Source organism: Cetorhinus maximus, chromosome 12 (genome assembly GCF_964194155.1).
Source record: "Cetorhinus maximus chromosome 12, sCetMax3.hap1.1, whole genome shotgun sequence".
In the NCBI taxonomy this organism is placed as follows: Eukaryota; Metazoa; Chordata; class Chondrichthyes; order Lamniformes; family Cetorhinidae; genus Cetorhinus; species Cetorhinus maximus.
The window spans coordinates 104123515-105232619 of NC_135890.1; the positions used below are offsets into that span (position 1 = coordinate 104123515).

At 43.0% G+C, this 1109105-nt stretch overlaps 6 protein-coding genes, 1 long non-coding RNA gene and 1 pseudogene across 13 annotated transcripts; 1 reads left to right on the plus strand and 7 right to left on the minus strand.

The window, feature by feature from the left end:
• Positions 1–125382: 125382 nt before the first annotated feature.
• On the minus strand, positions 125383–131077 carry LOC144687779 (uncharacterized). Its single transcript, XR_013578207.1, has 2 exons — positions 129592–131077; positions 125383–125570 (listed from the first exon to the last, which is right to left on the minus strand). It is a non-coding gene; the product is annotated as an uncharacterized LOC144687779 (long non-coding RNA).
• A 1856-nt stretch (positions 131078–132933) lies between these two features.
• Positions 132934–894906, minus strand: ttc28 (tetratricopeptide repeat domain 28). 3 transcript variants are annotated; one of them, XM_078554281.1, is made up of 22 exons: positions 894555–894906; positions 839984–840268; positions 461229–461376; positions 458963–459235; positions 433214–433344; positions 370813–371320; positions 313685–315026; positions 302781–303304; positions 301617–301726; positions 299688–299817; positions 298250–298468; positions 286713–286878; positions 256922–257062; positions 217775–217919; positions 190674–190853; positions 188944–189664; positions 184641–184765; positions 178566–178797; positions 169308–169384; positions 150417–150546; positions 141325–141432; positions 132934–134948 (listed from the first exon to the last, which is right to left on the minus strand). In XM_078554281.1, exons 1-22 carry the CDS (start codon positions 894579–894581, stop codon positions 133285–133287), a joined length of 7386 nt encoding a protein of 2461 aa, XP_078410407.1. In that variant the 5' UTR covers positions 894582–894906; the 3' UTR covers positions 132934–133284. The 3 variants fall into 3 exon arrangements, with proteins under 3 accessions (XP_078410407.1, XP_078410405.1, XP_078410408.1); XM_078554279.1 differs by having other exon boundaries at positions 256922–257065; XM_078554282.1 differs by lacking the exons at positions 839984–840268; positions 894555–894906 and adding an exon at positions 668823–669231 and having other exon boundaries at positions 256922–257065.
• Positions 362890–363270, minus strand: LOC144687137 (histone H2B 7-like). The gene has a single exon (XM_078552887.1). The coding sequence runs from the start codon at positions 363268–363270 to the stop codon at positions 362890–362892; it is 381 nt and encodes a 126-aa protein (XP_078409013.1).
• Positions 546273–546992, minus strand: LOC144687138 (large ribosomal subunit protein eL33 pseudogene; annotated as a pseudogene). Its single transcript, XR_013578079.1, has one exon. The product of XR_013578079.1 is annotated as a large ribosomal subunit protein eL33 pseudogene (transcript).
• Positions 894907–901059: 6153 nt separating the features above from the next.
• tfip11 (tuftelin interacting protein 11) lies at positions 901060–925446 on the minus strand. Of its 2 annotated transcripts, none has more exons than XM_078554278.1 (13): positions 925340–925446; positions 922496–922701; positions 919793–919952; positions 918634–918790; positions 918094–918221; positions 916290–916448; positions 913088–913591; positions 911988–912094; positions 910213–910381; positions 908021–908264; positions 904176–904318; positions 903699–903864; positions 901060–901727 (listed from the first exon to the last, which is right to left on the minus strand). In XM_078554278.1, exons 2-13 carry the CDS (start codon positions 922693–922695, stop codon positions 901372–901374), a joined length of 2493 nt encoding a protein of 830 aa, XP_078410404.1. In that variant the 5' UTR covers positions 922696–922701; positions 925340–925446; the 3' UTR covers positions 901060–901371. The 2 variants fall into 2 exon arrangements, with proteins under 2 accessions (XP_078410404.1, XP_078410403.1); XM_078554277.1 differs by lacking the exon at positions 925340–925446 and adding an exon at positions 924566–924709.
• A 135-nt stretch (positions 925447–925581) lies between these two features.
• Positions 925582–941516, plus strand: srrd (SRR1 domain containing). The gene is made up of 7 exons (XM_078554286.1): positions 925582–926063; positions 926964–927004; positions 927088–927314; positions 928267–928365; positions 928618–928769; positions 934795–934840; positions 940752–941516. Exons 1-7 carry the CDS (start codon positions 925906–925908, stop codon positions 940956–940958), a joined length of 930 nt encoding a protein of 309 aa, XP_078410412.1. The 5' UTR covers positions 925582–925905; the 3' UTR covers positions 940959–941516.
• On the minus strand, positions 941517–1039276 carry LOC144687782 (clustered mitochondria protein homolog). 3 transcript variants are annotated; one of them, XM_078554283.1, is made up of 26 exons: positions 1039112–1039276; positions 1007574–1007755; positions 1006587–1006758; positions 995559–995702; positions 994089–994234; positions 993482–993636; positions 987646–987771; positions 986517–986664; positions 980037–980129; positions 975653–976347; positions 973086–973183; positions 968603–968707; positions 962819–962919; positions 962021–962173; positions 960376–960438; positions 958144–958382; positions 955397–955481; positions 952437–952590; positions 951560–951699; positions 950134–950214; positions 948909–949034; positions 948334–948455; positions 946362–946455; positions 945182–945316; positions 944453–944526; positions 941517–943035 (listed from the first exon to the last, which is right to left on the minus strand). In XM_078554283.1, exons 1-26 carry the CDS (start codon positions 1039191–1039193, stop codon positions 942801–942803), a joined length of 3948 nt encoding a protein of 1315 aa, XP_078410409.1. In that variant the 5' UTR covers positions 1039194–1039276; the 3' UTR covers positions 941517–942800. The 3 variants fall into 3 exon arrangements, with proteins under 3 accessions (XP_078410409.1, XP_078410410.1, XP_078410411.1); XM_078554284.1 differs by lacking the exon at positions 1039112–1039276 and adding an exon at positions 1039008–1039021; XM_078554285.1 differs by lacking the exon at positions 1039112–1039276 and adding an exon at positions 1029932–1030047 and having other exon boundaries at positions 1007574–1007747.
• Positions 1039277–1066681: 27405 nt separating this feature from the next.
• On the minus strand, positions 1066682–1067452 carry tex26 (testis expressed 26). The gene has a single exon (XM_078554663.1). It carries the CDS (start codon positions 1067450–1067452, stop codon positions 1066682–1066684), a length of 771 nt encoding a protein of 256 aa, XP_078410789.1.
• Between the last annotated feature and the right edge of the window lie 41653 nt (positions 1067453–1109105).

A 1109105-nucleotide genomic window follows, 5' to 3' on the forward strand; every position in this document is an offset into this window, starting at 1 on the left:
GGGGAGTTGGGTGAAGGGTGGAGAGGAGGTGCTGAGTGGGGAGTTCGGTGAAGGGTGGAGAGGAGGTGCTGAGTGGGGAGTTTGGTGAAGGGTGGAGAGGAGGTGCTGAGTGGGGAGGAGGTGCTGAGTGGGGAGTTGGGTGAAGGGTGGGGAGGAGGTGCTGAGTGGGGAGTTTGGTGAAGGGTGGAGAGGAGGTGCTGAGTGGGGAGTTGGGTGGGGTGGAGAGGAGGTGCTGAGTGGGGAGTTTGGTGAAGGGTGGGGAGGAGGTGCTGAGTGGGGAGTTGGGTGAAGGGTGGGGAGGAGGTGCTGAGTGGGGAGTTGGGTGAAGGGTGGGGAGGAGGTGCTGAGTGGGGAGTTGGGTGAAGGGTGGGGAGGAGGTGCTGAGTGGGGAGGAGGTGCTGAGTGGGGGGGAGGTGCTGAGTGGGGAGTTGGGTGAAGGGTGGGGAGGAGGTGCTGAGTGGGGAGTTGGGTGAAGGGTGGGGAGGAGGTGCTGAGTGGGGAGGTGGTGAAGGGTGGAGAGGAGGTGCTGAGTGGGGAGTTGGGTGAAGGGTGGGGAGGAGGTGCTGAGTGGGGAGGAGGTGCTGAGTGGGGATTTGGGTGAAGGGTGGGGAGGAGGTGCTGAGTGGAGAGGAGGTGCTGAGTGGGGAATTGGGTGAAGGGTGGAGAGGAGGTGCTGAGTGGAGAGGAGGTGCTGAGTGGGGAGGAGGTGCTGAGTGGGGATTTGGGTGAAGGGTGGAGAGGAGGTGCTGAGTGGAGAGGAGGTGCTGAGTGGGGATTTGGGTGAAGGGTGGAGAGGAGGTGCTGAGTGGGGAGTTGGGTGAAGGGTGGGGAGGAGGTGCTGAGTGGAGAGGAGGTGCTGAGTGGGGAGGAGGTGCTGAGTGGGGATTTGGGTGAAGGGTGGAGAGGAGGTGCTGAGTGGAGAGGAGGTGCTGAGTGGGGATTTGGGTGAAGGGTGGAGAGGAGGTGCTGAGTGGGGAGGAGGTGCTGAGTGGGGATTTGGGTGAAGGGTGGAGAGGAGGTGCTTTTTTTCTTCTACTCCTTTTCAGCTTCCAGTAGTTGATTTCCACTTTGGTGCAGCAGAAGGAGCAGGTAAACCAGTAACTGGTATGATTAGTTTTATCAGTATTGTAAGCACTGTATTGTTTTATCAGTATTGTAAAGTTTACTAGCAGTGCCAAAATCTATTGGGAAGTGTGAGCTTTATTAATTATATGTAATTAATTGACACATATTGGAGATGGCAGGGCAGGTGATGTGCTGCGATTGCAGGATGTGGGAACATTGCAGGATGTGGGAGATTCTGGATACCGGTGTGATCCAAAGCAAACACATCTGCAGTAAGTGTTTCTGGTTGCTGGAACTTCGGCTCCAAGTTATTGAGCTGGAGGCCAAGCTGCAGACGCAACTGCATATCAGGGAGGGGGAAAGTTACCTGGACACTTTATTCCAGGAGGCGGTCATATCACCTAGGATGGAGTCTTCTGATTTGGTCAGTGGTCAGGGACAGGAGGGTGTGACTGCAAGTGGAGCGGGTAAGGGGACCCAGAGGGCAGGAGTGCAGGAGCCTCAGCCCTTGCAATTGTCCAACATGTTTGAGGTTTTATCAGCTTGTTTGGATGAGAGTGGGGGCTTCAGGGTGGACGAGCTAACTGGCCATGGCACTGTGGTACAGAAAGCCATTCAAGCTGCGGGAGTTACCAGAAACGTAGTGGTCGTAGGGGACAGTATAGTCAGGGGGATTGACACTGTTCTATGCAGCAAAGAGCGTGAGTCCTGATGGCTGTGTTGCCTGCCCGGCTCCAGGGTTTGGGACATCTGCACAGGTCATGAGAGAAACTTGCAGTGGGAAGGGGGGGACCCAGTTGTTGTAGTCCATGTTGGTACCAACGACATAGGCAGGACAAAGAAGGAGGTTCTGCATAGTCAGTATGAGGAGCTAGGCACCAAATTAAGAAGCAGAACCTCAAAGGTCATAATCCCTGGATTGTTACCTGAGCCACATGCTAATTAGCACAGGACAAATCAGATTAGGGAGATGAATGCATGGCACAAAGCCTGGTGTGGGAGAAGTGGGTTCTGGTTCATGGGGCACTGGAACCAATACTGGAGTAAGTGGGATCTGTACCGTTGGGGCGGTCTACACCTGAACTGTGCTGGGGCCGGTGTTCTTGCGAGCCGTATAAATAGGGAAGTAGAGAGGGTTTTAAACTAAATAGTGGGGGCAAGTCTACAAATTTGGGAAGATGTGGTCAAAGAGTAGGGACAAGGCAAAGGAGAAAGGTATTATGGGAAATGAAAGCAGATAGTGACAGGAAGGGATACAGAGTGCAAATCTAACAGTAAATCAACAGATGAGACTAGAGGTTATAAAAAGAATAAAAAGATAAAACTAAAGGCTCTGTATCTAAATGCACGAAGCTTTCAAAGCAAAACAGATGAACTGAGGGTGCACATAGAAATAAATAAGTATGATTTGATAGCCATTACAGAGACATGATTGCAGGAGGACATGGATTGGGATCTTAATATTAAAGGGTATAGGACATTTAGGAAGGACAAGAAGTGAGGAAAAGGTGGAGGGGTTGCTCAGTTAGTTAATGGTGGTATTAGCACAATAGAGTGAGATGACCAAAGTTCAGGAAACCAGGATGTGGAAACAGCTTGGGTAGAGATGAGAAATGGTAAAGGCAAGAAGTCACTTGTGGGAGTCGTGTCCAGGCCCCCGAATAGTAACCACATGTGAGAATGGAGCATAAAGGAAGCAATAACTGGAGCTTGTCAGAAAGGCACAGTGATAATCATGGGAGATTTTAATCTGCATATAGACTGGAAAAGTTAGATGAGCAAAGGGAACCTAGATGAGGAGTTCATGGAATGTTTCCAGGATAGTTTTTTAGAACAGCATGTTCAGGAGTCCACCAGAGAGCTGGTATTATGCAACAAGATGGGATGAATTAATGATCTCATAGTGAAGGCGACCATAATATGATTGAATTTTACATTCAGTTTGAGGGAGAAAGGAGTGGGTCCAATACTATGTTTTTAAACTCAAATAAGGGCAATTATGAGGGCATGAAAGCATAGCTGGCTGAAGTGAATTGTCAAATTGGGTTAAGGGATAGGTCAATAGAGGGGCAGCGACAAACATTTAAGGGGATATTTCAGAATACACAGAATAGACACAATGAGTCTATTCAATGAGTAAGGGAAAGTCCAAGGGACAGACACACCATCCGTGGTTAACGAGAAAGGTAAAAGATGGTATCAAACTTAAAGAAAAACGCATATAATTGTGCAAAGATAGATGGAAGGCCAGAAGATTGGACAGACTATAAGGAACAGCAAAGGGTGACTAATAGATTAATCATGAGGGAGAAATTAGGGTATGAGAGAAAGCTAGCCAGAAATATAAAAACAGATAGTAAGAGTTTCTATAAATACTTTAAAAAGAAATGAGTTAATAAAATGAGCATTGGTCCTATAGAAAGTGAGTCTGGAGAATTGATAATGGAAAACAAGGAAATGGTAGATGAATTGAACAGGTATTTTGTATCAGTCTTCACTATAGAGGATACAAGTAACATCCCAGAAGCAGCTATAAATCAGGAAATGGAAGGGAGGGAGGAACTCAGGGAAATTACAATCACTAAATAAATTATTGGAGCTGCGGGCTGACAAATGCCAGGGTCCCCTGATGGACTTCATCCTAGGGTCTTAAAAGACGTGGCTAGTGAGATAGTTGACACATTGTTTTTAATTTTCCAAAACTCCCTAAATTCAGGGAAGGTCCCATTAGATTGGAAGATAGCAAATGTAACTCCATTATTCAAAAAGGGAGAGAGACAGAAAGCAGGAAACTACAGGCCAGTTAGCTTAACCTCTGTCACAGGAAAAATGTTAGAAGCTATTATTAAAGAAGCAGGGCACTTGGATATGTTCAGGAAGAGTCAACATGGTTTTATGAAAGGGAAATCATGTTGAACCAACTTATTGGAGTTCTTTGAGGAGGTAACATGTGCTGTGGATAAAGGATAACCAGTGGATAAACTGTACTTAGAGTTCCAAAAGGCATTTGATAATGTGCCACATCAAAGGTTATTGCAGGAAATAAAAGCTCATGGTATAGGGGGTAACATATTGGCATGGAAAGAAGATTGGCTGGCTGACAGGAAGCAGAGAATTGACATAAATGGATCTTTTTCAGGTTGGCAAGATGTAACGAGTGACGTGCCACAGGGATCAGTGCTGGGACATCACCTGTTAACAATTTACATAAATGACTTGGATGAAGGGATGGGTGGGATGGTTGCCAAAGTTGCTGATGGTAGGCAAGTAAGTTATGAAGAGGACCTAAGGAGACTACAAAAAGATATAGATAGGTTAACTGAGTGGGCAGAGATCTGGCAGATGAGGTATAATGTTGGAAAATATGGAATTGTCTACATTGGTAGGAAGAATAAAAGAAACACATATTATCTAAACGGTGAGAGATTGCAGAGCTCTGAGATGCAGAGGGACCTGGGTGTCTTAGTGCATGAATCACAATAGGCTAGTATGCAGGTACAGTAATTAATTAGGAGAGCTAATAGAATGTTATCATTTATTGTGAGGGGAATTGAATACAAAAGTATGGAGGTTATGCTTCAGTTATACAGAGAACTAGTGAGACCACATCTGGAGTACTGTGTACAGTATTGGTCACCTTATTTAAGGAAGGATGTAAATGCATTGGAAGCAGTTCAGAGAAAGTTTACCAGACTAACACCTGGAATGGGTGGATTGTCTTATGAGGAAAGGTTGGACAGGCTAGGATGTATCCATGGAATTTAGAAGATTAAGAGGTGACTTGATTGAACCATATAAGAACCTGAGGGGTCTTGACAGGGTGGATGTGGAGAGAATGTTTCCTCTTATGGGAGAATCCAAAACTAGGGGTCACGGTTTAAAAATAAGGAGTCGCCCATTTAAAATGGAGATGAGGCGAAATTTTATCTCTCAGAGAGTCGTGAGTCTTTGGAACTCTCTTCCTGAAAAGGTGGTGGAAGCAGAGTCTTTGAATATTTTTAAGACAGAGGTGGATAGATTCTTGGTGAGCAAGGGGATGATGGATTATTGGGGGAAGCAGATTTGAGGTTACTATCGATCAGCCATGATCTTATTAAATGGCGGAGCAGGCTCAAGGGGCCAAATGACCTATACCTGCTCCTTGTTCATATGATCGTACGTTCGTATGCATTTACAAACATAAAAATTACCCATCAAATTCAGCACATTGAAAGTAAGCATGCTGATAACTTTAAGTACCTGGATAAGACCCAGAAATACTGTGGGGTAGACTTTGTAGGATGGGTGGCAGTGTATTACATCTCCAATTTTTATTTCTATTGAAGTCAGGATCTATTCACAGATTAGCAATTTTAACACCTGGATGTTAACCGCATTTTACGAATAACACCCTCTTAGATACATGGGTCTGGATTTTTAATCTGGAGTCAGGAACCTGACACCTGGATCATTTCTGGGTCCTGGCCCTGTGTTGTGTCAGTGTGAACGATGTGGCCTGGAGGCAGGCCCCAGTAACTCACCACCGTTTGAAAAGGTGAGTGGCAGCCATGACTGGGCTTGTTGTTAACTGAAGCTATAGGGAGTAGCAGGTCTCTCAGAGGCCCAGCACTGGCATGGACAGGCGTCCCTTCCCCACACTTACCAGATGCCTCCTCTGAGGCTTTAACGGAATCAGTCTCTGAGAGGAGAGATGTACTGGTCCCTCTGTCCAGAAGAAGAGTTCCACCAAGAGAGACCAAGAGGGTATGGATGAGGGTGGCTATGGAGGTCAGTTCCAGGGAGTGACTGGGGGAACATGAGTGCAGTGCAGAAAGCTGCAGAAAGCAATGAGCTGCTAAGGTCTGGGAAGGTGAACGGCAAGTGGCATCCTGGTGACAGGTCTCTAAGTCTATATACACCTGCACTATACGAGCTGAGCAGACTGACTGCCCATGGTTCTCCCATAACATTGTCAGATCAAGCGGCCAGTCTCATCACTGCAGCATCAGCAACCCTAACATATGATGTACAATTGAGCAGGAGGCATATCTGAGGAACGCAACATCTCATGTGGGTGTCGTGCTGGAATAGGTGAGGGAGGGCAACCTGCTCATAAATCTTTCTCTCTTCATCCTCTAGGAGAAGAGGATGCCATTGCATCAAGCCATGGGCAATGGTGAGATGGGAGGTTGTGAAGAATAGGATCATTTCATAGCTCAATCTACAGTGAAAGGCATGGAGGTCACTCCTGACCAATGCCTGCTGTGGCTATGCAATCATTACCATCTATTGGATTAGTCTCACCACCCTCCTGTGTTTCCCACAGGACCGGTTGCTGAGGGGTTGCAGAATGTACCAGCCCAGTTGTCACCAACCTCCTCAGTGGGAAGAGACATTTCTGAGCCAGTACTGTCACATCATTCCTCTGCACCCAGTGCAGATGCACTCACCTCAGTTGGATCAAGATTAGGATGGGGAACACTGGGTGAAGCACACCTCACAAGTGAGCAAGGGGAGGAGACTGAGGCAGAGTCAGCTGCGTTCACTCACCCTGAGAGGGTGGAGGACAGACACGGCCAGGCAAAGATGCTGGGTTTCGGGTGTCATGTACAAGGAGAATCTTTCCGGAGCATCAGAGGCAGCTGAGTTGCTGAAGCATTATGGAGCCATGGGCAGTCAGTGGAGGAGTCCATGCAGCACCTGTGCTCCGTGATGATTTTGGGTTTCAAGTGTAGGAACTCTTCCCTTGAGAGAGTGGCCAACCTATTGGAGAGCCATATGCAGCACTATTCTGAGTGGATGCAGGAGCAGTTCACTGATGTGCACAGAAAGAGTGAGCCTGTGTAGCATTAACCACTCAGTGTCACTGATGGAGCATTGCTGCTTGGGGTGTATGGCAACTACATCCCAGCCGGTGGCCTCACCCACCATGCAAAGGCAGCATGAAGAGGCTGAGGCAATCAAAGGAGCTGATGAGGGGCCACCCCTCAGGGGTCACCAGCATCATCCCTCATCTCCTCGGGCACCCCGACTGAGAAATCATCCATGCAGCAATGACCTGTGAAAGAGCCTGGCCCTGAAATGACACAGGTGCAGCAGCTTGTGGAGGAGACCCCTCCCCACACCACCCTCCCCCCACCACCAATCCTCCACACCACATGAGCATGTCCACGATGAAGAGTGAAGCCAGGGAAATGTCAGCCATGAGCAGAGACAAGGGAGTAGGCTACCACCACCTCATCCTCAGCTGCAGGGGGCGTACCCTGCAGAAGTGGACGGGAATGCAATGCGTCACATCATTAGATGCATTTTATGGGTCACTTGGATGCTGTTTTCTCAGGCTGTATCGCCATTAATTTATCCTTTATCAATGACTGATTGTGCCAGAAAGCAGACTTCTGTGTTATCATTGCTTGATATCAAAAAAGAAATTGAGTTAAGGACCGGGGGTGGTGGGGGTGGGGAAGGCGCTGGTTTGTTCCATGGTTTGTGTTGGGGGAGACTGCTGACCCTGTTTTCAATCTAATTAGGCGGAAATGGGATTATTCCGCTGCGTGTGCTTGCTGGAAAATTTCTTTCCCTGGTGAAAGATGAGTTAGAAAGTCATCAGTCATAAGGACTGAGAGCCGCTCAAGTGATATGTTGGTGAATTTGTGTTGTCCTTGAGGCCATGCCAGCCTGTCAATTGCTGTGAGCCCTGGGAAGGCAGATAAGTAGCTGATGTCCCTCGAGGTTCCAGCTCTTCTGCCATTGCCCCCAAGGATTCAGTGGTTCTGCTGTTGGCCCATGGCTTGTAAATGTGAGCATGGGAATCTTAACTGGAGCTGACGTGACTTGCAAATGGGAAGGAATAACCACTCCCTGAAGTCTCAAATGAGCCTGATACCCTATGAGGAGGGGTAGGGGGTTATAGAAATCTGGACTGTTCTCCTCCAAAAGGCTGTGGATGTGCAGACAATCAGAACTTTCAAGATGATAAAAGCAAAATACTGCGGATGCTGGAAATCTGAAACAAAAATAAAAATAGCTGGAAAAACTCAGCAGGTCTGACAGCATCTGCGGAGAGGAAGACAGTTAACGTTTCGAGTCCGCATGACTCTTCATCAGAAGGGTTTTTGTTTTTCTTTCAAGGCGATAGTTCTGTATGAAGGTATCAAGGAATGTGGAGGCTTGAGGGTTAAATGGCCAATCCCTGTTCCCATGATTCTAAATATGGTAACTCCTCAAATAGTACCAAGCACCCCATATTGTGTACAACAGCTTTACTCCTTTATTTTTTGGGAGGGAGGGGGAGAGAGATAGGAGGGAAAGTGAGAAAGGAAAGATGGTACTTAGTACTTAGATACCTAGTTGGACAATACTCAGTAGATCAGGGGCCAGAACCTCTGAGGAACAGCAATCACTGACGGATTGCCACTCCACTCCTTTTGACTTACCCAGATCTGGAGCTGCACAGTTCTCACCCAATCTTCTGTCCTGGGCCTGGTGAGACATGCACAGTGCAGCAGTTCTGGATTCCTGTCTGTGCAGGCCAGCACCATTGGTGGAAGTGCAGCCAAGCCCCGTTTTTACGGCTGTAGCTGCCACAAACCAGGTTCCAGTCATCCTGAGAAGACAAGGAGAAAGTAATTGTGAAGAGTAAGTAGGGGAGAGGTTAGGCTGGCCAGGGGTGGAGGCTCGGGTGGTCAGGAGGGTTCAGGAGGGTAGTTGATGGTTGGGAGGTAGTCAGGGATTGGTGGCTAGTCGGGGAGGGGGGGGGGGGGTCAGGATATAGTCAGGGGTCTGTGAGATAGTCAGGATGTCAGGGTGGTAGTCAGGTGGGGTGGTGGGTGTATAGTCAGGGGGTGGGGGGGGGGTGGGTAGCTGGTGGTGGGAGTGGTCAAGAGGGTTTGAGGGGGAGTCAATGGGTCAGGAGTAGTGAGGGTGGGGGGGCAGTCAGGGCATCGAGAGTGTAGTTGGGGGGGGTGACCTGGGGCGCCAAGGGTAATAGCAGGTGGGGAAGTCGGGGGGATGTGGGGTGGTCGGGAGTGGGGCAGTAGTCAGGGAACGGTGGCGATAATCGGGTGCTCAGGCAATCGGGGACGGTGTTGGGTGGTCAGAGGGTTGGAGAGAGCAGTCGGGGGTTGACAGGTGGTTGAGGGATGGGGGGAGTTTTCGGGGGTGTGGTCGTGGGTTCAGGGGTGGACGGGGTCAGGGGCATAGTTGGTGGGTTCAGGGGCATAGTCAGGGGGTCAGTGGGTAGTTGGGGGGCTAGTTGGTGGATCGGGGCATAGTTGGGGGGTTGTGGGCATAGTTAAGGGTCAGGTGGGGTTAGTTGGGGGTGTCAGAAAGGTAGTCGGGGGTGTGGTTGGCTGGGGTGATGTTGGGTGGTCGGGGATGGGAGATGTGGGGGGTGGTCAGGGGCAGTCAGAGTTACCCAGGAGTTAGAAGTGGTTTTAATTCTTCCAACTTCTCTTGGGTAACTATTCTGCTAAGAGAGTTGGAACCATCCAAAGTCTCCAATTTAAATTGGAGTATCGGATGGTTTCCAGTGCAGGGTAATTGCCCATCGGAAGTTTAAACTTCCTGGCAATTGTCGTGCAAGTTCTTGCGTGGGGGCTTCCAGGAGGCCCCCAGTGGATCTTCTGGGGTACCACCAGGGTATGACCACCCCTACCTCCTACCCAAGGAACGGAAGTTCATTTCAACCATCAGTATCATATCTGGAGAATTGACAAGTTATAGGAGCATATATTATTACAGCAAGACATCAAAACAGAGATACAAATCTTTATGAGTATCCTTCTCAGAGTCCTTCAGGTGAAATGGAACTTGAATTATTTTCAGGCAACACCAAGAATCTTTTCCATAATTATGAACTAAACGTGATGGAACCAATTCTAACATTATGTGGCTTCTCCTTAGAATAATTTACTCTTAGAAAACATGACTTTAATATGTTCTCCTCCAGTGCTCGAACATTTGCTAAGCATATTGGGTGGGCGAGTGCATGAAGTCTGCAAATGGTTTCTTAACAATTTGTAACATTGCGATTTTGTTTTTCTTTATTCTTTCATGGGGTGTGGACATCACTGGCAAAGTCAGCATTTGTTGCCCAACCCAATTGCCTTTGAACTGAGTGCCTTGTTAGACCATATCAGAGGGCAGTTAAGAGTTAACCACATTGCTGTGGCTCTGGAGTCATATGTAGGCCAGACCAGGTAAGGATGGCAGATTTCCTTCCCTAAAGAGAATTAGTGAACTAGATTGGTTTTTAAAACAACTGATGAGAGTTTCTTGGTCACCATTACTGAGACTAGCTCTATGTTCCAGATTTATTAAGCGAATTCAAATTCCACCAGCTGCCATGATTGAACCCCGTGTCCCCAGAGCATTAGCCTGGGTCTTTGGATTATTAGTCCAGCTACATTACCACTACACCACCTTCTCTTAACTGGAGACATAGCAAGTGCTTGAAAATTAACATCAGCTACAATTTTACTTTTTTGGGGGAGTGTAGTAATTATAGTTTTGGGAAATGTAGGACTGTGGCTTTAAGAATAATCCTGTGTTGTAAGGTCACATGACCTGTGTAAACTAATGTGTTAACAGTGCGGGGAACCTCCACAGGAGTGTTCTTTTTTTAGTTATGGAGTTTGATGCGCACGTGTAGTTGCTGCTGCTGTCTTGTAAATGAAGTTAAATGTTTCCACCAAGAAAAGTTGTCTGAAGATCAACTCTATAATAAACTGGCGATGAGGATGGGATCAGATTCAGTGCTGTACCTCACCCAGTGATTGTGAGTATCTACGTTCGTTAAAAATAAAAGAAGACATACACATCCAAAATGCCACAGTTTGACAGAATCAATCCTTTTCAGCCAGCCACAGATGACTGGTCTCAATATATAGAACGTCTTGCATTCTTCTTTCAAGCAAACAAAATCACATGGGAGGCAAAGAGGAGAGCGATTCTCCTGAGTATTTGAGGGTGGAAAACCTACAGTTTAATTCAAAGCTTGAAGACCCCCAGTGCCCAAATTCGAAGACTTTTAATGAATTAGTAGACCTCGTTAAAGGACATTTTCAACCCAAGCCCTCAGTCACAATGCAGAGGTTCAGATTCAATTCACAGAATCGAGCCCCAAGGGAGACAATAGTGACCTACGTGACGAAATTAAAACAACTAATGGAATATTGTGATTTCGGTGAAACCCTGAATGACATGCTCAGAGATTGTTTAGTATGTGGCGTGCAGGAAGACAGTATTAAGTGAAGATTGCTGGCTAAAGTGAATCTTGATTTTAAGAAAGTGTTAGAAATAGCGCTGGCGATGGAAAGTGATGTAAGGGATTCGCAAGCAATTCAAGGGGTGCAAAATGGCACCATTCTCCTAGTCAGGCGGGAACAGTCAGCCAAGAGTGGCACGAAAAGCCAGGACTCTGCCACGAAGCAGGAAACAACCTCCGCTAACTGAAAAATGAGAGGAAACAGCTTAGCGACTAAATGGAAAAATAACTTTCAACAATGTGGAAACAATCAGTCTTCTAGCGATTGGCAGTTTAAAAAAGTAGAATGTTATTTTTGTCACAGAAGTGGACACATAATGAGACACTGCAAAGCAAGATTTAAGCATGCTTCCAAACAACAAACAAAGTCCAATGAAGTCTATAGTGTAGAAGAGCCACAAACAACCAATTCTGACATTTATTCATTTTTCAAGTTGAAAGTTCAGAAGGCAGAGCCAACATTTGCTACAGTGCAAGTGAATGGTAAATCATTAAAAATGGATGTAGACACGGGTGCTTCTACCACTGTAATAGGAGAACACACTTTCAGATATTTAAATAAAGGTGATCAACAATTAAATTTGGAACAAACATCTGCCAAGTTGAAAACATACACAGGTGAAGAAATCCAAGTAAAACTGTTCATTATAGATACCAATCAGCACATCTACCAGTGATGGTATTAGAAGGCAGAAGACCAAGCCTTCTAGGTCAAAATTGGTTGAGGAAAATTAACCTTGATTGACCAGTGAGATTTCAAAGGAAGCTGGAAGAGTTCCTGTCTTGAAAAAGGGACAGTCCAAAGACCGCAACAGGATGAAAAAGGAGTGTGTAAGCATTCAGCAGCCTGAAGAAATGAAGACTGTCTTAAACAACAACATGGAAGAATAGCAGAAGAAACTCAAAGGGACTCTGCTAAATGACAGAGTTCAAGATGAAATGAGTGAACTTCGCAAAGATAAGCAAAACATGTTGAAAGACCTTCACACACTACAAGGACCCCTCAGGTCAAAGTTTGCACTTCTGGAAAATTACGACGAGAAACAGGAAGAATTTAACATGTCTCTGAACAAACTTAAGAATCAGTTGGCAGAAAAGACGCAGCAATGTTCAAGTTGCCAGGAGGAAGCCAGCAGATATAAGAAAGAGACAGATGAGCTGAAGAATCAGCTGAATGAAGTTAAAGAGGCTTTAGAAGCAAAAGCCGTAGAACTTTCCAAGATGCAAGTAGATAATGGAATCATGGGTAGCTCAACCGCTGAACTAAGACAAGTTGAGATTTCATCTGAGAGAAGCCTGGCCGACAGTGAAGTCAAAAAGAAGGCTGAGACTAATCCTGTGGTAAAAAGACAATGGCACATAGAAAGAGGATGCAGAATTACTGATGAGGCGCTATCTCTGGACAAGACGAAGCCTAACACTTCCAAATTTGGAGGGGAAGGTGGAGAAAAGTCAAGGGAACCAAAATGTGACTCATGATTTGCATAGTTGTGAGAGACAATTTACTGTTGGAGAAGCATAAGAAGCAGAAGTAAAGAATTTCAGTGGAAGACCGAAGTGGTTACCTGGTAAGGTAAGTTCTGTGACTGGATCGTTGTTGTACCACGTGGAAGTTGAGGGCTGGATCACCAGTAAGCATGTGGATCATTTAAGAAAAAGAGATGCCACAACAAAATGATGTTCCACCTGTAACCGTTACTGAACCAGTGGCTCCTGTTGAAGTTGCTCAACCAAAGACAGACATGCCCAATGTCTCTGTCAGAGCGGAAGACACTGAACTGCCTGTGCCTAATGAGGTATCTGATGTTAATAAGGTTCCAGAGAATATGTTTCCTACAAAAGAACCTGAAATCGTGGAGCTACCACATTCCACACGGATCAGGAAACCACCTGAAAGACTGAACTTGTAATTTCATGCCTTGTGTAAATATTGTAATGTAATGAGATAAATGTCCTTGTAAATACAAAATGTACAGAAAAGTTAAAGGGGGAGGAATGTAGTAATAATAGTTTTGGGAAATGTAGGACTATAGGTTTAAGAATAATCCTGTGTTGTAAGATCACATGATCTGTGTAAATCAATGTGTTAACAGCATGGGGAACCTCCTCAAAGTGTTGTTTTTTAGTTATGGAATTTGATGCACACGTGTAGTTGCTGCTGATGTCTTGAAAATAAAGTTAAATGTTTCCACTAAGAAAAGTTGTCTGAAGACCAACTCTATAACAGGGAGGCTGTCTGGTCCAGGCAGTCTTCAAATTGTCTGCATTCTTTGAACATCTCCTTTCTGGAAAAAAGATACACAAGCTGCAAATTTTGTATTGGAACCAATTTCCAGTATTGCATGTGTCTTCTCATCTCATCTTCCCTCCTCCTCCCACCCTCCACCACCACCCACTCCCCCTCCCCACAACTAAGCTCATAACTTGCTCTGGCTGAACAATTTGTAATTTGCAGGGTGGGCGAGAGAAGAGGTACAAAGGGTGAATTACTCATGTTCCTAAAAAAAAGGACACATTCTTCCAAAGGCTAAAAGCTGTGTAAATCAAAGGAGGTTATTAGGGAGCTGCTGGCTTTGTTCTCAGTATTTCAAACTAGCTTAGTGCGACTTCAGACTCTGTGTTAAAACCATAAGCTGAATTCTTGGGTCCCTGCAATGTCTGGACTCAGGCAGGGAGTCCTGAAAGTGCCAGCACCAGCTGGCTTGTCATTATCAAGGTGTCATTTCCAGCACTGGCTATTTTGGAGGGGGCACGGGGCAGGCGAGGAGTTGAGGCCAAGGAAGTTTACCTACAAGGTGGGCAGGCAATTAGGCAGGCTCATTAATAGTCTTGTTAAGGTAAAGGAGGCTGACAGGGACTTTCAACATGACGGAGGGCATTTCAACCATCTGGAGACAGGCACCAGCAGATTGGGTGCCAGATTAGTAGGCCTCCAGGCCCTCTCTGCCTACCGAGGTGAAAGTACAGCCAAAGAACACCGTGTAGGAGAGATTCACCGCCACCCCCTCCCCTCTCCCCTCAACAATGGTGGCCTGTTTCTTTTTGTTTCTTTTTTCAATTAATGTTTTTTTTTAAAGTGGATGAGAAGGCACCTTCTTGTTGAAGTGCCCTCCCAATCTCTTATTGCAGCTGGGTTCTTCTCTGAAGCTGGAAGTCTCTGATTAGCCCCCCAGCTTTGAGAGCCCACCTTCTGCCCTTGATTGGACAGGAAACCCACCTCCATGCCAATTAAGGGCTTCCTCCCGTGAAAATCTTAACATTAATCAGTTTGCCCTTGGGGGGGTTTTCTGACCCGAAAACAAGCTTGACTCCTGCTTCCCATCTCTGTGTGAAAATTCAGCCCAAACATGTCAAGTAGAATTCCACTGTGTTTTTATTTGGTAAATAGTTTTAAAATCTGACTTGTTTTTTTTGCTTCAGAAAAAATCAAGTAGACAAAAGCAGGGAACATCTGAAAATTCCTTACTGGATTCTGAAAAGTGTTCAGACACGTTTAAGACAAGACTCAAGGCAACCTTAACCAAGGGCCATGAGATGGTTGGACTGTTACTGTTGTAGGGTGGCCGAGTTGTGTTAATAATGATAGAGTTGATCAGCAGACACTTCTTGGGTGGAAGCATTAAGTTTATTTACAATATGCTCAGCAACAACTACACGTGTACTTTCAACTCCAACTCTATCTCTACACTGACTGCTAAGGTAGCCCATGCTACTCTCCTATTGGTTACGACAGATCATGTGATCTTCCTTAACAAGTATTATTCTTAAAGGAACATTAAATAAAACCATAGTTAGTACATTCCTCCCCCTTTAACTTGGCTATATATACTATAGTTATAAGTATATATTTTTCAAGACAACATAATATGGGTAGAGAATTCACACGTTCAGTCTTTCAGGTGGGTTCCTGGTACGTGTGGAACGTCGCAGCTCCACAACTTCAGATTCTTTGTCAGGAACCTCCTTCTCCAGAGTTGCCTGAACATCAGGTGCTTCAGTGGGCACTTGCAGTTCTGTATCCTCAACTTTTACAGGAACATCAGACATGTCAGTCCTGGGTTGAGTATTCTCAACAGGAAACACAGACCCGGTCATGATCACTGGCGGAACCAAATCTTGGTGATTTGTCTCTCTCTTCCTTAAATGGTCCACATGTTTACAGATGATCCAGCCTTCCACCTCCACGTGGTAAGTTAGAGGTCCAGTCACTGTGCTTATTTCACCCGGCAGCCACTTTGGTCCTTCCCTGAAATTTTTCATGTATACCGGCTCTCCCATGATAAATTTCCTATCGCAACAATGCCAGTTGTGTCTAGTTTTCTGGCTTCCCTGACTCCTTTCCACCTTCCCCTCTAAATTCAGCATTATTAAGCTCAATCTCATCCTGAGACAGCGTTTCAACAATAACTCCGCAGTTGTGATAACTTGTTGTATGAGGGGTAGTCCTGTAATGAGAAAAAAAAGTGTGCTATCTTGGTTGCTAAGGTATCGCCAGTTAGTTTTCTCATGCCTGTCTTGAATGTTTGAACCACCCTTTCGGCCAGTCCGTTTGAGGAAGGGTGATACGGTGCAGTTTTCACATGAGTGATACCGTTGAGGCTGATAAATCGTTGAAACACAGCACTCGTAAATGCTGTGCCATTATCGGAAACATCTAATTCTGGTAGTCTGTGAATGGCAAAACTCTGAAATAGCTTCTCAATTGTAGCAGCCAACGTTGATGACTTCACCTAATATACATCCAACCATTTTGAATGGGCATCGACTATAAACAAAATCATTGTCCCCAGTTAAGGTCCAACGTAGTCAATGTGTAACCGCACCCAGGGTCTACCTGGCCACTCCCATGGGTGTAACAGAGCTGTCACTGGCAACTTTTGCAGTTGCTGACATTACACACAGTGCATTACTAAACTCTCTATTTTGCCATCCATCCCAGGCCACCATAGTTAGCTGCATGCTATGGTCTTCATTTGGGAAATTCCTGGATGGGCACTGTGTAGTTCAATTAAAAGGGGCTCCCTTTCCTTTGGAGGAACTATCACTTGTGCTCCGCAGAATAAGATGCCATCCTGGCTGGTTATTTCATGTCTTATGTTCGAGTACGGTTTCATTTCATCAGATACAGGCTCCTCTGATCAACCATGTAGCTCTTGTTCTCATACCTGGGATAGGACTGGGTCCCGACTTGTCCATTCTCTGATCTGTCAAGCACATACCAGTGAGGAATCTAAGAAATTTAACAGTAAATCAAGTTCCTGTGGAACTGGATGTGCTTATCATTTTCTTGTAAAGGCAAATGACTAAAGGCATCGGCGTTTGCAATTTGATCGCCTGGCCTATGTATGAAAGTGTATCCGTATGCTGCCAGAATTAAGGCCCATCATTGTATTCTTGCTGAGGCTATGGGTGGTATAGCCTTGTCCTCTCTAAACAATCCTGGCAATGGTTTGTGGGTCTGAAATGATTTTGAAATGACAGCCGTGTACGGACTGGTGAAATTTCTTGACACCAAAGATGCTGAACAGGCCTTCTTTCTCTATCTGCGAGTATCCCTTTTCCGCAATGGTGGGTGTTCTTGATACATATCCTATTGGCCTTTCCGTGCCATCATCCATCCGATGAGAGAGCACTGCTCCCACTCCATAGGGAGATGAGTCACATGTCAGCACCAATTCTTTCGCCTGGTCGTAATGCCATAATAGATTGGACGAGAGCAACAGTTGTTTCACTTTTATGAAAGCTTCTATTTGGGATGCCTCCCATGACCAAGGTTGATTATTTTTGAGTAGAGAATGCAGGGGGGCCAGCACTGTAAACAAATTGGGTGAGAACCACCCATAACAGTTGATCATTCCTAGGAATGATGTGAGCTCTGAGGAGTTCTTTGGCGCAGGTGCCTCTCTTATGGCTCTCACTTTCTCCTCAACCGGGTGGAGGCCCTGTGAATCTACCCGGTGATCCAAATAGATTACCTCCCTCACTTGGAACACGCACCTTTCTTCTTTCTAGAGCAGACTTTAATCCCGGCCTTCTTTTTGACTTCACTGTTGGCCAGGCTTCTCTCAGATGCAAGCTCAACTTGTCTGAGCTCAGTGGCTGAGTCTCCCAAAATTTCATTATCTGTCTGCTTCTTGGCAAATTCTGTGACTTTTGCTTCCAAAGCTTCTTTGGCTTCATTTAGCTGATTCTTCAGCTCTTCCATCTTTTTTTATGTATTTGTTTGCTGCCTCTTGGAAAATTGAATATTTTTGTGTCTTCTCTGCCAACTCATTCTTCAGTTTGTTTAGAGAAGTGCTGAATTTTTTTCTGTTTCTCTTTGTACTTTTCCAGAGGTACAAACTTTGACCTGAGGGAATCTTGTAGTGTGTGAAGGTCTTTCAACAGGTTTTCTTTTTCCACTCGAAGGTTACTCACCTCGTCTCGAACTCTGTCATTAAGCAAGTTTTCTTCTGCTGTTCATCTAGGTTTTGGCTTAAGACAGCCTGCAATTCTTCAGGTTGTTGAGTCCTTACACACTCCTTTTTCAAAACAGGAACGCTTCCAGTTTCCTTTTGGAATCTCAGTGGCCACTCAACTCTGATTTCCCTTAGCCATAAGACCATATGACATAGGAGCAGAAATTAGGCCATTCGGCCCATCAAAATTTCGCCCTAGAAGCCTTGAACCTCTGCCTCTCAATAACACTGGCAGCTTTGCCGATTGGCTTCCATAATGGACAGTTGCTCTGCTTGTGTCTTTTCCTCAAATGTCTTCACCCGTATATGTTTTCAGCTTTGCTGCTGTTTCTTCTAAATTTAATTGATGTTTACCATTATTCAAATATCTGAAGTTGTGTTCCCCAGTTACTGTAGTGGAAGCTCCTGTGTCCATTTCCATTCTAACAGGTTTGTCACTTACTTTCACTGTGACAAATATTGGTTCTGTCTTTCCAACTTTCATATTAAACAACGAGTAAATGTTTGAATTTGTTGCTTCATGCTTTTTTACATTGTAGATTTCATTGGGCTTCTTATGTTTACAAGACTGCTTGAATCTTTCCTTGCATTGCCTCATCATATGTCCATTTCTGTGGTAATAGCAGCATTCAATTTTTTTAAACTGCCAATCACTAAAAGACTGATTGTTTCTACCTTTATTAAAATTATTCTTTGATTTCACCACTAAGTTATTTTTCCTTATTCTTCAGCTAGCGAGGGCTGTTTCCCACTTCTCAGCAGAGTTTCATTTTTTCACGCCTCTTTTGGCCGAGGTTTCCCATCTGATGTGGAAGACGGCACCATTTTGCACACCCTGTATTGCTTTTGAATCTCTTACTGCACTTTCCATGGCCAGCACTATCTCTAGCGCCTTCTTGAAATCCAGATTCACTTCAGACAATAATCTTTTCTGAATAATATCCTCTTTCACACCACACACTAAATGATCTCTGAACATGTCGTTCAGAGTCATACTGAACTCACAATGTTCAGTTAATTGCTTCAAATTTGCCACATAGCATGCAATTGTCTCACCCAGGGCTCTATTTCGCGAATCAAACCTGAACCTCTGCATCATGACTGAGGTCTTGTATTGAAAGTGACCCTTCACGAGGTCCACCAATTCATTAAAATTATTCAAATCTAAGGCACTGGGTGCAATCAAACTTCAAATCAAGCTGTAGGTTTTGCTCCCACAAGTACTCAAGAGGACCACTCACCTCTTTTCTTCCCCCGTAATCTTGTTTGCTTGAAAAAATAATGTGAGGCATTCTGTGTATTGAGACCAATCATCTGTGGCAGGTTCAAAAGGATAAATTCTCCCAAATTCTGGCATTTTGAGCGTGGATAACTTCTTGAATTCTAATGGAGCTTGCTACTTACAATCACTAGGCAAGATACAGTGCCGATTTCTTTTTAACTTGATTTCTTCTGTTCAATCCTGTTTTATTTTCATCGCCAGTTTGTTGTAGGGTGGCCAAGTTGTGCTATTAATGATAGAGTTGATTTGCAGACACTTCTTGGGTGGAAACATTAAGTTTACTTCCAATATACGCAGCAGCAACTACACATGTGCTTTCAACTCCAACTCTATCTCTATACTGACTGCTGAGGTAGCCCGCACTACTCTCCTGTTGGTTACTACAGATCATGTGATCTTCCTTAACAAGTATTATTCTTAAAGGTACCTTACACACTAAATAAAACTACAGTTACTAATCACTGTGCCAGCTCCCTGAACTATGTTTCAATTCCAAGAGACTATCCCAGCTATTGGATTAGGGTTGGTGAGAACTCCGATAAATTATAGATTATAAATCCTAATTGTTTTATAGGAATCTAGTCTACTGTATTTTATAACCCTTCACAATTTCATTAATGAATTCAAATTGTTGTTTTTTTTAGAAAATCACATTTCTGGTCTGTGGTTGATATTTGGCTGCTCATTGAGGGGCACAACCCCAGCAACAGGCTACTCAATCCAGTCACCATAACACAAGTTGAGATAACCACATTAAAGACAAGAGCCATGGGCTATGCAGATGTAAAAAGCAAGAGCAGAAAGCAAAGGGACAGATTTCAAATCGTAAGGAGTGAGAGTCTGTCAGTGGAGTCTGTCAGGCTGTTAAAGGAAAAACAGTGCTCAACCAAATCCATAACTCTCATTGCTAGGTGTTGAAAAATTTCACAAAAGTGACATCAACATAAGGAATCAGTGTGCGCAGCAAGAAATATAACCTTACTAGCTTTAACATAAGTGCATGATAGCGATAGTGACTAGCCATTGTTGCAGTACCATAATCCTCACGTAAGGATGCTAGTTACACCCATCACAATCATTTAGCAAACTATAGGTCAAGCAAGTGTCATCTCAGACAGCCAGCTAGCTGTCAGAGCAAGTCTGTGCTGGCAGAGAAGGCATGTCAGGGTGTGGTGCTCACTGCAACAGTTCCCAACCCTGAGGGTGATGGAAATAATACCCATATGTATGGAACTCCCAGTCTCATGAAACTCAATACTTGTCACTGTCAAAAATGTGCAAAATTAGGTTATTGGAAGCAATTTTTTAAAATTAAGTTGCATTAGGAAGTGTGATTCATCCAGTTTATCCGTGATCCTAGCAACTGACTCAACATCTCGAACTCGCATGCAATGAATAATTGCTTCCCCTGCTCCCAAGTTAAACACAAAGATTTTAAATTACTCACATGCAGACACAAACATAAATATGCATCTATAATATATATTAGAAAAGTTTGTGGCAACATACACTGCATTACCACTTTGTCACACCTCTATACCTGATTACTGACCACTGACATAACTACAAATACTAAACTATACATTCTAATTTAAAGTGAATATTGACACCACTGTGACAGACAATGATTTGAATGTGCTTTTAATTTAATGTAGCCATCGAGTGGTGTGTCTGAACTCATGGCCAGGATTTTTTAGTCGGTGTGTGGGGGTGGGTCTGACACGCCAGTTGCGTGTCCGCTGATAATTGATAGGCCTATTAAGGCCATTACAAAGTAATTAATGTCAAGGTTACCCTGCCCGTTCAACCTTACGGTTGGCGGGCAGGCGAAAAGGCCAAGTGGCCTATACTTTTTTTAGGAAAACTCATCCACGAGCGGGATGAGGTTTCCTAAAGCTTTTATTAACTTAAATAAAAAGTTTATATGAAAAATAAAAACACGTCCCATCTCATGTGACACAGTCATACGAGGGGACATGTTTCATTAAATTTTTAATGTCTGTAAAAATGTTTTTAAAAACCACTTCAATCTTCCTGAGGCAGCTCTGTGCCTCAGGGAGATTGAAGCGCTCTTGAGCGCTGGCACTGACTCTCCCTCCTCCCCCCGTCCACGCAGGTCAGCGCCACCGCTCGCGTATTACGCTGGGCAGGCCTTAATTGGCCGGCCCGTGCACAATGGCGGTGCGGAGGCGATCTCAAGCGGTGGTCTGCTCCGCAACCACTCCCGGTGAGCCCGCCTGACGCTGGAAAAATTCAGGCCCATGACTGAAGCTGCAGCAAAACAGGGTCTCCTGAGTTCTGCAAGGTTATTTCTCCAACCAAGGGGCAGTAAGTGGAGGATAGCCATAATGCAAATTATATTTGTAAAATCAATCTTACAGCAGCTTGGTTTCAAAGCCTGATTATCCAATCATTTCTACTCTGCCTGGAACTTGTGGTGTCACTTTATGCAGCCTTATCGTTACCTTTGTAACTATGGAAATGTCGTAGATTTGAACTAAGTGCGGTAGCGGGTGGGAAAAACGACGTTTTACCCGTCGACCGCAATGATAGCTTGTCACGCTGTATCCATCCGCTTCCTGCCTCATTACTTATGCAGCCACAGGAAACTCGCCATCTCACTGGTGGGTGGCCTCTGAATCACCTGCCACGCCATTACCTCACCGTTGCCTCACTCTGGGTGCCATATCTAAACTGCAGCCGCGCACATAGTCCTCAGTGTTTGCAGCCCAGGACTGCTCCAGTGAAGACATGGACCTGAAATTCAAGAAGAGTTCAGTGACCCATCACTGGAATGCCTTTTGGAGGCCCACCGTGATGTCCTTCACCCCTACTCTAGCCGCAGGAGGTCCAGCAATTCACCACTCTGGCTTGGTAGGCAGCGGCAGTCGTGGTCAGTGCCAACGCTGCACAGAAGAGGTTGACCATCCAGTGCAGAAAGAGGATGAATGATCTCACCCGTGCTGCCAGGGTAAGGCAGCCATCTCATCACTCTAAACTCACACACTCACAAGGCCGTCACACATTCACTATTATCGCACTCACTGCCAGCTCAAGGAACATCACTTCTCACTCTCTCACAACAAACCCCCACATCCCCATCTGGCCTCTTCTCCTCTGGAGACTGCCTCCTCAGCCCTCACCATCTTGAAGCCGCTTGCACAGATCAACATGTGTCCCCACACACAACCTGGGGTAACCACCTTCCCCAGTACAGCCCTTGACCTGCAGCCTCTTCCCTTGCCTGAGGCTTCTTCGCCCAGTTCCCTAAATAAGCGTTAGCCTTGCAGCCGTTGAAAAGCCAGCCCCACCTCATGGATGGACTGGTAGGTATAGACCTGCCTAAAGAGACCTCCTAAAAGTGACGTGGTGCTGCCTGCAAAGCCTGGCACTGATGACAGCGAGTGCTGCCCGAAGCAAGGTAGGTAAACAAGCCTCAAAGTCCCAAGCAAAGTGCAGCTCGCCAGGTGCATGTCACTTAATGCAATCACGCCAACATGCCTGGATGATCCAGAATGGGATTATGATTCTGGCGGGCAGGGATTATTTGTATGTATGTATTACATGCAGACGTCCAGTGGTGGGAAACGCAGCCCACCATTGGCGGGTGGAGCACACAATCACAAACTGGTTTCACCAATTTTTGGCCTTCCTGCCACATTGCCCGCTCACGCCCACCATGATGTCCAACACCAACCGGAATGGAAAATTGCAGCCTATACATTTTTTCTCTCAGAGGGGCGTGAGCCTTTGGAACTCCCTTCCTCAAAAGGCAGTGGAAGCAGAGTCTTTGAATATTTTTAAGGCAAAGCTAGATAGATGCTTGATAAGCACGGGGGATGGGGGGTGGTGAAAGATTATCGGGGACGGGTGGGAAAGTGGAGTTGAAGTTAAAATCAAATCAGCCATGATCTTATTGAATGGCGGAGCAGGCTTGAGGGGCCGAGTGGACTACTCCTGCTCTTAATTCATATGTTCCTAACTGTCAACTGTGGCTTAGTTGGGAGCACTCTTACATCTGAGTCAGAAGGTTGTGAGTTCAAGTACCACTCTTGTGACTTGAGTACAAAATCTAGACTGACACTCTAGAACATAACTGGAGGAGCACTGCATTGCCAGAGGTGCTGTCTTTCAGAAGAGACTTAGCTCTATCTGCTCTTGTAGGTAGATGTAAAAAATCACACAACAATATTTTAAAGAAGTGTAGGGGAGTTATCCTCACAATCTTGACCAATATTTATCCCTTAGACAATAGATTATCTGGTCATTATCACATTGCCATTTGTAGGAGCTTTCTGTATGCAAATTGACAGCCACATTTCCTACATTACAACAGTGACCTACATCTTAAAAGTACATCAGTAGCTGTAAAGTGCTTTGAGACATCCGGAGAGGGTAAAAGGCTCAATGTAAATACAAGTCTTTCTTTTCTTTTTTTCATTCTTTTCATCATTAGTTGGTACTATTATGCCTCAAACCACATCTCCCGGTTAGAACTGGAATCAGCTCTCTGGTCATTATGTGTAGGCGTTTTGGAATTTTTTAATATTAGATTAATAAAACATTAAGGGCACAATTTTCTGGCTGGCGTGCGAGTGGCGGAGCCCGCACATCAGCGCTTAAAAGCGTCCCAACGTCAGCGCGCGGCATCGCGATATTTACGTTGCGGGCGCGCTATGAAGTGCGACACGCGCCCGCCATTAATTAAAGGCCTTGTAAAGGCCCTTAACTCGGCAATTGAAGCTGATTTTGAGGAGCCCGTGCAATCTTTGCCTCAGTGCACGGGCCCAACGGGCAGGTGGGTAACTGATTTTTTTAACAAACCTCATCCACGGGCGGGAGCTCAGAAGGGTTGTTCCTGTTATTTCTGAAGTATTTAATGCAAAAAGTGTTTTAAACTTGCCTGTGTGATTGTTAGCAGTTCAGATCGATTTCCAATAGCTTTCTCTGTACTTTGAAGCTTCAGCTCAGCAGTCTGCAGGCAGGAATCTTTATCGGGCCTGCAGCTTTCCGGAGGCCTCCATTTAGCCTGGGCGTTTGGGTTCTGACATCTCCACTGGAGGCAGCTCCTCTGAGGAGGAAGGGAGGGATAGAATAAGGAGGAGGCCAGGACTGGACAGTCAGCCTCCAGGGGAGCCACCTTTGGGAGGCTAGGCGCAGGCACAAGGGGCGCAGGGCCAAGAGGTTGTCCAAGGTGCAAGGGGCCACAGAAGACACCACTATCCTGCTGCCAGGGCATACAGGCGGCGAAGCAGCTACCTCAATGTGACTGAGGTGCAGTGCCGAAAGAGGCTCCGTCTGTCAGGGGAACAGTCAACTATATCTGCCAGATGATTGGCCCTGAGATCTCCCCTAACTGTGTTAGCGGACACCCCATGCCAGCAGCTCTGAAGGTCACAATTGCCCTCCACTTCTATGCATCTGGCTCCTTCCAGGGCTCGGTGGGTGATCTTTGCGGTGTCTCCCAATCAGCTGTCCACACTTGTGTCAAGCAGGTTACAGACGCTCTGTTCAGACGGGCATTGACCTTCACCCACTTCCGCTGCGACCAGGCAAGTCAGGTACAGCGAGCCAGAGGCTTCACGGCCATTGCTGACTTCCCCCATGTCCAGGATGCTATAGACTGCTCACATGTGGCCATCAAGACGCCAGCAGATGAGCCCGGTGCCTTCGTCAACAGGAAGGGCTTCCACTCCATGAATGTGCAGATAGTGTGTGATCATAGGATGCAGATTCTACAAGTCTGTGCAAGGTACCCAGGCAGCTCCCACGACGCCTACATCCTCAGACACTCCCAGGTGCCGGGGCTCTTCAGTGCTCCGGCTCGGCTGGATGGTTGGCTGCTGGGTGACAAGGGCTATCCCCTCCGAAGGTGGCTCATAACGCCTCTCCACCATCCAAGAACAGATGAGCAGCACTACAATAGGATCCAGGGCACCACAAGGGCTGTGGTGGAGAGAGCCATCGGTCTTCTCAAGATGCACTTCCGATGCCTGGACCGCTCAGGGGGCGCACCCCAGTACCCCCTAGATCGCGTCTCTCTGATAGTGGTAGCATGCTGCGCTCTGCACAATCTTGCGCTGGAAAGGGGGGCACAGTTGATGATGAAGACCTTGACGCCCTGGATGAGGCTGCACATGATGAATCCAGCAGTGGCTCAGAGGATGAGGAAGCACAGGGCGATGATGAGGGGCAGTACACTGACCCGGAACTACACCAAGGAGACAGCCTGCTGACTCTGCTGTCCTGTTGGCCTTGATGACCTTGGCGGACGTCCTCTAGCCCGTGGAGCCTGTGATGGCCCCGCCTGGGAAGGAGTGGCCACTTCCAGAACTGGTACCTCCCCAGTTGTCGCAGCCTCAACAAATGCAATGGTCACTGGCAGAGGGGCAGAGGAGCTGCTGCCCTCATCCAGAGCGCTCTGAGAGGAGCTCGCAGAGACGACAGGCAGCTGCTGCGCCGATGTGAGGTCACATTGGACCTCCCTGCTCACCGCAGATGGATGGGCACCGAGCGGCGAAACTTGGTGCCCAGAACATCTCCCACATTGCGAATGACCACCTGTGGCCAATAGCGCTGTGAGGGCTTGCAGGTCAGAGCGTAACCCAATCAGATGATTATCAATCTGATTAAAGCCCCTCTCCATGAGAGTCTCCAATCTCTCAGTGGAGGAAGCCTGAAGCTCTGTCCTGAGGTTCGTGCCTTCACTGACACTCTGCCTGAATTCCTCCACCACAGAGACCAAGTGAAGCATACCCTCATGCAACCCTGCCAGATGCTCCCACGCACCCTGCCGCTTGTCCTGCAGCGGCTGCATGGCTGACATCTCCAGAGGCACATCATCACTGCCGGACTCAGCATGTGCCTGGTCCCCTGCAGTCCTCCAGCTGCTGGCGCCATCGGCACTCTCTGTCCATGCCATCTCCTCCAGCGATTGTGAAGTGCCCTCTCCACTGTGCCCCGGGACACTAGCCGACGTTACATTCCCCACTGAAGTGTTTGTCACTGCGCTGGTGCCTGGCTCACTGAAAGTATGTGACACAAGTTACAAGTCTTGGCCCTCAGGTGTGGAGGGGGGGCTCTGGACTTCGTGCTGGCGGCCATGCAGTGGCAATGCTGAAATTAACAACAAGGACAGTGGATCAGTTAGCGTTCAGTCAGTAACACCTTTCATCCCTTTCCCCCCAGGCTCATAATGCGCTCAACCTTCAAGAACCTAAGGAGACGAACATTGGTGGGGTGGTAAATAGTCAAGAGGAGGCCCAAACATTACACGCGCATACAGACAGGCTGGTCAGATGGCCTAAGGAATGCCACATGGAATGTTATGCAAATAATTGTTCGGTTAAGCACTTGGGCAAGACAAGCAAGGTACAGGAATACATGAGTAATGGTAGGACCGAGGGAAGTCACGACGATTACAGGGACCTTGCTGGGCAGACCCGTTAAGGTAGCAGAACAGGAACATAAGGCGTTTAACAAGGTTGAAGCCAGACTTGCCTTTATTAGCCGAGGAATAGAATGTAGGGAAAGGGAGGTCATGATGCAAGTACAGAAAACGCTGTCGAGGCCACATCTACACTTCTGCGTACAGTTGTGATCAGCGCTTCATGGGAGGGATGACGTTGGAGTGGGGAGAGTGCAGAGGTTCCTGACCTGGATGCATGCTGGCCTGGAGAGTTGGAGTGATGAGGGAACATCACAAACACTTGCGACATTTGCCATGGAGCACAGGAGATTGACAGGTCACATTATTGACCTTCACACCGTTATGAGGGGCAGAAGACAACATTTCCCCTTGGCGCAGGGATGAGTAACGTGGTGGCATTTATTTAAATTGAGTACCATGAGGTTGACAGGTGAGGTGCTGAGGACCTTTTGGACAGAGTAATGTGGGACGCACTGGCTGAAAGGGCGGTGGAGGTACAAACCCTCCTAAGATGATATAAGTGTTTGGATGTGCAGCAGCGATGCCATGGCCTGTTAGGCCATGGGGATAGTGGTCACAAATGGGATAAGGCGACTTTGGAAGGTGCTGGAGACTCACATCCTCAAGGGGCCAAGGGACCTTTGTGTATGACCCACACGTCAGTGTCTCAGTCTGTGAATGAGCAGTGTTGCAGCATTAACGATTGCAGCAACCATCAGTGCTTTGGATGGTGGGCAGACAGAGTGGATGGGACTGTGGCCCTCAAATGCCTGGCCGCTGCACCCCAGCCTCACCGACACCTGCCGACCTGGCCGCCTGCCTCCTCCCCAGCTCCATGGCCTGCTCCTTAAAGTTGGTGAGATGCTGCAGCACGGTGTGCCCACCACCGGTCTACTGCCGCTCCCACTTATTGCTCTCAGTTGTTGCCTGTAGAACACAGAAGAGCATTTATTTGGGCTGATCGCTCATGTACTCTGCACGTGCACGCCGCGCCCCGGCCACAGTGGCCCATCTGAGGCCTCCAGCGGCTCCTGTCCACACTACTGGTGATCAGTCCCCAGAAGATAGTACGGCTGCTCCCAACCCCCTCCCCCAACGGCCACCTTGGACACATTCGGTGTCCTTCACTTAGGCTGATGTAAGCATGGTCACTATCTGTTTACCCTCCCAGTGTGCACCAAATGCCCAATGCAGTAACAACACTAAGATGGCAGGGTGGGTGGGGGGGGCTCAAAGGCTAAGGCTACCTGCTGGGTCAAATGACCAAGGCCTACATGGTACTCACCCTTCCAGAGCACAGCAAATCCTTGAAGCACTTGTTGCACTGGGTCCATAGTCGCCGCACAGCATCTTGAGAGCTCACGACCTCCGCCACATCCTGCCAGGCCTGCTTGGTAACGTGGGGGGCCCTCCTCCTCCCATCCTCGGGAAACAAGACCTCCCGATGGTTGGACACCTCTTCGAGGAGGGCAGCAAGGCAGACATCTGAGAACCGAGGGGCACAGTGGCCCCCCTGTGCTGGTCTATCCTGCAGCCTGCCCCCCCACCTCCTCCTCCTCTACCCTCACCTCTTGTGCTGCCCGGTGACTGGCCACGGCGAACAGCCTAAAGGAGGCTGCCTGGCCGCTCTTTATACAGACTGCCAGGTCCCCATAGGAACCGGCGGTCTGAACACGCCCGCCGCCGATTTAATTTTCCCGATGAACACAAGAGTCTGAACCCCGCTGGGCGGGCCTTAATTGGCCCGCCCGTGCAAAATGGCTTCGCGGCCCGCTTCGGCGGCGGGGATCAGCTGCGCGCCCACCGGCGAGTCGGTCGGGCCCGCCTGCCCGTCAAACGCAAAAGTCTGCCCTATATTTCTGGACAAATGTGATCTTGAGATGCAACTGGGTTTCAGTGTCAGCAGACCAGCCAGTAATTCGGTAAATAAATATGATTCAAATAGATGTACTCAGGCTGCTGAGCAGGGTGTGAGGTGGGGGAGTGGGGGGTGGGGGGGTGGAATGAAGCCCAGTAATTAAATGAAGCTATCGAAATAAATTCACTTCAGGCTTCAGGGGAGTGTGTTTCAACCAAAATAATCAGTAGATAACAAAATCCTCCTTCATACACAGACTCAGGCTTTGAGGGAGCGAGGAAGAAGAAAGAGGCAGAGAGAAAAGACAAGAATCGGCCAGTCAATTAATTAAATATGCTGTGAATAAATGAAAATTGGCCTTCGGGAGTAGTGAGCCAGCCATAAATTAATTAAATGAATGGCCACTGAATGGAAGAAATTGGCTTCAGGGATAGCAGCGCAGCCAATTAATTAATTCTCTCACTCCCTATCACCACCACATCATCACTCCGCCACTTCCTGATGAAACGTTACTTCCTTAAATGTCCATCAGCAACCATGACATATGATCATCCAGCATCTATTATTCAACCAGAACCTCCCACATTTCCTGGATGTGCCACAGTTACTTCCTGGAACGTTACACTTTTGCCATCGCGCTGCTGATCGTCTGTTCATCTCCCAACGCTACCTATTTGGTTTGTTTTTCAAAGGCTACTTGAACTAAACTTCAAGGAGGAATTTGAAAAACTTCGTCTGCATTAATTTCCGACGTGCCTTTTAAAGAGACTAATGGAGAGAAATGGAGACCCATTTCAAAGAGGACAGACAATAATGATCACACGCCCGTGGCAGCTTTGGACTGATGCTTGAATCCCAAAAAAATATTCACTCTTCTCGGCAGAAAAGAGGAATTGTGTTTGCGCGCAACAGCATTTTCAGTTTGCGGGTTTAAGTGCCAAAGACTCCAACACGGGAAGCTTAAGCACCCATTGCAAGAGCTCAAGCTGAAGTATAGAGCAGGTGGCAGATTTGGAAAGGAAAGTTTTGCGGCAACCTGGCTAAAAGAGGGAGACAGGAAGTTGGAGAGTGAGACAACAGATCCAGAAAAGCAGAAAACAAACTGAAAATGTAACCTTCCTCCATTGCCACCTAAAAAATTGAAGTGAGAGGCAAATTTGTAAACAGTAGCAACATTGCCTCAAGTGTGAGCTCTGAAAGCCAAGTTAAGCAAAGATAGTTTAGCTTAAGCTGGCGTTCAGAAAGTGTGACAGATGTGCAAAAATCATGATGCCGGATGTAAGTGTGACAACAGGAAATGCATGAAGTCACAAGTCTTATTATTGATACATACACAGATGTACAATATATGTGCATGGGTGTACACAGACACCACATAATCTGAAAACACGTACTTTCTGGCTTCTGTGAAGAATAGGCACTTCCCAAAGTGCTTGGAAACTAACAGCAACTGTAGAACTGGACTTCAGCACGCAAATGTGTCTTCATCGATGTCTTCAAGCATTTTGATGTGTTACAAAATATATTTTAAAAGTTTGAGAATTAAAAATAGATTAAATCCTCTGACTAGCTCATGGTTTCAGAGATGAAGCCTGATTTAAAAACATCTTTAAGCTAAATAAAATCTTTCAGAATGCTTTTTTTAAACTGTCTGTTTCCCATAGAAATGACCAAAAAATGAAACATTTTCGCACTGGTTACAAAAACATCACCAGCCTGTGAAAGTCACCATTACATGGCACTGAATGAGGAAACTGATTTTTATAGATGCGCAAACCTCTGACAGACAGATTTTCAGAGCAAAGATATTTAGTCCAACACCTGCTTTTTGCAAGTTTACCAAAAAATGTTTCGCATTTAATCCCCTAAACCAGCCTAAAATATCTCTGTGTAATTCTGACATTAAATATACAACTTGCTCACCTCCCTCAACTGCGGAAGGCAAGATTAATTAAACATTAAAAATGTTCGGTTTGGATAACTGCCAGGCCTCAAACACTTCATTTCACAAGGACACTGTTTGAAGTTTCGATAAAAAAAAAATTCTGCACGGTGCAGTAAATTTATCTACAATAGAAAGTAAAAGAAATGGGCTTCAAAAAAAACCTCTGCTTCAAAACATTAACGTTCTGACATTTTCATTCAGTGAATGAATATTTCAGCAATTTGAAATATCTCTACCTATTTAAAAAAATGTCTCAGTGTCTTGTAAGATTTTGAAAGCCACATCAGAATCACAACTCGAAGACTATGGCAATGTCATTTTTTTTTTGGACTTGGAAGTGTTATCTGCTAACAGCCTCGTTCCAGTTGGCAGGAATGAGCAAAATTAGAGTTTAACATGCAAGGAAGTTTCTCTGTGACAGGTTTTCTTTTTTTCGTTTTGGTTCAGGTAGGAACACAAATATGACACCTATCAGATTTCAACTCTTTTGAGATGTCAGACAATAAGAATTCATTCCCAAATGTACTTGTTAAACATTGCAGCAGCAGTCGGTGACGATACGAAAATACTAGTGTGGGTATGGGGACAGAGCTGGGTAGGAGGGAGTCAAACAGAGTGCATGATGTTAATGCTACGTTAATTATATTGTAAGATACACAGGCAAAAGGCATTGTTTAATGCCGTACCTAGAGCCCTTATAAAGAGAGACTGCTGGGGCACTGGGTTAGTAGACAGGAGGCGGACATATGCAATGTTGCATTCGGTAAATAAACCAACTATCAAGGAAAGGATTTATGCCTCAACTCATACATCACCAACTGGTTTGGGATCCAATTAACACACGATTGTTCAAGACACCAGTGCACAGAAGAATAAGGCATGGGTCTGTCTTGTTTCCTCACAGCAGGGAACAAAGACTGGACACCTGGCATTCTTAATTTTTGAGATAGGAGGGGAAAAGAACAAGGGAAGAAAAGGGACGAAGGTGAAGATGGCAACTCTGCCCATCTGCTGTACATATATGTGGTGGCTGACCCCAAGTGATAAAGGGAAATATTATAAGTTGTGGCAAAGGGGAACAAAGAGAAAAATAATATTTTGCTCCAAAAAAAGATTCACTGGAGTTTAACTCCTATAAATATATGTAATACTCATTTTCTTCTACCATTTATTCTGAATATGAAGGATATGAATTCCAGCTATTCAAACCATTACAAACATCCATCTCCAAATGAAGCTTCAGATTCAGAGAAAACTCTGAACTTCCGTGCAAAAGAAAGTCAGCCTGATTTGTATTTATATAGCGACTTGCATAACCTCAGGAAATGCCCCAAAACACTTTACATTGTAAGGAAAATATCTTTTTATTATTGTCGTAAAGAACACATCTTTTTATTTTCCGTGGGACTGTGAATTAAAATTACAATGGCTGCAGGTTGAAAGACATGTCCACTGGAACATGATGAAAGATATAGACAATGTTGCAGTCCTGGAACAGACTCTGCCATGAAAGACAGGATGGTGCCAGAAAGGAGTCCTGGACTAGGTGACCAGGTTTTTGTGTGAGGGCAGTGCAGCTGAATCAGGCAGTCTTAGCCTGAAAGGAACAAGACTTACAACCTCTTTCCCCTGTGTGTGGAAGATTCCAGTAATTCCACAATAATAGATAGCTGACTTTTTCTTCTCATATCTCTATAACCTGCTTTCTCTCTAAAAACCCCTGTCAAGAGGGAAAGGGGAAAACCACTGTTAGAGGCATTGAAAGGCAAGTACTCAACCAGTGAATAAAATACTGAAAGTGCTGGAAAACTACCTCGTGTCAACAACAAGAACTGAAAGGAATTTGGAAGACATCAATCAAAATCAACCCATCGAATCCTGTACCCCAGAATTGGTGCTATTGAACTGTTATATCCCACCCTTAAAATCCATGTTTTTGTGTGTCTTATATGTCTTGCATGTGTGTGTATAGGGATTTAAGAAGGGGGTAGATTTTAAGTTATAGTACTAGAAATTAGTATTTCTTTCTTTTGCCACTGGTTAATGACAGTTTGTTCAATAAACAGTTATTTACTTATTAAGTTTACAAGCCTGGTGCTCATATTCTGTTAACCTAAATTAAACAGTTAGGCAGAATTGGGGAAACCTGGTGGTTTAGTCAAGCTTTTCACATTTGTCGCGGTTCAGGGAACAGTGGGGTTTGATATTACAGCGCACTATCCCCAGTGAGTCGTGCCAACAGCCAATTAGGTGCTTTTAAAGTGTAGTCGCTATTCTAATGTTGAAAACATGGCAATCAGTTTGCACACAGCAAGCGCTCACAAACAGCAATAAACTCATTGACCAGATAACTTGATTTTTAGGTGTTGATTGAGGGATAAGTATTGGTCAGGCCATCTCCTTGCTCTTTATTGAATAGTTCAGTAGGATCTTTAACATCCACCTGAGAGGACAGATCGGGCTTCCATTTAATGCCTCATGCAAGATGGCTCTTGGGACAGTGCAGCACCCCTTTAGTACTGCAGTGGGGTGGCAGCCTAGATTATGCACTCAAGTCCTAGAAATGGGGCTTGAGCCCACAACTTTCTGACTCCGCTGGGAGTGCTAATACTGAACACCTTGTTGACTCTTTGTAGCATTTCTTAAACTACTGAAGCCCCCCCAGGTTTCTGGGGACTCCTCTCAAATATACAGCACTGCCGTTTCTCCTCTATTTCCCCCTGCAATACTTACCAGTTTGCATATACATGCCTAGCCGCCGCAGATATCATATTAATTCACTGTTGTGGTCTCTAGAGGAGTGTCAGGTAAGAACAAAGTATAAAACAATGAAGCTCCTTTAGTACAGTTCGCTCTTCCCAATACAACACATATAAGTGTACCAGCAGATCCTCGTGAACATATCTGATCTTGACAGATGTGACTATCACAGGCAAAACCTGCAACAAAATTGAAATTTCTCTCCAACTTCAAAAAGGCAAAAGCTGCAGGATACCAAACATTATAATGCAGATTATTCAGCTCAGTTACATGCTGTTAATACACTCCAACGATCCCAATGAAACTGAAGCTGCACTTGATAAACATCTAGACTTACTTTGGTAGCATTTAATTCTCCTCAGAACCAGATATTTCACCACAAGACAAAGTATTAACTATTTTAAATGAGAGTGTAAGCACAAAGCCATTTGTGTGAAAAATGTTAACTTCTGGAACCTTGATGGTTTCAGTTCAAGACCATGCTTAGCCATTTAATGTGTCTCTCAGCCTTTTCCCCGCTGGGCTATTTTTCTAATACTGGTATACCATGAGGAAAGAAGTGTTCAAATGTCATACATTAGATGACATTAAAGAGTGTCGTTGGAAACAACTGTATCCAGGCTTGCAGTGCAACCTATGTTCAACATTGCAAATACGCAATAAGTTATCAGGAAAAGCATTGAAATGAATAGCATTTACAAGTTTCAGGGCATTCGGCTCTACTTCTGAAGCGAGAAAGGATTGAGGAATACGAGGGAGTAAGGTGTAGGTGAGACTGATGAAAAAAGGGATCAGCAACTTGGGATTCAATAATAATTTCCTAATTTTTTGGGAAAAAATCTTTAGCACTAATTTAAAATATTCTAGTTCAGTTTCATGCTAATTCAAGGCATTGTTTACTCATATTACTTAAGAATAAAATTATGCCTCTTGTGACCATAGAGGACTTGCATTCTTTTACCAGTATGTGATTTGTTTACCACTAACTCGGAGGGGAAAAAGCTTTCATGCAATACTACACAACTGCCACAAGATGCCCTCAGTTTGCTTTATAACTGCACCATTGCATCAAGATTAGCAATATCTTGTGCAGAAATCTAATACTGAGAAATCTAATCTAATTAACAGAGCTTTTTGACCTTAACAACAATATATTTGCCCGAAAAACCAATATGGTGCCAAGAAGTAGGTAACCTTTGTATTATAACTTCAACATCATTTGTACTGATGGAATCTTAGCAACTCGTGATGAATGCACTATAAGAGTTAATATGCATGCTTCCTAGCTCTAAATCTACAAGTGCCCTGTTTGTGTCACACCCAGGTATAATTTATAGAGGGAATGGTAAGCTTAGCTGGCGTTTTCGCACAGTCACATATCATTTTCATTTCTCAGTTTTCTATGACTTGCACTTAACAGTGCCTTACTGAGGTGCCTGGCAGATATAGGAGAAAGTTGTCCTGTGCACTGAAGAGGCCTCTGCCGAACCTTCTGTGGTAAAACCACAGCACAAAGTGAAGCACAGCAATGCAACAGGTCCCTTGGTTTCTAGACAATGCTCATCATTCAGCGGTCTATACGAGGGTTCTCTAGTAGCAGTTAACTGGGCACCCTGACATGGCCTCGCAGATGTCTTCAGAAAAGGCTGATTCTGGGAAACCCGCTCGTAAGTGAAAATAGCGCAGTGGATCAGATGACAAGCTATTCTTTTTGAGGCCAATTGTTATACAATCAACTACTTGCTCTGCAGCTCCACTCATCTGCGCTCATGGTCTGGGCTTCACTTATGAGGCCGTGGCCATTTCATGATGGCACTACACCTGGTGAGTTAGCAACAATCACATATAACATTTTTAAGGTTACTACCATGGGCCCTGTACATGGGATATAGTCTGGCCTTAGGCTGCAATTGCAATCCTAACCCTTTAGTTACTGCTGAAAGGGAGGGTGGCAAAAGTAAATCTGCAAGGGTCAAATAGGGCAAATTTATAAGATTCAGAACCAAAGGCTCCAAACGTGGACTTATGCATCCACTGCGACTATTATCCTTCTTCTTCTTAGGCAGTCCGTTGGGACCGAGGATGACATTCTCCCACTCTGGGCTTGTGGTTCCTGAGGTGACTAAAAAGTCCAATGCTGGATCTGCACACTCTGCCACAGGAGGGGCAGGTAGTGTTTGATGGGGTGGGTGGGATGCTTGGATTTTAGTACATTCCTCCCGCTGCTTGGCCTCCATCTGGGCCTGCTGGAGACATTCGAAGTGGTCATCACTTTTGCGGATGCTGCTTCTCCAGCTTGGGTGGCCTTGAGCAAGAGATTCCCACATATCGGTGGGGATGTTGCACTTTTTCAGGGAGGCTTCGAGGACATCCCTGAAATGTTTCCTCTGCCCTCCTGGTAACCGCTTGCTGTGACGAAGCTTGGAGTAAAGAGCTTGTTTTCGGAGTCTTGTGTCAGGCATGCGGACGGTGTGACCCGCCCAATGTAGCTGATTATCCCATAACCAGTGTCTCGACACTGGGAATGTTGGCCTGAGAGAGGACAATGATATTGGAGCACCTGTCCTGCCATTGAATTTGCAGGACTTTGTGGAGGCATCAATGGTGATATTTCTCCAGGGATTTAAGGTGTCTGCTGAACGTTGTCCATGTCTCTGATGCACACAGGAGGGCGGGTAGCACTGCAGCCCTGTAGACCATGAGCTTGGTGCCAGGTTTGAGGTCTTTCTCATCAAACACTCTTTTCCTCAGTCAGCTGAAGGCTGTGCTGGCACACTGGAGGTGATGTTGAGTTTCATCACCGAGGTCTGCCCTCTCTGAGAGGAGGTTCCCAAGGTGTGAGAAATGAACCACATTATCCTATGGTTCGCCTTGGGTCTTGATAGTCGGGGGGAAGTGTTGCACAGCAGGAGCAGGTTGGGAGAGGACCTTAGTCATCCAGATGTTTGGCCTAATGCTCATTCTTTCATACCGCTCCGTTAATGCGTCGATGATAGTTTGGAGCTCGGCCTCTGAGTGGGTGTAAACGCAAGCCTCACCAGCGTACTGCAGCTCGATGACAGGGGTTGGGGTGATCTTGGTTCTGGACAGGAGGCAGTGAAGGTTGAATAGTTTCCCGCTCCTCCTGCAGAGTAGCTCCACTCTGGTGGGGAGCTTCATGGAGACTGGGTGGAGTGTTGTGGCGAGGAAGATGGAAGAGGGTGTAGGTACGATGACACTGCCTTGCTTGACCTAAGTTTGCACTCGTATTGGGTCTGTGGAAGATCCATTGGTAAGGATCATGACGTGCTCCTTCAAACAAGCACTGACTGCATCTCTGTCCTTGAAAAGTGTCACTCTGTTCTTCGCTCACAGTGGGTAGGCCCTGGGGTACTTGGGCCCTAAGTGGTCTTGGCTGCACTGAAGAATCCACGCATGTCATGGCTGTCATTTAGTTGCTGTATTTCCTGCACTCTTTCTACCCACCATCTGTTCTTTAGGTTACGGGTTTTTTGTTGGACATCAGCCTTCATTCATCTGTAGGCCTGCTTTCTTCCCCTCGAATTTTGGTGGTGCTTCCTTGGAACACCTTGCGCTTGCAATTTAGTAGCTCCTGGATCTCCTGGTCATTCTCGTCAAACCAGTTTTGATATTTCCTGGTGGAGAAACCAGGAGTATCCTTGCAGGTGTCGATTACGGTAGATTTAACAGCAGACCAGGCACTGAGGACATTCTGTGGTTCCTGTTCGTTGAGCGTGGCCAGGCCGCTTGTGAGGTGCTGACAGAATTGGTCTTTCTTCACAAAGTCCTTGAGTCCATCGACATTGATTTTCCTGCGGCTGCACCTCTGCTGCCGCTGCCGTTTTTGGGACAGGCTGATGGAGATAGTAGCCCGGGTTAGGTGATAATCGGTCCAGCAGTTGCCAGCTCCTGCCATGGCACAGGTCATGCGAACATCCTTGCGGTCCCTCGCTTGGATAATGGCGTAGTCAAGCAGCTGCCAATGTCTGGAGCGAGGATGTTGCCATGAGGTCTTGTATTTGTCTCTGACGAAATAGGGCATTCATTATGATCTGACCATGGCTAGGCATTTCGTCAGGAGGAGGATTTCGCTGGTGTTAGCTGTCCCTATACGCTCCTTACCAATCACACCTTTCTAGGGGTTTGTGCCCCTCCCAACTCTGGCATTGAAATCACTGAGGAGAATCAGCTTGTCTCCCTTTGGGACAAGGGACAACAAGTGATCAAGGCTGGAGTAAAATTCCTCTTTGACTTCATCTGTTGCCTCTAGTGTTGAGGTGCATGCGCTGACAACTGTGGTGTCCTGTTTCCAGGCTAGGGTGAGCCAAAGGGTCATGAGAGGTTTGTTTGTCCCACAAGGGGGCTCACTGAGACGGCCAACCAGTTCATTTTTTATGACAAAGGCAACCCCCCGGATTCAGCGTTCTTCTGATTTACCTTTCAGAAGAGGGCGTATCCACCGCCTTGTTCCGTGAGCTGGCCTTCTCCTGCCCGTTGTGTCTCACTCAGGGCAGCGATATCCATGTCATTGAGCCAGAGTTCCCAGGCTACGATAGCAGTGTGATGTTCTGGTCTGTCACTGCTGGGGTTGTACATGAGTCCTCATGTTCCAGACCCTGAAATTCATTTTGAGGGGGGTGGAAGATGCCCGTGCAATGGATTCTTTTAACATATGGGGTGTCTGTTACCATTCAGAGCAAGGCCTTTGCCCAATGGCAGGGATAGCCGAGACGATTGGAGACCAGGTTCCACCACATGGACGAGGGCTAACACGTGCACATTATGTTGCCCCTACCCCCCACCCCCCTCATTCTGGGAGCCCGATAACATGGGGTTTTCAGCTCCATGAAGTGCATGATCATGCGCAGATATGTATGTAACCTGTGGCCAGGAACAGACTATATCCAAGCTTTGGTCCACACAACGAAGGGGTTGGATGTTCTTAAGGAAAGATTAAGCCCGGGCTCATCTAAAAACAGTCTTCCTCAGAGGTCATAGCAATTGAATCATCTCAGGAGCCAGAATGATTTCCAAGGCAGTCAATGCTTTGAGTCTGATATGCCCTTATAGCTTCAATGAATACCATTCTCTGCTGGTACTGGGAAATGGTGTCAGCCAAACACTTCGAAGTCAACAACAAGACAATACTGGGATAGTACTCCAATGGTCTTGGCACAAGAGCTAAGATGAGCAAAAGGATGATGTTCGCTGGTTTCCAGGTTCTCACTGCTGCTCAGTCCTTGTTGCAGATGGCCAGCTACCAAGCATAAGTTAGCACAACGCAACATGTGGATTGGAGCTTTACTCGAGAGCAGACACCTCAACTACAGCTTAATTCTACATTCACACAACATGACGTTTCTGCTTTTGAATCTCCATTACCTTCTCTGGAAAAAATTGCCACCATGTACTAGAATCAGTTTTACTTAGTGCTGGTTAACACCAAACCAGTTTGGCATTGAGTATTGATCAGGCAGCTGAGGCATCATAAATAACTGAAAATGCCAATGAACATTTCTGGTGCTCTGTTTTATGCCTGCAGACGCCATGTTAACCCTCAAAATTAAGGCCTGTTGAAGCAGCCAAAGCTACCAGTAACAAACATCTTGAAACCGTGTTTGTTTAAGAAGCTGGTTTCTACACCAAATACAAGAAAACAAACTGAAGGTGAATTGTGGTAATCTGAGGTGCAATACACCTTTGAGAGAATGTGAGCAGATCGACCATATGACCGTGTGACCCAATAGCTGTGTAGCATGAGCTAGAATGTTAATGTTAGCCTAGAGAAGGGCCTGGTTGGAGAAGCACACAACATGTTAATGCTCTGTTGTCTGTGTAAATAAATAGCATGTGCTTCACCTCATATTGGTCTCTGTGTCTGCAGTATATTGTTATCAACTCGCCCACCGACAGATAAGCGTGCAACCGGTTCGCAAGCAAAGCGACCCCACAGTAGAACATAAGAATAATGCAACTGAAGACCTTTGAGAGATTACTGGAGTACTGACAGTGTCTCGTTCATTTTGGGAGGGGACTGCTATTCAAGAGCAGGGATCACATGAACAAAACACCTTGCTGACATCAAAAATAACTTAAAGGTCTCCTATATCATCCAGTCCAAAGTTGAGCGTGTCTGGACCCTCCATGGAATATGGCACACCTGAAAAAGATACCCCAATTTCAGCTACATTGCCTTAGAGGCCAAAAAATATGCTGATCCATGGGTTACTCACATCTTCTGGATACTAGCTAACAGCAGCTTTGGAGAAGCCTGGGTGCAGATGGTCCTTCCTCTCACCTTGAGTTGCATGGGACCCAGAACAAACAAATCATTGGGCTGAAGGGCTGGGAGGCGGGAGGGCTGGTAATATGGCAGGGGCGGATCTGGGAGGGGAGTACGTCAACAACAGCGGGAAATTTAGTGAAGCGGCCACCCTCTAGGTGGCCAATTGAGCTACTTAAGCGTCCATTTAATAACTGCTTCCTGCCTCCGCTACTACCATTTTTCCCCCGTCAGGAGGAATCGCCACCATGAGTGGTGAGAGTGGTAAGTGGTTGCTATTTAAGAAGGGTTGTAGAGATAAGCCAGGAAATGACAGGGCAGTGAGTCTCATGTCAGTGGTAGGGAAACTATTGGAGAAAGTTCTGAAGGAGGGTATCTATCTCCACTTAGAGAGGCAAGGTTTGATCAGGGATAGTCAGCATGACTTTTTCAGAGAGAGGTCATGACTAACGAATTTGATTGAATTTTTTGAGGAGGTGACCACATGTGTAGATGAGGGTAGTGCAGTTGATGTAGTTTATATGGATTTCAGCAAAGCCTTTGACAAGGTCCCACATGGGAGACTTATTAAGAAGGCAAAGGCACAAGGGATACAGGGTAATTTGATAAGGTGGATTCAAAACTGGCTTAGTTGTAGGAGGCAGAGAGTGATGACAGAAGGCTGCTTTAGTAACTGGAAGCCAGTGTCCAGTGGCGGACCATAGGGATCTGTGCTCAGTCCCCTATTATTTATCATTTATATAAATGACATAGATGACTATGTGGGGGGTAGGATTAGTAAGTTTGCGATGACACAAAGATTGGCCGGGTGGCTAACAGTGAGGTTGAGTGTCTTGGGCTACAGGAAGATATAGACAGGATGGTCAACTGGGCAGATAAGTGGCATATGGAATTTAACCCTGAAAAGTGTGAGGTGATACACTTTGGAAGGAGTAATTTGACAAGGAAGTATTCAATGAACGGCATGGCACTAGGAAGTTCTGAGGAACAAAGGGACCTTGGCGTGTGTGTCCATAGATCTCTGAAGGCAGAGGGGCACGTTAGTGGGGTGGTGAAAAAGGCATACGGGACACTTGCCTTTATCAATCGATGCATAGATTACAAAAGTAGGGAGGTCATGTTGGAGTTGTATAGAACCTTAGTGAGGCCACAGCTGGAGTATTGTGTGCAGTTCTGGTCGCCACATTATTGGAAGGATGTGATTGCACTGGAGGGGGTGCAGAGGATATTCACCAGGGTGTTGCCTGGGATGAAACATTTAAGTTATGAAGAGAGGCTGGATAGACTTGGGTTGTTTTTGTTGGAGCAGAGAAGACTGAGGGGCGACCTGATCAAGGTGTACAAGATTATGAGGGTCATGGACAGGGTGGATAGGGAGCAGCTGTTCCCCTTAGTTGAAGGGTCAGTCACAAGGGGGCATAAGTTCAAGATGAGGGGCAGGAGGTTTAGGGGGGAATGTGAGGAAAAACTTTTTTACCCAGAGGGTGGTGACGGTCTGGAATGCACTGCCTGGGAGGGTGGTGGAGGCAGGTTGCCTCACACCCTTTAAAAAGTACCTGGAAGAGCACTTGGAATTCAAGGCTATGGGCCAAGTGCTGGTAAATGGGATTAGGAAGGTAGGTCAGGTGTTTCTCACGTGTCGGTGCAGACTCGATGGGCCGAAGGGCCTCTTCTGCACTGTGATTCTGTGATTCTGTGACTGCCATGTAAACACTGGCAGCCTCCCAGTGAGTTCAGGAGGGGCCTCCTGGTGGCAATAGCAACCCACAGCTACAGCACCACTACTTGCAGGAGACCACCATTAGCCCCCTTTCCACACACAGCACACCCTCCCAACGATTGCCTGACTGACCCCAGCTCTTTAAAACAAACTTACCAATTCTTTGAGGGTGCCTTGGCATTGAAGTGCCCTCTCCTTCCTGCTGCAGCCTCAGCAAAGCTACCACTAGCAGGGAGGCGAGCTCCTGTCCTCAATTAGACAGTGGCCCTGGTGGCAGCCTGTTAATTGGCCGCCACCAGAAAAATGCCACCCCAGTGTTTCAGTACAGGAATGGCACCCACTATTGGCCCTGGCAGCAGGACTTGATTCTCATCGGAAAACTCAGCCCACTGTTTTTTAATGAAATATACATTGAAGGGCAGTGTTGATGTTTTCAATTCTTATACCAGATCAAATTTCAGCCTGAAGGAAACCATTAATGTCCTAGAGCGCTGATACAAAACAGGAAAGCGCTTACTGCATGCTTGAATGACACAGCCCGTTGGCCACTTGTATTAAACACAGTCAACACTTGTCCACAAAATGAAATCTGCATCACCAACATACCAACTCCTTAAGCCATCGCCCCGTGTCCAGCCCCACCAGAGCTGTCTGAATTTGTTTACTCAAGTTGTATCACAATACCTTCCAGTCCAGCCCCAGGCTTCCTCTGCCCGTCTCCCCTGACTTAAATAATTCTGGGCCTTCGTCAGTTATATAAACCTCTACAATCAACGAGGGTGGGAAGAAATAGAAATGAAAAGCAAAGAAATGAGTGAAGTGAAGTCGCCTGCAATAGTCACTTGTCAGCGAATCTGCTTCACAAATAATTATTGACAAACATACACCTGGAAACAAGTGTCGTACATTCAGCCAAGGACATAATGCTTCTTGATGTTTGACAGTTGAGTAAACAGAGATACACCCAAACTTCCAATTATTCCTGTGAATGAGCATCAGCACAGAATAAAGCAGCCTGCTGGCTTCATTAACACTTATTCTCTGAGAGAACCCAGGGTTGTGGGTGCTGGATGCCTGCGGCTCATGGTTCATCATGCCTGCCACCAGCTGCAGACATCCCATCTCATTATCCCTCTCGGAGCTGTGGCAGAAGAGACAGCTGCAACATTTCCAACTCCTCAGCCAGCAAGCGCTCAGGGGCTAAGAAACTGTGCGCTCTCAGTAACCCAGAGCAGAAAAGCAGCTGAGCTCGGTTCCAGGACCACTACACACAGAGGCTAGAAAGCTATCTTACAAACTGTGTACATTAAGCACTGCAATCTGAAATCATCTATGAAATAGCCACATACTCTTCCTTTTCTGTCTCGTATTTCCACATTCTATAATCAGTTTCTGAATATGGCAAGTCACACATATTGATTCAATTTGCCCATGTGCATGTTTAAATTTACATAACTCATTTTCAGCAAATTTTGCCATCCATCTTGCTATCATTTGCTGATGCTTAAATATTTTCTATCAACCCTTAGCTAGATGGCCTCTGATTCTAATCTGCATTTGGCAAGAAGAAAGCTAGTTCATGGTCCAAGTTTCCCAACATTTGTCTTAACTCAGATGTTTGGGCCACTATTTGCAGTGAGGCATGGTTTTCAATTCTGGTTGCTGCCCCATTAGTACCATACACTTTTCCTTCAACCTGGAAAGCAGGCAGCACAGTCAATGCTAAAAAGCTCTGCAGCAGCCAGCGATGCGTGTACTATATCAAGTAAATTCAAAGAATGAATATATTACACTGCTCCCAGGCCTAGGCCATCAGATCCGTAACAAATGGGATTTTGTTACAAGTTGTGCTCCACAATAAACCAAGTAGCAGGGAATGCCCAACCCGAATTCAATACACTTCTGACTTTACAGCAAGATGAAAGATCACAAGCCCTATGATTTTGTTATCGTGATGTTAACTCCTTCCACAACTCACATACTGGGGAGAACAGTTGCTTCTCCTGAAAGTCTTTCTACATGAGCTAAGCTATTAAATTAATTTTATCCAATTAAATTTAAGTCAACCAAAACATTCCATTGTAGCCAGTCAGTGAGCACAGGAGCGATGGGTAAATCGGGCTTCAAGCGAGTTAGGATACAGAGGGCAGGGCAATTTGGAAGAGCTCAAGTTTATGGAGGGTGGGAGTTGCAAGTCCAGCCAGAGTGCCTTGGAATAATTGAGCCTGGAGATAACAAAAGCCAGGTTGGGTCAGCAGTGGATAGGCTCGGGCAGGGGCCGAGGCTGTTGATATCACGGAGTTGGTAGTGATCGAGAAGATGTGGGGTTGGCATCTCATCGTAGAGCCAAACAGGACGTCAAGGCTGCAAACAGCTTGTTTCAATCCAAGACAGAGAGGGAGATAGAATCAGTGACTAGGAGCAGGTTTTGTGGCAGGGACTGAAGATAAAGGCTTCAGTCTTTCCAAAGTTTGATTGAAGGAAGTATTCCATTCTCCGCCACATCCCTTTTTGTACATTTACCTCATGCCTCATTTGTTGCTTTTATGTGAAATGCATTTCCACATTTGTAGCTTTCTTGTTCTTTTTTTTTTGTTTTTGGATTCATGCGCCCACCTTTTGAGATAATCGCTGCTCTGATAAGCTAAAGTTTGAGCCAATTATGGGCTGTGATACCCCAAGTAACTGACAGGAAATACAGACCTGGGCCAGGATTTGACATTGAATGAGTGGGCATGCGCCCGATGCAAAATCGCGTGAAATAGCACGAGATGTTGGGAGCACATCCCGACGTCTTCGTGCTCGTGCGCTGACAGTTAAACGGGCAGTTAAGCCCATTAACAACCCACCTGATCCAAATTTTACGCTGCCTGCATTATTTAGCACTCACCACAGGGGCAACATGGGCAGACGGACAATCCGTTTTTTCTCATGTCTCATCCAAGGGCAGGAAAAATGGGGGCTGGAGCCTTGGCTGTGTGAGTTGTTAGGAGTTCAGGTGAGAGTTTGCCGCTGCTTTAGTGCTGAGATTTCAGACCTTTTCCTGTAGTTTCTGCTGAAGTATTTGCTTGTTAGCTTTGTTTTGAGGAGTCTTTTGGTTTGTAAATTCTCTTGGAGGATTTCTGTCGCGTGCACCCTTCAGTGCGCGAGACAGTGCCACCCGCATTTCAGCAGATGGGATGTACTCCGCTGGTGGGACCTCCTCTGAAGAGGAAGAGAGGGGCAGGAAGGAGAGAACCTGATGAGGAGCCTGGGCAGGCACAGGGTGAGGATGCAGAGGCAGACGTGAGGAACCTTCAGGGAGGCAGGGATACCAGGGGAGGCCTTCATTCAGCGCACCTTCAGCTAGGCTGCCAAGGCTTGTCTTCACTCTCATGGCAGGGGCGCTGCCTCCTTACCGCACATTTCTGAGGAGGCAATCCCAGGATCCCCAGTGTCACCCCACAACCTCTGTAATAAAGTTTTCTGTCTCTGCCGCCTGTCATAAGGCACTAATGAGCCCTGTACTTATGGAAAATATGAAGGACACTCAGGGCATTGAAACAAAATCTAGATTCAGATCTTTTCCAGAGTTGCAAAAAAGGAACATAACATAATTTTGCTATTGTCAAACAAAAATAATACATAACAATACAAAGCACTGATTAAATGAACACATGTCATCCGTGAAAGCCCCATCCTGTGCTCACAGTGCCTTATCCTTACGCTTGCAAGTGCTACGTCTTGGTGCCCCCACCATCCCCTCGCTGGCAGCAGTGTTGGCGGCAGATTGCTGACTCTGCTGTCCTGTCAGCCCTGATGACCTTGGTGGTTGTCCTCTGGTCGGTGGAACCTGAGCAGTCTCTGCCACAGAGAGTGCAACCAGGAACATGGCTGGGCACTCCTCAGTCGTCATGACCTCATCAGATGCCAAGGTCACTGGCAGATGGGCGGAGGAGCTGCCGCCCTCATCTGGAGTGCCATGAGAGGAGCCCACAGAGACGAAGGCAGCTCATCCGCCAGCGTGCGGTATGTCTGGGCCTCTCTGTTCACCATTGATGGATGGGCACCTAGAAGAGAGACTGGGTGCCTCATCCATCTGTCACACCGACAGTGACCTCCTGAGGTCACAGCCAGTGTGTGGGCTTGCAGGTCCGAGCATGACCCCTGATTCTGTTCCTGGAGGTGCCTCTCCATGAGAGTCGCCACTTTCTCAATAAAGGAGGCTGTGTACTCGGTGCTCAGGGTCAGCACAGTGCTCAAGCTCCTCCTCCATGACAGAGACCATGGCACACAGACCGTCAGGAATCTCCGACAGATCTTTCCATGCGTCCCGCCAGACATCCAGCATCTGCTGCCTGAAGGACAACTCCAGGAGGCTCATCATCTGCCTCAGACTCAGCATGGTCCTGGTCTCCAGCAGTCCTCCGACAGTTGGCACCCTGGGCACTCTCTGCCTACACCAGCTCCTCATGCGAGTGTGCCATGCCATCTCCAGAGTGGGCTGCCATCTGAGCCAATGAAATAATTCCCATCGACGTGCCTGTATTTGCACTGGTGTCTGGTAGCGAGAGAGGGTGTAATGCTGGTGGATCTGTCTGCGGCTCTTCCCCTGGTATCAAGGGAGGGTCCTTGAGGTCCCAGCAGCCTCTGGAGGATGGCTTATCTGAGGGAGGAAGACAATATGTCGGAATTATCAATCATCATATAGTCAAAGTGCGTGCTAAGGGATGGGTGAGACTATGGACAACTGCATCATGATGGCATCATGATTGCTGGATCACTTTGGACTCTTGCCTTGAAATCCTCATTTGAGATGAGATGGCCCTACATTGTTTGCACTCTCCACCAAGCTTGCGCCTGCCCATTGGACCCTTACCTTCCTCCGACACCCCTGCCTCTCTGTGACCTGAGGACCTTGCTTCTCATTGGCACTCCAGCTTGAGGGCGACTATTTCAAATTAGTTAAGTATGAGTAGATTGGCCACCCCACCACCTGTTTGTCTCTGCATCACAGCATTATGGCTTCTCTTCTTCTGTTCAGAACAAAGTGCATTCATTAGTCCACCCTCTACCTTTCAACCACCAGCCTCGCCACCCCCGCCTCAACCCACCACCTCCCCCCACCACCAAGGACCAGGTTGAGGCTCCCATCAAATTTGCACATCCCACTCCTTTATGCACCCATGTCCAGCAGCCACATCTCCAACCTTGGCCAGCACAGGTATATGTGCCTTTTGTCACTCTGATTCTTACACCCCTGAGCACCACGAAGGATGGCCACCCATCACAGCATCGCCTCACAGTACCAAGCCAACTCAGTACTCACCTTCGCCGAGCACAGGAGATGATTAAACCGTTTGCAGCACTGGATCCAGGAGCGTCGTGCTATGTCATGCCCGCTGACCTGGGCTGTCACCTCTGACCAGGTCTTCTTTGTCTAGTGTGGCGGCCTCCTCTTGCCATCCCGCGGCATCAGAATGCCCCGCCTGACACTCACTGCCTCCACTACAGGCACTTGTCCAAGAACCGGGGCTTGGCGGGGTGGTGCGGGGTGGGGGGGTGAGGGGGGCAGAGTGCCCACCAACATTGGCCTCCCTCCTTGCATGCCCAGCAGGTGCTGAGGCCATAACTCCTGCAAATTTCAAAAGCCTCTCCAATACAGCTCCCCGAGGCTCCTCAAAATCTCCTGGCAGCCTTCAGGGTGCTGACCCTGCTGTTATTAAATGCCCTGCCAGATCTCCATCGGACCCTGTGCTCGTCACGCTCCCGACCCTGCTTTCAGCGCAACACCAGTGTCCGGGAGTGTTTCACGCTGGCCGTCCCTTAATTGGCCAGCCAGAGAAATCACCCTCAGGGTCCAATCATGATTGGAAGAAGAAATCGCAGCCACTTCTGGGCCCACCAATAAGAAGCAGGAGTAGGACCCTTCAAGCCTGCTTCACCATTCAATAAGATCAGGGCTGATCTTCTAGCTCAACTCCATTCACACACTATTGCAGGTTCCCTTAGGATCTGAAAATCTACCGATCTCTGTCTCGAATATTCTCAACAACTCTCTGGGATAGAGAATTCTAAAGATTGACAACTCTTTGAGTGAAGAAATTTCTCCTTACTTCCGTCCTAATAAACTGATCCCCTTAATTTGAGACTGTGAGCCCCCAGCTCTAGACTCCCCAGCTGGTGCATGTCGTGTAAGCGTCTGGCACACATAGGGGTTAACGTGGAACTGAGTCCAGTACCACCCATAGAGTGATGCAAGAGTGCACAGGGCCCACACCCAGGAGCAGTGTGCTATTTGATGGAACCATGTACAGGCCCAAGAATGGGGACGACTTCTAGCTTGTACCCTTTACTATACTTTTGTAAAGAGTTCTAGTAGTTAAGACTTACAGTTAACTTATTTCAGACTATGAAAACTTCAATAAAACCTATTTTGATACAACCAACATCCAAAAACATGGTGGCACCTTGTGGAAAAAAAACAAAATCTCATTAATATGCAGAGACAAACTGAAATGCTGAAAGACTAAGGAAAATGAAACAAAGCATTCTGGCCTGAAAAGAAGCCCCAGAAGCATGGCCCCCAAAGGAAATACTGCAAGGAAAAAGCTCCAAAGAAAGGCTTGGAAGCTGAAGGCAGAGATTTAAAATTCCTTACTGCAGCAGAAGAAAAGGCCCCATTGAATCTCCTTAGGAAGTCCAGCTTCAGAGTACAGAGTCTGCAGGACTTGCAAGGGTCGGGTAAATCTTTTAAAATTCCAGGCTGCGGCAAGTCCTGAGAAATCTTTCAAGTAATTTGGTGTCAGAAGTGCAGTTTGAAAGAACCCTGTCGCTAAAACCCAATCCCCGAGTCAGAACCTGAGCTCATGTGAAAGAGGGAGAAAGAATTAGTTAAATATTTCAGAAACATCACAGCTGTTCAGCTCAGTAAAAAACAAGCAGAAGCTCGAATCAGATGAACTTGCATGTTAAAAAAGTCAAACGCTAAACAAGTGAAGTCTGCAGGCTGCCACTGTTAAAAAACCTTTTTCAAGCCAAGCACCATCATCATTGTTGTGGAACGTGCCAAAACCAGCTGGTGCGGGACATCCCTTTGTCTCCAAATGAATGGCGATGCCATCTTGAAATTCAGGCAGCTCTTAAAGCAGAACACACGTTTTTAAAATTTTGAACATGGGTCAGAATTCCACACTTCGAAATCAATTTGGATGAATCGAATGCCCGGATCGATCACAAAATTGGGGACTTTGGAGGAAAAGATTCTTAAGATGCAGCATTGCTTCAGGTTTAAATAAAAAGTCAGAGTAAGAGTAGGTGAACATGCTGCTTTATTCAGTAGGCCCAATTGCAGCCAATATTATTGCAAGACAGGGAATTAATGAATCATCTGCAAAATTTGGAGAGGTACTAAAGTCATTCATATTTATTTTAACCTATGAAGCAATAAAATACTGAAAAGAGCTAAATTCAATAAGAGAATCCAACAGCCAGGGGATCTAAGTGATTCATTCATCAATGAACCGCACAGGATGGCACAAGATTGTGAGTATGGAGATTTAAAATCAAAACTCAACAGAAGCAGAATAGTGTTAGGAGTGGCAGATGACATGTTCTCCTGCAAGCAAAGGAAGATCTAGCCCTGCAGAAGTCAATCCAGATAGTGAGATAGCCAGAACTTCATGAGCAGCACAAGGCCATTTTAAGGGGAGAGAATAAATCACAGTTTAGCTGGCTAAGCTACAAAGACACAGAAACACTCTTAAGTCAGGGAATGCAGTATCTGAACAGGCCAACAGAGTGAACATGTCAGCGCTGTGGAGTGAAGTGCCCCCACAGGCAAGACCAATGTCCTGCGAGTTCAGTGTTAGGAAACAGAGATCGTTTAAGTATGTTATATTTGTATTTGTGGGTGTTAGGAATGAGTTTTAGCTTTAAAGTTTAAGTTTTATTTGTATTTCTGTATCTGTGTGTTAAGAGAAGTCAAATGGAGTTTTAGTTTCACTTTAAAAGACTGCTTGCATTTCTAATGAGGAGTTTACAACTGCTATAAAGTTAAGGTAAACATGCGAGTAGAAAAACAGCACTGTTGCCTAGCAACAGGGGGCCAGATAGACAGGCTTCTCTCACAGACACGCACCCATAAGAAGAAAGACAGCAGTTTGATTTGGAAGCTGTTGGAGTTCAATTGGTTTAGGAATTGCTGCCAGGAGAGCCTGGAGCAAAGGGGACAGAGATAAAGAAGCTAAAGAAGTTAAAGAAAGACCCCAAAAATCCAGGAGTGGAAGAGGGGAAAGTCCAAAAAAGACCTTGTAGTCAAGGGAAGGACAGGAAGCTGGGAAAAGGACCTATTAAGTGAAGTTGAGAGTGAGGGGCAGAGAGAAAGGCTCCAAGTTTCAGATTTAAAGAGACAAAAGCCGCAGAAAGCAGATTTAAGATGAGAATAGCTTGCAAGAGACAAGAAGGTCCAAACAGATGGCTGAAGGCCTGTAACACTTTGCTATGGGCATGTGAAGCAGTGGTGTACTGTTGGCAGCTGAGACAGAGAGACAGAGTGCATGGAAAACAGCTTGAATGCATGTGGTTACCCAGGGAAGAGGAACATCAGAAAGAGAGTTCAAAACCTTGGAGGTGAACCCTTGCAGAAAGCATCCAAGGGAAAGCGCCAATTTAGGAGAAGATTTCAAAGTGAGGTCTTGGAGAGTGGAGATTGGAAACCCTCGTGTGAAGGGTGGAATTCAGTGAGACTGGTTGGCTCACAGTGTGACAAGCATCTAGGGGGAGTTGAGGAGAGATCCATAGCATCTGGTTGAGATGGTATCTGACACTGGAGGTCGAGTGTAGTGTGTCTGACCATAGGGTGCCATAGGTTTACAGTGTGTTTACTTTGTACATTAAAGTATAGGATAGCTTTTGTGACTTGTGTTATCCTTACAAATCAGTATATATCTGTAAAGGTATAGTCGTGGGTGAAGGAGTATTGTAATATAGTTCATCTTTTCTTGTTGAATTAACGTTTTATTCTTTTGTAAAAAGTTCATCAGCTGACTCCTGTGACTCTGTTCAGTAGCTACTTTCCATGCATTTAAACAAACAAATATAGGCTGGGTTCCACCCTGGGATCTGGCTTGTCCAGGGGTAATCTCAGTTGGGGATCATAACATCAGTCCAATGCTTCCAATGCAACAGGATTGGATACAATGGCAAACTGTACAAGGCAAAAAATCTGAAATACACAGAGCTAAAGATGATCCATGAGGTTGAGACAGCAAACCCAGAAGACTCACAGCCATGCTTCTTGGATGAGGCCAAAGATCTTGATTTCTCATTTTGGAATGCAGGCATTTCAGTCAATGGCCATCTAACAAATTTTAGGTTAGATATAGGAGCCAGCAGAACAGCCCTGTCAGACAAAGAGCCGTGTCTGTAAGACCTCTTGCTTCAAACAATGGACACGACACTTTATGGGCCCGGGGGAATCTGACTTCCAGTTGATGTTTGTCATCCATAACCAGCCTTTCGCTCTCCCGAGCAGGGATGCTTGCGTATCCTTGGAACGCCTCAAAACAGCAAATAATGTCAAGACAACCAAGGTAACCAAACAGAACTGCAAGTTCCCAAATACTCAAACAAAAAAAGATTATCCTGACTGGGACTTCAACTCTGAATTGTCTTCTCTCTTTACAGAGCAGGTTTGTCCATTCTCATTACAGGTGCTGGAAATCCTTCAATGGTCAGGCCAGCCAACCACCCAGGAGGTAACTACAACACCTCCAGTGGAGGATGTAAAAGAGAGTGACCAGCAGTTTGATGGACCTCACCCTGCGGCTCCGACAATGGTACAGCAGGTCAACACTGCAGCCATCAAACATACATTGCAACTCTCACTAGGCATGCCAAAGCCAGAAGAGATGCTGGAACCTGGTAGGAGCCATCCATGGCCAACAATGAAAAGCAGAGGTGAGTGTACCACTAAACCTTATTCTCGTCACAGGAACGCTCTTCCTCAGCCTCAGAGGACTTCGAGACAGCCCATACAATGATGGAAAAAGTGAAAGAAGCGACAAGGAGATGAGCACAATGGTTGCCCACCCCATAAGAAACAAGTTAGAGTAGCAGCAGCCACCGATCAACACAACAGCCGAACCGACCAAATATGGCTCAACACAAAGGAAAAGAAGAAAAGGATGAAAAGGTATCCAGATGCCAGCTCAACCTCCAAACCAACAGGAAGAACCAGAAAAGACCAGAGCCTACCACTCCTCTGACAGAAGTGTGAATGAGAGATGGAAGGCTTATAAGGCCTCCAGATCACCTGAACCGTTAAATTCAAGGAATTGAAGAGGGGAGATGAGGCAGTGATAATGTAACAATAATGATAATGTAGTAATAACAATGTAAGACATGAAGTAAACTCGTATAACTCCAAATACATTGGATAAAGACTTGGGAGTGGAGGTGTAGTATTATGGTCTGTTACATATAGGGTTAATGTAGGACTGAGTGCAGTACCACCCCAATAGTGATGTAAGAGAGCACATGACCCACACCCAGGATCAGTGTGGTGTTGGACAGGATGTGCAGACCCAAGTTTGGAGACAGCTCCTGGTTTGTACCCTTTATCATATCTTTGTAAATAGTTCTAGTAGTTAACCTACTTCAGACTATGAAGATTTCATTAAAACCTACTGAGATGTAACCAGTACCCCACAACCATACACAGGAACTCCTCCAGGAACTTAAGCTACTATGTCACAGGAGTTGGAATGCCCAATCCCAAAGGATCATAGCAAGCACAAGTTCAAAAGAAAAGTCAGGCGATGCATTCTGATAATCTTGACCTTCAACCTGAAATTTGCAAGAAGCTTCCAGTTTTCAAACTTTCTTCATCGAGAGCCCTCGAGTCCTTAGCAATTTAAAATTTGTTTTTAAGAATTAGGCTTCATGGCCTTAAAAGGACACATCTTTAATTTAGCAGAATACAGCATTCTAAAGTTCCTGCCCTTCTTACATCCAACATGTGCAAAACTATATACATCTCAACATTCAATTGTTCTTATTGTCCTTGTGTTCAACTGGTTACTTATGAACTAGCCCCCAGTTAACATCACTTTTCTCACTCCACTTTAACTGGCTTGCATAAACTCAAAGTCACAGGTATTGTAAATATTGTTACAATTCTTTGCTTCCTGTCATTAGTGCTCAATTTAGTGGAGGAACCAAGAGAACAGCAAAAGGGATTCAAAATCTCTTTGATTAGTTCAGCTTCTCAATTTGTTGCTTTTGCGTGTATAATTGGCAAAAATCATGCCACTGCATGCAGGTTTCCTGCACGCCAAGGAAGACCAAAGTATGATTGGTGAGAACATGACAGTGAGACTGTGACAAAACAGGAAATACTGTGCTAAGTGCAAGTCACATAAAGGTAGAAGTAACTGAGAAAATATGCCAACGACAGAAAATTAGAACTGCCTTTCATTGACAGGCCAGCCCTGCTTACAAAATCAACAGTAAATAGGCCATTTTATTAGCACAAGGCATGGAAAAGGCTTAAAAAGGAGAGAAAAGAAATGGAGGAACAAAACGGCTTAATATTGACTGAGTTGTTTTCTCTGTTTATTTTTAAATCCTGTATTCCTCCTTAGGTGTAGAATGACTGAGTCACAGGCTGCAGGCTTCAATACTGCGCACGACAGACTTCAACCCACAGGCAAAAATATACTCATTCTGAAAGACTCTTGTATCCCTCAGTCCAGAATCCACTTCAAACCTTGACAGCTAAAAGGTCCCTGAATGGTGCCCACGCACTCTGAGGTGGTTAAAAGTAACCATATATTATGCACATCCAGGACAGAGACGTGTATTAACACAATCATTACTATGCACAGCTGCTCCTATTTCTTCCAAAGCACCATTTTACTAGAAGACATTTTCCCTGTTTCATGTATCACCCCTCCCCCAGGCCATGCATCAGCCACAAACCGAGACGAATAGCAGGAAATCACCAGTCAGCCACTAGATGGCACACAAACAAACCAGGGAGCATGTTTGATTCCTTCACCTTCCGATTAACCTCTGCTCAACAGAATGACCATGAGCCTACATTATTTGAACTGGGTAACTTAAACTGCTCACTTAATACACAGGTATTGGATATTGTAAAGTCAGACGCAGCTTTCTGGTGAGTTCTGACAATACTTCTACTTTTGAATTAGTCAATAGCTCCGGCAAACTGAAAAAATTGTCTTGGTTAGATTTGGCCTGGATGCCATTCCCATTAGTTTTAATGCCTGTGGCTGCCCCACTGTCCATCTGAGAATTTTATAGAGTAGTGGAATTGCTGACAGGTTTGATTTTTTTTTCAAAATCGAACACATAACTAAATGTGCACCCCATGCAGAGAGAGAGAGACATAGAAATAGGAAGTAGGGCATTCAGCCCTTCGAGCATGTTCTACCATTCAGTCAGCTCAGCACTGATCTGCACCTCGACTCCATTTACCCATCTATGTTACACATCCTTTGATGCCTTTGCGTAGCAAAACTATGAAACTTAGCTTTGAATATTTCGATTGATCCAGTATCCACAGCCTTTTGGAGTAGAGATTTCAAGTATTCTACCAGCCCTTCCATGAAGTATTTCATTTCTAAATGACAAGGCTCCTATTTTAAGATTATACCCATCACCTCTCTCACTCCTCCTCCAGGACATGCATTTTTATAGCATGCTTTATGCTTTCAGGGTGTCCCGAAGTGCTTCACAACCAATTAAGTATTTTTGAAATGTAGCCGCTGTTGGAGCATAAGGAAATGCAGTAGCCAATTTTCACAGAGTAGGTTCCAAGGAACAATACAAGTTCATTGACTGTGAATCATTTTTGTGATGTTGGTTGAGAACTAAATGTTCGTCAGGACACATTAGAGGATAGACAGGGGGCAGAATTTTCTGGCTGGCGTGCGGGTGGTGGAGCCCGCACATCAGCACTTAAAATGTCGCACGAGCGTCCCGACGTCAGCACGCGGCATCGCGATATTTTGGTCGGCCGGTGCATACAGCAGCAGGACGCACGCCCGCCATTAATTAAAGGCCTCGTTAAGGCGTTTAACTTGCCAATTGTCGACGATTTTGAGGGGCCCCTGTGAACTTCAGGTCGGCGCATGGGCCCAACGGGCAGGCGAGTAGGAGATTTTTTATTAAAACTCATGCACTGGCGGGATATGTGGACTCAGAGGGGTTGTTCATGTTTTCCACAAAGTTTTAATTGCAGAAAGTGTTTTAAAATTGCCTGTTTGATTGTTAGCAGTTCACATCGATTTCCAATAGCTTTTTGTGTACTTTGAAACCAGTCTGCAGACAGTAATCTTTATCGGGCCTGGAGCTTTCCGGAGGCCTCCACTTAGCCTGGGGGTATGGGTTCTGACATCTCCACTGGAGGCAGCTCCTCTGAGGAGGAAGGGAGGGCTAGAATAAGGAGGAGGCCAGGACTGGACAATCAGCCTCCAGGGGAGCCACCTTTGGGAGTACAGGCACAGGCACAAGGGGTGCAGGGCCAAGAGGTTGTCCAAGGTGGAAGGGGCCGCAGAAGACGCCACTATCCTGCTGCCAGGGTATACAGGCGGCAAAGCAGCTACCTCAGTATGACTGAGGTGCAGTGCCAAAGGAGGCTCCGACTCTCAAGGGAGACAATCAACAATATCTGTCAGATGATTGGCCCTGAGATCTCCCCTAACTGAGTGGGTGGACACCCCATGCCAGCGGCTCTGAAGCTCATAGCTGCCCTCAACTTCTATGCCTCTGGCTCCTTCCAGGGCTCGGTGGGTGATCTTTGTGGTGTCTCCCAATCAGCTGTGCACACTTGTGTCAAGCAGGTTACAGACGCCCTGTTCAGATGTGCATTGACCTTCATCCACTTCCGTTGCAACCAGGCAAGTCAGGCACAGTGAGCCAGAGGCTTCGCGGCCATTGCTGGCTTCCCCCGCGTCCAGGGTGCTATAGACTGTACACATGTGGCCATCAAGGCACCAGCAGGTGAGCTCGGTGCCATTGTCAACAGGAAGGGCTTCCACTCCATGAACGTGCAGATAGTGTGTGATCACAGGATGCTGATTCTACAAGTCTGTACAAGGTACCCAGGCAGCTCCCACGACGCCTACATCCTCAGGAACTCCCAGGTGCCAGGGCTCTTCAGTGCTCCGGCTCGGCTGGATGGTTGGCTGCTGGGTGACCAGGGCTATCCCCTCAGAAGGTGGCTCATGACGCCTCTCCGCCATCCAAGAACAGAAGCTGAGCAGCGGTACAATAGGAGCCAGGGCACCACAAGGGATGTGGTGGAGAGAACCATCGGTCTTCTCAAGATGTGCTTCCGATGCCTGGACTGCTCAGGGGGCGCACTCCAGTACCCCCCTGATCACGTCTCTCTGATAGTGGTAGCGTGCTGCGCTCTGCACAATCTTGTGCTGGAAAGGGGGGATGCAGTTGACGATGAAGACCTTGACGCCCTGGATGAAGCTGCACACGATGAATCCAGCAGTGGCTCAGAGGGTGAGGAAGCACAGGGCGATGATGAGGGGCAGTACACTGACCCGCTATTACACCAAGGAGGCAGGGACACCCGGGACAATTTAATCCAAAGAACCTTCAGCTAGCTCCACACACATGGATCAGCAGGAGCAGCATTGCCTGGCGCTTCCATACGTGGCACTTAGGTGCTACATCTTCCACCTCATCAGCTGCAACTAAGGGCTTAGTACAGAAACATCAATGTCCACTCAAACACTCATGATATGTCTGTGAAAAAGACAAATGCAGCACAAAGGAAACACCCTCAGCCTTGGTCAGAAAACAGGACTTTATTCTGTCCAACATATAACAGAAACGTCTCTATTGCAAACATAAGGATATTTTTCCCTAATCTAAGGCCAACACAAAATCACCAGTGACATACCCATGGAGTGCCTAACGTGCCTTATGCTTTCGTTTGTGGGTGCTACGTCTAGATGCCGCCCCATCGCTCGGAGTGGCTTGTGAGACAGCCTGCTGACTCTGCTGTCCTGTTGGCCTCGATGACCTTGGCGGGCGTCCTCTGGCCCGTGGAGCCTATGATGGCTCCGCCTGGGAGGGAGTGGCCAGTTCCAGAACTGGCACCTCCCCCATTGTCGCAATCTCAACGGTCACTGGCAGAGGGGTGGAGGAGATGCTGCCCTCATCCGGAGCGCCCTGAGAGGAGCTCGCAGCGACGACAGGCAGCTGCTGCACCGACGTGAGGTCCCATTGGACCTCCCTGCTCACCGCAGATGCATGCGCACCGAGCGCTGATGCTAGGTGCCCACAACATCTCCCACATTGGGAATGACCACCCATGGCCAGTACCGCTGTGAGGGCTTGCAGGTCAGAGTGTAACCCAAACAGAAGATTCTCCATCCGATTGAACCCCCTCTCCAAGAGAGTCTCCAATCTCTCAGTGGAGGAAGCGTGAAGCTCTGCCCTGAGGTTCATGCCTTCACGTGCACTCTGCCTGGACTCCTCCATTGCAGAGACCAACTGAAGCATACCCTCATGCAACCCTGCCAGATGCAAACGCGATTCCTGCTGCTTGTCCTGCAGCTGCTGCATTGGTGACAACTCCAGAGGCACATCATCAGTGCCAGACTCAACATGTGCCTGGTCCCCTGCAGCCCTCTGGCTGCTTGCGCCATCGGCACTCTCTGTCCCTGCCATCTCCTCCAGCGATTGTCAAGTGCCCTCTCCACTGTAACCCGGGACACTAGCCGACGTTACATTCCCCACCGAAGTGTTTGTGTCTGCACTGGTGCCTGGCTGGCTGAAATGATGTGCCACAAGTTGCACATATTGGCCCTCAGGTGTGGAGGGGGGGCTCCGGTCTTGTTGGCTGCAGCCTTGTGGTGGTGATGCTGAAATTAACAACAAGGACAGTGCATCAGTTAGCATTCAGTCAGTAACACCTTTCATCCCTTTCCCCCCCAGCTTCATAAGTCGTTCAACCTTCAAGACCCAAAGGAGACGAAAATTGGTGGGGTGGAAACGAGTCAAGAGGAGGCCCAAACATTAGACGCGCATACAGACAGGCTGGTCAGATGGCCTCAGGAATGCCACATGAAATGTTATGTGCCATTGGAGTAGGGAGAGTGCAGAGGTACCTGACCTCGATGCATGCTGGCCTAGAGAGTTGGAGTGATGAGGAAACATCACAAACACTTGCGACATTTGCCGTGGATCACAGGAGATTGACAGGTCACATTATTGACCTTCATACCATTAGGAGGGGCATAGACCGGGTGGGCAGTAGGCTACATTTCCCCTTGGCGCAGGGATGAGTAATGTGGTGGCATTTATTTAAGTTGAGTGCCATGAGGTTGACAGGTGAGGTGCTGAGGACCTTTTGGACAGAGTAATGTGGGGCGCACTGGCTGAAAGGGTGGTGGAGGTTCCAACCCCCCTAAGATGCAATAAGTCTTTGGCTGTGCAGCAGCGATGCTATGGCATGTTAGGCCTTGGGGATAGTGGTCACAAATGGGATAAGGCGACTTTGGAAGGTGGTGGAGACGCGATTCCTCAAGGGGACGAGAGACCTTTGTGTATGACCCACACGTCTGACTGTATCAGTCTGTGAATGAGCAGTGTTGCAGCATTAACGATTGCAGCAGCCATCAGTGGTTTGGATGGTGGGCAGACAGAGTGGATGGGACTATGGACCTCAAATACCTGGCTGCTGGACCCCAGCCTCACCAACACCTGCCGCCCTGGCCGCCTGCCTCCTCCCCAGCTCCATGGCCTGCTCCTCGTAGGTGGTGAGGCGCTGGAGCAGGGCGTGCCCACCTCCAGTCCACTGGCGCTCCCGCTGATTGTGTTCAGTTTTTGCCTGCAGAACACAGAAGAGCAGTTGCTGGGGCTGATCACTCATGTACTCTGCACGTGCACGCCGCACCCCAACCACAGTGGCCCATCTGAGGCCTCCAGCGGCTCCTGCCCACACTACTGGTGATCAGTCCCCAGAAGATAGTACGGCTGGTCCCAACCCCCTCCCCCAACGGCCACCTTGGACACATTCGGCATCCATCACTTTGAATAACACATGGGTCTTAGTGCCCATGGCAAGGAGGCGCAACTAGATGTGGCGCCGAGGCCAGCAGATGGATCTTGGCCACGACACCTTGAGGCTCCCCTTCCACCATCTCATCACCATCAATATGACATGTGTTGGAGTTCTGAGTATGTGTCTAGCTGCCTCCCCTGCAGGTTCCCCCCAGGCTACTCAAATGTGACAAACACCAACATATGCTGCGGGGAGAACCCATCTTCTCCTCAACCACTAAGGCTGATGTAAGCATGGTCAGTACCCGTTTGCCCACCCAGCGTGCGCCAAATGCCCAATGCAGTAACGACAGCAAGACGTGGTGGGGGGGGGGCCTCAAAGGCTAAGACTGCCTTCTGGGTCAAATGGCCAAGGCTGACATGGTACTCACCCTTCCAGAGCACAGCAAATCATTGAAGCACTTGCGGCACTGCGTGCCTGTGCGCCGCACATCACCATGGGCGCTTATAGAGCCACCAACCTCCTCCCATGCCTGCCTGGTGATATAGGGGGCCCTCCTCCTCCCATCATCCGGATACAATATACCCCGTCAGCTGGACAACTCTTGGAGGAGAACAGCAAGGCATGCATTGGAGAAGCGAGGGCACACTGGCCTCTCCTGCAGCCTGCCCCCATCCTCCTGCTCATGCTCCTGTCCTGTGACAGCTGCCTCTCTCTTTCCCCGAGTGGCCATGGTGCACTGCCTTGAGCAGGCTGCCTGGCCACTCTTTATACAGGCTGCCGGTTCCCCATTGGAACCGGCGGTCTGAGCAGACCCGCCTCTGCGAGTATTTTCCTGTTCTCCACAGGAGTCGCTAACCCGCTGGGTGGGCCTTAATTGGCCCGTCCACGCAAAATAGCAGCACAGCCCGTTTTGGCAACGGCAATCGGCTGTCCGCCTGCCGGCGAGTCGGTCAGGCCCGCCTGCCCGTCAAGGGAAAAATTCTGGCCAGGGAGTTCTTTAAATGTCTCGGATGAAAGATGAACCTTTGGTAGTGTAGAATTCCCTTCATACCACACTGAGTTGTCAACCTAGATAATTTGGCCAAGTCTCCTGAGTGGAACTTGAATCCATTTTCTCCTGGCTCTGAGGCAAAAATGCTATCAAAGCCAAGGATGACCCAAGGTGGTCAGTAAGAGAATGAAAGAAAGAGAGAAACAGGGCAAGAATGAGAGTCAGACTGAGAGGCAGATAAATAATTTGGGTGCATGATGCCCTGTTAGTATTGAATGGAAAGGCCATTGATAAATTGCTTACGTAGATGTGCTTTGGTCCAAATAAGGCGCAGTGAGTCATTCAAAATGTTGCCATACACCCCTCTGGACGTGACTAATCTCATCAGTCTTGTCTCCTGTTTCATTTGCTCTTCTCAAACACTCTAATGAAGGTATGAGTCATATCAATGTCTGTTTGTAATACACTGAATTTAGGGTTGGGTTTGTGTCCTTAATGTAAAACTGGAGCATAATAAGATGTGTGTTGTCGTAATGTGTAGACGTAATGGTATTTTTGATGCTCATTTGTTGGATCAAAACCATGAATTTAATGCCAATAGCACAACTATTTTTGATGTAAATATTTCTAAAATGAACTGTTTTCTAACCACCCTTGCAATTATTAAAAACAAGGACTATTCAAATTGCCTCCAGACATTTTATGCAATAGAATGGAGAGGGTGCAGAGGAGATTTACCAGGATGCTGCCTGGGCTGGAGGGTCTGAGCTATGAGGAAAGATTAGATAGGCTGGGGTTGTTTTCCTTGGAGCAGCGAAGGTTCAGAGGGTACCTAATAGAGGTGTATAAGATTATGAGGGGCATAGATGTGGTAGATAGGAAGGCACTTTTTCCATTAGTAGATGGGTCAGTAACCAGGGGGCATAGATTTAAGGTAAGAGGTAGAAGGCTAAGAGGGGAGCTGGGAAATTTTTTCACCCAGAGGGTGTTGGGAGTCTGGAACTCACTGACTGAAAGGGTGGTTGAGTCAGAAACTCTCGTAACATTTAAGAAATATTTAGATATTCACTTGCGTTGCCATAGCCTCCAGTGCTATGGGCCAAATGCTGGAAAATGGGATTAGTGTAGTCAGATCTTCGTTGACCGGTGCGGACACGATGGGCCGAATGGCCTCCCTCTGTGCTGTAAATGTGGGTGAGTCTATGAGAATAATTAAAAAAAAGAGAAAAGAAATTGATTGGAGTTTCTTTTGTCAATCTCAATGGAAAACAATTATATGAATAACCTCTTCCAGTGCATCAGGGAATAATCTTAAAAATCAATTTAAATGGGACTGCTTCAGTGTAGTCAAAGGCTTGATTATTACACCAGCATCTGGGGAGCTTTCTCTAGCTTTCCTCATGCTCCTGAGCGAAAACTCGGTTTGGCAATCCTTTTCTCATTTTCCCACATCAGGATCTAACTTTTCCTTTCACAACCCTTTCTGTATTATAATAGTATGGCAAGCAGTTTTCTCTTTGATTCATTTTAGGAACTAAATAAATGATCCCACACACTTTTCCTCCTTCCTCCCTGTTGATATCAGCCTGTTATAATTCCTGGTTTCCAAGGTCATTGAAACTATAGGAACATAGAAAATAGGAGCAGGAGTAGGTCATTCAGTCCTTAGAGCCTGCTCCGCCATTCAATATGATCATTGTTGATAGTCTATTTCAATGTCGTATTCCTGCGCTCTCCCCATACCCCTTGATGTCTTTAGAGTCCAGAAATCTATTTCCTTCTTAAATATATTCAGTGACTTGACTTCCACAATCTGCTGTGGTAGAGAATTCCACAGGTTCACCACCCTCCGAGTGAAGAAGTTTCATCTTATCTCAGTCCTAAATGCTCTACCCCGTATCCTGAGACTGTGACTCCTTGTTCTAGATCTCCAGCCAGAGGAAATATCATCCCAGTCTTCCCAGCCCTGTCAGAATATTATATGTTTCAATGGGCACAATTATTTGCTCGGCATGTGATGACATAGGGTGAGCATCTCGACGTCATCGTGCGATATTTCGGTCAGTGGGCGCAAGTGGGTGCTGGAGCCACGCCCACCATTAATTAAGAAGCCAGCTAAGGCCATTAAAAAGCCAAATGACGTCGATTTTTCATTGCCTGTGCGATTTTGCAAAATGGGCAGGCAGCCAGCCAAAAATTTCAGAAACCCCATCCATGGGCGGGCTAAAAGGGGTGAACAGCATTGCCAGTGTCAGTAGTAGGGAGTTTGGTACATAGTTTGTTGCTGGTGACTTATTGGTACTTGGCAGCTTCATCTCTGTTCAGGGCTTCATTCTTAGCATTTCCAGATTTAATTTCAGGTCTGCTTGGTGTCTCCAAGGCCCCCGGAGGATTCAGAACGTGTGGACCTTACTAGGTATCAGACAGCCTTCCGTTACCCAGGTAATGCGGATTGTGGTGAAGGCACCTCCTCTGAGGAGGAAGAGAGGGAGAGAAGGGAGAGGAGGCCAGGTGTCCCAGTGCAGCTTCCAGGGGAGCGACCTGTGGGAGGAGAGGTGCAGGTACAAGGGGCGCAGGGCCAGCAGGTAGTCCAAGGTGGAAGGGGCTGCAGAAGATGCCACTATCCTGCTGCCAGGGTTTACAGGCAGCGATGCAGCTACCTCAACATGCCTGAGGTGCAATGCCGAAGGAGGCTCCACCTCTTAAGGGAGACTGTGACCTCCATTTATCAGATGATTGGGCCTGACTGTGTGGGTGGACACCCCATGCCAGTGGCTCTGAAGGTCACAGTGGCCCTCAACTTCTATGCCTCCAGCCCTTTCCAGGGGTCAGTAGGGGATCTGTGTCGAGTCTCCCAATCAGCTGTCCTCAGTTGTGTCAAGCTGGTGACAATCTCTGTCCAGGTGGGTAATGAACTTTATGCTTTACTGAAAACAAAAACAGAATTACCTGGAAAAACTCAGCAAGTCTGGCAGCATCGGCGGAGAAGAAATCAGTTAACGTTTCGAGCCTTCATGGCCCTTCGGCAGAACTCCGCCGATGCTGCCAGACTTGCTGAGTTTTTCCAGGTAATTCTGTTTTTGTTTTGGATTTCCAGCATCCGCAGTAGCTTTTAGCTTTTTGTTTTTATCTTTATGCTTTACTGTATGGACAAGGGTAGCCAGACTGAGCAAGCCAGAGGCTTTGCAGCAATTGCTGGGATCCCCCATGTCCAGGGTACAACCGACTGCTCACATGTGGCCAGCTGGTCAGCCAGGGTGTCCTTCGTCAACAGGAAGGGATTCCACTCCATGAACGTGCAGATAGTGTGTGACCACAGGATGCAGATTCTGCAAGTCTGTGCAAGGTACCCTGGCAGCTCCCATAACGCTTATATCCTGAGACACTCCCAGGTGCTGAGGCTCTGCAGTGTTTCAGCCTGACTGGATGGATGGCTGTTGGGTGACAAGGGCTATCTGTTGAAAAGATGGCTCATGACGCCTCTCCACCACCCAAGAACAGAGGCAGAGCAGCGTGACAATATGAGGTGTGCCTCCACAAGGGCGGTGATAGAGGGAACTATGGGTCTTCTCAAGATGTGCTTCTGATGCCTGAACCGTTCAGGGTGAGCACTACAATACCCTCTAGAGTGTGTGTCACTGATAGTGGTTGCATGCTGCACTCTCCACAATCTGGCTCTGGCAAGGGGGGACCCACTGGAGGAAGAGGATCTTGACACAGCTTCACAGGCCACAGATGATTGGTCAAGTAGTGAGTCAGAAGAGGAGCACGGTGAGGAGAATGTTCAGGGTGTGGAGCCAGACCTCAGTAAACTCCAGGGAGGCAGGGACACCAGGGATGCCTTGATCCAAGCAGCTAGGCTGCCAAGGATCAGTTTCCACCTCATGCCAGGGCTGCTGCCTCCATCCCGGATGCCTGAAATGACCCTTTCATTTGCACCCAAAGTCCACTCAATGTCTGTGCAATAAGGTATCGAGCTACTCACGTCCAGCATTACATATTGGCATACCCTGCACCAGAAAGAAAAAATGTGAAGCATACTCAGGCCATCAGAACCAAAGCAAATTTAAGGTTATCATCACATTTAATAGGGAGGTGATGGCATAGTGGTATTGTCACTGGACTAGTATTCCAGAGACCCAGGGGAATTCTCTTGTGTTTGAATCCTGCCACGAAGATGGTGGCATTTGAATTCAATGAAAATTCTGGAACTAAAAAGTCTAATGATGACCAAGAAACCGTTGTTAATTGTTGTAAAAACCTAACTGGTTCACTAATGCCCTTTAGGGAAGGAAATCTGTTGTCCTGACCTGGTCTGGCCAAATGTTACTCAAGACCCACAGCAATGTGGTTGACTCTTAAGATGCCCTCTGAAATGGCCCAGCAAGCCTCTCAGTTGTACCAAAAATGACAATGGTAATCTCAGCCCTGTTGACCCTGCAAAGTCCTCCTTACTGATATCTGGGGGCGAGTGCCAAAATTGGGAGAAATGTCTAATAGACTAGTCAAGTAACAGCCTGACATAGACATCCTCATGGAATCATATCTTACAATGTCCCAGACTCCACCATCACCATCCCCGGGTATGTCTGTCCCACCGGCAGGACAGACCCAGCAGAGGTGGCGGCACAGTGGTATACAGTCAGGAGGGAGTTGCCCTGGGAGTCCTCAACATTGACTCCAGACACCATGAAGCTTCATGGCATCAGGTCAAACATGGGCAGGGAAACCTACTACTTATTATCACGTACCGCCCTCCCTCAGCTGATGAATCAGTGCTCCTCCATGTTGAACACCACTTGGAGGAAGCACTGAGGGTGGCAAGGGCACAAAATGTACGCTGGGTGGGGGACTTCGATGTCCATCACCAAGAGTGGCTCGGTAGCACCACTACTGACCGAGCTGGCCGAGTCCTAAATGACATAGCTGCTAGACTGGGTCTGTGGCAGGTGGTGAGTGAACCAACAAAAGGGAAAAACATACTTACCTCATCCTCACCAACCTGCCTGCTGCAGATGCATCTGTACATGACAATATCCGTAGGAGTGGCCAACACACAGTTGTTGTGGAGGCAAAGTCCTGCCTTTATATTGAGGATACCCGCCATCGTACAACACAACGTGGGACTACCGCCATGCTAAATGGGATAGATTTTGAACAGATCTAGCGACTCAAGACTGGGCATCCATGAGGTGCTGTGATATCAGCAGCAGCAGAATTGTACTCGAACACAATCTGTAGCCTCATGGCCCGGCATATCCCCCGCTCTACCATTACCATCAAGCCAGGGGGTCAACCCTAGTTCAATGAAGAGTGCAGGAGGGCATGCCAGGAGCAGCACCAGGCATACCTAAAAATGTGGTGTCAATCTGGTGAAGCTACAACACAGGACTACTTGCATGCCAAACAGCATAAGCAGCAAGTGAAAGACAGAGCTAAATGATCCCACAACCAACAGATCAGATCTAAGCTCTGCAGTCCTGCCACATCCAGTCGTGAATGGTGGTGGACTATTAAACAACTCACTGGAGGTGGAGGCTCCACAAATATCCCCATCCTCAATAATGGAGGAGCCCAGCACATCAGCACAAAAGATAAGGCTGAAGCATTTGTTACAATCTTCAGCCAGAAGTGCCAAGTAAACGGTCCATCTTGACCTCCTCCGGAGGTCCCCAGCATCACAGATGCCAGTCTTCAGCCAATTCGATTCACTCCACATGATATCAAGAAATGGCTGAAGGCATTGGATGCTGCAAAGGCTATGGGCTCTGACAATATTCCAACAATAGTATTAAAGACTTGTGCTCCAGAACTTGCCGTGCCCCTAGCCAAGCTGTTCCAGTATAGCTACAACATTGGCATCTACCCAGCTATCTGTAAAATTGCTCAGGACAAATCCAACCCAGCCAATTACTGCTCCATCAGTCTACTCTTGATCATCAGTAAAGTAATGGATGGGGTCATCAATAGTGTAATCAAGCGGCACTTGCTTAGCAATAACCTGCTTACTGACACCCAGTTTGGGTTCCGGGATGGTCACTCAGCTCCTGACCTCATTACAGCCTTGGTTCAAACATGGATAAAAGAGCTGAACTCCTGAAGTGAGGTGAGAGTGACTGCCCCTGACATCAAGGCTGCATTTGACCGAGTGTGGTATCAAGGAGCCCTAGCAAACTGAAGTCAATGGGAATCAGGGGGAAAGCTGGTTGGAGTCATACATAGCACAAAGGAAGATGGTTGTGGTTGTTAGAGGCCAGTCATCTGAACTCCAGAACATCACTGCAGGAGTTCCTCAAAGTAGTGTCCTAGGCCCAACCATCTTCAGCTGTTTCATCAATGATCTTCCTTCCATCATAAGGTCAGAAATGGGGGTGTTCGCTGATGATTGCACAATGTTCAGCACCATTCACGACTCTTCAGATACTGAAGCAGTCCATGTCCAAATGCAGGAAGACCTGGACAATATCCAGGCTTGTGCTGACAAGTGGTAACTAACATTCGCGCCACACAAGTGTCAGGCAATGACCATCTCCAACGAGAGAGAATCCAACCATCGCCCCCTGATGTTCAACGGCATGACCATCACTGAATCCCCCACTATCAACATCCTGGGGGTTACCATTGGCCAGAAACTGAACTAGACTGGCCATATAAATACTGTGGCTACAAAAGCAGATCAGAGATGAGGAATCCTGCAAGAGTAACTCATCTTCTGACTCCCCAAAGCCCGTCCACCATCTACAGGGCACAGGTCAGGAGTGTGATGGAATACTCCCCACTTGCCTGGATGAGTGCAGCTTCCACAACACTCAAGAAGCTTGACAACATCCAGGACAAAGCAGCCCGCTTTATTGGCACCACATCCACAAACATTCACTCCCTTCACCACCAATGCACAGTGGCAGCAGCGTGTACCATCTACAGGATACACTGCAGGAATTCACCAAGGCTCCTCCAGCAACACCTTCCAAACCCACGCCCACTACCATCTAGAAGGACAATGGCATCAGATAGCTGGGAATACCACCAACTGGAATTTCCCCTCCAAGCCACTCACCATCCTGACTTGGAAGTATATCACTGTTCCTTCACTGTCGCTGGGTTAAAATCCTGGAAATCCCTCCCTGACAGCACTAAGGCTGTGCGTACACCACATGGACTGCAGCGGTTCAAGAAGGCACCCTCTCAAGGGCAACTGGGGATGGACAATAAATGCTGGCCCAGCCAGTGAAGCCCACATCCCGTTAATGAATTTTTAAAAAATTAAGTCAACTGTTGACTCCTGGGGAGCGAACTCAGGGTAGGTGTGGTCCGAGGGAATGGTCAGGGTTACAGAGGGCAAAGGGAGCCAGTAGGGTAGGAGGGTGAGGGTGTGACGGTGTTGCATGAAAGGGTGGCAAGGGTCATTTGTGGGAACACATGGGTAGACAGGGACTCAGGTGGGCAGAAGGAGGGCAGGCAAGTCAATGTTTGCAGGGGTGGGATTCTCGAGGAGGGAGGGAACATGTATGTTTACCTGGACATTACCAAAGAAAAAGGGTTTGGGTCGGATGGCAACAGTAGGGAGGTTGAAGGTATTTCCTGGGTTGGGATGGGGTCAATGGTAATGGGAGAAAGGGTGAGGGTGACTGGGAGAGGGGAAATGGTGTTGGAGCATGGGAAGAATGTCACAACCACCATGCTGGTCTGGTCGAAACTAAGCAGAGCCTCGTGTTGGATGAGCTGAGATGCTGTATGGGAGTTGGGTCAGTGGGTGGGTGGAGATGCAGGTCATCTTAGCTGGACAACGGTAAGGGAACCCCAGCAGGCAGTATCGACTATGCTGACACCAGAATATGAGACTTTGACAGGTGAAGTCTCAGCGAGCGTGGGAGAGCGCTTGCACATGGCTCGCTAAGGCCCTGCCACATACCCTTCTCCCTGTAGACTCACTCACTCTCCAAGCCTTAAGAACCTTTTTAAGAAAAAAGACAGTGGACATTATTGCAGTGAAAGTGATTATATTTTCAGAAGTTACAATTATGACAATCATTAGTTCACCCGTGCAACCAGTTGTGATCAAAATGTCATTATTTTCTGTGGCCAACTACTTCTTCTGAGTGTTCCCCTCACATCCACTGCAGGGGTGGAAGCAGCCTGCTGACTAGTTGGCCCTGTTGCCTTGGGTGACTTTGGCAGCCGTCCTCTGGAGATCCATTCCTGGAAACCATTCCTGGTTTCCTTTGGCTGTCCTCCTGTGGGCCAGCTGCTCCCTCTGCAACGACAGAGGGCGAGGCTGAAGGGGTCACTGGCAAAGGGGATTCAGAAGGTCCGGACAACCTCTGAGATGTCCGAGTGGATGACCCAGGGGTGTCCAGCTGCCGCTCCTCCCCCCTTCAGGTGCCCGAATGCCCAGGCCTGACTCCTTGAGGGGAAGAGGCCAACTGCAACAGCTCGCCCATGGCTTCAGGTCTGCATGCATCTTCGGCAGGATCTGTTGGACCAGCTCCATGGTGTCTGCCAACCTCTCCGACCTCTCGATGCATGCACAGGTTGGCACCACTGCATCAGAGAGCAGGCGGACAGACTCCTCTGACTCGCCTGCCATTCTGTTGAGGGCCTCCAACAGCCCTGTCCGATGTTCCCCTGCCTCTTGCTGACTCTCCACCATTCGTTGGAAGGCCGATTCCAGAGGTCCGTCACCAGACTGGCACCTTGCAGATGCCTCTTGCCCAGCCGCTGACTGCTGGTGAGCTCAGCTGACCCTGCCTCTTACCGCAGTGGACACGTGTCCGTGTGGTGGCCACCAGATTGTGAGACCCTCTCTAAGCTAGATCTAATATCCACCGAGGCGTGTGTCTCTGGGCTGGTGGAGGTTGCATGTGTCTGCTGTGACATCTGAATAGATCCACATCTCTCCTCTTATCCTCTCTCCTGGCTCGTCTCTGGGCTAGGCCTTCTGCTGAGGCCTGACAGGGAGTCATCATCCTCAGGCCTCGGCCTCTACTTGGTGGCACCTGTAAGTGAGAGAGGAGAGAGAAAGTGACAGCATGAGCTGTGTCCAAGATGGAGGCACATTTGGCCCTCAGGTTTTTATACCATGGATGGATCCTTACTGGGTGGACATGCAAGTCCAAGCTCCCCATCGCCAAATGCCCAGTCCCACTCCATGCCTGCCAACTGAGCTGCCCTCTCCTCGAACTCCGTGAGATGCCTCAGATGTGGACACAACCCCCTCCCACCTTCTCTTGTTCTCGACAGTTGTGCCTCATCTTCTCCCACTCAAAGACAACAGAATAGATGGGTTTGAGAGGAATTGTATGTTGCATCCATTTGTACATTGCAATTTGACATTCAGTTCTCATATTTCCACTCTTAAGATAGCCCACTGTTGTGTGGCATGCCATTACTGCACTGCAAATTGTCCAGAAGGATTGTGGAACAGCTCCCTCCAGAGCACTGAGCCCATCCACATGCAAGGAGAAGGCGGGCATCTGAGTTTTGGATGTTGCTGATGCCCTTGCGCCTAAGCCCATTCCCACCCCCAACTCTCCCCACCCCCTTCCAAACAGTGATCTCTGTATGTGGAAGGGTGGAGGAGGCACAGTGGTCACTCCACTGCAGGGTGGATGCACTGGAGTGGGGCTCTGAGGCACAACTATGCCAATGCCACTGATGCCAATGTACCCTAACATATTGGTCTCATTGTTGTTAGTGCAAGAAGGTGAAGTTTTACTTACTCTGGCAAGCAAATGAGGTCATTCATCCTCTTGCGGCATTGCATTGCTGACCTGCTCTGGACAGCCTGGGCATGGACGGCATCAGTCACCTGCACCCATGCAGGTTTCATTTCCCTGCTCAGCCTCCTCCTTCCATCAGCCGGGTACAATATATTCCTCCGGGCCTCAACATGCTCCAGGAGCATGCACAAGGAGGCGTCGCTGAACTTCAGCGCTGGACCTTCACCTCTCCTTCTAGACATCTCCGTAGTTTGGATTGACGGTGAGGATATCGGGCGCCTTTTAAATATGACACCCGGGTATGATGGCGGGGCACGTGCCATCCAGCCTGCCCCACTGCACAGGATGTCGGGAAACCCCCAACTGCATAATTAATGATGCCGGGACCAGAAGATACTGCAGGATTTCCTGTCAGCCTCCACTGCAGGAATTATTCCCGTCCCCGCCCCCACCACAGGACTTAGTCTCGGATGGGAGAATTCTACCCATAGTTTCATGTCATTGTTAAAAAGTACGTAGTGAACTTGGGGAGAAGTGTAAGGGTTAACAGATGGGTTATGCTAATGTATTATGTAAATGATGATGTACCACTGACATCTGTCAGTCATGTGTTAGACCCTCTCGAGAGAGAGAGAGGTTGGAATCATACCTAGGAGCTCTATGCCTATTCTGTAGCCTGTTTAGATGTAGCACTAATAAACAAGTGTTAAGCAGATACAAGGTATGTCTACAATCTGTCTAAGAACTAAGCACCATGCCCAGAGTCCAAGATAGAAGAATGCACCTGAGAACGCTGCCCTTCTATAAAAGTGTGGATTGAAATCTTTTATGTCTATCTGAGAAGGCAAACAGACCCTTTGGTTTAACATCTCATCTACAAGAGAGTGCAGCATTCCCTTAGAAAAACACTCAAATGTCAGTCTAGAAATTGTGCTCAAGTTTCTGGAGTGGGATTTGAACCCACAATCTTCTGACTGGGGAAGCGAGAGCACCAACTGAGTGATGGCTGACAAGAGCACTGAACCTCAAACCAGCATCTGTTACAATGTGAATCTTCCAATTTCCTATACTTTTCATTCTTCTGGTCTGAATTAGAAAGAAAGAATTTATGGGCAGTTTCATTCATATAGAGCTCACACCACCGAGAACCAGGCTGCCCTCACCAGAAACTTTCATTTATAAAAGGTGCAAAGGCATCACCTCTATTCCATCAATCTGACCTGAATTACAACTTGGTTGAAAAGATAGTACACTAACCCACTGCACCAATTAGTTTACCCCTAAAAGGTTCTTGCTAGAACAAGTAATACAATGGTTTCAGCAGGGAAGACCAACAAAATCCAAATTTGCTGCATTTACAACTATAGACCACAGGCAACGGACAAATCTAAGAATTCACACAGCCACCTATACTTAGTGGAAAAGAGAGTGAGTGCTTCTTGAAAATTCCAAATGAAAAATACATTCCCCCTAAATGCTGACGGTACCCAATTATTTTATGTATTGCATAATTTATTAGCGTGAGGCATATAATTACAATGCCTCAGGCTAAAACTTTACACGCACTACAAAGACTGCAAATGCATTTTAATAGAGCATACCCACAGTGAACAGCATAATCTTAGAAGTCACTGGAGATGGATGGCTTAGTAGCTTCTGGTGTGGGGTAGGCTGGTTATACATCACCGTGTCAAATAATTCTTTTATGCCTCGTTTAATTACAAGAGTGATACAATATTTATATAGAGACCAGCTTATAGTCACCAATATTACCTCAGCCAGCATCTCTGCTTTCACAATGACAGCCCCCATTTTCTCCCTCAATCCTTCCCCCACCTTTCATACCCCAAGTCTTGTTCCTACTATCAAACTCCTTTTCACCACCTGTATCAAGCATTGTGCAACAAGCCTCTACTGAAAATTAGCTGGTAGAAGTCTTATGGGTTTGATTGTTCTCCCCCACCTTGGCAAGATTAGTGCAAAGGTGCCCCAAGATTCAATCTTGCATTAACTATTGGTTTGCAATCTTTAAATATTGCTAGATCTTTATTTTGAGCTTGAAGGTACAATCTATACTAAAGAAAAATCAGATCAGCGTCATCATCATTGCCGGTTGCCCCTTCAGCTACCAAGGCCCTAAGCTCTGGAATTCTCTCCCTAAAACTCTCTGCCTCTCCAGCACTCTTTCCTCCTTATATACCCTTCTTAAAATCAATCTAATTGACCAAGCTATTGGTCACCTGTACTAATAGCTCATGTGACTCCGTGGCAAAATTTGTTTCATAACATTCCTGGGAAGCATCTTTGGAAATTTGACTATATTAAAAACACAATATAAATGCAAGTCATTATGAAAATAGGAACATGGGTCAGGAATCGGCCACTCGGCCCCTCAAGCCTGCTCCACCATTCGATAAGATCGTGGCTGATCTAATTGTAACCTCCCGCCTACCCCCGATAACCTTTCACCTCCTGGTTAATCAAGAATCTATCTAGCTCTGCCTTAAAAATATTCAAAGGCTCTGCTTCCACTGCCTTTTCAGGAAGAGAGTTCCAAAGACCCACGACACTCAGAGAAAAAATTTCTCCTCATCTCTGTCTTAAATGAGCGACCCCGTATTTTTAAACAGTGATCCCTAATTCTAGATTCTCCCACAGGAGGAAACATCCTTTCCACATCCACCCTGTCAATACCCCTCAGGATCTTATATGTTTCAATCAAGTTGCCCCTTACTCTTCTCACCTCTATTGGAAACAAGCCTAACCTGTCCAACCTTTCCTCATAAGGCAACCCGCCCCTTCCTGGTATTAGTCTAGTAAACCTTCTCTGAACTGCTTCTAACGCATTTACATCTTTCTTTAAATAAGGAGACCAGTACTGTACACAGTACTCCAGATGTGGTCTCACCAATGCCCTGTACAACTTGAAGCATAAGCTCCCTACTTTTGTAATCATTTCTCTTCACAATAAATGATAACATTCTATTAGCTTTCCTTATTACTTGCTGTACCTGCATACTAACCTTTCGTGATTCATGCACTAGGACACCCAGATCCCTCTGAATCTCAGAGCTCTGCAAACTCTCACCATTTAGATAATATGCTTTTTTTTCATTCTTTCTACCAAAATGGACAATCTCACACATGCCCACATTATATTCCATTTGCCAGATCTTTGCCCACTCATTTAACCTATCACTTTGTAGCCTCCTTATGTCCTCTTCACAACTTACTTTCCTATGTGTCATCAGCAAATCTACCAACCATACCAAGTCATTGTAAAGGACATTAGTACACATCAGAGAGACAGTTAAATGTGTCTGTGTAAACTGTATTTCTAGTCTGCAAGTAGGTCACTGGCTAAGAATTTACAGGAGATCAACAGGCAAGTTTTCCTGGATATCCAGATATTTTTAGTACAACTTCATTTAAAACTTTTCTGCTGAGCTAAATTTTAATTGAAGGTCATATTTCAGATACTTCTGCTGGTTAGGCTCTGGAGGGCTGAGGTCTAAAAATACCAAAGATCATTCAAAATAATGAGAAACTTTCACTAGGTCAACGAAAGAAGACACAACATATTTAAAGAATTAAATAGCTCAAAATTCACTTAGAATGCACTTTTTCCAAAATCTTAAATAACCTTCTTCATTCCTTAAACTACAGGTTTTTAATCTGCGATCCAGGAAAGGATTTACAGGTGTCCTCCAGGTCAAGCTTCTATCTCTTTATGTACTTTTAAAACTTATTAACATATTACTTATATTGCTGTTAACGCGATAAAAAATTATCCTGCAGGATCTTGGTGCCGATACGAGGGTGGGAACGGAGGAGTGCAGGCACCGAATTTCCTGATGCCAGTTGGCATGTCAGTTCCCTGCCGTGGTCCCAAGTCCTAGCCATTTTCCTGGAGGCCAGTTTGGGCAAGGAATGGCAGCCTGCCCACGCACAGTAGAAGGTGTAAATCAATTAAAAGGCCAGTTAAGGCTATTGATCAGAGGCTGACTGGAATTTTCCACTTGGCCTGTGGGTTGGAGCCCCACGCCATCAGGACCGTGGCAGATGACTGGAGACGGCCTATCAGTGACAGTCCATTGGGTCAGCACTCTAGGATCATTTTGAGTCATCTCCGCATCCCCCCCCAGAAACCCCACAGTAGCCATACTTGCCTGGCCACAGCTGCGGCAGGAAACTGCCCAATGGAGAGTTTTCTCCTCAACAGTGGAGGTCTGGCAGCCGCAGTCATTTTTGACTTCAGAAGTTTTAAAAGTGCTGAGAGGCTGCCTCAAGATGGAGGTGCCCTCTTCCCCTTAATTGCAATGGTGACCTGCAGCTCCTTTCATCTTGGAGGGCCTCCAATTGGCCCTCCAGCATTGAGAGTCCACCCTACCATCCTTATTTGGATGGTGAGAGTGCCCTCTGGCCTCTAACTGGACAATCCAGCAAAAATTGATGTTGGGTTACTGTTCCTGACATGGTGAGGGGGGGGGGTTGCGACCCACGTTTGATCCTGACATTGGTGTCCTGTAGCAATCTGATGTGTAATGTACCTTTAAGGCGAGTGTTGTAATGTAAGCTCACATGGTCTTAATACCCAATAGCAGAGTAGCACGGACTACCCTCTGTAGGAGAGTCTTGAGTTAGGCACTGAAGAGTGAAGACAGAGCTTTGAGTTGAAACATGAAAATAAAATCAAAATGCTGCAGATTCTGGGGATCTGAAATAAGAAAATGCTGTAAATTCTCAGCAAGTGTAGCTGCTGAGTTTAGTTTGTAAATAAACAGCATGTGTTGATTTAGCCCCCTTTAGCCCCAACAAACCAAAGGGCACTGGATCCAACAAACTGGCGATGAGAGTAAAAGCACGAAAAGCCACGGAAAAAAGCGAGGTAAAAAGCAGGGAAGAAGGAAGGAAATCAGAAGGACCGAAATTGGGCCATATTCACATGGTAGTTGTAGGTAAAAGAAAATTTCTTTCTTGATCGTCAAAGTAATCCCCTTAGAGCAATTTGGAAGAGTGGAGATTTTTGATCCAACCTCAGACGACTGGTCTCAATATGTTGAACGCCTCACGTTCTTCTTCCAGGTGAAAGACATTGCGGGGGAGGAGAAGAGCCGCACAATCCTTCTGTCCACGTGTGGGAGTAAGACATGTGGATTAATTCGAAATCTGTTGGCGCCCAGAGCCCCAGACTCCAAAAGTTTTGATGATTTAGTGAACCTGGTAAGGAATCATTACCAAATTAAGCTGTCGGTGATGATGTAACAGTTTAAACTTAACTCAAGAAATAGAGCTGTGGGGAGACAGTTGCTTGTTATGTGGCAAGTCTGAAGCAATTAACTGAATATTGCGAGTTTGGTACTTCTCTCAACGATATGCTTAGAAATCGGTTGGTGTGCAGTATAAACGAAAATGAGATTCAGAAGAGATTACTGGCTGAAACAAATTTAGATTTTTAGAAGGCATTGGAAATTGTTCTGGCAATGGAAGGTGCAGTGCGAGACTCAGAAGCCATACAAGGAGTGCAAAATGGCGCCATCCTCCATGCTGGGCGGTGAGCTTCAACCAAAAAGAATGCGGAAGTGCAGAGCTTTCCTCAGAAGCGGGAAGCAGTCACCGCTAGCAGACAAATTAAAAGGGATAACTTAGCAGCAAAAACACGGTATAATAGCAATAGAGATGGAGACAGACAACCTTGTAATGAGCCACAGTTTAAAAAGATTGAATGTTTCTTCTGCCATCGATATGGACACCTCATGAGGCATTGTAAAGATAGAATCAGGCAGAATTTCAGACAGAAGCAAAAACCCAATGAGATAAACAGCATTGAAAATCCTGAGGGAATAGATTCTGATATCTATTCGCTATATAATTTAAAGATAGGAAGAACAGAGCCCATCTATATAACCATGAGAGTGAATGAGAAGCCTATCAGAATGGAGGTGGATACTGGTGCAGCCACCATGGTGATCAGTGAGCATACTTTTAAAAACCTGAATCATAGAGAACGTAAGCTGGATTTAGAAGAAACTGATGACAAATTAAAAACTTACACAGGAGAAGACATACAAGTCTTATGTAGAATATAAGACATACAGGCTTATGTAAAGTCACAGTACATTACGGAGGTCAAACAGTGAGATAACCCTTGATGGTAGTAGAGGTCAAGGGACCTAGTCTCCTCAGACGAAACTGGCTGAAAGAAATTAAATTGGAATGGACTGAAATCTTCCAGCTGAGAACTAATGGGCTATCAGAGCTACTACAAAAATATGCCTCAGTTTTCAAGGAAGGACTTGGAAAAATTGATGGACTACAAGCAAAGATTTACATTGATCAAGAGGCAACACCAACATTCATGAAGGCAAGACCAGTACCTTATGCAATGAGGGAAATGGTAGATGCCGAACTGGACACATTAGAAAAACTGGGAGTGATACAACCAGTGCAGTTTTCAGAGTGGGCAGCACCAATTGTGCCTGTTCTCAAACCATTCGAATCTGTGGGGGCGATAAACTAACAGTCAATAAAGTGGCAAAATTGGATAGACACCCCATACGTAAAATTGAAGATTTATATGCTAAACTGGCAGGTGAAACGGCCTACACGGAGTTAGATTTGAGTCATACCTACTGACAGTTGGAATTAGAAAAGGCATCCCAAATGTTTGTCACCATAAATACACATAAGGGGTTGTACCGATACTCCCTTTTACCTTTTGGTGTATCTTCAATTTGCACCATATTCCAAAGAACCATGGAACGCTTACTACAGGGATTGCCCCATATTGTAGTTTATTTGGATGATGTTCTCGTGATTAGACTCACTAAAAAGGAACATTTGATGAACTTGGACCAAGTTCTGAAATGTTTTTCGAAGGTGGGAGTGAGATTGAAAAAGAAAAAGTGCACATTCCAGGCAAAAGAATTAGCTTACCTAGGTTATGATTCACAAGGCCTACATCCAGTTGAAGAAAAAGTGAAAGCCATTAAAGAAGCCCCAGAGCCAAAGAATACCATAAGACCATAAGACATAGGAGCAGAAATTAGGCCATTTGGCCCATCGAGTCTGCTCCGCCATTCAATCATGTCTGATAAGTTTCTCAACCCCATTCTCCCACCTTCTCCCCATATCCTTTGATCCCCTTACCAATCAAGACCTATCTATCTCGGTCTTAAATACACTCAATGACCTGGCCTCCACAGCCTTCTGTGGCAATGAATTCCATAGATTCACCACTCTCTGGCTAATGAAGTTTCTCCTCATCTCTGTTCTAAAAGGTCTTCCCTTTACTCTGAGGCTGTGCCCTCGGGTCCTAGTCTCTCCTACTAATGGAAACATCTTCCCCACGTCCACTCTATCCAGGCCTTTCAGTATTCTGTAAGTTTCAATCAGATCCCCCCTCATCCTTCTAAACTCCATCGAGTATAGACCCAGAGTCCTCAAACAATACATCCGAACTGAAATTACTCTTGGGGATGATCAATTACTATGGACGCTTCTTGCCTAATTTGTCGACAGAACTAGCACTCCTGTGTTAATTGTGCAAGAAAAAACAGCGATGGTCTTGGCAAGCACCACAGGAAGAAGCTTTCACAAAAGTGAAACAGTTGTTACAGTCATCTACACTCTGGTACATTTTGACCCAAAAAAGAATTGATATTAACGCGTGACACATCACCTTATGGAGTGGGAGCACTGCTTTCCCATCGAATGGATGATGGATCAGAATGGCCTATAGGATGTGTGTCGAGAACACTCAGTACTGCGGAGAAAAAGTACTCTCGAATTGAAAAAGGCCGGTCAATCATTTTCGGTGTTAAAAAGTTTCATCAATATGTACAGCATCGTCATTTTACTATCACAATGGACCACAAGCCATTATTAGGACTGCTCAGGGAATACAAGGCCATTCCCCCTATGGCCTCAGCAAGAGTACAAAGATGGGCGTTGATCTTGGCAGCGTATAAGTATATTGTTATTCATAGACCTGGAAGTCAAATTGAAAATGCTCAGTCGTTTACCCTTGCAAGTAAAAGATGACGATGTTCGAATTCCTCAGGAATTTGTTTTGTTATTGAACTTCCTGGACTCATCACCAATATGTCCTAGACAGATTAAAGATTGGACAGACCGAGACCCAGTCTTATCCAAAGTGAGAAATCAAGTTCTTCATGGTTGGTCACAAATACAAGAATCTGATGAAATGTAACCGTATTTCCAGAGAAGATACAAGATAACCAGCCAAGAAGGTATTTTATTGTGGGGAACTCGAGTCATTGTTCCTCCAAAAGGACGAAAGCCATTGTTATCTGAACTTCACAGTGCACATCCCGGAATTTCCAAAATGAAGGCAATAGCACGTTGTGGTGGCTGGGAATGGATGGAGAAATAGAAAACTTAGTGAGTTGTTGTATGCAGTGTCAACAAGTACATAAATTACCTGCTACAGCCCCGTTACACCCCTGGGAGTGGCTGGAAAGACCATGGGTACGAGTACACATCGACTATGTGGAACTTTTATGGGAACAATGCTTCTACTTATCATAAATGCTCATTCAAAATAGATGGACATGTACAAAGTGAGGTCACCCACGTCTTCTGCTACAATAGACAAGCTACAACAAAGTTTTACAATTAATGGACTACCTGAAGTGCTAGTATCAGACAATGGGACAGTATTCACAAGTGCTGAATTTAAGCGATTTACAAGTCCCAACAGTGTTGTTCATGTGAAAACATCTCCATTACACCCTTCTTCAAATGGACTCGCTGAAAGAGCAGATCAGAAGTTCAAACCTGGTATGAAGAAATTGTCTGGAGATTCAATAGTGACTAAATTAGCACATTTTCTTTTCCATTATAGAACCACTCCTCATACGACAACAGGTATCACACCTGCGGAATTGTTGATGAAGCGCCATCTCCAATCGAGACAGAGCCTAATTATGCCAAACCTGAAGGGGAAGGTAGAAAGAAGGCAGCAAAGTCAGAAACTAGAACATGATTGTCACACTTGGGACAGAACATTTAATGTAGAAGAGAAAAAATTTGTGAAAAATTTTAGAGATGAATCAGCATGGTTGTTCAGTGAAATAAGTGCAGTATCAGGACATCTTTCCTGCTACGTATGTGAAAGTCGAAGATCGAGTAATAAGGAGACATGTGGATCACATAAGAAGAGGCAAAACCAAATACCCAGAAATTATTCCACCATTGTTCAAGACTGAATTGACACCTCCTGTTGAAAGAACTCAACTGAGTACAAATGTGTTTGAAGGGCCGACTGTACCTGAAAGAGTCAAAGAAACAGATTTGCAGGTACCTACTGAAGAACCAGATGCTCAGACGACTCCAGTAAAAGGAGGTTGGTTCCAAATCAAACTTCAGAAGCTGGAGAGCTGAGACGTTCTACACGCATAAGGAAACCCCCAGAAAGACTGACTTCGTAAATATTTGATCTGTGTAAATAACTTGAATTATGAAAACATTGTAAAATGTATTTTTCAGTAAAGGGGGAGGGATGTAGTAATCTGATATGTAATATACCTTTAAGACAAGTGTTGTAATGTAAGATCACATGATCTTAACACCCAGCAGCAGAGTAGTGCAGGCTACCTGTGTGGGAGAATCCTGAGTTAGAGTGAAGACAGAGTTTTATGTTGTGAGCGCACAAGTGTAGCTGCTGAATTTAGTCTGTAAATAGACAGCATGTGTTTATTCTAACAACCATCTACCGATGTTCTCTGTATCTGTACCAAATCGGTCACCCCAAAACAAGCATACAAGCAAGATCCTATAGCCCCCCAACAAACCAAGGGCACTGGGTCCAACAGGTCCCAACCCAGAACAGAAAATCCTGCCTAATATTTCCAATCGATGTCCCAACAGGTGTCTTCTCATTTGAACAGTTGACAGTGTCTCAAAAGTTAGGGTCAGGTTCTGAGTGCATCAACACTGAGGAGGAGGAACCCCTCAGTTTAAAAGGCACTGACCTAAAAATAACCTCTGGGTGAAGGATAGTCTTCTACACCGTATGTTTTTCTTCCCTTCCTTCTCCACCTCCTTCCACCTCTACCCCAAAGCCTGCTACTGTATACATGGCTTCCGAGCACAAGCATTCTAGAAGACAAACCATATTTAGGGAAGGACAGAAATCTGCATTCATATTGAAGGCCTCTTTCAGTCTACTTAGAATTGAACAGCCTACTTCCAATTAGCATTGCCCTTATCACCCACCTTGAGGGGCAAGTTTAATGTTTTTGCTAATTTGTGCATATTCCTTCTTAACAAAGTGGCAGCTGGAATATCAACTTAAAACCTCAATGCTAATGTCAGCTGGTGCTTCCCTTCATGTTAAAACAGCCCGCTCTACCATTGGATTCTATCCAAAACCTATAGCGACTTCATAAAGAATGCACATTTCTCCAGAAAAAAATGGTTCTTTAAAAGAGTCTCCAAAAGTCTTAGAACTAATTGATGTGCCCCACATACACTTGAACATGATGTGCAGATATGAGGTGCTACATACCTAGAACAGTTAAGACATCACTAGCATTGAAACATTTGAACTCTGAACCTGGATTCTAACTGGTGCCATTAGCAAAGCACAATTTTGGGAAGTTGCCTCCCAAACGAAAGCATTTTGGAAAATTAAATAGGTAATTTGTGGTATTATCCTTAACCCTCATTCTGAACACTTGAACAATGCAATAAAATTTTTAACAATAAGATAAAAGCAAAATACTGCGGATGCTGGAAATCTGAAACAAAAACAAAAATAGCTGGAAAAACTCAGCAGGTCTGACAGCATCTATGGAGAGGAAGGCAGAGTTAACGTTTCGAATCCATATGACTCTTCTTCAGAACTAAAGAGAAATAGAAATAAGGTGAAATATAAGCTGTTTAAGGGGGGGAGGGGTGGCGGGAACAGGTGGAGCTGGATAGAGGGCCAGTGATAGGTGGAGGCATAGGAGAGATTGCCAAAGATGTCATAGACAAAAGGACAAAGGGGTGTTGACGGTGGTGATATTAGCTAAAGGATGTGGTAATGGTGACATTAAAGGTAGAAAGCAGGATGAGCAAGTGACAGATGGCCCTAGTGGGGGTGGGATGGGGGGAAGGGATCGAAATAGGCTAAAAGGTGGAGATAAAACAATGGATGGAAATAAATTTTAAAATAATAATAGAAATAAGTGGGAAAAATATATTAAAAAATGTAATAATTATTAGAAAAAAGGGGATCAGAAAGGGGGTGGGAATGGAGGAGAGAGTTCATGATCTAAAATTGTTGAACTCAATGTTAAGTCCGGAAGGCTGTAAAGTGCCTAATTGGAAGATGAGGTGCTGGCAATCTCTCCTTTGCCTCCACCTATCACTGGCCCTCTATCCAGCTCCACCTGTCCCACCCCCCCCTTAAACAGCTTATATTTCACCTCATTTCTATTTCTCTTTAGTTCTGATGAAGAGCCATACGAACTCGAAACGTTAACTCTGTCTTCCTCTCCACAGATGCTGTCAGACCTGCTGAAATTTTTAACAAGTTTTGCTCAATCAGCAACTGTAATACAAATTTCAAAAGCACAAAAGTTGGAACCGGGAGTGGTGGGCAGATTTGGTCATTGTACAAAGGTATGGAGTGGTGTCTGGTGCTCTTAAAAGCCTGTCAGAATTGAAGAAAATTCGCCAGTAGCGTACTTGAGATCTTGAATGAAAAATTTGCTGTGAACTTGCCCATCTTTGTGCAGATTTCCAATATATGAATCACATTCTAGCATCAACACTAAATTAGTCAAAGAAGAAACTTAACCCAGAAGTCTGATCACAAATCCCTAAAGGATTGCTCCAGTAAAAGCTTCACTAAGTGGTAGAATCAGGAAATGCAAATTAAGCTTCCAGGTGTGAAGTTAAATTAATCCCAAAGCCGCAGCACTAATCTATTCCTAACAGTGGATTACCAGAAATGACCAAAATTAGTTCAGGATGCTTTGGACTGATCAGGAAATGAGATAGGATGAGGCAGAATTTTATTTTACAAGGAGCACATTTTAGGAGCACAATGACAAGCACGCTCGCTCAAAATTGTGTTACCAGATCTAACCACAAGGTGAGGAGCAGAGTATGAAATCTTCCAAATCAGCTCGATTACCAGTCATTCCGCTGACCCAGGTGGAAGACTCTATAAATGATGTTTGACCAAAACAGCAAAGCTTAATTTAAAAAATACAGATTAATCAAGTTTGTTAATTCTGCTGTGCACAAAATGTGCACCTCCTCCAATTCTAAAGAGTCTTTTACTCTATTGCCATTAGCTTCAGTATCTGCTTGCATACAGACTCCATACCATCTAGTGGTTGTCTCGTTGATGGACAATAGGCTGGTTAAAATCTCACTGTATTGTGCCAGCTTTCTGAATTTGGGAAGAGAGAAGACCAGGAATTAAATCATTCATTCATCCAAATTCTCGGTTTGGATGATAATTTTCCAATGAATTAGCGCCTTTCTCAAGACAAGAGCGGCTCTCTGTTATGTGTGAAGCACAGGATTCAAGTCTACTTCATCCAGCTGACTGATGGTAAACCAGTTGAGGTTTAATGGCACAAAGCATAATTTGTTCAAAGGTAATTTGCAAGTGGATAAGATAGTTGCTTCCAAATTGGGCATGACCACAGCCAGGCCCACCTCTTGTGTCCACTGTGGCTCAGTGGGTAGCACCACTGATCTCAGTCAGAAGATTGTGGGTTCAAGTCCTATTCCAGGATTTGAGCACTAAATCAAGGCTGACGCTCCAGTGGGTTACTGAGGGAGTGTGGCATTGTTGCCAGTGCTGTCTTTTGAATGAGATATTAAACCAAGGCTCTGTCTACCCTCTCAGGTGGGCATGGAAGATCCTGGGGAGTTATGGTCAATATTTATCCCTCAAACAACATCAGAAAAGCAGATTATCTGGTCATTATCACATGGCTGTTTGTGGCTGTGCACAAATTAGCAGCTGCATTTCCTACCTTACAACAGTGACTTACACTTCAAAGTACTTCATTTGTTATAAAGCACTTTGAGATGTCCTGAGTTTGTGAAAGCTGCTGTATGAATGCATTTCTCCAGCGAGATAGGACTTCTGTTGAGCTCCTGTACGAAAAGAAATTAGAAATTGTGCTTTGATAGTTTAAGCACAGAGTCTAAAATCCTATTTTGAATAATTTCTTCCCCCAGAAACAAACATGAACAGACAGATTTAAAAGTAAAACCAACACGTATTAATACTCAAAAGCATAAATTTTATAAATCCAGTTGCTTCATATAATGGAACCTGACCAGTAGATGGCAACGCAGCAACACATTTTAAGCCAGAAAGAATTACCCTTGAACAGTACAGGTTGGACAAATTGTAGCCAAACAAGCAAAAACGATCACAAAAACAGAACGCAAGTCAAAAAAGGAGAAGTGGGGGAGGGGGTTTAATAAGAGTCAATTGATTTCAGCAAATGTCACTATAAAGGCTCCAACTGCAGGTCCAAGATCACAATCACATCAATACAGTACTTGAAAAAAAAATCTGCTTTGTTTCACTTCAGTTGCTCTCAATGGTTGAGCCTGCCAGCTAATCTCTGCCAATAGTGGTTGCTGAATTTTAACGTTAATATGCTGGCCAAAATGCACGCTGACGCCCAGCTATTCCTCAAAACTGTATGCAGCTGTTCTGCTAGATTGATTCCTGGGAAGAGAGGGCTGTGCGATGAGAATAGATTGAATAGAATGGGCCTATACGCTCTTGAGTTTAGAAGAATGAGTGGTGGTCTCATTGAAACAAAGAAAATTCTTAGGCTTCACAGGCTTGATGATGGGGACTGCCTATTTTAGTCCCTTCCGAAAAGCACTCCCAACCCACTTTGCCTAGGATTTTTGTCTTTTTACGTGGGAGTTGGGCTCATAGTGCATTTTATAAGCAGCGACAGAGCTCGTAAGGAATGTGGGTGCTGAGGTGGGCCGGTTAGAGAGCCCATCTCAGTTCTCCAACATAGCGGCATCCCGACTCCAATCATTGTTAAAAGTGCCCCTAAACCTCACCCCTGATCCACCACTCACCGCCACGTCCCCTCAGGTTGCCCATGTTACCCCGCGTCACCTCAGATCACCCATGCCACCCCCATGCACCCCCCCATATATCCTCCATAGTCGCACACCCAGTATGCACTAGGTACAGTCCTCAGGAGCCATGCAATAACAATGGGAATTATTTTAAAATCACTGGGAAAAGAATAAACCCCAAACATTTAAATAAAACTCTGAATTCAAACACAATGCGTGGAATCGTCTGTGCCCGCTGGCGTAGGGCGTATTCGTTGGCATGAGTGGACAATATGGTGAGAAGGCCAAAAATCGGTTTCACAACGTCGTGAAACCAGTTTGCGATCGTCCGCTCAGCCCGTCGATGGCGGGGCCGCGTTTCCACCATTGGACAGCAGGAGCCTCATTGTAATACCACATATCATTATAAGGCCAGATCATCCACCCGTATTGGCATGATAGCACGCCAGCGTGTTTAACAACAGCATAGAAAAGGCGGGCTGCACTTTGAGGAGAACTCAGCGTGAGTACACAGTGACGTTGCAGAGTACCTGCGAGGGGCATCTGTTGGACTTCAAGGTTGAAGTGCGTTGGGGAGTGGGGGGGCAAAGGCTCCCCTGTGGTTGAAGGTAGCACACAACCACGTGCGGGGTGGAAGAGTGGGGGGTTGGGGGTGATGGGCAAGGGAAGCGGCCACACATTAGGGAAACCTTGTATAAAGTGACCATTCCTCTGCAGTTGAGACAGTTCAGGCGCAGACACATTGATATGATTGGAGTCAGGCCTCTAGCTTATCTGCCCACTCAAGCAACGCAAAGGCATCAAAGTGCCACCAAGTACTCCAGAGCTTTTCACCCCTCAGGCACAGACTGCAAACTAATGAGCATTTTAGTGACTGCAGAGCAGTTGGGTGACTGGGCACGATATACAATCTCCTTGCTAAAGCTGGCTACGGTGCAGTCACTGGTGGAGGGTCTCACAGCCCCTTGCAATGTCATCATCCCGGTTTGGACCAGTCTCCCCAATGGTTCAAGCTAACAGTGCAGCCTTGCAGTGCGGGTTAGGAGAATGCCTGCGCCTGAGCTGAGAGCACAGCATACAGTCCAATGGGCAAAGCCGCAGCCGGTCGGTCAGGTGGAGTGGGGCGGAGGAGGGTGGGGTTTCAGGCAGCCATGCAGCGCACTAAACTCTGGCCATCCAAGTGGTGGCCAGCACTCTCCAGGATGCGTTAAGGGGCCTTCAGACTCAACCAAGGAAGGTTCTTAGTACACCCATGCTAACCACACATCTCTCTCTTTAATCCTGCAGAAGGAGTACATCAGGACCATGGAGCCTGGTGAACTAGCTCATGGCGTACAAGGAATGGAGATGACAGAGAACAGAGCGACTGAGGCGCCTGGCTGCACAGAGGGAGAAGCAGCACCCTCTGGAAGAAGGGGTGGCTGGGATTCCCGCACACGCTGCTGAATAGCCACAGTGAGCCATCGCTGGTCGGTGCCTAGTGACACCCACGGTCTTTGGACACTGCCTTTCATTCCAACAGATGATCGACAACCAGTGTCATCAAAGACTGCGCATGTCTAGGGAACTAGTCGTCACAGCTGCCAGCTACTGCAGGATTTGGTGTCACATGAACATGAGGGCATCCGCTGCCAGTGACCATGAAAGTGACCACAACGCTCAATTTTTACACCAGTGGCTCTTTTCAGGGCTCCACAGGTAATCCCTGTGGGGTATCACAAGCTCCCACCAACAAATTCATCCATGAAGTCACGGATATCACCTTTGCGAGGGAACACAACTTTGCATTGTGCCCGGGGCTGGGACAGCAAGGATGCAAGAGCAATTGGATTTGTCCAGGTCTTGAGTTTCCCACAGATGCAGGATGCCATCAACTGCACTCATGTGGCGCTCAGATCTCTATTGCAGCACGTGGTCAACTATGTCAACCACAAGGGATTCCAATCACTGAATGTGCGATCACCACAAACGCATCCTGCAGGTCTGCGCACGGTTTCCAGTGTGTGTGCCTGACTCGTACACTCTCAGTCGGTCACATATCCCTGACGTCTTCCAGGGTCCAGAGAGGCTGCAGGGATGGCTCCTCGGGGACAAGGGCTACCTGCAGAGGACGTTGCTGATGACACCATGCAGCGGCCTCAGACTGCCGCAGAGCGAAGGTATAATGAGGCTCAGGCTGCAACTCGCATCTTGGTGGAGCAGACCAGCGGGATGCTGAAAATGAGGTTCTATTGACTGCACCGATCTGATGGAGCCCAGCAATATAATCCACAAAGGGCATCACACTTCGTCATTGCCTGCTGCGCCCTTTACAACCTGGTGCTGCAACAGGGAGAGGAGCTGGCTGAGGAGGAGATGGAGGAGCTGGAAGTCTCCACCGATGAGGAGAATCCTCAAAGGTGACAATGACACCGATGAAGCCATCGCACTGGCCAGATGAGGCAGGCACACACTGCTTCAAAACTGCTAGATTTGTGAAGGGTGACGACTTGCAGTGAGGAGACACCATAAGATTCTCACACTGCAACTATCAGCATTTGACTCCAGTCTGGCTTATGGCAGTGCACATACACTCTGTGATAATGCTCCTGTCCATGGAGACGCAGTGGAGACCCTAATAGTCACTCGATTGCAGGAGGATTACGACAACATGCAGTGAGGACAGACCATAGATCTTCACATAGCTTCTGAGAATGTCTGACTCCTGTCTGGCCAAGGGCAGCTCTTTTGCGCCCTGTGATCAGGGTCATATCATAGAGACGCAGCCATGAAACTTTAAAAGGGGTCAGCACCTGACCTCTACAGGAGCACAGCATCACTGATCACAGATGCTGAAGAGATCGGGGAAGAGATGAGAGCACACAGAGAGAATGACGGAACTCTGTGACGCCTGCCACAACATCTGGCAGCAATGACAAGCACCATCGTGATGCAGGCATCTGTAATGTGCCCGAGTGTGAGGCTGGACCATCACTTTGGTCTGAAAGCTGCACAAAGCACAGGGAAGAGGCCCTGGACTGAGACACCTGCATTTACCTTGTGCAGAAAGATTTCACATCTGAGTGACATGAACACTGCTCATCAGAACAAGGATCTATAGGCAAGGAGACATTCTTGGGACTTGGGAGTTTATTGACAGTAGTGAACATTATGTACAAGTGATTAACACCCGTGCCCAGGCTGTGCAACTACATCTTCTTAACTCCTTGATTTTACAGCTGACCTGACTTAGGGGCTGTGCTTGATTTATCCCTTATTGTGTTAATTTAGTTTATTGTTTTAACTCTGAAAGAGTTACATCTTCTTAACCCCCTTTAATCACATTTTGGTTTAATGTTTATAAGTTTCCTTTAAAGTTTTTCCTTGATTTTACAGCTGACCTGACTTAGGGGCTGTGCCTGATTTATCCCTTATTGTGTTAATTTAGTTTATTGTTTTGACTCGAAAAGAGTTACATCTTCTTAACTCCTTGATTTTACAGCTGACCTGACTTAGGGGCTGTGCTTGATTTATCCCTTATTGTATTAATTTAGTTTATTGTTTTAACTCTGAAAGAGTTACATCTTCTTAACCCCCTTTAATCACATTTTGGTTTAATGTTTATAAGTTTCCTTTAAAGTTTTTCCTTGATTTTACAGCTGACCTGACTTAGGGGCTGTGCTTGATTTATCCCTTATTTTGTTAATTTAGTTAATTGTTTTAACTCTAAAAGAGTTACATCTTCTTAACCTTCATAACCGTGCCGCTATGTCTTGGTGCTCCCTGGACATTCACAGCGGAGGTGGAGGCAGCCTGCTGACTACTACACCCTGTCTGTGATGACCTTGCCGGAGTCCTCTGGAGGGCCGAGACATGGAGGGCTCTGGCCTCCTTTCGGGGACCTGCTGTGTGGCAGTGGCACCCTCCTACAGCTGTGAAGCTGGAGCTGCTGAGGTCACAGGAAGAGGGAATTCAGATGGGCCGGTCACTCCCAGAGTCACCTGGGTGGATGGCCCCGGGGTATGCACCTGCTGATCCTCTTCCCTATGGGTGTCGAAGGCCCCTGGCTGACTACTTGAGGAGAAGGGATATCTGGAGTGATATCGAGCACCCCTCTAGCATACACACTGTTGGAGGCCAACTATGGCGTCAGCAACGAGTTCTGCCCACGCAGCAGTGCAGAAGCGACGTCCTGGAGCAAGGTCTCCATTGAGGCTGCCATCCTACCAGTTTCGACCTCGGTCCGCTGCAATGCCGCCACTATCACCTCAGCCTGAAGGCGGACAGACTCCTCCATCGTGCCTCGCAATGTGAGGTGTGCAGCAGACATCCCTCCCTGATGTTCCCGAGCTTGCCTTTGCAGCTCCAGCAACTGGTACATGACTGAGTCCAGAGGCTCGTCACCTGACTCAGACTCAGCAAATTTCTGGCCTCCAACAGCCCAATTGCTCTATGTCAGCATTTATGTTCCACATGAGCCTTATGCTGTTAATCAGCACTTAGAGCAAAAATTGTGTGCTAAATCTGAATTTTCATAGTAGTCTTATTAATAATGCACCCATTCAGTGCCTGTTTTCACACTTTGGCCAAAATAGTCCCAAATTGTTTTACTGGATCATGTCCTCAGTTGGTTCCTGATGACTTTTGAAAATGCTTCTAATCACTATAATTCATCCTGCCATGTTGGAGGTTAGATAATCTGGGTTCTTGTTTGAGTTATTTGAAGAGGATAGATAAACATGATACATGGAAGTCAGCAATATGGCAGTGAAAGCCTCTGGTTCGCTCAAGCTGTGATCACGATGCAGTTTAACTGACTTGAGAAAAGGCTAACCGATTTCCAGTTCACTGTTCAGGATCTAAAAAAGGTGCTGGCAGCTTAGACAGTGAGCACTGCAATCAGTTTCACAATCACCACCATGTTAGAAGCATACAGCTGATCAGAGTTGAACGCTCAATGCTTTGAATGCCTCAAACAGCTAGTATTTAATAAAACCCAAGTGGCCTTAACCAAAATCAGACTAAATCCTAAACGAGGCACGCAGGTTTCTTCCTCGAAGTCTGTACATAATGGGCTGCATTGTATCTGACTTATAATATAAGTGTAGCAGATCACTGTTATTAGTCATAAAACTCATACCTAAAAGAACATTTCCTTTAAATAAGAACCAATAGAATCTGAACTACATATACTCAATGTAGCCTATTGGACTATTGTAAACTGTACATTTATCATATATGCAACAAACAGTTGCTGTACTCAGATTCTGGAAATCCTATTCACCAGTGACATATAATCACAGAGCTATAGTATTATACAAACAGGAATTTTTACCCGGTTCGCCACACGCTCTACTTTGTTCTTCTGAACATGACTGGGCCTTACTGTCCTGAGATCCAAGTGACAATGTTTAAAACTGTAACCACAAACCGTTCTCCTGTAACCACCATCGTACTTCAGAAGTAGGAGCGGGTCCCTCAAGCTGTACAATTCATGTTCTTCTACCTCAGCTGCACTTTCCCAACCTATCCCTATATCATTGTCAAAAGAATCTTCCATAATGTTTCCTCTCTGAACTCCTTGCGGACAGAAACCTTGGAAAGGGAAAGAAATCAAGGGCAGCCCAACCTATCTTCAATATCTCTGGCGTTTCTCCATTGGAACATTTCTTTGATACAGTTGAAGCAAGCAGTACTAATCCTAAGTGAAGAAAACTATACAATAGAAGACCTGCAGAATGTGAAGTGCAGGTTCAGTAGATCCTGATAGTTGCCAATCTTTAAGCAATCCTAACTTGCCGATATGAACAGTTACCTACTGTTTTTAAATGAGAAAACCAAATTGGTAGCCATTTGATCTGTTGCTAACAGTGACCAAAAATCTTTATAAAGTGAGATTACCTCCTTTGCATATAGGCAAATTCCTCTGAAGACAAAAAGCACCAAGGTGTGTTAGTCTTTCTGTAAAAGAAAAACTGCATTCTGTGAAAATATTGTGCAATATAAAGTGCGCTATCTCTATAGAACTCAGCAGCTGAAGAGTACTAACAGCAAGGGAGAATTTTCTAGATTTAAATAACCGTAGGCATTCACCTTTATTTGTACATTTTCAATTGTTCACCAATGTGAGTCATCCACAAGCCTCTTAGGTAATTAATAAGTTATTCAGAAAATTGCCAACTTCAAAATATTCCTCAGGGCCACCTGCCCGCCCCTCTGCAGCTTATATTGGGTACAGCAGAAGATCCAAGCATCAAAATCCAGCCTCTGTTAGCAAGAGTGTTCAAGTATGTCACACAAATCAGTTTTAATTAAACTCACCAAGAGATGTTACAACAATAAACACCAGCAACAAAAGCTAAGTTTCATCATGCAGAGGGCAGCTGGGGCGCCAATTAAGCTAAAAAACTAAACGTCATTAATTTATTTTCCCAAGCACGCTTTCCAAAAGTGGAACTTAATATACCCTGCGTCACAACCAGCAACCTTGCTCCATTTCTCCTGAACTGCTGAAAAAAAGAATCAAAAGCTGGTGTGATGATATCCAATTGTAAATGAACACCAGGTATTCATGTTGATTAGCGGTCAGATGAAACAGCTTGTGCAGATTTTTTTTTAAAAGATTGCAGTAAACTTTAGCTGAGTTTCCTGTACAATATCAGCTGGATATGTACACAAATACATGGGTACTGGATTTTAGCACAGCCCTTCTACCTGGCCTCTCTTCTTTCCTTCACCAATACTCCCTTTTCAGCACCTCATTTGTTGGGGCTAAAAGACATCAGTCTGCACACCACAATGATCAATCAACACCGTGAAGCATTCTCTATTTTTCCAGAGAACATTGTGTATTTTCTATATTCCCCCATTTTCCAAACTCTTCTTGCAATTCCGTTGACAAGAAAGCAATAGCTGACTTGTTCCCCCTCTTCTGTCAGTGCTGCTGAATGCCAAGCTCCAATTGTGAACAAGTTCATCACTGTGTCATCTGATATGTTTTGCCATTGTCACAGCCTCTGGTTCATGTTTGATAGAATTTACAGTACTGTCAGCAATTAGAATTACATACAGGTAAATGCAAAAGAGTTTGCTAGATGTCTTTCAGCTCACTCACACCACTCTCATCACTCACATCACTCTCATCACTCACACCACTCTCAGCTCACTCACACCACTCTCAGCTCACTCACACCACTCTCAGCTCACTCACACCACTCTCAGCTCACTCACACCACTCTCAGCTCACTCACACCACTCTCAGCTCACTCACACCACTCTCAGCTCACTCACACCACTCTCAGCTCACTCACACCACTCTCAGCTCACTCACATCACTCACAGTTCACTCACATCACTCTCAGCTCACTCACATCACTCTCAGCTCACTCACATCACTCTCAGCTCACTCACATCACTCTCAGCTCACTCACATCACTCTCAGCTCACTCACATCACTCTCAGCTCACTCACATCACTCTCAGCTCACTCACACCACTCAGCTCACTCACATCACTCTCAGCTCACTCACATCACTCTCATCACTCACATCACTCTCAGCTCACTCACATCACTCTCAGCTCACTCACACCACTCTCAGCTCACTCACATCACTCTCAGCTCACTCACATCACTCTCAGCTCACTCACATCACTCTCAGCTCACTCACATCACTCTCATCACTCACATCACTCTCAGCTCACTCACATCACTCACATCACTCTCAGCTCACTCACATCACTCACATCACTCTCAGCTCACTTGCATCACTCTCAGCACAGTCAGGCCTCTCCAATAGGAAAAACATGCTTGTGGCACAGCTTAAAGCCACTCCTCTAAATGGAGACCCATGGGTGAAAGCCTACATCCTCCACAGCATCACGCAGTCCATCATTAAGAATTTGATCTCATGGCAATTAACATCTCTTTTTACACCCATGAGCAGAGCCTCAGCACCTTTGAAATATTAGTACAATTTAAAAATGTTTTCCTTATGACTCAATTTATAAAGGAATCACCGTTAGTGTAAGCTTGGCAGCATTTTCACCTTCAAATCAAAAGTCTCAGTAAGACAAGCACAATCGAGACCGACTGGCAATACTGTTATTCGAGCTGTGGAGAATGTTTGGTTTCACCATGGCCTCTCTGTTTACAGGCATTGATTTTAGCTGTGCCATGGGTGTTTGCTTCTTATTAGGAGGAAGCAAGTGGCTGAGACAGGGCTCCCTCCAGTAGGTGATGCATTGAATCATTGTCAGAAGTGCCAGCCTTTGACTGAGATGTTAAACCAAGGCCTGGCTGCCCCTTTGCTGCTTCAGGTAGACACAAGAGCAGGAGTTCTCCCAGCTTCCAAGTAACATTATTCCCTCAACTACCAGCACAAAATTATCTAGTCATTCATCGCTGGTGTTTCTGCAGCCCTACTGTCTGCAAGGTCAGAATTATATTTACCTCAATCAAAACAGAAAATGCTCAAAATACTCAATGGGCCAGGCTAGCATTTGTGGAGAGACAAAAGCAGTGGTAAAGTTTTGTCAGAACTGGAAAACAGATGTAATAGGTTTTAAACAAGCAGAGACAGGGAAAGGAGGAGAGGGGAGGAAAGAACAAAATGGAAGAGCTGTGAGAGGTTGGAGAGATTAAATGAAAAAGGAATGGTGGTGCAAGGCAAAAGGGAGTTGTGACAGAACAAGGAAGAAAAGATGGGTTTAGAGGCGGTATAAACAGGAATAGCAGAGTCATCATTAACATCTGCTGTCTGAAAAAAATGGGGACAGTGATTATGATGTGATATTGTTGAACTCAGTGTTGGGCTGTAAATTGTTTCCTTGAGAGATGAAGTGTGGAATTGTCACAGCCTGGTGAAGGCAGGTTTGAAGACTGGGAGCAAATTCTAAGAGTCGCACGCCTTGTTGGCTCCGTGATGTGTTTCTACCTCAGGGCAATCTTGCCGGAGGCAGGTGCACAGCAGAAGCGGCAGGGAGTAAATTGGGGGGCATTTGAGTGGCCATAATGACTTGACTAATTGGGGGAAAGATGCCACCGCCACTGGGATTGTCCCGATGTCAGAAAGGCCACCCCATTGTGGCCAAAGCCTGGCAGGTACCTGGAGGCGTCCTCCCGGTGTCAGGATGGAGGCACGAATGCCTTCCTCTAACCCCTGCCATCCAGAGCCGTGAGGATCAGAGGGCCATAGCTTTGATCACAAACAATTTTGTGGCGTTGTTTCCCCTCTACAATGATATCCTGCCACCTGGGGCCATCCTTCATTTTGAAATTTCAGACAGCCCCTCCATTTTGAGATACCTTTGTTTCTCCTGCGTGCTTGGGCAGCACCTGCCTCGCTCGATGGGACTGTCAGCCATGCAAATCTTCCAGGCCTCTAACTGGGCCTCCCATCTTGGGAACCCACCCACCATCTTTAATTGGACCGGGAACATAAGGGAGACCTCTTAACTGAGGGACTAATTGGAGGCAAGGTTCCACCACCACCAGGATCTTCCTGAGACCCAGAAATTGTGGCTGATGCCTGAAAACCTTTTAAGGCCAGAAGATTCTGTGTGAAGTGTTCCTCAGGCTCCCCACCGTGAGCTTCATTAGGACAGTGTATGGGGTCAAGGAAAGAGAGGCCAGAACGGGAGTGGAGAATTAAAATGACAAACAACTGGAAGCTCAGGAACATGCTTGTGGACTGGATAGAGGTGTTCCGTAAAGTAACCCCCAATTTGCATTTGGCCACCCGAAGGTGGAGGGGATCGAATTATGAGCAGCAAATTCAACATACTAAGCTGAAGGAAGTACAAGTAAATCACTGTTTTACCACATTCACTTATCGCATTCATTGGATGTAAGGTGCTTGGAAACGTTTCCCTCGGGTTTTAAACTATACAGAAGACAATATACCAACAATGGAAGTTTAATATCAAGAACATATGAAGGTAAGCTAAACATAAGGGGCACACCTGCCTTTCTACTATAAAGGCAACAGCCGCAACCAAGGTCATTAGTTGTCAGGAGGAAAGGTTAGAGCAGAAGAGAATAAGTACCACTTTTTACTGGCTGTCAGTATACCAGTGGGATACAAGTTCCCAATTACAGTATAGCGCTGCTCATGGGTCTTGAACTCTGATGAAACTTTCCAGAGTCATAGCAGCAATGTAGCAACACCTCAAGTGTAAATTACTGACAAGGGAACCAATAGGAAGGCTCGAGACAGTTGGGCTTGTGTTAGCCATGGTTTTTGACAACCGCTTTTCCCTCGTCTGGCAGTAAAACTGCTCTGAAAATTCACAAAGCTACATTTAGGATCTGAAGCGCACTATCCAGCAGCGTGTCAAATGACATCAAATAGTTTCAGTCCAGCTCCTCATCTCTGCAGCTCCACAGCTAGAGATAGTTCAGAGAAGGTCAGCAGAAAAATGCCAGAGTCTACAGATCAACTAGAAGGAGAAAGAAAACTGGGGTAGTAGGGTGTGCCCCATTGGATTTGTCACCAAGGTATATTGCTACAGGGTAGGGCAGGGAGCATTCCCCCTCCATCTAACCTGACAAGTGGCAAATCTAAGCCCCCCCACAACAATGTTTTTAGCACCAAAATCCTCAACATGATCAAACAGACAGGAATTCATCCGTGGACTAAATAGATATATTCTCTCAGGATCTTTCAGTCCCACCAGTAGTCAGATTGTGCATAATTTATGCGTGAAACACAAACAGATGTCAACAGGAGCTGATGTGCTCATTATGAACATTTGAGGACTTACTGATACTTCACTAACATAATTGCCTGACTTCCTTTTATGTTGAATAGAATCCAAAACAGCTTCAATAGTTTTAGTTATAGTAGGATCTCATTTTAAACTGTAATCATTTCCTCATCGAATAAATCGTATGGGGAGCAGAGGACCAGAGTCCAACCTTAGAAGAAGATTCCTATGTTGGAGGCTCCTTCTTTCAATGTTTGTTAAACAAAAAGTTAAAGCTACAGGCAAAGTTGTCACAGGTGCTATCTCCAGGATGATACGTTGTCTCCCTGGTGCCAGGGTCAAGGATGTCATTGAGCAGCTGCAGAACATTCAGAATGAGGAGAGTGGACAACCAGAAGTCTTGGTTCATATTGGCTCCAATGACATAGGTAGAAAAAGGGTTGAGGCTCTGCAGACAGATTGTAGAGAGATCGAAAATAAATTAATAAGCCAGACTTCAGAACGTCTCCAGATTACTCCCAGAGCCAAGCACCAGTGAGTTTATCAAAAATCCATTCAAGGGATGTGGCCTTCGTTGGCTAGGCCACAAAAACAGGAGACTGGTGCAGGTGAATGCAAGACTAGAAGCATAGTGCAGAAGGGAGAACTTCAGATTCCTGGGGCATTCGGAGCCGTCCTGGGTATGTACAAGCCTCGGTTGCACCCCAACAGGCTTTGGACCAATAGGACCAAGGTGGGGGAGGAGGGTGGGTGGGTGGTTTCTAGTGCTGCTGGTGGAGTTTGAACTAACTTGGCAGAGGATGGGAACCTGTGAGTCAATTCAGGAGGATGAGAAGCAAAACTGGAAACGGACGCTGAAAATTTATACATGAGTATGGAAGCGGTCACTTGGTAGTACAGAACTTGAATATTGCTGAAAAGAGAGGAATGTTGCCAAAGCTTTTTGTCTTGCATTTATCAGGACAACTGCAAGAATACCAAATTTCAAACGATCACCACAATTTATACCATAGGGATAATGGGCACTGATTGGATGGCAAGTCAGCTCCAATAGGCTGAGACATTGCCATAGAGAAAGGAACCATAGGCTCCCTAAGCTCCTGGGTAATTAAAAAAAGATGCAAGGCTTGAACATATTCCTTTTGCTTGCAGAGAGCGGCCCGTCAGTGCCCTTTTGTCCTATAGAGGAAGACTTACCAGACTAATATCTGGAATGGGTGGGTTGCCTTATGAGGAAAGGTTGGACAGGCTAGGCTGCTATCAGTTGGAGTTTAGAAGAGTAAGAGGTGTCTTGATTGAAAGATCCTGAGGGGTCTTGACAGGATTGAAGTGGAAAGGATGTTTCTTCTTGTGGGAGAATCTAGAACTAGGAGTCACTTTAAAAATACAGGGTCTCCCATTGAAGACAGAGATGAGGGAGAATTTTTTTTTCTCTCAGAGGGTCTTTGGAACTCGCTTCCTCAAAAGGCAGTGGAAGCAGAGTCTTTGAATATTTTTAAGGCAGAGTTAGATAGATTCTTGATAAGCAAGGGGTGAAAGGTTATGGGGGCAGGTATGAATGTGGAGTTGACATTACAATCAGATGAGCCATGATCTTATTGAATGGCAGAGCAAGCTTGAAGGGCCGAGTGAAGTTCTGCTGAAGAGTCATGAGGACTCGAAACGTCAACTCTTTTCTTCTCCGCCGATGCTGCCAGACCTGCTGAGTTTTTCCAGGTAATTCTGTTTTTGTTTTGGATTTCCAGCATCCGCAATAGTTTTTTGTTTTTATCAACTTCAGGGTGTTCAGATGTGATACAAAGGGAGATATAAAGGAGGGAGGGGTTGTAATATAGGTTAAAGAACAATTACACCCATGAGGAGGGATGATACGTTAGAAGAATCATCAAATGTGGCCATATGGGTTTAACTGAAGATCAAATATGGGTTCTTACTCTTCTAACACTTCTGGCAATATACGATAGACATCCAAACAGTCAGGGAGAAATAGGAGAGCAAATAGGTATGCAAATTTCTGAGAAGTGCAAAGGCAGTAATGCACTAATAGGAGGGAATTTTAAATAGCATAATACTAAATGGGATAAAACCAGTGCAAAAGGTATAGAGGGTGCAAAATTCTTAAAATTAATTCAGGAGGACACTTATATCTATTATGTAGCAAGCCCAAAAAGAGAAAGGGCAAGTCTTATAATCATAGAATCAGAGATTGGCTGCACCACAGAAGGAGGCCATTTGGCCCATTATAGCCGTGCCGGCACTCTGCTAGAGCAAGTCAGATAGACCTACTCCCCAGCCCTTTCCACATAGTCATGTTTTTTTTTTCTCTTCGTTGCTTATTCAATTCATTTTTGAAATCCCCAATTGAGTCTCCCTCTACCACGCACTCAGGAGTACATTCCAGATCCTAACCACTCACTGCGTAAAAAAGATTTTCTTCATGTTGCCTTTGCTTCTGTTGTCAATCAGCTTAAATCAGCATCCTCTAGTCCTTGACCTTTCTGCCGATGAGAACACTTTGTCTCTATGTATTCTGTCTGGATACCTCATGATTTTATACACTTCCATCAAATCTCATCTGAACCTTCTCGAAAGATAAAAGCTTCAGCTTCTCTACTCTATCCACATAACTGAAGTCCCTCATCTCTGGAACCATTCTTGTGAATCTTTTCTGCACCCTCTCTAAAGCTTTCACATCCTTCCTAAAGAGCGGTGCCCATTGTAGTACTAGGGTGTTCAAGGTTGAAAGGGTTAATGTGTGGTACTGGAGAAACAGTACTGCCCACATGATGATGTAAGAGACATATGACCAAGAGTCAAGAGGGAGAACACTTATGGCTTAGACTGAGTAACACCTAGTCATGTATATCTTGTTATGAAAAACAAACTTACCTTGGTGTTGAGAACGGAACTTCAACTCCCACCAGACTTCAGAGCTTTTGTGCATGTGCGGACTGGGAATGGGCTGCAAATGTGCAGTTCTGCATTTTTATGTTTTTTTGGGCCTAGCGCGCCTGTGCCAGAAGAAAAACAGTGCAAAAACATCAGTCAGGTGACTGGGAGCAGAACATCATCGAGAAGAAGAGTCCCAGGCAGGGGACAGGGATAGGGAACAGGGAGAGGTCCCAAAAGAAGAATCACAGAGAGGGGACAGGGACAGGAAGATGTCCCGCCTCAGATAAAAAGAGAGAAGCAGAGAAAAAAGGCTCCAAATAGGGAAAGGGCTTAAGTTATCAGACTTTAATTCAAGAGGGCCCAGGAAAGCCCTGGTAATTGAAGAGGGCTCAGGAGGAGCCCTGAAGATCCAAAAAAGCAGCCAAAAGTTGGTGACTCCGTGTTGGGGCAAAGATACTGCTTTGAAGCAGTACAGATCAGCTCGGTCTGACTGAAGATCTGTGCTTGCGAGTTAGTGCTCAAGTGTGCACTTAAGAATCCAGGGGAATGGAACCTCAGGAAATGAGATTGAAACCCTGTGGGGTGGGTTGTCATTGATGCCATTCGAGTTGGAGCAACTTTTGGAGGGAATTCCCAGATTAGAAGGTGAAGACTGGAATCCTTCGTGAAAGAGACAGAGTTTCAGTGAGGTTGGTTGACTCAGTGTTACTGACGTCTGGATGGGTTGTTGAGAAATCCAGGGATTCTGTCTTGGTTGCATCTGCCATTTACTGTGTAGGGTGCTGTGTTTGATCACAGTTGGGTTGTTAATTGACATATACCACATACTTATCCTGAATGTTAGAGTATAAGATAGATATTGTAAATTGTTTTATCTTTCTGACCTTGTATGGTAAAGTTTATTTTTGTTGTTAAAAACCTGTAGATCATTTGTCTTTATTCACTCAACAAGTGTCTTGAATCTCAAACTTTGACTACTTTAACCAAAACATTATTGGTCCCTAAGTGGATCCTACCAACAACTTGGGGGTCTGGCTGAATATCATAACAAACTGTATACAGCTCTGTCATATCCAATAAACTAGTTATAGTCTCAGCAATTGTTCCTTAGCCAGTTGCAACCAACATACAACATCCATATTTGAAGCCAGTACTCCTGTTGAAGCTGAGCCAGAATTTTATAAAGTGTTACATTATTCATAAAGAGTTAGGAACTATATTGTTATGCACATGTATACATGCATATCCAGAATGCCACATCACTCACTACTGCACTACAGCCAGCGTACTGCACAGCAATGTATCATTCTGCATTACATGGAGAGCTGCAAGAAGTACATTTGATCTCAGCTCTAATATCTTGTCTAAGAGGGTGACTATTTCAAACTTCTCAGAACTACAAGACATAATATAAAGGTTCATCATAATTTCCTAGCTTTTGTACCCTATGCTTCTATTTATAAAGCCCGGGATCTCATATGGCTTTTTAACCACTTTCTCAACCTATTCTGCCACTGTCAACAATTTCTGTGCAACGCCCCGCGCCTATGTCCAGGCCCCTCTGTTCCTGCACCCCCTTTATTGTGTCTTTTGCTTTATAGTGCCTCTCCTCATTCTCCCTACCAAAGTGTACCATTTCACACTTCTCTGCTGTCAATTTCATCTGCCACGTGTCTGCCCATTCCACCAGCCTGTCCATGTCCTCTTGAAATCTACCCGCCTCACAGTTCACAATACTTCCAAGTTTTGTGTCAACTTCAGATTTTGAAACTGTGCCCTGTACACCCAAGGCTAGGTGATTAATATTTATCAGGAAACCTCACTCTAAACTTTCCCCCAATCCGAAAAAACAACTGTTCACCACTACTTTCTGTTTCCTGACACTCAGCCAACTTCAAATCCATGCTCCACTTTACCTTTTATTCCACAGGCTTCAACTTTGCTGACAAGCCAATTTTGTGGCACTTTATCAAATGCCTTTTGGAAATCTGGATTTAGTTTTAGGGAATGAAGCTGGGCAGGTGGAAGGGGAGAGTATTTCGGAAGTAGTGATCATAATTCAGTTAAATTTAACATGGTTATAGAAAATGACAGAGATAGATCAGGCGTATCCATTCTCAATTGGGAAAAGGAACATCTTATTAAGCTGAAATGTGGCTTAGCAAAAGTGGACTGGAAATAGCTGCTTGATGGTAAATCAGCGTCAGAGTAGTGGGAAGTATTCAAGGACAAGATAGTGAGGGCTCAGAACAAAGAAGTTCCCACAGAGATAAAGGGCAGAATTTTGCCCTTGATGGGCGGGCGGGCCCCACCGGCTTGGCGGTGGGCGGGCAACCAATTGCCGCCACCGAAACGAGCCCCACTGCCATTTTAAGTGGGCGGGTCAATTAAGGCCTGCCCAGTGGGCTGCCCGACGGGAAGCGCTTTGCGCTTCCTGTACGGGGGGGGAATTCCCCAACTGTCATAGTGCGCTCTTTCGCACGCACCTGAAACTAAGTGCTGCCTCAGGGAGAGCACTGACAGTTTTTGTAAGTTGAAAAATAAAAAAATCATTAACATGTCCCCCTTATGTGACAATGTCACACGAGATGGGACATGTTAATAAATATCACCTAAACTTTTTTAAAACAGACGTGAAACCTCATCCCGCCAGTGGATGAGGTTTCATGTCTTTTCAGAAGCCCGCTGGGGCTCCTGGCCTGCCCGCCAGCCTTGAGGTTGGACGGGCAGGGCCTTTAATTGGCTTAATTATCTTGTCAATGGCCTCAATTGGCCATTGACAGGTCGGCAGGTGGACAGCTGATTGCGCTGTCCACCCGCCTTCCTGAATATTTAAATGGGGCGGGATGACGTTGGGTGTTCCCCCCGACATCATCCCGCGTCATTTTCGTGTTGGCGAGTGGGCCCTGCCCCCTGCTCACCGACGGCAAAATTCTGCCCAAAGGGTGGAACTCCTAAATTTGATGCTAAGAAGTACACAGAATAGGAAATGGCAAAAAAGGGAAGCTTATGTCAAATACTGAGAGGTCAGTAATACAGGAAACCTAGAGGAGTATAGAAAGTGCAGGGGTGAAATTAAAAAGGAAACTAGAAAAACAGGGAGAGGGCATGAAAACAATATTGGCAAGCAAAATCAAAGAAAACCCAAAGATGTTTTATAAATACATAAGAAGCAAAAGGAAAGAGTAGGGTCTATTAGAGACCAAAAAACTTACCTGTGTGCGGAGGTGGAAGATGTGAGCATGGTTCTTAATGAATAATTTGCACAAAAAAGAGGTACAATGCAGACATTGTAGTTAACGAGAAGGAAATGAAATATTGGATTGGATAAACATAGTAAGATGGAGAGTAAAGGGTTACCATCAGAAGCTCATGATGCTGATGTAATGATGATGTAACATCACATGATTGAGTGACACAGATCTGTAGGCAAGAAAGTTCCAACCCTGTGCAGAGTTCCCAATATGTATGTAGTAGCTGTAAATAATGAGTAATGGTTCTAACAAACTACAGTCTCAAGCAGCTTACTTTGGGAGAATAGACAAGCCCCAGAGAACCCCATCTACACCCCAATGAAACACTCACCGTCATTTCCAATCCTGTCTGGCTACAGGCATGGTGCTGGGGGAATGCTAATGTTATACCTTTGTTTAACAGGCCAGTCAGATAACCTCAGTGGGGGATTATTGGGAAAAATTCCCAATAGTTGTGTATAAAATTATGAGGGAAATAGATAGAGTGGACAGGATAAAATTGTTTCCCTTGATGGAGAATTCTAGAACCAGGGGACATAGATTCAAGGTAAGTGGCAGAAGGTGTAGGGGAGACATGAGGAAGAACCTTTTTACGCAGAGGGTAGTGGGTGTCTGGAATTCGCTGCCCAATTTAGTGGTAGAGGCAGAAACTTTAAACTCTTTTAAAAAGTACCTGGATCTGCGCCTTAAGTGCTGTAAACTGTAGGGCTATGGGCCGGGTGCAGGAAGGTGGGATTAGAAAGGGCACCTGGGTGTCCTCGGGCTGGCATGGACAAGATGGGCCGAATGGCCTCCTTCTGTGCTGTAACTTTTCTATGGTTCTATGGATGGTATTAATTGGCAAATAGAAAGTCATTGGATTAATCAAGGACAGCCAGCATGGATTTGTTAAGGGAAGTTCGTGTTTAACTAACTTGACTGATTGTTTTGAGATGCTGACAAGGAGACTCAATGAGATAGTGAATTTGACGTAGACTGCATGGATTTTAGCAAGGCTTTTGACAAGGTCCCACATAGCAGACTGGTCAGAAAAGTAAAAGCACATGGGATCAAACAGAATGTAGCAAGTTGGATTCAAAATTGGCTCATTGGACAGGATTTTACACGTCGGCGAGTGGGGGCGGGGCCCGCTCGCCGACACGTAAAATGACGCGCGGTGACATCGGGGGGAACTCCCGACACCACCGCGTCCCATTTAAATTTTCAGGAAGGTGGGGGCACAGCAAAATCAGCTGCGTGCCCGCCGACCTGTCAATAACCAATTGAGGCTATTGACAGGGTCAATTAAGTAATTAAAGGACCTGCCTGTCCAATCTTAAGGTTGGCGGGCAGGTCAGGAGCCCTGGCGGGAATTAGAAAAAACATGAAACCTCATCCCTGGGTGGGATGAGGTTTCATGTAGGATTTTTAAAATTTTAATAAAGGTTTTGTAAAAATTATGGACATGTTCCAACTCATGTTACATTGTCACATGAGGAGACATGTTAGGGAAACTTTATTTTTCTAGTTTTAGGTTTTTAACATTTGGAGCCAATCTCCCTGAGGCTGCACTTAGCCTCAGGGAGATGAGTGCACTCTTTCATGCGCATGCGCTAAAGAGCACACTCTCGATTTTGGGATTTCCCCCCATCCCGCCCGCAGAGGGAGCGCATAGCTTAGAAGATTAAGAAATTTGCAAGTGATACAAAAATTGGCCGTATGGTTGATTGTAAGGAAGAAAGCTGTAAACTGCAGAAATGGACTAGCTAGGTGGGCAGAAAATTGACAAGTAGAATTCAACTGGACAAGTGCAAGAGAATGCAATTGGAAAGACCAAACAAGGCAAGGGAACGCACAATAAATGATAGGACACTGAAAAGCGTAAAGGAACAGAGGGGCCTTGGAATTCATGTCCTCAGATTCCTGAACGCAGCAGGACAGGTAGATAAGGTGGTCAAGAAGGCAAATGGGATATTTTCCTTTATTAGCTGAGGCATGGGATATAAAAGCTCTAGTTAGGCCACTGTTTGCTCACCACATTAAGGGAAGAATATGCTCTTCCTAGAGAGGATACAGCGGAGATTTACATGAATGTTGTAAGTAATGGGGAGTTTTAGCTATGAGGAAAAATTGGATAGACTGGGGTTGTTTTCTTTGGAACACAAAGGCTGAGTGGAGCTTTAATGGAGGTGTATTAAGTAATGAGAGGCCTAGATAGGAAAGATCTTTTTCCATTGGGACAGACACTCAATATCAAGGGGTATATATTTACAGTGATTAATCAAGGATTAGAGTGGAGTTGAGGAGAATGTTTTTCACCCAGAAAGGTGGTGGGGGCCTAGAATGTGCCACCTGCAAGTTAGAGACAGGAACTCTCATTGCGCTGAGAAAGTGCTTGGATATGTATTTGAAGTGCATTAACCTACAAGGTTACAGATTGAGAACTGGAAAGTGGGATTAGGCTAGATAGCTTTTTTTTGGCTGGCAGAGACATGATGGACTGAATGGCATGTTTCTGTGCTGTAAATTTCTGTTTTTCTGTGATTCTATACTGCTTTCATGTGAACAGGGGTGAACATACTGGCCTGGTAGGCTACCAACCAATAACAGAACAATGATTAGCACAATGGATTCACTGCATTTAACTTGGAGAATATGTAAAGAGATGGGATTGGTTATGTCAAGGCCAATTGTGGAGAGGGGGCAGAGAATGGGGTGACAGAGGGAAAAAGAGAATCAATTGCTCTTTTTAAATGTGTGTTTTGGGGGGGCGGGGATGTGGTCGGTGAGATCTTCCACAAGTTACAAATTAGGAATGTAGAGCAGCCAAGTTTAACCAATATTCATTTTGTTGTTTCGGTTGTAACAGTTAAGTTTAGCATCACTTAATCCATTGTCCCAAATGATCTTGCCTCCTCTTTTACACTTAGAGCAGGATTTTTCACTCAGCACGCACCCGAATGTAAAAAAGCGCGCGATGATGTCGGGCTTCGTCGTGCACTCGCGTGATATTTTTGTCGGCGGGAGTGCGGGGAAGTCAGCAACGCACCCGTTGACAATTAAGAGGCCTATTAAGTCCTTTAATGTATTATTTGAAAGCAATTTTTCACTGCCCGTCCAACCTTATGGTTGGTGGGTGGGCAAATTGGCCAGGCAGCCTTTTGTTGTTTTAGGAAACCTCATCCACGGGTGTCATGAGGTTTCCGAGATTAATTTAAAAAAATGTTTTGACAGAATTTTTATTATCTATATGTTCAAGTGAGAGAGGCCTATGTGGGAACATTTTTTTCAGAATTCCATAATCTTTATTTTTGTTTTTAAAATTCTTCAGCTCCCTGTTTTCAGGGAGCTTTCATTGTGTGCTCCCCCGTGCCCGTGCAGACGTCAGCACTCGCCTCCTCCGGTGCCCACCCCAGTAGCGCTGAGCTTTTCAGCCCACCTTTCATGCTGGCTGGGCGTTAATTGGCCTGCCAGTGTGAATTGTGGTCAGGGGCCGATCGCGGGCGGTGGCCCGTTTCCCGGCCGCTCCCAGGCATGCCTACCACGCCCACCTGAAGACCCAAAAATCCTGTCCTTAATGTTATGGCCATAGACAGCGCTGATTTGTATTTCAGATCTCAAATTTGGCAGTTTCTAGAACTCAGTCAAGTCAGAAGAGAATAAGTTTTGTCCAGTCCACAAGGTGTTTCATGAAAAGGGGTGTGAATTAAGACCATGTACATACCAATCACCATCACCATAGATCCAAGGACAAATCACAAGCTTACATTTTTGGAGGGGAAATGAAGTAGAGAAAGGGAAATGAAAAGAAACACCAGTAAGTCAATCAGTACAAAATGCTGATTGTTGTGGGGTGTTGTTTACATCTTCATTGGTTTAATGATGTCTTCGTAGTCATATGTAGGTTAACTGCAAGTGTTAATTCATTCGTAGAACTATTTACAAATATACAGTAAAGAGTACAATCTAGGAGCTTGCTGGTACACACGGCTCTGTCCAACACTCAACTGACCCTGGGTACGGGGCATATGTTCTCTTCTATCACTATGTACTCAGTCACTCAATAACCCCACATGTGCCAGACCCTTATACTACACTTATGATGGGAAGACTTCAAGTATTTCAGATCCTTTAAGCCGATGGAGAATAACTGCAGTAATGGTAGGATTCTGATTTACTTATTATGGCATCTCATTTCAGAACTGTAAATTCCCATTATTAACCACTTGTACTATAATCTGCGACCAGTGCCAACAGCCCCAACAACACTTAACTTCAGGAAAAATCATTTTAGTAAAAGGAGGAAACTGAGCTCTAGAAATTGGAACAAGTCAGGTCAGATTCTTGTTTGCAAGCTTTATACAGAAGCCTGCATATACATGAAATAGACCACAGATGGGGAGAACTGACATTTAATATTCACTTTTTAAAAAAGTAATAGTGGCATAATTAGTGTTCATAGCCACAAAGATTTTGAAATGGTTTCCCTCTCAAAGTATCCTTTCACTTATGGCTGTAGCAGTACAACTTTAAAATTCAACTTTGTTTCCTGCGGTGATATGATGCTTTGGGAATTATGAATACAAAATGGGGTCAATGGGAACCAAGCGTTAGTGTGACTAAGAGGAGTCAGAGGTGGGGAATTCCCCTTCTGACCCTTTCCCACAATGTATCAGCTTCTAAGCTTTGTCCCACCCAGCGTGCATGATACAAGATTTAAAAGGTTTGATTGAAACTACAAGTTCAATTACAAAAAGAGTGGATTTCGATAATTCAACCTTACATTGCCTGGGTTTATCCATCACACATTTTCCTCATTTAATATAGACCAAAATAAATTGCTCGCAATCCTAGATAGATTGGAGGACATAATAAAGAGTCATTCAAGGGCATTTGCCAATTAAGAAAAATATGATCATGTGGCAGGAATGCTCCTAAGGGACAGGTGTATGTACAACATCAAGAGCTTACATTGCCTGGTTTCCAAGGAAACTTCTCATTCACATAAACATGTTAAAAGAAACTAGCTTAGGTTGTTCGATCAGTACAACACAGGAAGGTTTATCGTCTAATCCTTACTGTTCCAGTAAACCTGAATATTTGGTAAATACGGTTCTTTTGGTAAATCAGCCTTTTTTAAATAAAGGTATAGGTGGGAGCTTAGCATTTTTTTAAAAAAGTATTTTCTTGCTTTAAACTGCGTCTTGTCCACCCTCTCAACCCATGCACTTGTCATACTGCCACTATAAATGGGAGAGGATAAACCTAACTTCTCCTCCAAATGCATGTTTCAGATTTTTCAATTGGCCCCATAGCACTTGTCTAGTCCACCTCTACTCCATTATCATTTTCCTCTCATTTTATTACCAAATACATTATGCATCTGACAGTCTGTTCACTTCAACAAAAGTTTTAATTAGTTAGATTGCTTAATCTGCGGCTGGCTTCACTGGAGAAACAGGTTTAAAGGTGGAACATTCCCAATGCTATTCAAACAGAATACATAGTACTGAGGACAGGAGTATGGCATGGGAGTTTGAATGGCTCAGTTGGTAGCTCTCCAGTCTCTTAGCCAAAAGGCCCTGGGTTCAAGCCCCACTCCTGGACTTGTTGGCTATGAAAGAACCAAACCAGTGTACATTGCTGCTGGTCCTCAGCCTGGATAAATGGAAAGGTTTAGGACCAGGAACTGACTGTAAAACCAAATCCAAAAATTAGTGCTTGAAGTAAGGGTGTGGTCAACCAGCATTGTTACCCTGCAGAACATGGGAAAAGAGGGAGGAAGGACATAAGTATGCCACCTGGACCAACCAAGTAAGCTCCATTTTTAAAAAAAATCTGAGCTTCTTGTTTTCTCTATATCCATCAATAATTTCCAAACTAACTCCCCATCACCCGTAAAACACCTTGATTGACTCTGCATCTCAGGCTTTCTGGGATAATGTGCCCATATTCTTCTTATGGGGTTGTCTAGCAATTTTGAGATCACATCTTGTGTCCACCTCTACTGATTCTTACAACTACAAGTACAACACACTTAACCATAAAATATCCCAAAGCGCTTCACAAGATGTGAAAAGTAACTGGAAAATTAGAAATGAAGGAAAAGGGATGACAAGTGACCGTCAAAAATTGAAGAAGTAGGTATAGGGGCATAAAAGCAAAGAGGGCAACATAGAATGTTCCAGAATAAGTTTGGTGAGACTGCAAATAAGGGAGGAAATCCAAATAAAATAAAACAGTGCATACAAAATCACTGGGCTAAGGTTACAGATGTAAGGAGGAGAGGGGTAGATTCATAAATGAGGATATTGAAACTGATACCAGTCCAGGTTAGCAAGCTGAGAGGGAGTAAGGAAATAAGACTTCATGCAGGATAGGATCTAGCTGATGGAATTTTATAGAAGTTGCAATGTGTAAACCCTTATGATATTGGCAAGGAAAACATTGGAATGGTCAAGTCTGAAGGTGACAATGGCATGGATAAATTTCAACAGCGGGCGAAAAAGGAAAAGGCGAATGATGTTGGAGTTAAACATAGACAAGGACATGAGATTTGAAGCTTAGCTCTGAGTTCAATAGGACAGAGAGGTTTAAACACAATCAGAGAGCTACCAGAAATGGGGAATATGTTACGTTCAAAGTTGCAGAATTTTACAGAAGACCCAAATTTAATGGTTTTTGGCTGTGCTAAGTGAGTTAAAAGGAAATATTTGCTCATCTAAGGACTAGATAATATCTAAGCAGTTGAAAAGCATAATGGTGGCTGAGGGGGTCAAGAATTGTGGCAGAATGGTAAATCTATAAAAACTGACCGCATGCCAAAGGGTGATTTCAGCAAAGGGGCAGCATAGGTGAGAAAAATGGTGAAGCACAAGATCTGACCGTACCAGAGCAAAACAAGAAAAATCCATAAGCTTCGATGTTACTGAGTACAATAACTTGGTACATTGAAACAGCAAATGACAGAACCATAGGAGGGAAGTGTCATGGAGGTGGAGCAGACCAGGCAAGGTAATGGAGAAGTGAGTGGTCAACTGTACTGAATACTGCAGAGGACAAGAGGCATGAGACATAATGATCAGAGGTACCAAGAGGGTTACAGGTCAGGCTTTCTACAGAAATCAGATTAAAGGAGCTAAGGAAAGTGATGAGAATTGAGTGGAAAAGGAATTTGGAGATAGGATGGCATCTGAAGAGCAATGATTCATATGGTAGTCTTAAATGGTAGGCAAATGGTGCCTGAATGGAATCACTGATTAGGTCTAAATACAATTGGATCTGTAGGTGTAGGCCTGTGCTAAAGAATTTTTTTATTCATTTATGGGTTGTGGGCATTGTTGGCGAGGCCAGCATTTATTGCCCATCCCTAATTGCCCTTGAGAAAGTGGTGGTGAGCTGTCTTGAACCGCTGCAGTCCATGTGGTGTAGCTACACCCACAATGCTGTTAGGTAGGGGGTTCAAGGATGTTGATCCAGTGACAGTGAAGGAACAGTGATATAGTTCCAAGACAGGATGGTGAGTGGCTTGGAGGGGAACTTCCAGGTGGTGGTGTTCCCATCTATCTGCTGCCCTTGTCCTTCTAGATGGTAACGGTTGTGTATTTAAAAGGAGCTGTCTAAGGAGCCTTGGTGAGTTCCTGCGTCTTGTAGATGGTACACATTGCTGCCACTGTGCATTGTTGGTGGAGGGGGTGAATGTTTGTGGGTGGGGTCCCAGTCAAGCAGGTTGCTTTGTCTTGAATGGTGTCAAACTTCTTGAGTATTTTTGGAGCTACACTCATCCAGGCAAGTGGAGAGTATTCCACCACACTCCTGATTTGTGCCTTGTAGACGGTGGACAGGCTTTGGGGAATCCGGAGGTGAGTTATTTGCTGCAGGATTCCTAGCCTCTGACCTGCTCCTGTAGCCACAGTATTTATATGGCTAGTCCAGTTCAGTTTCTGGTCAACGGTAACCCCCAGGATGTCTATAGTGGGGGATTCAGTGATGGTAATGCCATTGAACATCAAGGGGCGATGGTTAGATTCTCTCGTGTTGGAGATGGTCATTGCCTGGCACTTGTGTGGTGCGAATGTCACTTGCCACTTATCAGCTCAAGCCTGGATATTATCCATGTCTTGCTCCATTTAGCGATGAACTGCTTTGGTATGTAAGGAGTTGTGAATGGTGCTGAGTGTTGTATAATCATCAGCAAACATTCCCACTTCTGACCTTATGATGGAAAGAAGGTCATTGATGAAGCAGTTGAAGATGGTTGGGCCTAGGACACTCCCATGAGGAACTCCTGTAGTGATATCCTAGAATAGAGAAGATTGACCACCAGCAACCATAGCCATGTTCCTTTGTGTTAGGTATGACTTCAGCCAGTGGAGAGTTTTCCCCCGATTCCCATTGACTCCAGTTTTACTAGGGCTCCTTGGTGCCATACTCAGTCAAATGCAGCCTTGTTGTCAAGGGCAGTCACTCCCATCTCACCTCGGGAGTTCAGCTCTTTTGTCCATTTTTGAACCAAGGCTGTAATGAGGTCAGGAGCTCAGTGGCCCTGGCACAACCCAAACTGGGCATCAGTGAGCAGGTTATTGCTAAGCAAATGCCGCTTGATAACACTATTGATGACACCGTCCATCATTTTACTGATGATCGAGACAGGGGAGGGGGTAAAAGAGGAGGAGGCATTGCATTATTAGTTAAGGAGACAGTTACTGCAGTAGGGAGAGATGATATCTTGCAGGGGTCATCGAATAAAGTTTTATGGATAGAGCTTAGGAATAAAAAAGGGGCAGCCACATTGTTAGGTGTTTATTAAAGACCCCCAGATTGTCAGCGGGAAATTGAGGAGCAAATATGTGCACAATTTGCGGAGGTGTGTAAAAACAATAACAATAGGGTAATTACATTAGGTGATTTCAACTTTCCCAACATTAATTGGGATAGACATAGTGTCAAGGGCTTGGATGGAGTGGATTTCTTGAAATGTGTACAGGAGAACTTTTTAGGTCAATATGTAGAGAGTCCAACAAGGGATGGCGCAGTGCTGGACCTAATTCTGGGGAATGAAGCCATTCAGGTGGCTGAGGTGGTGGTGGGGGAGCATTTTAGTGACAGCGACCACAACATGGTACAGTTTAAGTTTGTTATGGACAAAGAAATAGACAAGTTGCAAAAAAATGTTTTGGATTGGGTAAGAGTGGATTTTAGTAAAATAAGGCAGGATCTGGCCAAGGTAGACTGAGAACAGCTACTTGTGGGGAAATCTACAGAGGAGCAGCTGGGGGGTGTTCAAAAAGGAAATGGGGAGGGTACAAGCTCAACATGTTCCCTCTAGGATGATAGGAAGGAGTAACAAACCCAGAGAACCATGGATGACCAGAGATATTCAGGTTATGATGAGAAGGAAAAGAGAGGCTTTTAGCAGGTACGAGGGAAGCAAATCAGCGGAGGCATTAGTGGAGTACAGAAAGGGCATGGTGGAGCTTAAGAAAGCAATGAGGAGAGCAAAGAGGGGATATGAGAAAGCTCTGGTTGGTAAAAGTAGGGAAAATCCCAAGATATTCTCTAAGTATATCAATAGGAAGAGGATAACCAGGGAAAGAGTAAGGCCCATTAGGGACCAAGGGGGCAATCTATGGGTGGAGCCAGATGACATCGCTAGAGTGTTGAATGAATACTTCACGTCCGTCTTCACCGAAGAGAATGAGGATGAAGGTATCGAACTCGGGGAGAGAGACTGCGAGGTTCTTAAGCAAGTTGATCTAGGGAGTGACAAGGTTTTGGAGGTATTGGCAAGCTTAAAAGTGGACAAATCTCCAAGTCCGGATGATTTGTGTCCCAGGCTGCTGAGGGAGGCAAGGGAGGAGATCGCAGGGGCTCTGACCCAAATTTTTAATTCCTCTCTGGTCATGGGGGAGGTGCCAGAGGACTGGAGAACAGCTAATGGGGTTCTGCTATTTAAGAAGGGTTGTAGAGATAAGCCAGGGAACTACAGGCCAGTGAGTCTCACGTCAGTGGAAGGGAAACTATTGGAGGAAATTCTGAAGGAGAGAATCTATCTCCACTTGGAGAGGCAAGGTTCCAACAGGGATAGTCAGCTTGGCTTTGTTAGAGGGAGGTCATGCCTAACAAATTTGATTGAATTTTCTGAGGAGGTGACCAGGTGTGTAGATGAGGGTAGTGTAGTTGATGTAGTTTATATGGATTTCAGCAAAGCTTTTGACAAGGTCCCACATGGGAGACTTATAAAGAAGGCAAAAGGATATGGGATACAGGGTAATTTGATAAGGTGGATTCAAAATTGGCTTACTTGTAGGAGGCAGAGGGTGATGACAGAAGGATGCTTTAGTGACTAGAAGCCAGTGTCCAGTGGCGTACCACTGGGATCTGTGCTGGGTCCCCTAATATTTGTCATTTATATAAACGACATAGATGACTATGTGGGGGGTAGGATTAGTAAGTTTGTGGATGACACAAAGATTGGCCGGGTGGTTAACAGTGAGGTTGAGTGTCTGGGCTACAGGAAGATATAGACGGGATGGTCAAATGGGCAGATAAGTGGCAGATGGAATTTAACTCTGAAAAGTGTGAGGTGATACACTTTGGAAGGAGTAATTTGACAAGGAAGTATTCAATGAATGGCATGACACTAGGAAGTTCTGAGGAACAAATGGACTTTAGCGTGTGTGTCCATAGATCTCTGAAGGCGGAGGGGCACGTTAGTGGGGTGGTGAAAAAGGCATATGGGACACTTGCCTTTATCAATCGAGGCATAGATTACAAAAGTAGGGAGGTCATGTTGGAGTTGTATAGAACCTTGGTGAGGCCACAGCTGGAGTACTGTGTGCAGTTCTGGTCGCCACATTATAGGAAGGATGTGATTGCACTAGAGGGGGTGCAGAGGAGATTCACCAGGATGTTGCCTGGGATGAAACATTTAAGTTATGAAGAGAGGTGGGATAGACTTGGGTTGTTTTTGTTGGAGCAGAGAAGACTGAGGGGCAACCTGATCTAGGTGTACAAGATTATGAGGGTCATGGACAGGGTGGATAGGGAGCAGCTGTTCCCCTTAGTTGAAGGGTCAGTCACAAGGGGACATAAGTTCAAGGTGAGGGGCAGGAGGTTTAGGGGGGATGTGAGGAAAAAACCTTTTACCCAGAGGGTGGTGATGTTCTGGAATGCACTGCCTGGGAGGATGGTGGAGGCGGGTTGCCTCACATCCTTTAAAAAGTACCTGGATGAGCACTTGACACGTCATAACATTCAAAGCTATGGGCCAAGTGCTGGTAAATGGGATTAGGTAGGTAAGTCAGGTGTTTCTCATGTGTCGGTGAAGACTCGATGGGCCAAAGGGCCTCTTCTGCTCTGTTTGATTCTGAGAGTAGACCGAAGGGGTGGTAATTGGCTGGGTTGGATTTGTCCTTTTTGTGTACAGGACAATTTGGGCAATTTTCCATATAGCTGGGTACATGCCAGTGTTGTAGCTGGACTGAAACAGCTTGGCTAGGAGCGTGGCAAGTTCTGGAGCACAAGCCTTCAGTACTATTGCCGGAATGTTGTCAGGGCCCATAGCCTTTGCCGTATCCAGTGCCTTCAGCCATTTCTTGATATCACGTGGAGCAAATCGAATTGGCTGACGATTGGCATCTGTGATTCTGAGGACCTATGGAGGAGGCTGAGATGGATCATCCACTTGGCACTTCTGGCTAAAGATTGTTGCGTATGCTTCAGCCTTACCTTTTGCACTGATATGCTGGGTTCCCCCATCATTAACGATGGGGATATGTGTGGAGCCTCCTGTCCAATGAGTTGTTTAATTGTCCACCACCATTCACGACTAAATGTGGCAGGGCTACAGAGCTTAGATCTGATCCCTTGGTGGTGGAATCACTTAGCTCTGTCTATCGCTTGCTGCTTATGATGTCTGGCAAGCAGGTAGTCCCGTGTTGTAGCTTCATCAGATTGACACCTCATTTTTAGAAATGCCTGGTGCTGCTCCTGGCATGCCCTCCTGCACGCTTTATTGAACCAGTTGATCCTCTGGCATGGTGGAAATGGTGGAGTCAGGTAATATGCCAGGCCATGAGGTTACGGTTTGTGGTTGACTTCAATTCTGCTGCTGCTGATGGCTCACAGTGCCTCATGGATGACCAGTCTTGAGTTACCAGATCTTTTTGAAATCTATCCCATTTAGCACGGTGGTAGTGCCACACAACACAATGGAAGGTATCCAGGACTTCGGGACTGGACTTCGTCTCCACAACAACTGTGCAGTTGCCACTCCTATTGATACTGTCATGGACAGACACATCTGCGGCAGGCAGGTTGGTGAGGATGAGGTCAAATATGTTTTCCCCTCTTGTTAGTTCCCTCACCACCTGCCGCAGACCAGGTCTAGCAGCTATGTCCTCGAGGGCTTGGCCAGATCAGTCAGTAGTGCTGCTACCGAGCCACTCTTGGTGATAGATGTTGAAGTCCCCCATCCAGAGTACATTCTGTGCCCTTGACACCCTCAGTGCTTCCTCCAAGTGATGTTCAACATGGAGGAGCACTGATTCATCAGCTGAGGGGGGACAGTATTTAATAACCAACAGGAGGTTTCCTTGCCCATGTTTGACCTGATGCCATGAGACTTCACAGTGTCCGGAGTCAATGTTAAGGACTCCCTTCAGACTGGATACCACTGTGCCACCACCTCTGCTGGATCTGTCCTGGCAGTGGGACAGGACATACCCAGGGAGGGTGATGGCAGAATCTGGGACATTGTCTGTAAGATATGATTCACTGACTATGACTATGTCAGGCTGTTGCTTGACTAGTCTGTGAGGCAGCTCTCCCAATTTTGGTACACGCCCCCAGACAAGGAGGATTTCTTCTTTTTAGACTTTTTAGTACAATTGAATGGTTTGCTACGCCATTTCAGAGGGCATTTAAGAGTCAACCACATTGCTGTGGGTCTGGAGTCACATGTAGGCCAGACCAGGTAAGGATAACAGATTTCCTTCCCTAAAGGACATTAGTGCACCAGATGGGTTTTTCATGACAATCGACAATGGTCATCATTAGACTTTAATTCCAGGTCCCCAGAGCATTACCCTGCGTCTCTGGATTACTGTCTGGTGACAATACCACTATGCCACTGCTTCCCCAAAGCTGAGAAAGGATTGAGGGAGCAGGAATTGGGTCTTGGTGGAAGTAAGGTCAGAGAGGGTCTGAAGATGCTGAGGAGAAACTGAGTGTAGGTATTATGTATTAAGATGAGACCACTCAAGACTCCGAGTTCTAGTAAGCAAGGTCTTTATTCAAGCATACGCTGGAGAGATCACCCTGGTTGCTTTTTTAAGCATCTCTGACAATACAAAGTCTGTGACACAATTTTACAGACCTTGGTTCTCACATAGCAAAACACTGCTTGTTACGACCCCCAATCGCTCATCACCGGCAATGCCTTACCCATACAGCACTTGATCAAAAGTAGGGGTTCGTCTTCTGCAGATGTTCGCTGTTATCTCAACAGCTTTGGCATTTAGCCTCAGCAGGGATGTGTTAGACACTGGGGCTTAGCTCCTTAACACCTTGGGCAGTAACGTCCAGCTAGTGTCGGAAAGTGCTGGCCTGCAGGAATTAGAAGAAAAAATACCTACTTAACTGGTCTTATTATGTTGACACTTCCATTCGCCGGAGCTGCTTGGGGCCTGCATCAAAAGACTGCTCGCAGACCCCAGTAAAGTCTAGCTCCAGCGGATTCGAAGAGGTCACACCCCCTTTTTAATGGCACTTGTTGCTGTACAGCAGTTAAATTTAAAGGGTCAGGGAAATTGACAGGCTGGGGGAAGCTAAGTGTCTAAGGTAAGCATAGGATTTGGAGGTTGGGGGTATCGGGGGGTGAGTCAGAGGTCTTGAGGGGCTGGGTTGGAGGTCCGTTGGGAGGTCGGGGAGATGGGGGATCGGAGCTTGTGGGGGGGGGGGGGGGTGGGCGAGCGGAGGTCGGGGGATCGGAGGTCGGGGGTGGTGAATTGGAGGTTGAAAGGCTGGGGATCAGGGCCGGTGAGTGTTGGAGGTCAGGGGGTGGGATGTCGGAGGTATGGGGGGTTCGGGTGTCAGGGGTCGAAGGGGTTGGGACTGTCGGAGGTTGGGGAGAGGGTTGGGGATGTCAGAGATCGGGGGAGTCAGGGGGTCCTGTGGGGGCAGTCTGGGTCTTTACAATAGTTACTCTGAAGTTAGAAGAAGATTTAATTCTTCTAGCTTTTTTCTATTAGCTATTGGTATATCCCTGGCGGAACCATTCAAAGTTTCCAATTTAAACCGCATTTTCAGATGGTTCCCAGCGTAGCGCAATTGTCCAGGAGGAAGTGTGCACTTCTGGGCAATTGCCGTGAAAACCCTTACCTGGGAACTTGGGATTCCCCAACGCATCATTGGGGTACCCCCCAAATCCGATGCTGGCGAGCTTGTACGTTACGGTCCCTTGCTTACCCAACTGCAAAGGCCTTTTGGTTCACAGCTTATGATTCTTAGCCAGTTCTCACAGTATTGGCTATATTTCCCATCATGTCTAGAAAGAGCTCACATGGCTGCACTGGTCTACTTTAAAGCTGTTAATGTTCATACTACATTTGCCTATTTTTTAAAGCTGTCAGTGCACTTCTTAATATCAGTTCTAATATCGAAGTATTTCATCACCACACTCCAGTAGGCAAGGATAAAGGGTAGGACTGTGAAGAATACATGGTAGGAGTGGAGCCAATCTAGCAAATTGTCTCAATCCTTGAGACATAGAAATCAATGACTCTCTACATTTATTTTTTGAAGTAACAATGGGCAAGTGAAGAGGGTAAAGGGATCAGAAGCTGCTTGGCAGCAGAACAGCCTATGGTTACAATCGGAGGAAGACTTGAAAGAAGAAAACCAAATCCAAATTGCTTTTCATAAAATCAAGCCAGATCTGGGCGTGAACAATGCATCAGATGCACACCAAACATTTATTGGTGCAGAGGCAAGCACAATTGTAACAGGGAATGTGGAAAATGGGAGATCACAAGGGTTTTGAGGGGATGATGGTTGTCTTCCTGAAAAATGCCATTTCAGTGGAATCACTGCTATCCAGGTAGCCCATTAAATAAGGTTGTTTGATAAGTTCATGTAGACAACAATCAATCATTTAACATTGCTTCGTGTTCTGTCCTGAATCGAGCTACCAGCCAAGGAGTTAAGAGGGGACCCTGTAATCAAGATGACAACCTTGACTTTTTCCTGGAATTCAATGGAAGGCAGGAGATAGATTTCTGAAGGGAAAAGAACTGTTAAGTATTTTGCTCTGTTCCAGATGCCAGGCAGATCGACAATGTACAATTAACCCACGCCCGTTCGTTACAACGCTGGCCGCCCAAATTTGTGCTGCCTGCTGATTTCCATGATTGCTCCCTATGCAGTTCATCAGCTGCACACATCAGCAGGGTCCCTGTACCATGAGTAGCTAGCAGTATTTAAAGCCAGCCTGCAGCTCCGTGAGGGGAGATGGGACCATTTTCAAAAGTATCCTGTGAAAAACTGAACAACGGTTGACCCACACGAGAGCACAGGCATCAAAAATGTTACTGTGTTGGAGGTCTTGGTGGAAGAGGTGGAACAGAGGAGAGATGGCTGCCTTGTGCAGGGTTCAGGGTGGCCCTTCAGCTCATAAGCGATACTGGCAAAGGTCAATATCAGGGGTATAGCTATAAGATAAAAACAAAAAACTACTGTGGAATCTGGAAATCCAAAACAAAAACAGAATTACCTGGAAAAACTCAGCAGGTCTGGCAGCATCGGCGGAGAAGAAAAGAGTTGAACTGTTGAAGGGTCATGAGGACTTGAAACGTCAACTCTTTTCTTCTCCGCCGATGCTGCCAGACCTGCTGAGTTTTTCCAGGTAATTCTGTTTTTGTTATAGCTATAAGAGCCTGGATGCAGTGTAAGATGGCGATTAATGATCTCACATGAGTGATCAAGGTCAATGAGTTCATCTTCAAGTGTCATCTCCTACCTGCTGCACTGCTTGCCTCATCCACTGCTGAATTCATTCACTCCAACATTCACCTACCACAATCTCCATCAATCAGGGCTCTCTCCTATGTCACATATGTGTTGCCTTACCCTCACAAACTTCAAACTATTGCAAGCCTCACACCCACAGCTTGTACACACTGGCAGCTATTCACCATGACAGCCACATCCTTTAGTTTGTTGTACATAAGAGCTGCAGTTGTAACAAGGTTGTCAGTTTACCAGTTGGGTAAAATGTAAGATCCATCATTTTTTAGCAATCCCACATTAATCTGATAATCCAAAGGGCTGAATTTTCTGACACTGGAGCATGGTCAAACAGCCTTTGACAGGGTCCACCTGACACTGAATGGCATCCTGGATGCCCGGCATAAAACTTCTCTTCATGTCTGGGAAGAGTGTTCTCTGCAGTCACCGTCACTGTGAAGCAGTCTGGGAAGAGTGTCTTCTGCAGTCACCGTCGCCGGGAAGCAGTCTGGGAACATTGTCCTCTGCAGTCACCATCACCAGGAAGCAGTCTGGGAATATTGTCCTCTGCAGTCACCGTCGCCGTGAAGTAGTCTGGGAAGAGTGTCCTCTGCAGTCACTGTCGCCGAGTGAAAGAAAACAAAGAGTGACATCACTGGAAAACCGTAAGTTCATTGGTTGGTAATAATCATGGGTGGTTTTAACATGCATATAGACTGGACTAATCAAATTGGCAAGGGTAGCCTTGAGGGAGAGTTCATGGAGTGTATTAGAGATTGTTTCTTGGAGCAATATATTGTGGAGCCAACCAGGGAGCAGGCTATTCTGGATTTGGTTTTGTGTAATGAGATGGGATTAATTAACAATCTCATAGTAAAGGATCCTGTAGGGAAGAGTGATCATAGCATGCTAGAATTTCAAGTTCAGTTTGAGGGCGAGAAACCCAAGTCCCATACTGGTGTTCTGGAGTTAAACAAAGGTAACTACATAGGCATGAGGGCAGATTTGGCCCTAATGGACTGGGCAGGAAGACTACAAGGTAGGACAGTTGATGAACAGTGGCAGATATTTAAGGAGATATTCAATTCCTCCCAAGTAAAATATATTCCAAAGAGGAAAAAGGATGGTAAAAGCAGGAAAAGCATCCATGGCTAAGCAAGGAAGTTAAAGGTAGCATAAAGGCAAAACCTAAGGCATACCAAATTGCAAAGGTCAGTGGCAGGCTGGAAGATTGGGAAACTTTTAAAGATCAACAAAGGGTTACTAAAAAAATAATAAAAAGAACAAATTATGAAAGAAAACTAGCACAAAATATAAAAACTGATAGCAAAAGCTTCTACAAGTATATAAAAGGAAAGAGAGTAGCTAAAGTGAATGTTGGTCCCTTGGAGGATGAGATGGGCGAGTTAATAGTGGGGAATGCAGAAATGGCAGAGACACTTAATCAATATTTTACCTCAGTTTTCACGGTGGAGGACACTAGTACCACCCCAATAGTAACAGGTGGTGCAGAGGGTATAGAGATGGAGGAACTTAGAACAATCACCATCACTAGAGAAAAAGTACTGAGCAAACTATTGGGATTAAAGGGTGACAAGTCCCCAGGACCTGATGGCCTACATCCCCGGGTCTTAAAGGAAGTGCCAGCGGAGATAGTGGATGCATTGGCTATAATATTTCAAAATTCCCTGGATTCTGGAAAGGTTCCAGTGGATTGGAAAAATGCTAATATAACACCCTTATTCAAAAAAAGGAGTGGGGGGGGTGGGGGAGGAAGGCAGAAAGTAGGAAATTATAGACCAGTTAGTTTAACGCCTGTTGTTGGGAAATTGTTGGAATCCATTATTAAGGAAGTAGTAATGGGGCATTTGGAAAGTCAAAATACAATCCATTAGAGTCAGCATGGCTTTATGAAGAGTAAATCATGTTTGACTAATTTGCTATAGTTCTTTTAAGATGTGACAAGCAAAGTGGATAATGGGGATCCTGTAGATGTAGTATATCTGGACTTCCAGAAGGGTTTTGATAAGGTGCCACACAAAAGATTGATACACAAGATAAGATCGCACAGAGTTAGGGGTAATATATTAGCTTGGATAGAGGATTGGGTAACCAACAGAAAGCTGAGAGTCAGGATGAATGGGTCTTTTTCTGGATGGCAAGCTGTAACTAGTGGGGTGCCACAGGGTTCAGTCCTTGTGCCCCAACTATTTACAATCTATATTAATGACTTGGATTCAGGGATAGAAGGTACTATAGCTAAATTTGCAGATGACACCAAAATAGGTGGGAAAGTAAGTTGCAATGAAGAAATAATAAATTTACAAATGGATATGGACAGGCTAGGTGAATGGGCCAAAATTTGGCAGATGGAGTTTAACGTGGATAAGTGTGAGGTTATCCATTTTGGTCGGAAGAATAAAAAGGCGACTTATTATTTAAATGGAGAGAAACTTCAGAATGCTTCAGTGCAGAGGGACCTGTTTTCGTGCATGAATCACTGAAAGCTAGTATACAGGTACAGCAGGTAATAAGGAAGGCAAATGGAATTTTGACATGTATTGCCAAAGGAATAGAGTATAAAAATAGGGAAGTGTTGTTGCAACTGTACAAGGCAATGGTGAGACTGCATCTGGAGTACTGTGCAGAGTTTTGGTCCCCTTACTTGAGGAAGGATGTAGTTGCATTGGAGGCGGTTCAGAGGAGGTTCACTAGATTGATTCCAGAGGTGCGGGGCTTGTTTTATGAGGAGAGATTGAGCAGTTTAGGCCTATACTCACTAGAATTTAGAAGGATGAGAGGAGATCTAATTGAGGTATATAAGATGCTAAAGGGGATAGACAAAGTAGACGTGGAGCGGATGTTTCCCCTTCTGGGGCATTCTAGAATGAGAGGCCATAGTTTTAGGCTAAGGGGTGGTAGATTTAAATCAGAGATGAGGAGGAATTACTTTTCTCAAAGGGTCGTGAATCTGTGGAATTCACTACCTCAGAGTGCAGTGGATGCCGGGACGCTGAATAAATTTGAGGAGATAGATAGATTTTTAATTAGTAATGGGTTGAAAGGTTATGGGGAGAGGGTGGGAAATTGGAGTTGAGGCCAAAATGAGATCAGCCATGATCGTAATGAATGGTGGGGCAGGCTCGAGGGGCTGAATTGCCTACTTCTGCTCCTAGTTCTTATGTCCTTAATGAACCCATAATGTAACTCCTCTTTGGAATGCACTCAACCCTGAACAGCAGAAAATTCACGGATCATATATTTAGAATGTAGACAGGGTGCTCATATAATAGATTTTGAAGCACATGATGTCTTGCAGAGCATTTCTATTATTCACCAAGGGATATCTTCCAGATGAGAGGGGACAGCTGTGTGCAGCCTTTAATAGTTTGGCTCTTGTCCAATAATGCCAGTGGTACCCAAGATGTGACATCATCGATTTTCTTGCATGAGCAATACTCAGGAACCATCTTAACCCAGGCAGACATACCTACATTAAATATAAAACAGCTGTTTTGCATATTCTATCCAAAAGACATTTTTTAATTGAACTGGAACCCATGCCAATTCATTACTATTCATTGTGTACTCATTTATTGGTACACACTATACAGGACATTATATTAGTAGTGAAAATGTAGCTTAATGGCACCACAAAAAGTAAAGGTTGATTAAGAAAGTATACTGCCAGTAATGTGAGCTAGTCTTACTCTGTCTTAAATAGAAAAGCATGCATCGAATAGGGATAGGTCAGATGAGAACTGAAGTATGTGTACAGTTCACGCTCCAAGACAGCAAAGGCGATATAGAAGCAATGAAGAATATGCAAAGAACTAGAACACCCACACAAAAAAAGGTTTTAAAACGTCTACAGCTTAGAGAGAAGCTAGTTGAAGGAGAAGCTCAAAGAGTAAACTCTGATTGATTTAAAATTAGGCAGAATAATGGGACCAGAGATCACAACCATTAATGAGTGAGAAACAAAGAACAGCTTTCAAAAGGAACTTCAGATAAGGGGTGATAAACATCTGGAATAATCTTCCAGACAGGGTAGCAAAGACACACTTGAGGTGCATTCAAATCTATTGAAATTTGCTTAACCCGAAGGACCTGTTTCAGTGCATAGATTTTTCTTGTCCTTGATTCTGCCCGTCTGATTTCTCCTAATGGATTTTACAAAATATAGATCAGAAACTGAAGAGTTCAGAGCTGGAAATATGCACACTATCTGTACCAAACTCACTGTGAGAAATAGCCACATCCATAGTTTAAACAGATCACACATCTCCCTGCCACTAGATTATCTAATACAGAGGTTTTGAGGGAGGTAGTCAATAAGTTAAGCAAAGCAGTGACCAACATTGATCAAAAAAAGGTACGGATAACACATTCACATTTAAATTCAACTTTATGCAAAGTGAATAATAATACCATGAGTAACCGCCAAACAACATTAAGCACACATCTGTGTAATACCAACCACTGAATGATTAGAGAGTTTGAGAATTATGGTTTACTAGATTGGTTTGATGCAATGGAAGCATTAGTATACTGTAGTTCATGCTCCAAAAGAACAAAGGGGAGATAGAAGCAATGGAGAAAATGCAAAGAACTAGAACAATCCGCAAAGAAATGTTTACAGCTTAAAGAGAAGCTGATTGAGGGAGAAGTTTAGTACCTCAAACAGAAGGTCATGGGTTCAAGTCCCATTACTGTACAGACAAGTATCTAATCTAGGCTGACATTTCAGTTCAGTATTGGAGGAGCACTGCATCGTTAAGTGCCATCTTCCAGAAGGAGATGACCAATTGAGACCTTACAATAAGTCAAATGGGCATAAATGCTGCACGGCACAATTCAAAGAGTTCCAAACAACATCTCTCAGCTAGATAAGTTAGCTCCTTAATCATTCCCCTGTCACATTTAGCAAAATAGAAGATAGCCCACCAGCAGTAGACACAGCAGAGCCACTTCGGTCAGGTACAGATAACCACCTCACCGCAAGTTACCAATAAAAGCAACACATTTGTTACTTTGCAACTGCAAGGGAGGCATTCTAATAAAGGTGATCTTTAGAATTAGCTCCACAATATAAAAAGAGCTACTTCAACAACAGTGATAGCACCGGGTGCCAGGACTGAGTGACTTCAACATAAAGAGCTGAAGTTTGCTGCTTATTTGGAAATCTCGCTGCCAGGGCTGAAAGCGGGAGGCGGGCCCGTTTCAGCAGACAGGGGGACCCAGGGCAGCATGTTGTCAGCTGTGGCCAATAACAAAGCAGCTGCCTGGGCTGACATCCAATTAAGGACAGTGGCCCACCCCCACCAAGAGCTGCCGGTCCAATCAGAGGGTGAGAAGCTCAGCAGCTCCACTAGGAGTGGTGGCTCTCCCTGAGGCTGCATCACCGGTGAGGAAATCTGTACAAGTTTAACATACATTCAGTGGCAGATTTAGTTAGTGGGGACCTGGGTGCAGCTTTGTTTTTGGGGCCCCCTCTCCCGGGACCCTCACACTCTCTCCCTCTCTCTCTGTCGCCTCACCTGGGGTCCATTACTCGCTGCTGCCTCGCCTGGGGTCCACTCCCACAGCCACAAACACTCCCACAGCCACAAACTTCACATCCACACTCACTCCCACACTCTCACTCCCACACACTACACACACACACACACACACACCCACATTCTCACTCCCACACACTACACACACACACACACTACACACTCACACACTACACACACACCCACATTCTCACTCCCACACACTACACACACACCCACATTCTCACTCCCACACACTACACACTCACACACACTACACACTCACTCACACACACTACACACTCACTCACACACACTACACACTCACTCACACATTCACATACTCTGTCTCACTACCACGCCTGCAGTAAATCACTCTCTCTCTCTCTCACAAAGCCCTGGGCAGCGAGTCTTTTCCTCCTCAACATGTACCCCCACCACACCATTCACATAATTGCATCCAGCCTCTTCCTGGCCTGGAGCGTGTCTCCCCACTTCCAGTCTCCCAGTCCCAGTCTGGCAGTCTACCTGCCCTGGGCCTGAAACAAGCCTCTCTCTCTCGCTTTCTCCCAATACCTGCTTTCCGAACCAACTCACTGCTGCCAGTGTTGCTGATCTTCCAGTCACAGGCAGCTTCTCTTCACCCATTTGTTGCTGATAGGCTCACCCATGAGCCTATCAGCAGCAAACGCGGGAGAGCAGCGGTCTGTGATTGGAGGTTTCTATAAGAATCTTCCACTGCACTTGCCTTGGGGGGATATATTCACCCATGGGCCAGGTTGGACAAGCTTGTTCTATATTATCTCATACTAATCTTAAATCTACATTCAAACTAAAAAAGCAGCAGTCATTAGGCTGTATTATCTTACAAAGCTCTAGGGTTTATAATGCAGCCTGCGTTTTGGGGTTCCCTGTCGTTTGGGGGCTCAGTGCTGTGCCATGGTGTGTTTCATTGTAAATTCAGACCTGCATACGTTCTCTGGTTTTCAGTTTTGATCCTCTAGGAATGAATCCCAAAGTTTTGCATGTACTTTTATGGCTTAGTTAACCAGTGTTGCTATTTTTTAATGATTTATGTAGCCTATCCCCCTTTGTGCCTCAACCCTATTCAGGCTTTTATTTCCAAGTAGATGACCTCCTTATTCCTACTGCTGTAAAGGCACCATCTCAAAAACTTGTATTTATTTAGCAGTTTTAACTTAGTAAAATGCTCTCAAGCAATTCACAGCAGCTTTATCGAATGAAATTTGACACTGAGCCACATAAAGCCACCTCACAATTAGCTATATTGAAATTAATGAAGCCATGAGTAGCTGGTGGGTACCCAGGAGAGTACATAACCGGACTTATTCCACCAACTTAATTCCAAATGTTCTAGTAATGGTGGTTTTTGGTTACCGTCAGTCCACACTCACCCCAGATCAAGCATAAACAGGAGTGTTGACAATTGTCCCTGACTGGGTCTCCTTGGATGGTCCTCAGTAACATTGGATAGAGTATCTGGGATTACTTATGGAAGAAGTAGTCAATCTTGTGCTCACATTGCTCACTCCTGGATGGGAGGCGTAGAGATATATCAGCCACTAGGAACTGGGATCCTTCAGATCAAGTTTCAGATAGCCCTGCAAGCTGATAACTGAATGGGGTAGGATTACTCTGTCTATACAAGCGTCAGAAACTATGGATAATTAAATTGTACAGCACAAGCTAGTTAAACTCCAACAGTACAACTACTTACACTTGAAGGTCCCTTAGCTTTGCCTCTTGCCAAGTTTCATCCAAATTCTTTGGCTTAAATAAATGATGTGTGGCCTCGTTGAGGTGAAAATAGTGCAGATGAAAAGCACTTTGAAATCGTGTGGCTTATTGACTGTTATAAATGGAAATGATCTTTTCCCCATTCTTTCTTCTCTTCCCTTCTTTCTGTAATTTTTATATTTAATAATTTTGTTGTTTTCCGCCCTTCTTAAAGATGCAGTTTTGATGTGTCAAAACAGAAGGGCAGAGCTGAACTTGGAAGTCAGGGGAAGGTACTGTTAACTTTCTAGTGTTTGCTGTGTCCAATAATTGCTGATACCTCAGCCACTAGAGCATTTGAAGAGTGAACACAAGGCAAAATTTCTTGTAAAGTATTTAAACATGCAAAAGGATTATTATTTATTTATTCTTTTCCACAATCAGCATTTGGTGAGAGCAGTGGAGATACTGAAGAGCCATACATGGTTAATGGACAGTCTGTCTGAAGAGATTGTGTTGATTGACTTAACAGTTCTTTGGGAGGAATCATTGGTTATCGTGCTTGTGGATAATTGCCTAAATAGGGGATAAGCAGTGTGTCAATGGCTGCGTACACAATTTTGGGCATGAATTATAAATTTTGCAACATCACCATTACTAATGCTTTCTCATCTACTGGAATCTCTGAACTTTCTACATTAGCTATTATGCTTTGGGAATTTTGAACCATTTTTCAAAACTTTTGTTCCTCACATGTGTGAGGAATAAAGCACTGTATCAAAATGTGGTTAAAATGCTTGTGGCCCATGTCTTCCAGTCTCTGGATCGTCAGTGACCGGACATACCCTGCAAGATGCACTCGGGACCCCACGGAAATCCTGACGCACTGACACCATGGGAATTTTCCAAGAAGTTGAACTTCCGATGGACAATTTCCCCTGCTCTCCAGGACCCTCCAAAAAAGTCTCTGACTCTGAGTTAGAGTCAGAGACTCTGGACAGTTCCGACTTATTTACCAGAATTGTAACCCAGGAAATGTTAGACAAATAAACTCCTAGTCTAACTCCTGTGTAACTATACAACTGACCCTCCCAGTCACTCATACAGACATGCCCCCCCAACTCCCTCCTCGACCTCCTACCTAAACCCCTGACCCACCTACCCACTCTGCCCAGCTACTACCCTACCCAACTGCCACCCTACCCACTTACCTCATCCATCTACCCACTTACACAATCACCCATTCACTCACCCATTCAGTCACACATTCAGTCATACATGAACACACTGAGAAGCTTGTGGAGCTCTAAACACTTTGCAGTATACAGCAACTAGTGCAGTAAAAAGGGGACATGGCTACTGCATAGATTCTCGCTGCTGCTCTTTCCATGGATTCCTGCACTGAGGGAGTTCTTCTGCATCATGGATCGGAAGTCGGAGCCTTTTTAACCTATGCAGGTGAGTGAGTAGGTTTCAGTCTGTTCTGTGTAAGACACAGGGGTTCTGACTTTGATCAGAAGTTTCGGGTCAATGACTTTGGCGTTAAATTTGTTTTCTCAAAGGCCAATATGTCAATCTGTCTCATTAGTCAATAAACATCATATGCCCGTGAAATTGGGAAATCTTTAGTCCTCGAGGCAGGGTTAGCTGACATGTGGTCTCTCCTGTGGTTGTGAACGCAGGGAGATAACAAAGGGACAGAGAGATATACTGAGTGCCAGAGCCAGGCATTCACACAGACTCAGGTCAGGATGAAGGTAGTTAGAAGTTCTTGTTCTAAAACTGAGCAAGCCAAACCCCAGTTTGCCTGAATACAATAACACTGGATTAGAAAGTTCCAAACAATGAAAGTTCTGCTTTCTGAGGTCACAGCAATAATAAATCATGTGTTTCTGTTATGAAGCACATACATCCTTGACTATTGGTGCCATGTATACTACCAATCTCCTCCCAAGCTTGAAAAAGGTACAGGGAGCAAAATTCCATACCTCATACCACTACCCTAGACCTCTGTAGGTCATGAAATTGGAAGAAATTCTGAGCCACACTAATTTGCATAAAAATACAGGAGCTATTACTAAAGGACATGTATTTAAAGCCTGTCCTGAAAACAGTCTTCAAAACTTGCTTTACATCGTCATGCATTTGCAGATCCAGACTTCAATGCATTTTCGGAGTTTGCAGATTCATATTCTGCACTAATCTCCAGGAGTAAAACCTTGAGGGTGCACTCTTGGACACCTCCAGAAACTGCAGACTTATGGACACAGACAGCATAGGAACTGTCTGCTTGCATCATTCTGAAAATGGAACTGATATCAATTGCACTAATAGGCAGACATGTTCCTCCCCCATAAATTATTTTTGTGGCATCAGTTATGTTCAAGATAACAATCATGAAATAGTCTCAAATAGCCAGTTTCAATGTGTTTATTTAGTAATAACTTTGTATTCCAAATTCTATTTCTGTAACATTTTTAATTGCATATTATAATTTATACTGTATACTGCATTACAAGAATGGGCGCTGTGTCAGCACGGTTCAGTCCGCCTTGCATAAAGTGTCTTGATCACCTTTCGTCTGATCTTTTTAAAATTCTTCCTAGGCAGTTTGTCAGGTGTGAAGCAAATCAAAAGGTTTCCATTAAAATGCATCTGCTGTAAAAAATACTGAGATATGTACATATAAATAAACCATAAAAAGGAAGATAATGGGTTTTAGACAACCAGCTCATTCAAATAAAATCAGATATATACAAGTTTACAGCTTTTTTTTATTATCTACAGTCTAGAGCTCCATGGCTAGCATTGCAGTTCTATTCAGCATTGCTTAGCAGGAAATGGCCTGGTTTTTCTGCTTGGAAATAATAATAATTAAGAAACTCAAGAAAAGGCAAAAAAAACCTGATCGCCTAAGTGTCAAATGCATACATTGTTTTGGGTTAGATGTTTCATTTGGTTGGGTTTCTATTATGAGTTGCATTGAGGGACAAACTTTTAAGCTGGATCGGGAGATGGCCCGCTCCCCTTGGGATTGCTGCAAATTGCTTTCTGCATTTAGTGGGAGGATTTTAAAGATTGGAATGGTTGAGCAGGTGTGTGCCAGTATTGGTTGATGAGGCACTGCTTTTAGGTCGATAATTATCCACTGACCCCACCAGCTCGGAAGCCTGAACCCTGAAACGCAAACTGCAACCTTGGACCCGCTGTGTGAACATTTGGACAAAGGTCTACAACTGAAACATCAACTTATCTTTTCTCGCAGAGATGCTGATGAGCTTGCTGCATATTTTTGGCATTTTGTTACTTTAGTTACTAGCATTTACAGTTTTGTTTTGCCAAGTGTGAGAAATGTTTTTTTTTTGGCAGTGGTGAATTACCATTGGACCTACACTTGAAATCCTGGCGAATAAACTGGATTTGGAAATAACACTTGCCTCTTGAACAAGTTACTGGTCTGATAGGGTCAGGGTGTGATTAGGGGAAGTTGACCATGGTGCATTCCCAATAAGATGGTGAGCGAGCAACTTCCCAGCTTTGAGTAAAGTTCTCAACTTCAGCCAACTTCAGGAACATGACAGAAGTTCGAATCTGCCCCTCACCCTTGTGTGAAATCAGTGTTTTAAATTGGGAATGGAGAAAAGAGTTCTATGCTAATTGTCGATAAATTGTTACTGTCACTAATATTGCAATGCTACATATGTGTGCACAGTTCCTCACTAAAGATGCACGACATCATCACTGACCATTAATGTGTTAAAAACAGGCCTCAAAACACCACTAGCTGGACTGCTTGTTTGGTTGATTTCATACTGCATCACATCTCAGCAGAGAATTAATTTTCAAATCACTCTATTAACTCTTAAAATTGTATTTTTCTCTCATTTCAATAATCTCTTTTGTTCATGACACTACCCTCCAATATCAAATATTTACAGAATTTCCTGGGCCCTGTAAAACTTGTCAAATCGATGTCTGAGTAGAAATGGAGCAAGACTGCAATCAGAGTGCAGTTACTGATTTGGAACCAATCAATGGAGTTATGCCGCAGACTGACCTCAGTCTGACTGAAACAAAGGTGCAGTCACAATAGAGCTCTCCATAAATGTTTCAATGCACCACTCACTGGGAAATCAATTTCCAAGGCTAGGAGAATTGGTGGGTACATCCATTTTATTCCAATGTTAGACGAAATTTTAAAAGTAAGGTAGTTTTACGCTGGATTGGAGGTAACTCAAAGCAGTATGAGTTGAGCTCCAGCTTGAGAGTGGTCCAGAGTTATTCTGTCATTCTTTGTGTTGATGCATACCTGAAACTGCTTTTCATTGATACTAAAAGGAAGTTTCAATGCACACTAACCAGAGTATGTTTGAAAAATAATCTAGAGGGGGAGTAACTAATACATTTGCGATTGTGATTTATCTGGCCTTTATACAAATTCCAAAACATTTTGCGAGGTCAGTTTAAATACATATTTCCAGGAACATTATCATCATTAGGTGCAAATTTAAGTCGCAGTTTTATCCAATTGTGCTGCATTCTGGGAAATGTGACAGTACATCTCTTGCAGAGCACTGACCCTCTGGAACACATTTGCAAATGCTTTCTGGTGGCATAGTGAGTGCACTATGGGGTGCACTGAACTAAACTGTGGGCTCAATTTACAAACCCCAATAGAGATATGTATTATGATTGGTTTTTCTCCAATTGTAAAGTGCAACAGCAGGTTTAAACTAGCTACATGAGGAAACTTCTCATTCCATGCACAAATAGTCCTACATAGTCTTTGCTCTCAACAACTCTCCTTAAAAAGATCAAAACAAAAACAAAGCACTCAATAATGCTGCCTTCAATCACTATCATAACTCCATAATATTAGTAATTCAAGTGCAGAATTGTAACAGAAAAGTGGTCTCTGATCAGAGACAAAAAAGATGGACTGTTTTCAAAATAAACTTAGGTCAGGAATCATTCAGCAGACTGAAATCATGCATCACCACTTAAACAAATTATCGCTGAGAGGTTTCAAAACCTGACCTCTGATGTTCTGGAGTACAACCAAAAACGTTGACAGGAAGAGAACAATCACCAGGATGGATCCAACTTTAACCTCCTCTACACTAATCCAAGTTGTTATTTGTAGAAGTCATTCTACTTCACGAAGGTGTTGTGTCTGAGAGCTATCTTAGCTCTGCGTTTTACATAGGGGTACAGTTTCCCTATACGATAAAGAAATAGATCATTGGTTTAAAATAATGCCCATTTGACAAAAGTTTGTTTACAGAGATGGCAGAAAATATACCTAAAATTTGGGTTTAATATTGATTGATTTTATAAATTTTGTGTACTCAATGAACATCCCATAAAAATGCTTTCTTAGAGATCAGCTTTAAGATATGGGAATGAAATTTAGGATTGGTTCATCAATGGATCACATAGGGTGAAAAGACCATTATGGTCTATCAGACAGGACCCAGAGTTCAGAAAATGTTAATACACCAATCTACCTCTCATGTTGCTAAAACCTTCACAAGAATGTCACAGCAGAATAATTTAAACAGGCTAACAGAACCTTGGATTAAGCCATCAAGTCTTTTATCAGGTACAATATTACACTCCATCAGTGAGACACACACCCTATCCTTAACACATGTATTATGATTCCAGGTGCCGCGTCAGGGTCCCCGTTTACATAGGTTCTGATCCAACTGGAATGCTAGGCTTCCTGAGCACATGGAACTCCAGGCGTGTTTGGAGTGCCGAGTACACAGGTTTCAGGTCTGTCTGCAAGGCCCTGTCCACAGTTCGGACCAGTACTCTAATTTCCCAGTTTTTGCTGGTGTTCCATTTTAAGGTATACAGGACCAGTTCAGACCTGTATACTTATTTCCCACTTTTCACTGTTTTTTCGCTCTGGGAGTACACAGGCTACTAGTCTTACTGCAGGGCCCAGTACACAGTCTGACCGTAAGGCCCAGTACATGTGTTCCAGGCCTGACTGCAGTGTAAGGCTCTACCAGTGCATGGAGAGCACACATCTTACTGTAGTGACAGGTTCCCTGAGTGCATTAGGATCTGGATTTCACCACAGTTCTAAACTGTCTGAGTAGAGGGGTTCTGGATCTGGCTGCAGTCTTGGCTACCCAATTACATATGGCTCCAGATCTGACTGCTGAGCCTGGCTCCAGCAAATGCAATCGAATTATGTGTTCAAGCTATGAATTGGAAAAGCAATAATTCTTGCATCAATTGATCCAAGTACATGATCTGCTGCTCACAGAGTGTATGTAGCACCATGCAGTTTCCATCTGATATTCTGGGACGTGGTACGTGCATAGAAGCTCTTATTCTGTAACAAACAGAATATAACAAGAACAACAGAGGCAGCCACACTCACGGTCAAGGCATTCCAACTGAACATGACCCTCTGAAGACATTGACAAAAGAGAAAGGGAAAGGACTGGCAAAACAGACTTAACATCAAGCAATTCAGGCCTGCACTAAAACACTTAGTCATGCAGTGTTTTGTTTAAAAACAGTAACTTAAGCACACAAAAAGCAAAAGGCTGAGGAGGAGTGATCAAGGATGGGAACAGCATTAGCTAACATAACTGATGAATTACCTTTTAGATCACTGTTGTCATGTAGGTAAGTGAGGCAGCCAATTTGCGCCCAGCAAGGTCCCACAAACAACTAAGGGTTAAATGCTGCTCCAAACACAGAAGGATTTTCCTTGGATCTTTTGCATCCCATGAACAAGATGATGAGGGTTCTGTCGAGGGTCATCAACCTGAAATGCTCTGCTTCTCTCTCCACAGATGCTGCCAGTCATGCTGCGTACTCCCAGCATTTCCTGTTTTACTTCAGGTTTCCAGCACCTGCGGTATTTTGCTTTTGAACAAGGGTTCAGTTTAGGTGGCATCTCCAGCAATACAGCAAACCCTCAGAGCCAACATATGTGCTTAAGTCCTGTAGTGGCCTTGAACACATAAACCTCTCACGTTGAGTCAAGAATGCTACCATTGAGCCAAGCTGGCGTATGTTAAGGTAAGTAGTGTGCATAGCAAGTGGGCAAAAGTAGCAACGTTTTCGGGGCAGTTGTTGGGAGCTGAAGAAGGTACAGTACATCAGCTATTTCCAGCATTCATCCTTCCAACTGAAAAGTGAAAATCTGCATTGCAACTTAAAAGCAGCTGAAAGTATGATCTATTTCTCATGTGTGACATGCTTTGAAATGTTAATATGCTTGCTGTAGTTTCTCCTACGCTGTAAACCCAATAATATACATTTACCACGCTGACACTGAGAATTGGTTTTCTGTCCACCCAATGTATTGCATCTGATCAATCAGCCTGGGAATAGCACATGTACTTAGACTCTAGGAGATGGACACAAGTGTTGGTATGAATGGCTAGAAGTGGGAAAACAGGAGCTGGCATTGCATATACAATGCTCTCATACTGGATACAATCTTCAAACAGAAAAGACAAAAGATGCATCTACATTCTGTTTCAGTGCAGTTTGGGTTCTGGCAGAGTAATGCCCAAATGATCTTCTGACTGCTGGTCTCCTGCAAACCAAGTGGACCCACAGAAGAAGTAGTCTCAATGGAAAATGTGGGAGCCCATGAGCAAGTGGTTTCCACTGTCACTGTAAAAACGAGCTCGGCTGGTTTATACTGGGAAATGTCATCAATACAATATATTACAATAATATAAAAACACTTCTAGAACCGCATCAGCAATCCTGTTCATTATGGTCACTTCTCTTTTTTTAAAAATCCAAGTAATAAAAGCAATTCACGTTAAGATAGCACCTTTAACGTAATGAAACGCTCCAAGGCACTTCAGAGAAGGCAGGAGGAAGGACAGAAATGGATAGCAGGAAGGAGTTAAGGGTCAGAGTTCAGGAGGTAACCAAAGTCATGGTCAAAGAGGTAGATTTTCAGGAGTCATTTAAAGGTGGAGAGATAAATGTAGAAAAGCAGAAATGGCTTAATAATAGTTTAAACTTTGCCAGCCATGGTGGAGGAGAAAAAGGAGGGTTGTACTTTCAGAAGGGCAGTGTGTAGTGTCCAAGGGCTAGACGTGGGGAATGGGGGTGTGTGTGTGTGTGGGAGGTAGGGGCAGTTGGGAGTGTTGTGCCATATTCTGCATTTGTAAACAAGGATTTTGGATTTAGGGAAAGCGAGAAGCCAATGGATATCACCAAGGATGGAGGCGGCAGTGCAATGCCGAGAGGGTGATAGGTGACTGTGATTTAGTATGGAAGAGGATGTAGGTTCCAGAATTTTAAATGAGTTTAATTTTTATTAGGGTAAAGCTCAGGAGGCTGATAATTTTGGAAAAATTGGGTCTAGGAGAATGGATGTAAGTTTCAGAGGAGATAAAAGTAAGGTTGAGGCAGAGCCACGCAGTATTGTGGAGGTGGAACTTTACACTCTTAACAATTTCTATGGTATCGTGTTTGAAACTCAGCTCAGGGTCAAAAGGACCTCCTTGAGGTTGTGCATATAAAACTTTCATAGAATATAAATGCGTGTGTCTCAAGGAAATTTTACAAAAATAACAAAGAGGAAAAAAAGAGAAAATATCATTAACATTGCAAGATGAAATAACCTACAGTAACTGATCTCGCTGATGTTAAATCCTTATCAGGAGAAGACCAGGTGATAATGGATTGGTACTGGAGTGATGGGACAAGCTGACAAAGGTACTGTAATGCTGCCCCCTGGTGTACACTACACAAGATCCATCTGCCTGGAGAGGCTCTGCTAATATTATTGAACACACAATGAAACGATACACAACCACAACATGGAATAAGCAGCGCAGTAACTCTACGGTTGCTGCACCCATCACTCTTTTTCTTTTGTTATTTACTTTGGAAATTGTATTATGACTTATTCTTTCCCTTGAGTTTGATGTAACAACCATAAAGAGTATATTTAACAGACACACTAATATTTTTAGGCTTGAAAGTTTTAGGTAGCTCTGCCATTTCTTCCCTCCCTGACATGGATGAATGTAATCTCTCTCACACACACATACACACGCACATTCATTTGATAAGTTTCCCATCAATCTGACAGATTTCTCCAAGCAGTCAAGTACTGAGCCAACCTGGAGTTACAAAAAGAGAGTTGTAAATTTGTTATTTTATGTCAAGACCAAAATAGGTGGAAGGACACAGGGTACAATTGGTCAGGGAAGGGAACAGGATCGTGGGTGGAATTCCAAGATTTGTTTTGTTGTTTATAATAATTCATTGAAGATCTTAATCACTGATGCCATCACATCATAAGACACAGAAGTGCATTTCTAGTTTTAAAAATGGACTGTTTGGTCCAAAACAGGATGGCTCATGACACGTTCATAGCTCAGCACACATCTACATCAAAAGTTCCATCTCCAAGCTACTGGGCTCCTGACCAACAGACTTGACTTGAATCTCAGTCTCAACTGGCAGTCATATTCATGCAGCACAAGTCACACAAATTCACTTGAGGCAGCAAACAACCACTAGGAACCCCCTCCCAAGCCAGCGAAGTGCATTAAAGGCCTGTTCAATGCACAGATATTGAACTACCAGAAATCTGCAGAGGTGGATGGAATCATTGAGGAGTAGCTGAAGTTGAGGTGCAGAGCAGAGGCTGGTAGAGTGCTGTTATAACCAATTGGAGGAGAAATGTTTACAAGTAACAGTATGAAGTTCATGGTGAGACAGTCCCCTATTTGGATTTCAGCTGTTCAGTTTTTTGAAAAGTCTCACCAATGCCTCCTGTTGTCTGAGCCACAGAGTGGTTGCTGATCGTGTTTAGATGCCTGTGGAGGAAGCTCTCTGATCTGAATGGGAATCACAGTTGCATACCATTGTTGCTGCAAGATGACAGCACACAGGACATCAAACAAATTGCTGAACATGGCACTATTGTTTTTTAAAAATCACGTCCAATAAAAATTGGGTGCAACCTAAAACTGACAAGCCTAGTTTATTTTGTTTTTCCAACAAATACTTTTGACTGCAGATTGACATTCCAACGTGATTTTTGACATTTATAAATTGTTATCAACCATTAAATGACTAAGAAACGAGGCAAAATGCCACTTTTTGATTCAATAAAAATATGACATTTTTACACGGTAGTTTTTTTTTGCTTTTTTTTTCCTTTAACAGTATAAAAAATTTTAGTACTGTTCACGCAACACACAGGTTCTGTTTACAAACGGTGCATGTCCAACACAATTGGCTTATACATGCTAGTCCCACAAGCTCATGTGGGCAAATGAAAAATCTTCTGACTGGTTGGGGTCATTTCAGCACTTTGAGGTGGGAAAGAATTTTCTAGGAGACAGGAACTTATAACCATTCCCAGATGGGAATCGCAATGGACGCGCCTCTCTCTGAATGCTACTTGGTGGCTGGATTGTTTCTGCTGGTTTATTGGTCTCCTGGCAACTACCACACCCGTTCTGGGCTTTCTTGTCTGTGCACGGAAGCTTGGAAAATTCCTTAAGCTCAAGTTTATCCTCCTTTCCTTCTTTTTTGCTGCGTCTGGCTGGTGAAAGATTCAAATAACTTAGAGCATCAGCTTTGGAACCCATGAGAGCAGGGTTGGATCGCAGGGCTCGGACAGGCCTGGACGAAGGCTGTGTAGCACTAGTCCAAAAGGTTTTGAGGTTGTGGACAGCCTTGACCTTCTCGTCAATGGCAGTCATTTTCAATCTGCTCAGGTCCGGGATGTCAGCCGGGCTAGAGCGTGCTGAGCCTGCCGATGAGTATGAGAGGGCTGGAGAAGGGTTACTCCCAGCTGGAGACTGGTGGCCTGAGCTTGGAGACCTGGAAATGTGAGCACTGTAAGGGGAGCTGGGATATTTGATCTTAATTGGTGACTGATCAGATGAGGAACCAGGAGATTGACGTAAATCCGCAACAGGTGAAGGTGGTGCTGTGGTTTGTCTGCTATCGCCCCCTTTAGAGTAGCAGTCTCCTGCTGATTGACCTACCTCAGTAATATCACTGGTAGGAGTGTTGTTTCCTGAGTTCACCTTCTGAAGCGATGAGCTCCGTGTTGGAGGCTTTGGTTTTGTAGTTATTGGAGAAGACTGCTTTTTCTGCCCAGTGCCATTCAGTGGTCTACTGAATGCACTTGTATCTGAAGATTTAAAAACTGAGGAGCCATGATGTCCTGTTATGCCGTGGTCAGCATCAGCAGAACCCGTTCTGCTTACTGGTGCACTACTTTGATACAGTTTTTCAACAGCGAGCAAGTGACTTTGAGTCTCCTCCAAAATCTTTTGTGCCAGCTCCTGAGGGTTAAGTTTAGTCACTTTCTCCTCTTGGGATTTAACCGTGCTATCCGTTTCCGTACTGGACTGATCCGATTCTCCAGTGTCTGAACTCGGAAGTTTGCTTCTGGATTCCACTTTCTGAAATGGTGAGTTTGGACTTGGAATGAGGGTTATTTTAGCCGGAGAACTGGAAGCACTAGCATTACCTTTGAAGGTGTGCCTGTCTCCAAGATTATGGCAGTGTTCTACCTGTGCTGTAGTCCTCTCTTTGTCTGGTGAGGCAGGCACACTGAGAGTGTCAGTGTAGACACTTAATGGCTCACTGCTAATAATGGAGAATCCATCATACTCTTCTTCATCTCTGCTTGTGTTATTTGTCTGTGGAGAAGACCTACTTCGTAACATAGCAGCCTTGTGCGGGTAGATGTTCTTAGGCCTCTCATAGTCCTGTCGCCCCCTATGGAGCATTCCTTCACCAGTGATGTCTGTCTTGGAAGCAAAGCTCATGGAGGAGGCAATGGAACTGAGGCTGTAGACAGAAATGGCATCTGAAGCCACTGAATCTCCGTAAGTGGGAGAAAATGGTGGGTTTAGCTGTCCCGTTGGATTAGAAACAGACTGGGAGGAGGATAGAGACTCCAGAGATGAAGAGCTGTCGAGACTGAGCCGCTTAGGCAGTTCCGTAGAATCTGAAATGGAGCGAAACATTATAAATTAGTCATAGGTTCGTGGTGTAAGTAATTGGGATCTTTAAGAAACGGTATTTTTTTAGGATTGTATACAACGCTAATGGAATTAGTTGCACAGCACCAATTCTCTCTGTTTCTCTCCCTGAAAATGAAACAAACAGTTGTAAGGGGTCAGGGACCAAGACAAAGTAGAGATAAAGGTCACAAAGTTTGTGCTCCCCGCATTGTGGTCACTAGATTCTTCAAAAGTGACCTCAAACCAAAGTGATGGATGGGGTTGGGGGGAGGGGTGGGTGGGTACGTGTCCTGTATCCATTGGTCAGAAGGATTTGAACAAGTGATTGACAGGTAGACTACCAGTCCTTAGAAATCGTGCTTAGAGACAAGGGGCAGTCCTCATCAGGCAGCCGCCTTCTTCAGACGGAAGATGGGCCAGGGAAGATGGAGGAAGGCCGAGGGAAGAGTTTCCTAACACTTCGGCTAGAGAGCAGACTGCTGCCATCACAACACACTCTGTGTCAGCCGTTCATTCACCCCCTGGGATCAGTGAACCGCTCTCAACTGTCACTGGCTGTATACACTTCCTGTTTATTGAGCTAAAGCATTATATCTAAGCTGTTGCTTCTTAATAAACTACCTTAAAATTACTTACGAATACTCAACTGCCTTTCTTAGATATCTGTGGCTCCGGAGCCCAAAATCTTACAATGGGAATACATATTTGCAAGTATTCTCTTTCCTCTGACTCTGTTCTCTTGTGCAACATCATCCCCCCACCCACCCTGAGCCCCAACATTGGCAGACATGTCGAGTGTCTATGCCCCATAACCTGGAATTCCCTTCTTGAAATCTCACAGCCTTTTCGGCTTTCCCTCCTCCTTTAAGAGCCTGTTGAAAACTCAGTCCTTTGACCAGATTTTTGGCTATCCCTACAAATATCTCCTTCTTAGGCCCAGCATCCATTTTTTTCCCCTCATTCCTCTGTGAAGCGCTTGGAACATTTTTCTACTTTAAAGGCACTACATAAACAAAATTGTTGCTGTTGTTGATTCAGCAGACAAACAACATTGTAGTATAAGGATATCTGGCATAGCAAGGGTTAATGTATGACTGGGAAACAGTACCGCCCACAGTGTAATGTAAAGAGACAGAGGACCTGAGACTAGGGTCAGTTGTGGACTGGACAGAGACCTGTGTAGAAGCAAGCATGGAGTTAGTTCATAGCTTGGGCTATATCCTGAACAAATGTATATAGTTACGTGTTCTCAATAAACACTAAGTGTTCAACCAAACAAGACTCAGAACGTGAGACCTAATGAAATTCAACATACAACAAACTTCACCTTGTGCCACTGACCAGCAGCAACAGATTGCGAGGACAAAATGATTGTAAAAATTACTAGGTGTCCCAGAAGCTGTTCTGGGAGCTTATGCTAATTATTCAAATGACCTGACCCTGTACAAGTGCATGCAGTGCTGTGGGCTCACTTTTTCCTGGCAGCCAGTCATTCCCAGCATAACACTGGAACTCAAGTGTGGTCTGTCTAGAGCATACTGCTAAATTGTAAAACTTTACCATAGCTTCTGTGGGGATCTATTCTATCCTGCTGCCTATATAAACTCACGTTCTGCACTGTTTAAAACATTCTGACGTGTTTTCACTGCAAGATAGGGAATTTCCCCAAAAGACAGTGTTTATTTGGTCCATCAAACTTGACCGTTAAAGTTGACTTCACATTGAATGCTCAATCTGATGAGGACCATTGGGTAGGCTGAAAAAACGACAAAACACTTCCACCAAAAAAATCAGGCAAAGAATCGGCAGAATGTCCTGGTTCTCTGAGTGAGAGGGAGCAAATGCCAAGAAATCAAAACAAAATAACTGAAAAAAAACAAATTTACATCAAAATAGTGCGGATGAAAAATCGATTGCAAGCATCAGGAGCAGCCACACACATTAATAAAAAACATGACAAAATAAATTATAATATTTCTGGTGTATATCCAAGAACACACTTCAAATATAATTCAAAATATTCAATGTCATCCCATCTAATTACGCAGACGCCTTCTTGTTTAATTTATTTAGGAGCTGGTTACTCATCTGTTATAGAACCGAATGAACTACACACAATACAAATCTGCAGTTCATATAAAACACTACGTAGCCCTCTCTTCACCCTATTTTTGTTGCTTACAGAAATCGGATTATAAATAATTATATAAAATAAATAAATAAGATCCTTCCATGTGTGCACAGTCTTCCGGAGATTACAATTATGAATCTATTTTGCTGAGTATAATTCCATTAAAACTAATATTGCTTCTGCAAGATAATCTCCGTTAAAAGGTCAAGTGACACTTAAACAGAAATTTTAAATTATGAATCATGATTTTTTTTTAGCTTTTTGATACCATTAAAGGCTTCTTTTGCAACCCAAACAGATAATCTTCCTAAATGCTATTCAATAAACCTCATCAGCGCAATCTCAGTTAATTGAATAGGAAGTGTTTAATTTGAGAGTGAGAGGTGGGGCAACAATAATTGAAGTTTTCAACCTGCTGCCCTCCTCTTCTAAAGCTGCTGAATCTTTTGTCAGGTTGCAGTAGTACATGTACCAGCCACCTGCCAAAATCTAGCTTTGGTGTAATTTCTTCAAACATAAGCCTGGACAGTGAAGCCTGAGTGGAACAATTCCCAGCTCTGCAAACCCGACTCAGGAAAAAGTGCTCCGGGACTTCCGATTTTCAATCCGGGGAGGTGTAATGGGAGTTGTGGTGGGCAACCCTGGAAACAGTGCGGAGGCAGCACAGGGGCTGCCGGGTGCAGGGGCAGGCTGGGCGGAAAGGCCTGCCTCGATGACCTGGCACTTTGTCCCAACCATGAAAAAAAAAGAGTGAAACAAAAAAGAGCCCTTCAGCGCTCACCCCTCACACTCCCTCACCACCCTCCCAAGACACTCCCCCTGCCCTAACCATGCCAACCCATGCCCCCTCATGCTCTTGACCCAACCCCCATGGCTCATCACACCCTCCATGCCAACTTATGGTCCTTCACCCATCCCCATGGCCCATCATACCCTCAATGCCATGCTATGTCCCTCCACCCACCCCGTTTTGGCTTTACAGCCTCCATATCAACTCACCCAGTATCCACCATGGGCAGACTTCAGGGCCCATACTGAGATTAAATAAGGCTCTTTAGTGTCTACTGAAGAATTCACTATTTGAAAGAAACACTCTCATTGATAAAAACCCATTCACTACATTTAACTTCCTTCAAATACTTAATCCCTTATAACAATTAGCATTATATTTATATTCATAGTCTCACTTCAAGAGATTTTATAAGCACTTCAAACTGTCAATCACACTGTGAACGGACAGGCACCCCAATGTGATAAAGACAGGTTGTGCAATCAGTCATGTAGCACTAATCCAATAATGCTAACCCTCAGGCTTTTGTCAACTGGCTGAGTGAAATAGCAAGCATGGATTTTTTAAAACACTGCATAAAGTTTTTCTTTCAAATATTTAACAAAGAGAAGATTTAAATTCCTTGACCGCTTTCTTTGACAGTTCCCATGAGCTTATTCACTTTTTACATACATTTATGTCTACTTAAAACAATCCCAAAGGGCACCTTACCTCTCCCAAAAGGCATATTACTTCTCTCAAAGGTACCTCCCTCTCTAAATAACTTTCATTAGACTTTCTCCTATCAGGTCTAAAGTGCACAAGTCATGTTTTGGAAATCCCACTAACCAAAATCAGATTAGCCTTGAAGGCAGCTGCACTTTAACATGTGTGAACCACGGATGTGTAAAGTATGACCCACCCCCCACAAAAATGGTGCAGGCAGGACTTCTGGATTCAGGCCTCTGCAGCTATTTTCACTAAGACAGTTGCCCACAAAAATTCAGACCTGAGTGTCAACAACTGACTGGACTATTGAAGGTATCGATGCGTCCCTAGCCCTAATTCAATCCTGTCCTCAACCAATGTCTACACATGGGCTTTCCAACAGAGATTACTGGATGGCTCCATGGCAATCAGGGATATTTCACAATATGGCCTTAGAGCCACACTACAAAAGTGTATTTACACGTTAAGCCATTGAGATATCCAGGTTATAGTTAATTTTTAAGGAAGGAACGTCTCAAAGCATTTCAGATACAATGAATTACTTTGGAATATAAGCAAACATGGCAGCCATTTTAAATGAGGGAAGGATGCCAAACCAACAAAGTAATCAACAACCAGATAATAAGTTTTTGATGGTGTCGATTGAGGGAGAAATGTTGGCCTGGGCACAAGATGAACTTGCTATTCTTTGAAAGATGCCATGAGGGTGGAAGAACTGTTCTGATTGCAATCTATAGCAACACTATAAATGTATTCAAAAGAACAGAATTACAATTTCACTGTATATGATGAACAAACTAATTTTTCTTGAGAATTTTTAATGTCCATCTGAACACAGGAATTGGTGCTGAGACCTTCAATAAATTTCATTCAAAAGGCAGTGCCTCTGACAGTGCAGCACTCCATCTGTATTGCACTTGATTGCCAGCAGAGTTGGCATCTTCCCATCCAGGATTCAGACTTGAACCCTCAACCTTCTGATTCAGGGTAAAGGATGTTGTCAACTGAGCCAAGCTGATACTTTAAAGCACCTATAATTATTCTGAAGATGCGAGAATTTGTTTTTTGTACAGGAGCCGGAAATTGTCAGAAGCTTTTGTGTGGTGCTATTTCGGAATATTGGAGAAGGAACAGACCATTTGGCCCACTGACCCAGTTCTTTCATGTCACTGATCATGGTTCTAATCTTCTTGAATCACAATTTCCTGCCCTTTCTCCCAATTTCCAAAAATATTTCCAAAATACTAACTGCTCAAGTAACTATTTTTCTTTGGACAGGTCAAATTATTTTGCATTTCTACAGGCTGAAATTCCTTTAGGCCTGTTTGGGATTACATAAGAACAAGGAACAGGAGTAGGTTATTTGGTCCTTCGATCCTGCTCCACCATTCAATAAGATCATGGCTGATCTTATGGCTGCAGGGGTACGGGGAAAAGGCAGGGCAAAGGCACTAGGTCACAATGCTCATTTGGACAGCCGGTGCAGACACGATGGGCCGAATGGCCTCCTGCTGTGCCATTAAAATTCTGTGATTCTGTGAACTGATTGTGGTCTCAACTCCACTTTCCCGACTTCCTTGTCCATCAAAAATCTATCCAAGTCAGCCTTGAATATATTCAATGACCCAGACCCCACTGCTTTTTGGACAAGAGAATTCCACAGACTTAACGGCCCTGAAGGAAAAAATTTCTCATCTTCATCATAAAAGGGAGACCTCTTATTCTTAAACTGTGTTCCCTAGTTCTAGTCTCTCCCACAAGAAGAAACATCCTCCCGGCATCCACCCTATCAAGTCCCCTCAGGATCTTATATGTTTCAGTAAGATCACCTCTCACTCTTCTAAACTCTATTGAATATAGGCCCAACCTGTTCAACCTTTCTTCATAAGACAAGCCCTTCATCCCAACAATGCTTTGAGTGAACCTTTTCTGAACTGCATCTCACACATTTATATGTTTTTTCAAATAAAAAGATCAAAATTGTACACATTATTCTAGGTGTGGTCTCACCAAGACCCTGTACAGGTGCAGTAAAACTTGCCTACTTTTAAATTCCATTCCCCTTGCAATAAATACTAACATTCTATTTGCCTTCCTAATCACTTGCTGTACCTGCAGACTAACTTTTTGTGAGTCATGTACCAAGACATCTAGATCCCTCTGTACCACTGAGTTCTACAATCCCTCTCCATTTAAATAGTATACTGTTTTTCTAATTTTCCTGCCAAAGTGGATAAGTTCACATTTTCCCACATTATACTTCATCTTCCAAATTTTTGATCACTCACTTAACCCTGTGTAGGCCCCAGCACTGATCGCTGTGATACCCCATTAGTTACAGCCTGCCAACCTGAAAAAGACCCTTTTATCCCTACTGAAAGAGGACATGTGCACACAGTTCATGCTACACATGAAGTTGGGGTTTTGGTCTTAATGTTATTTGGGCAGGCCTGTTGCACCTCCATACACAGTTCACCTTCTTTAAGAAGCTCAATGTCAGGTAAAACCTTGGTGAGGGTTGGAGTTAAAATAAGGGAAGGGAGCAATTGAGATACTACAGAATTGGGAGAGCACACCCTGTTGGCAGTTGGTGCTTAGACAGCAGTGAATGGAATTATCCATTCACCACGGTTGGCTTGTACAGTATTGATCTAAACAGATAATTAATGGTTCACGGCATCTGCTTTTCATGCACTGTAATTCAGTTCTAACAGCGTGCTTCAAAACTCACCAAATAAAGCAAGAAGAGACTGGAGAGCAAAGTGCATGGTTTTTCTGTTCGCCTGTTTCCCCGTCTTCAACACCACTTCCTCTTGCCCCACCTCACACAGATCAAAACCTGGACAACAGTTTGCAAAAAGAAATGTTAGCATGAGCCAGTCCAGCAGATTTTCTCTCTGTTATCTCTTTGGATTCCACTTGTTCCACATTATATGCTCTTTATCCGATAAGTGACCTGCTCCACATACTCTGTACATGCTGCTCTGTGATCAGGTGGTAACTGCAGTCACCGGGTGTGAACTCATTTATCTGTACCTCTGTTGGGAAGCACCTTTCCCTCACCATGTGGCTGAGATCAACTTGTGTTGTCACTTGTCACCCATGATGCAATATTGTTAGTGTACCAAATTAGCTGCAAGAAATTTTCAATTAATTTATTAGCATGCGTGTGGGAATGAGTCAAGACAAATTCGGTCCTAACTAGGACTTGAGGTCCTCAGTTCTCTGCATCTCCTTTCTCTGGGCCCTTTACTCAATGAGGGCTGAAGCCAGTGTACTCTTGTTTCCAGTTCATTTTCCACTAATAATGGTGATGCAGTGGAGTAAACCAATACCCTACAGGAAATCACAGGATTGCAATGTACAGATCAATGGATTTAAAAAGAGATAATTCAGAGTTACCCGCTCTCTTCCTCTATTAGTATACATCTAAAGTTTTTATTGAAATATGTCAACTTTTTACTTTGTTGGAAGGAGGGATGACAAATATAATGATGCTTACAACTTCAGTGTGGTACTCTTGCAAGTAGATGGCAACAACTTTTGAAACAGTGCCTCTTTAGGAAGGCTTACCATTCCTTACTATTGGAAGAAAAAGGGAAAGGGAACTTTGTTCAGCATCAAGATTCGTTTTGACGGAAATTTGTCTGTTTGATATTTGCAATACACTGGTTAATGTAGCTTCTCGTGTCAACAACTTAATTAAAATAAAGAACAGAAGAATATCACGAAAATGTAATAATCAATGCTTTATATGTACCTCTGTCGGGTTTCAAACTATCCTTGTTGAACTATATAGCAATTGAGTAAGGGAGCAGGAATAGGAAGTTGTGTGTACATACTGGTTAAAATGGAAAGCATTAAAAGAGGTATTTTCGAGTTTAAACAGACTGCTCAGTCCAGCCTAGACATTAAATTAATTCCTGAAAAGCACAAGGCATAGGGCCCTTGATGGGCAGGTGAGCCCGACCGACTCAGCGGCAGGCGGGCAGCTGATCCCTGCCGCCAAAACGGGCCCTGCCGCCATTTTACGTGGGCAGGCCAATTAAGGCCCGCCCAGCGTGACGCCCAACGGGAAGCACTATGCACTTCCTGTGTGGGCAGGGGGGGGGGGATTCACCAACTGCGAGAGTGCGCTCTTTCGCGCATGCATGCGAAAGAGCGCACATCTCCCTGAGGCTAAGTGAGATCGCTGAAAGGCTGTGAAACATTAAAAATAGAACAATAAAAAAATCATTAACATGTCCCCTCATGTGAAAATGTCACACGAGATGGGACATGTTAATGAAGTACACAAAAACTTAATTAAACTTTTTAAAATCCGATATCAAACCTCATCCCGCCACTGGATGAGGTTTATTAAAAAATCACCTGCCCATTGGGCCCGTGCGCCGAGCCGAAGTTCGCACGGGCTCCTCAAAATCCTCGTCAATTGGTGACTTAATGGCCTTAACAAGGCCTTTGATTAATGGCGGGTGCGCGTCGCACTGCATAGCGCGCCCGCCTTCTGAAACATTGCGATGCCGCGCGCTGACGTCGGGACGCTCGTGCAATGTCAGCACGCGACATTTTAAGCGCTGACGTGCGGGCCCCGCCACCCACACGTCAGCCAGAAAATTCAGCCCATAGTGAAAGAAGTTGAATCAAGGGTGGTGGGTTTAGAATACAGTTGGTACACAGGGGGACTCAGGCAGAAGAAAGTCAAGTAAAGTTATTAAGAGTTGGGTCACAACCCACACTGTTTCAGCCCACTTTAACTATTCACGCTGACAGAACTGTCACACCACAAAATTAACTGTCATAAAAATTATTATTGAGCATTACTCTATGTGATAGCTTGATCAACGTTTATCTTTCTCCATCATTGTACAGGAAGGATAGTTCAATTCATACACTCTGGGATACATCTCACAGCCTCTCAAGTTAATTTTGGCAAAAGAGCATTTTCAGCCTTTTTCTAACAGTTCCACCCATCTCTTGCAGAAGATATGGCAGGTGTTTGGGAGACCCTCAGCAGAATTTTAGGACCAAGGCATTTTTGAAACATGAAAAGGCTGGTAAGCCCAATAACGATCCCGTCCACTTTAAATAATACCTTTTGACAAGTTAAGCTGATAGATTTAAATGAGGAAAGGTGGGAGAAGGTTCAAGTGCAGCATTAAAGCCAGCATGGACTGGTTGGCTAACTAGCCCGTTTCAGTGCTGTGTATCCTGTGTAATTTCTCAACGTTTCTCTACATTGCAACAGTGACTACACTCCAAATATTTCAGTCCCTGTGTAAGGCTTTTGGACATCCTGACATTGTTAAAGACATTATATAAACGCAAGTTTTCTTCTTTCCTTAGAAAACCCAATCTCCAACCCCCCCACAACTCCCCCGCCGCCAGCCCCATCCCCACCCAGAATCAATCTAAATGATTTCTTGCATGCATTTATACTGTCTGCTTCAGCTACTTCCCCTAATTCATTCTGAAACCCTATTGTCCTTCAGATAAGCTTCTCTTCGTTCTTCTAATTGCTAATTCTTAACGTCTCCCTCCCAGTGTTTGCACCTTTTTACCATAGCGAATAACTCATTTCCATTCACTACCCTGGAAACGTCAAATAGTTAACCTTAACCAATATTTTCCTGAACCAAAAAAGGCAAAAAAAAAAAAGGAATTTTGATTAGAAACAAGAGGATCTCCATTGGTGCTGCTTACGGTAAACTGGATGTTTTACAATGAGAGCATTATTATGTCATGTAAACGCTCAATTCATTACCCACTTGGTAAGGCAGAGTTGTGCTTAAATTGCTCTGTCTTTTTAACACCAGAAAGTATAATTGCTGTAAGTAATGCCAATAATAAGTGGTTGATGTGAATATTTGCACCTGGAACCAAGCTCAGCAAAATTGCTAATTTACCAGTGGCCCACTCGGTTCTAGGTTGGTGCTGCCTGAACTCATTCTTGTAGGACAGTTACTGGACAGAGAACTCCATTTCATCTTTCTGGCTTGGATTTGAATTCAAGCCCCAGAAGTGAAAGATGACTGCGCAATCCATTACGTTACCCATCCCTCTCAGGACACAGTCTTCCATCTAACCTGTTCACTGCTGATATTGCCTAAAAAAAAAACCTTAACCAATCATTTTACGGAATAGAATTTTTAAAAGATTTGTTTGCCGAATACTTGCTCTCTTGGTGCATCTGCAGCAGCTGTTTAATATTCAAAGAGGCACAATCGAATATCTATTTACTTTTGCTGTCATTTATTCTAGATAGTTGAGAAGAAAAGCAGGAAGCTTTCTATTGGCTGTGATAGGCATTTAATGTAATCAGGGGAACAGGGCTGGCAGAAAATGATTCTACTGGGACCCACTGGGCAAATTCTTCAAAAAGGTTAACAATACATCTTGCTTATGTCTGACTCAGAACATTCAAATTTAATCATAATTGTTCCTTCTCAGACTATTTGTAAGCTGTTTAACTGATGGATTACTAAACAAAATTCAGAGCAAAGGGAAGAAAGCAGGTTCCCCTAGGCTCAATAGCCAATTGTAAGGCACATCAAAATCTAAGGGCACCTCAGCTTCTAAAATATAGTGACTTACACAGGTGTGTGTTAGAAAACACCCCTGTATACAGACGCACTGAATTCTGTGTCAGTAACACAGAGCTCACAGTACAGTGGGCTAGTGCCTGAGCTCTATACTTTGCGGTCCACAGTAGCACAAGGGTACTGTAATCTCTAACCACCTGTACAACAGGCCCTCTTCTGACCTGCTCCACAACATGGCCAATAGAGGACGGGCAACACAAGGGGAATTGTTTGAGTTGGATCAAAAACATGAAACAAAGTTTTTTTCCCCAAAGTTTTGCAGCTGGGACATCGCTTACTGGGGGGAAAAATCACAGTAGGAGATGAATGCACAGTGTGGGAAGGGATATTAAACTTTTAAGGAAAGAACTGGGAAACTCAATCACTACAGCTTGGTAAATATCATAGTTAAGGTGGCCAAATTTGAGGTAAATCACAAGGGGCAGGAATTTTTGGATGGTAGGTTTGCCTGCCCGTCACCCAAAGAGTCAGCGGGGAGCAGATCCCCTCCAATGCCGGTTGCACTGCTCCTCATTGGGGAGCACCTAAGGGAGTTGCCAGCCATCTGACTGACTGGCAGCTCTGTAGTGCGAGCAGCGCTACCGGGAGCAGTGGCCATTACTGGGACTACAAACAGTCCCACCAGTCTAATTGCAGGAGTCCACAGAACCAAGTAGGGGTCTCACTGCAGGGATGGGATGGGAGGGAAAGGCCAAGGGGTCAGGGGAAAGTGGGGTGGTGGTCGTGATGGCAAGGCCAAGCAGGCAGGGAGCACCTGGGGGGCAAACATTGGGGAGGAGGCGCCTGATCTGGAAATGGGGGCAGTGATGGAGACCACCCCCTTTCCCAGTCGAGATCCAAGCAGGGTGATCTGGTGGGCATCCCCCCCTTTCCTGAACTCCTCACACTGGCCAAAAAATTTCAGCTGGGAGGGAAGCAGTCCTTCAGTGACCAATAATTGGCTACTTAAGGGCTTCAATTGAGGTGAGGGCATGCAGGCCCCCCTAGGCTTAGTCCATCATCTGTAAAATTGAGGACAGGTTGGGGCCAGGTGGGTAGGCCACCTGGGGAATTTTATATGCACCCTCGCCTGCAAACCTGCTGATGGGCGACTGTAAAATTCTATCCATGATGTAGATAAGGGCCAGGATTTTGCCCTCGTCGGGCGGGCTCGGCAGGGGCATGTGGGAGCAGACGGGAAGCCGACCGCTGCCCGCGATCAGGGCTGGACCGCGATTTCACACTAGCGGGCCAATGAAGGCCTGTCCAGCGTGAAACCCGCGCTGCAGCACTCAGCGCTACCAGGGGGGAGGAGGAGGGCAAGCAAGGAACTTCGCACACACGCGCAAGTGTGCGCAGGAAAAGCTCCCTGATGCACAGAGCTGCCTCAGGGAAATGAAGATATAAAATATCAAAAATAAAGAATGTAAAAACATTTAAAAAAACATGTCCCTGCTCATGTGACTGTCACATGAGCAGGGACATATTATTAAGGAAAAATTAAAATTTTTATTTTATATTTAATTGCTGTTGGAAACCTCATCCCACCCATGGATGAGGTTTCCTAAAAAGTGCAAAGGCCACTTGGCCTTTTCACCTACCCGCCAACTGTAAGGTTGGACGGGCAGCGAAAAGTTACATTTCATTGGTACTTTAATGGTCTTATAAGGTGGTTAATTCTCGGCGGGTGTGCTTCCAACTCCCACGCGCACCCGTCAACTAAAACATCGTGAGAATGCGCGATGACGTCAGGAGGCTCACCCAATGTCACCGCGCGTCATTTCACGCTCATTTGGGTCGGGGGCCAACGAGGTAAAAATTCTGGTCATTGTAAGCACACATTATTTGAAGGATAACCAGGAAATTAGGACCAGGGGACAAAATGGAAAATAGTGGAGATTAAATTTAAAATACATATTATGAAGAACTTCCTTTTCAAGGAATGATAAATGTATAACGTGTCAGACATGATAGTAGAGTCGAAAACAATGTGGATGTTAAAAATGGTGGTGATTGCTATAAAGGGAGCGTCAGCATACGATGGGGACGAATGGGCTTTTCAATTTTCACTTTTCTTGTGTTTTTCTAAAATACAACATCACATAACATGGGCTGTGAGTCATCTTACAAACAAACTAGTAATGATTATTATGAAATTTAGTGATGAAAGAAAGAGTCTGCACGAACATATTGTTGGGGTATTTTCATTCGAGCATTTTCTCACATAATCTCTACATATTACCAAAAGGCCGTACTGTGCGACAGTGATGTTAGTCAGTGAAAATCAATTCTTGAATTAAACACGAGTAGTATCTACAGAGATCTAAATGTGTAACATGTAGCAACAGTAAGGCTGGGATTTTCCAGCCCCTCACAGCGGCAGGATCTTCCGGTCCTGCTGATATGAATGGACAATTCAATGGCTCGTTGGCACTGCCGCGGAGGGGGGCAGGCTGGAAAACTCCGACCCAAGTGCTTGTAGGGGGAAGAAAAGCAGACAGGAGGGGCAAAGAGGGGCGTGGAGAAAAAAGGAGAACACACAAGTCTCTGGCTGTCAGATTCTTTAGGCAGAGTTTGAGACCAGCAGCCCATTAATTGCAACAACACTAAGGGCTGGATTTTCACTACCAAGGTGGACTGCTTGAGTCAGGAAATTTCCTGACTCGACAGACTCACCAGTTATAAAAGGGTCCTGTTAATTCCAACTTTCACTCTGGGGAGGCAGGGGTGGGATCCATTCGGGCCGGCTGACCCTAGAAGCAGATCGTCGCTGACCACCAGGATGGGCAAGTGCCAAGGCAGACTTTGCTCCACTGGTTTTAGAAGCTGTTAGGCCCCCTGCCCTCATCCTTCACACCCCTTCACCACCCCACCCTTCCCCCATTCTTCCTCATATCCCCCATGGCTCCCCCCCACCGCCCCCCCCCCCCCCCCCCCCATGCCACTTCCATAGCCCCACAGCTCCTCATACCTCCATGCCACTTCCACAGCCACTCACCCAATATCCACCATGGACAGACCTCAGGAAATGAAAAAGAAAACTTCTAAGAATGTTTATACAGCTTTCATTCATGCACATTGATAGTGAAAAAACTGCCATTCATGAAATTTATTCAAAGCTTTAAAATCTCAAGTTTCAATCTCTAACAAGACAAACTTCTGTGCAGACTCCACATCAAAGAAAGCTAATCCTTTAATAGCTTCTTTAGACAGTCAATCAAACTATGAACTCAGAACCCCTGCTGAAATAATTATAGCTTTTGAAACTCAGCCAAGCATTTGACATAATAATAATTGCCCTTGGGAAAGGTAAAAAAAGAAGCCTATTGAAACTGCCTGGACATATGATAATTTTTTTTTCTAACTACATCAGATTCAATCAAAGCAGTCCAACAGATGGTGCTTTCTGTTAACTCTCATTGACAGCTTAAGACTTTTTTTGCAAGTTTAAAGAGCAGGGGGATTTTTAAAAATTCAGGCCATGACATTTAAACAGACCTTATCTGGCCTTCAAGAGCGCTTACATCTACTTCATAAATTTGTGACTCCCACACTGTGGGTTAACGCCCTTGGAACATGGGGTTGAAAATGGGGTCTTGTTTATACTCAGCACTAAGTTCAAATGGCCCTGCTGAGTTCAGGTTTCCTGCCCTCTCCCTCCTGCCAGCAAAAATTAGATTTGGCAGAAATGGGGGCAGGACTTCTACATCTGGGTCCTGCCTGCCATTTTTATAGGTCTGTGAAATCTTCCCGACTACACAGAAATCAGGCTCTAGGACTCTGAGAAATAAAACGTATAATTATCAATCAACTCGCGCTGATTTGTTTTCCTACTAAAAGCAAATGAAGCTAAGGTTGCCAACTAAGGACAATAACCTGCCGTCCCTATATCAAACTTGAAATGTGTATTTTTCTTATTAAAATATTAAGCTTTCATTCATTTATTGCTGTTATAATGTACATGGTGCTCAAACCAAAGGAAGCAAGACATAATTTGGTCCTAATTTAGATTCAGGAGCCCACCCTGGAAACCTGACGGTTAACTAGCCTTTGCTTGTGTCACTGATAAGAGGAAAATGTGCCAGTGAAGAAAAGTGAAGGATGACAAAAGCAATTTCCTGTCCTGTCAGGAGTGATTCGGGATCTGATAAGTTTATTTAGAAATGATCTATTCAAATAACTTCCTTGTGAATTTGGATTTTCTGCAGAACTGATATTTCAATACAATGCATTCTAAAGAACAGCAAATTAAACAGTATAAATGCGCTGCTCCCAGGAAGGTGACTGCATGGAAGATAATTTTTTCAAAGTCACTTTAACATAATGGTTCTAATAATTTAGAACAGAAGAGTAATCAACCAGGCCTGACTGCTAGTCACCCGCTCATTTAAAAGGCAATTTTGAAATGGTGAAAGTATTTTCAACTTTCCCATCTTTCTCTGAATTAAAGAGGCAGCGAGTGTCATTTTGATGTCTATTTAAAGCAATTAATTTCATTTTCTTTTTAAAAAGAAAAAGTTAAAAGTATTCCATTTTAAACCCCAGACTCATCTGACATGGCTCTATCGTTAGAACAAGTGCTGTTGTCATTTCAGGAATGAAAATGTTTTTAAAAGTTATTCGCTGTATGGCAAGATGGAATAAATTAATGTATCTTCCTTTCTCATTTTCTCCTTTGCTGTTCTGAAAATGTGGCAGAATGTGTTGGCAAGTCATTAAACTGTGGAAGCATCATTGCCAAGCCCATTATACTCCTTAGCCATGATGCTGGAAAGCTGATTTTTCTCCTTCCTAGTTCGAGGCAAAGGGGCCAAATGTAATACCGCAATTGTTCTGAAGAAAAGTCATACGGACTCAAAACGTTAACTCTGTTCCTCTCTCCACAGATGCTGAGTTTTTCCAGCATTTTCTGGTTTTGTTTCAGATCTCCAGCGTCTGCAGTATTTTGCTTTTAGCCAAGGGATCTGTACGGGCGGCATCACGTTAGACCGTAGGTTTAACAATTGAACAAGTGATGATTGAAACAAAAAAAGCAATAAACTCAACATTAGCCTAAAAAAAGATTAAACTTGAACAATACAACTTTGGGAGGGGAAAGAAGGGAGCTTCAAGGTCACAAAGGATTATGGCAGGAGGTCAGAGAACGAAGCTGACAGTGTTTGGAAACTGAGGGAATAAGTAATGCAAATCTTCATAAAACGGTTCACGACCAAAGGACTCTTTTGCATCAACCACATCATACCTAATGCTGCCAGGAACTCATGACACCCAGGCAGTCGCCAGAGCTGCACACTTATGGACACCTGAATAGGAGCTGAAGAAAAATCTTGTTCTTTCTCTCCGGTCTGAAGCTGAACAAGGACTTGATGGAGCTGTGAAAATAAAACAGAGAGAGAAAATTTTAAAAATAACATTCTAGGGAGAATTACACAAGACGGGGGAAAATTATAGTGTATTATGCGCTAAACGGAAATAAATTTGAGATATTGGAGCCAGAGAAAAGCTTAGTGTTTTAGTAGACAGTTCACCGAAATGTTTAGCACACTCTTCCCAGGTACTAATAAAACAAACAGAATGTTAGAAAGTATAGAAAGAGGCTTAACATATACATCTAGAGAGGTCACTTTAAAACACTATAAGGCCGTAATGAGGCCATTTCTGGAATACTGCATGCCGTTTTTCATTTCTATGCATGGAATTTTCACAGGGGTAAAGCCCCAATGTCGGGGAGTTTTTCAGGTGGCCAGCACCCTCGGGTGGCAGGCCAGACTTCCCCCATGATATTGCCAGGACGAGACGATCTAGAGCTGGTTAATTAGGGAAGGTGGGAGGGTGGGCCTTCCACGCAGCTGGCCCAATCAGAGGGCAGGCAGCTCTGCTGCGCCACTGAAAGAGGTGCTCACTACTGAGATAACAAGAGAAATGCAAGGGTACCTCCACTTTGAGGTGCCCTCACAGGCGTGACAGGTTTTTTTTTTCTGCTGGGGACAAGCGTCTCCTCCTCCTGGTCTTTTCTCTTTTGAAGAGAGAAAACTGAGAGAAGCATTTAGCAAAATGAAAGGTCTGGGCAAACTGAATTCAAGTAAGCTTTTCTGCTCTTTACAGAATGTAAGCACAAGGGATCACATTTATAAATTATGAACAACAAAAGAAAATAGGAAGCGAAGGAGGATCTTTTTAAAAATATTGTAAGGTTGGCAAGTCGGGGTAGGATGGCAAGGTTGGGGAAGAGTGTCCTGTAGTCAGCATTGCGGTGAAGCAGTTTGGGAAGAGTGTCCTGCAGTCAGTTCTTGTTGAAAATAACAAGAGTGACATCACAAGACAGCACGAGAGAGCGATGGAGAGATCAGAATCAGCGCGAGTGTGGGGAAACTTCAAAAACTCACGTTAGCACAAAGGTGAGAGCTGATTGGTGAGTAGTGGGTAAGTGTTTTTCTCCAGTTTTTCTCCATTTTAAAATAGATTAAGCTAAGGAAAGGTAAGTGTTCTAGTTTTTATTTAAAGTACATAAATAATTTAACCTTTTTTTGCTGTATTTAACTTAAAGTAAGGGGTTTTATTTCGACCAGAGGCATGGCAGGGCAGCTCAGTCTCGTGTTATGTACCACCTGCAAAATGTGGGAAGTCCTAGACGCTCCTCACACTCTGACCGGCCATGTGTGCAGGAAATGCCACCAGCTGCAGCTAACTGAGCTCCGAGTTTCAGAGCTTGAGAGGCAGCTGGAGGCACTGAGGTGCATCCGTGAGACTGAGAGTTTCATGGATAGCACGTTTTTAGACGTGGTCACCCTACAGCTTACAGAAGTGCAGACAGAGAGGGAATGGGTGACCAGCAGTCAGAAGAAAGGTGTCAGGCAGGTAGTCAGGAAATCCCCAGGGGGCATCTCGCTCGAAAACCATTTTTTTGTGTTGGAAAATGGTGAGAGTGACGGTTCCTCTGGGGAGTACAGCCACACTCATGGCACTGTGAGTGGCTCAGCTGCACGGGGGGGGAGGAAAAAGAGGGGAAGAGCAATAGTGGTAGGAGACTCGATTCTAAGGGGAACAGACAAGCGTTTCTGCGGCCGTAGACATGACTCCAGGATGGTATGTTGCCTCCCTGGCGCCAGGGTCAAGGATGTCACTGAACGGCTGCAGACCATTCTAAAGGAGGAGGGCAAACAGACAGAGATCGTGGTACATACTGGTACTAACGACATAGGTAGGAAGAGGAATGAGGTCCTGCAAGCAGAATTTAGGGAGCTAGGAAGCAGAGTTAAAAACAAGACCTCAAAGGTAGTAATCTCTGGATTACTTCCAGTGCCACGCGCTAGTGAGTATAAAAATAACAGGTTAGTCCAGATGACTGTGTGGCTGGAGAGATGGTGCAGGAGGGAGGCCTTTAGATTTCTGGGACATTGGGACCATTTCTGGGGGCGGTGGGACCTGCACAAGGTGAATGGGTTGCGCCTGCACCGGAATGGGACCAACATCCCTTGCAGGGAGGTTTGCAAGTGCTGTTGGGGAGGGTTTAAACTAACTTAGCAGGGGGATGGGATCCTGAGAGGAGGTTCAGCAGGGGGAGGTGCACAGCCAAAATTAGAAGAGAGAGCAAGTGAGTCCGGAAGGCATAGAAATTATAGGCCAGTTAAGGCACAAGGGAGTTTGGCAAGGTTGGATGTTATTTATTTTAATCCAAGGAGTCTGATGAATAAGGCAAATGAGTTGAGGGCACAAATTAACACATGGAAGTATGATGTCATTGCTGTCAGAGACATGGTTGAGAGAGGGGCAGGATTGGCAGCTCAATATTCCAGGATACAGGGTCTTCAGGCGAGACAGGGAAGGAGGTAAAAGAGGAGGGTGTATCGCAATTTTGATCAAAGAATCAGTTACAGCAGTAAGGAGGGATGACATCTTGGAAAGCTCCTCAAATGAAGCCATATGGGTAGAACATAAAAACAAAAAAGGAGCAATCACATTGCTGGGAGTGTACTATAGGCCTCCAAACAGTCAGGGAGAAATAGAAGAGCAAATGTGTAGGCAAATTTCAGAGAAGTGTAAAAATAATACGGTAGTAATAGTGGGGGATTTCAACTTCCCCAACATTAACTGGGTTAGTCATAGTGTGATAGGTTTAGAGGGAGCAGAATTCTTAAAATGCATCCAGGGGAGTTTTTTAAGCCAGTACGTAGAAGGCCCTACAAGAGACAGGGCGGTCCTGGGCTTAGTTTAGGGAATGAAGCCAGGCAAGTGGTAGAGGTATCAGTGGGGGAGCATTTTGCAGATAGTGATCATAACTCCGTTACATTCAAGGTTGTTATGGAAAAGGACAAGGATGGGCCAGAAATCAGAGTTGTAAATTAGGGGAAGGCCGATTTTAATAAGATCAGATATGATTTGGCCAGAGTAGACTGGGTGCAGCTACTTTTAGGTAAATCTGCGTCAGAGCAGTGAGACTCATTCAAGAAGGAAATAGGGAGAGTACAGGGCCAACATATTCCAATAAAGACAAAGGGTGAGACCAACAAATCCAGGGAACCCTGGATGTCGAGGGTTATGCAGGATTGGATAAAGAGAAAAAGGAAGGCTTATGGCAGATACCAAGGGCTCAAAACAACAGGAACCCTAGAGGAGTATAGAATGTGTAGGGGGGAACTTAAAAAGTAAATTAAGAGAGCAAAAAGGGTGCATGAAAAAACATTGGCAGGTAAAATAAAGGAAAATCCAAAATTATTTTACAAGTACATTAAGGGTAAGAGGATAACTAGGAAAGAATAGGGCCCATTAAGGACCATAGTGGTAATTTGTGTGTGGAGCCGGAAGACGTAGATAGGGTTCTAAATGAACACTTTGTGTCGGTGTTCACAAGTGAGAGGGACGACATGGGTATGGAAATCAGGCAGAAGGACTGTGATATAATTAAAGAAATTAGCATAGAAAAGGAGGAGATTCTAAGTGAAAGAAAACAAGACATTGTAATATTTTGCTTCTGGTAATAACCCTGGCATATTTTCTTATGTACTGGAATTTAGGCTGTTGGGGTTGTAGATATGGTAATTGGACACAGAGCTAGAGTGACTGCAAGAGTCTAAAGTCAACAGTGGTTTTGATATGTTAATGAATCAAAAGGAACCTCTATCAGGGTTTTACATAAAGCAACAACAAGAATAGTTTTGAATTGAGTTGTTTTAGTTCAAAGGGGGTATATGCAGTTTGTAAAAAGGTGCAAGGAAATAAGGTAAAGATAGGGTAAGTTTGGTTTTACAAGTCTAAGAGCTGAAGAACAATTTAATCAATTCTGGGAGGAAAGCAATTCTGATGAGACTGGTTGAGATAATAGAGAGATCAAAGGGAAGGAATGCATTTAAGGAAATACTGAAGCCTATGTGAGGGGGCAGCTGCTTAGATCTCCCAGAAGACAGCTGATCAGAACTCCCAGAAGATAGTGTGGACAAGGCCAGACTGAAAAAAGCAGTTGCTGCCAGCCTCAGAGGACACCCCAAGGCAAAAGCACCATGTGGTAAAAATTACTGGGCTTGTATAGATTCTAAAATCTATGAGGATAGTTGCTGAACAGAAAAGTGGAAGGTTAGCTCTGAGGGTAGTTAAGTTAAGATTTATGCAACTTTTTTGATGTACTATTTACTGTGTGAAGCCATTTGTGTGTTTAAGTGTAACTATGCTTTGTTTTTTTCTTTGTTCTTTTAGTAAATGTTTACTTTACTATAAAATCATCACAAGTAGTCAGGGGCATTATTTCCTGATTTCAAAACCGCTCCTCATATTGTACAAATTGCAATAGTTTGTTTCAAGTTTCTCTCTGGGATTTGTGCAGCTCGGCATTTACCATCCACCGAACCATAACAACAACAAATGGGATTTAGGGTTATTCAAAATGAACCGAGAAACACAGTGGATAGATGGACTAAAGGTTTTACTGACTGAGACTGTTACTATGGGGGAGAATTTGAAGCTTCCTGCCTGATGAAGAAAGATCAGTATTGCCTCAAAAATGGTAGGGTATGAATTATCACCTCACTTCTGTGTCTGGAGTGCCCACCTGAGTCAGGCTGTGGGCCCTTCGCATATGCAAATTGGAATTTTAGGAAGAAACTGGGGAGTTCCCTGCCACCATTTTAATTGTTGGATTTTTAGGTGAGCTGCTCATCATAATGAGGTGGGAGCTCGGGTATAGATTTAAATCAGGGTCCTGTGACACAATTAGGGCTGGATACTGCTTGACTAATAATTGGAGAAATGATGCCCAGTGCCTGGACTGCCAGTAAAACCTGACGGAACTGTTGCTTCAGAGCTATTGAAACTGTGTACGAAGGAGCACTCAGCTACGGGTCAGTAGATTATAGGATCTTTTTACTATCCAGTTGTCCAGGAGCATTTCTAGTTTCCAGTTTACTAGTTTGCTACTTTAGTTTGCTACCTTATCATCCCCAGTAAGCTTTCTGTGCCTGTCATGGGTGCAATTACAGCTAGTTTCTTCTGGATGGAAAAACAGGTGTAGGAGGAGGAGCAGTAGTAGCCACATCAGCAATCAGCACCAACACCAGTTGTGGGAGTCAGAAGACAGCAAGTAAGGAGGGTTGCTTATAGGAGGCCATTCCCAGCACACAGCACGTGCAAGCCAAGAGTCAGTTTCTTGTATAATGTCTCAAAAGACTGCATTCTCTAGGCAGGCCATTTCAGACCTCTGCAGCAGGACCTACTGCTTGCAGGACTGGGAGGTATTCTTTGTCAGTGGCTGCCAAAGTCACCCCAGCCTCTGGCTTCTTTGCAATTGGCTCCTTTCAGTCTGTCACAAAAGGCTTCAGCCACATCTCCCAGTTTACAGTATAACGCTGCATTAAGCAGGTAGCAGACAACGTGCTCATCAAGGCTCAGCAGTACACAATTTTACCATTGATTTATTCAAATACTGATGCTGGTAATAAACTCAGGTGCTGTTTTCAATAGAACTATATAAGCGTGATGGCCAAGAATGGTAACAGAAACACCTTTGTGGTTTTCATTTTCAGTCGAATTACACAGCAAAATGAGCGTTTTTCCCCCTTTATTGTGCTAAAAGAACCTAATTTAAACTTCAGTGAGTGTAATCCAAATATTAAATAATTTCTAGAGGAGGAAATATTTTTTAAAGATACTGGAGGTAAAATTGGACATGAGTGGGGATACAAAATAGGTGGACTCGCATTCTGCGACCATTATAGGACATGTCTAATGTTCAATGCTATTGAAGTCAATGGAGCTGAATATTGTGCAGGGTGTGCAATGGGTAACTAATGTCGTACCCCGTGTTTTGCATTTCCACCCATATTGAATTCCACTCCTGGGGCAAAACTTTTAGCTCGGCGGGCAAGCGGCGCCCGACCTGCCCGAGTGTGAAATGACATGCGTTAGTGTCGGCTGAGCGTGCCGATGTCAACGTGCAGTCGCACAATAGTTCGGCCAGCAGGAGCACACCGGAGTCGGTAGCGCGCCCGCTGACCATTAAAAGGCCTGTTAAGGCCATTAAAGAACCAATTAACTTAAATTTTTCGCTGCCCGTCCAACCTAACGTTTGGCGGAGAGGCGAAAAGGCCAAACAGCCTTTGCATCTTTTTGGAAACCTCATCCACGGGCGGGATGAGGTTTCCAGAAGCAAATAAAAATAAAAGTTTTAAAATTTAATTCATAACATGTCCCTGCTCATGTTACAAACACATGAGGGGAAATGTTTTATTACGTTCTTCAAATCTTTATTTTTTTTTGAAAAGTTTCATCTCCCTCAGGCAGCTCTGTGCCTTAGGGAGATTATGACGCGTGCACTCACGCGCATGTGTGAAATTCACGCTCGCCCCGCTCCCCCCACACAGGCAGCGCTGAGCGCTGCCACTTGCATTTCATGCTGGGCGGGCCTTAATTGGCCTGCTAGCGTGAAATCGCGGTCCGGCCCCGATTGCGGACGGCGGTCGTCTTCCCGACCGAGCCCGCCCGACATGGGCTAAATTGTGCCCTGGAGGGTAGATGATCAAATAAAATATTGAAAATTGCCTTTAGATCTAATTATGCTGTTACACCACCCAATTTGAGAGGGATTTGCATTTGTCATGGTATAAATCTAGCATTAAATTGCATTTCTTGCCAGGCCCTCAAAAAGCTGAGTACCTGCCTTCTGTATTTGCTCTGTGTCACATGACAGACCACAGTCCTGATGCCCTTCATTGCTTCACGAGTATGTCAAGAGTGTGTACAGGCTTCATTGACTGCAGATGAACTGCGGCAGTCAGACACTTGGCAGAAACCAGAGCATGAGATTGTAAAATACAGTAGATGTTCATGGCGTGACATTGTTTAACATCACCTTTCTCAGAAAGTATTAACTTTTTATATACCAGCACCAAAGGATTCTGAAACTGTTCAGCTCCCAGCTGTCTTTCCCATGTTTTGAATATATAGTTGCCGCTAACATCCAGTGGCAAACATGGATGCCAAACTAGACTTTGGCCTGAATTTTCCACTCGGCAGGCGGGCCCAGGAGCGGTCAGGAAACAGACCACCAACAGCGATCGGCCGCTGATTGCGATTTCACACTGGCTGACCGGTGCCAAACGTGCGCTGAAAAGCTCAGCACTGCCAGGGTGGGGGCGGGAGGAGGGCGGGCGATGACGTTTCCACAGGTGCTGGCGATCGCCGAGAGGAAGCTCCCCAAAGGCAGAGAGCTCCCTCAGGGAGCTGCAGACCGGAAAACCATGAAATAAAGCTTTGAAAATTAGGAAAAAAAATGTCCAAACATCACAATCAGACACCTGAACATATAAGTGGTAAAAATGCTGTCCACAGATTTTTATTTTATCCCGCCCTTGGATGAGGTTTGACGAAAAATGCAAAGTCCGCCTGGCCAAATTCGCCCGTCCGCCAGCCATAAGGTTGGACGGGCCAGGAAAAATCGGAGACAATTGCGTCATTAACGGGCTTAATTAATGGGCGCGAGCGCGGGATGACATTGGGGCGCTCGCCCAACGTCTTCTCGTGCGATTTTTCACCCGATCGTGTCGGGCACGTGCCTGCCCACAGGACATGAAATTCTGCCTTTTTTTTTCTATGACTCTGACGTGTGGTTTAGATGCTATTCACACTTTCACCTGTGTTTAGTCAGAATCTCAAATATCCAATGAATGCACCTGTTAACTATATCCAAAACTGAGTTTCCATGGAGGGTGGGGTAAGAGGTGGTGTGGAGATGAAGCTGTATATTTTGAGGTGCTGGGATGCTATTTACTCTTGACCATTAGTCCGATGGAATCTTTTCTGCCCATTGAAACATGTGGCCCAATTCTGGGAAGATGTCTTCTCCGAGAGACAAAGCCTCTGCCATTTTAATGTTACTATTGTAGAAAGGGCTGTTACTGTGAGCATGGTCTCTGAACTCAGCTTCAAGCAACTAGGGCTTAATTGCAGGTGACGGAGCCTTTGTCAATCAGCAGCACTATCTTAGATGGCCATCACAGTAAGGAACACAAGGTAATTTCCAAATTTAAAAAACTGCAAATAGCTCCACTGATTTTAGAGGGTAAAAGCTCTGATTGCAATTGATTCACACAGACCTAGCACACCAGTCCCTGACTTTCACTGAGTTCATTCTGGTAGCAGTCAAGGGCTCTATAATTAGCCTCTGTGCCTATGGGCAGGGAGGGAAAAAAATAATCAGGATTTCCGCTTCTAATCATTATCCAATGACTTGTGCTGGAAAGCCTATGTGCACGAATACTGTATGTCAGATTGGGGTCATCTGTGATTGCCCTAATAGTCTATCAACATTCACTATCTAGATTCAGAAAGAATTATCACTTGGGCAAGGTATCCAAGGAATTGTACACAAATAAAGGGGTTAGTGCCCTCCCTCAGCAGTGGAGGAGAGGCAATATCTGGGGAGACATCTGGGAGTAAATGGTAAAAGAAAATTGAGATTTCATTAATTTCAGCATTTTATAGAGAAAGATATAATTGTCCCTGTATTCCAGGGGCTATAGGGGGATTAATGTAAATGCTGAACAGTCCCAGTCAAGTTGATTGCAGATGCAGTGAGTTGTATAGAAGACAGATCTCCCTGCTTGAAAATATGTGCAGTTTAACAAACAGAACTACAAAATGGAGCACAAATAAAACAGAGCTGGGGAGCAAGGGAAATAAATAATTCCTTGGTGTCTATCAGAAAGGATCAGGTGAACAAAATCCACTTCTGTCAGACAGGGAAGGCGTCACTCAAGACAAGTAACACAAACAAATTTATGGGATGAGATTGTAATTTTTAAAGGTTTTGATGACAATAGGATTTGAGCTCCCGGCCTTACAAACTTCTGAAAAAATTAAATAGAAGCTTGATTCCTGAGGGCTCCACTGGTTATTGCTCTGCTCATTTATATTTGTGACTTGCCTGAAAGAGGCAGGTCGCTCATCAGGAAGAACAAGAAATCAATGTCAGCTTTATTATACCTGCGCTCCCTCTACTGGTAGTAATACGGACAGGCATTGCCAGCCTGCTATAAGGAATAAACTTGTAAAATAATTCAGGGAAGGGTGAGCACAAGGATAAGAAAAAAACAATGGTTGGTGACAACTGAGGGATGACAAGAGTATGATGCTATGTGAGAGTGGTAGGCGGTTGAATGAAACAGTGAAGAACAGAAAAAAAAGACAGCAAAACAGAGAGAAAGGAGGAGAAAATACGACTGAGAAAGGAGCAAGTAAAAGTGAGAAACAGGTGAAGATAACTGAAAGATTGACAGCGAGGGAAGGAAGAATGAGCTTCGTGTGCCTGTGTGAGAGAGAAAGGTGTCACTGAAAGTGAGCTCTACTGACTGCGTGTGCATGAGGATATGATTGAAGGACAGTTAGTTGATCGAAGCGACATCAAAACTCAAGTTCTTGAGACAGGTTCTTCAAACCAACTTGTGCAGAGAGGTTATGCAAGATCACATTTCAGAATTATTATTCAGGACTCTCTGTCAGGCACTAAAATTTATAGCAACTGGGAATTAATTTCTCAGTCATACACAAAAATATAGAAAGGACATCTTTTAAAAGGTAAGTTTTTATAGTACGATTCACTAAAGGATTGTATCGTTTTCTTAAATCCTCTGCAGTTTATTCCCTATTTCAGATGTACTCATTTAAATGATCTCATGACATTAATTAATAAATGAGTTTTAGTCCTGATGTTGAACCATATCCACACACACTAAGGGCAGAACTTAATGCCCTCCCCTGTGATGAGTTTGGTGGCAGTTGCGGCACTTAATCAGGTGGGGAGGGTGATGGGTGGGATGACGCATTCCTGCCTCTGCCCCAATTAGGTTTGGTAAGCTTGTGGGCGGCCATCCCGCCCTGCTGTCAATTGAGGCCCTTAAATAGGAAATTAATGCCCACTTAAGGGCTTAATTGCGCTGCCACTAGTATTCACCCAGTGGCAGCCATGGGACACACCATACAGGGAGCCCGAAAAGCAAACCCTATCAAGGTTACTTGCTGCTCCCTGCGAGGGTCCCTTGTTCAAAGACACTCACTGCCTGATCGAGGGACTAGGCACCGGGAAATGCGGGGTTCACTGAAAGCCATCCACCTGCCAACCTCGTGCCCACCCCCCACTATCACTCACCCGTGGCCTCGGTCCATCGATGATCCTGGGCCTCGGGTGGGTGCATTAATGGTGGAAGCCACAGTGGTGCTGCTCAGCAATGCACAGCTGCCGGCTTCCGATTGGTCAGCAGCTCTCGGTGGGGGCAGCATTTCCAACCCTTGGGTCCTTGATCCCGGGGAAGGTCCACCACTGCCCAGTTGATTGCCTGATTGGCACTTAATGCAACAGGCCTTCCTGAAAGTAGGTGACGCAGGGTTATAGCTGGTTCTCCAGACGGTAGGTGACACCTCCACCACCTATATTAAATGCCGCCCTATGTGTACCTATACAGTGCTGCAATTTATATATTGCCTGGTTGATGAGGACAATGCAGTCTACATGGATTTTATGACTGCTTTAAACAAGTTCCCAAATGGGAGGCTGGACAAAAAAGTAAAAGCCCTTGGGAGCAGAGGGAGAGTGGCAACTTCGATCCAAAACTGGCTTAGTTGCAGGAAGCAAAGGGAAATGGTTGATAGGTGTTGTTGTGACCAAAGGCTGCTACCAATGGGTTTCGCAGAGTTCAGTACCCAGTTCCCTACTTTTTGCTGTTTATATTAATGAGTTAGACACAAATGTCGGGGGCATGATAAAGAAGCTTGCAGATGTACTAAAATTAGCCATGTGATTAACAGTGAGGAGGAAAGCTTTAGACTGCAGGGAGATATAGATGGTTTGCTCAGCTGCACAAAAGAGTTGAAAATGGAATGTAATCCAGAGAAGTGTGAACTAATGCACTTCGGAAGATGCAAAAAGGGAATACGATAAATGGATGGATACCGAGCAGTGTGCAAGAACAGAGAAATCTTAGAGTGCACATCAATATATTGTTATAGGTAAAGGGACAGGGCAGTAAGGTGGTAAGAAGGCATATGTCATTCCTTCTTTTCTTAGCTGAAGCATAGAATATAACAGCAGGGAGGTTATGCTAGAACTGTAAATAACATTGGTTAGACCGGCTCAAGTATTGCATATATTTCTGGGGAAAACATTACAGGAAAGATATGATTGCACTGGAGAGGGCGAACAGGAGATTTTCCAGGTTGTTGCCAGGACTGGAAAATTTTAGCTATGAGGAAAGATTGGATAGGTTGGGGTTATTTTCCTTGGAACAGAAGAGGCTGAGAGGTAACTTTATTGCGGTGTATAAAATTATGAGGGGCCTAGATAGAGTAAATATGGACAATCTATTTACTCTAGCAGAGAGGTCAAAAGCCAGGGGACATAGATTTAAGTGTAATTGGTAGAAGGATTAGAGGGGAGACGAAGAAACATTTTTTCAGCCAGAGATTAATAGGAACCTGGAACTCACTGCCCGAAAGGATGGTAGAGGCAAAACTCTCACCACACTTAAAACATACTTGGATGTCTCCTTGAAGACCCGTGACCTGCACAGCTACTGACCAAGTGCAGAAAGATGGGATTAATTGGTTAGCTCCTTGGTGAACAGCAGAGACATCATGGGATGAATGGCCTCCTTCTGTGTTGTAAATTTTCTACGATTTTATCCATTAGTCAACATGTGATATGTATCACAGAGAGAGAAAGAGAGAGAGAGAGAGCGCAGAAAATATAACTCTCAGAAAGCACTTCCTCGCCTCATAAACTAGTTTAATCATGCACCCTGTTGTTGCATATGGCCATCAAGTTCTGATGTTAGGAACAAGAGGCAGAATTTAATCCAGGTGACAGGGTCTCACCCACCAGCTACAGAGCTGGCTAGGGCACCACCTCCTTAGGGGCAGGCCCCCACCATATTAGGCACTTAACCAGCCAACAGCGAGTCTTCCCGAGATTAAGGACCCCAGGGCTCAGGAATCTCACCCCCCAAGAGCTGTTGGCAGATTAGACACTGGCAGCTGTCCACTGCAGCCAGCACCAGCAGAGCCGATGGTACCTGCCAGCAGAGGCCCAGGGTCAACTAGGGACTACAGGCCACGGGTGAGTGAGGGATAGAGGTCACGGGGTGGGAGTCGCAGGTGAGGGTGGAAGGGGTTTGGAAACAATTGCAGAGAGGGTGCCTCACAGTGGGCTCCTCCTCACCCCCCCCAGGAGACCACAAGCAAACATGACAGGGTTTACTTTTCAGGCTTCTCGTATGGCAACTGGCATGCCCAATGATGAAATACCACTGATGGTAGGATGAGGCCGTTAAGTGGGCATTAATGTCCCACTTAATGGTCTGAATTGGTAGCAGGGTGGGAAAGCTGTCCATGAGCCTTTCCATCCCCAGCTTAATAGGGTCAGAAGTGGAAAGGTGGCAGGGTCCTCACCCGGCACCCCCCTGCCCAATTAAATGCCACCCCACCTCCAAACCCGTCTCAGGGGAGGGCATTAAGCTTTGAGGAACAGGTGCGCTAGGTTCATTAATCCTTTTATTTCCCCACCCGCCTTGCTCCTTATCACACTTCTAACGTTTCCCAGTTCTGACAAAAGGTCATCGACCTGACTCTGTTTCTCTCTCCATGGATGCTGCCAAGCCTGCTGGATACTTCCAACATTTTCTGTTTTTGTTTCAGATTTCCAGCAGTTCTCTACTTTGCATTAATCTTTATTGTGCTAAAAAGCTGGATGGGGAGCGCTAGTACCAAAGCAGTGCCTGTTAATTTAAGAGTTAAAAATTATTTAGGTTTAGGACTGCATCAAGTAGACATAACCTAAGTTAGAGCTAAAAAGAACATAGAAATTGCTGGAAATACAGACCAGGTCCACCAGTACCCATAAAAAGAAGAGAGAGGTTAATGTTTCAGATCCATCTTCAGAATTGGCAAAGAGTTTGTACTCGGAATATTAACTTATCTCCTTTGCTGACCATCACCTATGTGTTCCCAGCATTTTATTTTTCCCACTAACAGAGAAATGTATTCTGATGAAAAGTCACAGACCTGAAAATGGTAACTCTATTTCCACAGATGATGCCAGACATGGTAAGTATTTCCAGCATTTTCTCCTTTTGTTTCAGGTAAATGTGTTTCACTGAAGGAAGAGCTAGTAAAGTTGGTGCACAGAGCGGGGCTCAGCTAGGGGTCTGGTTCACTGGGATACCAGTACTGTGGACCACGGAATTGTCGAGTGTCAGCTTATGCTGATAGATAATACAAAGCTGCGCTGTCGATGGAGGGGAAGGAAGAAGGTATATAACGGGAAATAGAGTGGGGCTTCTCCAAAGAGGAAACTGAGTGGGGAGTGGGGGATGGAATGTGCTCTTAAATACCATGCAGTAACCGGTGAGGGAATGACTGTAAAGGACCAGAGAGATGCTGTTTGTCATCTCACTGGCAGACTGACAGGGAAAGGAGCCTGGGTTGATAATACTTAAAATAGGAATGACGGTAACTACAAACTGTAGCAGGAGGGAGGAGAGGGGAAATAATAGAAAACAAAGATTTGTTCCTGAATAGAGGTTTCTATAATACATTTGAGCAGCATAAAGAACGTGACTTTCAAAGGGTAAAATGCAAAAACAGGACAATCAGGAAGAAATCTCTACGGATCAAAGAGCTAACATAGTTCACTGCAACATCCAATGTTTTAACTAGATCAATCCGATTTGGTGCACTTACCATTCCAACCATATTTTTTACAGCCTTCAAAGAGAAGATTAGGAGAAAGAAAAACAACAAGCTTTAGATTCATGCATAGGTGATATACAAGTGCAGTAAATTGAATTAGCAGTCACCAAACAGTAAAGCTTAAATAAATATACACAGAAAGAGACACCAAGCAGGAAAAGTCTGGCACAACATTGTTAACTCACATCAAACACACATTTGTTTAATTAGGTTGATTGAGAGTAATGAAGCCAGCTGTATAAAGGAGATATTAAAGGGAAGCAGACGGTTGAGATTTTTAGGTGCGGGATTTGAAATAGTTATTTTTGCTAAGTAATTTTTTTTATTTTATCCCTAGCCATGAAACAGCTTGCAGACCTGCTCCAGCTCCGCCATATGCTGCACTAGTCAGCTGCCTAATGTGTGAAAGTGACACAGGGACGACTTGATATCTGATCTCCCCTCACTCCCTATGGTCTCCATTTGATGATTCATGGAGGAGACTTGTATTTGACCACACTCTTGTCATAGCAAGTTTGGAATATCTCAGCACTCCACTTAACCAAAAGGATGAGTGGAGAGGGCAGAAAGCTAGAAAGAAAAATCTAAATCTGCACTGTTGAAGGAATGTAGGAGCTTTTAACTATCACTACGTATCTCTATTAATTTAGTGCACCAATTACATCTGGTATCACCACTTCAACACTGTTGAAACCATCACTGATCATTAAAACACAGTGTGGAAATTACTTTATGATAGCTTAAATGTTTCAAACAATGTTACACAGCATAACTTCCAGGTTTAACTCTCACAACTACGTATTTGCCAGTAGTTAGCTCATCTTGTGAATCATAAATGGAGTCCCTCCACCAGTCTGTCGTCTCAACTTTGTTTCCCTTCAGAATCCTTTCTCGCAGTATGCATGGGTTTGCTATTTGGAGATGAAGGGGACAGGAATGCAGGTTGTTGCCACCTCCACATTACCAGCGCTCACAAGCAATCGTCTGCAGCTAGCTCACTGACATCACGAACTGATGTGGGACAGGACTTAGTTGCCTCGGTGCACTATTGCATTTCACCAGGACATCAGGAAATGATTGTAATACAGTCTTGTATTCCATTTAGTGCTTGTTTCAGTGTCCTTATAACCCCCTTAATTCCAGGAGCATTGTAGTCTTTCTACTTTCTACTCCTTACAAGAATCTATAAAGAGTTCACAGCTCACTGAAGCAATTCAGAATTGACAAAAATTACTCCCGTACTAATCATTATCCAATAATGTTAGAAATGTACGTGTGTGGATTTTGAGAACATGGAAGGGCTGGTTAATATGGCCTGCCAGCATTCGCCATCTAGATTCGTGCTTGAAGTACAGCTGTTAGGACAAAGTACCAAGAAGGAAGATATTCCAGAAGTGTAGCTGAAACTATTGCAAACAATTCTTTCACCGAACAAAGTTTTGAATAAAGAAAAAAAAAGGCATTGTGCTAGGGGTTAGGCATTGTCAAGTCTACTTGATGTGACACATAATAAAAACAAACATCCCAACTAAGTTGGCTATGCAATCTTGGTTATGAGTGACATAAAATTAGCTCACTCTATCAACAGCACTATGAACTATTTTTATACATTTGTTACTGCTTAGATTTTAGAAAGCTTTCACAGTTTTAAGATGAGATAATTTATTGAGTTATATTCCTAATTACTGGTGTTAGAAAATGTTCCTTTAAGGAGCTTTATGCTACAGCTGGCTTTTTACAAAGGCAGTTCAACTTCACTGGTGTTCTTTAATTGGCCCATAGATGTACACAACTTTGTTCAATTTTTTTTCTCCTCATCCTTTGGGACCCTTCCTAAAAGGTGCGAGTCTAGACAAGAGTGTGCAGGCTGGAAGCCAGCACTTGGTGGGAGTTGTTGAGGTTGAGTTTGATAATGCCTCGCCTGAAGTACCTATACTTTCCTTCAGGTCTCACTGGATAATGATCTGGGAGAGGGACCTTATCTAATTTTCATCTCCCTGGTGCCCTGCTGCTAACTAGCTGACTTGACAGAGACCTGATATTCATGGCTGGTTTTTCACTACCGAGGCAGGCAGCTCGAGTCAGGAAATTTCCCGCCTTAGCAGACCGCCTTGCTTGTAAGAGCTCTGCTGGACATAATTTTCACTCTGGGGAGGCGGCATGGAGTCAGGCCTGCCAACCCTGGTAGCAGATCCTAGGTGGCCACAGGGGCAGATGAGTGCCAAAGCGGAGTGGTTAGATGGCCTACCTCAGTTGCCTGGGACATCATCTCACATGTTTTAGAAGCTGTTAGGCAATTTAAACCTCACACTTCACACCCCCTCACCCAACTTCCATGACCTTTCATAATCCCAGTGTCCCCTCCATAGCCACTCACCCAGTATCCACCAGAGGCATACCTCAGGAGCATTGTGGAGCTGAAAAAAATTCTAACAGTCTAATACAGCTTTCACTCATATACACTTGATAGTGAAAAATTCTCTCATTTATGAAATCCATTCAAAGCTTTTAAATCTCAAGTGGTTAAACTCTTATAAAAACAAATTTCTATTCAGACCCCACATCAAGGACAGATAACATTTAATAGTTTCCTTAAACTGCCAATCATATTGTAAACTCAGAACACCCTGTTGAGATAATTATAGCTTTGAAACTCAGCCAAGCATTCATAAAGGCATAATGACAGCCCTTGGGAAATATGATCATAGACCTCTATTGAAACTGCATGAACAAATGGTAATTTTTTTCTAACCTACACCAGATGGCCTATAAATCAAAGCAGTCCGTATTTTTAACTCTAATTGACAGATTCAGCCTGTTTTTTTTCATGTTTAAAGAACAGAGGGATTTAAAAAAACTTCAAATCATGACACTTAAACAGGCCTTATCTGCACTTCTAGCATGTTTACGTCTACTTCATAAATTTGTGACTCTCACAGTGTGGGTTAAGGTCCTTGGACTAGCCAAAATGGGGTCTGTTTGAACCCAGCACTAAATTCAAATGGCCCTGCTGTGTTCAGGTTTCCCGCCTGTGTGAATCATGTCCTGTCTCCTCCCCTTGCTGGTAAAAATGGAATCTGTTGGGAATGGGGCAGGAGTTCCGCATCAGGAGCCTGCCCGCTAACTTTAAAGGTCTGCAAAATCTTCTCGACTCCATGAAAATCCAATCCTAAGATCCAAAAATGGAACATTTTAACTCACAGAAAGTAGGTACTAGATCCTTTGAGCTTCAATTTCATTAACCGTGTCATTGAATTTGGACTTAACTGCTGCAAGTGTTTAAGAGATTAAATCAGAATTCGAAAAATATTTGCTGTTGACAGTAGTTTAAATAAAAACTCAAACAAAGTCACTACTCATACCTTGGGATTCTGCAGCAAAGGTTTTTAAAAGGTTTTCTGCTTCAATAAGATTAGTGAACTTGATGAATTCAGAGTGCAACACGTTCAAGGATGCCTCTCACTGTTACAATCCTTTCATTACACACAGCGCTTTAAAGGAGCAGTCCTACCCATCTGGCTCTCTAGAGGGGTGAAGTCACTAATTCAGCTCTTTAAAAGTTCCATGTTGCTGCATTTGTGTGTTGTTCTAGTGGTCTCATCCTGAAAGTGTCAGGAAAAGCCCAATCCTAAAAGCTAACTAAAACAGATCACTTTGACTCCTGCACTGCATTCCTACTGTTTTCCATCCTTACAAAGTGTCTTGCAATTAACTGTTACAGACAATAATAGCTCTTTGGAGGGGAAGGAAAAATGAGGGATCAGATCCTGTGACTTTTAAATTGCTTACAATTTATCCAAATCATGCTACTCCGCAAATAAAAGGAAATGGTCAGGATTAATAAAAACAAAGACAAAAGGGTATTTTCATTTATATACATTGAAAAGTAACTTTTTGTAGTCAATTTTGGCAAACTTGAAGTCAATTTTCTTCTGTTTGCTGCTATTTTGCGTCGGCTGTGAAATCAAGCATAAGGTTTAAGTAAATTAAACACGTGATCTATAGGCTCATGGTAGAGGGTAGGGACCAACTCAGTCCGAGTGTCTGCAGATCATGGGTCACACATCATTAAACAGGATCGACTCATTACATGATGGATTCAAAAGTTTACCGGCTTAGTGATTTTTCTATAACAGACTAGCTGCTCATCTTGGAACACCACATTGTTTAAAGGTCAGGAGCTCCTGGCACTTTGCCAGGATGCCAAATGAACTCTCCACTCTGCCATCACTTCATTTGAAAAAGAACCTTTCCTTAGTTGTCCCTGTGTTATCCTTCTCCAGTACATTACATACTCTTCAGTCATGAGAGTGCAATGGATTTTTAACTGTTGTTGTTTCCTGGTTACCCCATATTGTTCTGGTTGTCCCATTACTATTTTAAGCGATTCCCATTGCCCTACAATGCCAGTAATAGATCAAGCTGTGGTTGGTGATACCGATTCACCTTTTCTTTTGGTGAAGCCCAAGCGTCAACAGCTATTGAGACTGGGAATGGTACTCACATCTCCCAGAGTCATTCAGTATTCTAATATCAAAGCTACCAGGCTACTCATCTGCTTTTGAGCCTTTTCACCATGTCCATTATATTCTAATTTTCACTTGTTTACAACAAATATCAAATTTATTTTATCAGTGGTCAATCTCTGGCAAAATACGTTTGTTCTGAGAATGAAAATAAATTGAATTAATAGCCATTTATTCTCAGTCATGTCAGCTCCTTCCCAAAAAGCATATCAATTATGTTATCTATTTAATTAGGAGGAAATAATTAGAATCTACAGCACAAGTCCAAATTCAAAGCACATCTCTTGTGTCCTGGAGAGCTGAAATAACATGACATGGGGCGCAGCATCACAACCTATTTCTGTGCTGAAGAGCAAAATCTAGAGGTCAAAGTTTGTCCTCACCCGATTAATAAGCTGTTCTCCCGTCTCTGAAGCTGTGATAAGTTTACAGAGAGCTTGCAATGCAGCATGGGGCAACCCTTTAACACAAGAAAAACAGTGTTACATGTAAATACATGTATATTCTATATAGTTACAACAACATACATTGCAAAAAGACAATGGCTTATGAAAACACAAGGACATACATAAACACCAAAATATATCCAGACACAGCTACACATACACGATTATATAACATTTAAACCTTGTGTGTGCAAGTACTTCATGTATCTCATACCTCATATGCCACAACATTTTACGTCACATCAATGCATTAATTTGCAAAGAGAAAAAAAACTCTCCAGGAACAAAAATACCAGAGCCACAGGTCTTCAGACTCTTAATTGACTTTCCTTCAAACAAAACCAGGGTTCCTTCAGTCTTGAGTAGCAATTAACCTTCAAATTAACTCTTCTGTGTTGAATTAATATTCATTTGATATTATAGTCTTAAAGGGGCATAGGCCTACACTTAACAGCAAAATAAAACATTGTGTTTTACATGGTATAGCGTTCCTGTCTTTCAAAGCACCTTTGCAGCCAACTTACCACAAGAGATTTGCTAATATATGTCTAGCTATCATGGTGTTTATAGAATGCAGACATATATAAATATAATCTATAAGCATAGTGACTCATACATTTGCACAAGTCATGAAAATATAGAGTCGTGCATGACATTATGGGTGGAGTTTTCCATTCCGGTGACTAAGCGCTGTGGCGAGTGGAAACATTGGCTTGATTCCCCCTGGGCGGCAGTGCGGGTGAACATGCACAATCTTCTGCTTTGCCGCTCCATTAATTATGCATCCACAAGGAACTCGGCAGATTTTGTGGCGGGGCAGGCAGAAAGTTGCCCACCCCACCGCCACCTCGTGGGACAGAATTTTATGGTCCCGCCAAAGTCAATGGACCTTTGAATGGCTCACTGCATTTTGTAGACCCGCCCCCACTGAAACAGGGCCATAAAATAATTCCTCCCATGGGGTGGAAGGTCCTGGCTCCATATTTAAAGGGCACCAGGAAACATATTCACTCATTACAGTCCAGGTGCTCCACACTACTCCTCCAGAATCCTTGCAGCTGCAGCTCATACTGGAGAAGCTGACAGATACATCCCGGGACACACCAACTTCCACCCATCTCCATAGACCATGATATATCACCATTCCTCTCCTTTCCGTCACCCTTGAACTTCCCCCCATTACTCTGGACCCTATAACAATCCACCTCCACATGCCTTCCCTCTCCTCAGATTTGACATCCGTTAGCACCCCCTAGCCCACTCTGACCCTGCCTCCACTTGTTGGTGTGCGAAGGGGAAGGTAGATGGTGGAGCGTGTCTGAAAATTACGCAAACCATTTTCTCAAGGCTGTCCTTGACAACTCAGTTGCTCCAGACGGGTGAATCCTCAAAGTAATAGGAGGGTCTTTTTGGGTGGGTGGAGTTCAAATTCAGCACAAGTGGTCAACTAAAGGGACACCCTAATAATTATGAAGCAACTGGATATCATAAATGCTGTTACCTGAGGCACCTGTCTTGTCCTCCTCCATGACCCACCTGATGAGGCATTCACCTGCCAGACTCTCACCCTGGATCTGCCACCCTACCACATCCCGCTTCTCCCTCTGACTATTGCCCCCCCTACCACCAGTATCGAGACCACCCTGAGGGTCCTACCATCGATACCACCAACACCGCTCTCTAAGGAACTCCCCCCTGCCTTGGAGACCCCACCTTACCCGGACACACTCCCCACCACTTCCCCTGTCCTGCGTTGGTGCAACTTGTGATACAAGCACATGAAATTTCACAGCACCTCTCTTAAAGGTAGGCGAAAGCAGTGTCTATGTACCTCCAGATGACATGAAGGTCACCAAGTGCACGCCACTTATATGCAGTCGGGAAGGAGACTGTCCTAATAATCCGCTGGCTGGAAACTTAACTTGGAGGGGGAGCATAATTCCGGCGAGTTGGCCTTTTAATGAGATTTAAATGTAGTTCCTCCCATGGATCAGCGGGAAACTCACGGCATCTTCAACCTGCTGTCAAAGTAGGGAGAACAAAATTCCAAACTAATTTCCCACCGGCAGGACGCAGAATTTTGCCATCACGCCAAATTTTGTGTCCCTGTCCGCCACAGTTCCTGACCCTAGTGGGAGCAGAAAATTCAGCCTTATATGTTAACATGGCATTATTTATTTATAAGCATGTTGACACATAACGGAAGTACGGCCACCCATATAAAAACGTATAAAATCTTGATAAGCATATGATAATATATGCTCAAAGTATGATATCTGTTTTAAAAAGTCAGGAATGTTATTACATGTACTGCAAATGTATTATTCTGCTAAAGTGCAGAATTCTGGTAAAATGCCACAAAGTCCATTTTTGGAACTAACCCGATCCTCAGCACACTCAGCATTTAGTTGTTGTTTGGTCAGGGAACATTGAACACTGAAGTGTGTTCATCAGTTTCAGACTCCAAACGAAAAGCCAACAGCTTTTGAAAACTATTTAGCATCTGAACTCTCAGCTTCTCCGTATTCAGATCTGTTGTTTGCAATCTTTCATGGCATTTCTGACAGGAACTTGGGATATATGCTGGTTGATAAGCAATGCAGAGCTTTGTGATGTGGAGTATTATGATGATATATTTCAAATGTTGTTTGAAATGGAAGGGTTGTTTGCTAAAGTTAAGAAGTAATTGTAAGAAACATCGCTTAGAAATTCAGAGAGTCAGTCTGTGTGGTAGTAAGGAAGGTTGTGCTCTTTACGCTGGTGAATATTGTACATCAATGTATGTGTGTGTATATATATTTATATGAATCATGGGGCAGATAAGCAGGTGAAAGTAGAAACAGAGCAATATGTGTATAAACACAGCAGCAAAGTTACAGCAACATATACACATGTGGCACCATACACAAATGCAACATTATATACAAATATGGTTTTAAAAACATGGCAATATAGAAACAGTGCTACACAGGCTAACAATGATAATCAATAATGTGGTGATGAATATGTATAAGACAAGCCGATATAAAAGCACTGCAATTTATATAAATATGGTAATGCCATTAAGAATGCTGATATATTAAACAAAGCAGCATGTATAAGAACAGCCCACTTGCTTTTCTCATCTATCTTTTTTGTTACACTAGTTTTCTTTCTTTCTTCCTTGGGGTGTGGATGAGATATTTCAGTCTTTCAGCACCATTCGGCTATAAGGGTGATAGATTGATCTCTAGATTGTTCAATAACTGTCAGTCCTGCTACACAGTAGGCGGGAGGCACACTTACAATCAGAAGTTTTGTGTGTATATATATATTTATATATATATATATATGAAACAATATATTAACAGCAATATAATTTTGAAGACATTTTCCAAAGGTACATATGTTGTGTTCTGCATTATTGACTGAAATCTCCACATTCACCTCATTATTACTTGCACTGTGACCTCTAAGGAATCCTCCACTGATGCAAACTCAAATATATTTTTTTCTTTTTAAATTAAAGCACCTTTTAAAAGCAAATGTAATGAAGGGAAGGAACTGTCAGGAATATCACCATACGCGACAGCTCAATGCATTTATAAATGTATAATACCACTGGGAGCTTAATGACTCACCAACAATCACAAAGGATGGGATTTATTTTAATATATTATAATTAAAATTAAGTAATTCTATCAAAGAGCACTTTGGGAAATGAAATATACTAGATCAGCCACAACTGCAAGCCATTCTCCACAATGAGACTCCAGGTCTCTTTACATTGCCTGCTGTTCCACAATTAAGGTCCGTCTGCAAACCCCCACTCTTCCCCATCCAGCCCTCTCCCTGCATGACCCCCAGAGCTTAACAATGTGGCTTTTTGATTTGATTCAGATGCAGTCGTAGAAACATCAATGCCACTTCTACATCTGTCAAGTTATATACAGAATTTAAGGTATACAAACTGGAAGCTTTTGATCATTGGTCCGTACTAAGTTAGCTTGAGTTCAACTAGATTTGTGGAGCATTCTAATTTATCCTAGCAGGCTAGCAAAAAATGAAGTTAGAGTCACAGTGGTCTACAGCACAGAAAAAGGCCCTTCGACCCATCAAGTCTGCGCCGGTCAAACAAGTACCTAAATATTCTAATCCCATTTTCCAGCCCATAGCCTTGTATGCCATGGCATTGCAAGTGCAAATCCAAATACTTCTTAAATGTTATGAGGTTGTCTGCCTCTACCACCCTTTCAGGCAGTGAGTTCCAGATTCCCACCACCCTCTGGTGAAAAAATTCTTCCTCACATCCCCTCTAAACCTCCTGCCCCTTACTTTAAATCTATACCCCCTGGTTATTGATCCCTCTACCAAGGGGGAAAGTTCCTTCCTGTCTACCCTATCTATGCCGCTCATAATTTTATACACCCCAATCATGTCCGCCCTCAATCTCCTCTGCTCCAGGGAAAATTACCCCAGTCCACCCAATCTTTCCTCATAACTAAAACTCTCCAGCCCAGGCAACACCCTGGTAAATCTCCTCTGCACTCTCTCTGGTGCAATCACATCCTTCTTATAATGTGTATTCCAGAACTGCACGCAATACTCTAGCTGTGGCCTAACCAGCGTTTTATACAGTTCTAGCATAACCTCCCTGCTCTTATATTCTATGCCATGGCTAATAAGGGCAAGCATCCCATATGCCTTCTTAACCACCTTATTTACCTGTCCTACTACCTTAAGGGAGCAGTGGACATGCACGCCAAGGTCCCTCTGATCCTCGGTACTTCCCAAGGTTCTACCGTTCATCGTTTATTCCCGTGCCTTGTTTGTCCTGCCCAAGTGCATCACCTCATAATTATCCGGATTAAATTCCATTTGCCACTGATCAGCCCATCTGACCAGCCAGTCTATATCCTCCTGTAACCTGAGGCAACCCTCCTCATTATTTACCACCCCACCAATTTTCGTGTCATCTGCGAACTTACTGATCAACCCTCCTACATTCAAGTCTAAATCGTTTATATATACCACAAAGAGCAAGGGACCCAATGCCGATCTCTGTGAAACCCCACTGGACACAGGCATTCAGTCACAAAAACACCCCTCTGCTTCCTGCCACTCAGCCAATTCTGGATCCAATTTGCCAAATTGCCTTGAATCCCATGGGCTCTTACCTTCATTATCAGCCTCCCATGCGGGACCTTATCAAAACCGTTGCTGAAGTCCAAGTAGACTACATCAAATGCATTGCCCTCATCTACACACCTGGTCACCTCTTGGAAAAATTCAATCAAATTGGTCAGACATGATCTCCCCTTAACAAAACCATGCTGACTGTCCTTGATTAATCCCTGTCTGTCTCTCCAAGTGTCAATTAACTCTGTCCCTCAGAACTGCTTCCAATAGGTTCCCCACCACTGAGGTTAGACTGACTGGCCTGTAGTTCCCTGGTTTATCCCTTCCTCCCTTCTTGAATAATGGTACCACAGTGGCTGTCCTCCAGTCCTCTGGCACCTCTCCTGTGGCCAGAGAGGTATTGAAAATTGTTGCCAGCGCCCCTGCTATTTCCTCCCTTGCCTCACTCAACAGCCTGGGATACATTTCATCTGGGCCTGGAGATTTATCTACTTTTAAGCTTGCCAGACCACTTAGAACCTCCTCCCTTTCTATGATTATTTCTTTTATTATATCGCAGTCCTTCTGCCTGATTTCCATACCCACGTCGTCCCTCTCACTTGTGAACACTGACACAATGTGTTCATTTAGAACCTTACCTACATTCCCCAGCTCCACACACAAATTACCACTGTGGTCCTTAATGGGCCATACTCTTTCCATAGTTATCCTCTTACTCTTAATGTACTTGTAAAATAACTTTGGATTTTCCTTTATTTTACCTGCCAATGTTTTCTCATGCTCCCTTTTTGCTCTCCTAATTTCCTTTTTAAGTTCCCCCCTTCACATTCTCTACTCCTCTACAGCTTCCACTGTTTTGAGCCCTAGGAATCTGCCATAAGCCTCCCTTTTTCTCTTCATCCAATCCTGTATAACCCTCAACATCCAGGGTTCCTGGATTTTTTGGTCCCACCCTTTGTCTTTACTGGAATATTTTGGCCCTGTACTCTCCCTATTTCCTTCTTGAATGAGTCCCACTGCTCTGACACAGATTTACCTAAAAGTTGCTACTCCCAGTCCACTCTGGCCAAATCATATCTGATCTTATTAAAATCGGCCTTCCCCCAATTTACAACTCTGATTTCTGGCCCATCCTTGTCCTTTTCCATAACAATCTTGAATCTGACTGCCCCCTCTGTTGTAGGACCTTCTACATACTGGCTTAAAAAGCTCTCCTGGATGCATTTTAAGAATTCCCCTCCCTCTAAACCTATCACAACATGACTAACACAGTTAATGTTGGGGAAGTTGAATTTCCCCACTATTACTACCGTATTATTTTTACACTTCTTTGAAATTTGCCTACATATCTGCTCTTCTATTTCTCTCTGACTGTTTGGGGGCCTATAATACACTCCCAGCAATGTGATTGCTCCTTTTTTGTTTTTGTGTTCTACCCATATGGCTTCATTTGAGGAGCCTTCTAAGATGTCACCCCTCTTTACTGCTGTAATTGATTCCTTGATCAATATTGCGATAACCTCCTCCTCTTTTACCTCCTTCCCTGTCTCACCTGAAGACCCTGTATCCTGGAATATTGAGCTGCCAATCTTGCCCTTCTCTCAATCATGTCTCTGTGACAGTAATGACATCATACTTCCATGTGTTAATTTGTGCCCTCAACTCATCTACCTTATTCATCAGACTCCTTGCATTAAAATAAATAACATCCAACCTTGCCAAACTCCCTTGTGCCTTAACTGGCCTATAATTTCTATGCCTTCCTGACTTACTTGCTCTCTTTTCTAACTTTGGCCATGCATCTCCCCCTGCTGAACCTCCTCGCAGGATCCCATCTCCCAGCCAAGTTAGTTTAAACCCTCCCCAACAGCACTAGCAAACCTCCCTGTAAGGATGTTGGTCCCATTCTGGCAACCCGTCCACCTTGTACAGGTCCCACCGCCCCCAGAAATGGTCCCAATGTCCCAGAAATCTAAAGCCCTCCCCTCCTGTACCATCTCTCCAGCCATGCATACATTTGGACTAACCTCTTATTTCTATACTTACTAGTGCATGGCATCAGAATAATCCAGAGATTATACCTTTCAGGTTCTGTTTTTTAATCTGCTTCCTAGCTGCCTCATCCCTCTTTCTACCTATGTCATTGGTACCAATATGTACCACGATCTCTGTCTGTTTGCCCTCCCCTTTTGGAATGCCCTGCAGCCGTTCAGTGACATCCTTGACCCTGGCACCAGGGAGGCAACATACCATCCTGGAGTCATGTCTACGGCCACAGAAACACCTCCCCTTACTATTGAGTCTCCTACCACTATTGCTCTTCCCCTCTTTTTCCCACCTCCCTGTGCAGCTGAGCCACTCACAGTGCCATGAGCATGGCTGCACTCCCAAAAAGTTAAAAAAAATCTGCCTGTTCCAGTTATCTATCAAAAAACACCTGCTAGAAAAAAATTTCTCCATTCTTTTATGGGGTGTGGGCATCGCTGGCAAGACTGGCATTTGATTGTCCATCCCTAATTGCCCTTGAATCGACCTTGCTTGGTCATTTCAGAGTCAACCACATTGTTGTGGGTCTGGAGTCACATGTGTATTTTCCCGATCCACCATAGCCAACTTGCCCCTCATACCTTCATAATTTCCTTGGTTCAGATTTAAGATCCTAGTTTCAAAATGAGTTATATCACTTTCAAACTTATTATAACATTCCGCCCTATTATGGTCATTTCCTAAAGGTGCCTTTACAGCAAGGTTATTAATTAGCCCTTTCAGGTAAGTAGGCCAGACCAGGTAAGGCTGGCAGATTTCCATCCCTAATGTCCAGCAACATTTCCATTACTCCAACCTCTCCCCCGGCACAGAACATTAATCCCCTCTAACGGCACCAGCATAAAAGTTGCATGGTGGGAGGTTGCTAACAGCGTCATTGTAGTTACTCACATCGCTCATTTCTGACCGCAACTGAGAAATAAATTTGCTGCTACCAAGAGCAAGGTGGAGGTAATGAAGTTCTTCAACTTTGCACACCTTTCGTGTGACAGCCGCCATGACACAGTTGGCAACTTTCACACCCACTGTGAGGTAATTCCTACTGCCTTTTGATCCATTGTATTGGGGCGCAAATTCAGTCCAATCTGACAGATGGAAATCTCCAAATTCTGACATGAAATGAATTTGGGGCAATTCCAACTCAGTTGTTAGTTGTGATACATAAGCAACACAAGACTATCCAAGATTGCCAAAATTAGTAGTAATCTGTATCACAAGGATAGTTGGTGCTGCAAATAAAATTGTTGCAAGGCGACTGGAGGAATTGTTCTTCTGGCATTAAGCATAATACATTGCTGCAACAGAGGGGATTTCATCAGCATCTTATCTGTGCTATATGCTACATATGACCTGACAGTGCCTGATGGGGAAATGTACTGGAAACTTTTCCCTGCACCTGACCTGTAACTAATTTCGGAGTGTTTAAAGGTAAGAGTGTGTAATGTTATGAATGCTCTGCAATTTAAGCTATTTAAACTGTTTTGGAAATATACTATGACATGTACATCAAGTCTTTTTTTTTTCTTTATTCTTTCATGGGATGTGAGCAACACTGGCAAGGCCAGTATTTGTCCTAATTGCCCTTGTACTGAGTACCTTGCTGTGCCATTTCAGAGGGCAGTCAAGAGTCAACCACATTGCTGTGGGTCTGGAGTCACATGTAGGCCAGGCCACGAAAGGGATGGCAGGTTTCCTTCCCTAAAGGACATTAGTGAACTAGATGGGTTTTACAATAATCAATGATAGTTTCATGGCCACCTTTACTGAGACTAGCTGTCGCAGTGGGATTTGAACCCATGTCCCCCGGGCATTGGCCTGTGCCTCTGGATTACAGTGACATTACCACTATGCCACCATCTCCCCTTGTAAAATTGCTGTTCTTCATCTTTCAAATTTAAAATATTCCACAAATGCTGGAAATCTGAAATGGAAAGAGAAAATTCTGGAAATGCACAGCAGGTACTGCCAGCTAAAAGAAAAAGGACAGGTTAATACATCAGGTGAAATCCCAATGCAGAGAGCCATCTTTACCTAGGAGCGACTGGAGTGTAGTGCTGCACTGCTGAAGCCGATCTCCAGGATCTGACACTGGAAAGAAGACAGCTGCCGGAAGTCCACTGGCTGGAGGATCAAGCCTGAATCCTACTGCGGTAAGAAGCGACTGCCAACCTGGCACACCACCCACTTTGTTCTCTACACTGTGCTGGGAGGTGTACATGGAATTCCGTTGGCCATTTTGTATTCGCTGGAGTGACTTCTCCACCTGAAGTAATAAAACCAGAATTCACTTTCCATTTCTCAGACAAGTCCAACCATATTACTTATTTCTAGAAACCCCAACCCTATGTGATACTAAAAAATAACGGTCTTGAAATTTGCTGAGCATACATAACGTTATATTAAATGGGTCAATTAAAGTACATTAAAATACCAAATAGAGGAAACTCGTATAATTGTCTCAAATGCTTATACTCTAATATTGCATGGCACAATTTCAAAACAGAACTTAAGGGGACGGTTTTTAAATTTAAAACATGGGAAACAACTCTCCCATTGCCTACCAACTAGACATAAATGGGTGGAGGTGGTATTGGAGTTCTAACCTGTGACATAGAAGAACAGAACACGGCTCTGCACAGACAAACAGGCACACTGGGGGATGATTTCCCTTTGGTTGATATAAGTCAAAATCCAGAAGGCAAATTTCCTCTTACTTTTATTTCTATTGAAACTATGAAAGCATTCTTTTAAGAATGGTTTAATGATCTTGCTATAAATAACCAAATGTGATCTTTCTGCACAAGTTCCTAATCACTGCTGTGCTGCCATTAGCAGATCAAACACCCCTCATACAAGATGGTGGGGTGTCATAACAGAACTGTCGTGATGCAAAGTATCCAGCAACAAACTATAGTGTGACACTCGCCAAGGCTTGGGAGCAACTTTATGACCTGTGGAGGATATGTGCTTAAGGAAACTGCACAAGAAGGGGAAAATAATTTTAAAAATGAAAAAAAGAAAATTGCTTTTGTATGTAATTGGGTCTGATCTTAGCACCTCTGCCTGCTGCCTGACCTCCTTTCCCAGGCGGGTGAGGGTGCATCAGCAGGCAGAACATGTTCCAAATCAGGTTTGTTGCTGCAATTTCAACAGGGTGATGGGCTTGTACCAGCAGTTAACAAAAAGTGACCAAAGGTATACACAGAGACATTTTCCAGAAGGATAACCACACATTCCACTTATTATACTCATCTGTAAAACAACATTTAAAAAAAAAAGGAATGCAGCTCCTTTGTTACAACCACAGCTGATGTTATTGCTGAGCAAGCCAGACCCCAGAGTAAAGTCTGTCTCGCTAAGTCTTTTTCTCATTGTGAAAACAAGGAGGAAGAGCTACTGACCTCAAAAGCATAGAACTCCAGTGACACCTCAAACCTCTTTGAAACCCTAATTCTCCAAATATAAAAATCTTTCATGTTTTCTATTTTGCCTCTACTTTCCGGTCAATAAAATTTAACATACCTTCCTCTGCTTACTCATGGAATCCCTGTAAGATGCAAATGTCCCTTTTCACCTCTGAACTCCCTTTTGAAATTCAACAGCTGAAAAACCAATTTCCCCACTTATCTCACAATGCAAATTTCAGATCTAACCAATTTACTCGTAACACAAACCCACCATAAATGCACAAACCTAACACCTTTAACCTTTCATCTCTTAGACCTCATAGACAACCTGTCTCTAGTAACCTTCCCCCTGTTTAGTTGACCTAGGCACACGCACATCTGCAGCATTCCAAATAGAAAACCTAATCACAAAAATATCCAAACATGCATCTCTCTTCACACCTTTTACAATGCCCAACTCATTCATGAAATATAATTTCATAAACATAAGCATTTATGACAGATCTAGGTCTAGAAATGTACGTACGACTATTACAGGACATGTATAAGGAGCACCAGACTTTAGAGTGAAAAGAAGTGTGGGGAAAAGTGAAAATTTTGATGTCAAAGTCAGATTGCACCAAGGATTGCACTGAGCCTCTTCCTCGTGCTGATTGCCATGGATGCTCTAACTCAGGTAATGAGATGGGAGGTGCCATGGTCAATGATGTTTGCAGATGACATTGACCAATGTGGTGGGGATGATGAGAACATGAATGAGTATTTGGGGAACTGGAGAAAAACACTGGAAGACGGATAAGAAGAATCAGTACACCAAACAGCCGGTTTATGGACTGTCAATTTTAATGGAGGAAAGAGAACCAGAGTGAAGGTGTAAAGATTACAGGTGATGACTTGGAGAAAGTGAGCAGCTTCAAGTGTTTGGGGTCAGTGGTAGCAAAATATGGAAGTATAGAAATGGAAATTAAGCAACGGATTAGCTCTGGTTGGAGTGATTGGAAGAAGAGCAGTGGGGTGTTATGTGATAGAAAAATATTGCTGAAACTGAAAGGAAGAATCTACAAGACTGTTGTGAGACCGGCCTTGTTAGATTGTGCAGAAACTTGGGCAATATCAAGAAGGGAGGAAGAATGACTGGATGCTAATGAGAAATGAACACTGAGATGGATATGTGGAGTAGCAAGAAAGGACAAAATCAGGAATCCACACATCAGGGGGTCAGTGAAGATTGTGGGAGCATCGAAGCTAGTAGCTGAGAAGAGATGGAAATGGTCTGGTCATCAATTGTTCTTTCCCTCCGTGCTGTCATCCTCACGATTGGCAGTAAAGCTGTGCATTCCAAATAACAGGAATAACCAGCCGAGCTCTGACAATACAGTCTATTTGAAAGCAAACTGTGTACACAAGAACCATTTCTCCTGAGTCACCAGCAGCAGCGTTCGGGAGTTGGGATCCATTCAGTGAGGTGCCATGGTAGAGGACAGCGTACATATTTTTATACTCAAACTACTACCTCTATTGATGACCCTGTATTGTGGCTGGCTTCATGCAGGTTTTTATGTTCCGCCATTGTCAAATGAGTTTCAGAGGATATTTGGGCATCAGTCCCCGCCGGAAAGGTAAGTGTAGTAACCGGTATAATTAACATAGAGGTAATTACAGGCCTTTTCTTAAAGCTGTCAGAATGTTATTTGAAAATCTCATATTCTCACGCCTCTAGCTGGCCACACTGGCCATTAGCTGGGAAAAGCAGTGTGATTTGGTTAAGATCAGTTGCTATTTTCTAATTTCCTGTGGTATTTAAATTTATAAAAGGTGGCATAGTGGTATTGTCACTGGACTGGTAATCCAGGGACCCAGGGTAATGCTCTGGGGGCCCAGGTTCGAATGGCAGATGGTGGAATTTGAATTCAATAAAAAACACCTGGAATTAAAAGTCTAACGATGACCATAAAAACTATTGTCGATTGCCAGAAAAACTCACCTGGTTCACTAATGTCCTTTAGGGAAGAATTAGGGAACTCTTAAATGCCCTCTGAAATGGCCTAGCAACAACTCAATTGTATCAAACTGCTAAAAAGTCTAAAAGGAATGAAACTGCACGGACCACCTGTCATCGACCTAGGCACCGGAAATGAAAACGGCAAACTGTTGACCCTGCAAAGTCCTCCTTACTCACATCTGGCGGCTAGTGCCAAAATTGGGGGAGCTGTCTCACAGACTAGTCAAACAACAGCCTGACATAGTCATACTCACGGAATCATACCTTACAGGTAATGACCCAGACACTACCATCACCATCCTGGGTACGTCCTGCCCCACCAGCATGACAGATCCAGCAGAGGTGGCGGCGCAGTAGTATACAGATGGGAGGGTGTTGCCCTGGGAGTCCTCAACATCGACTCCGGGCCACATGAAGTCTCATGGCAACAAACACCTCAAACATGGGCAAGGAAACCTCCTGCTAATTACCACATACTGCTCCTCCCCCCATCCCCTCAGCTAATGAATCAATGCTCCTCCATGTTGAACACCACTTGGAGGAAGCACTGAAAGGAAAAATCTACCAGATAGTTGTGAAACCGGGCTTGCTATAGTTTGCAGAAGTGTCAGTAATATCAAGAAGATAGGAACAATGACTGGATACTAATGAGATACGAATGGCTATGTGGAGTAGCGAGAAAGGGGAGGAAGCACTGAGGCTGGCAAGGGTGCAGAATGTACTCTGGGTGGGGCACTTCAATGTCCATCACCAACAGTGGCTCAGTAGCACCAGTATAGACTGAGCTGGCCGAGTCCTAAAGAACATAGCTGCTAGGCTGGGTCTGCGGCAGGTGGTGAGGAAATCAACAAGAGGGAAAAACAAACTTGACCTCATCCTCACCAACCTGCCTGTTGGAGAAGAATCTGTCCATGACAGTATCAATAGGAGTGACCGCCGCACAGTCCTTGTGGAGACAAAGTCCTGTCTTCACATTGAGGACACCCTCCATCGCGTTGTGTGACACTACCCCTGTGCTAAATGGGCCAGATTTCGAATGGATCTAGCAACTCAAGACTGGGCACCCATTAGGGGTGCTGTGGGCCATCAATAGCAACAGAATTGTGCTCAACCACAATCTGTAACCTCATGGCCTGGCATATCCCCCACTCTACCATTACCATCAAGCCAGGGGGTCAACCCTGGTTCAATGAAGAGTGCAGGAGGGCATGCCAGGAGCAGCACCAAGCAGACCTAAAAATGGGATGTCAACCTGGTGAAGTGACAACACAGGACTAATTGTGTGCCAAAAAGCATAAGCAACAAAAGATAGACAGAGCAACGGGATTCCACAACCAACAGATCAGATCTAAGCTCTGCAGTCCTACCATATCCAGTTATTAATGGTGATGGACAATTAAACAACTCACTGGAGGAGGAGGCTCCACAAATATCGCCATCCTCAATGATGGAGGAGCCCAGCACATCAGTGCAAAAGATAAGGCTGAAGCATTTGCAATAATCTGCAGCCAGAAGTGCTGAGTGGATGATCCATCTCGGCCTCCTCCGGAGTTCCCAGCATCACAGATTCCAGTCTTAAGCCAATTTGATACACTCCACGTGATATCAAGAAAAAGGCACTGGATACTGCAAAGCCTATGGGCCCTAAAAATATTCCGGCAATAGTACTGAAGACTTGTGTTCCAGAACTTGCCGCGATCTTAGCCAGGCTGTTCCAGTAGAGCTATAACACTGGCTATGTCTACCCGGCTATGTGGAAAATTGCCCAGGTATGTCGTGTAAATAAAAAGCATGACAACTCCAACCCGGCCAATTACCGGGCCATCAGTCTACTCTCGATCATCAGTAAAGTGATGGAAGGGGTCATCAACAGTGTTATCAAGAGGCACTTGATAGCAATAACCTGCTCACTGATGCTCAGTTTGGGTTCCACCAGGGTCACTCAGCTCCTGACCTTATTACAGCCTTGGTTAAAACATGGACAAAAGAGATTAACTCCAGAGGTGAGGTGAGAGTGACTGCCCTTGGCATCAAGGCAGCATTTGACTGAGTGTGGCATCAAGGAGCCCTAGCAAAACTGGAGTCAATTAGAATCAGGGGGGAAACTCTCTGCTGGTTGGAGTCATACTTAGCACAAAGGAAGATGGTTGTGGTTGTTGAAGGTCAATCATCTCAGTTCCAGGACATCAGTGCAGGTGTTCCTCAGGGTAGCGTCCTAGACCCAACTGTCTTCAACTGCTTCATCAATGACCTTCCTTCCATCATAAGGTCAGAAGTGGGGATGCTCGCTGATGATTGCACAATGTTCAGCACCATTTGCAACTCCTCAGATACTAAATCAGTCCATGTCCAAATGCAGCAAGACCTGGACAATATCCAGGCTTGGGCTGACAAGTTGTAAGTAACATTCATGCCACACAAGTGTCAGGCAATGACCACCTCAAACAAGAGAGAATCTAATTATCGCCCCCATGAACGAATTAAAAATTACACAACTTCTTTTACCTTTCTATTTTCAAACCACAACCATATTTTGTAACTTCTAAACATAGTCAATATTTTCACTTTGGTAATACTATTACTCTGAGGCTGAAATATTGGTAGCAGATTCCACAGAAAATGAGGCACTTCCTCCCTCCTTTCCCCTATCCCTCACATTTAGAGGTTGATTGAGTATTTCACAGATATACAACATACCAAGTGCAGCAGAACACGGAGAGCATCTCGGGCACGGTCAGGATGCTGGAGGATTTCAGACAGAGCCTGACCAATAAGAGATGAGGGACTGTTCAGTTTAACATCATTCCCAATGAGCGTGAATCCTGCAAAAGAAGAACAGGTTTTGGACAACAGAATGTTCAAAGATTTCAGTAAATACGAACTGACGTTTGTAACCAGACTATAATAAAAAAAAAAGTATCAGCTGTACAGTGATTGTATCATACAAAATAACTCTATAAGCCATGCATAATGCATAGTGACTGAAACCCTGAATAATGTATAGTAACTAATGCCTGTATAATGGTGACCTGTAATCTCTATAATAAACTGTGATTGTATAACAGTGACTATATGTCAACTGTAATCACTGTATAAAATAGTGATTGTAATCTCTGCAGTAATACTGTTAATGTGATAATTTCTACATAACACATGGATACATTCATATATATATATATATATACATATATATAATATATAAAATGCACCATGACCATGATCATTATACGAAAGTGACTAGAATCTCAACGTAATATTGACGGCTATATTTGACCAAACTGAGTATATGCTCTCCTTTATCAAGGTTGCCTGCTTCCAACTGTAACCTTGCCCATGTACCTACCCCTGCCTCAGCTGATCTGCTACTCAAACCATTATCCATGCCTCTATTATCTCTAGTCTCTACTATTCCAATGCTTTTTCACTGGTCACCTGCCTTGCACGCTGCATAAACTTGAACTCATTCAAAACTCTGCTGCTTGTTACCTGACTCACACCCTGTACTGTTCATCCATGATGCATGTTCGCTGACCTACGTCAGCGACGACGTCTTGATTTTAAAATTCTCATCCTTGTTTTCAAATTCCTCCATGGTTTCAACCCTCCCTATCTTTGTAACATCCTCCAGACTTACAACCCTCCAAGTCATCTGTGCTCCTCCAATTCTGGCATCCACAGTTTTAATTGCTCCATCATTACAGCCATGCTTTCAGCTGGCAACTTTGAAATTCCCTCCCTCGGCCTCTCTACCTTTCTGTCCTTTAAGGCACTCCTTAAAACCTACCTCTTTAACCAAGCTTTTGGTTAACTGTCCTAATATCAACTCATATATCGCAGGGTCAAATTTTGTTTAATAACACTCTAATGAAATGCCTTGGGGTGCTTTAGTGTGATAAAGGTGCTAAACACATGAACAAGTTGTGTTATTCTTTGTTCACTTTAGTTTCTGTATAATAGTGACTGTAATCTCTTTCTAATATATCACGGTTGCAAAGCCTGTATGGTGTTTAACGACTAATCACTGAATAATAGGCCTGGATTTTAGTTTAAACATGTGTGAGGACAGGGTGTTTTTTGAGGGAAGGAAATCCAGAAGTTTTTAACTGCAAGCCATCTTAATTATTTTCCCTGCAGGTTTTTTTGCTCACAGACAATCTGATTGACAGACTGGAGGTCTGTTCGGCAGGGACTCCTACAGTACAAGGCCAATCATGGTGGAGTCCAGTCATGAGGTTAAGTTCAGAGGATGGAGAAGGATGGGAGAGTTGACAGGTGTGTGGAGTAGCAGAAGTAGAGGAAAGAGCAAGATTTGCAGGGTAGCTGGTTGGGCTGGTAGAAAACACTGCTGCTCCTCCTGGCCCACAAGCTGTAAATGCAGTTACCTCATGGATTCAGCCCTTCTCGCTTCCTTTCACTTGCTGGGCTTCCCCAAGGTCTGGTGAGTTCCGATTTCCGATTTTTTGAATTTTTAACCCCTATCCCTACCCCAAACCATCTGTTCTTGAGAGTTAAAATTCAGCCCATATTAACACTGTCTGATGCTTAGTGACCAACCTCTATATTATACCATAGCTATAATTCCTGAATACAGTGACTGTGATCCCTGTATTTACTGCAGCCACTGTATTCCTGATATGATATATTTTTATAATCTAAGCTCATAATATGCTCCCACTGGATGTCACAGAAACAATATTGTTCTTATGTCACAAGCTTTTTCTACACAGTCATTGCGTGTCATAGTGTAACCAGATACTCTACATCAGCTTTATATACAGTAACAGGTAACTTGAAATAAATTATGAGATTCAAGGCACCCGTGGATTTAGTAGATGGCAGCATAATGCAATGGTTATGGTACTGGACTAGTGACCCAAAGTCGGAAGTTCAAATCTCATCATAGCAAGCTGTGAAATTAAAACTCAATAAACCTGGTAATTTATCACCAGATAGAAAAATGAGCAGGAAAATCTGGCAGACTGATATTAAAAATCCAACTGCTTCACTATTGTTCTTTAGGGAAAGGAACTTGCCTACCTGATCTGGCCTACACGTAACGCCAATCCCAAATTGTGTGGTTGATTTGTATGGTTCAATAATAACTTAGGAGCAACTAGGAATGAGCTATAAATGCTGTTTTGCCAGTGTCACCCACATCTCAAGAACACCTTTTTCAGTTCTTGCTCATAATTAGATTTTAGGAATAATTCTACCCCCATAATCGTCAAACAGTGCAGAAACCCAAATCAATCCAGCTGTTTCTCTGGGTGTTGTACACAAAGCAGCCAAATATTTCCATTTTAAACTGAATCTATCAGATGTTTAATACCATCCTAGCCAGAAATTACCACTAGTTAGGGTTGTTCTTTTATCACTGCAATTCGCCCAAAACCTACCAACCCTGAGCAAAAGGTCGAGGAACTTTAAGTGCAAATTGCAAACCAATCAGTGTAAATCAAGTTGCTGTGACATTTTGCTCTAGTTTAAAAAAACCTTGCGAGAGAAGCTGGCTCCACTCACAAAACTGGCTAAACCCCCCCAGATTGAATTAATCACCATTGTGAGTTTTTGTTATGTGCACCTGGTGTGTTTTAAAAACATTTAAATAGGTTTTAAAGTTCACTAAGATATGGCCCACTGTACACCAATGAATTTAGTAAATGGATCTGTATATATTTTATAAAGTCATTTTCAGTCATTTAAAATCGAGTTGTTAACAAATGATGGACTAGACACTCCGATTAAAGCAAATCTTCTCTTTTGGGATGAATCCATTTTCAGCTGTATTAATAAAGCTGGAGGGATGCCACTCTTAGCTATATTAAGGAATATTTCTCAATTCAATTTTTCTTTTCAAATTTCATCCTGAATTGCTGCTTGATTGTGCTGATTAATGGTAGATTTTACATTCAACGATATGCAAATGCATTGAGCAAGGAAATTGAAAAAAGACTTTAGTGCAAAACTAGTGCAATTTGCAACCAGATCACTGATTGCGCTCAAAGCAGAAGCTCATGGTTCATGTGGTTACCCTCATGCCAGTGTCACACAAATTGGTTTTCATGTGAGATTCCAGTGAGGTGCAATTGGCCTTCAGCAGATGCATGAAACCCACTCATGGCAAATCAGCATCCATTCTAAACTACTGAAATCAACTGAGAAAACAATTGAGTGCGGTGCAAAACTGGCTATCAATTCACTATGAGCCCATTTCACGCTATTAGCATAAATGAGTTTCACCGCTTTTCTTTTTAAGGTACTTTCTGTCTTCCTCTCATCTCCTTACAGTATGCACCATTAATGACAGTGATAGCCAAGTCAACTTGTTCATTTCATGTCCCTTCTAATTAATTAATTTAGTTAATTAATTTGATTTTCTTGCAACAAAATGCCCTGATGTGTATTACAGCCTTTTCCCCTGTTCTGTGAAATCTTGAGTACCTGTCATATTGGAGGGAACATTCACTCCCTCCTTCAGGCAGGTAATAGAAACTGACGGATAATCAAGGCTCCACTGGGACATGGAGCACACTAATCAGCTGTTCAGGAGTTGCTGTGCAGCCTCATTTACACCGCTCTCTTTACCTACCAGTTCTTTTCAATCTCAGTAAAAAAACTTTAAAAAAGGAATAGTGTGGAAGGAGAGCCATGCATAAGAGGTTCCCTCAGTCCATTAACAGCTCATCACTGTACTTGTTCCTCTCATTGCTTCCTACAACACAGTTTATTTGATCCTTGACTGCCTGCAAAAACAAGTGAGAATCTGGGCAATGGGAGCATGGCGATTGGGTTCAATGGTGGCAATTTATTTTTGCTGTTTACCTCATCTCTTGTTTTCATTCAGTCATCTTAACAACATCTTGCATTTATACAGCATCTTTAATGTAATCCTCCAAAATTTGGATGTCTTTTTGACTACCCTAGTCCCACAGCATATCAATATTCAAATGCCAATTGTTCTTCAATTTTAGGTTGTACAGGCTGATGGATTTGAACAAACCTGCCCAGTTTGAAGGGTGTGCAAACTGCTTGCTGCTCTGGACAATCTTCATAGCTTCTCCCAGCGCTGCACTGGATTTCATTCCATTGAGGAGAGAGGAGTAGAAAGTGTGCACAAACATCTTGGATGCAGCCACAGGCACCGGCCAAAGGGAAACCAAAACACAGTGTGCTCCAGCAGCTAGGAAAGCCCGCGTCAGGCCAATAATACCATCCGCTGTTACTTTGTTATTAGACTCTTGGTAGGAGCCAAGGACTACTAGCTTGACAGGGAGATGTAATTCCAGGATGTCAGCTGCTGTCAATAAGAATTCTTGCAGGGGAGGGCTGTCAGTTATGCTCTCCACGTCACTAGCATCATCTTGCATCCTCAGAGACTCTGGAATCGTGTAGCTGTTTCCAATACTACTCTTTCCACTAATGGTGCTTCCTTCATTATTTGGCGTGAGGACCAAAGCGGCAAGTTTCCAGGAGATGTGGGTTGCAAAATGGACACACTCTGCCTGACTGAGCATGCTCATCACTCTTTCCTTGGTGGCAGCAGTGTTTACTAGGGGCTGGCAGCCCAGAAGCTCTGAAACCATGTAGGCCTCCTCCTCAGCAGAAGGCATGGGTCCCCAGAGCCACCGGTCCATTACTGCTGATGGGAGTTTGGGGTTACCTATCACAGCTGCCATTGAGGTAGAGGAGCTGCACGCAGATGTACTCTTTCGAAGATGGGACTGTACAAAATAAGACACAAATGCATAAATTTAGTTTAAATGTTTCATGCATTAAGTAAGTAAATCTCCAACATTTAACACTATGTTCAGGAGTGACAATGGAGCCTCAGTTTTATGCTCTCTTTACGTACAGGTTATTTTAAATCTATGTTCTCGCCAGTCCACCTGAGTTTTGTATCTCTTACAGTCAAGATTGGCTGGGCCAACAATAGTGCGTTTTTAGTTTAGGCAATAGGAATTGTACAAGAGTCAGTGAGGGTGAATATCCTGAATATTTTCATTCCACAATATGGTCTATATAAAGATAGTAAGCAGGGTTGGATAGGAGTCACAAAGTTAAGCTGAGGTTAACTGAGAGGTAAACAAAGGAGAGAGAACATGGGATAGGAAAAAACCTCATGAAAGCAAAACTTGGGGGGTAGAGAAGAGGTTGACTCCCAATTCTATGGGATTGTACGAGAGTCCAGGGTAAAGGCAGTTCTGGAAGGTGAGGAATTGGCAGTCCCTGGAGCATAATATAGAAGTCCAGATGTGGTCAGTCCAGGGGATGATACAGCTGTACAAGGCTAGTGAATCCTGTAAGGTTGGCACATAACTCCAGGTAGTGACAGTCATTTGTGGGGATACAGAATGTGTCATCAGTTCTAGGATAAGGCAGTGTCAGTAGTGAGTATGAGTCATGGTACAGGGATTCAAGCAGGACCTGTTGAGGGGGCTGGAATGCAGCTAGGGGTTATTAGCAGAAGGAGGGGAAGAAACCAGGCTGTCAGAGTGTGAGTTTGAGGATTCACCGAGATGGGGAAGAAAATGGCAGACTCAGCAATGAAATCCTGTGTTATTATTAGGTGGCCTTCGAGAAATATATGAAAACCAGGACTTTTGGACAATGTAGTTGTCAAGCATGGAGGGGCAGGAAACTTACACATAAATAGTAGTTTTAAAACACATTTAATTATCCAGTGTTTACATGAAGGAGAAGAACAATGGAAGGATCTTGAAGAGTTCCTACCTTGGGACTTGCTTGAAGGGCCCGGATTGAGGGTACAGCAATGATACTGAAACGTTCATACAGATACTCGTTAGAGGAGCTTCCTTTCAACAGAGCAAATGGAATGAGATACAGTTCCCCTTCCAGGACCAACACAAGCTGACGGTGTCGACCAACGGGGCCACTGGAATGCATCAATCCCTAAAGAGTCAGTTAAAGCAAGATTGTTATTTATGTATATTAGAAAATGTCCATTTCTTTGGTGAAACAGCTACCATTACTGCCAGTGTTGAAATCATACACTTAGAATACCTCCTAATTGAACAGATTTTGGTTAGTAAAAGCTGTCTTTTCCTTCTTTCCATCTACCATCTGATCATGTAGAGCTCTCTGCCAACAGCATAGCCAAGAAATGGCATAACTCAACCCAAAGTAGGTTAAACTCCAAATGCTGAGAGCCAAGTCTAAAACCCATTGCCATTGTTGTTGTTCAGTTGCTTAGTCTCAATGGATAGAAGAATTGTAGCTTCATAAGGCGCAAATTTCCCTTCCAGGACTAAGCCCCGTGGCAGGGGCAGGGACAGGGATTGTTTGCCACCACAGAGGCCGCCAGGAATTCATGCAGTATCGCGCAACCCTGGCCTCATTAATTATGCAGTCAGGGGTTTCCCAACATTTGCATGGCGGGGCGGGCTGAATGGCGCATGCCCTGCTGTCAAATCCAGGCGCCATATTTAAAAGACGCCCAGACAGCAATTTACCCACCACGTTGATTGAGGAGTTGGCCCGAAGAGATCAGGAAGCTCCAGTGCCCATGTTCAGCAACACCCTGAGAGTCTTCCTGGACCAAATGGAGCCCAGAAGGGGCATCCTCTTTCCAACGGAGGAGGAACGGGCCATGCAGGGAGACGAGCCCTGCATGGGAAGAAGTCTCCAGGGCAGTCAGTGCCCAAGCTGTGCACTGGAGGACTGCCCTGAAATGCCACAAGAGGATGAATGACCTCATCTGCTCTGTCAGGATAAGCGAACCTTCACCTGCACACACTCACCTAAATGAATAGTACGCGGACATGGGCCTCATGGGGGTAAAGGGGCTCACGCATTGAGGGCACTGGCAAGCACAGCAAATGACATGCCTCTCTGAGCCTTATCTTTTTTTCTGCATAGGCTCACCGCTTTGGAGGCTGCTAGCCTAGAACCCTTCTGGACAACCTGCAGTCAGTGCATCGCTCACATGCCCCACAATCCGATGGGTTATTTGTAAGACTGGAAGCTTGAGAAAGCTACATAAAATTGCTATATACAATTAAATGCTAAATACAATTGCTCTCAACTCCATCTACTCATTTTCCACAGGAGATAGACTTCGAACAGATCTAGCAATTCAAGACTGGGCAACCATGAGGCGCTGTGGGCCATCAGCAGCAGCAGCAATGTACTCAGCCACAATCTGTAACCTCATGGCCCAGCATATCCCCCACTCTATCATTACCACCAAGTCAGCTAGGGCATCAACCCAGGTTCAGTGAAGAGTGCAGGAGGGCATGCCAGAAGCAGCACCAGCCAAACCTAAAAATGAGGTGTCAGCCTGGTGAAGCTACAACACAGAACTACATTTGTGCCAAGCAGCATAAACAGAAAGTAATAGAGCTAAGCGGTTCCGCAACCAATGGATCAGATCTAAGCTCTGCAGTCCTCCTGCGCCCAGTCATGGATGGTGGTGGACGATTAAACAACTCACTGGAGGAGGAGGCTCCACAAATATCCCCATCCTCAATGATGGGGGAGTACAGCACATCAGTGCAAAAGATAGCGCTGAAGCATTTGTGACAATCTTCAGACAGAAGTGCCGAGTGAATGATCCATTTCGGCCTCCTCCAGCAACACAGATGCCAGTCTTCAGCCAATTCAATTCACTCCATGTGAAATCAGGAAACGGCTGAAGGCACTGGATACTACAAAGCTAATGAGCCCTGACAATATTCCTCCAATAGCACTGAAGACATGTGCTCCAGAACTTGCCGTGCCCCTAGCCAAGCTGTTCCAGTACAGCTGCAATACTGGCATCTACCCAGCAATGTGGAAAATTGCCCAGGTATGTCCTGTACACAAAAAGCAGGGCAAATCCAATTACCGGCCCATCAGTCTACTCTCGATCATCAGTAAAGTAATGGAAGGGGTCATCAACAGTGCTATCGAGCAGCATTTGCTTAGTAATAACCTGCTCACTGACACTCAGTTTGGGTTCCACCAGGGTCACGCAGCTCCTGACCTTATTACAGTCTTGGTTCAAACATGGACAAAAGAGATGAACTCCAGAGGTGAGATGAGAGTGATTACGCTTGACATAAATGCAACATTTGACCGAGTGTGGCATCAAGGAGCCCTGGTAAAACTGGGGTCAATGGGAATCGGGGGAAAACTCCCCACTGGTTGGAGTCAGTGCAAAGGAAGGTGGTTGTAGTTGTTGGAGGTCAGTCATTTCAGCTCCAGGACATCACTGCATGAGTTCCTCAGGGTAGTGTCCTAGGCCCAACCATCTTCAGCTGCTTCATCAATGACCTTCCTTCTATCATAAGGTCAGAAGTGGGGATGTTCCCTGATAATTGCACAATGTTCAGCACCAATCGCGACTCCTCAGATACTGAAGCAATCCATGTCCAAATGCAGCAAGAACTGGACAATATCCAGACTTGGGCTGACAAGTGGCAAGCAACATTCATGCCACACAAGTGCCAAGCAATGACCATTTCCAATGAAAGTGAATCTAACCATCGCCCCTTGACATTCAATGGGCATTACTGTTGCTGAATTCCCTCATTATCAACATCCTGGGGGTTACTACTGACCAGAAACTGATCTGGATAAGCCATATAAATACTGTGGCTACAAGAGCAGGTCAGAGGCTAGGAATCCTGTGGGGAGTAACTCACCTCCTGACTCCCCAAAGCCAGTGCATCTACAAGGCACAAGTCAGGAGTGTGATGGAATACTCTCATCCATGAGTGTGGGAGTGAAGCTCCCACAACACTCAAGAAGCCAGACACCATCCAGGGCAAAACAATCCACTTGATTGGCACCCTATCCACAAACATTCACTCCCTCCACCACTGATGCACAATGGCAACAGTGTGTACTATCTACAAGGTGCATTGCAGTAACTCACCAAGGCTCCTTAGACAGCAGTTTCCAAACCTGCGACCACTACCATCTAGAAGAACAAGGGCAGCAGACACATGGGAACACCACCACCTGGAAGTTTCTCTCAAGCCAATCACCATTCTGACTTGGAAATATATTGCCGGGTCAAAATTGTGGAATTCCCTCCCTAACAGCACTATGGGTGTACCTACACCACATGGGCTGCAGCGGCTCAAGAAGGTAGCTCACCACCAATTCTCAAGGGTAATTAGGAACGGGCAATAAATGCTGGCCTGGCCAGCTATGCCCACATCTCATGAATGAATATAAAAAACAAGTTAAGCCATAATCGTAAAAAGAGGGAGAAGAAGGGAGGGTGTCAGCCACAGTTAAAAGAACTGACTGACTCCAAGGAGTGGGCAGCCCAGCTGGCAGGGGTGGTGCAGGGCAGATCCATTGGAGATGGAGAGATTGGCTTATGGCCTCCACTCAGTAAGGATTCATGCATGTCATAGAAACCTCAGGGTCATGGGTGCTTCCATGTTGGCTGCAGTTCATGCAGTCACTCACTCTCTCCTCTCACACTTACAGGTATCACCAGGAAGAGGTCAAGGCCTGAGATCCAAGAGCCCTGTCCAGCTCTAATACAAGCCCAGAGAGGAGCGAGGTAATCGCCGATGACAAAAGTGCACCTGTATAGGCATCACAGCAGACAGCTGCACCCTCCAACAGCCCAGAGAGACATATCTCGGTGGGCATTACATCTAGTTTAGGAAGGGTCTCACATTCTGGTGCTCACTGCATGGGCACATGTCCACCGCAGGGTTAGCCAAGCTCACTGGCACTTGGCCTACTCCAGCTTCTATTTCTTATGGTCACTTTCACAAAGTAGTTGGATTTATCTGACCTACTATAAATTGCCAGAATATGCCATCACATTTCAGATTTGCAGTGTCCACCTTCTCTATGCATCTTATTATTTTTCTGACTGGCTTGATGTAGAAGCACTCAAACAATCAAAGGGTGACAGGACAGATGAGCACTTGGACAATTCTGAACACAATCCACAAGAGAGGGATCTAAATTTTTCTAAGCTTAATTTGTCTGGGTTAACTGGTCACGGTACTGCCATAAATTGAGGCTAATTGTTACAGTTTGACATGTTTACAGCCACTGTTACCACACACAGCTATTATACTGTACTAACGCATTGTGAGAATGGAAGGATGTAAAAAAAAAAATCACACCAGATTTTTTTTTGCATTTGGCTTTCTTCATGATGCGCAAAAATGTGCATTTATTTTATCATTATCTATCATAATGACTAGAAAACAGAAGCACAATATTACTGCCACAATAAAAAGGCAAATAGTTGCCTTGTTTCCACCCCCCCCCTACCCCCCCACACCCAAGAATGATTCTGAATACTCCCGCACATCATATTGGTGTGCTTATTACAGGCTGTGACACAGGGTCAGCAGCACTGACAAATATGTGCCCTGGGAGCCCAGCCTCTTGGACGACTCTTCTCCGTTTTGACATATTGTTTACAAGTACCAACAACTATTCTGGAGGGCCTCTCTCTGCCAACCGCCCACAGATGCCAGGCTCGTATGTTGCGCTGCTAAATTTACCATCGCTGGGCAGTCTCACTTCCCTTTGCAGGCAAGGAGGTGACAAGCAGTAGCACCTCACCAGAGGGCATGCTGTCTTCCAGAAACCAGCTTGTATAATTTCAGTCTACTCTCTGCACCAGCAGCAACAGCCATCAGCAACATAATGGTGTTTAATCCCTAAAATACATTGACATGTGCCTGGTAGATTTTCACGCGCATTAGATGTCCCCAGAGTTCCACATTTTCAATGATACTTTAATGCGTATAGCCTATAAATAAAATGATATGGGAAATTTCCATTTGCTTTGAACTACGTGGTTTCATCACACCGAGTTAGATGCTCTGCTTCATTCAATAACTATTACAGAATTAAATAAACAAAATGATGGTCTTCCCACAGCTATTATACACTTAACGATCCTCAGTTATTGAGGAAGCAGCAACTGGTTTTGGCCCTTGAAACAATTTTTCTTCCCTCACAAAGCAATACAGAAACATTGACAATAGAGTTGATTACATGGGCATGCAGGGTTCTGAGTTGGATTATGCATTTGTAATATCTTCATGAGCACACATGAAACTCAGAAATAACCAGAGGCCTCCATTGCATCTGTAATCAATTCTAGTCATAAGTTAATTATTTATATTTCATAGAATTGTTTTAAAATATAGCTTATTTAATTCCTGCCCTCACAAGCACCACAGATACACACATTATGGAGAAGATGTTGAGGAAGAAGCATAGGGCGAGGTACTGGTGCCAAAAGGACAGCAGTGACGGATTTTTGATAAAGACCTATCTTCATGATTTGTTACCTCTAGATTCCAACACACTCCCACATTCTACCCTCCATATACTTGAGGCCATTCAAAACTCTGCTGGCCATGTCCTAACTGGCACCAAGTCCAATTCCTCTTGTTACGAAAGTATACTAATTTTCATAATATTTTTCTGGTTTATTGTGAAGTAGGTTTATGGGGGTTAAGTATAGTTTTTTCTGTCTGTGTGATTTAATTACATTTGGAGTCAAGTAGACTGTAAACTGGAAATCATCAAAAGGCGCTTGGAATGCTAATGAGTAGACATGGATGCTGGCTTAGGTTTGGACGTGAAGGGAATTTGCATTTTTAGTTAAGTGAAGGGAGTGTTTGAGTTTCAACGGGATGTTAGTCTATTTATGACTAGTCAGATCAGCAAGGCTAAGGAATGTGTGTATTATTTCCCCAAAGGTTACTGACAATACTGGCAACATGAAAGTTTTCATATTATGAGGAAGATATAGTTTCAAAGACATATGGAATAATAGAATGTACATATTAAAGAGAGAGAAACATATATAAAGGAGAATGAAAGGTTATGTGAGAGAGGGCCATGTAAGATCTAACAGGAGTATGTGAAACAGCCTCCATGAAGCCTCCAGCCATTTACGCATAAGTCTGCTATGTAAAGTAACTGAAGGTAAGGAAGCCATTTGGAATTCTACTGTTAAGTGGGTATTGTGTTAGCTAGCTGGTTTTGTTTTAAATCTAAAATCTATTTTGGACTGTTGCCTTAAAGAGGGTGTGTAACTGGAAGTCAGGTCAATTAGGAATTTTAGGATTTTTTATAATAGTAAGTAATTATAGTCTTATGTACATGCTTGAAATCTTTTATTTTGTTAATAAATATTCTGAGTTAATTTTTTAAATCTCTAAAGGTCTTGGTGGACTCATTAGTTCTGAATTCAGTGCACACATCTTCTTGTAATAAATACAAATTGCAAAACTGTTGTGACAGCGCAACCATGTTTCCCTTGTGGATTTGGTCTACCTGGCACACATCATCTGCCAAGTCATAACCCTCTATATACTCAGTGATCAGTGATCTATATACTCAGTATTGGCTCCCACTTAGGAAACATCTTGATTATTTTCATTCTTGCTTTCAAATACCTCTACGGCCTTGTCCTTCCCTATCACTGCAATCTCCTCCAGTCCTAAAACCCTCTAGATACCTGTGCTCATCTAATTCTGGCCTCTTAAATATTCCTGATTTTAATTCCTCCACCAGTTGCCTAGGCTCTAAGTTCTGGAATTCTCTCCCTAATCCTCTCTGCTTCTCTATCTCACTTTCTTCCTTTAAGACACTCTTTAAAACTGATCACTTTGACCAAGCTTTTGCTCGCCTAACACAACATTTGCTTATGTGGCTCAGTGCCATATTTTGTCTTATAATGCTCCTGTGAAGCGCTTTGGGATGTTTTATCACATTAAAGGTGCTATATCAATATACTGTAAACCACAGTGTATAAGTTAATCTTATAAGTCAATATACTGAGGTCAAGAAAGGCACTTTATAAATGCAAGTTCTTTCATTTCTTTTACTGTCAGAGGTGCTGTCTTTCAGATGAAACTTTAAAACAAGGACCCGTCTCTGTGTTCAGGGGAATGCAAAAGATGCAAAGGCCTATTCAGGAGCCTGTCCTCACCAAATTTCCTCCCATAACCAAATTTACCAAGAACAGATTAACCAATCATTCTTCTCACCATTTGTGGAACCTGCTATTTACAAATTGATGGATTCAATTGCCTATCATTGGCTGTGCAGCACTTTAAGATGTCCTGAGGCTGTGATATACAACATACACAACTGAAAGGTGGTACTGTTAAACTGGATCAATAATTATCTGCACTGAACTCTGTCATTCAGTACAGAGCAACACTGGTGGCATCTGCAACTGAGATCTCAAGTTATGCAGGCTATGGGCATCTGTTTTGAATGCCCTGATTTTGTGTTATGAAGGCTTTTGGGTCCAAATGTAAGATGTGGTCATGACTGGTAACCATGATGGAGGGAATTTCAAGACCTTATAATTGCTGACTGTTCTATGCTCATACAAATCAGTGAATACTCCTACATGTCAGCAGCAGGTCTGGAAAATAGGTGCCACTTTTGAAAGCAACCACGGTGACTTCAACAAAGGAGAGCCCAAGCACTAAAGTGAATAAGAGTTAGTCCCAAATATTGGCAGCGGACTTACTGTACCATTGCAGCTAATTACTTGACTGTGTAGCCCTGCATAAGTGCTATTCCTCTTTAAGAAGAGCACTTAGCAGTTTTTATAATCTTCAGCATATGCACCATCACCCAACAACACCTTACAGCCATTCCTAATAAGCATTCTTTACAGTTTTCATCTAGAATTTCAGAATGGGAGAAACTGCATGCAGGGTGACATGCCCCCAAATAATATTAATATTCAAAGGAAGGCATCCCCATTGAAGGTACACTATACACTATTCCTTGTCTTTTTTTTTTGTTCATGAGATGTGGGCATCCCTGGCTAGGCCACCATTTATTGCCCATTCCTAATTGCCCTTGAGAAGGTGGTAGTGAGCTGCCTTTTTGAACTACTGCAGTCCATGTGGTGTAGGTACACCCACAGTGCTGTTAGGGAGGGAGTTCCAGGATTTGGACCCAGTGTCTTGCCCTGTGGAAAATATGGCTTGACATTTTATGATATTGGCCATCCAAGTTTCCCTTGAAAATCAAATGACAAAAATCTGAGTTAACAAATTGAACAAATGTGAAGGTTTCTAGGTGTTTCAACAGAAGTGAAGAGCTTACAGGAGTGTTCTGCCTAAGGGAAAAGGTGTAGCAGTCATGGGTACATATAATATATTGGAGCAGGAGGAAAGAGTTCAAGAGAACATAGAGTGAGCACAACTTGCAAAAGCTCCTACCCCTGGCAATTGGGATTATGAGAACAGAATCAAATATCTGGGCATAATAGGAGCACAGACTTCCCAGAGAGGCTGTGACTGTCCCATCCGATCATGATAATTGACTGGATATAGTACAGTTTATGTAGCAAAACAGAAATTTCTGGTGAACATCATGGACTGAGTCATCCAGAAGTCAAGAAGTGATCCAAGTAAGGTGAATGGACACAACAGGCATGTGCCATTTATCTTAACCTTGCCATTTTCCTCATGTAATTTATAGCCCTCAACCACTTGAGCTAATGAACTGCCTGAAACATTTAAAATTATTTATAATTCTTGATTTACTTGACCCTGCTATTGGCTTCTGGTGTAATTTTTTAAAAAAATTCTGATGGTATCAGAGCCACAGAAACATTTAACTTTATCAAACATTTCAGCAATTAGGGGGAAAAATACCTTTTCACCATCCACCATACCCCTAAAGACAGACAGCTGGTGATCAATTGTCTTCATTTTTCTTCACTTTAATCAGTTCTTGATATGCCTGGTGTCCCTGTTCAGTATTTGTCCTCATTTGAATATTCCTGCAGATGTCTCAATCACCATTAAATTAGAAGGCAGGCAATGCACTTGCTTGTCCTCTTAATATCAGCGACAGGCATCTCCCTATTTTTAATACAACCAGCCTCATTTGCATTGGAAGTAAGCCATGTCCTATATTCAAACAACTCAATCTGTTTGTATTAATTATAAAGGCAAATTTAAAACCAATATGCTCGACTGACTCAAATTAGTGCATCATTTTGTTAATCGCTCTCATATAAGATGCAGCTTTCCTTGTCTCCTCAAGGAAGAGTAATTTAACTTGCAAATTTCTCACTTGAAACTAAAAGTTAATTCTATCATGGCCCCTCATGCATGATATTGCTCAAGCTTGGTTGCATCTCTTCAGGTGACGCCTGGGACTCATCTGTTTTCATTTACTAATAGCACAGCTGGAGATGACACTTCTGAGATTAAGGACCCACAAATCACAGAAATGTATTAGAGTGATTATATATATTTATTACTGAGATTTATAAAAAAAAAAGTTTATTATTTTCCAAAACTAAAACGTAGTTGGAAAACTGCAAGTTGAATTTTACTGACACCCTGAGGAAAACAACTTAATTTTTTTGTCTTCTTGTCTGACATTTTCAAGAATATATTACCCTGCTTAAGTGTATGTCACTTAAAAATATACATAACTTAAACATATGAACTAGCAAAGGCTTAATCGTTCCTTCATCATTTCCCTTCAAAGCCAATTCAGTTGAGTGTACAAGCATTTTAAAAATGGTATGTTTTTTAAAAAGAACACTTAAATACTTAAGCAACTAGAGCCACCCATTACTTTGAAATACTCCATCATCTGATGTCTCATAAGCCCTGGGGTTACTGAAGACTGGAACGCTACATCCACCTTTTAACAAGTCCAAGCTGTGAAGCTACATAACAACAAACTCACACGCTAGTTATTGTCAGGCTCATGAGTAGCAATGAGGAGGGAATAAAATATTGTTGGGTGTGTGTTACAAGGAAATATTACACTCTGGGGGTTTACTGAAGTGGAGCGCAAGTGGTTTATTATCATTATCTGAACTGAGCACGTCACGGCTGTGAAAACATTTCAAACCCTGTTCATCTGTATTGTTAATTATTTTATCTCTTTCTTTGTCTGTAATTGTCTCTGCTCCACACAACCTCATCCATAGACAGCACTCAACTCTCACTAATTTTGCATTATAAGTGTGGGAACATATTTGTAGTGACATTTTCTCCAAGCCAGCGAGAAAGGTGCTCATTGACTCTCCACTGTTCCTCATAACAGGGAATGGCTTACTGAAATTGACAGGAAAATGAAAGCTGAGAAGTCTCTATAAGGGGTGGCTGAATCTGCACAGTTTTACCCCTGGGCACGTTTGTCCTATGCTCTGATTAAAGGTTATTGATCCGGAACATTAATTCTGTTCCTTTGCCAGAGCTGCCCACTATATCCGCATTTGCTGTTTTTAATTTTAAATAAAATCTATAAGCTGCTTCCTTTCTCAGAGAATCATAGAGACATAGGAAAAGGAGGTAGCTTTGAAGCCCATCAAGCCTGTTCCACCATGGTTGATCTTTGTATACCTGCTTTTGTCCTATATCCCTTGCTACCTGTGGCTACCAAAAATCCATCAATCTCAGAGTTAAAATCAACAATCGATAAACACCAATTGTTGCCTGTGGAAAAGAGTTCCAAACTTCTACCACCCTTTGTGTGTAGACGTGTTCCTTAATTTTACCCTGAAGAGTCTGGCTCCGATTTTTAGACTCAACCATTCAGGAAGGAAGAGGCCATTCGGTCTGTGGCAGCTCTTTGAAAGAGCTATTCAATTAGCTCCACACTACTGCCCCTTCCCCATGGGGGAGAATTTTCTCCCCATTGGGTGGGCTGGGCGGGAGCGGGCAGCCAATCGCCGCCTGTGATCAGCTGCGCGCCGCCATTTTACGTGGGCGGGCCAATTAAGGCACGTGAAAGAGCGCAGAAATCTCCCTGAGGCAGCTCCGTGCCTCAGGGAGATTAATTTGATCATGAAAACATGAAAAAAAAATCTAAAAAATTATTCAGACATGTCCCCTCATGTGACATTGTCACATGAGCTGGGATATGTCAATGAATTTTAATAAAATTTTTTTTATCAAAGTCATAACCCCTTCGTGAAGCCTCATCCCGCCCGTGGATGAGGTTTCATGAGAAATGCGAAGGCCACCTGGGCTCTTCGCCTGCCCGCCAACCTTAAGGTTGGACGGGCAACCCTGACAACTACTTCAATTAGGTGATTAATGGTCTTAATAGGCCTTTGACAGTTCGGCGGGCGCGCAGCTGACTCAGGTGCGCGCCCGCCGAACTGAAGATCTGAATGACGCGCGGTGCTCGTTGGGGCGCACAGCTGAGGTCACCGCACGTCATTTTACGTGTTGGCAAGCGGGCCCCGCCCAAGATTCTGCCCATAGTCTTACAATGTTTCCTTGTTAAGTATATATCCAATTTCTCTTCTAAAAGTCATAATTGAAACTGCCTCCACACTCTTTCAGGCACTGCATCGTAGATCATCATAATTTGCTGCATTAAAAAAAAATTCTCCTCAAGAACAGGGGAGGTCACTTATTACTTGGAAGGTGCAAGTTCAGGTGGGGTGGAGGAAGAAATGGATCTAGGAGCACAAACCACTAAAACTTGTGCCACGGGTTAGCAAGGCCATGAGAAAAATACAAGCCAAGCACTAGGCTTTATTTCCAGCGAGACAGAATTGTAAAGCAAAGAAGTTACGCTGAACCTGTATCAAAACTTGGTTAAACCACACTTAAGAGTAATGCATGCAGTTCTGGTCAGTATATTATAAACTGTTAATAAAAGCATTGGACAGGGTGAGGAAAATATTCACAAGGATGATACCAAGAAGGTATAAAAGATTTGACAAGCTGGTTCTCCTTTGTCTTGTAAAAAGACTGAGGGGTGTCCTAATTGAGGCCTTTAAAATTACAAGAGGTTTTGACAGTGAATACAGGGAGAATGTTTCCTCTTGTGGGGAAGAGCATAACTATAGGCCATCAGTGTAAGATAGTCACCAAAAAATCAATAGGGATTCAATTCAATTTCAGAAGAAACCTCTTCACCCAAAGAGTGGTAAGAAGGTAGAACTCGCAACCACAGACAGTGATTGAAGTGAACAGTTTAGATGCATTTAAGGAGAAAGCTAGACAAGCATATGAAGGAGAAGGAAATTGAGGATTACAACGATAGAGTTAAGTGAGGAAAGGTGGGAGGAGACTCGCAACCCAATTCTGTGCCATACATCCTATGTAATTTCTCCCCTGGCTCTTTTGCCAATTATTTTAAATCAGTGTTCTCTTGTTACTGATCCTTCTGTCAATGGAAGCAGTTTCACCCCATTTACTCTATCAAAACACTTCATAATTTTGAACACAGCTATTAATTCACCCTTTCACCTTCTCTGCTCTTAGGAGAACAACACTAGCTTCTCTTGTCTCTCCACATAACTGAAGTCCCTTATCATTCCAGTAAATTTCCTCTGTACCCTTTGGAAAGCCTTGACATCCTTTCTTAAAATGTGGTGGCCACAATTGGAGACAATGCTCCAGCTAAGGCCTAACCAGTGATTTATAAAGAAAGGTTTATCACAATGTCTATACTTTTTGTACTCTGTAGCCTCAGTATATAACCAGGGGGAGAATTTTCTCCCCATTGGGGGGGTTTGGACGGGAGCGGGCGCATAGCCGAGCGCCACCCCTGATTGGCTGCGCGCCACCATTTTACGTGGGCAGGCCAATTAAGGCTCGCCCAACGTGATGGGCACCCGGAAGCGCTCAGCGCTACCTGTGCGGGCGGGGGGGTGATTAGGCTGAGTCAGGGCCTGCGCTCTTTCGGGCATGCACATCAGTTTGATATTTGAAAATTTTATTAAAGAAAAAAATTTTTTAAGACATGTCCCCTCATGCGACAGTGTCACATGAGCTGGGACATGCCAATGAATTTTATTAAAAATTTGTATTAAACTTTAAAAACCTTCATGAAGCCTCATCCCGCCCGTGGATGAGGTTTCATGATAAATGAGAAGGCCGCCTGGGCTCTTCGCCTGCCCCCCCGCCAACCTTAAGGTTGGACGGGCAGCTCAGTTAATTAGCTTAATTGGTGTTTAAATGGCCTTAATAGGCCTTTGACGGTTCAGTGGGTGTGCAGCCGCCTCTGGCGCGTGCCCGCCGAACTCAAGATCTGAATGACGAGCGGTGACGTCGGGACACACGCCCGACATCACCGCCTGTCATTTTACGTGCCCCGCCCCCACTCGCTGACCTGAAAATTCTGACCTAGGGCTGTGAAGAGAGTGGTGGGGGGTTGGGGGTGGGTGGTGGGAGCTGGAGGGGAGGATTTTCAGACGGCTGAAATTAGCTCAGGACCACTTTTAGTTTTTTTCTGCAGGTTTTCCACCTGACAGCCAGACTGATTGACAAGCTGACCAACAGCAGATGTAAGGTAAGTAGGAGATTGCGATGGGGGGTGGGGGTGGGGGTGGTGGGGGGAGCAGGGGAAGACAGATCATTGTGGGGGAGTCAGAGATGGGTGTGGGCACTCGGGGATTGCGAAGCATGGCGGGAGACGAAGATCATGGGGGAGAATCGCAGGTCTCCAAGGAGGTAAGCTTTTTTGGGCCTAGAGGAAATACTCCTGCTGCTCCTCTTGGCCTGCAGGCCGTGCTGTAAATGCACTTTCCCCATGTTTCCAGCCCTTCCTGCCCCCTCTCACCTGTCGGCGTTCCTGAGCTCTGGAAACCTGGCCTCCATAGGAATTGGACAGGTTGAGGTCAGGATTGAAACTGAAAAATCTTTTACTTCCCACATGCCCCAACCCATCCAGCTTACGGTTAAAATTCACCTCCTCTGCCCCCAGCACCTCGAGACTTTACTTATGAAGCCCAGAATTCTGTATGGTTTTCAAGCCTTCTCAAGTTATCCTGCCATCTTCAAAAATTTGTTTCTGTGTACCCTCCAGGTCTGTTTCCCCGCAACCCCTTTAAAATCAAACCATTCAGTTTATATTACGCAACCCCTCCCCATCCTTCCTTCCAAAATGTATCACTTTACACTTCTCCGCATTAAATTTAATTTTCCCTGTGTCTGTCCTATCCACCTGTCTATGTCTTGAAGTCTGCTGTTATGCTCCTCACTGTTTGCTACATTTTAGATTATTGTGTCATCTGCAAACTATTGAGTGAGAAAAAACAGAGACATTGCCCACTCCATGGTTTACATTTAAATTCCAAACCACAGTACTGTTTACATAAGATTTGTTGATTTAGCTGCAGTGTGAGAGTGGAACATTAATTGCTTCCTGTTGACTGAAAAAAACTCTGAAATGTGTGAGGTAATTTTCTTTGTATACCCAACCATAATATAAACCATTTTGCAATCAAGTTTTTAGTTCTTTAAAAACTTCATGGAACTCTAACCTCAGGTAAATAACGTCTCCTGAAGTGAACACTGGAACAAACTGGCTTACAGAATAGGTCCTCTTTAAAAGCCTCTTCTGCACATAACCCACTTTCCTAGTTACTCAAAAATGACTGAGAGATTTTTTTTTGCAGATTGAAAGTAAAGCAGCTGTTTGTTGATGTAATAATCCAGAGATAAAAAGAGAGTTTGGCATTTCCAGGCCGCTCTTGCCTGGAGTGGTGGTGCCAATTTTTCTCACCATAATTCACCCCAAATCGGCGCCTCTGACGCCAAAGACCACGGACTTTTAAGCACAATTCAAATTTGCATGATCATTTGCGCTAATTTTTAAAAAGGATTGTGCTAGAAGTGGGCTCTGCCCACAAGACTGGGCATGCCTCCAGGATGAATTAATCACCACTGAGAGTTTCCACTGACTGCACTCATTTACAGGCCTTAAGGAGACTCCAAAAATTAAGCTGGGTCTTTCTTCAGCACAAGGACACTAATAGGAACATATTAAAAACAGGTGATTATATACAGATCTTTTAATTTACTAAGAAACCTTACTACTGTATGCCCCATATAAAGAGGAAATGATCCTGTGTATTTTTAAAAGTCGTTTCCAGTAATTTTCTGTGACAAATCAATTTTCAACCGTTCAAAGTGCACCTGGTTACCACTTTTAAAAATGCTCAAGAAATATTTTTTCCAGCAATTTCTTCTAAAATTAAAATGTTAAAATGCTGTCCAATTACCCTGGCGTGCAGCGTATTTTACCTTTGGCAATGTCCAAATGAGTCAGAATGGAAATTTGAAAACATGCGACACTCCTAAAAAAACTAGTGCAATTTTGGGGGCAATCTGTGCTCTTCTTGCTGATTGCGTCCAAAGCAGAAACCCCATCTCATGGGTTTAAGTAGCATAGAGGTTATGTTATTGGGCTAATATTCCAGAGGCATAGATTCATGTTGCAGAGACGTGAGTTCAAATCCAATTAATTAAACATAAAATAAAATGCTGATATCAGTAATGAAACTACTAGGTCGTCGTAAAATTCCATTGAATTCACTAATGACTTTTAAGGTAGGAAATATGCTGTCCTTACCCAGTCTGGTCTATGTGTGGCTCCAGATCCACAGCACTGTAACTGACTCTCAACTGCAGTCCGGTAATGGCCTAGCAAGACACTTAATTGTAGTAAAGAAGGTGGTTCACCACCACCTTTTCAAGAGAAATTAGAATGGGCAATAAATGCTGGCTTTGTTAATAACGCCCACTTCCCATGAATAAATAACAATGATTTATGTGAGAGAAGTATTTATTATTTTCCAGAATACATCAAATATACATAATTTGATGCCTCTTCAGAGATTTCTCACAAACTAACTTGTGCTATCATATGTCCCCCTCCAATGGTATCAGGTTCACATCTGGATTCAGACCACCAGCCCAATGCTATTGAAACCCCAGGACATTTTGGGATGATCAAATCCCCAAACTGCTCACCACCTGCTGCTGAACACCCTGGTCTCCACCTTCCCAGTGCTGCTAAACACCAGGTCCCTGGGATTCCAAAGCCTGAGAGGGCAGTACCTGGGGGGCTTAGGCCAAGCACAGGGGCTGAAATTTTGGAGGGAGCCAGTTCCTTCAGGTCTCTGCCGCTTTCTACCCACGGCCAAGGCTTCTGGCGGGATGGGGGAAGAGGTGCCTTCCCTTTTTTGACCTTATATTATTGAAAGGAGATTGCTTCTCTAGTCGTAATGTTAGTCGATCCACCTTTCCTGTGGCAAGTGTAAAGTATATCAGTAAGATGCTGATGTACTTATACAGGTCAAGTATCCTTTATCTGTAAATCCGAACATATCCAAAAACCACACTTTTTTTGAATCTCATCGACCTTTAACGCCCTTAGGAAGCCTAGTGGCTTGTCTGCACTGTTTACCTTGCTATTTTTGTGGTGAACATGACAAAAAGAAACTTATTACAGGTATCCTGTATTTATTATTCAGTGATACATCTTGCTTTTCTGGCCATTTTATTTGCTTTAGGCTATAGCTAGCCTAGGTTTAACCTATTGTAATGTAAGTTTATATGTGATATCCAACAACCAAAATTGTCTGAAATCCGAAACACAGGGTTTCTGATAAAGGATACTCGATCTGCAACGAAACATGGAGGTGAGAACGAAATGCAGGTTTCCCAATGGCAATTGCCCCTGTGACAGTAGCAACAGGACAATCAAAGTGTTTTATTTATTCTGTCTTCGGCTGCATGTCACCTAACAGAATGGGAATTTACTGCTCTGACATTCCCGGTTTTCCTTTGGGAGGAGGGTCAGTGTGCAACATGAAAAAAGACCCAAACTAGTTCAGACGGGCAGATGGGAGTCTGAGCCTGCTTCACTTCCAGTGGCAGAATTTGGATTCAAATAATTTCAAGGTCAGGATTTGGGGAGACGATGGTGCAGTCATAATCTAGTAATCCAGAGGCCCAGACTAATGCTCTGGGGACATGGGTTCAAATCCCAACAAAGCAACTGGTGGAATTTAAATTCAATTAATAAATCTGGAATATAAATGGTGACCATGACAACTAACATCAATTGTTCTAAAAAAAACCACATTCCCTAATGTCCTTTAGGGCAGGAAATCTGCCATCCTTAACCGGTCTGGCCTACATGTGACTCCAGATCCACAGCAATGTGGTTGACTCTTAACTACCCTCTGAAATGGCCTAGCAAGCCACTCAGTTCAAGGGCAATTAGGGATGGGCAACAAATGCTGGCCTTGCCAGCGACACACAACCCATGAAAGATTAAAGACCTCCAACCTGGTACGTCTTGTGTACCATCTTGCCATGTATTGTAGCTTTAAAATGGTGATTAAAAATTAAATGTGGAGGTAAAGGAAGAACTATCTAGGCGATTCATTCACAATATTCAAAGAATAAGCGGCAGAATCAGGAAATTTGATTCCAAAACATCTGCTAAAATTTCCAGGATATGATATGATATAAACTGGAATTTGACATGCTCAGTTACTGTAAAGAATTGTATGTTATGTGTATCATTCTGTTATAAAATGGAGAGTCCTCTGACTCATCATGATGAACAATATGGGAGACATGTTTGTAATATTCTGCAGTCTTGACTGAAGCACACATTACCTGCAAATGTTACACTTACTTCCTGCATTTTCTGGGTTTTTTTGTCACATTTTGTTGATTGGCTCTAAGTGCAACAGCAGCAAATCAGAATGGAAGAGGTGGGCAATGCAGAAATAAAATGCGAGGACAATAGATACAAACTACCCATAACTTTCCCAGTCATTTTTTTGTCCACTTTTATTCAGTACCTGAAATTTTAATGTCGAAATTTAGGTTATAAAGAAATAAAAACATTAAAAATTAGACATTTCTTAGTAGCTTTATTAAGATGGCCTTTTGTATCTTGTAACACTTCTGTTGAATAGCCGTTTGGTAGTACAGAGCTTGAGCATTGCTGAATAAAGACATGGGGGAGAATTTTCTCCCCGTCGGGGGGCCAGTTGGGAACGGGCGTGGGCACGGAGCTGATCGCCACCCGCGATGGGCTGCGCGCCGCCATTTTACGTGGGCGAGCCAATTAAGGTCAGCCCAGCGTGATGCGTGCCTGGTAGTGCTCAGCGCTACCTGCGCAGGTGGGGGGAGGAAGAGGAGTCGGGGCCTGCACTCTTTCACACATACGCATGAAAGAGCGCCAAAATCTCCCTGAGGCAGCTCCGTGCCCTGTGCCTCAGGGAGATTACGTTGAATTTGACACTTCAAAATAAAAAAAGTTAAAAATCATTTACACATGTCCCCTCACGTGACAGCGTCACATGAGCTGGGACATATTTATCAAATGTTTAATAAATATTTATTAATTTAATAAACCCCCTCATGAAACCTCATCCCGCCCGTGGATGAGGATGCATGAAAAATGCGAAGGCCACCTGCGCTCTTCGCCCGCCCCCCCGCCAACCTTAAGGTTGGATGGGCAGCCCTGTCAATTAGTTCAACTGTTGCGTTAATGGCCTTAACAGGCCTTTGACAGTTCGGCGGGCACACAGCCGATTCCAGTGCACGCCCACTGAATGAAAGATCGGAATGACGCGCGGTGACGTCGGGACGCATGCCCGATGTCACCGGGTGTCATTTTACAAGTCGGAGTGCTAGGCCTGCGCCCGCACCTCGCCATACAGAAAATGCTAGCCATGTTGTTGAAGCTTTTCGTATTGCACTCATCAGGACAATTTGCAAGGATACCAAATGTAAAGGGGATAGAAATGCATACTGCACGAGAAGAGAGTGCTGATTGGTTGACAAGTGGATTGCCCTGATGGGTGCAAGGCCAAAAACCTCAATTCCATGTGTCTGTTTCAGCAGTACTTCTGTTTAAGCTGTTAGTTCAAGGTTTCAGCCTCTCTCGTAAACTTGAGTCTTCAATTCATATTTACCCTTGGCTTTTGAACTGCACCTCCAATTCTTGGGTGCTGCAGTCTGAAAACATACTTTCCCAACGTGCATCAAGATACTGCAATAGGGTGTCTGGAACTCTTCTCTTTTTCCAAATGATTTGAAAATTCACCAAAGGATTTACTCTAATGGTTATTTTCAGTAAAGCTTTGCGCCAAACCTTTATCAGGACTTCAGATTTATTTCAAAGAGATAGGAATCCTGTGCGTTTGCACTTGCTATTTATATACTCAGCTTCCGGACAACAGAATGCGAGCGTGAAGTAATTTAATTTTCTTCCCTATCAAAAAATAAGATAAGCCATTACATTTATGACTTTCACATTGATTGAATATTTTCAATCTTCATGATTAACAGCAAGACTGATCATTTAGAATGTGCCAGAAACAAGCTGAAAATGAATCCTCACCATTAAGGAGTGAGGAGTAAAAGTCCCAACAGTGTTTGTCTCTCATATTTAGAAAATTGTAAACAATTACAGTTTACAAAAATGTATTTATATTCCTCAGTACAAAAATATCGAATTGCGCCTTTACTCAGTATACAACTATTTAAATCTGTTTATCTCTCTTGGTCTTTCCACAGCATTTGGCATGATTGTCCATTCCATTGGCTCAACTCCTTGGCCCACCAACCTGATGGTACTGTGTCTTAATTCCTTTCCAACCTGGCCCAATACAGCCTGTTCCCTCCTACAATAGTTTCTACTTCAGATCCCACAACGTTCTCTTGGGTGCAGCAATGATTCCATCCTTGCCTTGTATTTTCCTCATCTAAAGTCGGCCCTTGGCGACATTGCTCAAAGCTTATATGTTTTCTGATGGCCTCTTACTGTCTGCCACCAACCTTGATTACATGATCAGTGTTATGCTCTTTGAAGCCTTATCCAAAATTAATTTGTCAATCAGCATGACATTTATTCAATTTAATTTCGGTACAACTAAAATAATCCTGTAGGGCTCCTCTACATCCTATATGAACATTCAAATCCCTTGTCTCATTGCTCAGTCACGATGAACCCAATGGTCCACAACTTCAGTTTTCTGTCTCATCCTGAATTTTTAAGTCCCCTTCTTAGCCACATCCAAGGTCCCTTATTTAAACCTGGATTGTGTACTTTCCCATACCTCATTTCATCCCGTTACTGCAGAAATCCTCATCAACACCTCAGCCAGCTTGGATTTCAACTACTTAAATTTGCCCTCACTGGTCTACTGAGTTTCACTCTGCATAAACTGTAATTTGCCCGAAGTATTACCATCCTCACCCTATCTAGCAACAGGCTGCACGCCCTTATTTACTGTATTTGAAATCCTTATCCATTACAAGTCCCATCATGGTCTAGAAATCCACCGCCCCGCCCACCACCCTGTCCCTACCCCAACCCCAACCCCAAACCCAACCCCAACCCCCATCTCTGTAGGATTGTGAGCCCATTCTTTGTTCACTATTGACCCAGGCTTCTTTTACAATTCCCTCGCATTTCACTACCACTTGGGTCAAAAGTCTTCAAGCTGCCTTGGTCCAAACTCGAAAACTCTCAAAGAACCTCCACTGCCTTATGACTTCTCTCCTTTCTTTCAAAAGCCTCTTCAAAATCTCCCCCCCACCCCTTTCCCTTCACTGTTTGGTGTTTGTGCTTATCTTTGTGAACTGCTTTGAGGGGATGTTTTATCACTTTAAGTGCACTATAAAAATATAAGCAGTTGTTACATTCGGGGTAGTTTTATATTGTAGATTTCCCACCCATCAGTGACTGGCTTGAGGTTGCTTGAATTTCCTTTCTCACAGGTCTGGCAGAGAGAAACTTTTAACCTATTAGATGAGAGTTGGATCTAATCCGGGTTATAAAGGTAAATGGACAGCGTGGTAACCCTCTGAATCTCGCCACCTCATTTTTAAAAGATGAACAATGTTTCGCAAAGGAATTTTAAAAAATCCCACCATATTGTTTATAATTAATCTGCAATCCAATCTGATGCAAGGATGCAGATTGCACTTGTGGAGTTGAAGAGGGTGGGTGGGGAGGATAGTTGGGGGTGGGGGGGCGGGGTGGTGAGCAGGGAGAGAGGGGGCAGGTGGGTAAGGGAGTAGAAAGCAGACTTTAAAAAAGACAATAGCCGGAATTTTCTGGCGTCGCTGTGGGGGATGCGGCGGGCCAGCCAAAAGTTCATTGACCTTCGGTGGGATTGGACAACCCTGGTGGTGGGCGGGGCCAGAAAATCCCGCCCAATGGGTGGAAGTTAATGTTGGCGCCAGAGGCCTGGCCTGTTGGCAGGAGAGCCAGTCAGAAACCTGCGTCGCTTCGGTCTGGGGAAGGCCTGCCAGAATCAACCGCCCATCAGGCACTTAACTGGCCGGTGTTGGGCGCGCCCCAGGATTTAGGACCCCAAAGGTGGAAATCCGGCCTCTCGAGAGCTGCCTGCCAATCAGAGGCTGGCAGCTCTCTAGTACCCGTCAGCGCCACCAGAAACGGTGGCTGCTCCCAGTAATGCACCCACGAGAGGCGAAGCGTTGCCAAGGGACCAAGGTGAACGAGGGCAGAATGGCAGTCATGGGGAGAGGGTTGCTGGCTGAGGGGGAGGAGGTTGCTGGTTGGGGGCAGCGGGTCAGAAGAAAGGTGAGGGGGGGATGGCTCTCAGCAAGCCCCACCCCTACTGCCACTTTCCTGATGCTGATTCCCTCTGTCAGGTACTGAGTTCCTTTGAAAGATGGACCCACCACCCCCCCTACCCTCCCCTTACCCATCCCCTGGAATAGGCAGTGGGAGGAGGCCCTTAAGTGGGCATTAATTGCTCATTTAAGGGCCTCAATTAGCATCCGGGCAGTAAGCCGTCCCCGGACATAAGGTGGACAGATATGGGAAGGTGGTGGGGTCTCCACCCCACACCCACCTGTGCAACTAAATGCCCCTTCACCTCCAATCCTGTCGCTGGGCCGGGGGCATTAAGTTCTACACAATATGAGTGTTTTTTTAACAATAGCTGGCAGCAGGCCAAACTGTCGAGCGGGCCTTTACTGGCCTGCTTCCCTCTGCTTGATTGTGCTATTGGATTTCTTAAGTGCCACACTTAACGCTTTAGTCTTCAGCTGGCACACTGTCCATTTTATCGAAGATCTGAATAGCAATCTCATCCTTTACTATGTCAGCTCAGTTCTGCAAGCATAACCTGTGTTTCGCAATCTCCAGTTGCAAAATACTGTCGGATCCACCAGACTCTGAATGGGGATAACGTTAGGCTGCAGTGTAACCCAGATGCTGGTGTAATAAAAACAGAAAATGCTGGAAAAACTCTGCAGATCTGACGGCATCTGTGGAGAGGGAAACAGAGTTAACGTTTTGGGTCTGTATGACTCTGAAGAAGGGTCATACGGACTCAAAATGTTAATTCTGTTTCCCTCCCCACAGATGCTGTCAGACCTGCTGAGTTTTTCCAGCATTTTCTGTTTTTATTTCAGATTTCCAGCATCTGCAGTATTTTGCTTTTATCTTAGTATAACACTGGTGTTCTGGTCTGTTACTTCAATGAACCGCTTGATTTAAACTGAAATAGCAAAGGCTGTGGGAAAAACTGACTCTAAAACACCCACTAAAGAACCTTTATCTAAAATCTATGACTTTCATATATAGCCTTATTAAAACACAGTGCCTCGTTTATAACGGGTAATACATTGAAGTACAGGTTTATGAACTATATTTCTGGAATATCGTAGAGTAGATTTTGTGAATAAGTTTTTTTTTTACAGGATGCTCTGTCATTGGGGTATTACGCCTTTGCATTATTTTCGCCTCAGAATTTGAGTTCCTAGTCCAATACATATTGTTGTGGTTTCAGTTCCTCCATGTACCAAACCAGACAGGGAAATAACTACAGACTGAAAGCCGTTTGAACACATTTTCTACTGACTAGTGATCAAGTGGGGCCAACAGGTTCACTCTCCCTTCAACAAGTTTTTCTCATGTGGTCCAGGGCACTCATACGCAGAATAAGAATACATTTATTGATCAGCACAATTCTACAAGAACGTGCTGCAGTTCTGTATGTCAATTCACCCAAACTGACCTCACAACATTCGCAGAACATGACAACACTGAGACACCGGGCTGAATTTTCACCCAGTTGGGATGACTCGGGAGCCCTTTACAAATGGCGGGTGGGTCCCAGTTCCTGAATTCCTGGTCCCGTTCCTGGCCTGACTGATTTTCGGTAGTGCCTTTAACGGGTGCGAGCTGGTTGCTGTCAGAAGCCCACACATGGCACTCCCGACCTGGCCAGCTCCATTGCGGAGATAGGCATGACCTACCCCTCGGCAATTTCCATGGAGTCGGTCCAGGTTTTTAAAGGGTCATGGACCCTTGTCTGCATGAGGGGATCTTTCAAAAGGTGAGTTCCAAACGTCCTCCTCGGGCCCCCTATGCCAAGCTATGCCCCATCACCCATGGACCCTCATATCCTCTATGTCAAACTATGGTCCTCCACCCACCCCCCCTGAGCCCCTCATACACCCTATGCCAAGCTATGGCACTTCCATGTCCATTGACCCATCCATACACTGTATAGGAAAAATGAACCCTCCAGTGACAGCAGGATGTGTAAAAAAAAAACTTTGAAAAAGCTATTCATTCATTCATTACTTTCAACTTTGTTTTAAAAACTTTCACTACAAGGTAATAAAAGTATTAATCATCCAGACTTTTTAGAGCATCAATAATAGAAACCACAAACCCCTGAATCCACTTAACCTTGTGTAAATAAACGTTGTGAAATTGACAGATTAGAGATCCAGAGCTATCAATCAAGCAATGTTATCTCTGGGGTGCAGCTGTTTCAACAAGAGTAATGGACAGCTAGACTCTCAGCCAAGCCTTGATTGACAGCTGTGGCTCTCTGATCTCTGCAGTCAATTTCACAATGTTTATTTACACAAGGTTAAATGGCTCAAAGGTTTGTAGTTTCTGTTATTGATACTTTAAAAGGTCTGGATGATTGACACTTTTATTGCCTTGTACTGGAGTGATTTTTTTAACATAGTGGAAAGCTATGAATGAATGAATAACATTTTTAAAGCTTTTTTTAAATATGAACTACTGTCATCACAAAGTTTATTGGTTCTAGAGTGTATGATGGGTCAATGGGCATCAAAGTACCAGACCTTGTCATAGGGAGCGTGGAGGCCATAGGGGGTGGGTGGGGGGGGGGGGGGGGGCGTATCTTGGCATGGGGGCATGGGGAGCCATGAGGCATTGGGTGGGGGGATAACCTGGCATGGGGGCATGAGGTGAATGGGTGGGCCATGGGGAGTGTGTGGGGGGCGTGAAGGGGTTCTGAGGGGCGAGGGCAGCAAGACCTTTGTGTTTTTAACTGGGACGAAGATTCCCCCAGCACCAAGGTGGGCCTTTTAAACAGCCCGCCTCTGCACCAAGCAGCCCCTGTGGCTGCCTCCTGGGCCGGCCGGCTGGCCTGACTCCAGCCCGTACCCGCCTCCTGACAATGAAGATCCCACCTTTGCGGGCACTTTCTCCTAAGTAGGGTGGGCTGAGCTGGGTATTTTCCTGACTCCTGCGACCCACTTCGAGGGTGAAAATTCAGGCTGAAAAGTGCTTTTGAAAATAGCAAACTACAAACCAGTACTGCAGTGCTATGCTGCCCCCTGGGGGTGATGTGGTTATATAGAAATTCTCAGTCTCACATCTCAAGATAAAAAGCGTCAGGTATCAGAAACTCAAAAGCAAACCTATAAATAATATACCGAGAGGTGCCTGCCTCCATTAACCCCCACCCCCAATAATGGAGAATCAAACACTCCTCCCACAACAACAGGGAAATTTCTGTCTGTGGACATTTTCACTCACCCTGCCCCCACCTCGGCCTTCAGGCCCTCTCCCTACTTCAGAGGGATACCAGGGAAACAATATAAAACATGCAAAAGGTAACAACGCCTCATCCCCAACCTCTAACAGAGTGAAAGGGGAAGTGTAGGAGGAAATGGACAGCCTGCAAATGAATGGGAGATGAGGGAAAAGGAAACTCTGAGTCACAAAACTGTTGATTTTTTTATATATATATAATGAACAGTTCTACAGAAAATCTAACACTGAAGAAGTGTTAATTCTCATTGCACTGGTGGAAAGGAATGGTTCATATGTGGACATCTAGCGCCCTCTGCAGCTTTAAATTGGAATGTACAGGAATTTAAATTTCCTCACTCAAGTCATTTGGCAACAGAACTGCCAGGTTGTTCTGAATCATTTTGAACTACAAGTTAATAATAAAAATAGGAATATAAAAGCATGTCATTCTTTAATAACATGAATCGGATTTAATTTTAACCACTAAATCACCACAAAATTCAGTTAAGTTGTTTTCATATCTTCACACTCTTCCCTTATAGTGCGAAATAATGCAAGGATTAACAGACCACAGGCCACAATATGAATGCTATTTCCATGGCCATAACCATCATATGCCAGCCATTAGAATGGTTAATCCTATATGGTAGGTAGGCTTTATAAGCTCCCGCAAACCCATCTGACGTTGGTGGGGGGAGCGGGAGGGAGTGCGCTCACATACACTGGACATGTGTATCCTGCTGGATGTCAATTAAGAATTCAGAGTGAAGCTCACTCACTGATACTGTCTGGAGAAGGGTCTGAACCCTTCACCCTCTGACTCTGAGAAAGGCAAAGGCTCGCTCCAGTGAATTACAGCCCTCAGTAAAATTTTAAATTCCCTCATTTCCACATTAAACCATAACTGAAGGCACTTTTTGGAGTGAAGTCAATGGCAAGCTTGCCGTACTCCCAATGTCAAAAACGTACTCTAACAGGAAGCAGGCACCTTCTTGTCCTTACGATGAGGCCCCCATTCTAATGGCTCCAGTGACACCACCTTGCCTATATATGTTTCTGTTCTCCAGTGCGTAACATCTATATAACCTGCTGTTTCAGAGTGTGCATACTCTATATAATCCAAATATACATTCACTGCATGTTCCATTATTCCCCAGCATTCAGGATAAACACAAGAGAACATTTATTGCGGAACAGGGGATGGATGTTGAGAAACAATGTGATACATAAAGGACGTGCAGTGAAAATAGTAGAATATATTTTCCGAAGTGGTTTGTACATTCTATGTATCCAGTTGTCCTCCAGTGTACATTTTCAATAGATTCAGGCGCTTTAGTGTTGTATCCTCTATATATCTTGCTGTTTCATGCTGTGCATTTTCTATACACTCTTCTACTCATCCTCTACATATCCCACCACATATCCCATATCCATACAAATGCATACATGAAAATGGAAATAATGTTAGACATGTTTCCCTTTTTAAGCACACAGAGGACTCTTGTTCATTGATTCACATTTCTTGGTGTTAAAGTTGTGCATACAAGAATAGCAGTTCAGAATTTCTGATTCTAAAAGTACGCATGAAAACCTGTCAACATTAATAACACTCTCTAATATAAAGCACCGTGTCTTCTCAATGTACTGGGTACATTTTCAAGGATCCTCCAAGCTGCAATCCAGTCTATATATCCCTTGGGTTTCCTTTGCATTTTCTATACATTTCCTACTGTTTCATAGTAGATTTCTACTATGTATTTTCTTACTTCCCTTTGTTTTTCCTTTTTCTATCACGCTGTCGCCTAGTATATTGGCTTCATTTCCTGCTGTTCCACAATGTCAATTATCTATATAGCACACTATTCCCCAATGTACATCTTTATTTATATGTAACTTTCTTATTCCTTGTCCTACATTAATATTATTTTTTTCCTAAAGTTTCCTTCAAGGTTTTTTTTTATTATAGTTTATCAGCGATGTTTCTTTCAGAAGGGGCACTTAGACCCTCATTATTGGCAACCTTCTGCTTGGATCTAAAGAGGTATATATACTCTACTGTTCCCTAATATGCATCTTCCACCTCCTAGAACTTTCTGGTGCATTTTCTCTACGCCTGTGTTGTAGCTCAACATAATTGAAGAAAATGGCTGACGTCATTTTATCATGGAGAGGTGTTCTTAATGGTAATTTTCTGACATCTTTTTACAGTCATTTATTGTGTGAATGTTCGTGAAATGAAAATTTAAAAATGCATTTAGCTCGATTCTATATTCACTTACCCCTTCCATTGGCGAGATGAGGAGGTCATAGAGGGCGCGAAGAGGTTGCTTATTGACTGAGCTCTGTTTGCGGGACAAAGAGGAAGTGGAATCTTGAAGGCTTGATGTGTTGCTGCTGAACAGGCTGTTCATACTTTGGCAGCTTCTGAAAGGACAAAATATAATAACGTGCTCAGAACCAAATTTCCATCTTCCATGTTATGGTTCTCATAAGAAAAGATTTCTGGAAGGCACTGACCAGATTTAACCGTTCGGTCAAAATTACCACAGCATCATTTTTTTCCCACTTGTATGGAAACACTATTTGCTGATCATATGGAACTACAAATGTATTATTTTGGCATTTCAAAAGTACAACTTTTTCTGACTTGCAATCGTACATTCAAATCTGATCAAGGATAGCTTATCACAACATCCTGTAATACACCAGAAAAATGCCAACACTTTTGCAAGCTTCTGTACCATGTCACACCCATGTAGTTATTCCCATTAATTTACAGAAAAATGGATACTACTTTTTTTTTAAATGGAGAATGGACAATCTATGTTGTGACAAGGTGGAGTTGAGGGTGTGAGGTGACCACTGTCCCAGCATCCATGAAACTGCCTAAGGTGAGAGGTCAGCCTGCTTATCTGGTCAGGGCATTAAAATTTAAACAACCTTTTTTGGGACACTCCATTGAGAAGACATTAAAATGCGACAGATCTTTCCTGTGGAATTAAACAGCTGATATTGTCCAAATACCCACAGAAACTAGTGCACAATAACCCCACAGAATACTGGTTGCAGAATGGAATGCCACAGAATGGGCGATTCTATCACAAGGAGATGCAAATGGATGAGACCCAAACTCCAATGTATATTAATGCTCAAGTTGTCATGGACCATTTGTGTGGAAAATGGGAAAGCAGATACAATGGTCACCTTACGGAAACCAGCTTCTGATAAGAAAAAGTTATTAACACACATCTTGACGGCAGCCCCATTTCAGTCAGTTTGGAAGACAAAGAGACTCAGAGGGAGGAGATCCCGCCCATCAGAGAAAGGATCCTGCCAAGACTCCATGGACAGGCACAGAAGTGGAGCTAGCCTTTTGCCTACCGATCCGAAGAACTAACTCAGACCTTTGCCACAGGGGTGCGACATCTTCGACTGGAGCGAACCTACCGCTGAAAATAGTAAACCACTGTAAACTCATCACCAGAAGCTTCCCACCTTCGTTTTCTCCAGTGAACTAAAAGGGAAATCATCAGAACGCCAACGTTTCAAGCTTCTACCTCAATAGACTCGAGTGGTGTAACCATGACCTTACGGACTTTTTAGAAACTTAAGTGCTTTCTAGCTCTTTTGTGATTACCTTTCCTTGTGTATGTGTGTGTGTGTGTGTGTATGTGTGTGTGCGTGTGTGTGTGTGCGTGTGTGTGTGCACGTGTGTATATCTCGTGTGCATGTGTTTCAGAAATAAACATTTATTCTTCCTTTTTTAAAACTGGCAAGGAAACCTGCCTTGTGTTTGTTTTTGAGTCACAGTATTCAAAGGCTTAAAAAAACTCTTTCCCTTTAAAACACATCTATCTGCAGTCAGTCATCTTACCATCTCTTCCCCGTCCACAACAACCATCTGAAGCACCCGTCTTCAGCTTCTTGCCGAGACGCAAAAATCTCACATGAAACTCCTGCTTCATATAAATAATCTCACAGCTCCCAACAAATGAACTTTTGTAAGTAGGTAAGGCAGTTCAAAGCCCATTCAGTCCCCTACACTGTAAGGAACATATCTTTTTATTTTCTGTTGGACTGTGGATTAGAATTACAATGGCTGCAGGTTGAAAGTCATGTCCACTGGAACAGGATGAGATATATATATACAATGTTGCAGTCCTAAAACAGAGTGGGCCATGAAAAACAGGATGGTGTGGAAAGGAGTTCTGGACCAAGGGAACTGCCTGGCAACAATATTTTAATTGGCTTCTGACCAGGTGACTAGGTTTTGTGTGAGAAGCAGTGCAGCAGAATAGCTCCTAGCCTGAAAGGAACATGAGCTAAAACCTCTTTCTCCTGTGTGTGGACAATTCCAGTAATTCCACAAAAATAGCTAGCTGGCTTTTTCTTCTCATATCTCTATGACCTGCTTTCTCTCTGAAAACCCCTGTCAAGAGGCAAAGGGGAAAATCACTGTTAGAGATATTGAAAGGCAAGTGCTCAACCAATGAACCAAATACTGAAAGTGCTGGAAGACCACCTCAGGTCATAAACAAGAACTGGAAGGAATTTGGAAAACATCGATCAAAATTAACCCATGGAATCCTGTACTCCAGAATTGGTGCTACTGAACTGTTCTATCCCACCCTTAAAATCCATGTTTTTGTGCGTCTTATGTATCTTGTATGTGTGTGTATAGGGATTTAAGAAGTGGGGGTAGAGTTTAAGTTATAGTGTTAGAAATTAGCAGTTCATATTCCTTTCTTTTGCCGTTGGTTAACAACAGTTTGTTCAATAAACAGTTTTTTTACTTATTAAGTTTACAAACCTGGTGCTTGTATTCTGTTAACCTAAATGAAACAATTAGGTAGAATTGGGGCAATCTGGTGGTTTGATCAAACTTTTTCACATTTATCATGTCTCGGGGAACAGTGCGGCTTGACATTATAGCGCACTATCCCCAGTGGGTCATGCCAAAGTTTGGGGGCTCGTCCATGATATTTCGTAACAAAAGATAACGTCAATTTGGGTGTAGATTTAGTAAGTGATAAAAGCTAAAAGGAAACACCAGTTTTGTACTGTCAAAAATAAGATGGCACTGGAAACTGCTAAAGCTTTCCTGCAAGTGGGAGAGATGTCCGTGACGATTTTACAAGGGGTCTCAAAAGCCAGGTTAATCGAATTGGCAAGTAAATTAAGAGTAGGATTGCCTGCCAATGCTAGGAAAGCAGAGATAGTCAAAGAGATGGCACAGCATTTGAAATTGGAAAGAATACCCAAGAGACCAAGTTCTCCAAAGGGTGGTTTATTTGAAGGGGCTCAAATTCAGTTGCAAATAAAAAAAAATTGGAACTAGAGGCAGCAGAAAAAGAGAGACCAGATGGAAAAAAAAAAGATAAGGCAAGAGAAAAGTCATTCCAAAGGGAACAGGCAGAAAGGGCAGAGTAAGAAAAAGAGAAGGAAAGAGAGAGCATTTGAAAAGGTGTTAGAAATGGTGATGTTAGGAAAGGAGGAAAGAGAACAAGAGAAAGAATTCCAGCTTAAAAAAGAGACATCAGTAGGTGAGGCAGGACTTATTCCCAGATCAAAACCCAGTGGAGAAATGTTTAAATTTGTAAAGCTCGTTCAAGGTTCGAGAAAAGGATTCTTTATTTCATTTGAGAAGATGGCTAAGCAGATGAACTGGCCAGGAAAACTGGACATGGCCCATGCAGAGCTAATTGACAGGAAATTTATGCTTCACTGTCAGGGGAGGTTTCTAAGGATTATGATGTGGTGAAAAAGGCCATTTTGAGTGCATATGAGTTAGTCCCTGAAACACACAAAGGTTTCGAAATTTAAGGAAACAGCCTGGGCAAACTTACATTGAATTTGAGAGGATTAAGCAAAGTAGTTTTGACAGGTGGATACGAGCATTAGGAGTTGAAACTACCCATGAGATTGTCAGAGAGACCACTCTCTTGGAAGAATTTAAAAACTCCCTATCTTCTGTAATCAGAACCCATGTTGAAGACCAAAGGGTTGCAACTGCTAGACAGGCAGCAGTAATAGCTGACGATTATGAGCTGATCCATAAAACTAAACCTTTTTTCCATCACTCCCATAAATTTGAAAAGGATAGAAAGTAGGAGAGTGAAAGGAAGGCAAGTAGCCAGAGTAAAGAATGGATTGCTGGGAATACCTTGAGATCTCCTCCCCAGATCAGGAAGGAAGGTACTGAGGGTGGAGGTGAAACTCAAAGGCCTAAGTTTTCCATTGTAATAAAGTGGGACACATTCATTCAGAATGCTGGAAGTTGTGAAGGAAGCACATGGGGCTTATTGGAGTTCATAAGAGTGAGTCCGAAAAGGGAACTCAAAAAGAAAATGCCACAAATCAAGTTGTAGCTTTAACTACAAATAAGGGTCTGGAGGTAAACACTGCTGTGAACGCTGGTGAAGTGAATAAGGTAAATGAGAGATATAAAGGGTTTTTGTTTAAAGGAAAGATAACCCCTTTTTCATCAAATGATGCAGCTAAACCCGTAACTATGTTAAGGGACACAGGAGCTACTCAAACTCTTCTGCTGGAGAAGGACTTAGTTTTCCCTCCAGAGAGTTCAATGAAAGCTAAAGTATTGGTAAACGGGGTAAGTGGAGAATATATCCCAGTTCCATTGTACAAAGTGCAATTGGAGTGTGATTTGTTGCCTGGATGAGTGGTTGTAGGAGTGGTTAAGAAATTACCTGTGGATGGAGCTGATTTACTCCTGGGGAATGATTTGGTAGGAGTGAAGGTTATAGCTTTGCGCATAATTACGTAAAGTCCGAGAGAGGCTAAAGAGACGGCGGAGTTACAAGAACAAGTTCCTAGTATTTTTCCATTGTGTGTGGTGACCAGAGCAATGGCTAAACAAAGTCCATCACCAGAGGTCAAAGTAATACCACAAGCAGATGTTAGATTAGCAGAAACTTTCTTTAAGGATGAGGATAATTCAAAGGAAGTGTTTGGCACATCTTCATTAATTGAGGCTCAGAAAGCAGATCCAGAGTTAAACAAGTTAGTACAGTCAGCTCACACTAAAGCTGAGGCTGAAGGAGTTCCGGAGTGTTATTACCTTAAAAACAGAGTTCTGATAAGGAAGTGGAGACACCCTCACGACTTGCGGATGAGGAATGAACGGGTTGCTCATCAGATAGTGGTATCGCCCAAATATCATAAGGAGATATTGCAAGTAGCACATGAAATCCCTATGGCAGGACATGTAGGAATACGGAAAATCCAAGCATTGATAAACAGGCATTTTACCTGGCCAAGACTTCATAAGGACGTAGTGCAATTTTGTAAAACATGTCATACATGTCAGGTAGTAGGTAAACCTCAACATGTAATTAAACCAGTACCTTTAATACCCATGCCAGTTTTTGAAGATCCATTCAGTCAGGTATTAGTAGGTTGTGTAGGACCATTACCCAAAACAAAAGCAGGACATCAGTATATCATTACAATCATGGATATGACAATCTGATTTCCAGAAGCTATTCCTTTAAGAACAATTATAGCTAAGCTGGTCGTGGAGAAGTTAACTCAGTTTTTCACTCGTTATGGCCTACCAATTGAAATACAATCTGACCAAGGTTCTAACTTCATATCTAAAATTTTCCAGGACATAATCAGCAATTTGGGTATCAAACAACTAAAGTCTACTGCTTATCACCCACAGACAGAGGGAGCTTTATAGAGATACCATCAGACTCTCAAAACTATGATTAAGAACTATTGCCCTGAATTTCCAAAGGATTGGGACAAAGGATTAGATTTCTTACTATTTGCTACCAGAGGTTCTCCAAATAAATCCACAGGATTCAGTCCATTTGAATTAATCTATGGTCATGAAATAAAGGGCCCATCAAAAGTGATTAAGGAAAAGTTCCTAAAGCAGAAAGATGAATCCTCCATGTTGGATTACGTGTCCAAGTTTCTTGAAAGATTCGCAGGAGAATGTAAGTAGCACGAGAGCACTTAAAAAATTTCCCACGCCAAAATGTAAGAATGGGCAGGCAAACATGCTACAACTAGAATGTTCCAAGCAGGAGATGAAGTACTGTTATTATTACCTTTGTAGGGTGAACCCCTGAAAGTGAAATTCAGTGGCCCCTATAAGATAGGAGAGTCAGTAAAGTGACTTACCTTATATACTCCTGAGCGTAGGAAGAAGAAACGGTTATGTCACATAAACATGTTGAAGCAATATCATCGCAAAGAAGATGGTAAGACGGAGCAAGTGTACCAGGTGGTAGGAATAGTGGAGGATGACAGAGACAGTAAGGGAAAGGTAGAAGGAGAAGTAGACAGTGCCCGAAGCGAACCTCCTACTATTCGACTAGCCAATACTGGGACAGTTAGGCATGTGTTCTCATATTTAGAGGAAGGACCACGAGAAGATCTAATAAGGTTATTTAGGAAGTACTCTACAGTAGAAAAAGAAACTCTAGCATTGTTGTTTATGTCCGACATGATAACAAAGAAACACTAATCTACACTGACCACAATCCGCTGGTGTCCAGTGAGAAGTTTAAAACTTGAAATGTGAGACTGTTTAGATGGAAACTATTGTTTCAACCATTCAATGTAAAGATTGTTCACATTGCCGGTAAAGACAATGTGAGCGCGGATGCATTGTTCCGGGTGTAAAATATTAAAATAAGTTAAAGAGCTAAGAAATGCTGAACATTGTATAAGATTGTATGGGGGGGGGGTTGTAGGATGGTTGAATGAAAGTAAGTCTTATGTTTTGTTGTCCATGTGTCACATACCTTGTGATGAAACTCATTTTTGAAATGGCGTTTCATCTCTTTTAAGGGTGGAGGCATGTAAGCAATATATATTTTTATTTCTGATGGACTGTTGTAAAAAACATATTTTATTTTCTGTTGGACTGTGGATTAGAATTACAATGGCTGCAGGCTGAAAGACATGTCCACTGGAACAGGATGAAAAAATGAAAGATATATACAATGTTGCAGTCCTGGAACAGAGTGGGCCATGAAAGACAGGATGGTGTCGGAAAGGAGTTCTGGACCAAGGGAACTGCCTGGCAACAACGTTTTAATTGGCTTCTGACCAGGTAACCAGCTTTTGTGTGAGAAGCAATGCAGCAAAATAGCTCCTAGCCTGAAAGGAACAAGACCAATAACTTCTTTCTCCTGTGTATGGAAGATTCCAGTAATTCCATAATAATAGCTAGCTGGCTATTTAACCTGCATATAACCTGCTTTCTCTCTGAAAACCCCCTGTCAAGAGGCAAAGGGGAACAATCACTCTTAGAGATATTGAAAGGCAAGTGCTCAACCAATGAACTAAATACTGAAAGTGCTGGAAGACCACCTCAGGTCATAAACAAGAACTGGAAGGAATTTGGAAGACATCGATCAAAATCAACCCATGGAATCCTATACTCCAGAATTGGTGCTATTGAACTGTTTTATCCCACCCTTAAAATCCATGTTTTTGTGTGTCTTATGTGTCTTTTATGTGTGTGTATATAGGGATTTAAGAAGGGGGTAGAGTTTAAGTTATAGTGTTAGAAATTAGCAGTTCATATTTCTTTCTTTTGCCACTGGTTAAAGACAATTTGTCCAATAAACAGATATTTGCTTATTAAGTTTACAAACCTGGTGCTTGTATTCTGTTAACCAAAATTAAACAATTTGATAGAATTGGGGCAATCTGGTGGTTTGATCAAACTTTTTCACATTTGTCGTGGTTCGGGGAACAGTGGGGCTTGATACCATGGTGCGCTATCCCCAGTGGGCTGTGACAACACCAAGAGTCCGTGCATGATTATTTTATAATGGATTTCCCTCACACAAACACCACGTTGTTTCTTTCCTTACCTAACTCCATAGGGACATGACCTTTATCCCATCCCACAAAAATAAAATGGTAATATCTGTATAACCTACTTTCCACCTTAGAAAATACCAATCCAAGTTCCAAATCAACTACCTTATCAGAAATCTGTTCCGTTTGTTCACTATTCCATGTGTGGGGAATTATTTCCTAAACTTTAATATTGTTCAATGTTCATGAGTCTTGTACTTGCATCCTATAGTCGTAAGCTAATTTAATAGCTTGCTTAAAGTCGCAGATAGAGCTGAAGTAATTAGTCTGAAGACATGCAGCCTTTCCACTCTCAGCCTTCTTTAGTCCACTTAAAACAACTTATGAATTTGCCCAAAAGTCTAGAGTCACTTTTCTCCAAGCCTTCCTAATTCATTTTTTAAGATGGAGGATAGGATTTCTGCTGAGTACGGAGGTGGGTGGGTGCAAAACATTGCAATGCTTCCAGCTTGTTGGGGCACCATCCCATTCCTGGGCCAATAGGGTAGGGAAAATGCTAGAGTCTATTGTAAAGGATGTGATAACAGGACACTTAGAAAATAGCAACAGGATTAGACAAAGTCAACATGGATTTATGAAAGGGAAATCATGTTTAACAAACCTACTGGAGTCTTTTGAGGACCTAACTAGCAGAATAGACAAGGGAGAACCAGTGGATGTGGTGTACTTGGATTTTCAGAAAGCTTTTGATAAAGTCCCACACAAGAGGTTGCGTGTAAAACTAAAGCACATGGGATTGTGGGTAATATATTGGCATAGATTGAGAATTGGTTAGCAGACAGGAAACAGAGAGTAGGAATAAATGAGTCTTTTTCGGAGTAGCAGGCACTGACTAGTGGGGTGCCGCAGGGATCAGTGCTTGGACCCCAGCTATTCACAATATTTTTCAATGATTTGGATGAGGGAACCAAATATAATATTTATAAGTTTGCTGATGACACAAACTTGGTGGGAACGTGAGTGGTGAGGAGGATGTTAAGAGGCTTCAAGGCGATTTAGACAAGTTGAATGAGTGGGCAAACACATGGCAGATACAGTACAAGCTATCCACTTTGGTAGGAAAATCAGAATGGCAGGGTATTATTTAAATGGTAATAGATTAGGAAATGTTGATGTACAAAGGAACCTGGGTGTCCTTGTACACCAATCACTGAAAACAAACATGCAGATGCAGCAAACAGCTAAGAAAGCAAATGGTATGTTGGCCTTCATTGCGAAGGGACCTGAGTTCAGGAGCAAGGATGTCTTACTGCAGCTGTACAGGGCCTTGGTGAGACCACACCTGGAGTATTATGTGCAGTTTTGCTCTCCTTACCTAAGAAAGGATATACTTGCCATAGAGGGAGTGCAGCGAAGGTTCACCAGACTGATCCCTGGGGTGGCAGGATTGTCGTATGAGGAGAGATTGGGCTGACTAGGCCTGTATTCACTGGAGTTTAGAAAAATGAGAGGGGATTTCATGGAAATGTATAAAATTCTGACAGGACTGGATAGACTGGATGCAGGGATGATGTTTTCTCTGGCTGGGGGGGTATAGAACAAGGGGTCACAATCTCAGGATATGGGGTTGGCCATTTAGGAATGAGATGAGGAGAAACTTCTTCACTCAGAGGGTAGTGAACCTGTGGAATTCTCTACCACAGAGGGTTGTGGAGGTCAAGTCACTGAATACATTTAAGAAGGAAATGGATAGATTTCTAGACTCTAAAGGCGTCAAGGGATTTGGGGAGAGAGTGTGAGTATGGCGTAGAGATAGAGGATCAGCCATGATCATAATGAATGGCGGAGCAGGCTCGAAGGGCTGAATTACCTACTCCTGCTTCTATTTTCTGTGTTTCTGTAGCACAGAGGCAGGATTAGCAAGTGTCCAATTAGGGATAGTTAATGCTTACTAAGGCTTATTGTCAGAGGCCAACTGGAAGTTTCCAGGGATCCAGCACTCTCAGTCAGGCTTTAAGGCCTTTCCCACCTGCCTGACCATAGATGTGACTGCACACCACCCTCTGGAGGGATTTCCCCTCCACAATGGTGGCCCCGCTGCTGAAGCCATTTTTTTAATTTAAAACTTTTAAAAGGTTCAGAGAGGGTGCCTCAAGATGGAGGTGCCCTCTCTCTCCCTCTTACCTGAACTGCAGGCTGCAGCTTCTTCCATGCTGGACGGCCTTTATAGGCCAATTCGGGGGAAGTCAGTGCTAGGTGACTGTTTCCAACACACTGCAGGGCTGTTGCTCTCAGTTAACCCAAGGTGCTAACCCAAAAGGCAAAAATCCTGCTCAGAGTATCTAAACCCCTAGCATACTCACAATGACCTCACCACTGATCCATACGAGGTCAATATAACTTTTTTTTAACATAACCCAATGCCCTCAGGTGCATCCCAGTGCATATTCTGCTTTGTTTAAATAATTGGTCCACATTGATCAGGTACATTTAACAATTTAGCACAGCAACTCAGACTTCTTGGTGGGCAGAAACAAAAACAGAATCAACAGAACTGATTGAAGGGTCATGAGGACTCGAAACGTCGGCTTTGTTCTTCTCCGCCGATGCTGCCAGACCTGCTGAGTTTTTCCAGGCAATTCTGTTTTTGTTTTGGATTTCCAGCATCCGCAGTTTTTTGTTTTTATTTCTTGGTGGGCTGGTTGGCTCAGATGACTGGATGGACAGTGTGGATTGGGTTGCTGCCAACAGCACGGGGCTCAATCCCTTTCCCGGCTATAAAATAAGCTGTGGAGCAGGAATGTTCCATTTTATTATGCTATTGGGAATGAAATTGCCAAAAACAAATGGAAGGATTCATGAAATAGCAGAGCCTGGAGCAGTTGCAGAGCCTTCCTTTGACTGCATTGTTTTCACCTGATACAGCTGATACATCGAGGACTGATAATGATCAGAATTGTATCACAGTTGTGAGGGGAAAAGCAACTTTTAAGAAAAATTACTGAACTTATTTAGCCAGTGAACCTTGCTAATTGAGTCAATTTCCAATTAATGGTAAAAGAGTACTTGCAATTTCCACTGCTCATGCCTTATTTAACTTGGATGCAAGGGAGGGATGACCATATTTCCAGTCAGATAATAATAAAAGGTTTCCACATATCCCCAACTGTTTTCATTGACACGGGCTGAGCTTGCACAGCATTGGAGAGTTGCCACCAGCCTATTTGACTTTCTGCAATTAACCAGTCCTTGCACTACGTGTACAATATGTAATGACATCACAAAACTATTGTGTGTAAAAGATGCAGTCAGAGGAAGTCTGTGATTGCTGTGGGGCCCATGCATTTCAAGAATACTCTGATTCAGTTTTTATAATTTCGGAACAGTGAATATTACATTTTAACTTGCTGAAGAGTGCTGGAACGAAGCTGAAATTTCTAAACATTAATTCTGTCCTTTGTGTTAATTAAAGGTGAATAGTTGTGTGGTTGATCTCATGGCTGGGAATGGCTATCAAAATGCTGTGAATCCATTGATACAGTCGCACTGAATATTGATTTTGGAAGTTGAAAGGAATACAGGGATATTAGTAGGCCCGACGGGTAATATGTCCAGTAATTCCAGAGCGCTTATTTTCACCTTCCTAACATTGCCCATCTCCATGCCTGCTCAGCTCATCTGCTGCTGAAACCCTCATCGATGGCTTTGTTACCTCTAGACTTGACTATACCAGTGCACTCCTGGCTGGTTTCCCACATTCTACCCTGCGTAAACTAGGGTTGTCCAAAACTCTGCTGCCCATGTCTTAGCTCACAGCAATTCCCATTCACCCATCATCTGTGCTCGCTGGCCTACACTGGCTCCTGGCTTAAAAAAAATTTTTTTTAATTCATTCATGAGATGTGGGCTTCGCTGGCTGGGCCAGCATTCACTGCCTGGTTAAACAATGCTCAATTTTAAAATTCTCATCCTTGTTTTCAAATCACTGCGTGGCCTCATCCCCCTCGATACTGTAATTTCCTTCAACCCTAAAATCCTCCGACATATCCGCACTCCTCTAATTCTGGCCTCCTAAGCATCCCCGATTTTAATTGCGCCGGCATTGATGCCCATCCCTCCAGCTGCCACAGCCCCAAACTCTGGGATTTCCTCCCTCAACCTCTCCACCTCTCTTCCTTGGCTTCCTCCTATCAGACAAGCCTTAAAATCTGCCTATTTGCAAAAGGTTTTGGTCATCTACCTTAATATCTCCCTCTGCGGTTCAGCATCAAATTATGTTTGACAACTCGTGTGAAGTGCCTTGGATGTTATACTATGTTAAAGATGCTACACAAATGCGGTACAGAGGGATCTGGTGTCCTTGTTCTTTTTTAATTCATTCACGGGATGTGGGTTTCACTGGCTGGGCTAGCATTTATTGCCCATCCCTTGTTGCCCTTGAGAAGGTGGTGGTGAGCTGCTTTCTTGAACCGCTGCAGTCCATGTGGTGTAGGTACACCCACAGTGCTGTTAGGGAGAGTGTTCCAGGATTATGACCCAGTTACAGTGAAGGAACGGCGATATATTCCCAAGTCAGGATGGTGAGTGGCTTGGAGGGAAATTTCCAAGTGGTGGTGTTCCCATGTGTCTGCTGCCCTTGTCCTTCTAGATGGTAGTGGTTGTGGATTTGGAAGGTGCAGTCTAAAGGGGCTTGTGAGTTCCTGCAGTGCGTCTTGTAGATGGTACACACTGCTGCCACTGTGTGTCGTGGTAGAGGGAGCGACTGTTTGTGGATGGGGTGCCAATCAAGCGGGCTGCTTTGTCCTGGAAGCTTCTTGAGTGTTGTTGGAGCTGCACTAATCCAGGCAAGGGAAGAGAATTCCATCACATGCCTGACTTGTGTCTTGTACATGGTGGACGGGCTTTAGGGTGTCAGCAGGTGAATTACTCGCAGCAGAATTCCCAGCCTTTGACTTGCTCTTGTAGCCACAGAATCTGTATAGCTGGTCCAGTTCAGTTTCTGGTCAATGGTAATGCCCAGGATGTTGATAGTGAGGAATTCTACAGATCCTGGAGCTACAGATAGTGATGGTAGAGGCTCCAATTTCTTTCCATCATATGGCTGACCGAGAATCACTCCCACTCTTATTGCCCGTCACTGGCATATGTTGGAAGGATTTACAAGTTAATACACAACCTGTTTGGCCACATAATAAATGCACCTTCCTTGGACTTGAAGTCCTGAAATGGGACTTGAACCCAGAGTTTCTGCTCAGAGACAGGGACGCTACCACTGTGCCACAAGACCTCCTTCTCCTCGATGTAACAGAGTAAAATCAGTTACACACTCACAGGACTGAGTTCTGTTCAATATTGTTCTATCTGCATTCTCACACTAGATGGCACTGGAGATTACGAAGTGAATCCCCCCTTTCCACCCCTTAAACCGTAACGAACAACAAAAATCAGGTTGTTAGATATCACTAACGTATCAAATGAAATACGGTTTCAAAGTGTGAGAGTTTCTGTCGTCAAACATAGATTTTTAATGGTAGCTACAGTAAAATTTTGTTCTATACAGTAAATCCTGACAGGTGAAGAATATGTTTAAATCTGGATCTGAGTATCTTTATTTGTGTAAGGCGCATAAACCAACCATTGGGTAACAGGCTGACTGTTGCAGAACAGGACTGACTGATCCGGTATTGTCTGCTAAAGGATACAGCCAAGTTGGGACGTGTGGCGGTTTTTGTGTAACAATTGTTACGACCAGGTGAGAAGGGGTGGACTGGCTCCCCTCTATTCAACCCCCTTGGTTGGTCACAACAAATGTTTAAATTTATTTTTCATGAGGATATTCCTTTTCCAAATCAGAATGTATTTAACTATTTAAGCTGTGAGCAATAAAGAGCCAATCAAACCAGGTTTTCTTGAGTCAAAGAAAGAGAAAATTTTTTAACCACTAAACCCGAGAAAAATAATAAAAACGTGACATCAGGCATTTGGCCCTCATGCAGTCATTCTGGACCAAGCCCCACCCCCAACAAACACACAGGCATCAGAAATAAGGGGAGTTAGAGTCCAATAAAAAAAAGGTAAAAGAAAATATGGTAAAGTGTCCTTTGGTCATCCTTGATGCGTAGATCTTAAACGCTGCAGCCAATTTAGGCTCGCTGGTTTCTTGGATGCAGTCAGAGGTAGAAGATGTTGCAATTATTACAAGACCTTGACTTGCTGGTAGGGTTCTGATAGAGTTAGCATCTCAGACCAAGCAACTAATTCCAAAATAAAGAGAGGGAGAGAAAGCAGCCTTCAGCCTATTTCCTCTGCTGAAGATTTTCTTTACACCGCCTGTATCACTTGCAATCTCTCTCAAGTGACTGGGCAACCTTGCCTTGAAATACTTCACCCATTGTGTATTTCCAAGAAGCTTTGGGTGTGTCTGTCTATGGCAGCCATTGTTTCAATATTCAGTACTTTGCACTTTTCATGTCTCTTCCTTAGGCATTTATGAGTTTTGATGGGTGTCTGGATTATAGGAAATGTCTCTCTCTTCACACTGTCCGGAGAGTGATTTGTTTGTTTCTCACCTTCGCCTTGGAATGTGACATTTCATTTTTAAGCAGCTTGCTCTGTCTCAGTTCAAACTGCAACATTCCCAGACAGTTGAAAGATCATATTTTCAAAAATAAAAGGGCACTTCTGCTTTTGAAGGGCTGGAATTTGGACTGCAGCAGAGATCACTAACCTGCACCGAGAAGGGTGGCAAAATGGGTAAAACAGAAAAGACAGTATGTCCTAGTAATCAGTGTCAGTACAGAAGACAGGCCCACTTGCACTGGGGGTGAGGAGAGTGTATGTAGCAGAGCATGCTGCCTGCGCTGTGCTGATGAGCAATGCAGGTAAAGTTTAGGTCCCAGCCTGCACTGGGTTATGATTCTTCTGCACACAGCAAAGACTGGGTGGCGAGGCTTTTAGTACTGCTGAGAGTACAGTCGTGCTGGCAATGAGCTGTGTGGTTACAGCAGAGGGTGCTGTGATATCAGGGACATTTATCTTTATCTTAAGCTGCTGTCAATCACTTCCTCCTCAACAGGATGCAATGTGTTATCCCCATGACTTATAGTCAGGTGTGCTATACTTAGCCTCCTAGTTAACATTATTTGTATATAGTCTTACCTCTAACTAAAGAACCCACATTATAGTCTCACCAATCCTTGTGTAAGTTTTGGTACATTTACCTCGAACAGAAAAGTATGCAACATGGCGGCCGTTGAGATTTTGAAGATTTGATTTAATAAATATACACGACTCAACCCATCCAGGCGCAGCAACAGAAAATAACTGGTGTGAAAGTGAAACAACTATCAAAATTCACCATGTGTAAGTAATTCTGAGCTCTGTAGGAATCCTACACTCTGTACCTTCATTCTGGGACATGTTGCAGCTAACTCCAGGCAGCAGGCATTGGGTCCTGATCAGATTGTTCAAATTTGGGAAAGCTTAAATAGTATAAGTTGCAGTGATTAAGCAAGAACAGAATTTAAATAGCTGACTCTGGAAAATCTAACTTTAAGCAGAACTCACAGTCAGGAGAGACTCCATTCCTGCTGCTTTCTGTCCCCGCACTCTGGGAAAGGTAAAATACTGCGGGCTGGGCTGGGAAGAAGTCGTCCATCCAGTAACAGCCAGGAGAAGCCTGTTAAAAAGCTCTTTTCCCCCACACTGTTTAATTTCACTTTTGAAGCCTGTAGTACAAATTCGCACCTAAATCACTATTTTGCGAGCGGCGCTTCAGTAAAAACCCAGGAAAAATCAGAAAGAACTCAACAGCACCACCATCACAGTCAAGCAATAGCCTATGACCAGTAAGACAGTGGCCACCAAAGATACTGAAACTCAGAGCTACATTAACTTTGGGCAGGACTTTCTGGTTGGTTGGGGGGGGGTGTGGAGCGGGAGCGGGCACGCGTGGGCGATCGGGTCCGCGCTGCCATTTTACGCGGGAGGGCCCATTAAGGCCCACCCAGCCTGCTTCACGACTCCCGTGCATAGCGGGAGTGGGCGGGTGGCAGCAGGCACGCTCAGCCCGCTGGTTCCAATGGTGACCCGGCGGCCTGGATAAAGGAAGGCCCGGCAGCCTTGGAAAGACTGCTCGCAGTGGCTGGGCGAAGGGCTCTGCAGAGGGCCAATGAAGGTTATTCAAATCCAGAGGGTAGGCCATCGGGGCAGGCCAGGCCGGAGGGTAGACCATCGGGGCAGGCCAGGCCGGAGGGTAGACCATCGGGGCAGGCCAGGCCGGAGAGTAGGCCATCGGGGCAGGCCAGGCCGGAGGGTAGACCATCGGGGCAGGCCAGGCCGGAGGGTAGACCATCGGGGCAGGCCAGGCCGGAGAGTAGGCCATCGGGGCAGGCCAGGCCGGAGGGTAGGGTGGAGGGTCAGTGTGCCCCTTGTTTTTCCGATGACTGCCTTGCTGACCTCCTCGATGAGGTGGCAGCACAGCGAGAGGTGCTGGTTCGCCAGGACGGGAGGGGGAGGCCCCCCCAATGACGAATCATGCCTGGGGGGGAGGTGGCGGAGGTGGTGAGCTCCCATGTCGTGGTGCAGTGCATCTGGATCCAGTGTCGCAATCGCTTCAATGACTTGTTGCGCCCTGGAAGGGTGAGGACAATGTTGGCATTGGTCACTTAACCCAGCAGGTCAGCTTTCCCCCCTGCTGCCCCCTCAAGTCTGTGTAGTGTCTGCATTGAATCATTAATGGCATGTGTCCTTTGCTGGGTGGGCCAGCAGATACTGCCCATTGCCGAGGTCAGCCTGAGAGGGTGATGAAGAGATGTGTATTGCCCTCACAGCATGTGTTACACTGAGACCCACATGACTGGTTTGGGGCAAACTGGAGGAGCTGCACCGAGGTGCTGTGTTTGAACTCCAGGACATGTCAAGGTCAGGGTGATGACATGCTGGGAGGGGAGTTTCAAGGTGGCGTGGCACCGATCGATCTGCTGCCCTCTGCACTCCATGTGCTTGCGCCTCCTTGCTATGGAAGGATATACCATGTGGTGCCTAATGTGATGTAGGCAGCATGTGTCCAAGGGGGTTGGTGGGGAACAGGCCTAGCATCTTTGTGTGAGTGTTCGGCAGCAGCGGGGTGAGAAGACACTGTAGCTCTGCAATGTCCCACTCTGGTTGGGGAGGGCCGTGTGCTAAGAGAGCCCATGTACAATTTGCACAAATCAATGCTCTTCTCTCATTTTCAGGAGAAGAATGCTCATAATGCAGCAGAGCGTGCGAGGACTGGTGGCGGCCAGGCACAGTCAGCCATTCTTAGCCGCTTCGAGCAGGAGGCCCTGGATCTGGAGGGGTGCCATGCGCCCAGGTCCACTGGTGTTGGTGACTCTGGGGTGCCACGGGCAGGTATGTTTGCCCAGCAGTGAGGTCAACATTGCTCTCCCAACAGCCATGGCAGTGCTGAATGTTCAGTGATTGAAGTTTGCAACATGGCTTGACCATTGCTTATGGAAGGATGAGCGCATAATGATCCGGGGGACAGGGATGCACATTGACATTGTCTCTACATTAACTGATCCAATGTCCTTGTTCTTCCTTTCAGCATCAGCGGAGCAGGGCCGGGAGGAGGAGCAGCAGAGGCCCCCTCTCACTCCTGAGGGCCCTGAAGTCTCACCAGTGTCACACCATCTCTGCCAGGCAGGCACCAGCGCAGATACCAGTGGGAGTTAGAACATCGGCTAGTGTCCTGGGGCACAGCGGTGAGGGCACATCACAGTCGCTGGAGGAGCTGGCAGAGACAGAGAGTGCCCATGGCACCAGCAGTCGGAGGACTGCAGGGGACCAGGCACATGCTCAGTCGGTGCCTGATGTTGTGCCTCTGGAGTCGTCCACAACGCAGCAGATGCGTGAAATGCGGCTGGGTGTGCGGGAGCATCTGGGGGAGATACATGAGGCTATGCTTGGCTTGGTGTCCATGGTGGAGGAGTCTACGCAGACTATCGCCGAAGCAATGAGCCTCATGTCCGAGCACCATGGGTCCTCCATGGAGAGAGTGGCGACTCTTGTGGAGAGGCTCCTCCAGGAGACCCATAAGGGCTTCCTGGGGATGTGCTCGGAGCAGCAAGCCCTCACAGCGGCATTGACCTCAGCTGCTCTGTGCCAATGTGGGAGATGGTCTGAACACCAAGGTTCCCAGCTCGGTGCCCATCCATCCATGGTGAGCATGGAGGTCCTTAGCGACCTCACGTTGGCACAGCAGCTGCCTGTCATCTCTGCGGGCACCTCTCAGGGCGCTCCGGATGAGGGCGGCAGCTCCTCCACCCCTCTACCAGTGACCGCTGTATCCGGTGAGGCTGCAATGACCAGGGACATGCCAGCTGTGGAACTGGCAGTTCCCGCCCAGGCAGGGCCAGCACAGGTTCCACGGGCCAGAGGACGGCCGTCAAGGTCATCGAGGCCAACAGGACAGCAGAGTCAGCAGGCTGTCTCAGATGCCAGTCCCAGTGAGGGGTCAGCCCCAAGATGTAGCACCCAGAAACATAAACATAAGGCACCTGAGGCACACCACGGGTTTATCACTGTGATTTTGTGTTGGCCCGCAAAGAGGTCTTTATGATTTGCTTTGAATTGAAACATCCTTGTCACTTTGTTTCATTAAGTTTCTTTGCCTGTGATATTAAATTCGGATATGTGACCATGGCTGAGGGTGCCTTGTTTCTTCTGCAGGTGTATGGTTTCCAAAAATGTTAGGAGTGCTTTGTGGGACTTTCAGCTTTATTAACAAGGCCCATAGTTACTGTTCCTAACCTGGAAAATTTGGCACTTAGGTATCAAGTATGGAGCCTACAGTCCAGGCTTGACCTGGAGGTCCGTCTGTGGTGCGTAGCTGAAGGTTCGTTGGATTAAAGCCTCCCAGGTGTCCCTGCCTCCCTGGAGTATGCCCGGGTCAGCGTCTACCCCTCAGCATTTCCCTGTGCGTGCTCATCCTCGGACTCACTGCTGGACTCATCGTGTGCATCCGCAGCCAAGGTGTCGACATCTTCATCGTCCACAGCGTCCCCCCTTTCCAGCGCAAGATTGTGGAGAGCGCAGCATTCTACCACTATCACCGACACACGATCTGGGGGATACTGGAGTGCGCCCCCTGAGCAGTCCAGGCAACAGAAGCGCACCTTGAGAAGACCAATGGTTCTCTCCACCACAGCCCTTGTGGTGCCGTGGCTCCTATTGTACCGCTGCTCAGCTTCTGTTCTTGGATGGCAGAGAGGCGTCATGAGCCACCTTCTGAGGGGATAGCCCTTGTCACCCAGCAGCCAACCATCCAGCAGGGCTGGAGCACTGAAGAGCCCAGGCACCTGCGAGTGTCTGAGGATGTAGGCGTCGTGGGAGCTGCCTGGGAACCTTGCACAGACTTGCAGAATCAGCATCCTGTGATCGCACACTATCTGCACGTTCATGGAGCGGAATCCCTTCCTGTTGATGAAGGCACCGGGCTCCCCTGCTGGCACCTTGATGGCCACATGTGTGCAGTCTATAGCACCCTGGACACGGGGGAAGCCAGCAATGGCTGCGAAGCCTCTGGCTCGTTGTGTCTGGTCCCAACAGAAGTGGATGAAGGTCAATGCACACCTAAACAGAGCATCTGTAACCTGCTTGACACAAGTGTGGACAGCTGATTGGGAGACACCGCAAAGATCACCCACCAACCCCTGGAAGGAGCAGAGGCATAGAAGTTGAGGGCAGCTGTAACCTTTAAAGCCACTGGTATGGGGTATCCACCCACACAGTTAGCGGAGATCTCAGGGCTAATCATCTGATAGATATAGTTGACTATCTCCCTTGAGACGCGGAGCCTCCTCCAGCACTGCACCTCAGTCATATTGAGGTAGCTGCTTCGCCGCCTGTATACCCCGGCAGCAGGATAGTGGCATCTTCTGTGGTCCCTTCCACCTTGGGCTACCTCTTGGCCCTGCACCCCATGTGCCTGCGCCTGACCTCCCAAAGGTGGCTCCCCTGTTGGCTGAATATGCACTCCTAGCCTCCTCGCCCGTCTAGCCCTCCCTTCCTCCTCAGAGGAGCTGCCTCCAGTGGAGAGTTCAGCTCCCATTCCCAGGCTAAGGGAAGGCTTCCAGAAACCTGCAGGCCCAAAAAAAGATTCCTCACTGCAGAGTGCTGATCTGAGGGTTAAGAGTCCAGACAGAGCAGCTGGTATGCGTTTTGATGTATTGCTGATCACACAGACAAGTTTCGAAAACTTTGAAAAATCAATACTTGAGAGAGCACACTCGGAACCCCAGTGAGCCCTCTTATCCCGCCCGTGGGTGAGGTTTTAACAAATGTGTCCTACCCGCCTGCTCGTTGTGCCCATGCGCCGACCTGAAGATTGCACGGGCACCAAAACATCGGCGTTGATTGTGAGTCAAGGGCCTTAAGTGCCCAGTTAATTAATGGCGGGCACGCAGCGGATATCATCGCGCGCCCGCCCAACGAAATATCATGATGGCGCACGGTGATGTCAGGATGTTCGCCCAACATCACCGCGCGACATTTTACATGTGGACATGCGGGGCCGGACCCCACATGCCAACAGGAAAATTCTGCCCTTTGGAATAGCTATCAAAACTGCCTGAATAGCTGTTAACAGTTCCAGCTAGCATTAACAACCTTGCAAAATGCCATTTTTCAAAATTTCCAACACTCAATTGGAAGGCAATGGACCTCCTGTTTCTGAATATATTTCAGATATATCTCTGAACCAGTTAAACAAGCCATAAAAATAAAAATTGCTAGAGGCAATGAAGGCCCCTACAGACTGAACATGTCAGGTCTGATGACGATGAACTTAAAAATCCAGATTAAATATGGTCAACACTCGAAGATCAATTATGAGTGAAGCTCAACTTCTGAACATAGCGCCTGGAATTCATGTCCTTTGGGTAACAGTCGACAGGGACCACTGATCAATTCATAAGTGGATGAAGAGAAAAGGGATATGATTGTGACCATGGCGACAGAGCCAGCCAGTAGAATAACCGATACTACTGGGTAGACAGAGGCTACAGGTTGTGCACAATTTATCCACCATTGACACAGTGGTCAATGCAGGCAAACCTAATGAGCAATGCGGGCGGTGTAGTTTCACACATGCACCCAAAATAATGCTCAGCTTTTAACATTGTATGCAAGGCATGTGGCACTGGGAGGCATTGGAAGCGCCAAAGCAGAAAGCAAAGGCAAAAACAAGTGGCTTGGCATCATGGGAAGCGACGGCCAAAAGCCAGACAGCGTCAAGACAATATCCATGAAATGTTTAGTCAAGCGACGCCATTAGATGAGGATGACCATTATATTGACCTGCAAAGTGAGCAGGCATTCAGCATGGCGAACATCAAAGAATGTTTTGGCACAGTGGTACCACTGAAGCCTTTGCCACCATCCAGATTATATGCCCACAGAGCAGGTCAGCATAACCTATATGCAAAACTGGTGCGGACGTTCTTCCACTTCATAGGCTGAAGCATATGTACAAACAGAAGTGGCAAAGTGACGATTCAACCAGCCACTGCCAAACTCACTGCATACAGTGGCTCAGAGATTCCATCCTTAGGATCCATGATGCTCAAGCGGCCCTACAAAAACTCACCCCAGATATTTTATGTTGTGGGCACCACAGGACCAGTGATTGCAGACCTCCTGGTGTACAAGGACCTGTGCTTGGTCACTATTCAAGGTACCATCAAGATAATGATGAAAAGCAAAGACCAGAAGGACCTTTGGAAACCCGGTGCTTACATTCAGAGAAGACCACCTAAATCGGCAGTGCAGATCATCAGCCAACAGGCTGCACGGCACAATCTGAACTGAATATGTGTAACAATTCCGAATGCACACACTTCCTTGTACTGCGGAACCAATGTGGAATTTCTATGCAGCAAACAATTGCAGGAAACACTCCCCAGTTATTATTCATTGATATTCCCTGGAATATAAGATGCATTACTTGAAAAACAGGGAAAGATGCCCACGACCAACAAGTGGGAAACAAGTTACCCCGCCTGAACATCGGTCAGAAAGTTCAAGTACAACACCCAACTGTTGGCACATGAAATCCAACAAAATCGTCAGCATTTGCCCAGGAACAAGATTGTATCAAGTACAAACACCAAATAGCATGACAGTGAATCAAAACAGATGCCAAATCAGAACAATACCAGAGCCAGAAGCACCAAATAGTCCTATTGTGAACCGAACGCGGTCTAAGATGCAACAAAAACAAAGCACCCCTAACCAGCATTCTGAAAACGTACAGCAGCCTCCAGCAAAGATCACCATAATTAACCCTGGATAGATAAGCAAACTGCTGATACGTTTCAGAGGCTTGTTAATTTATTTTAATGGTTTATTCAGACACAGCGTTATTTTCTTTTGCTATCATGTAAATAGTTTGAATCTTTAAAGGCAAACCTAAGTTAGAGAAAAGGCGGATGTTTTGCAATGAGGTACATATACCTTTAAGGGAGCATATCTTAAACTGATGTCAATCACTACCACCTCAATAGGATGCAGCAAGAAGCAGCAAGAGTAGGAGTCCGATGATCCACATTTAGCCTTCCAGTTAACATTATTTATATTTTGTCTTATCTTCAAATGAAGAACTCACATTAGTGTTTCACCAATCCTTGTCATGTGATTGATATATTTACATCAAATAGAGAAGAATGTAACAGAGGGTACAGTCTGTACTGGGTGGTGAAATTTTTGGATACAGCAGAGAGACCAGTCTGCACTAGATGGTGACATGTGACTGTACAGAAGCAGATAACAAGACTGCATTATTGGATCAAATACCATGTCGGTACAGAAAACTGTACATCCTATGCTGCACAGCAAGTAGTGGGGTTTAAGAGAATAAACAGTCAGCACTAGGCTCTTACTTACGTGAGTAAGGCAGCTACTGCAATCAGTATCAGTCAGCAAGCTGTTTGGGTATAACAGCAGTTACAGTCAGCAATGAACTTTGAACTGAGAGTGTATGTTAGAATGTTAAGAAAAACTCGAAATAAAGTATCTTATATCGTAAAGTGTTGAGAAGGAAAACAAAATTATTTTTAATTGGTGAAAGATATCTAAAGGAAAAATTGAGTCCTCGAGTAAACATGAAACAGTAATAAATAAAATGAAGACTGATTTAAAGACAAGATTGGAATGATGTGAGCAACAAATCTCCTTTTCCCAGGACAATAACCCTGTAAAATGAAGTAAATTGGAAACTCATTGAGTGTAATAAAGATGCTGTGGTTTTTAAATGCTCGCGTGTTAAAATGTAATTTTACTACTAATTGCGTAGCAGGCAGTGCCAATGCGATCGAGCAGCTGACTCATTAGATTAGATTAGACTTGTTGAGATAACTTCACCAGTTTTCTTTACAAAATTTTATATGGAGAAAATTATCAGGAGCTGTTTGAACCACTGCTCATCCAGATGTGATTTAAATGCTTTGATTGGCTATAAAGCTCATCGAGACATTCTGAGGCTGTGAAAGATGCGCCATAAAGCTAAGTCCCTTCATTAAATGACATGGAGCTGTGATGAACATGCAGATCTCTTGAGTTTCATCCAGATGCAGTGAGAGTCACCCACTTGGTTTGAGATATGTCTGCAGGTTTAACGCACCTCACTCTCAAAGGTAAGCACAGCTCCTTCCACCTATTCCAAATGATTTGAAATCAGTCTCACTTCTTCAAAAAATAAGTATCACTAGCTCAATGAAGTAGCTTTGCAAACAAGGCAACACAAGAAACAAAATTGACTGCACAATCCATACTTACAGTTTTCCAGGTAGCTGATAATTTATTTGACCCCTTTTAGTGGATTCAAAGCATACTATGCAACATTAATAACACATTCTTATCACATTCTTTTGTCCACTATTTGAACAAAGACTTTCTTTATTAAGTATCACCAGAGGTGCACATTGTCTTCTGCAAACCAACCACAGCACATCAGGGTATACACTGCTCTCTCCGCATGACTCTCAATACCTCAGGATGTACAATGCTCTCCTCACACAATCCACAACACCTCACAAAGTACATTGCTCTTCCTGCATCATTTTCTGTGCATACTACTCTTTCCACATGATAGGGTATACACAATATTCTTCAACTCACTCTTCTCAAGTATACATTGGCCTCTCAGCGTCACTCACAGCCTTCTCACCCAGTCGTGGTATCTCGAAGTGTACAATGATGTCCTAAGCCCACCTGCAATAGCTTGAAGATATGCCATCCTCCCCTCTCCCACTCATAGTATTTCAACATATAAACCAGGTTAACAAAATTTTTTTTGGAGAGAATTACCAGGAGCTGTTTGATCGACTGCTCATCCAGATGAGATTTAAATATTTGCTGGCTATAAAGCTCGTCGAGACGTTCTCGATTCACTGACGTATCCTGAAGGTATATGTTACCTTTCTTATCCCGCAATGTTGTATATTTACTGATGGTACTGCTTTTCATGTAAACTTAAGGAAGAAGAGACAAAAGAGAAGGAATTTTCAGGTCCTTCTTTGTGAGGTTCGACGGTTTCAATCTCTAAGATGAATGGCAAGGAGCATGTTAGGTTTCCAGAAGGAAAGCACTCTGCTTTAACTCATTAAAGAAGTAAGAAGTTCAATGATCGTAGTGAAATGCAAGCGTCCCCACAGTGCTGACACCACCAACTGTAAATCTTGGAGCAACCTCAGTCTGTCATTTTGTGGCTGAAATCTAATGTTGATGGGTTATATCCAATAAACTGCAGAGCCCATATGATTCACAATTGCGCAAAACATTCAAGGGATAAAGTATCACTTGACACAGAAAAGTTTGTCAGCATAATTTACCCAAACTCTGACAGCAGCCAAACACATCTCAGAACCTGAGAGATGCTGAGGAGTTTGCTGACAGAACGGCCAAAGATCCTTCATGTCAAGGCAATTCAACATCTAGCCTTTGTTATCTGACACCAGTCATTCCTTCCATTGAATGGTGAGCTGCAAAATCTTTCTTCTCTTAAAAACAAGCTGGAAATCATTTGGGAGGTGATTAAAAATGTAGTTTGCGAATGCAACACCATTGTTAACACAGCTCCATATGTACTCCTCTTTCTTGAGTCCTCAAAAGTGTTCTACAATATTGCGTTTATGCTTGAGGAATCTTTCTTGGAATCAGGTCAGCTAAACAAAAAGTAATGAAACAAATCCCACATGATAGCTTTAGGGGGTTTAAGGAAAAGAGTGCTTTATAAAACTTAGCCAAAATATTTAGAGAAATAAATTCGGAATGAATTTTTGAATTCCATCCAATTTGGCACTGATTATTTATTTATCAATTGAAACTATTTTACTGAGATGAACAGCTATGACTCTGGTTGGCAGACTAGGGTCAATACAAAGAGCACAGGCGACAGAGATGCAGATACATTTACAGCACAATTAACCTCTCGGGGTCATATCTCTCTGACTAAGTTAACAATTACATTAGATTAGTGCATATTGTTTTTTATTCGTTCATGGGGTGTGGGCGATGCCAGCATTTATTGCCCATCCCTAATTGCCCTTGAGAAGGTGGTGGTGAGCGGCCTTCTTGTGTAATTTACGTAAGTACATTAACCAGTACACTATTTAGTGTGTTTGTGTGAACATCAAATATACACATTGCTCCCGGGAGATCCAGACCGCTGTGCGCCTGCTGCTGCCTGGGGAACTGGCCAAGCACGCCATGTCGGAAGGGACAAAGGCGGTGACCAAGTACACCAGCTCCAAGTAAAACTCCAGAACTGACTCAAATATACACATTGTTATAGTTGGCCTCGATGTGTTCCAGAACCAATACTGTATCAATATTCTTACTCCAACTCACAGACGAAGAGCAACCAGGGTCATACCAGTATGAGTCACCTCCTGCAGGAGAGGAAAGACCTTGGAAAAATTGAAGGGGAAAAAAAATACCCTGCTTTATAAAGTTGTGATGCCTACAGAATTAGGAAGAAGTACGTTTATCAAACATTACTGGAGACAATGACGAAATGGGAAGATTATTCCAGCAGAGGGCAGTGAAATATCAAAAAGTTAGTTTACCAAAGTTATTGGGAGAATTGCAGAAGTTCATCTTCCAAAGTTGAGGCTGAACTAAATGGACTAGACGTAAAGTTGAAAGATGGAAATGAGAGAGAAGGGCAAAGAAGAGGAGCAAAGAGAAATGAAGAACTTCATTGGATGAAGGAATGTCAAATTCTGCATACTTTATAAAGCAGAAAAAGATGCCAGTAAAAGGCTGATTCAATGGCTAAACATGGAATTTTATATTTTCTCGCAGTACCAAGTTTGGGGACTAAGTAAATATTTGCCCATGGGGCACCACTTGTCTTACATTACAGCCCTGTAATTCTCATACAATTCAGTGTGGGTCAGGAGTGGTAGCCTACAAACTGAAATAGGGACAATGCCCTTTCGTCATCACCTCTGTCCTTTAAACTTACATAAAGCCTGTGCCTGATATTATTCGTCTGCCTGCAATACAAGCTTAAAAATACCATTTAAGAAGGTTAATGCCTGTCGAAAACAGGTTGGAGGTGTGGTCCCTCCCTCTTACATTTGCAGGAGTCCCCAAAGTTCTGTTCCTCAATTTGGCCATTTTTCAGCTGATCGCAGCTCAGGCCTCAGCTCTGTGCCCAAGCTTTTACGTGGTGTACATGGCAAAGCAGCCATTTGTCAGAGTGACAGCCAGAGAATGAAAGGAAATGAACAGCGTTGCTCTTCTAACAGGAAAAAAAAAAGCAAAATAACAACATGAGAAGTAGCTGAAATGGAGCATTTCACTCAAGCATGTCTCTCCTTTTTCTTTGCTTTATAATATAACTGGCACGTAGCTGACACAGAAAGGGCACGGTGCACTTTATTAACTGGAAGCAACAACAGCCTCATTTGTGCTCTATGTAATAGATTTTCCTGGAAACAAAACTGAGATGCAAACACTTAATTCATTACCATTTATCACCATGTTTGTAAAACTTTTCATGTGCATTTTGTGCAGATTTTCTATTTTCATTCCTGCTCCAATTTGCTCCTTTTCTGTACACTGGGGTGTAGTTCTACAAGTAACGGCATTCCTCTGGTACTTTGCCAATGCAGTCATTTTTCACATGTGAGCTTAGCCAGTATAGGACGGCAATTCAATCACAGAGGTCATTGCAACCGACCCAATCCTTTCCTCACCACATGTATACACTTTCCAGAAGGGGTTGCTAAGTAGCAATTAGGTGGGAGATCCCTGCGCTGATTTTCTGTTCCTTCACCTAAGATTGTTGTGGGCAACTGCAGTGCCCCATCACTGCTCTCACAGAGATCAACTAACTGAATACAGACCGTAGATAAAATCTCAGGTGGGTTCCACATATAAAGCAAATCTTACAACCAGCCACTGACACAGCAGGTCAACAACACACACCAGTTCCATTACCATGACTCAATAATTCCACAAGGTCACGCAAAAGAACTAACAATGGTTGACTCACTACATCAAATGTACATGGCATCATTAGCACCTTATAGTATATGATCATAATGAACGTCCACATGTTGTAAGCAAAGGGCAATCACAATCGGAAAAAAACTTGCTTCTGCCAGAAAGTGTCTCTAGGCCTGTTAAAAAATAGCAAACAATTTTTTTGTGTCACAAATAAAAATGAAAATCAGATCTATCTTATGCAAACATTAAAGGACCTAGAAGTGTGACAATGACAGTGGCTGCATTATGCAGTCACTTTAGATCAAGGCATTGAACTGTCTTGTTTTGACAAATGGTCAACAAATCAGCAAGTCACCTATCACTAATCTGTTTTCTAAATGCATTTTGTAAATGTGAAGGACACTAAACCAGACAGAGGTGAACCCTAATAAACACACAAGGAGATGTACAGGAAATGTTCCACTTCCATTAAGGGCTGTAGAACTGAAAACAGCCACTTTGTAAATCTCTGCACCGTAGTCTATTAGGTTATTCTCATCTTATTCAGGTCATTTTAAACAAAAATAAGTTTTTTTTTAAATAAAATCCTCTTCTATATGTAAAAAAAAATTGGTCAAATCAGCTGCAGTAGAATGGTCCTATTTAGTGCACTCAGCATTTAAAAACACAAAAACTTGCAAACATTTAAAAACTGCAAATTAGAATTATGCAATTAATTTCCTTGACATCTGAGGTTACATACACTGCCAACAAATAGGAAGGGGTTAGTTAGTTCAGTAGGGTTTTATGTAGGTGATTAACAGTGCTAGTGCAAGTGCATTAGTGTTGAAAATAATGCACACACCTTTTCCATGCAGCAATCCAGCTATGGGGTGTCATGTTATGACCTCCCATCAATAGTTCTCAGCATTACTGGTAAACAAACAGGTCGCTGAACACAACCTTTATTTACATAGTATAGTGTAGGGAATGGGAAGGATGTTGGTCTACTGGGATTCCAGCTAGGTGTGCCATCACAGTCCTGAAGCTGAGAAAGTTCCACAGAAAAGGGGAGATGCCAGAGTTTGCAGGGGCCGGAACTGCAACAAAGTGGGGTAAAGTGCAGCTGATTGTTGGTCCAGGGAAATGATCAGGAAGATCATGTCTGGCACCGGGAATACCAAGAAAGTCATAGCATGCTAGTTTTTGCTGCCAGCAGCATATAACAAATGACAGACTCACTGGATGGGATTTTAACCAGCTTAGTCCCTGCTGGAATACTAGGACCATTTGTGTGGCTGGAACCAAAATAGTGAAGGTACAGGCTTTGTTGAGGCACTTTGCTGAAACCATGGCCTGAGCTTCCTGCCTCTGGGTTGCCTGGCCAATTAAGGACGGTGGACGTGACGACACGACAATTCCATCTAAGGAAGGATTTCTAATTTCTTGCAGAAGAGCGTACACAACGTGAAAAGAGGCTGAGACCTGAAGAGGTGGCCCTACAAGACAGGCACATTACTGCCCGCTGTTCTTCTGCAGTCTGTGCAAAGGAAATGGTGCATGAAGTAAACACGGGTACCTCAAATTCAGCAACATGAATACCACATAGCATGAAGGAATATTAGTTGCTAAATAAGAGATGTAGGCCCTGGAACACACAGAGGCTAAGGTCATTATTAGTGATGCTAGTTTTTAAGAAGGACAGAAAAATACAGTTCTGTGTGATCTAAACTAAGTTATCTGTCAGAAGGTAATGCCTATCTATGCATCATATGGATGAAATCGTTAAGAAGCAAGGAGGCATCAAGTACCTGAAAACTTGAGACTTACAAAAAGCTGCTGATGGGTATAATTAAGCAGTGGGGCCCAGTTCTTCCCCATGTGCTAACCATCAGGGCTTTATAAGTTTATGGTCATGCTTTTCAAAATGAAGGATGAATCCTCCACATTCCAGCAGCTGATGGATTCTGTTCTGACAGGGCCCCAGATTACAACCTGCCATGCATTGATGAAATCACCAATTTCAATTGGACATGGTATAAACATCTCAGTATTATCACCATTATATTAACCTGGCTGAGCAAAGCAGATTCTAAGGCCAAGAAGTGCAAAATCAGTGCAAAAGCAAAATACTACAGCTGCTGGGAAATCTGATATAGAAACAAAAAAAATACTGGAAATACTCAGCAAGTCAGGCAGCATCTGTGGACAGAAACAGAGTTCTCATGTGAGGTCACCTCAACCTGAAATGTTAACTCTGTTTCTCTCCACATATATTATATACTATGGGGAGAATTTTCTCCCCTTCGGAGGGGCTGGGCGGGAGTGGACGCGGGGCAGACGCGCAGCTGATCGCCGCCCGTGATTGGCCGTGCGCCTCCATTTTACGTGGGCGGGCCAATTAAGACCCGCCCAGTGTGACGCGCACCCAGAAGTGCTGAGTGCTCCCTGTGTGGGCAGGGGGGTGGTGGGGGGGGGGAGTAGGCCGAGTCTTTTGCATGCGTGAAAGAGCGCAGGAATCTCCCTGAGGCATGGAGCTGCCTCAGGGAGATTCATTTGATTTTTAAAAATTTAAACAAAGAAAGAAAAATTTTTTAAGAAATGCCCCCTCATGTGACAGTGTCACATGAGCTGGGACACGTTTATGAATTTTATTGAAAATGTTTATTGAAGTTTAAAAACCTTCATGAAACCTCATCCCACCCGTGGATGAGGTTTCATGAAAAATGTGAAGGCCGCCTGGGCTCTTCGCCTGCCCGCCAACCTTAAGGTTGGATAGGCAGCGATGTTAAGTGTTTTAATTGATATTTAAATGGCCTTAACAGGACTTTGACAGTTTGACGGGTGCGCAGCTGACTCTGGTGTGCGCCCGCCGAACTGAAAATCGGAATGACACGCGGTGATGTCGGGACGCATGCCCGATGTCACTGCGCATCATTTTACACTTCGGCAAGCAGAGCCCACCCCTACTGCCAACCCAAAGATTCTGGCCTATATTAAATAAGTGCAACATCAGCATGATTAAGGTTCGTCATTTTGGCCACTATTTGTATGAGATGGAATGGGGAATTAATTAGACAAAGATGACCAGCATCTACACCAGGATCAGCCCAGGATCAAGGCCTGGGTTACCTGGTTATTATCACAACTGATTAAATATAACAGTTTTGTGAATTAATTTAATGCAGATGTGAAAGTCCAACCAAATCATCTGCTCTGTTAATGCAGAAAGTTCCTTTGTAAAGTGTGTGCAGGCCTCAAGCCAACTAGTCCAGGTCATTCCTGAGATTTTACACTCCACACTGATGGATCAAAGGTCCGCTGAGCCAGGACTACATGGGAAAGCGTCCAATCCCTTGAGTTGTAAGTTACTGTCACAGAAAATATCTTATTGTGCAATTGGGAAACATTGCTTAAATATTATAGGGGTGCTGCAGAAGCTACAAAGTATTTCTATGGAACTGCGCTTACTGTATTTTCTTTTGTTCTTTTATGGGATGTGGGCGACACTGGCAAGGCCAGCATCTGTTGCTCATCTCTAATTGCCTTATGAAGGCTGAGCCGCCTTCTTGAGCTGCTGCAGCCCATCTGATGCAAGTACCCACAGTGCTATTAGGAAGGAAATTACAGGATTTTGATCCTGCGACAGTGAAGGAATGGAGATATACTTCCAGGTCAGGATGGTGTGTGGTTTGGAGGGAAACTCCAAGGTATGTCCATGTGTTTGCTGCCCTTGTCCTTCCAGGTGGTAAAGGTCACAGGTTTGTAAGGTTGAAGCAGCCTTGCATCTTGTACATTGTACATACTGCTGCCACTGTGCATCGGTGGTGGAGAGAGTGGATGCTTAAGCTGGTGGATAGGCTGCTTTGTCCTGGATGGCATTGAGCTGCTTGAGTTGTTGCAGCCACAGTCATCCAGGCAAATGGAGAATGTTCCATCACACTCCAGACTTGTGCCTTGCAGATGATGGACAGGCAATAGGGAGTTAGAAGGTGAGTTAGTTGCTGCAGAATTCCTAGCCTCTGACCTGCTTTTGTAGCCACAGCATTTATATGGCTAGTCCAGTTCAATTTCAGGTCAATGGTAACCCCCCCAGGATGTTGGCGATGGGGGATTCAGTGATGGCAATGTCATTGAATGTCAAGGGGCGACGGTTAGATTCTTTTTTGTCAGAGGTCATTGCCTGGCATTTGCGTGGCAAGAATGTTACTTGTCATTTATGACACCAAGCCTGAATGTTGTCCATGTCTTGCTTCATATGGACATGGCCTGCTTCAGTATCTGAGGAGTTGTGAATGATGATGAACATTGTGCAATCATCAGCGAATATCCCTACTTTTGATGTTATGATGGAAGGGAGGTCATTGATGAAGCAACTGAAGATGGTTGGGCCTAGGACACTATCCTGACAATCCTGTATAATGTGATCATAATTGTTTGTTATAGTTCGCTCAACTGCTAAAGTAGAGTACTGGCCTGCAAAAGTAAAGGTGGCACAGAAGACTGACACAGGATGAAAGAGCAGTGACGAATGCTGGGATAGTGGGCACTGTGTTGTTTTTAATAATGATATAATGACACCAATCATTCATAAAGAATTATGCAAACACATTGTGGTTCATTTATTTAAACTAGGCACGCCAGAACAGCTGCTTAATGGTAGGAGGCTTGAGGACATCAGCAGCAGAGTTGTGTGCGCTGTTTTCTGCTCACAGGCCAAAGTGAAATTGAGACTGGATCACATGACACACTTCCCATCTAGTGATGGCATGCTGCTATCCCTTAAAGGCATATTACAAGGTACAAACCTGCATGATGGGCTGCTTGTGGTTGCAAACCAGCTGTATGTTGAGCGAGTGGAACCTCTTTCAATTAATAAAGATGTAGGCTGGTGATAAAGAGCATGAAAAACAATGCTCATGCTATTAATGACACCTAGCAGCATGAACAAGCATGCCATGTATGCAAAACCTCGTGCTTTCTTGTTTGGCTTCACTCTATTAATATGGAAGAAGTAGGTGTTTGTCCTGGTGTAGAGAGCTCAATGATCTACGTGATACAGAGATACTGGCATAAAAGTGGAGAGTGATGGTGACCTTGCCAGCCACAGGCAGTTGTGACTGCAAAAGGCGATGCAGCTCAGTAAAAGCCTCATACATTGCTCCTCGGTAAAACTGTGGTAGAAGAAGTGCTCCTTGAAGACCCTCTGTGGATAAAGCCTCCTGTTCAATACCTCCTTCTCCTCCACCATCTTCTGGCAACTTCCCCTGCTCTGTGATTTCTTTTTTGTTGCACTCCCTCATTCTCAAACCCCAAACTAACTTTCCACTCCACCCCTATCTGCGGTCAGACTATTTGTGAGGCAAAGAGCAATAACAGTGCAAAAGTGGCAAAACTCTGCAGACAAAATGGATTTTCCAGAGTGATGCGACACAGCAGATGTCACGAAATAGTAGTCAGAAATACTAAACCAGCAGTTAATCTGTAAGTTCTTCATGATTTTAAATTGCAGTGGAGAGGGGGTTTTTCTGGCCAGTTAGTGCCATGTTGTGCTGTGTGAGGTAAGCAAATGGTGAATGAAGTGCAAGGGCAGTCCAAAATGAAACAAAAAACAGGTCTTGTAAAAAGCACAGAACCCTGATATATTACTTTACATATAGAATGTTGCTGATCCTGCTATCAGTGTGACCTTCTCTGCCAGTGTAGCGGGCAGGGGACATTTGACTGGGAGTGTGTGCACACTTCTTGCCTGTCATACTGGGGACTTTGTTTTCTAGGTCAATGTGTTTTATCAAGATTCTGTGGTAAGAAAGGGTTAAGTGGACATTACTTAAACTTGCCAAATGTAATTAATCACGCACACAAAGCTATGATTTTCATGCAATACAGCATGTGCTGCAACAGAACACATCAAGACACCCAATGGAGAATGAGGTCAATTATCAAGGCCAGAACATCTAAGCAGCATTGATCAGCCAGTCAAACCCTGAAATAGTGCATGTGAACCCTGTGTAGTCGCTTAATTAGTAAATGTTCTACAAAAAGAAGGCTACAAGGCAAGGAAAGCCCAGATTCAGTGACCAGGTGCTGGAAAAGCTACCTGAGGGAGTTGGAGGAAGGAGAGACAGAATATATGTCAAGGGTGACCACACAGTCCCCACCTCCTGAAAGTGTATTGTGTAGCAGGCATGGAAGGAAGCTGCTGAAAGAGTCAATACCCTTTCGGAAACACACAAGATATCCCAAGCCGTGGGAAAAAATATGGCATACTAAAAAAACTTGCAAAGATAAGTCATCCTACAATCCTGCATGGCAAGCATATGAATGCTCCAGCGCGGAGCCAGCACACATGATGGATCAGTTGGTTTCCTGCTGTGCTGTAAACTTCTATGCCTTTAAGCACCTGCTATAAGAAAATCAGCCCTGCCAAACTTCCAATCCCATCCTGTTTAACATGCAAAATGCTGTTAACCAATGCAGTACTGGCGTGAGAGATGCAGAGCAAGGCATGAATGGGTTTAGGGAAGACATAGGAAGTGCACATGCTAACTTGTACACACAGTAACATTTAAAAAATGGTTCATAAAAGGGCTTACTTGCAAGCCAATCTAGCAAGGTGGTGTCTGTTCAATTTGAAGCACACAGTATGCACTGAAGCAGTATAGCTGTATTAAATGGTCAATGCTCTATGTATGTTCAATATGGTAATACACTATAACCTCTCCAGTCCGGAATGCTTGGGACCAAATCATTTCCGGATTTCAGAATTTTCTGGATTATAGAATGCTGTTAGAAGGCTAACTACAAGTGTGTGAACGGGGAAACACCGTAGATATAAGTATTTACTTGAAACATAAAACAGTGATAAAACATTATAAAGCAGTAATAAAATTGTCTTACTTATTTAAATACGATACATTCCATGATTTCCACCTTTTCCAATATTGTAATCGTAATTTGCTATGTTTTGCTGCACTTTTCTTAAATGCTATGCTAAGGGTTTAAAAAAATAGAAACTATACACTGGGAATGCCTGAGTCTGCTCAAAAGCACTGCTGCAAAAGAACAGGAGAGAAAAAGAGAGAGAGATAGAGAGACACAGAGAGAAAGACAGCAACAGAGAGAGAGAGAGAGAAAGAAAGAGAGAGGGCAAGAGAGAGACCAGAAGAGACAGAGAGGGAGAGATGGAGAAACAGGCTGACAAGAGAGAGAGAGAGAGAGACTGACAGAGAATGAGATCGAGAGAGAGGCCAAGAGATAGGGACAGAGAGAAACCGAGAAGTAGACCAACAGAGAGAGATAGTGTAGAGGTAAATCAAGTGGCTTTGTAACCTTTCATTGCATTTTCCTGTGCTGCAGTCAACATGTCCCCCCATCATCGCCATTTTCTTCCCTCAGTCTGAAGATCGTTAGAAGACAGAGCATCAAGATAGTATAGAATAATAAAGCCAGAGTGGCCAGCTGAACCCATGCCTAGTACCATAAGCTATCTGTCATGTAATATTCTGCTACCTAAACAGAAATACGCTGAACTTAAGTAATATCATAGAACGTTTGATACAATAGAATCAATATTGCAATGTGATTTATTGAAGGAGTATTTGGAAAATTTTCTTTTCATTAACACTTGAGAAGCCACACTAATGTCAGCTGGACCTCAAAACACCCTGTATCACAATCACAGACTCTCCCAAGCACCAGAAGAGCTACATTTAACCCACAGGGCACAGAGTGATTGATGAAGAAGCACACAGCGAGTTAAAGAGCATGGGTAAGGAAGAGTTAATGATGTCCACCACCCAAGAACAGTCACCTCCTGCCAGAGGTTTAACAGGCTCTGCTACAGCACCTGGGACTTCATTCTTCATGTTTATTTTGTTTATAAATGAATATCACTGTCTAAGCAGGATCTTCTACATGAGTCATTATGACCGTGAAAACACCATGCAAGGTCTTGAGCAATATGGATAAAATGGAGAAAGACCATTTATATAGTACCTTATCACATCCTCGGGACACCCGAAACATCTTCACAACCAATTAATTATTTTTGAAGTGCAGTAATTCATCGTGACAGCCAATTTCCATTAAATAATAAGATGAATTACTTGTTAATCTGAGTTAATCTGCTTTTGGTAATGTTGATTAAGAGAAAAATATTGAGAGGATTCACTGTTTTTCTTTCAATGGTGCCCTGGGATCTGCTACAACTACTGGACCAGGCAGTCAGGGCTGTGCTTCGAGACTTTACCTGAAAGATGGCAGCTCTGACCATGCAGCACATCTGCCTAGGTTGCACACTCAAATCCTGGATTTAATATAAAGCTACAACTTTCTGATTTAAAAATAAAAGTAATTTCAATTGATAGGATAATGTCCTTTGTTCTGGACCTGAGGCACTAGTTTCTCTGTGTACCTATTCCACCAAATCCCTTTATCATTTGAAACACCTCTATTGGATTACCCCTGACCTTCTAAATACAAAGCGATACAAGCCAAATTTATGCATCCTGGCCTCTTAATATAATCCTGGTGAATCTTCACTGTACCTCTTCCAAGACTAATACATATTTCCTGAGCTTCAGTGTCTAAAACAGGGCACTGTACTCCAGATGGGGTCTGACTAAGACACTGCACAATTGAGCATTACTTCCTCATTTTTGAATTCCATTCCCTTTGAGATAAAGGTTAGTATTCCATTTGACTTTTTGATTACTTTCTGTACATGTGCACTAGCTTTTAGTGATTTGTCTATATGTACATCTTGATCCCATTGCTCCTCTACAGCTCCTCATCTCTCACCTTTAAGGAAATGCTCGTATTGGTCTTTCTTAGATCCAGAGTGGACGACCACGCACTTCTTCCTATTGAATCCATCTGCTATAGGTTTTATCCACTCCCTTAAGTCTTTTAAGCCTCTTTGCAAGTTCCTGTTCCAATCTACACATTTTACCGTGCCTCCTTAGTGTAATCCGCAAATTTAGACAAACAACCCTCTATTATTTCATCCAAGTCATTAATAGATGTGGTGAGATGAGGCCCCAGTACAGACCCCTGGGGAAAACTGCTCATCTCCTCCAGCTAATCAGAGAAAAAAACCCTTTATCCCTACCCTTTTCTCCAACTACCACACTCCCAACCAGTTACCGACCCATATCATAAGGTTACCTCCAATTCCATGTGCTGTAGCACACTTGAAGTAATCGCAGATGATGCGGTTTTCTCTCAATACAAGGCCACATCCAAGCCAAACATCCCAACACAAGTGACAGTCAGTGTATAAGCTAACATGCAGGACTAAGCAATTATTAGACTTCATTCATTCAGATGCAGGACATCAAGTAAACATGGAAGTCCAGTGCAACTAGCATCTTGGCAGGCTGCCAATGGAAACCTGGATCTCATTTAATCCATTTGTTCCAGTTGGATGTAATATGTTGAAAACAAATAACAAACAGAAGGTGAATCAAGCTTACAATATTCACAGAATTTACAATGGACCTAATAAATGCAATTCACAATTCCTCTATTGTGCTGCATCAACTGGCTAGAGTAAAGTAGGACTCAGTCAAAAACTACACGGAAAAGTGCTTGTGAAAGTGAGTTGGTAAAGCTTAATTTAGATTTATGGATTGCAAGTTTAAGAAATGTGGCATCATATGCTGGTTTTGGAAATCGTCGGGTGAGCATCTGGTATCCCATTCTTCCTTGCTACACTGATATTTCAACAATTAATTCTTCATTGTTGCTTTTGTTTTCTAGCACTCGTCAAGTGTATGGCCACATCACACATGCCACAAACACACTATGCACAACCTGGTGCAATATTAGCAAAAGGGCATGGCAAGTATAGTAAGAAACATCCACATCTTTCACACTTGCACCCCTTATCCATTTTGTTACAGAGTAAACATTATTCTAACGTTGTCCTGATTTTTTGCATATTATGGTCACAATTAAACTGGCACTTGAAATTCCTTGCCTAGTGATTTGTCATGTGTCTATATAAGGTAGGAAATAGACTGGAAACTGCATGGGGTGGCACTCCGGTGTTCCAAATGATAGCAATATGTTCACTATTGCCTTAAATGTGAAGGATAACCTCAAGCTTAAGGAGACAAGGGCTGCTGGCTGTCCTCCCAAACCAAGACAATTCAATCAACATGAGGATGCAGCCCTGCAAATAGTTGGAAAGCACGAGCTATAGAGAGATTGTGCCAGTCCAGTAAAACTAGTGTCCTATTTTACTTCATTTTCACGCTTCCTTCCAAGCTCACTCATTCAGAGTCAGGCAGATTCTGCACCGCTAAAGCATGACACACAATTGCTGGGTGGAATTTAATGTGCTCTCCCATGGTGGGTTTGGTGTTGGAGGGGGCATTTAATCAGGCGGAAAGGTGGCGGGTGGGGCCTCTGCCACCTCCCCTCCTCCACCACAATGAATTCTGTGGCGGGAAAGCCCATGGGGAGCCTTCCTGCCCCAAAGCCAGTTGAGGCCCTTAAGTGACCAATTAACATCCGCTTAAGGGCCACTTCCTGCCACCGCTAATATAACCAAGCGGTGGTCGGTGGGGGGCTTGCCATGCGGGCAGCATGACAAACGAATCCATGTGGGGTTGCTTGTGGGTTACTGGTGAAGGGTCCCTTGTTCAAAGGCCATCAGTGCCTGGTCGAGAGACCAAACCTCTGATTGGCTGGCAGCTCTCAGTGGGTGTGACTTCCGCTCCCCAGGGTCCATGATCCCGAGGAAGGCTCACCACTATCCAGTGAAGTGCCTAAGTGGCACTTAATTTGGTGGACCTTCCCAAAAAGCGGCGACATTCTCCAGCAGGCAACTGAGACCACCATCACTTCCATTAAATCCAGCCCCTGCCCTTGCCTCTGACCCTCCCCCCTCTCCCATGACCCCTATTGCCCATCCCACCCTCAGTCACATTTGGTCTTGGATCCCTCATTGATCCTGGACCTCTGGGGAGGGGGGTGGGGGGGTGTATTGATGGCAGTTCCCACCACTCCCTGTGGTGCTGCTCGCAATGGACAGCAACTGGCCACTGATTGGCCAGCAGCTCTCGAGGGGTGGGATATCTGCCCCCAATGTCTTTAATCCTGGGGAAAGCTTGATGGTGGGCTTTCCCCAAAGGAAGTGACGTGGGGCAAGACTCCAGACCACCTCTCCAGCTGGTGGGAAAGACTCCCGTCGCCTTCATTAAATCTAGCCCAATGTCTTTGCTTGGAGTTCAGTTCAAAGCTCTTTCATGCCTCGTGCTAACACACACTCTACTTCTCTTAGTTTAGAGGTCTCAAAGATGATGGGCGGTGAGTTTGGAGTTGAGGGGATTTGAATCGGGCAAGTGGGTGCCAGGTGGGTACCCCACCGCATTCCCACCTCCGCCAGATTAAGTCTGGGGCAGGAAGGCTTGTTGGCAGCCTTCCCGTCCGGACGCTAATTGAGGCTCTTAAGTGGGTGATTAATGCCCACTTACTGGCCTCATCCCCCTGCTGCTTTATTCTACCAGTGGCAGTGGAGGAGTCTCCATGTGGGGAGCCCGAAAAGCAAACCCCACAGGGGTGCCCACGTTCGAAGACACTCAGTGCTTGATTGAGGATCTCAGCATCAGGAAGTAGGTGGCGTGCTGAAAGCCAGCACCCTTCCCTTGACCCCAACCCTCCTGCCCCAGCCCGTCCCGTGACCCCCCCACCCCCATCCCCCATCCCACCCTAGTCACATTTAGCCTTGGATCCCTCGTTGACCCTGGGCCTCTGGTGGGGACATTGCCAGTTGCCCATTATGGTAGTGCTTCCCAGGATTGGGGAGCTGCCGGTCGCTGATAGGTCAGCAGCCTTCAGGGGGCAAAATATACTGTCCCTGCTGTCCTTAATCCCAGGGCTTTTCCCAAAGGAGGCAATGCGGGACTTTCACTAGCTCTCCAGCTGGCGGGCGAGACCTCATCACTTGAATTAAATTCCCCCCGATGTAGCTCACACCGGAGAAGCTTACGAGTTTCTTTTATAAACTCTAGTATTGTGGCTAATGAGACCTAAGGATCCAATCTACCAGTGTTTCAGTTGGGATAACTACTCTTTCGTGAATTATGCAACACATTTTATTTGCAGTATAAGACTTTGCACCTGGAAAATGTCCCTACCTATTGACGAGGTTGTTCCTGCTGACCATCCTGAGGAATCCTGTGGGGTCAGTGATGGACGTCAGTTTATTGTTCATTTCTTCAAACTGTTGATCAACAAGGTCTCCAGCCTCACTCTCTGTCTCACTGTTCGAACACATCCTACTGAAACAAAGACACCCAAACCACATCAGCTGATAACACTGCAAATGCACACCCAGCTCCTAAACATTCTTTGCAAAACAGTTACATATAAATCTACCCATTACTGCGAACCTACTATTTGAATAGAAGAATTTCCTGAAGTTCATGACAATTCCATAACTGGGAGCTGCTCATTTAGCACTTTTAAAGAGCAGAACTACTGCCTTCTTAGCCACAAGATTTAAAAGTACTGTTGATAAGATACAAGGCTGACAAACAACGAAGAGGTCTTATGTTTAGACTACGGACTATATTCTGTGGTTGCGATATCTGTTTCCCTGATGGGTAAAAGCAACTTATCATTAGAGGAGCTGACTGGCAAACACTGGCTGCCACAAACACATGCTTAATCCATTTTATTCAATTAAAAGTCTTACATGAAAGTAATCTTGAGAAATCATGCACTTCCATTAAAAATGTACATGATCAAGCTCCCTCACTCTCCCTCAATTAGATGTTTTAGAGATTCCATTACTTTCAGTGTGAATTTGCAAGCTGTTTCTGTAAATGGGATAAGCCATAACAATCAGAATATATTCAATCACTTACCGGAAATTAATTGCTTCAGTAGCGTACAGCAAATTAGGATAGCAGCCTTTTCACTTTTTAAAAAGGCATTTACAACAAAAATGTTAGAAAGGGCATTTCCAGGTAAATGTAATGTTAAACATTTGCAACAAAGCAACAATTTTGGATTTTGAATGAGTCAAGGACTGTTTGTTCGTTTCGAAACTGCTTTTCCTCTCTTTTGCAAACTTTATTCCATTTATTGAAGTCAGTAAAGATTGAAGCACCATGCCAGGTCTGCCTGTGTTTACTTGTGTTTGCATCTTTTGTTATATGTGTGCAAACGTGTGTGTGTTTGTGTGTGCGTGCACGCTTACATATGTATATGTCAGCCAACAACGGCTGCAGATAACAGCTGCAAATTCTCCAGTGTATGGACAGAATTCAGCAAACTGTTAGACAAATACAAATAAAAGATCAAGTTCACATTCTGAAAGGCGATGATCCTGAGAACAGTGCACGATAAAAACGTTCAAAATGAAAAATTTCAAAACTTTCACCATTTGCTTACGCTGGCTTTTCTGCTTATTCAAACATCTTGTGGGTCGCAGCCTTGGAAGTTCAAAAGCGAAAGACTTATGACATCACTGGCTCAACAACAGTGACTCTATTAATCACTATCATCAGTTTAGCTTAAATATAAACCAAGTGATGCTCAGTTAGGTCACTACAACTTTCTTTCTTCCTTCTCTCCAAAAGCATGGATGATGGTTTCAACATCAGATAAGGTAAGGCACAGAGGCAAGCACAGTTTTAGAGGTGGAAGTAGGGAGCCTTTGTGATGAGAATATGGGGTTGCAAATTTGGCTCATGGTCTAATGGGAGCTTACCAACAGTCTGGTTGAGCCTGACACAGTCAATGAAGTGGAGGGAATCAGTGGTTAAGGTGTGTATAGCAAGGGCTGAAGATGACAACTTCAGTCTTAGGGCAGAAAATTGCAGTTCAATCAAGCTTAAATGTCAGACAAGCAGTCTGACAACAGAGATAACGAAAATAGAAAATGCTGTAAATAGTCAGCAAGTCTGGCAGCATCTGATAAAAGGTCACAGACCTGAAATGTAAACTCTGTTTCTCTCTCCTTAGATGTTGCCAGGCCTATTGAGTATTTCCAGCGTTTTCTGTTCTTCTTCCAGATTTCCAGCATCCACAGTAATTTGCTGACAACACAGGTTTTCAGTTAGGTATTGGAAAGGTAGAACTCAGCATCATGAGCATACCTGTCCAATTTGGCTCTATGGCCGTGGCTAACATCGCCTAGGTGCAGTGTTTAGAAGAGAAAGTGATAGGGCCAAAGAAAGATCCTTGGAGACTCCAAAAGTAACATTGCTGGAGTGGAAAGAGAAGCCATTGCTACAGAGAATATGGCTGTGATTAGATAATGAAGAGCGTAATCCCACTGAGCTAGACAACACAGAAGAGGCATTGGAGGAGGATGGCCTGCTTGACCATGTCAAACGCTGCAGAGGTCAAGAAGGGAAAATGCAATGTCATAGAGGATGTCATTTGCAGCTTTGCTTAGGGCTGTTCAGTGCTGTGTTGGGGTGGAAAACTCTTCGGGGAGACTGAAAAACAGAGTTGCAGAAAAGATGGTATGGCTTGGGGAGGTAACAGCGCATTCAATTCTTTGAAGCAGAAAAGGGGTTTTGAGGTGAGGCACCAGTTTGCAATGACAGAGGGGTCAAAGCTTGAAAGGGGGGCAGTTATGGCAGTTTTGAAGCCAAGGGAAGAAGATCTGAGGGAATCATTTACAACCTCAGAAAACATGGGGACCGGGAAATGAAGTTGGGCGTTCAGCAGTTTAGCCTAAAACAAATCTACCTTTTAGAAACAGCTGATGTGTTCTAGCTCCTGACATTTGCATGCAATAGCATTCCCATGAATATACAATTATGTATTGTTCCTAAATATAATATGGTACTCCAATTTACAAACTAGATTAACTGGATCAACTGCATCTCACCACAGCTGCAGCACATCACAGTCAATTTGATGCCTTACATTAGGCAATCCTTAAAAACAAAAAATAAAAAATAAATCTGTGAGACTATCTGCCCATTGTTTATTTATACATTTTACTTTATACAGTTCCACATCTGTTGGTCTCTATAAACTGACTCACAGATGAACTTGCAGTGGCCACATCAGCATGGTCATTAAGTGCTTGATGTGACCACTCAGCCCTAACAGCTGTACTAGTACACTTGAAAATCTCAAATTAATCAATTAGTGATTAGTTAAGGAGAGGTCAGCCTAAGTTTATTTTATTTAACCACATATACTTAGCCAGATATTAATGTTTATTTTGTAGAAATAAACAAATTGCTGTCATTCATCGAATAAAAAATTCCTTTTAATCTTTCATGGGATGTGGGCATCCCTGGCAATTAAGGTCAACATTTGCTAATGCCCCTTGTGAAAGTGGTGGTGAGCCGGCTTCTTGAACCGCTCCAGTCCATGTGGTGCAGGTACATTGACAGAGCTGTTAGGAAGGGAGCTCCAGGATTTTGATCCTGCAACAGTGAATGAATGGCGATATAGTTCCAAATCAGTATGGTGTGTGGCTTGGAGGGTAACTTGTAGGTGCTGGTGTTTCTATGCATCTGCTGCCCTTGTCTGTCCAGGGTTTGGAAGGTGCTGTCAAAGGAGCCTTGGTGAGTTGCTGCAATGCATCTTGTAGAGGGTACACATTGCTGCCACTGTGTGTCATTAATGGAGGAAGTAAATGTTTAAGTTGGTGGATGAGGTACAGATCAAGCGGGCTGCTTTGTCCTGGATGGTGTCAAGCTTCTTGAGTGTTGTTGAAGCTGCACTCATTCAGGCAAGTGGACAGTATTGCATCACACTTCTGACTGGTGCCTTATGGACAGTGGACAGGCTTTGTGGAGTCTGGAGGTGAGTTATTCTTTTCTTTATTCATTCATGGGATGTGGGTGTCACTGGCCAAGCCAGCATTTATTGCCCATCCCTAATTGAGAAGGTGATAGTGAGCTGCATTCTTGAACTGCTGCAGTTCATGTGGTGTAGGTACACCCACAGTGCTATTAGGAAGGAAGTTCCAGGACTTACAGGATTTGGTCCCAGCGACACCTCAGAATTCCCAGTCTCTGACCTGCTCTTGTAGGCACAGTATTTATATGGCTGTCCAGTTCAGTTTCTGGCTAATAGTAATCCCTAGGATATTGATAGCACAGGATTCAGCAGTGGTAATGCCACTGAATGTCAAAAGGAGATGGCTAGATTCTCTCTAGTTTGATATTATCATTGGCTGATACTTGTGTGGTGTGAATGATACTTGCGACTTATCTGCCTAAGACCTGGAATGTTGCCCAGGTAGGTCTTGCTGCATATTGACACATACTGCTTCGGTATCTGAAGAATTGTAAATGGCACTGAACATTGTACAATCATCAGCAAACATCCCCACATCTGACATTATGACGGAGAGAAGGTCATTGATGAAGCATCTGAAGATGGTCAGGCTCAGGGCACTATCCTGAGGAACTTCTGAAGCAATGCCCTGGGACTTAGATGATTGGCCTCCAACAACTACAACCATCCTCCTTTATACGAGGTATGACTCCAACCACTGGAGAATTGCACTTATGTTCTGGCTTTCATGTCTCTCAAAGCATCCAACATGCAATGAACTATCGCAAAATGCAATGACATCTTTTATTCTTTCATGGGATGTGGATATTGTTGGCAAGGCCAACACCTACTCCCCATCCCTAATCACCTGTGAGAAGGTGATGGTGATAATGTCCTGAGGACTATAATGAGATGAATGATCAGCTAATCTGCCTTTAATGACATTGATGCGTTGCAATTTTGTTTCCGGGAGGGTCCATGTACACAGGTCACGAAAAAGCCATGGACCGGCACAATAAAAATAATCAAAAGGGGCAATGGAATGCTGGCCTTTCTATCTAGAGGATTAGCATACCAGGGGTTAGAAATTATTCTACAGCTATACAAAGACCTGGTTAGGCCACATCTGGAATACTTTATTCAGCAAGGGTTAAACTATGGCTAGGATTGTATTCCCTGGAATTTAGAAGATTACGGGGTGATTTGATTGATTTTTCAAAATATTAAGAGGTTATTGATAGAATAGTTAGATAGAAACTATTACTGCTGGTTGAAGAGTCCAGCACTAGGGGGCATAATGTAGAAATTAGAGCCAGGCCTTTCAGGAGTGAAATTAGGAAGCACTTCTACACAAAAACAGCTGATACAAGTTTGGAATTCTCTTCTGCCAAACAGCAACTGATGCTGAATCAATTGTTAATTTTAATTCTGAGATTAATAGATTTATTAGCCATAGGTAATGGGGAATGGGGCACTGGTGAGAATATGGAGTTAGCTGCAGGTCCGCCATGTTCTCACCGAATGGAAGAACAGGCTTGAGGGGTTAAATGGACTGCTCTTTTTCTGTGCGCAGTATACTGAAAGTTGTACTCTTCTTTAAATACCTCTTCAATAAAAGTTTTGGCAGCTCCAATTCAATTTAAAATTTACTGATTCACTCTGTTCCTACAATTTAAAACATGATGGAAAGTAATTCATGGGAATGATGAAGAGAGGCTGGAAAGAGTTCAAGAGCAGAACAGAAATAAAAATCATGCATTGTTTCAAGGAATGCAAAATCCTTATTGCGCACTTTATTCCACAGTTCTGCTGAAGTCCAAGCCTAATTTTAAAGGCAGACATTTCATAAGACATGCGTGGACGCCATCCTTCCTTGATCCAGCTCCTTATCAGCCTGCGTTGGTTCAGACCAAACAATTAAACAGAGTAATCAGTGCAGATATAAAAAAAACTTATATTTCTATAACACCTTGCAGGCAGAGAAACATTATAAGTTGTTTTTAACAGAAGGAGTGGTGGCACTGAAAAGGGAGTGGAAGAAAGGTCAAGGGAAGTTACCGAAGACACACCTGAAGAGCCCATTTTGAGGAGGCTTTGAATGGGAATAGGAAAGTAGAGAAAATATTGCAGAGAGATTTAGAAGTGCAGAGACTAAAAACTTCAAGACAGATTGTGAAGCAGGGAGATCAGGGAACGCACAGTAGATAAGAGCTGGAAAAGCATATATTAGATATTGGAAGTTGATGAACATTACAGAGGGTCGGTGGAGTGAAGCTATGGAGAGATTTGAAAGCAATGTAAAATACTTTGAAGTTTATATACTGGGGCTGCATCCTGATTGGTGAGGGCAAAATTGGCAGGTGTGCAGAACTAGCATTTAATGTGGGAGAAGATTTATGCGGTAGAGTTTTGAATGAATTGGAGTTTAGGTAGGGTGGAGCTAAAAAGGCCAATAAGAGCATTACTGGAGAAATCCAGCCCAGAGATGACAAATGTTTGGATGAGAGTATCAGTGGCAGTGGAAATTAGATAGAGACATCAGCAATCAAAGTTTAGAGATGGAACTAAGCAGTCTTACTGACAGACGAGCTGTGGGGTTTGATTGGGAGCCTTTTAGCAAAAGGCCACACCAAAAGGTTGATAAAAAGGGTGGAAATAGAATATGAGAGGAAACTAGCCAAGAATATAAAAACAGATTGTAAGAGCTTTTATAAGTATATAAAAAAAGAGTGGCTAAAGTAAATGCTAGCCCCTTAGAAGCAGAGACAGGAGAAATCAAATGGGAATGAGGAATTGGCAGAGAGATTGAACAAATATTTTTTGTCTGTCTTCACAGTAGAAGACACAAGTTGCATACCAGAAATAGAAGGTAATCCAAGGACTAATAAAAGTGATGAAATTAAGGTAACTAAAATCAGCAGAGAGGTAGCACTGGAACAGCACTGGAACAACTCAAGGGACTAAAATCTGACAAATTCTCAGGTCCCGATGGCCTACATCCTAGGGTTCTAAAAGAGATAATTGCAAATAGATAGTGGATGTGCTGGCTATGATTTTCCAAAATTCCCTAGATTCTGGGACAGTCCCAGCAGATTGAAAGTTAGCAAATGTAACACCGCTATTCAAGAAAGGAGGGAAAAAGAAAACAGGAAACTGCAGGCCATTTAGCCTGACATCAATCATCAGGAATATGCTGGAATCTAATATTAAGGAAGTCTTAACAATGCACTTAGAATATGAATAGAGTAAGTCAACATGGTTTTACAGAAGGAAAATCCTGTTTGACCAATTTATTAGAGTTTTTTGAGGATGTAACTAATAGGGTAGATATAGGAGATGTAGTATACTTAGATTTAAAAAATACATTCAATGGCCCTGAATTTTCCCGTCGGCGATTTGGGGGCGGGGCCCGCTCGCTGACAGGAAAATGACACGGGATGACGTCGCGAGGAACCAATCCCGGTCCCTTTAAATTTTTAGGAAGGCGGGCGGACAGCGAAATCAGCTGTCCACCCGCCAACCTGTCAATGGCCAATTGAGGCCATTGACAGAATAAGTAGGATAATTAAAGACCCTGCCCGTCCAACCTTAAGATTGGCGGGCAGGCCAGGAGCCCCAGCGGGCTTCTGATAATACATGAAACCTCATCCACTGGTGGGATGAGGTTTCATGTCCGTTTTTAAAAACTTTAATACATTTTATGTGATATTTATTAACATGTCCCATCTCCTGTGACATTGTCACATGAGGGGGACATGTTAATAATTTTTTAATTTTTCTATTTTTAAAGTTTTTTGGACTGTCAGTAATCTCCCTGAGACAGCACTTAGTCTCAGGGAGCAGTGCACTCTTTCGCACGCATGCGCGAAAGAGCACACTTTGATAGTTGGGGAATCCCTCCCACCCCGCACAGGAAGCGCATAGCGCTTCCTGTCGGGCAGGCCTTAATTGGCCCGCCCACTCAAAATGGTGGCGGGCCCCGTTTTGGTGGTGGGGGACGGCTGTCTGCCCGCCACCGAGCTGGTGGGGCCCGCACGCCCACCAAGGGCAAAATTCTGCCCAATAAGTGCCACACAAAGGGTTAATACACTGGAAAAGAGCTCATGGGGTTGGAGATGATATATTCACATGGATAGAGGATCAGTTGACCAACAGGGAGCAGAGAGTAGGGATAAATGAGACATTTTCAAGTTGGCAGGCTGTGACTAGTGGAGTGTTGCAAAAATCAGTGTTGGAGCCTCAGCTATTTACAATCTATATTAATGAGTTAGACAAACAGACAGAGAATAATATATCTAAGGTCGGAATGGAAGCTGTGAGGAGGACACAAAGAGGCTGCAAAGAAATATACACAGGTGCTGAATGGTGGAGTAGGCTCAATGGCTGAATGGCCTAATCCTGCTCCTATTTCCTTTGTTCCTATGTTCCTATCTATACTCATGGTGCAAAAGTTTGTTTTGAAATGAGTTTGATCAGCTACTATAATGTAACTGTGTGCATGTCAGTAACACAAATCCCACCATACATGGAGCACTCTTCCACGTATATCAGTGATAAGTGTAACAATGGGGTCTAGTAGATGGGGCATGCAAAATAGAAGGCAAAATTAAGCATAGCCCAGAATCTGCAGCAGAATCATGCGGCTTGTGCAGTTTATTCAATACTTTTCCTCGCCCTTCAGCTTGAAATTGGCTGGAATTGTGAGTTGACAACGGCGTATCAGGGACCTCAGTGAGTGACAGGACCAATAGTCTATGTCTTTATCCGATAAGATTTAGGGATGAAGAAAAACAAACAGGAATGGCAGAGAAGGAAATAAGGTGAATTACAGTTAAATTAGATACAGATCAAAAAATAAAGGAAGGGAAAGAAATGTTAGATTAGGAGGGGATTGAAAAGAGTCAGAAAGGAAAAGTAAGAAAAATATTAAAATTAAAAATCTTAAATGCCTTTAGGGACAAGTTACTATCTTCAGGAATGAGACTCCACAGTTTCAATTGTTTCCTTTCTGAGCCAGAGAGGTTCAGTGGCATTGTAGCATCATAAATCTTTAAAAGCACCAAAACAAAAACAGAAACAGAAATACCTGGAAAAACTCAGCAGGTCTGGCAGCATCGGCGGAGGAGAGCACAGTTGACGTTTCGAGTCCTCATGACCCTTCCAGCATCCGCAGTTTTTTGCTTTTAAAAGCACCAACCCTGATTTTGCGCAGCAAATTTAATTCATTTTAACAGAGTCAATGCAGCAAGTCCCTGAAATGCACGCAGCGGAGGGGGGGGGGGGCGGTTTGATGGTGAGTTTCTGTTTTGCGAGGCTAACGGCAGGAATCATCCAATGATTTGTAATGATTCGCAACTCGTGCCATATCACTCCATCACCACAAATTGGGATGTCTGCATACTAATAACAACATGCACAGTAAACTCACCAATAGGTACCCAGCAAACTCATAGAAAACACAGAAGCTAGGAGCAGTAGGCCATTCGGCCCTTCGAGCCTGCTTCACCATTCATTATGATCATGGCTGATCATCCAACTCAATAGTCTGCTCCCGCTTTCTCCTCATACCCTTTCACCCCAAGAGCTATATCTAACTCCTTCTTGAAAACATACAATGTTTTGGTCTCAACTACTTTCTGTGGTAATGAATTCTACAGGCTCACCACTCTCTGGGTGAAGAAATTTCTCCTCATCTCAGTCCTAAATGGTCTACCCCATATCCTCAGACTGTGACCCCTGGTTCTGGACTCCCCCACCATCAGGAACATCCTCCTGCATCTACCCTGTCTAGTCCTGTTAGAATGTTATAGGTTTCTATGAGATCCCTCCTCATTCTTCTGAACTCCAGCTAATATAATCCTAATCGAATCAATCTCTCCTCATATGTCAATCCTGCCATGCCAAGAATCAGTTGGGTAAACCTTTGCTGCACTCCCTCTATAGCAAGTACATCCTTCCTCAGATAAGGAGACCAAAACTGCACACAATATTCCAGGTGTGGTCGCACCAAGGCCCTGAATAATTGCAGCAAGACATCCCTGTTCCTGTATTCGAATCCTCTGGCTATGAAGGCCAACATACCATTTGCCTTCTTTACCGCCTGCTGCATCTGCATGCTTCCCTTCAGTGACTGGTGTACAGGACACCCAGGTCTCGTTGCACATCCCCCTCTCTCAATTTATAGTCATTCAGATAATAATCTGCCTTCCTGTTTTTGCTACCAAAATGGATAACCTCACATTTATCCACATTATACTGCATCTGCCATGCATTTTCCCACTCACTCAGCTTGTCCAAATCACATTGAAGGATCTCTGCATCCTCCTCACAGCTTACTCTCCCACCCAGCTTTGTGTCATCTACAAATTTGGAGAAATTACATTTAATTCCTTCATCTAAATCATTAATATATATTGTGAATAACTGGGGTCCCAGCACCGATCCCTGAGGTACCTCACTAGTCACTGCCTGCCATTCGGAAAAAGACCCGTTTATTCCTACTCTTTGTTTCCTGTCTGCCAACCAGTTTTCTATCCATCTCAATACACTACCCCCAATCCCATGCGCTATAATTTTACACGCCAATCTCTTCTGTGGGACTTTGTTGAAAACCTTCTGAAAATCCAAATAAACCACATTCACTGGCTCTCCCTCATCAACTCTACTAGTTATATCCTCAAAATTCCAGTAGATTTGTCAAGCATGATTTCCCTTTCGTAAATCCACGTTGACTCTGTCCGATTCTGCCAATGTTTTCCAAGTGCTCAGCTATTAAATCTTTTATTATGGACTCTTGACCACTATATTCAAAATGTTACCTTTTCAAGGTCAGTCATTCATGGTTCAATTAATAATGCAACATCAATCAGCAATACTTTTAAAATATATAACTTTTTCCCAACAGAAACATGACTTAAGAAAATAACACGTCTGCTCCTTTGTTAGAGCCACCATTTAGGGTGACCACCATCTGTAATAGCCTCCTGGCCTGATTTCGCTGGCTTGATATTGTACCACACAGGTTACTGTGCTGGAGTAAATACTAGTTTCTGTCAAATGGAACATCAGCTTGGCTCAAGTGATGCCACCTTTATTTCTGAGCCACAAGGCCGTGGCCTCAAGCCCCATTCTCAGGCGTGCCCATAGGGCAGACTTATTCCCTCGTCAGGTGGGCGCGGCGGGTGAGCCTGGGAGTGGTCACGAAGCCGACCCCAGCCCACGATCGGGCCCCGAACGCAATTTCACGCTGGTTGGCCAATTAACAGCCAGCCAGTGTGAAACGCACGCTACGACGCTGAGCGCTGCTGGGGCGGGTGCGCACAGTAAAAGCTCCCTGAGGCACAGAGCTGCCTAAGGGAGCTGAATATTTTAAATATCTTTATTTTTATTGTTAAAAATCATGAAAATATGTCCCCTCATGAGCAGGAACATGTTAAAAAGGAGTGTTAAAAGTTTTTACTTTTTTTTAAAAATCACTGGTCAAAACCTCATCCCGCCCGTGGGTGAGGCTTCGCCAAAAATGTAAAGGCAGCTTGGTCTTTTCACCCGCCCACCAACCAAACAGTTGGACGGGCAGCGAAAAATTCCAATCAATGAATTGATTAAGGGCCTTAATAGGCCACTTAATTGTCGGCGGGCATGCTGAAATATTGCGTGAGTGTGCGATGACGTCAGGATGCCTGCGCGCCATTTTACGCTCGTTTGAGTCAGGCGCGCACCTGCCCGATGAGGGAAAAATTCAGCCCATAATCTAGATTGGCGCGCAAGTATGCTGCATTGTTGGAGGAGGATGTTCCTGTTCCAGTGATCCCATGGCACCACTTAACTAAAGTAGCTAAGTGGTTAACCAAAGAAGTTTTCTTAAAGAAGACAAACTTAAAGAAAAAATATATAATTGTGCAAAGATGGATGGCAAGTCAGAAGATTGAACAGAATAAAAAAACCAGCAAGAATGACTGAAAGATTGATAAGGAGGGAAAAATTAGAGTACGAGAGAAAGCTACCTAGAAATATAAAGACAGACAGCTTCTATAGGTATTTAAAAAACAAAAATGTTAACAAAGTGAAAATAAGCCTGGGGAGTTAATAATGGAAAATAAGGAGATGGCAGATGAATTTAACAGGTATTTTGCATCAGTCTTCACTATAAAGGATACAAATAACATCCCAGAGTTGGCTGTAAGTCAGGAATTGGAAGGGAGAGAGGAATTCAGGAAAATTACAATCACCAGGGAAGTCATACTTAGCAAATTGTTGGAACTGCAGATCGACAAGCCCCCAGGTCCTGATGGATTTCATCCTAAGATCTTAAAAGAACTGGCTAGTAATATAGTTGATGAATTGGTTTTAATTTTCCAAAATTCACTAGATTCAGGGAAGGTTCCATTAGATTGAAAATACCTAATTTAATTAATTTATTCAAAAAGGGAGGGAGACAGAAATGAGGATTGGCTATCTAACAGGAAACAGAGGCCAGAATTTTTGGATTGGCGAGCGGGGGCGGGGCCCACTCACTGATGCATAAAATCATGCGCGGTGACGTTGGGCATGTGTCCCAACATCAGCGCGCATCATTCAGATCTTCAGAGATCTTCAAAGATAGATAGGTAGGAAAGTAAGTGGTAAAGAGGACATAAGGAGGCTACAAAAGGATATAGATAGGTTCGGTGAGTGGGCAAAGACCTGGCAAATGGAGTATAATGTGGGAAAATGTGAAGTTGTCCATTTTTAGCAGGATGAATAAAAAAGCATATTATCCAAATTGAGAGAGCTTGCAGAGCTCTGAGATGCAAAGGATCTGGGTGTCCTAGTGCAAGAATCGCAAAAGGTTAGTATGCAAGTGCAGCAAGTAATTAGCAAAGCTACGAGAGTGTTATCAGTTATTGCAAGGGGAATTGAATACAAGAGTAGGGAGGTTATGTTTCAGTTGTACAGGGCATTGGTGAGACCACATCTGGAGCATTGTGTACAGTATTGGTCTCCTTATTTAAGGAAGGATGTAAATACATTGGCAGCAGTTAAGAGAAGGCTTACTAGATTAATACTTGGAATGGGCAGGTTGTCTTATGAGGAAAGGTTGGACAGGCTAGGCTTGTATCCACTGGAGTTTAGAAGGGTAAGAGGCGACTTGATTGAAACATATAAGATCCTGAGGGATTTGACAGGGTGGATGTGGAGAGGATGTTTCCTCTTGTGGGAAAATCTAGAACCTCCTCTGCTTTTACCTGGTTGACAATCCAGGAATTAATTGCTCTTTGAGTGAAGTGCTTCCTGATATTATCTCTGAAATTACCTTTTACCAGTTTGTACTTATATCCTCTTATTGTGGAGTCACAAATTAACCTGAAATACTGATCTGGATTATTTTTCCTATTGCACCAAATATCTTTCGAATCTTTGTGAGGTCAATTTATTCATCTCCATTTATGGTGAAGATTCTAGCCCAAGTTTATCAATGTTTTCCTCATAACATTTTCATGACCAAAATGATAAACTTTATAGCCCTTTCCTGCAATGCTTCAAGGACCGTGAGGGTCCCAGGTCCTGAAACTTGCTTTATTAATGATGAATGAGGGTCACTGACACGCTTCCTTACCAATAAATTAAAATAGCATAATCCCAATCTTTTAAACATACATTTGCTAAAACACAGAAATTTTTTTCCAGGTTATTAATCAATGTGGGAGGATTAATCACAACTAATTGATCATAGCGATTGTGCCACTTCACTTGTCATGTTAGATCAGCCAAATTAGAATAAAATGGCAAAATGTGGATAATGAGATCCCTGTTTTATCAATTCTGTGAGCCAATATCATAAAATTCAATTTAGAACAATGAAAATTAATGAAACAGAGATGAAAAAAATATATAATAATCCTAATAGAATGAATCCCTTGACTGCCATTTTTGGCTGAAGGCCCAAATTCAAGTGATCAGGGAAACCTCATTTCATATAACTATTGGTAATGGGGCAAGTGACCAAAAACATTTTGAAAAACAAATCTCAAGATCAAAACTACACAAACTAAACTGTATTCACGTTTGCCATTACTATTAAATGAAACACAGTTGGTTAAGACTTGGTAAATGCTAGGGACTAAGGCCTCATGCTGTTATGTTTTTATAAAATAAATATAGATATGCTCATTGCTATTTATAAAATTTTAAAACGGAACAAATGCCTTTAAAATGGCTGAACCTATGTCTGTCTGTGACCCCCCCCCCCCCCCCCAAACCAAAGAAGCTACTTGGCAGTTTCAGGAAAACTTGCACCTCATTATCGATGAGAAGCCACTAATGGCCACCTGTGGACTATGCAGCCCAACTTCAATGAGCTATACAAGGCCAACCTCATTTAATAACCCAGGCTGGCCAGAAGGAGATGGATTGTCTGCTAAAACAAAGGCCCCACAACCTTCCTTTCAATTCCTAATAGCTGAGACATTTAACAGTCTTTGGAATCCAGATGATGGATGCACATTCTTTGTCAAAGACCTGGTGGTGAGATGAGCCTCTGGCTTGTGGAACAAGTGATATTGCCTTACTAAACTGCATAGCTCAATCCGCTGTTTACCATCTAACTAGCAGTCTCTCAGGCAAGGAGCTCTGCCTAGGTGGAATGCCTGTCCCCCAACTACATTGCTTCTGCTGTAAATTTTGTTCCACCATCTCTGATTCATCTCTGCATGCCTCTCTCATCATGTGAAGTCAACACTACCAGAAAAGTGAATTATCCAGCATCGGTTTTCAGTCCAGCGACATCCGTGAAGGAATACCTCATTGGACACTGAACCAATATTTATTTTCTCTGTGGTCTCTGTACTATAAAACCTTCTTTTTTCTATCCTCTTTACTGTCTGAGTGTGGAGGCGACCCCCCTGCTTTCACGTTTTGTGTGTGTGCAAAGAAAGTAACCCTTTGAGTTTAATCCTATCTCGAGTTTGCTGTGAGGTTATTAATAGAAAATTGGATTGCACCAAAAGCAAGTGGCTGGGAAGTACACCGCTGCTTATAAAGAGGGAAACATATCAAAACACCTTTCTGTTTACAGATGGGCAGTGAGAGGAGAAATTAGTGCTGTTTAAATTAACCCCGCTTCTGTCCATAACACTAAACACCTCAACTCTCATGTACCATGTGCTAGACTCGGGTACATTCATTTCAATTTTTTATTAGATCCATGTTTAACTCAGCACAAAAGCAACTTTTGTCCTTCAAAATAGCTGCTGAACCACTGGAATTTTAGTGTGATCTGTTAAACAATGCTAGAATGCACTTAGTCCCCACAATTCCTTAATGGTTGAGTTGTTAATTTTGACTATTTTGCCAAAGGCGGTGAGTAGTGGCCTGTTGCTTTCACCCCACACTGTAGGAATGAAATTCAACAGTTTAGTGTGCTTTGTTTTTTTTCCCCTTACTAGCTGCCCCAGGGTACTGTCAGCAGAGTCTCGACAGTGGGTTCTGTGTCCAACCTGCTGGCCCAGCTGATGTATAGCACAGGGGGACAGGATAGAAAAATATTAAATTGGCTCATTTCCTGCTAGCCAAGCCTTTGCAATTCCATTGAATCTGATCCCATTCTGCAATCCTGATTACCTTTCCTTATATATGGGGGACCCTCAGAAGAGGAGTTGATAGCAGTGATCAACTGCTTACAACTAATTGTGGCATTGTTGGCACGACATCTCAACCAATGAACTGGACCTTCTCCAGACACCTACCATTCAATTAGCTCAATGATCAAAGCCCTGAACCAAAATACAGTACGATTTCTTCAACATAAAATGTTGTGTAAGTTAGTACAACTAGTCGACTAATACAATTGATGTCTCTACTTTTGTAGTTACAATATAATATGACTAAAGCATATATGTATGAAGCTGAAATAAAAAAAACACATAATTTTACACAGAAGTGCTTCATTTTGGTGTAAAGTGAAACTGCTTAGCAGATATGATTTTCTCCAAAAACACTCAAACAAAGAGTGACAGAAGAGCTTATTCAGATAGCTAACTGTATCCACCACTGAAAAATTAACCCAGTTTTTACTCTAATTACTGCAATACCAACAGCCAAAGTCGGTACAGAGCCAAAAATACAAGTGATTTGGTCCAATAATGTCTCCATAGGTACTTTCAGAGTCAATGCTGGGACCCAATGGGGTCTATTAATGATCTAGTTTGTCTGTTGTAGCAATATTCATTATGACATATAATGTATAAAATTATGAGGGGGTTTGAATGGGTAGATGCTGACAGGCAGTTTCTCTTGGCTATTTGTTTCCTTCTTTTTACTTTGTGCAAAACAAATCTTTTGTCATTCAGTCTGTACATCTTTTCCTTTGTGATCCAGTGCAAGCAATATAGCAGAAATCACCTATACTCTCCTCTCTGCCCCCTCTCCTGGACAAAAGTGGATGCACAAAACGAGAAAGGGATTAGAGCAGAAAGTAATTAATCCTCTCATTAATAAAGCAAAAATAGTCTCAATGATAAGAACTTTTAAATATTAGTCAAAAATAGAGGGAAGTCTAGAAATGGTTGCTTTTTTTTTTAGAAAAATGTATCTTTGGAAAAAATGTCAATTCTCTTACTAATACAGAAACCCTCCAAATGGGGTATCAAGCCATTCCAATTGTCTCAATGAGATGGAGGGTCTCCATAGTTAACAGCAGGGGCACAGTGTCTGAATGGCCCCAGGAAATCATGCTGCCAGCTGAGAAATTTGCATCTCCAGCCAATAGCGTGGTTTGCTGTGGTTGAGCAGCTCCGTGTGCAGCTATCAGCGCAGTCCAAATTCACAAACCTGCTGTTTACTATAGAACTGTTCTGCATTACAGGGGTGTTTCTTATTAGTGACATTATCAGTGCACAAAATTATCAAATAAAATAATGGTGAGCATACTACCTTTTCTACATAGAGTGTGCTTTGAGCAAAAAAAAAACTCATTCCTCAATGAGCACATTTTAGATAAACCTTCCTTGGGTGGGGTTTGGGGGTTTTACAAGTTAGAAAAAATGGAAATACAAGAAGGTAGATACAGATATTTATTGCAGTTGAAGTTGGGAAGAGTCTGCCACCTTGGCAGATTGCATGATAGCATTTTCCGGCTGAGTATTCATGAATATTTATTAAGTGTCTGAAGTCTACAGTATAACAGATTTTTTTTCTGAGTCATATCAATAAACATGACATAGCTGCCAGTTATCAGATTATCCAAAAGGCTCTGTGTATTCTGCGCTTTATAATTCATCAGCTTGACTTATATGAAAAAAGTATGATTTTCTACCTGCCAAGTGTCAAGCTTTGCAGCTCAAAGGAAGCTACACTTTCTGCATGTTAAGCTGTAGCTGAGACACCATTCAGGTTGCGAGACTACACTGCCATTGGCAGCAGGTTTCATGCCGACATAGCTGACAGAAAACTATTCACCTTGAACTTTTAAGCAGCCCAAAATCCCTTGTTCCTCGACTGAATGAGCTAGAAATTGAACCAAAGCCATTAATAAATTTACCCTCTGCGTTAATGCTGTCAAACTCAAGTAGATTGATACTCAATCAGAGACGAGTACTTATGACCTGTCAATCATTAATAGACAGGCTGGAAGTAGCTCTAAATAACAAACAATATCCATCGTTGCATTCAACTAATGTAGATCAGCAGGAAACAATAATATTGATGCAAAAGAGGTAGACAAACAAGTATACTAAAGTCTTGCATTTGCCGTGATCCAATATATTTCAGATGATCAAGAATCAAATTTGAAGCTGAAAATTTACAGACGCCTGCCAATCAGCAAACCTCTCACACCAACAATAATTTACTTCAGAATTTACGATTAACCCTGATGGATTTAAAAGGACCAGCCACATCTCCACCTCAGTAGCAGAATACATGCATTGTATGTTACTTGGTACAGTGCTCCTGTTATTGTAAAACAGTCCATCATTTGATTTATGAGCAATATCATGAGAGATCCACTAGTATTCTTAATAAAAAAGAAAGTACGAACACGAAAAAGCAATCTAGCCCACACAGTTTGCCCCATAATTTAGGTCCGTATTCAGGACTCAAAACTATTTTCACCCCCCCTCCTGCCCTGGGACCATGAATTATGAACCTGTCCATTCTTGTAATTTAAGTAAATTAAATCTGATACGCACTGACTATTTTGCACATACCTCAAGCATGAAGGCTTTCTACACCTATGAACTTGCTCATTTATCCCTGAACATGTCAAGCCCTAAGATATTGTGCAAGCAACATGCTTTGTCTTCTGTTTCAGTTTTGAGATTGTGAGCTTCATTAGCTTGCTGCATACTTTAATGAGTGCTCATCTTCCATCAGGTCCTCACTCAGGGAGTACTTAAGTTTTCACCAAAGACTCATTTAGGGAGTATTTGGTTTCCATCAGGCTCTCACGCAGAGTACTTTGCTTCCAACTGACCCTCTAGTTAATGAGTCCGTGGCTCTGATAAGACCCCACTCAATGAACACTCCGCTTCCATCAGAATTGGACAATGAGTTCTGAGCATTCACAAGCATTGTTAATGGCAAGGGACGAGGAACTGTAGAGGAACAAATAGATTTGTGTGTCCAGGTACACAAATCATTAAAAGCTCATGTACAGGTACAAAAAGTAATCAAAAAGGTTAATGGAATGTTGGCCTCTATCTCTTGGGAGCTAGAATACAAAGGGAAGGAAGCTATGCTTCAGTTGTAAAGAGCAATGCTCAGGTCCATCTGGAGTAATGCATTCAATTTTAGGCACTTAACCTCAGGAAGGATATATTGTCCCTGGAAGGAGTACAGCACAGATTCACCAGACTAGTATCAAAGCTTAAAAGGTTAAACTATGTTGACAGGTTGCAATAAATTTGGCTTGTATTCCATTGAGCTGAGAAGGGTGAGGGATGGTCTAATTGCATTGTTTAAAATGACAAAGTGATCTGTCAGGGGAGGGGTGGCATGGTGGTATTGCCACTTGAATAGTAAGCCAGAGACACTGGGTAAAGTTCTGGGGATTCATGAATCCCACCACGGCAGATGGTGAAATTTGAATTCAATCCATAAAAATCCAGAATTAAATGTCTAATGTTGACCATGAAACCACTGTCGATTGTTGTTAAAAAAACCTACCTGATTCACTAATGTCTTTTAGGGAAGGTTATCTGCTGTCCTTACCTGGTCTGGCCTACATGTGATTCCAGACCCACAGCAATGTGGTTGACTCTCAAATGCCCTCTGAAATTGCCCAGCAAGCCAATCAGTTGTATAAACCACTAGAAAGTCAATAAGGAATGAAACCGGATGGACCACCCGGCATCAACCTAGGCACTGGAAACAACAACGGCAAACTCAGCCCCGTCGACCCTGCAAAGTTCACCTTACTAACATCGAGGGGCTGGTGCCAAAATTGGATAGCTGTCTCACAGACTAGTCTAGCAACAGCCTGACATAGTCATACTCACTGAATCATATATTACAGATAATGTCCCAGACACCGCCATCACCATCCCCGGGTATGTCCCATCCCACTGGAAGGACAGACCCAGAAGAGGTGGGGGCACAGTGGTATACAGTCAGGAGGGAGTTGCCCTGGGAGTCCTCAACATTGACTCTGGAACCCATGAAGTCTCATGGCATCAGGTCAAACATGGGCATGGAAATCTCCATGTACCACCCTCTTTCAGCTGATAAATCAGTGATCCTCCATGTTCAACACCACCTGGAGGAAGCACTGAAGATGGCAAGGGTGCAGAATGTACTCTGGATGGGGGACTTCAATGTCCATCACCAAGAGTGGCACGGTAGCACCACTACAGACCAAGCTGGCCGAGTCCTAAATGACATAGCTGCTAGACTGGGTTTGCAACAGGTGGGGAGGGAACCAATAAGAGGGAAAAACATACTTGACTTCATCCTCACCAATTGCCTACCGCAGATGCATCTGTCTATGACAATATCAGTAGGAGGGACCATCACACAGTCCTTGTAGAGATGAAGTCCCGTCTTCACATTGAGGATACTCTCCATCGTGTTGTGTGACACTATCATCGAGCTAAATGGAATAGATTTCGAACAGATCCAGCAACTCAAGACTGGAAAACCATGAGGAGCTGTGGGCCATCAGTAGCAGCAGAATTGTACTCAACCACAATCTGTAATCTCATGGCCCAGCATATCCCCCACTCTACCATTATCACCTAGCCAGGGGATCAACCCTGGTTTAAAGAAGAGTGCAGGGGAACAAGACAGGAGCAGCACTAGGCACACCTAAAAATGAGGTGTCAACCTGGTGAAGCTACAACACAGGACTACTTGCGTGCCAAACAGCATGAGCAGCAAGTGATAGACGGAGCTAAGTGATTCCACAACCAACGGATCAGATCTAAGCTCTGCAGTCCTGTCACATCCAGTCATGAATGGTAGTGGACAATTACGCTCACTGGAGGAGGAGGCTCCACAAATATCCCCATCTTAAATGATGGGGAAGCCCAGCACATCAGTGCAAAAGCTAAGACTGAAGCATCTGCAACAATCTTCAGCCAGAAATGACGAGTTGATGATCCATCTCGGCCTCCTCCGGAGGTGTCCAGCATCACAGATGCCAGTCTTCAACCAATATGATTCACTCCATGTGATATCAAGAAATGGCTGAAGACACTGGATACTGCAAAGGCTATGGATCCTGACAATATTCCAGCAATAGTATTGAAATTTATGCTCCAAAACTTGTCATGCACCTAGTCAAGCTGCTCCGGTACAGCTACAACACTGGCATCTACCCGGCAATGTGGAAAATTGCCCAGGTATGACCTGTACACAAAAAGCAGGACAAATCCAACCCAAAGAGTCTACTCTCAATCATCAGTAAAATGATGGAAGGGGTCGTCAACAGTGCTATCCAGCGTCATTTGCTTAGTGATAACCTGCTTACTGACACTCAGTTTGGGTTCCGCCAGGGTCACTGAGCTCCTGACCTCATTGCAGCCTTGGTTCAAACATGCACAAAAGAGACATGAGGTGAGAATGGCTGCCCTTAACATCAAGGCAGCATTAGACCAAGTGTGGCATCAAGGGGCCCTTGAAAACAGGAATCAATGAAAATCGGGGGAAAACACTCCACTGGTTGGAGTCATACCTAGCACAAAGGAAGATGGTCGTGGTTGTTGGAGGTCAGTCATCTCAGCTTCAGAACATCACTGCAGCAATTCCTCAGGGTAGTGTCCTGGGCCCAACCATCCTCAGCTGCTTCATCAATGACCTTCCTTCCATCATAAGGTCAGAAGTGGGGATGTTCATTCATGATTGCACAATGTTCAGCACCATTTGCAACTCCTCAGATACTAAAGCAGTCCATATCCAAATGCAGCAAGACCTGGACAATAACCACGCTTGGGATGAAAGTGGCAAGTAACATTCGAGCCACACAGGTGCCAGACAATGACCATCTCCAACAAGAGAGAATCTAACCATCACCCCTTGACATTCAATGCCATTACCATCGGTGAATATCCCACTATCAACATCCTGGAGGGTTACCATTGACCAGAAACTGAACTGGACCAGCCATATAAATACTGTGGCTACAAGAGCAGGTTAAGAGGCTAGGAATCCTGTGGCGAGTAACTCATCTCCTGACTCCCCAAAGCCTGTCCACCATCTACAAGGCACAAGTCACGGGTGTGATGGAATACTCTCCACTTGCCTGGATGAGTGCAGCTCCAACAACACTCAAGAAGCTTGACACCATCCAGGACAAAGCAGCCTGCTTTATTGGCAACCCATCCACAAACATTTACCCTCTACACCGCCAACACACAGTGGCAGCAGTGTGCACCATCTACAAGATGTACTGCAGGAACTCACCAAGCCTCCTTAGGCAGCACCTTCCAAACCCATAACCCCAGCATCTGGAAGGGCAAGGGCAGCAAACACATGGAAACACTACCACCTCGCAGTTCCCCTTCAAGCCACTCACCATCCTGGCTTGGAAATATATCACGTTCCTACACAGTAGGTGGGTCGAAATCGTGGAGCTTCCTCCCTAACAGTATTGCAGGTACCTACATCACATGGACTGCAGCGGTTCAAGAAGGCAGCTCACCACCACCTTCTCAAGGGCAATTAGCATGGCCTAGCCAGCAATGTCAATATCCCATAAATGAATAAATAAAATAGAGAAACTAGTTCTCTGGTGGGGTAATGCAGAACAAAGAAGTGTAATCTTAAAAGTAGAAATCGGCCATTCAGGAACAAAATCTGGAAAAGCTTTCTCAAACAAAGGGATTGCAAATCTGAAACTCTTTGCCCACCAAAAGGCCGTGGATACTATGTTAATTGACTTTTTAATACTCAGGTTTTTGTAAGATAAATGTGTGTAAGGATATGGATCAAAGGTGGGTAAATTGAGTTGAGGTACAGATCAACCATGATATAAAAGACTGGAGGAACAGGTTCAAGGAGCTGAAAGATGTGTTTCTATTCCTGTAAGTCCTATACCCAATGGGTTCTTAGGTTACATCAATTGAACTCAATGATGGCACTCTTGAATTAGAAGGTTGTTGCATCAAGTCCCACTCCAAGAGCTAAATGCATAATCTGAACTTGAAGGAGTTCTACTTTTTCAAATATTTAACTTTCACCAAATTCCCATTAAATTCCCATTCAAAGAATACTCAGCACGTTGAATCGTCCCACTCAGTGTGCTTGCCCCCATAAGCCCCCACTCACTGAATACATCACTTTCACAAGACTTCCATTCAATGAGCACTAAGCTTCTAATAGGTTCCTATTCAGTGAGAAGGCTATTCACTTAGAGCCCAAATCAGTGAATACTTAGCTACCATCAGATCTCCATCCAACGAGCACTCAGTCTACCACAGCCTTCCAGTCCATAAATTTACAAGAGGTGACAAAGTTTATTGGAAGCTTGTTAATTATTTGCTGGATTTTAAGGAATGTGCTCTGCATATCCCGACATATCCAGACACTATAGCTGTGCGAGGCTTGTCCAATAGTGAATGTGACACAGTGACAGTGCAACAGAGTTTTAATCAGAGATCATCTCACGCATCTCACAAGTGCTGCAGTGTCCATTATTTGACTGTTCAGCTTTGTTGCACCCACATCAAGCATATTTGGGTACTTTTCACATCCAACTTATTGCGACTCTGGAGGCTAGACAATTAAGCTCAGCAGGAAATTAACTCATTACTTCCAATGTAATTCCTTAAAAAAGGATGTTGTCAAATGAAAAAGAACAGTAAAAGTGAAATTCAATATGATCAAGGCTGTCCTTTGTCCTTTAAAACCAAATTTTTGATCTCTCTTAGGCACTAGTATCCCATATCCAAAAATCCTTGTCAAATGCTCTAATTCTGATGAGCTTGTGGTCAGTTGCTAAAGTAGATTAAATGTAAGTACATAAATTGAACTGAAACATGGCAGAGCGGTGTAATTTTTTTTTTATTGTTCTCCTGACAATCACAGCTAACAAGATAGGAATACATGAGTAGGTTAAGATGCCTGGGAGGCAAGCCCCATGTGGATGTAAAATTTATTTCTTTGAATTTTGGGTGGAGGCTTTGGCGAAGGATTGATACTTGAAGAACAATGAAACTGCTGCATTCCACACACATTCTGCGCAATCTCTCCACTCCTTAACCACACCCCACTCCTTCAGCCGTCTATCATATGCCAGCATGTCTGTACTGGAAATGTTTTACTGCAGAAGGATTCCAGATCAAGGTATTAAAAGGGAATCTAATGGGGAGGCTACATTCTCGAAAATGCAGCTCCCCTTCAGTGACAGATTGTGTGTTCAATTGAGCAGTCAGAAACAATTAACTGGAGGTACCATTACAGGCTTCATATTCAGGTTTTGGGCCTTGGTGTTGATAGCAGGAAAGGCTTGTAACTTTGGCAGCGATGTGGGAAACTGATTTAATCCCCCTGTTTGCTTGAATTGTTGATTCACCCAGTCTGAGCTGGACCCCTTTCCTCTTATGAGTCATCACACTGTGATTTTTTTTTCACATAAATGAATTGGCATCAGTTTCCCTGGTCACCTAATGAATAAAAGCACTGTCTGGTGTAGCACTAAACTATAGAGAACAGAAATGCATGATTCAATTACTTATCTGTGCTGAGTTAGCTGAAATGAGACAGAGTAGCAGTTGGTGCACTACATCACTATCCCTGAGTTATGGAGGGAAAATTTAACAAAGATTCCTACCCCTGATTGCTACGCAATGAACACAAAGGCAAAGTTTATCGACCTGCAATGTTAACTCTGCATGGTATCCTGTGCCAAGTTGGAGCCAGGCTCCTTCATGCTCTTTGACAATGACAGGAAGCTAGCCAAGGCATTCAGCATTTCAATGTGCTGCCTCATCAGCGTTCTTGAATTCTTTGCAACAGAACTTGTCTCACCCTCTGATGAGCTGGTGCACGTGCTATCTTTTCAGCCTGACCTTACTGAAGCCTACTTGTGCCTGGTGATTCAGCATGTGCAGATCACTGCTCAATACTAGCCTCCATGAAATGTGCAGTGCCAATATCTGAACTGATGGTTGTACATGTCAGATTAAGCAAAGGGGTCTCTTCATCAGTGCGGTGGTGTCACTCTCTTCCTCAAAGGGGTGTTGTGGCTGGACAGGTGACAGTTCTTGGGTGCCTAAAAGCAGCTGGGGTGAGGGAAGTTGAATGGTGCTCTGGATGGGGAGGGAGGTGTGTGGCAAGGGGGGTTGGGGAGGGGTTGGAAAGCAAGAGGTCCGTGGTTACACCATCAGCAGCTTGCTCATCATACCAGATAGCAGGATGAGGGTGGGCTGGGTTGGAAAACATAACGTTATCCTCAACGTTCTCAGTGATTTCAGCGGCCATGGACTCTAACGCAGCTGGCCCCATGATGCGGAGAACCATCTCAGGAGATGCAGGAATCCTTGACCCCATTAGTTTTGCTCCGCTCCCAGCGGGTATGGACTAAAACCTCCTGTGAGACAGGCAAGAATATCGTTGATTGTGCTGCACTGTGTTTGGGCGATGTATCGCAGCTGAATAGTTGGTACTATGTGGAAGCAATGGGAGCAGGCTATGAGGTTGACATCATTTTAAAATGTGTAAAGGTGAGTTGGAGCATCTGGATATTAAGTCTGAGTCTTGAGTGCCATAAACTGTTGCTGGGTGAGTGATAAGGGTGTGGCACATTAAGCAGTGTGAGAGGCTGGTGGAGCAGTGGGTAGTAAATGTCCTTTAAAGGTGCATTCACTGACCTTGACCACCCATGTGAGGTCATTGAACCTTTTGCTGCACTGTTGTCAAACTCTGGGCATCGAACAACTGCTCCCATTCTCTTCTGAAGGTGATCTTTGAGGGCTTCCTGGAGCCCCCATGGAAACATGACCCCTCTCCTCCTGCCAATCTCCACCACAAACACCTCCTGCACCTCATTACTAAACAAAGGAGCCCTCTCTCTTCCCTGGTACTTCATTTATGCAGTATCAGTATCAGTACAGGCAGCCAATAGTCCTGAGTGCAGCTCCCCTTTAAGAGGGAGAGACTGCCTTTAAGAAGATCAGGCATTTTTTAAATTCATTCACAGGGTGTGGGCTTTGCTGGCTAGGTCAGCATTTATTGCCCATCCCTAGTTGCTGGTGCACCACATGATATCAGCACTCAGGGCTTTGGCTCACTGCTTAAGCAGTTAGCAGCAAGGGTCCTGCTCAGGCTAAAGTTACAATCATGTAAATGATGTGGCAGACGGGTAAGGTTTCTTAAAAATCACTGAGTGTGTGGTGGAGTCAGATTCAATTGAGGCATTCAACAGGAAACTGGATTATTTTCTGAAAAGGAAGAATGTGCAGGGCTATGGGGAGAGGGCAACAGAGTGGCACTAGTTGAATTTCTCCTTAAGAGCCAGTACAGACATGACAAGCCAAATGGCCTCTTTCTGTGTTGCAATCATTCTGTGAAAATATAAGATTCTTAAAGTCTACCCCGTTTAACCCATAAATGCCTGGGTTTTCCCCATGACAGAGAACCTCTCCGTCGTGGTGAAAATAGTGAAAGAGGCCTGAATCTGAAAGTCCCACTCCTGAGCACAGCACCAGGGTGGGAATGGGCCTGGGTCTGGATTTGCACATGCTTGTTTTGCGATGGCAGCTGCCTCCACTCGTGTGCGATTTTGGTGTGAGAAGTGCCTGAAACCCAACGTGTACAGACTAGACCTGGTAGGAGTAGGTCAGAACTTTGTGGATTCATTTTGATAGCCAGGTTACCCTTTTGGAGAGGTACCCCTTGGGCCACGGACCCAGGACAACTTTGGAAGAGATCTGGTGCTCTTTGGGGGAGGTAAGGTGCCCTTTTGGAGAAGTCAAGTGCCCTTTAGGACTCAAAAATTAGGCATGAATATATGTAAAAAGTGCATAAACTCATTAGAACAGGGAGCTGTGAAGGCACTTAATACTCCTGCCCTTTGACTTTTATAAAGAACTGCCAAAAGTGCTTTTTAAAAAAAAGGTTGCTTGCTATTTCACTGTGTCTCTTGACATAAGCCTTAGAGTTACCATTATTGGATAAGTGCTGCATGACTCGATTTCAAACTGTCCATTATCACGGTAGGGTTCCTGCCATTTCACAATTGATTGACATTGGGGCTCGTTGAAGTAGGACAATGAATTTCAATTCTTGTTGTTTTAAGGGATTATGCACTTGAATGAAATGTTTGTTGTTATAAGGGATAATGTAGTTGAAGGATTGTAAGTGTTGTAAATGGGTTTTTATGAATGAGGATTTTTAAAAGAGTCTATAATAGACACTTGGAATTTTATTTTATTTAATCTCAGCATGGGTCCTAAGGTCTGCCCATGGTGGATGCTGGGTGAGTTGGCATGGAGGGTGTAGGGCAAAGGGTGGGGGCCATGAGTTGGCACAGGGGGCTGTAAAAGGACATGGGGGTGGGTGGGGGGGGGCAAAGGTTTGTATGGAGGGTCTGAGAGGCCATAGGGAATAGGCAGAGGGGCAAGGGTTGGCATGGAGGATATATGGGGCCATGGGGAGTGGGCAGAGGGGTACAGGTTGGCATGGAGGGTATGAGAGGCCATGGGGAGTGGGCAGAGGGGCATAGGTTGACATGGAGGGTGAGGGGGGCCATGGGGTTGGGTGAGAGGCATGAGGTGGCGAGGATGGGGCATGGTGTGTGGGGGGTAGGTGAGGGGGTGTGAGGGTTGAGGCTGCAGGGCCGTGTTATGTTTCTGTGTTTTTTTTATAACTTCAATACAGCGCCAGTGCACCGAGGCAGGCCTTCTTCCCGGCCTGCCTCCACACTCATCATTCCAGGGTTGCCCGGCCCGACTCCCATGGAACCCCACAACCCAGAATGAAAATCCAACCTTCTGGGCCATTTTCTCCTGGGGTCAGGTTTGCGGAGTCAGGAAATGTCCCAATTCTATGCTCCCGTACCGGGAGTGAAAATCCAGGCCTAAGAGGTTGTTTCCCCTTGCTGGAGAATCCAGAACATGGGGGCATATCCTCAGGATAAGAGGTCGATCGTTTAGAACAGGGATGAGAAGGAATTTCTTCATTTAGAGGGTTGTGAATCTGTGGAATCATTTAGTATATTCAAGGCCGGGATAGATAAGATTGTTGATCTTTCAGGGATACAAGGGATATGGAGCATGGACAGGAAAATGAAGTTGAGGCAGAAGATCAGCCATGATTGGATGAATAGTAGAGTAGGATTGAGATGCCAAATGGCCTACTCCTACTCCTATTTCTTATGTAGTATTAATTTTGCATGCTGCTTCTCAACAGAAACAGGAGCAAACAGATCACCAATTGCAACTCCTGCATCCGCAAATGGGCCTTCACAAATTCTTAACCCGAAGGGTGTCCACTTGGATGGACTGGGAGAATTTGCAGCAAAACTCAGTGCCATCATGATAGGAAGGCAAGGTTCACAGAAAACTGGAAAAACAAATTTATCCAGAGTCACAGGAGCATAAGCATAGCATGAATTCAACACAGTGATTATAATATTTCAACATGTTCAGCGCTTGATTTGCACACAGTCGCTGTTACCAATGTGCAATTAAATTGGAGGATATTCCAAGCAAATATTCACTGTTCAGCTGATTGCATCAACAAACAATATTTTATTTTGACCCCTTTCCATAAATTTTGCCCTTTCTCTTCTCCTGCTAGGGTATTATTCCAAGGGTAGCAGGCATTCTCTGGTACCGTGCACATTTTTCCTGCGATCCTTAGGTTATTCAACTATGGAAGTATCACATTCAATTCCAACCCAACATCCATAGACATGTACTTCAACAGGTTTCAGAGGATAACAATTAGGACTGAGAGCCTTTGATTGGTTTTTCCCTCCCCGTCTTAGAGCCCTCATTCCAATTTAGAGAAGTTTTGGCTGGCTCTTCCCTTTATGGACACACTACTCCGAAGCACAAAAAAAGAAGCTGGAATCTCTGGGTTAATTTCTTCCTTACTCTTTTTTAAAGAAAAGTAAATTAATTGTAGGTTCCCTTTCTGTTTCATAAATACACTTAAGCCAATCGGGTACAGTGTAACATACATTTCTCATGTGTGACACCAAACAATGATGACCATGACAACTTGCATATATATAGCTCTTTAATGCAGAAAACTTTGATAAGGCGATTCACAGGCACATGAGAAAATGCTTGCCGAGCCAAGAACAGATTGGATAGATAGGAGCACCGAAAGCACAGGATCTTACAGAGGAGAGGAAGGCAGAAAAAAAGAAGAGCTTAGGAAGGAAATTTCAGGCATTGCAATTTAGACAGCTCAAGGCACTGCCATAAACAGGGCAAAGGGAAGAAGGTACGCACAAAGGTTGAAGTCAAAAGGATGGTGAGTATGGCAGGGGTAGGGGTGTTGTTTTAGGGCTGGAGGTTGTTACAGAGATCATGTCAATACTGAATTGAAGTGTCATCCTCAAGAGCTCCGATCCCTGGAGTGGGCTTTTGACTCAGATCTGGCATCTTGGTGAGCTGGGGGGGCAACTTGGTCACCGGAATAGGAAGACTGTGAAGTACTCAGGCTTGGCGGGTGAACAGACAGGTCATCTGGAAGGAGCTTGGAAAGGCAGGCATGGGTGAACCGGCAAGAGCGTGATACATTTAGGGACAGCAGATAAGATAGAAGCGTTGAGGATTCGTAGGCAAGTTCATGAACCACGAGTTACTCAGAGAAGATGGAATAAGAGCATCTCAGGCTAAGCAGAAAAGCAGAACAGGTATAAGGGTAAGGGTATATAAGTATAAGGGTATACTTGGTAAGTGGGCTGGCTGGCTGGATGCTCTCAGAGAAGGAAGATGGCAAACACATTCCAAACCATACACATACAAACCAAAAAGGTACCAACATCATTTTTGTTTATAATGGGCTAAACAGTGTTAATTAATTGATACTCTTAAATAATTTTGAAGACTTCCTTTATGTCATGATTGAACAGATCAAATTCTGTTTTCATTTTATGGAATTCCACTAATTTATGGCAGTTAAATAAATTATATTCTGTTTTTATTACATAAGAGTCAAGGATTTTCCATGATTTGTGTCAGCATTTTGGGGATTATATTCCAGAATTTCATTGTTTTCTGTAAAAAGTGCAAATCAGTGGCTTTACCTTAAATATATTCAATCAAAATATGACTTTTATTTATATGATTTAGTTAAAAGGGTCATATTTCAACTCAGCATAGTAAGGTTCCAGAAAGAATGCAGGAGGAGGAATGGGGAAGCTCAGCTATGTGGGCACTATTTATGGACTTACTGCAGAGTGAGGCAGATAAATGAGCAAATTTTCTTTTCACTCTCCAATCTTCTGCTTCTACTGCACTTTAATATTTAGTGCTTCATGAAGAAGAAGCTCAAACCATAACATATGACAGCTAAGTGTAAAGACTGAAACATGTGCCAGTGTTACAATGCATTACAGCAGTAACTGCAAAGGCATCACTCACTAATTTTAATGATCTCAAACACAATCTCAGTCCATAATAAAGCACTTTGAGTCTGTCTATAATCTTCAATCTGTCTCTGTAAGAAGCAAAGCAAGAATGACAGTTTAAACACAGGGAGGATATAAAAATAAATAATTACCCTTTAAAGAAATGGAAACTGTACCTGGTATAGTAGGAGTCAACGCCAAGTGCTTCTCGGACATTGGTCACATATTGCTCAAGAGTAGAGAAGCTGGATGCCTGCAGGTTGATGCTGCTTGTTTCATTAAAATCATTGCTGCTTTCTGCCAGACCATCGCCCAAATAGCACTCGTGAAACTTTAATATTCCTGCAAGAAGACAGAGAGACAGGAAGACATGTGCAGTATTACTGCGGGTATCAGAAAGCTGGAATCACTAATTACGCTGGCAATAGTATGCAGCCTCAGACTCCTCAAGCTCAAGTATTTGAGAACATGCACCAATATTCAGGAAAGCTTTAACATTTGACGGCTACAGTTACATTTTTATTTTGGGCAAAAGGCCATACTGTTGCCATTTGTTTAAAAGAAATCCATATGACATCTGATTTATTTATAGAGGCCTCGCCAACAAGGTATCTATAAAAGAGCCAAATCTCACTACAACGTTCCCTTCTAAAGAAAGCACCTCACCATCAAGATCATTTCCATAGAAGCAACTTTGGAATCAGAACCACAGCTGGAATTTTGTGTACAGTTCTGGTCACCACATGACAGGAAGGACATAATTGCTCTGGAGAGAGTGCAGAGGAGATTCACAAGAATGTTGCCAGGGCTTAAAAATTGCAGCTATGAGGAGATAAACTAGGGTTGTTTTCTTTGGAACAGAGGAGGCTAAGGGTGATCTAATTGAGGTGTACAAAATTATGAGGAATCTAGATAGGTTAGACAGGAACAACTTGTTTCCCCTAGCTGAGGGGTCAATTACCAGGGGGCATAGATTTAAGATAATTGGTAGAAAGATTAGAGAGGACATGAGGAAAAACCTTTTCACCCAGAGAAGCGGTGGGCGTCTGGAATTCACTGCCCAAATTGGCGGTTGAGGCTGAAACACTCAACTCATTTAAAAGGTGCCTGGACCTGCATCTGAAGTGCTGTAACCTGCAAGGCTACAGACCAGGTGCTGGAAAGTGGGATTAAAATGAGCGGCTAGTTTCTTTCTTCTCTTTCTGGCCAGCACAGACATGATGGGCTGAATGGTCTCTTTCTGCACCGTAACTTTTCTATGGTTCTATGGTTCTAACCTGCCCTCTGTATCAAGTTAAAGTATCGAAAGAAGGTATTTTTCACATTGTTCACATCCCCGGCTGAAATAGACAAAGCTATTCCATTTGGTTTCAAACTGGACAATCCAGTTTCAATTGCAATTGATAATTTTGATCATTGAAAACTGAACAGGAAAAGCAGCTGTTGATTCTTCTTCTACAGGTAGCATCCTCAATTGTTCGAGGGTTGCCAAATCTTGGCTTATGCTATGGTTTTGCGACAGGGCAGGGCAAGGAGGCTGGTCCCAAGTCTACCTCAGCCACAACAAGGATTGAACTCCATGCTGCTGAACCACACGTTAGCTGTCTAGTAAACTGAGCTAACCACCCCCCCACCCCAGTTGTTGATTAATGGCTAAACAAATCTAGTATGGTATGAGGATGGTAGTGTATGACAATGTCACTGGACCAGTAATTCAGAGGCCCAGGACAATGCTCTGGGGACATGGGTTCAAATCTCAGCACAGCAGCTGGTGGACTTTAAACTCAATTAATAAAAGTCTGGAATATAAAGCTAGTCTCAGTAATAGCCATGACAACTATCACCAATTGTTGTAAAAAAATACATCTGGTTCACTAATGCCCTTTAGGGAAGGAAATCTGCCGTGCTTACCTCGTCTGGCCTACATGTGACTCCAGACCCACAGCAACGTGGTTGACTCTTAACTGCCCTCTGATATGGCCTAGTAAGCCACTCAGTTCAAGGGCAATTAGGGATGGGCAACAAATGCTGGCCTTGCCAGCAACACCCACATCCCATGAAAGAATGAAGAGAAAAATATTGGTTGACACATTTTATTCAGTAGTACAGATTTGCACAAGCAGAGATTTTCACACAGACCTCCCAGTTTACTATAGTTATAATTACAGAGCAATATCATGGTGCTAGAGTAAAGAATCCTCTACCTTAAAAATGTCCCCCAGCTCCAACCTTGGAACAGCACACTTTCCCACTGCATCCTTTTTCCTTTGTTCATTCTTGGCAAGGCTGACATTTATTTCCCATCCTTTAGATAAGTGAGTAGCTTGCTAGGTCACTTCGGAGGTGTCAACCAAATATTTGAAGGAGACAAAATTGCGGGTATGTGGGGAAGGAGCAGGGGAGTGGGACTGACTGGACTGCTCTTCCAAAGAGCCGAAGTATATGTGGTGGACCAAATGGCCTTCTTCTCTGCTATACTATTCTATGAAGGGACAGGAGTCATATATGGGCCAGATGGGTAAGGGCATTAATGAACCAGTTAGCTTTTTACAACAATTCAATAGCTTTATTGTCACACTTACTGATACTAACTCCTTTACCTCCAAATTTTAAAATGGAATTCAAATTCTGAAACTATTGCAACCTGAGAGAACTTCTATGAAAATCTATGTTTATGCTACCTAATCAAATTTTCCAAACAAAACTTCGATTGCCTGGTGGGATTTTTGGAATAAGACACGACATAGCATATAGTACAGAAAGGAGCAGCTTCAGCACCAGCATCCTGTGGTCTCTTTGAATGAGAATGCCAATTTAGTGTTAATAGCCCCAAAATTCCACGTGGCATTTGTAATGGATTTGTGCCCATGTGATGGGATTTACACTGCCAAACTTATGTAGAGCTGAATCTGCCAAAGTTTGCTGGGTTGGTGCTCTAGAAAAAAATCAAGTAGTGTGGGGAGGTGCTTGAAAATTTAAGAATGCAGCCTTTGAAAAGTAAGGTCTGGCTAAAGATTGCTGGATGCAAATAAGGAAGTGTTTGGCTAACTGAGTTAACTCTCTGCACGGCATCACCTATGAGTGAGTTTGTCTCACTTTCCAAAAGTGATTTCCACTGGGTAATCTGGTACAGGGAGCTGGAGAAGGAACAAAGCAGCTTTCTTGAAAGCAGCTAGAGCCCTCTCCCCAGAAATTTCAATGACCAGGCCTTTTTGGACTTGGACCTTAGCAGGCAACAGTTATGTGGAACACGTGAGCTTTAACATATTTAACTCATTATGGCCTGTCAAGGTGGCAAAAATTCCCTTTTAAGACACTGATGATCATCTCAATACTGTTCTAGGAGAGCTGTGTTTCATTGTGGTGCTTATCTGTTGTTCATGAAACTCTTAAATGTAGTCATGGGAGCAGGGGTGTGTCTTGTCATCAGAAGATCATCTCTCGACACCATTTTATGCTCTGAAGAGCTTCAGGAGAGCTCAGATTCTGATGCATGAATATATAGGGGCAGCTTCCAACAAATTTCCCCTGGACGTGAAAGGTTCTTTGCATGTTGTCTTACACAATCTAGACATTCAGGAGTGGAAGCAATTTCTGCAGAGAAAGTTGAGGGGTTAAATGCAGAAGCTTTCAAAACAACATGGATGCCATATATTGCATTCTGGACCTTGTGAAAATGAGTAACCCCATAAAATTGAATGGTCCTGAAACACTTCTATTTCTCTAAACAGCTCTCCTGAAAAATGTCAGTCATCTAATCAATACATGTATGAATGGCACACTGGCTGATATGGCACAAATCCCTCATGACTGCCTGAACTGACCCCATTCCATAAAGCTGAATGTCACTGTCACCATTATTGTCACTGACACAGCACTTAGGTCAGATTACTCTGACTGCAGGTCCTGCTGTAGTTGACACACTACCACCATTGCCTTTTTGGCACATGCACTCTTCTGATGCACATCTCCTCCCCACAGTTTTCATGGGACTGCTATCAGTTGTATACTCTAGAGGGAAAACGTCTGCTAAGGTTTATTCTGTTCAAATTTGCCTCACCCTCCTTTTCTCCATGCTCTCTTGCACCTCCTCCTCCTCCAAGATAATTGCCTACAAAGATATGCCCAGAGAGAAAGCCATCCTTGCTCCTGAGAGACTTTCACCGTGTGTCTGAGTGGGGGGATAAAGGAGAGGGTATCAAAACCTCTCGGCAGACTCACACAGGCACTCTGAAACAAGTTCAAGACTGTCTAGGCTCAATGCCAAAAAATGAATTGCTCCGAAAGGCTGTTCCCAACTGCAGTAATTCAAACTTTCAGCAGTCATCAGACTCAAAAACTCCTTACTTCAGCTAGTCTCAGCTGATCCTGAAAACAGCTGTGCCTTATATTTCTCATTCTAACCAACCCCTTGTGCATTGCCAGCATAAATATAGGAAATTCGGGGCTCTAGCAGCAGTGACCCTCATTTTAATATGCATTAATTAAATGCATGAGGGCTCAAGAGGTGGAAATTTATGTGTACTTTACTTTTCATATAGTGAACCAGCAGAAACAGTTTCGGCCCCAATTGAGTTTTCTGATTTAAAAACAAAAAACATGGAATTTTGGGACAATTTGCGCTAAACTCTGGGGGAGTTTCATGCTATGGGCCACTAGGCACTGGGTTGAGTCTATACGAATTAATTTCATATTGAATCCTTACAACCAATGAATGAGGTAGCATTTCATCTCATCAATCAATTTTAATGCAGATTGCTGAGAGGAGGGAAGTAATCGAGATGGTAGGGATTGGGTCATGGGGACACCTTTCCTGCCTTAGGAGATATATTTCCATTAAAAAATTTGAATCAGGTGCTGAAGTGCATTGCAGTTTATCACAGCGGTAAAGCTGCCATCTCAGTTTTTCAAACAGAGGGAACCACCAAGCAGTGATGCCAGCCTAACCAAGGGAAAGAGGAAAAATTGGAGGTAGTATTAATCCTACTCCAGGTTTGTCTTCATACACCAGTGCTAACAAAGGCCCTGATGAATGGTACAGGAAGAAAATATGTAATATACTGTAAAGGACATACCTTATGACAGTTTGTTCAATAAACAGTTATTTACTTGTTAAGTTTACAAACCTGGTGCCCAGATTCTGTTAATCTACATTAAACAATTAGATGGTCTGATCAAACTTTTTCACATTTGTCACGGCTCAGGGAGCAGTGGGACTTATTACTGCAGTGCACTATACCCAGTGGTGGTGTATTCATGAGAATACACACCAGGGACGATTTGTTTCCATTACATTCTGCAGAACTATAACTAGATATTAGAGAACAGAATCACTAACAGCAAACATGTTTCAGTGCAAAGGGAATTTTAAGGAATTGCTCTGATTTTGGTTGAGTTTTGCAAACACAAAATGAATCAGATTATAAGAGGCTATAATTAGCGCAATTTAAATTTTGAAACTCTATGCAATTTTTTGCATAAGTCAGTTCATTGTCTGATGCAAAACAGTTTCGAGTGTGAAGTTTTAGAGCAGAACTGATTCCCACATCTTAGGTAGAATGTTGCCTAACTTATTTTTTCATTAGAACAGGAATGAAGTGCTTAGACCTCGACAGTCTCCAGTGGGTAGGAGCAGCAACCACATTTATACTGATTCAGCGTCTGCACTGCTACACTGTGATCCACATCATTCACTGCTGCTCCCACCCACCCCTCTGTATCCCAGTGCAATAGTTACGGCACAGTGTGTAGCATATGCTGGGTAATACACAGCAATTTGCCCGTTTGGCAATGTTTGACTCATCCAGGAAAAATATATGTATAATAGGTAACAAAAAAGGGGGGAAAGTCATATCCATCTGCACTCACTGCATACTCTTGTGTATAGAAATATAAAAGTATATTTTAGTCTGCTAGAGATTGCAAGAGATTTACTGACCCTACCTTCTTGCTAAGGGGTTGAATTTCCACAGGGATCCTGTCATATTTTACCTTATTCAAAATCCATTCACTTACACAGAGTTAAAATCGGACCCAAGATTATGTCATCTGATTACAGAGTCATAAAAAGACATAGGGCTAAATTTTGCAACCCGCACCCCAGCCTGCTGGCATATTTGAAGGTGAGAAGCTTGTAAAATAAAGTGGGTGGCCAGCCTGTCACCTTCCTGCCCATAGTGGAAAGAGAACTAGTTGGAAAATCCATTTCCAAAGAGATTCCACCCATCAGTTATTATGATAATGATCCCTAGATACCCCATGCACATTCTACCCCCATGTGTCTTAATCCCTTCTCTTTCTAGAAATCCATTTAATTGTCTCTTAAACTTATTTATATGTCATCCTCAGTGGTCTTCTCTGGTAACTTATTTCACTTTGGATCACAAATATTCTGTCAGACTCCCTTTTAACTATGCCATCTGGATACTTATCACAAAATAGAAGTCAAGTCATTGAGAAATTTGGAGCACAAAGTTAAATTTGTTATTCAACACTATAGTGTTATAAAGTATTAGTTACTAATGCTGGTGAGTTAATTATTAATATATATCACTTTTACAAAGAGTTTAATTCTACTTCAAAAGCAACGTGAGAAGGCATTAAACATGTTATTGATTTTTGTCAAAGAAAATCAACAGAGATATTTTTCCTGTTGTTGCTTGCCTATGGACTGTGGTGAAGTTTTTTTTTAATTATTTCCAGCAGTTGTGCCTGATTTCCTATTCTGAGACACAAATATTCCAACACATGCCCCACTCTGGTTAAGTACAATAATGTAGCACCTAACACCATGTCACACATCCACATCTGGGGCTCATTGCTTGCTGGCAATCATTACATAGTGCACTGAAGCTGCATAGTAATGCATTCTGAAAGTTCTCTCTCTCGACATGGCAAAAAACCCATTTTACAAATAAATGTTTAAAAGAGATCTTGATGGCAACGCACTTCAAACACGTTTTAATAAATCGTTAACTCTTTCTTGAAATGAGTCTGCATGGGGTCACACTTTAAAATCAAGTCAGTATCTGTTGCAGAATGTCCACTGAGCTAATCACCACATAGGAAATGAATCACAGAATTAGTTGACCTCATTTCCTGAATTTGACTATGTAGTGTTGCATCGTCTATTAAAATGTTATAGTCTAACAGTGAATGGAAAATCCTGATGTATCTAATTGCCTTTCTAGCTTAAATTGCATCACCTTTGGCCCATTTGTTGTTACACTCCATTTGCACGTTTTTCCTCATTCAAACAAAGTAATCTCTCATTGAATCACCTTAACTGTACTAAGGTTAATTGGACACATAAATGTGAATTGAAATTTAAGTGCTTAAAAATCTCGGTTACCTTTACACATATCATAAATAATAAAAAGCAAATTACTACTAGGTTTACAGTAAGGTTGTGTTCATGAATTTTTTTCACTATTTGGAGAGAGAAAAGAGCCAGAATAATAATTTTTGTTGTAATACTATCATAGTTGCAAGGAAATGTTTTGACATATGAAGAAATATTTTAACTTACTCAAAACCCATTCACTTATACAGAGTTAAAATCATACCCAAGGTTATGTCATCTGATTATAGAGTCATAGAGCTGAATTTTACCCTCACCCTCACCCTGCTGGCATATTTGAAGGTGGGGGAGCTTGTAAAGTAAAGCGGGTGGCCAACCTGTCACCTTCCTGCCCAGACCCGACCAGTCCCTCAACCCCAAAGGGCTGTGGAAGCTCAGTCATTGAGTATGTTGAAAACAAAGAGTGACATTTCTAAATGCCAAGGAATGAAACTGGACGAACCACCCGGCATCAACCTAGGCACTGGAAACGGCAACAGCAACTGCAGCACTGTCAACCCTGCAAAGTCCTCCTCACTAAAATCTAGGGCTAGTGCCAAAATTGGGAGAGCTGTCTCCCAGACGAGTCAAGCAGCAGCCTGACATAGTCATCCTCATGGAATCATACCTTACAGATATTGTCCCAGACACCACCATCACCATCCCTAGTTATGTCTGTCCCTCCAGCAGGACAGACCCAGCAGAGGTGGCGGCACAGTGGTATATAGTCGGGAGGAAGTTGCCCTGGGAGTCCTCAACATCGACTCTGGACCCCATGAAGTCTCATGGCATCAGGTCAAATATGGGCAAGGAAACCTCCTGCTGATTACCACATACCACCCCCCCTCAGCTGATGAATCAGTGCTCCTCCATGTTGAACATCACTTGGAGGAAGCATTGAGGGTGGCAAGAGCGGAGAATGTTGAATGTCCATGACCAAGAGTGTCTCGGTAGCACCACTACTGACCGTGCTGGCCGAGTCCTAAATGACATAGCTGCTAGACTGGGTCTGCGGCAGGTGGTGGGTGAACCAACAAGAGGGAAAAACATACTTGACCTCACCAAGCTGCCTGCAGCGGTGCATCTGCCCATGACAGTATCAGCAGGAGTGACCACCGCACAGTCATTGTGGAGAGGAAGTCCTGCCTTCATATTGAGGATACCCTCTGTGTGTTGTGTGGCACTACCACCGCGCTAAATGGGATAGATGTCGAACAGATCTAGCAACTCAAGACTGGGCATCCCTGAAGTGCTGTGGGCCATCAGCAGCAGCAGAATTGTACTCGAACACAATCTGTAACCTCATGGCCCAGCATATCCCCCAATCTACCATTACCATCAAGCCAGGAGATCAACCCTGGTTCAATGAAAAGTGCAGGCGGGTATGCCAGGAGCAGCACCAGGCATACCTAAAAATGAGGTGTCAACCTGGTGAAGCTATAAAACAGGACTACCTGGGTGCCAAACAGCATAAGCAGCAAGTGATAGACAGAGCTAAGCGATCCCACAACCAACGGATCAGATCTACGCTCTGCAGTCCTGCCACATCCAGCCATGAATGGTGGTGGAAAATTCATCAATGCTTCATCAATGACTTTCCTTCCATCATAAGGTCAGAAGTGGGGATGTTCACTGATGATTGCACAATGTTCAGCACCATTTGTGACTCCTCAGATACTGGAGTAGTCCCTGTCCAAATGCAGCAAGACCTGGACAATATCCAGGCTTGGGCTGACAAGTGGCAAGCCACATTCACGCCACACAAGTGTCAGGCAATGACCATCTCCAATAAGAGAGAATCCAACCATCACCCCACGATGTTCAATGGCATTACCATCACTGAATCCCCCACTATCAACATCCTGGGGGGTTACCATTGGCCAGAAACGGAACTGGACTAGCCATATAAATGCTGTGGCTACATCAGATCAGAGGCTAGGAATCGTGCAACGAATAACTCGCTTCCTGACTCCCCCAAAGCCTGTCCACCATCTACAAGGCATAAGTCAGGAGTGTGATGGAATACTCCCCACTGAAATACTACAACACTGAAGAAGCTGGACACCGTCCAGGGTAAAGCAGTCAGCTGGATTGGCACCACATCCACAAACATTCACTCCCTCCACCACCGACGCACAGTAGCAGCAGTGTGTACCATCTACAAGATGCACTGCTGGAATTCACTGAGGCTTCTTAGACAGCACCTTCCAAACCCATGACCACTGCCATCTAGAAGGACAAGGGCAGCAGATAAATGGGAACACCACTGCCTGGAAGTTCCCCTCCAAGTCACTCACCATCCTGACTTGGAAATATATCGCCATTCCTTCACTGTTGCTGGGTCAAAATCCTGGCACTCCTTTCCTAACAGCACCACATGTACCTACACCACCTGGACTGCAGCGATTCAAGAAGGCAGTTCACCACCACCTTCTCAAGGGGAATTAGGATAGGCAATAAATGCTGGCCCAGCCAGCAAAGCCCACATCCCGTGAATAAAAAAAAACATAAAAGATATGGGGATAGTGTGGGAAAAAGGCATTGAAGTGAATGATCAGCCATGATCATACTGAATGCTGGAGCATGCTCGACGGGCCGAATGGCCTACTCCTATTTCTGTGTTCCCATATTACAGGAGGCAGCAAGGCATCAGGCAGCCAGCCTGCCCTTAGGTCTATTGAGGCCCTCAAGTGGCCAATTAACAGCCACTTAAGGGTCTCAATCCACCTCTGCTGCAATTTTTCAGTCTGCAGGGAAAGGCGGGCGCAAGGCTTTGATTGCCAGGCTGCTGTCAGGCAGGAATTGCAGGAGGGCGGGTAGGGTGCTTTTTTTGTGGGGGTCCACTGTGCCCATGAGGGGCCACTCACAAACCCCCTTTCCCAAGTTCATACCCCCTCTAACTATCATTTGGCCTTAGCCTCTCTAACCTGACCTCCCCCCCGCTCCCAACCTCCATCACTGGGGTCTCCCAGCTGGGCCCACACAAAACCCCTCGACTTATCTCAAGTGCAAGTGACATCTTCTCTTATTCTTTGGGACTGCTTGTAGTCCCAGCAGTGGCCACTACTGCCTTTTCTGCTGGGACTACAGAACTGCCAACCAATCAGATTGGCCACCAGCTCTCCAAGACAGGACTTCCTTCCCAATGAGGGTGAAAGTCCAATTCTGACCCAATGAAGGTCACCCCCAGCACAATTTCACTGAAGGTTGCCAAATTTCAGGGGGTGCAGGTAATCAGTTCCACAGTAAAATTCACTCCATAGAGTCACTATGGCACCAAGGGAGGACATTTGGCCCATTGAGTCCATACCAGCTTTCTGCAGAGCATTCCAGTTGGTCCCATTGCCCTGTTCTATCCCCATAGCCTTGCATGTTTATTTCCCTCAAGTGACCATACAATTTCCCTTTGAAATCACTAATGTCTTTGCTTCCACTGCTCTCATAGGCAGCGAGCTCTAGGTCATTACCACTCGCTGTGTAAGTTCTTGCTCACATGCTCTGTGCATCACTTGCCCAAATCCTTAATTCTGTGTCCCCGGTCCTTGTACCATTTCAGAATAGGAACAACTTTTCTTTGTCTACCTCATCCAAATCTGTCATAATTTCATATGCCTCAATCAAATCCCCCCTCAGTCTCCTTTGCTCCAAGGAGAACAACCCCAGCTTCTCTAAACTAACCTTGTAGCTAAAATTCCTCATCCCTGGAACCATTCTGATAAATCTCCTTTGCACCGTATCAACAATTCTCACATCCTTCCTAAAGAGTGGTGACCAAACTGGACGCAACACTCTAGTTGTGGCCTAACCAGAGCTTTACAAAGGTTCAACATGACCTCCTTGCTTGAGCACTCAATGCCTCTTTTTATGAAGCCCTATATTATGTCTTGCAAAAGAAAGGAAAAAACTTACTTTTCTATAGTGCCCTTCATAACCTCACAACATCCCAAAGAGCTTTACAACCAATAAAGTGCTTTATGAACTGCCATCTCTGTTGTAACATGGAAAATGTGGCAGCCAATTTGAGCCTGGTACAGTCAAAACAGCAATGGCACTTACTGTGTTTTAGTGTTTTTTTTTTATGGACTATGAATTTTTCAGGACAGTGAGAGAACTCCCCTGCCCTTCTTCAAATAGTGTAATTGGATACTTTAATAGTCAGCAGTGACAGATTTAAAATTAAAATAACCACTCTTGTACATACATACAGGCATTGATATGCCAAACTCTGTTTCAGATAGTGCCAAGAATCAGTGTTACAATACACAAGATAGCGCAATCAATGCTACAACACAGACATCAGTAAATTCACCAGCTACTCCAGGTGCAAAAATCAGGATTACATTTCACTCTCAAGACATCAACATGCACCCATACCTGCTCCTGGTGCTAGTAACCAGCTGTAGAGGTATCCAGCTGCTTGTGAATAGTACAGCACCAGGCTACGTTGATTATTGATGGCCTCCAGTATCTGGTCAATGGTGACTGGAGTCAATGGATCAGATTCTTCCTGTCCTGTTTGCCTTTCTACCAAGAGATCAGCAAATGCCCTTGTTCTTCCCCTCTCTGCTACTGCCAATGCCTCATCATGACGACCTAACAAAGAGTATTAAAAAAAAAACAAAATGTGTGAGGAAGGATGGGATGCTTGACTTATAATTTGTTTTTGAAAAATATATATGCCATCTAAGAATACATTGGACTTAATTTTCAGATGGCAGAGGCCATTATCCCTGTGTTGTGTAAGAACTTATGTTAAAAAGAAGCTTCAACATTCTCAATTCCCTTAATTCTATACACGTGATTATCTATATAAATACATCCTACAAAATTTATAAAAATTGTAAACGCAAAGTACATTTGCTATTAAATTTACTATTAACTGAGTATCTTTAGTGTGAGATTCCCAGATTATACATTCCCTTGTTAACATTTAAACTGCTGTCACCTTGTGTTGATTCACAACTTGTGTTTATTTGTCTCAAAGTTGCAACAGGATAAACTATGAACTGCAAATACTTAGAAAAACAGATACATGGAATTTTGCAAAAAAAACTTTTGATTTGCTGAATTCAAATGCTATATGTGGCCATCAAGCTGACAATGACTTGGGGATGGATTGAAAGCCATTCAATTTCAAACTCAAATATTCTCAGGTGAGATATAGAATTTTAGATACATAGTTAAGCTCCTTGCACTCACTTAAACTCCCAGAGAATCCTGTATTATATAAAAAAATACTATTTTCCATGTACGCACAGCAGCTGTATCAGAGTAAGATTGCCAATTAATGAAAATGCAAGATCTTTTTTCTAAGTGGCTTTCACAAACCTCAGGGCCTCCAAAGGTGCTTTACTGGCTATTTGAAGTGTAATCATTGTCGCACAAAGGCAGTAATGAGAGCCAATTTGCACAAATGAAGGTCCCACAAACAGTATTGAAATGAACAACCAGATTAATTTGTTTTAGTGGTGCTCATTCCTCCAGTGGCGCGCTCAGTGAAATTATCAAATCATGGCGACGCAGAGTGATATGTGGATTTATCTCCTGATCTGATCTCAGCTGCACTGTCCTGTGCAGATCAATGCTTCCTCATTGGGTGAAAGAGAAAATATCTTAGGGAGCACTGCACTGAACCAACAAGGGCAAAAACCCACAGGTCAGCTACCCTCCCTCTTGCCGGTTGTTAGCTACTCCCTGAGAAGAAAAGAAAAACAGGAAAGAAAAGTTGCCTGGGAAAAAAAAATGGCTTCTGTTTGTGTGTCAGGGATTGACTATACTCAAGACGATTGCCCCGCTCTGGAACTCTGCTTACCCAGGCTGACCAAAACACGCTGTAAAGCTTGGTAGGAGGATGTTTGAAGATCAAACAGTGAAAGTTTATAATCAGTGCTATGCTGTGCTTCATGGCGGATATTTTCAAATAAGGCAGATGCTCTGTAAAGCTGAAATAGAAAAACAATGCTTTAATGAATATTATAAATAATCCATCAAATGCGATGTTTTGTGCATCAGAACAGCCTTCAGGGGAGAAAGAAAGCAAGCTTGTTTCACTAAATAATTATGAACCCAACTTGTTCAGCACTGTACAGAATGACTCTTGGGAGTCCCAAAGCCAAGATATCTAATGTCTGATGTCAGTATCACCATGTCTGTTACTGCATACGCATCATAAAATAGAGGCAATATTTGCTCACAAGTTACATATTTCACTATTTTGACACAAAAAACTCAATTACATTCCAATGTTTTATGTAATTACTTTTTTCCCCTATTTTGGGCCTCCGCAATGCTAGCATAAATTCTTCAGTTATGTATAATTTCCCAAGGCCACTTTCACTGTTTTGTAACAGACTGTTTGGAAGTGCAAAAGTGTCATCTGAAATGGGCTACTACCATGTTTTAATTTTCTGTACAAAAGCGGTAAGTCTCTGCTCAACGGCTTAGTGAGTGTGGAATAGCAGCATTCCATTAATAGTGTATTGCAATTGACTCCGCAGAATACTGCACACCCTGCGAGCTGTACTTTACTCCACGCAGAGTACTACACAACCTGTGAACTGTATGCTCAATCTGTGCAGTGTACTACTGCACATTGCAACACCCAGTGTACTGCAGTACCAATGCATCAAATCACATTAGTACTTGCAACATTATTGTAACCCATTCAATTAAATGAATCTGACTCCACCTCTCTCTGAATATACAGTAATCACTTTGTAGCTGTATACAGTTGCTGCTTGAAGTGCTTGCAAATGATTTCCAGTGGCCAAGTTGTTACTCGCGCAGGCTGATTGCTTCACACAACCATAAGCACCAGGGAGTATCATGAATTATTCTTGAAACTGTTCCTCCTTTCTTCAACTGAAGGTTGCACTGTGCCAAAGGAACAATTCCCTAAAATTCAAAAAGACATTGCCGAAATACGAATACGGTTCTTAGTTTTTGTTAGGATTATTCCACTCGAGTTTCTACTCATTTTCACCTGATTTGTTAATCAGTACTATTTGCTGGTCTTGTGGTGCAGTGGATAGTGTCCCTGCCTCTGAACCAGAAGCTCTGGACTGGAGTCCCACCCCAGAGTTCGATGGCCAAGGAACATGTGTTCATAACACGGCCAAACAGGTTGATTGTCACCTGCAAATGCTTCCAACGCATGCCAATGGCAGGCGGTAAGAGCGAGAGGGGTTCCTGGTCAGCCATGTGATGCAAAGAAAGTTGAAGCCTCTGTCATCACATTCCTTAGCTCCAGGCTACAACCTGCACGTTCAAGTGCACGTCGCCGCAGTAACTCAGACTCTGAGTGATCTGCAACACACCATCACCACAATTACCTGAGGTCTTAAAGGCTGTTGTGAGCTATATGAGATTTGCACAGCACTTTCCGCTGCAAATGCAGATTGAACCTGATGTTGTCTGTCGTGCTTTTAACCTGTGTCATTCAACAAGCAGAAGACAATTTTTATGTACTTATAAAACCTGTTGAGCATGAGATGCAATAATAAAATTGGCATAAATATTTGCAGAGTTTTTGCAGCATTGAATTTTCCCCTTCTGATTTTTCACATGACGCAAGACTTTAAATTTCCAATTTAATTTTATCCGGATTTTTTTTTATAAAGTAAGAAAAGATAGAAATGAAACGTAAACAGGGACTTCTGAAAATATAACATTCAGCCTGACAGACCTCCCACCTAAATGTTATCAACCATTCGTTTTACTTGATTGACTAGGTGTCCAGTACCTGGTGCTGTGCCTCCTCGAGGTTTCTACTGACCCACAGCGAAAGTCCCAGTCGATGTCTGATTTTAGCCTCATCTTCTCTGCGGCCGAGCTGCTCTGCCAGCCTCAGTCCTGAGCAACAAGCATAAAGTCCATATGAGACGCCACCAAGGCATTCACGCAAGTATTGGTGGAAAAACTTCAATTGCGTTAGGAGTTACAAAAGAAATTGGATTTTAAAAGATGCCGCCATTGCACCAGAGTAAATTCAACTCAGACAGAAGAAAATAAAAAGGCTAACATTTCTACAACAATATTCATGCACTTGAATTTTAGAGCATTATGCTACAAAGAGAACAAAAAGAGCCTAAATCGGCTCCTGTTGAAGAAAATAACACAACTGAATTTTTAAAAATAGTTCAGATATTTTGGGTAAAGTTTTCATTTTCTACTGGCTGTTAAATTAGACTCAGGCTGCCTCACACTAGCAATAACTTCACTGATTCGATGTATTTCCAATGTCTCAGAAGTATTTCTTTTTTCACGGAGGGATAAAGGAAAGAAGCAGGTCTGGCAAAAGGTGGTTCTGCAACTTTGCCAAAGGTCACCTGCAGACTGTCCTAAAGGCAACAGATACCAGATGGAACCAGGTCGTGGGTACAAGAAGCCCAAGCCAACCGAGGGGTGAGTTGACAAGCTTGAATTATGCATTAGTAGTGACAACGAAGGAAACTCATGTGACTGTTTTGTGTGGGAATGTGCAGCTATGTAAATGAAATGCAGGGGGTTTTCATGGATGTATCTCAGAAATAGCACAGGCCATCAAGGGAAGTTGTGCATTCTGCTGTCTCAGCATAAAACTGGTGTAGATCAGTTACATGTAAATATCCTCAAACAAAATCGGCACTGTAGCACTCTCCATAATTATGTCAAGAGGTTCCAGGAAATTCAAGGCCAGTGTGGAGAGAACTGTGCTCTGAATTGCACCTAATCTGTGCTACATTTGATGAGTCACCACTTGTTTACAGAAGAAAGAGTTTTGCATAGTTTCTTCAATGGCAGCAATGCTAAAATCAATGGATGTTGCATCAGATGTTATAGTTTCATATTGTCTTGGGAGAAGGAGGAGGGATGTTAGATAGAAAACATCAGAGAGCACAGTATATTAATGCAGAGGAGCACATACCTTCCTGTAAGTACATGACTGCCTGCGAGTAGTTCTGTAAGGCATGGTGTGTTCTCCCTAAGCTGCTGTATGCGATAGTTTTAGCCACCAAGTCATTCATCTGGGCAGCAATACTCAGATGCTGCTCCTGATACATTACAGCCCGTTCATAATTTCCCAAAGATTCATAAGTCAATCCCAGGTTACCATAGGCACGACCCTGACATGTCGGGTTATTGGTTTCCTCTGCAATCTCTAAATCAAGCTGATGGTACTGTAGTGAAGTTTCATATTCTGCCATCTGTTGGTAAACTCCACCAAGACCACAGGCTGCATCACTCTCCAGTATCCGATTCTTCATCTCTCTGGCAATGTTTAGTTGACGCTCAAGGCAAGAAATTGCCTGTTCGTAGTTCCCTAGCTGGCTATGTAAGCTGCCAAGCTCCCCATATGCCTGGGCTTTGTTGGACGACTCTCCAAGTTCATGGGCTACCACCAGTCTCTTTTCAAAGCACACGAGTGCTTGCTGCAAGTTCCCCATTGCCCTGAACAAACAAACAAATACAGTTTATTTCAAGCATAGAAAAGCTAAACACTTTGTAAACAACATCTGGGATTACAAAAGAGTTCATACGAGGATTTTGAAATTCATTTCTTTGTAATTTAGAGTGTTCTTTTCATTTCTGTAGACTCACTCTACATCACATGCCTTTAGCAAACAGGAGAAGAGGCAACGAGGATTTGGCAATGAAGAGTGGGCATAAAGGAGGCACAAAAATATATAAGGTCCATGAGAGGTGTAAAAAATAACACACAGGAGGCACACGATAGATGTTCATAGGACATGTAACATCAAACATACAGAAAATATCAGAAAATCTTCTGTTTGCTTGTGTGAAATGTATATGTGCTTATAGCAAATAAGCCAATGACTATTCTACAGCTAGCTCTGATAATGTACCTTTTGCATTCCTAACTCATAAAACATGAAGCTGTAAAATATATCAGGCACCAAATTTTCTACTGACCCACTGAAAAGTTATTTCTTGAATTTCTCCAGAAGTAACATCAGCACCATCTTTAAACTCCTGCTGTCATATTCACTGTATCCTAAACAATGCATAGATTTAATAATCAGGCACTCGGTGCCCGAAACAAATAGCATTCAAAAAACACTCCAATTTTTCTCTTATGGTGTATGACATCATCATATGAAACTTAATGTGAAATGAAAGGCTTGCTATTGGGCAATCATTTTCTATATATCACAGGGTTATGTACAAATGCATCTAAGAAATCATAAAATGTTTACAGCATATTACTTCAGGGCCCTGTGAGATTCTTGCTTTCCTTCTCCTTGGTCTTTTAAAATGCCCTTGGCACAAATTAACTCCACCACATTGCAAAAAATGTATTACCCAATAAGCCATTGCATAACAATGAAACAGTCAAGAGCAGCATACAAGACTGCTGACCCTTGTTCTGCTATTAACACATTCTGCTCTTCCCTTTACGCAAATATAGCACCTTCTTTAGTCTATATCATTATTGTTAACACTCCTTTCGTCTTCTGTCCACGACATCTTTGTCAATCTCCCCTTAGCTCCCACCTATCCCTGACCTTCTACCATGCTCCACCTGCTCCCACCCCTCTTAAACAGTATAAAATCCATCACATTTCTATTTCTCTTTCGCTCTGAAGGAGAGCCATACGGACTCGAAACATTAACTCTTGTTTCTCTTTCCACAGATGCTGACAGACCTGCTAAGTTTTTTCAGCATTTTTTTGTTTTTATTTCAGATTTTCAGCATCCACAGCTTTATTTTATTTGTTGATAGGATGTGGGTGTCGCTGGTTAGGCCAGCATTTATTGCCCATCCCTAATTGCCCTTGTTCAGAGGGCATTTAAGAGTCAACCACATTGTTGTGGGTCTGGAGTCACATGTAAGTCACACCAGGCGAGGATAGCAGATTTCCTTCTCCTAAAGGATATCAGTAAATCAGATGGGCTTTTACGACACAAAAACAAAAATACCTGGAAAAACTCAGCAGGTCTGGCAGCATCTGCGGAGAGGAGCACAGTTAACGTTTCGAGTCCATATGACTCTTCAACAGAAGTAAGTAAAAATAGAAAAGAGGTGTAATATAAGTTGGTTTAAGGTGGAGGGGGTGGGACAAGTAGAGCTGGATAGAGGGCCAGTGATAGGTGGAGATAACCAAAAGATGTCATAGACAAAAGGACAAAGAGGTGTTGGAGGTGGTGATATTATCTAAGGAATGTGCTAATTAAGGGTAGAAAGCCGGACGAGCAAGGTACAGATAGCCCTAGTGGGGGTGGGGAGAAGGGAAGGGATTGAAATAGGCTAAAAGGTAGAGATAAAACAATGGATGGAAATACATTTAAAAATAATGGAAATAGGAGGGAAAAGAAAAATCTATACAAATTATTGGAAAAAAAAGGGGGGATCGGAAAAGGGGTGGGGATGGAGGAGAGAGTTCATGATCTAAAATTGTTGAACTCAATATTCAGTCCGGAAGGCTATAAAGTGCCTAGTCGAAAGATGAGGTGCTGTTCCTCCAGTTTGCGTTGAGCTTCACTGGAACAATGCAGCGGGCCAAGGACGGACATGATGGCATGAGAGCAGGGTGGAGTGTTGAAATGGCAAGCGGCAGGAAGGTCTGGGTCATGCTTGCGGACAGACCGAAGGTGTTCTGCAAAGCGGTCACCCAGTCTGCGTTTGGTCTCTCCAATGTAGAGGAAACCGCATTGGGAGCAACGAATGCAGTAGACTAAATTGAGGGAAGTGCAAGTGAAATGCCTGTAAAAGACTCCATTCCATTCTCTCAGTTCCTTCGCCTCTGTCGCATCTGTTCTGATGATGCCACTTTCAAAAACAGTTCCTCTGACATGTCTTCCTTCTTCATTAACCGAGGCTTTCCACCCACGGTGGTTGACAGAGCCCTCAACCGTGTCCGGCCCATCTCCCGCGCATCCACCCTCACACCTTCCTCTCCCTCCCAGAACTGTGATAGGGTCCCCCTTGTCCTCACTTATCACCCCACCAGCCTCCACATTCAAAGGATCATCCTCCGCCATTTCCGCCAACTCCAGCATGGTGCCGCCACCAAATACATCTTCCCTTCACCCCCCCGGCGGCATTCCGCAGGGATCGTTCCCTCCGGGACACCCTGGTCCACTCCTCCATCACCCCCTACACCTCAACCCCCTCCCACGGCACCTTCCCATGCAACCATAGAAGCTGCAACACCTGCCCCTTTACTTCCCCTCTCCTCACCATCCAAGGGCCCAAACACGCCTTTCAAGTGAAGCAGCATTTCACCTCCATTTCCTTCAATTTAGTCTACTGCATTCGTTGCTCCCAATGCAGTTCCCTCTACATTGGACCAACCAAACGCAGACTGGGTGACCGCTTTGTGGAACACCTTTGGTCTGTCCGCAAGCATGACCCAGACCTCCCTGTCGCTTGCCATTTCAACACTCCACCCTGCTCTCATGCCATCATGTCCGTCCTTGGCCTGCTGCATTGTTCCAGTGAAGCTCAACACAAACTGGAGGAACAGCACCTCATCTTCCGACTAGGCACTTTACAGCCTTCTGGACTGAATATTGAGTTCAACAATTTTAGATCATGAACTCTCTCCTCCATCCCCACCCCCTTTCCAATCCCGCACCTTTTTTTCCCCAATAATTTATATAGATTTTCTTTTCCCATCTATTTCCATTATTTTAAAAATGTATTTCCATCCATTGTTTTATGTCTACCTTTTAGCCTATTTCGATCCCTTCCCTTCACCCCACCCCACCCCCACTAGGGCTATCTGTACCTTGCTTGTCCTGCTTTCTACCCTTAATTAGCACATTCCTTAGATAATATCACCACCTTCAACACCTCTTTGTCCTTTTGTCTATGACATCTTTTGGTTATCTCCACCTATCACTGGCCCTCTATCCAGCTCTACCCCTACCCCCCCCCCACCCAAACCAGCTTATATTTCACCTCTTTTCTATTTTTACTTAGTTCTGTTGAAGAGTCATACGGACTCAAAACGTCAACTGTGTTCCTCTCCACAGATGCTGCCAGACCTGCTGAGTTTTTCCAGGTATTTTTATTTTTGTTTTGGATTTCCAGCATCCGCAGTTTTGTGCTTTTATCTTTGGGCTTTTACAACAATCAGCAATGGTTTCATGGTCATCATGAGACTTTTAATTCCAGATTTTTTAAAATTCAATTCAAATTTCACCGTCTGCTGTGGTGGGATTGGAACCCAAGTCCCCAGAGCATTAAGCTGGGTATTTTGCTTTCATCAAGAGCAGCATACAGGTGATCATTCTGTCCATCATTATAACTGCATTGGAAAGAATGGTCAGTTCTCTGTTTGTTCTATATTAAGATCCATTGTTTTTCAGAATTTCTCAATAGCTTTTTATACTCTTTTTGTAAAACAAAAAAACAACAAATTAAACAAAAATCAATAAATGAAAGGGGATAACAAAAGCAAAAATGCTGGAAAAACTCAGCAGGTCTGACAACATCTGTGGAGAGAAAGACAGAGTTAACGTTTCGAGTCTGTATGACTCTTCTTCAGAGTCTGAAGCTTTGAAGAAGAGTCTGAAGAAGAGCCATACAGACTTGAAACGTTAACTCTGTCTTTCTCCCCCACAGGTGCCGTCTGACCTGAGTTTTTCCAGCATTTTTGTTTTCGTTTCAGATTTCCGGCATCCACAGGATTTTGCCTTTATCTTAAATGAGAGGGGATGATAGCCCCTGGTAGGGCAAAAAACACGGCATCAATTGCTTACGCTGCTGCGTTTCACGACAGTTGAAATTATTGAGCAGAAAGCATCACCCGAACAAGGATTTGAAACCTGGACCCCTCAGATTAAAAATCTGACACTCGACACAGACTGAGCTATCAGGGTTCCCCAATAATTTTTTATGTTCGACAGAATTGTTAGATCTGATTGGTGATTATTCTGATAAAAATCTAACAAGAATAGAAGTTAATGAAAGGCCATGGGGGCATTTGTGTACGTAAATAACTCACAGGCAGACAGCTACTTCTTTTGAGAGTTGGACACCCTCACTGAATTATGTTTCCACTTCCTGTTTGCTGGATCACACCATATCACTTCATTGTTATTTGGGGGTGGTTAGTTGATCTTATGGCTACAGAAATCTGCTGGTGACAGTTGCCATTTAGATCTACAGGCACAAGGGTTTTTATGGTCTCAATCACCATTTTCATCATGCATGCATTGGGACACTGGCAGACTGAGAGATACAAATGGTGCTGTAAACAGTGCTTCCTTTCTGCTAACCAAGTGAGCTTCTATTCAGTGTCTCCCTCAGATGCCCAATTTATATCTTACCACTTTGTGGCATGCCTTCAGTGGTTTACTAGTACCTTGCGTCACCCTGATGCGAATCATTAAGCGTACACCTAAAAGCAAACATCAGCCCAAAAAAAGCCCCATCAGGTAGACACTAATGACAACACTTATAGCACAGTTCAGTGTGGATAGGTCATTGTATTTGCTGGTCAGTGGAGAGATTTCTGTGCAGCTCATGCCTGAGCTTAATGTGCCAAATTTGGAAAGAGAGTGAACGGAGTCTGGGGTATTACTGGAAGCTGCTCAGCCTCAACATGTTTTGTACATCTGGAGGTTATCAGAAGGTTGGGACAAATGAAAGGGAACTTAGTCCGGATTTCAGTTTGGTAAATTTAGTCTAAGAAGATCACTGCTCTTTGAACTTAATTGAGGATTAGCTCACGGCAAACCCTTTGATATAAAATTCAATCATTCTACACCAGCAAGCACGGTCATGAATCATTTTGACCTTTTCTTTTAATAACAATTATTCAGTTACAGTTGGATACTCGATATTTTCCTCAAGCACTGCTTCACTCAGCACTCTATCTTAATAATCATTTATAAATGCCAGTCAGCAAAGATTAATTCCTAAGCAGTGACTCAAGTAACTCACGGCACATTAACTGACGTCATGTATGGCAGCTATGTCATTCTTTGATAAAACTGTATAAATTATTTCTTCAATATTAAATGATCACTGTAATAGAACTGTTAAACTGTAGAAAATGAGATAACCAATTGTGCCTGAAAGCTTTTGAATTTCTTACTTAAATTACAGAACTGCATCAATGCCACCAATACAAATAAATAGGCAGGTTTACAATAATAGAATGTGCAAGAATGATTCATATCAGAGTGTCTGCTATCAGAGCACTAGTCAGGCACACTATGACAGAGCTGTACTATCATAAGATCAGTCAATTGATCACACAGCAATAGAATGCTGTTGTGGTGTCAGTCAGTCATAGGATTGCACTATCAATAGGTCAGTCAGCAAGTCACGCAGTGGTGGAACTGTACTATTGTGGGCTAATCAGTCACAGTGACAAGGCTGCACTATCATAGAGTCAGTCAGTAAGATATGTCTGTTAACTTATGACAGAGCTTTGTTGTTGAGGTATATCCGTGAGTCACACAGCAACAGTCTGTATTACTGTGACGTCAGTCAGTCACAGAATAATAAGACTGCGTGGTACAAAATCTCAAAACAACGGGCCGAATCTTCTGTGGAGTGGCAATCGCATCCGTCGGATTGCCGCCATGCCCCTATTTGCCTACGCTACACAGAGGCTCCACATTTCTCACCTGGACTTACAACCCGAGCCTCCTGAGAAATATGAGAGTACCTGTTCCAGAGTCCTTCCTCCAGAGTGTAGGAGGTCTGGGGAAGCCAAGCCACTCACCCTTTTTACAGCATTTAGCTGCCGTATTCCAGTAGGTTTAAATGTCCCAGCCACTTTGACAAGCTACTAAGAGTAGGTAAATGTGTAAGGTAAGTGGGTGAGGGAGTAGGATGGCTCAGAGGTTTGGGGGGGGGTGGTGGCGGTTGGGGATAGATGGCAGGGATTAGTTGGGCGGGTGTGGGGGAAGGTAATTAGTGGGCGGGGGAGTTGTCGGGAGGGTGGGAGGTTAGTTGTGGGATCAGGAGGGTATTAAGTGGGCGAGGGGGTAGTCGGGGGTGTGGGGTAGTCAGGGGTGGGTAGGGGGTGTAATTGGGGAATAGGAGTGTAGTTGAGTCATTGGGGATGTAGTCGAGGGGTCGGGAAGCTGTAGTCAAGAAGTCCGGTGGGGTGGTGAGGATGGTATTCGGGGGCTGGGGAGATGGTTGGGGGCTTGGGCATGTGTAGTCATTGGTGGGGGAGTAGTCGGGGGGGTAGTCAGACGGTCCCAGTGGGAGGTCAGCTGTATAGTTACTCAGGAGTTAGAGCTGGTTTTAATCCTTCTAACCTTTCTTGGGTAACTATTCTGCTAAGTAAGTCGTAACCACCCGAAGTGTCCAACTTTAAATCAGAGCTTTGGAGGGTTCCTGACGCAGGGTAATTGCCCAATTGAAGTTGAAACTTTCTGGGAATTACCCAACGCAAGTTGAAACTTTCTGGGAAATTCCCAAGTGGTCAGTGCATGGGGGTTTCCGAGGGTCCCCTAGCGCATCCTCCGGGGTACAACCATCCGGAGACTGAAAGATCTGGGCCAGTAAATTTCAACAGTTAGTTCTCAAAGTCAGTGCATTTGGTGGATCACATGTTACTACTATCCGATTGGCAGCACTTTGCCCCAAGCTCCAAGCTACGTACAGCTGGACCGTGCAGCAATACAACTCCAATTGTTTTACTCCTTCCTGCTGGCTTCACTGTTCAGAGACTTCCCAGTAAAAATGGTCCCAGGTGGGAAATATTACTCAGAAGAATTACAGAATACCAGTGCAATCAAATACTTCGAATAATGCATCGCAGCTGGGACCATCTTTACCCAGTAAATGCTCCCATTAGGAGTAGTGCTGTGCATGCAGTACTTCCACTCAGTTCTTTTTCCTCTCAATTAAGTTACATGTCCCAACTTCACACTCACATGTGAAGTTTATGGATAGTTAAGTTGCAAATGCATTGGATCTGCAACTACAAGGAGTCTACCTTCTGATCCCTAGAAATGTTGTAAAACACTCCTGTTAGAAATATTTACATTAACTTGAATGGGTGGAAATGCACTGACTATGGTTTATTATTGCTAGGCTTTCAAGGATTGACTATTGCTGTACTATCCCAGTCAGGCCTTTAACAGGACTGGTAATCCCAGGAATGGCCCAGTCCGAAACATGTGTATACAACAGCTAAGCTTTCCTTCTCATTTCTGTTCTGGCAACGAGACGGTTTCTATGTCTCTAGTCCACAGCAGCCAGCATCCTAAGCCACATTCTGAAGGGTGGAAGGCAGGATGCCAGACAGGATAGCATTGGAATAGTCACAAAAGCATTGATGATGGTTTCAAAAGCAGATAAACAGAAGCATGGGCAAAGACAGGCAATGCTATGGAGGTAGAAGTGGACAGCCTTTGTGGTGAAGAGGATTATGGGTTCAGAATTTCAGATCAGAGTCAAATAGGACTCCAAAGTTGCCAACTGTCTGGTACAGTCTGAGCAGTGGCCAGTGAAGGGGATGGAAGTGGCGCATGGAATGGCCCTGAAAGAAGAGATTGAAAATGACTGCATGAAGTAAAATAGATCTTTGTCCAGTTATTTTTTTCTCCTTTGCCAAGCTCACTTTCTTACAACCACCTTTTCCTTAACAATGGAGCATTCAGTTAAAGTTGTGGATATTTCCATGGACAGCATGAATGCCACTTTGTTTGTAGGCTCTTTCCTCCATTAATAACTTCTCTAGCAATTTACATCCTCTCGTATCCATTTTACAGGCCATGTAACTGAGTGAAAAACCTAATCCTTAATAATGTTACTTGAGATCTGAAATCTTATTTCTAATTATGAAGCAAATATTCCAGTGTTTTACAGGCATCCTTTGAACCACTCCTCTCAATTTTCTTTGTTCTACTTTGAAGGGGCCAACTCTTTTAAGGGCTGTGTTTTAACAGTTACTAATTACTCTCCAGGAATTAATTTGTCATTCGTGAACACAGATATGACGTGTTGGCAGTCTATTCCATCATGACAGATATTACAGCCTAGTTCAATCTTGTTCTCAACCAACATTCACTTGTGAAATCTCCACTGTGGGCCAGTCAGGAGTAGGAAACCTGAGTGATTTTTACCTGCCTGGTCCAGAGTAGGTGAATCTAGGGGCGGAACTTTGTGCCCACCCCCTTGGGGAATTGGGTGGCGGGGGTGCATTTAATTGGGTGGGAGGGTGGTAGGTGGGAACCCTATAACCTTCCCGCTTCCACCCCATCCCTCAAGGCCCTTCAACGGGCTTTCATGCCACACTGCCAAATGAGGTCCTTAAGTGGGCAGTTAATGCCACCCATGGCATTAATCCATTGATGGGCGGATGCTCGCCATGCAGGGAGCATGACAAGGAAACCCTAGTGTGTTTTCTTGCAAGCTCTGGGTGGGGGTGTGGTGGGGGGTGCAGGGGAGTTGCCCATGAACCCCACCATGGAACTCCCCTCCCACCATCACTCACCTGTGCTTTGGTCCCTCCTCGATCTGAGGCCTCGGGTGGGTGTTGCACCAGCAGCAGCCGGCACCACCAGGGTGGCACTGCTGAGTGCAGAAGAATTGCTGGCCTCTGATTGGCTGGCAGCTCTGGACAGGCGGGACTGCCACACCGGGATCCCGGTGGAAGGAATGCCGCTGGCCTGTTAAGTGCCTGAGTGGCACAAGATGTGGCGGGCATTCCCGAAAAGTGCCGATGGAGGTGTTTTGCCGGCTCTCCAGTTGGAGGCCGAGGCAAGGGTTGCCAGCCATCCAGGGCCGGCCTAGAGTCTCAGGAATTGAAGGCAAATCTCCAGAGATAAAAACAAAAAACTACTGCGGATGTTGTAAATCTCCAGGATGTGTGCATTCCTGGAGAAAAATCCTTTGGACATTAAAAGTGATTTTATTTTTTGTCACTTTCTTTGAGCTTTTCTCTTTACCAGATATAAAATATTGGCTGTGATTTTCCAGCCCTGTTGCAGGTGGGACCCGCCACTGGCGAGGCGGCGCCCCAGCCAGAAGTCCAGTCAATCCAGCGGCTGGGCTGGAAGATTGCGGAAGAGGGCGGGTGCGGAAAATCCCGCCCATTGAAAATGGAGGATTAAAAAAGACTGTTTGGCCTACAGTCAAGCATCATCCAATTAGGTAATGAGTCGTTTTGCTTCCCAAATGGCATAGGAAGGCATGCGTCACAAGGATGGAGGTGTTGGTTGACTAATGGCTGGAGAGTAAGGAAAGTTCATGTGATGTAACCTCCAGGAATACATTTAATCACAGTTGGTAACCCTAGCTAAGGCCCCCACCGCCTCCACAAGATTCCACCCCTTGGTGCAGAGCTCTGAGAGACATCCTGCACCCACCTGTTTGTGTTGAATGGCCTTCATGCTCTAGATGGCAGAAGCATTTAAAGTACTGGTGTTTTCACTTACCCACACCCATTCCTTCCCCAACAGCATAAAAATATTCTGTAATGGCAGGCATATGCTGTATATGGGATTAAATTAAAGCCTGAAGAATAGCAGTACTACAAGCATATCAATGCGATAGACTAACTACAGTATAATAGGATATAAAGCTCTATTAGCTTTTCTTTGATTTCACTCCACATTTACTTTATTTAGATGATTAGCACTGACGCTTATTCACGGATTTTATTTTTAACTAAATTAATTTGTTTCTACAGATGGTCTGAAACAAACTGGATTTAGAACCATTATGTGCAATTTAAGAAACCTTCTAAGCCTTAAGATTTTTTTACCCCCAATGGTTGAACAGTTATGGCTGTTGTACATGCACAGAGAAGGGAGGAAGAGATACATATACACAAACACACATAGTGAAATGGCTGTACAGTCACAGTTTTTTTTTAGCTTAGTACTTACCGATGCCCATTCCCAAGTCCCCGATAGGCTCTGGCTTGCTCCTGCATCCGATTTAAACTCTGAGCCACTGATAAATACTGTTCATGATATTTTACAGCTTCCTCATAATCTCCTAATGCCTCATAGCAGTCTCCCAGGTTTCCGTATGCATGCCCTCTATCCAGAACTGCATCATTGCCGCTCAACTGCTGCAGTGTAGCTAGCTGCTGTTCAAAGTAGCCAATAGCATCTTCCATTACATTCATGTTCATTTTGGTGATTCCCATGTTGCCATAAACCTGTGCCTCAATATTGGGATTTTTTAGCTTCTGTCCCAAATCCAACTGTTCTTCGTAACATTTGAAAGCCATGGAGTATTTGCCAAGGGCCATGTAGACTGCTGCAAGGTGGCCATGTGCTTTACATTCTCCCAGCAAATCACTCAGTTCTTGATAAACCTCAAGCTCTTGTGTGTGGTATCCTAATGCTTTGTCGTATTTCTGTATTAGTCTGTATGCAGTACCCAGAGCTGCATAAGCACTGGCTTCAAGCTTCCGGTCTTTAACCTGATGAGCCAAAGTCAGCTGCTGTTCGTAGAACTTAACAGCACCATTCACATCTTTCTTGCACACAAAGATATCACCAAGGTTGCCTAAAGCTCTAAATTTGGCTTGTGCGTTGTTTAGGGACTGGGCTAATGATAAAACATATTTCTGACATTCTTCTGCTTTAGTATAGTTACCAAGGGCTTTAAATGCTAGGCCCAAGTTGCAGTAGGCTTTTGCCTGACTAAGTTTATCGTGCAAGTCCTTGGCTAGAGCTAAATCTTGTTCATAGTATTTCACAGCCTCCTGGTAGTTTCCCAGACAGTAATGGGCATAGCCAAGGTTATGGCATACTTTTCCTTCACCTTCCATATCTTGTAGGTCAGGAGACAAGCGTAGATACTGTTCATAATATGGAACAGCCTGAACGAACTCCCCTCTTGAACAGTGGAAGTTACCTAGGTTGCTAAGTGCTCGGGCCTCACTTTGTATATCCCGTAGCTCTCGTGCTATGTTTAGATGGTTTTGGTAGTGCTGTAAAGCCCTATCATGAGCACCCAAAGCCTGGTAGGCGACAGCAAGGTTACCATGGGTTGATGCTTGTGATGCCCGGTCATTAACTTCCATGGAGATCTGTAGCTCCTGACGGTGGTATTTTACTGCTTGGTCATACATACCCAGGGCATTATAGGCATTGCCCATATTCCCATAGGCTCTTCCCTGTGCAGCATAGTCACTGAGCTCCTGAGCAATGGAGAGGTGAGTCTTGTGGAGTTTCAGTGCAGTTTCATAATCTCCTTTCATCTGCTGAATTATGCCTAATTAACAAAAGCACAAAGAGAACTGGTTAGTTGATAATGACGTTTAAACAATTCAGATATTTAATTGTCCTTTCTAAATACAGCACATAGTGCATCATCTAATCTAAGAATGAACTTTGAACCTCCCTGTCGCTTGCCATTTCAACACTCCACCCTGCTCTCAAGCCCACATGTCCGTCCTTGGCCTGCTGCATTGTTCCAGCGAAGCTCAACGCAAACTGGAGGAACAGCACCTCATCTTCCGACTAGGCACTTTACAGCCTTCCGGACTGAATATTGAGTTCAAAAATTTTAGATCATGACTCTCTCCTCCATCCCCACCCCCTTTCCGATCCCCCTTTTTTCCAATAATTTATATAGATTTTTTTCTTTTCCCACCTATTTCCATTATTTTTAAATGTATTTCCATCCATTGTTTTATCTCTACCTTTTAGCCTATTTCGATCCCTTTCCCCCACCCCACCCCCACTAGGGCTATCAGTACCTTGCTTGTCCTGCTTTCCACCCTTAATGTCACTTATTAGCACATTCCTTAGATAATATCACCACCTTCAACACCTCTTTGTCCCTTTGTCTATGACATCTTTTGGTTATCTCCACCTATCACTGGCCCTCTATCCAGCTCTACTTGTCCCACCCCCTCTTAAACCAGCTTATATTTCACCTCTTTTCTATTTTTCCTTAGTTCTATTGAAGAGTCATTCAGACTCGAAACGTTAACTGTGTTCCTCTCCGCAGATGCTGTCAGACCTGCTGAGTTTTTCCAGGTATTTTTGTTTTTGTTTTTGCTTTTATGAACTTTGAACTACTGCTTTGCAATCTACCTGCTTCATAATTTATGATCATCAGTTGGGCTTCCTCACATGTGGACTCTATTGTCTTTTACAATCCCCACTGCCAATATTATCTATCTACCCTCCTTTTTATACAGTTGTAACCATAACATTTACAAGTTAGGAGGAAGCTATTTTGGGCTCAATATTGTTCCATGCCATTGGCTGTTTATATGTACTGTAGGTAACTGTGATGTTATAGCTATGATTACGTATCATTGCTACATGTAAAAAAAAGAGCTTCTGACCCCATGTCCAATCCATTGCAAGACCGCCTACTTGCACTTCTCTAACATCTGTCTCTGGTTCAGCTCATCTGCTGCTACAACCCTCATCCATGCTTCTGTTACTCCCAGGTTTGACAACTCAAATCTCTCTTCTAGCCAGCCTCCTATCTTCCACCTTCCATCAAAGCTCATGCAAACTCTGTTGCCGTTTGCTAACCCGCACCAAGTCCCATTCACCATCACCCCATGATTGTTGGCCAAAAATGATTCCCAGTGCACTAATGCCTCAAATTTAAAATGCACATAATCCTGTTAAAATTCCTTGCCCCTCCATATCTCTGTAGCTTCCTCTAGCCCTACAACCACCCCCCCACCCACCCCACCCCACCCCACCCACTGTGGATTTATTTTGCAACCCCACTCCCAGAGGCCTTGCCTTCAGTCATCCAGTTCCTATGCTTTGGAATTTCCTTTCCAAACCACTCTGCCTCTTCTCCTTAAAACCTAAAATCTAATGTTTTATCAAAGTTTTTAAATCACCCCCCCCTTCTTTGGCTTAGTATCAATTTTGCCCAGTTACATTCCTGCGAAACACTTCTGGCCACCTTCCCATGATAAAGGCACTGTATGAATTTAAGTTTTTGTCGTTGAATGCAAAAACAAGTAAAATTAATCAGCGCACATCATTTTTGATGTTAAAACATTCAAAGGGTGGAATTTTACGACCCCGAGGTGGTGGTGGTGGGACTGTAAAATGCAGCGAGCCGTTCAAAATCCCATTGACTTCACCGGGGCCATAAAATCCCATCGGCGTAAAATTCCGCCCTAAGCTTCTCCAGGGGAACATCCCCCAGGACCCTCCACATAGAATTTCACTACCAATTTTCATCATTCAACATCTGGACTTCCCCTTTAAGTCTTCATGTACTTATGTTTTTCATTTCTCCGCCACAAATTTTGGTTATAAAGCTCATGCCACTACTTGCTTTCACGTCAGGACTGCTCTCGAGTTCTGAGCCTTTTTTTAAAAAAAAAAACTTGTCGGTCTGCTTTTATTAGTTTCCTAAATTGATATGCAGACATGCAATACATTTCTAGAAGTTGACGGAGCAACGCAGGTGGGTCGTACCATTCCTACATCCTAGTGTAATGACAATAGCAATACGGTGCAGTTCTTAGACTTTTAAGGGAAAGTCAGGCTTAATTAAAATCGTGATGCAGCTGAATCTCTGGCTGTACAGTCAGCGTCTCTTTCTGGACAGTAGCCCTAACCTCCTGTAATGATAACCTCCACCATGAATTCAAGAAATCCCCAGTCCAGGATGTGCATGGGACAGGAAATTCCTGTCCACAATGGTCTCACCACAGAGGCTCGATTCTCTCTGGCACACATTCACTTTTTTGTTACTGAAACAAAACTTTCCCAAGTTAACAAAAAAAAAGGAAATCTGGGTGTCAAAACTGAACATCAGTTTCGGATAAAATAGCACACACTGTAGACAAGAAGTAAAACTGAAGCAGTCCAAAATAAAATTCTCAGCAGGTCAATGAGCATTTTGAAGAAAACATACAGGTTAATGTTTCAAATGGGGGCTTATGCAAGAAACATCAACCTGTCTTTCTTTCAGATGTTGAGTAGCCTGCTATACATTTCATTTTCCATTACTATACGCCAGCCTTTCCCATGTAGTCAGACTGTTGTTGTAAATAATATGAATAGTGCTTGCCAAATGAAGGATTTTTTTTCTCCAAAGGGGCTCAGTTAGACCCAAATGACTCAGGTCCAGCTGCTTTAAAAGGGCAGTGTCACAATATCTGAGATTTTTTTTAAAAAGAGTTCCCTTCTCAAAGGTGCTGTTTCAGGTGCTTTCCAGTAACTTGCCCGAGTGCCTAATGTCCCTGTTAGAGACAAGACAATGAATGCCAGCAGATCATTCAACTGTGGAGGTCAACAAAGTTAGGAACATAGGAGTAGGAGGAGGCCATTCAGCCCTTCGAGTTTGCTCTGCCATTCGATAAGATCATGGCTGATCTGGTTGTGGTCTCAATTCTATTTTCCTCTCTGCACGCACCCCCCCCCCCCCCCCCCCCCCCCCTTATCTTACTCAGCCTTGAATAAATTCAATAACCCAGTTTTCAGGGGAAGAGAATTCCACAGACTAATGACCATCTGAGAGAAAAAAATTCTCCTCATCTCTGTCTTAAAAGTGAGACCTTTTATTCTGAAACTGTGTCCCCGAATTCTAGTCTCTCTTACAAGGGGAAAAATCCTCTCAGCATCCACCCTGTCAAGTCCCCTCAGGTTCTTATGTTTCAATAAGATCACTTCTCATTGTATGGATACAGGCGCAACCTGTTCAACCTTTCTTTGTAAAATAAAGCCCTTCATCCCAGGAATGAATCCAGTGAATCTTCTATGAACTGCTTCTATCACAATTATATCTTTTTTTTTCAAATTAGGAGAGCAAAACTGTTGAATCAAATCATGCCCTGACCCAACTACCAGACACACTCTCCCAGCAGGACTCTCTGGATAATAGTCAAGATTGGGAATCCTGCTTAATTTCTCCTGCCTATAATCTAGCTGTACTGAAGCCGGATGCAGAGACTCTTGTGTGGCTCAGCTGATTATTGCAAACATGGTAAAGACAGTTAGTCAAACCTCTGATCTTCTGTTACATTTGGATTAATATAACATTGAGCAACGAATGTACCATCCAGGCTTTCAGAAGAGCTAAAGTTGGGGGTCTGCAGGTACATTCTTTTTCTGGTACAGGGTACTGTAGAAGCTCTGATACATGTTAGATGTCAAATTCATCCAGAAAGAGTTTCAGGTGCAGCTGGTTTCTGGAGGAGAAGGGAATTTTGTTGAAAGGAGTTATGGCTTCCTGGCTGTTTTCAGCCATTCCATGAGGGCATGAGGATTTCAAACTGAATTCCCAGTAAAGTGTTGTAAGTCTTCTGAATTCATAATTCACCAAAGAGACTGCCAGTCACACACTCCATCTGTATTCATTACTGTGGGGCAAATGTGCGCACTAGTATAGATTGACACATTTACAAGACAGTGCCATAATATGAACAAAGAACATAAAGATAACATCAATGTACGACAGTGGAAGTTTCCTTTAAATAACCAAGTATCATTATGGAGCACCGCATAAATAACTGCATACTCCATCAGGGAGCTCTATAGAAGATTGCGTCAAGAACTGGAGAATAAATCAGCAAATGACCCTGACTGCTGCTGATGAATGCTGCAGGCAAAAGTGAATGGCATTCATTCAGGTATCTGGCATAGGACTGTCACTATCTGTTCAATCCGAAACTATATAAAAGCAATGCATTTTTCTAAAATAAAGCATACTGTATATTTGCATAACAGGTGCTCTGGCAAGAGGGCATAGCATTTTATTTAGTGTTTGGTTTTTGATTATTTAAATTATCCAAATGCTAAACCCTGAAACCAGACTTCTGTTCAAAACTAGCTGAGTGGGCATCCTATCCTGAGCTTCAAAACTTAGAAACTCTCGGAATAAGAATATGATGTTTGAACATCATTTATCACTAAAAATGAAATCACAGGCAACATGAAGTGGGAGGGGAGTCAGAGCAAAGCCACCTTCTATATGGATTGTACAGTAGGTATGTGATGGCACATGCTTATGGGGCCTCCGTAATACTGACAGTATTAGACAGCCTCTAAAGTACCCTGTACCTTTAAACATGTACAGCTCACTCATTGACTTGCATGGATTCTGTATATTTATTCAGGCTGAGGCCTAGCTGGATTAATCTAATCAGCAATGTAGCTTTAAACCAAAGGAGGCAAATTACAGCATTTAAAAAAAAACAGAATTTTGGCATGTCTTTTCAAATTTGACCCCAGTCAGATGATTTATAACTGCAATCTCTACTGCCTGTTATCTGAATTTTGCCTTAGTGGGAGGGGAGTCAGAGCAAAACCATCTTTTATATGGATTGTACAGTAGGTATGTGATGGCACATGCTTATGGGGCCTCCGTAATACAGTCAGCATTAGACAGCTGCTATTAATTTAGCAGCCATTCGACCACATTACAGTCCCATTTTCAAGCGGCTGGAAATCTGAGCCACTCAGGTCCGCTTTATCCACTGGCCATGCTGATTTTACTGTTTGGTCTTTAATTTTCCGAAAAAGCAGAAAGAAATCTGAGCTTTTCCAAAAACAGAGAAAAAAAGCATAGGACCTCTCACCAGGCTCAAGCTGAATGATGCAGCGTCACGAGCTTAAGAAACCCGAGGAAATCTTGGTGAAAAATGGATATTTCCTATTGCACAGTGTACTGTACTTTAACAGAAACAACACAAAACAGAAAAATAAACCTGAAATCCTTGACTGGCATACCCTGTAGGAAGCTTCTCACCTGCAATTATTTGGATATACCACAGATCCGCACTTTGCATTATAATTGTACAGCTGTTATGAGGATCGCTTTATTAAAAGTTTTAGTTTTAACAATGATCATTGTGTGTGCAAGGAACCCACAGGCACTCCCTATTACACTACAAGTCTAGATTGTTCAGAAGCAATTGGCCACCACTGAAATTATTAAAACCCAAAGGGGCCATTTTTGCCAAGAACACAATCTCTTTCACAATGCGTCATGGTACTACTGTGAATATCAAGTTCCATGATTCAACAAATAGAAAGGAAAAATCTTTGTCAGTCAATGCAGAAAATAATCTTGCTACTTCAATTCTGTGTTACCTATCAGAAGCTGGAAGAACTGAGGAATAACTGATTTACAACAGCAGCCAAAGGGGGAGGGTGTAATTCAGGCGGAATATTATCACACTGTGGGATTAATTTCACATAACACTGGGGTGTGAATACATTTATTCTATTTAACATGATTGGTCACTGCTTGTTAGCAAGGTCTTAGATCTCAGCTACGTTAGATAGTTTGTTACAATACTTAACTTCTCTATTGCCCAATGTCATTATCTTTTTTGTTCAGTATAAAAGCTCTATAGTGTCACACCTCAAAGCTGCCACAATCTTAGGACAACATTGAAATTGTGCTGATCCACTCCAATGTCACATTGATCAACTGGTGACCAGTCAAAACTAAATTTAGTTCATTGGGTATACAGGAAATGCCACCAATCAACAACCACCAACCATCAGAAAATCAACCAATCAAAACTGCTCAAGTTGATTTTAAAGCTGATATTCTGTCAGCAAAACAAATTGTTCAACTTTCTTCACATTCTTTAGGCAGCAAAATGACTTTCCTCACATACCTGATTACTTAAGTGAAAACTATGATAAAAACATTAGTCATGACACCATTCTGAAAAACAAGGGCAAATAATCACTGGTTCAAGGGCTAGGAGTTTTGGAGGGGAAAAAAGGATAAAAATGTTCCTTTTAAGGCTTACAAATTTCAGATCACAAAGAGTATTTTCTTACTCCATTCTGTCCTATTAATAATTCACTACTACTATTTGCTTAATAGGTTAGTGAGCTATATCATAAGTGTGGGTAAAATCCTCAGCTCATAGCCAACCCCACTTACTGTTTTGGCAGGTATATGATGCATGGCATGCTTAGAGACACCTATGGGAGACACTTGATGGGGAAAAATAGTCCAAGGGGATCATGCCACACTCGGGCGATGAGCAAAGTGAGTAATTGTGGTAAGCATGCTTGCTGAGCTGGGTACATATAGCCTCTTATGTACACTCCAACTCAATGCTTCAAATGGCTTAGTCCTCAGGCTATAGAGCAACTTTTGTATAACATTTGCATCAGGGGAACGTTTCTTAAGAGAGATGTGCTGTGCTGAAAGGAGCATTGTCCTTGGACCCAGCGGCTGGAATTTTCCAGCCCAATTGGCGTCATGGCAGGCGGTGGGGGGACAATATGGCAGGAAGGCCAAAAATTGGTTTCACGGCCGTCGTGAAACCAGTTTGCGATCATCCGCTCCACCTGTCGATGGCGGGCCATGTTTCATGCCACCGCACATCAGGAACATAATTTCAATACTTTAACATCTTATTATAAGTGTTGCTCACCGGAATCACCCCCCACGTTGGATCATCTGGGCACTTTGGCGTATTTCACGATTGTATGTAAGCAACATGCAGCTGGCGACTTGCACTTCGCTCAGGACTTTGAGGTTTGTTTGCCTCCCTTGCTTCAGGTAGCACTCACGGTCATCAGTACCAGGCTTCGCAGGTAGCACCCCCCCTCATTTTTAGGGGGGCTTATGGGCAGGTCTCTATCTACCAGACCAGCCATTAGGTTAGGCTGGCTTTTCAACAACTGCAGGGCAAGGGCTGTACTGGGGAAGGGGAGTATCCCAGGGTGTGTGGGGGGGCACATGTTGTTCTGTGCAAGTGGCCTCAAGTTGGTGAGAGCTGAGGAGCCAATCTCCAGAGGAGAAAAGGCCAGGTGGTGATGTGAGGGTGTGTGTGTGAGAGAGTGAGTGGGGATGTCTCTTGAGCTGGCAGTGAGTGAGATGCCAGTGAATGTGTGATGGCCTTGTGAGTGTGTGATTTTAGAGTGTTAAGATGGTTACCTTACCCTGGCTCACTCAGCCGTTTTCTGCACTGGATGGCCAACATCTTGTATGCAGCATTGGCAATGACCACCTCTGCCCCTGCCTCCTAAGCCAGAGTTATGAGATTGATGGGCCTCCGGTGGCCAGAGCGAGGGTGGAGGACATTGCGGTGAGCCTCCATGGTATCCAGAAGGCATCCCAGGGATGCGTCACTGAATCGAGGGGCTGCACTCTTCTTGGCTTTTGGGGTCACGCCTTCACCGGCACCCTCCCAGGCTGCAAGCATCAAGGAGTGTGCGTGCGGCTACAGTTTAAATATGACACCCTGCGCGAGGAAGTGGTGAGGTAACAGCATGGCAACGGCATGGCGGGCAAACTGGAGGCTGCCTGCCAGCGAGACCACGTGTTTCCTGAGGCTGCATAATTAATGAAGCGAAATGGGACAACACGGCATGAAAACCCGCCATTGCAGCAGCTGGCGGGTAAAATGACTTTTTTCCCGCCTGCTACTGCACTTTATACAAATCTGGGACAATTCCGCCCAATAGTGCAAGTCTCAGGAAAGGGGAATAAATAAAGTGATTTCATATTCTGTCAAAAATAAGTAAATAAAATCCTTCAGAAGTGGAAACATTAAGTAGTTCAAAAGTCCTCTCTCCCCAACCCCCATCCCTAGGCTTCTCTGAAAATTCATGATGATATAAACTTTGTAATTTAAGTTGTGGCTACATCTCACACTGTCTGAAGCTTTATCATCTTTTGTGTTAGATAAATCGGATATAGTTTGTGTGTGAGCTGTTTGTTTCAGCTTGGCTCTCATTGCTAAATGAGAAATTTGTCAGTTCAAATCCAACCCCAGAGCTTTAGCACAAAATCTAGACTGAGGGAGGGTGGCTGAGAATGTTGCATAGATGGAGCTACTGTTCTTCAGGTTGATTTAATTACCCATCCACAGGTGCATATTAAAAATCTAGTCACACTGCTCGAAAAGAGCATCAAGTTCCTCCAGTATCCTGGCCAATATTTTTTCCTCAACTTACATCAAAAATGTAAAACATTGAAGTTTGCAGCAGCTTGCTGTATCTGTCACATTCACCTACATGGAAACAACAGAAACGATACTTCAATTGTATATTGAGCACCTTGGGATGTCCTTGGAGATGTAACATTGTTGTTATATAAATGCAAGTCTTTCTCTTGTGTTAGTTCAATCTGGGCATTAGTGGCACTCCTGTGATAGGAAGAGAAAATTCAGCCAGGGTGCCTGCCCTTGGACAGCAGCCAATGATCCTGGTGAAAAATGCATGTATGGATGTCAGGAGAGGTAGGATAAGATTCAGTTTCAACATCCTCCACAGTTAAGTAGCCCAGTGACACTCATTTAGGCAATATACAAGAGAGTTGCTAATACTCATCCAACCATATCCCAGCAAAGAACATCACTATCACGGGACTTGTTTTTGGTCAATCACATATGTGTGGGAGCCTATCATCATGAATAAGAGTTTCCAAACTAAGCAATGGCAAAATCCTTGCTAGCAGTGTTTCTGTTTTCCCAACATGGAGTGCACACCCTCTTCTCCTTACCTAATTCTTCATAGCTTTTGCAATGAACTTCTCATTGGGAACAGGCTTAGGAATGGTTTTTGTTCTAGATGGGTGAAAAGGCTTACAATAGTTTTTATGTACTGTGTTTCTTATATTATTATGTGTATTTGGAATAGCCAGTTGGGGAAATTTTTACTTACACATTATAAAAAGATAGGCAATTATTGCCTGCTAGGTGGCCAAAAACTATAAATGTAACATTCATAGGACTTTATCAGGACAGAATCAAATGAAATAAGAGGCAATATAAAAAGGATTTCTTCCCATATCAACTTTCACGGAAACTCTGGGAGCCACATGGGAACAAAACCTCAGGAAAGATACCTTGGCCTTGAAAAGTAGATAGGGCGGATTTCCCATCGTGATACCGTGACTTAAAAAGTGTGAAATTATGAAATGTGTACTCCCTTGACTTTAGAAGTTTCAGAGGTGATCTAATCGATGGGTTTAAAATTATAAAATGATTCTGCAGGGTAGACAGAGACATTATCTCCTTTGCCAGGAAAATCCAGAACAAGAAAACATAATATTAAAATGAGAATTAGACTATTTAGGAGTGAAATCAGGAAGTATTTTTTCAGGCAAAAAGTAGTGGAAATCTGAAATTTTCTCCCACAAAACGCTGGGTCAATTCAAGCTTTTGAGACTGAAATCAATAGATTTTCATTCATCCATTATCAAGGAATATGGAACAAAGGTAAAGATAGATGGTCGCATGCTCACATCCTGCCACAATGTTCCAGTGAAGCCCAATGCAAACTGGAGGAACAACACTTCATCTTCCAATAAGGCACCTTGTAGCTTTCTGGACTTAACATTGGTTCAACAACTTCAGACCATGAACTCTGTCCTCCATTTTGTGCCAGTCTGTGCCTTGTCTTCATGTTTTGCTTTCAGATAGCTCTGACCCTTCTTCTGCTATTAACACATTCTTCTCTTGCTTTCAGACAGGGTTGACCTTTATGCCGCTATTAATATCTGCTTTACTCTTTAATACCATCATTAACACTCCCTTTGTCTTGTGTCTATGACATCTTTGTCATTTAATCTCTTCTGATCTCCAACCCATCTCTGACCTTTTATTTTGCTCCACCTGCTCCAACCCTCCCCTTTCAACAGCATCGAATCCATCACATTTCTACCTCACTTCAGCTCTGAAGAAGAGTCATACGGACTCAAGATGTTAACTCTGTTTCTCCCTCCACAGATGCTGCAAGACCTGCTTAGTTTTTTAAGCATTTTCGGTTTCAAATTCAGATTTCCAGCATCTGCAGTATTTTGCTTCTGGATTGTGTGGAGGTGTGGCTAGTCCAGTTTAGCTTCCGATCACTGGGGAACACCACACACCCCCATGTCCACTTCCACCCCAAGATTATGATGGTAATGGGCCCTATGATAGTGAGAGTTTCTGGCCCTGCACAGGCCTTTAGCCTTACAATTGGTAAGTTATCTGGGCTCATAGCCATTTCTGTGGCTACTGCACAGCCTCTTAGTGTCAATGGAGTTGACTGAATTAGATGGACACTAGAATCTATGATCCACAATATATTTAAGTTTGGGATTGTTTATATGCTCCTTCTGTTAGTTGCCTGGCTGTCCACCACCGTTCTTTACCAGATATGGTAAGACGTCAGGGGAGGTTATTTTGGTGAAAGGATGAAAACAGGTGCTAAATATTGATGTGCTAATAAGATATGCCAATTTAAAGTCTGATTTAGTCTGCAAATTTGATCCTAACTGCTGATTACGATAATTCAAACCTGCCTGGAGAAACTAAAACAGTGGCATTTACAGGTTTAGCACTCCAGTTGATTAGATGCAATTTTCGTGGGCGCCATACACCTACTCCCACTGTTACTGTTCAGTATGCTGGCTGACAAACAGTGACAGGTTTCAGGATGACTCAGGGATTGCACAGGTTCCCAAACATAGTGTTGGAGCACCTGCTGGGGAGAGGTTCAGAAGAGGAGGGATTACCTGTACCTGCAAGGAATCCACCTCGCCCTCCTGCCCCTCATTCCTGCAGCAGCTGGTGCTGCTCTGCCCCTCATTCCTGCAGCAGCTGGTGCTGCTCTGCCTAGCCTCATGTCCTCCTCCCATTCCTCATCCAGACCAAGGCGTTCCCAAGCAAGGTGTCAATGACCAAGCACTTCCTTTCTCCAGGTGACTCCTATAAGGTGTCCAGGAAGGGCGAGTGGCACAGCACTTCCTCTTTTAGGATGAAATTCCCAGTGAATTTACAGAATGAATGTCGATACAATGTTGGTGAAGTTTTGACAAATGTCCCAGAAAGTTTTCCACAAAGTGTTTCAATCCGCTTCAAATCTCCAGCAGCAGGTGAACAGTAAAAAGTAATTTACTGTTAATTAGCTCTCAAAATACTGAGCAACAACTTGTTCACTCTCAATTAGCTGGTCAGTATTAAGAGGAGGGGTTACGTCAAGTGTTGGCTACCAAAATGCCATGTTGCCTCTTTAATGAGTGTTAACATGCAATTTAATTGTCCTTTACCAAGATGAGATTTTGCACTAAAGGCAGACTAAATCATCGTTGCAACTTTAGATCCCTTCTTGGCCACGTTGGAGGCTGTTTTGACCTAAAGTGTCCAGGGAAAATTGGTCCCCAGGATCTTTGCTCTGATCTGTTTGTTGTGTGATCCCTTAGCGCTGTGTATAGCCTGCTGTTTTTGATGTTTAATATGCAGGTAGCCCTGTGTGATACAATTAAGTATGAATGTAATGAGGCTAGGGTATATAATGTGCTGCTCTTGGCATGCCATTCTACACTCCACACTGATCTCTTGCTTCCATTAAAGCTTCCTCCAAGTGATGTTCATCATGGAGAAGTATTGATTCATAAGTTAAGGGGAGGAGCAGAAGGTGATCACCAGGAGGTTTACTTGATCTTACTTTTCCTGAAACCACAAGACTTCATGAGGTCATGAGTCAATATTGAAGACTTCCAGGGCTAATTTCACCTGATTGCATACAATGTCACATGTACACTGATGACATCCAGCTCTAATGCCTGTCCTGTCCCCTGCACTGCCTCTGCATTATCAGGCTGTTTCTGGACTTGGACAAGCCACAATTTTGTCCAGCTAAACATTGGGAAGACCAACGCCATTTTCTTCAACTCCCAGTTCAAACTCCATACTCCTGCAGTTCCTATAAATGGTGATTCACCCAGCTTCTCCGCTTAACCATGCACATTCTTCCTTTTCAAATGACTGTTTAATTCCCTTTTGAATGCCTCAATTGAACCCGTCTCCACCACACTAACAGGCAGTGCATTCCAGACCTTTGCTGTGTGAAAATAAGGTTTTTCTCATATCACATTTGCTTCTTTTGCCAATTATTTTAGTCTGTGCCATTTCATTCTTGATGCTTTCACAAGTGGGAACAGCTTCTCCCCTCATGATTTTGAATACATCTATCAAATCTCCTCTCAGCCTTCTCCTCTCCAAGAAAAACAGTCCTAATTTCTTCAATCTATCTTAATAACTGAAGTCCCTCACCCCTGGAACCATTCTCGTGAATCTTTTCTGCACTCTCTCCAATGCCTCCACATCATTCCTAAAGTGTAGCGCCCAGAACTAGACTCAATACTCCAGCTGGAGGCCAACCTGGTGTCTTATACAACTTCAACATAACCTCCTTAAAGCCATTTACCTTTAAGTGGCTATGTCCCTGTAATGTCCCTAGCAGCCCTAAGAGAGCTGCTAGGTTCTGCTAGATATTCTGCTCACACATATCAAGTGTGCTCCCTGCACCTGGTCAATATGCAAAGGGACTTTATTCTAAATATGACAATGAACATATTTTAAGGGACATGATGTAAGCTCTTGACACTAATAGCATGCCATGCATGTACTACGCTGTAGTGAAACTGGTAATGCAGTGGAACTCTGTAATCACCTTCAGGCTCCAGGAAATTAAGCTATAAGCGGGTCTTTTTCAAGTATGTTATTAAGTAGGAAAAGTTTAATTCTTTTCCTCATTAATAACTTACTAGCCTGTGTTCTACACGTAGGGTCTCAAATCACTTGGTGTTTTTGCAGTTGCTCTTGGCAACCATATAATCTTCGAACAGGAACATGCCATTCCAGACATGGAGGTCATCCAGCCGTTCCTTAGCGTTTTAAAACTGTGCACTGTTCTGTTCCTCTGTAAAACCAGATAAATATTTAGTCTTGTTACTGCTCAGTATTAAGTAACCTTGTAAAAGCCATGTTCTCACTCAGTAAACATAAAAACAATTTTTTTGTTTTTAAATCTCCTCTCCCCCACTACCCCCAAGTTCTGACAAATGTAGACTGCGCTGCTAAAGCTGAATTGAACAGCACATATTTGGCAGTGGATTGGTTTTATAAATCACTGCTTTATTATTTTTTAATGAGCAGCCTGAGTGTTATTGAAATATCGGATTCAGGGTTGCCATAATGAAGGAGTATAGCAAGTAACACCATCCAATAATTTCCTCCGCCAGGATGTGTCAGTTTCCTTTGCTGTGTGTCCTTGTTACTTTTTCTCCTTCATCAGTTTTCACGACAGCCTGGAATCTTCGGCCAAAACTTCTAAGATGACAGCCACATTGTATGATTCAGTACAGATTAAAACCACCATGTCACTTTATACCCCTCCTTTCTCTTCTGAAGAGAAGCTTTTCATCAGTCCTTTTAATTTTGGCACTGTTTCAACAGTTACACATACTAATGCACTAAAATTAATGAATGGTTAAACTTGGACTTGCAACTTCAGCTTTAACAGGAAATACAAATCCCTGACCCCAGGTGATCATGCTTTTCTAAGAGAACGAGCAGCCCCGATACGTGTGTACAGGGGGATCTGCCAATTTTGTGATTGCTGCATAAAAAGGGTTAAGAGGTGAATTAATCATGGGAGGGATTAATCCATACTCTTGCAACATATAATTCTGTCCAAGGAGAGAGGTTGGATTTATGCAATTAGCTATATATTTTGTGAAAATCATATCAGGACACATGTCTAAAGATATGCGGACAACAGTTGTCGAAAAATATGGTCACCTGATTGAAGAAAGGTGCTTAAAATACTGTAATCCATTACAAAAGAAAACAATAAGTAATTTGTTGTACACCCCAAATCCATTGTATTGGGTATTTCTGAGCACTTGACGGAATATCTTCCATAGGCTTTCCTTTCTGGTTGTGAACAAAGGGAGATTAAATCATGACACTGAAAGGTTTTTAAACTGAGGGTGCAATTTTAAATACTACCCCAGCAAGATAGTGAACTTAAGAACAGAAAGAAGGTCATTCAGCCCCTCGTGCATGTTCCACCATTTAATTAGATCATGGCTGATTTTTACCTCATCTCCATTTACTTGCCTTTGAACCATTTCCTTGAACATAACAAAAATTTCGAGACATGTCTTGAAAATTTCAATTGATCCAGCAGTACTACCTTTTGGGGGAGAGAATTCCTTTTTCTGTTATCCTGTTCGTGAAAAGTTCCTCCTGATTTCACTCCTAAATGGACTAGCTCTAAAAGGTAGTCTGTTCCTCCTTGTTTTGGATTCTCCATCAGAGAAAATATCCTGTCTGTATCGATTTTATCGAATTCTGTCCTGACTATGAATACCGTAATTAGATGACCCTCAACCTTTAAACACAAAGGAATAGTGATGGTGACTGACAGTTAACTGCCAAGCATTGTCTGAAATTTTAAACAGGCAGCTTTGACCCTGATTGGTCAAGGCATTGCCCTGAGGAATGGGTCGGTGAATGGCTGTCACTTTTTTCTTAAATTAGTTGTCAGCTGAATTCTGATGATTATTTAGCAAATGTTGTCCAATCGCAGAATCGCACACTGTGTTTTGAGTTTTGCATGCATGGGGTGGTTGGGTGCAATCTGTACCTTGCCAGTTGTGAACAGCAGCTGGGACATGCTGCTTGATATGATCAGTGAGTCTATGGGACATACGGCCTACATTCCTAGCATCACACTGGCACTGAAATTCTTATACCACATTATTCAATTGTGTGATAGGCAGAACATCTTTTTGGCATGATGGCAGCATCCTGTGGGCGGTGAATACTACTCATGTTGCTACTGCATAGTAGCAGCGTGAAACAGCCAGCTTCACCTGTTGCTCAAATTTTTAAGATACCTTGCCCTTTCTGAGGTAGACTGGGCACCTTTCAGGGACAAAGGTGGCAGCCTTAGACTCGTTCATGAGTTTGCATGATATACAGTGCGAAATGATCAGATCAGGATGAGTCGAGTGCAGATTCCAATATAAAATTGCACTCTACTCCCATCATGACCAGTATATCCTTCTTAAGCTGCAGTGCCCAAAGCTGAACACAATAATCCAGATGGGGTCTGATCAACAGTCTCTATAGCTGAAATTCTAACCCCCTTGAGATAAAGGTCAACATTCCATTTGCCTTTTTAATTTTTTTTGTACCTATGCACTAGCTTTTAGTGATATGCATATCTCGATACCCAAATCCCTTCACTCAAGTATACTTTATAGTATAGCAGTTTATAATATGTTGCCCTTAAGAAAATATTCCAATTTGTCCTTCCCTATGTTGAACTCCATATGTCATAGTTTTGGCTACCTCCCTCATTCTGTCTATATCCCTTTGAAACTTCCTTATCCCATTTACACAACTTATCATATCTCCTAAGGTTTGGAACCTGCAAACCTGTTCGATCAGGTATATATGATATATATGATAAAGATATATATGGAGAAAAGCTGAGGCCTCAGTGCAGACTCACAGGGAACAGGGCTTGCTGCATCCTGCATTCTCTTTTTCATCATTTCTATTTTCAACTCCCAATTAATTACTAAAACAGAAACAGAAAGCACCAACATTATTTGGAAAGATATGCTTGTTTATTTTTCCCATTCCTGAAATGGTGGTATGCCACGTCAGGTGTCTGATAAATCTGGGGAGCCACTTGTGCAATGCCATACTGACAATGCCATGGATCAGTGTGAGGAATTGTTTCACAAACTGAGCAACGTTGTAAGGCTTCCAATGAAACTATTTGCCAGTAGGGCCTTCTCACCTACAGCAGAGCAGTTCCACATTTGAAATCAACAGTGAGACCAGGAAAAATAGCATTCCTAGCTAAAGATAAAACATGCTGCATACATCAACTGCTAATCCTTCACTGGCCAGAACAACCAAGATGGAAGGCTGCTTTCTTATAGGCAACATCGCCAAGGGAGAGCACCTCTACATAATCTTTTTCTTTATAGTATTTATTTAGATGGGTGGTGGTTTGGAAATGGCCGGCGGTGGGGGCCAGGGGGCAGTGGAGGTATTGCTCCAGCGTGTTTTTCTTTCTTTTAATCACACAGTGAGGCGTGCAGGGCACAATTTCCAACTGGTCACAAGTTTAAAAAAAAGTTATAAAAAAGAAATTGTACAGTTGCCAATATTTCAATGGTTTAGTAACCTTTTGTAATTTTAATCTTTAGGAGTTGTGCAGATGTGTAAAGATTGTACACAGAACAGATGATGATGTGGATCTGGCAAAATTCGTTTCTAAAGGAGCTGTTAGGCAGACCTGTCAACTGTTGAGGAACCTGAATGAACAGACTCCATGTTTCACTGATTATTGCAATATTTTCAGCTAAGCTGACAGTAATCTTTGAAAATGTATGTTCCACACAATGATTAGCTGCCAGAATGTGGACAGAACATAGAAATTTCAAGAAGTTATTGAACCGAATTTAGAGCGCATCATTACTTGCACTGCACCCACAAGTTGCATTTATACGTCTTTAATGTCGTAAAACATCCCAAGATACTTCACAGGAACATTATCAAACAAAATTTGACTTTGAGCAACAGAAGGGGATATTCGGATAGTGGTAGATATTAACATCCATCTTAAAAGAGGAAAGAGAGGTAGGGAGGGAATTCCGGAGCTCCAGGCCTCGACAGCAGCAATGGTGGAGCAATTAAAATCAAGGGCGCACAGAGGCCAGAATTCAAGGAATGCAGAGGCCTCGGAAGTCTTTTCAGGCTGAAAGAAAGACAAGGCCATGGAAGGATTTGAAAACAAGGATGAGAATTTCAAAACTGAAGTGCTGCTTAACTGGGAGCCAATGCAGGTTTGCAAGCACAGGGTGCTGGGCAAACAGGATTTATTGTGAGTTATGATAACAGCAGCAGAGTTTTTGATCAGATTAAATTTACAGAGAGTGGAATATGGAAGGCCGGTCAGGAGTGCATTGAAATAGTCAAGTCTTTAGCTAACAAAGGCACAGATGAGGGTTTTAGCAGGTCAGCTGAGGCAGGAGAGGGGGTCAGATGATTTTAGAGGTGGAAATGGGTGCTCTTAGCGATAGCACAGATTATATATCAGAAGATCATCCCAAACCCAAACATGACATCAAGGCTGTGAACAGTCTAGTTCAGCTTCATACAGCTGGGATGGAGCAGGTGATTAGGGAATGGATTTTGTGGTCATGACTAAAAATAAGGGCTTTGATCTTCACAATCAATGTCTAGTTGGAGGGAATTTCTGCTCCTCCAGTCCTGGGTGTTGGCCAAGTAGTCTGAAAATTTAGAGACAGTGGATGGTTCAGATGAGTAGTGGTGATGTAGAGCTGGGTGTTGTGTTGATGTTGTGTTTTAGGATACTGTCGCCAAGGCGCAGCATGTACGTGGGAAATATTTTATGTTGTACCAGAATGTTGGTGCAAAATAAAATAATTACTTCTTTCTGACATTACTACATGTACCTATAAAGACTAACACAAAAAACAGAACATATTGCTCCTAATCGTTTATTAGCAAATGCGCAACAGTGTGGTATTTGGACATGGACTACAAAGGTGGCACATTTAGCACCTTGTCTGTGCCAGGTTAGTTTGCTTTGGTGAGCTATGATCGCCCATAGTGTGCCTGGATCCAGGATGGAAACATCAGCCAATTGTCCTGTCTCTCTCTGTACAATGCAATAGGTTTAAGCAGTGTGCTCTGGTTTAGGTTAGTTTGGCTATGGTTGCCCATCATAGTTAAAAATGAGTGCTGATGTTCCCGCACCAGGCTGCTCACACAAAAAGAACAAAGAAGCAAAGACTTGCATTTATACGCCACTTAACATTTACATAAACTGGCTTCTTCCCAGTTGGAAGGAGAGCTCTCTGCCCACCTGGATACACTGATGGAGAAAACTCTATCCCAATAGTTGGCAAGTATAATGTTTATAAATAGCATGGAAGGAACATAGGAGCAGAAGGAGGCCATTCAACCCTTTCAGCCTGCTCCACCATTCAGCCAGGTCATGACTAATCTGGTTGTGGTCTCAACTCCACTTTCCTCCCTGCCCCCTCAATAACTCTGGGCTCCCTTCTCTATCAAAAATCTATCTAATTCAGCCTTTAATAAATTCAACGACTCAGCCTCCTCTGCTCTCTGGGGAAGAGAATTCCACATACTAACAACACTCAAATAAAAAAATTCTCCTCATTTCCATCTTAGTTCTAATCTTTCCCACAAGGGGAAACATCCTCTCAGCATCCACCCTATCAAGTCCCCTCAGGATCTTATATGTTTCAATGATATCACCTCTCATTCTACTGAACTCCAATAGGTATAGGCCCACCCTGTTCAACTTTTCTTCATAAGATAACACCTTCATCCCAGCAATGAGTCGAGTGATTGTTCTCCGAACTACTTCTAAAACAGTTCTTTTTCAAGTAAGGAGACCAAAACTGTACACAGTACTCCAGTTGTGGTCTCACCAAGACCCTGTACAGCTGCAGTAGAACTTCCCTACTTTATATTCTATTCTCCTTGCAATAAACGCAAATATTTCATTTGCCTTCCTAATCACTCGCTATACCTGCATACTAACATTTTGTGATTCATGTGCCAGGACACCCAAATCTCTCTGTATCATAATCTCTCTGCAATCTCTCTCCATTTAAATAGTATATTGCTTTTTTAATTTTCCTGCCAAAGTGGACAAGTTCACATTTCCCCACATTATACTCCATCTGCCAAATCTTTGTCCACTCACTTAACCTACCTGTAGCCCTTTGCAGATCTTGTTACCTCCTCTTGACAATTTACTTTCTGATCAATCTTGGTGTCATCAGCAAATTTAGCTACCATGCACTCAATCTCTAAATCCAAAGGGTGAGTCATTCTTCTCTAAACATTTTACTTTAAGTAAGCTTTTCCACCGCACTGTATTTACAATGCATGCAGCGTCATACAAAGCAGTGTGAGATTACCTCCTCTATTATGTTTCCTTCATTCCGGAGTAAATATTGATATTGCTTTGCACTGATGCAAACTTGTTGCGCACCAGAACTGGTGAACAGGGCCTCTGTTTAAACTCTCATCTTTAAGGTCAGCAACTTCAACAGTGCAGCACTCTCTCTGTAGCGTAGTATTAACCATAGCCTAGATTATGTATTTAAGTAAAATGGGCCTTGAACATAATCTTCCAAATCATATGCAAAAAGATCACTGACTGTACCAAGGTTAGAACATGAGAGACTGGGAGAGATTTTCAAGCCTCGTGTAAAGGTATCCTAGGATATTGTAGAAATTGTCGTTATTTTTTCATTCCAAAAATTGTTTCTCACGCACAAAGGGCTGGAGTCTTGCAGAATTGGGAAGACTCCACAGGCCTTTAAAAATGGCGGGTGGGACCCGGACACGAAAGTCAACCCCCCATTTCAGAAAAATCCAATTGTTGCCGGCGGGGATAAGTGAGAGGGGTGTGATTCACACAAACGGGAAACCCAAACTCAGTAGGGCCATGTGAATTTAGTTCTGAGTCCAAACAGATCTCATTCTGACTATCCAAAGGGCCTTAACCCACAGTGTGGCAGTCACGAATTTATATAGTCAATGTAAATGCTTTTGAAGGGTGGATAAGGTCTGTTTAAGTGTGATAATTTGAAGTGTTTTTAAAATCCCTTGCTTTTTAAGCTTGGGAAAAAAAGACTTAAGCTGTCAGTGAGAGGGAAAAAAAAATCTACTAGTCTACTTTTATTGACAGGCCATCTGGTGTAAGTTAGAAAAACTAACACGACAACCTGTCCCAGTTTTCAGTTGGGCTCTTTTTTGGCATTTACCCAAGGACTGTTATTATGCCATTCTGAATGCTTGCCTGCATTACAAAAGCTCCAATTATCTCAGCAGGGGACTCGGAGATCACAGTTTAATCGTCAGTTTACAGAGACTATTAAAGACTTAGCTGTCTTTGATGTGTCTAGTGAATATAAGTGCATTTACTTTTATAATAGATTAACCACTTGAGGAGATTTAGAAGCTTTGAATGGGTTTCATGAATGGGAGTTTTTTTCACTATCAAGTGTGTAAGTATGTCTGAGAGAGTTGTAGTAGATTGTTAGAAATTTTTTCTCCATCTCCATATGGCTCCTGAGATCTGCCCCATGGTGGATACTGAGTGAGTGGCTATGAAAATGGCATGGGGGCTATGAGGGGGCATGGGGAGAGAGTAGGGGTGAGGGGATGTGAGGGATGAGAGCTAGTGGGCCTAACACCTTCCAAAACAACTGGAACAAAGTCCTAGGGAACTGAGGCAGGTCTTCTAGTAAGCCCGCCTTGGCACTTAGCTACTTCCATGGCCACCTACGATCTGCTTCCAGGGCTGCCGGACCTGACTCTATCCTGCCCCTGCCTCTCTGGGGATTGTGCCCTCTAAACCGAGACGGGTCTGCCAAGTCGGGAAATTACCCGACTCAAAATACCTGCCTTGATAGCGAAAATATGACCCTAACTATGATAGCAAAACTACCCTGATTGCTGTAACACTCACACATTGAAATAACCTGCCAATGGGCAGCATAAGTAATACTGATTGTAGAATGAACAAGAATAACCAGTGGTACAACCAAAAAAAAACAGCATCAGGAATGGTTTCATTAGGAGCCTAAAATCAACCGTTTTCACGACTCAGAACAACACACAAGCACCATTAGATTTGTTAGCAATGTTGCCTTCCACTGATCCTACAAATCATTCTGGTTTTTCTAGCCAAAACAAGCTGGATTTTAATCAGTAGCTTGCATTCATCAATAGTGTATGACATTATTTTTCTCCCCATGTTAAAATGAAAGCTTCACCTCATGGCTATTGAGATTGAAAACTCTACTGTGTCCACGCTTTTACTATGAGAGCGTTTGTTTTATAGCTCAGCATTGCTCTGTGCTAGTATATTCAGTACTGTCGTAAAGCTCATCTTAAAACACACATCCTCCTGTTGATGGCCAAGCTTTCTTTTTGATTCTTCAAAACTTCTGTAACAGAAACTAATAGAATCTCTTTGCTTAATTTCCTTTACGTACTGAAGAGTGGACCTGTTTTGTTTTTGCTGTCTTTGCTTTCCACCGCTGTGGTCATTTGACAAAGTGACTACTTAGTTACTGATAAAGCGCCTGCTACAGTTTCCAGTTCTATCTTTGAAGGGTTGATCACAGGCTGCTTGATGTGACATTGGCCACAGTTTGCAGATGTTATTGCATTTACTTTATAAAGGTTGGGTTCCCAGTAGTCAAGTATTTTAGTCACGATTTTGCTCGGGCAGCTGTTGTGCAAGAGGTTCTGAGAGCTAAGAGGCCACTTGTGAGTAGATAAGGGAAGCACACAGACACAAAGCACAGATGCAAACTACATTGCAAAGAGCAAACTTGGCTTTTCTCCCAGGTTGCTTGAAGCAGTGTTCGGAAGATTCATCTTCCATTTTGGAAGACTTCTGGACAATATTAATAAGGGCTCCAGTGATGATTCCTGGTCACCCACTCAGATGACATCACTTGTTAAGACCAATGCTTTATTCTCTTTAGCCAATTTCTTATTCATCCCTTGCTTTCATCTTCACTGCCCATCGTTAACAATTGTCAAAGGGTTGTATAAGTGATTACGAGCAAAGAACTCGAAATATGAGTTAATTTGAATTTCTGGGATAAAGAGTGAATGAGCTGCCTGACCGAGCTCAGTAATATTACCACTTCTCAGCAGCACCAAAATCAGCAGCTGCTGCTCACAGTCTCTCCTCTCTGGTCTCCATGCTGAGTGACATGTGGCTGGAACCCTCCTTTGAAGGCAACATGATGGCAGCTAACTTCAACTGATCATCTGGTCCACCAAAGATATTTGCTCAAACCAATTTGCAAATTAAATCAGCATCTATGAAAAGTAATCAGGCAAGCTCCGGAACTTAATCAAGCAAGGAAGAGACTTTGGGGAGCTACAAAGCGACAGACAGAAGCGCAATGGAATTGTTCGAGACCACGGCCAACGTAATCGTCAGATCCACAACGGAGAAAGAAAGTCAGAGAGGGGATGGTAGTATATAAGTATAAACTAGGAATCCTGTTTAACTGGGGAGGGTTGGCAAACCTAGTGACCACACATGCAGTTCTGAGCCATACAATCCTGTTTCTAGAATGAATACAAACAATTCTAACAAAAAATCAAACATAAAGTGCTGTGTACACACCATATTTGCATTCACATATACAAAGGGAATTTGTTTCACGCAAGCAAAATTGGATCAATACACACATGCCAGCAGTGGATTCTAAAGGTGTACCCCCATCAAAACTTGGATTGGTGAAATGGTGGCAATATGATCATACATAGAGTAATCCTCCTGCATTTTTATGCTTCATTTAAAGTGCAGTTGTGTGCACTAAATATAATTGATTACATCTCATTAAGGATAAAATAAATAGAAAACAAGGACAAACAAAACAATCCTATCAGTATTCCATAAATGCGTGAAAAGCTCATACTGATTCGCAATTTAGATCATTCAGGGTTAACGTGAATCTGAAATTATGTCATGGAATTCTAAAATACCAGCTGTTATGTGAACAAGAATCCTTTGCTCTGCTGGCTTAATGCCAATCTATCTACTTATTTGGACTCTGATAACTGGCAATTTTATTTCAGGAGATGATGGGCAATTGCCAAGAATCAAGGCAAATCCTCTGCTTATAATACAGCAGGCAACTGTGCTGTGGCACTGTCTGGCATCACTTAATTCTACAAAGTGCATGGGTAACAGAGGTGAGTGAATCCCTTCAAGGAAAGAGAATCAGTTAACAAAATTTGTTAGGCTTTGTCAAGTCCTAAACGTTATTCAGAAATACACTTCTCTTTGATGATCTTTGCTCAGTTGCTGGAAATAAAACATAATTTTCAATTCACAAATACTCTGGCATCACCAGAAAAAGTGGATCATGGGGGGGGAGAAGGAATTTTCAACAGCCAACATGGTGTTTCTCACCTGATAAAAGGGCAACTGTCAGGGGAAAACCGCATGGGAAACCTTGGACCCTCATTTGTCCGCCTGAATAAATTTTCAGGCAGGCCTTTAAATTGGCTAATAAAAACAAAGTGCTATAAAAAAAAAACTCAGCAGGTCTGGCAGCATCCATGGAGAGAGAAAAAGAGTTAACGTTTCAAGTCTAACATGACTCTTCTTTGGAACCACCTTTAAATTGGGTGCCCAGAATTCCCAAGTAAAATGGTACATTTGAACATGTAAATTGGGGCCCTATGCCAGTTGTAGGAAGTAAGAAAGCATGAAGATAGCAGCTCATCACTGAGTGCAGCTAGTCACAGAGTATGAACTTGGGAATTTGGTGAGTGAAGGAACCTGGGCAGTGAGGGAGGAGGGAAACAGGTAAGTGATTGGTCGGTGAGTATTTTGCTCATTTATTTCTCAAAACCTATGTAATTTATTCATAACTGTAAAGTTTCATTAGTAGTGGTAAGGTTTACTAGTGGTAGTAAAGCTTATTGGGAATAGTAGGATTTATTAGTTAGAAATTAATTAAGAAAATAATAAATTAACCAAAACATAATAAAGAAGGCAGGGCAGGTGATGTGTTGCGACTGCAGACAGTAGGAGTTCCTGAACACCAGTGAGATCCAGGGCAAACAAAGATAGCCTGGAAAATGAGTTCATAGATTCTGTAGTAACTGTTAGTGGCTTGAGGTGCTTCAGCTCGGAGTAATTGAGCTGGAGGCCCAGCTGCAGACATGGCGATGCATCAAGGAGGGGGAGAATTACCTGGACACTTTATGCCAGGAGGCGGACACACCCCTTAGGTTAGGGTCTTCTGATTTGGTCAGTCATCAGGGACAGGGAGGTGTGGCTGCAGGTGAGGCAGGTAAAGGGGTCGCAAAGGTAGAGGTGGAGGTGCCTCAGCCCTTGCAATTGTCCAATAGGTTTAAGGTTCTCGCAGCTTGTGGGTACAAAAGTGGAGGCTACAGGGTGGATGTGCGAACTGACCATGGCACCATGGTAGAGGGAGCCATTCAAGTGGAGGGAGTTATTCAAGTGGAGGGAGTTAATAGGAATGTAGTGGTAGTAGGGAACAGTATAGATAGGGAGATTGACACAATTCTCTAAAGATGAGTGAGAGGGTCCTGATGGCTGTGCTGCCTGCTTGGTGCCAGGGTTCGGGACATCTGCTCGGGGTTGGAGAGGAGCTTGGAGTGGGAGGGGGGAGGATCCAGTTGCCGTGGTCCACATTGGTACAACCTACATAGATAGGACTAGGAAGAGGTTCTGCTTAGGGATTATGAACAGCTAGGGGCTAAATTAAAAAGCAGAGCCTCAAAAGGTAATAATCTCTGGATTATTAACTGAGCCACGAGCAAATGGGTATAGCGTAAATACGATCAGAGTGATGAATGCATGGCTCAAAGGCTGGCATGGGAGAAATGGGTTTCGATACATGGGGCATTGACACCATTACTGGGAAAATGGGAGCTGTACTGTTGGGACGGGCTCCCCCTGAACAATCCTGGGACTAGTGTTCTGGTGGGTCATATACCTAGGGTGGTAGAGAGGGCTTTAAACTAAATAGTGAGGGCAAGGGATCGTGTGAGAGGAGATGTAATAAAACAAAAGGTAACAACAAGGTACTACAGCAGGGTAGCTATTTGGGTAAAGATAACCAGAGTGTGGCAGGAAAAGACAGAGCATACAAACTTAGTGCACTAGCAGATAAGACCAGAGATAGCAAAAATTGTAAAGAATACAGGGTTAAAGATTCTGTATCTGAACACGTGCAGAATTCGTAACAAAATGGATAAATTGTTAGCACAATTGTTAGAAAATAAATATGTATGACCTGGTAGCCATCATGGAGAGATGGTTGCAGGGTGACCAAGACTGGGACCTGAGTATTGATGGGTATTTGACATTTTGAAGTGGTGGGGTAGCTCTGTTCATATAGGATATCATTGGTACAGTGGTGAGGGATGATCTTAGCTTGAAAGAGCAAGATGCAGAATCAGTTTAGGTAGAGATAAGAAATAGGATAGGTAAGAGGTCACTTGTGGGAGTAATTTATAGGCCTCCTAACAGTAGTTACACCGTAGGACAGAGTATACAGGAAGAAATAAATGGGGCAGGTAAGAAAAGCACTGCAATAATCATGGGTAACTTTAACCTACACATAGATTGGACAAATTGGATTGGCAAAGGTACTGAAAAACGAGTTCATAGAGTGTGCCAGGGACAATTTGTTAGAGCAGGCTATTCTAGACCTGGTAATAAACAAAGTGATGGCTAGAGTTAATCAATAACCTATTAGTAAAGGAGCCTTTAGGTTACAGCGATCATAACATGATAGAATTTTATGTGCAGTCTGAAGGGGCGTAGTGTAGGTCTAAGACCAATGCTTTAAACCTGAATAAAGGTAATTAAAAGGGTATGAAAGCAGAGCTAGCTAAAGTGAACTGGGAAACAAAGTTAAAAATTAGGACATTAGAGATGCGTGGCAGACTATAGGGAGAAATTTAATAACACCGCAAATATTTATCCCTGTAAGAAAGGCTCTTTGAGAAGGATGCATCATCCATGGCTGAATAAAGCGGTTAAGGATAGTATCAAATTGAAAGAAACACTGTACAAATCTGCAAAGATTAGTGATAAGTCAGGAAATTGGCCAGATTTTAAGAACCAGCAAAGAATGACGAGAAAAAAGAGGGGGAAAATTGAGTATGAGAGAAAACTAGCTAGTAATATAAAAATAGATAATAAGAGTTTCTATAAGTTTTTAAATAGGAAAAGAGCAACTAACGCTAGTGTTGGTCCTCTATAGAGTGAGTCTGGATACTTGATGATGGAAAACAAGGAAATGGCTAAAACGTTGAACAGTTAATTTGTGTCTGTCTTCACTGTAGAAGACTTAGAAGACTTCCCAAAAATATTTGAAAATCAAAGGGGGAACAAGAGGGAGGAACTTAAAATGATCACTATCAGAGGGAAAAGATGCTGGGAAAACTATTAGACCTATAGGTTGACTATTATGACACAGCAGTTGTTAAAGGCTGTTATTTAAAATCCCAGAGGAAAAGTTTAAACAACTGTCATAACCTATATTTTTAAGTGGTATGTTTGAGATGCAGCTCTAAATTCAGGAATAAAACCACCAGTTCTCGAGAGGTTTTTATATCAAACTAAATGAGACATTTATTAATTTACAACAAATTAAATATATACACATGGTTACAAATTACTACTATCATAACTTTTAACAAATTCCCAAATTAATCTCCACTAAAGCAACAACAACCCATAGGCCAGGATTTTACAGTTGGCATGTAGGGGCAGGCCTGACACGCCGTCGCGTAGATTGATGCGTGATGATGTCGGGCATGCATTCCGATGTCATTGCGCTGTCTCGTGATGTTTCATTCAGCGGGAGCACACCAGAGTCAGCTATGTACCCGTTGATAATTAAAAGGCTTATTAAGGAACTAATTCATTTCAAATTTACGTTGCCCGTCCAAACTAACGGTTGGCAGGCAGGTGAAAAGGCCAAGCGGCCTTTATGATTTTTAGGAAACCTCATCCACAAACGGGCTGAGGTTTCCTAAAGCTTTTACAAATTGAATAAAAACTTAATATGAAAAAAAAACATGTCCCATCTCATGTGATACAGTCACATGAGGGGACATGTTTCATTAAATTTTTATTGCATAAATTTTTTTCAAAAGCGCTTCAATCCCCCTGAGGCAGCTCCATGCCTCAGGGAGATTGAAACGCTCTTTCGCACATATGCACAAAAGAGCACTGTGCCCACACAGGTAGCGCTCAGCGCTAGCACTCGCGTATTACACTCAGCGGGCCTTAATTGGCCTGCCACGTAAAATGGCGGTGCGGATCTGATTGCAGGCGGCAGTTGGCTCCACAACCGCCCCCGCCCGCTCCCACCAAGCCCGCACAACGTGGGAAAAATTCAGGCCATAGGCTTTATGCAAAAGCCAGGCAAAGCATTTTCACCTTACAAATTCAAAATGAGGTTCCTTTCAATTTGGTTCCTTTGCAGGCGTTTGTAGGCTTACAGCTGATTTGATGTACATGCCTCTGCTCTACACACACAAAACTGCTTTCTGTTATACCCAGCACTTCTCTTTGAATGTAGTTTCTCATTACATCGATAGGCCCTTTGAACTCCTTTCATAGTACTAATTTTATTAGCAATATAAACATTGCTTGGTATCTCCTAGCTAGGTGCAAGATTTCACTCCCCTTCCTGAATGCTCTATTCAACAAAATGTAAATGTACCTCTACCTCAAAACTAGCTGGCTTTAATCCAATTAAGACACACACAGACACATTCACAGACTAACCCTCTATTTAAAAAACATTCCAGTAACATTATATACATTAATAGCTTCATTACACTGACAAGTTGCCAGGGCCAGATGCCTTGATTCCTAGGGTCTTAAAAGAAATGGCTGCAGAGAAACTACAGGCCAGTTAGCCTAACATCTGTCACAGGGAAATTGCGAGAATTCATCATTAAGGAGGTTGTAGCAGGTTATTTCGAAAATCATATAGTGAAAAGGCAGAGTTGACATGGCTTTGTGAAAGGCAAATCATGTTTAACTAATTTACTAGAGTCTTTGAGGAAATAACAAGCAAGGTGGATAAAGAGGAACCTGTAAATGTGGTGCGCTTGGATTTCCAAAAGGCATTTGATAAGGTGCGACAACAAATGTTACTACACAAGATAAGCGAACATAGTGTAGGGAGTAATATATTAGCGTGGATAAACATGGGAACATAGAAACTAGGAGCAGGAGTAGGCCATTCGACCCTTCGAGCCTGCTCCGCCATTCATTATGATCATGGCTGATCCTCCAACTCAAGGTTGCAATTTTCATGGAGAAATGGGTAGTGTGTGCAAAGTGCATGCCAGTCCTGGTTTCTTCTGGCATAAAGTGACTTAACGTGTACATATGCAGCAAGACCTGGACAACATTCAGGCTTGGGCTGGTAAGTGGCAAGAAACATGCACGCTATACAAATGCCAGGCAATGGGGGTCTCCAACAAGAGAGCATCTAACCATCTACCCTTGACATTCAATAGCATTACCATCGCTGAATTCCCCCACCATCAACATCCTCGGGGTTACCACTGACCAGAAACTTAACTGGACTAGCCATATAAATACAATGGCTACAAGAGCAGATCAGATGCTGAGAATTCTGTGGGAATTAATTCATCTTCTGACTCTCAATAGTCTATCTACCATCTACAAGGCACAAATCAAGAGTCTGGAATAATCTCTACTTGCCTGGATGGGTGTGGCTCCAACAATACTCAAGAAGCTCGACATCATCTACGACAAAGCAACCCAATTCATCGGCACCCCACTGGCCACCTTAAATATTCATTCCCTCCACCATCACTGCACAGTGGCAGCAGTGTGTGCTATAAACAAGATGCACTGCTCACCAAGGCTCCTCGACAATACCTTCAAAACCTGTGAACTCAACCACCTAAAAGGACAAGGGAACACTCCAAGCCCAGGAAAGGGGGATGCACATGGTGCTAATTACTGGGGCCCGTGCCTTTAGAAGGCCTGGGATTGGGCACCACCGCGCCCTTTCTCAAGTGGCTGTGTTGTGCCTCAATGTGCTCGCACACAAGCATGCAGTGGGCACTCCAACCTAGGGCAAAGTTCTGTAGTATAAGCGGTTATTGCAGCAAGAGCCCGAGTCCATGCGGCCATTTGTTTTGACAGCTAGGGTGCCATCTGGGTGATGTAGTCCAACCTTGGCCCACTCTCACTCTCCCGTGCAGGCGCCAACCCAATAATGGACTACAGGAGTCAAGATGGCGGAGAGGGCCAGCGAGGCCAGCAGAAACAGCAGTTGCAGCAACAGAGAGACCCGAGGCAGCTGGAGTGTTAAACAGGGTGGGGAGGAAGTCCATCATGTCATCTTCACAGCCGTCCCAAACTCTTCCTCAGCGAGAAAATCTCCACAGCTTCCATGCCTAGGGCCTGAATCTTTTGGTCGGCGTGCTGGGGCGGGCCCCCTCTCGCCGATGCATAAAATAACTCGGGGTGACATGGGGCGCGCGTCCTGGCGTCATTCAGATCTTCAGTTCGGTGGACGTGCACCGGAGTTGGCTACACGCCCGCAGAACTGTCAAAGGCTTTTAGATAGCAATTAAAATAGTTAACAGGGCTGCCCATCCAACCTTAAGGTTGGCGGGCAGGCAGCCTTCACATTTTTCATGGAACCTCATCCATAGGCGGGATGAGGTTTCATGAAGGGTTTTTAATTGTAATAAAAATTTTTATTAAAATTCATTGACATGTCCCAGCTCATGTGACGCTGAGGGGACATGCCTGAATAATTGTTTGTCTTTATTTCAATTTTTCATTACCAACTTAATCTCCCTGAGGCAACTCCGTGCCTTAATTGGCCCACCCACATAAAATGGTGGCGAGCAGCCAATCGCGGACAGCGATCAGGTGCGTGCCCGCCCACGCCACTCCCACCCAGCCCGCCCAACAGGGAGAAAATTCTCCCCCGGGGTGAGTGAGTGAATGTGGTTGTGAAAGACTGTGGCAAGACATGGACTGGGTAGTTTTAAGCATCCTCAAGTATAAAAAGAACAGAAAAGCTGCGTTGAGGATTCACCAGGATATTATGAAGGATGGGGAGGCAGAGGCAGAGTTAGGAAGAGAAATTTCAGAAGTTTGGGCTTGTTCATGAAAGCTGCAAAGTGTGTGTGTGTGTGTGTGCGTGTAAGAACAAACTCCGAGACATGGGGTGAGCCAGCCACATGCACGTGTGGGCTGCTCAGCATGGGGACGCATACACACATCGTCTCCTCATCGTCACTCCCCTAAAACTATCCTCACACTAGGTTGGGTGAGGAGGAAAACCCAGGCTGAAAGGCAACCCGCTTCCAAACCCCACTTTTGTATGAATTCCACTGAGACCAGCTCGGAGTTTGCGCCAGTAGTGGCAAGCGCAAGGTCGGTGTTAATTAAATTCCAGTTCCTTAGCTCAGCCCCGGTCCTCTCCCCCTTTCCCATTGGCCAGGACTTGGGGCCTCGTCTTTCTCTCTCTAGCTCCGCTTCTTAAGCGAAAAGGCTAGAAAGGTTTTATCAGTTAGCTCTCCAGCTTGGCACTTTATAATGGCCATTTTACTCATTTTAAAAAATTATTGATTTATTGATTTGACATTTCTCTTGTTTCTGTTTTCTTCATACCTTAACTTTTTTTTGAAATTCATGCTTAATGTGCCAAACCAGATCTCAAGCAATTGCTTCTGGGTTTCTAGTTGAAGGGGAATGAGAGGCTCACAGGAAGTCTGATTGATTTTTAGAGGGCTGGCAAAAGGGGTTATCTTTGCTTCGATAGAAATGGGAAGGGTTGGAAATGCTCAGCACATCTGGCAGCATCTGTGTCAGGGGTCAGAAACCTTGAACTTCCAATGGGCAATTCCCCTTTTCTCTGGGGCCCTCCGAAAAAGTCTCCGACTTTGAGTTAGAGTCATATTTTGGACAATTTTGACTTACTTAGCTGGATGGTTACCTAGGAAATGTTAGACAGAAAAATCCTAGTCTAACTCCTGGTAACTACAGAACTGACACCCCCAGTCTCTCACACTGACACCCCTGACTCCCCCTTGACCTCCCTCTGACCACCCTCCCTGACTCCCAAATTACCCTCCCTGACCTACCCACTCACCAACCTACCTATCTGCCACCCTACACCTTACCCACCTGCCACACTACCCACTTACCTCACCCACCTAACCACTTACACAATCACCCATTCACTCATACGCTCCTTTGCTAACACATTGAAAAGCTTTGGAACCTTTAAGCACATACCAGAATACAAATAGCCAGTAACATAAAAAAGGGGCATGGCTTCTACGCTGATTCTCTTCACTACTCTCTCTGTGGATTCCTGTGCTGAGGGAGCTCTTCTGCTTCATGGATCAGAAGTTTGGCCAGAAAATTCCTATCTAGGTAAGTGGTAGTTTTCTGTCTGATCCATGTCAGACCAAACGCTGATCGGAAGATTTGGGCCTCGGTATACAATATGTATTTTTTCTGTGCCATTACGAACTATGACCTCAAAAACACCTCTAAGCTGTACAGCCGACCAGGAACTGTTTCCAGATCAAAACCATCCTCATCAGCATCAAAACAGATCTAACCCTCATTCTCTTCGCCTGCACGTTATTTGAATCCAGTCACTCCACCTAAAGGACAGTTATAATCCACTGCAACACCTGATTCCCATTCCCTTCCCAACAGCACTCTTCTTTTTTAATTTTTTCTTCTTCCCTTTACCTCGTTCCTCGCCTAATATTAACTATTCTTGCATTTCTTGACAGCGTCAATGCTGGAGTACTTGTCCCTTCTCCTGTTACTCTCCATGCTGAGCAACTGACCTGAATCACAGCGGTTTCAAGAATTGCTTGCTAAGTAGAGGTAAGGAATTTCCTTTTCCTTTGCACTATAGAAATCCTTACTTCATGAGTGCAAAGCAAGAGAGAAAGAGACAAATTACATCAGGTCTTAATCCCTTTCACACTGCCCAGACATTTCCCGTGGATCCCTTGAAGGCGTGGGGTTAGGTAGAGAAGTCATGATCCAAGAAGGCACAATTATGTAAATGAGACAGGAAGGTCCTCAATCAAAAAAAGCCATATTATGTTATAAATAATATATATCACTCATGTTCAGAGGGTCAAAAAAAAACATGACAGCTAGGGAGACTTAGCAAAAATAAACAGAGTGATGAGGTAATCAAGTCCCAATTTCAGTGTTTGAATTGGTTGATTTCCTGGGAATCTTTCCTAATCTATATTTCTTAACAATAACATTATTAATCCACACTTGAGCCAGTGAGAAAAAAAATGGGAAAAAAGCTAAGGAGATTAAATAGAGGTCTTTAAAGCTCTGAAAAATTTGATGAGGAATAGTAACAATGGGTCATCATCTGAAATTGTCACTAAGAGAGTGAGAGAGAGAAGACTTTTCTTTATTTATTCATGGGATGTGGGCGTCGCTGGCTAGGCCAGCATTTATTGCCCATCCCTAACTGCCCTTGAGAAGATGGTGGTGAGCTGCCTTCTTGAACCGCAGCAGTCCATGTGGTGTAGGTACACTCACAGAGCTGTTAGGGAGGGAGTTCCAGGATTGTGACCCAATAACAGTGAAGGAACGGCAAAATATTTCCAAGTCAGGGTGCTCTGTAGCTTGGAGAGGAACTTCCAGGTGGTGGTGTTCTCATACATCTACTGCCCTTGTCCTTCTAGATGGTAGCGGTCGTGGGTTTGGAAGGTCCTGTCGAAGGAGCCTTGGTGAGTTCCTTCGGTGCATCTTGTGCATCACTGTGCGTCGGTGATGGAGGGAGTAAATGTTTGTGAATGGGGTGCCAATCAAAGGTGCGGCTTTGTCCTGGATGGTGTCAAGCTTTTTGTGTGTTGTTGGAGCTGCACTCATCCAGGCAAGTGGAGAGTATTCCATCACACTACTGACTTGTGCCTTGTTGATGGTGGACAGACTTTGGGGAGTCAGAAGGTGAGTCGCTAGCCACAAGATTTCTAGCCTCTGACCTGCTGTTGTAGTCACAGTATTTATATGGCTAGTCCAGTTCAGTTTCTAGTCAATGATAACCCCCAGGATGTTGATAGTGGGGGGATTCAGTGATGGTAATGCCATAGAATGTCAAGAGGTAATGGTTATATTCTCTCTTGTTAGAGATGGACATTGTCTGGCACTTGTGTGGCACGAATGTTGCTTGCCACTTGTCAACCCAAGCCTGGATATTGTCCCAGTTTTGCTGCATTTGACATGGACTGCTTCAGTATCTGAGGAGTAGAGAATGGTGCTGAACGTTGTGCAATCATCAGCGAACATCCCCACTTCTGACCTTATGATGGAAGCAAGGTCGGTGATGAAGCAGCTGAAGATGGTTGGGCCGGGGACACCCATTATGCAAATAGTAGTTGTAACATGGATTTTTTGCAACGGAAGTGGTTGAAGCAGATCCCATTGTATCGTTTAAGGGAAATATTTGAAGCAGAAGAAGATACAGGGATATGGATAGAGGGGAGGAGTCGAATACATTTTGGATTGCTTTAACAAAGAGCTTCAGAGCCAAATGGTCTTCTATGTTGTAAAATAACATGGTTCTAGCTCAACAAATTACATGCTTTTGTGGAAGAAACCAGAATTTCATTGCAATCATCTGGGGATAGAAGGAAAGCTATATTGGAGGTTAAATTACACTTAGCATACACTGTGTTCAATGAGAATGTTAGCACACTTGCAAGAATGCACAGGTTAATCATAGTTCATTCTTGAAAGTTAGAACACATTACAATTATTATGCAATTTAGCAGCAAATCAAAAATGAACTGCCATAATGTTGCTAAGCCACATATTAGCCCCGTTAATAGGCATACAAGTGCCAGAAATAAGGCTCAATTCATCAATTCAGTTATGGAACATTCAAAGTGGAGGGAATAAATTGCAGAAGGCCTGCTTTACTAATAAGACCCATCAGATTATTGCGAATTACAAAAGGGATAAAGAAATGTCTTCAAAGTGATGGCTGCTCTTCTGACCCAAGGAAGAGCCGAGAGGTTAGGGAGACAATCACGGAGACTTAGACTTACTCATGGATGTGGACTTAGTTCCTCTGGTCCCGTGCAGGAGGTCAACTAAATCTCTAAAACTGGCATGCTCAGAAATAATGAGGATAACGGCTAATTATCTAACACTGCTAAATACGGTTACAAGTACCAACTGTCTTGCATTCATAAAAATGCCTATGTAAGGCGGTTGTAGGTGTCGGCCAAGCTTTGCTTGAGCAGTTTCACAAAAGAGTACTGTTAACCAGAATGTAACTAGTATCTTGCCTGAAGTAAAACAGGAGACGTAATGAGAATATTTCAGAACTATTCAATGGACTAGAAAAGGCAGACCTGCTCATTAGCAGCTGAGGAAGATTATTCACTAATTATCCTTGTGAACATATTGAACTGACTATTCAAGTGGACCCACTGCTTTTTCACCTACAGCTAGCAATATATACTCTGTTGTACCTCTACGTATGAAATGCCATCAGAAACAATGGAGATGAAAATAGACTTCAACAAGCACTGCAATGACTGGAATTGCAGTGGCCCAAAACAGAGAATAGCCTTTACTCTCATTGATAAGGCCATTATAGACATAATAGGTTGAGTAGCTGCGCAATGTTTGGAGGACACTGAGGTTTGTGAAGACAACAATGCTTCTAGTTTATAGAATTATAATCAGAGAGCAGCTGTGGCAACAATTTTCATTTTCATCATATCATATTGAAAGCAATGTCTGTGCTCAATTGAAAAGCAACTGAGTACCATACATTGTAATAGCACAACAATATGCAGAACAATGTCCATGAACTCATCTTTGACCCTTTTTAAGCAAAAACAGCACCAACTCAAGGGGTGGCCGGTACTGTAAGATTTCACACATTCTTCACTATAATATGTCAACCAAACAACTGAAGCAGATATCAACCTAGTTTGTAATATTTTTGAGGGGATTAGTGGGCTTCAGAATGTTACACAGAATAATGTTTATAAATAAATAAAACTAAGGTGAAATAAATCAGAAAGGACAAAATGTTTCAAATGGCGTTTCCAATCTTACAGATTCACCATAAAATGGAGAATCCTTCCTGAGCATTAACTGAGTTCCAAGTCACTTGCATCCTTGCATGAAATGCACTGGATAAATGAAAATATTTACCTCCCCATTGGGCAGTGGCATGCATCAAGAGCCTTCCGCTCTATGGATAGCATGTGGCATCAGTGACATTTGCAAGGGACACCTCAGGCTTGCAGGTAGCAAGAAATTTGGAATGTCTCTCAGGCATACGCCTGCTGTTGATATTGAAGTATTTTAATATCATATCTATGCCTTAATGTGCATTTGAAACACATATTCACAGAAGTAAATTTAGCAGAGTGGACAAAGTTACCTCCAATTAATGTCCAATATAAATTACTGCCCCTTAACAGAAAATAAACCCCAATAAATTGTACAAAGGTTCCATTTCTCTACGGAAGATAAATGACACATCTTCCCCTTAACACAACTCTGGGATTTTAAAATCACCTTCAATCATCCCTGACACAAAACACACTTTAAGGTAAAAACAAAGCAAAAGTGATATCCAGGTCAATGTTTCTCTGAAGTGACAATCATTGCAGTGGTCCTCTTTATTGTAATCTAACACATCCTGAAAATAGTCCGCTAATATCACAGAAGCTGAACAAAAACAGCTCATTCCATAGCTGCCTGCTGGAGCCAGTCACATCTCTTTTGGTTCACTGCCACTGTTTGCCCATAAATTCTCAGTTCCAGCTGCATGCACACTTGTAAATTATACATTGCGTCCTCAGGGGTTTTTTGCGCAGCACTGTACAGTTACTTTATTACTTGCATTGTAATATTAAAAGAATTGACATCTGTGAGGTTTCATTTCTTCCTTCCATGCTGTTTTAATTTTATTTCTACACCTGGCTGTGTACATAGAGTGAATGTTAAAAATGGGACCGAAGTGTTGAATGGAATTCATTTGTATTCTGACCTTCAACAAACAACTAATCAAGAAAGGAACATTTTACTTAGACAGCCATTTTGGACATCTCATTCTGACAACCTGAGATATGTCAGGATCCATTAGCATTACACAACAATACAAGCTGGCACTATTATTTTTATTAAACATATACAGATCAGTTGTCCATAAAACAGAAGTAGTTGCGTTATAACTGTTAATAATGCAGTGTGCACTTAATCACAAATTTAGCTGGTGATAGTTGGCACCTTTTGGTGCAATGCAGTCACAGGTATCTTCGTAGAAAATGGCATACAGCAGCCCTGTTAAGGCAAATCCAGACAGGTAAGTGTTTCAGTGCCCAAAAAAAAGCGCTTGGTGGCATCTTAGTAGTTATGGGAAATTAGGGAACGTTGGCTCTTGATTATCCTGGAATGCATTCTTTCTTTTAGTACCACATAAAACATTACATGCTGTGCTGGGGTGCTTCTGAAAAACTATGCAGCAGGCATTCACAAATCTTAGTGATGCGATTGGGGTCTGCCATTGCTGCTTTGTGAGAGTTAATCTTCGCCTGCAGATGCACGGGTGCCGGCTGGACAGCAGAGAGCATTCAGTCCAAATCATCTAACAACCTTTCATGTTAGTTTTATGTCTTGAGTCTGAGAGTTCACTAGTCGAGTAAACTCGAAATGCACGCCTTCATATACATTTGTTAGTTGATGCTCGCTATCAATACTGGAGACAGACCGACATAAGAACAAACTGTGATTGTTTATTGCAACAGAGGGCAGAGCACTAAATCCTTGCATGATCCCACAACCATCTCCAGCTCTAGACTTACAGTTAGCTAGTAGCCCGCACCGTACATTGATTGGTCAGTACTGTCACATAGTTAGTCCATTTGCATTCTCTTAAAGGTACATGGTACTCTCCTTTACCACATTCGTCCCCCTTTACTTAAAAAATACAGTTGACAAACTTAATAGCATGTGAACTATTTACGCTAATAACTATTTACAAATTCAGTTTCTCCGGAGGCTTTCTCAGGCATGTTGAGCATCACTGTTCAACAACCTCGGCTGGTTTTTCCGAGACCTCCTTTTCAGGGAACAGTTGTCCACTAGGTTCCTTAATGGCTGATTTCACCATCTTCCGGATGTGGTCACATTCACTCCTGCTGCCCCTTCCCTCCAAGCTGAAACAGATAAAAGGGCAACAAGCACAAAGCAACACAAGGGAGAAAACATTTTTTTTTCTTTGAGGGTTGTCAATGATTCCTCTTTTTCTTCCTGTGTGTCCTTTTCTTGGTAGCACTGATCCATAGCTCAGTCTTCCTTTTAATTTTGCTATTGGCTGGACTACACTCGGGGGCGAGCTGAACGTGAGTGAGCTCAATAGTTGGGTTTTCCGACAGCTCTTCTGAGAACTCAGGGCCCTCAAGATTTAAAATTTCAGGGCTTTTACACAGCTGCTGCTTCATCTCTTTCTATTGTTTCCTATTCTCATTTATAGTTTCTGGAGAATTTCATATCGTTGCCCCTTCTCAGCTAATTCGTTCCTTATCTCAGCCAGAGACAGGTTTAATTCTTCCTTTTCTTCTTCACATCTTTTCAGTGACACAAATTGGGAGTCGAATGAATTTTGTAGCACACAAAAGTCTTTTGATAGGTTTTCCTTTTCTTTTTGAAGGATGCTGACTTCAGCTTGAACTCTGTCCTGATGCAACACTTCCACGGGCTTCTCCTGTCGAGTCTTCGCGCACTTATTTTTTTCTGCAGTACGCTTCTGGTTTCTAATTGGGAACTTAGCGGCCCGCCAGGTTTATCTCTCCCAGCCAGTTCCTGCCGAGGAAACCCAGTCCCCTGCCTGACATTACAAATAGGGGGTAATTTTGCAGACTGTTCCTCATACTGCACCTTTCAGTCTTATTTCTTCACCCGTGTCTTTTTTCAGTTTACTGTCTAACACTTCCAATCTTAAAGGATGGGTTCCTTTATTCATGTATCTGAATGTATGTTCTCCAATGATGGACATCAACGCTCCAGTATCACATTCCATCTTAATGGATTGTCCATTGACTATAATGACTACTTGGATTGGCTCCGTTCTACCCACTTTCAGGTTATATAATAAATGGATGTCTGATTCTATTTCTTCTGGTTATTCAATGAGACACATTTCATGATTTCTCCCTGTGTCTTTAAAATGCTGTCTCAGCCTATCTCTGCAGCGCCGCCTTGAAATGAATTGTTGATCGCCCGCTGGATGCCTGGATGCAGGTGAATATTGTACTTGCATTGCATGTTGAGGAGACCCCTTGACTTTGCAGGAGCCTTGGCCAATTTACCCATTTTGCTCATTCATTTTGTGGGTTTTCACTGTGGTACTGCTGTTTTTTTACTGATCTGTACATAGGAGGCGTTTCCCGCCTTTCTGTGGGGTCCGATGTTTTTGCGCCTTTTGTTGCTAGTCTGTCCCGCCCTACAGATGGACAGCACCATTTTGTGCATCTCGTATAGCTTCCGAATTTCTAGCAGCACTCTCCATGGCTGTGGCTAATTCTATTGCCTTATTGGAGTTTAGATTAGCTTCGGCTAGCAAATGCCTTTCAATAGTATCATCTCCAATCCTGCATGTTAGTCTGTCTCTCAGCATATCACTAACAGACATTCCAAATTCGCAATGTTCAGTTAATGCCTTTAAAACGGCAGTATAGTCAGCTATTATCTCCCCTGGAAGCCTATTCCTTGAATTGAACTTGAAGCACTGCATGGTAACTGTGGGCTTTGGTCTCAGGTGGTTTTGTACAAATTTTATTAACTCGTGGAAAGTCTTCGAGCTGGGAGCGTTTGGTGATGTAAGGCTGCGGATCAGCCCGTACATTTTGCTCCCACATGCGGACAAAAGAATTGCCCTCTTCTTTTCCTCACCCGTGACGTCGTTAGAGGTAAAAAAAAAGAATGCTAGGCGTTCGACATACTGAGACCAGTCATCTGAAATGGGGTCGAATGGGTCAACGCGCCTGAACTGTGACATTGTGAATGACTGCAAGGGGACTGCGCTTCCAATGGCTTCCCAGTTAATGAAGAATTCAGGTGTTTGGCTTACCGCAGCTTTCTTGACTGCCGTCGATCGATTTGTGTTTTGCCTTCCGCAGAGTTGCCCTTTCTCAGGGGGTCTCTTATCATTTTCTGTCCGTAGCCATTTTTCTCACATGTACCTCTTTAAACGCATTGCCGCTTTAAGAGCGGTTACCGTTTCTTTTTCAACTCTCTGCAGCTGTCAGCTTCTCTGTGCTGGGTTTTGTGCTCTTTTCGAGTTTCGGAGGGATCCCCGCGATCGCGATTCAGCAGGGTTGTTTTTCTTCTCAAATTTAAAACTGCAGCACTGCTTTCTGCCCCGATTGCCGCCTATTTGACAACCTAAGCATAGATTCTCTTTCTAATGTTTTGCTCAACCATCTTGCGGATTCTCACTCAGGGGTCTTTCAATTTTGCAATTTTAGTCCTCGTTGCCAGTTTTATGTCTTGAGTCTATGAGTTTACTGGTTGAGTAAACTCGAATTGCACGCCTTCATATACACTTGTTAGTTAATGTTCACTATCAATAATGGAGAGAGACCAACATAAGAACAAACTGTAATTGCCTATTGCAACATAAGGCAGAGCATTAAATCCTTGCGTGCTCCCTAAGCCACCTCTAGCTCTAGACTTACAGTCAACCAGCAGCCCCCACTGTACATTGATTGGTCAGTACTGACACATGTTTAGTCCACTTGCATTCTCTTAAAGGCACATGGTACTCCACTTTAACACAGTTAGTTTCCAGAAATTTGACTAAATTTAAATTAAAATTAAGTATTACCGAAATTGTCAGACACAAAATGTCATGCAACGCATAGATTATGTGTACTACACATTCTACTTCTGTTACATTAATTACTAGTAGGTATCCCATGGCATCGCCATGAATGTCAGAATAAATAATTTCATACACAACCTTTGAAAATTGTAATGCAGCTGTTAATTTCACTTTGTAGCTCAGAAACATGCAGCGCATCAAGCATCTGTAACACAATGTGACACTCAATGCACTTATGCTTAATATATAATTAAATCAATCTTGGTACTGCAGACAGTGAGAAAATATGGTCACCTGTCCCTGATAAGTTTATGTTGTTGTTTCTCTGCTGCACTTCTTCCACTTCAGTCTCTTTCTCCGTTGCTTCCTCCCCTCAAAACCTTTGACTTCTTTCTCCTGCTACCTTTTACTTTTCTTCTTTGCTTTGGGTGGGAGGTAATGGACAGCATGTAGTTACATGGGGGGGGAGCCACACATAATGCAGGCTGCTTTTAGGGTGGGAGGTACGCAGAAAATGTGATCCATTCTCTCCCCTAGTCACTACTTCCCCCTCTACCCCTCACTTGCATCGCATCCCCTACCTTCTCACCTTCCCAGAGCTCACTCCTTTTCCTACCAGCTCCTCATTCCCAACACCAGCCCAAGTCATTTTCTTTGAACTACCCATGTAGCCTCGTGTATTCTTCTCTGGCTTGATCAGCTGTCAGTCAACCTCACTGTTGACCCTTCATCTATTTCCCCCCCACTCTCACTCACTCAGTTCCCCCTCCACCCCAAGGGTGGGTGCCAAGAAACCAGTGATCTTCTCACCCGCAACTAATTTTCCTATACCTTAACTATCCTCCCTTCCTGTCCTCAGAGAAGCATTGCATGCTTTCAAAATCCAACTGACTTTTAAAGGAAAGAAATCAAATTAGAGTGCCTATTTGCCTTTCTCTCTATTTATGTTTTTGGTGTTTTTCCTTCCTCTGAAAACAAGCCATTACAAGCACCTAGACCTCCCTGTTTTCTCTCCCTTTAAGGGAACGGAGCAAAGAGCTTGTTAACAGGCAGAGATGTAGAATGGGGGCAGCCAGGGGAGGTGGGTCTCCAGTGACAGGCACCGTGTTTGGCTACTGACAAGAGAACGGTAGCACAGTTTTAATGTCACTGGACTAGTTCCCCAGAGGCCTGGACAAATGCTCTGGAGACATGAGTTCACAGCCACGGCAACTCAGCGAATTTAAATTCAATTAATTAATAAATCTGGAATAAAATGCTAATCTCGTTAATAATGATGATGAAACAGCTGGACTGTTGTGAAAACCTGTCTGGTTCACTAATGCCCTTTGAGGGAGCAAATCTGCCAATCTGGCTGACACATGACTCCAGACCCACAGCAATGTGGCTGACTCTTAACTGCCCTCTGAAATGACCTAGTACGTCACATATTTTCAAGGGCAATTAGGGACGACAAAAGTACTGACCTTGCCAGCAACATTCACGTCCCAAGGATGAACATAAAAAAATGTGTGCCCATCTGGTCCACTAGGAAAGAGGTCGTGTTCCTCAAGGATCCAGTTGTCAGCAGCAACCTGCCATGACAGCCTGAGATTACATGTCAGGAGGGCTGGTCCTTTGTCTCACACCCTTTAAGAAGTACCTGGATGAGCACTTGGCACGTCATAACATTCAAAGCTACGGGCCAAATGCTGGTAAATGGGATTAGGTAGGTAGGTCAGGTGTTTCTCACGTGTCGGTGCAGACTCGATGGGCCGAAGGGCCTCTTCTGCACTGTGTGATTCTATGTGCAGACTTGTGCTGGACATCTTGCCTCCTTCAAGCTGGATCTTGGTGGCCATATTCTCTGACCTGAGGAAGGGTATGTGGCTGAGGAGAAGACAGCTTGTGTTGCTTCTATTGCTGGAGTATGTTGCAGTGGTAAGCCCCTGACCTTGAACCACAGCAGAGATGGACGGTGGAGCTGCATAAGCCGTTCCCATGCCACTCTGAAGGCTGGCAGCAGGGAAGTACAGCTGAAAATGGTTGAAGTACTGAACAGTTGAAGTGCCTCCCAAGCATTTGGCAATCGCCCATCAAGCAGTGATAGCATTTCCTGATTGAAACTCTTTCGAGTTATCAACAGCCACAGATTGCAACTCATTTCGAGTACAATCACAGTACTTGGTTTCCGGGAGTGGGACATGAACCCACAACCCTCTGATTCAAAGGCGAGGGTGCTATGAACTGAGCCACAGCTGACACCTCTATTTCCTGATTGAAAGAGCACTTTGCACAATAGCTCCTCAACCTGGCCATGGCTGAAGCTCTTCAGTGTAACTGATGAAAGCCTTCCCAGCTTGTCAATTTCACTTAGGAAGTTCTTCACACTGCACATTCACGGCCTTAAATCTTCCCTCACCTTCTCGTGTCCAAGGGGAGCAACCCCAGCTCTTCCAACCTACCCATATAACAGATGTCACTCATCCCTGGAACCATTCTTGTAAATCATTAATCCTTCTCCAAAGATTTTCTAAAGTCACATCCTTCCTAAAGTGCAGACCCCAGAATTGGACACATATTCCAGCTGAGGCCAAACCAGTATTTTTAAATATTTATCTTAACTTCCTTGCTTTTGTACTCTCTGCCTCTTTTTATAAAGCCCGGGATCTCATATGCCTTTTAAACCACTTTCTCGACCTTCCCTGCCACCTTAAACAATATTTCCAAATATACCCTCCAAGTCTCTCTGCTCCTGCATCCACTTAATTTCCTCTCCTCATTCTTCCTAACAAAATGTATCATTTCCCACCTCACTGCATTAAATTTCATCTGCAGTGTGTCCTCCCATACCACCAGCTTCTCCATGTCCTCTTGAAGTCCATCACAATCCTCCTCACAGTTCACAGGTTCTGTGCTATCCACAAATTCTGTAATTGTGTGCTGTACACTAAAGTCTGGGTGACCAATACATATTATGAAAAGCAGTGGTCCTAAGCATTAAACCTTGGGGAACCCTGCTACAAACCTTCATCCAGTCCGAAAAATATCAGTTCACTACTACTTTTTGTTTACTGTCGCTCAGCCAACTTCGTATCCAAGCTGCCACTGTCCCTTTTATTCCATGGGCTTCAACTTTGCTGGCAAGCCGATTAATTGGCACTTTATCACATAAATTTCATTTGAAAGTCCATGTACACCACAACCACCATATTGCCCTCATCAACCCTCTCTGTTACCTCATCAAAAAACACAAGCAAGTTAGTTAAACACTATTTGCCTTCAACAAATGCATGCTGTCTTTCCTTAATCAGAAGGAAAAAACAATTTGGGCCTAGTTATTTCCTCTTATTTCCCAGCTTTTACTGGTGTTCCAGTTTAAGGTATACAAGACCAGTTCGGACCAGTATTCTTATTTCCCAGTTTTTACTGTTTTTTCCCTTTTGGGTAATGACTCCATACTCATAAAAATTATAGTCATTTACACATAATTGTTCCTAAAAGCTTGCCCACCGACAAGGTTAAACTGACAGGCCTGTAGTTGCTGGGTTTATCCTTGCACCGTTTTTTTTGAACAAAGGTATAACATTTGCAAATTCTCCAGTCCTCTGGCACCACCCTGGTATTCACTAAGTCTTGCAATTTATGAGCTGTCCCAAAACAAAAAGGCAATGGAAGGTGTTGAACCATCAACATCCCAAAGAAAGACTTAGCCTACGTGTGACTCCAGTCAGAGAATGCATGATTGACCGATATGCTGATTGCTTTGCAGTTAGCGCTGCTTTGAAGTGACCTAGCCAGCTATTTGATTATTTTTAAAAAACAAGTGCAACGCAAGGCTTATCACCCTCTGCTCAGGGGAACTAGCCTGCACTGGAATCCATCACATGGCCTTGCACACAGTACTGTGTCTTGGCACAATTTTTTTTAAAATCACCCTTGTTCTCACTCATGTGCAGCTTTGGAGGTGTGCTGGTTTGGGGCAAGCCCGAGGTTACATAGGGTTACGTAAGAAAAATGGCACAGCAACAGGCCATTCAGCCTAACCAACCCATGCAGGTGTTCATGCTCCACTCCAGCCTCCTCCCATCTTCTCTCATCCAAATCGACCACTGTAACCATCTATTCCCCTCTCCCTCAAATACTTACCTCACTCCTGAAGTTTTACCCGGGAACAATTTAAATCAAATATGTATCACCCATGTGCCTGGTTTGGTGGTGGAGACAGAAACCCTCAGCTCATTTAAAAGGCAGCTGGATCTGCACCTAAAGTGCTGTGACCTGCAAGGCTACAGACCAGGCGCTGGAAGGTGGGATTAAAATGGGCGGCTAGTGTTTTTTCCAGCCGGCGCAGACACAATGGGCTGAAAGGTCTCTTTCTGTGCTGTAACTTTTCTATGGTTCTCCAGCCTGTAGGGGTCCATGCACAAAATCCCTTGTAATTACCCTAGGTTTTTCAGTTGCCTTCCTGCTTCAGTTGTGGGCGTTTCCAAGTTCACTGACAATCCCAACCCAGGGAAGACAGGATATCACCTGACGGGCACATTTTGCTATTTTCCTGGCCCAACCGCCCCCAATCCTGATCCACCAGCCTGGTAATTACAACCAAAGCGACAGCTGCCAGCATGCAAAATTTGAAATTTTGAACAATTGACAGCAAGTCCACTCATTCAGAGAATTTCAAGACTTGGGGGTAGAATTTAATGCCCTCCCCCAAAGCGATCTTGGTGGTGGGAGGGCATTTAATTAGGTGGGACGGTGATGAGTGGAGACCCCGCTGCCTTCCTGCCTCTGCCCTGATTAAGTCCATGGCAGGGAGGCCCATGGATTGGCTTCACCAATAGAGGCCTTTAAGTGGGCAATTAATGTCCACTTAAGGACCTCATCCCTCCACTGCTGGTATTAACCAAGTGGTGGGAGGGGTGCTCACCATGCAGGGAGCATGACAAGCAAACCCGCGCTGAGCTCCTTGCGGGCTCCCAACATGTCTCTCATTCAATGCCTGACTGAGGGACCAGGCATCAGTAAAGTGGGGACCTGCTAAGGGTCACCACCCTGCTCTTGCTGCCGAACCACCCAATCCCTGCAACTCCCAGCCCAAGACCTTCCTCCCGCCTTCACTCACTGTGACCTGGGATCTAGCAACGATCTTAGGCCTCGAGTGGGTGTTGTACCAGCAGCAGCCACCACCTCCCCAGTGGCGCTGCCACTCTCAGTGGGCAGGACATCTACCCCGGGGTCCTTGATCCGGGGAAGGCTGGCCGCTGTCCTGTTAAGTGTCTGAGTGGCATTTAGTATGGCAGGCCTTCCTTGAAAGAACCAACACGTAGCTCTTGCTGGCTTTCTAGCCAGCGGGCAAGACCACAGTCACTTCCATTAAATACTGCCCTTGGTTTTTTGAGCCCCACTCACTCCAATGGAAAAATACTGCAGAGGAAAAGCTCCTGGGAAAAATAATCAGAACTTTGGTGTTAAACATCAGAACAAGGTAAGGCTCGAAGTTCAATTTTTGCTGAGGTGGCTTTGAAATAAAAAATGTGTATTGGAAGCACAGAATTGTGAGTTGGCCACTCAGCACCTATGAACCTGTTCTGCCGTCTAATTAGATCATGACTAATCTGTACATCAACTTCATATTGCTTTTGCTCCACATCCCCTGATACTCTTATCAAGCAAAAATCGATTGGAGTCTTGGAAATTGCAATTCTTCCAGCATCCACAACATCAACTCCATTTATACACCTTTGACCAATATCTCCTGATACCCTTACCTAATAAAACTCTATCGATCTGAGTCTTAAAAATTTCAATTTACCCAGAATCCTCAGTAGTTTGGATGCGAGAATTCCAGATTTCTATGGCCCTTTGTGTGGAAATGTGCTTCCTCATTTCATTCCTAAATGGCTCAGCCCTACCTTTAAGATTACATCCCTTTGTTCTGGATTCCCCCAACAGAAGACATAGTTTTATTCTGTATCTAACCAAGAGAATTGCTTTTGCATTTTAAATACCTCAATTATACCCCTCAACCTTGTAAATTCAAGAGAAAACAAACAGAGTTTATACACACTGTCCTCATTTAACCCTTTTAGCCTCAGTACCATTCTGGTGAAACTGCTGTATTACCAAAACATCTTTCCTAAGTCTGAAAACAGTACTCTAGATGGGATATGACCACAGTTCTGTACAAATGAAGCATCCCTTCTTCACATTTGTATTTCAAATTCTTTCAGATAACTATCAACTTTCCATGATGCATTTTGATCAATTTAAACCTGTGCACTAACTTTTAGTGATATGTGCAAAACGAACACCCAAATCCTACTTTTTTATTAAGAACAGAAGAAATAGAAACCGGGGTAGATTATTCAGTCCCTCGAGCCTGCTCTGCCATTCAATAAGATCGTAGCTAATCTTCTTGTGTTTCGATTTCCACATTCCCATCTAACCCCAATAACCTTTGATTCCCTTGCCTAACAAGAATCTAAACACTTCTGCCTTAAAAATATTCAATGACCCCATATCCGTACCTTATTTTTTCACGGGATGTGGACGTTGCTGGCTAGGCCAGCATTTATTGTCCATCCCCAATTGCCCTTGAGAAGGTGGTGGTGAGCTGCCTTCTTGAACCACTGCAGTCCAAGTGGTTTAGGTACACCCACATTGCTGTTAGGGCAGGAGTTCCAGGATCTTGACACAGCGATAACGAAGAAACAGCTTGCTATTGCAGCACACTAACTCCAGTGAGTCGTGACAGTGTTCCCTAGCCCAGAAACTAAGATAGATCTTCAGGTACAATTACATAGCTATTAATTAATTAGTAGCTTTATCACAAGATTGGTCTTTAAACTTACACGTTAATATTAGTATGTTCCTGAAAAAATTTTATGTTTGAAATAAAGTCTTCTCGCAAATCTTAAGTTAAAATGTAGGTGTAGACACAAAATGGCTACAGGAGTTTATTTAAATCAAATTAGAAGAAAGCTTAGAAAACAAATTTATACAATATATAAAGTCACATGTCTGAAATAAGATTAAAAGACACATTGATCAAGTTCTATTGTTCATTGTTCTATTATCAAGTTTAATTATGCACAAAGGCTAAGACCAATTAAGCTAAATTAAAGAACATGTCAGCCAATCATTGGGTGACAAGTTCTCATTGTTAAAAATCTCCTCTCCAGAGACACAATATAGATAGCTGTATTTAGACTGAAAATAAGATGATGCTCGCTATGTTCAGCCTGAAGATAAGATGCTAGCCAGATTCTGACTGAAGATACTTATCCAAAAGAAGGAAAAGATACACATTTTCATGGAACTGATCACCCATCGAAAGTCGTAGAAGTCTTTTGGATAAGATGAGTATGCTTATGTGCTTTTGGGTGATGTACTTGAAATTAGTTTAATGTAGAATGAAGACAGAATAATACTTATGAGAAGGTTTAATTGGGTGGATGTAAGATTCTTATTTATTTTGATTTAACTAATTCTGTATTATAATTCCATAATTCTATATTATAGCTCTGTACTAATCGATACTTTTCTTTAAATAAAACTTCTTTGAATTCACTATCTGAGGAGTCTCGCCTTATCTTGTGGTTTAAAGTCTCGTTCAAAATTCAAGAGTTAAAATGAATTAGTGGTGGACTGGGTTGATTCCAATTGGAATCTAACCAAAAAACCAACATACCTCTCTCCCTTCCTTTAACATTCTCCTTAAGTCCTATCTCTTTAATCAAGCTTTTGGTTATCTGCCCTAATATGCCCTTATGTGACTTGGTGTCACATTTTGTTTGATAATTCTCCTGTAAAGCATTTTAAAAAAAAACTGTTTCATTAGATGTTGACATTGCTGTCAAGGTTGAATTTTAAATAGATCTGTTGAGAAGCTCTATTTGCAGCTGGTATATTTAGTGACAGCCTTGGTGCCCTCAGAGACGGCGTGTTTGGCCAGTTCCCCCGGTAACAGGAGGCGGACGGTGGTCTGGATCTCCCGGGAAGAGATGGTGTGCCGTTTGCTGTAGCGGATCAGGCGGGAAGCCTCGCAGGCGATGCACTCGAAGATGTCGTTGACGAACGAGTTGATGACACTCATGGCTGAAGAGGAAATGCCGGTGTCGGGGTGGACTTGCTTCAGCACCTTGTAGATGTAGATGCTGTAGCTCTCCATCCTGCTTTTCTTGCGCTTCTTCTCACCTTTGCCGCGTTTCTTAGTGGCAGTTTTCTTTGGCCCCTTTTTGGGGGCCATGCCCTTAGCCGCCGCTTCAGGCATTGCTGTCAAGGTTGGACGGGCTGCTTTCTCAATAGACTTAATTAATTAATTAATAGCCTTAACAGGCCTTTGACAGTTCAGCTGGCGCGCAGCTGACTCAGCTGCACACCCGCCGAACTGAAAATCTAAATGATGCGCGGTGACGTCAGGACACACGCCCAATGTCACCCCGCGTCGGCGAGTGGGCCCCGCCCCCGCTCGCCAAGCCGATGATTCAGCCCCAGATATTTATTTTAAAGCTCATCTGTGTAGAGTGAGGGCCTTTATCGCAAAACGTGAGCATATATTGCCCATCCCTAATCGCCCTTGAGAAGGTTGTAGCTCGTCACCTTCTAGGACTGCTATCCATGTGGCATAGGTACACCCACTGTGCTGTTAGGAAGGGAGATCCAGGATTTTGACCCAGCGACAGTGAAGGAATGGTGATATAGTTCCAAGTCAGAATGGTGTGTGACTTGGATGGGAACATGCAGGTGTTGGTGTTCCCATGTGTCTGTTGCTCTTGTCCTTCTAGGCGGTAGAGGTTACGGGTTTGGAAGGTACTGTTAAAGGAACCTTTGCAAGTTGCGCAGTACATCTTGTAGATGGTACACATTGCTGCCACTGCGTACTGGTGGTGAAGAGAGCGACTGTTTAAGTTGGTGCACAGAGTGCCTATCAAGCAACTGTTTGTCCAGAATACAGCTGAGCTTCTGGAGTGTTGTTGGAGCTGCTCTCATCCAGGCAAGTGGAGAGTATTCCAACACGGTCCTGACTGGAGCCTTGTAGGTGGTGGACAGGCTTTGGGGAGTCAGCAGGCAATTCCCAGACCCTGACCTGCTCTTGTAGCCACACTATTGCCCCAACACACACACAATTTGCTACATCAAAGGTGCTATATAAATAAAAGTTGGTAAAAAGAAAGATGCAACTTGATCTAATGTTTTATGATTTACACGTTTGCTATAAAGGCCCTCACTCCACACAGATGAGCTTTAAAATAAATATCTGGGGCTGAATCTTCGGCTTGGCGAGCGGGGGCGGGGCCCACTCGCCGACGCGGAGTGACATTGGGCGTGCGTTCTGACGTCACCGCGCGTCATTTAGATTTTCAGTTCGGCCGGGCGTGCAGCTGAGTTGGCTGCGTGCCAGCTGAACTGTCAAAGGCCTGTTAAGGCTATTAATTAACTAATTAAGCTTATTGAGAAAGCCGCCCGTCCAACCTTAAGGCTGGGGGGCAGGCGAAGAACCCAGGCGGCCTTTGCATTTTTCACGGAACCTCATCCACGGGCAGGATGAGGTTTCATGAAGGGTTTATAAATTAAATAAATTTTTTCATTAAAGTTCATTGACATGTCCCAGCTCATGTGACACTGTCACATGAGGGGACATGTCTTAAATTTTTTATTTTTCTTTATTAAAATTTTTAATACTTAAAACCTATCTCTCTGAGGCACCTCTGTGTCTCAGGGAGATTTCTGCACCCTTTAATGCGCGAAAGAGCACACTCCCGAATCAGGGAACCCTGCCCCCCACCCCAAACCGCACAGGGGGCGCACAGTGCTTCTGGGCGTGCGTCACGCTGGGCGGGCATTAATTGGCCCACCCACGTAAAATGGAGGCGCGGACCTGATCAGGGGTGCCGATCGGGTCCAACACCTGTCCCGCACAACCCCCCTCCCACCCCGATGGGGGGAAAATTCTACCCCTGGTCTCGATATTTCATGCAGAGATTTATTTACTTGTACAAGTGAAACAATTTATTCACGTTCAATGGGTAAAGAAACACCTTATTGATTTCCAAAGGAACAATCAAAACACACTCACTTCATTGATTTTCAAATAGTCTCACTAGGTGCATTCACTCCCCTTTCTCCCTCCCAACACTGTGAGACACACTATTGGGGGATTGACTATTTATTTTAAAAAAAAATCATGGATACCATGGTTGATTTCCAAGAATGTAATCTCATTTCAAGTTTTACACGATGTTTACAAACGTTTGATCTCTGTTGTCAGGTTGTGAGTGTGTGTGTGTGATGTGCTGATTTGCTAATAGTCTTGCTATGTGAGACTTGCTCCTTTGGATGTAACAATGGCCAAGGTGCAGTCTATTCTGCCAATTCAGTTGGTTGTTAAGATCCCACAGCATTATTAATAAGGGACAATTCACCTGGTCACCATTCCTCCCTCCATCCACACCAGAGAAATAGAATAACTTGCTATGTTAATCATCATTTACTGGACCTTGCTGTGTGCAAAATGATTGCTACATCTGCCTGAACTTCAAAAAGAATTAATTGAATGTGAAGTAGTTTGAGATATTTCTGTGTGACACAATAAGTCTTTTTTACCATATATTCTCTGGATTATAGGCGATTTTGGCAATATAACATTTATTGCTTATTTTTGAGAAGGTGGCGATGGGTATTTTCTTTGAACCAGTGCAGTTCTCAGGATGTTCTTGCTGTATAAATGCAAGTCTTCTTCTGTATGATTTTGTTAGAACCCATCAATCAAATCATTCTCTTTCAATTATTCAGGCATGCATTAGATGCTGAGATGATTTGTCATATGAAATCTTTTGTCTACTCTGGATTGTGATGAAAAACAATCACTCGAGAATACTTTAATAAGGAAGAACTTAGGAACCCTTCAGTTCAGTCTTGGACCATGTAAAATATAGGTCCATAGACCGTAACATAATACTATAAATGCATGCTTTGATATGAAGATTTGTTAGGGACCTTGTATTTCAGAAAAAAAACCAAAGTAATTTTTTTTAATCCAGTATAATCAGTGCACACTTCAACATGGAAGACTCTTCCCTCCAGCAGGAAAATCTAAGAATATTTTTTCACACAATCGCTTGGTACGATAGAACTTGAATGTTGCTGAAAAATGAATTGTTGCCAAAGCTTTTCCTCTTGCACTAATCAGGGCAAATGCAAGAATGCCAAATTTCTCACGATCACAACAATTTATCCCACAGGAGAAAAGAGATGCTGATTGCTTGGCAAGCCAACTCTGATTGGCCAAGGCTTTGCCATTGAGAAAGCAATGGGGAACTGTAGGCTCCCCATGCTTCTGGGTAATTCAAAAAAGGCGCAAGACTTGAATGTATTCCTTTTGTTTGCAGAAAACGGGTCCCTCCTTACGAATGTATGCCGCAATTGGCAAATGTAAATGAGCTACGTTACGAGTTTGACTGATTATCTTAAATTGGTTGTTAGTGAAGCTATAAGCACACTCAGGATTGTTCAGCAAGTGCCATTTTCTCACCTTGCAAACCCAACGCAGAAAAAGTTATCCTGAAAGAAAATGGCTATCCTGATCAGATCACTGTTCACTTTGAATCACACAAACTCACAAATGGGCCGACAGCCACCACTTTCTGACCTGAAAAGTGCCAGGTCTACCTCAAATTACCCTGGAAAGGGAAAGTATCTCAAATTTTTGAACAGATTAAGCAAGCCATTTCATGCTGTTACAATGCAGTGCCGACATGAGTAGTATTTTCCACTAATAGAAGGCTGCCATCAGTCCAAAAAGATGTTCTATTGTGCAACATTGTGTATGAATTTCAGTGCCAGTGCAATTCCAGGTAGATAGGCCATACGTCTCAATGATTGGTTGACTGAATAAAACAAAATGTTCCTCCGGCTGGTCTTAAGAGGCAGAGTACAGACCATACTCAACCAGCCCATGCTTGCAAAACTCAAAATGCAATGTCTTCTGTTTGATATGACTGTGAGTGGGCAGCACTTGTTGAACTACAATAACTACACTACCAATTTAAGATAATCAGTCAAGCTCGTAATGTGGCTCATTTACACTTGCTACAGGTGACATACATTCATATGCAGATATCTGTTTACTACAAACAAAAGGGATATGTTCCAAGCTCGTGCTTTTTTGAATTACCTGGAAGCATGATGGGCCTTTAGTTCCCCGTTGCTTTCTCTATGGTAACACCTCAGCCAGAGTTGATCTGCCAGCCAATCGTCACCTCTTTTCCCCTGTGGTATAAATTGTTGCGCTTGTTTGAAATTTGGCATTCTCGTGTTCATCCTGATGAGTGCAAGACTAAAAGCTATCTCTCTTTTCAGCAACCTTTTTTATACAATAAGTGCAACTGTACATGTAGTTTTATTGATTGGTTTCTGCCATTCTCTGTGGGCTGCCATGCACTTAATGGACACTTACCTGCTGGATCGATGAGAAAAGTTTAAAGGAATGATTTCTTTCAAGCAACAATTAATTTCTTATATACGGATACATTGATTTTAAAAAAGGGATAAAATGTTCATCCTTAATTTGCAAGTTCTGTTGGACTCTTTCACAAAACAGAATTCCTACTACAGAGATTAAAATGTTTAGTTGAATGATAGTGTATGAATTTGAATTCCTATTATACAAAATATCTATCATACTGGTGCCAAACACACAAAGCTATCTGATACACTTTCCACTAGGAGTGTTCCTATATCCATATACTTCAAACTGCTAATTTCAAAATATTCAACAGGACAATGCCATGTGGTACTAGCCCTGTGTAATATACTCTTTGGATTAGTTTGTAAAGTCAATATGCATATAATTTGTACCAAATATACATACGCAGTTAGGACAATTAATATTCAAATCTTCTAGTGCTCACGCATTTTTTAAATTTGCACTTGAGATATGAATGAAACTAGCGAGGCAGTATTTATTAGCCATTCCTAGTAGGACCAAGGGCATTAAGAGTCAACCACGTAGTATGGCATTGTATTTACATGTCGGGGTGGTAGGTTCCATCCTCTGAAAAAGTGTGTGTGTGTGTGTGTGTGTGTTTGTGTGTACGCACGCCACATCTTACTTCAAGAAGCAAGAGTTTTGCATAAAGGTTATTAAGAAACGGAATGCTTGATCATAAGTGGCTAATGAGACATAGATAAAACCTCATGAAAATAAAGCAAAAATGAAATTGCAGAGGTATTTTAAGAGGAAGAGTAAAGTTCACACAGAGGAAATACAGGAAGTTGGACTAACTAGTCCATTTCTTCAGCTATCGGGTTGCTCAAGATACTTCATGCGGTGACATTCCACCAGAGAGTTGCACTGGTCTCTCTGCTATTCCTTCATGTTGTACTTGTGGTTCTGACATTGAAAGAACCACATAGAAGGTCCTCATGTGTATTGTGATGAACATTTTAATCACAGAAAATGGTTCACCATCAAGGACTAAGAACATTCTGGAAGAATTTGTGTTTGAAAAGACACTGTTCCTTAAAGGGTTGAAGCAAGAACTCTGACTGCTTTTCTTGGAAGAGACATCCATTTACAAGAAAAAGTAATTAAGCAGTTGTAAACAAACTGGAAACCTCTTGACCCTGGTGGGCTGTGCACGGGAGGTAGTTTATGGCTCTGGAAAAAAAAGAAGCCATGCCTGGAACTATGTTTAAAAGTTGAATTTGGGTTTTGCTTTGAGAAGGGGGACCAGTTGCTTATGATGGAAGACAGCAGCCTTTTTGCAGTCCAGAGCCATTCTACAGCCAGAAGTAAATATAAGCTGCTCTTAAATTCCTCTATGTGCTGGTATTGAGTACCTGTGAGAGTGTTCCTCGAGACCACCTGAAAAGCAGTGCAAGAGCCATCGATTGTTTTGCGGATCAGCGATGAGAGGCCAACGGCATAATGCGGATGCCATTTCAAGGACTCCATCATCTTTCCTTTTCCCTTGAACCACTGACTTTTAACCTTTGGCAGAATTCCATTATTTTTACTTTGGTGTGTGTGAGTGAGAGAGACTTAGGATATCTTGAAAAATTAATTTGTAAACTTTCATATTTCATACCAACAAGCTTTGCCTTTCTATTTGACAAGACTGGTTTTATACTAAACTAATAAGTTTGTTATTTATTGAAAGAAGCCTGGTTAAAGTCCCTTTTATTCTGGGTAACAGTAGCGGAGGTAAACAATTGGCCATTTTGGTGAGTGAATCAAAATTTTAAATGAATGGTGCAACCTGTGGATAGTGGGGCTCGTCAAACTACACATTCCTCCCATCCTGGTCATAACATTATGCAGCCACAGTATGAAGGGTACATGGGTTCCATGCTTAAGGAAAGATCTCCAATTTCACACAATGAAACAGGTGCAAAAAAGTTAATGAATTGTTCGACATTAACATCCTTTTCTCCTCTTGAGTATAATTTTGAGTAGGTATAGTAAATTCAAGCAGTGAGAATGGCTATTGATGTAACAGTAGTAGAAACATCCTACAGCAAATAATTTGTTGTATCCATTTCATCACACACATTTGCTTGCAACCTTTAAAGATAGATATTAACCGTGGCTCATTGGTACCATTTGCCTTTGAGTTAGTACGTCACAGGTTCAAGGCCAATTATTAGAAACTTGGACACATGATCTTGGCTGGCACTGAAATAGAATACTAAAGACTTGATTCACTGTCAGAAGTGTGGCCTTTTAGTTAAGGGGCGGGATTTTCTGCACCCACCCACCGCCACGATCTTCCGGTCCCACCGCAAATCAGTGGGCATCTGGCTGAGGCGCCGCCTTGCCCATGGCGGGTCCCCCCCCTCCCCTGACAGGGCCGGAAAATCCCGGCCAAGGTCTTAATGTTTGTCCTCCCAGCCAAATGTAAAAGATCCAATGACCAAAGAATCCAATTCAAGGGAGAACAAGTGGAATTATTTGGCCAACATATATCCTCAATTGGCATCACACAGCTGTTGATTTATTTTTATTGCTTTTTGTGGGATCTTATTGTATGCAAATATCCATATTTGTCTATGGTACAACACTGACTACACTTCAAAGGTAATTTGTTTGCTGAAGTGCTTCGGAATGTCCTGAAGAACAGGCATGAGGCCCGGTTGTGTGTGGCTTGGTACCAGCCAGACTGACAAATAGAGATTTTTGCCTCAACATGGGAGCTGCCTCTAACTACAATGAATAACAGCCTCCAGCACCTAAATTCCCATTCCTCCTCCAAGTCACAATGGAGACAGTGCATGTTGCTGGATGTGTTAAATGAAACACTTGAGGCCTCCAGAGGTTCAAAATCTATAAGTTCTATATTTAAAAACTGTCTAAATTCTTGTAGAATAAACTGAACATTTAAGAGGGTCACATAAGAAAATCACTGTAGGTGTAGCAAATTCAGAACAAAGACCAATGCAGATCTGTGATAAGAAGGCCAAGTTGCAGTCAAAACCGTACCATTATAAAACCAAGAGAGCCACAGATTAATTCTCAGTAAGGATTTATCTCATGAAAATCCCTCTATTTACTTAATGGATCTTCAGCCAGAATCAAGGAGAAAGATGCTTAAACACAAGGTTTGTAATAACAGAACTTGCTATAATGAAGTTTGACCATAATTGCTTTGATTTCTAGAGGTCCACAAAACATGCACAACTCATTAAAACCTCACTAGAAATCTGGGTTCTGTGCTCTGCTAATCCTCAAAGTAGTTTTGTTCTGATGTTGGCAACTTGTAATAGTTTTATGAAAAATGATAGCTATCCCCTACTGGAAAGGATTCTTTCTTACCAAGATTGGAGGAGGCCCGTCCCTCTGCTGCACGATCCTTCAGGTTCTCTGCAATATTCAACTGTTGCTCATGGTACTGCTTTGCTCTCTCCAAATCCTGCATGCATCGTGCTGCATGACCCAGCCCTGCATATGCTCTCATCTCAATTGCCTTCTCGTCTAGCTCCTGTGCTAGTTCCAGCACATGGTTGTGATAGGACATTGCTTTGTCAAAGTTCCTCCTGTAGTGATAGGCGCTGCCGAGATTACTATAGGCCCGTGCTTCCTCTCGCTTGTTACCCAGTTCCTTAGCAATTCTGAGGTGCTGTTCGTGGCATTGAACTGCATTTTCAAAGTCGCCCATTGCTATATAAACAGCTCCCATATTGCCTAGTTCTCTGGCTTCCGAGAGTTCGTCTTTGGATTGTTTAGCTAGAAGGACACACTGCTTGTGACTGGCCAGTGCATTAGGGTAATCTCCGATGGCTGTGTAGACATGACCTAGACTGCTCAATGCTGAAGAGGCTGCCTGAAATATAGGAAAAAGAAGTTATTTTTATAAACATCGAAGTCCATTAAAAGAAGATTCTCATGTATACTATAAGCAACCAATACACATCAAGAAGCAAGCCAGTCTAATACGATATAGTAATGCAAAAATGTTTTTACTAGGACATTATAAAATCTCTCAATTTCATGCTGCAGGACTTGAAGCTAATTGAAAAAGGAAGTCTAAGGTACATATGTATGAATGGTAAGTTCATACTTCAAGATGCTTTCCAAATAACACTGGTCGGGTTCTGCCGAGAGTTTGTGGAAAATGCCAAACTTAGGAAGGAAAAACATGCCTTTTTTAAAAAAATAATGAAGCTGAGAGTCTAAGAAACAGGTTTTCAAACTGAGGTCCGTATACTCTACAGCAGAAGGATTGAATATTTTAACTTCACAGGTTCTTTAGATGTACAGTATGAGGCCTCATGTCCCACATATAAAATTTAAATAAATGTTTTCCTAAAATTGTATACATCTCCAGGTACAGATATTGTCAAATCTTATTAAAATTTAGGGTTTATTCACCGATAAATCAACTGCACAAAGTACATCCCTTTCCGAACCTCTATTCAAACAGAACAAACCAGCAAATAAGAAATAAAAGTACAAATATAAACTACTTGGACATCATGGGTCAGATTGCCAGGATAAAGGCTGCATGTGGCTAATACACAGTGATTTGGTTTGCTGTAAAATCCAAGTGTCTGTGAAGTCACCAGTGTGGAACTGTGTGTATCCCAGGTTATTATCAGTGTCCATAAGCTTTGTATTTCATACTTTCTCTCTTTTTATAAAGACAAAAACTTATTACATACCAGCAAAAATATTTTCTGCAACGACAGAAGTATTTACTTGGGGTTGTCTTTGGGACGTTAGGATGGGGATATTAGGGGCCATGTCAATAATTGAAGGATCCCTTTATGTAAAAGAAAATTAACAAAGGTAGAGGAATAAATATTGCCTTATACCTTAAAGCCCAGAGTTATCCTTTAACGTTCCCAATAATGGAATATTTCTGCCTGATTATCAACACTGTTAACTTGGCTGTCCCATTGATAACCATCAAAAGTAGCTAACTTTAAGCTGAACTGCAAAGTTTAAGACCTTGATAATACTGTTGCACCTTGTGAAAGATGAGGGAAGGAGAACGATCATATTGGCAGTTGAACTCTACTGTGCGCAAGCCATCTGTTGACCACCAGCAAAGCACCACAGGTTCCAGTTTCTAAGGTGTCCAACGTTCTAAGATAGCCAAGGCAGCTCTACAGTCTTAGTTGAATCAGTCTGTGTAACAATGGTGACTACATGGGAAGAATTTGAATACGTCGGAAAACTGGTTTAACAACTGTCATATGGAAGACTAACTCTTGTAGCATTGGAGTACTTCAACATAGGTTTATATTAAGTTTCTTTTTACTTAGATTTAATTGTTGTACTGTAAGTAAGGAGCCGATACACCTGCAGTTTACAGAAATTTTGACTCTTAAGGTTATTTCTGAGTATATATTTGTCAAATAGATCAGCTACGAAACTTTAAATCAGAGAACAGCAGTTGGTGTTTAAGTGCTGGCAAGTCTAATGGTGCCACAATTATACTGGTGGTTATTATAGATGGGATATTTGATGCAATATGACAGGCCATATGGCAGTACATTGGATTATAACCAATATGAATATATAACTAGCATGTACAGACGAATTCCACAGGACATATATGATCTCAAATGAATGAAACATATTTCTCAGGGATATTTAGAATTCTGTAGGTCCTAAATTTCTCAATTTGCATTGGTCTTGTTGTATTTGGCACAGCAGCATGGAACTTGAATACTGTACACTGTACAGTTTCTGGCAAAGGTAAACATTACCTGGGGGTGGGGGTGGGGGCTGTAGTAAGCCCCTTAATTACATGATCCATCATACTAAATGAAACCAGGTGAGTACTGCAGCATACAAATCCCTGTCCACGAAATAGATCACTAACCAGGAAAATAATTCTTGCAAATTAGAATTTCATAAATTTGAAAAGCTGTTTTTCTTTGCTAATTTTTCTTTCTCACTTTCTCCTCTTTAAAAGGTCATGCCTTGTGCTGCTTTACAGTTCTACCACACCTCCTCCTCTCCAATTGACTATTCTTTCTGCGCAAGCTTAGAAAGTGAGCACCTACGAGCTATTCAGTTTTAGGGAGAACACAGCTGCATTATATCCTGCTCTCACTTGATGTCCACACACAAACACAGACACACACTGACAAGTGGCAAGCACGTATGTACACAAACATGCACAATTTCCAACACTCAGTAGCAATAAGCACCCTGAACAATTTCTCGCTTCCTAGATCAACAACACTGGCCAACTGTTGTGTTCCTACCACTATCCCAGCTGAAACTATGGACAGAAATTTTTGCTCGGTGGGCGAGCACATGCCCAATCCACTCGAGCATGAAATGACACACGTTGACATTGGCCGAGCGTGCAGTCGCGCGATAGTGCAGTCGACAGGCGCATGCCAGAGCTGGCAGCGCGCCCGCCGACAATTAAAAGGCCTGTTAAGGCCATTAAGTTATCAATTAAATTAAAAATTTTCCCTGCCCGTCCAATCCAACAGTTGGCGGGCAGGTGAAAAGGCCAAGCAGCCTTAGCGTTTTTTTGGAAACCTCATCCACGGGCAGGATGAGGTTTCCAAAAGCAAATAAAAACTTTAATTTTTCATCAATAACATGTCCCAGTGGGGACATGATTAATTACATTAAAAAATTTTTTAAAAATATCTTTTCATCTCCCTGAAGCAGCTCTATGCCTCAGGGAGATTATGCAGCACTCACTTAAATGGCCCGCCAGTGTCAAATCGCGGTGCGGTGCCGATCGCGGGCGGTGGTTGGCTTCCCAACTGCCCCTACCGAGCACCCCGGCCAAGGGCAAAATTCTGCCCCATCTAATTTAGCATAGGCCAGAGATTGAACCTTGTTCTTTTTCCGGGTCCATGTGGCTCAACTGCACACTGTTTCAAGTACTCGGGGAGACAAAATTATTTAAGCATCAATTACAATCCTTATTCGTTCATGTATGAGTGCTTAAGCATCAGCTTGGCTCACTTGGTAGCAGTTCCACCTCTGCACCTGAATGTTATGGGTTCAAGCCTCACTATGGACCAACATAAAATCTAAGCTGGTATTTTGTGCAGTACTGAGGGAGTAACCATTGTTGGAGATGCCGTCTTTCTGATGAAATGTTAAACAGAAATCCTATCTGTCTACAATACAAAGCCAGATGAGAAAGTAAGCTGTGAGAAGGATGCAAAGCTACAAGGGATATACGCAAATTCACTGATTGGGCAAGAAGATGGTAGATGGAGTATAACATAAGGGAATGTGGAATTATCCACTTTGATAGAAAGAAGAGAAAAGCAGAATCTCTTTTAAAAAGATGACACAAGAGTAAATATTGGTATGCAGAGCAATGCTCCCTCTAAGTTGCATGGCTCCATGCAACCCAAAAGTTTCCAAAGGGGCTACATGTAAGTCAGCCCCTTTAAGTTACCATGCATGCACTTCCACGCAAAATATCCACCCACTTAAAACAACCAGTTGCACACTACAAAAAAAATTAGAAGGTACGTCAATGCAGATTAATTAAATATGAACAAATAACAGTCAGTTAACTAGCACAGCAAACAATGAGGGAGGTAAATGTTAGCGTTTATTTGTAAGGAGGTTGGTGTATAAGTGTGAAGAAATATTACTACAATTATATAGGGTTTTGGTCAGTCTACATCTGAAGTACTGTGCAGTTTTGGTCTCCTTACCAAAGCAAGGGTAGCCTTGCTTAGAGGGGAGCAACAAAGATTCACCAAATTGAATCCATGGAACAAAGGGTTGTCGTATGAGGAGAGGATAAGGGAATGGGCTATTCTCTGGAATTTGGAGGAGTTAGAGGTGATTTTATTGAAACATATAAAATTCTGGACTTGACAGGGCAGCTGCTGAGAGGTTGTTTCCTGTGGCTGGAGAACAAGAAACCAGTGCCCCAGGATAGGGTGTTGGCCATTTAGAAAGGAGATGAGCAATTTCTTCACTCAGCTGTTTGTGGATTTTTGGGATTATTTATCCCAGAGGGATGTAGATGCTGGGCTGTTGAGTATATTCAAAACTGAAATCAAGAGATTTTTAGACACTATGGGAATCGAGAGATATGGGGATAGGATGGGGAATTGGAATTGAGGTAAACAACTATGATCTTATTGAATGGCAGAGTAAGCTCAAGGGGCATATGGTCTACTCCTGGTCTTATTTCTTATGCCTGTATGTATTGAATTCAAGATAAAACAGACAAGTTTACTTTTCAGAGTTAGTAACTGGATACTTGTATCAAAACAAATGTTTGGGCCGCTTGATTAAATTTGAGCACCAATACTCTGAAAAATCCTGCATCACCAATCACATTAATGCCAAATTCCCATACAAACAAAAGTAAACCCCCATCTACAAAAAGCAATATCTACAACACCCAAAATAAAACAAAAGTGAAGCACATACACAGTGTAAGTCAATCCCCTTCCTTTTCACTCTCATCCTTTTCTTCCCACGAAGCTTGAAAACTGGGGCCTGTTAGGCCCAACTCTTTAAATTTCCTCAGCTGGAGGGCTATTTGATACCAAAATGATTGCTCTAAAGCTACAAACAGCATTTTCCTCCAGGCCAAGGGAATTTAAAAGAGTTCAGCTAAGCTGTTTAGTGTTCAAGCCAGAATATAGACTAAACTAAAATAAAAGCAAACCACTGCAGATGCTGCAAATCTGAAATAAAAACAAAGTCCTTGAAAAACTCAAGTCTGGCAGCATCTGTGGGGCGGGGGGGGGGGGAGCGGACAGAGTTAACATTTCAAATCCAATATGACTCTTCTTCAGAGCCCCCAAAGAAGTTGCGATGAAGTTTCTAAGCTCTCAGAGTTCCAAAGGAGACTCAGATTGGACCCAAAACATAAACTCTGTTTCTCTCGCCATAGATGCTGCCAGACCTGCTTAGTTTTTACATAGTGTACACTGTTGTTAATGCTGCCTTTCAGAAGAGACATTAAACCAAGGCCCCATATAACCTCTCAGGTAGGCATAAAAGATTCCATAGCATGATTTTGGAGAGTTTTCCCTGCCACATCCTGAAAAATATTTAATCCTCAAACAACACTAAAACATCACCTGGTCATGTATTTAATTGCGCTTGTGGGAGTTTGCTCAGTACAAACTGCAGACTGTGTTTCCTAAATTGCAAGTGTCCACACTTCAAAAGTATTTGGCTGTAAAGTGCTCTTGGATGTCCTAAATAGTGAAGCTATATAAAAGTTAGTTAGTTCTTTCTTTCTGTCTTCGCATTAAAAGCCAATCTCAAACACTGTTAGATTCAATTTCTAGTAAACTGTAGCTGAAATCGATTTGTGCACTGAATATGAGAAGAAGCTGGCACAGATTAAAGTGTTTTGTGGGGTATCTTGAATGCATGATAAGAGCGATATTAATAAAAGTTCCTTCCTTATTTTGTATCCTTAATTCTCTATTACAATAGTTTAGTAGATTATAGATAACTAAGAACAAAATCACATTATCTCTGGTTCTGTGTCAAGATCACAACTGGATAGGCAATTAAATTATTTTCAGGTCTCTGCCAATGAGACTCCATCAATGTTTTTATCTTTAGAAATTGCAGCTAGTAGTAAATATTTTGTCACGAACTCTGCATCAGCAATAGCAATCTTCATAGAGCATCTTTTAATGGAATAAAACATCCCAATGCACTTTGTAGGAGCATTATCAGACAAAATTTGACATTGAGCAATATAAGGAGCTATTAGAATAGATTACCAAAAAGCAAGATAGGTTTTAAGGAGCATCCTAAAAGAGGGTAGAAAGAGAAAGTGTCTTAGAGGTCGAAGGATGAAATTCCATAGCTTTGGGAATATCACAAAAGCACTTTACGTCTGCTGCAGATAGAAATATGGGGTAGAATTTTCTACCTGCCGGGCGAGCCCGACCCAATCTCCGGCAGGCGGTGAGCCAATCCCCGCCGGAGAAGCGGGCCCCGCCGCCATTTTACATGGGCGGGCCAATTAAGTGACGTTCTGTGGGAAGTGCTATGCACTTCCTGTGCAGGCGGGGGGGGAGATTCCCCAAAAACGAAAGTGCGCTCTTTCGCTCATGTGCACGAAAGAGCGCACATCTCCCTGAGGCTAAATGATAGGACATGTTCATAATTCACATTATAAGTTTATTAAACTTTTTAAATCCCTACATGAAACCTCATCCCGCCGGTGGATGAGGTTTCATGTTTTTCTATTGCCCGCCGGGGCTCCTGGCCTGCCCACCAACCTTAAGGTTGGACGGGCAGGTCCTTTAATTGTTTCAATGATCCTGTTAATGGCCTCAATTGGCCATTGATAGGTCGGCGGGCGCACAGCTGATTTGGCTGTCCCCCCGCCTTCCTGAAAATTTAAATGGGGCGGGATGACATCGGGCGTTCCCCCCGATGTCATCCCGCATCATTTTACACGTTGGCGAGCGGGCCCCGCCCCCTGCTCGCCAACGGCAAAATTCTGCCCATAAGCTTCCTGACTTAGCTTGTTGCTGTAATGGTCAATACCCACATTGTTGTCGGTCTTCCAAACTGGAGTACACCAACAACTTATATTTATACAGCATCTTTAATGTAATAAACTATCCCAAGGTGTTTCACAGGAGCATTGTATGACCCTGTGCACATAAGGAGATAGGTCAGATGACCAAAAACTTGGTCAAAAAGGTAGATTTTAAGGAGTGTCTTAAAGGAGGAAAGCAAGTTAGAGAGATAGAGAGATATAGAGAAGGAATTCCAGACTTTGTGATCTAGGAAACTGAACGCACAGCCACCAACAACGGAGCAATTAAAATCAAGGATGTTCTACAGGCCAGAATTAGAGAGGTGCCGATATCTCAGAGATTTGTAGGGCTGGAGTACATTACAGAGATAGGGAGTGATGAGGCCATGGAGAGACTTGAAAACAAGTTAAGAATTTTAAAATCAAGATATGCTTGATCGGGAGCCAATGTACGTCAGTGAACACAGGCATGACAGGTGAACGGTACTTGGTGTGAGTTAGGACACAGGAAGGAGAGTTTTTGGATGACCTCAAGTTAACTGAGGGTAGGATGTGGGAGACCAGCCAGGGGTCCATTGGATTAGTTAAGTCTAAAGGTAATAGAAACATAAGTGAGGGTCTCAGCAGCAGATGAACTGAGGCAGGGGAGAATTTAGGTGATGTTATGGATGTGGAAATCCATGGACCGAGTGCTGGTATGCGTATGTGGTCGGAAGCCCTTCTCCTGATCAAACAGGACACCAAGGTTGCGAACCGTCTGGTTTCATCTCAGACAGTTGCCAGGGACAGGGATGGAATCAGTAGCTAGGTAACAGTCAACTAAGAAGCAGCACACTCCTTTCATCCCACTTAGTACATGATCCATGACAATACATGATCCATGACACTGTAGAACACTGGGGAAGCAGTGGGCACCCCAAATGGTAACCTTTGGTACTGGTGCACCCCGTTGTGTGTATGAATAGTAAGCTATTCCTTCTCTTGCCAGCAATTTGTCATGAAACTATCATATTTTTCAGAACATTATTGTGGCTTATTGTAAAGTAGATTTGTTCTGACTGTGTGATTTAATTGAATTGGTGTCAGATAGACTGCAAGGTTGAAATTATCAAAAGAAGTTGGGCGTAAAAGGCATTTGAAATGCGAATGAATAAATATGGACGAGGGCAGCATGCAGGGTGTGAAGGAAATTTGCATTTTTAGATAAGTGAAGGCGTTGTTTAGGTTTCAAACGGATGATAGGATATTTACAACTAACAAGATAAGCAAGGCCAAGCAGTATGTTTATTTTTCCCAAAGGTATTGATCATATTGGAGACACGAAAGATTTTTATACTATGGGAAAAGTAAATTTCCAAAGACATAGAGAACAATGGAATTTACAGATTAAAGAGAGAGAAACGTATATAAAGAAGGATGGAAGGCTATTTTGGGGGGGCCATGTAAGATCTAAACGGAGTGTGTAAAACAGCCTTGAAAAAAGCCTCCAGTCACTTTTGCAGAAGTCTGCTGTATCCGGTAACCAAGGTTGGAGAAACACCGTTGGAATTCCACTGTCAAGTGGGTGCTGTGGTAGATTTGCTAGATTGCCTATCTAAATTTAAAATCTATTTTGGACTGTTGCCTTAAAGAATGTGTGTAATTGGGAGTCAGGTTAATTAGAAATTTTAGGGTTTGTTATAGTATTAAGTAACTAATCTTGTGTATATGCTTGAAATCTTTTATTTTGTTAATAAATGTTTTAATTTAATTTTTAAGATCTAAAGGTGATAGGGGACTCATTACTTCTGTGTTCAGTGTACCAGTCTTCTTGTAATAAATACAAATTGCAAAACCATTGTGATAGCGTGGCCAAGTTTTGCTTGTGGATTTAGTCCGCCTGGCACACTTCACCTGCCATGTCATTACAAATTCTAATTGCAAATACCTGTATGTATTTGACAAATCTATCTTACTGAATACCTTTCTATTGGCTAAATTAGAAAACAAATCTTCACTAGTAGGCAGTGGGTAAGTAGCATTTTTGATCACTTCATTTACTGTTTGCTTATAATCTCCACAAATCTCAATGGACCCATCTGCTTTTTGAACTACCACAACGGGTACAGCCCATTCATTGCTCTACATCTTTTTAACTGCCCCAGTTCTTTCTAATCTATCCAGCTCTTTTCTTACTGCTTTGAACTGTACATAAGGCACTGGCCTAGCCTTGCAAAATGTCAGCTGTACATAGTCCTTTATCTTGACTTCAGTCTTATGATGCCTAATTTTAAAATTGGTCCTCCTTGCTCAAAGATCACTTTGTGCTCTCTTAGTATATCCTCAATGACAATTCGGGGTCGAGAATCTGGATAATTTCTGGGTCCCCACCCTGCGCTGCAGCTGCGTGCTTACGCAACACAATCGTCAAATGTAAATCCACTAATTGTGCTAGAGGCAAGCTCGATGCTCAATTAGTAGCACCAAGCAATACCAAGAGGTGGAATCTGCCTGCAGAATACGTGCTGCAAATGCAGGCAGCAGCCATGATGGGATTTACCACTGCCTTGCAGAGGAGAGGAGGCATCGCCTTAGATTGCCAGCAGCCTCAACGCACACAAAAGTTGCCAAACGGCTAAAATGAAATATAATGTGCATGATCCAGCACAAGTTCCCCCAGGTCCCAAAATCTTTCAGCTTTAAAAAAAAGGCCCTTTACTTCTGCCCGTATTGAACCTGACAGTCATAGAGCCTATAGAGGCTGGGTCGTTAAGTATATTCAAGGCTGAGATAGACAGATTTTTAATCAGTAAGGGAATCAAGGGTTATGGGGAAAAGGTAGGAAAGTGGAGTGGGCTCGATGGGCCGAATGGCCTACTTCTGCTACTACGTCTTATGGTCGTGCACTCAAGTGCATCGCACTGTCTGGGTTCAGAAATGTATACATTGAAAATTGCTTTCTCCCCCTCCCCAGCCCATTAACAAGCTTCTCAAGGAGCTTAATTGGAGGAGAGGGGGTTCTCCATTCCTCCCTCTCACCCTTGCTTTGAAAATTGCACTGCCTTCCAGAGTCGGCAGGGTCCAGTGCCGCCCCACAAGCAAAAGGAAATCAAGCCTCATGTCTCAGTAATCCCTATTATATCTGGTTCCTCCCAACACACAGTTGCTATGACTCCCATATTTTATGATGAACACAGTGTGTATTGCTGTACAGATATTTTAATTCAGTTTTAATAGGAATTCCTTTCACTTCATGTTTAACCATCTCTTTAGACTCCCCCACCACCATCCCCCTCCCTTACCTCATTCTTTCCCATGCGCTGCTGCAGTATTTTCTTTACATTTAGGTTGCTTACGTTTTGTGTAGATTCACCCCCTCCCCCATCTTACTAGTTTAAAGCCTTTGCCACCTCCCAATTCACTCTTTCCGCCAGGACATTGGTCCATTCCAGTTCAGGAAGAACCCATCCCATCTGTACAGCGCCTCCCTGTCCCAGAACTGGCCCCAGTGTCCCATGAAAAGGAACTCCTCTTTCCCACACCAGTGCTTCAGCCATGTATTAATTCTCCTGATCTGCCTACTTCTCTGCCAGTTTGCATGTGGTTTGGGCAATAATCCAGAGATTATTACCTTCAAGGTCTGCTTTTTAATTTAGAGCCAAACTCCTACACATCACCTGTTCCAACATGCACGGCAACAACTGAATTAGCCTCCCCACCACCACTTTACAAATTTCTCTCCAGCTGCCCTGGCACCAGGTAGGCAACACAACTTTGGGGATTCTCGTTCTTGGCTGCAGAGGACATTATCTATCCCTCTAATCCTCTATTCCTACCACATTTCTATGCTACTATTCCCCCACCCCAATGGACTGCCTTTTTAGCCATGGTGCCTTGACCTACATTGTGGCTGCCCTTCTCGCAGCCTTCCTTCTTGTCCTCATAGGTAGTGAGTGCATCATACTATAGGACTGGATCAGTGTCTGCAGGGTCACCTTCTCAGCCACTCCTAAATCCCCTCTGCCTGGCTCCCTATCAGTCACACCATCTCTTTTCCTGAACCTGTGTTTTCCTCTGAGGTGTGACTGTATTCGGGATGAAATTGCCCATAAATTCCTCCCCATCCCCTGTATGTTTTCCTGTAACCCCAACTGTCTAGGTCCTGAAAATGATGGGCAGGGACTCTGACTGGCAACATTTGCAACTGACAGGGGATGTGAAGTAAGGTAATCTGTGTTCACCGATGTAAGCAATATGGGAAAATCATTCCATTCAGTTAGGAGTAGGGCGAGATATTATGGTGTGACTTGTATGCCAAGGTGCCTAAGTCGATCACTGGCTATCCGAAGGGTTAGAACTATCACATACGTATGAGACATCTTGCAATGATGGGCATGCCTGTTTTATTTTGTAATAGCCAAGTCCACATACCCCTCTAAACATAATTTGAACGGTCAGGAAACAAATTACATAAAACGCTCTCTCTCTGGTTTCCCAATTTCCATTTTAGCTGCCACCAAAAGTTCCTCGACAATCCGTCACCAGCACATGGATGCAGGCTAACCAAAAGCTGGTAAAATATAATTTTATAAACCCCACCGCACCACGACAATTATCTTCAGATACTCAGAATTCCTAGGTAAATTATTTTTAGTTTCTTCCCCCACCCAAGCAAAGAATATTTTAATCGTTTTTGACCAAATCAGTACTCCACAACACACAGCCAAAATAGAATTATTCCACAACATACAGTCAAAATTAAATTATTTACAAAGCCATGGGTTGACTCCTATGGTTAGCCACCAAAAATGTAGGTGTGTTGCCAGAAACAACCATAAGTAACATCTGATTAAGTACAGAATCATGTAGCGTGGTGCCTTTTCAGCAGCCTGCATGAACTTTGATGACCAGATAATTGCACAACTGTTGACAGACGAAGCTTGAGTTAAAAACTGGTAAGACATGCGTGCTACAGGCAACCATTGGGGAGGGTTAAGTAGGAGAGAACCCTCACACTGCTGCCATTGCTACTCTCTAGCTAAACTTTTAAGTTGATTTTTTTTTTGTCAATTTCCTTAAATAAGACAAGTTCTAACTTATCCTGTCTGTTTATATTTAAAGGAATGATGTTCACAAGGTAGCATGATAGACGTAGGTGAACAAGGACAAAGTAGTAGCAAAGGCTGTTGCAGGCCTGTGTTATGCCATGTGATACATGCCTGCTGATCAAATGCAATCTAAGTTAACAAGCGCGACATTTTTGGAGAATCTGTTTTGTTAATACTAGCACAGAGCAAATGCTATTTGTGGTTACCCAAGCTCCAGAACGGAGGATGAAAGGCCTACAAAGCGGCTACACTTTCACTAAGGATGCAAGTGAAAATTTTCTGACACACTGGTGCTCTTTTCTCCAGAAAAGAGAAGTTTGCGGCATGACCTGATAGAGGCCTTTAAGATTATGAAAGAGTTTGATCATGTAGGTGTTGAGATAATGTTTCCACTTGTGGAGGGGATAGGACTAGGGGCCATAAATACAAGATGGTCGCTAAGAAATCCAATGAGGAATTCAAGAGAAACCTCTTTATTGAAGAGTGGTCAGAATGTGAGACCTGATGGCAAATGGTATGCATGCATTGAAGGAGAAATTAAATAACAGCTCGAGAGCAAAAAGAATAGAAGGATTTTCTGACAAGGTTCGATGAAGTGGAGTGAGGAGAGGAGTGTGGAGCATAGTTTCTGAAGTGCATCTTGTAGATGGTACACACTGCTGCCACTGTGTGTTGGTGGTGGAGTGAGTGAATGTTTGTGGATGGGGTGCCAATCAAATGGGCAGCTTTGTCCTGGATGGTATCAAGTATTGTTGGAGCTGCACTCATCCAGGCAGGCAGACAGTATTCCATCACACTCCTGCCTTGTGTCTTGTAGATGGTCAACAGGTGGTGAGTTACTCGCCACAGGATTCCTAGATCTTACCTGCTCTTGTAGCCACAGTATTTATATGGGTAGTCCAGTTCAGTATCTGATCAATGGTAAACCCAAGGAAGTTGTGGGATTCATTGATGGTAATGCCATTGAATGTCATGGGGCAATGGTTAGATTCTCTCTTGTTGCAGATGGTCATTGCCTGGCACTTGTGTGGCACAAATGTTACTTGTTATTTGTCAGCCCAGGCCTGGATATTGTCCAGGTCTTGCTGCATTTGGACATAGACAGGTTCAGCATCTGAGGAGTACTGGAGAAATTAATAGGACTGAACACAGATAAAACCCCAGGGCCTGATAATCTACATCACAGGGTACTAAAGGAGGTGGCCATGGGAATAGTGGATGCGTTGGTTGTCATCTTCCAAAATCTACAGAATTTTGGAATGGTCCCAACGGATTGGAGGTTAGTAAATGTAACCCCACTATTTAAAAAAGGAGGGAGGGGGAAAACTGCGAATTACAGACCAGTTAGCCTAACATCAGCAGTTGGGAAAATACCAGGGTCGATAAAAAGCATGTGAGAACAGGACACTTAAAAAAGATCAGCTGGATTAGACAAAGTCAACATAGATTTATGAAAGGGAAATAATGTTTGACAAACCTACTGGAGTTTTTTGAGGTTATAACTAGCAGAATAGATAAGGGAGAACCTGTGGATGTGGTATATTTTGATTTTAAGAAAGCTTTTGATGAAGTCCCACATAAGAGGTTAGTGTGTAAAATTAAAGCACATGGGGGTAATATTTGGCATGGATTGAGAATTGGTTAGCAGACAGGAAACAGAGTAGGAATAAATGGGTCTTTTTCGGAGTGGGGTATCACAGGGATCAATGCTTGGGCCCCAGCTATTCACAATATATATCAATGATTTGGATGAGGAAACCAAATGTAATATTTCCACATTTGCTGACAATACGAAACTTGGTAGGAATGTGAGCAGTGAGGAGAGTGTTAAGAGGCTTCAAGGTGATTTAGACAGGTTGAGTGAGTGAGCAAATGCATGGCAGATGCAGTATACCGTAGATAAGTTTGAAGTTATCCAGTTGGGTATGAAAAAGAGAATGGCAGAGTATTATTTAAATGGTGATAGATTGGGAAATGTTGATGTACAAAGGGACTTGGGTGTCCTTGTATACCAATCACTGAGAACAAGCATGTAGGTGCAGCAAGCAGTTAAGAAGGCAAATGGTATGTTGGCCTTCATTGCAAGAGGACTAGAGTACAGGAGCAAGGATGTTTTACTGCAGCTATACAGGGCCTTGGTGAGACCACACCTGGAGTATTGTGTGCAGTTTAGGCCTCCTTACCTAAGAAAGGATATACTGGTCATAGGAGGAGTGAAGCATAGGTTCACCAGACTGATTCCTGGGATGGCAGGATTGTCGTATGAGGAGAGATTGGGCCGACTAGGCCTGTATTCACTGGAGTTTAGAAGAATGAGAGATCTCATTGAAACGTATAAAATTCTGACAGGGATGGACAGACTAGATGCAGGGATGATGTTCCAGACCCTCCAGCCCAAGAAAACAAGGGGTTACAGTCTCAGGATATGGGGTAGGCCATTTAGGACTGAGATGAGGAAAAACTTCTTCACTCAGAGGGTGATGAACCTGTAGAATTCCCTACCACAGAAGGCTGAGGAGGCCAAGTTACTGAATATATTTAAGAAGGAAATCGATAGATTTCTGGAGTCTACCCATGTCAAGGGGTATGGGGAGAGAGTGGGAGTATGGTGCTGAGATAGAGGATCAGCCCTGATCATATTGAATGGTGGAGCAGGCTCGAAGGGCCAAATGACCAACTCCTGCTCCTAGTTTCTATGTTTCTGTGAGTTGCAAATGGTGCTGAACATTGTGCAATCATCAGTTCCCCACTTCTGACCTTATGATAGATGGAAGGTCATTGATGAATCAGCTGAAGATGGTTGGGACTAGGGCACTACTCTGAGGAACTCCTGCAGTGATGTCCTGGAGCTGAGGAGGTTGACCTCGAACAACCACAATCATCTTTCCCTATGCTAGTATGACTCCAACCAGTAGAGAGTTTTCCCCCTCATTCCCATTCACTCCAGTTTTGCTAGGGCTCCTTGATTCCACATTGTCAAATGCTGCCTTGATGTCAAGCGCAGTCGCTCTCACCTCACCTCTGGAGCTCAGCTCTTTAGTCTATGTTTGAACCAAGGCTGTAATGAGGTCAGGAGCTGAGTGACCATCCCAGAACCCAAATTGAGCGTGTGTGAGAAAGTTATTGCTAAGCAAGTGCTGCTTGATATCACTGATGACCCTTCCATTACTTTACTGATGATCGAAAGTAGACTGACAGGGCAATACTCAGCTGGGATGGATTTGTCCTGCTTTTTGTATACAGGACATACCTGGGCAATTTTCCACATAGCCGGGTAAATGCCCGCATTGCAGCTGTACTGGAACAGCTTGGCCAGGGGTGCAGCAAGTTCTGGAGCACAAGTCTTCAGTACTATTGCCGGAATATTGTCAGAACCCATAGCCTTTACAGTATCCAGTGCCTTCAGCCGTTTCTTGATATCACGTGGAGTGAATCAAACTTTCTGAAGTCTGACATGTGTGATGCTGGGGACCTCCGGAGGAGGCCGAGATGGATCATCCACTCAGCCTTTTTGGCTAAAGGTTGTTGCAAATGCTTCAGCCTTATCTTTTGCACAGATGTGCTGGGCTCCTCCATCATTGAAGATGGGGATATTTGTGGAGCCTACTCCTCCAGTGAGTTGCTTAATTGTCCACCATCATTCACAACTGGATATGGCAGGACTGCAGAGCTTAGATCAGTTGGTTGTGGAATCGCTTAGCTCTGTTTATCGCTTGCTGATTATGCTGTTGACCTGCAAGTAGTCCTGTGTTGTAGCTTCATCAGGTTGACACCTCATGTTTAGGTATGCCTGGTGTTGCACCTGACATGCCCTCCTGCACTCTTCATTGAATCAAGGTTGATCCCCTGGCGTGGTGGTAATGGTAGAGTGGGGATTATGCCAGGCCACAAGGTTACAGATTGTGGTTGAGTACAATTCCGCTGTGGCCAACAGCATCTCATGGTTGCCCAGTCTTGAGTTGCTAGGTCTGTTTGAAAATCTATCCCATTTAGCATGGTGATAGTGCCACACCACACAATAGAGGGTATCCTCAATGTGAAGATGGGACTTCATCTCCACAAGGGCTGTATGGTGCTCACTCCTACCGAAACTGTCATGCACATATGCAAATGTAACTCCATTATTCAAAAAAGGGAGGGAGACAGAAAGCGGGAAACTACAGGCCAGTTAGCTTAACATTTGTCACGGGGAAAATGTTATGAGCTATTATTAAAGAAGTTATAACAGGGCACTTGGATAAGCTCATGGTCATCAGGCAGAGTCAACAAGGTTTTGTGAAAGGGAAATTGTGTTTAACCAACTTATTGCAGTTCTTTGAGGAAGTAACATGTGCTGTGGGATCAAGGGGAACCGGCAGATGTATTGTACTTAGATTTCCAGTAGGCATTTGATAAAGTGCCACATCAAAGGTTATTGCAGAAAATAAAAGCTCATGGTGTAGGGGGTAACATATTGGCACAGATAGAAGATTGGCTCGCTAACAGGAAGCAGAGAGTAGGCATAAATGGGTCTCTTTCAGGATGGCAAGGTGTAACAAGTGGCATGCCACATGGGTCAGTGCTGGGACCTCAACTGTTCATAATTTATATAAATGACTTGGATGAAGGGATTGAAGGGATGGTTACCAAATTTGCTGATGGCACAAAGGTAGGTAGGAAAGTAAGCTGTAATGAGGACAAAAGGAGGCTACAAACAGGTATACATAGGTTAAGTGATGGAGTTTAATACAGGAAAATGTGAAATTGTCCATTTTGGCAGGAAGAATAAAAGAGAAGCATATTATCTAAATGATGAGAGATCGCAGAACTCTGAGGTGCAGAGGGATCTGGGTGTCCTAGTGCATGAATCACAAAAGGCTAGTATACAAGTACAGCAAGTAATTAGGAAAGCTAACAGAATATTATCACATATTGTGAGGGAAATTTAATACAAAAGTAGGGAGGTTATGCTTCAGTTGTACAGGGCACCGGTGAGACCACATCTGGAGTACTGTGTACAGTATTGGTCACCTTACTTAAAGAAGGATGTAAATGCGTTGAAAGCAGTTCAGAGAAGGTTTACCAGACTAACACCTGGAATGGGTGCGTTGTCTTGAGGAAAGATTGGACAGGTTAGGCTTGTATCCTCTGGAGTTTAGAACAGTAAGAGGTGACTTGATTGAAACATATAAGATCCTGAGGCATCTTGACAGGGTAGATGTGGAGAGGGTGTTTCCTCTTATGGGAGAATCTAGAACTAGGGGTCACTGTTTAAAAATAAGGGGTCGCCTTTTTAAAACAGAGATGAGGCGAAATTTTTTCACTCAGAGGGTTGTGAGTTCTTGGAACTTTTCGGAAAGGGCAGTAGAAGCAGAGTCTTTGAATATTTTTAAGGCAGAGGTGGATAGATTCTTGGTAAGCAAGAGGGTGAGAGGTTATTAGCAGTAAGTGGAATGCAGAATTCAGGTTACTATCAGATCAACCATGATGTTAGTAAATGGCGGAACAGGCTCGAGGGGCTGAATGGCCTACTCCTGCTCTTTGTTCATATGTTTTTATGCATCCGGGACAGGCAGATTGGTGAGGATGAGGTCAAGTATGTTTTTCCCTCACCACCTGCTGCAGACCCAGTTTCGCTGTTATATCCTTTAGGACTTGGCTACCATGGTCTGTAGTGGTGCTACAAAGACACTCTTGGTGATGGACATTGAAATCCCCCACCCAGAGTGCATTCTGTGATCTTGCCACCCTCAGTGCTTCCTCCAAGGATTGTGGGGAGGGGGTGAGGTGTGGTGCGGTACGTGGTAATCAGCAGGAAGTTTCTTTGCCCATGTCTGACCTGATGCCATAAGACCTCATGGGGTCCAGAGTTGATGTTGCAGACTCCCAGGACAACTCCCTCCCGACTGTATACCACTGTGCCACCACCTCTGCTGGGTCTGTCCTATCGGTGGGACAGGACATACCTAGGGATGGTGATGGTGATGTCTGGGACATTGTCTTTAAGGTGTGATTCTGTGAGTATGATGATGCCAGGTTGTTGCTAGACTAGTCTGTAAGACAGCTCCCCCAGTTTTGGCACAACCCCCCCCAGCTGTTAATAAGGAGGACAATGCAGGGTCAACAGGGCTGAGTTTTCCGTTGTCATTTCCGGTGCCGAGGTCGATGCCAGTTGGCCCATCTAGTTTAATTCCTTATCCAATTTTCTGTAGTGGTTTGATACAACTGAGTGACTTGCTAGGCCATTTCAGAAGGCATTTAAGAATCAACCACATTGCTGTGGACCTGGAGTCACACGTAGACAAGACCAGGTAAGGATGGCAGATTTCCTTCCCTTAAGGGCACTAGATGGGTTTTTACAACAATTGACAATGGCTTCATGGTCATCGTCAGACTCTTAATTCCAGATTTTTACTGAATTCAAATTCCACCACCTGCCGTGGTGGGATTCAAACCTGGGTACCCAGAGCATTACCCTGGGTCTCTGGGTTACTAGTCCAGTGACAATACCACTACTCTACTGCCTCCACCAAACTCTGCACATTGTCAGGTAACTGGACTTGAAGAAAACTGTAAAATCATGTTGCTCTTGGATAATTTTTCAGCACAGCCCTCTGCTGAACTGTTGGTGAAAAACAATGTTTTCGGTGTTTACTTCCCCCCTAACATAACGTCATTAATTCAGCCTCCATTGGTCCATTCCAAGGCATTCTGCAGTCCATGTAATGTAAATATAAAGTCTCCTTCTTGAATAGTATGCTTGGTGCTATGAACAGAGACCTGAGGGCGGAAGGTTCCAAAAGGAGTTTATAGTTAAGGATGCCATCTACACATCTGGGGCAGAATATTCCATCTGGTGCGTGGGGGAGGGTTGGGGGGGGGGGAGGGTGAAGTGAGAGGGGGTATGGGCAGACATGGGCCCGGCTGCTGCCCGTGATCGGGTCCGCGCTGCCATTTTACGCGGGCGGGCCAATTAAGGCTCACCCAGCGTATCTCCCGACCTCCCAACTTCTGTGGATAGCAAAGTGATAGTGGGCATGCACAGACCGTCGGGTCCAATGGTGACCCGGCAGTCTGTTTAAAAGGCAGCAGCCTTTTGTAGGCTGCTCACAATGGCCAGTGCTAGGCCGCAGCAGAGGGGTTTGGGTGAGCAGGCCAGGCTGGAGGATGGGCCTGCATCCCTCGTTTTTCTGATGACTGCCTTGCTGCCCTTCTCAAGGAGGTGGCAGCACGGCGGGAGGTGTTGGTCCCCTAGATTTGGAGGAGGAGGCCCCCCCACATGACGAAGCGTGCCCGGGAGGAGGTGGCGGAGGTGGTGAGCTCCCGCGACGTGGTGCGGTGCACCTGGATCCAGTGCCACAAGCGCTTCAATGATTTGTTGCGCTCTGGCAGGATGAGCACCATGTTGGCATTGGGCATTTAACCCGGCAGGTAGCCTTACCCTCTGCGCACCCCCCCCAACCCAAAGTCTCAGTGTCGTGACTGCATTGAATCATTTAGGGTATTTTTCCTTTACGGGTGGGCAAGTAGATAGTGCCCATGCTGAGGTCAGCCTGAGTGAGTCATGAGGAGTTGAGTTTTCCCCCGCAGCATGTGTTGATTTAAGTCCCACATGACTGGTTTGGGGGCAACCTGGAGGTGCTGCACCTAGGCGCAGACTCAGAACTCCAGGACATGTCCTAGTCAGGGTCATGAAATTGTGGAAGGGGAGCTTCAAGGTGGCATGGCAACAAACCATCTGCTGCCCTCTACACTGCACATGCTTGCGCTTCCTTACTATGGGAGGAAATACCATGTGGTTCTTAATGTGATGTAGGCAGCATGTGTCCAAGGGGGTGGGTGGGGGGTGGGGAGCAGGCTGAGCATCTTTGTCTGAGTGATCAGCAGCAGCGGGGTGAGGAGGCACTGGAGGCCTGATATGCCCCACTCTGGTTGGAGTGCACTGTGCGCGAACAGAGTCCATGTGCAATTTGCCCTAATCAATGCTCTCCTCTCTTTTTCAGGAGAAGAATGCTCACAACGCGGTCAAGTGTGTGAGGACTGGAGGCGGCCAGGCACAGCTCCCATACTAAGCCACTTCAAGCAGGAGGCCCTTGAACTGGAGAGGCACCATGCAGCCAGGTCCACTGGTGTCGGTGAGGCTGGGGTGCCAGGGCCAGGTATTTATGCCCAACAGTGAGGTCAGCATTGTTCTCCCAACAGCCATAGCACTGATGGTTGTTAAATTAGTTATTGTTGCAACATTGATGGGCCATTGGTTATGGAAGGTTGATAGCATAACGAGCCAGGGGGACAGGGATGAACTTTGTCAGTGTCTGCACGCTAACTAATCCATTGTCCTTGTTCTTCCTTTCAGCACCATCAGGGCACAGCTGGGAGGAGCAGCAGCAGATGCCCCCTCTCACACTTGAGGGTCCTGAAGCCTCACCAGCGTCACACCATTTCTATGAGGCAGGACCAGCGCAGATACTAGCACCTCGGTGGGAATCAGAACAATGGCTAATGTCCCAGGGCACAGTGGTGACGGCACTACACACTCGCTGGAGGAGCTGGCAGAGACAGAGAGCGCCCATGGTACTAGAAGTTGGAGGACTGCAGGGGACCAGGCACATGCTCAGTCGGTTCCTGATGATGTGCCTCTGGAGTCGTCTGCAACGCAGCAGGTGCAGGAAATGCAGCCGGGTGTGTGGGAGCATCTGGGGGAAATACATGAGGCTATGCTTGGCTTGGTCTTCGTGGTGGAGGAGTCTACGCGGACGCTTGCTGAAGCAATGAGCCACATGCCCAAACACTAAGCGTCCTCCATGGAGAGAGTGGCGACTCTTGTGGAGAGCCTACTCCAGGAAACCCGCCAGGGCTTCCTGGGGATGTGCTCTGACCAGCAAGCCCTCACATCAGCAATGGCCTCAGCTGGTCACTGCCAGTGTGGGAGATGGTGTGGGCATCAAGCTTCCCAGCTCGGTGCCCATCCATCCACAGTGAGCAGGGAGGTCTGAAGCGACCTTATGTTTGGCGCAGCAGCTGCCTGTTGTCTCTGCGGGCTCCTCTCAGGGCGCTCTGGATGAGGGTGGCAGCTCCTCCGCCCCTCTCCCAGTGACTGTATCATCCGGTGAGGCTGCGACGACTGGGGAGATGCCAGCTGCAGAACAGGCAGCTCCCTCCCAGGCGGGGCCAGCACAGGCTCCACGGGCCAGAGGACAACTGCCAAGGTCATCGAGGACAAAAGGACATTAGAGTCAGCAGGCTGTCTCAGATGCCACTCCAAGCGATGGGGGCAGCACCAAGACGTAGCACCCATAAATAAAAGCATAAGGCACCTTCGGCACACCATGGGTTTTTCACTGGTGCTTTTGTGTTGGCCCAAAATGAGGTCCTTATGATTTCTTTTTGATTGTTAACATTATTGCTTTCTCTTTGTAATAAGTTATTTTGCTTCAAACATTAAATGCTGAGGGTGCCTCATTTCTTCTGCATGTGTATGGTTGACAGAAGTGTAATGAGTGATTTGTTGGACATTCAGCTTTATTTATAAGGCCCTTTGTGCTGCTGACCTGGCAGATTTTGCAATTAGGTGTTGAGTATCAAGGCGACAGCCCAGGCTTGTCTTGGTGGTCCGTCTATGTTGTGCTAGCTGAAGGTTCATTGGATTAAAGCCTCCCGGGTGTCCCTGCCTCCCTGGAGTATGCCCGGATCAGCGTCTACTGCCTCAGCATTTCCCTGTGCATGCTCATCCTCTGAATCACTGCTGGACTCATTGTGTGCAGCCGCAGCCAATGCATCTACGTCTTCATCATCCACAGCATCGCCCCTTTCCGGCACAAGATTGTGGAGAGCGCAGCATGCAACCACTATCACCGAGACATGATCTGTTGGGTACTGGAGTGCGCCCCCTGAGCGGTCCAGGCACCGGAAGTGCATCTTGAGCAGACCGATGGCTCTTTCCTCCACAGCCCTTGTGGAGGCGTGGCTCCTATTGTAGCGCTGCTCAGCTTCTGTTCTTGGATGGCGGAGAGGAGTCATGAGCCACCTTCTGAGGGGATAGTCCTTGTCACCCAGCAGCCATCCATCAAGCCAAGCCGGAGCACTGAAGAGCCCCGGCACCTGGGAGTGTCTGAGGATGTAGGTGTTGTGGGAGCTGCCTGGGTACTTTGCACAGACTTGTAGAATCTGCATCCTGTGATCACTCACTATCTGCACGTTCATGGAGTGGAAGCCCTTCCTGTTGAAGGAGGCACCGGGCTCAACTGCTGACGCCTTGATGGCCAAACGTGTACAGTCTATTGCACCCTGGACACGGGGGAAGCCAGCAATGGTCGCAAAGCCTCTGGCTCACTGTGGCTGGCTTACCTGGTCCCAACGGAAGTGGATGAAGTTCAATGCACGCCTGAACAGAACGTCTGTTACCTGCTTGACACAAGTGTGGACAGCTGATTGGGAGACACCGCAAAGGTCGCCCACCGAGCCCTGGAAGGAGCCAGAGGCTTAGAAGTTGAGGGCAGCTGTGACCTTCAGAGCCACTGGCATGGGGTGTCCACCCACAAGTTAGGGAAGATCTCATGCCCAACCATCTGGCAGGTATAGCTGACTGCCTCCCTTGAGAGACGAAGCCTCCTTCGGCACTGGACCTCAGGCATACTGAGGTAGCTGCTTTGCCGCCTGTATACCCTGGCAGCAGGATAGTGGCGTCTTCTGCGGCCCCTTCCACCTTGGTCTACCTCTTGGTGCTGCACCCCTTGTGCCTGTGCCCATCCTCCCAAAGGTGGCTCCCCTGGAGGCTGAATGTGCACTCCTGGCCTCCTCCCCCTTCTAGCCCTCCCTTCCTCCTCAGTGGACAGATCAGCTCCTATTCCCAGGCTAAGGGAAGGGTTCCTGAAACCTGTAGGCCCAGAAAAGATTCGTCAATGCAGAGTGCTGACCTGAAGGTTAAGAGTCCGGAAAAAGCAGCTGGGATGCGTTCTGAAGTACTGCAGATCACACAGGCAAGTTTAAAAAACTTTCAGCAATAAATACTTCACAGAGCAGATTCACGACCCCACAGAGCTTTCTTATCCTGCCCGTGAATGAGGTTAATACAAATGTCTCCTACCCGCCTGCCCACTGTGCCCGTGCACTGACCTGAAGATTGCACGGGTGCCGAAAAATTGGCGTCGATTGAACGCTAAAGGGCCTTAAGTAGCCCATTAATTAATGGCGGGCGCACATCGGACTTCATCGCGCGCCTGCCCAGTGAATTATCGCGATGGCGCGTGGTGACGTCGGGACGCTCGCCTGGCGTCACCGCGCGTCATTTTACGCGCAGACGTGCGCCCCCCCCACCCCCACATGTCAAAGGGAAAATTCTGCCCCTGCTAATGCCTGGTGCCTTGTTGTTAAAGGCATCTTGACCAATAGCTGGCACAACTCTTTAGCCTGCAACAATGTTCACTGCATTTGATAATATTGATGAAGACTTTGAATGCTTTTGTGTGAACAAGAAAAATATCTGGTAAACCAGCTCCTTGAGTATTCAAAAGGTATATTAATGGAATGTGTGAATACGCTGGAGGCTGAGGATATCAAGGAAGTGTTTATTATTGATAACAATGCTCCCATCTGTTATGGTACAGCCGATGGTAAATGCTGAGTTGCTCAAATCCCAGAGGGAAACGTGAAATAACTGTTCACAGCTAATTTTTAATTTGTATAAATTTCAAGATGCATCCTTGAATTCAGTAGTAATAAGACCACCAAGTCCTATAGGATTTTATAAAACTAAATTAAACATTTATTAATAAGAGAAATGATTTTAAATACATGCATAGATCTACAAATTACTATGATACCTTCTAAATCCCCTAATCAATCTAACTCCCAGTTACATTTTTGTTAAGGTAACAGTAAGACACATAAATTTTAAAAGACCCAGGCAAAGAAACATGATACCCTGAACAAGTCGAATTCAAAACAAAAACAGAATTACCTGGAAAAACTCAGCAGGTCTGGCAGCATCGGCGGAGAAGAAAAGAGTTGACGTTTCGAGTCCTCATGGCCCTTCAACAGAATTCAAAGTGAGTTCTCTTCACTTCAGTCCCTGGAGAACAGCAGCTTGAGGCATAGATGCTGAAGGCTTTTTCACACTTGTAAGATCTTAACAATGCGTTCCCTTACACACAGCCCTTGATCCTTCTTTATATATATCTTCCTCTTTGAATTCAAATTACCCACCATGTCTTTGAACTTTATCTCCCTGATAATAAAACTCTCTCATAGCACTAACTTTTACTAGTAATCTTTGGGAAAAATAAACACAGTTTCTACACTTCACCTGGCGAGGTGACACATTTCACCCCTCCTTTGAAAACAATCTAGTCTGGTTTATTTCAAAATGCAAATGTTCCCTTGACACCCATGTTTCTAAACTTCCCCATGTTTATCTAATTAACATTTCAAACCTAACCTCTCTACTTAGATCAAAACACTCAGACGAGCTGCCTCTATTTCAATTAAATCTCTCACACACACACAGGCACATCCCATTATTACTCTTTTCTACAATAAATTCCAATAACATAATGAGAATTATTATATCTTCTTGACACCGTTGTGCATTCTTTGACTGACGGGATGATTGCAGAAATGGTGTTACATCAAGATCAACTTGGTAAAAACAACGGTGATGAGGATGACATTGTGAATACAGTGAAGAAAGTGCCCTTAGGCAATATTATTAAGATGTGTGACAGATGCTATCGAATAACGTGCATTTATAAGTGAGCAAGAAATAATATCAATTTTTAAAATAAAAGACAAACTTATAAAACAAAAACCAATGTTGATGAGGCAGATGAAGCTGGAAGAACTATTCAAGAATGCCTCCCAGCGGAGTACATCAACACTGAACGCTCTCTAACAAGCAGAATCGCAGATGGTGCCATGGGTGGGAACTTATTACAGGTACCCTGTATTTATTATTCAGTGATCCATCTTACTTTTCTAGCCATTTTATTTACTTTAGATTATAGCTATCCGAGGCTTAGGCTATTTCAATGTAAATAGGCTTAGTCCTATATCCAATATCCGAAAACCAAAATTAGCTGAAATCCGAAATGCAATTGGCCCTGAAGATTTCAGGTGATAGATACTTGACCTGTAGTATTAGAGTATTAGAGTACCTAGTGCTTTATCAGGTAGCTATTGAGGCAGAGACTACAACATCGTTTAAAAAGAGAAGTGGAAAAGTATTTGGAAATGAAGAATATTCTAGAATACAGGGAAAGAGCAGGGAAATTGAATACAAGTAGAAAGCACTAATTGAAGAGCTAAATTGGAAGTTTGAATACCTTTTCTTTGCCAGTTAAATATGCCATTTTCTCAAGATTTTCATCTGAAGGTAGGGCAGGGATTGAATCAACCTCCTAGCAATTAGCTAAGAGGGGCAGCGAACTGAAACAAACTGTGGTGGGTAAGAGTGTATTACAAAACAAAAACAAAAATACCTGGAAAAACTCAGCAGGTCTGGCAGCATCTGTGGAGAGGAACACAGTTAACGTTTCGAGTCCGAATGACCCTTCAACAGAACTAAGTAAAAATAGAAAAGAGGTGAAATATAAGTTGGTTTAAGTGGGGTGGGACAAGAAGAGCTGGATAGAGAGCCAGTGATAGGTGGAGATAACCAAAAGATGTCACTGACAAAAGAACAAAGAGGTGTTGAAGGTGGTGATATTATCTAAAGGAATGTGCTAATAGGTGACATTAAGGGTAGAAAGCAGGACGAGCAAGGTACAGATAGCCCTAGTGGGGGTGGGGTGGGGGGAAGGGATAAAAATAGGCTAAAAGGTAGAGATAAAACAATGGATGGAAATACATTTAAAAATAATGGGAAAAATCTATATAAATTATTGGAAAAAACAAAAAGGAGGGGGAAAATCGGAAAGGGGGTGGGGATGGAGGAGAGAGTTCATGATCTAAAATTGTTGAACTCAATATTCAGTCCGGAAGGCTGTAAAGTGCCTAGTCGGAAGATGAGGTGCTGTTTCTCCAGTTTGCGTTGAGCTTCACTGGAACAATGCAGCAAACCAAGGACGGACATGTGGGCATGAGAGCAGGGTGGAGTGTTGAAATGGCAAGCAACAGGGAGGTCTGGGTAATGCTTGCGGACAGGCCGAAAGTGTTCTGCAAAGCGGTCACCCAGTCTGCGTTTGGTCTCTCCAATGTAGAGGAAACTGCATTGGGAGCAACGAATGCAGTAGACTAAGTTGAGGGAAGTGCAAGTGAAATGCTGCTTCACTTGAAAGGAGTGTTTGGGCCCTTGGATGGTGAGGAGAGGGGAAGTAAAGGGGCAGGTGTTGCACCTTCTGCGGTTGCATGGGAAGGTGCCGTGGGAGGGGGTTGAGCAGTAGAGGTTGATGGAGGAGTGGACCAGGGTGTCCCGGAGGGAACGATCCCTGCGGAATGCCTCCGGGGGGGTGAAGGGAAGATGTGTTTGGTGGTGGCATCATGCTGGAGTTGGCAGAAATGGCGGAGGATGATGCTTTGAATGCGGAGGCTGGTGGGGTGATAAGTGAGGACAAGGGGGACCCTATCATGTTTCTGGGAGGGAGAAGAAGGTGTGAGGGCGGATGCGCGGGAGATGGGCCGGACACGGTTGAGGGCCCTGTCAACCACCGTGGGTGGAAAACCTCGGTTAAGGAAGAAGGAGGACATGTCAGAGGAACTGTTTTTGAAAGTGGCATCATCAAGACATGTCCTCCTTCTTCCTTAACCGAGGTTTTCCACCCACGGTGGTTGCCCTGCTTTCCTGCTTGTCCTGCTTTCTACCCTTAATTAGCACATTCCTTTAGATAATATCACCACCATCAACACCTCTTTGTCCTTTTGTCTGTGACATCTTTTGGTTATCTCCACCTATCACTGGCCCTCTATCCAGTTCTTCATGTCCCCCCCCACCCCCTCTGCTTAAACCAACTTATATTTCATCTCTTTTCTATTTTTACTTAGTTCTGTTGAAGGGTCATTCGGACTCGAAACGTTAACTGTGCTCCTCTCCACAGATGCTGCCAGACCTGCTGAGTTTTTCCAGGTATTTTTATTTCTGTTTTGGATTTCCAGCATCTGCAGTTCTTTTGCTTTTATAAGAGTGTATTACAACTTGACATGAAAGGATAATAAAAATGATTTAAAAAACAACTAAAGAAAGTGAAGGGAGGTAAACTGCGAACACAGATGGCCTATAACAGATTCATGCAATTCTCCTGATGGTTGGTAAGCTAAACTACTTTTTTAGAGAGAAAAGTCTGTACATTAACCAATCCACACAACTCCAAGTATTCGATCAATTAATGGGATTGTGAGAAAAACAGACAGGGCATCTCCCTGCCCTTTCACTTCAGGTACAATAGAGCAGGCATGTAAAAATTAACAAGATAGGAAATGTTAAAATGGAGAAAGCATAATCAAGCAATCAAATAACATGGTGCTGATAGTCACCAAGTTTCTTCTTAAAATTATGTTCTTGTCCAGTATGCTTTTTTCCTCCCATTTCCCCCCTGCACTTTTTGCCCCATAAAACCTGGGACTCTTCTTTGAGTCCATATTCACAGACTATTGTGTCACTAGGGGTTGCACCCAAGCAGTTATTCTCCATTTTTAAGCCTGGCCTTTTGAGATTGACTGCCAAATCCTATCCTCTCGTCACCTGATGTTTTCACATACATCACTCTTATTGGTTGGCTCAGAGAGACACTGGTGGGGGAACTGGAACGGGTCACCTGCCTTTCAGGATGCCTGCAAGGAGATAACAGCAGACTGAGAAAATAATGTGACCACGATTGGATTATTGGAATCTTACAAATCTGATGATCAGCAGGTTGGTCACCATGTCCCAAATATCTCCTTAACAAGTTTAATCACAAAATAGCATCAGCGTAATACTCATAATTTGTAATAGTCCCTGCCCGTCAGATGTTAACAAATACTTTGAAGAAACACGCAAATGTAATTCCTCTACAGGATTCTAACATATATTTTTGGTCGGCCAAAAATTATCCCCAGGCTCCAAACCACAAGATGAGAAATCCACGCAAATGGAGTTTTTCTTTGGTTCACGTGTAGCGTCATTCCTCTTAGGCACATACCACACTTACATCAATCAAATAAGCTCAAGCACCAGTTGGCAACAACTAAGGTTTAAAAAGCCTCAAAGCATTTTCTGGATTTTAGCAAGCTAGAGCTGTGCAGAACAATGTTAAGTTTTCACTGTTTGTCTAGATCGTGCTGCATGGGAAGAATCCCAGCTCAAAGTTATAGATCTGCTTCTTCAGGCCCCATTAAAAAATCTAGCTCACTGGCCAACAACTATGAACAGTGCTCCAGACTACTATAATACTGTGTACCTGCCTGGCTCAGACATATAATTACTGAGTCTACCACAGAGAATTGATTACGTTCCCAATCTTCCATTACCAGGCATGTCAGACGTAGTCAACTTTAAAGGCATGGGCTACCTTTTCAAAACATTTATAAAGAAAAATACTACAATGTTAGTTGTGCTTATTGTAATTTATATTCCAAAAATATGTTAATAGAAATTTTCAAAAATATTGGAAGCGTCTGACATAAAGAGGTCAGAGAACAGAGAAGGCTTGTTTTCCTTCAAAAGCTTCATTGCCAATGGAGTTTTCCCTTGCACCCATTCAAAACTGCCTTGGAAAGAAAAATGAGCAATATGAACACAAAAGCCAGGAAATTGTGCCAGGTAACCATTTAAACAGTTTTATATGCATTCTGCACCCTTAATTAGGCTTTCAGCATTACAAATGCACAAGTACTCTAGAGCGCAAAATGCAACTAGCCAGAAAATTGTGGACAGAAAGGAATTACACTGAATTGAATCTCTGTGCCAATTTTGCACCTCAGTTACGGCACTGATTAGACAATCTGCATTTTTATGATGGAAAAAAAAATTCTTGTGACAGTATAGCCTGGAAAGAATAATAAGAGTTAAAAAAATTTAAAGGAATGCAAATGCAATGGTCTGAACAGGAGTTCCAAAACAAAGAACAGATTTACCTCCAATTAACTGAGTTGGCAGGTACAGGGCACTTAATTACAGCAACATGTGTTGGCATTAAAGAATGACCATCAAGGACTGAACTTCCTCCTTAACTTTAATTGTGATGCTATAGCCAGCAGTTCCATACCAAAGATTGTTCTGTAAACCTTTTACACTTCTCCCCCTTTAGGGTGTTCTTTGTGATAATATTTATCTTTCCCTCACCAATAACAAAGTATTTAAACCATTTTGCTGCACTATAGCTGTCTCACTGCAACTGTCTCATTTCCCTCATGCCTGTTATTGTAATAGGTTGGTGTCTACCAGATACCATCAGTCTAACTCTCTCCAATACTCCCGGCACTTCTTATTCTATAGGGCCAGATTGTGGCTACCAAGGCAGGTAGCTCGAGTCAGAAAATTTCCCAACTTGCCAGACTTACCTTGGCAAAAAGTACCCTGAAACACACGATTTTCACTCCGGGGTGGGGTGGAGGTGGTGGTGGTGGTGGGGGGGGGGGGGGGGTGCGCACGCAAGGGCTGGAGTCAGGCCTGCTGACCCTGACAGCAGTGCATAGGGGGGTATGGGGCAATGTGAGTGCCAAGGTGGGCTGGTTAGAAAGCCTGCCTCTGTCCTCTGAGACTTTGTTCCAGTTATTTTAGAAGTTGTTAGGCCCTCTAGTCCTCACCTCTCACACTCCCACAAAACCCCCATGGTCCCTCAAACCCTCCATGCCAACCCATGACCCCCACATACCCCCATGACCCCCCAAATCCTGCATGCCACTCATGCCCATCATTCACCCCCTTGGCCCCTCATATCTTCCATGTCATCTCCACAGCCATTCACTCAGTACCCACTACGAGCAGACCGCAGGAGTCATGTAGAGATGAAAAAAAACTTCTAAGTCTAATACAGCTGTCACTCCTATACACTTGATAGTAAAAAACACTCCCATTCATAAAACTCATTCAAAGCTTTTAAATCTTAAATGGTTAATCAATTATGAAAACAAACAAACCTCCATTCAAACCCCACATTAAAGACAGCCAATCCTTTAATAGACTCTATAAACTGCCAATCAAACTGTGAAATCAGAACCCCTGCTGAGATAATTGTTGCTGATGAAACTCAGCCAAGCTTTCATAATACATAATGCTAGCCCTTGGGGAAATGTCAACAAAAAGCTTTTTTGAAACTGCAGGATCAGGTGCAAATTTTTTTCTAACCTATGACTTAATAAAAGCAGTCCAGTAAATAATTTTTAAAAAATCTTTCACTGACAGCTGCTGCCTTTTTTTTAAGTTTATAGAGCAATTCATTTAAAAAAAAACTTGATATCATGACAATTATACAGACCAATCTCTCCTTTTAAAAGCACTTACATCTTCTCCATCAATTTGTGACTCTTTAAGGCTCTTGAAACAGCCAAATGGGGTCTGTTTGAACTCAGCACTGAGCTCAAATCACCCTACCAGGTACAGGTTTCCCTCCTGTGAGATTCACACCCTGCCCCCTTTCCCCTACCAGCAAAAGTTGGATCTGTCAGAGATGGGGGTAGGACTTCAGCATTCGGGTCCCACGCACCATTTTCAAGGTCCAAGGAGTCTTCCTGACACTGCAAAAATAGGGTCCATATTCTCATATACCCCACAAAAATCACTTTAACACTCTCTGATATCAAAGAATCACAATGCTGAAGGAGGCCATTCGGCCCATCGTGTCTGCACTGGCTCTCTGAAAGAGCAATTCACTTATTGCCATTCTTCTGACTTCTCCCCATACATAACCCAACACATTCTTCCTCTTCAAATGACAATCTAGTTCCCTTTTGAATGCCTCAATTGAACCCATCTCCACCACACTCTCAGGCAATGCATTCCAGACATTAACCACTCGCTGCGGGAGAAAGTTTTTTTAATCTTATATCCCTTTTGCAAATTACTTTAAATCTGTGCCCTCTCATTCTCAATCCTTTCACACAGGGGAAATGTTTATCTCTATTTACTCTGTCCAGACCCCTCAAGATTTCAATACCTCTATCAAATTTCCTTTCAGCCTTCACTTCTCAAAGAAAAATATTCCTAACTTCTTCAATCTATCTTCATACTGAAGTTCCTCATCCCTGGAACCATTCTCGTGAATATTTTCTGCACTCTCTCCAATTCCTTTACATCTTTCCTAAAGTGCGGCGCCCAGAACTGAACTCATTCCTCCAGCTGAGGCCGAATTAGTGTCCTATACAAGTTCAACATAACCTCCTTGCTCTTGTACTTTATTAACAAAGCCTAGAGCATAGCATGCTTTATCAACCGCACTCTCAACCTGTCCTGCCACCTTCAATGACTTATGCATATATACACGCAGGTCCCTCTGCTCTTGCACTCCCTTTAGAGGTGCGCCCTTCATTTTCTGTTGTCTCTTCATGCTTTTCGTACCGAAATGAATCACTTCACCTTAAACTTCATCTGCCACCTGTCGGCCCATTCCACTAATCTGCCTATTTCCCTTTGAAGTTCTACATTATCCTCCTCACAGTTTACAACGCTTGCAAATTTTGTATCCTTCCCCCGCAAATTTTGAAATTCTGCCCTGTACAACAAGGTCTAGGTCATTAATATATATCAGGAAAAAGCAAGGATCCCAACACTGACCTCTGGGGAACTCTACAACAAGCCTTCCTCCAGGCTGAAAAACATCCATTAACCACTACTCGCTGTTTCCTGTCACTCAGCCAATTTTGTATCCATTTTGCTACTGTCCCTTTTATTCCATGAGCTAAAATTTTGCTCACAAGTCTGTTGTGTGGCACTGTACCAAATGCCTTTTGGACATCCACGTACACTACATCAACAGCATTGCACTCATTGAATCTCTCATCTCTTCAAAATAACTCCAGCTGGTTAGTTAAACATTATTTTCCCTTGAAAAATCCATGCTGGCTTTTTTAAATCAATCCGCATTTGTCCATTAATTTTATCCTTAATTGTTGTTTCTGCAAGTTTCTCCACCAGCAAAGTTAAACTGAGCGGCCTGTAGTCACTGGGCTTATCTTTACACCCTTTTGTGAACAAGGGTTTAACATTTACAATTCTCCAGTCCTCTGGCACCACCACCACAGAATCCAAGGAAGACTGAAAAATTATGTCCAGTGCCTCCACACTTTCCTCTCTCACCTCCCTTAACATCCTTGGATGCATCTCATCCAATCCTGGTTCCTTACCAGCTTTAAGTACAGAGCCTATCTAATACCTCTTCCTAATCAATTTTAAAGCCTTTTAGTATCTGAATTACTTCCTCTTTCACCATGGCCTGGGTAGCATCCTTTTCCTTGGCAAAGACAGATGCAAAGTATTCATTTAATAACTCAGCTATGCCCTCTGCCTCCATGTGTAAATCCTCCTTTTTGGTCCCGAATCAGCCCTACTCCTCCTTTCAGCACCTTTTTACTCTTTCTGTACCTATAGAAGACTTTGGGATTCCCTTTTATGTTGGCTGCAAGTCTCTCTTCACACTCCTTCTTTGCTTCTCTTATTTGCTTTTTCACCTCCCATCTGAACCTTCTATATCCAGCCAATTTCAATTGTGTTTTCTACATCTGCCATAAGCATATTTTTTCTTCCGAATCTTAATTTCTATCTCTTTTGTCATCCAGGGAGCTCTGGATTTGTTGGTCCTACCTTTCCCTTTCAAGGGAATATACTTTGACTGTGCCTGACTTATTTCTCCTTTGAAGGTAGCCCACTGTTCAGCTACCATTTTTCCTGCCAACCTTTGATTCCAATTTATTCGGCCCAGAACCATTAAGTTGGATTTCCCCCAGTTAATTATTTTTACTCTGCATTGTGCTTTGTCCTTTTTCATGGCCAACCTAAAACTTATGATACAATGATCACTGTCCCCTAGTTGACTTCCTACTGACACTTGATCCACTTGGCTCACCTCACTCCTAAGAACCAGATCTAGCACTGCCACCTTTCTCGTTGGACTGGACACATACTGCTGTAGAAAACCTTTGCTGAAAACACCCTAGGAACTCTTGGCCCTCTCCGCCCTTTACACGACTACTACCCCAGCCTAATTACAGTACCCCTTTATAACTACTCTATAATTTTTGTATCCCTCTGTAATTTCCTTGCAAACTTGTTCTTGTACATCTTTCCCACTAGTTGGTGGTCTGTAGACTACACTGAGAAATGTAATCACACCTTTTTTGTTCCTTAGCTCAAGCCAAATAGATTTCCTTTTACCCCTCTGAAACATCCTCCTTCTCCAGCACTGCATTGCTCTCCTTAATCAATACCGCCACCCCTCTGCCTTTTCTACCTTTCCTGTCTTTACTGAACAGGTTATTTAACACCCAGTCCTACGTGTCTTTGAGCTGGATCTCTGTTATCGCCACAACATTATATTTTCACATGGCAATCTGCGCCTGTAACTCACCAATCTTTTTTTTCATATTCCGTGCATTCACATAGATCCAGAGGAACTTTGATTTAGACTTTATTACTTTCTCACTTACTCTGACCCCACCTATTACTATTCCCTATTCTAGTGCCATTTAGCTCACCCAGTATACAATGGATCTTAGTATTTTCTGGTATTGTTTTCTGGTTCCCACATCCCTGCCAAGTTAGCTCATATAGTTCATATAGTCACTGTAATTCTTACTGACATACATTATGGGCTTCAGTTAACATTCAATGATATGACCCCAGTGCAACACTCCTCCATATACTTCACACTCTTCACTGACTTTAATTGAGAGTAAATTACACCAACATTGGTCCAAATTTTCCTGAAAAATAAAAGCGAGTTCATGACACATGCTGTAATTAATGCACAATCCAGCCAGCAAGTTCAGATAAAGGAGAGGTAAAGCCAAGTTGTAAATCATCATAACTTACTGGTCCATTTACACTACTCTACCATTTGTCTTGCTCACCCTCAACCTGCCCTTTAGTTTTGAGAGCTTGCACATTAAACTCAAATTAAACTCACTGCAGAAAGTTAGGGCTCAAAGTTAACAATGCAAGTATCTCTTTATCAAGTGATAATTGATATGTAGTGCTCATCAGCCTCTCCAGTCCAGAAAGGAAATAATTTTAACTGTTGAGACTCATCGCTGTATGTAGTAAACTCTGAAGCCATTTTGAAAATTTTACTTTTTCTTTCTGTCTTTGTTTTCTCTCTTATAACCCAATCTTTCTTCTGCTTATTTCTCTTCCTGTACGTGACTTGACTCTATTTCACCTTCCTTCTCTGTTGTTCCTCTATTCTTTATCCATAAATATCATTGGTTATGAAGATAGTCAATTGATCCTGTCATTAACTAAGGTCCTAGTTGCACCAATTCCCCTGTTGCACCTTTATGAACACAAACTTCCAGCAAGTCACACACAAAAGAATTTTGCTAATTGATGCAGGAAAATGTCTAAGTAATGGTGCAACCCATGAGAAGTTCAGTCCAACAAGATTTGGGCCATTATTTTATGTATTCTGACACAGAAATAACTTACATGTGAATTATCCAAACTCTTTGGTTAGATTTCAGGCCATAACCCACTCCTGGGTGTTCATTATTCTGTACCAAAAACAATGCTGACTCGAAGCAATAATGGGTTAACTGCTTAGCTCTATATTTGAACAATATGACTCATTCATTGTTTTCACTGAACCATCAGTTTTCTTGTTGCCAATATATTACATGCAGCTGCCCATAAACAACATGCAAAGGGGCTTTGTTACAAGGGTAACTAGAGGCTATTCACAGGGAAGAGGGGTAGTTGTAAAATAATTTATTTAACTTTCTTAAACTATAAAGTTTATGAGCAACTTAAAATTGCTTTTGATTTTCTTCTGATGGATATTCTGCTCACCACTTCCAATTTACTGAAAAATAAAGTGAGGACTTTATGTAGTGCCCTATTTTTGTGTGAACTGTTCCACGAAATGACTCATGTATGAAACGCGATCAAAATTCTGCATATTACATTATTAGCAGAATACTTATCAAGCAATGGATAGGGGAGGGTAAAGAATATCAACATGGCATAACACAGAAGCTGTGTGTTAATATTTTAAATGTCCTTATTTAAAGGACGGTACTATTATTGTAGGAACTGTAAATGCTCATTGTAACTGACAACTCGAGGGTTTCTAAAAGTTTTTTTTAAAACTTAAAAATTAAAATTTCTGAATCATACAAAATATATATACATAGGCTTCTTGTAAATGCACTAATAGGTTATTAGCATATCTTATTGGTTGGGTAAATGTGTGTCTAGGAAATTAAATACATCCAGTTAACAAGTCATATAGATAATCTTGTGGTAAATGGCAGCTTTCGGACAGTTCTGCCCATGGCAACTCACAGGAGATTCTGGTCTTTAATGTCCTAACTTCTTCACAACTTAAGCAATTATTCAGCTAAAAACAATCAGGAAACTTATATTTAGCACACTATGTCATTAATGCAGGTTTCCCCAAATTGTTGACTGCTTTGGCATTCCATCCTCATTTCACGAGGAGCTCATTTGCACAGGACATCACTCATCTGCCAGTGCTATCCCTGGGAATTTCCTACTTTGCCCGGACATTGAACCTGTGCAAGTTAGACTGGGGAAAAAAAACTGCTCAATTTGCTAACCAGTCATTGATTCAGGCGTAAGTGAGGATTTTGAGAGATCTGAAAAGTCTCCAAACTTTGCTTGATGAATACTGACTTCACAGACTTTTTTCCTCAAACTTCAACCTTCGCTTCATCCCCCCCAGCACTTGCCTTCTCCCTGTCCGTCATCGTGCTACAGTCTACCCCACCCCTACATTCTTTGATTCCCCGCCTCCACCACCACCGCTCCACCCCTCCCGCCACCCCCGCTCCCACCACCACCACCGCCACCACCCCCCAACCCCAGCCTCCACACACACTCAGAATGGCTCTGGAGAAGGTATTGGATTCCTAGTGGGCACACTTTCCTATGCCATCATTGCAGAGGAGAAGGATGAATGGCAGCACATGGAGACAAGGAGAATAAGGCAGCATAGCTGAAGACAGCATCTATTATCCTTTAAAGAAGGCAGAATATTTGGCCCCTGCCAAGGTCGGGTACAGAGATGGACAGGGCCAAAAGTACTGAAGTTAGCCTGATTGCAAGTCTCTCGACATCATTTACAGCGCTGGCAATTTTAGGGGAAGGGGGTTCTGGACCCGGCAAAGCTGACCATCCCCAAGAGGCAGGCAGTCAATTAGGCTCATTAAGAGCCTTGTTAAAGGCACTTAGGGGTGGGCTGTGCTGCCTGCACTCCAGGCAGGCCTACAGGCTCTCCCTGCTTGTCTGGGTGCAGCTTCAGACAAAGACCACACTGAAGAGGGATTCCCCACCCTCCACCCCCAATAGTGACGGCCTGGTTGTTTATTCTGGCTTTTATTTACATTTTTTTTTAGGTTTTTGGGAGTTCGGTTCCATGCTGAGGTGACCTCTCAGCTACTTACCTTATTCTGTAGCTGGCTGCTCCTCTCAATCTGAAAAGTGTCTGATTGGCCCTCCAGCTTTAAGAGCTACATCTGCCCTTAATTGTATAGGAAACCTGTTGGAAACCCCCGACGTCATCCCGCCCCATTTAAATTTTCAGGAAGGCAGGGGAACAGCAAAATCAGCTGCGGGCCCGCCGACCTGTCAATGGCCAGTTGAGGCCATTGACAGGATCATTTAAACAATTAAAGGACCTGCCTGTCCAACCTTAAGGTTGACGGGCAAGCCAGGAGCCCTGGTGGGCTTCTGAAAAAACATGAAACCTCATCCACTGGCAGGATGAGGTTTCATGCAGGGTTTTAAACAGTTTAATAAAGTTTTACTGTAATTTATGAACATGTCCCATCTCATGTGATGAGGGGGGACATGTTAGGGATCTTTTTTCATTTCTATTTTTAATCTTTTTAAAAGTGTCAGCGATCTCCCTGAGGCAGCACTTATCCTCAGGGAGATGTGCGCTCTTTCGTGTGCGTGCGCGAAAGAGCGCACTCTCGCTTTTGGGGAATCCACCCCCCACACCCGCCCGCACAGGAAGCGCATAGCGCTTCCCACCGGACGTCACGCTGGGCGGGCCTTAACTGGCCCGCCCACGTAAAATGGCAGCAGGGCCTGCTTCTCCGCCGGGGATCGGCTCCCCGCCCGCCGGTGATTGGGTCGGGCCTGCCCACCCGACAGGCAGAAAATTCTGCCCATAGTGTCTTTGGGTAGCACAGGTCCTTAGTGGGCCTCTGAACTAGGCTCCATCTTGAAGGGTGCCATTGTCTACGGAACCTCCAAATGCGATTTTAACCTGCATTGAACCTGATACATAGGCAGAATTTTTTCCTTATTCACTCCAGATTGATAAATAAACTTGTTCAGCAATGAAATAAATAAATCTCTGCATGTAATATGCAGTTGTTCACCTTTACTGTCCATCTGCATAAGATTTTTTCCTTAGTAACAAATGGCAAAAAAAAACTTTTATATAAGAAAATAATAAATGTCTGTGGCACAGTATTCAAGAGTTACCAGGCAATTCTGTTTAAATGAGGAGTTCAGTTCAGAAGCACCATCCAATTCTAATGCCACAGTCCTTCTATCATTGCTGCTGTTTATATATTAATCATTTGTTTTTGCTGTTTGTTTATGAGTAAAAGGAATGCAGTTGCTGTAAGCATTTAAAAACATTACAAAATTTAAACAAACGTTGAAGTACAAAGTGAAAAGTTTGCAGTCTCACACGCATTAAAAAAAATGTAAACCTTTTCTTGGATATGGTAAGCCATACTTTTTCTTCAGGAAATCTACATTCCAAAAAGTTGAAAAGTTCATGCTTCGCCCTGTTTCACATTTAATACAGAAAGAAATCTGGTTTCTTTCACTGCTCTTAAAAAGGTTCCTTCAGACATCAAGTCCTGGCCCACTCTTTGAATGGCCAGTCCTTATGCTAAATACATTCTGGGAGTTGTAGGCTCAGATACATATTGAGCCATACACTTAGCTTCTTCATTGTCTTATGTCAACATGGTGATAGTTCATGGAGCTCCCATGAATTCAAGCCATGGGTTTCTCAGAGTGATAAGGCCTCTGATTGAAAATGTTACTCAAGGCACTTTAATTACACGAGATGCTATGGTATAGATATGTTTAATTGTTTTGTCATAACATCCTTAATTTCAGAGAGAACCTGAACACAGTTCTTTGTTATTTCCCAGCTCCCTCAGTATTACTCGTAGTTAAGGGTGGTACTGCAAAAGCTTTGGCCATCTAATAGATTAGCTAAGGGCTTGAAAATCTGATGTTGTTCCCCACCTATTTTTCAAAGGTCTATAATCTTATGTAAAACAAGGGGTAAGTGGGGGTGTTCTCAGTCTTCTGTCACGTATCAAAAGAAGAGCTGATAGCAATGAATGAACAGCTCTAATTGTTGCAATAAATAAATTGGATGGTTCGCCATTTACAGCCTTTCAGTGTCAGGAAAATATGATTACAGTGTTACTTACTGTACAAAATACTTATCCATTGAGAATTAACTATAAAATCCTACATATCAGAATCACAAAAAGAAAAGTTTCCTGACAGTCTGGTTCTATGCTTACATAACTTTATGCTTTGTGAGTAGTAAGAAAGAGAGTAGAACCAGAGAGAGTTACATCAAACTATTTACAGATCACTGCTTTCTTGTTGTGATCTGCTCAGAACGAAGAAGGTCATCGCCAGTGTAAAGTGTGCCATGTTTAAGGTAACCTTGTGTAAAAAGAGAGGAATCACTGTAGTAGGTCTGAATGCATTACATGTATCAAAATTGCTTATCAAACAGCTGTCTTGATAAGGAGTTGCAAAATCTTAGTTACCTGGTTGACTTCAATGATTTTCTGAACAGGACAACAGTCAAATTAATCATTATCCCCAATAGAGGGGTCAGGCTTATTCTCTGCTGTTACATTTACTTTTGCATCTGTTAACAGATTTGCTATGCTCAGCAATCTGGAGGACACTGCTATCATTGTTTTACCAGTGCTGCTCATTCAGCTACCTACAGCAGCTCAATCCATCTACTTAAGAATAGTAAGGCAACATAAAAGGGGAGGGGCTACTACAAAAACAGAAAAGACAAACAACAACCCAGTAAGACAGCAAGTGATGTAGGTGAGCTCAATGCATGGGATGCTCTTGAGTGGCATCAACTTAGTGCATGTGCTTAATGTCACTGAGAAAAAGGTATAAATCTTCCTGGACAATTTTGCTGAGGACAAATATTTTTTGCTGTTATTTGAGTAAATAAATACACACCCACATAACCGCCATGTAAATACTTAACCATGGAGCACTTTTTCTCTTGTAAAATTTACTGATAGCATTGATCGTGAAAGTACAATATGTAATGAATCCTGGCACTTTATTCTCCACTGGGAATAACAATGCCTGACTAAGTGCTTTAAAAAGGTTTTCTTAGGATTGTAACCATTTCTTCTTGCTGATCCATCGATGTAAGTCTGTCCATTTTGATTTATGACTGCAGTATATTCCTCTTTTCCAGCACTTTAAGGAAATAGTAGCAAAAACCTGTGTTATCATTTTGAATTGGAACTTCTCAATTAGACGATGCAGCTGGCCAGTGTAATTGTCTAAGTCTAAACGCTACAGAGGAGGAAATAAACTACTTATAACCTATTACAGATTGTCAGGAGTTTTACGGCCAGAGAGTGGATGTATAAAAGTAGAGACCATAAGAGAAGGAGCAAAGAGGAACAACAACAAAACAGCCAAATGGGAAGGTTACTCAGGAGGTTCAATTCTTTTGTTCCATTGTTGTCCAATTTGTCCCCTGCCCAATTCCTTCTCCCCTGAAAGTTCTGATTGGGGAATGACTGCACAGCGACTTAGCATTGCCTAGCTCATTCCCATGCATGAACAAGACAGAGAGGCCAGGATTTTACCAGCCCCCAGGAGAGGGGGTTAGGAGGCAAAGGGCAGTAAAATGCTTGAGAAGCTGTGTCAGGAGGGCTGCCCGATGCAGTCCTGACCAGGGCACTGGGATTATGCCAGTGGCAGAATACCTCACCACCACCATCCTCTCCACCCCCAAATGAGAGAGTGGGAGACGCAGAGCAGGGTGGGTTAACACTAAGATTAGGTTTGGTCTAGAGTATTCCTTACCATTATGATATAATAGTTTCATTCAATACACCCAGGAAGTTGAACAGACTTACAGGTTCCATCAATGGATTGATATTTCATTAAAAGTGTAACTTTGATTGGCTATTTCGAAGGCCAGAGGGCTGTCTTTGCTTCACTCTCTTTGGCCTAGAGATTGAATCATGCAAAAGACATTTTCAGACAGAAAACAGATATGGAAGACTCCAATATGTGTGTGCAGCTGCACGCATATTCTATGCCTGCTACGCATCACATGCTATATTGGTTAGGTTGCTCGCCTGGGCAGGGCAATTTGGAAGCCTACCACCCATTTTAAGTCCCTTTAGGAAATTGATCAATGCCCAATTGCAGTATTCCACAATCAGTTTTCTCAAGTGCAGAGCAGCCAAACGATGTTCTTTAAAATGATGGCTGGAGACTGTTATCGCACAGGTAACAAAAAAATACTTAACTGAGTGTCATGCCAGAAGAAACAGGATTACCATCTATGACTCCAAATTGTCACAGACTGAATTTACTGTGTTTTACCACTGCCCATGATCAAGTGTTTGTATGTGAGGTGTGTGTGTTTTCTTATCCTCAGAATGGTTGTCCTAATTTAAATTATTCCAGCAGCAAGCCTTTCTGTGAGTTTTAAAATAAATGTTATTTATTATCCCACATTTGGCCTGGAGGTTTATAAAATAAAAACAATTCACTCACTTGACTTTCACACACACACTATCACTCACACAGAAGTTAGATACAGGTGAAGAAAAAAACACAATACAATTACAAGGTATAATTGTCTCAGTCTGCAGGCCTGCAGCATGGCAGGCCTGTAGTTTCTTAGATGAGTTGATGCTTTAACTGGAGTGAAAGTCTTTAAAGCAAAGGATTCTCAATAAGGTACAAAGCTTCTTTCAGTTGAATTGCCAGGAGGTTGGTTCTCAGGGGAACTTGAAGTTGAAACAGTTTGGAGTCCTGCTTCCACTTTCAAGGTATTGCAGTTTATTACCTTGGTTGCTTAGTTGACTGCAGCTGGTCCAATGGCTTTCAAATGATGTCTCTGACTCTGCAAAGCTGATTCTTGCTGTTTTCAAAGCAGGTAAGAAACATGGCTGCCTTACCCATGTGATCTGTTACAAGTCCAAAATCCTTTTCCAAATAAGGTGGTGTGTTAGGCCGATAAATATCCTTTGTTGTGGCTTTTCATATTTTGCGAGTTTGAGACAGCCAAGATCTGTGTTTGGATGAGGTGCCATCATAATACAATGAAAGGTCAATGGTGACCCAATTCACATTTGTCTAATACCCACTGAGCTTTGGTGTCTCTTTTATGCTTTATGAAACATAGAAACGAGTTGTCTACAAACCCCATCGTCTGTCGGTTTTGGTCCATTCTTAAACAATGAGAATTGTGAATTTCACAAGTCACTGTGAGGTTCTTTCGCTCAGGCCCATATTTAATCAGGCATTGGCTGCAGATTCTACTGTCTACAGTTCAAATGCCAAAGGTCATTGGTATGCTGCAGCCATCTTAACAATTTTGCGTTCATTTTTTAAAAAATATATAGCTTTAAAATTTGTAATATCTGTATGCCTGCACTGAGCATGACAATGTTAAAGCTTTGGATGAACTCTGGGTTACTCTGATGCCAGCATCCCTGTTTCTCAGTGTATGACTGGGCATCCCCAACATGCCAATTGCATTCTGATGTTGCAAGAGAATCAATTTTGTGTGGTCGTCATCAGTTTCTGCCTGGAGATTTGTATTTGCTGCTTGAACAAATCAATTTCTAGGCCTCTCTCTCTAGAGTTGGCGCTAGTCAGAAAGTCAGTAAGCTTCCACATTGAGGTATGAACACACAGAGTCTACAACAAAGGAAGTTAGAGCATTATTTTGGGCACAGTGAAAGTGAGCTTGCTGAAAACTTGAACAGAGTATCTTAATTTTTTTTTGTAAAAGGAGCAGAAGCAAATAGATAAAAACCACACCATGGGTAACTTGGATTTATAAATAGAGGAATAGAATATAAAAGCAAAGAGAACATGTTAATACTTTATAAATCAATGGTTAGGCCCGAGCTGGAATACTGTGGATAATTCTGGGCGCCAGAAGATGCAAAGTCCTCAGAAAGGGCAGAGGAGGTTCACCAGAATACTATAAGGAATGAGGGACTTCAATTATGAGGAGAGCCTGGAAAAGTTTGGATTGTTTCGAAGATTAAGGGGTGACCTAATAGAGGTTCTCAAAATTATATGGGGTTTTGAAAGAGCAGAGAGATAAAAATTATTCTCTCTGGCAAGTGAGTCAATAACTAGAGGTCACAGATTCAAAATCACTGCCAAATGATCTAGAGGGGAGACAAGGAGAATTTTTTTTCATTCAAAAGTTGTCAGAATTTGGAACACACTAACTGAAAAAGTGGTGGACACTGATTGAATAAATCCTTTTCAAAGCGACCTTGGCAAGCACTTGAAGATGAGGAATTTGCAAGGTTACTGACAAAAAGCGGGGATGTGGGAATAAGCACAACTGCTCTTTTAAAGAGTCAGCACAGGCACAAATGGTCTCCTTCTGTTCTGCAAGTTTCAGTGATCCTTTAGATGTTGTTGATAAAGCAGTACTCTGCTCTCACATACTTCATTTGTGCTACACCCAACTTCCATCTCTTTATCGCCTCCTGCACGTTTTCTTCCTCTGACTCTAACCTTTTGTTTAATCCCCCTTCCATTTGCTCCTTAGGTGTCAGAGTCTAATTCTCAAACTCACAACTGAAAGCTCCATACCACTCCATATTTCTCTTTGTCATTAGAATCTCATCAAAACTTCAGCCAACCAAATCAATCATCCTTTCTAATATCAGCCTCCCGATTTGATGCTAGTTTTCTTTATGCTAGTCGTGAAGCACCTTGCAACGTTTGTTAAATGTGCTAAATAAATGCAAATTGTTATTGTAGGCCAAATGTGCTTCTCACCACAAACGATTATCTGTGAAAGGATTCTGATGGTGAATCTCTCTCTGTAAATTAATTCCCTTGTATTTACTCAACGTAAGGTGTAAACTTATGTATTAACAACTTAAAATGCCTGTGTCCAAGGGGGTAATGGACCGAGATATCAAATTTGTTAATTGAAAGGTTTAATCAAAAACATCACAAGTTAACTGCAAGATTTTATATAAAAATCAACCCTCTCCTTTATCTTGGAGAGTTTAAAAGAAGTTTTGAAAATGTAGCTTAAGCTCATCCTATATATCAGTCATAAAAAGTTCTATTGGTATAATAGTTTCCTAGTGTTGATACCTGCTTGGCACTGAGTTACTTGATCTCAGCTAATCCAGTAGTTGGCATTTTAAAAATGCTTCAGTGTCAATGCTTTAGGGATGTGATGGAAAGTGCACAGATGAGAACAGGTTCTAGCTGGGTCATAGACAGATAACCTGCTGCTATTCACCACACAGTCGCATATAATTGGAATGAGGTACTATAGACAGCTGCTGCATGTGAAGTGAAACTCCTGCCCGAGTCAGCACCATTACATCACTTTGTATGTTAGCAATATTCAAAGAGGCTGCTAGTTAAAAAACACACAAGTCCTAATCTACTTCCTACTGATTCCTTACCTGCCTGTCCACAACAAAAATTGTGGGGAAAACAAACAACAATCTGTTCTGCTGAAGGGTCATGAGGACTCAAAACGTCAACTCTTTTCTTCTCCGCCGATGCTGCCAGACCTGCTGAGTTTTTCCAGGTAATTCTGTTTTTGTTTTACAATCACATTTTAAGCTGGCATTCATTTCTCATGAGGAGTAATATGATTAAGCATAGAATATAGTTTATTCTACACTACAACATATAAAAATCATTGTGTCTAGTTTTGCACAGTGCACTTAAACATGGCCAAATTAATCTCTTTAAAGTCTAAGTACATGAAGCCACACATCATTTAACTTTATACTTCAAATTAAGACTATCCCTTGAAATTGTGGTAACAAGGAAATTGCTCTCCTTCAAAATATTCTCGAGTAGTATTTTTGTAGCTTAATAAGGACTTGTGGTTGTGAACCATGCTATAATTACTTGTGAATAAAACCCTTAGGTCAACAAAACCCTGTCGTACTCCACTGCAGTACTGGAGACACAGAGAAATCAAACTATGTGGAGAAGATAGTCAGTATGCGTTTCATTTCAGTGCCAAGGCAAAGCTGTGCAATTAAAAATTGACATAATTTAGAGTTAAAGACTCAAAACTTCGATAAAACCAACTACTGTCCAGGCATGCTCTCTGCTGTGATTTTTCTCTCCTCGCCCCCAAAAATATCCTGAAATTATTCCACCAACCCCCCACCAACCTAAGCAACTGTCAGCATGGCATTGAATCCAATAATAAAGCAGGCTGGTGACAGAATTCATAGCATCTGGCAGACACTACTGTATAATGTATTCCAACAGGAAAGAATTGCATAAAAGCAGGCACCATTAAGAATGGGAAATTTTTGAAAGGGGTAAAATTAAGTACCTTTTTTTAATTCACATATTTCAACAATGCTACTTGACCTTCAGAGATATTTGATTAATGGCCAGAGTGGGAAGAAGAAACAAAGGCCAGTCCAAGGCTTCCAGGTCTGAGCTACAGTGGCGCACAGTCAGTGATGTGACACCCGAGTGACATTGGAAAGTGCTGTGATTAGCAGTGATTAACACCATACTGTAAGTGCGAGAGATGCACAGATTGAATGAATCCCAATGCAGGTTGACTCATATTTGCATTTGTGATCACTAATCTGCTTAATGCACAGATATGTTCTATTTCAAGCTACATTTGGAATTTAACAGATTTTGGGCTCTACTCTCCCCTCCTCTGGTTTCACTTAAACCATTAACATCCCTTCCTCAGTTGTCACATACACTGGAAACAGAATTTCCCAGAAGTCAAATTTTTAAGTGGTGGTATCACAATTGTTCATCTTCTGACACAAGAAACTTGCCGGTGTTTGACACTGACAAAAGGGCCAGAAGCAATACTTAAAAAACATATATAGGATCATGCCCAGTATAGTATGAACTTTCAGTCAATACTTCTAAAAACTGGAAATAAACAAGCTATTAAAATGGCTGCTACAAATCACGCAACAATTTCCTTGCATATCTTAATGGGCTCCATTGTGCATTACAATTCACCTTTGAAATGGAGCAGTCAAATGAACTCCCTTTCCTTGACATACTGGTTGAGGAATCTGCCGGGGGTTCTCTACCACGGTCTACTGCTGGCCTACCTTCACTGGTCAATATACGTGATGAGATGCTTACACTTCCTCGCACGACAAAATTGGTCTTATCAGCAACCTCATATATGGGGCGCAAGCCATTTTCTCACTATGCAAGCTCGATGCTGAAATAGGGCGCATCAAAGGCATCCTGCAGGATGATGGCTACCCTGATCAGGTCATTTTGCGCAGTAGGCCATAATTTCAGTCCTGAAACGTTCCCAGTCTACCTCAGATTACCCTGGAAAGGCAAGGTATCTCAAAAATTTGAGCAACAGGTGAAGCTAGCCGTTTCACGCTGCTACTATGCAGCAGCAACACAAGTGGTTTCGCCACTAACAGGATGCTGCCGTCAAACCAAAAAGACGTTCTCCCTATCACACAAATGAGTAATGTGGTATTTGAATTTCAGTACCTGTGTAATGCTAGGTGTGTAGGCCGTGCATCCCAAAGACCGGCTGATTGTATCAAACAGCATGTCCCTTCTGTTGTTCACAATGGGCAAGGTACAGACCGTACCCAACCAGCCTGTGCTTGTAAGACTCAAAACACAGGGCAGAATAGTCCCAGCTTTGCACTATGTGTGGTAGTGAGCAGGTAAAACAACGTTTTACCCGCCGGCTGCAATGGCGAGTTTTCACGCCATATTGTCCCAACCCACCACATTAGTTATGCGTTCCCGGGAAACATGCCGTTTCGATGGAAGGCTGGCTCTCATTCACCCGCCACGCCATCACCTCACCACTCCATCAAGCTGGGCGCCATATTTAAAGTCCAGCCACGCATACACATCTCAGTGCTTCCAGTCCATGACTGCAGCAGAGAAGATGCCCATGAAAGGCCCCGGGTTTAGTGATGTGTCACTGGAACACCTTTTGGATACCGTGGAGGCCCGCCGTGATGTCCTCTAACACCCGCTCTGGCTGCAGGATGGGTAGCTGCATGACCAACCAGGCTTGGGAGGCAGTGGCAGTGGCGATCAGTGTCAATGCTGCACATAAGAAGTTGGCCACCCAATGCAGAAAGAGGATGAATGATCTCATCCATGCAATCAGAGTATGGCAACCATCTCATCACTCTAAACTCACACACTCAAGCCCATCAGGCATTCAGTGGCATCTCACTCACTGCCAACTCAAGGGACATCACCACCCATTCTCACGACATACCCTCACATGTCCACCTGGCCTCACCTCCTCTGGAGACTGCCTCCTCAGCCCTCACCACCTTGAGACCACTTGTACAGATCAACATGTGCCTTCACACACACCCTGGGATACCCTCCTTCCCCACTATAGCCCTTGTCCTGCAGCCTTTTCCCTTGCCTGAGGCCACTTCTCCTGTTTCCCTAAGCAAGCCCAGCCCTGCAGCCATTGAAAAGCTACCCACATATGGCTAACCTGGTAGGTAGGGACCTGCTGTGAACCCCCCGTAAAAGTGACGTGGTGCTGTCTGTGAAGCCTGGCGCTGAGGACTGTGAATACTGCCGAAGCAAGGTAGGTGATCAAAGCTTGAAGTCCCGAGTGAAGTGCAGTTCGCCAGGTGCACGTCGCTTAAGTGCTGTTTTGAAGCACGTCGACGGACGATCCAGCGAGGAGGGGGGTGAGGGAACAATTCCGACGGGCAGGCCTAATAATGATATGCTGATGTATTACAATGAGGTTCTGATGCCCGATGGTGGAGAACGCAGCCTGCTATTGGCGGGCTGAGCAGACAATCGCAAACTGGTTTCACGCTGTTGTGAAACCTGTTGTGCCATATTGTCCACTCACGCCACAGAACACACCCGACACCGGCGGGCATGGAAAATCCTGCCACAATGTCCAACTTTAGATGTGATTCCGCAATTAGACATTTGCTAAATTATCCTCAGCGTGCTAAGGATTATATTGATACCCAAGTTATGATTGTCAGTTGGGCTCACAATGTGGTGCATTTACATGTCCTGGAAGCTACATATATTAATACACAGGTCATTGTTCTTTGCAGACAAAAAGAACATGTACACACATTGCACCTGTTCCAGCTAAACAAAATAAGTGACAGCCATTCACTGGTTCATTCCTCAGGGCAATGCTAATCAGAGTCAAGCTGCCTGGTTTAAATTTCAAACTAAATGTTTGGCAATTAACTGTCAGTCACCATTAACTGGTGCATTCGCCTTGACAATGCCTCTACCAATCAGAGTCCACTTGCCAACCAATCAGTGCACTCTTCTCATACAGTATAAATTTGTTGTTTTCCCTTACTTTATATTCTTGTGAATTGTCCTGATGAGTGCAGGATGAAAAGCTTTGACAAAGTGTCTCTTTTTTCAGCAATATTATAGGTTTTGTAAAAAAAACTAATCTTTCCTTTAAATGGACACAAGCAGTCTTAAAATGGCTGCCAGTCACCTGACCTTTTACAACTGCAATGTTTGTCAAGCTTCAAGAAGATTCCAAGTGGATTGCAGGTAGATATATCCAGACATGTGAAGACATTTGAAATTCAATGCATATTTCCACATGGGTAAACTGAAACTCATTGACAATGGGCAGAATTTTGCCCTTGATGGGTGGGTGGGCCCCACCGGCTCAAAACGCTACTTTTGAGCAGGCCACCTGACGGGGAGCGCTGTCCGCTTCCTTTGCTGGGGAGAGGGATTCCCCAACTGTCAAAGTGCACTCTTTCACACATGCGCGCAAAAGAGCGCACAGCTCCCTGAGACTAAGTGCTGTCTCAGAGAGAGCGCTGAAAGCTTTATAATTAAGTTAAAAAATAGAAAAATTTAAAAATTGACATGTCACACGAGGTGGGACATGTTAATAAATATCACATAAAGTTTATTAAAGTTTTTTAAAACAGACATGAAACCTCATCCCGCCGGTGGATGAGGTTTCATGTTTTTTCAGAAGCCCGCTGGGGCTCCTGGTCTGCCCGCTAACCTTAAAGTTGGACGGGCAGGGCCTTTAACTGGCTTAATTATCCTGTCAATGACCTCACTTGGCCATTGGCAGGTCGGTGGGCGCACAGCTGATTTGGCTGTGTCCCCGCCTTCCTGAATATTTAAATGGGGCGGGATGACGTAGGGGGTTTCTCCCTGACGTCATCCCGCGTCGTTTTCGCGTCGGCGAGCAGGCCCCGTCCCCAAATCGCCGGTGGAAAAATTCTAGCCACTGTCTTCCCTGAAAATGTCAATATCTCTTCCCTATCTCATTAAACCTGGAGGAATGGGAGCCATTCAAGATAACGACTGAGGCATTTAAAAGATTAATTACGTTGGCTAAAAAGACAACGGATGGCACCATACCTCACACCTGGGCTAATCCAATATTTAATGTGGAAGCAAGAGTCAACACTTCGGGATAGCAGCCATTTTGAGTTTTGAACTGTATAAAGTCTAGCTGAGGACAGCCATTTTGTGCAGAACTCCAAGAAGAACTCAGAGAGACATCATCCAAGAGGTTTCCCAGCCAAGGGGAGGCAAAGAGAAAGGTATTCAGAAATCATTTGCTGTTCTGTCGAAAGAGTCCAAGCAATCTGTAGTATCGTAACCACAGAACTAGTGAGGATCAAGAAACCTTCTCTCTCTCCCAAAAACCTGCTGACCTGCTGAGTTCACCTTCAAAGGCAACCTCTGAATATTCAACCATAGATGCCAACACAGCTGCTGGACACAACTCTACAACTTCAAATTTTCACTCCAGACAACCAACACTTCAATTGCAAGCTACAGGCCCGGAGCAATACCTTAAAAGGACTGAACTGAATTTCATCTTTATAAGCATCTTTTATCCTTATCTGCATTTAATCTTTGTATGTATTTAGTTAGTAACTTTACTTTTACTTAAGTAACTTACAGCAATGTTTTGTAATAAACTAACCTGTATCCTGTTTAAGACTAAAGCTTTGCTGCTGGTTACTTTTAAATTCAATTGCTCGCAAGTTAAAGGGGGGGGGGACTACATATAAACATACACAAATTCTTAGTCACAGATCACTTTGAGGGAACGCCTTTTACGTGGTCACAAAAACACCTGGGTTGAATTAGCCAACAGAGCTGAGGCAGCATGAGGGAAATTAAAGTTAGATATTGATGTTCCTGGGCAAGGATAGGATTGGGGTAAAATCAACCAGACTTTCCTCTACTGATCACTATCCTCTCACTCCAAACTGAAAGTGTGACATCAGGACTTGGGTATGATGCTTCCACAGCCAAATAGTCTTCGAAAACTACTGAGAGAGGCCTTCTGCTTGGGGGAAACAGGACAGCAGAGCACCAAAACTAGTAGGTAATGATTTAGTACGCCGGTCTCACTCACAATGTGCCTCTCCATATCTTCCCCAAGGCTGACTGCTGCAGTGGCAGGTAAGCTCCAGTGGTGGGGAAAGAAGGCAACTTTTAGGAGGTAGAGGAGGCGGGGTTACACCTTGGGGGCCCTCCTATGGGCAAAGGGGTCCAGATAAGGAGGGACCCTCCCCCAACCCCACCCCCCCCATACCAGCCCTCGCACGGAAATCTGACTGGCACCTTGGCATGGGCCTCCCCCATCACCAGTTAAATGCTGGCAGAGTGAGGGTGGGGCCCTTAAGAGAGCATTAATTTCTCACTTAAGGACTTAATTGGGCCACTGGTAGGCAGGCTGTCCAAAGACACCCCCACCCCTGGTGTAGGCAAAGGCAGGCAGGTAGACAGCAGGCAAAGTGCCCTCTGGATTTAATGTGCCCCTCCCCACCCACACCATCTTCAAACCCATTGGCAGGGGAGTATTAAATCCTGCCCTAGACTTCAAAAGAACTTAATTGACTAAAACATACTTCATTGGCTGTAAAGCACTTTGTAATATCTTGCAGTCACTAAAGACGCCATATAAATGCAAGTCTTTCTGGTTTTAAAAATCAACTTGATTGGCTACATTTCATGATTTACTATCCCATTTAGTTTCTGACTTTTCCAGGAATAAGTGGCTTCATTATTCCTCCTATCAAAATGAACCACCTCACATGCCACGATACTGAAATTCATATGCCATCTGCTTGCCTTATCTGCAAGCCTGTTTATCTCATAGAGTCATTGAGGTCGACAGCACAGAAAAAGGCCCTTTGGCCCATCGAGCCTGCACCAGTCTAACAAGTACCTAACTATTCTAATCCCATTTTCCAGCACTAGGCCCATAGCCTTGTATGCCATGGCATCACAAGTGCACATCCAAGTACTTCTTAAATGTTATGTTCAGGCAGTGAGTTCCAGCTTCCCACCACCCTCTGGGTGAAAAAATTCTTCACATCCCATCTAAACCTCCTGCCCCTTACCTTAAATCTATGGTTATTGATCCCTCCACCAAGGGGAAAAGTTCCTTCCTGTCTACCCTATCAATGTCCCTCATAATTTTATACACCTCAATCATGTCCCCCCTCAATCTCCTCCGCTCCAGGGAAAATATCCCCAGTCCATCCAATCTCTCCTCATAACTAAAACTCTCCAACCCAGGCAACATCCTGGTAAATCTCCTCTGCACTCTCTTTGGTGCAATCACATCCTTCCTATAATGTGGATTCCAGAACCGAAAGCAATACTCTAGCTGTGGCCTAACCAGCGTTTTATACAGTTCCAGCATGACCTCCCTGCTCTTTAATTCTATGCCTCGGCTAATAAAGGCAAGTATCCTACATGCTTTCTTAACCATCTTATCTACCTGTCCCACTACCTTAAGGGACCAGTGGACGTGCACACCAAGATCCCCCTGATCCTCAGTACTTCCAAGGGTCCGACATTCGTTGTGATTTCCCGTGCCTCGTTTGTCCTGCCCAAGTGCATCACCTCACACTTATCCGGATTAAATTCCATTTGCCACTGATCAGCCCATCTATATCCTCCTGTAATCTAAGGTTATCCTCCTCACTATTTACCATCCCACCAATTTTCGTGTCATCCTCGAACTTTATGATCAACCCTCCTACATTCAAGTCTAAATCGTTTATATATACCACAAACAGCAAGGGACCCAACACCGATCCCTGTGGAACCCCACTAGACACAGGCATGCAGTCACAAAAACACCCCTCGACCATCACCCTCTGCTTCCTGCCACTCAGTCAATTCTGGATCCAATTTGCCAAATTGCCTTGGATCCCATGGGCTCTTACCTTTGTTATCAGTCTCCCATGCAGGACCTTATCAAAAGCCTTGCTGAAGCCCAAGTAGACTATGTCAAAAGCATGCCCTCAACTGCATACCTGGTCACCTCTTCGAAAAATTCAATCAAATTGGTCAGACATGACCTCCCCTTAACAAAACCATGCTGACTGTCCTTGATTAATCCCTGCCTCTTCAAATGTTGATTAATTCTGTCCCTCAGAATTGCTTCCAATAGTTTCCCCACCACTGAAGTTAGACTGACTGGCCTGTAGTTCCCTGGTTTATCTCTTCCTCCCTTCTTGAATAATGGCACCACATTGGCTGTCCTCCAGTCCTCTGGCACCTCTCCTGTAGCCAGAGAGGTATTGAAAATTATTGCCAGCGCCCCTGCTATCTCCTCCCTTGCCTCACTCAACAGCCTGGGATATATTTCATCTGGGCCTGGAGATTTACCTACTTTTAAGCCTGCCAGACCACTTAGAATCTCCTCCCTTTCTATGCTAATTTCTTTAATTATATCACAGTCCTTCTGCCTGATTTCCATACCCACGTCGTCCCTCTCACTTGTGAACATCGACACAAAGTATTATATAAAACCCTACCTACGTCTTCCAGCTCCACACACAAATTACCACTATGGTCCTTAATGGGCCATACTCTTTCCCTAGTTATCCTCTTACTCTTAATATACTTGTAAAATAACTTTGGATTTTCCTTTATTTTACCTGCCAATGTTTTTCATGCCCCCTTTTTGCTCTCCTAATTTCCTTTTTAAGTTCCCCCCTACACATTCTATACTCCTCTAGGGCTTCCGCTGTTTTGAGCCCTTGGTATCTGCCTCCCTCTTTCCCTTTATCCAATGCTGTATATCCCTCGACATCCAGGATTCCCTGGATTTGTTGGTCCCACCCTTTGTCTTTACTGGAATATTTTGGCCCTGTACTCTCCCTATTTCCTTCTTGAATGAGTCTCACTGCTCTGACGCAGATTTACCTAAAAGTAGCTGCTCCCAGGCACTCTAGTCAAATCATATCTGATCTTATTAAAATCGGCCTTCCCCCAATTTACAACTCTGATTTCTGGCCCATCCTTGTCCTTTTCCATAACAATCTTGAATCTAACAGAGTTATGATCACTCTCTGCAAAATGCTCCCCCACTGATACCGCTACCACTTGCCTGGCTTCATTCTCTAAAATTAAATCCAGGACCGCCCCGTCTCTTGTAGGACCTTCTACATACTGGTTTAAAAAGCTCTCCTGGATGCATTTTAAGAATTCTGCTCCCTCTAAACCTATCACACTATGATTAACACAGTTAATGTTGGGGGAAGTTGAAATCCCCCACTATTACTACCCTATTATTTTTACGCTTCTCTGAAATTTGCCTACATATCTGTTCTTCTATTTCTCTCTGACTGTTTGGGGGCCTATAGTACACTCCCAGCAATGTGATTGCTCCTTTTTGTTTTTAAGTTCCACCCATATGGCTTCATTTGAGGAGCCTTCCAAGATGTCATCCCTCCTTACTGCTGTAATTGATTCCTTGATTAATATTGCGATACCCCTTCATCTTTTACCTCCTTCCCTGTCTCGTCTGAAGACCCTATATCCTGGAATGTTGAGCTGCCAATCCCGCCCCTCTCAGCAATGGCATCATTCTTCCATGTGTTAATTTGTGCCCTCAACTCATCTGCCTTATTCGTCAGACTCCTTGGATTAAAATAAATACCATCCAACCTTGCCAAGCTCTCTTGTGCCTTAACTGGCCTATAATTTCTAAGCCTTCCAGACTCACTTGTTCTCTCTTCTAATTTTAACTGTGCATCTACCCCTGCTGAACCTCCTCTCAGGATCCCATCCCCCCTGCAAGTTAGTTTAAACCCTCCCCAACAGCACTAGCAAACCTCCCCGCAAGGATGTTGGTCCCATTCTGGTTCAGGTGCAACCTCTCCACCTTGTACAGGTCCCACCGCCCCCAGAAATGGTCCTAATGGCCCAGAAATCTAAAGTATCTCCTACTGCATTGTTGCAGTCCTCCATACTATTAGCTGTAACCAGCAATTTCATATAATTTGACACCATGCCTCCAAATTGTGTCCAAATCATCTGAGGAACTGGTCAGGTAGTGTTACTGAACTCAAGGAAAAAAATAGTTGAATTACTACACATAGTTTTTGTGGCCAAATATACGAATTTTCCCAGATAAGAGACTGACATTTCCCAGTTACCAGTTCTACTTTGTTCTACAGGAGAGCAACACTCAATCTTTATTTGGTACCATGATATGCTAGCCAAATAATGGGCTCTCTTTAGAAACAGGAAAGACCTCCACTCAGACAAAGAGCTAAATAAATATGATTTGAACCTCAGCATTCATTTCCTAGACACTAATAGATGGTTCTAGATCTTGCCTGATCAATATCCATGGATGTGACTCTTATTAGATTTTGGATCCTTTCAACCCCCCCCCCCCCACCCCCAACCCTTAAACCAGCTTATATTTCACCCCCTTTCTATTTTTCCTTAGTTCTGTTGAAGAGTCATGCGGACTCGAAACGTTAACTGTGCTCCTCTCCGCAGATGCTGCCAGACCTGCTGAGTTTCTCCAGGCATTTTTGTTTTCGATTTCCAGCATCCGTAGTTTTTTGCTTTTATCTATATAATTCATGAAACTTACTAGGTAAAGGCAGGATGGTTGAGGAAACTATCAATAGTTCATTAGCTTCTCAAGAAGAATACAAAAATAGAGCACAAATAAAGCCCTTTGTCTGAACTCCAAGTTGAGGCATGACGTTATTATATTCAACAGTGCATTGCACTCATACCATTCCTGACTTATTTTGCATGATCAGTTGCCCCTGTACATTTACAGCAACTGTTAAACTCAATAACTGCACCAATGCCCACACCATCAATTCCAATTGTAAGTGCATTTGACACAGACCTTCCTAAAATCTCACATTTCTTGAGTAACCATCACCAGCCATAATATCAGTTCCTGACCTGAAAATCAGCAGCTGTGACTACTGGCACTCCTAATGCTCTGAGATACAACCCAGGCTTCCTAACAATAACATTACCACTGAGCCTGGTGTCTTAATTAGTTTCAAGTGAATCAAACCAAATACTCCCTTTGTGAGATTTAATGCTCCTCTAAATAAAGAGAATTCTATTCAGAACAACCTTACAAATGTATTACCTCATCATTGGAGAGTATTAGGTTCAACCCAAAATATGAATTTGCATCCTTATGTGTTGTCCAACATAAACCAACTTTGCTAGCAGCTAAGGACAGATTCCAACAATAATAGCTTGGCATTGGTCAGTGTATTTTCAAGGAAGTTTGGTGCACAGATTATGTCACCAGGAAGTCTAAATTCATTTCCTGTCGTTAATCCAATTAACATGGGAGATCAAAATACACCCTCCACCTTAAAACACTAAAGATTTTGGCACAAGAATTAATTGTTTTTCAGTTTTATATTTTCTGAAGTATCAATCCGTACAACTATTTTCTGAAGACATTAAGTCTCTGCATATACTTTGTTCAGTTTCCTCATTGTACCAAGTAAGTCACCATTTCCTGGGTCGGGGCATTTAGACAATTTTGCCCATAGTAACACTGCTGTTTAAGAGAGGCAGAATGGCTATCCATACCCACCAACACAAGCTGATATAACCAACTGCCTGAAGCTTGGCTGTTTTAAGAGTCGTACTCAAACATAGGCATCCTGGGTGTGAATTATACTTGCAATAAGAATGCTAATGTCATATGAATTCCCTATGTATAATCCTACCAGGTGGTGTGCAGCATCATGGCACAGTGTGTTAATATTTCATTGTGTTATACTACTGAATAGCACAGCAATTTATAACCATGACAATACACATCCAAAGGAGTCTAACTTGCTGAACTCCAACCTGAAGACAAGGTAGTTTGTCAAAGGCAAGGGAGGGAGGAATGAGAAAATTATTGGCCATGGGTCACTCCCACCCAGGTTCCTTAGGTTAGTGAATTTAGCAGTGAAAGAAATCTGGGAGTAGGCTATCAGCTTTCTGGAATCAATGAAATATAATGACAGCCTGAAAAGAAAGTGTGAAGAAAATCCTGTGAAACAATTATAAATGTACCAGAATATAATGTATTACAACCTTATACATCACCAGAGGGCGAAATCACTTTCTAATCATGCAAAGCAGTTAAAGAAAAAGAACTCTCACACCTCCACATTTGCCTCTGACTGGTTCATTGGTTCCCTGTTGTGTGGGATTGCTACTCCTCTGGCGGCATGCATATTTGCAAATTTCACAGATTTGCATATCTTCAATGTATTCTTAAGAAATTGAAAATCTTGAGTTGCTAAATCAAAAAATGTGCCCCTGTTACAGCTAATTATGTTAATTAGGATATTCAGGTGAGATCTGTCTTTTTCCATGGAAGTCTGTTGTTCTCGTTTATTGCTGTGGTATTTTAAAATCCAAATACAATGTTAACAAGTTGTTACACCAGTTATTTTCATCAGATTCAACAATTCAAATCATCCACGACCAAATTCATGTTCATTACAACCTGTAATGTTTTATTTACTTAATTTCTTATGACATTTCAGTTTCTTGCGTATATCACGTGCCATCATGTGACTTCATCGATATATGGTGGAGGAATAAATACCATCAAGAACGTGCCTTTTGCTACAAATTATTCATTATTTGTTGAACAGCAAACAGGTAAATGAAACATATTAAATGCAATAACAGTAATTACAGAAATGTTTCATTTGTTTCTGAGGTGTGGGCATCATTGACAAGGCCAGCCTTTGTTTCCCATCCCTAATTGCTCTTGAGAAGGTGGTGGTGAGATGACTTTTTGAACCCCTGCAGGTCATTTCATAGTGTGGAATGTGGTTTGACATTCCACACTATAAAATCAGTTTTTTTTAGGCCAGAGAGGTTATTCAGGAATAATCATGACTTAGTATGCCATTAAAAACCCAGTTACATCTCATTCAAGAACTTTTTCAATTGTTTTACAGTGAATATAATGGGGTAACAAATGAAGGTTTGCATCAATTGATTTGAATCTGCAAGGACTTGAACTGCATACCTGGTGGAAGAGTGGGGAAATCACTAGCAGCAACTTTTGGATTTACATATTTAACTCTGGTTGTGCAGATACCAGAAGTTTCTCTCAGTTTCTCAGAGTAATGACAGTGAATGGTGATAGTTCTGTCATCGTTACAACCTCAAAATCAGGCAACCAGTTGTTTCTCCTGTCAGAGAAATCTTTAATACCCTCTAGACCAGCTGGCTTTAATCCAATTAAGACACACACACACATACAGACACATAGACACAGACACCACTAGAACTCTATTTTAAAATAATTTCCAATAACATTACAAACATTACTATACCTTCTTGACGCTGAGGACATAAAGGGTGGTACATAATTATATGATCTATCTTCTTCTTTAATCCATATATTGATATATTAAGCCAAATTTGTTCTCTGGGAGAAACCTACAGACACATATTGCTCAAATGTTTTAAACACTGGGTTCCTCCCGAGTGCTCCAGGCAGTTGCAGCATTGCTTCAGCACACTGATGATCTGATCCATCACATTTGGTTTGGCAGCATGGCTTTCATTGTATGTGTGATGCCTACGTGTAAGTAGGTTGCATACTGGAGTCACAAGTCATACAGTCAGCTTTGTTTTGCTGGCTCAAATGCAATGGCCACAGCGAACTGCCACAGAATGAAAACATCATGACTGCAGCCAGGATATCAGGTATGATTGTATGATTTGCTAGCACATCAGTTGGGCATTGAGGGAGTGGAATCCCTTTCAATTCCCTATATAACAAAGTTGACATAGGGTCCCTGCAATGTGATGTTGGTGCAGTCAATGTCACGTTGCAGCATGGAGAAGCCTGCAATCCTAGCAAAACCATGTGCTTGCTCCACTGCTGCTCTCCGGCAAGAGAGAAAGAAATGTAGTTAGCTCTCTTTGAACAGGGAGCTTCATTGACGTCCTTTAGGAAACTGTTACAATCCCTAAAGAGACCATTAATGTTTGAAAAGAAATTTCAAATCCTCATTATTTACTGAAAGAATAAAGCGACAAGATACCATGATTTAAGCAAATTATTTACCATACAAGAGTCAAACAAAGCATACACTACTAACTAAACACTATCTTAGGTTATCAATTATACTTTAGCTGAAAAAAAACAATAAACACAATCACTTTAAAACTGAACTCCTCAACTGAACATTTCCCTTTCCACTTTGACTTAAGTCCTTGGCTACTTATCAGACTCTTGAGGGTTCCTTCAATTCCTGGGACAAAACCAAAAGTGCCAAAAGTTTTCAGGAATTCACTTCTATTCTCCTCAGTGGTCCTGCTATCCTCTGAGGTAGGAGCTTTTTAAGAAAGCTTTCACTAGCCTCCAGTTCATGTTTGTAGACTCTCCAGCTCAAGCGTGGGCTTCACTACACTCTGGTTTAGTGCCTTCATCTCAGAAATACCCTTGATTTCTGATAGCCCTTTTGCTTCTGGTCTACAGCTGCTATTCAGCTCTTGGCAGACTCTTCCTCTCTCTGCCTGCCAAATTCAGGGCTTACACCTCCAACCTGAGGTCCTCATGAATAATTCATCTCTCTTCAGTTTTCCAGCTAAATGAGCCCACCTGCCATTTGATGACATTCTCTTCTTCTCTGGCCTTACCATATAAACACAGGTCACCCTTTAAACTGCCACTAATATAACTGTTCTAGCAATTTCTAAAGTCTAGCCTTTTAACTACCTTAGCCATACAACTTCCTTTTTTTTATTCTTCCATGGGATGTGGGTGTCACTGGCAAGGCCTGCATTTGTTGCTCACCCCTAATTGCCCTAGAACTGAATGTCTTGCTAGGCCATTTCAGAGGGCAGTTAAAAGTCAGCCACATTGCTGTGGGTCTTGAATCACTTGTAGGCCAGATCAGGTAAGGATGGCCGATTTCGTTCCCTAAAGGACATTAATGAATCTGATGGGTTTTTACAACAATCGATGATAGCTTAAAAGTCATCATTACTGAGACTAGCTTTCAATTCCAGATTTTATTAATTGAATTTAAATTCCACCAGCTGCCTTAGCGGGATTTGAACCCATGTCCCCAGAGCATTAGCCTGGGCGTCTAGATTGCTACTCCAGTAGTATTACTACTGTATCACCATCTCCCCAAATCTTAATCTTCCCAAACTAAAAATTACCTCTAAAATATTAACATGAACCATGAACTAGACAATTAAACAGTGGATGTGAAACTACAAGATGTCACAAATATCTCCAGCTCCAGTCTGGACAGAGGCAAGCGCATAAAAGTTCATTGCCACGATCATCTTCAGCGCCACTGGCAATGTCGTCCTTGCACTGCTCTGAGGTCATAGTTCTGACTGTAGCAAGTGGCAAATTTCAGGGAAGACATCCTTTTTGAATTGTAGATGTCTCACACATTGTTCCTCTCAAGTTTAGGCATTGCTTCCTGAACAGCCCTTATTGCCCTCCTCTTCTTGCAGATTGTCCTGTTCTGCAGGGTCTCTGCTCATTCTCTCAGCCATGCTATTCTAAGGAGAATGCCCATGAGTACACGCATGTTTGGGACTAAGTAGTTTGTGTAGAAACCGTGAAGTCAGCAAAACGTCCTTCAGCACTTGATCAGTCCCTGTAAGCCTTTGCAATTTGAAAAAAATCTATGGAAAGCACCAATAACTTGCAGAATCAGCAACAATCAGAATCCAGGAACTAAGGTGTAAGCAGTTGATGATCCCTTTAAACACCATTGGTAGGAACAGATTCTTCCTGTTGTTTAATATGTGTTCAACTTTTTGGGATTAAGAGAGTGCATTGGCTAGAGTGGTGAACTCCAAAGTGAAACCGCTGGTGCAAAATCAGTGTTGCATGCAAATTGATGTCATGATCTATTGGCTCTGCATACTTCCAATAGGTGTTCAGCGTGCACCACTAGAGCCCTCACAAAGATGGTGTCCAGTTTAATTCAAGACAAAGGTGTGCACCCATGCATTGGATGGCATCTTGGTCCTTGAACAGCACTCGTAGTGGCCAAACAACGGATGCTACTGAACACAGTTTTGCGCTTGTGACTTTCCTATTATCAGTAAATTACCAAACTCCACATTCATTACAGAGGGCAAGATTTCTCAAACTTTAGAAACCTTCCTAAAGTTGGCTAAGAAACATTTTACACCACCATGGAGAAGAAGCTCTTTAGCATTTACTGATCATATCTTGCTAGAGGATGATGTATTTTGCACATCTAGAAACCAAAGTTTCTTTTCTCTAATCTAATGGCATAGTTGAAGGGAAACCAATGGTGAAGACATGGGGCTGAATTTTGCCCTTGAAGGGCGGGCGGGCCAGACCGACTTGGTGGCGGGCAGACAGCCGATTGCCGTCGCTGAAACGGGCCCTGCCGCTATTTTAAGTGGGCGAGCCAATTACGGCCCGCCCAGCGTGACACCTGACGGGAAGCGCTATGCGCTTCCGGTGCAGGCAGGAGGGGAATTCCCCAACTGCGAGAGTGCACTCTTTTGCGCATGTGCACGAAAGAGCGCACATCTCCCTGAGGCTAAGTGGTGACTCAGGGAGATCGCTGAAAGGCTGTGAAAGATTAAAAATAGAACAATAAAAAAATCATTAACATGTCCCCCTCATGTGAAAATGTCACACGAGATGGGACATGTCAGTAAAGTACACAAAAACTTTATGAAATTTTTTAAAATCCGAAATCAAACCTCATTCCGACAGTGCATGAGGTTTGTTAAAAAATCACCTACCCGCCTGCCCGTTGGGCCTGTGCGCTGAGTTGAAGTTCGCACGGGCTCCTCAAAACCGTCGTCAGTTGGTGACTTAATGGCCTTAACAAGGCCTTTAATTAATGGTGGGCGCGCCCGCCGACCTAAACATCGCGATGCCACGTGCTGATGTCAGCGCGCGACATTTTAAGTTCTGACATGCGGGCTTCGCCACCCGCATGTCAGCCAGAAAATTCAGCCAATAGGCTTGGATTTTCGTGAGAACCCGACCAGTGTACTTCCAAAATGCACAAATGAACCATCTGTGACTTTGTCGGGACTTTTGTCTTTTCACACAGGGGTCAGATCCACAGTGCATTTTGCGAGCCACGATAGAGTGCCTGAGGAGTGAGGGTCCGGAGGCAGGCCGGTTAGAAGGTCAGCCTCAACTCTCCAACATAGCAGTCCAGTTCCCAACATCATTTAAAGGCTCCCTAAACCTCAACATTCATCCTGCTCACCCATCCCACCCACCCCACGTGCCCCCTCAGATCAGCCATGCCACCTCAGTGCCCCCAATGTATCCTCGTTAATCATTCACCCAGTATGCATTATGTACTGTCCTCAGGAGCCATGCGATAACAATGGGAATTATTTTCAAATCACTGGGGGAAAATAAACATCTAACAAGATAATAAAGCCCTGGATTCAAACACACTACATTTTATACTGGAAAGAAAAAAAAAACACCCCAGTGCAAAAAAAATGTAGTTCTTTAAGTGCCGATTAAGATTGCAAACAAATAAGGAACCACATCAAAGGAATATTTTATTATTACACCTTATTAAAAGTTTCTACCGTTCTTAGATCAATAGGTCACCTGCTGAGCTGAAGACATTTAAGCTTTTGAAACCCAGTCAAGCATTCATAATGGATACAGCTATCATAACAAAGTTTCCAGCTACATTGTCTGAAAGTGACAGAACAGAATGGTGTCCCATTTCCATTTCACAGCAGAGTGCCTGTCAATAAATGGAAGGGAGCATGTGCAGAGATATTTTTCAACTTTCAAAAGCAGGGTTCTTTAAAAAAAAACAGCCAGGGCTGTCAGTCAATTTAAATTGCAGCACCAAACATGAAAGCAGAGGTTAACAGGACATTTTTAAAACATTTTATGATGCATTTTAGCACATTTGACAATTGTGAAGGTACTGTAAAGTATAACAACAATTACACAACTCTGGTCAATGCAAGGGTCAACTTACCTTTGCAGCACAGACCCCTATGGTGAATCACAGCACCACACTAAAAAAAATCACTGTATGAATATCTACATTACAATATAGCATCTAATAGTAACACTTGAAGGTATCAAATCATTTTACACTTACCTTTCAGAATGTTCCCAACTCCTCAGAAGGCATTCTCCAGTGGTCGCAATCACAGCAACATAGAAAAATAGTGTATGGGCGGAAATACAATTTTCCTGTGATCCTCACAATGGGGAACCCAACCTCGAAAGAGGCATGTGTGTGTTTTGCACCCAAGGCAAAAGGTCACACAAAAATGCCTGGGGTCAGGATGGTATGGGAGAATTGTTCTTCCAGCAAAAAAAAAGCTAGGGTCAGCACTTCATGACTTGACTTGCACCTCCACTGCACAACAGATGTCCGGCTCATACAGTCAAAACAGATACCTTCTGAGGTTCAGATACATCGCCTGTTGACTTCATGCCCTATTGATATCCACTCACCTGAATCTATGCATGTTTTCATGAAATTAATTAAATGAATTACCCACCTCACGATCTTTTAGCTTCATGGCCAGCACTAGCTGGAGACGGTGGTTGTTTAGGGCCTCTCGGTAGTTGCCGCTGGAGAAGAATGCCGATCCCAGGTTACCATGGGCTCGACACTCGCCCGTATGGTCACCTGAGTAAAGGGAAGCAGGAAAGAAAAAAAACTTAACATTTTTGTTTTAAAACCATAGAGAATTTTAAGAACCTGAATCACCTTGATCAACTTTGATTTCTCAAACTGCTAGCTTAAGCTAAACTGTAAGGAAATAATGTAAAAAAATGAATACCTGAAAAATGCTTTCCCCCTAGTTGTCAATCCATTTCTCCTGAAAGTGTAATATCCTTTCGGACACAGTTCCCCTAAGTGCTTATTATATTGCCAAAGTGACTGATTTAATGAATGAGTTTAGACAACAAGTGTTGACAGGCTATTTGACCATAGAGCCACAAGTGAGTTGAACCAATTCTTGTACTAACTACTAACATGCACATTCTACCATGGGCCATTGCATAGCTATAGGAAGGAGGAAATTTTGGCTCTCTACATAAATCCCATCATCATCTTAAATACTCTCAATTTAAATCATTCCTCAACCTTCTAATCTAAAGGGAGTAAAAACCAATTTTATGCAACCGATAATAATTGAACCCATAAGCCTCAGTTTCATTCTACGCTGCACCTCTTGCAAAGCAAACATATTCTTCCTCAGGTGTGATAACCAAAAGTGAATACAATATTCCTGGTGGAATTTGACCAAAGCGCTGCACAAGCAAAGCATCTCTTCCTTTTCTTATATTCTATCTCCCTTGAGATAAAGGCCAACATGCCTTTTTAATTACTTTTTGCATGAATGAACTACCTTTTAGTGATGTGTGTACATGGCATTCAAATCCCTTTGCTACATTTTTTAGTCTCTTCCAGTTATATTTCTATTAGTCTTTCTTGGATTCAAAATGGAAAGCCACACACCCTACACTGAACTTCATCTGCCATAGTTTTGTCCATTCAATTAGTCTGTCTATGCCCCTTTGTAACTTTGTACTCCCAGCTACACAACTTACTATGCCTTGTAATTTAGTGTCATTTACAAACTTGGATACAAAACTATATTCCTTTATTCAAGTCACTGACATATATGGTGAAAAATTGAGGCCCCTGTACAGACCCTTGGGGAACACCAGTTGTCCTGCCAATTAGAATGGCCCTTTTCCCTGCCTCCCAACCAATTAACAATTGCTACAATCACTGTGGAGAGCAATTACTTTTAAAAACAAAAATCGAACTTACAGTTAGTAGCTGAAAGGATGACACAACAGGGTTTCAAATTTTAAGACTTTTACTGTAACAAAAGGCTAAAAGCACTCATCACTAAACGCTATCTTTCTAGGCAACTTATATTTTAAACCACAAAACAGAACATTCCCCTTTTTCTTTTAGCACAACAAAAATCACACTTCACAGATATGCTTTGCACTGTTCTCTAAGCAGACATTCGATTCTCCCAAAACCGTTCCAAGGTGATTCTTAGCTCCTAGGGGTTTACTACTGTTCTTTTTCCTTCTCAGCCTTTGAACTTTTAAATCTCAGAACCACCTTTCACAGTGAGATTTCTTCCCCCTAGAGAAGCTTCCTCTAGCACAAGCTAGGCAAATCTTCAAGTCTCATTTTTACTCCTCATAAATTCAGTCTTCTCGATCTGACTGCAAGCTCCCACCCCCATTCTTGCATGGTGAACCATAGAGATTTTCATCCTCTAGATGCTCGCTCTCTCTCTCTCTCTCTCTCTCTCCTGGACCCTGGCACACAAACCTTGTCTGTAAGTTTTCAGGGATTCCTTAGAATCTCCTCCCCTCTCAAAGCCTATCTCCATGGCAATGTGAACAATACTTGTATCCAGGTAGAAATGCTAATTAGCTACCCTTGAGATCCCAACCTTCTTTTATCTTGGAAGTAAATAGAGAGTTTAAAGCACAACTATGAACAACTTGACATTCTTAACAATTTTCTAGGACCTTGCAGGCTCTCAGTCTATCCAGTGTGCACAGGCTGTTGCATTGTCTTCAAGTGAAAACACCATACACCTTCTTCCCTGTAAAACAACCTGGGCCCCCGTTAAACTGTAACAATCAAGCCACCCAGACTTGCTGTCAGGAAGACTTCAGAACAGGTCACACATGACCCCCTTTATTTTACCATAAATTAAAGACACAGTCCCAAAACATAACAATCTTCCAAATGTCATAATTATAACGCAATCCATGTCACAAGGTTACTACCAATTCCAGGGGCTTTTATTTCTGCTAATGATCTTTTGTATCTTATTCTGTGCCTTCTGAAAGCCCATAAATACAACATTTCATAGACACTCCTCTATGTTAGTGACTTTTTCAAAAAATAAATAAATCTATGCCAATTCTCTTTGATCACTTCATATTTACCTCAGTGCTCACCCTGTCCCTAGTGATAGATTCCAATTACTTTTCCACAATTGATATTAAACTGACTGGTTGGTAGTTTCTTGGTTTCTCCCCCACCCTTTTCTTTAATAATTGAGCAGCATTTGCAATTTTCCAATTTAAAGGCACAGGTCTTAAAGCTCAAGAGCTTTGGAAAATTCTGACCAAACACATTTGCAATTTCCTTCCCTATTCCTTTTAATACTCCAGGGTGGAAAACATTAGGTCCTCGAGATTTTTCTATTTTAAAATGCCATAATTTGTCCATTAGCAATTTTTAAAACTTATTTTAAATCTACTAACCTCCTTCCCTCAAATTATTTTTAGGTTATCTTGTGCCACTGGTGTTTTGTCCTTACTCTACCATCAAAACAGATACAAGGTACATATTTAACAAGTCTCCATATTATGCGTAGTAGTATTTCATCCTTCCACCTTTAGTGGGCTCATGTTCCCTTTACTATTCCCTTTCTCTAAGTATATTCATAACATCATTTATTGTCAGCTTTGATATCCCCTTCAAGTATTTTTTTTCATATTCCCTTTTTGCACTACATTACTTTCTTTGTATTTCTTTGTTGATTTTTATAGCTCCCAGTCTGCTGTGTCTCCACTTTCCCTTGCAGATGTGCAAGCCCTTTCTTTTAGCTTCATTCTGTTTCTTACCTCATTAATTGACCATAGTTGCTTAATTGCACAAGTGGACCTCAGAATTGAACTAGAGATGTTCTGATCTGTGTTGCTAAGTGTTATGTTGGGTTGTGTCTTCATCCATCAATCCACTGAAGGAGCAGAAATTCATAATTCACTAAATTTATGCTACTGCTCTTGTCAGTGAACTTGTCCGCCAATTAAGTCACTAGCTTGAATACACAATGCAAACAGTAAGGTGGAGATTCACACCATGAGATCATTACTGCAAAATTATACTGAGAATGCAGATTATATTAAGCCAGACAATAAAATTTATAAGATTTTTAAATCTGTGAATATTAGAAATTCAATAGATGCTCCTGGATTTAGCAGAGGTAATGCAGTTAATAAGTTAGTCCACAGCACCTTTGAACAGGCTGTTAACTCTCAAGGGTCAGCACTATTTATGGTATGTAATTAACCCTGGATTCCTGCAGATCTATTTAATTACAAGTCATCTATCATACATTTTGAAAGCATCACACCTCAGAAGTGACACACATCAGGGTGTAACACCTCAAACTGTCCTAAGGCAGTAGGATAGAAAATAATGGTTGGCTGAAATAAGTACATGTCTTTTAATTTTCAAATGTCTAATTGATTAAACGTGAACAAATTTAAAAGCAAGAACCACCATCAAGAAACAAGTGACAAATCATATTTTTTCTCAGCTATGCATCAAAAACTAACACGTGCCACAAAGCTGACCTTATGGCTCAAATAACTTATTTACTGTTTCTAAATGCAAATTTCTTCTTCGCTTATAATGAAAAATAAGTTTGTAATGAACAAATACAAAATGCACAATTCCAACAAATAAAAATTGATTATTTAACATTATAAATTACTGCAAAATGTTTCACAAGGTAAGAATGAAGAAGGTTATTCGACTATTCAGAAACACCTCACAGTCTTTCTCAAATGCAGTAACCAGTTGTTTCTTAATTAATACCAGGGTTGATGCCTTCCCTGCTCTATTTGGGGGTCATCCAAATGTTGATCGTTGTGCGATGAAAATTTTTTTGATAAATGTAATTGTATTGCTAGTTTGAACTTGAATTCCTTTATCCTATTCTTGAAATTTAAAGTATTTTACCTTCTCCATACTGTTAACCATTTAGTAGATCACTAGAAGATCAACTATCAGATGGTTCCTGTCCAGGCTGAAAAGCCCAGGTTTTTCCAGTCTTTTCTTGCAATGTCAGCACCAGGGATTAGCACCAAAGTTCTTCTCTGCGTATCCTGTGGTTGAATGTCTCCCTTGTTTCTCAAAATTAAAGTATTCAACACGTGATCTGAAAAAAGCATGGTACAGACTACGCCTGATCTATATTCAATTGTTTTAGCTATGTACATCAAGGGCAGGATTGTTCAGTCAGCGTGCAGGGGCGGGCTCGACACACAGATGTGTAAAATGACGCGCGATGATGTCGGGCGTGCGTCCCAACCTCATCATGCTGAGTTGCGGTGTTCTGTTCGGCTGCGCGGCCGCCGATATGTAAATGGACTACTAAGGCCATTAAGAAAGTAATTGAAGTAATCGTTAATGCTGCCCGTCCAGCCTAAAGGTTGCCAGGCAGGCGAAAAGGCCAAGCGACCGTCGTGTTTTTTAGGAAACCTCATCCACAAGTGGGATGAGGTTTCCTAAAGCTTTTATTAAATAAATAAATACATTTTCATAAATATAAAAACATGTCCCATCTCTCATGTGGCACATTCACATGAGGGGACACGTTTAAATAAATTTTTAAACATCTTATTTCATACTTTCAAAAGCCCCTCAATCTCCCTGAGGCAGCTCCGTGCCTCAGGAAGACTGAAGTGCTCTTTTGCACCTGTGCGCGAAAGTGTGCTGGCCCTGACTCTCCCTCCTCCCTCCACCTGCACAGGTAGCGCTCAGTGCTACCGCTCACGTCTTGCGCTGGGTGAGCCTTAATTGGCCCACCTGCGTAAAATGGCAGCGCGGAGCCAATCACAGGTGGCGATCGGCTCTGCCCCCGCCCGCCGCCTGAAAAATTCAGGCCCAACTTACATCATGGGTGTAACAGCACTGTAACAGCCATTTGGCCCAACTTGTCTACACCAGCATTTATGTCCCACATGAACCTTCTCCCACTTTACTTCATCTAATCCTATCAGTAGACAATTCTATTCTATTCCTTTCTCCCTCAAATGCTCATGTAGCTTCCCGTTAAATCCATCTATACTATTTGCCCCAAGTGTTCCTTATAGCCCATTAAACATTTTTACCAATCTTTGGTTAAAGAAATTTCTCCTTAATTCCCTATTCAGTTTATTAGTGACAACGTTACATTTATGACCTCTGATTTTGGTATCCCCCACAAGTGGAAACATTTTCTTTATACATATCCTGTCAAACTATTTCTGAAAGACTTCTATGAGGTCACCCCTCAGTTTTATCTTTTCTAGACAAAAGAGCATCAACCTGTTCAGCCTTTCTTCAAAAGTGTATCCTCTCAGTTCTAAAATCATCACTGAAAATTTCTTGTACTTTTTCCTATGCCTCGATATCCTTTTTTAATAACATTGATGCCAGAATTGTGCAAAATACTCCAGATGTGATCGAACCAAAGTTTGATTCAAGTTTAACATAACTTGGCTGCTTTTCAATTCTATCCCTCTGGAAATGAACACGATTTTAAAAAATATTTATGCTCTTATTAACCTGCATCAGTGCTTTTAATGATGTGCTTACTCATACCCCTAAATCTTTTTACTCTTCTATCCCATTTAGACTTATTATCCAAGCAGTGTGTGACCTCTTTATTCTTCCTACCAAAATGTATCACATCACACTTGTCTATTTTTGAATTAATTTGCCAATTACACACCCATTCTGCAAGGTTATTAATACCTTTCTGCATTCTTCCCCAGTATTAACTACACCTCCCAATTTAATGTCATCTGCAAATTTCAAAATTTCACTTCTGAGGTCAATTAATGTAACAGTGGTCCCAGCACTGATCCCTGTGGAACACCACTTCACACCATTTACAAATCTGTGTACCCACCCTTAATCCTTACTCCCTGTTTTTTGCTTTGTAACCATTTTGCTGTCCATTCTGGTATCCATCCGCTGACTCCACATGCACTCATCTTAGTCATACAAACATACAAATTAGGAGCATGAGTAGGCCACTCGGCCCTTCAAGCCTGCTCCAACATTCAATAATCTGATCTGATTGTCATAAGTCTACGTTGTGAAACCATGCTTTATGTACAAAAAATGATTTTTGGATTTACTGGCTAGAAACTCCTAATTGATTTTTTTAAAAGACTAAAGCCACATTCCAATGACTTAGGATCATAGTCAAAGATGGCTCCATATTTGCATCACTGTACCTTCTACATTCCAAAACCATTGAAATGGAGATAACCTGTCTACAATGCCACACTAGGAACAATTGTCTTGAAAAAGATGAATTGAGGCCATCTCCTATCCCATTAGTAAAGCATCCAGCCAATCACCAGGGCACTCAATTGGGTGGAGACAAACCATTGGACATAATCACTTCGACAATGGGACCCTGGCTGTGAGATGAATTCCCAGCCATGATCTAATCAAATTACATTTGTAATACACTAACCTTGAGAATATTTGTGTCACTGAGCAGTTAGTGAGAAGTCATGTGCCAAGCCAACTCTGTGGGCAGAATTTTCCCATCAGCAATTTGGGGGCGGGGCCCACTCGCTGATGGGAAAATGACATGGGGTGACATCGGGAGGAACGCTCAACGTCATCCCGGTCAATTTAAATATGGAGTAAGGCAGGCGGACAGCGAAATCAGCTGTCCGCCCGCTGACCTGTCAATGGCCAATTAAGGCCATTGACAGGATAATTAAGCTTGTTAAATGCCCTGCCCGTCCAACCTTAAGGCTAGTGGGCAGGCCAGGAGCCCCAGTGGGCTTCTGATAATACATGAAACCTCATCCACTGGCGGGATGAGGTTTCATGTCCGTTTTTAAAAACTTCAATAAAGTTTTTGTGCTTCTTATTAACATGTCCCATCTCATGTGACATTGTCACATGAGGGGGACATGTAAATAATTTTAATACTTATCTATTTTTAAAGATTTTTATACTGTCAGTAATCTCCCTGAGACAGCACTTAGTCTCAGGGAGCAGTGCGCACTTTGACAAATGGGGAATCCCTCCACCCCGCACACAGGAAGCGCATAGTGCTTCCTGTCGGGCAGGCCGCTGGGCGGGCCTTAATTGGCCACCCACTCAAAATGGTGGCGGGCCCCATTTCAGCGGCTGCCCGCCCGCCGCCGAGTCAGTGGGGCCCGCCCACCCATCAAGGTAAAAATTCTGGCCTGTTTGTGTTTTAAGCATTTGCTTTTTATGTAGAACTGAGACACTGAAGGAATAAGACCCTGGGCAGGATATTGAGGTCGGCGAGCGGGGTGACGGGTAAAATGATGCGGGATGACATCGGGCGGAACTCCTGACGTCACCCCGCATCATTTCAATTTTCAGGTCGGCGGGGGCGCAGCCGAATCAGCTGTGCGTCCGTTAACCTGTCAATTGAGGCCATCTAAAAAGTAAACTGAACTCGTTAAAGGACCTGCCCGTCCAACCATAAGGTTGGCGGGCAGGCCGGGAGCCCTGACGGGCTTCAGAAAAAGCATGAAAACTCATCCATGGGCGGGATGAGGTTTCATGTAGGTTTTTAAAAATTTAATAAAAGTTTAATTAAAAGTGGTGGACATGTCCCAACTCATGTGACACTGTCACATGAGGGGACATGTCAGGGAAATTTTACTTTGCTATATTTAACATATTTAAATTTGGTGCCGATCTCCCTGAGGCAGCACTTAGCCTCAGGGAGATGAGTGCGCTCTTCCGTGCGCACGCACGAAAGAGCACACTCTTGGCTTAGGGAATCCCCCCGAGCACACTCTCGGCTTAGGGAATCCCCCCCACCCCCCCCCGCCCGCACAGGGAGCGAAAAGTGCCTCTTAGCGGACGTCTCGCTGGGTGAGCCTTAATTGTCCCGCCCACATAAAATGGCGGCGCACCTCCAATCGGGGGTGCCAATCGGAGGCGCACCTGCACATGCTCGCTCCTGAACCTCCCCCCCAATGTGGGGAAAATTCTGCCCCCTGAGTGGGTGCTTTCCCCTCCTCTCTCTCTCCAACCAGCTGGCAAAGTTTGAACCCTGTCTGCTAATTTTGACTACACAGATGGTACAGAAAGATTTTTAAAAAGAACTCAACCCAACACTGCTGCCTCCAGAAGAACAGACGAATCATCTGTCTACAGCTCTAAACTGCTCAACTCCGAAAGCTGCAAGACCACTGAGGTAAAAACAGCAGGCCCACAGAATTCAGCCTGAAACCAGCCAAGTCACCAATCTTCAAGAGCTGCGTACCCCTTTCATTTTACTGGCCTCTAAATTACTTAATCTATCCTCCCTGCTCTGTAATCTATTTGTGCGTGTCTGTGTGAACTATGAGTGTGTGTGAATGCATGTGTGGGAGTTGGAGCGTTTTTTAATCATTTTACTTAGGCCAGGTTAAGTGCAATGAAAAATATCCTCTTTTTTTTTAAGAAAGTCAAAAAATCTGTCTGATCATGCTGTTTATGGTCATGACATATGAACTGTTCAACACTCATAGAATTGGCAAGTATATCCATTCTATTTTCTTTGTTTACTCTCTCTGTTACTCCTCAAAGAATTCATCAAGGTTGGTCAAATATGACCGGCCCTTTTGGAAATGATGCTGACTGCTCTTCACTATATTTTTGGTTTCTTTGAGTAAAGATTCAATTATTGTTCCTTAAGCTAACTGAGGTGTACTTCCTTGGGCTTGTTCTATCTCCTTTACCAAATACTGGAATAAGGCTTTTCTATCCGCCAGTCCTCTGGCACTATTCCCTTTTCAAATGAATTGTTATTTGTATGTAATAGTACCTTTGCGATCTTCTCTCCAACTTCATTTAATATGCACAGATACAATCCATCTGGACCAGAGATTTTATCCTCTCTAAGTCTGATTAGTTCAACTGATCTTCCCACTTTCTATCCTCAATGTCTTTATATATTTTTGATCTTTTCTTCTAATGCCATACTCTCCTTGTTAGTACCCCTGATAAATACTGAAGCAAAATAATTACTCAATATTTCTGTCATTTCATTGTCATTCCCTGTGAATTCATCTGGTGCCCTCTACTGGCCCTAACTGTATCCTTTTTTTTCTTGCTATTTATGTGCCTGTAGAATACTTTACGATTTATTTCTATATTCCTCGATAATTTAATTTCACAGTTCCTTTTACTTTCCTCACCTCTTCGTTTTCCCTTTTGTCATCCTCTCCTATGTACTTAGTGTGTGTTTTTTCCTTTAGTTTCAATTTTACCATTATCTCTTCATTCATACATGGGGCAGGAGTTTTAACTTGGCAGGTGGGTGCGCGCCCAACCCAACCAAGCGTGAAATGTCACGTGATGATGTCAGCCGAACGTGCCGATGTCAATGCGCAGTTGCGCAATAGGTTGGTCGGCGGGCGCACGTGGGAGCCAGCTGCGAGCCCACCGACAATTAAAAGGCCTATTAAGGCCATTAAGTTATCAGTTGTGCTGAATTTTTCACTGCCCATTCAACCTAACGGTTGACAGGCAGGCAAAAAGGCCAAGCAGGCCTTTACATTTTTTTTTAGAAACCTCATCCACGGGTGGGGTGAGGTTTCTGAAATCAAATACAAATTAAATTAAAAGTTTAATTTTTAATTGAAAACATGTCCCTGCTCATGCGACAGAGTCACAGGAGGGGACATGTTTCATTAATCTTTTGTGCTGTTTAATAATTTTTTCAATATCTTCTTCATCTCCCTGTGGCAGCTCTGTGCCTCAGGGAGATTATTCAGCGCTCTTTCGCGTGTATGCGTGAATTGGGCATTAGGCCTCTCACCCTCCTCCCCCTGTCCGCACCGGCAGTGCTCCGTGCTGCCGCTCATGTATCACACTGGGTGAGCCTTAATTTTCCCACCCGCACAAAATCACGGAGCGCTGCCGATCACGGGCGGTGGTTGGCTTCTCGACCGCCCCCGCCAATCCCGCACGCCAAGGGCAAAATTCTGTCCATGGTGTTTCATTACTGGCTACTTTTCATCTTGTTTTTTAGTGGAATGTATTTCTCTCCCACTCTATTGAGCACTGTTTAAAATATTTCCCACTACTCTTCTCAGTCAATCTTTAGTTTACCTTCCTAAATTCCACTCTTGTTCCCTCAAAGTTTACTTCCGCCCCCCCCCATCTTTTACTTGGCCTTTGTCTTATGTATTTCTCAATCATTAATTTAAACCTTATTATGTTATGATCACTATTGCCCAGATGCTCCCTTACTGCTCTGCTTCCATTTCCCATTAATAGATCTAGCAGTAATTCCTCTCTTGTTGGGATCCTTATGTGGTGGTAAGAAAGGGGTCCTGAACAATGTAAAAATCATATTCCTTTTCCCCACCTCTCCTTGTCAGGTTATCTGGGAGTAGTTGAAATTTCCTATGATTACTATTACGTCTTTTGCTAGATTTGCCTACATATTTCTTGCTTCACTTCCCTTCCACTATCAGTGGTCTACAGGTGTACCAGAGTGTCTCTAACTCACACCCCAGCTCCATGTTTCTGAACTGGAGTGTCTCAAAAGCAGACATTTCCTAACGATGAGGTAATATTGGACAGCATTGATGTTCATAAATTTCCACATACCATTTTCTGACACATTGCCTGTGCTGCCAGCTCTAATTTTAGTTAGCAGTAATTTATATCTCGAAGTAATAGAATCACGAGATGTCTGGTATTATTTACCAGTTGCATTGGATTGATTTGAAATTAACTAATTGCTCTGATAAATATGTATAGTAGATATTTATTTAATACAAATTGGATTCATTTAACATTGGTTCCTACCGCCCTCACTTTTGGATCTATTTAGCATCTTAGGTTATTTGTTTATCTAAAGAATACGATGCTGACTATAATGTTACTTATTGAGCTTTATCAACATTTTATTTGCTTTGTTCATTGCTGTGCATTGGATAGATATGTTTTGGATTAAGTCTACCAAGACTCAACTCTCTTTCAGCTTCACTTTTAACTACTTTAACACCATTCAGAGTACCTGATGCTTACTTTTTCTTTCTACGTGGTTCATTGTTGTTGTCTGCAATAATTTTAATCTGCCATTGTTCTTGCCACATATTTAATTTGTCCAAATCATTATGTAATTTCTGGGCTGCCTGCTTCAATTCCATTGCCTCTCCCAGTTTGGCAAATTTGACCATTTTGAGTTTGTGTCTCTCGGTCATATATGTAAATGACAAATATTGAAGCCTGAGGAAATCTCAGTAAGTACTTTCACAGCACTAACTTAACATTATTATTCTAATGGGATTCATTATTTTTTACCCTTCAGCCAGTTTTTTACCCATTCCCAAAATTTATCCTGAATATCCACAGCTTTAGATTTGACTGATAAACTTGCATTTATGTTGTGCTTTTCACAACCACAGGACATCCAAAGCGCTTTGCAGACAATGATGTATTTTTGAAGTGTAGTCGCTGTTGCAATTTAGGAAACTCAGCAGCCAATTTGCACACAGCTAGTTCCCACAAACAGTAATGTAAATATAATCAGACAATCTGTTTTTATAATGTTAATTGAGGGATAAATATTGGCCAGGACACCAGGGATAACTCCCCTGCTCTTCTCTGAAATAGTGCATGTGATCTTTAACATCCACCTGAGGGGGAAGACAGGTCTTCAATTTAATGTCTCATTTGAATTATGGCATTTTAGACACTGCAACACTCCCTCAGTACTACAATGGAGTTTCAGCCTTGATTTTTGTCTCTGAAGTCTTAGAGCAGGCCTTGAACCCGTGGTCTTCTGATTCAAAAGCAAGTGTGCTATCAACTGAGCCACAGCAAACATTTTGTGAATTCTTTTCAAAAACTTTTAGAATTATAAGTGCAATATATTGTATGGTTTTCCACAGTTCAAGCAGGATTTTCTGCTTTGAATTCTTGTTGGCTATATTCACTAGATAACTGTACAAATAATCATCATGTTTACACCGAATACTCAATTCCATTAATTTAAACAAAGTATAAGTAAGACTATTGAACCTATGTCTGATTCATCACTCTTTAACGGTCATCAGTGTCTCACAAATCTCCTCCCTAATGTTTTTCAGTATTCTGGGATACTCTGGGATTCTCAGCTACCTTGGGAATTCCTTATTTTGGACCCTTTTTGGGACTAGGATGTCCATCTTATTTATCGGTATATTAAAACTGTTGATCTTACTTTGGTCATCTCTTATTTGGGAAGGCATCTTAGTCAAGTCATTGCTTGTGAATATTTACAAGGAGTAATTTTTCAAAATATTAACCATCATATGGTCATCTTCAGATTTGTTTGCGTCTTTTATGAATTTAACCTTTTCTCCAACTGCCATCTTACTGTTGCGTTACACCAACATTTTTTTTTACTGTTAGCTTTTTAGATGGGTCTCTCTCCACCCTCTGCTCACCCTTAGAATGTATTCCTACATTTTTGTATGTTCATCTGGTAAACACCTTCCACCTTCTCCTTGTATTTGTCTTAATTTCACTTTTAATTTGTTTATTAATGCCTTTCCTTCACTTTGTTTTGGCCCAAGTTTGTTTATCTACAGTATGCAGTTATCCTATATACTCAGCATTATACCTTTAAAGGTATTTCATTTTCCCCCTCTCAATATTATTGGCAATTAAGTGTTAAGGTTTAATGGCAATTACATCGTTAAACAGGTGATGGGTATTTGTACACCTATAAATGGGGATAGTTGGGACACTGGCCAGATGGAGGAGTGTTGACTCTGTACTAAGTCAATAAACTCTCTCTGCAAGAAAAGACACTCATCTTGGTTTTGACTTCACCAACTGGCTTGGATCTGTGAAACACCCTCTACTGAACTGATGTTGAATTGTTTGCTTTTTTTGTTTCCATATTTCACTGAACTTACTGCATTTAATGTCATAGCCCAGCCTCTTAGTATTAGACATTTCTGACTCCCAGATTGATAAACCTGATCATTCCGTGATTGCTGCCATCTGGGGGATGCAGCCACTTCCTGTATGTTATCTCGGGTATTTACAAATTCTACGTAAGGTGAACACTCAGTCTCATTGCTTCTTTAACATACAGGTCATAAAGTATGGACTGCATATAGCTAATGTGATCCTAATCTGGTTTTCCCAGCTGATGCTTGGTTAACCTTCTGCTCTTGTATCTGGAAGCTGAGTTCTAAATTTCAGCCGGGGAGCTTCTGATATCCAGCTGCTACAGATAAATTCTTAGTGAATGTGAGTGCGTGGGGGAGCAAGAAAAGAGAGAGATGTATTGTGGGAATTGATGTTTTTGTTTTGCTGCTGTTTTGACTGAAATGCCCAGCATATAAGCTAAGTCACAAAGCACCTTGTGAAAAATCGTGTTTGAGAGTGTGAAAGACATAACATGCAAGTTGTATTTTTCATCCTGCTCCTATGGAACTACAACACCTATGATGTGAAAATAGAGCATTAAGTTTTACAAAGAACATGGGAAGAAATTAAAACTTGAAAACAAAAAGAATTGAATAAGAGTTTTAGAAGGGAATACAAAAAATGCTACTTGCAACTTAAGTCTTGCAGAATAGCTACGTAATAGAACTACAATTATTACACCTGCGGACCCTACATCTTTCCAGAGCAGCAACACATATGACTCTCAGTCATGTGATACATCCCTTCAGTAAATGTGTTGTATTACAGAAGTGGGTAAAGTAATATAGTGTTTTGTTAAAACAGGACCTCAGCAAACATCAGAACCTGCACTTGCAGTCCTGAATTGCGAGAAGCATGTCATCATAGAATGATACAGCACGGGAGGAGGCTAATTGGTCTATCATTCCAATGTCAGCTCTTTGAAAGAGCTATCCAATTAGTTCCTCTCCCTGGCTCTTTTCCGTAGCACTGCAAAATTTTCCACTTCAAATATTTATCCAGTTACTTTCTGATTGAATCTGCTTCTATCGTCTTTCAGACAATGCATCCCAGATCCTTATAACTCGTTGCAAAAAATAAATTCTCTGTTCATCTATTTCAGAAGACAATGAGCAGAATGACATAGATCAAGGAAAATCCCCTTGGAATCTGATCACTTCCTAACAGTATTAGGAGCGGTCTGTCTGAAGTCTCATCATGGTCTCTATTTTTTCCCCCAATCTTATGGTGCATTTGCATGGCTTTAGCTGGCACCATGGGTTTGGAAGGGTGGGATGAGAAGAGCATAGTTCTTGCTCTGTCTCTAAACAAGTAGATCATACTGAAACTGTTGCTCAAGAAGAATTCCAAGGGCTCTATGCTTTGCTTTATGTCAGCCAAGTGAGCTCATGTTTATTGCCATGGGGGGTCAGAGACCAGCTATCCACTTTGTGCTAGTAATCGTAGTGAAAGTAATCCTTTCACATCAAAAAAATAATTGAATGGGACTGATCGGAGGCAAGTAGTTACTACTCATGTTTCTGCTACCTCCAGTCTCCATTGGTCATCGGTTACAACCTCCCTGCTTCCCTCATTTTTTTGATGATGCCTCTGCGAAACATTTTGGGATGTTTTTTAACGTTAAATGTAATATGTTGTTGTAAATATCTGAAACCACTCTACATTGCTTACCCAAATACTTATCAAACTTTCACTTTTCTGGAGTCATGAAATCCATTTGAACTAATGGGAATTCTACTGAGGCCTCCGGGAGTTATGCTATAATCTGCTGGCACTTTGTCAATCGGCAACAACCATTTCCAAAGCCCAAATTGTACCACTTTCAAGGCATCAAGTTATTAGTTAAAGGAGTAAAATAAGTAAATAAGAGCTCTGAATAAATGCCAAGTATAACTGACACAGTCCCAATAAAACACTGCGTTCTCAATGAAATCTCTTTTTCCTATTTTACAGCCCTATTACCAGGAACACTTTTATTGCTTTTCAATTTAATTATATTAATTTGATTCATCCTCACAGACTTCAATGAATCCAGACTTCAGTGTTTAGTCTGTGTTTGCTTAACTTTCTGTGCTTACTTAAATCACTCCAACAACGATTCTGAGACTGCCGGAATGCATTTCATTTCATTTAAATACCTTTACTAACTTAACAAACAGTGAATAATGGATCATCAGAAGTAGGCCACAGATCAGAATCTAATCAAGATTGTTCAGGTGTTTTTTTAATAGATAACTGGCTAATTCTACACGGCTTCATGTTCACAAGCAAATGTTCTGCTAAAACAAAAATAAAAATACCTGGAAAAACTCAGCAGGTCTGACAGCATCTGCGGAGAGGAACACAGTTAACATTTCGAGTCCGTATGACTCTTCAACAGAACTAAGGAAAAATAGAAAAGAGGTGAAATATAAGCTGGTTTAAGGGGGGGTGGGACAAGTAGAGCTGGATAGAGGGCCAGTGATAGGTGGAGATAGCCAAAAGATGTCATAGACAAAAGGACAAAGAGGTGTTGAAGGTAGTGATATTATCTAAGGAATGTGCTAATAGGTGACATTAAGGGTAGAAAGCACGATGAGCAAGGTACAGATAGCCCTAGTGGGGGTGGGGTGGGGGGAAGGGATCGAAATAGGCTAAACGGTAGAGACAAAACAATGGATGGAAATACATTTAAAAATAATGGAAATAGGTGGGAAAAGAAAAATCTATATAAATTATTGGAAAAAAGGGGGATCGGAAAGGGGGTGGGGATGGAGGAGAGAGTTCATGATCTAAAATTATTGAACTCAATATTCAGTCCAGAAGGCTGTAAAGTGCCTAGTCGGAAGATGAGGTGCTGTAATGTAATGAGGTAATGTTCTGCTACTAACCTAGCCATTCCATTTAGGGCCACTGGTTAACTGGTGAAGAAACTGTTTAAATAGACACATTCTGAGGCCAATTACTGATTAATTACCATTATTGTTAAAACATTTTCAAAATAGACAACTACGTATTTCTTCCCTTGGGAAAAGGCCAAATTATCTCAATGTTACAAAACCAAGAGCAAACAGTTGGCTTTATTTCTCTGAATTTATTTTAAAAGTGTTTAGTTGTGACACCCGAAGTTTGACCAACACATCTCAAAACATCCATATATAAATCTAAATGCCAGCATTCTCTACTTCTGTGCCTGCCATCCTGTGATTTTCCACTCATTCCTTTTAATGGAAGGGAAAGCACCTCCAGAAAGTGGAAAATTTCAGCAGTGATTGGAATGTATTGTGCTGAGTGAGATTAACACGTGGACCCACAGCAGACAGCCATTACTGAAGTGACTTCATTTACACCTCCCCAACAGAGAGGGCAATATAACAAAATGCTCAGATCTTGCAATATACTACACTCCCTCCCCAAGCAAAGAAAACAACTATACATTAAAATGTAAAATGGTACATGTACATACGTTTCCAGAATACACTATGACTAAACCAACATCAACAATACCTGAAATTTAACAGGTTAGGTTGCATACTTGTTTTTACCGTAATCACAACCAAAACATATATGGCCAACACATCCAGAATAATTTACATGCAAAAGGAAAATTGTTTATCTCCAACACCAGTATGCGTTTAACAAAAATATCAGGGTTTGACAAGAGGTAATGGAAATAACTTATTTCCTCTTCTTTCCTTCATACTATCAACTGACCTATCTGGCTCCTTTCTCTTTCTGTCTGTGTACCTCCTTCCATTTCTATTAGCTTGACTCTGCTCTCTCAAAATCTCTGACTGTGTCAACCCTGAACTCTGACTTTGACTACCAATTCCACTTAATGGTTGGGATTGTGACATTGATTGACTAGTCTTAATCAAAGATCCTGACTCACTTTGCCCTACCGGTGGATTCTGTGATACCAGCAAATTTTCAGTTTCTTTGTGACTTGCACTTTCTTTCTGACTTCACTTTGGGCTGTAGGAGGACTAAAGGAGGTTTATCATGCTCTCCCATTGTCAGATTTCCTCTTTCAAGCTAAATGATCTACATACTGATGGGAGTCTCTCTCCAATCTTCACTAGATATGTGAATACACTTAGTCTCTCTACAACAAGTCAAATCACATACTTCTTATTCCCTCACTGATTCTTCACCATGACCTTCTGACCAGGATGGCCGAGCAGTGTAATGCACTGCGTTCAGGTCGCAGTCTCCTCTGGAGACATGGGTTCGTATCCCACTCCTGACATTAATTTTATAGGGGGGATGGTGGCATAGTGGTAATATCACTGGACTAATAATCTCGAGGCCCAGGCTCATGCTCTGCAGGACCGGGTCAATTCCCACCATAGCAGCTGGTGGAATTTAAATTCAATTAATAAGAACTGGAATTGAAAGCTAGTCTCAGTTATGGCAACCATGAAATATCATCGATTGTTGTAAAAATCCATCTGGCTCACCAACGTCCTTTAGGGAAGGAAATCTGCCATCCTTACCTGGTCTGGCCTATATATGACTCCAGACCTACAGCAATGTGGTTGACCCTTAATTGCCCTCTGAAATGGCAAGTCACTCAGTTTAAAGCCAACAGGGATGAGCAACAAAGCTGGGATCGTCAGCAATGCCCACATCCCATGAAAGAATAAAGAAAAAAGACACTGAACTCTCTAGGTTTCATGCCTCATTCTTCACTTAGTGTGTAAAATTAAAGCGCAGTGGATTGGGGGTAGTGTATTGAGATGGATAGAAAACTGGTTGGCAGACAGAAAACAAAGAGTAGGAATAAACGGGTCTTTTTCTGAATGGCAGGCAGTGACTATTGGGGTACCGCAGGGATCGGTGCTGGGACCCCAGCTATTCACAATATATATTAATGGTTTAGATGAGGGAACTAAATGTAATATCTTCAAATTTGCAGATGACACAAAGCTGGGTGGGAGGGTAAGCTATGAGGAGGATGCAGAGATACTTCAGTGTGATTTGGACAAGCTGAGTGAATGGGAAAATGCATGGCAGATGCGGTATAATGTGGATAATGTGTGGTTATTCACTTTGGTAGCAAAAACAGGAAGGCAGATTATCTGAATGGCTATAAATTGAGAGAGGGGAATGTACAACGAGACTTGGGTGTCCTCGTACGCCAGTCACTGAAGGCAAGCGTGCAGGTGCAGCAGGCGGTAAAGAAGGCAAATGGTATGTTGGCCTTCATAGCAAGAGGATTCGAGTACAGGAGCAGGGATGTCTTACTGCAATTATACAGGGCTTTGGTGAGACCACACCTGGAATATCATGTGCAGTTTTAGTCTCCTTCTCTGAGGAAGGATGTTCTTGCTATAGAGAGAGTGCAGGGAAGGTTTACCAGGCTGATTCTTGGGCTGGCAGGACTGACATATGAGGAGAGATTGAGTCGGTTAGGATTATATTCGCTGGAGGTCAGAAGAATGAGGGGGGATCTCATAGAAACCTATAAAATTCTAACAGGACTAGGCAGGGTAGATGCAGGAAGGATGTTCCCGATGGTGGGGGAGTCCAGAACCAGGGGTCACAGTCTGAGGATAGGGGGTAGACCATTTAGGGCTGAGATGAGGAGAAATTTCTTCACCCAGAGAGTGGTGAGCCTGTGGAATTCACTACCACAGAATGTAGTTGAGGCCAAAACATTGTGGCCTGAAATTTCCCGTCGGCGATTTGGGGGTGGGGCCCACTCGCCGACAGGAAAATGATGCAGGATGACGTCGAGAGGAACCCCCAACGTCATCCCGGTCCATTTAAATCTTTAAGAAGGCGGGCGGACAGCGAAATCAGCTGTCTGCCCGCCAACCTGTCAATGGCCAATTGAGGCCATTAACAGGATAATTAAGATAATTAAAGACTCTGCCCATCCAACCTTAAGGCTGGCGGCAGGCCAAGAGCCCCAGCAGGCTTCTGATAAAACATGAAACCTCATCCACTGGCGGAATGAGGTTTCATGTCCGTTTTTAAAAACCTTAATAAAGTTTCTGTGCTTCTTATTAATATGTCCCATCTCGTGTGATATTGTCACATGAGGGGGACATGTTAATAGATTTTTTATTTTTCTATTTTTAAAGTTTTTTAGACTGTCAGTAATCTCCCTGAGACAGCACTTAGTCTCAGGGAGATGTGCGCTCCTTGACAGTTGGGGAATCCCTCCACCCTCCCCCCCGCATAGGAAGCACATAGCGCTCCCGTCGTGCAGCCCGCTGGGCGGGCCTTAATTGGCCACCCACTCAAAATGGCGGCAGGCCCCGTTTAGGCGGCAGGGGTCGGCTGCCCGCCTGCCAACCTAGGGCAAAATTCTGCCCTGTATGTTTTCAAGAAGGAGTTAGATATAGCTCTTGGGGCAAAATGGATCAAAGGATATGGGAAGAAAGCGGGAGCAGGCTATTGAGTTGGATGATCAACCAAGACCATGGTAAATGGTGGAGCAGGCTCGAAGGGCTGAATGGCCTACTCCTGCTCCTATTTTCTATGTTGTCTTGCTTTCCTCTTACTTTGCTAGATGCCAGGCTTAAGCAAACTATAAACTTTGCCCTAGCTGCATGTAAGATGAGCAACCTGTTGCAGACTGTGGGGTTATGATGTAGGAGAAATGAAAATTGTCTAGCCTGTGTTGAAGGGAAACATGGAAATTACTGCCTAGCTAGTCACCTAGCAAACACTTCTGCAAATGCCTCTTTGCAATCTGTGCACTTCTTTCTGCAGCACTTTTCAATGCTGGGTGATATGGTGGTACCAGAATGTGTTTGCTACCATTCTTACTCAGAAATATTTTAAACTCTTCCGACGTAAACTGCAGACCATTGTCTAACACCAACACCTCTGGTAATCCACAAATTGCAAACCAACTTCTCAGAACCTCAATAATTATGGCACTTGTGGTATTGAGCAGAGTCTCAAACATTTATCCACTTGCTATAGCTATCAACCAAAATAAGGCAATCTTCCACTTCAAAGAAATCGCCATGCACTCATTCCCACTCATTTCTTGTGTTTGACCATGGAATGAAAGGAACATTGGTTGGATAATTTCTCATTCTGAGACACACCTCACAACTTTTCACCAACTCTTCAATACCCCTATCTATCTTTGGATACCAAAAATAGCTTCTTGCTACTGTTTTCATACATTTAGACTATCCTTGTGCCTCTCGATGCAGTTCCTCTCACAATCTCTCTCTAAACCTTAGTGGAATAATGACTTTAAAACCACACAAGAGACAGCCTTGATCTAAACGTTAACTGATTTCTTCTCCGCCGATGCTGCCAGACTTGCTGAGTTTTTCCAGGTAATTCTGTTTTTGTTTTGATCTACACTCAGTTCATTTTACATGTGACATGCTCCTGCAATTTCTCATCATTACACTCTATGCCAGCATTAATGACATAATTGAGCACTTTACTGAGCATTACTTCTAACGAGTTTCTTCACTAGTTTCTCTGGCAAACGCTGGCATGTCATTTGTGTATGTTTAAGTAATTCACAGGTAATGAAGAAATGAATCAGTTGTCACAGGAAACTTTGGAAGAACATCTGTATTTGCATGATCTGCTCATATCTAATATCATACTGATAGCTAATTTTAATCAATTGGACCTCCTTGCTTAAAGACCACTTTGTGCTCTTCTAGTATTTCCTCAATGTCAGATGTACTCTTCATGATATCTGCTGTAAATAACTTGGTCCAGTTCAACCGTATCTTAAGCTAATTTCTTCCTATTCCGGAGACTTTGTTCCCTCCTATCAGAACCAATGGCAAATAATAGAATGTATCATCCTATTCCACCCTAACACTAACCTGACCTAACTCTGGAATACTGTTATTGGAATAACTAGTCAGTTTCACACCAGTTTTGCATAAGGGAATGTGACTTAGGGATTTCCTGTACTCTCCTTCTGAGATAACAGACACTGCTGCAGCTGTATCAATGATGAAAGTTGTGAATCTCTGACTTTCAGTTTCACTGTGGATGCTGGAATTGTATCTTCAGCCCTATTAGTCCCATCTTCCATGTGCTGTTTTTCTTGCTCTCTTACTGAGTACAACTCTTGACCTTCCTGCTCGATACCATCAGCTTCTGTTTCCATATCTATCATATGAGCATGCGAGAATTTCCAGTCTCCTGAATTTAGATCTACCACAACCTCGACCTAATGAATGGGTGCAACCTGGGGCTTTACTGTAACCTGGAGCATTACTTTTCCACTACTGGGAATTGGGGCATTTAAATGGTTGGTGACTACCACGGTAGCATCTAAGGGCAGAATTTTGCCGTCGGCGAGCAGGGGGCGGGGCCCACTCGCCGACGCGTAAAATGATGCGAGATGATGTTGGGCAGAACCCCCAACATCACCCCGCCCCATTTAAATTTTCAGGAAGGCGGGGGCACAGCAAAATCAGCTGCGGGCCCGCCGACCTGTCAATGGCCACTTGAGGCCATTGACAGGATCAATTAAGCAATTAAAGGACCTGCCCGTCCAACTTTAAGGCTGGTGGGCAGGCCAGGAGCCCCGGCGGCAAATAGAAAAAACATGAAACCTCATCCAGCGGCGGGATGAGGTTTCATGCAGGGTTTAAAAAATTGTAATAAAGTTGTTCTGTAAATTATGAACATGTCCCAACTCATGTGAAATTGTCACATGAGGGGACATGTAAGGGATTTTTCTTTTCTCTATTTTTAACCTTTTTAAAGGTAGAGCCGATCTCCCTGAAGCAGCACTTAGCCTCAGGGAGATGTGCGCTCTTTCATGTGCATGCGCGAAAGAGTGCACTCTCGATTTCAGGGATACCCCCCACCCGCACAGGGAGCGCATAGTGTTTCCTGGTGGACATCAAGTTGGGCAGGCCTTAATTGGCCCGCCCACGTTAAATGGCGGTGCGGCCTGCTTCTCTGGCGGCGATCGGCTCTGCGCCCGCTGGCGACTGGGTCAGGCCCGCCCGCCCAACAGGCAGAAAATTCTGCCCTATGTTTCTGACTCTGAACTTAGCTGCTGTAGTCTGAATCCTATTGGTATCCGGTGGACCTCCCCATGCTGTCTCAGGAAAAAACTCCCTTGCAATTAGCAACTATCCCTTTCTGACATTTCCATGGCTGTGGCCTCATTGCATGCGTCTTCCATGTCAATAAAATACCTTTACTCAAAATCTTGGCCTGCGTTTTATTCTCTTTTCTAGGCCTCCTACAAATGTGATCGAAGGCTGGTTTCTAAGTTTGCGCTATACCCACAGTGGCAAGAGAGTTCCTTTAATTTGAGAATGTAATCTGCTACAGTCTCACTCGACAACTCCTTCTTTTGAAGGAACATAACCCTCAGTGCAATTTCAATCTTTGTCATGCCATGGTATGACATAATATGACAGAATTTCATAAATTTCAGCATATTCCATAGTACTGGGGTCTCTTGGACAACAGTGGTTAGACACCGTTAAAGCATTTGGCCCCATCATGGTGAGGAAAACATTTAATCTAATCACATCTCCTATTTTATTTGCTTTCAGCCAAATGTGCAATCTTCATTTGTTAGGATGGAATGCCCCCATTATCCCCAAATATGCCTTCAGTGCTGTTCATTCAATTACACACCGTACTGGCTCACTGTGTACCTGAATACCATGTGCACATGCAGCAACCTTTCAAATGGCTCAAACTTACTCAAAATCAACTTTAGAAGCTCCAAAAATGTGACAAAATGTTCTTCAATTCTTAATTTCTCAAACGAATTGTACAAGAAAATTCCATCCCAGCCTCAATGCCATCTTTCTGCTGTGTACTGCATTGAGCACGATTAACATGTGGACCTACAGCAGGCAGCCATTCTTGAGCTTTAACTTTATTTACAACTCCCTGGCAGAGAGGAAAATATGACACAAAGCTCAGATTGTGCAATATACTACAGGGGTGTTTGCATATTGCCTCTGAAAGGATCTGAAAAGCAGCTTTTGAGTGGTTTGGTTCTTGATTGGTCCTTGAAAAATTTGAGCTGACTAACATTTTTCTGTAACCAACACACATTAGTTACAAGGTGATATATTATATATATATATATATATATATGCGCATATATGCACCCATATCACTGTTCATTTAAATAAACTGAATATATGAATCATACTTCCCTCACCCACTGTATAAAGAAAGGAAGGAGCTCGTTCCCCCCCAGATACAATTCCATAAATAAAGCTGTGCATGTTCTAACAGCCCCCGAAAGCAATTCATCACTTAATTTTTCTTTAGTTTACTTTGATGATTTCTGCAGTGAAAAAAAAATCACAGCAACTATCATTGTCCTAATAATGGTTTTCTGACTTTTAGTGCTGTAATTTCTCAGTCCTTTTCGATTGCTCGAAGGGGAGGAGACCAGGCCTATAAAAAGAAAATTCTGAAATGCTCTCTAGATGGCCAATCCCATACATTATTAAAAAGAAAATCCTGGTGTGTTATGTTTCCACACACACACACACCACCCCCCACCTCCCCCCCACCCCCTGCATCTCTGCAGCTCCAAAATTTGGTGCTTGTTCATTAAACTGGAAAAGAAGTCAACTTTAATTAAATTCTGTAAATGGCAGTTCACAGATTGCTTACACAGGGGACATTCTGGGAGTTTTAGTAGGCTACTTCATTCAGCTTCTTCATTTAAATGACAGCATGACGGTTCTGGGAAGTAGCAGGAACTCATAAACCACAGAATTCTGAGATAAAGAAAGACAGGGCCCAGATGCAAAATATTGTTACAGGCATTTCGAACCTGTAAACTGGAGAAATAAATGTAATCATTCACTCGCAAATTTTTTTGAGGGTTTTTTGAAAAATTACGAGCTTTATGTTAATTAGTAAGTTCACAGATGCCAGTCACGTGGATGTTCAAAAATGTATTTGAAGTGATTTAATTTTTGCCCTTTCTTTCTTTTATTGGCAGGTTTTGCTGACTGCTCAAACTTGATTCATTGCTTTCATTATGTCCATAGGAGTTCCTCACTGGTAGCTCCAGACTTTGACCTCCTTGATTTATTGATTTGATTTATATTGTTGTTGCTGTTTTATGAATGCAAAACATAGACCAGGCAAGTGCATGTGCGACTCAGTAATCTTTTCCGTTACGCAGTGTTAAATCGTGATGTGCAAAATACATGCTAAGCAGAAGATTTTTATATAATATGGAGATGGTTAGATATTGGGTACCTAGAAGTGAACTGAAGACTGGAATTGAATTGAGGAGTTCAGACAATTTATATTCATAAGTTCTCTGATAGCTAACTACCTGTGACAACATTCCAAATGGATTCTTGAAGATTTCTCTGCTCAGTACTGCTGGCGAAATTGGAAACATTTAAAAAGTAGTGGCTACAATTTCACTAAAAGAGGAAACCTTCACAAATGTATCTCCAGTATTGCTACAAAGAGTGGCTAGATGAATTCTTAATAATGGATCCCTGGCAGTGAGTTACAGGCTGAGAGTTACAGGCTGTAATCTAATCAAGGAGGTTGGGGAATTTTATATATAGAACAATGGCATTGAGGAGCTCAACATAAATTGTAGCCTTCAACTCACATCCCAGTATTTCACTGCACCGCACATTACATCAATGCAACTACATCAATAATTTATTTTAATTTTTGCAGTACTATTCTATCATTGAGTGAAATGTATGAACTGGCCACAAGATGAACATTTTTCCCTCTGGGACTCCATTATTCAACCTCTGTCTTCATCTAAGGAATTATCAATATGGTGACCAAAGAGTTGTAATATTTGAAGAGAGGCTAAGGACATGGTTTTATCTATAGAATTTGAACTACTTCTGTCCTGTGGAATGAAAACCCTCACAAGTTGTATAAAAATAAGAGATAAAAATTCTGAATAAATGCACCAAAACATCCCACCCTCAATAAGATCATTCATAGTGATACTGTCAGTATCCACATGCAACCATAATTACCATTTAGACATAAGTTACCTGATAGTAAATATCCACTTCAAGTGTTGGCTCACTCATCTACCACTCTACCCCAGAGCAGCCATGCAAAATTGGCTTCCAATTTTAACATTTTGTGAAAAGAAACACATTTCAATTACTATGGTAGGTGAACTGAAAAGTCAAAGAAATTGAGTCTGTTCTTCTATCACCTTTTTACAAAATTTAATTACGGGGGCTGCTGTACTGTTGCATCCCTGTGTAACATTACAGCTGCTCAGAGACACGACAGGATGCACCTGCTGAAAAAACACAGCCTCGCATCTGCCTCGAAATCCCCAAACCTAACAAGTGTAATCGATGATGTAATCACTAAAACTACAATTTACAGTATATATTGGCAGTTCTACATCTGCAGGCTAAAAGCTTTATCCTTTCATTTTTAAATTGAACTCAATCTTCAACAAAAATACTTCACACAGTTCTATGTAAATGTAATGAATAATAACCTAAACTTCTTCAGGATACCTGGGTTTCTTTTATTTGGTAATGTTAAATTAACTTTGAAGTCTTACAGCATTCAAACGTTTTAGAAATTCCAATCAATTTATAAGACAGACAATTGCAGTGTTTACCTAAAGTCTTGGCTACATCGAAGTCCTGCTGCATATAACCAATACTCTTCTCTGTATTCCCTAATGCCCAGTAAGCACTGCTTAGGGCAGAGAACACTGACCCACGAAGTTTCAAGCTGCATGTTCCAATTTTCAAGGCAGCCTCCAGAACAACTACAGAGGCACCGTGGTGTCCTGCTGTCAGAAGCTCCTGGCCAATGACAGATACGACCACAAAAGGGCTTTTGTCCAACTTCATTTTCTGTAGCTTCTGATAGGTTGGTTCCAGGGATTCTACAAGCAAATCATACATTACGAGCAATAAGTTTTACTTAAACGATGCAAAAACCGACGGTCAATTAATCACATGAGTATGATATTTAGCCCGTACCACTAATACATGATAACCAACCACATCATGAAAGTTACAGATTGGTCCTCATTTCCCAATGAAATATTTAAATACAAATTGTTTTTTAAAAAATCTGTGCTATGGAGCCAAAAGGAGCAGGGAGGAAGCCTGATTGGAGCCATTTAAATGCAGAGCTGTATGAAAGATAGGCATGGATTTGGGTAGTTACAACACATTCAAGGGCTTTGGGGAGAAAAGAAAGGTTGGAGATTGGCTGATAGTTCATAAAACTAGAGAGAGGGGTTGAGGGTTTTTGAGGCAGCGGTGGCAGGTGGGTGAGTGACAGCTGTTTGGTACAAGAGGGGTCAGTACTTGTGGACAGGGAATCATTTATGTCAGCTAGCATAGGGGTCAGGAAGGAAATTGAGTAGTAAGCAGTTGTGGGAATGTGATCAAGGGAAGAGGTGGGTCTCATGGACACGTTGAGCCATTGGGGGGATAGAAGTGAAATTAGAGATGAATGAAACAGGATCAGAACTGGGAAAAAGGGCAGAGCCAGGGGAGGTGTCTGGCTTGGTGAGTAAGGGGAAGCAGATGAAAAGATTGTCTCAATCCCGGTAACAAAGATGTCTATGATCTCCTTACATTTGTTGTAGGAGGTGAGGGTGGAGGGAACAGGGAAGAGAGTTTTAAAAAAATGATGGGTAGTGAAGAAAAGAAAATGGGGGCTATTTTTGCACTACAGGAAGATCCTGGAGAAGTGCACAGTTCTGGTAGAGGTGACTGAGAAGAAAGCATCGTTGTTCATCAGCAAAAAGCTGGTACATTTTAAGATGCCCACCCCTCCTTTTGAATTGAGCAAAAAGTTGCATAAATTCTGCCTTGTACATAAGATATCCTAGTTTATCAGTCAAGCATTTTAAGAAAATTAAACTTTCTCTTACTGCAAATATGAATGGTTCGCCATGCAAATAGGATGAAAATTTGTGGTTCATCAATGCAGGTATGTATATATGGTTAACTAAGCCAGATCATAAGAAATAAGAGGAGTAGGCAATTTGACCCATTGAGCCTACTCCACTGTTCAATGAGATCATGGCTGATCTGATTGTGGCCTTGGCTCCACTTTCTTGTCTGTGCTCCATAACCCTTGACTCCCTTGTCAATCAAAAATCTGACTCAGTGTAAAATATATTCAATGACCCAGTCTCCGCTGTACTCTGGGGAAGAGAATTCCAAAGACTAACGACCCTCTGAGAGAACAAATTACTCCTCATCTTTGTCTTAATTATTTTTAAACTGTGCCCCCTAGTTCTACATTCCCCCAAAAGAGCTAGGAAATATCATCTTAACATCCACCCTGTCAAACCCCCTCAGAATCATTTATGTTTCAATAAGATCACTTCTCATTCTACTAAACTCCAATAAGGATAGGCTCAGCCTGCACAACCTTTCCTCATAAGGAACCCTTCTTCATCCCAGGAATCAGCCTAGTGAACCTTCTCTGAACAGATGTCTGTCTATGACTCATCAAGTTGGGTGTATACCCATGATTTGGCAAATAAGGTGTGTATGTGTAGATCACCACTTGAGTGTTCATCCATGCTTCAGCTTGACAAGTGTATATCTAAGGTTCACTGTGGTAAAAAGTGCTTTAGCAGCAGGAGCCCAGGAATCTATTACTGACTTTAGATGTTGTTGCTTCCGTTTATTAATTTATTCAAAGAAATTGATAAACATATCTCACTTCAAATTAAAAATGACAATCACAGGAGAAAGAACAAGAGCTGCAGAGAGTGGAACCTAAATTCCAACTGAAGGTTCTATGTAAGTGTGTGAGGGGATTTGACCGCACTGGGAATAGCCAAATGCAACCTTCCTTTTGTCTGATCAGTCATCCAACAATTACTTCAACAGCATTTTGCATGATCTTACCTCGTAGTGGAGACTTCATGGCAGCTTCCACCATCCCAACCAGCAGCTGCAAGCTTTTCGGATCTTGGGCCAGCCCAGATGCAAATGCAGCCAGCGCATCTGCATGGCGGCCGAGATACTGGAGAGCAACACCCTGTCGGAAGTATGCCTGCAAAGAAAGACAGAGACAATGTGAATGGCAGTTTTCTCCCATATTTTGTTCCTGAAGCTCCATCAATAAACTATTCCCAGTGAGATTAATGCATCATGTATTTTTTTTCTGTAGAATAATGTCAATTTATTAACAGTCCATCTCATGGATCCATATTTCATTTAAAACACGTCTTAAATGACCCAAATAAATCAGTTAACAATTAATAGATCTTTGTCCACAGGCTTGCAAATTCCACCAAGGGTAATATTTTCATGGAGTTCACTCCCTCATTTCCACCCTCACCCCCAGCATACTTTATTCTTATTTTGCCTGTCATTTTGTCCGAGTTACTGAGTTTGGCGTTTTTAATCTTTGCCGAAATCATATACTACTCCTGGATTGTGATGGCAGAGAGATTGTTATAATCCTACAGAACTAGCAAACGAAAGGTAACAGCATAATCATTGGTATTCACAGAATCATTATTCATTGAACCCTGGGATGGTAGAGGTTCAATTAAATACACATGCAGGGCTGGATTAGTGGAGATGATGGGGGTCTAGAGCCCGGCGTCACCTCTTTTAGGGAAGGCCCACTGAATTAAATGCCACTCAGGCACTTAACAGGGCATCGGCAGACCTTCCCCGGAATCAAGGACCCTGGCACTGGAGGTCCTGCCTGCCAAGAGCTCTGGCCAATCAGAGGCTGACAGGTCTACTGAATGGCAGCGCCACCAGGGAAGCAGTGGCTGCTGCTGGCACAACACCCACTGAGGCCAAGGATCATCACAGGGTCCCAGGTTACAGGTAAGTGATGGCTGGAGGGGGTGCAGGGGGTCGCGGGGGGCGGTCAGCAGCAAGGGCAGGGGGATAGCTCTGAGCAGGTCCCCTCCTTCCGATGCCAGGTCCCTCGATCAGACACTGACTACCTTTGAATGAGCGACCCTGCTCCCATCCCCCCTCCTCCACCCGAGCCCAGAAGCAACCCCGGACAGGTTTCCTTGTAGTGCTCCCTGCATGGCGAGGCCCCCACCAATGCTGGGTTAATACCACTTGCAGCGGGATGTGGTCCTTAACTGGGCATTAATTTCCCACTTAAGGGCCTCACCAGGCAGTGGGGCGGGAAGGCCATCCATGGGCCTTCCTGCCACAGGCTTAGTCGAAGGCAGGAAGGTGGCGGGATCCCCACCCAAATGCTAGAGGTGGGTATACCTCATCTGAAAGGCAGCTCCTCCAACAGTGCAGCACTCCCTCAGAAGTGTCAATAGGGAGACTGGATTTTCCTGTCAAGGAGGTTAGATGAGCTGAATTTGCATTTAGCTTTATGATTCTGAAGAGAGGAGATCCTTTAACAAACTAGTCAAAACAATGTCCTGGCAGGCTGACCACCAAAAATCCGGACTTTCTCAATAAAGGTGTCTTCAAACTGGACTGTCCACAAATTTCTAAATGAGAATAGCACAGCATCTGTGTTGTTCAGAAGGAGCACTCTCATCTCTGAGGCAGTCGAGAAACTAGAGAACATTATCTAGGCTGACATTTTAGTGCGGGCATGCTGCACCATTGCTGCCTTCCAGGCGAGGTACTCAGGTAGCTGGAAAAGATCCTAAGGCACAAATCAAAGAACAGCAAGGGAATTCTCCCAATGTCCTGGCCAACATTTATCCCTTCAACCAACATCTAAAACTGATAAACTGATGATTTATTTCATTATTTTTTGAGAGAGCATGCTGTGTGTAAATTGACTACTGCTTCTCCTATATTACATCAGTGACTTCACTTTAGAAGTGCTTATGCAGTTCTAAAACACTTTGGCACATCCTGACGTGTGAAATGTGACAAATAAATACAAGTCTTTCTTTTCATTCTTTACAAGTAACACGGTTGGTGAAAACTAGAAAAAAGTAAGCTCCTGTTGTACTATTTGAACATTGTTTCAATCAAGTTATCTGGGTGCAGAATATTACCGTAGCAAAGTACAATTATGGCATAAATGCCTGTATTATATGTGGCAATAATTGCTGGCGTCTGTAACAACATCACACAATATTATCTGACCAGTGCAGCTGAAAACTAAACGTTCAACACTAATACCAAGCTGCAATTGAACTGACATGGCAATAACTACGACCAGTGACAATTAGAAGATAAGCACACCATTACAATCAACTTTAATTATCAATTTTGCTTTAGTACAACATTGTTGTTCCCTCATTAGTGTTTACAGTGTGTATTCTCCATTTAATACACATTCTTCTAAAACATATATAATTACATCTCTTATGAGAAAATAAACTGTTCCTTCATTTATTTTTGAACTAGTTCATTCATGTAAATATATCATTAAAACGGATACATCTTTTGTGTTCATTTACTACTTTATCTAACCCTACAATTGTATTGTGAAAAAACACAAATATGGGGCAGAATTTTGCCTTCATCGGGCAGGCTCGGCGGGGGCGGGTGGGAAGCTGACCGTTGCCTGCGATCGGGGCCGGACTGCGATTGAATCGTGTGCCGCAGCGCTCAGCGCGGCGTGTGTGTGTGTGTGTGTGTGTGTGGTGTGGGGTGGGGGGGCGAGCACGAGCTTTGCGCATGCGTGCAAGTGCACGCTGGAAAAGCTCTCTGACGCATAAATGTCACATGAGCAGGGACATGTTAGAAATTAGGATGAAATTTGTTTTTTATGATGGATCAAAACCTCATCCCGTCCGTAGTTGGACGGGCAGCGAGAAATTTAAATCAATTGGATTGTCAATGACCTTAATAGGGCCTTTTAATTCTCGGCGGGCATGCGGGAAATATCGGGTGAGTGCGCGATGACTTCGGAAAGCTCGCTCAACGTCATCGCACGTCATTTTACGCTCGATCAGGTCGGGCACGTGCCCGCCCGCTCATCGAAAAATCCTGGCCCTGAAAATTGTAAATATGAGAATTATTTACCAGCTCAATATAAGCAAAAAATATTAATTGAATAGGCAAGGCTGGCATTGCAGGAGATAACTAAGATGATCCAAAATGGAGACGGAGTCTCACTGATATGTCTCATCTGAAAGATGGCACCTCTAGCGCTGCAACAGCCCTCAGTGCTGCACTGGAATGTCAGTCTAGATTAGGTGCTTAAATCTCTGGGGTGGAACTTGAAAGAAAACCTTCTGACTCAGAGGCAAGAGTGCTACTCCTTAGATAAGACTGTCAGAAGGGTAATGCAGAGAACAGAGAGAAAGGAGAGCAAGATGAGGGACGGAGGGGAGAGGACGGGGTGGGGCGGAAAAGGAGAGTGGAGACAGAGGAAGAGGAGAAAGGTAGAGAGAAGCTACAAAGGCAAGGTTTATAAAGCAGAAGTGACTAGGAGAAAGGATCAGCAACACTTTAAGACACTGAAGCTAAATTTCATTTATCAGTTGATGGGCTGCGCAGTGGTGCAGAGAAATAGGTTTAGCTTTGTACCAATTCAATATTCTCAGTCATACAGCATGGAACAGGAGGCAATGAGTAGGTCCACTCACCATCACACGGAAAGAAAGAGAAAATAGAATCAGAATAGGAGGCAACCCAAGCTGTTTGTGCAAGTTTTATTTGTACCAATTACAAGGGTGCACTGGTGGAGACCTGGGGGCCGGTTGTTTATCTGAATAACACATGGTATTGGGTGATTTAAGTAGGGAAAAGGGAAAGAAATGATTGCTTAATGGTAATTCTGAAAAGTACTCTGGAATACCAAATAATATTGTCTCACGTTGTTCATTTGCTGGAAAGAGAAAGAAATGTGGCTTTTACAGTAACAGGTTATCTCAATGTCTTTAATGACTCAACAGTAATGGATCCATAGGAGTACAGTACAGACAGGAAGCATGATTGAACATATACAGCATCAGGCACAGTGCTTTAACCAATTCAATCCTTAATTATAACAATTTAGAGAAGTGAATTATTAATTCACGCTCATAATATTAATTGTATTTTAAATTAAACATTATAGTTATGATTTTTTTAAAAAGCTTTCTTTCACTGTGGAGATAAATATTCTTAAAATCCTGGGAGCTTTCAAACATTTAAACATAATACATTTTATATTTAAAATGTTGTAATATTTTCAAATTCTTTAACTGTGACTTGTAAGTTGGTACCATTGATAATATACATTTTGTAGTAATTCTATCAAGATATACAAAGCAGTTTAACTATTTGGTCCAATGATTTTGTTTATCTTTCCCACTACAAATGTTAAGCTATCTGATCTATAATTTCTAGACTCATGTTTCACTTACTGCTGGTGGGTGGGGGGGGGGCGTTGCATGTGCTAACCTTCCATTTAGGTACAGTTTCTGTGCTTATCAATTGCCTGAAAATGTTAACCAGACCATTAATTATTTTGGCTTTCAATACCCTATAGAATATAGCAATTATATGCAAGTTGCCTACGACGATACTATCACATCTTTTTCAAAGCCTTAAGCAATCACATAGATAAGCAGATGTAAAGAAATGTCTTGGAAGCTATACTGATTTTTTTTCTCCAATGTGGAGTCAGCTGGTAGTTACTGATCAATACCACATACAAGAGAGCAGGGGGCAGGGAGAGGTGGTGGGTGGGGTGGGGTGGGGTGGTGGCAGACCATAGCTCACTTTCATGTCCCATCTGACTAATTTTGTTAGAATTGTTGTGGGGTGTTGGTTACATCTCAGCAGATTTGACTAAGTCTTTGTAGTCTTTAGCAGGTTAGCTGTAAGTCTTTATTAACTACTAGAACTATTTACAAATATACAGTAAAGAGTACAAGCTAGGAGAGGCCTCCATGCTTAGGTCTGCACCCGGCTCTGTCCAACACCACACTGACCCTGAGGTGCAGGTCATGTGTTCTCTTACATCGCTATGTGGGTAGTATTGTACTCAGTCCCACATGTATAACCCTGTTTGTGCCAGACCCTTATACTACAAGAATAAGATCGTCTTTAACGTAGGTGTTCCTGGTAAAAGCCTTTTGTGTTGTCAGTTCAATTCTTCCTTTATTACCTCCAATGGAGACTGGACTTTTAAAAAAAATCACAATTGGTATTAAATACCGAAAAGAAGGCACCCTGACTGGCTATCATCATTAATGCATTTATATTAAAATATAGCATAAAGTCTGTCAGTAATTACCATAGAATTAGCTACCTATTATTGTATTTGTGTCAGAACTGCCAAGACAACAGCAATCGTTCTGAATAGCAGCGGAAATTAAGGATTTTCCCCATTGTACCAAACATTGTGGGTCTTTGTTATATAAGAAATGGCATATATTTCATCAATCCATTAAAAATAACACAAGTAGTGCAACATAAATGAAAATGTGAAAATTCTGAAATATTTCCTAAGGATTGAACATTTTACTGTTGCCAGAGTTAATGCAACCTGTCACGCGATGGGTTTATTTTTGCTGCTGCAACCATCTAGAGTAATCTGGAGTTGACTCTAACCGTTTCTTTAATTTTTATTAACTATTTCAATGCAGAGCGATTGAAAACCATAACAGGCCCAACTCAACTTACTCAATTCAGTTGGACATGGATCAGGTTCTAGAAAGAAAATTTGGAATCTTCTACTCCACAATTAATGTAGATGCCAATACACAACTGAATCAAGCGTTCTCTTGTACTAATCATTACTTAGCAACATCATCGCATGCGATCGAAGTTCAATGGACCAGGGTCAGATCAGTACCACTGATCATTACTGTGGTTTATTTCTCAATTTAACAAAGAGAAATTTGTACAATTAACACTCCTGTCAATTGATGCATTCTGTATGGAACAATCTACATTTAACATAATAGCTTCAATTTTCACTCCATCCTTTATAATGTTTAATTCTTCAACAGGATGGAATTTGTGCTCTTGCTCCAATAAAAGATGCCGTCTACTTTGAATTATTGAATACAACATCAAGGCTCCCGCACAGCTGAGTAAGTATCCCAGTCTGCTGCCTTGGCATCGGTTCAGTACAAGAAGCCCTTATCATTTTATACTGCCTAATTATCGAATTAATTTCTTCAGCGAATCCCTGTTATTTTTCCCTCATGGTGCTTTTGATCCTTGGAGCTGGTTACAATACATTCGATATGTTACCCAAGCCTCACACCACGCCCCCCTCTCCCCGCCAGGTATATTGACACTGGTGGATAAAACTGCATCAGAGATCATGATATCTTCCAGAATCTGTGCCGTCTTAGCAAGGCACATCATGCTACATGAACGCAAACAGGTACATACAAAAGATGCACCAAATGTAGGGACAAAGGCACATAAAGAAAAGCAGGTACAAAGATAAACATCTCTTTCCCTCACAGAATACTAAAGATATTAAACTTCAAAAGATACCAATGCTGAAACCTACTTACTATAAACACTGAAGTACTTGACAGCACAGCGCCCAGAGACTCATTAAATATACTGAAGACTCAGCCACTCTTACTGCTGAGACTATCATATCCAGTCTATTTTTAGTTCCACCACAGAACAGTCATTCTTTTTTCTTTCATGCCATCACATGCTGGCCCTCACAAACTCACAAGATCTTTAAATACGAAAAACCACTTATCTCCAGCCAAAGCACTTGAATATAGCAAAACCAATATTATAGCTCATTTATGACATTTTTAAGAACAGTTTCTAGTTAAATGGAATATGGTTGTAATTAATACCCAACAACATTTCTCATTACAGTTTTCAGGGTCCTTATAAGTAAACCATCCATGAAGAAAACAGTATAAACAAAACCCAATGTGACAGTGAAAATTCATGTACATGAATATTTAATTCTCTTCTTCATTGGATAATCTTGATTATGAGCCTATTGTTAATGAAGTTTATTATAAACCATTTATTAAAATGAAGGGACTATATGTGCTTGCACTGAACCTCACACGATTTGGTGGCAGAAAACATTATTTCATGTTAATTAGACTTCACCCAAATCGGCACTATTAAAGAACAGCAATGATGAATAATCATCACTGTCTTTTATAAAGGAGTAAACAATCAATTCCTGAATGACTTTGAGAAAGGGTAATTACAATTTTTTCTTCTTAAATTTGAGATGGAGTTTCCACATAATTCACAAAACACAGACATACAAAAAATGTTTTTCTTATTTTTATTAGAAACTCCACTACGAATATTGTAAAAATGTTTTTAATTTTCTTTTTTAAAAAAGGTGCTTCTGATACTTGAGTGCAATTTACAAAAAGCACTCTGTGTACTAAATATACTATATAAATGTAGTTTAGTCTGTCATTTTTCAATCACAGGGGCCTAAATGTAGACCTCATCCTCATGACCGCATGTGCAAATTTTCCAGGAGAGTTCCTTAGACCATGGCCAGGATAGGTAACAACTGGGAGGTAGTTGTTGACGGCCATGACCTCTGGAGGCTGACTTTTTCGAAGGACATTGGAAGAAGCAAACAGAAACGAATAGCTCAGCTGGCCAAGAAGAGGACCCAGAGAAAACAGGGCCAGTGAATTGTGAGATCTCAGATACATGCAAAAAAAACCAGTAATACCAATGCGAGAACACTACAATGCAAGACAGACCTTACTACAGACACAAACTAGAATGCTGCCCTTTCTAAAATGTTAAAATAATGTATAGCCAAATAATGCACAGCCGCAGACCAACGTTTGTCTAATTTTATTTATTCTGGAGTGTCAATGCAATAAATTGGGCTGTATAATTTTAACATGAGATCCATGGAACTTCAAGTTACATTGAGATAACATGGTAGTGCAGAATTTTGAAACAATGCCCAGAATGGCAAGTTGTGCACTACCCTCAATGATTGGGCACACTGATCTCTGTTAGTGCTCTGTGAAATGGAGGGTCTGGTATCTCTCTACCGGGGAAAAAACCAAATGGACAGTCACTCTGCCCACAACCCCACCCCCACACCATGCTGCTCTCATTCATCTTAGGTTGAAATGGAAGCTGATTACCTGATCTACAATATAAAGTGGACAGATCTACTAGAGAAAAATTAAGAAAGCAGACAGGGGAAACTAAGGTACAAGAAATCAGTATAATTTACAGTAAGTGTCCATGCAATAAGTAAATTTGAAATGGAAGAGATTTATTGCATTATTGGTGGAGTTCATTGATCAAGTATTGACTAGTTAATATTTGACAGTCACAAAACATTTGAAGCAAACATAAAATGCTTTTAAAAATTTGATTCTTTAAAAAAACAGGTCACAGAAAACGTATTTGCAATCCTCGCCATATGGAGAATGAATGCAGTGATGAGAATGGTGTGTTAAGTTGCTCCTTCTATGGTCTCACACTTTTGAAACCACTGCTGTTGATATCACACTCTAGAGAGAGAGCACATAGGAAGGTAAACTGACACTAGAGTCAAACTCATGGCAAGCTGTTTCAATTCCACCAGTCTTATTGGGAATTTGGTTATTCTGGGTCTTAAGTACCAGGTTGGCTCAGCTGCTGGCGTTCTCACCTCCGAGTCAGGGGGTTGCAGTTTTAAGTCCCCATTCAACACATAATTTAGGCTGACACTCCAGTGTTGTATCGAGAGAGTTCTCCATTGCTGAAACGTGCTTTCTTTCAGATGAAGCACTAAAACAACCCCCAAATGCCTGCTCGAGTCGTTCATGTGAACATAAAAGATCTTATGGCAGTCTTCAAAGAGAAGCAACAGTTCAACTTTTTCCTTCCACCAACCAGCAAATAAAAAACCCAGATTGCCTGGTAATTCAACCCATCTGCAGCTGCCAGCACTCACCACATAGGAGTGGCAGTAGCAAACAGAATACACAAGTCCAAAATAACACGTGACTTGTCAAATCTCTATTCAAATGCTCGTACTAAGGAAATGTAACAAAACAAATCCAGCATAAAGCAGTCAGTTAGAGGGTTGATAAGACTAAAAAGGGGATAGATTGAAAAAAAGCTTGGTACGTTACTTGCACCATGGGCAGGATTCTCCCGTCGGTGAACTGCGGGGGGGGGGGGGGGGGGGCAGGCCCGCTCGCTGATGCGTAAAATGACGCACGGTGACGCCGGGCGGAACTCCCAACATCACCGCGCCCCATTTAAATTTTTCGGTAGGCGGAGGCACAGCAAAATCCGCTGCGCGCCCGCCGACCTGTCAACGGCCTCAATTGGCCATTATTAGTAATTAAACTAATTAGTGGACCTGCCCGTCCAACCTTAAGGTTGGCGGGCAGGCCAGGAGCCCCGGCGCGAATTAGAAAAAGCATGAAACATCATCCACGGGCGGGATTAGGTTTCATGTAGGTTTTAAAACATTTTAATAAAGTTTTTGTTAAAATTACGGACATGTCCCAACTCATGTGACAGTGTCACATGAGGGGACATGTTAGGGAAATTTTATTTTTCTATTTTTAGCTTTTTTACATTTAGAGCCAATCTCCCTGAGGCTACACTTAGAAAATCCTGCCCCATGTTCCAGATTTTAAATCCTAGCTTAATCTCTGCTCAACTCTTCAAATGATCTGCATCATGTCAGAAGACTGCAGTTTCATCCTGGAAGCTCCTTGCGAATTCTAAGATCAATCTATTGGTATAAAAGCGATACTATGCTATTTAATTTCCTATTGGTCCCACAGAATTTTAAAAATATTTTCTGCAAGTTTTATTTCAAATAAAGAAGACCTGGACCTCCATAGGAATTTAGCATAGAAATCCCCAATATACCACAGACAACAAGTAAATAAATTTTGAATAATGACAGTGGGATGAATAGAAAGGAAAAGGAGAGAACACATGTCTATAAGCTGCTCGGTGTAAAGTTAATACAGCATGACAAAATTTCACTCACTGCATTACCACTATCAGGGTCATACAACGTACCAATTCAATCTAAAAGCTTTTTGCAGCCTTTTCATTAAACACAGGACGTCAGAGTACAATCAAATGATCTAATTATGAGAGCCATTTCCCATGAGTAAAAGGCCAATCATTTACTAGTGATTAAGTCATGAATGAATTATATATGCTTGTCATAAAGAAGGTGTACTCTGGTCAATAAGGCTTTTAAAGTTTTTTTTCCCCTTAAGCATTCATTCTCATTATAATGGTGATGAACTAACAATACAAATTACAAAGTCTGCGCATGCAGATTATGATGGGGTTTAGTTGACTTGTATAATTATTTTTGAAGGCATTTTAATAATCCAAATATACTTGTTATATAAAATACATTAGAATAGACAAAACAAACGAAAAATGTTACTATTACTAAACATTTACAGATGTCAGAAATAAATCAGGAACGAATCAAGTACAAGAAAATACTGTATCAGACTTGTGATTCTGATTCAGAACTCAGTCTCAAGTTACCTCAAGCCTTTCTTCACGAGTAATCCTCAACTCGCTGTGCCATACTTTATACTGATTTAGATTTTGAAGCAACAACGATTTGCACTTACATGCTTTCTTTAACAAAGCGGGAGTTATTTTCAAGGAGCTTTACAAGGAGGAATCGCACGCCAAGCAACAATTGGGAGAAAAGTGAAAGCAATGAAATATGACAGGTTGTCATAATTGCAGAGTGATGTACCAAAGAGCATGGATTTAGGAAGAGTTTTCCAATGTATAATGGATGATGGTTGAAGGCTCTGCAACAGCAAATCTTATTGCTCGTCAAAAGGCAACTCAGATAAACACAGCATAAATATTCCACTATTACAAATCACAACTTGTTCATTCCTACTATACACCGTTCCAATGCATCAAACTCATTCACTGCTATCATGTTGAATTTTAATGAACCAAATACTTTCCCTTCAAATCTAATTATTCTCAGTTTCATAAGCAAACATGTATTTCATAATTATCTTTTCCAAGCCCAGAAAGAGGAAATTCGTTGTAATAAGATGCAACACAGGCCAGATTTTATTCCTGGAACTAGACACAACCTCCTTCAAAACATTCACTACAGGGTCCCCATACTTGACTCTACAGCTGAGTTTATATCTGCTTATAGTAAAATCTCTTTTCCATGTGTTCTCTTTTGATCCCCAAGATTAAAACTGGCAGCCTCAGATGCAATTGTGTCGTTGTGTTCCTGGGTGTACACTCCCTTGTGTATAAATGTCGTGAAGTGTCTTGCTAGACACACTGCTGAGTTTCCACATTGAATTGTGCAGCAGGCTGTAAGCAAACAGGCGAGCTTTAGTCTGCACTCTCAAAGGCAGGCTCTCTGTAGTCTGGAGAAAATCTGCAAGCAGGGGAAAAGAAAGGAGGAAATGCCTCATAAGGGAATAACACATTGTTAATAATATGCAGTGACAACACTGGGAGTTTATTACATTTTGTCAATAATGAAGGGTTTCATATTGGAACAACACAATGTCCTTCCAAAAACGGTTATAAAAACTAGATATAAAAGGAAAGTTTGAAGCTGATTGCGAATATCATACAGAAACGGTCCCATATAAATCCCTTGGAATGAAATCTATTGAAAAGGTGAAAATGAATAATAGGGGTTGCCTGGCACAGCAACCATTCCCTTAACACAGCAAGGTTCCATGTGTTGAGGAAGAGGGGAAGTGCTAAACAGAATGCAGCTGGCGCCCCAGAGAAAAAGAGGACAAAAGGAGGGTAAGTAATGCAGGGGCATTCTCAAGCGCTGCCTAGCGTCTAGAGGGAATAAGTGATCTTGCTAAGGGCAGCTGTAAAGGATTTCTGAAAATTGGAATAATTACAGTACTGTAAAATAAAATACTAATGTGTCCTTTTGTTAACATCACTAGAGAATTCATAAGTCTCACTTGCATGCATGTAAAATCATCTAAGCAAAAATTTCTGCAGTTGTCAGCAAATCATACTGTTCTTAATTTAAATAACTTCAAACCAACAGGATGACCTTATTACTGAAATACAGAGGTGGAGGTAATGTAGAACCACTGGTGGGGCAAGAATACATCCCAGGATGAGGCTACTTCATATTGTTGCCAATGTTGTAGAAACCAGTGCTCAAGCAAAGATCTGTGATCTCCAGGCAACATTTATCCTTTTTTAATTACGTTGGTGTACATGGTCCCTTTTAAATGAGGTCTCTGCTTTCCACACATCACTGGTTCCCAAGAACTAGTATTAGAATTTTGGTTTTCTTCCTTTAAAGGAAATTATGCCATTAAAGTTCTAGTCTCCAACTCCAGCCCTCTCTCTGCCAACTGTCCATGGTTGACCATTTGCAACTTTGTTGTGGTGTTTGACATTAAGCTGAGCTTCCAACCACATATCCACTCTATCGCTATAACTAGCTATTTCTACCTGTGCAACATCGCCCGACTCCACCCCTTCCTCGGTTCACCTGTTGCTGAAACCCTAACCCCTGCCTTTGTTAGCTCTAGACTTGACTAATGTAATGCTGTCCTGGTCAGCCTCTCATACCTTCCATAAACTTGCAGCTCATCCAAAACTCTGCTGCCATGTGCTAACTTGCACCACGTACTATTCACCCAGCATCACCTTGCTTGATGGCCTACAATGGCTGCCAGTCTGGCAATGCCTCCATTTTAAAATTCTCATCCTAGCTTTCGAATCCCTCCATGGCTTCGCCTCTCCCATCTCTGTACTCTCCTCCAGCCCTACAACTCTCCAAGATCTCTGCACTCTCCCAATTCTGACTTCTTGCACATCCCTGATTTTAAGTACTCTAACATCGGCGGCCATGCCTTCAGCTGCCTGGGCTCTAAGTTCAGCGGTTCCCTCCTTATGCCTCTATACTTCTTTTTTTAATGTTTTTAAGACTCGCTTTAATATCTACCTCTTTGATCAACTTTTTGGCCAACTATTCTAACATGTTAAGTGGCTCAATGTAAAATTTTGTTTGATAATGCCCCTGTGAAGTCCCTTGGGACATTTTACTACATTAAAAGGTGCTATATAAATGCAAGTTGTTGTTGTTATTGTTGCTGCTGCTGTCAGCGCCACATGAGCAATGTATAAGTGCCAACAGGTATCAATAATTTTCAGGACTGTCAATTACATAAATCTCACCTGTCCCTGTCTAGAATAAGTTTCAACCATTCTTTGCTGGAACCACCAACAGAGCACCTCATTATGACAGAATTGTCCCCTATCTTCTGGTCTCTCAGCGTAATTTCGCACTATAAACCACAGAACAGCAGAGTTATAATGCTAACCTCAGGTGAAGTCCCTCTGAACCATCATGGTTGCTAGAGAATAAGCCACAAGAAGCAAAGATCTGCTACAGCTATAGGTCAGCATTCTGTAAAAGCCTGGACAGAGCATCAGCAATGAAGTTTCACACACCACTTCCCATGGACAGTGCTATCGTCTGCAATATTGTCATTCTACAAGTAAACGTAAATGTAGGGTGAACCATCATTTGCTGAAGCATGCATTAAGGTATGGGAAACCTGGTTTGCCCATTGCCAGTATATTTTTTCAAGGTCTTTCTAACCAAGAGGGTCAAGCTTGACAAATGAATGCGCTTTTTGTAAATGCATCTCCAGGTTAACTCTGACACAGATGATCTAATAAACCAAATAGAAAAGCAGCTCCTCTGGGAGAAAAATGGAAGATGAAGAGAAAACATGGAAGGAAACAGGAGGTGCAATAAAAGTTCTGGGTCTGCTACTTTAAATGCCAATATATACTAACTGTTCAATTTCAGGAAAAGGAATGCTGCAACTGCTAGGACCAATCTGTCATTGGTAACCTATCTTCAAAAATTTTGAAACGGCCTTTAAAATTTCAAATCGTGCAGCGCACTCTAGTCATCTGGCAATCACAAAATTATCCCTGAATGCGATAATTGCTTTTGGTCAATCAAAGTAGCTCCCAGGCAGATCCACTTTCACAATCACTTTACAAGAAGAGAAAATGGAGAAGGGCAAAGGAGAAGAAGAAAAGATCGCTCATGTCACCCTCACTACTTTGTATGAAAACAGCTGAGGTTCCAGGGATTATCAAGTTGGGGGTTGGGGGGGTGGGAAAGAGTATGCTGACTGTGGTAGCAGCTCTGATCTGTCACCTTGCAACAAAGCACCCACCACCAATTCTTGAAGTTTTAATAAGCAAGATTAATTCTCTTTTTATTTTTGACAAAGAATACTTACCAGATAACTGAGTTAAATCCATTTCACGCAAAGCTAAATGCTTTACTGAGAACCCAGGAAAGATCAATAAATTAAGCTGTTAATATCTTTTCTGCACTGTGTTACATTATAACAAAGTCACACTTCTTCCCCCAATAGTCTTCCTTTTAAGCAAAGATACTAGAGTATGTTTCTCCTTGGAAATTACCATGGACACCTCAGACAATATTAATTGAGTCAGTGATGATGTACTAAACCTGAATCCCAATGCACAATGTAAACTGATACAATAACGTGATTAGAACCTCTGTGCAAGTGGAACGGAAATAACAAATGAGAATTTTGGGTTTTGGTCATTTTCTTGTTTATCTGGATTCTCTTGTGTAACATATTATGTTTTCTGAGCAGCTTGACAGATTAAAGACGGAAAGATGTCCCCCAAAGGTTTTAAAAGGTTGCGACCAAAAGCGGGTCAGAAGCTACCTGGCGGGCTTGGAGGGGGGAATGTTTAAATACAGGAGGTTTCACTAGCCCTCTGGCCTACTGCCAGGAGGCCATCTGCATGAACCTAACAGGCTTTATCCAGAACACAGGGCCTGACTCTGCCACCAGTATGATTCCGGCAGCATTCCCAAAGGTTGGCTACCCACTGCTGCCAGGCAGGTAGCCACTTCCTTTGCCCTCTCGCCTCTGGCAAGATCAACCAGAGGCGGGAGTGTGTCAGGAGGCTGACCCAGTGCATCCTTCTCCAATATTCCCCATCACCGCCACCAAGGCCGCCTCTGAGCAGCTGGTAAGATTCCATGCATTAAGCTCTCCCAGTCAAACTGCTCAGGAAACACTGGGCGGGATTTTCCGGCCCCTTCCCACCGCCAGGGCATTGCGGTCCTGCTGAAAGTCAGTGGACCATTGGCTGGGCTGTTGAATCTCCAGCGGTGGGGTCCCCCCACAATGGGGCCGGAAAATCCCGGCCACTCAAAAAGGTTTTAGGACTACAATGAATATATATCCTCTGCCACGCAGAAGAATGTATCATACAGACTAAGACAATTACAGTAATAATGTAGAATCGCTTACTCCACTCCCAGCTTTCAAGGTGAGAACTAATATTTCAATAGTTGCTTAAATACACAGACCCCTAATTGGCCAAAGGTGGCTGCGTCAAGAACAGTTATGCCAGGTACTGAATTTATGAGATTTCCTGTTGACAATATTTTGGAAGTAGGGCCATGGAATAATTTCTTTGGGATTAGAAGTGCCTTTTTGGTTCTTGATGGTGATACATGCCTTTCAGAGTGGGTAACAATTGCGTCATGTGACTGGATTAGGGGTATAATAATAGTTGTAACATTGCTGGAAAGGCACATGTGTTATGCTGTCACTGTATATTAAACAAAACAATATTAAACACAGCCACCGTATCTTAGAGAAAATTAAACAGTGAACTGCTACCAGACAGAGGATCACATGATCATCGTATATTCTATAATTTGAGAATCCATCACCTATACAGCAGTAATGGCCAGGATTTTCCCAGCATAAGGTAAGTCGTGCTGTCGGCTCCAGATGCAGGTCCCAAGCCAGCAGGACGACGGTGGCAATCTTCCCAGTGGCGGTCAATTAAGAGGTCGCCACTGAAGCCACTGCCCAGTTACGAACGGCAGCCTGGCGCTCCACAATGCCGGCCCAGAGGGCTGCTTTGTAGCTTCAACAGCACCATGGAGAGTGGTGGCCACTGCTGAAGCTGCAAGGAGAGGCAGAGAGTGCCTCTGTTTTGAGGCGCCCTCAAGAGGGAGGTAAGAAATTTATTGCCATGTTGGGGCCAGGCAGGCAGGCCACAGTGATCAGAGGGATAACACGCCTTGGGCTACGGTTCACCCCTAAACCAAGGCCTCCCCTCCCAGGAAATTGCTGGGGTGCAGGCCTGACAGGACCCTTTAATTATTTAAATTGGCTGCCCACTTCTGGTTAATAGGTGGTCAAGTCCCTGCCATTATCGCCACTGGGAAAAAGGCCCGGCCATGGGACTACATTCGGGGACCCTACCTGGCACCATTTTCCTGCCCCCCCCAGGCCATCTCCTAAACGCTGACAAAATCCCAACCCATGTCTCTTGCATTTGACAACAGTGCAGTTTGCATTCAATATTAATTTCGTACCACTGTAAGCTGATGAGATGTTTTCACATCAGAAGCACAAAAGATATGTTTACCTCTCCATTTAATTGCTTGATATTTCCCATTTACTAAATTATTCCACTTGTCCCAATGTTCCAGTGCACCTTTTATTGAGCCAGGGCTCTTAGCTATTGCCAATTTCTAACTGTTTGAATAGTACATGGCACTTACCACCATTAAATACTAGCCTCTCAGTCCCAGTCCTTATATGGGATACTTTGGTTGGCAATCGGGGGCAGTGACTTTCTGCTGAAGGCTCTTCCAACTAACCCTGCCACATGGTCAAATTTTGTGCTTTGCTTTCCTTTCAAGATACCAACAAAAGGACCCATCTTGTTCCCTGGTAAACGTTTTCAAGTATCCAAGGGAGCTGGGTAAATGCTAAATCCAAGTAAACAGTACTGGTACCTCCAGTCTAACGGCAAACAAGCTGGGCAAGGCTATTTGTGTTGTTTTTGTTTCCTAGCTAATCCTTGTAGTAGTAATACAAGCTGTTAATGAGTAGAATATTGTGCCTCACTGTAAAATGATTAAACTTTATTGATTGTATCTGAAACACTAAAGGACTCTAAACTGTTGCCAGAAGAACCTTCCTTCCTTAAAGTGTACATCTGTCTAAAGCACTTCAAATGCCCATTCCATGTCTTGCTCACAAGAAGCTGACAATTTACGCAGGATAATTCTGCGGCATCTGTGTGTTGGTCACTCCAAAGGCAATCACAGCCAGGGAACGACACAACCTCATTCTCTGCTTGGTGTGATAAGAATGATTCACAGATAGCATGATGTCAGGATTATCACAACTCCAGCTCCAGAGAGATAAAACAGACTTGCTCAAAGGTCACAAGTGTTGTGTATTATAAATTTACAATCCTGGATCATAAATAAATTCCAGTTGTTAAAAGAAATAGCAATCCATATCAGAGTTATGTCCCAATTAAATACTCAGTCAACTCATTTTCACGATGTTACAGCTTGGGAACTTGGAATCTAAACTTTCGGCAGCATTTGAAGAGTATCCACACATTGTTTCCCATTCCAACCATGAATGCTTCTGATGGGCTTGAGACTGGTAAGCTTTGCATTTCCCAGTGAGAAACAAGGCAGCTGGTCTCAGCAAGGAACTTAATGAGGTTCATGCAGGCTACCTCTTTTACCTGCTGTCACACCATAATCATGACATCTATGGTACTGTCACTCACCTAATATGAAGATCTGCTGAACTATTTGAAATCTAAAGGATGCAATGACCTTTCATGTATCATTCAGACAGAAAATATTACATTCCTATATCAATTTATATTTCTGATCTTAATATATTGAAGAAGGTAGAAGATGGTTTGAGGTTGGAAGTGGGAGTGGCATTAATATAAGGGGCATGCTGGGGACTGGGGGTCCTGGATATCAGCCAAACTGTAGAGAATACTTGATTGGAGGAGGGAAAGGGATGGGAGATTGCAAGGGAGGGGGAGTATGTTCCTAAAAAGTTGATATCAGTGGAAGTGACCTTGGAGCTGTTAGGTTGCCTTAAATACCTAACTAGTTCACTAATGGAAGAAAGCCAATGTCCTCACCCAGTCTGGCCTATTTGTGACTCCAGATCCATACCAACTTAACTGCCCTCTGAAGTGGCCAAGCAAGTCACTTAATTGTGTCAAACCTTTTCAGGGCAACCTAGGGGTGAGCAATAAATGCCTTGGCCACATGTCAAGAGTGATTAAAAATTACCAATAGCCCAGGATCCAGAATGCAATTGATTATCAAGATTACAATGCAGCATATTCATTTAAAAAAAAACTCTTCAACTGTGGCACTGGAGATGGCAAGTCACAACAAAATGCAGTGTTTAGGCGAAGTGAGGGCAAGAGGGTTAGGGGAACTGGTATAACAGGGACAATAGTGAGGGTAGTGTCAGCGTTTGGACATTAGCTGAGGCCACGGGGGTGAAGTGGAGTGCACTGGGAGCAGGGGAAGGTAGAACTGCAGTAAATCCAGCAGGGCGGAAGGCAGAGGAGGAAGAGAAGCTAGGGGAGGCAGGGGTAAAAGTAGATCACAGAGATTGGGTTTGAGGAAGAAAGGGGAGAAGATGGTTGGAGATTGGGAGTGGGATTGTTATATGCTGCACAGGTGGGGGACCTTAGTTGTATTCTGCCTTTTGGCTGAAATGTAAATGGTTTGCAAGGCCATTTCTGAGGGCAATTAGGAGTCAACCGTTATTGTTGTGAGTCTGGAGTCACATATAGGCCAGATCAGGTAAGAACAGATTTTATTCTTTATAGGACATTAGTGAACCAGATAGGTTTTTACAACAATGCAGTAGGTTTCGTGGTCACTGAGCTCTTTAATCTACATTCAGTGGTGAGATTTAAACTCATGCCTCTGGGTGGTTAGTCCAAGCCCATGGATTACTACTCCATTAACATAAGCACTACGCTAATTACACTTTCTTCATGCAGCTCAGGAAGGATGATCATAATTTTCACCATTGTTCCCTGGGCCCTCATCAACCAGCACAGCTTATTTATGCCTCGCCTACAGCAGTTACTTTTTTAAATGACTCATTGTGATTTAGATCTTTATAAAATGTTTGTATACAAGATGTAATGGGAAAGCATGTTTGGTGAAATAGTCCCGACAGGGTCCAGAAACGAGGGTTGCTAAACCTCCCCAGTTGTTTATGTTTCAGAATAGGAAATGAATCTCCCCAGGCGCTGCTACAAGCAGCTCGGAAGAACTTTGCCTTTTAAGTTTCTTGATGCAGCAGTACTCCCCCTCTTTCCTTCTGTTGAGACATCTGTCCATGGCCGCCCACCAAAACCCTCACCAAGACTCATGTGCTTGCCAATAAGCCTTCCTTTGGAATTAGTTTGTGGTCTCTGGCCACTTGAACTTCTACTCCTGCCCACCAGCCATCTGCTGTTTTCAGGGGGTGAGAAGAAAAGATGCAAGTAGGATAGGGACATATTGAATGGAAAGCAAGCAGTTGAAGTGTGAACTGAAGAAGGATTAGAGAGAGAAGTTCCCGATTCTACACAGGCTAGCATGTGAGAAAAGAATGCTGCTGTTAAGGGAGCAAGGAAAAGGCATGTGTGTGTGTGTGTGTGTGTGTATGCGTAATGAGAATGAGGGTTGATTTACTGTCCCCTTCTGATGGGTTCAGAGAGAGGAAAATAGGGAAGCCTGTTTTCTAAATCTAAAATTTTTAAGTGGAAAAAAGTGAGCAGTTGATTTGTTCTGTTGTTAGCAGATACGTTAACAAAAACATGGGAATGTGTGTCTTCAAAACAAGTTATTTCTGAGAATATAATTGAATTAGATCATTAATTACAGAAAGGGAAGCATTTTCCAGTTTTTCATAAATGGAGGAATTTGGGCATCGTTCTCACTCAGGTTCAGCTGAACCCCCAGCTAGATAATGGCAGTTGTACACCATGTCTATGGTACAGTCCTCCCCAGCAGCTGGAATCCAAACAGTGATAGAGAAAAAAATGGACTGCTCGATGTAACGTTTCCATTCTTTTCGCGCTCAACACCACGATGTAGACATTTAAACTGCCAGATTAATGCCAACTTTTAACATGATGGATAATACACTAACCAGAATTGCCGTGAACTTGATCTCGTCACATCCTTCTAAAAGTTTTAAAAGTCAAAATCTCTGAGGACCATTTTCAAAATTTAAAATAATAACAGTAAGCATACAGTAGGAAGCTATGTCTGAGACTGAAACTCAATCAACTTTATATTCTGTGAGGCACGGTACGCGCTGCCAGCAATTGCTAATAATGGACCTTTTCATGTACGACTGTGCGTGAATAAACTGCATCAGATAATCTTTACAAACGAAAATGGCCAAAACTAAAGGAACATTCACACGTGAGGGTTCATAAATTATTACTACAATCTATGCAGACAGTATCCTTTCTGTTGACCAGCCAAGGATTAAGTTCAAAATGATTCCATTTAATGTATCTTCTAGTTTATTCCAGCACCTTGCCAAATAACCTACCGTATGTTTAAATAGTATCCTGCAAAGTTATTATTTTATAGATCTAAAGTAAATAAGGTAGTTGAATGCTGCAATAGAACTGTCATCATACTTGACTGGACTAGTGTAAAATTTATTACAGGCTGAAAGCATGTATTTTCCAGTGTTAGATTCCAGCCTCCAGTTTTGTATTTACTATAGCAAAAGGGTCATATTCTGTTGCAGTGCTATATAAACAAGTACAAGTTACAAACAAGACAACCACTCTCAAACATACTCCATTGATCAAAAATAAATTACTCAGCTACACATTATAGGAAATGTTAGAATTTGACCCAAAGACATGGCTTTGGGAGAAAATTTTTTAAAGCCTTTAATAAACTCTTAGTCCGATTCCGACTTCGAAACACAGCCATGAAATTACTCTGAAGGCAATAGGTTTAGAGATAGCTACTAGAAATTGAATAATTTTGCTTAAGTAAAAAATATTAAGCAAAATTCACAATCTAATAATGGGCATATAAAGAATACAAACTAGAAACGGTCATTTTGCACTTCCAAAGCAACAAACTCAGTGAAGAGATCAGCAGGTCTGGCAGCATCGGTGGAGAAGAAAAGAGTCGACGTTTCGAGTCCTCATGACCCTTCGGCAGAACTGAGTAAAGTTAGGAGAGGGGTGAAATATAAGCTGGTCTCCCCCAACCCCCCACACCACCCCCCCCACCACCACTTTAAACCAGCTTATATTTCACCCCTCTCCTAACTTTAATCAGTTCTGCCGAAGGGTCATGAGGACTCGAAACATCGACTCTTTTCTTCTCCACCGATGCTGCCAGACCTGCTGAGTTTTTCCAGGTAATTCTGTTTTTGTTTTGGATTTCCAGCATCCGCAGTAGTTTTTTGTTTTTATCTCAATGAAGAAATCACTGCTTTGCTCTTTGCTTCATTTCCTCTATACGACAGCAATATTAGATCACAGTTCTGTCTGAATGCATGTTGATCTGTGGTGTGCTAAAATTCTATGATGCACATATGCACAATGGACAGGTCATATCATACCACATTCAATAATTAGCAACACAGCCTATCTACTTCAATTTTGGGAATTACTGCTATGTAAATTAAGTACAGTTGCACACTAAGAGGAAACACCACAAGAACTAAAAAAACTGAAGAAAGAACAAAACTCACTGCATTATAGAACATCATGCACCAGAACAAAACTGATTATGCATTCTTGGCTGAGAGTCCAGAAATCCATTAGTCTGTTGAAACACCTGAGCCTCAGGGAAAACACTGCTTGATTGACAGCTCTGGCTCCTTGGGCTCCTTAACCCTTGGTGTCAATTGCACAATGTTTATTTACATAAGATTAAGAGGTTTCAAATGCATACAGTTTCTGCTATTGATACTTCAAAGGGTCTGGATGATTGCCATGTTTATTGCCATGCAGCAAAAAGGACTTTTTTTAAAAACATAGTAAAAATTATGAATGAGCAACCTTTTTTTAAAACACCTTTTTTTACACATCCTATTGTCATTATAGTGTTCATTGACACACAATACACTGTATAAAGCCAATGGGTATGGAAGTGCCACAGCTTGGCATAGGGGGCATGAGAAAGCCTGTGAGGTGAGTGAAGGGACATAACCAATGCAAAGGGGGCACGAGGGGCCATAGGGGGTGGATTGATAGGCATGATGTGGCATGGATGGGGCATGGGGAGTTTGTGGGGGTTTAATAGATGTGAGGGGTGAGGGCTAGAGGGCCTCACATTTTTTATTATAACTGGGATGAAGCCCTACAAGCGCTGAGGCAAGCCTTTTAAACAGCTTGCCTCGGCACCTGGCAGCCTTTATGGCTGCCTCCGACCTGTTTTCAGGGTCGGCTTGTCTGACTGCAGTCCTCACCCCAAACCATCCCCATCCCGCCCCTCAGTTATTAGGATCTGTCTCTGCGGGCATTTTCTCCGAGGTAGGCATTTGAAGCCTAGGGGAGAATTTTCGGCTCAGCGGGCGGGGGTGGAGCCGCGCTGGCCAAGGCCTAAACTGACACAATGTGACGTTGGGCGCTGAGTTGGCTGAGCACCCGCTGAACTGTCAAAGGCTTGTTAAGGCCATTAATTAACTAATTAAGCTTATTGAGAAAGCTGCCCGTCCAACCTTAAGGTTGGTGGGCAGGTGAAGAGCCCAGGTGTCCTTCGCATTTTTCATGGAACCTCATCCACGGGCAGGCTGAGGTTTCATGAAGGGTTTATAAATTAAATAAATTTTTTCTTTAAAGTTCATTGACATGTCCCAGCTCATGTGACACTGTCACATGAGGGGACATGTCTTAAATTTTTTTTTCTTTATTAGAATTTTTAAAATTTAAAACTTATCTCCCTGAGGCACCTCTGTGCATGCATGCGAAAGAGCGCACACCCGACTCAGGGAAACCCCCCCCACCCGCACAGGGAGCGCACAGCGCTTCTGGGACGTGCATCATGCTGGGCGGGCCTTAATTAACCCACCCACATAAAATGGCAGCGCGGACCCTATCGGGGGCACCAATCGGGTCCGCGCCTGCCCCACCCAACGGGGGGGGGGGGAATTCTCTCTCTAGAATTTTTCTAACTCCCGCTACCCACCTGGATGATGAAAATCCAGGCCCTCATTTTAATACAGCGAAGCCCAAGTTGTAAGCAACCACAATGATGTACTGATAGGATTTTTAATTTAGGTATATTTTTCCATGCCAGGGTCAACAAACTATTTTCTACTAACAGTGAAATTGTGATTTTTATCCTCAAAGCGATCACAAACAAAAAACACTGTAGTGCTCAAAGCTCCACAATAAGGTATATCTCAGAGATTCATAAAATTTTAAAGTATGTTAGACATCAGAAATTGGGACGAATAACCTTTATGGATCAGAAATAAGAAAAAAAAATGACTTCATGCTGTCTAATCAATAAGTAGTACGCACCAATAATCAAGCAGGAGAGGTCAATGATCCTAAGAATTGATTAAGTGACAAATTCTAAATTATAACCAGCGTCAACCACATCGAGTTAGGTCTTCCAAGCTCAAATTCAGATTAGGGCATCAGTCAGCCAGAAATATAGGCCCACACATCACTCAGCTATCCAACATTATTGATCTTCATACTGACGAAGAAAATAGCAGTTTGTGCTAGCTAAGCCAACACATTTCAGAAACAGCAACCTCTGCAGATTAGTCAAGATGGCTTGTTGCTATTAGAGTAATTTTTGTATTAGCTGAGGAACTTTGGTAAACTTTTTTTAAAATTCTTATCTCGCCGCAGACTCGTCATTTTTTTTCTCTCCTTTAGGGCTTTTGATTGACATCACTGATAGGAACTTCCCTGTGTATCCTGGGATAGGCATGTTTTAATTAAATGCGGCTAGAACATTTTATTTTCTCCCAATTGAATGATTTCTGGGTCCCATAGCTCTGAGGTGGATCTCAAGTCAGTTCACAAAGCAATATAACATTAAATTCCACATGTTAAAAACATGGGAGCTATTTTGTCTCTTTGTGATAACAACATTTTTCAAGGGATTGCCCAGTGTTTGAAACTTATGGTAACCTGAACTTCAGAGAGCTTCAAGCTTCTCCACCAAGGGAAACCTCACGCAAGCTGTACTTCTAAGTTTAATTTATTTAATGGGATTCTTTGTTCAAATATATTTTGTTACCATCTCTAATTTCTGTTTTCCTGTCTTTGATTATATTCGTTCTACCCATTCAACTCATTACAAGTCACAAAAGTTGGAAATCCGAATAAACATATTACATGTTGCCCAGCATGAATAGAACAAGCTTGAGCACATTTGTACACCATCCTTGTATTATTGCCAAAAAGCATCAGAGTAGGCATAAACTGGTTCATATGCTCAGCTCCCTCTCCTTCCAAAGTGCAGTTCTCTTGACAATCCCTTGAATAAGATGGATGAGCAAAAGCAGACGCAACAGAAACCACATAATTGGGGTGTGTAAAACTGTGTACCAAACTCACTGCTGCCACTAGAAAAAATTGCAACATTCTGCAATTTTGCATCTATGTTCATCATTGCCCTCCTGTGCTCTGCTGCACTCAGCATATGTACAAGCACCTTCCTTACTTACTTTATCTTCAATGAAGCCAAGTTGACTTTTTTCCTTTGGCAATGCAATCTGCTTGTTGCAAAATTAATTATGTTGTTACCCCAACCATGTAAACTCTAAGAATCAAATTGAAAAAAAAACATATCCAAGAGCAGTGACTGATAATGACAGCAAAGAGTTTATTTGCTGTAAGATTAGTGTTGAAATTTAGGCAATGCAAGGAAACATTATGACTGTGACACACTATACCTAACCCAGGAATTCTTTTTGCTTGTCACTATGCATCAAGTCACAAGTCTCCAGCACCGTAATCCTTCAACTTTATGAACACAAGGAAAAAGGAAAGAATGCCACACAGGAGATGACAAATTATGTTGTAAAAAGTTCATTCCTGTCAACAATCTTAATGTTTGCTGGCAGGACTATTTTCATTATTCCCAATTCTAACAGATCCCTCTTCACAGACCTTGGCTGTCTAACAAATCTCTTTGCACTGCACGTCCAGAAATCTCCAGAGGCAACAGCAACAACAGCGTCACACTCTGCAATGCTAGAATGCTTTCTTTATCAGAGGAAGTTTCAACTGTGAAATTACCTTTTTCCCACATTAAGACATCAGAAAATCAAAGTCTGCATGAAAACAGAAAGCACCAGATCAAAAAGAGACAGTACAGAGTCTGGACAGCCAGACACTGCACATGAGCAGATTTACGCTACAGATACATTACCGGATATTGCAGATACAATACTGGTTGGGGCGGGAGGTGGGTGGGGTGGATTGTTGAACATTAACATATAGTAATCTACTGATGCAGACTATAAATTAAAGATCTGTTAAGTCATCAAAGACAGGTTACAGACAAATAAATCTAATGTTACTGCAATCATTAGGACAGGAACTGGGAAAACAGCTAGTTAGAAAGTTGCAATACAGGCAATATGAGTATATTTGCCAGAAACATTGATTTTTAGAAATGTCACTAAGGAATACTAAAGTCACAAAAATGAAAGCAAAAGACACAATTATAACTCAGAAAGAACTAGGGTTTCTTACACAATAACTGCTTCTCTTTGAACCTCAAAGCCAGCAGTCCTAAAAACTATCAGGAAGATAACACCACCGTTTCCTGCAATGAGAATTGCTGCAGTTTTGCTCATATCGCCATTCTTATAATACTTTAAATAAAAACATTATAATATTTAAAAATGTTACTTATCTGTAACCTGGAGCGCTATATAGTAGCAAGACAGATTTGTATCCTTTATCCTTATTCATCATGATCCCAAATCAATACTACAATTTTCTTAAAATTTTTTTTTAGGACAAAGGTGGTGGCCAGGTGCAATTTGCCCCTTGAAAACTGCTAAGGATGATATAGCCAATTAAAATAAGGTATTGGTGTGCATGCTAAATAATCACTTTGCATCAGTATTTACAGCAGAGGGAAGGTAAATCAGGTTTAGGGACTCATCAAAATCATTACAGGCAAAATAACAGTGTATAAGAAAATGATAGCATGAAAGAGTGACAACTGCCCTATGTCCCCCCACCCCCCCCCCCACCGCCACAACTGCTCTAGGTGTTTTCAAATCCAAGGGTTTTAAAGGAAGTTCTGAGAATTTTGATGATGCCCTAAGTATAATCTTCCAAAGTTCTCTCAACTCAGGAACTGTTCCTTTAGATTGAAAAATTGTGCATATCACTCTATATTTTAAGAAAAGAGGGATAAATCAGGGAATTATAGACCAGTTAGCCTAATGTTTCTTGTCAGGAAATTATTACAATTAAGGATGGAGTGACTGAACACCTTGAAAATTTTCAGCCAATCAGAGAGACCCAGAATTAATCTGTAAAGGGTAGATTCTACCTGATGAATCTGATGGAATTTTTTGAAGAGGCGACCTAAAGTATGTCTACGGATGCTACTTAATGGATTTCCAGAAGACATTTGCTTAACCTTCACACAGGACTGTTGGTTAAAGTTGAAGCTCATGGATTGAAGGCAAATTTTTAGCCTATAGTCGGGAAATTGGCTGCGTGCCAAAGCAGGGATAATGGCGAAGTACTCTAATTCTCAGGATGTGCCTAGTGGCGTTCTGCAAGGATCTGTATTGGGCCTCAATTATTCTCTATATTTAGTAATGATTTAGGTGATGGAATAGGAAACCACATATCGAATTTTGCTGGTGGCACAAAAGTAGGCAGCATTGTAAGCAGAGTAGATGGAAGCATCAAATTACAAATTATGTGAAAGGAAAAACCTGTGGCAAATGAATTTCAATGTAGGCAAATGTGAGGTCATCCACTTTGGACCTAAAGGAGAGAACAGAATACTTTCTAAATGGTGAAAAGCTAGAAACAGTGGAGGTCTAAAGGGACTTGTGGGTCCAGTTACATAGTTCATTAAAATGTCATGAACAGGTACAGAAAATGTTGGACTCCATATCTAGAGGACTGGAATACAAATGGCGGTGAGTGGAGTGGGGGTGAGTGTAGATGTTTTGCCACAGCTATAAAAAGCCCCAGTTAGACCACACCAGGGATACTACCAGTAGTTCTGAGCACCACACCTTAGGAAAGATATACTGGCATTGGGTGGAGTGCAGCATAGATTTACTACGATATCTGGAACCCGAGGGTTAAATGAGGAGGAGATTCCACACTAAGGATCTATTCCTTGCAATTTAGTAGATTAAGGGGTGATTTGATCAATGTTTTCAAAATATTAAAGCAAACAGATGGTTAGACAGAGAGAAACTATTTCCGCTGCTTAGAAAGTTTCAGAATAAGGGGCATCATTTAAAATCAGAGTCAGACCTTTCAGAAAAGAATTTAAGAAACACGGCTACGCACAGTGTGGCAGAAGTTTGGAACTCTCTTCCAAAGATAAAGACGATAGATTAATTATTAATTTAAAATGTGAGATTAATAGATTTTTAATTACCAAAGGTATTAGGGACATGGGACAAAGGCAGATATGTGGAGTTAAGTCACAGGATAGCCATGATCTCACTGAATGGAGGTACAGTCTTGACGGCCTAAGTGGCCTAATCTTGCAACCACAGATCTTGATCTTAGAGGCACCATGGGAGGGAGGAACCAAGCAAAGCCGAGTAAAAGTACATTGTTCACCCAAACTATTCTTACAGTCCTCACTTTTCATCGATAACGAAAGGCAGTTATCCAGGAAAAGACACCACATCATCTCAGTTAGACACAATGCATCTTTTTAATTTCTTTCTGACAATCCCTCGAAACAAGAAGGACACTTGCCATGGAGTACAGAATGTGGCAAGAACCCTGTGTGTGGCATCTTTTAACATGGGGAGGAGGTTGCGCTGCAGCTACCACACAGATCTGGCTGACCAGGAGACTCTCCAATTCATCGACCACCTGCCATAGGTGTATTGGAAGAATTTATAGATTGATAGTCAACCTGTTTGGCCACATTATGAACGCACCTTCCTTGGCCATCAAGTCCTGGAGGGGGGAATCGAAGCTGGAGCTTCTGGCTCAGAGGTAAGGATATTACCACTGCGCCACAAGACTTCCATCCTTTTTATTTAGAGATAACGAAAAGCAAATCAGAGAGAACAACTGCAATTTAATAATCTGACTCAGAATAAGAAAGCTATCAACTAAGCCAAGCTGGCACTTAAGATGAAAGGGTTGCCTTGGAATGAATATGTAAGCACAGTAACCTGTGTGATATGGAGCCAAGCTTCACAAGAATGTCCCAGATTCCAATCTGGCCTGCGTTGATTTAATAGTGCTATAATTGGCATCAGTGCTTTTGACCTGGACAGGAAAAGAAATCAACCCTGGTTCCCATTTTTGACTGCTTTCTTGTGATCATTGCTGCAAATGTATCTGTGTGTATGTGCATGTGTGTTTGTAGAAAGAATCAATCAGAGAACACGGTGAGATTAAAACAGAATATGGTTTAGCTATAATGCCTCCCTATGGTAAATAATCAACTGACACTCACAAATAAGGTTTAGATATAGGGGAATGGTCATTTGCGGAGATACCAGTTCTACTGGTATCTGTGCAAAAAAAAACTGTACCTGCTGCATGAGTTACAATCTTCAAAAGAGAAGGGAGGAAATTTGAAAAAGAGAGAACATGACATGAGTAATTAAGTATCTGCATCCCCCCCGCATCTTACTCATATCAAACAGCTTGGTAACAAGATGGTTAATGTAGATATATAGAAGTGAGTATCAATAAATAACAGCGCTGTCATCTGAGTCAGTAGGTTGCATGTTGGAGCCTCACTCCAGAGAAACTTTCTGAAGCAGGGAGGGATGCTGCAGAAGAACATGTGGAAAGCAATTCTAGGGGGCAGAAGTGCAACGGTTGAATTAATTGTCAATGGTGGTGAAGCAAAAGTTGATGTGCAATACTGCAGAAGGAGTTATGTAAAAGCAACAGAAGACAAGGGACTGATTATCCAAACACAGGAACGGTTCACTGATTGACCAGCTATTGTGAACACATGAAACAGTGCCCAAGTTTCACTTCAACAAAAGAAATTTTGCTGAATATGTAGACCTCCGCAATGTGGTGTGAAGATAAAAACTTGAGTTACGTGTCGAATGGATGTAGCTTAGAGTAATTTAAAACAGGTGTTATGTCTCTCTAAATATCTCCTTCATACCATATTAGTTACACTAATGTTTTCATTCAATTGTAGCCTGCACAGATGTACATCACTCGTTAATGATGTGAATCTAAATGGAAACTTAACATTCCATTACACGAGGGCTGAAGTTCCCTTCAGGGCAGTAAATGATTTATTTTACTCTTCCTCCAAAACAGGAGGAATCACTTTATTTACATTCATGTACAAATTTTTCTGCTCTCTTCATCCCGATACCAACTGTGTACACAGTCGATAAATACATCCTCTTGAGTATTTTAATCTATGGCTCCTTTTTTGCTGTATGAATCCTTGCATATATGCACGCAGGGTTTTAATGCTGGCGACAGGGGTTCCCCCACCTGTTGGGAGAACCACTGGGAGCCATGACGCTTCCATGGGAGAGGCCCACTGCAATTTGAGTGCCCTCATGCACTTAACTGGCCAGTGTCGGGCCTTCCACGCAATCAAGCCCCCAGTGGGGCAGAAACCCCAACCCCAAGAGTTGCTGGCCACTGAATCCCTGGACACAGGTGAGTGGGGTGGGATGAAGATCGTGGAGAGTGGGGTATGGAGGGTGGTGGGTGGCAAGGGCTGGGGGGTATTTTCAGTGGGCACACCCTTCCCAATGCCGCATCCCTCGATTGGGCACCGAGTGCCTGATGAGTGACCTCCCCCCATCAGGCCACAGGCAAACCCAACAGGGTTTGCTGAGCGGCCTTCGGAAGGCACCAAGAGCCATTCGAGTCCCATTAAATCCCTGAGCCACTGCTAAATTCCAATGGTCTCAGAGATAATTTCTTTCAAGTGACTCATTAATGAGTCTAATCGACAACCTGCCTCCAGGGGGCAGGATTCCCACATTGGTGTTTTAAATTACCCCCCCAACTTAATTGGAGACAGTTTTCCCAACGGTGGGAATCCGATGTGGGGTATTCCCACATGAATCTCCTGCTCTCCCTCATCACACACCACCACCCCGCCCCCCTCCCCAACAATTCTGTCCACTCCATTAAATCTCGCCTGCAGTTGCACAGCAGCTGAAAAGAAAAATTTTCACTCATTTCTAATACAGTACTCACACATGTCTCAGTGTCTCACTCCTGCACACACGCACAGTGCATACAGGATGGAACAAAAGAGATCACTCATGCCCAGAAGAAAGCCTCATCTCTGTTCCTGCATTTGTGCACTTTTAAGTTGGGAACACTATATGAAAACAAAGTTTCAGATATCTGAGAACAAGAGAAGCTGTGCCAGTGATGGGGGAGCTGGTATTCATGTGTATAGCAGTACATAATGACCAGGATCCCCAGAATTCTGTCCCACCTCAAAATCAATTTTAGTTGCAAAAAATGTAAATTCTGCAACAGGTCCATCCACTCAAGTTCAGAACTGTCTTCCGAAAAGTGAGAAGTCTAAATATTTACAGAGTCACAAGAGAAAAATCCATCTTGTTAAACATTAACATGAAAGTCAGGTAGGTATCCCATATTGAAGAGTCCTATTTTAAATTGCTTCAGAGCCAAGTTGGGCCCCGATCTCAAATTTACACTTCCCGTTTAGCATCAGTGAAGAATTGGGAAACTATTGCACTGTAAAGTTGTAAATACACCCTTACAGCAATCAACTAGTAAATTCTAACACGTTTCTTATAATTCTAACAGGAATCAAGAAAAAAACTGTAAACACAAGAGGGCTGATTTTGCAAGGCTTCATTCCTGGCACAGAATCTAAATCTAACGGAGTCCAGATGAGAAAGTCGGATGCTACACAGTCATTAAAGCAAGGCTCTGTTGGCCTGTTCCATTACTTCAGGGGTACATAAAGATCTCATGGCAGGAAGTGCTTCAGCAGCCCTGATCAATATGCCTCCTTCAGCCAACAATACCAAAAATAGCATAGCAGTCATTCATCTTATTGTTGCTCATGGCACCTAGATATACATGAAAATGCTACTGTATTTACCCACGCAACAATAACTCGAAAATGATTTATTATATGTAAAAGACACTGGGATATTTCAGCGGGTTTTGATAAAGCTCAACATAAAATTCCTTTCTTTATCTATCTTAAGATCTGCCAGCATTACACACCATTCATCAGCCAAGAGAGCAGTTGGAGCCTTACTGCCAGTGCCCTGCCAGTGCCATTCTATTCCAATTGAAAGGTGCTCAGAAAATATAGGCCACAATGATACATTTTCCTATTTTTCTTGCCCTCACTTTAGGGAAGTGAGTATCTACCGCTGGACACCACCACTTGATCACACAATTCAGATTATGAATTCATGTGATGAATCACTGATTCCAACCTAGTTTTAACATTTTTTATATTCATTTATAGGATGTGGGTGTCGCTGGCTAGGCCAGCATTCATTGCCCATCCCTAATTGTCCTTGAGAAGGTGGTAGTGAGCTGTCTTCTTGAACCGCTGCAGTCCGTATGGTGTAGGTTCACTGTGCTGTAAGGGAGGCAGTTCCAGGATTTTGACCCAGCGACAGTGAAGGAACAGCGATATATTTCCAAGTCAGGGTAGTGAGTGGCTTGGTGGGGAACTCCCAGCCGGTGGTGTTCCCATGTGCCTGCTGCCCTTGTGCTTCTAGATGCTAGTGGTTGTGGGTTTGGGAGGTGCTGCCTAAAGAGCCTTGGTGAGTTTCTGCAATGCATCTTGTAGATGGTACACACTGCTGCTACTGTGCGTCAATGGTGGAGGGAGAGAATGTTTGTGGATGGGGCGCCAATCAATGTTTGTGGATGGGGCTGTTTTGTCCTGGATGGTGTCAAGCTTCTTGAGTGTTGTTGGAGCTGCATTCATCCAAGCAAGTGGACAGTACTCCATCACACTCCTGACTTGTGCCTTGTAGATGGTATTATAGTGTACAATGGCTCTGGAATCTGTGATTGCACAATCTGTATCCGATACTTTGCAGCTTAATACCTATTTGTGTCTGAACAGTCTCTCACCATATAAGCAATATTATATATAACATCGCATCTGCAATCCTTAGATGTAAACAATAACTATGCAACCTGCATTGCCTGGGTTAAATACCGCTCAATGTGTTTCCCAATGATAGATATAATATAAAATTGATCTTAAGTAATAACTAGGCAAATTCAAAGATTAATCATTATTTAAGATGAAGATCAAAACTTTGGCATTGTCTTTATGATATTTAATTAAAAACCTGCTGACATTATGAGCCAGGCAAGTTCTGAAAATTACAACTAATCCCCTTAGAAAATGTGTGACAAACACAAAATTCATGCACACTTAAAGTGTATCATACACATACACAAACAAAGCATGGATCTGATGTGCCTTGGCTTACATTGTCTTGGGACATTTTATTATGCTAAAGATGCTTTATAAATGCAAGTTGTTGAATACATTGTTTTGTAACCACAGGGGTTATGCCAGGCAATGTCCAATGCATTATATGCTGCTGATCTCTTGTATTGACTATAATAGGTAAATTATCTTTTCCTAGAACATGTCTTCGACACATCACATCCAAATTCTCTTTGTCTTCCATTTTTAGCCTCTGTTCTTTTTTTCTCATTCTCTACATGGCTAACATTTTTCTTATGGTGGCCTGTTTATCTCCAACATTGTACGAGAAAGCTTAAGACAATTTCTTTAAGTACACAATTTAAGTTCTTCATTGTGCCCTCATTTGCTGAATATCTCTTCCAATGATAGGGACAGATTCATGTCAGAGAGCTACATACTCAATTTTTACTTTCTAACTTTTTTAAAAGCTGAGGATACATAGCAAGATGATAAACAACATCAACAAATAGGTATAGGGATCGGCCAGGGGAATATAAGTAAGTTTGTTTTGGAACTGAACCCCGCCCCCCCCTCCCTGTGCAGCATTATAAATAAAAGCAGCGAGCTGTTATTTTGTAACTGTCACCCAATAATATATGAACATACAAAACAGGAGCAGAAGTAGGTCATTCAGCCCCTCAAGCCTGCTCCGCGATTCAATAAGATCATAGCTGGTCTATTTGTGTTTGAATTCCACATTCCCATCTTCCTCCGATACTCTTTGATTCCCTTGCTTAACAAGAATCTATCTGCCTCTGCGTTAAAAATATTCAATGACCCCGCCTCCAGTGCCTTCGGAGGCAGAGTGTTCCAAAGTTGCACACCCATCAGAAAAAATTTCTCCTCATCTGTCCTAAAAGGGCAACCCTTACTTTTAAAACAGTGCCCCCTAGTTCTGGACTCACCCACAAAAGGAAGCATCCTTTCAGTGTCCACGTTGTCAATACCGTTCAGGATCTTATATACATCAATCAAGCCACCCCTCATTTCTCTAAACTCCAGTGGAAACAAGCCCAGTCTGCCTAACCCTTCCTCATAAGGGGAAGGTAGATGAGGGGGCAGTGGCATAGTGATATTGTCACTCGACTGGTATTCTAGGGACCCAGGATAATGCTCTGGGGACCACGATTCGAATCCCACAATGGCAAATGGTGAAACTTGAATTCAATAAAAATCTGGAATTAAAAGTCTGATGATGACCATGAAACCATTGTTGAAAACCCATTTGGTTTAGGGAAGGAAATCTGCTGTCCTATAACTGGTCTGGCCTACATGTGACTCCAGACCCACAGCAATTTGGTTGACTCTAAGAATGCCCTCTGAACAAGGGCAATTAGGGATGGGCAATAAATGCTGGCCTAGCCAGCGATGCCCACATCCTGTGAACGAATAAAAAAAAAACAACCCGCTCATTCCAGGTATCAATCTAGGAAATCTGCAATGCATTTACATCCTTCCTTAAATAAGGAGATTAAAACTACACAATGTTCAAGATGTGGTCTCACCAATGTACTATATTACTTTAATGTCTATTCATCTTGTAATAAAGGTTAGCATTCCATTAGCCTTCTTAATTACTTGCTGTACTTGCATACTAACTCATGCACTAGAACGCCTAGCTAGACCCCTCTGCACCTAGGAATTCTGCAGCCATTCTCCGTTTAAGTAATACTCTGTTTTTTATTCTTTCTGCCAAAGTGAACAACTTCACATTTTCCTACATTATACCCCATCTGCCAGATTTTTACCCACTCACTCAACCTATCTCTATCTGTCTGCAACTTCCTTATGTCCTATTCACAACATACTTTCCTACCTTTCTTTGTGTCATCTGCAAATTTAGCTACCATGCCATCACTCACCTCATCTAAGTCATTGATATAAATTGTAAAAAGTTGAGGCTCCAGCACAGACCCCTGCAGGACTCCACTCATCACTTCCTGCCAATCAAAAAAAGACCCATTTATGCATAATCTCTGTTTTCTGCCAGCTAGCCAATCTTCTACCCATGCTAACACTTTACCCCCCCACACATGAGCTTTTATTTTGTGCAATAACCTTTGATGTGGCACCTTATCAAATGCCTTCTGGAAATCCAAGTACAGCACGTCTACAGGCTCCCCTTTATCCACAACACATGTTACTCCTTCAAAGAACTCCAATAAATAAACATGATTTCCCTTTCACAAAACCATGCTGACTCTTCATGATTACCTTGAGTTTCTCTAAGTGACCAGCTATAAGCTCCTTAATGATCGATTCTAACAACTTCCCCACAACAGACATCAAGCTTAATGGCCTATAGTTTCCTGTTTTCTTTCTCCCTCCCTTCTTGAATAGAGGGGTTATATTTGCTATTTTCCAGTCTGATGGAACCTTTCCAGAATCTAAGAAATTTTGGAAAATTAACATCAACGCATCTACTACCTCATTAGCTACCTCTTTGAAGACCCTAAGATGATGTCAGGACCCGGAGACTTGTCAGTACCACCTTCCTAGTGATTGTAATTTCACCGAGCTCCCCTCTCCCTTCCACCTCCTGATTTACAGCTATCACTGGAATGTTTCTTGTATCCTCTATAGTGAAGGCAGAAGCAAAATATTTGTTTATTTCATCCGCCATTTCCTTATTATCTACTATTAACTCCCCACTGTCAATCTCCAGAGGGCCAACACTCACTTTACTTGCTCTTTCCCTTTTTAAATACCTTTGGAAACTCTTGTTATTCGTTTTCACATTTCTAGCTAGCTTCCACTCATACTCTAATTTCTTTCTCCTGATTAACCTTTTAGTCATTCTTTGCTACTCTTTATATTCTGACTAATCATCTGACCTGCCACTCAACTTTGCACAGTTTAATGCTTTTTCATTAAGTTTGATGATTTTCTTAACTTCTTTAGTTAACCACGGATGGCAGGTCCTCCCTTTAGAATTTTTATCTATGGTAGGAATATATTTATCCTGAGTATTCTGAAATATCCCCTTAAATGTCTGCCACTGCTTCTCTGTTGACCTATCCCCCATGTTAATATCACAGTTCATGTCAGATAGCTCAGCTTTCACACCCACATAGTTGTCCTTATTTAAGTTTAAATTACTAGTCTTAGACCCACTCTTCTCCCTTTCAAGCTGGATGTAAAATTCAATCACATCGTGGTCGCTGCTACCCAGGGGTGCCTTCACTCTGAGGTCATTAATTAATCCTGTCATATTACACAATAGCAAGTCTAATATAACCTGCTCTCTGGTTGGTTCCAGAACGTGCTGCTCTAAAAAACTATCTCAAAAGCATTCCATGAACTCCTCATCCAGGATATTACAGCCAATCTGATTTTTCCAGTTTATATGTAAATTAAAATCAACCATGATTGTTGCTGTCCCTTTATCACTAGCACCCAATATTTCTTCTAGTATACTTTGTCCTACATTGTGGCTACTGTTAGGGGGCCTGTAGACCACTCCCACTAGTGAGTTCTTTTCCCTACTCTTCCTCATCTCCACCCAAACCGATTCTATATCCAGATCTCCTGAACTAAAGTCATCTCTAACTATTGGACCAATGCCATTCTTGATCAACAGTGCTACCCCTCTTTTACCTAGTTTCCTATTCTTCTTAAATATCATATACCCCTCAATATACAGGACCCAATCCTTGTCATTCTGCAACCATGTCTCCTTAATGGCTATCGAATCATATTTCAATGTGCGCTATCAATTTATTTACTTTGTTACGCACATTCAGATACAGAGCCTTTAGTTTTGTCTTTTTGCAACACCTAGTCTTGACAATTGGTGTATTTTTAGGTTTTATCTCTCTGCCACTTCCTGCTATTTTATGATCCTCATTTCCCATATTACTATTATGATCTCCTACCTTGACTTGATTTGCCACATCTACCCAAGCTTGATCCCTCACACCCCACCCCCCCTTTGTTTAGATCAAAGGCCCTCTCTATTTCTCTTGTTATGTGATTCGCAAGAACACACGTCCCAGCACAGTTCAAGAGTAGATCATGCCAAAGGTACAGCCCACAAATTCCCCAGTACTGGTGCCAGTGCCCCACAAACTGGAACCCACTTCCTCCACACCAGTCTTTGAGCCATAGGCCAACATTATCCCCCCCGTTGGGGGGGGGGGGGAAGACCGGGAGTGGGAGCTGGCGAGCGGGCCTCCAATTGGCACCCCTGGTCGGGGGCGCGCAGCCATTTTAAGTGGGCGGGCCAATTAAGGCCTGCCCAGCGTGACGTGTGCCGGGAAGCACTATGTGCTCCCTGTGCGGGCAGAAGGTGATTCCCTCAGCCTGGAGTACGCTCTTTCACACATGCGCGTGAAGGTACGCACAGGCCTCCCTGAGGCAAAGTGCTGCCTCAGGGAGATCATCTCCGATGTAAAACTTGAAATAAAGTGGTTTGAAAAATTTCTTCATGTGACACTGTTACATGAGTTGGGACATGTCCATAACTTTTATTGAAACCTTTTGTAAAAATTTAAAGGCCCTCATGAAACCTCATCCCGCCCGTGGATGAAGTTTCATGCTTTTTCCCGAGGCCCGCCTGGGCTCCTGGCCTGCCCGTCAACTTTAAGGTTGGACGGGCAGGTCCATCAATCACATTAATTGATTTTTTAATGGCCTTAATAGGCCGTTGATAGTTCAGCAGTTGCGCAGCCGGCCAATTTGACAATCTAAATTATGCTGGATGATGTCAGGATGTACGCCCAACATATCCCCGCGTCATCTTACACATCGGCGAGTGGGTCCCGCCCACTGACCAGAAAAACCTGCCCATGCAATCATCTCTCTCACCTTATTTGCCCTGTGTCTATTTGCATGTGGCTCAAGTAATGATCCAGAGATTAATACCTATGAGGTTCTGCTTCTTAATTTGGTACCTAGCTTCTCATACTGACCATACAGAACCTCCTTCCATGCCCTACCTATGTTGTTGGTACTTACATGGACCACCACAACTGGATCCTTCCCCCTCCTACTGCAAGTTCCTCTCCAGCCTAAGCAGATGTTCCAAACCCTGACACACAGCATTCTGGATTCTTACTCTTTGCTGTAGGGAGCAAGGTCAATCCCCCTCGCTATACTATCCCCTACTACCACCACATTCCTGTTTGCGCCCCCACTTTAATGGCTTCTTGTACCATGGTGTCATGGCCAGTCTGCTCATTCACCTTGCAGGCCTTGCTTTTGTCCACACAGGTTGTGAGCACCTCAAACGTGTTTGACAATTGCAAAGTCTGTGGTTCCTCCACTATTGTCTGCTTGGTCCCATTACCTGCCTCACTCATGGTCCCATCCTCCTGTCCCTCGCTGCTGAACAAAACAGACGATCCTATTCTAAAAGTAGTGACCCGTCTTCTGGGACAAAGTGTCCAGGTATTTCTCCCCCTCCCTCATGTTGCACAGTGTTTGCAGTTCAGCTTCCAGGTCAGTAATCCTGATCCAGAAATCCTCTAGCTGCTTACACTTCCTACAGAAACGTTTGACATGGATTGTCTTGGCATCCAAAAGCTCCCACTTTCCACAGCTGCCGTATAACACCTGTCCTGCCACTGTTACTTAAGTTACTTAGCTAACTTAATTTAATTACTCACTTAATCAACTTAGAATAATTCCTATGTATACCACACCTCTTTCCCCCATGCACTGAATTCCCACACGAACCTAATTCACTACTCACTCAGTCTCCGTCTCATTCCAGCCTAGTTGCCTGCCTCCTCGCGTGCCCCTTACTAATCGTGTGGTTTGAAAAGCCTGTCTCTTTTATAGAGCCTCTGATGAGTCACTAGCTAGTTTAGCTTCCTGCTACTGTAATTAACACCACTTGAACCAACTGCTTTCAGGTCACTCCAGCCAGTTCTCTGCTTAACAAGCTAACCTAACTTACTTGAAGTTAGTGCTATGTCAGATCTTGATTCTTAACCTATAATTAAAACCTGAAAAGGACTTACCACGTGGACTCAATTCGCTACTCATTCAGTCTCTATCTCACTCCAGCGTAATCACCTGTCTCCTCACACCTTACTGATATGAGTAACATTCATGTTATATAAATAACATTTCTAAAATAACAAGCCCATTTTGAAAGCACAAGAATTACCACTTAATATTAAGAAATCCTCCAAAAAATTTGTTCTATACAAACAGCTGAAATGTGAAAGGAAACCTTGAATGTGATAATGAACTTAAAGCACAGCACAATAAACTCAATGCTCAATATTCCTGCTTTGGGTTCCCACCTTAATAAATATAGAATTCATGGTGACAGACCGGCCATATGGAACTGTGTAAAAGTCAGGTGAATCTACACTGAGGTTGGATTCACAATGCCTGGCTGCAATCACTGCAAGGTCCAACCTAAGTTAGGGACAGTCAGGAAAAATGTCATAAGGATTCTCCAGTGAACTGTCAATTGAAGTTACACTGTCCCCAGGGAGGAAGTCATATGTATCTGTTCATGATCCTCCAATCAAATACTATTTAGCTTAGATCCAGCAAGTGAAGGTCAACCTGCTGAAAAGTCTTTAAAAGAGCAATTAGTGAGTGTGTCAGGGGAAGGTCAAGAAGGAGGCAGCTTCCCCCAATTCTCAAAGAAAAATACATATACATACATAAACGTCTTTTATATTATATATATATATATATATATATTTAAATTTTGCTGTAATAAAGACGTTTAACCCCCATTGAGGTCATTCTCAACCTGCCACTGTGGTGCTTTTTCAGTATTTAACTGAAACCTGAACACCTATTATTCCACAGAGACCGACCAAACAGCATAGAAGCCTGCAGGGTCGATGTTAGAAGAAGGAGACTGAAACCTCCCTGTGTTTCCCAGTTTCAAAGCTGTTCTTTATTATAGACACCCACGTCCAATTTGTTGGCCATCACTGACTGGTGTTTTTGTCACTAATCACCAAACCTACTCAATTTTCATCTGAAAACGACAACCTCAACCTGAAAAATATTTTTTTACATTTGGAAAATTTCTGACAAAGGATATCTGATGAGCAGCTTCAATAAATATTATTTAAAACTGTATTCTAAATAGAAAAATGGAAACCAAGGAATAATGTCTAAGCCTGTGACGATGTAGAAATTGTATAACTCCACAAGCCGCAAGAGGGAAAGTTCATAAATAAAAACAAAAAATGCTGGAAAAACTCAGCAGGTCTGGCAGCATCTGTGGAGAGAGAAACAGAGTTGATGTTTTGAGTCCGTTTGACTCTTCTTCAGAGCTCATACAGAAATGTTAATTCTGTTTCTCTCTCCACAGATGCTGCCAGACCTGCTGAGTTTTTCCAGCATTTTTTGTTTTTATTTCAGATTTCCAGCATCTGCAGTATTTTGCTTATATCAGAGGGAAAGTTCAAGTGGCTTACACATCTGAACTCAAAGGTCACATTGCAGTATTAAAGTTTTCTCCTGCAAAATTTCTACCATGTATAAATACAAGTCTGGATTTTGAGAAAAGAAATTCTGACGACTAATCCGCCAGGAACTAGATGCTATTTTCTTCCTGCTGTGTTTCTAACCCTCCTCCTATCCAATTCAATTAATTCTAGTCAGCCTCAAAATGAAAATAAATCCATTTGTAGTTCAATTATTTTTCCCAATGTTTTGGAATTGGTCAATCACCAACACTTCAATCAAAATGCCATTTGGAAGTATCTGAGTTAAAAAGAAAGAAAAAGGTTTTCATGCCAACGTGAAATTGCTTTTAGGGTGCTAGAGATTCTTGCACAGTGATTTGACATGATGGCTCAGGCCTTTCTATTATATTTAAGTCTTATATTGTTCGGTTTTTAAAATTATTCAGCTGTCAGTGGTGGTCGTCCATTTTGTTTTTTGGAGGGGTAGATTTGTTTTTCAATTTTCTGTGTGTTGCTGTAAGCTATTCAACCGTGAGGCCCATCACAACCAAGCCTGATTATGTTTAACCTAGTATTTACATATATGCATTTCATTTAGTTGTCACCGCATAACAATTAAGCACACGAAACCTAGACAATTTTTACTCTCCACTAACCTTGATGGCAACTGCAGCAGGCCCAGCATAATTTCTGGTTAAGAAAAATAAATGCTGCTAATCATCACTGAGGGATCTCAACGCCAGGGAATGGAACAGTATCCCTGTTTTGCCACCCGGTGTTAGCATTAAATCATTCCGAAGTCAGTTACAGCATCGCCAGAGAGAAGGTGCTCCCTCTGCAGTGCCTTCATCCCAACCGCAGAACTGTACTTTCTATACCAGCAGTTTGTCACACAAACACCCATCGCAAACAAGTCAAGCAGGCAGAGAAGGAAGGAAAAGAAAGATTTCGTTTATACCAGAAGCCATACAATAATCTCTCCAAAGCTTCAAATTACTATATAAATATTGAAGGTCTCATTAGCAAACAGAAGGTGACAGACTCTTTCCCAGTATTAATCTATAACTCTATAAAAGAAGATTCACTATGATTCTCCATTAGATCCACTTTCAATGGCCCTCAAATATAACACACCCATAAAATAAAGGGCCCTTAGTACATTTTCCAATTACTAGAGATATCAAATCACCTCAAACGATAAAACAGACAGCAGAAATTTATTATCCATAACTGAACACACTGCTTGTGTTGATTACACAGTTTGTCTTTTAACCTTATTCATAATGACTATTATAAAGTATCTTCCAGATTGTGAAAATCAATCCCCATAGTCTGCTTCTCCAAATTATTTAATAGCTGCTCCTGACCTCGTTCACTGTAATGTAAACACCACCCAAAATTTTTGTAGTATCAGTCCAGGAAACTTTTCCTCCACCACCTCCTTGACACAACACAGTATACAGCTGAGCTTTTCTGCCTGAACTACTGTGTGGCTCTTCTTCCTATTATGAAATACAAAACCTGTAAAACACCATCATGAAGACAGCATCAAGAACACCCACTTGAGAAATGATTACATGTGGCGTTTTTACTCCAAGCTCCAAGATTCAACTCAAGACAGCAAAGTAACAAAATGAACTGCATCCAAGATGTAACTTCTTCATTCTAGAAAATGCGCAAGCGCAACCTTGGGTGTGGCTTGCCACCACCGCACAATCCCCTCCAACCCCTGTGCCTCAAGAAAAACTCAAATCAAAAAGCCAACAGGCAGAATGAATGATCATAAAATTAAGTAGTGTCATTCAAAACATCGGGGCATCCCAAAGCACTGCACAGCCATTCACTTCTGATGGTAGTCACAGTTACCTTGCAGATCAACAAATCAGCCAATAAATGCAGTGAGATGAATTGCCAGTTAATTTGTTTAAGAGGTGTTGGTTGAATTGCCCAAAAAACAAGGAGAGCTTCAAGCTTTCAAAAACATGCTTTGGAATCTTTTAGGTCCTCCTGAACAGGCACTCAGGTCTCACCCAGAAGATGACTCTTCCATAAATGCAGCACTCACACTGTACTGCACTGAACTGTGTGCGACTTATGGAGTTGCCTTCTGATTTAGAGGAAACAAGTGCTACCACTGAACCAACCTTACATTATACATATATATTAACTTGAACTTAGACATGCATAAAATGAAACACAATCTTAGGATTCTGACTACTATGCAAGTCATCTAGGTATAGTCTCCTAACACATCATATGCTGCCAAAAGAATAAAAATGCTATAAAGTAAAGAGATACAACTGTACAGTATAGTCAATAGGATTTCAGCATTTCCTTATTCACATATTTTCAGGTGCCAAGTCTGCTAATAAGGGGGTATCTTTGAGTAACAGTCTTGTGTACCAAGTTCCCCAACAATGACAACATTAGTGGAGAGCACTGTGAACTGCTACGTATCATTACAGTGTCAAATATTCCCATTCATTGCAAGATAACTTCCTATGCAACTTAGTTACTGTATTTGGAGACAGATATTAGGGGATTGGAATAACTTGCATTCATAGAGGGCATTCATAGAGGAAAGATAGCGCATGGGGATATAGGGAGTGACAAGGTATTGGAGATGTTGGCAGGCTTAAAAGTGGACAAATCTCCAGGTCCGGATGATTTATGTCCCAGATTGCTGAGGGAGGCAAGGGAGGAGATCGCAGGGACTCTGACCCAAATTTTTAATTGCTCTCTGGCCACGGGGGAGGTGCCAGAGGACTGGAGAAGAGCTAATGTGGTTCCGCTATTTAAGAAGGGTTGTAGAGATAAGCCAGGGAACTACAGGCCAGTGAGTCTCACGTCAGTGGTAGGGAAACTATTAGAGAAATTTCTGAAGGAGAGTATCTATCTTCACTTGGAGAGGCAAGGTTTGATCAGGGATAGTCAGCATGGCTTTGTCAGAGGGAGGTCATGCCTAACAAATTTGATTGAATTTTTTGAGGAGGTGACCAGGTGTATAGATGAGGGTAGTGCAGTTGATGTAGTTTATATGGATTTCAGCAAAGCCTTTGACAAGGTCCCACATGGGAGACTTATAAAGAAGGCAAAGGCACATGGGATACAGGATAATTTGATAAGGTGGATTCAAAATTGGCTTAGTTGTAGGAGACAGAGGGTGATGACAGAAGGATGCTTTAGTGACTGAAAGCCAGTGTCCAGTGGCGGACCATAGGGATCTGTGCTGGGTCCCCTATTATTTGTCATTTATATAAACGACATAGATGACTATGTGGGGGGTAGGATTAGTAAGTTTGCGGATGACACAAAGATTGGCCGGGTGGTTAACAGTGAGGTTGAGAGTCTTGGGCTACAGGAAGATATAGATGGGATGGTCAAATGGGCAGATAAGTGGCAGATGGAATTTAATCCTGAAAAGTGTGAGGTGATACACTTTGGAAGGAGTAATTTGACAAGGAAGTATTCAATGAACAGCATGGCACTAGGAAGTTCTGAGGAACAAAGGTACCTTGGCGTGTGTATCCATAGATCTCTGAAGGCGGAGGGGCACGTTAGTGGGGTGGTGAAAAAGGCATATGGGACACTTGCCTTTATCAATCGAGGCATAGATTACAAAAGTAGGGAGGTCATGTTGGAGTTGTATAGAAACTTGGTGAGGCCACAGCTGGAGTACCGTGTGCAGTTCTGGTCGCCACATTATAGGAAGGATGTGATTGCACTGGAGGGGGTGCAGAGGAGATTCACCAGGATGTTGCCTGGGATGAAACATTTAAGTTATGAAGAGAGGTTGGATAGACTTGGGTTGTTTTCGTTGGAGCAGAGAAGACTGAGGGGCGACCTGATCGAGGTGTACAAGATTATGAGGGTCGTGGACAGGGTGGATAGGGAGCAGCTGTTCCCCTTAGTTGAAGGGTCAGTCACAAGGGGGCATAAGTTCAAGGTGAGGGGCAGGAGGTTTAGGGGGAATTGCCCTCGAACTGAGAGGCTTGCTAGGCAATTGCAGGGGCCTGTTAAGAGTCAACCACATTGCTGGCTGGAGTCACATGTAGGCCAGACCGGATAAGGATGGCAGATTTTTTTCCCCTAAAGGACATTAGTGAGACTGATGGATTTTTACAACAGTCAATGATAGTTCCATGGTCACCATTATTGAAACAAGCTTAGTATTCCAGGTTTCCTAATTTAGTTTAAATTCACCAGCTGCCACGGTAAGAATTGAACCCATGTCCCCAGAGCATTACCCTGAGTCTGTGGATTACCAGTCCAGTGACATTACCATTGCACTTACTTCTACCACCAAATGAAATCAGCTTCCGCTACCTTTACAGATAGACCATTCTGGATCCCGACAACTCAGAAAAAAAAATACTCCCCTTCTCGTCTCTAGATCTTGTCAATAACTTTAAATCACTGACTCCTGGTTATTGACCCACTCGCCAGAAGGAATAGTTTTTCTTTATCTACTCTATCAACACCTCCCGTCATCTTGAAAACCTCTATTAAGTCCCCTCTTGACCTTCTCCTTACAACCAATTTTGTAACTGAAGTGCCTCATCCCTGGTAACATCCTAGTAAACTTTCTCTGTACTCTAAGATCTTTCCTGCAGGGTGGTTGCCCAGAGTAATCCAGCTGAGGCTTAAATAGTGATTTACGAAGTTCTCTCACAATCTTTTTGCTTTTATACTCTATCAACAATAAATATTTATATTGTATCTTTAATCCCTTTATTTAGAAACGCAAGTCAGCTATATGCTATTTTTTAGCCACCTTATCAACTTGCCCTGCCACCTTTAAGGATTTGTGTACACGGGGATGCAGTCAACATCATATGCTCCAGCTCTGTACTCCAGCATCTCTGACAAAGAGTATTTCTATGACTCCCTAGATGATGTTCTGAGGAACACTCCAACTGGTGAGAGGCTATTCATCCTCCACGACTTCAACGCACGTACTGAGGCAGGCAGTGATTCATGGCCAACGTGCCTCAGTCGTCATGGGGTGGGCAAGATCAACGATAACGGACAACGTCTTCTTGAGCTTTGTGCTCTGAATGATCTCTGCCTTCTTTCAGGGCAGACACCATCACAAGGCATCACGGTGTCACCCAAACTCTGGATATTGTCAGGAACTGGATCTGGTCATTATGAGAAGGCTTGATCTGGCCAGTGTTCTCCACACCCGCACATACCACACCTACGCAGATTGTGACACCAACTACGCTCTGTCAGCGGCAGAGAGAAGGTGCACCCCTGGAAGTTTCACAGTTCCAAACATGATGGCCCATCACTCGTCAAATCTCTTGCACAAGCGATGGTGTCAAATATCAACACCTCGCACTGTCAGTAGAATAATTGCTACCCACAAAAGGTTTACTGAGAAGCACCAATGCTGGCATCAGTGAAGCTTGAAAGTCACTAAGCTCAATCACCTATGAAGCAGCAGATGCATCAATTGGTAAAGGCGGGACCCACAACAAGGACAGGTTTGAAACCGACTCAGCCAAGATGACATCAGTCATTGATGCAAAAAAACAAAGCCTACATGATGCAGAACATCAATTCAAGAGCTAAAATACTGCACAGCCTGAAAGTCGCCAAGGAGCCGTACAAAAGATAGGAAGAAACTGCATAAATAAACACTGGATCAACTTAAGTCAAGAAATCCAAATTGCATGTGGCAATGGAAATCTACCAGCTATATGCATGAAGGGCTCGAGGGGGCGCTTGGTCCTACCATCACCAAAGGTCCCCGCCCAAAATCGGCAGGTGGCGAAGTACTCACTGACAGAAGTAAATAGATATCTCGCTAGGTTGAACACTACTGTGAGCTGTACTTCTACGAGATGAATATCTCCCTGTCCGCACTTGGCACTCTCCCACAGCTTCCTGTCATGGATGACTTCAATGACGAACCTCATTACTTGATCTCAAGAAGGCCATAGACTGCTTAGCAAACAGGAAGACACCTGGCAAGGTTGGAATCCCAGCTGAACTGGTAAGTACGGAAAGTTTTATCTATTGCCACACCTTTATGACCTTCTCTGCAATAAAAATAGACTCTGTTCCACAGAAGATGAGTGATGCAAAAATCATTACACTATCCAAAAACAAAGGCAACAGAGGAGATTTCAACAACTACAGGGGCATCTCACTCCTTAGCATGATGGGGAAGGCCTTTGCTAGGGTCATAATTTAAAAACTCCATCTACCATCTACTTGCAAACTGAATGTACCCAGAAGCATGTGGTTTCTGTTCCAGCAGATCTAGTGTGGACATGATCTTCTCCATATACCAGCTACAAAAGAAGTGTTGGGAACAGAGTATCCCTCTTTACCTTACTTTCATAGACCTCACTAAGGCATTCAACACCGTCAGCAGAGTAGGACGCTACAAAATTTGGGGGAAAATTGGCTGTCCAATGCTCCTTCAGTCTTACCTGCTCCTTCCATGAGAACATGCACATGCACTGCACTGTACAGTTTGATGGCTCCACTTCCGACAGTTTCAGAGTGAAGAACAGAATGAAATGGGGCTGTGTCTTAGACCCCACTCTGTTTGGCATCTCCAAGCTCCTGACCATTGCCTTCCCTGCACATATGGAAGAGGTCTATTTGCACACAAGATCAGATGGCAAGCTCTACAATCTATTATCACTGAAAGTGAAGACAAAAATACATCACGGCCTGATCAGGGAACTCCTCCACGCTGATGATGCTGCACTAGTTATCCACATGGAAATCCAGCCACAAAGACTCATGGACTGTCTCTCCCATGCCTGTAATTTGTTCTCCACAACGATAAGCATCAGGAAAACCTTGGTCATGTGACAAGGTGTCACATCTCCACCCATGGTCACACTAAATAAAAGCCCACTGGAAGCGGTTAGCAAATTCTGCTACCTCAGTCCACAGTGACAATCTGTCCCTTGACGCACACATAGGGCAGGATTTTATGCGTCGGTGAGTGGGGGCGGGGCCCGCTCACCGACACATAAAATGACGCACGGTGATGTCGGGGTGAACTCCCGACATCACCGCGCCCCCTTTAAATTTTCAGGAAGGTGGAGGCACAGCAAAATCAGCTGCGCACCCGCCGACCTGTCAATGGCCAATTGAGGCCATTGACAGGGTCAATTAAGTAATTAATGGACCTGCCCATCCAACCTTAAGGTTGGCGGGCAGGCCAGGAGCCCCAGCGACAAATAGAAAAAGCATGAAATCTCATCCACTAGCAGGATGAGATTTCATGTAGGCGTTAAAAAATTTTAATAAAGGTTTTGTAAAAATTATGGACATATCCTAACTCATGTTACATTGTTACATGAGGGGACATGTTAGAGAAATTTTATTTTTCTATTTTTATCTTTTTTACATTTACAGCCGATCTCCCTGAGGCTGCACTTAGCCTCAACGAGATGAGTGCTCTCTTTCGTGCACGTGCGCGAAAGAGCGCACTCTCGATTTTGGGATTCCACCCCCCACCACCCGCACAGGGAACGCATAGCCTTGATCGGCCCGCCCACGTAAAGTGGCGGCGCACCTCTGATTGGGGGCGCCGATCAGAAGCGAACCTGTACACGCCCGCCCTTCAACTTCCCCCCCCGACAGGGGGAAAATTCAGCCTATAGGGAAAGCACTGCCTTTTGCCAACTCAAGAAACACCCATGTAATAATGTAAAGCTGACCCTTAGGAACAAACTGCTTGTTTATATGGCTTTTGTTCTCAGCATCTTGTTGTATGGCTGTGAAATATAGATGACTTACAGCTATCAAGAAAAGAAGCTTAATAATTACCATCTTTGCTGCGTGCGACATATTATGGGTGTACCCTGACAGGGCAAAATCATGCATGCAGCAGTCCTCTCAAAGGCAGGGTCCCCCAAGATTATTAGCATTCATCAAACAGAGATGGCTTCGTTGGCTCGAGCATGTCCGCAGGATGGAAGGTGGCTACATATGGACTTTCTGTATGGTGAAGTAGCTAGAACCAGATGACCAGTGGTATACCCAAAGTTTTGCTTCAAGGATATTTGCAAGTGGGATATGAAGGTCCTAAACATCAATTATCGCATCTGGAAGTCACTAGCTGACAACAGAGGAAAATGGCACATCTCCTTTGGGCTGGCATGCACCACAAAATGACCAGTGGCTACAGCGGCTTGGCAATAGTCACCAATGCCGAAAGCAACAACCCACCAAGACACTTGAAGCTTCATGTGCAGCATTTGTGGCAGAGCCTGTCTCCCAAGGACTGGTCTCTTCAGCCATCAGCGAAGGTGTACCCTATGGAGATACTCCATCTGAAATGGATTGTTTGCTGCGTGTCCTCCATCTTTCGTAGATGGAAGGTTGCTGATGACGATGTATATGGGGGCCAAGGTTTCTCTGTTTGTCTAATTCCTTAACATTATTTTCTTCTGGTGTTTGCTGTTCTGGGATTGTGCAACCAGTCAGACAGTGGAAAAAAATCAACTACAGGAATGTATTTTGTTGCTCAGAAATTATAAGTTTAGCTGTCCGTGACTGTTCTTCAACTCTGAAGCAATTAGGACAATTATGCTGCTTATTACTTATTTCTCATTGGCAGCCAAAAATAAGATTTTTTGGATCCCTCAGACACAAACCAGTTTCATTTTAAGGCATTGTCTGTTTATTACATTCAGTTATTAGTTTATGTCAAGGGTTCAAAATAAGCATTTGTAAAGCTTATTAAATTTTCATTCCAGTTCACCACCAGCGGGCAGAATTAATGCAATAATCAGCAGGCCTACACAATTCAGTGGTACATTGCTATCATAAGGTATTCAGTACTCTCTGCTGGTTCAATGGTATACTGTGACAAATTAAGAGTCTGAAGGAGAGAAAATGAACAGTAAAATAACAATCGCTAACACGGCGTGGCAGTCATTACTTCTGAGGCAATGAATGCTACCAATGCAACTGGGTGGCTAACAATGTTACTTCAGTATGAGCAATGCCATTAAACCTCTCAATATTACATCGGATTACATATGATAAATGTCACACAAACAGGCTATTCAATGCAGCCAGTCCATGCTGGTGTTTATGCTCCACTCGAATCTATATATGTGTGTGTTTATTATATCATATCTACTATTACATCAAGCCAGGATTTATATATATTATATATATATATATATATATATATATATGTAAAAAATACACACACACATATTTTAAAAATCAAAGCTTTGGCATTTTATTCCACTGTGCTCTTCCAGCCCAAAACTCCAGAAACACTGTAACATGAAAGAAAAAGCAGGACTTACTGGCAACCTGCTGTGCTGCCTGTAGGCAGAAAGTAGTTGTAGATGAATTTGGAAATGCCAGACCAGTCAATAGTGGTGTTCCACAAAGGTTAGTGTTAGGACTGATACCGTTTGCAATTTTCATATTTATCGATTGTATCAATGTGTTTCGACTATAAACAAATAGTCAGATGAACCCAGATCTGCACTGTGAGAATTTATGTCTCACACAAAAAACGGTGGAAATCCAAACAAGCTGAATGGCAGATAGGCCTGGTAATGTGACGCCAGTAATGGGGTAGATATTTGAGGGAATCATTAAGAATGCAACTGAGGACTTCTTAGGCAGAGGAGGACATTTAATGGGCGTCCAACATGGCTTAATAAAATGAGGTCCTGCCTCAATAATTTGATTGTATGTTTTGAAAGCATTGCCCAGATCAGAGATGAGGGAAATCTGGTCGGCCAAAAGAGCTTTTAATAACGCAATGCATCAGATGTTTCTGTACAGGATCCGAGGCCTCAAGCTTTAGTAACAATGTGCTGCGCTGGATTGAGAAAATACTTGTTGATGGATTTGGATGTGCCTGAAGACCAGTCAATAGTGGTGTTCCACAAGGATCGGCTAGAACTTCCGCTATTTTCACTAATGATTTAGATAATGACGTTCAGGGAATGATATGCAAGTTTGTAGATGATATCAAAATATGTGCAAGAGTCAATACTTACAACCAAGAACAGCTTCATTAAGCCAGGGAAGCATAGCAAAAAAATGCCAAGAAGGCATCTCCTACTACGTAGCCCTTCACATTGCTGATAGGGAATGTAAACATGAGCTGAGGAAGTCTCATTTGAAAAATCAAGATTCTCAATCTGGTGTAGTCACTGTTTAATTAGCGGATGCTCATTCTGAGTGAAAAAGGGCTCATTAGGCACCAAACAGTTCACTGCAAAGAATCAATATCTCTGGACAAATGACAACTATAGGCAGATCTGGGGGTTGGGCTCATGCCTGGTACATGATGTTTAACTTTAAAAAAAAAATTGCAGTGCTATACATGTGGGTAAAGGCGAATGCTGACCACATGTACACCCTCATGGAAAAGTACTAAAGCCCATGAAAAAAAGAGAGAGAACTGGTCATTCTAGTGTGTGGATCTTTAAAGATTCATGGCGAATACTACGAAGCAATAATTGGAGCAAATATGGTGCTCACTGTAATTTCAGGACAATTCACCAGAAAAAAAAGCATAATATTTTTTTCCTTATCTGACCTTGGTTAGCCTCATTTAGAATACGGTATCCAGTGTTGGCATCCTCACATAGTGATTGGCATTGAGGTTTTGAAGGTGGTCCACATGAGGACCTAACATTAATTCACAGTTTTAGTTACAAGATAGGCTCAAAGAGCAGGGATTCTATACTTTTGAAAAGCACAGGTTTAGGGGGTTATTTAATCAAGGTTTATTAGATGATGAAGGGATTAGACTGTCTTTATGTAGACTGTTTCAACTAAATAGGTTAGGGAGGACCAGGGGTCACAATCTTAAATTACATAAAGGCAGAAATAGGTTAGATCTTAGAAGGTGTATTCTTCTCTGAGTGAATAGTGGGCCTGTGGAGTGGGCTATTGACTTATGCAGTGAATGCTGAATTCCTTCCAGCGAGAGCTGGACCGAATTCTGACTGGGAAATCAACTTGTACGACGGGTATAACATTATAACATTAATGACAGAGTGACTTTAAACTAGTTCTGATTGCCTAAGAGGGCCAGGGAGAAATTTTCCAGATTTTTCTTCCCTAATTGGCTTGTTTTCTTTTCCAAATCTGGTTTTTACATGGGCTTTGGTTGGGTTGCGATGTATATATCGTGGTACACAGGCATTGCCGTTGAGTAGATAGCGGTCTTTCCTGTCTGTCACTGCTCATACATTGGAAAATCTTTACATCAATTTTCCCAAATAATACACCAGATCAGATAATGATTATCAAAAACAATGGCAGATGAACCAAGACACCACTCCTTACACTAGGCCACCTTCTGATACCAAGCTGATGCAGAAGTGATGCTATGCCTCAGAATGAAAGTACCAAAACTTGATAAGCTTGTAGAAGTTGGTACAACCAACAATTAAAGGAAACTGGACACAAACACATATGCAACAGCAAGTGGATAGCTAATCTTAACGTATCAAAACATGAAAGGCACTATATATATGCAGGAAATGAAGCTGGTAAGCCATTTTGAAGGAACCAGAAAAATCTGAAGAATTATTTTTTTGACAGACCTGAGAACTTAGTTCTATAGTACAAGTGGGCCTACATAACCAAACAACAGTAAGCAACCCTCAAAGCCACAGCTCTGATTATAATCCAACAAATTGGTGAACCAGCACTTCTGGAACTCTAATAGAAATGGCTCCCATCAATACTTCGCATAGCAAGGCTGCTACACTAATAAGAGAATATTGATTTTATCTAATTTGTAACCATACATGAGCTACTGGAATTGGATGTTGAATTTATATATTACCATTATTAATGATGTGCTTTCATTGAAAAGTTTACTTTCTTTGAATGAGAGATATCTGTAGTCAAATACAAGCTGTTCCTTGTCTGTATTCCCACCAATTTGGCAATGCTGCTATAATTTATGGCTGAGCAATCAAGTGGATACCTCTTTCTGAATGAACATAATGCTATAGAGAGGAACTCATTGTGTGGAATTTTATGGAGGCAACCAGTGTTCAGCCGCCAGCTGGAGTGTTGGTGAGAGACCCCAGCTGCCTCCTTTGGGGAAGGCCTGCCAACTTACAAGCCAATCAGGCAATTAACAGGCCATTGGTGAGCTTTGCCTGGGATCAGGACCCCGTGGCCAGAAAGTCCCACCTGCCGAGAGCTGCCAGCCAATCAGCAACTCTTTTGCTCGGCAGCACCACCGGGGAGGAAATACACCCACCAGAAGCCCAGGATCAAAAAGCAACACAGGCCAGAGGTAAGTGATGGCAGCAATGCTTTTGCAAGTTGGGGGTGGGGGGAAGAGGGGTGTAGGGGGTTAGCAGTCAGGATAGAGGGATGACTCTCAATGGGCAATCAAGCACTCCACTCCCTCCCCCCCACCTCAGGAGACCACAAGCCACCTGCACAGTTTTTCTTGCCATGTTCCCCATATGGCAACAGGCCCACACCACCACTGGTTTAATACCAGCAGCAGCAAATTGAGGCTCTTAAGTGGATATTAATTGCACATTATGTCAGCAGTTATTACAATTGCTGTATCTTCTGTGATAAGAGTGTTGCAGGCATTGATTACGAGTTTCCGGGTTGTTTTTGATAGTTTTTCAGGTACAGCAATGCAAGTCAGTCACATAAGCAGTCTCAGCACCCAACATACGAACAGGAACAGGCCATTTCAGCTCATGAATCCTATTCCGCCATTCAACTAGTTCATGGCTGACATGTATCTCAACTCCAATTACCTGCCTTTGTTCCAGGCATTTGTCCACTCTGCTCAATATCTGTTCCTGTGATAGCACAATTAAGGAAGAACAAAAAGACCTCTCTGGTTGTCTTACGAGGAAAGCTTGAGTACGGTAGGCCTAAAGTCATTGGAATTTAAAGGATCGTAAAAGGTGATTGTATTGAAACATAAGATTCCGAGAGAACTTGAAGTGGTAGATGCTCTCCTGGGAAAATCTAGAACTAGAGGGGCATAGTTTCGGAATAAGGGGTCTCCCATTTAATACGGAGATAAGGAAGACTTTTTCTCAGAGGGGCATTAATCTTTGGAATTCTCTTCCCAGAGAGCAGTAGAGGATCAGTTAGACAAATTTTTGATCTACGAGGGAGTCAAAGGTTATGGGGGGGGGACAGGCAGGAAAGTGGAGTTTAAGCCATGATCAAATCGGCCGTGATCTTATTGAATGGCGGAGAAGGCTCAAGGGGCCAAATGGTCTACTCCTGCTTCTTATAGTTCTTGTATTCTTATGATCTGAACTGGATTTCATGTTTTCCGCGTACTTATCCAATATTTTCAGAAGCCGACTGAAAGACGGTAAGACGAAGGCCATGCAAACACAAATTGTTCACTTGCTTCATTTCAGACAACAAATGACCATACAGAGCAAGGGGCAAAACAAATTATACTTAATTTATTGTCAGTTTCTCCTGGAAAACATATGGCAAATAATAATCACATGTCCTGTCTTTTTCATGGGCCAACTGCTTTGCTTTGGGCATTTTTTTTTGCTACACAACTTACAACTGTAAACCTGACTGCATTTTAGTTTCCAGCTTTGGGCTCCCATGTCCTTTTCTCTCACTGGTCTCAGTCAAGGAGAGGACTGCAACACTGACTTCCTCCCCAGTTGGTATTTTACCAGTGAGCCTGTATCCTGCTCCCTTGTGGGAAAACATCTCCTACTGTTCTCAAAATGAATAGTCTTCTTGGCTAACGGGGCTGGGATGAGACAATTGATCCTCACTGTATTAGTTTGGAACAGACTGAGCTGTGGTTTTTAAAAATACATTTTTCAATTTTGCTACACATAGTGTACAGGAAATCTTCCTCTGTGGTTTCTAGAATGTCAGACAAAGCAGTTACAATTACACAATTAAGGGGAAGGTGAGGAATGGCCCTGTAACTCGTGTGGTATTCACTTGAGTCAAACAACTCAAATATGAGATATCACTGGAGAATCCACTTCAAAAAATGAAAACATAAAAGGCATCTCAGTCCTCACTTTCATTTCCCTCTACCTTATATCCACATACACTTCTTAATACAACAAATGGTTCAAAAGTGTTGGCATTCGGTGCTTTAAATGGTGATGTATTCAAAATTGTCAATATAAATCGACTGATTCATGCCACAATGCAGTTCCCAGACGCTGCAGGTCCAAAGCACAAAACTGCCTGTAATCTAACATAAATTGGCACTAAATTGACAATGTTACTTAGAAAGGGCATAATAATTGAGGTGGGAAATAAAATTGTCACAGTGGAATCATACGGATGGTTTATTTTCTGAGACAAGGGTTAGGCACGTTATTGGGGCAAAATAAAAAGAGTCCAACTATATTTAATGAGTAGTGCATCTGACCTATCGAGGGTCGATGATAACACTGAACACAAGAAATAGAGAAATGTTCTATTCCTCGCGGTGACATGCCTCGGTTTGATGAACACTTTTTTTTAAAAAGCAGAGGCTGTACTAACCGAAATATTCAAGTCTAATTCCTTCAGGAACCTTCAAAAGCAGACAGGCTGAAAATACCACCCATAAAATACTGCCAGCACCAACACACCACAGGATTTTGAAAAAAAAACTCCTGCCTTTTTGCAATCTGTGAAACTGTTTTTAATAGCATGTTTTACTCGACCCTCTGGACCTCTACCTGAAATATGTGTTGGAAAAGAAGGTCTTTTAACAGATATAACAAGTTGATATATTTCAGGATTTGTCTGATTGAAGATTGTGAATGTTCAAAATGTTTAAAACATAGACATAGTCAATAGATGGCAGGATGGCAGCCGCAAAACTAAACTGCTGGACGCTCAGCCCAGACGCCAAATTTCAAGTTCCATTTATGGTCGACAGTCATGTCCTGGTGCCACTCCCAAGGTAGAATTTTATAAAACCTGCCTGTATGAGCCAAGAAAGAGGCAGAAGGACAACATAAAACTTTGCATTAAATGACTTCGCTAATGTAGGGGGAAAAGTCACACCACATTTCACGAAAGGCCATGGCACAATTGGGGGCCAAGTAAAATATGGAAGAGGGGTTTAGCAAAAGCTTGATCAAGAGGTACTTTTTGAAGAGTGTCTTAAAGGATGAGATGGATATGAAGAAGCAGAGGTGTATGTTTAAGAGAGAAACAGAGAAGGCCAGTGATTGTTTTGCGGCTAGCAGTGTCCATGGGGGCAGCAATGGATGGTGTGAGTGAGATGGGGGGGGTGTTAATGAGGTTAGACATGCTGGGCAGCAAGTTAGGCAAGGGAGGCACGAGAGGAGGATTGGGCAGGTTCTTCTTAAAGGGGCAGCAAGGAGTGGCTAGTTGGGCCCTTCAAAGAGCGCCAAGAGGATAATTTTGGGCATATTCAAGAGGAATTCAATCTTATAATGGCAGCAGGAAAGTAGGAAGACAGAAAAGTATTGACAAATTGAAGTGGGATTGACAGAGAAACCAAATTACCCGAGGGAAGGAACGAGCATGACTCTGTGATAGGAAGGATTGAAAACAGGAAAGAAGGGACTGAAGAGAAAAAAAGGATTGCATTTGAGGATGGTAGAAGTGGATCCGATCAATGATTTCAAAAGGAAGTCGGGCTGGCGTCCAGAGCTACAGCAAAAATCAATCTCAATGGACAAGGAGATGGATTCTCTCTTCTAATATTGTTAAGCTGGAACAGGAGCTTCCAACTGGAAGGAGAGTCAAGTCGTTGAAGCCAATGTTAGGAATAGCCTGCAATCTGCTATGCTAATTTTATTTCCCCCAAAGATGTCCTGAATCAAAGTGTTATGGTGCAAACTTACATTCCTTCAGCCAATTATAGTTTAGATTAAAACTTCCTGAACTTTACCAATGTATTAATTTACAATTTACATGAAATGTGTTGAGAGTAATATCCAGTGAGCAAATTATAAATATTCAAATGTATCACATGATGTTCTACTATGAACAAGAGTTTTATCTAACTGAGCTTAAACATGCTTGATGGTTCCATTTAGGAACATTACAAATGTTATTCATATTGAAGCTTATGGATTTAACTATCATAGTTTACAGACAATGGAAGACAGCTTTTTTTTGATTCATTCGTGAGATGTGGGCTTCGCTGGCTGGGCCAGCATTTATTGCCCAACCCTAGTTGACCTTGAGGAGGTGGTGGTGAGCTGTCTTCTTGAACCGCTGCAGTCCATGTGGTGTAAGTACACCCACAGTGCTGTTAGGGAGGGAGTTCCAGGATTTTGATCCAGCAACATTGAAGGAACGGCAATATATTTCCAAGTCAGGATGGTGAGTGGCTTGGAGGGGAACTCCTAGGTGGTGGTGTTCCCAGCTATCTGCTGCCCTCGTCCTTTTGTTCAGAAAAGGGAACATTATTTGCAGCTAGGGAAAGAAACTACAGAGTGGGATTAAATTTTTAAGACTAATTGACATATAAGAAGACAACTTTTAATGAACACACCAGTACAGAAACGCAGGAGTACGACATTGGCAAAGATGCTGTCTTTTGAATGAGGCATTTAACCAAGGTCCTGTCTGTAGTGCCAAAATTTTCATGGATGTTAAAAGAGAAACAGGAGCAACTCCCGGCGTCCTAACCAACATGATCTTTTATAGATTAATTGGCAATTAATTTCATTGCTGTTTTGTGGAATATTGCTAAGTTCTTTTTATTTGCTCTCGGGATGTGGGCATCGCTAGCAAGACCATCCCTAGTTGCCTTTAAGATGATCATTGTGGACCTTCTACTTGAACCGTAGCTGGCCCTGTGGTAACAGTCCTCCAACCATGCTGATCAGTGAGGAGTTCCTGGATTTTGATCCCATTGCAATGAAGTAACAGCGATTTATGCCCAAATCAGGATGGTATTGGAGGGGAACTTGGAAGTGGTGATATTCCTCTAAGTGGTACAGGTTGTAGGTTTAGGAGCTGCTGCCAAAGAAGCTGGAATGAGTTGCTGCAGTATATTCAGTACATAGTACGCATTATAGCTACAGTACATCAATGGTGAAGGGAGTGGAAGTTTAAGCCAATGGATGAGATGCTGATCAAGCGAGCTGCTTTTTCCCGGATACTGTCAGACTTTGAGAATTTTTGGAGCTTACGTTATTCAGCCTTGTGCCTTCTAAGTGATAGAGAGAGACACTCTGGGGAGTCAAAAAGTAAGTCACGCTCCACAGAATAATCAGCCTCCTGACTTGTTCTAGTAGCCACGGCAAATATGAGGCTGGTCCAGTTCAGTTTCTGATCAAATATGACCTCCAGAATATTGATGGTTGGGCACTGTGATAGTAAAGTAACAAAATTTCATGGGGAGACGGTTATACTTTCTTTTGTTGAAGGTGGTATTTTCCTGACACTTGTGTGGCACAAAGGTTGCTTGCTACTTATCCGCTAAGCCTGGACTTCATCTAAGTCATGTTGCATGTGGGCATGCCTATATATCACTGGTGGTTACACTCCAAAGTTAACTTACTGCATGTGAAGTGATATTTGAGATATATGACAAGCTGCAATGTTATGATTTCAACCAGAGTAGCGGCAGGACCCCTACAACTGGGCTCTGGGCTAGGGAGGGCAAAATGCTCTAGAATTCCTGTATTTGGTCACAATCCAGAGGATTGGAAAACTGCCAATGTAACACCCTTATTCAAGAAGGGAGAGAGACAAAAAAAAACAGTTAAGTATAGGCTAGTTAGCTTAACATCTGTCATTGGGAAAATGTTAGAGACTATTACAAAGGATGTAATAGCAAAGCATTTAGAATTACATAATCTAATCAAGCATAGTCAGCATGGCTTCATGAAGGGGAAATCATGCCTGACAAATTTATTAGAATTCTTTGAGGAGGTAACTAGCAGGATAGATAAAGAGGAACCAGTAGACATAATATATTTAGATTTCCAAAAGGCGTTCAGTAAGGTACGGCATGTAAGGCTACTTAATAAGATAAGAGCTCATGGTGTTGGGGGTAGTATATTAGCATGGATAGAGGATTGGCTAACTAATAGAAAACAGAGAGTTGGGATAAGGGGGGCATTTTTGGGATGGCAACCTGTAACTAGTGGAGTACCACAGGGATCAGTGCTGGGGCCTCAATTATTTACAATATATATTAATGACTTGGATGAGGGAAGTGAATGTACGATCACCAAATTTGCAGATGATACAAAAATAAGTGGGAAGGCAAGTGGTGAGCATGACACAAGGAGTCTACAGAGGGAAATAGACCAGTTAAGTTTGTGGGTAACAAAGTGGCAGATGGAATATAATGTAGGAAAATGTGAGGTTATGCACTTTGGCATGAAGAATAGAAGAGCTGAATATTATTTAAATGGAGAAAGACTGCAGAAGACTGCAATACAGAGGGATTTGGGAGTCCTTGTGCATCAATCCCAAAAAGCTAACATACAAGTTCAACAGGGTAATAGGGAAGGCAAATGGAATGTTGGCCTTTGTTTCAAAGGGAATGGAGTATAAAAATAGGGAAGTCTTGCTAAAACTATACAAGACACTAGTTAGACCACACCTAGAATACTGTGAACAGTTTTGGTTCCCTTATCTAAGGAAAGATATACTGGTGTTGGAGGCAGTCCAGAGGAGGTTCACTAGGTTGATTCTGGGTATGAAGGATTTTCTTTTGAGGAGAGGTTGAGTAGGTTGGGCCTGTACTCATTGGAGTTTAGAAGAATGAGAGGCGACCTTATTGAAACATATAAGATTCTTAGGGGGCTTGATGGGGTAGATGCTGTGAGGTTGTTTCTCCTTGTGAGAGAGTCTAGGACCAGAGGGCATAAACTTAGAGTAAGGGGTCACCCATTTAAGACAGGGATGAGGGGGAATTCCTTCTCTCAAAGGGTAATTAATCTGTGGAATTCTTTACCGCAGAAGGCTGTAGAAGCTGGATCATTAAGTTTATTCAAGGCAGAGATAGACAGATTTTTAATCAGTAAAGGAATCAAGGGATATGGGGAAAAGGCAGGAAAGTGGAGTTGAGGATTATCAAATCACTGATCTCATTGAATGGTGCAGCAGATTTGATGGGCTAAATGGGCTACTTCTGCTCCTACGTCTTATGGTCTTATGAGCATCTCCAGTGGTGTTGCACTCATCGAGTGAAGACAGAATTGGACAGTTTTTGCTCTCTTTTCCTTTCATTCTACAGTTAGCAACAAAGTGATACTCGTCATCAAGGCTTATATGAGTAACTGTCAACCACTGTAGTACAAAAGAGCAACCATAATCAACAGAACCATTGCCTAATTAAGATGTCAATGCCTGTAGGAAATGAGGGTGCTAAAATTAGCATCTTTTCATCTTACCTTAAAATACTTATTTATCCAAAAATATTTTAAGCAATGACAATATGTTTTGTTAACTGATGAGGCTTTGTATGCTGTACCTTGCATCTGATGTACCTGATATGGGAGGGCCAGATGCAAAATAGCCCTCGCTATAAAGTCTCATCATGTACCTCAGATCAGGTACAGCAAAGATAGTTGAAAATGGTGTGTGAAATGGGACCACCACTTCACAAAACAACTACTTATTTAAGGAGATGTGGGGTGAAGAGATGTACAATTGTCCCCAACACCTACTTTGAAATTTATGATATCGTTGAAAATAAAATTTGGATTGTTTCTATAATGGGCAGCCAATTTGTAACATCATTTTTATGCTTGGATAGCACATTAAAAATCTACCCTGTGGACAACAACTTATATTTATATGGCACCTTTAAGGTAATAAAATGTTCCAGAGCACTTGTGGGAGTGATATGAGTAAAATATGACACCAAACCACAAGGAGGTATTGGGTCAGATGACCAAAAGCCAGGTCAAAAAGGAGTTTAAGGAGTGTCTTAAGGGAAGAAAGCGAAGTACTGAGGTGGAGAGGTTCACTAATGTCCTTTAGGGAAGGAAATCTGCAGTCCATACCTGGTCTGGCCTAAGTGTGACTCCAAACCCACAGCAATGTGGTTGACTCTTAAGTGCCCTGTAAATGGAATAGCAAGACATTCAGTTGCATCAAACTGCTGTAAAGTCTCAAAAGAGGAATGAAATCAGATGGACCACCCAGCATCGATCTAGGCACTGGAAACGGCAACGGCAAAGTCAGCCCTGTCAACCCTGCAAAGTCCTCCTTACTAACATCTGGCAGCTTGTGCCAAAATTGGGAGAGCTGTCTCACAGACAAGTCAAGCAACAGCCTAACATAGTCATCCTCACAGAATCAATTCTGACGGATAATGTCCCAGGCATCATCATCATCATTCCTGGGTATGTCCTGTCCCACCGGCAGGGCAGGCCCAACAGAGGTGGTGGCACAGTGTTATACAGTCAGGAGTCAACATTGGCTCCGGACCTCATAAATTTTCATGGCATCAGGTCAAACATGGGCAAGGGAACCTCCTGCTGATTACCACGTACCGTCCTCCCTCAGCTGATGAATCAGTGATCCTCCATGTTGAACACCAACAGTGCAATGCTCAGGGTGGGGGACTTCAATGTCCATCACCAAAAGCGGCTCGGTAGCACCACTACTGACTGAGCTGGCCGAGTACTAAAGGACAAAGCTGCTAGGCTGGGTCTGTGGCAGGTGGTGAAGGGACCAACAAGAGGGAAAAGCATACTTGACCTCATCCTCACCAACCTACCTGTTGCAGATGCATCTGTTCATGACAGTATCGTTAGGAGTAACCACCGCACAGTCATAGTGGAGACAAAGTCCCGCCTTCACATTGAGGATACCCTCCATCATGTTGTGTCGCACTACCCTATGCTAAATGGGATAGATTTCGAACAGATCTAGCAATTCAAGACTGGGCATCCATGAGGTGCTGTGGGCCATCAGCAGCAGCAGAATTGTACTCGAACACAATCTGTAGCCTAATGGCCCGACATAGCTCCCACTCTACCATTCCCATCAAGCCAGGGGATCAGCCCTGGTTTAATGAAGAATGCAGGAGGGCGTGCCAGGAACAGTACCAGGCATACCTAAAAATGAGGTGTCAACCTGGTGAAGCTATAACACAGGACTACTTGCATGCCAAACAGCATAAGCAGCAAGTGATAGACAGAGGCAAGCGATCCCACAACCAATGGATCAGATCTAAGCTCTGCAGTCCTGCCACATCCAGTCATGAATGGTTGTGGACTATTAAACAACTCACTGGAGGAGGAGGCTCCACAAACATCCTCAATGATGGAGGAGCCCAGCACATCAGTGCAAAAGATAAGGCTGAAGCATTTGCTACAATCCTCAGCCAGAAGTGCCAAGTGGATGATCCATCTCAGCCTCCTCTGGAGATCCCCAGCATTACAGATGCCAGTCTCCAGTCAATTCAATTCACTCCATGTGATACCAAGAAACAGCCGAAGGCTCTGGATAGTGCAAAGGCTTTGGGCCCTGACAATATTCTGGCAATAGTACTGAAGACTTGTGCTCCAGAGCTTGCTGCGGCCCTAGCCAAGCTGTTCCAGTACAGCTACAGCACTGGCATCCACTCGGCTATGAGGAAAATTGCCCAGGTATGGCCTGCACACAAAAAGCAGGACAAATCCAACCCGGCCAAATACCGCCCCATCGGTCTACTCTCAATTACCAGTAAAGTAATGGAAGGGGTCATCAACAGTGCTATCAAGCGGCACTAGCTTAGCAATAACCTGCTCACTGACACCCAGTTTGGGTTCCACCAGGGCCACTCAGCTCCTGACCTCATTACAGCCTTGATTCAAACATGGACACGAGCTGAACTCCCGAGGTGAGAGTGACTGCCCTTGACATCAAGGCTGCATTTGACCAAGTGTGGCATCAAGGAGCCCTAGCAAAACTGAAGTCAATGGGAAACGGGGAAAACTCTCCACTGGTTGGAGTCATACCGAGCACAAAGGAAGATGGTTTTGGTTGTTGGAGGTCAGTTATCTCAGCTCCAGGACATCACTGCAGGAGTTCCTCAGGATAGTGTCCTCGGTCAAAATACCTTCAGCTGCTTCATCAATGACCTTCTTCCTTCAATCATAAGGTCAGAAGTGGGGATGTTTGCTGATGATTGCTCAATGTTCAGCACTAATTGCAACTCCTCAGATACTGAAGCCGTCCATGTCCAAATGCAGCAAGACCTGGACAATATCCAGGCTTGGGCTGACAAGTGGCAAGTCACATTCGTGCCAAACAAGTGCCAGGCAATGACCATCTCCAACAAGAGAGAATCTAACCATCACCCCTTTAGTTCAATGACATTACTATTGCTGACTTCCCCACTCCCAACATCCTGGGGGTTACCATTGACCAGAAATTGACTGGACTAGCCATATAAATATTGTGGCTACAAGAGCAGGTCAGGGGCTAGGAATCCTGCAATGAGTAACTCATCTCCTGACTCCCCAAAGCCTATCCACCATCTACAAGGCACAAGTCAGGAGCGTGATGGAATTCTCCCCACTTGCCTGGATGAATGCAACTCCCACAACACTCAAGAAGCTTGACACCATCCAGGACAAAGCAGCCCACTTGATTGGTGCCACATTGACTGACTCCCTTCACCACCAATGCTCAGTAGCAGCAGTGTGTACCATCTACAAGATGCACTGCAGGAATTCACCAAGGCTCCTTCGTCAGCACCTTCCAAACCCACAACCACTACCATCTAGAAGGACAAGGACAGCAGATAGATGGGAACACCACCACCTGGAAATTCCCCATCCAAGCCACACACCATCCTGACTTAAAAATATATCGCTGTTCCTTCACTGTCAATGGGTCAAAATCCTGGAACTCCCTTCCTAACAGTACTGTGGGTGTACCTACACCTTATGGACAGCAGCAATTCAAGAAGGCAGCTCACCACCACCTTCTCAAGGGCAACTAGGGATGGGCAATAAATGCTGGTATAGCCAACATAGGTCACATCCTCCAAATGAATTAAAAAAGAAATGGGGAGGGTATTCCAGAGTTTAAGACCGAGGCAGCTGAAGGCACAGCCAGCAATGGCAGAGTGACTAAAAGACCAGAATTAAAGAAGTGCAGATATCTTGGAGGGCTGTGGGCCCAGAGAAGGTTACATAGATTGGTGAAGGACATCAATGAATTTGAAAACAAGGATGAGAATTTTATAATCAAGATGTGATCATTTCCCACTTCATAAATAAGGATCAAGCTTTCCATCTACCTCTAATTAAGAATGTTGCAATCGAGATGGTTCAACTGTGTTTCTGGTGGGCACTTCATTAAAGTCATTCATCCTGGTTGCTATGGAAACAAGGATCCCTCTGTGCATGCACAGAGTCCCATGTAATTCTATTGCTGTTCTCTGCGTCTTGCCACAGCTTAAAAACACTCCCAATTAGCTGAGCGCTCCACACCAATTTGTAACTCTGTTAGGAATCAACAGAAAAATATTTCTTGTAGACACAACGTATGTTGAAAGCTGCAAAGGGCACTCAGTCCCCAGTGGAGCTAAATAGCTAATCTGTAAAATAAGTTCACTCCACCACCTTAGTTTGTGTAAAAACTGAGCTCTTAAAAAGTGTCCATTAAACCGAAAGAAATTACAGGGAAGATATATGATTATTTTGAAAAATTCTACAAAGTACTGCTTCCTACCTGATGCAAGGTTGTGATACAACCATGCCATCACCGACAAAATATTCTACACCATATATGTTTTCCATAACAAAGTGCATGAAAAGACATTAATTTAGACACGTGACCCTTCTATTGATCGATTTCAATGGATCAGTTCAACACTGACATGCATTTCTATAGTATTCATCTGCAAGGAGGCATTTTGGAAAATAGTGTTGAAGCAGAAGATCAGCCATGATCTCACTGAATGGCAGAGTGGGTTTGAAGTGCTGTATGGCCTACTCCTGCTCCTATTTCCTTTATTCTTATTCTTTTTGCATTAAAGAGTACTTTATGAAGATGTTGTAATTTCATGGGGGAGAAATTTAACATATTTTCAACTGTTCTTTAGGCGAATGATAAAGGATCGGGGCAAACTTGAATTGTGATCCATGTATCCAATCTCCCCTGGAAGGGGAAAAGAAGTGGAAAGAGTGGAGAGGAGCGAAATGGGCAGAGGAAAGGAAAGGGAAAGCAGAGAACAATGGATGTGCAAGTGAGGAAAAGAGTAAGACAGGGAGGAAGAGCGAAAGAAATGGGGCCAGAGATAGGTGAGAAAGGCAATGGGGAGGAGAGCAGTCATGGGGCCATGCAAGGCAAATTCTTGGGTTGACAGAATAATCCCCAATCAGTTTTCCAAGCTAGGAGTTGTGGAGGAGGGTGGGAAGCTCAATGTCATGGCAAAATGCATGAGGGGATGCAGGGACCAAGGGACCAACAGTGTTAATCATCAGGGAGCTTCTAGTCAGGCTATAAAGACTAAAGACCTTCAATTTCCTGGTTTCTGTTCCAACATCTCATTATCACCAGACTCCAGCCTTTGGCTAATTCCTCTTTAGCTGTCGAATCACGTGATTTGGAATGCAGAAGTAGAGCAAAGTTCAGAATTGAAAATATTTGACAAGCAGCTGAAGGCCCGGTTCACAGCCTGACCCGCTAGAGGGGGTGGGAGATCACTGCCACAGGAATAACTATGGGCAGGGAATAGATTGGTGGAATGGGGCACTCATTGAAGGGGGTAACTGATAACATTCCATGAATTTAATTAGTGTGCCAATGTTCGGGGCTGCTCCATAGATTAAAGAATGTAACGCTCCTGAGATACATCATGAAATGAGCTTGAAATGAAGGACCAAATTGGAACAGTGATAGGATGAGATGAGAAAGTCACCAAGGAATCATAGTCACTATGGCACAAAATGAGGCCATTCAGCCCATCAAGTCTATGCCAGACTTGGAGATTTGCTCACACTTAAGTCTCCATGGAAAATTTGACAACTTACTTCTGTATAGTATATTGTGTAAACACAATGGTTTGGAAATAGAACAGCAAAGGTGAAACATCTACAGCAGCTGTTTTTTTGATCTGAAGCCACATTACCTTTTAATGTGGCCACCTACAGGCCACTGGTACTACAGGTAGATTTGGCTCTGTTGAAATCAATTTTGTCATAGAAAGCTTGTGGTAGCAGATTTTCATGCATTTTAAAATGAATGTTGCATCTCACTTCACAACTTTAATTGATATTTTTTGAATGTGTTGTGGCAGAGGAAGCATGATGGGTAGAATTGGAAATTTTTCACTGCATTGTGGCCTGGAGCAACCTGTTGTGCAAAATTCTGTTCAAGTCCGGCCTTGTTGACTTTATAGCATTCGTACCTGCCTTCTGACTTACTGTAGAAGGAAAGGAATGGAATTGAACAAAGTAGAGGGAAGAAATGAAGAGTAGAAGGGGAAGGTAAAGAGGGAACAGGTGGAGGAAGAAGAGTGGATAGGACAAGATGGAGAAGTTACCACTGTTTAGGTAAAACAAACAGATGGTAGAGATTTTGAAAGCCTTGAACAAATGCTTTGAGCCCCAAGTGAATGTGACATATGAACGATATGTATTCAATGCTAGAGCTCAAGGTGAAAAGGAAATCACTGAACAGTATGTGACTGCAGTAACACAGCTTGCAGAATCCTGTGAATTCAGACAGATAAAAGATGATATGATTAAAGAAAGATTAGTCTTAGGCATACGAGACCCCTTGGTAAGAAAAAGTCTATTGAAAGATGAAAAGCTGACTCTCAAGAAAGTGATAGAAGTGTGTACAAATGCAGAAGTTGTAAAACATCAGCTAGAGCATATGTATGGTACAGCGGACCAGGAGATACATTATACTGACAGACATTCTAGGTTGAAAGAGCAGAACAATTATGGACAAAGGGCAGGATGCAAATGCTGCAGAGGAGATCATAAAAAGGAAAAGAAGGCTTGCTCAGCATGGGGAAACCAGTGTTTTTACTGCAAGAAGCTGAATCATTTTGCAACTAAGCATTTGGCTAGAAAGAAGCAAAACAAACCCAAACAGATGGCCACTGGAGAGATATCAGAAGAGTCTAATCAAGAACTATACATGAAACAACAGGTTGGTTCCATCAAGTTTAGGGTGATAAATGGTTTGTGACTGTTATAATGATGACCTCAGAAGCAGAGTATCAAGCAAACAAGAAGTCTCAGATAGACACTGGTGCGTCACGCAACATCATGACCTTCACCGACCTGTGTGAAGTAGCTCAATGTGGTGATTCCAAAATGAAGCCCTCGGAAGTAAGGTTGAGGTTATATGATGGCACAATACTTATACAGAAAGGACAAATTAGTCTGAGAGCCCAATGCAATGACAAGAAGGAAGATCTAGAGTTCCAGATCAGAGATGGGACACAATGGCCACTCAACTCAGCTGAAGCAAGTCTAAAGCTTGGATTGATTACCTACCCTGAACATGTCAACAGAGGTTTACAATGTGTCACAGCACAAAAAACTGTTCAGGGCAGAACAGATTCTAGAGGAGTACAAAGATGTGTTTACAGGGTTAGAATGTCTACCAAGAGATTATCATCTACAAATAGATGATCATGTAAGACCAATTCAGCATCTGCCGAGAAGAGTTCCAGCTGTCTTCAAGTCTAGCCTAAAAGACAAGATAGAAGAGCTGGAAAAGAGGGGAGTAATCAAGCAAGTGGCAACTCCTACAGGTTAGATTAGCAGCATGGTAGCAGTGAAACAACCTGGAAAGCTGTGAATATGCTTAGACCCAAAGGATCTAAATAAAACTCTGAAGAGATCTCACTACCTCATGCCAACCATCAAAGGAATTTGCCAATTTGCCAAGGTAAAGATCTTTCTTACCCTAGATGCGAAGGATGGTTACTGACAAATAAAGCTGGATTAAAGCAGCAGCTTTCGAACAACATTCTGGCTTTCCATAGTCACTTGACCTTTGCCATGATGCACTCAAGTACATAGGTCGTATATTGACAGCAAAAGGGCTTTGCCCGGATCCTGACAAGGTGAGAGCCATAGTAGTGATGCAACAACCAACAGATGTGAAGGTAGTGCAACGATTTGTTGGATTAGTGAACTATATAGCAAAATTATTGCCTCATTTGTCATCAGAGCATGAACTGTTATGCAAGCTCACCGCCAAGGTGGTGTAGTGGTATTGGGGATCAGAACAAGAAGCAGTGTTTACTAAAATCAAACCGCCAGTGATGACAATGCCAGTGCTGAAGTACTATGACTTCAATGATGAAGTCACTTCGCCGTGTGGTGCCAGCAAGGTGGGTCTTAGAGCAACCCAAAGACAGAAAGGACACCCACTCGCATTTGCAACCAGGGCAACAATGCAAACGGAACAACACTACACTCAGATTGAGAAAGAGTGCCTGGCTATTGTTCTTGCTTGTGAGCATTTTCATCAATACCTGCTTGGGAGAGACAAGGTAACAGTCTGTCTGTGGAGTCTGTCCACAAGCCACTTCAAAGCATTTTTCTCAAACTACTACTATCTGCTCCAAAGCATCTGCAAAAAATGTTACTTCATTTACAAAGATATCATCTGGATGTGACATACAAGTAAGGGAAACAGATGTACATCGCTGACAGCTGTCGAGAGCAGCGCTTCCTATGAAGAAAGTTGAAGATGCCACAATAGAATGTGAAATCTTCCAGTTTCAACATGAAGCAGCAGCTCAACATGATCTGGAAGACATCAACCCTGCAGAGATAGTGAATCTGACAGACAAGCTCCTTGCTCAAATCAAGTAAAATACACAACATGATGTAAGTCTCCAAGTACCACAGGAAGTAGTAATGAAAGGATGGCCAGAAAGCATTCAGGACACACCTGTGCTCAAAAGAGCATATTGGGCATACCGAGATGAATTGACAGCCCAATTTGGCATCTTGTGCAAAGGAAATAGAGTCATCACCCCTAAGGAGATCAGAGGAGAGTTGCTAAAGCGCATCCATGCAAGCCATTAAGGAATTGAATCGAGACTGAGAAAGGCAAGATCAGTGGTCTACTGGTTAAACGTGAGCAATGAAATTAAAGACCATATTGGCCAATGAGATGCGTGAAACAAGTACCAAGATAAACAAGCTAGAGAGTTGCTGATGACACATGACATCCAAGACAGACCATGGATGAAGCTGGGAGTAGACTTTTTCACAATAGCACGAACTGATTATCTTGTTATTGTAGACTACTATTCTGACTACTGGGAGTTAGACCAGCTAACTTCAACAATGACAGGAGAAATAGTGGAACGCCTGCAAGCCCACATCGGACAGTACGGCATTCCAGACATTGTGACGAGTGACAATGGCCCTCGGTTCATGAGTGAAGAATTCGCTGTTACATAAAGGATTGGGAAATTCAACACTACACATCTTCTTCGCACTATCCCCAGTCGAATGGAAAGGGAGTCGGCAGTGAAAATTGCCAAAGCTATCATCAGGAAATCGAGTAAATCTAAAACAGGTGCAAAAAGACAACCCTCAAGTGGGGCAACACACTGACTGAAGGCATGGAAAGTAGTCCAGTCCAAAGACAGATGTCATGCAAACTACTCTTCCAATAGCAAAAAAGATATTGAAACCACAAGTAGTAACAGCCATGAGTGAAAAATTCAAGGTGGAACGAAGAAAGCCAAATGTCAGTTTGACAAGACTGCCAGGCCATTGCCAGAGCTGAGCACTGGAGAGCCAGTCAGAGTCCAAACCTTCAATGGTCTCAACAAGAGACAGCCCACATGGAAACTTGGGAAATGCATAGAGAAATTGTCACCTGAATCATACGCGGTGCAAATAAATGATCAAATATATCAGCGCAATATACATATACGTACAACCAGCGAAGCTGTTCTTTCACAGCAATCGGCCAGGCAGGGAGAAGATATCTCACCAGGTGCACTGAGTACAGAACCATCATCAATTCCAGAGTCCAAATGTCCCCAAGAAGGGCAATAGAACCACAACAGTTACTATGGCAACAAGTGCCGCCACAACGACAATCCCCAGATAAGGAAAATCACCCAGACGAACAGTCAATGACAATGCGCACATGTACCATTAAGAGACCTGCACAATTTAAAGACTATGCATGCAATGTGGGTGCAGAGACTGACTAGTAGAACAAACAGTTGTTAATGTACGAGAGCAGTGGGTGTATAGTGGGTAACTTGGGTAACACACAGTTATACATGATTGTGCATGCAAATTTGTCTTTTGTTTGCTAGAAAAAGGGGAATGTTTGTATCTTTGTTTGGTATGAAAAGGGGGATATTTAGGTTTTGAAATGCAACATTAGTACATGTCCCATCTGGCTTTCCATCATCAGGTGACCTCTGCCATGAGATAGTCTCTGTAAGCAGACATCTTGAGAGCAGTTCAATAAAGACCTCTCACTAAGAAGACACTGAGAATGTACTGCTGTACTTAAACTTGAAGCAACCACCACACATTTTCAATAAACCTCTTGGCTTAACATCTACTAATCTAATCGCATTTTCATCTCTTAAACCACACACTATTTCACGCAGCAAAGTCAAATGAACTTCACATGTATTGGAATATTCCAGCAGTTAAAACATTCAGCTCCTGGAATTCTCCTGGGACAATTTTAGAATTACACAGGATAGGTATGAAGCCAGAACATTAGTTTGGAACTGATCCTTCCTCAAGCATTTGTTTAGTTTTCCTACCATCCTCTTTAAACTCAAAAGTGTTTTCAGCCCATCAAACTGAGTCAGCAGGCCAAACCTTTTTTGACACCTGACCAGCCAACCATCCATGTTTCTAACAAGGTTGCTAGCACACTGACAGCCAGTTCACTCCATCACTTCTGATCAATGCTATGTAATTGATTTTCATTTCAAACGGCCAGGTATAGTCAAACCAAATCAATTTGGATGATACTTCAATTTTTTGGAAAGGCATTTATTACATACCATAACAAAGAAGGTAATTTTTCAACAAGCTTCTGGTGTCAGCTGGAGCTGCCCACTTCTTCCTTCGAGACGATGAGGATAACAGACGGTGAGTCAAATTTTCCCAGTATTTTACCAGCTGCATCTGCAAAGGCCTGTAGTAGGCCCTACACAGGCTGCTGAATGATGCATCATATGCCACCATCAGTAGGATTTTATTTACATTAAAAAATTATTTTTGTGAAAGTTATTTCAGGATATGATTCAATGTTCATCATCCATAAAAATATTTTTATGTTAATACATTCCCCTCCCTCCTACAACAAAATTCAAACACAAATCAGGGGAAGTAAAAAAACAGGGAAACATTCAGTTTTGCCATTTAATTTAGCATTCAAGACATAGATTTAAACAAAACAAAATCTGTCAAATATATGTATGGTACACTTTACATATAATTACAAGCTAATGCTTATTCTTTCCTCTTTCTACATTATATTTTCTCACTTATCCCCATCACACAGCATAATGCTCTAAAACTGGCCTCTGCACAATATACAAGAATGGAACCAGGGATCATTTTCTCTGTTTGCCAGAGAGGAAGTGCCAGGAATGTGCTCTGATGACAAAAAATTGAAACACAAAACAACGCAGGACTGATTATCCTTTGCCTTGCACCTGAGGAGTACTTTGGTCCTGTGCATAGCAAAGGAGACAGTGATGGGTACAGGCCCAATATATCAGATTCCCCTTCAATATTGCCTTGGGATTTCCAAGTTCCCTGAACTGAATTATATCTGAATCTGCATCTGCAATAATTATAGGCCCAATGTAAGGATGTTAATGAAGTGGGGGGCGGGGGGCATTTCATGACACCTGACCCCAGCCCGAGGGAAAACTCAAAAGAAAAATGAAGGAGTGCACATGGTGGAACCCTCTGCTGACCAACAAAGATCTCAAGGGATCTTAGAGATTGCTGAAGTTCAATGTTGGAATAAGGCAAATAAAATATTCCTCCCAATGACCTTTGGACTTCTGCAGAAACCTGCTAAGGGATGCAACTGCTGACCACTCTCATTCTAAATCATGATGTAAGGCTCTAACTGGGCCAGGAAAATTAGGGGTACAAGTTCTGCAGCAGGATCAGGACATCTTTGAAATCCTGAATCTGTCAGTTTCCCAGTCAGGGTCCAGAAACAAAAATCAACTCTATGTGTTGAACAAATGTAATTAGGTGGAGGAAGAGAATAACAACTTCCCACTTTTTGAGATAATTGGGGTTGAGATTGATATTAACTCATTGGTCAGAATCTTTTGCCCTTCGGTCATGAGCGTGAGTCAGGACCATTTCCTGGTCCCGACACCACTTGGCACCTGCCTGTGAGATCTTCCTGGAGGCAGCCAATTAACAGGCTGCCTTCAGTTTGCTGTCTAACTAAGGACAGTCAGCAAATTGTTCAATGATGTTCAATGGCATTACCATCACTGAATCCCCCACTATCAACATCCTGGGGGTTATCATTGACCAAAAATTGAACTGGACTAGCCATATAAACACTGTGGCTACAAAAGCAGGTCAGAGGCTACGAGCCATGCAATGAGTAACTCACCTCCTGACTCCCCAAAGCCTGTCTGCCATCTACAAAGCACAAGTCAGGAGTATGATGGAATACTCCTCACTTGACTGGATCGGTGCAGCTCCTACAACACTCAAGAAACTTGACACCATCCAGGACAAAGCAACCCGCTTCATTGGCACCACAACCATAAACATTCACTCCCTCCATAACCGACACACAGTAGTAGCAGTGTGTACCATCTACAAGATGCACTGCAGGGATTCACCAAGTGTCCTTAGACAGCACCTTCCAAACCCAAGACCACTACCATCTAGAAGGACAAGGGCAGCAGATAGATGGGAACACCACCACCTGAAGTTCCCCTCCAAGCCACTCGCCATTCACTGGGTCAAAATCCTGGAACTCCCTTCCTAATAGCACTGTGGGTGTACCTACACCACATGGACTGCAGCGGTTCAAGAAGGCAGCTCACCACCATCTTCTCAAGGGCAACAAGGGATGGGCAATAAATCCTGGCCCAAACAGTGAAGCCCACATCCCTTGAATAAATTTTTAAAAAAGAGTTGCTGAGGCTGATGGCCAATTGGAGGGTTTGCAGCTTTGGAAGGATGGCAGCCCCACTGGCAGAGGTGAACACTGTCACTATCAGAGGGAGAATGTGAGGGCATCTCCATCCTGAGGTGCCCTCTGAAGAGGTTTGCATTCAATTAAATAAATGGTGGCCACAACTTGTGAGGTCACCCTTGTGATGTGCTTTCCAGCAGCAGCAGCTGGGGCTGGCTGATGGCTGTAGCTCTGTTGGGAGGGGTTATAACAGGAAGCCTTGCAGGGCCCCAAAGCCAGCTACTAGCTAGCTGTCTCCAGGCACCAGCCAAGCTTGGCCCTCAGTCGGAGCCAGCCCACTGCCAGACGATCCTGGTAACGTCACAAATTAGCCCACAAATGGGCATTTAAACATGTAGATTTGCTCCCCGGCACTGTTGGGCGGGCAGCATCTACAGGTGATAACCCACCTCCAGGGAGATCGCCTGGAGATGGATCGCATCAGGTCACTGACCCAACATGTCTTTCTCAGAAATTCCTCCTGGTCCCACCTTGAAGCGTGGCCCTGTGGGACCAGGAAGATTCCACCAATCGTGGTAAATCATAGTACAATACACGAACAAATCCCAGCAATGCCCTGTAAGAATACTGAATTGCTGAGTTGATGGGCCATAAATTAAATTATGACCCTAGAATGTCAAAAATGGAACTCTGGACTCAGCTTCTTTAGTTTTCTGTCACAGTACATCTTTGAAAGAAACTATGTATTTTGACAAGCTAATGTTTTAATTGTAAAGTTGTGAAGAGTTGCACCATGTGCTTTCTGTTGTATTCATTCAAGTCACCCATTAATTGAATTGGCACATGGCATATTTTACCTTATTGGATTGTTTTGCAGCTAGTACATTTACTGTAATCACATTACAAATGTCTTCTCATAATTATTGAAAATGAAACTGTGTTTAGATCAAAATGAAATGAAAGGATGTCGAGATCAGGATTTGAGTGGAGTGCTGGGAATAGAAGGTAGGCCTTTGGGAAGAGACAACCATGGGGGAGAAATGGGAAAAAAATCTACCGAGCTACTTGGGCCACTAGGATAGAGCTGATGAGAGATAAGAAAATGGTCAGACATATTCTTGTCAGTGAGTGAGATCTCAGAAGTGGAGCATTCATGAGAAACTGCGAAGTTGAAAGGAAGGCAGTAAGTGTGGGTGGCAGAGTTTATGTAACAGGCAGGGCCAAGTGAAGACAGGGAGGCAGGTAAATCTGAGAATGGGTTGGGGAGTTTAGATGTAGCTTGAAATCATTGACCATGGGGAACTGCTTGCTGCAAAGATGAAAGGAGGAGATCTCAGTCAGGAAGGTCGCAAAGGGCTTGGAAGAGTGAAAAATAAATATTTCATTAAAAAGATTTTAAATGGAAGTCGGGGAACATGGAAGACTGAGGCAACTGAAGGATTCAGGATATCAGAGAAGTTGAGGTGCCGAGGTAGGATTCGGCAATAAATATTATGCCACTGATGGCGGTACTCAGATGGGCTAAATAAAGGAATGTGTCGTCAGGTGTGGAGACTCAGGTTTGTTTCAGCTAGGACTTGCGTAAATTTCCAGTGTATATATCATCTATAAGATGGTTTATTGTTCATCCTGGGCACAATATCTCCCAGATTACTTTGCGAATAATCTTACATTCCAGTACCCAGGAGACTAGAATTTGTCTGTGGAAGCAGTTTTCTACCCGGAGGGTGGTAAGGAGTATTTGGTGAGCACCTAATTGTAACAGCTATGTCACATGAGGAAGTTTCACTAAGATCCAAAGCTTGTTCTGTAGATCTGGTGAACTTTGCTGTGATAATAGTCTTAATTCCTCAATCCCAGGATTTTGAATTTGTGAATTCCAGGGTTTCAAAATGATCATTGCTAGGATTTTGGTGGTTTACAATTGCTCAAAGTTCCCAGGGATTACAAACCCCAGTTTGGAGCTGTTTGAAAGTAACTCAAAGTGCTGCTGTTACCAATGGATCTCAGGGACCAGTTCCATTTAATATAACATTCAAATTGAATCCATATGCAATCCTAACTTTAGAAAATATTTACTGCATCCAATTTGTTCTTAATTTGATGCACTAAAGTGTGCTAATAGACACACCTGTAAAACAAATGCTACTTGTTGTAATAAGGATTGCTATTAGGTACACCTGTAATATAAATGATCCTGGCATAAGTGCTGTATTTTCCTGTCCCAGCATATTATGTACAACAAGGTCTTTATACATGTCATATCAATATACATATCAACAGCACATTGTGCTCACAAGAAAACTCTGTCCAGCACTACGGGAGGTTTCTATCTAACAGATATAAAAGTCTGCTTATTGACTGAATATTTAAAATAATTGTATTTTTATTCAGGTACATTTTCATTGCATGTTTTTTATTAGAAGAATGTTCTGCAGATGTTAAACCGTATGGATCATATAAAAGTGCTTTCCCCCCAAAAAAGCAGGGAAAACTGAACTGTAGGTTAATGCCACCCCGAGGACATGTCTTCAGACCAGGCAATTGTTTTGTGTCAGCAAACCAGCCAATGTTCAACATCAAAGCAATTTAACCATGTGAACAAGTAGTACCTTTAGAATCTGTTATAAATCAGCTGTATGATCACTGACTTAGAATACTTCGTAAAAATTTCTATTTTCAATATGTTATCATTAACAATGGCAAGGGAGGTAGTTGAAGCTTTAAAAAAGCCTCATTTTGCTGACTTTCTGAAGTTAATCCAGCTCCATAACTCAATAGGTTCCTCTGGGCCAGCATCCTACATTACTGAGTATCTCTCAGGATTTTAATGCAAATCCCTTTAGTTGTCAAGCTCTCCAACTTCTCCAGTCTCTATTATCATCAATGATTGCTACTAAACTAAAACTATTCAAGAAATTATGAACAGAAATAATGAAAAGAATGTTAAAATTAATGTTGATTCTTCATAACTGAATTTTAAATTGGAGACAGGGATGATGGTAACTTCTAAGAGGTTTACATATTTATGGAGAAGTAACTGCAATAAATAGAATTTCTTAAATACTTTACACATTGTAACAGAAGAAGTGAACAGTTGTTTTTCACCAATCTTCTAATAAAAGCCTAAGTGTGAAATTTTGGTCATTTCCTGACTGTACTTCTGGCGTTGCATAACAAAATCAGCTGTCAGGATTTACATCAACTTTTATTCATCAAATTACATGGCCTCTTTTGCAATTCCTTGAGTTAGCTCTCTGCACTGAATTCCATTTCTGAGTTAAACAGGCATGTCTCCCATGAGGCACCAAGAATGGCAACCTCTGACCCCCAGTTTGTTCATCTGGCAAACATCTGCAAAACAGGGTGAATGAGGCTGGTTAGGCCTAAATTCATACAATATCGCAGCTCAACAGAGCAGAATCTAATCTTTCACCAATCCATGCAATTTTGCAATCTGCTATGCTTTCTCGCTTCCCACTGGAGCTGGACTGCAGTTCAACAGGGGTACAATGACTTTCTAAAAACAACCACGAATAGTTTTAAAAATAACACAACATACTGAAACGGAGTACTACTGAGTTCTACTAATTAATATTCACTCTAGTATTATTAGCTTACAAATCTCATATGCAGGGGAATTTCAAAACGTTAAATATACACTACTCTCAAGCATCAATAAGTAGAAAAATATAGACAGCAAAGCACTTTAAAACCTTTACAACGATTACAAATATGGCAGATTTAATTTTATTCTTCAATCAAGATGTTTCTGCTTTAATGTTTCGATGAATGTAAATCTAGGATTCAACCATGATGGGTTTATCAGTAATTTCTAATCCTTGAACACTCCTGTGTCCCTAATTCATTGCAGCTAATTTTTCAGGCAATTTTGCAGCAATTTTGTGAAAAATTGAATCCTTCAACAATAAGATCACAAACAGCAAATGCTAGTAGATCTTCCATGATGTTGCACATGGGAAGTCATAACTAAGTCCTGTCTTCATATTAAGTAGATTAAAAAGCAATGGGATAATTGGGTCCAATGTTCTGTTACTCTTACCAACTATTGTGCACGCTACAGTTGGGCTAATGAGGCATTTTAGCTGTACACTACTTTTATCATGCTAAAATATTCTAGTTGTATGAATTCAGCTGTGAAAAGAGTGTAGGTTTGATTTCGAAATGTACAAAATGGAAAAAATTAACTCAAACAGCAGAAAAAGGAAAACATGCCTGGTTTTGCAAAATCCACTTGGGAAGGTAATTTAAAATGGCCATCTGTTGGAATGCAATGGTTGGCATTTTATGCCCTCCCCTGTGGCAGAGTGAGCATTCAACCAGTCAGGATGGTAGCGGGTGGGGACCATGCCACTTTCCCACCTCCACCCTGATTAAGTTTGTGGCAGGAAGGCCCATGGACAGTATTCCCATCCCACCGCCAATTGTAGCCCTTAAATGGCCAATGAATACCCACTTGAGGGCTTCATCTAGCTGCCGCTGGTATTAACCCAGCGGCAGGTAAGAGGCTTACTATGCAAGGAGAACAACAAGCAAACCTCTTGTAGTCTTCCAGGGAGGCCCCTCATTCAAAGGCACTCAATGCCTTATTAAGGGGTTCTGCACCCGGGGGAGTGGGGGTCAGGGAGGGGTGTTGCCGCCCACTGAGAACCACCCCTAGTGTGCTGCTGATCCCCCTACACCCCTCTCCCCAGCCCACGAAAGCCCTCCTGCCATCATTTGCCTCTGGAATGGTTCAGTCCATGATCCTGGGCCTCTGGTGGATGTCGTTCCAACAGTGGCCACTGCCTCACTGGCGGCACTGCCGGGCAAAAGAGCTGGCAGCCTCTGATTGGCTGCAGCTCTGCAGCAGGTGGGGCTTCTCGCCCCTGAGATCCTTGATCACGTGGAAGGCCAGATGATGTCCTGTTAATTGCCTGATTGGCTTGTATTTCGGCAGGCCTTCCCCAAAAGAGGTTCACCAGCTTCCATAAAATCCCTCCCTGACTCCCGCCAATAGGTGGGATATTACTGCAAAGACAGATTCTGAGCAGAGAGAGTAAATTATGTGCACAGACGCAGAATTAAATTAAAAATAATGTTCAGCACCATTCGCGACTCCTCAGATAGCAGTCCATGTCCAGCAAGACCTGGACAAACCTACAGGCTTAGGCTGATAAGTGACAAGTAAAAGTCATGTCACACAAGTGCCAAGCAATGACCATCGCCAACAAGAGAGAATCTAGCCATCACCCCTTGAACTTCAATAGCATTACCATTGCTGAAACCTCATTGTCAACATCCTGGGGGTTACCACTGACCAGAAACCGAACTGGACCAGCCATATAAATACTGTGGCTACAAGAGCAGGTCAGAGGCTGGGAATTTTGTGGAGGGTAACTCACCTCCTGACTCACTAAAGCCTATCCACCATCTACAAAGTGCAAGTCTGGAGAGTGATATAATTACCTGGATGAGTGCAGCTCCAACAACACTCAAGAAGCTTAACACCATCCAGGAAAAAGCAACTACTTGATTAGCACCCCATCCACCATCTTAAACATTTATCCCTCTGCCACTGACACACAGTGGCAACAGGGTGTACCATCTGCAAGATGCACTGCAGCAATTTACCCAGGTTCCTTCAACAGCACCTTCCAAACCCCAACCTCTACCATCAAGAAGGACAAGAGCAGCAGATGCATGGGAACAACACCACCTGCAGTTTCCCTCTAACATGCACACCATCCTAGCTTGGAAATATATCGCCCTTCCTTCACTGTTGCCAGGTCAAAATCCTGGAACTCCCTCCCTAACAGCACTGCAGATATACCTACACCACATGGATGACAGCAGGTCAAATGGGCAGCTCACCACCACCTTCTCAAGGGCAATTAGGGATGGGGAATAAATGCTGACCCAGCCAGTGACGCCCACATCCCATGAGCAAATTTTTAAAAAAACTTAAGTTAGGGGTTCAGATTCTCAGTTTTTCATTCAGTTGAAACATTAAGTTTATTCCTTTTGGGTTTCACATCTCCCAAGCTGTGCAATGGGCTTGATGTGTGCACACATGAAGCAATCTAAAATGCACATTTTAAAGGATGCACAGTGCACAAACAAAATTTGGTGGAACTAGGTGGTGGTTAGGATGGAGTCACAAAGAGGAAGGCAGCATTAATATTCATTGAATTTTTATTTGAATTATTGCTGATCCAGCCAGGTGTAGGAGGAACATTTGTTATGATCCCAGTTGAGGTTACCCCTGGACAAGCCTGATCCCAGAGTGGAACCCAGCTTGGTAGATCCTAACTTTTATTTGTTTGTTTAAATACGTGGAGAGTAGCAACTGAAGAGAGTAACAGGAGTCAGCTGATGAGCTTTTAACAAAAGAATAAAACATTTATTAAACAAGAACAGGTGAACTATATTACAGTACTCCTTCACCCACAACTATACCTTTACAGATATATACAGATTTGTAAGGATAACACAAGTTACAAAAGCTATCTTACACTTCAATGTTCACAGTAAATACACAGTCCATGCATCAATAGACACCCTGTGGTCAGACACACCACATTCTGAAACCAAGTGACAGATGTCACCTCAATCAGATGCTATGGATCTCTCCCCGCATGCTTGTTACACCGTGAGCCGACCAGTCTCACTGAACTCCGTCCTTCACATGAGGGTTTCCAATCTCCACTTTCCAGGAACTTGCTCTGGAATCTTATCCCAAGCCGACACGTTCTCTCAGACGCCTTCCGCAAGGGTTTCGAACTCTCTTTCTGGTGTTCCTTTTCCCTGGGTCAGCACTTGCATTAAGCTGTCTTCCACGCACTCTCTCACCAACTCAACTGCCAACAGTACCACTACTCCTTCACATGCCCATAGCAAAGAGTTACAGACCTTCAGTTGTCTCTTTGGACCTTCTTGCTTCTTGCAAGCTATTCTCACTTTTAATCAGCTTTCTGAAGCTTTTTTCTCTTTAAATCTGAAGCTTGGAGCCTTTCTCTCTGCCCCTCACTCTCAACTTCACTTAACAGGACCTTTTCCAGGTTCCTGTCCTTCCTTTGACTAGAAGGTCTTCTTTGGACTTTCCCCTGTTTCTGCCTCACTCCTTTGGCCTTGGGACCTTTTGGTTCTTTTGGAAAATCTGCAGCTCCCTCTCATAGTGTCCAGTTTCTTTGGGGTCCTGGCTTCAAGCTGAAACTTAAAACTGCTGTTTCTTTAGCTTTTCTGCATCTGGGAGGGACCTGCATCTCTGGCCCCCTGTTGCTAGGCCATTTTTCTACTCTTGTTCGTTTACCTTAGCTTAAGTCGTAAAACTCATTAGAAATGCAGGCACCTTTTAAAAGTGAAACTAAAACTCAATTTGACCTTTCTTAAACTTTGAAGCTAAAACTCATTCCTAACACCTACAAATACCAATATAACTTACAGGAACTATCTCTATTTCCTAACACATACATTTCCCCATCAATGGGAAAAACAAGCAAGTTGCTGTCACCAGGAAGGCATGGTGAAGAGTTGCTGAAGAAGTGAGCAGAGAAGCCCTGTTTTTGGATGTAGCACTGAAAGAGGTTTAATGACCTAACCAAATCTGAAAAATGCATGCACTTGTTGATTCACAAACATCCGGAAGATCTGATGAAAGTTCAAATGAAAGGTCATCAACCCAAAATGGTAATTCAGTTTTACCCGCCACAGATGCTCCTGTCCTGCTGAATATTGCCAAACATTTCTTGTTTATATTTCCCTTTTCTCACAGTTTCTCACCACACCTGCCCCCGAGTCCGCCAATATCTGACATGCTACTTTATCTCCCAGAGGCTGAGTCTGTCCCTGTACGTGTACAGTTGGAGCAGTCTTTTGTAGGGCCCTCAAAGGTTCTAAAAACCAGAGGTTGTAGATCAAAGTATCTCAGCAGTCAGGGCAGGCAGGAACATGGGATGTGTTACACAGCGTAGGTTAAAGCAATTGTAATGCTCCAACAGTATGCAGGTGGATATTTGATGCCATGTTTCCGTTTTTAAAATAATGCTGCATAAGATTTATTGATTAGCACCATGTCTTGCCCATCATTGCATCCTTGTTTCCTGATAAATGTCAAACATACTGAATCCACTCAGTAGATATTCCCCATCTTCATACTCCTCATCCTCTCCATCAGTATTCTCTTCAGATGATGCTTGTTGAGCGCATTGGCCCTCTGTACCTGTAATCCTCTCTGCTGCATAATGCAGGATGTTAATACACCACTATGATTCTGAAACCACTCGGTAGCAAGTGTTGAAGGGCGTCTCCAAATCTACCTAGGCAGCTATAGGGCTTCTTCAAAATGTCAATGGCTTGCTTATTGACCTTGTGGTAATGTGGCTCTCATTTTAGGACTCTGGCATCTCATTGACGGGGTTCCTCACGGGTGTCATCAGCCAAGTTTGAAGGAGGTATATCCCTCGTCTCCCACAAGCCAATCTGACAGACTGGTCCTTGAAATGAAAAAAGTCTAGAATGTAGGTCTGCTGCAGTACGAAAGCAACATGACAGCTCCCAGGAAGTCTGGCATACACCTGCATGAACCTCTTCTTGGCTGCACACTGATGAATAAAATGCCTTGCAGTTGATAAAAAAAAGTCCTGCTTCACATCGTGCTTCTTGGATTGCTATATGTGAGCAATTGATGACACCCTATACTTGTGGGAAACCAGCCAGAATGTGAATTCTGGCTATTTTCATCACAAAGTTTATACAAGTTGATGCCCTGACAAACAATCCATCCATGTCCTGCCATTGCATTTATGACCAACCATGTATGGTGATTGGCCAACGTAGTAATGGAAATATCCATGGTGCACCCCATCCTGCTGGTATCTGTTTGAAAGCCTGCATACTTTTCAAAAGCCTCTACGCTGACAAGAACACTGAAAGATTTGCCAGAGGGAACTGACAAAGACACAGTAAGCGCTGAGCCTTTACTGACATGAGGCAATCGGAACTTTAAAAAATGTGTAAAGCGTGCCTCAATCTCACTTCCTTTGACTGGTGAGTTGTTCAAGTCTCTGTTTAATTCAATTGAAAACCTCCTCATTACCATGTGGTAATGATGCAATTAATGAATAAGTATCAAGATTCCAGTTTTACACAATCATGCAGCTAAAATCATGCATATGTTATTTTTTTCCAAAAACATACTTCATTCAGAAAATATCTAAAAGTTCATTCTGAAACATTTCAAATTGGACAATACAGAGAGCATGTTGCATTCTTGGGTGCCTCAATACAACTGCATTTACTATATACACTGAATGACAAGCAGACAGCCTAAGGGTTTCTACAATGTTATCAGCCCCTCAGTGCACTATGGCTGTAAGGCCTTTTCCCATACTGCCATTGCTGTGTCTGCCCCGAGCTTTAGTGCAGCTCTCAGCATGCAGTCCTGCACCTTGGAATGTGCCAGCCTGAAACACTCAGTCATGGACAATTCTTTGCACTGGAAGACCAACAATTTTAGGGAAGTCCAAAGAGCATCTTTCACCAAGTTGATGGCTCTCAGCAGGAGGTGATATTTGTCTCTGGGGACAGTCTGTACAGCACAGCCCATGGAGCACAGAGTCCTGCATCACGAAGCAACTCTGGATGAACCTCGACAAAAACCGCGCATTTCTTTCCAGACTTTCTTTGCAAAGGCACATTCCAAAAGGTGGTGTGTGATGGTCTCTTCTCCATTGCAGCCGCTTCGAGGGCAGGATGCGGTGGCGCACAGGCTTCAGGCGTGCATGAAGGATCTGACAAGGGGTGCCCTTCTCACCACCAGTCGAGCTATGTCTTGGTGCTTGTTTGAGGGTTCTGGTGCACCGATAGCAGATCTGAGCAGAAGATGGTAATATCATCCACGTACAGGGAGGCTCTGACCTCCCTGGGATTGTCACCCCTCCAATGTCCAAATCCTTCCTGATGGACTCAGTATCATGCATATATTATTTTTTTTGGAAAAATATACTTCATTCATAAAACACCTGAAAGAACATTACAAAACATTTCTAAATGGCCATCACAAAAAAAGCAATCGGATTCAACTTTTACACGTGGATCACGAGGTGCTTCAATACAATCAATGAATATTACAGTCATTTGTATCATGCATATATTATTTGTTAAAATGCAAATAAAATTCTGCATTCTTAGAGTTAAACGAAAGAGATTAACTACTCCCCTAGTTACTGCATGCCTCCTTTTACAGATCCTTACCAGGGCACCACTGTTTACTCACAGTTTAAAATACTACCTCAGAACAAAGGTCAGCTTAACCTTAAGGGACCACCATTACCTCAGGGCAAACATATCTGATTTCTGGATCCATCACAAGTCTTACTGAAAGGTTCTGCCATATTTAAATGTTACTGGTGCAGCAATCCTGTGATTGAGAATTTGCTCCCAAACACAACATTGTTAATGCTGTTACCTCTAGCTTTTCCAGGCAGTAAATATTGGTTAAACTTAGCTTAGAATTCTACCATCTTTTAATGTATAAATTAATTAAAGGGATACAGGGAATCTGATATTGCAGTAAGTTATAGGAAATTTTTAAAAATCAGATTGAAACAGACAAAAATTCTTTATTTTGACAATTTACCAATTTAAGGTAAGGTGCATATTTTGAAAACTGGATAGATCTTGCTGAGGTGTGAAGGTGCCTGAAACATTGGACCTTAGCTGAGGAGCATCATCCTTGCACAGTAACACAGTAAACAGTGGAGGTTTCTTTAAAGCTGTGGATACTATCAGCGCTTAGTGATGTGCAGTCATCTGGATAAAGTACAGGTATGGCAGTTCAGAGCTAGTTAGTCGTAAGAGCATAAAATGAGCCCAAAACAGTACATGTACATTTTTTAATCATCCTATGTGCAACTAATTAACATCCTCATCTAGGCATCAGGAGCATTCTGTGGCTGTTGATTTTCCTGACATAAGTGACTGTGGAAATTCAATGTGAAGAAGTGGAGGAAGACAATCTAAGAATTCCTAAGAGGCAGAGCAGCTCACCAGCCCAGTAATGAAACTAGATGAAGCACTACCTAGGAGAAGTGAATTCATGATTAACAGCACTCCGACAGGAATCACAGATATCTCGTTTCTTATGTGCCTTGGGTATTCAGACATAATGAGCTAATATGGATGGCTAAAAACTAGAAACAGAAGAAAATGATGCACAATGGTGATTTGTACATGGAATTCTACAGCACAGATACGGGCTATTTAGCCCAATAGGTCTTTACCACTGTTTATGCTTCACAAAAGCCTCCTACCACCTTAATTCATCACATCATATTAACATACCCTTCTATTTTCTCTCATGTACTTGACTAGTTTCCTTCTTTGATATTCCCCCATGTTAATATTGTAAATCCCATTTTAAGTCACCCCCTTCTCCAAAATGCAATCAATGTTCCTCCCTCTCAGACGTATACCATTACTTTCCTCCCTCCTGTTCTGTATTGTCTTCCCCCCTTCAATTCCAAGGGTACTCTTTAGAAGGCACTTGGAGATGTGCAACATAGTACAGATCTCCTCCTCTCCATTCTTTGAACCTCCCATTCAATTCTACAAAGTATATTAAGCTATGTTAAAATGCTATAAACGCCAACAAGCAGTATGGATCACTATTTGAGGTGAATAAATGTTTTGTATCCTTCCCAAAATACAAAGTATAGCATAATGCCTTTAAACAACAATTACTGACATTACAAGGACCAAGTATCTTGCAGGCTCTTCTGATTGATGAATCTTGGTATTAGTTATTTTTCTGCCGGCTCTCACTCATTGTTTATCCTCACTATACTTTCTTCTCCAAGTAACATTGCTTTGAGTATGGCAAAAACCTAAAACCAAAAAACATGTTCCCTTTGCTCCATTGGGACTTTTAAAACACACAGATAAATAAATGCTTAAAACATTACATACATAATATGTATGAACACATACCTACAAAGACATAGACACACACACACACACACACACACACATGCATGAATATAAATACGCACACATACTCAAAGATTCACATATGTGCTTATTAATGTAAATATGATTGCTAAACAAATTTATTTGGGCATTTTTTTCAATAACTAGATCAGTTTTTGGCTTGATCTCCACAGGCCCATCTACACTCTAATATTTGGTTCCAGTCTCAGCCAGTCCACAGTTATTACAATGCTGTCCCTCAGTCTACAGATATATTGCAGTGCCAAGTAACAACACCGCAAAAAAAATCCCCAACCATCCACTGGGAGCTAACTCTATTATACTGACAGGAAAATGATAGAATTTTCTTCTTAAAAATGCATTTTCAGTTAGTTTCTTTTTTAAAATCACGTCAGAATCCATATGAACACGCATATCTCTGGGATGTTTTTACATTTAGAATGCCTTCGAGGCTACTGAATAATAGCCAGAAAGTTAACAACTGCTGGCATAAGGGTTACAACCTGTTTACACCAATTACAGACACCAAATTAGACAGCAATTGCTCTTAATTAAAACTTCACTGGTATCTGCAGCTATCACAAGCTGGGCAAACAGATGAAGCAGCTCAATTACTTCACCCTCTCTGTTGGATCAGTATGTTGTCTACATTAGCTGTCACCCAGTTTTTCTACTCCTGTTTCAGTAATGCTACGACCCGTTTTTTTTTGTTAAATCACCACTCTTCCTCTACTTCACCTTCCTTACACCACACACTGCTTCCTGACTTAAGATCGCAGGCAAGTGACCTCCTTTAAGCACTCTACCAATATTAATCTGTGTTCAGTCACTCGGAAATGCGTGGGAGTGCCTGGTCTATTGATTATCCTTCCCTCACTCTAAAACTGTCTGGCCTGGGCTCTGCATCCTTCACTTCAATCTCATCTGAGTGACCAAGTCAGAGGAAGAGAAAGCAGATTAAGGAAATGACGCTAACTTCTATTCCGGACATTAATGGGCCCATTGTGGTTTTACATTGTACTTAAACCATTCCCAGGATTTCTTTTCCTCTCAGAACACGGGGGTATGGACAGTGTACCAAATGTGATGCCTCAGTTTATAAACAATGACAGACAATGATACTCCCCTTTAAATTCCACAGAGACTATTGCAGTTTTTTTTTGACTCACTGAGTGGTAATCAGCTGTGGCAGGTCCTTTTTTTTTTACAAAGGAAGCAATAATCTCTGCGGAGAAGAGGCGTAAAGAGAAATACTTCCAGCATAAAGCCTCCACCATTTCTCTACTAAATCTACTCATCTACGAGCATTAATAATAACTTTGCAAAAAAAAATGCAAGAAAGCTAGAAAGACTGAAAAAAGTTCAGTAAAATAAGGGTCAAATGAAAAGTACTTCCATCTTCTCCCTGCCATGGTGTTATTATTGGTCTTAATCATAACATTAGAATTGCCAGTTAAAAGCAAATCTAGAAATATGTTCCTGAAATGCCTTTTTTAGATCACTTTACTATTTATTGTCAATTTTTGTACAGCAGCGTTTCAAATTCTTGATGGGTACAGCATCACACAAATCCTGTGCCCAATAGCCTTAGCAGGCAGGTTACTGCTGAACTTGGCATGCACCATGCCACTGTTTCCATGAGCACGGGTCACCTCACCCCAAATGACACGGGTCTTGTTTGGTTTACCACCAGGAGTGACAGTGTTGTTCTTTGCTTTGTAGACGTAGGCACATCTCTTGCCCAGGTAAAATTCTGTTTCATCACGGCAATAAACACCCTTAATCTTCAGGAGAGCAGTGTGCTCTCTTTGGTTTAGAAAACCTCGTTTATAGCCTGTAAACACAGCTTTGCGCCATAACCTTCCAGGCATTGCGAGAGTGCTCGGGGCAGCTTGTGAATGTGAAGTGTGTTGTCTCAGTGGATGACAGATGCAGAATTAATTGAGGAGTTTAAAAGTTAGATAGGTACAGACTTGGGATGTAAGAGAATTAACAAATATGGAGAAAGGTTAGAGGACTGCAAAAAAGATTGAGATACATTGCTAACAAATTGATCCACAGGATTGATGGGATAGATGGCCTAATCAGGCTTTTGTTCAATGATGAGGACTTGTGACAATTTAGCCCAATGGTTCAAGGAGTAAATACACCACCGTGTGACTAGCAGTCTGGCAATGCCTTGATTTAAAAAATTTCAGCCATTATTTTCAAATCACTTCATGGCCTAGCGCCTCATTACCTCTGTAACCTTCTCCAGCCCTATAACCCTTCAAGATCTCCATGCTCCTCCAATTCTGGCCTCTTGTGCAACCCCGATTTTAATCAGTCCACTATTGGTGTGCCTTCAGCTGTTTCATACCCAAACTCTGGAATTCCTTCCATAAACCTCTCTCAATTTGAACCTTTTATGACACAACTTGAAACCTACCTGTTTGACCAAGTGCCTTAACATCTCCTTATGTGCCTTGTGTTTCATAGATGTTAAATGTACTATAGAAATGAAAGTTGTTGTTTATGTTGAGTTTTCCAATCTAAATTAGGTCTGCAGTGATTGCAGTATAATTGGAGTCAGCATTCTGATAGGGAGCATAAAAATCAACAGGATTTCAAATTAACCAACATACACCTTCCAGCAGAGATGATTGCATGTGTCTGGACATCAGGTAAGAGCAGTGTCAGGCTCTGTTGCAGTGCTCTTTGTCATGGAATAAAACATACAGTCCAAGCTCTCACAATTAAACTTGGGTGCATTACCAGAAGGCTGCAAACACAACTGTGCCCAGCATACAACAGTACCCAAAAATAAAAGCAAACAGTAGGTCACCACCTACTGAAGAACAATCCATCTCAACTTCAAATTGTAGTCGCTAGTCAAAAATAATATTCTGTTAAAGGAGAATATTCAGGTCTAAATTTTGTGATTGAAGTAATTATTTTCACATTTTTTTGAAAAAGTGGGAGCTATTAGAAGTGGTGGGGCTGCCATTGCAACTCTGGTAAATAATTAAAGGAAGATTTACAGATAGAAGCAAGGACCATGAGAAGCAAAAAATCACCAACTTTAGAAGGGTAGATGATCACAAAATCAGGCTTCAGAAAACACTGGTCATGATTTAAACTTCAGCTGGACTTTGTATGGGTTGATGGCAAGGTGAATTAGAAACTCACCTACTGGATTATTTTATCAATGAGGATGATAGTATAACTGTTTTGTTACTGAGCTAGTAGTCCAGAGGTCCAGACTAATGATCCAGAGGCATGAGTTCAAATGCCATCATGGCAGCTGGAGAGCCTAAATGAATTAAGTTTGCTATTTAATCAAATAACATAATGGAATAAAAAGTTGATACCAATAATAGTGACAATACAACTTCCTAATTATCATAAAAACAGATCTGGTTCACTAATGTCTGCTGCCCTTACCCGGTCTGGCCTTTATGTGACTAAGGTTGACTTTTAACTGCCCTCTGACATGGTCAGGTAAGACACTCAGTTTTGTCAAAACCACTACGAAAAACTAACCAATCCTCACTCCATGCTAATGTATTATTACAAACTCCCATGAGCTCTTATTTTGTCACACAAGTGCCAGATAATGACCATCTCCAACAAAAGAAAGTCTGACCACCTTCCCTTGACATTCAATGGCATTACCATTATCGAATCTTGTCCCAATATCCTGGTCCAGTGGGAAGTGGGGGTGGAATGGGGTACCAATGACTAGAAGCTTAACTGAACCAGCCACATAAATAATATGGTAACAGGAGCAAGCTAGAGGCTGGATATCCTGTAATGAGTAACTCATCTCCCAACTCCCCCAAAACCTATCCACCATCAGTATCATGTTAGAACTGTGATGGAATACCTCCACATGCCTGGATCAGCACAGGTCCAACCACACACAAAGCTCAACACCATCCAGGACAAAACAACTTGCTTGATTGTCGATCCATTCGCCATCCACAGGATACACTGCAGCAACTAGCAATGATTTTTTTTTTTGATCAGCATCTCCCAAACCTGTGACCTCTACCACCTAGAAGGAAAAGTGCAGCAGCTACACAGGAACTCCACCACCTCCAAGATCCCCTCCAAGTCACACAGAATCCTGACTTGGAAATATATTGCCATTCCTTCGAAAATCCCACCCAAAACAGCACAAGGCTATTCAGCCATTCAAGAAAGTGGTTCACCACCATCTTCTCAAGGGCATTTAAGGATGGGAAATAAATGCAGCGACATCCACATCCCATGAGCAAATAAAATGACACTTTGTTTAATAATTGAAAACAACTATAGAAAGCCGCAGCACAGACTCTAAAAGAACAAATTATGTTATAGTGCTGTATGAGAAATGAAGTGATGTGGGACAGCAATTTTATCTTTCTCTGAAATTTTCACTGAGTAACCTAACTGTGTACATTATGGTCTAGAAAGAGGCAGAGAATGAACAACCTACTCAGAGAGGGAGAGAAAGAGGCTGACAGACATTTGGTCATACATGATTGTAATTTTTTTGTTTATTCTTACATGGGATGTGGGTGTCACTGACAAGGCCAGCATTTGTTACCCATCCCTAACTGCCCTTGAGAAGGTGGTGGTGAGCTGCCTTCTTGAACCGCTGCAGTCCATCTAGTCCAGGTACATCCCCAGTGGTACTAGGACGGAAGGTCCAGGGTTTTGATCCCGCAACAGTGAAGGAACAGCAATATAGTCCCAAGTCAGGATGGTGTGTGGCTTGGAAAGGAACTTGCAGGTGGAGGTGTTCCCATGCGTCTGCTGCCCTTGTCCTTCCAGGTGGTAGGGTTCACGAGTTTGGATGATGCTGTTAAAGAAACCTTGGTGAGTTGCTGCTGTGCATCTTGTATAGAGTAAACACTGCTAACAATGTGTGGTGGTGATGGAGGAAGTGAATGTTTAAGTTGGTGGATGAAGTGCTGATCAAGTGGGCTGCTTTGTCCTGGATGGTGTCGAGCTTGATGTTGTTGGAGCTGTGCTCATCCAAGAAAGTGGACAGTATTCTATCACACTCCTGACCTGTGCCTTGTAGATGGTGGACAGGCTTTGGGGATTGAGGAGGTGAGTGACTCGCCTCAGAATTGCAGCCTCTGAGCTGCTCTTGTAGCCACAGTACTTATATAGCTAGCTGAGTTCAGTTTCTGATCAATGGTAACCCTGGATTCAGCAATGGTAAGGCTATTGAATGTCAAGGGGAGATGGTTAGATTCTCTCTTGTTGGAGATGATCATTGCCTGGCACTTGTGTGGCACAAATTTTACTTGCCACATCATCCCAAGCCTGAATGTTGTCCAGGTGTTGCTGCATTTGGAAATGGACTGCTTCAGGTATCTGAGGAGTTGTGAGTGGTACTGGACATTGTGCAATCATCAGCGAACATTCTCACTCCTGACCTTACGATGGAGGGAAGGTCATTGATGAAGCAGCTGCAAATAATTGGACCTAGGTCACAAACCTGATGAAGTCCTGCTACAACACCCTGGGGTTGAAATGTTTGGCCTACAGCAACCGCAATTATCTTCCTTTGTGCTGGGTATGACTCCAACCAGTGGAGAGTTTTCCCCCTGATTCCCATTGACTCCCGTTTTGCCAGGGCTCCATCAAATGCTGCCTTGGTGTCAAGGGCAATCACTGTTCAGCTCCATTTGTCAATGTTTGTACCAAGGCTGTAATGAGGTCAGGAGCTGAGTGGTTATGTCACAGGCACCACATCACTAAATCAACTAAATTGCAAAACAATTGTCTTACAGTATATGATACTGATTTCCACAATGAACCATTGGAAATACATATGCAAGCAGCAATTAGGAAAATAAATATATATTCATAAAATGAATTGAGCACAGTGATTTCAAAAAGGATCATCTGCCTCCAAGTCTGGGAATATGAATTATGACAGCACTGACGTCTACTTTGCACTCACTTGGTTACTATCAATAACAGCGATTACTTTGCATTTATAAAATGCCTTTAATGTAGCAAAGCGGCTCAAGCTGCTTTGCAGGAGTATCATCAAATTAAATCTGACACCGAGTAACATATGGAAGTTTTAAGACAAGTGAGCAAAAGATTGGGAGAAGAGGTAAGTTTTAAGGAGCATCTAAAAGCCAAAGAGAGACAGAGAGGTTTAGGGAAGGGAATTCCAGTGCTTGGCACCTAGATGACTAAAGGCACAGTGACAATGGTGGGACAAAGGAAATCAAGTATGCAAAAGAGGCAAGAATTGGGGATACACAGCATTCTTAGAGGGTTGTATGCTGGAGCAGGTTACAGAGATAGGCTGAGGCGAGAATCTTTAATTCTAAACTTTGCTGGACTGGGAGCCAGTGTAGGACACTGAGCACAGGTACAATGGGTGAATGGCTTTGTTGCAAGTTAAGGTCTGGGTAGAGGAGTTTTGGATCACAGAACTCAGACCCAAGAACAAAAAACACACAGGTCAGCAATGTGAATGCATAAAGTATGTGGTCTGGAAACTGAGACCTTAATCAAAGGGCTCTATAACTTTAATACAAATGAAAAGAGGGGCATTCTGTAAATTTTATTTCTGGGCATGCTTTTAAATACATTTTTGAAATTCCGGAGTCTTGGAGCTATAACGGCTGATCCTCCAGTTTGATTGTGTTCGACTTGACTTCTTCAACCAAGCTGGAAGAAAAATGCTTTATCAGTAAGATTACTGATTATGTTTGCAATTCCCAGAGTTTCTTTGAATACTTATAAATGAACTGGTATTAACAGATGAGATTCGTAACTGTGAGCTTTATATGCTGTAATTTTGTTCGAGCTATTATTGACTGAAAAAAAAATCCCATCTCTACTGGAATAAAAGCATAGTCGCAGTTACTGAAGTGCATTATTAATGGAAAAATTGTGCTGATATAATCTGCAATTACATTTCTAAAATAAAATTTTTTAACGGTTAGCTCAGCTGGCTAGATGGTTAGAGTGTGGTGCAGAATAATGTCCACAGCACCAGTTCAGTCCCCGTACTGTGGAAACTCATTAGGGCCTGGCTCCTAACCTTGCCTCACCCTTGATGCAGAGTGGTGCCCCTCAAAAATACCCAACATAAACAATAGATTTATCAATTTGGGTCATTATTATTTTGCAGAGCAGATTTAAAAGTGAATGGAGATTGTAAATTTCTGCACATGAAAAAATGTTAAATTTCCCATGGTCAAGCTGCTGAAAACTCTTTGAAAGATACAGTCAAATGCAGATGGAGCAAAAATTGTGGACAAAGAAATGGCTGTAAACAAGTATAAATTGGTTTGTGGGTTAGCTGGCACAGCATGTTCAAGTATTAATATGCTGTGCCAGTGAATGGTAAAAACCAAGATCGCCACATGAAATTATGCGTATGCTCTGTGGATAAGGTCATTGAAATGGAGCGAGTTTCAAAATCTTCAATTTACCTTGCAGCACATAATTGCATGTCACATGTCTTCAACTCGGGAACTAAGGCACTCATCTCTTTTATGCCCTCTTAGTCCAAAGGAAATACAAAGCAATTTTAGCATACAATGAAGGTGAGGTGTACTAACCAACATAGCTTTCTGCAGGAAGGAAAAAGTTTATGTGAACACACACATAAGGGAGTTCAACCACAGCAGAAGTCAATTCCTGTTACTTGTGTTGTGTTGAAACAGACGGCATTGTGTCGAGTCAGCCTGACAGAACTGTCTGCAGTCAGTCAGTCACACGCTGTTAATGTGTCTGTCCAAACATTTCTGAATGGTGGAATATGTGGCTTGTAGTCTTTTATTATACAATGACTTTATTTTATAGTTTACAAAAATTGAACAGGAGAACAAATGAGCTTCTTGATACAGTAAATTAAGTGTCTGTTATAATTTAAGCTGTTGTGAAGCTGAAGTCAAATTCCAGACAAAATATGCAAACAAACTGCTATATTTTAAAGGACTGATACTTGCAATAATTGAGGGCCATCTCTTAAATGAGAAGATAGGGGTCTTACTTGACTGTTACACAAATCCTGTACAGTAGGTTGGAGAAGAGAGCAATGAATAACGTCAGAGAATCCGGAGTCAGGGGGCAAGCGGCAGAAGGGATTGCTAGCTGGCTTCAGAAAGCAGAGAATGAGAGTAAAGGGTAGATATGCAGAGTGGCAGAAGGTGGGAAATGGTGTTCCACAGGGATCAGTGCTGGGGTCACTGCTGTTCACAATTTGCATTAACGATTTGGACTTTGGAAACAAAAACACAATTACTAAATTCACAGATGACACCAAATTTTGAGTGGGGTGTGGGTGGAGGTTGGTCAATTGAGGAGGACGGCAACAAATTACAAATTGGTTGTCAAGGCTCAAAATGACTCTGAAATCAACTAGAATAAATTTACCAGGAGGTTTCGCTCCCTTTCTCTCTGGTATCCAGTCAGGTCCTACCTATGGGCCTGAATTTTGCCCTTTTCGGGCGGGCTGGGCGGGAGTAGTCAGGGAGCCGCCTGCCACCTGCATTCGGCTCCACACCGCGATTTCACGCGGGTGGGCCAATTAAGGCCCGCCCAGCGTGGAACACGAGCGGCAGCGCTCAGCGCTGCCTGTGCGGGTGGGGGGAGGAGGGAGACACAGGCCTCGTGCACAGTTCATGCAAGCGTGCAAAAGAGCGCCGCAATCTCCCAGAGGCACGGAGCCACCTCAGAGAGATTGAAGTGCTTTTTAAAAAAATTAATAGATACAGTAAAAATTGAATGAAACATGTCCCCTCATCATGTGACTGTGTCACATGAGATGGGGCATGTTTTTAATGTCAAAATAAGGGTTTATTTAATTAGTATTAGCTTTTGGAAACCTCATCCCGCTCATGGACGAGGTTTCCTAAAAAATATAAAGGCCACTTGGCCTTTTCGCCTGCCCGCCAACCGTTAGGTTGGATGGGCAGCATAAATTTCAAGTTAATTAGGTCCTTAATGGCCTTAATAGGCCTTTCAATTATCGGCGGACGCGCAGCTGAATCTGGCGCTTGCCTGCCGAATGAAATATCGGGTGAGTGCGTGATGACCTCACAACGCACGCCTGACATCATCGCACGTCATATTATGTTCTGGCGTGTCGGGTGTGTGCCCGCACGCCGAGGGTAAAATTCAGGCCATGACTTTTAACTATATCTGTACCGTGTGACTAAATACAATCTAATGCAACAAATGTTGCAATTGATAAACATGCAATTTTCTGAACAAGCGATTTGCAAACCATCCCCAGATAAAATGGTTATAACATGCCTTTCTGTTTCTGATGTTGACAGATCACTTATACATTTCTGGGGGTTTTTTTGTTTAGATTTCTGAAATTCAAACTGTTCATCAGTATCTTTGGGAGCAAATTATTTTGAGTTCATACTTTCACACAAGATTGCCGATATTGTATTATATAAAGAGAATTGCAGATATTCTGTGTGGATTTACGCATGTAAAATATCAATAGCGTGTCATTTCTTTTTACAACTGCTGACTGGCCAATTTTTAAAAAATGTTTTCTGCTTTTATTTCTGCTCCTGTGTACTTGTATCTGCTGTTGAAAACATTGTTAGCAGGAAATGGGAGAATGCGAGCTCTCAGTTCAACAACAGGAATGTGTTCCTGAGTGCTTTACAGAGGTATACTATTATCAGACAAAAATGGATGTCGAGCCACAAAAGAAGATAAAGGAAAGGGAATGGTTACCAAAAACTTGGTCAAAGAGCTGGATTTTAAGGAGGATGGTAAAGGAAGACAGGGCGCTGGAGAAGTGGTGAGGTTTAGGGAAAGCGTTCTAAAGCTCGAGACCTAGACAGCTCAAGGCACAGCGGCCATTGGTGGGGCGAAGGGAGGAAGATTGCACAACAGGGAAGAGTTAGAGCAGAGCTGCAGGGATGGGGCGACTGAAGGAGATGAGAGAGATAAGGAGAGCCATGTGAAGGGATTAAAGCAGGGGGAATGAGAATTTTAAATTTGTGGCATTGGGGTCTAGAAGCAATGTAGGTCAGCAAGGGGAAAGGTGATGGGTAATTAGGGTTAGCTTTGGCTGAGCTGACATTCACAGTGCACGCAGGATAAGAGACCAGCCAGATGATCAATGGAATAGTCAAGTTTCAAGTTGGAAAAGGCACAGTAGTCAGTTTTAGCAGTAGTTGGGCTGAGAGCAGAGCCAAGCAATGTTACGGAGGTAGAAGTAGGCAGTGTTTGGAGAGGTTATGAAGTCAACAACTCAGCTCAAGGTCAAATGTGATGCTGAGTTTGCCACAACTGGTTCAACCTAAGACAGAGGCAAGGTAATGGAATCAGTGGTAAGGGTACACAGGGCTTGTGTAAGGAGCTGAAGACAGGCTTTGGCTTTCACAGTGTTTAATTGGAGGAAATTAAAGTTCATTGTGGACAGGATGTCCGACAAACAGGCTGACATTACAGAGGCAGAGGCATTGATGTTTGAAGAGGTAGAACAGACTGTTTTGAGCATCAAGTGGAAGCTGCCCCCATATGTATGAGACTGCCTCTTGCATAGAATTTACAGCACATAAAGATGCCACTCAAGCCCAACTAGTCTATGTTGTCATTCATGCTCCACATACACTACGTCCAATCCCTTTTCATCTAACTCTAATAGCTTATCCTCTATTCCTTTGTCCCTCTGTGCTTATCTATCTTTCCCTTAAATATAGCTATACTAATCATATTGAGCTTCGTATTCTGAGCACTCTGAAAGGCACATTGGGATTTTTTTCTACACTAACAATGCTATATAAATGCAATGTGATGCTGGTGCAATTCCACTGCTCAAAGGAAGCAGGTTTTCACATTCTGCGGGGCCTGTTCATTTATAGAAAGAACTGTATTATCCATTGCAGTATATTTTGTTCAGAAATGCAAAGGAACTGAGTATTGGTCTGTGCAGAACAATGTTAACATCAAGCATGTCATTCCACAGCAGTTCCTATGCCAAGGTTAATATTGAGTATCCAATGGAACAATTACAGGCCAATGTGAGAAAAGGCTGCTGGAAGCGGAGAGGTTCTCAGCAGTTCCAGTGCACCTTAAACAATAAAGCCAGGTGGCAAGTCACTATCCTAGTGTAACAATTTAAGAGTCCCTTTTAAGGATGACTATATTATGAGAATTATTTTTTTTACTTATGTTTTGATAAAAACCATTTATTTTTATTTCAAAAATTGTTAGAAACCTCACAATTTTGCCTCCAAATATAGGAGAGCTAGTTTTTACAGCAATATTTTTCTCAATGTACCATACACAGACAAAAAGGTGACTTGTTGCCTGGCTTTATGGAGGCTTGAATGGAACAGCACACCAGATGTGCCAGAATGTCTGGGATAAGATACTGTATTGGTGGAAATGTTGCTTGCCTCGAAACTCATCACAAATACCAAACCAGTGATTAAAAAGGAATAATTTACTTATTGTAATATTGGTTTCTGTTATTGGCAGAAACCAAAGACTGCACAATGCTGCAACAATAAAACGGTAAAGTTTTTGTAGAACTTTAAACAAATTATTTACCCATCTTTCATTAGCCTGTGAATGTTGTGTGGTTGGACAGGGAAAAATAACTGAACAGTTGGGGTGTAGGTGGTGGGGGGCAGATTTGTGAATCAAGATGAAGGGGAATGTGAATCAAGGTTCAGTTTCTTGTTGCTAAGCAAAAACGTTCCTTTTTCTATTTCTCTGCCGTCAGTGGTCAGGGTTCCAGCAGTATTGTGCCCGAGTACCTGTTTAGCTGTCCGCATTGAAATGCTAATAGTAGAACGCAATTCCAAAATGGTGCACATATCACTTCATATGACATATATTTGTAAATGTGAATAGAGGCTCAGTGAAAGGGCAGCACTTGTTCCACTGTTACTCTTTTAGGGGTGCACTTGCGGTACATGGGAAAAAAGGAAAGGCTGCTCTCAGGCTTACTTGGCAGAGGCATTTCGCATGTTGTAAACAAGGTGTTGTATTTTGTCTTTTGCTCTATGAAATCTAATAGGAATTGTTGATGCACCGACAGATTCCAGATGATGTTATTAATCATTTATTAGATGAACAACACTTGTAGTTAATTACTTTCAAAGGGTAGCTCATCTGTGGGGATACTGTTAATTAACAGCAGCATACAATTTGGTAGCTGTCAGAGCTATGTATTATAGGCTTTTTATATCAGAAAAGCCACGCTGAATTTTTTTTTCTAATTAATTACAAATTTTTTAATAGGATTAATTATAGTGCTGTAGCTGTGATAGCAAATATATGGCTGAATGCAAGAGGATAAAATCTATATACTTCATATTATTTTGAGCAAACCTTTCATGCTTCAGTGCTGTGGTTGGTCAGACATGTCTATTTTTGTGTAGAAGTTAAAAAAGCCAAGTTTTTCTTCTTTAAATTATGTTGCTAGCACTCATTTATAAAACTATTCAAGTTGTTGTGATGGTAGCTGATTTTGGAAATGCTTTATGTGATCACATATACTGACATTTAGCTATTGCCCTTCATTCCTGACAAAGCGGAGCACTTGAGAGCAGAGTGGAGGTCAGCAATGTCAGCACACAAAGCACATGCTGCTTAAATAAACCTTCACTGCAAAAGCTAGCTTGACAGGCAACACCACAGATTGGGCACAGGAGATTTTTATTTGTTACATATAGCAGTTTGCTTAGTCCCTAGATATACACAAAATCAATGCATACCCAATGTTGTTTGTTGGGGGTTAATTAAGATGATTTGTTAGACACGCCCAGGATCATACCATATATAATCATAAATCTGATATGCTATTTAACTGGTGAACAACTAAGAAAAGTAACAGCATTGTTTTAAGTATAAACAGATGAGGTTTTTAGACTGTTGTCAACTGTATTGTGTTACCAACCAGAGTTGCTATGGACAGAAATTGCAGTTGTGACTTTGATAATGGATCAGAGCTGAATGAAGCAACTCAAATAATCCCCATGGTGTGCTGGTCTTCCTGCTTGAACCATCAAGGCAAGCCAGTGCATAATTTATAGAGCGTACACAGAATTTACAGCTCAGAAGCTTGTCATTCATTCAGTCCAACTAGTCTCTTCTGGTGTTTATTTTCTACACTGATAGAGGAGTGTGGCACAGATACATTTACTGAGTGGAATGTGAACGAAGGTAATATTGATACAGGTGAGTTTGTTCTCAACACGAGATGAAATACTTAAAGTCCTGAGTGTATCATCGTAATGGTGTTTTGAAATTGAAATTCTCCACAATGTGTAAAGTCTGACTTTGCTACTTGTCATTTTCACTAACTTCACTGTTCTCCAGCATAAAGCCAACAATTAGTCAGTGATACAACTTTATAGTTATAGGGAAAATTAATCTCTTGTCCATTGGACTGCATGAAGTTCATAGCCAAGCATAACAGTAGATGAGATGTCAAGTCTGTATTTTATAACAACAGAGGGCTCGCTCTACCCAGGGGAGTTAGTAAGGGTGTCCTTATTTATAGTATTTTGGAAAACAATATCTGCTGCAGGTGTAACAGAATGTGAGCAGAGAATGGCAGCATAGTCTTGTGCACCTCTTCTGGCCATGAAATTTTCCTTCCCAGATTTTCATCACCTGTATCCAGTTACCTGATGAACTAAGGTTATTGAATTATGCGGTTGGCTCTGGGAAAGCCCTATCTGGCTTGGGTTTTTTCATTTGTTCATGAGATGGGGGCATTGCTGGTTAAGCTCGCATTTACTGCCCATCCCTAACTGCCCTTGTTCAGAGGGCATTTAAGAGTCAACCACATTGCTGTGGATCTGGAGTCATATGTAGGCCAGACCAGGTAAGGATAGCAGATTTCCTTCCCTAAAGGACATTAGTGAACTAGATGGATTTTACAACAATTGGCAGTGGTTTTGCGGTCATCATCAGTCTTTTAATTCCAGATTTTTATTGAATTCAAATTTCACCATCTGGCATGGTGGGATTTGAACCCAGGTCGCCAGAGCATTATCCTGGGTGTCCAGAATACCAGTCCAGTGACAATACCACCTATGCCACCGCCTTCCCTTGATGCCCAATCTCTCAAATCCTCTGCATTTCCTGTAATTAGTAGGGGCAAATTTATGACCTGCCCAATTATTTTCTATAAACAACTTACAGGTAACCTCAACGAGTATGAAGAAACATTACAATGTGATGTTTTTAAAATACTATGTCAGTCCTTCAGTTTTAAAGAGGCAATATCATTAATTTACTGCCATGAGCAAACCCGGCTGGTGACTCAAACCAAGGGTTAAACTGACAACTGCACTGTAAAAAAAAAAGCTATCTTATTCTGATATGGGTCTTGGTAAACTACAAATTAAAAATGGGACACCTTTTACCCCTTACCACTTATATAGTCCACTACCCTGTCTAACCCAACAGAAAACAATGAATAGAAAATAAGTTTTCCCAGAAATGACTTGATGCCTGTCTCTGTGAAAAAACAAGGGCCGTGGATGGGCTACAGTTGGAAACTGAATACAAATAATGAGGTTAATTTGCACTTATTTATTATATGTACACACAAACTCAAAAAAGAGTTAGAATCGTCTCAGCTGTGGAGGAAAGCCAGCAATGTCTTGAGATTGAAATGTATAATTGGCGACGGAGGAGGAAAAGAATCTGTGCGGGGATAAGGACAAAGAAAGGGAGCAATGGTACGAATGCAATATCGAACAAGCAAAGCAAGTGACAGTGCAAGTAGGAGGCTGCCGAAAATTAGAAGCAGCATCCTTGTGCACTCGAATTAAGAGAGAAAGGTGTGCTAACTAACACAGTGATGAGTTCATTCAGGCTCATAACATCAAGCATAACTTTATATTTAATTGTAGCCCAAGTCATAAAGAAGCGGGTGATCCCGTAGCTAATTCTGAAGGTATTTGAATTACATTTTGTTTTCATGAACCATTATAGGCTTGTGAAAGAAGTATGGAAAGTGAGCCTGGTATCTTCACTTAGTAGTAAGCCACTTACTACATTTTCACAACTAAGTCTGATGTACAACGCCGATTATAATCCAGTAAAACGAGCAATTTGTGTTGCTTTTGCCCTTGTCTCAGGAGCATGCATTTCAAACAATATAAAAAACTTCCCACCATAATTATAGGGAACAAGACAATAGAGAGGAAAGACAGATGAAAACTGTGATAGGGGGACAGAAGTTAATGGCTTTTAACAAACAACATGAATTCATGTTTTCTGGAGGTTGTTTTAGATGATTACTTAATTAAGAAATCAAGACTTTATGTCAGATTTATAAATAAACTAAACATTATGCAAACTCACAAATGTTGGGGGTCCAAAAGTGGCTGAGAAGTCAGGTGTCTCAGAATGGTGGTTGATTCACCAAATTGAGTGATTAACTGATATCTTGTGAAGGAATACCAAACAGCAGAATAAAAGACATTAAATGCATAAATGAAAATAAATCCAAGAGGGAAACTGAGCTATGAGGCTGTCAGGAGCTGTGTGGTGGCACTAACTGCACAGAGTATGGCACAGGTTTACACTGATTCGCCATGAACTGGAAGGATTTCATGATAATTTTGACTAATGCTGGTAGTCCCACATTATAGCGTGGAGTGGTCTGTTTCGAGAGAGCATGAGCCTCTGTGTTGTTGGTATTTTAGGAGCTAAGGTTTACCGGGGGAGCCGGTTAGCAAAGTTGGCTACATGGATAGCGTGTCGTTCAGAATAACAACAACAGCGCAAGGTTGCTTCCTGTCTCAGCTGAAGTAGGCTTGAGGGCCTGCCTTCTTGTCCTGCCCTGTAGCAAAATCATGGCATAATCCACAGTTTGAGAACCCTTGAATAATTGAGGATACCACCTGGAGACGATGATGACCATTGGCTAGACTGTTGTTGAACTGAAAGTTTAGGATGAGTGAATAGGAAGAGTTAGTAACATTGCAGTATCGCACACTTATAGAAATTATTAACACATTAATAGCCTCTCCAGTTACTAAAAGCAGATCTAGGGCCAGAATACAAATCCAAACGAATGCTGTGATAGCACCGAACATCTTGTCTACCTAGGGGTGGGACACAGAAGACAGCATAATTGGTATATTAATTGAAACACCAGGTTTCTCAATGGAGCAAGTTGCCACTGCAAGGATATAACTTCCCTGATGCGAATTCACAAGCACAAGCTATTCAAAAAAAAAGAGTTAAGCTGCTTAATAAAACTAAAAGATTATCAACTAATAGTGCTAATGTAAACCACCAAAGTTGCTGCCAACTGGTTCTTCCATGTCTTGCACATGAACAAACAATAAGACAAAGTTTTAAAAAAAACCTTATAAACTGCAGACTTCTGCACCTGTAATTATAGCTTTTGTAACCACAGGTAGAGCTGACAAAGGAGTTAAAGTGCCAATAAAGATGCAGCACTGTACAATGGGGCTTGTCCTATTTGTGTTGAAAAATGCAGACATGCTGCTGCATGTTCCTCGATGGACTGATGAGGAAGTACATTCAGAGATCGCTAAACAGAACCTGCGGGAAATGATTGCCAGCTTAAAAATGCTCATCTGTCTCATGTGAAGAAGATTAGAGACAGCAGCAGGGATCCTGATAGACAAATCGGATCCCATCTGATAATGTCTAGCATTGTAAGTTTTACATTTGTGCTTTTTAAAAATAAATACTTCAAAATGTCTGCAACATTCATTCAGTTAAGGCTACAGATATGTGGCCAAGTGACTTGTGTAAGCAGCTGACCCCTTTAGGATCAGAAACACTTCTGTAGCTGCATTGGGGATAATTCTTGATGTATCTGTGCCTTCAGAAGGTTACCACTGGCAGGCTTTTCAGTGGACAATTAAGCAGGTGACGGGTGAGATGTATTAGGCAAGCTAAAGATATCATGTGCATCTAATTAATTGCTCCTAATCAACTAATTAGCTTACAATAAGAGTTCCAGGTTCTAGAGGATTGTCTGTGAGAGTAATATTCGAGATGTGGTCCAGGCATAAAACTAACCTTTGTTACAAATGGCTGTCCATTACAGAAACTAATTTATTTGAATTTAAAAATATAACACCAATCTAAAATGCTAGTCTTACTCTCAGGTGGCAAGTCAAAAATTACCCTGTGTGTTTGTGGCAATATTGTGTCTAACCCAAAAATTCTGTTGAAATCTTTTAATCTGTTGTGCAAACAAAAACCAGTCACACAGCAGAAACCTAGGGATAGATCCCCCTTAAAGACAGGAATGGAGGCGGGGGGGGGGCCTTGAAATACCGGCGGCAAGTCGATTTCAAGGTGCTGGTTTCAGCACTTGAAATAACGAGCAACACGTGGGGATTGCAGGACAAGAATCCCACTCTTCCTCCAATTCAGACCAACTAAGAGTTTAAAACTTATTAAGAGCTTGTAAGAGGATGGAGGTATAATTTTTAAAGTGGCAGACAGGTTACCTGCACCTTCAAAAGGCAGGCTGTCCCAGGGCATCGTGCCTGCCCCATAAGAGGGTTGGTGAAGCAAAGGGGGACTGGGCATTTAGTAAAGGGCAGGGAGTGGTCACTCAGCATCCGGGTCGTGAATGGGACTGGCACCTCTTGGCAGAAGGGTAGAGGGCAAGGCTGCCACAGACAAGTGGGTAACCAACTGCCTAGAAGGAAGTTTCCAGCTGGCAATAGAGTCAGGACTGTTAGGTTTTGGCCCCATGGCGATGAGGAGCAACACCCTCCACAGAAAGACTTCTTTATCCTCGTCACTGAAGACCTCACACTCGCAGTACCGGTGACCACACCCTGCCAGAAGCCATCAAAGTCTCTATGGCCCTCAGCTTCTTCACTTCTGCTCCTGCCAAGGATCAGCCATGTACCTTAGTGTCCCAAGCAATTGCACAAAAACAACAGTACACCAGTGCATCTCACTGGTCACTGATGCTCTCTTTGCCAGAGCTGGACAGCACATTCATTTAGTGCCTCGCAAAGACAGAGGGCATTGACTTTCATCTCCAGCACTGGATTCCCCCAGGTGCAAGGCATTATTAATTTCACCCATGTGGCCATCAAGGCACCTAGCAACCGGACAGTGAGATCTATCAACAGGAACAGGTTCCACTGCCTCAACATCCAACTGTCTATGACAAGAACTTCCTCCACGTGTACGTTCGCATTCCTGGCAGCAGCCATGACTTCTTCATCCTCTGCAAGTCCAGGCCGCCTCAGATCTTCAGTACAACCGCAAAAGTGTGTGGATGGATCCTAGGGCATAGGATCCTTGAGCAGAGCGTTGCTGACCCCTCTACAGGGACCGTAGGCAGAAGCACAAAGACCATCAAGCAATGCCACCTGCCCTGCATGACAACCCAATGGGCTCCTGAAGATGCAATTCCAGTGCTTGGACCGGATGGGTGGTGCCTCCAATACCCTTCTACAAGGGTGTCAGTTATCATGATAGTCTAAACGCTCTCCATAACGTGGCCCTCCTGAGGGTTATGGACCTTGTGGATGGTGAGGCCCTGGTAAGAGACTGCTGATCAGGGAAGGAGCAGTAGGCAAGAGAGGCGGAGAAATTGGAGGCAAGGAAAATGACACTCAACAGAGAAGTCCCCCTTCTCCATGATGGGTGGTCTCCTCCTGTCACCCTTTGGGAAGAGGACCTCCCTCCTCTCCCTCATGGTCTCCAGCATTAGATCCAGGTCAGCATCGATGAAGATGTTTGTCATTAATTCATTCATGTTATGTGAACTTTGCTGGCAAAACCAGCATTTATGACCCATTCCTAGTTGTCCTAGTGATGGTGGTGGTGAGCTACCATCTAGAATGCTGCAGTCCATGTGGTAGAAGTACTCCCATGGTGCTGTTAGATAGTGAGCTATGGTCCGACAACAATGAAGGAATAGCAATTTATTTTCAAGTCAGGATGTGGCTTGGAACAGGATGTGCAGGAGGTGGTATTCCCCTGCTTCTGCCATCCTTGCCCTTCTAGAGTTGCACTCCTGCAGTGATGTCCTGGGGCTGGAATAATGGAATTCCAAAGAGCACAACCATCTTCCTTTGTGCTAGATACGACTCTATCCAGCGAGGATTTTCCCCGATTCCCATCGACCTCACTTTTAGTAGGGTTCCTTGATGCCACACTCAGTCAAATGCTGCCTTGATGTCAAGGGTAATCACTATTACCTTTTGAACTCTTTAGTCCATGTTTGGAACTAGTGGGTCCCAAACTGAGCATAAGTGAGCAGGTCATGAGGAACACCCCAGGCCATGAGGTTACAGATTGTGAAGGAGTACAATGGAAGGTGTCCTCAACATAAAGAGCACAAGGACTATATGATAGTTACTCCAATCAATAATGTAATGGGCAGATGCATCTGCAACAGGTTAATTGGTGAGGATGAGGTCAAAGCAGTTTCTCCCTTATTTACTGTATTTCACCCACAATGAATAAGGTGCATTTTGAAAGAGGATTTTCTGACCTGCAAACTTGTGAAGGTGACTTAAAATATCAGTGGTTGGTGGCCACTAACCTCTGCTTCTCACTCAGTGTGTATACAACAAATTCATTACATTAAACATTTCTGTGCTCCTTTGAATTTAGATGCTGCACAATGGTGACCCTGCAGCAGACAGACTAAGTTACCATTTGGTTCTTAAAAATTCATTACATCTGCTGCTTTCAGCTGAGAGTAATTAAATTTGGGCCTTAACCCCCTGTGATCTATAAAAGGAACATGTAAAGGAAAAAAAAGGCAAAATGCTGTTTAAAGCAATTACCACAACTCTCACTAATCTGACAAATAATGACAGCCTGAGTGAATAGTCATTAAAATTGCAAACTTTCTGTTAACCTGTAGAAGGCTCCATTCACTAAACACATTATGAGTTAAAATGGTGGCAGAACATCTCAAGCTGCCAACATGCCGATGATGTCATCCTCTATATTCATGGCCATAGAGTACAAAAGCAAGTAAGTTATGATGAGCCTATATAAAATACTGGTTCAACCACAACTGGGGTGTCGTATCCAATTCTGAGCACTTTAGGAAGAATATGAAGGCTTGAGGGAGGGTGCAGAAAAAATTTATGAAAATGATTCTAGGGATGAGGGATTTCAGTTTCGTGGATTGATTGGAGAAGTTTGGGTTGTTCTCCTTAGAGTAGCGAAGGTTGACAGGAAATTTGATAGAGGTCTTCAAAATTATGAGAGGTCTAGACAGAGTAGATAGAAACTGTTCCTATTGGCGAAAGGTCAAGAACCAGAGGACTCTGATTCAAGGTGATTGGGAAAAGAACCAGAAGTGGCATGAGGAAAAACTTTTTTACACTGCGATCTGGAAAGTACAGCCTGAAAGGGTAGCGGATGCAGATTCAGTCATGACTTTCAAAATGGAATTAGATAAAATACTTAAAAGGGGAAAAAAATTGTAGGGCTTTGGAGAAAGGGTAGTACATCAAACTAATTGGATTGTTCTTGCAAAGAGTTGGTACAGACCTGACAGGCTGAATGGCCTCTTTCTATGCAATAACCATTCAATGGGCGGAATTAAATATGACTGATGCAGGTTCAGACCACCGGTTGGAAAACCAGCGGGAAAATCGGGTCACTTCGAGGCATTAGGCCCGACAGGATTATATGCCTGTCAGCCACTTAACTGGCCAGTGTCGGGCCTCCCGTGGGATTCAAGACCCCGGGGGCGGAAATGCGGCAGACCGAGAGCTGCAATTAAGAGGCTGCCAGCTCTAGGCAACACCACCAAGAGCAGTGACTGCTGCCGATTATACACCCAGGTGATGCCTAGGATCTCCAGGAGACCCAGGCCATAGGTGAGTGAGGGTGGGATGGGGGTCCTGGAATGGGGGCTTGAGGGCAGAATTGGCTTTCAGCAGCTGCCCACCTATGCGATGCCAGGTCCCTCATTTGCACACTGTCTGCCTTTGAAAGAGGGACCCCCACCCTCCCAAGAGGTCTAATCGCTAGTTTGGTTTGAAAAGGTTCTCACCTCCAGAGCAGCAAAAGGAAAAATGAGAATTGAAGTGAACATTCAAGATGACAATGTAATTCCCCAAAGGGTGAGTTTCTAAACTTAATCCTTGATATTAAGGAGGTGGCAAGGAGAAGTTATGAAAAAATAGAAATTATCACTGCCTAGTCCTTTGCAGTAGCATTCAGTTCAAGACTAGCCTTGGTGGGTTACTTGGAAACTAACTGCCTATTAGCTTAGCAATGATATGGGACAAAGAAAAAAAGTAAATCAAAATTTCAAACTTTCCTTATAGACCAACAAATTGCGTTGTATAAAAAACAAAATAATTTATTATCGCAAGCGTCAGTTTAAATTGTCAATTGCTATATTGTTGAAAACAGCAGGAATTTCAAATTTTGAGCAAGTTAATGGAGGTTCCATTGTGTTGGCTGAAGCTCTGCAAACCAAAATGTATTTAGCCTCTATCAGACTGTATGTTTAACTAAATATAGGAAGCTGTTTGCATTTTTGAAGTGCAATATCATTAATCATTTCTATTTGCCTAACATTATATTATATGTTCCCGCAGGGAGAAGAAACATTTGTGATGTATTGCTCTAACAAGTTAAAAACTGCAAAGTTCTTCAATTCAACAGTTCAATGTTTTTGGACGTTTCGTCAGATAAGAGAACTCCGAAACATGAGGCTTATATTAAACACATCACAATTTCGCTCTAATTGACATGAAAAGAGAGTTGAAGAAAGATTGGCTTTACCTATCAAGATACATAATTATTATTCAAGGGAGCCCTCAAAAAACCTAATTAACTTATTTTGTATGGTGTGTTTTTATATTGAATAGTATTTGGGGAATTTTTTTTTTATTGAATTTAAACAATTAGTTCCTTCAACCTGTAGAACCCTTAAAAACTATAGTAAGTACTTACAATTCTGCCATTTTTGAACAAAGAGTGCAGTATAGTATGACAATAAGCTTAATATTGCAAGTAGCGTGACTGCTAATGATTAGGGTGCATGGTAAGATTACCGAAAAAGTACCGCCTCTGGATTTTAAATTTACTTAGGGGGTCAACTATGAAACATTGAAATAGAAAGTAGTTCTATAAAGTACTCAGAATTGTAACACCAGCCACAGTATTCTCATGGGAATTCCCTCTGAAATGAGTTAGCACTCATCCAGACAAAACACACATCCGATTCAAGTACAGACTTCCACTGAATCAAATTACTTCCAGTTTTCTCCCATTACCTGTATATAAAACTGAACTCACTGCAGCATAGAAATTCTATTCCATCACACAGCTGCTATTTCCACATCACTGCTCAATATGTTGAATAATGCAAGTCTATTGGTGGATTTTGAGGAGCTGTAAGCTAATCAAGACGAGGCTTAGTACATTGAAGGAAAACAAATTTCTTGTTCTGTCTTTTGGCATCAAGCATCCCTTGGTCAAATATATGTGAAGTTTGATCCAATCCAGAGGTCACGCTAGATAGACTCCTCCCTCAGAATATGCATGAAACATAGTACAGGATATACCTTATTACTCCCAAGGATAGAGACAGAGCTCAATTTCCTATTAGTCTTTGACTTATGCTGTCCAAAGCAAATGCCTATTTACAGATAGTTTTCTTCATTTTAGATTTTCCTCAGTTGAGAAGTAGACCGAGGTCATCCAAACAACTTACGAACCTGGATAACCTGGATATTAGAGTGGACATTTATAATAAAGTTAACATTTAAATCTAGATTCCAGAGATGAAAGACAAGTTACATTTAAACACCTTATATCACCCATCCCACCAGTTGCACACATGCCTAACTTCATTCACTGAATTCTTTTAAAAATTTACTGTTGTTAATTTATCACAATAATACTGCAGTGATGCTTATCCCTTTAATTTCCATTTAAATTATGTTGAATGACTAATGGGTTCTGGTACAAACACAGAAGCTTCTTTAATGAAAACATCCAAGTCTGTAAATTCCAATTGAATCACAACCTCATCCAAGCACATTCTAGCCAAATTAGAAATGCATAAGAATTCAATTGCATAAGATCGACAGACCAAGGGCACACACAGCAGAAATAAAATGTCAAACACAGCCTCACCTTCAATGTAATTCGAGACAAAAGTTCACCCTCAGGGCAAGACAAAAATAAAAATCACATTCTACAGCAATGGAAGGCTGACAACTGCAGGTGTGTTATTTTGTTGGGTTTTCGGTAGAACATAGACTGAAGTCAGTTTTCCTGTCGTTAACACACAGGTCCTTGTGCGAGGTCAGACAGGAAGATTATTAGCAACCGTGTAGGCACTTATAGGCAATGAACAGACAGGAATTGTGAGATTCTGAAATCTGAGGCAAGGAGTACTCAATATGTAACACAGTTTAATTTCCATGGACAGGACTCGTTGTTTTGGGCTTGATTTTCAATTTGGGGTCAGGAACCCGACACCCGGATCACTTCAGGGTCCTGATCCTTACACCATGTCCACGTCACCAATGCAATGCTAGTTTTAAAATGCAGTTCTCCTGATTGGGCTGGAGGTGAGCTTGGCGCCCAAGTGGTGGTTCTGGGCACTGGCAGGAAACAGAAGCCGACTCCGGAGCGCACTGTTCAATGGCAGATGGCAGCCATTACAGGGCTTGCTGTTGCCTTGCAGAATAGAGCAGGCAGGAGATTAGAGGGCCAGCAGCCTCATGGTGCCGTTAAGTGGCCAAAAAATGAAAATAGGCCTGCTCTGTGTGAATAACCCCTTTCTTCCAACAATTTTACTTTAGCAGGGGCATCACTTGCTGGCTCCCTGCATTGCTCCTGACAGCTGTGCACTCTTGTGCATCAAACTGTTCGCTTTTCCCGATTTGCGATTCGAAAGTTGCCTCACGCCCTCCCCAGCCCATTGACACACCACCCGGAAGCATGATTTTCAAAATTCATCCACACTTGACCTCAATCCCAGAGTCGATTCAAAGTCACACCGTAGGTATGGTGATACTGTGAATGTATTCTGTTATTTCTCTATCTTTTGAATGGGACATTATGAACCAAGGTCCTATCTGCTCTCTAAGGTGCAGTAAACGATCCCATGGCACTATTTCAGGGGAATTGCCCTGGTGTCCTGGGTCAATATTTATCCCTCAACAACATCACAAATACAAAATATCTGATCATTATCTTGTTGCTGTTTGGGTGAGTTTGCTGTGTACAAGCTGGCCGCTGTGTTTCCTACATGACAACAGTGACTACACTTCAAAAGTACTTCATTGGCGCTCTGGGGCATCCTGAGGTTGTGAAAGACATCATATAAATGGAAATCTTTGTTTTCTTTCATTTTTATAAAAGATAGAGTCATAGAGGTCTACCGCACAGAAAAAGGCCCTTCGGCCCATCGAGCCAGTCAAACAAGTACCTAACTATTCTAATCCCATTTCCCAGCACTAGGCCCATATCTGTGTATGTCATGGAATTGCAAGTGCACATCCAAATACTTCTTAAATGTTATGAGGGTTTCTGCCTCTACCACCCTTTCAAGCAGTGAGTTTCAGATTCCCACCACCCTCTGGGTGAAAAAATTCTTTCTCACGTCCCCTCTAAACCTCCTGCCCCTTACCTTAAATCTATGCCCCCTGGTTATTGATCCCTCCACCAAGGGGAAAAGTTCCTTCCTGTCTACCCTATCTATGCCCCTCATAATTTAATACACCTCAATCATGTCACCCCTCAATCTCCTCTGCTCTAGGGAAAATAACCCCAGTCTATCCAATCTCTCCTCATAACTAAAACTCTCCAGCCCAGGCAACATCCTGGCAAATCTCCTCTTCACTGTCTCTAATGCAATCACATCCTTCCTATAAAGCGGATTCCAGAACTGCACGCAATACTCTAGCTGTGGCCTAACCAGCGTTTTATACAATTCCAGCATAACCCCCCTGCTCTTAAATTCTATGCCTCAGCTAATAAAGGCAAGTATCCCATATGCCTTCTTAACCATCTTATCTACCTGTCTCACTAATCCCGATATTTACAATTTCATTAGAAACAGACAATACAGCTATCCCTTGTTTAGAACTCTTACATGTTCCTAAACAAAAAAGGCGTGCTAAACGAAAATGTGCCAAACGACAATCACTTCCTTATAAGATAAAATGTAATTAGGGTGCATTCCCGACCTGTAATTTTTACATGAAACCCCTACTGGCTGCCTTGAACCTAACATTCCCAAAAGTCCTCTTATTAACTTACCAACTCTTAATAATTTACAGTAATAGCTCTTTCAAACTGAGCTCCTGCTTGCCCCTTCCCACCTCCAGCTCGCCATCTCTCCCAATTCTCCAGCTCGCCATCTCTCCCAATTCTCCAGCTCGCTATCTCTCCTGTTCGATGGCTCTTCTGCTCCCAAACCTCCCGCTTGCTGCCTTACCCGCTTCCCAATACTCCCAGATCGCCACTTCATGTCACTCCTGTTTCCCTCCCCGACCCTCCTGCTCACTGCCTCTCCCACTCACCGTCTGCCTCGCTCACTGCTTCCCCTACCCGAAACCTTGCCGCGAGGAAAGGCTCGTGAGTGGGATGGCGAGAGAGAGAGAAAAGGAGCGAAGGAGTGAGGGGACCTGCGATTGGGAGGGAGGGAGCAGTGTAGTGGTGAGATGGAGGAAGTCGGCGAGCAGGAGGGTCAGGGAGGGAGGTGGTAAGTGGGAGGGTCGGGGAGGGAAGCGGCGAGCGAGAGGGATTGATGAAGCAGGAGGTTCAGCGAGTGGGAGAGGCAGTGAGTAAGGATATGTTGGGAGACAGGAGCGAGTAAGCAGCAGTTTGTTTTTAAAAAAACTGTAGCCATACTAAAACAAAAATGGCGGCAGCATTATTGGGGAAGGTCCCTAATTTAACAACCGCCTAAAATGGAAATGCGTCATTACACAGAGAAATGGGAGCCATCTTTGGATGAAGTCATCACAAACACATAAAGATCACTATATGGTCAGCTAATAGAATTCTTTTGCAGTGTGAGTGTGTGTGTGTTTGGGAGATGGAGAGTGACGGGGGGAGAAGAGTTTCATTTAATTTATTCCCTTCTCTAAGGAGAACAGATGTCTGCCACTCTTAGGCCAGCTAATAAAAGATGGAGCAAGCAGGCTGTAGTGAGTCCCTCCAATTTTTTCCAAGCCAAAGCCCTTTGTTCAGTGCCTGCCCATACACACGATTGGCAGTTCATGCACACAATCCTGAATGCTACTACTATTCAAAAAGAGTGCACTGGTGTACCTACACACTCGACTGCCAGAGCACAACACTCAATAAATCTCTATCTACATTAACATGGAGTTATATTTGGGGAAGCATAACTATTGAGAACTCATCTACCATCATTACGAATACATTAGCTCATTTAAATAAAATCAAAAAATAAGAGCTATTGTGATTTATTGCAGTTTGTTGAGTAAATAAAGGACATATTCTTCCCAAATAAAGTCTTTTTGCACACAGGAGGGCAAAAGCAATGCATGAAATTTCTTCTTGCTTCCTTTGCACTTGTGTGGGATTCTTTTCTAAATTTTAAATTTATAAAACAAACCTGCCTTTTCTGCTTCAAAATGAAATACAATTAAATGCATGAAAATGTACAGCAATTTCATTTGGAACATCAATGAAAACTAAATGAGCAGGAAATGTGTAATTTGAAAATCAAAAGGCAACGGAGGGTGACATTGACATGTTGTGACACATACAGTAATAGCTTTTAGAAATTAAACGTAGAGATTTGTACACTCGCAGCAGCTTCCTCACTATCCATTTTTTCAAGTGCGCATTGGTCAAGCAAGTCACATCTACTGGTTTTTTTTTTTGCTTTCCTAAATTGTTTACCTTTATATACACCAAACAACAAATAATTTTCTGTCAAAACCTTTTTTGTGTCACTGCCATGTATTTTATCAGGCGATTCTGCCATAACATTCTGTGCATGTGTGCTCTTGCACCAAGGAAAACTCAGAATTTAAGATTGAGCCTGAGAGCTTAATGCTCTCATCAAAGATGGAACAGCTCCCGTTTACTTCCTCGTATCTTCCCAAAAACAAAACACTCTGAACTTTACAGCATGGAAAAGAGACTATTCAATCCCTGGTGCCTGTGCCAGCTTTATGAAATGGCTATCCACTTACCCTTTCCATTGCTGTGTTTCAGCGTCATTTTAAAAGATTTTTTCCAAATAATTACCACACTCTTGTAATTTGTGAGCCTTGAAAGGCCATTACAATCATTATTTTAGTTTTTTATTGAATTTTCAGGTGAGCTTGGTACCGCCTTCACATCAGGTATGAGAGATACAATGGTCAATTTATCTCTGCAACGCACAATTTTTAAAACTGGAATCTGTTGACAAGACAAACAGATTTCTTTCAGTCTGGGGTTGGGCAAACCACATGCTGTGGACCAAGTTTCTCAACAGTCCACTATTCCCCAGCCAGAATTTTTCGTTCCTTGGGCAGGTGCGTGCCCAACCCGAACGAGCGTGGAATGATGTGCGATGACATTGGGCGAGTGTCCCGATGTCATTGTGCACTCACACGGTATAGTCGGCAATGCACCCGCCGACAATTAACAGGCCTATTAAGGCCATTAAAAATCTAATTGAATTAAATTTTTCGCTGCCCGTCCAACCTTACGTTGGGCGGGTAGGTGAAAAGGCCAAGGGGCCTTTGGATTTTTTGCGAAACCTCATCCACGGGCAGGATGAGGTTTCGATCCGTCGTTAAAAAAAATAAACAATTCTCAAACTAATTTCTAAATGTTGTTAACATCTTCAAAATCTTTCTTTTTCATCGTTCAAAATCTTCATTCCCCCGAGGCAGCTTTGTGCCTTAGGGAGCTTTACCTGTGCTCACCTGCACGCATACATGAACTTCTGTGCTCGACCTCCTCCACCCCCACCCCCCCTCCCAAACAGGCAGCACTGAGCACTGCAACGCGCATTTCATGGGCCCGCCAGCGTGAAATCAGAGTCGGGCCCCGATTGTGGGCGGCGGTCGGCTTCCCGACCGCTCCTGCCAAGCCCACCCGACGAGGGCAAAACTCTACCCCCAATGTTTTTGTATCTTTAGACATCTATTGATTCACCAGAAGCAGGTGTCCACAGCTGTATCTCTAGATTACATTTGCTATACAGCTATGTTATATATTTGCTATGTTATACATTTCATATTTGAGCAACACCATCATGATAACACCAACACGATAATATGGCAACTCACCCAGCTACATACTTCTATCGATACAAAGGGATTCAAATGCTCCCCATAGCTACCTTATCATTGTACAGATTCAGAGCCAACCTTATAACATCTTTGGCAGGACAGCAGTGATAGGTTCACATATTATTGTATTAGAGACAATGTCCTCCCCATTTTGATTTCTCCTCTCCAGACCCGATCTGCAACAGTTCCTACTTAAGTCAGCTCCCAAGGTCAGAGCTCCAAGGCCCCCTCTTTGGTTCCTTTGGCTGCTCTCGTGAACATTTTGTACCCTGACCAACGTTTTCCTACAAATATTTCATGTTTTCTTTTCACTATTTCTTAAGGTTTAAATTCCCTCACGTAGCTTCTCCACATCAAGGTCAATCTTTTCAAATTTTCAATGAATCTGCATAACCTAAATCCAATCAATTTTTAAAAACCCTTCAGTTCCATTACTAATTATAACATTTTACCATCTGGCATGCATAGAATTATGACTCTCAGCTTTTTAGTTGGATTAGCTAAACTAAGCTAAATTGGAAATTCAACTTTTGATTTTAATTAGGTTGTCAAGATGATATCCTTCATTATTTACAACATGTTGTAATTTTGCTAATTAACAATAGGATAGCACCCAACTAAGTCACTGGCACAGGCAAAATACCTGACAATACTATCAGACATGGCACAACACAAGTAGACAACGATCTACATCTTCACCAGGACATCAGCTCTATGTGAGTGATTGAATCTATCCTCTGACTCACTGTAGACAATGCCATGGGAGTTCTACCAAAATAGTCAAATTGCAACTGTTGTACTAGTTTTCTTTAATTGTCGCTTTATTCAGAGGGTTGGATAGGGAGTTTCTAGAAACATTTGGAGGGTGTCTCAGGGGTATATCAATATTGGCAGGGGCTTCCATAAAAACATTTAAAAATTGATGTAAGAGTCACTAGCTAAAAATGTGCTTCAAGCCATTCTGATTTGATTCTACCGCTCTGATTGAGTTACAGGCATATCTTATTCTTAAGAATTTTGAAAGAAAATGACAAGAACTTGGAAAGTACACTTACTACCACTAACAAACTGTCAACTTAATTTCAGTGCTACTTATTTTGCTAAAAACAAAATACGCATTGTATACATTTAATAATAGTCATGTCTCTACTCATTCTAGACGTGTTTAATGCTAGCTCTTACTCTAAATTCTTGCCAACAACTTGAACTGAACCTGAAGTACATTACACTTTCAGCAAAAATATTAATTTCAAAGTTATATAAACAAAATACAACAAAACACACGTTCCCTCTAAAGTGTTCGAGTTAAACATGTGTTACAGTCTAGATCTTTAGACAGATTCACCATGCCTGTCATTCTCAAACATTTTTTCTTCAAATATTCATTCTCAGGGTCAAGATATTGCTGATAAAAAATAGCAAATTCTTGTCCATCCCTAGTTACCCTTCAGAAGTTGACAGTGGGCTTTCTTAAACTGCTGTAGTCCTTGTGGTGAAGGTATTTCTACAATGCTGTTAGATAGGGGGTTCCAGGTTTTATAAGACCATAAGACATAGGAGCAGAAATTAGGCCAATCAGCCCATCGAGTCTGCTCCGCCATTCAATCATGGCTGATAAGTTTCTCAACCCCATTCTCCCGGTAACCTTTGATTCCCCTACCAATCAAGAACCTACCTATCTCGGTCTTAAATACACTCAATGACGTTATCTCTGTTCTAAAAGGTCTTCCCTTTACTCTGAGGCTGTGCCCTCGGGTCCCAGTCTCTCCTACTAATGGAAACATCTTCCCCATGTCCACTCTATCCAGACCTTTCAGTATTCTGTAAATTTCAATCAGATCCCCCCTCATCCTTTTAAACTCCATCGAGTATAGACCCAGAGTCCTCAAATGTTCCGTTTTAACCCAGCAATGATGAATGATGCTGTTGCCACGATGCATAACATTGCAGCAGTGTGAATTTTGGGACAATTTTTTTAAATTCCACTGAGCAAAAACTTCAGTTTTGGTAAGGGTGTAATTCAGGCAGGAAAATCGGGTGGGGTGTATAATGGGCGGCCCATCCACCACCACCCAATTTACGTTCCTGCCAAACATAAAAGTTCTGTCCATTACGTTGGATGACTTCTGATCTTTTTCAGGGAATGAAAGGCCAGGGAAGAAATCAGATTCCTTGACTGATAGAAGCACGTTGGCTTTTGGCGACAACACTCTGTGCAGCCAGTCAGGTAGCAAAATGATCTGATAAAGGTGAGCTATTGGATGGAGGAATCAGAATATCAGCTTCAAGTCAAGCAAGTTGACTCACCAGAAGTGGGGTTAGTGTAGCATGTTCTTTACTTTTGTACAGTTGCACGGACACACAACACTGAAGAAGCTGGACACCATCCAGGACAAGCAGTCCACTTGATTAGCACCACATCCACAAATATTCACTCCCTCCACCACTGACACACAGTAGCAGCAGTGTGTACCATCTACAAGATGCACTGCAGGAATTCACCAAGGCTCCTTAGACAGCACCTTCCAAATCCACGACCACTACCATCTAGAAGGACAAGGGCAGCAGATAGATGGGAACACCAACACCTGTAAGCTCTCCTCCAAGTCGCTCATCATTCTGACTTGGAAATATATCGCTGTTCCTTCACTGTCGCTGGGTCAAGATCCTGGAACTCCCTTCCTAACAGCACTGGGGGTGTCCCTACACCACATGAACTGCAGCGGTTCAAGAAGGCAGCTCACCACCACCTTCTCAAGGGCAGCTAGGGATGGGCAATAAATATTGGCCCAGCCAGCGAAGCCCACATCCCGTGAATGAATAAAAAAAACAAAAAAGCAACTTGTGTTAATGTAAACAAAGTGAAATTGATAATAATTATTATTCTACATATCTACTGTTGGGAAATAAAACAGCTTTTCAATTCACATCAAGTCCCATCTCACTACATATTCACTTGGTCCACATTCAGAACATTTGAAAAAATATATTTGCAAAAGGCACAAAAAGATCACAAGGGGACACTGCTGTTACATCCCTGGGTTGTGCTATTGTACAAATGGATATTAAGCAGCGTTGGTCGAGTTCCAATAAAGTATGATGCTCAGGCCACTTAAGAGAATGACTGATGCAATTGAACTCAAGAAGACATCTACCGTAGAGCTAAATTCATAACAGCACACAGTGTCCTGCATATCCTTTGTTTGCTAACTCTATGAGCTTTCCTGTAGCCAGATCATCTTGAGAGCACAGACCCAAACTGTACTGTCTGGCCATTCACTACAATGTCATAAAGAGGAAACTTTATTTCAGTCAGCTAATGTAAGAAAAACTTAGTACCCATTGTATGTAACAGGACATAAATTAATCTCTGCAGAGGGGCCTTGAGAAGAAGTTGGAGGTCCAATTAGCCCCTACCTAATTAGCTCCTAATTGGCACTGCTTTCAAATCTGAGCATGGTAAAGATTGGAAATTCAAATAAAGAGAGAAGGAAATATTGTATGTCACTTCAATAGAATAAGGAATATTGCTGACTCATAGTTTTTGCTATGTCAGAGATTTTTGAACCAATATTTATCCAAAATAATAAATATGCACAAATATTAAGAGGTTATACAGGTCCAAATGTCATAATCCATGTTCCTTTTTATCTCAGTACAATTGTAAGCATCACTGCTTCTATTTCGCTAATACACTTGTTGGTTCTGAATCTCATTCAACCAATTCAGCCTAATCAGATTTTTCCATCCTGTTTGGATGGATTCAGAATTCAGGCAATTTTGAATTTTAACTTTTTAGACTCCTGTCTACAAAGATCAGATTCAAACTGCACTAAGTCTGGCCAAATCCAAGGTCTGAAATCCATATGGTTGATCAGCTCTTTTCACTTCTCAGCAAGCATATATCAAACACAAAGTCCCTAGGGAACAGCTCCCAAATCTGCCAAATTTTACTCCTAAAATCAGCATTATGGAAGCATCCAGCTTGACAAAGATCAACAAGAGGTGGGTTATATTACATTTGCTAAGATCAAAGAGATGCAGATTATCATTCAATACCTTATATGGTTTATATTAGAATAGTAACATCCATAAATAAGATTGGTCCTCAATTCATGTAAGCCTACTCTGGTTTATTTTACATTTTAGATGTAATGTTAACTAGAAGCACAATGTTCTAGAATTTAAATAAATCCTATATTGACATTAATACGGTATAGGTATCAGATATATTGTTTTGCCATTTTATATACATGTCTTCTGTATGATGCAAACTTGCTACAAGTGTCACACTTGGTTCCTGCAATACTTTCCATCACACTCGGTTGATAACAGCCTATTGTTATGAAACAGTGCATCTCCTGAGATTGTCAATATCCTGCGATGTTGTACATGGGGAATCAAGACTAAATGCATTATTCAGGTCAACCAGGTTTTGAAGGCTGGGAGAATAACAGAACCAAATGGAATACAGAGAAGAGGCAGGTGGGAGTTGGGAGGGAGAATGGAAAGAAGAACAGGATGGGGGAAAAGTAGAAGTTCATAAACCACCCTAGTTGAGAAGTCACTGCAAAGAATTTTCCCATAGAGTTTGCTTGCCAAAGGCTTTCAATGTATTCTGAAATGTAAACCTCCCAGTTATTTGAATATATAGATACACAACACATTTATAGCAATCTCCCATGCTGCTGCACATGGGGCATTAAGACATATTGTAATCTTTGGGTGAAGTGGGAACAGGGGACGGGAGATATCTTTATTTTTATTTAATACTAGTCAATCTCTCACAGTAAATAAAAGAGGATTCTCTCTCTCTCTCATACATGTCTTCATGGTGCTGTTTTTCTCTCTCTCTCATGTTCTGTTACATCTTTCTTTCTTAACTCTTCAGCTTGAATTTCTGTCATTTCCCTTTTTCATTCCAGTGGGAAATTGAGGGCAGCATAGTGCAGTGTGGCAAGCTGAGTACCCCACAATGACTGCTTGGCTACATATAAGGTGAAGGCTGCAAGAAAATGCAAATTGCAGTAGCTCCCTACCCCAATTCCACCATCTCCTCAATATCCTTTCTTCTTCCCCTTAACTGTTCAACTCTTTATTCTCCCCACCCTCAATCCCATTTTTAGAAGGTGAGTGAATCCTGTCGGTTGGGTGGGGGGGATGGGGGGGGGAGAGAGAGAGAGAGAGAGAGAGAGAGAGGTGAATGTCACTCAGTGGTCAGACAGGGTAACAAGTTTACCCAGGCAATTTTCATTTTTAATGCAGACATAGGAATTTATAATGGCAAAAAATTTGCAGAAAGCTGTGATTGAAGAGTGACAAGGAGTAGTATAGCTTTGTAGAAAGGAAGTGCAAGCATCAAATTTTGAATAAGATATAGAGGCTTCATTCGATATTTTGCTAAATAGTAAACATAAACCAATTTTGGAAGCAGAGAAGAAGAGATGGTTGAAACACCAGAGTTTTTCTGCAGTACTGTACAGCCTGACAACTGGGAATCACATAACTGAGGAACTGCGCCGTCACCACTGACAGGAGTATAACTTTCCATAAGCAGTTTCAACCATGAATGTGGACACAGGAATTTATAATGAAAATTGTTGACTGGAAGTGCACATAGGTGCGTGTGCACATACACAAACATACTATATACATTCATAAAGCTTTATAGAAAGAACGTCAATTTATATTACACCTTTCAAGTCTCAAGCCAATAAATTACTCGAAGTGAAACCGCTATTGTTACAGAGCAGCTAGATTGTGTAAAAGAAGATCCTAGAACACTAATAAGATAAATAAACTAATCTGATTTGGTGAGTCTTGATTAGGAGGATGCAGATGGAAATATTCTGCTGTTTGTTTAAAATAGTGCCATAAGGTGTGTTATTTGCACCTGAACGAATCATACCTCACCCTAAATATGGCACTTCTGACAATTTATCCAGCACTCCGAACACTGCACTGAACATCAGTCTAAATTACATACTCATATCGCACTGGGGTTTGAACCCATGACCTTCCAAGTCAGAGGTGTAAGTGCTGCCACTGAGCCACAATGACACTTATACTGACTGACACATTCATAGCTTGTTTTTTGCATGCGTTTAAATACAAACCAAGAACTCAATTTCTGAAAGTTCATTTGTAGCAATTTTAAATATTAATTCAGGTTAGTTTGCCACTGCATAAATGAAGACCACATGCCTTTTGATTCAATACCATTTTTATACAAGCAGTTTTCCCCACTTAACAGTTCACTTAGTGTAAATGTCACACTGGAAAAGGCATGGTATCCCCTCTACTGACCTGCAGACACAAGATACAAGATTATTATCCTATTAATCACATGGTGGGTTGTTTACCTCTCACCTTTAGCAATGACTGTGACCGAGCCTTACAAATGAAAAACAAAGCAGTAAATCAGTCCATCCTACAAGTTTACATTTTAGTAATTCCGCCCCCCCCCCCCCACCCACCCTTGACCTCCGGCTCAAACTCCCAAGGAATTCCTGTTTCAAAGCATCAAGCACCTGAATCAATATACCCCTTCTCACATCAATCCATTGAAGAGCTACAGTCAATTGGTTTTGAATTACAGAAAAGAATGTTTTATTCTGCTGCATTTTCTAGAACATTTCACTTCAGCAATTTTTCAGAATTTTTTCACTCCATTTCTGTTCTGAATGATTCTGGCAGTATCCCCTCAGCATTCCAAAATGGAATTGCTACAAATTGGAATGTCTATCAACATTGCTTCTGAACACAGAAATGTGAAGAAAAGGATGTTGAAATGTAACAAATTTCAACAACTGTTCCTTTAAAACAGAAAATACTGGAAACAACAGGGCATCAGTCAGCACCTGTGCGTTTTCATTATTTTCAGTAATGATTTCAGACGAACAGGACTTTTGAGCAGGGTCTGAAAAGAGCTCAAAATGCCGCCCCACCTTTTATCTCCACAAATACTGACCGACCTGTCCTGTGTTTTCAGTAATCTTTGATTGCTTTCAGACATGCAACATTTGCAGCTTTTCCTTTAAGCCAAATAATTACACAATTTTCCTAAAATAAACGCTGCATTTTTATTCTTTCAATGTTGCTGACTCCTGCTTTACTTTCCTTGGCCTCATATTGCATTCCCTGGTTAAATGGTGCAATTGAACAGTTTCAAGGCCTCCCTTGGCTACTTCCTGAGCCAAACTGCAAGTGCCAAATAGAAGAAATGATACTTTCTCTCCCTCACACACACACACATGCACACACACATTCTCCATCACAATCATAATAAAAACACCTTGAGCTAGATTTAATGCAGCCCATTGCAGCAGGAAACTGGGCCCATATCGATGTGGGAGAGACCCCATGTCAATGGCCCGCTGATGACAAAACGTCCCCCGGTTAAGTCGGAGGCCGGGATTCCCTTGCCAGGATGTCAAAGAGGCTCATCAGTGAGCCAACAGACACCCATCATCCCTGAGCTCACCACAATTTAATGATGATTCCGGGATTAAATGGAGGCTGCATAGGTCTCCTGCACCCTCGGAAGATCACCCAGCAAACCGTGTCGGGTTGGACAGCGGAGGAGCCCCTCACTATGAGGCATCAGGCAGAGGCTAGCTGCTGAAAGACGCCTTCCTACCCACGTCTCCGAACCCACGCCCCTCCTTTCCTGCACCCCAAACCCACAAGCCCCATCCCGCCTTCACTCACCTTTGGTCTGGGATCGCATGATGATCCTGGACTTCTGGTGAGTCAATTGCTGCCAGCAGCCACCGCATCGCTGACCTTGGCAGCGTGAGGAACTGTTGGCCTCTGAGCGGCCAGCAGCTCTTGGCGGGTGGGAATTCTGCCAGGGACTTCAATCATGGGAAGGCCTGACAGTGGCCACTTAAGTGCCTGAAAGGCACTTGATTCTGCTGGGCCTCCTCCACAGAACTGATGGGGCTTCCAGCAGTTCTCGGAGCAGTGGATAAGATCCCTGTTGGCCTGACAGAATCTTGGCCCTTGTCTTCACTTGGCCATATATTAAGTAGATCTGACAGTGGGATTCCTGGGGGTCAGTTACATACTGATATTTCTGGGAATCAGCTTCCATGAAAACACTGCCTCTATACATGAAAATGATAAGACTGAATAGAACAAAAATCTGTTTAGTTACCCTGTGACTCTGAGAATCACCTTGCCAGATTTCAGTTGAAGGCCCTCTGGAAATAAGTCAGTACCTTGTATCCAAAAAGGCACAGCTGTTTGCCTTCCATGTTCAGTTTTCTTTCTCTTCAAAGAGGAGGAATGACTGCACATGTTATATACAATTTAAATGGCTCTAGGCTGATACAGCTTTATGTTGTGTTGGAATCCTCTGAACTAAAACATAAAATTGTTAGAAACTGAGAGTTGGCAAAGCGCTTCTCATTATTAACAGCTACAACTCCCGAAGGTTTCATTCCAAAAGGGTGACTGCTTTTGGCTGATTTGACGCACAACTTGGCTAAAACTTTGGGTGAAATTCATCATCCACTGTCTCAGATGAAATCATTGCTGAAATCCTTAATTGAAACCCCACCCATTTACCGGGTTAGAGGACACCTCCTTGCACTACAACAAGAACAGAATACTGCAGATGCTTGAAATTTGCAATAAAGAAAAAATGCTGGAAATACTCAGGAGGTTGGGCAGCACCTGTGGAGAGAGAGAAGCAAAGTTAGCGCTTCAGGCTGATGACCCTTCGTCAGAACTGGAAGAAGTTAAAGATGCAATGGGTCTTAAGCAAGAGGAAGGGAAAGGAGGGAGGGGAGGAAAGAACAAAAGAGAAGGTCAATGATAGGGTGGACAGCAGAAAAGATTCAACGACAAAAGGGATGATGGTGCAAGGCAAAAAAGGATGATATTGGGACAAACAGGGAAACAAAAGATGGATCTATAGGAAATGTAAATAATAATAGCAGAATCATTACTGACAGTTGCTATCTGAAAAAATGGGATCAGTGAATATGGTTCAAAATTCTTGAACTGTGTCGAGTCTGGAAGGCATCCACTATTTCTCCTAATCCAGAACTCACTATTGGTACTAGAGCCTATGATATTGCTTGTATGCTTAGTTCTCAATTCTGAAACCATGTGTAGATCATATCCGCTATGTCCTGTGGGTATACTGAATCTACCTCACCAGAAATAAGTTCTCCAAAATGACTGAACATTGCCATCCAGATATAGAAATGTAGAAAAATAGGAGCAGGAGTAGGTCATTCCGCCCTTTTGAGCTTTGTTCCAATGAATTACACAGGGCTTTAGTGACTGAAACTTTTCTACACCACTATTGAGAAATTATTAACAAAGCTCACCTGGGCAGCAGGGCTCCATAGGAGCAAAGCCATTTCCCATTCAACTTTTGGCAGGCCAATTTTTAAAACATGCATCCATACATCTTTCTATCCATTTTTATATTTATTGTTTTAATTTCAAGGAATATGGGCATCACTGGTTACGTCAGCATTTATTGGCCATCCCTAATTTCTCTTGAGAAGATGGTGGTGAGCCACCTTCTTGAAATGCTGCAGCCCCTGTGGTGTAGGTACACCCACAGTACTGTTCGGAAGGGAGTTCCAGGATTTTGATCCAGCGACAGTGAAGGAACAGTGATACAGTTCCAAATCAGGGTGATGTGTGGCTTGGAGGAGAATTTGCAGTTGGTGGTGTTTCCATGCATCTGTTGCCCTTGTCATTCTTGGTGGTAGGAGTTGCAGGCTTGGAGGGTACCATCGAAGGAATAGTCTGTGGGATAGCTCTCCCAATTTTGGCACATGCCCCCACATGTTAGTAAGGAGGACCTTGCAGGTTCAACAGGGCTGGGTCTGGGTTGATGTTGTCGTTCTGGTGCCTAGGTCGATTCTGGGCAGTTTCATTTCTTTTAGACTTCGTAGCAGTTTGATACAACTGAGTGGCTTGCGAGGCCATTTCAGAGGGCATTTAAGAGTCAACCACATTGCTGTGGATCTGGAGTCACTTATAGGTCAGATCAATATGGCTGAATTTTACATCCAGTTTGAAAGGGAGAAGAGTTGGTTTAAGGCTAGTATTTTAAGCTTAAATAAGGGCAACTTTGTGGGCATAAAAGCTGAGCTGGTGAACTGGAATACTAGGCCATGGGACAGATCAATAGAGAAGCAGTAGTAGACATTTAAGGGAATATTCCAGAATACTCAGAATACCTATATTCCGACTATAAAGAAAAATTCTAAAGGGAGGACCCACCATCCGTGGTTAACTAAAGAAGTTAAGGAAAGCATCAAACCTAAGGAAAAAGCATAAAACTGCACAAAAATGAGTGGCAGGTCAGATGATTGGTTAGAATATAAAGAACGGAAGAGAATGACTAAAACATTAATCAGGAGAAAGAAATTAGAGTCTGAGAGGAAGCTAGCTGGAAATGTAAAAATAGATAGCAAGAGTTTCTACAAGTACTTAAAAAGGAAAGAAGTAAAGTGAGTGTTGGTCCTCTAGAGAGTGACAGCGTGGAGTTAGTAATAGATAATAAGGAAATGATGGATGAAATGGACAAATATTTTACTTCATCTTCGCTATAGAGGATACAAAAGTCACTCCAGTAATAGTTCTAAATCAGGAGGTGGAAAGGAGAGGGGAACATGGTGAAATCACAATCACTAGGAAAGCGATGCTGAGCAAACTGATGGAGCTGCAGGCTGACAAGTCTCCGGGTCCTAATGGACTTCATCCTGGGGTCTTAAAAGAGGCAGCCAAAGAGGTAGTAGATGGTGTCAATTTTCCAAAAAACGCTAGATTTGGAAAAGGTTCCATCAGAGTGGAAAGTAGCAAATGTAACTCCTCTATTCAAGAAGGCAGGGAGGCAGAAAACAGGAAATTGTAGGCCACTTAGCTTGATGTATGTCTTGGGGAAGAATTTAGAATCAATCATTAAGGAGGTTATAGCTGGGCACTTAGAGGAACTCAAGGTAATTGGGAAGAGTCAGCATGGTTTGGTGAAAGGGAAATCAAGTTTAACTAATTTATTGGAGTTCTTTGAAGGAGTAACATGTGCTGTGGGTAAAGGGGAGCCTGTAGACGTGCTGTACTTGGATTTCCAGAAGGCATTTAATAAGGTGCCACATCAAAGGCTACTGCAGAAAATAAAAGCACATGGTGTAGGGGTAACATATTAGCCTGGACAGAAGATTGGCTGGCTGGCAGAAAACAGAGAGTGTGCATAAACAGGTCTTTTTCTGATTGGCAGGATGTGCCGAGTGGAGTACCAGAGGGGTCTGTGCTGGGGCTCAACTTTTACAAATTATATCAATGACTTAGGTGAGGGGAGTGAAGGCATGATAGCTAAATTTGCAGATGACACAAAGATAGGTAGAAAAGCATGTTGTAAAGAGGACATAAGGAGGTTGCAGACAGGTCTAGTCAGGTTGAGTGAGTGATCAAAAAGATGGCAGATGGAATATAATGTAGCAAAATGTGAAGTTGTTCACTTTGGCAGGAAGAATAAAAAGCAAAGTATTACTTAAATGGAGAACGGCTGCAGAATTCTGAGGTGCAGAAGGTTCTAGGTGTTCTAGTGCATGAGTCACAAGAAGTTACTATGCAAGTACAGCAAGTAATTAATAGGCTAATGGAATGCTATCCTTTATTGCAAGAGGAATTGAACATAAAAGGCTAAAAGCAAAAAACTGCGGATGCTGGAAATCCAAAACAAAAACAAAAATACCTGGAAAAACTCAGCAGGTCTGACAGCATCTGTGGAGAGGAACACAGTTAACGTTTCGAGTCCGTATGACTCTTCAAAAGAACAGTTCTGTTGAAGAGTCATACGGACTCGAAACATTAACTGTATTCCCCTCCGCAGATGCTGTCAGACCTGCTGAGTTTTTCCAGGTATTTGTGTTTTTATAAAAGTAAGGGTATTATGCTTCAGCTATAAAGGGCATTGGTGAGACCATATCTCAAATATTATGTGCAGTTTTGGTTTCCTTATGTAAGGAAGGATGTAAATGCTTTGGAGGTGGTTCAGAGACGATTTACTAGATCGATACCTGGAATGAGCAGGTTGTCTTATGAGGAAAAGTTAGACAGACTGGGTTTGTTTCTACTGGAGTTTAGAAGAGTGAGGGGTGACTTGATTGAAGTATATAAGATACTGAATGGTACTGACAAGATGGACGAGGAAAAGATGTTTCCTCTTGTGGGTGAGTCCAGAACTTAGAATTTGAAATTAGGGGTTGCCCTTTTAGGGCAGAAATGAGGATGATTTTTTTCTTTCAGAGGGTTGTGCAACTTTGGGACTCTCACCCTCCGAAAGCAGTAGAGGCAGGAACATTGAATATTTTAAGGCGGAGGTAGGTTGATTCCCTTGCCTAACAAGTATCTAAGGTTATCAGAGGAAGATGGGAATGTGGAATTCAAAACACAAACAGATCTGCTATGATCTTACTGAATGGCGGAGCAGGCCGGAGGGGTCAAATGGCCAACATCTGCTCCTATTTCGTACGTTCGTCAGTAAGGGCGGCAGATTTCCTTCCCTAAAGGACATTAGTGAACCGAATGAGATCTTATGACAATTGACAATGGTTTCATGGTCACTAATAACTGAGACTAGCTTTTAATTTGAGATTTTATTAATTCAATTTAAATTCTAGCAGCGGCAGTAGTGGGATTTTAACACACGCCCCCAGAGCATTAGCCTGGGCCTCTGGATTACAAGTCCAGTGACATTACCACTATGCATGGCATTCACTTTCTGTCCATAAATCTTTCTTTCTGTGGTTACAAACTGCTGTAATGATTTTTATGCCAACATTTAACATTCAAAATCACTATATAAATATTTGGAATGCAAAAATACTCTCCAAAGATGTTATGATTTCCTTCTCTGTCGTGGTTTGTTAAAAAGCCAATAAAATAGTTTAGAATGTTTTGCAAACAAAATATTCTGCCATTTTTTTCATCTCAGTAACAGAAATTTCAAATGCCCGTAATGAAGTTTTAAGCAATTTTTTCTACATATTTCCGAATAGTATGCTTACATTTACTCACTGGTTTGTCATTTACGTCTTTCAATACCTTGATTAGTGATTGTTTTTCCTTCAGGGCTAAAGTCTGTTTCAAAAGCTTGACTTTCTATTGGATATTTTTGACTCAAAGGTTAGAAAGAGCTTTCAACCACATCTGTTCATTCTAAGCACGTGCAGGTTACAGAATTTCCCAGCATGCATACTGTACATTACCAGGAGTTGAAAATTGAAAAGGCTGTCCCCCCTCATTTTGTTAAGATTTGAGAGTTTTATTGCATTTTGTAAAAAAAAATTTTCAAGTAAATTGGAAATCAAATTCTCAAAGCTTTATTTCACGCACATTATGACATCTATTGAAGAATGCAATTTCTTATTATCAAACAGACAGTAGTTGCAAGAGGTAAGACCAAAAAATAACAGCCCCCATTATCATTGTTCAACAGTTACGCAAGTAGATATTCTTTACCAAGCACGGGACCGCTGTTCTTGGTGTTAAAACACCAGTTATAAATCTCTTTTGAGAGTCATTTCTGAGCCTGAAGGAATTATTTTAATTCATTCTTGGAAATTGTGTACATAATAAACTTACAAACAGTTTATGAGCTAATGTTGCTTACTGAAGTATATTTATATATATTAAATGTATAAGTCAGCAAATTCACTAATACTGTACTAAAGAATAATTTATTGCTGGAGCACATGTTGGGAAACTGTGCATCTGCAGTTTGTGTCCAATGCTCCATTCTCATTCATGATGGATCCCAGAACGCCCTGCCAGGACTGGCCTTCCCACCCCACAATTCACCCCAGATTCAGGGAACTTTTAGTATTTATGTGCCCCTAAACTTCAATTCCAATGATTCCCAACCCCAGAATTATCCCCTATGCCTCCCTCTCCTGTATTCCTGGAACCCTAATCCAAACTGAGAAACCCCAGCACCCAGACTCACAACAACCTCCAATGTTGATCAGTCAGGGCCCTGGTCATAATATTTGGCATAACATTCCTGTTCCTATAAAACCTTTATCTCACTATTACCAATGCCCTGGGAGATCTGCTCATATATATTTTTTAAAACCGCACAATCACTTCATGTCGCAAATATTACTTCCTGTTGTCACAGTTTTGTAATGTTTTTGGTTTCTCCCTGCTCATTCCCATTCATTACTGGCTCCCGATGCAGTGGCCGAATCCACACCTGAGATTATTTCTGCTGCTCTCGAAAGCTCCCTGTTGAGGGCTTCCTCTGCTTACCACTCACCAAGACTTCCCTGAGTTTAGGATTCTCCTTAATCTCACTGCTGACCCCACTTTTCATTTTTCCTCTTAATTTTTCTTGCCAACCTGCAGGTCCAACTCAAAATGCTAATTCTTCCCCAAGACGAATAGTGGTTAATGTGTATCAATATCAAAAAAAAAACCCCAGGCTGATTGGGTTGGAAAGTCTCTTGTCCCAAACAGGCAACTTAGTCCCGGTCCCTGTCCCAGTCCCACTGTGAACACAGGGAGAAAAAAAACAGCAACAGAGATGTGGAAAATCAGTCAGGTTTTCAAAAAGAGTCGGCTATGAGGGAAAGTAATGACAAAACTCAGGTGTTATGCAGGAGGATCCTTAGGAGTGTCACATATTCATTATTTTGTATTATGACACAAGGGCAGGCAGTGCAAAGGCATTGTATACACTTTGAAAACAAGTGATGCAACTAAACTCAATAAGTTATCTACAACAGAGCTTCAACATGGAACATTCTCATTTTCAAAATATATTATTTCATATGAAATCACATGCATCATTATCCTACCCTTATTCTTAAGACTGTTTATTTTCTGTATCCCTGCAATTTTCTTGGTACTTTACCTTTCCTCCCAGTTTGCCATCATCAGCAAAATGTGACATTCACCCTCTTATATCAATGTCCTTTTTTTAAAACAGAGAACAAAAGTGGCCCCAATACAGATCCCCATGGCACCCCATTTTTGTGTCCCCCTCCCAAAACACACCTCTTCCTACCTCCTTACTAATGGTCATCCATTCCTCTGCTTCCCTATTCTCTTAACTTGTAGGACTCTTGCCTTTTGGGTGCATATTGTTATGGAACAGCGGATGGTAAATGCCGGGCTGCTCAAATCCCAGAGGGAAAATTGAAACAGCTGCCGCAACAGTTTTGCAATTTGTACTTTATTTCGAGATGTGTGCCTTGAATTCAGTAGTAATAAGTCCACCGAGTCTTAAGAGGTTTTTTTTACAAAACTAAATTAAACACTTATGAATAGAAGAAAAGATTTTAAGCACATACATTGGTCTACAAATTACCACTATAATAACTACTAACTCCCCTAATTAATCCGGCTCCCAGTTACACCTCCATTAAGGCAACAGTAAAAACAAAAATAGATTTCAACAGACCCAGGCAAAGCGCACAATACCCTGGACAGTGACCTTCACAGTAAGTTTTCTTAACTTTGGTTCCTGTAGACAGCAACTTGATGCATAGAGGCTGGAGGCTTTTCACACTTGTTAGATCTTAGAATTCCTTCTCCCTTACACATAACCTCATCTCCTTTATACCCATTTCTCCCTTTTTAATGTAAATTCCATTGTTCCAATATGTCTTTGCGACTACTTTTCTCATAACATAAATCTTTCATAGTGCTCATATTATCAGTAATCTTTGAGAAAAATAAACACACTGTTTGGCTTAGCTTCTTATGGCTAAGTGTAACATCTTACCATCTCTTTGAAACTCAAACTAACCTAATTTGTCTAAAAATGCAAATGTTCCTCACACCTCATATTCTAAAACTTCAGCCATGTTTACGTATTTAGCTTTTCAAACCTAGCTTCCCTTTTCATAACTCAAAACCTCCAGACCAGCTGCCTCCAATTCAATTAAAACCCCCACACACACACATCCACAAAGAGAAACTAATCCAAACCCCACTATTAACCTATCTTTACAATGAATCACAATAATATGATGAAAATTATTACATTCTCATGACACATATATTCCAGGGACCTTTCTCTCTGTATATACTCAATGTTGCCAAATCAGTATAGCTACTGCAGCCAAATTTCAAGATACCCACTGAAAGATAGATTTTCAGTATTCAGGTTAACGATCTGAAAGGAATGAACAACTGCCTCTTCTGTATGCAACATGTACCATATGATTTAGCACCGTTCACCTTCACAAGCACTGCCCTTCTGCAATATCAGTGCATGTTATTCAGAAAGCATGGACAGAACTAGAAGATGTAAAGACCACTGAATACTTCCATACAGCAGAGTTAAAATCAACACTTTGCCCAAAATGCAGTGAAGGAAAGCATTATTCCAGAACCCCAGTGCTGTTTAACAAAGAGGTAGGCAACATGAGCCTAAAACGGGTATTTGCATTAGAATTCTTTGCAGCATTTAACAAGCATTCCAATGCATTTAAGACCTAATTTGAGTGGGAACCAAATTTAACTTTTTCCTAAAGAGGGTCCATCAATTCTGAACTGAGAGCAATTAGCCCTTAGACTCCCCTTAATTTCCAATCAAGTGACAAATGCAGAGCACTGACTTTCTTTTTGTTATTCTTGGCTCAGTTAGCACATTACCAGCCATTAATGTACATGTAGAAGTATGTCGGAAATCATTTCTGTTTATCTGATGATGGAATGAAATGCTTGAACATGTGGTATACAGAACAGCAAAACACAATAACCAGGGGAGCCTAGTCTTTACCAAACAGAATTTTACACTCACTTCAATACCTATGCTTAAAATAAGAGGGTGGATGCTATAGATAGCATGGCAGCATAGGGTGCCTGGGCCACTGGCTCGCCACATCTGGGACAGAATTTTCTGCCTGTCGGGCGGGCGGGCCCGACCCAATCTCCAGCGGGCGGGGAGCCGATCCCCGCCAGAGAAGCGGGCCCCGTCACCATTTTACGCGCGTGACGTCTGCCGGGAAGTGCTATGCGCTCCCAGTGTGGCTGGGGGGGGATTCCCCAAAAGCAAGAGTGCGCTCTTTTGCGCATATGCCCGAAAGAGCGCACATCTCCCTGAGGCTAAGTGCTGCCTCAGGGAGATCACTGACACTTTTAAAAACATTAAAAATAGAAAAAAAATCCTTAACATGTCCCCCTCATGTGACAATGTCACATGAGATGGGACATGTTCATAAATTACACTAAAACTTTATTAAACTGTTTTTAACACCCTGCATGAAACCTCATCCCGCCAGTGGATGAGGTTTCATGTTTTTTCCATTGCCCGCCGGGGTTCCTGGCCTGCTCACCAACCTTAAGATTGGACGGGCAGGTCCTTTAATTGTTTTAATGATCCTGTCAATGGCCTCAATTGGCCATTGACAGGTCAGTGGGCCCGCAGCTGATTTTGCTGTGCCCCTGCCTTCCTGAAAATTTAAATGGGGCGCAGTGACATCGGGAGTTCCCCCGACGTCATCCCGCGTCATTTTACAGGTTGGCGAGCGGGCCCCGCCCCCTGCTCACCGACGGCAAAATTCAGCCCCTGGAATTCTCTACTGCATTTTCTTCCCTCTCACACCAACAATCTCAATCAAGTACTAAAAGGTGCCACTCAAAAATAACTTTCCACACAGGGCAAGGCAAAGAGGGAAGACAATTCGCAATGTTCTCACATCATCGGTCCAGGCATCAGTCTCAAGAGGGACAGTAGCATTAAGCATGGAGAGCAGACGTTTTATATGGAGAAGGTTACATGGTCTCGGGGAGACAAAATGAGAATGACACAAGATGGTGACAATCTGCAAAATTATTGTGGGAGGTAGATCAAAACTGTAGGCCATGTTATTGTGAGGTTAGAGTAACAATAACCCTGGTATCAAAAATAACCAATCCACAAAGGTCTGTTCAGAACCTTCTGTATATATTCTCTCCACTTTGATCTTTTCAACTTACAATTCACTCCAGAATATACAGAAAACTCAGTGAAATGCTTTGACAATTTCTGCAACACTTTATAAGCTGCAGCATTGGAGCTTCCCTTGTACTCATGTATAATGAATATAGGAACATGGAAAGAGCTCCTCAAGGGTGTTACTCCGTTCTATTAGAATGTGGCTGATCTGTACCTCAACCATTTACCAGCCATTGTTCCATATTGATGTCCTTCCGTAATAAAAGTCTCTCAATCTCAGTCTTGAAAAATGCAAATTATCCAGCATCCACAGCCTTGTAGAGGAACGAATTCTAGATTTCCACTACCAATTATGTGAAAATGTGCTTCTGATTTCACTCATAAAAGGCCTAGCTCTAATTTTAAAATGCCCTTGGACTCCTCCACCAGAGGAAGCGGTTTCTCTGTAACCAAACTATCAAGTTCCATAATCATTTAAAAAAATGTCAATCAGGTCACCCCTCACCTTCTAAATTCAAAAGAATACAAGCAACCTGCCTTCATAATTTAACCGATAAGGCTTGATATCATTTTGTTGAATCTGCGCTGCTCTACTTCCAAAGTCATTATATCCTTCCCAAGGTTTGGAATGGGGTCTGTCTAAGATTCTGTACAACTGAAGCATAATTACCTTACTTTTGAGTTCCAGCTCCCTTGAGATCAATACAAGGTCAACATTCCATTATCCTTTTTGATTACATTTTGTATTTGTCCACTAGCTTTTAGTGGTTTGTGCACATGGACACTGAAATCCCTTGGTTCCTCCACAGCTCTTAGTCTCTCACCATTAAGGAAATATTTAAAATTGTCTTTCTCAAATCCAAAGTGGAATGACGCTCCTCCCTATTGAACTCCATCTGTGTTAGTTTTGCTATCTGTTAAGTATACAGGTAACAACGGTATGATCGAAGGTTTCAGGAGGCAGAGGCGAAGTAGGGTGATGTTATGGAGGTAGAAATAGGCAATCTTAGTGTCGTCATGAATATAAGATCAGAAGCTCATCTCGGGTTCAAATGTGATACCGAGGTTGTGAACAGTCTGAATTAGTCTCTGAATCTGTCAATGTCCCTTTGTAACTTTGTTTCCATTCATACGCGTACTATCTCCCCTAATTTAGTGTCATCTGCAGTTTTCCAGTCCTTCATCCAAGTCATTAATATATAGGGTGTAAAGTTGAGTCTTGATCCCTGAGGTATACCATGTAGCATCCCACCAATTAGAGATCAGACCCGTTATATCAACTCTTTGGCCGGGATTTTCCAGCCCCGCCATGGCGTGACCCATTGACTGGATGATCCCGAAAGCAGGCGGAGCTGAAAAATCCCTCTCTTTGCCTCCTACCTTTGAACCAATTATCGACCAACATCATAAGGTCCAACTCTGTGGGCTCTCATTTTTGCTAATAAAATCTGTGTGGAGTCTTATGGAATGCCTTCCAGAAGTCGATATAGATACTTAGACGAAAAGTTAATTTTGTTTCTCTCTCCACAGACGCTGCCTGACCTGCTGTGTACTTTCAGCAGCTTTTTTTTAAACCATAGACACTCCCTATCCACCATGCTAATGACTGCCTCAAAAAATGTAACCAGATTAGTCAAACATGACATACGTTTCACAAATTCTGCCTTTTTTTAAAAAGATTACACTACTTTGAAGTTCAGCTCCATTCATTGTTAATGACAATATGCAATACTGTTCAACAGTCCAGAAGATTTAGCATTTCCATTGCAGGCATTGTGCATTTTCTCAAAAAAAATCACAACAAGCTCTCAGTGGTTTGATGCCACATTTCGCATATATAGTTATAAAAAGTTAAACAGCTTGTCAGCTTCTTTGAAACAGTAACAGGTCATTTTACTAGCTAAACACAATCAGCTGTTGACAAACAAGAGATCTAAACTCGCATTGGACAAGACCTGTCCATGGCTGTAAAGTATCAAATCTTCATTTAGAAATGCTAAGAGTTGAATTGTTAAATTTTGGTGCAAGTGCTTCAAATTCAAAACATTTCTACATAAACAATAACTTGTATTGTGTCTTAATGGGAGCATTATCAGACAAAATCTGGCAGTGTCACATAAGGAGGTATTAGAACGGGGTATCAAAAACTTGGTCAAAGTAATAGGTATCAAGGAGCATCTTAAAGGAGAGGTGGAATGGTAGAGAGATTTAGGGAGGCAATTCCAGTGCCTGGAACTTAGACAGTTGAAGGGACAGTTAGTGGTGAGGCGAAGGAAAGCAGGGATATATAAGAGGCTAGAATTGGAGGAATTTGGAGGGTTGTGGGGAAGACGATGGAGTCAGGAAATTCCCAAACATATATGCTATTTCAGTTTCTTGCTGAGGCCCACAAGGGTGGGTGAACCCTCCTCTGCCATGGAATTGCATTTCCTCAATCCATTTTCAATTGCAAAATCCCTGCCTATTTGGTGGCAGCAAGTAAAGGGGCAGGTGTTGCATGGGAAGGTGCCGTGGGAGGGGGCTGAGGTGTAGGGGGTGATGGAGGAGTGGACCTGCCCCTTTACTTCCCCTCTCCTCACTGTCCAAGTGAGGCAGTATTTCACTTGCACTTCCCTCAATTTAGTCTACTGCATTCGCTGCTCCCAATATGGTTTCTTCTACACTGGAGAGACCAAACGCAGACTGGGTGACCGCTTTGCGGAACACCTTCGGTCTGTCCGCAAGCATTAGCCAGACCTCCCTGTCGCTTGCCATTTCAACACTCCACCCTGCTCTCATGCCATCATGTCCGTCCTTGGCCTGCTGCATTGTTCCAGTGAAGCTCAATGCAAACCGGAGGAACAGCACCTCATCTTCCGACTAGGCACTTTACAGCCTTCCGGACTGAATATTGAGTTCAACAATTTTAGATCATGAACTCTCTCTTCCATCCCCACCCACTTTCCGATCCCCCTTTTTTCCAATAATTTATATAGATTTTTCTTTTCCCACCTATTTCCATTATTTTTAAATGTATTTCCATCCATTGTTTTATCTCTACCTTTTAGCCTATTTCGATCCCTTTCCCCCACCCCACCCGGGCTATCTGTACCTTGCTTGTCCTGCTTTCTACCCTTAATGTCACCTATTATCACATTCCTTAGATAATATCACCACCTTCAACACCTCTTTGACCTTTTGTCTATGACATCTTTTGGTTATCTCCACCTATCACTGGCCCTCTATCCAGCTCTACCTGACCCATCCCCCCTTAAACCAGCTTATATTTCACCTCTTTTCTATTTTTCCTTAGTTCTGTTGAAGAGTCATACGGATTCGAAACGTTAACTGTATTCCTCTCCGCAGATGCTGTCAGACCTGCTGAGTTTTCCAGGTATTTTTGTTTTTGTTTTGGATTTCCAGCATCCGCAGTTTTTTGATTTTATCTTTGAATTAAAATAGCCTGGTCTCATTTATAGAGGAACAGGTGAGATTCTGGCCGGCATTTTCTGGCCCCGTTGTGGCGGGACCTGCTTTAAGTGGTTTGGTGGGACCGGACAAACCCAGCGGCGGACGGGGCAAGAAAATCCTGCCCTCTGGCTCACACCTGCCCAAAATTCATCCAGTTAAAATGGGGCCTCAAGACATCTGGCTTTATTGAGCCCAAGTTGAAATTTTCATTACAGTTGAGTTTTTGGAAGCAAAAATGTGGGAGACCAGCCCGGAGTGCATTGGAATAGTTAAGTCTAGAGGTAACCAAGGCACAAATGAGGGTCTCAGAAGCAGATGAGCTGAGACATAAGTGAAATAGGGTGATGTTACAGGGGTGGAAATAGGCAATCTTAGCATCGGCATGAATATGAGGTCAGAGGCTCATCTCAGGATCAAATGTGACACCAAGGTTGCAAACAGTCTGTTTTAGTCTCAGACCGATGCCAGGAGAAGGGATGAGACAGTAGCTCGGGAACAGAGTTTGGAGCAGGGACTGAAAGAATGGCTTCAGCCTTCCCAACATTTAATTGGAGGAGGTTTCTACTCATCCTGTACTGAATGTCAGAGAAACAGTCTGATAATTTAGCAACAGTGGAGGGGTCGAGAGAAGTGGTGGTGAGGTAGAGCTGGGTGTCATCAGGGTATGTGTGAAATCTAACACTGTGTCTTTGGATGACATCACTGAGGGGCTGCTTGCATTTGAGAAATAGGAGGGGGCCAAGAGGGACACCACAGATAACAATGCGGGTGCAGGAAGAGAAACCAATGCAAGTAATTTTCTGGTTATGAATAGATAGAAAAGAATGGAACAATGAGAGAACAGTCCCAACCAGTTTGACAACAGTGGAAAGGCACTGGAGGAACAAAGTGTTGTTAGACTTCAGCTCATTGGCACAGTTGTGTAATTAATAAGCTTAAGTTGTCAAATTGTGTGGCACATTAGCTTAGTGATGCAAAGTCTTATTGGGATGATTCATGAGTTTTAGAGTATTTTGCTAAGACAGTCTTAAAGCTGGCAAGCTCTTTAAATACCAAACACTGTAGTGAAGCTTTAAGAAAGAACATGTGAACCGGAGTCATAGCTAGGACATATTTCCACATTTTGCCTCCAGTAAGTCTAGCTTAGCAGTAAACAGAAGCCAAAGCTACAATGCTGATTGGCCAGGAAGATGGCCTGAAGATTTGGTGTTCCAGGGCTCCAAGTCAAAAGGTACAAGTTATGGTTTAACAGTCCTAGAATATTCCTGGAATCCCTGGTTAGAAGGTATAAATTAAGGTTAGATTATTGCAAGGAAGCTAGGAACGCTCTTCCCATTGGTCAAGAGTTGCAAATATTGGGCTAGTTGTGTTGACACAGCTGTACATGCTTGGGCTGAATGTTGCAAAGCTACCTGCAAAAAAAGGGTATAAAAATAGCAGTGCATCACTGACGTTTTTGCATTTGCCAAGGGTTAGCATTCGTCATAGGATACTTGCTGGGGCCATTTTTCGGGAAGAGAGTTAGGAGTAGGGCACTTGTTAGTAAGTTAGCATTTCTGTAGGACATTACGAGTCAACATGTATTTGTCACAGGTTGAGGGGTTGCTGTAAGAACCCAATATTAGGCTTAGTTAGTGATTAAAGTAACTATCACAGGGCTGAGGATTGCCAAAAGAATCCAGTATTCGGATTCAGTGAATCTTGTATAGACAGGATTTCAAGGGCTAAAGTAATTGCCTTGACGGGGGCGAGAGAGAGAGAACACTCAGCAAGCAGCTGTCCAGTGTGTCGTTTCAGCAGTTAAGAGTGGACTGGAAGCTTCAGCAGTTAAGGTACATGAGGAAGTTGTGCATTGCAAAAAGATCCACTGGAGTTGAAGTCTTAAAGCTGCAAAGGGATTTGTATGTATGTTAGGGTTAAGTTGGCTAAACTAAAAACTCCAGAGTCGTGAGTCAAGAGACTAGATTCTAGGAGCCAGGAGGAGAAGACCCCAGCAGTCCTGGCATCCTGGGAAAGAAAGACTGACACACGTGAATTTGTGTATCATGCCATGCCTAGACTAATGAAATGTTAAGGATTAATCTTTGTTGGCAGGTAAGGCTTGTTTGTTTACATTCTAAATTGGTGATTGTCCTTTTTGTAAATAAGGTTATATGTTCCTCAACAAGAATTTTCTTACAATGGGGTTTAGTATAGAGTCCAAATCCCTACAGTGCGGTCAATCGTGTCAAATGCTGCCGACAGGTCAAGAAGGATGAGGAGGAAAAGTTTATCTTTGTCACAGTCACATAGAATGTCATTTGTGACTTTGACAAGAGCTGTTTAGTACTGTGGCGTGGTAAAAACCAGATTGGAAGGATATAAGCATGGAGTTCTGGGAAAAATGGGAATGGACTTGGGAGATGACAAAATGCACAAGGGCTTTGGACAAGGGACGAAAACAAAAAATGCTGGAAAAACTCAGCAGGTCTGACAGTATCTGTGGAGAGAGAGACAGAGATAACGTTTTGAGTCCGTATGAAATGTTATCTCTGTCTCGCTCCCCACAGATGCTGTCAGACCTGCTGAGATTTTCCAGCATTTTTTGTTTTCATTTCAGATTTCCAGCATCCGCAGTATTTTGCCTTTACTTTGGGCAAGGGAGTTGGAGATGGGATGGTAGTTTGCAAGGACCGAAGGGTCAAGGGTTGCTTCTTGAGGAGAGGGGTGATGACAGCAGAATTAAAGGAGAGGGAGGCAATACCTGAAAAGAGAGATTATAATATTGGCTAACATGGGGACTAGAAGGAGAAGTTGGGTGATTAGCAGTTTAGCGGGAATAGGATCGAGGGAACAGGAAGTGTATCTCATGGACAATATGAGCTCAGAGGGCATGAGGGAAGATAGGAGAGAAACTAGAGAAAGATGCGCGTTCCGGGTTGGGGTAGTGGGGAGCATTCAGGGAAGTTTGGCCAGGTGGGCTAGGGGAATAGAGGGATGTTGCAGAGACAGCTGATGAATCTCATCATTTAACTGTGTGGCATTTACTGGCATCTAGATATATCATTTAAGAAGTAACATTATATTGACTCATCCGTAATAAGAGGAATTGTCAGGACATTTGGAATGCTTACATTTGAATTATTGGTATATCACTGTAGTATGCAGTAGCTAGGTTATACTGGTTGTATGTATGAGAACTTAATTGAAACCTGAAAGCGCCATATTGTGTGTAACCATTCTTCAAGCAATGGTGCTTTGAGTTCTGGAGAAAGTCAGAGGAGTATGTGTACTGGACAAGCACAACCTTGTTAGCACAACTGATGTAAAATGATGGATGTCCTTAGTCAAAACAACTCTCAGGCATAATAAAAGCAATTAATTAGACAGCTACGGGCTTGAGAATTATTTAATTCGATTGGGAGGATTCAAAAAGATTAATCACTCATTAGGTGACCGAAATGACAAATGAATCTGGGAGGGTTGGAGCGGGTTAACTAACTGGAGGGAGAAGATGGATGAGAAATCAGATGTGGAGTGGGGAGGAGGATGGATGGGGATATGGGGCAGAAGATGCTTGGGAGAGAAATCGGAGGAGGGTGAAAGGGGGTGGGAATGGAGACGGAAGATGGGTGGAGGTCTATGGAGTATAAGATGGACCGGGGGTTGGTGAGGGTAGTTACATTAATCTTCCCCTTCCTGCTATTTTAGTTAGTCTCTCTTTTCAACGTCTTGCTCCCCTACCATGCATTAATCACCAGACAATAAGCAATCTAGACCACATCAAACCAATACCACCCAAAAAGATGCATTTTCATTGACTGTTACTAATATCACGCATCACAGACCTTATAAAGAGTTAAACAGCTAAGCAAATAATTCATTAGTTTACTTTTTAAACCTCCTCCAATCAGTATCAGCAATCTCTTACAAGATTTTATAAACCAATGACTCAGCTTTCAACTTTGAAGATCAAAATGGACAAATGTTTCCAGCGCTTGAGGGTTGTGGCTGTGGTAGGAAGTGTGCGCTAGGACAGGCAGGTCCAATCTTCATATACAATACTTTGCTGACCAGCCAGTCACAGCTAAACTTCAGCTGAAGTCATCTAACCTGAATACTGCATCAATGCATTAAATTTCTCTGCGGAAAGGAACAAGCCACAAGCAATCCCAATTAATTCACTGACTCGCTATCTAATTATGTTTTTATCAAAACAAAAAAAAAATCTGTGGTGTGTGTGCCTTCCAGGTAACATTTTTGCTTTAAATTAGCTCAGAATATAATTTTCAAAAATTACAGTTTTCTCCAAATAAAGCTCAAAAATGCATTTTTAAAAATAGGCTGTTTAGTAAAGCAACTCACCCTACAGTAATGTTGCTGCATTCAATGATTACATGCAAAGCTTACATTCAATTTACTATACTGGGTAGCAACAAATGTGCAGTATGGTGCTTGATGCGGTTTCAACAAAAAAAAATGAAATGAGAAGGTGCAGCCAATGATATAAAATGTTCACTAAGAAATGAAAATAGCAGGATAGAGTCTGTAGAGAGTTCCTAATCTTAAGTTTTGTCACCATAATGAGACTGAACAAAGGCCAGGTCTCTTTCCACAAGAACAGACAATCTGACAAATACATACACATAGTAGTGAATCCTCATGGTAATGCTTGTGCAGTTAGGCAGAAGAGGGTATGCTCAGTATTTGGCAGGATTGAATGCCAAGTTTGTGGAAAGCATCCAGGTGGATGATTGAGATCAGCAGAGGGTTTTAGGGCAAGGGTAGGAGCAGGAGGTGGATTTTAAAAATTAATTAAAGTAAATAATGTAATAAGAAGGCAGGGTATAGAAGGCAAGCACAGCCAGGTATAGGCGTATCCATCTCAGTGTATGGTAAATATGCCTTAAGACGTTTTACTACGTCAGAGGTACTATATAAAAACTATACTATATAAATTGTAGCTGTTGTTGTTAATAATCTCTGCCATTTTATATCTTTGAACCTATGATACAATCAGCTCACCTCAGCACTGACCATATTATTTAAAGCAGTACTATTACTGTAAGTTTACCTCTCAGCCTAGACCTCAAGATTTCTTATTGTTATGTAATTGGGTAAACATTTTTCTTTTGGGGAGAAAAGATTTTCATTATATGCTGATTGAATAACAGCAGAAAGTCGCCCATTAGAAAGAAGCAACAAAGTTAATCACAACCAGGAAGGAAGAAAAAAAACTGATCAACAGCTCAACGAATACCAGTTGGATAACAAACAGATTAAAAATACAGATCTGTCATGTTTCAGGATTTCTGATTATATCTTCACGGTGTAGTACATGTTAAAAATTCTACTACTTAACTTGCCTCTCAAGGGTCAAATTTTAAGGACAGCTAGGCTGGAGATACAGATGAAGAAGCTCTGCTCAATCTGAACCAACATGTCGACAAAAATGTAAGGTAGCTTAATATTTCAGTGATCATTTACATCCATTGCTGCTACAACAACTCTTATTTATTTGAATTTAAATGAGGTCAACAGCAAGTTAGACTGGTAGATTCCGCTCTTAGATAAGGAGTATTCAAGTTTAAATAAAAGCTAATGCTGTAACCAAGCTGACAGAAGAAATGACAGGGAATTGCAGGGAAAGGAGTTTCTACCCTGAGCTAAAGGACAGAAAGCAAAGAATTTGCACCTTTCAAGTCAAGAAAGGCAACTTACTGATGTAAAAAAGCATAAATGCTCATTATTTTTTAATATTGCTGAAAAAAGGGACCTGTCTAAGCTTTTCGTCTTGCACTCATCAGTACACTTTGCAAGAATACCAACATAAGGGGAAAACAACAATTTATACCTTGTTCTTCCAGATTACCCTGGAAGGGCAAGGTATCTCAGAAATTTGAGCAATAGGTGAAGCTGGCTGTTTCATGCTATTAGCAACATGAATGGTATTCACCACTAACAGGATGCTGCCGTCAAGCCAAAATTTTGCCTATCTCACAAATGAATAATGTGGTATATGAATTTCAGTGCCAGTGTGATGCTAGGTATGTAGGCCATACATCTCAAAGACTGGCAGATCATATCAAACAGCATGTCCCTGTCGCTGTCCGTAACCAGCCCGTGCTTGCAAAAACTCAAAACACAGGGTCCAACATTAGATGTGATTCCGCGATTGGACGACATTTGCTAAATAATCCTCAGTGTGCTAAGAATTATCAATTTCAGATTGTCAGTCGAGCTCGCAATATGGCACACTTGCTTGTGCTGGAAGCTGCATATATTAATACACAGGGCCCTGTTCTTTGCAGACAGAAAGAACATGTACACACATTGCGCCTGTTTCAGCTAAACCAAATAAGTGGCAGCCATTCATTGACTCATTTCTCAGGGCAATACCATGACCAATCAGGGTCAAGCTGCCTGGTTTAAATTTCAAATAACGCTTGGCAGTTAACTGTCAGTCACTACTGCATTCTCCATGGCAGTGATACTTGCCAACCAATCAGCACTCTTCACATACAGTATAAATTGTTGTCTTTCCCTTATGTTTGTATTCTTGCGAAGTGTCCTGATGAGTGCAAGGTGAAAAGCTTAGGTATGTCTCTTTATTCAGCAATATTCAAGCTCTGTACTTGATTATTAATGTTTCCTGATTACACAATGACAAATTACATTGATTGAGATAAGTCATTACTGTTGCCCTGTAAGCATGTGCTGTGAAATAAACAAGTTAACATTTCTCATCAAATTTCATCTCACCAAGTGTTCACTTGGTCTACAGAGATATTAAAGAAGTACATGTCCAAAATGCACGAATATCTGGTTCAGATCACAAGGGGTACCATTATTAAATACCCAGCTCAGAACTGGAGACCATTGACTGAATCTGTAGGGCACCATTATAGAAGTTCCTCAAAGGAGCATCCTCAGCTCAATCATCTTCAGCTGTTTCATCAATGACCTTCCCTCATTCAAAGCATTAGAAATGAGTATGCTTACAAGTTCAGCTACATTTGCAGTTCTTTCAATAATTAAGTAGCTGTGTCAGCCTACAGAAGGACCCAGGTAACATCCCGGCTTGAACTGATAGCAAGTAACATTCTCGTCACTTATTTGCCGGGTAACAATAACCTTGAACAGAGGGCCTAGATACTTTCCTTGATCTTCAATGACACCACCATCACCAGGTTCCCCACAATCTTCATTTGGGAGTCAGAATTAGGCTGAAGCTGAATTGGATCAACCCTAATAACACTATGGTTAAAAGAGGCTGGGTATGCTACAAGTGGCTTAATCCTAGTCCCTTAATGGATTTCCAACATCTACAAGTCAAAGTATGTTAGTGTACAACTTTATTATGGCAGCATTGGGCCAGATACGTCACTCACGTAGCTCAACATTATCCAGGACAGTGTAGTGTGATTAGCTTCCATGCAAGAGTGTCAGTATCCACCTCATCCATCTACCACTTGTGCATAATGGCTGCAGTATGCATCAAAGCATGTACTGCAGTAATTCATGAAGGTTACTTTGATGGAATGCCACTCCCCTGTGACCTCTACTATTGATAAGGATAAGAGCAGGAATACAGCGAGACTACCATCATTTCCAAGTACCCCAAGTCACAGGCCGCTCTAACTTGGACATATATTGCTGTACCTTCATCACTGCTTAAATACCCTACTTAACAGCATTCTAGAAGCAGCACCACAAGACAGCAGCATTTCAAGGAAAATGCACAAACCACTTTTTCACAACAACCAGGGTTAGGTGTGGCCTCACCAGCATCGTCCAGATTCAGAGAATGAATTAAAACATAAAGCAGATATAGAATTTCACAAATCATCTTCCACTAGAGTTATATGCACAGACCAGCAATGGAAATGAATGGCACCACTGTATCGATGAAGGTGTCTATGGCAGACCAGAATTTGTAACCGTGACAGCACAAGAAATGTGCTCTAAACTTTGGAAGTTTAAGTCTAAAACGTAGAATTGACTGTACTGATCACTGTGATATCTCAATGATCTATTAACACAGTCTGATGTAGTATCCAATAACCTTGGGAGTCTATGTTTATAAAAATATTTCTTCTAAAGGAGCAAAAACATATTTGTAATATGTGATGCATATTTTAAAATATCAGAATCAATTTTGATGGCTCAAGTTTTCCAGGTTAATTTGACTACAGAAACTGCAATGATAAGGCCAGCCATAGCATTCTTACAATAATTTCCAATAAAAAGCATCTAAGACCTGGGGTTGAATTTTGCCGTCAGTGAGCAGGGGGTGGGGCCCGCTCGCCGACGGGCAAAATGACGCGGGATGACATCGGGGGGAATGCCCGACATCATCCCGCCCCACTTAAATTTTCAGGAAGGCGGGGACACAGCGAAATCAGCTGTGCGCCCGCCGACCTGTCAATGGCCAATTGAGGCCATTGACAGGATCATTAAAACAATAATACCTGGAAAAACTCAGCAGGTCTGACAGCATCTGCGGAGAGGGACACAGCCGATACTTCGACTCCGTATGACCCCATATGGACTCAAAACGTTAACTGTGTTCTTCTCCGCAGCTGCTGTCAGAACTGCTGAGTTTTCCAGGTATTTTTGTTTTTGTTCTAGATTTCCAGCATCCGCAGTATTTTGCTTTTAATTAAAACAATTAAAGGACCTGCCCGTCCAACCTTGAGGTTGGTGGGCAGGCCAGGAGCCCCGGCGGGCTTCTGAAAAAACATGAAACCTCATCCACCGGCGCGGGATGAGGTTTCATGTAGGATTTAAAAAACTTTAATAAAGTTTTAGTGAAATTTATTAACATGTCCCATCTCGCGTGACATTGTCACGAGGGGGACATGTTAAGGCTTTTTTTATTTTTCTATATTTAATGTTTGAACAACTTTCAGTGATCTCCCTGAGGCAGCACTTAGCCTCAGGGAGATGTGTGCTCTTTCGTGCGCATGCGCAAAAGAGCGCACTCTCGCTTTTGGGGAATCCCCCCCCTGCCCGCACAGGAAGCGCATAGCACTTCCCGCCGGACATCACGCTGGGCAGGCCTTAATTGGCTCGCCCACTTAAAATGGCAGTAGGGCCCGATTCTCCGGCGGGGATTGGCTCCCCGCCCGCCAGAGATTGGGTCGGGCCCGCCTGCCTGGTAGGCAGAAAATTCTGCTCCTGTAGTTAGGCCATATAAAATCATACAGAAGTACCAGTGGCCTTCATCCAAAATATCCACAGTGTCTGTCTGTACAGTACTTGGGGCTTTGTAAATAGGAACGATAGAAAACATTTTCTAGCTCAATGCCTCTCACTCTAAAGCTCAATTTGCTTTAATCAGTTTGCCATCTGTCTTTCTTTTCCTTTTCTGAAAAAATCCACAATCTCAGTTAGTGTCTGCTCCTCAACATCTCTAGGAAGGGGGTCAAGGAAATATGGATGAATTGATAAATGAAAATTATTGTGGTCAAGAAGTTTTATTTCAATACATATGGTTTTAATATATCTACTATTGACATATCAAGTCCACCCGCCTGATTCTCCATTACAAAGCCAAAGGTTAATCTCATTTACCTACAACCTAACAAATGGCCTATGAAATGTTCCTTTTGTGAACCCATAGCTTCTCTGTTGGATCCAGATAGTCAAAGATAATAATCAGATTAAATTGGGCTTAAAATCAGACCGATAAATGTCTGTTGGAGATGTTTAAACCCAAAATAACCAAGTTCTTTGTATCAGGGTACCTTTGCTTATTTGTGAAGAACTAACATTTCAAAATACTCGAGAGTTAAACCAAACATCCCGAGATTGCAGGGGAGAAGAGCAAGCTGTAGCACAGCTCAGTTGGCTAAATGGCTAGCATGTGGATCAAATTACTGCCAAAAGCATGGAGTTCAACCCCTGTTCCTGCTGTGGTAGACTCAAGGCGTGCCTCTTCGCCCTACCCTTAGTAAAATATCACAGGCCTGCCTTTAGGCAGAAAGCTCAAGAAGAGGAAGAAATGTTTATTTATTACCACATATTTAGGTTGCTGGAGATGAGGTTTAAATGCCGACTTCTACCAAACATTCTAAGATGGTCTTACCATCCTATCATATTTGAAAATTCTCAAAGTGGTCAGCTTCAAGAACTGACTTGCAAACACTGTGCAAGTTACTGCTTTCATGCATGTTTTCAAAATGTCCCTGATTTTGCAGCCAATGGGGAAGATCATACCGATGATGTTGAAAAACACAGTCCACAAATATTTATTGGACGCTTGTGGCATTGTTTTCCACTGTTAGGACATAAATTTCTTTCTGGCATTCTGATCTCCAGGCATCCAGAAACAGTGAGCTGGTTCTTAAGTGGTCTCCACTCCCTGACTAAAAGGTCGGCGGTGGGATGCAGGGGCAGGGAGGAGGCTCACGCGCGATCCTGACAGCTGCCCCGCAGCAATTTAATGCTTGAAAGCGAGACTTCTGCCCCTTTCTCAGGAGAATGTTCCTCCTTAGAGAGCTGCCAGCCAATCAGATTGTTGGCAGCTCTGTAGTCTCAGCAGCGCCACCGGGAGTCACTGCTGGGACTACAAGCTGTTCCCAATGCTGAAGAGCCCAGGCTGACAGGCAAGTCCGGGGTTGGGGGTCACAGGAAGGTTGGGGGGGGGCGGCAGCAAGAGGGGAGGAATCCACTGGCAGGGAAGTATAAAATACAACCCAGCAAAATCATCAAGCAGGCTAAGCAGCCAATCAGAATACAGAATTTTCATGAACAGCAAACCAGGAAGTAAAAAGCACTGATTATTCACTTATTAATAATTTTACAGAGCAAAATAAACATTGGAACATATACATGGTAGAAACTAAAATACCAAACTTTAAAAATAAAATCGAAATTGTTTATTATTTGAAAAGTTTATGAAATCTTTATGATAGATTGGAGGGAATGACACTCCAGACTTATAAAGATGAGGTTTTTATGGCAAAGGGGTAGTTTAGCAGCGACTACGAGTGGGATTTTCCTGCCCCACCCACCGCCGGAATCTTCCGATCCCATTGAAAATCAGTGGGCTTTCGGCTGGCTTGCCGCGTTCCTTGTGGAGGGTCCTGACACGGCAGGGCCAGAAGGTCCCAGCCTATGACTTGGTACACCATTTTAAAAACTCAGTTTCACCTCAATGAACAAAGTTTAACTTTACCAGTGATTATTACAGTGGAAATAGTGCAAAGTTCACGTCACATCATTGATTCTCTGCTGATTGCATCTGCGAAGGCTGCAAATGCGCACCCTGTGCGTGAGCAGGTTATAGCAGAAAACAATTTCAGGATCTCTGCATTTAACTGCACATGTGCAGACACCAGAAGTTGCTGTCAGTTTTACACAGTGCTGATGGTGAATGCTTACAATTTTGCTGTCATTACAGCCACAGTCATTGTATCTAAACACATGGCATGACTTGTAAACCAATGGGAATCGCACAGTACAATTTACAATACTATACTTTCCACACAGAGCTATCAGAACACAGTTAATCCTAGTCAGATGTTATATCACTCTACAATTTATTATTTAATTGTTTACTGGTCTATGTTGTGAACACCTAAGTTTACAATATTTATCCTTCCAGTTGACAAAACCGCCCTATTTATAATCTGGGCAGATTATGGCAAAATGCAGCTATAAGTGAACACGCGCATGACCTGTCTATGCAAGTGATCCCATTTCTTAATATATCCTATCATATACTCGCATTAACTGATAGTTAAAAAAGTGACAGAAATTCCTCTCAACAGGAGATACACATCATTGAAAACAAAGAAAATGCAAGTCCACGTACAATGAGAGAACAACATATAAATAAGCCTGAGAAGCTCACATCTTATTGAGGTACCAAACCATACTTAGGTTAAATAGAGTTTTCGGCCCTTCAATAGATTTTTGCATTCAGACCTAAAATCACCCTGTCATCCAATTATTAAACTGTTAGCATTTTATGAAAAATCTTATAATCTAGACAATAACAATAAAACATATTACACTTAATCACACAGCTGAGTGGGTAAAGTAGTAATTATCCAAGATTAATAGCATCAAAGTGATATTAGATATTTACACAGGACGTCTTTGCAGAGCCTGTCAACAAATTTTCTCTCTCTCTTTCTCTCTCTCATGTAGGGCAGGGAGCAAGCATAGGCAAGTGCAGAGGTAAAAAAAAAATCTGGCATGAATCAACCCAAATCACTCATGCACTTCCTAGTGGCTAATTACAAATGACAATGACAGAGGTCTGAGAACAAATGAAAGAGTAATGCAAAGCACAGAGGACTGATGGAGGTCAAGAAAATGTGGATGAGTACTTACTGCTAATGTTAGCATGTAACAACCTATTTTAGCTTCAAAAGTTGATTGCAACAGGTTCTTGCACAACAGAGCAGTACTCAAGCCAGAGTAGAAAGAGTATAACTCAATATAAAAAAATTACTATTCCTATCATTCTATAATGTTGAATCTCTTCCTTTAAACATACTTTCAAAAATGAGCAATCCATCATTATGAGGCAAAACTACTTGGAACAAATGTTGGATTTCATCCTAATCTCATTTAATCTTTTGGTAGTCCACAAAGCAACATGGAAGAATATGAACACAGTAGCAATAATGTTCAGGAGCAGGAGTGGGTAATTTGGCCTTTTGAGCCTGCTCCATCATTCACAAAGATCAAGGCTTTTCTTCTATCTAAACTCCACCTTCCTTTCCTGCAATATCCTCATAAATTACATTCTTCTATCTTGATTATACTTAATAACTGAGCATCCACTGCTCTCTGGAATACAGAATTCCAAAACTTTACAACCCTTTGGGTGAAGAAATTTCTTCTCATCTCTGTCCTAAATGGTCAAACCCTTATTCTGAAATTGCGACCCCTAGTTCTAGACTTCCCAGTCAGGGCAAACATCCTCCCTACGTCTATTCTGTTAAACCCCAGTGAAATTAACTCTTATCCTTCTAAATACTATGAAAAATAGGTCTAGTCTTCTCAATCTCTCCTCAGAGGCCAATACTCTCATTCTAGGAATCAGTCCAATGAACCTTCAATGCACTGGGTCAAAATCCTGGAACTCCCTTCCTAATAGCACTGTGGGTGTACCTACACCACATGGACGGCAGCAATTCAAGAAGGCTGCTCACCACCAACTTCTCAGGGGCAACTAGGGATGGGCAATAAATGCTTGCCCAGCCAGCGAAGTCTACATCCCATGAATGAATTAAAACAAAACTCCATCGAAGGCAAATAAATCCTTCCATTGATAAAATGACCAAAACTGTGCATAGTATTCCAGGTGTGGTGTCACTAAGGTCATATACAATTGCAGTAAAACTTCTTTAGCTTGTATTCCAATTGTAATAAAGGCTAACATACCATTTACTTTCTGAATTGATCGCTGTACCTGTCTGTTAAGTTTAAGTTTATTTGTGTTCTGATGGAAGGTTATTGACCTGAAACTTTAACGCTGTCGCTCACCACAGATACTGTCTGACTTGCCACCTATTTCCAGCATTTTCTGGGTTTTTTTTGCAATTACATAATATCTTTGTTACAAAAAACCTGGAGTACTGTGTACAGTTTTGGTTTCCTTCCCAAAGGAAGGACAAACTTCCCTTCACGGGAGTGCAATGAAGGTTCACTTGACTGATTCTTGGAATGACAAGGTTTTCCTATGAGGACAGATTAAGCAGAACAGGCCTATATTCCCTTGCATTTCGAAGAATGAAAGGTGATTTAATTGAAACATATAAAATGCTTAATGGGCTTGACAAGGTGGATGTGAGGTTTCCCCTGACTGTGAAGCCTCGAACTAGGGTAAGCCATTTAGGACTGTGATGAAGAGAAATTTCTTCACTAAAGAGATAATGATTCTTTGGAATTCTCTACCCGAGAGAGCTATGGATGTTCAATCATCAAGTATATTCAAGACAGATGGATCGATTTTTGTAATCTAATGGAATTAAGAGATATGGTGGTATTGCAGGAAGGTGGAGTTGAGGTAGATAATCAGCCATGATCTTAGTAATATCCTCATTAAAGTCACAAATACAGACTGAAACCCAAGCACTGATTCTTGAGTGTTACAATCCCCATGGAGGCTGATAACTTAAAATGAAATTTGAACTTCCAGTTAATCGTCGAATGACATGGCAAAATTTCACATTTTAATATATTTACTGTAACAAAAAATTAAATGCTCTATTGACTAAACACGATCTATGTAGACAACTTATACTTTAGCCACAGAACTGAACACTCCCTTTTTATTTTAGCACAACTGAAAAAAATACACTTCATATGTCACACTGTCCTTTAAATAGACATTCAATTATCCCAAAATCAGTCGAAAGTGATTCTTCGTTGTGATCACTTCAGATCTTTATCTTTCCCATCCTGGAAACTTTTAACTCCAGAACTGTCTTTCATGTTGCAAGTCTTCATGGAGACTTCCCTCTCTAGCTAAAGCTAGGCAAATCTTCCAGCCTGACTTTAACTCACCATGAATTTGGTCTTTCCAATCCAAATACAAGCTCCCATCCACATTCCTGCTGTGAACCATAGTGTTTTGCTGTCTATAGTTGCTCTCCATCTCCCAAATCCCAGCAGACTAACTGTTGTCTGTGATATTCAGTGATAGTTTAGGGAAGCCTGTAACCAAATCTTTACAATAGCTTCCTCTGCACCCTTTCCTATGGCAACAAGAATCACGTTCCTGTAACGTGAAGTCAGGCAGACATCAGCACAGGTCACATGACTCCCAAAATTTAACCCAAATTTAAAAGCACAGTCCAAAAACATAATAATCTTATAAACCTCATAATTGTAACATGCAGCATCCTACTAGTTACAGCCTGTCAACCCCAAAGTGATCCATTTATTCCGTCTTTCTGTCATTTAACCAATCCTCAACCCATGCTTGTGTCTTACATGGGACGGGACTTAATTGACTCACCCATGTAAAATGGCGGTGTGGAGCCAATCGCAGGCGGTGGTCAGCTCCGCACCCACCCCCCGCCTGCTCCCACCGAGCCCGCCTACCGACTGAAAAATTCAGGTTTCCCCAATGCCAGGCTGCCCCCCACTATTATAGGGTAAGTGAGATGGTTTCATATAACTTCTCCACAATCATAGCCAATGCAAGTCTGACCGAAGATACATATACACCTCCATACAGCAATTATTCAGGTAGCCTTGAGGATTCTCTTACATGCTCGTTAATATAGTGAGTAATTTTGTGATAGACAACAAGATGATTCATGGTTTGAATTCAGGCTAAGTTAGCTAATCTAACTAGAAAAATGAACAGAGGATAATTTATTCTAAACTCAAGGCTAGATTGCCCCGCTATGAAAACAAACTACGTCTCTCATTCTCACCTCTCCCCAACAACCCTTCCTTGGGTTAATTATTCATGAGTTAATTGGGGGCCATCCTCATAAGAAATTGCTTAACAAAGCACCTTCATTTATAAACACAGCATCAATCAAAGTCACTTGAAAATAACATCATTAGGACTACATGTAAATTATGGATAGCTCATTGTTGGGACAAAGTACCTGAATCATATTAAACCTGAACAAAAATTGTCGCTTAAAATGAGCAAAAAATGTATTCATTCACCTGTAATAACACTCCTTATTTTGAAGAGCACAAAATTCACCCTTATATTTTTTAAAAGCGAAGAAACTCTTAAGTTTAAAAGATTTAACCAAACTTTCTAAATAAAAATAACCTTAATGCAATGCAAACTCTATTTCGCTGCTACATCTCAAAATCCAGCTGTTGCATGCTAAAAGCCATGTTCTACAAGGCAATCCCCAAGTTCAGGACCAGAAATAGATTGCGTGTGTAATGGAATAGTTAACAATACAAGCCTCTCAATTTTATTGTTTTTTTGCCAAAGGTAATTGCTTTAGAAATGATAGGAAGCTTTAGTTAGCAACACAATTGTACTTCACACGTTGTTACTGGGGTAAACACACCTCATCAAAGTTTTAAGCAAAAAAAAAAATTACCAGAGTCAACACTGATTCAGTAATGACTATCATTCAGGACTACTAACCTGACACTGCTGTGATTAATGCTAAACCAGAGCATTTTCATTTACCTTGGCTGTGTTTTCCATTACTCATCCCTTAGACTGGCCCAAAACACAATTCAAAATCTTAAACCACTTTCTCTAAAGCTAAAATTATATTGAGGAGTAAATTGAAATAATTTCTTTACATAATCAAGAAAGCAGCTGGAAAAGTAGTGATTATCTTTAAGTTGTATTATATATAGATTGCAAAAAAATTGAAATTACTGCATATTGTAATATATTTAGTAAACTCAAGCTAGCTAAAGCATTGATTATATTTTACATTTGTATTTACAAATGGGTAGTAGAGTGAGTTAGAAATTTTAGCTCCTGATTCAACTCCCACCCAAAGTGCACCAAGTTCCACTCACCCATCAAGTCTATGCTCACTGACTTACAGTGCTTTCTGGTATATCAGCATCTCAATTTTTAAATTTTCATTCTCATGTTCAAATTTCTCCAAGGCCTCACTCCTCCCTGCCTTTACCATCCTCTCCAGCTCTATAACTCTCCAAGAATTGTGTTTATACCACTCTGACCCCACTACCTTTGCCCCATCACTGGCAGTAGTTCCTTCAGTCGTCCAGGCTTTGAGCTCTGGAATTCCATTACCAAACATCTTTGTCTCTCAACCATTCTCTCCTCCTTTAAGACATTGCAGAAAACCTATCTCTACGCCCAACCATTTTGTCACCTGTCCTGATGACTCCTTCTTTGGCTCTGTGTTAATTTTTGTCTGATTGCATTCCTGTTACATGCCATTGAATGTTTTGCTACTTTAAAAACGATAATAGTTAATCTTCTTCTTGACTGATAGAAAATCTTCCCTTTCCAATGATGTAGGGTTTCTACAAGAAATAAGTTTGGCAAGTCCCGAGTTCCAAATGAGCAAGAGGCCAAAATATAAAGCAGCCCATAATCTTACATCATCTGTATGAGATATGTATGCAATTTATATGGCTATTGCGTTTGAGAGGCTAAAATGATGAGCATTGGCTTCTCCATCACAGAAAATGTGTGTTTATGAATTTAAAAGCTCTTATCCATGGAAAGTAAATGGGGATGGCAGTCCATTACAAATTGCACTTTTTAGCAATTGGGCCCCATTAAATAGGCCGACGACCTATTGAAATGTCTAAGAGGGCTTTGTGACAGAATGAGATCCCCGTTCTGAGGCAGTAACAATTCAATGCCTGCGGCAGGTATGTGTAAAAGTGCATAAAGAAAACTATTTTGTGGAAAAAAGTAGCAAAATATAAAGTGCTGTCCTATGAAGCAGCAACCAAATGTTCCCAAACAAAAATTTGAGTCATTACAGTTTTCAATTTGTGGAAGCTCGAGATGCTAACCACGGGAGCAAAAAAATATCAGTCCAGTTTTTTTTTAATGTTGCTCTGTATATCCTGTAATGTAAACTTGGCAATACTACTTATGAATTTTTTTTAAGTAGTATTCTCACAGATCACAATTAGTACCCTAACAAACATAAATTAATGGCTACAACTATCAATTTACATGTCCCAGGCATGGCATCGCTAATTAAAAACAAACAGAACTGGGAGGAAACAGTCTTGTTTTTCCAATTCTTACAAACCTGGTTTTGATCAAATTTTGATGTTCTTTAGGAGATATTTTAAGTGTTACTTCAGCTCCAGAGAATAATTCCAAGCTAAGAAACTCATGGGAATAAATTTTAGTTCCTATTGCAAGGACAGACATTCAAATGAACTACTCTAGACTTCGGACACCACATCTCCCCTCTGAATAGGCCGGTAACAGGCTTCTGGAAGGAACAAAACTGGCCTGCTTCAACCGAGTCTCCTGTGAATTAACCTCCACTGCACTAAAATTCCTACAATTAAACATTAATTGGGAAATTTTAGTTAAAGGCTCAAAACAAAGACATGCATCATAACTGAAATAGCACACAAGTAAAGCAATAAGACTAAGGAAATTGTTACACGGTTGGGTTTAAGGCATAATTACATTTACCCTTCACCTAACCGACAAACGTACCTGTTCGATAAATGCATGCAGCAGGTAACAGCTGTAGGAGCAGAAAGCTATGCATTTTTCAGTACCATCAATCACGCACTTAGGAAAACAAATATAATTAATGCTGTAATCCTTCCTCCCCCTTTGCAACACATACAAAACTGAGCATTGTATAGATTTAATGAAATTGAAACAAACATCTTTTGATTCATTTTGCTTTGCAGCTGCAAGAATAGGAGGGAACTGCTGCCATCTCCTAACCTGATGGTCAATCCCTAATAACATACAGCCTTTGATATTGGAAATTCAGAGCTAATATTTGAATCAAATACATGTTCATCCTATGTGCAGGGGAAAAAAAATTAACTCATGAAGCATTTCACTAAATAATGCAATTGGCAATTAATAAATACTATGATACACCCAGTTAAGCTTGAACCTGTTACATAAACAGTCCACTGAATGAACAAAGCAGGAAGAGAAAAAATTTAACAAAATTAAATGTACTGTGTATATTCCGTTTTAATAACTTCTTCACTAGGAGGAGATATGCAGTACATAATATTTTTGAAGAGTTTGTTGTTAGTGTTCCTTCTGATTGGCTGTTAATTAATTGGTTGGCAAATGTGACACCCCCGTTCAAGGAAAGGTGTAAGGAGGTTCCGAAAGTAACTACAAGCTGGTTGGTCTAACATCAGTGGTAGGTAAAAGTTTTAGAGACAATAATTGGGGAAAAATTAACAGGAACTTGAATAGGTCAAAGTTAATTAAGGAAAGCCAGCATGGATTTGTAAAAGACAGATCATTTTTGACTAATCTACTTGATTTTTTGATGAAGTAACAGAGAAGGTTGACGAAGAGAATACAGCGAATATTGTCTGCATGGATGCTAAGAAAGCATTTGATAAAGTACCATCTTCCAAATCCACAACATTTACAACCTAGAAGGTCAAGGGTAGCAAATGCATGAGAACACTATCTCCTACATGTTTCCCTCCAAGTCACACACCATCATGATTTGAAACTATACTGGCATTCCTATTGGCGTTCCTTCACTGTCACTGGGTCAAACTCCTGGAACTCCCTCCCCAACAACACAGTGGGTCTACCTACATCATATAGACTGCAGTGGTTCAGGGGCAATTAGGGATGGACAATAAATGTTGGCCTTGCCAGTGACACTCATATGCCATGAATGAATAAAACAAAAGGATGGTTAACAAAATTGTGACTCATGCAATAGGCGGATCGGTGTAGCTTGGTTAAAAAAATTGGTTGAGGACAGAAAGCACCGAGTCATAGTAAATGTTGTTTTTAAGACTGGAGAATGATAGGCAGTGGTGTTCCCCAAGGGTCAGGGCTAGATCCATTATTTTTGATATATATAAATGAATTGGATATTGGAATATAGTGTAACCTTTCAAAATTTTCCAATAATAACAAATTTGGAGGCGTGGCAAACAGCGAGGATGATATCAATCAACTGCGACAGGACATAGATAGGCTAACAGAATGGACAGACAAGTAGCAGATGGAATAATATAGAAAAGTGTGGGGTGATGCATTTTAGCAGAAGGGATAGGGGGAGACAGTACAGGCTAAAGTGTGTGCAGGGAGAGGGGGTCCTGCTGGTTCACATACATTGATCGTTGAAGGTGACAGGACACATTGAATAATTAGTAAAGCATATGGGATCCTGGGCTTCATAAATAGAGGTACTGAGTACAAAAGCAGGGAAGTTATGAACCGCTGTAAAGTCATGGTGAGGACACAACTAGGATATTGCAGTTCTGGGTACCACAGTTTAGAAAGGATGTGAAGGTCCTAAACAGGGTGCAGAAGAGATTTACCAGAATGGTTCCAGGACTAAGGGAATTTAACTCCAAGGTTCGGTTTGAGAAGCTGGGGTTGTACTCCTTGGAGTGAAGGAGACTGAGGGGAGATCTGATAGAGATGTGCAAGGTTAATAAGATTGATATTGTAGATAAAGGCAGATGATACAAGGACTAGGTAACAGCTTTAAAGGTTTATACAAGAGAAACAGGGGTGGGGAGGAAAGGGGGCAGGGAATGTGATGAAGAACTTTTTCTACACCGCAAATGATAAGGACCTGGAACTTGCTGCCTACGAGGGTGGTGGAAGTGGACATGATCAAAGATTTCAAAAGGGAACTGGATAGGCAGTTGATGGAAATAAACCTGCTGGGCTACAATGACAGAGCTGGGTAATGGGACTGAGTGGATTACTCTACAGAGTACCAGCAGGGACTTGATGGGCCAAATAGGAACCCTCTGTGTTGTAATGACTATATGAACTGTAATGAGCTCCTTCAGTCTCACAAAGAAAGGCAGCACTGATTGAATCGTGCCCTGTTTCACAAATATATCAGCAATAAGATCATTCTAAAAACATTAAGAGAGCATAGATTAAAGGAGATTTCCTTTCATTTAGGCTGTAATGCCTCAGTAGTCAAATTGGAGCCATTCTTACGTACAGCTATAATGTTACATTTCTTCAGGCCAGCTAATTCCTGTAATAGGACAGGAATTATTGATCCATTTGCTAACTCATCCATAGAGTTGTAGTTGAGGGTCCAAGAATCTTGTAAGAACAGAGGATTATTGTTCTGAAACTGCTTAAAAAGCTTTTTTGCTCGATGGAAAGGAAGAACTTCCATTACATAATATATACGCAATTATACATATATTCAAAGCAGAACAATATTACTACTTTCTACAGTTCAAGATATTTATGATGAATATAAATTTGATATCTATACATACCTTAAAAATATTGAATCCATTCACAGGTCTATATGTTCCCAACAACTTGGTCTTGGTAAGTGGCAATCAATATTCAGCTCAAAGTACAAAATCCATCAAAAGGTGAAGACAATGGGCGGAATCACCCCAGGTTTGCACTAAGTGCAGTAGTGGGCGGAAAAAATTATGTTTTACCCACCGGCCACAATGGTGGATTTTCACGCCGTATCATCCCAAAGCCACCGCATGAATTATGCATTCCCGGGAAACGCACCGTTTCCATGGCGGGCAGGCTCTCATTCGCCTGCCATGCCATCACCTCGCTGCTTCATCACGCCAGGTCCCATATTTAAAGTGTAGCCACGCGCACACCTCTCAGTGATCCCAGCCCAGGACTGGGATGGCCATGAAAGGCAAAAAGACTGCAGACCCCCAGTTTAGTGATACACCCCTCAGGCAGCTTTTGGACGCCGTGATACCCTCTGCCCCTGCTCTGGCCACAGGAGGGGCAGCTGCATCACCAATCCAGCATAGGAGGCAGTGGCTGCGGTGGTCAGCACCAATGCCCTGCAAAGGAGGACAGCCACCCAGTGCCGCACGGGGATGAATTGTCTCATCCGTTCCACCAGGTTAACTCACTCTTCTCATCACTCTCAACTCACACACTCACAAACCCATCTCACAACCACAGGGATCTCACATCTCAAGGGACAACACCACTAACTCACTCACACACACACACACACACACACCCTCAGGCTCATATCCTCTGGAGCTCGCGTCCTCATCCCGTCCATGGCTCCGCTCACCACACAAACATTCCATGCAGTGCCATGTGTCCTGCTCACACCCTCTCCATCTGTTTTCATGCAGGAGAAACCTGTTCACATCAGCAGGAAGAGGTCTCAGACCGGGGGGTGGAGTGACCCACTATAGGCCCCTCACTCGCTTTGAGGAGTGTGCCATTGCACTGACTGGTGAGGACGTGGACTGTGCCTGTGGCGATGGTGAAGTCAGTGGTGAACGCCCTCGTGAGGATCCTGCACCATTTCATCCCTTGTATGTTCACCTGGACACCACCCTGCCCCCACCAGAACCCATTCCCCACCCCAGACTCTACTCCCACTTAGTCCTTCCCCATTCCTGACTCCTTCAGACACCCTTACTTTTTCCTCCAGCCTTACTCCCTTCCCTCTCCGCACTCCTTCCTCTCCCCAGACCCCCTTCCCTCTCTGAATTCCTTCCCTTACACCTTCCAGCCCCCCTTACACCTACCTCCCCAGTTGCCGTCTTCTCCCATTACCCCATCTCCCCCGTACTCCCTAACCCCCCGCTCTCAATCTCACCCCTTCCAGACACTTTCATTCCCCACGCCCCAACACAATCTCACTCCATCTTGACATCTCTTCCTCTCCCAAACACAGCTGGACCTCCCTCTCCACCCCTTTGACCATCATCCATTGTGAGCAGATCCTCAATGGTGACTTACCACCTTCTGTGGGCTGCTTCGCAGCGGAGCCATGTCCATGAAAATCCGCCCAGTTTGTCATGGACGTTCCTCCAGTGTGCCGTTATTGGTCTCCAGCATCTTCTGCTCCTCGGATGTCCGCAATGTGAGCAAGGGCCTGGCGGTAAGTCCCGACTTCTGCACATCACACTTGTCAAGATGTGTTCTGCACTGGCGTGCAATCACATCGACGTGGGCAGATGATCCAGGTTGGGGGGCGGGGGGGCAATTATTTTAGCGGGCTGGCCTTATAATGATATACAGTGAGGCTCCCGACATCCGATGGTGGGGAACGTGGCCCGCCATGAGTGGGCTGAGCAGACAATTGCAAACTGGTTTCACAACGTCATGAAACCGATTTCTGGCCTTCTCGCCATACTGTCCATTCACGCTACTGAGCACACCCGACACCAGCAGGCACGGAAAACTCCACCCAATATTTTCATGTTCAATAGAATAAATAATATCTTCTAACTACACATTATTCGGGAAAAAAAACAAACATAAATGTACTTCAATTGATTGGCATTTGGTATAACACCAAATAGTCCACTAAGATAAAAGTGGACCACTTTTCGATCAAATCCACCTGATTTTGGCCTGGTCTATTGTGCTTGTCCCATTTGTTCTTGCAACTTCTAGAATTTTCTGCTATGTGACGATGTCACTAAATGCCTTCATCCAAATATAGGCAAGCACATTCAAGATGAGTTGTAATTATAGAATACAATATATTTCTTGTAATTACTACCATAGCAATGTTACTGATATCCAGTGTTGCAAGGGTGGTCAGAAATTGACCCTCCCAGAAATGTAATCAATAATACAGCATGTAGTTATCTGCTGCAGTTAAAAGTTTAACCTAAATTTGATTCCTATGCAGCTGCCCCAGAAGCAAATGGTCCCATTGCCTGGGTACCCTAGGCCTGAGCAGCAATTTTAATTCAATAGACACAACAAATATCTCAAGGTGCATATCCCATTTTATATGTCTTCTGATAGCATCAACAGAAAACTGTGGTGTTCCATGGGCAAAAGGTCAAGAACCTCAACAGTGTTTTTTGCAAAGACACTATCATGGGTCCTATATTACTAACAGTATCAGCAGCAGGCCATTTTTGTCCTGAAAACTACTGTGTTCAGCTGTATTATCTTTGCCACTGCTCATCTTTAAACGATAAATCTGTTCCGTACTTTAAAGCTCAAGTCAGATACTCTCGGCTGGATTTCCGGCCTTGGAGGCAGGCTGGATTTAAAATGGCTCCCACGCTCCATCCCACCTCTGTGCCATGGCGACAGAGGTTGGATCAGGGCTAGCAGGGCTACCCGCCTGCACATGGCAAGTAGCCGATCAGCCTTATTAGGTTCCCGCAGGCAGTAGGGACCGTATGTGAGGAGGAGGACGATGGCCATTGTGTAGCCTAGGTGCTTGCCGGTGGGCACCAGATGGCTGGCCAAGCAAGCACTCCGAGCAAGTCTGGAGGCACCACCTGCCTGCCTGGGTTCAGGACCAGCCACAGGCTGCCCTGGAGAGGGGATTGCCCAAACACCTCCACACCACTCCCAACCTGCCCCCACCCCCCAATAACAGTGGTGGCATGGCTGTTGAATCTATTTTGTAAAGATTTAAAAAGTTGGAGAGAGGGCACATCCATCTTGAAGCACCCTCTTTCTTACTTAACTTCCATTAAAGCCTGCTGCTCCTTTCAAGCTGGTAGGCCCATGATTGACCCCCTTTAGCTTTGAGAGCCCACCCACCATCCTTAATTGGACATTGAATCTACTGTTTGAACATTAATTGGGCACCCTGTGAAAATCACAGGTAAGTAACTGTTTACACCTGAGGGGCAGGTTCGGGACCGGGAAACAGTCCTGACCTCTGTTTCCCACCCAGCCCTCCATCTCAAACTGCAACGGAGCTCAAGAGATATCCATTCAGCTCAATACCATGTAAAGGTTTCTGCTGGACCCCCCAGGTTCACTGCTTTAACAGAGACTGGTTATGGCACCATCTTGTTTACAGAGAGCTAGGACTCACTTATAGGTGATGTCATCAATGTTAAGCAAGAGAATTATGTAAATGTAAGATCCAAACATCCGATAAGTATTTCAGTGCTTGGTGCCAATAACATTTTTGCGTTTTGTCAGGGAATTCAGTCCAAATACAAACAAGGTTTTATTTGGGCAATGAGTATTTACGAAATTGTGTGGTCGATGCAAAAAAAAAACAAAACCACACCTAAAAATATCATTATTCATAATAGAAAAACACAAATGAATCCAAGTGTTTTTCCATGCTACACAATGACCATCATCCTCCTCCTCATGTACGGTTAACATATCACTCATACATTTTGAACTGGATAAATTCTCTTGCTACGAGAGCTGGGCTTCCTAAAATACAACAGCTCAAAAAGCCAAGATAGTGATCGGATTTAAGATCCCAGTTATTGTACGATCGTGAAATATAGTTTAAGTCTGGTAAAAAATACCTTTAGACAGACTGATTATTCACGGACCATTGGTGTTAAATTGTACAAAAGTAAAAGTATAAGTTGCACATCAGGTACACAGTAGAGGCACAGTAGAGGAACAGTTCTCCATTGGAGAACTGAGAACAATAGTTGCTTTTATAGACAATGTTATAAAAGCCTGAGAGGCAATCATGCCTAAGAATCATAAAATGTTACAACACAGAACAGGCCATTCAGCCATTAAGTCTGGCCAATGTGTTATTTTTTTCAAAAAGCCACTTAGGCTAATCTCACACTCCTGCTGCCTCCCCAGATCCTTCAACTGTTCTCTTTCTCAAGAATTCCTTTTTAAAAGTATTGATTTACGTACACTGCAACATCAATATTCTAACCAGCCTGTTAAAAGGAATTTTTCTACTTTCTCCTTCAATTATTTTGATTACTTTAAATTTGCATGCTTTTTATACTGTCCCACCAACCAATGGATATAAGCTGTTATTTACCATATAAGTCAACTGATATGCTTCTTCTCCATTTCTTATATATCCTTCCTATTACTGAGTGTTCTAATTGTGTGTGGTAGCTCAACAGTAGCCTTTCTGCAGTCAACATTGCATCCTTAAGTTTTGTAATCTATACTTGTAAATGAAAAACTAAGGATTTAACTTGACTTTTTATGGCCTTATCTACTAAGCTGCCACCCGCCATGTACCTACACCAAAGCCCCTTTGCTCTGTTTTATTTAAAATCTTACAATTTAAGACATATTTTCATCTTATACTTTTTGCTTCCAATATGTATTCCTTCATAGTTCCCTACATTGAAATGTGTCTACCGCCTATGTTCCCATCCTTCTAGCCTACAGCTGTCCTCCTGCTGTCAGTCACAATTTGAAAACCTTCAATTTGGAGCCATCACAAAATTTCCATATTATCCATTACTCCTATCCTGCCTGACTTAGGGCAGAATTTCCCCCCCGCCCGGGGGGGGGGGTTTAGGAGTGGGTGTCTGGAGGCGCACCTCCAATTGGCGCCCCCGATCAGAGGCGCGCTGCCATTTTACATGGGCGGGCCAATTAAGGCCTACCCAGTGTGATGTCCACCAAGAAGCGCTATGCGCTCCCTGTGCGGGCAGGGGGGGGATTCCCTGAGCTGAGAGTGTGCTGTTTTGCGCATGCACACGAAAGAGCGTACTCATCTCACTGAGGCTAAGTGCTGCCTCAGGGAGATCGGCACCACACTAAAAAATCTTAAAAATAGAAAAAAACATGTCCCCTCACGTGACACTGTCATATGAGTTGGGACATGTCCATCACTTTCAAAGACAATTTTAGTACATTTTTTAAAACCTACATGGAACATCATCCCGCCCGTGGATGAGGTTTCATGCTTTTTCTAGTGCCCGCCAGGGATCCCGGCCTGCCCGCCAACCTTAAGGTTGGACAGGCAGATCCACTAATTACTTTAATGACTTTGTCAATGGCCTCAATTGGCCATTGACAGGTCGGCGGGAACACAGCTGATTCTGCTGATCCCCCGCCTACCTGAAAATTGAAATGGGGCGGGGTGACGTTGGGAGTTCCGCCCGGCGTCAACCCGCGTCATTTTACGTGTCGGCGAGCGGGAAATCCTGGTCTTATATTTGCTCCCATCCTCCAACACAACAAATTTAAAATTACCATCCTTGTGTTTAATCCAACCATGGCCTTAACCTTCCTTATGTCTATAACTCCATCCAGCCCCCACTTGTGTTCCCAATTCCAACCTGTTGTGCATGCATTCTCCCTTCATCTTACAGCTCCTTAGACCCAAAGCTCTAGAATTGCCTCCCTAAACCTCTCTGCCTCTCCACCATCTTTAAGACACAATTTCACCAAGCTTTTGGTTGTTACTCTTAATTTTCCTTTGGTTTGATATCCATTTTTCCTTATGCCTTCATGAAGCAACTGGAGACCAAATTTTCACACTAAAGGTATGACATAAATGCAAATTGTTGCTGTTTTTATCTCACTCTTTCTCACTAATGGCAGCCAACAACCGGTCAGGCCGCATGACAAATATGTAAAGCCAGAAATCTGTTTTATTGGGCAGTACTGCAAGCGTTTGGCCTGATGCACAGGTCCCAACACACCACACTCTGTTTCTTTCACTCATGCCACACAAACCATTACTATCAGTCAAATAAATCTAAAATTTACATCATAGCCCTCAGATATAAGCGAATGCTTGATTGGCCAAAACATTGCTGTCGGTGTGTAGGGGGTGGGCCAACATGCCAACGCGCAAAATGACACACGATGACGTCAGGCATGCGTCATTTAGATATTTCATTCAGCGGGCGCGCGCCCGCTGAACTGTCAAAGGCCTGTTAAGGCCATTAGGAAACTAATTAAGCTGATTAACAGCGCTGCCCGTCCAACCTTAGGGTTGGCGGGCGGGCAGGCGAAGAGCCCAAGCGGCCTTTGCGTTTTTCAGGGAACCTCAAACACGGGCGGGATGTGATTTCCTGAAAGGTTAATAAAATAATTAAATAAAATTTGCGAGATGCACAAACATGTCCCACATGTTTAAATAGATTTTCAGATCACTTATTAAAAATTGGTGCCATCAACTTAATCTCCAAGGCAGCTCCGTGCCTCAGGGAGAGTTCTGTGCTCTTTCGCAACGCATGTACGAAAGAGCACAGACCCCCAACTCTCCTTCCGCGCCCCCCGCCCGCCCGCGGCCGTGCGTCATGCCGGGTGGGCCTTAATTGGCCCGCCCACTTTAAATGGCGACGCGCAGCCAATTGCGGGCGGTGATCAGCTCCACGCTCGCCCAGCCTGCCTGCCGGCCCGACACAGTTGCATTTCTGACCATAGTCTTTTCAGGTTTATATCCTGGAAGTTCAATTCCTTCACAATTATACAGGTTATTTTTTCCCCACTTCAGTGTTTCATTGACTGAAAAGATGAATACATTGTTAATTGTTCATGAAGAGGGAAGGAACTTTCCAGGAGAGAAAAATAAACGAATTCACTCTTTGTCCTTTTAAGTTCAATTAAGAGAAAGGACAGCTGCTGTTTGTCTGCAGCTCTCAGGACACTGTTTTGGAATAGGAAGGAAGGAAAAAGACAGATAAACTCCAACAGGACAGGGCGAGAAAATCTTACTGAAGTGGGGTGGGAAATTATGTACCCTACACATGTGCAGACTGCAGTATCTCCCTTAAGCTAGCATAGTGACCATTGAGAGCAATACATCAATTTCAATCCCAGCTTTGTAAAAGACAAAATACAATTCTCAACGTAAATTTAATTTTAATGTAATATAATACTTTTTTTTTAGCCTTTTTGTTTTTCTTAAAACCTTATTTTTGATATTAGGAGATTCAATTACTTTAAGGAAAACAGGTTGCACAAAAAGGAGTTTCAAACAGGTTAGGACAGTAGTCAAAGCTCAGGTAAGGAGGTGACTCAGCACTGGGAGTGGGGACAGCAGCAGATTTATCCACTGTGGAGAGGTTGAGGTTTGGACCTGATTGAGAGAGTAAAGAAGTTATTTGCTGGAAGTGGAGAGGCAGAGTGTGCTGGAAATGTGCATATGCAAACGTACAGAAATTCTTAGTGAATTGGAGGTAAATAGTGGCAATTAAGGCATAGGACAGTAAAAACTAGATAAAATTATTACTCTCCATTGATGTTCAATTTGCTGTAGTGTTAGACTTCTCTTCGTTGGCACATTTGTGTAATTAGTAAGGCTAAATTTATCAAATTGTGCTGTACATAAGCTTCCTGATGAAATGTCTTAATCTGTAAGTATTCATAAATTTTTGGGTATTTTGTTGAGGAAGTCTTATATTTGGCATCTCTAGGTGCCAAATACTGTGAGGTAGCTTTAAGAAAAAACAAGCAGAGTAAACATAGCATTAGCATATAGCATTATTAGTAAACAGCAGCTAATGCTGATTGGCTGGAAGAACATCCTGAGGGCTACATGTACAACGCCCTCCAGTAAAAACAAATAGATTAAGGTTATATTGTTGTAGCAAAGCCACGAGCGCTCTTCCCGTTGCTCAAGAGTTGCAAATATTCAGTTAGAAGTTGTTATTTGTGTGGACACAGATGGGCATTCTTGACCTAAATGTTGCAAGGCTCCTGCAAAAAAGGGTATAAAGTAGGAGTGCCTCACTGAACTCCTTGCACTTGCCAAGGGTTAGCATTTGTCACAGGACACTTGCTGGTGGGGCAGTTGTCAGGAGACAGAGTTAGGCGTGGGCGCTTGCTACAAAGTTAGCATTTGCGTAGAAAATTGCCAGTTGACGGGTATTTGTTACAGTTGAGAGGTTGCTGTAAGACCCTAGTATCAGGCTTAGATAGTGGCTAACGGAATTGTCACATGGCTGAGGGTTGCCATAAGAATCCAGTATTAGAGATCAGTGGTTTAGTCCAGCTTGGGAGAATCAGTGGTAAAGTATAGTCTTAGCCATTTTGGGAAAACTACAGTCTTTGTTAGGGAACCGTTTCCACTAGAGAGAGAGAAAACTCAACAGCAAGCAGTTGTGAAGCATGTAGTTTGGTAGTTAAGGTGGACTGGAAGCTTCAGCAGGTAAGGTAGACTGGGAAGTTGTGGTTTGGAAAAGAATCCACTAGCGTTGAAGTCTTAAAGCTGCAAAGGGAACTGTATGTATGTTAGAGCTAAGTTGGCTAATCTAAAATCTCGCAGGAGTCGTGAGTCAAGAGACCAGGTTTAGGGAACCAAGACCACCCCATAAGTCCTGGGATCCATGGGAAAGACAGACTGACACACGTTGAACTTGTGTATTGTGCCATGCCTAGACTAATGAAATGTTAAGTATTAATCTTTGTTGTCTAGTAAACCTTGTTAGTTTGCATTCTAAGTTAGTGATTGTCCTTTTTGTAAATAAGGTTATTCCTCAACAAGAATTTTCTTGGGTTTTAATATAGAGTCCAAATCCCTACAAAACTATCAATGAAACAGGCTTAGGGCTCATTAGAGCAATGTTTGTGAACTGAAAGAGAGAAATAAACTAGCGATAAGTTTAAAGATATAAATTTCCAAAACTCACTGAAATAAGTTTTAACGTTCAAAACCTTATTTTGGATGTTAGAAATTTCAGTTCATGAAAAGTGGAATACTAAAGTTTGGATTTTTTTGAGTGATTTGATTGGTTCACATGGTGCCCTTCTTATTTCTAACTGGTGAATAATAATGAATACATTTGCATTTTAAGCAATCATCTGGAACAAATTTACACCGAGCGGAAATAAATTAACTTGAACTTGATCAACAAATTTGCACTGCAATAATTTCCATATAATAAATTTGCATACAAGGATAACAGAAATGTTACAGAAAGAGTGATTAAACTACTCACTAGAGATAAAGCAATAAAGTATAACATAATATAGTGTAAGGTTTGTAGAGGAGTTCCCCAGGGGTCGGTGTTAGAACCCTTGCTCCTCCGTAGACATATACATTAGTGGCCTAGGCCTTGGTGTACAGAGCACAATTTCAAAATTTGCAGATGATACGAAACTTAGAAGTTTTGCGAATTATGAGGAGGAAAATGTAAAACTTCAAAAAGACATGGGCAGGTTGGTGGAATGCATGGACAAGAAGAAATTTAATGTAGGAAAGTGTGAAGTGATTTATTTTGGTGAGGAAAAACCAGGCACAATATAAAATAAAGGGTACAATTCTAAAGGGGGTGCAGGAGCAGAGGGACCTCAGTGCATACGTGCATTAAACAATGAAGATGGCAGGTTGAGAACACAGTTAATAAAGCATACAGCATTATTAATAGGGGCACAGAGTATAAAAGCAAGGAGGTTACATTAAACTTGTATAGAACACTAGTTCGACGTTAACTGGAGTACTGCATTTGGTTCTGGGCGCCATACTTTCGGAAGGATGTGAAGGCATCAGCGAGAGTTCTGAAAAGGTTCATGAGAATGGTCCCAGAGATGCGAAACATCAGTTGCATATATAGATTGGAGAAGTTGGCGCTATTTTCCTTGGAGAAGGTTGAGAGGAGATACAGATATTCAAAATCATGAGTGGTCTGGACACAGTAGATAGGAAAAAATATTTCCATTGGTGGAAGAATAGGGAACAAGGGGTCACAGATTCAATTTAAATGGCAAAAGAAGCAATGGCGTCATGAGGAAAACTTTTTCACACAGCAAGTGGTTAGGATGTGGAAATGCACTGCCTGAGAGTGTGATGGAGGCAGGTTCAATCGAGGCATTCAAGAAGGAATTGGATTACTGTCTGAAAAAGAAATATGTGCAGGGCTACAGGGAGAAGACAGGTGTGTGGCACTAGGTACGTTGCTCCTACGGAGGGCTGACGCAGACATGACAGGCCAAATGTTCTCCTCCTGTGCTGTAACAATTCTGTGATTCTGTGAACATGAAATAGATAAAACTTCATAGGACTTCATACATCTCCCAATCGCATATAAAAATTGTGAGTGACTCACTTCAAAGGAACTTCTGTGTTCTGCATGTAGTAATTAGTTTTCCTGAGCTAACCGCACAACCTTCAATTACATTTTCTGTAAATATAATTGGATTAGGCAATTGCCTGCATGAAAAAAATTGAACAATTTGCTCATACTGTGTCAGTACAGTAAATATGGTCACCTTGTGCTCTATAATTAGGCTTCTTTCCCATGTTTTGTGACACTATCAAACAATTTTCTAAATCAACTTGTTAGTTTTGGGTTGTAAAGCCTTCAGTTTGTACTTAATTTTCTGCCAATCCAAACTGTGTAATATTGAGCACAAAATTACAATTAATCCATTGGAAGATTACCTAAATGTTACAACTGTTAGTCCCCAGATTCATGCAAATCTGCAAAGATAGAAAGTGAAAAACCACAGGTTCTAGATCATGGAGAAAAAGAAGTCTATTCACAAGAACTATGGTCACATGGCTGAACAAGGAAGCTGCAAAGGTACCTTAAACTGTTATGATATAAACTGCAAACACAATTCCTGGCATTGACTTATGGTATTTACACCGCTTTAAAATCCTGTCTTCATAACTAATTTGTCATGTCATACAAATGGCAATGGAAGTTATACATTGTCTACTATCAATCAGATGGTAGATTCTTTACTTGCCAGGCAAAGCTTAGCTGCATCATAAACATCTAAATTGAGATGATTTCTAGATCAGTATATGTAAACTAACTATTATTTTAGCCACACAAAATCTGAGTGGTTCAGACATACTGAGGTTGATTTCCAGCTTCAGCATGCAACAGGCCTGATGGCACCAATGAGGCTTGAAACTTACGATGTTCAGGCCTCATTGCATTCTATAGGTGAGCTTTACACACGCTGCCACTGCTGACAAGCAACTCAGGATTTTGGAAGAACAGGGAAAAACTGCAGGACATCCACAAAGCATGGATCTGTGGTAACACCTTAAAGGGGTGGACTGTGCAGATTGTGGTGAATGGTGACAGAGGGCATTAAGAAAGAGACCAAGAATTTTGCGGAGGGAGCAGGGACAGCTGTTGGACTCAACTTTAAGAGACTAAACATTTGTCCATGCATACATTTTTTACATTATTAAGACTGCTTCAAGCAATCACCTGCTCATTTTCCACTCTATAACATCTTCCATGTGTAGTGGGCATATTTCCCTGAGCAGGGGCCATGCTGATGATGACCAAAATAGAACCAGAGTCCCAACTACATCAGGGACCCCAATTAGCATAGATTAATGAGGCTCCAGTTTGTGTCCAGCAGCAATGCTGGCTGCCGAAATTGAGAGCTGCTCATCAATTGCGGAGTGTAGCTTTTGTGTGAAAAATCAACAGCAAGTGCTTTTTTTAAGAAAAGCAATTTAGTCTGGCTACTGCTCCACTCCTGTTTAAAGCAAAAGTGCATCTCTGCAACATCTAAAAAGGAAACAAAGGCATAAAGAATTAATCAACAACAATTAAGGCTAAGAACTTCCAGGATCAGGAGTCATAAAGCATACAAGGCTACCAGACTTCAAACTTGCAAGTTGGATGTTAATATCAACTGCTATGAAAAACACTCAGTTGAGTACCAAATTAGGTTTCAGGAAACATTGCTGCATTGATGTGGTTGGAAAAAAGATAAGTCATCTAGAGGGGACACTGGATGAATCCAAACTCTTGGCAGTAGATCAGACAATTTGAGGAAAACGTGCCAACAAACCAGGGGCAAGCTACCGTATGCAACTAAAGGGGGAGGGAGAAGAGATGAAAAACAAAGGAACTCACTAGCTTTCAAACACTTGTGTGATTATCCTCTGTATCCAGCTCTTTTGCTTTCTACTGTTACAGAATGGGTAAAGACATCTTTGCATATAACTTCCACAAAGTTTGTAAAGGAGCCTAGCTTTTGATCACTGCTACGACAAAGTTTAGAAAAATCTGCCAAACTATTCATAATTTCTTACAGATATGAAGATAGAACATTTGAATCTCATTTGTAAATAATCCATTACTTGACTAAAGGAGGTTTTTAAATGTAAAAAAAATAAATTTTACGAAACATTTCTTGTCGCAAAGGACATGCAGATCACTTACTCCCTGGTTTCAAATAATCTTGCTCTTCAACTGATGGATGGAGAGGAGGGGCAGTGTGACTAGTTCTGATTTTCTTTCTTAGTCAGGGTGGGCTGGGGCAAGGGGGGGTGCACTCAGATGGTGTGGGGAGGGGGAAGTGAAGGAGACTGCGAAATGGGGTCATCAATGAAAATGCTCATCAGACAATTTGCTTAGCTGTATACTTTCTTCTAATTAATGGGAGAGTACCTTGAATAAAATTAGTTCCTTTATGGAATAGCTGTACAAGTACATTCTGCAACATTTAACCACACTAGCCATATCAATGGCCACAAGAGCAGAGGCTTGGTGCATTACACAATGTGTCACACCTGCTGACCCCCTCAATGTTTCTCCACCGACTACAATGCTCAAGTCAGGAGTGAGAGAGAATACTTTACTTTGCTTGAATAGATGCTTAATCTTGACACCATCCACGAGAAAGCTTGAGGGAAGGAGGGTCCCTGCCATTGAATTCAATATCAATATCCATCTTCTCCACAAAGGTTCAGTTGTTGCAGTATTCGCAATCTACAGGATTGAGTGCAGCAAGCCTGCTTCAACACCACCTCCCAGCCAGACCCCCACTGCTGAGTGAGCAATGTTATGGGAAGCCCATGACTTCCAAATTTCCCTCTTAAATTACACTTGGACATATACCACTGTTGTTTCATCATCACTGGGGAATAATCCTGGATTTCCTACTTGGCACCATCATGGGAGCTTTATCATCAAAAGAACCAAAGCAGTTAAGGAGAAGATTCACCACTAGTTATTCAGGGCATCTAGGGGTGGACAATAGGTGCAGCCTTGTATGCATCTCTCACATCAACTGCACAATAAAACGTGTTCACCAACTGTGCATGTTGTGTCTAATTGCGCATGTTGTGTCTAATTTAAAGATTAAGACAGTAATCTTTCCCAGCTCTCCAGGAGCAATCAAAGTGGTTTCATGGCACATGCTGTTCCAGAATTGAGCTTTCCGGTGAAATTCTCCAAAATGGCATTCCTGCCCCTATCAATTAAGTATTTGCTGGTACATTTAGTCAAAGAAACTGTTGAACAGAATTATACTGCAGGCTTCCAAATTTAATTTTAAGTAACAATTTGGTTTTAATTATGTTTTACTTTACAAGCATGCTTGCTTATTTAACTATTGCTGCAATGTACATACTTTACTCATTTGTGCATGCAGACTCCACAGACCTGGTCTCGATTGGAATTGACTCACTTGTAAATGGCCAACTCTACATTCCCACTGGACTCAGTTACAAAGTGCTCCAGTTCACTTTTTGATTCAGTAACAGGTCTGGGATCCGTTACCAAGCTATGTCATTTCCTCTTTCCTTCCCTCAGGCATACTTTCTGAGGGAAAACAGGTCTGGTTACAGTACATCAAATGAACTTAATGGTGGTACTGTACAACCTGAATTGACCTCAAAGGCAGTGGGAACGCTTCCAACCTGGCCCCAAAGCAGTTACAACTCAGAACCAGTTTAACTTAGAAAGCAACTCAAGTGTGCACAGAAATAAAAATCCCTTTTTAACCCTTTTAGTTTGGTGCATGAAACAATTTGATTGCTTTTGCATTTAAAGCACAGGTTTGAAATGAGGGTCACTATAACTCCCAAGAAATGAATGAAAGGTATTTTTCACATCAAGTCTATTGTTTTCCATGGTTGCACTTATTTATATTATTCTTTTCTTCCAATTTCCCCAGACATCAAAAGCCATGTTTTTTCTTGTTTGTTTTGAGGTTGTAGCGATTAATCTGGCATCCAGAAATAAAAACATAATTAATTTCAAAACAAGACAAGGTTGCCACTAACCCATAAGACCCTTTCATAATAAATGCTGAAATAACCTGACAGCACTGCCATCTTCCTTATATTCCTTTCAAATGCAAGTAATAGTCAAGGGGAAAATAGTTTTATTCATTGGGTGGTGGTGTGTTACAGTTCACTCAGGGAGTCAGAGTTGCTGTGGCAACATGCACTTTTACATCCATGTTATTGTCTGGAGCTATGGATAGTGATGGTAGAGGCTCCAAATTTCTTTCCATCTCATGGCTGACCAGGAATCTCTCCCATTCTTTCCACCTGTCACTGGCATGTGTTGGAAGGATACAGAGGTTGATGCTCAACCTATTTTGCCATGTTGTGGACACACCATCCTTGTCCATCAAGTCCCAGAGTGGGACTCAAACCTGGGACTTCTGACTCAGAGGCAAGGACACTACCCACTGCACCACAAGACCTCCATTCATTGGGTAACCATACTAAAATCACTGAAGAAGCAGGCAGCAAATCAAATAGAGAAAGGCGGTCACAATCTTCCAATGAGAAACCGACAAAGTGAAACATTAACAGGCAATCTAGAGTGGGCAGTTCTCAAAAACCCATATTAGAATAAGTGAGGATGAACCAATTAAATTGATTAAAATCATTTTTGAAAATATTCACTCACTATCTTGGACTCTTACCAAGGTAAGAATATAGGTACTAGACATAAGGATATAAAAAATATAAGAAACTCAACAATATTATTAAACTTAGTTGGGATTTGAGAGGGAAGACTTACCTTGAGCATTATTACTGGAGATCAGCTAGTTATGAAGAGAAATGTTACTTAGAGGCAACAATGCCCGTGCAGCTGAATCCTGAACACAGCTACAGTATGCCAAGACATGCTATGCTTGTACTTGCTCATAAAAATGATTTTGAAAAATGCCTATTTCTTAACTGAAACTAATTATATAGTGCTAGTATAGAAAAGAGGCTGGAATAACCACATATAGCGTTAGTCAGTGAAAACACAGATAATGTAGGTACATCATTTTTAATCTCAATGGACAACACCAGGATTGCTTTGCTTACTTCATTTTAATGTACCTTTTCTCCACATTTGCACACAAAACCCCTCCCCCTCCTTCTCATGAACTACTGTCAAAAAGTATTAGCAATCTGCTCCTGGGACTCTAATTATGCCAAGTTAAGACAGCTGCGAGTGGTCTTGGTTGACTTACTTGTCAATTTTGCCTCCCTCGCTGAAGATAGGGCAGTTAGCTTCCACTCGACACCTTCCCTGAGCAACATGACAAAATTTAGAAGACTAAAACAATGTGGAGAATCGCAAGCACATATTGTGAGAAATTACTCGACATCTAATGGGGCCACAGGCTAAACAGAACTTCCTGTTATTTCAACTTTTGATTGAAATGCTGAATGAATAGTTAACTCAGCTATGGTATCAAAGATCACAAACTTGCAGTTTTTAAAATATTAACTATAGAACAGAAAGTAGTCAAGAACTTATTTGAATTCATCTGCAGTCACAACCAGTGTTAGATGTATTGTGATTTTTCATTCAAATGTGTCACCAAGTAACATCTTGTCACTGACATAAATTCATGGATTTTAATAGACTGATTATTGGGGATAGTGAATCCAACCAGCCTTGCGAATCACATCTTCCTCTTAAATGCTCACTGATGTATGCACTTACATATTAATGTTTTAAATACCAATATTATAGAAGACAAATCCTGAAACCATCTGAAAATGTAGGTATGATTGCAGACTTCCGATAACTGTCTGGGGGTGTGGGGAGGATATCAATATCATCCTTAATAGGCATTTACTTGATGTTCGATGCCTCAATGGAGACAAGTCAGCAGGTTCAATCACTACCATTTATCTCTAGAGGAACTAGGTTTGCACATCCTCAGGGATAATGGCTCAAAAAATCATTTCTATCAGCTGGTTAAGGGTCACATCTTTGAACAGTTCTGACAGCCTCAGGCCAATCCCTGGAGTAGACATGTCCACAGTACAATGCTGCTCCAATTAAGCAGTTTTATTTATAAAACACCTGGGTTAAAAGGATAGGGAATGCAAATGTTGACATGCATGGGGGGAAAAAAAGGTACTTGTTCAATATCAGATTTCACAAAGCGCTCAGGGTTCAACATTACAACCAATCTGACAGCTGAGTGCCGCGAGCTGAGAAAGAATAGCTCCTATACATGGGTGAAAATTCCACTTGCTGGTTATTCAAGAAGTTATTGATAATTTCCAGCTTCGGAAAGACTGGAAGGCAAATCAACTTGCCAGCTCATAAAACTCCGTTTGTCACAAGGAACGTAACAGAAAGTGGCACTAATGTGTATATGTAAAAAAAAAGCTTCAGTTAATACTCCTCAATTTTGACTCTTAATTCATCACATTAAATTGATCCCATAGTCAGTGACTACTCAAAACGCCCAAGTTCAAAATGACATACTGGATCATAGTACTCACGTTTTTCGTAGATATGAAATTTACATACCACTATCGCATTTTACTGAATTCTTCACATTACAATCTTTCTGGTGTGCTTCACCATCCATCTCCCTGTAGTGGGGAGACTAAATGGTTATGGTGGTGGATGGGTGACAATCATGTGGGTTGCTTTGCCCTGATGGTGTCAAGTTTCTTGAATATTGTTGCATTTATCCATGCAAGTTGAGATTTTTCCATCACATTCCTGACTTGTACTTGTGGATGGAGAAAAGGCTTTGCAGAGTCAGATGAGTTACTCACCACACAATGCCCAGCCTCTAACCTGCTCTTGTTAGCACTGTCTGTATTTGGCTGATATAGTTAAGTTTCTGGTCCACGGTGACCTCTTGGAAATTGACAATGGCAATTCCATTAAATGTCAAGGGGAGGTGGTTAGACTCTCTCCTGTTAGAGATGGTCATTCATTAGCTGGCAATCAGCCCAGGCCTAAATGTTGTCTAAGTGCAAGTACACTCTCCACCTAACCTGATCCAAGAGAGCTTCATGGGGCTACTGTAGAAAGAGTTTTCTTCATACATCCTTAAATAATATCTGATCTGTAAGCACTTCATGGAACAGTATAGGAGAAGCTTTAATCCAAACAATAGGCTGAGCTGGGAGTTCAGGGTATTGGCAAAAATTGTGCCATGTTCTATTCCCCCGGAGTGACATTTCTTGTATCATAAGCAAAGAATCACTAAAAAAACTGCTTTACATACTAAGAATACAAACTGCCACCATCCTCTACCTATCAATTGCCACAATACAGACTATGAAATCAGGCTATGTATGAGTGTGATTGAATCTTGCATTCCAGAACTGTACCACTTTCCTATGTGCTTATAAGAGAACCAGCTAGGAAGGAAAGGATTTAAAAATGTCTGTGCCTACTAAATCAGCTCACATACCGAGAGTTGGTCCCTTTAAAAGAGGGCTTATTTATTTGACTTTTAGTCGATGACGGTGGGCAAACCAGTCTCTCCTTACCAGTTATTTTATGAAAGGTATACTGGGAATTGGAGGGAGGAGGAAGACATTATCAAGTGGCTAAATATCCTTTGATAAATCAGATCTGAAATTGTCGAGTAATTCATTGAAAAACAGGCATCTGACTTTCATAACCACTTATTGTCAGTAAAACTCTTATGGAAACAACACTTTCCATTCTAGTCATTTGGTAGTACAGAACTTGAGTCTTGCTGAAAAAAGAAATTTTGTTTTGTCGAAGTTTTTCATCTTGCATTCATCAGGACAATTCCCAGTTAATTGAACATATACACACACTGCGCCTGTTTCAGCTAAACAAAGTAAGTGACAGCCCATTTGCTTGTTTATTCTCCAGAGCAATGTCTTGACCAATCAGAGTCAAGCTGCCTAGTTTAAATTTCAAACAATGCTTGGCAGTTAACTGTCAGTCACAATCAACTGATGCATTCTCCATGGCAGCACCTCCACTAATGAGAAGCCACCTGCAAACCAACCAACACTCGCTACTCATACAGTATAAATATGTTGTTTCCCGTGACATTGGTTTTTTTCTTGCGAATTATCCTGATGAGTGCAAGACAAAAAGCTTCAACAAAAAAGTCTCTTTTTTTCAGCAATACTTTCCATTCTTGTGAACTTCAATCTTTTGGGGCCACATCAGCATTTCTACACAAAAAGTTACTACGCACTAATTTACTCAGTCTGGAAATTAGGAACTATTCTTCAATTCTGTAAAATTCCTTTAATTCAACCTCACAAAGTTCAGCACTGGAAATAGAGACAGATCATTTCCTGAGGTTGTTATAAGCGAAAACATACATACAACTTAAAAGTGACAAAAAAGCACTCAAGTTATTAATTGCCCTTATTAATTGAGAGTTAACAAGATGACAACACAATTTAAAATAGGGATTGTATTAGGATCTTTGCTCAAAACTACTTGAGTGCTCTTGTATAAAATAGAATGTGGAGCATACTATGAGGTAGAGTTTCTGTTTTAGATGCATTTAGCGATTCAATGCAAATTAAGCCCATTTTGAAAGTGTCTTCTCCCCAAAGTTTCAGCTTGAACTCATCTGCATATCGACAAATGCAAAATCTGCCATGAACCAACACAACCGGCCAGTGTTTAAAAACTCTTTTTTTTTTAAAATAAAAGTTTTGCTTTGAAAAATTTTTCTTTATATATTTTGAAGCCAAAGATTGATTAAAAGCACTGAGAATGGGTGTGCAGGATCACAAAAAAATAGGCATTTTAACTGATGTTGATCCACTACCTAAGTAAGCTGATTTTAAACCACTTAAATTGACCTTTAAAAGATATAAGACAATTTTCCAGTTACAGAAGTAGTCAGTTTCTTGGTAAATTAAAACAAAAATTACATTGAAAAGCTTTTAAAATATGCCTTTCAGCATCCATGTGCCCAAAAGAGCCAGGTTATTATTTTTAAAACCACGAAGACCTATAATTAGTAGAAACTCACAATGATGTTTAATTACCCTGGGGGCATGGCCCATTTTATGGGCGGGACCTACTTCCAGTGTGATGTCTTTAAAGCTAGCCCAAAAGTTGGGAAACATAAGCTGCATGGAATACAAACCATGCTTAAAATTATGGAACCTTCGCGCCGGTTATGCTAATTTTGGTCGAAATGTACCAAAAGGCATAATCAAGCAGAAATTCCAGGCCTATGTCTTTACTCTGTGTTTTGTAGTATATTTGGGGTGCGGAAGGAGTTATTTGGGGCTTGTCTATTCTCCCGCAGTACCTGCTTGAGATTGTAGTTTGCTAAAACCATTACGCTTTATTTACAGCTACATATTGGGAACTCTGCACGAGGTTGGAACTTGTGCTCCCTCCAGATAGCTGATACTCAAATCACGTGGCGTTACATCATTACATCGGCATCATGTGCTTCTGGTGTTAACCCTTTACTCTGCACTTTGTTCCCAATTACTCTCGTGTAAAATACAGAATAAGTACATTAGCAATTTACACTCAATAGCACAGCCTCACATACAGCACTCCTTATACTATTGCTCCCCTTGCACCAGCGAGGAACGAGTACGGTATGTTATCCATTGCATATCAACTTCACCAGTTTACCAATGCAGAGCATATTATATTAGTGCTATTATGAACAAAACCACAATTACCATTTTAATCCTAATAATGCTATTTTTGAATGTAGGATTTATAGTACAAAAACATGCATGTGCTTAAGAAAACCAGTTCAAAAATATCTAACTTGCTCAAAAATATGCACTGTAGAACAGAACCAATGTGCTATATTACCAAGCGTGACAGTAGTGGCCCAGCAGGCGTTCCTTTTTAAGATTCCGCGACAACATATTAGAGCTGTCCAGATGGCTGATGGTCATACTGTGTCACGGTTCTGCCTGCCTGCCTGCCTACCTGCAGCCCCCTCCTCTCCATTTATTAGGAATTCAGTCCCTAAACCACCATGTAATTAGCTACAGAGAAAAATCCTGAAAGGTTTAAATCACAAAACCATAGAAAATTAAATACAAAGTGTCCAGAAAATGACCCACAGCAGCAGCTGCTGAATGATCTTGCACATCACAGTGCACAGGACTAGTAACTGGTGAAGTGTCAGGGCTACGTAATGAAGGAGAAGCATTAAGCTGTCGCAAAATTCAATATTTACAATACAAATATCAGATCCAAACAATCTTAAAAAAACTGCATACAACAGTCAATAATTTCCTATTGGTTTCTTCTGAACTTTATAAACTGGCCTGTCCTCAAGGGGAAGAGACAGGAATTTGCAAGCAATTGCCAATCTGGAGACATTTCCCTCATCAACAGCAATTAGCCTCTAAAGTGCCTCATTAAAAACTGCCAATAATATTAAATATATGCAATAATGTATTTGGTGTTATACTTTGTGTTATTGGGTTTAACACTTATTATATCTAGTAACACCAAGATATATACACAAGGTTATATTCAGCTGTCTTGTACACTGGGGCAGCATATGCACTAGAAGAGAGGTATGCAATCAATGGAAACACAGAATTTGGGAAAACAGATCCTGTACCAATTTCCTACTGACCTTCAATTCAGTCGTCTCTGCATTCAGTAAACTAAATCACTTGGACCATTTCTGGCTTTTCACTTAGCCTCATTAATATGTAAATATAATGCAAAAATATTTGAATGACTTATTACCGTTGGTTATATTGCCACTGCCTGTTAATTACTTAACTGGAGGAAGACAAATTGGCTTGGCGGGGCAGGGCGGGGTGGGGGGTCTTGCCTAGCTAAACTGGATTCAAAGGCTTGCAGGCAGAAATGCAACAGAGCAATGAATAGACTTTGAAGAGTTGGTTCGGGTACAGTCCAGGAAAACTCTCACAAGGGGGAAAGGGAGGGCAACCAAAGCCAGAGCTCCTTGATAGCAAAAAACTTAAAGAGTAGGGTGAAGTAGAAAATGGCGACAGAAGACAGCTTGATAAAACAATGGAGAATCAAGCTTAAAATAAAACACCCAGAGGATACATGAGAAAGGAAATAAGAGAGGCAAAGAGACAGCTTGATTGGTAGCTAATCTAAAACGAAATTTAAAGGTCTTTTACAGGCATATTAACAGCAAAACAGTTGGCAGAGGAGCGGTGAAGCTGATTAGGAACCAAAATGCAGGCTTATTGGTGGAGACAGAAGGTATGGCTGAGGTACTAAATGAGTACTTTGCAATGTTTACCAAGGAAAAGAACTCTGCCAAAGTCATGGCAAACAAGGAGGTTGCCAGGATACTGGATATGATAAAAATAGATAAAAAGGAGGTACCAGTAAGGCTGACAGTACTTAATTAGACCACGAGCATCCTAAGTGCTGAAGGAAGAAAGGATAGAGATTACAGGAGTCTTGGCCACAATCTTCCAATCCTCGTAACATACATGGAAGGTGTCAAAGAACTGGAAGATTGCAAATGTTACACACTTATTCAAAAAGGGGGAGAAGGATAAACCTGGGAATCACAAGCCAGTCAGTTTAATGTCTTGGGTGGGGAAGCTTTTAGAAACAATAATCTATGAGAAAATTAACAGCCACTTGGACAAGTATGGATCAATGAAATGAACCAGCACAGATTTGTTAAGTCCGGTTTGACTAACTTGAAGCATACAAAATCCTTACAGGACTCAACAGGGTAGATGCAGGAAGGGTATAAAAACCAATGTGCTGGAAAATCTCAGTAGGTCTGGCAGCATCTGTGGAGAGAGAAACAGAGTTAACAATTCGAGTCCTATATGACTCTTCTTCAGAGCCCAGGATGCAGGAAGATGTTGCCCCTGGCTGGGTGACTAGAATGAGGGGACACAGGCTCAGAATAAGAGGTAGACCATTTAGGACTGAGATTAGGAGGAATTTCTTCACTCAGAGGGTGGTGAATCTTTGGAATTTTCTACCCCAGATGACCCTGCAGGCTGAGTCATTGAGTATGTTCAAGACAGAGATCAATAGATTTGGAAATATCAACGGCATCAAGGGATATGGGGCTAGTGCAGGAAAATGGCATTGAGGTAGATGATCAACCATGATCTAATTGAATAGTGAAGCAGGCTTAAGGGGCCAAATGGCCTACTCCTCCTCCTATGTTCCGATTGTTCCTATGTAACTTGATTGAGTTTTTTGGTGTGATAACAGAGGGATTGATGAGGGCAGTGGAGTTGATAAAAATGAATATGGACTTTAAAAAGGCATTTGACAAAATACCACATATTAGCCTTGTTAGCTAATTTGAAGCCCATGGGATAAAAAGGTATGGATACAAAATTGGCTAAGGGATAGAAAAAAAGTGTTGTGTTGAATGGCTGTTTTTCACACCGAAGATCCCCAAGGTACAGTGCAAGGACCATTGCTATTTTTGACACACATTAGTGACTTGGACTTGGGGTATAGGACACAATTTTGAACTTTGCAGATAACATGAAATTTGGATATGCAATAAACAATGAGGAAGATAGTAACAGACTTGAAGAAGGAATGGACAGGTTTTTGGAATGTGCAGACACATGGCGGATGAGAGGTGACACATTTTGGCAGGAAAAATGAGGAGAGACAATACATGCTAAATTGTAGAATTTTAAAGTGGGTACAAGATCAGAGAGATTTGGGACTCCTTTTGAAGGCGACTGGGCAGGTTAACGTATGCAAGCTTTATAAATAAGGCATTAGAGTAAAAAAACTCCAGGAAGTTATGCTAAACCTGGAGAAAACACCTGTTCATCCCCAACTGGAGTATTGTACCCAATTCCGGGCACCATGCTTTCAAAAAGATGTAAAGGTTTTGGAGGATACAGAAGAGATTTACTACAGCATTTCCAAAGATGAGGATTTATAGTTACGTGGATAGACTTAAGGAGCTGGGGTTGTTCTCCTTCGAGCAGAAATAGCCAAGAGAGGATTTGATAGAAGAGATAAAAATGAAGAGGAGTTTAGATGGAGTACATAAAGTGAAGCAAAAGGGCCAATAAGCAGAGGGCACAGATTTAAGTAGACTGGCAAAAGAACCAGAGATGATATGAGGAAAAACTTATTGCGCAACAAGTAGTTAGGATTTAGAATGGACTGCTTGATAGGGTGGTGGTACAGATTAAATAGTAGCCTTCAAAAGGGAATTGGTAACTACTTGAAGGAGAAAAAATTGCCAGAATATGGGGAAAAAGCAGGTAGGTGTGACTAACTGAATTGCTCTTCGAAAGAGCCGATGCAGACACAGATGGCTTCCTTCTGTTTTATATGACCCCACGCCTTCAATTGTGACATCTGTGGCTCATTCTTAGCCAATGCTGCAATCTGAGTTTAGGTGCAACCTACATTTCCTGTTTCACTGAATAGCAATAATAAAGCTGTTTAATGTTACTGCATTGGTGCATTTCCCAAAGCAGTCTCCAAAGTAATGTCTATGGTCCTCGACAGTAAGCGACAGTAAGTAACCAGTTTCAATACTTTTCATAATAAGTGTACTAAGATATCACTAGTTATCTGCATTTTGATGGTGTTTTGTGTCTTGCTGAGGTATTGTCATGTGTGTCTGGCTGAGGTATGTTTGAGTGATAGAATTATAATACTATGCAGGGTTTGGAAAGTGGGGGGGTGGGGGTGGAAACTCATAGCCCCTGAAGGTACCATAGAGAGCATTAAGCCTTGTTGCCACCTCCTACCAGGCATGATGCACGGATGGCCCCTGGGAGGGTTTCCCAGAATTATAAAGAGATGAACCCATCCCCAAAACAATGCAGCAGATTTACTTTCCAAGCCTCAAAGGATGCATAACAGGCCACTCATCCAGAAATTGGTTCCATGCTTTAACATAGAGCTTTGTGCCCTTTCAATCCAATCCATCAATTCTTGCACCCTGTACTACTGCTGCAAAAGTTGATTTTTTTAATACAAAATGAATTTGGGCCTTTCACAATGACTCTAAGAATTTTTACCTTCAAGTGATTGCATCCTTTTAATTTTGAGCTATGGGTCTCCATTCGCTTTACTCTCTATGCAAAACTGAAGCTGCACAGGATCTGTACAATAATGATATTCATAAGCTAAGCTAGTCTTCCAGTATCCAACCAGGCCAGCTATTGTTGTGCCATAGTGTGATTTAGGCCTCATGTAGCGGTGTTGGTGACAGTTTTGCCTGGAGTGGATAAGTAGGTGTATATATACCATGTGTAATATCTTATATAGTAAAGATATATTACATATAAATATATATATATATATATCTATATATGTGTGTGTAGAAAGATATTATATGTATAGATAAATAAAAGCAGAATGTGTGCTTTAGTATCCAGTAAATCCCCAAAGAAGATTTTCACAATTAGTGCAGGATAATGGCTTGGACAGAAAAATAAATGCATGGGTATTTATGTTAATTTAGCTTCATTTAATGTGCTTTCTTTTATCAGACACATAGTAAACACTAACCTACAAGAACAACTTGCGTTTCATGTGGAAAAACAGCCTGTAAAGAACTTGTATTACTGTTGTCAATTGCTTTCAGCAGGTGCCACAAAAATCAAACAATATTTTATTCTTCAGCACCATTAACAACAAAATAAGTTCCAAGTTAATGTTTCTAATTATACGGCAACTGGTTCCAAGGTTCCATTAGCCCACCAACCCCAGCTGTCATTATAACTAGCTCACCAAAATTAGACTACATAAAAACTGCAGGGAATTTGTTGTTCTTGTGTAATTAGGAACACAGAAATCAGATATTAGCCAGCACTGCTCCCACGTGTTACACATTTCAATCCACGTAACTTTATTCTGTGAAGCATGTTCAAGATATCACTATGCTGGCTGATAGACTTCCTACCGTGTATTGTTTGGCTTTTCCAAGTCCAGTCAACATCATCAGTGGTTTACTCTTGGCGACCTTGCCCGCATGTCAAACTGCAACATCTATTTTATCAGGGTGATTATGGTCAGTGTTCTTGCAAGGTTTCCTTTCTTATTCCTCCCAAATTGTAAATATATCTTTTTTACAAACTCTCCCTCCTTTTTACAGGCTTACTGTGTTGAAATCAAGATTGAATTCATAATCTCCAGGTCTAATTTATTCTTTCCTTTTTACCTATTTTAATCTTCCCTTCCTCCTGAAAACTATTATTAAAAGCATGGCTTAGCATCACTTAACAACTACTTTGTGATTTATTCTGTGGTCACCTTTATTCCTTTCAATCTTGCTAATGTCCTAATGATGGGTCTTGGGCCTTCATTTCGGCTTTTCAATAGAAGGGGACCCCTTTTGTTCCACCATATCTGAGCCTGCAGCAATAACTGTCTTACGTCACCTCTAGCAGCAGACCAGTTTTACATCTTACTTTTATCTCTTCCTACTCATTGCGTAGTCTGCTGTTTCACTGGTGCTATCAGCTCTCCAGTATCTCACCCCAAGTTCATCCTCGGGAGGAATATCACAGGATGTTCAACTATTTAGCCTTCCCCATCAAAATGCAATGAGGATCAGGAAAACCATCCACACCCTCGTAAACTTTTTTAAAAATTAAAGATTGGATGACTTAGCTAAAGACCCTTCACTGGATGAAATCATTAACACAATGCATTTCGTAAATAAAATGCATTTTTTTAAAAAGGAAGTTGGTCAACCTGTGTCTTACAATGTTGGCTGTCCACATAAAGTGCTAGCATGCACTGATCCTCTCATCATGCACTACTGACAGACCACATATTACTTCCTGACACATAACATACTTCAAACTGGCCTGCTGAGTTTTGTTCAGCTAAAACTGTCAAAACATTATTTCAAGTTGCTGAAAATGGTTCAAAGCAAATCACAGATGGGCAGAACGGCTGTGTAAACTTATTCTACCTCAATGGCATGTGTAATTCAAGCAAATCTGACCAATACCTTGTACTTTATGTAACTCTGCCAAATATTGCTGGAACCAGACTGACACACGAATAATTCCTAATTATAGCAGCCCTTGCTGTGGCTGCTTTTGATGGAAGAAGCAATACCATTTGGAAGGAACATGAAAGGGGTTGAGCCAAGTTCTTCGCTCTTAGGAAGGCAAGTAAGGAAAGAGAAAGGTTTTATTAGAAGTTACATCAGCTACTCAAGCTTCCAAAATCAGTTCTATTCAATCACAAAAACAACAGAATATTTTTCATCACATCCTCCTGCTATATGTTTTGTGTTTTGGTGCAAAGGATGTGCCTCCAGGCACCGCTGATCTCGAGAATAGGGAGAAAGTAATAGCCACTGCTACACTCCATTAACAAACAGCTTCCTTGCAGCCTACACCAAGTCAATATGAATCAAATACTTAGAACTGTCATTTAAAAGCTCTCGCCTCCTTGAAAACCTTTGTTCTAAATGCACAAGTGCCAGCAGCAATGAAGTTAAACCAGTCTCCAGCCCTCCATCTATAAAACTGAATGTGTTGCGCTCCCACCCAAAAGATTCGAATTTCACTTCCAAATTCAGACTGATGTTCATTCTTGTACTTTCCAAGTACAGGATAGAAGGAAAGAGCACCATTCAACAGGGAGAGAAAGCTTTGGCAGGGAGAGGATATCTTTCTTTGGTGGGGAAGCACAGAGTGATCTGTGAATAGAGTGCTTCATGAACTGAGTGCTAAGTTGGGAATTTGATGCAGAGGGTGAAGGAAGTGCCGCTGTTTTCTCCAGTAGATGTGAGCGCTCTTCTTTTGTTTCCAATCTCGGAGAGTGAAACTTGCTTTAGCCAACTAAATTAGTAATGAATTGACTAATTAAATAAGTAAGGGCCAACGGAGACTAGATACTTGCTACCTGTGTAGATAAGAACAAGGATTGCAGGGTGGATGAGCAAATTGGCTATGGCACCATAGTACAGGATGCCACTCAAGTGAATGGAGCAAAAGGAATGTGGTAGTGATAGGGGACAGCACAGTCAGGGGGCTAGATACTGGTCTCTACAATTGTGACCAGGAGCTCTGAAGGTTGCTTGTCCGGTACCAGGGTTAAGGACATCTCCTCACAGCTAGAGACAAGCATGGAGTGGGAGGATGAGGATCCAGTTGTTGAGGTCCATGTAAGAATCAACAACACAGGTAGAATAATCTAAAGAGAAAAGGTGAGACAGTAGAACAGTGTAGCAATCTGAGTAAAGACAAGCAGACTAGGTTAGGAAGGGTCAGAGGGTTTAACAGTAATACTGCAATGGAGAGTAAGATGCAGGCAGAGAATAGTAGAACAAAAGTACAAATAAAGGCTCTTCAATAAAATAGATGCACTAGTGGCACAAATAGAGATAAATGTTTTCAATCAAATAGCCATTAAAATGTCATGATTACAGGGTGACCAAGATTTGGGAAAAAAATACCAGGGTACACAACATTTCAAAAAGGGAAACAAGAGTGGAAAAGGAGGGGCATCCCTGATAGTAAAGGATGACAACAGGACATTAGTGAGAAAGGATCTTGGTTCAGAAGATTAGGACGTTGAATGAATATGGATAGAGATTAGGAATAGCAAAAGCCAGACAATGCTGCTGGGAGTAGTTTACAGATCTCCTTAATAGTAGTTATGCCATTGGACCGAATATCAAACAAGAAATTATTGCAGGTTGTAACAAAAGCAATGTAGCAATTGCAGGGGACTGTAATATTCATATAGACTGGCTAAGTCAAATTGGAAAAAGTGGTTTTGAAGATGAGTTTATAGAATGCTTTCATGACAGTTTCCTGGAATAATACATTGTGGAACCAATTAGGGATAAAGCTATTTGAGATTTGGTATTGTACAATGAGGAACGGTTAATTAATAATCTCAGTAAAAGAATCGCTGGGAAACAGTGATCATTGTACAACTGAATTCCACATTAAGTTTGAAAGCAATATACTCGAAACACAAACAAGAATTTTAAGCTTAAACAAAGCCAATTACACAGATATGAGCGAGAGAGCTGGCTACAGTTGACAGGGTGAATAGACTAAAAGGTATAGCAGTAAATAAACAGTCGGAAACTTTTAAAGAAACAACTTAAAACGTTAAGCAAAAATATTTTGAAAAACAAAACCTCACAAAAAAATCCATCCTTGGCTTACTAAGGAGGTTAAGGATTAAAAGAACAGGCTTATAAAATTGCCAAGGTTAGTAGTGAGGCTTGGGAGTGTTTGAGAAACCAGCAAATGGCCACCAAAAAGTTGATTAAAAAAGAGAAAAAAACAAGACAAGAGTAAACAAGCCAAGAATATTAAAAGATTGTATGAGCTTTTACAAGTGTATAAAAAGGGCAGCAAGTATATAAAAAGGAACAGCAAGTATATAAAAAGGACAGCAGCTAAAATAAACATTGACATCTTAGAAGCAGAGGCAGGAGAAATTATCCTGGGGAAATGAAGAAATGGCAGAAATATTGAACAGATATTTTGTAACTGTCTTCACAGTGGAAGATACAAGTTACATACGAGAAATAGAGGGCAACCGAAGGGCTAATAAGAGTGAGGAAATTAGGGTATTTAATATCAGCAAAGAAAAGCACTGGAGAACCTTAAAGGACTAAATCTAATAAATCCCCAGGACCTGATGGTCCAAAAGAGATAGCTACAGAGATGGAGGATGTCCTGGTTATGATTTTCTAAAATTTCTTAGATTCTAGAACAATCCCAGCGGATTGGAAGTTAGCAAATGTAATATTGCTATTCAATGAAGGAGAAGAGAGAAAACAGGGAACTACAGGCCAGTTAGCCTAAAATCAGTCATCAGAAAGGTGCTGGAATCTATTATTAAGAAAGTATTAACAATGTACTTAGTCTGATCATACTATGATTTTCCAAGTCAACATGCTTTTACTAAAGGAAAATCATGTTTGACAAATTTATTAGAGTTTTTTTTAAGGATCTATTAGGGTAGATAAAGGGGAACTAGTAGACATAGTATGCTTGGATTTCCAAAAGACTTTCAATAAGGTGCCACACAAAAGGCTAATACTCAAGATAGGGGGCTTAAGGAGTTAGGGGTAATATATTAGCCTGGATAGAGGATTGGTTAATTGATAGGAAGCAAAGAGTAGGGATAAAGAGGCCATTTTTAAATTAGCAGGCTGTAAATAGTGGAGTGCTACAAAGATCAATGTTGGGACCTCAGCTCTTTACAATCTGTATTAATGACAAAGAAACAGAGTAATGTATCTAAATTTGCTGATGATACAAAACTTGGTAGGAATGCAAGCTGTGAGGAAGACACAGGGAAGCAAGGTAGCAGATGGAGTATAATGTGAAGAAGTGCAAAGTTATTCACTTTGGTCATAAAAATAGAAAAGCAGAATGTTGTTTAAAAGGTGTGTAACATGTAAATGTTGACGTTCAAAGGGGCTTGTGTGTACTTGTACAAAGAACTCAAAGCTAGCATGCAGGTACAGCAAGCAATTAGGAAGGCAAATGATACGTTGGCCTTTACTGCAAGTGGATTGGAGTACAGGGATTAAGGAGTTTTGCTATAATTGTACAGGGTTTTGCTGAGATCATACCTGGACTACTTTGAATAATTTCAGTCTCCATATTTAAGGAAGGATAGACTTGCAATGAAGGCAGTGCAGCCAAGGTTTACTAAATTAAACCCTAGAATGACAGGATTGTCCTATGATGAGAGGGAGTAAGTTGGCTCTATATGCTCTGAAGTTTAGAAAAATCTCATTGAAACATATAAAATTTTGAAGGGGTTCGACAGGGTAGACACAGAGGTTGTTACTTTTGGCTGAAAAATCTAGAACATGGGCCTTAGCCTCAAGTTAAGGGGCTGATCATTAAGGACTGAGATGAGGAGACATTTCTTCACTCCAAGAGTTGTGAATCTTTGGAATTCTCTACCCCAGAGGAATGTGGATACTCTGTCATTGAATATGCTGAACGCTAAGGTCAACAGGTGTTTAGTCTCTCAGGAAATCAGGGAATAGGCGGGTGGGCAGGAAAGCGAAGTTCAGCCATGATCATATTGAATGGTGAAGCTGCCTCAAAGAGCCGTATGGCCTACTCCCGTTCCTATTTCCAATGCCCTCATGTTCCCATAGCATTCAAGTATTTCTCCTGATGGGCATAGAAAGAAGCAACATTGATGATATGTGTCTGGATGTTAGCAGCCCGAACTGTCCAATTTTCCCAGAACCGTCGAACCCTCCCAGCCAAGGGTGGTGGCATAAAGGAATTTAGATCTGGGAGTTACGGAACTTAAAAATTTGTATTAAAAACTACAAACAATTTGTTTCAGCTGGATAATTTGAGGCTGTAGAATAAATGTATTGATTTATTCCTTAACTATTATCTCAAGCTATTTCCATTAAAACAGCTCCAGCTGTCAGGAAGGTGTCAAAATATTTGGGGAGGAATGTTGCACCTAACCAATAAGCTTTAACCTATATTTTACACAATGTCATTGTCAACTGCTTTAGACCAGGAGAAGGAACATATGAAGCACATGGGATACAGATAAGCCTGATGAATGAAATTGGCTCAGCGTGTCAATAAGGTGGCAGAGCAGAAGCTTTTTAAACTTTCTGTTTATGTATTTTTTAAGTTACATCTTCTAGTATGGTGGCTAAAACATTGAATTTTCTCATCTATACTTATAGTAGTGCACTGCATTTCCTAGTTTTGTTAAATTGTGAGTCGATGAGACATTATAGAATCTAAGAGCTTAATGTTTAAACTCTGCTCCCTGCCCCTCCCCACCCCGACCCCCACTCACAATTAAAAGATACGCTGTTATAAATACTGATACTTAACTATGCTTATTTAGTTGGATGTCACTTAAACTCTTAGTGCACTTAACATCTAGCTGTTTCACCTAGCCAGTGTCAGTGTCAGATGTTACTATGGCCAGCAGAACAGTCCACTGGGACTCTAGTTAAGCAAAGTAAACTATTTTTAAACATTTTAAAATGCTTAATTTTTAAAGCTAAAAATTTTACATTTTACATAGATTATTCCTTGAAGCATTTTCCAAACCAAGGAAGACTTACTATAGAATTTATTCATATGTCACAGAAATTTGATTCAGGTGATGCAGGATTCGAGAGGGCATGACTCTGACTCAATTTAGGCACCACGTTTTTAAGAAAGCCACAGAAGCAGGTCAGTTTACTAGCATACTGAGCAACAACAATAAGGGAACACAGGTTCAATCTTCCTGACCCATTGAGTTCCCATTGTTAGCTACGTTTCTCATCACAATCACATGGGAACAAGGAAGTGAGTGCTGAAACTGGGGAGACTGTGATTCCCATGCACGACCTGATGGCTGTTGTAAGGCAATAATTATAGACTTTGAGGAGAAGGGTAGCTGGATGTGCTCTCATCTTCAGAGGGGAAAAACGTAATTGCGCACACCTCAATGAATACAATTTGCAAACATCATAGTTATTCCTTGCCAAGTGCTTGTTACAAAAGGCACAGGTAAAGAATTTTACTGCACTGGATCTGTGCAGCATTTGTCAACTTCAGTAGGTGAGGCGTTTGATGGGATCAGGGGCAAATCTGGAACAGAGCTGAGTGATGCAGCTGTTTGCTACTAAGCAAGTAGATGTGGGGTCACATTTAGTGAGAATGATAAGGAAGTGGGCCAAGACCAAAACTTGTAAGGAAGTATGCCCCGTGTGAGTTGAGGGGCACGATTTTCATTTTGGGTAGAGACCCTGATGCCAGGATCAAAGGAGGGTCCCAGCCTTACACCATGGGCAGAAATTTTCACTTGGTGAGCGGGCGCACGCCCGACCCGCTCGAGTGTGAAATGATGTGCGTTGACGTCAGCCGAGCATGCCGAATGCAACTTGCAGAATGCAACCGGGGTCGGCAGCACGCCCGCTGACAATTAAAAGGCCTGTTAAGGCCATTAAATAATCAATTAAGCTAAATTTTTCACTGTCCATCCAACCTAATGGTTGGCAGGCAGGCGAAAAGACCAAGCGGCATTTGCATTTTTTTGGAAACCTCATCCATGGGCGGGATGACGTTTCCAAAAGCAAATAAAAATAAAATAGAAGTTTTACAATTGAATTAATAAAGTGTCCCTGCTCAATTGACAGAGTCACATGAGGGGGACATGTTTTATTACATTTCTATTTTTTAAATTTTTAAATATATCTCTGCCTCCAGTTCTGTGCCTCAGGGAGATTATAAAGTGCTCCCTCGCGTGCATGTGCGAATTTTGTTCTCGGCCCGCTCACCCTTCTCCCCCTCCCCCTGCACAGGGAGCGCTGCTGCTCGCATTCCACTCTGGCTGGGCCTTAATTGGCCCACCAGCATGAAATCGCAATGCAGTGCCGATCACAGCCAGTGGTCGGCTTCCCAACTGCCCCTGCTGAGCCCGCCCACCGAGGGCAAAATTCTGCCCCATGTTGGGAGCGCTAGCCCAACATTTATTTTTGCGGGATTGGCCACTTAGTGGTCAGAAGTGCTGCTCTCATCCAATTAAGGCGGCACTCCAGCATTGAAGGAGCTGTAGCGTTCCGTTGCAGATAAGGGCGAGAGGGGGCCTCCATCTTGAGAAGCCCTCTCAGCACTTTTAACACAATTGAAATTATAACTGGCCACAGTTGCCAGACTCCCATTGTGGAGGGGAAATTTGTTCATGGCAGCCTGTGGCCACAGTAGTGGCCAAGTAGGTATGGCGGCTGCAGGAGGTGCCTCAGAGATCCCAAGGCACTGGACCTGGTCTGCTGCCAGGAGATGGTCTCCAGGTATCTGCCATTCTCTGAACACCACTGGAAGCCTGCAAGCCACCTGGAAAATGCCAGCTGGCCTTTGATAAATGGCCTTAATCGGCTTTTTAATTGACTTAAGCTACCCGCTGTTTCTGGTCAAGTAGCCGTTCCTTGCCCTCCAGGAAACTGACTTGGCTGGGTACCGGCATGCTTGCCCTTCTCAGTTCTTGCACCCAAAATCCTGCTCAAGATGAGCTCCCTCCACTGCTTCCATGAGAGTTATAATGAATACTTGGCAGTGAACCAGGGAGAAAAATAATACTGGGGTCATGTAAGGTGCTGTATCATGCATTTTTTATCAGACATTTTATTAGTTTCATGATCCTTCACCATATTTTTTTCTACAGTTCTGGGTGTGATTTTTCTTACTGGTTCAGCTATGCAGTATTCCAATCTGATCAAGTAGTTCAATTTGTGCAGAGCTGCCTGGAACGCAGCTCTGGATCTTGATGGACCCGGAGAGGGCCAGTTCCTGCTGTGTGAACGTACGATGGAATGTTTCATAACCTTTAAGACAGACCAAAAAAATGTCCATGCTCTTCTCGGCTGTTTAAAATTAGACTGGTGGTCATCATTTCCTTTTATCATATAACGAACGTAGAAAATAAATGTATTATTTAACATTAATCTGTTTTTCAACATTAAGGATTCATCTTATCTGTAGCTAATGGATTTGTTTAGGGTTCTGAGTTCATGACCCTATAATTTTAATTAGTAGCAGAGGGTCACTGAATCCAGTTTTAATTTGCTGCACTAAAGTAACGTTAGTCTTCCTGAAATGTCTCACGTAGTATGCTATTTAATCTGGTACTGGTTTCTATAACGTTATTTTTTTAAAAACAAACATTCAATATTGTTCTAACTGACAAATTCTATACATTTTCCTCAGCTCTTACCAGAAATTTTGCTTTGTAAGCGGATTACCCAGTTTATTAGCTGCAGCTTATATGGGCCAATTTTTTAAACAGTTGACATAATGGAGCAGAGCACTGGGGTGGTCTGAGCAAACCACAGAATTGAAAGGGAGAAAATAAAAAATGTATTTGATTCAGCTACACATATTACTGCAATGTCACATGGATGGCAGAACTGCAGCATGGTTTCCAATAATAAACACTTCAGTGCCTGTACATTTAATTCAGCACAATTCATTCTATTGTAAGCAGCTATTGATACATTTCCCAGTACTTTCAAGACAAAGACATAACAGAAATACAACATAAATAGAACTGTTGGGAAGGTTAAAACCAGAGACAAGATAGTGAAGAAGAATTTGTATGGTCGTTTGATGCTTACTGCAACACTTCAGTTCCAGCTGTAATCTGAAGTAGCATATCTGAATCGATATTGCAGTGCTATCATTTACCTGCTTCCACATTCCTTGCAAGGATTGTTCCTAATGCCAAGACAGATAGCCCGCAGTGCCCTTTTTATTGTTCTTTTAATTCAGGTGCCAGGAGCCCATCATCTACAAATTGGCCTCCAGCGTTTTCCATTGACTGGAGGTAGATTTATCATACCAAGCAAAGAAAGAACAAACCTGCTTTTACATAAAGATGTGATGCAGTCTGGACATCCTAAATTAGTGTTTTTGCAACGTTGTGTTGACCAAAATGGCTGTTTTAATTACCTATACAGGAACAGCACACGCGCTTAAAAGGGAATGATAAAGGCAAAATTTCAGTGCATCATTTGCACATCAGTAAAACACACTGTTTGACACTATAACAATTCGATTAGTTCAGGAGATGGATTAACAGACACACAAAAGAAGTAGGACATCTGCATTTATTTTACCTTCAATTTTAAAATGAAATCAAAAATTGTATATCTCTCAAGAACAGCCATTACAATGTGTGAACCAGGTTCACAATAATTTGGTAGAATACAAAGGGGGTCGCAGCAGTTGATACAGTGCCCAGTGGTGCAAGTCACGCCCACAATCTACCAACTCATTAGAGGGCAATGTACTTCTGGTATGACTCAGAAAATTTAGGCCCCGTAAAAGCTACTACTCCCTCACCTCATCAATGCCCTTCTTTTAAAAAACAATTCACACATTTACAAATAATCATTTTCAATCTAGCCATTTTTTTTGTTTTTAAAAAAATATTTTACCTGAAACAATAGTTGGCTAAGGCTGGCATCAGTGGAAAGATAATTATTAACTTGCGGGCAATTCATTGGGCATCTAATTTCAAACTGTGAAACGTTCTCTTGCACCACTTCAACTAAGTTCCACAGATTGATTTTCCCCATTATCAGCGCATGAGACATTGTATATAGATATATAAACATATATATCCACCCAAACAGTGTTAATACGAGTACATTCTAACTGATGTTTAACAGAGATTGAATAATGTTTGCCTCACTGATTAAAGATTTAACCTACCTATTACTGGGAACATAATTATTGACATCACAGGCCAGTTGCCAACAATGTAGGTTTGAAATAGACTCTCTTATGAAACTGATTTCGGAGTAACACTCCAATTACTATGTCAGAGCTGCCTTTCCACACATGAGCCATCCATATGCCCTCTATTATTGCCAATTTGTGCTGAAGTATAAGTAACTTTTATCTGTGAACTAGTGCCCAACAAACTTCACACAAGGTTCTTTGAACTAGCTTGCAGCTGTTCTTGGTTCCCAGGGTTGAAAGGAAAGTGTGCTTTTTCTACCGCTTCACATTTATTTTCATATTCCTGTTCTTTTCTAATGTACAGATAGAAAAGTGTGCAAGAAATTTCATTGGTCAGTGTGGTGAAAAGAACGTAGTTCGGTGAGATCTTTCCACTCCACAGAAAGGAAAGTCCAAAAACTAACATTTCCAATAAAATTATGAACATTGTAAATTTCTATCCTTATATTGCTACCTTACAAATAATTTGTAATTCATTGGAGATTAGAGATCTCCAGTGGGTAAACAAGAGAGCCAGGTAGAGTAACTTATTCTGAATACATTCTGAATTGTTATTCCAATATAGTCCAGTAATGGGTCAGCTGGACTGGTAGCTTGCAGTCCCTCGCACTTAGAAAAGACACAACGATGACGTGTCCATCACTCGTGCAACGTAGTACTTAAGAACCATCAACGTAAACAAAGGAATTCAATAATTCATCATCCAAAAGTGCTTTCTTACAGCATTGTACGTTTGACAACTGTGGAATAAATGTCGACAGCACTGAGAACAAGATAGCTATGGCATTTGATTGCTCTGACACATGTAAGCAAGCTACCTGACAGAAATCCCCTTTAGGACACATAGGCAAGGCACGGGAATACTCTATGAATGGTAGAGCCCTGGGAAGAACCGAGGATTAGAGGAACCTCGGTGTGCATGTCCACCGGTCCCTTAAGGTAGTGGGACAGGTAGATAAGGTGATTAATAAGGCATATGGGATACTTGCCTTTATTAGCCGAGACATAGAATATAACAGCAGGGAGGTTATGCTGGAACTGTATAAAACGCTGGTTAGGCCACAGCTAGAGTATTGTGTGCAGCTCTGGAATCTGCATTATAGGAAGGATGTGATTGCACTAGAGACAGTGCAGAGGAGATTTACCAGGATGTTGCCTGGGCTGGAGAGTTTTAGTTATAAGGAGAGATTGGATAGACTGGGGTTATTTTTTATGGAGCAGAGAAGATTGAGGGGGAACATGATTGAGGTGTATAAAATTATGAGGGGCCAGATAGGGTAGACAGGAAGGAACTTTTCCCCTTGGTGGAGGGATCAATCACCAGGGGGCATAGATTTAAGGTAAGGGGCAGGAGGTTTAGAGAGGATGTGAGGAAGAATTTTTTTACCCAGAGGGTGGTGGGAAGCTGGAACTCACTGCCTGAAAGGGTGGTAGAGGCAGAAACCCTCATAACATTTAAGAAGTATTTGGATGTGCACTTGCGATGTCCTGGCATACAAAGCTATGGGCCTAGTGCTGGAAAATAGGATTAGAATAGTTAGGTACTTGTTTGACTGATGCAGACTCGATGGGCCAAAGGGCCTTTTCCAGTGCTGTAGACCTCTATGACTCCATGACAATTCAATGGCAATCACACTCCACCAAAGTTATTTATTTATTCATCAAGTTGTCTGGCTACAGGTTATTATGGGAAGAAGACAATCTGTAAAGTACTGAACAAGTTTTTCACAACCCAGAAAGCACATGATGCAAATGCCTTCCCCAATAAGAGAAATATTCTCTGAAATAAACTAACGGTAATATATTGCCAAAGTTAGAAATGAAAATAATCAATATAAAGACTAATCAAAATTGAAATTAGCACTGCATGTTATATGTTGTTCAATAGTTTTCACGATTTGGCACTGCTTGCAATCATTATTGCTCCAATCCTAGTTAGCACTTGTTTTACAACTACTAGACTACTTCAAAAGCTAGACAGGTACCAGAGTAAAAGTTTCCTTTCCTTGGAGAACATTGATGAGCAAACTAGCCAGTTGAACTTTTACAACAATTTGGCATCATCCAGATTATTTGGTTTCCTGATGCTAGTCTATAATTTACCATAGGGAATTCTCTCCCTGGTATCTTGGCCAATATTTATCCCTCAACTAATATCACGCAGGTTATCTGGACATTATCTCATTGCTGTTTGTGGGACCTTGTTACATGTAAATTACTGCCACATTTCCCACTTTACAACTATGACTATTCTTCAAACAGTACTTCATTGACTGTAAAAAAAACTTTGGGATATCCTGACATTGTGAAAGTGCTATATAAATGCAAGTTGTTTATTTTACCAGCTTCACTGAATTCAATTGCCTTTTGAGCTCACAATTCCCCAGATTCTGGTCCTATACAATAATCATGACATAATTTTGTTATGAGTCAGGGTAGACAAACAGGTAATGGGGTTTTAAATATTGTTGCTTTCTTTTTAACGAGAGAGAGAGAGAGAGAGGGGAAAAAATGGCCAATCAGCAAGAAAGTAACTCAGAGTAGCCATGAGCCAAAGAACCCGAGATTAACTTCCAAAAAACACTTGACCAAAACTTGACAAGCAATCTGCATTTCAGACAGACCCAAAGTTAATTTACGTGAACAATATATCAGCTCCTAATTCAATCATCCCGTTATCACCATGTTCAATGTTTCAGAAATTATCATCAACTTATCACTGAATGTTTAACTCAGCAGCTATTTGGCTAAACTGATCAAATCCGATTTTCTTCAGATGTTCAGTGCAATTCACTGAATGCATCCACTGTACTGGATTTGAAACATTGGGCTGGATTTCCGTCAGGTGAAAGTGATTTAGGAGCCTTTTAAAAATGTCATGCGGGTTCCGATTCCGGGATTCCTGACCCCATTCCCAGGGTTTCTGATTTTTGGGGGTTCCTTTTAAGCCTTTTAAGGCTGGTTCGGATCACGAGCCCGCACCCTGTATTCTCGACCTGGCCGGCTCTGTTGTGGGGATAGGCATGTCCCAGTCCTCCACAATTTTCATGGAGTTGGGCCAGCTTTTCAAATAGTCATGTTTCGTGGTACCTCAGAGGTGTTGCGAACCATAGTCTGCACGAGGGAACTTTTTGAAAGGTAAGTTCAAAAGGTCCTCCTCCTGCCCTCCCCATGTCCAGGTATGGCCCCCCCAAACATCCCCTATGGTCCCTAATGCCAAGGCATGCCCCCCGAACTCCTGTGGCCCTTCATACCAAGGAATCCCTCCCACTCAACCACTATGGTCCTTCATGCCAAGCCATGGCACTTCCCTGCCCAGTCACTGTTTAGAGGTAGATTGTGGCATAATGTAATGTCACTGGGCTAGTAATCCAGGGGCAGAGGCTTAAGCTCTGGGCACATGGGTTCAAATCCCACCATGGCAGCTGTTGAATTCAATAAATAAAATCTGGAATTGAAAACTAGTCTCAATAATGGTAACCATGACACTATTGTCGATTGTTATAAAAATACATCTGATTCACTATTGCCCTTTAAGGAAGGGAATCTGTCGTCCTTACCCAGTCTGGCCTACATGTGACACCAGACCTACAGAATGTGGTTGGGTCTTAACTGCCCTCTGAAATGGCCTCGCGAGCTACTCAGTTCAAGGGCAATGACGGAGGGGCAACAAATGCTGACCTTGCCAGTGACGCCCAGGTCCCATGAAAGAATTTTAAAAAGTAATCAACCCATAGTGAAACTAGGATCTGTAAAAAAAAACTTTAAAAAACATTCATTGATAAATTTCCACTTTCTTAAAAACTCCTTTTTACTACAGCCCAATAAAAGTGTCAATCATCCAGACCATTTAAACATCAATAACTCAAACTGCAAGCACTTGAAACCACTTTATATTGTGTAAGTAAACATTGTGAAATTGACAGCATAGATCAGAGAGCCAGAGCTGTCAATCACGCAATGTTTCCCCGGGGCTCAGGTATTTCAACAGGGTAATGGATTTCTGGCTCTCCTAACAAAATACTTAGCTGTGGTTGCCTTCCTCTTTACTGAACTCTATGATCATGGAAAACTGGAATGCAGGGAAAATATGGAACCAGAAACCAATTTAATGTTCACAATAGTCTGTGAGCAAGGTTAAAACATCAGTTATCTTGGAACTGAAATTTTCTTGAGGTTTGCATGGACTTTTGAATCCAGGTTTGAAATCATATGAGAGGCGTTGTATTTGTCCCTTTTTAATTCAGCCCCAAGTACAATACCAAATTAAGAATCTATAATGATACCCTCTATACCAACAAATTACCCCTCGTCTCAAGAGTGATGTTATCATGAGTAAAGCAGGAAACAAACATAATACCCAAATCCCAAACAAAAGTGCTTTGTCTATGCCCAGGAGCAGTGGTTTAATCGAGATGCATGTTTCTGTACTGGAAAGCAACAGTATCACATAGCAATTTCATATGCAAAAACAGAAATCCACTTTCTTTGACACAATTTTAAACATCTGCAGCAAAAAAACTGATTCAAATTAATTTCCGTGTTTCAGAACTTCAACAGTACATTTGACAAATTGCTACACACAGACATTTAACTGCCAGGCATTTTCAGAATTGTATGTCAGTTTTTTTAATGATTAAATTTCAGGGTCATTTCCATCCCTGAATTTACAACATAGAAGCTATTTCTAAGTGACAATGTCTCATGCTAACAGATAGGTGCTGTGTTTCTGTGGGCCACCTCTCTCATGGTTTATTTAATAACATTGCAATTGTTAGGGACATTTTGTACAGTTCTAAAAAACGAACTCCACACTTTTCAGGAGATAGCTATCTATAAAATTACTTCGATTACAGAATTATATTAAATTATAGCTATCAATAGGATCACTGTAGTTCTATTGTTACAAGGGATATATACACATTCATGATATTGAGAACTAGCTGCAACTGAAATGAAGCTAGAGTTATAATAAATGCAGGAAATGTATTTCAATTTCAGATTTACTGGGCGAATTTATAGATGAATGTTAATTCTATTGTAAAACTGTAATGATACTGAAGATCCCATTGAATTCAGATGATAGAATATTACATAGCGACACCCTGTTGTGGTGATGTACCTTCTACAGGAGGCCACCCAACAATATATTTTATTGGAGCCATAACAGGAAAAAAAACTACCATTCAAAAATGTCACATGCTTGCATCATATTTTACTGAAATCAATGTAACACCACAGAGTTATCAAATGCAAATTGCTGTCCATCCATGTAAAGTAGAATAAAATTCCGTGGGTACTTTTTTGTACTCTAAAGGACAATAAGATGGAAAGCCTGTTCTTTAGAAATTAAGGCTGCAGTTATACTGCACATCAGAGAGCTCTGTGCATGCATGTCACATACAAATGCAGAGCCCTGCTTAACCAAAATATTTTTAAAATAAAAAACAGAAGACACAGGAGATACTTAGCATGAAGTAGAACGGAATAAGAAACTGGCAAAGTGCAGCAGGTTCAGTGGCCAAGGAGTCTGGTGGATGGGAAGTCATAGGTTGAGGGTGCACATGAACGGCAAGTACGGCATACTGGGTTGGAGAAATTACAACACATAAATTGCTGCCTCAATTAGAAGGAGTGGTTGGGACCCCAAAAAATGGTGTGGAAAGTACTGAATGGGTAAGTGTTCCATTTCATGCGCTTACACGAAAAGATGGCAAGGGGAAAGAGAATAGTGTGGATGATGGAGAATGAACCAGAGAATTACAGGGGGATCTGTCCCTTCAGGATGCTGAGGGGAGGGGAGGGAAAGATGTGTTTAATAGTGGACTTGCGTTGGGGCTGGCAGAATTAAGTAACAGAAGACGCTCTGCAAAATGCAGGGGCTATTAAGGTGGAAGGTGTAGACCAGGGCAGACTATATCGTAGTTTTTGATTACACATTTTGTAAATGTTGGAGAGGAGTGTCCTGGATCCTGCTAAAAATAACTGTTTATAGAGTGCCTAAGAAATCCAACCACCTGAGTGCTTTTTGAACTTCTACTTCACATTGCACTCCAGCATCAAACCCGAGTCGTGTGAGCAGCTTCTTCAATTTACTGTATTCCCAACCCCAACTGCTGTCACCAATACATTGAAAACCACCCAAAAATGCTCTGAAAAGTTATGAAAGTGGTAATAATAACTACAGACTTAAAGTAAATAAATTGAAAGGACAGAGAGTGGCACAAAGTCTTGCTGTGATTTCTCCATGAAATGAATTCCTGATTTTCCCATGACATCAGGAAGAGACGCGTAAAAGGCATAAATGCTAAAAAAAAGGAGTCAGCACAAGCCAGTCCTCTATACCTCACAGCAACGAACTGAAGAGACCATTCACAAAGTCCTGAACCTTGAAATCTCTAGCTATTGAGCAACTCAAAAATAATTTTTTTGATTAATTCAGAAATAAAATCAGAAAATGCTTAAAATACTCAGCAGGTCTGGGAGCCTCTGTGGAGAGAGAAACAGTTAGAACTGGGAAAAGTTAGAAATGCAAAAGATTTTAGGTCAAAAAGGGAAGGTGTAACAAGAACAAAAAGGAAGGTCTTTGATAGAGGGAAATACAAAAGAGTTGGTGAGACAGAGCCAAAGGGAGTAGTAATGGGACAAGAAAAAAAAATGTGTCCATAGGAGTTGTGAATGGCAGAATAATGAACAGCTGCCATCTGAAAGCAAAAACAAGAGGAAACAAGATTAAGACCGAAACATGCAAACAGAATGGAACTAAACAGAGATTACGGTCTGAAATTGTTGAACTCAAGTGTTCAGTCCAGAAGGTTGTAAAATGCCTAATTGAAAGATGAGGTGCTCTTCCTCAAGCCTGCGTTGAGCTTCATTCGAACACTGCAGTAGGCCAATGACAGAAATGTTAGCCTGAGAGCAAGGTGGAGAATTAAAATGGAAGGCCAATGGAAGCTCAGAGTCGTTCTTGCGACTGAACGGAGGTGTTCCACGAAACAGTTACCCAATCTGTACTGGTTTCCCCAAACCCACAACCGCTACCATCTAGAAGGACAAAAGGCAGCAGATACATGTGAGCGCCACCACCTGGAAGTTCCCCCTCCAAGCCAATCGCCATAATCACTTGGAAATATATCGCCGTTCCTTTATTGTCGCTGGGTCAAAATCCTGGAATTCCCTCCCTAATAGCACTGTGGGCGTGCCAAACACCACAGGGACTGAAGTGGTTCAACAGGCAGCTCACCACCACCTTTCTCAAGGGCAATTAGGGATGGGCAATAAATGCTCACCTAGCCAGCAATGCCCACATCCCATGAATGAATTTTTTTAAATGTAGAGCAGACCACATTGTGAACAGCGAATATGGTATACTAAGTAAAGAGAAGCACCAGTAACTCACTGCTTCATCTGGGAAGAACGTTTGGGGCCTTGAACAGTGAGGAGAAAGGAGGTAAAAGGGAAGGTGCCGTATCTCTGGCATTTTCTGTTTTTATTTCAGATTTCCAGCTTCTACAGTATTTTGCTTTTGTTAATTCATTAATTCAATGTTTTGTTGCCATAACTTCTATCTTGTAATTCAGATTCAGTACTGGTATCCACCCAAGTATTTTGTGGTTGGGAATGGGGAACAGGACCTGTCCGATGCCAGCTAACAAAATTGAAACCTTCCAACTGAGAGTTTTCCTTTGTTTTAAAAATATTCCTTCAATGTAAATATGTAATGTATTATATGGTCATTTTAAAACAACATACCACAACTTTTAACAGGAGCCCAGCATTGTGAAATGGGGTAAAAAGGCAGAAAAAAAATACAAGCCAAAATCTGGCTCACACAGGCAGACAGAAAGCCTGGCCAGAGGAATGGATGGCTGGCTGCAAGCTGAGAATAGGGCACATGAGTAGCTATTCACGGTGAAATATAGGAAGTGGGTCACTGACAAGGGTCATTGCTAGGACCACTGTTGCTCACAATTTATATTAACGAATTAAAAATTGAAATAATAAAAAAATTCTAAATTTGAAGATGACACTGAATTGGGAGGGACAGTCAACAATGAGCAGGACCACAAAAACTTACGAGAGGGCATTAATAGACTTGCAGAATGCGCCTCTAATAAGGAAATTCGCTTCAACATAGATAAGTTATTACATTTTGACATGAAAAATGAGGAGTCACATATTACTTGGAAATTAAGAATCTAAATGAGGTCAAGGAGCAATGGGATCTGGGACTGTAAATACACAAATTACTGAAAGCAGCGATGCAGATCAATAAGGCCATAACAAAAGCCAACAAAGCACCAGGGTTTACTTCTAGAGAGATAGGGCAGAATTTTCTGCCTTGTCGGGCGGGCGGGCCCGACCCAATCTCTGGCGGGCGGAGAGCCGATCCCCACCGGAGAAGCGAGCCGCGCCGCCATTTTACATGGGCGGGCCAATTAAGGCCTGCCCAGCGTGACGTCTGGCGGGAAGCACTATGTGCTTCCTGTGCGGGTGGGGGGATTCCCCAAAAACGAGAGTGCGCTCTTTCGCGCATGCACACGAAAGAGCTCACATCTCCCTGAGGCTAAATGCAGCCTCAGGGAGATCACTTACACTTTGAAAAAGATTAAAAATAAAAAAAAAAATTCCCTAACATGTCCCCCTCATGTGACAGTGTAATTCTGCCCATAGTATTGAAAAGTAAGGAAGTTATGCAAAACTTATATTGAGCCTTAGACACATGGGGCAGAATTTTGCCGTCGGCAAGCAGTGGGCGGGGCCCGCTCGCCGACAAGTAAAATGACGTGGGATGACATCAGGGGAACCCCTGATGTCACCGCGCCCCATTTAAATTTTCAGGAAGGCGGGGGCACAGCAAAATCAGCTGCGGGCCCACCGACCTGTCAATGGCCAATTGAGGCCATTGACAGGATCATTTAAACAATTAAAGGACCTGCCCGTCCAACCTTAAGTAGCTCTTCCCGCTGTGCACTCACCTTAGAAACCCAGGTAAGTTGCTGACAGGTTGGGAAACAGATTCTACGGCTCTGAAATGCAGGATTCAGGACTAAAGGACCTCATAATTAGCTTCATAACAATCTCAGCAAGCTCTTAATTACTTTCCTGACAGATAGGATCCTGACCCAATGTCAATTTCTGGAAATTTCCTACCCCACTCGCCACCAAAGCTCTCTCTGAAGGCCTAGGAAAATTCTTCCCTCAGAAAGTATTTCCAATTGTGGGAAAGAGCAAATCTAGAGTACATCATTACAAGATAGTCATCAAAAAAAATCTTTACATAGAGCAGTACAAACTCGCTTCTGTTGTAAGGTGTTAGGTGTAGTTCAGTAGATCTTAAGGTATTCAGAGTCTTAGGTAGTTCAACAGCAAGAATTTATAACTAATTATCAACTAATTTATTAACTTTTTCCAACCTGATTTAATTTTCTTTTTCGCCGGGTTTATTTACTTTTGGTTTCATCAGATAGCTTTCCTTCATTCACAGCCAACTGTTCACTCCACACTACCTGAACCACAACAGTAGGTGACAATGTGTCAGGATTTCCAAAAAGATATATTTTAGAGACGTCTGGTAAGTTCCTTGCCTCTCTGGCGCCCTCGTGTGGTTACTCAAAGGCGCTTTACTGGGGGTTTTCTGTGTCTCTTTTTAAGCTCTAAGCTCCACAATTTGAAGATTAAAATATCCAAAGGTTTTTAATATTTCATCAAAGCTGGTTGAGGGTTCATCAAAGCACAGCATTTGGATTATTTCATCAGCAAGTTCATCAATCAACTATATAAAGGTATTAATCTGGACTTTTTCTAACTTTCTACTTGGGCCTGATATACTCCAGTCATTTAAAAATTCTCTTCTGCAGAATGCTCAATTTTCTGATGGGTTTGGCCCTCAGATGACTCGAATCTGATTTGCTAAGTTGGATTTTCGATCCACGGTTTAAAATTTTTAAAGTGTAGGCTCAGCTTTAAGAAGTTGCTGAAATTCAAGATGGCACCACCATTGCTTTGAAGACAAAGTGTTTTCCCACGGTTGCCAGTTTTGATGGGCTCCCACTGCAATGGCACTCACACTCAGCCTTGAAAAAAATGAAACAATGACTGCTTGGATTGACTAGCTGCAGCCTTCTCCATTTCAGCGCTATGCTTTCAGGTTGTGGTTTATACAGGTTTGCTGGTTTATAAAGCTGATTCTTTAATTGCAATTCTTCCAAATTAATTAATTACTTTTTCCCTTTTGGAGCAAGCTCGGATGCCATGCATTCAGGCACTGAGTTGGGAATCTGATATTTCCAACAGTTTTTAAACACCAATTTTGATCACTGAACTATTTAAAAGCTTCTCAGGACTTGCTTTATCCTGGATTTTAAAGGTTTTAGCTCACCCCTGCTAGGTCTGTTTTCTGGGAATTGAAGCTGGACTTCCAAGAGATCCTATGGAGTCTTCTGCTGAAGTGAGGAATTTTACATTTCTGCCTTCAGCTTCCATGCATTTCTTCAGAGGTTTTCCCTGGTGATTTTCCTCTGTGCATCTGCTTCTCAAGATTTTCTTTAGGTCAGAATGCTTCTTCAAATTTTCCTTTAGTCTTGCAGGATTTTAGTTTTTATCTGCATTTTTTGCGAGGTTTTGGGTTTTTCCATTTACTGCTACCATGTTGTAAGGTGTTGAGCATAGTTTGGTAAAACTTATTAAAGTATTCACAGTCTCAGCTAGTAGAACAGTAAGTATTTATTAACTACTAGAAACTACATAGATAGATACAGTAAAGGTCCAAGCAAGGAGCTGTGTCCATGCTTGCTTCTACATAGGACTCTGTCCAACATTACACTGACTCCTAGGTATGGGTCATGTGTTCTGTTCATCACTGTGTGGGCGGTACTGTACTCAGACCCTTAAACCATAGCTACCACAGAAAGCTGGATTTAAGGGAGGGCTGGATAAGCATATGAAGGTGGAGGAAATAGAGTGTTATGCTGAAAAGATATAGGTGAGGAAGGTTGGAAGGAGACTTACATGGTTGCACCATGGACCAATTGGGCCACATGACCTGCTTCTGTACTGTATATTCTATCTAGTTCTAAGTAACTTATACAACAACAATTATATTTATGTAGCATCTTTAACTTAATGAAATGTCCCAAGGCACTTCACAGGAGCAATGTAAAACGAAGCACGACACCAAGCCACATAAGAAGATATTAGGCCAATGGTGAAGCAATTAAAATTGGGAATGCAAACGAGAACTGAATCAGAAGAGTACAGATATCTGAAAATAGGGCTGGAATAGATACAGAGATGGGAAGGGCTGAGCACAAGGGGAAATTTGAAAACAAGGATGAGAATTGTAAAATCAAGGTGTTGCTTTATCGGGAGCCAATGAAGGTGAGCGAGCACAGGAACTTGCTGCGAGTTAAGGCACAAGCACAGAATTTTAGATGACCTTAAGTTTATTGAGGGTAGAATGTGGGAGACCAGCCAGGAGTGCATTGGAATAGTCAAGTCTAGAGATAACAAAGGTATTAATAAGGGTTTCAGCAGCAGATGAGCTGAGACAAGGGTGGAATCAGGCAATGTAACAGAGGTGGAAATAGGTGGTCTTAGTTATGGCATGAATGAGGTCGGAAGTTCATTTCAGGATCAAATGTGATACCAAGACTGCGAACAGACTGGCATAACCTCATACTGTTGCCAAGGGGAGGGATTAAGTCATTAGCTAGAGAGCGGAGTTTGCAGCATGGGCTAAAAACAATGACTTCAGTCTTCCAAATATTTAATTGGAGGAAATTTTTGCTCATCCAGTACTGGATGTTGGATACGCAGTCTGATAATTTAACAACAGTAGAGGAATCGAGAGAGGTGGTGGTAAGGTAGAGCTGGGTGTCATCAACATACATGTGAAAATCTAATGCTCAGCCTTTGGATAATGTTGCCGAAGGACAACATGTGGATGAGAAATAGGAGGGTGTCAAGGATAGATCCTTGGGGGACACCAGAGGTAATGGTGCAGGAGCAGGAAGAGAAGCTATTGCAAGTGATTTTCCGGCTATGATTGGATAAATAAGGATCTAACTGGGTGAGAACAGTCCCAACCAGTTGGGCGACAAGGCATTGGAAGATGATGATTTGGTCAACCATGTTAAAGGTTGCAGATAGGTCAAGGAGGACAAATAGAGAAAGATAACCTTTGTCACAGTCACACGGGATGTCATTTGAGACTTTAATAAGGGCTGTTTTGGTACTGTTGCTAGGGCAGAAACCTGATTGGATGGATTCAAACATGGAGTTCTGGGGAAGATGGGAAAGCATTTGGGATACAACAAACAATAAAATCTTAGGGATGATTTATAATGCCGTCACATATTTTCTAGTACCTCAGTCAAGAGTTGCACAGTTGGAGTTCAGGACACCCCTTCCCCTTCTCATTCAGGAAATGTGGAATGACATTGAGGCACGAAGAAGATAAGAGAAGAAATCATTTATATTTACAGAGCTCCTTTCATGATGACAGGATGTTCCAAAGGACTTGAAAAATTACTTCTTAATTGTAGCCACTATTGTAGGAAACATGGTAGTCAATTTGGAGAGAAGGACCCATTAACAGCAACAAGATAAATGACCAATCTACTGTAGTGTTGTTGATTGAGGGAAAAATATAGGTCAGGGCAAGGAATCTTTTATGTAGACCAGAGAAGACAGGCAGGCCCTCCGTTTAACCCCATCTTGCACTTCCAAATACAGCTCCTCAACCCTACTTGTCTATTATAAATCCAACATCCACTCAGAAAGCACTATATTACAGAACTTCCAATCGTTTACTGGAATTGTATATTTGTGACACTTATATTTGCAAGGATTCCCCAATGGTCAAGCTCTTTTTGTACATAGATTAGTTTGAAGGTAATGCAAAATAGTAAATTGAATTTATTGCTGTTACTGATCTCCTCCAACTTCTGCCCACCTACTCACTAATCCTCATAGAAGATCGTAGACCTAAAAATTGCAATTGGGCTATAACTACCATAAGTCACAGCGCAACATCATGTCATGAAATTTAGAACCTCCGGTGGCTGAAAAAGTTTTGTGGGCTAAAAATAAGCACATATCAAACTGGGTCAATGTTTAAATTGTATTAAATGTTAAAAATCTAATCTTAATGCCAGAGAGATGCGGGCTGCACAACTTGAAACAGCCATATTATTATCATATATATCAATTAAACCAAATGTATCTCAATTTGACACACAGCAACCAATCTAAGAAAATATGGTGGATGGGTAAATCTTAAGCATTAAAATATTTACATTCATTAAATTATATAGAATCAGTTCCAGCTTTTAGCACTGATCGTTCTTAATCACTAATCCTCCAGTGCAAACATCACAAGATATGAATGACATGAACTGTACTGGTTGACAGCACAGCAATACCGTCTGTGGCCATAAGCACAAATCCAAGACTGAATGAAGAAACACATACATGCACACACAAACAGCCACAGTTAAAGGCATAGATTATTAAATCGTTGATATAATTTTGGAAGCTCAGCTTATTATAAACCATCCTAGCTTTATGCTCACAATTTATGATGTCATCCAAGTTCATCAATTACATTGCTTGCTTATAATTACTCCCAGGTATCCCCTTTTCTCCATATAAACCATCAGATTAACTTACTCTGTCACTCATTCTCAGGTATCCATTATTTAGTATTAAACAGGAACAACTGTACGGTAATAAGAAAAAAAAATTACAGATTCACTCTACAATAAAGGAGCCTGGATTACCTATATACATCCCAACACACCTCCAACATGATGCAATTAAGTGGCTGGACAACTACTACTGTAAACTCCCAACACAACATGTACATGTGTAAGATGAAGAGGTGTCAGAACTCAGGTAAACTTTTAACTGCAGGATCATAGGAACATAAAGGGGAAATCTCTCCATTTCATCCTATAGTCTAGCAATAAACAACGTTGCTGTTGGAAGCATTGGAATCAATGGTTCTTCATTTGAGCATGTATTCTAGGCTAACATTTTAATGCAGTCCAATAGGTAATATTTAAAATGAAGCCTGAATCAGTTGAACATAACATGGCACTATGCAAGGGAAAGTAGAGATATTTTGTGGCATCCTGACCAAAATTTCTGCCTCAATCAAGGCCTTCAAAAACAAATTGACTCTTACATTATGTAACAATTGATATATTGGTTTTGAAGCAATTATAGATGTGATAAGGAGTAATATCTATGCAAACTTTGTTTTCTTTTGTTAAGAGTCAACCACATGACTGCAGATCTAGAGTCAGATGAAGGCCAGACCAGTAAGGATGGCAGATTTCCCATCATAAAGGACATCGGTGAACTGGATAGGTTTTTACAACAATCAATGATAGTTTCATGGTCACCATTACTGAGACTAGCTTTCAATTCCAGGTTTCATTCATTGAATTTAAATTCCACGAGCTACCTTGGTGGGATTTGGACCCTTGTCCCCAGAGAAGTAGCCTGGGCCTCTGGAGTACTAGTCCAGCAACATTACCACTGCCCCACTATGTCCTCACAAAGTGGAATACTCTCCAGTTGCCTGGATGAGTGCAGCTCCAACGTCACTCAAGAAACTCAACAACGTCCATGACAAAGCAGCCCGTTTGACCATCCACCACCTTAAATATTCATTCCCTCCACTACTGATGCACAGTGTTAGCAGTGTGCACCATCTACAAGATTCACTGCAGCAACTCGCCAAACCTCCTTCAACAGCACCTTCCAAACCCGCGACTTCTACACCTAGAAGGACAAAGGAACGCATGGGAACACCACCACCTGCAAGTTCCCCCCCCCCCAAGCAACACACCATCCTGACTTGGAACTATATCGTCATTCCTTCACCGTCGCTGAATCAAAAGCCTGGAACTCCCTTCCAGCACTGTGGCTATACCTACATTAGATGGACTGCAGTGATTCAAGGCAATGGCTCACCAACTTCTCAAGGATAATTAGGAATGGGCAACAAATGCTGGCATCACCAGCAATGCTCTCATCCCATGAAAGAATAAAGAAAACTGCATAGAAACATTTAGTGGCTGCATGACAAAACTGCCCTTTGTTCATTTTAACTAAATTTTCAGTGTAAGGAAATATAACAAAAGGCACTGTGATAAATAGAACCCTGAATAATCGTCTTGCTGTGACAAGTTTAAACATCGGTTTAAATTATAGGTACATGCAAAAAAACTCATTCAAAACTAGTCTTGTGCCAAATCTGATTCAACCATCATCCCCATTTTGGCTCCTGAATCCTGGCCACCTTAAAGTTTGAGTGATACCTTTACTTTTCAATCTCTAATTAACCTCATCCTCTTTTATCTCACTAACCTGCAAAACCTCTGCAGGTTTTCATTTGTCTGACACTGGTCTCTTGTGCATCATCCCTTTTCACCTCAACACTGGGGGCTGTGCAATTCGCTCCCTTCCTGAACTCACCAGGCTCTCCAGCTCCCTTTCCTTTTTAAAAACTGACCTCTTTTAACCAATCTTTTGGGTCCCCATTCTTTGATTCTGCACCTGTTTCTCTCACATCTCTGTGAAGCACCTGGGACAATTTTCCACATTATCGGCAATTTATCAATGCAACTTGCTGCTTGTTGGTCCATAATGTGTTGCGCCACTGAGTTGATTGATAAACTAACCAAAGATTGTGTGTACGCTTTGAAATTTAAATGACAGCGCCTTTCCGCAGGAAGGAGGGGCAACATCAATCTTCTGTTTTGAAAGCAGAAAAGTCCATTCAAAGCTCTCCATTCTTGCCTCGCTTTTTATGTGGCATCGTAAATTTGAGCTCAGCACCTCCTCGATCCCAGGAGCCACTTTTCAATAACATGGTCTGAACCTGAATTCTTAAGCATCCAGCCATTTCCCGCTGAACAATTCCCCCATAGTAAACATGCCAAACCTTTCTAAACAGCTGATCTCTATTAAAAACGTCACTCTTTAACCTTCTGATCTTAACTCTTTGGGGCACCTTTCCTTTTTAAAAAAAAAACACAATACTACAGCATCAACAGTGGGCAATGTGCCATAGTTGTGATGCTTGAAAGCTGCAAATCCTGCCAAGAATTTATAAAACCCTTACTACCAAGATCTTTTAATGTTGGGATAAGGGGAACAGAAAGAAAGAGGCCAGCAAATCATTATTAATCGACTGAATGCTTAGGATATTGAGTGAAGGACATGTCCACCCTCTGGCCACTTCTCACTATGTCTTCTACTCACTTCCCTTAATTAGCAAGTTCAAATCTTACTCATATCCTCTACAATTACAGAGAGAAACCTACGGTACTTAGTGTGCCATTTGTTGAAGGCACAATCTGCTAAACCGATGGTATAATGAACAAACACACACACACAAAAAAAAACCCGAATTGGGTAAGGAAATAACTTTGTTTTCTGGTACCATTTACTCCTTTTGTGGATATACAGAATTAGTCATAATGTCTTTTGCGCAATTAACCCCCCACCAACCACCACAACTAATACAAACACAAACTGTGCCCAAAATCAAACAAACACTGCGGATTATCTAACATCTGTTTTAACAATGGTTGCCAAATTTTGTTAGATTTCTATCCCAGAGCATGAACATCCAGAACAAATTACTGCTAAACTGTAATCACGTAAAATGTAATGTGGGCCCATCTGACACTGCGTTCCCCCCCCCCCCCCTTTAAATATCTTTCAATGATCAACATCTAATTAATCCTTTTAAGTAATAATGTATCTATATATAATTTATTAAAAAATAGAATTGTACTTTTGCCGACCCTGGTTTAAAAACTTCATCACGCCCCCCAGTGGGACTCACACATAACTCGCAATATATCCATTTTTTTTGGAAAACGCAAGCGCCAAGCTCGCTGGACCGATGGGCAAAATGTTCACAACGTCGATGTTGTGCGTTAATCCGTGGTTAAAATAAAACATGAGATGGTACGAAATGATCGCACGGATCGCTTTTCCAATGCGCAGCCCGATTGCATCTCTCAGCCATTTACAACATTTCAATCTGAGACTGCCGGTGCGATGTGAAACGCTGAAGAATCGAGAAGCTGCACAGAAACAGAGCGCGCGACAATCCCATTCGGGAGTTTTAAGGAGACTCGGAGCAACATTTCCACACAACCCTAATGGCAACAACTCAGTACCATTAAGCATTTTTTTTTTCCCACCCACATGTGGTTCCAGTCAGTTTGGCATGTACAGTTTATACCTACTCAAACTGACATCTCGATATATATATATATCAATCACGGGCATAAGTCACATCCCACAACAATTACTAGCCCAGTACCATCAACTGGCTGTGGGTATGCAATGCGTGTAGCAGAAAGACTTACACATACTGATTATACACACATTCACTGTGGGAATGGGACAGCACAGCCAACACCTTTAAACCCAGCAATACCAAAGCTGCACACCTGAGCATTTTCACTCTGGAAATAGGGGGGGGGGGTGGACAAAAACCCCCCCAAAAAATAAAGTTTTTTTTCCCCCTTAGCCTCAGATCACAGATGTGCAAGCTATTAAGACTGACAGGTCATCATTAAATGAAAAGGCAAAGCACATTCCACTGGCATCCTTGCTTTGGGGAAAGTGACAGACACTGTTTACACGCCTTGGCAAACTGGAATTTGATATGATTATCTTTTTTTCTCTCTTAAAGTCTCTCTCTCACCTTCTTCCGGGGCTGCCATTTCATCATATTTGTAAAGCAGAAATGTAGAGAGCATCAAGAGGTTGGCTGGGAACCTGGTGTAGATTTACAACAGTGGCTGCACATACTGACAAGGCTGCCTCTCGCCTGCTTTCAGAACTGCAGCATATTTCAAGAAGGGGAAAGATCCCGAAAGCAGTAATATCCCAGGGAAAGAGAAAACAACAAGGAAAAATAAAAAAGGTGCTTCAGCAGCTCCTCGTCCTCAAACCAGTGCAGGGCCAAAGGTGACACATAATTCTGGCTGCAGCTCACAACATGGATCTCTTTTTTCTCTCCTCCAAAAAAAAATAACAAAAATAAAGCTGTTGGGAAGCTGTGGGGATGTTCTTTTCCTGCCGCTTCAGAGCTCAGCTCCGTACTGTTAGCACTGACTGAAGTCAATTGAAGGCAGGGATTTTCTCCTCCTCCTGGCATTGGAGGGCGTGCAGCGCGCGTGAACCCCCCTCCCTCCGGCGCGCCCCCGTCAGACCGCGCGCCCCGTACCAGCGCGCGCGCGCCCCCTCACACTCTCTCTCTCTCCCGGCCCGCGCAGCACGCCGGCGCTTTTGGCAGCCCCTTCACATTCCACTATAGTGACAGTGGACAGGCTTTCCCTTGGAGGCGAGGGGGGCTTTGCAGTGTAAAGGGAATTCAAGGCAAGACGCTGAGACACTGAACCACCCCTTCCCCCTCCCTCCCTCTCTCCCCCATCCCCTGCTCCCCACTTTCTTCCCCTACCCCCCAACTCTGCCAGCCCTGCCCCCACTACTCCCCCACCTCTTTCCCCCATCTTCTCCCCACCCCTTCCCCCCCTATCTGCCCCCTCCCCTGCTCCCCACTTTCTTCCCCCCCCACTCTGCCAGCCCTGCCCCCACTACTCCCCCACCTCTTTCCCCCATCTTCTCCCCACCCCTTCCCCCCCTATCTCCCCCATCCCCTGCTCCCCACTTTCTTCCCCCCCCACTCTGCCAGCCCTGCCCACACTACTCCACCACCTCTTTCCCCCATCTTCTCCCCACCCCTTCCCCCCTATCTCCCCCATCCTCTGCTCCCCACTTTCTCCCCCCCCCACTCTGCCAGCCCTGCCCCCACTACTCCCCCATCTTCTCTCCCCACCCCTTTCCCCCTACCTTCCCCCCACTACTCCATCCCCCCACCCCCACACTCTGCCACCCCTCCCCCACCACTCTGCTACCCCCTCCCCACCACCCCCCCCCCCCCCCCATTTCCCCACCCCACTTTCCCTTCTATTCCCCCCACCGCCCCATTCCCCACCTATTGGTCCACCCTCTTCCACACTACTCCCCCAGCCCTTCTTGTTCCTCACCCAATATACAAAGAATAAGTATCCATCCTGCTCCAGAATTTTAAATTTCCCTATTTTAGGCTTAGGTTGACTTTATTTGAGGCGGTAATTTATTTTAATCAAGTAACCAATTTATCTTTAGGCTTATCTCCAACACTTGGCTGGAGTTGCAGAAAGGCTAATCCTTTGGGAAAGGCAGACCTATCATAAAATGGACCTGATTGCTCTAGCTGAGACTCACTACAAATGCAACGGGCTGTATGGCCTCCTTCTGTGCTTTACATCTTTACATACATTTACATAGAATCTACAGTACAGAAATAAGCCATTTGGTCCAACTGTTCTATGCTAACATTGTTCCACACTAGCATTCTCTTCTAATCCTATAAGCATTTCCTTCTGTTTCTTTCTCCCTAGTGTACTTTTCAAGTTTTCCCTTAAATGCATCTATGATCTTCACGTCAACTACTCCTAGTATAAGTGAACATACAAATTAGCAGCAGGAATAGGCCATTCGGCCCCTCGAGGCTGCTCTGCCATTTAATAAGATCATAGCTGATCTGATTGTGGCCTCAAGTCTACTTTCCTGTAAATACCCTATATCCTTTGACTCCCTTGTCAATTAAGAATCTATCCAAGTCAGTCTTAAAAATATTCAATGATCCTGGCTCCACTGCTCTTGAGGAACAGAATTCCACAGACCAATGACCCTTTGAGAGAAATAATTTCTCCTCATCTCTGTTTTAAACGAGAGACCTCTAATTTTTAAACTGCGTCCCATAGGCCTATTCACTCCCACATGGGGAAACACACTCTCAGCATCCACCATGTCAATTCTCCTCAGGATCTTAAATATTTCAATAAGATCACCTCTGATTCTTTCTAACTCCAGTAGATACAGGCCCAACCTGTCAAACTGTTCCTCATAAATTAATCCCCTCATCCCAGGAATCAGTCAAGCGAACCTTCTCTGAACTGCTTCTAATACTATTATATCCTTTCTCAAATAAGGAGACCAAAACTGTACACAGTACTCCAGATGTGGTCTCACCAATGACCTAACAGTTGTAGCAAAACTTCCCTATCATTTTTTTATTCATTCATGGGATGTGGGCATCGCTGGCTAGGCCAGCATTTATTTCCAATCCCCAATTGCCCTTGACAAGGTGGTGGTGAGTTGCCTTCTTGAACCACTGCAGTCCATGTGGTGTAGATACACCCCCAGTGCTGTTAGGGAGGGAGTTCCAGGATTTTGACCCAGCAACAGTGAAGGAACAGCAATATATTTCCAAGTCAGGATGGAGAGTGGCTTGGACGGGCTCTTCCAGGTGATGGTGGTCCCATGTGTCTGCTTGTCCTTGTCCTGCTAGACAGTAGTGGTTGTGGGTTTGGAAGGTGCTATCAAAGGAGGCTTGGTGAATTCCTGCAGTGCATCTTGTAGATGGTACACACTGCTGCCACTGTGTGTCAGTGATGGAGAAAATGAATGTGGATGGGGTGCCAATCAAGCGAGCTGCTTTGTCCTGGATGGTGTCAAGCATCTTAACTGTTGTTGGAGCTACACTCATCCAGGCAAGTGGAGAGAATTCCATCACACTACTGACTTGTGCCTTGTAGATGGTGGACAGGTTTTGGGGAGTCAGGAGGTGAATTGCTCACGCAGAATTCCTAGCCTCTGACCTGCTCTTGTAGCCACAGTATCTATATGGCTAGTCCAGTTCAGTTTTTGGTCAATGGTAACCCTTGGGTGTTGATAGTGGGGGATTCAGCGATAGTAATACCACTGAATGTCAGAGGGGCGATGGTTAGATTCATTCTTGTTGGAGTTGGTCATTGCCTAGCAATTTTGTGGTGCAAATGTTACTTTCCACTTGTCAGTCCAAGCCTGGATATTCTCCAGGTCTTGCTGCATTTGGTCGTGGACTGCTTCAGTATCTGAGGAATCACGAATGGTGTTGAACATTCTGCAATCAACAGGGAACATCCCCACTTCTGACCTTATGATGGAAGAAAGGTCAGTGATGAAGCAGCTGAAGATGTTTGGGCCTAGGACACTACCCTGAGAAACTCCTGCAGTTTCCTGATGTCCTGGAACTGAAATAATTGATCTCCAACAACCACAACCATCTTCCTTTGTGCTTGGTATGACTGCAACCAGCGGAATGTTTTCTCCCTGATTCCCATTAACTTCAGTTTTGCTAGGGTTCCCTGAGGACACACTCGGTCAAATGCTGCGTTGATGTCAAGGCCAGTCACTCTCACCTCACCTCTGGAGTTCGGATCTTTTGTCCATGTTTGAACCAAGGCTATAATGAGGTCAGGAGTGACCACGCTGGAACCCAAACTGAGTGTCAGTGAGCTGGTTATGGCTAAGCAAGTGCCATTTGATAGCACTGTTGATCATCCTTCCATCACTTTGCTGATGATCGAGAGTAGACTGATGGTGATTTGCTGGTGATGGGGCGGTGATTGGCCAGGTTAGGTTTGTCCTGCTTTTTGTGTACACGACGTACCTGGGCAATTTTCCACATTGCCTGGAAGATGCCAGTGTTGTAGCTGTACTGGAACAGCTTGGCTAGAGGCACGGCATGTTCTAGAGCAGAAGCCTTCAGTACTATTGCCGGAATATTGTCAGGGCTCATAGCCTTTGCAATATCCAGTGCCTTCAGGTGTTGCTCAATATCACGTGGAGTGAATAGAATTGGGTGAAGACTAGCATCTGTGATGCTGGGAACCTCCGGAGGAGGCTGAGATGGATCATCCACTCGGCAGTTTAGGCTGAAGATTGTTGCAAATACTTCAGCCTTATCTTTTGCACTGATGTAGTGGGCTCCCCCATCATTGACGATGGGGATATTTGTGGAGCCTCCTCCTCCAGTGAGTTGTTTAATTGTCCATAACCATTCACGACTGGATAGGGCATGAATACAGAGCTAAGATCTGATCCGTTGGTTGTGGAATTACTTAGCACTGTCTATCGCTTGTTGTTTATGCTGTTTGGCACGCAAGTAGTCCTGTGTTGTAGTTTCACCAGGTTGACACCTCATTTTTAGGTATGCCTGGTGCTGCTCCTGGCATGCCCTCCTGCACTCTTCATTTACATTCCATTCCCCTTACAATAAATGACAACATCCCTTTGCCTTCCTAATCACTTGCTATACCTGCCTACTAACCTTATGTGATTCATGTACCAGGACAGCCAGATCTGTCTGTACATCCAGATCCAGCATTTTCTGCTTTTATTTCAGAATTTCAGCATCTGAAGTATTTTGCTTTTGTATTAATGTTTTGATCTCAGTGGCAGCTGAAGCACTGATTTGATTACTGTTGTAAACCCAAAATTGGGGTTGTCAGAATGTTATTTGAAATATGGCTGTCGAACCAGCTGTTTTTTAAAAATACTTTTCTTCATTTCTGCCACCGCTACAAAGCATTCTAGAATGTCCACCTCTATCATTTGTATATGTTTTGTAGTCTTATAATAAAACTCAGACTGCTATCATAAGATCCTCAGAGAATAGCACCCTGAGAATATTGCTCCTTCAAGCATTGAGGTTGTAACTGACTGATAATCCACCATCACTTATGCCTGTAACTCTGACGAATTCAACAGCAAATATTCAATATCCCCAAAGGACACATTTAGACCCATCAGCTTACCACTGCTCTATGAGAGCTTATTGCACACTCAAAGCTTACTGAACAACCCAAATAGCAAATTTTAGTGTGTATGCACCCAGATAAGTGGGCTACTTTTACACCTTTACCATTCCGTTTATAAGCACAGAACGGAATATCACTTTCATGATGAAAATTCATAATGTCATAAAATTTGGCACAATAGCAAAATTGGCATTTGGTTTAATAGATTTTTGATTCCCAGAATGTCAAACATCTTTTAATTTGGAAGGCAAATGTCAAAAAAGGAGAAGTTTTGGTATTTGTGCTTAAAGTAAACCTTCAGCATTGCCCAATAGCAGCTAGTAAGCATAAGGAAGACCTTTGATGCCAACTCACATCAGGAACTGATATCCTGTCAAGAGGACAAATGAGAAAGCATTATTCAAGCCATTCCTCTTCTGCTGCTAGACTATTCCTATAGGACACATGTTGTTCCCAAACTGCTGCCCAGAACTCCCAAGGTGCTGGTGAGATGATCCTCTGTGCCATCATAAAGCTATGAGATTTCTGTCCCTCTCCATTCGGTGATTAGTTCACTGCCTCTACAACTGTATATTTTGACTGTATTTCTTGATTCACTACAATGGGTCAATGGGTTTTGCTGTACATTAACAAAATGCTGTCTGCAATGATGGCATTGTTTTCCCTGGAAGCTCTCTATTGGAAGTTAGGATAGAACATCCCCAAGGTCATCAGAGTCCTAGAAATTTTGATTATTTATATTTATATAATAGCACATTACTTGTATTTATGAATAGTATTAAAAATTGTTACAAATATAGTATGCTTTCTGTTGTACTGTTGGCACAGTCTTTCAGAGATTATGACAAGACGCCCTTGAAAATGTGTCACTATTTTCTGGCTATGAGGATCCCCAATCAAAGCTTGAAAACTACAACTGTTGGAGATTACAGCCATGTGCCACAACTGGTGCATAGGCCATGCATGTTTTTGAGTCAGGCAGAATCAGGATTAAACACCACTTCCAATGCGGCCACGCTCATTTCAAATAAAACAGTTCCACATTTACTGGAGTGTGATTCATAAACATGTAAACAAAACTCAGGACTTGATTTAGCAATGCCATGTGTACTACTTTCCATTGACATTCAAAGAAAACATCTATATGCAAAAAAAACAAACAAGCATGTGTGACAAAATTTAAACTCTAATTCACATAACTTCAACTCACAAAAATTAAAACTCCCGTACAAAACTAGGCTGGGTACCAACTTCTTGCTCATCTTTTTTTGCTATTTGATGTTCTCTACTTTCTATTCCTCAGCTTTAGATCGTGCTTTCCACTTGGCATGGTCTTGTCTTCTCCTCCACTGTTGTCCAGTCTGATCTGCTCCCCGACCATCTGCCATCCCCCATCATTTGGTCCAGCGTGCTCCACTACTATCCATTCCACTTGCGGCCAAATACCCGCTGAGACCTCTGTGGCCACTTTGATCACACATTGTGATCGGCAGCACGTTTACATTTGCTTCCTCATTTTTATGCATGGATGTCTGCCTGTCAAAGTTTCCAAGGGGTGAAGAAACTTTTCAATTCTTTAAGACCTGGTGGATTTGTAAATGCTATTCTTAATATGTGGGAAAAGGTTCCTTCCTTAATGGTGTATATATACCAATGCAAGAGCAGTCTTTTCCATTCCTCCAGGCCAAGGAAGGTGACAAAAACTAAAGCAAACAGTACAAGAAACTTACACACTTAAGCATGCAAAGACAACATATTAGTACCAGAGCTTCAAGGATCAGATAAATAGGAACTTATATGCCATGTCTTAGGCACTCCTAATGTAAGGAACCAGATGGCCAAAGTGACAATTAAGGCTTACAAGTTTAGTTTAGACATCACTTCTCAAAATTATGAGTCCATTCAAGTCCGGAAAGCACAGAGGCACAATAATAAAATGCATCAATGTTATCTGGACCGAAAGGCACCCAAAACATTAGAAGCATTTTTTTTTAAAACAACCCAACCACTTAATAAACCTTTTTAGATTTTGTTCTCATATTTTCCTTCAATTTGAATATGGTATTGCAACCTACCTGCAAAGTCACAATTACTCCAACTCAAATCGAATCAAGTGAGCAAAGTTCTAATCATTCCTCTCTCAAAGCTCTTGGTCCAACCTAACTCAGTCTTGCTCCCTGAAATACCGTAAAGCTATAGATTATCAGCAACAACAACTTGCATTTAGGGAGCACCTTTATCATAATAAAACATCCCAACTTACTGCACAGAGGTTTTATCAAACAAAATTTAACACTAAACCACATAAGGAGATTTAGGGCAGATGACCAAAATCCTGGGCAAAGACATATATTTTAAGATGTGTCTTAAAGGAGGAGAAAAATAGATAGAATGACAAAGAGGTTTAGGAAGGAAATTCCAGAACTTAGGGCCTCAGTAGCTGAGGGCACAGCCATCAATGGTACAGCGATTAAAAGTGGGGATGTGCAAGAGGCCAGAATTGAAGGAGAGCAGAGATTTCAAGGGATGTTAGGGCTAGAAAAGGTTATAGAGGCAGGGAGGGGCAAGGCCTGGAGGGATTTGAAGAGAAAAACTTTACAACCGAGACATGGTTAGACTGAGAGCCAATGTAGTTTAATGAACACAAGACTCACGATGAAAAGGACTTGGTGTGAGTTAGGAAACAGGTAACAGAGTTTTGGGTGAGTTCAAGTTTAGGCAGGGTGAAAGATGGGAGGCCAGCAAGGAGAGCATTGGAATAGCCAAGTTTAGAGGTAACAAAGGTATGGATGAGGGTTTCGGCAGTAAATGAGTGGAGGCAGAGGGCAGAGTGGGGCAATATTACATTGTTGCAAATAGGCATTCTAATGATAGGGCAAACGTGTGGTCAGAAGATCATTTTGGGGTTAAGTTCAACAGTAAGCGATTGCGAACGGCCTAGATCAGCAGAAGACAGTTGCCAGAGAGTGGAATGGAGTTGTTAGCTAGGGAGCAAAGTTTGTGTCAAGAAATCAAGACGACAGTCTTCACAATATTTAACTGGAGGACACTGCTGCTCATCCAGTACTGCATGTTGGACAACCAACGTAAAAAATCAGAGATGACGGAGGAGCCGAATAAATTCATCACGTACACTGGAGGCTGTTCACTTCTTTCAGCATCAATCAAGTGGTTGGGCGCAACCCATCTGTTGCCACTCTAATGTCACCAGGTACATCTGGCTTCCTAGAATTTGAAACAAAATCCTTTTGATTGTAAATCTGCAAATGCGTGAAGGCAAAGTAATTACAAAAATAATTTTATGGCAATGGACTGCAGTGGCTCAAGGCGGGGGCTTACCACCACCTTCTGACGGGTAATTTGAGATGGGCAATAAATATTGGCCTTGCCAATGACGCCCATATCCCATGAGGGAATAAAAAAATGGTTTGCAAATATTATTGCGCCTAAAACTTAAACTCTTGAGCTTACAATGGAAACAACAGGAATCTACACCTGATTACTACCTCATTCTGACAACCTACGCGCCCAGCAGGTCTGGAAGAAATTATTGGATAAAATTCCTTTCTGGGTTCTAACAAATAGCCTGGAAATTGCACAAATGTTTATTATATTTGTATGCTTTTTTGTAACTTTATCGGACATTAAAAACACATCAGTATCCCAGTTAAAATACTGGAATGAGATACAAATGTAGTATGTTCATGCAATATAAGGGTCAACAAGGATTAATTGTAGAAACCTTAAAAGACAAAAGGAGTGTCAGCCACAGCTCAGTTGGTAGCACTCTTGTTTCTGAGTTAGAAGGTTGTGGGTTCAAATTCCACTCCAGGGCTTGAACACAAAATCAAGGATGACACTCCTGTGCAGGACTGAGAAAATACTCCACTGTAAGAAGTGCCCTGAGGTGGACATAAAAGACGTCATGGCATTATTTTGAAGAAGAGCAGGGCAATTATTCCCAAAATCCTGTTAATTTCTATCCCTCAATCAACACCACAAAAACAGATTATCTGGTCATTGCTACAGTTTTGTTTGTGGGAGCTTTGTGTGTGTACGTTAGCTGTCGCGTTTCCTACATCACAACTGACTTGTGTTTCAAACCACTTCACTGGCTGTAAAGCGCTTTGAGATGTCCTTTGGTCATGAGAGGCACCATATAAATGGAAGTCTTTTTTATTTATATTGCTAGAAAACCATGAAAACTTGACTGCAAAAAACAAAAAAAAATACAATTACGCATTCTAAGCCACGCTGGTTTTAATCTCCGTGAGTGATGCATTAATGTGTCAGCCTGAATTTGTGATTAATTTACAAACTTATGACTCAGAGACTAGAAAACTACTGATACCAAGCCAAAAAAATCAGCTAGTGGCTCACTTGGTGAATTCAGTAGGTATCATCTCCCTTTCTAAAATTTCATCTAAAATGTATATTATCAAGCATATTCCCGACTGTCCAAAGAGCTTTTAATTGATGTTTTCTGGTGGTTGCAAAATACAATTATGTCAAAGGGATGGCTGTAACAAACTCCACAGATCTGACTGTTTCTGGACAGGATGTCACACACCATTAGGTCTGCAAGGTTGTATAAGCCTTAAGAAAATAGAGCCAAACAGTATTACTGGCTGGATGCAAAACTGCTTGTTGGTTGAATAGTTTAGACCTGGCAGTTACTTAGCTCTAGTCTTGGGACTATGTGCAGGAAAGAAAACAGCATATTCGACAGCCAGATGATTTGTTTTTCAACTAATTTCCACTTAACAGGTATTTTGCAAATAAAAATGGGGCAAAATATGAAATTACTGTTGTTTCAGTACAATCATATGAAGGTTTATTTCCTCCCTCACTACACCCAACCCTTGCAGGAGTAAGATTACTGGGTTGAATCCTAGTTAAAAGTATTCAAATGATTAAAACTGTTCCTAGACAAACCAGCTGACCATCATCAGGATTCTAATAAAACAAATCCTGTGCCCCATCTAAAGAGGCTTTACACTGGTGGGTCAATCTGGGTCACCCAGAATCAAAATATAAGGTACCTGACATGTGAGGAATTCCCCAGAACTAGCATACTTCACTTTGATGAGTATCCACAAAAAACAATTGTGGGGGAGGGGGGGCAGAGATTTCAAGCTGTCACAAGGAAATAAGTCCTGCATAGTTGGTGTTCACATGTTTAGAACATGCAAATTATTTTAGTGTTAGCTGGGTTTATTTTTTTACAAAAAGTACAATGAAATTATCAATTTGTTCATTAGATAACATGGCAGCATTTTGGCTTTGGGCACAATCAGCAATCCAGGAGTAAATTTAATCCAAAATGACATTATCTTCGAGACTGTTTTCCACCCCCCTCGGGTTTCCACTCAAACTCATTTGCATGATCACCAAACTATCACATTTGGACAGCACTAAGAATGCATTGGCCCGAATTTTGCAATCAACAGTGAAGGGACAAAGTTTGCTGCTGACCTCGAAGAAAGCTGCCCATAAATATTTAACAGGCTCGAGACCCATTGACTTCCCCTATTCCAATGTGATAGTCAATCTGGCGCCACCTATAGGTGATCGGTGGCATCCAGGAACAGTGAAGTCAGCAAGTGGGCTGAAGAGCCAATCAGAATGAAAACTTCTCACAGGCAGCAAACCAAAAAGTTAAAAATACAGATTATGGACAAGATTTTGCCCTTGGCTGGGGCGGTCGGGAAGCCAACTGCCACCCGCGATTAGCTCCGCACAGCGATTTCACACTGACGGGCCAATTAAGGCCCGCCCAACGTGGAACGCAAGCAGCACGCTGAGTGCTGCCTATCCAGGCAGGGGGAAGAGGGCGAGCAGGCCTAGCTCGATCTTCTCACCTGCACACGAAAGAGCGCTTCAATCGCTGTGGCATGGAGCTGCCTCAGGGAGATGAAGCGCTGTTTAAAAAAAAAGGAAATAAAATTGTCATAAAACATGTCCCCTGGTTTGACTTTGTCACATAAGCTGGGACATGTTTTTTTTTCTCAAAAGTAAAATTTTTATTTGACGTTTATTTGCTTTAGGAAACCTCATCCCGCCCGTGGATGTGGTTTCCGAAAAAATGTAAAGGCCGCTTGGCCTTTTCGCCTGCCCGCCAACCGATAGGCTGGACGGGCAGCGTAAATTTGAATTTAATTAACTTCTTAATGGCCTTAATAGGCCTTTTAATTGTCAACGGGCGCACAGCCGACTTCAGCGTGCGCCCGAATGAAATATCACGAGACTGCGTGATGACGTCGGGACGCTCGCACGACATCATCGCGCGTCATTTTACACCCGGGCGTGTCGGGTGTGCACCCACGCGCGGAGGGTAATATTCTCCCCTATGTTTCACTTTTTTATCATTTTACAAAAAGCAAAATAAAGGTTCAAACATACATGTGGGAGAAAATGAAAATAAAATAAGAATTATTTTTCATTATTTTAAAGTGTTATTCTAAAGGAACGACTTGACTCCAGACCTCATTACATCCTTGTCTAAACATGGCCAAAAGAGGTAAATTCCAGAAGAAGTGAAGTGAGAGAGACTGCCCTTGTCACCAAGTGTGGCATCAAGGAACCCTCGTAAAACCGGTCAATGGGAATCGGGGGAAAACTCTCCACTGTTTTTATGGTGAGTTTCACTGAAAACAGTGCAAGCCATTGATCTTCATTTTTGTTTTATTTTTCTCCTCTTCCCTCAGAAACTACACCATGTTCCATATCAAAGCAATGAAGTGGATCTTGAAGCTGCTGCTATCTCTGTGCTCGTACTTGGACATCTCCCTGATCAGCCACTCACTATGATGGCATGATCTGGAGCAAAATGCTCAATTTTCACCTCAATTCTGCAGTTCCAAGCCCCACTGAAGAAATAAATCAACAACGATCGGTAATGTTTATTAATCTAATTTTGATCAAAATGGTCAGAGCACCACAAAGCATTAACAAATAGCCTGTTATGTCAGCCCCAATCACTTCAAAATAGCTGCAGTGACAGGCAATCCAGCGGGTCTGTCCCAAGACCATTTATTTGGCTTGAAGCAAGGAGTTCCACCATATGTGCTGCTGATGAGCCTCAAAAGCACCTAAGCCATATAGCATCTTCTACATGTAGTCCACCAAATTTCACTCAAGAGATATTTATTGCTAAAATTAAAATTTTGTCTAAAAGATTTTATTCCCCCATTATTAGGTGGAAGAAATTATTACTGACCGCAGGCAAAGCTCATTGCGCCCATGACTGCTATTTTCAGGTAATAATAAAGCAAATATTTCATCGGTACGCACTCGCTAAGATTATGATGCCTATATTTTTTAAAGCCTATTTTTTTGGAGGACGGGGAGTTAACTACTGCTGTCAGACATTTTTACAAATCTTCCTTCAGCTGGGAAGGAGGGTCTGGCTCAGAGTCTTCTCCACAGCTACCATCAATGCCACTCAGTGATCACTTCAAAGTAGGTGTGCTCCTGTTGGATCAAACTGATGCATCTATCAGCATCACTGTTGACAGAGACACTCTCTTCCAAGCAGTTACAGGAAGTGACAGACAGGCCTGGGCTTCAGTCCTGAGACCATCTGTTTGGTTGGAAGGAAAGCAATCCACCATCTGTGCCACCACAGAACTTGAGTACATTAGCTTTGGTTTTGGAGTTTTTAACACTCTTCTCAATCTAAATCTAAAAAACGCTGTTGCTAAGTCACAAAGAAAAGCTTGAAAACTATTGTATAGCAGAAGTCTTTTCCATACAAAGTTTAATTGAGGTTAAAAAAGATGATCTCCAAATAAAATTTTGATTCATCCATTATTCTTTGTGTTAACCTGTCATGGTAAGCTTCTCAGTTAAATAGAAACTAGGAGCAGGAGTAGGCCATTTGGCCCTTCGAGCCTGCTCCGCCATTCATTATGATCATGGCTGATCATCCAACTCAATAGCCTGCTCCCGCTTTCTCCCCATACCTTTTGATCCCTTTCGCCCCAAGAGCTATATCTAACTCCTTCTTGAAAATATACAATGTTTTGGTCTCAGCTACTTTTTGTGGTAATGAATTCCACAGGCTCACCACTCTCTGGGTGAAGAAATTTCTCCTCATCTCAGTCCTAAATGGTCTACCCCATATCCTCAGATAATAATCTGCCTTCCTGTTTTTGCTACCAAAATGGATAACCTAACATCATTGAGTTTGAGCCACACAACACACTGAAAAGTCCCAGGTTTGATTCTTAGTTTGTACTGAGTTGGCTTATTTCACCCCAAGCTGGGATAGAGGCAGTAGAAGTGACTTGAATGATATTTGTCCAGGGGAGCGAGGAGTGAACTAGCGCATCAAGCGCGAGCTTGGGTGTGATCCCTGCAGCTGACTAACACTCAACAGTGGGTCTCATGCAAAAAATAATAAGCACGTTGCTGGGGTACAGGAGGAGTAATTGCCCTTTGGAACTGTATTCTAGCAAGAATCCATACATTCAGAAGAGAAGAAGACAGGGAAAAGATTTTAAAAGCTTAGTCTGCCAATAGTAAATATGTTATGGTACTAACCATAAGAAGAATAAATGAGACAACTGTTGTCTCTCAAGTGATCCAATGAAAATAAGATATGCAACCTCAGTGCTACCATACTTATAAATAATTGAATGCTGAAAAAAATGAAATACCTTTTCTAAGCAATACTGTTTTTATCAGGCATCATATACTTGATACTTTTATTGATTCAATACTTCTGTGAATTTTGTAGGCAAATACAGCTCTTGGAAAATTACCAAAATTATCCGTGGCAAAATTCCTCTGCACTGACCAATTAAAGTGGAACTTTATACTTATTCCTTTTTTTTTAAATTTCTATATTCATTCTTAATAAATTCATGACTGCAAGACATTGCAAGGGTAGCAATTTTTTCATTTTCCCCACTCAGTGCTTTGCTATGTTGTATGTGGATGCCAATAGTTATGAATAATAACATTTGTTATAAAATATTTGACAACAGGATATTGTTAAACAAATGAATATATTGGTACAAAAAGGCAAAACAATAAAGATATTTCACTGACATTGAAATAATATTGGATAGATTTTACTGGACAATGTCCATACAACATCACTTCCTTATAGGAGAATAGATTTCTGGGAGTGATTACAATACAATAATTTAATAAAGGTGTTTGGATGACATCAACCACCATAAAAACTAAGCTCATGTTACTTAAATCTGTCAACTGAACTCTAGGATTAGATAATTGCTTTGAAGTCGCTCCAAGGCAGATTTTTCCGTCATTTTTTTAAAGCCCATTTTATGTGCTCATCACAATGGACACCAACAGCTGGTGTATTTTTTGATATTGATATGCAATGTATTATGAAACTATTTTTTCCTTATTCTTTCATGGGATGTGGACGTCTCTGGCAAAGTCAGCATTTGTTGCCCATCACCTAATTGCCCTTAAACTGAACATTTCAGAGGGCAGTTCAGAGTCAACCACATTGCTGTGGGTCCAGAGTCACATGTAGGCCAGACCGGGTAAGGATGGCAGATTTCCTTCCCCAAAGGACATCAGTGAACCAGATGGGTCTTTACGACAATCGATGATAGTTTCATGGTCACCATTACTGAGACTATCTTTATCTTCCAGATTTATTAATTGAATTTAAATTCCACCAACTGCCATGGTGGGATTTGAACCGACGTATCCAGAACTTAAGTCTGTGCCTCTGGATTACTAGTTCAGTGACATTACTACTATGCCACCATCTCCCCCCGTTACAGGAACATTGTTAATTTTATTTTTAAAATAATACTGGTGGGGATTTTTGGTGTACTGGTGTGCAATAAAATGAAGTAGTCCAATACTGATATGCACTCACAATCCTTCATATACCTTAAACATTCATTCCCTCCACCACCGACACACAGTGGCAACACTGTGCACCATCTACAAGATGCACTGCAGCAACTCACCATGGCTCCTTTGACAGCACCTTCCAAACCCGTGACCTCTACCACCTAAAAGCACAAGTGCAGCAGATGTGTGGCAACGTCACCACTTGAAAGTTCCCTTCCAAGCAACACACCATCCTGATTTGGAACTATATTTTCCAAGTCAAAATCCTGGAACTCCTTCCTAACTGCACCGTGGGTGTTCCTACAACAGATGGACTGCAGCAGTTTAAGAAAGCAGCTCACCACCACCTCAAGGGCAATTAGGGATGGGCAATAGATGCTGGTCTAGCCAGCGATGCCCAAACCCATTGAAAGGATAAAAAAAACTAATTTCCCAGTCTCATCCACATCACCCTGTTGAAGCAATGGGTGGTTGACAGTTTCTTCCTCAGAAAGAGAGAAGGGGAAAAAAATCAGGAAAAGGAGAACCATTCTCCCACAATTTGCATATCTCTCCTGGAAGCTGGCTTCAGACCAGCATTAGGAAAGGCTTCGGAACAAGGCGAAGACCTAGGAACTAATCGCCTACCCTTCACCATCATGGATGATGCACTGAAACACCGGGAAAGAGGAAAACAACTTTTTTTCTATTCAAACTTATACCTCACAAAAACAAATTCTACTCTGGCAAGCCTGGGGCGGGGGGGGGGGGGGGGCGCGCAAGAAGAAACCTAATGTTTCTGTAGCAGAACTGAGGGTCTCACATGATTGCATGTTCAGTTCTTATCTCATTTCTTAAAATAACAATAAAAAATACCCTAGTTTTTACTGAGAAAACAATCAGAACAACATTAGCGTATAACCATTTAAACAAATCACCCCAGGCCACTAACAAATGCATGCACACTGGGAGAAATCAACATTTCCTCTTGCAATGATTTGAAGGAAGCACAGTTATGGGTGGAATGCTGGCAGTAAGCAACTCGGACTTGACACAGTACAGTTAAAGCAAAGTCTAGGTATAAAACAACATTTCCCCCAAAGCTGTAACCACTCCATAAGCTTTCACAAAATGCTTATGGTATGATTAAAAAGTCACCTTTATCCTTTCCTACGTGCCTTCCATCACCCAATCTTAAGAGGGTCATTGACAGGCTTCCTAATGGAGCACGAAGAATCAAAACAGGAGGAGAATCTTTTTCTTTCAAAATGGTGATAGGGAGTACTGTAGCTCCACTTAATCCATTAAGTGAACGTAACACACTTAACTGAACACAGTTGCTTACATAACCGCTTACTAGCATAAAGCTTTGACCTTCAGATATGTTTCAAGTCCTTTATTTTAGTACTTCATCACTGTTTAGTTTTCAAATCTAACCAGCATCATTCCAATTAAAAATGAGAAAAATCGGGGAATAATATTTCTTGAAAATCAAATAATTTGTTTCAACGTGTGAACTGTTTGCTTCAAATTCTTTAGAAATAACAGTCTGAATTTTAAAAAAATGTAAAGATTTGCACTGAAAGATTGTAGCATGTATGTATTGTTTCAACGGAGATTGTATCATTAAGTGCTCAGTTCTGTTCCAACATTCGGAAACTAAGAAGTGTTGTAGGTAAAAGTAAATAAAATTAAATAAATCATAAAGTTGTACAAACATAGTGGAAGTCAAATAGAAAAATGCTAGTGATTTTCTTCATGCATCTTTGAAAAATTGCAGGTAGTCAGGTTTGACCGCAGTATTCTACTGAGCAATCTCCGATTGATCTTGGCAATTTCGGAGAGTCAATCAACCGTAAGGATGCACACAGCAGGCGCGAATGGAAGATCAGGGTGTTAGTAATTGTTTAGTGCATACATCGGTCTTCGCTGTTAAGATTTTCAAGTTATGGTACTTAATTACATGACATTTTTTCAGTAACTGAGAAACAAAGACATTGTAAATGGGGAGCTTCAAGTATGAGATGAACTGGAAAATAACTAATTCTGGTAATACTGGTACGTTGAAAAATGAAAACACGTCCGATTTTCACATTCCTTTAAAAATAATACTCAGGGAAACTTGCTGTTTGACTGTGGAGGCATTGCAGACAAGCAAATTTCAATCTAGCTCTGATATCTAGTTGTAGACGAGGTCAGGTTTGGTTGTGATGCACCTATGATAAAACAGCTCAGTCACACTCAATGACCAGTTGTGATGGGCTGACGATAATGGCACATAATTAAATAACTTGCTGACACTTGATCTATAGTACAATTCATAGTCCAACTAGGAATCATTCTGGTGAGAGTGACGGCTCTTGACATCATGGCAGCATTTGACCGTGTGTGGCATCAAGGAGCCCTCGCAAAACTGCAGTCAATGGGAATCAGGGGGAAAACTCTCCATTGGTCGGTGTCATGCCTAGCACAAAGGAAGATGATTGTGGTGCCAGGACATCACTGCAGGAGTTCCTCAGGGTAGCGTCCTCAGCCCAACCATCTTCAGTTGCTTCATCTATGACCTTCCTTCCATCATAAGGTCAGAAGTGGGGATGTTCGTTGATGATTGCACAGTGTTCAGTACCATTCGCAACTCCTCAAATAGTGAAGCAGTCCATGTCCAAAGGCAGCTTGACCTGGTCAATATCTAGGCTTGGGCTGACAAATGGCAAGTAACATTTGCACCACACAAGTGCCAGGCAATGGCCATCTCTAACAAGAGAGAAAGTAACCATCGCCCCATGACATTCAACGGCACTACTATCACTGAATTCCCCACTATCAACATCCTGGGGGTTAACATTGACCAGAAACTGAACTGGACCAGCCATATAAATACTGTGGCTACAAGAGCAGGTCAGAGGCTAGGAATCCTGTGGCAAATAACTCACCTCCTCAATCCCCTAAGCCTGTCCACCATCTAAAAGACACAGGTCAAGAGTGTGGTGGAATACTCTCTACTTGCCTGGATGAGTGCAGCTCCAATAACACCCAAGAAGCCTGACACCATCCAGGACAAAGCAGCCCGCTTGATTGGCACCCCATCCACAAACAGTCCCTCCCTCCGCCACTGATGGACAGTGGCAGCAGCAGTGTGTACCATCTACAAGATGCACTGCAGGAACTCACTAAGCCTCCTTTGATAGCACCTTCCAAACCCACAATCACTACCATCTAGAAGAACAAGGGCAGCAGACACATCGGAACACCAAGCCACTCACCATCCTGACTTGGGAATATATCGCCATTCCTTCGCTGTCGCTGAGTCAAAATCCTGGAACTCTATCCCTAACAGCACTGTGGGTGCACCGATACCACATGGACTTTAGCGGTTCAAGAAGGCAGCTCACCTTTTCAAGGGCAATTAGTGATGGGCAATAAATGCTGGCCTAGCTAGCAACGCCACATCCCATGAATGAATAAAAAAAATCTACAAATTTAGCAGGCTCATAACAGTTACAGAAATTATAAAATCTGTTCCCATAATGCTTCAGCTAGTAAGTGCACAATGTAGACAACTACAATACAGAATCATACAGGCCAGGAAGCTTCCAAGTACGATCCTTCGTCTGTGCTTAGTAAGATGACTGGTGTACGGGATTCCACATTTGAGGTAGGTGGTGAGAATTGGATCACGGTTCTGGATCACTACCCAATGAGTCCTGGTATTTGATTTTACATCATTACTAAGCCCGATCTGACCATCTTCACCTGCATGCACATGGATGTCAGAGGCCAGAATTAAGCTTAGTTATGATTCCTCCATGGGCAAGAAATTTTGCTGACAAATTCCCTGCTCACACTTGGGGCTGGATTTTTGTGGAATCAGGATCTTGAAACACAGCGGGCGGCACCTGAATGTGGAAGTCCCACTCCCATTTCCAACATATCCAATTTTTCCTGATAGGGAATTTTTCCTGATTCACACAGCAGGGAACCCAAACTCAGTAGTGCCATTTGAACTCAGTGTTGAGTTCAAAAAGACCCCATTTTGGCTGTTGCAAGGGCCTTAGCCCACAGTGTCAGAGATACGAATTGATAGAGTAGACGTAAATGCTCCTGAAAGGTGTATCACTGTCATGATCTGAAGTTTTTTTAATTGCCTGCTTGTTATTAAACTTTAAAAAAAACAGGCTGCAGCTCTCAGTGAGAGTTAAAAGAAACCCTCTGCAGGACTGCTTTGATTGATAGGTGTAGATCAGAAAAAAGTGGTTTCTAAGCAGGGGTTTCTGAGTTCACAGTTTGATTGACAGTTTAAAGAGGCTAATAAAGGATTAGTGGTCTTTTATGTAGGGTCTGAATAGAAGTTTGTTTGTTTTTATAAGAGATTAGCTACTTGAGAAGATTTAAAAGCTTTGAATGAGTTCTATGTATGAGAGCTTTTTCACTATCAAGTGTGTAAAAGTGAGAGTTGTATTAGATTGTTAGAAGTTTTTTTCATCTCCACATGGCTCCTCAGGTCTGCCCACAGAGGATACTGGGGCATGGCTATGGAGGTGGCATGGAGAGTGTGAGGGGCCAAGGGGTAGGGAGGGTGAGTGGGGGGCATGAGTTTGCCTGATGGGTATGAGGGGCCATAGGATGGGTTGGGGGCACGAGTTGGCATGGAGCATATGGGGGCAGCTTAGGGGCATGAGTTGCCATTGTGTTGGCATGGAGAGTATGAGGGGCCATGGGTGGGTGGGTGGGGTGAGGGTCAGAGTGCCTAACTACTTCTAAAACAACTGGGATCAAGTCCCAGAGAACCAAGACAGGCTTTCTAACTGAGATGAGCCTTCTACCCAGCCCCCTTCAACACTCGCCAGCCACCGTGGCCACCTATGCTCTGTTTCCAGGTCAGCGGGCCCAACTGCACCTGCCACAGAGTAAAAATCGCACGCTTCAGGGTACTTTTTACTGATGTGGATCTGGTCTGGTCAGTCGAGAAATTTCCAAGCTTGAGGCCAAAATCTGGCCCTGGAAGTACCAAATGCAGCCAAAGCCCAAAGAACCATTACCCAGAATAAAAAGCTGTCTTCACCAGAGGGGATAAAAGTAAGGAGGAAAAAAAATAAAAACTTGGAAAGCCCAATAGTCATGAAGCATGACTATTTTTTACCCAAGGTAGTAAATTGAAAATAATCATGTTTAAACAAGATTTTGGAGTACATTTGGTATAAACATCCTGTGTTCAACTAATATTGCACAAGTGCATTTCGAGTAGGGGTCCTTAGATAACTATCAGGACCAGGAACCCTGCCAAGTTTATTTCCTCCAAATATAGGGCACTGCGATCAATTATACTTGTTGTTAATATAACAAACCTTCAATAAGTTGTAAGGATCAAAGAAACAACCTACCAATAAAATGTAATGAATTATTTACATTCACAACCAATATCCTGTTTACCGATCATACTAAGTGCACAAATTTGTGGGACACAAAAGATAGCTTTTTTCAGAAGTTACAACTGTGCATTAGCAAGGACTTGGACTGGTTAATCAGGAAGACATCTTTAGTGATAGCCATGTTACAAGCTATATGCACATTCACTGCCTGAATTCATCTGGTTCTGGTTTCTGTCTAAAGTGAGGTAAACTACAGGGGAAGGAAAAAGTTAATGCTCCCCATGAAATCCACATTATCAAAGAAACTGCCCATAACATCAGATTTTGTCATAGGTATCTGAACTGGTAATAGCAAACACAATAAATTCAAGGTTTAATGCATTCCTATGAATGCTCAAGCATTTAAAACTGAATGTTTCTGCTCAGTTTCATAGTCAAAATTGCAAAATTCTTACCCCTTAACGGGCTGTATTAATGAAGGAATTTGTTGAATTTCGAACATTGTGCTATGTGCAACCCCTGACAATGGTCATTGAAAAAAATCACTTGAGAGAGAATGCAGCATAATGCTGCCAACAAAGTGCAAGGTGTAAATTAAGGATTTAGATCTTTAAACTCTGGATTTTAAAAATGACCCAGTAGTTTTGGAATGTAATAAAAGTGGAATTTCTGTACTCTTATTTTGTAGTTGCCGATTTTTCACTCAACTGTAAGTGTTCACGCTTAATGCTGTCTTAAACAAGGTATTAAAATTGTTTGTTACACTGGAGAATTCCTCAAATTTGCAGAAGTTTCCTATAGGTGGGGCTGCTGTACATGTTGGAAACACTGCGAACCTGAGACCTTGTAGTGCGAATGTCAGCAGATCAAAGACTGGGGACTACTGTTCCTCGCATCTTCTAATCTGTACTTTCCCATATTGACATGGAACACACAGCAATAATTAAGATTGAGACAAATACAAAAGCAAAGAATACACGTGTAGTTTCTTTGTGGATAAAATTGAGAGGTAACATTATTTGACCCTTTCGCTAATTGAGTATCTTTTGTGGAATGGCAAAATGCTCACAAGTCATTTCTTATGCTGCAATTTTAAAAAAAATAGAAATTGTAATCCGCCAATCCATTGGAAGATAAAGCTGGCAGTAAATCGAGAAATCTATGACTTGAAAACAAGTGCAAATTGTGATATTCATGGGACTTGGGCTCAACCCATTCAATTCAAAGTATAAAAGAGAAAGGCGTTTGAATTCTGTTGTTTAGTTTAATCTTAGACCAGCACAACATGCACTGCTGAGCATAGCAACACAATATTTCAAAATTACAGATTACCATACACATTCTCTGTATGTTTAAATTCCATTCTCAGGGCTATTTCCAACTGCTATTACTGTCAAAAATTCAATGCTCTGGCACGAGAGAGTCTACACTAACACAATATGTGATGAAATGAAAATTCCCCCATCATTCCAAAGGTTAAATATTTATGGATGATAGTGGCTGTAAATAGCATTTTAAGTTCTATTCAGTTTGTAGAAAAATCCTTTGGTGGAAAATGTCAAGAAATTGGCACTCTGTTTGATTTGCCTACCTTATGACAACCAAAGAATTAGTCTCTCCTTAGATCTAAGGTGTCTACATGCGTTCTCATTTAACTGTTCAATCTAAATTGACCATTTGTATTTCTGTCTGTCATCGCCTTTGGATTCGTCTACAAAGGCCATAGGTCAACTCTCATCTTCAAGGGTCACCAAAGCTTTTATTCAAGGACAAAGACTTTTTTTGGAAGAACAGGGGTAATTGCAAACAAAATTTGCACTTCCTTTAATCAATAAATTTACATTATTTTGCATCCCCTATGCATACAAGGAAGAACTGGTGTCAATATAGAAATTGTGCGTGTCATGTTTTTCGAAACTTTGGGCCTACTACACCAATATTTCTCAATTTTAAATGTTATATTACTTATTTCTCTATCCATCAGGTTGATGTTCAGTTCTCCGCAGAACAGACTTCACCGCGGACAAAGTGGCTATTGGAACTCCGACCTTTCATTTCTGGGACCAGAGCTTGAAATCGAGTAAAGATAAAAGTGCCCTTTCTCCTTGATGGCTGGTAATCTTTCCTAAGTGAAATGATTTTGGGCAGTCTTAATTCAGCTCCCAATGGGCATAGCAGAATATTTCCCCTCACAATTGGCATTAATTGATTACAATCTGGAGCACAGCCAGGCTGTAGTGAGGACTAACTTGCACTGAGAGCCTCCATCTGTCTAGTTACCTTTTTCTCCCATGTACTTGTCATCTCTATGCTTCAGCGTATTCTGGTCAGGATCATTTATTTCCTTTGCTGAAGATGACACCTTTACCCTGAAATATTTCCCCCTCCTTTTCACTGAATAAGTAGATTATATTCTCTGATGCTGGCTGCTGATGTGCAGATATTATATCGCTTCCCTGAGAGAAGCATCTGCTCCCTCCAATCACTATGTTGACTTCCAGGCATTTTGCATTTTTCAAAAGTTTGCCAATCAACCCTCATTTCCATTTTCACCCATCTGCAACATTCAGAGACATAGCTAAAAACTGTTGCTACGAAATGTGTAAGTTTCCATGATGGCGAAGTAAGATTCAGAGTTTCATTGTGATCAATGCAACAACTTGCACATGCAGAATGCCTCTACCACAGTAAAACATCCCAAGGTTCTTCTTAAGTGCAATGAGGGATGGGAATTTAATGCTGATCTTGCCAGTGATGTCGACATCACATAGATGAATAAAAAATGACACAAGATCATGTAAGGAGATATTAGGACAGCTTGGTAAAAGAGGTAGGTTTTATAGAGTGCCTTAAAGCAAGAGAGAAAGGTAAATAGATGGAAAGGTTTGGGCAGGAACTTCTGGGTTTCGGAGCTCGAGCAGTGTGGCTGGTATCACTGCGGCTATCCACGAGGCTGACAGCTATGTGGGTAGCACATTCAGAGAGGTGGTCACACCGCAGCTTAAGAGCATGGAGGCAGAAAGGGAATGGGTGACTGCCAGGCAGTCCAAGAGAACTAGGTAGGCAGTGCAGGGGTCCCACTCGTCAATCATTTTCCATTTTGGATACTGGTGAGGACATTTGTTCCTTGGAGGAGAGCAGTCAGAGCGAGGTTTGTGACACCACATGCGGCTCTGCTGTACAGGAGGGGAGGAAGAAGAGGGGAAGAGCAGTAGTGATAGGGGATCCGTTAGTTAGGGGAACAGACAGATGTTTCTGTGGCCGTAGATATGACTCCAGGATGGTGTGTTGCCTCTCCGGTGCCAGGGTTAAGGATGTCACGGAGCAGCTGCAGGACATTCTTCCAGGGGAGGGTGAACAACCAAAGGTCGTGGTCCACATTGGCACAATGACTTTGGTAGGAAAGGGGATGAGGTCCTAAAAGCAGATTTTAGGGAGGTGAGAAGGAGATTGAAAAGCAGGACGTCTAAAGCAGTAATCTTAGGATTACTCCCAGTCCCGTGTGCTAATGAGCATAGAAATAGGAGAATTGAGCAATTGAATATGTGACTGGAAAGCTGGTGTAGGAGGGAGGGCATCAGATTTCTAAGGCATTGGGACCGTTTCCAAGGAAGGTGGGATCTGTACAAGGTGGGCAGTCTACACCTGAACAGGGATTGGGATGATCATCCTCACGGAGAGGTTTGCTAGTGCTTTTGGGGCAGGTTTAACTAGATTAGCAGGGATGGGAACCTGAGTGCTGATTCAATGCGAGCAGGGAACAAGACACAGAAAATTAGCAAGTGACTCTGAAAGACAGAAGAAGCAAAAGTTAAAAAGTGTGCAGCACAGGAATTTGGCAAAGGTATATATGAATGCAAGGAGTATAGCAAGTAAAGCCGATGAGCTGAGGGCACAGATTGACACATGGCAACATGACATCATTGCTATAAAGGAAAAGTGGCTTAAAGATAGGCAAAAATGGCAACTCAACATCCCTGGATGTAGAGTTTTCAGGCAGGATAGAGAGGAGGATAAAAAAGGTGTGGGTGTAGCATTATTAGTAACCTGCAAGGCTATGGACCAGGTGCTGAAAGGTGGGATTAGAATGGGCAGCTAGTTTTTTATTCTTTCTTTTTCAGCCGGTACAGACACAAAGGGCTGAATGGCCTCTTTCTGTGTCGTAATTTTTTTGTGGTTCTATGGTTCAATGGTTTCAGAGCAAGTAAACTTGAAAAATAGCTCATTGGGACCTGTACCAGGAAAATATTAACAAAACTTCATAGCTGTGCCTGACTGTCAAAGTCTCCTTTTCTGTCTCAAACTGTTGTAGTCCCAATAATGCTAAATCAATAACCCAAATGTAACCTCAACATAGTACAAACAACCTTATTATAAAATAGCAGATACCATGACTAACACTGGATAGTGCCACCAGATGTCTACAAGCACATATTACATATGTATAATATACTGGTGGATTTCCCATGATATGGCATAAGGTGGATTGGAAGATACGTGGATTCCTTCACTGATATACTCAATTTGTATATCATTCTTTTTAATACATACAACAGGTAGGTTAAACATACCAGGTTAGAGTAGGTTTTTGGTGGTTAGCAGCATTGGACAGAGAGTTTCTAGGGCTTGGTATGTCAATGGAGCCTGGAGTTTGATGGCAATGGAGGGGTAGTCATGTAATTTGGCAGAACTAGAGTGGTCATCCTGGTGCTGGCATGGACATGGACAGTTCTGTACAGCATGGAGTGGGAAAGGTCGCAACACAGAGCAAAGTGACCAGAGTTCTGTCAGTAGTGGGAGTCTGAGTGCCGCAGCCATGGGAAATATATAGTCCTAGTTTTTGTAAGCACCAGATAACGGGCTTCTAGAGCTGGCATCAGTAAGGTCACTCTTGGGGTCTGGATGACAGAGAGACTTGCAATAATGTTACACTATTTGCAACCTCAGGACCTCCCAAAACACTTTACAGCTAATGATATAGTTTTGGCTGTCATAATGTAGGAAACACAGCAGCCAATTTGCACACAGCAAACTCCCACAAACAGCACTATAATAATGACATCAGGTGTTGAACAAGTTAAAAGAGAAACAACTTTAAAAAAATGTACTTAATTATTCAATTGTGCGAGGGGCTGAAAAAAGCCAATGTAACATCCTTGTCCAACAAAGGAGAGAAGGATAAGCTAGCAAACTGTAGGCCAGTCAATTTAATGTTTGTGTGTACATGTTATTTAAAACCATAATTCAAGATTACATCAGTAAGAAAATAGAATTTCTGGTGGAATTGTGAGCTAAATAAGTAATTTAAAAATAAACAGCTAATTTTTCAGTTCAGTACTGGGAAACGGACTAAGAGGAGGCAGGAAAGACCCTTGTGAGGAAGAACCGCAGGAATGAAGGAGGGACTGAATAACAATGGTGGTAGGAACAGCCAGCAATAAGAATAGCAGTTGGACAGAAGCATTAGGTAGGAGACCAATTCAAAAGTTAAAGCTGAGTTTTTACATACTGAAAATTTTAAATTAAAATAAAAAAATAGCAGAAATTATGAAAACCTCAAACAGGTGCCCATAGTGTCTTCTCAGGCCTTGGAGGTAGCCAAGAGTGCCACCTATCTTGAAGACCATGCAGGGAGGACTCAGTTGAGGTAAGTAAAGTCAACAGGACTACATTAGCGTGCTGGAGTTAACATGACAATAATGGTTTTACTGGAAAGTAAGCATCACCATTTCAGGAAGTGCATGAATAGTGAATACTTTTAATTTATATTATATCTCATGGCTTAAATTTTATAAATTTTCCATCCAATACATTCTGGTATTGTCAATCCTTAGGAGCAGGATGAAATCTACAATTTCCATGATGCATCGCACTTGAAATTTCTCAGCTAAAGCTCCAACTTCATTACCCTTTCTAGGTAATGTCAAGGGATGTGGGTTACCTTGGTGCATTCTGGGTAAAGTAGCTCACAGGATTGGGGAAAGATTCCCATACAGGTTCATATTTCCAAATTTAAGCACTGAACTTCATGAAACTGGTGTTACTTTATAGGCTAAATATTTTGCATTCAAGAATTTTACCTGGCACCATGCACATTGGAGAGGCCTGGGCAATGGGCCCATAGCTTTCTGATATACACTGGCAGCAGACGCTGCCAATTACCACACACACTTGGAAAATTAGCCCTTGACTACATTTTTGTCTATGCTACTACGAAGGCCTCAAACAATGTTCAACCCCAAGGATGAGCCCTGCTTAAGTGTTTTCAAGCAAATGAGATGAAACAGTGCTGTATGGTGTAACAAATACATTAGTACCATTTAAAATTAATGGGTTTATACCTTTTTAAAATAGTGGCTAGAGGAATTTCATAAAAATGTGTCAGCACCTTCATTACTAACATTGTGCAATGCAGGTTCAACCCAAAAGCTCCCACCACACTAGCCTAACATTTTCATTGGTTGGTGAGGTCTTGTGGCAACTCTGAGCCAGGTTACATTGAAAGACAGCAATGCTTCATCATCCATTTAGGCAAGTACCAGATACAGCTATCACAGCTTGCCAGATCAGCTACGAGTTCTGTTTATAAAAATACACTATTGGGAATGAAGAATAAGCTCCTGAGCTCCAAGCTAAATGGATCACCCCCATTTTATTGATATTTCAACATGAGCTCATGTCAACTGAATGAAGTGTGGTTTTTTCACTTTAGCAGAATCATGTGTATTAGCTATAGTTGAGATGCATGCTAGCCAAAGTCTCAGATAGCTAATACTATTATCTCTTTCATTGACCATCTGAAGCTGCAAGCATTCAAGTGTGCAGAATCTCTAGATTATTCCACTGATTACTCTTGACTTTAAATGAAGGACGTTCCACAGTTGTGCACATCTTTGCTTTCAGTGAATAAGAAGAGTGGGTATTAACATATCAGCATAATAATGTGTCCATTCCAATACAGCATGGTTTGCACAGCAGTCTGCTGGTCTATAGCCACATTAACGTATCCTTTATGAATAAGGACAATGTCGTATTGTAATCCAATATTACACAATGTTTTCTAGTTTTCATATACTTCATCGAGCCTTTTCTCATCATAGGTTTAACACCTACAAATGAGATTTAGTAGTTTCAAATTCTCATTATGTAGGAAAGTCATAACTGAGAAAATTAAATTGTGTCAGTTTTAGCTGTTAACAAAACAAGTAATGCACAACATGGAGTTTTAAATAAGACAATGCTGCAAAGGTCTCCCAAAAAAAACTACTTTTAATGAACCCCAAGCTAAAAAAAAAACACCAACTAGAAATCAATAAAACTAATATTTATTTCAAGAATGGCTTGTATGAGAAATGTTTTGAGATTCTTTACATTGTAGTCCAGTATTCAGCAATCTAAAATTACAGCAAAACAAAAAACAATTTTGCCAGATGTTCATATTTTAAAACTCATTAAATTCTTAGGGACTAATATGGATCTTAGAAAAGACGCTAATACAAAGATTCGGACAAGTTTCTTACTATCAATACCCATTGTTTCTGAAAACAAGAAAGATGATTATCAAGTTCTTAAAGAAATTAAGAGATATTTCTAAAAGATATTTCTTAACATTTAAGAAGCATTTAGATGAACACTTGAAATGCCATAGCATAGAAAAGGTTACAGGTCATGTGCTGGAAAATGGGATTAGATTAGATTAGACAGGGGCCTGATGACTGGCGTGGACATGATGGGCCAAATGGCCTCTTTCCGTGCTGTAAAACTCTATGATTCTAAACCTTGGAACTAGAATAGATACTTCAGCCTATCAAGTCTGAATGGTTTTCAGTACTCTAATCATGGTTTCTGTATTACCTAAACCCAACAAAAGAATTTTAACATGCTCTTCCAAACTCCCATGTGAATGGTTGAGAATCTTTATGAATCCTGTGCAGTTACCACAAGAGCGGCAAAAAAAAACATTGGATTGACATCAGAACAACAGACAGTACAGGATAGTTTCAACTGATTCAATGACTGCACTAAAGAAAATTGCTTTTTAAAGTATATATATATATATAACAGATGTTGGAAACAGAACATGTCTTGGACAGTCAGGTTACGTCAATTTTTCACTAATGAGCATATGCACATTCGATTGACAAGTTTGTGATCACATTGCTCTTCATTAGATCTTCTAGCCGGCTGTCATGAATCCTTCAAGCAGGAGAGAACCCTTATTTCTATTTTAAATTCGAGTTAGGCTGAAAAGCAATCAAATCGAGGGGTCAAATGACATTGTATATAACAAGAATGAATCTCACGTGGTTTGTATACTTTCCGAACCAGAAATAAATTACTCTTATTTGGATCTTTGCTTTTGGGCAGAATTTGACGATCTGTGCTGATGTAAATAGGCATTGCTCTCCATGTTGCTCATGTGGAAAACACCAAATGGCCATAAATACAACATGGTCACTGGAGAGAGAAAATGATTGGTGATGTGATGTGAATATTGGTAGGTGGATCCATTAAAAAAATGCATTGAGAACCAACAATGTACACCCTACTAGGAAATACTATAGTCAGTTATGATTATATACTTACAAGTTTTTATATATCCCTATAGTGTTTTAATGTTGAAGTTCAAATAATTTCCTGTAATTTTGCACTTTTAACATCGAATACCCATTGTGATGCCCCAGCTCACATGCCAATTAGTCTCAATTGGCCTCTTCAGCTTTGCAAGATATCACTCATTTTTCACAAAGGGCAAGAAGAAAATAAAAGATACACCAGGGAATTTCCTCAGTTTAGGTTACCCCAGCTATGCTTGGAATCTGGACCGGGCTCCATGGAGTAGCTCTACAAACCTCTCTTATTTTTTTTTAAAAAGATGCTACCTGGAATTCAGCCAGGGTTAAGTGTGCAACATCGGGCCTCATGTTCGCAATTCAACTGGTCTGATCTAAATCTAGCTATTACACATTCAAATTATGTACAAGCCTGGAATGTGCTCTAGCTACTTGCACACTGAATTCCATCAGTGGAGAATAAATCAGTTGAGCCATGATGATAAGACAGTCAATAATAGTTAATTTTTCAATTTTATACATGAAGTCATTGTTGACAGCTCTCAGAAAGAGCAATGATAGCAATGGTATCTGTACATTATGCATTACACACAAGGTAAAAGCAGACAAGGAATTCTGCTACTGTATATTTGATGTGCATCTCTGTGAAACCTGCTATATCCATATGGTGTAAATTGGGCGAACTGAATATCTCCTAAAGCAAACCAGCTGAGTATTTGAGAGCAGACAAGCTGTGCTGCTGACAAATCAGTGTGAATTTGTTCAGCATCCAGAATAGGTTATTCAGCAATCGAGTTCATCAGCACATCTCTCCTGTAGAAAGGATGCCATGATTATTTTACAAATTGAAATATGTAGTATCTACCAGACAGAAATAGGCCATTTGGCCTGCATTGAATATGCATATGGGATATATATAAGGGTCAAATTTTGACGTTTTATTTGCTATGTGATGTTTACAAGAAGGATGCAGGTCTCACTGCGCCATGTGATCAAAACACCTTCATGATCACACACGGCCTCTGGTTTCAAAAAAAAAAGAAATTAATTTTGAGGGAGCTCACTCACGCAGAGAAAAGCCAGTTCCCTAGGCTTTGAACTGAAGCCTCTGCTTAAAAGAGAAGCAGGATGGGAGGAAACACTGATAGCCTTATCTAGAAAATTCTGCAGCTGACTGCAATGGGCACAGAATAACTGATCTCTTAACACTAATTAGGGAGTTGTATTGCCGTTGGCTTCAAAGAATGACAGGGCGACCCAGATCAGAGATAACATAAATACCTAATACATTTGTCATTTACAAAGATTCGCCAGATCTAAGGATGTGTGGAAGCCAGTCATACACTGAGGATTATCTCAGGACTGCAGGTGCTTATCCCTAATTACACAGACTTCCTTTGTACTACACTTTGATCAAATAGGTTAATACAGGATTAGGGTTAATACATTTTTGTACAAAATAACCCTTATACTTACAATTGTGCTTTACACATAGTGCAGATTAGAAACAGGACATATAGTGTAATATTCAATTGTCGAGGAATAATTCCAAAATACTGTTAATTCCATTTCATAGATTAGGGCATTGTTCTTTTAAAAATATCCATTTGGACTGTTAGATGCTGGGTAGTGGGTGGCAAATTTCAAACTGGCATGGTCAGCCATCACTGCTTCTGTTTGATATCGATGCAACTCAATGGAGCCCATTCTGCCCTCCATCTTCTAATGCAGTCAATGCAGCCAAATTAAAAGGGATGCTGGGTGGGATGGTGGGGGGAGGGGGGGGGATAAAAAAGGCATGTTAAAATATTTGTAGAGGGGGCAGGGAATACATTTCAGCGAATTACAACTCAGTAAATCCAATTGAGGGGTTCCGATGTCATCGTAAATCTCGAGGTGAGCTCCTCTTGAGATTAGATTACTGTCGTCAATTCACTGGAGAGGTCCTGTTATAAATTGTACTAATACCATTGGGAGTTATCTTTACAATTCTTATTCTTACCATTGTGGTGCTGTGTTCTGTGGATATTCAAGGACGCAGATGGCGGAAGAATATTTAAAAGACGGGCTGAAAGAATATTGAAATTCTGTCCATATAAGACCTTCAGTACCACTGGTTCACAGGAAATGCTTCGTAAATGTTATTACCTGACAAATCAATATATCTCCTTTATTCATTTTCCATACATAAATGGGTGAAATTGTATTCTGTGATATGAGCATACGAATACTTAATGTACCGTCTACAATTTCTTTGTTATTTTAACAGAATTATAAACCTGCTTAAAATATCTCAGCGCTCTTTCACATACGTTTTCTGTGAGATTGTCCTTTCACAGTGATCATATTCTGGGACGTACACTGCATCTTTAATTTATTTATATTTTTCCATGATTTTCTCCCTGCTCATGCCATTCCTCTCTTGCCGCGTTGACTTTACATCACCTCCTGCTGCTGGGATAACTAAGTACTTCAACCTATGGAGCATCTTACACCTGGTGTGAATAATACTTTGGAATTGTTGGATAGATCAGCTCATGGTAAAAGCTATTCTAAAACTGCTTTTCCATTTTTTGGAATATATTTAAACGTTTTTAATGCACTGCAGAATCCTCAAATCTCACATCTGGGCTGGAACAAAACTCTTTCTGCAAAAACTTGCCCCATTCAAATGGAATGGACAGAATTTAGGTTTCATGCAATTCAAATTCTCAATTTAAATAACATGGCCCTTGAGAGGACATAGACCCAACATGCACAAATTAGTCTATCATTTCATATTTACAATAGTATGGCAATTTAGATCAACTTAAAGCAACAAGCGTGAAATGTAAACTGGTGGGGCTCTAATGAGGCATTAGAAGGCCAATGGGTCACAGTTTGTTGACTGCATTCCAGTTGGAAGTCGCTAATAAGTAAGAAATAAAAAGCAGTTTACACCATTTATTTCTCCCAAAACTAGCCTGGCATGTACTGGGGAAAGGTGGCATGAGGCCAGGCAGTGCATTTTAGTTTCCTTCGCCACTCACGCCCAAACAGCCCAAAATTCCTTAACTCCCTTCTCAACAGATACAGATTTCTCGTTGTAATTTGAAGCCTGTTCAGGTTGTGCGTTAAGCTGAACCATTCGTGTTGATTCTCAACGGGTTTGCATTTGAACCAGTGGATGAGGAATTGGAGCTGGGGAAGGGCGGCAGTGGTGGAACTGGACATCTGATCACATTAAAATTCAGTTCGAAATTTAGATTGGTCTGCAAAAACTAATTGGCTGGGCAAGTGCCGAACACAGGATTTCTAAGCACAATGCAGTATACATACCGAAGTGCACTGGGCTCTTCAAGCCAATTAATTGGAACAGCCCAATAAAAATAAAGAATGACTCTTAACAAATAACTTATGTGGTTTGCAAGTACTGACAGGATCAGGGTTCTATAAATTGCAGAAAAAATAGACAAAACTCCTTGTACTACAACCTATTAAATTATGCATTCAGCAACTCCACCTATACAAAACTAATACAAAACAATTCACAGAAACATGTATTTTATTACGTAATAATTAATAGAGCTTTGAAAATGTGGTGACATTTGGCAGCAGCTGACTTCATTTATTGTGCTCAGCATTAAAACTCATAATTGGAGCACATGTTATGCTTGCATCAGGAATTTTATACTAGTGCTTTGGGTCCATGTTTATATTCTTGTACAACGAAAATAGTTTGGTTCACTAGAGTTCTATACAGTGAAAAATGAATGAGCCAAAATTTCTTTATGCTCTATATTAACAAAACCAAAGTTTTTCTTTTTGGTTCCCCACATATCTGGCACCAGCTCTATCAACTTTCCAAGCTGCCTGACTGAAAGTTTCACAACGTCTCGTTCAGTGTTTTCTTGTCCCCAAGATGCCCTTCTCACCACACCTCCCACTCCCCCAATCCAGTCACTTGCCAAAATGACATTCCTCCACTGCTGGCACTTTGCCTCCTTGAGCCCGCCTCTCTCATTCTGCTGCTGAAACCCCCAGACCAAGAGTTCATCACTTTAGGATTGACTTCTCAAATACCCTCCTCTGACCTTCATAATTTCCAATTAACCCAGAACTCTGCTTCTCAAACGCTCTTGCACCAAGTCCCAATAACCCCTGGCCTTTCCAATCTCCACAACAACACATCCCCACTACACAAGCCTCAAGGTCCTACTTCTCAATTTCCTTATGCTCTCATTCCTTTCAATTTAAGCAATGGTCTCTATTTTTACACATCCTCTGCCCCTCCAAATCCAACGCATTGATTCCCCAGCCACTCCCACCCCCCTCAACTCCATCCTCTATCAGAATTCAATCTTTCAGTCTCTATGGTCTTGCTCATTGAAACTCTCCATACATCACCTCACCTTGCTATCTCTGGCCAGCCCTACAAAAGTCTTAAAAATATAAATCCTGGATATATATATATATATATATATATTTGGATCCCCCAACTTAATGGCCAGGATTTTCCCATTGGCAAGGGCAGGGGGGGGGGGGGGGCCCCGGCGGCGGGCGGGGTCCGCTCGCCGACGCATAAAATGACGCACGGTGATGTCGGGCGGAATTTCCGATGTCACCGCGCCCCATTTAAATTTTCAGGTAGGCGGGGGCTCAGCAAAATCAGCTGTGCGGCCGCCGACCTGTCAATGGCCAATTGAGGCCATTGACAGAGTCATTTATGTAATTAATGGACCTGCCCGTCCAACCTTAAGGTTGGCGGGCAGGCCGGGAGCCCTGGCAAGCTTCAGAAAAAGCATAAAACCTCAGCAACGGGCGGGATGAGATTTCATGTAGGTTTTTAAAAATTTAATTGAAGTGTTTTTAGAAGTTATGGACATGTCCCCAACTCATGTGACAGTGTCACATGAGGGGACATGTCAGGGAATTTCTTTTTCTATTTTTAATATTTTTTACAGTAGAGCCAATCTCCCTGAGGCAGCACTTAGCCTCAGGGAGATGAATGCGCTCTTTCATGCACATGTGTGAAAGAGCGCACTCTCGGGTTTAGGGATTTCCCCTATCGTGCCAGTGCGCACCCACTCTTCAACTTCCCTCCCAATGGGGGGAAAATCCTGGCCAATCTTTCTTGCTTCCAGTTCAGTAGTACCTTCTCATTACTGTAAAGATCTCGGAAGTGTTCATCTACCTGAGGAACACTGTAGAAATATAAACTGTCGCAATTGGTTTGCTTCTTTGGTAATCCATATGATATAAATGGGTTGATCTGATTTAATTTCATGGCTGCATAAAGATTAAATTTGTATGGTATTTCAGCTACTTATTTACCACGTTGTCATTAACAACGGTCAACACCAGTGGTATCCAAGTCTGACTTGCTTCCCCATTCAATGAGATTGCGCAGGTGATTAATCAGTCTCAGTATAAAGAATCATCAGCATTAATTTTACAATGTCACTTACAGTCAGAGGGTGAGAAAATAGAAATGATTTGAAAATATCAAGCTCACAAGAAAATTGAAATTATTCAAGATTTACTGACTGCCGCATTTAAACAACTTGTTTCATTTTGTCTTTTAAAAAAAACATTAAAATTGCCTTTGCTTGCATTTTAGTGGATCTGATGGCATGAAAGGTGTTTTAATATATCCCATAACACACCACACAGCTCTGACTTCTCTTCAGAGACTGCATTCTATTACATTGGAAATCCTCTAACCAACAACTTGGGTAAAAGAAAACTTACAGCTTTTACACGCAAGGTATATTTTTTTTAACCAGTTACCTATTTTAAAATAATTGGCTCCATAAGTCAATAACTGATCTAATAATAGAATTTTTAAAATCATATTTCTCTGAGAGACGTTAATGTTGTGAATGGTGGCTTTGTTTCTAAATGGCATCTATGTGCATTTTGGAACTATATAAAAAGCAGTGAAAAGTTTTTTTATATATAAGAATGTGACCTTTAGGTAAATATTTTCCTTGCAGTTTCCCCCCATTTTATTATGTAGTCACAAGCTTTGAAATTACATAACACTTAATGCATTCATTTGAAATTCCTTCCTCTGCTATTTATTCAGTGTTAAATGAGTTCAATGAGTTATACATTAGGAAGGAAATTGAGACCAATTCATTAAGCCCTTGTTAGGCTTATATTCATTTGTAACCTAGGCCATAAATTGATTTATAATAATTTTTTAAGACCTTCTTGATCAACTCCAAAAATATTTCAGATTTCAATCTTGTTTTTATTGTTACCTTACTGGAGCTTAACTCTCCTTCACGTTGGTTGATATTCTGGCTGACTCAATGAACGTATCTACTGAAAACAAAGAACTCGTGTATCCAAGTTTCATCCACACAGTATTTTGCTATAAACTGTCACAAATTGAGGAGTCTACAAAATCGGTTAATAATTCTGGGATTTAGATTTCAACTGGGCTCCTCGGCAAACAGCGAGGATACACAGGAAGAATGGAAGTGTACAATTTATATTCCTAGAACAGTCACACTGATAACTTATGAGCAATAGTACCCTGTGAGTTATGGTCAGCTGCATGATAAATGGTGCATGATTCTTAATGACCTTTAGAGAAATAATTAGAACTAAAAGGAATGAAAAATATATATTTCAAGTACGTGCTGGTTTTGTGTGCGAGCGTGGCTCAGTTAGAATCACTCTCGGCCCTGAGTCAGAAGGTTGAGAGTTCAAAACTGACTCCAGCCAGGACTCAAGTATATAATCTAAGGTGGCACTCCAGTGCTGCAATGAGCGATTGCTGCTTGATGGAGGTGTCATCCTTTGGATAAGATGTTAACCCAAGAGATCATTTTAAATTCCAGTTTATCAGTAAAAATGGACTGAAACAAGTTCCTGGAATTCATCAGTGAAAACCACAGAATCAAAAGGATATTTATGTAAAAAATTTAAATTTATTTCACAAGAGTTTAATTTATAACCTAGGGCTGCTTTCCATGATCTGAGCAATTACTGTTGTGCAAATTAGATACAGCCCCTTCAGTGATCCCCTAACACATGCAGCAGCACAAAAACAACTACACAGTGATAAATGTCAGCCGTGTATCATCCTAATCTTCCGGACGTGATGTTTAATTAGATATTAAGCTTCAAGCCCCTCCTGATGCCTGGCCACGAGGGCTTTTAAGTAAAGATGGATCTCCAATGCCATGTTTGATGAATATTTCATGTCAAGAATGAAATATCACTTTTGTTAGTTTAAAAGAGTCAAACAGATAACTTTGAAGAGCTGGAAATTGACAAAGGATCATCAGATTGGACTGACTGACAAATCATTGCCATGTTTTAAGATCAAGCAATAGAAAATGAAAATACATAATTGTTTCTAAGCTTGTAAGAAATGCTTTCGATTATTCACTTGGATATCATGGAAGGTGAGCATTCTCTTTGTTAGCCTTACTCAGTGACTGAAAGATGATGATGAGGATAGGATGGAATTTTTTTGACACTTCATTTGAGAAATTAAGGGCTGAAGAAAATTGTGACACACTTTTTGGAACTTCTAAAGTTGATTTTGAGGAGGCTTGAGCAATTTGAAAGATTGCTGCACATGCAGAAAGTATTCAGGTACAGTGAGTCAGCACGTTTCATAACAAAGACATGTTTGGGGATAATGGGGGAAATTCAACCCTAACAATGAGGACTTGTGTAATTACGAATGAAGATCATGCATTTAGCTGAAAGTGAATAAAATAGGAGATGAGAATAAAGTAAACGTTGTCCTTATCATGATGGGGCCAAATGCTTCTGAGGTGGTGTCTAACCACTGTTGCCAATGAAACCCGAATATTATGGATTATGGAGATTCTGGGTACATATTATGGCACAACTAAGAATAAGATTGCACCAAGAGTTGCATTCCGCGAAAGGAAGCAATTGCCGCTTGAGACTGTTTCAGATTACATTCTCGAATTCAAGAAATTGGTCGCTGTGGGTATAGTATGAACTTAGAAATCAAGAGGCACATTTGTAGGAGGCCTAAAGAACGATTAAAAACCAGGCCAAGCCTTTAAGTAAAGGCAATATGGAAGGAGGACTGTGATGAGGCCACAGCCATGGAAATGGCAGAAAGAGATAGCTGCAAATTGCACGGAATTATTTTTCTGAGTCATCTAGGGAGGTTCACCAAATTTCAGAGGGATCCAGGCCATGGCAGCCAAGTTCCCAGTCTCAGAAATTTAGATACTACCAATGCCATGGTAACCACGAACCATTTAAATGCCCCATTTCCCATTAAAGTGCTATGTCTGTGAGAAAGTCAGTCATATCCAGTTGACATGCAGGAGTAGAGGAAGCAGTTATGTTCCAGGTCGTGGTAAAGCTCTAGATCGCAGCCATGTCTCCGGTCAAGGTTCTGGTAGATCTAAGGTTAGTTCAGAAGTCTGGACATCTTCTAACGCGCATATGATAGATCTGGAAACAGAAGTTGATGTTATCAAGCAGGAAGATCAAGAGTTGTACTCAATCAGAGAGCAAGGAAAATAGCACATGGAGGATGAGATTAATAAGGCAGTAATAAGAGTAATAGGATATAATTCATCGTTGATACAGCTGCAGCAGTGTCCATTATCTTTTAAATTACACCGAAAACCAATTTAAGATGATCAGTGGGGATCGCAGTGTAGCTCACTTATGCATGCTAGAAGCCACATATATTTACACACAGGGGCCTCTCCTTTGCAGATAGAAGGAACATGTCCATGCATTGTGCCTTTTCCAAATAGACAAAAGCTTGGAGGACAGCCATTCTTTGGTCCATTCCTCTTGGTCATACCTTGACCAATCAGAGCTGACCTGCCTGGTTTGAATTTGAACAAAAGCTTGGCAGTTAACTGTTCTCTGCTGCATTCTCCATGGCAAGACCTCTACCAATCAGAGTCCACTTGCCAACCAATCAGCACTCTTTTGTCATGCAACATCAATTGTTGTCCCCATTACTGTTGGTTTATCTTGTGAGCTGTCCTGATGAGTGCAAGACGAAAAACTTCGATAGCCTGTCTCTTTTTTCAGCAATACAATGATATTTTTGTTAAACACATACTGGTGTTCAGGCAAAAAACAAGTTTTTTTTAACATGTAAATCACTCTGTTATTATCAGTCATATATATTTTGTTTGTGATTACAGTAGAAACAAATATGCAAACCAACCTGTTAAATTTCAGGTACTGTTGATATTAGTTTAGTCATATTAGTTTAGTCATAGAAATTATGAGCATGTACCATTTTACACTTTAATGTATAAGTTGTGTAAGGGAGTGTAATATATTGTAAGATCTGAGCATTTTGTTATAGCGCCCCCTCTATCAGGGAGGCATAAATAAAGTTAACTCAATAATGGCTGCCTGCAATTGAGCATGTGTTAGTCTTACTCAGTGCAATACACAGCACTCTTCATGTCCAGTAATATAGAAGTTTCAACAGGCGTTCACAATATTAAGCTGGAATGTGATTTCAAGCCACCCTCTTTCATCTCTTTCCAAGGTCTTTACTTTCTTGTTTGGAAGCCAGGAAATAGGATTCAGTGACTTGGAGTGTGGAGTTGGTGTTCCACTTGGGCTGGAACTTCAATGTTATTTGGAACTGTGTGCTTTGTCATTGCTATTAAAAACAGCCTATTTAAGAGTTTTAAATTTTACACTTATATCTAACAATAATTTGAATGCAGAAAGCATCTTTAATGTAGTAAAGCATCCCAAGGCACTTCACAGGAGCATTATCAAACAAGATTGGAAACAGAGTCATGTAGGGAGATATTATAACAGGTTATCTAAAGCTTGGTCAAACAGGTGGGTTTTAAGTAGTATCTTAAAGAAAGAGAGTGAGGTAGAAAGGCAGATCGGTTTAGGGAGGGGATTCCAAATCTAGACAACTGAAAGCCAATGGTGGAGTAAATAAAATAGGGGATGTGCGAGAGACCAGACTGGAGGATTGCAGAGTTCTCTGACAATTGTAGGTTTCAGAGGGGGTTACAGGTATAGGGAGGGATGAGGCCATTGAAGGATTTGGAAATATTAGAGGATTTAAAAACCGAAGCGTTGCCGGACCCAGAGCCATTGTAAGTCCGCAAGCACAGGGGTGATGGGCAGGGAGATCAGTGGCATCCCTGATCCAAGGGAGTTGTGACTGAAGGACTCCTTCCTTGCTTCATATTCCACACACTTTTATTCCATTCCATTTATTATCTCCCCATCCTGTTCCATCTTACTTCTCCAGCTCTCAACAAATGGACCACATGCATAAGCTAATAATATGATCACTTTCCTTTTCAATAGCTATTCATTAACTTTAACTCTCATACTGTAGGACAAGACATTGCAAGAGAGAGAGAGCTGAGTTGGACCTGGGAAAAAGCAACCAACAATGTGGCCCTTACTCCAGTCTTGTAGCATGACGCCCTTGACATTAGAGGCTCAGGTTTAGCCACTGGACTCAGAGGAGGTGAGGTTGGCAGTTTATTCAAGCAGGACATCTGCATATTATTTATAAACCTTCATTCACCTCAACAAATATTTAGCAAGCTTCCCAACTTCAAGCCATATTCTGAACACTGTCATCTTCTAATGTACAGTCTTTCAGTGGCATCCTAACTCTTGTCCCTTTTCTCCTTCCTCTTGACATTGCTCAGCACTTAGCTCTGCTGAAGAAGACACCTCCAACACAGAACCCTCCCGAGAATGCACTGTTATGCACTCCAGCCCTCTAAAGCACGGCACAGCCATTGTCTAATCCACGCAGATTGCCGATGAGTTCGAGGAGGCTGCACTGGTGGAACACCCAGTATCACTGAGCGGCAGCTAATGTTGGTGGAAGGGCAGCCCAGGGGGCAACTCAACTGACAGCGAGATCCTCTCTCAGTTCTGCTGATCAGAACAGGAGTAAGGGCTCAGTTGTCCAGTAGTAACACCCTCAATGTGCACAAATATTTCCCTGAGAAACTCAATGGGCCAGGTGTTCTGCCAAAGTAATAGCTAGCTCAGTGGTGCTCGCCATTACCATGTAAATCTGCAAACAGCTTGTGGTGAGGAAGAGCAACCATGTGAATTGTGAATCAACACAAGTTGCTAGATGATGTGCACTGCTCTGCCATAAGCCTCAGCAAAACGAAGCTCGCCCTCAACCTTCTGTGTTTTTCAAGAAACTTCTGCATTTATATATTAAATGTCCATTAAACACACCACAGAAAATGGTACTTAACAGAGTAAGTACCATTTTTTATTGAGGAGATTTTTGTTCTTGCAATGACACTCAACCACTCCAGCCAAGAAAGGAAACAATTGAAACTGTGGCGTCTCATCCCGACAGGTAACTGTTTGTTGTTACAGGTGTTTAAAATTTAAAATTTTGGATTTTTAAATTATTCTCTTACTTTTTCTGTCTCTTTTTTCTCTCACTCCTAATTCAATCTTTCTTTCCCTCTCTTTATTTCTATTTCCACATCCAATTATTCTCAAATTCAACCTATTTCATGTTAATTGTATACTAATTGTGTTTAAATGTATGCAGATGGTGGGCATTAACTGGGGATTCACATGCTCCTACGAATAGGAACAGACAGAAATGGTGGTGACTAGGTTAGGGGGTGCATGTTTGTAATGTGATCTCTGTTAATAAAGCTTATGAAAGGGTGTAGATGTTGGCTCCAGTTTTATCCTTCACCACTTGACTTTCTAGAACAGAACATTTCCTTCTCCACCCTCCTCGGTTTTTTTCTCAATCCTGGAATCTCATTGGTCCCATCATTCACCAAGGCCCTGGGTGAGGGAAAAATCTAGCTAATAGGGAATGCTCCAGGAAAATCTGGGCCATTGCCTTAATGTCTTATAGTACCAACAGCATTTTAAATACTGTTGTAGCTCTTTTAAGAAGATAATCTTTCCTGACTACAATAAATGGACTGTTATATTATTATATCCTAGATAGAATCTCAGCCAACCTCATATTATCGCCAGATTGTGACATCACTCAAAGGAAGGGCTTGTATTTACATCTCACTTTTTCCAGGCTTCTTGAACAAGATTTTTAACTTTGAATGAGTTGGAAGGGGATGAAATGCAAAAACAAAAATAAAAACATTTGGCACTAAGCAAATGAAATCTGTTTCCAAACTGTGCACAGTCATAGGTTTTAAACAAAGGTTAAAACCAGTGCCACCCAACCACTGGCAACTTACATCACCTGTGTCTCCAAGCAGCTGCGCTATCTAACCTCAGTTTTGCCTTGCCACTCATTTACCTTTTCATGAAATAGATCATTATTTAAACCAGAGTTGCACATTAGGACAGCATTAGCACTTTGGAGACGACAACAGAATTTAATTTCCTTCTGTTAACACCTAATGGAAACTGACGCGGTGAATTCTGCCCTTTTGTCCTCTCTCATTTCAGAATTAGAGTTGTACTGAGTACAGGGAATGATTAGCATAGATGATATTCTGTAGAAAACATGATTATATTTAAAAGCTACAAGCATTCAGGGGTTAAGAGAATTCTAATGATTTCAAAAACCAGTCAAAGCACTAGTGAGCGCTCAGCTTGAATCACTTCACCATACATTGGCTTCTATTCCGCTGTGCTGTTTGAATCCTGATAGTGCGAGTAACATCCATGACCTGAATACACGATCCTTTCATCAGGCCGTATCTCATGAACGATTCTGTTATTTCTACTTTGTGATCCTTTACAAAATGTAAAATAACAACTCACCAATGTTTCTTTTTCAAAACATTGCTGCATTATTTATCCCTGCTGTACACATCCTATTTTTTGTTTTAATTAGGCTTGGTGAATGGATTGAAATACATGCCAGTCCCACTCCCTCTCTCCTGCATTTTTATTGTATATTTGTTATACAGCGGTTATAAAGAAATCTTGCTGACTATTTTCCCTTTTTTCTTAATCCATCAGTGCTTCACAGTATACCCCACCCTGGAGAGTTGACTGCCACCTTTACTTCTGTCAATTCTGTTCTGCACTAAAAGGTGGCACGACCCCTGTGATAAATTGTACCTTTCCTCACAAGCAGCAAAGGAAAGTATCACTTCAGAGTCTCCAGAGAATAACTAACCAAGCTCAGGGATGCAGTGTGTTAGAATTATTTGCATTCTAACAAATCATGTTGAAGCACGCTAGTCATCAGGCTCCTTGGTGTATATTTTTAAAGAGAGTAGTTTATTTAATAGATTATTTGAAACAGATCACAGTGCTGTACAGAGGCAATCCAGTGAATGTTTTCTGTTACAGGCGATGTTGCACAAACAAACGAACAGGGGCTGCTCAGTAGGATTCCATTAAAGCCTTACTATTGCAAACATAATGAGCACAGATAGAAACTCAAAAGGAAGCTCAGTTGGGATGCTTTTCAAGTCTCAAACAAAAGAGAAAGAAAAATTCACTCCAACTCTTCACAGTCTGCCAACTTGGACTAAGAGTAAGAATTAATCTCGCATCCAACTATTCTGCAAGCTGTACTGAAATAATCTAAAATGTGAAATGCAAACCATGCATAACCACAGAAATATTTTGGCCTTCGAACTGCAAGATTTTTCTGCTTTTTGCACGAGAAGATATCAAGGAACCAACAAGCCTCACAAAATGATGTAACTGTTTATAACAGTCCAGTGTGCAAAGAAAAGAAAAATTTAAACCCCAGGAAATGCACTGAAGGAGTACTGTATTGATGGTGGCACCATCCTTCAGCTAAGAAATTAAACTGAGGTACTGCCTACCTGTTTTGTTGGTTCAGGTGACTTTAAAGATCCAGTGACTATTTCAAGAGCAGTATGGAGCTATCCCTTAGCCCTGGCCGATATTCTTGCCCAACCAACACCACTTAAGCTGATTATCTGGTGATTCAACTCGTTACTATTGGTGGAATCTTGCTGTGCACAAAATGGCTGCTGTGCTTGCATACATAACAACTATCACTAGATTTTCAAGTTATTTGTTAGGTGTGAAGCACCTTAAGGTGTTTCTGAGAGATGTGACAACCCAGAAGGAAAAAAACAGTAAAAACTGGGAAATAAGAATACTGGTCCGAACTGGTCTTGTATACCTTAAAATGGAACACCAGTAAAAACTGGGAAATAAGAGTACTGGTCCAAACTGTTTTTTTCCTTTTGAGAAGGCATTATATAAATACAAGCCTTCCTTTATTTTCGTGTTCATGAAACGTCAAAATATCTTCACAGTCATCAGAGGATGTTTCACCATGTTAAAACCAGGTTTCCCAACATCGACAACAATTAAGACAATAAACTCGGAAGGCAAAAAATAAATATGACAATTGTTCCCAGCCAATGGATCAAACTGCTTTGTTTCAACATTGGTACTGAGTATTGAGTATTTTAATACCATTAACATTTTACTGGGCGGATTTATGGGAAGAAGGATTGTAAATGTGATTTTATAATGCAAAAAATATGTAGAAAACTCTCTCACGTTACAGGGGAGAATGGCAGTTCTGAGACAGTGTAAAATCAATAAAACCAATTGAAAGGAGACTGCAGCTTTAAATGCACATTTCATCCCGACAAGCTGAATGTTATTTGCCTTATTTCCGACTCGTATGAAGTCAGTCTGTTTATCATACATTTCTGGTCATGCGAGTTGACAGATTGAGCATTTTTTCATAAAAAAAAAGGCCCAACTGGTATTATATTTTTCCATGGCTGAACAAGCCAGTGTGCCTACTGAAGCCCAGTTTTTTTTTTCCAAGTGACTCCATTTTTTTTAAAGAGAACATTAATCATTTTTTTTTTCCTGAAGGTTTATGAAGGTTGAGTTTAATAAGATTTCTCAACTTTGTTGCTAAAAGCTGCATTCGATCTGCGAGGTCAGTGGCAGCTTAAAAATTGAAACCTCATTCTTTTTAATTTTGAGATCAAAAAGCAAACATTCCACACGAGTTATGTGTGCGTTTCTTTTTTTTTTAAAAACAGATCTAATGGATAAACTGTATACATAAATAAATCTCCTACTTAAATAAAATGGGATCATTCCCTTTTAAATCTCTGTTATTTAACCACATTACCCTGATTTATTTGGCCATTTTAAACAATTTAGAAAGTGATTGTAGTTAAGCCAGTCAATTGGGTGCATGTATCTGGCAGATAATAAGCCCGTACATCCGTTCTATATGTCACTGTTAACTATCCTAATAACAAATATTTTGTTCCACTTAGGCCAGCATAGGGAACTAAGATGCAGCCTGATATAAAATATGATGTAATAGGACAGAGCAACCATATTAGAGAAACCTGCTTCCATAGTCAATACAGCACAGGGGGAAGCCATTTCTCCTATCAAGTTCATGCCTGCTCTTTGTAGTTCCATCACACATTTAATTGATATTCTTGGGATAAGGCCCAATCAACGATCTTATCCTTGTGCTTTCTAACAATAAATAAACTCCTGATATTATTTAAAAAATGGGATTTCAAAATATATTACCGTTTTGGAAAATGAGGCTCCTCTGATAATTCTAAGTTTCCAGCTCCACGTCCCAATCGCCATCCCTCCTCCCCACTGTTAGCCATTGCTTTGTTTAATCAAATGCACGCCTGATATGAAAGTGGCTGGTTTATTTCTCATTCTTCTTTCAGCAATTATGGTAATAAATTAATAAAATTTGTTTAAATGGTTAATGGAAAGTTGTATTATTTATTCCAAACAAACAAAGGGTACTTGCAAAATGGACATGTGAATCTTCTGCCAAAGAAAGCTAACATAGGAAGAGAGAGCTTTACTGGAGCTCATTGGAAATACAGACAATATCATTTCTCAGAGCGGTGGAGGAGGATAAAAGTGAGCAAGTTGGGATCTTTAACTTTACAATGTACATTTGTTAGTCTTTCTGTTTTGTAGGAGATCGCAATAGTTTTATAGATGTAAGGACAGGACAATTTCCCCTGCTCTCAATTTACCAGAGGTCAGGGGCAGAATTTTCCTCCCGATTTGGGAGCAGGAACTGAAATGAGCAGGTGCGTAATTTCATGCCACCACTGGCACTGTGTACTGGCGCCCTCCTTCACCCCGAGCCATTTTTTGGGAAGGCCAGGTTGGGGGAGAAATGGCTTAAGATAATTAAAAGGTCAACGGAGGCCAATGATCAAAAGTTCAACAGGAATTTTCCAGAAGGCCCACGATTCCCACATGGCGTCAGCAGCATGGCAGCTGTGTGCAGGTGGCCTCCCAGTAGCAGGGAGCGGGGCTTTGGAGGTGGGGGGAAGAAATGGCCAGGGCTCCAGGTTGCTTTTGAAGACCCCCCCCCCTCACAAACCTGGCCACTGCTGCAGCTGCCGGAGGTGTTTCCCCTTCACAAGGCAGCTGTGACCATCATGTTCTAAGATGCTATGTGTAGTTCAGTAGGTCTCAAGAAGAATTTCTGTGTCTTGTAGAGTTTAACAGTGTTCATTAATTACTTGTAACAATATACATATATAGTATAAAACCTAAGCTAGCAGCTGTCTCCATGATTGCCCCTGCACATGTCTCTGTCCAGTATAAAACTACCCTCCAGACTCTGGTATGTGTTCCTTTACATTACACTGAGTGGTACTGTACCCAGTCCCACATTAACACTATCTACGCCAGACCCTTACGCTACAATTTTATTTTCCAAAAGCTTTAATGTTGCTGAGATGGCACCCCAAAATGGAGGCACCCTCTCTCTCTCTCTCACACCTGAAACTGCAGGCTGCAGGTCCTTCTGTGTTGGACAGCCTCCTATTGGTCCTCCAGCTTCAAGAGCCCACCCACAGTGCTTAATTGGAAAGTAAGCACAACATCTGGCCATTAATTGGCCAGTTGGAGCATGCCTCACCTTCACATGCAGCTTTGACCCACTGCACAGCTCAGATCTAAAATAATCAAGTCCTGTAATTTTGTGACTCTATGGGGGGCATTTACTCCCTGGAAGGAAACTGTTCCAGTGAGTGTCCAGGAGGCCCAGGTGATTTTAACGTCTAGGCCTCAATGACTTGGCACTGGTTGACTTCCCGAATGAAATGGTTGTGAGATCACCCAGAGAACACTCTTCCTCCAACTGGTCCCAAAAAAAAAGAGGAAGATATACTCCTCACTCCTCCTCACCTGGTGAACAGCTTTCAGCCTGGTAGGAAAGTCACAGCCAGTTCCCAGTCAGAACGCCCTGGATGACGAGAGAGATAGAGGTAAAGATGGAAAGGAAGAAGTGTGCGTCAGATGTCAGACAGAAAATACAATGGAGAATCAGGCTGAATATAGAAGGACCAGAGGTGAAGTGAAGAAAGTAATAAGAAAAACGAGGAGAGAGCATGAAAAGAGGCTGGCAGCGAACATAAAAGGGAATCCCCAGGTCTTCTATAAGCATGAAAATAATAAAAGGGTGGTTAAAGAAGGAAGGCCGATTAGGGACAAAAAAAGGGGACTTGCATGTGGAGACGGGAGAAATGGCAGTGGTGTTAAAGAGTACTTTGCATCTGTCTTTACAAAGAAAGAAGATGCTACCCAGGCTGAGGTGAGAGAGAAGGTAACTGGTACAACTAGAAGAATTTACAATTGAGAGGAAGTTGGTGTTGGAAAAGCTATTTTTATTTAAAATAGATGAGGTACCAGGACCGGATGAGATGCATCCAAGTGTACTGAGGGAAGTGAGAGTGGAAATTACAAAGGCACTGGTGACATTCTTCCAGTCTTCCTTAGGCACAGGGTAGGTGCCAGAGGACTGGAAAATTGCAAATGTTACACCCTTGTTCAAAAAGGGGTGCAAGGATAAAGCTGGCAACTACAGACCAGTCAGATTGATCTCAGTGGTAGAGGAACTTCTAGAAACTATAGTGCGGGATAAAATCACGTCACTTATGCAAGTGCAGGATAATTAAGGAAAGCCAGCATGGATTCATTAAGGGAAAATCATGTTTAACTAGCTTGCTGGAGTTTTTTGAGGAGGTAACTGAGAAGGTTGATAAGGGCAACAATGTTGATGTGGCGTACATGGATTTTCAAAAGGCATTTGATACAGTGCCACACAACAGACTTGTGAGCAAAATTCTAGCTCATGGAATAAAAGGGAAAGTAGGCACTTGGATAAGAAATTGGCTGAGTGACAGGAAACAGAAAGTAGTGATGTGTTTGTTTTTAGATTGGAGGAAGGTTTGTAGTGAAGTTCCTCAGGGGTCAGTGTTGGGACCTTTGCTCTTCCGGACATATATTAATGACCTAGACTGTTGTGTGCAGGGCATGGTTTCAAAATTTGCAAATGATACTAAGATTGAAAATGTTGTCAACTGTGATGGGGATAGCCTTGAATTTCAAAAGGACATAGACATGTTGGTGAATTGGACAGACAAGTGGCAGATGAAGTTCAATGCAGAGAACTGTGAGGTGATCCATTTTGGCAGGAAAAATATGGTGAGACAGTATAAAATAAAGGGAGAGCCTCTAAAGGTGGTGCAGGAACAGAGGGACCTCAGTGTATATGTACATAGGTCATTGAAGATGGCAGGGCATGTTGAGAGAGCAGTTAATAAAGCATATAGTAACTAAGCCTTTACTAATAGGGGCATTGAGTACAAGAGTAAGGAGGTCATGTTGAACTTGTATAAGACACTATTTAGGTCTCATCTGGACTACTGTGTCAAGTTCTGGGTGCCATACTTGAGGAAGGATGTGAAGGCATTGGAGAGAGTACAGAGGAGATTCACAAGAATTATTCCAGAGATAAAGAACTGTAGCTACGAGGATAGATTGGAGAGGTTGGGACTGTTTCCATTGGAGAAAAGAAGGATGAGAGCTTGATAGAGGTATTCAAGATCCTGAGGGGTATGGACAGCGTAAATAGTGATAAACTGTTCCCACTCAAGAGAACATCAAGAACTAGAGGGCACAGATTCAAAATAATTGGCAAAAGGAGTAAAAGGGATGTGAGCAAAAATGTTTTCACCCAAAGGGTAGTTGGAGTCTAGAACAAACTTCCTGAAAGGGTGGTGGAAGCAGGTTCGATCAAGGTATTCAAAAGGGAATTAGATTGCTACCTGAAAGGAAAGAATGTACAAGGCTATGGGATAAGGCAGGAGAGTGTGACTAGGTGGACTGCTCTTTCAGAGAACCAGTGCAGACTTGATGCACTGTAAAGATACTGTGAGGTCAACATTGAAATTGCTGTGGGGTCCTGATGACATCACTGGAATCTGATCTGCATATTTAAAGAGGGACCTATGGGGTTGGTATCATTGGTGCCTCCAATTTAAAACTGCACTTGAAGCAGGAAGCCAGCTGATAAGTTTCCCACTCCAGTTTAAATGCCCGTCCGCCCAAATCCAATTTGCAGCAGGCATGGGAATAGAAATTCTCCTCTCTGTGTCAGCTTCTCTAATGAGCTTTGTTGTGCTATTCCTTTCAACACACATAATCTTTGGGTTAAAATATTCTAGAAAAAATCTATTTGCACTGGTCAAAATGGAATCCTGATTTTGAGGCTCCCTGCTTACTGTTGGCTACAAAAATCTGCTTCACAGATGTGACTGCACCTGCAAACAAAGCTTTCAAAACTTAATGGACATTACCAAAAGAAAACTCAAATCTCATACAAGAGCTACCATAAAAATCTCTCTGGGACATCACATCACTTCCTCATAAGCTTCCTGCGCGAAATGTAATAGCACTGTTCTTACAACAACATCCAGACGTCACTATAACAGAGCAGCCACAAAGCCAATTTAGGAGCTCTGCTTACCTCATATTTCACATTGTTCAACGTGGTTTTGTTGGGAGCTTTTCCCACTGGCCATTTTCCTTTTTAAAAATAAATATAAACACTGACTATGGCCACCATTGTTAGAACAATGTTACTTTTTTGCTTGGCCTTATAAAATTCCTCTGAAGACAATGATTGCTAAATTACTTTGTTTGTCAAAGAAGCGGGGTAAGTTCATTTCATCCTTTGCTAATTAATCGTAGCACAGCCTCCTCCGGAAGCTAACAGCAGCAGGCCAGTGGGCCAGCACATTACAGGGTACCAAACAACATAGCGGGGAAACAAACATGATTGTATGTTGAACAATAATGCACAAGAGCCCCCGAGTTGCATAAGAGCCCTATTATCACACTTCTACAGGAGCAAGGAAAAAGTACAAAAACAGCAAGTGACAACCTCACTCATTACAGGTCTGCAAACAATGCTTCGTTATGCGCAGCAGTACATGTACTGCACACACATCTTACAGAGGAAGAATGCCATTCGCACAGAAGGGTAGTACAGGTCTCTTTTTTAAAAACACCAGGGGTTGAATTCTCCCCCTGTCGGAAAAATTAAGGCCCACCCAGCGTGACGCGCACCGGAAGCGCTGAGCGCTCCCTGTGCGGACGGGGGGGGGGATGCTGCCTGAATTGGGAGGGCGCTCTTCCGCGCATGCGTGTGAATGAGCGCAGAAATCTCCCTGGGGCGCGAGATGCCTCAGGGAGATTAGTTTCAAGTTTTAACAGTTCAATAAAATGTTGAAAAATTTTTAATGTCATGTCCCCTCATGTGAAACTGTCACATCAGCTGGGACATGTGCATTAATGTCAATAAAAATTTTTGAGAAAATTTTTAAAATATCATTCATGAAGCCTCAGCCTGCCCGTGGATGAGGTTCCATGAAAAATGCGAAGGCTGCCTGGGCTCTTCGCCTGCCTGTCAACCTTAAGGTTGGACGGGCAGCTCCGCTAATTATTTTAATTGTTAGTTAAACGGCCTTAATAAGCCTTTGACAGTTTGGCGGGCACACAGCCAAGTTGGCTGTGCGCCCGCCGAACTGAAAATCTAAATGACGTGCAGTGACGTCGGGACGCATGCCCAATGTCACCCCACGTCATTTTACGCCTTGGCAGGTGGGCCCTGCCCCCGCTCGCCAAGCCAAAGATTCTCCCTGTGTTGTACTTATTGCGTAAGCTAATCGTTCATTGTCAATACAGCTTGTAATGCTCAAGGGAGTTAGCCCATCTGCAATAGAGGGCAATATAGTTTACACGGACTAGAGTGTATGTATACAAGCGTCACAGTGAGGCAGACACACAAACCCCACAATACCACAGGGGAGGGAACTGTTGTATTTTATGTGCTGTCACTTTCAAGAAATAAGCCAAAGTGAAGAGAAAATAAATATCTCAAAGTGCTATGCTCCCTGTAACTCACAACAGAAAAGCATGTATTGCTAGGTGACCAATGGCAACTCAAAATGGCAAGCTACCAAAAATGGTTAGTACAACTTACTTGTGTTATTAGAAAATAAAAGCAAAATACTGTGGATCCTGGAGATCAGAAATAAAAACAGAAAGTACTGGAAAAACTCAGCAAGTCTGGCAGCATCTGTGGAGAGAGAAATATAGCAAATATTTCAAGTCCAATATGACTCTTCTTCAGAACAGTGTTACTAGATACCTTGGGAGTCAAGAGCTTTGAGTTACTTAGCATATTGAGGAAAGTTATTGCCATTTAAAATTGTGGAAGGCACTAGAGGTTGTATGGAATCAAATGCTGCAGTTGGTTTGTCTTGAAATGGCTTCATCAGCTGCCATCTTAAGGTGAAGGTTAGTTGAGTGTTTCATTGTACAGGGAATTTCGCATAATTGTATCGAGTGAAACATGAAAGAGAGACAAGGAAAGCCCCGCCATGTTAAAATCAATTATATGTGCACAGTAGGGAATTACAATAAAGATTAATAACAGAAAGGGAGTCTTACAGCTGGGAGCCTTACAACAAGGGTTACAGAACAAGTGCTATAACTGAGAGCCCTATAATGAGGGCAGTAAATACCACAAATCACTCTACAACTGGGAGCCTTATGCAAAGAATGACACTTATACAGTGCCTTTGAAGTAGCAGGCTGGCCCAACAAGGGTTGGGAGAATAACCAAAGTTAAAGGAACAAAGAGATAGACAGATTCAGAAGACTAAAGAGCAGAGGTACAGTTGGAGGACTTAACGAAGGTAATGTGAAGAAGAGCAATGGATAGAATGTAAATGAGGGCAAATCTTTTGAAATTATTGTTTTGGGGGACGGGGAACTAGCGAAGGTTTATGAGGACGTGGGTAAAAATGACCAGTGCTTAGTATGGGAAAGGACGCAGGTAGTAATGTTCTGGAGTGTTGCCGTAGTGTGGAACTCAGGATGCTGCCGGGGAGAGAATTGGAAAAGTCAAACATGGAGATGGAAAAGCTTGGAAGGGCCTCACCAAGTGTGGGAGTGAGGTGGGTTGTGACTGAGTGATATTTCAGAGGCTAAAGTAAGCTGAATTGTATATGGGGATATAATTGTGGCAGTTGTGCAATGGAGAGTTTGGACGGAATCGTCCCAGATTTGCACTAAGTGCGGTAGCGGGTGGGGAAAACAACGTTTTACCCGCCGGCCGCAATGGCGGCTTTTCACGCCGCATCATCACAAACCTGCCGCATTAATTATGCATTCCCGGGAAATATGCCATATCTCATTCGCCCGCCACACCATTACCTCACCACTTCATCACGCCGGGCGCCATATTTAAAATCCAGCTATGTACACACCTCTCAGCGCTTTCAGCCCACAACTGCTGCAAAGAAGAAAAGGCCCTGAAAGGCAAAGAGACTGCAGCCCCCAGGTTCAATGACATGTCCCTCCAGCACCTTCTGGATGCAGTGGAGGCCCGTCGTGTAGTCCTCTACCCCAGCTCTGGCCGCAAGATAGGCAGCAACCTCATTAATCTGGCTTGGGAGGCAGTGGCAGCGGTGGTCAATGCCAATGCCCTGCAAAAGAGGACAGCCACCCAGTGCCGCTACAGGATGAATGGTCTCATCCGTTCCATGAAAGGTAATTCACTCTTCTCATCACTCTCAGCTCACACACTCACAAACCCATCACACATCCACAGGGACAACACCACTAACTCTCTCACACATCCTCACATCTCCATCAGGCTCATACCCACTTGACCTCGCGTCCTCATCCCACCCATGGCTCCGCTCACCACACAAACACTCCATGCAGTGCCATGTGTCCTGCTCACGCTCTATCCATCTGCTCTCATGCAGGAGAAGCTTGCTCACATCAGTAGGGAGTGGTCCCAGGCTGGGGGATGGAGTGGGCCACATTAGGCCCCTCGCTCATTTTGAGGAGTGTGCCATCGCACTAACTGGTGAGGACATGGACCATGCCTGCGGTGACGGTGAGGTCAGCGGCAAAGATCCTCGTAAGATTCCTGCACCTCATTATTTCTCTCTCAACGCAAATATGAGTGCTCTCTCTCCTGCTTTTGACTCTGCTACTTATCTCTACTTTGGTTCACAGGGAGTTCTGCCAAGCGACCGACACCCTCAGCCAGCCAGTCCCTCAGCTCCATCCACATCCTCACCTCCAGCCAAAAGGACACCTCCTCCATTGAAGAGCTGGAAATAAGCAGCTTGGAAGACCCGTCACAGCGCTTACCCACACCCTCCACCAGCGCAGAGACACACACCTCGGCGGGACTTAGATCTAGAGCAGGCTTGGGTTCACAATCTGATGGTCACCGCACGGACACGTATCTGCAGCAGCAGGAGGCAGGTTTGTGCGAGCTCCCCGGCACTCGGACGATTGCTGGGGATCAGGATCTGTGAGGTCCAGGTCAGGTGATGAGCCTCTAGATTTGACCTTCCAATTCCATTGCCGTCCATCCTACCGCTACCATCTCACCCTCACTATCCCACCCTACTCTGCCCTCAGTCATTCTCACCATTCCCTTATACCACGCCCACCCTCAGCTTACTCCCCAGGAGGCAGTCATGGACCCATCGGACCCCTCTCTTAAACATTCACCTGGACATCCCCCGACCTGGACCACTTTCCCCCCTCCTGACTGCTTCCCCTCCCCCCGGAACCCTTTCTCCCCTCCAGAACGCCTTCCCCGCTTAGTCCTCCCACACCCACAGACTCCTCCCCCCACTCGCTTAGTTCCCTCCCCCTTCCTGACTCCCTCTGACACCCTTACTTCTTCCTCCACCCTTACTCCCTCCCCTCTCCGCACTCCTTCCTTCCACGGGACTTCTTCCCCCACTCTGAACTCCTTCCTTACACCTTCCACCCCACCTTGCACCTACCTCCCCAGATGCCATCTTCTCCCCCATTAGCCCCTTCTCCTCCCGTACTCCCTCCCCCCCACCCCCCCAACACCTTCATTTCCTCACCCCAACTCCACACCCCCAACACCTTCATTCCCCCCCCTCCCAACTGCACTCCCCAACACCTTAATTTTCCCCTTCCCAACCTCACCCCCTGGACTCCTCCATTCCCCCTCCCAACCTCACCCCCCAACACCTTCATTCCCCCCTCCCAACCTCACTGCCCCGACACCTCATTCCCCCTCCAAACCTCACCCCCCCGACACCTTAATTTCCCCCTCACAATCTTACCCCCCCGACACCTTCATTCCCTCCCTCCCAACTTCGCCCCTCTAACACCTTCATTCCCCCTCTCCCGACCTCACCCCCAGACACCTTCAATCACCCCCTCCTAACCTCTTCCTCTTCCAATCGATCCTAGACCTTCCTCTCCCACCCCCTCAACCATCATCCGTTGTGAGCATCAACGGTGACTTTCCAACTTCCGTGAGCTGCTTTGCAGCAGAGCCATGCCCATGAGAATCCACCCAGCATGCCATGGACATTCCTCCAGGATCCCATTGCTGCCAGGATCCAACATCTTCTGCTCCTCGGATGTCCACAATGTGAGCAAGGCCCTGGCAGTAAGTCCCGACTTCCGCATGTCACAGTTGTGGAGATGTTCTGCACCGGCGAGTTTTCCCGCCGACGTGGGCAGATGATCCAGCATGGCGGGATGAATCCAGCAGGCTGGCCTTATGCTGATGTATTATAATGAGGTTCCCGATGTCCAACGGGGGGAATGCAGCCCGCCATCATCGGGTTGAGCGGACAATCACAAACTGGTTTCACAACGTCGTGAAACCGATTTTTGTCCTTCTCACCATATTATCAGCTCACTCCACCGAACACGCCTGACGCCAGCGGACATGCAAAATCCCGGCCTTTGTTACAACTAGGAGCCTTGCAAGAGCTGTGAAGCATGATAAACAGTGTTACAACTTGTGGCCTTACAACACAGACAATGCATATTTTTTTTCTCTTTACCATGCCTCTCCTCAAGGTGATGACTTTTGCTAAAGTACAATCTCATGGGACCATATCTCCTCTAATACTCTTCAAGGGCCTATTTCTCCATGAGTCAACCCAGACAATAAGTACTAACAGGGAATGGTGGATCATCACAACCAAATCTGATTCTGCCCGCATGTACATATTCCTGCACTGGTTGAAGGATAGTGATCAGAGGCAGAAACAATGTCTGATTTTCTCCTTTCTAGCCCACCAGTCCTTGTCCTGGATGAGGTTAATAGCTCAGCCAGAGTTAGGAATCAAGCCTGGGACCTCCCTGATCTGTATAACACAGCTCTGCACTGAATCAACCTGTTGAACCTGCAAGAAAATGAAAATATTCATGAAATAAAAACAGAAAATGCTGGGAAAAGCTCAGCAGGTCTGACAGCATCTGTGGAGAGAGAAACAGAGTTAATGTTTTGCGTTGAAAATATTCAGTTCTTTTCAATGTAGTCAATCTTCTCCTGTGGGGGGCTCTTGTCGGAAGGCAACAGCTACTTGGAAAAGTATTGTAACGGTGTTAGCAGGGCAGGGGTGAAAGGCAGCTTCATTTCATTGCACCTGGAACATCTCTTACAGATGTCGTTTGGGAATTTCAGCCCTTTGCCCCCTTCAGGTGCAAATTTAATTTTTTAAACAAACTAAAAATAACGAGTCTCCTTTTCCTTTTTTTTTCCAAACGGAGGTACTGCGGTTGAAACTCAAAGATTTACAGTTTCCTGACAGAACCAGCAAGGCTGTATCACGACACAGGCTGTTATCAGTCCCCCTGTGGCTGAGCATTAATCAAAGGCAGCAAGAAAGAAACCAGAAAAAAAAAATCTTGGCTGCTCAATTAATCCCTAGTGGCTAAGGTGTCTACATTAAAAGCTGCTTAAAGTTTGTTAACAGTAACAACATGAGACTCCCTGAGGTGAGTGACTTGAAATATATTGCTTGGTTACAAATGGCAGGAAAGTGGAAGTTAAATTATTTAGATTAAGAGTGTAAATTATTCATCCATTCTGACTGTAGGTTTCACCCGCGCAAAATGCACTCAGCCACAGCCTTTATTATAATATAATTACTTCTTCCTCCTCAGGTAACAACCTCGATAATTCGCGGATTGACAAACAATGGCTTATGCCATAGTGATTTTACTACGGGGCAGGGTAGGGAGGCAAGCCCCAAGACTATCTGAGCCAGGATAGGGATCAAACCCGTGTTGTTGGTGTTATTCTGAACCACTCACTAGCTGTCTGCCAACTGAGCTAACCACCTCCCCCACAATATAACTTAGCCATACCATCATTTTTCCTCGAACAGCACGTTATCCAGTTGAGCCTCATTTTTATAAACTAAGGGGAATCTGACACACTGGGCCTGAACTTCCGAGGAATGGCAAAGTCGGATTGCTGCTTCGCTTTTTTTAACTTACCTTAGTCAGGAGCTGCAAATTTCGCGCCCGACCTTTCAATTCAGGCCTCCTCAGAAATGTGCAGCACAGCAGGATCCCGAGGACTTATGTGCAGGACAGCAGTGTCAGGGAAAGTGAAGCCACGCCTCATTTTTATGGCACTCCCTGGTTGGGGGTTAGTGGGGCGGTAGTTGGGGGAGGGGTACTATGTGTTAGGGGGTAGGATGGGTCAGTTGGGTGGTCAGTCGGGGACGGGGGGGTCAGTCAGGGGTGAGGGCATAGTCGGGATATCGGGGGGGGGTAGTTGGGAGGTGGGGAGGGCAGTCGGGAGTTGGGAAGGTGTAATCGGAATTACCCATCAGAAGTTTGAACTTCCCAGAAAATTGCCGTGCAGTCCTTCCATGGGGATTTCCGGGGTGTTCTCCCAGCACATCTTCTGGGGTTCCTCTCGGGCATGACCCCCTGGGGATTGGGATTCTGGCCAATAGTTTCATTGAGGGTCTTATTGAGCTACTTGGCAAAATTTCATTAAAACTAGCTGGCAGCATATAGAATTCAGAGAATACACACACACACAATGTTTGTACACATAGTGCTTGCAGCAGTTCAACCACGTTTGGGTCAATCCTGCCTATTTACATGAATTCAAAATCTGGCTCAATCCTATATCAACATTAAGTTGATGAAAAATCTTGGAATCCAGAAATGCATCAATAAATGTCAGCCACAAACAGATTTTGTCAATTAGTTTAGAAAATAGCTTCCAGGGCTTGATGGTATGATGTAAAAATGATTGCTAATTTTTTAGGTGACAATCATCAAATACTCGATGAAATGAACATAAAATGAAGAAAGCCTCAGATTCGATGGTCGACTCCTTCCACTTGACTCAGCCAACGTGTATGGATCTGTATCTGATGCTGCAAAAACACATACAATTGATATCTTCGATTCTCCAGACAGTTTATGGTCTTCAAGACAGACTGCAAAACTTAGTGCTGATCGGTGCAGTTTTATACCGTGAGCCCTTGCCCACGATGAACTGGACTGACCCCTCCCAATTCATTTCTTTCATCTTAACATCAGTGCACCCAAAGGAGATGTCCATCCCTGCAGTCTAGCCAGTATTTTAATATTTTAATACTGGCCAGAGGCAAGACTGAATGAATAGTGCAGCACCCAGTGAAATTCTCTGGTATGTTCTCCTCCTTTGATCACCCCATCTTTGTTCACCCCTCATGCCTCTCTAATGTGACCCTAAGCTGAACTTCTGACCCCAAATCCTCTCCACTGAAGACAGCCTATTTCGATCTCTGTACCCATTGTCTGTCTCATCTTTACTTCAGTCCACTTGCTTCTGAAGCCATCAGGCATGCTTTTGCCATCTTCACACTCAATTATTCCAATAGTCACCTGGTTTCCCACCCTATTCACCCACTGTCAACTTCAGCTCACAACTCTGCTGCCCATATTCTAACCTACACCTAGTCCCAACCTTCCTGTGTTGCTGACCTACACTGGCTCTTGATCCACCAATGCCTCATTTTTAACCTCATGTTCAAATCACTCCATGGCCTCACCACTCCTCATCTCTAATCTCTCCAGACATACAATCCTCCTTTTCTGGCCTCATGAGCATTCCCCCCTCTCCTTTATTCCACCCCTAGAGGCCATTCCTTCAATCAGCTAGATCCTATGCTCTGAAATTCCTGTCTGGAATCTCTGTCTCTCTCCTCCTTTAAACCTACCTCTTTGACCAAGTTTTTAGTTACCTCTCCTGATACCTCCTTCTTTGATTCTGGTTCCATTTCAATTTACATTTCAGTGAAATACCTTTGGAAGTTCTCCAACATAAAATGTACTATATGAATACAAGTCGTTGCTGAAATTAATCCCACATTAAAATGCTAACAGTGTGTGTGTCATGGTGGCATATTACATTGGGGTATGCTGTGAGCTAGTGCTCTGGGCCACTGCACAACTGCTATGAATTTCACAAGGAAGATAATTGAGAGGTGCAGTCCCATTGGTTGCTTCTGCACAGCTCCTAATGCCCATTCACTCAGTCGTATTACCATGTACCTTATAACAGGATTCCGATTAGACATCTATTTTGACTGAAGTGTAAGGTCATGGAGAACCTAATTCCTCATCTTGTCCTTTCAGTTAGAGGAATTGTGTGATTTTGAGGATGGAAGGGGGAAACGCAGGAAAATAAAATGGATCACTTTGAAAACAAGCCAAAACATCCAATGCTACTGTCAATTTTATATTCTTCTCTACTCTCAATGGCCTTTTCTCAAGATGTCCCTGTGGGTTAAATCTAAAGTGTTCCATGCATCTCTTCATCTTTCTGTGTTATATTTTGTCTGGATAAACTTGACTATGGAAAACATTTACTTCTGCCAACTGTATCTATGGACAAAGTCCATTGTTTCTACAGCCACAGTGACCATGGCAGTTAATGGCTGATCTGGATGGATTGTCTTTATTTGTGTCAACACCACTGTTCAGAAGTTCATTAAAAGTTACTTGCTGGCTAGGACTGAAAGTCTGAAAGGTTAACCTATATAGTTTAATTGACCATGCAACAGACAAATTCAATTACTCAGATTGGGCAACCATGAAAATAAGCTGTTGTCAGTAATCGCCCAACATTGACATGCATGAGAACTGATCCCAAAGGCATGGTTGTAACTTAAAAAGATGCATACTTATAAATCATAACTCTGTTCAACTTTCGTTCTGTCTGAAGGTTCAAACAATATAGATTGGAAATTTGTATCATCCGGGTACAACATTGTATCACGAAGGCCTTACCCAGCATACTTTCACCCCAAAGTCTTGCCAATTATCAATCTTTGTATGAAATCCACTTACAACATCTTTTCTCTTTTGTGTATTACTAAAGACATAAATAAATGTGCTGTTAGTTTCAGGTGAATACTTTGGCTTGGCAGTGTGGCAGTCTCCTTTTTCATTCAGCGTGACCTCTAATACACTGTACCTCATAATTAGGAGATAATTTTTAATGATGCAGAACTCACTCCCACTTCAGATGAATTTTGGTTCAAAGGATTCAGTCTGCTTATAGAAATATATTTTTGACGAGCACAAAAATAATTCTCAAACTGAAATCATTACAGCTATTATTACATTTTTAGCTTTTGAACACTGTGTTTTAACGATGGACATGTCAGGTGTTGGAATTTATTAAGTTTGCTGTTAGATCAGGAACTCGCTTACATCCTGCTGAAAAGATACAGGCTGATTTTAACTTGCCAAAATTAACAATAGCACAAAATGAGGTTGGCAGAATTACTTAGTGCCAACAGTCTTGTTGCCACCATTTCTACAGGGGCTTACATCTGGGTAGCTGATGATTGCACAGTGTTCAGTCCAGCCCATAACTTCTCAGATACTGAAGCAGCCTGTATCCACATACAGCAAGACAACAGTCAGGCGTGGGCTGATAAGTGGCAAGTGATATTCACACCACTCAAGTGGCAGGAAATGACTATTTTCCCTTGACGTTGAACAGGATTGCCATCGCTGAATCTTCCATCATCAATATCTGTGGGGTCACCATTGACCAGAAACTGAACTGGACCAGCCAGATAAAATACTGTGGCTACAAGAGCAGGTCAGAAACTGGGAATTCTGTGGTGAGTAACTCATCTCTCGACTCCTCAAAGCCTGTCCACCATCTACAAGGCACAAGTCAGGAGTGTGATGGAATACTCCCCACTTGCCTGGATGAGTGCAGCTCCAACAGCACTAAGAAGCTCAATACCAACCATGACAAATCAACCTGCCTGATTGGCACTCTATCCATCACCTTAAACATTCACTCCCTCCACCCCCGGCATACAGTGGCAGCAATGTGAACCAGCTACAAGTTGCACAGCAGCAACTCGCCAAGGCTCATTCAACAGCACCTTCCAAATCAACAACCTTGGGCCTTTGTCTTCAGTCCCCGCCATAAACTCCATTCCTCTCTCTGGACATTGAACTAGACCATTCACAGCCTTGGTGTCATTTTTGCTCCTGAGATGAGATTCTGACTATTTATCTGTGCCACTACTAAGACCGCCATAACATTGTCCGACTCTGCCCTTGCCTCAGCTCATCTGCTGCTGAAACCCTCATCTACATCCTTGTTACTTCTAAAACTGACCATTTCAATACTCTGGTTGGCTTTCCGTCTTCCAACCTACATAAACTTGAGCTCATCCATTGAGCTGCCTGCATCCTTACTCACACCAAGTTCACCCATCACCGCTGTGCTCGTTGACCTACACTGGCTTTGAGTTAAGCAAAACCATAATATTTAAATTCTCATTTATTTTCAATTCCCTCCATGGCCTCCCACCTCCCTATCTCTGCAACAACATCCGGCTCAACAACCTTCCAAGATAGCTGTACCCCTTTAATTCTGGCCTCTTGAACATCCTCAATTTTAATTGCTCCACCATTGGTAGCCATGCCTTCAATTGCCAAGTTCATAAACTCTGAAATTCCCTCCCTAAACCTCTCCACCTCTCTTTCCTCCTTTAAGACACTCCTTAAAACCTTCCTCTTTGACCAAGCTTTACGAACATACGGACAAGGAGCAGGAGTAGGCCATTCAGCCCTTCGAGCCTGCTCCGCCATTTAATAAGATCATGGCTGATCTGATAGCAACCCGAAATCTGCATCCCACCTACCCCAATAGCCTATCACCATCTTACTTACCAAGAATCAATCCACCTCTGCCTTAAAAATATTCAAAACTCTGCTTCCGCCATCTTTTCAAGAAGAGAGTTCCAAAGACTCACGGCCATCTGAGTGAAGAAATTTCACCTCATCTCTGTTTTAAACGGGCGGCCCCTTATTTTTAAACAGTGACCCCCTAGTTCTAGATTCCCCCACAAGAGGACACATCCTCTCCACATCCACCCTGTCAAGACCCCTCAGGATCTTTTATGTTTCAATCAAGTCACCTCTTACTCTTCTAAACTCCCGCAGATACAAGCCTAGTCTGTCCAACCTTTCCTTATAAGACAACCCACCCAATCCAGGTATTAGTTTGGTAAACCTTCTCTGAACTGCTTCCAACGCATTCACATCCTTTTGTCCATCTGCCCTAATATCTTCTTATGTGCCAAATTTTGTTAGATAATACTCTTGTGTAACATCTTGGCGCATTTTACTACATTAAGCATGCTATATAAATACAAGTTGGTGTTGCTATATAGTTAGTGTGAAGATCTGTATGGTAATGCAGTAACGAGTGTGTGCAGGCTGCATATAACAATGGTGTACAGTTCCACTACCGTTGTTTTCATATGTGTGGGTACTGTGTGTGGAAGTTATAAAATCAGTGTTTTGGTCCACAGCAGTCTTTGATTATTTCAGCAGTAGTATTATATTAGGGTGAGTAACCCTTACCTGCTGAACTGGAACTCCATACAGTCACACAGCACCTAACCTTGACTCTACTGAGGAAACAGCAACTTTGTTCAAATTAGTCAACGCATAAGAGTTTATAGAGTTAAAATATTGAAACCTGAAGAACTCTCGATCTGTCTGAATGCGTCACAGCAAAAGCTACAAAGATTTATTACTTCTACCTGATTGATCAGTCTCTCCTTCAGCAGCTTATCATTTAATAGATGCCATTTGGTGTTCATGCCCATGAAGAAACCATAAATAAGAAAACTCCTCAACTACAAATTCCTGTGTGTCAGCATCAGATACAATTGGATTAACTCTTCCCCAGTGATTGTGGGGTTGATAAAATGATTTAAAATTGCCACAAAAGGAATGCAGCTTCAAATCCTCCATGATTATTAGGTCTCGTGAACTATTTCATCAGGTGTAAGTGTTATTATGCCAATGAAAGGAATACTTCCAGGAGCAACACACCAGGGTAACACTTCAGTGAATAATTGTGCCATAATAGAAGTTCACTGGTTTACACAGTTCTTCACAAATCTGTTCTTGTCTGCACCATCACAGCTGATGACACCAAGTCCACTTAAGTTAACGAAGAGTAAAACTGAAGGTGTAAGACTGGCAGTTGACCCAATCCTGTCAGGTTCGTGCTAGGCAGGTTAGATTAAAATTGCCCCTACTCGCTCTCTCTCTTACATACACACACATAGGGCAGAATTTTCTGCCTGTCAGGCGGGTGGGCCAGACCCAATCTCTGGCGGGCGGGGAGCCGATCCCCGCCAGCGAAGCGAGCCGCACCGCCATTTTACATGGGCGGGCCAATTAAGGCCCACCCAGCGTGACGTCCGGCGGGAAGCGCTATGTGCTTCCTGTGCGGGCGGGGGAGATTCCCTAAAAGCGAGAGTGCGCTCTTTCGCGCATGTGCACAAAAGAGCACACATCTCCCTGAGGCTAAGTGCAGCCTCAGGGAGATCGCTTCCACTTTGAAAAATATTAAAAATAGAAAAAAAAAATTTCCCTAACATGTCCCCCTCATGTGACAATGTCACATGAGATGGGACATGGTCACAATTTACAGAAAAACTTTTTTAAAATGTTTAAAACCCTGCATGAAACCTCATCCCGCCGCTGGATGAGGTTTCGTGTTTTCTCCATTTGCCGCCGGGGCTCCTGGCCTGCCCACCAACCTTAAGGTTGGACTGGCAGGTCCTTTAATTGTTTAAATGATCCTGTCAATGGCCTCAATTGGCCATTGACAGGTTGACGGGCCCGCAGCTGATTTTGCTGTGCCCCCATCTTCCTGAAAATTTAAATGGGGCGGGATGACATCGGGGTTTCCGCCTGACGTCATCCCGTGTCATTTTATGCATCAGCGAGCGGGCCCCGCCGACGGCAAAATTCTGCCCATAATATATATATATTGCATAGGAAGAGATGAAATAGAGGAACAGACTGGTCCATCAGGTCTACTTTAGTTCTTATCTCAATACTCAATATGAGTCATTAGTCTACTCTCATTGTCCTCCTTACACCCAGTGCCATTTGATATTCCTCTTTTTCAAGCAAACATCAATGAGCCCTTTGAAAAGAATTTATGGAATCTGGTTCAACATGGTTTATTGCAGAGAATCCCACAATCAAACCACCCTATGCAAAAAAAGTCTTTTCTAAATTTCTGTCCTCTCATTACTGTGTCATTGACCAATGGAAACAATTTATCACCGTTTACCTCATAATAATCCTTGCCAGACTTGTTCCAATCTCCGATTCAGATTTTACACCGTCCAGTATTCTGGCACAAATTTTCTTTTCACAGGATTTTGGAAAATTATCAGCAGAGTCTCCACTGCTTCTTTTCCATTTTCCAAGATCCTCAGATGTAAACCCTAAGTCCCAGTCATTTGTCTGCCTTAACATTGAGTAACTTTGTTAGTACAAATTTTCTTTGAATAATAGTCTTCACCAACAGTTCCATAACCACCTTTGGTGGTCCTACAATACCAATGTTCACATCTTTTTTTAAAAACTGAAGCAAAGTACTTATTTGTCCCTCACTCCCCACTACAAGCTTGCCTTACTCATTTCTCACTAGCCTACTGCTAAATTAATTATACTCAATTTCCCTGCGCCTAAAGAATGCCTTTTTAAATGTTATGTTTTACTAATTTTATCTCATACGCTCCCAAAATTTAATTTTGTAGCTATCTTTTATTAATATTTGTCTTGATTTTCTTTTTATTGTTGCCCCATTAAGTGCTAAGTGCTTTTTATGCTTTCAAATTTGATCTAATTTTCCATTATGAAAGATTATGGAAGGCATGAAAGCCCAGTCTTAAATACACTCCCTAGTTGCATGCACTATAATTTACTCAAGTTCTGCCCTTTTTATTTCCTATTTAAAAATATAATCCTAGCTCCCTTCCCGCTGATTGCAATACGCTGTGATGAACCCCTTATATTGTACAGATTAGTGTGTCAAATTACATTCCTTCCCCTCTTTCCTCGAAGGCTTTAGCCCCTTGCTGGGGCATGGTCATTAGTGGCTTGTTTCAGTTTGCCATTATTTATGTGGGGTCCTTAACAGTGTAAGCTAGCAGTCTAGTCAATGACAGATGGCATTGCAGTCAGCCTGATCTTGCTCTCATCTGACGGCCATGCATATGCGTTTTCCAGCAAGATTCAATCGTGCTGAGAACAGACTGAAATGGAAACTCTGAATTTCCTGATTGCGCTCCTCACTGGCTAAACCTGCCGAGTCATCAGTGGGACTTTACAGCCAGTTCCTAACCTAAATTAAAGAACCCAACTCGAACAGGTAGGGAGGTGACCCACTGGACAAAAAAGTGTTCATCATGAATCAACTAGAAATGCACAGCACTCCAATCTATGGGCATGTTCTGAATCAGCAGCGAAAGGGTTAACTACTGATCTCTTAGATTTGCATTAGTGCTGCGATTTGCTATTAAAATGTAAGATGTGAACCCTTCTTTCATTTATTCTGCAATGCTAACTAATGAGAGCTAATTAACTTATACAAACATATGAATATTATAAACATGCACACCAACCCTCTCAAAGGACACTTAAATCCCATCATTTTTATAACAACCTCTTTTTGTAATTATTTATTTAAAATTTCTTATTAATATGCAAGGCTATTTCAAAGCAGCTGACTTGCAGAGAGCGCCGAGATAACAATCTTATGGCAAGTGCAAACTCTGTTCTATTTGATGAACACACCAATTAGGAAAATGTTCAGGATAATGGCAGTGAAGAGCAGGTCTGTAAAGTGCAAGCTGTGTGTGTTTGCATTACGACTGGGAGAAGTGAAGCCAATGACCCCTGAGAGGTTCTGCCAGCAAGATCTGTTTTTTCCAGCTCCGTGCCAGTCCAATCGATCTTCCACCGCTCCATCTCTCTCCTACAGGGGGTAGAAAGCAGAGCACAAGACCAATGCTGTTCATTATTAAATGAACACAGTAGGCGATAGTTAATGGAGGCAATGGGGGGTCTTGTCCACCGGCTGGATAGCCGACGAGAGGCCTTTGCCGCCTCTTTTAGGGAAGGCCCGCCATAATAAGTGCCACTCAGCGGCGGGCCATCCCCAGAATCAAAAACCCTGGAGCAGAAGTCCTGCTCTCCAAGAGCTGCTGGCCAATCAGAGGCCAGCAGTTCTCTATTGAACAGCACCACCGTGGAGGTGGTGGCTGCTGCCAGCATGAGACTCACCCAAGGCCTCAGAAGTCAGTGGATCCCAGGGCCACAGGTGAGTGTTGGCGGAGAGGGGGTGGGAGGAGTCATTGAGGATGGGGGTCGGCAGCAAGGGCAGGGGGGTGGCTCTCAGTGCACACCACCCCCATCCTTCCCCTCACCCTCGCTTCCTAATGCCAGGTTCCTCAATCAGGCACTTAGTGCCTTTGAACGAGGGACACCACTGGGAGCACACAAGCAACCCCGCATGGGTTAATACCTGCAGTGGTAGAATGAGACCCACTTGAGTTGCCCACTTAAGGGCCTCAATTGGGGCTAAAACGCTGTTCACAGGTTTTTCCACTACAGATCTAAGCTGGGTGGAGATGGAAAGGTAGCGGGGTGCCCATCCGTCACCCTGCCACCCAATTAAATGCCCCTGCCTCCAAACATGCCCGGGGTGGGGGGGGCATTGAATTCCACCCAGTGTGTGTCATCAGAAAGGTAGCTGTGCCATCCCTGGATGGCAAGAGGCATCGTTTGGCGACTTATCATTTCATTAAATATAAAGTTTATTAGGCAGCATTGTGATGAATTTAACAAATTAACAGCACTTTCATCACAACGAGGCTTTGACTGGTGCTTCTGTCAGGCAACCTGGTCTCCCCAGATGAAAGTTGGTTTGCTTTATTTTGTGTAGTGCATATTTTCCAAAGGAGTTCATTGGGATAGTTGCACTGCCTCTCACACCCATGCCTGCGGGGTTTAATGGGGATGGTTTTATGTAACAAATATATGCGGCCTGCTGTGAAAGCTAGATTATTAACTTCATAATCCTTGGGGATTTAGAGGTTACATTCCGGCTAATCCAGGTGTACCTTTAGCAAACTCCAGTTGCAGTATAGGTAGCCACTGGGAAAGATCCGGTGCCACATCTGTGTTCCTAAGAGTGCTGTAGAGATCACAATTTATTTTTTCAAATTGATGGGCTAGTCAAGCTACCCACCTATGAAATATTGTCGCCAAATTTGAAAAATCACAATCATACTTAGGTTAAAAATAAAAACTGACAGCGAATCCAATGTTTTGCTCTGTAATTTAACCATCTTCTCCAGCCAGGGAACAAATAAGTTGCTCAAATAGGCTTTTAACCATTCAAGCTGTTGAGGCATGAGTCATATATTTGTGGCCCTGGGGTATCAAACCGTTATGAACTTCAGCCCCAGCCTCCATTTCCCTGAAAAAGCATATTAAAGGTAAGTACTGTTCCTATTAAATATTTTTCAGTGACTAGCTATGCATTTGGATTTCTAACCTCAGCAGTGCTCCAACATCCAGGCCCCAGTAGGGTTTCAGACCTAAAAGATTATTACTTTATGCTGCAGCCTCTGATATGATTTAAATTACCCATGCAGCATTAATGGCAGGAACTATTGCTGGCAGAGCTCTGCTCCAGAAAACCCATCACAGCGAGGACGAGCTCCAGACTGCAGCAGAATTCGCAATTGGCCAAATTGAGCTATACATGTGTGTGCAAATTCTCTCCCCTAAATAACAATAAACACTTAACACAGTCACATTGGGTATAACAGACTTAGTTTCCATTTTTAGTAGAAAGTGGACACGCGTTTGTGAAGTTACTGATAGTGCTTCCAACAAGCTGGACCCGGAGCAGTCTGTGGTGGCAAAAACATATTTACATTTGCTCAGTAGTAGCAAGTGGGAACCACGCACTGGCCCAATCATTTCTGTTGCATTTACATAGTTGCATTCTCTCTCTTACACCAATGTATATATTTACCTTTCTTTCTCACATTCTGTAATTGTGTGCCTGCCTCCCTCTTTACTTAGGCAATGATCCATTCATTTCTCTTTTAGGTAGGAAGGTCCAAAAATGTGAAGGAATGGCAACCTATGTCCAAGTCAGGATGGCATGACACAGGATAAACTCAGAGGTGTTAGCATTCACATGATGTTACTGCGCTTGTCCTTCTCAGTAGCAGTGGTTACAAGGATAGAAGTCCAAATGAAATAAAACTTGGTGACTTAAAACGTACCCTATAAAGTGTATACTACATCCATACTGCATGTTGCTAAAGACAGCAGACTACTCTCTCCAAGAACGCTGCTGAGCTTTGAAGGTTGTGACTGAACCCATCCAGGGAAAGAGACTCCTGACGAGACTTATAGATGATTTTGATGGTTTTGAAGATCCTGGAGAGAAGCCACAGAGTCTCCATTTTTTTAGCATCATAATGATAGTGGAAATTTACTGATGGTGGTACCATTGAAGGTCAAGGAAACAATGGCTGGAAACACTCACTACCCGACACTTGGTATGGCAATGAATATTATTTGCCACTTGTTTACCTTCCTCAGTGTTATGCGGGCAAATGTGGCAGCCAAACTTCCACAACCAGCAATGAAATTGATGACTAGATAACCTGTCTTTTAGTGGTTTTGGCTTGGGGAGGAATGCTAGCCACAACACCAAGAGAACTGTCTGCTTTAAAGCTTCTTTTTGAGGTTGCATTTCGACAACTAAAACCTATATCTCCAACCGTTTGATTTGGGGGTCATTTAGACTCCAATTTGTGCTATGGCTCCTTCCTGCCCTTTCCACCAGTTTAATCACAGACCAGTTCAGCGGTTGGCACAGACATATAAATTGGCTTTTTCTCCTGACTATGCAGTTACATAATGATATGCTGCAGGATCCCAGTGCTACGTTAGCTTGTATTTCACTCCTTCCATTCAGGCGGTACATACAACTTCTCTGGCACCAGTGTCTCATTTGTACAATTGTGGAAATGTTGAAAACGGATCCTGTAAGCAGGCAATTGAGTGGTATTGGAGATTTAATTGCCCCTCTGGCTGCAGGCGGCTGAGGTTCGACTGGAATCTTTTAGCCTTTTAGTCAGCGATTTGTACGTAGATTAACAATATCTAACAATGTTCCCCCAGTGATTCAACAAGTTTATCCAGTCAGTGACTGAATCAAGCAGGAGTACTGGACTAGTAATTCAGACACCAGGAACAATAATCCATGGGACACAAGTTCAAATCCTCACGGCAGTTTGAGAATTCAAATGCAGTTTCAAAACATCTGGAAACAAAAATGACAATGAAGCTACTGTATTGTTATAAAATGCAACTAGTTCACTCCAACAATAACTTTCACATGTAGCGCCTTGTCCAACATTTTTCCTACAACAGTGACCACGGCCTGAATTTTTCAGGCGGCGGGTGGGCTCGGCAGGAGAGGGCGGGGGTGGTCGCGGAGCCGATTGCCGCCCGCGATCAGCTCTGCGCCGCCATTTTACGCGGGTGGGCCATCTTTTGAGGTTGCATGTGCGCAAAAGAGCGCTGCAATCTCCCTGAGGCATGGAGCTGCCTCAGGGAGATTGAAGGGCCTCTGAAATGATTAAATAAAAGGTTTATAAATTTATTTAAACATGTCTCCTCATATAACTGTGTCACAGGAGATGGGGCATCTTTTTATATTTATGAAAAAAAATTTTACTTATTGAATAAAAGCTTTAGGAAACCTCATCCCGCTCATGGATGAGTTTTCCTAAAAAAACACAAAGGCTGCTTGGCCTTTACGCCTGCCTGCCAACCGTAAGGTTGGATGGGCAGCGTTAACAAGTACTCCAATTAATTTCTTAATGGCCTTAATAGGCCATTTACAAATCAGCGGGCGTGCAGCCGACTCAGGTGCATGACCACTGAACGAAATATCGCGGGATTGCGCGATGACGTCGGAGCGCACGCCTGACATCATCGCGCGTCATTTTACGCAGTGTGTCGGGCCCACCCCTGCACGTCGACTGAAAAATCCTGCCCCATGCTTCAGAAAAGTAATTCATTGGCTGTAATGGTGGTTGTGAAAAGCACTATATAAATACAAGTTTTTTTTTTAACATAGTAAAATGCCCCAAAGCGTTTCATAGAAGCATTATCAAACAAAATTTAACACTGGTCCACTTTGTCACAACAGTAGATTACAGCCCCAAATTACTTACAGGTGTGTGGAACCTTTTAAGGAAGACTGGTGGCTTCTTTTTTAAAGACATGCAAGCAAAGACTGAATAAAAGATGGGCAAGAATGTAAAGTGGTTACTTACCAGAAAATTCCTATGTGGATTGTACTTGACCAACTAGACCCAAGAAAACATGAAATGTCGCACCTAAAAAGGTCTCAGACAGAGACACTTGAAAGGAAGAGATGAAATGCAAAAGGCAACTTTGTCTCCGCAACCACAAGATATTAGTGGAGACTGATTGCCACATCTCAGCAGACATCCAAACCCATCTCCTGTTGAGTTATATCTCAAAATGTGGAAATGGTCTGAGTTGAAAGAAAACGGACTCTGGGCGAAAGACATGTTTGTTTTTTCTCTTCCAGGAATACACAAGGAAATGGGTTAAACAGCTAGCTGGAGATCTGATCTGTGTGTTCCAGTGTGCTAGTGTGCTGTGACAACAGAATAAGATCAACTAGCCACTCCTGCAGCTTGCAGTCAAAGGCTCTTTCTCTCTCTGTGTTGCTGGAGGCAAGTAAGTAAAGCCACAATCAAAAAGGAAATAGGACAGCTTCTTCAGCCAACCTGTAGAGCCAAGTGTCTCCAAACCAACTGCTAAACTGTCAAAATCAGCTCTACCGGAATTTCCCAACTTAACGGCCGCAAAGTATTGCCATCTATGCCTCACGGGCAAGCCAAAGACTGATTCGTATATCTTTTTTAACTTTGGACTCTTTCTGATCTGTATGTGTGTTGCGTTTTCATTATTTTTTCTAGGGTTTTTAGTAACTAATAAACTTACTCTTTCTTTGACTCAAGAAAGCCTGGTTAAATTGGCTGTTTCTAAAACATAAATACACTTGGACTGGGAATGGGTATCCACAGGGTGGGGAAGGGTCCCTTTTAAATTAACCTTGTTGCGATCAATCGAGAGGGCTGAATAAAGAAGGGGGGGCCAGCTCATTCTTCCTCATCCGGGAGCATAACAAAATTGGGGTCCTGTTCGGGAAGTTAACAAATTGGGGGACCTCACCCAGGGACTGGTCGTAACAACCTAAGAGAATATTAGGGCAGGTAGGATGGGGCATGAGAGATAGAAAGGTTGAGAGGTTTAGGGCTGGATCTTCACCTTCAAGGCAGGTAGCGGGAAATTTCCCAGGTTGGCATGCCTGCCTCGGGATAAAGTAGCACCAAAGATGGGATTTTCTTTCCAGGGGGCAAGTGCAAACAGGAGTCAGGCCTGTCGCTCCCGGGAAGAGTTCACAGGCAGCCACAGGGGGTGCTAGGTGAGGCAGGCTATTTAAAAGGCCCACACTGGTGCTCTGGAGCTTTGTCCCAATTGTAATAAAAACAGTAAGGCCATCTAGCCCTCACCCCTCAGCCCCACACACTCCCCATGCCATCTCATGCCACTCACTCACCTCCCCATGGCACCGAGTACTCTCCATGCCAGGCTATGCACCCCAGGAATGCACAATGAGGCTTGGCTGTGAGCCTAGGCATCCATTAAAGCATTGAAACAGCCATGCCCCAGGCAAAGCATTACTTGATTGACAGCTATGGTCCTCTGATCACTTCTGTCAATTGCACAATGATATTTACACAAGGTAAAGACCATTCAAGTGCTTGCATTTTCTGCTATTGATACTTTAAAGGGATTGGGTGATTGGCACTTTTATTGCTCTGTAGTAAAAGGGGAATTTTTTACAAAAGTGAAAAGTTATGAATCACTTTTTTTTTAAAAAGATTTTTAACGCAACCTATTGTCACTATAGCAGCATTCCCCAAACATTTCCGGCCACAAACACTTTTGACCTCCAAATGTATTGACGGGACCCTTAAAGAAACTTTCTTATTATGTTGAAAATTTAAAGCACAAAAAATTAATTGTTTTTGTACAATAGGTACAAACACAAAAACAAATTTAGATAAGCTTTTTTCTATTTATTATGGCCAGGATTTTCCCCTCGGCGATTTGGGGATGGGGCCCACTTGCCGAGGGGAAAATGACGTGGGATGACATTGGGAAGAACCCCCGACGTAATCCCAGTCCATTTAAATCTTCAGGAAGGCGGGCGGACAGCGAAATCAGCTGTCCGCCCGCCGACCTGTCAATGGCCAATTAAGGCCACTGACAGACTAATTAACCTTGGTAAAGACCCTGCCCATCCAAGCTTAAGGCTGGCGGGCAGGCCAGGGGCCCCAGAGGGCTCCAGATTATTCATGAAACCTCATCCGCTGGCGGGATAAAGTTTCATGTCCATTTTTAAAAAATGTAATAAACTTTATGTGTTTCTTATTAACATGTCCCATCTCGTGTGACATTCTCACATGAGGGGGACATGCTAATAATTTTAATATATCTCTATTTTTTGACTTTTCTTACCTGTCAGTAAACTCCCTGAGACAGCACTTTGCCTCAGGGAGCAGTGCGTTCATTTGCGCTCATGCCCGAAAGAGTGCACTTTGACAGTTGGCCCCCAGCTTCCGCCCACCCCCCCCCCCAGCACAGGAAGTGCATAGCACGTCCTGTCGGGTAGGCCGCTGGGCGGGCCTTAATTGGCCCGCCCACTCAAAATGGCGGCGGGCCCTGTTTTGGCGGCAGGGGTCGGCTGCCCGCCCGCCGCCGAGCCGGTGGGGCCCGCCCGCCCATCAAGGGAAAAATTCTGCCCCATTTGTGTACATTTTATATAATTAAAAAGTTCTCATTCAACAAAGTACTTAAGACTTGTCTTCTTTTTGTCATTTTTAATGGGAGGAGCGATGCTGCTTGTTTTGCTCACAAATTGATTTAGAATTAGGAGTGATGTTGGAGAGCTGGATTCTCATCTCAGGTGTGGCATTCAGTCTGCAACTGGTATCTGCTTTCGTCGCAGAGTATTGTGAAAAGCCACTTTCACACAAATATGTTGTAGCTAAAGGAAGGAGCTCACGAACTGTTTTTCTTTTGCCACATTCAGGTACTCATAAATTAGGCTGGTCCAAAAATTCATTAACGGAAGTTTGCTAAAGCTTTGTTTTAGTGTGGACTCATAAGTCATGTCAATCAGGCTCTAATCTTGCCCTGATAAGTTGACTGGCAGTGATTGGCTGAAGTGGTCCACCTTCAGTGTTAGTTATGATACAGCAGAACTTGCTTTTTGCTCCTTTGAGGTCCCTTCCTTTAGCCACCGATACATAGGTGTAGGCTGCCCTAGTGTAATTTTGTAATATTACGAAATTTCACAAACACAGGAGAAACTTGTAATATTTCAAGGAAACAACATGACTAGATTATCACCAGTGAATCTGAGCACTCAGCACCGACCACGAGCAGGTGGCACACACTGTTTTCATCAGCCAGCTACGCCTGTGCACAACAAAACGTGTTCAGCCAGGCAGGCGATACTAAACGTTTTGTACAGCTGTACACGTGACCGCATCACAAAACGTTTTAAATTTCACACAGTGTGAATAACTCTAATCTAAATAAATCCGTTACCTCACCTATGCCGACACTCTGCCCACACTACACACATTTTTTCATAGAAACCCTGGAGATATCATACAGAACCTCAAGGTTCCACAGAACACAGTTTGGGAAACTCTGCACTGTAGGGTTAATTGGCTCTGCACAGAGTGTATAGTGTGTGAATGCGCATGGAAGTGCCATAGCTTTGCTATGGGGTTGGGTGGAGGGCCATTGCTTGGCATGGAGGGTATGTGGGGCTATGGGGGTGAGTGGGGGCCATAGGCTGGCATGGGAGTGTGAGGTTCACTCATCCTCTGAGGTGCCATGAACCATGAGTCCTTTAAAAGGGGCCCAACTCCATGAAAATTGTGGAGGACTAGGACATGCCTATGCTGGCTATGGAGCTGGCCAGGTCAGGAGTGCATGGACTAGCAGCCCGCACCCTTAACCCGCACTGGTGAAAACAGGAAGTGCAATCTACAAGATTAGAATCAGGTTCAAATGTGGCATTGTCCATAAGCAAATGGCCCTTCGACGCTCGTGAAGCATAGTTATTAGGGCAAGGTAGCAAACGATGATCAGAACTTGGAAAACTGGGCCCCCAGGAAGGGTTCAGTGCCTCCGAGAGAAGAACCACGTTACATTTTTGGTTCTAACTTTAAAATCTGATTTGCCTTCCTTCAGATCCTCACAGGGCACATATCCTGGACTCAAGATCAAAACTGTAGATATCTTCAAGCTGGTGCCTGACATCACTCTAAAGCCAATCTCCATGACCAGCCAACCAGGGAGTGTTGAAACTAGTCCTGAATTGGGATCACTCCTTCCTCCACCAGTCTCCTGTACATCCTATCACCAAAATATCGCATTCTCAATATTATTCTTGCTCAACAGGCTGAAACCTGCAATTTGTTAACTTGAGGGTAGCCCAGGTATAAATGCCAGTCAGGACAATTTCCCGTTCTTGGTAAATCACATAGACATGCTGTGCCACATTTAGGCCCATTGATGGCTAATGAAAATAATGAAATGGCTCCACACATAATAACAGTCAGATGGTTTTGGAGTGGGGACAGATAGGACTGGTATGACAACATTAAATGAGCAGATTTGTCTTATGAGGAAAAGTTGGACAGACTGGGCTCATTTCAACTGGAGTTTAGAAAGAATAAGGGGTGACTTAATTGAAGTATATAAGATCCTGTACAGTCTTAACAAGGTGGATCTGGGAAGGATGTTTCCTCCTCTGGGTGAGTCCAGAATTGGGGGCACTGTTTTAAAATGGGGCTTGCCCTATTCAGACAGCGATGAGGAGAAATTTTTTCTTTGAGAGTTGGGCGACTTTGGATCTCTGAAGGTGGTGGAGGCGGTGTCACTGAATATTTTCAAGGCGGAGGCAGATAGATTCTTGTTAGGCAAGGGAATCAAAGACTATCGGGGGTGAGTGGGAATGTCAAATTCGAAACACAAACAGATCAGCCATGATCTTATTGAATGGCGGAGCAGGCTCGAGGGGCCAGGCGGCCTCTTCTGCTCCTACTTCGCATGTTCGTATGATCCTCTCACCTGGGTTCAAATGCAACTCGGGCAGAGGCAAAAAAGAGTCTCCTCTCTCCTTGGTGCTGGTTATAAAATCACCAGCAGAGTCAAATTTCTGACAGCGTAAAGGACGCTTACATTAAAAAAAAAAATCTGCATTTAAGACGACACAGTTTGGAATCTGAACATTAAATATTAGTTCAGAATTAAACCATTTTACTGAACAATGTCATGACTTGAGCAATTAATTGGAGAAATGTGGCAGGGAATCAACCCATGGCATCATCAGTGGAAAAAGCATCGAGAATGGGAAATGAGAATATCTGGCAATAAAAAGGAATTGCATTGCTGAAGAGTTTAAACCTTTCAATAATTTAATTTGAAAAAGCAATCCATTACTTCGCTTCACCAAGGTTTAACTGTTTGCTATTAGCAATCAGACCAGGGATTTTTAAACTCTCTTTGAGTAATAGCTAGTCTATTAACTAAAGGACCAAAACCAGCAGGACAAAACTTTCCACAACATATAGCTTCACCTTATTTAATATCAAGAACGGTCTGGGGGAGGGCGGGTGGGGGAGAGAATGGAAATGTTATGCCGGTACAGCAGGGGAAATCCTGTGTGCTGGTGTTAGTGGGGAGTGGGGAGGTTGAGCCTAACCTGAGATTGACCCGGGTACAAAAATGGACCATTATTTCATTCCCTGGCACTGTCATCGCTCACCTAGAAGAGCAACAAATTCAGCTAAAAGAAAGCTATTTTAAAATTTCATTACCTGGAAGAAAAAAAAAGCACAGTGATTTCTGATCATTTAAAATTCAGCCTGTGTAGGTCTCCAAGTATGAGTAATAATTCCAAAAGACAGGTTTGAATGAGAAATGGTGCAGTTAGGATTAATGAACTACACAGTATTGTAGGCGTCACTCCCCTGACAGATGCATGGCTTTTAAAATGTCACACCAACACAGAGACATTTTTAAAATTTCTGTTGTAAAATATATTCTCTTCACATAGAGGCTTTACATCTGAAACAGGAATAGATTTGACAGTACTCTACATTTCAGGGCAGTACACTCCCATGAAAATCCATACTGTTATAAAGAATCAGATCATCTATAACCCATACTACACAGGCTGTTAGAAAACATTTCAGTCCTGAGGCTTTCACTCCTGTATAATAAGCAGAAATTCCTTGCATGTAGAATGACTACTACAACTGGGATACAAGTATTTGATCAAGATGGAGGAAGGCCAACCACTGTGTTTTCATTATAAGTGACGTGTTGCCAGGAACCTAGAGAGTAAATACAGTAAATACAGCCTTCAGATTTGACTGCTTGCTGAGAAACAGCAGAGTTCACAGACCTTTGACTTATGCCTTCTGTTCATCTTTTTAGGATCTAGGTAGGCCTTGACTTATTTAATGCAGCCTGCTCATCCCACTGTTCTTAAAATAACATTCAAACGGAATTCACAAGACCTGAACAAAAAACAAACAATTCTATCTGGATTAAAATATATCCACATTTAGTTCGCTCTTTACAGTTACAGCAGCCATCTAACCACATGGATGGGACTTTAGGATCACAGACTCCAACAACGACAACTAATCAGAGAAATAACTGACTGGCACCCTGATCAATACTGTCCAACCAGGTACCGGAGTTGAGGAGGTGAATTTTTTAATATTTTAAGCTGGATTTGTCTCTTTAATAAAAGGAATTGTCTTCCTTCATTGTGAAGGTTACAGGTTAAATTAGTTCCATGAATAACTCCGTTCATGTGGGGCTGGACCGGGGAAAAGACACTTGGTGAATCGAAGAACACAACCTAAAAATTACTGAAGGCAGTATTAGTACCTAAACTGTTTGGACACTCTTGTCTGTTATTTTAAACAGAAATCAGGTTAGCTGCTCCACAAAGATAATGGCAAAGAAATGTCAAACAAATACATTAAGGATAGATTGCTGATATCGCTAACAGTAAATTAGAGACCTGTCTGTTTCTATGCTTGTGGTGGATTCATCCCAGCCAGTGACACTTGTTGTATCCAAGTGGACTGAGTAGGTTAAGTCGTACTCTTCTCCTGTGCTTTGAACCTTGATTCGTACAACCTCGAAGCTGATTATTAAAATAAAATTAACACGTGGCAATTTTGCTACCAAATAAAATGTAGACATTTTCATACAGTTTGGTAAGCTCTTTGCTCAGCTACTTTCTTTTGTAATAGATACTGCACCACGAAAAAATTTCTAGCTGAAAATCACAGCCTACTACAAAAGCAAATCACATTATAACCTACTCTGACATTTCAGTGCTCCATTGTGGAGGTGCTGTCCTCGGGTTGCAATGTTTACTTGAGGGCCTGTCTCCCTATTTTAATGGTCCACAGTGAGTGTGGACAGTGAGCAGCGGCTGTGAGCAGAGTTAAGTCTTGAAATGGTGGGTTTGAAAGTGGAAGACAGGCAAGCAAGGCGAAACTTAGGAAGAGAATCAGAGAGTTCAGGGCAGCAATGGCCGATGACGCAACAGGATGAGGAGAAAACATAATAGAAACAAAAATAAAAACAAAAAACTGCGGATGCTGGAAATCCAAAACAAAAACAGAAAAACATAATAGCTTTACTTTCTACTTAATGTTTACACCAAACTCAGTTTGTACCCGATGTTCCCTAATTTGATTCATCTTATTTTTCCCTCATGATTAGCTGCATTTGGATCAGCACAAGTAAACAGTCACAAGTTTAACATGAATGTGCTTTTATTTTACATTTTAAAAAACAGCATACCCTCCAAGAGTCTAAACTAACATTCCCATCGTCAAACTTGTTATCACAGTGACCAATAGCTAAAGTCACGGCGCTACAGATAGAAGTTGCCACTTATCTCAAAAGAAAGACAATCAGCCTGTTTAGGTGGATGGCCATTCTCTGTTCCACTGCTCGAGTCATTGTGCAACCGCTAGCAATTAACTACCACAGCATGTGCCCAACTCTAAGTGTCCTATAGCACTTGTCCAATCTTTGGCTATCTACTGCAGCAGCAAAAGTCCACTTTCCAGGTTTACAGTGTCAGCTGTGGCTTAGTTGCCTCTGAGTTACAAGGTTGTAGGTTCAAGTCCCACTCCAGCACCTGAGCACAAAAATCAATGTTGACACTTCAGTACAGTATAAGGGAGTACTGCACTGTTAGGGTGCTGTTTTCTGATGAGATGTTAAATGGAAGCCCTATCTGCCCTCTCAGATGTCAGAGAAGAGCAATGGGGTTATCTCTGGTGACTTGGCCAATAAGTCATCCTCAATCAACATCACATAAATCAGATTATTTGGTCATTATGGTGCTGACTGTGGGAGTTTGCCTACTGCATTACAACAGTGACTACTCTTCAAAAGTATTTCACTGGGTGTAAAGTGCTTTGAGATGTCCAGTGGCAGTGAAAGCCATAATACAAAAGAAAGCTTTTCTTTCTTTATTTTTTATAAATACTGTCAAAGCTAAAGCCCAATTGCTGAGGGCCTATAAAGCCATTATCTAGTTCCAGCTCTTGTACAACACACACCCAATCCCTGGGCCTCTAATTGTTCAACCTCCATCAACGTACTGAGTGAGGGTGCATGTGTCAAATGCCTTGGGATCTATGGGGAGCATCAAGTTCTGCCTTTGAACCTGGAGAGGATAACTTTGCAGTTTTGTTGAAACCAATCACTTAATGCTACTCCATGTACTGTTGATCCAGTCTGACTGCATGATAATAACAAATGAAATAATTTGGAACTAGCTGCATATAACCCCTGAATGCTCCAAACACATCTATCAGCATCCTCTCTTTAAAATAGAAAGAAAATTTAAGAGGATGTTGAAGTCATCAGCACAGCTATTTATCAATTTGACTACAGAAAAGAGAAAATTGGAGTTTAACAGAGTATAGGAGAACTACTAAGAATTGTACCAGTGAACTGAGTTAAGATGGTCATCTTGTTCCTTCCAATCACTTAACACATGCTGCAGTGCATAGGCATTTAAAAATTCTAATTTTATTTATTCTTTCATGGAATGTGTGCATCGCCTACAAGGCCAGCGTTTATTGCCCATCCATTATTGCCCCGTGAACTGAATGGCTTGCTAGACTGTTTCAGAGGAGTCATATGTAGACCAGACCAGATGAGGTTGGCAGATTTCCTCCTAAAGGACATTAGTGAACCAGATGGGAGTTTACGACAGTCGACAATAGTTTCATGGTCACCATTACTGAGACTAGCTTTCAATTCCAGATTTTATTAAGTGAATTTAAATTCCACCAGCTGCCATGGTGGGATTTGAACCCATGCCCCTAAGGCATTAACCTGGTCCTCTGGATTTACTAGTCCAGTGACATTACCACTACACCACCATCTGCCCCTAAATTGCTTTATGCTGGTTAGGATATAAGCACACAATGTTATTTTTAAGATTTCATGTAGCTCCCCGTTCAGTCACTTTAGCAGTCAATATATTTAGTATGAATAAACAGGAAAGATTTTAAAAAACCATAATAACTGGGAGCATTTTGCAAGGGTCATTACACTGGAGTGCCCTGTAAGTCAGTGTGATTCATCTGCTGGCATTCTTGCCTCAAAATCAAAAGGATATGGGTTTGAGACTGTAACAAATTTAGAATCTGCACTGAATATTCTTTTGGTTTTTTTTCTCAACATTCCTTGTAAAACAGAAATTAACAAAGCAAACCACTCTGTCCCTGTTAGCGAGCGAAATACAACTTTTCAGACACGCATCCTCACTGAACCGAGCCAAACCCTGACTTATGGAGAGAACTTTCTAGTTTTAGGTCTGGTTTCTTTACCAGATCTCATGGACTGTCTCAGTTTCAGAGCATCTTTATCTTTTCTAAGGCAGGAAGCCAACAGATTAACCCTTGAACCACCCTAGATCTCAGTATTAGGGTTTGGTCAGTCCAGCTGCCAATCAAGTCAGCTATTGCCCTAGGTGACAGTTAACGAGCAACTCCCCCTTTTAGACTTAAATGAATGGAACCATCCCAATATAATTTGTGAATATTTACAGGTATGCCTGAACAAGCTTCTATTGTTTTAGGTTGAAGTGGTATAGCTTCGTCAGCCAGTTCATCTAGGTCTAGTTTTCATTGCCTTTATGTCATTGTTCTATGAACTTAATCCATTGTAGATGCTGAGGAACACACACACTAATGCTTGGGGTGGCCACCACAAAGACTCAAGGGGAAAGAGCACTGTCTAAGGCCCTCCTGCCATAGTACACGGAGAGGCCGGATACCACGCTAAACCCCTCGGTTGTATGTTTGACATGAAATGACTCTAGTAAGTAAACCTGCAACTGTAGGTGTAGTGGGACACCTCAGAGTGCCACATACTATATTGAAAGAAACTGATCTCATTTGCACTTTATGTGATGTCAACTTTGAACTGTTAAGTACTTTTATAAATTTTATGAGTAAAGTGTATTTTTGGAAAAAAAAACTTAATCCGTTATGAGCTAAATTAAACTTAATACTAACACATTGCCAGTTAGTGGTCAGAGGGTCAAAACCCTGAAACATAACAAAAACCCAAAGTGAGTCTTGAACATGTAATCCAGACTGAGATTTCAGATATCCCTGCAGGACATTGCAAGTACACATATTCCAGTCGTCCTAGTTACTGGTCAAGCCTTCACAGAGGATTTATGTTGGGGTTTGAACAGTTTTACGTTATCATGTTAAAAACTAAACTCCGTGGAAATATATATAGAAATATTGTAGGTATGATGCTGCTGTAACACTGTTTCACATACATTCCACCTACATACCATGCTGCAGTCCACTGGATACCTGGCAACACAAGAGGGACTGACTTAAACTGTTAAACGTATTCTCCTTCTGCAGAGGAGAGCTTAAGGAGCTTTTTCCTGTATACACAAAGCATTTGGAGCCAAGGACACTACATGGGGAAAAAATAAGGTTCAGCTGCATTGACAAACAATGGTGAACTAGTTTGCTCACACTATCTAGCACACTAACATTCACTGGCCTGACCTCCACACAAAAAGTGGTCACGGGAGAGAGATAGCAGTGGGGGGGGGGGGGGGCTAAGGTCAGCACATGTGGAACTGCACCCAGACTGGGTCACCACATTGTGGAGGGGAGACGGGGAAAAAAGTGTTTTAGAAAGTCACATTTCCCCCATTCTCCAAATCTTTCAGCTCACTCACATCTAGTACTGAATGGTTTGTGTCCATCTCACATACAAACTGTATACATATCCTGCAAACTCTGTAAAACATACAAATACTATAGGCAGAGGAGCTGACTGAGTCAGATAGGCTGTACTGTAATAGAGGAAACATTATGAGCTGGCTTGGCTTAGATATAAATGGTTAATACAGTTGATGGAAGTGATTTTAACTTCTGGTACCATGTATTGACCATCTTTTGCGATATAATAGCTCTGCCGCTGGAACCTTTCAAACTGTATTCAGACAAGAGAAGTGATAGAGCTCTTTCTGTGCACCGAGTCTCTGACCGAGTCTCTGATCAGGCCATCTTTGGAGTGTATCACATGATAGTGCAAACCAAACAGGTTTCCCTCAACTTCCCCTGCAAACCCCACCACCATCTTAAGAGCATGTAAACAAACAGGATTCCCTAAAGTTGATAAAATCATTAAAACAGCCCAATTAATCCATTAATTGTTGCATCTCGGTGAAATTACATTTTGTTTAGCAGACAACTGCGCTGTCAGTGTTCAAAACAATGTCTAAACATCTTTGAACTGAATGGATGAAACAAAGTGACAGATGAAGCTCAAGTGAAAGCACATGTCTACTCTACACATTGAGGCCTGTGAATAATTATCTCACTGTCAGGGCAATCCCAACATTTCCTGTTGCCTTTTATTTTGAGGAGCTGAATGTGGGCTGGGAACAGCAACAGGTAGTGAACTCAAACCCATTGGCAGCAAGCTGGCAGACTTTGAAAGCAGCCTGGGCTTAGGCAGCTTCATGTCAGAAGACACAACTTTGGCATTGCTAACTTCATTTGCATCCTGCTTTGAGAGGATGAGCAGAAGTGAATGAATTGCCACCTCTCACTGATGATAATAATGGCTTGGACTTGTGGGTACAGGGCCATAATTTTGAAATTTGCAAATGACATGAAATTTGTGAAGCGCAATAAATACTGGGTAAAATAGTAATTGACTTCAAGACGATGTATACAGGCTGGTAGAATGGGCCAACATATGGAAGATGAAATTCAATACAGACAAGTGTGCGGTGATACATTGTGGAAGGAAGAATGCGGATAGAAAACACATACTACATGGTACAATGTTAAAGAAGGTGCATCAAGAGAGACACCTGGGGGTGCTTGTGCGCAAATCTTTGAAGGTGGCAGGGCAGATTAACAAAGCAGTTAACAAAGCATGTGGAATCCTGGGCTTTATAATTAGAGGCAGAGAGTACAAGATCCAGGAAATTATGCTAAACCTATAATAAAACCCACTAGTTTGGCACCAGCTAGAATATTGAGCAGAATCTGGTTCAGGCATTGGGGGTCCCATCTGCTGGTTGGAAAGCTAACAAAATACCCACACTGCCTCTTTTTGGGAAGGTCTGCTGAACCACAAGCCAATCAGGCAATGATGAGGCCAGCAGTGCACCTTTCCCTGGAATAAAGACCCCCAGGAGCAGAAGTTTTGCCTACCAAGAGCTGCTGGCCAATCAGAGGCTGACAGCTCGTACTCAACAGCGCCACTGGGGAGGCCGTGGCTGTTGCCAGAGGATAGGCACCAGAGTCCCAGGATCATGGAGTGACCCAGGCCACAGCAAGTAATGCCGGGGGTAGTTTCATGCGGCGGGGGTGGTGGGGAGAGGGGTGCCGGGGGATCAGCAGCAAGGGCGGGGAGCAGCTCTCAGCGCACCCCCCCCACCCCCCCCAATCTGATGTCCAGTCCTTCAATCAGGTACTGCGTGCCTTTGATTGAGGGACTCCACCTCACCTCAGCTCCCCGCCCGCACCCCCTCCCCCCCCAACACCCAGGTGGTGACCAGCTGGCCACATGGTTTTAGCTGTCATGCACGCCGCATGGTGACAGGGCTACCTGCAAGCTGAGTTAATACCAGCGGTGGTGAGATGCAGCCCATGAGTGTCATTCATTGGCCACTTAAAGGCCTCAAAATGGCAGTGGGGCTGGAAGGTCAGCCATGGGCCTTCCTGCCCAGAACTTAATTCTAGCAGAAGCAACAAGGTGACGGGCAACAGAGTTCAGGTATGTCACCATCCCGCCTAATTAAATGCCTTTGCCGCCTTCAAGATCACCACCAGAGAAAATAGAAGATTACGCTTATTCTGTCCAATTCTGGGCATTACAAAGGACACAAAGGCTTTAGAGAGGGTATAGAAGAGATTGTCTAGAATGATTCCAAGGATGAGAGTTTACAGATCCTTGATAGCGCACAGAAGGCCAAGAGAAGATTTTAGAGAGGTATTTGAAATCATGAAATCATAGCAAGTAAATAAAGAGAAACTGTTTCCAATAGCTGAACGGTCAATGACCAGAGAACATGGGTGATTGGCAAAAGGAGCAGAAGGGACGTGCGGAAAAATGTTTTTATGCAATGACTGACTAGGATTTAGAATGCAATGCCCCATGGATATGGATTCAAGAGTAGCCTTCAACAGGGAATTGGATAAATAGAAGAAAAAATTTACAGGGATATAGGGAAAGAGAGGAGCAATATGAGACCAAATGGTTTGCTTTGCAAAAGAGTTGGTGCAGACTTGATGGGCCAAATGGCCTCCTTCTGTGTTGTACTATTCTATGGTTCAGGGTATCAAATGGTGATTTTGGCAGTGATGCTTATGGATGCCAAGCCCTACGTTTGCACAGGCACCCTTAACAGCTTCTCAAATGTCAATATTAGCACTCCAATGCCCCCAGTCTGTGTCTTTTGTACTTGGCCATGCTTGGAGTTGTCTCAATGCCAGAAAATACCACCAGCTGCTGCTTGTTCATGTTTGCAGCTGGTTAAATCAGAGATTCAAGTTTCCCACCATTAACAGAGACGCAGGAACCTCGGCGAGGGCTCCATGGCTCCTAGAAAATTTAAATTCCCTGATCTAACTCCAAAAGCAGAGCCTTAGGAACAAACAAGTGTTTTGTTCTTTGAAAGGCCATAAAAATACCTAATTTAACTTGCTTCTTTAATTAAAAAAAACATTATTCTCTCCTCTTCAGATTCTTCTCACTGCTGCTGGCACAATTCTGGCAAGATTCCGACCCCAAACAAAGCCAAGGAAACCATGACGTTGGGGGAGAAACCAAAAAAGTAGGAAATATTTTTTTTTAAACCTGAAGTGATTGTGAGAAATTGAATGCACATTGTGCTTCAGTTCTGCTCCCTCAAGTCTTGAAATTTCTTCTTTGCTATGAAATATAAGACAAGCCAAGTTTAGAACATATCATATCTAGTATGTCTTCTGCCATTAAACAACCTCTTATCAAAATGTGTTGGAAATGCCTGGCATCCTAACAGCTTATAATTGCATCCTACTATTTTCAGATTTTACCATGGATCCTAGCGTGTGTCAGATCCACACATACAAAGTCACTCTTTGCCAGTCAACAATAAAACACACCTGGTAGAGGCAAGGTTCCAGCATGGTTACTTTTACAAACAATAGAGTGGTTCATTCACATTACTTCTGCGTAGCACTTGATTTGTCAGATGCAGCATTGTTCAGTTCACTTCATTCACCCAAAACTTTGCTTCCCATATACTCTCCTGCAACAAGTCCCATCTATTTCCATCATCATGTCCTCGTCTGGTCCTTTCTCTGTAACCTCCTCCCACCCTGAAACATGCTCATGACATAAACTCTCTCTCCCTCTGGCCCAAAATTTGTAACAATCTCAAACCCATTTCCATCCTCCTTTGGCTCCCTGAAGACTGTGCCTTCAGCCACCTGGGTCCTGGGCTCTGCAATGCTCTCCCTAAATACATCTGTCTCTCTACCTCCCTCTCGTCCTTTAACATCTTCTTTATAACCCATTGCTGATCAAGCTTTTGGTCGTGCCTCCTAATATATCTCCTTCTTTGGCTTCCATTACACTTCACGAAACATCCTGGAATATTTTTCAACATTAAAGGGACTATACAGATGCAAGCTCTTGCTGTATTCCAAGCATATTTAAGTAACTATACTTGTTTGTAATTTTGGTTGTCATGCTTTGCAGGATTAATCAGGCAGTGAAGAAGGCACAGAGGAAAGCAACAACAAGGACAACATTTTAACAAGAATGGTTCTGGTGTAAAATAGTGAGCTATAAGGAAAAATGAGATGTGGCTATAACCTTTTTGATTAAGAAGATGGTGAAGGCTTCAGTGAAGAATACAGAAGCGCTCCCTTGCATAGGTAAGGTGAACCAAAATTTTACATTAGCTGTCATGCTTATAAAACAACAGGTACAGATACATAAATCCCTGAAAGTGGCGTCACAGGCAGACAAGGTTGTAAAGAAAGCTTTTGGCATACTGGCCTTCATAAATCAAAGTATTGAGTATAGGAGTTGGGATGTTATGGTGAGGTTGTATAAGACATTGGTGAGGCCAACTTTGGAGTACTGTGTGCAGTTCTGGTCGCCTAACTACAGGAAGGATATCAGTAAGATTGAGAGAGTGCAGAGAAGATTTACTAGGATGTTGCCGGGTCTTAAGGAGTTGAGTTACAGGGAAAGATTAAACAGGTTAGGACTTTATTCCTTGGAGCGTAGAAGAATGAGGGGAGATTTGATAGAAGTTTACAAAATTGTGAGGGGTATAGACAGAGTAAATACGAGTAGGCTCTTTCCACTTAGATTCGGAGAAATAAACACGAGAGGACATGGCTTTAGGGTGAAAGGGGAAAGGTTTAGGGGGAACATTAGGGGGAACTTCTTCACTCAGAGAGTGGTGAGAGTGTGGAACGAGCTACCATCTGACGTGGTAAATGCGGGCTCACTCTTAAGTTTTAAGAATAAATTAGATAGATACATGGATGGGAGAGGTCTGGAGGGTTATGGACTAGGTGCAGGTCAATGGGACTAGCGGAATAATATTTCGGCACAGACTAGAAGGGCCGAATGGCCTGTTTTCTGTGCTGTAGTGTTCTACGGTTCTATGGTTCTAGGTCATGGGTGAAATTAATGAAAAGTAAATTTAAAATGAACAGAAAAAAAATTGCTCAAAGAGTGACAAACTTGTAAAATGATTTATCAAATAAGGGAGCAGAATCAAAGATGTTAGGTGAGTTCAAGTTAAAATTAAAGAACACTGGAGCATCAAGCTTCATGGCTTTTTAAAATCAGCTTTGACTATTCAGAAGCTCCACCTGAAGTGGGGATAAGCTACATATACTTGCAATGCCTATAGCTCAGTGCTGAGATAGCTGAGCTCAGTCCAAAGTAATGAGTGATGAGGGTGCTATATTTGGCCTCAATGCCCGGGGCTACAAATTAAAGCAATTATCCCAGTGTTCCTACTCCTGATGACTATCAGGTTACCTCTACTGGAAAGCACATGTGTAGACATCAACTGAGGACTGGATTGGGTTTGGCTATAAAGGCCCCAATGATTAAATAGCCTGTTATTGCTCAGCATCTAGTTTCACATATCAAAATGGTCACTTGGCTGAGGTATCGTAGGATGGCCATGGATCTGTACTCCAGCATCTATCTTCAGGAAATGAGCCAAGAAAGATCAACGAGAAACTGAACAAAGGGGGAGGAGAAGGGGAGGAACAGTTTATATTTAGATAAATCTTTTCTAGGGCTAAATAATTTGCTAAGAACTACAGAAGCCCGAACCTAACACTGACAAATCCTATGATATTGTACTGTTGAATCCCAAGGAGCCAAGAACTGACCGATTTCATTGAAAACATATTGAAAGAAAGAGACAAATATAAAAACAGTCAATGGGTCAAAGGTTGCGAATTGAAGCTAATCTCTTCTGCGGTACCTTGACAATAATCAATACTGTTTAATATTGCAGCTTCCAGGCCCTTGATACTGCTCGCTCGTACCAACCACAATAAGACCAAAATAGAGTTTCTCACATCTATCAGCTCTGTCCGACCTTCATTTCCTCAAATTGGTAATTTAATTTCCCAGTAGGATTGTGATTTAAAGCCTGGTCATTCTTCCATGAATCAAGTTCTATTAAATCATTTTTCCCTCTTTTTAAAGAATATAATTAACTTTTCGAAAGGCTGCCTTCATCGACCTGGACTGTTAGACCTTTGAACCCCAAGGTTGCTCTGGCAACTGAAGCTTCCGCTACCTTTTCTGACCTTGTTAATTAGAGGGCCTCGGACTGGAAGGGAAGGGGACTCCAGTGGGGCTTCGAGCTGCAATATTGAATGAACTCGTGGACCATCGCTGAGTTGCTGCATAGTCCATGTTCTGCTTTCTTTATTAGAAAATATATCTCTGACCCAGAGTCAAAACAGTGTGACCTCCTGTTCTTCGACCTCTGACCTCCATCTCCTGCATCGGGATAGCATCAGGGAATCTTGAGGTCGATGCTGATCAAGTTAAAACATTTCTCCATCTTGAGCTCCTCATGCAAAGAGTATTATGTTGTGTGTTACGGACAAAGGAATAGGGCAAGGGCTATATTGAAAAATCGACATCAATAGTTCCAAATCAAATTGACTTTGATTGTGTAATCCTGCAGCAGCAATCAATAGACTTATATTCTTAGTAATTCAGGGGAGATTCGGTTAGGATTCAACTCAATTAAATTGGATTTTTCTCCCAAAACATACAAGGCAATTTCAGAAAGGAAGGGAATGGATAAAACCCCATGTTCACTGGCTATAAAATAGGAAACAGCAGAGTACCCTAAGCAACTGCACAGGAAAGAGCAGAGAAAGATCACAGTGGGCCACAGCTACATCTTCTTCTTTCATTCATTCTCTGTACTTATATTCATTGATTAAATTGCATCCCCCAAAGTACACAGTAATCAATGGAAACGTTGATCAGTTTCTACAACCGATTTGCAATGACAGTTCTCCATCTGGACCGTAAGTCAAAAATCTACTCCAGTTATTTAAGAAGTAACTGCAACTATATAATAACATGAATTGCTTAGGTGATTATTCATCTTTGGCCACAATACATCTGCTTGATATTTTAGACATAAAATGAGATCTCGTGTGATGCTACACCGCTACTGAAGACTGGAGTGAAATCTAATGGAGGCACAGGCTTCATTCAGTAGCTAAAAGCAATAATACCAGATAAGATTATAGTTTTGGGGCAGAAAGCTGGAAGCATATTTGAATCTCAAGATAAAGAGAGAAAATCTAAAAGATAGGGAGTTGGGAGAATTGATCGAACCAAGCCAAAAGTGCAAGTCTTTAAAAAAACTTTGCAATTATACAGCACCTTTAACAAAATAACACATCCCCAGATGATTTACAATAGCATTATCAAACAAAATTTGACACCGAGCCACATCAAGGGATATTAGGCAAGATGACCAACATCTTGATCAAAGGGGTAGGTTTTAAGGAGCGTCTTAAAGGAGAAAAGACAGGGAGAGAGAGCGAAAGATTTGGGGAGGGAATTCCAGAGCTCAGGGCTTTGGCAGCTGAAGGCATGATCGCCAATAGTGGAGCAATTAAAAATCAGAAATGCTCGAGAGGCTGGAATCGGCGGAACGCAGACATTTCGGAGGGTTGCAGGCTAGAGGGTATTACAGAGATAAGGAAAAGGCAAGGCCATGGATGCACTTGAGAATAAGGATGAGAATTTTACGATAAAGGCTTTGCTTAACTGGCAGACAATGTAAGTCAGCAACGAGATGGGAGATGTGTGAAAAAGACTTGGTGGGAGTTAGAGCAGCAGAGTTTTGAATGACTTGAACGTGTGGAGGGGAGAACTCAGAAGGCTGACCAGGACTGCATTGTCAAGTCCATTGATGAGGGTTTCAGCAAAAGAACTATTGTTGAATTGTGGCATTGGAATAGGAGGCATAGAGGCTCCTGTCCTATTTCCCTTATTTCTAAATGAAAGAAATCTATATGATATAGCAGATTATTGTTCCAGCCAAGGGATACAGGTCTCTTTCATCAACAAATGAAAAATAATTTACTTCAAAATTGCTGATTATCTAAGGTACGACAGTCAGTACAGCAAATCTGTTGAGAGAGAAAAAATATATTAAAATAGTTTATAAAACAAAAAAAGACAGTGCATAAATTAAAACTTCAAAAACTTGAAGTTTATGTGAAATTAGGAAAAGAATACCAAAAAATTTGGAAGAAATCTCTGCTCGCAAGTTGAACAGAACGTTTATTTTTATGGGTTAATGTCTGTTAAAAAGCTGGAAAAGGAATTTCACACAAGTGCATTAAGTGTTCATGTGCTTATACTGTGCATTGTAATTTCATCCCATTAGAGTTGAAGGATTTCAGGCATACTTAATCCCCAAACCAGCGCTGTCAACATAGGGCAAATGTTAGCAATGAGATTTATATGATCAAAAGGAGTGAGGACAATTCTAAACCTAATCAAGCACAGAAGACTAGAAATTGTTTGCAATATTAGTGCTCAAATGATTAACATTATATGCTCCATAAGCAGGGACTTAACATATTTTTAAAAGTAATGGCTTTTATCTATATTAAAATTGTAGTTAATGGAATGCTGTACGAATGTGTCGAGCATTTTGCTGTTAATATCAGCAAAAGTCATTTCTAGGCTTTCTAGTTGTGTTTATTTTCAAGTGTGGAGCACGTTAAATAGTTAAACTAAATTAAATTAAACTTTTAAACTAAAATGAGATTTGATATGTTCACCGTGTACAGTCCCAATCTTTTCACATTACAGTAGCCACAAGGAGAGGATAAGTCTGGAACATCAGTTGGGGAAAAATTAACTTTCAGCATGATGCAGTGCTGTCTGTACAACCAGGACCCTAAGGGTTAAAATTCAGTCCTTCCATGTTTCTCCATTAATTACAATGAGACCTACAAGGTCTGGTGGAAGAGCTGCATCAATCAATTGGAAAACAGCTGTTCCGTGCCATCAATTGAAGCTATGCAGATAGCACTTCCCAATCTGCTATTGGCAGATAAAAATCAAATGGTTTGCAGGCCAGATTGAATTTCAACAGCACAGGCAGTTTATGTAAGCAATTCAAATGGAGAAAATTAATTGTACGAGATTTACTGACAGCATTGTGTGAACCAGTTTTGCCTCCTCTGAAGCTCAGTTACTTAAATTTCTATGAACTCAGCAGGCTACAGCATGTCAAAAAATTAGATTAGTGCCTGTGGCTGACCTCCAGTACCCTAGACTGTCGCCTGATTACAAGAAAGGCACACAATGGGTACTTGGTGTTTTCATGGCTAATATTTTTGCACCAGGTTAGTATCCTATCCTTGTCAGCTCCTGTTCCCTGAGCTGAGGACCGGTAAGTGAACTCTTCTAATGCCAATGTTTAGCCAGCTGCTGGGAAAATGGCTCACATTGTCCTTGGTATCAAATTTTCCTTCCTCCAGGAAAGCAATTCAGCGGCTTAAGACTAGGAGTTCAGATCGTGTGAAATTTCACAGATAGAAGCTCACATCCTACCTATATGTGGCACAGTACACATTGGGCTGCCAATCTTGCCAGCAGGAAGTTTCTTCTTCACTAAATTATTTATCCATATCTATTTTTTTGAAAAGACAGAGTAGCTACTTTGCATTTATTGCCCAGCCAACATTCAAATGTTAGTGGCCTGGTCAATGTGTAAACCACTTTACATATGGATGATGCTGCCAACACGCATCTAACATGTCAGACTCCCAGCAGCACCGCACATTCACCATGGAATGGGACCTAAGTTTATAAGTACATTTTAAACCTCAACCCACTGATTCAGCTTCCCCACCAAGTCCTGCACAATACTTCTGTTTGAGGGTGTCCTATGCTTCATGAGGTTAATATTTAAGTGTATGCCAAAGATACACCAGTAGATGTTTCTTTCAGCCTAGGCTCTATCAGGCTATGACTCCCATTTCCTATTCTTTTTTACTTTTTGAAAAACGTTTTCTTGCTGACACTTGCTGGGGTACGATTCCACAAACATCAGCATTTCACCCAAGTGCCCATTCTTCATGTGTGAATTTAATACAATATCAGCTGGCTATTCGATCATGGGAAGCATCACACGGACCCTGAATCTGTCTTCACCTAATGGTCACTTTCCAACAGGAGTCACTTGAAACCCAGGAACCCTTGCTGATTTTGCTAAATCTCCACTCCCTTCCAGTTTCAAGCTATTGAATGCAACTGTAGCATTCACACCATTGGCCTAGCTGAGATTAGCTATGCGGTAGTGTTTGGTACCTTTCATTTTGATCAACAACTATATATTCAGGCCTCTTGACAACACTTGGTGATCTAAGTCCCTGCTCCTCACATCGAATAGTAATCTATCAGCAAGAACAGAGCACTTCTGTTTATTTACTCCAGTTACTAGGTTCAGAAAGATTATCACAAGATACTCAACAACACCATCAGAGCTGTTAAGCAGTGCTGAACCCTGTTAATTTATTTTTTTAACAGTAGCGGGTGTCAGGCTGAGTTATGTTTCCCTTTTAAAAAACACATCCTGCACTTTGGTACGTACAGACGATAAGTCTTATCACTTTCTCTGTTATCGAGATCAAGGATCAGCTTCTTGGAACGGTGTGCTCAATGAACCTGCAATAATCGTCATGTGGCCAAAGTTGACACTACAAACCATGCTAGGTTCAAACATCCATTCCTCGGCGTTGGGGTTGGAAATCATTAGCTTTTCAAGTTGAAAAGAAGACTGGTTACATTTCACAAAGGGGTCCTTCCTTTGTCAGAAAATTCAACTATCGCCTCCCAAACGTGTGGTGTGAAATGGTGTATAAATCCAAAGAGTTGAAATCTAACTGATCCTGTGCAAATGGCAACTAACTTGGTGCAAACCAGGTTAGAGCACCTGCCTTCATATATTGAGATATATCTGTTCTGTTGAAGGGTCATTCGGACTCGAAATGTTAGCTGTGCTCCTCTCCACAGATGCTGCCAGACCTGCTGAGTTTTTCCAGGTATTTTTGTTTTTGTTTTGGATTTCCAGCATCCGCAGTTATTTGCTTTTATCTTTTTTGCCTTCATATATTAATGCAGTCAGTGGGAAGTCTCTACTGAATATATAATTCATTCACTGAGTTGCTCCTGTAAATAAATTTGATTTGAAGGGCCTTGTGCACAATTGTCACAAAACCCCAGACTTTGTAACTAAAGCAAAATGCTGTGGATATTAGTTGTAAAGTTAAATATTTAGTTGTATAGTAATTATGTATTTAATTGTCTTCCGGTGAAAGGTGTTAACTGCCCTTCACTTGTGCTCCTAAGTCCGGGGCAGAATGAAACTGTGGTGGTTAGGTTTGGAGGTGCGTGTTTGTAATGTGTATCTCTGTAAATAAAAATGTGTAAAGATTAGGCTCCAGTTCTATCCTTCACTGCCTTTCTATCTGGAATAGAATGGCAGATCCCAGAAATCTAAAATGACTACAGAAAATTTGAAATATTCAGCAGGTCTGGTAGCATCTGTGGACAGAGAAACAGTGTTAATCTTCCAGGTCGAGGACCAGCACTTTCCCAATTCTAATGAAAGGTCATTGACCTGGAATGTTTATCTCTCCACAGATGCTGCCTGACCTGCTGAGTATTCCCTGAAATTTCTGTTTTTATCCCAGATTTGTAATGTGCCCTTGTACACTTAATCATAACACTCGTGTGTTTTAAATTTCCATGTTGCTGGGCAGGGCCAGTGTAGATGCAGACATTTTGGATCCTGATATTTATCCATTCGTGCATTCAGAGTGGGTGGGAGGTATTATCGACGGGAAATCCTTAAGTATAGGTTTCTGGAATGGCCTGCAGTTTCTAACTGTTTTAACAAGGTTTTCCACTTGATAACCAGTCATATTTCTGGCTGCCTGTCGGTACTAAAGCCTGCAGCAGGACACAGGTAGGTCTAGTGATGGTGAAGGACAGCAGAGAGATCATTTAGGAGGGGACTGCTGGTTTGGAAGGGGTTGGTGGCCGCATGTGGTTATGGGGAAGTTTGTGAGGCTACCGTTAGTGATCATGGGTGGGGAGGAGGGGAAATTGTGGGTCAGAGATCACTGGGGGTGGGTTTTGGACATATTGCAGGTGGGTTTACAGGAAAGCTTGCAGAACCTGAAGGAAGCGCTCCTGTTCCTCCTGGCCCACAAAGGGCACTTAGCTAACGGATCCAGCTTTTCTTGCCTCCTGTTACCTGCTGGGTTTCCCCAAGGTCAGGAAACCTAGAAGACGTTAGGTAAAAATAGAAAGCTTGTTAAAATGGACGAGTGCAGCCTCCTTCAATGCTTTAAATGACTGACCCAACTCCTGAGGAGTGGATTGGTCACCCTCCACCAATCCCCATCCTACCGCCCCTGTTAAAGCTGGAAGTGAGTGTTGGGTTTGGGTTTAAAATTTTTACTTTCCATCTCACTGAATTCCACCCAGTATTGTGCGTTATTATCCAATTTATGTAGAATCTCTACTTCAATGACATAATGCCATTAAAGAGGGTAGGTGACCTGGGAGGAGGGCGTAGTGATGGGGAGAATCAGAAAGATAAGTATACCTGACCTTGATCTTGCAGGCACCCTAAAGACAAAGCAACATTCATGTAGCTGCGGTTCGACAATATCAACTAGTGTTGTGGCATAGAGTCCAAAACCCACAAACTTAGAGTCCCCATAACGGAGAAGGCTTCCTTTCTTATACTTGTCCAGCCATAGCTTTCATTGCCCTTTGATGGAGGAGAGCTTACTGGATAAGGAACAGGACAAATCCACAAGTGCCAAGGGCTGAATTTTTAGGCCCCAGTGGGCTGAGCAAGGAGGCAGGCGGACAAGTAATTTTGCGCGGTCAGCTGGCATGCCAGATCCCACCCCCTGGGCCATTTTCACAAGCGGCAGGCAGCCAACTGACCTCATTAAAGGCCTGTTAAAGCCACTTTGTCGGAAGCCGAGTGGAATTTTCCCGTCGGCTTCTGGATCCCTGGAGGCCCCGTGGACAAGGCCAGCTGCCCGGAGGTGGCCTTCAAGCAGCAGACCAAAGGACCAGCGCTCCAGGCCGGGTAAGAGGTCCTCCCTGCCTGGCTGGCTCAGCTGCAGCTGCAGGCCACCCTCCACAAGTTTTTTTTTTATATTTTGAAGTTAGAAATATTGAAGAGAGGGTGCCACCATCTTGGAGTGCCATCACTCTTGTTTACCTGAAAAGACACCTTGCTGCTTCTTCAGTGCTCGCTGGAGGGTCTCCTATTGGCTCTCCAGCTTCAAAAGCCCACCTGTTTTCCTTAATTGGATGCCGAGTCTGCCCTCTAGCTATCAATTGGCCAATTCAGGGGAAATTACAGCTGGGTAACCTTGCTCCACATGCTGCCGGATTCTGACCTCATTTGAACATGAAGCCAGGGTTCCATCCTGTCCCCAAAAGCAAAGTGGAAAGCCTACTTCTTGCAGAATCAATCTGAAGTGTACATGGAAGACAGCAATTATTGACCAACTATTCAGCAAGTTAAATTAGAATGATCATATTCAAACAAGAAAATCACAGATTTATGATTTTAACTAGTTCTAAGTTAATACAACAATCCTTGAAACCAACTTGAGAATTAAGGTGGATAAAGTTGTGACTATGTTATGTAACAACAAAGCCAGCAAGTACGACCACCGTGTAAACTACGCTAAAGCAGTTATGGAGCAACTCACAGTAACAACTGTTGACCGTAACTGCAATGATCTTCACTGTTAGGTAGAGAACGTTCAGCAGCAACTTATTTAAACATCATCCTAACCAGCACAGTTAATCAATGAGCGTCATTGTAGATCTAAAATGTCAGAAATCATCTACAATTTACCCAATTATTCTGTGATTATATCACCTCTCAACATTGTTCAACATTTCCAGGGAAGTTATTCCGTAGTTCACTGACTTCATCTATTTATCCAACATGTGGATTTAATTTGTTAATCCTGGAAAAGTAAGCTGAGGCTCACTTTATCTGGTCTATGAATCGCTCTATGCCGTGAACAAATAGAAGAAGCTTGACAATTAAATGCTAGACATAAGAGACTGAGTCCTGGTTCTGGCAGGGAATCGTGACCCGTTGAAAGTAAAGCTGTTAGAACAAAAACAAAACAAAATAAAGCTACCCAAGCTAGACACATACGCAGCATCATAGGAGGAGCTGGTGAACAACTGCTTCCTCCAAGTGCAACCCCAAACTAAAAAATTTCAACCAGCGACCCTAGGCTTTGAGTCAGCCCCCAGGTTCCTGCTTTGTACAGCAGCATTCACAAAGTGGAATTTCAGGAGACCGGTGTTAAATGGCTACTCACTTCAATGCGAATTTACGGGAACACTGTCTGATTGACATGTGGCAGCTGTAATTTTGAAAACGATTAGTTGTTTTTACTACACAAAGGATATTGAAGCCCTGAAGATTTACCAGGATGTTACCTAAATTGAGAGAATGTAATGATCAGTAAAGATTAATCAGGCTGGGGTTCTTTTTTCTGGATAAGCAGAGACCTGCTAGAGGTTCCTCCAAATTATGAAGCTGTTCAAAGAGGGCGACTGTAGAGAAAATGCTTCCACTTGTAAACCAGTCCAGAACAAGAGGAAATAAACATAAGATAGCAGCTAACAAATCTAATAAAAAATCTGCTGTAGTAGGAATTCCTTTGCACAGAAAGTGGCTGAAACAAATAGCGTTGATGTGTTTGGGGAATGCTCAATGCATAAATGAGGGAAGAAGGAACAGAGGGATGAGAGGAACGTGCAATGAGGTAATTAAAGTAGGATGAGACTCACATGGAGTATAAACACCAGTTTAAACCAATTGGAATAGCATGTTTCTTTGCTGTAGGTTCTCTGCAATTCTATTGGGATTGAGAATTCCCTTTACACACTATTTTATAGCATGGAAACAGGTCATTTGGCCCAACAAACCTATGCCTGTGTTTAAGCTTCACAGAATCTCCTCTCACCTAATCATATTCTTCTAGCGAGGGGATTCGAGTACAGGAGCAGGGATGTCTTGCTGCAATTATACAGGGCCTTGGTGAGACCACACCTGGAATACTGTGTGCAATTTTGATTTCCTTATCTGAGGAAGAATGTTCTTGCTATAGAAGGAGTGCAGCGAAGGTTTACCAGACTGATTCCTGGGATGGAAGGACTGACATATGAGGAGGGATTGAGTCAGTTAGGATTATATTTGCAGGAGTTCAGAAAAATGAGGGAGGATCTCATAGAAACCTGTAAAATTCTAACAGGACTAAACAGGGTAGAGGCCGGAAGGATGTTCTTGATGGTGGGGGGAGTCCAGAACCAGGGGTCACAGTCTGAGGATATAGGGTAGACCATTTAGGACTGAGATGAGGAGAAATTTCTTCACCCAGAGAGTGGTGAGCCTGTGGAATTCATTACCACAGAAAGTAGTGAGACCAAAACATTGTATGTTTTCAAGAAGGAGTTAGATATAGCTCTTGGGGCGATAGGGATCAACGGATATGGGGAGAAAGCAGGAGCAAGCTATTGAGTTGTATGGTCAGCCATGATCATGACGAATGGCGGAGCAGGCTCGAAGGGCCGAATGGCCTACTCCTGCTCCTATTTTCTATGTTTCTATTCCTTTATCCCTCATGTGCTTATCTGGCTTCCCCTTAAATGCATTGTCAGCCTCACTTATTCATATCCAGTCTTCTCTCTCCTCCACTGAAGGCAGTCACTGAGACTAGGGTATGGCTGCATAGATGCTGGCAGACATCTAATACCTCAGCTAAGAGCCAATTTCCTACGTGTGAACTTTACCATGGCTACAAGATATTTGACTGTGGGAAACATCACAGGCCCCATCAATTTTTCACCCAATGTCCATACACAAGCATGCAAATAGCTACAGAAATCACTTGTCAACAATTAGGAGTGGGAACCTTGTTTGGTTTGCTCATCTTCCCTCCCTGATCCAGGAAGTTAATTCTAACACTGCTTGCCCGACTGAGATCAGCACAGAATAGGGACTGAGCTTCAACCCTTCCTGGCGTCTTTTGCTCAGCATCATGCCAGGCAGTGCATTACCAATAAGTAAGTTCATTATTATGCAAAAAGAAAATGAACAATATAAGGCAGAGGACAAAAAAACACAAACTCTTTTGTACTAGGTGACTCTTACACAGCTCCTAGAAACCAGTTTCAGTGCAGGAAAGGGCACCCGCTTGCATTTATGGGCTGCAGATAGTAGATCAAGACCAAGAGAAGGGAGTTGGGAGGAGGGCTGGAGGGAGATGGGCTGAGGGAAGAGGGAACATTCAAATATTCAGAGAAAGGGAAAACAAACAATTATAGGGTATACACTATTGTGGCATGTTCTGAAACAAGTTCTCTTTAAGTGTTAAAGATTAAATCTTCAGAGGAATAAATATCCTTTTAAGACTGGTGGCAAAGCAGCCCAGTGTTCCTACAATATAATACTGTCCACCAATATCCATTACAAGCCTACCGACTCCCACAGCTACCTCGACTACAGCTCCTCACACCCCGCTTCCTGTAAGGACTCCATCCAATTCTCTCAGTTCCTTCGCCTCCGTCGCATCTGTTCTGATGACGCTACCTTCAAAAACAGCTCCTCTGACATGTCCTCCTTCTTCCTTAACCGAGGTTTTCCACCCACGGTCGTTGACAGGGCCCTCAACCGTGTCCGGCCCATATCCCGCGCATCCGCCCTCACGCCTTCTCCTCGCTCCCAGAAACATGATAGGGTCCCCCTTGTCCTCACTTATCACCCCACCAGCCTCCACATTCAAAGGATCATCCTCCGCCATTTCCACCAACTCCAGCATGATGCCACCACCAAACACATCTTCCCTTCACCCCCCCGGCGGCATTCCGTAGGGATTGTTCCCTCCGGGACACCCTGGTCCACTCCTCCATCACCCCCTACTCCTCAACCCCCACCTATGGCACCTCCCCATGCAAACGCAGAAGATGCAACACCTGCCCCTTTACTTCCTCTCTCCTCACCGTCCAAGGGCCCAAACACTCCTTTCAAGTGAAGCAGCATTTCACTTGCATTTCCCCTAACTTAGTCTACTGCATTCGTTGCTCCCAATGCGGTCTCCTCTACATTGGAGAGACCAAACGCAAACTGGGCGACCGCTTTGCAGAACACCTGCGGTCTATCCGCAAGAAAGACCCAAACCTCCCTGTCGCTTGCCATTTTAACACTCCACCGTTCTCTTGCCCACATGTCTGTCCTTGGCTTGCTGCATTGTTCCAGTGAAGCCCAACGCAAACTGGAGGAACAGCACCTCATCTTCCGACTAGGCACTTTACAGCCTTCCGGGCTGAATATTGAATTCAACAACTTTAGATCTTAAACTCCCCCTCCCCCCATCCCCACCCCATTTCTTCCCCCCCCTTTTTTTTTCCAATAATTTATATAGATTCTTCTTTTCCCACCTATTTCCATTATTTTTAAATCTACAACTAATACTTTGTTAGTCTTTCCACCCCACCCCCACTAGAGCTGTACCTTGAGTATCCTGCCATCCATTCTTAATTAGCACTTTTCTTAGATAATATCACCACCTTCAACACCTCTTTGATCCTTTTGTCTGTGACATCTTTTGATTATCTGCTCCTATCACTTCTCTCTCCCCCCGCCCCCCACCTTAGACCAGCTTATATTTCACCTCTCTCCTAACTATACTTCAGTTCTGCCGAAGGGTCATGAGGACTCGAAACGTCAACTGTTTTCTTCTCCACCGATGCTGCCAGACCTGCTGAGTTTTTCCAGGTAATTCTGTTTTTGTTTTGGATTTCCAGCATCCGCAGTAGCTTTTAGCTTTTTGTTTTTATTCCTATAATAGATCTGTTTGCAAAACCAGCGGCTTTGATTTATTTACAGATAAATGTTACAGAATGCTTTAAGTGCAACAGAAATCAGAGCAACCATAGTGGTCAACAACACATGGCAATTCAGCGATTCATGTTGACCAGTGGAAGATGGAGACAGTATTCAAAAGAAAAAGGTGGGGGAGGAATAAAATAACATCACATCAGCTCTTATAAACGGCAACATATTGGGAAACAGATGGCTATTGCTTTCGAGCTGTGTGAAAATGAAAAGGTATAAATTCTGTCTGCCACCTTTTCCAGAAAACATGTTGGAAGGACAAAAAAAGTCAGAATCTTTGAGAAAGTGGAGATGTAATGATGAAAATTATGCAGCAGAAAACATGTCACCAACATCCACCTTGATCAATCAACTCATTTGTCACTCAAGGTTCCTAGATAGTACAGCATTTGTTTAAACATGAATTTAAGTCTTTTATATATTTTGCCTTGAAAGGATCCTGGAATTAAAATGGCCTTACATTCCAAACAGAGCACTTTCCCCCTCAGCTCCAGCCTCATCTTAACAGTTTGGGTTGGAATCTGGGTAAATGTCCGTACTTATCCTTTAAAACATGTTCTTAATGTGAAGTCTGGCAAAGCTGTGATATTGCCCATCCTTATTGACTGGAGGTGGTGGTGTCTTTTTGAACTGCAGCATGTCCCTGTGGTGCTTGAACAATGGTGTTAGATGTGGAATTTTCCCTAGTAACAATGAAGGAACGCCATCCTGATTTTGACATTTGATTTGAAGTGGAACTTGGAGGTGGCTGTGTTACTGCTCTTGTCCCTTTCAGTGGTAAGTCTCAGGATCGGGAGGTATTATCAAAGTAACCTTGGCAAGATGTTGCAATACAACACATTGATAATATATTTTGCATTCATTGGGTATTGGTGGTAGAGTGGGTGGATATTTGAGTTCAATGACAGATGCACCAATGAAACAAACTATTCAATCTTGGACAGTCTCAAGTTTCTTGCATGTTGTTTTAGCTGCACCCATCCAGGCTCTTGACTTAAGCCTTGCAGATAGGGGATAGGATATGATGAATGATGAGGTGAGCCACTCACTACCAAGCCTCTGCTCTGCTTGTGTAGCCATGCTGTTTATAAATCTGGTCCCATTAACATTTTGTTCACTGGTGAGCCCCAAAGTAATTATGATGAGGATTTGGCAAAGGTGGTGTTATTAAAGATCAAGGAGAGGTGAGCTGGGCTTTTTCTTGTTTGAGGTAGTCAATCCCTGGTACATATTAGCTCAAATCTGGATATTATCCAGATGAAGCTGTAGGCTGATATTGGCTGGCAGCTTCATATTCAGGGAGGCTGTAAATGGTGCTGAACAGTGAGGAATTGCCAACTAACTGCCACACAAAGCGCTAGTGCTGCAACAATTGGCGTCTGATGGCTGTAACTATTGTCCTCAATGTCAGCTTTGAGTCCAGCCCTCTAGGATTTTGCCCTAACTCCCAATGACCACTGTTTTACTCTTTGGTGCCATTCTGGATCAAATACAGCCACAATCTCATGGGCACCCATCCTCTGACATTCATGCCTTACATCCATCTCCGGATCAGGACTGCGATGAGATCTGGAGATGAATGGTTCGACCAGCACCTGACATAAGTGCCTGTGAGCAAGTTATTAGTGAGTGGGTGCCACTCGATGGCACTATCGATGACTCTCCCTTTCACTTTGACGGTGATTTGGAGAACAAAAGATTGTAATTACGCAGGTTAGCTTTTTGTTCATGGTTAGGACATATTTGAGCAATTTTCTCGCATTACAGGGTACATGCGTGTATCACAGAACGTTAGGGGAAATCACAGGCAAAATCTCCATCTCACCACGGGACAGCAGTTGTGACAAACTGTGCAAACATAACAGCTGCTACATCAGAGAGCATCTCTAGAACTGGGGAAAAACATTCCAAAAGCGAAAATCTGTCATTTCCCTGTGCTCTAGTCTCCTTTGGTTTTGTGCACCACCGATCTTCGGTAAATAATAAATATCGCTATATAATGAATGTTGTCGAGTAATTCATTCTGTCATGTAATATATCTTAAGTGGATTCTCCACCATCCTAAATTCAGTGATGTACATGCGAAATTTGCAGGTTAATTTAAAGCATCAAAAATGCCAGATGTGAACTAATGCTTTTCTGTAAAGGTTACATTTTTAAAATTGTTTGAAAACATCAATGAAAAAATGTCAGCGGCCTCACAATCCAGCTGCCACAGAATACGCAGGGAGATTCTACATTTAAAATGAATCACAAAAGGTTAGTATGCAAGGCACAGCAGATAATTTGGAAAGCTGATAGAATGTTATCATTTATTGTGAGGGGAATTGATTACAAAAGTAGGGAGGTTATGCGTCGGTTGTACAGGGCATTGGTGAGACCACATCTGTACTGGTCTCCTTGTTTAAAGAAAGATGTAAATGTGTTAGAAGCAGTTCAAAGAAGGTTTAATAGAATAATACAAGGAATGGGCGGGTTGCCTTTTGAGGAAAGGCTGGATAGGTTAGACCTGTATCCACTGCAATTTAGAAGAGTAAAAAGGCGACTTAATTGAAACCTTTAAGGTCCTGAGGGGTCTTGACAGGGTGGGTGTGGAGAGAATGTTTCCTCTTGTGGGAGAATCTAGAACTAGAGATCACTGTTTAAAAGTACGGGGTTGCTCATTTGAGACAGAGATGAGATTTTTTTTTCTCTCAGAGGGTTGTGAGTCTTTGGAACTCTCTTCCTCAAAAGGTGGTGGTCTTTGAATATTTTTAAGACAGAGCTCGATAGGTTCTTGATTAACAAGGGGGTGAAAGGTTAACGGGGGTAGGCAAGAATGTGGGGTTGAGGTAATAATCAGATCAGCCATGATCTTATAGAATGGCGCAGCAGGCTCGAGGGGCCGAGTGGCCTACTCCTGCTCCTAATTCGTATGTTTGTATTTTTAGGAAGGTATACAAATGTATGGGAACAAAATCTGGTAAAATGATCAGTACCTTTTGGAATAAAATCAGTTCTTCCTCACTCTTTAAATTAGCATCTTATACAAAACTCATCTCTCTCTAACTGGGAGAACCAAACAGTTTTCTTAAATGTTGAATTCCTGAATCCCAGTACATCTGCTGGAACTGAACAGAACTATCACTTGCTTTATACTAAACCTTTGCACAATATACTCACAACAGTTCCAGCAACAAATGCTGCCCTACACAACTAGTAACAACGCACCTTTGATCCCGATGTAATTTTAGATAACCAAATCAATGTCTAGAATTGCCCCCATACCACCGCCATGTGTGGCCAAAATGCATGACTGCTTCAATAAGTGCAGAAAAACGATGGCTGTGGAAAGCTTGCTATTGCAAGTTTAATAGATGAACATTTCTCACACATGACTTTGAAGGATTAATGTGACCCATGTGGCCTTTGTTAAAATCAAGGTGTTACAGTTCATGATAGAGCCATTCATCACCTAACAGTTGAATGGACTATGCAGCATTCAGTCCCTATGCACCAACACATGGCTGTCCTAATAGTTCTAACACTCATGATAACACCAGCACGGTAGAACTGGCAAGGCTCTATTCTTTATTGGCTTATTTTTGACATATAGACTCGAGGGAGTCTATACAGTAAATCCCCAAAGAAAGGAGCAGTTGGCAGTGAATGGTCATTAATGTCCCATTGTATGAAATCCAGGAACATTTAAAGGGGCAATTTCTTAGTAACCTAAAATCTTCCCAAGGTAACTTGGCCAGGGGCACACATCATTCTCCACAATGATGTATCAACAATGCTGATTGCATGCAACTGGGCAATGATAGCAGGTAAATTGTCAACACATGAAGTAAAGTGTCTGGAGGAAAAGGATCTTACTGCATATAGCTCTTTTATTCACAGGAACCAATATCCAGAGAGTATGAAAACAAATTGTTCCTATAATAGGCATTCGATTAAAACTTCCCAAAAAGATGAAATCCATTTGAAGCTAATGAAAATTTAATATGTTATTGCCTTCTTAAAAATAGGAAAAGGTACCCATTTTACCTTAAATTTCCAATTGTTTAATCAGGAATAGTATCTTCTGCCAAGTGTTTTGAACATAGCTGCACAGCTATAAAGAAATTCAGTCTATATCATTATATATTTTCACTGCCATGGCAACATCATGGCTCCTTCAATTGGCAGTACATTCTGGGTAGGATTACATGATCTGACTTCTGCTCATTAAACATTAAGCGTTCCCAGAGAATTTGATTAATAAATGGAACAGTTCACTAGTTTGTCAGTTCACCGTGGAATTTGTCTTTGAAATTTTGTAACGATTGCAATGTACACACCAGCTATATCTCTGTTCTAATTCCAATGTCACTGGCATGAAGCGTTGGGCAGTATTTAATGGAGGTGACTGGGATCTCGCCCACCAGCTGGAGAGCCGGTGAGAACCCTGTGTCACCTCTTTTCGTGAGGGCCCATCAAATTAAGTGTCAATCAGATCAAGGATCCTAGGGGGTGGAAGTCGCACCCACTGAGAGCTGCTGGCCTCTCTTCATTGCTCGGCAGCACCACAGGGAAGGCAGTGGCTCCTGCTGGTACTACATCCATCCGAGGCCCAGCATCACTGAAGGACCCAAGCCAGAGGAAAGTGATTGCATAAGGGGAGTCACAGAGCAAGGGCCAGCAAGGATGGGGGGGGTGTTTGGCTCTTAGCGCACACCCCCACCCCCCCCCCCAACCCCCTTCCCAATGCATAGTTCCTCAATAAGACACTGAGCGCCTTTGAGCAAGGGATCCACCCCCACCTGGAAGCCCACATGCAACCCCGACAGGGTTTACTTTTCAGGCTTCCTGCATGGTGAGAGGCAGCGGGATGAAGCCCTGAAGTGGGCATTAATTGCCCACTTAAGGGCCTCAACTGACGATGGGGCGGGAAGGCTGTCCCCAGGCCTTCCCGCCACAGGCCTAATCGGGGTGGAGACAGGAAGGCAGCAGGGTCCCCCAACCTCTGGGGGGCACTAAATTCCATCCCTTAACTCCGTCTCTCTCTCTCCACAAATCTTGCCTGGCCTACTCAGTGTTTCCAGCATTTTCTGTTTTTATTTCAGATTCCCAACACCTGCAGTATTTTGCTTTTATTATAACGATGTTATCCATCCAAAACTACACACCCAATAAAAATAATCTCCCCCTCACAAATGACACAAAGCCGTATAACAACCTCAGGTTCTCTACATCACTGCAGAATGTAAGACAGGATCATTTAAAGAAATAAGAAACCTTGTAAGGTATTTAGCACCTTGGAACGTCAAAACATTTCAAAAATCAATTACTTTTGGAGTGCGGCAACTGTCATTTGGTAGGCAAAGACATCAGCTAATTCTTTGTGGGGCACTGATGGCAAAGAACAATGAGCTGAATGAGCAGGTTAATATCATCTTGGTTGAGTGAAAAACATTGGCCAAGATACCAGGTTACCTTTTCTTCAACTTTGCGTAGGATCATTAGCATGGATCTAAATCATCAGAACATCCAGGTTCAGTTTAATATCTGTTCTGAAGAAGAGGAAGACATATTTGTCTTCGTCCTTGGAATGTGAGCGTCGCTGGCAAGGCCAGCATTTATTGTCCATCTCTTTCTGCCCTTGAGGAGGAGTTAGTGAGCGGCCTTCTCAAACCGCTGCACTCCCTGTGGTGTATGTACACCCACAGTGCATTCTTCTGTGGCAATTTGATACTACTGAGTGTTTGCTAGGCTATTTCAAAAGGCAGTTAAGAGTCAGCCACATTGCTGTGGGCCTGTAGTCACACATAAGACGGCAAATTTCCTCTCCTGAAGGACGTTAGTGAACTAGATGTGTTTTTAAGACAACCTGGTAGTTTCATGATCTTTAGTGAGACTTGCATTTTAATCCAGATTTAAATTCCCCAACTGCCGTGGTGGGATTTGAACTCATGTCTCCCGAATATTAGTCCTAGGCCCCTGCATTACACGTCCAGTATCAGTATCACTAAGCTACTATCCCCCATTACAATGCAGAGCTCCCTCAAGGCAGCATTGAAGTTAGAGCCTACATTATGAACTCAATTCCTGGGGCAGAATTTTACATTACCCCACTGATGGCTTTGTAAGTGGTCGTAGGTGGTCGTAAAACTCTTCGGATGGCCTTCCCCCGGGCTCTCGCCTGTCCTGGCCTCTCTGCAATTTTACGATGGGACAACTGAGGCCTCAGTCTGTACCCCACCCTCGCCTAATTGAAGCCCTTAAGTGGCCATTTGAAGACCACTTAAGGGCCATTTCCCATCCAGCCTCAATTTTCAGGCTGTCAGGAGGAGTTCAGGGGCTGGGGGAGGAAGCCCAAAAAGTGACTGTGCTCAAGCCTTGCATGGGAAGGGTGGGGGTGTGTGCCTCCATCAACAGCCTCCTTTTAACATTGGCGGCCTTCCCCCACAAAATGCCTGGCTACTGCAAGTGCTTTCTCGCCCCACCCCTGGCCACTCCATAAACACCACCCCTGCCCGCCTCTGCACATACCCCTGGCCCTCCCCTCCCCGAGGCCTCCAAAACTTACCTGGTCCTGGTCTCCCGGGAGTTAGGCTCTAGGGACTGCTTGCAGTCCTGGCCACTGCATCTTCTGGCGCTGCCGGGACTAGAGCAGCCGGCCAATTAGATTGGCCAGCAGCTCTGTGCGGCGCGACTTCCTCCTGACTGAGAGGCGGAAGTCCCGCCTCCAGCCAACTGACACTTGTTGGAGCGTTTAAATGACTGCAGGGCAGGCAGTATCGGTGGCGATGTGCTCGCTGCCGATTCCTCGGTTGGCGGGAAGGGAAATTCCACCATCCAAAAAATCCTGGCCGTGGTGTGGGGCTTGAACCTCACTGAGCCAAGCTGACACTCAAATAAAGGTTCTAATGAAAGGCTGCATATCCGAAATGTTAACCCTGTTTCTCTCTCCGCAGATGCTGCCAAACCTGCTGAGTATTTCCAACATTTTCTGTTTTTATCTCAAATAAAAGGATAGTGTTGAGCAAAGATAAAGTAGCATTACTTCATTACGTGTGAGAAAGTTGTCGATATTATAGTTTTAAAACATTTGTAGATACATCAGTCTAAACTCTTCAACACCTGCAATGAACGGCAAAGTTACTACATCTGCACTGGGAGCCAGAGCTACCGCACTTGTGCTGTACCCCAGAGTAACCTGTCAGAAGGAGTGTCATATAAGCAGGTTCCTTTCTATAACAACAGGACCATTTGGCTGATGTCTGCTTTGGCACCAGTGATCACAGTCTACAGAGAAAACCTTTCAATGATGCAGAACTGCATAAAATAACAAGCGGATACGACAAACTCTAGATATAGAAGAAGCAGCCTTTATAGTGACTGGTTAAACAATTAATTTCTCAATTCTATTTTTCGTCAGCATTGTAAGGCAACCTGCCCTAGAAACCTTTAACAGATATACATGACCTCACATTAAAAAGCATTAAAAAAGCCCAGCGGAAGATGATGCGCCGTAGGCTGCGAGTAAACTCCAGCAGGGTGGCCCAAGAACGAATGTGAGCAGATAGATCGCAAAACAAGAAGTGATGTCACGTTAATACGCATGTGGTCTTATGGTTCAACCAGAAACAAAAATAAAAATACACCTAAATATGGATAGCAGAATATTTGAGGGAGAGGAACAAGGTGCCACTACACCTAAACTAGAGTTTGGCGAGTGTACTTCCACACAAATCGCAAGATACCTGCATTCTACACCAGTTTTGCAACTATTTTTAAATGACTGTTTTGTAATTCCACACCCCTCCTTTGGATTCTCCTGGATTAAGAGACCAGTGTAGGCAATCAAAACAGACAGAAGCAACAATCATTTCAACTTTTCATTGGCTCCACTGGTCCTTCAGAGCTCCCCATTTTCCTCTGCTGGACCGCGCTCTCAAAATTCTGCTCTGTATTCCCCACCACGCTGCAGGTGTACCTCAGCCTAGCTCCATCTTGAGTATCAATTCCATGGATTTACCTTTCCCCTGGCCTTCCCTAGCCCCTTCATTGTTGGAACTCAACTCCACTGCTCCTCCTTTTCAAACAGAGGGCAAATATCATATGATTAAGCCTCACATGAACGGTGTCACTTGATTAAATGCCCACATGACCAAATGTCAACATGATCAAATTTCCAGAAATTCACCAAACTAGACTTGACAACCTTAGATCTCTGCTGTCAATCCACACTCAGATTCAACAGGAAAACCTCCACTCATGCTTCTGCTGGTTCTGTGCCCTCAATGGCTCCTGAATCCACTCTGTTCCAGAGCTAAGTGTGAGCGTAGATATTGGTTCATGTCGCTCCAAGCTGATTGTATTCTGTCCACAAGCTGACTTCATCCCACGACAAGCTCTAGACTTCAACCTTGTGCTGTTTAATATAATCTCTTCTGTTTACGATCATGATATCTCGGCCATGCCTAGGTAATCACAATTCACTTGGTCTTCATTCACATGTGCCTTTCAGCTCATTGCTTCTCTCCTTTTCTTTTTTCAGCCTCTTCTCTCCCTCTTCTTCCACTTCCTGTCATCTAACCATATCATCTTTCATTTTTCACCTCTCTGTCCCTCCTCAATACCTAACTCACCACTGCTTTCTACCAATTCCCAGGCTTAAATTCCCCCATATCACCACTACTTTCTGTGCTCTTTTGGCATTCTCCACAGGGCACACTCAGGCATCACTTACTGACTCCTTATGAGCAGCCACCCCAACTGCCCTATTCTCTTTCCCACCTAATCTGCTCACTAGCTAACCTAGCCAACTCCTGTCCCATCCCGTACACCCTGAACTCTACTGGCATTCATCACATGCAGAATGCCTGTACACTCACAAGACCCTTGCCATCCATGACCTCATAATAAATAATTACACTAACATCGACTGACTGAAACCTGGCTTACTTGAGGCAATACGTCGCCCTTCATTGAAGCCTCCTCACCTGACTAATCTTTCTACCACCTCTCTCACCCATATTATCAAGCCGCAGCTTGGATCTTTCCCTCTGCTCCTCTGGCATATTATCACGTCATGTCACCCTGATCCAACCTCTCACCTCTCCTTCAAAATCATTATCCCCAGCTTCACTCAGGGTTTCTCCTCAATATCCTGCCTCCTTTTCTCTTCATCCTGGGTGATTACAATCTCCATCTCAACTCCCCTCTAACCTCAATGCTGGTCTTGCTGAACCTCTCCCTCCATATGCACTCTCTTACCCAGATTCATGGCCGCCCCCTTCACCTAGCCATCACCAATTACCTTAAATTTAGTGATCTCAATGACTGACAAGACCATTTCTGATCAATTCCCCTGTACCTATTATCAAGCAAAACCCACCATCCATTGCTTCCACCCCTGGAGAAAGGCTCCCCAGGTTACATACAACTTCACTCTCAAACCCTCACCGCTAGCCTTTGGCCCTCCAAGCCATGCTAATCATCCATTGATGGCCACATCAAGCTCTACTGGGGCCTCCTCTACCAAAACTGTCCAAAACTCTGAGATCACTCTGAGACCAAACATAAGCCCCATTTTTTTGATGACTATAAACCACCTCCTTAAAAACATTTCTCTGTCCTATCTGCCTCCATGCCTAACATTAAGTGAGGAACTCATGGACTTTTGTCACAAAGAGCATCCACTAAGTTGCTTTTGATGCTTCATCCCTCTCCCCTCACCCACAATGCCAAACTTGCCCCACCCTAGCCATAATCACCCATCTCTGCCCAGTTCTTCTTATGTCTCCACCCAACTTCTTTCCCAGCTCATCTCACTCCTCCTGCACCCTTTACCCTATTCCCACTAAGCTCCTGACCACCCAAATTCCCTTCCTGGCCCCCATGTTACCCTACAATGTAAATGCTACTCCCTTTATCAGGTACTGTACCCTCCTTTTCAAAATTGCTGTCATCATCCCCTCAAAAAGCTCATATAATGTTCTCCTTACAAACAACTGTCCCAACTCCAACACCCTTGAATGTCTTCTTGGCTCCTAAATCTGTGCCCATCTCTTGTACAACACACTGTCAAAATCCCTCTGATTAGATTTCTGCCTTTCCCATAGCAGTGAAGTGGCTCTAAACAAGTCCGAATGACAGACTCTGTGATGACAACCCTCCATGATCCCTCTGCAACCTTTTATGTTTGTTCACTGTTTAACTGGGAAATCTAGATGTATGGTCATAGCGAAGGACATCATCAAGGTTAAAAAGAGTAGGGCAGAAAATAGAGTTAGGTGAAGTTAGCTTCGTTTCAAAAAACCCGAAGATTAGAGCAGGATAGAAGATTATGGGAGGGAGGTGTTTTATCGTTCCACCATTGTGGTTGGAATGGGAGAGTACAAATTTCAACACAATGAAGGTGTAGAGAGGAACAAAAGTGTCTGAATCCTTATTTGAAGTGTAAGAGGAACAGGAGGGACTATAACAGCATTAATATAATGTAAAGCAACAAAAACTATGATAGGGAGATAGGGGTCAGAGGCTATCTGAATGAATCTATTCAAACAAAAGTAAAAGCTTTTATAAGATGAAAGTTCCAATGGATCACAACGTTAATCTCCTTCTGTTCTTTGAAGGGCTTGCTGGAGACATGCTCTGCTGCTTGTACGAAATATCAGTCTAAGTACTTTGAACATTTTTCCTGTTTTAAATTTCACACTGATGGGGCACTGCAGGTTTAACAGAGTACTGTAATGAAATCTGTCTGTATGCAGCTTAATGAACCTGTCTGGCATTTCGAAACAGTATTGAATTCTGTTACACAAACTCATGAGCAAAGCAGTGCTGAAGAAAATGACCGGCCAAATAGAAACATTGCTGACAGACAGAGAAGATGATGACCTCAGACATTTTCTGACCTTTTTTTTTATTTAAATTTTTATCTGAGTACATCTCTCCGTGATGTTCAGTCCAACCAGGCCACGAGCAGCCAAGACTGATGAATGTGCCAAGAAGTGCATTGGAATAAGAACTGACAGCCTGAGTAATAAAAGGCAAGAAGATCTCGGGCTTGATTACTGGTTTGTGCTGAGTCAACTGATCTCAGGTTGGAGCAACAGTAGGAGGACTGCAATTAGCCTTAGTGCCCCAGGCAGGAGGGGAGGTGGAAAAGAAAATGAAAAAGATTTAGAAAACACAGCCTGGGTTCCTGTTCTTGATCACTGCCAGAAAGTGTATGTTAGATGAAAACAGAATCGGGTCCTGGGATTGTCCTTAACATTTTGATAGCCAGCCCATACTTCAAAGCTGGACTTTAATCACTGGTGGTAACCCCAACACTGATTGGAAAATCTACACTTCACTGTCCAGCTTCACACATAAAAAATAACTTCAAGACAAGGTACTGCAGCCCAATGCCCATGGCAGCACTGGCACCTAGTCAGCATTTTCAACAAAGAAGAGGATAAAAGAAGATTTGATACAGTGACTGCCAAAAAAGATGGGTCTCTTTTGTCAGGGTTAATTAGCAGCAGTAATCCAAGTAAAAATAATTGATTACTTGTGTAGTTTAATATTGGCTTCAGAAATCACAATGCTCCCAGGGGCAGAGGTTAAATGATGAATTAATTAACCAATCATTTGCGAACCAGATCTGCATTAGATTTCAGCATTTATGATCAATCAATCAAAAAAATAATTGGTGTCATTTCCCTGGTAAACTGTCCACTTTTCAATTGGTCTTGGTGATGCCACATCTTTTCATTTTAGACACCAGATGCCAGTCTGACAGTTTTTGCCCCCCTTCCCCCTATTTTATCTTTTTACACTTCCCCCCCAGTCACCAACCATGTGCGCCCAAACCCTGCCAGGCTTTCACCAATCTCGCCTTTGCACACTCACTCCCAAGAAGTGGCAGAATTCAGTGGTGGCTTGTCTATTAGTATCAGCACATACAGATAAATGATCCTATGGAATTCTAGTCCAGAACAGCAGGAGTCCTTCTGGTGTCCTGGCCAACATTCACCCTAAAGCACCATCACCAATACAGGCTAACTGATCATCATATTGCTGTTTGTGGCACCTTGCAAACTGACTACCATTTTTCTCTACAAACCACACTTCAAAAGTAAAATCATTAGCTGCCAAATGCTTTAGTATGTCCCGAAGCCCTGGAAGGCACTTCACTTGGATTTTTACCGGAAGAATGTAATCCTAGTAGACAATTAACATTTAACTTGAAGGTCAAGGAGGAGTTAGTGGGGAAAGAGGAGGAGCTGCACTGAAACAGCAAGAATTTGAGGTAACAGCAAGGTGCAAACAGTAGAAGCAACATTCCTCAACCTGAAGTAATAGTCCCAGGATTAGGTTCATACACTGTCATCAAGTTCTGCCTGCTTCCACGGAAATATTTCAGCAAATCTTGGGCCACATTACCAGGATCTAGCACAGCCTCTCTTCTGTGCCCACCAATCCTGAAGGTACTGGGTTATGGTTCAATGCGTTGAGTCAACAGGACTGTGGCCAAGTGGCCATATTTCTTGTGTGAAGAAGCATCAGTTGGCAAAAAGGAAAGTCCTTAAGACTCCAACAGGCACAGAGAAGGCTCTAGTAGCTAACCCGTGTGCTTGAAGCTGAAAGCGCAAAGTCCAGCAATCACAAACTTGGCCTCAATACCTCAGAAACTACAATGGGGAAGGCAGACATGGGGTTAAAATAGATCGAAAAGTAACTTCTTATTACTCTTGTGATGTCCATTGTGATCAATTAGAGAATAGTGTTAGTAGGGGTGTGACAGCTTCTGTGATTGTTCTCCCTTTTTGGCAGAGAGCGAAGCTATAGGCGTGACCTAAGCAAGCCAGATAATAAACAAATAATTTAAACTGGAAACAAATAAAATATAATCCAGGTGTACAACCTAAAACTAAACTCATTAGTTAGGTATATGTTATAATCCTACTCATTTGATAAATATGGAGGCATTTTGGCAAACAGGGGACAACCGGTGGAGACAATGGTTGTCTCCAGTTTCCATAATCCCCAAGAATGTAAATGTAATGATCTCAGGATTACCAGTATTGGGAGGCATTGAACAGGGGCCAAAGCAGATTGGGGAGGGGTAGGGGGAATCGAGTAAGCAAAGATTGGAGAACAGGAGCCGGATAGGGCCTGACACTGAACTACAGGACAACTCAGAGGGACAGTTACTCAGGAAAATCCTCAATTGTGTCTGTGAGAACCTTTCCCTGATACAATTGAAACTGTTGCTGAAACTTTCTGGTACTTCACTGTGGAGTGACTCACCCTCCTTTCCCTCCTCACTAATTCTTCCCAGAGGTAGTCTGGCTTCATCTATAAGCCCACACACACTGCACTGTCATTTCCACTGACTTGCTGTGTGGCAAGGCACATGGTCACAATGTAAGACCACGCTGCTGAAAGCTGAGGTGGAGGTATCAGGCAGGAGATTGTGGGGCAGGACAGGGAGGTAGAGAATCTTGGTGCATTTGTTTTTTTGCTTAGCTGCTGCTATTCTTTCTGATCCTTTCTGGTGGGCTCTTGTCATTTTACTTTTCCCCAGCACTGATGAACTCCATCTGCCTCATGTGTTTCTCATTGACTCAGTGCCACATTAAGGAGGACATTCTACAGCAGAGAGACGCAAGCCTATTTATAGATCTACCGCTTGTTGATGCATGTTTGTAGTCTTCATGCTGCTGCAGAGCCAAACAATTTTTGCTTGTTTTAGTACATAAATTTTTATCCCAGTTAGCCACAATATGCAGAAGGGAAAAAACTGGCCTGGATTTGAGGCAATAAAGGTTGGTAGCTTGTCAGAATAGCCACTTTTATTGAGGGGCAAAGGTTAAATGCCCTGTAGATCGTTGAGGTGGTCTGGGTTAGGGGGAAGAAAGAGGGGTCTCCTCGTGGCCTGTATCAACTTCCTTAACTGTTGTTCAGGAAGGCATTCCTCTCACATGGTGGAAATACATTTGAAGGCTCAGACACGTGGAATTCCAAATTTTAATCCAATGTGCCATCTCTGGTTGTTATTTGCCTATCACTTTTCACGGAATGTGCAGGATCATTAAAGACCACTGCTACAGCCCAGTCTGGTGCTGGCAATGTCCATGGTCACATCTGCTACCTAGAAAGCAAAACAAAGAGAGATCTGCAGCTATACAGTGCTTTTCACGACCACTGGAAGTCTCAAAGCGTTTTACAACCAATTAAGTGCTTTTGAAGTGTAGTCACTGATGTAATGTAGGAAACCCTACGCATAGGAGCAACAGGGAGCAACGCGATATTGACCAGGCAATTTTTTTTGTGTGTGTGATGTTAATTGATGGATAAATATTGGCCAGGGCTCCGGGGTAACTCGATTGTAACAGCCCCCGTAGTAGGCAAACCAAAAATCACTGTGACAGTAGGAAAAGAACACAAATCTGAAATAAAAATACTGATTATGCGCATAGGTGAAAAACATGCATCAGAGTTTTCCCAAAATGCTGACCTATTTTCTCGCTCTCCCGATGCTGATATGCCAGCTGTTTGTATTCCCAGCATTTCCTGTTTTGAATTAGAAATTACTAAAATTTCAAGGGGCAGAATTTTATGGCCCCCTCGTGGAGGGGGCGGGGCCGTAAAATGCGGCGAACCGTTCAAAATTCCACTGGCTTCGGCAAGGCCATAAAATTCCACCCACGGAGTCAGGACACCTACGAGATATTCAATGCTCACAAACAATGGATCGCAGAACCCACTGCGAGCAGTGGTAAACTGTATCAACACAGTGATGCACTGTCACTCTCTTCTCACTTTTTCCCTCCTGCAGTCCAGACACGCATTCTTTCAAAGTGCAGCAACGGTACAATCCTGAGGTTCTCTGTCGAGGCTTCTTTGGGAGTTATGAACAACTGCAACCACAATAATCTTTACAGGGCACAGCCTGCCTGGAAAAAAACACACCATCTTTACTGCAACTGAAAGCCAAAATCATAGGTTATGTAAATTATCAAACCAAGTATGAATTACAGCTGGCAAACTTTATAATCCTGGAGCTGAAGCTTGGATTTTCAAGACTGCAATTTCATCCAGAAACAGCCAGTTTACAGCAGCAAGGCCTTGTAGTGTTCCACTTGCTCAACTATGCAGAGCAAATCCAGACACTCTCATACACTCCAATAATCCCCAACTATCCTCGAGGCATCAGCCAGCCCTGGAGCATATATAACACAGAAATACCCCACCCCCTTCACTATAACACTGACATACCCACACGCTTCATTGTAACACTTTCCAACAAAAACCCAAATCTCCCATTGTAACACTCCCATAAATGAGATTCACCCTACAGTAATGTCCCTCAACATACCACACAATAATGTGGCATCCAAAGACTGAAGGTTATATTCAAAAGTAGTCAAATCAGTCTACAATGTATAAAGTCAGACTGGTCATCACTCACACTTATCTCCACTAAGTATGATTTGCCTTACCATTGGTCATAGGGTTGCATAGAATGTACGGCACAGAAACAGGTCATTCAACCCCGGCTCCCTACACCCCCTAACCCCAAGTCTATCTACCCTGACCTCCCTGCTCCACCCACCGACCCCACTCCCATGTACACCTCGCCAGAACCTTCTAGCCTGGCCCTGGCCATACCCATCCCACTTCCCTTTAACCCCAGTTCCTTGCCACTAGGGGCTGTTGTAGTCCCAGCAGTGGCCACTGCTCTTGGTGGTGCTGCTGAAGCCAGAGAACTGCGGCCATTTCATTAGCCAGAGGCGGGAATTGCTGCTCAGATGGGGTTGGAGGTCCCACCTTAAACCAATTAAGCGCCTGATGGCCATTAAATGCCTGTGAGACAACCCACCAAAACAGGGGCGAGCTTACCCCTGACTGTTTCTAGCAGTGGGGAAGGGCCCCTAGTTCCTGGTACCATCTTGTAAAGCATAAGGAAATCACATGTTAGTAGCAGCTCAGTTCCACAGTCAATATTTTACTCAGTCACGCACAAGCTTTTTCATCAGTCTCTCCCTCTGACATCTATTTATCTCTGGCAGTTGCATCAGCTTTGAGTTCTCCCTCAGGTACACTGACATACACATGCACACATCCCACTTTCATGCCACTTTTGACATACACGTTTCATTCAGATATGCATCTACAGTCCAGTCTGACGCCAACACAATCTCACAGAACTCTCTCTGATGTGCACGCATTTCTCTCTCTTAGGAACACAAACTCATGCCCACCTTACTGCTGCGTACAGGGTTTTCCCTCACACATAATGAAAGATACACACTCATGCTTTCTTTCTTTGATTCATACCTAGAGGTCTCCATTACATAGAAATCACAAGCACGCCGACACACACACACACAAAAGTTACTCTGGATTGCACACTCTTCATGCTCTCCAGCATATCCATCTGATTCACAGGCGGTAGTCTCACACATGTCGCAGTTTTTCACATGTACGTTGATAGCTCCCACACATCCCAATCTCCCACATAGTCCTGAGAGAGGTTTGTGTGTCTGTCCTGATGTTTCTCTGACGCACATCTTTCTCAGGCCTTCAACCCTCCGCGATGACTGACACTTACACACACGCACGGCGCACACAGGCACAAACATACAGTCTCTAAATCTGTAGCCACTATGCTGACTGTCAGCTGTTTTCTGCTGCTGCTTTTCCCCCACCCCCAGGCTCAGTTCAGATGACATGATTATCAATCCAATGTGGGGCTGACTGACCCGGGGGACGAACTTTCCAATTACAGAACACTTCATTCCTCTCCATTCAATACATACTCATTACAGCAGCACAGCTCCTTCTGCAGGTCTTGTTGTGAAAAGTATTCTTCAGCCATTATTTTTATTAAGTGACCTCAGTGTGCACTCAGTGTGCTTTTTAATTTAATCAGAGGCTACACCCAATATAAGCAATCACTGACGGCTAGGAGTGTTAGTGTGTAAACTCACAGCACTGGGAGGTAATTAAAATATCCTTACACTTGCACTACCACAAGTCAGGTATTGATCTTGGTTGGTGTAAGCCCTATAAAAGGCACATTCTGATCTTGAAAAACAAAGAAGTCAGGCAAATTGAATAAATTTGGTTAGGTTGCAACCCCTGATCTGCTCGTCATCACTGATACACAATACACCGGATCATTTGCATTTCCAGCCTGGCTCCCATTGAATATGTCGCACTCTCATACTCATGCAACAAAATATTCAATGCAATTTGCAGCACATAATCTAGCAATGAAAAACTGGTGCAATCGATACCACCAGTAGTCACTGAATGCCACCTGAGAGCTTGTCTGCACATTACTGTCAGTTTAAACCAGACTGGTCACCGTACTTCAACAGGCACATTCAGTATAAACTAGAAGCTAGTTAGTCTGGAATTCCCTCCCTAAATCTCTCACCTCTCTACCTCTCTTTCCTCCTACAAGAATTTGACTAAAATTTTCGTCATCTGCCCTAATATCTCCCTGTGCGGCTGTGTCAAATTTTGTCTGATAACGCTCCTGTGAAGTGCCTCGGGACATATTGCTGTGCTAAAGGCACTATATAAATGCAAGTGGTCGTTGTCAACTCATACATTCAGTGGAAGACAGGTGCTAGTCACTGTTTCAACAGGCGCACTGTAATTGCAGCCTTGTACAGATTGCTGGTGAAAGTTCACTGGGAATTCTGAGGGCCATTTTGGATACCTTCTATTTAAAAAAGCTGCACTCTTCAGAAGATCAACAAGGGAGATTTTAGGTGTTAGGGCAGAGCTATAAAAACAATAGGTCACAGAGCTGAACTGTTTTTCATTGGAAACACAAAAATAAGGAGGAGTAGACCATTCAGCCCTTTGAGCCTGCTCCGCCATTCGATAAGAGCATGGCCAATCTCACTGTGGCCTCAACTTCGCTTTCCTGTCTGCCCCCCAATAATCCTCATCTCCCTTTTCAGGGGTGGCTACTTGGAACAGATCCCCAGCTAGAGTGGATGATGATGGGTCAATTCAAGAAAGAAGAAAAGAAAATAATGCTTTTGGATTGACATTTGGTTGGGAGTAGGACTGGAGGTACGCGGAGCTGGACAAAATCAAACTCGTGCACAAGAAACAATGGTGCCTATCCTGGTAATGGGAGTCTGTTGAGTGCAGCAATGAACAATAGATTTGTTAGGAAGGATGGAGTATTTTTAAAGGATCTTTCTCTCAGGAAATTAAATATATGGAGTAAATTGAGCTTGTGCCTTCCCTCCTCAGTGACCTCCTCCAGATTATGCCCCACTCATACCCTTTATTCTTACGGTACATTTCTGTCAAATTCTCCTCACCTTAACTGGCAGATGGTTCAGTCTACACGCTATCTAAACTCCACAATCCTTGCCTTGCATTCTCTCTATCTTCAGAAAAAGTTCCTCCAAATTTATCTCCTTGCATTCAGCCAGGTCCCTTAATTCCTCTCCACTTCTGCTCTCAGTATCCATTAAGCCCCCTCATCACTATTGGACATGTTACATTAACAGGGATTAAATAAAGTGAGTACCACTCATGGTCTTTGGATGGGCTGAATAGTCTTTCCTTATTTATTACTTTAGCTTCAACAAAAAATCTGAAATAGAACAGGGAAGCACCATCAAGCCTTTCAAACTCAATAGCGATGTATGGTGCAATCACATACACCATTTTCCCGATCGCTAACTAAACAATTGTTTGGGGCAGGCAAAACAAAGAGCAGCCAATTTAGGAAAAATTCTAGGAATTCCTTTCCAGTCCTGTAATGTGCAGTATAAGGGATTAACAGATGGGATATGCTCATGTGTGGTATAGATGATGATATATCACTGACATTGGTCAGTCACGTGTTAGGCTCTCTCTCTCTCTCTCTCTGGGGCCTCTGGTCAAAAAAATGCTCGTTCAATTATTAAGTTTTCCTTTGGACTAAAATAGGTGCCAAAGGCTTTGGGAATGGTTTCAAAGTCAGTGATGGACTCCTGCACTCCCTGCCTCAGGAGAATGTCATCAGCTCTCTCTCTCTAGAGAGAGAGAGAGAAAGAGAGAAAGACACAGAGACAGAGAGAGGTTGGATTACCATGCTCAGGAGCAACATGCCTGCTTAGATGCAGTACTAATAAACAAGTGTTAAGCAAGTACCAGGATATGACTACAGTCTGTCTAGTAATCAAGAACCATACCTATAGTCCACAGATAAGAAGGACCTTCTCAGAACATGGCGGCAGCAGTGGAGACATCAACGTAAAAAATACACTGGCAGAAACAGAGCGCGAAGAAAAACTTCGCCACTTGTATTTATGACTCGACAGAAGGAGGCGGCAAACCGGAGAGAGGTAACGATGACTATACCCGGTGAGCAGTCCTTGCCCCTACCCTGCCTGTTTGACTGTCTTGAGGGCCTGCAGAAAGGCCAGAAGAAGTGGGAGTTATGGAAAAGCCATTTCTTTTAGTATCAAGCAGCAACAGGCCCTCATGCTAAAGTGTGGAAACATCAAGTCAGTATCTTTCTTTATGCTCTAAGTCCAGTAGCTGACGACATTCTCCTGAGGTAGGGAGTGCAAGAGTCCATCACTGACTTTGAAACCATTCTCAAAGCCGTTGGCACCTACTTTAGTCCAAAGCAAAACTTAGTAATTGAACGAGCATTTTTTTAACCAGAGATCGCAATGGCCTAGGGGGTGGATTGAATTATTTCTAACCGACCTATATCGCCTAGCTAGTTCTTGTGGATACGGGGGAGGGTAGGTGGTGAAGGACGAGCTAATCCATGATCGCGCAGTTGTTGGGCATCCAAAGTGAAAATCTTTACAACTTTCTGCAGATCAAAGATGATCTTACTTTGGATCGAGTGATCCAGTATGCGAGGAGGCCGAGGTTAGAAAAGGTAATCGTGCTAGAATTCACTGCAACTTCGAGGTTTCACATGACTCCGTTGGCTGGGTAGGCTCACGGGCAGCAGCCCCACCCATAAGAAATCCCACCAAATCAGGCTAAAGGGCGGGAAACTCCACACTAGCAGCCATTTTGGAGGTGCCTGCGCTGTGGCACGATCTAACATAGACACCAGGAACGCCCAGCAGGGATGCTTCCAATGTGGCAAAACTGGACATTTCAAGCATTTCTGAAAATCCAACAAATTTATTCGAGGTTGAAGGTGAGAAAGTATTTATGAAACACACTCCATCCAAGAAATTGGAAATAAAGATTAAAGACTAAATTACAGAGTTCCTAGAGGAAGTCAATAATCAGTCCAGACTATTGGTCAGTTACAGTCCAAGTTAAAGGCTTCGATAACACTTTTCAAATTTATACTGGAGCTGCCATCAACATATTAGCAGATGATCTCGAAAGGCTTTAGCCAATAGCCCTTCATCCTAAGACATCAAATTATAAGGTCCAGGCAGTATGGACCTTCAAATTAAAGGCAGGATTATTGCTCCCCTTCATTACCAGGGGTGACAGATCATTGATCCTCTCTATTAAGCCAACAACCAATACACATCCTTATTAAGTAGTGATGTTGGCATACTTCTAGGAATCGTAGACAAACCAGATGATGCCCACTATTTGAATGACTCACTGCCTTTCAGCCAACCTTCGACCTTTTATTCAGAGCCAGTGGATTTTCAGCCTACAGCAGCTGAGGAAGTTTATTCAATCAGTGGTAAGTTCCTTTCTTTCACAGAGACACCATTCACTAGACCCTGGGTCTAGACTGAAGTTACGAATCTCTCAGTTCTGCATGAAGCGAGGCCAGAGGTGGTGGATACAGAAGGCACTGTGGCAGACGGTGACCATCCCCATGATGACCTGTTGGACCTGAATTGGCTCTTTCCAGAATAAAGTGATGAGGAACTAGCCTTGGCAGCACTGGGTGATCTGTTGGAGGATGAGATCCTAGAGGCTGATCCATCTTTCCAATGGGTAGACACACCATATGAAGTCTTTGTTGTCTTTTTGAAGAGTCATCTGTGTTTCTAGCAGCTGAGCAGCATTCAGACTCTGGTTCTACTGAGCCTACCAATGCATTACCAAATTAATATCTCTCATTGTCCAAGAAGAGTCTTCCTGAGAGAATGCCTTGCCTGATTCTATGTCAGAGTCCATAGAGGATCACACTGACAAAAAGCTGGTAGTTTCCAGGGATGAATTCAAGGGAAGCCCATACTCCAGTCTCAGCTGAAAATCTTCTTAAGAGCTGTATGGCATCACAGAAGCTTCAGCAGAATCTTCAGCGCTTCTGAAGCTGCAGAATCCTGTACAGCAATCGTGTCTCCGAGTTATCTGTCTACAGGAAATTCATCTTCATTTCGTCATTGAAATTCGACCAATTGCAGAAGATGAGCCTGTCTTGTCTCAATATCCTCAGCAATTCTTCCCATTGTCCAGAGTGGAGCAGCCTCGCATAAGAGAGAAGTGTGGCTCTCTTACCACAGCCTACTAAAAGTAGACAGTCCTTTCGAAATATCATTGGGAAATCATCTCTTCTTCTTTTCCTGAAAGGTTTACAGGAATTTTATCATTTTTTCCCCCTTTGTTATCAAGACTCATTGAAATCTCAGATATTCAATACCTTTTCTGTCCTCAATGCAGCAGTGAATAATACAGCTGTGACAGTCCTCCTTGGAGTTGAAGATCGTTCATCTTCTGAAGATCTTTCCGTGTTCTTCGAGGGGGCAACAAGTTCCTCAGAGAGTCCGGATTTCTTCTCTTCTAGTCCCAGAGAGTCCAGAGGGTCATGCCATTCAGTCTTCTCTCATAGATCCCTCTTTCACTGAAAAGTCTTCGCACTTGCAGTTCAGTCATCCTCTGCTTACCAGAAACACTGCTAAATGGCTGTCCCATTTTACTGATGATGGTGCCCTCTAAGACAAAGGTGCAAGCCCTCATGTCTCCAAGACGTTTTCCCTAAGGTCCGAGAATACTTTGGGAGACTGAATCCCTCAGAACTGTGACTTGGATAGAGTAGGAGTTGGAGTTGGGTAGAATCTGCTGTAGTAAAAAGAGAGTTACAGAAATACAATGTAAATAGTTAAAGATAGAGTTTCATATTGTTGTTAAAAAGTAGAAAGCATACTTGTGGGCAGTGTATTACAAGGGTTAACAGAAGGGATATGCTAAGATATGATGTAGATGATGATGTATCACTGACATCAGTCAGACATGTGTTAGAATCTCTCTTGAGGGAGAGTGGTTGGAACACCATGCTTAGCAGCAACATGCCTATTCTGTTTAGATGTAGTACTAATAAATAAGTGTTAAGCGTCTGTCTAGTAATCAAGAACCATGCCTAGAGTCCATAGATCAGAGGGACCAATTCAAAACATAACGCAATCAAACAAGGCTTCTGGAGACCATGATAGACCTTCACTGATCATCATCATCATCATCATCACACAGACTTTTCAGGAAGCACAAAAGAAACATCAGGATCAGCACATCTCCTAGATGAGGATGAACAGGTAGAAACCTCCAGGAGGCAGAAAGATGGAGAAAAATTTTAATGCAGCTTCTGACAGCAGCAAATACCGAAATGCAAGGTTAGGGTCTTTCCTGGGTGAGGTTGTGAGAGGTTTCCTGTCCTGAGGGTGATCTATCAGTGCTAGACGTTACAACAAATTCCTCCAAAGATATTAAGCTGAATTTTACCAGCCCTTTGGAGGCAGGCTGGGGGGTGGGAGGGGTGGGAATCTGGCAGAATTTGGGAGGGGAGCCCACATCTTTGTGCCGCTGATAATATGCTATGGTGTTGACAACCTCAGCAGTGCAGCAGCCCACTGGGTGGCCAATTGAACCACTTAATGCCCAATCACCAGCATTTTACCAGCTTCGAGAAGGGACACTGCTGCCTGGAGAGACTGACCGCTGAACACTGTCCGCCTACCAATGGGTTTCCAGGGTAATCCTGCTTAACAGCCACTCCATGGACCATGGTGTGCCAGCCCCTCCCCCGGTGTTCATTGGCTACCCTTAAGGCTACAATGCCACCGCTTGACAGTGGTGAATTGCCACGCCCACCGGTCACCAGGACTGACCTGGCCTCGGCTTGCTACAATAAAACCTGCCCGCTACACTTACTTGTCCTGCAGCCTCAGCAGTGGCCACCACAAGCGGTGGAGTGGCCAAAGCTGCCGGCACCAGCCGGTCGGGGAGGGGGGTGCAAGTGTCACCATCAAGCAGTCGCGCTGTAGCCTTGAGGGTGGCCACTGCCACCAGGAATTCATTGATGCTGGAAAAATTCAGCCCATTATCTTTGTGAAGCCTGGCAATTTAGGCCACTTTGTTTCTTACTGAAGAAACCCAGACACATCCATGGATATCCTCAATCGACATCAGCCCTGCACAGAGACAGCAGCTCTGCTAAGCTTGCTCCATTTAGTAATTTAAAAGACACATTGATGTTTATTTAAAAGGATAGTGTATTAGACGTGGGCCTCAGCTGCATCCCAATTGATGGCCAGGCTTCTGTCTCTTCTGATGTCAGGAGGAATCCTTGCAGCAGGCCTGCACACTGAATCCTGAAATTTCCAATAAGGTCAGGACTTTGCAACTCTGGGAGAACCTAGTTCTCAAATCAAACTATAACTTTTCTATTATTTGTTTTTTAAAAAGTTTACTCTGATGAAAGGTCAAAGACTTGCAACTTTATCTCTGTTTCTCGCTCCACAGATGCCGCCTGACCTGCTAAGACATTCCACCATTCTCTATTTTTATTTCAGATTTTCAGCATTTGCAGTATTTTGATGGAACTTCTACTTCATTACAAAAAAACGGACGAGGGAGAAGTCAGTTTGCCATAAGAAATGCAGGTTTCAGTCTCCAGAGACTCAAGTGTCAATATATTGGTTGTTAATTTCTTAACACAGTGAAGGGGGGCATGGTACTCAAGTTCCCACGTCCATTCCTACAGGCAATTGTTCAGGTTTTCGTGTCAGTTTTGTGGGAACCTCACTTTTCACAGCTTGCATGCAGCGCCAGAACAGTCAGGAAGTGACCTCTTATCTGACAGGAAGTCAACTCATGCAGGAGTTGGGGAGGAGGATGTAAACCACTCATTCGAGTGCATTTGAACAGACCTCCTGTTTAACCTTCAGATTTCACTCCTCATTATTCTGTCAGGAAGTCTCCAGTCTGATCTTTACTGGCAGAGGAAGTTTGGGAATTTTCAAACCTGGCATGTGCCCCAGCAGAGACACACGCTGCTTCCCGAGCTAAATTATTCAGGGGCAGGAAAGAAAACACAAGCACCAATGGCAGCCATTCCTCTTGGCTTGTTTTTTCTTTCCTGCGCAAACAGGAACACTGTGATTGTTCCGAGAGTGTTTTTCCAGCTGGAGCTGGTGAAAGGGATTTTAAGGGATATAGAGATAGCACAATGATAATGCAGCCAGCACAAGGCAGGCAATCAGCCTCAATCATGCTGGCTTATCACCAAGGATCTGACCCACTACCTGTGCACTGATTTCCTGCCTCAAAGCACAAAAAAAACCCTTCCCAATATAAAGTGGGAAAGCAAAACACTCAGTTGTAAAATTCCCACTCCCAAGTTTTTCCAACCCTTTCTCCCTGCTGCAGACAGTTTCATCAACATGTACGGGGCCGTCATGGAGCGATTCTAATGTACCTCAGTTCAAGTGCCACTTTTCAATGTTTGCACCAAGAGGGAAAGACGAGGAGAGGGTGGGCATCAGGATTAAGCAAAAATTTCCCTATTCCAACGTTTACACACCTTCACTTTGCAAATTGCGCAGGATAATGCTGAGGAGGAGGAACCCTGGGTCTCTCCCTCCCTGGCCCAGACGGCATTGGAGAACCCAGGCCAAGTTCATCACAGCCCAGTCATGAAACCCAACAATGTCTGTTTGATACAAACACAGCAGAGGTACAACTTGAGAGTTCTTGTTGAAGCAGAGCCAGGGTTGGGGGAAGGTAGGAGTGGTGCCAGGGGGAAGAGATCAGAATCTGGTCTTTAACGCGCATTGTTATGATCTCCATGGAGGCCGATAATCTTTAAAAAGACATTTGCATTCTTTGACTGGAAACATCACACGACAAGGTTTCAAGTTTCAAAACTTTTAATGTAACAAACAAACAAAAACCACCATTGACTAAGCACTATTTTTGTATGTAACTTGTTCTCTAAGCAACAGAAAAGCTTCCCCATTTAACTTTTAAAACAACAGGAAATCCCCGCCACAGTTATACTTTACTTTGTTGCTTAAGTGGACACTTTATTCTCCCAGAACCAATCCAAATCTATTCTTGGCTCCCAATGGCCTGCTTCCTTTTTCCTTTCCCAGATCAGCAACTTCTCATCCAGGACTGACTTTCACTGTAAGGTCTCTCTAGACCAAGCTTGGCAAATCTTCCAGCCTCCTTTAACTCCTCATGAACTCAGTCTCTTCAAGTTGAATGTGAGCTCCCACTTGTGTTCTGTGTGGTGAACAATAGGGTCAAGCATTTTCTCTGCTTCAGGTGCAGGTCCAACTGTCTCTATCTCTTGCTCTCTCTTAGATTCTTGCAGACATCCTTGGGTCTGTGAGATTCAGTGATAACTTAGGAAACCCTGTAACCTGATACTACATTGGCTTGCCAAGGCCTTTTCCCCTCTCAAAGCCTCTTTCCATGATAATGTGAATCACATGGGTCTTGTAACCAGGTAGAAATGTTAATTAGCCATCTTCTAGACCCCTAACTCCATTCTATCTTGGAATTAAATAGACAGTTTAAAGTATAACCGATAATATATCACAACATTTCTAACATTTCCTGTAGCTTGAAGACTAAGGCCTGAACGTTAGCACAAACGGAGAAGGTCTCCACTTTGCCAGAAGCCCAAATCCAGAAACCCCGCCCCAAATCCTAGCCCCCACCATTTTGCTGGGGGTGGGGTGGGGTGGGAAGAGTGGGATGGGTTGCACTTTGCACATCTGTGGTTCACAGAGGCAACTGCACATGTTGAAGTGCAGGTGCCTTAAGTCAGATCCAGTTTTCATTAGTGGGATGTCCAAAACATGACCTGTGCACTTTAAATCTATCAGGGCAAGTCTAAAGTTAGCAGAGTTCTTTAGAGAGTTAGGGTTAACTTTTGGAGAGGCATGGTACCCTTTGGATATGGTCCAGGGAAACCTTCAGGAAAGGCAGAGTGCCCTTTGGGAGGGCAAGTGCCCTTTGGGATTGTTAAAATTAGACATGAATGTATGTTAAAGGTAGATAAGCTCATTGGAATTGTCAAACTGGTTGGAATTTTTAAGGGAGTTGTCAAGGGATCAATCAAGCTGTCACTGCATTTAAATTTCTTGCTTTTTAAATATTTGAAAAACTGTCTGCCGTGTTAGTGCTTGCCATCTCACTCTATCTGTTGACATCAGTCTGAGGGCTATCATTGTAACATTAGTGCTGCATGACTGATTTCACAATCTATCATTATCACAGTGGGGTACCTGACAGTTCACAGTTTGATTTACAGTGCTTGTAAAGTCTTTGAAGTGGGACTATGAATACAAACGCTTGTTATAAGGGATTAAGGTTGTTTAAGGAATTTAAATGTAGTGAATGGGTTTTAATCAATGTGAGTGTTGTTTTTTTAAATAGTGAGTTTATCAATAGACACTTTAGAACTTTATTTTATTTCCAGTCAGCATGGGTCTTGAGGTCTGCGCATGATGGATGGTGGGTTGTCATGGGGCGTGTAAGGGCAAAGGGTAGTAGGTGGGGGAAATGGGTTGGCATGAGTTGACACTAAGTAGGCATAACAGCTATGAAGGGCCATGAGGGGTGGGTGAAGGAGCCTAGGTTGGCATGGAGGGTATGAGGGACCATGAGAGGTAGTTTGGGGGCATGGATTGGCATGGATGGAGCATGGAGAGTCTGGGGGGAGGGGTGAAGGTGTGTCAGGGGACAAGGACTAGACGGCTGCTTTTTGATTAATTGTTTTTCTGCAGATGGGACAAAGTGCCAGGTCATTGGGGCCAGCCTTATGCCCAGACCACCTCTGCACCTGGCAGCCTATGTTGCCTCCGAACTGTTTCCAGGGTTGGCTGCAATGGCTCTCATTACACCTCGCCCCCTGAAACAAAAATCGGACAATCCCGGAATGCTTTTCAGGAGTCGGGTTCACAGAGCTGGGAATTCTCCCGACTCTGCACCCTCCACCCGGGAGTAAGAATTCAGGCCTAACAGTCTAGCCACAGTCAGCACAGATGCTCTTGCCATTGTCCACAGGTGTGAACATCTTGTACCTTCAACCCTTTATCCTTTAACAACCAAACCCCCGCGGCTTGTTGTCGGAAGAACGCGAAGCTGGTCACATGACTCCATTCATTCTTCCATTTTACCTTAAAATACAGAGACAGTCCCAAAACATAACAATCTCATCAACTTCATATTTGTAGCAACAGACCCTACTAAGAATGCGGCCTGATTTTCTACACGCATCAAGCATCAGCAATGAACCTGTTGGAACAGCTACAAAGCTAAACCTTGAGCAAGTGAATACAACCAGCCTGGAACCAAATAAAGAAAATAAATAAAATGGTACATTTGGAAGAAGGTTGAAAGCCAGCTTATTGTGACGACTGTTTCAGTTGATAACACAGCTTTCACCTCACCACCATAGGAAGGAGAAATTCATCAAAAGAGTGCAGGAGAACCACTTTGGATCAGCTGAGCTTTTCAAACACTTTGGAAATTTAAGACCCAGATCTGAGGTTGACCTGCAGGGATTATCAATGGTGTTTGGAACACTATGTAATTCACTTTCACACGATGCAGAGAATCTAGTTTTAAGCAACAGCACGGAACATAGGAACAAGAGTAAGCCAGTGACCCCCTCGAGCCTGTTCCCACCATTCAATGAGATCATGGCTGAGCTGTGACCAAACTCCAGATGCCCACCTTTGTGTCCCATATCCCCAATACCTTTGAATGGCAAAATTCTACCAATAGCAGATTTAAAACTGACAGCTGATCTAGCATCAATTGCCATTTGCAGAAGTGAGTTCCAAACTTCTTTCACCCTGTGTGTGAAGAAGCGTTTCCTAATTTAATTCCTGATAGGTCTGGCTTGAATATATAGATTATGGCCCTTAAACCTAGACATCCTAACCATTGGAAATAGTTTCTCTCTAACTGCCCTATTTGTTCCCCTTAATATTTTGAAAACTTTGATCAAATCATCCCTGGACCTTCTCAATCCCAGGGAATACAACCCTAGAATACCTCGCACTGACATTCTGCCATTTTACCATTGACAGGTTTGTCCAGTTTACTTTGTCTCATCCCATTGAAGAAACTTAGTAGCTGTTTTGCATTTCTCCCTTTCAAATAGTACCTTGAACTCGATCATAATATGATCATGATTAGGTGAATGTTCACTCACCACTAGGCTGTTAACTAAATCTGGCTGATTACTCATTACTAAGTGCAAATATCATGCCTTCTTGTCGGGTGTGGGATACATTGCTGCAGAAACTACCCCAGACACACTCAAGAAATTCACCCTCTTTCTAACATGTGCCAGGCTGTTTGTCTCAATCTATATGAAAGTTTAAAGTTTAAGAGCACTCCACCTTTATTACATGTGTGTCTAATCTCTGCTGGTGACCTGCAATCGCCGCACCTCCAGTTCCAGTTCAACAATTCTGAGCTGAAATCCCTTGAGATGCAACACTTACTGCTGCTGTAGTTGTCTGGGATCATGGGCCAGGATTTTATGTCCTCGCCACAGCGTGTCCCCTCCGGAAGATGCGGCGAGCCATTTAAATTCAGTTCGGTGGAACTGTAACATCCCGCCAAGCGGGTGGGGCCATAAAATCCTGGCCATGGAGTTTGTGTCTTTACCAAATGGATGTTACTTTGGGAGTTAACTTTTGGCTCGGGCTCATTTGTTGGGCTCTGGACAACTCCAACTCTCTTCCTTCCTTCCCGTTCTGCCTGTTGCCCTACGGAACTCTCCAGTGAATCTGGGTTGACTACTCCAAAAATCTCCTGGCCGGCCTTTCATCTTGCACCCTCCATAAATGTGAGCTCATCCAAAATTCTGCCGCCCCTGTCCTACCTCGCACCAAGTCCCATTCCCCCAATGACCCCTGTGCTCGCTCACCTATATTGGTTCCTGGTCCAGCAATGCCTTGGTTTCAAAATTCTCATACTTGTTTCCAAATCCCTCCATGGCCTCAGCCCTCCCTGTCGCTGTAATCTCCTCCAATTCTACAACTCTCCGAGATCTCTGCATTCCTCCAATTCTGACCTCCTGCGTATCCACAATTTTAATGGTTCTACCATTGGTGGCTGTACTTTCAGCTGCCAAGGCCCTAAGCTCCCGAGTCCCCTCCTTAAACTTTGCTGCCTCTCTGCTCCTCTCTCTTCCTTTAAAATGCTCCTTAAAGCATACTTCTTTGACCAAGCTTTTGATTATCGGCCCTAATATCTCTTCAAGTAACTCAGTGTCAAATTTTGTTTGATAATGTTCCTGTGGTGCACCTTGGGAGAGTTTACCTTGTTAAAAGCACTAATGTTGTTGTGTTGAATTCCCATCTTCCAATCCCACCTGCGAAATCCCGACAGACTCGCCGGGCAGTTCTTGACTGAACTTTTGAGGACGCCCCTCAGTCACATGGATCTGCTGCTCAATTTACTGCCTTAGAGTCGCAGCTCCCCTCCTGTTAATTCTGTTAATGGCAGCGTTTCTTCGGGATGAACAACTTGCCTGGCTCACATCACTGAAGAGCGTGGCAGAAATGCAGGAGCTCCGCAACTTAAGCATTTCCAAGTATGATCTAAATATAAAGTGAAAAGCAGGCCCCTGACATTCTGCAGAGGTATCACTAAAGTAATGCAATCCCAGCAGACTGACATCAGTGCTGCCACCTTGCATTGCGTAAACCATAACTACATTGTCTGTTTAAGCTCTCCTGATGACAGTACTTACTCTCTCAAATCCCCAGACAACAATTTGAAAGGGATCGCAGTATCCAGGGAGCAACTTCCAAGAGACCTCATAAGTCTGAAAAAGGAGGGATGCACCCTGCTGTCCCTAATTGTATCTACTGATAATGTAAATAAAGACTTTTTTTCCCCCACAGACAGGAAAGTCAAGCCAAGTCAAATGTAATTAAACAAAGCAAAATACTAAAATCTTGAATAAAAGACAACTTTTATAGGAACTTGCAAATAGAAAGTTTCACAAGAGCATACAGAAAGAGGAAAGGTAATTCAAACCATCACATCCACTGATCTTACATACAATCAGTTCCAACATGTACCCTCCACTGTTCTTTAAATCTCCTAATGAAATGCCATACATAAATATTCCCAAATCCCAAAGACAATAGAGCAAAACTCAAGAACTATTTGACTCCCACATCCCCGCTCTTAAAACATGTTGTTCCCCGGACAACCCAACTGACTCTGCCCCAACTGTACAGGAATTAATGCGCCCTGTTGCCTGTTTGGTCATCTCAATATGCTCCAAAAAACCTTTTATTCCCACCTAGGTTTGTTTTTATTTGTTCATGGGATGTGGGCATCGCTGGCTAGGCCAGCATTTATTACCTTGTTCAGAGGACATTTAAGAGCCAACCACACTGCTGTGGGTCTGGAGTCACATGTAGGCCTGGCCAGGTAAGGACAGCGGGTTTCCTTCTCTAAAGGACATTAGTGAATCAGATGGGTTTTTATGACAACCGGCAATGGTTTCATGGTCATCATCAGGCTTTTTTAATTCCAGGTTTTTAGTGAATTCAAATTTCACCATCTGCTGTGGCGGGATTCGAACCTAGGTCCCCAGAGCATTACCCTGGGTCTCTGGGTTGCTAGTCCAGTGACAATCCCACGATGCCACTGCCTCCCCAACTCCTCCTTCGTTGCAGCAATAAATTATCACAACATGGGCAGTTTGAGCTAGGATTGTGTTCCAGAGCTATTATGCTGAATAGCAGGGATGTGACGGAGTCTTTCAGTCTATTGGCCTGCCAATTGAAAACCTGTGGCATCTAGTACTACATTCTATGTCCGAGAGAGCGTCAACACAATCTAGTCTGCTCAAGCATTTCAAGTACCTGCACCTTCAGTTCTGGGGATATTTAAGCCCTTTTCTTGGAATTTTTATTCCTTTCAATTTATCCATTTTCTCACATTTCTCCTGGAAAATGACTGAGCCTTACTTTTCAATTGCAAACACTTGACCACATCATAACAGCCAGCTCAGGCAAACCCTGTTGCAGAGAGAGAGAAAGCACACTGTCCAGGGGATCTATTTATAAACCTGTCACGCGGTGTACACAGTCCAGGGATTTCCATCCACTAATCAGCAAGGAAAGGTCATCAACTTGAAAACGCTAACTCTGTTTCTTTCTCCACAGATGCTGCCTGACCTGGTGAGTATTTCTAGATTATCTGTTTTTATTCCAGATGTCCAACATCTGCAGTATTTTCTGGGAATTCAAGCATCCTCCCAGGACCCATTAACAATTAGCATAAAGTACAATAGTTTCACCATGAGCTTCCATCCTTTGTACGTGAAACTGGTCAGACAAAACAAGACTTATATTCACATAGCACCTTTAATGACCACAGGGCCATTAATAGGATCCAAGCCAGTTGGTGAAGTCAAGGCACGGGGCTTCTCTTTACAGAGGGAGTTATTGATTTGTTCAGTCTCACAGCTCTCCTCTCATTAAACTCAGTGACCCGCCTATCCCCCATTTATACTTTTTTAGTAAAGCAAAAATCAATAAATTAAACAAAAATCAATAAATGAGAGGGGGGTGTGACAGTCCCTGGTGGGGCACTGTATCTAAAACAAAAACATGAAAGATCCCCCATTTAAATGTGCTCAAAGGCAATTAATACCCATCACCTGTTTCTCTTAACCTTAATGTAATTAACAAGACATTAACAGGGCACAAAGTACTACTGAAGCGTAGCCACTGTCTAATGTGGGAAACGTGTAATGCAAATGTCATTCAAAGGCTAAATGTTGAGGGGTTTGTCTTGATGCAATCAGTGCTCTAAGCTCATTGTGGGAGAAAGCGTCAAAGCGTGATCAGCGTTAGTGTCATTGGCAGCAAGAATCTATCAACAATGCCACCCAATACAAGACAACTGTCTTAACTTACAGGATAAAGCAGAATCTTACCACAGGGGAGATCAAGGGAGAAGCAAGCAAAAAGAACAAATAAAAAAGGAGACAGGTATCAAACATCCACTGAGTGTCAACAAGAATACATGATAGCACTGGCGACTGGTGTTCAAAGATGTCTCATTATGGCAGAGGACTCCAGTTAGCATTTTTCTCCTTTCATTTCCTACAAGGCAGTCAAGCCTTTTTTAATTCTCACCCAATATCAAAGTTGTGAGCTCGGCATCAGGTGTTTTTATTCCCCCCCCACCCCGGAGCTGGGGACTGGCTTTAAATTCGGACAGACAGGAACATGTCTCTTGCTGCCTCACTTTGCAATGCAATTCCAGCTGAAGTCAGTGATCCAAGGACACCTGGAAACGGAGGTTATGGTGCTCGGGCAAAGTCAAAATGATTGTTGGACCTACATCAAAATTAAAAAGGAGCACCTGGGAGGAAGAGAAATTGTACATCAAGAATGTGGAGAGAGGCACAACAGGTCATTTCTATTTTCAGGCAAGGAAGATAAGAGGCTGATTAAAAATATTTAGACAATCACACCTCCATCGCATAAATGTCAACATACTTCCCTCAAACTCACAGCATTACAACGTGAGAAAAACATCTGGGCCCGAATTTTACGCCTGGCAGGTGGGCGCGTGCTCAACCTGAACAGATATGAAATCGCGCAAAATGACGGCGGGCAAGCGTCCCTACCTCATCCCACATGCGGGCAACCTTCAGGTTGGCATCGCAAGCAGGTGTTGGAGCCGCACCCGCCAACAATTAAAAGACCACTTAAGGCCATTAAAAAAGCGACTGATCACAATTTAACATCGTCTGCGCGGTTTTGCGCTTGCCGCATGGGTAAAGCAGGCAGCCCACTCTTAACAAAACCTCATCCAAGAGCAGGATAAAAAAGGTCAACAGCATGGCCATTGAGGATTTTGACCATGTGAACCCTTCCAAGCACCAGACAGCCTTTACCCTAGTAAAGGGGATTGTGCTCACTGCTGGTGCACATCCTCCGAGGTGTAAGAGGGGCAGAAGGGAGAGGAAGCCAGGTGCCCCAATGCAGCTTCCAGGGGAGCGACCAGTGGGAGGAGAGGCGCAGGCACAAGGGGCGCAAGGCCAGCAGGTAGTCCAAGGTGTAAGGGGCTGCAGAAGACGCCACTATCCTGCTGCCAGCGTTTACAGGCAGTGATGCGGCGACCTCAATATGTCCAAGGTGCAGTGCCGAAGGAGGCTCTGTCTTTCCAGGGAGACTGTGACCTCCATTTGTCAGATGATTGGGTCTGAGATCACCCCCAACTGTGTGGGTGGACACCCCATGTCAGTGGCTCTGAAGGTCACAGTTGCCCTCAACTTCTATGCCTCTGACTCTTTCCTGGGATCAGTGGGGAATATTTGTGGTGTCTCCCAATCGGCTGTCCACACTTGTGTCAAGCAGGTTACAGACGCTCTGTTCAGGCGTGCATTGACCTTCATCCACTTCCGCTGCGATCAGGCAAGCCAGACACAGCGAGCCAGAGGCTTTGTGGCCATTGCTGGCTTCCCCCGTGTCCAGGGTGCAATAGACTGTACACATGTGGCCATCAAGGCGCCAGCAGGTGAGTCCGGTGCCTTCGTCAACAGAAAGAGCTTCCACTCCATGAACGTGCAGATAGTGTGTGATCACAGGATGCTGATTCTACAAGTCTGTGCAAGGTACCCAGGCAGCTCCCACAACGCCTACATCCTCAGACACTCCCAGGTGCCGAGGCTCTTCAGTGCTCCAGCCTGACTGGATGGATGGCTGCTGGGTGATAAGGGCTATCCATTGAAAAAGTGGCTCATGACTCCTCTCTGCCACCCAAGAACAGAGGCAGAGCAGCGGTACAATAGGAGTCATGCCTCTACAAGGGCAGTGATACAGAGGACCATAGGTTTTCTGAAGATGCTCTTCCGGTGCTTGGACTGTTCAGGGTGAGCACTACAATACCCCCCAGAGCGGGTGTCACTGATAGTGGTTACATGCTGCACTCTCCACAATCTGGCACTGAAAAGGGGGGACCCACTGGAGGAAGAGGATGTTAAGGCAGCTCCACAGGTCACAGAGGATGAATCCAGTAGTGAGTCAGAAGGGGAGCATGGTGAGGAGCATGGGGTGAGGATGTGGAGACAGACCTCTGGATCCTTCAGGGAGGCAGAGACACCAGGGACACCTTGATCCATCGCTCCTTCAGCTCGGCTGCCAAAGATCTGCTTCCACCTCATGCCAGGGCTGCCACCTCCATCCCGAATGTCTGAAATGACCCTTTCCTTTGAACCCAAAGTCCACTCAGTGCATGTGAAATAAAGTTTAGAGCCAGTCACGTCCAGCATGAGATACTGGCGGCCCCGCACCTACAAAACAAGCAAAGCATCCTCAGGCCATTAAAACAAAAACAAAATTTATATCATGTTGGCGCTCACATCAAATGAACATAACAATATATAGTATTAATGGCCACACCAGTAAACATATTAACAAAATATTACAGAGCAGAAGATCACCCGTGAACAGTCCCTCTTGTGCTTACGGTGCCTTAAGCTTACGTTTGTGGTGCTGCGTCTTGTTGTCCTCTCCCTCCCGCCCTCGCTGGCAGCAGCATTGGAGACAGCTGCTGACTCTGCTGTCCCATTGGCCTTGATGACCTTGGTGGTCGTCCTCTGGCCAGTGGAGCCTGTGCTGGCCCCGCCTGGGAGGGAGCGTCCAGTTCCAGGGCTGGCATCTCCCCAGTCATCGCAGCCTCATCAGATGCCACGGTCACTGGCAGAGGGGTAGAGGAGCTGCTGTTGGCATCCAGAGCCCCCTGAGAGGAGCCCACAGAGATGACAAGCAGCTCATGCACCAACATGAGGTCGTTCTGGACCTCCCTGCTCGCCATTGATGGACGGGCACCTAGCTGGGATAGTGCGTGCCTCACCCACCTCCCACACTGGCACTGACCTCCTGGGGTCATTCCCTGTGTGAGGACTTGAAGATCCAAACATAACCCCAGAAAGCCCTGATTCTGTCCCTGGAGTTGCCTCTCCAGGAGAGTCGCCAGTCTCTCAATGGAGGAGGCAATGTGCACGGCCATGAGGGTCAACACAGTGCTCATGCTCCACATGGACTCCTCCAAAAAAAGAGACCATGGTATGCAGACCCTCAAGGATCTCCGCCAGATCCTCCCGTACATCCTGCTGGACATCCAGCATCTGCCACCTAATGGATGACTCCAGAGGCTGGTCAGCAGCCTTTGATTCAGCATCGTCCTGGTCTCCAGCAGTCCTCCGACTGCCGGTGCACTGGGCACTCTCTGCCTCTGCCTGCTCCTCAAGCGAGTATGGAGTGCCCTCACCGCTGTGCACCAACATTCTAATTGATGGGCTAATGCCCACTGAGATGCTGGTATCTGCGCTGGTGCCCAGTTCAGAGAGGGGGTGTGACACAGGTGCATCTAAAGCCCTGGTCCTCTGCAATCAAGGGTGGCCCTTTGGGGTCCTGCGTTCGTGGCTGAGCTGGCGATTCTAGGGGAGAACAACAACACGTCATTAGTTTAAGTCATCACACTGTCACTGTGCATGCCAGGCACCCTGGTGAGACAATGGAGATCTGCATCATGGTACCATCGTCTTTCAATGATCAATGGGGAATCCAGGTTTGAGACTGCCATTAATGATGAGACTACATAAGAATCTTTGCACCATCCGAAGCTCTCAGCACTGTGCACTGCCCTCTTACCTTCATCAGAGACCCCTGCCTCTCCGCGACCAGCTGACCGAGGTGGATGGCGGCATCCAGCTCCAAGGCATCCATCTCGTCAGAATGAGGGGGTTTGGGGGGCCTCTGCCTGTCTTAATTCTTTTGTTGATGTTATGGATTCTCTTCTTAAATGACAGGGGAGCACTGATTAGTCCACTCTCTACCTGCAGTGCCATTGCAGCCTGGCCAACCCCATCCCGGGACGCCTTGCAGGGCACATCCGAGACGTGGCCCTCGACCCACAAGGTACTCAGTCCAAGCAGCCAGGGCTCACCCTCCTGGCTGGCTCCAGTGTCAGTAACAGTTGGTACTCAGACTCTAACACTCCTGAGCTCCACAGGGAGACAGCCAGCCCCTAACACTCCTCCACACTGATCGATACCAACACGGTACTCACCCTTGCCGAGTGCAGCAGGTCGTGAATCTTTTGTGGCTCTGCACCCATGTGCACTGCACAACATCGTGGTCGCTGACCTCGGCTGTCACGTCCTCCCAGGCTTTTTCGGTCAGGTGCGGTGGCCTTCTCCTGCCACCCCTGGGTGCTAGAGTGTCCCGCCTGACACCAACCTCCTCCACAAGGACCGTGAGGCACTCGTCCAAGAAATGAGGAGGCCGAGCGCCCACCCGACTTGCCCTCCCACCTGACATCTCCGGCCGCCGGTGAGGCCATTGTTCGAATGAAACGGTTTCCTGGGCAGACGCCAAAGATTCTCCCTGGCAGCCTTCAGGGAGCTGCCTCTGCCGGTTTTAAAGCACCTGCCGGGTCACCATTGGTCCCACGCCCGACAGGCTCCCACCCTTCCCGACCATTGAGAAGACACGTTTCACGCTGGGTGGATCTTAATTGACCATCCAGTGTGAAATCACATTAGCAACGTGACCATGGCCGAGAGCGGATTCCACATCCACTTCTGCTCTCGCTGACTTGGCGCGCACACCAGGCAGGAAATTCGGGCCCTGGAAAACTAAACAAGGAATTAATGGTCAGAGCCACAAAAATCCTCGACTTTCTTATACCACTCTTCATTCTCCTTATCTCTTGCCTCCTCTCCATCCATCTTGCTCCCTGTTTCTCTTTACCTACACCCAGGCACACTCCACCCCTCTCCCCCTTTCCCTCGGTACCTCTCTACTTCTCTTAACCTATTCCTGTTCTGCTTCTCTCTCCCTCTCCCTCTCTGCTACTATCTCTGCAAAAGGTCTGGCTCTCACTTCCACCTCTTTTCATTCCTTTCCCAGTGGATTCAGGTATTTTTGGTAGAGTACTGAAGCTATGAACCCAATGATGGAAACGGCTTGTGAGAGAGCTTGCTGGGACCTGTTTCCACTGACCAGCAGAAAACCCCTTCACAGTAAAAAAAACCAACCTCACAGAAACGGATAAAGTACAAGCTAAATTGGGAAATGAGTGGACTCTGGCTCCCTCTGCTGTTACACAAGGGTATATTAGAAAAAGCAGTCACCAATTAGAGGCAGAAGAGGGAGGGAGGTACATTATACCAAGTGGTTAACACAGTGACAGATGATACTGGTGTCAATCTATAGTTAAAATCAATCCAACAGTTCAGCTTTCTTTTAATTAGCTAAGCTGGTCAAATGTTTTTTCCTCTATTAAGGTAATTAACAGTGTTGCTTTGTATCAGTATGGCCACCTGCTAATTTACATTATTTAAAAAAGACAGGAAAAGTAAATTCTTTAAAAATTTGTAGGAGACACCAGAGGTCATGTGTAATATTCTGTACTCACAGCTCCTTCTACTAGTCAGTCAAGAGTTAATCTGCACCTGGACCAGACTCTTGTCATGCACTCTCGCAATATCTTAAAAAAGTCACAAATGACCAACATGCTGGGTTGAAAATATTGTTCAGTCTGTTTTAGTGCCACTTGTGGCTCAGGGACATCATTTTCATCTTGGAGTCAAAGGTTTAAGAGTTAAAGTCCTACGCTAGAAACTTTGCACATAATTTAGGCTAACACTTCAGTGTAGTGCTGAGGGAGTGCTGCACTGTCAGGAGTGCCATCTTTCAGATGAAACGTTAAACCGAGGCCCTGACTGCCCTTTCAGGTGGATATCAAAGTTGCCACGGCGCTACTCAAAGGCAGAGTTGGAGAGTTATGTCCAGTGCTCCTGCCAATATTTATCCCTCAACCAGCATTACTTTTACAGACAGGTCATTATCTCATAGCTGCTGTGGGAGCTTGCTGTGCTCAAATCGGGTTTCCTACATCGCAACAGTGACTAGAGTTCAAAGGTACTTCACTTGTTGTAAAGTGCTTTGGAGTGTGCAAGAATGTTTTTTTTTGTAAATATTCATTTATGGGATGTGGGTGTCACTGGCTAGGCCAGCGTTTATTGCCCATCCCTAATTACCCTTGAGAAGGTGGTGGTGAGCTGCCTTCTTGAACCGCTGCAGTTCATGTGGTGTAGGTACACCCACAGTGCTGTTAGGAAGGGAGTTCCAGGATTTTGACCCAGCGGCAGTGGAGGAACGGTAATATATTTCCAAGTCAGGATAGTGAGAGGCTTGGAGGGGAACTTCCAGGTGGTGGTGTTTCCATGTGTCTGCCCTTGCCCTTCTAGATGGTAGCGGTCATGGGTTTTGAAGTTGCTATTGAAGAAGCCTTGGTGAATTTCTGCAGTGCATCTTCTAGATGGTACACACTGCTGTCACTGTGCGTCGGTGGTGGAGGGAGTGAATGTTTAAAGGGATGCCAAATCAAGTGGGCTGTTTTGTCTTGGATGGTGTCCAGCTTCTTGAGTATTGTGGGAGCTGCACTTGTCCAGGGCAAGTGGAGAGCATTCCAGCACACTCCTGACCTGTGCCTTGTAGATGGTGGACAGGCTTTGGTGAGTCAGGGGGTGAGTTACTCATTGCAGGATTCCTAGCCTCTGACCTGCTCTTGTAGCCAGAGTATTTACATAGCTAGTCCAGTTCAGTTTCTGGTCAATGGTAACCCCCAGGATGTTGATAGTGGGGGATTCAGCGATAGAAATGCCATTGAATGTCAAGGGTGATTGTTAGATTCTGTCTTGTTGGAGATGGTCATTGCCTGGCACTTCTGTGGCACAATTGTGACTTGCCACTTGTCAGCCCAAGCCTGGATATTGTCCAGGTCTTGCTGCATTTGGACATGAACTGCTTCAGCGTCTGAGGAGTTGCAAATGGTGCTGAACATTGTGCAATTATGATGGAAGGAAGGTCACTGATGAAGAGGCTGAAGCTGGTTGGGCCTAGGACACTACCCTGAGGAACACCTGCAGTGATGTCCTGAAAGGACCATGGGTTGACATAGAGGGTATGAATGGCCATCAATTGGCATGGAAGTGGAATAGGAAGTGGTTGGGAGGGGTAAGGGGTTAGAGGGCATAACAACCTTTAATACAACTGGGACAATGTTGCATTAAAGGCTGTTAATAACAGCCCCCATAACCACCTACACTCTGCACTGTAGCAACTCACCAAATCTCCTTCAATAGCACCTTCCATACCAGTGACCTCTACCACCTAGATGGGCAAGAGCAGCCGACACATGGGAACACCACCACCTGCAAGTTCCTGTCCAAGCCATATACCATCCTGACTTGGAACTATATCACCGTTCCTTCACTGTCGCTGGCTCAAAATCCTGGAACTCTCTTCCTAACAGCACTGTGGCTGTACATACACCACTTGGGCTGCAGAAGTTCAGGAAGGCGTCTCACTACCACCCTCTCAAGGGCAATTAGGGATGGGTAACAAATGCTGGCCTGGCCAGCGATGCCCACGGTCTGTGAAAGAATAAAAAAAAAGTGACTACCACGCCTGCCACTTTATCCAAAAGCAACTCATGTTCAGCATGAATGTTTGTGTTAGTGGGTGTGCTAAAAAAAAAATCCATTAATGACAATTTGCACATTTTCAGTAAAAAGTGTAGGAAAAACCTGCACCTGCTGAATATTTCCAGCAATTTCTGTTTTTACCCCACATTTCTCTTGTCCTCAGTCAGCCTCTTGTCTCTGTGGAATCCATTTAAAAAATGGATTCCTGACAAACCTTACCTCAAAAAGTATCCTTATAAATAGGGAGAGTCGTGTTATTGTGAATTATACTTTGTGTCGATTCTGTGACAAACTTTATTTGCAACATTAAAAATTCCATTTGTTTAGGTTTTAATTATTTTTCGTGATTTGATCGATTTGGTTTCTGCTTTTTTTGGGGGGGGTGGGGGGAAGAAACTGATAAAGTTTTCACTGGTCGTAGTTTGAATTCTGACTTGGCAACCGTTTGACCAACTTGAAACCTGAGCCAAAGGACTGAAAGCGTGACACAGAAATTTTTACAAAATAGCGCGATACACGACAGGAAAGACGCCGACAAGGCGGGTTTGATATGAAATAAGCTGCTCTCTGAGGGTCAGTACCATTCAAGTGCAAAGAAGCAAAGAATCAGCTCATGAGGCTGACTCAATGCCTGAACTCCACTCATCCGCCCCCCCACCCACCACTGCAGCCTTTAATTAGGAGGAAGGCATGGCGACACTCGACATAGATAATCCCTTCTTCCCCTCATGGAAGAGTCTGTACATTGCTGAAGCAGAAACGTACTTCTCACGCGGACTCCACTGTGGTATGATCTAGTCACAGGAACAAAAGTAGACCACTCAACTCCATGTGCCTGTCATCCACCCCCACCTCCCCCCCCCCACACCCCACCCGTCAGCTGCTCTGCATCTCATCTGGACAGGGTCCCCTCTAAATTTCTGAGGGAGCTTGAACAGGATGGATGCTGAGAAGACGTTTCCCCTTCATGGGGGAGCCTAGAACTCAACGTAGAAACAGTTTCAAAATAAGGGGTCGCCCATTTAAGACAGAGATGAGGAGGAATTTCTTCTCTCAGGGGGCTGTTGGTCTTTTGTTGTAGGGTAGCCGAGTTGCACTATTAATGGTAGAGTTGATCTGCAGATGCTTCTTGGGTGTAAATTTTAAGTTTATTTATAATATACTCAGCAGCAACTACACGTGTGCTTTCAACTCTGACTCTACCTCTACACTGACTGCTGAGGTCGCCCGTGCTACTCTCCTATTGGTTACTACAGATCATGTGATCTTGCCAAACACGTATTATTCTTAAAGGTACTTTACACACTAAATAAAACCATAATTACCACATCTTTGGAATTCTACACCCCAGGGAGCAGTGGAGACGGGATCGTTGAGTATACTCATGGCTGAGTTAGACATATTTTTGATCCACGAAGGAGTCAAGGGCTATGGAGCGCAGGCAAGAAAGTGGAGTTAGGGACACAATCAGGATAGTCATGCTCTTATTGAATGGCGGCGCATGCTCGAGGGGCTAAACGGCCCAATCCTGCTCCAATTTCTCATGTTCTTATGTTTTTATATTGCAAGCAGGCCATCCACCAGAAAGCGAGACTGAATCAGCAACAGCTCTGATTGAACAAGGTGCAGTGTTGGGTGCTAGGCTGAGCAGTAGCTAAAAATGTTAAATGCTTACACTTACAGCTGAGCGGACCATCAATGTCTGGAGAGCACCACGATGGTCCTTAGGTGGAAACAGATTCATATGGGAACTATGAACAAATCTACATGAACCAACAGTGTCGTGAATTCCCTAACTTACTGGTGTCTTTTCGCAAAGACATCTGCTCCAACACCTGCACCACATCACTGAAGGAGAGTAAGTTACTGGGAGGAGATATATCTCAAGTGGTTTAGGTGAACAGAAAAAAAAAAATTTTAAATTAAAATTCTGAAACAAGCAGCACAAAGTACTGGGGAATCAGGCAGGTTTTACTATTTCTAATACATAATCCTGATGTCCTCCCTCTCACCAGTTACATAAGCCCAGCAATCTTCACTCAGAGCATTCGACACACTAATTGCACTAACAGATCTCCTCATATAGCAGCAGATAAGTCAGCAGCAGTTTTGAGTATTGTTAAGCAGTTGGAGTATCTGTATCAATGATTCTGCCTGGTTTATTGATCTTAATTTTGGTTAAGACCAGTTGCTTAGCTGTTCTGATGAAAGGACTATTCCAAAACACTAACCTTCTTACTTTCCTGGGTTGATTAATCTGCTGTGCATTTCCAGGTTTTATATCGGACTCAGATATTTTCTTTTATCTGCATTTATTGGATTAATTTTCCCCTCTGTGAAATCCTCAGGATTTATTGACTGATCCCTAGGATTTTCTTGGAGTTTAAAAGGGTATCAGAATCTGCAATGGTTTTCTCTGTACAGTTAATGGTGGCCTGATCTCGCCCACAAGAATCTTAAATGTAACAAACCAAACTGAAATGTCGCATCAATGGGTAACCTGGGAGTAATGATGAGTCATTCTCAAACCCAACAGCAGAGGGCCCTGCAGCACAGGGCAGCAAAGCTCACATTGAAAACGCAGGTGTAAGAGGTGCCAATGCAGGGTGAGCACCAATGCAGCACGGGAGGGCACCAATGCAGCATGGGCGAGCATTGTTACAAGAGCCTAATCAGTGGGAATTGGCCAAAATGCAGCCCAGTGGCCTGCACAGCGGGCACTGCACTGGGGTTTCCATCGAGCAGCTTGCAGTCTCCCCAGCCACAACTCTCCCCCAGGTAAGTCACCAATCTCTGCGACTGAACTGAGAGATGACAAAAGGAAGTGAGGAGCTTATACACAGGCGTTGGGGGAGGGGTGGTGCTGCAGGTCGAGCAGAGGGAGAGGGCCTTTTCTCGTCTTTTCCACCCATGTCCCAGTGGCCAGCTAAGAGCTGCACAGCAACAGCCTGAGACAAGTATGTCCACATGCCCAAGGGGGAACTGGGGACAGGAGACAACAATGTACAAATGCATTCTTTTCTGTCACTCTGGACATACCAGAGTGTGGGTTGTATGTTTGGCATGTTGTATTGCTATAATGGAGATACATCAGCCTCAAGCATATTCCAAATCCAGTGACAGATTAATTACTGCTTTGTGCCAGATATCTGATGTTCTCCATTAGATAGTAAAATGCCATGTTTCCACGGCAACCCTACTGCAAAATAAACACACTGGTGACCAGCTGATGCAAAAGAAAAAAGAATGCCCCCACAGATTCCATATTTGGTATTATTTGAAACACAGTCGGTCAAAACTCACGCCTACTCCGACATTAACAGGAGTTCTCGTCACCATCAGTGCCTGGCAGTGACTCCCAGAACGGGTAAAATCAGACAACCTCGAAGGAGCAACACTGACAGTTGTTGCTTATACACACCCACTGTCCAAATGTATCCTAAACAAGGTGAAAAGCAGCAAGCCGTGTCTGTCACATGGGCTGCTTCCTTCTACCCACCTTTGTCCTGCTTTTCTCATTGCATCGCATCTCAACTATTTATCCCCCGCTTGTCTCCTCACAGCTCACCCAACTTTATACTCTCAACGAGTTTGCTTTTAAGGAGTGGGGGAGGTGAAAGGATGGCTGCCTGAGGCACTCACAGTGGTAATGAAAGCCGCCCATTAGAGCTACATGGTCCAAGAGATTCAATAGAGTGCTTTCACAATTACTGTAAATACAATAGGGGGCCCTGTCTTCATAGTGATTTTTCAGAGAAGTGTTGGAAATTACCAGCAGACTGTAAGCAGGAGATCAGAATCCCAACGTGAGGGGGACAGAAAATTGTGATTTAACATGTGCAAAAGCTGCCCAATGGGAGCCATAAGATTGCCTTATGTTACAACTCTTGTACTTTGATACACAGAGCAGCAGTAATGGCTACAACACCCACCAGCTGGGAGACCAAAGGTGATCTATAGCTACTCTCGAGCTGGACTGACAGCTCAGATTGAAATTATTGAGTACAAATTGATTATACAATCAGGAAACATCACTCAATTCTCACTGGGCTTTCAAGAACATCCGGGGGAAACAGGAAATAATTTTCTTCACTGTTATATTGAGGCCAATGCAGGACGAGTGTGGTGTAAAACATTGCTGGGCACGTGATAAATATTGACCAGGAAACCAGGGATAACTTCCCTGTTCTTCATTGAAATGGTGCCATGGGATCCTTCGCAGCCACTTGAGAGAGAAGACAGGACCTCGGTTTAACGTCTCACCCAAAGGGCCGCACCTTCGGCAGTACAGCATTCCCTCAGCACTGCAATGGATTGTCAGCCTAGATTTTATACTCTCTGAAATGCAACTTGAACTGACAATCTCCTGATTCAAAGGGGAGAGTGATTTCACTGAGGCACAACTGAAAACAACAATAACTTGAATTTATACAGCATCTTTATAATAATAAAACATCCTTTTTTAAAATTCATTCGTGGGATATGGTCATCGCTGGCTGGACCAGCAATTATTGCCCATCCCTAGTTGCCCTTGAGAAGGTGATTGTGAGCTGCTTCTTCAACTGTTGCAGTCCCTGTGGTATAGGTACATCTACAGTGCTGTTAGGGAGGGAGTTCCAGGATTTTGACCCAGCAACAGTGAAGCAACAGCGATATAGTTCCAAGTCAGGATGGTGAGTGACTTGGAAGCAAATTTCCAGGTGGTGGTGTTCCCATCTATCTGCTGCCCTTGTCCTTCTAGATGGTAGTGGTCGTGGGTTTGGAAGATGCTGCCTAAGAAACCTTGGTGAATTCCTGCAGTGCATCTTGTAGATGGTACATACTGCTGCTACTGTGCATCAGTGGGGGAGGGAGTGAATGTCTGTGGGTGGGGTGCCAATCAAGCAGGCTGCTTTGTCCTGGATGGTGTCAAGCTTCTTGAGTGTTGTAGGAGCTGCACTCATCCAGGCAAGTGGAGAGTATTCCATCACACACCTGACTCGTGCCTTGTAGGTGGTGGACAGGCTTTGGGGAGTCAGGAGATGAGTTACTCGTCACAGGATTCCTAGTCTCTAACCTGTTCTTGTAGCCAAAGTATTTATATGGCTAGTCCAGTTCAGTTTCTATTCAATGGTAACCCCCAGGATGTTGATAGTGGGGGATTCAGTGACGCTAAAGCCACTGAACGTCAAGGGGTGATGGTTAGATTCTCTCTTGTTGGAGATGGTCATTGCCTGGCACTTGAGTGGCATGAATGTTACTTGCCACTTGTCAGCCCAAGCCTGGATATTGTCCAGGTCTTACTGCATTTGGACATGGACTGCTTCAGTATCTGAAGAGTCGCGAATGGTGAGCATGGTGCAACCATCAGCGAACATCCCCACTTCTGACCTTATGATGGAAGAAAGATCATTGATGAAGCAGCTGATGATGGTTGGGCTGAGGACACTACCCGGAGGAACTCCTGCAGTGATGTCCTGGAGCTGAGCTGATTGACCTCCAACAACCACAGCCATCTTCCTTTGTGCTCGGTATAACTCCAACCAGCAGAGAGTTTTCCCCCGATTCCCATTGACTCCAGTTTTGCTGGGGCTCCTTGATACCACACTTGGTCAAATGCAGCCTTGATGTCAAGGGCAGTCACTCTCACCTCACCTCAGGAGTTCAGCTCTTCTGTCCATGTTTGAATCAAGGCTGTAATGAGGTCAGGAGCTGAGTGGCCCTGGCGGAACCCAAACTCGGCACCAGTGAGCAGGTTATTGCTAAGCAAGTGCCGCTTGATAGCACTGTTGATGACCCCTTCCATTACTTTACGGATGATCGAGAGTAGACTGATTGGGCAGTAATTGGCCAGGTTGGATTTGTCCTGCTTTTTGTGTACAGGACATACCTGGGCAATTTTCCATAAAGCCGGGTAGATGCAGTGTTGTAGCTGTACTGGAACAGTTTGGCTAGGGGCGTGGCAAGTTCCAGAGCGCAAGTCTTCAGTACTATTGCCAGAATATTGTCAGGGCCCATGACCTTTGCACTATCCAGTGCCTTCAGCCATTTCTTGCTATCACGTGGAGTGAATCGAATTGGCTGAAGACTGGCATCTGTGATGCTGGGGACCTCCAGAGGAGGCCGAGATGGATCATCCACTTGGCACTTCATCATGAAGATTGTAGAAAATGCTTCAGCCTTATCCTCTGCACTGATGTGCTGGGCTCCCCCATCATTGAGGATGGGGATATTTGTGGAGCCTCCTCCTCCAGCGAGTTGTTTAATTGTCCGCTATCATTGACGACTGGGTGTGGCAGGACTGCAGAGCTTAGATCTGATGCCTTGGTTGTGGGATTGCTTAGCCTCTGTCTATCACTTGCTGCTACGCTGCTTGGCACACAAGTAGTCCTGTGTTCACCAGGTTGACATCTCATTTTTAGGTATGCCTGGTGTTGCATCTGGCATACCCTCCCGCACTCTTCATTGAACCAGGGTTGATACCCTGGCTTGATGATAATGGCAGAGCAGGGGATATGCCAGGCCATGAGGTTACATATTATGTTCAAGTACAATTCTGCTGCTGCTGATGGTTCACAGCACCTCATGGATGCCCAGTCTTGAGTTGCTAGATCTGTTTGAAATATATCTCATTTAGCACGGTGATAGTGCCACACAACATGATGGAGGGTATCCTTAATGTGAAGGCAGGACTGTGTCTCCACAACAACTGTGTGATGATCACTCCTACCAATACTGCCATGGACAGATGCATCTGTGGCAGGCAGGTTGGTGGGGATGAGGTCAAGTACGTTTTTCCCTCTTGCTGGCTCCCTCACCACCTGCCACAGGCCCAGTCTAGCAGCTATGTCATTTAGGACTCGGCCAGCTCGGTCAGTAGTGGTGCTATCGAGCCACTCTTAGTGATGGACATTGAAGTCCCCCACCCAGAGTACATACAGGTGGTGTTCAACATTGAGGTGCACTGATTCATCAGCTGAGGGAGGGCGGTAGGTGGTAATCAGCAGGAGATTTCCTTGCCCATGTTTGACTTGATGCCAAGAGACTTCATGGGGTCTGGAGTCAATGTTGAGGGCTCCCAGGGCAACTCCCTCCCAAATGTATACCACTATGCCACCTCTGCTGGGTCAACTAAGGACAGCAGATTTCAGACATTAGTGATCCAGATGGTCATCATTAGACTTTTAATTCCAGATTTTTATTGAATTCAAATTCCACCCTCTGCTGCAATGGGATTCGAACCTGGGTCTCTGGATTACTAGTCCAGCAACGATACCACTATGCCATCGCCTCCCCCAATCCTAAATCACAGGAGTAAAACTTGACACCGATCCACCTAAGAAAATATTAAGGCAAATGGCATATAGCTTGGTCAGAGAAGTAAGTTTATGGAGCATCTTAAAAGAGTGTAGAGAAGTGGAGATTTAGAGAGGAAATTCCAGAGCACAGAGCCTAGGCAACTGAATGCATAACTGTCAATAATGGAGCGATTAAAATTAGGGATGCTCAATAGGCCAGAGTTAGAGGAGCACAGATATCTTGGAGGATCATGGGGCTGGAGGAGGGAAAAAGGGAGGGTCAAGGCCATGGAGGGATTTGAAAACAAGGATGCGAATTTTAAAATCGGGGAGTGGCTTAAGTGGAAGCCAATGTAGGTCAACGATGACAAGAGTGATGGAGGAATGGGCAGAGTTCTGAATGTCCTCAATGTTGTGGGGTTCGCTAGGTGTGCAGAAATCTTCATTGTCCTATGTAGGTTAACTATAAGTCTTTATTGACTCTTATTTACAAATATAAGGTAAAGGGTACAAGCTGGGAGCTGTCTCCATGTTTGCTGGTAGACATGGCTCTGTCCAACACTCAACTGACTCTGGGTGCAGCTCATGTGTTCTCTTACATTACTGTGTGTCTGGTACTGTACTCAGACCCACATTGACCTTATATGTGCCAGATCCTTACACCACACTCAGGGTTATGGAAGGTAGATTTTGGCAGGCCAGCCGGGAGATAACAAAGGCATGGACAGGAGCTTCAACAACAGATGAGCTAACGCAGGGGTGGAGATGGGTAATGTTAGAGATGTCAACAATGAGAATGCAACTTTTCAATCATTTTAGAGTCTTGCTTGTCAGTCTGTCTCCATAGAAACTTCTGGAACTTGAATCTGCCTTTCTGAGAGCAGTGACTGGTATCGAGCTTTCTCACACTCCGTTTAGTAAATCACATAAAAACAATTTTTAGTTTCCTGCATTGCTCAGTTAGTGATGACTGACGCTGTGAAGCACTATATGAAGTGTAGGCTGTTACAGCTGTTGTTGGTCTCCCTCCTGCTCTCTTTCCTGTAGTTTATTTAGGGCGTTTAAAGATATTTTAATGGAAAACATGAATGTCCCCTTTACAGATTCTTCACAGCCAGAGAACAATAACATACATCACCAGTCTCTCACACGCACACGCTCCCTGTGAATACACAGGACAAAGAGATTCCCAGCTAAAGCTGGGGGGGGGCCCCGAGATGATTAAATTCTTGTACAACTGGGACAGTTAGGGCTGGGTTGATTTAAATGATAAACATGCGAGCATGGATGAATATTCTGGAAGCTTACTGTTGTACTTTCGATACTCAAAGTGCATTTTTGAAAAACTGTGAATGGTTGAATTAGATAGTCAAATCTCTTTTCTACTTTGCGTGCTTTATGTTCTTGTATGAAGTTCTGGAATACCCTCTGTAAACCTCTCTGCCTCTTACCTCGCTTTCCTCCTTTAAGACATTCCTTAAAGCCTAACACTTTGACCAAACTTTTGGTCATATGACCTAGTACCTCCTTCTGCGGTTCGGTGTCATACTTTGTTTTATAATGCTCCTGTGAAAGGCCTTGGGACCTTTTGTTATGTTAAAGACACTATATGAATATAAGTTGCTGCTGCTGTTGGAGCACAGAGAGGGAATTTAGGAGGATGGCTCTGTTCTCTGTCCAGAATTATTTTTGTCGGGTGTCAGGCTCTGGCTTTGTGTCTGGCATCAGGCTCTGTTTTCTTTTACAGTGGGTTGCACGGTTCCAGTCCTAGTCTGGCTCAGGACTAGTCAACTGTGTATCCAAATGTCTGACCTTTGTTCACTTGGGCTCCTGCAGCAGCCTCCCCCACCACCCAGAAGAGAGACACATAGTCACCCCACAGAGCTCAAAATGCAACACACCAAGCTGCTGCAAGCAGAGATGCAACATGACTTCTTTGCCAGGTATGATGAGCAATCTGAGCCTAGGAACATAAATGTCCAGGAGCTGATCCCGAATTCCCAATTATCTGGTGTTATACGGTGTTGGCCATTTACAGGAACATTTAGTGTCCACTTCCTAAATAATCGCCATGGACACAGTAACATCACCTCACTGGGGTTGGGGAGGAGCAGTGGGGAGAGAGGCATCACAATGGGGGTGATCTCATTTCGGTTCTGGGAAATAATGGCAGCCATCAGTCAAGCCTTGCACAGGGACCTACACTGCAACTGATCTCACTGAAAACAGAAACAAAGGGACAAAGGATTCTGACTCACTGCTATTGCTAAAAGGCTTTCAAAAAACTCATTTCCAGGACTCTTTGTCTGCATAAGACCTATATTCTACTTTCAGACAATCTTCTGTGCAGAGTAGGACTGTGAGCCGCCCCAGACAGACAGAGTCATGGTTTTAGACTTCTACAGGAGGTAATGCTTCTCATGTCTCTCTGAGCACCTCTAAGAATAACCATGCAGTTGGAGCATAGACTTATAGCACCTGTCCTTCTCTTTCAAATCAGGAGTTTGTCCTTGGTCCTATCCAGCCAGATCAGTTTGACCACATTATACGTAGAGTGAACACACAGCCAAATGATGAGGGTCAAAAATCCAACTGAGACACCAAATTCCAAGTCTGAATAAGAACCTTGAAATTACCCCTGACAGACGGGCCAATTTTTCAATCAGTCATGGGCCTGTGAAAAAACCTGGCAAGTCAGTGTAACAGTCACGGAAGAGGATTACAGATGTTTGTGATGTCTGTACTGCAGATAAATCGCTCAAAGTTAATTAGCGTGAATCCGGCTGTCAATGTGGGGCCCCATCATCAGCCCTCCCAATTCAGCAGTTACCACTCAGGGTGTAAAGCCAAGACATTCCACAATGAAAAGGGGCCCAGAACAAAAGTCTGCTGCCTGGAAGGAGCGGAAACAGATCTTACAAAATGCATCCACGTCAGAGGTTGGTAAGTTAGATGGCGCAATCCAATGAACTAGAAGAGAGTGAAGGGGAAAATGTACAGCTGGAGAATTTCGAGCAAACTTCTGATCGGAGCAAGATGCCTGATGGAGTCAACCGATCCCGGGGCATAGTTCATGAATGTGTAATTCTCTAAAGTTAAAGAACCTCCTCTTAACAATGCTGCAAGTTGTGTCATAGGCATCAGCATTTCCTGACCACTCAGTACACTGCACCTGAGGCTGCCCCATACCCTTGGGCAAACACAAACAGGGCTCTTGAACAGGAACTTCAGTAATAACAAACTCATCAAGACATAGGGCTTTGGACCTTCTAGGGCGAACTTTTACGGCTCCATCGCAACAGCAGCAGGGCCGTAAAATACGGTAAGCCATTTAAACCTCATTGATTTTGGCAGGAATGGAAGATGCCGCCAACAGGAGGGGCTATAAAATTCCGCCCTAAGTCTTTCTACTTAGGCTACACAACAAAACTGCTGTGTGTGAAATACCTCATACTGATACTGCTGACCCGAACCTAAATAAACTGAACGCAAGTAACTCTAGATTTATCAGAAGTTCTGACTAAGGTCTCTACCCAGGGCATTAGCTCATCTCTCTGTTTTTCAGTTGTTGTAGACCTGGGAATTACCAGTATTTTCTATTCTAATTCTACAATTATCACTACCTACTTGAAATATACCATGGAAGTACTGGACACAACACTGAAAACAATCGGACCTCATTACAGCCTTGGTTCAAACATAGACATAAGAACTGAACTCCAGAGGTGAGGCGAGAGTGACTGCCCTTGGCATTAAAGCAGCATTTGACCAAGTGTGGCATCAAGGAACCCTGGCAAAAAACTGGAGTCAATGAGAATCAGGGGGAAAACTCTCCGCTGATTGGAGTCATATCTAGCACAAAGGAAGATTGTTGTGGTTGTTGGAGGTCAATCATCTCAGTTCCAGGACATCACTGCAGCAGTTCCTCAGGGTAGTGTCCTCAACCCAACCATCTTCAGCTGCTTCATCAATGACCATCCTTCCATCGTAAGGTCAGAAGTGGGGATATTCACTGATGATTGCACAATGTTCAGCACCATTCACAACTCCTCAGATACTGAAGCAGTCCATGTCCAAATGCAGCAAGACCTGGACAATATTCAGGCTTAGGCTGAAAGTAACATTCACGCCACATAAGTGCCAGGCAATGACCAACTCCAACAAGACAGAATCTAACCATCACCCCTTGACACTCAATGGCATTACCATCGCTGAATCCCCCACTACCAGCATCCAGGGGGTACCATTGACTAGAAACTGAAATGGACTAGTCATATAAATACTGTGACTACAAAAGCAGGTCAGAGGCTAGGAATCCTGCAGCAAGTAACTCACCTTCTGACTCCCCAAAGCCTGTCCACCATCTACAAGGTGCGTTAGGAGTATGATGGATACTCAGCACTTGCCTGGATGAATGCAGCTACAACAACACTCAAGAAGCTTGATATCATGCAGGACAAAGCAGCCCGCTTGATTGGCACCACATCCATAGACATTCATGCCCTCCACCACTGATGCACAGTGGCAGCAGTGTGTACCATTTACAACATGCACTGCAGGAACTCACCAATGCTCCTTAGACAGCACCTTCCAAACCCACGACTGTTACCATCTGGAAGGACATGGTGAGCAGATACCTGGGAACACCACCACTGTCTGGAAATTCTACTCCAAGCCACTCATCATCCTGACTTGGAAATATATCGCCATTCTTTTATGTCACTGGGTCAAAATCCTGGAACTCCCTCCCTAACAGCATTGTGGGTCTATCTACACCACAAGGACTGCAGCAGTTTATAGGCCTGAGGCTTGTTAGCTGGCAGCCACTAATATTTGCAATTTTGTATTTTTGCATGTTATTTCTGCTTTAGTCTTGACTTTAAGCCTATAATGAATATTTAAAGTTATTTTGTATTAAATCTTACATTAATCTTAACTGAGCTATGATTGCACTTTGATTAATTAATCAATAATAATCAATAGTGACCTGCTTTCCCAGAACTTGTTTTTTCCATACTGGCCACGCACCACTGGGTACATCCAGGCTACATCTTTGTTTTCCATTTCTCAAGCCAGAATACTAAAATAAGTTGTCTTTTATTTATCATAAGTCCTTTCCCTTACTGCATTAAGAGACCCTTAAACTGCAGGCCGGGGCAATAAGTAACCTTATCGTGGGTCACCTAGTATGGTCATCAGAAGATGAAGTTCGATTGATGGGTGTAACACTTGAAGGATGACGGATGGGAAGACACCACCAAAAGATGCGTAAGCAAATTGGATATTGTGAAGTCTGTATGGCCTTGCAGTGCCTGTGAGGAGAATTGATAAGAACTGAGACTTGTTTTGGGAAAGGACTGTGCAGGCCTCGAAGGCTGGGATGGAGCCAGAAATTTGGCTTAAAAGGAACGTTGCTTTGAGGACGCGCCGCTGAGCTATAGTGGAATAGTCACCACTGAAGACGGGAGGAAGGGCCAGGAATGGAGTGACTGACCGCAGTGCCCACCCAGAGGTTACTCAGCCACTTGCTAATGCATGTACCAAGGAGCTAGTAACGTGCTTTAGGAAAACCTGTCTTTCTTCTTTTCTATATATAAGTACTTTCTTCTTTCAACATTACCTTTCTTTCTTTTTAATTATTTTTCTTTTTTTTAAATATATTAATGTTTTATCAATTATAATTGTCATATCATTATTAATGTTATTATAATCATTATTAAATATTCAATAAAATTGTTGTTTTACTTGTCATAGCCACTCATTCCTGTTACATCCAGAGTACGGCTCTGAACCTAAGTGAGACTCAGGGAGGGGATCTCGGGTCCCTCCCCTACAGATTCAAGAAGGCAGCTCACCATCACCTTCCCAAGGACAATTCGGGATGCAATAAATGCTGGCCTTGCCAACAACACCCAGATCCCATGAGTGAATTTTAAAAAAAAGAGAAGACTCAAAGTTAGATAATGAAATGAAATTTATATAAAGATTTGTAAGGGGAGAAGATGAGGAAGTGTGTTAGGATTCTGATCTTCCACTTTAATGCCATAGGTTTAGATCCTGCCCAGATTGATGGGGCCAAAATCTCTCCTCTCTACTAGAGGAGATAAAGGCATAAATTAGTCTTTCAGCAGGAGATGGGTGTGGATGCAATATTTGTCTTTGTGATGCAGGGGAAATAGGCTCGGAAGCTCAGCTCAAACTCTTGAGGTTGGGCATAGTCTGGGTCATCCTGAAACAGTGAACAGTGGGGTGGGGGATAGAATGAAGCTAATGAACCCGGGTCCCCAGAGCATTACCCTGGGTCTCTGGATGGGGGGTCAGATGGATAATACAATTGAGCACCAGTCAGCAAGTTCACAGGAGAATTGAAAAAGCAAATAAGAAAAGCAAAACAAGAGTATGAGAAGTGACTGGCAACTAACATAAAAAGGAATCCAAAGTCTTCTAGAGAGCTAAGAGGAGTGTGACCGATTAGGGACCAAAAAGTGAATTTATGCATGGAGGCAGGGGGCAGGGCTGAAGTATTAAATGAGTACTTTACATCTGTCTTCACCAAGAAGGAAGATGCTATCCATGTCATGGTGAAAGAGGAGGTAGTTCAGACATTTGAAGGGTTTAAAATTGCTAATGAGGAAATATTGGATAGGCTGTCTTTCTTAAAGTTGATAAGGCACCAGGACTGGATGAGATGCATCCAAGGATACTGAAGGAAGTGAGAGTGGAAATTGCAGAGGCACTGGCCATAATTTTAGAATCTTCCTTAGACTCAGAGTTGGTGCCAGAATACTGGAGAATTACAAAACTTGAAAGTATTGTGAACCATGTGGAGGGTCGTGTAGAACTTCAAAAGGATATCGACAAGACATGGACTGCAGTGGTTCAAGAAGGTAGCTCACCACCACCTTCTCAAGGGCATTTAGGGATGGGCAATAATTGCTGGCCTAGCCAGAGAAGCCCACATCCCTTGGATGAATAAAAAGGTTGGTGGAATGGGCGGACAAGTGGCAGATGAAATTTAATGCAGAAAAGTGTGAAGTGATTAATTTTGGTAGGAAGAACATGGAGAGATGATATAAACAAAAGAATACAATTCAAAAGGGGGTGCAGGAGCAGAGGGACCCAGATGTATATGTGCATAAATCATTGAAGTTGGCAGGACAGCTTGAGAGAGTATTTAATAAAGTATGTGGCATCCTGGGCTCTATCAATAGGGGCATAGTGTACAAAAGCAAGGAAATTATGTTAAACTTTAATAGAAAACCGATTTGGCCTCAACTGGAGTACTGCACCGAGTTCTGGGCATTGCATTTTTGGAAGGGTGTGAAGGCATTAAAGAGAGTGCAGAAAAGGCTCATTTGAATGAAGTTCCTTATCCCTGGAACCAGTTATGTAAATATATTGAAGAAATTGGGGCTGTTCCCCTTGGAGAAGAGAAGGCTGAGAGGAGATGTGTTAGAAATATTCAATATCATGAGGGATCTAGACAGAGTAGACAGGGGAAAAAACTATTTCAACTGGTGGAGGGATCAAGAATCAGAGCTCACAGACCTAATTTGCAAAAGAAACATGGTGACATAAGGAGAAACATTTTCACGCAGCGAGTGGTTAGGATCTGAAATGCACTGCCTGAGAGTGTGGTGGAGGTAGGTTCAATTGAGACTTTCAAAAGGGAATTGGATCATTATCTGAAAGTGGAAAATTTGCAGGGCTATGAGGAAAAAGCAAGGGAGTGGCAATAAATGAATTGCTCCTTCAGAAGGCCAGCATCAACACAACCAACCAAATGGCCTCTTTCTGTGCTGTAAGTATTCTATGATTCTAGTTGCAGTTGCAAGAAAGGCGGCAAGCCGATTGGAAAGATTCAAACAGGGATTAGCAGAAGAGATAGACACCAGTTTGGGATATTCAAGTACATTGGAGAGAAAATGAAGGCTGGAGGTGCGTCTGGAGTCAGCGAGGACAGAATATTCCACAGTGAATGCTGTGTGAAAACTAGTTACCACACTGAATACTCAAACCACAATATCCAGTAAAGCTCCATTCTGGGCCAATCCTGGCCTGTGCCTGCCCAAGATGCTACAATTGGCATCAGTAACCCATGATTATGGGAAGGAAAATTCAGCCATTTTTCCTGCTCCTGATTGTTATTCAGTGGCTGGGAAGTCTGCACATTTGGACAATTAATTATCTTCAATTAGTTGAGCAAGCCTAGTGGAATGATCACATGAATGAGGAACCAGAAAGGAAACTATGAGCCACAGAATGGTATCCCAGTAAAATCAGCATTTTTAGGAAAGGAGAAAACAAGGCATTATCTGATAGAATAACAAAAGTTACCTCTGTTTTAGCAGAATTCCTGCCATCAGGGCAGTGGTGAATCACTTATCCTCATAAGTGAGAGAACAAAATACAAACAGCGCATTGGTCTGTGAGAAGGCCCCTTTATATTTGGAGAGGGAAACAAAGAATGAGAAAGGCAGATAGAGGGAGGAGAAAACATACACACACACACACACACACACACACACACACATATGCATGATCATACACATACAGTGCAGAGGATGGAATGTTCACTCTGGGAAATGTATGGAAGTTATTACTGAAAGAAGTAAATGCCACTGCCAAGATCAGACAGCTGCACAGTTAATAATCCCTGATCAGAGCAAAATCAAAATACACAACTCAGCAAACAGGAACAGTGACATTTTAGGGGATGGCCATCATATTTAAGGAGATCTGCAAGGTCTCAATTTATACTCCAACTATTGGCTAATCATGAAAACACCAACTCGTAAACTAAAGCTTAAAGAGACAGAACGTGACCAAGAAGCAGGAACTGGGAGCTAAAGGAGTCAGTCGCTGTCCTGTCCTTTCATCTCCAGGATGTGGGTTTAAATTCACCCAGACTGACTGGATCAGAGCTTCATTCCCTCTACTGGCTATGTATATAGATTGGACTTAGCCAGTTTGTAAAGAATGCAGTAATATTGCAGGCAGCAGGGCTCCATCTGCTTTCAGTTTCATTCACAGTTCAGCATGCCAAAACTCACCTTCAATAGGTTTCACACTAATACACGGGTCAGAGCTATAGGTGTAAATCACGTTGCACACAACGTTGACCATAAATTTGGGGCAAGACAGGCGCGAAGCCACAGGAATGAGATAGTGCGGAACACGGAAACGCTCACACTGGTGAGGGAGGGCGTCGGGGTGAAGGTGAGGGGGAGGAGTTCACTTCTTAAAGGTTAGCATGAATAATGGTTAGTTTTGGCATAACACAACCACTCCCATTCCACTGAGGCTGTGAAGCAATTACACTCACTGCTGGACTCCTGGCCAAACAGCTGTGAGACAGTGTGATTCCACTGTGATAGTTAGAGACAGTGAACTGCAGCAAAACTCTGGAATAAGTCACCAGGAAGACTGCTGCAAAGCAGATGTGGAAAGGCAAGCAATTGATCCCCGATAGAAAAGGAAACCCTTTAAACCACAGACAGCCTGTAAACACAGGGGAAGGAAAGGGCGGGTTATCCATTTCTATCGAACATCTCTCACAGTCGCATCTCAAATTGCTCCACATTTAATAAATTGAATTTGAAATACAGTGGCTTGTTATTGCAAGCAAACATGGCAGACAGGTTTTCACACAGCAAGATCCCACAGCAGTGTGACAACGACATAAGAACTTAAGAAATAGGAGGAGTAGACCATTTGGCCCCTCGAGCCTGCTCTCCTTTCAATACAATCAAGGCTGATCTTCTACCTCAACTCCTCTTTCCTGTCCACTTCCCATATCCCTCAATTCCCCAAGAGACCAAAAATCTGTCTATTCAGCTTTAAATATACTCAATGATGAAGCGTCCACAACCCTCTGGGGTAGAGAATTCCAAAGTATCACAGCCCTCTGAAAGGAGAAGCTTCTCATCTTTGTTCTAAATGATTGGCCCCTTCCCCTGAGACTGTGCCCCCTTACTCTAATTCCTCAGCCAGGGGAAACAACCTCTCAGCGTCTGCCCTGTCATCTCCGTTCAGAATCTTGCATGTTCCAATGAGATCACCGCTCATTCTTCTAAACTCCAGATTGTACAAGCCCAATTTGCTCAGCCTCTCATCACAGGACGACCTTCTCACCTCAGGAATCAACCAAATAAATGATCAGTGAACAGGATTTGCTTTTGTGGCTTGGCTTGAGGAAAGAATGTTGACCAGGAAAGAAGGCCCTGCTCTCCATCAGCCTGAATGGGAACTGGGAGCATTTGAGCTGTCAGACACAACCTGAGCTCAATGTTTTATTAAAAGCACAATAAATTCAACAATCAACTTATATTACAGGCTCAAACTTTGAAATTGGCTGGAAAACATAGCATTCTCACTCAATAACAAAAGTAATGTCAACTGGACAAAATCAACATCTTCAACTACACTAAATAAATATTCAGATGCTCTTTTTCATTTCATGAATTAAGTAAGAAAGGAAGAGCTTCCATTTATATAATGCCTTTCACAACCAACCTTTACAGCCAGTGAATTACTTCTGAAGTGTGGTCACTGTTGTAATGTAGGAAAACATCATCATAACGCATCATAGGAGAAAGGTGACATTTCACCTTAAGCTTCTCTCGGAAGGTTTTTGAAATATTAAACACTCTTTAAAAGGAGCAGGACTCACAGACACTAAATTCCTGTCCATCTGTTTCATATGCTGCCTTACCTGCTAACCTTGTTTTCCCTGTCAAACACTTGGTGTTGCACTCATTCACTTTACATCTCAAGCTGGCTTCATTCATACACACATTCTGGGGGGAATATGGAGAGAAAGCAGTCATTTCTTGGCGTCTCTGTTGATGAGGACAATGCAGTTCTGCTCTCAACCCTTGACACCTTGTTGGACCTAAGATCCAGAAACTGTAGGTGACAGAGAACTCTGATTGGAAGAGGTTAGATTTACTGTTTCCATACACGGTGAAAGATAGGTTGCATTTATGCAGCACTTGTCACAACCTCAGGACAATCCAATTCATACAGCCTAGGAAGTACCATTGAAAAGCAGTCACTGTTAAAATGTAGGAAACATGGCAACCAATTTGCACACAACTGCTGGAATTTTCTGGTCCCACCCAGCTCCCGCCCAAAGTCAATGGACATTTTGCTGGGTCGCCAAATTTTCCATCCCGCGCGCAACAGGTCCCACTAAATCCCAGCCAGTGTCTCACAAACTGCATTGTGATAACAACCAGGTAATGTTTTTAATGATGGTGGATGAGGGATAAATATTGGCCAGGACACTGGGGATAACTCCCTTGCTCTTCTTTGTAATAGTGACTTGGGACCTTTTATATCCATCTGAGGAGTCAGAGGGGGCCTCGGTTTAACATCTCATCTGAAAGACAGCACATCTAAGTGTGCAGCACTTCCTCAGCGCTGCATTGCAGCGTCAGCCCAGTCTCAAGTCGTGGAATGGGAAACCTTCTGACTCAGAGGTAAGAGTGCTACCCAACTGGGCCAGGCTGAACCTAAACAAATCTTCAGGTGTCACCATCACCTCAATACCATTACTTGACAAAAATAAAAAATAAACAACCTGTCTCAGCCACCACCCAAGTCTGCTATTGTACTAGTGTGACAATTTTCTACTTACCATATAAGCCACCCTCTGGCCTGAGGGACAATTGTCAATACTGATGAATTAGGGATTGTTTTGTTCAATGGGGACATGACCAGCAGAGTCTGGAATTGAATTTAGGTCCCAAATACTCAAAGGTCCAAATGGAAGCCAGTTCCTGTTGGCCTGGCACTTGTGCACTGTTATGCCAGGTGTTCATCCAGTACTCTATGCACTGATGCCACAAAACACTCCTCCCTTTTGTTTTCATAGAGAGCACCAATGCACAGTTTGGGATGCAAGCACATTAGTCACCTCAGATTGCGCCATAACTGTCCGTCAATCAGACTAACAGCCACTCAGTGTGTTTGCCTCAAACAGTATCAGCATTAATACACCATGAAAACCTCTTCCCTCAATCAGCAAACAGGAAACAGCCTTAAAAGAACTGGTCATTCTCTAAATGGCACCAAATAACTCAAACATCCAGCTGGAATCAGGCTGGTCTAATTTAGCTTAACTGTTTGCTTAGCTGTGGATGTTAAAGGTCATATGGCACAATTCAAAGTAGGGAGTTCTGGTGTCCTGGCCAACATTCCTCCCACAACCACCAGAAACCGGTCCTCTCACCGATGGAGGGAATGTTAGAGGATGGGGAGAGAAAATGGGAGTGTCACATTATTTCAACATCGGATTTATTTTCTTCCCAAAGAAGACTTGTGCTAATTTTCATTCTGAGCTCTGCTCCACGAGGAATACAAAAATCTAATTGGATTCTTGTGTGCAGTTAGCAGAGACCGGAAATAATGTTCTTTTAATAGTGTGTTCCCCTGCAGTGTGCAAGGACGATGAAAAAAAGCTGCAGAAGCTCATGGTGCTGAAAATGGAAGAAAAAAAAAACTGGAGTGTGGAGATTAAAGAATCAGCTCAGTGACCTTGGCAAGTCCACACACTGCACAAGCAGTCAATCAAGATAGCATTCTCTCAATCCAGACCTTTTATATTAAAAGAAGAAGAAAGTAAATAGTAAACAAGAAACAATTTTTTTTGGAGATTGCACAGGGCTACATTTCTACCATCTGGGTTACAGCACTGAGAAAGCGGCAGAGTAAACTTCCCACTGAGAGCTGTCAGCGACCATGCCCTCAAGCCGAGAGGCTAATCTCGCCTCAGTGGAGCTGCAGAGACCGCCCGCATTTTCCACAGCTCTTCGTTTCTCGAGTGCTCGCCATTCACTGAGGGTTGCCCAATGTTTCTCTGCTTTCGTCATTTCAACTTCGCCTCTGCCTCAACTCAGCTGCTACTGAAACCCTCGTAAGCCTCTGTGTTACCTCTAGGCTTGACTATTTCTACACACTCCTGGCTGGCCTCCCACATTTTTACCTCCATTAATTTAAGGTCATCTAGAAGTCTGCTGCCCACGTCCTTACTCGCACCGAGTCCCGTTCACCTATCACTCCTGTGCTTGCTGATCATTATTGGATTCTGGTCAAGCAACGCCTTGATTCCAAGATTTCTATCCTTGTTTTCACATCCCTCCATGACTTCACCCTACCCATTATTTCCATAATCTCCTACAGCCCCACAACCGTCCGAGATATCTGCACTCCTCCAATTCTGGTCTCTTGAGCATCCCTGACCTTAATCTTACTGCCATTGGTGGCTGTGCCTTCGGATGCTAAGCCCCAAAACCCTGGAATTCCAGCTCTCTATTTCTCATTTCGTCTTTTAAGACACTCCTTAAAACACTTATCTTTGACCAAGCTTTTGGTCATCTGCCCTAATATCGCCTTATGTGGCACGATGTCAAACCTTGCTTTATAACTTCTTGTGAAGTGCCTTGGAATGTTTTATCACATTAAAAGTGCTATATAAATAAATGTTGTTGCTATTTCAAAACTGCCCAAGTCTTTTTTGTCTTGTCATTGCTGTGGGTTTAACTTGCTTGTTCCTGGAAACAGGGGGCTGGGGAGAGGGCGTTAGGATCCCCGTAGAGACTGATTACCTTTTAAAATAAATTCAAACTTCCAGTGAATGGCTGAAGGGATCACACAACAAGATTTCAAGTTTTAAGTCTTTTAGTGTAACACATAAACTGGAAGCAACGTTGACTAAACACTATTTCAGTAGGCAACTTATGCTCCAAACAACATAAAAGATCCCCCATTTAACTTCATAATGACCAAAAATCTCACTCCACAGGTATACTCTGTCCCTGAAGTGGACACTTCATTCACCAGGAGCCAGTCCAAAGTCATTCTTGGCTCCTTTTATCTTTTCCAGCCAGATAACTTCTAACCCTGAACTGAATTTCATGGTGTGGGTACCCTGGGAATCCCTCCCTCTAGCCAAGCCTAGATGAATCTTTCATCTTTGTTTAAACCCTCATGACCTTGGACTCTTCAATCTGAGCATGAGCTCCCCGCCCACATTTTTGGTGGTGAACAATAGAGACTTGCTCCCTCTTTATCTCTCTCTCTCTCGGATTCTTGCAGACTGACCTCGTTTGTGAGGTTCAGTGATTTTTTTTTTAAGAAAAGCTTGTAGCCCAATCCTACAATGACTTCCTGTGGACTTTTCCCCTCTCATAGCCATCTCCATGGCAACGTAGCTACATGGACCTTGTGTCCAGGTAGAAATGCTAATTAGCTATCCTCCAGACCTCCATTCCATCTTAGAATTAAATAGGCAGCTTAAAGTATAACCATTTACAAAATCTGACATTCCAAACAGCTCCCTGGGACTTGAAACTAACAGTCTATCCACTGTCAGCACAATTGCTCTGGTCATCGTTTACAGGTGTGAATAACTTGCACCTTCTTGGACCCCTCCCCTTGTAACCTTTAACAAGCCACTGAAACTTGTTGTTGGGCAAAATCAGAACAGGTCACATGACTCCCTCATTCCTCCATTTGACCCTAAATTAAAGGCAGTCCCAAAACACTACAATCTTACAAAACTTGACATTTGTAATAAGGGGATGGTGAAATTGTATTGAATCAGTGCCCGAAGAAACTAACCTCTCTAGCCTGCCAGGAACTGCAAGGAAAAATCAACAATAATGTTTTCTGCTCGGAGAACAAACTTGCTATTTACAACATTTATTTTCTGTCATAATCTCTTCAGCACAACATTATATAAGAGACAGAGAGAAAGCTATATCTATTTAAAGAGAGAGTGAGTGTGTGGGGGAATAAGCAGGCTGTCTTAATGACAAGGTTTTGCTGCAAAATGTTGTTATTTTGTTTCAAAACCGCTGGTAAACCAGAATGAAATGGATGATGTACTTCTCCAATTTTAAAGTCGAAATTCAAGAAGGTTCAGTTGACTAAGACTTCAGTAGATAATGACTCAGGCATTGGGAGGCGAGTTGCATGTGGAGTACTGACCGACAGACGGGTACCAAACAACAGGGGGATGTGGGTGAGAAGTGCAAGTGCTTTGACTGAAGTCCCCATTTCCATGTCCCTTTCCCCATCACCCCTCTCGTGGTCCGGCAGTGTTTCCCTGCCATCGCTCTGCTGTTCAGCAATTTGCTGCAGATAAGTGCAGCTCTGTAAGTTTAAGGTTAAGGTATCTTTCAACCTATTTAAGGTGACAAACTCATTGCCATCCAGAGTTTGCACAATGGCGAAGGTATGGATGGACTTAGCAGAACATCTCAGGGCGCGTCACTGAAACGAGTTGCAGCTTTTGCCTGTCTGGACTCCATTCTTCCACTCGCTCCTCTTCCAACTCCAAAGACCTTCATATGTTTGGAATTCCACTTTAAACACTGGAGTTGAGATTGCATCATGAGGGTCTACATTGCGGCCACTGCCACTGATTGGACAGGAAATCCAGAAGCAAAATTAAACAGACACTGGTGGGCTGAATGGCCTCTTTTTGCACCATACATTTCTATGATTCTATGAATGAGGCGGCTGAGTTAAAGAGCGACCATTAAAAACGCTGCATCTAATTCTGAGTTCCACACACGCCACTGGTCCCAAAGAACCTGCTCTGAGTGCTTCAGGGCTAATGTCCTTAAAATTCAAATAAAGATTGCAAGGTGTCAGCATCTGAGCAGACCTATAGCAAGTTACAATTCAGCACTATACAGCTGATGCTCCTCTTTGCAGTATTTTGGTCTATTTCAGCCGCCCAGCGCAAATAGATCTTATATATCGCTTATTAATCCGAGCAACTTGTCACGTGTTACATTAGTAATGCTGCCTCAATTAATGATTGATTAACAGTTCCACCTTCAAAATAAATTTGACTTTTTGAGCTAGAGGGTTGCGGAGGAGGGTCACGCGGTTTTCAAGACTCTCTGGAGAGTTCTGAAAGATTCCCGGAGAGCTGAATTTGATGCAGAAGGGTATCTTGAAGAAACCCGAGGGATTACAGCAGCCTGTTTTCTGCTGTAGGAGAAAGTGGACTTCAACAATATTGTCCTGTGCAGTAATATCATCATTCTTATTTCTGCAGTTTCACTGTTTAATTTGTAAATAAACCATCATAATCGTAGCTTACACAAGTCTGGAATGGCAGACGATGTTCCGCACTGAAATTGCTAGAGAGTGACAGGAATTTTGTATAACTTACAGCTTGCAGTTACTGCAAAGGAGGGTGATTGTCAATCCTGCATTTCACAACCCAAAGATCTACATTCCCAGGTCACAAGAGACATGGTTCACTCCTCTGGTACAACCAGCAAAAACCCAACTACAACATCCTGCGTCAGGCTGCTGCTGATGTGCCAGTCACACACCAGGAGACACATTACATCAATGCAAAGATAACCCTTTCTGTATGTGATTGGGGATGATGGGGTGGGGGGTTGGTGGTATAGGGGGGTAGATGGAGTTAGGATACAGATCAGCCATGATCTCAATGAATTGTACATCAGATTTGAGGCGTTGAATGGTCTACTCCTTTTTCTGTTCCTATGGCCCAGGAAATGACACTTCATGGTTCCAACCTGTCCCTTAAACCACCTGAGCTCTTGCTTAGCAAACAGATTCTAGTTTCCTCCACCCTTTTATTAAGGTTTCCTACTTATGCATCCTTTAGATCTCTCCAACACTGCTCACCACTCCAACACTGCTCACCACTCCAACACTGCTCACCACTCCCTCGCTAAGGGACAGTTAACTGAACTTTTCTAAGGCCATTCTTGAAGCTGATACTTAAGAGCTTCTGCCTCCTGTCAGGATGCAACTCACCAAGTTAAGGCAGGTATCAGATGGGGCAGTGAATGGAGGCAAACAAGATAAAATATATTCACTGCACATTTCAACAAACCACAAACTCAAAGGATACTGCCTTTAGGAGAGAAAGGCTCGAGAAGATAGCTCACCCTTCATGACAAAACCTTTCTCATTTCATTTTTATCTGCGAGTACCAACACAGAGGTTCAGCCGGTCTGTTTAAGAACACAAGTATGAAAATTACCTACAACAGCCATCATGCTCATTGATTGATGTGGAGTGACTGATGTGGAGTCACTATAACATTGTGAAAGTTACAACTCAATATGCACAATCAGTGCTGAAACTGACCACAAATATCATTTGTGAAATTGTCCTGCATTGTGACTACAAAGAACGTCTCTACAAAGATACCACTGCATGACCTGAGGGCATCAGACACACCATTTGATGCAAGGGCAATGGTCCAGAATGAAAAAAAGGATGCTGTGATATTCAAGCTTATAATGGTGTACGGTTATCGATGCTGTGGCAGAGTCAGCCTGGGAGATGAGGCTCGTCAGAACAGAAGCAGAAAAGGAGGGTGCTTTGGGCTGCTCATATAAACTCATTTGTAATGAGGGCTGGCAAAGACCCTAACAAACACTGCTGCCTGGGGACTGGTCTGGATCTTCTCAACCTAATTTGGGGTGGAAGATTTAAACTACAGATGTCGACTGTCAACACATGAACCACTCTTAAAATCAGTTTGCATTTGTCACTGGGGTCATGGGTGGGGAGGGAAGAGGAAGAAAATTATGACATGTAACATTTGATCCTAAAGGACTTGAGTGACTGCAGAATACCCATGCAATACTGAGTTCCTACCAGTAAAGGTTAACTATAGTCTCAATTGCACTGCAAAGGATTTACAGCACACACTGCAGACATCTAGTGTAGTGAGGGGTATTTGATAAACTATATCCTCAGGGAGGTTTCAAGGTCTTGATTTGCAACTGCTACAAACCCCTGGAGGAATGGGAAAATAATCTGAGAGAAATCCTGGTGTGAAACCCTTACAACACTCAAAAGACCGAATGAAACCTGATGTTGCAGCAAAAAAGGAACTAAAATTTAACACAGGCAAGATAACAGGTTAAGCAGAGACTAGGAGCTGGGTTTAAGCTCAACCTGAAAGACAGAATGAGTTCTCATGCCCACAGACCAATTACTGCACTCCAAAAGTGATTTGAAAAACAGTGTGTACAAGCACTGAGCATCATAATTTTGGCTTTAAGATTGGACCTGCCAATTTCCAACAGCCTTCCAGCAAGGGAGGAAATATAAGATTTCTGATCATTGACAAAACAGTTCAATAATCTCTCCTCTCCCATCCAGAGATGACAGTGATATTGCCTTGCACTGAAGATTATCCCTTCCCAGCCATAGCACTGATACAACATTTCCTCCTTGCTAACAGCCACTGCACTTCAAGATAATCGAGTACATGTCAAGGACTTTGGGATGTTTCAAAGATGTTAAAAGATGCTAATATAAAAGCAAGTCCATCTGTCTTTCATTGGGTACATCCATCACCAACACATTCAAATTCAAATCAGCTAATATTGCTTTTCCCTTATTCAATTCTGGTCACTTCTTGAGTACTTAAAATTACTAGTGGAGTCAACTGAATCTTCATAAAGATAAATCTCTATTTGAAATTCTTGACTTAACATTTGCCAACGACATTAAACTGTACGAGGCATAAGTCAATGCTTGCAAAGATTCCACGTTTACAGTATGAGAAATGTGTGCAAAGATACACTGTCGTAAGTTACCCGGATATAGCCATACCAATTTGAAAAAGCGGCCCTTCTCAGAAAATATTAGAAAAATCTCGGAAATGGTGTTAGGCTCACACACAGGAAGAAACATGAGGGAGGTTGACTGCCATTGCAAGCACTGGTTCTGAAGTTCCTTGATCCTAAAAGGTCAATACAAAATTCAGCTGATGCTTCATTGCTGCACTGGGGCTGTGCTATTGTACAAGTATGAAAACTGGTGATAACGTGTTATGTAGTAGCATCACGCTCATTGACTGATGTGGAGTCACTATAACATTGTGAAAGTTACAACTCAATGTGCACAATCAGTGCTGAAACGGACCACAAATATCATTTGTGAAATCGTCCTGCATTGTGACTACAAAGAACGTCTCTACAAAGATACCACTCCATGACCTGAGGGCATCAGACACACCATTTGATGCAAGGGCAATGGTCCAGAATGAAAAAAAGGATGCTGTGATATTCAAGCTTATAATGGTGTACGGTTATCGATGCTGTGGCAGAGTCAGCCTGGGAGATGAGGCTCGTCAGAACAGAAACAGAAAAGGAGGGTGCTTTGGGCTGCTCATATAAACTGCAATGATAGGATGTCTAAATAGTGAATCAAGACTCTTCTCCAGAAATACAACTGCATTGGAATTGTGAATACATTAGTAGACTAAACATTGTACAGATGGGAATAAGATTGCAATTTTCAACAATTTACACTAATTCATGTTGCAAAAGATTTATCCCAGCTAATTGATCACAGTCTGAAACTGAAGTTTGTCTCACTTATACTATATGGATTCTGTGTGTTGATACAGAACAAATCACAACCCTGTTCATGGAATTGTACATCCTGCTTAAGAACAAGCCAATCACTAAATGAAATTACTGCAAGAAAATCAGAGATGAAACATTCAGAAATATTTAAAAGATACACATAAAGGCTAAAGTTATGAAGATAATTATACACAGATCAATATTGGTTTCAAGTATTATATTACAGGGTCCCTAACAATGGTTATAATTGAAACTAACACTTTTCGTTTTTGACGAATGGACAAGCAATTCTCTCTCCACAGACGCTGCCTCGTCTGAGTATTTCCAGCGTCTTCTGTTTTTGGATTTCTGCTCTTCTCTCCATTTGCTTCTTTGACCTTGTTCACCTCCATTGTTTTCTGTTTCCATTCTTGTGTTTGATCAGGTGTCTACCAAAACTCGCTCCCACAGCCTCAACTCAGGAATGGTCTCTAACTTATCCCAAGCAGATTCCAACTGAAATTCCATCCCTTGTGTTCCGGATCCACCCATGGTTATAGATATCTCCGAAATATTCAGCATTCCTGGAAACACTGCTCCTGCTGCATCCTGACATCCACGCTCAGTGCCATGCACTGGCACAAAGCCTCTCTTTAGCAGAATCACCTCACATCATTTTAAAGCTGTCTTGGCCTGCAGTTCCATTTCATCCCTCGCCCCATCCAATGCTTTAACTAAAAGCCTTTTACTTCCTTTTAGGTGTCAAGGATCGCAAGCTTCTAGAACTCTTAAATACCAATTCCTCTCCAGATCATTCCAGCCCTTCACGCTCCTGACCCTGTCCCTTCTTCCAATCTTACCCCTTATTGTGTTTTCACTCACTCCTCTGACCTACCCCTCACTGACTCTGAATGATCTGTCCTCAGCAAAGGTCTCTGAAAGCTGCTGAAAGGATGCTTCCTCTTGTGGGGGAGACTCAAACTAGGGGACACATTTAAAAATAAGGGGTCTCCCATTTAAAATGGAAATGCAGACATTTTTTCTCTGAGGGTTGTGAGCCTTTGGAACACTCTTCCCCAGAAAACAGTGGAGGCAAGATCAATGAATATTTTTAAGGCAGAGCTAGGTAGATTCTTGGCTAACAAGGGAGTCAAAGACAACGGTGGGGAGGTTAGGTAGAAGGTGGACTTGAGGCCACAATCAGATCAGCCATGACCTTATTGAATGGCGGAGCAGGCTCAAGGGCCGAATGGCCTACTCCTGCTCCTAATTTGTAGGTTTGTCTCTCTCAGCTTCACCTCGTCATGCCCCCACCTCAATGAATTTCAATGTGGGGGCATGATGCTGAGCTCTTCCCTCTCACCTCTGTGGCCACTTCTTTGGCCACATGTCTTTCCTCCACACAGAGGACCCTTGCGGCCATTTTCAGAATTCCCCCTCTACCTAGAGCCCTTCCTCTGGCCTCTTATCCTCTCTAGATTGGGAACCGGCATGACATCAATCAGCTCAATTTCTCTGCTCCCCTCACTCAATCTAACCTACCTCCCTCTGAACTTGCAGCACTTTGCTCTCAGGTTCAACCATAACATCATTAAAACTGTTGACAAGGATTGAACCAACCATAACCTAGCGGAGACGGAATGTCAACTCTCTGACACTTCCTCCTATCTCCTCCTGGACCATGACCCCACCACCGGCATCAAGCCATTATATCTAGGACTGTCACTCATCTCCGCTGCAGATTTTCCCTGCATGGCCTCCAACCTCCTAGTCTTCCAAACTCACACAGTTCACTTTCACCTCCTTCCCAAGATCCTCAAATAGGATGGGCCTGGCTGACCCATCGTTTCACTGAACAGATTATTTCGCAACTGGACTCTTTGTTTTCTCACCCTGTCCAGCCTCTTCCCACCTACATTCGTAAATCTTCCGGTGCCCTCCACAACTTTAACAATTTCCAGTTTCCTGATCCTAATGGTCTTGTTTTCACCATGGACATCCAATCCTGCTGTGCTTCTATCCTCCACCAGGACCGTCTGAGAGCCCTGCTCAGTGAATAGAGGCCCAACCTGTCCTCATCCAGCACTACCCTCCTCCATGTGGCTGAACTTGTTCTTACATTGAACAATTTCTCCTTTGACTCCACTCACTTCCTCCAAATAAAAGGTCTTGTTATGGGAACCCATATGATCTTAGCTATGCCTGCTTTTTTGCAGGCTACATGGAACATTCTTTGTTCCAGGCCTATTCAAGTCTACTCCCTCATCTCCTTTTCCAGTACATTGATAATTGTATTGGTGCTGTTTCCTGCCGTCACCCTGAACTGGAAAATTTCATCAACTTTGTTCCTATTTCCATCCTTCTCTTGCCTTCATATAGTCCATCTTCAACTCTTCCTTTTTTCTTCCTTGACTTCTTTGTTTCCACTTCAAGGGATAGGCTATTGGCCAATATTCACTATAAGCCCAGCAGCTCTCACAGTTACACTTCCTCACATCCTGCTTCCTGTAAGGGCTCTATTCTATTCGCCCAATTTCACCATCATAAAGAGTTCTGTTTGTGCCATCTTCCATATTAGTGCTTGTGATAAGTCTTCCTTTTTCTTTACCATGGTTGTAAGACCCTTCAGCCAATCCATCCCATTTCCTGCACTTCTACTCTGGCCCCGCCCCCTTCCTCACAGAACCATGATAGGGTGCCCCTTATCCTCACCTTCCACCCACCAGCCTCTCATTCAACGGATTTTCCTCTGCCATTTCCATTGTTTGCAGTGAGATACAACCACCAAACACATCTGTCCCCCGCCATTCCCTTCAGCAGTTAGAAAGGACTATTGTGATCTCCAACTGAGGTTACCCCTGGACAAGCCTGATCCCAGAGTGGAACCCAGCTTGATAGTTCCTAACTGCTAATTTGCTTGTTTAGGTATGTGGAGAGTAGCTACTGAACAGAGTCACAGGAGTCAGCTGATGAGCTTTTAACAGAAGAATAAAACATTTATTCAACAAGAAAAAATATTACAATACTCCTTCACCCACAACCATACCTTTACAGATATATACAGATTTGTAAGGATAACACAAGTTAGAAAAGCTATCTTATGCTCTAATGTCCACAGTAAATATACAGTCCATGTACCAATAGGCACCCCGTGGTCAGACATGCCACACTCTGAAACCAAGTGACGGAGGCTACCTCAACCAGATGCTATGGATCTTCCCTCAACTCTCCCCAGACACCTGTCACACCATGAGCTAACCAGTCTCACTGAATTCCATCCTTCACACGAGGGTTTCCGATCTCCACTCTCCAAGGCCTTGCCTTGGAATCTTCTACCAAACCGACGCCTTCTCTCAGACGTCTTCCACAAGGGTTCACCTCCAGGGTTTCGAACTCTCCTTCTGATGTTCCTCTCCCGAGTCACCACATGTATTCAAGCTGTCTTCCAAGCACCCTCTCTCACCGACTCAGCTGTCAAGAGTACATCACTGCCTCACATGCCCATAGCAAAGAGTTACAGATCTTCCGTTGTCTCTTTAGGCCTTCTTGCCTCTTGCAAGCTCTTCTTGCTTTAAATCTGCTTTCTGCAGCTTTTGTCTCTTTAGATCTGAAGCTTGGAGCCTTTCTCTCTGCCCCTCACTCTTAACCTTATTTAACCAGAGTTTTTCCAAGTTCCTGTTCTTCATTTGACTAGAAGGCCTTCTTGGGACTTTCCCCTGTTCCACTCCCCTGGATTTTGGGGTCTTTCATTTAGCTTGGGACTGGCTATCTGTCCCCTTTGCTCCAGTCTCTCCTAGCAGCTACTTTCAAAACCAACTGAACTCAAACAGCTTCCAAAATCAAGCTGCTGTTTTTCTTTTTTCTGTGTGTGTCTGCGGGAGGGGCCTGCCTCTCTGGACCCCTGCTGCTAAGCAACAGCACTGTTTTTTTTCTACACGTTTGCTTAACTTCTTAAGTCGTAAAGCTCTCATTAGAAATGCAAATACCTTTTAAAATGAAACTAAAACTCAATTTGACCTTTCTTAACAGAGACACAGGAATACAAATCAAACTTAAACTTCAACGCTAAAACTCATTCTTGCACCCACAAATACAATTTACTTAAACTCTCTCTATTTCCTAACAAGACTGTTCCCTCCATGACACCCTGATCCATCCCTCCATCACCCACAAGGCCTTCCCATGAAAGCACAGGAGATGTAACACCTCCCTTTTACTTCCTCCCTTCCAACCAACTAAGGCCCCAAACACTTCTTCTGGGTGAAACAGCAATTTACTTGTATTTTTCTCATTGTGCTACATTGTAATAGCTGTTCACAATGTGGTGTCCACTACATTAGGGAAACCAAATGCTGACTGGATGGCTGCTTTGTGGAACACCTCCATTCAGTGCACACATGTGACTCCAGTCACCTGTTATTCTAACTTTACTCCCACTCTGGCCATTCTGTCCTTGGCCTGCTGTATTGTTCCAATGCAGCTTAATGTAAGCTCAAGAAACAGTGACTCAACTTTCAATTAGGCACTTTACAGCCTTCTGGACACAATATTGAGTTCAACAATTCCAGGTCATCATCTCTGCCCCCATTTCTTTGCTGGCAGCTGCTGGAGATAATTCTGCTTTTCCCACTTTCATCTCCTCTTGATCTTTTGTTTCTTTACTTGTCCCATTACCATGGGCTTTTGTATTGCACCACTATCATACCTCCTGCCATTTAGCATAGATCACGGTGTACACGTCGACTGTTGAAGCTTTGAAAAAGCCTTCCAAAAATGGAGGGAAATTATATGCTGAGTACAAAATACGAACTGCTGGTGCAGGAGGGCCCATTTCTGTTCATCGGTCGCCATGCACAGTCCGCTCCGTGTAGGCAAAGTCTTAAACTCCCACGGAACCTCTTGGCAGCACAGCCCATATCACCTGCCTGATACCATGTGTAGACTTTTAAGGTGAGTTTTACCCTAAACTTGCATCTCGGAGCTGAAAAATATATTCTGAATACAAGAATAGCCCTAAACATGCACCTAAGAGCTGAAAAAATTGTGTGTGGGGGGAGGGGGTTGACTTATATGTCGAGTATAAGCCTAAACGTACCAAAAAAATGGGGTTGTCTCATACATCAAGGTTAACTTACATGCCGTGTTCTACGGTAAACACTCCCACCTTCCGCCCTATCACCAACCCTTTTTGTTCTTCCCACAATGCCTTTCCATGCCTTACTTCAAACCTGTTATTATCTCTAACTTTTTCCTTTTGATGAAAGGTCATCAATCTGAAACATTAACTCTGTTTCTCTTTCTACAGATGCTGCCAGGCATGCTGAATATTTCCAATATTTTATATTTTTATTTATATTTAAGGGGACCAACTTGGATGAGAGTAAGTTGCAAATATGTTTGATGTAATGATATATTCAGAGCACTGACAGATGTACTCCTGATTCAGAAAGTGTCAATATACGTTTTGATAGGTAGGCACTAAGTTAAGTTGAGATGGAGGAAACCATTTGTTGTAACAGGCTCAGCCTTCAATAGAAACCTACAGTCCAAACATCACTGCTTCCAAGTTGGTTCTTCTGTGATTCCAGACCCGTCACCTCCAATTCCTGAACGACACCATTCCCAGTATTAATGATGCTTTGATTGAAGAAGTGCTTCCTGACATTGGTCCTAAACTTGCCTCCTACCTGCTGATCCTGCAGCAGTGTTTTAATTCGCTTCAGTGCTGAGCATTAACCTATTCTATTTCACATACTACTCCACCATAAAATTCCTTTGTTAGCTGTCTTCTTTCAGTATTGAAGAGTCCAAATTTTGATCGTTTTTGCTCCTAACTCCTAGGAATTAACCTCATGGGCCTCCTCTGCACCACTGCCAGCCAAGGCTTTGATGTTTCCCTTGTGCGTTGTTCAGCAGAACTGAACTTGAACCAGCCTGTACAAAGCATTACATAGCTTCAGCCTACACTTTGCTAACTTTTTCAGGGAGGGGTGCAGGGTGAGCACAAGGAAGTACGAACAGTATTAACATTCTCCACTTGTGTTCTTGTAGTATTTACAAATCTTGTTTCTGAAACAGACTCTCATGCTGACTTGAGAAAGAATTCCCTTGTGGATAGATAAGAACACCAGGGTAAACTCATGTGTCAATCGCACATTTTATACCACTTGTCAACCACTTGGTGGCTCATTTGCATTTTGATGGTTCAATCCTCCCCTAATTGAATTGTGCGCTGTGTCCTGCTCCTGGTAACGCACAGTTCACTTAATCATCATCCAACTACTCCACAGACAAGGTACTAAGTGTGCACAGATGCTGTACTTCAAACTGTGGAGACAACCAAAACTCAGGTCGTATATACTATAGGAACAGAATATGCAACAGATGCACAGCATTTATATGAACACTCAGAAATATCAGAGATAAAATAAATAGAACAGTTGAGTGCACATGCTGAGCAGACATAAACAGGACTGTTAATTTAGGAGTTAAATATATCATAAATATTCAATTCTGTGTTCACTCTGGGATGGAATCTGGACAGTCAAATACTCAGGTGCCACAAACCTGCTTCTTCCCGTGTGCTTTAACTCACTCTTCATACCCCGTAACTGTAGTATTAAAACTCCCCGAAAGCCTTCACATTTCTGAATCTGTATTCTTAAATGAATTAAAGCCAAGCAATGTGCAACAGTTGGTCGTTTAAAAGGGATTTTTTTTCAATTGGAAAATTTATGTAAGCACACTAACTCCTGGGTTTTTTCCAATCTCCCCTCCCTGAAAACTGTCACACTGGTCCCAGATAACCATAATGTACCGATTTCAGGGTTATCAGTCATTAGCTGCACAGGAACACCAGTAGTTTATACGCCTGGCCTGCTATCTGTGTGATTTAGCACTGTACAAGTCAAATTTCTGGATTGCTTCCACCGTTCATGACGTCCCAAGAGTCACCATGAAACATCGCAGACCCGCTTGTTTTCAGTCCGCACCACAAGTGGTGAATTACATGTAAAGGTTGCAACATAAATACTGTGCCATTTGAAGTTTATGTTCAGTCATCCACCCACAACTTGACAAATGTGACAGATGAGATATTGTTTAGATCAACAGGCTTGGTATTGCAGTAGGATCGATCAGCCACACAGTAACAGAGTCGGACTATCAAGGCGTCAGTCACACAGTGAAAGGGTTGCAGCATCAGCAAAAGGATCTGAAAAGAAAATTTATCTTACAACAACAGAGTGGGCGTACCTGTTTAGTTACAGGTGACTCCACCTTTTTCAAAAATCAAGGGAACTGTCCTACCTTTGACCACTTGGGGTTTAAGAGTCGTGCTTTGACTGCATCATCCAGGGCCTTCTCATACTCGTTCAGTTTCACCAGAACAGCTGATCGGTTGCTGTACAGGATACAGTTCTGAGGGTCAGCTGCAATAGCTTCAGTGTAGAGCTGGACGCCTGTTGTGAAATCTCCACTCTGACACGCAGCGTTGCTCTCTCGGACCTTCTCAATGAAAGCTGCTTTGCTCAAAGTGTGCACACTGCTGCTACCAGAGATTCTGCGCATTAGGCTTTCTTCGAAGACGGAGCTCTGCAACAAAACAAAATGTGACATTTTATTTTTAAATAAGAACGCTTCCTTTCCTTTCCTACAGTGTCAGTTCTTGCTGTGGTACAATCCCACGGTCACGCTCCAGTCTCTTGGCCATGTGGCTAGATGTGAACTCAGACAGGGATTCCTGGGGGATTATTACAAACAAGCTCCACCCTATCCCCACTCCAAGTCCACAAGTGTGTTTTCTAGCAGAGGGTACAGGACACTGATCAGAGGTACAAATCCAGGACAATTTTTTATTGACAACAATCTTAAGACATGCCTTGGGACATTTTGCAATGTTAAAGGCGCCAAATAAATGCAAGTTTTTGTTGCTATTGTTGATTTTTCCCAATTCCCACAGCCATGACCAGTAAAGCCCAGATTAGATCAGCTAACTTGGCAGACACTAGAAATTGAACTGAGGACATTCCCAGCTCTTAACAGCATAATGCCAAACCTGTGCTGTGGCTTTACTAACTATGACACTAAGGCACAATTCTATAAAAACACACACACACAGAGGCATGGGCACTATTATGATCTCCGAAGAGACCTATAACATTTAAAAAGAGATTCAAACTTTCCATTACCGGATGAATGAATGACACGGCAATATTTCACATTAAAACCTTTACTGTAACAAATGACTAAAAGCATTATTGACTATTGACACTATTTTCTTTTTGTAGGACACTTATGCTTCAAATTACAAAGAGAATGTTCCCTTTTTATACTCATCAGCCATTGCACACTCCACAGAATTACAGTACCAAAAGCAAACAGTCCACAATTGCTCCCAGCTTCCAATGGGTTCCCATATCCCAGCTTCACCAAGTCACAACTTCAAGTGATCGTTCCCAGGCATTTTCCTCAGCTTTCAGAGAGTTTCTTAAATCAGTAAAGCCTCTTCTGATGATTCCTCTTTCCCCTGGCTATGCTAGGTCCTACCTCCTGGAACCTGTAGAAGTTGTTAGGGTACATCTCTTCGGCTAGAGATTATCTGCCTCCCACATCTGTGGGAGTGGTAGGTCGCAAAGTCCAGCAGCCTCTTCACTCTGCTGACCACACAGAACTGCTCTCTATCTGTGATAATCATTGATTTATAGGGAAGCCTGTAACCTGATCTCAAAAATGGCTTCCTTTGCCCTCCTCCTCTTGGCAACATGAAACACATAAGCATTTCTACCTGAGGGCAAAGGTAATGAGCCATCCTTGACTCCAACTGCCTTTCATCTTAGAAGCAAATAAACTGTTTACAACACAACTTTTACAGCCTGATGCCTATAAGACTTTTCTGGGACTTTGGGAGACTCAAAATCTAAACATTGCAAACTCAGAGGCTGCTGCCATTGTCTCCAAGTGTAAATACTCCCACCTTCTTCTCCTTTTCAGTAAAATTAGCAATCAGGCTGAATATAGAAGGACCAGAGGGGAAGTGAAGGAACTAATAAGAAAAGCAAGGAGAGAACATGAAAAGAGGCTGGCAGCGAAGATTAAAGGGAATCCCAAGGTCTTCTATAAGCATGTAAATAATAAAAGGGTGGTAAAAGGAAGACTAGAGCTGATTAGGGACAATAAAAGGGACTTGCATGTGGAGGCGGGAGAAATAGCAGAGGTGTTGAACGAGTATTTTGCATCTGTCTTTACAAAGGAAGAACTTTCTACCCAGGCCAAGGTGAGAGAGGTGGTATTTGGTACACTAGAAGAACTCACAGTCGAGTGGAAGGAGGTGTTGGAAAGGCTATCTTTCCTTAAAATAAATAAGGTACCAGGTCCAGATGAGATGCATCCAATGGTACTGAGGGAAGTGAGAGTGGAAATTTCAAAGGCACTGCTGGTAATCTTCCAGTCTTCCTTAGACACAGGGGAGGTGCCAGAGGACTGGAGAACTGAGAATATTGCACCCTTGTTCAAAAAGGGGTGCAAGGTTAAAGCTGGCAACTACATACCAGTCAGTTTGACCTCAGTGGTAGGGAAACTTCTAGAAACTACAGCACAGGATAAAAATCAATATTCACTTAGACAAGTGCAGGATAATTAAGGAAAGCCAGCATGGGTTCATCAAGGGAAAATCATGTTTAACTAACTTGCTAGAGTCTTTTGAGGAGGTAACAGAGAAGGAAATGCTGTTGATGTGGTGTAATTGGATTTTCAAAAGGCATTTGATACAGTGCCACACAACAGGCTTGTGGGCAAAATTCTAGGTCATGGAATAAAAGGGAAAGTAGGCACTTGGATAAGAAATTGGCTGAGTGACAGGCAACAAAGAGTGATGATAAATGATTGTTCCTCAGGTTGCAGGAAGGTTTGTAGTGAAGTTCCTCAGGGGTCAGCGTTGGGACCCTTGCTCTTCCGGATATATATTAATACCTAGACTGTGGTGTGCAGGGCATGGTTTCAAAATTTGCAGATGATACTAAGATTGGAAATGTTGTCAACTGTGACAGAGATAGTCTTGACCTTCAAAAGGACATAGACATGTTGGTGGATTGGGCAGACAAGTGACAGATGAAGTTCAATGCAGAGAACTGTGAGGTGATCCATTTTGGCAGGAAAGATATGGTGAGACAGTACAAAATAAAGGGAGAGCCTCTAAAGGTGGTGCAGGAACAGAGGGACCTCGGTGTATATGTACATAGGTCATTGAAGATGGCAGGGCATGTTGAGCGAGCAGTTAATAAAACATACAGTATCTTAGGCTTTATTAATAGGGACATTGAGTACAAGAGTAAGGAGGTCATGTTGAACTTGTATAAGACACTGGTTAGGCCTCATCTGGAGTACTGCATCCAGTTCTGGGCGCCATACTTGAGGAAGGGTGTGAAGGCATTGGAGGGAGTACAGAGGAAATTCACAGGAATGATTCCCAAGATGACGAACAATAGCTATGAGGATAGATTGGAGAGGTTGGGACTGTTTTTCTTGGTGAAAAGAAGGCTGAGGGGTGACTTGATAAAGGTATTCATGATCCTGAGGGGTATGGACAGGGTAATTAGTGAGAAACTGTTCCCACACAAGAGAGCAGGAACTAGAAGGCACAGATTCAAAATAATTATAAAACGGAGTAAATGTAATGTGAGGAAATTTTTTTTCACCAAGAGGGTGGTTGGAGTCTGGAACAAACTTCCTGAAAGGGTGGTGGAAGCAGGTTTGATCGAGGTATTCAAAAGGGAATTGGATTGCTACCTGAAAAGAGAGAATATGCAAGATTACAGAGGTAAGGCAGGGGAGTAGGACTAGGTGGAATGCTCTTTCAATGAGCCAGTGCAGACTCGATGGGCTAAATGGCCTCCTTCTGCACTGTAAAGATACTGTGAATCAAACCATCCTGGCTCATTAAGGCAGACTGCAGTAAAGGTCACATGACCCCTTCATTTACCTGAAATTTAAAGCTACAGTCCCAAAATATAATGTTATAAATCTTTCAGTTGTAAGAGCACATGTGCCCACATTCATGCAGAGATCCACATTCATGCACCGACCCATATGCATAGCCTCTCAGCTAAAATTCTCCTCAAATCACCTTTAACCCATGACAAAGGAAGCAGAGGTTAATAATGCCTTTTAAATGAGCTAATTTCTTTTTCTCCTCTCCTCAGTCACTCCTATCCTACAGCGCACATATCGCTGCCAAGTCTGGTGGCATTCTTCTGGTGGTCATCCACCCTGACGCTCACTACACGGAGGTGCATCAACATGGTGCAACTTGCCTTATTTTCACCCCAATTTTCCTGCTAGTCCTCAACTCTGCCTAGCGCATCTCAACAGTCGAGAACAAGGTCTGCTCTTGTGAAATATAGCAAACTTGAATCAATGCCCTTTTAAGTTAGTTTTGTTGAAACTCGCCATTCACGATAAGACACTGTATACCTAATTTTTTAGTTCCAGCTTTTCTGCCGATGTTCAACCGACGGTTGTATGTTTATTTGCCCATACCCAGACACAGTCATGGGGACAACAGATCTTCAGAAGTATGGAGCTGGCACAAGATCACAATCCACAGGCTATTTTTGGAGATCAGATCTGATGTTTGTCTTTACAGTTCTCTGTAACCACAAAGTCAGACATCTCTAAAACAGTCAGTAACAACCACTTAGGGGTTGAGAGCACTTTAGGGCCAGACACAGATAAATTATTCCCCTCATTAACTTAAAAGATGTGTAGCATCACCATTCACATTGTGGAAACGCTATAGCAACCAAATGTCTACACCATAGCAACTAAGGCAAGCTCCCAGCAACACCAGGTGGTCCCACTTTTGAGCTGAGACAAGGAACCATGCTGGAGTACGGAAAATCATTGACCTTTCACCTCTTCAGATGTAGCCGTTCCTTTGCTTTGATGGACTCCGTTCTCACCCTCCCAACTGAGAAGATCAAGACGGTAATTGCACAGGATTATTTCATTTTTACGCTGAACTCAATGACACAATGCCAAAACCACATAAACACACAGCCCTGCAAAGCAGCATGCTTCCAAGCATTCTTTTTTTTAAAAATGCCAGTAAATAGGACATCATGTTGAAACACTTCAAAGCACTTCATCCAATTACTGTATTTTTGAAATGCCGTAGACAAAACCAACCATCTTGTGCAAGCTGCATCCTAGAAACAGCAATGGGTACTCATGTTTTACAAATGACCTATTTAACAATAGGTAATGTAGCTTTCATTTGCATGTAATACTGATGTAGCTGTGTCCACATATGGATGGGATAAGGTTGAAAATTCATTATACATAAGGCAATGGTTTTAGAATGTTTGCCTTGGGTTTTCTGGTTTGATTTTTTTTAGAAATCACTGTGTTCCATTAAATTCATGTCAATTTTAAATTCAATTTCAAACAAAACTGGCTTTAATTTTCTCCCCAGTACTTGTTTTGTTTTTATACACTGTCTGCCAACTAACAAGACGGGAACGTCACCTACTCCTCAACCCATGAATAAAGGTGGGAGGTAGAGGAGCACAGCCTAGTTCCTCTCGCCCATCCTCATATTAATCCACAAATGACATTAACCCTGGAGAATCAATGGTTATTCTCCACAGTACAGAGAAGGTCAAGAGCAGATTTGGTGCTTAGTTTAGATCGAGTAAATAAAGAGAAACTGTTTCCAGTGAAGAGTCAATAACCAGAGCGCGATTGGCAAAAGAAACATTCAGAAAGACTTCTTTTTACACAATGAACGGTTAAGGTTTGGAATGCACTGCTTAAAAGGGTGGTGCTGAAGGAGCAGAGGGCACAAGCAAGGGCATACACGAAGATTGCTCAGATATCGGGAAACGAGGCTGAGAAAAGTTTTAAAAGAGGGCCAAAATTTTTAAATCAATTTGTTGAGAATGTCAGTGGAACCTGGTGGGAATAATATACTTTTGAGAATCCTGTGGTTGCGGGGGGGATGCAAGGTAAGATAAAATTAAAATTTTCTACATATCTATGAAATGTGAAGTCATTTGTAATTTCAATCCATTTGTAAATTCTTTACTCACACCTTCCTCAAGGGTATGTGCTGATAATGGCACAGCTTTCTCACAGCAGGAACGCCCAGCCCATAAAAAAATGTTTTAATCATCTATTTCCTCACGTATAGTAATATCTAGCATGTGTCTAGAACTTGATCAGACATTGCCCAGTAATACTGCAGTGAGGGAATGCTGAAAACAAAACTCCCTAGACCCTGTAAATAGAAATGATTTGTGGTCATTATGAAGTTGTGTTTTACACTTGTCTAATCTCACTCATTAAACACTACAATATTTACATAAAATATTGTGCAGAACATAAACCCAGGCACAGACCAGTTGTGCCAGATGCCCTAATTCCATGTTGTAGATTCCGTGTAATATTCTCATAACTCCCTGAATCTAATGTTCGGGAGTCAATGGTGAAATAAAACTGGAGTTTTTGAAGACAAATTATTCAGATTAACTGCAATGCAGAGAGCACACTGTAAACAGATACTCTACTTGCCCCCAGGAACAGAAGATGGAGGCAACATAAATCAAAAACTTCTAATCTATCAAAATTTAAATGAATAAATTTAATTTAAACAGTCTCAATATTTCAACTTTTTGTTAACATTTGCACATTTTTCCTTTTCCGAAAATTAGTTTTGGCAAGTGGACCTGAATCTGTTAATCATCAGGAGAGGAATGAGTGTGATCGGAGCTGACTCATCCAGGTGGGGCGGGTGGGACTGGAGGACAGAAACAGAGACAGAACCTATGCTCATTCCCATTGCCGCGGTCTCAGAATCAAAATCAGGAAAGTGAGTTGAGGAAGTAAAGTCATAAAAATTCAGTTCCATCACTCCACAGTATCCTAAAGCTCCCTCTGTTAACATGATCACAATGATGAGGCCAAACTCATGCACATCCATTGCCACCATTTCACATGCTCGCCAACGATGATGCAAAGGCTGGACTCTGCTGTTACGTAGAACACCATTAGCTCTACACAGGGAAATTACCAATGCTATTAAGACTTCTGCCTAGAGCAGGTCTATCACACACTGACACTTTAAAATGTGGTGAAAAAGTAGTGTTATGGCACAGCCGATGGTATCCTCCTTAGATACAGCAGTGGCGCCAAAGAACTGGAGGATTGCAAATATTAGACCCCTATTCAAAAGAAGGGGAGAAGGATAAATCTTGCTATTATATTGGTGCTGGTTAATCCAGAATAAAATTAATAGCCATTTCACAAGCATAGCTGAGGATAGATTTGTTAACAGCATATAGTGTTTGACTAATGTTATAGCACAGCAGATGGTAAATGCTGAGTTGTTCAAATTCCAAAAGGAAACTTGAAACAACTGCCACAACTGGTTTTGCAGTTTGTAAACATTTCGAGATATGTGTCTTGAATCCAGTAGTACTAAGATCACCAAATCTTATAGGTTTTTACAAAACTAGATTAAACATTTATTAAAAAGGGAAATGATTTTAAGCACATACATATGTCTACAAATTCGAGAGTGTGCTGTTTCGCACATGCACACGAAAGAGCGCACTCATCTCCCTGAGGCTAAGTGCTGTCTCAGGGAGATTGGCTCTAAATGTCAAAAAGCTAAAAATAGAAAAATAAAATTTCCCTAACATGTCCCGTCATGTGGGACATGTCCAACATTTTTACAAAAACTTTATTAAAATGTTTTAAAACCTACATGAAACCTCATCCTGCTAGTGGATGAGGTTTCATGCTTTTTCTAATTCGCAACCTTAAGGTTGGACGGGCAGGTCCTTTAATTACTTAATTGATCCTGTCAGTGGCCTCAATTGGCCATTGACAGGTCGGCGGGTGCACAGCTGATTTTGCTGCGCACCCGCTTACCTGAAAATTTAAATGGGGCGTGGTGACATCAGGAGTTCCGCCCAGTGTCACCACGTGTCATTTTATGCATCGGCGAGCGGGGGCGGGGTCCACTCGCCGATGTGTAAAATCCTGCCCATAATTTCTAAAAGACCCAGGCAAAGAAACATGATACCCTGACAATCCAATTCAGAAGTGAGTTTCCTTAACTTCAGTTCTTTGCAGACAGCAGGTTGAGGCACGGATCCTAAAGGCTTTTCAAACTTGTCAGATCTTAAAATGCCTAGCCTTATACACAATCTTCGCTCCTTTATACATATTTTCCCCTTTGATTGCAAATTCCCATTGTTTCACTATGTCTTTGGACTTTATCTTTCTGATAATAAACATCTCTCATAGCACAAAGTTTTACCAGTAATCTTTGGGAAAAATAAACACACTGGGCAGAATTTTGCCCGTGATGGGCGGGCGGGCCCCACTGGCCTGGCAGCGGGCGGGCAGCTGATCACCACCACTGAAATGGGCCCCACCGCCATTATGAGTGGGCGGGCCACCTGACGGGAAGCGCTATGTGCTTCCTGTGCGGGGGGGGGGGGGTTATTCCCCAACTGTCAAAGTGTGTTCTTTCGCGCGTATAAATTTCAAAAATAGAAAAATAAAAAAATTATTAACATGTCTCCCTCATGTGGCAATGTCACACGAGATGGGACATGTTAATAAATATCACATGAAGTTTTTAAAAACAGACATGAAACCTCATCCTGCCAGCGGATGAGGTTTCATGTTTTTTCAGAAGCCCACTGGGGCTCCTGGCCTGCCCGCCAACCTTAAGGTTGGACGGGCAGGGCCTTTAATTGGGTTAACTACCCTATCAGTGGCCTCAGTTGGCCATTGACAGGTCAGCGGGCAGACAGCTGATTTTGCTGCGCCCCCCGCCTTCCTGAATATTTTAATGGGGCGGGATGACATCTGGGGTTTCCTCCCGACATCATCCCACGTCATTTTCGCGTCGGCGAGCGGGCCCCGCCCCCAACTCACCGACGGAAAAATCCTGGCCACTGTTTCTAAACTTCACCTGGCTACATGACACATTTCACCCCTCCTTTGAAAACAATCTAGCCTGGTTTATTTAAAAATACAAATGTCCTTTTACACCTTACATTCTAAACTTCCCCCATGTTTACCTTCAAACCAGCTGCCTTTAATCCAATTGAGTCACACACACACAGACACATACAGAAACAGATACTATTATTTTACAATAAATTCCAATAACATTATGAGAATTATTTTATCTTCCTGACATCCCCTCCTTATTAAAATTGAACCATCATAATTTAAAAAGATAGCTTCATTTTCATTAACCCATCTTAACTATCTGCTATACTTATCTATATACTTACACTATTACATTACCAGATGCATGCATTAACATAACAAGATGTACACAAATCCTTAGTATCAACAGACATCATTTCAGTTCAGTGTCCAGGTTTTAAATGCCCAATTTTCCCTTTAAGCTTCAACTTTTGATAAAGCATCTGCAATCAGATTTTCTCATCCCGCTACATGTATAATCTGTAGATTAAATAGTTGCAGTAATAAACTCCAGCTGAATAGCCTTGCACTTCTGTTTCAAAATTTGTCCAGAAACTTTAAAGGATTGTGGTCTCTATAAACAATTGTTTCTGACTAATTGTTTGCCACATAAATCTCAAATGCTGCATCGCTAACACCAAACCCAAAGTCTCTTTTTTGATCATTGAATATCTTCTGTGCTGTGAATTCAACTTCCATGAAAAATATCCTATCGGTTTTTCAATTCCAGTGTCATCTTCTTGTAACAGTATAGCCCCAATGCCGATATTACTTGCGTCAATGGCCAACTTGAATTGCTTGGTGTAATTGGGTAAGGCCAAAACTGGTGTCGTAGTTAATACAGTTTTCAAATTGTCAAATGCCTTCTGACACTCCTGTGTCCATTCAAACTTCTTGTTCTTTTTAATAGTTCAGTCAGTGGAGCAAATACACTGCTAAAATTTGGTACAAATTTCCGATAAAACCCACTCATGCCCAGAAATCTCAAGACTTCTTGTTTTGTCATAGGCACAGGGAAATCCACGATAGCCTTGGCTTTCACATCTCTCAGATTAACCTTACCATGTCCAATGGTACAGACTAGATACATAACTTGCTCTTTTGCAAATTCACTTTTAGCCAAGTACATCATCAAATTAGTTTCTTGTAATCGAGGAAATAATTCTGCCAGATGTTGTAAATGCTCCTCCCAGGTCTGACTGAAAACTATCAAGTCGTCGACATAAACAGTACAATTGCTCAGACCTGTAATTACTTTGTCAGTCTTTGAAATGTTGCAGGTGCATTTTTCATACCAAATGGCATGACTTTAACCTGATATAGTCCATCTGGCATCACAAAAGCTGATATCTCCTTTGCTCTCTCTGATAATGGTACTTGCCAATATCCTTTTAGCAAGTCAATATTTGTGATAAATTTTGATTGTCCCACTTCCTCAATGCAATCTTCCAACCGTGGTATAGGATATGAATCTACTTTTGTCACTGCATTCACCTTTCGATAGTCTACACACAGTCTTTGTGTTCCATCTGATTTTGGTACCAACACAATAGGTGAACTCCAGTTACTGCAACTAGACTCAATGATATCATTTTGAGGCATGAATTTGATTTATTTCTGTACTTGTGATAAATTTGCCAGATTTCATCTATAAGGGTGTTGCCTTAGCAAAGATGAAACTTCTACAGACACATCATGTATAGCTAAATTAGTCCTCCCCAGCCTATTTCCACAAATATCTTTGTGTGACCGCAATAGCTTTTCCAAATCACTTTGACACTTGTCTGGAAGGAAACTCAACATTACATTTAAATTTTCATGTACCCCCTCATTATTCAATTTGATTGGAGGAAAATCAATTCTACTTCTAGCATTTCTACTTCTTCCTCATTATCTAACACCTTTTGATCCTCTTCCCTGTAAAAGTGCTTTTTAAGCATAGTTACATGACACATACTCTGCTTCTTTCTTCTATCTGGAGTATTTTTTAAATAATTCACTTTACTCAGTTTCCTTTCAATCCTGTAAGGCTATTAAATCTTGCATTTAATGAGTCACCCAGTACTGGTAACATAACTAGCTCTTTCTCCGCAGCAACAAAACTATAAGCTGTTGCTTTCCTGTCTGTTTTCATTTTCATCACTTGCTGTGATATCTTTAAATGTTCCCTAGCCAACTCACATGCTCTGTCCAATTTCTCTCTCTGAGACTTGACACATAATCCAAGAGAGTAGTTTCTGAATTTTGACCCACCAATTTCTCATGAATCAATTTCAGTGGTCCTTTCACCTCATGACCATAAACTAGTTCAAAAGGACTAAAACCAGCTGATGCATTAGAAGCGTCTCTAATAGCAAACAACAAGAATGAAATCCTGTGGGTAATTCTGACTGTATGCTCTCATCATAGTTTTTGAAGTTTGATGCAATCTTTCCAAAGCCCCTTGTGACTCAGGATGATAAACTATTGACTTCACTAGTGTAAGGTATCACTTCCAACTTTAAATGCTGTGCTATACCTTCAATTATATCTGCTTTCTTCACCCCTGCAGGTAACTCCAATTATAATTTATTCGCCAGTTCCATTAACAACTTTAATTGCCTTTTGTAAACCAGCCAAAGTTACAACTTCAGCTCCTTGACAAAACTGAGCAACTGCCAAAGCCATATTGCAGACTCACCACTTAAAAAACCTCACACCAACTCCTGAATTCAAAGTGCTCTCGTACTTGTCACCCACTCCAAACCAATCGAGGAATTTTAAGTATATCCGGCATACAGCCCCCAACTATGTTGTGGCACAACCGATGGTAAACGCTGAGTTGTTCAAATCCCAAAGGGAAAGGTAAAACAACTGCCACAATTTGTTTTGCAATTTGTATAAATTTTGAGATGCGTTCCTTGAATTCAGTAGAAATAAGACCACCAAGTCTTACAGATCTTTACAAAACTAGGTTAAATATTTATTAATAAGAGAAATGATTTTAAGCACATACTTATGTCTACAAATTACCACGTACCTTCTAAATCCCCTACTTAATCTGACTCCCAGTTACACTTTCATTAAGGCAACAGTAAGACACACAGGTTTTAAAAGATCCAGACAAGGTGGCACACAATACCCTGAACCAGTTGAATTCAAAGAGAATTTTCAGTTCTTTGAAAACAGCAGCTTGAGGCATAGATGCTGATGGCTTCTCACAGTTGTTAGTTCTTAAAAATGTCTACCCTTACACACAGCCTTCGTTCCTTTATACATATTTTCCCCTTTGAATGCAAATTCCCATTGTTTCATTGTCTTTGGACTTTATCCTCCAGATAATAAAAATCTCTCATAGCACAAAGTTTTACCAGTAATCTTTGGGAAAAATAAACACTGTTTGTAAACTTTATTATCACACACACACACAAAATTCCAATAACTTTACGAGAATTTTTATATCTTCCTGACAAGCAGACAAATAAAAAGAAAGACAAGTCTTTTCCTGTTGATTTTTGACCATTCAGTCTTGACTTCTCTCCAAGGGCAGGTGCCATGCAGCAATCAAGTTCCCATCTGCAATAACTTCCATCAACAATTGCCCCCTGGGATTCAGGGGATCCCCACAGCGAGTATCCAGAATTGTATGCATACAGGAACAGGCCAAGTTAAATATAGCTCCATCTTTACTGCTGAACATCGCTACCATACTACAAACAGTTCCTGAGCAATGCTGCAGAAGATCTACTTGTTTCATAAATAACATTGAATAAGAAGATTGATGGAGTAACTGAACGCAGGAGAAAACCATTATCAAGACACTAAATATAACGCAATGCAGAAACCTGCCATCTGCAAATTTATAGAATTTGCCAATGTTGGATCACAATGGATCCATATGCCAGCATCAATCACTGGAAACATCTTCAGTACAGACAGCAGTAAAGGGATAGCTTGGAGATGATGCAGCACACTTTCCAAACAGTTGTCAATCATGTTTAATTCACCCTGCCAGTCTTTCTTTTTACTATTTATTCTCTTTTTGGACTAACTCTTTGTGGGCCTACATTGCCACAGCAGCTGTCAGTCCTCCAGCATCTCACGCAAGTGGCCAACCTTCATGCATGAATCGAGGAAACGAAGGGGAAATTCTGCTCCACAATCCCACCCACTATGAGAGGTCAGCACGAGAGGAGCAAACAGCAGACTGGAGAGGGTTATAAAGGTTGGGCAAGGTGAGGCCATGGAGGCATTTTTAAACAAGTTTGATGATTTTGAAATCAATACATTGAGGAATGGGGAGACCATGGAGCTTAGCCAGAACAGGAGCAATTGGTGAGCTTGCCTTAACACAAGTTATTATATAGGCAGCAGAGTTTATGTAGGATGGAGGTCAGTGGGCAGAATGTTGGAGAAATGGGCTTCAAGCAGTTTGTGGATTGGTGGTAGTTTAGATATGGGGAGGAGTTAAGAGAGCAAGGGAGGAGGACAATGTTACAACAGTGGATATGGATGTCTTGGTGATGGGTAGGATATGGGAAGTATAGCTCACTGTCAAAGAGAGGTTATATACTATTGAGTTCAACCCAAGTGAGCAGTTGGAAAGGGAAAAGAATGTCTGAGGTGACTTGATCGTAACAAATATCACAAGATACCTTTACCTGAATTCACACATGAACTTTACACCAAAAGCAGAAACTCTGACTGACAGCAAATGCTTGCTGAAAACAACTATTGTGGCTGACTGCTGAGCTCATGTGGATTTTCAGAGTACTGGCTTTTCAAACACTATGTCCGAGAACTTTTAAATTAAATGTGGGCAAGTAACAACTTTGTCTTCAAGTCCCACTTCAGGACTTGATGGCCACGGAAGGCGCATTCGTAACATGGCCAAACAGGTTGAGTATCAGCCTGTAAATCCTTTCAATATGCTTGATGGCAGATGGTAAGAGCAGGAGAGTTTCCTGATCAGCCGTACTGCAGAAGGCAATGCAAACCACTGCAGTACTTCGCCAAGCATAATCATGGACCAATCCAATGGAAATCCATTGGGGCATATTACCTGAAGGAGGAGGAACAATTTTCTCAATTTATCTAATCATTACCAAATATGCTTGATAGAAAGAAATGGAAGATTTACATTTGTATAACATTTTTCCTGACCTCAGGACATCCCAAAGTACTTTACAACCAATGAAGTATTTTGAAGTCACTGTTGTAATGCAGGACATGCTGTAGCCAATTTGTATACAGCAATCGAAGGATAAATGATGACCAGAGCACAGGGAGAACCCCCCGGCTCCCAGTAGTGCCAGTGGATGTTTTAAGTCCACTTAAAAGAGGGGACAGGGCTTCGGTTTAAGACTTTCAAACACCTTTGGCAATGTAGCACTCCAAGTTCTACACTAGAGTGTCAACCTAGGTCATGCGTTCAAGGGGTTTTAGACAATAGTTGTCTTTGCTGGTGAAGATACTGTGGTTCTACCATGAGTAGTCTGACTGTGGATGTTACGTTCAGTTGTTTAATTCCACACTCACTAGGTAGGTTCCACACAATGATTTGATATGGAGACTCTTGTAAGGACGCTGTGTGCACAACAGTTATTGCAAAGAAAACATTCTATGAAATTCTAATCACCCAAGGAGTCTCTTCAGCGGCTGATCGCGCAAATGGCGGTGGACGAAGCTTCATTCAGTACAGCTGCTGCTCAACTTTGCAAAAGAAATATTAGAAAATAAGCAGGTTCTGCCTCCACAGCAACCCCACCTCCAGTACAGGAGCTACAGCCATCACTGAATTCTGGGAATTCCATCTGTTATAAATACTTACAGCTGCACAAGGAAACCTGCTCTTACTTTGTGCATTAGGCTCACTGGCTAATGCAAGCCAGGCTCTACGTATTACTAACAGTCATCTTTATTTCAAAATTTCTCCCCTACTCTCCTGTCCTGAAGGCATTGATCCTTGCCAGGATACAGTTTCACAAGCACTGGATACCCTCTATTATCTCATCCAAATTTTGATTCTTTGCATGTCAGCCCATGCAGTGAGTGTCAACTGACTGGAGCAACACAGCAGAGCTCAATCTCATTATCATTCAACATCCGCATTTTGGCTGTGGAGAACGGGGGTGGAGGGAGGGGTGGGGTGCAGCCCAAATAATGTCAAGGGAAGGCAGGGGGTTGAGCGTCCGTCATCTTCCTGCCACCATGTCGTTTTGCCAGCAGTGAGGAGGTGGCAGACAGCCGTACCACCCAGAGATACTGAGCCACTTAAGTAGCTGACAAATGGCCTCTTCCTGCCGCCATCGTGAAAGAGGGTATTTCAGAACTTCTGGCGTTTCCATGAACATGGTCAGGGTTTGGAAGCCGTCCTAAATCACACCTGCAGTGTGGAGGCATGAACCATGTAAGAGTACAAAAGGTGAATAAAAGTGATGTTGCCTCCTTTACAGTTCATCATGAAATGCTGTAACCTGAGTTGCATCTAAGTTTACTAAAGTGAGTGATGACAGTGCTGTGATTGGAAAATAGATGTGACCATTACATTGTGATTGCCAGGTGTTACCTGTGACAACTGGCAAACTGTCAAGTGAAAGAACAGCATTGGAAAAGTGGAGAAGTCTTTAGATGCGTTAGAATCAATTATCCACTGGATAAAGCGCTATTCTGCCTTTAACAATATTGACAGGCTAGCCCAATGTGAGACCAAGAGCTAATTGCTTAAATGCGCCCCCCCCCCATTGCTTTCATTCATTCTTTGCAGATCTGCTCAGCCATCTGTTTGGCTGTGTGAAAACTTTGACAGATATATGAGCTTTTGGAGCCTTCAAAAGCACTAATGGATTCTGAAGTGTAGAGTTTGTTTATTCAGCTGTCCTGGAAAATGTGAGTTTGATGGCTTTGACAGATTTACAAGCTTCTGAAGAGGGTAACGGTTTATCAACGCATATTGTTTTTCAATTGTTTATTCTGATAGATTTATGAGCTTTTTAACAACTTCCAAATATTATTATAGGGCTTGAGAGTTCTGTTTATAAAGTGGGTGAATGGGGTGGGGTGTGAGGGAGAGGATAAATGGAGGTAGGGGGTAAGGACGAGTAGGAGACAGAGGTGGGTAAGGGGTGGCGAAGGCATTTAGGGGGTTGGGGTGAGAGTGACTGGGCTTTACACTTATCTGCAGGTTTAACTTTATTTGGAGGAGCCGCTGATAGTAATGAAGAACTGGGCTGGTGTTTCTGGAAACAGAGGCAGGCCTTTTAACCTGGTCAGTTCAGCATCTGACCACTTCTAACTCCACCTCAGGCCTTTAGCTGTCTTGCCCTCCAAGACATGAAAATCCCTGCCTAGCGACACTGCTAGGACAGAGGCAGGAGCACAACATCAGGATTAATTCCGACTCCTGCTTCCCACCTCCAACAGGAAAATTCCAGCCATAAAGTCATAACAGAAGGAGGCTATTCAGCCCATCGAGTCCATGCCAGCTCGCTATAGAGAAATCCAGTCAGTCCTATTCCCCTGTTCTATCCCCCTAGCCCTGCAAGTTTATTTCCCTTAAGTGCCCATACAATTTCTTTTTGAAATCATTGATCATCTTTCTTCCACCACCCTCATGGGCAGGGAGTTCCAGGCCATCACCACTCACTGCATTAGAAAAGTTCTTCCTCATAAGATTTGGTGAAGCGATAAGTCTGTGGCCCTTGGTCCTTGCACTGTACCACCAGCTAACTTTCTATCTACAATATCTAAACCTGTCATAATCTTGTAAATCTCTATCAAATCTCCCCTCAACCTCCTTTACTGGAAGGGTAACAACCCGAGTTTCTCCAACCTAATTTGTACAGTAGCTAAAATTCCTCATCCCGGGAACCATTCTGCTAAATCTCTTCTGCACCCTCTTAAGGACCTTTACATCCTTGGTAAAGTGTGGTGACCAGAACTGGATGCAATATTAGAGTTTTCCCACTAGCTACCACCCGCAGCCCAAGGTGTCATGGTTACATCGGCTCACTGCAATGTAATCCTGACCTAATTCACTCAGTTAGGGATGCTGGACGAACACGCAGGATGACTCTTTGACCAGGTCTGTATTCCACTGGATGTAGTCTGGTTTTAAAAACAGTTCAAAAAAGATAATTCTGCAGTCCAGTGGTTTGGAGTATGTTGCACTTTCTGGTCTAATGAGAATGTAGCAAAAGAGTTACAGAATTTGTAGAAAATATAGTTGAAACAAGCATTGCTTTGGAGAGGCTTGGATTTATTTTCTTCTTATTGGCACAATTTCTTTCTTCTCCTCTGCTTATCCTTTCTTGGCACCAGCTCCTAATGTGTGAGCCATTAACTTCATGGGCGTTCCTCCTCCTCCTCAAAAACAAAGAATTTTCACTGTCAACCTTCTTCCCTTCACTCCTGAAAAGGCTGAATCTAGCTATGATACAGTTCCCCCTTTATTTGTGGCGGGTGGGGGTTGGGGGTGTTAGTCAGGATAATATGTGGCATTCAAGTTTATCAGAGTGTTTGAATCTAGCTGTACCTGCTCCAAAACCTTGACATCCTTCCTGAAATGTGGAGTCTACTAGAACAGCACACAATACACATGATGAACTAGGCTTTCATGGAGTTTAACATAACATCCTGGCCTTTGCACTGTATACCTCTATATATAAAGTCCAAGATTGCACATGCTTCATTAACTGCTTAACCTGTCCTATTACCTTCAAAGGCATATGGACAAGCAGCCCCAGGTCTCCCTCTGCAATATAAACAGAAAATGCTGGAAAAACTCAGCAGTGTCAGATGCTGCCAGACCTGCTGAGTTTTCCCAGCATTGTCTGTTTTTATTTCAGGTTTGCAGCATCTGCAGTATTTTGCTCTTATTTTGGTGCTTGCTCTTTTTGCACCCACTTTACAATTGTGCCATTTATCATACAATGTCTCTCCTCATTCTTCCCACCAAAATATATCACCTTACACTTTTCTGCATTACATTTCATCTGCTATGTGTCCTCCATTCCACCAGTCTGTTATGTCCTTTGAAATCTATCACTGTCCTCCCTAGTGTTTAGTACACTTCCCAGTTCGATGCCTTCTGCAAATTTCAACATTATGCTCTGTACCCCCAGATACAAACCAAATGAAAAATAGCAGTGGTCCTAGGATTGAACCTTCAGGTACACCACTATATACCACTCTCCAGTCTAGCCATGGACCACAACTCTGTTTTCTATGCCATAGCCAATTCTGTATCCATTGTTACTGCCCCTTTAATCCCATGGGCTTCAATTTTGCTACCAAGACTAATATGTGGTACTTTATCAAAAGCCTTTTGGAAGTTCACATACACAACATTAACTCCATTACTCTCACCAATCTCGCTTTCTCTGTTACCACATCAAAATGCTCAATCAAGTTAGTGTCAGGAAGATATAATAACGTTATTGGAAATAATTGTAAAATAGTGGTGTGTGTGTGACTTAATTGGATTAAAGGTAGCTGGTCTGCAGGCTTTGATGTGTTAGAAGATGAGCTAGGTTTGAAATGTTAAGTAGGTAGACATAGGGAGTAATAGGACACTTGCATTTTTAAATAAACCAGACTAGATTGTTTTCAAAAGAGCGAGAGAAATGGGTCACTTAGCCAGGTGAAGTTCAGAAATAGTGTGTTTATTTTTCCCAAAGATTACTGGTAAAACTTAATACTATGAGAGATTTATATTATCAGAAAGGTGGTAAAGTCCAAAAGCATAGTGAAACAATGGGAATTTGCATTCGAAGGGGAAAGTATGTATAAAGGAGCAAAGGCTGTAAGGGTAGGTATTTTAAGATCTAACAAGTGTGAAAGCCTTCAGCATCTGTGCCTTAAGCTGCTGTTTGCAAAGAACTGAAGTTAAGGAAACTCACTTCTGAATTGGATTGTCAGAGTATCATGCTTCTTTGCCTGGGTCTTTTAAAATCTGTGTCTTACTGTTGCCTTAACGAAAGTGTAACTGGGAGTCAGAATAGGGGATCTGGAAGTTATTATAGTAGTAATTTGTAGACATATGTATGCGCTTAAAATCATTTCCCTTATTAATAAATGTTTAATCTAATTGTGTAAAAACCTATAAGACTTGGTGATCTTATTACTACTGAATTCAAGGCATGCATCTCAAAATTCATACGAATTGCAAAACAAGTTGTGGAAGTTGTTTCACGTTTCCCTTTGGGATTTGAACAACTCAGCATTTACCATCGGCTGTGCCATAACATAGTTGAGGGCTCTTTGTGAGATATATTTGAAATTCCTTCATTGGGTTGGAGTTGGTGAATCTTAAGGTTGCGAGTGCAAGAAGCACTTTGAATTCAGGAGTTGGTGTGAGGTTTTTTTAAGTGGTGAGACTGCAATGTGGCTTTGGCAATTGATCAGACTTATCTGGGAGTTGAAGTTATAACTTTGGCTGGTTGACAAAATGTAACTAAAGTTAAGTTAATGGAATTGGCGGATAAATTACAACTGGGTTTACCTGCAGCGGCTAAGAAAGCAAATATAATTGAAGTTATAGCATAGAATTTAAAGCTGGAAATGATACCTGACAATAGTAAGTCACAGCTGGAGGTAGTGTGACTTCAGTTAGAAATGAAGAAGCTTGAATTTGAACAAGCAAAGGAACTGAGAAAACTTGAACTGGAGACAAAAGAAGAAGAAAAACAATTGGAAATGAAAAACCTGGAGCTAGAGGCAGCAGAAAAAGAAAGGTCATTTCAAAGGATGCAAGTGGAAAGGCAGGAGATAGAAAGGAAGCTGGAAGTGGAAGTCCAGGCAAGAGAGAAGGATAAAGAAAGAGAGGCAAAGGAAAGAGAAAGGGCATACCAGCTTAAAAAGCTGGAAGTTAAAAAGAGATCTCAGATTCTGAGGAAAGTTCCAATGAGGAAAAAACCTTTAACCTAAAATCCAGTGGGGAGATGTTTAAATTTGTACAAGCTCCTCCAAAGTTTGAGGGAAGAGATGTGGAAGCATTCTTTATTTCAATTGAGGAGATAGCTAAACAAATGAAATGGCCACAGGACAACTGGACATTGTTGTTACAATCCAGGTTGATAGGTACATGAGATTTATGCTTCACTGTCAGAGGAAATGACAGTGAACTATGAAGTGTAAAAAAGGCTAATTTTGAGTGCATATGAGTTGGTTCCTGAGGCATACAGGCAGAAATTTAGGAATATGAGAAAACAGCCTGGGCAAACTTATATTGAGTTTGAAAGGGTAGAACAAAGTAATTTTGACCAGTGGATATGGGCATTAAAGGTAGAAACACATATGCAGCTCTTAAAGAGGTCATTCTTATGGAAGAATTTAAAGATTCAAGTCCTTCGGTAGTGAGAACTCATGTGGAGGAACAGAGGGTTCAAACGGTAAGACAAGCAGCAGAGATAGCTGATGATCATGAGTTAGTTCATTGAGCTAAAACTTTTTTTCACCACCCTTTCAAATCGGAAAAGGATAGAAAGTAGGAAGGTGAAAGGAAGGTAGGTAGTCAGGGGAGTAGGTGGAAATTCCCAAGAAGATTTTTCTCAGAATAAAAAGGTGCTGAGGGTTGAAGTGACATTAGAAATTTGAGGTGTAATAAAGTTGGACATACAAAACCGTGTGCTGGAAATTACAGGGAAAATCTGAAAATAGAGGTGCAAAGAAGTTCTGGAAGTAAAAGTAAAGTAGGCTCTGAGGTTCAAGGACAGGGGGAAAAAAAGTGGTTTGTGTACAGATAAAACAGGAAAAATCAGTGAAAGGTAAAGAAGTGGGAATGTGTTCATAATTTACCCAAGAGAATTCGGAGGAGCAGGTTGCAGAAATGTTTAGAGATGTTGTGTGCGAAGGGAAAATCTTTCCATGTGTACAGGTAAAGAAGTTAAAATTTTAAGAGACACTGGGGCTAGTCAATCCTTAATGTTGTGGGAAAGAGACATTTGTTGTCCAGAGGGAGTACTGCAGGAACATGTGATAGTAAGGCTAAACCTATTCCACTGTGGAAGGTAAACTTAAAGAATAAGTGGAAAACAGGTGAAGTGATTGTTGGAGTAGTGGAAAAATTGCCCATTGCAGGCGTTCAATTTATTCTGGGTAATGGTATAGCTGAATCACAGATGTGGGTGATATCTATGGTAGATGAGCAGCCTGTAGAAGTGTTTTCAACAGAAATGTTGCAGAGAGCATCCTGGATTGTTTCCAGTTTGTGTGGTAACAAGATCACAGGCTTATAGGTTGAAACAAGAAGAACAGGAAGTTCAAAGGCAGGAAGAAGGTGTGGAAATTCAATTAGCTGACATTGTGTTTGATATGGTTGTTCAGGAAGACTAGAAGACAATTTAGCTGAGGTGTTTAACTCAAGGAGGTTAATGGAGTTACAGAAGGAGGATTTGCAATTAAAACTTTTATATCAGCCAGCTTACTCAGAAACAGAGGCAAAATGTATTCCAGAATGTTATTATCTTAAGGGTAATGTTTTAATGAGAAAATGGAGGCCTTAAAATGCTTCAGCAAATGAAATATGGAGGGAGCTGCATCAAATTGTACTACCATTTGGATATAGAATGCGATCCTGAGGTTAGGTCATGAAATTCCAATGGGGGGACATTTAGGAATTAGAAAGACACAGGCGAAGATACAAAAAGATTTTTATTGGCTTGGATTGCATAGGGATGTAGTCAGATTCTGTAGAACATGTCACACATGACAGGTGATAGGGAAACCACAAGCAGTGATTAAGCCGGCACCTTTAATTCCCATTCCAGCATTTGAAGAACCTTTTACTAGGGTCAGGGTTGATTGTGTAGGACCCCTCTCTAAGACTAAAAGTGGAAATTAGTACTTACTGACAATAATGGATGTGTCCACGAGGTTTCCTGAAGCAATACCTTTGAGAAATATTACAACAAAGAAAATTGTGGATGAGTTAACTAATTTTTTTTTTACGAGATATGATGTACCTAAGGAAATATAATCAGATTAGGGTACAAATTCCATGTCATAGCTGTTTAAGTAAATAATCAACAGCTTGGGGATAAAACAGTTGAAGTCAACAGCTTATCATCCTGAGTGACAAGGGAAAGATAGCATCAAACTTTAAAAATTATGATGAGAGCGTATAGTCAAGATTATCCACAGGATTGGAATAGGAAAATTCCATTCTTGTTATTTGCTATTAGGGACGCTCCTGATGCATCGACTGGTTTTAGCCCTTTTGAGCTAGTTTATGGTCATGAGGTAAGGGGACAACCGAAATTGATTCATGAGACATTGGTGGGTCAAAATTCAGAAACTACTCTCCTGGATTATGTATCAAATTTCAGCGAGAGATTGGAGAGAACATGTGAATTAGCTAGGGAATATTTAAAGATATCACATCAAATGATGAAAATAAAAGCAGACAGGTTTGCTCCAGGTTGTAGTTTTGTTGCTGGGGCGAAAGTATTAATTCTGTTACCAGTACTGGGTGACTCATTAAAGGAAAAGTTTAGTGGGCATTATAGGATTGAAAGGAAACTGAATGAAGTGAATTATTTAATAAATACACCAGATGGAAGAAAGAAGCAGAGGGTGTGTCATGGAAATATGCTTAAAATGTACTTTGACAGGGAAGAGGAGAGAGAAAGAAGTAGAAACACAGGATTCTGAAATTGATTTTCCTCTAAGCAAATTAGATAATGAGAGTGTACATGCAAATTTAAATGAAATTGAATTACCTTCCAGTCAAAGTGATTTAGAGAAGTTATCGCGGTCACACAAAAATATTTGTGGAATTAAGCTGGGAAGGACTAATTTACCTATACATGATGTGTCTGTAGAAGTTTCATCTTTGCTAAGGGAACATCCTTTTTGATTAAATCTGGCAAAGTTACCACAAGTACAGAGAGAAATAGAATTCATACTTCAAAATGATATCATTGAATCTAGTTGCAGTAAGTGGAGTTCGCCTGGTGGACATATCCATTATTGTCATTAAGTACTGATTTCCACTTTTAGTCTTAGGGAGAGGTCCTACACAATCAATCATGACCCTAGTAAAAGGTTCTTCAAATGCTGGAATGGGAATTAATCACTGCTTAATCACTGCTTGTGGTTTCCCTATCACCTGTCGTGTGTGACATGTTCTACAGAATCTGACTACACCCCTACGCCATCCAGGCCAATAAAAATGTTTTTGTATCTTCGCCTGTGTCTTTCTAATTCCTGAATGTTCCCCCATTCACCTATTGTGCTGGTACCAAAACCAGATGGAACACAAAGACTGTGTGTGGACTATCCGAAAGTTGAATGCTGTGACAAAAGCGGATTCATATCCTGTACCACAGTTGGAAGATTGTCCCACTTTCTCAATACAATCAAAATGTATCATAAAGATTGACCTGCTAAAAGGATATTGGCAAGTACCGTTATTGGGGAGAGCAAAGCAGGTATCGGCTTTTGTGATGCCAGATGGATTACATCAGTGCGAAGTCGTAGTCTGAAAAGTGCACCTGCAACATTTCAACGACTGACAAAATAATTGCAGGTCTGAGTAATTGTGCTGTTTATACTGATGACTTGACAATTTTCAGTCAGACATGGGAGAAGCATTTACAACATCTGGAAGAATTATTTACTCAACTCCAAGAAGCTAATTTGGTGGTGAACTTGGCTAAAAGTGAATTTGCAAAAGCGCAAGTTGCATATTTAGGCCACACTGTTGAACATGGTAAGGTGACTCCGAGAGATATAAAAGTCAAGGCTATCGTGGATTTCCCAGTGCCTACAACAAAGTGAAAAGTTTTGAGATTTCTGGGCATGAGTGGGTTTTATTGGAAATTTGTACTGAATTTTAGCTCCATTGGCAGAACTATTAAAAATAACAAAAAGTTTCAATGGACACCGGAGTATTAGAAGGCATTTGATAGTTTGAAAACTGTATTAATTACGACAACAATTTTGGCCTTACCCAATTACACCAAGCAATTTAAGTTGGCCATTGATGCAAATGATACAGGCATTGGGGGCGTCCTGTTACAAGAAGATGACACTGGAGTTGAAAAACCAATAATGTATTTTTCATGGAAGGTGAATGTACAACAGAGAAGATATTCAATGCGGCTTCAAAGGAAACTTTGGGTCTGGTGTTAGCATTGCAGCATTTTGAGATATATGTTGCAAACAATTAATCAGAAACAATTGTTTATACAGACCACAATCCTTTAAAGTTTCTGAACAAATTTCGAGGCAGATGTGCAAGGCTATTCAAATGGAGTTTATTACTGCAACTATTTAATCTACAGATTATACGTGTAGCGGGATGAGAAAATCGGATTGCAGATGCATTGTCAAGTGTTGAAGCTTAAAGGGAAAATTTGGCATTTAAAACCTGGGACCCAATTTTGCCCTCGTCAGGCAGGCTCAGCGGGGGCAGTCGGGGAGCTGACCGCCGCCTGCAATCAGCTACGCACCGTGATTACACGCGGGGGGGCCAATTAAGGGAAGGGAGAGGAGGGAGAGCGGGGCCTCACGCGTGAAAGAGCGCTTCAATCCCCCGGAGGCATGGAGCTGCCTCAGGGAGATTGAAGGGCTTTTTCCAAAAAATTAATACAGTAAAGATTGAATGAAACATGTCAAATGAAATGGGACGTGTTTTTAATGTCAAAATAAAGGTTTTACTTAATTAGTATTTGCTTCAGGAAACCTCATCCCGCTCGTGGATGAGGTTTCCTAAAAAATGTAAAGATCGCTTGGCCTTTTCGCCTGCCCACCAACCGTTAGGTTTGAGGGGCAGTGAAAATTTCAAGTTAATTAGGTCCTCATTGGCCTTAATTGGATGCACATGCGACATCATCATGCATCATATTATTTTCCAGCGTGTCGGGTGTGCACCCGCACGCCGAGGGTAAAATTCAAGCTCTGGACACTGAACTGATTTCTACTGATATAAAGGATTTGTATATATATTATGTTAATGCGTGCACATGGTAATGTAATAGTGTAAGATACAGATAGGTATAAGAGATAGTATAAGATGGGTTAATAAAAGTGAAACCGTCTTTTTAAATTATGACAGTTCTTTTTTTTTTAATAAGGAGGAGGATGTCAGGAAGATATAATAACGTTATTGGAATTAATTGTAAAACAATTGTATGTGTCTGTATATGTATGTGTGTGTGTGTGTGTGTGTGTTTGTGAGAGACTGAATTAGAATAAAATCAGCTGGTCTGAAGACTTTGAAGTTTTAGCATATGAGCTAGGTTTGAAATGTTAAGTAGGTAGACATAGGGGGTAAAAGGACATTTGTATTTTTAAATAAACCAGGCTAGATTGTTTTCAAAGGAAAGGTGAAATGTGTCACCTAGACAGGTGAAATTTAGAAACAGTGGCCAGAATTTTTCCGTCGGCGAGTTGGGGGTGGGGCCTGCTCGCCGACGCGAAAATGATGCGGGATGATGTCGGGAGGAACCCCCAACGTCATCCCACCCCATTTAAATATTCAGGAAGGTGGGGGCACAGCGAAATCAGCTGTCCGCCCGCCGACCTGTCAATGGCCAACTGAGGCCATTGACTGGGTAGTTAACCCAATTAAAGGCCCTGCCCGTCCAACCTTAAGGTTGGCGGGCAGGCCAGGAGCCCCGGCGGGCTCCTGAAAAAACATGAAACCTCATCCACCTGCGGGATGAGGTTTCATGTCTGTTTTTAAAAAGTTTAATCAAGCTTTAGTCATATTTATTAACATATCCCATCTCGTGTGACATTGTCACGTGAGGGGGACATGTTAATAATTTTTTTATTTTTCTATTTTTGATGTTTATAAAGCTTTCACCAATCTCCTTGAGACAGCACTTAGTCTCAGGGAGATGTATGCACTTTGACAGTTGGGGAATCCCTCCCCCCCATGCACAGGAAGCACATAGCACTTTCTGTTGGGCAGCCCACTGGGTGGGCCTTAATTGGCCCACCCACTCAAAATGGCAGCGGGGCCCATTTTGGTGGGGTCCACCAGCTCCTCATGGGCAAAATTCTGCCCAGTGTGTTTATTTTTCCCAAAGATTACTGGTAAAACTTAATACTATGAGAGATTTCTATTATCAGAAAGTTAAAGTCCAAAGGCATAGTGAAACAATGGGAATTTGCAATCAAAGGGGAAAATACGTATAAAGGAGCGAAGGCTGTGTGTAAGGGTAGGCACTTTAAGATCTGACAAGTTTGAAAAGCCTTCAGCATCTGTGCCTCAATCTGCTGTCTGCAAAGAACTGAAGTTAAGGAAACTCACTTCTGAATTGGATTGTCAGGGTATCATGTTTCTTTGCCTGGCTCTTTTAGAATCTATGTGTCTTACTGTTGCCTTAACGAAAGTGTAACTGGGAGTCAGAATAGGTAGGGGATTTAGAAGTTATTATAGTAGTAATTTGTAGACATATGTATGTGCTTAAAATCATTTCTCCTTTTAATAAATGTTTAATCTAGTTGTGTAAAAACCTATAAGACTTGGTGATCTTATTACTACTGGATTCAAGGCACGTATCTCAAAATGTTTACAAATTGCAAAACAAGTTGTGGCAATTGTTTCAAGTTTCCCTTTGGGATTTGAACAACTCAGCGTTTACCATTTGCTGTACTATAACATTAGTCAAACACTAAATGCTGTTAACAAATCTATCCTCAGCCATGCTTGTGCAAATGGCTATTAATTTTCTTCTGGATTATTGTTTCTAAAAGCTTCCGCACCGCCAATGTAATTGCAAGATTTATTCTTCTCCCCTTCTTTTGAACAGGGGTCTAATATTTGAAATCCTCCAGTTCTTTGGCACCACTGCTGTATCTAAGGAGGACTAGAAGATTGTGGCCAGCACTTCCACAATTTCTACCCTTGCTTCCCTCCATGATCTCGGACGCATTCCATCTGGACCGGGGAATTTACCCACATTAAGTACTGCCAGCCTTCCTCAAGCCTCCACTTTCTCTGTTTTCATCTCATTCAGTATCCCGGCAACCTTCTCATTTACCATAGCTTTGGCAAAGTCCTCTTTCTTGGTAAACGCTAATGGATTTATTTTTGTAGCTCAGCAAGGCCTCCTGTCTCCACTAATATATCTCCATTTCGGTCCCCAATCAGCACCACCACTCAATTTGCCGGCACTTTAACATGCTTATCAAAGACCTTTGGCATCCTTTTAATGTTAGCCACCGATCTACTCTTGTACTATCTTTGAGCCCCTCTTATTTCCTTTATCACTTGCTGTCTGTACTTAATACAAGGAAGAATCAGGCTGAATGTGAAATCAAGCTGATATCTGGCACTGGCACTGGCTGATTTACCAAATTGGTCATAGCTCACTTGATGGCCCAGTTGGCCATCACACTGACATATGCTTTGGAATATGTGTGTGCAAATGTATAAAATATAGCTAATAAGATTGGTGAGTTGCAGGCAAAAAAGCCGGGTAAGAATATGATGAAGTGGTGATAACTGAGACCTGGTTCAAAAGTCCCCTTTTGCTGTTTCATTCTTTCTCTCCAACTCCATTATTCAATGAGCTCTGGCTTTGGTGGCCTTTCCTTCCCTCCTTGTGTGAACGTACCAAAACTATACACAAACCATCTCTTCTTTAAAGGGAACCCACTGATTCATTACATTTCTACCTGTAAGCTTTTGGCTTAATTTGGCCAGGACAGCTGCCCCCTCAGTTCAGTGAATCAGCCTTGCACCAGTTTAAGCATTTTTATTCTAGACTGTTCCCTGTCCTTTTTCATTATTAGTTTCTTCTTCTTGATACAATGATCACTATTCCCAGTTTCCTAACTGTTACATTTTCCACTTGACCCACTGCATTCCTTGAGACTAGATCCAACTCTACCTCTTTTGTCAGTGGGCAGAAAACTGGTTGACTAAAAAAATTCTCCTGAACACCCTTCAGAAATTCCTCCCTTTTCTGCTGTTAACACAACTACTTCCCTTGTTCAATACTGGGGTAATTAAAGTGTCCCATTCTCACTGGTCTATAATTCTTGCACCTCTCCGTAATTTCTTTATCTATTTCTTCATTTCTGTATCTCTTTCCCACTATTTGATGACCTATAAGAGACACCCAGTAATGCAATAGTTCACTTATTGTGTCAGCGTGGCTCAGTTGGTAGCAGTCTCACCTCTGAGTAACAAGGTTCTGGGTTCAAGTCCCAATTCAGGACTTGACCGCAAAAATCAAGGCTGACATTCAGTGCAGTGCTGCACTGTCTGAGGTGCTGTCTTTCAGATGAGATGCTAAAATCGTGGCCCCGTTTGCCATCTCAGGTGGATGTAAAAGACCCCATTGCAGTATTTGAGGAAAAGCAGGAGAGTTATTGCCTGTAACCCAGCCAATGTCTGTCCCTCAATCAACGACACAAAAACAGATTATCTGGTTATTATCACATTGCTGCTTGTGGGAGCTTGCTGTGTGCAAATTGGCTGCATGTTTCCCACATTACAACAGTGACTATAATTCAAAAGTACTTTGTTGGCTGTAAAGTGCTTTGTTCCACCTAATGGTCATGAAAAATGCTATATAAATGCAAGTCTTTTCTTATCGCTAGTATGATAGATTCTGTCTTTGACCCCTCAAGGACATTCTCTCTTTCTGACACTGTAAGACTTCCTTTATTCAAAACTGCTACCCATCCTCCTTTATTTTCCTTCCCTGTCTTGCCTGAATACTTTATGTCCAGGAATGTTAGGCATCCAATCCTCTGCTTTTTTTGAGCCAAGTCTCAGTTACCACCATTTCATCATATTCCTACCTAGGTATTTGTGCCTGCAGCTCACCAATCTTATTAGCCATATTTTATATATTTGCACACATATATTCCAAAGCATTAGTCAGTGCAATGGCCTACTGAGCCTTCAAGTGAGCTGTGACCAATTTGGTAAATCAGCCAGTGTCCTAAAACATCCAATTTGGGAGTACATAAGCTCAGGGATTGTGGCTGTACAGCTGTAGCCTAACAATCCAATCCCTTATGTAACATAGTATAAAATAAAAACAGAAAATGCTAGAAAACCTCAGCAGGTCTGGCAGCATCAGCGGAGAGGGAAACAGAGTTAACATTTCGAATCCAATATGACTGTTCAGTTCTGAAATTGAGTCACACTGGACTGAGTTTTTCCCCAGCATTTTGTTTTTATTTCAGATTTCCAACATCCGCAGTATTTTGCTTTTATTTTAGGAGCCAATCCCTTAACCGCATTCTTGGTTTCTTGCAAACTAAAGAATCCACTTGCTCACCGACCTGCCAAAAGGATACATCATTACCCACAGGCACCAATTCTAAACAACATATAAATCCAGGGACATGTGGAGCCCAGTTACCGCGTTGCAACAATTTAATGCTGAATATTTGTTCCCGTTTTAAGACCATGTCATTGGAACAATGGATTCTTTGATGTGCACAGTAACTGGTGGGGTCTGTTAGACAACCCGACATTCATTTCCAGGCGTTTCTGTTAGTTATGGATGGAAGCCAGCAGTCAATTGGGAAGAATTTTGCTCACAGCCCTGACTGCAATTACGAGGCGCATTTTTCAAAAGAAAAACTTTGTTGACTAGCATTTACAGTGAATTTCATTTTAAAAACATTCAGGGACAAGAAAAGGTTACTTGGTCAACAAAGCTCAACTTTCTTATTGTGTTGGTTTTCCTGTCATGGGTCTGATGTAAACAGAGCTCATTCATCCTCAAACGGTAGCACTTCTAATGTGTTTACTTGATATGATCTTGCCACAGGCAAAATATTGTGAATATAAAATGGATTTCGGTTACTTGTACTCTGAAAACCGCTCCTGTGTTTTTGTGTAGAGTGGGTGGAAACACGTTCTAATGAATAACTGCATTTCTAAAGGACTATCTAATCCACTGGTTTCCCGGAGAGATGGTGTTGCATACATTCACAAGTTAATCGCTTGAGAAAACCCCCCGTGTTTTAAAAATGTTAATGCAACAAAGCCTGCAAACTCATTGAAGAGATTATTCCATGGACCAAGCTAACTGCAGGAGAGCAACTAAACATTTTTTTTTAAAGTAAATCACAGGGCTGAAATTCCACATTAAAACTGATGTATAAATGCCACAATCTGTGGTGGAATTTGGGCTGGGGTGTGGATATACCAGATGCCCACCTCTTTTTCCATCACTCAGAATTTCTGCATTTTTGGCAACGGGTGCACAGTACATCTGCCCACATTTCAGTAGGCATTTATAAAAAAATAGCAATGAAGTAAAGATATCAGGTTACATTTAGAGTGATTCAAGCCCTCGTGTTAGGGTTTATAGGACTAGTTTCTGAACTATAATCATTTGAAGAGTGATCAACTGACATACTGAAACTGACCTATTTTTAAAAAAAAACTATTTTTGGTGTTTTTCACTTCTTCCCAAGGCCACTTACTCTATGAACAGGTTGCACTGAGTTTTCTCCCCCTGTGCCCTTCACCCCTCCAAACTGAGACAGGTGCAGTGCCCAAATTAGGTAACATTGAGGTATTAGCCATAGTCCAAGAGAGACCATAGGCGTCTTTCTCTGTAAGAGAAAAACAAGTGGTTATATAGCCTGAGGGCACCACTCCACATCAAACATGGGCAAGGCAAGGAGGCAGCTCTCCATGATCCACACAGCTGGTACAGGGATTGAACCCACACCATTGGCATCAATCTGCACCACACTTTAGCCATCTAGCCAACTGAGTTAAGCAGTGCCCCAGTTGCACCAGGATGACACAGGCATCTACCCACATGCCCCAATTATGGACAAGTGGGTCAAGCTCAGGAGTGCAGGTGGCAAGCTAGCATTTACAGAGGATGCGGCTGAGATTCAACAGCGAGCAAAATTACAACAATGGCCTGAGTACGGCTATTCATATCCCACCTAACTGAATATTAGAAATGATTATTAACGCAATTGTTTCCCCAGTGGGCATGAACTTCAAGTGTTGAAAATGGCCTTTGAAATCATGGAAGAATTCAAAAAGGCAAGTCTCATACAAGGTTTCTCATTAAATCTCCAGTTCTAATATCCCTCCAGCAGCAAGAGGAGTTCATGGAAGTTGTGCCCACTTTACTCTCAGATACATGGTTAAAAGATTCCTGTCTAAGCTGCTAAAATCCCAGGCTCCATTATTTCATTTGGATCAGTTTAATCATGTACAGCAATACTTGTGTTTTATTTTGCTTTGTTGTAATTATATTTCTTGCAAATAAATGCCACTGCTACCTTTAGCCTGAATAATATGAACATACAAACATACAAAATAAAAGTAGAAGTAGGCCATTTGGCTCCTCGAGCCTACTCCACCATTCAATAAGATCATGGCTGATCTGTTTGCGTTTCAGTTTCCACATTCCCACCTACCTTTGATAACCTTGACTCCCTTGCCTAACAAGAATCTATCTACCTCTGCCTTAAAAATATTCAATGACCCTGCCTCCAACACCTTCTGAGGCAGACAGTTCCAAAGTCACAATGCTCAGAAAAAATTTCTCCTCATCTCTTTCCTAAAAGGGCAGCCCCTAATTTTAAACAAGTGCCCCCTAGTTCTAGACTCGCCAACAAGAGGAGACATCCTTGCCTCGTCCACATTGTTAAGACCATTCAGGATCTTATATTCTTCAATCAAGTCACCCCTCACTCTTCTAAACTCCAGTGGAAACAAGCCCAGTCTGTCCAACCTTTCCTCATAAGACAACCTGTTCATTCCAGGCATCAATCTAGTAAACCGTAAACCTCCTCTGAACCGCCTCCAATGCATTTACACCCTTCCTTAAATAAGGAGACCAAAACTGCACACAATATTCAAGATGTGGTCACGCCAATGCCCTGTATAACTGAATGATATGGTCTGGTATCTTCCAGAGTGAACAGGAGTGTATACTGCACAATGGACATGGGTTTCTAGTGCCTAAAACTGTGGCGAGAAAGTAACTGTTAATTCGATATCACGCTACTTCTTTCATGTCATGCATACAGTTGAGAGTAGCTGATCATAGGAGAAGTCGGCCTGCTTAGGAAACTCCCTTTTACTTTTCAGCTGAATAAAACGATGCATAAAGTGTAACTATAGAATCCAGCTGTATTTTGAATTCCCTAATATCTTTGTCTCCATTACCCTGACTGACAGATTATCCCAAACATTTATTATCCTTCGAATAAAGAAGTTCTTTTGAAACAGTTTTAAATTTCCTTTGCACAAATTTAAATTTATTTCCTCTGACCCATTAGCCTGACTTCCTTTGAAATAATATTTCAAGCTGACTTTACCATTTAACATGTTTTTATGCCATGTTGAAGTTCTTTCCTCAACCTTTTCTTTAGACGATGGAATGTGATCTTCTCCAACCTTTCCTCTTAACTCAGATTGTTTACATGTGATCAATCTTGTCCCTCTCAGCACTCTTCAGTACTCACCTGGCATTTTGTACTGGGTTGACCAGTAATGCACATATTGAGGCAGGAAGTCCTCTGTCGCTATATGTGATGTCACTGTAAATGTGCTTGCAACTATTTCCTTCAGTCAATATTTCCAGTGAAATCTTAAGGACATACACTTAGGATATATTTATGATTTTATTGAAATACATAGTGACTAGAATCCTTATCCCAATATTTTGTACAGTCTGACCCACGCACTATAAAGCTTCAGTTATGCTCCTGTAGACTTGTGTTCTACTGATACCCTGGTGGTAAACCAACACTCCATTTGTTTTATTACTGACAACCACATTTTGTCCTATTGCAAGCAACAATTCCACTGTCAAAGTCTAATTCTAATCCCTCCATTGAAAAATTATATTAATAAATCCTTCCCAATCCACGTACACGTCAATATTAAATATCAATTACCATTTATCTGGCCAATAGAATGGCATCATCCCCTTATTATGACACTGAAGGAAGCAGCTTGAAAGAAACCAAATCTGAGCAGAATGAGAGGTCGGGGGGAAAGGAAAATTGAATATAGGAGGACAGATCATTGGAGGATATGGTAATGAGAAGTCTTGTTCCTTTTTTAATACTTGATCCAGATAATGTTGACAACTGACTAGCCAACCTGATTTACTGATGGGTAGAAATGTCACAAGAGACTGGCTTTCCTTTTACTTGGCTCTAAGCAACACTGCAAACAATGACAAACAGATTGGAAGTTACATAGGAAGAAGAGCAGATCATTTAGCCCCTCAAGCCCGTTCAACCATTTAATTGGATCATAGAGTGAAGATACAGATTAGCCATCTGCTATTAATAACCTTGCCTAACAAAAATCTATCAATCTCAGTTTTTAAATTTTCAATTGACTTAGACAGGACATGCCAGCTAACCACTGATCTGCTGGTAAACAGCAATTTCAACTTTCTAAACCACCAGAGCATCTTCATGCAGAGGAGTGGACTCTGTCCAATATGGGAAAGAAAGTATGTCTCCTGTTTCAGGCAAACAAAAACTGTATTTCTGATAATTTTTTTCAGTACTTTGATGATTCAGGATGATACTAAATTTATTTTAATATCTGCGAAATTGACAAGCTTGTGATTGCTTTCACCAATTCAATTTACTTATAATGCCAGAGGTCTGCTGATCTCTGCACCAGTCTTCCTCACCGCCTCCCACTCCAATCCTACAACTCTCAGGAGTAACTCCATACTCTTGTTATAAAAAAAATCTAACCTCTTATTCAGCCCCATGTTTCACCCTTGCTTTTACTTAGATTAGAAATAGTTAAGGGGGAAGTATATCAAAATCTTTTCAATGTCCAAATAAGCTACATTACAATAAGTTCCAGTATCTGTTTAATGTGCAATGTTCTCAAAGAAGCCAAGAAGATTTATTAGATCGGATCCCACTACCTTCTAAATCCAGGCTGGCTGCTTCGTATTGAACTGCTATACATGTGCTGCTCCAGCCTGCCCCTTACAACAGATTACATTACTTTCCCTGTTACTGTTGTTAGGCTGACAGATCTTTCAATGTCAGGGTCCGATTGTCACCCTTTTTAAACATGGATACTAAAGTTGCCTACTTCAGAACTGTAGAACCTCACCAACACTCAATCATTCTTCCATGACAAAAGCCAGTACCCCACAAATGTTCTCCCTGATCTGTAGCCCAGCAGATTCATTTGTCTTCACTTCCTACATTTTTCTGTCACATCGACTTAAAAATCCTCCAGCACATTGGGCAGACTACACAGATTTGACATCAAGTGATCCCAGTGTACGTCAATGCCTTCAAGACAGAGACAGAAATTTTGCAAGGGAGGGGGAAACATTAAAACCCATCGAGTGTTTAGTTCAGTAGTCCAGACGTACATTGGGCAGGATTTTACGCGTCGGCAAGTGGGGGCGGGGCCCACTCGCTGACACGTAAAATGACGCGCGGTGACGTCAGGGGGGAACTCCAGACGTCACCGTGCCCCATTTAAACTTTCAGGAAGGCGGGGGCGCAGTGAAATCAGCTGCGCGTCCGCCGACCTATCAATGGCCAATTGAGGCCATTGACAGAGTCAATTATGTAATTAAAGGACCTACCCGTCCAACCTTAAGGTTGGCGGGCAGGCCAGGAGCCCCGGCGCAAACTAGAAAAAGCATGATACCTCATCCACGGGCGGGATGAGGTTTCATGTAGCTTTTCAAAAATTTTAATGAAGTTTTTGTTAAAATTATGGACAAGTCCCAACTCATGTGACATTGTCACAGGAGGGGACATGTTAGGGAAATTTTACTTTTCTATTTTTAGGTTTTGTACATTTTGAGCCGATCTCCCTGAGGCAGCACTTAGCCTCAGGGAGATGAGTGAGCTCTTTCGTGTGCATGCGCGAAACAGCACACTCTCGATTTTGGGATTCGACACCCCCCAGCCCGCACAGGGAGCCTATAGCGTCTGTCACGCTGAAGGCCCGCCCACATAAAATGGCGCCGCACCCCCGATCGAGGGTGCTGATCGGAAGCGCGCCCGCCCTTCAACTTCCCCTCCAGTGGGGGGGGGGGAATTCAGCCCATTGAGTTGAAGGGAGAGGCTGAAAATGTTCACATATTGACATCTCTTTTCACAAACAAGTACAGCAGAATAAGTAGAATATATTGCAAGTGGCGGACTGCTGGAATCTGAACGCATAATAAAAACTTCACATTTATAGCTGAGTCAGCTGAATTATCTCTGGGTGACTTAATTGAATTTACAGAGAAGCAGGAGACCCAGAAATCAAAGACATAATACTGATGTTCCAGAATCCAAGAATCACTTCAGGATCTCTCTATTTTACTGATAACAATGGGGGCTAAAATTGAACACCACAGTTTTTAAGTTATCTAAATAATTCATTATATATAGTTTGGACATTATTAACATGTGCTCTGTTTCTTTTATACTATTGCTAAAATTCACTAACAGTAAAATGAATAGCATCATCATGTCAACATTATAAATCCAAACTTTTCAACATTTTTTTGAAGTTTAAATATATATTGTCTGTATGTGTGTTGAAAAGCCAGAACATTTTTAATTAAGAAAATCTTTTTTTCAAAAATGTACTTCAGTCGTAAAATTTGTGAAGGCATGTTACAATACAATTCAAGCATGACAGTTCATACAGGTCATTACAGATCAATTTGGCTCACTCCACTTACAATGAAGACTGTATCTACATTCACACTGAATTTAAACATCTTCTGATACGTATGGCCCAAAGGGTTTTACACTGGCTCCAGCCCTTCAGTATACTATAGTTGGGGGGGGGGCGGGGTCCTAAACTGAGGCCTTTTCCTATTCAGCCTTTGCTGCAGATCATTTATGCTTTAGACCACGATTTCCACACCAACAAGATGCAGTAAAGTCTCTCGGTAGGTATGCCCATCATCTGAAGTATTACATATTAAAAAATGGGTGCATCACTGCTGCCTGAACCAACATCAGCTTCAGCTGAGTGTCAAAGAGAAAAACCTTTGTGAAACTGCACTTGGCCTCAAATTTTGAGCATAGAAAACCAAATGACAATATTTATGGTGGAATCCTGTTACAAACTAAAACATGCACTTCATTGTAAGTGATAGCAGCTGTTACTAATTGGAGAAAGATTAGGGAATTATTCTTAAGTATATAAGAATTGGTTTACACCAGCGTCGGGGGAGAGGAAAAGGGGAGTCTGTGCCTATGCTCTGGAGTTTTGTGAATAAACCTGTGTTAAGGAAAAGACTGGTTCCAGAACTGACCTTTACTCAAGGTATGAAGGGCAGCTTTAACGGACAGCAGTGGGAAATATCAGCAATTATTAGTGACACTGAGCAAACTGGCTAAGTACTTCATGCACCTTTTTTCTCCTAGACTTTCCACTTTGCATTTATTTCTCCTAGTGGACACACTTTGCAAACTCCCAAAATTTCAAGACCTTGTGTGAATGATGTGCTCTTCTGCAATTAAATTAACTCAATCTAATTTCAATCGTTTTGGTTGGTTGAAGTGAGAAGTGACAGCCAGCCCTTTTATAAGGCATCTCTTCTGGGAAGGACCCCACCAGGCAAGGTGATTTTAGAACAAGTTATGGTGACTGAAAAAGGTTGCCTCTGTTGATGGAAAGGAGGCTAAGAGTTAGTTTAAGGGAAATAAAGCCAAATAAAACCAAAAGAGATTCTAACTTGAGGGGAAAAGCTATGGGATACTCAGAGTTAATGAGCTCCATTTTTATATTTCTGTCTCTAAACTCTTAAAAAAATATATATTTTTCTGACTTTAAAAACAAAATCCCTGAAACAAGCCTACGGGTGAAGTGAGGAAGTTGTTTTTGGCACCTTCACAGTGATGTCCAGGTAAGGAGGAATTCCAACAAGCCTGAGGAATGCACACAGAGCTCAGGATCAAGCTTATGTGTCCCCCAGAACTATTTAAAAGCAGTTTCAGAGTTGGTGGCTATGGTAACAAAGTGGGATACCATAAGGCTGCCCTGCTCTGGTTTCATTATCAGATATAAGGCGCACTAAATAAATATCCTGATCTGATTCTTCAGGATGAATTTTTAAGCCCTGATGAGGGCGAGCAGAGATCTGGGAGAGTGCAGAATTTCATGCCACCGGCCAGTGTGCTGTTTTCCTGGCACCATCCTGCCTCCGGGCCATGTTTATTAAGCCCTATTGTCCGAGGCGGGCTGAAATTTTCCAGCTGGTATCTAGGCTCTCAAAGGTGTCAGGAAGCAGCCCAGGTGCCTGAAGGAGGTTTCTCAGTGGCAGACTAGGGGAGCCAGCGCTTCGGGCAGGCTTAGAGGCCTACCCTACCTGCCTGACTTCAGCTACACCCTCAAGACGCCCTGAGAAGAGGTTTCTCCATCACAGTGGTGGCCCAGCTTCTAAGGGCATTTTTTATTTTAAAGTTTAAAAAAAAGTTGATTGAGGGTGCCCTCTCTCTTCCCTGAAGCAGCTGCTGGAGGGCCTCCTATTGGCTCTCCAGCCTTGACAGCCTACTCACCATCTTTAATTGTCTGGCAAACCTGCACTCAGGTCATTGCTTGGTCAATTCATGAAAAATCACATCTGTGTGGCTGTTCCCCACACGGTGTGGGCTTCTGACCCATATCTGACCCTCACATTAGGGTGCTGAAGCCCATGGGGAAAATCCCGTCCTTTGTTTCTTTTCCTAACTTTAATGACCTTGTATTTTTCCAGGTCAAAAAGAGCGAAGTTTTCAGGGATTGATGAGGCAAAGCCCTCTTCTCTTTCAAAAATAATCTCAAACCAGGCCTCCATTTGCTATCCTTTGGAGCCATAATTACCACCTTAGAAATCTGTCAGCAATCAAGTCCTTTTATTAACTCCTCGATTTTCTCTCCTGCTGTCCTAAAGGTGCTGATAAGACCATAAGACATAGGAGCGGAAATTAGGCCATTCGGCCCATCCAGTCTGCTCCGCCATTCAATCATGGCTGATAAGTTTCTCAACCCCATTCTCCTGCCTTCGCCCCATAACCTTTGATCCCCTTACCAATCAAGAACCTATCTATCTCGGTCTTAAATACACTCAATGACCTGGCCTCCACAGCCTTCTGTGGCAATGAATTTCATAGATTCACCACTCTCTGGCTAAAGAAGTTTCTCCTCATCTCTGTTCTAAAAGGTCTTCCCTTTACTCTGAGGCTGTGCCCTCAGGTCCTAGTCTCTCCTACTAATGGAAACATCTTCCCCACGTCCACTCTATCCAGGCCTTTCAGTATTCTGTAAGTTTCAATCAAATCCCCCCTCATCCTTCTAAACTCCATTGAGTATAGACCCAGAGTCCTCAAACATTCCTCATATGTTAAGCCTTTCATTCCTGGGATCGTTCTCGTGAACCTCGTTCTTGTGAACCTCCTCTGGACCCTCTCCAGGGCGAGAACATCCTTCCTGAGGTACGGGGCCCAAAGTTGCTCACAATATTCTAAATGTGGTCTGACCAGAGCCTTATAAAGCCTCAGCAGCACATCCCTGCTTTTATATTCGAGTCCTCTCGAAATAAATGCCAACATTGCATTTGCCTTCCTAACTACCGACTCAACCTGCAAGTTAACCTTAAGAGAATCCTGGACTAGGACTCCCAAGTCTCTTTGCACTCCAGATTTCTGAATTCTCTCCCCATTTAGAAAATAGTCTATGCCTCTATTCTTCCTACCAAAGTGCATGACCTCACACTTGCCCACGTTGAATTCCATCTGCCACTTCTTTGCCCATTCTCCTAACCTGTCCAAATCCTTCTGCAGCCTCCTCGCCTCCTCAATACTACCTGTCCCTCCACCTATCTTTGTATCATCTGCAAACTTAGCCAGGATGCCCTCAGTTCCTTCATCTAGATCATTAATGTATAAAGTGAAAAGTTGTGGTCCCAACACTGACCCCTGCGGAACTCCACTAGTCACCGGCCGCCATCCTGAGAAGGACCCCCTTATCCCCACTCTCTGCCTCCTGCCAGACAGCCAATCTTCTATCCATGCTAATACCTTGCCTCTAACACCATGGGCTCTTATCTTACTGAGCAGCCTCCTGTGCGGCACCTTGTCAAAGGCCTTCTGGAAGTCCAAGTAGATAACATCCATTGGCTCTCCTTTGTCTAACCTACTCGTTACCTCCTCAAAGAATTCTAACAGATTTGTCAGGCATGACCTCCCCTTGATGAAACCATGCTGACTTTGCCCTATTTTACCAAGCACTTCCAAGTATTCTGAAATCTCATCCTTAATAATGGACTCTAAAATCTTACCAACGACCGAGGTCAGGCTAATCGGTCTGTAATTTCCCGTCGTTTGCCTCACTCCCTTCTTAAACAAGGGGGTTACATTAGCGATTTTCCAGTCCTCTGGGACCCTCCCTGACTCCAGTGATTCCTGAAAGATCACCACTAACGCCTCCACTATCTCTTCAGCTATCTCCTTCAGAACTCTGGGGTGTAATCCATCTGGTCCAGATGATTTATCCACCTTCAGACCTTTCAGTTTTTCTAGCACCTTCTCCTTGGTAATGGCCACCATGCTCACCTCTGCCCCCCGACTCTCTTGAACTTTGGGGATGTTACTCGTGTCTTCCACCGTGAAGACTGACGCAAAGTACCTATTCAGTTCCTCCGCCATTTCTTTGTTCCCCACTACTACTTCTCCAGCGTCATTTTCCAGCGGCCCAATGTCCACTTTTGCCTCTCTCTTACCCTTTATATATCTAAACAAAACTCTTGCAAACTTCTTTTATATTACTGGCTAGTTTACCCTCATATTTAATCTTCTCCCTCCTTATTTCTTTTTTAGTTGTCCTCTGTTGGTCTTTGTAGGCTTCCCAATCCCCTGGTTTCCCACTACTCTTTGCCGCATTGTATGCTTTGCTGGTGCCCGTGGCATTCTATCCTTGCATGGACACGGGCATCAGCAAACTGCCAGCATCCAGCACTGCACACAGTGGCTATTCTTCACGGATCAGCTTAGACAGCGAGCGTTGTTCAGCTATTCAGCAGTGGAGGACTTTGGAACTGAGCCCTAAACTATCCTCCCACAACATCCACACACAAACACTCTGCAGCTAGAGAGCAGCAAAAATCTGTCTGTTTCTCCCCTCCTCAACTCGGTGGGGGTGGGGAATCTTTGTAATACTGCAATTAAATGGTTGCCCCTGCTAAGATCTGCTGGAATTTTACTGCTGTTCATGAAAACCGTGAAGTGCAAGTGCCTATTCAAGGCATGCTTGTGTGTATGTGTGGGCCCTCGCCTGTTTTAAGGTTGAGCTGAACCACAGATCAGATGTTGTTTTGTGAGACATGAGAGGGTCTTCCTTTTACTGTTGGTCCCTTTCCAGACCAAACTTGAACTAATCTGATTTCAAGCACTGAGCATCAAGGACAGCGCTGTCCAAAAAGCACTTGTGCACTGCAGAAATCAGACAGAGAAGAGCTTTCATACAAATTTTGCTGCCTGCAAGGCATGGCTCAGCTTGCCTAATTAATTAAACATTGATCCAGCATTTTTATTCAATATCAAATGCTTGGCTTCTCACTTTATCCCAGTCAGAGCTGAATACAATGGCAAAACCATTGTGTGGGCCAACAGAAAGGGATAAAAGCATACGAGGGTGTGTGAGAAAAGTCAAGAATGGCAGACAGTTAAACCCTGCCAAACATGCACTTCCAGCCTCCAATCAAGCTTTTCAGAGCGAGCTCTTGAAGTTAAATTGAGCCTGAGAAAAGCAGGAGGCTTTCATTTTTTTTTAAAAATGCAAAAACATTCTCCTTTTTCTGTTAGTCTCCTCCTGCAAGACATGTCAAGAAGAACAGTTATGCATTCTGATTTACATTACTCAGAGCTGTTCGCGTAAGTGGATTTACAACCTGTTTCACCCTTGTTGATCATTGTCAGTCTTAACAACACTTGTAACTGAAAGAATCAGTGACCTATTCCCATTATGTGGCATGACAAGAGTTTCGATGTAAGGTCATCGACCCGAAAGGTTAAATGTTTCTCTCTCCACAGATGCTGCCTGACCTGCTGAGTATTTCCAGCATTTTCTGCTTTCATTTTAGGTCATATAATTCTGGTGTCCATCATGTCGCTGCAATTCCTGTACATAAAATGAAGGCCCCCATTACATGTTTAGACTAATCTGAGCCTCCTGATGGGACAAGCTCTCTTATGCCCTGAGGTGGCACAATTTACTCCATTGAGGACCTCATGAACATTCACCACTTTAACGCAATTAAAACACACATATGCATTTTAAAGTATCCTAATGAATTACAGCTTTCTCTTTTTTAAAAACATCGTGAAACGTCTTGTCAGGAACATGGAAACAAAGAAATGATTCATTCTTAGGTCAACTGCTCCAGGTGAAATAATGGTCCAAACTTTACAGTGCAAGCACAAAACTGTCATTGCTCACCATCATTACACCACTGAAACTGACAGCAACTTCTGGAGTGGACATATGCACAGAACACAGAAATACAGACTGTTGCTCCTCCAGTGGATGCACTACTGAGATCCGCCACCCCAGACTCCAATCTCGGAGCAATCAATGAACTGGCAAAAAACTTCCACTTTTAAATCGTTAGTCGCGCTGTAGAAACCCTTGAAAAAGTTACACCTTGTTGAATGAGGTACAGCTGGGCTTTTAACAGCACGCTAACTTCATAACTACTGCTAAACACCCTCGCTATCCCTGAAAGGCTAATTTTATATTTTTGGAATGCCAAATTTATCCATTATGATAAAAAAGTCATAATTTAAAAATCATTGATACTCCAGCTCCTAAAACAATCCCGACGTTTTATTCTGCTACCTGAAAAATGCAATTTAAAAGTGGTGGATAAAGTACTTTTAATTTCCTGGTTTGCTGTCTGTGAGAATGCTTCAATGTGATTGGCTGCAAACCTGGAGTGTCTTTGACTTGGTGCCAGGTTTAAAAATCCATTGGGAAAGGGGAAGTCCAGGTCAGACATTGCTGGACCTTTGTGTGCAACTTTGATGTCAGCAGCAAATGTTATTGTTCACTACTCACCTCAAGATATAGCTGATCTTGCTCCTGACAGCTGGTTTAAAATGGTTACGACTTTGGTATTTCTTCCTCCACTAACATTTTGGATTTCACTCTCACTTTTCAGCTCAAATCCTACAAAAACTCCTTTGCTAAGACTGCCTCTAAGAATCTGCGTTTCTCTTTAATACTAAATCCATTATTTCCCCACAGCTATGAACTCTCTGTAAAGTTGACATTCATCCAAGACTTGAATACTCCATACCAATCGCTTCTCCTTGCACTCTCAGTCAAAAAACAGTAAAAATCTCATCAACTGACAAATAATCCTTTCCTCCCAATTACAATCTTTGACATTCCCTAGATACACTTAGGGAAGATAGAAATATGCATTTGGGAGAAAGGTGATGATGGGGTTAGATGAAGTAGGGTGGAAGGGGCTCATGTGGCCTGTTTCTGTGCTATAAATACTTTGTAATGCTAAGTTGCTTCATTTATATCAGATAACTGATGGTCAACTGTTTACACTGGAGAAACTTTGAATAACAAACCAAACCCACAGAGTTCAATAGTAAAATGCACATACAGAGCATCCCTTCCTTTCGTAAAATGTTCCAAAGCACTTCGTAATAGGAACTTCAAATCAGGAATTGGAAAACTGAGCAGTGAAGACTGGAAGCATGCTCAAAACTATGGCCTGAATTTTGCCATTGGCGGGGCCCGCTCGCCGACACGCAAAATGACACGGGATGATGCCGAGGGGATCCTCCTTCGTCATCCCGCCCCATTTAAATTTTCAGGAAGGCGGGAGCTCAGCGCGATCAGCTGTGTGCCCGCCGACCTGTCAATGGCCAATTGAGGCCATTGACAGGATAATTAAAACAATTAAAGGACCTGCCCGTCCAACCTTAAGGCTGGCAGGCAGGCCAGGAGCCCCGGCGGGGAATAGAAAAAACATGAAACCTCATCCACTGGTGGGATGAGGTTTCATGCAGGGTTTTAAAAACTTTAATAAAGTTTTAGTGAAATTTATTAACATATCCCATCTCGTGTGACATTGTCACGAGGGGGACATGTTAAGGATTTTTTTTTTTTCCAATTTTAATATTTGAACAACTTTCAGCAATCTCCCTGAGGCAGCACTTAGCCTCAGGGAGATGTGAGCTCTTTCGTGCGCATGCACAAAAGAGCGCACTCTCACTTTTGGGGAATCCCTCCCCGAACGCACAGGGAGCTCATAGCGCTTCCCGCCGGGTGTCACGCTGGGTGGGCCTTAATTGGCCCGCCCACTTAAAATGGCGACCAGGCCAGCTTCGCCGGTGGGGTTCGGTTCCCCGCCCACCTGAGATTGGGTCAGGCCCGCCCGCCCAGCAGGCAGAAAATACTGCCCTATGTGTTTTTTTTAAAAAGGGGCGATTTTTGAAGTAAATACGAAGGGATAACAAGATGAAGCAATTATGGGAGAGAGTGCTGAAGGACAGGATATAGTGACAGTATGAAGAGCCTCCAATAATGATGGTGGTGATAATAATAATAATAATATAGATTGAGAGAAATGAAATATGACAACTCCCTTCACTTCCTTAGTGAAGCTGTGCATATATTTGAAAATTAACAAGACTCCCCAACACAGTACACTGAGGGAGAGGGAACCAGCTACCTTAAGGAGATAATTGGCATTCAGTGCAAGCGACTGGCTTGATTTGAAGTTCAGGGATTTGCCAGACTTAGTTGAGCGAGCGCATTGCAATCATAAACTGGAGTGCCTGGATCAACTGAGTATCAGCTGTATTTGCACTTCGTTCATGCTGCAAGCTGCAATTTCAGCTGCTTTATCCTGCCACTCTGGTTTAAATTTCTACTACTGGTATCTTAAAAAGCAGAACTTGTCAAGCGAATCTGGTCGCAACAGCAGATTTTAATTATTTTCCCCAATAGTCTCCTTGTGCTAGTTTTCTGCTAGCATGTTTCATACAATCACCATATTCCTGGGATAAACCAGGCAGCTGTTTATAATGGATAGAAGTCCTAGCACAAACTAAACAGCAATGAGCAATGTACACTTCAAGGTGAGGGGGAGGCGATGGTGCAGTGATATTGTCGCTGCACTAGTAATCCAGAGTCCCAGGGTAATGCTCTGGAGACCCAGGTTCACATCCCGCCACAGCAGGAAAATATCTGGAATTATAAGTCTGGCGATGACCAAGAAACCTTGTCAATTGTTGTAAAAGCCCATCAGGTTTCACTAATGTCCTTTCTGGGAAGGAAGTCTGCCATCCTCGCCTGGTCTGGCCTACATGTGACTCCAGATCCACAGCAATGTGGTTGACTCTTAAATGCCCTCTGAACAAGGGCAATTTTAGAGATGGGCAATAAATGCTGGCCTAGCCAGCGATGCCCACATCCCATGAATGAATAAAGAAAAACACTGAACTACATGGTCAGTGGTGCTCTGAACTTTCCTAAGCTTCAAATACAAGTTCTTGCTCCTCAATGAGCTGAAATCAAGACTTAGCACATAGTTTTCTGCTCAAACCCAGAACCACAGTTTTCTTTGGTTCCTCGTAGAATCTACAGTTTTTTAAAGTCATCACCTAATCAGCATTTTGCCTAGTCTTGTCACTTACCCCTTCCAACCTTGGTGGTCTTCTGGCTGCACAATATGTCTTGGCTCTTCACCCAAGTTTAGGGATTGCTAACATTTGCCAAGCTAAGCAGGAGTGCACAACAGCTGAACGTTTGGAGCATGGTTTCAAATCGTGAAACTTTTGGCATTCAGATACAGAAGACAGTTACAGGGAAGCAATTTAAAGTCGTAAAAGTAAGTTAAAAAGAAAAAAAAATTGGAGGAAAAATCAAGTGATTTGGCACCATAACTTCACACAATAAACAGAATTGAAAAATTCATTCAGTCCATCTAGATCATCGATCGAGAAGGACCCCCATTGCAGCATCTGTTTAAATTACTCCAGTTCTCGTTTCAGCTTCCTCTAAAAAGAAGTCCACTCCATTTTTGACATTTAAAGAACTTGAACTAAAGTCCTAATTTTACTTTTAACTAGTTTAAACACATGTCCCCTTAGCCAACTATCTCAATTTAGTTAAAAGTAATTTTTCACTTTTATCTTTTCTATTTTATAAAATCTCTGCAGTCACCTCTCAGCTACCTCATTTCAAACTTGAAAACAGCCTTTTCTATTCCTCAGACCTCCTGTAGTAGAGATCAACTTTGTCACTCTTCCCTGAACTCCCTTCCTCGTGTCTCAGTGTCCAGACTGTCAACAGACTAATAGTGTGGTCTGACCACAGCACTAAACAGCTTGTGCACAGACTCTTTGAACATTCTACTGTTTTGGTTCTATGGTTCAGCATTATTTGCTTTGTTGACTGCTGCTTGGCAGAGGTTGGACATGTTGGACATTGAGTCACTAACCCAGAGATCTTTCAATTTTATCCCAAACTTTTCCTATGCCATTCCTTAAGGGTGTACCGTGCCCATTTTCCTTCCTATGTGCATCCGTGCCAATGGTCCATGTTTAATTCAGTCAGCATTCTGCAGGCCCACTCTGGGGGAGGTGGTGGCATAGTGGTATTGTAATCAAGAGACCCAGGGTAATGCTCTGGCAAGTAACATTCGCAGCACACAAGTGCCAGGCAATGACCATCTCCAACAAGAGAATATCTAACCATCACCCCTTGATGTTTAATGGCATTACCAACGCTGAATCCCCCATTAACAACATCCTGGGGATTACCATTGAGCAGAAACTGAACTGGACTAACCATATAAATACTGTGGCTACAAGAGCAAGTCAAAGGCTAGGAATCCTGCTCACCTCCTGACTCCCCAAGGCCTGTCCACCATCTACAAGGCACAAGTCAGGAGCATGGTAGAATACTCTCCACTTGCCTGGATGAGAGCAGCTCCAACAACACTCAAGAAGCTTGACACTATACAGGACAAAGCAGCCCACTTGATTGACACCCCTTTCACAAACATTCACTCCCTCCACCACCAACACACAGTGGCAGCAGTGTGCACCATCTACAAGATGCACTACAGAAACTCACCAAGGCTCCTTAGGCAGCACCTTCCAAACCCACAACTGCTACCATCTAGAAGGACAAGGGCAGCAGGTACATGGGAACACCACCACCTGGAAGTTCCCCTCCAAGCCACTCACCACCCTGACTTGGAAATATATCACCGTTCCTTCACGGTCACTGGGTCAAAATCCTGGGACTCCCTCCCTAACAGCACTGTTGTTTATTTTATTTATTCATTCATGGAATGAGAGCTTCGCTGGCTAGGCCAGCATTTATTGCCCATCCCAAATTGCCCTTGACAAGGTGGTGCTGAGCTGCCTTTTTGAACCGCTGCAATCCCTGTTGTGTAGGTACACCCACTGTGCTGTTAGGGAGTTCCAGGATTTTGACCCAGCGACAGTGAAGGAAAGCCCAAGTCTCCTTACTCAATGAAAGGTACAATTATATTAGAAGTTCAGAGAAGGTTCCCTTGACTGATTCCTGGGATGAAGGGGCTATCTTCTGAAGAAAGGGTGGACAGGGGTTGGGCCTGTATTGCTTGAGGTTTAGAAGAATAAGAGGTGATCTTATTGAAACATATAAGGTCCTGAGTAGAATGGACAGAGTGGATGCTGACAGGATTTTCCCCTTTATTGCAGAGATTAGAAATAGGGGACAGAGTATAAAATTAAGACAAAGATTGGAGGATTTTCTTCCCCCTCAGAGGGTCATTAGCCTATGGAAGTCTCTTCCCCAGACGGCAGTGGAAGCAGGGTCATTGAATTATTTTACGGCCAAGTTAGATAAATTCTTGATTGACAAGGGGGTCAAAGGTTGTAGAAGGTAGACAAGAAAGTAGAGTCGAGGCCAGAATCAGATCAGCCATGAGTTTATCAAATGGCAGAGCAGGCTCAAGGGGCTGAAAGGCCTACTCCTGCTCCTAGTGCGTTTGTTCCTATGTATGTAGTTCCAGAGGGACTTCCTCAGAATCAACTGTTTGGTATTGTCTGCACATTTGACTAAATTTCATTGTTTCCAAAACCGAGTCATTTATTTATATTATGGATCATAACACTGATTTCTGATATCCCACCCACACCCACCCAGGCACAGCTTTGTTAACAAGTACCAGCTGCTTTCTACTACTCTTCAAGGGACAAACAATTTTCAGCCATTAAAAGCCTGTAATAAGAACTCAGCAATATTCCCATGCAAGATGTTGGTATCCGAAATATCCAGCCAATGATTATAAATCTGGTAGTCAGCTAGTGAAAGAGGCAGTTCAGTGTCGATGTCATGTCCTTGGCTCATCGCTAAGCCTGAACAGCAGCAGCAGCATGAGCCATAGCTGTGGCTTGCTATTGCACCTGTCAAGGTCATTGGACTCATAAATAAGAGTCTTGTCAGAGACAGCAGGTACATACCTTTAATACAGAGAACTGCAGCAGTCACACTGAAAACAAAACCTCAGTATAAACAAATATTCGAATCCCTTCTCAAAACCAAACCTTAACAAGCTGTAGTTAACTGGCTCAAGACTTGAGTGATATTGCAGGTTTACTGGAAAATTGGTAGGAAGCTGTTTGCTGCAACTTCTCGCTCAGGCGTGCAAAGGACCTCAAAACATGGTAAAGCCAGAGCCTCAAATTCTCTGTATTAAGAGGAATGTACCCTGCAACTGAGATCAAACGTGGTTTAAAGCACTTCATCTCAAGCCCCACCAAAAAATGGACTTCACCTGACAGCTTAGAGCAGAACAGGCGTAATCGACAGGGAAGTGGAAAAGGAGAGAAATGAAATATCCAGCTTCAATGTGCAAGACAGAAAAGCCAAAGCAATCCCGAGACCTCTGGAACTTTGCGACAGTGGGGTTTCACTGCCATTTTTTCTACAGAATTTGAGCTTCTTGTCACATTAAACGTGGAATACTTAATAAATTACTGGCAAATTAGTTAGAATGATTTTAATAGAAGCTGAATGCTATCCTTTCGCAAGGGCGATTCCAGCATTTATTTTCTCAGTAGGTTTAATAATATATACTCTCCAATTAGCACGGCACTGCAGGATGTCTTTCCACTTAATTACCATGGAAACACAGAAGCTTTCAAGGTTCCATGACTCATTTACTATTTTCTGATAAAATCAGGATTTCTGCCTATTGAAGGAGTTGGGGGCGGGAGGATTTGCAGCCTGCCCCTCTGTTGCCTCTTTGCTCTCCTGTCATTTTCACCACCTCCCCCCACTCCTGCTCCTCTTGGCTTCTTTCCATCTCCCCTTCTTGTAATAAACCTGTCAAAAAGTATCACATCACACTCCTTTTCGCTCAAATCCAGATTATTTCAATACTTTCTCACTCATTCCGACTTGCTGGTCATTTGTATGGTTGTGCCCAATTTAATTGCTTGCCATTTGGGACATGATCTGGAAAAAACTAATATCTATGCAATTTAAAACAATTGCTCCATCATTGACCCTTGTTAATTTTATTCCTTACAACTTAAGTGTTTAAGGGCACAGTGACAGACTTTCAGCTTTTCTGCAACCCTAAAGATGGTGTATAACCAAGTTCATCGCTGATTGATCTGTAGACGCGACTGTCAGCTCCCCTAGCACCTGGTCGTTTCAGTGGCACCGGTAATCTAAAAATATTGTTGGCAATTGTGATTAGTGTGTCTGCACCTGGCAGCACAAAGGTTTGATGCTCTGCACTCTACTGAGCTCCTCTCCTAATTTCAGCAGTGCTGTTATTAGGTATATGAGTACATTATAGTATCAAAGAGCATAGAAACATAGAAAATAGGAACAGGAGGAGGTCATTCTGCCCTTCGAGCCTGTTCCGCCATTCAATTTGATCATGGCTGACCTCTATCTCAACACTGTACTCCCGCACTCTGCCCATACCCCTTGACGCCTTTCGTGTCTAGATCTACTTCCTTCTTAAGAATTCCACCAGTGCTGATATGGAACAGCCTGTCTACGTTCTGGCAGCTTGATTTTAAAATTTATATCCTGGTTTTCAAATCACTTCATGCCTCAGTCTTCCCTATCTCTATAACCTCCTCCACCCCTACAATGCTCCGAGATCCCTGCGCTCCTCCAATTCTGGCCTCTTGAGCATCTCCAATTTTAATTGCTCCTCCATTGGTGGTTGTGTCATCAGCTGCCTAGGCCTTAGGCTCTAGAGTTTCCTCTTTAAACCTGTCCCTTTACCTCTCTCCTCTCAGCTGTTTATTAAAACTTAACCCCTTTGACCAAGCTTTAGGTCCCCTATTCTAATATCACCTTAAATGGATTGATGTCAAATTTTGTTTGATAAGTTCCTGTGTAATGCATAGGAATGTTTTATGATAAGGGCACTTTATAAATTCAAATCGTTGTTGTAGTACCAATCCTAGAGAAGTTCTGCTACTTGGTGATATGCCCTTGGTCTCAAGTAGAGAAGGAGGTGGTGGTGAGAGACAAATTAACTGAAAATAGGGTTAACCTTACTTTCAGAAAAAGCATTACACATTCACTTTATAAGAAAAAAAAATGTAATAGTAACATTTATTCTCAAATTCTGATGATCAACAACAAAGGGCTGACATGGTCAGGCCAGGCTGAGGGGTGGTGGAATAAGATGTAACAGAATGATGTACCAACAGAGCAGAGTCTAGAAGGCTTAGACATTGAGAGTTGGGTGACAAGGTAAAGTACAAATGAGGAGGCAATGGAGGAAATTGGACAAAGTCAGATCATGAATAAGCAGAATGAACGCAAGTGTCACTGTCAGAGGAGGAGGTTGGGAACAGTAGGAGAAAATCATGAGCAGCAGTTGGGGCAGTTCCTCTTTTCTCTCCTCCCATCCTCTCATGAATATACTAACTTCTTACTGAGGTACATTTCCATGGGCACCCATTGCTTACCTGGCCCAAATGATTACTGTACATGTGCAAAATGAGACAATGAGAATTGATAGGCTATTTAATCACTGGAATGGCGCAAAAAAAACATGCAACTCATCCAAATGTGACCATACATGAACATTTTCAGCAAGAAATAGTGATCAGGAATTCTGACTGATTTTCTCTTTAAACCAAAGGTGTTGAGGCATATCATTACACTCCTATGACCACCCCAGCTGACATTAACCAATTCACTACAGATGGGATCAGTCTTTATGCTATAGCTGCTCCTAAATAGGTACACTGATCTCTGATCCATCAAGGTTACAGTTACAGTGGATGTTGGGTTGGGCATCCACTTAAAAGATTCATAGAAAGGTACATGCTTATAAACCTCAAAGCACAGCATAAGAAATAGGAGGCCATTCAGCCCTACAAGCCTGCTCCACCATTCAATGAGCTCATTGCTGATCTACTTCAACACCATTTTCCTGCACTATCTCCAAATCACTTAATGTTTTTAATGTGTACAAAGAACAAAGTACAGCACAGGAACAGGCCCTTCGGCCCTCCAAGCCTGCACCGATCATAATGCCTGTCAACTAAAACATTTTGCACTTCCAGGGTCCATACCCCTCTATTCCCATCCTATTCATGTATTTGTCAAGCTGCCTCTTAAACACCACTATCGTACCTGCTTCTACCACCTCCTCTGGCAGCGAATGCCAGACACTCACTACCCTCTGCATAAAAAACTTGCCCGCACATCTCCTCTATAGTTTTCTCCTCTCACCTTAAATCTATGTCCCCTAGTAATTGACTCTTCCACCCTGGGAAAAAGCTTCTGACTATCTACTCTGTCCGTGCCACTCATAATTTTGCAAACTTCTATCAAGTCGCCCCTCAATCTCCGTCGCTCTAGTGAGAACAATCCGAGTTTCTCCAACCTCTCCTCATAGCTAATAACCTGCAGACCAAGGCCCAGTCTATTTAATCGTTCCTCACAGGACAATCCCTCCATCCCAGGAATTAATTTAGTGAACTTTCATTGCACTCCTTCTTTGACAAGTACATTTTTCCTTAGGTAAGGAGATTAAAGGCGGCACACAATACTCCAGGTGCGGACTCATCAATGCTCTGTATAATTGCAGCCATGGATTAGATCAGGAATGACACATGGCTAACTCTTTAACACATGGTTGCGTTATTGCCACAGTTTAAAAATCGTAAGGCAGATCATACAGAAGTGGGATCTGGTTTCCATCTTAATTACAGATCTTCTAGCACCAAGGTAATGATAACATTACAGCAACAAATACAATTGGTCCTTGAGGTACAGCAATGTTACAAATGAAGCAATCACTGAGCAAGGGATCAACACAGAGCTGCTCGAGGAACAAGAAGCAGTCCATAACCATACATTATAAGTACAGCCTCTATGCCAACAGTGAAAATTTTAAATAACACGTGAAAATGATTTAGTTAAAAATGGAGTCTTGAGTTTTCAGATTGTAATTCCCTTCTTGGTCAATTGATGGTCCTACAAGCAAGCAGTTGAAAATTGCAGTTTGCATGCTGACTTCCCTATAAACTGCAAAGAGCAATTCTTGACATATTTTCTGCCAAGACAGAACAAAAGCACATTAAAGGAAGTATACAATCATATAAATGCCACCCACCAATGATTTCTTCCCCTCTTCCAAAAATGAAAACGTGAGAAACTGCAGCAAAGTGAAAGGCAATCACAGACCACCCAGAACGGTTAAAACATAGGGCATCTTCACCCATTTAACTGTGAATTTAACTCCAAACACATGGAATAAATTGAATCCCGGAACATATAGACAATCAAAAAGATGTTAGTGGCAAAGTCTGATTGCACAGTTTTCACATGCAGTTCTTGAACATTCTCAATCCAAATCATGTTGTTTGCATGGTGAAGAATGCTTTCAGTGACTGCCCACATAAACAGTCATTGCCCTTCATTATGCAAAATACTTTGATGTGATAAGATGCTATATAAATCCCAGTAATAATGTAAAATCAAAGACTGTAGGGCTGGAGCTTTCTTCTCTACCTTCTCGCCTCATCACTGTTAAAAGGTCAAAATTTGAACTTTGACTCAAAGATGTCAGGAAAGAGTGTCTATAGCAAGTGACATCCAAGGACATCAGATCGCTGATCCTCTCATCTGCTGATGACAACACACACCCCCATTAAAAATGATAAAAAGGTTCAAATCAATCAAAACTCATTACTGACCACTTTCTGAAAAGTACAAGTGGTAAACAAATGCCCTTCAAATCTCAGGGGAGACAGAATGCATTCTGGTGCCTAAAGTAGGACTGCAACAATTTAACTTCAACTGTCTCAATTGAAAATGGAAGTTTGTTGTTTATACAGTTTTCTCTCTGTTGTACAAAACGAGAGACAAAAATCACCCCATTCAGCCAAAAATAACGCATCTACAGGAAAGCAGTAATAACATCACACAAGTATCCTTCAGGGAATGTCAAAATTATGCTTACTGAAAACGTTGAAAGTCAACTGGAAAGTTGAAAAAAAAGTGACTTAAATTGGGTACAAAAAAATACACAGTTGCTTTATTAATAAACTGAGTGAAATACCAGAAGCTAATGGTAAAGGTCGCCTGAAGCCCTTAGTTACATTAGTCTATAATACAGCCTCTCTTCTCATATTTATACTATATATATTGTATATATTTATTCTGCATTCAAATAAAATTCGCAACTATGCAATTTCAATAGGTTCGAGCTTTCAAAGTGCCCCAAGTTTTGTGGTACCCCTGTACAGTGTGCCCACACTAGGCTGAGGTAATTGAAGCAACTTACACCATCAATGCCTGACAGGACAAGTTTCTGCCCTCAGAAATTTGCAGTCACCAGCTTATCAGCAACAGTAATCAGAAAAACAGGTTTCATGCCCAAACTCTCTGTTGGAAGAAGGGCATTTAAAGGCGGCAAGTGGAATCAATGAGGGTGGTATTTCTGTACTGCGCCCACTTGGACAGTGAAAAGCACTCAGCAGTTGAGACTCAGTTCATAAACCTAGTCTGGAAAGTGCATGTTGAGCATTAAAACACTAAGCTGAGGTACTAGTGGATACAGGTCTGCCACTGGTGGTAGGAGCAATTTGAAGTGATAATCAAAGGCATCACAAAGACATTAAATTAACTTGGCTTAAATAAATTATATTGGCTTTATTAACTTTTCACAAAATACATCAGTGCCAAAATGTTAAATAATTTTCCTGACAACATTGTCAAACCCATTTTGCAGTGGGTCACTGTGTAAAGAAATCGACATGTGTAATGAAACAATGTCCAGTGTAGTCAAATGATTTGGCTGACCTGTGAAAGGTCAGAAACACAGCTTTAAAACACAACCATAGCAAATGGCAGGACTCCTGACTAGGGTCTGCCTACATATGACAATCAAACTATACTATGGGGGAATTTGAGAATCAAGTTGGAGTCTAGCACTTTTTTTTTAAGAAAGTGCACAAGGTACAAATCCAGCCTTTAAACAGATTACATGCCTCATCTGTTTAGACGTTAATTCCAACTGATGCAAAGATTTGTTTTATTTTTCCAAGATTCTCAACATCTGGGTAGGAGGTTTTTTTTTATGTATAACACATGATAGCCAAGTTATTTCCTGTAATCTTGTGGCGATTGCGTCATTTTTTTTTATTGGTAATGTTCCCCCCTTCGAGCTAAACTATCCCTATTTTTCAGTCTGCCCAGCCTCAAAATAATTTACTGCGGAGAGTCAGTAACCTATTCCCAGAGGTGAACCAATGATGGGAGTCTTAAGGTGCAGCTGCACTCCAATCTCACCCCACTTGTTGCATGACCTGCAATCAATGTTTGCCTGTCCATAGAGTATAGCTTAGGTCATGAGCTGAGCACCGTTAAGGTATGAACCTGCACCCTCTCACTTCATTAACAATAGTCCTTGTGTTAACTACATGCAACATCTTCCAGCACCCCCTGCCCATTGCAAATAAATAAACAAGAAGTAAAAGTAAAATATATTTAAAAGACGGCCAATGGTGCAATTGAGAGGTGCAAGGACCAGATGAGGGTTATAAATCTTTGTGTATAGTTTTTTTTAAGCACAGAAAATAGACATCAGTATAAGTGAGGCCCTTGGACTGGTTGAGCCACCCTTGTTTTTCTTGCTTCTTCGGTCACTGGTTTGTAAAAACAAAGCAAGTTCCGAGGTAGGGGGATTACGTGTGTGTGTGTGAAGTGCAAAATGATAAACGATATCGCAATATTGAGTGATGGTGGATTTGAATGCGAGGATTTGATTATTTTGGGTTCCCTCAACCCCCACCCCCCCCCCCCCCGCCAAACTTTCCAGCGAACAACATTCCTGCCTTCAAAAAAATAAGGAACCGTTAGAAAGCTGTCCCATGTAATTTCCTCTCTCCAAAAAACTTTCTTCACTGGAACATTTGATGGGATTGGGGAATCCTGCACATACTGGGGGGGGGGGAACAGGGGTTAAAAGTGATCACTTCAGTAGCTGAATGAGTTGGGGATTGTTAGATGGCGATGGCAGGAATCCTGCACTCAGTGTTCACAGGCCCCACACTCCCTTTCCAGGCTCTGTTATAGCAGGAGAGGGAGAAAAAAAAACTTGCTTCTGTGAGAGCAATCTCCCTGTGCTCTAGAGGAGTGAGCAATTGCGCCTTCGGATGCGGTATTTCTCATTTAAATCTCGTGAAAAAAAAAAACAATTATTGATGGTAGAAATCGAGCTGAATTATATATTTTTTTTTAATTAAAAAAAAAAGCACATTAGCCACACTTGGAAAAGTTAAACTCGGGACAAAAGTTGAGATTTCATCGCCCCACCCCTCTGTCAACATTTCTTTATCATTCAAAAGGGGGGGGGGGAAACGAAAGGGGGGATAGAATTCGCTCCTTGAAACAAAAAAATGGTTAGAGAAGGAGTTTTGGTGGGGGGGGGGGATTGCTCACCTTCTCTCTCTTGCTGTCTGCTTCCATGGTGCTGGCTGTTCTCCTGCTCCGGGGCTCGGTGTGGGCTCACTGGCCGGTCCCAGCACAGGCGAATATCGCCATCCACTCCCCAGAAAAGCTTCACAGGCTGGGCTCGGGGTCCGGTCTCCCACTCCCTTCCTTGATCCTCCCTCTTTCTCTCTGATCCCTTCTCCGTTTATTAAAAGTTCGCCATGTTGTTCCACATACTTTTCCCCTTGGCACCAGGATCCGTCCTCCCTTCTAGCGCTCTGCGATATAACGGATATGGCTGCGGGATCCCGTGTTACAAACGCTCAGCGCTGCCAGACTACAGCCGACCACCCAGCGCCCCCGCCACCTCCCCCCCCCCCCAACCAAACAAACCAACCCCAGTGAACACAACCCAATCCAAACAGCCCCGCGTTAATCAAATACCCCACATCCACATCCACAGACCCATTAATTCTCCCAAACACGGCCACACCATCTAATACCCCAAAAAGCCAACCAAGTGCCCTACATCAACTTGCATAGCCTCATTAAACCTCCCATACACAGCCACAACCACTTAAATACCCCAATCAAATACCCCGCATCCACCTCCACTGCCCCAACTAAACCACCCAGATACAGCCACAACCTCCCAAATATCCAAATACCCCACATCAACCTCTACAATCCCTAGTCACAACCTCCATCTGCCTCCACACCTGATTAACCCTTCCGGATATAGCTACAAACCTCAAATAAAATAAACCAATCCCCACACACCCGCATCATCCTCCAAACTATTATTCCCCAGGATGCAGCCCCAACCTTCCAAGCCCCCAATCATCAAATGCCCCACATCAACCTCCACACCTCCAATAATCCCATCCCATTCTCAACCCAACCAAATGCCTACATCACCACACCCCTATTCAACTCCCCTACTGGACCCTGAATTCATATGAAATACTGTAGACCTCCTCAGATGCACCACTTCTGCACCCCCCAATTATTGAGTTAGATGCCTAGATTCAAGGGACACTCGAATTACAACCCTAGTATTTTACAATGCATTTTTAGATTATTATTTTTAGATCCCTGTTAAAATTTCAGCTCCCGTTAGGATGCCCCAGGGGAGACTCCACCCACATCAAATGCTGACATTCCTTTTAGGGTAAATTTACACATCAGTCACACTGGTGCAAAGTTGTTATGTGCTTTCTCTCAACATTGAAGTAATGTGAATGCAGAGCCTGGTGTAGTGTATTGTTGCTGTCAAATAAAATACTATTTTTGTACAGTAAAAAGATAAATTACTTTCAATCTTCCAAATATTGCCACACTATCCAAGAGCCCCTGTATATGTTGCCAAATTCCTCCAGGACCTCATGCAAATGCTGCTGCACTCTCCCGAAACCCTGCACAAATGTGACACACTCCACCAAGAACCCCCCCTGCAAATGGTGACACAACCCCCTGGGACCCCCTGCAAATGTTGCCACATAACTTCAGAGATCCCCAGCAAACAGCTCACACTCTGAGACCCCCCCCCCCCAGTAAATGGTGACACACTCCCAAGAACCCCTGCAAATGTTCACATGCTCAAGTACCCCTACAGAAGATGGCACATTCTCCAAAGCTCTCTGCAGAAATTGACACACTCCCCAAGATCCCTTACCAGTTTACCAATCTTCTGGGATTTGTCCTACCTTCTGAAAGTACCAGCCAACTAAAGAAACACTTCTTATTGTGGAAAATGTCTTCTATTAGCATTCACCAACATAAACAATTTGCAATTAATTCAGTACAATCAAAAATCTGTTGAAGGTAATCTGGATCTTTGGGACATCTATGGAAATCCTCAAGTCCCGGGTCCTCAGTTTGAATATCCATGCCATAGAATGTTGTAGCCCAAACCTCAAGAATCTCCACTGTGTCATCAAACTCTTTCAACTCCTTCTAAACTATCTCTCAGGTTCCCAACCTGATGGCCAAGCTCCTTCTCAGATCCCAGACATTGCACTTTAATTTTAACCACTAATTAAGTTTATTTTTCACTCACGTTTTATTCTGGGAGTTGCAATACCACATGTACTTATGGTCCTTTACATAGTGGAACTTATTACTACAGCTAATTTTCAATCCCAAAATCCATTTTAAAATTAATTGTCTATTAAAATCAATGTATGTTTTTCTCCATCATGAAATTACTTGCATAATCCATGTTACAGCCACTTCATTTGCTCACATTGTACTTATTCCCTGCATACTGAAACTGGCAACAATGTCAAGTGTACAAAGGGTGCAAAATGGTAGCAATCTTTTGATATACTACATTAATTGCATTTAACACAAATTTGCACCCGTTCAGTTGCTAAACATAACTTGACACATCTTTCAGCGTCATATCATATTTGCTGCTCTTAGTCTGGGGTACACATGACTAGACTGCACAACTTTTGAAATGCTTTTGAAACTCAAAGAATGTCATAGCAAAGAGATCCAGGAGAGTTGGTGATTAATGAAAGTGAACAAGTTCAGAGCATAAGACAGAAAGGATTAGCAGGAAATTTGCAGGAACAGGAACAATCCAGCAAATCACCTAAAAAGGGTGAGGGGATTCATTCCTTGCTTGTAGAGTGCATTTCAAACAACTACAAAAGCAAAGCACACCGTATCGACAATGACAGTTGTAATGTGGGGATGGCTCCAGATTCCTGGGGCAAAAACATTCAACTGCTGGTAGTTTAAGGGCAAGAAAAGGCCTTTACATTCACTCAGCAAGTAACCAAGCGAGTTGGGCTATTTGAAGAATTATCAAGTCTTTCTTACATTTACCATCAGAGGAAGTTTCGATTGAATGAACAGAGAAATTATTAGCGATTATGAGTCTAATGATGTTTTTCACATGGATGCACAGCATGTTTTTTGTTTGCTTCCAGATAAAAGCTTAACTTTTAAAGGGTGAATGGCAAAGTGGGGCAGACTGAGAAGGAATGCTTAAATCGGACTCAAGTGTAATTTCACAGAGGAAAGGGAAAAAATATTATCAATGAAAATTAAGATCCAAAAATCCTCACTGCTTCAAAATGCTCGACACACAGACCATCTGGGGGCCTACTGCACAAACAAATATGAGTATTTACATGCAGGGAGTAAAGGAATTCTCTATTCTAAACTAATTGGAAAGAAAGAATAAGTTCTCTCATCAGAATTTTTTCTGCCACCCTGTAACACAAACTTCAAAATGTCAGAATCAAACTGATCCCACCAAACAATACTTCAATATACACACTGGACTCGCATCTCATAGAGCTTGCTATGGTTCTTCCCAGAAACTTCCTGTGGCAGTCAATGATTTCCTAGGTGGGAACCAATGAATGTTATAACTATGCTGGAGTCACACAGTCCTTGGTGAAATTGATTGTATTAAGCAACTATGGAGCCAAATAAAACCAGGGACCATCATCAGGTGCTTCAAGTGGAGCAGAATTTCCAGTTGATATTAAGAATGACACTACTCCCAAGATAACAAATGACAATCATGAATTGTCGAAATTGGGAAATGAAGCATCAGAACACTTCAATGTGTGACACCCTTTCAACAGATTTGTGTTCATACCTTAATTCTGATGCAGTAACTACTGATGATTAGAAAAAATACCTTGTTGATAACCTTGAATAAATAGTAAATGTCAGAGCTGACAATTTAATAAAGAAAGCATGCAAAAGTACCAATGGTAGCATGTAAATTTGCAATGCAGAGTTTGATCCTGTATGATAGAATACTGAAAAAATTTGTGCTTGAGAAGGGTGGAACTAAAATGCTGTCAACTGTTATGGAACTCTCAACTCAGTTCACCAGCAAAAATGTAGCTAACAACCTTGAACTGTTCACACTAGACATTTCATTTGAAAACACTCAGGAAATAGGTCATTGTTTTGCAGGCTATCAAAGGTGAATAGAAAAGCCAAGGGGTAGTGTAAAATCCAGGATGTCCTCGTTTCTATTCACTGATACTTTTACTGTTTAATAAATATATTTGGCAGTTTTATTCCACTGCCTTCCAGCAGTCAAAGTAGATCAGGAAAGCCAAAATACAGTGATCAAGGTTCTCTATTCAACTCGTGGACCCACTACACATTACCTGGATACTAGGCAGATAAAAGCTCACGCCAGTTTGTAGGAGGCAAAAATAGGGCTTAAAATAATGGTGTCAGCCCAAGAAAAATATCTGGCATTACTGAGCCAGAGAGAAGTAACTAGAGCAAAAACATACAAATGTAATTGAAGATTCACATCTCCCGTGTAAAACCTGCCCCATGACATCACTTCTGTTTAAGCAGCAAAACAGCTGTCATAGCAGGGGTCCAAAATTGCATCACCAAAGCAATACTTAACAAAAGGGAAAATGTGGTGTGTTGGAGAAACTAAATAAGGGAGTACGGAATATTCTGACCAAGAAATGTTCATTTTCCTGAACAGAATTAAAATCTTGTCATATTGAATCTCATTCTTCACCTCCAGCTTCAAAATTCTTGATGTCTGTCTTAAACTTTCTTGTCTCTTTTTCAACTGATAACTCTGGTAAACTTCTCTAAATGTTCCTCTACACACATCATTCTAAACATTTATCGCCTTATCTTTAGAACAGTACATTCTGAACAGAGCACCCATGGTTCTGTGAAATCAAGGGGAGCTCAATATATGTTACAACAGCCTGCCATAATCTATATGGAGCACTTGGAATAGTTTGCCCCATCCCCCTCAACTCAATAGAGCTTCAAAAACTCTGCAGAAAAATGCACTCTGCAAAACTTACGGCCTTGCTCGTCACATGATCTCCTGAAATATAAAGAGAAAATGTTGGCGATATACACTTCAGTCAGCATCTGAAAACAGCAAAAGACAAGTTAATCATCCACAAACATACTTTCACCAGAACTACAAGCATTTTAATAAGGTTAGAAAAAATTGAGGAGGGAGAACTCCAATCACATAGAGTTAAGGAATGAAATGATCTGGAAACTATTTATTAGAAAGCTGTTAGGTGAAATAAAATATCAGACAGGCAATGAAAAGATTTTAAAGGAAGGTGCAAATAGTTGCAGAGAGAAAATTGAAGAAAAAAATCTGTAAGTGCACAAGTCTAATGAAAACAGAATTACATTATCACACCTTAAAATCACCATCGCCTACTCATTCTTTCCAGGACCCATGAAACTCCTATAATTTAGAAGCCAAATTTAGTACTACTTTGATGCGGCAAGCTATTTCTGGGGTTTCTGCTAGCAATTTAAAAAAAATAAAAACCATGGAATATCTGGGGCATGGGAAGTTTGAGAGTTTCAATATATTGTTAAAACGCATTTAGTGGGGACGAGAATGTTTATCACAAAGACAGAATTTATCTTTAAACTGCACGTGGTTGTCAACTGGAGAAAATTGTGAATGATAGTATTAAAGTAAGTTGCTAATGTTTTCTGATTCCTTTCCTAAAACCAAATTTTTTAATGCTATGGACCAGCTTTGAAGTGTGGCATATACTATAAACAAGACTTTTAATGCACCATTAGACATCTTGTGCCATTGCTCTAAGTCGGAGAATAGGCTGCTTTATAACGCTAGGACCGTTGTATTCATGCAATGCATAATGTATCATCTTACTACTAAAGTGGAATGATGTTTAAACTAGCCTCTCGAGTTGGCTAGCAGCAAATAGACACATCCTGAAGTCAATTACAAGCTAATTGCATTTGCTGATGAAAAAGTTTATACATTGGCAGCTATTTGTAAATCTCTTGCTCCTCACCTAGGGGAGAGGCCATCTCATCAAGGTTAAAGAAAACTACAGCTTCCTTTTTTCTCAAAGATGTTACTTGATCATTGGTAGGTCTCTACCTGTTACGTTTTTGCCGTTTTATGAATAATGCTAGTGTGACACTTTAAAGTATGACTGGCACACGAGATTCAAGATTTTACTTATGCAGGTTATGTCACTTCACAAACTATTTATTGGAAATTACACAGCGACCAGGATTGAATGAAGGACTGGCCAGAGCGGAATGCAGCTTTCGCCCTTCTCTTGACTGGCAGATTTCTTCAGCTACTACTGTTAGAAGTTAACCCTGAAGTAGGGTTGGTGCTTTTCTCCACAATGCTGGGAGGGAGAATTGGAGGCAGAACTGTCTATTTCACACAATCAACCAGTTTGCAGGAGCATGATGGTGCCCCAGTTTGCAGTTGTACAATGCTGCCAACCGACTTGTTTTGTGTCTCTAGTGTACAGCCTAGGGAGAGCAAATATGGAAAAGCAAAACAAGTTTATCTTCACGTAATAATAAAGACAGTAACATAGTTGCAGTGAGCATGATTCCTGATGTCAGTGTATTGTGCTACACATCAATGGAATTCTTCACTCCATTGCTTCCAATAACAACTGACTCTGGCTTAATAATCTTTATCAGTTTAACATCTGATAATTTTACTGAGATTAAAACATTGATATTGATACTGTTATGACACCAGAATCATGGGTTTATTGTTCATAAATAAAAGATGTTAAAATAAACAAAGTGTTACATGTTAAAAAAATACAATAGGTAACAAAGTGGGACTCATGAAGTACTGAACATTAGAATCAGTCACTGAGTAAGGATTTCACTTGGGGGACCAAGGGCCAAATAAACAGAGTGGTGAAGTGGTGAAGATCTCTTCTCACTGCAAAAGTCTCTTCCCCAGCCACTCCAACTCCAAATAAACTGGTGAAAATCTTCTTGTATAAAAATGGAACAGAAAGCAGAGAGAAGCAAGTTGCTGCATCTCCTTTTACTTAGCCATGTCAATGAGGCTCTGAAGTGATGTTGGCACCCAAGTTTTCTCTCCCTGTACAAACACAACCCCTCTGTCAATGTAAATAACTATCCGCCCAAAGGTGTAGAGCTGCTTTCCCTCATGGCGTTTGCCCATCAAAGGCATGAAGACAATATTGTGCTCTTCGGCCTTTGCCTGGATCAAGTCCTTGAAATTCATTGGTATGGAGGCTGAGCTGACACCGATGCCACGGTGTGCCATGTTCTCAGCCTCGCGGCGCTCCTGCATCGCCTCGTACTGAAAGTCCCTCCGGCGCTCTGTGTGAGTGAGGTATGCAATGTTTTCCCGAGCTCCTGGCTGCATGTAACCACCTGTTTAAAAACCAATGAAGAAAAACTTTTCATTCTACATCCAAGGATTGACAAAATTCCTCTGGGCTAATTGCATACCATGGTGAAGGTTTAATTACCTGGTTGCACACATTAAAATTAGGAAGCAGTGGTTAAGACAGAAAGAGGAGGAGTTTGTTTTACATCCAGAGGCTAACAGAGCTTGGGAATAAGTTACCAGGAATTACATTGAAATGAGCAGTCCAAGTATACAAGTTTATAATAATTTGCCCAAGCTCAAAAATTAACCAAATTTTACAAGCATGCTTTGCAAGGCCAAAAAACCTTTTCACACTAAACTGTACTTCTGAATTCTGCAAGCCGTCCTTTAGAACTGGGAAAGGCAGAAATGTATCCAACAGTTAATTAGTGTGTAGACCTTAGTGAACACTTTATGCTTCAATAACTGAAACAGGCAAGTACAAACAATGGAGCTTTTGAAAGTAGGCTTGGAGGCCAAGGAGGGAGTTGTGGAACTGGTAATGAAAAACAAAAGAGATAAGGAAAGCAGTCCTGAGCATACATCATGTGAATGCCTCAACAATTAATTGTTAGTATACCACTCCATCATAGGAAACTTTACAAATATCTTGCTCTTCCCTACAGCAGAGGCCCGTGGATCAGGAGAAGGTATTTTTTTTTTTTTTAAAAAGTGTTCATAGGATGAGGGCATCACTGGCTGGGTCAGCATTTATTGCCCATCCCTAATTACCCTTGGGAACTGAGTGGCTTGCCAGGCCATTTCAGAGGGCAGTTCAGAGTCAACTACATTGCTGTGGATCTGGAGTCGTAGGCCAGTCTGGATAAGGACGGCAGATCTCTTTCTCTAAAGGAAATTAGCGAATCAGATGTTTTTTATGACAAAAAAACTGTGGTCAATCCATAGGTATTGAGGCTAACTATAGCACCCATAATGTTATCTTGGCTGAGACCAGCTAACTCATCCCTGAACAGGGTTCAAACCTGGGACTTTCCTGGTCTGCATGGCTCTGTAGCCTACTGAATAAGTATATTACTAATGTCTTGGAAGATGCTTTATGTCTATAACATATTAAAAATCTTATACCCACACAAACTTTCTGTTGGTTTTTCCATTATAAAATCTCTTCATTTATCGTGAAAATATCCAATGCAAACTGATCATGCTGTAGCTACACCATCTTGCTAGGTGGAGGTGCAGAGGAAGGTGGTAGGGAAGATATTCTAGGATGGAGGTAGGTTGCTGCTACAGCATGCAGCTATGTTGGAGAGGGGGTAGTGTCACGGTAAGATTGGTCTTGGGGTGTAAAACACTGGGAGGGGCAATGTAGGTATTGTAGCGGTAGCCTCGATGCCTATTCATTAGTCAGGAGCGTGGTCATGAGATGTGGCAGCACCGGGCCTGTGGGAGCAGGATGTGGTTTTACCAACATTGTAGGGTGTTCCCCACCTAGTGTGAGAAACCCTCTTTGGGAATCCCACCTCCACATGAAGAAAATCGATGTTCCAAGTGATAAACTGAAAACCAACTTTAAGTTGGTTCAATGCTTGAAAAAGTGTTAATGATGCATTTTAAAGCACTAAAGGGGTTTAACCAAGCTAATACTTATTCCTCAGCCAACGTCATGGAAAAGATAGATTTGTCAGGTCATATGTCTTATTGCTGTTTGTGGGACCTTGCTGTGCACATGTTGGCTGCAGCCATACAACAAAAGTACACTTCAAAGTAACTTCATTGGTTATAAAGAGCGTTGGGACATCCCATGGTTGTGACTTCTGCAGTATCTCTTTCAAAGGATTTCAAAATCCTTGCTCTTCCTTTCTTGAACTCTTCACTATTCTTAAGCCACATCTTTCTCCCTTTCCTACTAGTCATTTTCATTTCTCTTTTTTTCTCTCCATTCCCAATATGTGCTCTTCCCACCTTCATCTTCTGGAGAACATCCAGGAGAAATAAAACCAAGAGATGCTTACCAACTGTGGAAGTGACAGCCCGGTTCATAATGTCCAGGGCTTCATTAAACTTCTCCTTGATCGTTGGGTGGGCCAACACCTGGTCAGAAAACATGGACTTCCATCCCAAGTACCATTTAGTGACTTCTTCATAATTGGGACTGTTACTGAGCCAAGAACATAGCACCTGGACAGGAGGGAGGGGTAAGATGGGGATTTCAAAAGAGAATGAAGGTTTCATATTAAAAGTTGCATTAAGCAGTAAAAAAGATTTGTATGCGAAACTATAAAAAGACTGTATGACAATGTATTGTATAAACCACTTCATGTTTCCCCTCATTGCATACAATTCTAATGGCTCAATCCTTCCCATTTACACCAATGAACAGTAAACAAAGCACAACCATATTGCTGCCAAACTCTGTAATCACTCAGATTGAGGAAAGTGGGAAGTTAACAGATATTATCGCTCGATCATTATGAGGCTCACAAACTCACCTGCAACCATTTTGGGAAAAAGTTTTTCTCAAGCAATCCTATGAGACTGGAAAGTGAGATCATGTCCTCCCAGTCCATCACCCAGTGGAAGGTGTCCATGTGTTGCTGGTGTGGATTGATCACAAATTCTGTCAAACACATACCTATTGGGGATCAGAAACAAACACATGATAAAACATAACCCCGTCAGGAGTTAGCAACAACTACTTACAGTGCTAAATTTCAAGTTGGAGAGGCTCTCTTCAAAGGTATCTTAATTTTATATTATTAATTTTCTTTTTTTTTTAGGGGATTTTTGAAGATAGGAGATTAATGGTAAGTTTGGGTGTTTAGCTACAATGACAATACTCTCACACATGCAAGTTTAAACCAAAATAGTCAACAATTGCAGGGATATGGTAGTGCAATGGCTATGTTGCTGGACTAACAATTGAGAGTCCCGAAATAATAATCCAGAGGATTCTCAAACCCCAGTTTGAGAATTTGAATTTAGCAGTTTTTTATTGACAGATTTAATTGAAACTATCAATAAAAGTGACCATGAAGCTGACAGACTGTTTAAAAACCCAACTAGATCACTAACGGTCCTTTAGGGAAGGAAATCCATCATCCATATCTCTTCCAGCCCGGATGTGACAAAAAAAACAACAAAGTGATTGACTCTTAATTGCCCTTGAAGTGGTCTAGCAAGTCACTAAGTAGAATCAAACTGCTAGAAGACAGTCCACCATGACATTATCAAGGCAATGCCCTTAAAGATAATTAAAATAATTCAAGATAGAGTCTCACCAACAGGACTTATAAAAAATCAAATGGTGACAAGCAATGCTGATGAATGAGCGTAGTTTATAGACTTGCTTTCTGTGACAAATTAACAGTGGGAGTGTGCAGATAGTTTCCAAAAGCAGCATCTCTTCAACCCAACAAGGCACATGATGCTCAAACTAGTTTGAACAAATCAGAAAGAAAGAGAGAAACTGTTGCCACTGGCAGGTGGGTCACTAACCAGTGGACACAGATTTAAGGTAACTGGCAAAAGAACCAGAGGGGAGATAAGGAGAATTTTTTTTTTTAAAACAGTTATGATCTTGATTGCAATGCCTGGAGGCAGATTCAGTAGCAATTTGTAAAAATGAAACTGGATATTTAACAACTTGTATTTGTATAGCTCCTTTAATTTAGCAAAAAGATTCAAGGAACTTCAAAGGAGCGGCTATCAAACAAGATTTGACACTGAGCCACATACGTAGATGTTAAGATAGCTTAGTCAAAAAGAGGTAGGTTTTAAGGAACGTCTTACATAAAGAGCAAATGGTAGAGAAGCTTAGGGAGGGAATTCCACGGCTTGAGGCCTAGGCTACTGAAGGGACGACCACCAATAGTGGAGCGAAGAAATTCAGAGATGCGCAACAGGCCCGAATTGGAGGAGTGCAGATATCTCGGTGAGTTGTAGGGCTGTAAGGGTCACAGATATAAAATGGGCCAGACTATGAAGGGTTTTGAAAACAAAAATGGCAATTTTAAAACTGAGGCACTGCAGACCATGAGCCAATTTAGGTCAGGGTGGTATGTGAACCAGTCTTGTGTTGAGTTAGGATACGGGCAGCAGAGTTTTGGATTAACTCAAGTTTACAGAGAATATTGAGTGGGAGACTGCCAAGGAGATCATTGGGATAGTCAATTCCAGAGATAAGAAAGGCATGGATGGGGGTTTCAGCAGCAGATTAACTGAAGTGGGGCAGAAACGAGCGATGTTACAGTGGTGGAAGTTGGTAGTCAGTGGTGGGAGAGAATTATGGGGTTTGAAAGCTCAACTCAGGGTCAAATAGGACACTAATGTTGCAAACAGTCTGGTTTAGCCTCAGAGTGCAGCCAGGAAGAGGGATGGAGTTGCTGTCTAGGGAATGGAGTCTATGGCAGGGATCAAATACAATGATAATTTTAACACCCCATCCCCCACCAACAACGAAGAATTAAAAAAACCCAGAAAATTGACCCCATCATCTGGTTTTGATAGAGATGGGCTGGAGCATAAGCAGCTCATCTGCGTGCAGGAAGTGACCCCTAATTTCAATATTTTAATGAGACTGTGTGCCTCCAATTTTAGCTCTTTCATTTTTAACGCTGGTCAGCTCGGTTTCCCTAAGCCCCAGGAAAACTAGCAGCTGAAAGGACCTGACAACAGCTGAACAGGCAAAGTAAATATCTTTCCAACACTGTTTTTACTTCCCCACACCACTTTTACTTCCCCACTAGCCCACCATACGTACCATCACCCCTCCATACAATTGAACCCCCACAGTCACAACATCCATGATGCTCGGCCTGTGATCTCCGACTCTCATCCCCCTCACCAAGCCAATATCTAATTCATGATGTATTCTTCCTTCCTTCTACTCTGCTCCCTGGCTGCCTAACCATATGACATCCAGCCACTCAAGAGGGTGGAGGGGTTGAGAGAGGGACTGATGTAGTTAAACCTGACATTGAATTTATGGATGGTAATGCTCTGGGGACAGCACTTAGATGAGAAAAAGGAGAGTAGCCAACATAGATCCTTGGCAGGCTATAGAAGGATCAGGAAGTAAAGCCATTGCAGGTGATTCACTAGCTATGACTGAACAGATGAAAATATACTTGAAAAGGACATAATTCAGGTCCATAGGCAAAAGACAAAGCAGTGGGACTAATTAGATAGAGGCCTTTCTAAGAGCTGGCACAGACACGATGGATCAAATTGCCTCCTTTTATACTGTATGCTTGCATCTTATGATTCTTGGGAATAATAATCATATCGTGCTTGAATTCAGAATCAAACTTAATGGGAAGAGTGGAGGATCATAAATCAAGGATTTAGAGTTTCACTTCCATATTCTTTAATAGCTAGCATGCAAGTACAAAAAGTAATTTAAAAACTCATGATATGCTGGGCTTCCTAATACGATATAAAAGATAATCACAGTCAGTTCTCATTTGAAATTTTGCGTGGAACTTTGGTTATCTCATCTTGGGAAGGGTATATTGGCCTTATGAAAGTCCAGTGATCACTAACCAAGATAATACAGACTGCAGCGGTTCAAAGGCAGCTCATCACCACCTTCTCAAGGGCAACTAGGGATGCGCAATAAATGCTGGCCCAGCCAGCGAAGCCCATATCCTGAGAGTGAATAAAAATATCTGTACTGAGCTAGGATGACAGACTGGGCAAAGCTGAGTTATATTACTTGGAGCTGAGGAGTTTAAGGGTTGATCTGATAAAAATGTTTGAAATATGAAGGAAATTAATTCAATAGATAGGGAACAACTGTTCAGTCTAGTAAGGGAATTCAGAACTAAGGGCTAATAATGTTAATAATCACAGTTAATAGTGAATCAAAGAATAACTCCTGCTCAAAAAGGACTGTGACAATTTGAAACAATTGCCATAATTGCAAAGCAATAGGAAGTATTTGAAAGAAAGATATATACTGATTTGCGCAGAAAAGATATTAAGAGATTAAAGGCCAAAATGGTCTATCCCTTTTCACAGTGCATCTGTGACAAAAAAAAAATCAGCTTGGGTTTCCACTCAGTTCTCTATCTAATAACTTCTGCTGGTAAGTGCATATCTGTGGATGTCATGACAGGACAGAAAATAACTTGGTTGTGATGATCCCTGATAATCGATTAATCTGCTGAAACTCAGTCTTGGATCACACGTGAATACTAGTAAGCTTGATTAAGGCCCTGAATGGCAATTGGCATTTGTGGAATTGTACAGTACCAAGAGGTCAGTATCCTTAGAAGAGGGATAAAACGGGAAAATAAAATTTGTTTCAGTTGCAACATTTCATATACTTTCTTACCTAACTTTGGAACAATATTTTTCAACATGAAGGCTTCCCAAGATCCTGGTGTGAACACGTTCTTCCAGGGCAGCAGGATCAGTTTTGCAGATGAGTCACTGGGATGCCACTTCTGCAATGCATTGGAAAGCTTGTTGCGGATTGGTGAATACAGGGGTTCCAGGCGCATCTGCATCAGTGGAAGCCATGGGTGAATCCAGGCATGTATTGGAACTGTGTCTGTCAGTGGGTTCCAATTCTCAACCTAAAAAGAAGAGGTTTGTGTTAATGAGTGACAGTGGCAGAAGTTACGTGCCTTCTATTGATTTCTCCTTTTCTTAATGCTGCATTAGAGCTTTTCCCACAGTCATTAGGCCAATTGTTATTGCAATCCCCAATATTTCCTTCCCCCACTGGTTCCTTGACAATTGCTGGTTCTTGAAATAAGGCCACCTCCTTGACAATCTGATGGAACCTGCTGATCAAGGGTACCTTCATGAACTTCTTTCACTTTGCAATGCTCCACATCTGTTTTGATTTTTTCTATCCAGTTTCTCCTTTACTCCTATCTGTCCCAATTCCCTTCTATTCTACCTATTTCATTTCCATTCTTTCACATTTTCTTTATTCATTCATGGGATGTGGGCATCGCTGGCTAGGCCATCATTTATTGCCCATCCCTAATTGCCCTTGAGTAGGTGGTAGTGAGCCTTCTTGAACTACTGCAGTCCATGTGGTGTAGGTCCAGCCCCGTTAGCAGAGGGAGTTCCAGGATTTTGATCCAGCGACAGTGTAGGAACGGTGATATATTTCCATAACATAAAAGTAAAATAGCATAAAAGCAAAAAAAAATAGGATGCTGAAAATCTGAAATAAAAACAGAAAGTGCTGGAAAAACTCAGGAGGTCTGACAGCATCTGTGGAGAGAGAAACAGAGTTAACGTTTTGAGTCTGTATGATCCTTCTTCAGGGCTAAAGAGGAGTAGAAATGTGATGAAATTTATACTGTTTAAGAGGGATGGAGCAAGTGAAGCTGGATAGAAGGCCAGCAATAGGTAGGAGCTAAGGAGAGATCGACAAAGATGTCATGGACAAAAAGAGAAAGGGAGTGTTAATGGTAGTGGTAAGGGCTAAAGAAGATGCTGATAGTGGTATAAAGGTAAGAAAGCAGAATGTGTTAATAGCAGAACAAGAGTAAGCACTCTGTGAAAGAACAACATGGAACAAGTAACAGATGGCCCTTTTGGGGATGGGATGGGGGAGGGGGCAGTGGTTGGGGAGAAAGGGATAAAAAGGGGATAAAACAATAAATAAATGAATAAAAATAAAAATGAAAATAAGTGGATAAAAAATAAAAATAAATTTTAATAAGGGGGATTAAAAAAGGGGTGAAGATAGAGGAGAGAGTTCATGGTCTGTAGCTGTCAAACTCAATGTTAAGTCCGGAAGGCTGTAAAGTGCCTAATGGGAAGATGAGGTGCTGTTCCCCTAGTTCGCGTTGGGCTTCATTGGAACATTGTAGCAGGCCAAGGATGGACACGTGGGCATGAGAGCATGATGGTGCAATAGGAAGGTCTCAGTCATGCTTGCAGACTGGCGGAAAAGGGTTCCGCAAAGCGGTCACCCAGACCAAAACATTCTGCTTTCTTATCTTTATGCCACTATCAGCACCTTCTTTAGCCCTTAACATTACCATTAACACTCCCTTTGTCTTTTTTGTCTATGACATTTTTATCAGTCTCTCCTTAGCCCCCACTTTTCGCTGGCCTTTTATCTAGCTTCACCTATTCCACCCCCCTTAAACAGTATAAATTTAATCACATTTCTACTTTTCTTTAGCTCTGAAGAAGCAGACTCGAAACATATGTTTCTCTCTCCACAGATGCTGTCAGACCTGCTGAGTTTTTCCAGCATTTTCTGTGATATATTTCCAAGTCAGGATGGTGAGCGGCTTGGAGGGGAAGTTCCAGGTGGTGGTGTTCCCATGTGTCTGCTGCCTTGTCCTTCTTGATGGTAATAGTTGTGGGTTTGGAAGGTGCTGCCTAAGGAGCCTTAGTGAGTTCCTTTCAGGCATTTTCTTTGCTCTCTATTCCATCATTTTATTTTCCATCTTCTGGTTTGCAATTTGTTCTTTGCTAAATTCAATGAACATTTTAAATGTGAAAGTCAATATGCAAAGCTGCCTTGTAACATTAACAAGATGTGGCTCCTACCTCACGCTGTAATTTAGGAAATATCAGTTGTTCAAGAATATTGTCCAATATCCAGAGTGGGGTTGCAGGCATCCAGTTCTCCAAGAAATCTACCATAGGAGCACAATTCCGGGGCAGCCACTGGGATACAATATTACGGACATATGGCATCCAAACCTCCCATGTCAACCTGCAAATGTGAAGAGGAAAAAAATAGGAACTTAGAAAAGTTCACTCAACCAAAGACCAAATTTTCCAACACACCGTGAAACATTTGCATTGCCAGACTCTCCTCAATTGTAGTCGTGTTTCCTCCCTTCCTTCATTTTCTTTCTCTTACACGTAACAATATGCATTTATATTCACACCATTAATGTAGTGAAACATGTCAGGGTGCTTCACAAGTGTTAGTAAACAAAATTTGACATTGAGCCACATAAGAAGGTATTAGACCAACTCTTGCATGATGAAAGCAGTTTTAATTTTGTGGTAAAAGAGAGAAACAATTCTGGATTTTATGTTGAACAGTCTTGAAACAACTCAAAATATGGTGGAAGTTGAGTTCACTGAGTCCGGTCCTGGTGACTTATCAACTTTAAGTACAGCCAGCCTTTCTAATACCTCCTCTTTATCGATTTTTAGCCCATCCAGTATCTCAACAACCTCCTCCTTCATTATCACTCTGGCAGCGTCTTTTCCCTTGATAAAGACAGCTACAAAGTATTCATTTAGTACATCAGCCATGCCCTCTGCCTCCAGAGTTCCTCTCAGAACTTTCTTTATTCAGCCTGGTTCTCAGTTGTATTATCGGAGTATATTTCCATGAAGGAGAAAGGTCGGACAAACAAAGCCAGAGCTCCATGGATCATGAAAGAAATAGAGAGTCGGATGAAGCAAAAAAAAGGTGTGTATAGAAGTTGTGAGACTCACACTTGTTTTGAAATAATGTGTGCACTATATAAGGGATGTATGGTACTACTAACAGCTTGCTATTTCTTTCTGATTCTGTATAACATCTTGTAAATTAATCTATTAGATTCATCCTGAATCTAACAATCTGATGCAATGTTATTTACTGCCCTTCACATTAGACAGGAGAATGGATAACTATTTGTTCTGCAGCACTATTCCACAAGTGGTGCTGCAGTTTCTACTTGCAGGACCCTGTCTGCCTATGAAAACTGTCTTTTTAATGCAAATGCAAGTTAAAAGTGTTGAGAGAAATACCAAAACGTAACATCTTGCGAAAGAATGGTTTCTCCAGTACCTTTCCTAAATCACTATTCTTTTTAATGTGGTAGCCTATTGCCAGTAGGTTATTTGAATCAGAGGCATCAGAGCGAGGTCCAGTCCTGTCTTTATGAACATACGAACAAGGAGCAGGAATAGGAGTAAGCCATTCAGCCCCTCGAGCCTGCTCTGCTATTTAGTAAGATCATGGCTGATCTGATAGTAACCTGAAATCTGTATCCCACCTACGCCCCCTAACCTATCACCCCCTTATGGACTTTTCAGAATATCTCAATAGGAGTACAAACCATGGCTGCTTTTTTTTTTGCCTCCCTAGTTCCGGGACACTGAAACCAATTGTAGCAAACCAACCTAGCCTACAGCGGGGAATCAAACCTGGAACATTCTGATGCGTTAATTTGGGGAACTACTCTTCCTTCAATTCTGATCTTCATAAGAGTCTTGAACTGACTGAAATAAAGAGTATGTGAAGTCTGGTTTATCTTCACAATGTGAAAGTGGTGGACACATCTATCATTCTAAAAGTTTGAATTATTCATTCTTACCTGTGGTAGGGGTCCAATGACAACATATCACACCCCCCATGCTGCAGCTGGTCTCGTTCTAGAAGTTTCCTCCACTTGGACATGACGTCTAAGCCATAGCTGTTATCCTAAATAAAGAAAAGAAATAAAGCTGATTATTCTATCTTTTGCCCACGTTGTGCTCAGCTCATCGATGTGAGGGATGGACCCCTCTCTTCCTTATTTTCTACAGTGGCTATATATAAAAAAAGCCCCAACAGGTACAGTATGATGCATCCCCTCTCTGTTGAAGCTGCAACTAACCCCAGGCCAAGAATTAAGTTTTAATGCATTACATTACCAAGTACTCAAGGGGATAGATGAAAGGTATGGAATGGAATTTAACATATTCAATCTTACATTCATTATATTTGGTAAAGTATTAGATCTTGTTGGTGTACGGACTCATGTGTCAATTCAATTCCAATTTATTGCCCGTACAGGAATTCATTTTGGGTATGTTGCTCGTTCATTAAAAAAAATACATATAAATGAACGTAACACTAAAAAGAAAGAAAATTACCCTATCATAAAAGCCTAACTTTGATTAAAATATATTAGAAACTATTCCAGCACATTAAAATAATCAGAGAGTCCCACACTGGTATTTCTCTGTTGTCTCACTTCGCTGATCTTCCTTCATATGTGAATCTTGACAGTGAGCATTGCCAGGTTTTTCAACCATGGATCCTGTCCTCGTTCAACATCAGCATATACACACCTTTCACCAAGAGATGCTTAATAGAAGTTTGATGAATGGATGAGGACATACACTCAGTGTGGGACTCTCTGATTATTTTAATGTGCTGGAATAGTTTTTAATATATTTTAATCAAAGTTAGGCTTTTATGATAGGGTAATTTTCTTTCTTTTTAGTGTTACATTCATTTATATGTATTTTTTTTAATGAACAAGCAACATATCCAAAATGAATTCCTGCATGGGCAATAAATTGGAATTGAATTGATTTCCCTCTCTTGTTAGACAATAGGCAATGACTTCAAACCAATGACCATTCAAGAGTATTGCCCAGTACCATATTGGGTATCACAATTACTCACTTTTGTGGTGGTAGTCCTTACCTGCAAAGGATTCCAAGCCTTAAAGAATTCTTTCAGTAGTGGAAATACAATGGCAATAGAGAGTTCTGCCAGGTCAAACATCTTGTACTCCTCAAAATATTTCTCCTGCAGCATCTCAAAAATGTTTGCACATTCTTCCAGGGTCAAAGGATTTTCACAGTTGGGCTGCAGTCTCTTCTCGCAGTCCTCCACAATCTGCAAGATGCTGCTGAGCTTGTCTATGATCTTATCCTCATGGGCAAGGATTTCAGAGAGCTTCTCATTCTCATGGGAAAGGTTGACCACCATGTCCCTCTCATATTGTAGCTGACGGTCATTCTGGATGATCTCTTGCTCAGTCATTTCAATGAGCAGTTGCAGATTATGTTCCAGCTCTGGGAGGGAAAAGCCCTCTGACTTGGCATCTTTAACTGGGGACTGCGTGTCATCAGGAATATCATGCTTCTGGTTCATCTGGCTGTAACTGTAATAGACTTTCTGCTCCTTTCCTGTCATGTCTATAACCTACATGATGAATTAAATAGTTAGAATTAAATAGATAGAAAGGTTCAATTTAAGCTAGTCATAACCAACTAGTTTGGAAACTAATTTTACTACTCTTAACCTCACAGGACACACATTTTCTGATGCAATTACATAGACAGATGTACTTCATAACCAGTTGATGTTTCAGTCATCTTAATCTGATTAAATGGAAATATTAGGACCAGATTAGTCAACAAGGTTAACAACACACGTTATTTTTGTGTTTTAGGTGTTTAGGGAAATAGCAGCAGATATAGTGACTAACAGTTTAAAAACATCCATATACTGAGACTTAGTGAAAAGCTTTGAGAAAGGTGATTAAAAAGGGGTAATCCATGATTTATGACACCCATCATAGGTAATCCAGACCCTGGGGCACAGTTTGCTGTTTACCATATGTGGACGGATTTCCCTGCCATTACCTCCCATGTGCACCAGTTCAAGGAATATTCCAACATGTGAAAAGGAGTAACTCTGGATTTCCACTGCTTTTCTCCATCACACAGCTTTTTAAACAGGCAAATGGACAAAAACAGGAAGCGCCCTCCTGTAACAAGGGCCATCTTACAAATATGATAATGGTGCAGAAGTATTGTAATAACACCTCCTCCGCTATTTTCCTACCTTTATACTAGGTGCAAATCCACTACTAAGTACTATCCATACAAATAGACATAGAATGTTGCTGGCCACTGAATGGTTTACAGAAGGAGGTTTCAAGGGCCAGAAAAAATATTTATTTAACAATTTTCCATTTTTTAAATAAACTCTTATTTCCTGCTGGCACATAGATTATAATGAGCCTTTGTGCAGTTTGTTTTTACTTTCTCTCCAGCATCATTACTAGTATTAGTTTATTTTCTAATGCTTATGCGAGGTGGATGACCAACAAAGCAATGCCAGGCAAGCTTCATGACAGCTGCTCTCAGCCAATCTGCCAGCACCGGCAAATCCACATCTGCGGACAGGGGTTACCAGATCTCTCTTTGGCAAATGCTTAATGCGTGCAGAGGCTCCAGCTCTGAAGGTAGTTTGGGACAATAGGCTCAGGTCACTCAATGGGATGGTCATTATGCTGGAGAACTACCCAGAGTATATCGTGGTTTACAAGACATGAAAGGGCAAGGCAGGGTGATCAGCCAGATAAGCTCAATTGTCCCACCTTAGATGCCACCAAGCATATTAGTAGGCACCATCGCACTTAGTTAATACTGATTGTGGGGAATTGTCTTTGCAGCTTCAGGATCAGCAGAAATCCAGATGCAGAACTATGCCATCTTCTGTAAAGACAACCTGCTACTTGCAAATATCATATTGTCATAAGGCCTCAAGATGTAGAAGAGGTTAGCCATTTGGCCCATCGAATCTGCTCCACCATTCAATGAGATCATGGCTGATCTGATAATCCTCAATTCCATTTTCTTGCCTTTTCCCCATAACCCTTGATTCCCTTACTGATTAAAAATCTCTCTATCTCAGCCTTGAATATACTTAATGACCCAGCCTCTTCAGCCCTATGCGGTAAAGAATTCCACAGATTCACTTCCCTCAGAAGAAATTCCTCCTCATCTCTGTGTTGGTACAGCACCAGTCAGCTATGGCCGCAGCTTTGACTGCAACTCCTGTCAGACACACTCTAATACTCGGCTCGTTGGGGTGATGCTATGGAATAGCAGACGGCAAAACAATAGTGTCTAACATTCACAGGTCTACCTACAATCAATTAAATTGCTGGAAGCCACACAGCACAAAAAGGCCAACCAGCTCATTCAATTTTGAATACTAAGTAATCTCCCAAGCACAGGTTCTAACGTTCAGTTATTAGGTTTTGCTTTTAAGCTGGCATGGTCTATAAGGACATTGCTCAGGTTGTGTGTGGAGAAATGGTATAAATAGTTCCCAGGTGTAATCAGAGTTTAATGTGTGGGTTAGTGAAGGTAGTTTGTGGATTGAAGGGCCATAGGATAAAAATACGCTACAGCTTTCTTTTTTTAAATATGTTTGGCACTTTGGAGCGTAATGTCTGGAGTGTGATGGATGTTGTCATTTTTAGTTTGATAAGGCAGACTAGTAGATCTCCTGTGACATTACTCACAATGTCAGAAGGTATATTGGTGCAAGGAGATGCTGCTGTGTGCAGCTGGAGAGGGTTCACATCTATACTGAAAGAATTCGGAAAATGTTTTTTTAAGAAATCTCCAAAGAAATCATTATATCATTGACAGGTAGCGTGAAAAACAAATAAATTGCATTTTCCCTTCCTATTGTAAGGTGCTGAATAATTTTGTTTCCCTTATTGTAATTCAGATGGCTTCCATATTCTTTATTCACGCTCTCTGCAAAAGTTGGATTCCATGGGCAAACCGAAGCTTTCTGAATGAACTCACATGCAAAAATCTGGGCTAGTGGTTACAGGTCCAGCACTGAATCTTTATACACAGCTTGTCAGAATAAGTATACTAAGGGACAAAACATTAACATTTTCTAAGCCAGTGGCTTTAGCCCAACCCTGTCAAGAATTTTATAAATCCCATGATGGTGGTTTTGTTTTGTGCAACAATTAGCCATCCTGTCCTGAATTCAGTGAGAGCCGCTTTAAACAAGAATTAATGAGTTCAAAATTGTACATGAAAATTTTTAAATGTTTGCAGTTGAGGGGAAAGCCCTTCCCACCCACCTTGACTTGTGAAAGTTCTGTCTGAGGGGCAGCCATCTTTCTGCCCAGGCTGGTTGCTCCTTTCGCTTTAAGCTCCTCCACTGTCTTGAAGGTGTACTTGGGTTTCTTCTTCCCACCTGTGGGGTCCTTCCGCCACTGGCTCATCTCCTTCTGAAATTCCTGAACACAAATGGTTAATTAGTCACTGGATACTGACTGCCCTTCATTACTGACAGACTATGAAACATCTGTTCAACTATCTTCAACCTCAGAGATCCACTCATGTGAATCCCAACTCAGCTAACTCCAACATTCATCCAGGGACAGGCACCAAGCAGAGGCTCAATGTGCCATGAGGCAGACAATTAAAATGCAGGGGTGGGTATGTCAACCTGACACAGGCAGAAGCCCAGGTGCAGTCTGCCAGTCAATGTTGTCAGCTGTACGCAAATTACCCACTGTATTTCCGACATGACAACAGCAACTGCCGTTCAAAGGTACTTCACTAGCTGCAAAGTTCTTTGGACGTCCTGAAGTCATGAAAAGTGCTAAATAAATGCAAGCTTTTCTTTTGGCAGAGGAAAGGAAATAAAATAATTTCCACCTCCCCAAAGCAAACAGTACAAGTCTCAGCAGTGCGTAATCTTTCTTGAAAAGGGAAGCATGAATTTTGCAGGGATAAAGTTAAAGGGTAAAACAACTCCTCTCATGCAGGGTTTCCACTGCCACTTTTCACCTTTCAGCGAATAGTCCAAGCCATGGCTTCTGTAAGTAGGTACGAATGTCAATTAGTCGTCAGTAACGAAAAATGAGCATCCAAGGGAGACACTGCTCCAACTATTTTGCTTCAATCAACTAGCTGAAGTTATTTTATTGGGAAATGGATCATACGTTACTCCAACTCTAAGTACTATTTCAACGCACTCTTAGCCAGCATCCAAATGCTATATTCTGTAAACTTGAGATCATGCAACACTCTGCTGCCATGTGCTTACTCACAACATCCCATCCACCCATCACCTCCGTGCTCACTATACTGTGTTGTCTCCCAGTTAAGCAACTCAATTATAAAATTTTCATCCTTATTTTCCAGTCACTCCATGGCCTTGCACCTTAGCTTTATAACCTCCTCTAGTACCACAAACCTCCGAGGTCCCCTAATCCTGCCCACTTGAGCGTGCCTAATTTTAGTTGCTTCACTACTGGTGGCCATACCCTCAACTTCCAATGTCCTCAACTCTGGAATTCCCTCCCTATACCTCTCTGACTCTCTACCTTTCTTTCCTTCTTAAAATGCTCCTTAGAACCTACCTCTTTGGCCAAGCTTTTGCTCATCTATCCTTATATATGCTTACATAGCTCATGAGTGTCAAATGTTGTATTATAACACTCCTGTGTGGCATCTTGGGACATTTTATTACGTTAAAGGTGCTATGTAAATACAAGTTATTATTATTGTGCTGTATCCCACTACTAGTAGTCCCTTTACTCACCAGTGTAGCACTAAGCATAAAGACCAAAATAAGTGTGATTCTCAGGCAAGGTTTATGTAGAAACACTTCAACTGGTCCTCTGTAATTCTAGACTGAGGTCAGGGTCAGGTGAGGGGTAGGAAGTAATTATTCAGGGTCTCTTATCTGAATTGCTTTCCATTAACCCATCTTCAGAAATGCATGTGTATGATTAGGGGCAAGATCAAAATTGAAATAAACATCTAGAACAATTCCTTCAGAAGGTGGGTAGAAAAGAAAAAAAAAATGGGATTGACCTTTTTTTTTTAAAAAAACAAATAAAATAACAGGCCATGGGTTGTGTTATTCCAAACCTCGTCTGCTTCTTCATCAGAGTCTACAATGGGAAAATCCTTCAGCGACTGTTCTGTTCGTTCAGACCCATACGCACCAATTGCTCCTTTTCCCTTCCTCATCTTTGCCTCAATTGGTGCCACAATTCCTGCACAGCAATAGAAACAATATTACTAACAACAGAACTACACAATTCCTAAATCCACAAACTTGGGGAAAAAATGAAATTGAATGGTTTGAAGCTGATGAAACTATGGAATTGTTATGCTAAGGATGGCAACTTGTTTAGGTAGTACAGTGAAGAACACCAAGTTAGATTGGGTGGTGGGGGTGCGATTGTGGTGGTTGCAGGGATGAACTTAACCATTTCTCAGGAAATTAAACGGATGGAAGCATAATAATAGTTCTGCACTCCGCTGGAGTACTCATTAGTATTCAGAAGAACAGCACTTTCACTCAGAGACCTGCGTGGCAGTCCAGAGGGTGGGTACAGCTCTTGCCAACTTTCCCCGATGAACTCAATACCTTTTGTAGACTAGTAAACTTTCTGATAACTGTACCTTGTGCATTCTTCCCAAGACCTCTGCCAGGTACGTAACCCATCTTTTGCAGCAGTTTCTGTCCAATCCCTTTGGTGTGTTTTTCCCAGGTACCAATTTCCTGGTTTGTTCGATGACCGCCTGAGAATCCTTTTGAACTGGATTTGAAAAAGCCACCCTAGGGAAAAAAAATGTTAGGTAAAGAAAAACTGATGTCTCTGAACCAAATCTGGAGCAGCATCAGTTAGTCAGTATGCAATCTGTCTTTATGGAGAGATGGGAGGGTGGGGGAAGAAAGAGAAAGAGAAGAACTGTTGGAAGTAGGGTAAGAATATACATCTCCACTGAAAGAATTTGGAAAGAAGTGTACAAAGATTCTGCCCAGCTAAGGTGACATTTGTTTGGTGCCTGGAAAGTATGCATTTAAAGTTACATTCAACCACTGCAACTGGATAAATAGCTAATCAGAATGCATAACTATTTCAATAAACAATTGTCTGTAAAAACTAATAAAGCACACATGATGTTGTCATTTCTCCAATGTAAACAAACAGCTGACAACAATTTTCATGTGAAACTTTGTCTCAAAAAAATTCTTAAATTTATTTGATTTTGGGAAAACAATCTCAAATACTGTTATAGCCTAACTAAATATACTTCTTGATTTTATGATTGTTTTTGAACTCAATATAAACAAACAAGGCTCAAGTTCTCTAATTACCCTATTTCTCTCTCCTGACTGAAGTCAAAATTGAACAGTTAATAATTTAGACATGAAACTTTACCAGAAAGACACAATAATAATTATGCATTACGTGGTATAACATTCTTGTCCAAATATGTTTACTCCAGGCATCTGTAAAAATAGGATATCTACATAGAATTATCAGAACAGTAGAAAATGAATCCCATAGACACATCTTAAAAAAAACTTGCTTAAAATTCATTTCAAAATTATTGTAAAATTTTCTTAGCCCTTAAAATATATAGTTTAAAAATGTTTTCCCCCAAAATGTAAATGTTTTGAGAACATAAAACCGTTGCTGGAAATATTACTAAATCCGCCTGACTTGAGTCACATGATGTTGGCTAACCCATCACCGCCATCATGTCTTTTGTTGTTTCAACATTCAGTCATAGCTATCTGTTGTCAAACCCAGGCCCTTGACTGAATACCTACAGTTTTCAGTTTCTTTGGTGCAAATTCTTTTGGAAATTCTTCTCGCTTAACTTTCTCCTCTTCAGAGTCATCAGAGTCCTTCTCTTCCTCATTTTCCTCAGCTGCAGGTCGACGGATTCCAGCACTGATGAAATTAACTGGAGCAGTGTAATCTTTGGAACTATGGAAACAATGCAGATATAACCAAGTTCAGATGCAGCAACAAAGTTATTGTACACTGCTATCAAAAATCTAATTGCAATTCTTTAAATCCAATGTACAGCTAGCAGCATCTGGAAGCAAGCAAACAAGAGAATCAAGATAGGAAACACACAGGAACCTGAACACAAATGCCTCCTAGCTCCGAAAAGGTAAACCAATTGAATTTCTGAATGGCTATGCTGCAACTGCATCTATCTAACAGACTGCAGAGGATCAGTGCTGAACACGTTCTGACCAGTGAATGGACATCTATGTGCTGTCCATTCCAACAGAGCTATTTATTGAATTAGATAGTCAAATACCCATGAGCTGTTACAGGTGGACTACTAAGTTCTTACAGTCCTCACCAGTGACAAACATCAACACTAGCTCCCTACTCATACTACCACCCACAAGCACGATTGTTCCATTAATAAACTGCACTGGTCTGGTGACAATCAGTGCCACTGAGAGCACAACCCTGAACCCAAAACTCTCCACATGGCCAACTTTTGATTTTGGCCAGAAATCAAAATGGTGAGACTGGGTCCCAACAGAAACAATGGCAAAACACTTTAAATAAATAAATGGTAGTCAGCATGTTTCAATCCCTCACAGCTGCTGGTTACAAAGTAGGATGAAAGGATGTCGGAAACATATCACCTGGACAGCATCCAGTCATCTAATTGTGCAATAAATGGATAAGGGAATCTAAGAAGTAACTAAATAACCAAACAAATGAGAAATTGAAAAATATGTCCCTACTTCTACCCTAGCTAAGCTAACTGGTCTAAGCCAAGGCTGGAGCAATTGCATTCATTTCTTACACAGCAGAACAGGAGTGCATTAGTGCAACTCAGCAAGGAAGCCAAAGTAGATAAATAAGTTGTCTGACAAATCAGGAGTTTTAAAACTCTCCTAATGGCTCATCTGGTTTAACCAATGAGTAACAAAGCCATAAAGTCCAGGAAAGTCCATGATCTGATCACTGATTTGTGCTTATTGAGCATAGATTTAATCCTTTGCTGCGTCAAGATGAACAAATACAAGAATCCTACCAATCTTCTCTATACAGTATCAACCATGGAGAAACAACCATTTATTCAAGTTAGCAGGAAGCTGATGGTGCCCATAAAACAATAGCCAGGACTATTCAGTTCCTTCCAGGCAGGAGGCAAGAGGAGAAAAAGTAGCCAGATCTCACCATCAGCAAAGTGGTGGAAGGGGTCACCGGTAGTGCTATCAAGCAGCACTTGCTCAGCAATAACCTGCTCACTGATGCTCAGTTTGCATTCTGCCAGGATCACTCAACATCTGATCTCATTACAGCCTTGGACCAAACACAGACAAAAGAGCTGAAGTCGGAAGTGAGGTGAGAGTGACTGTCCTTGACATCAAGGCAGCATTTGACCGAGTGCGGCATCAAGGAGCCCTAGCAAAATTGAAGTCAATAGGAATCTGGGGAAAACACTCCTCTGATTGGAATCAATCATCTCAATCGCAAGACACTGCTACAGGAGTTCCTGCGCGTAGTGTCCTAAGTCCATCCAACTTCAGCTGCTTCATCAATGACCTTCCCTCCATCATAAGGTCAGCAGTGGGATGTTTACTGACGATTGCGTGCCCTTCACTCTTCAGTTACTGAAGCAGTCCATGCCATATGCAACAAGGCCTGGATAACATTCAGGCCTGGGTTGATAAGTGGCAAGTAACATTCACAAGTGGCAGGCAATGATCACTCCAAAAAGATAAAATCTAACCATCTCTCCATGACACTTAATGACATTACCATTGCTGAATCCCCCACTATCAATATCCTAGGGGTTAACATTGACCAGAAACAGAACTGCACCAGCCATATATCTACTGTAGCTACAAGAGCAGGCGAGAGGCTGGGAACTCTGCAAGGAGTAACTGACCTCCTGACTCCCCAAAGTTTGAAGACCATCTACAAGTCACAAGTCAGAAGTGTGAAGGAATACTCTCCACTTGCCTGGACGAGTGCAGCTTCAGCATTGCTCAAGATGTTCAACATCACCCAGGACAAAGCAGCCCACTTGATTAGCACTCCTTCCACCACCTTAAACATTCACTCCCTCCATCACCAACACAGTTGCAACACCGTGCACCATCTAAAAGATGCACTACAGCAGCTCACCAAAGATCTTTCCAAACCGATGACCTCTACCACCTAGAAGGGCAAAAGCAGCAGATGCATGGGAACACCACGACCGACAAATGCTCCTCCAAGCCACATACCATCCTGACTTGGAACTTCACTGTCACTGAATCAAAATCCTGGAACTCCCTTCCTAACAGCACTGTGGGTGTACCTACAACACATGAACTGCAGCAGTTCAAGAAGGTGGCTCACCATCACCTTCTCAAGGGCAATTAGGGATGGGCAATAAATGCTGGTCTAGCCAGCGACACCCACATCCCATGAATGTATAAATCAAGAAAAACTCATCATTTGTTGACAATTAAATGTTGGCAGTTAGTGCAAACAATGTGCTGGATTACCGTTTCCCCCCAAAGCTTGGCCTCTCATCATCAGAGTCATTCTCAGCCCACATGCCATAGATTGCATCCTCCTTTGTCTGTCGGTGGCGCACGCGGTCTGGGTTGAACTCATTTTCCAAGTCCCAATCTGAAATCTCAAACCGCTCCATCTCCACCTCATCATCATCCTGGTCTTTCCCGTATAAGTGTGACATCGACATTTTCACCTGCCAGGTAACAAAAAGAACAGGGCAACAATTAACATGGTGGTAACAACATTTTGTCACAAGAACCAAATCTACCACCTTCAGCTCAAGCTTCCCTTTTGTTGTGATATTTGAACCCTGAAACCAATCATTTTTTGGTCATCAAAAATAAGGCCATCATTTATCAAAATAATTAAAGTACATCATGAACGGTTGGAATCCGATTTAAACAAAAATGACCAGAAATGCAATGCTGATCATTCAACATCTGAGGCACAAAGTTTGTTAATAATTAAATCTCGGTACGTCAAACTCAGGGGAGATGAAATCCCACTTGCATCAAAGTTACCAACCATTCCCACCGGAAGAATAACGAAAGCTATAGAACAATGGCCGTGATTAGCTGAATTCCACAGTGGTTGAGCCGGTTTAGCTGAACTTTTTCTGGAAAAAAAAATAATGCCAAAATCCTTTGCAGAAGAGGTGCTTCCCTGGTGCAAGTAAGCTGCGCCAACCAATCAGAACAAAGTGGTTAGACCCATGCATGCTCAAATATGAAATGCTGGACAAGCCATCATTTCACATTGAGATTTCTCCGTGAAGCGATGCACAAAGTGTGCGAATATGGCAAAACCTGTGAGAAAGTTAAATGTCCACTCCCTCACCCACCTGTTTCCCAGGCCAATGCTGCGAAGGCCTTAGAGATGCTCCAGGATTTCACACTGCAGCACAAAAACATGTTGACTGCATTGACGACATGGCAGGCTGTATAGCGCATGTCTGAAATCAGCATGCTAAGCAGAAAATGATTACAGACTTCTTCTGGTGCTAAATCCCATGCTTTTTCCAAGGCTAAACCCCAAGCCTTTTCAAGGCCAACACATGGCATCATGTGAGATCCGCAGCTACCACAAAGTTCTGTCTGACCCGAAGTTCAAGCAGTTCCCCTGGAATTTGACTCGAAAGTTTACTGTAATTTGCCGACGAAGAGTTTCAATCGAGATATTGTCATTCTTTCCATTTTAAATGTTGATCAACCTGATGTCTTCCATTTCCTGATGTTTATCAGGTTTTGCTGATTCTTTTTAGTCACAGGTGTCATAATAAAAGGAGCTCCTTGGTTAGGAGTTGCAAGCAGTACTATTGCCAGGCCATGTTCAGTAATAAATTAAAAGAAAGTCTACTCCCAGCTAAATTTTTAAATCCTCTTGTTGGAAACACTGAGAGGAAAGGGCAAAGGGACACATGGACAGTCAGGTTTTTAAACAGGAGAGTGCGGGGTATAGGCCTAAAGCTACAAGTAGCCTAGAAGGAACGGTAAAACACCCAATCAACAAAAGTGTAAAGATGCATGGTTTAGCATTTTACCCCACATTTTTGAGGGAGAGAAGTGAGACTGAGTTAGGTAACCTGTATGTTCATTTATCAAGTGAAATACAGCAGGTTAGTATAGTATAATAATAGATGCCCTGGAGTGACTAAGGTTATAATCCTATGCAAGTAAGATAAAAGCAAAATACTGCGGATGCTGGAAATCTGAAACAAAAACAAAAATAGCTGGAAGGTTTCTAACTAGCCTTGTCCCACCAAGTTTCAGTCTGCTTTCAAAAAGATTGGAGATAGCAGATTTGATAGAGAGATATGATATGATGTTCCGATCACAAGGGGCCACTGTTTGTCTCCAAGGTTATGTTATTGTAAATTGCATATTGGACAGGATGACCACACTCCTAAACGTGAAACATTCAAGCCACTTACAGGAGTGGCCATCATCACACTATATGTTAGGAAATATTTAAAGCAAATTTATAACAGTGTCCTGAGACCATTTACATCCATTTTAACCACAGAAATAGCCAAACAGGGTTTCACTTTGTTGCCTCACCTGAAGAATGACAGCTGAAACAACTCAGCACTTGTCAAATTCCATGCATAAATCTTTTGAAATTTCTTTTAGGCCTCCTGTGAAACAGTAGAACAGGCAGACGGTGAATAATCCACTTGGAGTGGGAACCACTCCACACTACAGGTGGCTGTGTACTCACTTAGTTCTCAAGCCCATCAAGGGCAGTTTACTTGAACTCTACCATTTTTGTTACTGAAACATTATCCCAAAACAATCCTTGGATCTGATCAAGGCATTTAGGTGCAGCACCACGCAGACCAGAAAAACCTTGGGCTCCGCAAGAAAAATACTGCAGATGCTGGAAATCCGAAATAAAAAACAGGAAATGCTGAAAATTACTCAGCAAATCAGGCGCCCGTAGAGAGAGAAATAGAGTTAACTTTTCAGGCCACCTGTCTGCCAGACCTGTTGAGTGTTTCCAGTATTTTCTGTTTCTCAATCTCAGGTGCTATTTGAGGACATCAATCTTAATGGTTCGAGAAATATTAGGGGATCCCGTGCCTGATCATAACCAGCAACTCCTGGAGGGTGTGGGGTTGTGACAGGTTAGGGTAGTTTGGAGCAGGGCGGAGGCTGTGGTTCCCTCTCTCTCTCTCTCTCACTCATTTATTCTCCAGGTTCGCACATTAATGGGGGGGGGGGAGAGAATCTCTACCTGAATTAACTCCAGGTTTGATTTAAACTCCAAATTTTTGGTTTAAAAATCTTCCAGCAGCAGAATCACTTTTAATGAAAACCGCGACCAGGACTTACCGCGCTCGGCCCCCAGAGCCGCTGTTTTCCCTGATTCGGAACCGATTTAAATCGATTTTTCAGGATCCTGCACTAGGACGCCATCTTGAGCCCGTGTTGCCGGGCGCGAGGTTCCGCTGGTGGGAAACATGGGCCCCGCACCAAGGTTCCGGCCCGGGATTGCGAAGTTAAACTGAGAGAGGGCGGGGGGCTGGGGGGGACAGTGAGCCGAGTGACACCGCGACCCGGCGGGGGCGGGGCCTCTGCAGAGGTCACATTTACAGAGACAATCAGACCTTGAACAACTGGGAACCGCCAGGCCTGAGCCGAATGAAAGGTGGTTCATTTGGTCGCTGATTTAAAGTTTTCTCCTCACAGAGGTTGCTCCATATTTCCAGTTGATATGTTTTGTCTTTCACAACATCCAAACTGTGACTCATGAAGTCAGAACTCCTGCTCTGAATCCTGGCCCATTGTGGCACTGATCTCAGCACCAACATCACACACAGAAAGGATGCAGTTTGGGGTCTGGCCTTTCTTAAACGTCAATTAAGTGGTTACAGAGAGAGAGAGAGAGAAAGGGGGAAATGTCTGCCTGCCCAGCAGAAGGGGAATGGAAAACAATCAGCAAGAAAAAGGGAATAAAGAAAAGGAGAGAAAATGTCAGAAACATTCCCCATCGTGAGGCAGAGGTTCTGAGTGTGGCTGAAGGGGAGAGAATCCAACAGAAAATAAAAGAAGCAGTGTAAGTTCACACGAATTTTGTTGTCAGAACTTGCCACCCGGTGCTGCTTCGTGGTGCCTGGAGGATAATGCGGATCTGGATTTTATCCCTCTCATTGGAGGGAAGTACCTCAACTCCTATTAGCACCACAACAAAGATAACACAGAAAGTCAGCAATATCTGAGGATTGTGGACACACACATACATCAACAAATACTGTGCAACAATGATCAGTGGTAGAACAGCAAAGTGCAACATTAATAAAATTTCAACTTTCAGAAGTCTCTGAAAATGGGAGTAAGTCAACCTGGGTTATGCATACAGCCAGCGCGCTGTTCAGTAAGGCACTACATGTGGAACTGGACAGGTCTTAAGTTCATTTTATATGTCATTATGATCTGTGCATCAGTCAATCCATTTTTCTTATTCTGTAACAATAACTTCTTTGGTGGTGGAGAGAGGAAGAAAGATTTTCATTTACGTTGGGATCTGATGAGATTATAGGGTCAGAGACAAGAGGAAATTGTTCAGGTATGCAGTCCATCTGGCTGCTTAAATTCACCCATGTGATATGACCAGTTTGTACCCTCCCTCCTGTCCAGCTTACATCTCTCCATTCTGTAATGAATTGAATATTGCTGTTCCATTTTTGAATACTTCAACTGAGGCACACTACCAGCATTAGGCATCCAAGTTACTAATTTGTGGAAAAGACTAAATGGACCTTAAGTTCCAATTAGTTTCCTTAATTTCCCATTCATTTCAAAATAAGTTAATACATTTTGATTTTCCCATCAGTACGGTAGACACAAAGGTTGAGGTCGGAACTAGTCTTCACTAGCTTTGTCCCTGTAGATTTAACGCCTACAAAATAGCCAAAGCTTCCTATGCCTGGAAACTGATCATTGAACTTTGTTACAGAGAGGAACTGCGGAGTTCAGAATTCTGGACTGATTGCCTTGGTGAGTTGGAAAATTAAGTATTTGCAATTCTTGGGTCTTTCATTCTGCTTTTCCCAGATGGTCATTGTGACAATTTGTTTCAGAAACAATTCAAAGAGTTGCGAATACATATTGTACAGCTCCTCTGGCACCTCCATTGAGTCCCTTCCTGGGCGGGGAAGGTCCAGAGTCCCTTGAATACAAAAAGGACAACATAGACCATTGTCAAAATACACTTGACTTGGTGTGTTATGGAATCGGAAACTTTGCTAGTTCTGTAACGTCTCGCTATCAGCTGGCCCTGCTGTTCCTGCTGCAAGAAACACTGCAGGTAAGCATAATCAGGTGCCAATATGGTAAATGCATGGGAGAAAAAGAGACCAATGAGTAATTTTGGGTTGCATTATCTCTGAATGCTTAGAAGCCTCATTATTGTCTGTTGTAGGAGCAGGGTTAAAATTAATTTGTCAAAAGTGCATGAACTCATCTCTATCATTAGGACAAAACATGCTGCTTTTCCATCTTTGACTCCAGTGGTGAATGTGCTTGTCCCACTGTTAATTGCACTTTTCATCTCTCATTCATCTATTGCCTAGTGCTGTTAGAAGGCTTATGCGGTACCCAATCAATGAGACGTAGCCACATTTAAAATGTTAATGTTCTACTGCAGTGTTATAAATTGACAGTAGAAAACTGAAGATTGTCCATCCTGAACAGTCAATACGAAATATTTTTTAAAAGTCAAAAGTTCTACAACTGTGGTCACTAATATGCATAGAAAATACTGTCTCTGAAATCAGAGTTTCAAAGCAAGCTACGAGGAAGTATCATTAAGACACTTTATTGGGACAGTTTAGTTGGCGGAGCTTTACTTTGGATCCAACTCACATCATGTCTGACCAAGAAGTACTTCATGGGAATCACAAATAAAATCATTATTTTGTTTTTATGCACAAGTCTTCATTCGCCTAGAGAGACTCCCTCTGATCTTCACTTCCATTTCACAGAAAGCAGCTGGTCTTCACTTGAACCGTCTCTGTGGTAGCAAAGGATCAGATCATTAATTCACTACACTCTGCGGGAGGTGTGGAGGGGTAGAAAGAGGCAGGCACTTGCCTTTTAGCACTCTGCAGCAACTATGTACAATTCAAACTGAACAGACAGAAAACAATAAACATTTTAATTTCACAATAATCACAGTGCTGAAAGAAGTTTCCTGCCTTAGTAAGTTGTGATTTCGGTTTATGAAAATTTTTATATTTTACATAACTGTGTCCCAACAGATCTCTCAAGATGGCTGTCTTCTCTTTGATCCTCTATTTACAGAATGGGAGAAGAGATTCTTGAAGGATTGTGGGATGGTGGTACTCAAGGAAAATGAGGTGAAAGGCACTGTCACATTCTTGTTTTGTTTTAAGTATTATGTTCCAGGTAAACCCTATCTGACAAAAATGGAGCATTTCTGTCTGGTTTTGGCTTTCTAGAGATACCTTTTATTCAGTCCTAATCACAACTAGTTTTCCTTATGGGGCCACATGATAATTTTAGTAGCAAACCACTTGTCAATGTGATTCAAAATGGTTTTTTTTGCATCCCGTGATGTTATTGGAAATTTTCTTTTAAAAATCTTTCAGGAAGGGAAGCGGCCCATCAACAAGCCAACACTCTTCTACATGATTCATTGTGGCAAAGCCCTTTACAATAACCTCCTGTGGAAAAACTGGTCACCACAAAAACTCGCACAAACCATTCTCATTGGAAACAGTTTTAAAGGGATGGAGGAGAGGTAAGAAAATTCTGCACCTGTTCATTCCTTCGCAACTGAAAAAATTCAGAGGGGAGGTGGGATAACAGTGGAGGTGGGGGAAAAATATGATTGATATTTACATTCAGTTTGAGGGAGAGAAGAGTGGGTCCAAGACTAGTATTTTAAAATTCAATAAGGGCAATTATAAGGGCATGAAAGCAGAGCTAGCTAAAGTGAACTAGCAAACGAGGTTAAGTGAGAGATCCACAGAGGTGCAGTGGCAGACTTTTAAAGGGATATTTCAGAATACACAGAATAGATACATTCCAATGAGAAAGAAAACTTTCTAAGGGAGGACCCGCCATCCATATTTAACTAAAAATATTAAAGACAGTATAAAACTCAAAGAAAAAGCATATAATTGCGCAAAGATGGGTGGCAGGTCAGAAGATTGGACAGAATATAAAAAACAGCAAAGAATGGCTAAAAGATTAATAAGGAGGGAAAAATTAGAGTACAAGAGAAAGCTCGCTAGAAATATAAAGACGGATAGTAAGAGTTTCTATTCATATTTAAATAAGAAAAGTTAACAAAGTGAGCATTGGTCCTATAGAAAGTGAGTCTGTGGAATTAATAATGGAAAGTAAGGAGATAACAGATGAGTTGAACAGGTATTTTGCATCAGTCTTCACTATAGAGGATACAAGTAACATCCCAGAAATAGCTGTAAATCAGGAAAAGGAAGGGAGGGAGGAACTCAGGAAAATTACAATCACCAGAGAAGTGATATTGAGCAAATTGTTGGAGCTGCGGGCTGACAAATCCCCGAATCCTGATAGACTTCATCCTAGGGTCTTAAAAGAAGTGGCTAGTGAAATACTTGATACATTGGTTTTAATTTTCCAAAATTCCCTAGATTCGGGGAAGGTTCAAAAAGGGAGGGAGACAGAAAGCAGGAAACTACAGGCCAGTTAGCTTAACATCTGTCATAGGGAATATGTTAGAAGCTATTATTAAAGATGTTACAGCAGGGCACTTAGAAAAGTTTAAGGCAATCAGGCAGAGTCAACATTGTTTTGCAAAAGGGAAATCATTTTAACCAATTTATCGGAGTTCCTTGAAGAAGTCACATGTGCTGTGGATAAAGGGGAACCGGTGTATGTACCTGTACTTAGATTTCCAGAAGGCATTTGATAAGGTGCCGCATCAAAGGTTATTGCGGAAAATAAAAGTTCATGGTGTAGGGGGTAACATATTGGCATGGATAGAAGATTGGCTAGCTAACAGAAACAGAGGGTAGCCTTAAAATGAGTCTTTTTCTGATTGGAAGGATGTAACAAGTGGTGTGCCACAGGGATCAGTGCTGGGGCCTCAACTTTTTACAATTTAGATAAATGACTTCAATGAAGGGACATATGGTATGGTTGCTGTATTTGCTGACGACACAAAGATAGGTAGGAAAATAAGTTGTGAAGAGGATGTAAGGAGGCTACAAAGCGACATAGATAGGTTAAGTGAGTGGGCAAATATCTGGCAAAAGGAATATAATGTGGGCAAGTGTGAAATTGTCCATTTTGGCAGGAAGAATGAAAAAGCAGAATATTGTCTAAATAATGAGAGATGGCGAGCTTTGAGATTCAGGGGGATCTGGATGACCTAGTGCACAAATCACAAAGGGCTAGTATGCAGATACAGCAAGAGATTAGGAAAGCTAATAGAATGTTATCGTTTATTGTGAGGGGAATTGAATTCAAAAGTAGGTTATGCTTCAGTTGTACAGGGCATTGGTGAGACCACATCTGGAGTACTATGTACAGTATTGGTCTCCTTATTTAAGGAAAGATGTAACTACATTAGCAGTTCAGAGAAGGTTTACTAGACTAATACCAGGAATGGTAAGCGTGAGGTTATCCATTTTGATCGGAAGAATAAAAAGGCGACTTATTATTTAAATGGAGAGAAACTTCAGAATGCTTCAGTGCAGAGAGATCTGGGTGTCCTCGTGCATGAATCACCGAAAGCTAGTATGCAGCTACAGCAGGTAATAAGGAAGACAAATGGAATTTTGGCATTTATTGCTAAAGGAATAAGTATAAAAATAGGAAAGTGTTGTTGCAACTGTACAAGGCTTTGGTGAGACCGCACCTGGAGTATTGTGCACAGTTTTGGTCCCCTTACTTGAGGAAGGATGTAGTTGCACTGGAGGCGGTTCAGAGGAGGTTCACTAGATTGATTCCAGAGATGCGGGGCTTGTCTTGAGGAGAGATTGAGCAGTTTAGGCCTATACTTGCTTGAGTTTATACGGATGAGAGGCGATCTAGTTGAGGTATATAAGATGCTGAAGGGCATAGACAAAGTAGACGTGGAATGGATGTTTCCCCTTGTGGGACATTCTAGAACAAGAGGCCATAGTTTTAGGCTGAGGGGTGGTAGATTTAAATCAGAGATGAGGAGGAATTACTTTTCTCAAAGGGTTGTGAATCTGTGGAATTCATTACCTCAGAGTGCAGTGGATGCCGGGATGCTGAATAAATTTAAGGAGGAGATAGACAGATTTTTTATTAGTAATGGGTTGAAAGGTTATGGGGAGAGGGTGGTAAATTAGAGTTGAGGCCGAAATGAGATCAGCCATGATCGTAATGAATGGCGGGGCAGGCTCGAGGGGTTGAATTGTCTACTCCTGTTCCTATGTTCTTATGTTCTTATGGATGGGTAGTCTTATGAGGAAAGGTTGTACAGGTTAGGCTTGTATCCACTGGTGACTTGATCAAAAGTTTTAAGATCCTGAGGGGTCTTGACAGATTGGACGCGGAGAAGATGTTTCCTCTTGTGGGAGAATCTAGAGCTAGAGGTCATGGTTTAAAAATAAAGGGCTTCTCATTTAAGAAAGAGATGAGGATAAATGTTTTTCTCTCAGAGGGTCGTGAGTCTTCAGAACTCTTTTCCTCAAAGGGCAGTGGAAGCAGAGTGTTGAATATTTTTAAGGCACAGCTAGATAGGGTCTTAATTAAGGGGGTGTAAGGTTATCAGGGGTAGATGGGAGGTTACAATCAGATCAGCCATGATCTTATTGAATGGCTGAGCAGGCTTGAGGGGCCGAGTGGCCTACTCCTGCTCCATGTTTGTATGTAAACAATAGATAAATGGGGACAAATTGTGCTCCGAGGGAGGTTTATGGAACAAAAGTACTGTGGGAGGAGATGATTAGAGTCATAGAGGTCTACAGCACAGAAAAAGGCCTTTGGCCCATCAAGTCTGCTCCAGTCAAACAAGTACCTAACTATTCTAATCCCATTTTCCAGCACTAGGCCCATAGCCTTGTATGCCATGGCATCGCAAGTGCACATCCAAGTACTTCTTAAATGTTATGAGGGTTTCTGCCTCTACCACCCTTTCAGGCAGTGAGTTCCAGATGCCCACCACCCTCTGGGTGAAAACATTCTTCTTCACATCCCCTCTAAACCTCTTGCCCCTTACCTTAAATCTATGCCCCCTGGATATTGATCCCTCCACCAAGGGGATAAGTTCCTTCCTGTCTACCCTATCTATGCCCCTCATAATTTTATACACCTCAATCATGTCCCCCCTCAATCTCCTCTGCTCCAGGGAAAATAACCCCAGTCTATCCAATTTCTCCTCATAACTAAAACTCTCCAGCCCAGGCAACATCCTGGTAAAGCTCCTCTGCACTCTCTCCAGTGCAATCACATCCTTCCTATAATGCGGATTCTAGAACTGCACGCAATACTCTAGCCGTGGCCTAACCAGCGTTTTATACAGTTCCAGCATAACCTCCCTGCTCTTATATTCTATGCCTCAGCTAATAAAGGCAAGTATCCCACATGCCGTCTTAACCACCTTATCTGCCTGTCCCGCTACCTTAAGGGACTGGTGGACATGTATACCAAAGTCCCTCTGATCCTCGGTACTTCCCAGGGTCCTACCATTTATCGTGTATTCCCGTGCCTTGTTTGTCCTGCACCAGTGCATCACCTCACACTTATCCAGATTAAATTCTATTTGCCACTGATCAGCCCGTCTATATCTTCCTGTAATCTAAGGCAACCCTCCTCACTATTTACCACCCCACCAATTTTCGTGTCATCCGCGAACTTACTGAGCAACCCTCCTACATTCAAGTCTAAATCATTTATATATACCACAAACAGCAAGGGATCCAACACCGATCCCTGTGGAACCCCACTGAACACAGGCATCCAGTCACAAAAACACCCCTCAACCATCACCCTCTGCTTCCGCCACTCAGTCAATTCTGGATCCAATTTGCCAAATTGGCTTGGATCCCATGGGCTCTTACCTTCATTATCAGTCTCCCATGCGGGACCTTATCAAAACCCTTGCTGAAGTCCAAGTAGGCTTCGTCAAATGCATTGCCCTCATCTACACACCTAGTCACCTCTTCGAAAAATTCAATCAAATTGGTCAGACATGGCCTCCCCTTAACAAAACCATGCTGACTGTCCTTGATTAATCCCTGCCTCTTCAAATGTTGATTAATTCTGTCCCTCAGAATTGCTTCCAATAGTTTCCCCACCACTGAGGTTAGACTGACTGGCCTGTAGTTCCCTGGTTTATCCCTTCCTCCCTTCTTGAATAATGGTACCATATTGGCTGTCCTCCAGTCCTCTGGCACCTCTCCTGTGGCCAGAGAGGTATTGAAAATTATTGCCAGCGCCCCCGCCTCCTCCCTTGCCTCACTCAACAGCCTAGGATACATTTCATCCGGGCCTGGAGATTTATCTACTTTTAAGCCTGCCAGACCATTTAGAACCTCCTCCCTTTCTATGCTAATTTCTTTAATTATATCACAGTCCTTCTGCCTGATTTCCATACCCACGTCGTCCCTCTCACTTGTGAACACCGACACAAAGTGTTCATTTAGAACTTTACCTACATCTTCCGGCTCCACACACAAATTACCACTATGGTCCTTAATGCGCCATACTCTTTCCCTAGTTATTCTCTTACTCTTAATGTACTTGTAAAATAACTTTGGATTTTCCTTTATTTTACATGCCAATGTTTTTTCATGCCCCCTTTTTGCTCTCCTAATTTCCTTCTTAAGTTTCCCCCCTACACATTCTATACTCCTCTAGGGCTTCTGCTGTTTTGAGCCCTCGGTATCTGCCATAAGGCTCCCTTTTTCTCTTTATCCAATTCTGTATATCCCTTGACATCCAGGGTTCCTTGGATTTGTTGGTCCCACCCTTTGACTTTACTGGAATATGTTGGCCCTGTACTCTCCCTATTTCCTTCTTGAATGAGTCCCACTGTCGCAGATTTACCTAAAAGCCACTGCTCCTAGTCCACTCTGGCCAAATCTTATCTGATCTTATTAAAATTGGCCTTCCCCCAGTTTAGAACTCTGATTTCTGGCCCATCCTTGTCCTTTTCCATAACAACCTTGAATCTAACGGAGTTATGATCACTATCTGCAAAATGCTCCCCCACTGATACCTCTACCACTTGCCCAGCTTCATTCCCTAAAATTAAGTCCAGGACCACCCCCTCTCTTGTGGGACCTTCTACATACTGGCTTAAAAAGCTCTCCTGGATGCATTTTAAGAATTCCGCTTCCTCTAAACCTATCACACTATGACTAACCCAGTTAATGTTGGGGAAGTTGAAATCCCCCACTATTACTACCCTATTATTTTTCCACTTCTAGAATCTAGATTCTAGAATTGGGATTTTAAGTTATAAGGAATAGTTTTCTTTGTAAAAAATGGGGACTTCACGGTGATCTAATTTGAGTTATTAAGAGGAATTGATGAAGTTCATTCAGGCAAGCTGTTCGCTATGGTGAAGGATTGAAATGCAAGCAAAGAACTTGGAGTAACAAGGGAAGTTGGTAAAAACTTTTCAACCAAAGAGTAATAGAGCTGTGGAATAAGTTATCAGGGACAGCCGTTGGAATGGATATTATAAATAGATTCACGAATCACCTCGATATATTTCTGAAGATAGTGAAGGAAGTGATAAGAAGGTGAATTTGAGATTATCAAAATTGCTAGGCTTAATGAGTTTTTTTTCTATATTGCAGATTACCAGCCCGAGTACTGCAGAGGGTCTACAAGTACATTAATCACGTATCCTTCAGTGATTTCAATCAGCGATTCAAAGATTATTGCAATTGAAACAGGACTAGTAACAACCACTCCTGGTTCCAATGCCCATGTGCCCCTCAGGAATCCACACATCAAAAATTACCCTCATTCTTAGTTTTCACGTAGCTGCTCTATTATGGAGGGCACCCTTTCTCAGTCATACACACAGTTTTTACATTCCTAATCCTACAATGAGAGCATGTACCAAAAATCCATCACTCGGATCATTAATGGTCAGTTTTCTCTCTTTGTATCTACTCTCAAACCCCTTGACTCATACACAGAGAGGTTAGGTTCCAAGGGTGACAGCCGAAATAGTCCTTCAGCACCTTGATAAAATGATCACTTTTAATAGTCAACTTGAATTGAGAGTTGTGAATATTCAACACTGAGGGGCCCATCACAGCCAAATCCAATCCTGTTTTCACTTATTGTCCCTTCCTTTTGGCACAATTAATCAATCAGGAGTAGGAACACAGACTAATTTTTCTCTTATGTTTCCACCCCAGTCACCAATTCCAGGGACTTTGAAGCCAATTGTAGCACCAGTAGGTACCCCCTGAACTGATTTTCTGCAGAGCTGGGTCATGGTGGGAATATTTTGCCTTGAGTCCTGTGAGGTTCAAACCTAAGAATTGCCAGAACACACAACCCAGAATTTTTTTATTCATTCATGGGGTGTGGACGTCGATGGCTAGGCCAGCATTAATTGCCCATCCCTAATTGCCCTTGAGAAGGTCGTGGTGAGTTGCCTTCTTGAACTGATGTAGTCCATGTGGTGCAAGTACATCCACAGTGCTGTTCAGGAGAGAGTTCCAGGATTTTGACCCAGCAACTGAAGGAACGGCGATATATTTCCAAGTCAGGATGGTGAGTGGCTTGGAGGGGAACTTCCAGGTGCTGGTTTTCCCATATGTCTGCTGCCCTTGTCCTTCTAGATGGCAGCGGTCATGGGTTTGGAAGGTGCTGTCTAAGGAGGCTTGGTGAGTTCCTTCAATGCATCTTGTAGATGGTACACACTGCTGCCACTCTGCTTCAGTGGTAGAGGTAGTGAATGTTTGTGGATGTGGTGCCAGTCAAGCGGGCTGCTTTGTCCTGGATGGTGTCAAGCTTCCTGAGCGTTGTTGGAGCTGCTCTCATCCAAGCAAGTGGAGAGTATTCCATCACACTCCTGACTTGTGCCTTGTAGATGGTGGACAGGCTTTGGGGAGTCAGGAGGTGAGTTACTCACTGCCGGATTCCTAGCCTCTAACCTACTATTGTAGCCACAGTATTTATATGGCTAGTCCAGTTCAGTATCTGGTCAATAGTAAACCCCCCCGCACCCCCCCCCCCAGATGTTGATAGTGGGGGATTGAGCAATGATAATGCCATTGAATGTCTAGGGGCAATGGTTAGATTCTCTCTTGTTGGAAATGGCCATTACCTGGTATTTGTGTGGCATGAAAGTTACTTGCAACTTGTCAGCCCAAGCCTGGATATTGTCCAGGACTTTGTCCAGCACTTGGACATGGACTGCTTCAGTATCTGAGGAGTTGCGAACGGTGCTGAATGTTGTGCAATCATCAGTGAACATCCCCACTTCTGACCTTATGATGGAAGGAAGGTCTTTGATGCAGCAGTTGAAGATGGTTGGGCCTAGGACACCATTGCAGGAGTTCCTCAGGGTAATGTCCTGGAACTGAGATGACTGACCTCCAACAACCACAACCAACTTTCTTTCTAGTCATACCTAGCACAACCAGCGGAGAGTTTTCTCCCAATTCCCATTGACTCCTGTTTTGCTAGGGTGGCTTTCATGCCACACTCAGTCAAATGCTGCTTTGATATCAAGGGCACTCACTCTGACCTCACCTCGGGAGTTCAGCTCTTTTGTCCATGTTTGAACCAAGGTTGTAATGAGGTCAGGAGCTGAGTGGTCCTGGCAGAACCCAAACTATTGCTGCTTGATAGCCCTGTTGATGACCCCTTCCATCATTATACTGATGATTGAGAGCGGACTAAGGGGTGGTAATTGGCTGGGTTGAACTTGCCCTCCTTTTCGTGTGCAGGACATACTGGGCAATTTTCCACTTTGCTGGATAGGTGCCAGTGTTGTAGCTGTACTGGAACAGCTTGGTTAGGGGCACGACAAGTTCTGGAGCACAGGTTTTCAGCACTATAGCCAGAATATTGTCAGGGCTCATAGCCTTTCCAGTATTCAGTGCCTTCAGCCATTTCTTGATATCACATGGAGTGAATAGAATTGTCTGAAGACTGGCATCTGTGATGCTGGGGACCTCCGAAAGAGACCGAGGTGGATCATCCACTCGTCACTTCTGGCTGAAGATTGTTGCAAAAGCTTCAGGCTTATCTTTTGCACTGATGTGCTGGGTTCCCCATCACTGATGATGGGGATATTTGTGAAGCCTCCTCCTCCAGTGAGTTGTTTAATGGTCCACCAGCATTCACGACTGTATGTGGCAGGACAGCAGAGCTTAGATCTGATCCATTGGTTGTGGAATTGCTTAGCTCTATCACTTGCCTCTTATGCTGTTTGGCATGCAAATAGTCCTGTGCTGTAGCTTCACCAGGTTGACACCTCATTTTCAGGTATGCCTGGTGCTGCTCCTGGCATGCCCTCCTGCACTCTTCATTGAACTAGGGTTGATCCCCTGGCTTGGTTGTAATGGTAGAGTGGGGAATATGCTGGGCCATAAGGTTACAGATTGTGTTTGAATACAATTCTGCTGCTGCTGATGGCCCACAGCACCTAATGGTTGCCCAGTGTTGAGCTGCTAGATCTGTTCGAAATCTATCCCACTTAGTACGGTGGTAGTGCCATGCAAGACGATTAATTAATAATACTCTGCGTAACAAATTTTTTTCTTAAAACTCCCTCTCACTAACTGAGTGGCTATTTTCAGTTGAATGCAATCAGAATAGATTACATTTTCCTATTTACCCGTGATAATTTGAAAAACCTTGACTAGCCACCTCTGTTCCAGTGGAAATTCTTCTAGTATAACAAGTCTATCTTTAATAATTATAGTTTGCCAAACTTGGTATATTCTGGTGAATCTCAGCTATGCTTTCTGTGCTACAACCCATATTACACATCTGATTTGCCATGAATAATGGCACAGGAGGTCTATTAATGTACAAAACCTGCATATTGTTGCTCCCTGTCGCTTAAATTGATAGATGCTAAATTATTTGCTTCAAACTGGACCCAATGTCCCAGTACGAGCTAACCATAATGGGACTGACCTTTCATTCTATTTTCCTCTGGGAAATATAACTACATTATTGCATCTACTGTAACTAGAATGAAGATAACTAAAATGATACAAAATTACAACTGAATAAGAATATTGCTGTGACTAGACATTACGAAAAACCTCAAGGGATGAATTTTAATTGCGGTGTGCACCAGGGAGTGATCTGTATCATAGTCAGCACTCTGGTAGCTATGTGTGTTGAAATTGCTGTTCAAAAAGTCAAGTGGTGATCAGATCCAGCTGGTGCCAATGCCCTGATCTCAGTTGTCTCCAGGACACCTTGTGGCATGGTTTGTTCTGAAGTAAGGTGTTAGTTGCACAAAGCTTGTGGTAGCAGCAAAGCTCAATTAGTCTTGGCCTGTTCTCATTTATCTTTCCTAGGCCATGATATCCGAAGTCGGAGGGCTATGCCTCATGATCTGTGTCCACTCTTGCATTGAAATTCCCCAATAGGTAAAGATGTTCTGACTTAGGCATTCTGCTGATATCTGTGTCAAGCTCTTCATAGAACTGGTCTTTCGCCTCTGTAGTGGAGCACAGCATTGGAGCATAGATACTCATGGGTTAACTGACCCTCTTGAGTTCAGCTGCAGATGGAGAGATCACGTTCTGAATCCTTTGTGGGGGCATTCTTTCATCAAGAGTAGCGAGTTCCTTCCAGCAAGGCCCACACCTTGCTCACACATTTTCTCTGAACTCTTCCCTTGCCAGACAAAGGTGTAATGTTTCTCTGTCAGTGGAGTGTGCTAATTACATCAGCATACACTCATTGCTAAGCCAACAATGTCTGTGCTGGCTTGGCCACCTTTCTTGGATGGATAATGGCCGTATACCCCAAAGATCTTCTACAAGGTGAACTTGCCACAGGTCATGATGTCTGAGGCGGCCATACCTCCGCTACAAGGGCACCTGCAAACGAGATATGACATTGACACTGACAATTTGGAGATAGTCACTGATGGCCATGATCACTGGAGGCTGACTGTTTGGAAGAGGTGAGCAGAAATGAAAAACTTAGCTGGCGAAGGGAGGTGGTCCAGGGAAATCAGTGGCCAGTGAATTGTGCACCTTTTTAGTCCACTGTCTTCCTCTGCACCAAATGCAGCAAAGACTGCCTTCTGGAGCCACACCAGGCAATGCTTAACACAATTGACCACCACGGTACAAACTATCTTACAAGTTAGAAGGCTGCCACAGACATTATAAACCACTTTTCCTGAATCCTAAAATGTTCCCTTTATATCAAAGCAAACTTCTGATCCTGGATTGCCAGTGAGGCAGAGAGGAAATTTGAGCTGTGCTGGTATGAGGAAACTGCTGTGACAAATTTAAGTCATGAGCTATCCACGTCTGTTCCGATGTCTTCACAATGAGTGTAAGATGCATCTATGTTGTTGCAACTGCACCAGATAAAATAACACCCAAAGACTACTACACATCTTATGTAAAATAGAGTTGTGAAGACTAAGAGAAGATGTCAGAGATGTTTAAATCATGAAGGGTTTAGAGTAAAATGAAGAGAATGTTTCCACTGTGGCTAAAGAACTGAACCAGAGGGCACAGATTTAAGGTGATTGGCAAAAGAACAAAAGCAGAGGAAAAACTTATTTATGCAAAAGAATGGTTAGGATTTGAAATGCAATGCCTGATAGGGTGATGACATTTAACAGTAACCTTCAAAAGTGAATTGGATAATTCCTTGAAGGAGAAAAATTACAGGGAAATGGGGAAAGAGTGGGGGAGTGGGATTAACTGGATTTCTCTTTCAAAGAGCCAATGTGGACATATGCTATATTCCTCTGTGCTAAATACTACAGAACTTTGCGGGTCAACGGTTACATTGTCTGAAGGTAGGAGGAATAAGGGTTGACTTGTACTTAGAACTTTTTCCTTCCCCCATGATGACATGGCTTCCAATTGCACAGCTCATTAATAGATGGCCAGTACTGGGACACACAGATCCAGTTTTAAGCAAATAATTTAGCACACATAAATTCAGTAAAAAGACTGCAACAATATGTAGGTTTTGTACATTAACAGACCTCCTGCAATGTTATTCATGGCAAGTCAGGGTACAGAAAGTACAGCTGAAATTCACCAGATTTATATCCAGGATAGGAAACTATAGAGCATAGACTTGGGATACTGGAAGAATTTCCATCAAACAGAGGTGGCTGGTAGAGGTTTTTCAAATTATCCTGAGTGAATAGGAACATAGATATAGGATCATCTTAAAACTGTCACTCAGCTAGTGTGGAGAAGGGATAAGAAAAGATTTGTTATGCAGAGTATTATGGAATTATTCCTGCAGTTTGAGGTAAAGAGTGTTGCATCTAATTATGGGACAATTGGGAGAATATTTGGAGCAGATGATGATCCACAGCTATTCGGATGGAGCTAGGCAGCAGAATTAGTTTTAGAATGCTCTGGGAAAGAGCCAGTACAACAACTGACCTCTTTCAGTTCAATATCGTAAACCTTGATGGTTCTAGTTTTGGCCCTTAAAAGAAAATGCATGCTAAATACAAGACTTAAGAATATGTTGTATAAAACATATATAAAATCAATGTTTTTGAAGATAAAACCAAGAAACTCCTGTTCTGCATATGTTGATCCTTAACTTTACTCATCAGATATTGGCAATAACTGAAGAGGCAGCATTCCCCTCCAGCAGTAGATACATGGATGTATTTAATGACACCTCCATTCATCAGTTTCCTAGAAGAAAACTTGATGCAAAGCCTACAGAGTTCTGGGAAGGTGCTGCTGAACCCACATACCAGGAGTGTGAGGACTTGGAAATAATCCAGAAGGGCATGGAATGGTTTTCGGTTTCATAGCTGGGAAAAAACAGGAGTGAAACAGGTTCCAAAGCCTGTTGAGCTGGAAGCATCTGTGCGAAGGTTACCTCGAGTTATCAATTTCACTCCTTCGGGATGGTAATAATCTGAAGTCCAAATTCTAGTTGCTTTGGTACAGAATACTTTCAAGGAAGAGTTTTAACTGCCTATACCTAACCAGGAATTAAAATCGAGCGACTCGGTTTGTCCATAGCAGGGTTACCTCTGATGTTTTTCCCGGTGACTCGGGCCAGGAGCCTCATTTATATGCAAACCAGTGGGTCATGAACCGCCCCCGATGGCATTTTAATGGCGTTCTGAGCAGGACAACTGGCAACCTGTTGAAAGAAGTGGGATCTCCTAGAAGATAAGTTTTATACTTCGTCGGCCTCTACTGCCCAAGCCCTCTTTCTCATCTCTCCCACGAGGCTCAGCCAAACCCCCATCCATGTGACTTATCTGCTTGCTGATAAATGACTTCCGGGCTGCCCAATCTTCACCTGCCAGCAAGCCCTTTATGCCAATGAGCAGCAAATAAAGAAAAAGGCAAACAGTAAATGGTGTCCACATTTTATTAGTGAAGTATCTAATCACAGTGTTACAATATTCATTAAAACTTAAAATCATCCTACAGCGAAGGAATATTTCAGTCACGGTCAAAAAAGTATTCACCCCATTCATGAATTATGGTCTAACACTTCAATGAAAGCAAAAATAAAGCCTCAACCTATAAACTGTAAACAATGGATTTTCTGATTTTGTATTTGAATCAAAGAATTGTACAGCTCATCAAATATAAAGAATTGTTTTTTAAAAACTCAGTATTGGGGAAGGTTAAGAGAACTAAAAATGCAGCAGGAACCTAGCACCTGGAAAGTTAATGGAAGTTCTGGACTTATGTTCAGATGCAAGCAGATGGCAGTCTAAACTTGAATTTAAAGAAGCAAGACATGGATTTATCTATCTGCTATAGGTCATTATGAAGATGCTGAGGGACCTTGCAAGTAATCAAAGCTGAAGAAAACATTTGAACCATCAGAACTGGTCTACTAAATTCGCCAGAATTGACCAAAATCATTAGTTACAAAGTGTGTGACCTTAGAAAACTTTCACAACCTCACTATAAAAAGAAAATATTTGAGTCTAAAGAGAAACACGAAACAACCAGTTTAGACTGTCCCATGGAGCGCTAAGAGCTGAATTTGACCTTTCTTCAGACATGTAACCTGCTTAGTGATGGTAATTATGGCAATAGTGAGATAATCTTGCCCCCCAACACACACACCATCATATTGCTTTATCATGCTATGATGGTGTGATATATCAGAGAACAACACAATAACAGGTCTCAGACACATCAAAAAGTGTGACATTGAGAGATATAGCTATATCAAAATCATAGTGAGGTATATTCAGAAGAGGGTGTTCTACATATTTGTTTTTCAGCATTCTGATGTTTCACAGCTAAGCTACCCAATTTATACATTGACCGGTGGTGGGCAAGGATTTATCAGCTCTTCAATTGCACAAAACTATATCCAAAGAGAAACAACAAAAGTACAGTCTGATTTCAATGGAATAATTATTAAATAAGTTTTAACATCTGGTAATTTAAAAGGTTTCCAATTGTAATATAGACAATTATGCAACCAAGTTCCAACCTTGTGATGAACCCTAAACACCATCTGCTGATATACAAACCTAATTTTACAGTTACCTCCCTCCAGTCACATCTGGGATATCAGATGAGTCTGTGTGTGTTGAGAAGTGGACATTAATGTCAGTTTCATGTAATTAGAAAGGAGTTTAATCCATCTCCTTGTCGACTGCTGGCAAACACAGTTACGCAGAATCCACTGATGGTACACAGTCAGTTTCTATTTTACTATTAATCACTGTTTTTTCTTCAGCCAGATTCTCTGCACCATTCACGATTTCAGCTGGGGCAGTTCCATTGACTGGTATCACATCATCTAACCCAATATCAGTGAGGGCCTTGGTCAGTCTCTGTGATGCCTTGATTTCTGCCTGAATTAGTTTACGCATTCTATTTGTTGCTTTTTCCAGGGCAGATTTTCTGCAAAGAACAATAAAGGCAACAATGAGAGCAGGCGGCAAAAGAGATAGTGAATCATTGCTAGTGGGTATGTGGTGGTTGATGAGAGGAGCATTGGGTCAGCATCTAGAGAATTGGAGAATTATAGCAGGTGGCAATTGAAGTAAACCAACTCTGATTACAGCAGACATATTTCACAACAGAATCAAAACAAGCCATGGGCATATCACATGGCTTGAAAGTTCACAGAACATGTGTATCCCACAATATGCAGTCTGCAATCTTTGTCTGGTATTGGGAAGATATTCAAGAACTGGACAAAGCAAAACCCTTAGAATTTTGGGAAGGGAGGGACTTGTGCTTTTCAGCACGTAGAATGGCTCTGGTACTTAAATCAGCTGTTTTGATTGCACAGGAGTCAGTAATGCAGATCTCATTGCATCCATTTATCCTCCCACCTCAAATAACTTGTTCCAATTGCTGTGCTGTAGAGATATTAGCATGTAATTAATGCCACAGAATCGTATCTTTTAGTTATCAATCTCTCACACATTCTCCCTCACAATTGATAGAAGACAGGCTTGCACTTAAATTGGACCTTTCACATCCTCAAGTTTTCCCAAAGATTCACAGCCAGTGAATTATTTTTGAATTGCAGTTTCATTGTTGTTTAGGCAAACTTGGCATTCAGTTTGCACACATCAATTTCCAACCATCAAGAGAAAGAACAATATTACAAGGTATGGATTTCATGAGAAATATACAGTTCTCATGCATTTTCTAGCTTTTCTCCTCTGCTATAGAAACCGATTCTTGGTCAAGTTTAGTTCAACAATCACTGGCTGCCCCTCTAGTATCTGGCCCAAATGACTTCTTCATGTGTCACCCTAGAATGCGAGAGCGTTTATAGGCCACTTCACAGTGAAAACACCACAGCCGAGATCACTTTCAACTTCAACAACATTTGTAGACTTCCATCAAGAGTCCCAGGATAATGATTGTGTGCAAAAGAAAGGCATGTTTACCTAGGGATGCCAAGGCCAACAAAAGCATCCCCACCACTGCAAAGGTCAGTTGTAGCACTGTCTAACTGTTGCCCACACTGAGATCAGTGGCTTTTGATCTTTTAGTTTATAAGTTTCAACAGCAGCCTGGCCAGCAAGCACGAAATGAGCCATCGGGGAGCAATATAAACTGCTTTCAAACGGTAATGCCACTCACAGCTGAGACATAAGTTTAATTTTCATTGGAAGGTTAAGTGTTTCCAATCTTTACTGTAATTGTCCATATCAATCTCTCTGCCAGTATTTACAGATTGATGTTTGAATATTCTACCACTGAAGTAGTTCCCAGTTGCCAAATGGCATTAATTCAAAATGGAGCAATCTCTTGGGGAAAATATGGCAGTAATTCACAGAAACAGGAAGAACAATGTTACCTGTTATCAATAAGGACAATCCCATTGACCATGTTGAGCTGTTGCAGTATCATCTTATTACTCAGTGGTGTGGTCTGAAAAAACAAGTGGGTGAGCTGTTAAGTATTTTCACGTCTGCTAAGGGATATTAATTGAAATGGTTCTATTCCTATGTATCCAATCGTAGCCAGAGAATCACCTGCAATGGCTTCTCTTTCCACTGTCACCTCTGGTGTCCCTGAAGAATCTATCCTAGGCTCCCCGCTATTTCACATCCACATGCTGCCCTTCGGTGTCATCATCTGAGAACACAGCATCAGTTTCCACTTGTACGCTGACAACACCCAGCTCAACTTCACCACCATCTCAACCGCTGGCACCATCTCTAAACTATCAACAAGAATGCGTATTTCCACTTCCATAGCATTGCCTGACTCTGCACTTGCTTCAGTTCATTTGCTGCTGAAAACCCTTTTGAAGTGCCTTGGGACATCTTATTACGTTAAAGGCAATATATAAAGTTGTTGTAAAACTGGCAAATCCTACATAACCAACTAGTTAGCATCAACCTCCCATTCATTGGATTTCAGCTTTCAGAATAGTGGCATGTATTACATCTGCTGACAAAGATCAACCAGCTTCTTGGTCTTTACCAAGACACCCCTCCCAAGGAAGGGATTCTTCACCCGCCTAAAAGAAATGGGAGGAAAGAGGTACTTATCACCTTGTAACTAAGTAAGGGGTACTGACCTGTACTGGAGGAAGATTGGCATTTGATCCATTCTTATAAATCTCATTCATAGTCCTCTGTAGGTTCACAGCCTGCTGAGTGACATGCTTCAGGAACTCGGAGCTCGCATTTGTCTTTTGGTGAGTCTCCCCAAGCTGAGTTAGAAATAAAAGTGCAAGAAAAATATGGATACATTTCCATACAGTTACTATTCTAAGCAGTTAATATTCTGGGGTTTTGCTCAAACCAGCAATATTTATTTAGGTTCTTCTCTTGGGAGAGTAAATGGTGGAGGGGAACGCTTGTGTACTGTGGAAGGAGAATGCTTAATGGGCCAAATGGTCTTTTCACATTACATGCTTTCTTACATTGCATAAAAGCCCTTTGTTCCCAGCATTAGAATCAACAGGCCAACAACACTGTCAGCACATGGTACCACTGCCTCTATCTTAGAGATGTATCCACTGCAACCATAACATAGGATTCCCATTTAGTCAACGCACTGGAAGGCGAAGGCTTCATTCCACTTACCCTACACCAAAATCTTATGTTTACTCTACAGTGCAGGGACAGGCCAATCAGCCCGACCGGTCCATGCCAATATTTATGCTTTACACAAACCTCCTTCTATTCTTCTGCATCTAACCCTATCAGTACACCCTTCTGTAGTGTGCCATCTGGTGGGAGATACAAAATGCCATGTGAACCTCATCATGACACATGCCTAACACTGGAATCGGTTGTGAGAGCAATGGGTGATGTGGACCAAGAGAATTAACCATCCTCCTGCAGTGCATAACCTTTTACTGATTGCAGTGCAGACTGTAATATAGAACAATTGAAGTATTTGTACAGAGAGTCCCTTCCTCTGCCAAAGGGTGGAGTTGAGGAAGTGGAAAAATATTTATGTAGTCTTGTAAATGGATCAAAGAAATGAGAGCAGTTGGATGGACTGACTGACTTCTTTTTTAAAAAATAAGGGTTTCTCACTGCTTAAATCAGTAGAGATCTTTATTTAACAAGGTCAACATTATTTCCTGTTCAGCTACATAGACTTGCCATTTACTCAGCACAGTACACAGTTGCCTTGCATTTAACTGAGTGTGGAACAGTAAGGTAGCTCTCAAAAGATTCAATAAAGGTTGACTTGTGAACCTAAACTCTACAACACTGAGAGAAAGCAGCTTTGGAATAACTGACCTGAGCCCTGTAGATGGTGTAGGCTTCCTTCTCATGCTGCACAGCGGTTCGGAACTCTGCTTTGCTAGCATAGACTTGGGCCATGAGATGATAGCTGTACAGTTCAAACAAAAAACTAATTAGACAGAAGCACAGTTCAATTCATGATGACTAACCTAGATGTGGGTCCTTAAATTTAGGTCCATTATGGGACATTGGCGGACTCTGCAATGTGGGACTTCCCTGTAACATACTTTTTAGTGGCTCCTGTAGACAAGATCCCAGGTGGGGTTGGAGGGGTTAGTTGTGATCTGTTCATGAATAAGCCACATATTGTGATGAACCTTTTAAATTTCAAATCAAAAATCATATATTTCATATTATTGAGTTTTCAAACATGATCACAAATACTGCTAAGCAAAGGAAGTGCATGGTTTCCATGAGTAATTACAATAAGTGACAACTAAGTGAACAAACTTCAAATGAGAGGGAAACAGCCAAAAACATCACAATGAACCCTTAAGAGCCTAACACCCAATTGTTGGCTATCATGGCTAAGGCTCATCAGTGCTATGTTAGATTCAAAGATATATCAGCAATTGGACCACTGTGTACTAGCAGAGCAAAAACAGTGCAGTATTCATTTATATCTTTAAACATGGTTTAAGAGTTATGTACTTTTCAAGCAGAGCGATGTTAGTAGAACACTTATTAGGGCAATTGTGAGCCAGCCCACATGCCTTGGTAATCAAATCTTATGCTCGCAAAAGTATTAAGAACAAGAGGGCACAGACTTAAAGTGATTTGCAAAAGAGGCAAATATGGTGTAAGAACGAACTTCTTCACACAGCAAGTGGTTCAAGTGTGGAGTGGACTGCCTGGAAGTGTGGTGGAGGCACAAATAATTTTTGATTATTTGAATAGAAACAATGCGCAAGGGTACAGGGAAAAGGCAGGAGAATGGCACTAAGTAATAATGCTCATTTAGAGAGCCGGTGCAGACATGATGGGCTGAATGGCCTCCTTCTGTACTGTAACAATTCTGTCATTCTAGTTTGCCTTGTTAGAATTCCTTGAGCCTGGAGGTATGTAAAGGTTTGTCCTTACCATGTCCTGTTTCCCCTTTGATGGGTAAATCCTAAAACTATATCCTTTTGGGTCAGCAGCTTGTGATATTTGTAAAGTCATTGGAATTTCAGCTTTATTTATAACCTGTGAGCGCCATGTTATTCACCAAGTGGCCCACAACGATATAAACATTGCTCTTTAAGGGTGTCAAGCATTCCCAGGTCAGGTAAATTTTAGATGCAGGCTTTTGATTCCTGCTCACCCCTCCATGGCACTAGTCATGTCCTGGTTAACATTAATCCCTCAACCAACATCACCAAAAGACAGATAATCTGGTCATTATCCCACTGCACAAATTGTCTGCCATATTTCCCTACATTAAAACAATGGCAACAGTTCTAACAATACCTCATTGGCTGTAGAGCTTTTGCAGCGGCTTGGGGTTGTGAAAGGCACTATATAAATGCAAGCCCTTTCTTGGAAAGCTTACTGTATTCAACATCAATCCCAACCTTCGAATGGTATACCAATGTATCAATGTGACATTTTTATAGCTACCTGTAGCCTCTTTGATAGAGACTATCAGTTAGGGGAAGCCTTGTTTTGTAGGCCCATGCCAACTAGACTTGACTAATTTTATGCAGAATCCTTGCAGCTGGTAGACAAGAAACTTTCATTCCCATTAATCTGGGCTGAATTTGAACTTGGGTCCCAGAGATAAAAAGGTTTGTATGTGAAGCATTTAGTTTCTAATAGAAACTTGTAGCAGCTTTGAAATGGGAACACTTGCAAATTCCTTCAGAAAAAACAAAAACATGTTCACAGCTGGCATGGGTATCTGCAAGATTACGGGGCAATTTGTATCATGTTAATTCTAAAGCAATTCTGAGTCAAGTTTATCAGATACAGGAGTCCTGTGCTGTACCTCAGTGCAGTCTCTAAAGCCTGGGTCCCATAATACTTGAGGTTTAATTCCACAGCTTTCTGCAGAAATCGAATAGCGAGGTCACAATCCAGTGCCGCTTGGAGCATTAGGCCGATGTTACTCTGTGGTGGGGGGACAGAAATAAAGTTAATTTCACACTGAGCAACTCCAAATCCTGTCTGCCAGAAACTCCCTTTAAGAGAGTGAAGCTTCTAAATTGACAGACTGTGCCGCACTAATCCCTGAACCCCTGCCCCACCACTGCACAGCCCCCACCCCCCACCCCCATCCTGCTACAGCATGATAATGGTGATTGTATTCTCTGAAATGCCTTGGAATTTTTTTCCCCCCCCCCACAGTAAATATGATATTTAAATGCAAGTCACACTGATCTCCAATCATGCAGTTGATAAAATGCCTGGGTGACCAATTCAGATGACTACCATCTTTGATGAATTTTAGCCTGCATCCCCTCCCCCATCCCACCCCAGCCTCCACCCAAGAAGAAAACACATCAGGTAGGACTGCACTTAAACTCAATCCACCACAAGGAAAGCTGACATTTACACACTTACATCAAGAACAGCTATTTCTGGATGGTCTTCTCCACTGACAGTGAGCATCAGGTAGAGAGCGCGATACAGCAGCCTCAGCGCTATTGACACTTGGTTGTTGGCAAAGCAGTACAGGCCAAGCCTGGCCTATGAATGAAAAATAATGGAAGGCAGTGATGAGCATAACGTTTCACCTTAATCTACACCTAAGCAGAAAATTGGTTCCTTATTTCAAATCCAAAGTAATAAACAACATAATGAAGTGAACTGGAGATGCAGCAATGCATTGCATTTTTTGGGGGAGATATTCCACAGGGTTGAATGATGGAGTGTATAATGATGAGGTTTGGCTACAACATGCAGAACAATGGAATTACTGGTGTGAAAGATATTAATTCCTCCATTTTCCAGTTATTTACTTTGTAATTGTTTTATCACCTATAGAAGCCTCTTGCCTCCAAGTCAGTGTTCCTGCAGAGGCTGAATTAAGTTGACATCGTCAGTAGCAAGATACTGATACTGGCAATAGGATGTCAGTGTCTGAACGAATAACTTATCTGCAGGTTTCTTGGGGGTTTCACTGGCATCATCACCTGAATTCATCTCTGAGAATTCCACTGACAATAACTGTCCAGATCCATCTTTAGATCATAGGGTTTTTCTTTATTCATTCATGGGATGTGGGCGTCACCGGCTAGGCCAGCATTTATTGCCCATCCCTAATTGCGGTAGCATAGTGGTATTGTCACTGGACTAATATTACATAAATCTGTCTTTGCTGTAGATAATGGAAACACAGTGCACCCTATTGCCTGCCATTTCGCCAGAAAAAGAGAATTATAGATAATCACTAAGCCAATCACATTCAGATGTCTTTTGTAACTTCACCAGCAACACTGTTGTATGGACTAGAATGGTTCCAGGTTCTAACTCCCATTCTCTGTCGAATTGGCTCAGTTCACCAGAGTAGTAAGCAGGGGTGTTACAATTGGCTTCAGCTTCCCCGGGTTAGTGGGGGAAAACTGCCTGTAGTTCCCATTCCTGATCATTAGCTAGTAAAATTGTGCATGTGTGTGTAAACATTACCAGGACTGAGCTCAGCTGTGATCATATCATGGTGAAATAGCTTGCCAACGCTGACTGAGTTGACACAAAGAATGGCAGTAAGCCATGGACACTTGAATGTGTAAGCATTCTCCAGCACAATTTGGTGGCTTCAAGTGAACAAAACAAAAAAGTTACTCACATATTCATGGATGGTGTTGGGATGGTCAAAGCCAAGGATCCGCTCACTGATTATTACGGCTTTTTGCTGGTTGCTTATAGCCTGTGTAAAAACAGGAAAAACATCAGCGTGCATCATAATTGAAAGAGGCAGCAGCATTTAGGGAAAATCACTCCATCTCAAAGAGTCTTCAAAATGTATTGGCTCACTGACACTAACTTGTCACCCTGAAAACTGACTGAGCAGAGGCAGCTGGATCTGGACAGACACTACAAGTTACAGGATCAGATTTGTATTGAATACAATGGCCCAGATCTTCTGGACTTTGGATAGTCAGAGACTGGACATACCCAAGAGGATGCGCTTCGGGACCCCTCAGAATTCCCAATGCAAGGATTCTGCGGGATTTGCCCGGAGAGTTTCCACTTTCGACGGGCAATTCTCCAGCTCCCCAAGATCTTCCGAAAAAGTCTCTAAGTTTAAGTGAAAGAGTTTGGAGGGTTCAGTTACCTGGATCAATACCCAGCAACTATTAAACTGAAAAAAACCAAGTCTAGCTCCTGGGTAACTATACAACTGATTCCCCCAACCCTTTGACCTACCGCCCCCAACCCTCTGACTCCTGCCCCTCCAACTCCCCCTGAATCTCCAACCTCCTCCACCCTCCAAACCCCACTCCGACCCTCCGATTCCCCTCAATCCAACCCTCTGGCATTTCCTGGGTAACTATCCAGGAATCCTCTGAAGTCTCCGACTCTAACTCAGATTTGGAATCTTTCTCTGAGGGTCCGGGGAAGAAGGGGAATTGTCCATCGGCTGTTGAAACTTCCCAGGCAATTCCTGCGGAATCCTTGCGTTGGGACTTCCAAGGAGTCTTGTAGTGTATCCGATCTCCGACCATCCAGAGACCAGAAGATCTGGGCCATTGTCTCCCAATATTAGAGCTTAATCTAATAAAAACTTTTCTTCTCCCTACGAATACTAATGATGAGAGGCTAGCAGAAAATATAACAATGACAAAACTAATAATGCAAAACTATAGGGACTCCACATTACCAATCTGTTAATTCCCTCGTAAATCGCCAGTGACATGTGGAGTGCCTAGACACTTAGGTTACAGTTCAGGTGGCCACAGACACCTGTATATTGTGGAAATGTGTAGTGTTGCATACTGCGCATGACTTGCAGAATGAGGCAGTAGATCGAGATCATCACTTGATGCAGCCGACTCACAGACATAATACTATGAGGGATAATTTCATGTTCAGATTCTGCTCCTGTTAAAAGCTCCGCTTGACACCTTCCACCATGGACCTAGTAAGGTTAGGATCTGACAATGTAGGGAATAGGAAAACAACCATATCCTAAATGGTGTGGAATGGTGTCTTCTAGCACAGAGTTCACACACACATTTACCCAGCTCTCTGAAACTGGAATTATTGCTCACCTCAGGGATATTATCCATGATGTAATTGACCCGTGCCAGAAGGCTCATACAACCACAGGTGTCCGGGTGCAAGGCTCCATATGCATTGTTGAACAGGTTTAAAGATTCATTGAGCAACTCAAAACCTTCCTTAATGTTTCCTAGAAATATAAAAGCATTAGTACAAGTCAGAGCTACAAGTGAGGGAACAAGTGAAAGCAGAAAAAATCAACTATGATTTCTTGTCCCAATCACTATCAATATGGTTACTTAGGAGACTCTTCGTCGGGTGCCCAGGACCTAAAGTTCACCAAAAATTAGTGTCTTTAGAAAAAAGTAATATGAATACTGGTGGACAAGTCATATCATGTTGTACAACCCCAGGCATATATATTGTGTCATACAATGCTCAGATGTGAGTTTATGCCCATAAACACCCCCCCAGGGAGGCTTCTGATTTTTCTTGATCGTCTGGTCAGGAGGAGGGGGAAGTGTTGCAAAATTCAAAGCTGATAGCAAAGGAAAACACAAAACACATAGCTTGACCCCTTCTTAGTGGACAAGAATTTTGAGCAGGAGAAAGCTATTAGTCACTTTAAACCAGTCCCTTTTGCAGGGATGAATCCCATCTACCCATATTCCCTATTGAGCAGTGTCCTCGCCACCACCAAGTCACAACAAAAACAGGAAATGCTGGGAAAACTCAGCAGGTCTAACAGTATCTGTGGAGAGAGAAACTCAGCTCTGAAGGAGAATCATATTTGAGGTGAAATGTTAACTCCATTTCTCTCCACAGATGCTGCCAGACCTGCTGAGTTTTTCCAGCGTTTTCTGTTTTTATTTCATTTTTATCAATGTTCTACCCAAACACCAACACTGTCCCCTTGGCATAACATACCTTTCAGAATAGTAGTTTGTGCATTCTTATAAACCTGATCAGCATCTGTTGCCTTCACAATGAGGTGCTTGAACACAGGGAAGGAGTTAAGAATATCATCCTCGGTGAAGGTGGGCTTGTGACGACTGTCAAAGTTATATTCTCGCAGCAGAATCTGAGAGAAAATATTCAAGAATATAATAAACAAGCAGCAACAATTCAAAAAAGGGTTATTGCAGGCTCCTCGGGTGGCTCACCATGTGTTTTCTGCCTCCAACACACACAACAATCCCAAGTTTGATCTATCATTTTTGCCAGGTAACTGATTTCAGCAAAGGGAGTTGACTTAAACGCTTCCCAATGGAGTGGGAAGAAAGCAAATATTGCTCCTGCTCCTAATCACTATCCTTGCTGGAAAGCACAGTTTGTGAACTTCAGGGGAGGACAGGATCAGAATTAGCCCTGTCCCATCAAAGCCACATTAGAATAGCTTGCTCATCCCCACCGTCAAGATGCACACTAAGAATAGACAATTGGGTGAGGTGTCGGAAAGTGACTGGCAATGTGACATGGAATGCCATTAGGAACTAGTGTCTTCAATGAAAGAAACCTGGCAGAAAAGCCAAACATTGCAACTGCAGCGGAGGTTCCGAAGAGGTCACCTGTAGTATCCATCTCAGAAGACTGATGGAGGTACAGGAATTTGTTTTTCCCTCAAACTCCCATAATTTAAAAAGAATGGAGACCCATCTTTTCAGTGGCACCTGCTTGCTAGGCTACAGTTAAGTCCGGAAAAAACCTGAATGGAGCAGGTATTGATAAGTACAGTTGCCCTGACTGTTTTTAAAGCAGGCATTAAACTGCTCATTAGTATATGCAAGGTGCCTACTGCCTGTTTGCCTGAATGTCATTTCAATCCTTACAGCACAGGCTGCAACACCAGCAAAATGCTTCATTTTGCATCTGGAAAGCCGGTGTAATGATGCCTACTTTCTGCCCCGTTGACACTATTTCACAGGAGCCAACGGCTCCCTACTGCCAAAATAAGTAGTCTTCACCTTCAAGCTGAAACATAAATGTCAGCAGACTATTCAAGCTGAAGAAACATCACAGCCGGTGAACATTTGCTTCTACCAATATCCACACAGTGTATTTTTAATCAAGTGGGTCGAGATCAGAAGCAGCAATTTAGGTTTCCCCCCCCCACCACCTGTTCCCAAGCCCAGGAGCACTGAGGCCAATTGTCTCACCCACCTCTGCCCTGATTGACATTTGCTAACTTTTTAAAATAATTAACATTACATTCAGAGATTGGGATCTTCCCAATCTCCCCTTGAACAGCAGATGGCCTCCTGACATCATTTGGTGCTAAGTAGCTGATTTCAGAGACAGCAAAAAAAAAAAACACTTGTTCAGAATCTGTTTTGTAAAATTCTATGGATAATATCTCACAGGGCAAAAAACAGTTAGCTGTAAACAGAACTTAATCACTGGCTGAATCAGTGCTGGAGTGGATTTCTATTCCACTAGGTGAAGCACAGACATGTGTAATTGCAGTCACTGAAATTTTTGATGATACTCCTGTGAAGTACCTTGGTATATTTTAGTATGTTAAAAGGTGCTATGTAAATGTAAGTTGTTGTTGAAATAAAACTGGGACTCTTGCATACCATTGACTTCGAATCAGATCCAGCCATTGGGAAAAATGTTGAGATTCCCAAAGTATTTCTAGCTGTTACTAAGTAATTTAAAATTATGTAAGCAGGCATTACTTGTACATCAGTAAGCTGGTATCTAGCTAACCAAATATCTCCATGTGAGGGCACTTTTTTTCTCCTATTGTTCTCCCTTTACTTCTCCTATTAAGAGTGTGATTTGTATTCATTAAGTGCAAGGAGGCTTACTCTATGTGCTATGTGCAGCGGAAGAGGAGATTTAAAATTTTGCAATAACTAGTGCACAAAGGAAATCTCTCCTCCCAAATTTCACAAGCAGCAACAGCAGCAGCCATACACACTCAAAGGCGAATTCTCGATGTGTGAGCCCAGACAGCTGAGTGGGAAGGAAATGACAGCTGAGCCTGATCCTGTCCTCAATCAGCATTTGTGCACAGGGACACGCATACAGGCCATGGTCACTGAACAAAAGTGGGAACAGGTTAATTTTCTCTATTCTCTCCACTTACCCTGCAGATGGGATCAATTGATAGTGTCAGCCATGGCTCAGTTGGAAGCACTCTCGCGTCTGAGTCAGAAGGTTGTACATTGGATATAAAAATATAGGCTGGCACTCCAGTGCAGTACTGAGGGATTGCTGCACTGTTGGAGGTGCCATTTATTTATTTATTTTTAAATGAGATGTTAAATCAAGGACCTATCTATCTTCTTGGGTAGGAGTAAAAGATTCCAAAACACTATTTTGAAGAAGATCAGGGGAGTTATTGCCAGCCATATAGCCAATATTTATCCCTCAAATCAACATCACTAAAATATATTATCATGTTGCTGTTTGTGGAGCCTTGCTGTGTTTAAATTGGCTGCCACAAATCCTACATTACAACAGTGACTATATTTCCAAAAACCTCATTGGCTGTAAAATGATTTGGGATTTCCTGAGGTAGTGATAGGTGCTATATAAATGCAAGTCTTTCTTTTTTCAGCGAATACAACACAAACCAGGAACCAAACCTGGGACTTCTCTGATTTTTCATGGCTCAATCTCGTAATGGAATGGTGTAATTAAGTCATGCAAAATTGAGTACTTGAAGTATTAATCAATCTTCTATCTCTTGTCATGTTTTGCTCAGCAAATTGAATTTGTAAACAAATTAGCTTCGCTGCAATTAACTGGAATACCTGTGTGATGAACCTACTCAAGCAAAGCGATGGCACAGCTGTGAGAGTTTCATGTAAATGGAGGAGACACACAGAATGACAGGTCACGTGTCTGCTGCATAGTTACAGCAGGAAGATTGGCAGTACCTGAATTCCAGCCTTTATACAGAATTCACGCAGCAGGGACACCTTCTGCAGACCAAACCGCTCCACCGCCTGATCAACCCCATCACTGGAACACACCAATCGAACAAACATCAGTTAACAGTGAGAGGGGAGATTTGCTAACAAATCTATTATGTAGCATTTTATCAAATGTCTTTTGGAAGTCCATTTGCAACATCAACAGCATTACCTTAGTCAACTCTCTCTTTTTTTCTTTCACAGGGTGTGGGTGTCACTGGCTAAGCCAGCATTTTTTTGCCTATCTTTTTTCGCCCTTGAGAAGGTGGTGTCAAGCCTTGAATCATGTGGTATAGGTAAACCCACAGTGCTGTTAGGAAGGTAGTTCCAAGATTTTGACCCAGCGACAGTGAAGGAACGGCGGTATATTTCCAAGTCAGGATGGTGAGTGATTTGGAAGGGAACTTCCAGGTGGTGGTGTTCCCATGCAAATGCTGCCCTTGTCCTTTTCAGTGGGAGAGGTCATGGGTTTGGACGTTGCTGTCAAAGGAGCCTTGGTGAATTGCTGCAGTGCATCTTGTAGATGGTACACACTGCTGCCACTGAGAGTTGGTGCTGGAAGGAGTGAATCTTTAAGGTGGTGAATGGTGTGCCAATCAAGCCGGCTGCTTTGACCAGAATGGTCTTGAGCTTCTTGAGTGCTGTCGGATCTATACTCATCCAGACAATTGGAGAGTATTCCACCACATTCTTGACTTGTGCCTTGTAGATGGTGACAGGATTTGGAGGCAAGTTACTCACTGCAGAATTGCAACCTCTGACCTGCTCCTGTAGCCACAGTATTTATACGGCTAGTCCAGTTTCTGGTAAACGTTAGCTCACCAAAAAACTCAAACAAGTTAGTCAAACACGATTTTCCTTTAACAAATCCAAGCTGGCTTTCCCTAAGTAATTTTCACTTGTCCATATGATGTTAATTTTGCCCTGGGTTATCATCTCTAAAAGCTTTCCCACCACCAAGGTTAAACTGACTGGGCCTGTAGTTGTTGGGGTTATCCTTTCACCCATTTTTGAACAAGGGTAGAAACACATTCCTAAGGAGGATTGGAAGATTATGGACAGTACCTCAACTTTCATCCTTACTTCTCTCAGCATCCTCACATACATTCCATCCGGTCCTGGTGACTTATCAACTTTAAATACATCTAGTCTTTCTAATATCTCCCATTTGTCCATTTTTAGCTCACCCAGTATCTCAACTACCTCCTCTTTCCTTATAGAAACATAGAAATAAAAAAATAGGAGCAGGAGTAGGCCATTCAACCCTTCGAGCCTGCTCTGCCATTCATTATGATCATGGCTGATTGGACGTTGACTTTGGCAGCATCAAAGTACTCATTTAATACTTTAGCCAGGCTCCCTGCCTCCATTCGTAGATCCCCATTTTGGTCATTAATTGGTCCCAGCTCTCCTCATACTACCTTTTTATTATTTAAATGCTTGTACAGGTACAGTGTCTCAAAGCCGGCTGTCCAAAGACGTGGCATTTTAAAAATGCAGCAAGCAATTTTAATTGAATAAAATTTTTAAAAACTTACCTGGACAATTTGGCTAGGTACTGCATTGGCACGGTGTGGTGCTGGATTAGTTGTCCGCTTCGCTGCTTGCGCGCCAGTCTATTCCCACGCTCCAAGCAACCCTTGACCTCACCCAACCCAGCTGGGCCCAAACCACCGAACCAAAAATCTGGCATGGCCTCGGTCCCAAGGTTGCCAGTTTTGAGTCACCTATACCTGTAGAAGACTTTTTGGATTCCATTTTATATTAGCTGCCAATCTTTTCTCATACTTTATTTATTCCTCTCTGGTTTCCTATTTCACTTCTCCTCCGAACTTCCTTGATTCAACCTGGATCTCAACTGTATTATCAACCTGACATCTGTCTTATGCCCTCTTTTTCTGCTTCATCTTATTTCAATCTTCCTTGTCATCCAAGGAGCTTTGGCTTTATAACCCTACCTTCCCCACCATGGGAATGCATCTCCTCTTTAAAGGCAGCCCATTGTTCCATTACAGTTTTGCCTGCTAATCTTTGATTCAAAAATTTATTGGAACAGATCTGTTCTCAAGCAACTGAAATCAGCTCTCCCCCAAATTAGTATTTTTACTTTAGATTGCCCCTTGTCCTTTTCCATGTCCTAAACATTATGATACGACGATCACTGTTCCCTTAAAATTCCCCAACTGACTCCTGATCCACCTCAATCCCCAGAGCTAGATCCAGCAACGTCTTCTTTCATTGGAAACACACTGATCAAGAAAATATACTGCAATGAAGGGAACTACTCCAGGATTTCTCCCACTTAGAAATCTCACTTGGGTGTCCAACAGGCAAGGAGAACCGACATGGTTTTGTTTACATCACTGATCCACCTCAAACTAATCAAATATTCAACAACCTACTCTGAAGTAGGGACCAGCATGTGTCCATGTGGAGTAGCAAGGTGTCCATGATTATATAGTTTGGCTCTCCTTTTCCTCTTCAGAAAACTTTCAGGACTCATGCTGGCCCTGCTGCACTTCCCGGAGCGTTCTAGTGGAACTCCCAGATGTGAAGCAGGAGCAGTCCCACTCCACACATCAATGCACACAACAAGATTAAAAGCAAGTCAATGCAGGAATTCCTTCAACTTTGGCAATGGATGATGCAGAAAGTGACTGAGAAATAAACATGTTCAAACAAACATGCCAACCGTCAGTGCAGTTACCTACCAGGCCAACACGTAGTCGAAGCTTTCACCAGCCTCACTGTTAATCTGTTTCCACAGCTCAGTAGGAGTCAGGCTGGCCCATGCTATGTCATTCCCAGGAATGCGCACCTTTCGCTTGCTCTTTTTCCTGCGTGACACAAGTTCATCTGGAAGCAAATGTGCAACAGGATTGGGGTAGGAGCTCAGCAAGCAGTTCAGAAAGTGGCTGATGGCAGATGATAGCGCTGATATCTCCACGCCCTGGGAGAAAAATTAAAATTAAGAAACTCAAGTTACTTAAAAAAAAATCAGAACTGAAGAACCTGTCAGAGTTATGAAGCAAGGTAAATCCCTTATAAAAATCAGCGGTCACACGGTCAATATCCTGAACCAGGTCTGAATATTATATTTGTTACGGTGCATCCGTCTCTCTTTTCAAAGAAGCTGTTCAAGTTGATGATGACATTGAATAGAATAATTGGGATTCAGCCCATGGCCTAATCACTTGTGTGGGTCAGTGAGAGAAAAGAGAGAGCAATATAAACATTACAACAACATTGAAGTTTAACTCCACACAATCCAGTCAGATTCCAGTAACTAGTCCAATAAAGTATCCTCGCCTTTTACATTGTTCTCCTTTTTTCTGTGGCTGTCTCTTTTTCGATCCCTTGGTCCACTAACCAGGCTTGGTCGAGAAGGTAAAGGAATGCCAAACCTGCCCAGCTAGGTTATATCACTAGGAGATTTAACGCATCCACGGTGACTCCCCCTATGGCGAGTGTGTGATTCCATCCTGTACTTCTCCATTGTGACATAGCTAACACTTAGAATCCCGTAGTCCAGATCCATGGCCCACCATTCTGGGTTACTGTAACTGGTGCTTCAGTATGGTGCTGCCTCTCCTCAAGACCATTTTAATGTTAAGTTGTTTGCCAGTTCCACAAATATCCATTCCATCTGCCTCCTTCCACCAACTCATGTTGACAGACAACACTAATAGCAGACGCTGAAAATATGGTTTGAATTTAGCATGTAGGCGAGTTTTGTGTGGGTGGGGCTTTTCTAAGGTTGGGAAGAACAAGTTTTACATATGTCCCACAGAAGTTAACTGTAGTGCTCCTATAAATTGTTTCCTGTGGTGGTCAGCCAGTATAACGATGCAGTGGGGAGCAGTCAGATCGCTGGGGTTTGGAGGTTTACTGGCTAGCTTGTTGAACCTGAAGGAAACAGATCAGCCATGATCTTATTGAATGACGGAGCAGGTTCGAGGGGCCGAATCGCGTACTCCTGCTCCTAACTCATATGTTCATATGAAACCCTCCTGCTTCTCCTGGCCCACAAGCAGTGCTATAAAGGCACTTACCTCATAGGTTGAGCCCTTCTCACCTTCCTTCAACTGCCAAGTTTCCCAAAGCTTGGGCAACCCAGCTGCCCATGGTTACAACATGGAATGACTGTTCAAAAGAAGGCAGGCAGCCCCATTATAATACTTAAATGACCAACCCCACTTTCTGTGAGTGGATTGGTTGTCTGTCCCCGTCTCACCTCCGTTAAAACCAGAAGCTGACAGGATCAGTTCCTGTTCCTGATTTTTTTTGCATTTTACCCCCTCAGATGACCCAAACAAACCAATTTTTGGGAGCTAATATTCAGTCCAATAGATTTAGGGAAAATATTTCCCCAGAGCAACAGGGGTAATACCGGACTGAAACCCAATCCACACATTTCACCCGAGCTCCACTTCAGTTAATTATATGAACGGGGAGATAATTATACAACATGCCAATGAAAAGTTACGCAGCAACAAGCAGACTTGGGGAGCAGAGTGAGTGAGGAAAATGGCTGGAATCTCATCAGACCAGTCAAATACTAGATATTTCCCTACATTTCTTTGAATTTTCTTGCCTCCTCTCCCGGAGGTGCTGACACGCAAGGAAACAGTTCAAGTTTTTGGAAGGCCACAAGGCAGTGCCCGATTCTTTCCCCACACACGCATTTTCCAGCAGACATTAATGGACAACAAGCAGGAGCAGTGGTGCTGGCTGCTTTCTCCACCACGCCCCCACTAACTCAAAATCCACCGAGGCCAATTTTAACACTGCTGCTGAACTGACTGCGACCAGCTAATTCAGCACCGAGCATGAACTGAACCTCAGGCATTCCTGCGCTGTTGGGGGAGAACATAAAGAATGTGTTACCTCCACTCCCCTACAAGTTATAGCTAATGAGTTTATTCCATGAATAGAAAGATCACCTGCAGGTAGAGGATGATGATGTGCTTTGCCGCCCTGGTAATGATTTCACTGATGAGGAGTTTCTGCAGAAATACAAACACTCAATCTTAGATGGTGAATGGCTACTCAAAGTCTAGATTTAGAACCCAAACGAGCAAACTCAGCTATTGTATTAAACTTAGTTTCAGGTATCAATCCCAATGACCCTTTTGAGGGTCATGCTTAAGCTCCAGACAGAAACACAGGAGATTTATTGTTGATTCAATGAGATAGGCCACCATATCACATGGAAAAAGCTGATACCATCGAATGCTTCTTACAAAAATAACTGGTCAGGTGATAATTATTTGTCCTATTGCAGATCCTCTCTTTCCCACCAAGATATCTTAGAGACCCACATACAACCACCCTACATCACCATGTATGCAAGTTCATATCCCATGTTTCACCATTTTGTATTTGCTCCCCTCCACTTCTGAACATGAACGTGAGGGTGTGCTGAGGTTATTTGGGGCTGAATTTCCCCAGCGCCTTGGTGACAGGAGGGTTGGTAAAATGGCTGGGGGGGGTGGTAATGGGGGCGTTGCAGGGTGGTGTCAGGAGGGATGCCCGCCATCTTCTCCCCACCAGGTCAGATTACCTGTGCTGGGAAATAGAGGCTCAACTGTCCACTCATGGGCCAATTAAGTGGCCAATTGAGGGTCACTTTCCACCTCCGTGGGTATTTCACCTGCACTAGGAAAGCCCACTGCCGTGTGGGGAGGCTGCTAGGTGGAACCTGGCAGCCTTCCAGCTTCCAGCAGGTTCCAGGATGGCCGGTCGGGGTGGGGGGGGGGGGGGGGTGCTTTTTTATACACATTCCATGGTTCACATCGGGACCACCTCCCCGATGGCAATGGCCACATTCGCATCAATGGCACCACCGGTGCCTCCAAGAACAAAGCTCCTCCCACAACCCTCGAACACCACTGCTCTGGTAGCCAAGCCCCAGCTTCCTCCCAAAGTCTACCTGATATTTGAAGGCAGCTTACCCATTGAAGCGCCTTCTACCCGAAGCTGCAGCCTCACCAATGACCACCATTAGCACTGGCGCTGCTGTGGGCTGGCAGCCCTTCGGGAATGCCTGCCATTCTTAATCGAATGGCGGCCCCGCGGCAGCCATTTAATTGGCCACAGCCAGAAAATTGCTGCCCCTGGTCCAAGGTCCAACCACCCACCGAAGCAGGGTCGCCTTCTGCTTTCGGCTGCAGTGCTGGGACTTGCCAACGAGTGACAAAATTCAGCTCAGTTTCACAAGCTACCTTTTTGAACGGTGCCCCAGTAGCTTTTTCTCACATGTATTATCAGTGAGGGTTGCATCACAACTGAACCCAATACAGTCTGCCCACCTACCCTGACAGTGATACTGAGGCTGATTCTAGGCCTCACTACCAGCTTGGCGAAGATCAGCTAACTCGGCACAGTCTAGGGATCAAAGCTGAATCCCTTGGTCCGTGTGGCTCCATTCCACACTGTGCAGTAAAATTAAGAACTGAGCCGTTGGGACAACCCATCAAGTAAAAAGTCAAGATTATCAATTATGAATGGGGACATTTTAAGCCAATACATATGTACACAGTTTTGTAATCAGTCCTTCTCCACAAAGAAATCTCTCTGAATACATACAGAGATATGGTCCAGATATTGTTTGTCTTCTGACTGGCTTATCAGCTGTGCTATTTTACCAATGTATCGAATATTAATTCCACATTTGTGCAGGGCATTTATCAATGTGCTACCGTCGGCAGGGACAATGACATGATTCACACAGTCTTTGATCTAAAAATGAAAAAAAAAGAAAAGAAAGTTCAGTCTTTATGCCAGACACCATTTAATAGACATTTCCTCCCAACAGCCATACCTCCTCCCCAATACCTCCTCCGTAACCACTTAATGACAAACAACAGCTGTGAAAACATTCCATCCAATAGTGCTCAGTTGTTTTCAAAGTTTGAGAAGTCTGAGGCTTGTAATCTGAACTATCTATTTTACTTCCGTTTCCTTGCTCTCTCCATATCCTTTAATGTGTTTCTTTAAGCGTTTAGCCAATTCCTCCTTAATCAACATCTTTGAATTGGTTCAGTAGCTATTTGTGATAAAGCATTCCATAATCACAATAAATGTTTGCATCAAAACATCCTTTCTAACCTCTCCCTTCTGGTCTGAATGTGTGAGAGATTCTGGTTACCAATTCACAAGTCGCTGGAACTTTTTTCATCAATCCTTTCACAATTTCAAACGCTTAAAATAAATTCCCCATAACCTTTAACATTCTAAAAATATAGCTTTTGTGTTTTTGTAAGTCTGTCACAATGTTAATATTTTCTCATTTCAGTTGTAAGTCTGTCACAATGTTAATATTTTCTCATTTCAGATCTCATTCTTGTGAATCTACATTTGTCTTTTTCTATAAAAATCACTTACAAAACTGGGAATCTGTACGGACAGGAGGAAAGCTGCAATTTCCTTCATCAATCGCTTCTGAAGTTGCAGAGCTTCCAGTTCAGACTCAGGAAATCTTAAAACTGCAACAAAAATTCAATTCTGATTACAAACAAACAATCGACTACATCTCAGCAGAGATGGTGTTATATGATAAACCAAGCAATTAAAAACAACTCCAAGCACTTAATGTACAACACGCTCACAACTGTTTGCAATGCATTCAGTTTAATGGAAATCACCAGGTTTCTCCCATTATGGTGCTAATGATGAATAATGCTTTCCAATGTTAGTACCAAATACTCTGTCTTTGGTGAATATTGCATTTGTCAAGGTAAGGGTTGTCAGTGATAATATCAGCTGTTTTGAAGGTAGAATGCACAGATCTCCATGGTGGCACCCATCTTTTGACCAATGCTATCTTTGGCCTCACTTTATATCTCCTACCAGTCTTTTCCCAAAAAACAATATCTTTCATAATTGACATCTACTTCCATCTTCCATTGTTGGCAAATATGAAAATATCACATTTCATAAAATAGTACCAAGTTAGCTACAGCTTCTTGGAAGTTCAGATGGCACGAGTGGACAAAATATGTTGGAGAGTAACGTGCTTGATGACTCCAAAAGTGCTGGGAGGTCACTTACTCTATGGGGTGAATTTTACAGACCCTGCCAGTGTATTTGAAGGCTGGGGGACACGTGTGGGGCAAGTAAAATAAAGCAACTGGCCAGCCCACCACCCTCCTGCCCACCCCCAACCTGTCCCCATATTACAGAGGCAGGGGGGTCACAGTGATATGTGGGGGTAGGGAGACGGAGCAGCCTGGCAGGTTTCACTTCATGGGTAAAGGCAGGAAGGAAGATGGGGGGTCCTTTGAGAGTCCCCTGTGCCCATTGTGGGCAGCACCCCCAAGATGGTACCCACTTTCTGTGTCTCCCCCAGCCTCCAAAACCTGACACCGCACTCCCTCCCATCACCACACCCCTCCCCCGGGTCTCTAGTCCCTCCCCGCTCAAAATGCCCAATCTTACCTTAAAGTCTGGTATCCATGTTCTTCCTTCTTGGATACTGCGAGTAATCCCAGCAGTGGCTACTACTTGCTTCTGGGACTACAGAACTGTTGACCAGTCAGATTGGCCAGCAGCTCTTGACAGCGGGACTTTTTATCCCTGAGAGGTGGAAGACCTGCTCTTACTTCACTAAGGCTGCCCCCAGCATGTTATCACTGCAGGGCTGCCAGATTTAAAGTCGCTGTGGTGCCAACCGACTTTTCAACCAAGGATGGATGAGGAATACATCACCTCCATAAAACTCACCCCTATTTAATAAATGGCACATTGTAATATATACAAAAGTGATAATGTTGAGCACAATGTTTACCAAATTTTCCTAATTGCTTAGTGGAAAATGCAGATCAATTTGGTCTTGAGCTACATAAATCATGAAAAAAATTGAGATTGGAATTCTATTCATTTAATCTACATGTTGTCCAATCACAATATCATCTGCAGACATGGGACCAGCTTTCATGTGGATGTTTACAACACCAAGCACTTTGTTTACCACTTCTTATGAACCCTGCATTGACTCCGTGCTGTCAGATTGCTTGAATCAAACACTTCTTTATTCAGCTAAACACAGATGACTGAAATGATCGCCTTAGCCTGCACATGATTCTAATAACTCCAATTCAGACTGAGCAAGACTAGGTTCTATTTGATCCTGAGCTTCCAGTCCCATTTCTCTCCATCTCAAAAACTGCCTACTTCAATCTCTACAACAGTGCCCTTCACTACCTCCTTCACTACCCCTGTTGAAAATCTCATCCAGTGCTTTGTCACCTCCAGATTTAACTTTTAAATGCTCTCTTCGTCAGTATCCCAGCTGTGCTCCAACTTCAGTTCAGCCAAATCTCTGCTGCCTCCATTCTATTCAACATCAGGTACCACTCCCACATGCCTCATTCTTCTTATCCTACATCGGTTCCTAGTCACCCTTAAATTCTCATCCTCTTCAACTTTGCTATTTTTGTATTTCCAGCTGTAAAAACCCATCCCTCTCAGTGAACTTTACATTCCTATGAACACTTGTGCATCATCTCTCCTTTCATCCCAGCTTTGCTGGCCATGCCTTCAACAGCCTGGGTCTCAATTCCCTTCAATTCCCTCCCTAGAGCCCTCTTCCTCTTCTCCGTTAAGACCCTCTTTGACCAAGCTTTTGGTCACTCCTCCTTTGGATCAGAAACTGCATTTCTGCCTCAATGAAGCACTTTAGGGTCGGTCTTTACATGAAAGGCTCTATTTAAATACAAGTTCTTGCTGAAACCTTATATAGCTCCGTAGGATGCAAGACAGTACATTAATCACTTGAGCCATCAGGAAACTATGTAAAGCATTTCATTAAATCTTAACATTTCCTTAAAAACAAGTCAATTCAATACAAATCTCTAATTTTGTTTTTGTTTGATCTTGCGACATGAGCGGCACCAGCAAAGCCACATTCATTGTCCATCCTGAGTTGCGTTGTCCTGACAACTGGGTGGCTTGTCTGACCACTGCAGAGGGAATTAAGAGTTAACCACGTATTGTACGGTCAGAGTCACATGCAGATCAGTTCAAATAAGAGTCATAGGTAACCTTCCCTAAAGGATGTTGATTGTTTCCAACAGCTTTCATGGTGCAAACCCATACATTATCAGATTTATTGAATTCTATTTACAGGATGCCATGGTGAGATTTGGGGGTTACTAGTACATAACCACTATGCAATTGTATCCAGATAATTATGAAAAACTAGTCTAATTCCAACAGAAGCTCCTTCTCAGTTGCAAGAAGAGTTAAATTCCCTGATACAATGAGGTCTGATCCTACACAGTGGAACCTAAACAATATCGGAGAGAATGCTACTGTCAACTATTCATTTTTTTATGCTGGCCCATGAATCCGCATACACTAGGTCTTCTTACATATCTGTTCTAAATCTTTGGAGAGTCAGTCACATCTCTGCACCAAAAAAATGAGAGATTTATTCCAAGTGCAGAATATGATCCAACAAGAAGGCAGATAGTTAGTAAGCAAGAGTGAAACAAGGGCTAGAAAATAGACAAAGGGGTTTGGCAATGCTTAATGATATATACTTCAATGGTGAATAAGGCAGATAAGCAGAGAGCACAGGCATAAATATATCATAGTTATTATGGAAACATGGCTTAAACTACGATAGGAATGGCGGCTCAACACTCCAAGTTACAGGACTTTCAGACAAGATATAGAGAAAGGGATAAAAAAAGGAAAGGGGGTTGCAATATTGTGAGAATGGATGTTATTTTTCAAAATATTTTGGGGAGTATTGTGTTATTCTGTAACAAAGGTTGGGTGTCTATGTGTGCATGTGCGATTTAGTTAAGCTGGGCTTGATAGATGTCAGACTGTCCGGGTGTTTGGAAACATGAAAAGGTTAAAGGTGTTAAGTTTGAGGTACAAGTAAATAGGTTAGATCTAACATTTGCATTTTTAGATAAGTTGAGAGGCTGTTTGAATTTCAAAGGACAATCAGAGGTGAAAGGGAAATGTTTGCATCTTGCAGGAGTCCTTGGTAAATAGTAATGAAGATATTATATTTTTATTGACCCAAAAGCAAAGACAGGATGGAAACATGAAAGATCTTATATTTGGAAGGGTTTGAGTTTCAAAGGGGTGTGACAACAATGGGATTGAGATGAAAGGGGAAAAGGGTATATAAGAGTTACTGTGGGTAGCTGTCGAGGTAGAGAGAGCAAGAGATAGCTGTTGAGCTGGATAGTTGTTGAGCTGTTAAGCTGGAGCTGTTTGAGCTGTTGGAAGGACTTGGGCTGCAGCAAGCAGTTTTATTCTGAAGTGAATTCCCTAGCAAAGTGGAAGAGAGTAAAGGTCATGTGGTACACCTTTATTGAAGCTACAGCAGTTTGCCTTGTGTGATATTACTGGATTCCGTATTTAAATATCTAGAAGGGTGTGTTGCCTGGAAAGTGTTTACTTGTGGGTTTGACCAAGTAGAGGGTTTTGTGAGAATGTTTTGTAAGACTAACCATAATTGTGTAACTGTAATCTAGTGTGCTTAAAATAAAAACTTTTGTTTTTAATTTTTAAAAAACCCAAAAAACGTGACTGGACCTCTTACTGCCGAGATTGGTAAGTCGTCTTCTCATTAACAGAATACAAAAAAAAAGATTGTGGCCCGTAAGCCAAGTTTCCCTCTGGGACTTGGTTTGCTCAGCAGTTAACACCGGCTGTGGTCATAACAATACTGAACAGTGAGCAGAAAAGAAGACTTGCATTTGTATAATGACTCTCACAACCTCAGGACATCCTAAGGTGCTTTGCAGCCAATGAAGTACTTTTGACATATAGTCCCTATTGTAAATAAGGGGAATGTGGTAGCCAGTTTGTGCACAGCAAACTCCAACAACCACAATCTGATAATGACTAGATAATCTGTCTTTGTGATGTTGATTGAGGAATTAATATTGGCCAAGATACTAGGGATAATTCCCTTGCTCTTCTTCAAAATAGTGCCACAGATCTTTTACATCCACCTAACAGGGCAGGCATGGCTGTCGTTTAACATTTCATCCAAAAGGCAGCACTTCCTCAGTACTATGCTGGAGTGTCAGCTGTGACTTAGGGATGATGTGCTGGAAGGATTATCTAATGGGTTGAACCGAAGAATAAGAGCGAGCAATTACTTATTACATTACTCATTACACTGCTGGTAATGTACTACAGAGCACCAAAAAAGTCAGCATGGATTTATTAAGGGAAGTGTGTCTGACTATCTTGGTTGAACTTTTTAAGGAGGTAACAAGGAGGGTGGATGAAGGAAGTGCTTCTGATATAAACTACATGAACTTTAGCAAGGTTTTTGATAAGGTCCCACATGGCAGACTGGTCAGAAAAGTAAAAGCCTATAGGATCCAAGGAAAGTGCAAGCTGAGTCCAAAATTGGCTCAGTGGCAGCAAACAAGGGGTAATGGTCAATGGGTGTTTTTGTGATTGGAAGGCTGTTTCCAGTGGGGTTCTGCAGAGCTCAATACTGGGTCTCTTGCTTTTTGCGGTATATAAGCAATGATTTACACTTAAATGTAGGGGGCATATATTGGAAGATTGTAAATTATACAAAAATTGGTTGTGTGGTTGAGAGTGAGGAGAAAGCCATAACCTGGCAGTAAGGTATCAATGGACTGATCAAGTGGGCAGAAAAGTGGCAAATGGAATTCAATCTGGAGAAATGTGAGGTAATTCTTTGGGGGAGGAAACAAACAAGGCAAAGGAATACACAATAAATGGCAAGATACTGAGGTGTAGAGGAACAAAGGGACCTTGGAGTTCATATCCACAGATCCCTGAAAGGAAGCAGGACAGGTCACTCATTACAGGAAGGATGTGTTTGCACTAGATAGGGTACTGAGGAGATTTGCCAGGAATGGAGAATTTTAGCTATAAGAGTGGATGGGCTGGGTTTTTTTGCTTCGGAATTGAGGAGGTCGATGGGAGATTTAATTAAGGAGTATAAAATTATGAGGGGCCTAGATACAGTAGATAGAAAGGAATCATTTCACTTAGCAAAGAGTTCAATAAACTGGGAAGCATTGATTAAATGTCAGGTAGAAGGATTAGAGGGGAGTTGAGAAAAAATATTTTCACCAAGAGGCTGCTGGAACTCACTGCCTGATAGGGTGGAAGAGGCAAAAACCCTCATTGCATTTAAAAAGTAATGTATATTACCTGGTGAATAAACGTTTGGGTTGAAACGAATGTCAAAGATGGTGTCACTGATGGAGCCTATCTCCTGACATACTGCCTTCATTTCCTCAACATCTCTTGTATAATCTACGGAGGAAAATAAGAAAAGACTACAGTACAAGTTAGGATAAAGTCTCCAGACATCAGACACCACTGTTATATGAGAGCATTTAACAGCCAATTGTGCGATAGTTTATAAAAGCTTAAACATTAGACACACCAACTTCAGTGTCTCATCCTGTGTTATTATATAAAACAGTGTTTAGGTCCCATTAAAACTGCAAAATAAATGAGTGTGCATTTAGAGAAATGGGCAGTTGTGAATTCTGGTACAAAGCAGACCCAAGGTGCAACTGACAAATCGTTCTGAGCAGTATACATGAAAGAAACTGGGCAGGGTTTTCTAGTACCGCTGGCAAATTCCTGCCCAAAATCAACAGACCTTCATCTCTCCAAATATTCTGGTCACGCCCACAAAGATTCCCACCACCGGCGGAACAGGAAAATCCTGATGACTGTCTTTGCTGATGCTCTGCAGGCCAAGCTGGCTGAATTACGGAATGCTGGATCACATGTACCAAGGGTTGCCAACTCTAGTAGGATGTGTTCCTGGAGATTTTAATCACACGACCTCCCACCCCCAACAATCCTGCCCAGTCAACAATCCCGTTTGCAGTGTTATCACATCTAATAAAAGGTAGTAACTGTTCAATGATAATGAAAAAATATATATTTTAAATCGATCCAATGATTTCACCCTCGGCCGTGGTGCCCAGAAGATTAATCTTTCATTCCTGGAGACTCCAAGACAATTCTGAAGCAAAGGCAACCCTACACGTGCCCAATTCCCACTGTGCCGAATATTTTGCAGCACGATTGCAGCCATTTCAAAAAGAAGCAGTGTCATTGGCAAGTGCGGACCTCCTTTATATATTTAAGTTCGTAAAATACGGCTGCGCATTGCCCCCAGTGGGCTGGATTTTGCAGCTGCAAACCGGGCAGGCCATCCCTCCGCACATGTAAAATGTGGTATGACGACGCGAGGTCAGTAATCCAACATCTTCGCGCCAGTCTCCAATGTAATGGAAGGCAAGCGGGTGCTGAAATCGGAAGCCCGCCTGCCATTTTGAAATAAACGATTAACAAACTTGTGAGCTCGTTAACGATCCAACTTTATGCAACTTTTTGTTGCCCACTCTATTTTTGTGCATCATACAGGAAAGAGTTTGGGAGTGCTTTACATCAATTATGAGGAGGCAGAGGATAGGTTTGCTAACAGGACCATGCCTGCATGGAGCAGCAGAGTCTGCTGGTGAAAGTGGCAGCATTTATGTTTTTTGACCTCATTTTTTCACTGTTTTGAGCCTGCCATAAGAAATAAGGGGAGGCTGAGAGGGCAGGGAGCCTTTAAATTTGTGGCGAGACTGACTTCCTGTTCACGGCATAACCCCTCTCCCGCAGGACTTCCGGCCTAGACACCCAACTGGGCACAGAGACTCCTTCGTACCGCTAATTGGCTGCTTTCCCACCATGCGGCCATTAGTCAGCCTTCCGACACTTGATTTGCTGTGCTAACATGGCGAGAGTGGGAGCAAGCGGACCTCTCAATTTCCATTCCACCTCCCTTACCCCAGCCAAAGCTGTAAAATCCAGCCCAATGAGTTTAGGCAAGGGTCCATCAAGAATGCAAGCCTCATCCATAAAAAAATGATTGCACAGGAGTCCTGGACAATTTGCTTGCTGCAGCAGGCCTCTTCGGGCAAGGTGGCATTTTTTTTGTGGGTTCTTTTGTCTTTTGCTTCAGTTTGTTCCATGCATTAGCTGGTTCAGCCTCTACTTTTGCCCTTTTTTTCCCCAATCTAGTCTGCTTCTCACTTCAAAGTAGCAACTTTAAGAAAAGAGGTAAGGATATACGTTCATTTGTGGGTTCCAAAGCTGCTGCTTAAGTTAGTGGAGGAAGAAGAGTTTGTGATGGAGATGCAACAACTCCTCAACATTCTTATATAAAAGCAAAAAACTGCAGATGCTGGAAATCCAAAACAAAAATAAAAATACCTGGAAAAATTCAGAAAACTTCTGTTGAATACAGACTCAAAATGTTAACTGTGTTCCTCTCCGCAGATGCTGTCAGACCTGCTGAGTTTTTCCAGGTATTTTTATTTTTGTCCTCAACATTCTTAACGTGTCCATCACGACCCCAGGATGTGCGCTCGAATGCATCAGAGAACCTTCATTTTCAGCCTCTCCTCTTCACAGCTACCTGCTGCCCAATGATCTGTACACATCTGAACCAGGGATGCATCTTCCCATTGCACTGAAGATTACCACAACATGAGGTTTTCATGCTACCCTAGCCTTCTGAACCATCCGAAGCACTCATCTTCCACATCAGTCTACAGTGCATTAAGGACGGTAAACCCTGCAATATATTTGATAGGATTGAGAAGCACTGGCTTAGCAAAACACAGCTACCAGGTCGGCATCAGAGTTTCCCCAGAATTGCACACAATTACTCCTGTAAGCAGCAGAACACTTCATTATATGAACTCTGTGGCCTCCAGCAAAAGAAAGGGTCTGCATTCAATTAACGTTCATTTGGAACGTAATCATGGGAATAACATTGTGCACATCAGTGGCCTTTATCCTGGGAGCAGGTGCAGTGCCTTCAGCATCTCGTAGAAGGCACTCACAGCTGTGGACTCCACTGAGAGAGCTCCAAATGCAGACAAGTTCCTCAGCCCAGACACCTCGGCATTAGTTTGCAGTTCTTTGGCTGCAATCTCTACCTAAAATCAAAAAATGTCTCGTTGCAGCTGAGGCACAATTAAAACAATGCATGCCAAGGGCAATGGTACATTGCTTAAATAGTGCTTTCCAGATTGTGTGGCAGTTTCCACCTTAGGTACATGCTCTACTTGCAGGATTGCAAAAACTGTGTGCAACAGTGATACGTACACTAGCGTTTATCTTCCTCCTTGTACCAGTCCACTTCTTAAATTTGCAGGCAAGTACAAGTGACTTGGATAACTGCTCTACTTGTCCCATCCTCCCCTTAAACCAGCTTATATTTCACCTCTCTTCTATTTTTACTTAGTTCTGTTGAAGGGTCAATTGGACTCGAAACGTTAACTGTGTCCCTCTCCGCAGATGCTGCCAGACCTGCTGAGTTTTTCCAGGTATTTTTGTTTTTGTTTTGGATAACTGCACTGACTGAGGCTGAGACCTCTCCCAAAGCAGATACCACCTGTGCTTCCACTGGAGAGTAGTCTTCGGCCCTGTATACCTTCACCCCCTGCTCCAGGATCTCCAATGCTACAGCATCAAAAGGGAACAGTTTTGCCAGGACTTTCCTGCTGTTTCATTATGGGCAATATTCCACTTTTTGTTACCCCACAACTTGGCCTTTTATGGAAAGCAGCAGCCTTCTAAGATGTTGCACACCCCAACCAAGTGTGCTATGTGTCAAGCTCTCCAGGCAAGCTTTTCCTGGGTTTGTAGACTATTTAAAAGAAGGTATATGGCTTACAATTACAAAATTGTCACAGCGTCCCATGCTATGGTGCAAGTGCACCAGTACCACATGTAGTGATTCAGTTATTTTCCTTTATAAAGAACTTGCATTCTTTTGAGGTGCAGTCACTTATTTTGTAGGCAACGGCAGCAGCTAATTTGCGCACAAGCAAGGTCCCATAGATAGCAAATGAGATAAACGACCAGCTAAATCTTCTTTGGTTGTTTTTGTCGAGGGACTTATGCTGGCCACTATTTGGTAACATCTTCAGCTCTTCTTCAAATGGTGCCATGTGTCGACTGAGCAGGCGAGGCCGCAGCTCAAGAACAAAAACAGCAGTTACAACACTACAGCATTCCCTTGTTACTGCGCTGATGTGTCGGCTCAGATTATGTCCAGAAGTAAGAACATGAAATCACAATTCTGGCTCAAAGGCAAGAGTGTATCAATGAGGAATGCTGATAATGATCATAAAATTTGGGCTACTATTGCTTTTCTGTACTGACACCCAAGTGCTCTCCGGAATTTTATTCTCAAGCCGGGTAGAGTGCAGCATTTAGAGAAAGAGTTCAATCCTGAGTATACTCATACCTCAAGTCACCCTTACGATGACAGTAATGAGCTAATTCACAGAACCCACCTTACCAAGATAGTGTTTTACACGATCTGAATTCAACTCAACTGCAATGCTAGAAAGATTATTTGTGTACCTAGGGCTTCAACATTATTCAAGAATTCAGATTTCACTTGCATATCCCACACACCAGCATTACTTGCATTTTCTTCTTTTTTAAAAAAAATACATGCTGCATGCACTGCTCTCCACCAATCTAGACATGGCCTCCGATACCGGATCCACAACTCTCCCATGTATCATAGCTGTTGATAGGTGTTGCATTCCCCCCCACCCAGCCCCACCCTCGGCTAACTTCTGCAAGCACTGGACTCCCTTACCATAATTTTCTGTTGCGCTCTCTCCATCCTCCAATAAACTCTTTCTTCTGTCGCTTCTGCGCATTTTCTCCTTCAAGAGCTTTGCGAACTGCGTGTGCCTAAAGTATGAAAAACAGCCTTAAACTAACACGAGCAGAGATGATAAGTTGGTGGTTAGCAGCAGCACCACCATCAATATTACAGAGCACAGATTTCTTATTGCAAGCTCAAGAAATTGTCCTGTTAGGAAATGAAATTTCAAAATCACGAATTTGGCGCATTGGCGTTGCAAAGCGATGAACTGCGCAGCAACAGGTCTCACAAATATATCTGCTCGTGGCACATCAATTTTACCGTTGCCAGTAGAACATGCCAAGTGGAAGGTGGTGCTTTGCACCAGGTGATGAGGTGAGAACCAGAGGGCAAGTCTCCTGGTCTACACGTGGCATCTAAAGGCTTTGGCAGAGGCCTGGGAGCAAGTTACCTGATTACTCTGAGAACCATTGAAGGGCATGGAATTCATCCTGTGTGGAAGCTAAGAGATCTTCCTCACAAGAGGGCTAAGCTAAAAATCCATCATTATTTTGTACCATGTGCAATATTTATATATTTATACCTCATAACATTTTAAATGCAAACAAGTTTAAAATATAGTAGAAAACAGTTTTCAAAGAGATTTGTAAATTTTAAACCATGTCCTCCAAGTCTGTACTCCCAGTTTAAGCCTGCTTACATCTACTCAATCCAGTCTCTCTGAATTTGGGGAAGATTGATCTCGCTATGCAGCGGCCAATATTTGTCCTGGTGTTTGCTTAGCAAATATTAACCCACGATATAGAACTTTTGTTCCAAAGCCAGCATTGTTCAAACAACACATATTTGTGATGTGCCTGCCTCATCATTTGTCCAGGCTACAAATAAATCTGGTTCACTGTATTCTGTTTTTAATTTCAGTTGCATTACCATTGGATGACAATAGGTTAAAGCCAGGGACTTTCTCACGTAGAGGAGGGAGGGGAGATAAACAGAGAGCAGGAAAAGAAAAGACACACCACCACGAGTTTACATAATTCCCAGCAGATTGTTGCTGAGCAGAATTGACAGGAGTGCAGTACATGCCATGAGGAGGAAATCTAAAGCAAAAGGACATTTTATCTACAATGCAAAATGCCAATAAAGCAACATTTTAATGAAGCTTTGCAATATCCTTTTGGAGTTATCTGATTGAGTTCCAGATGTTGATAGGAGTGCTACAATTAATTCAATTAATGAGGGAGGGAGGGAGGGGGGGAATTCATCAATATTCTTTCATTTAATCACTATTTAGTGATGCCCTGAGGGAAAGTGCACATTTATAGATGTTGGGTGACGTCAGGATCTGGTTTAGTTTTGATAGCCCCCCCTCTCCCCGCCCAAACACTTGTTGGATTCATACAGGTAGAACAGCTACTTGTGTTCAGGTACCCAAGGTCAGCTGGTGCCACTAAGGTCAGCCAGAACCACAACCCTGCATGGAGTAAAAAAACAAAACATTTAAAAGAAATAACAGAGAATGGATTTTCAAAATAAATTGGATGCAGTTTACACGGATTCTCAAAAAGCATTGATAAGAAACCATGTGAGAGACTCTTCCCCCAAAACGCTATTATTGTCATGTCAATTAAAAGTTTAAAAACTGAGCTGAGATTGATAGATTGTTAGGCAAGAGTATTAAAGTTTATGAAACCAAGACAGGTAAATAAAGGCAATATACAGATCAGCCCTGACCTACTTAAATGGCAGAACAGACTTGAGAGACTGAATAGTCTACTCCTGTTCCAAAGTTCTTACTTGCAACATAGATAACGATACATAGAAATGAGGAGGATGTGGTCTTAAGACAACAGAGATGGTTGGAGGATTAGGGGTGAAAGAAAGATTCTCAAGCTGGAAAGAGGAATTATGATAAAAGCAAAATACGGCGGATGCTGGAAATCTGAAACAAAAACAAAAACAGCTGGAAAAACTCAGCAGGTCTGACAGCATCTGCAGAGAGCAACACAGTTAACGTTTCGAGTCTGAATGACTCTTCATCAGAAGAGGAATTATGATGTGTTCTGCAGACTTCAAGTTGAAGCTTTTCTTATGTATTAAATGTATAACTAATATGGACTATTACTCATAGATACAGTAAATCGAATATTGAAATTTGCTGATTACAACAAAATGGTTTGAGGATTGTGAAAGATTGCTGGAGGACGCCAATAGATCAGTATGTAGATGACAGTTCAACATGTGAAAATGTGAATGGCAAGGTTTAAAATGAAGTAAAGGAGCAAGAGAACCTTGGTGTACAAGATTGTTAATAGGTAATTGCAAGTAGATAATTATGTGAAAAGAAAATGCAAAAAAATTAAATAGTTGCTTCAGATATAAATATTCAAAGTGTATTAAAAGGCAAGCAGGAGAGTGCGAGTGGTGTAAGTCTAGGTGGTTTATGTGGAGAAATACGCCAGGACAGACTGAATTGACCAAAAGACCAGATTCTGTGCTGTAACATTCTATTATCCTCTATGCATTATGACAAATTACATTAGATAAAACATTACTTATGTTGGACGAAATTCTCCACTAGCTCTGGTCGTAGGCAGCAAAGTTTATGTCGATATTCCTTTGGGAATCCTAATTTTCGACATTCCTCATGCAATTCTTCACCAACTATTGGCAGGAAGTTCAAATCTGAGGGGAATGTCCGGAACAGATCCAGAAGGTAGTGTCGCCCGTCATGGCCAACAATCCCCTTGCAATCCACGGAGGAGCACAACATGACAGGCTGTCCTAACTCATTCAGGACCAGGTGCTTCTGAATCCGAAGGGGTCTGGAGGTTTTCAGCAACAAGTTGATGTACTCATGACTAGAAATGACAGTCTTCCCAGAATCTATCAATCCATACACCACATTCTGATCCTGCTCCTGTTCCAGAATTCCAGGGATAATGGACTGTGCAATTACCCGATAGCCCCGGTAATCCACTATTACAGTCCCCAACACATGCAGACCCTGCACATCCAGGTTACTATAAGCTTGGATCCCTTTCAAGTCATTGCTGGACGCGACATAGGCAGCGTGATCACCCCCGGACTCTTTGTAGTTGTCCTGGATATCGAATCCAAAACTGAAGAAAATGTTGTTCCAGATGAACACCTGCATTTTGGTATATTCTCCTGGGTTGATGGCCAAGATGTTCCCATCGACAACTGCCATTGCACCACGGGTAGCAGCTGCAACAAAATCACGGTTCACCTAGTCAGAAACAAAAAGGGCATTTTAATTGGTTACCCTGTTTGGAGGCACGTCTGATTGAAGGATAGTCATTGATGCAGTGAAAACCAACTGCCCTTTCACAGAGCCTGGATGCAAGTTCAAAGTTTCCTAGGTCTCCAACGTGACAGCGTATGCACGAGAGAGTGACTGAAAACAGTGGAGGCTGACCCGATTGGAAATTCCTGGGTCAGCAAATTTAAGCAATTGCTGGAGTAGCTGTGAAGAAACTATCATATTCAGCAACATCACAGAATCATTACTGCATTAGGAGGAGGCCGTTTGGCCCACTGTGACTGCACAGACTCTCCGAATGAACAACTCACCAAGTGCCATTCCCTGCCTTCTCCCTGTAACCCTGCACATCCTTCCTTTTCAGAGAAGAGTCCAATTCCCTTTTGAATGCTTCAATTGAACCTGCATCCACCGCACTCTCAGACAGTGCATTCCAGACCCTAACCACGTGCTGCATAAAAATATTTTTCTTCATATTGCTTTTGCTTCTTTTACTAATTACATTAAATCTGTGCCCTCTCATTCTCAATCCTTTCACAAGTGGGAACAGTTTCTCCCTATCTACTCTGTCCAGACCCTCATGATTTTGAATACCATCAAATCTTCTCCCAGTCTTCTTTTCTCTAAGGGAAACAGTCCTAACTTCACCAATCAATCTTCATAACTGAAGTTCCTCATCCCTGGAACCATTCTCGTGAATCTTTTCTGCACCCTCTATAACGTCTTCACATCCTTCATAAATTGTGGCACCCAGGACTGCACACAATACTCATCTATGCATTATGACAAATTACATCAGATAAAACTAGTGATTTATACAAGTTCAACATAACTTCCTTGCTCTTATACTCTATGCCCCTATTAATAAAGCCGAGGATACTGTATGTCTTATTAACCACTCTCTCAACCTGTCCTGCCACCTTCAATGACTTATCCACACATACACAGAGGTCCCTCAGCTCCTGCACCCTATTTAGAGTTGTACCCTTTATTTTGTATTGTCTCTCCATGTTCTTCCGACCAAAATGAATCACTTCACATTTCTCCGCATTGAACTTCAATTGCCACCTGTCCGCCCATTTCACCAACTTGTCTATGTCCTCTTGAAGTTCTACATGATCCTCTTCACAGTTCACAATGCTTTCAAGTTTTGCATTATCCGCAAACTTTGAAATGTGCCCTGTACACCAAGGTCTAGGTCATTAATATATATCAGGAAAAGCAACGGTCCCAACACTGACCCCTGGGGAACTCCACTACAAACCTTCTACCAGCACAAATAACATCCATTAAACACTACTCTCTTTTACCTGTCACTCAGCCAATTCTGTATCCATAGGCCTTACGGAAGAAAGTAGTTATGAATAGGACCTCATAAACTCAAGGTCCGCCCCCACCCTATTGGAAGAAGTTTTGTGACTTCATTTGGTCAGCAAAGGTAAGGGTAGATAATGGGATCATAGAGAAGCACGTTTGTATACCCTAGAAACATCATCATTGTCATTTGGGGTATCACACAGCACAGCTTCTCTCAGAAGCAAAATAATTTGGCAGCATTCACATTGCATCTCGTATCCTGGAAAGTATGCCAGCATACTAAAATCTCACATCCGAAATCCTTGTTCTATGACACCTATCCTTCCTATCAGCAATCCACAATTCTCTGTTGATTGTGACTGGAAGATCTGGGAACTGCAGTAACTAATTAACATGTATTCCTTCTGCAGGAGAAGACAACACAATACCAGGGAGCAACAGGCCACTGAAGGAAGTGCCAACACATACCACTTAACTGTAATGGCCACAATTGGTTTCAATGCTGACCTGGCAATTGAGAATTGGGATGATCCTTCAGGGATTTGTTCAATGTATATGTTTTCTTAGATAATTATACTATATATTCTTCAGTTTCTTTATTAGTTGCCACCTCCTTCATAATCAGATGCTAGAAAGTAGAATGCTGCTCAAGCACACCAAAGCTAATTGGATTTTTTTTTTCCTTCAGATGCTGGAAGGATACAGCAGAGAAGAACAAATCCTTTCAGTTTTCACTAGCCTGGCAACACTGACAAACACTCACCCGCCCCATTATTCATTGTTTTCCTTGTAGTTAGCAGCCCCTGAAACATTCATTCAGGAGGTATAAAAAGCACTGGGGAATTGACAAGTGGAGAGACCCAGAAGGTATAAGATGCAGATGTGGAAGTGGAGATTGATGTAGTTGAGCAGAGGCACAACTGCATTAGCCACTAGCTGCGGAGCAAATGGATGACGGTCTCAATGGTCCTGACACAAAGAGAAGGATGCTAAGTACAAGAATCAGAGATTCTATATTATCTCCTTCAAGATATGCAGCAAATGGCCAGGATTTCCCTCCTGTACCCCAAAATCAGAAACAGATTCAACAAATTGCAGGGTAGCCTGAGACAGTGACAGCTATGGGAGGAACTGAAAAGCTTCCCCACAGGATGATGTGATCCCGGAGTGTGGAGATCCTGAATGTAGGTCTGCAGTTCCTGCACTAAGGTCAATGCCAACTTGAAAAGCGTACGAGCCAGCATCTAAGGGAGATTAAAGGATATTTTATTTACTCTCCCAGGGGTGATTTCATGAGGTCTACTCTTCCACTGAACACTGGTTACCAGAATCCTGTTCCCAAGACAAAGGGTCAGCATGTCCTGCATTTATCCCAGAACATGGCTGCACTGTGGGAAGGGGTATTTATCCCAGAACATGACTGCACTGTGAGAAGGGCCAATACCATCCTAAGAGGTGCAGCCATCTATATCTCAGACCTGTGCATCTGGGCCTGCACAGCCTGCTGGACAGATAGGCTCTCCTCTGATGCAGCTGGATTAATCTGGCTTCACTTAAAGCTTCTTCTTCTCTAGCATATAAGTCATGTAAAGTAGGATTCTCAATAGGAAACCGATTGTGCAGCCTTCAGATTAGAGTTTAATCATGGGCTTGAAAATAGTGATTTCCAAGGGTAATGCAGAATGTATGAGAGGGCTTCTTGAGTTGAAGAGTGAGCTTTTTTTTTCCAGTATCTGCAGTGAACCCCAAGTTGTGGCCAAGTCTCTAATCAAACTTCAGTTGTGTCCTTTTAACCAAGTACTTCCACTTCGATGAACAAGTCCTGAAAAGCTGTGTGTTTTAAACATTGGCACATGGTCTTCAGGGTGATATTAAGGTGGAAAGTAACAGAAGTGAGTATGGGTGCATGTAGTTGTCACTGGGAGAGTGGACACTTCTTCACAGAATTCCAGAAGTTTTTGGTCCCCAAAGGTGTAATTGCTGACTTAAACCCTCCCCCAATCCGATAATAACGCTGCTCTAGTTGATTTGTATTTAATTCCTATCACAAGTTCCAGAAGGCATACGACAATTCTCCAGTGTGACCTGCTAGCTAGTGGCTCAATCCAATGTTTTGTCACACTTTGAGGCTACTGTTCTTTGCCCCATCACTGTGGAAGCCAACAAGGCCATATGTTTTTCTTGAGGGTCGCTGGATCTATCACTCCCTTTGGATAAGATTCACCTGATGCTGCTCTCACAACAGGGGCTGTATGTACATCAGCTGTGGTGTTAATGTTGTGGTGAAATGCAATAAAGACCTCATGAGGATTATGTGAAGATGAGTTTCTATTCCTCACCTTAAAGATGGTCTGCTTTCTCAACATCCGCTGCATCAGGTCCTGACAGGGCATCTCCCATGCCATCTGCAGCTCTTCATTCCAATCCCGGGGCTTTAGGGAAACAAAAGGCATCAAATCATCCCATTAAAAAAAGGCTAAATAATCACATTGTATTATCAGATAGCACTCAGGTTTTAGAGCTCTAGTTTATTCAGTTATTAAAACATTTTCACAAAATATTTTTTGATACGTATTAAAACATTTTCACAAAATATTTTTTGATACGAATTGTCAAATATTTGCCATCCCAATGCTCAGTGAGTTAAACGTACTGTTTAGCCCTACAGACCAACAGTGATGTCAGGTAGAATGAGCACACTAAGCAGCATTTGACTCTGATATATCTACACTTTTGAGTATTGTGTCCAATTATCGTCCATGCACATGGTGAAAAATATCAGGAAATGAAGGACAGGAAGCTGACAAAAGTCAGGATTTTATGAATAAAGCCTTGATTTAATATTATTTACTCTGGAGAAATGTAGGCCTGGAGGGTGTAGTATAAGGATCTGGCACATATAGGGTTAATGCAGGACTTTGTGTGGGCAGTACTGCACTATGATGCAAGAGAGCACTTGACCTGCACCCAGGGTCAGTCTAGTGTTGGACAGAACCGTGTGTACCAGCAAACATGGAGACCATTCCTAGCTTGTACCCTTTACTGTATATTACTGTATATTTGTAAATAGTTCATAGAGTCAATACTTACAGTTAACCTATGTATGACTATCTTCAGACCTACCAAACTGTAACCAACACCCTACAACATGGTGGCAGCTTCTGGAAAAACCCAAGACCTTGCAGAAAATGCAGAGAAAAACTAAAATGCTGGAAGATTGAAAACAAAATAATCAGCAAAGTAGTCAGACCTGAAAAGAAGCTCCAGAAGCAGAGGCACAGAAAAAAATTAACCAGGAGAAAGCTCCAAAGAAAGGCTTGGAAGCTAGAGGCAGAAATTTAAAATTCCTTACTGCAACAGAAGACTCCATTGAATCTCCTTTGGAAGTCCAGTTTCGAATCTGAGAGTGCAGAGTCAGCACACCTAGTAGGGGTGTGCTAAATCTTTTAAAACTCCAGGCTACAGCAAGTCCTGAGAAATCTTTAAATAATTCAGTGTCAGAAGTGCAGTTTGAAAAAACCCGTCGTTAAAACCCGATTCCCAAGTCTACAGCCGAGATCGCTCCAAAATGGAAAAAATAATCTGGGAGAGTCACTACTTCCGAACTCAGCAGAGAGAAAGCAAAAACCAGGTTTTGACAGATTTGCAACTTTTAAGTAAAACGATGAGCAAGCGAACTCTGCAGGCAGTCAATCCAGGCAGCCATTGTTGAAAGCTTTTTCAAGTTGAGCTTGATTGCCATTGCAGCCCACCAAAACTAGCAAGTGCAGGAAATCTCTTTGCCTACAAGTGAACGGCAATGCCATCTTGAAATTTAGAAAGCTCTTAAAGCAGAACCTACACTTTTAAATTTCTAACAATGGATCAGAATTTTACTCATCCAGAATAATTTGGACTTATCCAAGGGCCAAACCCAATGGAAAATTGGATGCCCTGGAGAAGAGAATTTCTAAACGACTGGGGTACATCAGGTCCAAGTAGAAAGTCAGAGAAAGTCCAGATTAATACTTTTTTGTACTGGTTTGCTTAACTTGTAGATGGAGTAATCTGAATGCAGTGCATTGATGAATCCTCAATATGCTTTGGCAAAATATTAAAAGCCCTTGACAAATATTTTAACCTTCAAGTTGTAAAGCGCACAGAGCTTAAAAAGAGGGATGGAAAACTCCCAATAAAGCTACAAAAGGAAAGAAGGCATTATTCAAGCAAACCATACAAAGGGTTCCAGAGAGGCAATGAACTTTCTGGAAGTCCCAAATATACATATTTTTGGAAACCCCGATACATTACCTGAACTGCAACAGCAGGAGGCAGTATGAAGTGAGCAGCTGTCTGTTAATGAAGGAAAGCTATCTGATGAAGTCCCAAATACCCTGCTAAAGGAAAATGAAATAAGGTTGGAAAATGTTCACATCAAAGCTGAATTGGAAGATTTGAAACACAAAATTCGAGCTGAGTATAGACCTTTGAAAATGCATGATAAATTAAAGTGTTCAATGAACCAAATTGTTCAAGATCTGAACAAACAAATTTTGGAGATGTTACAAAGGTACCTGGAGGAAATACCAACTCTGAATTCCATTGTTGGCAAATTGAAGTGGGAGTTGAAAAACTCAACCAGAAATACAGCCTGGCATAACAGCAGGCAGAAAAAGCATGCAAAGAAGTTGTGGCCTTGAAATAACTGAAGAACCAGTTGGCAGAGAAGATGCCGGGATGGGGTTGGACATTTGGAAGAAAACTTGGGAAATCATTACATTTCCAAAACTATATACAAAGAGATGAAAATTAAGAACCTAGAATGACAACAGCAAGTAGAACTTTTCATAAAAGCACGTGATGAGACTTAGGAGCATTTGGAAGAACTACAATTACAGAACGTGAGCTTGTAGGGTAGCACAGAGGAAGTATGCTCTGCTAAAGAAAAACTGATCAGCACAGAGAACCAACTTTCATGTACGAAAGATAAGTTTGTAAAGGAAAAACGAGAACTGATGAGAACACTGGATAGTCGTTCATAGGAAGAAGAACACTTGAAAGAGGACTTGAACTGCTTAAATGATGAACTTGTAGAAGCACGTTCAACAAAGATAGATCTTCAATTAAAATTTGATGAACTTCAAGCATCAGAAGTCTCTAGTAAACGTTGTGCAAAATGCCTGATCCAGGAGAAAGGATTGCTGATGCATCAGAACAGATCACAGTATCTTTGCAGTGCAGAAAGAGGCCATTTGGCCCATTGAGTCTGCACTGGCTCTCTGGAAGAGCATTCCACCTAGTCCCACTCCCCTGTCTTATCCCTGTAACCTTGCACATTCTCGCTTTTCAGGTAGCAATCCAATTTCCTTTTGAATACCTCGATCGAACCTGCCTCCACCACACTTTCAGGAAGTTTGTTCCAGACTCCAACCACCCTCTGGGTGAAAACATTTTTCCTCACAACATATTGGGCAGAATTTTGCCCTTGGTGGGCGGGCGGGCCCCACCGGCTCGGTGGCGGGCGGGCAGCCGACCCCTGCCGCCGAAATGGGGCCCACTGCCATTTTGAGTGGGCGGGCCAATTAAGGCCCGCCCAACGGCCTGCCCGACAGAAAGTGCTATGCGCTTCCTGTGCCGGGGGGCGGGGGGGGGGGGGGGGGGGGGGGGGGGGGCGGGGGGGGGGGGAATCCCCAACTGTCAAAGTGCGCTCTTTCGGGCATGCACGCAAATGAACGCACTGCTCCCTGAGGCAAAGTGCTGTCTCAGGGAGTTTACTGACAGGTAAGAAAAGTCAAAAAATAGAGAAATATTAAAATTATTAACATGTCCCCCTTATGTGACAATGTCACACGCCAACGGATGAAGTTTCATGAATAATCTGGAGCCCGCTGGGGCTCCTGGCCTGCCCACCAGCCTTAAGCTTGGACGGGCAGGTCTTTAATTATCTTAACTAGTCTGTCAATAGCCTTAATTGGCCATTGACAGGTCGGCGGGAGGACAGCTGATTTCGCTGTCCGCCCGCCTTCCTGAAGATTTAAAGAGACCAGGATGACGTCGGGGATTCCTCCTGATGTCATCCCGCATCATTTTCCCCTCGGCGAGCGGGCCTCGCCCCCAAATCACCGAGGGGAAAATCCTGGCTATTTACTCCTTTTGTCAATTATTTTGAATCTGTGACCTCTAGTTGATGTTCTCTTGAGTGGGAACAGTTTCTCACTATTTACTCTGTCCATACTCCTTAGGATCTTGAATACCTCTATCAAGTCTCCTCTCAGCCTTCTTTTCGCTAAGGAAAACAGTCCCAACCTCCCCAATCTATCCTCATAGTTCTTCATCCCGGGAATCATTCTTGTGAACCTCCTCTGTACTCTGTCCAATGCTTTCACATTCTTTTTCAAGTATGGTGCCCAGAACTTGACGCAGTGCTCTGGATGAGGCCTAACTAACGCTTTATACAAGTTCAGTATGACCTCTTGAAAGCAGAATTTAAAATAAAAACTGATGAACTTCGGTCCAATCTGAACAACATAAAGGTTGAGATACGCAATATGAAAGAGCAAATCCAGACTTTGAAAGCAGGCAAGAGAAATTTTACAAAACAGTTTGACGATCTGACAAGTGAACTGAAAGAGTCCAAGGAGCAGTCAGTGAAGGATTCCAAACAGAACTGAATGCCCAGATGGAATTGTCAAACTTATATGAGAGTTCTGCAGATAACTCTGAAAGAAAGACAACTCAACTTACCTGAGGTGGTGACATAGTGGTATTGTCGCTGAATAGTATTCCAGAGACCCAGAGTAATGCGCTAGGGACCCCCAGTTCAAATCCCACCATGGCAGATGGTGAAATCTGAATTCAATAAAAATCTGGCTGATTGTTATAAAAACCCATCTGGTTCACTAATGTCCTTTAGGGAGGGAAATCTGCTGTCCTAACCTGGTCTGGCCTATATGTGACTCTTAAAATGCCCTTTAAACAGGGGCAATTAGGGATGGGCAATAAATGCTGGCCTAGCCAGCAATGCCCACATCCAATGAATTAAAAAAAAGTAGTTTGCTGAGTTGAATGAAAAGATTCATAAGCTTGAAAAACAACTGGACAAGAAGAAAGTACTCAAAAATTTTGGTAAAATTGTGAAACAAGTGGGAACAAGGATTCCATTTTTGAAACGTAAACGTCCACATATGTTCCACAACCCACACGACGACGGAAGAAGTGAAAGAAATGAGCACGATGTTTGTCCCCACCCCCACCCGTAAGAAACGAGTTAGGGTGGCAACCACTGACCAGATCAACAGCCGGACTGACCTAGTGTGGTTCAACAAGAAGAATGGAAGAAAAGGTTGAAAACATACCCAGATTCCAGAACAACCTCCAAACCTACAGGAAGAACCAACAGCGACATAGCCTACCACTCCTCCAAATGTAGTTCAAAATAACGTGAACGAAATATGGCAGAAGTTATAAGGCCTCCAGGCCGCCTAAAACTTTGAATTCAAAACCTTGAAGGGGGAGATGGGTTAGTAATAATGTAGTAATGACGATGTAAATGCATGATTGTAATAACAGTGTAAGACATAAGGCAAACTATATCCAATATATTCTAAGTGATTAAAGACTTGGGGAGAGGTTTAGTATAAGGGCTGTCACATATATAGTTAGAGTTAATGTGGGACTGAGAACAGTACTGCCCACACAATGATGTAAGAGAGCATATGACCTGCACACAGGTTAAGTCTAATGTTGGACAGAGCCATATGTACCAGCAAGCATGTAAACTGCTCCTAGCTTGTAGCCTTTACTGTATATTTGTAAATAGTTCTAAGAGTCAGTAAAGACTTACAGTTAACCTATGTATGACTATGAAGACTTTTTCATACTTACCAAACTGTAACCAACACCCTACAAGAGAGAGGAGTGTGATTAGAGTTTTTAAAAATAAAGGGATTAGGTTCAATCCATTTAGATAGGTTATTTGAGATAGTTGAGACAGCAGAACTAAAGGTGATGCATAAAAGATCAATGGACCAAGAATTAGGTTAGACTCCAACAAATAGTTATCATGTCAGAATGTCACTGCCCTCTGGAACAAACTGCTAAACATGAGGTTGAAGTCCTTTAAAAGGGAACTTGGCAAACTTCTGAGAAAAGAGGACATTTCCAATTAGACAGGGTGAATTGCTAATAGGTTGCAGTTTTGAGGAGTTGTAAGTGATCACAGTCTCTTAGAGCTTCCATGGTTGCATTAGAGTGTCAGAAAGAAAATTCCAAGAGCTCACTATGAATTAGCTATGATTTTTTCTCCAGATTTTTTTTGCCTATCTCAGGACCTGGTATAGTTGAGTGGTTGAAAGTTGTGCAGTTTCACACTATTATCTGCATGGATAGAAGGTCTTTATTCATCCTTTTTAAATATTCCAGTATTTTGTGCAGTGTTAACTGATCCCAGAGGATAATGCTGGGGTATTACCAACAGCCAGTGTCCCTGGGCAAGGGAGAAGTGACAAGTAATAAATAAAGAAAAATCAACCAACATTCCTGCTGAATAGTGAGTGCCACTGAAAACTGTGAGCATTGGGTAAGTACAAGATTGGGCTGGATATGATTGTGGCACAGTCAAATAACCTGCTGGCTCTAGAGGGCAGCTGACACTCAAGTACCTGTAGTCAATGAGCTTCAGGAGAGGATAAAAAAATAAAATAAAATTGCAGTTGTACAACCAATTACTAAAATAGAACTTAAAACTTGCTTTTTCTCCAAAGACATTTTCCAGCCACCCTCCCTCATCCCCAACGCTTAATAAAGACCTCTAGATTGGAACATGGTTGGCCAGCTCTCACCTGCCCAGTAATATGCTCCTCGTATCCTAGTCGGGAGGTATATGCATCCTCAGCCCTCACACAATCAATGGTATGCTGCCTGTGTGGGGTGGTCCAACTGTAGGTTTGGAACGGTGTGGCTACCCTCTCCAACGGGTGACAATTCAGCCTGGAAATAAAGAATGAAAATCACAAAAAGGCGCGCCAGCTGTCACATGACAGGACATTAATCATGTTGTACAAAAAGCTTCTAAGATATAAATGTCACAACTTGTAGCTGGACATTTTCCAAAATGAATTGTATTTGGAACATGACAAAATGCAGCTGGCGGAAAACACAGGTAGTAGCCCATCCCCAAGATCAAGACGGTGCAGTTTCTGCAAGGAACAAAGAAAAATACCCTTGACTGCCACTAAGCATTACCACAAAGCCCAAGAACGTCTTCCTCGAAAGACTTTTGCAAATCCAAAAGGGACAGGACTCTGCTGGGATCAGCAAATTCAAAGCACAATGACTCTCAAATTTAGAATTAGCTGGTAATCACACTCACTGAGGCAGCCAAAATAAAAGACAAACAGAAAAGGTTACCCAACAGGAAGACAGATCACTGGGGGTAACTTTGATATAGGGGAGAAATTTTATATCCGTTTATGCAGGGATAAAGGGATGATTGCCATTTTGAGGTGGCTTAATATTTTTTGAACAACTCACACGGAACAAAATTTTAATGGGTTCATTTAGGAAAACAAAGATCATAATGCTCTAGCCAGACTAGGAGTGTTCTTCAAGTTGACCAAAATTATTATTTTTTTAAAAAGGCATGGGCTCAAACTTCAAACCACATTTTGCAGAGTCCATGAACTTAACTCCATCACTTTAGAGAGGAACCAAGTGCAAGCTGGACACTACCCAGAGGGGGGGTAGGGGGTAGGGGGTAAATTAAATCTACCCCCAAGTGTCAGCTCAATGATATAATTCTAATACTTTGAGGAAGATTGGTTGCCTTCTTGTCACATGGAGTTGGGGGAGGGGATCATGGAAACAGAATTTCATGCATTTTGGAAATAGATGAAAAGATCTCTATAATGTGGTGCAATTGAAAATTTATTATCCACCTTAACAGATATCACTCATTAGCTCCATTCATACCTTTTCTTCTGCAATGTTGCAAAATTCTTCTTGAATATCGGGCTAATTTGATTCAGAAGATCCAACAGTGAGTGGCACAGCAGACTAGGACTGCCTGGTTTTGGGTTAAACACATCCACAGTTGACCTAATTTAGAATAGAATAAATTATAAATAGCTTTTATTCAGGGTTGGTACTGTTAGCGCAATGTCTTGGATTAAGACTAGCTGTTAAGCAACTCTTTCTTCACTTTCTGGTTCTATCTCATTGGATGCAACAAGATCCATATGACATTTTTTTTCTTTTACCTAACACCGAATTTCCTCAAGCTGGACATCTAGGATTGCATGCTTATCAGGATCAATCTGCAGAGAGGGGATACTATCAACTCTTTTGGGGAGAGATGTTGGGCAGAATTTTCCGCGCCTGCCCGCCACCGGGATCTTCCGGTCCCGCCGCAAGTCAATGGACTTCTGGCTGGGGCACTGCCATTAGATGTAAATCTCCCTCCACCTACAACATAGGGAAGTTATTGATAGAGGGAAGTTAGCAAAATGGCACTCTGCCCAAACTCCTGTTGTTTTGACATACAGTAATAATGCAATTTTGAAAGTTGTAAGTTTTGTTATTATTCATTCATAAGATGTGGATGTTGCTGCCAAGGCCAGCACTTATTACCCATCCCAAATTGCTCCAATGGTGGACAGCAGCCTTCTTGAACCCTGCAGTTTGTGTGGCAAATGTACAAGATAGGGAATTCCAGGATTTTGACCCAGCAACGATGAAGGAAAAGCAATATATTTCCACATCAGGATGGTGTGCAACTTGGAGGTGGTGGTGTTCCCATGTGCCTGCTGCCTTTGTTTTTCTAGAAAGTAGAGGTCGCGGGTTTGGAAGTTGCTGTTGAAGAAGCCTTGGAAGAAGCAGCGTGCCAGTGGTGGAAGGAGTGATTTTTTAAGGTGGTGGACAGGGTTTAAGGAGTGAGGAGGCAAGTTACTTATCGCAGAATTCCCGCGTCTGACCTGCTCTTATAGCCACGGTATGGTGGTTGGGCTAGTTAAGTTTCTGTTCAATGGTGACCACCATCAACCGCTCCACCCCCCCACCCCAGCGACATTGATGATGGAGGAATTCAGTGGTGGTAATGCTGCTGAATGTCAAAGAGCTCTCTCTTGTTGGAGCTGGTCATTGCCTGGCACTTGTGTGACATGAACTTCATATGTCACTCATCAGTAGAAGCTTGAATATTCTCCACATCTTGCTACATATGGATACAGATTGCTTCAGTATTTGAGAACTTGCAAATTGAATGAACTGAGCACTGCAATCATCAATGACCATATGATGGTGAGAAGGTGAAGCACCGGAGGATTGTTTGGCCTAGGACACTGCCCTCAGGAACTCCTGCAGTGATGTCCTAAGGCTGAGATGACCACAACTACCTTCCTCTGTGTGAGGTGTGACTCCAGCCAGTGGAGTGTTTCCCCGTGATTCCCAATAACTTCAATTTTATTCAGGCTTCTCAGGTACTCAATCAAATGCTGCCTTGATGCCAAGAGTTGACTGGGCTGGGTATGCCTTTGTCATGTCCAGTGCCTAGCTCAATGTCAGGTGGTCTATCTGGTTTCATCCTTAACAAAAACAAAAACAGAAATACCTGGAAAAACCTCCATGAAAATATATGAGCGGTTCACCAGGCCATTTCAGATGGCAGTTAAGACTCAACCACAGTGTTGTGTCATGAAATGTAGTAAACAGTGAGAAAGATACCAATAGACTTCAAGACATTGGTTGGAGGAATCACATGGCAGATGAAATTCAAGATAGAGAAATGCGAAATGATGAATTTTGGTAAGAAGAATGAGGAGAGATGATACACGTTAAATGCTACAATTTTAAAATGAGTAGAAGGAGAGAGAGAGAGAGAGAGACCAGTGTGTTTGTACAGAAATCTTTGAAGGTGACAGGACAGGCTTACAACACAGTTAATAAAGCATATGGGATTCCTTAGTAAATAGAGGCATAGAGTACAAAAGCCAGGAAGTTATACTAAGTCTATATAAAACACTAATCCATCTCCAGCTGGAGTACTTTGCTATTTCTAGGCACAATGATTTAGGAATGATGTGAAATTTACTAGCCTGGTGAGGGTGAGGGATTACAGCTCTATGGATGGACTCGAGAAGCTGGGGTTGTACCCCTTAGAGGAGAGAAGGCTTAGAGGAGATTTGATAGAGGTGTTTAAAACAATGAAGGGGTTTGATACAGTAAATAAAGAGAAAGTTTTTTTTCTAACGGCTGAAGGATCAATAACGGACATATTTAAGGCTATCGGCAAAAGAACCAGAGGCGACATGAGGAAAAACTTACTTTATGAATTTGGAATGGGCTGCCTGATAGGTGGCGGGTACAGATTCTACAGGAACCTCTAAAAGGGAATCGGGTAAACACTTGAAGGAGAAAAAAATGACAGGGAAATGAGTAAAGAGCAAAGGAGAGGGACTAACTGGATTGCCCTTCAAAAGAGCCAGTGGAGACTTGATGGGGCAAATAGCTTCCTCTGCTGTACTGTTCTATGATTTTATGATATTAAAAAGAGGTAGACCATGAGTTACAAATCCCCAGAACTTGCTGGTCGGATTGGCCACTCAATTTTCTGCCTCGCACAAACAGCGGCTTCTCATTATTTTTGAAGAACTTGCTGGATTTGCACATTGTTTGGCCATTAAACTTACTACTACTTAATAGCACAAGTATCCTTCTAATGGTATGATAATTGTTTATACCAATCAACCTTTCCAAATCACAATTGGAAAATTTGAACTGTTGAGGCTCATTTTGCATGGAATAACTCCTTCTTGAGATATTTAGAGTGTCATTTTAAATTTTCACATTTTCTTCTTCCTTTTCCTTTTTCCTCTCTCTCTTAATCCAATCTTTCTCTTCCTACTTCACGTTCATTATCTGATGTGATTCTAATTCAGCCTTCTCCATTGTTTGTTTCTTTCTCAATCCTTGAATCTCATTTGCTAAGATAACTGTTGATCCCAGTGTTCATTAAGATCACGGAGATACTTTGCTGCCCTCACAGCACCCGCTATCAGCTCACATGTCCGGCAAGTTGCTCCACAAATTACATCTGAGCTGAAGGGCACAGGAAAAACTCTAACTAATGGCACATACTGTGAGATGCCCTCACTCCAGCAATATTTGGCCCAGTGGCATTAACCCACAGGACACACTATGAAGACTTGTGTTGTGGGCTGGCCGGGCAATACATCAGCAATAAAACTCAGTTAATCGGCTGAAATATCAGAGATTAGTGGTGTATTGTATTCCTTTATGGACTAAGATTGACCTTCGAGTAGCAGTGCAACAATTGACCTATCATGAATTAGAGAGGGGCAAAGTAACAGAGTTCCTGCTCTTGATTATTAGCCAGCAACTACTGCTAAAAGTTGCACATGCGAGGACATGAGCTGCGGACAGCAATCAAGAGCTGCTCCGGTATTCCCTGTTGTTGGAATAGCCTGCTCTTTTCACAGTTTAGCGATCATACACACGGACACATGCAAATTAAATAAAGATGATGACCGTGAAGAAAAGCAGAAAATGCCAGAAATACTCAGCAAATTTGACAGCATCTGCAGAGAAAGAAGCAGATAATTTTTCAGGTCAGTAGTCTTTCATGACTGTGGAACTGCACCCTCTGTGATCAAAGAGTCAGCATTTTCTGCAAGAAAGGAGTTAAACAATACACACACCACCAAACAAGAAAATGGATCGAAAGTGCGGTGGAGAATACAAGACCTGACAAGTCCTACTTAGTGTACAGCTGCAGAGTTTGGCTGGTCACACCCAGGTAACCGCTGAAGATTTCTGTCTTGTAAATTGTGCTTTCAGATATTTGCTACGCAATCACAGTAACCAAGCAACCAGCGATCAGTGGTTTATTTTTAGTGTCAAAAAAACCAGTTGGTTATTTTTTTCTATTAAGCCATGCTGGTGCAACAAGAAAGGTCTGTTCTTATCTATGACTGATAAAAATGTAATGAGTTTTACGCTTTTTAACCATCTGGAAATATTTAGTGGCTTTGTGTTACAACCAGAATATGGGACTCAAGAGCGTAATTTGTGAAAACCTGAATAAAGGGTCTTTTGTACTACACATACTTGGCGGAGCAGGCTCAAGGGGTCGTATGGCCTACTCTTGTTCCTATTTCTTATGTTCTAAGCCAAGTCCTGAGAGAATGGCTCAAGAGCACCACTTTCCTGAATTTACCTTACAAACCACGCTGCAGTTCTCAATGCAAACCAGCAGCAAAGTGCAGCTCAGGGAGTATACGCACACAGGAGGAGCCAACACTTCGCATGTTTCGCAAAATTATAACATCGGTCTGCCCATTAATCATGGTGGGAATCACCATGTTGACACAATATTGTGTCACCAGGCAAATGCGGGTTTAAAATACATGGAGATCACGCTGCAGCTAGTTCAATGCCTTCACTGGCCACCATTAGATTGACAGCAGGAGCTGAAATTAAAAGGGAAATACCAGGTCTTCCTGGTTCTCTGTTTAACGCATTCTGACAAGTCTATCTTGACCTGCTTACCGGTTATGAGATACCTGGGTTGCAGGAACCCAAGATCAATACAAAAGCAATTAGATATTTGAGTGGGCTCCCAAGACAATTGTTCTGTGTGTCCATCAGTTGGTGGGTGGAAGGGAAAATGATAGGGGTAGTTAAGAGAGATTTGTTTTACCATTAAAATCTCATCAGTGCCCTTCTCCACCCACCAATCTTCATTCCCATGATCATTTCAATTACACCCAGCACTAAAAGAGCCATGTTGTATCTCTGCTTAGTTGGAAGTGGGTCACTGCAAAAGGATAAGGAGGTCTCTAAAAAAAAAAAATAGGCACCATGAGAGAAGAGAGCTGCGTGACACAGTTAGGGAAAATGCACATACTTGATATACTTGAAGCAGATGAAGACTTGAGTTTACAGAGCAAGCAAGGCAGTGGGAATCATTCTGACTTGCTCTAGAAAAGAGTAATCACAAACACAATTACTGAGTGGTTTCTGCCATGCAGTACACTCGAAAGCTCAAAGTTCATCCAGATACGAGTCTCCTCTTTCTGTTGGCTGTCAAGATCCAATATAAAATGAGGTTGGGCTGCCTGACTGTGAATCCACAGCACAAAACTATCCTTAAGTTAACACAATTAAAATGGAGATCATCATACAAGGGTAGTTGGCTGCTCTAACGTTAGAGTTGTACACTTTGTAGCTTGGAGCAGAGGTGAGTGGTGGAGGGGTTTGGGGGGTGGGGGGTGGGAGAAGGGCATATTAAAAGAAATGTAGAGGAATCCACATCCATAATTAGAAACATACATGTTCCACTGTCACAATGTCACTGACCCCTAAAGGGAGATTGATAATTCACACAGCTGAACGTTGGATTAAATGTCCACACAGAAAAAAAGCTATGATTAGTTTACAAAGAACAGATTTTCAACTGGAATAAACCAGAAATTACAAAATATCTGCCTTAGGGTTCTCAGGGTTTCGACTTCAGAACCTCAGACACAACACAACCCATGCACAAGCTCTATGTCTTCCACTCTTGTACAACTCTCCCCAGCAGTGATGGCGATCTCTGAATCTAGTCCGTTAATTTCATAAATTGCCCCAGAGACTGATTTTAATATTTCACATTTGATAACATCTTAACAATTAAATCATCTGAAATCTCAAAGGGTTCAATTTTGCCTCATTTTTTAAAAAGACCATTTAGAGTTTTCCTGCATGAATTCATCAGTTAGAAATACTGAGCACAGGGACTTGCACTCACTGGTTGATGTAGAATCCTCGTGTGGATGCAGTGATGCTGACATGACGATCCTCCATGGTGATGATGTTGAGATACATCAGGTCCCCACGCATTTTACGGTGACCAGGGGGAGGGTTCCAGCCGCTCATCGCCAGAGACTTCAGACACTGCAGGGGCTACAGAGAGGGTATCCATTAGCAGGTATCCACTTCCCCACTGAATCCAGAGAAAGAACGAGCCAGTTCAAGCAATGCATATCTGAATCAGGATTTCTATTCACTTCTGCTAAAGAATTCTATGCTAGGATACAGAAACTACAATCACCTTGATTTTTCAATTGAAAGGAGAATCAGGAAGGATGGAAATGTGTTAAAGTTTATTCAAGCTATAATACAGTGAGACTGGAACTACAACATTGTTCACAGGGTAGTTACTGTGGACATTAAACTAGTTTGATATGACAGACTTGTTTCCTAAATACAATATCGTCCACCCTATTTTGTCTAACTTGAAATTTCTGAACGCTATGCTTTTTCAAAAACAAAGGCAGCAGAACGTTTCTGAACAGGGCAGCTGATTCTGCCTTAATATACAAATATTACTTCACTTTAATTGCCTCATAACGCACCTTGTTATCTGTGGTTAGAGGCTGGAGGAACGAAAGGGGTCGATCTTTGGATCCTGGCAAGATATATTCTGGAGGAGAGCAGTCAATAGTCTCAAGTGGCTGATCCGAACCAGAACGTCTTTTCCTCTTTCCAGTTGTGGTTATATCTAGAGGGAAAAAAATGTATTCATAGAATGATTACAGTACACGAGGCCATTCAGCCCATCGTGTCCGTGCCAGCTCTCTGCAAAAACAATATAATTGGTCCCACTCCCCCATCCTTTATGCTCGCTGGTTCTCTACTGTTCCACCAATGTAAACAGTTTCTCTCTATTTATTCTGTCTAGGCCCCTCATGATATTGAGCACCTCTATCAATCCCCACTCAACCTTCTCTGCCCTGAGGAGAAAAACCCCAGTTTCTCCAGTCCATCCATGTAACTGAAGTCCCTCATGTCTGGAACCATTCTCAGAAATCTCTTCTCACCTTCTCTAAAGGCTTCACTTCTTCCTAGTAGGCAGTGTCCAGAATTGGACTCCAGTTGAGGCTGAACCAGTGTTTTATAAAGATTCACTATGACTTCCTTGCTTTTGTATCCCATGCCTCGGTTAATAAAGCCCAGGGTCCCATATGGTTTTTAACCACTTTCTCAACCTGCCCTGCCACCTACAAAGGTTTGTGTACATATACCCCCAGGTCTCTCAGTTCTTTCACCCCCTTTAGAATTTTTCCCTTAAGATTATACTGCCCCTCCTCATTCTTCCTACCAAAATTTATACTTCTCACTTCTCTGCATTAAATTTCTATTGGCTGCCATTCCACCAGCCTGTCTGTACCTTCTTGAAGTCCATCACTATCCCACTTACAGTTCACAATACTTCCTAGTTTTATGTCTTCTGTATTCACATTTTTTCCCCGGGGAGACCGAGTTACATTCCTTAAAAGAATGAGAACCTGCTGTTGGGCCTTAGGAAGTGAAGTTAATGCTGTTTAAAGTTATTACGTAATTTATGTCCAGTTAGGAAAAAAGAGTCATATCATCAGAGGGAACTATCAACACTGATTTGTTCTTACAAGGAATGCTCTAGCATGCAGCTTTCAACTTAATCATGCCTGCATGTTTGCCAAATCCCTTGCATCTGTCTTTCAGCACAAAGAGCTAATTTTTAAAAGACATAACACACATAAATCATAAATTCATCAGCAATCTAATTGATTGAATGAGATTGCAAATTGCTTTCCAGATGAGGGCAGTTTGTGCTGTGGACCATGTGCTCCTGGATATTAGTTTGAGACTGCCCAAATTCATCAAACCATAGAATAATACAGCACAGAAGGAAGACAACAGGTCCGTTATCTCACAATGCAAGAGAGGAGGCTTTCAATCCACACTGGATCTAATCCCATGTTGCAGAAGATCACTATTACGCTCACTCATGCCATCACTCCTTTTAATTTCTATTCATAACTAAGCATATGCACAAATCATACCTCCAATATCTCCCTCAGAGATGCTGGTTAAGAAAGAAGGGGAGTTACACTCCATGCCATTATAGGCATCTGCAGGATCTAGACTCTTCAACAGATCCCGGATGTGGCGTATATGAATCCTAACCTCTCGGACAGTGTATGGCTCTGAAACAGAAAAGAAGTCACTTCAGTGCTGTACCAGAGCACAGCGTGGCTCCACCTTAAACTGCAAAGCTCTGGAAATAGAAAGAACAATTGTAAAAGACACAATGCATGTAGGGTAATGGAAATTTGGAACTTTCTCCACCCCCATAATCTGTTGCAGCTAGGGGTCAATTGAAAATAGAAAAACTAAGATTGATAAATTAAGGATTATAGAACCAAGGCAAGTAAATGGAGTGATGACACAGATCAGCCTGGACCTAACTGAATGGTGGAGCAGGCTTAAGGGGCTGAATGGCCTATCCTGTTCCCATGTTTAAAATTGAAAGCTTGATCATTATCTTTGCAGTTTATTCACGGAACATTTCTTTTATGATCAACACACTTTTTAAAAAGATCAAACAGGCATTAATCATTTTCTGGAATAAGTCAGCACAGAAACATGGAGAGTTATTCAAGCTCAACACAAACACAACACCCATTTTGAAAAGGTTCAAAATTGAATTAAAAACCTCCGGGCAGGACTATCCTTCCACATTAGATGCATAGATAAATATAATAATATATGTTATGGTGCTGCATCATAAAGACCAGCAAAGTCACAAGTTCCATCTATGCTAGTCTGTGCTGGGGAGGTGATGGGTATTACAAATAGCCTCAATATCGTTGTGAAAAAGTGCATATATGTGAAGCATGATGCTCCCCCCGCAGTTTAATAGCATACTAACACTCACCATGAAGGCTCACCTATGAAAAACTACTAGAGCTACCAAAGTTGTACCAGCAATGGCTATCAGCAAATTTTAGAAAAGAAATTGGAAGCCCCATTACCATCCCACTTTTGCCTTGCACCTTGGACTTTGTCATTTAATTCCATATTATCATACACCCTTCCCCTCCCTCCCCTCACCACCCTCTCTCAGTTTTCACTTTACTGATGATACCAAGCGAAGTGGAAATGTTAGCTGTCAGGAAGACACGGAGAGGCTACAAAGAGATATAGAAAGGTTAAGTGAGTGGGCAACAAGATGGCAGATGGGGTATAATGTAGGGAAGTGTGAAGTTATTCACTTTAGTCAAAAGGATAAAAAAAAGCAGATTTTTTTTAAATCATTCATGGGGTGTGGGCATTGCTGGCTAGGAGAGCATTTATTGCCCATCCCTAATTGCCCCTGAGGAGGTGGTGGCAAGCTGCCTTCTGATGAAAGGTCACCATCCTGAATCGTTGGGCCTAATTTTCCTTCCAGGAAACAAGGTCAGGAGTGTTTCTGGGTCCTGCTGCCGTCCCCCAGGAGGAAGCAATCACAGGCCTGATTTTCACGAGGGTGACCTGTTAATTGGCTGGAGGGTTGGTTGCATAATCAATTAAGAGCCACAAGGGTGGGAACAGAGGTGGAACTGAAATCCTGTGGGCTCAGTGTAAACAGGCCATGGCTACCATTATTGTTTTACTGAATCATTTGCAATATCAGTCATGGAGTAGGAAAGACAGAGGGCCAGAACCTGTGGCAGGGCTTGGCAAACACCAACCTGGAGGTCCTCTTCAAGGCAGTGAGTGAAGGCCTCTTTCCAGAGCATGGTAGGAGAAGGATACTCTCAAATCAAGAAGGCATGGATAGAGCTAGTAGAAAATGTCAGTAGATGAAGTGTGGTCAGGAGGAACTGGGTACAGTGCAGGAAAAGGTTCAATTAATTACTTTTGCACTGGCAAGGTGAGTGCAATGCCAGACCACGATGGGAAACCTCTGGGCATTCAACTTCCAGCAGACACTCCAGCTGAAGAGCCAGATGCTGCTCTGGAACATGGGAGTAACATGTGCTCAGGGTTCTTACTGATCTCTTAGCAAAGCTCAGAGCCCTGCTGATGACCTGCCAGCACCGATACATCCAGCTTATGTATTTGATCCAGTGGCATTGTTCAGAGAATCCAGGTTCTTACTTCTCTTTTTGCCCTCGCAGGAGGAACAGGCACATAATGCCTTTGAAAGGGCACAGAACAGAGGAAAGGTTCACATCTTACACATCATCACCACCTTGCAGAAGGGAGCAGTGGAGATTGCCAAGATGGCTGACCATGCAGAGTCAGGGAAGGAAAGTCAGGCATCCATACTGGAGAGGGTGAAAACAGTCTGCAATGCCTAAACGAAGGGGTTGCAGTGCACTCCATCCCATCCAACCACGTGCCAAAGACTGTGGTATTGAGAAACCTCAGCACTGTAGAGGCTACTACAAGCCAAAGTTTCTTCTCAAGAATAGTTCTCATGTCTCCACCAGGTCCAAAGCCACAAGGGGAATGCAGCATTGAAGTGGCTGAGAGCAAAGGCCACCATGTCAGACAGAGAACTGACTGGGTCACTGAGGTTTTTTCCCTGCAACTGACCACTCTTCCTATTTTTCAACATCATATAAATATAGACTCTTGATGCCAGATATGTGAGCTTCCATTTCTTAACAGTGAAACAAGGAAAGAGGGATGAAGTGTTGAAGGGGAACATAAGTCCATTAATGAAGGCAGTGTAACCTCTGGACAGATGTGCATTCCTCATTGGCGGTAAGAGTGGTTCTATTACAGGCCAAGTCTTCGATGGAATTGCTCTCACAGGCATATCCAAGTGAGTTCCAGACATGCTGTCCTCCTGGATTAGAAGGCCTCAGTTGAAATACGCTTGGATCAGATAAGCTTCAACGTTGTGTCCTATACGGGGCCCATCACCTCCCCTTGCAGTCGAGGTACGTCTTGTCAGGAAAATATAATAATTCTCATTATGTTATTGGAATATTACACACACATACATACACACATGTGTGTGTGTGAGACTTAAGTGAATTAAAGGCAGCTGGTCTGAAGGCTTTGATGTAAACATGGGGGAAGTTTAGAGTGTAAGGTGTAAAAGGACATTTGTATTTTTAAATAAACCAGACTAGATTGTTTTCAAAGGAGGGAGTGAAATGTGTCACCTAACCAGGTGAAGTTCAGAAAGTGTGTTTATTTTTCCCAAGGATTACTGGTAAAACTTAGTGCTATGAGAGATTTTTATTATCAGAAAGATAAAGTCCAAAGACATAGTGAAAGAATGGGAATTTGCATTCAAAGGAGAAAATATGTATAAATGCTGTGTGTAAGGGTAGGCATTTTTGAGATCTAATAAGTGTGAAAAGCCCTCAAAATCTATACCTCAAGCTGATGTTTTCAAAGAACTGAAGTTAAGAAAACTCAAATTTGCACTTGACTGGTTCAGGGTATTGTGTGTCACCCTGCTGGGGTCTTTTAAAATCTATGGGCAGAATTTTCTGGCTGGCGGGGGGGTGGAGTGGAAGTGGGAGCGGGCCCGATCACCGCCCTCGATCGGGTCTGCGCCGCCATTTTACGCAGATGGGCCAATTAATGCCCACCCAGCGTGAATCACGGCAGTGGGGAGTGGGCGGGCGGCAGCAGGTCTGCAATGACCACCAGGTCCAATGGCGACCCGGCGGCCTGTTTTAAAAAGTTGCTGCAGCCTCTCAAAGGCTGCGAATCATGGCCAGTGGAAGGGCTTCCCCGAGTGCTGCAGGTGAGCAGGCCAGCTAGGAGGGTAGGGCAGGAGGGCCAGTGTGCCCCTCGTTTTTCTGATGATTGCCTTGCTGCCCTCCTGGAGGAGGTGGCAGCATGGCAGGAGGTTCTCGTACCCCAAGACGCTAGGAGGAGGCCCCCCACACATGACCAAACATGCCTGGGAGGAGGTGGCAGAGGTGGTGAGCTCCCGCGATGTGGTGTGGTACACCTGGGTCCAGTGTCACAAGCGCTTCAACGACCTGTTGCGTTCAGGAAGGGTGAGTACCATGTTGGCATTGGTCACTTAACCCAGCAGGTAGGCTCTCCCCGCTGGTGCACCCCCTCCCCACCCACCGAAGGTAGTGGCTGCATGTGTCCTTCGCTGGGTAGGCCAGCAGATATTGCCCTTGCCGAGGTCACCCTGAGAGGGTGGTAAAGAGATGGGTTCTTCCCCTGCAGCACGTGTTACACTGAGACCCACATGACTGTTTTGGGGGCAACCTGGAGGAGCTGCACCGAGGCACAGTGCTGGAACTCCAGGACATGTCAAAGTCAGGGTGGTGACACATTGGGAGGGGAGCTTCAAGGTGGTGTGGCACCGATTGATTGATCTGCTGTCCTCTGCGCTCCACATGCTGGTGCCTCCTTGCTATGGAAGATTAGACCGTGTGATTCCTAATGTGATGGAAGCAGCATTTGGCCAAGAGAGTTGGGGGGTGGAGGGTGGAGGGGGAGGAGGTGGGACAGGCCTAGAATCTTTGTGTGAATGTTTGGCCGCAGCGGGGTGAGGAGGCACTGGAGCCCTGCAATGTCCCACTCTGGTTGTGGTGGGCCGTCCGCGAAGAGAATCCAGGTACAATTAGCACTAATCAATGCTCTTCTCTCCTTTTCAGGAGAAGAATGCACATAATGCCGCCGAGCGGGTGAGGACTGACGGAGGGCCAGCACAGTTAGCCATTCTCAATCGCTTCAAGCAGGAGGCCCTGGATTTGGAGAGGCGCCATGCGCCCAGGTCCAGGTCCACCGGTGTCGGTGAGGCTGGGGTGCCTCGGGCAGGTATGTTTGCCCAGCAGTGAGGTCATCATTGTTCTCCCAACAGCCACGGCAGTGCTGAATGTTCAGTGATTGAAGTTTGCAACATGGCTTGACCACTGCTTATGGAAGGATGAGCGCATAATGATCAGAGGGACAGGGTTACACATTGACATTGTCTCCACGTTAACTGATCCAGTGTCCTTGTTCTTCCTTTCAGCATCAGTGGAGCAGGGCCAGGAGGAGGAGCAGCAGAGGCCCCCTCTCACACCTGAGGGCCCTGAAGTCTCACCAGCATCAGACCATCTCTGCCAGGCAGGCACCAGCGCAGATACTAGCACCTTGGTGGGAATTAAAACATCGGCTAGTGTTCCGGGGCACAGAGGAGAGGGCACTTCACAGTCACTGGAGGACCTGCCAGTGACAGAGTGCCCATGGCAACAGCAGTCGGAGGACTGCAGGGGACCAGGCACATGCTCAGTCAGCGCCTGATGATGTGCCTCTGGAGTCGTCCATGACACAGCAGGGGCATGAAATCCGGCTGGGTGTGCTGGAGCATCTGGGTGAGATACATGAGGCTATGCTTGGCTTGGTCTCCGTGGTGGAGGAGTCTACGCGGACTATCGCCGAAGCAATGAGCCTCATGGCCGAGCACCATGCGTCCTCCATGGAGAGAGTGGTGACTCTCGTGGAGAGGCTCCTCCAGGAGACCAATCAGGGCTTCCTGGGGATGTGCTCGGACCAGCAAGCCCTCACAGCGGCACTGACCTCAGCTGGTTAGTGCCAGTGTGGGAGATGGTCTGGGTACCAAGTTTCCCAGCTCAGTGCCCATCCATCCACGGTGAGCAGGGAGGTCCGAAGTGACCTCACGTCGGCGCAGCAGCTGCCTGTCTTCTCTACGGGCTCCTCTCAGGGCGCTCCGGATGAGGGCAGCAGCTCCTCCACCCCTCTGTCAGTGACCATTGCATTCGGTGAGGCTGCGACGACTGGGGAGATGCCAGCTGTGGAACTGACAGCTGTCTCCCAGGCGGGGCCAGCATAGGCTCCACGGGCCAGAGGACGACCGCCAAGGTCATCGACGCCAATAGGACAGCAGAGTCAGCAGGACTGTCTCAGATGCCAACTGCTAACAAGGGATCAGCACCAAGACGTAGCACCCAGAAATGTAAACATAAGGCACCTTAGGCACACCATGGGTTCATCACTGGTGCTTTTGTGTTGGCCCGCAATTAGGTCTTTATGAGTTGGTGTGATTTTTAACACCTTTTTCATTTTGTTTCATTAAGTTTCTATGGTTGCAATATTAAATTCAGACATGTCACCATGGCTGAGGTTCCTCTTTTGTTCTGCAGGTGGATGGTTTCCAATAATGTGATGAGTGTTTTTTGGGACATTCAGCTTTATTAACAAGGACCTTAGTTAATGTTCCTAACCGGGCAGATTTTGCACTTAGGTCTCGAATATGGAGCATACAGCCCAGGCTTGTCCTGGAGGTCCATATGTGGTGTGCTAGCTGAAGGTTCATTGGATTAAAGTCTCCCGGGTGTCCCTGTCTCCGTGCAGTATTCGCGGGTCAGCGTCTACCCTCTCAGCATTTCCCTCTGCATGGTCATCCTCGGACTCACTGCTGGACTCATCGTGTGCGGCTGCAGCCACTGCGTCTATGTCTTCATTGTCCACTGCGTCCCCCTTTTCCAGCACAGGATTGTGGAGAGCGCAGCATGCAACCACTATCACCAACACATGATCTGGGGGGTACTGGAGTGCGCCCCCTGAGCGATCCAGGCATCGGAAGTTTTGAGAAGACCAATGGCTCTCTCCACCACAGCCCTTGTGAAGATGTGGCTCCTATTGTAGCGCTGCTCAGCTTCTGTTCTTGGTTGGCAGAGAAACATCATGAGCCACATTCTGAGGGGATAGCCCTTGTCACCCAGCAGCCATCCATTCAGCCAGCAGCCCCAGCACCTGGGAGTGTCTGAGGATGTAGGCGTTGTGGGAGCTGCCTGGGTACCTTGCACAGACTTGTAGAATCAGCATCCTGTGATCACACACTATCTGCACGTTCATGGAGTGGAAGCCCTTCCTGTTGACGAAGGCACCGGGCTCACCTGCTGGCGCCTTGATGGCCACATGTGTACAGTCTATAGCACCCTGGACACGGGGGAAGCCAGCAATGGCCGCGAAGCCTCTGGCTCGCTGTGTCTGACTTGCCTGGTCCCAACAGAAGTGCATGAAGGTCAATGCACGCCTGAACAGAGCATCTGTAACCTTCTTGACACAAGTGTGGACAGCCGATTGGGAGACACCGCAAAGATCACCCACCGACCCCTGGAAGGAGCCAGAGGCAAAGATGTTGAGGGCAGCTGTGATCTTTAGAGCCACTGGCATGGGGTGTCCACCCACACAGTTAGGGGAGATCTCAGGCCCAATCATCTGACAGATATAGTTGACTGTCTCCCTTGAGAGTCGGAGCCTCCTCCAGCACTGCACCTCAGTCAAATTGAGGTAGCTGCTTCACCGCCTGTATACCCTGGCAGCAGGATAGTGGCGTCTTCTGCTGCCCCTTCCGCCTTGAACTACCTCTTGGCCCTGCACCCCTTGTGCCTGCGCCTGACCTCCCAAAGCTGGCTCCCCTGTTGGCTGAATGTGCACTCCTGGTCTCATCTCCCTTCCAGCCCTCCCTTCCTCCTCAGAGGAGGTGCCTCCAGTGGAGAGTTCACCTCCTAATCCCAAGGTAAGGGAAGGTTTCCTGAAACATGCAGGTCCAAAAAAGATTCCTCACTGCAGAGTGCTGACCTGAAGGTTGTGAGTCCAGACCAAGCAGCTGGTATGCGTTTTGAAGCATTGCAGATCAGACAAGCAAGTATCAATAACTTTGAAACATCAATATTTGACAGAGCACACTTGCGACCCCACTGACCCCGCTTATCCCGCCCATGGATGAGGGTTATACAATGTGTCCTACCCGCCTGCCTGTTGCGCCCGTGCGCTAACCTGAAGATTGCATGGGTGCTGAAAAATCACGGTCAATTGGCACCTCAAGGGCCTTAAATGGCCCGTTAATTAATGGCAGGCATGCATCGGAGATCATCGCATGCCCGCCCAACGACACGTGTCATTTTACGCGCGTGCGTGCAGGGCCTGCCCCCGCACGCCAACAGGAAAATTCTGCCCTGTGTCTCACTGTTGCTTTAATGAAAGTGTAACTGGGAGTTAAATTAATAGGAGTTATTGCAGTAGTAATTTGTAGACGTGTGTATGCTTAAAAATCATTTATCTTATTAATAAATGTTTAATCTAGTTTTGTAAAAACCTATAAGACTTAGTAGTCTTATTACTACTGAATTCAAGGCAGGCATCTTGAAATTTGTATGAGTTGCACAAGTTGTAGCAGTTGTTTCAAGTTACCCTTTGGGATTTGAACAGCTCAGCATTTGCCATCAGTTGTGCCATAACACTCTTCCTCCTCCTCCTCCTCCAAGAGCTGGTCCTGCTCTTCCTCCGTTGAGTTGTGTTGACCAAGTGCATCACCATTTAAGGTCAGCAGGCCATTACAATGAGAGAGAAGTGTACTGCAGGGAGCCACCCAATTGGACCAGAACTACATCATTAGAAATCCAACGGCCTGCTCAATGGTAGTCCTTGTAAGCAAATGACTTTGGCTGTTATCACCGCTGTGGTTCTGACACAGGGTCATGTAAACGCGTGAACAGCTCTCTCTTCAAGGAATAACACCCCTTCCCTAGATCTAACCACATACTTTGGAGTGGAAATGAAATGAAGAACTGCAGCATTCTGGGCATCTGGAGGATGAAGTAGTTGTGGCAGCTGATAAGAAAGCAAGCACAGGTGAAGGAAGCTCTTGTTGGGGTCGCAGAAGGCCTTTCTGTTGATGAATCTCATTTGGTGCCTTAATGGATACAATCAATGATGCCCTGCACCTTAGGGGAGTCCAGTGATGGGAGGTGAAACCCACTGCCCTTTGTGTCTCCGAGGCCTGATCTGTACGTAATTGAATGTACTCTACAGCTCTCGCTAAATGAACATTAGTGACCTGTGAAATGCAGTGGCTTGCAACCATTTGCGAGATACCACCGAGATCCAGCTTGGAAGGAGCCAGGGGTGAAGACATTCAAGGTCACAGTGGCTCTGACGGTTACTGGCGGGGCATGGCGAGCAGTGCTGTGAGGTGAGGCCTTCTGCACCAGTGCACAAATCTCCGAGCATGCGCTTGACTGGCACAGACCCTTGTGGCACTGATTCTCCAATATATCCTGGTAACTCCAATATATCCTGGCGATAGATCCTATGCTGAAGGACAGCCTTTGCTGCCTTTCAGCTCTTCATCCTTTTCCACTGCTCTTCTCATGCCCCAGGCTCTGCCCATCCTGCAAAGGATGTTGCTCCTTCTTGCCACTGGACCTGAAATCTGAGAAACGGGCTCTCATTCCCTACTACTGTCATCCGTGCACTCAGGTGGACCCTCAATTATGTTTGGAAGCCTTGCCTCCTTCAATGATGCCCTCACAATGCCAGGAGGGTGACGACAGCCTGCAATGCCTCAGCTCTCTCTCCACAAGTACACCTCAAGGCACCTGTGTGCCAATGGTCAAGGGCCCCTTGCAGCCATTCTCCTTTTTAATAAGCCCAACTTTTTCCTTCCAACATGACTCGCTCTGTTGTGTTGCAGCCTCCATTCACCTGGCCCACCCCCTCACCCAGTGTGCAACTGTGCGCTCCCACCAAAACTTCAACTTAGCCCTCTACGAGCTCGCAACAAGCTCTCTCAAAACATTATTTGAACCTATTTGGGAATCAGGAAGGTTTCTATGGCCAGCCTTCTGATGAAACTCAGAAAAGGCAACGGGAAACCAGCATGCCAACGTGGTGCCATTATTGTCATCGGCAGCCCACCCGCCCACCTCTGTTCCCAAGAGAGCGAGAGCACGAGGGGCAAAAAAAGAGACTGGGCCGGGGAAGAGGAGTGGAAGGGCAGGGAAAACAGGGAGCCAAACACAGTTGGGTGGCACCAGGTTGAGGCTGATTTTCTTCTCAGCTGGATGGTAGTGCAAAGGGCCACTTTTCATTGTGGAATGGAAAGTGGAAGAGGATAGAAAAAAGAAAAGTGGATGAGGAAGAGCAGATGGGATAGCAGTGGCACATTCCTTCCCAATGACTGGGTGGAGAGAGAGGGGAGCATGGTAAGATTAGGTAGGGTACGATTTCCATCTCCACAGGGTTGATTTTCTTCAGTTACAGCAAACGCTTTCTGTTCAGCTGTGGAGTCGGGTGGGAGGGGGTGTGGAAGATATTCAGCGGGGAGAAAGTTTGAAATTTATTCTTAGCAGAATGAAGGGGTTTGGAGTGGCAACTATGAAGGTGCATTCGTTATCTGTTGATTTATAATTGAGACTGGATTCCATTATAGAAGCTGTCCCATTTCATCGGATGCTTCATCTTCACTTTCCTAGAACAAAACTAATGATGTCCAATGGCTATGTTTTTTGCACAGTCCTCATCCTCAGCTGCAGCTGAGTTTTTATAAATTTTCTCCATTTCCATCTCTCTCATATTTTCCATCCAAAATTTTTGGTTTTACTTTAATTCCATGATGAAATTAGGGAATTCTCAGTTGTTCCTGGACATATGTCCTTTCTCGAAAACATAAATTTTCAATTGCAACTGCCAATTTACAGCTCTTGAGAAGCCACCACCGGTACTTATGTTAAACAAGGAATTCATTGGGATTACTCAATATTTAAGGCAGTCACATAACATTATATTTACAGCATCACCTACTGGCATCTTGAGACCATTCGTTATTTTTAATATAAAATGGATATCTAAAAAAAACATAAAAGGTCCAGTCTTGCTATTCAATCTTAACTCATCGTAGCTTTTCTCCTCACTTTAACTTCTCTATATATTTAGGTCCTATACCCAAAATCAGCCCACGAGATTCCTTCCCCAACTCTCAGACTTCTTTGATCCGTGTTTACCACGGCTTCAGCTGAAAAGTTGGATAGGTGACCTGCATCCATGTTTTCTGTCACTTGCAGCTTACATTATAGTGACCAGAGTGACTCTCACTGCCTCAGAGGAAGCTTCTATCTATCTGTTCCTAATAGCCTAACCTTGCTGTGCTGCCATCAACAGGTGAGAAATCACGGATACAAACCAATCTGAAACATTGTAACTCCTACCCTTACATTTTTAAGGAGTCACGATCAATTGTTCGAGCAGCATATGGGTATCAAATAAATAGAGCTTGTAAGCAATCTACCCAAGGCACTCAGATCATTCAACAGAGTGCCTCTCTATACCTTCTACCACTCGGAGGACCGATCCATCCTTCAGTCCTTCTACACCTGTCAACTCCGCAAAGTTATCCAGAATGTTGCCGTCATGCTGAAGTGAGAAGCAGGTCCGATGGCATGTGTCCTCACGTTCCATCAGAACCTGGATAATCTCCTGGACCATCTCCTGGGCAGACACCTAGAGAAAGGGCAGGAGATGGTTTGTGTTGAGTTACAGGTTTAGGCTTTGTTGAATGTATCAAATGGTCATTGAGCAAACTGGGTGTTTATCATGCCAAATAAACATTTTGAAAATTGTAATTAAAGTACACACTTCGGGCACATTTTTGGGCGATAGTCTGAATGGCCAGTTTCTTTGAAACCTCCAAATTAATGGGCTATGGGTTCTCCAAAGTGGCATATTTAGTTGTTGAACCATCAACTATGACTTTGTTATCTCTAGTCTACCCATCTCCTACCCAGCCTCCTATTCTCCATAAATATCACCATCAAAAAACCTACTGCTCATATCCAACTGCACACTTACCTGAGCTCACCGACTTTGGCTGCCGGTCTCGCACTGCCTCAAGTTAAAATTCTCATCACATAAATCTTGCAGTAACTTTGCCGCCTTCCTATCTCTGAAAGTTCTTCCTGTGCTCCTATACCGCATCGAATTCTCCATTCTTCTGACTCTAGCCTCATTTGTAGCCCCTCTTCCCTTCATCCCACTATGGACAGTCATGTCTTCATCATCTGGGCTCCATACTCTGGAAATCACTCAAATTCTCTGCCTGTACTTTAAGGCCCTTCTAAAATTCACCCCTTTAACCAAGCTCTTGGTCACCACTTCTAAAATATCCTGTATTGCTCTACATGTATTTCTTTTTTGAATAGACCTCCATAAAGCACTAGGAGACATTTTTCTACATTCTAATATAAAAAGGCTGCAGTTGTTGAGAGGTGGTGTTAGGAGACCCAAATGGCAAAATGAGAAAACAACTAATAACCTACTTGCAAGTCAATGGTGTCACTTCCAGCTATGTGGATCTTGATCTTAAGTGTGTTCGGAGTGGGATTGACCTCTGCAACACCATTTGTATGCACATCAGCAGGAGCGGTGGTGATCAGACTATTCACTGGCAGAGTCATCTCTGAGTCATTGCCATTGGATAGAGCTTCACCACCCTCAGAATCTGCAATGGGGGAAATGAAAAATAAACATTTGAAGAGCAAAGCCAAAGACCATGACTAGTAAATTTTAATGTAAAAGACTGTACACTACAACAGAAAACATGAAACATGAATACATAATTAATGGCTGTTATTTAGGAACCACTGGGGATTAACCTGGATCCAAGCCAGAGGTGCAGAATTATAACCAGCTAGGGCTTGTGGCATTGACATCTGCTTGATCAGTGATAATTATACATCACTTAATAACGTATCAAATTTCTAATAAATGGATATAAAGCCAGCTCCAGGTAATTGGATTATATGTACATTTACATAGAACGCTGTTCCCTCCATCTCCATTTCTCGTTATGTTTCCTCATGGATCGCCAGAGCTTCCCAATGATGCAAAACTGCGTCTGCACCCAGCAGTGTAAACACAGGCCCAGGCTTGTATTACAAGCAGCCAGGGTGGATGCAGTGTTCTGATGTTCACTCCTAGGGTCAGCTCATTAGCACGCCTGCATTGAAGTGCCCAAAGAAAACCTGAGATCATAACTTGTCCCTGGACTCGCATTGACATTTGAGTCCAAGTCCTATGGAAGACTGGTCAGAAAATTTAAAAATCATGGGTCCAAGGGAAAATGACAAGTTGGATCCAAAATCTCCTCAGTGGCAGAAAGCAAAGGGTAATGGTCAACTGGTGTTTTTGTGACTGGAAGGTTGTTCCCAGTGGTGTTCCATCGGGCTCAGTATTGGATTCCTTGCTGTACATGTTATATGATCAATGATTTAGACTTAAAGGTAGGGGGCATGATTAAGAAGTTTGCAGGTTATACAAAAATCGACTGTGGTTGATAGTGAGAAATAAAGTTATACATGCAGGAAGATATTAATGGACTAGTCAGGTGAGCTGCAAAATAGCAAATGGCGTTCAATCTGGAGAAGTGAGGTAATGCATTTAGGGAGGGCAAACAAAGCAAGGGAATACATAATAATTGGTAGGACTCTGAGAAATGTAGAGAAACAGAGGAACCTTGGAGTGCATGTCCACAGATCCCTGAAGTTAGCAGGACAGATAGAGAAGATAGTTAAGAGGGCACACGGGATACTTAATTTGCTGACACAGAGAATACAAGAGCAGGGAGGTTATGCTAGAACTGTATAGAACACTAGTTAGTACTCATCTAGAGCACTGTGGACAGTTCTGTCATGTGTTTCAGGAAGGATGTCATTGCATCAGAAAGGGTACAGAGCAGATCGATGAGGATGCTGTTAGGAATGGAGAATTTTAGCCAAGAGGAAAAATTGGATAGGTTCGGGTTGTTTTCTTAGGAACAGAGGAGGTTGAGGGGTGATTTAATTGAGGCAAATAAAAACAAGGAGCCTAGATATAGAGTAGAAATAAAAACAAAAAGCTAAAAGCTACTGCAGATGCTGGAAATCCAAAACAAAAACAGAATTACCTGGAAAAACTCAGCAGGTCCAGCAGCATCGGTGGAGAAGAAATCAGTTAACGTTTCGAGTCTTCATGACCCTTCGGCAGAGTTCTGCCGAAGGGTCATGAAGACTCGAAACGTTAACTGATTTCTTCTCCACCGATGCTGCCGGACCTGCTGAGTTTTTCCAGGTAATTCTGTTTTTGTTTTAGATATAGAGTAGATTGGAAGAACTTATTTCCACAAGCAGGGAGGTCAACAACCATGGGCAGAGATTTGAAATAATTAGTAGAAAGATTGGAGGGGAGGTTGATTAGTAATTAATTTGCCCAGATGGTGATGGGGGTCTGGAACACACTGCCTGAAAGAGGGTAGAGGCATAAGCCCTCATTGCATTTAAAAAACATTTGGATATGTGCTTGCAGCGCTGTAACCTACAAGGCTACAGCCCCATAGCAGGAAGGTGGGATTAGGCTGGATAATTCTTTTTCGGCTGGCAGACACGCAATGGCCTCTTTCTGTGCCGTAATTTTTTTCTATGTTTCAGGCGGAAAGCTTGGAAGCAAGGGAACAGTTTGTATTTTGGAACCTCACCCCTTGGGTGGGACAGTGAACAAGTTGATTTGCACCATTAGGAACCTTGTGGTTGCTAATCTTCAAGAACAGCTAAAAGGACCTAGGCTTGGAAGCCCAGACTAACCAAGGTATGAGCCCATCTATAGATTAGCAAGGGGTACAAACCACATTGTTATGGCATAGCAGATGGTAAATGCCGAGCTGCTCAAATCCCAGAGGGAAACTTGAAACAGCTGGCACAGCCATTTTGCAATGTGTATTTTTACTTTGAGATGCGTGCCTTGAACTCAGTAGTAATAAGTCCACCGAGTCTTAGAAGTTTTTACAAAACTAAATTAAATGTTTATTAAGAGTAGAAAAAGATTTTAAGCACACACATAAATCTACAAATTACCACTATAATAATTCCTAACTCCCCTAACTAATCTGATTCCCAGTTACACCTCCGTTAAGGCAACAGTAAAAACAAAAAAATTTCAACAGATCCAGGCAAAGCACACAATACCCCGGACAGTGACCTTCACAGTGAGTTTTCTTAGCTTTGGTTCCTGTAGACAGCGACCCAATGCATAAAGGCTGAAGGCTTTTCACACGTGTTAGGTCTTAGAATTCCTTCCTCCTTACACATAACCTCATCTCCTTTATACACACTTCTCCCTTTTTAATGCAAATTCTACTGTTCCAATATGACTATGCAACTTTACTTTTTCCATAATATAAATCTTTCAACGTATTCATATTCTCAGTAACCTTTGGGAAAAATAAACACACTAGGACTTAGCTTCATATGGCTTAGTGTAATATCTCATCATCTCTTTGAAATTCAAACTACACCGACTTATCTAAAAATGCAAATATTCCTCACATTCTAAAACATCAGCCATGTTTACATATTTAGCATTTCAAACCTAGCTTCCCTTCTAATAACTCAAAAGCTGTCTCTAATTCAAATGAATCCACCACACACACACACACACACACATCCACACAGAAAAACTAATCCAAACCCCACGTTTAACCTACCTCTACAATAAATTACAGTAATATTATGGAAATTACATTTTCATGATAACATGCGAATTTAAAATAATTTCAAAACATGCAAAACAGTATTATTTACATACTTACATATTGCACCAGGTTATTCAGATACGCATACATTTCAACTCTATGTAAGCCATGATAATCTCACTTAAAAAGATTGATTGTGGCTTAGGTGGGAGGTGCATGCCTTATACAAGCCTCCCACAAGTTTCCAATTTCACCACTTGCAAACTTGCCAGAAACCAACCTTGTTTCCAACATTGATCAAAAGTGGAAACCAGATAGAGAGGTACCCAACTTGTCCAAGTAGGTTATAAGCACATTTGTTCTGCTCACATTACTTTAAAACAGGATAATGGATTACTGACTTGAAATGTTAATCTTGTTTCTCTCTCCAGAAATGCTGCCCGACCTGAATATTTCTAGCATTTTATATTACTTTACAACAACACGATCCATGTCAGTTATGTACTTACTTGTCGTGGCATCAGCTTATAGTGTGCCACCAATATTTGAGAAATTTGTGACTAGCACCTGTTTTCAATGGAGCAGGTAAAGAAAGTTAAATCTTCTTTGCCCACATGGATGAACAATATAGTTTGAAGTGGTTAAGTAGGAAGACTAGTTTTGTGGTTGCCCAGTTGAAATAATGCTTTATAATACAAGTTGCAACACATCTCTGTGCATTAGTTCAGCTAAATCCTCCAAGGCCCTGGGATCTCACACATTTCAGCCAGTAACATAAAATAATCACTACTGATACTATATAAATATTCTCTTCCCTTATTTTTCTTTGCATCTCCAGTATCACATGCCGTACTAGAGCTCAGAGGACAGGGACAATCTGGCTCTCAGGCCTTTCAATTTCATATTCCTAACAACGACAAAGGCACGTCTCTCAAAGCAGTTCTTCCTCCTCTCCTCTGTCCAAGTGGTGCCCTGAGGCATTTGAGCCCTGGTTAACGAAAATGCATACCATACAAAATGCACTCTGCTGAGCTTTATTTATATGCATCACATGTGATGAAGAAGGGTCCCATCACATTCATACAGGAATAGCTTTAAGCTATTAATCCTCCATATTTTGGAGATGGTGGGCAGGGGGAGCCTTAATAAAGTCAAGTGAGCACAGGGTCCATCACCCAATGGTTGTAAAAGTATTCTATTTAAGAAAATGAAAAGGGAAAGAAAAAGGTTTGAATTTATTTAGTGCCTTTCATGACCTCAGGTTGTCCAAAAGCACTTTACAGCCAATTTTGAAGTGGAGTCACTGTTTTAAGATAGGAAACAATGATTACGTTACATCCTTATTCTGTGGTTTTCTATGGTCCAAACGTAGAACAGTTTGGTATTGGGGAACAGCATCTGGATAATAAAAGAAAACTTACAAAGTACTACTGAGCGTTTTAGGTTTTAACATGTGGAATAAGGTCAGCTCATTTACATACCCACCTGATGTTGGCTGAACAGAACGCCTGTGTAACACATAGAAAGCTCTGTTGGTGGCTGGGGGTTGGGAGGTTAATTGCCAGGAACGGTTGAACATTTCAGCAGCAGGAGTAATGAACCTTCCACAAGAATCAATTGATAGGTAGGCAGCTGTAACAGATGGCTCATGTGAGATTTTGTGACACAATGGGCAGGATTTTCACTGAGTGGGTGGGCATGCCCCCGATCCGCTTGAGTGTAAAATGACGCACAACGACCTTGGGCGAGTGTCCCGACATCATTTTGCACTTGCACAATATTTCGGTCAGCGGGCGTGTGAGAGTGTCGGCAGCGCACCCACCAACAACTAACAGACCTATTAAAGCTGTTAAAGTAATAATGCACTTACTCTGTGATTCTGTGATTCACTGCCCTTCCAACCTTACTGTTGGCGGGCAGACGAATCAGCCAGGCAGCCTTTGGATTTTTTAATGAAACCTCATCCACGAGTGGGGTGAGGTTTCTAACAGGAATTAAAAATAAAATGAAGATGTTTCAATCTCATTTATAACCTGTCCCTGCTAATGTGACAAAGTCACATGAGGGGACATGTTTTTAAAAACTTTTAAATTCTTTATTGACGTTTTTAAAAATCTTCAGCTCCGAGGCAGCTCTGTGCCGTCAGGGAGCTTTGTGCGCACACCCGTGCATGTGCAAACATCCGCGCTCGCCCTCCTCCCGCCCCCACCCAGCCAGCACTCAACGTTGCAGCGCGCGATTCACACTGGCTGGCCATTAATTGGCCAACCAGCGTGAAATTGCAGTCGGGGCCCAATCGTGGGCGGTGGTTGGTTTCGCGATCGCTCCCGGGCCCGCCCACAGTTAACAATCTTGCACCATAAATAAAATGTAATAAAGAATCATGGCATCGGAACAAGGCAAAGAGCCTTAGGGTTGAGGCATTGATTTTCAGACACTCCTGGATATAATGCAATAAAAGGAGAGACATACTACTCATGGGAGGGATATTTAAAAGAGGTGTCTTGAATGCCAATATGAAAGTTGATGGTAGTGGCATTGAATGCTATCCAGAAACATAGACCAGTGCTGGGAAAAGGTTACTGACTTGATAAGAGCAAGCAAGTGAGCTCTTGGGAAGCTTGGAAATCAATAGCTCCATAAGTCAGCCTTCACACTGCACCGTAGTTCTGGGGTTCACTAATGCCTTATCACTCAACATTGTCAATTATTCTAACAGGAATTAATTGTATTCAAAACCTTAAAATTAATTCCTCCACTTCAACAGGGTGCTCCCAATTACATATTCTGTTTTGTACCAACTAAGAGGCATTCTTTAAATGCTAGACTTAGGGTGGAGTCGTCCCAGGTTTGCAGTTAGTGCAGTACTGGGTGTGAAAAAAGTCACTTTACCCACCAGCCGCAATGGCAGGCTTTCACGCCACATCGTTCCATTGCCGGCATGTCCCACCTCTTTAAGAACGCATGCATGGGAAACGCTTCGGGTCACTGGCAGGGGGGCCTCTGATTCATCCTCCCCACTGTCACCTCAAGCCTTCAATAATCCAGGCGCCATATTTAAAGCGTGCCCCTGCACAGAGCTAGCTCTCTCTAAGGGATCGAAAGCTGGTGGAAAGTCATGGGCTGCTAAAGGAAGGAAACTGCTGCACCCAACTTTAGTGATGCCTCCCTCGGGAGCCTATTAGACGCTGTGGAGGCGCGCCATGAAGTCCTCTAGCCCTGCTTTGGGCGAAGACCAACAAGCAAGGTCATCAGTCCAGCATGGGAGGCAGTGGCAGCGGTGGTCAGCACCAACGCCCTGCAAAAGAGAACAGCCACCTGGTGCCACAAGAGGATGAATGATTTCCACCATTCCGCCAAGTAAGTAACTCTTCTCAGCACTCTCAACTCACACATTCACAAACCCACCACACATCCACAGGAATCTCACTCACTGCCAGTTCAATGGGGAATCATCATTCACTCTCTCACACACACACCTTCATCTGCCCTGCAGATTGTGACCTCATCCCATCCATGGCACCACTCACCACCCACACGTGCCAGACATCCTTCTCATTTGGCGTAGCAAGTGTCCTGCTTACACTCTCTCCATCTGTCTTCATGCAAGACAGGCTGGCACAGAACAAAAGGGAGGGGTCACAGACTGGTGGAGGAATGCCTGACATTAAGGTCCTCACAGAATTTGAAAATAGAGTCATCCAGCTGGTTGGCGAGGATCTGGACTGTTCCTGTGCTGACATTGAGGTCGGCGGTGCTCAACCAAGTGAGGATCCAGTAGGGCAACATCCATCAGACAACCATTCTGTGAATGAGTTCCCCTGCTCCGTAGTCCCCTAGCATACACTAATTACCTCTCCTTGCTTTCGGAGGCACATTTGTGAAGCCGCTGAGGGGGTCCACAAGCCAAGTCCTCAACTCAAGCCCTGAAGAAACTTCAGAAAGAGAATCTGATGACACCCTCATTGAAGGCCCATCACAGTGATCACCCACACACTCCACCAGCACTGAGACACACACCTTAGTGAGATCTAGTTCTAGAGTAGCCTCACGGTCACAAACTGGTGAGCACATCATACAGCCTGATCCACAGTAGGTAGTGGCAGGGACTTCCCAGGTGAGGGTTTCTGGAGGCCAGAAATCTGCTGAGTCCAAGTCAGATGAGGAGCCTCTGGTCTTGGTCATACCTCAGTTGCTGGAGCTGCAAAGATAATCACAGAAACATCAGGAAGGGAGGCCCACTGCACTCCTCAGATTGCAAGGCACGTTGGAGGAGTCCATCTGTCTTCAGTCTGGGGTGATAGCACCAACATGTCAATGCACCAAGTTCAACACTGGCAGGCACCAGGGAGACCTTGGTCCAGGACATTGGTCTTGCACTGCAGGCTGAACTCCATCGCTGACGCCATAGTCATCCTCCAACAGTGTCAGTGTCAACAGGAGAGGGGTATGGCCCAGCTTGATCTCATGCCAGCTTCCACTTCTCCTCAAGGAGTCGGCCAGGGACCCTCGGGCACCCATAGGGAAGAGGACCAGCAGGTGCATACCCCGGGACCATCCACCCAGGTGACTCAAGGGATGCCTGGCCGATACAAATCCCCTCTTCCTGTGACCCCTGCAGCTTCAGCTCAACAGGCCAAGGACAGTGCAGTCAGCAGGCTGCCTCCACCTCCACTGTGGATGTCCGGGGAGCACCAAGATGTAGCAGCAGGGGTAGGAAGGTTAAGAAGATGTAGTTGCACAGCCTGGGCATGGGTGTTAATCACTTGTACAAAATGTTCACTATAGTAAATAAACTGCCAAGAATGTCTCCCTGCCTATGGCTTCTTGTTATGATGAGCAGAGTTCGTGCCACTCCGATGTGAAACCTTGGTTCCCACACACAATAAAGGCAGGTGTCTCAGTCCAGGGCCTCTTCCCTGTGCAGTGTGCAACCATCAGACCAAAGTTATGATCCAATTTCACACTCACTAGCCACATTACTGCTGCCTGCACCTCGATGGTGCTGGTCATTGCTGCCAGAATATAGTGGGCTGGTGTCACAGAGTTCCGTCATTCTCTCTGTGTGCTCTCAGCATCTTTGAGGTGGGGCTGGCCCCCCATCTCTTTAGTATCTGTGACCAGTGACTCTGTGATTCTGAAGGGGGCAAGTGCTGAAGGCTGACAAAGGGTTAGGTGCATTTAAAGTTTCACAGCTGTGTCTCCATGATATGACCCTGATCACAGAGCACAAGTGAGCTGCTCTCAGCCAGACAGGAGTCAGACACAGCGACAATGTGAAGATCTACGGACTGTCCTCACTGCATGTTGTCATCATCCTCCTGGAATCTGGCGACTATTAGAGCCTCCACTGTGTCTCCATGACAGGAGCCTGAGCACTGGGGGAATGTGCACTGCCATCAGCCACACAGGAGTCAAACATTCACAGATGCAAGGTGAGGATGTCAGGACTGTCCTCACTGCATCTCATCATCATCCTCCACAAAAATTGTGGCTATAAGGGTCTCCTGAGTGCATCTACCTAGTCTGGCCAGTGCGATGGCTTCAATCGCAGCAACCTCGCCTTTGAGGACCTCATCATATCATCCCCTTCGACGTCCTCATCACCGCCCCATTGCAGCACTAGGTTGCGGAGTGCAGCAAACGGCGATGATGCACAACACCCTGTATTGCAGGGTTCCACCGTCCCTGTCAAGGCACCAGAACCTCATTTTCAAAATGCCTATTGTTTGCTCCAACAAAGTCTGGGTCGTGGCATGAGCCTCGTTATACCGTCGCTCTGCTGTCATCAGAGGCCATCTCATGGGCGTTATGAGCCACGCCCTCTTGTGGGTAGCCCTTGTCACCGATGAGCCAACCCTGCAGCCTCTCCGGACCCACTTCCTTGACATCCTATGGGCAATGCTCATGAGCACTGCACAAGATTGTGTGCACTCATCTCCGATTTCCCCTTGAAGTTCAGGTCACCAGGTGCAAACCTTTTAAAGGCAGTCGTGAAGCACGCCATTCTGAAGTCACATCAGCGTGGGTGGTAAATATGACATGGCAGGGGGGCGCGGGGGCAATGATTGGGGTGAGTAGGGCTTATAATGAGACGCTAAAGTATTGAAATGAGGTTCCCTATATGCGGCAGCAGCAGACACAGCTGGCCATTGGTGGGTGAAGCAGACGATCGCACATTGGTTTCACAACAGTGTGAAACAGAATTTAGCCTTCCCACCATATTGTCTCCCTTCCGCTGGCCAGGATGCCTGATGCCAACAGGACCAGATAATTCTGCCCTTAATCTCATTCATTCAATTTTGTTACAAGTGTTACGACCCAGCAGTTGGTAAAGCTGAGTTATTTAAAAATCCCAAAGGGAAACTTTAAACAACTGTAGTAATCTATATTTTATTTTTGTATGTTTGAGATGCAGCTCTAAATTCAGGAATCAGACCACCAGTTCTCGAGAGGTTTTATATCAAAATACATGAGACATTTATTAATTTACACAAGTTAAATATATACACATGGCTACAAATTACTACTATCATAATTTCACAAACTAATCTCCATTAAGGCAACAGCACCCATACGCTTAACCAGACACCAGGCAAAGCATTTTCACCTTACGAATTCAAAATGAGGTTCCTCTCACTTTGGTTCCTGTGGAGACGGCTGTAGGCTTACAGCTACTTTGATCTTACATTGCCTCTGCCCCTGCGCACGCAAAACTGTTGTCTGTTATACCTAGCACAGCTCATTGAATGTAAATTCTCATTGTATCACCAGCCCCTTTGAACTCCACCTCTAACAATAAAACCCCTTTCATAGTACCAATTTTATTACTAATATAAACATATCGCTTGGTCTCTGCGAGCTAGGTGCCAGATTTCACCCCACTTCTTGAATGCTCTATTTTTAAAAAAATGCAAATGCACTCTATCTCTCTTCCATCTCAAAACTAATACACATCAAAGCACCCAGACTAGCTGGCCTTAATCCAATTAAGGCACGCCCACAGACTAAACCTCCATTTTAAAAAATAATTTCCAATAATATATACATTAATAGGTTCATGACAATAAGAAAAAACTTTCACATCATTCTCTTGAAAAGCAGCGGACCACAGAGGGGAATGCCGAGCATGTTGATGTTGGCACAATTTTACTGTTATAGGGCATGGACATTATAACAACTGTACAGTTAACTACTCATTGCAGATCTATGTCTGCAATTCTCCTGCTCCTGACTTCAATCATACAATTAAAGATGATTAATGATCTATTTTGAACAGTACCACAGCTGTATTTGACACCATGGAAGAGACCTTTTTGCAACCAAATGGAAGGAGACCAAAATAGCAGAGCAAGAAAGGAAAATGACAAGATCAAATCTGCCTAAGTTAGCCAGTGCTTTTAATACAGGTTAATTCAAATGGAAATGACAAATGGTTAGCTGCATTTATGGATGGTGAGGAAGGTGTGTACTGTACTAGAGATATTAGAGATTTGGAGTAGGGAGCTGCTGAAATGCCACTGTGTTCTATCCATTGGGAAATGGTGAGACTAGCAACACATCATAGGCCACAAGTTAGTAGGTGCAGGTTTGGACAATTGCCAAGTTATTCCTCTGAAGCACTAGACCACCAGAAGTTTCACTATTACCTTAATCTCAAAGGGTTTTGTTCACCCATTCTTTCCCAGAGCTGGGAAAAGTGTACAGGAGAGCATAACAAAGTGGAGGGAGATAACAAGGATAGTTGGCGAAAGAGGAACAAGACACAAAAACTTTTGCAATGAGCTATAGCCATATCTCTCTGAGTGTAGTTCATGTGAGGGAGAATGGGAAACTAGGGGCAGAATTTTACGATCCCGTTGGTGGATTTGCAGGGGTAGCAGGGGAGCCTGTAAAATTCTTTGGACGGCCTTCCCAGCAGGCTCCCGTCTGTCTTGACCGCTCTGCAATTTTACGGTGGGATGGGTGAGGGATAGCCAGCCAACCTGCCCTTGCCCCAATTGAGGCAGGTAAGTGGCCAGTTAATTTAACAGCCGTTTCTCACCCAGCTTCAATTTTCAAGCTGGTGGGAGGAGTTCAGGGACAGGGGAGGAAGCTCAATAAGTGACCCAGTGCAGACCTCAGACGAGAAGGTTTTAGTGAGGGTAGGTTGGGGGGAGGAGGGGGGGGGGGGGGTGCATCCAGCAGCATCCTCCTTTCAACATCATGCACCCCACCCCCCCAAAAAAGGTTCTGCCCCTACAGGAGCTCCCTTCCACCGACCTCTCCATCAACACTCCCAACCTCCCATGCTCTCATCTCCCCTCTCCACCCTGAGACTGCTACCCCCCACCCCACTGCCCCCCTACACCCACACACATACTTACCTGGTCCTGGAAATGAATGTGGGGCTCAAAGACTGGTGTGGGAGAAGTGGGTTCCAGTGGGCACCTGGACTCGGGAAATTGGGAGGGTCTACACCTGAACTGTGCTGGGGCTGGTGCTCTAGCAAGCCACACAACTAGGGAAGTAAAGAGGGTTTTAAACTAAACAGTGGGGGCACAGGATCAAATTTGGGAGAATGTGATAAATCAAAGAGTAGAGACAAGGCACGAGAAAAAGGTATTAATATGGGAAATGATAAACAGAACGTGACAGGAAGGGATAGAGAATACAAGGCTGAGAGTAAATCAACAGATAAGGCTAGAGGTTACAAAATTAATAAAAAGCACAAAACTAGGGCTCTGTATCTGAATGCACATAGCATTCGAAACAAAACAGATGAACTGATAACATAAATAGAAATAAATAGGTAAGCTCTAATAGCCATTACAGAGACATGGCTGCAAGATGACATAGGTTGGGACCTGAATACTGAAGCGTAGATGACATTTAGGAAGGACAGGAAGCTAGGAAACTGGGGAGGCATGGCTCTGTTAATTGCTGATGGTATTAGCACAATAGAGAGGGATGACCTAAGTTCAGGAAACCAGGATGTAGCAGCGCTTTGGGTAGAGATGAGAAATGATAAGGGCAAGAAGTCACTTGTGGGAGTGGTGTACAGACCCCCTAACAGTAACTACATGGTAGGACAGAGTATAAAGGAAAAGGTATGGCAATAATCATGGGGGATTTTAATCTACATATAGACTAGAAAAATCAGATGGGCAAACGTAGTCTAGATGAGGAGTTCATAGAATATTTTCGGAATAGTTTCTCAGAACAGCACGTTCTGGAGTCAACCAGAAAGCAGGCTATACTAGACCTGGTATTGTGCAATGAGATAGGATTAATTGATTGCCTCATAGTGAAGGCGCCCCTAGGTAGCAGCGATCATAATATGTTTGAATTTTACATTCACTTTGAGGGAGAGAAGAATGGATCCAAGACTAGTATTTTAAACTTAAATAAGGACAATTATGAGGGCATGAAAGCGGAGAAAAAGTGAACTGTCAAATTAGGTTAAGAGATAGATAGGTCAATAGAGATGCAATGGCAGACAGTTGAGGGGCTATTTCAGAATATGAAGAATAGATACATTCCAATGAGAAAGAAAACTTCCAAGGGGAGGACCCACCATCTGTGGTTAACTAAAAAACTCTAAAGATAGTATCAAACTTAAAGAAAAAGCATATAATTGTGTAAAGATGGGTGGCAGGTCAAAAGATTGGACAGAATATAAAAAAACAGCAAAGCATGACTAAAAGATTGATAAAAGAGGGAAAAATTAGAGTACGAGAGCAAGCTGGCTAGAAATATAAAAACAGATAGTGAGAGTTTCTATAGATATTTAGAAAAGAAGGAATTAACAAAGTGAGCATTGGTCCTATAGAAAGTGAGACTGGGGAATTAAAATGGGAAAATAAGGAGATGGCAGATTAATTGAACAGACATTTTGCATCAATCTTCAACTATAGAGGATATAAGTAACATCCCAGAAATAGCTGTAAATCAGGAATTGGAAGGGAGGAAGGAGCTCTCGAAAATTACAATCACCAGAGAAGAGGCATTGAGCAAATTGTAGGAGCTGCAGGCTGACAAGTCCCCAGGTTCTGACGGTCATTATCCCAGGGTCTTAAAAGAAGTGGCTAGTGAAATTGTTGATGCGTTAGTTTCAATTTTCCAAAATTCACTAGATTCGGGGAAGGTTCCATTAGATTGGAAAATAGCTAATGTAAATCCTTTATTTAAAAAGAGGGGAAGAAACCAGGAAACTACAAGCCAGTTAATTTAACATCAGTCTTAGGGAAAATATTAGAAGCTATTAAAGATGTTGTAGCAGGGCAATGCAAGGTTTTGTTAAAGGGAGATCATGTTTAACCAATTTATTGGAGTTCTTTGAGGAAGTAACATGTGCTGTGAATAAAGGGGAACAGGGGGATGTGCTGTACTTAGATTTCCAGAAGACATTTGATAAAGCGCCAGATCAAAGGTTATTGCAGAAAATAAAAGCTCCTGGTGTAGGGGGTAATATATTGGCATGGAAGATTGGCTAGCTAACAGAAAGCAGAGAGTTGGCATAAATGGGTCTTTTTCTGGTTTGCAAGATGTAACAAGTGGTGTTCCACAGGGATCAGTGCTGGGGCCTCAACTTATTACAATTTATATAAATGACTTGGATGAAAGGACCAAAGGCATGATTACTAAATTTGCTGATGACACAAAGGTAGGTAGGAAACTAAGTCGTGAAGAGGACATAAGGAGGCTACAAAGGGATATAGATAAAGAGGCTACAAAGGGGCATAGGTTAAGTGAGTGGGCAAAGACTTAGCAAATGGAGTAAAAGTAGGAAAATGTAAAAACTGTCCATTTTGGGTGGAAGAATAAACAAAAAAGAATCATTATGTAAATGGTGAGAGATTGCAGAGCTCTGAAATGAAGAGGGATTTGGGTGTCCTAGTGCATGAATCGCAATAGGCTAGTATGCAGATACAGCAAGTAATTAGGAAAGCTATTAGAATGTTATCGTTTATTGCGAGGGGAGTTGAATACAAGAGAAGGGAGGTTATGCTTCAATTGTACAGGGTATTGGACACTGTGCCTAGTATTGGTCTGTTTATTTAAGGAATGATGTAAATTCATTGGAAGCAGTTCAGAGAAGGTTTACAAGAGTAATACCTGGAATGTGCGGTTTCCTTAAGAGGAAAGGTTGGACAAGCTAGGCTTGTAGAAGAGTAAGAGGTGACTTGATTGAAATATATATTAGATGCTGAGAGGTCTTGAGAGGGTGGATGTGGGAAGGATATTTCCCCTTGTGAGGATTCACTATTTAAAAATAAGGGGTCGCCCATTTAAAACAAAGGGGAGGAGAAATTTTTTCTCTCAGAGGACTGAGTCTTTTGAACTCTCTTCCTCAAAAGGCAGAGGAAGCAGAGTCTTTGGCTGAGATTTTCCAGCCCCGTCATAGTGGGACCCACCACGGGAGATTCAGCAACCCAGTCAAAAAAGTCCACTGACTTGCAGCGGGATTGAACCATCCCAGCAGCAGGTAGGGCCGGAAAATCCCACCCTTTAAATATTTTTAAGGCAGAGTCATAGATAGATAGATCCTTGATAAGCAAGGGAGCGAAAGGCTAAATCAGGGTAGGCAGGAGTGTGGAGTGGAGATTACAATCAGATTAGTCAACATCTGATCGCATGGCAGGGTAGGCTCAAGCAGCCGGGTGGCCTACTCCTGCTCCTATTTCATAGGTTCGTAGGGACTCCTGGCACAGGCTCTGGGGACTGCTTGTAGTCCCAGTCCTGTCCACTGCACATTCTAGTGCTGCTGGGACGAGAGAGCTGCCAGCCAGTTAGATTGGCCAGTAGCTTCCCGAGGCAGGCCTTCCTCCCAACAGAGGGGCAGAAGTCCCATCTCCAGTCAATTAATGCTCGTCGGAACATTAAGTGGCTGCAGGGGTACCAGTGTCAGCGAGGATGTGTCCACCGCTGACTCTTCGCACGCACGACAGGAAGGGAAACCCGCCATCCTAAAAATCTTGGCCCAGGTGATTTACAGAGAATGCTTGAGTTAAAGGAGAAGTGGGTAAGGATGTAAGGATGTGCCACCTTCCCTCCAGAAGTTGTAGAGAAGGTTGGTCTTGGCTTTGCTAACCTGTCTCCTCGGACCAAGTGGCACGTGAACAGTGCTACCAGGCTGTCCAGGCAGAAAACCAAGAGGTGTAACCAAGCAACTGCTCCTTTCCAGGACAAGGCTGCCATGAGAGGAGAGTTACATTTGGACACTCAAAGGAAATAGAGCAAAGGAGCAGGATGGTACTACTCAGTGACAAAACTATTTCAATAAAAAAGGGGTACACATACTTCATACTCAAATTATTCATGGTGCTTACAAATGACTTGCATTTGTATTCTTCTATTTATTCAAAGATGGAATGCAGGTTTTGCTGGCAAAGCCAGCATTTATTCTCCATCCATAATTGCTCTAGAGAAGGTGTTGATGGTGGTGAGCCACCTTCTTGAACCACTGCAGTCTGTCTGGTGGAGGTACTCCTACAGTGCTGGCAGGCAGGTCGTTCTAGAATTTAGACCCAGCAACAATGAATTGTGGTGCATGTCCAATCCAAGATAGTATGTGACTTGAAGATGGCGATGTTCCCGTGTTCCTGCTGCCCTTGTTCTTCCAGGTGACAGAGATTAAAGGTTTGGAAGAAGCATTGATAAATTGCTGCATTGCATCTTGCAGATGGTACAAACTGTAGCAATGATGCACTGGTAATGGAAGGAATGAATGTTTAAGGTGGTGGATGGGGTACAAATCAAGTAGTCTGCTTTGTCCTGGATTGTGTCGAGCTTCTTGAATACTGTTGGAGCTGCACTCGTCCAAACAAGCAGTGAGCATTCCATCACATTCCTGACTTATGCGTTGTAGATGGTAGAAAGGCTCTGGGGAGTCAGGAGGTTAGCCATTCATCGCAAAATACTTCAGACTTGCTCTTGTGTTTATATGGCAGGTCCAGTTCCGTTTCTGGTCAATGGTGGCACCCAAAATGTTAATGGTGGGGGGGATTCAACGATGTTAATGCCATTGAATGTCAAAGGGAGGTGGTTAGACTCCTTGCTGGAGATGATCATTCCCTGGCATTTGTATGGAAAGAATGTTACTTGTCAAATCAGCTCAAGCTTGGATGGTGTCCAAGTCATGCCGCATTCTGGCATAAACGAATTCTTTGAAGTGGCAGAAATGGGGTAAGGGCAGTGGTGACAAAGGAAGATTATTAAACAAAACGAGAATGCTCATAGCCCCGTGCAGCAGTAGCTGGGAGGTCATCTGAGCGACAATCCGGACTTCAGTTGGCATGAGGGATGTATAGATTCAAAGTTGGCGATACTGTGCAGGGCTTTTTGTACATGCATATGCAGTTGTACATGCTGGACAGCATATCACAGAGCCCTTTTTTGATCTATCAAGGTAGTGAAAGCAGCCCTTTAGTGGCCCTTTTGGTGCTCCTGATCTTAACTCTAGTAAGGCACCCTGTCGTAACAGTTCATTGTGACTGCCGAGGGATCAATAGCCATGGTAACAGAGGGCACATTTTGTCACTCAAAAGTTATTCATTCAGTCATGACTTATCTTCCTCGCAAAGCTTAGGGGATGGAGTCTTCTTGACAACAAACACATCATGACAATTACCAGCAAACATTTCCGTAGCAGAGAATTATTTCCATCTAATAACACATAATCCGGACAGTCCTTTCCACTGAGCAAGTTGAGGATGTTAACTGTAGGAGCTCCAATGTGCCCTACATGCTTTCAACTGTACCTGACACTTTTAAAACCCAACAATATCATAAAACTATGTGGCCCTTTTACATTACTGCTGTACCAAGCTGGACGAATTCCCCAGTGCTCTAAAAATGATGTTAGTCACCTGATGAATGCAAGTCTGAATGACATCCTGGGTCATATTAAGAAAGGTCCCCCTATAGATGCTCGAAGTGAGCTAGCAGGCAAGTAAAGGCTGCCCAGACAGATAATGCATGTACATCTTCTTACTGTAGCTCACATAACACTCAAAATAGCCACTTAGGTGAAGCACACTCTCGCCCAACAGAGCTCCTCACTATATCTTCATGTGGCTTGCGTGATCTATAGATTATCTGGGAGGAAGAGGAAGGGTCTTGTAGGGCACATCATCCTTTAATGCAGTCTTGTCTCCTTTCTTCCAGTTTGGACTGGTCTTCTTCCTCCTCCATTACAATATAGAACAAGAAAAAGCCCATTGGGAATCCCATATAGTTACTCAGAACCTGTCACTATGGGTGTAGGGGTAGGAGAATATTCCACAGGTCCTCAGAGTCAAGGTCAGCTCTGCCCAGGTGCAATTCATAGAAAAAAAATCTTCAAAATCTTTTCTGTAACTTAAATAATAACTTATCAAAGTGTTCCAGCTGAAGCTTCCAAAGTACAGCACATCTGCCAATAATCGGCTGGCACTAGGTACACTTCTTTTCATTTGTTCTAAGCCAGTTACAGCTTTTGGCCATTCATTCACTTTTACGTATTGAAATGAGTTTCTAGTAGCATCACCACATACACACATTGAAGGGCCCAGACCCTTCAAGGAACATCAATGCAGCCATTACATGGCAGAAACTGGTCCCACACTGTACGTACATCCCGAACTCAATGTAAGACACTAGTACAAAACATTGTCCTTTTTTTGTTATCGTGGGATGTGAACATTGCCGGCAAAGCCAGGATTTATTGCCCATTCCTAATTGCTGTCGAGAAAGTAGTGATGAGCCACCTTCTTGAACCATTGTAGCCCATGTGATGCAGATACACCCACAGTGCTTTTAGAGAGACTCACGGTCTGCGGCTACTTTGAAGTGCTATTGGCCGAGTTACAGGAAAGGCTTGGGAGCACTTTTCTTTTGGTGAATTGTGCCTGGGCAGGACTGACCTTGCCTCTGAGAATCTGTGCAACATTCCCCAGGATTATGGCCCAGCAACAGTGAAGAAATGTAGATATATTTCCAAGTCAGGATGGCGTGTGGAGGGGAACTTGCAGGTGGTGATGTTCCCAAGCACATGTTGCCCTTGTCCTTCTAAGTGGCAGAGGTTGGAGATTTGGAAAGTTGTAGAAGTCTTGTCGAATTGCTGCAGTACATCTTGCAGAATGCACACACTGCTCCCACAGTGCACCATTGGTGGAGGGGTTGAATGTTTAAGATGCCAATCAAGCAAGCTTTGTTCTGGATGGTGTTGAGTTTCTTGAGAGTTGTTGAAGCTGCAATCATTCAACTGACATATGCCTTGTAAATTGTGGACAGGCTTTGGGAGGCAGTAGGTAATTTACTCGCCACTGTTAGAAATATGTTCAGAAAATCAGCTTGAAACAAATAAGTAAAACAAATAGGCTCGTTCTGCAAGTTTTGTTTTATTGGAAACTGCTTAGGGTTTTGTTTCTCCAGACACAAAACTAGTGGAACAATTATCCTTAGTTAATGCTAGTCAGCCCAAAAAAGGGCCATGGCTGGATAAATAGATAACCATACTACAAAGCTGCGTTAAGCTTTTCATTTAACCTTACTTAAATTAGGATACCTGCCTGAATGGAAAAGTTAATTGGTATGTAGGAATAGAATAACAGCTACTGTATTGGATCACCATGGTTCAGTAGCCTGATAAGAAATAAGAACAGCTGGACTGAATGGCTTTATGAACAGTGTTGTAGGGTGGCCGAGTTGTGTATTAATTATAGAGTTGATCTGCAGACACTTATTGGGTGGAAGCATTAAGTTTATTTACAATATACTCAGCTGCAACTACACGTGTGCTTTCAACTCTGACTCTACCTCTCTCTGCCTACTGAGGTAGCCTGTGCTACTCTCCTATTGATTACTAGAGATCATGAGATCTTGCCTAACAAGTATTATTCTTAAAGGTACATTACACACTAAATAAAACCATAATCACTATCACAAAATGCTCAAAGCTATTTGTAAAGTAAATCTTTATAGGGAAATACAGGCCAGTGGAGAGTTTTCCCCCGGTTCCCATTGACTTCAATTTTACTAGTTTGCCATGTTGGCTGATACCAAGGGCAGTCACCCTCACCTCACCTCTGAAATTCAGCTCTTTTGTCCATGTTTAGACCAACGTTGTAATGAGGTTTGGAGCCAAGTGGTCCTGGAGGAAGTCAATTGGGTTTCTGGGATCAGGTAAGTGCTAAGGAAGTGCCACTTGATAGCACTGTCAAAGATACCTTCCAGCACTTTTCTGATAATTGAGAATAGACTGACGGGGTGGTAATTGGCTAGATTGGATTTGTCCTGCTATTATGGACGGGGCATACCTGGCCAATTTTCCACATTGTCAAGTAGATGCCAGTGTTGTAGCTGTACTGGAGCAGCTTGGAGCAGAAGACTTCAGCATTACACCAAAGATGTTATCAGGGTCCATGGCTTTTGTGTTGTCCAGTTCATTCAGCTGTTTCTTGTTATCACATGGAATGAATCGAAGTGGCTGAAGACTGGCATCTGTGATACTGGGGATCTGGTACTGATTTTATTCAACTACCATGCAATATTTTCTGACTCTACCATCAATGCTATGTTCAACTGGTACAGTGAGAGCGCCAAACCCCCCAATAAGAAGGAGGAAAATGATGAATGTGAAAAGTGTTCAGGGGGGAGGATAGTTGTGTGTGGCTGCTGAAAGAGTCAGAGAGCTGGGTATTGAAACTTCAGTGCAGGCAGTGAAACCAAAGTAGAGCTTGGAAAGATTTACAAGAACTGAAATCAAGCAGGAGGATCCAAGCAGCGAGAAAAAGTAATAAAGTCCAACTTGAAAACTGAATCAGCAGATAAGTGCATGAAATTGAACCTGTAAGTTTATAACAGGAATAGGCTTCAACTACTGAAAAATTAAATGGATTTCCAACAACATTGAGTGAGAATAAATATTTTATCGTTTACAGTGAGTTTATATTTATTTATTTTCCTTACTATTTCATGGGATGTGGGCATTGCTAGCAAGGCCGGCATTTGTTGCCCATCCCTAATTGCCCTTGAGAAGGTAGTGGTGAGCTGCCTTCCTGAAGCGCTGCAGTCCATCTGATGCAGATACACCCACAGTGCTGCTGGGAAGGGCGTTCCAGGATTTTGATCCCAGGACAGTGAAGGTACGGCGATATAGTTCCAACTCAGGAGGATGGTGTGTGGCTTTGAGGGGAATTTGCAAGTGGTGGTATCCAATGCATCTACTTCCCTTGTTCTTCTAGGTGGTAGAGGTCACAGGTTTGGAAGGTTCCATTGAAAGAGCCTTGGTGAGTTGCTACAGTGCATCTTGTAGATGATTCACACCACTGGCACTGAGCGTCAGTGATGGAAGGAATGAACGTTTAAGGTGGAGATCAAATAAGCTGCTTTGTCCTGGATGATGTTGAGTTTCCTGAGTGCCATTGTAGCTACACTCATCCAGGCAAGTGGAGAGTATTCCATCACATTCCTGACTTGTGCCTTGTAGATGATGGACAGGCTTTGGGGGGTCAGGAAGTGAGTTATTCACCTCAGAATTCCCAGCCTTTGACCTGCTCTTCCCACAGCATTTATACAGCTGGTCTGGTTCAGTTTATGGTAAGTCCTAGGATGTAGATAGTGGGGATTCAGCGATGGTAATGCCATTGAATGTCAAGAGGCAATCGTTATTTTCTCTCTTGTTGAGGTGGTCATTGCCTGATGCTTGTGCGGCACAAATGTTACTTGCCACTTACCAGCCCAAGCTTGAATGTTGTCCAGGTCTTTTTGTATATTGGCATGGACTGCTTCAGTATCTGAGGAGTTGCAAATGGTACTGAACATTGTGCAATCATCAGCGAACATTCCTACTTCTGACCTTATGATAGAGGAAGGTCTAGGACACTACCCTGAGGAACACCTGCAGCAATGTCCTGACACTGAGATGATTGGCCTCCAACAACCATAACCATCTTCCTTTGCACTAGGCATGACTCCAATCAGTGGAGAGCTGCCCCCTAATTGCCATTGACTTCAATTTTGCAAGGGCTCCTTGATGCCACACTCAAGATGTCAAGTGCAGTCACTCTCACCTCCCCTATTGCATTCAGCTCTTTTGTCTATGTTTGGACCAAGGCTATAATGAGGTCAGGAGCGGAGTGGCCCTGTGATAAATATTGCTTATATGGGTACATTCTCGAAAAAAATTAAACTGGCATCTCAAAGCGGGTTCATAAAATTATAAGATTTCATTGACCGTTTCTCTGCTTCTTGCCAATTCAAGTTTGGTATCTTTGGAAAAAAGAATTAAATGATTTGATTATTCTCTTCCCTGCTATTTATTTGTTGTTCATTGGTAAACACTGATTAAAATGAATTGCTTTCAATTTACCTACATTTATTCAACACTTTATTGGAAATTAACTTATTTCAACCAAACTATTTTTTTTGCCCAATAGATTACAACAACCTGAAGACGGACATTTTTGAGATTTGGTGATTTGTGTCTATGCTTTAGGACGGATCTTAGTTGTGCCCTTTGCTGGAGTGTCATTTCTTAAGAGGAGTCACATGATCATAGATCAGGCAAGCATATTTTGAATTCCAATGTCTTGAGATGTTGACTGCAAGACCCACCCACAGAAAACATTGCAAAGTAAATGTGATGGTAGTAAACTAAATTTAAAGCTATATATGTTCTCACTTCATCCAACTTTTCACCTTGATGAAATACCATCTAAAATATTTTAAGCATGTTCTCAATTTTTTTTTTACATTCTGTTTACCGAAGTTGCCCCACTAGAAATCAGCAGCACAGGACACTGAAGTAGGAGACCTGAATCATGGTATAAATACCATATGCAAATGTAATGGATATCACCAGGAAAATTCACAGCCTGCAATGAAAGCCATTAATCTAATGACTCACAGTATAGTCAGCATCTCTTACTAAACCCTGGGGAGGAGAGACAGGCAATTGACTGAAATCAAATTGTGTATCTAAAATGTACATCACGCAGTCTTTCTCTTGTTATTGCTACAAATAACTTCCAGCAATGCTGTAAATGACAGTGCTGACCTCAGGAGCATCATGTTACAGTACACGAGGTACTTACAGTGGTCTGCTCTACACTGTCCTGGCAGAAATAAGCTCTCTGTACTGGTGAGCCAGCACACTCTCAAAGTTCAACGTTAAGTCATAACTAATTGTTAACATAGAAAAGTAGATACGGTACTCACTATTTAAATCAACACCAACATGAGAAAACAAGAAATCTCCTTCTGTGGTAATAATGGTATCTTTCACTCCAAACTGTGCATATTTGCACTTTGACTGAATGCTACCTGTTCCCGCTCACGTCTCTCACACTCCACCCATCTGAGTGTCTGCATTAACAGTTTAAATTCAGGAACAAGCATTCATAAGCACTCTGATCCAACATCCCATGTCAAACTCTGGCAACTTCCTTACACACTTAAATGAAAAACACTTCAGGCAAATGGCAGTGCTGAGAAATAATATTTTTCTCTTCCCAACCAGTAGCAGTCACCAGCTACTGCCATATGTTTCAGAAACAGGAGGGCTAAAGCCTATAAGAAGCTCATAAAGCAGTCACTGAACATTCTTCTTTCACTAAAGAATTCTAACAACCTTCTGAGTGCAGCCTTCTGTTTTAATTCATTGTTCTAATCATCACAAAAGTGTCAGCTGAGCACTCACATCCACAGTAAAATGGATTTAAAACGCCCAAAAACAATTTAATAAGACTAACTCCACCACATTTCATCCAATAATCTGGGCTAAATCCTAGTACAGCAGATTAAAGCCTAGACTGAATCAGCCTATTTTGGTGCCAAAACAAATTAGCAAAAAGCAAAGAAATTATATTTACTCATTTAACAATAAAAGAGATGGCAGTTGCCAATGCTGCAGGTCAAATGACAGCCACGGTTTCTGCCTGCAATCTGCCCAGGTGAGTAACAGACAGCAGGAAAAGGAAGAGGCCAGATACATAAGCAGGGCAACCAGAAAGAGCCTTTTGATGAGTACAGAATTCATCTCAGTTGTTGTTGTTATAGTAAGCGTTAATTTGAACTATATTTCTGCATGTTGCTAACACTCTGCCTTTTGAACATGAGCTATTCAATTTCAAAGTTTCTGAACTGCTGCTGCTACAGTTGCAAACAACCATAAAAAATATCAACAAGGAAGACTCAAAGCACCATTTTAATAAGGAGATGGTTCAAATATATTAAAACCAAATGTCAACACTGTTCTGTATAATTTAATTGATTCAGCCTCCAGCATATGTTGCTGCCTTTTAGCACACTTGGGTTTACTTTAGCGTTTGTAAATTTTAATAATATACTGCAAATCCTCTGGAGGATGTCTGACGTTGATGCATCATTCCTACAACCCAAGATGCCAGCCAATACTTACAGTGGCTGTACCATTTCAAAACCAACCGCTACAAAATAGTGACAGAGAGATGAAAGAATTGTGGCGAGAGATTTTTTTTCTGTAGTAGTTTCTCAGTCACTGTGTGTTGCTATTCCAAGGAGAGTGTTACTTGGATTGGAGTTCTGGATAATGAAGCAAGGCAAGTAGGTGATCTAAAAGTAGAGTAAATTAGTGACCACAATATAAATGGAGTAAATTTTCAAGAAACAACGGGCAATAAAAAGGCTTTCTATATTTAATTAGTAGTAAGAGGATAGTCAAGGTAAGAATTGGGACACTAGGCTGAAGACTTGCCATGCGAAGTAAAGAAATGTTAAATACTTACAGAAACAGGATTGTAGAACCACCAAAGGTTTATGTAAAACAGTAAGTGAAAACAATATTCAAAGAATGATCCTCCTCCTCCTCAAGGTACCATGCTCTAAGAGGGCATTGGCAACCATGGACTTCCACTGAATTGTCCATGACTATGCTTGGCAAATTACTGCAGTGGTTTACCATTGCCTCCTGCAGTATGTTAACCAGGAAATTCTCCTGCTCTCACCTCCTGCCAGCAGACGTACTGGAAGAATTTACAAATTGATAAATCAACCTGTTTGGTCACGTTATGAACACACCTCCCATGCACATCATGTCCCGAAATAGGACTTGAATCCAGAGCTTCTGGCCCAGTGCTAGGGGCGCTATCTCTGCCATAAGACCCGAAAAATGATGCTAAACAAGTTATGGAGACTCAAGGTAAACAAATCACCAGGATTAGATTGTTTGCATCCAAGGATCTTGAGGGAAAGGAGGGAAGAAAAACAAGGCTTCATCTATATTTTTTCACAAGTCTGTGTAAATTAAAACTGTGCTTCAGGACTGGAGAGTGGCAAACATAACAAGAAATGGGTGAATAATGAGGCAAAAAAAATAAGACAATTTGTCTCACTTCAGTTGTTTCAGATAAAAAGAAATGCAGTGGATGTCATTTAAATCATTTAAGAGTATTGACAAGGTGAGAAATGTCAAATCGTAGCAATTTGATTGAGGGGGAATGTGGCATGTTGATAGAGATGGTTAGAGGGCAAAAAGCCAAAGGTCATGGAGTCATATCAGCACACAAGGCGGCCTTTTTTAAAAATAATTCATTCACGGGATGTGGGCTTCACCGGCTGGGCCAGCATTTATCACCCTTCCCTAGTTGCCCTCAAGAAGGTGGTGGTGAGCTGCCTTCTTGAACCACTGCAGTCCATGTTGTATAGGAACACCCACGGTGCTGTTAGGAAGGGAGTTCCAGGATTTTGATCCAGCAGTGAAGGAACGGCGATATATTTCCAAATCAGGATGGTGAGTGACTTGGAGAGGAACTTCCAGATGGTGGTGTTCCCAACTATCCGCTGCCCTTGTCCTCCTAGGTGGTAGTGGTTGTGGGTTTGGGAGGTGCTGTCTAAAGGAGCCATGGTGAATTCCTGCAGTGCATCTTGTAGATGGTACACACTGTTGCTACTGTATATAAGTGGTGGAGGGAATGAATGTTTGTGGATGTGGTGTCAATCAAGCGGATTGCTTTGCTCTGGACAGTGCCCAGCTTCTTCAGTGTTGTAGGAGCTGCACTCATCCAGGCAAGTGGGGAGTATTCCATCACATTCTTGACTTGTGCCTTGTAGATGGTGGACAGGCTTTGGAGAGTCAGGGGGTGAGTTACTCGTCGCAAGATTCCTAGCCTCTGACCTGCTCTTGTAGCCACAGTATTTACAGTATATATGAACTGGCTAGTCCAGTTCAGTTTCTGGCCAATGGTAACCTCAGGATGTTGATAGTGGGGGGATTCAGTGATGGTAATGCCATTGAATATCAAGGGACAATGGTTGGATTCTCTCTTGTTGGAGATGGTCATTGCCTGACACTTATGTGGCACGAATGTTACTTGCCACTTGTCAGCCCAAGCCTGGATATTGTCCAGGTCTTGCTGCATTTGGACATGGACTGCTTCAGTATCTGAAGAGTCGCAAATGGTGAACATTGTGCAATCATCAGTGAACATCCCCACTTCTGACCTTATGATGGAAGGAAGGTCATTGATGAAGCAGTAGATGATTGGGCCTAGGACACCACCATGAGGAACTCCTGAAGTTGGAGTGGAGATAACTGACCTCCAACAAGCACAACCATATTCCTTTGTGCTAGGTATGACTCCAACCAGTGGAGAGAGTTTTCCTCCCGATTCCCATTGACTCCAGTTTTGCTCGGGTTCCTTGATGCCACACTCGGTCAAGTGCTGCCTTGATGTCAAGGGCAGTCACTCTCACCTCACCTTGGCAGTTCAGCTCTTTTGTCCATGTTTGAACCAAGACTGTGACAAGTTCAGGAGCTGGCCGAACCCAAACTGGGCATCAGTGAGCAGGTTATTGCTAAGCAAGTGCCGCTTGACAGCGCTGTTGACGACCCCTTCCATTACTTTACTGATGATTGGGAGTAGAATGACAGAGAGGTAATTGGCCAGGTTGGATTTATCCTGCTTTTTTTTTTGTGTGTACAGGACATACCTGGGCAATTTTCCACATCGCCGGGTAGACGCCAATGTTGTAGCTGTACTGGAACAGCTTGGCTAGGGGCATGGCTAGTTCTGGAGCACAACTTTTCAGTGCTATTGCTGGAATGTTGTCAAGGCCCATAGCCTTTGCACTATCCAGTGCCTTCAGCCATTTCTTGATATTACGTGGAGTGAATCAAATTGGCTGAAGACTGGCATCTGTGATGCTGGGGACCTCTAGAGGAGGCCTAGATGGATCATCCACTCGGCACTTCTGGATGAAGATTGTTGCGAATGCTTCAGCCTTATCTTTTGCACTGCTGTGCTGGGCTCCTCCATCATTGAAGATGGGGATATTTGTGGAGCCACCTCCTCCAGTGAGTTAATTGTCCACCACCATTCACGACTGGATGTGGCAGGACTGCAGACCTTAGATCTAATCCTTTGGTTGTGGGATTGCTCAGCTCTATCACTTGCTGCTTATTCTGTTTGGCACACAAGTAGTCCTGTGTTATAGCTTCACCAGGTTGACGCCTCATTTTTAGGCGTGCCTGGTGCTGCTCCTGGCATGTTCTCCTGCACTCTTCATTGAACCAGGGTTAATCCCCTGGCTTGATGGTAATGGTAGAGTGGGGGATATGCCAGGCCAGGAGGTTACAGATTGTGTTCGAGTATAATTCTACTGCTGCTGATGGCCCACAGCACCTCATGGATGCCCAGTCTTGAGTTGCTTGATCTGTTCGAAATCTATCCCATTTAGCACGGTGGTAGTGCCACACAACACGATGGAGGGTATCTTTAATGTGAAGGCGGGCCTTCGTCTCCACAGTGACTGTGCAGTGGTCACTCCTACTAATACTGTCATGGACAGCCGCATCTGCGGCAGGCAGGTTGGTGAGAATGAGGTAAGTTTTTCCCTCTTGTTGGTTCCCTCACCACCTGCCACAGACCCAGTCTAGCAGCTATGTCATTTAGGACTTGGCCAGCTGGGTCAGTAGTGGTGCTACCGAGCCACTCTTGGTGATGGACATTGAAGTCCCCCACCCAGAGAACATTCTGCACCCTTGCGACCCTCAGTGCTTTCTCCAAATGGTGTTCAACATGGAGGAGCACTGATTCATCAGCTGAGGGAGGGCGGTACGTGGTAATCAGCTGGAGGTTTCCTTGGCCATGTTTGACCTGATGCCACGAGGCTTTATGGAGTCCAGAGTCGATGTTGAGGACTCCAAGGGCAAATCCCTCCCAACTGTATAACACTGTGCTGCCACCTCTGCTGGGTCTGTCCTGCCGGTGGGACAGGACATATCCAGGGATGGTGACAGTGGAGTCTGGGACATTATCTGTAACGTATGATTTCATGAGGATGACTATGTCAGGCTGTTGCTTGACTAGTTTGTGAGGTAGCTCTCCCAATTTTGGCCCCCAGATGTTCGTAAGGAGGACTTTGCAGGGTCGACAGGGCTGTGGTTGCTGTTGTCGTTTCCGGTGCCTAGGTCAATGTCGCGTGGTCCGTCCGGCTTCATTTCTTTTTTGTGTTTTTGTTACAACCGCATGGCTTTTCAGAGGACATTTAAGAGCCAAACACATTGCTGTGGGTTTGGAGTCACACGTAGGCCAGACCAGGTAAGGACGACAGATTTCCTTTCCTAAAGGGCATTAGTGAAGTGTTTTGACAACAATTGACATTGGTTTCATGGTCATCATTGGACTTTTAATTCCAGATTTTTATTGAATTCAAATTCCACCATCTGCCATGGCGGGATTTGAACCCGGGTCCCGAGAGCATTACCCTGGGTCGCTGGATTACTAGTCCAGCGACAATACCACTACGCCATCGCCTGCCCAAATTTGGCCCATCGATGAGCATGGGTAAAATGTTGTTGGAATTGCTCTGAACAATTATACACATATAAGTGGGGGGCTTGGAGAAAAATATTGAAATTTGCAATAACACCAAATTGCTGAATGTGGAAAACTGTGACAAAGATTTTGAAAGGCTGTTGTACATAGATAGGCTAGCAGGATATGCAGAAAAGTTGTAGGTGCTGTATAGTGAATAGGAGTGTGAAGTAACACACATTTGTCATGAAAATATAATCATTTTCATGATGTTATTGTGATTTATTGTAAAGGTAGGTTAATAGTGGGGTTTGGATTCGTTTCTCCATGTGGATGTGCGTGGGGCGGATTTAACTGAATTGGAGACAACTGGTCTGAAGCTTTTGAATTACCAAAGGGAAGCTAGATTTGAAATGCTAAATACATAAACGTGGCTGAAGTTTTAGAACGTGAGGTGTGAGGAAAATTTGCATTTTTAGATAAATTAGAGTAGTTTGAATTTCAAAGAGATAGTAGGATGTTACACCTAGCTAAACGAGGCTAAGCCAGTGTGTTTATTTTTTGCAAAGGTTACTAATAATATGAATACTTTTCTCAAATAAATCTTGCACAGTAAAGATGCAAAGACATATTGGAACAATGGAATTTACATTAAAAAGGGAGAAACATACATAAAGAAAATGAGGTTGTGTGTAAGTGGGAAGGCATTCTAAGATCTAACACAAGTGTGGAAAGCTTCCAGCCTCTGCTGCATCAAGTTGCTGTCTACAGGAACCAAAGCTAAGAAAATTCACTGTAAAGGTCGCTGTCCAGGGTATTGTGTGCTTTGCCTGGGTCTGTTGAAATCTATTTTGTTTTACTGTTGCCTTAACAGAGGTGTAACTGGAAGCCAGATTAATTGGGGGGGTTTAGGAGTTATTAAAATAGTAATTTGTAGACCCACGTATGTGCTTAAAAATCTTTTCTTTTATTAATAAGTATTTAGTATAGTTTTGTAAAAAAAACGTCTAAGTCTCAGTGGAATTATTATGATTGCATCTCGAAATAAAATACAAATCGCAAAACAGATGTGGCAGCTGTTTCAAGCTTCCCTCTGGGATTTGAGCAGCTCAGCATTTACCATTCGGTGTACCGTAACGTTTTGGAAATCAGAATAGGTAAAAATGTAATGAGATTTTAAGTGGAGCAGAAGAACTTTCACATGCAGATGTACAGTTCATTATGTAACAGTGCAACCAGAGAAGGCCACATGACCAAGAGAATTGTTAAGTTTGTATTCAAAATATAGAATGCAAAAGCAAGGAACTAATGTTGAACTTATACAAGATGCAAGAAGACCAAAATTGCAGAGCATCATGTACAGTTTTAAGTAACTGATTATAGAAAATATATCAAAATGAAAAATTGCGTAAATTTGTCACCATATTACCAGGGATGACGGGTTACAACTCTGAAGAAAGACTTCAAGAAGTTTAGTCATTTTTCACCACAGAGCTGAGAAGGTTGAAGGGTGGTCTGATAAAGTTCAAGATTACAATAAAGTGGCAGACTCTTTCTACTGATAAGACAGTAAGAGTAATCACAAACAGAATGAAAAGGGATATTAAAAAAATATTTACTCAGGAGGTTGCTAAAATGTGGAAGTCAGTGACAGAGGACATTGTTTTTTTCAAGAAATTATATAGCTACATGTAAAATAGAATGGGGTAGGGAGGTGAATTAGCAGAAACGGTGGTTGACAGGGCCCTCAACCATGTCCGGCCCATCTCCCACGCATCCGCCCTCACACCTTCTTCTCCCTCCCAGAAACATGATAGGGCCCCTCTTGTCCTCACTTATCACCCACCAGCCTCCGCATTCAAAGGATCATCCTCCGCCATTTCCGCCAACTCCAGCATGATGCCACCACCAAACACATCTTCCCTTCACCCCCCTGGCGGCATTCTGCAGGGATCGTTCCCTCCGGGACACCCTGGTCCACTCCTCCATCACCCCCTACACCTCAACCCCCTCCCACGGCACCTTCCCATGCAACCGCAGAAGTTGCAACACCTGCCCCTTTACTTCCCCTCTCCTCACCGTCCAAGGACCCAAACACTCCTTTCAAGTGAAGCAGCATTTCACTTGCACTTCCTTCAACTTAGTCTACTGCATTCGTTGCTCCCAATGCGGTTTCCTCTACATTGGAGAGACCAAACGCAGACTGGGTGACCACTTTGCAGTACACCTTCGGTCTGTCCGCAAGCATTACCCAGACCTCCCTGTCGCTTGCCATTTCAACACTCCACCCTGCTCTCATGTCCACATGTCTGTCCTTGACTTGCTGCATTGTTCCAGTGAAGCTCAACGCAAACTGGAGGAACAGCACCTCATCTTCCAACTAGGCACTTTACAGCCTTCCGGACTGAATATTGAGTTCAACAATTTTAGATCATGAACTCTCTCCTCCATCCCCACCCCCTTTCCGATTTTCCCCCTCTTTGTTTTTTTCCAATAATTTATATAGATTTTTCTTTTCCCACCTATTTCCATTATTTTTAAATGTATTTCCATCCATTGTTTTATCTCTACCTTTTAGCCTTTTTCGATTCCTTCACCCCACCCCCACTAGGGCTATCTGTACCTTGCTTGTCCTGCTTTCTACCCTTAATTAGCACATTCCTTTAGATAATATCACCACCTTCAACACCTCTTTGGCCTTTTGTCTGTGACATCTTTTGGTTATCTCCACCTATCACTGGCCCTCTATCCAGCTCTTCTTGTCCCACCCACCCCCCCTTAAACCAGCTTATATTTCACCTCTTTTCTATTTTTCCTTAGCTCTGTTGAAGAGTCATACGGACTCGAAACGTTAGCTGTGCTCTTCTCCGCAGATGCTGCCAGACCTGCTGAGTTTTTCCAGGTGTTTTTGTTTTGAATTGGCAGAAATGTTGATTAAACTTTCTGGGCTCAAGTGGATAAAAACATTAGCAGGAACAGTTTTGTTTCAGCAATGTAACATTCACTAATTCTATTCGACCTGTGAGAGGAATCACAGCCAAGGCTGATCTCAGACAATTATCACACACACACCCCAGCATGAGTCACTGAATTCTGATGATGAGCAGAAACCATGCCTGCTGCCCCTCCCTTCCCCTCTCCAGGTGTGCTGAGGCAAATTATTGCTCCAATGCTGTTTCTTAGCCAACAGCTGACTCTTGAATACTAAGGATTGAAGCTGGGACTTTTCTGGTCTGTATCCCTTTATATATATATATATACACACACACTTCAGACCTTCATTCCCTGGTGTTATCAGCTGTACAATTTAGAGTTGAAAATGCAGCGTTAATATTTCCAATACTGCCCACACTGGGTGTTCAGAGTCCTATAAGCAAGGTTACTACCCACCCTTTCACAATATATTTCAATCCTTTCCCTTTCATTCTCTCTCTCTCTTAAAAGTTGTTGTGCGCCGCCCTGCTGTTAATTATTTTCTGACCGTATCTTACTTCCGCTCACACCCTGTGCCTCCTGTCCTGAGTGCTCCCGGTCCTATACTCTTGACTTCTAGCTGCCTTATGCAGGTACATTTCGGATCCATGTTCTCTCTCACCTGTTCCACGCTCTGGTGGCTCCTTCTTGGAGCGGCTGCTGGCTGTTTCCCCCGCTTCACTCCCCGCACCTTTACTCACCATACCGCCTCTCTTATCCTCTGCTCCCCAAACAAACTATATCACTCTCCAGGTAACTCGTATCAACCTTGGATCGGACTAGTTATAGGGAGGAGGAGGAGGGTGACGCCCAATTTTCGAATATGGCCATATTTCCATGGAAACCAGGCGTGTCGTTGGGTGTGTTCCCCAGGCTGGGCTACGGGCTTGTAGTTTCAGCCCAGGAGAAGCGATAGGAAGTCAAACTTGAGGGTAGATCCCACGGGGAACAACGCAATCGAAACAAATACAGGTAGTGTTAAGTTTAATCGAAAGCAAAGTAATTGAACCAAAGAACAGAGCTCAGTGAGCACATGTAATCAATTCAAACTTTTCCCTGTTAATACTCCCTCTGCTCTTATTACCTAAAAGGTAAAGGTTTAACCTAAAGGCGTTTCCGTGTGAGTACAGACCACAAGAACCGTGGAAATTTGCGACTTGGTTACCAATTATGCTGAGGGGAGCAACAATTAGCTGCAACGTCCCTCGAACTCAAAGCTTACAATAAAGTAAGCAAGAGTATTGTGACATTTGGGCTTTTCTCATATAAACAACTTGACAACTCTTTCAATCAATAGACTGGTGTAGAAAAGCATCACATTTAATCTCTACAGACAGTACAAGATTAATAATTAATCCAATCATCACAAAGTGTTTGTCAGAGATCTGCAGAACCCCCATTACAACACCTAACAATCAAAAAGATTTGCACTTACATAGCACTTTTCATGAGCACCAAAGTGTTTTACAACCAATTAAGTATTTTTGAAGTGTGGTCACTGTTGTAATGTAGGAAACATAGCAGTTAATTTGCACACAGCAAGCTCCCACAAACAACAATCTGATAATGACTAGATTTTACATATACATAATGACTAGATTTTAAATATATATAAAAATATATATGTTGATTGGGGTATAAATATTGGCAGGGACACCAGGGGCTGAATTTTCTGAGGGGTGGAGCGGGCACAGGCGGGCACAGACCCGATGGCCGCCCGCGATTGGGTCCGCGCCGCCATTTTACGCCAATTAAGGCCCGTCCAGCGTGAATCACAGCTCCCGAGGGCAGCGGGAGTGGGCAGCAGCGGGTCTGCAATGACTGCCGGGTCCAATGGTGACCCGGCGGCCTGTGTTAAAAAGTTGCTGCAGCCTTTCCGAGGCTGTGAATTATGGCCAGTGGAAGGGCTCCCCAGAGCGCTGCTGGTGAGCAGGCCAGGCAGGAGGGTAGGGCAGGGGGGGGGGGCACTGTGCCCCTCGTTTTTCTGATGATTGCTTTGCTGCCCTACTCAAGGAGGTGGCAGCGCGGCGGGAGGTCCTGGTACACCAGGATGGGAGGAGGAGGCCCTCCCCACATGACCAAACGTGCCTGGGAGGAGAAGGCGGAGGTGGTGAGCTCCCGCGATGTGGTCTGACGCACCTGGATCCAGTGTCACAAGCGCTTCAACGACCTGTTGCGCTCAGGAAGGGTGAGTACCATGTTGGCATTGGTCATTTAACCCAACAGGTAGCCTTCCCCCCCGCCCTGGTGCCCCCCCCCCCCCCCCCCCCCCCCCCCCCCCCCCCGCCAAGTCTGAGTGCAGGAATACATTGAATCATTGACGGCATGTGTCCTTCACTGGGTGGGCCAGCAGATATTGCCCATGCCGAGGTCACCCTGAGAGGGTGGTGAAGAGATGGGTTCTGCCCCAACAGCAAGTGGTACACTGAGACCCACATTACTGTTTTGGGGGCAACCTGGAGGAGCTGCACCGAGGCGCAGTGCTGGAACTCCAGGACATGTCAAAGTCAGGGTGATGACACATTGGAGGGGAGCTTCAAGGTGGCGTGGCACCGATTGATCGATCTGCTGTCCTCTCTACTCCACGTGCTTGTGCCTCCTTGCTATGGAAGGATATACCATGTGGTGCCTAATGTGATGTAGGCAGCATTTGGCCAAGGGAGAGGAGGAGGTGGGACAGGCCTAGCACCTTTGTGTGAGTGTTTGGCCGCAGCGGGGTGAGAAGACACTGGAGCCCTGCAATGTCCCACTCTGGTTGGGGTGGGCCGTCCACGAAGAGAATCCAGGTACAATTAGCACTAATCAATGCTCTTCTCTCCTTTTCAGGAGAAGAATGTACATAACGCCGCCGAGTGGGTGAGGACTGACAGCGGGCCGGCACAGTTAGTGATTCTCAGCCACTTCGTGCAGGAGGCCCTGGATTTGGAGAGGTGCCATGCGCCCAGGTCCACCGGTGTCGGTGAGGCTGGGGTGCCACGGGCAGGTATGTTTGCCCAGCAGTGAGGTCACCATTGTTCTCCCAACAGCCATGGCAGTGCTGAATGTTCAGTGATTGAAGTTTGCAACATGGTTTGACCATTGCTTATGGAAGAATGAGCGCATAACGATCCGGGGGACAAGGATGCACATTGACATTGTCTCCACGTTAACTGATCCAATGTCCTTGTTCTTCCTTTCAGCATCAGCGGAGCAGGGCCGGGAGGAGGAGCAGCAGAGGCCCCCTCTCACACCTGAGGGCCCTGAAGTCTCGCCAGCGTCACACCATCTCTGCCAGGCAGGCACCAGCGCAGATGCTAGAGCCTCAGTGGGAATTAGAACATCGACTAGTGTCCTGGGGCACAGTGGTGAGGGCACTTCACAGTCGCTGGAGGAGCTGGCAGAGACAGAGCGTGCCCATGGCGCCAGCAGTCGGAGGACTGCAGGGGACCAGGCACATGCTCAGTTGGTGCCTGATGATGTGCCTCTGGAGTCGTCCGCAATGCAGCAAGCAGAGGAAATGTGGGAGCATCTGGGTGAGATACATGAGGCTGTGCTTGGCTTGGTGTCCGTGGTGGAGGAGTCTACGCGGACTATTGCTGAAGCAATGAGCCTCATGTCCGAGCACCATGTGTCCTCCATGAAGAGAGTGGCGACTCTCATGGAGAGGCTCCTCCAGGTTTTTCTCAGGGTTTTCTGGGGATGCGCTCGGACCAGCAAGCCCTCACAGCGGCATTGACCTCAGCTGGTCAGTGCCAGTGTGGGAGATGGTCTGGGTACCAAGTTTCCCAACTCAGTGCCCATCCATCCACGGTGAGCAGGGAGGTCAAAAGTGACCTCATGTCGGCGCAGCAGCTGCCTGTCGTCTCTGCGGGCTCCTCTCAGGGCACTCCGAATGAGGGCAGCAGCTCCTCCACCCCTCTGCCAGTGACCGTTGCATTTGGTGAGGCTGTGACAACTGGGGAGATGCCAGCTGTGGAACTGGCAGATCCCTCCCAGACAGGGCCAGCACTGGCTCCACGGGTCAGAGGACGTCCGCCAAGCTCATCGAGGCCAACGGGACAGCAGAGTCAGCAGGCTGTCTCAGATGCCACTCCCAGCAAGGGGTCAGCACCAAGACATAGCACCCGAAAACATAAACATGAGGCACCTTAGGCACACCATGGGTTCATCAATGGTGCTGTTGTGTTGGCCCTCAATGAGGTCTTTATGAGTTGGTGTGATTTTTAACACCTTTTTCATTTTGTTTCATTAAGTTTCTTTGGTTGCAATATTAAATTCAGACATGTCACCATGGCTGAGGTTCCTCTTGTTCTGCAGGTGGATGGTTTCCAATAATGTAATGAGTGTTTTGTGGGACATTCAGCTTTATTAACAAGGACCTTAGTTAATGTTCCTAACCAGGTAGATTTTGCACTTAAGTCTCAAACATGGAGCACGCAGCCCAGGCTTGTCCTGGAGGTCCACATGTGTTGTGTTAGCTGAAGGTTCATTGGATTAAAGCTGCCCCGGTGTCCCTGCCTCTCTGGAGTATGCCTGGGTCAGCGTCTATCCTCTCAGCATTTCCCTGTGTGTGCTCATCCTCAGACTCACTGCTGGACTCATCGTGTGCATCCACAGCCAATACGTCTACATCCACAGCATCCCCCCTTTCCAGCACAAGATTGTGGATAGCACAGCATGCAACCACTATCAGCGACACATGATCTGGGGGGTACTGGAGTGTGCCCCCTGAGTGGTCCAGGCATCGGAAGTGCATCTTGAGAAGATCAATGGCTCTCTCTGCCACAGCCCTTGTGGAGGCGTGGCTCCTATCGTAGCGCTGATCAGCTTCTGTTCTTGTATGGCAGAGAGGTGTGAGAGGTCATGAGCCACCTTCTGAGGGGATAGCCCTGGTCACCCAGCTGCCATCCATCCAGCCGGGCCAGAGCACTGAAGAGTCCTGGCATCTGGGAGTGTCTGAGGATGTAGGCATCGTGGGAGCTGCCTGGGTACCTTGCACAGACTTGAAGAATCTGCATCCTGTGATCACACACTATCTGCATGTTCATGGAGTGGAAGCCCCTCCTGTTGGCGAAGGCACCGGGCTCCCCTGCTGGCACCTTGATGGCCACATGTGTGCAGTCTATTGCACGCTGGACATGGGGGAACCCAGCAATGGCCGTGAAGCCTCTGGCTCGCTGTGTCTGGCTTGCCTGGTCCCAACGGTAGAGGATGAAGGTCAATGCACGCTTAAACAGAACGTCTGTAACCTGCTTGACACAAGTGTGGACAGCTGATTAGGAGACACCGCAAAGATCACCCATCGACCCCTGGAAGGAGCCAGAGGCATAGAAGTTGAGGGCAGCTGTGACCTTTAGAGCCACTGGCATGGGATGTCCACCCACACAGTTAGGGGAGATCTCAGGCCCAATCATGTCAGATATAGTTGACTGTCTCCCTTGAGAGTCGGAGCCTCCTTCGGCACTGCACCTCAGTCATATTGAGGTAGCTGCTTTGCCGTCTGTATACCCTGGCAGCAGGATAGTGGCGTCTTCTGTGGCCCCTTTCGCCTTGAACTACCGCTTGGCCCTGCGCCCCTTGTGCATACGCCTGGCCTCCCAAAGGTGGCTCCCCTGGAGGCTGAATGTGCATTCCTGGCCTCCTCCTCCTTCTAGCCCTCCCTTCCTCCTCAGAGGAGGTGACTCCAGTGGAGAATTCAGCTCCCATTCCGAAGCTAAGGGAAGGCTTCCTGAAACTTGCAGGCCCAAAAAAGATTCCTCACTGCAGAGTGCTGACCTGAAGGTTGTGAGTCCAGACCAAGCAGCTGGTATGCGTTTTGAAGCATTGCAGATCAGACAAGCAAGTATCAATAACTTTGAAACATCAATATTTGACAGAGCACACTTGCGACCCCACTGACCCCGCTTATCCCGCCCATGGATGAGGGTTATACAGATGTGTCCTACCCGCCTGCCCGTTGTGCCCATGCACCGACCCAAAGGTTGCACAGGCACCGGAAAATTGCAGTCGATTGGCACCTCAAGGGCCTTAAGTGGCCCATTAATTAATGGCGGGCAAGCATTGGAGATCATCGCGCGCCTGCCCAACGAGATATTGCGATGGCGCGCAGTGACGTCGGGACACTTGCCCAACATCACTGCACATCATTTTACGCGTGTGCATGCGGGGCCCCACCCCATACGCCAATGGGAAAACTCTGCCCCAGGGCAAACTCCCCTGTTCTTCAGAATTATGCCATGGGATCTTTTACATCCACCCAAGCAGATAGATGGGGACTTGGTTTAATGCCTCATCCAAAAACCAGAACCTCTAACAATGCAGCACTTCCTCAGTGTTGTACTAGACTGTCAGCCTTGATTTTCATGCTAAGCCCTCAAGTGGTACTTTGTGTCTCAGAGGTGAGGGTACTACCAACTGAGCCACAGCTGGCACTAACAATAACCTCAATAGATACAAAATGCTTATTGGAGAATATGTAGGGCGACTTTAATATTTCATGTCGATCTGGATGATAGAAAATGCCACATCACTTTATACAGGCTATTTCAAGGTATTAATAAATAAAACTGTCTCATAAAATGATGATTTGCCACATGGCGGTCAACTCTGTGTTAACCATCGCCCGGTGTGGTTCAGGAGCCCCCCTCTGGCATGGCAGTCTCTGCTGCGTTTGCTGTGGAGGACGAGAGTGGGCTGAGAAGGTGCATGATTTGCTGGCCTCTGTTTTCCCTGAGAAAAGCTGAGCTTTTCATTTCTGCTGGCCCCTTACAATACCCTTCCAAACAGCCAGCCTCCAGAGGTCACAGCTGTCGGTAATTGTCTCCATGTTGTCAGTGTCAATGTCTGCTATCTTCATATCTCACTTGCAGGTGTCCTCACAGTGGAGGTGTGGGACACCCAGGAAGTTATGACCCAGTGGCCAGTTCACCTTATGAAAGGTCTTTGGGTAAATGGCTGTCATCCATACGAAGAATGTGACCGAGCCAGTACAGAGGTTGTTAGCTTAGCAATGAGTGTACGCCATTGGACTTAGCACAGTCCAGGACCTCTGAGTTGGTGACCTTGCCTTGCCAAGAAATGCCAAGGATATAACTGCTTTGCATATGATGTCCAGGTCTCACCACTGTAGAGGAGTGCACTGAGGACGCAGTCTTGGTAGACATGCAGTTTGGCATTCTCAATTAGGATGCTGTTGTTCCACACTCTCTTACTCAGCTTGGACATACCAGCTCCAGATTTTGCAATGCTTTTGTTGATTTCAGCATTAATTACATAATACTTGTGTTTGTGGATCCTAGCTTCACATGTCCATCAACAACCTCCAGTGTCACATTGTCAATGTTGATAGGTGGCAGTATGGCAACATTCTGGACCATGACATTTGTCTTCCTGATGCTGGTCAAACCAAACTCTTTACAGGTGCGAGAAGTCTGTCCATTTGCCATAGAAGGTGTTCCTCAGTATGGAATGCTAGTACAGCATCTTCAGTGGAGAGCCACTCTGATGAGCAATTGGTGCATCTTTGTCTTGGATCTCAGATGAGCAAGGCTACACAACTTTCTGTCAGTTCTGTAAGTAAACACCAAATAACTTGAAGGCATATGTCAGCAGTGTAGGATCAGAATCCCTTCCAACTGTACGTTATTAAATATAAAAACTTCAAAGACATTGCTTCATGGACATAAACACTGCAAAACAAAACAGGCTAAACCTCAACATAGAGGCAGGCTGTGCCGCAAGGAGTTAATCTTCAAACATGTCAATACCAAAACCAAATCAAAACTGTGTAAAGATACTGGGTTATTATCATCTCAAAGGCACAAAGCAGGTGCCATCAGACAATCCAATTAAAGAAACTGGGAGACCATCACAATAAATGGCCCTAATGGCAGCCATCACACAAATAAACATCGACATCAGCTAAGGGGAAATGGATCTTATCACATGCACATTAACTTGAGATCCAGAGACATCACACTGGGTTGGGGTCCATTGTTTCGGTCATGGAGACAACATAGTGATGAATGGGTTGTCTGAACCAAGGCAGGAACAAGACTAAAGAGGTTAAGGGGGTACTAAGCACAGTGCCATCCAAACAGAATGTGCTCCAGGAAATGTACTTTGTTATTATAAACAAGATTCGTAATAAAAAGGCCAAGGCCATGGGGTCTGGCACTGCAGTCACCAAGGAGGATCAGGAATGGTCAACCCGATTTTCGGACCTACAGTTCACACCAGAAGGTGGTGGCAAAGTGGTATTGTCACTAGATTAGCATTCCAGAGACCCAGGGTAATTCTCTGGGGACCTAGGTTCGAATCGAATGGTGAAATCTGAAGTCACTAAAAACCTGGAATTAAAATTCTGATGATGACCACAAAAACATTGCCGATTGTCGTTCAAAAAAAAATCTGACTCACTGATTTCCTTTAGGGAAGGAAATCTGTCGTTCTTACCTGATCTGGCCTACATGTGACTCCAGATCCACAGCAATGTGGCTAACTCTTAAATGCCCTCTGAACAAGGGCAATTAGGGATGGGCAATAAATGCTGGCCTAGCCAGCGACATCCACATCCCATGAATGAATAAAAAAAACGTGGGGAGTTGTATGTATCAGATCCATGGATTTTGGGGCTGAGAATTAAGGATAGCTTTAAGGGTAGTAACTAAACCCTGAAAAGGGGTTTGACCGAGTAAGTTTAGGGGCAGAAACGTGGTTCTACTTTTCAGTAGCGTTTTATAAATGAGTTTGTGGTTTAGAGTGTTGTGTAGCATCATTACACTAGTTTAGAGTTCTTGTATTAGGGGCAGTGAAGGTTTTCTGTCAATAAATAAGTTTGTGGTTGAGCCTAAGCCCCTGTGTCCCTGTGAGTTTGTCCTTTATAAAATCCTAAAGTCAAGAACTAACAGTAAGGGTAAATAAGCACTGATCGAACTCCTTACAGCAGCGAAGAAAATAATATACCAAAGAATGCTGGTGACAGAACACAACCCTGTTTGACCTCACCGGGGATCTCGAAGGGTTCCAATGTTGTCCCATCATAGCTGACCTTGCTGTTGTCATGGAAAGAGATTACAGTGAGCAGCGTTGGAGGGCAATCAATTTTCTCCATTAGCTTAAATAGACTACCTCTGCTCACATGGTCAAATGCCTTGGTGAGATTGATGAAGGCAATGTATAGTGGTCTCCTTTGTTCGTGGCATTTCACTTGCAGTTGCCGGGCGGAGAAGTCCATGTCAATTGTAAATCCTCCAGGTCTGAAACCACACTGGGATTGGGGTTAGATGCATGTAGCCAGGATTTACATCCTGACAAGGGCAACATTGGCAAATACCTTTTCCGTGATGCTCAGCAGGGAAACGCCTCATTAATCTCAATAATTATTGCAATTGCTGTGGTTGCCCTTGTTTTGTACAGGGTCACAATCTTTGAATTATGCATATCCTGGGGCACTGCCCCTCCTTCCAGTAGAGACAGGGAAGTTTTTACAGATGCTGCAGGAGTGCCAGTTTGCCAGGCTTGATGAGTTCAGGTGGTATAGCATCAGCACCTGGACCTTTGCCTATGGCAAGCAAGTCAATAGGTTTGTTGAGCTTCTCCACTGCGGGTTCGATATCCAGCTCTGCCATGACAGGCAGGCTTTCTATGGAAAAAGCAAAATACTGCAGATGCTGGAAATCTGAAATAACAGAAAATGCTGGAAAACTCAGCAGCTCTGAAGAAGAGTCTAACAGACTCGAAATGTTAACTTTGTTTCTCTCTTCACAGACTCTGCTTCAGACCTGCTGAGTTTTTCTAGCATTTTCTGTTTTTATTTTAGGCTTTCTATGGCATTTAGAGCTTCCTCGGTGACAGTGTTCTCCCTTGAGTAAAACTCAAGGTAATGTTCCACCCATCTCCCCAATTGTTTATTGCAGTTGGTGATGACCTCCTTGCATTTATTTTCAATGGAGCAGTTTTCTTTGCTGATTGACCTGCTACCTATTTGATCCCATCATACAAGCCCCTAGCATTCCTTATGTCAATCTAGGCTCACTAGCAGCCACGGGTAAATAGCTCCAGTGCCTTGTTGTTATGACACAGGAGTTGGTAAAGGTTGTTATTTAAAATCCCAGAGGAAAACTTTAAATAACTGTCATAACCTATATTTTCAAGTGGTATGTTTTGAGTTGCAACTCTAAATTCAGGAATAAGACCATCAGTTCTCGAGAGGTTTTTATGTCAAACTACATGAGACATTTATTAATTTACACAAGTTAAACATATACACATGGCTACAAATGACTACTATCATAACTTTTAACAAATTCCCAAACTAATCCCCGCTAAGGCAACAACCCATAGGGCAGGATTTTGCCCTTAGTGGGGGTGCTCAGCGGGGGTGGGCGGGGGCAGTCAGGAAGCCAATTAAGACCCACCCTGCGTGGATCGTGAGCAGCAGCGCTGAGCGCTCCCTGTGCGGGCGGGGGGGAGAAAGGTGAGCCAGCCTAGCGTGAACTTCGCGCATGCATGAAAAAGAGCGCGGAGCTGCCTCAGGGAGATTGAAGTGCTGTGTAAAAAAAAAAATGAAGAGAATAAAAATTTAATAAAACATGTCCCCTCATGTGACATGTACGTAAAGAACCATTAACTTTACCTTTTTACCATTTTTTCTCCCTTTGACCCTATTGCTGCTGTTTTCTTTATGTTTGCACACACTGTCACATGAGCTGGGACATATATTTAATTCAAAAATAAAATGTTTCTATTTAATGTTTATTTGCTTATGGAAACCTCATCCTGCTCGTGGATGAGGTTTCTTAAAAAATGTAAAGGCTGCTTGGCCTTTTTGCCTGCCCACCAACCATAAGGTTGGACGGGCAGCGTAAATTTGAATTTAATTAGATTGTTAATGCCCTTAATAAGCCTTTTAATTATTGATGGGTGTGCAGCTGACTCTGGCGAGCACCCGCTAAAAGAAATATCACGAGACTGCGCGATGACATCGGGACGTACACCCAACATCATCGTGTGTCATTTTATGTGTGATGACGCACGCCAAGCATAATATTCTGCCCATAGACTTTAAGCAGACACCAGGCAAAGCGTTTCCACCTTACAAATTTTCACTTTGGTTCCTTTGCAGACAGTTGTAGGCTTACAGCAGCTTTGATGTTACATGCCTCTGCCCTACACACACAAATCTGCCCTCTTCTAACATTTTCGCATCTCTTGGAGCCACCTCACCATGGCCCATGGTACAGCTTAGATATGTAACTTGCACTTCTAAAAATTCACTTTTAACCAAGTTCATCACCAAATTAGCTTCTTGTAGTTGAGTGAATAATTCATCCAGATGCTGTAAATGCTCCTCCCATGTCTGACTGAAAATGATTAGATCATCAATATAAACAGCACAATTGCTTACACCTGCAATTACTTTGTTTGTCAGTCTTTGAAATGTCACAGGTGCATTCTTCATACCAAGTGGCATGACTTTAAATATAGTCCACCTGGCATTACAAAAGCTGATATCTCCTTTCTCTCTCTGACAATGGTACCTGCCAATATCCTTTTAGCAAGTCAATCTTTGTGATAAATTTTGATTGCCCCACTTTCTCAATGCAATCTTCCAATCATGGTATAGGATATGAATCTGCTTTTGTCACCACATTCACTTTTCGATAGTCCACACACAGTCTTTGTGTTCCATCTGGTTTCAAGTACAAAAGGCGAACTCCAGTTACTGCAACTAGACTCCATGATACCATTTTGAAGCATGAAATCAATTTCTTTTTGTACTTGTGATAACTTTTCTGGATTAAATCTACAAGGATGTTGCCTTATTGAAAATGAAATTTCTATACCCACATCATGTATAGCTAAATGTGTCTTTCCCAACTTATTTCCACAAATAGGTTTATGTGACTGCAATAGCTTTTTCAAATCACTTTGACACTTGCTTGGAAGGTAACTCAGTATTTCATTTAAATTTTCAAGCACCCTCTCATTATCCAATTTTCTTATTAACAAGAAAAGAAAATGTAAGCACACAAGATTACAGCTATAAAGTTAAATTTAGTCTTACAAAGCATTCTCTAAAAGACTCTCTACTTGATCAGGCCCACAAGTAAACACCTTCCAGGCAACACTTCCTTATAGATGTTTAATATAAAAATCCAGTAATATTACCCAAGGCAAACTGCTGTAGCTTTAATAAAAGCACACCACATGACCACTTAAACTCTCTCCAGCTCTGCTTAAAGTGGGCAAGGTAGTGAGGCAGAGAGGTATGAGGAGATAATTCCAAAGCAATAACCCAGATAGCTGAAAAATGTTCGCCAATGTTGGAGCAATTAAAATTGATAATATGCAGGAGGCCAGAATTGGTAGAGCCAATGTGGAAATCCAAAACTTCAGAACATGGCTACTTTTTGCAGTCCAAGACTTTTCTGGCTTGACAGGATGGCTGATTCAAACCTAGAGCTGTTTCCAGGAGATCTTCCTCACACAGCCAATAGTCCACAGCTACAGCTAACAGCTCCAGCTCAACAGCTACCAGCTACCTTAAGCTCGCCACAGTAACTCTAAAATACATTTTCCCCCTTTCATCTCATGTTCCATCTTTGAAACTCAAATCCTTCCAATTATGAAATCTTTAATGATTATGAATTATGAAATCTTTAATTTTGTCTCTGCTTTCATGTCAATAAAATGTAATACACCCTGTTCTATTTAACAATGGAACTCATGCAAGATGCAGCATGTTTCTTTCCACCCCTGACTTGATACAACCTATTCACTTGTACATCAAACCTAATGCCTCTGTTGTTTCATGTTTTAAACCCCCCAGGCAATCTGTCTTCTAGTAACATTTCTCCAGCTAAATTAAATAATTTACACACATGTACACCGACACACAGGGCGGTATTTTTCCCTGTGCGGATGTGCACCTGACCCTCTCGAGCATAAAATGATGCGCGATGACGTCAGGCGAGCATCACGATGTCATCGCACACTCGCGCAATACTTCAGTCGGCGGGTGTACATGGGAATCAGCAGTGCGCCCACCAACAATTAAAAGGCCTATCAAGGCCATTAAAAAAGTAATTGAATTAAATTTTTCGCTGCCCGTCCAACCTTATGGTTGGCGGGCTCGTGAAAAGGCCAAGTGGCCTTTGCACTTTTTGCGAAACCTCGTCCACAGGCGGAATGAGGTTTTGATCTGTCACTTAAAAAAATCATCCTAATTTCTAACGTGTCCTTGCACATTTCAAAAATCTTTATTTTTAATTGTCAAAACTCTTCATCTTCCTGAGGCAGCTCTGTGCTTCAGGGAGCTTTTCCAGCATGCACCCACGCGCATGCGTGAATTTGCACTCTCACCCTCCTCCCCCACCCATACAGGAAGCGCTGTCGCATGCGTTGCATACTGGGCGGGCTTTAATTGGCCCACCCAGTGTGAAATTGCAGTCCGGCCCCAAGCGCGAGCAGCGGTGGACTTCCTGACTGCCCCTGCCAAGCCCGCCCGATGAGGGAAAAGTCCTGGCCACAGTATTCCTCACAGGATAACACAATATTCCCCCAAAATATTTTTTTAAATAAATCCATTCTCACAGCACGTAGCTTACTCCAGGTCCCATTTCTTATGATTTTGTGATCTCTGAGCTCCACCAGTTCTGGCCTCCTGCATATTATCAATTTTAATCGCTCCAACATTGGCAACCATGTTTCAGCTGCCTGGGTTATTGCCAAGGAATTACCTCCCCAAACCTCTCTGCCTCGCTACCTTTCCCACTTTTAGACATTCCATAAAACCTACTCCTTGACAAAGCTTTTGATTACCTGTCCTAATGTCTCCTTATGTGGCTCGGTATCAAATTTTGTTTGATAATGCTCCTGTGATGTGTCATGGGGTGTTTGGCTATGCTAAAGGCTCCATATAAAATCAAGTTATTGTTCTTGTAAACTGTGGCATCAAAAACAAATTGTAAATAGCTGTTTTCTGGTGAAATGGAAAGCATTGAGTCATTGGGATGTAGTAACAAAAGCATCCCTGGGTCAACAGATGCATCAATAAGAAAGAACCATGGAATGAACAAGACTGACAGCTGTTGGAGGCGAACTGCACAAAAGCAATGAAGAAAAGTCATATTGGACCCAAAAGGTTAACTCTGTTTCTCTAGCCACAGATGCTGCCAGACCTGCTGAGTTTTTCCAGCACTTTCTGTTGTTATTGGCATTGAAGCTTGACTTTGTCAGGGTTTCTCCTCTCATCCAAGAAAAAACCCATCTCGTGTACACAACCACAAGTGCATCCAAAGCATACCTTTAGAACTTTCCCTTCTGAGTTCTGGGAAATACAATGGTTCAGAATTATGGCCACACACCCACCATATGTTAAGACACCCATGCTGCAATGGGCTGTACCACCATTGTGTCAGTCTTTTGTTACTGAGATATTAACTGCAAGTAACAGCACTACTGCTTTGTCAGAACCGGTACTGATTGTTGCACTCTGGAGCCACAGGTGCCACATCTGACTGAATCATAAAAGGGCTGCAAGGCACATCAAAGCCAAAATTTCACATGTCATCTGTTTTCCCGTAAAAGTCTCCCATAGACAATGCTGACTCCCCAAATTCCATCCCTCCTCTGCTAAGGGTCAAATGATGAATTAATCAGCATCTGCTGATCAAAGTGAATTTGAGAGCAAGTTAGGGAGGGAAAAAATTACCCAGGGGGTGGTTAGAATGTGGAATTCTCTGTCACAGACTATTGTTGAAGCAGAGACCATAGGTTCTTTTAAAGGTGAATTACACAGTTAGTTGACAAAAAGGGAAAAGTGAAGGAATGGAAGTAGACCAGGCAGCTCATATGATTAAAAGCATCAGTGGAGATGACAGGTTGAATGCCCTGTTTCTGTGCTGTAAATGCTCTCAACCCGTTCTGCCACTTTCAATGACTTATGCACATATACACCAGGTCCCTGGAGAGGCAGTGGCATAGTGATATTTTCACTGGACTAGTATTCCAGAGACCCAGTGTAATGCCCCAGGGACCTGGGTTCAAATCCCACCATGGCAGATGGATACATTTGAATTCAATAAAAATCTGGAATTAAAAGGCTAATGGTGACCATGAAACCAATTGTCTTAAAACCCCATCTAGTTCACTAATGCCCTTTAGGGAAGGAAACCTGCTGTCCTTACCTGGTCTGACCTACACGTGACTCCAGACCCACAGCAATGTGGTTGACTCTTAACTGCCCCCTGGATGGGCAATAAACACTGGCCTAAACAGCAATGCCCATGTCCTATGAACGAATAATTTTAAAAAAGAAACAACAGGTCCCTCTGCTCCTGTACCCCGCTTAGAGCTGTGCCCTTTATTTTATGTTGTCTCTCCATGTTCTTCTTACCAAAATGAATCACTTCACATTTTTCTGCATTGAACTTCATCTGCCACCTGTCTGCCCATTCCACCAACTTGTCTATGTCCTTTTGAAGTTCCATACCATCCTCTTCACAGTTCACAACACTTCCAATTTTCATATCATCTGCAAATTTTTTAATTGTTCCCTGTACACCAAGGTCTAGGTCACTGAAAAGCAAGGGCCCCAACACTAATCCCCGAGGAACTCCACTACCAACCTTCCTCGAGCCCGAAAAACATCTGTTAAGCACTGTTCTCCACTTCCCGTCACCCAGCCAATTTTATATCCATGTTGCTGCTGTCCCTTTTATTCCACAAGCTATAATTCTGCTCACTAGTATATTGTATCAGATGCCTATTGGAAGTCGATCAACATCAATCAACTGTATTGCCCTCATCAACCCTTTCTGTTACCTCATCAAAAAACTCCAACAAGTTAGTTAAACAAGATGAGGCCCTTGCACTGGCCAGATGCTAGATTTGTGGAGGATGATGCCAACATGCAGGGAGGACATTCCATAGATCTTCACATAGCCTCTGAGAATGTCTGATTCCTGTCTGGCCGAGGGCATCTCGCTTGCGCTTTGTGATCAGGGTTATATCATGGAGACGCAGCCATGAAACTTTAAAAGCATCTAATCCTTTGTCTGCCTTCAGCACCTGACCCCTTCAGGAGCACAGCATCACTGGTCACAACCAGACACCTGCCCACGACATTCTGGCAGCAATGACAATGATCGGGGTGCAGGCATCACTAATGTGTCCAGGGAGTGCGAGGCTGGACCATCACTTTGGTCTGAAGGTTGCACACTGCACAGGGAAGAGGCCCTGGACTGAGACACCTGCCTTTATCTTGTGCAGGAACAAAGGTTTCACATCTGAGTGACAAGAACACTGCTCATTAGAACAAGGAGCCATAGGCAGGGAGCCATTCGAGAGAGTTTTATTTACAATCGTGAACATTACGTACAAGTGATTAGCACCCATGCCCAGGCTGTACAATTACATCTTCTTAACCTTCCTAACCCTGCTGCTACGTCTTGGTGCTCCCCCAACATCCACAGCGGAGATGGGGGCAGCCTGCTGACTGCTACAGCCTGTCTGATGACATTGATGGGCATCCTCTGGAGGGCTGAGACCTGGTGAGCCCCAGCCTGCTTTCGGGATCCTGCTGTGTGGCAGTGGCACCCTCCTTGGCCTGTGAATCTAGAGCTGCTGGGGTCACACGAAGGTGGGATTCCTGGAGTCACCTGAGTGGATGGCCCCAGGGTGTGCTGCTGCTGATCCTCCTCCCTCTGGTTGCCTGAGGACCCCTGGCTGACTCCTTGAGGAGAAGGGGAAGCTGGAGTGAGATCGAGCTACCCTCCCCCACCCCCTCCAGTCCTCTCACGTACACACTGTTGGAAGACAACTATGGCATCAGCGATGGAGTTGAGCCTGTGCAGCAGTGCAGGAGTGACGTCCTGGAGCAAGGTCTCCATTGAGGCTGCCACCCTACCAGTGTTAAGCTAGGTGCGTTGGCATGCTGACACTATCACCTCAGCCTGAAGGCTGATGGACTCCTCCGTCATGCCTTGCGATCTGGGGAGTGCAGTGGACATCCCTTCCTGATGTCCCCGAGCTTGCCTTTGCAGCTCCAGCGACTGAGGTATGACCGAGTCCAGAGGCTCATTATCTGACTCAGACTCAGCAGATTTCTGGCCTCTTCTGAGTGCCAGGGACCTGGGAAGCCTCTGCTGTCACCTGCTTTGGATCAGACTGTGAGATGTGCTCACCAAATTGTGATCACGAGGCTACTCTAAAGCTAGGTCCCACCATCGACTTCCAATCTGCACTGGTAGAGGGTGTGGGTGAGCGCTGTGACGGAACTTTGAGGAGGATGCCTTCAGATTCCTCCTCAAAGGTTTCTTCAGGGCTTGATTAGAGGCCCTTGGTTGTGGATTCCATCAGTTGTTTCCCAGATGTGCCTGTGAAAGCAAAGAGATAGTTAGTGCATGGCAATGGCCTGCGAAACAGAACACATCACTCAGCATGGTTGTCTGGTGGATGTTGCACTGCTGGATCCTCACTTGGTAGAGCACCACCGACCTCACCGTCAGCACAGGAACGGTCCAGATCCTCACTGGCCAACTGGATGGCTCTGTTTTCAAAGTCTGTGAGGAACTTGATTTCAGGCTTTCCTCCACCAGTCTGCAACCTCTCCCTTTTGTTGTGTGTCAGCTTGTCCTGCATGAATAGAGATGGAGAGAGTGTAAGCAGTACGCTTGCCAAGGCAGATGATAAGTACACCTGGCATGTGTGGGTGGTGAGTGGTGCCATGGACGGGATGAGGACAATGAAGGTGTGTGTGAGAGAGTGAATGGTGATGTCCCTTGAGCAGGCAGTGAGTGAGATCCCTGTGGATGTGTGATGGGTTTGTGAGTGTGTGAGTTGAGAGTGATGAGAAGAGTGATGGCAGAACGGAAGAGATCATTCATCCTCTTGTGGTATAGGGCGGCTGTCCTCTTCTGCAGGGCATTGACACTGACCACCGCTGCCACCGGCTCCCAAGCTGGATTGGTGATGTTGCTGCCCATCCTGTGGCCAGAGTGGGGAAACAGGCATTCTACCTACGCTCTCTATTTATGCAGAACAAGCTGGCACACAATAAAAGGGAGAGGCCACAGACTGGTGGAGAAATACCGGAAATCAAGTTCTCATGGGTTTTGAAAACAGAGCCACCCAGCTGCCTGGCGAGGATCTGGATGGTTCCTGTGCTGACGGTGAGGCTGGCGCTGCTCTACCAAGTGAGGATCCAACAGTGCAACATCCATCAGACAACCACGCTGTGAGCGATGTGTCCTGTTTCACGGCAGGCCTCCATGGTGTCTAAAAGGTACTTGAGGGACGTGTCATTAAATGTGGGGGCTGCAGTCCTCTTGCTTTTCAGGGCCATGTCTTCCATGCAGCAGTGCTGGGCTGGAAGCACTGAGAGGTGTGTGCACGGCTGCACTTTAAATATGGCACCCAGCATGAGGAAGCGGTGAGGTGATGGTGTGTTGGGCGAATGAGAGCCCACCGCCATTGAAATGTGTGTTTTCCAGGAATGCATCATTAATGTGGCAGGATCGGCACAATACAGTGTGAGAAGCCATCATTGTGGCCGGCAAGTAAAACATCATTTTCCCTGTCCACTACCGCACTTAGTGCAAATCTGGGACGATTCTACCCCATGTCTTCTAGGAACACCTACAGTGTTAAATGGTAAAATGGTACAATGGTAAAACAGCAACTGTGGCTGTACATGTCTACCATCATCAGGGAGGCTCGGTTTGACTCAGGAAAAGCCTGAGCCTGTCTACAACTAGGTCAGGATTATTCCCTCTTATCAAGAATCCAGTTGGAAGAGTTCATTTGTCTCTCGCAATATATCTTAACAATGCTATGCTGAAGAAGCTCGCTTTGCTCATACATACTAAGTCTTCAGTTTGAAACGAGATTTCAGCTGACGATCCTAGTCAGTATATAAAATTATACTCCTCTGTAATGCCACAGCTTTTGGGCTTTCTGGAAAATCGAGTCCTGTTTTTGAATCAGTGAATGTATCCTCTTACTTTGCTTTTGATTTCCAAACCTTCCTTTCCCAATTATCTCCAAATTATTTTCTGGCAAGTGCCAGGATTCAGCCCCGTACATTGCTGTTATAGCTTTGCACTTTCAGTATGTTTGTCAATGACACTTTCATAGATAGATCATGTGGCTGGTCACCAGTTTGTTGGGATCAGTGATCCAGGTTGCACTCTTGTTTTGGGATGGCTGAGTCGGTACAATAGACAGAGTAGATCAGCAGACAATTCTTAGGTGAAACACATTCTGTTTATTTACAAAGGCACTTAGCAACTACACTTGCGTGCTTTCAACTCAAACCCTGTCTCCATACTTCTGCTTACTAACTCAGACTACTGACTACAGTGGTAGCCCATGCTACTCCTCTATTGTTTACATAAGATCTTCCTTTATAACATCCTTCTTAAAGGTATATTATACATTACATAAAATCATAATTGCCACAAACTCTTAATGACATTTATTTAGTCACTAAGTTGCTTGTGGGAAAAAGATGCATTAATTCTTTATTGGAGCAGGTTTATCTCTCACTGGAAAAGCATGTTTAGTTGTAACATGTCATGCATCCTGTAGTTATCAACTGTCAGTTTGATTAATCAAGTGGTTGAAGCAGGTGCTATTAATACATTTAAGGAGAGCTTTCATGCATAGATGATGGAGAAGGGAAGGGAGGAATATGAGGCAGGATGAGATGAGGTAATTCATGTGATAGGAGTCATGAGGAATTTAAATGCCAGCATGGAACAGTTGGGCTGAATGGCTTGTTTCTTCTAGATTAAATATAATGTAATTAATCTCTCTTGCCTAATCATAAACTTTTTAGGTTATTTTTTCCTTTTCATTGCTGAATGAAATATCAGTCTTGGAGAATAATCATTGCAAATAGAGTGATTTGGAGTTGTTAGCTTAAACAAAGGGCATTAGACGTTCAGCTCAAAATATTTTAGGAATACATAGGGTGGAATCTTCTGGTCTGAGAAAATTCTCAATTGTTGGGACAATTAGCAGTTGCCCGATGGTGTCAGTATTCCACCTGCATTCACAATCTTCCCAGAGGTGACCAAGTAAGAGGCTGCCTCCACGTTTGACACCCAATTAAGGATGGCTTGCGGGTTCCCAAGGTGGGAGGCCCCATCAGAGAGCCCAAACATGTAAATGGCCAACAGCCCCATTGAGAGAGAGGCAGGCGCTGCTGAAGCATGTAGGAAACAACAAGTGTGTCTCAAAATGGAGGGGCTCTCTGAAGATATATAGAAATTTAAAATTGAAGATTGGCCACAGCTAGCAGGCCATCATTGTGCAGGGTTTATTGTCAACTGCTGATGGGAGGCTGCCTCCTGCTACCTGTTGGACTTCAGTTTCAATGGACGGAATCTTCCGATAGCAGGGCGGTTGTTGGTGACAGGATAGGAAGTGAGTGACACTTCCACTTGGGGGCAAGACAGCTGACCATGTGCAATTACACAGCGGCCAGCACTTAGCTATGAATGGTCGAGGAACGCGCCAAATCATGCAGCAGGATGGGCAGGAGGTCAGCATCCCCGCCAATACCACAAGTGGTCAAAACTCCATGTGCCATAGCTAAAGGGCACCTGGAGAGGTATTCATTCCCTGCAGGCAAGCAGCATCAGTCTGGCTGTCATTCTGGAAAGTGTCGACACTTTTTCACCTCCCCCCCCCCCAACCCCCACAGAAAACCTACTGCTGTACCATCATCAATCATGTCTCAGAGCAGACAACCAATGGCCCTCCTGGCCACCTGGGAGAGGTCGGAGGTCCTGTTTCCCAGGGATAACAGCAGGAAGCCCTCCTATCTGACCAAAGTGGCCTGGGTGGAGGTGGCAGCCCACATTAAGGGCTGTGGGGCCCTCAGTAGAACCTGGGTCCAGTGCCAAAAGAGGATGAATGATCTGCTGTGCTCCTCAAGAGTAAGTGGAACTGTGTAGTCACCGCAAACTGACACTCATAAGGGCATCAAGCAGTGTAAATGTGCGAGTGCAGAGGGATGTCAGACAGGAGTTTGGGTTGCAGGCCTCAGCAGCAGATGGAAAACGGGGACCAAATGTGTGGGAGCCACTTCATGCTGTGAATTTTGTACCAGTTGCAGGACAGTGTGGGTGTCAGACACTTACTGGGAAGGGCTCTGCCATAGGCATGCATGCTGATAAAGTAGTTATGCACCCATTGGGATGACACTCTAACACACTGTCTATCTATGAGAAAACCGCTCATAATAGTGCTCAAAAACGGGTTGGTGTTCTGGACATACAAATCCTCACCCCCTTTGGAGGAGGAGGCCGCAGAACTTGCCAGGGGCTACTGGGACCACACCTCCGCAGATGGAGAGAGCGGAGTTTCTCAGCAATCCAGTGAGGGTACCTCCAGTCAGGTGTTGACAAATGGACATACAGGAGTAACACCCGAAACGTGGTATAGAATAGGGATTGTGCATAACCATCAGCTAATTCTTTTTGTTCTCAACTGTAGATCCTCACAGCGGAACAAAAGGCAAGAGGAGGAGGAGGAGGCAGCCTTCCCTCAGCTCCAGCTCCACCTCAAGCACCGCCTTTGAGGATGGTGGCTCAGAACCCTCAAAAACCCTCCACCAGCACAGAGAAATTCACCTCGGTGGGTATGCATTCTAGATTAGGCTTGGGTCACAATCTGGTGAGCACATTACAGACACATGCCCGCAGCTGATGGAGGTTGTGACAGTCGAGGTCTCTCACACTTGGAGGACTGCTGGAGACCAGGCCCCTGCTGAGCCCAATGCAGATGACGAGCCCCTGGATTCTGCCATGAGAGACCTGTTGGAGATGCAGAGACAGGCAGGGGAACAACGGGCAGAGATGCCAGAGGCCACGCAAAGACTTGGGCGAAAATTGGCGGAGTCTGCCCAAGTTCTGACTGCTGTCATGACTTCAGCTTGTGGGCGCTTGGCTGCCTCCATGGAAAGGATGGCAACCACCTTGGAGAGCCAGGTCCAGCAAAACACACAGTGAATATGAGCTTGGACCTGCATGCCATCGCTCTAGGCATTGGTGCAGTGCAGCTGTGGCTAGGAGAGAGGGAGACGAGGCACGACGACTTCCCTCCAGGTGCCATTTTTCCTCAAGGAGCCAGGGAGGTGCCATTGTGCACTCACAGGGTGGAGGAGCACCCTGGGGCCTTCATCCCAAGACACTCCAAGGATGCCCTGCCACTCCACCTCCCCTTTGCCAGTGACCACATCGCCTCCAGCAGGTTAGGCAGAGGAGGGTGCACTTGGTACCTGTGCAGGAAACGCTTAGCAGACCAGAGTCCTGTAGGCCTCGGACTGCACAGGACGGCCACCAAGGTCATAGCAAGCTGCGTCCACATCAGCTATGAATGTTGGGGCTGCACCTAGGTGTAGGAATAGATAAAGAGATTATTAAGGGCACAAAGATGGCAGAGGCGTCTAATCACTGTATATATGAAACAATTGCAAATATATGTTTAATTTCACTTTATTCATGTATGTTGTATTTTTATTATGTTGCTAGTTGCTGCAATGGCTGAGTGTATTTAAGGTTGTTGCACTTTGTTCCTAATCAGACTCTGATGATGTGGGCCTATGGTTTTACCTTTACTGTGTCACATCATCAGTCGCGGTATCTCTGAGTATCCTGATGTATGTAGGATTGAACCTTGGGCATCATTTGTAAAGTCGGGGGCTTGGAACACATCTGGCAACCTGGGAGGTAGTGTTCATCTGAATATCACCCCTCTGAGACTGCTGTCTATGTAGCGTCAGCAGCCGAGTCATTGCATGTCTTGCTGGTGTTCACATGACAGTCCTTTGCAAGGCATTGGCTCGACTGGCAGAATGTGTCAGTGAGACATGTGTGACTCCCTGCCAAATTACAAGTAGACATGGCTTCCAATGTAGCATGTGTATGGGCTTGCTTATGTCAAGGGCCTGGAGCTTTTTTCCTCCCAGGTGCCAGAGGTCACGGCAATGTACAGTGTTATACAGGTAGTGTTCAGTCCTGCTGTCACTGCCACCACAATTTTGTCTGGGCAGCTCATCTAGCACCAGTAGGACGTTATATTTCAGAGTGGCACATACACAGGTTCACAATACCAACAGTGTTAAGGTGCAAATGGCAACCTTGATGCAGCCACCAAAACAAAAATACAATGCACCGAAACAATGCTGTCTGCGCCCATGAGAACACCCCGGGCTCCCAGCTACCAGAGGTTGATAACCTATAGAGGTGTAGAGAAGTTACAGTGCCTCAGTCTGCCGGTGCTGATGAGGGTGCCATATTGCACCATTGCTCTGGCATCTTCCACTGCATCTGCACCACCCAGATCCTCATCAACAGCATCATCTTCCCCTTTGTTCTTGTCAGAGGAGACATCTGACTCCTCCATCTCTCCTCTGCAAATTCCTCCGCCCTTTGCTGAGTGAGGTTGTGCAGGGTGCAGTAAACCACAATAATCCTGGACATTCTTTCTGGTGAGTACTGTAGCACTCTGCCTGAGTGCTCCAAGCATTGGAACCTCATCTTTAGCATTTCAATATTCTGTTCTATTGTTCCCTTTGTTGAGTCATGGGCGGCATTGTATCTCTCCTCTGCTGCACTTTATGGGTTCCACACTGGTGTCATTCGCCAGGTTTTCTGTGCCTATTCCCTGTCACCAAGGAGCCAACCCTGCAGTTGATGAGGGGAAGCAAACACTTGTGGCATCTGCAAGTTAGTGAGGATGTCTAAATGTGAGTGTTCCCTGGGTAGTGCGTACACACCTGAAGGATTGGTTTCTGGTGATCACAGACCAGCTGTACATTCAGAAAGTGAAAACCCTTTCCCTTTATGAAGACTACTGGCTGATCCCAGGGAGCTCACAGCGCCACAGTCAATTGCTGTGGAAAACCAGCGGTGGCAGCGAATCTTACAGCTCTGGTTTCCTGGTTCTCTGAGTCTGTTGTGAACCTAATAAATTCATTCATTCCACTGAACAGGGCATTGGTGATCTCCCTGATGCATCTGTGAGCGGCTGACTGCGTTATTCCACACATGTCCCTCTAGAGCCCTGGAAAGACCCACTGGCATAGAAGTTCAATGCCGCGGTGACTTTCAACATGCTGGATTGCCTCCCAAGCCACGTGGACACAGGTCTTGCTGGAAGAGCTGGCATGTGTGTGTGATGGCAGCTCGGGACATCCCCAGCTGCCTCTGGCATTGTCTCTCGGTCATTTGCTGGTAGCTGTGCTGCCTGCGGTATATTCGGTTGTGCAACAATGCTCACTGATGCACTGGCCCTTGGTTACCAGCATCCTGCACTGCTTGACCTTCTGCTGCCACTCCATTGCCGTTCTGGTCACTGCTCTGCCTGGCCCTAGGTCACCCTCTGCTGGTCCCTCCACAGCTGTACCAGAGTTAATACAAGTGCCTAGTTGACTTGACCCATCATCATGTCTGCCTGAGGTGGTCTGTTAACAAATTGCAGAGAACGATCGGGTCAGCATATTCTTTGAGGCCCCCACTCCTGTCCTGAGCATTTATGCCCAATGGGAAGCCGTATACTTAGCAACGGGCACGTCCTGGCCTTCACCCGCCCCACATGATCAATACCATGCTGGAGGATCACTGCCCAAAGCACTTGTTGCAGCCATGTGCATGGACACCAGAGCAGTGAACCTGGAAATAGAAGCTATGAATGCACACGCTCCCGCAATCATTATTGAACTTCACTCCATCACCCTCGAACCTCAGTTCATCATCCTTGCCTTGCCCTCAGATAAGTTCCAGTCACCTCCTTATCAGCCACGACCAACCATCAGGGGCCCTCAAGCTTCCCCTCTGCACAGTAATACATCCATCCTACCTGCTCCCCCATAACATACAACCTGCCATGCATCATCCTCGGCAACTCCTCTATCATCATTGAACTTCCCTAAGTTACCCTTGAGTCTCATGACTTCAGGAATAATTGTCCTACTCGGACCTTTGTTCTCCACAATCATTCTGGACCTACATTCTTCCAACACAACATTGAATTTTTCTGCATGGTCCAGAATCCTCTCTCTGCCCCCCATGAGAGATTATAGGGCTGCCATCTACCTCCCTTCTATCGGTCAACAGGAGCTGTCCTTCCGTGCATCCTCTCCTCTTTCTCCCAACCTTACTGAGATCTCGGTTGAATGAGACCCATGGGTCAGGCAGCAATACTACTGTGTTCAGAGGCTTACCATAGAGATGAGAACATACCCGACTACGGTTCTATCCCTTTAACTCATGATTTAGTCGGCCAATTGTGCTCTCCGTTAACTCCACCCACCCAAAACGGTCCTCCTCCCACTTTGAATTTCAGGGCGACTGCATTCTCAAGAAGAGGTTTAAGAAATGGTGCACGTCACATTTCAGACCCGCCCCACCACCTTCTACCCTTCCCCGTCTCCCATCAGCTTCCCCCCATCACCCTTGACCTACCTAATAGAACCAATTCTCTCCTCTCTATTTCCTTTGAACCTCACCTCGTTACCCTTGACCATATAACCATCACCTTCCACATGCCTTCTCTCCCCTCTGAGCCTACAACCATTACCATCCCCATGCCCATCCTGACCCCTCCCTTTATCTGTGCCAACTGTTTTGTTAATTTCTGTGAACCTCCCCCCATGAGACCATCTGACACCCGACTATGACCATGACCCTGGACCTGCCACATTCCACTCCCACCTCTCACTGTGACTGTTTTTTTCACTGCCCAGTACCTTCAGTTCAACCTCCAGGATCCCATCGTTGACAGTACCAACCCACCCTTTAGGACCATCAGTTTTTGACCAGCCCTGCCTGGAAACCCCTGTCCCCATTACAACAAGACGCTAGACCTTTCCCTCCTCCTCATGTCCCTGCATTGTCACCTTCCCTTCCTGCCTCCTCCTCTCCCTGACTCAAACAGCCTCCGTCCCGCTCTTCCTGCCTCAGACAGTCCTTCATCTGTGCCCTTCAATCACAACCTCCCTCCCTTGGACAGGCCTACCCCATGCCCCTTAGATTATACCCTCCCTCCCTCCAACAGCCCTGCCCCATGCCCTTCCCTCCCTCTCTCAAACAGCCCTGCCCCACGCCCTTCCCTCCTTCCCTCAAACAGCCCTGCCCCACGCCCTTCCCTCCCTCTCTCAAACAGCCCTGCCCCACGCCCTTCCCTCCCTCTCTCAAACAGCCCTGCCCCACGCCCTTCCCTCCTTCCCTCAAACAACCCTGCCCCATGCCCTTCCCTCCTTCCCTCAAACAGCCCTGCCCCATGTCCTTCCCTCCTTCCCTCAAACAGCCCTGCCCCATGCCCTTCCTTCCTTCCCTCAAACAGCCCTGCCCCAAGCCCTTCCCTCCCTCTCTCTCAAACAGCCCTGCCCTATGTCCTTAAGATTACACCCTCCTCTCTCCCTCGAGAGCCCTGTCCCCATGCCCCTTAGATTAGACCCTCACTCCCTGTCTTGGACAGCCCTGCACCATTGCCTTTTGACTGCTGCCACCCGATCTCAATCATCACCTATCGTGGGACAACACTCGCCAAAGAGAAAAAAAGGAGCAGCTACTCACTCCAGCTCCAGAAAGTACACTACCTTGCCTGCTGCACGCCACTTATGTGCAGTCATGAATCTGAAGGCACGTGTTTCTTGGCTCGCCAATAACTTAGGGGCTTCTAGATGCTTGCAATCAGGAAGTTAGACCCGCCTTCAAGCTTCCGAGAATTTAATCCCTTAGTTTCTTCCTGCTATAGGAGAGCTACTTTTTGGCCTCATGCACAAATAAGCTCCCCCCATGCCTGCCTTGCTTCACGCTCCTGCGATCAGCATAAGATTCCACCCAGTGTGTTGGGGGGTGGGGGTGGTGGTGGTGGGGTGTGCATCGCCTGGTATTGGGAAAATTTTGTCAGTGGCATCTTGCTCCCAATTATCCCTTTAGGTGGCCCTAACTGGTTGGTCACTGCTGCCGTTGTGCGCCCGTCTCCAGCAAGAGGACTCAGAGGTGCGGGAACTCATACAACTCTCAGAATTTGCTCCTGGCCTCCCCTTCAAATGTGTTCCCGCCCTTAGTAATAAGGCAAGGCAGCTTGGAAGAAAATTCGACTATTTTAGGCAGGAGCATTGAACTCAGCAGAATATTGGTACTGAAAAGTTTCATGCTGGGCAGAATCTTGCCCTTGTTGGGTGGGCTGGGCAGGGGTGGGCGGGGCTGGTCGGGAAGCCGACTGCCACCCGCGATCGGCACCCACACCGCGATTTCACACTTGGGGCCAATTAAGGTGGGAGTGGGTGGGGGGGGTAGTGAGAGTCGGCCGAGCGTGAACTTTGCCCATGCACACGGGTGAGCACTGCATAATCTCCCTGAGGCACGGAGCTGTCTCGGAGTGGGGGGGGGATGAGGAGATATAAAAAAATAAAAATCATAAAAATGTAATGAAACGTGTCCCCTCATGTGACTCTCACATGAGCAGGGACAGGTAAATAATGAAAAATTAAAGTTTTTATTTTATTTTTTGATTTGTTTTCGGAAACCTCATCCCGCCCGTGCATGAGGTTTCCAAAAAAAATGCAAAGGCTGCTTGGCCTTTTCACCTGCCCACCAACCGTTAGGTTGGAAAGGCAGCGAAAAATTTGATTTAATTGGTTGCTTAATGGCCTTGACAGGCCTTTGAATTGTCAGCGGGTGCCCTGCCGGCTCCAGCGCATGCCCACCAACCAAACCATCACACAACTGCGCGTTGACGTCAGCATCCTCAGCCGGAATCGACGCGTGTCATTTCATGCTCGAGCAGGTCGGGCTCAAGGCCACCTGGCGAGCGAAAATTTCTGCCCACTAAAAACCTCTAGCGAAATAATCAAGCTAAATTACAAAAATGTTAGCTGCTCTAATGGGCTGCAACATCTTTACTGAATTAAAAAATGAGCTCAAGATAGCAGTATTTTGTTACTGACCATCGTAAAATGTTACAAATTGCAGGTCGACGAGATTTCGTTCGCTTAGGCTAGGATTTTCCATTCCAGCTCGCCACGGGACCGGAAATTCCCACCCAAGGTCAATGGACGTTTGGCCGGTCTGCCAAATTTTATGTCCCACCCGCGGCGATTCCTGCCCGGGCGGCACCGGAAAATCTCGGCCTTGGTAATTGTCTGTCTTGAAGCCCTCATTACGGTAGGACTATGGGCATGTTGCATGGATTAGCAGATCTTTGATTTTATTGGCTTAGTGACACAGGGTGCAGTCACACTTTCCAGAAAGTTTGTTACTGCTTTTCTCTCGTTTGGATCTGAATTTTGCAGCTCTCTTTGAATAGCTTCAGTGTCCATGGACTTCAACAATGAAACAAGGTCATTATGGGCATTCCCATAACACTCTTCATTAGTGGTCAGCTTCTTCCTGTTCTCCTGATTTTTGATCTGAGCGTATGTCACAGCTGGAACTATTCCTTTTGGCGGAATTTCCCGGGTGGCATTGCTACCAAAACGGGCAGTGTCAATCATGAGGTCCTTGTCTAAGCGTGGTAAACTGTACTGTTCACGGAATTCTGTGATCAATGGGTGCGGGATTTCCTTTTTCTGCTCAACTGGTCTGGGAAGAACAGGCTTTGGTGCATGTACTTTATTCCCTGCTGAAAAATTGTCCTGATATTCACTGCAGAGATCCCCATTAAGTATCTTGCGTATTTCTTTCTCAGTGGGCTGTCTGTTCCAATATGTAAGAGGAGTGGGGACTCTTTTGACCTCTTTTCGGTTCACATGATGCACCATGAATATTTCATTAGGCTGGGGATTATGCCTTGTATGTTCATACCAAGCTCCCATGCGGAAGGATTCTGGTTTCCAAGAAGTTTTAGGAACATAATCATGTTGGTATACTGATTCAAATGGATTAAAAGGTGGACAATCTGGTATCTTCTTTGACCTGGTTTTTGTATGCCTTCCTTCATTATTTCTCTTGACGTGTTGCATTGTCTTTTTAGAAATGACCCAGGGCCTTCATTTTTAAAATTCAGCAACTATTACTGGTGAGTCCATAACTGACTTTATCTCCCAGATCACTTCCTCTGCATCTGGAGGAGTTTCCCAATGACGGTTGTTGCCTTTTGAGGCAGCATCTTAAATATCTGTGTGTTTTATAAATGAACTAAATGATTGTGACATCACAACAATGGTGTTATGTCATGACGACACTGTGTCAGAGGCTCATATCTAATGATGAGTTGAAATAGGTGCTTCAATTCTGAAAATCATTCAGACGGAAAGAGGCTTAAATTACAATCTTCAGTGTTATTTGTAAAGTGGCTGGCAGATAGATGTTAAAGGTGGTATTTTGTCCCAGTGATCGACTATTGATCTCAAATCAGTTTTGTCATTGATACTTAAAGGAAAATATATCATAAATTACCTGGTGGTATTATTAATATACTTTTTTACTACATTCCAATAACGCTAGCCAAGACAGGGTTTCTGGCTCAGATCATTTGAAACTAGACAAAAACATAAAACAATTTCCTTGTTATTTTATCATTCTTGTGCCCTGTCAATAATTGTGCAAATAACACCAGGTAATTTACATACAGTGTGCACTTAGTCTAAAAATACTGTGCTCTTAAAAATGTTATAATGGTGGATCTCCTGTGCCATTACTCATGGTAAATCAATTGTGATGCTTCTGGTTTTGAGAACAAACTAGCAAAAGTTGACAAACAACTTGGAAGAAAAGAACTGACACAGCACCCCACCACCCCCATCACCAAACCGCTGAAAGATCAAGAATAGACTTAATTATAAGGCCAGGACATGTGAAAACAAGTTGGGTTAGAAATTCATCTGGGCGCTTCCCTAGCTCAGAAGACGCTGCACAGTGAATGTAGATCTAGTCACATAGGAATTAACTGCAAGTGAAATTGGCTGAGGGCAATTATCATAAAACTGGCAGACTGCCAGCGCAATTAGCGCTATTGCTTGGCAGATCACCTAATTGGTGTCCCGTTTGGTGGATGAAAAGATATTGGGCATTCTATATATTTTTTTAAAAAAGAGGCATCCTGTATCTCTTCAAGGAGAGGTCATTGTGTGCCAGCTGTTTGCATTCAATTCAACTGTCAGACAGAGGAGAAGCTGCAAGGGGCCCTCTGGTCTTCAGATGCTGCCTTGGAGGTGTTAGTGGAAAAGATGGGAAGGGAAGTGATGTCCTCTTCTCATAAGAGGGTGGGAAGCTCTCAACCAAGTTGCTCAACAGTCATGGGCTCAGTGTCAGAAACATCATCCCCATAAACTTAGCTGTAATGTTGCAAATAGTTTATAGACCTGACCAGGGTAGAAATCTGAAATCAGATTTTGCACTAATCTCTGCTTAACCCTGCACCATCCGTAGCTGCAGCGCTTACAATCCTTCCCACTCTGATTATTGGCATTCTTTTTTAATTATCTGCACATTTCACTCCACCACTTTCAGCTCCTAATGCAACAGTCTGCACATCTATTCTACTCACTACTACTGCCCTCACCTCCTCACACCTCTACTTCTTTCCAAATAGCAGCACCACTAATTCTATCTTGAATGCACATCGTCAAGTTATCTCACTAGATTACCAGTAACGTTTTCCCTTTGTTGCAAGGAGCTTCACAAGCAATATCAGAGCTGACGAGGCAAGGAGTGGGGGGAATCTCCACTTAACATCCTCCCCTTCGTCAAGAAGATGGTCATGGAGAGGGTAACGATGCATGGTGATGTATTCCTGGATGTCCAATCACGTGACATCTGCATGCCATTATCAAATGTTATGGCAGTATCATCCCACAGCTTTTAAGGTGGCCTGCTTAAATAAATGATACACACAATTTGCAAAATTTACACTGCAATTCACTTTCGTTTCTGCTTTCAAAACTCAGGCATCAATTACACAAGAGAGTAAATACATAAGGTCCAGCACCTGAGACATTTTCTGACGAAAGGTCATCAACCTGAAACACTAACTCTCTTTTACAACTCTTTCACTCTCCACAGATGCTGCCAGACCTGCTGAGTATTTGCGGCATTTTCTGTTTTTATTTCAGATTTCCAACATCCACAGTATTTTGTTTTTGAATACGTGAGACATGGGCCTGGATTTTGCAGTCAGCAGCAAAGCAAGGGCACTTTTAACCATCGCTGTGCAATTAATTGTATCACTGTTAATGTAAACACCTTGAGATGTTTTATTACATTTAAGGCACTATATAAATATAAGTTGTTATTTAATGGGGATTCCCAGTGTTGAACAGCACTGATGTCATCAAGCTGTCAGTCAATCATATTTCAGAGTTCTCACTGATACCCAATCAGGAAATTGTACTCCATGACAATCACTAACTCGTGGCCCAGCACTATACCATTACCTTCAAGCCAGGGGGCCACCCCCGGTTCGATGAGAAGTGTAGGAGAGCATACCAGGGACACCAGCAGGATAAAATTGAGGTACCAACCTGATGAAGCTACAACACAGGGCTACAAACATACTGAAGCAGCATACTAAAGACAGAGCTAAGTGATTCCACAATGAATTGATCAGTAGAGCTCTGCAGTCCTGTCACATCTAGTTGTGAATGGTGGTGGACAATTAAACAACTCATGGAAGGAGAAGGTTCCACGAGCATCCCCATCCTGATTGATGGCAGAGCCCACCAAGCAGATCAGTGCAAAAGATAAGGCTGAAGCATTTGAAACCATCTTCAGGCAGAAGTGCCAAGTGGATGATCCATCTCAGCCTCCTCCTGACATCTCAATGTCACCGATGCCAGTGTTCAGCCAATTCGCTTCACTCCAGATGATATCAAGAAACACGAAGGCTATGAGCCCCAATAACTTCCTGGCTGTAGTGGTGAAGACTTACGCAGCAGAACTAGCTGTGTCTCTAGCCAAGCTGTTCCAGTACAGCTCCAACACTGACATCTATCCAACAATGTGGTAAATTTTCCATAAATGTCCTATCCACAAAAAGGACAAATCCAATCTGGGAAATTACCTCTCCATCAATCTACTCTCAATCATCAGAAAGCTAGCTTAAAAGGAGGGGGGCACAGTAGATGTGAAACAAGGTATTCTTTGTTAACTGCCTGCCCTTCCCTTTGTAAGGGTGTGTTTTAAATATTAAAATAATGTTTCTTTGGTGGCAACCCTTTGGCTCAGATTACAATTCCAGCCCAGACCCCCAGCACAGACCCCTAGCAGAATGAGCAGACAAATGGCAGATGGAATTTAATGCAGTGAAGTGCAAGATGATGCATTTTGGCAGAAGGGATGGGGAAGACAATATAGACTTAATGGCACAGTTCTAAAGAGTGTGCAGGAACAGAGGAACCTCGGGGTGCATGTGCATCGATCTTTGACGGTAACTGGACATATTGAAAGAATGGTTAGCAAAGCATATGGGACCTTGGGCTTCATGAATAGAAGCATTGAATACAAAAACAGGAAAGTTATACTTAACCTTTATAAAGTTCTGATTAAGTCCCAACTAGAGTATTGTGTCCAGTTCTGGTCACCACACTTTAGGAAGGATGTGAGGGTCCTTGAGCGGGCACAGAAGAGATTTACCAGAATGGTTCCAGGGATGGAAGATTTTAGTTACAAGGTTCGAAAAGCTGTGGTTGTTTTCCTTAAACTAAAAGGAGATTGCAAGCAGATTTGATCGAGGTGGACAAGATTATGACAGATTCGGATAAGATGGACAAGGAAAAACTGTTCCCATTAGCTGACAGTACAGGTACTTGGGGTCACAGAATTAAGGGGAAGAATTTTCCCGTCGGCGAGCGGGGGCGGGGCCCGCTTGCTGATGTGTAAAATGATGCGGGGTGACGTTGGGTGGAACTCCTGACGTCATCCCCCGTCATTTCAATTTTCAGGTCGGCGGGATGCAGCCGAATCAGCTGCGCACCCGTCGACCGGTCAACGGCCTATTGAGGCCATTGAGAAACTAATTAAAATCATTAGTGGACCTGCCCGTCCAACCTTAAGGTTGGCAGGCAGGCTGGGAGCCCTGGCGGGCTTCAGAAAAAGCATGAAACCTCATCCACGGCAGGATGAGGTTTCATGAGGGTATTTACATTTTTAATAAAGGTTTCAAAAAAAGTTATGGATATATCCCAACTCATGTGACAGTGTCACGTGAGAGGACATATCAGGAAAATTTTTCTATCATTTGTATTACAATTTTTAATTCGGAACCGATCTCCCTGAGGCAGCACTTAGCCTCAGGGAGATCAGTGAGTTCTTTCGCGCGCATGCGTGGAAGAGCGCACTCCCGGCTGAGGGAATTCACCCCCCCCCCACATCCACACAGGGAGCGCATAGTGGCCTGTCCATGTAAAATAGTGGCACTACCCCGATCGGGGCACCGATCGGAGGCACGCGCACCCGCTCCAGCACTTCCCCCCCGCCAACCAGGGGAAAATTTTTCCCAAGGTTTTGGGCAACAGATGCAAGGGAAATATGAGAAGGGAATCTTTTACGCAGCGAGTGGTAATGACCTTAAACCTACTGCCCATGAGGGTGTGGGCACTTGAAGGAAATAAACCAACATGGGAACAGGGGTCGAGAAGCAGAGTGGGACTAACTGGATTACTCTGTGCGGAGCCGTCATGCACTTGATGGGCCAAATGGCCTCCTTTTTTGCTGTAAATGGCTTAAATTTCCTCTAATTCTTCTGCCAGTTACTTTAAATCAATGCCACCTGATTATTGACCTCTCTGCTAAGGGAAATGAATCCTTCCTATCCATTTTATCTAGGCCCCTTATAATTTGTACACTTCAACTAAATCTCCCTTTAGCCTCTGATCCGAAGAAAACAACCCGAGCATATCCAATTTATCCTCATAGCTAAAATTTTCAATTCCTGCCAACAACCTTGTAAATCTCCTCTAAAGCCTCTCTAGCATGATCATATCCTTCCTGTAATATGCTGACCAGAACTACTATAGTTGTGGCCAAACTAGGGTATCAGACAGCTCTAGCATAACTTTCTTGCTTTATATTTTATGCCTCAACTAATTAAGGAATGTTTCTCGTACCTTTCTTGACCACCTTTTCTATCTGTTCTTCTATCTTCAGGGATCGGTGGACATCAGTCCAAGGTCCCTGTGTTCCCCTGCACTTTTCAGTTTCCTACCATTTCTTAATGTATTTCCTTGCCTTGTTTGCTCTCACTAAATACATTGAGTGATATTTACGCTCTCTCCCGTGGTGAGTTTGGAGGTGGGGAGGGCACTTAATCGGGTGGGATGTTGGCAGGTGGGGACCCCGCCACCCTCCAGCCTCCACCCTGATTAAGTCCGTGGCAAGGGGGGCTGTGGACGGCCTTCCTGCCCTCTTCCGGCCTCAGATGGTATTAATCCAGTGGTGGGCGGGCTTGTCACCATTTGGGGAGTAGGACATGCAAACCTGTGCGGTGCTGTATGTGGTCTATCAAAGTGGTAGAGTGGGGTGGGGGTTCCTCGTTCAAAGCCACTCTTGTCTGATCAAGGGATCCAGCATTGGGAAGGGGCTCAGGTTGCTCTATGATCCTGGGCCTCCAGTAGGTTGGATCTGGTACCTAAAGGGTTAACATGGGACTGAGTACAGTACCACCCCAAGTGGTGATGTAAGAAGGCACATGACCTAGAGCTGAGCTCAGTCTAGAGATAGGTAGCATCATGGACCTAGTATGGAGTCCTCTCCATAGCTTTACCACCACTGTAAATATGTACATGGTCCAGTAATGCTAATAAAGGCCTCTTTGTAACTTCAACAAGATTGTTCCATGGTGTCCAAGAATACACATCACGAGTAGCATCAACAGAACAGATCATAGGTGTCATTCCAGTAGCAGCCACCTCCTCTCCACTGGCACCGCTAAGCAAAGGAGCTGCTGGCTTCTGATTGGCTAGGAGTATCCACCCCAGGATCCTGATCCTGTCACCGTTGGCTTGTTAATTGCCTGATTGGCTCATAATTTGGCAGGCCTTCCTCAAAGAGGGCAACATGAGTCTCTTGCTGGCTCACCAGCAGGTGGCAGAGACCCACGTCGCCTCCATAAAGTTACCCCAATGGCTCACATTTCTCCAGATTGAATTACAGTTGTCACTTTTCAAACCACCTGAACCACCCATATTAAGGTAGTTGAAATCCTCAAATATTTCGGTCCTATTGTTTTTGCACTTGCTAGCAACCTGCCTACATATTTGTTTTGCTATTTCCCTCTGACTGTTTATGGATCTATAATATATTCCCAGCAGTATGATTGCCCCTTATTTGTTCCTCAGTTCAACCCATATGGCTTCTTTTGATAATCCTTCTACCATATCATCCTCTGCACAGCTGGGATTGTTTCTTTAACCAATGTTGTGACCCACTCCTTTTTATCCCCCTCTCTTTCCCATCTGAAAACCCTGTAACTAGGAATATTAAACTGCCATTCCTGCCCTTCTTTAAGCCATCTGCTTTGTACTGCCACCATGATTGGTGTACTCTTGGCGTGGTTCCTGGCTGCTGAGATGCATGACCTATCTTCCCTAGACAGACTGTACAGGCAGTCCTTGGACTTAAGATACAATTGGTTCCTGAAAATAGTGTCTTAAGTCGAAATTTCATAACTTGGAATCGATTTTCCCACAAGAATAATGTTATAAATGGGGGATTGGTTCCTGAACCAAGGCCCAATACCCTATTTTCACCAAAATAACCCAGAATTTGGTACACAAGCAATTATAGATGAGTAATATAGCCATTAATGTATTTATGTTGTAAATAGCAATCATATTGATATTAAAAGTCACATAAGCTAAAAATACATACAGAAATATAGGACTGTACATTACCCCTACCTACAAATGATCTAAAAAGCATAGACAAATTTTAAAGCCTTAATTTTTTTTTTTTACATACCTTGTCTGCAGCATTCCTGGGCTCATCGGTGGATCTGACTGGGTGAGGTTTTACAGGGGTTTTTGGGGTGATTTGGAAGGACTTCTTTGAGATGACTTTGCTGGACTTTTTTTGAAGGGCTCTCGGTTGGGTATTTTGAAGGATTCTTGTCTGGAGTTATTTCAGGATTCTTGGCTGCAGGCTTTTCTGGAGTCTTGTCTACTTTCCTAAAGAAAGTGTCCAAGGAAGTTTGGTCACATGTTCTCCTCTTTTCTTTGCAAATTTCTCTGTAGCAGCTGTACATGTTGCATATGCCCCTATTCATTGAGGCACTGTGTTCAATGTTGGGGTCACGTTCCTCAAACAGGGACATGGCAGCTTCCAAATATTGAAATACCTCAGCCAACATTGGTGTTGTCTGGACTTTGCGAGGAGGAGTCGCTTCAGCAGTGGGTGCATCTTCATCTTCCTCTTCCTCTGTCACTCTTTGCTGTTCCAGTTCAATAAGGTCTTCATTAGTTAAGTCTTCAGAATGTGATGCCAGCAACTCATCAACATCCTCTGGTGCAACATCGAAGTTGAGTTTTTTGCCCATTTCAACAAGATTTTTGGTTACCTCTTCAATAGTGTCTGTAAAGCCTTGGAAGTCAGTCACAAACTCAGGACACAGATTTTCTCCAAACACCATCCAAATTTGATTGTTTGACTTCATTCCATGCCTCACCAATATTCTTAACTGCATGGTAAATGTTGAAGCCCTTCCTGAAATCCTTCAGAGTTGGCCCACCTTCCTTCTCAGTTGCTCTGATGGCCTGGGCAAATGTGCGCCCAGGATAGATGGCCTTGAAGGATGCAATTGCCCCCTGTCCATGGGTTGCAACAATGAGGTGATGTTGGGGGGCAGAAACACCACTTTGATGTGAGGATGCATGTCATTGGAAATGGTTGGATGACCAGGAGCACTGTTGAGGGTTAACTACACTTTAAATGCAAGCTTGTTTTTTGCTGCAATAATCCCTGACACTTCGCACAAAATGATGATTGAACCAATTCTCAAAAGTTGACCCATACCATACAAGTGGATTTCCATATCACTGGGATTAATGCCTTGGAATATCCCTCAGAAGCCCTGGGGTTTTCGGAATGGTAAACAAGCAAAGTTTAAAGTCACCTGCAGCATTGGCACCGAGCAAAAGAGTGAACCTATCTTTAGCAGCTTTGTACTCTCGCATGGATTTCTCCTCTTTGGCAATGTAGGTTGTCGATGGCAATTTTTCCAAAAGAGCCCAGTTTCGTCAACATTAAAAACTTGCCGAGCACAATCCCCATCCTCTGCAATGATTTCAGCCAATGTCTCAGGAAAAGCTCGAGCTGCCTCCTCGGCCTGAATTTTACCGTCGGTGATTTGGGGGCGGGGCCCACTACGGGACGGGAAAATGACGCGGGATGACATTGGGAGAAACCCCCGACCTTTAAACTGGTTTATTAACACTAGATATAAGACAGGTTACAGAGTAGGTATGTCTCTCTTGAGTATAGTGTATTCCATCCTCTCTCTCTAGGGAGTCTAGCAATGACTATCTGATGTCATTGATACATTATCATCTACATCACTCATTAGTATATCTATTCTATGAACCCATTTCACTATAGTTCCCCCCAAGTATTCTATCAACTTTTTAACAATATGAAACAATGTTTTAACTATTTACATTGCATTTCTTTAACTCTCTTTTACTGCTACAGATTCTACCCAACTTCTAGTCCTACGCTTCCCCCTCACCAAGTCACTGTTATGAGGGATTCAGTCTCCCACAGTGTTCTCGGCCCTTAGGCAGGATGTCTTGGAGACATAAAGGTGTTCCTCCTATCTTTGGAGGACAGTACCAACAGCGAAATGGGACAGCAGGTTTGCAGTATTACTGGAAATCAGAGTGTAGACTTCAGGACTGCTGAAATGTAAGGACAATAACCCTTTGTCAATGAAAGACTGATGCAAGAGAAGACTGAAGGAAATCAACCCTTGAACTCTCAAACTAGAAGAGAAGAAATTAGGACTTTTTGAGGAATGTTCTGTATACCCAAAGCACACTGGGGAAAGACCTGAGGGACGAATGAGCTTCAACTCCAATGAAGACTCTCACAATCGTATCATTCACTGCTGCATCGAAGACAAAAAAGGTACTGAAGATCTGAGATTCTATCAAACCTGGATGACGAGAAGAAAAATGGCAAAATGCCAGATATTTCAGGAAATGAAGAAGAGATGAGTTCCCAATGGTATTTCAGAAAGGATATTCTCTTTATGTAAGCAGTGGTAACAGTGCTTCTTTTCTCTGTGAGGCTGCTCCACCATGGGCAATGGTAAGAATTGGAGGATTTGAAGATAAGACAACACCATTTTCTACAATGGGATGAATCTCTAAGATGATGCAAAGATGAATTTCCCGTAGACAAATAACTTTAGAATTCTGAAGCTATAGAAGTTCTGAAGATTCTTTCCTAGTTTCTCTGCTGAAGAACAGCTCTAGTGGGAAAAGAATTTTCAACTAGGGCTCAACTACGGACATCAATTGATTGTCACCCCTGGAAATAGGTGCTACCAACACTTTGGCAATTTTTCCTCTATGGACTCTAGTATGGAGTCTGACATGAAATCATGCAAGTCGTTCTCCCTAGAAGATTCTTCATGGTCAACCAGCAACAGAACATACAAATAAGGAGCAGGAATAGGCCATTCAGCCCCTCGAGCCTGCTCCACCATTTAATAAGATCATGGCTGATCTGATAGTTACCTGAAACCTGCATCCCACCTACTGTTGATAATCTATCACCCCCTTGCTTACCAAGAATCTATCCACCTCTGCCTCAAAAATATTCAAAGACTCTGCTTCCATCACCTTTTCAGGAAGAGAGTCCCAAAGACTCACGACATTCTGGGAGAAAACATTTTGCCTCGTCTGTTTTAAATGAGCGACCCCTTATTTTTAAATATTGACCCCTAGTTCTAGATTCTCCCACAAGAGGAAACATCCTCTCCACATCCACCCTGTCAAGACGCCTCAGGATCTTATATGTTTCAATTAAGTTGCCTCTTACTCTTCTAAACTCCAGTGGATATAAGCCTAGTCTGTCCAATCTTTTCTCATAAGACATTCCAGGTAATAATCTGGCAAACCTTCTCTGAACTGCTTCCAATGCATTTATATCCTTCCTTAAATAAGGTGACCAACACTGATAGACTAGGCATTTCATTGGTAGGTTCAGTGGAATAAAGATCTGAATGCTGCTCTGCCACAAGAAACACAGTTGATTACAAAACAAAGAAACCAGAGAATTTGTTTGGCTCAGCAGTAAATTGATATGGCGAACCAACCTCTAGGACTTCATCCTCCAGCAGATCACTCAGTGCTGCAACTTCCTCTTTTTCATTACTTTCTTCAGGAAAGAGCCAACTCAGGTCCAAAAGGTCTTCTTGCGGATGGCCGCTGTCTGTCACAGTGCCTTCTATATCCTCCACCTCTGGCCTAGCTTTGTAAAGAACTGAGAGATCCATAACCTCAATATCCACCGGGGTCTATTGGATGGTGTATCTGTGATGGAAAGGAAATCACTGCTGATTGAATAAACCTCCTCAGCTGCTGTAGGTTGAAAAGCCACTGGTTCTACATAAAACTTCAAAGAATGTTCAAATGCTGGTCATCATCTGTTTTTCCCAAAATTCCTAATAGTACATCAACATCTCTACTCAACAAGGGTGATTGTGGACAACAGAGAGAATCAGTGATCTGTCGCCCTTTGTAATGAAGGGGAGCAATAATCCTGCCTTTTACTAGGTTTGTGCAACTTGGACCTTGCAGTTTGATACCCGATGGATGAAGGGGTATTGGTTGAAGTCAGTCTAGATGATCTGCCAGTAAGTTAACGCTGGCTCCAATATCAATTTTAAAGTTGGTATTGAAGTCTTTAACTTGCAGTATGACTGACCAATAGTCTTGATTAAGACCATTTACTTCCCCTAGAAACTCTGTAATTTTGTCTTTATTTTGATTTCTAATTTATTGGGTGGAGTGTGTTGCACAAATATTCTCTTGTCTTCTACCTCAAATAAAGTCGTTAGATTTGCAGAAATGCTTGAAAAGGCCAATCTTCCCACACTGGAAGCATTCTTTCCCCCCTGCTGGGCAGTCTTGGTTCTGTGTTGTTTCTCTGCACCACAACATAAGCATTTCAAAATGGCTGCTGTGAGATTTCCTGCCCTTTCATCCATTTTGGCAGGCTTTTGTGTGGGTGGGGCTGCTGTCCATGGGCCTACTCAGTTAACGGAGTCATCTAGAGCCTGAGTTGTGATGATTTATTTCTGAGTTCGTCTTGCCTCACAAATTGAACCATTTGATCTAAAGTGAGGTCATCTTTGGTCTGTAGAAAGTCGGAGAGTTTTTTTAATCACAGACAACCCACAACTCTGCGGTCGTGGATGAGCTCATCTTTCAGCGTCTCATACCTGCAAGAGCAAGCTAGGTGATATAGGTTGGTGAGAAATAATTCCCCTGGTCTTTGAGACCTTTGGTTAAAATGTGCGTGTTTCGCTTTGGGCTAAAATATGTGTCGAAGGCTTTAAGAAGTGTCAAAGTCCGCAGTGGTCTCCTCCACCCCCGTCATCTACTACTGGACCCACAGCATAAAGAAACGAAGTGACTTGATATTTTTGCTCCTTAAAGGCCTAATGCTGCCTTATGTCAGAGGAAGTGCCTCTTCCATAACTCCTACTTTTGGCATCTCTGGGGGCCCTTGAGACATTCAAATGGGCTGGGTGGGGGCAGTGACTACTCACCAGGTACAGACATCGTTAGCTCTCTCTAGTTTGCCTCCTGCTCCTGTAAAGTTGTAAGTACAAGCTGCTATCAAGTTTTTCTTCACTCTCTTGCTGTGGTCACATCAATGGCACCAATCTCTGGCTAGATTGGTGTCACCACCACTGCTACTATGCCTTGTATTGCCACCTTGATTGGTGTATTCTTGGCATGGTTCCTAGCTGCTGGTATGCGTGACCTATCTTCCCTAGACAGACTGTAGCCTTCCTCTGCTAGTTGCTTTAAACTAATTTATTAACACTAAATGTAAAACAGGTTACAGAATACATATGTCTCTCCTGAGTAGTGTGTTGCATCCTCCCTCTCTCGAGAGAGTCTAGCATATGACTACCTGATGTCACTGATACATCATCATTTGCATCACTTATTAGCATATCTATTCTATTGACCCATTACACTACACCCCTTCAGTCATAGCAATTATATCATACTTCCACGTATCTATATGTGGCCGCAGCTCATCTTCCCTATTCACTAGACTCTTTGCATTGAAGCACATACCATTAAGCAAAGCTTTGTTGTCTATTTTCTAGCCCTTGTTTTTTTTTTTTTACACCTTCCATACTAATTTTCTGTCTTCTATTTCCAGCCTTGCTTCTCTCCTGTTTGAATATACATTCAGGTTCCCATCCCCTGCCAAGCTAGCTTAAACAGTCCCCTAAAGCACAAGGAAACCTCCCCATCACAATGAAATTGGCCCCAGTCCTGTTGAGGTGCAACCCTCCCAGCTTGTACAGGTTCTGTCTCCCCTAGAACCAGTCTCAGTGTGCCAGGAGACTAAAGCCCTCCTTCCTGCACCAAGTCGCTTGGCACTATCTGTGCCCACAGTATGTAACCCAAAGAATTCCGGAGATTACTACCTCTGAGGTCCTACTCATTCATTTCTTTTCTAGCTCCCTAAAATCTGCCAGCAAAATGTCATCATCTCTTTCCACCTATGTCATTGATATCAATATAGACCATGACCTCTACCTGTTCGCCCTCCCTGCTCCAAATGCTCTGCAGCCACTCAGTCACAATAATGACCATGGGACCAGGGAGACAACAAATCATCCTGGATTCACATCTGCCGTGGCAGAAACATCTGTCTTTTCGCCGAACTATTGAATCCCCTATCACTTTTGCTTCTCTCACCTTCTTCCTCCCCTGCTATGATGCTATAGACTTGGCTCTGGCTGTACTCCTCAGAGGAACCATTGCCCTCACAATTATTCAGAACTGAATACCAGTTAGAGAGCAAGATGCACTCAGGGAACTCCAGCACTACCTGCCTGGTCCTCCTTGTATGTCTGGCAGTTACCCATTCCCTCCTTGTCTGCACACTCTTGAGCTGCAAGGTGACCATCTCTAGAAACATGCTACCCATGTAGCTGTCAGCCTTGAGGATGGACTGTGGTAACACCAAGCTCTGAAACCTGGAGCTCGAGCTCCTCCACCTGATGATACACCTTGCACATGTGATTGTCCCACATGACAGAAGATATGCATTTGATGGGACTGAATAACCTCCCATGGCTCTATTGGATAGATGAGTAGCCAATGTTACCGGAAATAAACTTAAGACTCAATTACTTATATAGTTTGAACTATAGGCAAGGTAAATTAAATATATACCTATAACTTACTCCCAGCGCCCATCCTTGTGATATGTCTTTCTCCTCTGTGTTTACTGTGACGTCACCTTTCAAATTTCCTTGGTGTTTGTTTTCTGCATTCTGCCATTTCTACTATCACTCGATTTAAAATCATCAGGCCTCTCCCATTGTGCTCTGCTGCCCATAACGTCACTCCTTGATTACTTTTTGCTATCTCTCCACTCCCGCTCCTTTAACCTTTACCTCTTGTGGTCACTGGTCCCACTCTTGCTATGCTCAATCACTGTCAGGAGTACCGTCCATCCTTACAAGATGATGACAATTCTACCCCGACAAGGCCATTTCATCTCACGTCTGCCACAGGCCAGGACCAAGCAACCTAAGTACTGGCCTGGATTATATCCATTCCAGTGAATTCCTGTTGAAGTTACAGCAGAGGGATGGAGAATTGTATAAACAAATAGTCAGCGTCATTGTTTACAAACATTTAAAATAAGGGAAAATGATGGGCCTTTAATCCACCTCATTTGATTCTTTGCTTAGGTCTAAAGAGCCATTTACATCTCCCATTGCCCTCAGTGTAAAGTTCACCCTCCATTCCCCACTGATTGTTAAATAAAGTACAGTGGAAAAAGGTGTGGGCGGAGCATAAAGACTGGCATAGAAAGGGTGGACTGAATGGTCTGTCTCTGTGCTGCATATTCTAAGTAACGGCCATGGATTTTGGGGGTCAGGCGTTTTCCAGCGCTTTTATAGTGATCTGGAGGAGGAACTCTGGCCCATTTTTCCACTCATCAGACCAGAGGTAACTTAAACAAAGACCCCTATTACTACCCTAATTAAGATCAGCTACTCTGTACTGTCTGTTGTTTCATCTTGTACCTTTCTGGCGTTTATTACAAAGTATTCTGAAGTATTGACAGCATAGAATCAAGCCATTCAGTTCAGCAAAGCCATGCCAGTGCTTATGTTCCAATAAGCCTTGTCCCATCACTCTACATCGAACACCATCAACACATCCATCGATTCCTTTCTCATTCATGTGCTTACATAGCTTCCCCTTGAATGCATCTATTATATTTGCCTTAAATGCTCCCTGTAGCAGAAAGTTTCACATTCTCATCGTTCTAGGGAAAGAAGTTTCTCCTGAACTCTCTATTGAATTTATTAATAACTATCTTATATTTATAGCCCCCTACCTCTAGTCTCTCCTGCAAGTGGAATCATCATCTCTATGTCTATCCCATCAAACCCTTTTATAATCTTTAAGATCAGTGAACATGATCACTCCCAAAACTTCAATGTCAGGCTTAAACAGGCTCCTGGGTGTATTGCCCAAACTATTCAGTATAAAACTAAAGCCATGATAGTATGATTACATAAAGATTTGATGAAACCTCATCTGGGGTATTATCTACTCAAGAAGGACAGTTCAGCTCTGGAGAAGGTCAACAATGATGATCATCAACCTGAAAGGATCAAGTATGGAGACAAACCTTATGCTTGGAGGTTGGGGTCACTGAAGGATGTAGACTTCAAAAGGAAGTGATTCAGATATTAAAAATGATTAAAGGCATTTATAGAAGTGTATAGATTGTTTGTTGTGATGGGGTTGTGTAGTGTTTAATTTGAGAAAGCCAGGACTGAGGTTGGATTTGCAGCGCTTATTTTTTCCAGAGGAACAGTATTCTGGAGGTGCTGGCCACTGACTCCTTGCAGTTACTCAAATAGCATTAGATGCACTTTTGGGTGACAGTGACAGAAGAAAGGCAAGATTTTGAGTAATATCCAATAAAGAAGCCTCGCTGGGGTTTACCAGATGGTCTTTGAGAGGCCAGAGAGGAAATCTTGACAAGAGGTTCCTGAATTGATTACAAGTCTTGGTCTTTTTTGCTTCTTCCAGAAGGTTTGTGTAAAATAAGTAGAGAAGTCCAGATGAAACTGATGACATTTACTTGTTCTGAATATGTAACATAGCATAAAATAACATAAGTTTAGCTTTCACTTGTTTACTTTGAAGTGTACAAAGAGTAAGCATAGTGACTGCTTAACGACATCATCAGAAACTATGGCATCACTAACATTATTATGATATCATGAATGAAGAACCTTAAGTATTAATAATTAAAATGTGGAAATTACCACAAAGGTGCAATATCAATGGTGTTAGGTTGCTCATGCCATGAGTAGCTTCCTGCCAAATGCACTATTTATATCACAAGTGGTGGCTCTGTAAGGTGTGCAGTGACAGTATAGTGAGTATTATACTTCAGATGTTTGTGATATGATAGCTTTGAGTGGAAACATACTCTATTTTCCAAATATGGTTCTGTTTGAGCCAGGGTAGGACTGTCCAAGGTCTGATCCTCAGTCTCTGAGGAACAGCAATAGGGCACTAAAGATGTTCTCAACACATCCACAGAAAGAAGAGGGGAAAACAACCAGCTCTCCTGCACATCTTCACTTTATAGTGACCTCTGCTGGAAAGTGTATGCCAATGGATACACGTGAGCAGATTCAGGCTCACTCCAACCTGCCGATGGAAAGCCTGGGCCATTTAACTCAATGGCCTGTCTCATAAATATAGTCCTGGCAGTAATGTGCCTGGCAAGTGGAGACGAGGTGAGAAAAGGGAGGACATTGCCACAGGACCCTGAGAGATGGTCTCTAGCAATCAGGCAAGGATGACTGGGGAGAGTGGACTCAGGTCATGGCATGGTCATCAGGAAGGTTTCTCCCGCCACCTTCTGGAAACCCATAAAATCTTAAAGCCTTACCTTTCCAGCACTCTTCTGGGCTTGCTGCTCCTTGGTACCCAATGTGCCTGACAAGGCTGTTGTCTGGTGTCAAACATGGAACAAGAAGTCTGAATGAGCCCAACTGTTGAACCTCTATGAAGCTCTTTTCTGCTCAGAACAAGGGCTCACAAATGACCAAAATATAACTGGTAAAATAGTGCATGATGCAAAGTCATTGAGAAGAAGCTGAGTGGAAACTACCAGAATTTTAACTTCCTGTTCACATAGTGAGTGCAATGGGGAGGGTGGTGTGGGGAGGATGGTGGAGGTATTAGGGCTATTGAACCTGATCATTCCAGAGAACAGAACAATTACCAGCAATTATCATTATTACCCCAGTAATAATGAGCACCCCGATTTCAAGGGCTTTAATCTTGATGGGGGCAATCAAGTGCCAAACATAAATGACCTAACCTCCAGACAATCATCAGTACTCCAGATTCATGATATTTTGAGGTTTTGTGATTTGTTATCTAATTATCATCTCATCATCAAGTTAGTTAAAAGAGTTCAATTGCTTTACTCTGTTAGTATGCTTCTATCAAAATGTAAATTATGGACACAAATGACACAAGCATGCTGTGACACATAACTGGCCTAGTAACAACTCACAGGTCCACTGTATGTATCACAATTGTACAGGTACAGAATAAGCATATTTTAAATTATATGCATATACATATAAAGAGTTCTATTTTCTGAATCAATGTTCAACAGGCCAGAGGAGACAGAAACAGGTGAATGGTGCATAGACATCATTTTGGCATCATTCTCCAGGGACCTGAGTTAAACTAAAAGGGCTATTAATCATTACAATTATGCATATGCTAATCCGATTTGTCTTTTGTTAGGCTCAACCCCAACAAAACAACTCTTACTGACTGTATGGTCCCAGATGCAGCTGCAAATTTTTGTAGCATAAATTGATCAGAAGTTGCCAGTAATTGAAAATACTCTCAATCTAACATCATCTGTTGTGGCAGTCTTCCATCTCTTAAGATGATGGTTTGTATCGTGGTGATCAACTCTGTGTTAACCATCGCCTGGTGTGGCTCAGGAGCCCCACTCTAGCATGACAGTGGGCTGAGAAGGTGCACGATTTTCTGGCCTCTGTTTTCTCTGGGCCCTCCTCATAATCAGTTGAACTTTTCTGCTCGTCTCTTCCAATGCCCTTCCAAATAGTCAGCCTCCAGAGGTCACGGCCATCACCGACTATCTCCCAGTTGTCAGTGTCATTGTTTGCCAAGTTCATGCCTCACTTGCAGGTGTTCTTGTAGCAGAAGTATGGTTGCCCAGAAGGTCATAATCCAATTCTCCATATAGAAGGTCTTTGGGTATATGGCCCTCATCCATATGAGGAATATGGACAAACCAGCGTAGATATCATTGGTTTAGGAATGAGTGTATGCTGAAGGAGTTAGCACACTCCAGGACCACTGTGTTGCTGACCTTGTCATGCCAAGAGATACGTCTGAGATGGTGAAGGTGGAAACTCTTCAGCCTTATCTCTTGCCTAGCATATGTTGTCCAGATCTCACCATAGTAGGGGAGTGCGTTGAGGATGCAGGCTTGGTAGACTGGCAGTTTGTTGTTTTCAGTCAGGTTGCTCTTGTTCCATACTCTCTTACGCAGTTTGGACATAAAAGCTGCAGCTTTTGCAATGCGTGTGCTGATTTTGGCATCAAGTGACAGAATACTAGTGATTGCGGAGCCAAGATATGTGAAGCTATCAACAATTCCCAGGGTCACATTATCAATATTGATAGATGGCAGTATGGCAACATCCTGGACAGTGACATTTGTATTCCTGATGCTGATGGTCAAACATAACTCTTTACAGGCGTGAGAGAAGGTGTTCCTCAGTATGAAATGCTGGTATGGCATCATGAGCATACAGCACTCTCTAATGAAGACTTGGCACACCTTTGTCTTAGATCTCAGGCGAGGAAGGCTGAACAGCTTTCCGTTGAAAGCAGTCAGTTCTGGTATGTAAGTAAACACCTTCTGTAGATGACCTGAAGGCAAATAACAGCAGCAAAGAGAAGAATATGCTAAAGGGTGTCGGTGCCAGTCCTCAGTGCGGATCTCAAAGGGTTCTATGTTGCCCCGTCTTTACCCATCATAAAGCCATGGAAAGAGGAGATCACACTGAGCAGCTTCGGTGGCGGCCAATTTTCTCCAGCAGCTTAAATAGATTGCCTCTGCTCACATGGTCAAATGCCATGGTGAGATCAATGAAGGCAATATATGGTGATCTCCTTTGTTCAAGGCATTTCTCTTGCAGCTGCCGGACTAAGATGATTATGGCAATTGTAGATCTTCAAGCTTTTAACCACACTGGGATTCAGGATAAGTGTGAAGACCTGCAGTCAGACAAGGGCAACACAGGCAAATACCTTTCCCACGATTCTCAGCAAGGCGATGCCTCGATAGTTGTTGCAATTGCTGCGATTGCCCTTGTTCTTGTACCGGGTCACAAACGTCATCACTTTGCAGTATCGATATTAAAATACATCTGCAACTTGTCGGTCAAACCCTCCATCTATCTAGGGTGCTGAATTCTTAAATAAGAACAGAAAACGCTTAAATACTCAACAAGTTGGGCAGCACTTGTGGAGAGAAAGAGGGGAAAAATAGGGGTGAGGGGTATGAAAGGGAGGGGGGAGAGGAGGAGAGGGTGGAGCGAGGAGAGCAGGAGGGTAATGGTAAAAGGGGAAAGGTTCAGGGTGGACCAGGCGGAGATTTGGAGGGGAAGGAATGGAGGAGGGGAGGGGAATGGGAGTGGGAGGAGACAGGGAGCAGAGAAAGGAAAGGGGGGGGAGAAGGGAAGGTACAGGGGAGAGGAAAGGGATGGGGATGTAAGAGGGAAAAGTAGAGGGGAAAGGGGAGAGAAAGTGAGGAGGGGAAATGGGAGGGGAGGGGAGGAGGACAGGAAGAGTGAGTGAGGAGTTGTTTGGAGGAAGGGTGGTAGAGGGGGAAGTGGATGGAAAATGGGGAAGGGGAGTGAAAGAGGGAGCGGGGAGGCAAATTGGAGAGGGGGTGGGGTGTGGGGAAGGGGAGGAGAAAGGGAGGAAAGTACATAAGGGTCTATGATAGGCTGAAAGGCAGGAGAGATTAAATGACAAAAGGAATGAAGGTTCAAGACAAAAAAGAATGGTAACCGGACAAGTGCAGAAACAAAAAATGGTCTATAGGAGTAAATGGCAATAATAGGATCTTTATCACAGCTGCTATCCGAAATAAAGGGACCAGCAATTGTGATCTGAACTTTTTCCAATTTCAAAAAGTCATCGAGCTGAAATGTTTCTCTTTCCACAGGCACTGCCTGACCTGCTAAGTACTTTCAGCATTTTCTGTTTTGACCTCGGCTCACTCTCCATTATGGGCAGTTGACCTCAAATCTATCTCATCAACTTTTACATAATTTTGTTTCCTCCGAATCATTTAAGTACACTAAGCAATAACACTCAAACTTGAGACATTTAAATTCCGATGTGCAATCGAGTCAATTTCCAATTCATAAATTCCCCAATTACTTTATGTGGAAATCTAACGAGGTAGCTGACAAGCTAATTCATGCAGAGTTATCACAATCACGCTTGATCTTGTGTGTACCCAAGTCCTAGTTTTTACCCCCCAAGTCTTCACACACACACTTTCAGTATGGATGATGAATATTGACGAAAAATTCCAGCCAATGTTAACCTCTCTAGTTCAGTGAATTTAACGAATTGTAACACCTACAAGCGCTGCTCTGAGAACAAGACATTCAGCACAGACTGAAAATCTGAATCTTGTCAATACATGATTGGAACCCTAATTTTATTGTGCCAAATTAAACAATACACAGAAAATGTTTTGTCTCTTATCTTATCTTTACTGATAACAAAGTACTCAGTTAAACAGCTTGTTCCTAATCACATATTACAATGCCAAGGTTAATCATGATGCACTGCCTTTTGCTTGATGATTTTCTATTGTCAAATATGAAGCCTTAAAGCAGACAATTATTCTCTATGCGTTGCTTCCGGGGTCTTCTACATGTAATTGGTCCTTGCAGATTGCCAGTATAGACTGCACCCATAACATCATACAAGGTGCCTTGGATCATTTTCACAAAGAGCCTGAAGATATCTGTCAATTTCTTTGTGTTGCATGGGTTTTACAAAGGAACAAATGTTGACACATGAGTTCTCTTCATTCACTTGACATGAAGTTAATGAATTTTTGCCTTTTTGGTTTTCCATTTGAAAATTCATTCGTGCGGGGAGTTTTCCCATTGGAAGGCTGTTTGAACACACACACTTTGAAGTGCTGCCCTCAAATTCCTGTTTGTAGTTTGGTATGCTGCATTTATCTTGGTATTGATTAAGTCGCAGAGTGAATTCAGGAAGGATCGGTTTTTTGCTGTAATATTGTGTTCTTTCCAGGATTCCTTTTTGGGTTGTGCCCTGAAACAATGTGTGAATCATTTTTGTTACCAGTGCATCGCAATATGGATTTGCCCAGCATGCCTGGTTGCAAAGAGAGTTTCTGTTTTCTTCACTAAACCCATTGTTACAGGCTGAGCTCCAGAATAAACGAAACCGATTACTGTTAATCGGTAGCAGCGTTGAATATCCCTGCCAGCACATCTTTGTAGACCTGCAGGGATAGGCGCAATCTTTACTGAAATTTTGATCGTTCACCTGGAGAGATTTATAGACTGGTCCAGCAGCTCCATCATTACGTCCAGTGCTGTCTCTCCAAAAATTCAGTTTTTCCATTGTTCTTTCAAAAAGTGACCTAGCAAACTTAGGGCTGCCTCTGTCCCAGTCACCCTATCTTGATGTTATTTGAACTTTTCAATCACTTTGATGACACATTTAATTTGCAGCTCCTCTAGCACTTGCATTCTATAATATTGGATAATTGTAGCATTAACTATTGATGGTTTTACAGCACAATTTAAGCCTTATTAACTTTTTCCAAGTTCATATAGTATCTACATTATATCACTTATGCTGAGTACATGGATTATAACACGTGACATCACACTGATTTTACACCTCACAACACTTTGGTTACTGCCTCATTTGTGGCACTTTGGGACTAAAGTCAAATCCTGCTTTTGGTCCTTTTGCGCTCTGACCTAGGCCTGAAACTGCCAATGATAAAGAGCACAGGTTGCCTCTTAACACATACCTCGGTGTGGGTTACAGATTGGAAACTAATGAAAAATTCACATGGTTCATATGTATAGAATAATGGATACCTGGTAGTGAGCTACAGACTGGAAACTAATTAAGGTGTCTGGATGGTCTGAATATATAACAGATAATTGGAGTGAGTTGCAGGTAAGAAAAGAATCATGAAGTTTCAGATGGCTTATACATACACAACAGAATCTTGATTATCTGTTATTGTGGCAGATTAAGGAGGTTCCACTCCAGATTATTGTGATCCACTGCACAATTTATTTGAACCAAAATTTAGATGAACATTATAGTCCCTCATAGAATGCTACCTGTGACTAGATTAACTAGTGATATAGTTTGTGTTGTGATGATTGGATTTCAGTTTTATAATTTGAGAACATGTCACTCAAATTCAACAGCCCAGCCACACTGAATAGTTTTATAAGCAGGTTCAGTTCCTATCAGCCAGTAATAGTTTTGTAAACGCCACTAGAATGCAGCATATAGGTGGGAAAAAAGACCAAGTCCCTCTAGCTGTTAGTGCTGTCAGACAGCAAATGATTGAAAAGCATTTCACCTAAAGCCTCCCTCTCATCCCCAATACACCACCAGTCTTCTCAGCCCCTGGACATCGCTGGAGGACTTTGTCAGGGAACTGGTCTAGGCCCAAACATCTACAGCTGTTTCATCAATAACCTTCCCTCCAACATAAGGTCAGAAGTGGAGATGTTTGCCAATGACTGTGCATTGTTTAGTATCAGATATTGAAGCAATCCGTGCCCGCATGGAGAAAGACCTGGACAACATTCAGGCTTGGGCTGATAAATAGCAAGTAACATTTGCACTATATAAGTGCCAGGCAATCACCATCTTCAACAAGAGAGAATCTAACCATCAACTCTTGATGTTCAATGGCATTAGCATCACTGAATCCCCCACCATCAATATCCTGGGGGTTACTAATGACCAGAAACTGAACTAGACCAGCCGTATAAATACTGTGGCTACAAAAGCAGTTCAGAGGCTAGGATTTCTGCAGCTGGTAACTCACCTCCTGACTCCCTAAAGCCTGTAAGCCTGTCCATCAAGGCCAAATCAATTGTGATGAAATATGCTCCACTTGCCTGCATGAGTGCAACTCCAACAACACTCAAGAAGCTTGACACCATCCAAGACAAAGCAGCCCATTTGATTGACATCCCATCTTAAACATTCACTCCCTCCACCACTGATGCACAGGGGCAGCAGTGTGTACCATGTACAAGGTGCACTGTAGTAACTCAGCAAAACTCCTTCAATAGTATCTCCCAAACCTGCGACTTCTACCACATAGAAAAACAAGGCAGAAAATGCATGGGAACACCCACCACCTCCAAGTCACACACCATCCTGACATGGAACTGTATCACTGTTCCTTCACTTTTGTTGGGTCAAAATCCTGGAACTCCCTCCCAGACAGCACCATTGGTGCACCTCCACCAGGTGGACTGCAGCAGTTCAAGATGCCATACTAGGAAAAATGTTGCCTTGATGCCAAGCGCAGTCACTCTCATGTCACCTCTTGAATTCAGTTCTATTGTCCATGTTTGGACCAAAACTGTTATGAGGTCAGGAGGCGAGTAGCAAATGCAAAATCCAAACTGAGCATCAGTGAGCAGATTATTGCTAAGTGCCACTTGATTGCACTGTCAACAACTCTTTCCATCACTTTGCTCTTGAATGAGAAGAGGCTGAGAGACTGGGTGCTAACTGGCTGGATTGGATTTGTCCTGCTTTTTGGGGACAGGACATACATGGGCAATTTTCCATATTAATGGGTAGATTCTAGTGTTGACGTTGTACTGGAACAGCTTGGCTAGAGGCATTCTGAAGCACAAGTCTTAAATACTACTGCCAGGATGGCAGTAGGGCTCATAGGCTTTGTTGGATCTAGTGCCTTCAGTTTCTTGATAACACGTGAAGTGAAAATGAACTAAAGATTGGCATCTGTGATGTTGGGGACTACAGGAGGAGACTGAGATGGATCATCCATTCAGCACTTCTAGCTGGAGACGGTTGCAAATGCTTCAGACTGGTCGTTTGCTCTGACATGTTGGGCTACCCCATCATTGCGAATGGGAATATTTGCAGAGTCAATGTGGAAGACTCTCTGGGAAACTCCTCCTGACAGCGTTCCCACACTGCTGCCACTTCTGGCTGTTTTGTCTTGCTGATGGGACAGGTCAAACCCAGGATTGGTGATGAAGGAGTCTGAGACATTGGTTTTAATGTATGATTCAATGAGTATATGACTATATCAGGCTGTTGGTTGACTAGTTCATGGGAAAGCTCTCCCAATGTTGGCACAAGCCCCAGATGGTCATAAGGAGGACTTTGTCAGCCCCTCAGCTATCCTCTGAAATACACGCAGTATCAGTTTCTGAGCTGGCGGATATGGGTGTGACAGTAAGTGGTGATCATCATCAGTGTCTTCCTGCTTTTCCATGTCTTTCTCTTCCACCACTGCCTAACCACATTGCAGTTCTTGGGTATCTGAAATGGGAAAGGCACAAGGATAGGTTTGTGGTACCGAGAGGGGAGAAAAGCAAGAGGTGGATGCATAAACCACTTACATGTTGTCAATCAGTAGAGACAGTGAGATGGGGAGGGGTGGGGGGAAGGGGGATGTGAGGCGGGTTAACTAGGAGCATACCATCACCATTGATGGTTTCAGCCCTGCTGTTCACAACTACCGCAGTCAAGGATGGCAAGCACCATTTTCCTCCATGGGGTTAAGGACATGCAGCTGTGCCTGTCCCCTGCAGTTAGGCACTGGAAATTTTGGTTATGAACCATCTTGCCTTGCAGGAGAGAGGGAAGTGTGCCAGTGAGTGTCATGCGATTTGTTTGGCTGTTGCTGTTGTCGTAGTTGAATAGCTGGCAGTACGTGAAGCAGTGAGATGTGGATGTGAGACTTGCAGCACTGCTAAGTGTGTGAGGGTGAGGTGAAGCTTTATTAGATATGAGTTCTAATTGATATAGATTGTTAGTAGGGGAATGATGGGTGCAGTGCATGGAACAATATGTGAGGCTAGTGGTGCAGTTGGCGAGATATGGCATTTGAAGGTACATTCACCAACCTTGATCATTCATGTGAGGTCATTGAACTTCTTGCCACAATGCACCTGTCCTCAAGGCTAGACTCCTGGCATTGACTGCCATGGCTATCTGGTCCCATTGCCTTTGCAAGTTTGGATGCATGGCTTCCTGTGGATACTTGAGATTTCTCCTCCTGTCCACCTCCTGCATCAGTCTCCAGCACAGCAATGGAAAGTCTTGGAGCCCACTCTCTTCCATGATGTCATCATTCTTGTGTTTTTCTAATGTCAAAATCGCTTTCAGAATGACTTCCAGCACACACCCAAGCCAAAAGATGTCTCCCTTTAAGAGGTGCAAGCTAGCTTTAAGCAAAACAACCTAGCTTCAACTCATATGATAAAAACAAAAAGCTAAAAGCTACTGCGGATGCTGGAAATCCAAAACAAAACAAAAACAGAATTACCTGGAAAAACTCAGCAAGTCTGGCAGCATCGGCGGAGAAGAAATCAGTCAACGTTTCAAGCCTCCATGGCCCTTCGGCAGAACTGCAGCATAGTTTCAACAAGGGAGAAATATAAATTGGTTTAAGGTGGGTGGGGGGCGGGGGGGAAGAGACACATTGAGGGTGTGGTGTGAGCAGATAATCAAAAGATGTCAGAGACAAAAGGGTCAAAGAGGTGTTGAAGGTGGTGGTCTTTGTCTGAGAAAAGTGCTAATTAAGAATGGAATACATGATATTCAAAGTACAGCTCTAGTGGGGGTGAAATTTATATTTCTCCCTTGTTGAAACTATGCTGCAGTTCTGCCGAAGGGCCATGGAGGCTCGAAACGTTGACTGATTTCTTCTCCGCCGATGCTGCCAGACTTGCTGAGTTTTTCCAGGTAATTCTGTTTTTGTTTTGTTTTAGCTTCAACTCATGTTAGCCTCGTATGATTTTGCACCTCTCCTCAGGCCTGCAGCCACTTAACAGCACACTTAGCATTGGCTGCAGGCTGCAATCATTTTAATTTGCAGGGACCATAAAGGTTTCACAGCACATTGCAATCCCTGTGCGTTTTTTGACCCTGACTAATTTTGTGGCTGAAATCCCCGTGCAAAACGTATCATAATTTGCTTTATGTGGCAATTCAAATAATCAAATAATATATTTAAACACAGTACCAGACTCCCTGATCCTCAGTTAAGCAGATAGAAATTATTAAAGCCCTAGGTTGAATCACACCAGCATTTCTGGTCTCCTGCTGAGCTCGGCTGCGGTTTTTGTTTCAGCCCTCTCTTCCTTGCTTGAGGTGCGAAAGATTATTTTAACCAGCCTGAATAATTGATTCTTTGATACAGATGCTTTAAATTGTGGAATTCAGTTAAGCCTCAAGTTTCCAGCAGTAGCTGCCTCCATTTTGTGATGTGGTTTACAGCTGCTTTCTTCCATTACATTTTTATTCTTGCAGTTGAGGATCATCATTGATTTGTACATAAACCAAAGTACATAAATCTCTCTGTTTTTAAGATTAGTTTATTTTCTAATTTCTACCCGTTCTTGGCCTCTTTGTTATGTTATAAGGGTCTTACTTATTCTAGGCGATGTCATTACCAAATTCAAATGAAGTGCAGAACAGCTGTTTTACAGTCTAAAGCAATTTCTAATGCAAAACATAAAAAGATAAATGAAAATGTTGGAAATCTGAAATAGCAGAAATGCTGGAAATGTATCTGCACCTGAAAGACAAAGGGAAGAGGCTAGCATTTTGGCTGGAGATTGGTTTAGGCCTGACAAAACAGATTAGTTTCCTATCACTACTGCTTGATTTTCTGATGTTCACTGGTTTTATTGATCACTGTGTCCATTTTGTATATCATATGCATTTGCTGTACTAAATTACTTGGGGTGGGGAAGGAAACAATTGCCTGAAATGAGTGGCAACTTCTTTGGAATATTTAAAGTAAGATGACATTATTTTGATGTACACACAACTTCCCAAAGTTTATGCAGGTATTAAACTGAGAGTCTATCTGCTGAGATACATACAAGTCCAGGGTCACTAGGGATTGATCAGTATGCAGGTTCATTTAAAGAGATAATTAATAAATAATAAACAATTTTCAAGGAATTGGTTTTCATGATTTTTATCCCCTGTTGACACTTACCTTTCCAGGAAGCGTAGAAATGATCCACTTGGCCTTATATTCACCCTCACAGTATGCCAATGCCTTCAACAAGAAGAAATTTAATTCTCTCAATCTTCAACTCTTTTGTAACAATTAGCACCAGATTATGAAAAGTCAACAGCTGCTTTCCAAGCAGCTTTCATGAAGCCTTCATTTTAAGGCAGCTGATGGTGCTGCCAGTATTTGAGTCGCAAAGGCTGGTCTCCAGATGGCACATGGTCAATCTGGAACCTGCTGTTATCCTAGGGTATCAACTGAGCGCAGGTACAGGTGCAGTTGCTACAATCAAAGTGCACACCACTCACATTTTGAAGTAGTGCTTCAGGTGTTCCAGAGATGTCCTGTAATTCATCCCAGTGAAGGTTTCATGGCTTATCATTGTATGCGGCATACTGCACAACTGAAAATTAAATATTAGAACCTATCTTTCCTCTTTTTGGAAGTGATGAAGGTTCTACACCCAAAATATTAACTTTTTGTAACCTTTCAGATGCTGATGAAGCTGCTGAATATTCCCAACATTGTGCTTTTAATATGCTTACTATCCTCATTTTAAAAACATGTAGTATAGGATTAGACCTTGGCCCCAAATCTTTGTATTAGTGAAGGTAAGATTCAGCATTTACAGGATTAGTTATACATTTTCTTCTTGGCCTGTGACTTGGTGAGTCAAGGTGCACAACGTGGGAGGGATAATAAGCAGCTCTGGATTGCATCGTATGGCTAAGATGGCATTTCCTGATGCTGCCCAATCTGTAAATTAAGCATAAATGTAAATTATTGCTGGAATGAACTTTTGAGTTTGTGACAGACATAAAATCTCACTTTATCATCACTGGCTCTAAGAAGTCTGGGAGCTTCTCAATACATTCATCACTGCAGCTAAAGGGAGGTGACCTTGACTGAAAGGTCTTAAATGCAATAAATTTTAACATTCTGAAGGCCTGCGGTGACGACAGGGTGGGTGAATCAGAGATCTGTCTGCCAGCAATCCAGCACGTTTCCCAGGAATGCAGACGTGCTGAGATTGGGATGATACGGTGCGAAAACCCGCCATCGTGGCCAGTGGGTAAAACGCCTTTTTTTCACTTGCACTTTGTGGAAATCTGGGACGATTCTGCTCTGTGAATGGTGCAAACAATCAGAAAATCTCAACTACCAATTTGTAAATTAGGATTGACAAGGGAAGAATAATGGAAGTATTTAATAATTTACTAGGAAATGAGCACTGAAGAAAATGTTATAATTTTGGTAGCAGCTTTATAACTCTAGAGAATTAAGAAGGGGAAGAGGCTGGGAAAAGCGTTGGGAGGGCAATGGTGAGTGAAATACCTCAACAAAGAATAGCAACAGGGATAAAATGAGTGTAATTGATGTCCACAATTTTCTAATTGAGAATGCCTATTTTTTTATCTGGTTATGGGATGTGGATATTTGTTGCTAAGTAGGGAATTCCAGAATTGTGCCCGAATGACATGAAGGAACAGTGACATATTTCCATGTCAGAATGCTATGTGACTTGGAGGGGAACTAAGAGGTGATGATGTTCTCATGGACATTCACAGAATGGTTATAGCACAGAGGAGGCCATTCAGTCCATTACATCTGTGCTGGCTCTTTGCAACAGCAACTCAGCAAGTTTGCTACCCTTTGCTTGCTATCCTTTCCCTGGAGCCTTGTAAATCTTTGCTTTTCAGAATCAAAACCCTTTTTAAAGTACAATTTAATCTGCCTCCACCACACTGTCAGGCAGTGCATTCTAGACCCTAATAATATACATCAAGAAAAGCAGTGGTCCTCATACTGACCCCTGGGGAATCCCATGATACAGTGTCCTCCTGTCTGAAAAACAACCATTCACCACAACTATCTATTTTCTGTCCCTCAGCCAATTTATTTTTCATGCCGCCATTGTCTCTTTTATTCCATGGGCTTCAATTTTACTGGCAAGCCTGTTATGTGGCACTCTAACATACGCCTCTTGGAAGTTCATGTACACCACATTAAGCACATTATCCTCATCAACCCTCTTTGTTATCTCATCAAAAAACTCAATCATATTAGTTCAACATGATTTCCCTTACAAATCCGTGCTTGTTTTCCTTGATTAATTCAATTGACTGTTAATGTCGTCCCGGATTGTCGTTCTAAAAGCTTTCCCATCACTGAGGTTAAACTAAAACAGAATTACCTGGAAAAACTCAGCAAGTCTGGCAGCATCGGCGGAGAAGAAATCAGTTAACGTTTCGAGCCTTCATGGCCCTTCGGCAGAACTGCAGCATAGTTTCAACAAGGGAGAAATATAAATTGGTTTAAGGTGGGTGGGGGGGGGGGGGGAAGAGACACATTGAGGGTGTGGTGTGAGCAGATAATCAAAAGATGTCACAGACAAAAGGGTCAAAGAGGTGTTGAAGGTGGTGGTCTTTGTCTGAGAAAAGTGCTAATCAAGAATGGAAGACAGGATATTCAAAGTACAGCTCTAGTGGGGGTGGGGTGGAAAGACTAAAGGTTTTAGTTTTAGATTTAAAAATAATGGAAATAGGTGGGGAAAGAAGAATCTATATAAATTATTGAAAAAAAAGAGGGTGGGGGGGGGGGAAAGAAACGGGGTGGGGATGGGGGGAGGGGGAGTTTAAGATCTAAAGTTGTTGAATTCAATATTCAGCCCAGAGGTTAAACTGACTGATCTGTAGTTGCTGGGTTTATCCTTACATCCTTTTTCGAACAAGGGTAAAACTTTTACAGTTCTCCAGTTCTCTGTCACCACCAACCTGCCATCTAAGGAGAATTGGAAGATTAAGTTCAGTGCCATTTCCACCCTTACTTCCCTCTGGGATATATCTGAAACAAAAACAGAATTACCTGGAAAAACTCAGCAGGTCTGGCAGCATCGGTGGAGAAGAAATCAGGTAACGTTTCAAGTCTTCATGACCCTTCGGCAGAACTGAGTATAGTTAGGAGAAAAGTGAAATATAAGCTGGTCTAAGGTGGGGGGGGGGCGGGGGGAGAGAGAAGTTGAGGGTGTGGTGATTGTGGAGATAAGCAGTGATAGGAGCAGATAATCAAAAGATGTCACAGACAAAAGGATCAAAGAGGTGTTGAAGGTGGTGATATTGTCTAAGAAAAGTGCTAATTAAGAATGGAAGACAGGATACTCAAGATACAGCTCTAGTGGGGGTGGGGTGGAAAGACTAACAAAGTTTTAGTTTTAGATTTAAAAATAATGGAAATAGATGGGAAAAGAAGAATCTATATAAATTATTGAAAAAAAAGGGGCGGGGGGAGAAACGGGGTGGGGATGGGGGGGAGGGGGAGTTTAAGATCTAAAGTTGTTGAATTCAATATTCAGCCCGGAAGGCTGTAAAGTGCCTAGTCGGAAGATGAGGTGCTGTTCCTCCAGTTTGCGTTGGGCTTCACTGGAACAATGCAGCAAGCCAAGGACAGACATGTGGGCAAGAGAACAGGGTGGAGTGTTAAAATGGCAAGCGACAGGGAGGTTTGGTTCTTTCTTGCGGACAGACCGCAGGTGTTCTGCAAAGCGGTCGCCCAGTTTGCGTTTGGTCTCTCCAATGTAGAGGAGACCGCATTGGGAGCAACGAATGCAGTAGACTAAGTTAGGGGAAATGCAAGTGAAATGCTGCTTCACTTGAAAGGAGTGTTTGGGCCCTTGGACGGTGAGGAACTGGTGCCAGACCTGCTGAGTTTTTCCAGGTAATTCTGTTTTTGTTTTGGATTTCCAGCATCCGCAGTAGCTTTTAGCTTTTTGTTTTTATCTCTGGGATATATCTGATCCATTCCTGGTGACTTGACAACTTTAAATGCAGCCAGCTTTTCTAATGTCTCCTCTTTGTGAATTTTTAACCTACCCAGTGTCTCAACTACTTTCCTTTCATTATGACTTGGTAAAGATAAATGCAAAGTACTCATTTAGTGCCTCAGCCATGCTCACTGCTTCCATACATAAATCCCTTTTTTGGTCCCAAACAGCATTAATCCTCCTTTTACCATCCTTTTTATGATTTTTATGCCTAAAAAATGTTTGGATTCTCTTTTATGTTGGCTGCCAATCTCTTCTCATACTCTCTCTTTGTTTCTCTTCTTTCACTTTCCCTCTGAACTTTCTATATTCAGCCTGGTTCTCATTTGCAGTAACAACCTGTCAACTGTCATATGCACCCATTTTCTGTTTCATCTTAATCATTATCTCTTTGTCATTAGGGGAGCACTGGCTTTGTCCACTGTACCCGAATCACTTTAAAGACAGCCCATTGCTCAATCACAGTTGCCAATCCTTGATTTCAATTTACCTGGGCCAGATTCATTCTCAACTCACTTTAATTAGGCCTCCTCCAATTAAGTATTTTTACTCTGGATTGTTCCTTGTTCTTTTTGTGGCTATCCTAAAGCTTATGACACTATGATTACTTTTCTCTAAATGTTCCCCTACTAACACTTGATCCACTTGTTCCACTTCATTCCCCTGAACTAGGTTCAGTAATGCCTGCTTCCTCATTGGACTAGAAACATACTAATGTAGGAAATTCTCACAAACACACTTTAGAAACTCTTCCCCTCTCTGCTCTTTACACTATTACTATCCCAGTCTATGGGTGGAATAAGTTCCTTGGCGGGATCAGAAAGTTGGAGTGATTCCCGCCGTAGAGCAGGTCGGGCTTTTACACACAAATGTCTGCTCCCTGACTCATTAATTATACATGCGCGTGTTTTGCATTGAGTCTCATGGCGGGGTGGGCAGGAAGTCAGACGCCATATTTAAAAAGCCCCAGGACAGGCTTTCGCTAATGGGAAGAAAGATGAACAGCAGAAAGCAACAAGCTGTGGCTCCCAGCATCCCTGGAGCATGTCCTTGAGGCAGTAGAGGAAAGGCAGGACATGCTCTACCCCAAGGATGGCCGCAGCAGGGCATCCCAGCTGACCACTGCACCCTTGGGTGCAGAGGATGATTGCCCTGCAGTGCAGGAAATGGGTTGATTATCTAATCTGTGCCATTAGGGTAAGTGAACCTTCTACTCTCCCAACCCACATCACCACTCTTTTGCGTTTCTCTCATGGGACCTGGATGTCACTGGTAAGGCCAGCATTTCTCTTGTCCATCTCTAAATGCCCTTAAGGTGGTGGGCTGCTGCCTTATTGAACCCCTGTAGTCCATGTGCTGCGCTGTTAGTGAGACAACTGCAAGATTTTCATCCAGCCACAGTGAAGGCATAGCCATGGGATGGAGTGCAAGGCAACTTACATGTTGTACTGTTCCCATGCATCTGCTGCCCTTGTCCTTCTAGCTGGCAGAGCTTGCTGGCTTGGAGGGTGCTGTTGAAGAAGCCGTGGTGACCTGCTGCAGTGCACCTTGTACCTGGTACACACTGCTGCAACTCTGCCTTGGTGGTGGAGGGATTGAATGTTGAGGGTGCTGGATGGGTTGTCAATCAAACGGCTGCTTTGTCCTGGATGTTGTCCATCTTTCTGAGTGTCAATAGAGCTGCACTCATCCAGGCAAGTGAAGAGTATTCTGTCTTACTCCTCACTTGTGCCATGCACATGGTGGTTGGATCTTGGGGAATCACAAGGTCAGTTAACAGCCACAGAATTAGCACCTGTAACCTGCTCTTTCATCATACATGCTCACAATCCACCTATATGTATTTATGCAGGAGAAGGCAGCCCACAACAAGGAGGGAGAGAGAGAAAAATGGGACAGGGGATGCCTGAATTCAGGCCCTCACTGCATTTGAGCAGCAGGCCGCTGAGTTGGCAGGGGAGGATTGTGGCCCTGCTTGTGACGAAAGCGAGGTCGGCCTCCCCCAAGCATCAAGTGAGAAAGCATGGAAATTCCAGACAAGCTCAGAAAATCAAGGTGATTGATGAGTGCCAAGTTTGAGCCATCCGAAGCAGTCATTCATTCTCTCTTCTCTCCATTCTAGGTACTAGCAGGAAGAAGGTGAGGCTAGCCCCCGCACCTAAAGTAGGCCCCAGCCCCCAGAACACCTTGGAGGACAAGGACAACTTCACACCTGTACAACCATCACAGCATTCGCCTGCACCTCCACCAGCCCAGAGGCACACACCTTGGTGGGTCATATATCTAGTCCAGGCTCAGGTTCACACTCTGGTAGTCACCTCACAAACACATATCCACAGCAGGAAGAGGTACTGACAGCCAAGGTCTCTGGCACTCGGAGGACAACTGGAGGAGAGACCTCTGCTAAGCCTGAGTCAGATTACAAGCTTCTGGAAGCAGAGATGATGCTGGAGTATCAAAGAGATACAGAGGATCATCAGGCTGGGGTGGTAGAGGCCCTCAACAGAGTGGCACAAGAGGCAGAGAAATCTGTCCATGTTGTGGTTCTGACATGTGAGTATGTCAAAGTCTCCATGGAGAGGATGGTGGACACCATGAAGAACCTGGTCCAGCAGAATGTTCAGTTTCTGCTGGAGATGTGCTTAGACCTGCTTTCCATCGCTGTAGCCATGGATGAGCTTTTGCAGTGGCTATGCAAGAGTGAAATGGGGCACCTTGACCTCCCTCCAGGTGCCCCTTCTCAAGGAGTCAGGGAGGGGACCTTGGGTGCCTAAAGGGAGGAGGAGTGTCAAGGCGGATACCCTGGGGGCATCCATCCACGACACTACAAGAGTGTTCAGGAATTCTTAATCCCCTCTGCCTGTGAACCCATCAGTTCCACTGCTCGGGCTGGGAAGGGTTCACCTGGCCCTGAGCAGGAGACCCAAAGCAGGCCTCAGACCTCCAGAGGATGCTCACTGAAGTCATTGCAAACAACAGGGCATGGTAGTCAGCAGGTTGCCTCCACCTCTGCTGCAGATATCAGGGATGCACCTAGACATAGTGGTAGAGTTAGGAAGATTAAGAAGTATTGAATGAGCACTGTTGGCACAGGTGTATGATCATTGGATCTAGTCTTTGCACTTGGAAATATGTTACCTTGTACTGATTGGAAGCCTCCTGGATTCATTCTTGCTGCTAGATGTTTTAATGGCCACACGCACTCCACCCCTTCCTGGGAGGGGGGGGTGGGGGGGGTGGCGGGAACCAAGGATGTGTCTTCCTCCTAATACATGGCTGTGCATGGAGACATTGCTCTTTGACAAGGGTGATGACTGCCATGTACGAGAGGCCTCCCACCCACACTTCTGCTTGCCTCCATTGCCCTCGAGATTCTATGGAGACATCTTGTCACAATGGAAAGACGAACCACATGAGCCCTCGTAAGCCAGGTCCATTTCCCTAGGATGATGGAGGTTTGTAGTCACGACTTTGCTGCCATTCACTTGCATGCCCCTTGTAGGCATTCCCCATCCCTAACTCTGCCTGGAGTTGATGGCAAATGGCTCAGAGTGAACAGCAGCTCTACAGCTTTCTGGGATCTCATTGTCGTGAGAGCCCTTTGGGCCAGATCTGCTGCCGTATTGCCTTCACCAGACAATGAGGATTTGCAAAGCTATAAGCTCTCATACAGGCTCCACATGATTATTAGGGTTTCCCTTTAGTTGTCCAGTTGTGCTGAACTTCAGCTCCCGAGAAGCTCCTCCCCCACTTTGATGTTTTGCAGTTGGACATCGAGGGCGTTGCCTTGGTATGGAGCTGGCTCTGTCTCAGGATGGCGCATGTATCACATCAGACTGTCTCCATCACCTTTTACCCTCCCCTGTCACCCACCAACTTCCCCTGCCCACCCCCCCATGTCACCTTCACTCTCCCCTCAATAAACTTTGAGCCTCCCCCCATCATCCTGGACTCTATCACAGTGAATTTGGACATGCCTTCCCTTCCTGCTGAGCCCACCTCAGTCACCATTCCTATGCCCACCCTGATCCTCCCCACTCCCGAAATCTGTGCCACCACCCTTGTCCTCCTCAATGATCCCCCGGATGAGAACTATACCCACCATACCTGGACCCTGACACTTCCACCCTACCACATCCCCCTCTTAGAGTCATCATCCCCTCCTATCACCAGCATCCCCAGTTCTCCCCCTAGGATTCCAACGTTGACTTGACTGACTCCCTCTGAAACACCCACCCCACCGCCACACCCTCCCCATTCAAGCCTTCCTCCCTCCCCCTTATCCTTCATGCCTACCTCTCCCCACCTTCCCACCACTTCTTCTCTTCCAATCCCCACTCCTTCTTCTCATCTAGCCCACACCTCTTATTCACATCCGGCCCCCACCTCTTTTCCTCTTCTGGAGAACCCCACTCTGGACACTACCCTTCCCCACTCCGTGTCTTCCACTGATCCCCTTTCACCTCTTCTGGACCCCGCCCCCCCCCCCCCACTCCCCCATTTTGTCTCCTCCAGATCTCCCCCACTCCATGTCCTCCGCGCGCACCATACTTGCGGTCAGCTCCAGTGGTGCAGCCAGCTTCGGCTCGAAGTGGTGCAGGTCACGCACATGCAGTTGGGTAACAGAACAGCATGATGATTGATGGGGACACACAATTCCCATCTGTTGGGGTTTTAATGGGCATACGAGATGCAAAATGGGTTCCCATCGAGCTTCAGCAGGAAACCCGATCCACCATCAACCCACCATGAATGTTGGGAGGGGAAGATCCCAACCTGATTTCCTGACATTGGGAAACTGATTTTTTGCTCCCTGCCATATCTTCCGCCTCCACCCGCCACAAATCCTGCTGATAGCAGGAGGGGAACATTCTGCCCTATATATTAGGATAGCTAAAGTCAATTATAACTACTCTACAGTTTTTGCAGCTCTGTAATTTCCTTGCAAATTGGTTCCTCTATATATTTTCCCATTAGTTGGTGGCCTATGGATTACACCCAGTAGAAACTATTGTTTCTTAGCTCTAACCAAATATATTCTGTCCTTAACCCCTCTAAGACACCCTCTCTCAGTAATATTATCCATTATCATTACAAGCACCCCTCTTCCATTCTTTCCTGAACACCTCGTATCCAGGAATATTCAATACCTGGTCCTGCTCTTTTCTGAGCCTTTTATGTATAAGCTGCCCTTGTTCTTCTAGACAGTAGAAGTCGCAGGTTTGGAAGGTTCTGTTCAAGAGGCACTACAGCAACTTGCCAAGGCATCTTGCAGATGGCACACACTACAGCAATGGTGTGGCAGTGTTGGAGGGAGTGAAAGTTTTAGGTGGTAGATGGGGCCAATCAGGCTGCTAGGTTCTGGATGGTGTTGAGCTTCTTGGTGTTGTTAGAACTGCATTCATCCAGGCAGTTGGAGAATATTCAATCGTGCTCCTGACTTGCAACTTTTAGATGGTGGAAAGTATTTGGTGAGTCAGGAGATGAACTACTCGCAACAGAATACCCAATCTCTGACCTGCTCATATTGCCACAGTAATTATGTGACTGATCCCATGAAGCTTCTGATCAATGGTGACCCCCAGGATGTTGATGGGATGGAATTCTGCAACATTAGCAACACCAATACCATTGAATGTCAAGAGAAGATGATTAGACTCTTCCTTGTTAGAGACGATCCTTGCCTGGCATTTCTCTGGTGCGAAGGTTACTTTCCACTTATCAGTCCAAGCCTGAATCTCTTTAATCTCCTCTAGCCCACAACCTGAGATATCTGGGTGGCCTCAAGTGCATCCCCAATTATTGTTGCTCCACGATTGTTGGCTGTGCATTTAGTTGTCTAGGTCCCAAGCTCTGGAATTCCCTCCCTACACTTCTCTGCCTCTCTATTTTGCTTTCCTTCTTTAAGATACTCCTTAAACCCACCTCTTTGACCAAACTTTTGGTCATCTGGCCTAATATCTCCTTATGTGGCTCGGTCTTAGTTTGTTTCATAGTGCTCCTGTACCAACAGGAAAGAAGTTAAGATACTGAGACTGTTTAGCAGCCAGATGAGAAGAAGAAATGGAAGAGCTTGAAGGTAGAGCAAAAGCATGTTTAGGACTGCTGCCACTGTTTCTTTCACTTCCGAGTGATTGAATGCCCACAGTCAGCCATACCATGCAAGAGTAAAAGCAGTTCTGGTAGATCTACACTACCACAACTGACATGAACTGAGAGTTGAGAACATTCTAGAAAGAAGTACTCTAGTACATCGAAGGCAGAACCCCGTTTAAGCAGAAGCCACTGCCTGTGGAGAATCAGCAAAGTCCTTGAAGGAAAGGGACTGGAATTCAGCTCTAGTAAGATCCAAGCCTAGAAAAACTCTGTGGCTGAAACTGGGAGTATACAGAGTCACCATCCTGACTTGGAAATATATCACCGTTCCTTCACTGTCACTTGGTCAAAACCCTGGAACTACCCCCCTAACAGCAATGTACCTGCACCACATGGATTGCAGTGGTTCAAGAAGGCAGCTCATCACCACCTTCTCAAGGGCAATTAAGAATGGGTAATAAATGCTGGCCTAGCCAGTGACACCCACATCCCATGAATGAATAAAAAAAAGTGGACTGCCAAAAATATCAGTAAGATTTTCTCCGTTGTACTTGCTATTCCATGTGTAATTTATAGTTTGTAGCAACCGTGATTTGCCTGTTAATTTACATTTAATTAACATGAGTCAGAATCATTGTAAAAGTGTGAGTTACAAGAAATGAAATCTTGTTCAGTAATTTCTTCATTTGGGGGTCATCTGGTAAATTTGATTATTTTGGTATACGAAGCCACATTGTAACACTGAAGACAGAGTAGAAAAATGGGGTGGTGAAGGGTTCTCAAAATTCCCACATTTTTCACATCATCAACAAGGATATGACTTTTGGACTTTTATGGCAGAGGACCCAACTGCTGAGTTAAGTGTAGAACCCTGCAGACAGGAGGCTAGGCCCATGAAGGCCTGGGACTGGACATGCCCGGGCTTGTTGACTGCAGTGTGGATTGTTGCCTGGAACCAGACAACGAGAGGAGACAGAATATGCATTCTTCCCTTTAAAACAATCAACCCAGAGAAAGACTTCATTTTACACGAAACTAAAGTCCATCAAAATCTTGCATAAATAATTGCTACTAACTACTAAGGCAAGAAGGCAGCAATCAATGCAATTATGCGAACCCATCAATACTCCACATATACAATGGCTTTCAGTTCAAGACTAGTTACGGGGACAGGAAGACAACGATAAACATCATGCAAGCCCATTAAAACCAACGAGACAACAATCACCTGAAGAAGCCCAAATCAGACAAAGAACTAACCTTGATTTGGTTTCAGATAAGAAATTCGAAAAAACAGTATAACTGGGCCACCAGTTACGAAGGGGGAGCAGTTTTGGAGGGTGAGCAGTTTTGGAGGTTGAAGCACAGTTTCAACAGGGAGGGGTAGCTGAGCCAAGCGGAGGAAGGAGATCTGGAGGTTTGCAGGCCCACAGGCAACATCACAGCAAGGGGCACGGGGTGGCAAGTTCAAGCCAAGACAACAAGGCCACAACCGCAGCCCTCCACGAAGATCGACCACCCACAACTGCGCCCTCCACCCAACTGATGAACCTTTGCAGATTCTACAGACCAGGACCACGTGGGGACTGCAGGCCCCAGAGGACACAAAGAGCGTACCCCAAAACTGCAAACGGCTTACCTGGCTGGATTTTGAACTGTCAAGGCACCCTAGTTGGTGAGCATGATCCCTGACCTCTCTTAGTTCAATTTAGTTAGGTTTTGGGGGTGGGACAAGGGTAAGGGGATTAGTAGCGTGATTTTCCCTCGTTATGCCGTGTGCTCCCTATTCTTAACTAAGTGTACTTTATAGGTCTGTATATGTAATCCTAATGTTGTAAGTTCATTTGTGGCTTCAATAAACCCAGTTTCTTTTCTTCTTGCACCAAAACCAGTTGTCTGCTGCACTTTGTCACAACCCCCAATTAAGTCCAAGGTCTAGAACCCAGGGAGTGGGAGCGATTCAGGCTGCTCAGAAGTCAGAGGCAAAGCTGACACACACCACCACCCCCTACAGTGGTAACAAGTTGGATTAAATTTGTCCTGCTTTTTGTGGACAGGACATACCTGGACAATTTCCAGGTAGTTTTGTCAGATACATGCAAGTATTAGCCAAATATATGGCTAATTGTGCAGCACAAGTCTTCGGCACTGAAGCTGGTATGTTGTCAAGGGCCATAACCTTTTCTACATCCAGTACACTCAGGCTGGAATTTCCCAGTCCCATTGGTGTTGGGCATCATGGCGGGTGGGGAGAGACAATATGGTAAGGCCAAAAATTGGTTTCTCACTGTCGTGAAACCAGTTTGCGATCGTCCGCTCTACCCATCAATGGCACGCTGTGTTTCCCACTGCCGCACATTAGGAACCTAATTTCAATACTTTAGCATCTCATTATAAGCCCTGCTTGCCGGAATCATCCCCCTCACGCTGGATCATCCAGGCACATTGGCGTGAATGTTTCACAAAATGTACATAAGCGACATGCATCTGGCAAGTTGCACTTTGCTCGGGACTTTGAGGTTTGTTTGCCGACCTTGCTTCGGTCAGCTCTCGTCATCAGCGCCAGGCTTCACAGGCAGAACCACATCATTTTTAGGGGGCACACAGGAAGATCTCTACCTACCAGACCAGCCATAAGGCGGGCGTGGCTTTTCAATGGCTGCAGGGCTAAGGCTTGTTTGGGAAAAAGGGAAGAAGTGGCCTCAGGCAAGGAAAGAGGCTGCAGGGTGAGAGCTGTACTGGGGAAGAGGGGTATCCCAGGGTGTGTGCGGGGGCGCGTTGATCTGTGCAAGTGGCCTCAAGATGGTGAAGGTTGAGGAGGCAGTCTCCAGGGGAGATGAGGCCAGATGGAGATGTGAGGGTGTGTGTGAGAGAGTGAGTGGTGCTGTCCCTTAAGCTGGCAGTGAGTGAGATGCCAGTGAATGTGTGATGGGCTTCTGAAGAGAGAATGTGAGAGTTTAGAGTGATGAGATGGTTGCCTTAACTTGGTGGCACCGGTGAGATCATTTATCATGCACTGGATGGCCGACCTCTTATGTGTAGCATTGGCACTGACCACCTCTGCCACTGCCTCCCACACCAGAGTGGTGAGACCAATGGGCCTCCTGTGGCCAGACTGGGGGTAGAGGACATCACAGTGGGCCTCCACAATGCCCTGGTGTCCCAGGGGTGTGTCAGTGAATTGAGGGGCTGCATTCTTCTTGGCTTTTGGGGCCATGTCTTCACCAGAGCAGTCCTGGGCTGCAAGCATTGAGTGCCTGAGGCTGCAGCTTAAATATGGCGCCCTGCATTAGGGAGCGGTGGAGTAATGGCATGACTGGTGACTGGCCGCCCGCCAGCGAGACGGTGTGTTTCTCGTAGGCTGCCTAATTAATAAGGCGGAAATGGGATGATACGGCGCGAAAACCTGTCATTGCGGCTGGTAGGTAAAATGACTCTTTTCCTGCATGCTACTGCATTTTGTGCAAATCTGGGATGATTCTGCCCTCAGCCTTTTCTTGTGGAGTGAATTCCATTGTTTGAAGGCTAGAATCTCAGGAGGAGGTTGAGGTGAATTGTTACTCAGCACTTTTGGCTGAAGAGCATTGCAAACACTTCTGCCTTGTCTTTTGCACAGATGTGCTGGGTTCCACCTTCATTTAGGATGGGGATATTCATGAAGCCTCTTCAACCCATTAGTTGTTTAATTGCCCACCACATTTCGCAACTGAATTGGCAGGATTACATTATGCTCTAATCTGTTGGCCATGGAATTGCTTAGTTCTCCATAGCATGTTATTTCTCCTGTTTAGCAAGAATGTAATCCTGTGTTGTAGCTTCATTAGGTTTGCATCTCATTTTTGGTATACCTGGTGCTCCTCCTGGCAGGCTTTCCTATAATTCACATGACACTAAGTTTGATCCCCTGGCATGATGATAATGGTAGGGTGAGGGATATGCCAGGCCATGAGGTTACAGGTTGTAGTGGAATACAATTCTGCCAATGCTAGTGGCCCATACTATAGATGCCACATTTAAGTCAGTAGATCTGCCCTGAATCTATTCCATTTAGTCTGGTGGCAGTGCCACACATGATAAAGGTACCTTCTGTGTGAAGATGGGACTTTGCGTCCACAAAGACTATGTAGTGGTCACTCCTACCATTAATATCATGGACAGATGCAACTGAGACACGTAGATTGGTGAAGTAGGATTTTCTCTCATGTTGGTTCTCACCACATCCCAGGGGTCCAGTCTGGCAACTATCTTCTTGAGGACTCTAATAGCAGTGGTGCTACAGCATCAATCTTGGTGATGGATATTGAAGTTCCCTCAGAGCACATGCTGTGCCCTTGTACTCGGTGGTATTCCTCACAGAGGAACACTGGTTATCCGTTGAGGGAGGATGGCAGTTGGTAATCAGCATGAGTTTCCTTACCCCTGTTTGATCTGATGTTATTTGACTTACAATGTTGAGGACTCCCAGGGCCACTGCCTCCCAACTATATACCACTGTGCTCCCAGCTCCGGTTAGCTGATCCTGCCAGTGGGGCAGGGCATGCCCAGGGACGCCAATGGAGAGATCTAGGATGTTGTTTGAAAGATTATGATTGAGTGTATCATTACATTACACATCTACTTGAGTGGTCTGTGGGACAGCTCTCCCAAGTTTGGCACATCCTGGCTGGGCTGTGCGCGCCTTTGTTGTGTCTGGTGCCTCCATTGATACTGGGTGATCAATCTAGTTTTATCTTATTAGACTTCTTTGCAGCAGTTTGATACAACTGAATGGCTTGGTAGATGATTTTAGAGGAAGGTAAGAGTCCACAACATTGCTGTTGGTCTGGAGTAAAACACTGGCCATAGCAGGTTGGATCAGCAGATTTCCTTCCCTAAAACACAAGTGAAATGGATGAGTTTTACAATAATCTGTAAATTGCACAGTCACCATGGCTGATACTAGCTTAATTCCAGATTTATTTGATTAGCTGAATTTAAATTTCCCAGCTATCGTGGTGGATGCTGGACTTCTGCCCATTTTGAGTTTTTGAATTTGAGAAGTTAGTGGGTGGAAGTGTATTGAGATCATGTAAAAGCTCATTTCAGCCCATTTAGCACCAATTCCTTTATACATCTAACTGGTCTGTGCTAGGTATGTG

Coding starts and splice junctions, on each gene's coding strand:
- LOC144687137 (XM_078552887.1), bottom strand. CDS start 363,270: ATGCCTGAAGCGGCGGCTAAGGGCATGGCCCCCAAAAAGGGGCCAAAG.
- ttc28 (XM_078554279.1), bottom strand. CDS start 894,581: ATGGAAGCAGACAGCAAGAGAGAGAAG. Junction 371,321..433,213: donor TGAAGCTAAAAGATCGTGAG/GTGGGTAATTCA, acceptor CCTATATTTCAG/GCAGCCTCTTCAGCATTGAG. Junction 301,727..302,780: donor AGTCATGTACTTACAGGAAG/GTATGTGCTCCT, acceptor CTTGTTGCTCAG/GACTGAGGCTGGCAGAGCAG.
- tfip11 (XM_078554278.1), bottom strand. CDS start 922,695: ATGTCGATGTCACACTTATACGGGAAAGACCAGGATGATGATGAGGTG. Junction 916,449..918,093: donor CTGATGAAGAAGCAGACGAG/GTTTGGAATAAC, acceptor ATTTGTGTTCAG/GAATTTCAGAAGGAGATGAG. Junction 903,865..904,175: donor TTTTCCCAAAATGGTTGCAG/GTGAGTTTGTGA, acceptor CCTCCTGTCCAG/GTGCTATGTTCTTGGCTCAG.
- srrd (XM_078554286.1), top strand. CDS start 925,906: ATGTCTGCCTGCCCAGCAGAAGGGGAATGGAAAACAATCAGCAAGAAA. Junction 928,366..928,617: donor TGGTACTCAAGGAAAATGAG/GTGAAAGGCACT, acceptor AAAATCTTTCAG/GAAGGGAAGCGGCCCATCAA. Junction 928,770..934,794: donor TTTAAAGGGATGGAGGAGAG/GTAAGAAAATTC, acceptor TCTATATTGCAG/ATTACCAGCCCGAGTACTGC.
- LOC144687782 (XM_078554283.1), bottom strand. CDS start 1,039,193: ATGGTGAGTAAAGGTGCGGGGAGTGAAGCGGGGGAAACAGCCAGCAGC. Junction 948,456..948,908: donor CAGAAATAGCTGTTCTTGAT/GTAAGTGTGTAA, acceptor CCCCCACCACAG/AGTAACATCGGCCTAATGCT. Junction 944,527..945,181: donor CCAATCTTCCTCCAGTACAG/GTCAGTACCCCT, acceptor TTGTTTTTTCAG/ACCACACCACTGAGTAATAA.
- tex26 (XM_078554663.1), bottom strand. CDS start 1,067,452: ATGCAACACGTCAAGAGAAATAATGAAGGAAGGCATACAAAAACCAGG.